The 880,908-nt window shown below is 44.9% G+C and overlaps 3 protein-coding genes and 1 non-coding gene across 9 annotated transcripts; 2 read left to right on the top strand and 2 right to left on the bottom strand.

Moving 5' to 3' along the window:
- Positions 1–10,034: 10,034 nt before the first annotated feature.
- Positions 10,035–100,908, top strand: st3gal4 (ST3 beta-galactoside alpha-2,3-sialyltransferase 4). 6 transcript variants are annotated; one of them, XM_052039900.1, is made up of 11 exons: positions 10,035–10,052; positions 57,097–57,185; positions 70,275–70,365; positions 81,450–81,518; positions 81,629–81,729; positions 84,585–84,645; positions 85,055–85,150; positions 86,363–86,552; positions 89,805–89,948; positions 92,863–93,012; positions 94,447–100,908. In XM_052039900.1, the coding sequence occupies exons 2-11, from the start codon at positions 57,170–57,172 to the stop codon at positions 94,534–94,536; spliced, it is 1,008 nt and encodes a 335-aa protein (XP_051895860.1). In that variant the 5' UTR covers positions 10,035–10,052; positions 57,097–57,169; the 3' UTR covers positions 94,537–100,908. The 6 variants fall into 6 exon arrangements, with proteins under 6 accessions (XP_051895860.1, XP_051895857.1, XP_051895858.1 ...); XM_052039897.1 differs by lacking the exon at positions 10,035–10,052 and adding an exon at positions 10,073–10,261; XM_052039898.1 differs by lacking the exon at positions 10,035–10,052 and adding an exon at positions 10,088–10,212.
- A 6,313-nt stretch (positions 100,909–107,221) lies between these two features.
- Positions 107,222–107,412, bottom strand: LOC127583803 (U2 spliceosomal RNA). Its single transcript, XR_007958305.1, has one exon. It is a non-coding gene; the product is annotated as a U2 spliceosomal RNA (small nuclear RNA).
- A 114,591-nt stretch (positions 107,413–222,003) lies between these two features.
- Positions 222,004–256,758, top strand: LOC127583565 (CMP-N-acetylneuraminate-beta-galactosamide-alpha-2,3-sialyltransferase 4-like). Its single transcript, XM_052039687.1, has 6 exons — positions 222,004–222,095; positions 223,105–223,200; positions 225,309–225,498; positions 227,057–227,176; positions 237,391–237,540; positions 256,696–256,758. The coding sequence occupies exons 1-6, from the start codon at positions 222,004–222,006 to the stop codon at positions 256,756–256,758; spliced, it is 711 nt and encodes a 236-aa protein (XP_051895647.1).
- Positions 256,759–267,312: 10,554 nt separating this feature from the next.
- On the bottom strand, positions 267,313–794,589 carry kirrel3a (kirre like nephrin family adhesion molecule 3a). Its single transcript, XM_052039890.1, has 15 exons — positions 794,423–794,589; positions 487,228–487,377; positions 481,177–481,326; positions 400,799–400,956; positions 392,716–392,866; positions 359,325–359,430; positions 325,797–325,945; positions 315,641–315,768; positions 311,486–311,612; positions 310,043–310,143; positions 306,626–306,824; positions 296,875–296,982; positions 275,244–275,344; positions 270,562–270,648; positions 267,313–267,753 (listed from the first exon to the last, which is right to left on the bottom strand). Exons 1-15 carry the CDS (start codon positions 794,466–794,468, stop codon positions 267,313–267,315), a joined length of 2,202 nt encoding a protein of 733 aa, XP_051895850.1. The 5' UTR covers positions 794,469–794,589.
- Positions 794,590–880,908: the final 86,319 nt, after the last annotated feature.

The raw sequence follows: 880,908 nt of genomic DNA, 5'->3' as shown, positions 1-880,908 counted from the left end.
CGATACCATTGGTCTTCCTGGAGTTAAATTAATAGACAATATCAGCACAACAAAAAAGTTCCAAACACCCCAATTTCATTATTCATTTATGTCCTATAGGCACTGCCAGTAAAATAAGCATCTATTACCCAACCTAGCTCCCATTGACAAGTGGTGAACTGCCACCTTGAATCACTAACACCAATGTGCTGAACATTTTGGATACAAGTTAATGGCTTCCCAGGCTTTTTCAGAGGAAGATTCGTGGGTGTGGAGTCACAAATGGATGAAGTAAAGGACTTCAAAAGGACATTACCTGAAATGATTGGACATAAGGAAATAGCCAGAAGAGTTAACTTGTATTTTATATTATAAAGCATAGTGTGAGACAGAAGTGTATTTATACCCAAAAAATAAATTGGAATTGGTTTCTGCAATAAGATAAGAGATACCAGGCGGCCCCCATGAAGAATGTTGCAATAGGAGATAATGGGTCTGCTGTTGCTACAATCACTGTGGTAACAAAGGCCTTAACTAAACAAAGGGATTCTTTAGCCATGAGACAACTAGAGGCAGATGTTTGTAAAACACATTAAGGTTGTGCAGGGGAGGTGATCTCAGAAATGACTGATTACCAGTTTTTCTTGGGTTGGTCAAGAGATGATGGCTGAACATTTGTGCGTTGGTGGAGGTGTTTACCTTAGTTCTAAATATGTACAGAAATGCCATGCTTTGTATAATTGCACAGAGAATGTGTGGGCCACACTGGTAAGGTGAATGGGTCTCTCTCTCCTTCTCTGTTTGACCTGAGAATGGATGCATGAAGGATTCTCTCACTCCACAACATTACCAAACCAGATGGTTCTTTTATGATAACCTGGTAGTCTCAGTCACTGTTATACTATTCTTATTCCAGATTTACTTCGTTAACTGGATCTAAATTCCCCACCTCCCATGGAAGAGTTTGAAGTTAAGACTCTGGCATTCGCTAGGGGGGGATTGCCAGCAAGGGCATGGGTCACTCCCAATGATATTTAAGGACATTAATGGTGTAGACTATGCATCCATTTAAAGTGGACATCTGAAAGCAGTTAAATTTAATTTCCTGAACCTGTTTCTGGCTGGAGTTTAGAAAATGATGGATGAATAAAGCCACGGAAGCCACACAACCTCAAAGTAACAGTTAACTCCATTTACAAAAAACTGGTTGGTGACAACCTGAAATAAAAAAGTAGAAAATACAGGAAACAGTCAGCAGGTCAGGCGGCGTCTGTGGGGAGAGAGCTGAAACGTTAACTGTGTTCTTTTCTCCACAGATGCCGCCTGATTTGCCTGATGTTTCCAGTATTTTCTGTTGTGTGTTAACTCCATTTAAATAAAGACAAGCTGGTTAAAAACAAGTCAACACATCTTCAGTTCCTTAGGTAGACCAGTAAGAAATATGAAGAGCCACCATTACAAAAAAATAAGGACGCTCTCAGATGGAATATATAGTGAATGTCACTGACATGCTAACTGTTACCAGCAGTTTCTGTTTTTATTTCAGACTTTCACCAACTGCTGTTTTTTTTTGCAAAGGAGTTAACTATTACATTGAGGTGATGTGCTCCTCTGTCTGCAGATTCCACATTAAGCAACACCTCAATGTTAAAATCTCCATCCTTGTTTTCAAATGCTTTATCTATCCTTGACGGGGATGACAAAGCAACAGGGTTAACAGCGACTGGGAATCAACAAGTAGGACAAAGAACAAGATTCTGCTGAAGAAGTACAGGGCACTAGGGTCCAAGTTACAATGCGTGAGCACTAAGTTAATTATCTCTGGATCAATACCCGAGCCATGGACAGATTGTAAATAAAGTCAAAGAGTTCAACATTTGGCCCAAGGATCGTGGTGGGAGAGATGGGCTCCAGCCCATGCAATACTGAGACCAGTCCTGGGGAAAGAGGGAGCTGTTCCAGTAGGACAGGCATCACTTTAATTGGGCTGAGAACAGCATATAACCAGGGCTGTAGATAAGGTTTTAAACTAAAACAGAAATTGTTGGAAACACTCAGTGGAGTGTTGAGTGCATCCAGCATTTTCTGTTTTTATTTGCGAAGTAGGATTAGCTTGTTGGAGCTACGAAAGGGCAAGGGGCAGGAGATATTGCTAGCAATTGGCTACCGGCCCCCAGACGATGTAGGGCATATAACGCAGGAAGCTAGAGATACATACAGTAAGGATAATACTGGACATCAACTATGGAGTTCTTTATATTTGGCAAACCAAGTTCTCAGTAATGGTGAGTAATCAGTAAAAATATAATCATGAATTCATGGAGTGCATAAGAGATTATTTTCTCGATCTAAACATTGAGGATTCAACAAGGGAGAAGGCTATTTTGGATCAAGTATTGTGTATGGGAATGGGTTAATTGATGACCAGGCAAGCAGGGGCTGTTGAAATGCATGATCACAATATAATATAATTTAATATAAAGATTGCAGTTCGCTTCATTCAGATTTAAGGCTCTGTTTCAGATAGAACTAAATCACTTTCAAAAGCAAGAGACATGAGTTGGCTATGGTAGTTGGCTATGGCTATGAGCTGGCTATGTACTATGGAACAGTACATTAAATGGTATGACAGTAGACAAGGAATGGTCAATACTTGTACTTTACAAGTGCTATGAAAAACTCAGCAGGAAAGCTGGGCAAGACATGGCTATTGAGAACTACTCTATTCTTTAATATTAGATCAAAGGATAAGCTGTATAACATTGCCAAAAAAAGCAGGAAGCTTGAACATTGGGAATATTCCATGCTGCAGCTAAGGAAGACCAGGAACTTAATAATGAAAGGGAAAGCAGAATATGAGAATACCTTCACAGGAAACAACAGACTATAAAAGGTTCCAAAAAGAAATAGATTAGCCATTCTCCCTTCCAGGCTGAGACAGGGGAAATTCTATTGGGAAATAAGGGAATGATAGGGCAAGTAAGTAAATATCTTGCCACATCAGGGGCACCAAATGCAGTATTTGAGGTTGGAGGAGGTGAACCTTTGCTTCACCTGGAAGGGCTGTTTAGGTTCCTGGATAGTGGTGAAGGAGGAGGCGTAGGGTCAAGTGTAACACCTACTGTGACTGCAGGGGGAAGTGCCAGTGGTCAGGAAGGGACGGGTGGGGAGGGATGAGCAGACCAGAGAGTCACGGAGGGAGTGGTCCCTGTGGTAAGCAGAAAGGGGTAGGGAGGAGAGGATGTGGCTGGCGGTGGGATCTCATTGCAGCAGGCGGAAATGACGAAGGATATTATTGCTGGATGCGGAGGCTCAGAGGGTGAAAGGTGAGGAGGGAGGCAGGGTGAGAGCAGGAGTACAAGAAACAGAAGAGATGTGAGATCCGGCTCCATCAACCGCAGCAGAAGGGAGGCCAAGCTTCCTGATAAAGGAGGACACTTCAGATGTCCTGGAACAGAGAGCTTCATCTTGAGAGCAGATGCGGCGAAGACGGAGAAACTGGGAGAAAGGAACGGCGCCCTTACCAGAGACATGGCGGGAAGAGGTGTAGTCTAAGTATCGGTGGGAGTCGGTGGGTTTAAAGTAAGTATCAGTGGATAGTTTGTCTCCTGAGATGGAAACAGATCTAGACAAGGGAGAGAAGTGTCAGAAATGGTCCAGGTGAATTTGAGAGCAGGGTGGAAGTTGGTAGTGAAGGTGATAAAACTGATGAGTTCCACACATGTGCAGGAAGCAGCACCAATGTAGTCATCAATATAACAGAGAAAGAGTTGGGAGTGGTACCGGAGAAGGTTTGGAAAAAGGACTGTTCCATGTGGCCAACAAAAAGACAGGTGTAGCTGGGCCCACATGGGTGCCCATGGCTACATCTTTGATTTGTAGAAAGTGAGGGGAGTCAAAAGAGAAGTTGTTCAGGGTAAAAACAAGTTCATCCAGGCAGATGGGAGTGTTGGTGGAGGGGAACTGGTAGGATCTTCATTGTAGAAAGAAGTGGAGGGCTTTAAGACCTTCCTGATGGGGGATGGAGGTGTATAAAGACTGTGCATCCATAGTGAAGATGAGGTGGTGGGGGCTGGGAATCAGAAGTTGTCCAAATGATGGAGGGCATGCAAGATGTCTTGGATGTAGGTGGGAAGGGACTGGACAAGGGAGACAGGATAGAGTCGAGGTGTGAGGAGATAAGTTCAGTGGGGCAAGAGTAGGCAGAAACAATGGGCCTACCAGGACAGTCCTGTTTGTGGTACTTGAGTAAGAGATAGAAATGGGAAGTGCAGGGTTGAGGCACTATTAGGTTGGAGACAGTGGAGGGGAGATTTCCTGATGTGATGAGATCTGTGACAGTGCATGAAATGGGGCCTGGTGTTCGTTGGTGGGGGTCATGGTCCAGGGGTTGTATGAGGAAGATACAGGTAAGGAAAGAAAAAAAGCTGACCGATGGAGCCAGGAGGAGGAGGGGAGAGTGGAGGTGGAGACAGAGGCTGGAAGGTGATGTGGAAACACAAGAGGCTGCAGATGCTGGAAACTGATAAGGAAGGAAGCTGATAAGTGGAACCAGATAAGGGAGGGATGACAGGCTGATGGAACTAGTTGGGGGAGGGGAAGAAAACTGGGTGACGAGGGACCGGGGGAACCAGAAGGTAAGGAAAAGGAGCACAGGGAATGCGTGTTGACTGTAGTTGGAAAATCAGTGTTCATCCCATTGGATTGTAGACTCCACAGGTGGAATATAAGGTGTTGTTCTTCTAGTTTGCACTTGACCTCACTCTGGCAGTGGAGAAGGCCGAGTACTGACGGGTCAGTTGGGAATATGTCCTCATGTTTAATTTTTCCTGATTCTCTTGAATTTTTCTAAGAACCCTGCTTACAAATCTTTGGTCATGGCTTCTAACATTTTCATAGATGTTCAGCTAACTGGCTTCACTTTCTTGTTTTTTAACTTCCTCTCTTTTTGAACAAAGGAGCAACATTTGCTATCTTTGAATCCAACCGAAGGAGTTTTGGAAAATTAAAACCAATGCATCAACTCTCTCATTAGCCACTTCTTTTCAGATCCTAGGATGAAATGCATCTGGACCCAAAAACTTGTCAGCCTGCAGCTCCCACAATCCCCCTGGTACCACTGCCCCGGTGATGTAATTTTCCCCAGGTTCCTTGCCCCTTTCCAATTCATGACCTACAGACTTTTCTGAATGTTACTTGTATGCCTTCACTTTTTATAGGACTAACACTTTGATAACTTTTTAAAACAACTATATAAAGTCTTACTATCAATGTTTACATTTCTGCCTTACTTTATCTTGGAGTCTTTTTTCTTCTTTATTAATCTTCTAGTCATTCTTTGCTATTTTTCATATTTTGTCTAATCTTCTGCTATGCTACCTCATTTTGAACAAATACGCTCTTTCCTTTTAAGTTTGGTATGATATTTCTCAGTTAACCATAGACTGTAGTCTGTTGGAACTTCTTTTTCTCATTGATGTGTGCTTATTTGTGTATTCTGCAACATTCCCCTAAATGTCTGCCACCGCATCATGACAGACTGATCCCTTTATCTAATTTGTCAGTTCACTTTAGCTTTCATGCCCTCATTGCTGCCCTTATTTAAGTTTAAAATATTATTTTTTGGACTCATTCTTCTTTTGCTCAGACTGACTTCAAATTCAATCATATTATGATTGCTGTTACTAAGGACACCTTTACCTGAAGTCATTAATTCCATCTTTTTGCACAAAGCTAGCTTTAGTAAAGCCAGTCCTGATGCAGGGTCTTGACCTGAAACGTTGACCATCCCTTTGCCTCCACAGATGCTGTTTGGCGCACTGAGCTCCTGCAGTAGTTTGTTTCTGCTAGTAAAACAGACACGGTAGTGTAGTGGTTAGCGTAACGCTATTACAGCGCCAGCGACCCGGGTTCAATTCTGCCTGCTGTCTGTAAGGAGTTTGTACGTTCTCCCCATGTCTGCGTGGGTTTCCTCCGGGTACTCCGGCTTCCTCCCACATTCCAAAGACATACAGGTTAGGAAGTTGTGGGCATGCTATGTTGGTGCCAGAAGCGTGGCAACACTTGCGGGCTGCCCCCAGAACACTATGCAAAAGATGCATTTTACTGTGCGTTTCGATGACTAATAAAGATATCTCATCTTACCTTCCTGGTTTGCATCAGTTTATGCTGTTCCTAGAAACTATTCCATAAACATTCCTTATCTTGGGCTTCATTTGATTATATTATTTTTCAAGTCTATCACATACTAAAATTCCCCATGATTATGATTGTACCTTTCTGACAAGCTCCTATTACTTCTTAGAACATAGAACAGCACAGCACAGGAACAGACCCTTCAGCCCACAATGACTGCCCCGAACACGATGCCAAATTAAACTAAATCTCTTCTGCCTGTGAATGATCCACACCCCTCCATTCCCTGTATTTTCATGCATCTATCTAACAGCGTCTTAAACACCGCTATCGTATCTGCTTCCACCACTCCCCCCCAGCAGCCCATTCCAGGCACCCACCGCTCTCTGTATAAAATACTTGCCCTGCACATTTCCTTTAAACTTCTTCCTTTGTATTCTGTCCTGCTGTTAAGTGGCTTGTGCCCACTCCCACAAGAGGCCTTGCATTTATTCTTTCTAATCTCCTTCTAGAACTATGCTATCCCTCTGTATTGCTCGAAGACCATTTTTAATTAACAGAAGCACCCCTCCATGGCTTCCTGCCCTTCTTTTAAGTATTGATATACCCCAATCCATGTCACACTGCAGCCATACCTCTGTAATGGTTATCAGATCATATTTGTTATTTCTATTTATAATTCATTGTACAGTTTCTATATTTCTGTATATATTTCATTGGTTTGGTTTTGAATTCCATGTGCATTCGTATGCAGAGCATTTAGTTTTGTCCTTTCATTATTTTTTTGTAACCTCAAGTTCAAGTTAAAGTTTTACTTTATTGTCATTCATCCATGCTATAAAACCACATGGAGGAACAAAATGTCATTTCTCCCAGACTCACACAACAGAGGACATACATAGAACAGAGGGCACACAATAAACGCAGACCAAAAAATTGTGCAAGTTCAAATAGTGAAAAAACCTCAAGCCATCTACTGATTTACTTTTACATTTGTACTCCCTATCCCTTCCTTTTACATCCAAGCTTAAGGTTCAGCTGACTGAAAATAAAGCCAACAGTTTAATTTAAAGGTATAACAATATAGTGTTGCAGCCAAAGTAAGAATGTCATTCCTGAATCAGAGGCATTAGACAAGGAATGAGCTCATTGGCCCACTGAATCCTGGCAGTTTGGAATGGTGGTCAAGTTACTCAACTAATGATTTAGGAACCGAAAAAAAACCCAGATATGAACCAAAAACAGAGAATGCTGGAAGTGGTCAGAAGGTCAGGTAGCATCTGTGGAGAGAGGGCAGTTAATTCTATTAATTTAGCAGAGTTGACCAGCATTTCCTGTTTTTAGTTCACTGTCAGCCACTGAAGCCACTTCCTGAATTATTTGGCTACATAGTACTCTTCTAGGAAGGAAGGCCTTGCTGAGTAATGAAATATTTTAAAAATGTTACTATCTTATGTAGTTACTTTATAAGTAAAAGTAGGCAATAGCCATGTAGTCCATTGTGTCTGCTCTGCCATTCAATAAGATCACAACTGATCTTTCTCAGTACTATTTTTCTGCTTTAACCCTATATCCTTTGATTCTTTTAGTATCCATAATTTTTCATTTTGTGACTTGAATATACCCAGAGGCTGAAATTCCACATCCCTTGTGCATGATGAATTCCAAAGATTCGTTATCCCAAAGTGAAGAAATTTCTCCTCTTTATCTTGAACAGACAACTCGTTACTTTGAGGCTGTGACAATTTCATATAACCAGCTACTCCAGTTTTTAGACACCCCAGCCAGGGGAAACAAGGGAAATATGATGATTCCTACTTCTACCCTGACAAATCCTTTGAGAAATTTCTCTGTTTTAGTGAGATCATCTAAACCCCAGTGAGTATAGGCCCAGTCTGTTTATTCTTTCCTGACTGGAGGATCACAAAAATGAATCTATTCATTCTAATGTTTATAGAATTTCTTAAAATACGTCATCAGAGAGCTCCCAGTTGCCCATGTGTATGCATCTACTCCCCCTGCCAACAACATTTGGAAGAGTATGATCACAATCTCATGTGCGATGCCTGTGTACCTCAAAATGATGCTTGGGAAGAGAAACCCCATTTTGCAATTTAGGCATTCATTCTCTAACCCTTTCACAAACACTTAATTAGGAGTATTAGCCATCACACTCATAAGTTTCACCACCCAGTTACTGTCCAAACAATTGGAACAAGGAGAAACCATAAATCTATGAGGCAGTCTCCTAATGTTCTTTACTCTTTACTGCTCCATCAGATAATATTCTGAGATTTGATTAGATCTGTCAAGGAGGATGGTTGTAAGCCAGGTCTTGGAAAATTTGTAAATAACATCAGATGAAGCCCAGAAACATTTCTCCATGGTAGAGTGGAGGCCGAAAGAGGCTGATTGACGCATGTGGTGGTGGAGCCGGGTGGGTCACCACATCCACCCAGTTGCAAAGGTAACCCTGAACTTGCAGTGCTTGTCACTGAAATCCTCCACCCCACACCCAGTCAAAGCTCTCCATCTTCAGCCTCTCACATTTTCCAATAAGATCCAATGTAAGATCTCTTCTGACTAGACACCTTGTAGCCCTCATGACTCAACACTGAATTCAACAATTTCGGATAACCAGCTTGTCCAGCTTGTATCAGAAATGGACAGTATTGATGAAAGGTCACTATGTTTTCTTTCTCCTCAGATGCTGCCTGAGTTGCTGAGTATTTTCAACATGAGTTTTTATTCAAATTTCCTGCAGCGGCAATGTTTTGGATTTATTTTCTCTCCTCTTTTCTCATCCATCTTGTTCTATTTCAGTCAGATCAGCTGTGATTAGCAAACCATCACCACTAATAGATGTTGTGAGTTGGTTAGTAGATGGGAAACAAAGAGTAGGAATGATCAGATGCTTCCTGTGTTGGCAGGCTCTGACCAGTGGGGCACTGCAGGGATCGTTGCTTGGGGCCCAACTATGCACAATCTAACTCAACAATTTTGGCCAAGGGGATCAAATGTAGTATTTCCAAGTTTGCCCAGGACAAGAAACTAATTGGGAACATGTGCAGTGACGAAGGCTTCAAGGGGATATAGACATGCTGAATGATGGGTCAACAAACTCTGCAGTTGGAGTACATTGTGGAAAATGTGAGATTGAACACTTTGTACTTTGTTAGAAATGCTGAGTATGTTCTAAGGGATGAGAGAATGGGAAAATGTTGATGTTCAGAGTGATCTGGGCATCCCAGAACCATGACATACAGGTGCAACAGGCAATGAGGAAGGCAGTGTGATGACCTCGACTGCAAGATGACTTGAGCACCTGAGGAATATGAGACAACACTGGAGCATTGTGCATAATCTTGGTCTTCCTTCCTACTTGCTCTAGACAGAGGCCAGTAAAAATTCACCAGGTAATTTCTTGGGAGAGTGGGTCTGTTCCATGAGATTGCCGAGATTAAGCCTCTGCTGTCTAGAGATAGGTCTCAAGAGGCGACTTTACCGGGGGTTAGGATAGATGCGGGTAGGATGAGGAATCTGGATCTTGGAAGCACAACACTCGAAATCTGTGGGTTTTGTTTTACTTTTGTACAATACCTATCTGATTAAAGTGCCTCCTTCAAATTTAAATGCCCGTACATGTCCCTAGGGATGGGATATTTATTTTGGGATTGCAAAGTGACGTAGTTATCATGTGTTTTGTTCAGGTAATATACGAAAAGAGTTTGATGTGTGATGGATGTTTAGTAGCTGTTATTAGATGCATGTTTAGGAGTTGGTGTGATATATATATATATACTTGTAGAGACATAGTTTGATTAATTTCCTTGATATTTTATATGATGGTTAATCTATCTCCCTGCCGGCAGTGTGTCTACGTGTATGTAGGAGGTGAGGGGGTGATAACTGAGCGGATACCGCACGGAGTCTGCAGGGTGAGCTGTTTTAATGATTTAACGAATGAAGCGGCGTTGCGGTGGGGACTGCTCCCTCGTGGAGATCCCAGAGTGTGCAGGCGACGGGAGCTCCCTCCGACCGGTGGCTGCCCCCGGGAGGGTAACGGGCGGCGTGGGCAGCACTAGTCGCCGGCGGGAGGTGAGTGCAGCGGCCGGGGACAGGGAGTGAGGAGGAAGAGGAGGAGGTGGTGAGTTCCTTTGTTGTTGCTGCTGCGAAAATGAAGGTTCGGTCTGGAGAGCGTCCCTTCCGCTGGTGGGGAGAGGGGAGGTTGGCCAGGGGACCGCGCTTGCAGCCTGCACCGAGTGAGCCCGCCACCCCCTCACCCACCGTCCCCGGTACCTCGCCAAGCAGTCGCTGCCCCCTCGCCCAGCGGCCCCTCACACTCCCCCACCCCCTCCCACTCCCCCCTGCTCTCACATTCCCCCCTCATACAACACATCCTCAACCCCCTGAACCCTCTCCCTCCTCCCCCTCTCTACCTACCCCCCTCCTCCCCACCCCCTCTCCCTCCTCCCTCTCTCTACCTACCCCCCTCCCCACCCCCCTCTCCCTCCTCCCCCTCTCTACCTACCCCCCCCTCCCCACCCCCCTCTCCTACCCCCTCCTCCCCACCCCCCTCCTCTCCTCCCCCCTCCTCCCCCACCCCCTCCCCCCCTCCTCCCCCCTATCCCCTCCCCCCTCACCCCCCACATCCCCCCCCTCCCCCCCCACATCCCCCCCTCCCAACCTCCCCCCCCACATCCCCCCCTCCCAACCTCCCCCCCACCCATCCCACCCTCCCCCTCCCCTCCCCCCACCCATCCCACCCTCCCCCCTCCCCTCCTCCCCTCCCCCCCTCCTCCCCCTCTCCCTCCCTCCCCTCCTCCCCCCTCTCCCTCCCTCCCCCCCTCCCCCTCCCCCCTCCCCCCCCCCTCCCCTCCCTCCCCCCCTCCCCTCCCTCCCCCTCCCCTCCCTCCCCCTCCCCTCCCTCCCCCTCCCCCTCCCCCCCTCCCCCTCCCCCCCCTCCCTCCCTCCCTCCCCCCTCCCCCCCCTCCCTCCCTCCCCCTCCCCCCCTCCCCTCTCCCCCCTCCTCCCCTCTCCCCCCTCCCCCCCTCTCCCCCCTCCCCCCCTCTCCCCCCCTCTCCCCCCTCCCCCTCCCCCCCTCTCCCTCCCCCTCCTCCCATCTCCCACACCTCCCCCCATCTCCCACCCCTCCCCCATCCCCCCCTCCCCTCCCCCTCCCTTCTTCCCCTCCCCCTCTCCCCTCCCCCCCTCCCCCTCTCCCCTCCCCCCCTCCCCCCCCCTCCCCCCCTCCCCCCTCCCTCCCCCCCCTCCCTCCCTCCCTCCCCCCCTCTTCCCCCTCCCTCCCCCCCTCTTCCCCCTCCCTCCCCCCCTCTTCCCCCTCCCTCCCCCCCTCTTCCCCCTCCCTCCCCCCCTCTTCCCCCTCCCCCCCTCTTCCCCCTCCCCCCCTCTTCCCCCTCCCCCCCCTCTTCCCCCTCCTCCTACCACCCTCTCAGCCCCAACTACCCCTCCCCCACTAACCCTTCACGCTCCCCCACCCACTCATCGCCCCTACTACCCCTCACCACCCCCACCCCCGTGTGGGATCCGGGACAGCTTGATGTCGAAGCGCAGATGCGGGAGTCGCTCTGTCCCTGTCACGGTGTGTGCCGGGACGGTGAGGTGAGTGGGTGTGTGTGGGACTCCATGGCTTGTTGTCGGACCGGTGTGAGCCTCCAGCCGGGCTGTACCCCCGCTGTCCCAGATCAGGCTCCAGCCGGGCGCCGCGGGTCCGGTTGGGAGCGGCCCGCTGACTGACGCCCGGATACCGGGCTGCTGATGGAAGTGGTTACTTCCGAGCGGGGCAGACAGCTGAGCCTGGCTTCGGAGTACCGGGGCTTCCAGCCAGGTTATTGGTGGCCCTGGGGTCACCTTCCTCGCCCACCCCTCAGCTTTCGAGACGGCCCGAAGCAGGCCGTGAGCAGCTGCAGGGGCTTGTTTCAAAAAAATGGCTCTGGAAGCTTGACCGTGTGTGTGGGGAAGTGTATGAGAGATAGTCTGTATACACGTGTGTGTGTGTGAGAGAAGGACTGTGTATAACCGTGTGTGTGTGTGTGTGTGTGTGTGAGAGAGAGAGAGAGAGGGCTCTGTGTGTGTGTGTGTGAGAAGGGGTTCTGTATACCTGTGTGTGTGTGTATGGGGGTGGGGGCTCTGTACGTGTGTGTGTAAGAGAGAGGGGGGGTTCTGTATACCTGTGTGTGAGAGAGTGAGGGGGGGGGTGTTCTGTATACCTGTGTGTGAGAGAGTCGGGGGGGGGGGTGGTCTCTGTACGAGTGTGTGTGAGAGAGGGGCTGTGTATACTGTGTGTGTGTGTGTGAGAGAGAGAGGGGCTGTGTATACCGTGTGTGTGAGAGAGAGAGGGGCTGTGTATACCGTGTGTGTGTGTGAGAGAGAGAGGGGCTGTGTATACCGTGTGTGTGTGTGAGAGAGAGGGGCTGTGTATACCGTGTGTGTGTGTGTGAGAGAGAGGGGCTGTGTATACCGTGTGTGTGTGTGTGAGAGAGAGGGGCTGTGTATACCGTGTGTGTGTGTGTGAGAGAGAGGGGCTGTGTATACCGTGTGTGTGTGTGTGAGAGAGAGGGGCTGTGTATACCGTGTGTGTGTGAGAGAGGGGCTGTGTATACCGTGTGTGTGTGAGAGAGCGGCTGTGTATACCGTGTGTGAGAGAGGGGCTGTGTATACCGTGTGTGTGAGAGAGAGAGAGGGGCTGTGTATACCGTGTGTGTGAGTGAGTGAGAGAGAGACAGAGAGAGAGAAGGGGGTTCTGTATACTTGTGTGTGAGAGAAAGAGAGGGAGGGGTTCAAGATATGAAACAAAAACAGGATGTTGGAAGTGCTCAGAAGGTCAAGTAGCATCTGTGGAAAGAGGGCGGTTATTCCTTTAATTTAACAGAGTTGACCAGCATTTCCTGTTTTTAGTTCACTCTTAGTCACTGCAGCCACTTGCTGAATTATTTGGCTGCATTGTGTACTTCTAGAAAGGAAGGCCTTGCCGATTAATGAACTCGTTAAAAAATGTTACTATCTTACGTAGTTACTTTATCAATAAAAGTAGGCAATAGCCATTTAGCCCATTGTGTCTGCTCTGCCATTCAATGAGATCACAACTGATCTTTCTCAGTACTACTTTTCTGCTTTAACCCTATATCCTTTGATTCCTTTAGTATCCATAATTTTTCATTTTGTGACTTGAATATACTCAGAGGCTGAAATTCCACATCCCTTGTGCATGATGAATTCCAAGGATTCGTTATCCCACAGTGAAAAAGTTTCTCTTCCTTATCTTGAACAGACAACTCATTACTTTGAGGCTGTGACAATTTCATAAAACCAGCTACTCCAGTTTGTAGACACCCCAACCAGGGGAAACAAGGGGGATATGATGATTCCTACTTCTACCCTGACAAATCCTTTGAGAAATTTCTCTGTTTTAATGAGATCGTCTAAACCCCAGTGAGTATAGGCCCAGTCTGTTTATTCTTTCCTGACTGGAAGATCTCAAAAATCCCATTCATTCTAATGTTTATAGAATTTCTTGAAATATGTCATCAGAGAGCTCCCAGTTGCCCATGTGTATGCATCTTACTTCCCCTGCCAACAACATTTGGAAGAGTATGACCACAATCTCATGTGCGATGCCTGTGTACCTCAAAATAATGCTTGGGAAGAGAAACCCCATTTTGGAATCTCTGTATACCCGTGTGTGTGTGACAGAGAGAGAGGGCTCTGTATACGTGTATGTGTGTGAGAGAGAAGGGCTCTGTATACCTCTGTGTGTGTGAGAGAGAGGGAAATGGGGGGGGCTCTGTATACCTGTGTGTGTGTATGAGAGAGAGAGGGGCTCTGTGTGCTCATGTGCGTGAGAGAGGGAGGGGTTCTGTGTGCCTTCATGGTGGGGGTGGGGCTCATTATACCCGTGTGTGTGTGTGAGAGACAGAGAAAGGGCTCTGTGTGTGTGAGAGAGAGGGGCTCTGTATACGTGTGTGCGTGAGAGAGAGAGAGAGATGGGGGTCTCTGTACACCCATGTGTGTGTGAGAGAGAAGGGGTCTGTATGTGTACTTGTGCGTGAGAGAGAGAGGCTCTGCTCATGTGCGTGAGAGAGGGAGGGGTTCTGTGTGCCCGCGTGTGTGTGTGTGAGAGAGGGGAAGGGGCTCTGTGTGCTCCTGGTCATGAGAGAGAGAGGGGCTCTCTGTGCTCGTGTGTGAGAGAGGGAGGGGTTCTGTGTGCCCATGCATGTGAGAGAGCGAGAGGGTATGTGTTGGTGCATGAGGGGGAGAAAGAGAGAGAGGTGTGTATATGCATGAGAAAGAGGGAGAGAGAAGAGCCTGTATGCTCGTGATTGAGTGCAAGTGAGAGGGAGGGAGTAAGTGTCAGTCTGTATGAACTGGGTCAGTGTAGCAGTGTGTGTGTGTGCACAAGAGGAGTGTCTATATGTCTGTGTGCATGAGAGAGTTTGTATCCCTGTGTGTATTGGGGAGATTATGTGTGTGTGGGGGGGGGGGTGGTGGTGAGTGACAAATTAGAATGTCTTTCCTTCCCACTCCCCTGCATGACAACTTTTGGCATTGTTAATAAAAATAAATGATCATTTATCTTGGGGTTGTTGGTACAATTGATCAATAGCCCTCTGTTTATAGCCAATCTGCTACATCATGTTTAATCTTTTCATCATGTGAAATCTATTGCAAAGACTAATTTAAGAAACTGCTAATTCCGAAATTGTTTATAGTCTTGGTTGCATTCATACCACACCCCCTTGCCCTCTGTTTTTTATGTATTCACAAACTGTTAGTTATGCTGTTGGCCATGGCATTCATTGCACCTTTGTTTTGTTTGTTTTTAGATCTTTATCACATTCTGCATATACTCTTGTTGCTTTTAATGTTTTTTTAAATTATTGGAATTTTCACTTTTTACATTCTTGCCGTCATTTCCTTTTAGCCTTGGATCAGTCTCTACTTTTATGTGTTGACTGACCATTACTGTTTAATTGCACAAAGAATTGTTGGCACTCCAAATGATGGTGGATTGAATCTTTAGATATCGTGGCTGAGTTGTGGACAAGATTAACAAATACTACAACACCCCAAATTAGTCTGGAGTAATTTCTACAAGTCAGAGGGAGACAGGAGATGGTGGGATCAGGATTGCTGGTTACTTAGAAAAATGTGAGGTAGCTGGATCAACGCCGGCATTGAATTTGGACACGGCAAAGACTATCCCAGTCTGGTCAGCCTTGTAAATTCCTCCTCTCAAACATTTGGAGACTGGAGTCAAAACTGGAAGAGCTGTCCTATAGGCTATAAAAACATAGAAATATAGATCAGTACAGCACAGGAACAGGCTCCTTGACCTACCATGTCTTTGCTGACTATGATGATGGAACCTGGAGCAACAGACACTGGTTAGACCACACTTAGAATAATGTGTTCTATTCTGGTCATCTCACCATAGGAAGGATGTGGAAGCTTTAGAAAGGGTGCAGAGGAGATTTACCAGGATGCTACCTGCATTGGAGAGCACGTCTTATGAGGATAGGTTGAGCGAGCTGGGGCTTTCCTCTTTGGAGTGAAGGAGGATGAGAAGTGACCTGATAGAGGTGTACAAGATGATGAGACATAGATCGAGTGGACAGCCAAAGACTTTTTTCCAGGGTGGAAATGGCTAACACGAGAGGGTATAATTTTAGGGTGATTGGAGGAAGGTACAGGGGGAATGTCAGAGCTAAGTTTTTTTTACACAGAGAGTGGTGGGTGCCTGGAACATGCTGCCAGGGGTGCTGGTAGAGGGAAATGCATTGGGGACATTTAAGATCCTCTTAGACAGGAACATAGATGATAGAAAAATGGAGGGGTATGTGGGAGGGAGTGATTAGATTGATCTTAGAGTAGGTTAAAAGGTTGTCACAACATTGTGGGCCGAAGGGCCTGCACTGTGCTGTAATGTTCGATGTAACACAATCTGCTGGAGAAATTCAGCAGGGTCGAGCAGCATCTGTGGTGGGGAAAGGAACTGTCGATGTTTTGGGTCTAAACCTTGCATCAGGACTGAGAGCGGGGAGGGAAGACGGCCAGTATAAAGACGAGAGTGGGATGGGTGAGACGGGGGCCAGTGGATGACGAATGGACTGAGGGGGGGTGAAGGATGATGGGCAGAAGGCGCTGGGAGACAGAGGCGTCCACCTCTCACTGATGTAAGGCTGCCGGCCTCTAATATCCTGGTTTGTTCTTGTTGCTTTTCTTAAACAAAGGAACAACATTGGTTATTCTCCTGTCTCCTGGCACCTTGCCCATAGTTCAGGTCAAGTTTATTGTCATATGCACAAGTATAGTGAGGTACAGGTACAATGAAAAACTTGCTTGCTGCAGAGTCACAGGCGGAGGATACAAAGAGGAAATGAAGATCTTTATCGTGGCCCTAGCAGTTTTCTCCCTTGCTTCCCTGTGTCCTGGGATAGATCCTGTCAGACCCTGGGGATGTCCAGTTTAATGTTTTTCAATATGTCTCCCTAATCTCACCATCATCCTTGTGCTTCTCCTTGGTGAATATTGAGGAGTTTCCTTAAGGACCTTGCCCACTTCCTTTGGCTCTATGCATAGCTTTGAAATTGAGTGGAACGACCCTTTCCCTAGCTGCTCTCTTGCTTGTAGTATACATATAAAAATGCCTTGGGATCACTAAGGACATTTCAAGGCCCCTTTTGGCCCTCCAATTTCTTGATTAAGTTCCTTCCTGCTTCCTTTATATTTCTCAAGGGCCTTGTCTGATTTCACTTTACACATGCTTTTATTTTCTTTTTGACAAAAATTACAATATCTCTTGTATAGTCCACTTATGGCTCCAGATTTCAGTGTTCCCTCGCCATTCTTGCCTTTCACCTGCACAGGAACATTCTGGTCCTGACCTCTCATTGACTGCCCTTTAAAAGACTTCACACCTCCGATGTGGATTTATCCTCCGACAACTATCCTCAATCTCTTTCTCCCCTTCCCGTCTAATACTGTTCTATTCAGCCTTCCCCCAATTTTGCACTTTTACCTGAGGATCAGTCTTATTCTTACCCATAACTATCTGAAAACTTGCTGAATTATGGTCATTGTTGCAAAATGCTCCCCCACTGAAACTCCAAATCACCTGGCCAGGCTCACTCCCCATTTCTAAGGTCTAGTACGGCCCCTTCCCCTAGTTGGACTATCCACATGTTGTTTCAAGAAACCCTCCTAGGTGCACCTAACACATTCTGCCAGAAGCCCCTGGCACTATGAGGAAGTCCCAGTCAATACTGGAGAAGTTAAACTCACCCACTACATTGTTGTTTTTATCTTTCCATGATATGCCCGTGTATCTGTTCCTCTAGTTCCAGCTGGCTATTGGGAAGCTTGTAGTGTAACCCCATCATAGTGATTGCATCTTTCTTATTCTTGAACTCTGCCCAAATGGCTTCGCTGGATGAGCCCTCCAAGATTTCTTCTTAGTGCAGCCGTGACATTCTCCCTAATCAGTAATGCATCCCTCCATCTCTTTTACATCCTCTCAGTCACGTCTAAAATATCTAAACCCTGGAACGTTGAGCTGCCAGTCCTGTCCTTCTCTCAACCAAGTTTCTGTAATTGCCACAATATCGTAGTTCCATGTACTAATTCAGGCTCTAAGCTCACTTGCCCTACCTATTATACTTCATGCATTGAAATAAAAAAAAACTTCAGGCAGTGTTCATTGTTCGGGCCTTTCTTGTTTTGCTATGAGACTTACTTGACTTCAAACTTCTCAATCACTGTTCCTGCTGATTACTGCTCTGGTTCACAGCCCCTCTTACACTAGTTTAAACCTTCTCGAGCAGCATTAGCAAATATCGCTGCAAAGATATTGGTGCCCCCAGTTTAGGTGCAACCCGTCTTTATACAGGCAGCAGTCAACATTAGTCTGACAGTTGTGCTCACAGTATCATACTTAACAGACAACCTGTCAGACTCCACCATCACAAACCCTGGGTATGTCCTGTCATACTGCAAAACAGACCCACTGGAGGTGACAGCACAGTAGTTTGCAGGTGGGAAGAAGTAGTCCTGAATGTTGACTGCAGACCTCATAGCATCACTACTAACCCCAGCAGTTCATTCCAGACCCTAATCATTATGTAAGTATAAGACAAAAAGAAATTCCTTCATGTCACTTTGTTGTTTGGCCATTCACCACCTTTTTGATGTCCCTGAGTTCTTGACCCATCTGCTTCCGGGAACAGTTTCCCTCTACCTATGGTCTCAATGTGGAATCATAACATTGACCTCAGACAATGTGGGATATTGTCCAAGTATGTCCTGTTCACATCCAGTCTGACGAGTCAGTGTGCACTCAATCATAAACAAAGAGATGGAGAGTGTTGTTGACGGTGTTAATGAACTGCACTCACCAGTGACCTCTCACCAATGTGTAATTTGAGCTTTGCCAGCACCACATGATTCTAGACCACTTCATATTCTTGGTCTAGACATGGACCAAAGAGCTGAATTACAGAGATGAGAATGACCATCCATGTCATCAAGACAGCACTTGACTGAGTATGGTATTAAGCCACCTTGCTAAAACTGAAGTTAGTGGGCTGCAAGAAGAAAGCACTCCAATGACAATATATATATCGCCTCTATGTAACAACAAGCACTCACACTGCATCTAGATTGCTCTGTGATATTTTGAGGTCAGAGAGTCATATAGCATGGAAACAGGCCCTTCAGCCCAACTGGTCCATGCTGACCAAAATGCCCATCCAAGCTGGTCCCATTTGCCCAATTTTGGCACATATTCCTCTCAACCTTCCATATCCATGTACCTGGCCAAGTGACTTTTAAAAGTTGTTGATGTTCCTCATCCACTTCCTCTGGCAGCTCATTCCATATACTGACCATCCTCTGGGTGAAAACATTGCCTCTCAAGTTCCTTTAAAATTTTCCCCTCTCACCTTAAACCAATGCCCTCTAGGGGAGATAGGCTGTGTGCATTCATGTCCTCAAGATTTTGTACACCTCTGTAAGATCACCCCTCAGTCTCCTACACTCCAAGGAATAAAGTCCCAACCTGCTCAACCTTTGTCTGTAACTCAGTCCCTCAAGTCCCGGTAACATCCTCGTAAATCTTTCAGCCTAATGGCATCTATCTTATAGCAGAGTGACCAAAAGTGAACACAATATTCCAAATGTGGCCTTGCCACCGTCTTGTAGAACTGCAACATTACATCCCACCTTCTATAGTCGATACCCTGACTGATGAAAGCAATGGTTGGATTCGTACCTTGCACAAAGGAAGATAGTTGTGGTCATTGGGGTCAATCATTCCAATCCCGGCACATCACTGCAGAAGTTCCTCAGGGCAGTGTTCGAAGCCCGAAGATGTTCATCTCCTGTGTTACTGATCTTCCCTCCATCGTAAAGCCAGAACTGGGGATATTCGCTAATGATTGAACAATCTTTAATTCCATTTGCAAACGTCAGCAAATTAAGCAGCCCATGCCTGCATGCAGCAAGACCCAGACAACATTCAGGCATGGGCTAAGTGGCAGGTAACGTTCAAGCCATAAAGTTCCAGTCAATGACCATCTACCTGTGACATAGCATGGGGTTACCATAGTGTAAGCCTAACCTGAACCCGAACCCAAACCCTAATCCTAAAGTGTGACCCCCAGATATGACTCTTGGGAGTCATAGTTGACTTGAAACAGAACTGGGTCAGTCACACACATACTGTGGCTGCAAGAACAGGGCAGAGGCTGCGTGTCCTGCAGTGGGTGACTCGCCTCCTGACACCCAAAAATCTTTGCATCATCTACACATCAGGTGTGTGATGGAACATTCCCCACTTGCCTGGATGTGTGCAGCTGCAACAACACTTAAGAAAGTCAGCATCATCCAGGACAAAGCAGCTACCACTTGTTTCCTCTACAGTGGCTGTAGTGTGTATTAAGGGAACTTTACCACCAGTGGAATCCCCTCCAAGTTTCACACCAACGTGGTTTAGAAATGTATCATCATTCCTTCCTTTCCTGGGCCTGGGGTTCTCCAATGGCACTGAGGAAGCACCTTCGCTAGAAAGGCACCATTGGGTCCTGAAGGGGGCTTCACACTCCCTTACCAATTGGGAAGGACAATAACCAATGTTCTGTGTCAGACCTTGAACCATAAATAATAAAAAAATAATTTGATAGATAAACTTTAGAAGAAATAAAGTGATGTCATTCTTAAATGAATAAAACCAAGGGAGAAGAAACCCTTTGGTCAGATGAATTGTCTCTGTACTTTTGTAAGCAAGAAAAAATTGGCATGGGAGAGCAGAGACTGTGTAACATGCATCTTAAAATGTATTGGAAAAATGAACTGGATTGACAGACGATTACATGTGGATCCCAAAAAAAAACATAAAACACTTCTGGGAAACAGCAGACAATAAAGTCAGAAGTGGGAAGTTCATGGAGTCCCTGTTAAAGTTTATTGTTGTCTTAGGCAGAAATACACGGGGCATAAATGCCAAGAAAATGAGAACTGTCTAAAATTAACTTTTGGAACCAGAAAATAAGTTTCATTAGGGATGGGCATGAGATAGGAAGTACTTGAATACTATCTAATTCTTGGAAAGTATTGGTATTGGTTTATTATTGTCACTTGTACCGAGGTACAGTGGAAAAACTTGTCTTGCATACTGATCATACAGGTCATTCATTACACAGTGCAGTTACATTGGGTTAGTACTGATTGCATTGATATAGCACAGGTAAAAACAATAACAGTACAAAGTGTCACAGCTACAGAGAAAGTGCAGTGCAATAAGGTGCAAGGTCACGACAAGGTAGATCGTGAGATCATAGTCCATCTCATCGTATAAGGGAGCCGTTCAATAGTCTTATCACAGTGGGGTAGAAGCTGTCCTTAAGTCTGGTGGTACGTGCCCTCAGGCTCCTGTATCTTCTACCCGATGGAAGAGGAGAGAAGAGAGAATGACCCCGGTGGGTGGGGTTTTTGATTATGCTGGCTGCTTCACCAAGACAGCAAGAGGTAAAGACAGAGTCCAAGGAGGGGAGGCTGGTATTCGTGATGCGCTGGGCTGTGCCCACAACTCTGCAGTTTCTTGCGGTCCTGGGCAGAGCAGTTGCCATACTAAGCTGTGATACATCCAGATAGGATGCTTTCTATGGCGCATCGATAAAAGTTGGTGAGAGTCAAAGGGGACAAACCGAATTTCTTTAGCCTCCTGAGGAAGTAGAGGCTCTTGCAGATACAGATTTCACTGAGAGGGATTCATTCCGAGAATGATAGAATTGATAAGCAGAGAAGTTAAGTCTAGTTTGTATCAGACCTTGGTTACACTGCACTTGGAGTACAATGATCCATTATGATAAGAAGAGAGAAGAGGCAATCATTTTTATTCACATAGAGCCTTTACTGTTGCAAAATATCCCAAGGCGCTTCACATGTGTGCTATCAAATAAAGATTGCGGCTGAGGCTCATGAGATGTCAGAGCACATGACCAAAAGCCTGGTAAAAGGCACATTTACTCCATGCTCCAACTGATGAAGGCAAGTATTCCTTGCACCTTCCTTACCACCCTCTCTACTTGCGTGGCCGCTTTCAGGGAGCTATGGTCTTGGGCCCCAAGATCCCTCTGTACATCGATGCTGTTCAGGGTCCTGCCATTGACTGCATATTTTCCCCTTACATTTGACATTCAAAGTGCAACACCTCACACTTGCCCAATTGAGCAAGCAATGAGGCAACAGTCAATCTTAGATCTAGGATTGGCCTTTAAGGAAATTTGATGCTGGTGGAATTTTCTTTACAGATTGAAAGGGCTACAGTTCACTCTGAAACCAAATACAGCACGAGCAAAGTTACGAGGGCTGAGATGGCTTTGGTAGATTAGGAAGTTGTGTTGAAATGTTTGAGCATCATCAAGCAAGGTACAGTCTGCAACAAATGTATATCACTTTTGAGCTCAACCCAACAGTAAATGTGGTGCATTGTAGCTAATAAGTTAAGTTTAAAAATACTATCAGATCAAAAGAAAAGGCTTATAAAGTTGTCAACAAGAGCGGTAAACCTGAGGATTGGGGAAATCTGAATTTGGCAAAGAAATGCCAGGAAATTACTAAGGAAAGAAAAGTAGAATGCAGAAGTAGTTTAGTAAGAAACATAAAGCCATACTGTACATGTTGTATTTTAATGTAAAATAGATTAGCAAGAGTTAATGTGGGTTCCTTATGGACTGACATAGGAAAAATTGTATTGAGGAATAAGGAAGTGGCAGAGAAAAGTCTAAAATATCTCATGGAGATTGAGAACTAGAGGAACTCAAAGCAATTAACATCAGTAAAAATATGGATAAATTAAAAGGGCTGATCACCTGCATCCCAAGGTTTAGAAAGAGGTGGCAACCATGGACCAGTTGGACCATAGTAGGGCAAAACACTGGAACCTCAGAAAGTGGTAATAGGGCACTTAAAAAATATTATTATTAGGTTGGGTAGAATCAACATGGATTTCTGAGAGGTAAAGCATGTCTGATGAAAATAGAACATTGTGAACCAGTGGATGTGCATTTGGACATTCTGAAGGCCTTTGATAACAAGCTGTACAAAATTACAATGTGGGACTATGGGTAATGGCAATAATTGAGGATTGGTTAAAGTGCACCAAAAATGGAGAGAAGGAATAGAAGGAGAGAATAGGTCATATTTGGCTTGGGGGGTGGGGTGGGGTGTTACAATAAGGATCAGGCTACGGCCCTAGCTGTTTACAATTTTATATCAGTGATCTGGATGGCAAACCATGTATAGAAGTTTGGTGATATTTAGGTGGGTTGCAGAGTGGGCTGTGAGGAGATTGCAGAGAGGCTTCATAGCGATGTAGATGGACAAAGTGAACGGGCAGAGACATGGTAGATAGTGTCAGAGAGTCATAGATGGAATATAATATGGAAATGTCTGTAACAGACAAGATAGAAAAGCAGTGCATGTTTGAAAAGGTGAGAGAATGGAAGGTATTGGTGTTTAACAGGACATGAGAGCCTTTGTATGTAAATCACTGAAAGTTAACATAGCAAGCAGTTGGGAAGGCAAATGGTAACTGGCCTTTATTGCAAGGTGATTTGAGTACAAGGGTAAAGATGACTTATTCCAATTACATTGGGACCTGTTGAGACTGCACCTGGACTATTGTGTACAGATCTGGTCTCCTTACCAAAAGAAACATCTACTTGCACTAAAGGGAGTACATCAAAGCTTCACTGGATTGATTCCTGGGGTGGGGAGTTTGTCCCATGAGCAAAGATTAAGCAGACTGGGCTTTTAGTCCTTGAATTTAAAGGAATGGGAAGTGATCTTATTTAATCATACAAAATTCTGAGGAGCTTAATGCGGCAGATGCAGGTGTTGTCTGGAACCAGGGGTCACAGTCTCAAAGTAAGGAGTCAGCTATTGAGGCCTGAGATAAAAAAAAAATTCTTCACTCAGGAAGTCACAAATCTTTGGAATTCTTTATCCAAGAATGCCGTGGATGCTCTGTGGCTGAGTATATTCAGGACAGAAATTGACAGATTTTTGGATATTAAGAGAATCAAGAGAAATGGGGTTAGTGCCGGAAAGTGGTGTTGGGATAGAAGATCAGCTGTGACCTCGTTAAATGGCAGAGTGGGCCCAAGGAGGCGAATGACAACTCCTGTGTCTTTTTCTCATGTTACACCTTTCATGGTTTATGTGGATGTTTTTCCCCACTCTGGTTTTCTCCCTCACCTCTCTTTGAGTACATTAATGACTTTATTAGCTTCCTGTTCTTGCCCTAAACTGGAACGTTTTATGAACGCTGTCGGTTGCCATCATTTGTGCACAGTTCATCACCAAATTTTTCCTCAATCACCAACTTCTCTGGCTGGTGACTAATATTCGGAGTAAACCACTGGATCCCACAATTGCCTTGACTCTACTTCCCTCCATCTTGTCTCCTTTTCATTCTCCCTGAATGTCCTACCTTTGTCTTCTGATGATGCTGGCCTTCTGTGCTAGGTCTTCTGACGGGTCTTTTACCTCATGCTAGAAGACAATATGCAGACCCTCCATTTAGTTGCACTTTGACCTCTCTGTAGTCAGCCTTCAACCTAAATCTAATGAAAATTGTAAGTCTGATGAGCTATATCTCACCTCTTGATTAGATACATTGCATTCTTTTGAATTCAACAGTGTTTAATAGTTTCAGATAACTATTCTGCTATTACCATTTTCTCCTCTTTGGACCCCTTTGCTTCTTTATTTGCCTCATTATTACTTCTCTTTTCCTTTCAGTTTTTAACCTCTTGCCTTTCAGCCTATCACTTCTGTCCTCTTGCCTGTCTTTCACTGTATCTTAAAACTTGCCCATCTTTTAATGAGGTCCTGACGAAGAATTGTCAGCCTGAATTGTTGTCTGTTTCTGCATTAATGCAGCCAATCTGCTGAGCGCTTATCAGCAGTTTTGTTTTTATTTGTTTCCAGAATTCCTAGTATTTTATCATTTAAGCATTGATGCATATTGAATTCAAAATCATTTTTTTAGGCATGAAATCTGTTCCTATCGGTTGTTTCGGTTATTGGGAACAGGAAGTGAAATCTTTGGGCCCAGGTCATTCTTGGCTTTTGCTGCAAGGTTTTGCAAAGAAGAGAAAAACTTTCTACTTTGCAAGTGAGTTCCTAGTTCATGAGCTGGTGGTGCCAGGGGCTGTGAACAGAAGTTATGAAAACTCTGTGACCAATGCATGTTCGGGTGATGGGGAATAGAAGTTGCGTTATATTTTAGCTTGGTTTTCAGGATCTAGGTGGCAAGGCCAGCATCTATTCCCTGTCCCTGATTGTTCTCAAGAAGGTGGTGGTGAGTGCCTTTTTGAAACCTGTGGTACACCTCCACTCCTCATTAAACTAGGGTTGATCCTCTGGCACGATAGTAGTGGTGGAGAGAGGGATGTGCTGAGCCATGACGTTACAAATTGTGGTGGTGTGCATTTCTGTGGCTGCTGTTGGTCCACAGCATCTCATTGATCTCCAGGTTTGAGCTTCCAGATCTGAGTCTATGCCAGTTAGCATGTTGTGGTCTCACATGACAGATGAAGGTCCCCTTGGTGTTAAGACAGGATCTCCACAAGATCTTTTGACAATGTCACCATGGACAGATTCATCTGCTACAGGTAGATCAGTGAGGACAAAGTCAAGTCTAATTATCCTTCATATTAGTTCATCCACTACCTGCCATAGACCCAGTCTGCTTACTGTGCCTTTTAGAACTTGGTCCTTGGTCTATGGAGGTGCTGCCAAACTACTCATGATGATGGCCACTGAAGCATCCCACTCAGACTACATGCTGTGCCCTTGCTACTTTCAGTACTTCTTCCAAGTATTGTTCGATGTGAATTCATCAGCTGAGGGAGTCGGTAATGGTTATCAGGAGGTGTTTTCCTTGTCCATGTTTCACCTGATGTCATGAGACCTCATGGTGTCTGGAGTCAATGATGAGCACTCCAAGTGTTACTCCCTCCTGCCAGTTTACCCGTGTGTTGCGTGCAGATGGGACAAGAGCTACCCACGGAGTCAGAGGGTGTGAGGGAGGAGCCTGGCACATAGTCGTACTCACAGAATCATCTTGCAGACAATGTTGGTTCTCCCAGCTTAGACCCAGTGTTGAGATGTGAGAAGGACTTTGCAAGATGGACTGGCAGTCACCTTGCTGTGTTCAGATTTGCTAGTTTGGTAGTTCAGTTCTATTCCTTGTTAGATGTTGCAGTGATGGTACAACGGTCTTGCTAGACCACTTCTGAAAACATTTGAGCATTAATTACTGTAAAACAACGTGACATAGATGAGATAGTGTAGTTACCAGATGAGTCATCCAGAGACGGAGTTGTCCATCTGAGAATTAGTATTCCAGTTTTAAGAACCATCTGAAAGTAAAATGGATTGTTGGATTATTCTGATACCTGAGTTGTAACGTGTTCAGTAAAGTCTTCCAATGAAAGAAACCTGCTCTCCTCTCCAGCTCTGGCCTGTACATAACTTCATTCTGCACCAGTGTGTTTGACTCTTTTGCTTTTTAACTACTCAAGGAGGTATGTCAACACGGTGACAACTGGAGGTTGGCAATTAATCTTCCCTGGGAATAAATACGAAAACAAATACAGCAAATTACAGCGATGATCTCTGGCTTGTGTTGGATTGGGATATTTCTGATTCTAATGTTCAGAAGTGACAGTGAGAGGATGATAAACGTTTTTGTTTGAAAGTCCAATCCCAGAAAGAGGTTCTGAGGAGCAAAGTTAAGACTGGAAGTACAGTCCTCTGTGTTGCTGTTCATCAGTCATTACTAGTGTACGTACTCTGCTTTAATGTTTGATTTATTGTTCTACAAATCACCACATGATTCAGTTAGTCACGTTGTTGCTTCACAGCATCTGAGATTGTGGGTTTCAGATTGGGATGATAGAAACCTCGGTATGGTACGAAGAGAGTACAACATTGTTGGACTTGTTTGAAGGTGGTGTGACAGTTAGGGCTCACTCTGTCCGCTCCAGATAGACTTGTTATTTATGGGTTTGTGCTGTGTGTAAAATAACTGATCTGCAGTTGTCTGTTAACATTAACTGCACTTCACCACATGACTGAAATACCTTTTGTTTTCTCTGAATTGCATTATACGGAGCTACACCATTGCAAACCCTTTTTTTTATTGTGCTTAATTCTCTATTATTTCTGTTGATTTTTAATCACATTTGCCTTGAGATTTGGAAAGTGGTTACTCTTAGTTGGGAGTTTAATGCAAAAGATTTCGCACAAGATTTTTTTAAAAAAGGAAATGAACACAAAGTGGTTAAAATTCTTATGAGCCCAAGCATCGGCAATGAGTTAATGGTAAACAATTCACTAATTTTCTGTTATCAATAAGTGGCTTGGCTTGCTGTGTGGAGAGATCCAGGTCACTCTGGGGACACGGTGTGGCTTTTCCTCCTTGTAAACACAGGGAGCGATGAAAGAGACAGGCACGGGTGGTTGGTTGCAGGCAGGGCAAGCTGTAGCATACTTGGGCGCTTAATCTGCATGAGACAAGTGAGTAATGATCTCTTGCATCAAATGAGATGACCCTGTGATTTGGGTCAGCATAGCGTGTTCATTAATTTTGAGGTATTCGACAAAGACGAGTTGTACTGATTTGAAGTAAGTAATTCTGATCAAAATTATTACCCTTTCATGGTGTGAAATGAAGATTAAAGGTACCTGATTAAGAGCAGGTGCAAAAGGTATGGTATGCAGTGCTGCTTGCCAAGAGGAGTTATGTATTTGTGCGAGTTATTACTGGATGCATAGAGTCTTGGGTAGAGAGGTTTGGCAGCTTCTTTCGGGAGTGTTTGCTGCCAGTGAACTGGAACATGCCCCAGCACCAAACTCCCGTTTATAATGCTTCAATTTTCTTTTGAAATCTGGAGCTTTGTACTTTGTAAACTGGCAGCGGTAGCTGCTTGATATGATCTTGCTATCATTGGCAAGGCCAGTATTTATTTTCCATCCTTAATAGCCAAGGTGGTGGTGAGCTGTTTTGAGCTGCCATTGAAGGTGCTCCCACAGTGCTATTGAAGGACTGGCAACATATTTCCAAGTCGGGATGGTGTTGACTTGGAGGGGAGCCTGCAGGTGCTGGTGTTTCCTTGTGCCCGCTGATCTTGTCCTCCTTGATGGCAGACATTACAGGTTTAGAAGGCACGTTCAGTGTAGTCTGGGTGAGTAATGCAATTGTATTTTATAGATGGTACACATTGCAGTTACAGTGTTTCATTGGTGGAGGGAATGAATGTTGGTGGTAGATAGGGTGCACATTGAGTGGGCTTCTTAGTCCTGGATGCTGTCAAGCTTCTTGAGAGTTGTTGGAGCTACATTCATCCAGGCAAGTGGAGAGTAGTTCATCACGCTCCTGACTTGTGCCTTGTGGCTGGTGGAAAACTCTTGAGGTGTCAGGAGGTGAGTCGCTCACTGCAGGATACTCAGCCTCTGATCTTTTCTTATGGACACGGTATTTATATTTTGGTCTGGTTGAGTTCCTTCGCATTAACTTGGTGACCCTAGGACGTTAATGGCAGGGATCTTGGTGATGGTTATCCCTTTGAATGTCAAGAATAGGTGGTTGGACTCTCTCTATTTAGAGATGGTCTTTGCCCAGCACTTTTGTGGTGCAAATGTTACTTGGTACTTGGGCCTTTGCCTGAACATTGTCTGTGTCTTGCTTTGTTTACCAATCATTTACAAATGGAATTGAACATTTGTGCAAACATTAGTGAACATACCCACTTCTGACCCAATGGAAGATCGTTGGTGAAGTAGCTGAAGATGGCTGGGCCTAGGACACACCTGAGGAACTCTTGTGGTGATGTCTTGGGGCTGGGATGATTAACTTCCAACAACCAACAAACTTCTGTGAGGTATGACTCCAATCTTTTGATGTACATTGACTTCAGTTTTACAAGAGCATCTTGTCAATTACTGCCTTTAATGCGAAGGACAATCATCTCACCTGAGTTCTGTATTCAGCTCTTTGGTCCATGTTTGGAACAAGGTGAGGTCTGGATATGAAAAAACCAGATGGGTCATTGATGAGTAAATTATTGATAGCATTGTTAATAACTGAGAGTAAACTGTTTGGGTGGTAATTAACTGGATTGGATTTGTCCTGCTTTATGTGAATTGGACATACCTGGGCAATTTTCCGCATTGTCGGGTAGATGCCAGTGTTGTAACTGTACTGGAACATCTTGGCTGGAATAGGTCTAGTTCTGGAGTGCAGATCTTCGGTACTACAGCTGGGATGTTTTCTAGTGCACCCTAACTGGCATTGCAGTTCATGGGAGTGCATTCCTGACTGCGGCAGCAGGGGACAAAGACTACACAGGAGACTACCATGAAGAGTTGGGGATTTGATAGTCAGCAGGACAGATGGGTATTTCTGTAACTGTCTGTGAGAGCCTGACATGGTCTGTTGTCTCCCTGATACCAAGGTGAAGGCAGTCAGAGGGTGCAAAGCATTCTGCTGGAAAAGGCAAAGTCATGGTACGTTTCAATGCCAATGACAGAGGAAGGGCAGGGTTGCTGCCCTAGTGTCTGACCTTCGGGAGCACACCTTCCTCTGGCAGTACCTTGGGATTGAGGATGACTTGCTTCCACTCCAGTTCTGTGGGTCCCAAGGTGGCTGATGAAGGCCAGAGAGTGGGACCCACAGCCTCTGTCACTGTTGGGGCAGGAGGTGCTTGGTGGGATGGGTTGGTGGTTTGGGAGGTGATGTGCTCCTTCTGCCTTTTGTGCTGGGATTGTGCGCTCCTGACAAGACTTGCAAGGTTATTTTCCAATTTGATGGGTTATGGGAGATGGATTTGCTCAGAGTGTCTTTGTTTGGAAGTCTGGTGTTGGGCATCTGAATGATCTGTTCTGCCCAATAGAACTGGCAGGGTATAACTAGGGCCCCGATATTGGCCTGGGGTAGAAAGTTAATGTTATAGAGTCATAGGGAGATACAGCACTGAAACAGGCCCTTTGGCCCACCAAATTCATGCCAACCATCAACCACCCACTCAGAGTAATCCAGCGTTAATCCCATTTTTATTCTCCCCACATTCTCATCAACTCCCCCTGGATTCTACGCTTGCACACCAGGGCAATTTACGGTGGTCAATTAACCTACCAACCTGCACATCTTTGGGAACTGGAGCACTCTGCAGTCATATGGAGAAGGTGCAAACTTCACATAGACGCCCGATGAGTTGTTGGTTCACTTATCCTGAATTGGAGCTTTCTGAAGCGACTTTGGTGGTATCTTTCAAGTGCTTTGAGGTGCCTGCTGTTTGTAGTACATGTCTCAGTAGCATTTAGGAAGGCAGGGACCATTACTGCCCAGTAGACTATCAGCTTTGTGTCGAGCTTGAGGTCTTAATCTTCAAACACTTTTCTTCAGAAGGCCAAAGGCTGAGCTGGTCGACACAAAGTTTAAGAAGTAGGACCTCGAAGGTAGTAATGTCTGAATTACTCCCAGTTCCACATGCAAGAATGAAAGTACTAAGCTGTGGCAGGCTAATGTGTCATGATGCATGGTGTAGGAGTGAGAGCTTTAGGTGGGACTAGTTCTGGGGCAGGAGGATAGGTAGGTTGCACTTTAACAGGACTGAGGTCAGTGCCCCTGTAGAGAGGCACACTAACGTAGTTGGAGAGCATTGAAGTTGAATTGATGGGGTGGGTACCAGCCTTTGTAGTGGAGAGGATTAATTGAACAGAGGAGTTGGCACTTGAACAGAAAATTGTACAGCATTAGGTGGAACAGATTGACAGGCTACAAGAAAGACAAAACATGTTAAGAATGCATGAATGCAAACATGTAAAACATGGTAAGGTTGCTGACTTCAGGCACAATTGGGACTGCTGTAATACTCCTAGATATCTCAAAATTCAATGGCATAGTTTTTCAGTGCTAGAAATTGAAGTTTTTTTTCCTGAGTGAAGATGCTATGGACCATTTCACCAGGCACTTCCAGGTAACTTCCCATTCCTCCAAATGGATCTGGAAAGTCAGGACCCTCCTGCATCAATATAACGATGGCTTGAATTTCATTCAGTTATTGCAGACTGAGATTGATAACGTCATCCTGCATTAGGGTACTTCTCTCTGAGAAGGTGGGCAACATTGATAAGGAGGTGGGTAGGCCTGACAGGAAAGGGAGGAGTAACAGCCAAGAGAGCATCTTGGTTTGAAGATCAAAAGTAGAATCAATTTGGGTGGAGTTAAAAAGCCAGCAAGGTGCATCAAACATGTCTAAAGTTTCCTGAGGGTAGTGGTAATGTGGGGCATTGTAATGTAGGGAAATGAGAGGTGTATGTAGTCAGGCCAGTACAATAACCTGGAGAGCTTTAACCTGCACAGAATCTGGAGCAACAGACAGCCTGCTGGAGGAACTCGGCAGGTCAAGCGGCGTTTGTGGAGGCAAAAGGATGGATGATATTTTGGGTTGAGGCCCTGAGTTCCTGACGAGGACTGGAAAACGTGAATTAGCAGCAAGGGTGTGGTGCCTTACGGTTATAGAGTGCATAAGAGATGGCTTTCTAGGTCAGCGTGTTGAGAAACCATAAAAGGGAACAAGCTCTTTTAATTCCAGTGTTGTGCGGTGAGAAAGGGTTGGGGAACAGTGATCATGTGCTGGAAAGGGTTTAAACTAGAATGGCAGGGGGTGGGACCGTAAGCAGGGTAACTATGAGTGAGAAACAAGGATAGAAATAAAAGACTGGTAGAATGCAAAATCAGAAGGCAGAGAAATAGATGGCAAATAGTACAGAAGAGGGTAAGGTGGTTACAAATATCAAAGAGGCAAGCTCAAAGGCTTTCTGTATTAATTGTGGGACATTATGTTACCATTGTACAAGATGTTGGTGAGACTGCACTTGGAATATTGTGAATGGTTTTGTTCGCCTTGTTACAGGAAAGGCATCATTAAAGTGGTAAAAGTGCAGAGCAGATTTACGAGGGTGCTGTCAGGACTCGAGGGCCTGAGTTATAGGGAGAGGTTGGGCAGGCTCGGACTTCATTCCTTGGAGTGTAGGAGACTGAAGGGTGACCTTATAGAGGTGTATAAAAATCATAAGGGGTGTAGATAGGGTGAATGCACTCAGTTTTCTTCCCAGGGAAGGGGAATTAAAAACTAGAGGGCATAGGTTTGTGAAAGGTGAAAGATTTAAATCGGACCTGAGAGGCAACTTCACGCAGAGGGTGGTGTGTATATGAAATGAGCTGCCAGAGGAAGTGGTTGAGGCTGGTACAATAAGAACACTTAAAAGACATTTGGATAAATACATGGACAAGAAAGGTTTAGAGGGATACAGCTAAATGCAGGCAAATGGGACTATCTTGGTGGGCACCATGGTTGGCACGGATGAGTTGGGCTGAAGGGCCTGTTTCCATGCTGTGTGACTCAGTGACCTGAGTAAGACACAGTGGGCAGAAGTGACCAGTTCAATGGACAAGGTGATGGGGGAACCTTCCATTGGAAGGGAAAACTGGAAGAGGAATACCATCTTCGTGGAGGGAGCGTTGCCATTAAGAATGAGTTAGGCTGTTGTCTCAGCAATGCTTCCTCTGGGATAATTGAACACCTCATGGGTCACTGTGTTGTGGGACCAGCAGTAATCCTGGAGGTTATGGGCATGGCTGAGGAGGACATCTGTGCTAATCTTGGAAAAACTCCCTTCTGCATCCCAGAGGGAGACCAATTAATTCTCCCTCACCGCCAGTGATGGAAAAGGTACATTCCTCTGCTAAGGTCTAATTGGCAAGGGGCCGGGGGTGTGTTGGTGGGTGGGAAGCTAACTCCTGTTTTGCCAGAGAGGCAAGCTCAAGACTCCATGACATTCAGGCACTGTTACTGTCGGATGATGTCTTTGTCTAAATGAGAGACCACAATGATGTCTCTTCCCCTGCGTTATGACAGGTATGGATGACTATTGGACTGGCAACTATCTAATCCTCTCTGATATCCATCAGCTTTGGGGCAATAAAGTTTGCAGCAGGAAAATCAATGCTGAAGGTCTTGAGGACCATGCAAAAGACTGTTTTACTCATTGACAGGCAACCTGACTGCCCCCAGCCAACAGGATTGCTCTGAAGTCCAGCATAATTAGCACCTGTGAAGAGACTCTTGGCTTCTCTAGCAGGATGGGTTTGGTGGGAATGAGCAGGAAGATACAGGAGCTGATTAATTGCAATTACAAGGTGTTGTTGGATTGGAAGTTCCACCATGCCTCAATGGAAAAAAAAATGACTCTTCAGGCACCTGAAGGCAGAAGTGCAATAGAAAACCTTTGACCTAAAGAACAGATAGTGGGTTAAAAATATAGGAGGACCAGCAGCTCACTGAGTACCATGACATGTGCAGGTTCTTCAGGCCATGAAATCCTTGACAGCTGAGAGTCCACTCCACTGAGAACTGAGAGCAGAGGTGAAACTGATCAAATACAAAGAGCAATGTCAGGTTCCTGAAACTTCTCAATGGCAAGAGATGACCTACTAGAGAGAAGAAAAGATTCAAGGATGTTCTCAACAATTCCCAGCAATGCGTGGGAATCACTGGCCCATGACTGCTCAAAATGGAGAAAGAACCTCCAAGACTATGAGCTGGGTCACATAGAAGCCCAAAGTGAATGGCGGAAGGAGTGTACCACTCACTGACCCCATCAGTCATCACCTGTGCCATAGTCTGCAGATCCTGCATTATCCTTATCAGCCACTTTGGACGCCACAGAACTGTATTGGTAGCAAAACAGGCTTGATCTGGAGGGATTGTCTAAGAAGGAGCTGGTTATTGACCAAAAATGCATAGGACAAGAGTAAATAGGCCACTTTTTGTGTATGTAATAAGTGCTTTTTATCAGTCTTTATCTTCTACTGAAATTTTGGCAGCATCCTCTTCCTTAAGAATTGAGATACAGGCCATCCCCGGGTGATGAACAGGTTCTGTTTTTACAAATGTTCTTAAATCGATCGATTAAGTGGAAGGAAAGTGCGGGTGGAAATTACAGAAGGACTTGCCATAATCTTCCATTCCTCTCGGGTATAAAAGGTGCTGGTGAATTGTGCTAAAACTGTTGTTTTCAAGACTGAAGGACAGTGGGCAGTGGTGTTCTTCAGGCATCAGTCTCAAGACTGTGACTTTTTCTTACATATGGAAAGACTTGGATGTGCAGAGTGAAGTTTCAAAATTTGCGGATAATTTAAAATTTTGAAGTTTGGACATAGTGGTTATAAACTTGTTGGGCAGATACAATTTAATACTGAGAACTGCATTTTGTCAGAAAGAGGAAAAAGAGATACAATATAAACTGAGTGGCACAGTTTAGAAAGATGTGCAAGAACAGAGAGACCTGGGTCAAGGACACAGAACACTACAGCACAGTACAGGACCTTCGGCCCACAACGTTGTGCCAATATTTTATCCTGCTCTAAGATCTATCTAACCCTTCCCTCCCACATAGCCCCCCATTTTTCTATCATTCATATGTCCATTTCAGAGTCTCTTAAATGTCCCTCATGTATCTGCTCCCGCAACCTCTGCAGGCAGTGCGTTCCACGCACCCAACAGTTTCTTCTTCTTCCCCCATTCCCCATTTATCATTTCTATTTCCCTTTCCTTGGAGCAGACTCGATGGGCCGAATGGCCTGCTTCTGCTCCCTTGTCTTGTGATCTCTGACATCCCCCCCTTATACCTTCCTTCCAATCACCTTAAAATTATGTCCCCTCATGTTAGCCATTGTCGCCCTGGGAAAAAGTCTCTGACTGTCCACTCGATCCAAGCCTCTTATCATCTTGTACACCTCTATCAAGTCACCTTTCATCCTCCCTCTCTCTAAAGAGAAAAGCCCTAGCTCACTCAACCTATCCCATGTTGTGAGACTACTTAATAAAGCACGTGAACACTTGGGCTTCAGAGTACAAAAGCGGGGAGGGCATGGTGAACCTTTATAAATGAATAGGGAGGTTGTGATTGGTGTATAGTGACCAACTCTGTCACCTTGCTTTTGGAAGGAAGTGAAAGACCTAGAAGGGGTATAGAAAGGATTCCAGGGATGAAGGATTCAGGCTGTAAGGTTAGTGTGGAGAAGTTGGGGTTCTCCTTGCAACAAAGAAGTCTGAGAGGAGATTTGATACAAATAGACAAGATTATGAAGGGTTTAAACTGGGTAAATAGAGGGAAGAATTCCCCCTGATAGATCATCAAGCACCCAGCAGACTCAGACTTATACTGTTGGCAAAAGATTTATAGGAAATATGTGCGGAAAGGGGCTGCTGACTTGCAGTTTGGTAGCGGTGAGGCTGGTGGAAACAGCTAATCATGGCCTTTGCAAAATAACTTTAAAGGCACTTGAGGGGAAAGTAATTTGAAGGACTTAGTGAAAGGCAACTGAAAAGAGGGTTCTGTGGGAAGCCAGTGCGGATGTGATGGGTACAGTGATTGACCACCCCCCACCCGCTCCCCACTTCCAGACTATAACGGCACCGTGTCCTTGGCTGCTGGATTTCAAGCATTTCAACAGTGTTTGTGCTTTGTAAGTACTTCATTGTCTTTGAAGCTTTTGACGTACCAAGTTTGTTAAAGGCATTCTATTTGTGCCAGTATCTATCACGTTTTAGGCTATCGGGCACAGAGATTCTAGAAATTGGGCAAAGGTTAGTTGCACCTGGACAATGTTTCTAGATTATCCAAAAACAAGATTTGCTCAACTCCCTTGCAAGATGAGCAGTACCTCTGTTACAGCCTGTGATCAGTGAAGGTTACCTTCCATTGCTGTGAATAAGGCTATGTAAATAGTTAGGGAAGATTTCAAAAGCTATGATAGAACTGGAACTGTTGGCATTTATCCAATGTTTCTGCTTGCAACTTGTTGCTCTAGCTTGGATCGGTGCTCCACTGAGCTCGGCCTTCCAGTACCGATTCCCCTTTCTTGCATGGTTCGACATCTTAGTTCCTGTCAGTCCTGGAGAGCTGGGTGAGTGAAGTTGGGGGTTGTCGTGTGAGCTGAGGTACTGACACTGAGCAACTTTCTACTGGTTTGTCTGTGGACTTTTGGAAAATTCCTTGCACGATATTATTTCAGAAGGCACCTTGTAGGCAACCGTCCGCCTACTTGGTCTCTGGCTCGGAGAGCATAGTTGTGGTTTTACACAAAATGATTTGGACAGTCATTGACAGTAAGACGTCAGTGACTGAGATGCTGTTGTTGAGTGGAACTCTTCACCGAAGGCTCAGATGTTTTAACAGAATGACAAATGACATCACCTTGTAGCCTTAACCTCAGTCACCTCAAACGACAGTATTTGTATTATAATATAACCAGCCTCGAAACTTGTCTTCATTAACAGACTGATAGGTGTGAAACAACCTCACTGGTGTGCAGTATTGGAAAAACCATACCAACTTGTGTATCTTCTCGTGCTTCAACATTTTGGTTGCTCTAAGGACGTCTTGAACGTTTGCAATTCCAAATCTGAGTTAAGTCATCCTTAACTCTTTATCTACTGTTCATTTAGAATACCCTCAGAAGTTTGTGGGTTCTAGAGACATGAGAACTGATCTCCCTCAATGCAAAATCCTTGTACTTGAAGAATTGAAGAGTTTTTGATGGTGTTCTGGACAATATTTGTCCCTTGCCAACACCTAACATAGTTAAATCATTTTCTTTATTGTATGTAGGAGATTAATTTGCACATATTCATGCTGTTTTCTGAGGTTACACTAGGAATACTTTAAAAGTACTTTATTGGCTGTAAGATGCAGTGAAATGTTGTGAAATTCAGGTCGTTGTAAGTCTTGGGAGTATTCTGACTCTGTACGGTCTTGCTTTGGAACCTGTCATGAAAGGACTGTCCTTGACTGTTAATATTCACTAACTAAAACTCCAGGGAGTGACTGAGCAGTTCAATCAAACATTATTTGGAATGAAACTAAAATTGTTTTATCCTAGATATATGTACGAGGCTATTTTTCCCCTATGTAATTGTGGTTTATTTCTTGGCTTCCTCCCAAACAACATTTGTATCACATATTATGGAATAATACATTTGTTTGACTATGACCTAATTTTCCAATCAGATAGGAAATAGACCTATATTCTTAATAGCGAGGGACCAGGGATGATGCAAGAACAAAGATTTTTGGATCGAGTCATACAGCAAGGAAACAGGCCCTTTGGCCCAACTGGTCTATGCTGATCTAAGCTAAGTGTTGGAGCACATTTTGCCAAAATCCAGTGAACAGGTGCCTTCTGCAGTCAGTGTTAGCATATATGTTAAGGGGCTGGTCAGACTCCATTGGGAGTACTGCATTCAGCATACCCAGAGTATGTTAAACTGACCCAGGAATAGGTGCAGAGCAGAATAACCAGAATGGCACTGGTGTTCAGAGAGTTAAATTGAGGAAAAATTCCTCAATCCCAGCATATTCCTATTAATTTGGAGAGATGACATAATCAAAATGGTCAAGAGATAAATGGTTAGCAGCATAGATGAAGAATAACTATTTAAAAGCTATTTAAACCAATGAAAATAAAACCCAGACAGGCATCTCAGGGATAGGAAATGACTGTGTTTGTTTTCATGAGCATCACCTGATTATAATTGAGCCAGTGCATTGTTCCATTTCACAAGGTGTACAGCACAGGAGAGACATTTTCTGAGACTGTTTCTCTGCACAATAAACCCGCTCCATCTGACTGGTTTCTGTACCAGGTGCTCCACTGCCCACTCAGCCACATATCACCAGCACCGGAGGTAAGTGGAATAACATGATAGTCAGAGTGGCGATGTCTCTGGACGTGTTGGTAGGATGGACGCTTTGGTCAACCACATTGGAAGCCTGCTCATTTTTACCTTGGTGTGGATTTCGAGTTGACCTCAGCCAGACCACAGTTACTTAGCACATCTACGGTCGAGACAAGCCTGAAATATCATGATCTAGAGTGGCGTCCAGTGTGGCAATGTTTAGTATGAACTCCATCTATCTAGAGGCACAGGATCATTATTGTGTGACAAGTTCAAGAAAATTGCAGCACCAGCCACTATACGTGACCTTTCTCAGATCTCTCACCATCCATCAGGAGGGATGGTGAAACACCCTTCTCCAATTCAGCTGCCTACAGTAATTCATCTCTATCTTGTGCTTGTTCCCTGATAGAATGCAAGCTGTGATATTAACAAGTGAGAACCAACCTCACTGAAGACTGGTGTCACGCAGGGCTGTGTTGTTGCCCCAACACTTTTCTCAATCTTCCTTTGCCATATTATTGTATCTCAACTGCAACAAACATCCTGTGGGAGTGGAGTTAATCATCAGAACTAACATGAAGCTATCCAACTACGCTCCAGTACCAAAGTTATTCAAACCTCATTGGTCGTGCTGCAGGATGTACTTGTTCATGCTTGGAGGCCAAGCTTCAAGCCATCATCAATACTTGCACTGAAGCATACGTGAAGATAGGCCTCGCAGGCAAGACCAAAGTGCTTGACCAGTCTGTCCTACAGTACCACACTGCCATTGGACAATAAAGGTTAATGGTGAGACCTTGGAAAAAGTGGACCACATCCCATGATCTCAGGAGCCACCACTTGAAGGCAATCATTGATGGTGAAATTCTCCACTGCTTTAAAGCACTAGCAGACCCTTTGGTTAATTGAGGAAAAGAGTATTTGGAAGTCAAGGCCTCAGTACAGGCACAAAACTCATGGTCTACCAGATAGCAGTGATCCCTGCTCTCCTGTTTGGTGTTGAGACCTGGACTACCTACAGCAGGCATCTCAGAACACCGGAGAGATACCACCAACACTATCTCTGGCCCTTGATCAAAGTGGAGAAGGAGCATTCAGGATGGCATTGAGAGCTCGCAGAGATCCTACATAAGCATCTGTGGGAGCGCTCCGCCTCAAACACCCCACCCCTTCGCCTCCACCTTTCTCATCTGTGGAAGTGTCCGCAGTTCCCACATTGGCTTCATCAGCCACTTCAGAATCCACAAAACCCACAGTGGAAGTAAGGCATCCTCAATCCTGAGAGTATCAGAAATGATGGAAATTAGTGTTTGCTCAGGATGGAGTTGTGCAGTGGCAGGTCATGGAGGGCACTACTTGGAGGGGAAGCAAAAGCAGACTGAGGAATAAACCTGAAAGAGGAACCAGATGCATACTTAAAGGGCAAACCTGCAGCGACACTGGCAAAGAGCAGAGCAGATTTAGCTTCTGGTAGTAGTTATTACTTCTTCATTGAGCACGATGAAAGAAAAAGTAATTCGCAATAATCATCATTGCATGGATGACCTTTGGGTTAGTTAACTGCACAGAATCTTCTGAAATTTGTCTGTGTGAGGGGATTTGCTAACCAGACAACAATGTTGCAATGTAGTGAGTTTGACACTTTGGCATCCCTGGCGACAGGTCGAGAAATTTTAAACATTTTTCAATGTTGGCAACTGTATTTGTTTGAAAATTTCTTTTGAATGGGAGAAATTATCCAAATTCAGGATTCTTTGCACTTTGCAACATAAGGATCTTTCATGATTTAAAAGGTGACGTCATATTTATATTTGTGAAATGTGACGAGGTAAAGAAGGATGTTTGTGAGAGTGGGAGTGGTACCTACAAGTCATGGCTTGGTAGCCTTGGAAGAATCTGGTTATATCCACTTGTAGCTTTCTGTTCATTAACCAATTCTTAGTATATCACGTCTACAAAAGCATCTTCTATGAATTCCTTGAATTAATCGCTCTTTTAATTTGGAGTAAATTTTGACTCCATGTGCTCTAATCTTGTTGACTAACCTTCTGTGGGAATTAATTGAAAACCTAAATGATACAAATACACTGCATCCACTGGTTATCTCTCATCTGTTCTCTTAGACCGGTTCTCAAAGAATTCCAATAGATTACTCAAACATGATTTATTTCATAAATTCATGTTGACTTTGCGCATTCCTATTATTCTTTTCAAGGTGATATGTTATTACCTCTTTCATTATAGATTTTAAAATTTTCCCTCCCAATGACATTAGGCTAACAGGTCTATAGTTCCCTGTTTTCTCTCTCCCTCTCTTAAATGCTGGGGTCACACTTAATACCATCCGATCCACAGGAATAATTCCAGACTCTAAAGATCCCTGGAAGATGACAACAAGAGCAGCCATTGAATCTAAAACCACCTCCTACAAAACCCTGGAAATAAGGTCATCAGGTCTTTGACATTTATAGCTTTCAAGCTTACCAATGTGTCTAGCACTGTTTTGTGATGAATAGTTATTTCCTTCAACCCATTTTCGCTAGACCCTTAGTTCCCTAATATAACCAGACAGCTAAGTATGTCATCGTCTGAGAACACAGTCCCAAAATAACTATTTAGTTCCTCAGCCATTCCCTTATTCCAAAATGTAAATTCTCTGTAAATAACCTTCATTTACCCTCACCAATCTTTTTTATATACTTGTAAAAAGCTTTTATAGTGTGTTTTTTTTTATGTTTCTTGCCAGTCTACTCTCACATTCTGTCTTGCCTTTCTTTATCAATGTCTTGGCACTCCCTTTGCTGAGTTCTAAAATGCACTCACTCCACAGCCTATTGCTATTTCTGGCAACTTTATAAACTTCCTTTGATTTAATACTTGGTGTAGCTGTGACTGAGCCTCACAGATACTGGAGCTGTAGATGGAAAAGGTCTTTATCCAGCAGGACAAGCTGGGATTCTGGAGGGTATGTGTCTCTAACACACTTTGCATTACAGTGAGGTTTTGTACTTATTAAGCACAAAGATAACAAGCAATTAAATACGGTTTCAATGATTATTATTACTTACTTTAACATTTTAAGTGTAGATGGGTAACTTTGTAGATTTACATAAACAGGAGATGGCCATGTAATACATTTACTGATCTCATTTTGAGAGTTTCAATGAGAGTTTCAATTGCCAATGAACATAAACATTCATTTATTGTCTTCCTCTGTGTAGTTACATAGTGCAGAATCAGAATGTCCCACACCCAATGGCCAGTTTCAATGTTCTTAAAGTATCGATGAATGTCACATTAGTTAATAAAGTATCATTATTCAAAAGTCAATAGAAGAGATTGCTTTGTCAGTTTCTAAAGTAAAATTTCTCTTAATTGGCCTGCTGACCTTTGTAGACAATGCTGCTTGCTTGATTATTGCTGGGAAGTTGCAGAGTGGCTTCCACCCTACCGTGGTTGAAGGAGCTCTCATCCACATCTCCTCTATTTCCTGGACTTCTGTTCTCACCCCACCTCCCCACAGTTAAGTGGGTAGAGTTCCCTTGGTCTTCGCCTCACCTCGCTTTGCCATTTCTACCCGCTGCCACAGGATCATCCAAATGCAAACTAGAAGAACAACATCTCTTATTCCACTTGGGTAGCCTACAGTCCACTTCTACGAACACCTACCAGCCCCTATCTCTGTGTACTGGCTACTTTCCCTCTACACTGTCAGTCCTGATGCAGGGTCTCAACCTGAAACGCTGACCATTGCTCTGCCTCCACAGACACCGCTTGACCTGCTGTGTTTTATTTTTGGCTCCTGTTTGTATTAACTGGCTGTTACCCCTATCCTGTAACTCCTGAATGATGTCCCATGTCTAACTATCCCTAACAATATTGCCCTTTCTCTTTTCAATCTCTTTCTTTTGGGGTTTTGTGCCTTAAAGGGATATATTTTTTGTGCAATGTATGCATTATTTCTTTAAATGCCAACCGTTGCTTGCGTACTATCATACCTCATCGTCCCAATCAGCCTTGGCCAGAATTCCTCTCATATTTCTATAGTTTCCTTTGTTTAGATTTATGACCCTAGTTTTGTATTGAACCACAGAGGAGGTGTGGTGTTGGACGCAATCACTACATTCAAGAGGTGTTTAGACAGTCACTTGAACAGACAAAGCATAAAATGATGTGGACCTAATATGGTGAAATGGGACTAGTGTAGATGGACAAAAAGGCCATCATGGACATGATGGGCCGAAGGGTCTGTATCTGCACTGGACAACTGTGACTCTGTGACTTACAAACATAATATAAAACTCTATCATATTATGGTCACTCTTCCCCCTCAGGCCCCTTAACAACGATATCATCAATCAACCCTTTCTCTTTGCACAATATGGGATCCAAACTGCCTTTTTCCCCCAGTTAGTCCATCAGCATACTGATCTAGCAAAAGTGTCTAGTATGCACTTCATCAATTCATCTTCCTCATTATAGCAAATTTAATTTACCCTGTCTCAATGTAGGTTAAAGTCTCGCACGATTACTCTAATACCCCTGTTACAAGTACCTTTGACTTTCTGCTTCATGCCATATCCAGTACTACAACTGCTATTTGGTTGCCTTTAAATGACTGCCACCAATGTTTGCTGCCTCTTCTATTTCTAAACCCAACTTGTATTGCTTCCAATTCTACATCATGATCTGTCAAGCCAAAGTCATTTCTCACCAGTGCACTGATCTGCCTCATTCTCTGCTTCCTTGTCTCCTGTCCTTCTAAAATGTTGAATATCCTGGAATGTTTGGTTCTCAGCTTTGGTTATCCTGAAACCGTGTTTTGGTAATGGAATTAGAGCACATCAATTCATTTCTATTTGTGTCATTGATTCATTTACCTTGTTGGGAATGCTATGAGTATTCAGTTACAGTGCCTTTAATTTTTAACATTTTCCTGTGCTATAACCTCCTTCACTGTTAGACTTTGTTTTTGCTGTCTATTAACTTCATTCACTGCTTTTCAAACTTCCCTTCCCAGTTTGTTTTGATCTTTCCTGAATTCTCTTAGAGGTTCCCATCCCCCTTCTAGACGTTGAGGCATGATCCAGTTGTAAAAGGCAGTATTTTCTTTTGTTGAAGAGTAAGGAGTTGTCTTGGTATTCTGGCCAAAATGTTTCCCTCAATGAGCACTGCCAAAAACTATTCAGATGGTTCTGCTCATTACTGTTTAAGGAACTTTCAGTGCCTGAATTGGTTTCAGGTTTCTTTGCAAACCTTGAACACTTAGAAAGTAAGCCATCAATTCCAGAGCACTTCACGTAGACTGGAAGACAAGTGTCTTCAGATGCTTTTCTGTTAAAGGCAAGATGAATGCAGGTTATTGATCTTCTTAATCAAACTCTTCATCACTTTAAAAAAAATAATAAATTTTCCCTCCGTGTCCTCTGACTACAGTAGAAATATTCCCAGTGTCACGCAGTTTCCCCATCTTCACTCAGTTGGGGGAATTGATACCATTTTCTTTCTATAGTTTTAATAGGCTTTCTGCAAAGGGGTTCCCAACTTGAATTAACTGTGGTCTAATCAGTTTTGTATAAGATGATTATAATTATTTCCCTCTACGTTCTACGGACCTTAAAGTCATACAGCATGGAAACAGGCCCTTTTGCCCACTTTTGTTATTTCTTCAGTGAATCAAATACCTGTCTATACTAATCCCATTTACCAGCACTCGGTGAGACCAGTGCTCATCCAGATGCTTCTTAAATGTTGTGAGAATTCCTCCCTTCAGCAGCTTGTCAGGTTGTGCATTTCAGATCCCCTCTAAACGTCTTGCTCTCACCATAGACCTATGCCCTCTGGTCTTAGACACCTCTGCCATGGAGTCAGATACAGCATGGAAACAGGCCATTTGGCTCACCAAGTTCATGCCAACCATCAACCGTTACACTAATGCTACATTAATCCCATTTTCATTCTCCCCATATTCTCATCCATTACCCCCCCCCCCCCCACCGATTCCACCGTGCACCTACACACGAGGGATAATTTCCAGGGGCCAATTAACTTACCAACCTGCATGTCATTGGGACGTGGTGGGAAACTGGAGCATCCGGAGGAAATCCATGCAGAGAATGTGCAAACTTCATACTGAAAGCATTGGAGGTCAGGATTGAACCTGGGTCATTGCTGCTGTGAGGCCGTGTCCCTACCAGCTGTGCAACTGCGCTGCTCCAAATGCCATGGGGAAAAGTTCCCTACTATCCACCATACCTATTGCGATTCTGTTATCAATGCCCAAGTTCATATTGTTTATGAATGTTATGGGTTTGTGAAAGAAGTCAGAGAGGAGAGAGCAGAGGCTGCGATTGCCATAGTGATCCAAGCCTTAAGGCATGAACAAGCCATGACCAACCCTTTTTTTTCTAATCTGAGGACCATCCTGCTGCATTTTCTTTTCCAACAAGCTTCTTGAGATATAGAATTGGAGGACAGCATTGTATAGAAGCAATAATTCTGTCCATCAAGGTCATTCTGGCGAAGAGCAATCTTACTGAATGTTTTCTGTAAATTTATAGAATGCACATCTACCACAAGCCTTTCATCTGTCTAATGTGTTGCCAATTGAAAATAGATTTGATTTTCTACTCTTTCTTTCTTTCAGCCTGTTTTCCCACACTTACTCTTAAGGGTATATACTCTTTTTTTCTGCCATAGAAGGGGCCCATCTTGCCTATGCTTGGAGAAATCCCATCAACCCACTTATTTCCCAATAACCTGTTCATTTATTAGTTGACAAGCCCATTAACTCCCTCTGATTCTCCCACATCTGCACTGGGGTAATTTACAGTGGCCAATTAACCCACCAATCAGCATGCCTGTGGGATGTAGGTGGAAAATGCATGGTCACGGGGAGAATGTGCCGTCTCCACACAGACAATGACAGGGGTGATGATCCGGCCTGGGCCGCTGGAGCACTGAGGTGGTATCACTACCTGTTACATTAGTGTGTCTTACCCTTTACTAACTTCATGGCTTTAATGCTGCTGCCTTTTACCTTTTCGTCTTCCATATGTCACCAGGTTCCATTTTAAAGATTATTGTCCAAACTCTAATCCTCCTCTAACTTATGTGCAGCAAATATATAGACAACTTACTCCTGTATATTTTAAAAATGGGATAATTAAAAAGTATAGTCTTTAGGGCTTGGTCCTGATTTGGGAAGTTACTAGCTTTGATAAAGGGTGCCTGATTGATAACTTGACCTCTGTTGACACAACATTGGTGTCAAGTTTGGGCTATTGTTGCTTGAGAGAAAGATGTGGCTGCACTGGAGAGGGTGCAGAGGAGGTTCACCAGAATGTTGCCTGGATTGGAGGATTTTGGTTATGGGGAGAGATTGGATAGGTTGGGCTTGTTTTTCTGGAGCGAAGGAGGCTGACGAGTGACCTGATAGAGGTGTATAAAATTATAACAGTGATCAATGTGAGGGGGACAGAGAACAGGATTCTCTGGGTGCAGCTGTGATGAGAGCAGGCAGTGAATGTGGCAGATTTCTCACTTCCTTGCAAGACTTTCAGCTCGAGACAGTACTTGGCATAGTGATAACTCAAATATTGAGAAAACTCCTAAGGGATAAGATTCATGTACATTTGGAAATGCAGAGGCTGGTCAAACCTGCCTCACTTGAGTTTTTTTTTTGAGGAGGTAACTAAGAAGATTGATGAAGCCAGGGTGGTAGATTTTGTCTGTATGCACTTTCGTAAGTCATTTGACAGGATCTTGCATGGTCCAGACGGTTAAGGCACATGGGAGCCACCGAGGAAGGTTGTTTTTGGCTGTGGTAGGATATAGCTCAAGTGGAAAGTCAGTAGGTGGAACTAAATTCCAGCAAGTATGAGGTGTTGCATTTTGGGAAGTCAAATAGAGGTAAGACATATGGAGTAAATGGTAGGGCACCAAGGGATGTTGAAGAGCAGAGGGACCTTGGGGTTCAAGTCCACAGTTCCCTGAAAGTGACAACACAGGTGGACAGGGTAGTGAAGAAGGCATATGGCATGCTTGCCTTCATTGGTTGGGGCATAGAACATAAGAGTTGGGACATGATGCAAATTTACAAAACACTGGTTAGACCACACTTGGGATATTGTGCACAGTTCTGGTCGGCACACTATGGGAAAGATCACAAGACAAAGACAAAGGAGCAGAAGTAGGCCATTCAGCCCATCGAGTCTGCTCTGCCACTTCACCATGAGCTAAACTATTCTCCCATCTAGCCCCAATTCCTGGCCTTTTCCCCATATCCCTTGATACCCTGACTAATTAGATACCTATCAATCTCCGCCTTAAACACCCCCAATGATCGGGCCTCCATTGCTGTACGTGGCAACAAATTCCATAAGTCCACGACCCTCTGGCTAAAGAAATTTCCCTGCAGCTCTGTTCTAAATGGGTACCCTCTAATTCTAAGACTGTGCCCTCTTGTCCTGGACTCACCCACCATAGGAAACAACTTAGCCACATCTACTCTGTCCAGTCCTTTCAACATTCGAAATATTTCTATGAGGTCCCCTCTCATTCTTCTGTATTCCAATGAATACAGTCCAAGAGCCGACAAACACTCCTCATATGTAAGCCCTTTCTTTCCGGGAATCATCTTCGTAAATCTTCTCTGAACCCTCTCCAACATCAGTACATCCTTTCTAAGATAAGGGGCCCAAAACTGCACACAGTATTTCAAAGGAGGTCTCACCATGAGTGCCCCATAGAGCCTCATCAACACATCCTTACTTTGGCTGCACTGGAGAGAGTGCAGAGGACATTCACCAGAATGTTGCCTGCATTGGAGGACTTTGGTTATGGGGAGAGACTGGATAGGCCGGGCTTGTTTTCTCTGGAGTGAAGGAGGCTGAGGGATGACCTGATAGAGGTGTATAAAATTATAACAGGCAGAGATAGGGAAGGTGGTCAGGAACATTTTCCAGTAGTAGGGGTATTAAACAAGAGGGTACGGGTTTAAGGTGAGAAGAAGGGGTTTTTAAAGCGATTTGAGAAGAAAGTTTTTTTTACACAGTATGGTTGATGTCTGGAACTTGCTGCCAGAGGAGATGGTGCAGTCAGATATAATCACTACTTTTCAAAGACATTGAGACAGGCACTCGAATAGGTAAGGCACAGAAGGATGTGGAACTAGTGTAGGCAAATGGCATTGGTGTAGATGAGAAAAGGGTTGGCATGGATGTAAAGGGCTGAAGGGCCTGTTTCTGTGCCGTACAATTCTGCCTCTGTTACACTGAGGCTTAACTGGGGAAAAGGAGATTGGGGGGGGGGGGGTGATGGGGGGTGGGAACTGTAGATGCTGGAAATCTAAAATCTAACAAAAAGTTGGAAACACTCAGCAGATCATCTGTAAAAGAGAAACAGAGTTAATCTTCCGGGTCCAAAATCCTTTGCTGAGATGAAGAGTCCTTGACTTGAAACATTAACTCTGTTATTCTCTCCGCAGCGGCCTAGTGTTTCCAGCATTTTCTGTTCACTTGAAGAAGGTTGTTGTTTTCAATAAGAAGTTAAGTCAATCTATCTGTTGTAGGTCCCTTGCAGCATATGTGAACATTTTATAGTTTTTTTAAAAAAGAAACTCTCTTTTATTTTCATAACTTTAAGTTCACGGGGACTTTACTGTTTTAAAAGTTGACAGATAACAATTTTGCCAAGTCATTGGATGAGTCAAAAGCAGAGATCTGACATGCTCAACTTATTGAAGTATCCGATTGTGGTGCTTTGCAGATATCAGAAAATGCAATCCCTTCAATTTATTGCAGTGTTTTTGTGCGTCAGTGTTAGCTTGGCTTAAATACTTATTGGAGTGTTGATTCTGTTCCTTTTCAGTTTTAGTACATTTATTACTGTGCTTGTGATAAACTATTTAAATGGAAAACACCCAATTTACAGTTTGTATTTCCAGCTGGATCATGCTCTTTTTGTAGTTTTGTATTTCTGCACGAACTCCAGCTTTCAATTTGCCGTGTATTTCATTTTTTTTGCACATATGTATAAAGCTTGTTTTTTTTGACCCATGTAGGGGGTGTAATTTATTTGTCTCCTCGGAATAGGCCTCGGTGGGAGCACACCTGGTGTACTGTGTACTGGTTTGGTCTCCTTCTCTGAGGAAGGATGCACTCGCCTTGGAGCGATGTTTCCCCTGGCCACAGTCTGAGAACAAGGAGTCTGTTGTTTAAGACTGAGCTGAGGAGAAGTTTCTTCACTCAGAGGATGGTGAACCTTTGAAGTCTCTTCCCTGGAGGGCTGCAGAGACTTGGTCACTGAGTTCATTCAAAGCACAGATTGATAGATTTCTGGATATTAAGGGCGTCAAGTGATTATGGGATAGTGCAGGAACATGGCGCTGGAGAGTATTTCATCTTACTCCAGCAATGTGGGGGCAGCACAGTAGTGTAATAGTTAGTGTAAACCTATTACAGCGCCAGCCACCCGGGTTCAATTCCAGCTGCTGTCTGTAAGGAGTTTGTACGTTCTGCCCCTGTCAGCGTGGGTTTCCTCCGGGTGCTCCGGTTTCCTCCCACATTCCAAAGACCTACGGGTTATGAAGCTGTGGGCATGCTATGTTGGCGCAGGAAGTGTGGCGACACTTGCGGGCTGCCCCCAGAGCACTCTACGCAAAAAGATGCATTTCACTGTGTGTTTTGATGTACGTGACTAATAAAGAAATCTTATTTTACCAATGGTTCAACAATGCTGACTCCCAAAAATGCATTCAAGATATAGTTACAGTTATACACCATAGTTGGTACATTACTGGATACCATAAACTCAGTGACAGAGGTCTCTAATTTGGTTGCGTCCACTCTCACACCATCTGGCATCAGACATCAACTCCAGCCACATGACCTTTCCTTTTACTTGCTCTCCCTTCTGTTGTCACAAAGTCATCCATGGGCCCCTGTTCCTGGATGGTCTGCAGGACTTTCAACTCTGCCATGACTGTTTTCAATCCTTCTGGTCACACTCCGGCTACACTGTATTGGGGTGACGTTGGTAAGATTTGCTGTGACATCCTGCATAGGATCTTCATAGTTTTAAAACAGTCGCTGCATTGTAATGCTCAAGGCATCCAACTCAATTTGCTGTTGATTCAATCTGTGCAGTAATTCTGTAAACCACAAGTCTTGTAGATACTGTCTCCCTGTAACCTGCCCACTCCTCTTCTCCATGCCAGACACAATTGGTATCATCTTTTTACCGTACCTCATGCTGAGCCTTTTGGTTTCCACCTTATTTGTGATCTCTTGCAATGGCACAGCTGTTATCCTGCAACTCCATACAGCCTGAGCTTTGCCTTCTGGTCAGAAGGACTGTTGACACATTCCACCTGTGGTGGAGTCAGTGCATCACTGCCTGTAGCTTGGGTACTACAACCACTCACGTGAGGAGAGCCACCTGTACTCACTGTGCTCTCACCCTGGGCTGGAACTTCTCTCATCATCCTAGTTGTTGGACAGGAGCCATTGATCTACAGTTTTCTACAGCTCTCCCACTCGGGCTGCAGACTGTATCCCTGGTCTCCAGTGTCCACCAGCTGCAGAATCCTTGGTGCTTCCAAAGTCCACCTGACCAGCAGTCTCTTCGGACAGAGCGAGTGGCCCCTGGAATGGTTCCTGTCTCCTCAGTGCCACTGGCAGTGATTCTTTAAAATACCCAGTCCCTCATTCTGAGTGACTCTATCCCGTCCATGCCCAAGCCCACTGGTGCGTCTGGGTGTCTAACCTCTTTGCTAGTGTCTTTGATGTGACTGTGTGTTCACCACCTGTTTTGTCTGGACCCTGGCTGCACTTACCAAACTTGTAGCTCTCAAATCTTTGATGGCGTCTGATTAAAATGCCTCTTCAGGCTTGTCCCTGCATCCTCCTATGGCACCTCCTCTGAGGTTTGTTGTACTGATGGACTTGCCAATGTCTCATCTGTTTTCTAGCCCAATCACTTGCAACAAAATGTGTCTTCCTTTTCTTCTGTTTGACATCTTTCTCTGCTCTGGAATCTTGACAATATCATGCGCTGTCAAGAGCATCTTCACTCCATTTACAGAGGGGAGGATTGAGTCCGCATAGATCTCCTGATGGCACAGTGGTGCAGCAGATAGTGCTGCTACTTCAGCTCCAGCGACCTGGGTTCAATCCTGACCTTGGGTGTTATCTACGTGGAGTTTGCATGTTCTCTCTCTGTTGCGTGGGTTTCCTCCGGGTGCTCCTGTTTGCTCCCACATGCCAAAGACTTGTTGGTAGGTTAATTGGCCACTGTAAGTTGTTCCTAGTGTGTAGGTAGCAGGTACTGGGGTCAGAGAGGAATCAGTCAGGTTTATTATCACTGACTTCTATGATGTGAAATTTGTTGTTTTGCGGCAGCAGTGCAGTGCAAGGACGTAAAAATCACTATAAATTACAATAATAAATAAATAGTGCAAAAAAAAGGAATAATGAGGTAGGTAGGTCATGGGCGGTTCAGAAATCTGATAGCAGAGGGGAAGAAGCTGTCCCTAAATCGTCAAGTGTGGGTCTTCAGGCTCCTGTACCTCCTCCCCAATGGTAGCAAAGGGAAGAGGGCATGTCCCAGATGGTGAGGGTCCTGAGCGATGGGGTTGATGGCTGTTTGAGGGAGAACGGGTTACAGGAAAATAGGGAGAACAGGATAGAAAGGATTGCTGTGAGAGCCAGCACAGACTCAATGGGCTGAACAGTCTCCATTCCTGCTATAAGGAAATATGAGGTCTGCTCCATCCACTGTGTTGTGACTGACTAAATTGAGCCACACGGAACTGCAACTGGGAGATGTAGAAATCTTTATTCACACAGCAGATCTTCTGGAGAGAGTCTAAGAGCATCTCACTCTCCTGACACAATGTTTTATACTGTTGAAACACAAAGATAAATAAACGATTAACTACAGTTTCAATGGCTATAATCACCTACTTTAAAATGTTGAATATAGTCAGGTAACTTTACAGAGTTACATATTTACAATGGCGGCGCTTCCCAACTAGCAGAACCTCTTTGAATATTCAATACTAGTATCTGTTCTGAAAGCTTCAAACATCCAAAATAATACCCTTTTTTGTTAGTGTTGAGGGATGGCTTCCGGAATATGCAACTAGTCAGAAAAGGGCGGCACGGTAGTGTAGTGGTTAGCGCGACATTATTACAGCGCCAGCGATCGGGTTTCGATTCCCGTCGCTGTCTGTAAGGAGTTTGTGTGTTCTCCCATGTCTGCGTGGGTTTCCTCTGGGTGCTCCGGTTTCCTCCCACATTCTAAAAGACATACGGGTAGGTTAATTTGGGGGCTTAAAATGGGCAGCGCGGACTCATTGGGCCGGAAGGGCCTGTTACCACGCTGTAAATAAAAAAAAATTTAAATTAAAAAAAATTAAGTGACAAAACAGACCTGTCCTGAACGGTGCATTAAGTGGCAAGGATATGCCTTTATGTGTTAATATATGAGATGACCACTTAGTGCCTTCCCTGATCTCATCCTGAAGTTTTCAATGAGCGCCAATTAACATGAACATTCATATATTGTCTTCCCCTTTGTAGTTTAAATGGTATAGAATCAGAATGTCCCACACCCAGTGATTGGTTTCAATAGCCTTAATGTATCAGTTGAAGTTAAATTGTGAACAGGTTTTATTTCCTGAAGACTGGTTCTCATTTTAATTAATCCATAATTATGCCATCCATAATTTCATACCTCCAGAATAATCCCTAACATACTGCCTGCCCTCAGCACAGCTCGAGCCAGAGAATCCCATTCTCTGTTTCCCTCACACTGGATCACTGTCCTGCTACCCTCTCGAGCAACAATGTCCCAGACTTGACACCACTGTAGTGTCAACAGGGCCTTACTACTGCTTGCTGAGGCAGAAAACAGAAGTCAGGTTATTGGTTGGGCATCCTTTATTGAAGGCAGTAAGCTCTATGTGGCAAATATTCAGGGGATATTTGTGTGGAGAGTTCTGCAGAGGCATGTTCCAATGAGACAGGGAAGTTACGATAGGATACAGGAACCGTGGTGTACAAAGGCTATAATAAATCTAGTCAAAAGGAAAAAGAAAAGCTTACAAAAGGTTCAGAGAGCTAGGTAATGTTAGAGATCTGGAAGAGTGTAAGGTTAACAGGAAGGAGCTTAAGAAGGAAATTAGGAGAGCCAGAGGGGGACATGAGAAGGCCTTGGCGGGCAGGATTAAGGAAAACCCCAAGGCGTTCTACAAGTATGTGAAGAGCAAGAGGATAAATCGTGAAAGAATAGGGCCTATCAAGTGCAACAGTGGGAAAGTGTGTATGGATCTGGAAGAAATAGCAGAGGTACTTAATGAATACTTTACATCGGTATTCACTATGGAAAACGACCTGGGTGATTGTAGTGAGGACTTGCAGCAGGCTGAAAAGCTTGAGCATGTAGATATTAAGAAAGAGGAGGTGCTGGAACTTTTGGAAAGCATCAAGTTGGATAAGTCGCCGGGACCAGATGAGATGTACCCCAGGCTGCTGTGGGAGGCGAGGGAGGAGATTGCAGAGCCTCTGACAATGATCTTTGCATCATCAATGGAGACGGAAGAGGTTTTGGAGGATTGAAGGGTTGCGGATGTTGTTCCCTTATTCACGAAAGGGAGTAGAGATAGCCCAGGGAATTATAGACCTGTGGTTGGTAAGCTGATGGAGAAGATCCTGAGGGGCAGGATTTATGAACATTTGGAGAGGTATAAAATGATTAGGAATAGTCAGCATAGCTTTCTCAAGGGCAGGTCCTGCCTTACGAGCTTGATTGAATTTTTTGAGGATGTGACTAAGCGCATCGATGAAGGGAGAGCAGTAGATGTAGTGTATATGGATTTCAGCAAGGCATTTGATAAGGTACCCCATGCAAGGAGGCATGGGATCCAAGGGGACATTGCTTTGTGGATCCAGAACTAGCTGCCCACAGAGGCAAAGAGTGGTTGTTGAAGGGTCATATTCTGCATGGACGTCAGTGACCAGTGGTGTACCTCAGGGATCTGTTCTGGGACCGTTACTCCTTGTGATTTTTATAAACGACCTGGATGAGGAAGTGGAGGGATGGGTTAGCAAGTTTGCAGATGACACAAAGGTTGGAGGTGTTGTGGATAATATGGAGGTCTTTCAGAGGTTACAGCGGGACATAGATAGAATGCAAAACTGGGCTGAGAAGTGGAAGATGGAGTTCAACCCAGATAAGTGTGAAGTGGTTCATTTTAGTAGGTCAAGTATGATGGCAGAATATAGTATTAATGGTAAGACTCTTGGCAGTGTGGAGGATCAGAAGGATCTTGGGTTCCGAGTCCATAGGACGCTCAAAGCAGCTGCACAGGTTGACTCTGTGGTTAAGAAGGCATATGGTGTATTGTCCTTCATCAATTGTGGAATTGAATTAGGAGCCGAGAGGTAATGTTGCAGCTGTATCGGACCCACTTTGAGTACTGTGCTCAGTTCTGGTCGCCTCACTACAGGAAGAATGTGGAAGCCATAGAAAGGGTGCAGAGGAGACTTACAAGGATGCTGCCTGGACTGGGGAGCATGCCTTATGAAAGCAGGTTGAGGGAACTTGACCTTTTCTCCTTGGAGCGACGGAGGATGAGGGGGGACCTGATAGAGGTGTATAAGATGATGAGAGGCATTGATCGTGTGGATAGTCAGAGGCTTTTCCCCAGGGCTGAAATGGTTACCACAAGAGGACACAGGTTTAAGGTGCTGGGGAGTAGGTATGGAGGAGATGTCAGGGGTAAGTTTTTTACTCAGAGAGTGGTGAGTGTGTGGAATGGGCTGCCGGCAACGGTGGTGGAGGCGGATACGATAGGGTCTTTTAAGAGACTTTTGGATAGGTACATGGAGCTGAGAAAAATAGTGGGCTATGGGTAAGCCTAGTAATTTGTAAGGTAGGGACATGTTCAGCACAGCTTCGTGGGCCAAAAGGCCTGAATTGTGCTGTAGGTTTTCTATGTTTCTAACGCATGGTGGTGTTTGGTAAAATGATGTATCAAATATCATACCACATACTACAGTTGGTCCATAAGGGTACACTTGGCATTGGAATTGGTTTATTATTGTCACTTGTACTGAGGTACAGTGAAGTGCATACCGTTTGTACAGATCAATTCATTACACAGTGCACTGAGGTAGTACAGGGTAAAAACAATAACAGAATACAGAGTAAAGTGTCGCAGCTACAGAGGAAGTGCATTGCAGGTAGACAATAAGGTCATTTATATACAATACAGTTCTTTGGGTGATACTTAGCAATAAATTACCTCCACTGGAAGTTCTACACTTCCCCTTCCCTTTCTACCACAGAGTCCCAAACTGATTCGGTCCTGGGGTCTGACTTGGTCAGAGGCATCCCACCATTTAGCAGTCCAAAGTCTGAATTGCTGGCAGTGGAAGGAACCGCTGACATGAAAATCCCAGCTGCTAAGGAATCGGCTTCACTGCCAAGCAGTCCGTGGGAAGACTGGACACTTCAGCTGATCTGGATCAGTGGGAATCAGGAAAGCACTTGGCTGAATTGAACATATTAGGCCATCCCAGCCTATTTACTGACTGACTGATTCAGTGCATTTGTTCCAGTCAACTGCAACATTGGCACCTTCCATCTGATCATGTTTCATCAACTTGATAACATCACTGAGAGACTTAACTTGCCAGGAAATATTTGGAAAGGGAACTGTATTAAAACAGATTATAACATGAAACCACAAGTCATGATCCATTTCATATTGTGGGTCAGATAACTCACTTTTAACTTTTCTTTGATGTATTGAAAATTGAGTTTCCTCACCCTTGAGCATTCTTCCTTCTGTCTGGGACTCCAGTTTATTTAGGAAGATCCCTGATCTGTTAAGTACTCAAATGAGGTACTGGTGGAACATAGTAAGGATTCCTGATGCTTGTCCCATCAAGGACCAGTTTTGACTTTGACCATAGCCTTCAATATCTCAGTGTCACTACAGATAATGCCTTTACTCAGTTTCTTTGATGTTAATGTATGGTGTGGATTTGTTCTGGAGCTGAAAGTAGTCTGGGTGACAGAGCTCAACTCACGTCAAATGGGAAGCTGGGGAGTCGGCAAACAATGAACTTCAAGGGTGCATGTGGATTACTTGGTTACTGGTTCTGCTCGCTGACCATTCCTCCCTGAAGTGAGTAATAGGCTCTTAGAGAGCGAAGCTTCCAATAAGGGTTTAAACATTGGGAGGCTGAAGGAAAGCTGTTCAATATGGCAAACCCACCTGACAGTTTTCTGTTTGAAGTAATGTTCTGCTTCCCTGTAGATAAATTATAAACAAGCGGTTGTGTGGTAGAAGGTGAGAAGTACTGATGGGATGCAGGTCACTGTTAATCTCCCAGTTCCCTAAAGTTTCAGAGTTAGCTGGAAACACTCAGCAGGTCAGGCACCATCCGTGGAAAGAGAAACAGGGTTTCAGGTCAATGGCTTTTCCTAAAAGAAAGAGAAAAGTAAGTTAGTTCTGTGTTGCAGAGAAGATGGAGGATGGTTATGTAGGCCAAAGGGAAGATCTGTGATAGGGTGAGGCCAGGGTTGTCATGGGGATAAGTAGTGGTTGATGCGTTAATGGAGGCAATAGAGAGTGATAATACAAAGGAACCTTGGGGGGGAGGTAGGGGCGGGGATGTGGACAGATTAAGTGAGTAAGTGAGGACATAGGGAGAACGTACTGTGGGAAAATGTGAAGTAGAAATAAAAGTGCTGCATTTTTAAAATAGTGAAAGGTTAATAAGGGTTTTTGTTCCAAGGGACCTAGATGTTCTACACGGATCACTGAAAGTTAATGTGCAGGTACAGCAAGCAGTTAGGGAGGCACTTGATGTTACAAGTGCCTTTATTGGAAAAGCATCTGAGTACAAGAGTAGACTTTGCCACAATTACATAGGGCCATGGTAAGATCACACGGGTCTGGTTTTCCTATCAGAGGAAGGATATACTTGTGATGGAAGGAGTGTAGCAAAGGTTCCATAGATTGATGGAGGAACTTGTTATAGGAGGAGAGATTAAACAGATGGAGCCTGTAATCTCCTGAGTTTAGAAGGAGAGGTGATCTCATTCAAATTTACTTTCCTGTGCACATTTTCCAACAGATGCCTCTCTCTCACTCTGCTGCAGAACTAGGCCCTCTCTCTCCTGTTCCTTTATGTTCCTCAGTCTGTCTGTCCACTTTCCTGGATCAGTAATAAGTCGGTGCTATTATGAGAAAATTCTTGTGATTTCAGGACAATTTTGACTGAAGTTGATGAAATCAAAGAGTATTTATCAAAATTATAAAGGGTTTTGAGAAAGCTCAATAAGGGAAGGTTAATGGTACCTGTGAACAAATCAACAAATCAGTGATGAGAAAGTTCAATTTTCAATTATTGTAGAAAGCATCAGATTTTGGCAAGAAAAATTGTCTAATTCACTTTATAAAGCAACAGAGGAGGTTGATGAGAGAACCGCTGTTGTGGTGTAGATGGACTTCCAAAAGGCATTTTGTAAGGTGCCATATAATAGACTTGTTATCAGAATTGAAGGCCACAGAACAGAAACTTAGCTGAGTCATATTAAAAGCAGTGGGTTAGTTATTAAACTGGAGGGAAGTGTACAGTGAAGTTCCCCAGAGGTTGGTACTGGGGTCACTGTATTACATCTCTTAATAAATATGTTGAACAGGTGCACAAATTTGCAGATGACATAAAATGTGGAGGTGCATTGGACAGTGAGGAGGGTGGTAGCTGCTTTCATAATGATGTAGCCAGGCCAGTGGTCGGGCAGATAGGCGGCAGATGAAATGTAAGGCTGAGAAATGTGAGGTGTCACATTTTGGGAGGCAGAATGTGAAGAGCCAATGTAAGCTAGAGGATGTGATTCTAAGTGGAGTAAAAGAGCAGAGAGATCGAGGGATATGTGTGCGTAGTTTGTTGAAAGGGAGCAGTGCAGGTTGAAAAGGTGATCAAAAAACAGACAAGTTCCTGGGTTCTTTAACTAAAGGCATATACAAGAGCTAGGAAGCCAATGATGAACATTTATTAAACACTGGCTTAGTCACAGCTGAAGTAATGTGACCCATTCTGGGCCCCACTCTTTCTGAAAGATGTGAAGGCTTTGGAGACATGCAGAAGAGATTTATCAAAGTGATTCCAAGGTTCAGGGGCTGTAGTTCCATGGACAGACTGAAGAAGCTGGGAGTGTGGTTCTCCCTGGAAGGGAGAAGGTTGTGAGGGGATCCGATATTTAAGATCATGAAGACTATAGACAGGGTAGATTGGGAGAAACTGTTCCCATTGGCCGCAGGGACAAGAATCAGGGATCAGAGGCAGGAGGTGATTGGCAGGACTAAAAGCGACATGCAAAAAGATATTTTTACATAGCGAATGGTTCTGGTCTGGAGAGCACTACAAGGATAAATAATGAAAGCAAATTCCATTGGCGCATACACAAGGGAACTGCAGGGTTGTGGGGAAGGGGTGGGAGAGGGCCTGTCATTGGCTGGACAGCTCTTGCATGGACCTAATACAAACTCGACCTGCCAAATGGTTTCCTTCTGTGCTGTAACCATCTGCAATTCTGTTTCTAAAACAAAATCCTCTAACTTTCCTAGGGTCAAGCTGCCATGACACGGAAGTGAAGACATGACAATGTGATTCCTGTGAACAGTTTGCTGAGTGATAACCATGAATTGGAAACCAGGTAGGCAGAAGTGTGCCAAAGCCCACCAGCTTGTTGAAGTGCTGACTCAGTGCCTTTCTTACTAGACAGGGGTTCTGGGTTCCCATGGTGGTGACCATCCCCCTCTCCCTCTCTTACTCTCTCCCTCCTTGTCTATCTGTTGTCTCCCGACCCCACGATCTTCACTGTCCCCTTCTCTCTTCCTCTCTCCCGTTGTCAGCCCTTCTTCTGTCTATTGCCATCTCTTTCCCACTTTGTCTCTCGTGTCTCTCTCTTTTATCGTATCTCCCTCTCCCACTGTCCCTCTCATTCCCCCACTCTCTCCCTCTCCCCCACTCTCTCTCCCTCTCCCCCACTCTCTCTCCCTCTCCCCCACTCTCTCTCCCTCTCCCCCACTCTCTCTCTCTCCCCCACTCTCTCTCTCTCTCCCCCACTCTCCCTCTCATTCCCCCACTCCCTCTCTCTCCCTCTCCCCCACTCTCTCCCTCTCCCACTCTCTCTCCCCCCACTCTCTCCCACTCTCTCTCCCCTCTCTCTCTCTCTCTCTGTCTCTCTGTCTCCCTCTCTGTCTCTCTCTCTTTCCCCCACTCCCTTACTCTCTCAGCAATCGTGGGGGACTTCAGTTTGCCAATTTGCAGTTAAACTGGGCAAATCAATTTAGAGTAAATAATACTTAGAGGATGAATTCCAGGAATGTATATGTAAAGTCATAGTGAGATATAGCGGTTAGTGTGACGCTATTACAGTGCCAGCGATTGGGGTTCAATTCCCGTTGCTGTCTGCGTGCGGAGGACAGTTTAACAGTCGGAGGGGGAGGGAGTGGGAGGGCGGCAGAGGAGGTGAGGATGTGGGTGTAAAGTCCACCGGTCACCTCACAACCCGGTGGGATCAACACTGGGATCTCGGTGATCTCGGCGTCTCCTCCCCATTCACCGCCTGTCTGGGACCGTCTCCCTTTCCCCCCCAGCTCCCCATTCCTCTCCCTCCTTCCCCCTCCCCCCCCCCTTCTGCCCCAACCCCCAGGTGTAAAACCGATGAGGGCAGCAGGTGAGACTGCGCTCAGTCTGTCCCCAAGGTTGGGGAGTCAGGAACCAGAGGGCACAGGTTTAAGGAGGCTGTCAGATTGAGAGTGATGGACCCTCTGTGTCAGATGCAAAGACAACATCTGGTAAAAAGCCACAGCGGAAAATTGTGCAACTGATGGAAGCAAGGCCGAGAGTTGTTGGCCAGGATCCTTCTTCCTCTTCAGACAAGAACACATTGAAATAGGAGCAGGGCTTGTCCAGACAGCCCCTCAAGATTACCCTGTCAACCTTGGCACAGTGCTGGTGTGGGGAGATTTCTCTTGTGGGCGGTCCCTCTTTCACCCTCTCTGTCCTGGCCAGGCACGGTAGTGTAGCGGTTAGCATAACGCTTTACAGCACCAGCGACCCGGGTTCAATTCCGGCAGCTGTCTGTAAGGACTTTGTACGTTCTCCCCCGTGTCTGCGTGGGTTTCCTCCGGGTGCTCCAGTTTCCTCCCACGTCCCAAAGACGTACGGGTTAGGAAGTTGTGGGCGTGCTATGTTGGCATTAGAAGTGTGGCGACACTTGCGGGCTGCCCCCAGAGCACTCTATTGCAAAAGATGCATTCCACTGTGTGTTGCAATGTACATGTGACTAATAAAGATATCTTATCTTAACCCCGTGTCTGTGTGGGTTTCCTCCGGGTGCTCTCGTTTCCTCCAACATTCCAAGGACGTACAGGTAGGTTAACGTGGGTTTAAATGGGCGACGCAGACTCTTTGGGCTGGAAGGGCCTGTTACCATGCTGTATAAATAAAGTTTTAAAAAGCCTCAGCCATCCATTTTTACATTAATTCTAACCTAACCCATTATATTCTCCCCACATTCCCATCATCTCTCCTCCAGACTCTACCACTCACTGACATACTAGGGGCAATTTACAGAGGCCAATTAACCTACCAACCTGAACATTTTTTAGGATGTAGGAGGGAACTGGAGCACCCGGGGGAAACGCACATGGCCAGAGGGAAAATGTGCAAACTCCACACAGACAGCACCAGAGGTCAGGATTGAACCCGGGCCGCTGGAGCTGTGAGGCGGCAGCTGTAATAGCTGTGCCACTGTGCTATCCTGAAGTGGGTACAAGATGGATTTCTAAATCAGTTGAGGAACTGACCGGGGAGCAAGCTCTTTCAGATTGTTAAACCTTTCAGAGGGTTGTTTACCTGCACTGCACTTTCTCTGTAACTACAACACTAAATTCTGCATTCCGTTTATCTTTTTACTACCTCGATGTACTTATGTATGGCATGATCTGACTGGATGGCATGCAAACAAAAGTTTTCCACTGTATCTTGGTACATGTGACAATAGTAAACTAATACCAATACCTGAAGACCCACACTCAACATTTCAGGAACAGCTTCTTCCCCTCCGCCATCAGATTTCTGAATGGTCCATGAATACTATCTCGTTATTCCTCTTTTGCACTATTTATTTATTTTTGTAACTTGTAGTAATTTTTATGTCTTGCACTGTACTGCTGCTGCAAAACAACAAATTTCATGACATATCTCTGATAATAAACTGGATTCTGATTTAGCAATGCACAATGAGAAAGGGTTAATGCACAATTTAATTATAAAGGTGCCCCAAGGAAAGAATAACCATAATATGACAAACGTTTACATTAAGTTTTAAAGTGCTGTAGTCAAACTGAAGCCGTGGTTTTCAATCTAAACAAAGGGGCAGGTTGGCTATGCAAGCCTGGGCAGGTACATTAAAGGGTGTGACGGCAGGCAGATCATGGGCAGCCTTTAACGATGTTATTGCAACAAATATACATTCCTTTAAAGCAAAAAATTGGTTCAACCTTGGACTTCAGAAGAAACTAAATTAAAGATAGTATAAAATGCAACATGAAGGTTTGTAAAGTTACCGGAAAAAGCAGTTAGCCTGAGGATTAGGAGCATTTTAGAACTCAGCAAAGGATGACCAGGAAATTGATTAAAATAAGAGAAAATAGAATGAGAGTTAAACGAGTGGAAACAGAAGAAAAAAAGACCGTAAAGGCTTATATAGGTGTGTAAAAAGGAAACAACTAGAAAAGACAAATGTGTGACCCTTTATAGACAGACAGAGAGAGTAAAGGCACAAAAAATCCCCCAGAAATGCAAGAGCACTGGAAAATAAAATAAATATTAGTATAAAAGTACTACTGGAGAAACTATTGAAAACTAGAAAAACCTGGTAATTCATGTCTCAGGATTTTGAAAGGGTGGTTACAGGGATAATGGATAATCACCATCCAAATTCTATGGAGTCTGGAATGTTTATGCAGATTGAAGAATAGAAAATGTGACCCCAATATTTAAGAAAGGAAGGAGAGAGAAAACAGGGAGCTAGCAGCCTGTTAGGCTGATATCAGAAGGAAGAAAAATGCTAGACTCTATGATAAAGATTGTGATATTAAAACACTTTGACAGATCAGAGTCGGCATGAATTTATGAAAGGAAAATCATGTGAGGGTAGTCCGTTGGAGTTCTTTGAGGATGTATTTAGTAGAGTAGATGAAGGGGGATCGGTGGTTGAGGTGACTTTGTATTTTCAGAAGGCTTTTGTTATGATCTCCAAGAGTTGGTACACCTGGCATGGATTGAGAGATGGTTGGAAACAAAAAGAATAAGCAGGTCCTCCTTGGGTTGGCAGGCTCTAACTGTTGGGGTACCACAGTGATCGGTCCTTGGGCCCTAATTATTCACAATCTATGTCAATGTTGAGGGGATGAAATATATTATTTTCAAGTTTGCTGATGACAGGAAACTGTGGAATCTGAGGATATGAAGTGGCTTCAAAGGGATCTGGTCAAGGTTGTAGGAGATTGTGGAAAAAGGTAAAGTCAACAGCTGTGGTAGAAAAATCAGAATGCTGAGTATGTTTTAAATGGAGAGAGATAGGGAAATGCTGACATTCCATGGGACCTGGGTGTCCTTGTACACAGCTTACTGAATGCTAATGTACAGGTGCAGCAGGTAATTTTTGTGCTCAAATCCTTTTACAATAATGATGTCCTACTACAATTATATTGACCTCGGTGGCTCTACACATGGACTGTTTTGTCTTCATTTGTCTCCATATCTAAAACAATACATTAGCAATAGGAAGTGTGTCAAAAATCACCAGACTGATTACTTGGCAGTTCTGTCATACAAGGAGAGATTAAGTAGGCTTGGCCTCTATTCCTTAGTGTTTCGGCGATTGAGGGATGACCTCACTGAAACATACAATAATCTTACAGGGCCTGAAAGAACAGCGATGGACATGATGTTTGATTTCTTCCTGCTGAGAGGTCTAGAATGAGAAATCGTGGTCTCCAAGTAAAGGATAGGCCATTTAAGACTGAAATGATGATTGTGAATGTTTGCAAGTCTCCCCCTGGAGGGCTGTGCAGGCTCAGTTATTGAAAACAGGTCAATACATTTCTGACTGTTAAGGGAGATGGGGATAGGGCAAGAAAATATCAGCCATGAATGGAAGAGCAAGTTCAAGAGTTTGGATGACCTATTCCTGCTCCAATTCTCCCTCTCCCTCTCCCTCTCTCCCTCTCCCTCTCTCCCTCTCCCTCTCTCCCCCTCCCTCCCTCCCTCTCTCCCTCCCTCCCTCTCTCCCTCTCTCCCTCTCCCTCTCTCCCCCTCCCTCTCCCTCTCCCTCTCCCTCTCTCCCCCTCCCTCCCTCCCTCCCTCCCCCTCCTTCCCTGCCTCCCTCCCCTCCCCTCCCTCCCTCCCCTCCCCCCCCACTCTCTGCCCCCCTCTCTCTCTCCCCCCCCTCTCTCTCTCCCCCCCCTCTCTCTCCCCCCACTCTCTCTGCCCCTCTCTCTCTCTCCCCCACTCTTTCTGACCCTCTCTCCCCGCACTCTCTCTTCCCCCCTCTCTCTCTCCCCCCCCCTCTCTCTCCCCCCCCTCTCTCTCCCCCCCCTCTCTCTCCCCCCTCTCTCTCTCCCCCCTCTCTCTCCCCTCTCTCTCTCTCCCCTCTCTCTCGCCCTCTCTCTCTCTCCCTCTCTCTTTCTCCCTCTCTCTCTCTCCCCCTCTCTCTCTCTCTCCCTCTCCCCCCCCTCTCTCTCTCTCCCTTTCTGTCACCACATGCTTTTGAGACCATCCCATTGTCCGTCCCAGATTCAGCCAGTCCATTTTCTGCTGGCCACCCTCTGCTCATGCATTCTTCATAAGCTGAACTCTTCTAAAATTCTGCTTGCCATATCTTCACTCCCATGGTGTTCGGTTTACCCTTCAATGTGGTGGTGACCCCTGACCTGCACTGGCTCCCCATTCAGAAGTTCATTCAGTTTAATTCCTGCGTTCACATTTCTCTCTGGCTCCACTCTGTATTTTTGCATCACATCCAGCCCTGTGCGATCTCTGCACTTTTCCATTTCTGGTTTCTGGAACATGCCTAATTTCATTGAATCTGTTCTCTGATATTCTTGCAATTGTCTGTGCCATGAAGTTTTGGATCTCCCTCCCTCAGCTTCTCTGACTTTCTACCTCTCTTTTCCTCCTCTTAGGATCCTCCATAAAACGATCTTAGACCAAACCTTTTGTCACCTGATCTGTGGCTGTTTGGCAGTTTGTCTGATTTCATTCCCCAAGTGACTTCCCATGTTTGTCTGCATTGGAGATGCTATACAAATGCAAGGCTCTATATGTGCTGCTGCTTTATGAACCTTCTATTCTTCCTTGATGTGTTGAGGTTCCCCCAGGTTAAACCCTATCTAGGGGATCTAAGGCATAGGTGGTGCAACTTCTTTCTCTGAGTCAAAGGTTTGTAAATTGGCTCATTTCCAGGAGGATATGTTAGGATAAATACAGAGAGCCTGCTTACTTTCCTAAGGATATACAGAACAAGCTGAGATAATCTCTGAGCTAAACATTCAATAAGTCACAAAGCTTCCTTGTTATAATAAGCTGTGTCACTACCTCAGTAGAGAAAGGCTTATTCTACTCACTGTGTGCAAAGGAAGCAAATGGTGAAATGCTACCCCAGGTCACAGGTACAGAAGAGAGATATTTCTGCATTGGCCTGCTTGTTGCTGGGGGCTTTAGCTGGGAGCTTAAAAGCAGTAAAATATCCTGGAAATTCGATGGTTCTACCAAGGTTTTGTCTCTTTGAAGGCACAAATACTGAAAATGTAGCCTTTTGTGTTTTACACTCCGAAAGGAAATCGGGATGCTACTTTGAGAATTACATTCAAGTTTAGTGAGTCACAGTAGTTAAGTAGAAGGTTACCTGAAAAATAAGACTTGGGACTTGAGAGTTGGGAGATTCCAACTGTTGCAAGGTTTGAACCTTGTGGAATTATTTAGATAAAGCTAAGTTTTGCAGATATTATATCTAAGCATTTAGTGTGTTGCCACTAGTGCAATTTTTTTCAGATCAAGTCAAGTTTATTGTCATGTGCACCAGTACGGTAAGGTACAGGTACAATGGAAAACTTGCTTGCAATGGCATCACAGACACATACGTACAGACAACACACAGAACATATACAGAAACAATACAAAAGAGTGAAGGGAGAGAGGAAAAAAAACACTGTGCAAAAACATGACCTTAGTGCAATAAAAAAGACATCGAGACAAGTCCATGATAGTGCAAGAGGTTGTCTGTACTGTTCTGTTGCTGAGGTAGGATTAGGTTTATGAGGTAGGATTAGGGATGTTAGTTGTAAGTAAGTTCTTTGCTAGTGACAGTTGCACTGTAAATTAGGTGGCTTTTGGTTTATCATCCGATACCCGTCAGTAGGAGCTGACTTAGTATAAAAACAGCAGGGTTTCAGTAGCTTAAGCAGCACAAAGTCCAGTCCCATGACTAGTGCATCTGCTGAGTATGGATTTTGATTGAGGGATTTTGGTGTGGGGAGGGAAAGAGGTGATATCCTAGTGTTTTGTTTACACCATGGGAGTCCATATGAGTTTGAGTAACGGCTGTTATCAAGTCACTATGGTAAGTGTTTTGTAGGTGTCATGTTTGCGGAGGTGGTCACCCCACAGCTGAGCCAGAGAGGGACTGGGGAAAAGTCAAACACAAAAAAAGAGCAGACAGGTTGTTCAGAAGGCATCTGACAGCATCGTACTTCAGAACCAGTGTCCAGTTCTGATTATGGGAAAGGATTTGCTTTGGGCAGAGAAGTCAGAGCAAAGGCAGTTGTACCACAGATGGCTCTGCTGCATAGAGAAAGAGAAGGAAGAACAAGAGGGACGGCTCTCTCCGCGACTCCCTTGTCCACTCATCCCTCCCCACTGATAACCCCCCTGGCACTTATCCCTGCAACCACACCAAGTGCTACACCTGTCCCTACACCTCCTCCCTCACCACCATTCAGGGTCCCAGACAGTCCTTCCAGGTGAGGCAGCACTTCACCTGTGAGTCTGAGAGTGTCATTTATTGCATCTGGTGCTCCCGGTGCGGCCTCCTGTACACTGGTGAGACCTGACGCAGATCGGGTGACCGCTTCGTCGAGCACCTTCGCTCCGTCCGCCGCAACAGCCGGGACCTCCCGGTGGCCACCCACTTCAATTCCACATCCCACTCCCATACTGACATGTCTATCCATGGTCTCCTCTACTGCCACGTTGAGGCCAGACACAGGTTGGAGGAACAACACCTCATTTTCCGCCTTGGGAGTCTCCAACGTGACGGCCTCAACATCGATTTCTCTAACTTGTGGTAAAGCCCCCCCCCCCCCCCCCCCCCCACCGACTCCTTTGTCTTCCCTTATTCCTGTGGCTCCCTTTCCCCACCTTGATGACCTGCCCATCTCCTCTCCTCCCCTCCTCCATCCTTTATCCTTTATTCCATGGCCCACTGCCCTCTCCTACTGGATCCCTTCTTCTTCAGCCCTTTGCCTCTTCTATCTATCACCTCTCAGTTTATTACATCTCCCCCCGCCCCGTCCACCCCCCCCCCCCCCCCCCACTCAGCTACCTTCCCCCCTCACCTGGACTCACCTATCCCCTGCCTGCCTGTGCTCCTCCCCCTCCCCCCACCTTTTTATTCTGGCTTCTGCCCTCTTCCTTTCCAGTCCTGATGAAGGGTCTTGACCCAAAACGTTGACTGTTTATTTCCCTCCATAGATGCTGCCTGACCTGCTGAGTTCCTCCAGCACTTTTTGTGTATTGCTCCAGATTCCAGCATCTGCAGAATTTCTTGTGTCTCAGTTGTAATACGTATACTGGTTTCCATAGTTCAGGATGGAGACAGGCAGTTCTGCAGTTGCAGAAGAATGTTGCCTCCCTGATGCCAGGGACAAGGCTATCAATGGACCAACAAACAATCTGCTGGAGGAATTCAGTGGGTCAAGCAGCATCTGTGGGAGGAACGGAATTGTTGACATTATGGGTCGAAGCACTGCACCTTGTGTCTCAAGGATACCACTGAGTAGCTGGAGAGAGCGGGTGAAAAAACAGAGGTTGTGCTCCATGTTGGTACCAATGACATGGGTAGAGAAAGGGATGAGATCGTGTAGATTTTAAGGAGTGAGACTCGTCAACGAATACAGAAATGGGAAGACAGAGCAGATGAATGTGAGGTTGGAACAATGGTGTAGAAGGGAGGGCTTTAGATGATTGGTCCAAGGGGACCAGTTCTGGGGAAGGTGGGACCTGCAGGCAAGTTTGATAATGCTGTTGAGGAGGGTTTTAGATGGACTGGCAGCAAGATGAGAGGCTGAGTGAAGATTTAGAGAAGAGAAGAACAGAACAGTAAATGAAGGCAGAAAGCTAATGAGGAGCTGTGAAAGACCGAGAAAACAGATGTTAGAAAAGGACAAAAAGGAGTCTGGCTGATCGAAATGGAACTTGAACGATTATAATAAACCTAATAAATAGACCTGCTGAAAGCAGCTTGCAGAGAGTCATCAAGCTCCGGCGCCATGATAAATTTACCTAAGAGAGGGGATAAAAAAAGATGGAATGGTGAGGAGGGATGGTATGTTTACAAAAAGGGGCCATACCACTGGGAGTCAACTATAGACCCCCAAACAGTCCAAGGGTGATAGAGGGGCAAAGCCACCAGCAAACTTCTGACAAGGGGCAAAGTCATCAGCAAACTTTTCTCTTTGGAGAGAAGGAGGATGAGAGGCGACGATAGAGGTGTAAAAGATGATAAGAGGATAGATCGAGTGGACAGTCAGAGACTTTTTCCCAGGGCGACAATGGCTAACACGAGGGGACATAATTTTAAGGTGATTGGAGGAAGGTATAAGGGGGATGTCAGGGTAAGTTTTTTGTACACAGAGAGTGGTGGGTGTGTGGAATGAACTGCTTGCAGAGGTTGTGGGGGCAGATACATTACAGACATTTAAAAGACTCTTAGACACATGAATGATAGAAAAATAGGGGGCTATGTGGGAGGGAAGGGTTAGATAGATCTTAGAGCAGGATAAAATGTCGGCACAACATTATGGGCCGAAGGGCCTGTACTGTGCCATAGCGTTCTATGTTCTAAGTGCAATAACACCAGGCCAGTGAAAGTGGGCTATTTCACTTATCCAAATTTTTAACAATTGTGTGTATGGGAGGGGGTTGGAGTTCTGGATTTAGGTTTAGGAACTGAAGCTAGGCAGGTGGAGGGTCTAAATTTCATGACTCTGAAGCAGAAGTGGACTGGAAACAGCTGCTTGATAACGGTAGGCATTCATGGAGGAGATTCAAGCCGCCTAGAATAAACATGTTTTCACATTGAGAGTCCCCTGGATGATAAAAGGCATCGAGGGAAGCACAAGGCAAAAAGAAGGGAGGCATGTTTCAGAAAATGAGAGCATAAAACGAAATGTAGGAGGATTGCAGAATGTGTAGGAGTGAAATTAGGAAAGCAAAAAGAGTATATGAAAAAGTACCAGCTGGTCAAATCAAACAAAACCAGAAGTTTTATAAGTAATTGAAAAGAAAGAGGGATAGCTATTCTGTACGGTCTGTTCGGTACAAAGAAGGCACGTCTGTGTGAAGGCAGAGGATGTGATTAAAATGTTTCATGAATACTGTGCAACTGTTTCTGCAAAAGGCTGATTCTACAGAGAAAGTATACAATGTTGGATGGGATAAATATATTTTAAAAAGATATTAAGGGGTTTAAGTTAAGATTTCTTTATTAGTCACATGTACATCGAAATACATAGTGAAATGCATCTTTTCCGTAGTGTTCCGGGGGCAGCCCGCAAGTGTCGCCACGCTTCCGGCGCCAACATAGCATGCCCACAACTTCCTAACCCGTACGTCTTTGGAATGTGGGAGGAAACCCGAGCACCCGGAGGAAACAAACAGAGGGAGAATGTACAAACTCCTTACAGACAGTGGCTGGAATTGAACCCGGGTCGCTGGCGCTGTAATAAGTGTTGCGCTAATCGCTACACTACTGTGCCTCTTTGAATGTGGATAGATCACCTGGACTGGATGAAATGTATCCCAGGCTGTTAAAATAAGCAAGGGAGGACATTGTGGGGCTTAACTGTAACTTTTCTTGTGGTTATGACATGGTGCCAGAGAAGTGGAGGATTGCTCATATTGCAGCACTGTTTAAAAAGGGAGGGATAAACTAAGTTACCATAGGCCAGTTGTCTAACATTGGGGATGGGCAGTTTACTGCATTCAATTCCAAGAAAACGTATAAACTTTGTTCTAGGAAGCCACGCTTTACTCAGGAACAGTCAATGTAAGTTGTTAGGTGAGAGTCATATCTGATGAATGTGATTACATTTTTGAGGAAGTAATGTAGAGATTGATAAGGGCAGTGAATTTGATGCAGTCTACATGGATTTTGCCAAGGTTTTGATGTGGTTCCACGTCGCAGGCTAGCCAAAAAAAATTCAAAGGAAAGTTGCAAATTGGATGCAATTTGCACCTTATTATCTATCTGCACTGCACTTTCTCTGTAACTGTAACCCTTTATTCTGCATTCTGTTATTGTTTTCCCTTGTACTGCCTCAATGCACTGAGGTAATGAAATGATCTGAATGCATGGCATGCAAAACATAGTTTTTTTTAACTGTACCTCGGTACATCTGACAATAATAAACCAATTTATTAAAATTGGTTTGTAACTGTGTCACAGCTACAGAGAAAGTGGCAGAAAGCAAGGCTGATGGATGTTGTGGCTTGAAGGCTGTGCCAGTGAGATTCCACAGAGCTCAGTATTTGGTCCGCTGCTTGCAGTGATATGTTAATGATTTAGAATTGGTATTGGTTTATTATTGTCACTTGTACTGAGGTACAGTGAAAAGCTTGTCTTACAAACCGATCATACAGGTCAATTCATTACACAGAGCAGTTACATTGAGTTAGTACAGAGTGCATTGATGTAGTACGGGTAAAAACAATAACAGTACTGAGTAAAGTGTCACAGCTACAGAGAAAGTGCAGTGCAATAAGGTGCAAGGTCACAACAAGGTGGAGGTAAGGTGGGGCATGATAAAGAAACCTGTTGATGCAAAAATTGGCGGTGTGGTTGACAGAAGGAAATCTTTAGACTGCAGGTAGGTAGATAGTTTGTTCAGTTGGGCTGAAAAGTGGCAAGTGTAGTTTTATCCAATGAAGTCTGAAGTTGTGTATTCAGGGAGGTAAACAAGGCAATACTAAGTAAGTAAGAGGATATTGAATGGTGTGAAGGAACCATGGGATCATGCAGTATATATCAGCAGATTCTGAAAGGTGGCAGAACAGATTAGCAAGGTGGTTAAAAAGTCTTTTCTTATTAGCCAAGGTACACAAAATAAGAACAGGGAGATTATGCTGTAATGGTAGACAATGGTAGTTGAGCCACAGTTTGAGTATTGTCTGCAGTTCTGGTCACCACGTTATAAGAAAGGTGTGATTGCACTGGAAAAGTAGCAGAGGAGATTTTTTTACAAGATGTTGCCAGGACTGGAAGTGGTGGATATGAAGAAAGACAAGATAAAGTGAGATTGTTTTTGGAACAGAGGCTGGGGAAAGATTTAATTGAAGTGTGTAAAATCATGAAGAGCCTAGAGCCCCGTTTCATTTGGCAGTGAAGTAAAAATCAAGGGGGCACAGATTTAAAACAATTCAGTAGAATGGAGATGGGGAAACTCATTTTCACCCAGAACGTCTCAGGAATCGGAACTCCCTGCACGAGAGGTGGTCGAGGCAGAAAGTGCTCGGATCTGTTCTTGAATTCCTGTGACCTGGAGGCTTGGGGAGTCGGTGCTGGAAGGTGGCATCAGGCAGGGCAGCTGTTTATCAGCTGGGGCAGACACAGTGGTCTGAGCAGCTTGTGTTGTAAATTTTCTATGAACCTTGCGTGACTCGAGAGCTTCTCGCAACCTGAGGATGTTACAAAACATTTTATAACAACGGTCTTGTGAAGTATATTCACTGTCGGAATTGTGGAGTTGTACAGCACAGAGACTGGTCCACTAAATCCCCACCAACATCAGCCACCCATTTACACTAATCCTACATAATCCCATTTTATTCTCCCTGCGTTCCCATCATCTCCTGCGGCCTCGCCACTCACCTGCACACGCAGGGCAGTTTACAGTGATCAGTTCATCTACCAAACCACACATCTTTGGGATGTGGGAGGAAGTTGGAGCACATGGGGAAACCCACATGGTTATGGAGAACGTGCAAACTCCACGCAGACGGCAGTGAGGTTGGAAGCAAACCGGGAGTTGAGGCAGCAGCCTCTACAAGCTGCACTAGATAAGATATCTTTATCTTTATTAGTCACGTGTACATCAAAACACACAGTGAAATATATCTTTTTGCATAGAGTGTTCTGGGGGCAGCCTGCAAGTGTCGCCACGCTTCCGGCGCCAACATAGCATGCCCACAGCTCCCAACCTGTACATCTTTGGAATGTGGGAGGAAATCGGAGCACCCAGAGGAAACCCACACAGACACAAGGGGAGAACGTACAAACTCCTTCCAGACAGCGGCTGGATTTGAACTCGGGTCTGCTGAACACTGCCAGAATGTAAACTAAGTTCAGCACTGGGTTGCTTGTATGGTTTCACTGAATGTTATAGGAATTTCATTAGAAGTGGATAAATGGGGCAGAAGAAATTAATTTTCCCTTTTCTCTTTTATCTTTTAGATAGTTCTAAGATCGCGCAGTATCTGTTGGTTTTTGCAAGTCTGATTACAATGGTGATCCTCTTCAACATGACACTGAAGTCAAACCTTCCGTAAGTCTACTCCCAGAGCTTCCTTGTATTACTTCCGTCCTTGGCCGGGCTGGGAACTAAAGCATGCTACATGTCAGCACTATCAACCCAGGCTGGGTGGAAAGACTGAAGAAGCTGAGATTGTTCTGAGAGCAGAAGCGGCTAAGGGGAGATTAAGTCAAGGTGTTTGTACTTGGCAGGGGTTTTGGTAATGGGTGGGAAGTTCAAGGGAGATATCAGAGGGAGGTTTTTTACCCAGAGAGTGGTTGGGGCATAGAGTGCGCTGCCTGGGGCGGTGGTGGAGGCAGGTACATTGGTCAAATTCAAGAGATTGCTAGATAAGCATATGGAGGAATTTAAAATAGAGGGCTATGTGGGACGAAGGGGTTAGATAGTCTTAGGCGAGGTTTAAAGGTTGGCACGACATTGTGGGCCGAAGGGCCTGTGTTGTGCTGTACTGTTCTATGTTCTATTGGTATTGGTTTATTATTGTCACTTGTACTGAGGTACAGTGAAAAGCTTGTCTTACAAACCAGTCGTACGGGTCAATTCATTACACAGTGCAGTTACATTGAGTTAGTACAAAGTGCATTGATGTAGTACAGGTAAAAACAATAACAGCACAGAGTAAAGTGTCACAGCTACAGAGAAAGTGCAGTGCAATAAGGTGCAAGGTCACAACAAGGTAGATCGTGAGGTCATAGTCCATCTCATTGTATAAGGGAACCGTTCAATAGTCTTATCATAGTAGGGTAGAAGCTGTCCTTAAGTCTGGTGGTACGTGCTCTCATTCTCCTGTATCTTCTACCCAATGGAAGAGGAGAGAAGAGAGAATGTCCCGGGTGGGTGGGGTCTTTGATTATGCTGGCTGCTTCACCAAGAGAACGAGAGGTAAAGACAGAGCCCAAGGAGGGGAGGCTGGTGTCTGTGATGTGCTGGCCTGTGTCCACAACTTTCTGCGGTTTCTTGCGGTCCTGGGCAGAGCAGTTGCCGTACCAAGGAGTGATATATCCAGATATGCTTTCTATGGTACATTGGTAAAAGTTCTAAACTGAATCTATGTTCTAAAACTGAATCTGATGATAATGGAACCAGAGGGGAGTGTTTGTTATTCAGAGATTTATGATTGAGTGTTGAAAGCATATTCTATAATAACTTTGGAATGGTATGAGGGTAAATGCTTGGAAAGAAATATTTGAGGTGCCATAGACAAAGTGTGGGCTGAATAACTCACTCTTTCAAAAAGCTGGAATAAGCACAGTGGTCTGAATGGGATAATTCTGCAGTGTGTGAGTCTATGAAAATAACCCACCTGAGTCTGTCCACGAGCTGCTCTGCCATGACCAGCAAGCAGCATGGAAGCCTCTCTCAGATTGTAACAAAATCCCTGTGTTTTGTCATTTCAGAATTTATAACGAGAAAGGAAGCAATTCAGTCTGCCACACCTGTCACTCTTTCGGGTTTTGCTTCTGATTGGGCATCTTGTTAACAATCCCTTTTTTTAAAAATCCCAACACCAGACAGTAAAAGAAATAAAATGAGTGGCTGTTAGATCCCGTGAGCTTGCTCAGTCACCCAGTTAGATCATGGCTGATTTGATCTTGACCTCGTTCTTGCCCAGTCCCCATAATCCTTAACTCCCGTGTAGGTCAAAAATCTGCTCGTCTTGCCCTTGAATATAAGCAACGACTACACTTCCAAATCTCCTTGGGATAGAGTCTTCTAATGATTTACAACCCTTGGAGAGAAAACAAAATCCTCTGCCTTTTAAATGGGTGACTCCTCAAACTATTCCACTCTCAGCATTTATCCTGCCAAGTTGGCTCGAATATGTTTCAATTCGATCATCTTCCAAACTTTTAAGGAGATTGTGCCCGTTGTTCCAATAATGCAAGCCCTTTGTTCCAAGAATTAACCTGGTAAAACTTCCATGAACTGCCTCCCACACCATAAATAAGATCAGAGCCACACCCAGCAACCCGAGTGCAGCCGGCTCTCCTTATTTTACACCCCATCCCTTTGCAATTAAAGCCAACATTCCATTTGCCTCCCTAATTGCCTCCCTAATTGTCTTCCTGTGTTTCATCTCCATGGATACCCACACCCTTCAATACAGCGACATTCTGCAGCCTTCCAAATTCAAATTTTCTAATCCTCTTACCAAATATAATGCCCCCCCCCGACGTTATTTGCTCAATAACCTACCTACATCCTTTTGCAGGTTCTTCGTTCTTGTTCTCACATCTTGCTTTCCTACCTATCATTGTATCATTCGCAAACAGTGATAATTCAGTTGATCCCATTGTCCATGTTATTAGCGTAGATTGTAAATAGTTGAGGCCCCAGCCTGATCCCTGTGGTAACGCATAGTTACAGCTCATCGCCTGAAAGTAACCCTGACTCTATTTGTCTTAGTTCGCCCAACCTCCATTCATTTTAATATGTTACCTCCAGTGCCACAAGTCTTGTATAATAACTTTAATGTGGTACCTTTACGAATAACTTGGACATCCAAATTAGTTGTGAAGTGATTGTTTTTAAAACCATTAATAATGGATTCACTCATTCGCCCAATGACAAATTTCAGTGTAGCTGGCCCATAGTTTACTACTTTCTGCCTCCCTCCTTTCTTGAATAGTGTCACGAACCAGCAACAAAAGAAACACACTGAGCATGATTTAGTGTTAAAAACTATTTTATTAATCACTACTTATGATAATACGCAAAATAAAAGTAAAAATGTTAGTATGTTAGAATTCAAAAATGTTAAACCTCGAACGTTAACCCCAAAACTAAACTCGTCGTGTGTGTGTGTGACAAAGTCCAAAACTCCCAGTTCAGGAATGGTTCTTAAAGTTCAGTTCTGCAAGCCATAAGGTGAAACATGAGCAAGGGCTTCTTCAACAACCACCGTTGTCAGAAGATAAGATGTAGATGTAGAGAACATAGAGAAAGTAAATACGAAATCCAAATGTTCCACGATGGAACCCAAACGACACTCCAGTGTTTACTCGGTAGTGACTTCCTCACCCCGAAAAGCATCCGAATCGTGGTCGTCCACACACAAATACCTGTTTCCTTCTACAGGTCAGCAACAAAGTGAACTCCACCGGATTACTTCCAACTTCCATACATGGATTTCAGTGGCAAACACAGTTATTGTTTCTCATCCATCGATAGAGAAAACAAGCAGGCTGGTGTCTCTCTCCCTTCTCTCTCTCTCTCTCTCTCTCTCCTTCTTCTTCTTACTTCTTCAACAACATCATTACGTCCTTTATCTTCTATTGACGTAAGCACGCCCCACACACACACACACTCTCTATCTTAAAGGGACTTTCACTGAGTCCGTAACAATAGAAATGTTACATTTGTGGCCTTCGTGTTCACTTTCTGGAGTCTAAGTCCAATGCATCCACCATCTCTGCGGCTACTTTTATTAGGACCCTTTGATACAGAACATTTTGTTCTGGGAACTTGTCATTCTTGCATCCCATTGGTTTGCCGGCACCATTTCCCTAGCTTCTCCCTCTCTTTTGCCCCCAGTTTTCTACTATTATTGAGATGCTTTTATACTGAGTCAAAATGTTGGTTCAAAGTCTTTGCTATTTCTGTATTTCCCAGTATTAACTGCCAGTCTCCATTTCTAACCACCAACATTTAACTTAACTTTTCTCTTCCTTTTTATATACTTACAGTATGCCTACTTTATATTCTTTGCTAGTTTAATCTGAACTGATCTGATATAATGAGAGTAATCAGATTAGTTTGTTGTCATATACACCAGGATGTAAAGAAATTCCTTGCTCACATGAAGCTCATAGGTAAACAGTACACATGGTAACAATAAATACAGTGAGTGCAAAACTACAGAGTAGTGCAAACTGAAGAAGTGCAAAAAGAAATGCTAAGGTGATGATAACAGAAGACGTAGAATTTAGGGTTTGAATATGTAGCAGCATCACTGTGAAGAGGGTGTGAAAGAGGTGATTGGTTCAGAAGTCTTGACAGCAGTGGGGAAGAAGCTGTTCTTGAGTCTGGTCATCTGGACTTTCAAGCTGCTGTATCTTCTCCTTGAAGGTAGAAGAGAGAAAAGGGAGTGGCCAGGGTGGCAGGCACCCTTGACGATATTATTAGCCTTCCTGATGCAACGCACCATGAAGATGGACTAGATGGAAGGAAGTGATGAGCCTGTGATGGACTGGGCATTCTCTACAGGTTCCATTGGTCTAGAACAGAGCGTTTGCCATACTAGACGGATGCAATCAGGATGCTTCCTGTAGTGCACCTATAGAAGGTTGAGAGAAACCTCGTTGACAGCCAAATCCTCTCAGATGCCTAAGAAAATACATACGCTGATGTGCTTTCTTGATCACTGCATCATCATGGAGGGACCAGGAGAGGTTGCTGGTGATCTGAATGCCTAGGAAGTTGAAACTGTCGACCATCTCTGCAACAGCTCCGTTGACGAGGACAGGGTTGTTTTCACCCCCTGCCCCACCTCCTTAGGTCAACACCCGGTTCTAACAAGTTCCTAAACTTCTGGCCTACAATGTATCTTTGCAAAATTGTGCTGCTCTTTTTCAATTTGAAACCAACTTTGTTTAGCCATGTTAGCCATGAATACATCACAGTTTTTGTTGAAGATACTCTATTTCCGTTGCTGTTAACTGTGGCGTTGCAGCTCTGTGACTGTGGATCTTTCATGTTAACTAACAGTGCAATTGTCCTGGATGTTTTCTCTCAAGAACACTTGTTAGTGAAACCTTACTGTGGCCAGCACTTTTTACACAATGTTCTCATTTCTCATTATCCATTGACCTATCATCCCGGATCTGCAAATTCGACTCCAAACAGATCTTAAGTTTTTTTTCTTCGAGGCACTGAAAGATCAGGAACACCAACATGTACTTGTGAAGTCAGTCAACAACGTGTGACAGAAACTGGAGTGTGCAGCAGGAGCAGTGGTCCGAAGTGTGGACTGGGGTGCAGTCTGTGCTAGGCCTCAGAGACTCGGCATGTTTTGACAAGCTAAAAATTATTTACAGAGTGATGTATCCCTGGAGGGGTCATCGCCAGCAGCCTTAGTGGTACCTGCATTTTGTGTTACCTGCAGCAAGTGTGTATCCTTATCCCTTGTGAGAATTAAAGAGGTCTTATTGTATTCCCTTTATTCTGAGAAACAGTATCACTTACAGGTTCAATACATTTTAGAGAATTCCAATATTTAAGATTTAGAGTTCAAGAAAAGATTCTGCACCTAATGTTAACTATGTTACCTGCCCTGTTTTGATCTCTAGTATGAGCTTGGAGGAACCTTAGAGTCACCTTAGAGTCTTGCTTTGTTTCTGTGATGCTGCTTATTGTTATCTGTTTCTGAGATATGAATGCTTCATACTCAGTACTGTTGGTTTATACTCAATAACCCTTTTTAAATTTCAAAATATACTTCATTCATAAAAATACTAAAACATTTAAATATATAACATTTTCCTAACAAGTAACGTTATTCCATTACTTACTGTTAACACATCAGCAGTTATCCATTTACAAACTCAAGGTCAAAGTTAAGTTTATTGTCATCTGCACAAGTCCATGTGTGCACAGGTGCAATGAAAAAGTTGCTTACAGCAGCATCACAGGCACAGAGTGTCAGATAAATAGCATTCACGAGAAAAAAACAAACATAAATTACACACAATTTTTTTACAAGGAAGAACATAATTAGAACAAAAAAACCTAAATCCATTGTAGTTCAAAGTGGTTGTAGTATTGCAAAACTGTGGTGGTTTAGGTTTTGCTGGATGAGTAAGTAAATAGTTCATCGGGTTTTAAATGCATTGGTTACACTTAAAACCTTATAAAGGTGCCTCGTGGCATAGAACATCACAGCACAGAACAGCCTCTTTGGCCCACAATGTTGTGCCGACATTTTATCCTGCTCTAATATCTATCTAACCATTCCCTCCCACGTAACCTCCATTTCTCTATCATTCATATATCTGTCTAAGATTCTCTTAAATGTCCCTAATGAATCTGCCCCCACAACCTCTACCAGCAGTGTGTTCCATGCACCCACCACTCTCTGTGCAAAAAAAAACTTACCACTGACATCCCCATTTATATCTTCCTCCAATCACCTTAAAATTATGTCCCCTCGTGTTAGCCATTGTCGCCCTGGGAAAAAGGTCTGACTCTCCAGTCGATCTATGCCTCTTATCATTTTGTACACCTCTATCAAGTCACCTCTCATCCTCCTCTCCAAAGAGAAAAACCCAAGCTCACTCAACCTATCCTCATAAGACATGGTCTCCAATCCAGGCAACATCCTGGTGAATCTCCTCTGCATCTTCTCTAAAGCTTCCACATCCTTCCTATAATGAGGCGACCAGAACTGAACACAATACTCCAAGTGTGGTCTAACCAGAGTTCTACAGAGCTGCAACATTACCTCGTGACTCTTGAGCTCAGTACCCCGACTAATGAAAGCCAACACACCATACGCCTTCTTAACAGCCCTATCGACCTGCATGGCAACCTTGAGGGATCTATGGATGTGGACCCCAAAATCCCTCTGTTCCTCCACACTGCTAAGAGTCTTGCCATTCTGCCTTCAAATTCGATCTCCCGAAGTGTATCACTTCACACTTATCCGGGTTGAACTCCATCTGCCACTTCTCAGCCCAGCTCTGCAGCCTATCAATGTCCTGTTGTAATTTACAGCAACCTTCTACACTATCCCATCACCACCAACCTTTGTATCATAAGCAAACTTACTAACCCACCCTTCCACATCCTCATCCAAGTCACTTATAAAAATCACAAAGAGCAGGGGTCCCAGAACAGATCCCTGCGGAACACCACTGGTCACCAACCTCCAGGCAGGATATGCTCCATCCAACACCACCCTCTGTCTTCTATGAGCGAGCCAATTCTGAATCCACACAGCCAAGTTTCCCTGAATCCCATGCTTCCTGACTTGCTCAATGAGCATTCCATGAGGAACCTTATCAAACGCCTTATTAAAATCCATGTACACCACATCCACTGCTCAACCTTCATCAATGTGCTTTGTCACATCCTCAAAGAATTCAATCAGGCTCGTGAGGCACGACCTGTTCCTCATAAAGCCATGCTGACTGTCCCTAATCAGCCTGTGCTTCTCCAAATGTCCATAAATCCTGTCTAAGAATCTCCTCCAGTAATTTGGATGCCCTGCTTTTCAGCTTCCTACCTAACTCCATATATTCCCTTTTCAGGACCTCATCCCTTTTCTTACCTATGTCATTGGTACCAATATGTACCACGACCTTTGGCTGTTCACCCTCCTCCTTCAGAATGCTGTGGACCCGATCCGAGACGTCCCTGACCCTGGCACCGGGCAGGCAACATACCATCCGGGAGTCTCTTTTACATGCACAGAATCTCTTGTCTGCCCCCCCCTTACTATGGAATCCCCTATCACTACCGCTCTCCTCTTCTCCCCCCTTCCCTTCTGCGCCACAACCCGGCTCAGTGCCAGAGACCTAGTCACTGCAGCTTTCCCCCGGTAGGTCCCCCCCTCCCCCAGCCCCCCCCCCAACAGTATCCAAAGCAGTATACCTGTTATTGAGGGGAACAGCCACAGGAGTACTCTGCACTACCTGCCTATTCTCTGTCCTTCTCCTGACAGTCACCCAGTTACCTGCCTACTGCAGCTTCAGGGTGACTGCCTCCCTGTAGCCCTTGTCTATGTACTCCTCGGTAGGAGCCGAAGGTCATCCAGCTGCAGCTCCAGTTCCCTAACACGGTCTGTAAGGAGCTGCAGTTGGATGCACCTCGTGCAGATGTAGCTATCAGGGAGACTGGAGGTCTCCCAGAACTCCCACATCTCAGAAGCTGAACACACCACTGACCCTGCAGCCATTTGCACTACTCTGGCCTGGCAGTGAAGGAAACACCAAAGCAAAGAAAGAAAGGGACTTACCAGAGACTTACTGTACCTTCACCTCTTCTCACCGAAGCCTCTTGAACCAAAGCCTCAATACCCCCACTCTAACACTAGCCCATTGACACAATGGCCAATCTGCTTATACCTGCCTTTCCTCTTATTTGCTGCTGTTAATAAACCTATCAACTGGTAACAATTTTCAAATGTGCCTCATTTATACTCTTGCAAGGTGAACCTCATAAGCACAGGCACAGAAACTCCCCCCTTTTCAAAGGTCCTGCTCCAAATCTGGCTCTAACTCCCGACTCTGCAAGGTGAAACTCATGTCCTGTCAGATAACTCCAGGAGAGAGACTAGTGTAGAAATTGCAGGGGCCTGGGCAGATATATTTAAAATGTCCTTAGCCATGGGTTTGGTGCTGGAGGACTGGAGAGTAGCTTGTGTTGTTCTGTTGTTTAAAAAAGGCTCTATAAGTAAACCAGGTAATTACAGGCAGGTGAGCCTGACATCAGTGGTAGGTAAATTATTGGAAGGTGTTCTGAGAGATCGGATATACAAGTATTTGGACAGCCAGGGGCTGATTAGGGATAGTCAGCTTGGCTTTGTGCGTGGTAGATTGTGTTTAATGAATCTTGTAGAGCTTTTTGAGGAGGTTACTAAGAAAGTAGATGAAGGAAAGGCTGTGGATGTTGTCTACGTGGACTTTAGTAAGGTGTTTGACAAGGTCCCACATGGGAGGTTATTTCAGAAGGTTCAGTCACTAGGTCTCCATAGAGAGGTTGTAAACTGGATTCGAAATTGGCTGTGTGGGAGAAGTCAGAGTGGTGGTGGATGATTGTTTCTCAGACTGGAGGCCTGTGATTAGTGGTGTGCCTCAGGGATCTGTGCTGGGACCATTGTTGTTTATTGTCTATATTAATGATCTATGATAATGTGGTAAATTGGATCAGCAGGTTTGCTGATGACACTAAGATTGGAGGCGTTGTGGACGGCGAGGAAGGCTTTCAAAGCTTGCAGAGGGATCTGAACCAACTGGAAAAGTGGGCCAGAAAATGGCAGATGGAATTGGTGAGGCCAGATTTGGAGTATTGTGTGTAGTTCTGGTCACCTAACTATAGGAAGGATATCAGTAAGATTGAAAGAGTGCAGAGATTTACTAGAATGTTGCCGGGTCTTCAGGAGTTGACTTACAGGGAAAGATTGAACAGGTTAGGACTGTATTCCTTGGGGAGTAGAAGAATGAGGGGAGATTTGATAGAGGTTTACAATATTATGAGGGGCATAGACAGATTAAATGCGAGTAGGCTCTTTCCACCTCGAGTACGAGAGGACACGGCTTTAGGGTGAAAGGGGAAAGGTTTAGGGTGAACATTAGGGGGAACTTCTTCACTCAGAGAGTGGTGGGAGTGTGGAATGAGCTGCCATCTGACGTGGTAAATGCTGGCTCACTCTTAAGTTTTAAGAATAAATTGGATAGATATATGGAGGGGAGAGGTCTGGAGGGGTATGGACTGAGTGCAGGCCAATGGGACTAGCGGAATAAAGTTTTGTTACAGACTGGAAGGGCCGAATGGCCTGTTTTCTGTGCTGTAGTGTTCTATGGTTCTATGACAGGAATGGCCTGGGACTGATACGGGATAAAACTTCCTCTTTGCATCAGATCAAACATTCCAAGAATGGGTACAACAGGAATTCAATAAATAGTCGGGTTCCCTCCAAACTCCCCCATCCAACCTGCCCAGGTACGGTACAGCATGGATTTCGGGGTTTCCTCTAGTCCATCAGTGCAATCCTTTGGCAAACAAGGTAGCCTTTCCATTTTCCATATCTGGTGCCCAGTAATTGCTCGGGATATGGTTGCCATTTCAGAGCTAAACTATTGGCCAGTTTCAAGTATTAACTCTGGCATTTATTATCCAAGTCTAATTGACTTTACAAAGGTTGCATTCTAGCACCACAGCTGCCTGTGTGGTAAAGGTAGTAAGGAGACAATTTAGACGCAGTGACTATGAAGGGATGGCAATGTAGTTCCAACCTGAGGTGGTGTGCGACTTGGATGAAAACCTTGCTGCTGGCTTCCTGTGTATGTGCCCCTCTTGCCGTTCTGGGAGGTAGAGGTTGGTTTTGGGATCTGCTGCAGATGAAGCCTTGGAGAATCACTGCAGTTCATCCCACAGCTAGTACATGTCCGACAGCCACAGTGTATTGGTGGTGAGGTGAAGGTGGAAGGTCAACTGAATTAGATTGAAATTAAACAGAAAATGCTATAAATTCTCAACAGTTCCAGCAGCATCTACGGAAAGAGAAACAGAACTAATGTTTTTAGATCAAAGACTCTTCGTCAGATCTGGGAAATAGAGAACAAGTTATTTTTAAGTGGCATATAGGGTGTGAGAGCAGTGGATAGGGCTGAGGCCAGGGTTGCTGTGTGAGAGAAGGTGTGGGAAATGGTGAGAGATTGAAAATGCTCAGATGATCAGAGAAAAACTGGGTTAATATTACAGATGGATGACCAGAGCAGAATTGATCAATTCTGAGAGAGAAAATGGGGAATTCACTGTTGAACCCAGGGGGCTGAAAGGGACCTTGCTGGAAAATGAGATTCTGTTCCTTGACCTAATGTTAGGCTTCATTGAAACTGTGTAGGAGGACAAAGCAAGAGAGGTCAGTGGGAGTAAGATGAAGAATTAAATTGACAAGCAAATGGAAGCTCATTGTAACCCCAGCAGACTGGACACAGGTGCTCCGCAAAGCACTGACTCAATCTGAGTTTGGTTTCTTCATTGTAGGGGAGGCCATGTCATGAGCACCAAATGCACTACACTGGAAGAAGTGCAAGTGAAGAGATGCTTCACCTGGAAGGAGTGTTTGTGTTCCTGGATGGTGGGAAGGGAAGAGGTAGAAGGTCATGTGTTGCTTCTCCTGTGGTTGTAAGGGAAAGTGATGTGAGATTGGGAGCAATTGGCAGAGATGGAAGAGAATTAGACCGAGACCGTTCAAAGCCACCTACATAAGGACCTTGTGGGCAGCAGCAGAAGGGAGTGAGGAAGTCCTTTCTGCTGCCAGAATGAGTGGGTTGAAAGCACAGCCGAAAAACTAGGTTCCTAAATTTCATGCCAAACAAGTTCTCTTGTTAATGAAGGGGCAGCAGATGCCATTAAAGTTTGTCTTTGTTTAGTTACAGTGTGGAAGAAAGGAACTGCAAAATTGGGTATTCAAACATGTACAGTCAGCGGGTTATATCAAAGTAAGTCACCTCTTGTTATATTGCCTAAAGTCCTCTTCGAAGCATTACTCCACATTTTCTGTGGTCATATGATTATGAGCTTTAATCTCCTGCTTTCATTTTTGTTTCAGTTTCACAAAAAACACAAAATTATTCTTAAATTTAAATGATGTTTGGTGGAAAGAGAAAAGCTACCACGTCCACGAATTACCGTATGGAATTAAAGGCACTGGTGAGAAGTCTTTCAGTACTCTATTGATTCCCTTTCATCATGTTCAGAATAAATTGACCCAGGGTGGGTTGACGGTGAGTGTTGGGGTGGGATTAGGAGGGAGAAGTGATGGACAAATGAACCTCTTAGCTTGAGTCGTTTTACTCCTGGTCTGCTGGCAGACATTACTCGAATAATTTCCCTTGACTGTTTTCAGTTTGTTTTTGTGAGAAACATACAGCACATTTCATTCTTTGATGTTCGGAATACCGAGCTGACTATTTCCACATGAGAGCCATTCTTTCTGGCCAGCCCCTTCCCTGCCCCACATGAAGAAATGGTCGGCAGAAATGGGATTATTAGCTCAACAGCTGGCTAATGGATGTCTAAGGGTGTACTTTAATCATTGGATGTCCTCTATTAAATCATAAGAGCCATACAGCCCAGAAACAGGCCCTTAGATCTTTTCAAATCATCTAGTACCTATCTAATACCACTTACCAGCACTTGGACCACAGCCTTCTATGCCTTGGTGATTCAAGTGCTCATCCAGATGTTTAAATGCTGTGAGAGTGTTTGCCTCCACCACCCTCTCAGGCAGTGTGTTTCAGGTTCCAACCACCCTCGGTGGAAAAATTCTTCCTCAAATCCCCTCTAAATGTTTTATTCCTTGCCATAAACCCATTCCCTCCGGTTTTAAATACCTTTCTATACCCCTCTTAATTTTGACGGACTTTATCAGATCCCCCCTCAGCCTCCCCCACTCTGAGGGAAAACAAACCCAACCTATCCAACCTCTCCTCGTCGCTGAGACTTTCCATCCCAGGTAACGTCTGGGTGAATCTCCTCTACATCCTCTCCAATGCAATTGCAACCTTCCTGTAGTGTAGCAAGCACAGCTGTACACAGTACTCCAATCTGTGGCCTAACTAATGTTTTAAATAGTTGTACCACAACCTCCCTGCTCTTACATTCCGTGCCCTGCTAATGAAGGTATGTATCCCATACACCTTCGTCACAACCTTATCTACCTGTCCTGCCATCTTCAGGAATCCTTGAACTTGTACACCAAGCTCCCCTTTTTTCCTCCATACTGCCCAGGGCCCTACCGTTCAATGTGTATGTCCTGCCCTTATTTTTCCCTCCCATTATGGAACACCTCAAACCTAGCAGGAGTAAATTCCATCCCCATTGCTCTGCTTATCTAACCGTCTCATCCCTCATCCGGCTCATCAGTATTGAACTATAGCCTCCTCACTATCAACAACAACACCAATTTTCACGTCAATCCCACCTACAAATGCCACCCCTGCCAGCACTCGTGTGGATCTGGGTCTGACATTAACAGTGGACCACTAGGCAGGATGTGGATCTGCAAATGGGTTCACCAGGAGACTCTTTCGTACAGCTGAGATTCTGGGCAGGAGCTGATCTGTGAAACCAGCATGTATGGAGCACTGACCGGAGCATATTTTGTTTTGTGCATTATTTTTCCTGTTAGTTTATGGCATGGTATTCACATTATCTGTTTTTTCAGCACAATCTTTACTGAATTAGCAGCGTTCTGGAATAGCACCACGTCAGATCTAAGACAAGATGATATCTCTTTTGTGTGGCTTTAAGGGATGAGGTGGTATTGTATTGAAATGGGCTATGATTGAAGGGTGCTTCATCATAATAGTCCCATCTGTATTGTGCTGGAGCAGACCATGTGTATATGTATATACATATGTACATATAAACACAAAATCTTTCAACATGAATTATTTCCTTTTGTCTGACTAAGCCACAATCGGACAGGTATTAAATACAGTCGCAATAAAAGGGCGAAAGTCTTGTGTATCAGTAGTACGGTTTCTAGTGGGTGCTCCTGCAGAATAAGATGTTCCTAAGTACGCTGTTACTAGTGAAATCTTAGTTGCAGAGTTGGTCTGAGACAAGATGTGACACTGGTGGAGCAGATGAGCTGTTTGTTCTGAGCCTAGAATGGAAGCAGTTTGTTTCTCGAGTGGAGGGAGCTTTACTTTGACTGGACCTGTTGTATCCTGAGGCAGACAAACAGTTGTCTAAAATGGGAAAATAATTTGAATCCCAATATTTATTCTACACTGAATTTTCAATTGTACAGTTTTGAGAACCATCTGGTAATATGGAATGGGCTGCACACCACAAGCAAAACCCTGCTTTATTTCTAATTCATTTTCTAGGGATCAAGGCCAGCATTTATTACCCACCCCTGGCTGCCAGTGAGGTGACGGTGTTTGGCTGCCTTTCTGAACTGCCCTAGCTCTTCCAGTGTGACACCCCAGCAGTGCTGTTGGAGGAGGAGTTCCAGAACTTAGACTGAGCAATGATGAATGTACTGCAATGCATTTGCAGGATGGTTTGGAGGGGAGCCTGCAGATATTGTTCTCTCTGTTTGCATGCTACCCTTCCAGGTCATGGGTTTGAAAGGCTCTGACGAAGAAGCTTTGGCGATTAACTGGAGTGCTTTCTGTAGATGGTACACACTGTAGCCACGGTGTGGCTGTGGTGAGAGAGAAGATTTACAGTGCTGCAAGGAGTGCCATTCAAGTGGACTGCTTTGTCCTGGATGATGGTGAGCTTCTTGAGTGTTGGTAGAGCTGCACTCATTCAGGCAAGTGGTGAGTATCACACTCCTGACTGTAGATGGTGGAAAGGCTCTGGGGTATCAGGAGGTGAGTCAGTCACTGAAGGAAACCCAGCCTCTGATCTGCTCTTTAGCCACTATTTATGTGGTCTGGTCCAGATGACTTTTTAGTCAGTGGTGATCCCCAGAATATTGATGGTGAGCTTTGCAGGTCAGGAGGTGAGTCAATCACTGAGTCATTATAAACCTTTCACTTTCCTTCCAGAACAATCAATTAACAGGATATTGGCCAAAATACATTATGACATGCCTGAGAATATTAAGAGGTAAGTTGTTTATCAGTGAGGCGTCACTTGTAGTCAATAGCTGCTGCCTTTAAGTGCCTTGGTATCCAGTTTTATTGGTGTCTAGCTGGCTGTGATGAATAATAAACTGAAAACCCCATTTCAAGAAGCCGTCAAAAGATAATGAATGCCAAAAATGTCACATAGATTTCAATGGAGCTAGAATTTGATCCTTGCTCAACATAAGCTTTAACAAAGCAAATTAATAATCTACAACCATTGCATTAAGGGGAAGAATGTATAAACTTTTGTAGTAGGGGAAAGATCAAAGTGGTGGGATACTATTTACACTGCATTAGCACAGACATCATGTGCTGTAGTCTCTGTTGGTGTTTAGTTACTGTACTGAGGGGACCTCATTTTTATTGTAGGTCTTGTGTCTTTTGTTCAGGTTGGCTTGTAAAAGATGCGTTATCATTGGTAATGGATACACTCTGAGGAACAGCTCCCTCGGAGAAACAATCAACAAATACGATGTTGTCATTCGGTGAGGTGCATCTCTTGTGGTTCTTATCGAGATATATTTCCTTCTGGCTCTGTGCGTGATTGAGCTGGCAGATTACCTGCTCACTTGGCTGCTAACTGCTGTACGAGTGTCCTCGGTTCCTGTCCCAGCTTTTCGTTTGCCTTTGCTCTTAAGGAAGCCTTGATACCCAAACAACACCAGCAGTTTCTGTCAACACAGGGCCTTAATAAAAATGTCCCAAAGCACCTGACAGGACATAATTTGTGTAATTGGGCACAAACTTGACACCGAACCAGATAAGCAGAGATCAGGAGAGGGGACTGAAGGTTTGGTCAGAACTGTAAAGATTTTAGAAGCATCTTAAAGGGTGAAAGATGTTGGTAGGGGGGATATTTGAGGAGGGATTTTCACAGCTTACAACTGTGGTGACTGAATGCGCCGCTGCTAATGATGGAATGATGAAAACTGGGTATCAGAATCAGATTTATTATCATTTATTATATATGATGTGAAATTTGTTGTTTTGCAGTAACAGTACAGGGCAAAGACATAAAGTTACCATAAATTACAAAACTAAATAAACAGTGCAAAGAAAAAAGAATAACAGGATAGTGTTCATGGGTTCATGGACCATTCAGAAGTCTGATGGCAGTGATGAAGAAGCCGTTTCTGAATCGTTGAGTGTGGGTCTTCAGGTTCCTGTATCTCCTCCCAGGAGCCCAGAACTGAATGAATGCAGAGTTCTGATAAGGACTGGGGGAATGGGCAGAGATATGTTAAGGGATTTGAACATCCCGAGGCAAAGAAGTTAGAGATTCTACAGAGAGCCAGTGAAGATGAGAGGGTGCAAGGGTGCTGTCTGAAAGCACCTTGCCACCAAAGAATTAGTGTGTTTGACCTATTTAGCTGTTAATCCATTTTATGGCACATTGAGCCCAGTCAGCGCCTCAGCTTCCATATCCAGTGCAGGGTAGGCAGCGGATTGTGAGGGTTAATAGTATGAGTGGTATGGGGGATTGTGGAGGTGAGTGCACTGGTTATTCTCACCAACTTCTGCTCAAGTGTCACTGATCGGACGATGGTTGTTCCCTGGCCACATGAGCTCAGGGACGAGGGACAGTATAGAAACACAGGCAAGAAACCTGAGGAGACCACACATGGTAACAGGAGGCACTGTGTTGTCTGGGAGAGGGGATATGGGTGGATAAATTGCCCTCTGTTTCATTTCTGCAGAATAAACGATGCTCCTGTCCGAGGCTACGAGAAGGATGTTGGCAACAAAACCACTCTGCGTTTCTTTTACCCTGAATCAGCGGGTTTGAAGCCCAAGTTTGAAAACAATCCCGACACGCTACTCGTGTTTTTACCCTTCAAGCAAGTGGATGCTCGTTGGCTCAGTGCGATCCTGTATAATGAGAAAAGAGTTGAGTGAGGACTATTGTTGTAGAGAAGATCCGGTCACTGGTGGGCTTAGTTAACTGAAAACATCAAATTTCTTTCTTCTGCCACTGTACGAATATGCCTCACAAACCAGGGGAAACTCATACAGGAAACATGGCGCAGTGATTTTTATCCTCAGTTTTGTGCCTTTGGTTTTTGCGCCACAATGTGAAATGGCTTCTTGGAGTCAACGCATCCTACAGCACAGAAACAGGCCCTTTGCCCCACCAACTACCCAGCTCCTCCACTCCCATCTACCAGCATGGTCTGTAGCCTCCTATGCCATAGCAATTTAAGTGCTCATCCAGATACTTTTCAAATGTGGGAGTACCTTCTTGAAATGTTTCCAACCATTGTCTGAAATGTTCCCATTTAATTTCCCTTGCTGATAGCACTGACAATGGCCTTCCTTGCACAATGTCCCCATCATGTGGTTATCTTGTACTGCTTGTCCTGGCTTTGTAATGCAATGACTGGGAGATATGATTCTCAAAAGGCAAGGAATGAAGTGATCAAGTCAAGTCGAGTTTACTGTTGTGTGCACGAGTACAGTGAGGCACAGGTACAATGAAAGACTTTCAGCAGCATCACAGGCATGTAGATTCAGACAACACACAAAACATAAGTTATACATAAAATATACATAAATTATACAAGACAGTGAAGAGAAAAAAATACTGTAATACTTTGGTCTCACGTCACTAGTTGGGATCAATGATGCCTCCTCTAGGAGTGCATTTCGCCAATGCCTTTACTCTCTGCTGTTTTACTTTGAACCCAGTTTGTGGCTGCCTGTTGTTACTATGGAGACATAGAGTGTAGTGCAGTAGGCCACCTGTAATAGTTTAATTTCTACTTGGAGTTGGTCAGTTACATTTGGTCTCAATACCAGACCGTGCTCAAGGGGTCAGCGAAATCCACTTCTTACAAAGGGGTTAGCCTACTTTAGTTAAGGTGCCCTAGGAGGCCATTCGGCCTTTTGGGTCTGTCCTAGATCTTTTGAAGAAAAATCCAGTCAGTATGTCTTCAGTCTTTCCCCCATATGCTTGCAATTTTCCCCCTTCAAATGCTTATCTAACTCCGTCTTAAAATGTTGTTGAACCTGCATCTACTGCTCTGCTGTTTAGTCCAAACCCTAACCAACTGGTGCATAAACCAAGTTACCTGAACCAGCAACACCAGTTCATCTATCTTAAATCTGTGGCCTCTGGTGAACAGTGATCCAATCGTTGTGTTGATTACTGCACTAAAAATGCATTGATTGGCCAATACAGATCACAGGTCACCCAGCCCTGACCTCCAGTTTTCCTGCAGTTAGCTGCATCTTGGCCATGCTGCAGTGGGACATGGTGAATTGGCAGCTCCTCCAAGCAGCAGGAGTGGAGAACACAGGCAAGTCTGGTTGTTCCCTCAAACTCTTGGTTGAGCTCAGACTTAACTTGAGATAAATTATGGGACTGTGGAGATCTGGGCTCAACTCTACACCATCTGTCAGTTGCAAGTATTTACTCCTTTCCTTCATCAAGCACATCACCTCCACGAACACAGAAGCAGAAAGAGTGAGAAGGCAGCCAATCTGCCTCTGGGTAACGCAGATATTGATGATAGTGGAAAGGCTGATTGGGGACAGTTGCTGACTAAAGTCAGGCTTGGCTAGCTGTCACTAATGTCCATCAGGTGAGGACCCACCACTGTGGTTGCTCTTTGAAGTGGCCCAGAAGCCACACAGTTCAAGGAAGTTAGGGATGGTAATAAATATTGATCTTGCCTGTACACCCAGATAGAAAGAAATGAATGAAAGGAAGAAAATGGGCCCAGTCCATCCTTTTGTGCACGTCTCACAGGAACCTGATGTCGTGCTTACCTTCAGTGAATCATTCACCTGGCATTGTCTGTGGTATTCCTGCTGTCGCTGATCCATGGGATCCAGTGAGTGGTAAAGCTGACCCTGCCTGTGGACCCACCTACAACCTTCTGACAGCTCTGATCATCAGAGACATTTATAAACATTTAGAGCATTAAAAAACATAAATATGAACATATAACATTTAAAATTAACATTAATCCATTGAAAACATAAATTAACTTAAATATAATTAATTGGAAGAATGAACACTAATCTTATTGAAATGTACAAGATTGTAAGCGGGCATGATGGGTAGATATTGAGATGTTTTCACTTGTGGGTCAGTCTTAAAAGGGGGATGTAGTTTCAAGATAAAAGGCTGGTCATTTGAAATCAAAGTATGTAGAAATTTCTTCTCACTGACGGTGGTGGGTCTCTGGAATTCTGTACCCTGGAGGTTGTGGAGAACAGATCACTGGAGGTATTTAAGGTGGAGGTAGATAAATTTTTGAAAGATCGGAGAATTGAGGGCTGTGGGGAACTGACACAGAGGAGGAGGTGAGGCCTGGGATGGGTCAGCCATTAAATGGCAGGGCAGGCTTGAGGGGTTGGGTAGCCTAGTCCTGCTCCATCCTTCTTGTGTTCTTTAATTGAAATAAAGTAAAATTAAACAGATCACTTCCCTTCCCTTCCCTTAACTCTTCAGTGAAGGTTCAGATTGAATGGGGCAGCACTAGCTAGTGTAGAGCCGAAGGGCCAGATGTGGTACACCTGCCTCTTGCTTTCGTGTGTTATGGAACCACTGTTGGTCTCAGTGATGCATTCAGTAGAGGAACAGACCAGTTGCATTGCCAGATGTGGCTGGGTTAAGCCACAGGCTAGGCAATTTGCTGCTATGTTGTGTAAAGTCTACCATCATTCAGAACCATTCCCATTGGTCCTTTACACTCTGCTAATACACCAGCTGCAACTGACACCACTGGATGACCCCCAGCATAATCCAGTCCATTGTAAAGAGCCTCTTCAATGGAAACCATACACATGGAAACTTGTTTCCCCCTCAATCAATAAATGAGACTTTCCACAATTTTGTTAACTAAGGATATTCAGGGATATGGCACCAAGATGGTAAATGGAAGTCAGATGCAGATCCTCCGTAATCTCTTATGGTGGGATAGTCTGGATGTGCTAAATGGTTTCATTCTTTTCCTGCGTTCCAGTCCACAGTTGGTGTTTAGTGGGGTGATGGATGATTTCTCCTTGTACCTCCACACTTGCATGGAAGGCCCTGAAAGTTCTGGCTTCGTTAATTCATTAGCTAATTATTGGCCCCCTGTGGATCACTGTCCCTTCAAGTCTTTAAATGAGCACAATTTATTTCTGTTCCAGACAAGCAAAGGGTTCTGGAAGCCTCCACCCTTGGTGTGGGAAGCAAATCCTTCTAACGTCCGAATCCTCAACCCATATTACATACACCAAGCTGCTACCAAATTATTGAAAATCCCATTGAAGGTACCTCCCAAGTCCAACCAGGTAAGGACATAATTTTGCAATTTTTGAATTAAATTTTGCAAAAAAAAAATGCTTAGCTCGTTGTCCCTTAGTTTCTGTGGAATTGCATCAAGATCTCATCATGAAACAGTTCAGTGTTCCTTCTACCTTGGGACAATTGGCTTTTCACCTCCCAAGTGGAATGCTGGTGCAGCCAGTAGAGCCACTGTCTCGCAGTACCAGAGACCCAGGTTCAAACCTGACCTCGGGTGCTGTCTCTGTGTCATGGTCTCCCTGTGACTGCGTGGGTTTTCTCCAGGTGCTCCGGTTTCCTCCCACATCCCAAAGACATGCAGGTTGGTAGATTGATTTGTTACTGTGAATGCCTCTAGTATGTAAGTGAATGGATAACCTGGGGGGTATATGATAAGAATAAAAGAAAAGGATTAATAAAAAATAAGTGTAAATGGGTGGTTAATGATCAGCATGGACACAATGGGCTGAAGAACATATTTCCGTGCTGTATCTCTCTATGACTCTATGACACAGTCTTTCAGTCACCTGTCCCAATATCATCTTATGTCGCTTGGTAACAAATGTCTTGGAGGTTGGTGAAGCTCCTTGGGTCAGTTTACTATGTGAAAGGCACTAAATAGTTGAAAGTTGGTGGTGTTGATTGCAACAGTTCAGACCACCCCACAGCCTTCACCATGAAGAAGGACAAGGGTGGTGGGTGTATGGGAACACCACCACCAGGGTGTTCCCCTCCAAGGTACACACCAGCCTGAACTGGAAATCCACTGCCAGTCTTTCACTGCTGCTGGGTTTAAATCCTGTAAATCTCTCCACAGTAGCACTGTGGGAGCACCTCCACCTGAAGGATTGCAATGGTTCAAGAAAGTGGTTCACCCCCACCACCACCTCAAGGCAACTAGGGGTGGGGCAGTAAATATTAACACCAACGATCCAGAAAGAAGTAGGGTTCATATTGCAATCTCAGCTCCCCATCATTTGGTTTGTTACCTTCAGGGGGGAAACTATAAGAATGATTGGTATGGGAAACAGGAATGTCAAAGTGGTGATAGACGGCTGCTCTTTAGGGAAGATGTAGTGGAGGAAGGATTCTATCTGCCTTGTGCTTTACTCTTTGTTGTGCTTGGGTGAGCAGAAGAGTTTAACTTTCCTATTTGATAACTGTTAACCAATTTTTTGAGAGAGAGTCATACAGCACATAACAGGCCCTCCGGTCCACTGAGTCCGTGCTGACCATTAACAACCCATTTACAGTAATCCCACTTTAATCCCTTTTTTTAATTCTCCCCACATTCTCATCAACTCCCCCAGATTCTTTATCTCCTCTACCAAGCCGCATGTCTTTGGAATGTGGGAGGAAACCAGAGCACCCGTGGGAGAAATGCAGCAGTCATCAGACTTACACAGGTCCTCAGTGCACAAGAGGGATCACTCATTTTCTGGAGAACCTGTGAAGTCTGAGACAGATGTGCTGTTCCTTGACCAATTAATGAGTGGCCAATCAATGTTGCCACATCAAGCTCTACGACACAAACGCAGTGCTATACAGTGCAGGTAGCCAAAGTCCTGCTCTTTGCCATTGCAAGCGATAGAGATTCTCATGGGCGGCATGGTAGCGTAGCGGTTAGCAGGACGCTATTACAGCGCCAGCGATTGGGGTTCGATTCCCGTCGCTGTCTGTAAGGAGTTTGTACGTTCTCCCGTGTCTGCGTGGGTTTCCTCCGGGTGCTCCGGTTTCCTCCCACATTGCAAAGACGTACGGGTAGGTTAATTTGGGTTTAAAATGGGCGGCGCGGACTCGTTGGGCCGGAAGGGCCTGTTACCACACTGTAAATAACATTTAATTTATATAATGAGGACTGCACCCACTGGGGAGACTTGGCCACTTTTGCATATGACCACAAATGTAGAGTGGGGTGTAGAACTTGGTAGCTCTCCCTGAAGAAGGTTGCAAATTCCATTGAACATTTCACCTCTCAGTACTTGATTTCACCTACTTGTTTATCCAATGGGAAAAGAGACTCTGCATACTGCCAGTAACCACACAGTACTTAATTGCTTTCAGTCTCCGTACTAGTCATAACTAAGTAACAAAGCCTTCATAATACCTTCATTTCTGGGACTCCATTCCACTGTTGTCTGCATCTTACTGACTGAATAGTGAAAATCCAAGGGAAGATCCTGCAACAGGTGCTTCACTGAATGGAACTGCTCCTGTGAAAACAAAGGACAGAAATTCCTTTGGTTCATATAAATAGTGATGGTAACTCTCACTAAAGCGGATCACTTTGCACATATCTGTAAGAAAATTCAGCACTCCTTACCCTGTTGAAGAGAAATGCCGAGACTCTTCCTGAATTTGTACATGTAGAACCAAACAGTGGTCTCCACAAGGTGTCTGCTTTCAAACACAGGAATGAACGATGAATGTTACACAGACAAAAAGCATTGCACCATGGGGTATCTTTCCAAACCTTCCCTCATTACTCCCTCTACACATGAAGTGGGTAAAATAGAATGATTTGAGTAAAGGATTTTAATGAATGAACATCCCAGAGCATTTTGTTAACTATACAAAAATATGAACCACATAGCCTAGTGCTTACCCTCAGGGATAACCTTCCAACTTGGTTTGCTCACCTGACTACTTCACATGTTCCCCAGCCCTCATAATAAGGGTGCTTCTTGTGAGTGTACAGATCTACTGTTCACTTAGGTAAGGATTACTGTGGAACCAGAGGCTTCTGATTTGGTTAGGAATCCGTTTTTCTTTACTGCCTATTGTGAGTTTATCATTTGCAGGGTTATTGTGGCTGTGATAATTGGAGCTGAGTGGGGTGATAAAGAACTCATCTGAAGCAGCCCCAGCTTAGCTGCTGCTAATCAATTGCAAGATCTCAACTTTTCACTTTAATATCTGCAGAAACCAGTGCATCCCACCAGTGGCTTTCTAGCTATTACTGTGGCCTTGAACTATTGTGATGAAGTCCATGTTGCTGGCTTTGGATATCCAATAGCTCAACAAGATACTCCCATCCACTATTATGACAAAACCACAATGAAAGCAATGACTGTAAGTATCTGAGGGTTTAAGTTCTACCTTGACATATACATTTTATATTTCATTTTTAAAATGGATGAAGAATGAATGGTTGCTAATTCCAAGCATTGAGCTTTTAGTTACACAATCCTTTCAAAGGCACGGAGTTGTTGACAGGGTAACTGTTTGTTGCTCATTCTTAACTGCCCTCGGAGCACGTCATTTAGGATAAAGGTGGCAGAGATCCTGTCCTAAAATACATAGGGGAATTTCAGGTCCCCATTACAAGTGACTACTCTGGGTTTATTTAAATAATTAAATTTCAGTACCTTGGATGGTATTGTGGGACTTGAAATTATATTTCTGAATTTTTCTCTACAAGTCTCTGGATGACTGCCACAAAAAACACCATGTTACTATAACTTTATTTTTGAAACCGTAATCAGGGACAGTAGGGTTTGGAACCTTTACTGGCAGACTTTGTTTTTCTTTCGTTCTGTAGGGAAGTCTATGCACTGCTGTTTCTTTAGAGGCCTGGTGTGTTGACTTTATTTTTATAGTTTTAATTATTAGACATTTACAGAATGCTTTTTTATGAAGAAGGGTCCTGACCCGAAACGTTGACCGCCTGGTTTTCTCCACGGATGCTGCCTGGCCTGCTGAGTTCCTCCAGCATCGCCGTGTTTTTCATGCTTTTTTTATGCCTTTGCACTCCCAGCAACTCCAGCTTATCCATCCATCCATTTTAAATGCACACTTTGGTCCGTCGCTTTCATCTTGTGTCTTTCTGCCTCTGCATTATGATGTTAATCAGTAAAGCTGACACATAATGTTAGTGGAGAAGACTTTTGTTAGTATTGTGTTCTCTTCAGGGCACTGAATGATAACTGAAGGATTTTTAGCAATTTGACATTCGGATCTATCCTTGACTAGGTTAAGAGAAAGGTAGATGGAGTGTGGTGAACTGGATAGCAGTTGCCAGGAGACAGCACAGATATGTGGGTAGCATGGCCTTGGTGCGCATGTGATTCTGTGACTGTCTCTTTTCACGGCATTTATACCCTGGGTATGTATGACCATGACAGTGAACATGAACTCTTTCTGCTCGTCTGCCCTCTGTCCCGTTGCCACTGCCATCACTGGCCCACTGCTGCTTCCTGCAGAGTGGATGATCCTTCACTCTGTGCTGGTGGTTGAAATTCTGGCTCTGTATCTGTGAACATGTCACGGGCCATTCAGTTTGGTGGGTCAGAAATGAGATCCGCTTATTCCTGCCAACAGTAATGCTCTGGGAGGATTGTCTGTTAACTGAACACTACAGGGACTCTTGGTTACCACGTCGTGAACCAAATTTAAATGTGACAACGAAAAATGCGTTATGAGCATGACTAGGACAAGAAAGATCTAATTGGTCAGGGAAGTAAGTGTGTGGTTTGTTCTGCTTTATAACTCTTTTTACTTTTACAGAACTCTGAACACAATATCACACATGAGCAGCTGTTTCTGAAGAAACTGGTGGATGCTGGAGCAATAAAATACCTCACTGTTTTGCTGTAGATTACTGTTTTGGGGAGAGTAACAAATTTTGTTTTTATTAATTTTAAAATGATTGCGGAGTCTCCTCGGCCGCTGATGTGGCATGTTACTGGGGTCAGCGTGATTTCCCTTCTGATGAACGCTGGGCTGTATACGAAGTAAATGCTACCCTCTGCACTACCAAGATCACTGCAATTAGAGCAGGAGGTTCTGCCTTGTCCAATGTGGCTCTCAATGTGGACTGGAGGAACTGGGCAGCATTGAAGTCTTGATTTGGAAGAAGGATATTCCATTTTCGTGGTCATGCAGGAAAGGATTTCACTACAAGATGATTGATTTACATTGGTTGTAATTGGGAAAGTGATGCACAAATGTAACTGAAGCAATCCAGATCTCCACTGTGATTCATTTTGTCATGTGTATTCAGCTGTGGGTATCCTATTTTAATAATTTTGTTGCCACGAGAGAGCTGGAGGAGTGATTCAAATGACCCCCAACTGGTTTGTGTTCATTCCATTGGAGTAAGATTGCTCTGACCAATTTTCCGGGTGGTTCTGCTCTCCGGGTGGTGAGGGGATTGAATTCCCCTCGCATCTTTCGCATTGCGGAATGCAGGACTGAGCTGTCCTGTGACCAACTCCACGTTGGGGAATTGTCTTTCTGACCTCCTGGTGCTGTACTGAGGATCTGGCTCTGACAGCCAAATCTTGGAGTGACATGGTATTGACTGATTAAGTTCCATCTTCTTGCTGTGTTGGTTTGTCAGCGTAACCCTTGACACCAGGCAGGTGAGGCATTTCAAGATTTTTGGCAGAGATGTTCAGTTAAGAGCTGGATGTAATACTCTGGTGTCACGTGGCAGCAGAATTCTACCCAGTTCTGTAAAATGGCAGCTTGTTTCCATGTGAACAAACTGAGCAGGCAGGATTTGTGTGTGAAAAATCAAAAACTGCAGATGCTGAAAACCTGAGGCAAAAAACAGACAATGCCAGAAACACTCAGCAGGTCAGTCAGCATCTGTGGAGAGAGAAGGTGAATTCAGGTGGAAGAGTAAATGAAGAGTCTCAGTCAGAAGCATTGACTCTGTCCTCCTTTCCACAGATGCTGCCTGACCTGCTGAGTGTTTCCAGTATCGTATGTTTTTGTTTTTGAACCTTGTTTTGCGGTGTACACTCTGCAGCATTGCTGTTGATTTAAGGTTTTGAGAGTGGAAATTTCTCTCCTATCTGTGAATGTATTTCAAAAATCTCCATTTAAAAAAAATAAAAACAAAAGACTGACTTTTATAGTATGGAAGTTTTCCAAAGTAGAAATCAGATTTTAAAAAATGACTTAGATTTTCTTCAATCAGCCTCCTTTTGGGTACGTTGTAGAAAATTGTAATTTTCCCTGAACTTTTCAGGATTAATTCTGCTGTCCTGGCAAAGAGGCAGTACTCATTGTAGATGTAAGATAGAAAATTGGAACCATGAAGTTGCTTCCTGTGGTTCCTTGCCCAGGTTTTGGTATCGTACTGCAAGTACTTTTAGTTGGTAAGGGGATGGAAACTCCAGAATGTGCCTTGAAGAGGTAATCAGAGTTTTCGATATTACCTTCTCTTGTCCAACCAATAGTGATCACTCAGTTCACAAGTGTTCTTTGCAATTTTTAAGACACTTAAAAGATAGCCCTCCTGCCCATGAACAGTTCACAGTTCTCCGAGCTTTCTACTTGGGTGTCCCCCTGATGGTTCAGACCTCGGTGCTGGATTTAGGGAGGCAAGATTTCTTCTGACTGCTGAGAACCAATACCTTGTAAGCTTCTGTCTGTTCTTCTGTCATTTCCACATATCTGTTCAATTTGCCAGTGCACTCCAGGGAAACCTTGTAGGTAAATTTCAGATTCTGCCACTGATTCGGAACTGCCCAAGTTTCCTCGGCACACACCAGAGAGTCCCATAGGACACATATATCTGCAAACTAAATTCCATTGACCTCTGATTGTTGACACTGGTGCTGTGATTTAGGATATATGACTCAAAGGCTGGGTAAGTTGAAGTTAGTACTAGCCTTCAGGAATTGGTTGTTTGGTAAAAGATATTGATCATATGGACCAGAAAAAAACCTCTGGAACATTAATAAATGGAGACAGGAGCGGGCTATTGGTATTGGTTTATTATTGTCATATGTACTGAGGTACAGTGAAAACTTGTCTTGCATACCATTCGTACAGATCAATTCATTACACAGTGCATTGAGGTAGTACAGGGTAAAAACAATAACAGAATACAGAGTAAAGTGTCACAGCTACAGAGGAAGTGCATTGCAGGTAGACAATAAGGTGCAAGGTCAAAGAAGGTAGATTGTGAGGTCAAGAGTCCATCTCATCGTATAAGGGAACTGTTCAATAGTCTTATCACAGTGGGATAGAAGCTGTCCTTGAGCCTGGTGGTACGTGCCCTCAGGCTCCTGTATCTTCTGCCTGGTGGGAGAGAAGAGAGAATGACCTGGGTGGGTGGGGTCTTTGATTTTGCTCTTTGCCATTCAATGAGATCAAGGCTGATCTGTGATCTAACTCCATCTCCCTTAATATTTTAATTTAACAGAAGTCTATTAATATCAGATTAACTTCTATCATTCCATGCTCATAGATGTGCTTTCCTGTTCTGTACTGAAAGACTTGGCTCTGAATGTTAAGTCTATGACCAAAAACCCTAATACTCCAAGCAGAGATAGCTTCCTTCCATCTTCACTATACTGCCTCCTTAATATCTGGAAAACATAAATTATCCCAAAACTTCTAAATTCCAAGAGCTACAGCCCTAATTGTGTAATCTTCCCTTGTGATATAACCCTTGTATTCCAGGTAATATCCTGATACATTGCAAGGCCAGCTTTTACTGCCCTACCTCACTGAGCAGATGTTGGTGAGCTGCATTCTTGAAACATTACAGGGCTATTGGTAGAAGGTTCCAGGATTTTGACCCGGTGACAATGAACAAAATCACTATTTTCTTTTGAGTCACGATAGTGAGAGGGTGATGATCCCATGTACCTGCTGTCCTGTGTGATAGTTGTGTATTTGGGAAATGCTAATCAAGCTTGCTGTTGTGTAACGTTAAACTTCTTGACTGTTGTTGGAGCTGCATTTATCCAGGCTTCACACTCCCGGCTTTGTTAACAGAAAAGGTTTGAGGGCTTGGGACATGAGTGACTCTCTGCTGAATACCCTCTTACAGCCACTCTGTTTATGTGGCTGGTCCAGTTAAGTTTCTAACAAATGAGGCCCTCTGAGGTTTTGGTGGGGTCTCCAGTTCTGGTATTTCCATTAAATGTCGGGGGGATGTGGTTAGATTCTCTGTTGTTGGAAATTGGCACTGCCTGCTCTCTCTTTGGGACAAATCTGAGAAACACAAAATATAGATAGAAATGGTGAAACCTTGAGGCCTGCTCCAGCATTTAATATGATCATAGCTGATCATCCACTTCAGTACCTTATTGTTGCTTCCTCACTTGATCCCTTTAGCATTAAGAAATAAAACTACTTCCTTTTTAGCAAGGTAAATATTAACTAATTAGTCTGAAAGTTGTTCAAGTCTTGATGCATGTGTGCATGGACATTGTCTTGGAAGCTGTGAATGGATTGACCCTTCTGCAACTTTCAACCTTGTGATGTCCACTTCTGACCTCATATTGGAAGCAGCTGAAAATGACTGAGCTTTGAGAAACTGTGATACCCTGGAGCTGGGATGGTTCATGTCCAGCGACTGTAACCTTCTACCTTTTTGCAAGATGGGATTCCAGCCAGTGGGATGACTTCTCTCCAATTCCCACTATGTTTTGTTGCATCGTTTTTAATTTTTCTCTTCACAAACTTGGTTTTGGGCTATTTTCCCTTGCATAATCCAGCTATGATCTTCACTGGATCTTCCATATCAAACCACCCCATCTCTGTGTTCCCCCAGTCCCTGTAGGTTGTTCATCATATCCATCCATATAAGACCCCATCTCCCAATGCAAATTGGAACATTACTCAGTTGCGTGATTCTTGGCTGTAAGCGGTCCATGTTTGTCCTTTTAGACCATAAGATATAGGAGCAGAATTCAGCCATTTGGCCCATTGAGTCTGCTCTGCTATTTAATCATGGCTGATTTTTTTCAAAGCCGTTCTGCTGCTTTCTCCCTGTGACCCTTCCCCAATCCTTTTGCAGTATTCTGAAGAATAGCCTTTAAGCTCAGTAAGGCCAGGGTTAGCTCTGTCTACATGGTGTTGACCAGTTGAAGCATTCTGGTTATTGACATGTTACAACAGGTTAGGTTTTGCAATTAGACTTCATTTTGGTAAATACCCGTTGCAGGCTACAGGTGTGTGAGGTGGATCCCATGATGTTCATTCCAGAAGAAAATATGGTCTGAGTCAAGTTGGGAATGATGCCCATCATTATGTTACTGTCTATACCATCAATAATCTCAATTATGGGAGTTTTTTTGCACGAACAATGTCTCAGTTAGTGGACACCAGCACCAAAATTGGTTCCCCTTTACACTGTAGTTGCACAAACGTAATCCTGTTAAAGGTGACCATATATGTCCATTTTGAGGTTCACCTGTGGAATACTGCTCAACCCAAAAGCTGTCCATCCTCTGAACTGAAGGATGCATGCCTGGCATGATTGGAGAAGTGCTTTTGACTCTTTGTAAAAGAAAAACAAATCTTCAGCAGCTGGAGGAGTAAATTAGTATCTGAAAATTGAGGCATTGTACAGATTAGGAATCGGTTTGGAGCGAGCAAGTTCTTAGGATGGTCTGAAAATAATTCCATATTAACTGTGTCATTGTTAGCTACTTTTTGTGATGTAGTGGTAGAAGCAATATTTAGATGTTAACCAAAGCTGCTCATTTGTAAATGAACTGGATCAGCAGCTTTGCTATTACCCATCCTTCTCAATTCGATGTCAGTATTGGCAGGACCGAAAATCAGCCATGCATCCAATGATAAAAATTCTATGTGTGACCATTTCTAGTGAGCCACACATTTCACCCATGGCTCAAGGACCTTATTCAATCAGCTGAGCTGCAGAGATCTGGGTGACCCCAGGCTTAGATCCCATTCTCTACATTTTCTGATTTCAGCTGATGTGCCTACAATAGGACCATACTCCTGGGTTAGAGTGGGGCAGTGTTTGAGCTAGAGACTGAATTCATTCCCGCTACCACTGGCACTGCATGGCTGCTCTGTGTATCATCTGAAAATTGCATTGCAGTTACTTGCCTAAGCTGTTTTGACAGCATCTCCCAAACCCATGACCTCTACCATGTCTAAGGCTTCAGGCACATAGGAACACCACCCCATCTTCAGGTTCCCTTCCAAGATGCACACTATCCTATATTGCTGGTCGCTCATTGTCACTGGGTCTAAATACTGGAACTCCCTCCTCAACTGCACTGTGGGTGTACCTTCACTACAAGGACTACAGTGGTTCGAGAAGGTGGCTCCTTCTCAAGGACAGCTAGGGATGGGCAATAAGTGCTGGCCTCGTCGGCTTTGACCAGTTGATGAAAAATAACTAAGTTTATAAAAAACACATAGGCTATGGTGAGAAATGGAGCTTTGCTGAGCTGTTACAGTTGAATTGTGTGTTGATATTTAATCTAAAATTAGCAATGAAAGACAGGCATTTGGGTAAGACTGCAAGAGAGAATGGTTGCCATGGAACTACTGGAAAAATAGGAGTGCTTTATAGGGAAAACTGGAAGAATTAGGGGGTGGGGTGAAGAGATGTGGAGATTGAGGGACAGGTGGGTGAAGGACGTTAGGATACCAACAATGAGGAATGGTGGAGAGGATAGGATCAATCAACTATTGCTGTTTAAGACAATGTGTTCCCAGTATTTTGTAACCGAAAGGGATATAAGTAGCTGTTGGCTGTGGTGATATGTGGACAATGAATGCATGACCTTTGAAAGAGCCAAACAGATGTCTCCCAAGGTCTCAAAAGCTTGCAATGCAGGGCGGAATACCAGTGTTGGAACAATTCCCATGAGTGTACAGTTACTCTGTCCTCTGACTGAGGATCAGCTGGGTTCAATTAATGCAGGAAGAAATGTCCTTCAGGTGTTTTAAGCACTGACACAGCTCCAGTGAGCCTTAAAGGTACAGGGATTGAATAGGGTTGAATTGAAATGTTTATTTGATATCCTTTAGAAAGTTTCTATGTCGTCTATATAGTACTGGTGATTAAATGTTTAAAGAGTGCTTCCAACTATTTGGGTGGGCGGAAGTTGATTTCGGCATCAGCTGAACTGAACTACCTGTTTCTCTTTTTTTTATAATTAAATACTGATGATGATTTGCACTTATAATTGAAAGATGTTAGAAATTTACTAATTGTCTGTATTTAATAAATGCCAATCAGTAAAGAATATGAATCACACTGGTTCTCTGTGCTTGACTTATCTAGTTCCCCTGTTTTCAAGGGCTGGGACAGAGTGAACCTGAGATTATGTCTCTGGGCAATGAAGAAATGATAGGGAAACTAAATACTTTGTGGCAGACTTCACAGAAGAAGTAACATAGGAACATCCTGCAATAGTAGGGAACTATGGTAAAGGGTCAAAGTAGAACTCAAAATAATTTGCATCAGCAAAAAATTGGAGAAATAATTGGAACTGTAAAGGTGATAAATCGCCAGGACCCAATGATCTAAATGTTAGCGTTTTTATTTTTGAAGGAAGTGTCTGTAGAGATGATGGATGCACATGTTGCCATTTTCCAAAGTACCACGGACTGTAGAATAGTTCCCACATATTGGAAGGCAACAAATTGTCACCCTCCCATTTGACAATAACGCAGAAGGGAACAATAAGCATGACATCAGTTGTAGGAAAAATGCAGGAATCCATTGTTGGTGAGGATGGTAGTCTTTAGCCGCAGGAATCTATGGACGTTGGAGAGAGGGACAGAGCAATGGCAGATGGAACTCAATCCTGAAAAATGAGGTGATCCATTTTGGGAGGATTAATAACTAGGATCCACAATGGATTGGACTCTCGGGAGTATGGCAGAACAGAGGGACCTTGGTGTACAAGTCCAAGGATGCATGAAGGTGGCAAGATAAGGTGCTGAATTCATGACCTTCCTATAGTGTGGCAGCCAAAATTAAAATTAAAATTAAAATTTTATTTTAATTTTGGCTGCCACACTATAGGAAGGTCATGAATGCACTGGAGAGAGGGCAGAGGAAGTTCACCAGGATGTTGCCAAATTATAAATATGTACCTTATGAGGGGCATAGATAAGGGAGATCGTGTGAAGCATTTCCCTCAGCAGAGTGTTGCCAATTAAAGTTCAGCACTCAATTAACCACCCCAAATAATGACCTTTCCTAATAACTATTAATCACGATTAGTATAAGCAATTCAAAGCTTCATAGTTTCAAACAATACTCATTAACTCCTTAGTTACACCACTTTTACGTAGTTACAACTTCCAAGACCCTGCCTTCTTGTGGTTAGCTATTATTTACCCTAGATAAACCTGGCTGGGCTTCAATCTGACAAGTCCTTTCCTCAGTATTGATTTCATCATCTACAATGTTTATTCTTCGGAGGTGTCACTTCCCACCATCCTCTGAGTCACCTGTTACACATTTCTTCACTTACCTCCTAGATATTGCTTTGACTTTACAGCCAATTATACCCACTCCTTTATTTAATTTCTTCAAATTTCTCCTGGCTTTCATAATCACTTAACCCTTTAACCACCTGATGTGATTATCAGGGTGTCTGTCTGCACTTCTGCATAGGGTGCCTGCTCCCAGACATCCTTTTCTGTTTGTTCCCTTCTCCAGGACAGTGGGGCAGTTCGCAGGGGTTGTAAAACGGTCCCAGCTGCATTCTCACACCGATACCAGCCAGGTGTCCAGATGTCAACCCGAGAGCTGTCTCAGCTCGGTCTTCATGTTGAAACTGACCCAGTGTCAGGGTGACCCATTCACAGTGCCCCTCTTCACACTTCATTGGGCTTCTTTGTTTTCTCTCCCTCTCTGCCTCCCTGGATGATGAGTTACAGAGAGAGTAGTTGAGTTATCCTGCACCAATCAGCATGCTGCAACTGGTGGATGCAGGCTGACTTAAGATGCCAAAGGACCGTGCCTATGGGCTGGTGAGCTCGTTGAACAGGTTGCATGGTGATCTCACCAGGTAAAGTAGATAGACGCAACCCTCCCTGCCATCGAGGACATCTTCAAGAGGCGGTGCCTCAAGGAAGCGGCATCCATCATCAAGGACCCTCACCACCTGGGACATGCCCTCTTCACGTTACTACCGTCAGGGAGGAGGTACAGGAGCCTGAAGATCCACACTCAATGATTCAGGGACAGCTTCTTCCCCTCCACCAGCAGGTTTCTGAACGGTGCATAAACCCATGAAGACGACCTCATTAGTTTTTTTGCACTATGTATTTATTTTTGTAACTTAACTATGATACCAGTCTGAACGAATCCCATCTGCCAGCACATGGTGTGTACCACCTCACACTTCTCCATTCAGACTGGTATCATGGTTGGCACATTGTGGGCTGAAGGGTCTGCTCTCGTGCTATGTTAAAGCCAGAATAGACTTGATGGGCGAAATAGTCCCTTTCCATGCCAGAAGAAAATGTGAAATATGAGGATGGCCTCAATACCCGATGGTCAGGCGGCTGAGCCACACACCAGGCCTGCTCCAAGAACTCAAAGGCTGACTTGGGGATCTTCATTTATTACCAAGGCTGACGGCTCTTGATCAGGAAAAGCTGTCCACTGATGCACGGGGACTCGAAGCAGAGAGAACATCCTGACCATCATGAAACTGGTGGGCAGCTCCCTCACCATGACAACAGCTCCTCCCAGTGGGAGCCTGATAACTCTTCAAACTTTTCACTGAAAGTTGTATTCCAGGCACAGCATAAGGCTCTTTCCTGTATATCATGTCTTTTACACGCCCCTTTCTTTATTTTCTCTTTATTTGTTCTCATTTATCTGTTTACCAGATAATTTCATATATATTAGAATTATTTCCACAACCCTGGTCTCTCCCTATCAGAGTAGGTGCCTAAGGGCACATACCACCAGACTTGAGGACAGCTTCTACCCCACTGTGATAAGACTATTGAATGGTTTCCTTATACAATGAGATGGACTCTGACCTCACGATCTACCTTGTTGTGACCTTGCACCTTATTGCACTGCACTTGCTCTGTAGCTGTGACACTTTACCTCTGTACTGTTATTGTTTTTACCTGTACTACATCAATGCACTCTGTACTAACCCAATGTAACTGCACTGTGTAATGAATTGACCTGTACGATCGGTTTGTAAGACAAGCTTTTCACTATACCTTGGTACAAGTGACGATAATAAACCAATACCAATACCCTTTGTCCTGTCCATCCCTCCCCCTACAACTCTGCAACTTAAAACTAACTTTGCTCAGTTCTGAAGAAAGGACTTCAACATGAAACTTTAACTGGTTCTCTTTCCACACAGATGTGGCTTGAGTTGCTGAGTGTTTCCAGCATTTTATGCTTTCATTTGTTAATAATTTATTCATTGGACTGTTGAAAAATTGAGGGGTGATCTTACAGAATGCCCACAGTTTTTTTCTCAGGGTTGGGGAATCAAGAACTAGAGGACATTTGGTTTAAGGTGCAAGGGGAAAGATTTAATAGAACCTGAGGGGCAACTTTTTCACACAGGGGGTGATGTGTAAATGGAATCAGCTGCCAGAGGAAGTGGTTGAGGCAGGTACATTGACAATATTTAAAAGACACTTGGACAGGTACATCTGGACACCTGGCTGGTATCGGTGTGAGAATGCAGCTGGGACCGTTTTACAACCCCTGTGAACTGCCCCACTGTCCTGGAGAAGGGAACAAACAGAAAAGGATGTCTGGGAGCAGGCACCCTATGCAGAAGTGCAGACAGACACCCTGATAATCACATCAGGTGGTTAAAGGGTTTAAGTGATTATGAAAGCCAGGAGAAATTTGAAGAAATTAAAGAATGGAATAGGTGTAAGTGATGGACAGAGCCATAACTCAGAGGATGGTGGGGAGTGACATCTCCGGAGAATAAACATTGCAGAAGATGACGAAATCAGTACTGGGAAAAAGGACCTGTCAGATTGAACCCCAGGTACAATAAACATGTTTAAAGTGTAGTTGGACAGGTACATGGATAGCAAAGGTTTAGAGGGATATGGGGCCAAATGTGGGCAAATGGGTCTAGCTTAGATGGGCATCTTGGTCATCATGGATGAGATGGGCCAAAGAACCTGTTTCCCGTGCTGTATAACTCTATGACTCGATGACTCTATCACTAGACCGACCGGGAGGACCAAGCAGGGAGGTAGTGAATGGCCAGCATACGCACCATGTGTACTGACAACACCAACACTGGCAAAGTGGTGCATGATGAGGACTATAGTTACAGGGGGAGGCTGCCTAGGCTGGCAACCTGCCTAAGCTGGGTTACCTCAGTGGCGCTGAGGTCAAGAGGGTTCAGAGCTTCAAGTTCCTAGGAGTGAACATCACTGATAGCCTGTCCTGGTCCAACCATGTAGACGCCACGGCCAAGAAAGCTCACCAGTGCCTCTACTTCCTCAGGAGGCTAAAGAAATTTGGTATTTCCCCTTTGACACTTGCCAACTGTTATCAATGCACCATAGAAAGCATCCGATCTAGATGCATCACGGCTTGGTACGACAACTGCTTTGCCCGGGACGACAAGAAACTGCAGAGAGTTGTGGACACAGCTCAGCACATCCCAGAAACCAGCCTCCCCCTCCATGGATTCTGTCTACACTTCTCGCTGCCTTGGTAAAGCAGCCAGCATAATCAAAGACCCCACCCACTCTGGACATTTCTCTCTTCTCCCCCCACTATCGGGCAGAAAGGTACAAAAGCCTGAAAACACGTATCACCAGGCTCAAGGACAGCTTCTACCCCAATGTTATAAGACTATTGAACAGTCCCCTAGTACGATAAGATGGACTCTGACCTCACAATCTACCTCGTTATGACCTTGCACCTCACTTGTTTTTTATTGAATTTCAAATTAATATACATAACATTAGTACATGGTGCGAAGAGACCGGGATAACAATAATAACCGTTAATATATACACCTCCAATCTCTTATATCATATGGAAATACTGAATAAGTGGCACCTTATTGTCCACCTGCACTGAACTTTCTCTATAGCTGTGACACTTTATTCTGCATTCTGCTATTGTTTTCCCTTGTACTGTGCAATGATGAATTGACCTGTACGATCGGTATGTAAGACAAGTTTTTCACTGTACCTCTCGGTACAAGTGACAATAATAAACCAATTCCACTTTTGCTTGGAATGAGGAGAGAGAGAGAGAGAGAGAGAGAGAGAGAGAGAGAGAGAGATTTAATTGTGCTGGATAACATTCTGAGGGGCCTGGGCATGTTGAACAGGAAGCAACTGTTCCCTTTGGCAGAGATGTTGATAATTAAAAGACATACATTTAAGTTAACAACAACACAAAGTGCTGGACGAATTCAATGGGACCAGATGAAGGATCTCAACCCAAAACGTCGACTGTCCACTTCCCTCCACGGCTGCCGCCTGACCCGCTGAGTTCCTCCAGCATCTTGTTTGTTGCTCCTGCAGTCTCTTATGTCTATATTTAAGTTAGGTGAGGCACAAATAATGGTGGGCTCTGTAATCTCACGGCCATGAAAAATGGGAGATTAAGACATTCGCTACATTGAAAAAGTAGCGGGATGAACAATTTATTAACTTAACCTGTGGACAGACAGAGAGCTGGAAGTGGGTCTTGGACCAGTCAGTGCAGTGGGAGAACTGTAGACACTTGAATGGCCTGGGGCTGACTGGTGCCATCCTGTGGTGTACACCAGATCCTGCAGCAGTCATGTTGTCAAGGAGGGAGAGCTGGAACCCTGGTTGATGAGGGATGTTGAGGCTCTGGGCAGGAGAAAGATGGCGGCTAGGCAGCTGGGATCTAGTGAGTCCCTTGAGGTGTAAGGGATGTATGTGTGCACAAAAGAGGGAAATCAGGGGGCAAACAGAGGACATGAGATACTTTGGCAGATAAGGTAGAGTCAAATCCCAAAAGATTTTTCATTCTGAGCAAAGTCAAAGTCGAGTTTATTGCCATCTGCACAAGTCCGTGTGTGCAGAGGTGCAATGAAGAACTTACTTTGCCGTATAATGCTGCTCATCTGATGCTGTATGCCTGTGATGCTGCTGCAAAGGGGGTAGCGAGGGAGAGAATAAGTCCCAACAAGGATCAGTGTGGTCGTCTACGTGTGTGGGCAGATACTTCTCGTCTGTATTTACCGTGGAGAAGCTGATGGGGGTGAGTAATGAAGAGGTCACAATCACTTAATTCACAATATATGACTTTTTTACCACCCCCATAGACCTGTTCAGGGAAACTGTAGGTTTGATCCCTAAGTCATCTACATCGTACTTACCGCTTGCCTGTCAGATCCCCTTAACATCCTTGAAACGGAGAGAGAGAAGAGAGTTGTTGAAATAGTATAGTTTGATTTTTTCTCCGGATGGGTGATTCTACATCAAGTTAGACACAGTTAAAACATGAAACTGTTGCACCGTTATTAACAGGCAATGTTAATGCAACATGAACCAGGAGGTAAAGAGTCTATTTTTTGAACGTCGTATGTTCCCCGAAGGGAGGTGCACCGTTCCCGGAGGCACTGCAATACCGGGTCGATGCGCGGAGTGGACGGAGCAAGCCCCTATTCCATCTCCCTGTTCCAAAAATCAATTTAATATATGGTCCCTAGATAAGGGACGTATCAGATATTAAACTGATAAGAACAGATACTACACTTGATCTTAGCCAAAAGGCCGAGAAGCGATACCTACAAATTCCCCGACACTTTCGGATCCTCGTAACCTTCTCTCTATTAACTCAGGCTGACTGCCTGAAAAACTCCGACCTATCCTGATCCCTCTTCAACTTTGCCTCAGATCTGCTGGGATTTCTCATTCTAGTGGACAGACTTTTGTCTTTCTCCACTTTTAACTGAAACTTCTGGATGCATATGTAAAGTTTTTAGCATTGCACCAACCAGATGGCAGGGGCTGAGCCCGCCCGCCCGAGCCTCACCCTGATAGGCTGATGGCGAACCGCCTCCAGCCGTCTGCGGGGCAGTCGGAGATTTCCGCTCGAATTCTCCCGCCGGCTCCGACGTCTTACGTCTCTGCGGGCGCGATGACGTTGGCTGTTGGCGTCGGGAGGACGCAAGGCGCCAAACTCGATCGCTGACGGACGTGAAGCCAAGTGTCGGCGGCGGGGACGCTCGGTGGGGGCGGGCGGAGCAGGTGACGGGGGCCCCGGTCCGGCTGGCGGAGCAGGTGACGGGGGGCCCCGGTCCGGCGGCGGGTCGGGGCGGGATCCGGGGGGGGGGCAACTGTTGGATGAGCAGTGATGGGATATCGGGCACAGGGCGGGTTCGGGCGGCCGAGGGTTGAGGGTGGGTTGTGGGACGTAGGGAGGGGGGTGTGGGGTGGTGTGGGGTGGGGGAGGCTGGGAGGGGGGTGTGGGGTGGGGTGGGCGGCGAGGGAGGCTTGGGGGGGACGTGGGGTGGGGGAGGCCGGGAGGGGGGTGTGGGGTGGGGGGGACGTGGGGTGGGGGAGGCCGGGAGGGGGGTGTGGGGTGGGGTGGGCGGCGAGGGAGGCTGGGGGGGACGTGGGGTGGGGGAGGCCGGGAGGGGGGTGTGGGGTGGGGTGGGCGGCGAGGGAGGCTGGGAGGGGGGTGTGGGGTGGGGGAGGCTGGGAGGGGGGTGTGGGGTGGGGGAGGCTGGGAGGGGGGTGTGGGGTGGGGGTGGTCTTCACCCAATTTGTTTCGGTGCATTCGCTATTGCAGTATAGCGATAGGACCGTGTACAGCCAGAGCTCTGTGACTGGTCTCTATTGTATTTACAGTTCAGCGGATTATATCCCCCCCCACCCCCCTGGATTATTTTCTAGGACATTTGCAACTGGTACCTGCGAAACTGTGTGTGAAACTGCCCGATTGTGCCCTGTTCACCAATAGCAGGACAAATGCCACCCAGACAGGCAATCATTAGCAAAGCAAAGGAAGGTGCCAGTGACGTTACAGTCAAGTGGCAGCTACTCACCCAGGCTCAGTTTGGGTTTTGCTAGGGCCACTCTGAATTCCAGAAAGGAGTTTTTCAGTCACTGACCTTGGTGACTGCAGGATTGTCAGTGGTTCTTCATCCCAGTCTCAGACAGCTGTACAAGTGTTCTTCCAGGAACGCCTCAGCTGCTTCATCAGTGACCTTTCTTCTATCCTATAGTCAGGAATGGGGCTATTTGTCGACGGTTGTGTAGTGTTCAATTCCATTTGCAGCTTAGTAGTTCGTGCCTGCATCCAACAAGATTTAAACAGTAGTTAGTATGGACTGGCATGTGGCAAATAACAGTCATTCCACAATTGATAATATCCACAGGAAAGAATCTAACCACCTTGTCTGACCTCATTGACAACCATCATGACTGTCAAAATCTGTTGACAAGAAATTCATTTGGACCAGTCACATTAAAAAAAATCTGGCGATGAACAGGGGAAAATGTGGGTACCTGCAGCAAGTGACTTGCTTCCGGGTATTCTGAAGCCTTTCTGCCATCTACAAGTCAAATGTTGGAAATCCGATAAATATTCTGCATTTGTCCAAATTTGTGCAGCTCCAACATTTGTGACGTTTAACCGCCCTTCTCCAACCTATGACCTCCATCACTCACTCCACCTCCAAGGACAGGGCAACAGATGTCTAGGAAGTCTGCCTGCTCTCAAGTTGCACACAAGTCAGACTTGGAAATGTATTGAAAATAAAAAAAACGCAACTGCTGGAAATTTGGAAAAAAAACAAAATACTGAAAATACTCAGCAGTAATGCAGCATTCTGTAGAGGGAGAAGCAATTGAAGAAGGGTCATTGATCTGGAATGATAGCTCTGTTTCAGTCTCCACAGAACGCTGCCTAAAGTGCCAGCTATTTCCAGCACTTTGTGTTTTAATTGAACATATTGTCAGTCCTTCAATGTGGCTAGGTCTAAGTCCTGGAACGCCCTCCCCATCAGCAGTGTAGAGAACCTTCACCAGCAGGACTGCAGTCGTTCAAAGTAGCATTCACTGTCACCTTCTTGGGGGCAGTTATAGATGTGCAGTAAGATCTGGTCTTGCCAGCGAGGCATGAATTCTGAAAGGTCAATAAATAAAAAACAGCCGCCTTGTGTACCTGCTGATTACTTCAGCTTGTGTTGATGGGTTACCTTTTTCAGCACCAGTCGTGATTGTGCAGGATGATAGCGGTTCCATTTGTGGGAGATTGGGATCTGGTGCAGACTCTAGGTGAAGGAGCATATGGCGAGTAAGTCGTAAACTTGGCCGAAGTGAACTGAGAAAATAGTTCTTAAAAAAAATACTTTGGTAGGTCAGCAATGGCAGTTATTTAAAGAGGTATTTCATAAATTGCAGCAAAGATATATTCCGGAGAAAGAAAAGCCCCACGGGAAGGTGCACCATCTGTGGCTGACCCACAAGGAAGTCGGGATGGTATGAATTTGAAAGAAATAGCATACGTAATTATGAGGGTTAATGGTAGGCCAGAGGATTTGGAAATTTTTAAAACTACAAAGGATGTTCCAAAAGTTGTGAAGAAAAATGTGGAACATGTGAGAAAATTATCAAATAGAAAAAATAGACAGGGTTTTTATGGGGGATATAAAATACAAGAAAGTAGCCCATGTAAATGTTGGTCCCTGAGGATGTGGAAAATTAATAATGAGAAAACAGATTCTAAATAATGATTTTTGAATTGGTCTTCATTATAGATTAAAGGAAAATTTTAATACTAATAGATAACAAGCCTCTGCACGGAGAGAGGAAGTTAAAGCACTTTTATTAGAGAGAGTACAAGATGAACTAATGGAGATAAAGGTTGATAATTCCCTGGACGTGATAGTCTGCAGCATCTTACAAAGAAGTGGCGGCAGAGGTAGTGGATGCATTAGTTGTAATCTACGAGGAGGTTGGGTATTGGTTTACTATTGTCACTTGTACTGAGGTACAGTGAAAAGCTTGTCTTACAAACCTATCGTGCAGGTCAATTCATTACATTGTGCAGTTACATTGAGTTAGTACAAAGTGCATTGATGTAGTACAGGTGAAAACAGTAACAGTACAGAGCAAAGTGTCACAGCTACAGAGAAAGTGCAGTGCAATAAGGTGCAAGGTCACAACAAGATAGATCGTGAGGTCATAGTCCATCTCATTGTATAAGGGAACTGTTCAATAGGCTTATCACAGTGGGGTAGAAGCTGTCCTCAAGTCTGGTGGTACTTGCCCTCAGGCTCCTGTATCTTCTACCTGATGGAAGAGAGAATGTCCCGGGTGGGTGAGGTCTTTGATTATGCTGGCTGCTACACGAAGACAACGAGAGGTAAAGACAGAATCCAAGGAGGGGAGGCTGGTGTCTGTGATGCGCTGGGCTGTGTCCACAACTCTCTGCAGCTTCTTGCGGTCCTGGGCAGAGCAGTTGCCGTACCAAGCCGTGATACATCCAGATTGGATGCTTTCTATGGTGCATCGGTAAAAGTTGGTGAGCGTCAAAGGGGACAAACCAAATTTCTTCAGCATCCTGAGGAAGTAGAGGCGCTGGTGAGCTTTCTTGGCCGTGGCATCTACATGATTTAACCAGGACAGGCTGTTGGTGATGTTCACTCCCAGAAACTTGAAGCTCTCAACCCTCTCGACCTCAGCACCATTGATGTAGACAGGTGCATGTACACTGCCCCCTTTCCTGAAGTCAATGACCAGCTCTTTTGTTGACATTGAGGGAAAGGTTGTTGTCATGACACCATTGCACTAAGCTCTCTATCTCCTTCCTGTACTCCGACTCATCGCTGTTTGAGACACGGCCTACAATGGTGGTATCATCTGCAAACTTGTAGATGGAGTTCGAGCAGAATCTGGCCACACAGTCATGAGTGTATAGGGAGTAGAATAGAGGGCTGAGGATGCAGCCTTGTGGGGCACCAGTGTTGAGAATAATCATGGAGGTATTGCTGCCTATTCTCACTGATTGTGGTCTGTTTGTTAGAAAGTCAAGGATTCAGTTACAGAGGGAGGTGTTGAGTCCTAGGTCTCGGATTTTGGTGACAAGCTTGCTTGGAATTATTGTATTGAAGGCAGAGCTGTAGTCAATAAACAATAGTCTAACGTATGTGTCTTTACTGCCCAGATGCTCCAGAGCTGAGTGTAGGGCCAGGGAGATGGCATCTGCTGTAGACCTGTTTTGCTGATAGACCCATTGCAATGGGTCTGTGTTGTCTGGTAGGCTGCAGTTGATGCGTGCCATGACCAACCTCTCAAAGCACTTCATGATGGTGGATGTCAGAGCCACTGGTCGGTAGTCATTGAGGCACGTTACCTTGCTTTTCTTTGGTACCGGCATGATAGTGGTCTTCTTAAAACAGGAGGGAACCTGAGATTGAAGCAGGGAGAGGTTGAATGTGTCCGCAAATATTTCTGCCAGTTGATCAGCGCAAGATCTGAGCACATGGCCCGGGACACCATCTGGGCCAGGTGCTTTCCTCGTGTTCACTCTCCGGAAGACTAATCTTATGTCCTCCACTGATCACAGGTTCAGCTGTGTTGGTGGTTGTCAGGGTGGATGGTGACAATCCACTTTTGTTCAAAACATGCATAGAATGTATTAAGTGCATCTGACTGACAGGTCAGATGCACTTCAGGGTGCGTGTGTGAGAAATATGCTGAATGGATGCGATAAAGTAGAGAAGGAGGAGGTCAGATGAAACTTGGAATTGAGCATTTCGGCCAAATGAGTTGATTTTATGCTGTAAATTCTGGGTGACTTTGTTCGCTACATCTATTTAACACGTGCATAGAATGCGTTAAGTTCATCAGGAAGGGATGCGCTGTTGTTAGCTATGCAGCCCGACTTTGTCTTGTAGCCTGTTATGGCTTGTAAGCCCCACCATAACTGGCAGCTGGTCAGGGACTCTATTTTGAGTTGGTATTGCCTCTTGGCATCCCTGATAGCTTTTTGAAGGTCATACATCGATTTCTTGTACAGATCAGGATCACCAGATTTGTGTGCAGCAGTCCTCTCCTTCAGTAGGGAGTGGATCTCCCAGTTCATCCATGGTTTCCTGTTTGGGAACACCCATATTGTCTTCTTTGGTACACAGTCCTCCACACACTTGCTGATAAAGTCCATGATGGTGGTGACATACTCATCAAGGCTGGCAGCTGAGTCTTTGAACGTGGACCAGTCGACTGTCTCAAAGCCGTCGCGTAGGAGCTCATCTGTTTCCTTAGACCAGCACTGCATGACTCTCCGTACCGGATCCTCCCGTTTCAGTTTTTGTTTGTATGCAGGGAGAAGGAGCACAGCCTGGTGGTCTGATTTCCCAAAGTGAGGACGAGGGATGGCTCGGAAGGCATCTTTGATGGTTGTACAGCAGTGGTCAAGGGTGTTGGCGCCCCTGGTGGAGCAGGAGATGTGCTGATAGTATTTTGGTAACACACTCTTGAGCTTGGCCTGATTGAAGTCACCTGCGATAATGAAGAGAGCCTCAGGGTATCCTGTCTCAAGGTTGTTGACCACAGAGTATAGCTCATTGAGTGCAGGCTTCATGTCCGTCTGTGGTGGGATATAGACTGCCATCAGGATAGCTGAAGCAAACTCCTTTGGCAGATAGAATGGTCGACACTTCACCATTAGATATTCCAGGCTGGGTAAGCAGGAGCTCGCCAGGACCGTCATGCCCGAGCACCACAAGTTATTGATTAAGAAGCAGACCCCTCCTCCTTTAACTTTGCCTGAGGACTCTGTACGGTCCATTCAATGAATTGAGAAGGCGTCAGGTTGAATAGCACAGTCAGGTGAGGCAGGTGTAAGCCACATTTCAGTGAGACATAGTACACAACAGTCCCTCTGTTCTCTTTGGTAGGTCAGTCTTGCCCTTAGTTCATCAACTTTGTTCTGAATGGAATGGACGTTAGCTAGTAGTATGCTGGGGAGGGGGGTCTTGTATCCACGCCGTTTCAGCCTCGCCTGCAGCCCAGCCCTCTTGCCACATTTTCGAGATATGCGGTGGCAACTCTTCATTCTTGAAGTGGAGCCACCAGGTAAGTTATTGTTTAGGGTCAGACCTGTATGACCTGGAGTGGATTCCCCTGGACTGGTAGGTAAGTGATTTCCAGTGTATATTGTCAAATAGGTTGATAATATAAAGATAGAGTCATAGAGCTATACAGCATGAATACAGGCCCTTCGGCCCAACGAGTCCATGCTGACAATGGTGCCCACCCATCTAGTCCCAATTTCCTGTGATTAGCCTATATCCTTCTAAGCCCTGCTGCTCCATGAACCTATCCAAGTGCTCCTTAAATGATACTATTGTACCTGCCTCAACCAGTTCCTCTAGCAGCACGTTCCATATACTCACCACACACTGCGTGAAAAAGTTGCCACTCGAGCCCCTTTTAAATCTTTCCCCTCTCACGCTAATCTATGCCCCCTAGTTTTGGACTCCCCTACCCCAGAGAATAGATTGCTACCATCCACCTTATCCATGCCCCTAAGGTGGCTTAGCAAGTGGTGAAGAGCATAAAAAAAGCATGCAAAGTGTTGGGCATAGGTTAAGTGAGTGAGCAAGAAGGTGGTAGATGAAGTATAATGTAGAAAAAATGTGAAGTTGCCTCCTCTGGAAGAAAGAATGACAAAGCAGATTATTATTTAAACAGTGCGATTATAGAAAGTTGTAGTGCAAACTGATCTGGGAGCCCTACTACAGCTAACAGAAATGATTGGCATGTAGGTAGGAAGGCTAATGAAATGTTGGCCTTTATTGTAAGGGTTACGGAGTAGAAAAGTAAGGATGCTTTGTTGCGACTTTATAGGGAGCTTGTGAGATAACACCTGGAGTTAAGCATACACTTTAGATCTTTGTCTTTAAGGAAGGATATATTGGAGGGAGTGTAGAGAAGGTTCACTAAATTGGATGAAGAATTAACAGAAGAGAGGGTGAGCAGGTCGGGCTGGTGCTCATTGAAGTAGGGAAGAATGAGAGATCTTTGTTGAAACAAGATTCTGAGGGTATTGACAGGGTGGATGCTGAGAGGATGTTTCCCCAAGTGAGGGTATTAAGGACACAGTTTCAGAATAATTGGTTTTCCATTTATTAGGGAGATGATGCGATATTTCTTCTGAGGGTTGTGACGCTTTGGAATTCTCTACTTCAGAGTTGTTGAGGCAGAGCCGTGGAATACATATTGGCAGGCATATGAACTACATGGAGTCAACGTGTGCAGGGAGAGAGTTGGAAAGTGGTGTTGAGGCCAAAATTGGATCAACCATGATCTTATTGCATGGGGAAGCAGGAATGAAGAGCCAGTTGGTTTATGCTCTGTTGCTGATGGATTTAACTCAATGAAGCAAGGTTCATTCAAGGTTTGAATCGTATATAACTGCTTTTGTATTTGAACATAGGGTGCAATTGGCAATTAATCGGCGAACAGAGGAAGCCGTGGCAGTGAAGAAAGTGGACACCACTCGTGCTCGTGACTGCCCTGATAATATCAAGAAGGAAATCTGCATCAATAAGATGTTGAACCACGCAAACATTGTCCGCTTTTATGGGCATCGGCGGGAGGTGCATATCCAGTACTTGTTTTTGGAGTATTGCAGTGGAGGAGAGCTCTTTGATAGGATAGGTAGGTTCAGTGAATAAACCTGATATTATAGGTGGAGAAGTTTGGGGTGGGGGGGGAGAAGGGGTTAAAGATGACAGTATTACATTCTGTACATGGATTGGCTGATTTTATAATTTCTTTGTTATATCATTGCTGCCACAATTGAGATCGTTCCTGTGTGGGTTCGTTTGTTGAATCCTATAATTGCACCATTGCGTACTGATCTATTAAAGGCTGGAATCCGCTCCCTGACATTCTGCCTCTATCTCTCTACCTTTAGCATACCCCAAAAATCTATAAATTATGGGAGAAAGGGAAAATCTGAAGGAGTCAGAGTTGTGTGCAATGTACTTCCAGATGTTACAGTAACACAATAGGATGGGCTTTACCTCTTACCATAACTCACATCCCTTCCAGGGTCTGTTTTCCCAATACTTTTCTATGCTGATCCGTCCTACTAGCCAACCAAAACCCAGAAAGAGTCTTCATTGCAAAATACAATTACCGATCCACGATAGTCCTTTCTTCACAGTTCGTTGACGTACTCTCTCCATCAACTCCATATTCCTATTCGCTTGCATCCATAGGTCTGCTTCCAACAAGAATCATCAGATAAGAAGCATGGGGAAGACATTCCGTATTTAAGGTTTCCTGTAACAAATTGTTAGTGGACAGACTTGGTCCCTTGGTTTGCCTGTATGGGTGAGAAGAAGGTGAAGCATGGTGTTTAACTTGAGCGTGTAGTGCTTCCACTGGCTGGGTCTGCCACACAGAGGACAGGTGTCATTGGTCAGTAGCACCACTTGTAGTCCCGTTCCACCTTGGAGTGAACCACTGCCTTTTCCAGCACCCCTCCGCCCCCCTTCCCATAACTCAATTGCCCAGCTGCGGGAATATTACCTTCTCTCTTTCGCTCTCTGGTTCATGATGGTCAGCCAAGGTTTGCTGCGGTTTGACCTCGTCTCTGATCTCAGCTGAATCCTCATTGCCGCTTTACCCATCGTGTGCTGGACTTCAAAACACATCACACATTTGCATTCTAGGAGACAGGGATGACCTGAATCCTGGCTGCTCTCTTTGCATTTTTACAAGAAAATCACTGTAATTACATTAAAAAAAACAAGTTTCCTAAGCAAAACTCAAACTCAAAATCGGTGTGTTGACAATAGATAATATCTTTTAACCTTTTTCAATAACATTCTTGTTAAGAAAGCAACATTTGATGACTCTCGTCTTGTTCCAATCTATCTCCGAAAATACCAATATCAAATTTCCAACTTAAGTAGACACTAATCACCAATTTCCCAAAATGCCAATTTTTTTTCTCATGTGGAATCTCTATCCAGAAAAGAGGCACTTACATTTCTAACACGTTAATGTGGATTCCACATGGCCAGTGTGGATTCCAGCCCCTTCTTTCTCTCCATGTCAATCCCAAAGGAAAGAAAGAAAGAAAAGAACACAAATTTACAATTAAGTAGAATAAAATTAAGATCCATGCACTCTTCTTCCTTCACTTACCCTTTGCTGAAAAACTTGGAATAAAGATTTACTTCCACAGTGAACACATATTCCAAAGAATAAAATAAAAAAAAACTACTTTGATCACTTTGCACTAAAATTGACCTTTTGTGTTCTAATTGTGTTCTTGTAATTGTGTTCTTTCTTGTAAAAAAAAGTGTGTAATCTATGTTTTATTTGTGTTTCTCTTGTAAATGCTGCTTATACGATGCTATGTGTCTCTGGTGCTGTTGCAAGTAGGTTTTTCATTGCATCTGTGCATACGTGGACTTGTGCATATGACAATAAACTTGACAATAAACTGACAAGAAAAGTGGGCAATCCTTACTGTCATATAGCTTCTTAAAGAGATGCTGCCTCTTAAAACACAAAAGGTCCTGCAAATTCATTTAAAGTAACAGAATCTCTCACTTGGTCACATTGTATTCCTCTGGAGCAGAGGATTCATTCAAACATCCTCCTAATACAGATATAACAGACATGTAACTGCCTTTGCACCCATTCCCTTTCTCTCTCCTTGTACAAAACAAAATGAACTCACAAGTTGCCACACCTCATGTAATGTTTTAAAACTCACAGACCATGCATTAAACCAAATCAGAAAATGACTTGCTCCTCAAGGAATAAGCAGTTAACAAAGCAGCTTAAGATCAATCAGACCCACCGAAAGAAACCTTTAGACTTGGTTTAATGACATTAACTAATGACGTTAACACAAAAGAACGCTGAAAGTTACTGATCATGGGGCAGCAAACGTTATAACGTCCCCATATCAACCAAAATTCCAACAACTTCTGAGCTTTCTCACATTCCAAACTCTGACCAATAAGATGATTGGCACCATATGACCTGTTTGTTTTATGGTCTCGGGCAATGTGCTCCAATTGACAACAATTAGTCATCTTCCAGGACCAACACACACAAAGTGCTGGAGGAACTCTTGCTCCAGATTCCAGCATCTGCTGAATCTTGCGTCCTTCCAGGGCCATTCTTTATTTCAGACCCTTGCTCCCACTGTCTATGGGTTATGTGTGGTTCTTCTTCTGTTCTAATCAGGTCAATTTTGACCTGCTCACAGTCTTCTCTGTGTTTGGTCCATACCCTGGGAACTCCTGACACAATCCATACACACTGAATCTGTTGATCAGGTCTGCTGAGTCTGCGTGAGCCGTGTTCTCTGTTCTGTTGTTCATGTGTGTCCTCTGGCCCTGACATGTCCACTTAACCTCTCCTTTTCCTGAGTGTATGATAGTGCCTGCCTTACTAAGTATATCTATCCCGAGAAGGATACTATCTGAAATCCACTGGAAGGTGCACTCTCTCTATCTCCTACCCGTGGTTCACTTCTCTCTGCCCTACTTGTTTCCTCCCTATAACATAAATGGCCTCTGCAGTCATTTGGAAGGGTAGGTCAGTTATTGAGAAACAAACAAGATGCTGGGGGAACACGACAGGTCAGACCGCATCTGTGGAGGGAAATGGACAGTTGATGTTTTGGGTTGAGACCCTTCATCTGGACTGAAGGATACCAGGGAGATAGCCAGCATAAAGAGGCAGAGGGAAGGGGTGGAGTAAGAGCTGCCAAGTGATTGGTGGATCCAGGTGAGGAGGGGGTGATAGGCAGATGCAGGAGGGGAGGGTGGAAATACTGACAGAAAGCTGGAAGGTGATAGGTGGAGACAACAAAGGGCTGAAGATGTTGGAATCTGATACGAGAGGAAGGTGGACCGTGGAATCAAGTAAAGGGGGTGTACCCAGTTCTTCATACACTCACCCCAGGCTCCATTACCATTTCTTTCCACTCCTCTGCCCTCTCCATCTGCCCATCAGCCACACACTCCTTCCCATTGGTTCCCCTCCCCGAAATAGGGGAACGCCATCTCCCTGGCCCTACACTCATCTCTGAAGCATCTGGATAACAAAGACACCTACATCAGACTCCTACTTATTGACTACAGCTCCACCCTCAATACCATAATTCCAAACAAACTCAATCTCCAAACTCCTAGACCTAGAACTCAGCACTTCCCTTTGCAACACGATCCTTGACTTCCTGACCAACAGATTGCAATCAGTGAGGTTAGGCAGCAACACAACAACTACAATTATCCTCAATACTGGTGCCCTGCAAGGCTGCATCCTCGGCCCCCTACTCCTTATACGTTCACAACTGTGTGGCCAGATTCTGCTCCAACTCCATCTACAAGTTTGCAGATGACACCACCATAGTGGGCCGTATCTCAAATAATGACGAGTCGGAGTACAGGAAGGAAATAGCCTAGTGGCATGGTACCATGACAACAATCTTTCCCTCAATGTTAGGAAAAGAGCTGGTCATTGACTTCAGGAAGTGGGATGGAGCACACACCCCTGTATGTATCAATGCTGCTGAGGTGGAAATGGTTGAGGGCTTCAAGTTCCTAGGTGTAAATATCACCAATAGCCTGTCCTGGTCCAACAACGTAGACAGTATGACCAAGAAAGCTCACCAGCACCTCTACTTCTTCAGAAGGCTAAGGAAATTCAGCATGTCTCCGTTGACCTTCACCAATTTTTATAGATGCATCATAGAAAACATCCTATCCAGTTGCATCAGAACTTGGTATGGCAACTGGTCTGCTTAAGACCACAAGAAAGGTGACAATAATGAACCAATCACCATGTGACAATAATAAACCAATGACCAATTACAGCTGTTCTCAGTGGTCTTAAGCTTATCTGACATTTACTTTTGTTCAACCCCATGCTCTTTGTGGGAGAGCCAGTGTGGTGTTGATGTGAAATGCATCAGTGGTTTGGCACACCAAAGTCAGGGCAAATCCAACTTCTTGGCAAAGTTGCTTTGTGGGTCATCATCATCACATTCTTCTGACCAGTTTTGTTTTGCCTGAAGTCCTTGTGTAGAAACTCAGAGAGAAGTGGCAAAGGGTGAGATTTTGCAGACATTGGGCAGGGGAGTTAAGCTCAGGGTATTTACATCTCTATACCTTGTAAATCAGAAGAGGGTGTTTGAGGAGGAGATGGTACGCAGGAAAGAGCATGAAAGATGCCTTCAACCTTCGATACTTTCAGTCCTCTGCCTGCCTCGACCTCCTCAATTTATGGTTCGATAATGACCAGTGCATTTTCTTCTCTAGGGGCTAGGATATGTGGGTCAGGTTTTGCTGCCTTGAATTGTGCTAGAGAAAGTGTGTCAGTGCGTGTTGGACAATCAGTCTGTCCGTTATGGTTGAAGAGTGGGTGGTGTGTGCAGGCTGTGACCCCTATCTCAGTTCTGAGATTCTTAGGTATGAGGTTTGGGTGATTGCCATGCACAATTAACTCTCCTTCACTGAGTTGGATCCAGGCAACATGGTAACTGCAGACTCTTGGTGATGCTTGACCACCACAAACCAATGTTAAAGGATTCAATACCTCTCCCTATACTGTGAGTGGCTACTCCCATTAAAAACAGCCAGCACTGGTAAATGCTCTCCGGCACCATTTAAACAAGACGTGCATTGTGTAGGAATGGCTGACAATGGAATATGACCTGGGAAACATGGTAGAAGAGCACAACCGTGGAGAGAGAAGTCACATGAGTGATGGAGGCATGGTGAAGGTGTAGTGCACTGCGTGTGATGGGTCCTGGGCAGCTGGTAAATTGTGGTAGTTGAAGCCATAAAGTCCTCAGGCCCTGACCCACCTATCTGGCCCCACTGCAACATGAGCTTATATCTGGAAGCCTGACTGTTTGTAGACAGAGCACCTCCCCAACCTGGTTCTCCCTCTACCCAACCTTTCACAGCAGTGTCCGAACACCATGTTCCTAGGTCAGATTCTGTTATCTGCCAGCTGCTGTTCCTGCCCAGCGCACCTCTTGTTTAAGCAGTGCTGGGGAACTTTTACCAATGGAAATCAAAAGAACTGCAGATGCTGGAGATCTGAAACAAAAACAGAAAGTGCTAGAAACCCTTTGTCAGGACTGGGAAAGAGAGAGATGCAAGTTAGTTTCAGTAGGAGAGAAAGTGGAGGGGAGATGTATAGAACAAAGGGAATATCTGTGATAGGATGAGTCATAGCAGCTTTTACTAGCACATTAAGCCAGTGTAATGACTTGTTAGGTAAGGTTGCGGGACCTGCCCAAAGGGTTGGATTTCTACAAGTAGGATGGGAAAAACTGAGCCAACATGATATACAGTAAATGGAAAATACTGGAAAAACTCAGCAGCTCAGGCAGCATCAAAGGTAAGAGAAATCGTTAATGTTGCTGATGAGGCACCCTTCATCAGACCTAAGAAAGAGAGAAATAAGTTATTCCGGACAGCAGCAAAGTGTGGGTGTAACCAGGGCTGGCTGTTTTTAAAGGGAACTAGTCACTCACAGTATTAGTCATGGAGTCATAGAGAGTTATACAGCCCTTTGGCCCAACTCATTCATACCGACCAAGTGTCTACCTGAGGTAGTCCCATTTCTCTGCATTTGGCTCATATCCCTCTACACCTTTCCTGTCCATGTAGGTGTCTAAATATATCTTAAACATTGTAATTGTACCCACCTCTGCAGCTTCCTCTGGCAGCTCATTCCATATACCCACCACCCTCTGTGTGAAAAAAAATCCTCTCAGGTCCCTTCTAAATCTTTTGCCTCTCACCTAACACCTCTACCCTCTAGTTTAAGACTCACTTACCTGGGAAAAAAGGCTATGACCATTCACCTTATCAGTGCCTCTCATACTTTTACAAACCTCTATAAGGTCACCCTTAATCCTCCTACTCTCCAGGGAAAACACTCCCAGCCTATCCAGCCTCTCCATATAGCTCAAGTCCTCCAGTTCTGGCAACATCCTTGTGAATCTTTTCCGCACCCTTTCCAGTTTACTGGGTTCCCTGGTGAGGCATTGAACTAACGCTGGTTTGTGCCAGTCAGTGCCGCAGACAGTCTGCAGTTACCACATTCCCTGGATCCCGCTCAGTGAAAAAGAGTTAATTGTGCATAGCAGTCTCTGATTCTCCACTGAAGGCTGCGTAGAGCAGGTGAGCTCCATCCACAGGCAGCTAGGCTTATGGACACAGGCTCGAAATACAGGGGCAGATCATCCAGGCAGTCATTGCCAGGATTGAATTTAGCCCCTAGGGTACACAGGGAAAATACAGCACCTGATGTATTACTAAACAATTGTCATGTGCACAGGTCCTGTACCTCACTGGACCTGTGCACATGACAATAAATCCGACTTGGCTTGATTTGTATTCAATCCACATTTAATTCTCTTTGAGATATTCAGGTAGTAACAAGACACTGCTTGTATGGATTCCAAATCTTCTGTTTCATAGTCTTGGGTCCTGTTGGAGGAATTTGTGTTAGACCTGTACCCTGAATCTGGCTTTCACGTGGAGTCCAGTCGCCTCAATTATGGCTCAGATTGGGACAGCATACAAAGAAAATCTCTCACACAGTTGTGATGAGTTTCTCAAACAAGTCGGTTTATCCAGGCCCTTTTACAGTGCACACTGGGAAGCACTTCAAGTGAGAGCCAAAGAAACTCCACTGAGCAAGAAAACTTCCAGCAATTTATGGTATTTACATTACAGTGGTTTTATTGCAGATTTCACAATTTTATCAGTAACCCACTATTCTTTGTAGTATTTGATCTTAGTTTTACTTCTGTAGGGGTTGCCTCTAACTGCCCGACAGATGGGAATTCCTTTGCAAGACAGCCATTCCCTCATTCTCCCTGCAATTGGGTGCCCTAGTTTATGGGCTAATCTTCTGTCATGACTCTGCTTATCTTAAGATCAGTTCTCCTGCACCCTCCTTGTGCTAAACTCCATTTGTTTAACTCTGCTCCAGCTACCTATGCCGTGTAATCTAATCACTTCCCTGATCTAAGTACTACCTGTTTCTTCTAACTGACCTTTAAGTCACCTCCACTATTGGCCCATTTTCCCATCATCCTTTTCTAATTTGTATGACACTTAAGTTGACCTTATTACAAACTTTCCCAATTTTCTTATAATTCCTGGAGATTCCTTCTTCATTTCCCCCCTGATGGCCCTTGGGCACACCCAAGGAAGCCATATGAAATAACACGATTCACTACCCCTTGGGTCTTCATCAATCATTATAGCATGGTCTGGAGCACTGTGAACCATTATTCATGCTCCCTGTTTGTTATGTCTAACATTGTGGAATTGGTGTAGGGCAAAGATCTTATTCTGCAGCTGGTGTGGGATGTGGGGAACAACTTCTACACTGTATGTTCCTTGCAGTCCTTTAGTTAGTTTCTCATTTTCCTCTAATACAGCCTGATGCCCTTCAATTACTATGAACATTGCCCCTGCATGATATCATTTACCTTTTAACTTTTTATCATGAGCTTGCTGGAGAACGTGTACTGGGATTCCCAGAGAGGTATTACAGTCTAAGTCCCATAGCAGTTTACCGAGGCACTTCCGCACTTTGGTTTGGGTGACCATTTCCCACAGTAACCCACTCTGTTCCCGTTTCCCATCCAGGGGCTCTCCCACATTTGCCGCCACTCTCGTGCTCTTCAGTTCGTTAACTCAGCCGTTGTATTTTACTAGCTGAGTCCTACCGCATTCACCAATTACTGTAACAGATTCCCAAACAAAATGTCTTTAAATAATCAAGAGCTCAAAGTCATGTCAAACTAATTGACTTATTGTTACAACCCTCAGTCACTTTGAGGTTACAGATATTACTCGATCTTGGATGGCGATCTCGCAGGTTTCCCATGGAGTGCATGCAGTGATGTTGGTTGAAACTCTAGTTCTTTGACTTGGAGAGTTTTTGGCCTCTTATACAGTCATACAGGCTGGTGCAAGCAAGTGGGAGGCCCGAGTTTTCTTTTTCTCTCTCTCTCTCTCCCTCTCCCTCCCTCTCTCTTGCTCTCTCCCTCCCTTTCTCTCTCTCCCTTACTCCCTCCCTCTCTTTCTCTCCCTCCCTCCTGATCTCTCCAGCAAGCTCAAGTTTCACACATTCCATTACACTTTGCATTCCACAAGTGCACTCAATGCATGTTTGTTTCTTCCTTCCACTGAGCAATGTTGGTATCTGTCTGGCCACCAGTTGACCTGTTAGAGTGAAGGGCAAGGCTGGCAGGAGTAGGGAACCCTTGATGACAAAGTCCAATCATACTATCCATCTACCTATCACCATCTTGTGCCCACCCTGCCTCCCTTCTTTTGTCCACCTATCACTGCTCTGCTTTTCCCTCCTATATATGGGGCTTCCCCTTTTCCTATCTTCAGTCCTGAAGAAGGGTCCTGACCCCAAACGTTGACCGCCTGCTTTTCTCCACGGATACTGTCTGGCTTGCTGAGTGCCTCCAGCGTCCTGTTGTTTTTTTCATCTTCCCCAACCAGAAGCCCTGGATGAACCAGGAGGTTTGTAATCTGCTGATGGCTAGATCTATGGCATTTCAGGGCTGGTGATCCAGAGTCATATGAGAAGTCTGGGTACGACCTCAAGAAGGCCATTGCGAGCACAAAGGGACAATTTCGCACTAAACTGAAATCACAGATGGATGCTCAACAGGGCTTGCACAAGGTAAGTTCCTACAAGGTGAGATCAGGTAGCATTCGTGGCAATGAACCATCACTCCTGGATGAGCTCAGTGCCTTTTGTGCACGCTTTGACAGGGAGAACTATGACACAGCCACACCAGTCCCCACATGTCCCGATGAGCCTGTAATCGCAGTCTCTGAGGCCGATGTCCGGGCATCCTTCAAGTGGGTGAATACACGAAAAGCATCGGGTCCGGACGATGTACCTGGCCGAGTACTGAAGATCAGAATCAGGTTTATTACCACTGACATGTGTCATGAAATTTGCTGTTTTGTGGCTGCAGTACAGTGTAAGACATAAAAATGACTAAGTTACAAAAATAAATAAATACTGCAAAGAGGAAATAACGAGGTAGTGTTCATGGACCATTCAGAAATCTGATGGTGGAGGGGAAGAAGCTGTCCTTAAAATGTTGAGTGTGGGTCTTCAGGCTCCTGTACCTCCTCCCTGATGGTAGTAATGAAAAGAGGGCATGTTCGGGATGGTGAGGGTCTTTAATGATGGATGCCGCCTTCTTGAAGTACCGCCTCTTGAAGATGCCCTCAATGGCTGTGTGATCTGTGTGGACCAACCGGCTGGAGTATTTACGGATGTATTCAACCTCTCTCTGTCTGAGGTTCCCACCTGCTTCAAAAAGGCATCTGTTGTCTGGGTGCCCAAGAAGAGCATGTGACCTGCTTCAATGACTGCCATTCAGTAGTTCTTACAACAACCATCATGCAGTGCTTCGAGAAGTTGGTTGTGGAGTGAATCAACTTCTTCTCAGAGATGACCCAGATCCACTCCAATTTGCCTACCTCCACAACAGGTCAACAGCAGATGTGATTTCTCTGGCTCTTCACTCTGCTCTGAACCATCTGGACAACAGGAACTCATATCAGTGTGCTGTACATCGACTACAGCTCGGTGTTCAATATAACCATCTCATTCAAACTCATCATCAAGCTTCAAGACCTGGCCCTCTGTACCTCGCTCTGCAACTGGATACTCAACTGTCTCATCGGCAGACCTCAGTGAGGATCGGTAACATCTCCTCCTCGCTGACCATCTACACAGGTGAATTTCAAGGTTGCGTGCTTCGCCCCCGCTCTACTCTCTATACACACATGACTGTGTGGTTAAGCACAGCTCGAATGCCCTCTGCAAATTCACGGACGACACCATTGCTGTTGAACGAAATACAAGTGATGATGAGTCAGCTTACTGGAGTGAGATAGGCCACCTGGTTAAGCGGTGCCGCAACAACAACCTCTCGCTCAGCAAAACTAATGAGCTGATTGTTAACTTCAGGAAGGGGAAGGCGGATGAACATGCACCAGTCTACACTGGGGGATCGGCGGTGGAGAGAATCAGCAGCTTTAAATTCCTGGGCATTAATATATTGGCTGATCGGTCCTGAGTCCAGCACATAGATGCAATCATAAACAAAGCATGCCGGGGTCTTTACTTTCTTGGGAGGTTAAGGAGGTTTGGCTTGTTACTGAACACTTTAACAAACTTCTGCAGATGTACTGTTGAAAGTGTCCTGACTGGTTTTCGTGGTCTGCTACAGCATTTCGAATGCGCAGGAACATTAGAAGCTACAGAGAGTAGTGGACTCTACTCAATACATCACAGGCACATCCCCCCCCCCCGCTATTGGCAGTACTTACAGGAGGTGCTGCCTCAAGAAGGCAACATCCATCATCAAAGATCCCCACCATCCAGGCCATGCCATCTTTTCGCAGCTTCAGGAGTAAGAGGAGCCTGAAGTCCCACACCACCAGGTTCAGGAACAGCTACTTCCCTTCAACCCTTTGGTTCTTGAACCAACCGGCAAAACCTTAATCGCTACAGTTCAGCAACACTATGACCACCTTATTCACTTTGCACTAAAATGGACATTGTTTTTTTGTTTTAATTGTGTTCTTTCCTGCAAAAATCGTGTATAATTTGTTTAATTTCTGTTTTTCTTGTGAATGCTGCTTATCTGTTGCTATGTGCCTGTGATGCTGCTGCTGCAAGTTTTTCATTGCACCTGTGCACACATGTATTTGTGCAAATATTGTTATTGTATCTCAATTGTTCCAATCTATCCCCCGAAATGCCAATTTCAAATTCCCAAGTATACGCTAATCATCGATTTTCCTCAAAATGCCAATTTTCTCTCTAGAATGTGGGAATTTCATATCCGGAATAGAGACACTTGTATTTTTAACAGCTTAACCTGGATTCCACGTGGCTAGTGTGGGATCCGGGTGACTATCCCTCTCGAATAAATTCTAACGGAAAATAAAAAAAACTTAAAACACAGAAACGACGAAACAAAATTCCCTACTTGCTGCTCTTCCTTCAGAACCTTCTCAAATAACTGAAACACTTAGAATAAACAGTTAAGTTCCATAATGAAAACTTCTAACACATAATCCAAAGAATAAAGGAAAAGATATGATGCATGGGTAAGGCCCTCACACACTTGCACATCAAACACAAGTTCTTAAAAAGACACTGTCTCTTAAGGCACAAGAAATCCTGCAAATCTACTTCACATAGGTTAGTAACATCGTTCAGTTAGTCACATCCTATTCCCCTGGAGCATAGGATTAATATTTATATATTTTCCAATACAGATTTAATAAACAAGTAGCAACAAGTGAATTCACAATTTGCCATACATGATGCAACATTTATAACTCACAGACCATTCACACACTTCAAACAAAATACAATTTCCAGTCTAAAATCCAAACAAAGAGTGAAACAAAATCACACACGCCTCAAGGAAATCCTTCAAACCCTTAAGGCTCTGATACAACAGAATACTGGAAGACACTGATTGTGAAAAGACAGGCATTTAAACATCCCCACATCAACCAAAGCTCTACCAGCCTCTAATTCCCATTAGCATTTAAAAGTTGAGGAAGTTGCTCACTCTGATGACTCCCTCCCTCTGGTGCTTCTGACATTTCAGGATGTACTGAGACCATCCTGAGAGACTGACCAGGTCTCATTGTGGTCCCTTTCATCTCAGCCCCCACCCTTCGTCGGGCAATCTCTTATAAAGTGTTCCATCTTCCGATAATTGCTGCACCATGGCTGTTCTGGGGTTCTATCCTTCCTTCCCTTACATTCCTTAGCAAAGTGCCCTGTCTTTCCACACTTATCTAACATTCTAAGTTTCTTTATCTTCTATTGGGCTGAATTTAACCTTGGTGCCCTGCTTAGCCTCAGTTTTCATGGCCTAGGTCACATTCTCATTAAAACTTGCCCCATTGGGAGTCCCATGTCTAATAGTCTCTTTAAGCGAGTGCCCATTCCGTCCTGAAATAAATTCAGTAACATATGATCATTTCTATGGGGGTTTGCCTGTCCTGAATGTTCGCTGGAAGCCACAAACTTTTGTTCCACGTAATCTTTCACTCTCTCCCTTGGTTCTTGTTTTACCAGGGTTATCCTGATCGAATTTGGTGTGCTTCTCCCAAGTTCATTTTTTATAGCTCTTTTGAAATTATGAAACTTCTGGTCATCACTGGGTCCCGTTTGCACGACCCATGTTCTACCTTGGTAATTGGGTGGCAGGGATGTCCATTCTGTGGGTGGCACTTTCACCTTCACTATCAAGTGAATATCATCCTTAAGCCCATGAGCCTCTTAACTCTGCTAACATCCCAAAATGCCTGATTGCTTTATTCCTCTTTAAGGCAAGCAGTTCATTGATAATCATCTATTTCTGTGAAGCTGTCAAAGTTTCCTCATATCCTGTATGTATAACCTGTCCCCCAATCGCCTTTGTTACTGTCCAAATCTGGGCTGCTGGCACTGCAGCTGGTTCCTTTACGTCCTTGTCAAAGGATGGGGTGACTTGTAATCCTCATTATATCCATACATAGAGGTTTCTTCCTCTAAAGTTCCCCAGACAATTTCCTTCCTGTTCGCTGGTAGGATGGTAGATGACAGTCTCCACCACTCTCTCGCATGGTTCCTTATATTCCTTATGTCCAGTGCACGCGTTTTGCTGCTATTTTTTACCCTTTCCTCATTGGTACTTTGCCATGGCGCCAGTGACCCAGGTTCAATTCCAGCCACTGTCTGTAAGGAGTTTGTACATTCTCCCTGTGTCTGCGTGGGTTTCCTCTGGATGCTCCGGTTTCCTCCCACATTTCAAAGATGTACAGGTTGGGAAGTTGTGGGCATGCTATGTTGGCACCAGAAGTGTGGCAACACTTGCAGGCTGCCTCTAGAACACTCTAAGCAAAAGATGTATTTCACTGTGTGTTTCGATGTACATGTGACTAATAAAGATATCTATAATTACTCCTTTTTCATACTTATCTTTATCAGTGACCTGATGTCTAATTTCCCCCCTCACACCAACCTTGCTGAGTAAAATCACCACACTTTCTTTTCCCTCCAATTTGTTCTTTTGGTACCACCTGATAACAATATGGGATCGACTCCTCTAACCACAGGTGTTAAGGTTAAACATACTCACCTGATTAGAAGCCACATTGTTGACGGTCGACCAGTGCAGTACCCTGCTCGCGGCACTAATTGTTGCAGAAATTTGTGTGTTAAACCTGCGCCCTGAACCTGGCTTTTGTGTGGGGCTAATGCACAGAAGGGCATTAGCCCCACGCTAATGGCTAATTCTTAGTAATGGCTCAGATCGGGACAGCACACAAAGAAAATCTCTCGTACAGCAGTGGTGAGTTTCTCAAACAAGTGGGTTTACTCAGGCCAATGGGGAAGCACAGGCCAATGGGGAGCAATGCGAGTGAGAGCTCAAAGATACCCACTGACCCCAAAAACTTCCAGCAATTTATAGTATTTGTGTTACACTAGTTACATGCAGATTTCACAATTTCATCAGTAACCCACTTTTCTGTGTTGTTTGTGATCTTAGTTTAATCTCTGTCGGGGTTGCCTCTAGCTGCCTGACAGATGCGACTTTGCCTTCCTTTGTCAGACAGCCATTTCCCCCATTCTCCCTGCAATCGGGTGCTCTGGTTTATGTCAAATGCCTCTGTCATGACTCTGCTTATCTTAAAATCAGTTCTCCTGCACCCTCCATATGCCAACCTCGATTTGTTTAATATCTGCTCCAGTTACCTATGCCTTGCAGGCTAAACACTTCCCTGATCTAATTACTACCCTGCTTCTTCTAAGCGACCTTTAAGTCACCTCCACTATTGTCCTATTTTCCCATCATCCTTTTCTAATTTGTATGACACTTAAGTTGACCTTATTACAAACTTTCCCAATTTTCTCATTTCTCTTCAGGTCCTTACACTCCTTCCCCGTGACACAGGCCCCTGCAATTTTGCTGCATGTCACAATTCCCTGAAATGGTCATGACTGTATTTCAGCGTGTGGTTTGGATACCTGCATTGTCAGTGTATGGCATAAGTTCCAGCACCATCTTTAATTGCATATCCTCAAGCACTACTGCTACTTGGCATAGGCTCCTGCACTGTGACTATGTGGCTTGAGGTCATCCACTAAGTATGTGGCCTGGGTTCCTGCACTGTCAATGCACGGGTTGGGTTTAGAACAATATAGAACAGAACAGTACAGCACGGAACTGGCCCCTCGGCCCACAATGTTGTGCCAATCTCATTAAATTAGTAATCAAATCCCCAACTAAACGAATCCCTTCACCTAAATATCCATATCCTTACATTTCCCACACATTCATGTGCCTATCTAAGAGCATCTTGAACGCCCCTATCGTATCTGCCTCCACCACCGCCGCAGGCAGCACATTCCAGGCATCCACCACTCTGTGTAAAACAACTTGCTCCACACATCTCCTTTGAACTTACCCCTCTCACCTTAAATGCATGTCGTCTGTTATTGGACATTTCAACCCTGGGAAAAAGACACCAGCTATCTATGCCTCTCAATCTTATAAACCCCTATCAGGTCTCCCCTCAGCCTCTGCCACTCCAGAGAAAACACCCCAAGTTTGTCCAACTTCTCCTTACGGCATGTGCCCTCTAATCCAGGCAGCATCCTGGTAAACCTCTTCTGCACCCTCTCCAAAGCCTCCGCACCCTTCCTATAATGGGGCAACCAGAACTGAACACAATACTCCAAATGCAGCCTAACCAGAGTTTTAAAAAGCTACAGCATAACTTCCTGACTCTTGAACTCAATGTGTCGACTAATGAAGGCAAGTGTACCATACGCCTTCTTTACCACCCTATCAACCTATGTAGCTACCTTCAGGGGGCTATGAACTTGGACCCCAAGATCCCTCTGATCAACAACACTGTTAAGGGTCTTGCCTTTAACAGCGTACTGTCTCTTTACATTTGATCTCCCAAAGTGCAACACTTCACATTTGGCCGTGTTAAACTCCATCTGCCATTTCTCTACCCACATCTGCAGCTGATCTATATCCCGCTGTATCCTTTGCCAGTCTTCTACACTAGCCACAAGTCACCAGTCTTCGTATCATCTGCAAACTTACTAACCCACCCATCTACATTTTCATCCAGGTCATTTTTATACATCACAGTATGGATTCCTGAGGAACACCACTAGTCACAGACCTGCAGCTAGAATAAATCCCATCGACCACTACCCTTTGTCTTTAATGGGCAAGCCAAGATAAGATAGGATATCTTTATTAGTCACATGTACATCAAAACACAGTGAAATGCATCTTTTGCGTAGTGTTCTGGGGGGCAGCCTGCAAGTGTCGCCGCACTTCCGGCGCCAATGTAGCATGCCCACAACTTCCTAACCTGTATGTCTTTGGAATGTGGGAGGAAACTGGAGCACCCAGAGGAAACCCACGCAGATACAGGGAGAAAGCTTGCCCAAGCAGGCAAGCTTCTGAATCCCAATGGCCAACTCACCATGGATCACATGCATCTTAATCTTCTGGATGAGCATCCCATGAGGGACTGTTGTGAAACAGATTTGAGGTCTCAGAGGCAAGGACTCTGGACACAGTCTTGGAGATAAATAATTTATTTACAAAGGACAAATGCAGGGAAAGGGTAACGGGAACAATACACACACGCAGTTTATAGTGAGTGTGGGAAAATCGCAACGGGTAGAACACACACACACACAACGAACTGGGTACAGATAATCAAGGAAAAACAATACAATACCCGCCACCCTTCGACTCAGTGCAGGCATGACTCTACACTACCGTGGATACTAACTAGACTGCTCCCGACCCTATTAACAGTGCACACCTTACCAACGATCTCTCCAGTGCCGTTCCACGGTTCCGTGGCTTGGGATGGAGCAGGGTGAACCCCTCGGAGCAGTCAAAAAAGAGACGAAGCCGAGCACATGCGGCACTTTTTTTATACTGCTGGAGGGCTGGGGGGGTCCAGCCCAGGTACTCTACAAAGGCCAATGGGCAGGTGTGCACTGATGGGTGGGGAAAGGCCAAACCTTGATTGGCAGTGGTGTCTTCCGACCAGGTAGGGGCAGTGCTGTCACATGACACAGTGCTGTCAACTGACCAGGTAGGGGGCAGTGCTGCCATGTGACAGCCACGACCCTCGACAATACAATCCACCCCGCTGAAGTCACACCACTCGCCAAACATTACATGGAATACAGTGAAAAGAAAACCCATATATCGTAATAGAAGTCTTACCCTTAACAGACTGATAAATCATGGTAACAGCTATTTCTAAACTTAAAGCTTTAGGTTAATATACAGCACTAATGAAAGGCAGACGTGCTCTTGATAATCTGGCAATCACAACATAATATACAGACAGGAATAACAACGAGAATGAGAGCAGTCGCCCAGTCGATGACAATTGCCCACCATCCCCCTCCCCAGAGACCCAAACGGCCCCCAGTTTCCCCATGAGGTGTCATGCTGGAGGAGCTGGTCCCTCGCTTTTTGAATTTTAGCCACTGAGTCCCGAATGTGAGCAGCCAAATGGGTGATGTTCCTTGACTCATCAGGGATAAAGGTGCAGCACTCCTTACCAATCACTGCACATGTACCACCATCAGCAGCGAGTAGGTAATTCAAGGCCATTTGATTCTGCAGGGTGACCATCCTGATGGCCGTCAGCTCTGCTGCTGTCTGTGTCAGGACGTCTTCGGTGTGTTGCAGTGCCACTGTCGTTTCGTTGGCCAGCATCTCGAACACGCTGGCCATCTGGATGACCTCACAGGACAGTCGGGCTGTGCCATACGTGGGATCATCCAAAGGCTATCATCCAAAAGCTCTCCGCCTCCATAATGGCCCTCTTGTCCCGGTGGCCGCTGTATGCCAGGTGCTCCCCAAGGTCGTCTAGGGCATGGATATAGGGCACCACCAATGCTGGAAAGCAGCAACCGTACCAGCTCGCGGGGAGCCATGGGTAGGCATGGTGGCCGCAAATCCAGTGGGTCCCAGGGAGTCCCCAGCTTAGTGGCACCATCGGTAGTGGTCACTGGGGTGCCCGGATACCAGTCTCGCTTGCAGTCGCTGTGACCTACTGAAAGGGTGGAACCGTGCTCATTCGGGGGCCTGCACCAGCATTCCTTAGGTCTGCTCACCAGCTGTGGAATGACCCTGAGAGTCGGGACTTGGGTGGAGGTCAAATTGTAGGGAGGGAAATACCAGTTCCTGAAACACCCACCCCATCAGGGATCGCTGGAAGAGAGGTTATATAGTGGTGAGGGGAGTGGTGGGGGACTGCCATTCAGCTCCCCCCCCCCCACCCCCCCAACAGATATGCCAAAACCCACAAGAGCGAAAAGTCAATGTAAACAGTTCATTTGAAAGTCATCCAGCGGGATCAGTGTAAGTGGCAGAGCTTCATTGGTGTGTGCTGGGATTCACATTGCAAATCCAGCAGCCGGATCTATTAGTGATGCTGGCAAATTCGTAAGTGACTCTGTGCCCTTGGATCTTCTGCCAGAGGCTCCATTCGGCAACTGTCTCACCAGCCGAGACCTGTAATTCAAAAGGGACACCTGCCTGGCGTGGAGCAAGTGGCAGTGCTTGTTCCACAGCTTGCTTTGCTGTTTTGAAAGCAGCCTGTTGTTCGGATCCCCAGAAGAATGCGGCTTTCTTATGATATTAAGCTGTGGCAGATAGTGGGGCTATGAATATCTAAATCCACCACTGCATGCCAAGGCTTGTCCGGGCGCCCTGCAATGTCCTCCACTAGGATGACTATGTCGGGCACAGCGGCAGCAAGGGGGGGGGAGTGCGCAGGCTTGTTGAGGTGTCTGTAGTCCACCGTCATGCGCCACATCCCATTCTTTTTGCAAACAGGCCAGACAGGATGGTTGAAAGGAGAGGCTGCAGGTCTAATGACGCCCTCCCACAGTAGGGCTTGGACGGCCTCAGTGATGTCTCGGTGTCCCCCTGGCACTCTGTACTGTCGGCTACAGACAACCTTGGAGGGAGGGGGAACAACAACTGGTTCCCGTTTGGCTGCCCCAACTACAACTGTAGCCCGTGCGACCCCAAACGTAAACTTGCCCTGGTTAGTATGAAGGGACTGTCCCTTTAAGACATTGATCCCTTGGATGCACTCAGGCGAAGCCGCTATCAACACTGTTACGGGTCGAGGAGGTTGGTTCCCGATGGCCACACAGATCGTGACTTCCCTCTCAGGCAAAAGGGAAACCCATAACCCCTCTATCTGCATCTGTGTCTCTTTCCACCCGGCAGGGTTGCCCGGGATGGTGGTGTATTGGGCACCCGTGTCGACGAGTGCCATCCACCTCCCTGTTCCCCTTTCCCCAATGTACCGCTACGGGTATATGTGGCCTCAGGTGCCCTGGGCAGGAGAGGGCAATGGAACAGATGTGCCCAAGGCCCTGACCTCCATCCTGTGGGAGGGGGGTGGAGGTCTGCCACCCCATGGGTGAAGGTCCCTGCTGGCGGAGATGGGACATTTCCTGTCTCAGCAGGTCCCGGAGCTCCGTCTTGAGGGCAGGAGAGACTGTTTCGAGTGGAGAAGGGGCAGAGGCAGTGTCGGCGGGGGAAGCCCGCGTGGTCCAGAGGTTGGGGGCGCCCCCTGTGCCGGGCTTGATCCCAGGGTGGTTGTGGGTTTTTCCCCTGGCCAGATATCCCCCCCGCAAAGCTCTTTCCAGAGCACGTAAATGGCGGAGGTCGGGATCCCATCTATGCTGGCGCGGTCCACCCCTGCACGCAGCAGGTCCAGGAATAGTCGTATGCGCGCAAAACGAGGGGTTGTGTCTCCAGCCCTCGTCTTCGCCCTACGGACCTGGATGGGTGCCCCCCGCTGCAAGTACTCTCACCCTTCCAGGAGGGTGATGGCGTCCCACACGGCCTTCACATTAGCCGGTCCCATGAGGGGCAGGACCACTGGCCTCAAATCGGGGTGACCGTGTATCCTGCTAGCACGCTGGTCAACCTGGTATTTTCTAAAATGTTGCGATCAAGGGCTCCCTCGTAAATGCTGGTCACCAGTGCCCACTCCCTAATGACCCCGGTGCCCTCACTGACCGTGCTCCATTGCAGTCGCCCGTATAAATCCTACTCGAGAAGGGTAGGGTACCAGACACTCACGGCGGTCACTACCCGATCCCACAGGGTAGTGCTGTCCCCGATCTCTTCCTGTGTCGCCCGTAGGGCATTATTGACACTCTGCTGGTCAGACAGGCTCCCCAGGGTGCTTGCTTCCTGGTGAGAGAGGCTCACGTTGGGGGCCCCTCATCCCACAGTCGGAGCAGCCATGCGACCAGGTGCTTGCCTGGCCGCTGGCAGTACCGATCCGCCAGCTGGGTCCGCTCCTTGGCTAAGAAATCCTGGGTCTCCGTAGTCTCGGAGGGACCACGGGCACTTTCCCCTGCGGGGGCGTCATCCTCACTCCCCTCCCCTCCCCTCCCCTCTGTGGCGGACCTGGGACTGCGTGGTGACAGGTCGAACATGCAGGGGTTTGGGTGGGTAGGGGGGAAGGCGGGTGTGATGGGACTCAGGCTCCTTGGGTACCCCCTCCTTGTCATTATCCATCCATATATCCTCATCCCCCAGCTATGCGTCCAGCTTGTCGCCGCACCGAACCAGGCCTTGAATTTTGAGCGGATCCAGCTGCCAGCCAGACCGGCGGCCTGCCTTCACCTGCTGCATTTGGATCAGCCTGCAGGCGACCTCGATACCTCTGGCCTCAAGGTCGTTGGCTCAGGTCTGGGTAGCCTGGACTGCCTCCTGCAGTGCACAGGAGCGCTGCTGGAGCACCTCTTTCTCCTTGTCTTTTTGGAGACATATCCTATATCTGGCCAGTAATCCTGACCTGGTGTCTCAGGAGGGACGCAAACAGCCAGAAGGCACCCCTTTGACTCCCCTTCGCCTTGGGGAACCCTGACTTCTGGAGGAGGGAGACCAGGTGGTGACCCATTTTCTCACCACAGGGGTCTAACTGCTCAGCACAGTCTACTGGTTTACCGTGGTCTGCCAGCATGCTGGCCAAGCTCCCAAATCCATCCCTCTCGTCGGTCCACCCGGGAATCCTATCCTCGGTGCCTGCACCGGCTTTGTTGCCCCTGTTCCAGAATATCCCTCCCCATGTCTGTGTTCAGCCTAGACCCTTGAGACCCTGCTTGTAGCGCCAATTGTTGTGAGACAGGTTCGAGGTCTCAGAGGCAAGGACTCTGAACACAAGTTTTGGAGATAAATGATTTATTTACAAAAGACAAATGCAGGGAAAGGGTAATGGGAACAATACACACACACACAGTTTATAGTAAGGGTAGAATACATGCACAGACACACACACACAATGAACTGGGTACAGACAATCAAGGAAAAACAATACAATACCCACTACCCCTTGACTCAGTGCGGGCATGACTCTACGCTACCGTGGATACTAACTAGAATGTTCCCGACCCTATTAACAGTGCACACCTTACCAACGATCTCTCCAGCACCATTCCACAGTTCCTCAGCCTGGGATGGAGCAGGGTGAATCCCTCGGAGCAGTCAAAAAGGAGACCGAGCCGAGCACATGTGGCACTCTTTATACTGCTGGAGGGCTGGGGGGTCCAGCCCAGGTGATTTACAAAGGCCAATGGCCAGGTGTGCGCTGATGGATGGGGCGGGGCCAAACCTTGATTGGCAGTGGTGTGTCTTCCGACCAGGTAGGGGGCAGTGCTGTCATCTGACCAGGTAGGGGGCAGTGCTGCCACGTGACAGCCACGACCCTCCACAATACAGGGACCTTGTCAAACACCTTACTTAAATCCATGTAGACAACATCCACAGCTCTACCTTCATCAATCACCCTCGTCACCTCCACAAAAAACTCGATCAAGTTAGTGAGACACGACTTGCCCTGCACAAAACCATGCTGACTGTCCCTAACTAGGCCTTCATTTTCCAAATGGTCATAAATCCTATCCCTAAGAATCCTCTCCAGTAACTTCCCTACCTTTTTTTTTACAGAAGCAACCTGGGAGCCGTTGGAGCAGCAGTTCCCTTTCAGGTCCGGTGAGTGTATTTAAAAAGCTTAACAAGTAGAGGGCAATTGAAGGGTTAAACAGAATGTTGAGTGGTTGATTAGAGGGAGTGAGTACTTGAGGTAATTGGCGAGGACAAATATAAGGCAGGGTAACGAGGAAAAGTCAGTGTGTGAGTGGCTCAGGGTAGGAGTGGAGCTTTGAGGCTTTGGCTCAAGAGGCTAAGGAAGAGCTTGCTCCTAGTGAGGTAAGGCTGGTAAGTTCCTTTAATTTAATTAACTTGGGAGTAGGTAATGAAGGCAGCAGTTAGCGCAGTTGAGTTCTCTGTATGCAGTATGTGGGAAGTCAGAGACAGCACACTTGTCCCTGATGACTACACCTGTAAAAGGTGCATCCAGCTGTAGCTCCTGACAAACTGAATTGGGGAACTGGAGCAGGAGCTGGATGAACTCTGGATCATTTATGAGGCAGAAATAGACAGGAGTTTCAGGGAGATAGTCCTCCCTAAAAGTCAGTAGGTAGGTAGCTGGGTGACTGTCAGGGAAGGGGTATAGACAGAAAGAGTAGAGCACCCCTGTGGCTGTTCCTGTCAACAATAAACATACAGTTTTGGATACTGCTAGAGGGATGACCTACCAGGGATAAGTTGCAGTGGTTGTCTCTCCCACTGAGCTGGGACCCTTGGCTCAGGAAGGAGGGAAAAGAGGAGAGCAGCAGTGATAGGGGATTTGATAGTTAGGGGGACAGATAGGAGGTTCTGTGGGAGAGATTGAGAATCCTGGATGGTCTGTTGCCTCCCTGGTACCAGGGTCTGTGATATCTTGGATCGAGTTCTCAATATTCTCAGGAGGGAGGGTGAGCAGCCAGATGTTGTGGTCCATGTAGGGACCAATGATGTGGATAGGAAAGAGGAGGTCCTGCAAAGATTTTGGAGAATTAGGTGCAAAGTTGAAGGACAGGACCTCCAACGTTGCAATCTCAGGATTGCTACCTGTGCCATGAGCTAGTGAGGCTAGAAATAGGAGGATCAAGCAGCTAAATGTGGCTAAGGAGATGGTGCAGGAGGGAGGACTTCATGATTCTGGACAATTGGGCTTCCTTCCAGGGAAGGTGGGACCTGTTCTCACAGGATGGTTTGCACCTAAACTGGAGGGGGACTAACGTACTTCCGTGTAGATTTGCTAGTGTGGCTCTGGGGGGGTTTAAACTAGATTTTCAGGGGGAGGGGAACCAGAGTGTTAGAGCAGATAGTGAGGTGGAGGAGGAAAAAAGTCATGCGAGAACTGCAGGTATAGACAGAAATCAAAGGGTTGTATGTGATAGAAATGTTCTCAGGTGCATCTATTTCAATGCAAGACTCCTTGTAGGTAAGGCAGATGAACTTGGGGTGTGGATTGGCACATGGGATTATGACATTATTGCTATTAGTGAGACTTGGTTGCAGGAGGGGCAGGACTGGCAGCTTAATGTTCCGGGGTTCTGTTGTTTCAAACATGATGGGGGGGGAGTGGTGTTACTAGTTGGGGAAAATGTCACAGCTGTGTGCAGACAGGACAGCTTGGAGGGCTCATCTAAAGAGGCCATATGGGTGGAGCTGAAGAACAGGAAAGTTGTGGCCACACTAGTAGGGTTGTATTATAGTCCACCCAATAGTCAGAGAGTTGGAGGAACAAATCTGTAGTGAGATAGCAGACCGATGTAAGAAACAGAAAGCTGTAATAGTAGGGGATTTTAACTTTCCACATATTGACTGGCCCTCCCACACTGTGAAAGGGCTGGATGGCTTGGAATTTGTCAAATATGTTCAGGAAAGTTTTTCTAAAACAATATAGAGGTACCAATGAGAGAGAATGCAATACTGGATCTCCCATTAGGGAACCAGACAGGTCAGGTGACAGAAGTCTGCAGTGACCAAAATGTCCTTATGGATAAGGACGGGTCTAGTCCTCTAGTTGAGGTTCTAAATTGGAGAAAGGCCAATTTTGTGGAAATGAGAGAATCTAGGAAGAGTGGATTGGGATAAGTTTTCTGGCAAGGATGTGATCAGTAAGTGGAAGGCCTTCAAAGGTGAAAGTTTGAGATTGCAGAGTTTGCATGTTCTTGCCAGGATTAAAGGCAAAGTTAACAGGCATAGGGAACCTAGGTTTTCAAGGGATATTGGCAATCTGGTTAAGAAAGAGGTGTATAGCAAGTATAGGCAACTAGGAACAAATGAGGTACTTGAAGAGTATAGAAAAAGTAAGAAAATTCTTAAAAAAAAGAAATCGGGAAGGGAAAAAGGAAGACATGAGGTTGCTTTGGCAGATAATGTAAAGGTAAACCAAAGGGGTTCTACAAATATTAGGAGTACAAGGATAATAAGGGACAAAATTGGACCCCTAGAAGATCAGAGTGGTCATCTGTGTGGAGCCTCAGGAGATGGGGGAGATCTTAAACAGTATTTTGCATCATAATTTACTCAGGAAACTGGCATAGTGTTTATGGAAGGAAGGGAAACAAGCAGTAGTGTTATGGAACATAGAGATTAAAGAGGAGGTGCTTGCTGCCTTACAGTGAATAAAGGTAGCTAAATCCCCCAGGCCTGACAAGGTATTTTCTCAGACCTTGAGAGAGACTAGTGTAGAAATTGCAAGGGCCCTGGCAGATATATTTAAAGTGTCCTTAGCCATAAGTGCAGTGCCAGAGGACTGGCAGGTAGCTCATGTTCTGTTTTTTAAAAAAGGATCTAAAAGTAAACCAGGTAATTACAGGTTAGTGAGCCTGACATCAGCAGTAGGTAAATTATTGGAAGGTGTTCTGAGATTGGATATACAAGTGTTTGGACAACCAAGGGCTGATTAAGGATAGTCAGCATGACTTTGTGTGGTAGATCATGTTTAATGAATCTTGTGGAGTTCAAGGAGGTTACCAAGAAAATGATGAAGGAATGGCTGTGGATGTTGTCTACATGGACTTTAAGGCCTTTGACAAGGTCCCACATAGGAGGTTAGTTCAGAAGGTTCAGTCACTAGGTATCCATGGAAAGGTTGTAAACTGGATTTGAAATTGGCTGTGTGGGAGAAGTCAGAGTGGTAGTGGATGATTGTTTCTCAGATTGGAGGCCTGTGACTAGTGGTGTGCCTCAGGGATCTGTGCTGGGGCCATTGTTATTTGTTGTCTATATCGATGATCTAAATGTGGTAAATTGGATTGGCAAGTTTGCTGATAACACTAAGATTGGAGGCATAGTGGACAGCAAGGAAGGCTTTCAAAGCTTGCAGAGGGATCTGAACCAACTGGGGAAAAATATGGCAGATGGCATTTAATGCAGACAAGTGTGAGGTGTTGCATTTTGGAAGGACAAATCAAGGTAGGACATACCCAGTAAATGGTAGGGCACTGAGGATTGTGGAGGAACAAAGGGATCTGGGAGTTCAGATACATAATTCCCTGAAAGGGGTGTCGCAGGTAGACAGGGTTGTACAAAAAGGCTTTTGGCATCCTGGCATTCATAAATCAAAGTATTGAATATAGGAGTTGGGATGTTATGGTGAGGCTGTATAACACATTAGTGAGGCCAAATTTGGAGTATTGTGTGCAGTTCTGGTCACCTAACTATAGGAAGGATATCAGTAAGATTGAGAGTGCAGAGGAGATTTACTTGAATGTTGCCAGGTCTTCAGGAGTTGAGTTACAGGGAAAGATTGAACAGGTTAGGACTTTCCTCCTTGGAGCACAGAAGAATGAGGGGAGATTTGATAGAGGTTTACAAAATTGAGGAGTATAGACAGTTAATGCAATTAGGAGAGATGAGTATAACAGGACATGGCTTTAGGGTGAAAGGGGAAAGGTTTAGGGGGAACCACTCAGTGGTGGGAGTGTGGAAGGGGCTACCATCTGTAGTAAAGGTGGGCTCACTTAAGTTTTAAGAATAAATTGGATAGATACATGGATGGGAGAGGTCTGGAGGGCTATGGACTAGGTGCAAGAAAATGGGACTAATGGAATAATGTTTTGGCACAGACTAGAAGGGCCAAATGGCCTGTTTTCTGTGCTGTAGTGTTTTATGGTTCTACCACTGATGTGAGACTTACTGGTTTGTAGTTTCCAGAATACCCTATTTCCCTTCTTGAATAGTGGAACAACATTAGCTACTCACCAGTCTTCCAGGACATGGCCTGTGGCTAGAGAGGACATGAAGATCTTGGTCAAGGTCCCAGCAATCTCATCTCTTGCTTATCTCAATAACCTGGGGTATATTCCATCAGGTCTGGTGGATTTATCCACCTTAATGTTCTTTAAGACACCCAACACTACCTCCTTTATCTTAAAGTGCCCTAGCACATAAGTACACTCCACACTGACCTCCCTGTCCTCCACATCCTTCTCCTTGGTAAATACTGATGCAAAGAACTCTAAGGACCTCACCCCCATCTTCTGCTTCCAAGCACCTGTTCCCTCTTATCCTTGAGTGGTCCTACCTTCTCCCTCGTTATCCTCTTGCTTTTGATGTATGTATAGAATGCCTTGGGATTCTCTTTAATACTACTTGCCAAGGAGTTTTCATGGCCCCTCCTGGCTCTCCTAATTCTTTTCATGATTTCTTTTCTGGCTCCTTTATAATCCTGACGGGCTCTGTTTGATCTTAGCTTCCTAAGCTTTACATACATTTCCTTTTTCTTGATTAAATTCACCACCTCTTGACATCCAAGGAACCCTTACCCTGCCAACCTTGTCCTTCTTACTGGAACATACCTGTCCTGTCCTCTGTGCAGTCGGTCTTTCCACACCCTCCACATATCAGATGTGGACTGGCCCAAAAACAGCTGTTTCCAATTAACTCTCCCTAGTTCTTGCCTAATGCTCCTGTAATTTGACCTGCTCCAATGTAATACACTCCTACAAGGTCCATGCTCATCCTTATCCAAAGCTATTTTAAAATTTAGGAGCTATGATTGCTGTTCCCTAACTGTTCTCCCACTGAAAGGTCAGCCACCTGGCCAGCTTCATTACCCAACACCAGGTCCAGTACAGCTCCTCCTCTCATTGGACAGTGATTTAAGAAACCCTCCTGGATACACCTAACAAATTCTGCCTCATCTAAACGTCTTGTACTAAGGAGGTCCCGGTTTATATTAGGGAAGTTGAAGACCCCATGACAACAACCCTATTGGTTTTACACCTTTCCCTAATCTGCCTGCATACCTGTTCCTCAATGTCCCATTAGCTATAGGTGGCTCTGTAGTATAATCCCATCAGTGATTGCACCTTTCTTATTTTTGACTTCTACCCATATAGGCTCAGTGGACGAGCCCTCCATTATGTCCCCTCTGAGTGCAGCTGTGATATTGTCCCTGATTAGTAGTGCAACCCCCTCCCCTTTACCTCTTTCCCTACCTTTTCTAAAACATCAAAACCCTGGAAAATTAAGCACCCATTCCTGTCCCCCTCTCAATCAACTTTCTGTAATGGCCACAACAGCACTGTTCCAAGTACTGACCCATGCTGTTCATTACCCTTACCCATAATACTCCTAGCATTCAAATACACACTTCAACCTGTCTGTCCCACCTTGCCTATTACTTTCTCCTGCCTGTTCATACTGGTCCTGACATCTACCTTCCTCTGAGTCCCTCCACTTTCTGACCTGGTGCTTTGGTTCCCATTCCCCCTGCCAAACTAGTTTAAATCCTCCTGAGCAGCACTGGTGAACCTCCTGGCCAAGATATTGGCTCCCCTTCAGTTGAGGTGCAACATGTCCCTCTTGTACAGGTCACCCCTGCCCCAGAAGAAGTTCTAATGATCCAGGAACCTGAAACCATGCCCCCTGCACCAGTTCCTAAGCCACTCTTTCAACTGTTCTATCATCCTATTCCTGCCCTGACTAGCATGTGGCCCCAGGTGTAATCCAGAGATTATACCTTGGAGGTCCTGCTCTCCAGCCTCTTTCCTAACTCCCTATACTCATTGTGCAGGACCTCTTCCCCCTTTCTATCTGTCATTGGTGCCAATGTGCACCATGACCTCTGGCTGCTGCTGCTGTGCCCTGATAGGTCATTCCCCCCCCCCACCCCCAGCAGTATCAAAAGGGGTATACCCATTGCTGAGGGGAATGGCCACAGGGGAGCCCTGCACTGACTACCTACTCCCCTTATTTTCTCCTGGTGGTCACCCATCTATCTGAAGCCTGTACCCTGGGTGTCTCCACTTCAGTTTTAAAAAAAAAATCTCATCTGTTTTCAGCCTCCAGGATGGTCCTGAGTTCATCCAGCTCCAGCTCCATTTCCTTGATCTGGTCAGTCAAAGCTGCAGCTTGGTGCATTTCCTGCTGGTCAGGGAGACTGTTGTAAGTGTATGGTGTGGATTTCTCTGCTGTCAGTCTGAACAAGTGGTTCCTGCCCTGTTGCTGAGAGGTATGGACTCATCCAATGTTAGTACATGGTGTTAGTTTCTCCACTGAAACTACATGGCATGAGTTTCTATTCTGATTGACAGTAAAGCTGCCAAAATGCAAGGTGAACATAAATAACTGAATCACCACTGAAAACTTTCTATCAAAATGGTGATGTGAAATCAAATCAAAATTCACTAAATTTGTTAAACATTAACAAGTCTATAAATAAAATCTGGCAATTATCAGCTTCTGTAGATGTACCAGCCCTAACCAGCAAAATATTTCAGGTTCATCAGAGTGTAATCAGATTTGAATTAACGCCAAGCAACATAAGGTATGTAAAGGCAGGAGACTAAGTGTCTGGTCAAAGAAGCAGGGTAAGGATCAACTTAAATGAGGGTTGTGGGAAGGAAGGAGAGAAATGGACCAGAAGGGAATTCCATCGCTTGAAGGTCCATTGGCAACAATGGTTACGTGATGAAAAGTGGGAATGAACAAGTGGCCGAGATTGGAATAAAATTGTAGTAACAAAAATTTTGGGTGAGTGTTTCAGCAGCAGGTATATTTGGTGGGAGGTGGCTGAAAGCACGTACCAGTAGGCTCAAGGACACTGTTGTAAGACTGTTGAATGGTCCCCTGGTACTATCAGATGGATTCTTGACCTCGCAATCTCATTTGTTATGACCTTGCACCTTATTGTCTGCCTGCACTGCACTTTCTCTGTAACTGTAACACTTTATTCTGCATTTTGTTATTGTTTTACCTTGTACTACAATGTGCTGTGTAACAAATTGATCTGTATGATCGGTATTCAAGGCAAGTTTTTCACTGTACCTCGGTACATGTGACAATAATAAACCAATTCAATTCAGTTCAATTATGGGGATGGAATTTAATGGTGGAGAGTGTGCATGGTTGGAGGGTCTGCTCAAACTGAAGTAACAGGGTACTGTTCCAAACAATGGATCCCATTTTGTGGATCAAGGTTCCACCTCTAAGGGAAGTCCCCAAAAATGAGGGAAAGTTGGATCAGGCCATTTTTCAGCAAGGCCTGTCTGAATACTTAAACAGGGACTAGTCTGCCTACAGGCCCTCCTCAGGTTAGGAGTGCCCATCTTACACACTCCCATAAATATTATTAAATTGAAATGAGAACCAGTCTTTGGGGGGGGGGGGGGGGGGGGAAACCTATTTCCATGTAACTTCCCCACAGTAATCAGACACCATTGTCTTGTGAGAACACAGGCTGCCAGTTCCTCTGTTGGAGGCCAGCTTAGAGAGTTGCTTTGGAAATTAGCAAGCAATTGCTTCCATTGATACACGTGCAATGATGCTCTATTAACCACAGTAACGTCCACTGATACTTCAAGCCCATCGAAACCAGCCTTTGACCATGGGTCATCCTGATCCTGTGCCATTGTAACCAGGTAGGGGAAGACGATAAATAAATGTTCATGTTAATTGTCCCTTATTAACACCATTCATTACAATACTGTGGAGGTGTGGTTACCTTAGTAAGTGATTTTGTGTATCTTCAAACTTGCAGACAAAATCGACTTTCCACATCTGTAGAAATGGAACCTGTTTGTAACCTGAGGACGGCCTGTACATGTGTCACTGAGACATCTAATGCTCAGCAGTTATTGACACCTGATGAGATTTTATGATTCCCCTATTGATTGGTTCCATTAACCTCCAATATCTCAGTCACAAATATACTGCAACAGAGGAATGTACAGGAAATACATGGCAGGAAAACTGGAGGTTAGAGAAATAATAAGAAGAATGTTTGCTGGCAACAAAAGATTCTGAAACATAATCAAAGACCAGAGCTGATCTTTATCTTTTTTAAGCCTCCATATAACAAATGTAAGATAAGGCAGAGTATTAGCTGCTTCAAAGATGATGCCATTAACTAAATCTATGTCAGGGAAATAACAAAATTATATGATAAATACATTGGATTTCACCTTGCATAAGAACATAAATAGAAGCAAAACTGGCCATTTTGTTCCTCAGCCTGCCCTATCGTGTATTAAGAATGTAACTGATCTTTTACTTTCTGCACCAACCCTGTGTACCTTCATTCCCTGAATATCTCGTGATCTATTATTACCTGCCCTCAGCAACTGCAAAGGACATTCCCCTCTTTTGGCAAGATTGATGGGAGAAATGTACGAGGCAGAAAATAGAACCAAGAATATGGGGAAAAAAAATCCAAGTTCCTGATGAGTTGTTTATAAACAAGCTGATTGGAATGGTGCAATTGAAATACGAGACTGGATCGTAAATCAAAGCACACCCGTTCCTAAAATCAGATTTGTATGGACAAAAATAAGTCAACTGACTGAAGCTGGATTAAAACACATGGACTGTAGTTCACATTGTCAGTTTGAAATCTGTTTCTCAATATTCCTATATTTCTCATCAAAGACTCAATTTAAATTTTCATGAAAGCTAAAAAGATGCAACCATATTAAGTATTTAAGGGAAGCAGTTTGAACAACTTGTAGCAGCTGCTACTGCGATGGAAAAACAAGACGCTAGTTGAAGGGTTTCAGAACAAGAACTGGTTTATTTTCCCCCCTTGCGTGGGCCTTTTAAGAGAGCCTGTTCTGCTCACTCCAAATGGCAATGACGTATATGCTATGTCATCAAATCTTTCCCGCACGTGGGTTCTCCCTGTTGCTTGGGGAAGATGAAGGCCTACTGCTGTCTTGGGCCTCGTCGCTCCCACGATGCGCGACCTGACCGCTGAGCCGGTTTGCTTGCTCAGATGGTGAGTCGCTACACAACCCCGCCGCCCCCCAGAACCGGTGATACAGTCCCCAAGGTCCACGGGCTGTGTTAGCCGTCGCGGTGCTGGAACCTCGACCGGTTGTTGTAGATCTAAATGGGCTGGTTTGAGGTGGTCTGTCATGAAGACCTGTTCTTTGCCCCCCCAGTGTCCAAAATAAAGGTGGATCCATTATTCCTGATGACCCGGAACGGCCCCTCATATGGTCGTTGCAACGGTGCCCGAGGCGTGCCTCTGCGAACGAAAACAAACTTAGTCTCATAGTTCTTTGGGCTTACAGGATGGGGCTTGACCGTGCCGTGAGGTGGGAATCGGGGCCAAGTTGCCGAGCCTCTCGCACAGTCTTTTCAGGACTGCCGTGGGTTGTTCCTCTTGGTCCCGAAGGGCGGGTATGAAATCCTCTGGGACGACCGGGACGCCCCGTACACAAGTTCAGCTGACGAAGCGTGTACGTCTTCCTTGGGGGCAGTGCGTATGCCAAGCAGGTCCCAAGGCAGTTCGTTGACCCAGTTAGGACCCTTCAGGCGGGCCATCAAGGCTGATTTCAGATGGCGGTGGAAACGTTCCACTAACCTGTTTGAGGGTGGTAGGCCGTGGTGGTGTGCAGCTGCGTCCCCAGCATGTTCACTAATGCAGACCAGAGACTGGAGGTGAATTGGGTGCCTCTGTCTGAAGTGATGTGGGCTGGAGCACCAAAACATGAGGTCCAAGTTGTGAGCAGCGCCCGGGCGCAGGAATCAATCGTGATGTCAGATAGAGGGGTTGCCTCTGGCCACCTTGTGAACTGGTCCACGATGGTAAGGAGGTAGCTGGCCCCTCTTGAAACTGGCAGAGGGCCCACGAGGTCGATGTGTATGTGGTCGGACCTCCTACGGGTAGGCTCGAACTGTTGTGGTGGGGCTTTGGTGTGTCGTTGGATTTTCGATGTCTGGCAGTGCCGACAAGTCCTGGCCCACTCGCGGACCTATCTGCGCAGGCCATGCCAGACAAACTTGCTGGCGACTAGTCGGACAGTTGATCTGATGGATGGGTGCGCCAACCCATGCATCGAGTCGAAAACGTGTCTCTGCCAGGCTGCAGGGACCATAGGGCGGGGCTGACCTGTCGCGATGTCGCAAAGGAGGGTCTGCCGACCTGGACCAACCAAGAAATCTTGGAGCTGCAGGCCCGAGACTGCGGTTCTGTAGCTGGGCAGCTTGTTGTCGGCTTCCTGTGCATCAGCCAGGGCCATGTAGTTGACACCCGGGGACAGGTTGTGGATGGTTGGTCTGGAAAGTGCGTCAGCAATGACATTGTCCTTTCCGGAGACCTGTTGGATATCCATTGTGAATTCGGAAATGTAGGACAAATGTCTCTGACGAGCTGACCAGGGATCGGAGACTTTGGAGAAGGTGAAGGACAAAGGCTTATGGTCAGTGAAAGCGGTGAAAGGCCTGCCTTCTAGAAAGTACCGGAAATGCTGGACCGCTAGGTACAGTGCTAGATGTTCCCGATCAAAAGCGCTGTATTTCAGTTCGGGTGGTCTAAGGTGCCTGCTGAAAAATGCCAAGGGTTGCCAACGGCCTTTGACTAGTTGTTCCAGTACCGTACCAACTGTGGTGTTGGATGCATCCACTGTGAGGGCGGTTGGGACGTCTGTCCTAGGGTGTACAAGCATCATGGCATCTGCCAGGGCGTCCTTGGCCTTAATGAAGGCAGCCGCAGCCTCATCTTTCCAGGCGATGTCCTTGCCCTTACTGGCCATCAGTGAAAACAAAGGGCGCATGATACAGGCTGCTGCAGGGATGAACCGATGGTAAAAGTTGACCATCCCAAGGAATTCCTGTAGGCCTTTGACCATGTTGGGGAGGGCAAAATGGCAGATAGCATCTACCTTGGTGGGTAGGGGTGTTGCCCCGTCACTGGTGATTTTGTGGCTGAGAAAATCGATAGAGTCAAGTCCGAATTGGCACTTGGCCAGGTTGATCGTGAGGCTGAAATCACGGAGACGGGAATACAGCTGGCGGAGGTGGGAAAGGTGTTCTTGGCGGTCACAGCTGGCGATTAGTATGTCATCTAAGTAAATGAACACGAAGTCCAGGTTTCGGCCTACCACGTCCATCAGCTGCTGGAAGGTCTGCGCAGCGTTCTTAAGGTTGAACGGCATTCGAAAAGGCAGAATGGGGTGATAATCGCAGTTTTGGACGTCATCCAGATGGACCAGAATTTGGTGGTATCCCCGAACGTGGTCCACTTTGGAGAAGATGCGGGCCCCAAGTAGGTTCGCTCCGAAGTCCTGGATGTGAGGGATGGGGTAGCGGTCCAGGGTGGTGGCGTCATTCAGCCTGCGGTAGTCGCCGCAGGGCCTCCACCCGCCGGTGGCTTTGGGGACCATGTGCAGGGGGGAGGCCCAGGGGCTGTCTGACCTGCGAACAATCCCCAGCTCCTCCGTGCGACGGAACTCTTCCTTTGCCAGGCGGAGCTTGTCTGGAGGTAGTCGTCGTGCTCAGGCATGAAGGGGTGGCCCTGTGGTAATGACGTGGTGTGGCACCCCATGTTTGGGCCTAGAATTTGTAAACTGAGGTGCCAGAACTGATGGGAATTCGGCTAGGAGCTTGGTGAACTCATTGCCAGACAGGGAAATGGAGTCCAGGCGCGGGGCTGGTAGGCTGGTTTCTCCCAGGGTGTAGGTCTGGACAGTTCTGGAGTAAACTAACTGCTTCCCTCGCACATCGACTTACAGGTTGTGGGCCCGAAGGAAATCTGCTCCTAGGAGTGGTTGGGCAACGGTGGCAAGGGTAAAGGTCTAGGTAAAATGGCTGCCGTCAAATTGTAATTGAAGTGTACGGGTACCGAAAGTCCGTATCGTTGTGCCATTTGCGGCATTGAGTACAGGACCTTGTTGCCTGTTCCAGGTGTCGCGGTCGGTCGGGGTCAAAATACTGACCTCTGCTCCAGTATCGATGAGGAAACGCCGCCCAGACTGCCTGTCCTGAACGAATAGGAGGCTTTGTCGGCGGCCAGCCACCGTAGCCATCAGCGGCGGCTGGCCCTGGCGTTTCCCTGAAACTTGCAGGGTGGGCAGCATCAACGGGCCTCCACGCCCCACCTTTGATGGTAGAAACACAGCTGGTCGCCAGTGTCGTCGTCTGTGTTTCTGGGGTATGGTCGCTTGGTTGCTGGGACTGGTTGAGGTGGGCGTTGGGCTCGCAGCCTGGTGATTTGGCCAACGGACGAACCGCTCTCGCGTTTGGCCTTCCACAGGACATCTGCCTGGGCAGCTACCTCACGTTGGTTGCTGAAGTCAGTGTCGGCTAACAGCAGGTGAATGTCATCGGGTAGTTGTTCGAGGAAGGCCTGTTCGAACATTAGGCAGGGCTTATGTCCCTTGGCCAATGCCAGCATCTCATTCATTAGGGCGGATGGGGATCTGTCCCCCAGGCCGTCGAGATGAAGCAGGCGGGCGGCGCGCTCACGACAGGAGAGGCCGAAGGTCCGAATCAGAAGGCCTTTGAAAGCTGGGTACTTATATTCCTCCGGAGGAGACTGGATGAAGTCTCCGACCTGGGCGGCTGTCTCCTGGTCCAGAGAGCTGACCACATGGTAGTACTTTGTGGAGTCGGAGGTGATCTGCCGAAGGTGGAATTGTGCTTCGGCCTGGTCGAACCAGCCGCTGGGACGAAGTGTCCAAAAGGTGGGCAGCTTGAGTGCCACTGCGTTGGCTGCTGTGTTGTCGTCCATTAGTGCAGGTCCAAGATCCATTTGGACCGGGGTCACCAATGTAGTGGCTGCTACCGCGATGGAAAAACAAGACGCTAGCCGAAGGGTTTCAGAACAAGAACTAGTTTATTTTCCCGCCTTGCGCGAGCCTTTTAAGAGAGCCTGTTCCCGCCCACTCCAAATGGCAATGATGTATATGCTACGTCATCAAACCTTTCCCGCGTGCGGGTTCTCCCTGTCGCTCGGGGAAGATGAAGGCCCACCACCATCTTGGGCCTCGCTGCTCCGATGTGCGACCCGACCGCCGAGCCGGTTGGCTTGCTCGGACGGTGAGTCACTACAAATTTATAAGTTGAATGTAGATAGAAGAGAAGGGCCTCTGTACCTCTCTCTGCAACTGGATGCTCGACTTCCTCATCGGCAGACGTCAGTTAGTGAGGATTGGTAACGACATCTCCTCACTGACCATCTACACAGGTGTACTTCAAGGCTGTGCGCTCAACCCCCTGCTCTACTCTCTATACACACATGACTGTGTGGCTAAACACAGCTCCAATGCCATCTTCATATTCACCTGCCACATTACTGTTGTAGGATGCATCACAGGTGGTGATGAGTCAGCTTTCTGGAGTGAGATAGAACACGTGGTTGAGTAGTGCCGTAAAAACAACCTCTCGCTCAGCGTCAGCAAAACTAAAGAGCTGATTGTTAACATCAGAAAGGAGAAGGAGGGTGAATATGCTCAAGTCTACATTGGGGGATCGGCGGTGGAGAGAGTCAGCAACTTTAAATTCCTGACCATTAACATATAGGATGTCCTGTCCTGGGCCCAGCACATAGATGCGATCACAAGGAAAGCACGCCAGGGTCTTTACTTTCTTAGGAGGTTAAGGAGGTTCAGCTTGTCATTGAACACTCTAACAAAATTCTACTGATGTAACCGTTGAAAATATCCTGGCTGGTTACATCATGGTCTGGTACAGAAATTTAAATGCACAGGAGCGTAAGAAGCTGCAGAGGGTAGTGGACTCTGCCCTATACATCACGGGCACATCCCTCCCCACCATCGGTAGTATCCACAGGAGGTCCTGCCTCAAGAAGGCAACATCCATCATCAAAGATCTCCACCATCCGGGTCATGACATCTTTTTGCAGCTACCATCGGGCAGGAGGTACAGAAGCCTGAAGTCCCACACCACCAGGTTCAGGAACAGCTACTTCCCTTCAAACATTTGGTTCCTACACTAACCTGCAAATCCCTAATCACTAGTTTAGCAACACTATGACCACTTTGTCCATTTTAATGCAAAATGATCAGTTTTTTTTGTTCTAATTCTGTTTTCTGATAAAAATCATGTATAATTTGTTTAAGTTTTTCTTGTGAATGTTGCTTATGTGAGTCCATGTGTCTGTGCTGCTGCTGCAAGTTTTTCATTGCACCTGTGCACACATGGACTTGTACATATGACAATAAACTTGACTTTGACTTTGTTGTTTTAATTATCCCAAAAGTATCAACAGAAGAAATTGCCTTGTCAGTTTCCAAAGTAAATCTCTTATATGGTCCCGATCTGTGAACCAGGAGCTGTGACTGCTACCGTCAGGCAGGAGGTACAGAAACCTGAAGTCCCACACCACCCGTTTGAGCAACAGCTTTTTTCCTACAACCATCAGGTTCTTGAACCTACCTGCACAACCCTAACCCCTACCTCAGAAACAGAACACTACAGACCACCTCTGGTACTAGCATGGACTTGTCTCTGTATCTTTTTTTTTTGCACTGATGTCTTATTTTTGCACAGTCCATTTTTCTCTCTCTTTTCACTGTCTTGTATAATTTATATATAATTTATATTCTGTGTGTTGTCTGTACCTACGTGCACGTGATGCTGTTCCATCAAAATCTGATCTTTCAACCCCATATCAATATTTCCTCCCTTCAAAAGCATCTCTCTTCTGCTCTTTCTTCAACCTCTCTCCTCCTGAAACCATCATCACACTGTTGTCAGCTCCAGACTCAACCTTCTATTCTACTCTACCTGTAAACTTTGTGTAACCACTGCCCTGGACCATCCTGTTTACATATCACCTATGTCTTTATTGGACTTATATTGTGACTTAGTCAGTTCTTCTTATGTCTGCAAACCTTGTTAACATCTACTATTGTTATCTGATTGACTGCATTTAACTGGTTACGTGACAAAATAACCAGATGATCTCCTTAGATTGGCAACTGATGAATGTGGGCCAGTGGATACAGAAGCCTGAAGTCCAACACCACCAGGTTCAGCAACAGTTACTTTCCTACAACCATCAGGTTCTCGAACTGACCTGTACAACCCTAACCCTACCTCAGAAACGGAACACTGCAGACCACTTCTTGCACTACCATGGACTTGTCTTCCATTGTGTCTTTGTTTTTTTTCACACCAAGGTCTTGTGTTTGTACAGTCTATTTTTCACTGTAAGGTAGAATTTTATGTATAATTTATGTATCTCTCCATGCTACAGAACTTTGCATCTGTCGGTCCTCTGTCCTTTGAGGAACCATTGAGGAGATTGAATTTATATTCTCTGGAATTTAGGAGAATACGGGATGGCCACTTTGAAATGCAAAAGATTCTGAGGGGACTTAGAGAGGTAAATGCTGTGGGGATCCTTTTCCCTGGTGGGGTGTACAGAACTTGGGGACATAAACTCAGTTTAAGAACTCTTCAGAATAAGATGAAGAGGATTGTTTCCTCACAGAGGGCTGTGAACGTTTGGCGTTCTAGAGAGCACTTGATATTGAGTCATTATGTACACTCAAACCTGAGGAAGGGTTTTGGACCACAGGGGAATCACAAAGTGGAGCAGATCTAACAATCAAATCATCCCTGATCTCATTCAAAAGCAAAGCAGACTCCAAGGGATGTATGCCTATCTCCAGCTCTAATTTTCTACGTTCTGATGAACGTAAAAAGCAGCCATTGATTTGACAACTCATTTGCAGAGCTGTGTTTCAGAGTTATGCTGAAGAATTAACCCAGCACTTAGTCATTTTGAGGTAAGGGAGATGTCAACACTATCAGGCAGAATACATTTGTGGAAAAAGTAGACAGAAGCAGGTTTAAACATTTATAAACCACTCTGTACTGCACTCTGGCAACTGCTCAGTCCAATGCTGTTCACGCTGTTGACCCATGACTGTTCTGCCAACTCAAGCTCCAACCATATCATCAAGTTTGCTGATGATACAACAGTGATGGGCTTCATCAGCAGGAATGATGAAACAGCTTACAGAGAGGAGGTGGCGAGGCTGGCGGACTGGTGCTCAGTCAACAATCTCTCCTTGAACGTGGACAAAACAAGGGAGATGATGGTGGATTTTAGAAAGCCCCAGGCTGGCCACTCACCCCTGTGCATCAATGGCACAGAGAGTCAGCTGTTATAAGTTCTTGGGAATACATATAGCAGATGACCTGTCCTGGTCAACCAACATCTCCTCTCTCGCCAAGGCGGCACATCAGCGTCTCTACATTTACGGCGGCTGATGTGAGCAAACCTGCCCTCCCCCACCCTCACCACATTCTACACTATTGAGAGTGTCCTGACCAGCTGCATCTCTGCCTGGTATGGTAACTGTAACACCTCTGACCCTAAGTCTTTGCAGAGAATTGCGAGTACAGCTGAAAAGATCATTGGAATACCCCTTCCCTCCATCCTGGATATCTACAACACACGATGCACACGCAAGGTCTGCAGAATCATTGATGACCCTTCTCATCCCTCCCACAACCTATTTGTCCCACTGCCATCTGGCAAATGGTACTGGAGCATCCGGGCCAGAACTACTGGACTGTACAACAGTTTTCTCCCCTAGGCTGTCAGGCTCCTGAATACCTTGGAGAACATTTCAGACAAATGCCGCGTCAAAAGCCCTGGTTTGCACAACGGTGTATAAGAACTTTGGCTGCTACTGAACATGTTTATACAATACGTGCAGCACACTGAGTTCTGTATTTTCTTCATCCAACTCGGTTTTGCACTAACTCGGCACTAAATTTGTATTATGTATATACTGTTTTTTGCACTATTTGTACTTACACGACCTTTTTGTCTGCATTTATTGTATGTCTTCTGTTTTATGTATGTCCTCTGTTGTGTGAGTTTGGAGGAAATGAGATTTTGTTCCTCCATGTGTTTTTATAGCATATGGGTGAATGACAATAAAGTAACCTGAACTTGAACTTGAACTTGGATCTAATCATGGGACTGGACTTAACCATGGGACTAGATCTAACCATGGAAATGGACTTAACCATGAGACTGGATCCAACCATGGGACCGAATCTAACTATGGGAATGGATCTGACCATAGGACTGGATCTAACTATGGGACTGGATCTAACCATGGGACTGGATTTGACCATGGGACTGGATCTGACCATGGGACTGGATTTAACCATGGGACTAGATCTAACCATGGAAATGGATTTAACCATGAAACTGGATCTAACCATGGGACTGGATCTGACCATGGGACTGGATTTGACCATGGGACTAGATCTAACCATGGAAATGGACTTAACCATGGGACTGGATCGAACCATGGTATTGGATCGAACCATGGGGCTGTTCTAACCATGGGGCTGGAGTTTACTCCAGTACTGGCCCAGAAGATGGCACCAGAGAGAGGTGCCACTTTGCTGGCAGTGAGCAGCAACATGGTTTCATGCTTGAGATCTGACCTTTTAAACCTCAAAACTGCAGTGGAAACTACTGCAATAAACAACATGTTTTTAAGCCATTTAAATGAATTAGCGATACTATGAGCCCTAGACAGAACCAGCAAACTTGGAACAGACCACCCGGAAGGGGAGCACAGCAGCTGGAAACACCAGGGAGGCCTCCATTGTCTCAGAAAACGTAGAGAAACAAAGGACTGCAGATGCTGGAATCTAGATGAAAAACACGATGATGCCGGAGGAACTCAGCAGGCCAGGCAGCATCCGTGGAGAAAAGCAGGCAGTCAACGTTTCGGGTCAGGACCCTTCTTCAGGACTGAAGGTAGGAAAAGGGGAAGCCCAATATATAGGAGGGAAAAGCAGAGGTGGACAAAAGAGGGGAGGCGGGGTGGGCACAGGGTGGTGATAGGTAGACAAGAGACTTCTTTCTTGACCAGAGACAGAACCAGTCCCCTTCCACTAACAATCTCCTTTGCCTGGCTGAACTTGCCCTCAACCTTAACAACTTCACTTTCAATTCGTCTCACTTTCTGCAGACTAAGGGCGTAGCTGTGGGTACACGCATGGGCCCCAGCTATGCCTGCCTCTTTGACGGCTACATTGAACAGTCTCTGTTCCAAGCCTACTCTGGCCCCATTCCTCAACTCTTTCTCCGCTATATCGATGACTGCATTGTTGACACCTCTTGTACCCGTGCAGAACTCGACAGTTTCATGAATTTCGCCACTAATTTTCACCCACCTTTCCAATTCACTTAGACTATCTCTTAGACCTCTCTCTCCTTCCTCGATCTTTCCATCTCCATCTCAGGAGATTCTTTATCCACCGACATCTTCTACAAATGCACTGATGCCCACAGCTACCTCGATTACAGCTCCTCCCACCCTGTCTCTTGCAAGGACGTGATCCCTTTTTCTCAATTTCTCTGCCTCTGCCGCATCTGCTCCCATGATGAGGCTTCCCACTCCAGGACATCCGAGATGTCCAACTTCTTTTCTAACCGAGGCTTCCCCCGACTGTGGTCGAGAGAGCTCGCACCAGTATCTCTGCCATTTCCCGCACCACAGCTCTCTCCCCCACCCCTCCCAGACCCAACAGGGATAGGGTCCCCTTGTCCTCACATTTCATCCCACCAGCCTATGTATCCAACACATCATTCTCCACCACTCCTGCCATCCCCAACGGGACCCCACCACCAAGCATATCTTCCCCTCCCCACCCCTTTCTGCCTTTCTCAGGGACCGCTCTCTCCACGACTCCCTCGTTCACTCCTCCCCCCCCAACCCATCCTGCTCCCACCCTGGGAACTTTCCACTGCCCCCACCATAGGTGCAACACCTGCCCCTACACCACCCCCATCGCCTCCATCCAGGGACCCAAACGGTCCTTTCAGCTGAGGCAGAGATTCACCTGCATCTCCCTTCATACCATCTACTGCATTCGGTGCCCCAGGTGTGACCTCCTCTACAGTGATGGGACCAAATGCAGACCAGGTGACCATTTTGCAGAACACCTGCACTCCGTCTGTAACCGTGACCTGCATCTCCCCGGTGCCAGTCACTTCAACTCCCCCTCCCACACTACCACTGATCTGTCAGTCCTCGGCCTCCTCCACTGCCAGGAGAATTCCAAGCGCAAACTGGAGGAACAGCACCTCATTTTCCGTCTTGGAACCTTGCAGCCTAAAGGCATGAACATTGAATTCTCCCACTTTAGGTAACCCCCACCCCCCCCCCCCCCCCCCCACCAACCAGGCTTCTTCTCTTCTTCCCTTTCCTAGCGCCTTTTTCTCCTCTCTCTCCTTACCTTTGACCCATCCCCCGGTGGATCTGCTCTCCCCTCCTCCCCCACACCTGCCTATCACTGGCCCTTACCTGCATCTACCTATCACCACCCTGTGCCCACCCCGCCTCCCCTCTTTTGTCCACCTATCACTGCTCTGCTTTTCCCTCCTATATATTGGGCTTCCCCTTTTTCTGTCTTCAGTCCTGAAGAAGGTTCCTGAGCCGAAACGTGGACCGCCTGCTTTTCTCCGTGGATGCTGCCTGGCCTGCTGAGTTCCTCCAGCATCGTCATATTTTTTGTCTCAGATTACATGGGGAGGACTTCAGGTAAGACTGAAGCGCAGGGTCCTAAGGCCCCCCTCCCTGGCAACCTCCTGGCTACTGTGCAGTCATTAGAAAAAACGATTGAGGACCTCAGAGCAAGATTGCTTTATCAGAGGGAGATGAGGGACTGCTGACTACTTCGTTTCACAGAGACATAGCTCACCCACACCTCTCCTGACACGGCGCTCCAGCCCGAGGGTTTGACAATCCACCACATGGACCAGACGGCAGCGTCGGGTAAGGGAAAAGGCGGCAGCGTCTGCTTTGTGATAAACTCGTCGTGGTGCACGGACGTGGCGGTCTTGTCCCATTCCTGCTCCCCCAACCTGGAACATCTGGCAGTGAAGTGCCTGCTGCTCTACACTCTGTGGGAGTTCTCCACCGTCACCCTGACTGCAGTCTACATCTCACCTCAGGCAGACATCAAGCTGGCACTTGAGGAACTGAGTGCTGTAATCAACAAGAATGAAGTAGTGTACCCCGACCCCTGTCACATTGTGGTGGGACACTTTGATCAGGCACACTTGAAGAAGTCTGCCTAACTATTATCAACACATCACCTGCAGCACCAGAGAACCCAACACACTCGACCGCTGCTGTACCACCGTCGGGAACGCTGACCGCTCCACCCCTCACCCACATTTTGGTAAATCTGACCACCTGGCTGTGCTTCTTCTGCCTGTGTACAGACAGAGACTGAAGAGCGCGGCACCGGTGAAGAGGACGATGAAGAGCTGGACGGCAGAGGTGGAGGAGCGAATTCGGGATTGTTTCAAGTCAGTGGACTGGACCACGTTCAAGGAGTCATCAGTGGACCTAAATAAATATGCCATAGTCATCAATGACTTCAAGAGCACTCGTGTGGACACGTGTGGACACGTGTGTACCCACGTGTGTACCCACAAAAACGTTCCAAGTCTTCCTCACCCACAAGCCCTGGACGAACCAGGAGATTTGTAAGCTGCTGAGGGCTAGATCTTGGGCGTTCAGGGCTGGCAATCCAGCGTCATTTAAGAAGTCCAGGCACAACCTCAGGACGGCCATTGTGAGCACAAAGAGGCAATTTTGAACAAAACTGGAATCATAGATGGATGTTCGACAGGCTTGCACGATATAACTTCCTACAAGGCGAGATTGGGTAGCATTTGTGGCAACGACCCATCACTCCCGGATGAACTCAGTGCCTTTTATGCATGTTTTGACAGGGAGAACCATGCCACACCCACATGAGGCCCCACATCTCCAGATGACCCTGTAATCTGTCTCTGAGGTTGACGTCTTGTCCATCTTCAAGAGGGTGAATCTGGTCCAGATGCGTACTTGGCTAGGTACTGAAGTTCTATGCGGACCAACTGGCTGGAGTACTTATGGACATATTCAACCTCTCATTTCTGTGGTCTGAGGTTCCCACCTGCTTCAAAAAGGCATCAGTGCCCAAGAAGGGCGTGTGTGACCTGCCTCAATGATGACCAATCAGGAGCACTTACATCAACCATAATGAAGTGCTTTGAGAGGCTAGTTATGACGCAAATCAACTCCTACCTCAGAGATGACCTAGATCTGCTCCAATTTGCCTCCTGCCACAACAGCTCAACTGCAGACGTGATTTCTCTGGCACTTCACTCTGCCCTGGACCACCCGAACAACAGGAACACATGTCAGGCTGCTGTTCATCGACTACAGCTCGGCGTTCAACACAATCATCCCGTCCAAACTCATCATCAAGCTTCAAGACCTGGACCTCTGTACCTTGCTCTCAACTGGATACTCAATTTCCTTATCAGCAGACTTCAGTCAGTGAGGATTGGTAACAACATCTCCTCCTTGCTGATGATCAACACAGGTGTACCTCAAGGCTGTGTGATTAGCCCATGCTCTACTCCCTATACGCACATGACTGTGTGGCTAAGCACAGCTCAAGTGCCATCTTCAAATTCGCCGATGACAGCACTGCTGTTGGATGAATTACAGGTGGTGATGAGTCAGCTTACCGGAGCGAGATAGGACACCTGGTTAAATGGTGCTGCAAAAAAAAAACCTCTCGCTCAACGTCAGCAAAACTAAAGAGCTGATTGATGACCTCAGGAAGGGGAAGGCGGGTGAAAATGCACCAGTCTACACTGGGGGATCAGCAGTGGAGAGAGTCAGCAGCTTTAAATTCCTGGGCGTTAATATATCGGATGACCTCTTCTGGGCCCAGTACATAGATGCAATCATAAGGAAAGTGCACCAGTGTCTTTACTTTCGTAGAAGGTTAAGGAGGTTCAGCTTGTCACTGAACACTCTAACAAACTTCTGCAGATGTACTATTGAAAGTATCCTGACTGTTTGCATCATGGTCTGGTATGGCAATTCAAATGCACAGAAACATAAACAGCTGCAGAGAGTAGTGGACTCTGCCCAATACATCACGGGCACATCCCTCTCCACCATGGGTAGTATTTACAGGAGGTGCTGCCTCAAGAAGGCAACATCCGTCATCAAAGATCCCCACCATCGGGGCCACGCTATCTTTTCATAGCTACCATTGGGCAGGAGGTACAGAAGCCTGAAGACCCACACCACCAGGTTCAAGAACAGCTACTTCCCTTCAACCATTTGGTTCCCCTTTGACACTCACCAACTTTTATCAATGCACCATAGAAAGCATCCTATCTGCTTGGTATGGCAACTGCTCTGCCCAAGACCGCAAGAAACTGCAGAGGGTTGTGGACACAGCCCAGCACGTCACAGAAACCAGCCTCCCCTCCTTGGACTCTGTCTTTACCTCTCACTGCCTTGGTGAAGCAGCCAGCATAATCAAAGACCCCACCCACCCAGGTCATTCTCTCTTCTGTCCTCTCCCATCAGGCAGAAGATACAGGAGCCTGAGGGCACATACCACCAGGGTCAAGGGAAGCTTCTATCCCACTGTGATAAGGCTATTGAACAGTTCCCTTATACAATGAGATGGACTCTGACCTCATGATCTACTTTGTTGTGACCTTGCACCTTATTGTCTACTTGCACTGCGCTTCCTCTGTAGCTGTGACACTTTACTCTGCACTGTTATTGTTTTTACCTGTACTACCTCAATGCACTCTGTACTAACTCAATGTAACTGCACTGTGCAATGAATTGATCTGTACGATTGGAATGCAAGACAAGTTTTTCACTGTACCTCAGTACAAGTGACAATAATAAACCAATACCAGACCATGATGCAAACAGTCAGGATGCTTTCCACAGTACAACCCAAATCACTACAGTTTAGCAACACTATGACCACTTTGGTTACTTTGCACTAAAATGGTCTTTTTTTTTGTTCTAATTGTGTTCTTTTTTGTAAAAATTGTGTGTAATTTGTTTTTCTTGTGAATGCTGCTTATCTGATGCTATGTGCCTGTGATGCTGCTGCAAGTAAGTTTTTCGCTGTACCTGTGCATGCATGTGTTTGTGGATATGACAATAAACTTGACCTTGACTCACGATTCTTGATCATTTTTTCTAGTACTGGACCTTCACTGTAGTGAGGGACTTCACTACATCTCTGAACCCTACTAAATTATTGAACCATATTACTTTTCTAAGCTTTATTACAATACTGGACAACCAGAGAACAGGACTGTAGTCCTGCACTGGAAATGCATTACCACAGTATTTTCTCTTCCTTGAATTCTGCATTTTTTCCTTTTTCACCCTGCAATGCCTTTCAGCATGTTTTTGGACCAATCACAGGTTTACACAAACCATCTTTGAATTTACATGATAAGATAAGATATCTTTAGCAGTCACATGTACATTGAAACACACAGTGAAATGCATCTTTTGCGTAGAGTGTTCTGCGGGCAGCCTGCAAGTGTCGCCACGCTTCCGGCACCAACATAGCACGCCCACAACTTCCTTTCTTTTTTTTCTTTCTTTTTCAATCTTTTTATTAATTTCAAATTAGTATACATAACAATAGTGATTATATACATGATATAAAGAGATCAGGATGACAGTAATAACAGTTAACATATATAAATATCAAGAGTAAAATATGTAATCTGTACCTCCCAATTCTTAGTAATTGAACTTGAAAAAGATTTAAAAGAAATTTGATTATATGAGAGAAAAAAAGCCCCAAACTAAAAAAAAAGTAACAAAACAAAATGAATGGCAATAATAAACAAAAACTAACCAAGAACTAAACAAAAGCTGGCCTGTCGTATTTCATAGATTAAAAAAAATTATGTCATTAACTCCGCTCCTCTATATTCGAATAGAAGATTATTGAGAAGGATTTGGAAAGGTCAGCTTACATTATATGAAAATGCTGGATAAATGGGCTCCAAGTTTCTTCAAAATTAACCAAAGGATCAATAGTATCACTCCTAATTTTTTCTAAGTTTAAACATGTTATAGTTTGGGAAAACCATTGGAATGTAGTTGGAGGTTTAGGATCTTTCCATTTAAATAGAATGGATCCTCTGGCTACTAATGTAACAAATGTAAGCATACGACAAACTGAGGCAGATAAATGGCCAGAATCCATCATTGGTTACCCAAAAATGGCGGTAATAGGATGTAGTTGCCCATAACTTCCTAACCCTTACGTCTTTGAAATGTGGGAGGAAACTGGAGCACCCAGAAAAAACCCACGCAGACACAGGGAGAACGTACAAACTCCTTACAGACAGCGGCCGGAATTGAACCCGGGTCTCTAGTGCTGTAGTAGCATTACGCTAACTGCTGCACTACCGTACATGACCTATTGCATCTGTAAGTTTGCCTCTTCCTTCTTGATCATTCACCCCTACTTCCTGAACAAATCAATGACTTGATGCTGTTGTCTTTCTCAGTTTTTGTCAGGTAAAAGATGACTATATGGAGCTGATACCGATGGTTGCAGGCTTCTTGCTGTTCTGATTATTTAATAAATGAGTTCTTGTTTAATCAGAGATCTTGGCATTAACACACCAAAGTGCCAATAGACTGCCCAAGGTGGAGTGAGCTATTTTTCTCAGCTGGTGCAAATCCTACCCATAACTTGATCACAGGGGTCTCAGAAACCCAGTTTCAGTGAAACTAAATCAGATCTCTTTTATAAGATAAGATATCTTTATTAGTCACATGTACATTGAAACACACAGTGAAATGCATCTTTTCCATAGAGTGCTCTGGGGGCAGCCCGCAAGTGTCGCCAAGCTTCAAGTGTCAACATAGCATGCCCGCAACTTCCTAACCCGTACATCTTTGGAATGTGGGAGGAAACCGGAGCACCCAGAGGAAACCCACGCAGACACAGGGAGAACATACAAACTCCTTACAGACAGCGGCTGGAATTGAACCTGGGTCGCTGGCGCCGTAATAGTGTTACACTAACCACTACACTACCGTGCCTGCCCTGTGATTGCTTGGTGTGATTGCATTTGGAGGTTCAATATCTATTCTCAGAGGTATTTAACTGACCAATGTCACACTTGTGGCAAAAGCAAATATATCTTCGAAATGTTACATCAAAAGTTATCATGTATTTGAAACGCAAGTGCAGATTCAGGTTCTACAACAGAAAGCTGCAGCTTTACACGCAATCCCAATTGTTAATATTAATTATTCCAATGTTTCGCTTTAACTGTAACCACAAGCACACCTCGAGGTTGTGTACTCAACCCCCTGCTCTACTCTCTCTATACCTTCAACTGTGTGACGGATGCATAGCTCCAACACCATCTACAAACTCACCAATGACACCACTGTTGTCAGCAGATTCGCAGATGGTGACAAGGGGGTGTACAGGAGTGAGATAGATCGGCTGGTTGAGTGGTGTCATAACAACCTTGCACTCAGTGTCAGCAAAGCCAAGGAACTGATTGTGGACTTTAGTAAGGGGAAGTCAGATGAACTAGCAGCAGTTCTCGTTGGAGGGTCAGCGGTGGAAAGGGTGAGAAGCTTCAAGTTCCTGGGTGTCAACATCTCAGAGGATCTGTCCTGGGCTTAGAACATAGATGCAACCATGAAGAAGGCACACCATCATCTCTACTTCCTTAGAGTTTTAGGGAGATTCAGCTTGTCATTGAAGGTTCTGACAAACTTCTACAGATGTACAGTGGAAAGCATTCTGACTGCTTGCATCGTGGCCTGGTATGGAAACTCCAATGCACAGGAATGCAAGAGGCTACAGAGAGTGGTGGACTCAGCCAGTTCCATCATGGGTACTGCTCTCCCTACCATCGAGGACATATTCAACAGTTAACATCCACCATTAAGCACCCTCACCATCTGGGCTGTGCCCTCATCTCAATGCTGCCATTGGGCAGGAGGTACAGGATCCCGAAGACCCACACCTCAAGGTTCAACAACAGCTTCTTCCCCACTGCCGTCAGGTTCTTTAACTGCCCTGAAAAACCCAAATTCTACCTTGGACTATATTTCCCTCAACTTGCACTAAAGTCATTCTGTTATTTTTGTTCATTGCGCTGTGTAAGTTATCTATACTTTATGTTAATTTAAGTTTATATTAACTTATGTTTGTCATGTTTGTAATGTACTGTGCTGTCAAAAGCTAATTTCATATCATTTATACTGTGGGTATGTATGCCCATGACAATAAACTTGAACATGAACTTAGATATCCCGAGATTTCAAAAGCTGACTTTAAACTTCAAATTCCATGTCTCTTTCCATTTCCTTGTCTCCGAAATCACTTCAACTGCAACAATTGGAACAACTGGAAAAGTGGGTGAGGTTCTCAATGAATACTTCTCTTCAGTATTCACCAAGGAGAGGGGTCTTTATGACTCTGAGGACAGTGTTGGTAAGGGTAATGTTCTAGAGTATGTAGATATCAAGAGAGAGGATGTGTTGGAGTTGTTAGAAAATATTAGGACAGATAAGTCCCCGGGGCCTGACGGAATATTCCCCAGGATGCTTCATGAGGCAAGGAAGGAGAGTGCTGAACCATTGGCTAGGATCTTTGAGTCCTTTGTTGTCCACGGGGATGGTACCGGAGGACTGGAGGGTGGCGAATGTTGTCCCCTTATTCAAAAAAGATAGTAGGGATTATCCAGGGAATTACAGACCAGTGATCCTTACATCTGTGGTGGGTAAGCTGTTAGAAAGGATTCCAAGGGATAGGATCTATGAACATTTAGAGAATCATGGACTGATTAGGGACAGCCAGCATGGCTTTGTGAAGGGAAGATCTTGCCTCACAAGCCTGATAGGTGACCAGGAAGATTGATGAGGGTAGTGCAGTAGATGTGGTCTACATGGATTTTAGTAAGGCGTTTGACAAGGTTCTGCATGGTAGGCTTCTTCAGAAGGTCAGAGGGTATGGGATCCAGGGAGGCTTGGCCATGTGGATTCAGAATTGGCTTGCCTGTAGAAAGCAGAGGGTTGTGGTGGAGGGAGTGCATTTGGATTGGAGGGCTGTGACTAGTGGTGTCCCACAGGGATCGGTTCTGGGACCTCTACTTTTCGTGATATTTATTAATGACTTAGATGAGGGGGTGGAAGGCTGGGTTAGCAAGTTTGCAGATGACACAAAGATCGGTGGTGTTGCGGATAGTGTGGAGGGCTGTCGAAGCTTACAGAGGGATATTGATAGGATGCAGGGCTGGGCTGACAAGTGGCAGATGGAGTTCAATCCGGAGAAATGTGAGGTGGTACACTTTGGAAGGACAAACTCCAAGGCAGAGTACAAGGTTAATGGCAGGATTCTGGGCAGTGTGGAGGAGCAGAGGGATCTGGGGGTTTATATCCACAGATCACTGAAAGTTGCCTCACAGGTGGATACGGTAGTTAAGAAAGCTTATGCGATGTTAGCTTTCATAAGTCGTGGGATCAAGTTTAAGAGCCATGAACTAATGATGCAGCTTTACAAAACTCTGGTTAGACCACAGTTAGAGTACTGTGTCCACTTATGGTTGCTTCATTATAGGAAGGATGTGGAAGCTTTGGAAAGGGTGCAGAGGAGATTTACCAGGATGCTGCCTGGTTTGGAGAGTATGGATTATGAGGAGAGACTAAAAGAGCTAGGGCTGTTCTCATTGGAGAGAAGGAGGATGAGAGGAGACACGATAGAGGTGTACAAAATATTAAGAGGAATAGATAGAGTGGACAGCCAGCGCCTCTTTCCCAGGGCACCAATGCTCAATACAAGACGGCATGGCTTTAAGGTAATGGGTGGGAAGTTCAAGGGAGATGTCAGAGGGAGGTTTTTCACCCAGAGAGTGGTTGGTGCATGGAATGCGCTGCCTGAGATGGTGGTGGAGGCTGATATGTTTGTCAAGTTCAAGAGATTGTTAGATAAGCATATGGAGGAATTTAAGATAGAGGGATATGTGGGAGGAAGGGGTTAGATAGTCTTAGGTGAGGTTTGAAGGTCGGCGCAACATGGTGGGCTGAAGGGCCTGTATTGTGCTGTATTGTTCTATGGTTCTATGGGTCTATGGTTCTAATTGTGGAAACAACCAGGTTAGTTCCTCTTTGGGGTGTGTCAGAGCTATGTAATTTAAAACACTGACCACATTAATCCTTTTTTACTGTGCTTCCTCAAGTAACTGCACCTCGTCTGAGACCAATTCTTCAATTACACTATGTGCTTGTTACTTTGCATGTAATCAAATATATTTGCATACACACTCAAATCAGTCTACATGTGTCACCCAATACAAACTGCTGTGACTTCTAGATGATCTAAGCTAAAGATCAGAGGGAGCTTGTAGCCATTGGCTTATCTTTATATGGTTGCTCCTAATGTGTCAGGAATGGGCAGTTACCTAATGCAGTTCTTGTAAAGTAAAAGAAAACTTCATGGGCAAGGACTTGGCATACCCAAGCAAAAGTTACTGATTATGTATTCCCTATCAATAATTTTCTAAACCTTTCCAATCCATGTAGCTGTCCAAGTGTCTTTTCAAAGTTGTTTTTATATGTGCTTCAACCACTTCCTCTGGCAGCTGATTCCACATACATACCACCCTTTGTGTAAAAAGGTCATCCATCAAGTTCCTATTAAATCTTTCCCCTCTCACCTGAAACCTATGCCCTCTAGTTCTTGATTCCCCAACCCTGGGAAAAAGTCTGAGTGCATTCACCTTATCTATCCCAGCCTGTCCAACCTCTGCATATAATTCAGCCCCTCAAGTCCTGACAACATCCTTGTAAATCTTTTCTGCACTCTTTCCAGCTTAACGTCATCTTTCCTATAGCAGGGTGACCTTAACTGAACACAGTACTCCAAGTGCAGCCTCACCACCGTCCTGGACAACCAGTACTACTAAACATTTGGTTAGTCCCTCAGCATTTATCTGATTAATTGTTAAAGGTGCTTGTTCTCTCCATTTTGAGATACTTCCTACATAAGTGATTGTTGATGCATAATATTCCATGCTGGTTGTTCTAACAACATATTTTGTCAGGGAGGCCTTTGAGGGATAACATGATGGCAAAGGTTTCAAGGTTAGAGTTTGGGGAGGAAATCCGCAATTGAATGCAACTAGTCTACACAGATATCAGTAACATAGTCCCAATTAGTGACTGGCAAGAGGAAAGCTTTCTGGTCAAATCAGGAGTCAAGCCAAGACTGCCCCTCTCCTCTGCCTTGTTTGTGTGGTGTATTAGGCCCATTGGACAATCTTTCAGGAAGGTGGGAGAGAAAGAAGGTCAGTGCTCCCAGGCAGCTGAGTCATTCAGCTCAAAGCCTGTCGGTACATGGATGACATCGGCACACAGCGGTGCAGCTAGTAGAGCCGCTGCCTCACAACTCCGGAGACCTGGGCTTAATCCTGATGTCTGTGTGGAGTTTGTACATTCTCCCTGTGTACCTGTGACTTTCCTCCGGGTGCTCCGGTTTCCTCCTACATCCCAAAGACATGCAGGTTAGTAGGTCAACTGGCCGCTGTAAATTGCCCCTAGTGTGTGGGTGAGAGGTAGACTTTGGGGGCTGGCGTGGTGGGAGTTGATGAGAACGCGGGAGAATAAAAAATGGGTTTAATACTCATGGGTGGTTGATGGTCGGCATGGACCCGGTGGGCCGAAGGGCCTCCTTCAGTGCTGTATCTCTCTTTGATTGCTCTCTTCTGCATGGATTTGCTGTCAGAGTATTTATGAACTGGCTTGTGGTGCCTGGATTAATCACAGCAAAAGTGAGCCCATATGCTGTGGCAATTGGTCTGACCAGTCCTTTGTTTCTTTCCCTGTCTGGTTCGGTTAACTGATGGGAAGGTGGTTCAGAGGAGTCAAGGCAGCATGAACCTGACGGAGCAGAAACCGGGACTGTGCGACCAGCACTCACTCTCACACCTGCAGGAAAGAACACTGCCGTCAGTTGCGAGGTACAGACAGAGATGATGGTCAGTTGGGTCAGTATGGTCCACATCCCACAGCTGCCAAACCACTTCCCAATCACTTTTGGAAGCTCTCCATTTGTAGTGTGAAAGGTCATGGCTGTCATGTGACACCATTGAGCACATGGCCAAAAGTGACACCACGGTCAATCAAGGTCTGGCTCCACCCCCCCATTGGTACACACACTTGACCATTGGCTTCTGTACACACCTTTGTACCTGGCCATTACCCACTGGATCTTTTGAATTACCTGGGCTGGCTCCACCCAACTCTCCAGCACTATAAAGAATGCTGCATGTGCATGGTTCACTCTCTTTTGATTGCTCCAGGAATTGAAACCATGCGGAAGGGACCATTGGTAAAAGTGTGCACTTACACAGGGTTTAGGAGCGTCCTGAGTAGATTCCCGGTAACATAGAGCCAATGCTTGTCCTGAGTCAGGGGGTCAGGCATTGTTTCTTTCCCTGATCATTTGTAACCAGATTGTTGTGTGTGTATGTGTGTGTGCACATCTCACCCTCGTTGTGATTTCCCCCACGTTCACGATCACCTGTGTGTGTGTGTGTGTGTGTGTGCGCGCGCGCAAGTGTGCATTTGTTCCCGCTCATTCTGTCCCCGCGTTTGTCTTTGTGAATAAATCATTTTTAAACTCCAAAGACTGTGTCCAGAGTCCTTGCCCTTTGAGACCTCAAAGAACCTTTCTTACAACACAATTTTAATCCCCTTAATCATTTTACTTAAGAATGGATATATTTGCCCTAAAGTGAGGTACGTTGAATGTTCACAGGAGACACAAGAAACTGCAAATGCTGGAATATGGAGCAAAAAATGGCTGGGGGTGCTCAGTGGGTCAAGCAGCATCTGCGGAGGCAAAGGGATGGTCAATGTATTGGGTCAAGACTCTTCGTCAGGACTGACAGGGCTGGCTGTCTGTCTTGATGCAGGGCCTCGACCCGAAATGTCGACATCCCTTTGCCTCCACAGATGCTGCCTGACCCAGTGAGCTCGTCCAACCAGTGTTTTTTTTATTGATATTGAATGTTCTGGGAAGACAGGAATGCACCGTAGGAAGAAATTTAGTAAAAATTTAGTAAGAAAATTACGAAAAACTCCAAAAGTTCTTGAGGGATAAAGGCTGCACGGGTGTTGCCAAGGTTGGAGAGGCCAGATAAGAAGGACTAGATAAGTAGGACTGAGATAAGAAAAATATCTTTTAAGGAGTCGTGAATGGTCAGAATTCTGACCCCAGAGGCCTGGAGATGCTTATGCAAGCCTGAGATCTATCAATTTTTTGGATTTTAAAGGAATTAGTGGTGGAAGTTCAGTTGGGTGACAACAACCATGATCACATTAAATGGTGACCCACCTCAAAGGTTCTAACAGGCCACTCCTGCACGAGATCATGTTCTTACTTCCTCGAGTTCTGATGAAGTTATAAGAAACTAATTACAGGGTTATTTGTGAAGATGTCAGCTGTGTGAAGGAACATCTTTTGGTAACTCCTACTATTCAAAGTATGCTTCCATAAAACAACCCCTTAAATTACAAAAGCCTCGTGTAGTTAAGCAACCGTGGCCAACAAGTAAGAAGCATGGCATGTGATCAAACTCTGAGAAGATACATTCTCAAATGCAGGAAAAGTCAAAAACCCCTGCAAAAGCTATTATAAGTATATTGAAAAACCTAAGGCAATATTATTAAATTCCCTCTGAAAAAGCCTAGATGGCCATTCATACAAGGGGCAATGAGAGATGGTCCAGTTGAAGGTTGGCAAATGAAGAGATTATTGGCTCAGTAACTCAGGGGAAGGGTGGTTCCTTTAAAATCAGATGCAGTTAATGTTGGAATGAAAAATAGCATCTTGTTAAATGTTCTCTGAAGTCACGAAAGAGAGTAAAGTGCAAATGGTACAATGGAGACTGAATTAACTGAACAACTTATTGTAAGTATTAGTCAGATAATTACAGTTGTGTTTGTTTGGAGCAGGATGAGTGTTAAGTTTCACTTCTACAAATACTACTCACTGTGTTGTCTCTAGGAACACGGACACCATGAGAGAAAACTTAAATAAAGATCAGAGGAACCCATTAATATTGCAAGATCCACTGATCAGAGAATGGAGGTGAGTCGCAGAAAGCTTCAAAAAGATAGGGAGGATGAATTTCTTCAGTTCTGATAGTGAAAATGGTAGAGACTTCATTTGCACAAACACATTGTGCTTCCTCTAATCTTACCATAATGGAGCAGAAAGGAATCTATGGCAGTTCTTGAATGGAAGACTGAATTTGTTATATACCAAACTATTTCTGGAAATTCTTGGATAGTTAAGCAGCAGCAATGTTAGTTTTTGAGATTTTATTTAAATATTGAGGAAGATCAGCAGTAATGCAGAGCCCATTCTAAAATGACAGCTGTTAAATGACGAAATGGTTTATGTCAATGAAATGACACCTGGTAACTGGATGGTTCAGTGTGACGGAAATGGTGGATTGAGCATGGACTGGAACACTCAGTCCTGGAGGCAGTGAGGATGCTGTTGGCCCAAAGCCAGGACAAGCACCAGGACCATTGCCACAGGCTCTGAGTCACGAGGACCTGGCCACAGTCCCAAAGGTAAATAACTGTGGATTTGTAAAATTAACTTCTATTTTGCTTGTACCTTTAACATGGCAAAAGTCCCAACAGCAACAGCAGGAGCCTTGGACAAAACATGACAGCAAACCACATAAAGGCATGTTACAGAAAATGGCTAAAGAGTCAGGTTTAGTGAGCACCTTAAAATGAAAATAATCAGGTTTGGGGGGTTAGTTTCATAATTTCTGGCATGGAGAGCCAAGGTATGGCTGTGAATAATGGATTTCCTGATTCCAAGGTGATTAAGAGACCAGAGTAGAGAAATGTGGAAATTGACAGGGTGTGGGATGGAAGGAGATTATAGGAAATGGAGCAGGATGGGCATGGACATTGGGAAACAGGCAGGGTAATGGACAGAGTGGGGTTAGGCTAGGGGCAGCAGAGGTCTGGATGTCTAACACCTGCTGAGTAGGCTGGTAGATCGTCTGAAGAAAATCAACGTGGAGAAATGTGAGGCATTTTGGGAGAAGGATAAGGGAGTGGGCATGCACAGTAAACTAAGAAAGAAAGGAAGTTACGGGTTCAGCTACATTAATCTGTAGACTGGGGCATGGTTAAAGCTGATTGTAATAAGGGCCTTTATTGAAAAAATAGGAGAAAAGCAAATCATGGACTCAATGAACGATCTGCTGGAGGAACTCAGTGGGTCGAGCAGCATCTGTGGGAGGGAAAGGAATTGTCCACACTGACTTGCAATGCCTCAGCTGCAGTGGAGTTTTGCATTCCGTGGTGGGTACCTTGCTTTAGGAAAGATGTCGCAGGTACGGAGAGGGTGTGGAAGCTGTCCACTGAGATGGCACCCTGGAGGAGAAGATTTTGTGTTCTCAGAGGAGCTGAGACTCTGTTCTCAACATTGTTAAGAGCAAGTCTAATAGGTGTTCAAAATTAGTAGATTTCAAAATCTATTTCCATGAACAGTGAGTCATTAATCAAAAACTAACGTCCAAACTCCCTTACGGTTTGTTATTGTAAGACCACGCCAGAAAGAGAGTCACAGACTGTATTTCGAGTTATACTGATAAATACTTCATGTTGTAGTGAGGGGTATAAGTAGTCAGCTGGCCAAGTGTGAGAGCTCCAGGGCTTTATGCCGAGCACTTCGCTACCAGAGCAGGTGGATTTTGCCTCTGTCAGACCTTTAGGTAACGTTTCGTATCCACCGGTCTATCTCCCTCCTCCTTACTTCATGGAATACCATCCGGTTTGCCACTTGCCAGTTAACATTTGAACTATTACCACGTGCTAATTCTGGATCTTTGCCTGTGAACTTATTAACCTTTTGATGCCCTTGTGATTTCTGACTCAGAAGAATTGCATTGAGTTCAGAGACTGTCATTGTCCAGGGCAATGAGTTGATCACAGGTCATTTAAGACCGGATACTGAATGTGAAAGAACACCGAGGAAGTTGGTAAAGTTGTTTCATTTCAGTTTAAAAATCCAAAAAGTGTGGAAGGTTGTATTATTTTTACTGTAAAGGTGGTAAACTATTTATTCCTGCATTTGTGTAAACAATTTCCTTTGTGAAAAGCGCGACAGATTTGTGTGTCATCCCTGCACGGGGCACGGGGCGGTTTGTGAATCTGCCGCCGTGAATGGTCCTGAGGGCATCGCTGGCGAGTCGCAGACTGCGGCTAATGTCAGAACAAAATAGTTTGCTGTTAAAAGACCTTTCTCAGCCGTAAATAAAGGGACTTTACAGCCCCTAATTTTACTGGAGATTCTCACATTTTCCCACACTGGCGTTTGCTTCTGGCTGTTTAACGGCTGGAGAGCAGGCAAATGCCCGATGGAGACGCAATGTGCGCTTCAGTTGGATTCGACCCGCTGAGTTCCTCCAGCGTTGTTTTGTTTTAGACTCCGACATCTGCGGTCTCTTTGGACACCGTTCGGCACCACAAGCCGCTCAACCTAGAGAGGGTCCACCCTAGTTCCACCCCGACCCCCAGCTGCGGCAGAGTCGCGGCCACAGACCACCCCGGGTATGAACGCCCGACTTACGGACACTCGTACATTGGGACGAGCTCCCGTAATATTATTAAATCCTTGAGGCCGACGTACAGGTTCATTCTTAGAAAAGGCGGAATCAGTTCTCTCTCTCTCTCCACTTTTACTGATTGTTCTTTCTTGTCAGCCTTACGTGTTTTTGATGTCATTTTGACCTGGTCAGGTCCTTCAAAGTGCCTCCACTACCCATTTCCATTTAATGCTCTGCTGTACATTTTTGTGGCTTCTGTTTCCCTCCTTGGTGTCAATTCTGACTGGCATCTTCAACCTGAAAGTTTAACTCTTTCTCTTTCCCTAGACCGGCATTAAATGATTCTGGCTTTTAACATTAAAAACAAAATGCTGGCAGTAATCAGCAGTCAGGGGGCATCTGTGTCAGCTGTTTTGATATAATTTTTAATATTGCAAAGACAAAGTTTTGAATTATAATCCAGATTCCAATTCATTACAAAGGGGTATACTTCAATACAATTTCAGGTGAGAAGGCAGTTCAATGGAATCACATATTCACAAAAGGATGAATTTTATCTGCAGAAACTTTCACAATCTTCCACCCTCTCACTGTTTGTTATTGAACCAAGATGCCCCAAACTGACATGAAACGCAATGTGTAAGCAAAATACACCTGCATGTTCGTATGTCTAAAAATGCCCAAGGTACAATGAGCCTTATTCCAGCAGTGTTGTGAGCTCTGTGGATATTCACAAACCAAAGGGGTTTGGATGGTCAGATACACCTCTCTCTCTCTCTCTCGCTCTCTCTCTCTCTCTCTCACACACACACACACACACACATGCGTGCGCACACACACTCCCATTGTCACTCTTCCCCACAGTTTCACTATTTTTACTTGCAATTTTTACACAAGTCTGGAATGGTGGAGCATAAATTGTCTCTGACTGTATGTTGCCTGTGAATCTCCCAGCCAAGCTATTGCACAACGAGTTAGTCTTTCTGTTGGTGTGGCATTTTGGTTGCAGCTGCTAGTGGTGTCTGGTGGTGTGGTAGTGTAGCGTGTAAGTGGTGTGGTAATGTTGTAGGGTGTAAGTGGTGTCGGGTGCTGTAGGTAGTGTAGGGTGTAAGTGGTGACTGGTGGTGTGGTAATGTTGTAGGGTGTAAGTGGTGTCGGGTGGTGTAGGTAGTATAGGGCGTAAGTGGTGTTGGGTGCTGTAGGTAGTGTTGTAGGGTGTAAGTAGTGTCGGGTGGTGTAGGTAATGTTGTAGTGTGTAAGTGGTGTTGGGTGGTGTAGGTAGTGTAGGGTGTAAGTGGTGTCGGGTGGTGTAGGTAGTGTTGTAGAGTGTAAGTGGTGTCGGGTGGTGTAGGTAGTATAGGGTGTAAGTCGTGTTGGGTGGTGTAGGTAGTGTAGGGTGTAAGTGTTGTCGGGTGGTGTAGGTTGGGTTGTAGGGTGTAAGTGGTGTCGGGTGGTGTAGGTAGTGTAGGGTGTAAGTGGTGTCGGGTGGTGCAGGTAGTGTTCTAGCGTGTAAGTGGTGTCGGGTGCTGTAGGTCGTGTTGTAGGGAGTAAGTGGTGTCGGGTGGAGTAGGTAGTGTTGTAGGGTGTAGGTGGTGTCGGATGGTGTAGGTAGTATAGGGTGTAAGTGGTGTTGGGTGCTGTAGGTAGTGTTGTAGGGTGTAAGTATGTGTCGGGTGGTGCAGGTAGTGTCGTAGGGTGTAAGTGGTGTCGGGTGGTGTAGGTACTGTTGTAGTGTGTAAGTGGTGTCGGATGGTGTAGGTAGTGTTGTAGGGTGTAAGTGGTTTTGGGTGCTGTAGGTAGTGTTGTAGGGTGTAAGTAGTGTCGGGTGGTGTAGGTAGTATAGGGTGTAAGTGGTGTTGGGTGCTGTAGGTAGTGTTGTAGGGTGTAAGTGGTGTCGGGTGGTGTAGGTAGTGTCGTAGGGTGTAAGTGGTGTTGGGTGGTGTAGGTAGTGTCGTAGGGTGTAAGTGGTGTTGGGTGGTGTAGGTAGTGTTGAAGGGTGTAAGTGGTGTCGGGTGGTGTAGGTAGTGTTGTAGGGTGTAAGTGGTGTTGGGTGGTGTAGGTAGTGTTGTAGGGTGTACGTGGTGTTGGGTGGTGTAGGTAGTGTTGTAGGGTGTAAGTGGTGTCGTGTGGTGTAGGTAGTGATGTAGGATGTAAGTGGTGTCGGGTGGTGTAGGTAGTATAGGGTGTAAGTGGTGTTGGGTGCTGTAGGTAGTGTTGTAGGGTGTAAGTGGTGTCGGGTGGTGTAGGTAGTGTTGTAGGGTGTAAGTGGTGTTGGGTGGTGTAGGTAGTGTTGTAGAGTGTAAGTGGTGTTGGGTGGTGTAGGTAGTGTTGTAGGTTGTAAGTGATTTTGGGTTCTGTAGGTAGTGTTGTAGGGTGTAAGTAGTGTCGGGTGGTGTAGGTAGTATAGGGTGTAAGTGGTGTTGGGTGCTGTAGGTAGTGTTGTAGGGTGTAAGTGGTGTCGGATGGTGTAGGTAGTGTTGTAGGGTGTAAGTGGTGTTGGGTGGTGTAGGTAGTGTTGCAGTGTGTAAGTGGTGTTGGGTGGTGTAGGTAGTGTATGGTGTAAGTGGTGTTGGGGGGTGGAGGGAGTGTTGCAGGGTTTAAGTGGTGTCTGGTGGTGTAGGTAGTGTTGGGTGTAAGTGGTGTTGGTTGGTGTAGGTAGGGATGTAGGGTTTCAGTGGTGTCGGGTGGTGTAGGTAGTGTATGGTGTAAGTGGTAAAGGGTGGTGTAGGTAGTGTTGTAGGGTGTAAGTGGTGTTGGGTGCTGTAGGTAGTGTTGTAGTGTGTAAGTGGTGTTGGGTGGTGTAGGTCATGTAGGGTGTAAGTGGTGTCGGGTGGTGTAGGTCGTGTTGTAGGGTGTGAGTGGTGTTGGGTGGTGTAGGTAGTGTTGTAGGGTGTAAGTGGTGTCGGGTGGTGTAGGTAGTGTTGTAGGGTGTAAGTGGTGTCGGGTGGTGTAGGTAGTGTTGTAGGGTGTAAGTTGTGTCGGGTGGTGTAGGTAGTGTAGTAGGGTGTAAGTGGTGTCGGGTGGTGTAGGTAGTGTTGTAGGGTGTAAGTGGTGTCGGGTGGTGTAGGTAGTGTTGTAGGGTGTAGGTGGTGTTGGGTGGTGTAGGTAGTGTTGTAGGGTGTAAGTGGTGTCGGGTGGTGTAGGTAGTGTTGTAGGGTGTAAGTTGTGTCGGGTGGTGTAGGTAGTGTTGTAGGGTGTAAGTGGTGTCGTGTGGTGTAGGTAGTGATGTAGGATGTAAGTGGTGTCGGGTGGTGTAGGTAGTATAGGGTGTAAGTGGTGTTGGGTGGTGTAGGTAGTGTTGTAGGGTGTAAGTGGTGTCGGGTGGTGTAGGTAGTGTTGTAGAGTGTAAGCGGTGTTGGGTGGTGTAGGTAGTGTAGGGTGTAAGTGGTGTCTGGTGGTGTAGGTAGTGTTGTCGGGTTTAAGTGGTGTCGGGTGGTGTAGGTAGTGTTGTAGGGTGTAAGTGGTTTTGGGTGCTGTAGGTAGTGTTGTAGGGTGTAAGTAGTGTCGGGTGGTGTAGGTAGTGTAGGGTGTAAGTGGTGTCGGATGGTGTAGGTAGTGTTGTAGGGTGTAAGTGGTGTTGGGTGGTGTAGGTAGTGTTGCAGTGTGTAAGTGGTGTTGGGTGGTGTAGGTAGTGTATGGTGTAAGTGGTGTTGGGTGGTGGAGGGAGTGTTGCAGGGTTTAAGTGGTGTCTGGTGGTGTAGGTAGTGTTGGGTGTAAGTGGTGTTGATTGGTGTAGGTAGTGATGTAGGGTGTCAGTGGTGTCGGGTGGTGTAGGTAGTGTTGCAGTGTGTAAGTGGTGTTGGGTGGTGTAGGTAGTGTAGGGTGTAAGTGGTGTCAGGTGGTGTAGGTAGTGTTGTAGGGTGTAAGTGGTGTCGGGTGGTGTAGGTAGTGTTGTAGGGTGTAAGTTGTGTTGGGTGGTGTAGGTAGTGTTGTAGGGTGTAAGTGGTGTTGGGTGGTGTAGGTAGTGTTGTAGGGTGTAAGTTGTGTCGGGTGGTGTAGGTAGTGTTGTAGGGTGTAAGTGGTGTCGGGTGGTGTAGGTAGTGTTGTAGGGTGTAAGTGGTGTCGTGTGGTGTAGGTAGTGATGTAGGATGTAAGTGGTGTCGGGTGGTGTAGGTAGTATAGGGTGTAAGTGGTGTTGGGTGCTGTAGGTAGTGTTGTAGGGTGTAAGTGGTGTTGGGTGGTGTAGGTAGTGTTGTAGAGTGTAAGTGGTGTTGGGTGGTGTAGGTAGTGATGTAGAGTGTAAGTAGTGTCGGGTGGTGTAGGTAGTATAGGGTGTAAGTGGTGTTGGGTGCTGTAGGTAGTGTTGTAGGGTGTAAGTGGTGTCGGGTGGTGTAGGTAGTGTTGCAGTGTGTAAGTGGTGTTGGGTGGTGTAGGTAGTGTATGGTGTAAGTGGTGTTGGGTGGTGGAGGGAGTGTTGCAGGGTTTAAGTGGTGTCTGGTGGTGTAGGTAGTGTTGGGTGTAAGTGGTGTTGGTTGGTGTAGGTAGTGATGTAGGGTGTCAGTGGTGTCTGGTGGTGTAGGTAGTGTATGGTGTAAGTGGTGTTGGGTGATGTAGGTAGTGTTGCAGTGTGTAAGTGGTGTTGGGTGGTGTAGGTAGTGTAGGGTGTAAGTGGTGTCAGGTGGTGTAGGTAGTGTTGTAGGGTGTAAGTGGTGTTGGGTGCTGTAGGTAGTGTTGTAGTGTGTAAGTGGTGTTGGGTGGTGTAGGTCGTGTAGGGTGTAAGTGGTGTTGGGTGGTGTAGGTAGTGTTGTAGGGTGTAAGTGGTGTCAGGTGGTGTAGGTCGTGTTGTAGGGTGTAAGTGGTGTTGGGTGGTGTAGGTAGTGTTGAAGGGTGTATGTGGTGTCAGGTGGTGTAGGTAGTGTTGTAGGGTGTAAGTGGTGTCGGGTGGTGTAGGTAGTGAGGTAGGGTGTAAGTTGTGTCGGGTGGTGTAGGTAGTGTTGTAGGGTGTAAGTGGTGTCGTGTGGTGTAGGTAGTGATGTAGGATGTAAGTGGTGTCGGGTGGTGTAGGTAGTGTTGTAGGGTGTAAGTGGTGTCGTGTGGTGTAGGTAGTGATGTAGGATGTAAGTGGTGTCGGGTGGTGTAGGTAGTGTTGTAGGGTGTAAGTGGTGTCGTGTGGTGTAGGTAGTGATGTAGGATGTAAGTGGTGTCGGGTGGTGTAGGTAGTGTTGTAGGGTGTAAGTGGTGTCGTGTGGTGTAGGTAGTGATGTAGGATGTAAGTGGTGTCGGGTGGTGTAGGTAGTGTCGTAGGGTGTAAGTGGTGTTGGGTGCTGTAGGTAGTGTTGTAGGGTGAAAGTGGTGTTGGGTGGTGTAGGTAGTGTTGTAGAGTGTAAGTGGTGTTGGGTGGTGTAGGTAGTGTAGGGTGTAAGTGGTGTCGGGTGGTGTAGGTAGTGTTGTAGGGTGTAAGTGGTGTCGGGTGGTGTAGATAGTATTGTAGGGTGTAAGTGGTGTCGGGTGGTGTAGGTAGTGTAGGGTTTAAATGGTGTTGGTTGGTGTAGGTAGTGTTGTAGGGTGTTAGTGATGTCGGGTGGTGTAGGTAGTGTATGGTGTAAGTGGTGTTCGGTGGTGGAGGGAGTGTTGCAGGGTTTAAGTGGTGTCTGGTGGTGTAGGTAGTGTTGGGTGTAAGTGGTGTTGATTGGTTTAGGTAGTGATGTAGGGTGTCAGTGGTGTCGGGTGGTGTAGGTAGTATAGGGTGTAAGTGGTGTTGGGTGCTGTAGGTAGTGTTGTAGGGTGTAAGTGGTGTCGGGTGGTGTAGGTAGTGTTGTAGGGTGTAAGTGGTGTTGGGTGGTGTAGGTAGTGTAGGGTGTAAGTGGTGTCGGGTGGTGTAGGTAGTGTTGTAGGGTGTAAGTGGTGTTGGGTGGTGTAGGTAGTGTTGTAGGGTGTTAGTGATGTCGTGTGGTGTAGGTAGTGTATGGTGTAAGTGGTGTTGGGTGGTGGAGGGAGTGTTGCAGGGTTTAAGTGGTGTCTGGTGGTGTAGGTAGTGTTGGGTGTAAGTGGTGTGGGGTGGTGTAGGTAGTGTTGTAGGGTGTCAGTGGTGTCGGGTGGTGTAGGTAGTGTATGGTGTAAGTGGTGTTGGATGATGTAGGTAGTGTTGCAGTGTGTAAGTGGTGTTGGGTGCTGTAGGTAGTGTTGTAGGGTGTAAGTTGTGTCGGGTGGTGTAGGTAGTGTTGTAGGGTGTAAGTGGTGTTGGGTGGTGTAGGTAGTGTAGGGTGTAAGTGGTGTCGGGTGGTGTAGGTAGTGTTGTAGGGTGTAAGTGGTGTCGGGTGGTGTAGGTAGTGTTGTAGGGTGTAAGTGGTGTTGGGTGGTGTAGGTAGTGTTGTAGGGTGTTAGTGATGTCGTGTGGTGTAGGTAGTGTATGGTGTAAGTGGTGTTGGGTGGTGGAGGGAGTGTTGCAGGGTTTAAGTGGTGTCTGGTGGTGTAGGTAGTGTTGGGTGTAAGTGGTGTGGGGTGGTGTAGGTAGTGTTGTAGGGTGTCAGTGGTGCCTGCAGTATTGAGGCATGTTGATAATTTCGTATAATATCAGGGGTGTTGGATGAATTCGGAGGTTTGCATGGTGTTGGATGGGGTTGGTATTCTTGACTGGTGTGGTAGGTAGTGTTGTAAATGTTGAATGGTATTGGTGGTCCTGGATGATGTTGGGAGGTCTTGGATTTTGTATTGTTGTGGTGTTGGGTGTGGGATGGTGATGGAGGGGTTAGATGTTGTTATTGATTATTGCATCTGCTTCCACTACTGTTCTGGCATCCCATTCCAGGCACCTACCTCTGTGTAAAAAACCTGCCCTGCACATCTGTAAACATTCCCCCCTCACCTTAAATGCATGTCTTCTAGTACTTGATGTTTCTACCCTTGGGAAAAGATTCTGACTGCCTACCCTATCTACACCTCTCATAATTTTATAAACTTCTGTCAGGTGTGCCCTCAGTCTCCGACTCTCTGGAGAAAACAACTCAAGTTTGTCCAACCTTGCCTTATAGTTCATACCATCTAATCCAGGCAGCATCCTGGCAAACCTCTTTTGCACCCTTTCCAAAACCTCCACATCCTTCCTGTAATGGGGTGACCAGAACTGCACACAATTCTCTAAGTGCAACCTAACCAAAGCTCTATACAGCTGCAACATGTCTTCCTTATTCTTACGCTCAATGTCCTGACCAATGAAGGCTAGCATGCCATATGCCTGCTTTACCACCCTATCTACTTGTGTGTACTTTCAGTGAACTATGGACTTGGACCCCAAGATCCCTCTGCACATCAATGCTGTTAAGGGTCCTGCCAAGTCCTGTACACTTTCCCCTTACATTTGACCTCCCAAAGTGCAACATCTAACACTTGCTCGGATTAAACTCCATCCGCTATTTCTCTGCCCATATCTGTAACTGATCTATATTTGGCACTACACTGACCACAACTTCACCAATGTGTCACCTGAAAACTTACTAACCCACCCATCTACATCCTTATCCAAGTCATTGATATATATCACAAACAACAGAAGACACAGCACCAGTCCCTGCGGAACACCACTAGTCACGGACCTCCAACCAGAATAACACGCTTCCACCATTGCCTTCTGTCTTCTCTGGGCAAACCAATTCTGAATCCAAACTATCAATACACTGTGGATCCCATGCATCTTGATCTTCCTGATTTGTCTACCGTGAGGGACCTTGTCAAGCACCTTACTAAAGTCCATAGAGACAACATCCACTTCCCTACCCTCATCAATCACCTTTGTCACCTCCTCAAAAAACTCATTCAAGTTTGTAAAACATGACCTGCCCTGCACAAAGCCATGCTGACTGTTCCTAATCAGGCCACACTTTTCCAAATCCGTGTAAATCCTATCGCTAAGAATCCTTTTCAATTGTTTTCCTACCACTCATTTGAGGCTCACCAGCCTATAATTACCTGGATTATCCCTATTTCCTTTCTTGAACAAAGGAATAACTTTGGGTACTCTCCAGTCCTCTGGGACCTCACCTGTTACTAGTGAGGATACAAAGATCTTCGTCAAGGCCCCAGCGATCTCCTCTCTTGCCTCTTTCAATAACCTGAGATAGATCCCATCAAGCCCACAGGAATTAAAAAGAACCAGCTCCACCTCCTTTTTGATCTCAAAATGGCCTAGCACATTAGCATGCCCCACACGAATCTCACTGTTCTCCATGTCCTTCTCCTTGGTGAATACCAATGCAATTTACAAATTTAGTACCTTGCCCTCATCCTCTGACTCCAAGCAGATGTTCCCTCCTTTATCCTTGTGTGGTTATACAAGTGATAAGAAATATGACTTTACATGAAATTACCAGGTATGTTGTAAAAGGTTGTAAACTATAATTGTCTAAATAGGTCCTCAGAATGCTGCACCTTACCCACCTTAACCCTTAATTATATCTGCTGTTTTTAAGGCATCTCCTTCAAAGTACCTTCTTTTAAAGTTTTTTTAAGGCCTCCTTTAAAACTCTTTTAAAATCCGAATTGTGAGACACATCCCTCCTTCCTTACCATATTCTTCTTATCATGATTAGTAATTTGTATTTCAACACTTGTTTTAACAAAGCATGGGTTTCTATTGATAGTGACATTCCTGTCAATCTCTTCTACATTGACTTTGGTCTTAAAGTAATTCCTGATGATTCAATAACTTGTACTTTGATACTATGTGTTCAACTATCCTCCACGCCTCATTTGTATGTCTGTACCCCATCATCTCTCTGTATCAGTCTGACCACTACATCTTTTATTGGCGTACTTGAATGGAAATTATAAGTTTAAGACAACATTCATTCATTGCCTTTTACTAACAAAATTTGCATACAGTTCATAATAAGGTAAAATCTCAATTTCTAAACTGAAGGACCCCTCACCGAACAATCTGTAGAGAAAAACAGAGTTAATTTTTCAGGTTGACGACCTTTCATTGAATCTAGGAACATTTGGGATCTGAACCTTTTACGTTGCAAAGGGGCTGGGTGAAGGGAACAAAGGGAATGTTTGGAGACACAAGAGACTGCAGATGCTGTAATCTGGAGCAAAAAGTAAACTGTAGGAGGAACTCAGCAGGTCAGGCAGCATCTGAGGAGGCAAAGGGATGGTCGACGTTTCAGGTTGAGTCCCTGCATCAGGACAACTCGCAGCTGATAGCTGATAGTTGGATACAGCTGATCTACGGAGACAGCAGGAGAGCAGTCCAAATTAGGTGGGAAACAGAAAGCTTGCCTGTCACCTGGAGAAAGGGAATGTTTGGCTTAGGATGGAGACCAAGAGAAACTGAATGACACAGAGATGGTTGGTGCTGGCTGAGAGAGGGTAGCGAAGGCTTGTTGATAGATGTGGTGGAGTTGTAATTAGAGGGAGATGAGAAAAGATAATGGTGAGAGGAACACTGGAATACTAATCCCATGCTGGAGCTCCTGGGCCTGTGTAGTTCAACTCCATGACTCTATGATGCTGCCTTTGAGGTGTCTTCTGTGTGGATGAGTCTATCATCCACTCCTTGTGGACTGTGTGCTTACGAGGAAGATGTGAAAATGGATGCAGTGGTCTTTGTCAAGGTTCATCTAAAGCAGCTCCATAACACAGGATTAAGTACTGTGGGCTATTCGCAGGGATACACACTCCTGGAAGGTCAATAACTTGGTGAAAGATGTACTCTGGTCTGCCAGAAACTTATTGGTCTTCCTGTGAAATAAGCTGTCCACAGGTGAATGATATTGATTGCCACATTCCAAGGTACAGCAGTACATGCTGAGGAAGGCACTGAAGATCAGTGGAGCCACTACAAAGGCTCTGTGGGGAATGGCTACAGTCAAAGGTCCTGACACCACTGGACACAGAGGCTGTGTCCTGTGTTATAATTTCTCAAACTTACCTCTGAAGGAATATTTGGGACTGAAAAATTGATGATGTGTTGGCATGTCATATTTTTCTGCATTAGAGAAGAAAGGCATTTGGTCAATAAAAGTTGTGTAAGTTATACCGTGAGTGAAGATAAGACCATCTCCCATTTGTATAATTATATATTTTTTGAATAAAGTATATCTTTGTAAAAAGGCTGCAACAGATCGGTTACAAGGTTCTGACAATGGCCATTGAGAGTCGAGTCAAGTCGGTTCTGAGGCAGGTGATCCACCAGACTAGTCCCATGCTGTGACCAGCAGGAAGCTCCCTGATGGCCTTGCATCGCTCAGGGATATAATTGTCTACATGCAGGATTGGAAGAACTTGCCTAGTCAGCTTGGGCCAGAAGGCGGCCTTTGACAGAATATCACACACATATGTGACAGGTGTATTTGGGGAGGGAATCCATTATTGGTTACAGCTGGTCTACAGAAATATCGGCAATGCAGTCCAAAATAATGGGTGGGAAACAGAAAGCTTGCTCATCAAATCTGTAGTCAAGGAAGGCTACCTATGTGCATTGTATTGAACCTTTTGTCGAATCCATCGGGAAGGTGATTGCTGTTAATATTGAAGAGGTTGCTACTACTTCTACGACTATTACATTGTTATTTTTAAACTCCTCTGTGATTTGTCTCTATATCTCCTCCTGATGACTGTTTTGAGGCCAGTAATATACCCCCAGCAAAGTGATCACCCCCTTTTTGTTTCTAAGTTCTATCCATATGGCGTCATTCGAAGTGGATTTTAGGAAATCCTCCCTCCATACAGCCATACTGCAGTGCTGGACCTCTGGATTAATACTGCCATGCTCCATCCTCTTTTATATTTATCCCCCACCCCCCCACATCACTCTCACTTCCATCTATACATTTATTCTCTGGAATGTTGATTTACCAGTTCTGCCCTTCATTTAAATGTGTATCCGTGATAGCAAGCATATCATATTCCCATGTGTTGACTAAGGTCCTCAGCTGTTTTATTTGTTTGGCTTCTTGCATTAAAATTGATGCAATCCAGCTGTGTGTTCCTCCCCTGTGCCTTAGTGGTGAGCATCTGCAACTAATTTGAATTGGCCTCAAGGGGCCAGAGTCGATCGCAGCAAAAGGGAGGCCACGTTCTTTGTCAACTGGTCCAACTGATTCTTTTTTCCCTTCGCTATCCATTTACCTGAAGGTGCTGGGAATCTAACTCAGAATAACCTGTGCATACAGCAAGAACTGTCGCGTGCAAACAGCCAAGGTAAAACAGAAACTGGGGATGTGGGAGCAACGGTCCCTCTTAATCACGGGAAAGAACCTGGTTGTCCTGTGGAAAGTGCTCTCAGTGTTGTATGTGGCTCAGGTGTGATGCATACCCAGCTCCTGAGCTGTGACAGTCACCCAAGCCATCTTCCATTTCATCTGGAGAACCAAAATAGATTGTGTTTGCAGGGATAAGATGTACAAGTTTCCAGAGAAAGTTATTGAACGTGCCTTATCTTGATGTCCACATTTGTGTCACCAACTAAAGTTGAATCTGTCTGTGCAAACCTGCCACTCCAATCCGAACAATTCCATGTATACCTGTCCCAATTATTTACACTGCTACTCTTCTTTTATCCTCTCAGCATCAATTTTGTTGGTGGGCCTAATATGTGGAGCTTTAGCAAATGCCTTTTGAAAGTCCACATGTACAGCAGGGATGGCACTGAGTTTCCACATTAGAAAGCTCAGCCAGCTTATTTTGATGCAGTTTGACTTTCATTAATGTAGGCTGGCTTTCCCTTAAATAGTCCCAATGTCATTTATTTTCTCATGGATAATTGATCCTAAAATGTTTCTCCATTGCTCACATCAAAAGGAATGGCCTGGCATGACCAAATGTATACCTCTCTTTTTAAATAATGGAGTAGCAGTTGTGAGATCTGGGCACTACCCCCTTCAAGAACCAAGAATGCACCAATCCTCACTGAGTGGTTTATCCACTTAAGATATTGTCAGCCTATTGAGTAGCTCGTCTCCATTTTTATCTCTTCCGGACTCCCTACAACCTCCACAGTTGCTGTGGCTTTGACAAAGGTCTCTCCCTTGGTAAATGAATATAGAAACTACTCACTCAGTAGCTCAGCCATGCCTTCACTGTCCATCAAGAGATGTCCAATATATCTATAATGAGTCCCACTGGACTCCCGACAACTGCTGATAGGGCACTCTCTTTTATGAAGATCTTCTACAACTCATATTTAAATGTTTTCTAAATATGTACAATTTCATTAGAAATAGGGAACACAGAAAAGCATTTAATAACTTTAACATGGTCACTAATAAGTTGGCATTCTTAATGGATCTCCCAAAAACATCAGCAATCACGATTTGAGGAAAGCCAAATACCCCGGAGTACAAAGCTAGTATACTGTGGAAATATAGCTACAACATGGAGCTAGGATGTTGATAACTCAAACTGGTTGTGTACAGTGGGGAGGACTGCATTTTGTACTAAGGAAGGTGTTAAACTGTGACACAGTTTGTATGCCGTGGCAAGGTTTGGTGACAAGATGGACGTCATTTGTTGATACACTCTGGAATGGGTTACCAGGGGTGGTAGTTGAAGCAGGCAGTTTGGTGCAGTTTAAGAGGCTTTTAGATAGACACATGAATATGAAGGGAATGGAGGGATATGGATGATACACAGGAGGAGGATATTTAGTATAAACTGGCATCAAGGTTGGCACACCATCATGGGCCGAATGGCCTCTCCTGTGCTGTACTGTTCTATGTTCTATGTTTTTTTGTGGAGTATAGTTCCAAGCATCTGCACTTGTCACCAGAGGATTTAAGTATTTACTGGTCCATGACATCTTGAAGGCTACTGATAACAGGGTTTAATATTAATGCCACTGAATGTTTAGATGAGGTATTGAATAGTTCTTTGTTGGCAATGGCAATTGTCTGGCACTTTCATCACGAGCTTGAATTTGTCCAGGTCTTATGCACGTGGTTATGAACAGGGTCTTTATTTTAGTAGCTCCAAATGAAGTACAATCAAAAGCAAACATCTTCATTTTTGACATGATGGAGAAACGGTCATTGATGAAGCAACTGAAGGTGGTTGGGATTTGGACAATGTCCTGAGCAACTCCTGTTGTTCTGATATCAAGTTGGTTGGTCTCAAACAACCACAGCATTCCTCCTGTGTGACTCCAGTCACTAGAGAGATCAGGTTTTGATTCCTAATGATTTCTATTTTATACCGCACTCAGTCAAATATTGTGTCGATGTCAAGGCCACCCTTGACTCATCATTGCTGGCTGCCTTTTCAAGCTGGTGTGTGGGTACACTGTGCTGTTGCTCTGCTGGTGTAGTGTTTCCATAGAATTCAAAACAGGCAAGCAAGTGTGTGATTTTAAACAATCTCTTAAATATTTTACAGAGCATTAAATAAAGATGGAACAAGCACCTTTGTAAAGAAAGAAACTAAAATATGACATAGAACACAGAACAATACAGCACAGCACAGGCCCTTCGGTCCACTACATTGTTCAGACCTATATAAACCTACCCCACGATCAATCTAACCCCTCCCTCCTGCACAGCCCAGAACCCTCCATTTTTCTTACATCCATGTGCCTATCTAAGGTCTTTTAAATGTCCCTATTGTATCAGCCTCTACCACCACCTCTGTCAGTGTGTTCCAGGAACCTACCACTCTCTGTGTAAAGAACCTATCTCTGACATCTCCCCTAAACTTTCCTCCTCTGACCTTAATCTGATGTCCTCTGGTATTGGCCATTGCCGCCCTGAGGAAAAGATTCTGGCTGTCCACTCTATCTATTGCCTCTCATAATTTTATACATTTCTATCAAGTTGCCTCTCATCCTGTGTTGCTCCAAAGAGAAAAGCCCGAGCATGCTCAACCTTTCCTCATAAGACATGTTCTCTAATCCAGGCAGCATCCTGGTAAATCTCCTCTGCACCCTCACTGAAGCTTTCACATCCTTCCTATAATGAGGTGACCAGAACTGAACACAATGCTCCAAGTGTGGTCTAACCAGAGTTTTATAGAGCTGCAACATTACCTCGCAGCTCTTGAACTCAATCCCCCCACTAATGAAGGCCAGCACACCATATGCCTTCTTAACCACCCTATCAACTTGTGTGGCAATTTTGAGGGATCTATGGACTTGGACCCCAAGATCCCTCTGTTCCTCCACACTGCTACGAATCCTGCCATAACTTTGTACTCCACTTTCAAGTTCGATCTTCCAAAGTGTATCACTTCACACTTGCCTGGATTGAACTTCATCTGCCAGTTCTCTGCCCAACTCTGCATCCTGTCTATATCCCATTGTAACCTACGACAACCTTCTACACTTTCCACAACACCTCCAACCTTCATGTCATCTGCAAACTTACCAACCCATCCCTCTATGTCCTCATCCAAGTCATTTATATAAATCACAAAGAGCAGGGGTCCCAGGAAAGATCCCTGCGGAACAGCACTAGTCACTGACCCCCAGGCAGATTACTCTCCATCTACTACTGCCCTCTGCCTTCTGTGGGCAAGCCAATTCTGAATCCATGCAACCAAGTTTCCATGCATCCCATTCCTCATGACTTTCTGCATGAGCCTACCATGGGGAACCTTGTCAAACACCTTAGTAAAGTCCATATACACCACATACACTGCTCTACCGTCATCAATTTGTTTTGCCGCCTCCTTGAAAAAATCAATTAGTCTCGTGAGGCATGACCTGCCCCTCACAAAGCCATGCTGACTATCCCTAATAAGACTATGCTTCTCCAAATGCTCATAAACCCTGTCCCTAAGAATCCTCTCCAACAGCTTGTCCACCACTGATGTCAGACTCGCTGACCTATAATTCCCAGGATTATCCCTATTACCTTTCTTGAACAAAGGAACAACATTTGCCATCCTCCAAACCTCTGGTACCACTCCTGTGGCCAGGGAGGATACAAGTATCATTGTCAATGCCCTAGCAATCTCTTCCCTCACTTCCCGTAGTAACTTAGGGTATTTCCCGTCCGGCCCCAGCGACTCATCTATCCTAATGTTTTTCAGAAGCTCCAACACTGCCTCAACATGCTGCAGCACATTAACCTGTTCTACACTGAACTCCTATTTGTCAAAGTCTCTCTCCCTGGTGAACACTGAAGCAAAGTATTCGTTAAGGACTTCCCCTACCTCCTCTGCCTCCAGGCACATGTTTCCCCCTTTATCTCTGAGCGGTCCTACCCTCACCCAAGTCATCCTCCCGTTCTTCATGTAAGGGATGCCTTGGGGTTTTCCTTAATTCTACTTGCCAAGGCCTTCTCATGTCCCCTTGTCCCCTTCCAGCTCTCCTAAGTCCCTTATTAAGCTCCTTCCTGGCTACCTTATTATTTTTAAGAGACTTGCCTAACTTTTGCTTCCTTAACCTTAAGTATGCTTCCTTCTTCCTCTTGACAGATAATCTTTTTTATCTTACACACACACACACAGACACACACAGACACAGACACACACAGACACACACAGACTCACACACACAGATTCACACACACACACACACACACACACACACACACACACACACACACACACACACACACACACACACACACACACCTTCACAGGTCAGAGCACATGTTGTGTGCGTATTCTGAAATACATGTGTAATGTGTAAGGGGTTTATTGAACACATTTTTATGGAAGATATTTACTAAGCAATAATTTTGACTTATTATACCATTGAAACATCACTTCGAACTCTTGCAATACTTTCAGGGTATTTAAAGGTGAGATTAGTTTGTCAGTCGCCCAAGTTCCTGCCCATTCAAGTGAACTCCTTGATTTCAGCGGTGAAAACTCCAAATATCGCAGCCTATGGACCTGGCATTAAATCACTGGTCACAACTTTGGGGGTTCTGCGTTAAACTGCACAATGTGCAGCATTCTCAAATTTGCTGTCACTCAGCTATATGCAATTCAAAGCAAGCTGGCTAATTGGATCCAAAATTGACTTGGTGATAGGTGGTAGAGGGTAGTGGTCGAAGGATACTTTCCTGATTGGAAGCCTGTGACCAGTGGTGTACCACAGAGATCAGTACTGGGACCCTCGGTTTAAAATAATTACTTGTTAATAATTAATAATTTTAATTATTATGTGATACTAATGACTTGAATGTGAATGTAGAAGGAATGATTAGTAAGACTGTGGATGATACAAAAATTGGTGTTATGCATATCAAAGAAGGTTGTCTAAGTCTATCGCAGGATATAGATCGGATGGAGAGCTGGGCAGACTGTCGGCAGATGGAATTTAATCCTGACAAGTATAAGGGGTTGGATTTTGGGAGGTCAAATAAAGGTAGGACAGTTAATGTCATGGCACCAAGAAATATTGATGAATAGAGGGACTTTGGAGTCCTTAGTTCCCTGAAAGTGGTAACACAGGTCGACAGGGTGGTGACGAAGGCATATGGTCTGCTTGCCTTCATAGGTCAGAGCTTATGTTGTAAAAGTTGGGAGGTTATGTTGCAACTTTACAAAACACTTGTCAGACTGCACTTGGAGTATTGTGTGCAGTTCTGGTCACCACACTATAGGAAGGATGCGGTTGCTTAGGACAGAGTGCAGAGGAGGGTCACCAGGATGTTGCCTGGTTTGGAGGACTTTAGTTATGGGGAGAGATTGGAAAGGCTGGGCTTGTTTTCCCTGGAGTGAAGGAGGCTGAGGGCTGACCAGACAGGTATAAAAAATAATTAGAGTTATAGATAGGGTAGATACTCAGAATTTATTTCCCATGGTAGGGGTATCAAAAGCAAGAGGGCATAGGTTTAAGTTGAGAAGAAGGAGTTTGAAAGGGGATTTGAGGGGAAAGCATTTTGTACAGAGAGTGGCTGATATCTGGAACTCGTTGCCAGAGGAGGTGGTGGAGTCAGATACAATCAGTATGTTTAAGAGATATTTAGACAGGCACTTGAATAGGGGAGGCATTGGGGGATTCAGACCGAATGTAGGCAAAAGAGATTAGTGTAAATGGGCAAAAAGGTTGACAAGGATGTGGTGGGACAAGGGTCCACCTCTGTGCTGTCTGACTCTATGCATTAATGACCCTGTGGTTTTTGAGGAATAATCAATGTACTTAAAACATAGAACATAGAACAGTACAGCACAGAACAGTCCCTTCGGCCCACAGTGTTGTGACGACACAGCTAATCCCTCTCTCCTACAGAATGCCACATCCCTCCATTTTCCTCTCATTCATGTGCCCATCCAAGCCCATCTTAAAAGCCCTCTAATCCAGGCAGCATCCTGGTAAAACTCCTCTGCACCCTCTCGAAAGCCTCAACATCCTTCCTATAGTGAGGTGACCAGGATTGCACGCAGTACCAGATGCGGCCTAACCAGAGTTCTAGAGAGATGCATCAGAACTTCTTGACTCCTATCCTCAATACCTCGATTAATGAGAGCAACCATCCCATAAGCCTTCTTAACCACCCTGTCTACCTGTGTAGCCACTTTCAATGAGCCATGGACTTGCACCCCAAGGTCTCTCTGCTCTTTAACACTGTTAAGGATTTTGCCCTTAAGAGCGTACGGCCTCTTGACATTAGTCCTACCAGGGTGCAACACCTCACATTTATCTGGGTTAAACTCCATCTGCCATTTCTCTGCCCACATCTGCAACTGATCTATGCTGTATCCATTGCCAGTCTTCTACACTATTCACAACTCCACCAATCTTGGTATCGTCTGCAAACGTACTAACCCATCCATCAACAAACTCATCCAGATCATTTATGTGCATCACTAACAGCAGAGGTCCTAGTACAGGTCCTTGCAGAACACCACTACTCGCAGGCCTCCAGCCCGAATAATGGTCAACTGATCAAGGCCCCTGAAATTTCCTCTCTCGCCTCCCTCAGTAATCTGGGGTACATCCCATCGGGCCCTGGGGACTTATCCACCTTAAAACTGTTTAGGAGACCAAACACTACCTCCTCCTTGAACTCTAAATGCCCTTAACATGTTTACGCCCTCAGTTCCAATTTCTGTGTCCTGCATGTTCCTTTCCTGGGTAAATACTGAAGAGAAATACTCATTCAGGACCTTACCCACATCCTCTGCATCCAAACATAGATTCCCTTCTTTATCCTTAAGTGGTCCTACCCTTTCCCTCGTTATCCTCTTATTCCTTTCGTAGGTATAGAATGCCTTTGGATTCTCCTTAATCCTACTTGCTAAGGACTTTTCATGGCCCCTCCTGGCTTTCCTAATTCCTTTCTTGAGTTAATTTCCAGCTTCTTTACAGTCCTCACGTGCTCTGTCTGATCCTAACTTCCAAAGCCCTACATACTTGTCCTTTTTCTTCTTGACTAAGTTCATCACTTCTCTGGACATCCAGGGTTACCTGATTTTGCCATTCACGTCTTTCCTTCTAACCAGGACATACCTATCTTGTACCCTATGTATTTGGTCCTTAAACACTTTCCACATGTTCGACGTGGACTTGCCAGCAAAAAGGTGTTCTCAATTTAACTAGTTCCTGCCTTACGTCTTCATAATTAACCCTGCTCCAATTTAAAACCCTCCCGCTAGTCCCATACCTATCGTTATCTATAGCTATCCTGAAAGTTAACGAGCTGTGGTCACTGTTCCCCAATTGCTCACCCACTGACAGGTGAGTCACCTGGCCAGGCTCATTACCCAACACCAGGTCCAGAATAGCCTCTCTCCTTGTTGGACTGTCAACATATTGATTTAGGAACCCCTCCTGGATACACCTAACAAATTCTGCCCCATCTAACCCCCTTGCACTAAAAAGGTCCCAATTTATATTTGGGAAGTTGAAGTCTCCCATGACCACAACCCTGTAATTTTTACGCATTTCCCTATCTGTTTGCATATCCGTTCCTTAATGTCCCAGTGGCTGTTGGGAGGTCTATAGTACACCCCCAAGAGAGTGATTGCACCCTTCCTGTTCCTGAGTTCTATCCAAATAGACTCTGTGTCCGAGCCTCCATTATGTCTCCCTGGAGCGTTGCTGATATATTATCTCTAATTAGTATGGCAACTCCTCCCTCCACTTTTACCCCCCTCTATTCTTCCTAAAACTTCGAAACCCTGGTACATCGATCACCCATTTCTGTCCCTCCCCCAACAGTCTCTGTAGTGACCACAACATCATAGTTCCATGTACTGATTCATGCTCTAAGGTCATCACTCTGCCCATAATACTTCGAGCATTGAAATACAAACACTTCAAAACATTCGACCCATCACATCTGTTATTAGGAATCTGCCAAATACTACATTCCCTGACATCAGTCCTCCTGCCCATCCCCTCACTTACTGACCTATTGTTCTGGTTCTCATCCCCCTGCGAAGCTAGTTTAAACCTTCCCCAGTAGCATTAGCAAACCTCCCTGCCAGGATATTGGTTCCCCTCCATTTCAGGTGCAACCTGTCCCTCTTGTACAGGTCACCCCTTCCCCAGAAAAGGCTCCAATGATCCAAGAACTTGAAACCCTGCTCCCTGCACCATCTCCCCAGCCACTCGTGTGTCTGTGCTATCATCCTGTTCTTTACTTCACTAGCTCGTGGCACCAGGAGTAATCCAGAGATTGTTACTTTGGAGGTCCTGCTCTTCAGCCTCCTTCCTAACACCCTATACTCATTGCGCAGGACCTCTACCCCTCTGCTGCCTATATAATTGGTACCAATACGCACCAGAACCTTTGGCTGCTCACACCCTCCCCCCAAGAATATTCTGCACCCGCTCCAAGACATCGAGAACCCTCGTGCCCGGGAGGCAACACACCATTTTGGCGTCTCTTTTGTAGTCGCAGAATCTCCTGTCTGTTCCCCTAACTTTCGAGTCCCCTATTACTATCGCACTGACTGACTTCTCCCTTCCCTTCTGAGCCTCGGAGCCGACCACAGTGCTACTGGCCTGGCTGCTGCTGCCTTGCCCAGATAGGTCATCCCCCTCAGCATTATCCAAAGGGATATACTTGTTGCTGAGAGGAATGGCCACAGGGGGACCCTGCACTGACTTCTTTTTCCCCCTACCTCTCTCTGTGCTCACCCATCCACTACCTGAATCCTGCACTCTGAGTGAGACCACCTGGTCAAAAGTCCTATCTATGATTCGCTCAGCCTCCCGGATGATCCTTAGTTCATCCAACTCCAGCTCCTTAATCCAGTCTTTCAGGAGCTGAACTTGGCTGCACTTCCGGCAGGTGTCGTCATCAGGGAGACCATCAAGTTCCATGAATTCCCACATCCCATTGCCGTATCTGCCATCCTGCCTACACTGTACTAATGGAATCTAAGACCAAAGTAGCAACAATACAAGGACAAACTTACCCTTCTTACCTGTTCTTTTGCCTTGGCCTCTTCTCCTCGAAGCCTCTTGAGTCAAAGCCTCTAATTTCCCACTCTGACTCTAGTCCACTCCAACGATGGCCGCTCCGCTGGACCCTCCTTCGCTTTTATGGTTAAAGACCCCAAGCAAGGAGAGAGAGGAAGATAAACTCACCAGGTCAGGTGACTCTCCGCTCTCTTCCCGCTGCTGTGGCTTCCTGCGTCCGTGCACTGGAAGCACCTGCTTGTCAATCGTTTTGGTGGCATTTCAGAACTGCAGTGTTTACAGGGCGTTTGTTCAGACTGTGTGAGAATGTGAAGCTGTGTTGGTTTACTGTGAATTTTATTCTTGACCATGCTTAATACCAAAGGATTGTTTAGTTGAATTAAATGCTTGATTTTACTATCTTCAATATCAAAATCAACCCTATTAATTAGTTCTATTACTATATATTAACAGAAGGAGCTTTAAGTTTTTGGTTTGTTTTGAATTCATAAAACTGAATGGCAGTTGTAAAGATGGCCTTCTTCTGTTACAGGTAAATCTACTGGAAGCACAGATTCCAACATGCGAGAATTCTTTTGATGCTCATCTGTGCAGCAAGGATGAAGTGCAGAGCAAGTAGGCGTGTTTTCTTGTGTTCTGCAAACCTCTGATTGGTGTGTTCCTTCAGTTACTTTTGTGATTGTATTAATGCAGAAATTCATGGGAAACTAAATGTTGGCTGTTATGGAGTCTGTTGTGAATTTACAAATTTAAGGGATATCAAAGTAAATAATGGGATTATATAAAGAACAAATTTACATTTAAAATCTTTCTTACTTTTACAATAAATGGAGTACAATGCAGTCACATATATATTGTGGTAAATATTGTACAGATAATTTACACAAAGCAAATTCATGGAAAATAACAATGTGATAATAATCAGATTGTCTCCTTTATTCATTCTGGTCCAGCCATAATTATCGGTCAGGACACTGAGAAGAACTGCTAGCAATATCTCATGTGTTATCCATTATAACCAGCAAGAAGTTTAGGTGGGGTCTTGACTTAACATCTCATCCGCAAGGTTGATCTTCTGTCAGTGGAACACTTCTTCAGTATTGAACTACCAATCGGATTCTGTATGCCTCACTTCTGACATAGCGTCCTACCTGAAAGCTATATTGGGAGTGTCCTATAGTAATCTATTGGGGGGAAGTTCTCTGAATTGATGTGTGTGGCTTTCTCAGAAAAATCAATGGATGATGAGGGTGTGGCCACTAATCCCTTCTCTTAAATACCAATTGGGCAGTGGTCAGAGGAGTTGAGGAAATGGAAAAAAATCACTTGTAGAAATGTGCAGCACAATTGTGTGTGAACGCCAATTATTTTATAATTTATTCTGTTTCCTATGAAGCATGAACACTAAACAAGTGGGATCTTAAATGGTTGTAAAAAATATTCAGCTGCAAAATAAAGAAAAAATTTCAATGGGTTCCACGGACAGAAACATATTAAAACTTGATCATTTCGGCAAAGAAGAATCTGAAGGAGAATAGTCCATAAGGTTTTAAGAAGTCAGTCAATGAAGAGGTTAAATCCTTTGAAAATACAGACATGATTGAAGGAGGGTGAGCTGACAACATTCTGAAAGATTACACCTTTTAAATGTTCACAGAGAGCATATGAGGAACACAGCTCCCACAGTACTATGACTTCTGGCTCTGATTTTGTGAATGCCTAACGTTTCATAACATGACCTTCCTCCCTTAACCTACACCGACCCACACTCCTGTCATTGGTTCTTCCCTCAAGCACACTCTCTTCCTACACTAAATAGGAAGGAATTAGACTTATTGTTACCAAATGGGTTTACCTTCACTGTTGGTGAACACACTTTCCTCTCTCCCCAATATTTTCATGATCACGAAATGAAAGTGCACAAAGAAAACAGACAGAAGTATGGTTTTGTTTAATGCCTCTATGGTTCTCCTTTGGAATCGCTGGCAGCAGTGTCCTGGAGATTAATCCTAAATTTCTGGATGCTCAAGAATAATCCTGGAGGACTGACAACCCTACTAAATTGTGCCAACCAAAGTAGAATGGGTGACCATCATGAACAACAGATACAGTGAAGGGGTTCAAAACCAATAATGGATTATTATCAGAGATCAAAGAGAGACAATAGAGAATTGTGTTGTATTGATGAAGGAACAATGAAGTACTGGGGAGGAAACACAAAATGAAAGCAAATAGTGGTACTTATTCACCAGAGATCAATGACAACGTATTTCCCAATAACATAAGAATCATTCATCTTCAGTCTCTTATGAAATAATGGATTTTAGTATTGGAGTAAACTTGACCCTCTAAATTTCTCAGTGAAGTGTGCCAACATTATTCACCAAACATCCGTTGGGTATTTGACAAAGTTCTGCATGATGCTATTTTCAAGTCAATGCTCTGAACCTTCAGCGCAGTATTGCGTGGGATTAAGAAGCTGGATGCAGTGTACAAAAAGGGATAGAAGAGTAACACCAGGTTTGGGCAGGTACTGACCCAGGTGTCCCAGAGACTGCTGTCAGGACTGCTCCAATTTCTACTTTACAGCAACAACATAGATTCACACACTTGGGCTATTTGATCACATTTGCTGAGAATACCAAACTGGGATGAGTGGAGAAAATACAAAATGCACCAGATTGACAGATACATACCATTAGTGACATAACGTTCACCAGATAAACATAAATTAAACATAAATTATACAAGAAAGAACACAATTAGAACAAAAAAACCAAAGTCTATTGTAGTGCAAAGTGGTCATGGTGTTGTTATACTGAGGTAGTGATTAGGGTTGTGAGGTTGGTTCAAGGACCAAATGGTTGAAGGGAAGTAGCTGTTCTTGAATCTGATGGTGTGGGACTTCAGGCTTCTGTACCTCCTGCCCAATGGTAGCTGCAAGAAGGTGGCATGGCCCGGATGGTGGGGATCTTTGATGATAGATGTTGCCTTCTCATGTAGACACTTTCAATGCTGGGGAGGGATGTACCTGCGATGTATTGGATGTACCTACAGTCAGGAAGGATTTGACCCTGAGTGATCAGCACATGGACCAAACATCCAGATAGAGTAATGTTTGAAATGAGACTCACTGCATTGACAAATCTCTCAACTCATTCTTTCCCAGGGCCTCAAAACAGAGGAGCTCCTCTGTTGAGAAATTCATCCCTAAAACATGAGGTGTGCTTCTGAAGTTGGATATAGTCATTTGTTCAGGCAGAATCCTCAGGACTTTTCCAATCCAAAGACTAGCTTCACATAATTTCTACATCATGATTCTGAATTATTTGCTGATGCTTTTATTTCCATTTTGGATGAAATCCTTTTTTATGGATCAGAGCTCCTCAGCAGTTTCTTAACAATTGAAGAAACTGCAAGCAGCTTGCATAGGAATTACCCATCACCCACCATGATCCACACTGACTACACTTAAAGATCAGTAATTTTATCTTAGGTGATGTGGGCTGTTGCATCTGGAAGGTTTTCAATTTGATTCTTAGGCTGAGAAAGTCAAAGGTGCAATATTGTTTTATTTTGCAGTGTGACACATTTGCAAACTGTCTCAGCCAGTCCATTTGACCAAAACACTCACCTCCGGCTCTACAATTGATGCCTTGATCTACCACCCATTGTCTACAAGGCACCAACCTCCAGTCGGCCAAATCCCAACTCCCAACCAGGCCCCAAATGCTGGTCTTTGCCTCCCAACCAACCCTTGCTCACAAGCAAAAGGAAGTGTGCATTAGTCATTCACTACTGCCTGACACCCAACGACCAGTGCAGTTATTGTCAAATGAGGCTACAAAATTGTTCTACCCCCATGAAGATGCACAAGCCTTATTTACGCACATTAGAAAGTGGTCTTCACCTCTCATTTCACTTTCCATCTCCTCTACATTTTTATCAAAGGGACCTTGAGAACACTACCCAAGGGGATGTGCTTTCCTGCTTTAAGGTAATGTAATAAATGAAGTATATTTTTGTTCATAGTCTGCCTCTGACTGTAAGGTGTGTGAGATGCTGGTGGGTAGTTGTGCTATGTAATTTATTTTTTCATTGATGTTTTTAGGTTGTGGTAAACGTCGATGTATTTGTCTCTTCATATTTGCAACACTGATTGTCTACCTCTTGGCCATTTTTTGGAACTTGCTCCTTGGGTAAGTCCTTACTGTCTTGGTTCCCAAGCTGGTCCTGGGGTGGAACTATCAATTCCATGAGTTGAATGGTATTATGGTAAGCAGCATTCGCTTTCTGTAAGTCTTTTTTTTAACTTAATTACAAATTGATTTATTTTTGTCTTTCAGGAATTTGGTTTGGAAACAATTCAATATAATTGAATAATAATGACTGTAATCTCATTTTTATTGTTCTTCAGAATGATCCTGGTTTAACTGATGTGCCAAGAAATTCAACTGCATCAAACGTTTTGTAGCAGTATGCAATTGAATTTTGTTTTTCTGGAGAGACACTTGAGAACAATCATTTCCAAGTCATTCAGCAGGACTCTGGAAATCTGCCTGAGCACTTCATGGTACCAATGACTCGGTGACCCTGAAGTGATCCAATGTTGGATGCAAGGGATGAGGTCATTGCTCTCGCACTATTCCTTTTGGAATATTGTTAGGGAGCTTGGACCATGCTATTCACGGGGGGCACCTGTTGTTGAACATTCCTGGAACAATATGATCTTGGCAAATGAGTAAGTAAATCATTTAACTTTATCCACGAGTGCCATAAACAAAGCTTGAAATAGGTCATTTAGTGATCTTGGTGACTTCTTTCCTCATCATAAATTTCTTGAACTGACCCCTTGATTCCCATAATCTTTGAAAGAAACTATCCCTTGTGTGCACTGAGAGACTGAGCTGCCACAGCACTGTTCAGTGGAGAATTCCAAAGATTCATTACTTTCTGCGTGAGGAAATCTCTTAGTTGCCGCTGGTTTCTTACACACTGTAGCTCCTGTCCTTCCTGTAGTAACTCTGACTGTAGCCCCCGGCCTTCCTGGAGTAACTCTGTCTGACTGTAGCTCCTGTCCTTCGTCTGTGCCTGAGATGTCCCACTTCTTAAGTAAAATCCCATAGCCACAGCCAATAGAAACTAAGAATTCCCTTCAATCTAACACTATTTTCTCACTCTCTTCCCTGCTTTTCCGAACACACAATACTTCTCACCCCCCTTCCCTGCCTCATACTTGTGACAGTTGCTTTGTGTGACTTTAATAATTACAGTGGAACACATTCTAAAGGAGGAAGTAACTGCTTTTCCCAGCACTTGCTTTCTGCCCTGAGCCAAGTCAAACACACAGTGTGATAATGAACAACTACTGTGTGTCAGTCCTTCTGAAAGCTTAGGATAACACTCGGCCTCTACTGTATGAGGGTGTGGTGAAGGAAGCTCTCTGGATAAATGGGCTGCTACGTGGTGTGATGTCAACTTTTTATCATCACAGAGTTATTTGGTTTCTCACTGCCCATAGCCTATTCAGCACCTTCTAAAGGTTTGGTACTCTCAAAGCATGGTAGAAAGGGAAACTATCATGTTTCAGCCAATTCCTGGAATACAGTAAACTCCATCAGTCTGGCACACTTGGGACCTTGCTGGTGCTAGACTGCCAGATTTTCTGGACTATCGGATTTTATTCCAATAAATACCACAATAACCTTTTAATTCACCTTTTGTTTAATATTACACAGTAGAATGATAAATGTTCCAGTGAACCTGGGAAATTTAAAGGGAGTGTGGGAACCAGGGCTCCAGTGAGTGGGAAGGGAGTGTGGCAAACATCACCTGGTGCATCAGAACCATCGGGTTTTCTGAATAGTCAGAGAGCGGATTGTCGGAGTTGAACTATAATGGCACAAACGCCACAGTGCTAGCCCCAGTAGTGTGGGTACAGTCAGCCACTCTTCTCACAGGCTTTGCTATATTTTCACAGAAGAATACTTAACAAACTAAAAAAAAAGTGGAGAATAACATGTCCATAGTAAATGAGAAATTTGCATTAGGGAAAATATGCATCACATAGTTTAACAGGATTGAAAGCCACTAAATCCCAGAACATTGTGACCTCCATCCTAGAGTTTTGAAGGAGGTGACAATGGAGCAAGTAGCTGCACTGGTTGTCAGCGTTCACAGTTCCATAGATTCCAAACCATTTCCCAGAGACTGGAATGCAATGTAACACCACTATTTTAAAGGAAGAGAGGAAAAGGGGAATTACAAATCACTGACCCTAACATCGAAAGTAGAAAAAATGTCAGAACTGATTATTAAGGGTGACAGAGCACGTGGAATGGAGTTGGGCAAAATTACCATGGAATTGCAAAAGAGAAATCAAGTTTGACCAATCTGTTAAAGCAAGTTTTTTGAGAATCTAGCTTGCAGACAGATAAAGGGAAAACCAATGGACATGGCTTTGATAAAGGGGCATATTAAACCAAACTAAAACACTCAGTATTAGAGGTAACTTACTGACATGGATTGAGGGTTGGTTAATGAACTGTAAACCAAGAGCAGGAATAAAGTTTCTGGTGTGAATAGTAGAAGGCTAAAGGAGTAGATGCTGGGTGCCAGCTGTTCACAATCCATATCAATGATTTGGTTGAGGAGTCAAGTGTAATATATCTAAGTTTATGGGAGTCTGTCTGAGATGTCAGGAGAATGCAAGGAGGCAGAGGGATATAGGCAGGCTAAGTGAATGGCAAGAACATTGCAAATTAATATAGTGTGGAAATCCTCTTTGGTAGAAAAAGGTAGACAAACTTTTTTTTAAATGGTAAGGGATTGAAGTATATTGGTGTTCCGATGGACCTGTGTGTCCTTTTACACAAATTATGGAAAGTTTACATGCAGGTATAACAAACAATTAGGAGGGTAAATAAAATGTAGTGTTTATTGCAAGAAGATATGACTACAACAGTAAAGCAGTTTTACTGAAGGTAGATTGTGCTCTGATGAGTGTGTCTGGAATATTGTTTTCAGGTCTGGTCTGGTCTGTCCTTCTGAAGGCCCCAAAGGGAGAGCAGTGAACACGCATGAGATTTATTTCTGGGTTAGGAGTTTAATTGTATGAGGAGAGATTAAACAGATTGGCCTTATGCTTGCTAGAGTTCAGAAGAATGGGAGGTGATCTCATTAAACCAGACAAAATTCTGGACAGAGTAGATGCAGGGAACATGCTTCCCCTGACTGAGCTGTCTTGAATCAGGAATCACAGGCTCTGTGTAAGAGGTTGATCATTCAGGACAGAGATGAGAAGAAATTTCTTCACCCAGAGGCTTGTAAATATTTGGAGTTCATTACCCAAAAGGGCCATGCAGTCACTAAGTATCAATGGAGATTGATAGATTTTTACATATTAGAGGAATTAAGGGATATAGAGCACAGAAAAGTGCTGCTGAGGTTAAGGATCTGCTATGATCATGACAAGTAGTAGTGCAGACATGAGAGGTTGAAGTATTCCCACTTCTGTTTCTTACTTTTTTATACTCAGGCTTTAGTGACCCCAGTTAATCACCGCTTCATGTGGGTCTCAAACACATTTTGTCTGGTACAAAAAAACAAGCTGCTGGAGGGACTCAGTGGGTTGAGCAACATCTGTGGAGGCAGAGGGATTGCTGACATTTTGGGTCAAGACACTGCATCAGGACTGAGAGTGTAGAGGGAAGATTTCCAGTGTGTAGAAGTGAGAGGGAGGGGTAAGACAGAAGCTGGTAGATAGGTGAAACCAGATGGAGGCAGGTGGGGCAGGGGGAGGTGGGCGTGTTGAGACAAAAGCCAAATTCTAAAATTTGCAGTCTCTGTGTCTCCTATTTTGTCTGGCATTCAGTTCTGTGACTGTTATATTAGGAAAATTATTTCTCTAGACACAGTTTACATAAAGTTTAATGTAAATATCTAATGACCCAAACTGATAGCAACAATAAATACAAATGTTCCTGTATTTGTTGCCCTGTCAAATGCCACGACTTCTGCAGTAAAGGTCTGCTTCGATAACTCTATTTTGCTTTTGCCTTTGTTTTCATGCAGACTTGCACCCTCCTCTTCCACTTCCCAATCCGTGCCTCTCCCATTCTCCTCTTTGCCTTTTATAGCCTCTGCTTTGGATGCATCCACCATTGTCTCATGGGCTCTGCCTCCACCAGGACATCCAACCCCATCCCTGCTGTGCCAGACTACAGCACTCCGATAGGAACAGCATCCACTGGATATCTACTGTGTGATCATAGATCGTGAATGAAGTTGGCCTGCCTTAATTTTGTTTGTCACTTCTTTCACAGACTTTGTTGTTCTTGATCTGAAGTTCCTTGAGCGACATTGATGTCTGACGAGTAAAATCTGTGCTCTTGAAACCTTCTTTGTTGTCTGACCACCTGCCTGCTGTTTGGACCCGGCTTTGTCATCAATGTCCTTCGCACCCTGTGTGTGCTTCTGCCCAGTTCTGAGTTCATCATAGCGTTTCCACCATTGTCTCCGTTCCTGGAGTCCATGTTGGCTTTCGACTGATCTCGCCCCCGACTTCTGGTCCCCACCAGCTTCTCTGCTTTTTCTTCCAACTGGGGCTGTTCACTTCATGTGGACGATTCTTAGCAAAGTACATTCTGTAGCCTCTTAGTGGGTTATTCTCTCTGCTCTGATTTCATCAGCTCGCTCTGGTCAGCAGTACAGCTTGAAACTTCTTGATTTTTCTCTCCTTCGCTATCTCTCCCAGCCATGGGGATATCATTTCAAATTCCCACTCTGAAGCACAGCCTCTCTCTGTAGGGCCACACACTTTTGGAATCACTTGTTTTATCAAGGTGGACCACATAGTACAGTCACTACTTAAATCTACACTGACTGGCTCTGTTGTAGCACAGGGTAGGGCAATGTCTGGATGAGCAATAGTGATAGGGGACTCTATTCAGGGGCACAGACAGATGTTTCTGTGGCCATGGGTGAGACTCCAGGATGGTGTGTTGCCTCCCTGGATGGATGCAGAACATTCTGAAGAGGGGAGGATGGGCAGCCAGAGGTCATGGTCCATATTTGTACGAATGACATCGACAGGAAGAGAGATGTGGTTCTGTGAAGTGAATTTAGGGAGTGAGGCAGAGAGTTGAAAAGCAGGACCTCCAGGGTTGTAATCTCAGGATTACTCCCTGTGCCACATGCCAGCAAGGCAAGAAATAGGAAGATAGTTCAGTTGAATGAATGCTGAAGGAGCTGGTGCAGTAAGGAGGGCTTCAGGCTCATGGATGTCTTCCAGGGCAGGTGGGACCTGCACAGGAAGGATGGGTTGCACCTAAACTGGAGAGGCACCAATAGGGGAAGGTAGAGTTTAGGTCAAATAAGGATGAAAGAAAGGACAGGCAGGGTCATGTTAATGAACACGGTGGGGCTGATAGGCTGAGTGTATTTATGCCAGTGCAAGAAGCATTACGGGTGAGGCAGGTGAGCTGAGGGCCTGGATTAGTACATGAAACTACGACGTTGTAGCCAGTACAGAAACTTGGTTGAGAGAAGAACAGGAATGGCAGTTCAACCTTCCGGGATTCAGATGTTTCAGATGCGATAGAGCAGGATGTAAAAAAGGTGGGGGAGTTGTACTATTGATCGGGGAGAACGTCACTGAGGCACTTAGAGAGGGCGTCCTGGAGGGCTCATTTAGTGAGGCTATATGGGCTGAGCTCAGGAATAAGAAAGGGGCAGTTACTCTGCTGGGGCAATGCTATAGGCCTCCCAATGGTCAGCGGGAGATAGAGGAACAGATCTGTAGGCAGATTATGAAAAGATGTAAAAACAACAGGGTAGTTGTAGTGGGTGACTTTATTTTCCCCAGTAATGACTGAGACTCCCTTAGTTCCAGAGGCTTAGATGGGGCAGAATTCGTTAGGTGCATCCAGGAGGATTTCTTGACACAGTATGTAGATAATCCAACCAGGGAAGGGGCTATACTGGACTTTGTTTTGGGAAAGGAGGCTGGCCAGGTGATTGGAGTTTCAGTGGGAGAGCATATTGGGAACAGTGATCATAACTCCGTAAGCTTTCAGATAGTTATCGATAAGGATTGGGCAGGAGCTGTGGAGAGTAGATTGGGAGCATCTCTTATCGGGTAAGTCCACATCTGATGTGTGGGAATTGTTTAAAAGGCGGCTGGTCAGAATTCAGGAAGAACATGTTCCTGTGACAAGGATGGCAAGGTTCGGGAACCTTGGACAATGAGAGGTGTTGCAAATTTAGTCAAAAAGAGAAAGGAAGCATATGTCAGGTTTAGGAAACTGAATTCCGAGACGACCCTTGAGGAATATAAAGATAGCAGAAAGGAGCTCAAGGATTCTGTATTTAATGCCCCTCCTCTGAATCATACCAACCTTTAAGCTACCATGACAGGACACGTGACCTGAGCTTTTGAAAGAATCTGAGATTTCCAGCACCGCAGTTTATTTGATTTCCTTCCCAATCCGGATTCTTTTAAAAGCTCAGATTCTGTGTCCCGTCATGGGTGCTTAGAGGTTGGCAGGACTCAGAGAAGGGGCATTAAATACAGAATGTATCCACGTTTTTTTGACACATTACTCTCCAGAGCAACAGCAAAATAAACTCTTGCAGCATGTGTTTAACTGATGTTTATTACGTTTCAGGCATTTCTTTCGGATGGAGAAGTTCTTGCCACTGTGAGTAAAGGAATTATTTTGTCATCTTCTCTTGGTGGCTTTTTCTTTTTACTTGATTGCTAAAAGACTTTGAATAGTTAATGTACAGTTAACAATGGTCCAAACAGCACCAGCATCACAGAATTTATTTTTATAACTTATCGTAATTTTTTATGTCTTTATGTCTTGCACTGTACTGCTGCCACAAAACAACAAATGTCACAACATATGTCAGTGATAATGAACCTGATTCTGATTCTGATCATGAGATCCTAGAAATTTATGCACAGAAAGAGGCCAGGAGTGAGTCCACATGTAGGATCTTCCTGTCTCCGTGTATGGGTGGGTACCCAGGTGTACCTTAAGATCATCAGTCTGAAGGTCCTTCTTCACAACAGGACAGGGTGGACTCTGATTGGTTGCTCACTCTGGTGCATGGGTGGTTAGAATTAAAAATTCAAATGTGAGGTGCTTAGATAGATGGAGATACAACCATTGGTACTGGTATTAGTTTATTATTGTCACTTGTACCAAGGTCTTGCATACTGTTCGTACAGACCAATTCATTACACAGTGCATTGAGGTAGTACAGGGTAAAAACAATAACAGAATACAGAGTAAAGTCTCACAGCTACAGAGGAATGCAGTGCAGGTAGACAATAAGGTGCAAGGTCAAACAAGGTAGATTGTGAGGTCAAGAGTCCATTCAACGTATAAGGGAACCGTTTAATAGTCTTATCCCAGTGAGATAGAAGCTGTCCTTGAGCCTGGTGGTATGTGCCCTCAGGCTCCTGTATCTTCAGTCTGATGGGTGAGGGGAGAAGAGACAATAACCCAGTTGGGTGGGGTCTTTGATTATGCTGGCTGCTTCACAAGGCAGCGAGAAGTATAGACAGAGTCCATGGTGTGGAGGCTGGTTTCTGTGATATGCTGGACTATGTCCACAATTCTCTGCAGTTTCTTGCAGTCCCGGGCAGAGCAGTTGCCGTACCAAGCTGTGATGCATCCAGATAGGATGCTTTCTATGGTGCATTGATAAAAGTTGGTGAGTGTCAAAGGAGACACGCCAAATTTCTTTAGCTCCTGAGGAAGCAGAGGCGCTGGTGAGCTTTCTTGGCCATGGTGTCTATGTGGCTGGACCAGGACAGGCTATTGCTGATGTTCACTCCTGGGAACTTGAAGCTCTCAACATTCTCGACCTGAGCATCATTGGTTCCATTCCATTCAGTTCCGTAAATAGTAGCTGGCGAGAGTCAGCAAAACGGGAGTGACATGGATCTGGTTCAGAGGGGCCGAGGTGTGGAGCAGAAATTGGCTGGAGCAGATAGGGAAGGTTAAAGGTAAACTGGGATTGTGGGAGCAGGGCTCCTTCGAGATGACTGGCAAGAACTTGGTCATCAGCTGCCAGCTGCTCTCAGTGCTGCTGTACTTGGTGCCAGTGTGGCCCATTCCCCACCCCCTACCCTAGCAGTCACCTGAGACACTTTCCACTTCATCTGGGGATCCAAGATGGAACGTGTCAGAAGGATCACAATGTGAAAGACCACAGCCTACAAGGGGAGACCCATACTCAACATCGCCCTCATCCTGATGGCCACCTTTGTGTTTGGCTGCATCAAACTGTGCTTAGAACCGAAATACATGGGAACCAAGTGTCGCTACGTGCTGTGGTTCTATCTGTCCCTGATGTTGCAAAGGATGGGCCTGGCCTCAATGCCACGCGGTGAGCCAGTCAGTTGGACATTGCTACGCTACCTGTCCTCCATGGAATATTTCTTTCAGAAAATTACCTTGGACTATCAGCAAGCACGGAACATCCTGCTGGCCCTGTGGGAGAAGCAAACAATGGATCCCGTGGGATTGTTCCCCAAGCAGACTGTCAAAATCATTGGCAGAATGCCTCATCGCCAGAACTCACCAACAAGCACCAAGACCTCACTTGGCTGGTGGTGAGAGGGGCCCTCCCAGTCTGATCCTTCCTGCATGGTCAGAATCTCACTCCCAATGTATGCTGCCCTTTGGATGGCTGTGATGAGGATGAGACGGTTACCCACCTCTATGTGGACTGCACATTTGCAAAGAAGCTCTGGAAAAGGATGCAAGGGTCCTCGTTGAGTTTCATTCCAAGCATCTACATAACAGAGGACTCTCTGATCTATGGGCTGTTCGCAGGGACACACACTGAGATAAACATCAAGTGCTGCTGGAACATCATCAGCTTGGTAAAAGGCACACTTTGGTCTGCCCGAAACTCGTCTTCCAACACAAAGGGATGTGAGTAAGGGAATCCTGCTGACTGGCACATTCCAGGCTGCAGGGGTACATGCTGAGGGAGGCACTGAAGCTTGGTGCAGCCAACATAAAGACTTTGTGGGGAAGGACCACAGTCTAGGGTCCTTTTGCCACCAGGTATTGAGGGACGTTGTGTAGAAGGCCCTCATAAACATGAGGTTTGTACCATCCCTGGAGGTCACAGAATGTGTCAACAGTACAAACGTATAGACCCGATAACACTATGAAAGTAAAGACGGAACGGCACTAGGAATGTAAAGAAAGCCATGCACTGTACATTTTTTATGAATAAAGTTTATTTTTGAAATATAAAAAAGATGAACCTGTAAAAAAAAACCCAGCTGGTCAAGAAATGAACTGATTTTCCTCTTGATGTTGAAACCATGAGCAACGGCTCACACAGGAGAGGCAAGTGGCTGCCACCTAACCATGCTTTGAAAGAGTAAAACTCATTGTGCACATCCCTTCCTAATTTTCTCCCTCAGGGTGCCTCTCGACATTGCCTTATCCTTGATCCCCTGTGCCCATCTGGGTAAATGGAAGATCAGCTTTTAATGGAAGTGCACTTTGCATTTGCCATGTTGGAGGTTTTGGAGTAAACCACAGTAAATATCCAGTGGGCTGGGTGTAAACAGTATGTATACTGTGTTTTGTTCCCACATAGAAGTGGAATATGGGAGAATAAAATGGGATGTGGAGGATTAGCGTAAATGGGGGTTCGGTGGTTGGCGCAGACTTGGTGGTCTGAAGGGTCTGTTTCTGCGCTCAGTGACTCTGTGACTGTGAGAGGGAGGCCATCTGATCCAAGGAGTCTATGCTGGCTCTTCGAGCAATGCCGCCAATGCCACCCATCCCACCAATCCCACCAATCCCAGCAACCCCACTCATCCCAACAATCCCACCAATCCCAACAATCCCACCAATCCCACCAATCCCACTCATCCCACCAATCCCACCAATCCCAACAACCCCACCCATCCCAACAACCCCACCAATCCCAACAATCCCACCAATCCCAACAACCCCACTCATCCCAACAATCCCACCAATCCCACCAATCCCACTCATCCCACCAATCCCAACAATCCCACCAATCCCAACAATCCCACTAATCCCACTCATCCCACTCATCCCACCAATCCCACCAATCCCAACAACCCCACCCATCCCACCAATCCCACTCATCTCAACAATCCCACTCATCCCAACAATCCCACCAATCCCACTAATCCCACCAATCCCAGCAATCCCATCAATCCCATCAATCCCAACAATCCCACCAATCCCAACAATCCCAACAATCCCAGCAATCCCAGCAATCTCATCAATCCCATCAATCCCACCAATCCCACCAATCCCAACAATCCCACTCATCCCACTCATCCCACTCATCCCACTAATCCCACTAATCCCACCAATCCCACCAATCCCACCAATCCCACCAATCCCATCAATCTCATCAATCCCATCAATCCCAATAATCCCCACAAACCCAACAATTCCATCAATCCCAACAATCTCATTCCCCTATTTATTTCCCCATTACCTATTCCCTGTCACATCCCCATTAACAACCCCTGATTCTCCCACCACCCAACTACACGAAGGAGTAATTTATAGTCAATTAACTGAGCAGCAGGTCCTTGGGATGTGGGAGGAAACTGGATCATCTGGGGGAAACCCACTTGCTCACAGGAATAGTGTGTAAACTCCACACAGTGAACACCAGAGGTCAGGATCGAAGCCAGATCACAGGAACTATGAGACAGTGGCTCTAATAGCTGCAGTCAGAGGAGATCCTGTGCATCATGACCCAGTGAAGGGAGGGATAGAGTGGTTATAGAACCAAGAGTATACAGCCAGTCTAGTGGGCCAACATTGTTGTTTAGTGTAACACAAGTCTTCAGTTAGTGATTGCAATTTGTAGGAGTTTGCCTCTCAAATATTATATTTATATTGTCTGTTTCAGGTACAAGAATAACAGGACTTCTGATTCTGCTGATTTGTGAGTATTGTCTTTGGTACCTACATCCGCATGCTCAACCTGTCCTACCCTCAGCTGCACATTGTTATATAAGTATGTAAAATCTCCAGGATGGAGAAGTATCTCATCAAGGTTCCTCCCAGCTCCCACACCACTTACCATCTCAAAGTACCAGAGGAGAAAGAACAGTACCTCCATATTGCCCCACAGCTCCCACAGCCTCCTGCATTGAACATTTCACTGTTGCAGGGCAACCTTCTTGGAAGTTCCTCCATAACCTAATGAGCAGAGGACATGGCATGAGTCACACATTTCTTTGTGTGTCTCCAGGCTTCTTCATTTCACAGTTGGTCCAGAGTTGTTCATCTCTGCTCCCTGGAAAATGTGGACCATTTCCCATATTTCATGAGTCACATCTCCGTGAAGGCAGGTGTCAAAGGTGGAATTCACCACTGCCTTCAGTGGGGCCACACGGCCTTTAGTTGGGTGAGGAAAAGAGTATTTGAAGATCAAGACTCAATAATCATGGTTCAATACACCGCTGTACTCCCTACTTTCCTCTGTACCCTGCCACATGAGCTGCCTACAGCAGTTACTACAAGGCACTGAAGAGGTGCCACCTACACTCTCCACAGAATCTTCTGGATCCACTGGTGGGCAAGCAAACCAATATCAATGACTTCTCCCAAGCCACCATCCCCAACATGGATGCCCTTGTTTTACTCAGTTGGCTCTGTCGTGCAAATCATATCATTCACAAGCCCAGCACCTGACTCCCCAAACACACACTGTATAGTGAGCTCTGTCATGTAAGGAGCTAAACAGGTGAACAGAGGAAAGGATTCAAGGAAGTTTTCAAAACCTCCTCCATTGACTCTGTCTACACTTCCCACCGCCTCAGGAAAGTAGCTAATATAATCTAGGGCCCCTCCCGCCCTGTCATTCCCTCTTCTTCCCTCTCCTGTCAGCCAGGAGATACAAAAGCTTGAGAGCACGTACCATCGGCTTCTACCCTGCTGTTATCGGACTCCTGAACAGACCTCTCATACACTGAAAGATGAACTCTTAAATCTCCCAATCTATCTTGTCGTGACCCCTGCACTTTATCTGTCTACCTGCACTGCACTTTCCTTGTAACTGCAATACTATATTCTGCATTCTGTTTTCTTTTTACTACCTTGATGTAATTATAAATGGCGTGATCTGTCTGGATGGCATGCAAAACAAAAGCCAACTGGGGACTGATTGATTCTGCCACAGAGGGCTTTGGGTAGGAGGGTGAATCTGCTATACCAGATATGAGACAAAAGTTCCCTAATCATTATTTTATCTTCACCTGATTACAGTGAAAACAACACACCTTGCTCAGCCTGGTACACCAATCCGATCATCCTAAAGTAAGTCATTTATTGATTCCGGCCAGATCTGACGATTCTAAAGTTAGTGTGTTTGCTCCACTTTGATTCTTCTCCACCTGATTTTGTGTTTTTTTAACAGTTTTACTCGGAATTCCAACTTGTTTTTAACACCTGAAGGTGACTGGTGGCACAAACCAAATGCTGTGTCTTATGAATTACCATATGGGATAAAAGGCAATGGTGAGGAACCTTCAATTGACTTTCATTTTGTCTTTTCCACTGAAACTATGATTGGTAGAGCTCTCTCTTTGCTGATTGAATGGCAAACGTGAACCATTAGTTTGTGAGGTTTGAACCATAAGGTCTTTGAATTGGTTTCTGGTTTGAATTAACTGATATTAGAGAGGTGATGGAGCCTGGTTTCACATGAGCACTGCAGTTAGCCCTTACATTTCTTGGGTAGGCAGCTATAGATTCTGAGACTCCTTCATGAGTTTTGCAGGTAAGTACATAACTAGGTGGGTTGAGGTTCATTTGTGATGGCACCAGAAAGGAAAGTGCTGCCTAAATGTACCAGAACACATTATTTCGAACATCACTGGCACTCATAAAACAGGACCCCAGTGATCCTGAGTTGCTCCAGTGTTTTTACAAAACACTGGAGCAACTCAGCGGGGCAGGCAGCATCTATGGAGGGAAATGAGCAGTCGACATTTTGGGTCTCAACCCGAAACATTGACTGTTCATTTACCTCCATAGCTGCTGCCTGACAAGCTGAGTTCCTCCAGCATTTTGTGTGTTGCTCCAGATTTCCAGCATCTGCGGTCTCTCTTGTGTCCCCAGTGATATCACATGGGCCTGTATTCACATATAGGTCAGACTGGCTGGCAGATTTTCTTCCTTGAAGGACATTCATGAACTGGAGGGCTTTTTATAACAATCCGGTAGTTTCATGTTATAGTTACTGAGACTGGCTTATTTGTTTTACACTCTATATTTTTTTAAGCAGCTGAGCAGAAAAGTCCAAATGGAATTTCAACCAGAGAACTGTGAGGTAATGCATGTAGGGAGGTGCAGCATGGCAAATAAATGGCCAAGGTTCCGCATGGTAGGTTTCTTCAGAAGGTCAGAGGGCAAGGGATCCAGGGATGTTTGGCCGCGTGGATTCAGAATTGGCTTGCTTGTAGAAAGCAGAGGGTTGTGGTGGAGGGAGTGCATTCGGATTGGAGGGCTGTGACTAGTGGTGTCCCACAGGGATTGGTTCTGGGACCTCTACTTTTCGTGATATTTATTAATGACTTAGATGAGGGGGTGGAAGGGCGGGTTAGCAAGTTTGCAGACGACACAAAGATCGGTGGTGTTGTGGATAGTGTGGAGGGCTGTCGAAGCTTACAGAGGGATATTGATAGGATGCAGAGCTGGGCTGACAAGTGGCAGATGGAGTTCAATCCAGAGAAGTGTGAGGTGGTACACTTTGGCAGAGTACAAGGTTAATGGCAGGATTCTGGGTAGTGTGGAGGAGCAGAGGGGGATCTGGGGGCTTCATATCCACAGATCACTGAAGGTTGCCTCACAGGTGGATAGGGTAGTTAAGAAAGCTTATGGGATGTTAGCATTCATAAGTTGTGGGATCGAGTTTAAGAGCCGCAAAGTAATGATGCAGCTTTACAAAGCTCTGGTTAGACCACACTTAGAGTACTGTGGCCAGTTCTGGTCTCCTCATTATAGGAAGGATGTGGAGGTGTTGGAAAGGGTGCAGAGGAGATTTACCACGATGCTGCCTGGATTAGAGAGTATGGATTATGAGGAGAGACTAAGGGAGCTAGGGCTTTACTCATTGGAGAGAAGGAGGATGATAGAGCTATACAAGATATTAAGAGGAATAGATAGAGTGGACAGCCATCGCCTCTTTCCCAGGGCACCAATGCTCAATACAAGAGGGCATGGCTTTAAAGTAATGGGTGGGAAGTTCAAGGGAGATGTCAGAGGGAGGTTTTTCACCCAGAGAGTGGTTGGGACATGGAATGCGCTGCCTGGGGTGGTGGTGGAGGCTGATACGTTGGTCAAGTTCAAGAGATTGTTAGATAAGCATATGGAGGAATTTAAAATAGAGGGATATGTGGGAGGAAGAGATTAGATAGTCTTAGGTGTGGTTTAAAGGTCGGCACAACATGGTGGGCCGAAGGGCCTGAATTGTGCTGCATTGTTCTATGGTTCTATGGTTCTATGGATGTCGGATAGTGTGGAGGTTGCAAGATTGCTTAATAAAGCAGATGAAATGGGATGTTGTTCCAAATCATCCAAGATGTAGAATTTAAGAGTAGGGAGGTAATACTGGAACTGTATACAACATTAGTTAGACCACAGTTTGTGTAGCCTGTACATTTCTGGTCACCAAGTTACAGGAAAGATGTGATTGCACTGAAGAGGGTGCAGAGGGTTTCACAAGGCTGTTGCCAGTACTGGTAACTTGTAGCTATGAGGAAAGATCCGATGAGCTGGGCTTGTCTTCTTTAGAACAGAGAAGTTTTGAAGACAAAATTATGAGGGACTTAGATTGGATCAAGTTCCCTTGATAGAATTGTTAATACCCTGGGTATAGAGTCAAAGTAATTGGTGACAGGAGGGGAGATGTAGAAATACTTTTCACCCATTGGTTGGTGGGGATCTGGGGAACTCTGTCCCAAAGTGGTAGTTGAGGCAAAAACCCTCCTCTCATTTAAAAACTACTTGGATGTGCTGTGGAATATCTGTAACCTGAAGGGATATGGATATAGTGCTGGAAGTTGGGGTTAGGTTAGGTCGATCTTTTATGACCAATATGGACACGACAGGTTAAATGGCCTCTGCCTGACATTAATTTCCTATGATTCTCAGAAGAGGTGGGAGACAAGCAAATTCATACCACTAAAACAATGGAGTCCTCAGTGTGAACGGTGGAAATGCAGTTGACAAAGTGAACAGGGCAAACACAATTCAGTTGATTGAATGCAAAGCACCAGGACATAAGAGTTCAGATAATGAACAACATAAATATATTTAAACAAAGTAAAACACTGGAATTCAATTAATGATCAGCTCTGCTGCATTAGGATTCAGTGAATGCAAACACGAACACAGTTGATTTCAGGAATGCACAACAATAGGAAGTGAAATTGAGAGAACAAGCTGCAACAACACGAAGGAAATCAGGAAGGAGAATCTCAGACCGTACACGCGTGGTTTTCACTCTTTGCTGGTATGCACTATGTTCTGGCCTCGATGTGGCTTTTCTGCTTTGGCCATTTTGCTCCGTCCTTTTCTGTGTACATTTCAATTTCCAAGCAATTATATTGTCTGACTAGAGCTTTTGTATAAATTGTCCAGCAGGTGATGTAAGTGCGATGCCACCCTCCAGTCAGTTGACGCAAAAGTTTGTTAGCTTCATGCGATAGCTATTGTGTGGGCAAAGATTTGCAATTTGAGTTATAATGATTCTGCCAGCTACAAATTAGTTTATGAATAAACAGGGAGATCAGTGTTGACTTACAGTTTTGCATTCACTCTCACTGAAAATATCTGGACACAAAGCATGCAAATGAAGCCAGGGTTGTTCGTGACTGGTCTGAGTGTTCCTGGTGATTCATTGTTCATTGTTGCTTCTGCAGCTTTTGTCATCTACACTTCCAGTCCTCGCATTATGACCACCCTGCTTCTCATTATTCTAAACCATCGGTATAAAGCAATGGAGTCAAAGAGTTCCGAGGAATCCTGTTGATGTTTTTATGTGCCGAACAAATTCCATTTATCACCAAGTCCGTCAGTTGTTTCCAGACTGAGTTTCCTTCCATCTGCTTGTAAGCAGTTCTAGCCCATGGGCCTCACACTTAATTAATTTCTTCACGATTTGTGTATTTGACAGCAACTCCCCAGATCACAGTCTCTGCTGCTGAAGGGGACAAAGGCAGCAGCTGGAGAAACTATTGCTTCCTGGTGCATTCTAATTCACACGACCTCTGGACTTGAACATGTATTACTGTTCAATCGTGATCACCGTGCCAAGATCCTGGTGTCCTCTTCTCCCCCCACCGCACCATGGGAGCACCTCAGTACTGCAGACGGGCTGTTAGGGACCGAAGGTGTCATAGTGTGCTGACACCAGAGTCTTTGACCTTTGGCACCGATTGATTGGAAGTATTTGGTAGAATAGGATGGCAGGTTTGCTGTAGAAGAGATTGAGTAGACGAGGCCTGCATTCTATAGGATTGAATCTGACTAAATTCTTCCAGGGCTCAACAGGCTGGATTCAGGGAGGACCTTTCCTTTGGCTGAGAACTTTAGAAGCAGGGGTCAAAGTCTCAACATAAGGGATAGCCTGTTTCGGACTGAGATGAGGAGAAATTTCTTCACTCAGAGGGTGGTGAGACTGTGCATTCTCTCCCCCAAAGGCCCATGGAGGCTCAGTCATTTAGTTCAATAACGGATTTCTGGAAATCAAACGAATGTGGGAAGAAAGCTGGAAAAATGGAGAGGATCAGCCATGATTATGATGAATGGCGGAGCAGACTTGAAGGGCAATGGCCTACTCCAGTTCATAAATGAATATTTAAAGAGCAAATGGAGGAAAAGCCTTACGGACTTCTAGAAATCTATAAACACTGATATGAACGGGCACAGGGGAGAATCTGGTGGAGACAGGTTGCTGGTATGACCAAGCGACCATTATTCTTTCTAAAGCTTTCATTCTCAAGAGTGTGGACACCACCGAGTGATGTGGAAGGAACTTGCCAGTGCTGGCTTTCTCGTGTGCCTTCTGTCCTTGTTTGGCCTTTATTTTCTTTTTCTGCCATTCAGACCTTAGCTGGAGGCTCTAACAAGCGACTGTTCATGCTGGCTAGTCAGTCTGTCTTTGTGAACTGTGTTATGGGATCCAGCTCTCAACTATTCTCTGCTGCTTGTTGTGGTTCTGGTTGGCTGGAGCTCACTCTGACCCTTGCTCATTCTCTCTCCTCATCTTTGGGTGTTGAGTGGGTGGGAAGAAGGGGACTGCGTAATTTTGACTGATGTAAAATGGGTGTTACATGTGCCTGGTAACTCTCTTTCCCTATTTTCAGTAAGGCAGCCAATTAAATGGCACCTATTTCAGTTCTACCTGATAAAACTACCCACATAAAGAATTTGAAGCTTTTCCCAAACAACATTGCCTTTCACTTTCCATCATTGTCTAAACTTGATTCCTGAGGTTGGGCGAATGCCTTGGGAGGACAGATTCAGCTGACTGGGCTTGTACTCACTAGAGTTTAGCAAAATCAAGGGCTTGACAGGGTTAATGCAAGAGTGAGGTCTCATGTCTCCATACCAGTCTTCCCTTAGGCAGTCCCCCAAAGATTGAGGATGACTTGTTTCCACTCTGGGTTCTGACGGGGTTCATGAGCCAACGTGGGAACGGCAGACTCTTCCACAGACGGGGGGCAAGTGGTGCCTGTTAGGACGGGGAGGTGGTTACTTTGTGAGGTGCTGCATTGCTACCACTGTTTACACAGGGACTACGTGTGCTCCCAATACATGGCCATGAAGTTCTCAAACCACCCTGAATGCTCCTTCTCCACTCTGAATGGTTATGAGCCAATGACTCCTGATGCTCACAGTGAATGTTTCATTTCTTTAAGGAGGTTTTGAGACATTCCTGAATCTTTTCCTCTGTCAATCTGGTAATGATCTCCCCTGACAGAGCAGGGAATAGCATGTCTGTTTTGGGCATGCGAATGATGCAGCCTGCCCAAGCGAGCTGACTGAGGGCACCTGTAGCCACACACCATTCAACATTCTGACTCAGAGGTAGAAATCATTACGGTGTTTTTACCAAGGCAGAGGCACAGCAAAACATCCCAGATAGTAGGTTTATGAATTTTCAATTAACCATTACATCTTTCCCTTCTTGCCTGGTTTGTCTGTTCCCACATGTTAGAGGGTATACAATCCTGTTACAAAAAACAGAACGCTGGAAGAACTCAGCAGGTCCAGCAGCAGTGGAGGCAAAATGTGCAAGTTGGCATTTCAGGTGACCCACACTCCCAGTGTGTTCCTCCCGCACATACTCACCTGTCCTTCTCTCTTTGTCCATCTCTCGCTTCGCCACCGCCCCCCCCACCCACCTGGTTGCATCTGCCCATCATCCCCTCCCCATCTGGTTCCACTTATCACCTTCCAGCCTCTATCTCACTCCACTATGTACTGCTATATACTGGCAATCTTTCCTCTTCCCTCTCAGTCCTGATGCAGGATCTCGATCCGAAACTTCGATGCACCTTTTGCCTCTGTGGATGCTGCCTGACCCGTTGAGTTCTTCCAGTGTTCTGTTTCTTTTTGTTCCAGACTACAGCATCTGCGGTCTATTTTGTCTTCAAATCATCCTGTCACATTGACAGTACACTTTGGGCTATTTATCTGCTTAAACTAAGAGAACATGAAAACCAACCATCCCTTCTGTGCATTTAGTTTTAGCCTTGGTTGTGAGTGAGACTGGTGCAGTACAGCAGGAGCTGCTGAACCCATCTCTAAACCTGAAATTACCTCTAAACTCTGAAATTACCACAACCAAGTTTCAGGTGTGGACACAGAGGGAAGTGTATTTTATTATTACAGGTCATCCTTGGGTTATGAACACAATGATGTGTAGCCCACACATATGAGCAAGTGATTGAGAAACCGGCAGGATGGATTTGCTAGCTGCTGCAGGGCTGCAGACATATTCTGCCACTTGGGAACTCGGTTCCGACTTGCGAACTGTCCACCTTACAACCAGTTCACCAGAACAGAACCTGGCTGAAACCTGAGGAGGACCTGTAAATATTTAGTGCTTGCAGCCAAGAACAAATCCCTCCCAATATTTTTCAGCTCAAAGATTCCCCTTGACTATCTCCTATTTCCTATTTTTCAGGCAACTGTACACTGTTGCCAAGGAGGTTATGTCAAAGGTCAGGTGCAGACTCAGAACTAAACAACCTGCAGTAAAAACAGAAAGTACTGGAAACACTCAGCAGATCAGGTGGCTTCAAGGCTTCAGGTCTGGGATCTTTCAACAGAACCAGCAAAGAGAAAAACCAAGTTAGGTTTAGGTAGCAGAGTAGGTGAGGGGCAGATGGGTTGAACATTCAGGAAATATTTCTGATAGGGTGAGACTAGGTGACTTATTCAAGTAGCAGTTAAGATCGGACGAAGCTTTTTTGTCTGTGTAATGTGTTGTTAATGGTAAAGCTATGGGATACACCCATCAGACCAGATTATACAAAACAGGGAAAGGAAAATGATGCCAGGCAGAAATGGTCAGTTCTGATACAGACAGAAGAAGAGAGTGAGCTACTTAAAGTTGTAGAATTCACTATTGAGTCCAGAAGGCTGCAGCATGCCCTGATGGACCATGAGGGGGTGTTCCTCAAGCCGGCACTGGGCCTCACGTAACAGTGCAGGAGGTCACAGACTGATAGGTCAGAGTGGGAGTGGGATGGAGAATTAAAGTGCCAGGCAACTGGAGTCTCAGGGTCACTCCAGCCTGCGTGCAGGTGTGCTGCAAAGCCATCACCCAATCTGTGTTTGGTTTCGTCATTGTAGAGGAGACCACACTGTGAACACTGAATGCAGCACACCGGATTGGCAGAAGTGCAAGTGAATCACTGCTTCACCTGGAGAGACTGTTTGGGTCCCTGGATGGTGGGAAGGGAAGAGGTTAAAGGATAGGTGTTGCATCTCCTCGTTGTGTTGGGAATTGTCATAAGATGGGGAGTGGTTGGTGGGGACAGGAGAGTGGACCAGGGAATCACAAAGGGAGCAATTCTCACAAAATGCTGCAAGTGTCTGGTAGAGGAATCTTGCTGGAGCTGGTGGAAATCATGAAGAATGGTCCATTGAATGTGGAGGCTGGTGGGGTGGAAAGCAAGAGATGTTTATCGTAGATGCTGCCTGGCCCGCTGAGCGTTTCTGGCATTTTCTGTTTTTATTTCATATTTCCAGCGTCTGCAGTGTTTTGATTATCATTACACACTGCAGGTTGTCCATTTCCAAAGTCAGAGTTCAACCGTCATTAATGGAGTTAGTAGATAACACAGCTCTATGTCAGAAAATAAATAACAAACCCGTCAGTCTTTTATTGACTCTTTGAAATGTGGTGCTCCGAACGTTACCTCAAAATTTCCATCCAGCTCACTGTCCCACATCGATGTGGTAGTTCATGCTTGGACTATTGGACACTGAGAACAGTGTTGGAAATAAATTTTCTTTAAATACTAATGTGAAAATTGCAGTAGCAATCAATGGGAGAATTTGTATACACTCTAAAGCAAACACTGTATCATAATAATATTTTTCTACTCCTTCCAGAAGCACATATCAGAGAGATACTGGTCCAAACAAAGTCCAACATGGTAGAAAAGATCGACAGGTAAATGCTTCACCTTGGGGGTTTAATCATTTAGGGGATTTCCCCTTTTTGGGTTAGTATTACCTGGGGCAGACTCTTGGGATCGAGGATGACTTGGCTCCACTGCAGTTCTGCGAGCTCTGGGGTAGCTGATGAGGCCAATGTGGGGTCCGCAGACTCTGCCACAGGTGGGGCTTGGCGGGGTGGTTGGGTGGGGGGCTTGGTTAGTTGGCACTCCGTCCACTGTTTGCACTCGCTCTCTGTGTGCTGTCAGTGAAGAAGCTCAAAACAACTGGTGCCTTCTCAAACACCTCTCCACCAGTTTGAGGGATTTGGGCCAGGGTTCCTCATGAGTCAATGAGGATCTCACCCGTCCCCAAGAAAGCTATGAGGATGTTCTTGGTCTTTCTTCCATCCTCCTGGAAGTTTCTTGCTGTGATGGAGTTTTTTCCAGGACTTTGTGGTCAGGTATATGAATGATGTAGCTCTTCCACTGGAGCAGGCTGAGTGTGAGCAGAGCCTCAATGCTGAGAATGTTTGCATTCTCATAGTCCAGTGTTGATGTTGGTTAATCCCATTGGAGCTTTCCAAGTGCTTTGTTAACTGCATCTTTTATAATAGATGCTCGTGCTTTCCCTACTACTGACATTAGGCCCACTGGTTTGAAATTCCCTGTTGTTACCCTTTTTTTAAATAGATATTAGATATTTATTTATTAGTCACATGTACATTGAAACACACAGTGAAATGTGTCTTTTTGCATTACTGAGAATGTGCTGGGGGCAGCCCGCAAGTGTCATCATGCTTCTGGCGCCAACATAGCATGCCCACAACTTCCTAACCTGTACGTCTTTGGAATGTGGGAGGAAACTGGAGCACCTGGAGGAAACCCACGCAGACATGGGGAAAATGTACAAACTTCTTACAGACAACGGCCGGAATTGAACCCAGGTCGCTGTGGGCTACATTTGCCACGGTCCAATTTGTAGGAAATGCTCCAGTGTCCAGATGTTTGGTAGATGATGACCAACGCCTCCACTATTTCTGGGGTTATTTCCTTTAGTTACTCTGGGATATAGATTATTTGGCCCTGGGGACTTGTCAGCCTTTATCACATTAATTTCCTGAGCACTATTTCTTTACTGACACAGATTTCCTTCAGTTTTTCCTCTTTCTTGACCATTGGTTCCCCAATGATTCTGGGAGGTAATTTCTACCCTCCTCTTTGAAGACAGAACCAAAGTGAGTGTTCTGCCATTTCTGGCGCCATTAAATCAGCATTCCCAGCAGCTCCTCACTCTGCTGCCAAATCCCTGGGCTGAGATTCCCGAAACACTCGGACAAATTCTCCAACTCCAGGAATGGAGCTTGTTTGGTTTATGTTTTCTCTCTGCACTGCTCTGTCTTTGCAAAGTGCAGTCCTACCTTCTTGAATAGTTTGTAGTCTTTAAGACAGTTCATCCCCTCCTCTAATACCTCTCCATCTTCTTCCAGTGGGTGGGGCCAGGCTGACACTTTGTCCATTCTTAACTACCTAGTCACAGATGGACAATCCTCGAAGTAGCTTCTCTCTCTAGATCTGCTCTGTTAGCTCTGGAGTTTGAGCTTGACCCATCCTATGTCCTATCTAAATTATGGCTTTGAGCAACATCATGCAGAACAACATTAGCTTCTGTATGTACACTGATGACACCAAGCTCTATCTCACCACCACTCCCCCCCACTGACAGAATAATTGTCAAACTACTCACAGCATGCAATACTGGATGAGCAGAAATATCTACCAACTAAAAGCCATTAGCTTGCACATCCCCACCTCCCCCAAAATTGTTCCTATTGACTGACTCCATTCCTCTCTTTGACACCAGTCTGAAATCAAACCACAACATTCACAACATTGGTTTCATAATTTACTGAGCTAAGCATCATGAACCAACATCACCTATTTCCACTTTAGATGAATCACTCCACTATTGGTGTTCATGCTTTTTCAGTTACTTAAATCCTAGACTCTGTAATTCTCTCCCTCAGGACCAATTCATCAACACTGTTTCAATCTCTCATCACAGACCTTTCATCAGTGCAGCACATCCATAGTACTGACCCTCTGACAGTCCTACCCTCCCTCAGTACTGACTCCCCACATCAGCTACCACTGAACAAGGTCTTGATCCAGAAGGTTAAGACACAAGGGATCCAAAGTGCGTTGGTTTACTGGATCCAAAATTGGTGATAGGAGGGAGAGGGTAGTGGTGGATGGGTGGAAGTGACACACTTCGGGGATTGGCGCTGGGTATTGTTGTTTGTAAAATATATGTAAATGACTTGGACGAAAATATAGGTGGTATGATGAGTAAGTTTGCAGATGACCTAGGAATTGGTGGAGTTGTAGACAGCGCAGAAGGGTGTGGGACATAGTGGGACACAAATCAACTGGAAATTTGGGTGAAGCAGTGGCAGATGGAATTTAATCCAGGCGAGTGTGAGGTAACACACTTTGGAACATCTAATTCTGGTAGGACAGGTAGACTAAATAGCAGGGACCTTAGGAGCGTTGATGTACAGGGAGACCTTGAGGTGCAAGTCCATAGCTCACTGAAAGTAGCAACACGGGTGAATAAAGCATGTGGTGTGCTTGGCTTAAGAAGCCAATGCATTGTGCACAAATGTTGGGACATTCTGCTGCAGCTGTACAAAACATTGATTAGACTGCCCTTAGTATTGTGCACATTTCTGGTCACCACACTACAGGTGTGGCAGCAATAGAGAGAGTGCAGAAGAGATTCACTGGGATGTTGCCTGGAATGGAGGGCTGTAGTTATAAGGAGAGATTGGATAGGCTGGGATTATTGTTGCTGGAAAGTAGGAGGCTGTGGAGTGACCTTATTAAGGTTTATAAAATTATGAGGGGCAAAGACTAGATAAGGGTCTTTTTCCCAGGGGAGAGAAGTCTAAAACTAAGGACCACAAATTTAAGGCGAGAGGGGAGAAATTTAAAAATCTGAGGGGTAGGTTTTTCACACAGAGGGTGGTGAACAGCTGGAATGAACTGCCAGAGGAGATGCAGAGGCAAATACAATTACATCATTTAAGAGGCATTTTGACAGGTGCTTGGACAGGAAAAGTGCAGCGGGATATGGGCCTAATGCAGAAAAATGGGATTAGTGTAGATAGGCAACATGGTCGCCATGAATGAGGTGGGTTTAAAGGGCTAAATGCTGTACGATTCTATGATGCTATGAAGGACGTGGTAAGGATAACTCGGCTCAGACTCTTCTTGGGCAATTCCTTGCTGCCACTTCCAGTGGATTTGGAGTATTTTAAAGCTGAGGTGGTATCTTTCCATCGCATTGAGGTTCCTGCTGTAGGCAGCCCATGTTCCAGGGACACATAGGAGGACAATGATCACTGTCGCACAATGAACCAAGTGTTCTATGCTACACTGGAGGTTCTGATCTTTGTAAACCCTTTTCCTGTGTTGGAACAATGATACAGCCTTTGTCTGATAATGCTCTGTACTGAGACTGGGTCTGTGGTGGACCCATTGGACAGGATCATGGTTTTCATGTCATCATAAAATTAATGTAAGAAGTGAAATTGAGGAGGGTGATCCACAGATCCTGCTGGTTAATGAAGCTTTTGTGTGGTTGAGAAAGGCCACTTGAGAAAGGCGGGTGCTGCTCCCTAGGTTTGGAGTTGTTGCATGGTGCAGATCACGTCCAATGTGCCTTTAGATGGATGGAATCCACACTGTGATTCAGGGAGCCGCTCTGTGGCCCTTGAGAGGAAGTGGTTGAGGAGTGGTGGTTGGGGGTTGGTCACTGTGGTGGACAGCAGGAAGTTCTCTCCATAGTTATAACGCCACTAAGGTCCTCTGGAACATCCTTCTCTTCCCAAATGTGAACAGTAGGTTGTGACCATTCTATCTGCTTCTGAGGTTGTGTTGTCCTTTAGTTGGAATATGACCTTTGTGACCTTGTCGGTCAGGTATGGCAGCAAAGCTGGAATGAAATCGAGATTTATAAAATTACGGGAAGCTGATAAGCATATTCCCAGTGAGTCATCGAGGTAGGTGCTAATAGATGACACGCTGGTAGGGGTCACAGGATCAGTGCTGGAGGGGAGAGAGGGACCAGAAGAAATGCAGCAAGATTACCTCCTGTGGACGCAGTGGAAGGGAAGTTCGGTGAGGGGGTGGGATTGGGCAGTTGGAGATGGTGAGAGGTGGGATGGGAGAGTGGGGGATAGGGAGAAGATGGGATAGGACAGTTTAGGATAGTGAGAGGATACAATAGGGCAGTTTCACCATGTTGAACAATGCTTGGAAGAAGCACTGGAAGTTAAACATGCACAGGCTATTCTCTGTGTAGCAGACTTCATTGGGAATGGAAGCCACACCCTGACTAAACTGGCCAAGTCCTGAAAGACGTGGCTGTCAGAGAGAACTGGTGTAAGATATAAACATACATGACCTTGTCCTCACCATTCTACCTGTGGCAGGTACATCTGTCCATTCTACTGGGAGCTGATGGAAAGGTGGAGAGAATAAAAATGGGATTAATGTAGGGTTAATGTAAATGAGTGGTTGATGGCTGGCAAGATTCCAGTGGGCTGAAGGGTCTGTTCCCATGCTATTGAGAGAAGTGACCAAAGTAACGGCCTTTTGCCAGACAACATCCTTGCATCATGTCGAGAATGCCATCCATTGTGTTACGTGCCCAACTGGCTCGTCTCAGAACAACCTGACATCTCAGAAGTGAGCAGTTGTGGACCATCAGCACCAGCAGAGTTGCACAGGACCACAATCTGTAACCTCATGGACCCTGATTTCCGTAACTGTACCATTGCAATCAATCTGGAAGGTCAGTCCTGGCTCAATGAGGACTGCAGAAGGACATGTCAGAGTAACACTAGGCATACATTAAAAAAAAGAGGTGCCAACCCACAGAAACTGTGACATACCACTGCATGCATCCAAGTAACAAAAGCAGCGTGCAGTTGACAAATCTCACAACCAGTGGGTCAGATCAAAGCTCTGCAATCTAGCAGTATCTAGTTTGTGAATGATGGTGGACAATTAAACAGCTAATGAGTGGAGGAGCATCCAGGAACATTCCCACCTTCAACAATGAATGGGCCCAGCATATGAGTACCAAAGGCAAGGCTGTAGCACTCACAACAATGACGGGCCAGAGGTTTTGAGTGGACAATCCATCTGGTAAATTGGTTTCTTATGAATAAACTTTGTTTTGCATGCCAGATCACTTCATCACATCAGCACATCGAGGTAGTACAAGGGAAAACAATAACAGAATGCAGAATGTAATGTTACCGTGACACAGAAAGTGCAGTGCAGGTAGACAAAGGCCACAATGAGGTAGATTGTGAGGTCTAAGATCTCCACCATTACAGAAACTAGTCTTCAGTCAATTTGATTCACTCCACGTGATATCACGAAAATGGCTGACAGCACTGTGTACAGAAAAGACCATGGGACCAGAAAGTTGCCTAGCTCTGTTCTGTTATCAAATGGCAGCATAAATTCAATCCAGCTAATTACTGCCCAGTCAATTCACCTCTAATTATCAGCGATGTGATGGAAGCTGTTATCAACAGTGCTGTGACGCAGCATCACTCATTAATAACCTGCTCACCAATATGCAGTGTGAGCTTTGCCAGGACCATTTCGCTCTAGGTTTCATCACAGTCTTGGTCCAAATATGGACCAAAGAGCTGATGTCCAGAGACAGGTGAGTGTAACTTCCCTTGATATCAATGTGGCATTTAACTGAGTGTGGCACCAATGAAGCCCCGTCAATCTGGTCAGTGGGCACCAAGGGGAAGACGTTCAAATGGTTGGAATTATATCTTGTATGAAGGAAGATGATTGTGCTGGTTGGAGATCAACCATCAGAGGCCCAGGACACTCGTCCTTCCCTGCATGCAATGAGAGCTCAACAACATTCGGACATGGGCAGAGTAAGCAAAATGACCAGACAATCACTATCCCCAACCAGAGCACATCTGACCACCAACCCTTCGTGTTCACATTACCAATGACTGTGGACCCACAGAATGATGAGAGGGGGAGCAGTTGGGAACTGGGAAAGGGGAGGATGGTTCAGTTTATAATGGGAAGAGGGTGGGGGTGTGAATGGAGCAGGTGGGATTGAGCAGAGAGTGGGATGGAACAGTTGGGAACGAGGAGAGGGTGGGATGGAGCATATGGGGGTGGGGACAGGGTGGGATGGGGTAGGTTGAAGTGAGTAGACAGTGGGATACAGCAGATGGGATGGAAGGGGTTGGGAGAGAGTAGGTGGGGATGGGCAAATGATGGAATGGAGGAGGTGGGATGTTGCTGAGTGAAGAGCGGCTCAATGTACATTTCCTAGGCTCTGTCTCAAACTCATCCTAAAGAGTACCAAGCCAGGATATTGCCGAGAGAGTAGGAATGTCAGGGAATATTGAAGGATTGTGATTTGGAAACCTGAGAGAACCGGAACGAAAGGGACAATGGTGGTGGGTGGGGAGACTGAGGTTAGGGAAAGAGACGTGAAATGATAAGCTGGTAAATATCTGGAAATAAAAGCGAAGGACTTGGGCACGGTCATGTTAAGCAAGCACGTACATGTGACTGGTACACGGAAATCCTCCAATCTAGTAAATTAAGAAGTCCAGTTTTACCACCCATGCTAACTTGCAATGTTCAGTCATTGTGATCAGTCTCTGGTTCTACTTAAGCTGTTGGTCTCTTGCTAGATTGGTTTGTAAACAGTGTGTTGTTGTCGGAAATGGAAACGCCCTAAGGAACAGCTTACTTGGAGAAGTTATCAACAAATACGATATTGTTATTCGGTGAGTGATGTGCAGCAATCTTATTTACTTCATTTTGCTTGTGATGTGACCTACTCTACACTGGCGCACACCAGGTTATTGTTTTGCAGACCACCTGTGCTCTACCCACAATGGCCACCTTGAACCTTGGGTTGCACATCATTTCAACTCCCCTTCCCGTTCCCACACCAACCTGTCTGTCCTTGACCTCGTCCACTGCCAGGATGAGGCCAAGTACAAACTAGAAGAACAGCACCTTATATTCCACTTGAATAGTCTACTACTCAGTGGCATGAATATTGAATTTTCCAATTTCAGGACACCCACTCCCCCTGTGTTCCTTTCCCACTACCACGAGTCCACCCAAGGTCTCTCTCCCTTTGTTCACCTTTTCCATGCACCCCTTCCCCCTCACCAGTCACCTACCTGTCTCTGTCTCCACTATCCCCCCTCCTCCTCCCCACCTGGCTCTATCTGCCCAGCATCCCCTACCTCATCTGGTTCCACCTGTCACCTACCGGCCTCTGTCTCACCCCTACCTCTCAATTCTATATACTGCTTCTATGTTTTCAGTCCTGCTGCAGGGTCTCAATCCAAAATGTGGACCATCCCTCTGCCTCTGCAGATGCCACTTGACCTACTGAGTTTCTCCAGTGGGTTTCAGCTCCAAATTCCAGCATCTGCAGCCTCTTGTGTCTTTATTTCATTTTAGTGTCAGATTTAGTCATGGGTAACATTGTTTTCTTTGACTGCAGTGACGTGGGTTTACCCTTTTCCACAGACTCTCATCGTTTTTACAGTACTTTCCAGTTGGTCTGGTTTTTTACAGAACTGGATCTATCCCTTCCCGCATCCCCTATTTCCGTAAACTTATGGCTGAATCAGGAGACCTTGAGTGCAACGGTGATTTGAGTAATGTTGGGAGTGGATGAACAAACCATACACCTGAAATTCCTCTGCAGTCTTTGGCCGACAGTCAAATTACATCAACGGTTCCTTTCCCCCACAGATGTTGTTTGACCAGCTGGGATTCTCCTGCAGATTGTTTGTTGATCAAATTCTTTCACTGGATTAATCAAAGTTGTCATGGTATTTTTGATTTGCTGAATCACTCTGATAATCAGAAACGTTTGAAAGTCATTGAATGTGAAATAATTTTAAATATTCCATTTAAAAATGGATAAAATTAATTATAGCACATACTTTCAAATCAGTTAAAAGTCAACAAGACACAAATAACTGAAAGCTCCTTATATATTATCCATTGAATGAGCTTGTGGAACTTTCACCAGCAGAATCCAGAGCACAAATACTGGGGAGTATTAGCAAGCTCTCACTCCACTGCTAGCCCCCAGCAGAAAGTGGGCAATTGTATTGTCATTCTCTCATTGCCTGTAATGCATGTTGGCTGTTGCCTTTCCTTACCTTACGTTGAACCATTGACAGTGACAACTTTGATACAGTGCACGTGGAGGGAAAGGACAAGGATATCAGAGTCATAGAGCACAGTAACAGGCCCTTCAGCCCACGAGTCTGTGCTGACCATCGAACACCAATTTACACTGATCTGACACTAATCCCACTTTATTCTCCCTTCATTCCCATCAACATCTTCCAGTTTGTCACCTACGCACGAGACTCAACTTGCAGTGGCCAATTAACCTACTACCCCACACATTTTTGGGTTGTGGGAGAATATGCCAGTAGTGTGTGATGAAGAGGGGGTACGGTGGATTTCAACACACCTAGATTATTGAGTGTGTCTCCATTGACGTGTATGGTGCCAGGGTGGATATATTACTTTTGTAAGAAAAATAGTCAGAGAATGTCAATTGAACACATGAAAATCAATGTACCAGAGGCATCTTAAAGAGTATCATTCTCTGGTAATAGGTCCGTTAGGAGGCAAAGGTATAAAAAACCCAATAAAAAATAGTTGTCTTCAATGAACTTCTGTTTAGTTAGCCCAGTGGTGATGCTCCTCATTGAAAGACAGGCCCAAATACCATTTCATCCATCCTGTAACTAACAAAGCCGAGTGATGGTGGATGGGGTTTAGATTAGTCAAAATCTGTCGCCTTACTGGACATCGCAATTTTTAACCTGTACCTGTTTCCCCCTATTTTCAGATTAAACAATGCTCCAGTGAGAGGCTATGAACAGCATGTTGGCAGCAAAACTACTCTGAGGTTCTTTTACCCTGAATCAGCAACTGAAGACCTCTCTGGTGAAAACGATCCCGACATGCTCTTTGTGTTGGTACCCTTCAAAACAGCTGATCTCCTCTGGCTGAAGGCACTCGTATATAATGAAACAAGTGTAGGTATCACGGATGAGAACAATACTGCTTCCCACTTATACTTCCCAGAACCAGAGCCATTCAAGGTTTTTTTCTTTGATTTATTTGTACACTTTTCAGAGTTGGGTCATGGCTAGCAAGGCCAGCAGCTATTGCCCCTCCCTTATTGCCATTTTGCATCATTGTAGTCCTGGTGAAGATGCTTCCGTAAGGCCTTTGGGGAGGGCATTCCAGGATGTTGATTGTGAAGGAATGTGGAGATAATTCCAAGTGCAGATAAAGCATGATTCATAGGAGAACCAGTAGATATTCCCATTGTTTGGCAATTTTATGAGCTCTTCTCTTTGATCTGATATAGTCACTATATTCCCTTGTTAGGCAAAAGTTATTCAGCACTGCTTTTTGCCTTACAGGGACATTTATTTAATGTAAACTGCATAATAATTCTTTAATTGTTAGCCATTGCTTATTTACTGAGATATTTTTAATGCAGTATAGTCAACGTCTTTTATCTTTATAGTTTGCTTTGTTTAGTTTAAGGCTCTGCTTTCACATTGAACTAAATAACTTTCTACCTTTCTACAAAATTTCATCATATTATGATCACTGCTCCCTAAAGTCCCCTTCACAACCAAACTATACCCTTTTTCATTACATAATACTGGATCTAGAATTACTCCATTTGCTTGTTGCTTCCTCACCATGCTGATCGAGAAGATCATCCTTTACGCACTCAATGGATTTGTCCTTCACATTATAACCAACAATTTGATTTACCTTGTTTATATGTAGATTAAAGCCCCTTTGATTATAGAATTAGCCTTGTGACATGTGCCTCTAAGTTCCTGAGTTACATTATTCCCTACATCACCAATACTGATTGGGGTTCCATATACAGTTCCCACCAATGTTTCCTGCCCCTTGCTGTTCCTCAATTGCATCCAAACTGATTCTACTTCTGGATTTTCTGAATCCTCCCCATTGTCTTTATCCCATTCCTATCAGCGTCTTCTTTTCTATTTTGCCTAGATTTCTGCCAGTGATAAAAGCAGAAAATACTTGAAATTCTCAGCAAATTGGGAAGTAGCCAAGTTAGCATTTTAGTTATCATCGTTCATCGGAATGGGCAAAGGTTAGAAATAAGAAAGTTACAGTGAAGGGGGAAGGTGGAGTGAAGAAAGGGAACGTCTGTGATGGGTGAAAGACCAAGAGACACTGAATGACAGATGGTCAAAGACCAAGTCGAGTTTATTGTCAAATGCACAAGTCCATGTGTGCACAGGTGCAATGAAAAACTTACTTGCAGCAGCATCACCGGCACATGGCATCAGAGACACAACATCCATAAAAAAAACATAAATTATACAAAATTACACAAGAAAGAACACAATTGGAACAAAATAAAAGCAAAGTTGTGGTGCAATTGTAGTGCAAAGTGGCCAAAGTGGTCATAGCTTTGCTCTGCTGAGGTAGTGATTAGGGCTGTGCAGGTTGGTTCAAGAACCAAATGGTTGAAGGGAATTATGCTGTCATGTGGATCATATATCCCCTTCAAATTGTATTGATTTTTCCCACCAGGTAATGAAAGGATTCTGGAAAAATCCACCCTTGATAAAGAAGTTCGATATTTCTAAGGTGCGAATACTCAGCCCCTTTTACCTACGTCAACTGGTGATGAAGTTACTGCAGCAACCAGACGTTATCAACAAGGTGAGACGTGATTCAGTTTTTACTATAAATAGTTGTTGTTAAAATGATTGGGAATACAACCACTGAACTCTCAATCAGCCAGAAACAGCTTAGTGACAGTACCAGGAAAGTTTACCTAGGTTTTCAGCTGTCGGGAGACCACGTACCAGTTCTCATAGGTGGGTCAGAGGTGGAGAGAGTAAGCAAATTACTGGGCGTTAACATCTCGGATGACCTGTCTAGGGCCCAGCACGTGGATGCAATCAGGAAGAAGGAAACTGGTCCTCTGACACAGCTCTGTCAATCTTGCGGAATCTGAACAGGTCTGGGATCAAACCACCTGCAGTGCATTCCAGTGGTGATGTAATCATTCTTGTGAACTGTTGCAGTTCTTGTGGTGACGATATTCCCAGAATGCTGCCTCTTAAGGTTCCAGAATTCATACCCAGTGATGATGAAGGACCAGCAATAAGTCGGGATGCCATGTCACTGGGATGTGGTGGTGTTCCACTGCACCTGCTTTCCTTGTGGTTTTAGGAGGTGGGGGTCATGCATTGGGAGGTGCTGTAGAAGAGCCTCTGGCTCTTTTGGACGGAAGGCTTTGCAACAAGGAGGATGGAAGAGGGAGCGCTGAGGCTGGGGAGTTGTGTTCACCAAGTAAGCTGCTTTATACTGGATAATATGCGAACAGCAGTTGCTCTTTGAGGGCTGTCGGAGCTACACTTGCTCAGGCTGGTGGACAGGACTCCATCACACTCCTGATGTGTGCCCTGCAGGCGGCAGAAAGGCTTTAGGGGAGTCAGAAAATAAGTTCAAGAACCTCCTGTCCATTTAGGGAAGAGTTCAAATTCCGACATTGACTGCATCAGCCGCCTCAGAGCCCGTAAAACTGGAGTGGAAGCAGATCATCAATCCTGAGGGACTGCCCAAGAAGGAAGGAGAATGGTTTTTGGGGAGTCAGGAAATGAGGATTACCAGTCTCTGACCTGTTCTTGTGGCCACAGTATTTATGTAATTGGCTAGTTAAGTTTCTGGTCAGTGGTGACCCTCAGGATATTGATGGTCTGGGACTAGACAATGATAATGCCATTGAATGTCAAGGAGAGCTGGTCAGACTTATTTTATTGGAGACAATTATTGCCTGCATCTTGTGCGGGGCCATCATAACTTGCTACCTGTTATGCCTAATTATATTAGAAACACTACTGACAACTGGTGAAAGATAAATACTTATTTGCAAAGACAAAGTACAAGCAGTCACAACTTGTGCAGTGTACTACCCATCAAGGTTCAAGGTGACCAGACTTGGACTTCTGGTGCCTTGTTCTCTGAGCCCTGGACTCAATGCTCCCCCCTTCCGAATGTTGGTCCTCGGCTCTCTCACACACACCAAATTCTGGGATTTGGTGAGGAGTTAAATCCTGCTTCCAAGACCCATCACTTCACTGCATTAAATTTTACCTGTCATATGTCTTCCGGAAATCTGTTACTATCCTCCTTGATGCTTACTGTACAAACCACCCCCCCCACCGCCCCCCCCCCCAAGTCTTATAACCCTACAATGTTGAAATTATATGCAGTATTCCCAAGTCCAGGTCATTGTTCTATATAAGAAAGAGCAGTGGTCTTTCCACAAAGCCCCTGGGAATGTGAAAGCCAATGGGTCAGATCTGTGGGGAAATGTTACTAGTTTCAGGTGGACCTGCCCTCATTTCTTTGCACTAAGTTTGGGATTCCTGTGTGATGCTGGTTATTTCTGGAGACAATATCCTGACCTTGTTCCAAACTGGACTGCTCTTGGAGTCCAGCGGTGGAGTCTGAACTTCCAACATTTCCCCCGAACTGACGTTTATTTTCATGGAGAGGAATGGCTGTCAGGGAGTATGTGAGTAATGTTAATTTACATTTGTTTGTATCAATTTAATTTCATTTAATTTAATGTTTCTGAAAGATTAGAAGGGTTTTTAAGTGCTTGTAACATAAAAAATGAATAGCTTTTACCATTTTTTGATTATTATCATAAGTTCTAAATGCCAGGGTATTCAGAAACATACAAAGGTTTTGATTGGTTTGACAGCCAGCTAAATCACAGGAATGGTTTTGCTGGTTGTCAAGGTTTCTAAGCTGTTTTGTTGGGTGGAAGTTCTTTTGGCCCTGCTCCCATGTGATGGCATAAAATCAGGATATTCCCACTGGCATAGAGGGCTCGAATGGATCTGCTTGTGAGTGCAAATTGACAACAGGAGATCTGCTAAAGGAAGACCTGCACATGCCAACTAGATCAGTGGTGACCATGGACCAGAAGTGCAACTGACATCAAGTTCAAGGCTGGAGATTCATCATACCTCTCTGGGTCTGCTCCTTTGCTCATCTTCCTTCCAGGCTGCCGCTTCTCCCTTAATGGGTTTATAGGCTACATCTTTGCTGCCACCCTGCAGGGTGTTTCTGTTTCAGTAGCTGTGACCTTGCCAGATACAAGGGTGAGGAGATATGTTCCAGTAGTTGAGGAACTGAAAGCTGAGCTTGGAAGATTGATGGAGGCGGAGATCATCGCATCAGCTAACACTCTGACTCTCTGGGGATTGTGCCTGGTGTGTGTGCGAGAACCAAAGAAAGCTGAGGATTTGCTTGGATCCACCTGATCCGAATAAGGCGCTGCCAAGGAACCAGTACTCACAGAGATGATTGAACATTTCACGCCAGATCTGAGCAGAGCAAAATTCTTCAGTGTACTGAATGCTGAGGAAGGATTTCAGCAAAGGAAGCTGGACAGTGGGAGTTCATTTCTCACAACCTTCAGCCCACTGTCAGGAAGGTATTGCTGGCTGAGGATGGCTTCGGAAATCAACCACACCCAAAGCTGGATGAAGCTCTTGAAGGACTCACTGGTGTAAAGACCACGTCTGATGATACGCCGGTCTTTGGGCAAGGACAGACTGTTGCAGAGGCAGAGACGACCATGGCAGAAAGCTGAGAGCTTTAATCAACAGAGGCAGAGAGAAGCAGCTGGGGTGTGACATGCAGGAACTGACATTCAGATCCAGAGAGCTGAAGGCAAGGATGGATACACTCGGCTGGACAGGTCTTGCCGGGATTGAATGTTTCCTGGAATTTTTCAGCTGATTAACAATTCTTCCCCCATCTGAGTAAGATGTGAACTACTTAAAGGATTGAAGAGGAAAGGCATTGAATGTTGTTGAATGGACACCCATGAGCTCGCAGTCCAGTGCGTCAAAAGATGGATGTAGCAGAGCCAATGCTATGTTACACACTGGAGGCTGCCCCCGGGTTAAGACTGCCCGACTTATGGACACCCCCTACATCCGAACGAGTTCCCATGCTATTACTAAATTCAAAAGTCAGACACACATATATATGTTCATTCCTACTAATGGTAGAGTTTACTCTCGCTCTCACGTCCTAATTGTTCTTTCTTATCAGTATTATGTGCTTTTGATGCCAATCATTCTAACACTGTGGGGGTAGAGTTAATATTGAGTGATTTTACTGTGGTTTCCGACTTATGGATAAAATCGACTTCTGGACGTCGGTAAGAACAGAATCTGCTTGTTACCCGGGACAGCCTGTCCTCTCAAGCCGAAGAGGAGCTATTGGCGGCGAGGTCTGGCGTGAGAGAGGGGAGGCGACTGATCACAAAGCCCTGAAGTGAGCATGAAGAAGAACTGCCACCAAGCTCCAGAGCGACTGATTCTTCTCCAAGACACAGGTGATACTCGGATTGCCTGTTACCCAGGGTGTTGCAGACACACGGAATCAGGCAGCTCTTCCTGAGTCAGAGAGAAATTGTGGAGGTGTAGACTGCAGAGACTGAACATGCCGAAGGGTCTTCCTGTGGCCTGCGGGTGTCCCGGACGTGTGGGCAGGGGCGCAGAAACCTCGCTCTGCACTACCTCATCCGATGGGGACTCAGCACCGCCGAGGGATCGTTTTCCCGAGGTGAGAGAGTGGTGGTGCCAAACCCCGAGGGGAGAAAAGCGAGAGAGCTTCACTCCTCGCACCGGCGATGTTTGACGGGAGCTCGGGAATCTCGGCACTGTTCAGGAAAGAGTTCCTGGAAGACTGTGGTGTGTGCACAGGCACCAGAGGGAGCCTCCGCTGGAACGTCAACCACTGGACGGGCCTAAGGCTCAGGTATCAATGAATCTCCTCACGGCCGAGGCCAAAAGCTACCCGGGAAATGGACTTCCTCGACATGACCATATCCACAGATGTCAATCACAAGCTACAGCTCAGGTCGCCAGGTCTGGTGTCCCAGGTGAGGTTGTAGCAGACAACAGCCCACAGTTTGCTGCCGATAAGTTTGCGTGGTCTGTGTCTATTCGCTTGTACAGCAAGATCTACAGCACGATCCACAGTCCTAGACAGAGAGGGGAGAACGCCGCCAAGTCACCTCTGAGAAAGGCAGAGGAAGCTCAGATGGATCATCCCTGGGTCTCTGGGCAGGTGGAGATCTGCCACTGCCCGGGTCCACATCCAGCCCAGTCCAAGAGACAGATCAACCATCGAACCAAGACAACACTGCCAACTGATGCATGAGGGCTGAATTTCAACTGGAGCAGGAACACAAAGGGAGGGAGAGAAGGAAAAGCAAGCTTCCTACATCAGGACAGCTGTGGAGATATCACACCTTAAATCAGGTGATGTGGTAAGAATTCGACCATGCCACCGCCTGGGAAGATGAGAGAAACTGGAATCATCAGACACCCATAGCCACCTCCACCCTGGATCTTCTGAGCTGAAATGGGAACGGAGTCACATACCACGGGAACTGGCACCATCTGAGGGAGACTGAAGAAAGTAAAGTAGAGCACAGGTGATGACCAGCCAACAGTGGATGTACCACAGCCCCTGCTGCAGAAAAAAGACATTGCAGCTCAACGAGGCCAGTGACCAACAGATCTGGCAGAATTGAAACACCTCAGTGGCATGCTGCTACAATAGATATGTTCTTGGATTGAAAACATATTGAAGTTTTATTTTGACAGCATAACAGTTTATGTTAAGAAGCAAGTTAAATTGGACTATAATCCATGTAAATTTATTTGAGTTTATTGTAATACAAGCAGAATGGATTCTACATATGATGAAATGTTGAAATCAGAACATCGTAAGCGAGTAAAAAAAGGATGCAGGGGATGTAACTCCACCCAGAGACATTTTACAGTGATGCAGGCTTGTCAGGAACTTATAAATAATCTTGTAACATGACCGTTGAGAACACACGGAATGCAGAATGGATGTGGGACACAGCATAACACAACAGCAACCATGCAGAAATATTGCCCGCTTGTGTGCTCTGAGTGAGAGCAACATCCTACAGGACTAAAGATTGCTACTAAGCTCTTCATGCAGACATAGAGTGATACAGCACAGAAACTGGCTTTCAACCCACTGTGTCCACGTCAATTTACAGTAATACGACATTAATTCCATCTCCCCATATTCTCATCAACTCCACCCAGTTTCTACGACTCACCTATAAACTAGGAGCAATTTACTATAGCCAATTAACCTACCAACCTGCATGTCTTTGGGATCTGGGAGGACCAGGCAAAACCCACAGGGTCACAGGGAGAATGGGCAAACTCCACACAGACAGCGCCAGAGGTCAGTGTTGAACCTGGGTCATTGGAGGTCTACAGACTGTGTCACTCTGCCCCTGCACAGGAGGTTGCTGTGAGCTGCCCTCTTGAACCACTGCACTCTCTGCCGTAGTGCTACTCCCACAGTGCTGTGGGGAGTGTTGAGGCAGTGACAATGAAGGAATGACGATAAATGTCCAGCTGGTCTCCCATATGATTTGGAGCTGGGTCTGGTGAGACTCCCATGTGCCGGTGGCCCTTGTCCTCTGGGGCTTGCTTTACAACCTAGAGGCAACCTAAAGCTTGAGAGTAAAATGGAGGAGTAGGGTTATATAGGGAAGGGACCAAGCCAGCTGAACACTCTGTTAACGGCAGCAGTCAGAGGTTAGGGGAAAGGGCATTAAACAGAAGAGAGAGGATGCAGGAGGTGATTAAGAGTGCACCGATTGTTTGGATATGAAACCAATCTTTGAGCAAAGCACCAGCTAGTTCACTACCTCCCCTGATGTGTTCCCCCCTTTAGTTCATCCATTCCATTCTGTGTCTCAAGTTCCCACTCTTACAGTGGTGGTTGTTAATTTCCTCAGATCCAGGACTCATCCATAATCTTCATGAGAATCCATTCAATGCCTTGTCCCTTCATTGAAGAACAGCTTACTAATTGGATCTGATGCAAAAAATCAAACTGCTGGAGGAACTCAGTGGGTCAGGCAACATCTGTGGAGGGAACTGGTCAGTTGACGTTTTGCCAATGACTTAGAGCAAAGAAAATCGAGAGGAAATGTGATGGAGGTGTACAAAGTCACAAAGGGTTGGACAGGGTAAATAGAGGGAATATGTTCCCATTAGCAGCTGGTTTAAAGACTACAAGGCATAAGTTTTAAATTTTGGGTAAAAGGGGAATGTTTGGAAACTATTTTTCTCAGAGAGTAGTTGGAGTATGAACTCACTGCCTGTTAGGATGAAGGGAGCAGATTCATTCTGTTTGAATAGATATGAGGGAATAACTTACAGGGCTATGAGGAAAGAGTGGGGGAGTTACAAGTCAACCACATTAGGAGAATGGGGGAGTTTTTTTGAATGAGAGCTGGCACAGTCTCTGGAGGCTGAATGGCCTCCAGCATTAGTTCTATGATTTTGTATCTAATTCCTCAAATGCTTTGAAATTCTTATGCAATTTGCTTTACAGGATTCTAGATTTCTCTGTGGTGGTGAATCTCTGGAATTCTCTATCACGGAAGGTTGTGGAGTCTGGATCATCAGGGGGATTTAAAGAGGAAGTTGGTATATTTTTAAAAGATCAGGGAACTGAGGGCTATGGAGAACTGGCACAGAGGAAGAGAAGAGGCCCGGGGTGGATCAGCCATGATCATATTGAATGAAAGAACAGGCTTGAGGGGCCAAGTGGTCGACTCCTGCTCCTATTTCTTTCGTCTTTTATGTACTTTTCCACAATATTTTTGATTTGTGAACGGTCCATGAACACTACCTCATTATTCCTCTTTTGCACTATTTATTTATTTTTGTAACTTATAGTAATTTTTATGCTTTTATGTCTTGCACTGTACCTGCTGCCACAAAACAACACATTTGTCAGTGATAATAAACCTGATTCTGAATCTTTCCCCAAAACAATCATTCTGACTTGCTTCCTGTCCTAAACATCAGGGCGATGCTTCCCCATCCTCTCTTCATTACTTGCCCTTTAACCCCTGGGTCTTTTCCCTGGTGTATCAAATGTGTGAATGTCTCTATCATGTTTTTGTAAATAGAACTGACCCCACTAGTCAAAGTGAAATCATATCAGGGTGCCAGCAATCGCTTCAAGACTTGTTCGGGTGACACAACATTCTGATGATCTTGTTGAGTCATGGTCATAGAGTCAGAGTACCACAGCACAGAAATGGACCCTGAGCCAAAGTGTCCTTGCAGACCTTTTTGCCCATTTACACTAATCCCATTTGCCCGCATTAGCACCGTGTCCTTTATGCTTTGCCTCTTTAGGAGTCTGTCTAAATGCCTCCTAAATATAGCAATTGTATCTGATTGCACCACCTCCTCTGGCAGCGAGTTCCAGATATCAGCCACTCTCAGTGTAAAAAAAGTAACTCTCAGATCCTCTTTTAAACTCCTTCCTCTCACTTTAATCTTATGCCCTCTTATTTTGGATACCCATACCATGGGACTAAGACTTTGACCTACAACTCCATCTATGCCTCTCCTAATCTTATATACTTCCATCTGGACACCCCTTAACCTCCTTCACTCCAGGGAAGCCCAGTCCTTCCAATCTCCAGTTCTTCCAATCATCCAATTCCAATTGGAGGCTCCAATGTGCAGGATCGAAAAAGGCTGTAGAGGGTTGCAGATACAGCCAGCTCCATCACGGGCACAACGCTCCCCACCATCGAGGACATCTTCAAGAGGCAGTGCCTGAAGAAGGCGGCATCCATCGCTAAGGACCCTCACCATCCAGGACATGCCCTCTTCTCATCCGGGAGGAGGTACAGGAGCCTGAAGACCCACACTCAACGTTTCAGGAACAGCTTCTTCCCCTCCGCCATCAGATTTCTGAATGGTCCATGAACCCATGGACACTGCCTGATTATTCCTGTTTTGCACTATTTATTTGTTTACCTTTTCTGTAACTTTTATGTCTTGCACTGTACTGCTGTTGCAAAACAACACATTTCACAACATACGTCAGTGATAGTAAACCTGATTCTAATTCTGATTCTCTGATTCTCTTCCAATAACTAAAGTCTTTCAATCTAAGCAACATCCTGGTGAATTTCCTCCGGCTCCTCTGCAGTGCTGCCACATCCTTCTTACAGTGGCAACCAGAACTGCACACAATACTCCAAGTGTAGTCCAGGCATCGTTTCATAAAATTGTAACATATCATCCCAACTCTTAGCTATGCCCCGATCTATGAAGGCAAGCATTCCAGTCTACACTCTTCCCTCCTCCATCTGCCAGTCATCCCTCCTCACCTGGATCCACCTATTGCTTGCCAGCTCTTGCCCCACCCCTTCTCCTTACCCCTTTATTATTGGCTATCTCCCCCCAACTCATTCAGTTCAGATGAAGGGTCTCGACCCAAAATGTCGACTGTACCTACCCCTCCACAGATGCTGCCTGACCTGCTGAGTTTGTTTTATGCCATACTCCTTCTTCACCATCCTATCGACCTGAGATGCCACTTTCAGGGAACTATGGACTTGAACCCCAGGACTCTCTGTTCATCCTGAGTGCCCTGCCATTTACTCTATATGTCCTACCCCTTTGACTCTGCACTGGTTGGCCCTGCTGAACTTTAAATCCACGGTGATACCTAAGCCTCTTTCAATTTCATCCTTGGCTGTTTCATCACCATTTACTAGGTTGCTCATTTCCCCTTCCATTAAGCAGCACTGAGCAGCTGACAATATTAAATTTCATTGCATCTCAAAGAATGTCTTATCATTACTAAACTGCCTTCAGAAAGCCTGATTGCTCTTTCATGTCACACATTTATTGCTCGTTAATGATTTTTGGCTGGTTACAAATACGAAAAGGGAATCCTAGCAGTGATGGAACTGGACGTAATTGATATGTAATTAACAAGTGAGTTACGTTCATGCATTCAAATCATCCACAGTAAATTGTGAAACTGAATTAGATAAATATTGTAATTTGTGGTATATGTGAAGAAAGCCAATGGTATGCTTGACGTCGTAGGTTGAAGCATAACATTTTTTCCCCACAGAGAATGACTGATATCTGGAACTCGCTGCCAGAGGAGATGGTGGAATCAGATACAATTACTATGTTTAAGAGACATTTAGACAGGCTCTCAAGTAGGCAAGGCATAGAAGGATAATGTCCTAATGTGGGCAAATGGGATTAGTGTAGGTGGGGTTAAAGGTCAGCATGGACATGGGTTGAAGGGCTCATTTCTTTGCTTTATGGCTCCATGGCTCTAAAACCGATGGATTGTAAATTGTCACAGAAACGCAATTGCTTCACTTATTCCTTCACAGAGATACCTGCTATCCCTACTTTGGGTAGCCTACATATGACTCCTATCTCATTCTATGTGATTGATATTTAATGTGCTTAATGTAATGCCAAATGTACAATATATGCCGCCTCCCAGCATTTCCCATGTCCTAAGGTAAGTAAAACAGAATTGCCCAAGATTTCAGTGCTATTCTGCTGTGTTAGAATGCAGCTTCCCTCCACTGCAATGTTTCTTGCCAGTTTGTTATGGTGGGAATTGTTCTCCTGAACTTCACGCTCAAACTCCAGATATGTTTGTGTACCTTTTAATCTCCTCGCTGTCCATTCTGATGAAGTCCAAACTCTTCTTCCGCATGCGTTTGGTGGTTTTCCCATTCAATCCAAGAACTTGGAAGCCAAGGCATTCTTCATTGCTAAATGGTTAATTGTTTTGTAATCTCTTCCTCCCTCTACATCTTTGTTCTGTATGAGGGTTTTTTTATTTTAAAAATCTCCGTGCCTCAACACTTTCTCTGATTTATCTCTTTTCCTCACGTGCTTTCCCGTGTTATATTCTCAGGCTGGTTTGCCTCAAGCTTTGTTACACTTTTCAGTGAACATTTTCTTTCTCTATCACAGAAAGAATCTCATCCAACCACTGGACTTTTAGCCGTCACAGTGGCCCTGAACTATTGCGATGTGGTGCACCTTGCTGGATTTGGTTATCCACATAATCAAAAAAATGGACTGATTCATTATTTTGATAATCAGCAAATGACTTCAATGGCTGTAAGTATCAAATGGGAACAATCCCAGATTTTAGATTCTCTCCATCATGAATTCTCATCTGCTGTAGTCACCATCTCCTGTTTAGTGGAATCAGTCACTTCCATAATTGTATGAGTGTATTATCTTTATTAAATTTCACTCACAATTACCTGGGCCTTTTTGTTTGGGAGTAAGAGCTCAGGCAATTACAGTCGCTCTCCAGATGGGTCAACATCTGATGAGTTAATACTCACTAAAAATTGTAAGTTCCTTTATTCAGCTGTTTCACACTGGTGGGTCATCCAAGTCATTACAGATTTCCATTTTGCTTAGAGCACAGAAGGAAGCTGTTCAGCCATGTGTATATGGGCTCTATATAAGAGCAAATCAAGTCAGACCATTCCCATGCTTTCTAACCATAGCCTTTCATCTAGTCCCTTCTGCCTGCACAGGATCCATATCCCTCCATTCCCTGCATATTCACCTGCCTATCTAAAAGCCTTTTGAATGCCACTTTTGTATCTGCTTCCACCCCCACCCCTGGCAGTGCGTTCCAGGCACCCACCGTTCTCTGTGTAAAAAAACTTGCCCTGTACATCCCCTTTAAACTTTCCACCTCTCACTTAAAGCTATGGCCTCCAGTATTAGACATTCCTACCATTCCTTTCTTCCTTTCCCTTGTACCCAGGAATACTTTGAATTCATCCCTGCCTTTATTTCCGGTCTGGTCTCTGTAATTGCCATGACAATGTAACACCATGTGGTCAATTGCCCCAGCAAGTCATTAACCTTGCATTTGCTTCTTGCATTGATACACACACACTGTAAACCCATCTCAATGCATCTTGTATTCTATCTTAGCCTGGTTCAGCCTAAAACCTTCCTGTTTCTTGCTGTTGGTATTTATCTCTCCCAATTCTTATTTGCAACCTTTTATCCCCTTCCTCTTCCTTTTCAATGCCACTCCCTAAAGGCAGGGTTGTTAAAGGCAGGTTGGAGTCTGGGTTCACCTAACATCGGCAAATTGATGAAAAACAGGTGTAGCTCTTGACATGAGTGTTCGTTGCCCAGCTTGATTTTATTGTGCATTGCTTCCTGAGGAGACCATTCCGCTCTGGCTGCCCAGTGCTGCCCAGCTCAAAGACGTCTCCTGTGAGCTCCACTCACCTGTTCCTACCTACAGCTCCCGGACATGCATTCCTACGATTCTATATCTAATTCACTTTCAAAATAGTAACATTTTCTGAATTTCCATCAATGTTTCAGGGAGTGCATACCAGAGCCAATGCGGACAGATTACTGTAACGTGTTAATTATGTTCACTCTGTGTGCTCTCACCCCCAGCAGAGACCTCACTGATTAGAAAGCTGATTGAATCAGCTATCTCGTCAGTTCTCCCGATGTTAGCAGAGCCTCCCCTTAAACAATGAGAAAGACAACACCCTTGCAAAATGTGTGTTGCAACAGCACCATTAGTGAGATCATCAGGTGCACATCTGATGCTTTCTGGAATCAATAGAATTGTACAGCACGGAGACAGGACCTTTCGACCATGCTGATTGTGGTGCCTGTCTATGCTCATCCCATTTGCCTGCATTAGGCCCATATCCCTTTCTGTCTTTCCTATCCGAGTACCTGTCCAAATGCCTTTTAATGTTGTACTTGTATCCGCCTCCACCACCTCCTCTGGCAGCTTGTTCCAGATACCCACCACCCTCTGTGTGGAAAAACTTACCCTTCAGATCTCCTTTAAATTTTCCTCTCACTTTAAACCTGTGCCCTCTAGTTCTAGGGAAACCAGCCATGTCCTGGGAAAAAAGGTCCTGTCTATCTAACTATGACCCTCAATTTTATAAACCTCGATAAGGTCACTCCTCAGCTTCCTAATTACAGCCTTCCGATCTAGGCAAAATCCTGGTGAATCAATTTATTGCTACCACATCCTTCTAGCAGTGCAGTGAAGCAGAACTGTACACAACACACCAAATATGATCTAATCAGTGGTTTGTACAGCTGCAGCATGATGGCTCAACACTTACAGGCAGCACGGTAGCATAGCAGTTAGTGCGACGCTGTTACAGTGCCAGTGATCGGGTTTCGATTCCCGTCGCTGTCTGTAAGGAGTTTGTACGTTCTCTCGTGTCTGCCTGGGTTTCCGCCAGGTGCTCCGGTTTCCTCTCACATGCTAAAGATGTACAGGTAGGTTAATTTGGGGTTTAAAATGGGCGGCGCGGACTCGTTGGGCTGGAAGGGCCTGGTACCACGATGTAAATAAAATTTTAAATATTAAAAAATTTAAAATTTTTAATTTTAATACACAATACCTTGGCTTATTAGGGCAAACACACCAAGTGCTTTATTCACCTGTGTTACTACTTTCAGTGAGCTATGGACTTGCACCCCAAGGTCTCCCTGGACATCAACACTCCTTAAGTCCCTGCCATTTACCCTGCATGTCCTACCAGCACTTGGCTTTACAAAGTGCATTACCCCACATTTTTGTCTGGATTAATTTCCATCTGCCACTTCTCTATTGAACTTTCCAGCTGATCTGTGTCCCACTGTGTCCTTGGACAACTTCTTCACTATCGATGACTTTTCGTGTCATCTGCAAACTTACTAGTTGTACTGTCTATGTTTTCATCCAATCCCATACCGCCAGCACTCTCATCTCATGGAAATTGATATTTGCATGATTTGCATGCGATAACCATGGACCATCTGATTCAATTTCTAGACATACAGGCTTCATAGAATCATGGAATCATAGAACAGTACAGCACAATACAGGCCCTTTGTCCTACAATGTTGTGCCGACCTTTAAACCTCACCTAAGACTATCTAACCCCTTCCTCCCACATGTCCCCCTATTTTAAATTCCTCCGTATGCTAATCTAGTAATCTCTTGAATTTGACCAATGTATCTGCCTCCACCACCGCCCCAGGCAGCGCATTCCATGCACCAACCACTCTCTGGGTAAAAAACCTTCCTCTGATATCTCCCTTGAACTTCCCACCCATTACTTTAAAGCCATACCCTCTTGTATTGAGCATTGGTGCTCTGGGAAGGAGGCAGCTGTCCACTTGATCTATTCCTCTTAATATTTTGTACACCTCTATCATGTCTCCCCTCATCCTCCTTCTCTCCAAAGAGTAAAGCCCTAGCTCCCTTAGTCTCTCCTTATAATGCATACTCCCTAAACCAGGCAGCATCCTGGTAAATCTCCTCTGCACCATTTCCCATGCCTCTACATCCTTCCTATAATGAGGTGACCAGAACTGGACACAGTACTCTAAGTGTGGTCTAACCAGAGTCTTGTTGAGCTGCACCATTACCTTGCGGCTCCTAAATTCGATCCCACGACTTATGAATGCTAACATCCCATAACTACCTATCCACCTGTGAGGCAACTTTCAGGGATCTGTGGATATGAACCCCCAGATCCCTCTGCTCCTCCACACTACCCAGAATCTTGCCATTAACTTTGTACTCCGCCTTGGAGTTTGTCCTTTCAAAGTGTACCACTTCTCCAGACTGAACTCCATCTGCCACTTCTCAGCCCAGCTCTGCATCCTATCAATATCCCTCTGCAATCTTCGACAATCCTCCGCACTATCCACAACACCACCGACCTTTGTGTCATCTCCAAACTTGCCAACCCACCCTTCCACCCCCTCATCCAAGTCATTAATAAAAATCATGAAAAGCAGAGGTCCCAGAACCGATCCCTGTGGCACACCACTAGTTACAGCCCTCCAATCTGAATGCACTCCCTCTACCACAACCCTCTGCTTTCTACAGGCAAGCCATTTTCTGAATCCACATGTCCAAACTTCCCGGATCCATGTCCTCTGACCTTCTGAAGAGGCCTACCACGTGGAACCTTGTCAAACCTTGCTCAACCTTCTCGGCTCCAAGGGTGAAAAGTCCAAGCTTCTCCACAAGAACACAAGAAAACAGGAGAAGTGGGCCATTCGGCCCCTCCAACCTGGCCACCATCCAATACGATTGTGGCTGATCTACACCAGGCCCCTACTCCTCCTCTGTGCCAGATCCCTGTAGCCCTCAATCTCCTGATCTTTCAAAAATTTACCTACCTTTACTTTAAATACTTCGAATGATCCAGCTTCCACAACTCTCTGGGGCAGAGAATTCCGGAGATTCACCACTCTCCGTGAGAAGTTTTAAATGATCAGTGCTCTATCTTGGAACTCTGTCCCTCATTTGAGACTCTTACCAGTGAAAACATCTGGATCTACCCTTAGGATTTGATATTTTTGAATGAGGTCACCCTCATTCTTCTAAATTCCAAGAAAGACAGACGCAAACTGTATTGGACAATCTCTTGATTGGACAATTCTCTCATCCCAGGAATTGGCCTGGTAAATCATTGGGCTGCCTCTCCTCTTGTAGTTAAGGGGACCAGAACTCTGTGCAGGTGTAGCCTCACCAATACCTTATACCTTTGGTTCAAAACTTCTCTAGTTCTAAACTCCAACCCCTTTGCAATAAGGCTGATCTGCCATTTGCTCTTTAACTGCTTACCGCTGCAGTCTCCAGTCTCTGAAGTCCTTCAACACTGGAAATCGCTGCCCTGCACCCTGCCGTCACCTTCTTGTCTATTCCAAACATTGGGGCCGGCATTGCCTCCCCCCCCCCACCCCCCTACCCCACCCCCCCAGTAATGCATCCTGCCTAATGGATGGTTTGTAATGGTGTAGCATATCCCTGTGCTTTTTATATCGTCCCTTTTTGTCTTTGGGGGGTGGGGTGGCAGCGGGGGGTTGTATTTGCTTCTCTTCAGTCTCTGTACATTGTTTGCTGTTTGAAGTTGCAATCTACACTTAATTATTCTGAGTACTTTGCTGTTTTCAGGACTCTATCCACAATATTACCCATGAAGAACTGTATCTGAAGAATCTGCAGAAAGCTGGGATTATAAAATATCTCACTTAACCTTAAGAATGATTTGTACATTTCTGACATGATTTGCTTTCAATGAACCTACCAGCAATTTGGACTTTACTTGAATCTAATGCTACCTCTCCAAACTCTCGGAATCACCCAGATATGCATCTCTCTTTCTCTCACATCTTATTCAGCCAATCTTTGCTCCTGTCTGGCACAGGGGTGGTCAGTACTCAGTGCCACCTCTCCTGCTCTCCAATGGGACAATGTGAAGGAACGTCAGTGAAAGTTGGGTCTGTATCAAAGTTCGTGGTGTCACTGAGGGCTCTTGTTATGGTGGTTGCCCTATCATGTTGTGGAGCAAACACAATGGCCCCGTAGACTTGGAGACGCTAAATTCTGGAATAAAAAACAAACACACTCAGTCCTGATGCAGAGTCTCGACCCAAAACATCAACCATCCAATTTCCTCCACATCTCTGCTCGACCCACTGAGTTCCTCCAGCAATGTTTGTTTTGCCCCTAAACTTGCTGCTTTTAATAGGATTCATTGCACTTGCATGGTGTTGGATGTGATGCTGAACACCAGTGTTAACCATTGAAAATTGCTGGGGCTGCAGAGTTAAGGTGATGTGTTATGGGAGGCAGATGTATTGAACTAAGAGAGGTGAATGGACTGAGGAATTGACAGTGGGTAGTAATAATTGTAGAGATGGATGAACAAGAGTTGGGGATAGGACATAGTAAGGGAAGGGAGAAGGTTTTCCCTTCATTGTCATCGGTTTATCTCCCCTTGATTTGTCTTCTAGAAGCTTGGCAGACCTTTTGTTTTGCTCTTTGTAAGTTCCAGTTGAATGGGCATTTTATCAGATGTATTCTGAGCAAAAAAGTGAGATTTAGTGGAATAGCGTTAAACAAGAAAAGCAGGTATCATTCTCTAAATAATGGCTTGGATAACAATGAGATTTCTCAGAAATGAAAACCTGAAAATAAAAAGAGGAAAATATGTGGAATGAAAAATAATTTTGCAAGGAGGAGAGGTGATTTAAAGTGTACAGTATTTCATTGTTGTTGATGAAACAACAGTTACTTTATAGCAAGTGTGGGAAAATCACAAGGGGGGTAAAATACACACACAACAAACTAGGTACAGACAATCAAGGAAAAACAATGCAATACCCACCACCCCTTGACTCAGTGCAGGCACAGCCTTATGCTACTAAGGCCACTAATTAAGATGCTCCCAACCCCTTGACTCAGTGCAGGCACAGCCTTATGCTACTAAGGCCACTAATTAAGATGCTCCCAACCCTTTAACAGTGCACACCTCACCAATGATTTCTCCAGCGTCGTTTCACGGTGCTCGGCCTGGAGTGAAGCAGGGTCATCCCTCGAAGCAGACAAAGAGGAAGAGCCCAGCACATGTGGCACTCTTTATAGTGCTGGAGGGCTGGTGGGGGGGGGGGGGGTCGAGCCCAGGTAATTTACAAAGGCCAATGGCCCGGTGCCAGCAAGGACTAATCAATTACAAAGGCCAATGGTCAAGTGTGAGCTGATGGATGGGGTGGGGCCAAACCTTGATTGACGTGGTGTGTCTTCCGACCAGGTAGGGGACAATGCTGTCATCTGACCAGGTAGGGGGCAGTGCTGTCACGTGACAGCCATGACCCTCCACAATACAGGAGTGCACCTTTAAAGGACCAAAACCCATGTGTGTCTGATGCACTCTAAAGTGTCAGCGGTTGTGCTAAATTGGTGAGGTCCTGCCAGCAATTGTGAGGTCTGGTTTTAGTTCATGACTCTGGGTGTTAGCTACCATCACACACTTTGTTATTGGGAAATTCGATGATTCTTTGCAGGACACCTAATTGATGTGAAATGTAGGGCAGAAGAAAGTCAGGGCATTGAATATAGGAGTTGGGACGTTACGTTGCATATGTACATGACGTTATGGAGGCTGCTCTTGATGTATCGCGTACAGCTTTGGTTACCTCGTTATAGGAGAGACGTCATTAAGCTGGAAAGAGTGCTAAGAAGATGTACGAGAATGCTGAGAAAGGAGCACAGGGAGGTGAGGGTTACCAGAGGTTGGAAAAATCGACGTAGACTAACCCGGCGGAATATCAGAGGTTATTTTTCTAGTTTGCCTTTAGCCTCACCCTGTGAGTGGAGAAGGCCAAGGATGGACAGGTGGGAGTGGGGAGGGGAGTTGAAGAGGCAGGAAGCCCAGAGGTCAGGATGGCCGCCGCAGACGGAGTGTTGCTGCTATAAAAAGTGGTTGCCTAGTCTACGCTTGGTCTCGCTAAGGTAGAGGAGGCCACATCAGGGCCACTCAGTCCTGATGCAGGGTCTCAACCCAAAATGTCAACTATCCCTTCACCTCCACATATCCTGCCTGACTGCTGAGTTCCTCCAGCTGTTTATTTTTTGCTCCAGATTCCAAAACATCTGCAGTCTCTTGTGTCTCCAAGGTGTAAGATGACATCTCAGGATCCTTTATAGATAAACTTCACCAGCTTCCACACCACTTTTTGCTGCTAGTTACTAGCAAAACCTCTTGTTTTCACTCATCTTCTCCTCTCAAAGTCAAAGTCAAGTTTATTGTCAGATGCACAAGTCCATGTGTGCACGGGTGTCATGAAAAACTTACTTGCAGCAGCATCACAGGCACATAGCATCAGATAAGCAGCATTCACAAGAAAAACTTAAAGTAAACATAAGTTAGTAACAACTTTTACAAGAAAGAAAACAAGCAGAACAAAAAAAAATGAAGTCCATTTTAGTGCAAAGTGATCAAAGTGGTCATAGTTTTGCTAAAGTCTAGTGATTAGGGTTGTGCCGGTTGGTTCAATAACCGAATGATTGAAGGGAAGTAGCTTTTCCTGAACCTGGTGGTGTGGGACTTCAGGCTTCTGTACCTCCTGCCTGATGGTGGCTGTGAGAAGATGGCATGGCTAGGTGGTGGGGATTTTTGATGATGGATGTCACCTTCTTGAGGCAGCGCCTCCTGTAGATACTACCCATGGTGGTGCCTGTGATGTATTGGGCAGAATCCATTATTCTCTGTGGCTTCTTATTTTCCTGCGCATTTGAATTGCTGCACCAGATCACGATGAAACCAGTCAGGATACTTTCAACAGTACATCTGCAGGTCTTTCTGAGACAGCGAATGTTGAACTTTGTTCTCTGGAGCCACCAAGCAAATGGCTGGATTTAGTGAAAATGAAGTTCCTCTGCATAAGAAGCCAATCAGCCAACCAGTGCTCTGGAGCATGGCTTGATCAACAGCAATACATGCACATTGCTGATTGCACTACCTCGTTGAACTTGAGTAGTCAATTGGAGATTCTGAAGAATATATTAAATACAAATATATTAATGTTTACTTTAAAATGTGTTCATTTCTAAAAGAGCTGGATGGAGCAGTGGGTCACTGCTTGCACTCCTGGCACTATTGTGGTACAAGTCTTCACAGCCTGTTGAGTGCTGGGATTTTGTATGAAAGGACTTTGGCCTAGTCTCAGCCCATTTCCCTGTGAGCCGACTGCACAAAATTGTCCCCTGATGGATACCGATTGGCAGTTTCACTTGGTCAGGCCCAAGGGAAGGTGGTCTGGGAAATGAGGGAAATGTCACAGTGGTGTGCTGGAGGGCATGCGTCTCGCATTGGGTCAAGGGAGGTGACGTAATTCAAAAGGGGCTCTGATTACTCCCTTGTTTGAGTGACCTTCCTCAACTCTTCAACCCTGCAGAGTTCTTCCACTTCTGGCCTCCTCCTTCCCCACTGAACCTCTCCCGGAGCTGTTTATGTCCTAATTCTGTCCTGGTATCTCTGCCTCTTTTCTATCAAGACCCTCATAAAATATACAGCTTTGAATAGCTTTACTATTGTCTGTTATTTTTTAATTGAAAACACAGGCATGAAGAATCTTGGGAAATTTGGGCATGTTAAGAGCTCTATTAAATATAAATAGACGTGGGTGTAATTATGTGTGCAGGGCACATTCTTGTTACATTGATTGAAGCTGGATTTTTTACTCTGACTTGAATATATGATTTGCAATACTTGTGATTAAAGCTTGACCAGATTCTTCACGCAATCACTGGCAGTCCCAGCGTCATTGTGTATCTCCAGGAGCTCCTGAAAACCACTGCAGGGGTGGTGGTTGCTCAGATGGAGACAGGGGAGTTATAGAGAGGGGAATAGTGGGAGCGGGAGAGTTATCGAGCAGGGAAAGGAGAGGAGGTAGAGGAGGCGGAGACAGATTTCTGGGGTGAGGCGGAGAGGGAGGGATGGGGGATATGGAGGGTGAGAAGGAGATATGGAAGGGGAGAGGGAGGGGTGGGGAGATATGGAGGGGGATGGGTGGGTCGGGGAGTTATGGTGGCGGGGAGAGGGAGGGTGGGAGAGTTATGGGGAGAGGGAGGGGTGGGGAAGGGGAGATATGGGGAGAAGGAGGGGTGGGGAGATGTGGAGCGGGGAGAGGTGTGGGTGGGGGAAAGGGAGGGATGAGGGAGACATGGTGGAGTGGGAGAGGGAGATGGGAACGGGGAGCTGAGGGAGAGGGGGGAAGGAGGAGTTATGGCCGAGGAGAGGGGCAGGTGGAGGGGATCTGCAGGGAACCGCGGTCACCTGGCCCGGGGGAGACCTGGGGCGGGGTAACGGAGGGAGGGAGAGGGGCGGTGGGACGAGTCTTCCACCAGCGATTTGTGAATGAAGTTCCCGCGCGGTCGGACACGCCCCGCCCTCCCCGATGACGTCACCGCAGCCTGCGGGGCGGGGATTCCCCGGGATTCCGGCAGCCCCCGGGGTCCCGGGATGTGTCCGAGCTCCGGAGCTGGAGACCGGCTGAGATGCGAGGACGGAGGCGGTGGGGAAGTGGTCCGGTGCCTGAGTCCCCGCGTGTGTGTGTCTGAGTCTGAGTGTGTGGGTGTGTGTGTAAGTGTGTCTGAGTCTGAGTGTGTGGGTGTGTGTGTAAGTGTGTCTGAGTCTGAGTGTGTGGGTGTGTGTGTAAGTGTGTCTGAGTCTGAGTGTGTGGGTGTGTGTGTAAGTGTGTCTGAGTCTGAGTGTGTGGGCGCTTGTTTGAGTGAGTGTGTGATTGTGCATGCGGGCACATGCCTGGTGACGCCCACACATGACCCCACCGGCGTGTGATCATTATTTATACCCGTGCAGCAGAGCCCGTTGTCGAGCTGTCTCGGTCTCCCTTGCCCCTGGACCTTGCCCTGTGAGGTCCATGTGGTAGCTGGTGCGTAGCAGCTGCCCAACGTTAACCACACACAGGCAACTTCCACTCCATGGTATTGTCCAGGCCCTGGAATGTCCGGACCCCGGGCACAATCCCAGCAGGGACACGCCTGATCCATGCTCCACCAGCCCGAGAGCTCAGACACTTTGCCATCGACACTGCTGCCATCATGGACAGGAGAGGGTCAACGTAAAGAACAAGTCGGTGGGTACACCTTCTGGGGGCGTGTGCAAACCGGAGGAGGAAGGTTGTCTTTGCGGAGTGAGCCTTGCAGCAGGAATCAGCTAGTCTGGTGTCTCAGTGACTCCGGTGGTCTCAGTGAACACCCTATGACTCCAGCTTAAAGTGGAGAAGGAGGGATTGGGCACCTCGAATCCATTCATCAGGAGCACACAGAGGACCAGTACAGGTGGCAGAAAGAGCAGCCCACCTCACAAACCTCCCACCCACCCACTCACCCCTCAGCCATCTCCTCTCCGTCTGTGGAAGAGTATGTAGCTCCCACAGTGGCCCCATTAACCACGTCAGAACCAGAGTGGAAGTCAGTCAACCTGGATCCTGAGGGACTGCCTGAGAAGAATGATATTTTTATTTAGTTTTACTTTAGTGAACTTTCCAACCAATTCACGGCCACATCATTAAAACCTGAAGACACAAAGCACTGCAGATGCTGGAATCTGGAGCAACACTCAAAAAGCTGGAGGAACTCAGCGGGTCGGGCAGCATCTGTGGAGGGAAATGAATGGTCGATGTTTCAGGTCAGGACCCTTCATCAGGACTGCTGGAGTCGAGAGTGATTTACTGCCACTCTGGTTCTGAGGTGGTTAATGGGGCCAGTGTGGGAACGACATACTCTTCCAGAGCCGGAGAGGAGAGGGTTGAGTGGGTGGGAAGTTTGTGAGGTGGTTTGCTCTTTCTGCCACTTGTACTGGTCCTCTGTGTACTCCCAATGGATGGACTCTCCGGTCCAGATGAAAGGTCTCGACCCAAAAAGCTGACTCTCCGTTTCCCTCCATAGATGCTGGCAGAGCTGGTAGACCCTTGCAATATTTGCTGTTACCCATGGATTGGGCACTCCAGATGAGAGACAGCACTGGCACACCTCCCTGATATTGAGCACCCCACGAAACAGAACAGCACAGCACTTCTCATAATCGTGCAGGTTCCTTGACCCAGCTCGTCCATGCCGACTGTGATTCCCATCTTCAGTAATCCCAGCTGCCTGCATCAGGCCCCAATCCTTCCACTCCTTTTCTATCCAAGTACCTGTCCAAATGCCTTTTAAATGTTGTAGTTGTACCTGTCTCCACCTCCTTGGGCAGCTCGTTCCAGATCCCCATCACCTCCCACGTGAAAAACGTACACCTCCCATCTCTTTAAAATTTTTCCCCTCTCACTTTAAACCTGTGCCTTCTAGTTCTGGATTCCCCTGTCCTGGGAAAAAGTCTCTGACTATTTATCCTATCATTGCCTCTCATAACTTTATAAATGTCTCTAAGGTCACCCCTCAGCCTCCTATGTTCCAGTGAGAACAAGCTCAGCCTATCCAATCTCTCCTTCTAACTGCAGCCCTCTGTTCCAGGCAACGGTCTGGTGAATCTCTTCTGCGCTTCGGGGAGTCAAGTTCTGGTAGGACATATAGAGGGTTCTCTCCTGTGTTGATGTACAGGGAGAACTTGGGGTACAAGTCCATAGCTCCCTGAAACTGGAGACACAGGTGGACCGGGCAGCGAAGAAGGCATTTGGTCAGCTTGTCTTCATAGGCTGAGGCATTGAGTGTAAGAGTTGGGACATTATGCTTCAGTTGTACAAAACATTGGTCAGACTGCACTTGGAGTATTGTGTACAGTTCTGATCACCACACTACAGGATGGATGTGGTAGCAACTGAGAGAACGCAGAAGAGATTCACCAGGACGTTGCCTGGAATGGAGGGTTGTAGTTACAAGGAGAGATTGGAGCGGTTGCGTTTGTTCTCACTGGAATGTAGGGGGCTGAGGGGTGACCTTATAGAGGTTTACAAAATTATGAGGGGCATAGGTAGGGTAGACAGAGTCTTTTTCCCAGGGCAGGGGAGTGTAGAACTAGAGGGCACAGGTTTAAGGTGAGAAGGGAGGAATTGAAAGGAGATCTGAGGGGTAAGTGTTTCACACGGAGGGTGGTGGGTGTATGGAACGAGCTGCCAGAGGTGGTGGTGGAGGCAGGTACAAATACAACGTTTGAAAGGCATTTGGGCAGGTACTTGGGTACAAAAGGAGAAGCGGGCTATGGACATAGTGCAGGCGTGGGATTAGTGTGGATGGGCACCGTGGTCGGCATGGAGCAATAGGACCATTTCTGTGATGTATGGTTCAGTAATTCGATGAAGTGATTGCATCAAAATGAGCCAATAGGAGACTGAATGTTGGGCGGCTGAATTCTGGGTCACTCTCTGACATTTCACCTTTTTAATGCATTTTTCTGGTGAGACCATCGTCGTCAAGGCCAGCGTTTACTGTCCATCCCTGATTGTCCCTGAACAGAGTGACTTGCAGGGCCATTTTGGAGGCACCCATGTTGTTAATGCATGAACAGTGCCTCATCGTGTGGCTGTTTGGACCCTGGATGAAGACTAACTTCAGTGCAGAGCCAGCTGTCTCTCTGAGTACAGGTTGTCAGTAAGCTGTTCACATCCATCTGTGTGGCTCAGGCTCTGCGAGAGCTGATGTTGACGGCGGCTTTTTGCAGTGAGGTGTTCTGTTATCCAGCACACACACTGCCCAAGCCAGAGAGCACAAATTCAAACACTGGAATAGAGTCACCAACTCAGGAATTTCATGTTCCTTAGGAACTTCCCAGCCACAGTTAAAGCTGTCAGGGAGAAGCACAGAAACATTTCTGTCCCCAGCACTGGGCAAGGCATGAACAGGGTGCAGCAGAGCTGGTTTGAGACTGGTGGTCTGGTTCCTTCCCACTGGGAATTCACAGTGAATTGAATGGGAAAATGGGAAAAGGGGGATTACGAAAAGATAAATTCACCAGAGGTGGACCAGAAACACAAGCAGCACGGGGTTCTGCCTCAGGAAGGAAGCGATATCCTGGGTGTAGCCTTTGGATGCTCGGGGTGGTGAAGGCCCTGACTGATGGGTGAGAGGTGTTCATCATCCTTGTGTTGCTTCCCGCATGGAGCTGATTCAGTCCTGCTGCTTGGAAGCTCCCCATTGTCCTGCTCCCTGAACATCCTTCTCCTCTCCCGCCCACCATCTCTCTCTCTCCGTCCCTCTTTTACCCCCTTCCCTTCCTCTTTATTTTTCCTTTGCACTTTTATTTTCCTTGTCTCTTCTTGTCTTCGAGAAGGTGTGGGTGGGGAACCAGGAAGATTCCAAGGAGGGAGTTCAGAGTTTAGACAATGGCAAGGTGTTTCCAAGTCGGGGTGGTGTGTGACTTGGAGGGGAGCTGCCGGAGGTGGTGGGTCCCGTGTGCCTGCTGTCCTCTAGCTCACGGAAGTCGTGGGTTTGGAGCTGTTGACGAAGTGCACCGGGCACAGAGCGGCCTCGTGAGGCTGCGGGTGGAGGGAGGGACTGTTTGAGGGGATGCAAGTCATTTGTTTGAAACGCAACACTTCCCTCACACTTTGTCTGCTCCTTCACTCTCGCATGTCGCTGACCACATCCCTCAGTTGGTGCGAGGAGTGCGAGGAAGTCAGGCCGATCCTGAGGACCTGAGCGCCCAGCTTTCCCTGATTATCGCCAGTCAGAACTTTCTACAGGTCTGCCTCTGTGCCCATGTTGTCCCCCCCAACCCCTGTCCTCCCTCTCTGTCCATGTGTTTTCCCCCCTCTGTCCCCTCTCCCGTCCCCTCTCCCTCTGTCTCCCCTCCCCCTCTGTCTCCCCCTCCCTCTCAGTCCCCCGCCCCCCTTTCTCTCTCCCCTCCCCTCTCTGTCCCCCTCCCCACGTTCCCCTCTCCCTCTGTGCCCACATTCCCCCCCCCTCTCAATCTCCCCAATTCTGTCCCGTCTCCCTCCCCCGTGTCTGTACCTCCTGTGCACCATCTCTCTCCCCGTCTCCCCCTCCTTCCTCTCCCTTGCTGTCCCCACCCCCTTGTTTGCCTGACTTCCTGTCTTTGACTAAAGCCAAACTCATCTGCCAATGTGGACGTGGTCTGTGGTGCCACAGAAGAGGAGGTGCTCAGGTTACGAGGTTGTGGTATTGGACAAAATGTGTCGGTTTGCTTATCGCACAGAAAACAGAATAAATTGGTCTTTTCGGGGCTGGAAGTAGGTAATTAGTGAGGTACCCCGGGGACCAGTTCTTGGCCTTCAGTTGTTGAATATTTGTGTCACTGACCCGGAGGAGGGGCAGATGTAAGCTCTCGATGACCTGACAGTAGGTGGAAGGGCTTGTTGTGATGAGGATATCGTGACTCTGCAGGGCGATATAGACAGAGTGAGTGAGTGGGCAAACACGTGGCAAATGGAGTTTAATGGGGGGGGGGAGAAAGTGAGGAATCAAAAGACAGACGATTATCTAAATGGAAAGACACTGAAAGTGATGGAAGTACAGAGGGATCGAGGTGTTCCTGTGCATGATTCACAAAAAGTTAGCAGGCAGGTGCAGCCGGTAATTAAGAAAGACTTTACACAACACTGTTGGAGTTTAGAAATCGGGAGGTTTTGTTGCAATTGAGGACACACCAGAGCAACAGGAGAGCCGCTGCCTCAGTGCCAGTGACCCAGGTTCATTCCTGACCTCCGGCGCTGTCTGTCTGTCTGTCTGGAGTTTGCACGTTCTCCCCGTGACCGTGTGGGGTCCCCCAGGTGCTCCGGTTTCCTTCCACACGGGGTCAGGCGGTTAATTGGCTGCTGTGAATTGCCCCTCGTGTGTAGGTGAGGGGTAGAATCTGGGGAGTTGATAGAATGCAATTCCCCTTTTCCTATCTTCAGACCTGAAGAAGGGTCCTGACCTGAAACGTTGACCGCCTGCTTTTCTCCACGGATGCTGCCTGGCCTGCTGAGTTCCTCCAGCATCGTCGTGTTTCTCATCTCAGTTCCAGCATCTGCAGTCCTTTGTTTCTTCAACAAAGTGGAGTCCAGTTTCTTGCTTCATAGCACCCACACTGCAGCCACCAGCCACCCCTGAACTCCCACCATTCAATCACCCGTTACATCTCACGTGCCTGCTGTTTGCCTCATGGTTTTGGAGACTGCTGGGTGCGGAGAAGGCGGGCAGGACAATGAGGAATGACAAATATGCCAAGTTTGATTGGTATGTTTAACCAGTAAATACGATTTTGGTTTCTCAGTGATCTTTATAACTGTGCTAGAGTTGATCCTGGTAGCGTAGCAGTTAGCGCGACGCTATTACAGCGGCCAGCGATCGGGGTTCGATTCCCGTCGCTGTCTGTAAGGAGTTGTACGTTCTCCCGTGTCTGTGTGGGTTTCCTCCGGGTGCTCCGGTTTCCTCCCACATTCCAAAGACGTACGGGTAGGTTAATTTGGGTTTAAAATTGGCGGCGCGGACCTGTTGGGCCAGAAGGGCCTGTTACCACGCTGTAAGTAAAACTTAAAAAAACTTGAATACCTTCTGGTGTAGAATAACATCTCACAGCAGCTTTACCCAGTTGGACAAGCACCCTCTGTTCCTTATTTTCCTGCTCCAGACATCCCATTTTATGTCTCTGCAATCTCACCTGTGTAGAAAGGGTTAATTCTTTCTATTTACCTTTTATCCTCTCGGTTGCATCGGCTTCAATGCTCCATGGGAGCAGATAGTTACCAGAGAAATTAGTTTGCAGACCACTGTTTTCTCCAGCGCTGCCATGCAGTTGATCCCTTTAATGTCCAGGTGTGGAGTCACCAGGATCAACTCTAGCACAGTTATAAAGGTCACTGAGAAATCAAAATCATCTTTACTGGTTAAATCAGTATGTTTGTGAATGCAGTTGAATTAGTTTCACTCCTTTACAGGCCACAAAATACAGAATTTGAAAACGTCTGAAATCACTTTGGAGATCTTGTGTGCATCTTTGTGTGGTGTCACGTGTATCACTGTGTGTATCATTGAGTGTATCATTGTGTGTCATCAAGTGTATCATCGGACGTATGTATCATTGTTCATGTTATTCCACGTGTCATTGTATCAGTTTTACATCTTCAAGAGCTGTCAGTGTGTCCCGTGTGTCACTCTGCAGACGCTGCTTGTCACTGCACTCAGAAGCCACAAGAGTCCAATCGCAACAACTATTATCAGTCATTGACTGAGCAATGACTTGCTGAAAGAATGGAAGTTGGATAATTACCCAAGGAAAATAATCACAGGGTTTGCGGAAGGACCTGGGCATTAAACGATTGGCTCCTTCAAAGAGCCAGCCCAGCATGATGGGCCAAACACTCTCCGACTCAGCTGTCTCATTCTGTGAATTTTATAATGAATATATTAGTTTTCAAAGGAAAATAAAAGTACCAAAAATCCGCGGCAAGGACGCTTGCATCCTTCTCCACAGCCTTTAGCAAAGCCACAGACTGCAGAGGTGGGTGACCATCTCCTTCTCAACACAGTGGTCCCTGGGGCAGCCTGCGAGGGGAGTGATATTTCGACCTTACAGCAGACATGGTCGAGACGCTGTGTCAGGACTGTGAAGGGGAGGTAGCCGGTATACAGAGGTGAGAGGGAGAGAAGGAGGGGTGAGGCGGGGGCTGGTAGGTGATAGGTGGAACGTGGTGAGGGGGGGATCAAGTGTATTGTCAAGTTCATATTCCATCACCAAGTGAACAGTCAATTAACCTCTCTCTCTCTCTCCCTCCCTCTCTCTCTCTCTCTCTCTCTCTTTCGCTTCTCCACCTCCTCCACGGCCTTTAGTTTATTGATTCATGGTGCAATGAAAAATTTGCTGCAGAATCACAGGCACATAGCATCATATCAGCAGCATTCACAAGAAAAACATAAATTAAACATTTTTTTACAAGAAAGAACACAATTAGAACAAACAAAAACAAAGCCCATTTTAGTGCAAAATGATCAAAGTGGTCACAGTGTTGCTGAACTGTGGTGATTGGGGTTGTGCAGGTTGGTTCAAGAACCGAATGGTTGAAGGGAAGTAGCTGTTCCTGAACCTGGTGGTGTGGGACTTCAGGCTTCTGTATCTCCTGCCTGACGGTAGCTGTGAGAAGACGGCACGGCCCGGATGATGGGGACCTTTGATGACGGATGTTGCCTTCTTGAGGCAGCGCCTCCTGTAGATACTCCCATTGGATGATGATGGATCCCGGTGGGGGAGGGGTGGGGTGGGGTTGGGAGACAGTGGCTGGTGGGTGATGAGTAGAGTCAGATAAGGAGAGAGGAAAACAAGTCGGTAGATGGAGCCAGGAGGGGGAAGGGGAGGCTGGAGGTCCAGGCAGAGCCCGGAAGGTGATGTGGACCCAGATAAGGGAGGGGCGAGGGTCTGATGGAACCAGGTGGGGGAGGGCAATGAAACTGGGAAATGGAGGGATGGGAAGGGTTGCTTGTAAAAAGAGGGAACAACACCTCGTGTTCCGCCTGGATAGTCTACAACCCAATGGTATGAATTTTCCAATTTCATGTAACGCACACACCCTGTGTTACTTTCTCTTCCCTTCTGATCCACCCTGGTTTTTTCAACCTCTCTTTTTTCCAAAGCCCACCCAGCCCCCAGTTTTGTTCCCCTCTCCTACCTGGTCCACCTACCTATCATCTCCCCCCTCTCCTGGAACCACCTATCACCTACCAGCCCCTGTCTCACCCCTCCCTCTCACCTCTGTGTACCGGCTACCTCCCCTCTACACTCTCAGTCGTGATGCAGGGTCTCGACTCAAATTGTCAGCCATCCCTCTGGCTCCGCAGATGCTGCCTGACCTGCTGAGTTGCTCCTACAGATTATTTTGTGCTCCACATTCCTGGGTCTGCAGTTCTTCGTGTCTCCAAAATACAAGTAACGTTTTCTTGCAATAATCCTGTGATTTTACTCCAAGGTCACATGTTGATGAGTCCAGAATTTTCATTTTTAGTCTCTCGGTGTCCTGGTGAGTTGGCATCTTGAAGCAGGTCACAACACAGTCCGAGATCCTTGTCTCCTCTCATCTTTCTACATCCTTCTACCGTGGGCAGGCATGGTAGTGTAGTGAGCGTAACGCTTTACAGCGCCAGTGACCTGGGTTCAATTCTGGCCGCTATCTGTAAGGAATTTATATGTTCTTCCCGTGTCTGTGTGGGTTTCCTCCGGGTGCTCCGGTTTCCTCCCACATTCCAAAGACGTACAGGTTAGGAAGTTGTGGGCATGCTATGTTGGCGCCGGAAGCGTGGCGACACTTGTGGGCTGCCCCCAGAACACTCTACGCAGAAGATACATTTCACTGTCTGTTTCGATGTACATGTAACTAATAAAGATATCTTCACTGACAGCCTATGGGGCAGCAAGCCAGTCCTCACACTGTGACCTGCCCCAGATCACTGCTTGCCCTTTGTTGTTTAGTTCTACACTCCCTGACAATTGACTGATATCACTCACTGGCCCCATCAGGCACCTGGGTACAGAGACCTGGTGAAGAAGTGAGTCACAGTACAGCCTGTGGAGAAGGTGCCCGAAACCTGAGCAACCAGCTCCACACGGTGACGAGAGGTGGTGTTGCAATTCCATCCCTTAACAGGCTCATGGCAGGTGGAGAAAATGGGAATAAAAAGCAGGAAAGCTGGAAAATGGGCTGGATCCGTCAGTGATCCGCTGTGGGAGAGGAAGTAGGGCTGGTGCCTGCAGGCAGTGGAGGGTCACAAGTATTTCTCACACTTGGTTATCAAGTCTTATCCAGCTGGCACTGTCCATCTGATAGAAGTCTGAGACAGATGGATTGTTGGACCACAGGCTGTGTGAACAGAAGCTGTAGCCACGACGTTATTGAATGGCAGACTAGGCTCGTTGGGCCGAGTGGCCAACTCCGATGGGCCAGAGGGGGAGTGGAGAGCAGCCACAGGCCTGGAACAAGGTGCCCCTCTGATGACCACTGACGTCTCACCCCTTCTTCCTTCAGGTTCTCAGCAACGATAACACCATGACCCTGAAGGCCATCACCCAGAAGGATACTGGGAAATAGAGCTGTTGTACCGTGAGTTGATGCCGGGGAGAGTGAGGTCAGCCTGATGTAAGATAAGATAAGATATCTTTATTAGTCACATGTGCATTGAAACACACAGTGAAATGCATCTTTTTGTATTGAGTGTTCTGGGGACAGGCTTCAAGTGTCGCCACACTTCCAGCGCCAACATAGCATGTCCACAACTGCCTAACCCGTACACCTTCGGAATGTGGGAGGGAACCGGAGCACCTGGAGGAAACCCACGCAGACACGGGGAGAATGTACAAACTGCTTACAGACAGCGGCCGGAATTGAACCCGGGTCGCTGGCGCTGTAATAGCGTTATGCCAACCGCTACACTACCGTGCCTGCCCATATGTAAATATGAATTAGGAGCAGGTGTGGGCCACTTGATCTCTTGAACCTTTGCCACCAGGACTGATCTGATTGTCCCCCCTTCTATGCTTTCCGATCTAATCCTGGTAACCTTTCAGCTCTGTGAGCTTGACATGAGCAAGGAATTCCATTGCACCTTGGTGTATCTGACCAAAAATGAATCTGTTTATCTGTTATACTTAGCAGCTATGCAGCTATCTATCAACCTCGATCTTAAAAATATTCAAAGACTCTGCTTCCAGGCTCTTTAAGGAAGAAAGTTCTGAAGATTCACAACCTTCTGAAAGAAAAATATTCACTGCTTCTCTGTTTTCAATGGGTGGCCCCTTATTTGGAAGCAGCAGCCTTTAGTTCTAGATTCTTCCACGAGAAGAAACGTCCTCTCCTCATCCAAGTGGTCAAGACCTAACGAGATCTTCTACGTTTCAATCAAGTCACTGCTCACTCTCCTGAACTCAAGCAAATACATGCTTAGCTTGTCCGACCTGGGACTCCAGATGTCTGGTGTGTCTTTGATAACCAAGTGTGCAAGAAGTGTTTTCAGCTCCTGTCTTTAACCTCAGGGTTTCTGAGCTTGAGGTGCAGTTGGAGTCACTCTGGAACACACTGGACGCTGAGAATTTCGTGGACCACATGTTTCTAAAGATGGTCAGCTGAGAGAGTTCTAGAGGAGCAGGGATGGAGGAGACAGACAGTGAAGCCAATGGGCACGTTCAGATGGTTTCCAGTGCTGTTGGAGGTCTTGTCCACAGCACCGCAGGGAAAGTGGGGGGCATTGAGTCCAGCAGTGAGGGGAACTGCAATAGTTCAAAAGGCAAAAGAGAATGGGGATGAATCTGCGGAGCTGCCTCTCTCACTGCAGGATGCACATCATGGACTAAGTTGCAAGGAACTGGGAAAGCAAGAGTTGATGGTCCACATTGGATTAATGATGTAACCCTCCAGAGGGAGAGGGAGAGATTTAGCACTTGTGGGAGAAACCAGAACTACCACTAAAACAGGTAAGGTAAGCACTGATAAATACAATGGGAAATCGAGGAGAGTGTGGGAATGTCTGTGGTTAGATGCATAATAAACAATGCTGTTCCATTGAACACCCCCAGGCCAGGGATTACCATACACAGGCGTGGGTGTGCACGTGAGTGCATTGATGTACTGTATGTGTCTTTGTGTAGTTGTGTGTATTGGAATGTGCAGGTGTGTGCATCCTGGTGAATAGACAACTTCTTTTACAGAGAGTGGCTGACATCTGGAATGTGCTGCCTGAGGAGGTAGTGGAATCAGATACAATCACGTGTTTAAGAGACATTTATTCAGGTATTTAACGGCATAAAAGGATCCGTTCCAAATGCGGGCAAAGGGGATTAGTGTGGACAGGTAAAAAGGAGGGCATGTACTTGGTGGGCTGAAGAGCCTGTTTCTGTGCCGTTTCTATGACTCTTTGACCCTGTGAATGAGCAGCTAACCCTGCGTCTGTTGGAACGTTTAGCTGATTTGTTAATTTACAGCCGTGTCCCTTTGAGTGCCTCCACAGGTATGTTTGAGTGTCTGTCCATACAGATGTAGAACTTGCGTCTCTGTGCGTGTGTGTCTGCCAGAGTGTATCGGTGTGCTTTTGTTCATGTGGATGTCTGAGTGTGCCTGTGGTCTACAGGTGCGTGTTCATCCTCGGAGATGTACAGGTATCCATGACCAGGTGGACATGCAGACAAAATAGACTGGAATCTGGAACAAAAAGAAACAGAACGCGGGAAGAACTCAGCAGGTTAGGCATCGTCTGTTGAGGCAAAAGGTGTAAATCCACGTTTTGGGTGGAGACCCTGCGTTTGGGCTGAGAGGGAAGAGCAAAGGTTGCCAGTACACCGCAGTATGGGCGCAGGGTGGGGCAGAGGCTGGTGGGTGATGGGTGGAGCCAGATGGGGAGGGGATGGTGGGCAGATGAAAACAGGTGTGTGTATCTGTGTGTGCGCTAGTCTGCAGTCTACGTCAATGCACAGGTATTAATACCTCTTCACACGTGTAGAAAACTATCATTCTCTCTGTTGCTTATCAGTAACCAGCAAAGTGCATGTACATAGAATGCTTACTGAACCCGTACATTATCTTGAAATGCTCGGTCAAACCAGGACCTTGAAAGAATAAAATCAGCACATTAGAAGAGCATGTGGTGTGGACCTGGTTCCAAGATTTACAACGGTTTCTGAGGTAGTTGGAGATGGCACAATACACATTGCAGTGTGGAATTTAGGGAAAGGGGTATTTGTGAAAACATATGCAGGCACATATGCACACTCACATACACTCAGAGGCATGCGTACACACATGCAAAAACATACTTATGCACAAACACAGACACATTCCTTCGTTCATGTGTGCACACACAATCTCACATGCACTTGCAATTACACACTAATGCACACATACATAGAAACAAACATTTTCAAACATATGTAAGCACACAGGCACACATACACGTGCACACACACACATGCACACACACGCACACACAAACACACACAAACACATGCACACACACATGCACGCAATGCACATGCATGCATACACACACACACACACACACACACACACACACACACACACACACACACACACACACACACACACACAGAGCTTCATATTCTTCTTAGGCAGTCCCTCAGGATCGAGGGTGACTTGCTTCTGACTGCTGAGGCCAATGTGGGAAGCACAGAACCCTCCATAGATGGGGCAGGAAGTGTCTGATGAGGTGGGCGGTAGTTTGTGTGGCGATGCAGGGCTTCTGTCGCTCCCAGTGCACGGACTCAAGGTTCTTATCCTGACTGCTCCTTCTCCAGTTGACTGGTGATGGGTCAGAGATCCCCTGGAGTCAGTGGGGACATCACATCTTTTTAAGGAGGCTTCAAGCAAATCTTTGAATCTCTTCCTCTGATGACCTGATGGTCTTTTCCTTCGACAGAGCTCAGAGCCCAAGGAGCTGCTCAGTGTGAGTAGGACCTCAGTGCTGGAGATGTTGGCCTGGGAAAGGGGACTGACAGAGGTTTGCTCACCCTTCCAGTGAACTTGGAGAATTTTGTAGACACAACGTCAGTGGTATGTTTCACAGCGCCCTGAGGTGGCCGGTGCAGGTAATCCAAGCATATTATAGAGGGCAAGGATCACTGCTACCCAGTAGACCATGAGTTTTGTGTCAAGTCCGAGGTCTTTCTCAATCAACCGAAGACTGTGCTGCCACAGTGAAGACAGCAGCTCCCAAAATATGGGAAGTGGTCCACATTTTCCCGAGTTTTGCCATGAATCTTTAGAGGGCAGTGTTGCACTGTGGGGACAGGTCGGTCGAGGACCTTTCTCTTTGCAGGCAGCAAAAAAACAAACTCAACAGGTCAGGCAGCGTCTGCGGAGGCAGAGGGATGGTCGACATTTCAGGTCGAGACCCTGCTTCAGGACTGAGAGTGTAGAGGGGAGATAGGCAGTATAAAGAGGTGAGAGGTGGTGGTGGTGGGGGGGGGGGTGGTGAGATAGTGGCTGGTAGGCGATAGGTGGAACCAGGTGAGGTGGGGGGGATGATGGGGAGGTGGAGCCGGGCGGGGGGAGTGAAGAGGGAAGGTCGAGACAGAGGCTGGAAGGTGATGAGGGAACCAAATATGGGAGGGGTGATGAAGTCGGGTGGGGGAGGGTAATGAGTCTGGGTAACGGCGGGTGGGGGGGGGAGGTGGGCACGGAGGGGTAGATGGACAAGGTGAACAAAGTGAGAGAGACCCTGGGTAGACTGGTGGGAGTGGGAAAGGGGCACAGCAAACAGATGGGGCCCTGGACATCTTGCCTGCAATGTTACGTATAGGTCTGGTTTTCCCACCGCAGGAAGATATACTCATGACTGGAGGAGACCAGCAGCAGGTTCATCACATTAGTTCCTGGGATGGGCAACTTGTTAAGCAGATGGGGCCTGCGCTCTTGAGCTTAAAAAAATGAGGGGTGATCCCTTTGGGATATACAAAATTCAGATAGGACTTGAGAAACAAAGGACTACGGATCACTGCCCTGCTTTTCCCTCCTATATATCGGGCTTCCCCTTTTCCTATCTTCAGTCCTGAAGAAGGGTCCTGGCCCAAAACATTGACCGCCTGCTTTTCTCCACGGATGCTGCCTGGCCTGCTGAGTTCCTCCAGCATCACCGTGTTTTTCATTCAGATAGGACAATGTGATAGGTGCGGAGATCATGTCTCCCCTGGCTAGATCCCCTGGCAGGGGTCACAGACTCCAACTGAGGGATGGGCCATACAGGACAGAGATGAAGACACAGAGGGTGGTGGGTATGGGGAACGAGCTGCCAGAGGAAGTGTATAGGGTATAGGTATAGGTATAGGTACAATATTTTAACAACGTTTGGACAAGTACGTGGATAGGAGAGGTTTAGAGGGATACAGGCCAAATGCAGGCGAACGGGACCAGCTCAGGTAAGCACCTTGGTCGGCATGGATGAGTTGGGCCTGTTGCTGTGCTGTATAATTCTATGAAAAGAAAATTCTTCACCCAGAGGATGGTAGAACTTTGGAATTCTTTACCCGAAAGGCCCAGTCACTGACTAGGTTCAAGAAAGGGATTAATACAGTTTTAGTTTTAAAGAAATGTAGGGATTTAGTTGGTACAAGAACGTGGTGCCAAGGTAAAAGAGCAGTCATGATTTTATTGAATAGAGGATCAGGCACAAAGTGCCAAATGGCCTGTACATGCTTCTGTCTCTGATGTTTCTTACGTCCATGTTCATACATGTATACACACACACACACACACACACACACACACACACACACACACACACACACACACACACACACACACACACACACACACACACACACACACAAACCATGCACAAGCTCACAACCACTTTTCCCTCACCGGCAGACACCTCTCCAGCTGATCTCACTGCCTCCCACTTCTGATCACCTCACACAGCTTGACCATCATCACACAGTAAGTCTGAACCACACTATTAAGCCTTTCCAGAGCACTATTAGTCCAGTAACTGATGGAAGGTGTGTTGTTAATCGTCAAGTGTCAGACGTTGAGGGTCTTTTTATTTACTCATTCAGAGGATGTGAACATCCTCTGAATGTGGCAATGTTGGCATTTATTGTCTGTCTCTAATTTCCTCTGTGACCTGAGCAGGGTCTGGAGTCACATATTGTCCAGACAGGGGAAGATTTCTGTCCTCAAATGATATCCATGAACTGTAGAATCATGCATCTCCATAGCAACCCACCAGGCTCCCTGGGTATTCAGAGGCCCAGCTAAGCTGGATTTGAACGACCAGGGTTAAACTGTAAGCAGAGAGATGCAATTGATGGCCTGTCATCTGCTCCTTGTTGAACACAGTTTGTGAGCAGAGAGCCAGGCACTCAGGACTTTTTTAGACAACAGAAATGTTTCACACGTTAAATCATTTCCATAATTTATTCACATTTTATCTTTACTGATTGAGTGCACACAAAGCAAACGCAGGTAAACTCACTGGGACCACGAGCACAGAACTTAACCCTTCAGGAGCAGAAGGCAAGTGTGGGGATGAACCTTTTATTCCAAACATTCCTCTTTTGAAGACGTAATAGTTTCTGAAGAGCTTTTGTGAGACGATGAGTTTTATTACTGATACTGTTGTGTCTAATTCCCATTTGCCGGTTCATGGGGCTGGTACTCCATGTAGATCCTCTGGTGGGAGAACGCAAATCTCAGCGATTATGCCACCAGCATTCTCTGGAGTTACTTTTGTTACTCCTTTGATGGGAAGACTGCAGAGGCTCTTGGAAATATCGTGCCACCAAGTTGATGATCCCTTTGGACCCAAGAAAGTTGCTCCAGAATATGGGAAACCATTCACAGGAGGCCAGTTCCAGCCAGTTACTTTTGTAATCTTCAAATCTCCCAAAACATCCTGCAGACAATGAGGTGCTATTGAAATGCAGCAGTTGTTCTAATGAGGAAACTAGTGGCTGCTGGTGCGCAGCAAGTTCCCACAAATGGAAATTAAACCAGGGGGAAATGTTCTGATTAGGGATGTTGGCTTAAGGATAAATATTGCTCTAGGACACCAGAGTTAAATCCCTTTCTCATTCAGAATAGTGTTGTGGGATCATTTACCTTCCCCCAGGAAGTCAATGGAATTTTTATATTTCATATCAAAATATTCATAGAATTTATAATTATAATATTTATCTGATTGTATAATTTATATAACTCTGATCATTCCATATGGAAACTTGGACTTTAGGCAGTGCGTCAGTTCCTCATTATTGCCCGGGAATGTCCACCTTGGTTTTGGTGTCAGGACCGAGGCAGGCAGAAGCCACGGACACAGAGGTAGGAGCCCGAGGGATGGGATTTCTGCACGGGCCGTACCTTTATGGACAACTCTGGTGGTCTGCCTCAGTTGAACACGATTGGTCAGATTCGTGCCTGTTTGGGCGGTGAGTGGCAGCTGATTGGTTGGTGTGGAGAGTGGTGATGGGCTGGCCCTGAGGTGGTCCTATGGCAGTGTGAGGAGACCGACACAGTGTCGTCAGCTGCTGGGAAGGAGGTCAGGCTGGTGGGAGGTGCGAGGGTGGAACAGCGGAGGAAAGGACTTTTTCTCCAGGAGGATCCTTCCCTCGTCTTGGTGAAGGAAATTTTCCAGTTGACCTTGAATGTATGGAGGGAGCTGGGAGTGTGCAAGGGTGTGGGTCAGGGTCTGGGTGTGGAGGGAGGGGTGTGGGGTCAGGGTCAGGGTGTGGGTGTGGAGGGAGGGGTGTGGGGTCAGGGTCAGGGTGTGGAGGGAGGGGTGTGGGGTCAGGGTCAGGGTGTGGAGGGAGGGGTGTGGGGTCAGGGTCAGGATGTGGAGGGAGGGGTGTGGGTTCAGCGTCTGGGTGTGGAGGGAGGGGTGTAGGGTCAGGGTGTGGAGGGAGGGGTGTGGGGTCAGGGTCTAGAGGGAGTGGTGTGGGGTCAGGATGTGGATGGAGGGGTGTGGGGTCAGCGTCAGGGTGTGGAGGGAGGGGTGTGGGATCAGGGTGTGGAGGGAGGGGTGTGGGGTCAGGGTCAGGATGTGGAGGGAGGGGTGTGGGGTCAGGGTCAGGGTGTGGAGGGAGGGGTGTGGGGTCAGGGTCTGGGTGTGGAGGGAGGGGTGTGGGGTCAGGGTGTGGGATCAGGGTGTGGAGGGAGGGGTGTGGGGTCAGTGTCTGGGTGTGGAGGGAGGGGTGTGGGGTCAGGGTCAGGGTGTGGAGGGAGGGGTGTGGGGTCAGGGTCAGGGTGTGGAGGGAGGGGTGTGGTGTCAGGGTGTGGAAGGAGGGGTGTGGGATCAGGGTGTGGAGGGAGGGGTGTGGGGTCAGTGTCTGGGGGTGGAGGGAGGGGTGTGGGGTCAGGGTCAGGATGTGGAAGGAGGGGTGTGGGGTCAGGGTCTAGAGGGAGCGGTGTGGGGTCAGGATGTGGAGGGAGGAGTGTGGGGTCAGGGTCAGGGTGTGGAGGGAGGGTTGTGGGGTCAGGGTCAGGGTCAGGGTGTGGAGGGAGGGGTCTGTCTGTTTCCCGTCTGTCTGGCTGGAGCTGCATTCACTTTGCAAACCTTGAGGCCTGAAGTAGAGGAATGTGCAGGAAGGTTTGGGCAACTGAGCCCCTGCCATTTAACTGCTTCAGCCCCATTGAATCTGCCCCTCAGGCTAAGGATACAGATGTTCTTAACCAGACCAATCTGGGAAGCACAAGTGTGGGGGCATCACCAAAAACCCGAGCCAAGGGAGGGCTGCCCCGCCTGTGATAGTGCTCACAACTCTATGGAGGTAATTAGTTCTGCAGGCCGAAGTGCGGTGTTCGTTGGGTACCAAGCTCCCTTGCTCTGTTCCTTGAAGGTGAGTCATGTGTGTAGATCATAACCTTCCACTGAGTGTCCCTGATGCACTTCCCCTGATTGTCAAGTTACAGCAGTTGCTATGGAGCTGTATTAGAATGTCCCAAACTCTGGGCAGTTTGGAGTCAGAGCCCAGCTATTCTTCCAGAGTGTGCACTGGCACTATCCAGAGGGTTCACTGGAAATATCCCCTCTGTCAAAAATGTACAATTGTTTTTAAAATTACTTCAAAAATTGTTATAAAAACGTATTATCAGCAAACAATACTCCACATTTTTTGTTCACATGTTGGCATTGCGGTACCTAATCTACGGACACGCACGGCAACTGAGTTGCCCACGGATTTGCCTGAATATCACGGAGTGTGGAGAAAGACCCTCACTGCTGCACCAAATTGGAACATTTACTGTGACCGACTGTGGGTGATTAGGTAGCACGAATGCCCAACAAACAACTTGCATCTGGGGTGGCAAAGAACAACACTTCAACTCTGTGAAACACTGTATATGAGATTAAAATGATATTTACATCGTTTGTACACTTTTCAAACCTCTGTCACCAAGTTCTCGTGTGTTATTTAAACAATTCACATCGTGACAGAGATGAAGCATTTGACGTTCCAACAATATTTAGACTTTAATTTTGAAGGGATATAGTGTGAAAGAGACTGGAGTAACAACAGCTGATCTCCTGTTCTCGGAGCCCTGCGGGTGTGGAGAGAACTGACCTCTCAGTCAGAGCACACCACCAAAGAGTTCAGGGGACTGAGACAGCAGGGCTGGGTAACCCACTCCACAGGTCACCGGGGTCAGTATCTGAGGGTGCAGAGGATGGGAGTCACAGGGGGCAGTGTCTGTGCACAAATTCTCCTGGGTGGTAGGGACCAGAGTCCAACTGTGGTCGGGGGTCAGAAGGGCTGGTATTTGAGAATAGAAGGTGTTGGGGCTCACAGGGGTCAGTATCTGAGTGTGGAGGGGTCAGGGGTCAGTATCTGTGTGTGGAGGGGTCAGGGATCAAAAGGATCAGAAACTGAGGGTAGAAGAGCCAGAGGTTGCAGGGGTTCATATATGAGTGTAATTTGCAATGAGTTATCCTGGGCTCACAGGGGTCAATATTTGAATGTAGAAGGGTCATGGGTGATGGGGGTCAGTATCTGAGTGTGGAGGGGGCAGGGGTCAATATCTGAGTGTGGAGGGGTCAGGGGTCAATATCTGAGTGTGAGGGAACCACAGGGGTCAGCATCTGAGTGTGGAGGGGTCATAGGGGTCAGTATCTGAGTGTGAAAAGGTCACGGGTCAGTATCTGAGTGTGGAGGGGGCAGGGGTCAGTATCTGAGGGTGATGGGACCCCTGAGTTACTGGGGCAGATATCGGAATGTCCGGAGCCCAAGCCCTCCTTCTGTGATCCAGTATTTGTTCCACATTTAACACCCGTTTTGAGGCAGTGCAGATGTGTGTTTCTGTGTGGACAGCTGCCCGGATGAAGTGAGTGAGGCAGGAGGAGACAGAATGGGGACTGAGAGAAGGACAGAAAAGGGCTTTAGCTGGACATTCAGTGGAGAACTTTCTACCGAAGGGGTAGGAAGACCTTGAAATCATCTGAGCCCCTCCAGCCTTCGTTGGGAAAGCCTGCAGCTCCCGCACATCAAACTGTGTAACCGTCTCCCTGCTCACCCTTCCCACCACACAGGCTGCTGCAGGGCTGGACAAACTCAACCTCACGGCAGCCTCAGGCTTAATACGTGTCTGGCCCAGCCTTTCAGTGGATGACCTCCGCTGACCTTCACAAGCCCTTGGAAATGGAAGCAAAGCTCAAAGAGTGGAGATTGGTCTTTCGCACAGAAATGACAAAACTGTCTCCTGCCCTGAAGATAGGGCACTGATCACCCCTTGAGGGTAGAAGGGCTGAAAGCCCCAGTATGGAAGCCACCCCTGCATTGCTCGGCTGTTCCTTGATCCGCCACATATTCTGCTTTCCCTCGGAGAATGCTGGAGATCTTATTGGAGATCTGGAGCAGTTCGATTTCCTGTCCTAAAACCACTGAGGTGCCACCAAACGATCTGCATCAGTCGGTGAAACCTCTGTCCCATCAGCGATGGATTGAGACCAGAACCCAGAGTCACAGATGGACCAAGGCTTGAGTCTGTCAAAGTCCCAGTGCCCGGGGTCCTCAGTCTTGCAACGGGGTGGTTGCCAGTTGATAAGGGTGACCCTGGGAGGGGGCAGGGTTGGCCTATGAAGATTCCACCTTGAGATTCAGGAGCAGGAGAGCCGTCCAGGAGGAGGGGCCCAGGATGGGAGGGGGTTTAGACATGGGTCTGCATCCGCCTCTGCAGTGGCCGCGTTAAGTCTGAGTTCTGGGAGGACGAGTGGGAGTAGTGGGACGAGGCGGACGCCTTGCTGGCCTCGTCGAATTGGACGGAGCTGTCCTGCTTGCTGTTGCTGCTGATGCTGCTGTCGCACTGGTTGTCGAGGAAGGAGTTGCTGTCGCTGATGGAGCCCCGCTGGTACTCCCGCTCGCACAGCTCTATGGAGCTGCTGCCATTGCCCAGCACGAAGCGCTGCCCATACTCGTACATGCGGTTGGCGGCGCTCAGCTGCGTGTAGAGGGTGGAGAAGGACATGCCCGTGGGCACCCGCTGCTTCACCGACGGTCTCTGGTCAGGTGCGCAGCCCACGGTGCCGGTTCCCGCAGCTGGCCTGAGCTCTGGGAAGGTGTGGACGCTGTAGTAACCATTGGTGGGATCCTGTGGGGCAAAGGTTTGGACAGCTGGTTGGTTCGGTGTACACCTTGTACATCTCTTCAGCACATAAAATCTATTTTATAAAGATGTGCAGGAACGGACAACCATACAAGGCCAGTGGTACTGATGGGCATTGGCAAAACAGCCAGCTCTCAGCACTAGAGCCAGTTCAGCTGATGTGTGGTTGGTGCGGAGAAGCAGTGCACATTCATAGAACATGGAACACTACAGCACAGTACAGGACCTTTGGCCCACAATATTGTGCCGACATTTTATCCTGCTCTAAGATCTATCGAACCCTTCCCTCCCACATAACCCCCTATTTTTCTGTCATTCATGTGTCTATCTAAGAGTCTCTTAAATGTCCCTAATGTATCTGTCCCCACAAACCGTGCAGGCAGTGTGTTCCACACACCCACCACTCTTTGTGTGAAAAGCTTACCCCTGACATCCTCCTTATACCTTCCTCCAATCACCTTAAAATTATGCCCCCTTGTGTTAGCCATTGTTGCACTGGAAAAAAGTCTCTGACTGTCCACTCGATCTATGCCTCTTATCATCTTGTACACCTCTATCAAGTCACCTCTCATCCTCCTTCTATCCAAAGAGAAAAGCCCTAGCTCAATCAACCTACCCTCATAAGACATGCTCTCCAATCCCGGCAGCATCCTGGTAAATCTCCTCTCTAAAGCTTCCACATCCTTCCTATAATGAGGCGACCAGAACTGGACACAATACTCCAAGTGTAGTCTGACTAGAGTTCTATAGAGCTGCAACATCACCTCACGGCTCTTGAACTCAATACCCCAACTAATGAAGGCCAACACTCCACACGCCTTCCTTATTTATCTTGCATTTACATTGCTCCTTTGGACAGCGTAGGTTGTCCCAAATTGCGCCACAGCCAGCAAAGCACTTCTCCGGTGCAGTTGGTGTTGTAATTTGGCAATGCGCAGCGGCCATTCTGTGCACTGGCAGATGCCACAACCTCCAGTGGGAGAATGACCAGGTAATCGCCTTTTTCCCCCTCGATCCTCTGCTCTCATTCATTTCCTTCTGTTTACACCTCCTCCAGACAACTCAGCCTGACTGACAAGTCTTCCCCCACACTCTCTCCGCCAGCACCAACCCCCTTTGTGCTCTTCAGTCTCTCTCGCTCCCCACCCTATCACAGACATTCCCTCTCAGTGTCCACCCCTCCCCCTTCTCTTAAAACACGTTTGATTTCTAACTTTCCTTAGCTGTGACGCGAGGTCATCGGCCTGAAACGTTAACTCTGTGCCTCTTCCCCCAGACGCTGACTGACCCGATGAGTATTTCTCGCATTTTCTGTTTTTATTTCAGGTTTCTAGCATCGACAGCTTCTTGTTTTTCAATGATCAGATACTCTTCTGATTGTATTTTGTGAAGATACTGGGGGTGCTTTCAAAACCATGCAGTGGCCTGGGTTTTAAAGGGGGAGTTGAGAAGCTCCTATGTAGCCTTTGTTGACCCCTTTCGCTCCTCCTGTGCTGCTTGACCCTGACTCAACCTGTGATCTCACACAAACTGACATTTCTCTGTCTTCTGCTCATGTCATTAGAACAGATTGTCTTGTCATCATCTCATCACTGCTTGTGGGATCTTGCTGCGCATCAGTTTCCTGCATTACAATGGTGACTGCACTTTAAAAATTTAATTGGGTAGATTGCAGAGCTGTTGGCACAATGGAAGGTGCTTTATAAGTACACTCTCTCCTCCCCCAATCTTTTTAAAATCTCTTTTTAAGATCATTGGACCTTAATTTGTAGGTGTATCAAGGAGAAAGGAGATGAGGTAGATAAATGATCTGTGGAACAGATCAGCCTTTAATAGCAGCATTTAAAAGATACTTGGACAGGTGCATGGATGGGAAAGGTTTAGAATGTTGTGGGCCAAATGTGGGCAAATGGGACCAGCTTGGATGGGCATCTTGGTCAGCATGGTCCAGTTGGGCTGAAGGGCTTGTTTCCCTGTAGTATGACCCTATGACTGGTAGAACAGGCTAAAAGGGCTGAATGGTCTTCTGTTTCCGCGCTTGTTTTCACTCTTTCACTCACCACAATAGAGGACCTTTCTGATGACACTTGAGGGGCTCAGGACCAACCAGCAACGCTCAAGGAGCAACATTGTGAGCTGACGGTGTAAAGGGTCCAGGGTCTATTCATGTGTGGGTCAGGGTGAGGACTGTCCCAGAGACAGCCGGAGGTTCCCATGAGCAGAATGTTCAAAACCAGGGAAATTGGGGCAAAAAAATACAAGGGGATAAGAGGAAACACTATGTTGTGCAGAAAGAAGGAAAGAGCTTGAAGCATCATCAGAAGGGCTGGTGGAAACAGCACCGGTGCTTTCTGAAGTGCATGAAAGTAAATCATGTGCATGGTGGGGGTGAAAAGCAGAGGAATGGGACTAAAGGATAGTTCCACTACAGCTAGCACAGTGGGCTGAATGGTCTCCTTTACTGTAGAAGATTCAATGATCCTATCCCTGAAATCTCACATCAAGTCCCTGAACCATTTCAGCTTCCCTACATCTGAGGCAGTTGTCCAATGGCCCAGCCGGAGGTCACAACGGTGGATCAACAAACAATCTGCCGGAGGAGCTCAATGGGGTCGAGCAGCGTCTGTGGGAGATATGGAACTGTCGACGACAACAATTCCTTTTCCCCCACAGACGCTGCTCGACCCATTGAGTTCCTCCAGCAGATTGTTTGTTGCTCTAGATTCCAAGATCTGCAGTCTCTTGTGTCTCCAAGATAGAGTGGAGAACCAAAAATACTTAAGATCTTTGAACCTTGATGTGCTGATATTCCTTCTCTTCTTCCTTGAGGACTTCCAGCTGTTTCAGCACGGGGTCCTGCTCAAACTCTCCCCGGTTAATCTGTAAACAACAAACAATCGTCACCTTCATCCCCTTTTACATTCCCCCCACAACACATTCATGTTCCAACACTTTCGACTGAAGGATATGTTCCCAATTGTGGTCAAACAGTGAGAGAATCGATAGCCAGTGTAGTAGCCTGCCTGGTACTATCTCCTGCAGATGAAGCCGCACAGTAGAGCAGCAGGTAGTGCTGCTGAGGCACAGCTCCTGCACATTGGTTTTGACCATAACCTCAGCTGCTGTCCTTCCTGTGACCACCTGGGTTTCTCCCGGGTGATCTGATTTCCTCCCACAGCTCAAAGACGTGCTGGTGGTTAAGTTAATTGGCTGCTGTAAATTACTCCTAGTGTAGGTGGGCGGCAGGAGAATTAGGGTGGAGCTGGGGGTCCAGAAGATAGAGCATTGGAGGAACTTCAGCCTTGCACCTGTCCAAACAAGTACCAGGCTCCTGCAGTCTATGTGGACAAGAGCAGAGAGAGTGAACAAACTGACCACAGCATCCATGGCACGGGGCCCATTCGTGTTAGGGAAGTGACAAAGGAATGTGGTGGTGATATGGGAGACTATAGTTAGGGGAACAGATCTCTTCAACTGAGTGTGAGTACCAAAGGCTATGTTGACTGCCCAGTGGCAGTGTTAGGGGCATCTTGCCAAGGTTGGAGAGGAATTTGGAGTGAAGGGAGAGGACCAGTTGTCACGGTCCACATGGGAACGAATGACATAGCTAGGGGACCCCCCAAGACAGGTTCTGCTGAAGGAGTATGAGCAGCTGAGTTCAAATTAAAATGGCACAACCACAAAGGTGATAATATCTGGATTACTACATGAGCAACATGCAAATTGGCAGAGGGTAAATGTGATCAGTGAACTGAATGCATTGTTCAAAGACTGGTGTGTGAGAAATGGGTTTCATTTCAGGGGCACTGACACAAGTACTGAGGGAAGAAGGAGAGGCTTCACTAAAGTCGAGCTGGGACCAGTGTCCTAGTGAATCAAATAACTGGGGCTGTAGATAAGGCTCTAAACTTAGTAGTGGAGGGGAGAGTTTCGGTCAGGGGAAGAATTGGAGAGTTAAAGAGAGGGGACATGGTGACAGTGCAAAGTATGAAATGGGTAATGACAGCCAGAGGGTGTCAGGGAGGGGCCATACAACACAAGAGGAGCCTTCCACTCCCAACCAGAGCAGGGAAAATGGTAAACAATCAAAAGTGAAGGTTTCTTATCTGAATGCACGCAGGTGGGTGAATTAATGACGTCAATGGAAGAAAATGGGTACAATTCAAAAGCCGTGACTGTGACATGATTTCAGTGTGAATGAGATTGGGAATGAAATATTCCCAATTTAATCTGTAGAAGGGATACAGAAAGGAGGTGGGATAGTCTTGCATGTATTTGTTAAAGGAAAATCATGTCTATTCAACCTGATAGAGTTTTTCGTTGAAGTAGCAGAAAGGGATGATGAGAAAACATGGTTAATGTGGTGCATGTGGACACGAGTTTGATCAGGGGTTACATGGTAGATTTGTCATCAAGGTTGAGACCCATTGATTTAAACGGGCAGGAGCAGTATGGATAGAAAACTGGCTGGATAATGGGAAACTGTAATGTGTGGATTGGAGGGATGTGTACCGTGGACTTCCCCAGGAGTTGCTACTGGGACCACTGTTTTGTGTAACTTTGGTCGGGTCCACAGGGTAGAATTTCCAGATTTGCAGATGGTTTAAAGCTTGGACATGTTAGACTTTGAAGGGGAGAGTAATGCAAACATATGTATGAACAAATGAATACAGGAACAACTGATCACTCAGTACCTTAAGGCTACTCCTCCATTTAATAAGATGGTGGCTGATCCGATCGTAACTTGAACTCAACATTCCCATCTAACCCAGTTTATCAAAAATCTACCTGTCTTAAAAATATTCAAAGACTCTGTCTCTTAATCAGATCGACACAGATATGTTGACAGAACAGATAGGTAGACAGATCATGGAAAGATGTAAAACCAACAGGGTTGTCATAGTGGGTGACTTTAACTTCCCCAGTATTGACTGGGACTTCCTCAGTGCAAGATGCTTATATGGCGCAACATTAGTTGGGTGCATCCGAGAGGTTTTCTTGAAACAGTATGTGGATAGTCCAACTAGAGGAGGGTCCATACCGGATCTTGTTTTGGGAAATAAGCCTGGCCATTCAGTGGGAGAGCATTTTGGGAACAGTGATTACAACTCCTTAAGTTTTAAGATAGTTATGAATAAGGATATGTCTGGACCTTGGGAGAAAGTACTAAACTGGGGAGGGAAAATTAGAACATTATTATGCAGGAGTGAGGGAGAGTAAATTGGGAGCAGCTGTTATTGGGCAAGTCCACATCTGACATATGGGAATTGCTTAAAGACCAGCTGAATAGAGTTCAGGACCGGCATGTTCCAGTAAAGAGGAAAGGCAAGATTGGCAAGGTAGTGAAACTTTGAATGATGAGGGAGGTTGTAAATTTAGTCAAAAAGATAAAGGAAGCACATGTAAGGTTTAGGAAGCTGAAATCGGACAGTGCCTTTGAGGAATATAAAGAAATCAGGAAAGAACTCAATCAGGGAATGAAGAGGGCCAATTGGGCAAGTCCTTGGCAAGAAGGATTAAAGAGAATTCAAGGCATTTTATACATGTATTAAAAACAAGAGGATAACTAGGGAGAGGGTAGGACCACTCAAGGATAAAGGAGAGAATTTATGCTCAGAGTCAGAAGATGTGGGTGAGATACTAGACGAGTACCTTACATCGTTATTCACCAAGGAAGGACATGGGGGATAGTGAGATCAGTGTCGGGTATACTAATATGCCAGGGTATTTTGACATCAAGGAAGAGGTGGTGCTGGGTCTCTTGACGAGCATTAAGGTGGATGAGTCCACGGATCGTGATGGGATCTATCTCAGACTATTGAGAGTGGCAAGAGAGGAGATCGCTGGGGCCTTGACGAAGATCTTTGTATCCTCACTGGCAACAGGTGAGGTCCCAGAGGACTGGAGAGTAGCCAATAGATTCTTGGAAAGCATTACCCACATTAAGGTGAATTATGCACTGAGGTGACTGGGCTAATTTCCTGAAGGGCAAGACGTCATCTGGATATTATTACTAGCATGTTCTATCCCAAGTTAGATCGCTGTTATGCACAATTTGTACCTGAAAAATAGATGCTCGCAGATCCAATTTCTAGGCTGCACAGAGTATACTGTGGACTCTGCGCTCACACAGAGTGTACTGTGAGATTGTACACAGACTGAAGGTACTGTGGATTCTTATTGTATTGCGGGACTGTGAGTGTGTACTGTGGAACTGTATGTAATGTAGGACGATGCTCGCTTTGTGTGTACTTGCTCTGAACATTGTGTGCTTACACTGTGCACTGTGGGACTTGGTGGACAAACATCTACAGCTGCTGGAAGTTTATCAACTCAGTGAAAGACGCACTTTTGTCTGCCTGAAACTCGTTGGTCTTGCATTGTAAGGAGGTGTTTGCAGCAAATGCTGTTGAGTGGCACATTCCAGGATGCAGGAATGCTGAGGGACACACTGAAGCTCAGTGCAGCCACTGCAAAGGCCCTGTGGGGAAGGACCACAGTCTGGGGCCCTGCTGCCACTGGACACAGAGGCGTTGGGAGCTGCAGAACAGCTGCTTACACACTTAAGACCATAAGACACAGGAGCAGAGTTCGGCCCATCGAATCTGCTTCGTTATTCGCTCACGGCTGATTTATTTTTCCCTCTCAACCCCGTTCTTCTGCCTTCTCCCCGTAACCTTTGACGCCCTCACTAATCAAGAACATATCAACCTCTGCTTTAAATATTCTCAATGACTTGGCCTCCACAGCCAATGACAGTTTTGGTCCCATTGGAAAGGATATTCTAAGATCAGAGGCAGGTCAGAAGAACTTCACTCGAACAATTCCTAGGATGAGACGGCTGTCCCGTCACGAATGGCTAAAATAATCTGGACATTTTCTCTGGAGTTTTGAAGACTGAGCGGTGATCTTATTGAAACATAACATCCTGAGATGTTTCCATGAGTGGGAGAATCTCAAATGAGAGGGCATAGTTACAAGACAGGGGGGCCATCATTTAAAACTGAGGTGCATAGGAATTTCTTCTTGCAGAAGATGGTGAATCTCTGGAATTCTGTAACCCAGCAGCGAGATCACTGGGGGTACTTAAAGGGGAGACAGGTACATTTTTGAAAGATCCGTGTTTTGGAGGTCTATCTGGAAGTGACATAGTTGAGGCCTGGGGCAGATCAGCCAGGCTCATATTGAATGGTGAAGCAGTCCTGAGGAGCCAGGGGCCTTCTCCTGCTCCTATTGTCTTGTGTGCAGGCAGTGTATCACACTAAAGCAGCAGTAGGAATCAAGGATGAGTGGTCTGCTCCACTCTGTATCATGAGGACCGCTATCCTGACAGAGAACAGTGAGCTCAACACATAAGGGGGTGATACCTGGAACAGGTGCCCATGGAGATCAAGTTACCTGATGCATACGGCACCATTGACCCATCCAGGCACAGGGTTGTGAGGAGATTGGAAACAGGGAGATGCCGAACTCACCATTACATTTTGAATCGCAGCCTGGTCTCCTGGCTGCTGGGCTCCATTGTGGACAATCTCTACACGGATCTCATTCTTGGCAGAAACATCACCTTTAACATCTGGAAAACAGCCACAGCATACAAGTCAAACACCCCTCACTTGAACCTTTACACCTTCAATACACACGACACTACAGAGGGTATAAAGGGTGAGCTGTTGTCTGGGCAAATCAGCCTCTGGCTTTTCCACCAGGACAGAGCTTCCTGCCCTCCCATATCACACGGCCTGCACACTGATGAGGATTCCCATCCATCATTTTACCTCCATGGTCACTCTTTATACTGACCATAGTGTGGAGACGGGCTTCCCAATACTGATCTTGGGGCCTCTCTTTTAGCAGATACCTGTGCTGCTGCATTCTGTAGTTTCTTTTTCCTGAGTATCAGCTGTCCTGTACACCTCAGTGAGTTGGTCCAACATCGTGGGCATGTGCTGCATTGTCAGACTTCAGTTGAAATATTAAGCTTAGGCTCAGTTTGTCTGACCTGGACGATTGACGCTTCTGCTGGGGCACAGGTTCTCCAAGTGTGCTCACCAAACTTCCTCCCTCGACCAGAAAAAATACAGATCAACTAACCACCTGGGTACCTACTGCCATGGGCTCGTGCTGCGAGAGGGACTTGCAAAGGCACTGAACAAGTTTATTTTTCCATGTGACCCATCCTCGACTCTTCTACTAAAACAGCAGAGCACAAATTTCTCCAATCTTTTTGTGGAACTCTTGTCTTCCACATTTGGGGATCAGGTTGTAGAGTTTCTCTGAGGAACATCTAGGTTCAGCATGTCACTTTTCTGTCTTGTTGATCAGAACTGGCTGGAGTCCCCCTGTTGTTGACTGACAGAAGCAGATCTTGATTTGTTTGAGGGACAATCTTACCTGATGTCTCCCTCAGAAAGCTACCTGTTTGCTTTAACTGCCCAGGGCAATATTTGTATGAATGACCAATGTCTAGTCCTTTTGAAGACAACATCCTGGCCTCAAACTCTGGACAACCATCACCTTTGTGCTAAACTTTGTGTTCAGAACAAATTGCATATGTCAGACTGGGCATTCAGGAGCTGCTGAGAGCCAGTAGCAGCATCAGAGTTGCATTCCAATCAGTCACCTCCTGGTCCAGTACACCTCTTACTTTGCTGTTAGCATCAGACACACCATCAGCAGAGGTCCAACCCTGATTGAAAGGAAGAGCAGGCCAACAGCAGGAGTAGTCATCTCTAAACATGAAATGCCACAATACATGCACAGTAAACAGCAGGAGCAGTGGCTGAGAGAACTACCAATGGATCAGATCAAAGTTCTACAGTCCTGTACATAGGGTGTTAATTGGAACTGGAAAACTACACAACTAATGGCAGAGGAAGTTCCATAAACATCCCCATTGTCGACAAGGGTAAATCTAAAAACTATTTCCAATCATCTTTGGCCAAGAGTTCCAGGTGGATGATTGGTCTCAGCTCCATCCTGAAACCCCCAGATTTCTGCCAATGGTTTCACTCCCCATGATGTCAAGAAATGGCCGTGAGCCTGGGTACGGCTAAGGCTATGGGACCATACAGCAGCACTGAAGACCAGTGCTCCTGATCAGCTGCACCTCCAGCCAAGCTGTTCATTACAGTAACAATGTTGGCATCTATCTGACAATGTGGAAAATGGTCCAAGTATTTCCTGTCCAATAAAAATAGGATAAATCCACACATTCCATCTGTTTGCTCTTAATTGTTGCAAAGTGATGAACGAAGCTGTTGCTGGTTCTAGCAAGTGGCCCTTACTCACCAATTACCTGCTCATTGCTGCCTAGTTTGGGTTCCAGCAAGATCACTCAACCCCAGATCTTATCACAGCCTTGGTCTAAACAGGGACACTGTGAAAATGATTGAGCATCACTGACACTCAGGGAGCACACATCAGGTCCCCACGTTGGCGAGGTTCTAGTCACAGAGAGAAGGCTTTGTTCTTGCATTGCCGTGCAGTGTTTACCTTTGGGGAAAAGCAGTCCAGGGCACGCTGGAGGGGTGTGAGGGAGCAGCAAACAAAAAAAAATCAAGTAGTGTGAGGTTGGCAGAAGAGGGGGAGAACATGATGGGAGGGTTCAGAGATTTAGGGAGGGAGTTCCAGTGTCTCAGAAACTGAAAAGTGAACAAAAAACAAGAAAAAACTGCAGAAGGTCAGAGGCCAAGGGATCCAAGGAAGCTTGGCTGTGTGGATTAGGAATTGGCTTGCCTGTAGAAAGCAGACGGTTGTGGTGGAGGGAGTGCCCTCGGAGTGGAGGGCAATGACTAGCGGTGTCCCCCAGGGATCGGTTCTGGGACCTCTACTTTTTGTGATATTTATAGATGACTTAGATGAGGGGGTGGAAGGCTGGGTTAGTAAGTTTGCAGACAACACTAAGATCGGCGGTGTTGTGGATAGTGTGGAGGGCCGTGGGAGCTTACAGGGGGATATTGATAGGATGCAGAGCTGGGCTGACAAGTGGCAGATGGAGTTCAATCTGGAGAAGTGTGAGGTGGTACACTTTGGAAGGACAAACTTCAGGGCAGAGTACAGGGTAAATGGCAAGGTACTTGGCAGTGTAGAGGAGCAGAGGGATCTGGGGGTTCATATTCACAGTTCACTGAAAGTTGCCTCACAGGTGGATAGAGCAGTTAAGAAGGCCTATGGGATGTTAGCTTTCATAAATTGTGGGATTGAGTTTAAGAGCCGCGAAGTGATGATGCAGCTTTACAAAACTAGTTAGACCACACCTAGAGTACTGTGTTCAGTTCTGGTTGCTGCATTATAGGAAGGATGTGGAGGCATTGGAGAGGGTGCAGAGGAGATTTACCAGGATGCTGCCTGGATTAGAGTGTATGGATTATGAGGAAAGGCTTAAGGTGCTAGGGCTTTATTCACTGGAAAGGAGGAGAATGAGAGGAGACATGATAGAGGTATATAAAATATTGAGAGGAATAGATAGAGTACCATACCATAGAACCATAGAACCATACAGCACAAAACAGGCCCTTCGGCCCACCATGTTGTGCCGTCCATCCAACCACTCTATCTATTCCTCTCAGTATTTTATATACCTCTATATACCTCTGTAGACAGCCAGCGCCTCCTTCCCAGGGCACCAATGCTCAAGACGAGAGGTCATGGCTTTAAGGTTATGGGTGGGAGGTTCAGGGGAGATGTCAGGGGGAGGTTTTTCACCCAGAGAGTGGTTGGTGCATGGAATGCGCTGCCTGGGGTGGTGGTGGAGGCAGATACATTGGACAGGTTCAAGAGTTTGTTGGATAGGCATATGGAGGAATGTGAGATAGAGGGATATGCGGGAGGAAAGGGTTAGATAGTGTGAGGGTGGTTTGATGGACGGCACAACATGGTGGGCCAAAGGGCCTGTTTTGTGCTGTATGGTTCTATGGTTCTATGGGAGATAATACACAGTGTGCAGACAAAGGGGCATAACTGCCCTTCAATAGCTACATTAATCCACAGAAGCTCCCTCTGTTCCACCCTTTGCCCTCTCCCACCTCCACCGCTACCTAAATTAACTTGTTTTCCCTCTCTCATTTCTGACCAAGGGTCTCATTCCTGAAACGTTGACTGATTCTCTCTCCACAGATGCTGCCCGACTTGCTGAGGTTTCCCAGCATTCTTTGTCTTTGAACACTGCCAATGGTGAGGCAAAAGTAAAGAATTCTATAAGAATCTACAGGCAGAGATCTCAATCTCAAACAGACGGCCTCAGACAAATGCATCTGTCCTACAGTTAGAAGATTCATTAACAACACTCCATTCATTGCAGTGCAATAGTCATCCATGCTGTACAGTGACTGACTCTCACATAGGTTGCTTATTCCACCCACTGTATGTTTTATGGATGTTGTCACTGTGCTTCACTGCAGTTGATCTACGGGCTGTTCCCTGGGACACACACCGTGACAGACATCAAGTGCTGCTGGAAGATCATCAACTCGATGAACAGTAATACAGTATGAACAGTATGAACCCTATGAACAGTAATACAGTGACATGGATGGAATCTGGTGATGCTGTCCGAGGGTTAGGCATTAGCTAGGATGCTGGGAAGAATTCCATAGCTTCTCTGAACACTGCTGGGGGATCTTTTACATTTAACTGTGAGGAATGTATGGGGAAATGGTGCTCTGAGAGCCAGCATAGACTTGTTGGGCCAAACAGCCTCTTTCTTGGTTGTGAGGAAATGTGAAATATAAATATGAGGTAAAGCCTGACAAATAGAACTTCAGACGGTTCAGCTCTCCCTCAGCACTGCAATCGAGTATCTTTCTGAATTTCGTCTCAATCCCTGGGCTGCGCCTTGAACCTGTCACCTACTGACTCTGGGAGGAGAGCGCTTCCACGTGATCCACGTATCACGCTTGTCAATTTCACTTGCTCCTCCTCATAGAATCATAGGAAAGTACAGCATGGAACAACTCCTCCACACCGACCAGTGGACACTCTTCTGTATTAGTCCCATCACCTAGTACTTGGTCCACAGCCCTCTATGCATTGAGTATACAAGTTAGGAAGTCATATTGTAGCTGTATAAAACCTTGGCTAGGCCACATTTGGAGTAATGTGTACAAATCTGGTCGCCGCTTTATAGGAAGGATATAGAAGCTTTGAAGAGGCTGCAGAAGAGGTTCAGCAGGATGTTGCCTGGATTAGAGAGTATTAGGTATAAGGAGAGGTTGGACAAACTTGGATTGTTTTCTCTGCAGCATCAGAAGCTGAGGGACGAGCAGATAGAAGTTTATAAAATTACGAGAGGGATGGATAGAGCAGACAGAGTGTAAATGTCAAATACTAGAGGGCATGGCTTTAAGGTGAGAGGGGAAGGTTTAAAGGAGATGCATTGGGGTAACCTTTTTCAACAGAGAGCGGTAGGTGCCTGGAACGGGCTGCCAGGAGAGCTGGTGGAAGCGGATACGGTAGTGATGTTTAAGAGGCATTTAGACAGGCACCTGAACATGCTGGGAATGGAGGGATACGGATCACATGCAGGCAGATGAGATTAGTTTAATTTGGTGTCATGGTCGGCACAGACATCGTGGACTGAAGGGCCTGTTCCTGTGCTGTACTGTTCTATGTTCTATGTTCCATGGTCCATGCCTGCATTCCTGGTACTTACCACTCTCTGGGTACAGGGCCCTCCTCATATCCTCTCTGCATCTCATCCCCATTAATCATATGTCTTCTAGCTTTATCTGCTTCTAAACGGGGAAAAGTTTCCTGCAGTCTCCCCTATCTCTACCCCTCATACACCTCAGTCATGTCCCCGTTAGCCTCCTCTGCTCCAGGGAGAAAAGACCTAGCTCCTCTGGTCTCCTCAGGAATCCCCAAACGTGCAGCTAATCCTGTGCTGCCTAGCCATGTGTGTGTGTGTGTGTGTGTGTGCGTGTGCGTGCGTGCGTGCGCGCGTGCGTGCGTGCGTGCGCGCGCACGCATACAGTGTGAGGGTTTCCTCACCACACTGTGCAGGTAACACCACTGAAATTCAAAAGACAAAAGGCAGTGTGGCGGAAATCGACCCATCTGCTCCGCAGCGATCTCTCTGTTGTTGACTCTGGTGGGCAGCAGAAGCCTCCTGTGTGGTCTTGGGAAGCATAGGCAAAGGGCAGATGGAGGTTGGCCCAGTGGCCAGCTCTAGCCCCCCACCCCAGGCAGGTCCTAGTGAGGGAGGTGAATGGGTTAGGAGACCAAGCAAGGGTTGGCAGAAACAGGAGGAGCACATCCTCACTGCTTGGCTCCAAACTATGAAGAACCTTTCAAAAAACATAGCTCTCTGGAGGCACCCTCCAGCGTGTGCTGATGACTGGTTAGGTTGTACGGAAATCATGTGATCAGTGCCATCAGATACCTGGTGGTGAGGATGGATGGTAAGTCATTGTCATGGAGTGGTACGGCATGGAAACAGGCCCTTCAGCCCACTGTGTCCATGCTGACCATCATGCACCTACCGTCTTTTTTACACTAATCGTTTTATTCTCCCCACAGTCCCATTAGATTCCACCCCCTTTCTCCCCCCCCCCCAAACATCCTCCCAAGGTGTTATCACTCACTATACAAAAGGAGCAATTTACAGTGGCCAATTAACCTGCCATCCTGAAGATTTTTGGGGTGTGGGAGGAAACTGGAGCAGCCGGAGGAAACCCATGCGTTCACAGGGAGAACGTGCAAACTCCACACAGACAGGGCAGGAGGTCAGGATTGAACCGGGGTTGCTGGAGCTGTGAGACAGCAGTTCCACTGTGCCTCATATCATCCCATTTACTCTCTTTTCTTGCAGCGTTTCCTTAATCTGATACGCTGCAGTGTACAGCACAACGTCTGGGTGAGAGCTGGACTAGACCGCCACGCACTATTTCAGGGGCCACATGTTGCTGTTACACACTCCGTTTGTTTTGGAACATGCTAATTCACAGGGCAGTAAATTAATAAACATGCAGATTTAACAAGCACTCTTCATATTCACTGACATAGCTTTTATCAATGCTCAGTGGAATCTTTAATGCTGTTCACACAGTCATCTGTGGCCCAAAGTGTCTCCACACATATTCTCATCCACCGCACTCCAGCCAATTAGTGTACATTTCAAAGGGTTTAAATACTGATTGACTGGGACTGCCTGAATTTACTTTGATTGCGATTCTTAGCTGGAATGCTCTGGGCAATCCAGTTTTTATGCAGGCTGTCTAGAAATGAGTAAAATATCTGCTGAATTTATGCTCCAATGTTAATGGAGTGTTTTGTAAAAATTGTCTTAAAATGCTCCTGAAGGAAATCAACTTTAATGACCGCATGTTCATGGTGGATATACTTGTTAATGGTTCTCAGTAAATTCCCAAGGCTTGGAGTGTTAATGGACAAGATACATTTGGCTCCTGAGCTAGTGTTGGAGCAATGGAACAGCATGGTGCACAGAGGCAGCCAAAGCAGAACAGACCAGGGAAGCAGAGACAAAAGTGGAAAGGACTGAGCAGAAAACAATACACTGATCTTATCTGACACTTCTCCACCAACAGCAACAGACACATACAAATGTGCCGCCTCCTACTGAGAACAAGGACCAATATACCTTTAAGTTCCCTTCCAAGTCACAAATTATCCTGTAGGTTTAAACCTGGTGACCCAAAGGGGCAGTGATACATTTCCATACTGTCAGTCCTTCACCATTGCTGAGTCTAAATTTTGGTACTCCACAATTTAAGGTACAAAAAAACATACCAAACCTCATTTTAAGAGTCTCTTCACCAGAAAGATCACAGTGGTTCAAGAAGCAGATCATTGCCAAATTCTCAGGGGAAGCTAGGAATGTGTAGTCAATGTTGGCCTTGCCAGTGACACTTATGAAAAATTAATTAATGAAAATGTTTTCTGAGTTAATGGGAGAAATTTTCAGCTGCGCTCTAAATTCAGTTGTAAGTTGCCTGGAAATGATGCAAATCCCGCATGGAGTTCAGCCTCAAAGCACTCAGTTCTCTAGTTTGGGCTCATTTAAGTAATGTGCCTGGCCACGCAATACAAGCCAACTGGAGATTAGGGGCCTCATTCACAGAAAGTAATCCTGAAGTCCCGTCTCTGTACACCCCACAAACCATCGCACATCTGACTGCATCATGAGGCTACACTACTCCATCTTATTGGGGGGTTGATTTGATTGTTTTCATCACACTTCGTGTGAAGAAGAGCTTCCCGTTACCACCTATCACTTGTTTAAAAGCCGTGACCCTGACTTCACACTTCACACTCCACATTGTTCTCCATCTTGTACGTCTCCACAGAAAAACCTTTATCTCCTTTCGAAGCTGAGAGACCCAGGGTTGCCCTGTCTTTCCTCATCACCAAGATGCCTACAAATGGGGATTAGTCTTGTGAACAGCTCCCAAAACTGAAATGCCTGGAAGCAGACAACCTGATGAAGGAGTGGTGCACTTTGATCATGGTTTTACCATTATTGTACCTGTGGATTTGGTTCAGTCAGTAACATTGCATTGACCTTGTTCATTGTTGGTCAGTTTGAGCTCCAAGTTTACTAAATCTTCTCTCTACTTGAGTCCAGGTTATTTTAACGTCATTATGAGGTGCGTACATGGCCTGCTCTTCCTTTCCACCTGTACTTGTCTACTAACTGTCTGGGATAAATTTAATTTGTCATTAAACTTGCCACTTGCATATTTAGTGCAAAAGTCCCTGATTTTCGACTGAGCCTGCACCAATTCCCCCAGCTCCCCTAGTCTGATAGCATCCACGTATCAGACCAACTTGCATTGTGTTGTTAGATCCAAAATGCCATTCAAGTGATTCAGTTACAGATTCCCAGTACACCCTGTTCAATTTCTCCTCACCCTCACCATGACCTGACTATAACTCTGCCAATATGCTGCCATTGTTTTAGCTCATTGCATCAATTTTTCATCTGCTTCCCCGAAGCCTGGATTCTAACTGACCTCTTTTGTGTGGGATATTCTGAGACCTTCTGAAGGCCTGGGTGTAACACATTGTCCAACTTACCAGGGTCCATAGGAGAGATGCACATTAATGAAAAATAAACAGATGAAGGGTCAACGAGTGAGTAACAACAGCATGATTTACCTCCTCATCTTAGAGATACAGTCCACTGTCAAAGTCTCTGCTACTGGAGACCAGTTGGCTTATTAAAATGCCCTGAAACTGGAAGCGCAGATTTGTGCTGGTGTACTAACAATAATCACTTCTCATTTTCAATATTCTTCCATCCTCACCAAGGCAAGGATCAGAATTCAAGCCATGCTCTGTTGCACCTACTTTCCCATCTGACTGGACCTGTCTGATTTTAAAAATGGTAAATATTTTCATGATGTCCCTTTGAGGGGCTCCCTCTGGTGTAGGACACTCATCCATGTGGATAATGGGAGCATTTGTAATGGGTTTTGATGGATTGAAAACAATGTCAAGGGATCAAACACTTTTTTACAAACATTCAATTTGATTTAAAGGGAAAGAATATTCTATTGGATCTTAAACATTACACAAGGATGAATGAGTTCACTCTACCGTTTCTCTGGTATTCTTGGTACTGCACTGTATTTAAGGATTTAAAGTTGTTTCTAGGTTTCCTTGTTTTCGAAAACCTCTTTTGGACTGAGCCTCCCTATCACTCCACTCTGTAGCCCTGTGAGACCTGTGCTCTCAAATTCTGCCCATTCAGCCCAGCCCAAAGCTTTGGAAACTCTCCAGCTCTCTACCTCTTTTTCTCCATTAAGACACTCTTTGAAGACATAACTTTTTGGCCAAGTGTTGATCACCTGCCCTAATACCTCCTCATACAGCTTGGTAGGGCAGGCACAGTAGTGTGGCGGTTAGCGTAATGTTTTACAGTGCCAGCGATCTGGGTTCAAATCTGGCCACTGTCTGTAAGGAGTTTGTACGTTCTCCCCATGTCTGCGTGGGTTTTCTCTGGCTGCTCCGGATTCCTCCCACCTTCCGAAGACGTACAGGTTAGGAAGTTGTGGGCATGCTATGTTGGTGCCGGAAGCGTGGCGACACTTGTGGGCTGCCCCCCAAAACACTCTACGCAAAAGATGCATTTCACTGTGTGTTTTGATGTACATGTGACTAATAAAGAAATCTTATCTTGTCTTATCTTTTGTTTGATAAAACTCCTGCAATGTTTGTCAGTTGCGGGGAGGGGCGGGCAGGGGGTGAGGGGGAAGGGGTCTTTTTCTTTGTTAAGGGCACCACATAAACAGGAGTTATTGTTGTTAGAATTGCTAATTACGGACAGATTGGAAGCAGTGCGTCGATCTCCCACTTCTTGCATTGTGAAGATGCTCTTTTCCTCATAATTCATTTCAAGGTTAGGGGCATTTCTTCCTTTGTGGAATAGGCCACCTTAACCAACGCAGACCCATGTTTGAAAGAGATGTGCCTAGCGGGTATATTGGTCAGGATTTGTAAATCCAAAGACCTGGTACAATGGACAATTTCACTTCTGTTTCTCCCTCTGAGCACGCCGTAGGCCTTACTAAAACAGCACATTTGCTCATGAGCTTCCTGGGGCTGCTTTCAAGTGTCAGAGAGTATTGTCATGTAGCAGTGTTTCACTGCTAGTACCCTCGACATATTGGAGTGAATATGAGGAGGTTTGAACATCCCACTGAACTACCTGCCTGGAGTTTATGCTTAAATTGTTCATTCATTTTAGGAGTTTCTTGGGGTCAAGAATAACTTGCTTCCAGTCTTGGACCTGAAACATGAACTCTGTTTCTCTTCCCACAGATGCTGCCTGACCTACCGAGTACTTCCAGCATTTTCTGCTTTTGGTCCAGTTCTGTGGTGGCTGGTGAGACAAATGTGGAGCAGGGGTTACTTGGTTGGGTGGTCTGCTGGTATGTATGGGAGGTGGTGCACTCCTCCTGTCATTTCCACTGGGCTTCTGCGTGGCCCCCCGTGAACACACCAGAAGTTCTTGATGACATTCGGAAGGCTCCTTCTCCTATCTGAGTGAGCTGAGTTAGTAACTCTCACGAGTCCCTCCCATGAGTCAGTAACGATGTTACATTTTTCAAGGCGGCTTTGAGAATATCTTGCAGTGTTTCCTATCTACCGTAATTTTTTTTGCTGTACTGCAGCTCCAAATAGCGTGTCTGTTTTGGGAGCCTGATGTTCGGCATGCAAAGGACTTGGGGTGTGTAGCAGACTGACTCTGTGCAATTAGGATCTCAGTGTTGGCCCGGGAGAGGTCACTGAAGGTGCCAATGGATTTGGAGGAATTTATGGTGATATGCTGGTCATATCTCTCCAGTGTTTTTAGGTGCTGCTGATGTTAGTTTGTATCTTTCAAGCGTATAGGAGAGTATGGATCACTGCTGCTGGAAAACCAGGAACTTTGTGCTGAGTTTAAGATCTTGATCTTCAAAATATTCTTCCTCAGACATCCAAGGATGTCCAATGGTCTGATCATTGATTGCTTTCACTGAGAGGTGGCTCCTAAGATTTGGAAAGCTTGTGTCATGCAGAGTGGAGGTTGATAGAGGAGCTTTATGCAGTGGACATTTAGTGTGTTGGTGTTAAATATATTTCTCAGATGCAGGTTAGTGGGAAGGTACATTTTAGAAACATGCTAATAGTAAGCACCAGCCTCTAATATTCTGTGTTATCTAGATTGTATAGGATGATCTGAGCGTGTAAGATCACTCTTACGCACTCAGTGTATGAGTTGCAGTCATGTAAAGATAATTCTATAAGCTATAGTTTTCAAAGTATCTCTGCACTTTAAAAATGCTGAGCTCTGAAACTCATCACATGCATCAATGTTTCCAAGTTGTATCAAGAGGTGTATTTTTCATTAATAGATCGATTTCTTTAAGTCTGTGCACTGAATCTTAGAATGAATTTTGAACTGAAGATTAAAGATTAAAGTTTCATTTGCAGACATTGGCACATTTTCTTTTAACTGACAGAGTTTTTGGTTCCTGTGGGGAATTAAAGATAAGATATAGCCTTGAAGTTGAAATTTAGATTTGGTGTCTGGTTCTAAGTCAATGGAGCTTTTAAAAATGGTGATTTAATTCGGCTACAGTAAGAAATTGCTTTCGTTTTGTGCAGTCAAAATTGTAATGAGTGGTATTGTTTACTATTAATTGGAACATTCGTTTGGACACAGTTTGGTTCAGTTGCTGTGGGGCAGAGAGCTGGTTTCTCAATTGGCTCGTCCCACACAGAGGTTTTATCGTGTAAGAAGGAATCATCAATTTGAGTGAGAAAATTATTAAGGTTATTAATTATATTTTCAAATGTTCTGTCCAATTTTGGACCTTTAAGATTGACTATGTGAGTTTATAAAAAACAAATGCAGTGTTTAGGATTAACACTGTAATGTCAGACTCAAACTCCAGTCTATCAGATGTTGCCAGTGTGGATAAGTCTATGGGGAAGTTAACCCTTTCCACCAATAGTGCTTTCCGTCAAGGTGTTTGATTTTAAATGGATGCCATTCTGAAAGTGAACCACAGGAGATTGTGGATGATGGATTTTGGACCATGGGAAGTGTGACAGGAGAGGCAGCGGCCGAGAGAGTCTCAGAGCCCATCTGTGCATGTCTGGTGCTGCGTAAACATAACTGAGGGACCCTCAAACGTGGCACTTTTGGGGTCACCTGATGTTCTCAAAGAGGGGATTACCTGGGGTTTGGGGGGTCAGATTTCAGCGGTGAAGAGAGGAAAGAGAAGTGCATGTGGGGGCGTTGTTGCATACCAGAGAATGGAGCTTTCGTCGGGGAAATGGATGACATTTGTTGAACCTGCTGCTCCAACAATACTGTTAGTTTATAGTTTAGAAATGGAAAAAGAACAAGGACACTGTGTCAGGATATATTGGGACATTTCTGGGACTAAGTTACCTGGGCATAATTCGCCAGCGGATATCAGTTTGATTTTGGGCTGTGGGCCAAGAAAGGTGTGGTTAAGAATAGGTAATTAATTATTTTCCCTTGAAGTAGATGGCGTCCTTCCCTATGAAAGTCAAAGAAAGGCTTGCTTTAGATGGTGCCTGTGGCAAGGACAGGGACAGCTGAGGATTGAGAAGAGGTCATGATTTGCAGTGGTCAACTGTGGGATGGAGATGTTTGGGGGCAGCTTTGAGGATTTTCTAAAAATTAAAAAAAAATTTATTTACAGCATGGTAACAGGACCTTCTGGCCCAATGAGTCCACGCCGCCCATTTTAAACCCCAAATTAACCTACCCATACATTTTTAGAATGTGGGCGGAAACCACGCAGACACGGGAGAACGTACAAATTCCTTACAGACAGCAACGGGAATTAAACCCCGATGTTCATTTTTGCTTTGAGGCTTGTAATTTACTCTGCATATGATACTTTTAGTATTACTTGGATAATTAAGGAAGTGAAGACACTGTAGGGCCCTGGGGGGTGCTGTAGAACAGAGGGACCTAGGAGTCCAAGTACGTGGTTCCCTGAAAGTGGTGTCACAGGTAGACAGAGTGGTGAAGAAGGCTTTTGACACACTGGCCTTCAGTCAGGGAATTAAGTACAGAGGTTGGGATGTTATGTTGCAGTTGTAAGGGGTGTTGGTGAGGCTGCATTTGGAATATTGTGTTCAGTTTAGGTCACCCTACTATAGGAAAGATGCCATTAAGCTGGAAAGAATGCGGAGGAGATTTACAAGGATATTGCTGTGACTCGAGGGACTGAGAAATGGAGAGAGGTTGAGCAGGTTGGGACTGTTTTCATTGGAGTGTAGGAGAACGAAGGGTGATCTTATAGAGGTGTATAAAATGATGAGGGGCTTAGAGAAGGTGAATGCGCACAGTCTTTTCCCCAGGGTTGAGGAATTGAGAACTAGAGGGCACAGGTTTAGGGTGAGAGGGGAGAGATTTAACAGGAACCTGAGAAGCAAATTTTTCACCAGAGGGTGGTCTGTATATGGAATGAGCTGCCAGAGGAACTGGGGAGGCAGACGCATTAACAACATTTAAAAGGCACTTGAACAGGTACATGGATAGGAAAGGTTTAGAGGGATGTGGGCCAAATGTGGGCAAATGGGACTATCTTAGATGGGAATCTTGGTCAGCATGGACCAGCTGGGCTGAAGGGCATTGTTCCATGTTGTATGACTCTATGATGTGACATAGAAATGGTTAAAAATTCATTCCTTCTATCTTGTAAATGGTCATATTATAATATTGTCATGATCCCTTTTCCAGTGTGTCACTGCTTTAGGTTATGAGCTTGGGTGCCATGAGTTAGTTATGATAGGACATTTTATTCTCCATGCCTCCCACATGATCATGGCACTGCTAGTGATTGGGAAGCTGGACGTTGTCTCTGACAGCTGGAGGGCAGCCTTGGAAGAAACCCTGATTCCCAAAGACAAAATTGTGACCACAGCAGGAGATCTTGGCATTAACTTCACAAGAGCCTCACTGAAGGGAAGAGTGGCTCATGATGTCAGGCAGAAAAAGAATGGAAGCTGACAGGCGTGTGAAAGGGATTGCCTTGTGGTGGAGGGGGCGGAGGTGAGTGGGATGGATGAGGTTTTCAGTGATGGGTCCCGGTGGTATATAGACGGCAACAAACAACGGGAACTCAGCCGGTCGAGCAGCATCTGTGGGAGGAAAGAAACTGTCGACATTTCGGGTCGAAACCCTGCATCAGGACCGGTATATAGACGGGAAACCATGGGCAGTCATGACAACCTTGGGGAAGAGAATGAGCAGTGGGAGCTTTCCACCAGGGGATGTTCTGCCCAGGTGGCTGAATGTGTAGCTCCAATTGAGACATTACAGTATGGGATAGATCGACGGTTAAACGTACACACTGATGTAAGGTACGATCACAGACTGAGGATTCATAACCTGCGCAGATGCTGGGATTTGGCATGGGAACATCGATCAGAAATTGTTTGCAGCAGTGTATTTGCAGGGAGGATGGCAGTGATGGTGTGAAGGTTCAGCAGCAGAGCAGGGGCCAGGAGGTGCTGATGTGGCTCCCATAAGGGGTTATCACTAGAAGTGCAACTTGGAACTACTTGGGACAGAACCTTGTGTGATCAATTTAAATACTTAAGACACACACAATAAAGCAGCAACAATTTACGGAGATATAAAAAAATGGAGCAAAAATAAACGGCTGGAGGAACTCAGTGGGTCGAGCTGCATCTGTGGGGGGAAGCTTTAATGAGGCTGATAAAGGCCATGTGTGGTGGTTGACGCCACTCCCAGTTTCTCTCTTGTTGCACACTGAAGATCTTGTCCACTGTGCCTCTAAATGGACAGAATACAGACAGTCTTCAGCCACAAGGAGGAAGCAGTTGTGGAGGACCCTTGCAATGACTTTCCCTGTGGCAGAGGGCAGGGAGACTCCTCTGTGGTTACCAGAGTTGGAGCTGTCTTCTTTCTTGAACATGGCCATGGTTACAGCACCTGAGATTCCCTGGCATGTCCTCCTCTTCCCAAATGTGGGAGAAGAGGCTGTGCATCTGTGCTGATGTTCTTTCCTGCCAAAGTTTCATCAGGGATACCCCAGAGCCTCATTGCTTTCCAACTGACACATGTCTGTCTGTTTGGGGTGGTGGTGAGATTGGACTGGACAGTTTGCTCTGGGATGGAGTCAGGGACTCATTGCTGTGATTTGGTAAACTGACCTTGCAGAGGCCAAACACCAGCTCACAGACTCCTCCTCTTACCTTCCCCTAGAGCATGATCCCGCCACTGAACATCAGACCATTGCCTCTTTTACTGATCTCATATCTTCAGGAGACTTGCCTTCACAGCCTCCAGCCTCATAGTTCCCCGGCACCATGTAGCCCACTGCTACCTCGTCCCCAATATCCACAGGCAGGACTATCCGGGCAGACCCATTGTCTCAGCATTCTCTTGCTCCACAGAACGTATATCTTCCTATCTCTCCTTGTCCAGTCCCTCCCCATTTACCTCTGTGACACCTCAGAAGCTCTCCATACTTTGATAGTTTCCAGATTCTGTGATGCTGCTGCAAATAAGTTTTTCATTGCACCTGTGCCTGTGACAATAAACTCGACTTTGACCTTGACTTTGATTCCTGGTCCTAAGACAGTTCATCTTCACCATGGGCTCCCTCTACTCCTTCATACCACACAGCGCAGCCTGAGGGCTATCCAGTTTTTCCTTGAACAGAGGCCCAACGAGACCTCTCCCACCACCACTCTCCTTCACCTTCCTGTACTTGTCCCGACATTGAACAACTTTCACCTTCAACTTTACTCATTATCCCCAGTTAAAGGTGTGGCTTCGGGAACTTGCATGCAAACCCAGCCCTACTTATCTTGTGTGGGTTACATTGGAATGGTCCCTGTTTCAGTCCATCTCAGGACCTCTCTCTCAACTGTTTCCAGTACATCGATGACGATATTGGTGCTGCTTCCTGCACTTCTACAGGACTCAGAAAATGTTGTTGCCTCTGCTGCCAACTTTCACCCTCATTTTCACGTGGTCCAGATCTGACTCCCCCTTTCCCTGTTACTGCCCTACCTTAATTTTGGGATGAGTTAGCGACCAGTATCCGTACGTGCCCACAGACTCCCAGTGCTGTCTTGATTACACTGCCTCCCACTGTGTCCTGTAAGGACATCATTCCTTTCTCCCTGTTTCTCCATCATACCTGTTCCAACAACGAAACCTTCCACACCACTGCTTCTGAGATATTTCTATATTTCTTTCTGTAACAGAAAGAGATCATTCAGCCCATTGAGGCTGGGCTTTTGGATCAATCCCATCAATTCCATGTCCCCATTTATCTCTGTAATCTATTTTCTCTCTCGCATGCCCATCAACACCCCCCTGATTCTCCAATCACCCGTCTACACTAGGGACAATTCAGAGGGACCAAATGACCCACAGCATATCAGGGAGGAAACCAGATCACCCAGAAGAAAACCACCGAGTCACAGAATGCAAATTTCAAACAGAAAGCAGCGGAGACCAGGATTGAACCTGAGTCACTGGAACTGTGAGGTAGCAGGACTAACTGATCTGCTCATAAGAGATCTCTTGCTTTTCTCTTTTTCCTGTGGTTTACACCTACCATAATTGAGAGAGCTCTCAACTGCATCTTCTCTATTTGCTGCCTTTCTGCTCTCACCTCCCCCCCTCCTGCCAGCTAGAGAAAGGATCGAGTGCCCCTTGTTCTCACCTTCCACTCCATCAGTCTCCACTTTCAGCAGAGGGCTGTAGACTCAGCCAGGTCCATCATGGCCACAACCTCCCCACCATCGAGGACGTCTTCAAGAGGTGATGCCGGAAGAAGGTAGCCACCATCACTAAGCACCCTCACTATCCGGGACATGCCCTCTTCTCGTTACTATCATCAGGGAGGAGGTACAGGAGCCTGAAGACCCACAATCAATGATTCAAAAACAGCTTCTTCCCCTCTGCCATCTGATTTCTGAATGGTCCATGAACCCATGGACACCACCTCGTTATTCCTTTTTATTTGCACTAGTTATTTATTTTTGTACTTTATAGTAATTTTGTCTTTTCACTGTACTGTTGCAACAAAACATCAAATTTCATGTCATCCAAGTCAGTGACAATAACTCTGATCCTGATTCATAACTTCCTCCACCTTCATAACTGTTCCACTACCAGACACGTCTTCCCCTCTGCTCCCTGTCCAACATTCCACAGGGACTGTTCTCTCCATGATTCCCTGGGTCACCCTTCCACCTCCACCAAGTCCTCCATTTCTCATGGCATTCTCCCATGCAACCGCAGAAGATGATTCACCTGTCCTGTCAACTCTTCCTTTCCCACTGTTTAGGGATCCAAGCAGACCTTTCAGGTGAAGCCATGATTTACTTTCACTTCTTCCATTCTAGTGTATTTGGTACTCACACCGTGGTCTCCTCTACATTGGAGAAACCAAACACTCCATAAGGGTGATTCTGACCTTCAATCCCCTGCCATTTAAATTCTACATCCCACTCCCACTTCTCTTTGACCTCCTCCTACATGTTCTGATAAAGTCCAAAGTCATCTCACAGGACAGCAGCTCATTTTCCATCTGGACATGTTGCAGCCCTTGGGACTCAATATTGAATTCAATAATTTCAGATAACCAGCCTTTGCTGTTTGTTACACAACTGATGTAAGGTCGTCCACTTGTAACATTAATACAACCTTTCTCTCTCCAAACAGGCTTTCTGATCTGCTGGGTGTTTCCAGCATTCTCTTTTGTTTCCTACTGAAGCAACAGCTGTGTTCTGCGTCACAGTTCCTGTGTAGTCTTTTGTTTATTCATTCGTCTATTAACTCGATAACACAGAAAGCACTGTGTCATTGGGATAATCTTGGTCTCCATCCTGTCAAAGATGTACCTTTCATCCTCTCCACCCCTCCCTCCCTCTGCAACATGAAACACACTTATTTTTATTCACACTTTTCCAATTCTGATGAAAGGTCATTGATCTGAAACATGAACCTGTTTCTCTCACTACTGATTCTGCCTGACCTGCTGAGTATTTTCAACACTTCCCATTCTTATCACAGTTGAGCAGCTCTTCAAAGTGTTCCTTCCAAGCGGGCACTGACTGCCTCACTGTACTTAACAAGTTGACCTCCTTTCTCGGCTTGCATGGGGGAGGGCCTTTGGTGTTTGGGCCATAGATGGTCTTGAAGGTGCTGAAGAATCCAAGCATGTCATAGTTATTTACAAGTGGATGGATCTCCTGCCCCCTCTGCCCACAACCTGTTCTTTTGGTCACAGGTTTCCTGTTGGGCCTTGACCTTCACATATCTGTGGACCGTTCCCTTACTTTTAAGGAGTGGTGTTTTCCAATTCAAGGACTTGTGCTTGTGGATAATTCACTTCTGGATCTCCTGGATATTCTCATCGTGCCTTTCCTGACGATTTCTGGTAGAGGTGCTAATTATAGTGGGCTTCAGGGCAGTCCAGATGCTGTGGGCATTCTGCACCTGCTCTTGGCTGAAGACCATCACGTTGTCTGTGAGGCACTGACTACCATTGAAGGATCCTTTGACATTGGTTTTCCTGTGGCAACGTTTCTGTGATCGGCCCAAATCATGGCACAGGCGATGTGGTCTCTTGCTCAGACGATGAGATCAGGGGTGTTGTCATGAAGACCTGTTCTCACTCTGGCAGAACAGGTTGTTATTCCGACAAGACTGTGCTCCAAGCATCCTGTCGGGAGGAGGACTCCATCGGAGTTAGTTTTCCCTCCTTCCTTCTTGCCCATCAGGCCTTGCCAGAGGATTGTGTCTTTTCTGCGCCTGCACTGAAATTGCCCAGGAGGATCAGTTTATCTCTCTCTGGGATAAAGGCCAGGGTTGGAATAGAAGTATAGACGTCCTCCTCGGCCACATGCACACCTGCCGGGGTTGGGGCATATGCACTGATGACTGCAGAGCGCTGTTTCCGTGTTACTGTGAGCTGGGGCCTGTATAAGACACTGGACCAGTTCATTCTCCACGGTGACTAATGAAGGCAACAGGTCCTCTTTCAATTTGTCCTTCTAGAGGAAGGTGTGTCCATTGCCTTGTGCTTTGAGCAGGCCAGTAATGTCAGAGGATCTGACTCCCCTGGCTGTGACCATAGAGTGGCATTTGGGTCTATCTCTGTTTGAACTGTCCATGCGGCCCCTAACATTCCAGGTCCTGGACTTTGTATTGAGTGAGAGTTGCTTGGGCATGGTTTTCTTTAGTGTGGGATGGCTGTTGTACTACACAGACTTGATAAAGCATGGTCTTGGTCCAGTGACAAGGGCACCCATGGCAACTGGAAACCAGGCTCTGTAACGCAGTGGGGGCAGCGTTAGTGCTGCTGTCCTGCAGCTCTAGGGATCTGGTGCGATCCTGACCTCGGGTAAAGTGTATGCTGAGTTCTTATGTTCTCTCCGTGTGACCACATGGGTTTCCCCTGGGGTGTTCTGGTTCCTGGAACATCCCAAAGACGTGCAAGGACATTAATTGACCATTGTAGATTATCTCTTAGTGTCGGTTAATGGCAAGAAGAAAAGAATCTAAAGGGGAGTTCATGGATATTAAGAGAAAACAGGTTGCAGGAGTACAGGCAAGTTGAAGAGGGAAAAGGACTAATGGGATTGCTACCCTGGGAGGTGGCGTGGAATTCTGTATGGCTGTAAGATACTAACATATCTGTGAACATTTGATCACAAGACTGAGAGATAAAACCACAACCTATTGAGTAGGAGGCAGAGCACATTAAAAATGCACAGGAACAATTATCTTTGGAAGGAAACTGAGGGCAGAGCTTCACTTGTCCAAATGATTAGAAAACAATGGAGCTCGCTCCCTCCAGCAGTGGTAGTTCAGTGATGCCAGAGCCCGGTATTCATAGCAGGAACCCACAGAGGTGATGGAGGTCTGAGGGGAGAAAGGATTCGCACCGAGTTAAGCTCCTGAAAAAGAATGAGTTATGAGGATTGTGACTGAGAGTGAAGAGGAACATGCAGGATGGTCTATCCACACCAGAGGGGGAATTAGAGGGAAGCTCAGAGGAAGGCTGATTACAGTGAAGCTGGGTTATGATATGACCCTGAACATTACCAATTCATGACCAACTCATGCTTGGCAACACTTCTACTGTAGGTTGTTGATGGGCTCTGGGAAATGGGGTGGGATGGACAGAGGAATGTCCACCTTGGACAAAGTCATGGGGGGGGTGGGGTGGAGAGTCTGGGGAGGGAGTGTCACATCTCATTAGCATGTGATGAGAAGCAAGCTAATCTACAGTTGCAAGGTACTTGGGAGGACTGGGTTCCTGTAGCCATTACCTGAGCTTTGTTTTCTGTTGGTGAAAGGAAAATGATGCCGTCTCAATGGCTTAATCTCTCTCAGACAGTTAGTCTTTGTGAAGAAAGGAAGCAGCCTCTTCACCTGACAATTGTCAATGCAGATACCGGATGGGATTTTCGTTATCCACCAGGATTGTTTTTTGTGAGCTGGAATAAAGCATCCTAGAATATTAAAGTGAGTGCAAGTCCAGTTAATCACCTAAAGTCTAACCTTTCCAATTGTTCTGTTCACCTCCTGTAAGTGATACATTTTACCAGGGTTAAACGGGTGTCAGAAATCTGCACAGTGATATGGATGGTTCAGTGTGAGCAAGTAATTCAAGTGCCAATGGCATCATCTGATCACAAACCCAGTCCCTTTAGTTTTCTTTAGTTAAGTGCAGAGAGTTGTGGACACAGCTCAGTCCCTCACAAAAAGCAGCCTTCCCTCCATGGACTCTGTCTTCACTTCTCGCTGCCTCAGAAAAGCAGCCAACATGATCAAATACCCCACCCACCCCAGACATTCTCCCTTTTCCCCCCTCCCATCAGGCAGAAGATACAAAAGCTTGAAAACATGCACCACCAGGCTCAAGGACAGCTTCTATCCCACTGTTATAAGACTATTGAACTGACCTCTTGAACGATTAAAGATGAACTCTTGACCTCACAATCTATCTTGTCATGGCCCTTGCACCTTATTGTCTGCCTGCACTGCACTTTCTCTGTAACTGTAACACCATATTCTGCATTCTGTTATTGCTTTTCCCTTGTACACCCTCAATGTACTTATGTTTTGAAATAATCTGTATGGGTGGCATGCAAGACAAGATTTTTCACTGTATCTCTGTACAGTTACCAGTTACCAATACCAATTCTCCATACTCCACACCAATTACCAGTTACCAATTTCTATAAACAGAAACTTCCCAGCAAATACATTCCAGAGAACAGACCCATTTACTCCCTGTCCCTTTTGACTGGTCCCACACCAGCTGTGGTGGAGATTGAATGGTGAATGTGGTCCGGAGGGGGGATATTGCTCAGATGCTGCGTGTAGATGGGATAAAGCTTGGGGGTGTTGGTGGGGGATGGCGTTGGTGGAGGAGAAATGAGACGGTGAACAGCTGGAAGTTCTCATGCTGAAGTTAAGGTTCTCATTGTTAAGAAGATGCCCTCCCACTTCCGCACACTCCATTCCACTGCCATGGCTTTGCCCACACCCAGGATCCGCCAGCTGAGTGTGCTTTATCTCTTTAATGCCATGAGCTCCAGTTTAACTCAGACACTTACTTCTCTGGGAGCGTGAGCAGCAGATGACCATGATGGTTGCAAAGACAACAACGAATGCCACTCCAGCACCAACTGCCACGCCGATGACGACAGGCAATGAGAGCGCCTCTGTGGGAAGCAAACAGAGTGGGTGTGACCAACTGCTGTTAAAACTTTGGGCCTTGTTGGCCCTGATAGTCTACTCCATACAGGCTTTGGAAATCATAGCTAAGCACATTGAAGGGTTGAACAAGTGATTGTCATGGAGTCACTGAGTCATACAGCACAGACAGAGGCTCTTCAGCCCACCATGTCCATGCCAACCATCAAGTACATATTTGCACTAATCCCAGTAACCAGCACTTGGTCCATAGCCTTCTACGCATTGATGATTAAAGTGTGAGAGTCTCTGCCTCCACTTCCTTATTATAGGAAGGATGGGGAAGATTTAGAGAGGGTGCAGAGGAGATTTACCAGGATGTTGCCTGGATTGGAGAGCATGTCTTTTGAGGATAGGGTGAGCGAGCTCGGGCTTTTCTCTTTGGAGAGAAGGAGGATGAGAGGTGACTTGATAGAGGTGTACAAGATGATAAGAGGCATAGATCGAGTGGACAGTCAGAGACTTTTTCCCAGGGTGACAATGGCTAACACAGGGGGACATAATTTTAAGGTGATTGGAGGAAGGTATAAGGGGGGGGGGATGTCAGGGGTAAGTTTTTTACACAGAGAGTGGTGGGTGTGTGGAATGCACTGCCTGCAGAGATTGTGGGGGCAGGAACATTAGGGAATTTTAAGGGACTCTTAGATAGACACATGAATGATAGAAAAATAGGGGGCTCTGTGGGAGGGAAGGGTCAGATAGATCTTAGAGAAGGATAAAATGTTAGCACAACATTGTGGGTTGAAGGGCCTGTGCTGTGCTGTAGTGTTCACTCCTTCAGGCAGTGTGTTGTAGATTCCAGGCTTTTGGGTGAAAAGTTCTTCCTCTGGTCAACTCTAAGCATCCTTTCCCTTATCCTAAACCTATGCCGTCTAGTTATCGATACCTCTGTTATGGGGAGGTGTCTTTCCATCTAACCTATCTGTGTCCTTCATAGTTTATCATACTTCCACCAGTTCGAGGCTAAGAAACCAAGTGATATGCTTATTTTGCAGGACTATGGAATTCACAAAGGCACCAAAACGTCAGACAGAAGCAGATCTGCACCTGACCATACGTCTGAATCACCACCTTATGTTCGGACAGACCAGAGGCATAGTTCACCCATGCCTAAGTGCAGGTCTTAGGTGTTGTTTACACTTCCTCTGGCCCTTGCTGGTGGCTTGTTGCTTCTTGCTGGTTCTGTGATTGTGAATTCTGAATCCCAAGTGTCTCTGGAGCCTCAACATCACCATTCCGGTTTCTATAGTTACCCATATCATATCACTCCATATACACTTGCTGTAATTCTTTCTCTTCACCAAATATTCACCCGAATACGACGCATAATTAAACTGATGGAAAACATACTGCATCCAATCATTAGCTCTTATCCCTCTAAACCTTTCCTATCCACGTACCTGTCCAGGTGTCTTTTATATGTTGAAATGTTGTTATTGTACCTGCCTCAGCACTTTTTCTGGCAGCTCGTTCCATATTTGCACCACCCTCCGTGTGATGAAGTTGTCTCTCAGTTCCCTTTTTAAATCCTTCCCCTCTCACGTTAAACCTATGTCCTCCAGTTTTTGATTTCCCTTTCCCTGGAATAAAAAAACTGTGTGTTTTCAACCTATCTATGACTCTCATGATTTTATCCACCTCTATAAGGTCATTCCTCAGTCTCCTTCACTCCAAGGAATAAAGTTCTGGCCTGCCCAACCTGTCCCCATACCTCAGTCCCCTGAGTCCTGGCAACAACCTTGTAGTCTGGGTTTGCATTCAGAATTTGACCTTAACTTGTAGCTCCTGTTATGGTGTTAGACCATAGTACACAAAAGGCCTGCCAGACAGCAGCTGAAGAAGTGACAGCAGTGGCTGAGCAAGTACTTGGAAACTTGAGTGGACTTAATAATAGAAACTGAATAACCGCTCAGAGAGGTCACACAGAGCGGATCTCAGACAGGGTATCTGGAAGCTGGTGAGCAAGGGAGTTGATGCAGAAGGGGAAGGCTTTGCTTTGTATCACCAGTGTTTGTGGTTTGTGTTAATTTCAGGAAGGAAGTATGTAAAATAAAAGCAGAAAATGCTGGAATTACTCGGCAGGTCAGGCAGTATCCGTGGGGAGGATGAAAGAGTGAACTATTCAGAACTAGGAGATATTGGAAATGGGAGAAAAGTTTATGGCAGAAAAAGGGGGAGCAGTAAGGAGGACAGAAGGAAAGGGCTGTGGTAGGGAGGAGACCAGGAGAGGTTGTCACCTTCCCCAGAGACACCTCCACCACCTGCTATCACCAGGCACCATCACCTGCATCATTCAGTCTCACTTGGTCTCCAGTCTATTACTGACACTCCTCTTCGTTCCCTCCACACCTCTCCCTTCTCTGCAACTTCAAATATGTTTGATTTCTAACATTTCCTAGTTCTGATGAAATGTCATCAAAATGAAATATCAGTTCTACTTCTCTCTGCATGACTGTTGAGTACTTCCAGTATTACCAATTTTTATTTCAGATTTCCAGATTCTGCAGTATTTTGCTTTGGCATGCATTTAAGCTTTCTTTAGTGCTCAGTCTAAGCAGGAATATTTATTTAAACTGAGATAAATGTAATATCGATGCATTAAATATTAATAGATATTATTAATATAGGGCAGGCATGGTAATGTAGCAGTTAACGCAACACTATTACAGCACCAGCGACCCAGGTTCAATTCTGACCACTGTCTGTAAGGAGTTTGTACATTCTCCCCGTGTCTGCGTGGGTTTCCTCCGGGTGCTCCGGTTTCCTCTCACATTCCAAAGACGTACGGGTTAGGAAGTTGTGGGCATGCTATGTTGGCGCCGGAAGCGTGGCGACACTTGTGGGCTGCCCCCAGAACACTCTATGTATGCATTTCACTGTGTGTTTCGATGAACATGTGACTAATAAAGATATCTTATATAATCATTAAAAATAAATTAGATGTCAAGTAAGTAGAAAGTTATGCTAATTGAATATAAGACAAGATGCAGTGGGTGTAGGGAATGTGGACGAGTTAGTTACACGAAAAATTACTGGAGGAATAGGATTATTCTGTGAGCCGACATAGATTCAATGGCTCAAATGGCCTCCTTCTATGTGGCACACAACAAATAGTAGGTAACTAAGGGAATAAAGAGAGCGAAGAATTTAGGATAATGAATGTCGCTAAAGAAAAAGTACTCAGCGATTTAAAGGAACTAATGGCTGATAAATCTCCTGAATCTGATGGCACTCTGAAAAAGGCAGCACAGAGGGTGACAGATCATTGTCAACCTCCAAAACTCCCTAGTTTCTGGAAATTCTCCAGCGGATGAGAAAACATTCATGAAAGGAGGGAGTGAGAAAACAGGGGACTGTGGCATATTTAGCACTTACGTAATTTGTTGGGAAAATTCTGGAGTCCATTTTAAGGAAACGATTATTGAACACACAGGAATGCAAAAATGATCCTTCATCTTTGGTGTGAAACATGAACCTTTTCTCTTTCCACAGAAGCTGCTGGACCTGCTGAGTGTTTCCAGCATCTGGTTTTGTTCCATCATATGCAGTTTTTTTGATTTTCGTTTGGAAACAAGTATGTTTTGGCAGAGTTAACCTGGTGTTATAATTGAGAAATCATGTTTAACGTATTTATTTGGGGTTGTTTGAGGATAAAACAAATAAAATTAATAAAGGTACATGTGATGCATCCGGATTTCCAAACAGCATTTGATAAGGCAATGCAAAATTGTTTAACAGTCAAAAAAAAAAGATGGATAGGCTTAAAGAGGTAATTTTCAAGCTGTAATTAGTGGAGTTTCAGAGGGATTTGTGCTGGTTTCCCAGCATTTAACAAGTTATATTAGTGACTTGGATGAAGGGATCAACAAGATTGCTTGTAAAACAAAGACAGATGGGAGAGTAAAACAACTTAAGTGAGTGAGGAAAGAGATGACAAATCGGGTATAATGAAGAAAAATGTGAGATTGTCAACTTGATTAGGAAGACTATTACGTTGTTAGTGTGAGATTATTAAATGTTGGTGTTCAGAGAGATCTGAACGTTCTCAGAAGAAACGCAGAAAGTTAGCATGCAGGTAAAGCAAGTAATTAGGAAAGCAAATGATATATGGGTTTACATTGCATGGATAATGGAGTAATGGAAGTCTTTTACAACTGTAGAGGGCTTTGGTGAGACCCAACTCGGAGTAATGGATACAATTTTGATGCCTTGGAGGCAATTCAGAGCAGTTCCTCTCAGGTGATTCCTGGAATGAAGGGATTGTCTGTGAAGGGACCAATGAGGAGAATGAGGCTAATCTCTCTGGAGTTTCCAAGAAGATGAAGTAATCTCACTCACACAACAGATGCAATGAAGATGTTTCTCCTGGCAGGGGAATTTCAAAGCAAGCAGAATAATATCAGGTTGACCACTTGAGGAGGAAGTTCTTCCCTTCGAGGGTTGTGAATCTTTGGAATTCCTCACTCTGCAGAGCTATGAACATTAAGTCATTAAGTGCATTCAAGGTTGCAAACGATAGACTTTTAGACCAGAGTGGAATCAAGGGCAGTGGGGATCAAACCAGAAAAGGAGCTGAGGATAGCAATCACATTAAGCGTGATCTCAGTGAATGGATCAAGGAGATGGACGTTAAGCTGAGCTTTGGAGCTCGGGGTCAGGTCAAATGGCCCATTCTCTACTGGACCAAGAAGGGGGCTCATGTTTGGAGGCAGACTGTAGACCCCTTCAGATATTCAGTCAGATCATGGTTGATCGGATTTGTCACTCTCTGGGGTAGAGATCTCCAAATGTCCACAACCCTATAAACAAAGAAATTGCTCCTCAAGATAGTCAATATTTTATTCTGTGATTATTCTTTCAATCCCAGATTGTCTGATCATGGGAAGCATCCTCATGGCATCTATTCTGTTGGGAAAGCAGGACACACTCCCATTTCATGTGCGCCAGTCGGGACTGAGCACAGAGTCGAGCACAGAGGAGCACCACTGTTGTGTTAACATTCCCAAACAATCCATCTTTGTCTGCGACTGGCAGCTACTGACTCCCACTCAAAGTGATCTTCCCCCTTTATGTTTAAAATGGATTTGAACCTGGGAAAAGGTTGGGATTGAACCTTCTCTCTGAGTTACTAATGGAAGCCAGGCAAATAGAGGCTGACGTCTGTGGAGCTCAGATATAAACTCAAAAAGGATGAATGAAACACAACTGAGAGGCAGACAAACTATAAATATTACTTGCTTATTACCTCATCTGAAATGAACTGGTAGATGGGATTAAGGGATGGAGGCCTTGGGGATTTTCAAGTTCTTTAATAAATAAAACTTACTGCTTGTTCATTCACCATGAATGGAATTGACAGCAAGGAAACATGCATTTAATAAGTAGACTCAACAAAAAGATAGTTCAGTGTACCTTCCATGGTTGAGGGGTGGGGGTGATGTTGGGAGTGTAGGGGTAGGGGGATTGGAAGAAGAGGCTACAGAAAGGAAGCAGCACAGAAGAGGAGCTGAGACACCATCATAGAGATGTGATCTTAAGAGGGAAATGAACAGTCGACGTCTCGGGCAGAGACCCTTCATCAGGATTGGAAAGGAAGAGGGCAGAATCCAGAATGAAAGGGTGGGGGAGGAGCGCAAGCTGACAGGTAATAGAAGAATCCAGGTGAGGGGGGAAGGTAGGTGGGTGGGGGAGGGTGAATGAAAAGGAATAAGATAAGATGAGATATCTTTATTAGTCACATGTACATCGAAACACACAGTGAAAACCATCTTTTTGCGTAGGGTGTTCTGGGGCGCAGCCCGCAAGTGTCGCCACGCTTCTGGCGCCAACACAGCACGCCCACAACTTCCTAACCTGTACGCCTTTGGAATGTGGGAGGAAACCAGAGCACCCGGAGGAAACCCACGCAGACACGGGGAGAACGTACAAACTCCTTACAGACAACGGCCGGAATTGAACCCGGGTCACTGGCGCTGTAAAGTGCTACACTAACCGCTACACTACCGTGCCTGATGTAAGAAGCTGAGAGGAGATGGGTGGAAGAGGCAAAGGCTGAAGAAGGAATCTAGTAGGACTGGACAGTAGACCAAGGGAAGGAGGTGGGGAACCAGAGGGAGAAGGTGTGGGTGAGGGGCAGGTCATGAGGGTGGGGGAGGGAAGAGAGAAGGGGTAAGGGAATATAAAGGGGGGAGGGTACAGAGTGGAGTGGTTACCCCAGCAGCTTCTGTATGTTGCTCCAGATTTAGCAGCATCTGCGGTCTTTCTTGTGTCTCTGGAATCTTAAGAGTTTGAAGGGAGACAGTGATGTGCTGTGTTTTAACAGAGAGTAGATTAGCCTCTTGGATTAGCCTCCAATGGAGGGGAGTAATCCAAAGTGAAGGTGTGGATGGAGGGTGGAACGATCACTGGGAGAATCACTCAAACACAATGCAGAGGCTTCAGAATCTGGGTTTGAAATGTCATCTGGGTCACAGGGTGCCAACCGGTGTTGGTTGAGGACAAGGTGAAGGGTGTGGGCACAGATGTCTGAAGGCTTTGCCGGGCGGAAGTAAGGAGATTATTTAGGAAAGCATTTGAGAAACCATTCATCGAGGTGATGGAGGCACAGGCAAGGGTTTTAGTTGAAATGAAGTGAGGCCAAAGTCCAGAAGCTCTGGAGCGTCGGAGTGACCTGACTGAAGTACATAGGATTATGAGAGGAATGGATATGATAAATAGATTTTTTTTCCCCAGGGTAGAAATGTCAAATACTAGAGGACATCGCTTTAAGGTGAGGGGGGAAAGTTGAAAGGAGAGGTGCGGGGCAAGTTTATTACACAGAGTGGCAGTTGCCTGGAAGGAGCTGCCAGGGGAGGTGATGGAAGCAGATACGATAGTGGCATTTAAGGGGCATTTGGACAGGCACGTGAACAGGCAGGGAGTGGAGGGATATGGACCATATGCAGGCAGATGAGGATAGTTTAATTTGGCATCGTGGTCAGCACAGACATTGTGGGCCGAAGTGCCATTTCCTGTGCTGTACATTTCTATGTTCTATGTTCTAAGTTACCTCATCTTTATCCTCGGTAGGCTTTTCCTTTGCCCTTTGGTTTGTGTGATTTTTGTGGAGCTACCTTTTGGTAGCACAAGCTGAAACCAGCATAATGGGGCACCTTTTGGATCTCCTGAATATTGGTTCCAGTAGCCTACTCTTTAAATTAACTTTGACAAATGGGAAACAAAGTGGGTGGAAATAGGGTGAATTAGAGCCAAATTAGAAGCAGCAAAATAAAGGGAAGAGAAAAAATACAAAAAAGAGAAGAAAACAAGAAAATGATTAGTTACTTAGTTACTCCGGGTGCGCCAGTCTCCGGGATGGTAGGTTACTTGGCTACTGTAAATTGCCCCTAGTGTATAGGTGGGGGTAGCATTTGGGGAAAATTGATGGGAACATGGGGAGGAATAAATAATGGGATTACATAGCATTGGTGTAAATGGGTTGGTGATGGTTGATGCGGACCCGGTTCACTGAAGTGCCTACTTCTGTGCTGTATCTTTCTGTGACTCCAGCCTGATCCCAGTTATGTGAACTTGGTGGATGAGTGGCACAAATTGTGCACTGATCTGTGGTGATTCACAACTCATGGCAGTTCTCTTCCTCACCACAAACTGTGGTAATCACAGTAATCTTGGAGAAATATGGCCACAGAAATAGGTCCTTTCAGCCCACCTCGTCCATGCCGTCTGTGATGCCCATCTCTGCATCTCTGTAATTGAATTTCCCTTTACCACCTCCTGTGGCAGTTTGTTCCAGATACTCACCACCCTCTGTGTGAAAAACTTACCCTCAGATCCCCTTTAGACTTCTCCACTCTCACATTAAGCCTGTGCCCTCTAGTTCTTGAATCCCCTGCCTGGGAAAAAGATTCTGACTATCTATGCTTTCTATGTCGCTCATACTTTTAGAAATAAGGTCACCCCTCAGCTTCTAGTGAGAATAAACCCAGCCCATCCAATCTGTCCTAATAACTGCAACCCTCCATTCGGGCAAAATCCCAGTGAGTCTTTCCTGCATGCTCTCTAATGCTGCCACACCCTTCCTGTAGCGTGGCGACCAGAACTGTACACAGTACTCTAAGTGCAGTGTCATCTATGTTTTGAACAAATGCAACATGATATCCCAATTCTGATACTCAATGCCTCCGCTGATGAAGTCAAGCATACAAAATGTCTTATTCATTATCCTATCCACTTTGAGGGAGCTATGGACTTGAACCCCAAGGTCTCTCTGTACATCAACACTCCTAAGGTCCCTGCCATTTACTCTGTATGTCGGACCAGAACTTGATCTTCCAAAGTATATTAACTCAAACTTGTCTGGATTAAGTCCCATTGCATCACCCCACTTTCCAGCTGATCTATGTCCTGCTGTATCCTTAGACAATCTTCACTGCTATCTACAACTCTACCAATTTGTTGCCTGCGAAGTTACTAATCAGACTTCTTAGATTCTCATCCAATTCATTTATATATATATATACTGTGTTTCCTCCGGGTGCTCGGGTTTCCTCCCACATTCCAAAGGCATACGGGTTAGGAAGTTGTGGGCATGCTATGTTGGCACCGGAACCAGGGAGACACTTGCGGGCTGCCCCCAGAACACTCAACGCAAAAGATGCATTTCGCTGTGTGTTTCGACGTACATGTGACTAATAAAGATATCTTATTATGAACAAAAAAGGTCCCAGTACCGATCCCTGCAATACATCACCTGTTACAGATTTCCAGTCAGAGAAACACCCACTCACCACTACTCTCAACCTCCTTTCACCAGGCCAATTTTGGACCAAGTAGTCAGTGAGTGTATGTGAAATAGATTCGGATACACACAGGTGATGTGCAGAGCAAATGAGATTAGCTTCAGTTTTGAAACCAATGAACTGTGGAGTGTTACGACTGATCTAGGATGTGATGTTGAGTTCTGGAGCTGAATAGTGCAGTGAAAGCCCTTGTGAAATGGCGAGAAGGGATCTGGTTGTCATTGGAATATGATCACTGGGTTATAAATGAGGGAACGTTTGTAAACAACGAAGAGGAAAATGAAAAGGATGGGACCCTGGGTGTTTCTGAGGTGGTTTCTGGAGTAGAAACAGACTGAGTAGATATAATGATTCCAATCTAACAGACAGAAATGGAGCCACAATGGACCATTACCATAGAAACGAATGACAGAGCGGAGATAGTGAGGAAGAACAGCATGATTGAGAGTGTTGAAGAAGGTGAACATTCAGATTTACAGGAATTTCTCTGTGATTTTGCTAAGGATGAAATATCCTTGCCAAGGATGATATAGGCTAGACAAATGCTATAAAAGATTTTTTTCAGGGATGGAGAGTGAATAATTGGGTAGAAAGCCAGTATCCAAGCATTTGCAGAGAAAGGCCGGACTAGGACAGATTGTTAGAGGCCCTTAACTGGAATAACACCTTTGAGTATCCAATCCTACGTGGTCCTGAATATGGAGGGGACATTAAATGTGCAGGAGGAGTAGAGGGCAGATGGTCTGGGCGAGACTGGCCAGGTGAGACTGAAGACAGTGGATGCAGAAGCTAATGGTTTCCTTGTGTAGCCCACCTTGTTCTTTCAGGCGAATGATTTCTGTGTCAGAGCCAAAGCTGTTCCAGGCCGTGCAGTTGTAAATTGTCTGGAAGTCGGCACGAACAATGTTACTGATGGTCAGTGTCGAGATCACTCCTTCCTCCATGCTTACTGTTTCCACTGTGTAACGTCCTGAGGTCCCTGATTCCAGAACGTTCTCCTTCCATGACCAGGCCTGGGTGTATCCAATAGAGCAAAAGGACAGATTAAATTATCAACTGCTTTCCAAGAACATCAAGCATGCCATCATTTACCAAGTTCCACGGGTGTGAGGGACCCATAACTATTTTGTCGGTTGTGATTATAATGGATGTCCTGATAACGTGAAACGCAGTAGATGAATGCAAGCTTTTTCTGAGTGCACATATCCAACTCTGGGTTTCGAAATTGGCTTGAGATACTTCCTGGGAAAGAATGGGAGGACGTAATGGGAGCTTAGATCCCATCATCCAGGGAGAGATTCTTTCTGTGGTAATGAGCCAAACTGGTCAGATACTTACCCAGCCTAAGAAACACATTGTGAATGGCCACCTCTTCCCCATTGGTAAACTGACCAGCTGCTGTCAGAGTCCCCGGCAGATTCCTCAAAGAACAATTGGCTCCTGTGTCTCCAGGGTTCAAGGGGAAAGGCATGAATCATTCCCACCCATTCCAGGTCCATTGTTATTCACAGATCCTTGGTGGTCCAGCTACTATGCAGACCTCATCCATCTCCCACCAACCTACCCCATTTCTGGTCCTAGCTATGGCCATGGAACTGACAGACATTCCATGAAAGCATCATCATGGATTTCCATTGCTCCAACATTGGAGGTTGTGCCTCCAGCTCCAGAAAACCTCGTGACTCTGTACATCTCCATAAAAACATATCTCCTCCTACCATGTTACTTGAATAGCTCCGTGTGATTTGATAACTTTCCTGTGAAGCTTCTTTGAATGCTTTGGGATGTGAAAGGGGCTATATAAATGCAAGGTTGTATTGCAATGAGAGGTTGTGAGGTGAAGACTCTCTTTCACAATGTAAGCTGACCACAAAGAATGCTGTGAGGAATTATGGGTCTGGGTCATCCACCGACTGGGGGAGATATACCCACCCAAAGGAGAGAGAGAGGGTACTTGGATGGGCAAGAGGTGAAATAATAATTAGAAGGTTGCTTTTATCTGGACGATCCACAGATGGTCATCCGCAGCCCATGCAGGCTGTGAATTCAATGGAGCAGGATATAGGGCACTCTTGTAAGAGACCCTGAGACTGAGCGGTTCTGCCTATTCTCCAGGCACAGTGCAAGTCCCTGCACACAAGCTGGTTCTGCAGGAATACACGTAGAAACCAACCAAGAAGGTAGGTGCAGCATCCAAGAGCAAAGAAACATGGAAGAGCTTAATGACATGACCGAGGATCACGAGAGCATGAACAATGAGCATCGACCTTCGAGTGAACTGGAGCATCCAGAAAGACGCCAAAGCACTGAGCTCAGTGTGTGATGCCAGAGCAGTGAATTACACCAGAGCACCATCCAGAGTAATCCAGAGCACCAAGAGATGCCAGAACACCAAGAGATGTTGAAGCATTAAGTCCAGAGAGAACCAGAACACTGGGTCAAATGTGAGCAAGGTTAAACAGCCCACGATTTTGAGGAATTTTTCACCACTCATTTCCAGATCCTAAATGAACTAAGGGGCAGAAAATAAATCCTAGTACTGAACATCAGATCATTAGAGAGAATCCTCCTGTAATCACTGGATGAAAATATTGCAGTATACCTCATAATTCCGATTTACACAGGATTTCCCTCTGCTGTAGTTTCCCGAGTTGACTGAATTGAACTGTTAATAGTCACACACAGCAATGACGCCAGGCAGTTGGGAGCAGGGATCCTTCCCACTCTCACCCCTAAACTAATCGTCTGTAGCCAGTGCAGTAAAATTGAAAATTGCAGCTATTTGAGAGACTACATCATTCACTTTTATTTCAGAAATGATTCATTTTTATTTCTGCTGATCCATTGAGGCTTCTCATTGCAATAAAAAAAAACGTTAGCTGGGGAACAAGTTATAAACTGAGCATCTGTACAGCTGTCAAATGCTGGTGGGTGTTCTACAAGTCTAATTACACATTGTACGGGCTGCACCAGATGTTCTTCTCTGGAGGTTCTGCACTGTGCTGTACGTGCAGATATTACATTTCTTTTTATTTCTTTAGATTTTATTTTTTTTTTGCAAAGTTAACTTAATTTTCTCTGCACAGATGCAGTGCTGCTGGAGGCCTGTTGTATTTTGGGGGTGATGAGCTTCTGACTGGCCCCGGGATCGGAGGTGCTCAACAACAACAACAACTTTCTTCTATAAAGCATCCCTGATGTGGTGAAACCGCCCAAGCTGCCTCGTGGGGGCTTTTTCAAAGAAAATTTGAGTCTGAGCCATGAGGAGGCAGCCAGGTAAATGACAAGAAGCTTGGTCAGTCGTGGCACAGAGGCACAGCTAGTGGAAGTGGTCTCTCACAGCTCCGGTGACCCAGGCTCAATCCTGACCTCTGGAGGTGTCTGTGTGGAGTTTCCTCCCAGTGCTCCAGTTTCCACCCATGTCCCAAAGATTGGCAGTTTATTTGGTCACTGTAAGTTGCTGTAAATAAACCTGGGGTCGATTGGTAGAATCAAGAGCAGTTGATGGGCTTGTGAGAGAGAGACTGGGTGGGACAGACATTAGTAAGGAATAGGATTGACTTGGATCACCCTGAGAGCTGCCATAGACTCAATGGGCCAAATGGCCTCCAATGTCACAAAGAATAGGAGAAATTTGTAAAGAAGAGCGAGAGGGATTTCAAAGGAAATTCCAGACATCATGTTCTGGCAGCTGATGGCACGCTGGAGAAAGTTGTGGTATTGGCTGCCGAGAATCCCGTAATATAACAGTGACCACATGTCAACACTAAATTTATCGGCTGTGACGTGTCTGGGAACGTTCTGAGATACAATGCAAGTCCTTTATTCCCCTGGTCAGTAGAGCTCAGCTCCTCACTTGACAGACCTACTGAGGAATTGAGAGGTTTCCTCATATGTCACTTTACTGTTTTTTTGTACTCATCGTTGGGATCCGCCTGACATTGGCAAGTCCAGCATTTATTGCCCATCCCTAGCTGCCCTTGGGAAGGTGACAGTGAGCTGATTCTTGATCAGCTTCAGTCCTTCTGGTGAAGGTGTTTCCCACAGTGCTGTAGGGGAGGGAGCTCTGGAACTTAGACCCACTGATGACGAAGGATGGGAAATAGTTGGGATGGTGCGCAAGCTGTGGGTGGTGGCGTTCTCATGCACCCACTGCCCTGATATAATCTGCAATATGGAGGGAGTGTCGACCGGCCATTTCTTTCACTGTCTGAGTTGCTGAGTCACTCACTATTCGGTCAGGTGGAGGCGTACTGCGGATGAAGCACTTGATTTGGCCCTTCTTCCCCTGTAGAGCGTGTTGCATCTGCGTGCTGGAGATGATGGGGGGTCCTGAAATCCAAAGCATAAACAAATCACACATTCAACCCGTCGAAGAACTTTATTAAATTAGCCCACTCATCCGTCCTAGCCCGACTTGTAATACACCCTTTCCAAATGAGCAAGCAACATCAGGGCAAGCTCCACACATAATTATGTTGAATATAATTGCTGTTTATTAGTGGTCTAATTGAAATAAATTTGCATTTTAATGAATATTTTAAAGGGTAATTGCACACACAATGTGCAATGGACAAACTGGCAGCTACTCTTTCAGCAGAGAAGATGGGCGGGAAGGAGCGCGGGCGTTTCAGTTGAAGGGGATGAAATGCTGACAAGATTACAGCTCAGTACAAAGTCCCCGGCTGGCATTAACAAGCCCCACTCAGTCTTCATGGTGATTTGCTATTTTGTTCCATGAAAACCTAATTGCCTTTCCAGACTTCATTTAAAATCAATTTGAATTGTGAAACTTTGCTTTTATACTCCTTCAAGGAGAACATTTGCGCTTGATCACAAATTGCCCAGCTCTTACAGAAATGGTTCGACATCGCATCACTGCTCCTGCAGATTAACGCTGGACCAGAACCACTTTTGGGTAGCGTGTCACTGAGGGACGACAGGTGGAAGTAACAATATACATCACATCACTGAGCCACAGACTGTCGTCCAGTTTTAACACGTCTTTGTGCTCAGTTGATCTAAGGTCCTGACCCAAACTATTTCAGTTCATGCAAGTATGGGTATGTTCCCATGCATCATTAGATTTGTACTGGTGTCTGTATTATTGTCCCCAGCTGCCAATTATGTGATTGATGTCTCCACTTATATTTGTTCCCTTGTCTGTGTAAATGTACCTGCATAACTAAATCCATCGACTGCATGTGTGTGTGTGTGTGTGTGTGTGTGTGTGCGCGCGCGCACGTGCGTGTGTGTGTGTGCATGTGTGTGTGTGCATTTACTTGTGGGTGTGCATATGCATGTGTGTACATTTGCATATGTGTGTGTGTTCATGTGTGTTTTGTGTAAGCAAGAGCATGTGGCTGCATGTATTTATGTATGATTGCACATGTATTTGTGTTTATGTATGTGTATGTGCGTTTGTGTCTATTTGTGCATGTGTGTGCATGCATGCATGTGTTTCTGCGTGTGTGTGTGTGTGTGTGTATTTGTAAGTACAGTGAGACTCAGTACATTCCAGCAGAACAAGCTGTGAGCAGTGGAGTGTGTGTGTGGTGCATGTGTGAGAATGTGCGTGTGTGTGTGTGTGTGTGTGCGTGCTTGTGTGTGTGTGAAGCACAGTGAGACTCAGTACACTACAGCAGAACAAGCTGTGAACAGTGGAGTGTTTTACCGTTGACCGTCAGGCTGACCTCCCTCTCCCCGGCACCAACTCGCGGTACAACAGCCCTGCAGACGTACTTCCCAGCATCCTCCTGGGTGACGGCCTTCAGAGTCATGGTGTTATCGTTGCTGAGAACCTGGAGAAAGAAGGGGTGAGAGGTCAGTGATCATTAGAGGGGCATCACAGATTATTTACCTCGTTTCAGGCCTGTGGCTGCTCTCCACTCCCCCCCGGCTCATCGCTTCATCGATGGCTGAGGGCCAGAGCAGTGGGTGAAATTGGAACATCAGAACAGGAGGGGTAAGAACAGCCACTCGGCCCATCGAATGTGGGCCATCACTCAGTAAGGTCATGGCCACAGCTCCTGTTCCCACAACCTGTGGTCCAACAATCCATCTGTCTCGGCCTTCTATTCTATCAGACGGACAGTGCCAGCTGGATAAGACAGGCTTATCTCTGTGGAAAATGTGGCAGAGAGTGACATTGCTGCCCGCAGACACCAGCCCCACTCCCTCTCTCAAAGGCCAATATTTCAGCTTTCCTTCTTCTTCAGAATTCCTCAACTCCCATGAACCAATCTCCCAAAGGCCCACCTGCCCTTACCACCTTTTCTAAGCAAAAGCCACGTCCCGGCACTGGAGGCTGCTGCAGTGTGGGGAGCTCCACACAGCTGAGGGAGCCAGTGGGGTGTCCCAGGGCAACCATGACTCAGTGCAACTGGTCTGCCGAGTGGAGGGAGGCCCAGGGTGCTTCACGTGCACTCTGTGTGATCCTTCCAGCTCCAGTTGGCATACAGAGAGCAGAGCTGCAGCCTCACCAGGCCATGTGGGACCGGTCCACAGATCTTGCCCTCTCCTCCATGTGGGACCAGTCCACAGCTCCTGCCCTCATCTCCGTGTGGGACCGTTCCACAGCTCTGTGTGGGACCAGTCCACAGTTCTGTGTGGGACCGTTCCACAGTTCTGTGTGGGACCATTCCACAGCCCCATGTGGGACCATTCCACAGCCCCATGTGGGACAGTTCCACAGCTCAGTGTGGGACCAGTCCACAGCTCCTGCCCTCATCTCCGTGTGGGACCGTTCCACAGCTCTGTGTGGGACCAGTCCACAGTTCTGTGTGGGACCGTTCCACAGCCCCATGTGGGACAGTTCCACAGCTCAGTGTGGGACCAGTGGGTGGGGTATCCGTGTGGCTGTGAATCATGGGTCTGGACCAGAAGGAGAGGTGACTGAGTGCTCAGAGCAGCAAAACTACATTCACAGGATGGGGGGTGAGGGAGGGCGAGAGGGGGGTGAGGGAGTGCTGGTGTGTGAGGGAAGATGAGGGAGGGTGGGTCAGGGTGATGGAGGGTGAGGGAGAGGGGGCACACTGAAGGGAGGATGAGGGAGGGAGGGTGAGGGAGGGTTGGGGAAGCTGAAGGGTGAGCAAGGGCGAGGGAGTGTGGGGAGGGTGATGGTGAGGGAGGGTGGGGCACACTGAAGGGAGGGTGGGGGAGAGTGTGGGAGTGTGGGCAAGGATGAGTGAGGGTGAGGGAGTGTAAGGGAGTGTGGAGGACGACAGTCCCCAGGGTGCTGCAATCATCTGGGAGCCTTTCAGCGACCTGTGCCTGTGGCTGGGAGCTCTGCACTGCTGCCGACTCTCGCTGTGAATCTGCAGCAGAGGAGGGATGAGCTCCAAGCCCCGGGGGCACCAGCCTCCCCTCTGTGTCAGCAGCTGCCCCCTGAGCCACCCCAGGAGGTGCGAGCTGGTCGTCCTGCAGAGTGCTGGGGGAGTGCTGCACTGTCACCTTTCCCGCACTTTAATCCCAGGCCCTGTCTTCTTCAGGGCGACTGCGTCACCGATTGCTTCTGGGTGACATTTTCTCCTCAGCCAACACAAGCAGGTGGAGACTATCCGGCTGTTCATTTTGTCGCTGTTTGTGGGATCTTGCTGTGCACTGCCTGCCTGCTGTGTTTTGCATGTTATAACCATGACTACACTGCATCACTTGTGTGAGGCTGGGATGTCCTGATCATGTGCATGGAGGTTTATGAAGACAACTTTATTATTCAAACTCTGTAACAGGACATTACGTTACATAATTATCCCGTTACCATCAGTACACATGGGGAGCTGTGAGCTTCACTTCAGTTGCAAGGGACAAGTCAGCTAATTGAGCAAAGCTGTTGCAAGGTCTCAATGTTGTATCGTCACCGGGCTTTCCCCAGGGTTTGTAAAGGAAACAAATGAAAGGTGTGTAGTTATACAGTGCCTCTCCTGATTATAAGATGTCACAAAGGGCTTCAATTCTTTGACAGTGTGGTCACTGTTGCAATATGGAAAGCTAACCAGCTAGTCTGTGCACGTTGACCTCTCGCCAGCAGCTCTCTGCTGATGTCCTGATAATTCTCCTTACCTGTTGTGATTTAGTGCCCCAGGAGTATTATTCCATTCTCCAAAATATTATGTCTACCTTGGTCTCAACTGAAGGATGGCACTTCACTGATGGAGCCCACTTCCCAATGGTTAAGGACAGACGCAGCATCCCTCAGGGGGAGACGCAGATTGGTTCACACTCAGTCCCACAGAGTGTGCTCAAATCTCTGTCGTGGGTCTTCTGACTCAGAGGGGAGAATGTTATCACCCTATCAGAGAAATTCCCTTTGTCCCTCCAACACTGTCTCTGCTACCTCGACTAACTTGTTTAACTCTTTCTCATTTCTGATGAAGTTGCCCCAGACCTGAAATGTTCACTGGTTTCTTTCTCCACAGACGCTGCCTGACCTGCTGAGTGTTACCAGCATTTTCAGTTTTTATTTCAGATTTCCAGTGTCTTTCTTGGATTTTCGATGCTCAGATCACTCAGACTATTCAACTGCAGTTCCATCACAGATGCACCCCAATCACAAACTCACCCAATTCTTACACACCTTGGTGCCATTCCATTAATCAGTGAACCCCCAACTCATTGTGACCCCACGTAATGTAGGAGCTCTCCTGAACACAGAGACTGCTCCCACCTTCCATCAATGAGTCAGTACAGCTGCTCCCTTCAAACATCCCAACAAAGTGTGAAATAAATGGAATGCCTAATTTAGGGTCTGCAGGGTCTTCAATATCACTGTTTGTTAGGGCAAGTAATGAGGACAGAACTTCTTACCAAACATCCTTCACTCAAGGTGAACCACACTCAAATAATGGCAGTGGCTGATATAACAATGTATCAGAAGTCATATCACATGATGGACACAATTCCTAAAAGTGGACCTACACACAATGCACTGCAAGACAATGAGCAGTGTGTGAAGGATTATACTGGGGCGAAGCAAAACCAGAAGATGTTGGAAACACTCAGTAGGTCAGGCAACTTTTGTGGAAAGAGAAACAGCTGAGGTTTCAGGTAAAACCCTTCACCACAACTGAGAAAGAGAATGCAAGTTAGTCTGTATAGGTCTATAATAAGGCAAAATGATGTATCCAGTTATTAAGCACAGACAGCTAAGCTCCTTTGTGTGCGTAATGTGTTGCTAATGTTGTGAGCACTGGGTATGGTGTATCGTCTGGCTGACCAGGAAGTGCCCAGCAGGCCAGAGTGTACAAATAAAGGAAAATAAAAGGACGAGAGCAATGGCAAGGACAAGTGGCCAGTCCTGATACCAACAGATCTCCATAGCTGCTGCCTGACCTGCTGAGTGTTTCCAACATTTTCTGGTTTTATCTCAGATTTCCAGCATCTGCAGTTTTCGTTTGATGTTCTGATACGGGCACTGCAGCCATTTGCTCGAAAAGCTCCAGAAAAAGCACACATTGCACACACAGACATCAGACTGACTTGGGCATATATCACAGCCCAGTAATTGTCACTGTATCAACATCCGGGCAATACTGTGGGAGTGATTTTAACACATCACATACAGCAGTATAAGCTGGCAGCTCACTAATACCCTCTCAAGGGCAATTTGGGAAAACTGATATACCAGTTATGCTGCATCCCTGGAATTAATACCATTGTAAAAGCATTAAAATGAAAGTATAGCAGAGGGATGTATTTCGAGGGTTGCAGAACTTGTGGCCTGCTTGGTCTCTCCACATTACATGTACAGTCTTCACCCAGAGGGGTGGAGGGGTCGGTGAGGAGGGGAGAGCTGCCTGCCCCTGAATGAAGCCAGACCCCCCATACTCACCACCCCAGAGCCTCGCTTCATCCACACGATGGTGAGAGATGGGTTTCCGGTCCAGGCACAGTTGAAGACGGCACTCGAGCCCAGGTCCACGGCCAGGGACTGGGGTTCAGAGGTCAGCCGGGGTCCGACTGCACAAGGAAAGAGATGCAAGGTGTGAGAGGAGGCAAAGAATGGGCCCATTATGGCAGCCCAGCCACAATTGCATATGAGACCTTCAGTAGATCCAGGCAGTTCACAGAAGTGATTATCAGGGAGGATTCAGCACTGAGGAGATGTTACCCAGTACCTGGGAAACTTGGGAGGAGCACAGAGTTTTACTCCTGGCTCCCAGTTACACTGTGGAAGTCTGACAGAGACTGGTTAAATACAGAGCTGCCTCCTCACCCTGACAGACATGGATCCAGTGCCGCAGAAATGGCGGCTGTCACACCCGTGGTGAGATATGCCATTGTTTAGAACCAACACTTTCCCTACAGCCTAAACCTTTCTGGCCAGAGCTAGGGGCTGGCTGAGTAATGAGGCCACAATGAACTTGGTTAGAGTGGAAGGCAGGGAATGTGACGAGGTGCCAACAGACTGCCCAGGGACGCAGCAAGGTCCACTGACTCAAGGTGGCTGCATCTGAGAAGCAGTGTGAGGGGTGAGGTACTTTTCTAAAGGCCTAAGGTACAGAGAGAGACCAAAGGGCTTCAAAGGAAATTGGATACATCAGAGAATACAACAACATTCCAGCACCAGGACAGAGCATGGGACCAGATGGTCAGTTCTTTCAAAAACTCAATAGAGGCGGAATGGGACGTGGAATGGGACTGTGATTGATGGTGGAGAGGCTAGGAAATGACTGGAAGTTGGGAGTTTGGGAGTTGGGAGATCTGGGTTAACAGGACTGGGATACCAGAAGTGATAAAGAGTTGGCAGATTGATTGTGACTGTGGTTTGAAGATTGGTGATTGGAAACTGTGGGACTGGAAATAACTGGGGTTTGTGGCATGGAGACGGACTGCGGTTTGGGAGACTGGACGTGACTGGGACTTAGGAAGCTGCAAGTGATTGGAACTTGGAGACTGGAAATGAATGGGATTGGGAGATTGGGAATGGTTGGAAGTCGGGAGGCAGTGTTTGGCTGAAGTTTGAGAGACTGTGATGGAATTTGGAGATTGAGAGTGAATCAGAGTCAGGAGTTTGGGAGTGTCTGAGAGTTGGGAGAGGGAAGGGATAGGAGCAGGAAGACCGAGACTGTTGTTATTGATGACATAGGTAGGAGAAGGGATGAGGTCCTGCAACATGAGTTCAGGGAGGTAGGTAATCATTTGATGAGCAGGACCTCAAAGGTTGTAATCTCCAGATTGCTTCTGGTCCCATGAGAGGGTGAGTATTGGAATTGAAGGATAGGTCAGATGAAGGGATGGTGCAGGAGGATGGGCTTTAGGTTCCTGGATCACTGGGACCATTTGTGGGGAAGGTGGGACCTATGCAAGAGGGACAGGTTGCACCTAAAGTGGAACTTATGGGGAGATTCACCAGTACCTTTCAGGAAGGTATAAATTGAGTTGGAAGGGAGAGGAGGCTCAGAGTAAATGTTCAGTTGGGAGGATGCAATCACCTGGAGGAGGAAACGTTTGTAAATCCAGCAGGCCGAGTAGGCAGGTAAATGCACATGAGAGGAATGCAAAGCTAAGCTGCATCTATTCTAATGCAAGGAATCTAATGAGTAAGGCCGAGAACTCAAAGCTTTAATTAGCACTTGGGACTTGTTGCTATCACGAAGACATGGTTGAAAGGCGGGCAGAACTGACAACTCGGTATCCTGGAGTACAGAATTTTCAGGCCAGACAGAGGGGGATGTAAAAGAGTTGGTGGCATTGCACTGTTAGTTAAGGAATGTATTACTTCTGTTTTGAGGGAAGATATCCTAGAAGGGTCCTCAAATGAGGCCATAAAGGCAGAGATTAGGAACAAAAAGAGTGCTGTCACTTGTATAAACTGGTGTTGTATTACAGACCTTACATTCAACAACAGATAGAGGAACAGATATGCAGGCAAATAGCAGAGATGTAATAAAAATAGGGATGTAATATGAGGGGAATATTAACTGGGATTGCCTGAGGTTCAGAGCGGGTGGAATTTTTGAGGTGTCTCAGGAGAGCTTTTTGATGCAGTATGTAGGTGAACCAATGAGGGAAAGAACATTGCTGGACCTTGTCTTGGGGAATGTAGCTGGTCAAATGGAGGGAACGTCGATAGGGGAGCATTTTGGTGATTGTCACGGAGTCATAGATATAATTGAAAAATAGCCCTTTGGCCCACCATGCCGACCAGGATGCCCATCTAAGCTAGTTCCAATTTTCCCACATTTGACCCATATTCCTCTAATCCCTCCTGATCCATGTAACTGTCCAAGTGTCTTTTAAATGTTGTTATTGTACCTGCCTTAACCAGATAGTGACCATAATTCTGTACATTTCAAAGTAGTTATGGAAAAAGATTGGGAGTGACCAGGAATAAAGAATTTTAAATTGGGGGAAGACCAGTTTCATTAAATTTAAGACAGGACATGGCAAAAGTAGAGTAGGAGCATCTACTTGCTGGTAAGTCTAAGTCTGCACAGTGGGAGGCATACAAAGGAGAATTAGTGAGAATTCGGGGCCAACATGTTCTTCTAAGAGTGAAAGCCAAGGGTAACAAGTACATGGAACTCTGGATGTTGAGGGATATTGAGGGCTGGATAAAGAGAAAAAAGGATGCATATGGCAGGTGTAGGGAACTAAAGATGGGGGTGAGGGGGAGGCCTATCAAGAGTATAAAATGTGTTGGGAGACACTTAAAAAGGAAATTAGAAAATCAAAGAGGGCTCACAAGAAAGCACAGGAAGACAGGATTAAGGTAAATCCAAAGGTATTCCATGAGTGTATTAAGAGCAAAAGAATAACCAGAGAAAGAGTGGCATCCATTATGGACAAAGGGGCAATCTGTGTGCGGACCAAGAGACATCACAAGGGAACTGGACTTTGTAGTTGGAGGATTCAGCGAAGGGGACGGTGAAATTCTAGTGCAAGTCCTGATAAATAAAGAGTAGGTAGTCGACGCCTTAAGCAGGCTTAAGGGTGATAAATCCCCAGCCAGATGACATTTATGCAAGGTTGCTATGGAAGGCAAGAGAAGAGATTGCTGGGGCTCAGGGTGAGATTTTTATATCTTCGCTTGCCGCATGTAAGGAGCCAGATGACTGAAGGACAAAAAAATGTGGCCGCCCCTTTTTCAAGATAGGTCACAGGGAAAAGTAAACACGGAGCTATGAGCCTAACGTCAGCAGTAGAGAAGTTATTGGAAAAACATTCTGAGGGACAGATTATTATCACTTGGAAAACAAGGACTGATCAGAGGCAGGCAGATCCTGTCAAACCAATCTGAATGAATTCTTTTGAGGAGGTAACCATAGAACCATAGAACCATACAGCACAAAACAGGCCCTTCGGCCCACCATGTTGTGCTGTCTATCAAATCACCCTCACACTGCCTAACCCCTTCCTCCCGTATATCCCCCCATCCCACACTCCTCCATATGCCTATCCAACAAGCTCTTGAACCTGTCCAATGTATCTGCCTCCACCACCACCCCAGGCAGTGCATTCCATGCACCAACCACTCTCTGGTTGAAAAACCTCCCCCTGACATCTCCCCTGAACTTCCCACCCATAACCTTAAAGCCATGACCTCTCGTCTTGAGCATTGGCGCCCTGGGAAGGAGGCGCTGACTATCTATTCCTCTCAATATTTTATATACCTCTATCATGTCTCCTCTCATCCTCCTCCTTTCCAGTGAATAAAGCCCTGGCACCTTAAACCTCTCCTCATATTCAATACTCTCTAAACCAGGCAGCATCCCGGTAAATCTCCTCTGCACCCTCTCCAACGCCTCCACATCCTTCCTATAATGAGGCAACCAGAACTGAACACAGTACTCTAGGTGTGGTCTAACTAGAGTTTTGTAAAGCTGAATCATCACCTCGCGGCTCTTAAACTTGATCCCGCGACTTATGAAAACCAACATCCCATTGGCCTTCTTAACTGCTCTTTCCACCTGTGAGGCAACTTTCAATGAACTGTGAATATGAACCCCCAGATCCCTCTGCTCCTCCACACTGCCAAGTACCTTGCCATTTACCTCGTCCTCTGCCCTGGAGTTTGTCCTTCCAAAGTGTACCACCTCACACTTCTCCGGATTGAACTCCATCTGCCACTTGTCAGCCCAGCTCTGCATCCTATCAATATCCCTCTGTAAGCTCCGACAGCCCTCCACACTATCCACAACACCACCGATCTTAGTGTTGTCCGCAAACTTACTAACCCAGCCCTCTACCCCCTCATCTAAGTCATCTATAAATATCACAAAAAGTAGAGGTCCCAGAACCGATCCCTGCGGGACACCATTAGTCACTGCCCTCCAGTCCGAGGCACTTCTTCCACCACAACCCTCTGCTTTCTACATGCAAGCCAATTCCTAATCCACACAGCCAAGCTTCCTTGGATCCCTTGGCCTCTGACCTTCTGAAGAAGCCTACCATGAGGAACCTTATCAAACGCCTTACTAAAATCCATGTAAACCACATCCACCGCACTGCCCTCATCAATCTTCCTGGTCACCTCCTCAAAGAACTCTATCAGGCTTGTGAGGCAAGATCTTCCCTTCACAAAGCCATGCTGGCTGTCCCTAATCAGTCCATGATTCTCAAGGTGTTCATAAATCCTATCCCTTAGAATCCTTTCTAACAGCTTACCCACCACAGACGTAAGACTCACTGGTCTATAATTCCCTGGCCTATCCCTATTACCTTTTTTGAACAAGGGGACAACTTTCGCAACCCTCCAATCCTCCGGCACCATCCCCGTGGACAACGAGGACTCAAAGATCCTTACCAGCGGTTCAACAATCTCCTCCCTAGCCTCTCGAAGTAGCCTGGGGAAAATTCCGTCAGGCCCTGGAGATTTATCTGTCTTAATATTATTTAACAACTTCAACACATCCTCTCTCTTGATATCTACAACCTCGAGAACATTACCCCTACCAGCACTCCCTTCCGCGTCATCAAGACCCCTCTCCCTGGTGAATACTGAAGAGAAGTACTCATTGAGAACTTCTCCCACTTCCGCCGCCTCCAGGCAAATTCTCCCACCTTTGTCCTTAATCGGACCTACCTTTACCCTAGCCATCCTCCTACCCTTCACGTACTTGAAAAAGGCCTTGGAATTTTCCTTTACCCTACTAGCCAACGTCTTTTCATGTACCCTTCTAGCTCTCCTCAGCCCTTTCTTAATTTCCTTCCTCGCTACCCTATATTCCTCACGGGCCCTGTCTGAACCTTGCTGCTTATACCTCATGTACACTACCTTCTTCTCCCTAACAAGTTGTTCCACCTCTCTCGTCACCCACGGTTCCTTCACCCTGCCATTCCTTCTCCGCCTCACCGGGACATATTTATCCCTAACATCCTGCATAAGATCCCTGAACATCGACCACATCTCCATGGTACATTTTCCTTCAAAAAGGACATCCCAGTTTACACTCCCAAGTTCTCTCCTTATAGCCTGGTAGTTAGCCCTTCCCCAATTGAAAAACCTCTTGTCCTCTCTGCACCTGTCCCTGTCCATGACAATTTTAAAGGTTATGGAGCAATGGTCACTGTCCCCCAAATGCTCACCCACCAATAGATCCTTCACCTGTCCCGGTTCATTTCCTAAAACCAGATCTAACATGGCATTCCCTCTAGTCGGCCTGTCAACATACTGCGTCAGGAATCCCTCCTGGACACATTTAACAAATTCCGTCCCACCTAAACCTTTGGCACTAAGCAGGTTCCAGTCTATATTTGGGAAGTTGAAGTCTCCCATTATAACAACCCTGTTATTTTTGCTTCTCTCCAAACACTGCCTGCCAATCTGCTCCTCTATATCTCTACTGCTACCGGGGGGCCTATAGAATAGTAGAGTAACTGCTCCTTTCTTGTTCCTTAATTCCACCCATAGGGACTCTAGAGATGATCCTTCTACAACATCCATCTTTTCAACAGCCGTAACAGTGTCCCTGACCAGTATCGCCACCCCTCCTCCTCTTCTCCCCCCTTCCCTATCCCTCTTAAAACACCGAAAACCAGGAATATTCAATATCCACTCCACTCCTGACGTCAGCCACATCTCAGTAATAGCCACGATATCATAGTCCCCCATACTTATCCAAGCCCTCAGTTCATCCCCCTTATTCCTGACACTTCTTGCATTTAAGTAAACACACTTCAGTCCATCCACCTTACTACTTTTATAGCCTGTACTCTGCTTCTCCTTCCCCAAAGCCTCTCTACCTGTTTGATCTAACTTTTCCCCATCCCCTTCTTCCTCTGACCTACTCCTCCGGTTCCCTTCCCCCTCACAAACTAGTTTAAACCCTCCCGAACCATCCTAGCAAATCTCGCCGCAAGGATGTTGGTCCCCTTCTGGTTCGGGTGTAACCCGTCCTCTCTGTACAGGTCCCACCTTCCCGAGAAGAGATCCCAATGATCCAGAAATCTAAAACCCTCCCTCCTGCACCAACTCCTCAGCCACGCATTTATCTGCCACCTCCTCCTATTCCTGCCTTCACTATCGCGTGGCACTGGCAGCAATCCCGAGATCGCTACCCTTGCGGTCCTGTTCCTCAATTTTCTACCTAGCTCCCTGAACTCACTCTTCAGGACCTCATCCCCCTTCCTACCTATGTCGTTGGTGCCAACATGGACCACAACTTCTGGCTGCTCTCCCTCCCGCTCAAGAATCCTGTGGACCTGATCAGTGACATCCCGGACCCTGGTACCTGGGAGGCAACATACCATCCGGGATTCATGCTCACTGCCACAGAACCTCCTATCTGTTTCCCTGACTATCGAGTCCCCTATCACTACCGCATGTCTCTTTCCCACCCTTCCCTTCTGAGCAGCAGTACCAGTCCCAGTGCCCAGAGACCTGGTAACTGCAGCTAGGCCCCTGCAGGTCATCCCCCTCAACAGCTTCCAAGGCAGAAAACTTGTTACTGAGGGGAACAGCCTCTGGGGTTCCCTGCTCTGTCTGCCTGCCTGACTTTTCCTTCCTCTTCCCTCCCCTGACAGTCACCATTCTATCTACCTCCTGAACCTCAGATGTATCTGCTCTAAGGGGGGTGACTGTCACCTGATGGACAGTGTCTACATAACTCTCTCCCTCCCTTATGCTGCGCAGTGTTTGTAGCTGCGACTCCAGCTCATCAACTCTGAGCCGAAGTTCGTCCAGCCTCAAGCACTTACCGCAGATGTGGCCATCTTGGACCGCAGCAAGGTCCACGAGTTCCCACATCAAACAGCTGCAGCACACCACCATGTCCTCCATCTGACTACCTTACTTTTTTCCCTAGTTAGTCCCACCTACAAATCTATAATAAACAACGGGTAAACCTTGCCTTTACCTACTTACCAGCTACTTACCCTCCTTGCCCCTTCACGCTGAAGCCCCTTGAGCCAAAGCCCAGAACACTCTGCTGCCACTCACTCCACTGCCCCTCTCCAACGCTGCCTGCTCTATAGGCTGTTTCCTTTTTAAGCTGCCCGCGCCGCGCCTGCGCAGTCCAGCCCCCACTCGACTAGTTAGAAAAAACTTATAAAAATCTAACCCTTACACTAAAAACCCTAACAAAAACTAACCCTTACACTTCAAAACCCTAATAAAAGTGATAAACAGAGAAAACACTTAGCTGCTCCGAAGTCCTCCGAACCGAAGCCCGAGTCCTCCGAAGTTTTGTCTCTCTTCTTTTTTAAGCTTTTTTAACAAAATGTATTGTTGTGGACAGGGAAGTAGATATGATTTACATGGACTTCAGTATGGCCTTTCACAAGGTCTCACATGGTTCAAAAGTTTAGAGTCCTTGGGATTCAGGGCAAGTTGGTAAATTGGATCCAAAATTCACTTGACAACAGGGGACAGAGGTTGATAGCAGAGGATTGTTTTTTGTGATTGGATGTCTGTGACTAGTGGTGTTCCACAGGGATTGAAGCTGGGGCCCTTGTTGTTTTTAATATATGTGAATGATTTGGATGTGGATGTTAGGAGGCAGGATCAGTAAGTTGGCAGATGACATGCAGGTTGGTGGAGTTGTTGATAATGTGGAAGTAAGTCTTAGGTTATCAATGCGTTGGTGAAATGGCAGATGGAGATTAATCCTGATAAATACCAGATACTGCATTTTAAGAGAACTAATGAGTTTAGGAAATGAATGGTCAGGTCCTGGGGAGTATTGAGAAACAGAGGGACTTTGGTGTACAAGTCCAAAGATCCTTGAAGGTGGCAGCACAGGTAGATAATGTGGTTAAGAAGGCTTATGGGATACTGACCTTCATTAGTCAGGGCATTGAATTCAAGAGCAAGGACGTTATGGCCCAACTTTATAAAACATTGGTCAGATTTCTGCTGTAGTTCTGGTCAACACACTATCGGAAAATACAGAGGAGATTCACCAGGATGTTGCCTGGGATGGAGCATTTTAGTTATGAGGAGAGACTGGTGAGGTTGGGTCTGTTGTCCCTGGAGCAGAGAAGGTTAACAGGGACATGATTGAGGTATATAAACATGAGAGGCACAGATAGGGCAGACTGTAGGAAACTTTTCCTCATATTAAAGGTAGATAAAACTGGAGGACATGGATTTCGGGTAAAGGGGAAGAGATTTGGGGGGGTTTTGAGATGGGCCTTTTTCACCCAGAGAGTGGTGAGTACCTGGAATATACTGCCTGGGAGAGTGGTGGAAATAGAGTCATTGAGAGAACTTAAGAAGTGTCTAGATGAGCACTTGAATCACTCGGGCACTGATGGCTATGAGTCAAGTGCTGGAGTATGTGATTATTACCAATGTGTGCCCATTGGTTGGGATAGATGTGGTGGGCTGAATGGCCTGCTTTCCATCTGCAGCTCTATGAAAGTGACTGAGGTTTGTGAGATCAGGAGAGACTGCGGTTTGGTTCTGGGGTGACTGGGAAATGGGGGATTGCCATTGAGTGGAATTTGGAGATTGGGAGTGACCTTGAGTTGGTGATTGAGAGTGACTGAGAGTTGGGAGATCAGGAGTGAATTGTAACTGGGAGAATGGAAATGATTGAGAGTTGGGTTATTGAATGTGACTGGAAATTGGGAGTTTGGAAAATGGGGAGAGTAGCTTTGGCGTTACTAGGAGTTGGCTTAAGAGTGAATAGAGAATTGAAGAGTGATTCAGGAGATTGTCAGTGACTGAGAATTGAGAGAGAGGGAGTGTCTGGGAAATTTGGAATAACTGTTTAGAAGATTGGGATGACTGGCAGTTGGGAGATTAGATTATCTTGGAGCTGGGAAATTGGGAATGACTGGAGGTGGGAGATTTAGTGTGATTGGAAGTTGGTAGAATGGGGAAGTCAGGAATTTGGGAACTTCAAAAATAGCTGAGAGTTGGGTGATTGGCAATGTTGGAATTGGGAGATTCCAACTCCCAAATTGGGAGATTCCAATTGTGTGGAAACTGGGAGATTGATGATGACCGAGAGTTGGATGACTTGGAATGATTGAGAGTTGGGAACTTGTAAATTACTAGAGGCCGAGAGTTTGGGGATGATTGGGAGATGGAAACTGGGAATGGAAACTGAGACCTGAGTGACTGTGAGTGATGGGGTGTTGGGTGATTTATTGAGAGTGACTGACAGTTAGGAGATTGGTCATGATTCATTATTGGGGCATTTGAAGTGACTCCAATTTGGAAGCCTAGTAGTGATTGAGAGCTGGAAGTTTGAGAGAGATTGGCAGGTGGGAAATTAGATGCGACTGGGAGTGTGATTATTGAAAATAAACAGGGGTGACTTGGAATTTTTTTGTTTGAGAGAGGCTGAAAGGGAGATGAAGGGGAACCTCTGGGACCCAGGAGATGATGGGACTGAGGAAAGTTGGGGGATACTATGATTCCTGCTGAGACTATTGGGAGAATGGGGAATTATGAGCACCTGGAGCTTATACCAAGGACTGGAGGTTTTAATGACTGAGAATTGGGAGATTGGGGAAATCCCCAGCACTAGAAGGCCAGAGAGTTGGGATGTTGTGAGGTTCTAAGGCTGAGGAATGACGAATTAAGAGTTCCTTACAGTAAACGTCGGCGGTTCGGCTGATGTTTGTACTTCCCAATGGGTTGGACACAGCGCAAGACACGGGCTCCGTGAAGAAGGTGTAGTCCACAACTGTCTCATACGTGTCACCCTGAACTCCCCGCAGTGGCTGGCCGCCCTTCGCCCACCTGAAGCAACACAGAAAAGGTTAAGTGCCACACCCATTATTGTAACACTCTGATATCCCTCAATTTAAATCTCTGAAACACCCCAAATTCTTGCTGAAACTCTCTAATGTACATCACTAGCAATCTCTGATATACTCCATACCTTCACGGTCTTACGGCACTTTTAATAGAGTACACTTTTAGCAGGTGCATTCGCAAACAAAATTTGACATTGGGCGACAGAAGGGGATATGGGAGCAGCTAAACCAAAGGCTTAGTCAAAGAGAAGCAAAAACAGAAATGCGGGAAAAACTCAGCCAGTCAGCCAGCATCTGTGGAAGGAGAAACCAGTCAGGGACCCTTTCTCAGAACTGGGAAGAAGTGGAGGGTTTACAGTTTACAAAGCAGAGTTGGGGGAGGAATGAGGTGGAAAACAAAAGATCACATGGAGATAGGTTAAGACCTATCTTTATGTACTGACCGTTAGCAAGACATTTTGAAGAAAGGGGTGAGAAGGGGACATAAGCAGGATAATGGGAGATAACGAGGGAGCAGTTTACCTGAAGTTGGAAAATTCAATGTTCATTCCAAAAGGTTACAAAATGCCTCGATGGAATATGTTCTTCTAGTTTATGTTGCACCTCACATTGACAGTGCAGGAGGCCACAGACAGACAGGGGCAGAATAGGAGTGGGTGGAGAACTAAGGTGGCTGGCAGCAGGAAACTCAGGATCACCCCTGCGGTCTGAACACATGTTCTCCACAAAGCCATCATCTAATCTGCGCTTGGTTTCTCCAGTGCAGAGGACACCACATTGTGAGCACTGAATGCAGCACACCAGACTGGAAGAAGTGCAAGGGAATCGCTGCTTCACCTGGAAGGATTACTTGGGTCTCTGGATGGTGGGAAGGGAAGAGGTAAGAGGACAGGAGTTGTATCTCCTCTGGTTGCATGGGAAGGTGTCACGTCATAGGGAGTGGTGGAGTTTGAGACTGAAGAGCAGACCAGGGAGTCACAAAGTGAGTGGTCTCTGTGAAATGCAGAAAGAGTAGGAGAGGGGAAGTGTAGCAGTTAGTGTAATGCTTTACAGCGCCAGCGACCCGGGTTCAAATCCGGCCACTGTCTGTAAGGAGTTTGTACGTTCTCCCCCGTGTCTGTGTGGGTTTCCTCTGGGTGCTCCGGTTTCCTCCCACATTCCAAAGGTGTACGGGTTAGGAAGTTGTGGGCGTGCTATGTTGGCACCGGAAGCGTGGCGACACTTGCGGGCTGCCCCCAGAACACTCTACACAAAAGATGCATTTCACTGTGTGTTTTGATGTACATGTGACTAATAAAGATATCTTATCTTAGATGGTGTGAACACGTTGAAGCTGGCGATTGGAGCCAAATAAGCTTGGTCCCAAATAAGCTTGGAAGAAGGATTGTTCCATGTATCCAAACTGAACTGTGTTGCTTTTAAACTTAATCTACAGTTCTATCATATTTGGTCACTCTTTCTGAGGTGCCCCTTCACACAAGGTTATTAATGAACCCTTTCTCATTGCACAGGACCAGATCTGAAATAGTCTGTACCCTAGATAGTTTCTCAACGTAGTGATCTAGAAACCATCTCATACACATTTCAGCAATTCATTCTCTGCATTGTAAGAACAAATTTGATTGCCAGTTAATGTATTGATTGTAGGTCCCCATTACTACTGTATTATGATAACTGTATTAGCCCTATAACACACACCTCCAATTTCCTTTGGTACAGTGTCTTTTATCCCTGTTACTATTCAGAGGCTTATAACCAACACCCAGCCATATTTTCTGCTCTCTGCTGCTTCTTAGCTCCATCCAAACTGATTCTGATTCTAAACCACGATCTGCTGAGCCAAGATCCTTTCTTACAAAGCATGGATTAACAGCACTGCTGCACCTGTTTTTCCTTGTTGTCAGTCCTTCCTAAGTGTTGACTATCTGGAAGATTTAGTTCACAGCTTTGGTCACCCTGCAGCCACGTTTTCTGCAATGGTAACTCGATCACGCCTGTTTATGATCATTTGTGCTGTCAATTCATCCACCTTGTATCCATAGCATGGTGCCTTTAGACCTGGCTTTTAACATGTCTTCCGTATTCTGACCCAATCTGCTCCTTGCCTTTGTTTCTACTGCCTATTCATTTTGCTGACATTCATAACTTCAACTTCCAGCTTTGTTTCTCTCCCTCCTGACTCCTTGCAGGATTCCGAGTTGGTAAAAACCTGCCCAAAAGCAACAGGAAACCCCTTTGTGAGGATATTTGTCTTGATTCTGTCAAGAGGTAACCCTGTCTGATTTGTACAGGTCCCAATACCGCAGGGATCTAATGCCATCCCTCCTGCAACATCTCTAGCCACGCATTCACTTGCTTTACCTTCATATTTCTGTACTGACCAATATCTGGCAGTGGGAATAATTCTGGGATTACAACCTTTGAAGGTTTTGCTTTTTAACATCTTTCCTAGCCCCCTAAACTCTGCTTGCCAGAACTCACAACTCCTTCTACCTATGTTGTTTCTGCCAATGTGAACACAACTCCTAGATCTTCTCCCTCTGCCTTCATTTGCTCTGTATCCATTCAGGGACATGTTGACTCTGGCCCCAGGGAGGCGGCATCCCATCCTGGAATCCCATCTTCAGCCACGGAAATGCCCATCTTTCCCTCTAACCGTTGAATGCCCTGTTGTACTGCTCTTTTCCTCTTCCGTCCATCCTGTGCAGCCTACCCACTTGCGGTGCCACGCTCCCAGTTCCGACTGCTCTTTCCTGAGGAACCACTTCCCCTCACCAGATCCAAAAGCAAAAATCTGCTAGTGAGCAATATGGACTCAGGGGTCTCCTGGTACCTGCGTGCCCCACCTCTCGGTCTGGTGGTCACCCATTGCCTCTCCATCCACACATTCTTAAGCTTTGGTCACCCTGCAGCCGTGTTTCCTGCAATGCAAGTGCGATCACCTCTCTGAACATGCCAGCCAGCAGGTCTTCAACTTGCTGAAGCACCAAAGTGACTCCACCTGCCACTCTGTCTCTGAAACCTGGTAACCCTTCCACACCTGTGGATATTTAGCATGAAAGTGTCCACAATATCCCATAGGATGCACGTTCCACTCAACTGAGCTGCCCTGCTGTGCCTCAGATTGCTCCAAAATGGGGAAAACAGGAACCTCGGTATTGAGTGTAACAGAGTGTTTCTGTGTGGGACGTAATAGAGTGTGTCAGTGTGGGGTGTAACAGGGTGTTTCAGAAAGAGTGCAATAGACTGTTCAGTGTAGCTTGTAACAGAATATTTGAATATGGGGTAGATCAGAGTGTTGCAGTCCAGAGTGTAATGGACACTTCAGTGTGAGGTGTAATAGAATGTTTCAGTATGGGGTTTAACAGAGTGTTTCAATGTGAGGTGTAATAGAGTGTTTCAGAATGGGATGTAATGGAATCTTTCAATGTGGGGTCTAATAAAGGGTTTCAGTCTGATTTCCCACAAAGAAAATACATTAAATATACACATTAACAATATAATCTTCTTAAATTTTTATTTGTGAATAGCTGTAAAATTGTAACCACAAGGCATGACATGAACGTTGGCTATAAGTAAAATGTTGAAGATGAAAGAAGTGTTTCATTAATCGAACCTGCATGTAGCTTTGTTTCTGTCAGTCATAATGTAAATCTTTACCTTGGAATCACTTGGGAATATACTATAGAACTGAGATGGTGGTTTTTTTGTATTGCTGATATTTTCTTATGACATGGAGGCCATTTGGCCAATCAAGTCTATGCTGGTGCATCACACACAAAATGCTGGAGGAACTCGGCAGGTCAGGCAGCATTTACGGAGGGAAATAAACAGTCGACGTTTTGGGTCGAGACCCTTCATCAGGACTAGAAAGGAACAGGGTAGAAGCCAGAATAAGAAGGTCAAGGGAGGGGGAGGAACACAGGCTGGCAGGTGATAGGTGAGTGCAGGTGAGAGGGGGAAGGTAGGTGGGTGGGGGAGGGGGGATGAAAGGGAGTGATGTGAGAAGCTGGGTGGTGATAGGTAGGGCTGAAGATGAAGGAATCCGGTAGGAGTGGACAATAGACCACGGAATAATGGGAAGATGGTGGGGAACCAGAGGGAGGTGATGGGCAAGTCGTGAGGGCAGGGGAGGGGAAGGAGAAGGAATGAGGATAAAGGGGGAGCAGAGGAGAAAAAGGGGGGGGGCGAGAAAACAGAGATGAAGAGTTACCAGAAGTTAGAGGAATCGATGTTGATGACATCAGGTTGGAGGCTACCAAGACGGAATATGAGGTGTTGTTTCTCCAACCTGCATCTGGCCTCAACATGGCAGTAGAGCAGGCCGTGGATAGACATGTCGGTGTGGAAGTGGGATGTGGAATTGAAGTGCCTGGCCACCTGGAGGTCCTTGCTCTTACGGCAGATGGAGCGTAGGTGCTTGACAGAATGGTCACCCAATCAGCGTCGGGTCTCACCGATGTAAAGGAGGCCGCACCGGGAGCACCGGATGCAATAAATGACACCCTTAGATTCACAGGTGAAGCGCTGCCTCACCTGGAAGGACTGTCTGGGACGCTGAGTGAGGGAGGAGGCGTAGGGACAGGTGTAGCACTTTGCGCGGTTGCAGGGATAAGTGCCGGGAGGGTCATCTGAGGGGAGGGATGAGCAGACAGGGGAGTTGCAGAGAGATCAATCCCTGCGGAAAGCGGAGGTGGGGGAAGGGGAAGATGTGCCTGGTGGTAGGATCCCATTGGATGTGGGGGAAGTTGCAGAGAATGATGGTTTGGATGGGGAGGCTCATGAGGTAGTAGGTGAGGACAAGTGGAACCCTGCCCCTATTTCCCCCCTTTTCCCCCTTCCCCCCTTTGCTTTCCCTCATTCTTGTGGTCCCCTCACCCCCTGCCCTCATGACCTGCCTACCAACTCCCTCCTATTCCCCACCTCCCCCTTTACTCCATGGTCTACTATCCTCTCCTACCAGATTCCTTTTTCAGCTCTTTGCCTCTTCCACCTCTCAGCTTCTCACATCACTCCCGTTCATACCGCCTCCCCCACCCACCTACCTTCCCCCTCACCTGGACTCACCTATCACATGCCTGCGTGTGCTCCTCCCCCTCCCCCCACCTTCTTATTCCGGCTTCTGGCCTCTTCCCTTCCAGTCCTGATGAGGGGTCTCGACCCGAAACATCAACTGTTTATTTCTCTCCATAGATGCTGCCTGACCTGCCGAGTTCCTTCAGCATTTTGTGTGTGTTGCTCCAGATTCCAGCACCTGCAGAATCTTTTGTGTCTCCAAGTCTACGCTGGCTCTCAGAGCAATCACATTGGCCCACTTCCCCCACCTATTGGGAATAATTCTCCCCACATGCCCATCAACTCCTCCCTGATCCACCCATCTACACTTAAAGCGGCCAACTAACTACCAGCACTTCTTTGGGACATGGGTGGAAACCAGAGCACTTGGAGGAAGCCCATGCAGTCACTGGGAGATTGTGCAAACTCCACATGAGCAGCACTGTAGATCAGGATTGAATCCAGGTCTCTGGAGCTGAACGGCAGCAGCACTACCTGCTGCATCGCTGTGCTGCACTATGTTGTAACCTTTTGACATGAAAAACACGACGATGCTGGAGGAACTCAACAGGCCAGGGAGCATCCGTGGAGAAAAGCAGATGGTCAACGTTTCGGGTCAGGGCCCTTCTTCAGGACTGAAGATAGGAAAAGGGGAAGCCCAATTTATAGGAGGGAAAAGCAGAGCAGTGATAGGTGGACAAAAGAGGAGAGGTCGGATGGGCACAGGGTGGTGATAGGTAGATGCAGGTAAGCGATAGTGATAGGCAGGTGCGGGGGAGGAGGGGAGAGCAGATCCACCGGGGGATGGGTCAAAGGTAAGGAGAGAGAGGTAAAAAAAGGTAGAAAATAAGAGGCTAGGAAAGGGAAGAAGAGAAGGGTCATGGTGGGGTGGGGGGGGGGGGGGTTGTGAGGAAGTGGGGTGGGGATTACCTAAAGAGGGAGAATTCAATATTCATGCCTTTAGGCTGCAAGGTACCAAGATGGAAAATGAGGTGCTGTTCCTCCACTTTGCGCTTGGAATTCTCCTGGCAGTGGAGGAGGCCGAGGACCGACATATCAGTGATAGCGTGGGAGGGGGAGTTGAAGTGACAGACAACGGGGAGATGCAGGTCGCGGTTACGGACGGGGCGCAGGTGTTCTGTGAAACGGTCACCTAGTCTGCGTTTGGTCTCACCAGTGTAGAGGAGGCCACATCTGGGGCATCGAATGCAGTCGATGATATTAAGGGAGATGAAGGTGAATCTCTGTCTCAGCTGAAAGGACCGTTTGGGTCCCTGGATGGAGGTGATGGAGGTGGTGTAGGGGCAAGTGTTGCACCTATAGCGGGGGCAGTAGAAAGTTCCCGGGGTGGGAGTGGGATGGGTGGGTGGGAGGAGTGAACAAGGGAGTCGTGGAGGGAGTGGTCCCTGAGAAATAGAGAAAGGGATGGGGTACAGAAGATATGCCTGGCGCTGGGGTCCTGTTGGAGATGGCGGAAGTGGTGGAGAATGACATAATTAAGAAGCTATTTATTACTAAAAAGGATTATGAATTATATCGGATGAAAGTGAAACAAATGGGGACAACAGATGTTAAGATTGGCTGTGACATGGTTATGAGGTTAACTGGGATCGAGATATGGGGCATTTGGGTAGGGAAGTAAGGAAATTAGAGAAGGAATGGATGGTGCAGGGGGTAAATGCAGTGCTGATAAACATGTTAATTGGTGAATATCAGGTAAAGTTAACAAAGCATGCAGTAAGTAGGTGTAAATTGTAATTTGAATTCCAAATAAGGACTTTATTCAGTAAGTGAGGGAAGCAAATACTCAGCACGATCAGGATATCAGTAATACACATGACACTCGAGATATGAGCAGCGAGAGCTAGAAGATAGGAGCAAACTGCCGCAGAGAACGTGTGGTGCCCCAGAGGAGTTTGGAAGCATGGATATAGTTGATAAGCTTTGCTGATAACCTAGTAACTGGTTAAGTACTTTTCTTCAGGAGAAACTCAATAACCCTCAACCTAATATGGAGCTTTCGTTTTCACTTACGTCAACAAAAACCTGTGGGAGTTATAAGTAACCTGCTCATCAATCCTCAGTTTGGTTTTGTCTGGAGTCAGTTGGCTCCAACTTTCACTGCAGCCTTGGTCAAAACATGGGCCAATGAGCTGAATTCCAGAGATGAGGATGGAGTGTTCACTCTTGACATGAAATAACCATGCCCCCAAACAAGATGGAATGGGTCCGATGAATCGCAATGCACTTCTCTGGACAACAGGGTCAAAAATGTACCCAATGTCTCCCCCATCCTGATGACCACCTTTATGTGTGGCTGAATCAGGCCATGTTTGGAACCATAGTATGGAGGCACCAAATGTCACTCCGTGCTGAGGTTCTACCTGTCCCCGGTGTTGCAGAGGATAGGTCTGGCCCCGTTGTCATGCTATAAGTGTAGTGGTTAGCATAACGTTTTACAGCGCCAGCGACCCGGGTTCAAATCTAGCCACTGTCTGTAAGGAGTTTGCACGTTCTCCCCGTGTCTGCGTGGGTTTGCTCCGGGTGCTGCGGTTTCCTCCCACGTTCCAAAGACGTACGGGTTAGGAAGTTGTGGGCGTGCTATGTTGGCGCCAGAAGCGCAGTGACACTTGTGGGCTGCTCCCAAAATACTACACAAAAGATGCATTTCACTGTTTGTTTCGACGTACATGTGACTAATAAAGATATCTTATCTTATCTTATACCCCAGTCAGCTGGATGTTGCTGCAATACCTGTCCTTTGTTGAAAAGTTCTTTCATAAAATCACCTTTGACCACAAGTCCATCAGGCAGTGGTCAGCACGAAACATCCTGCAGATACTGTGGGACAGGGACTCTGTGGTGGGGTGGTTCCCTGAGCAGACTGCCCAAATCACCTGGCAGAATGCCTCATTGTTAGAACTCACCAACAAGCACAAAGACCTCACTTGGTCATTGGAGAAAGGAGCCCTCTCGGACAGATCCTTCCTGCACGCCTCGGGGTCGAACTCCTAACACATGGCTGCGACGGGGAAAAGATGGTCACCCACCTCTTTGCAGATTGTGGATTTGCAAAGAAGGTCTGGAGAAGGATGCAAATGTCCTTGTCACAGTTCACCCCGAGCAACTGCGTAACAGAGGACTCTCTGATCTACAGCCTGTTCCCAGTGACACACACTGAAACATCGATCAAGTGCTGCTGGAAGATCATCACCTCGGTGAAAGATGCTCTTTGGTTTGCCCGAAACTTATTGGTCTTCCAGTGCAATGGGATGTCTGTAAGGAAATCCTGCCGAATGGCACATTCCAGGCTGCAGGAGTATATGCGGAGGGACGCACTGAAGCTCGGTGCAGCCAACATCAAGGCTTTGTGAGGAAGGACAAGGGTCCTGCATCACTAGACATTAAGGGACTAAACCTCGTGCAGAAGCTCCTTAAACACTTGGAGTTTGTATCATCCCAGGAGGCCACATAAGTGGCTATGGTGCTCTGTACATAGAAGGTGCTCACAATACCACTGCATAATACTTGCAACACTGCGAATGTATAGACTGAACACTATGAATGTAAAGAGAGCCATGCACTGTACCTTTTGTACTTCTATACATATTTTATGAATGAAACGTTCCTGAAATTAAAAAAAATACAGTCTGTGTCTCAGCTGATAAAGACAAGCATACCACCATAACCGCCTGCCCTGTAACCTTCAGGAGGCTGTGTATCTGCACTCTGAGGTCCTTCTGTTAGAAGTGTGGTGGAATACATTCGACCTGCTTGGATAAGTGAGTTCCAATAACACTCAAGAAGCTCAACATCATCCAGGGCAAAGCAGTCCACTCGAGAGTCATTTCAACCTCTATCTTCAACCTACAAGTTTGCAGATGATACTACTGTAGTAGGCTGTATCTCAAATAACGATGAGTTGGAGTACAGGAAGGAGATAGAGAGCTTAGTGAGATGGTGCCACGACAACAACCTGTCCCTCAATGTCAGCAAAACAAAAGAGCTGGTCATTGACTTCAGGAAAGGGGGTAGTGTACATGCACCTGTTTACATCAATGGTGCTGAGGTCGAGAGGGTTGAGAGCTTCAAGTTCCTAGGAGTGAACATCACCAATAGCCTGTCCTGGTCCAACCACATAGACGCCACAGCCAAGAAAGCTCACCAGTGCCTCTACTTCCTCAGGAGGCTAAAGAAATTTGGCATACCCCCTTTGGCACTCACCAACTTTTACCGATGTATCATAGAAAGCATCCTATCTGGATGCATCACGGCTTGGTCTGGCAACTGCTCTGGCCAGGACCGCAAGAAACTGAAGAGAGTTGTGGACACAACCCAGCTCATCACGGAAACCAGTCTCCCATCCATGAGCTCTATCTATACCTCCTGCTGCCTTGGTGAAGCAGCCAGCATTATCAAAGACCCCACCCACCTGGGTCATTCTCTCTTCTCCCCTCTCCCATCAGGCAGAAGATACAGGAGCCTGAGGGCACGTACCACCAGGCTTAAGGACAGCTTCGATCCCACGGTGATAAGACTATTGAATGGTTCCCTTATACGATGAGATGGACTGTTGGTCTCACAATCTACCTTGTTATGACCTTGCACCTTATTGTCTACCTGCAATGCACTTCCCTGTAGCTGTGACACTTTACTCTGTATTCTGTTATTGTTTTTACCCTGTACTACTTTGATGCACTTGGTACTACCTTAATGCACTGTGTAGTGAATTGACCTGTACGAATGGTATGCAAGGCAAGTTTTTCACCGTACCTCGGTACAAGTGACAATAATAAACTAATACCAGTACCAATTTCACAGCAATTCCTGTTACACTTCCACAGCAAACACATAAACATCTCACTTTTCAATAGTACCTTTATCATAGCAAAATCACCTGAAGCACTTAACAAGTGACTTAACAAAATAAAACATTCTTGATTTGAAGTCATAGAAGAAGATACGGAGAGATGACCAAAAGCTGAAGCAAAGAGATGGGTTTTAAGGAGATGGGAGAGCTAGGGAGGGAATTCCAGGGCTGACGACCATGGAACTGAAGACATGGACACCGAGAATGGGCTGCTCAAAGAACAGAGAGATCTCGAAGGCTGGAGGAGGTTCCAAGATGGTGCTGGAGGAGGGAGGGGTGGTGCTTGATGGGGATAAAGGATGACAGTGGGGTTGAGAATTATATTACTCAAATATACTTGACCAGGACCCAGGTGAGTCATCAAGCACAAGAATGTTGGGAGAATGAGATAAGGTTATGGGTGGCAGGGTATGAGATAAGGACAAGTTTACGTCTAGTGGAAGCTCACCTCAGGGTCAAACACATCACCAAACATGTAAATGATCTAAAATAAAAACAGAAAATGCTGGAAACACTCAAAAGGTATGGCTGCATCTGTGGGAAGAGGAAAAGAGTTAATTTTTCTCTCCTCACAGTTGCAGCTATAGTTACTGCTCCCATTCACTCATTGACCAGTAACCTTGGGTTCACAATAGACTGAGGGTAACCTTGTTTATCTTCATGGCCATTCCAGTTTTATTCTATCAGACACAATTCCACTCCCACCCTGCAGTTTAACAAGCTTCTTTTGTTTCCTTCCCAGTTCTGACAAAGGGCCTTCAATCTGAAGCATTAACTCTGTCTCTCTTCCCACAGATGTGGCCTGTCTGCTGAGTATTTCCAGCATTTCCATAGAAGCATAGAACCATAGAACAATACAGCACAATACAGGCCCTTCGGTCCACCATGTTGTGCTGCCCTTCAAACCACACCTAAGACCATCTAACCCCTTCCTCCCACATATCCCTCTATCTTAAATTCTTCCATATGCTTATCTAACAATCCCTTGAACTTGTCCAATGTATCAGCCTCCACCACCACCCCAGGCAATGCATTCCATGCACCAACCACTCTCTGGGTGAAAAACCTCCCTCTGACATCTCCCTTGAATTTCCCATCCATTACCTTAAAGCCATGTCCTCTTGTTTTGAGCATTGGTGCCCTGGGAAAGAGGTGCTGGCTGTCCACTCTATCTATTCCTCTCAACATCTTGTACACCTCTATCATGTCTCCCCTCATCCTCCTTCTCTCCAATGAGAACAGCCCTAGCTCCTTTAGTCTTTCCTCATAATCCATACTCTCTAATCCAGGGAGCATCCTGGTAAATCTCCTCTGCACCCTTTCCAATGTCTCCTCATCCTTCCTATAATGAGGCGACCAGATCTGGACACAGTACTCTAAGTGTGGCCTAACCAGAGTTTTGTAAAGCTGCATCATCACTTTGCGGCTCTTAAACTTGATCCCCCGACTTATGAAAGCTAACATCCCATAAGCTTTCTTAACTACCCTATCCACCTGCAAGGCAACTTTCAGTGATCTGTGGATATGAACCCCCAGATCCCTCTGCTCCTTTACACTGCCCAGAATCCTGCCATTTATCTTGTACTCTGCCTTGGAGTTTGTCCTTCCAAAGTGTACCACCTCACACTTCTCTGGATTGAACTCCATCTGCCACTTGTCAGCCCAGCTCTGCATCCTATCAATATCCCTCTGCAAGCTTCGACAGCCCCCCACACTATCCACAACACCACCAATCTTTGTGTCATCTGCAAACTTGCTAACCCAGCCTTCCACCCCGTCATCTAAGTCGTTAATAAATATCACAAAAAGCAGAGGTCCCAGAACCGATCCCTGTGGGACACCACTAGTCACAGCCCTCCAATCTGAATGCACTCCCTCCACCACAACCCTCTGCTTTCTACAGTCAAGCCAATTCTGAATCCACACGGCTAAGCTTCTCTGGACCCCTTGGCCTCTGACCTTCTGAAGAAGCCTACCATGTGGAACCTTGTCAAACGCCTTACTAAAATCCATGTAGACCACATCTACTGCACTACCCGCATCAATCTTCCTGGTCACCTCCTCAAAGAACCCCATCAGGCTTGTGAGGCAAGATCTTCCCTTCACAAAGCTACGCTGGCTGTCCCTAATCAGTCCATGTTTCTCCAAATGCTCATAGATCCTATCTCTTAGGATCCTTTCCAACAGCTTACCCACCACAGATGTAAGACTCACTGGTCTGTAATTCCCTGGACTATCCCTACTACCTTTTTTGAATAAGGGGACAACATTCACCACCCTCCAATCCTCCTGTACCATCCCCGTGGACAACGAGGACTCAAAGATCCTAACCAATGGTTCAGCAATCTCCTCCCTCACTTCTTGAAGCAGCCTGGGGAATATTCAATCAGACCCCGGGGACTTATCTGTCCTAATATTTTCTAACAACTCCAACACATCCTCTCTCTTAATATCTACATACTCTAGAACATTACCCTCACCTACACTGTTCTCAGCATCATCAAGACCCCTCTCCTTGGTGAATACTGAAGAGAAGTATTTGTTGAGAACCTCACCCACTTCCACAGCTTCCAGGCACATCCTCCCACCTTTGTCTTTAATCGGACCTACCTTTACCCTAGCCATCCTTCTGCTCTTTACGTACGAGAAAAAAGCCTTGGGATTCTCCTTAACCCTACTCGCCAAAGCCTTTTCATGTCCCCTTCTCGCTCTCCTCAGCCCCTCCTTAAGTTCCTTCCTTGCTATTCTATATTCCTCATGAGCCCTGTCCGATCCTTGCTGCTTACACCTTATGTATGCTGCCCTCTTCTTCTTAACTAGTTGTTCCACCTCTCTCGTCACCCACGGTTCCTTCACCGGGACAAATTTATCCCTAACATCCTGCAAAAGATCCCTGAACATCGACCAAGTCTCCATGGTACATTTCCCTTCAAAAATGTCATCCAAATTTACACTCCCAAGTTCTCACCTGAGAACCTCATAATTCGCCTTTCCCCAATTAAATATCTTCCTCTCCTCTTTGCTCCTATCCCTGTCCATGACAATTCTAAAGGTTATGGAGCAATGGCCACTGTCCCCCAAATGCTCACCCACCGATAGATCTGTCACCTGACCCGGTTCATTACCTAAAACTAGATCTAATATGGCATTCCCTCTAGTCGGCCTGTCAACATACTGTGTCAGGAATCCGTCCGGGACACACTTAACAACTGCGCCCCGTCTAAACCTTTGGCACTAAGTAGGTGCCAATCAATATTTGGATAGTTGAAGTCTCCCATTATAGTAACTCTGTTATTTTCGCATCTCTCCAAAAACTGCCTCCCAATCTGCTCCTCGGTATCCCTACTGCTACCAGGGGGCCTATAGAATACTCCCAGGAGGGTAACTGCCCCTTTCCTATTCCTAACTTCCACCCATATTGACACTAGAGAGGATCCTTCTACATTATCTACCCTTTCTGCAGCTGTAACAGTGTCCCTGACCAGTATCGCCACCCCTTCTCCTCTTCTCCCCCCCTCCCTATCCCTTTTAAAACACTGAAAACCAGGAATATTCAATATCCATTCCTGCCCCGATGTCAGCCATGTCTCTGTAATAGTCACAATATCATAGTCCCATGTACTTATCCAAGCTCTCAGTTCACCTCCCTTATTCCTGATGCTTCTCGTATTCAAGTAAATGCACTTTAGTCATCCACCTTACTACTTTTGTAGCCTGTACTCTGCTTCTCCTTCCTCAAAGCCTCTCTACCTGTCAGATCTGACTTTTCCCCATCCCCTTCTTCCTCTGACCTACTCCTCTGGTTCCCTTCCCCCTCGCAATCTAGTTTAAACTCTCCTGAACCACCCTAGCAAACCTGGCCGCAAGGATATTGGCACCCCTAAGGTTCAGGTGTAACCCGTCCTCTCTGTACAGGTCCCACATTCCCCAGAAGAGATCCCAATGATCCAAAAATCTAAAACCCTCCCTCCTGCACCAACTTCTCAGCCACGCATTTATCTGCCATCTCCTCCTATTCCTGCCTTCACTATCACGTGGCACTGGCAGCAATCCCGAGATCGCTACCCTCGAGGTCCTGTCCTTCAGCCTTCTGCCGAGCTCGCTAAACTCACTTTTCAGGACCTCATCCCTCTTCCCACCTATGTCGTTGGTACCAACATGAACCATGTCTTCTGGCTGTTCTCCCTCCCGCTCTAGAATCCTGTGGACCCGATCAGTGACATCCCAGACCTTGGCACCTGGGAGGCAACATACCAGGTTATATCTTATATTTTAGATTTCCAGCGTCTGCACCCTTATTGATTTTCACTTTCAGTTAATTCCAGACAACTACCAAGGAGGGAGATTGAGGGCAAGAAAAGCAGCTTGTAATGGGGACCAAAGTCAATGGTCTTGGACTTCTTCAAATGTAGCTGGAGGAAATTTCCACTCATCCACAGCTGGATGCTGGATAAACAATGTGACCAATCAGTGAAGGGGCCAAGAGAGGTGCTGTTGAGGTGGATTGCAAGCTTACACATGGAATTCAATCCCAGGTTTTTGGGTGGTTGCTAAGAGTAGCATAGAGATGGGAGACAGAAGGGGGTCAAGGATAAGTCCTTGTGGGTCTCCAAAGGTGATGGAACTGATGCCTCTGCAGATAATTCCCTCCCTATGACTATATCGAAGAGACAAACAAAATCAAGGACCGTTCGCTCAGCTGGTAAACAGAGGTAGGAAGAAGGAGGATGCAAATACTGCAGAAGAAGCAGGAAGGACAGGTTACTTTACTCACCGTTACATTGGAAGTGACTTTGAGAAAGTGTGGAGGGGCAATTGATTCAAGACATTCACACATGGAATTATGGGAAAGGTTGTCATGGAGATATAGCACAACTTATTTAGGAATTTCGAGAGGAAAGGGAGAACCTTGTTACAGCACAGGAGAAGGCCATTTGGTCCATCAGTTCCATACCAGCAAAGCAATCCCATCAGTCCCATTCCCCCTTTCCTTATTTCCCTGTAGCCCTACCATTTACCCTCTCACATGCACATCCACTCCCCTTTGATTCTTTTGCCGCTTGCTTGCACTAGGGGTACTATACTCAGTTAACCAACCAGCATGTCTTTGGGATATGGGAAGAAACCAGAGCACTCGGTCACAGGGAGAACGTGCAAACTCCACACAGACAGCACCCAAGCTCAGGACTGAACCTGGGTCCCTGCAGCTGTGAATAACAATAATCACTGTGTCACTTTGCCACCCACTCCCAAGGGAGATTGGGGCTGGAGTACCAGCTTCTGAGGAGAGAGGAGACAGACATGGGTGGTAATATGGACAGCAGGCCTGAATGGGCAATGGGAGCGTCCCTGTACAGAAGGAGCCATTAATGCAGCAGTGCACAACTTCTCTCTGCAGGGGATGAGACTGACAATCCAAATCATGCCTTAGGTCCACTCATACGAAACACGCTTTATACTAACCTCACTTAAGCAGACACTGATATTTTTAGACAAGCTTACGAAAACACAAACACTAGTATTGACTCACAGCCGTGGTTCTGCTTGGATTGCTACCAAGCACCGATGAGCCAATAATGGTTTCTTATTTCAAATGCAGGTCATTGTGACTTGTTGTTTTTGGCTTGAAATCATTTTTAGTCTTCATCATTGACGAGTCTGGATCCACATCCACACACCTTCTCACACTGATGCTCATTGATTCACCTCTCAACCTTCCCTCCATGTTTATTTGTTTTGCCTTTTTGGCCATTTGATTGCCAGACCAGTATTACTTATCGTAGTTTCCAAAATGAGCTACCGAGAAGACTGAATGTTCAAAAATCTGCTTCCCTGACATGTTATGCTTATCAGTCTCCACCAACTCACACTGGCCAGTTATATTTCCAGCACTTGGTCCAGTGAGTTTACAAACAAGTTGACAGAAAAGTCAGGGGTCGCTAATGGTACAGAAGGTTTTTCAACCCATCAAGCCTGTGCTAGGTTCTGGTCAAGCGATCTCACTAGTCCCACTCCCCCTTCTGTATTCCCACAGCTGAGGAAACTACCTTCCTTCAACTACCTATCCAGTTCTTTTATGAAAAGCCTGATGAGTGTTTCCAGCACCCCTACAGCGACTGGGTTCCAGATCATTGCAATGTTACGGACTGAAAACCTGTTCATCCTCATGTCTCCCTTTGAATCTTTTGATCAAAACTATAAATCTGTCACTTCTGGTTCTTGAACCAGCAAACAGGTTCCCTCTATTTACCTATCCAAACTTGATACTATTTTATCCACCTCTAGCACAGTTCCTTTCAATCTTCCTTGCTCCAAGGTGGACAGCCCCAGCTTCTCCAGTTCCATTCCTGAAAACATTCCATATTCCTTCCTGGGACTTCCACATCCTTTTTGAGGTATGGGGATCAGAAATGGATGTGATATTCCATTTGAAGCCTGACCAGTGCTTTATACTGGTTCAATGGATTTATGCAGATGTAACTAAGTAATATCAAACATCTTACCCCAGCAGACCAGGCAGGTGCAGAGGGTAAGGTAGAAGATTTAATTCTTGGAGCACCAGAGACGAGGTTCGATTCTGACCTTGGGCCCTGACTGTGTGGAGTTTTTCATGTTCTCCCTGTGACCGTGTGGGTTTCCTCCAGGTGCTCCAGCTTCCTCCCACATTCCTAAGACCTGCCGGTCGGTAGGCGAATTGGCCACTGTAAGTTGGCACTTGTGTGCAGGTGAGTGGTGGAATTTGGGTGGGAGCTGATGAGAAGGTGGGATGAATAAAAGTAGTGGGATTATTGTAGGATTTGTGTAAATGGGTGGTCGGCACGGATTCAGTGGGCTGAAGGGCCTGTGTCTCTCTATGACTCTATCAATTTAAATTAGCAGCATAAAATAATCAGGTCACGTATGTGTATAATAATGGTCCTGTTGAGTTGGGAATGATTTAGGGGAGAGATTTCTAAATTAAAAATGGGTGGTTGTAAAGCTAATAAGGTAGATCAAAGCATTTTGAAGTCTTTTGCAGAATGTTCCAGGCAGCAAACAGTTGCAATTTTGTTGACCTTCGTGGAGTTTTGCTTTGTGGTAGAAGAATTACTTTACTTGTGGTCATGGATCAATAGACTTTGGGAAGCAGACCAAGCATTATCGGGCTGATATGTCAGAACAATCCTGGCCTTGGTTTTCCATGTGATTAATTCTTCTGATCCTACTGTCTGCATTTCTCATATGGGGCCAGCAGGCAACCTCATCTCCCACAGAACACCATCGTGCCACTGATTGTTTCAGCACCTCCTTTGGCTGGGTTGCAACGGGCATCAGCTTTGCAGGACTGAGTTAAATTCCAGGTCAGTCCCTTGAACAAAATCAAGTGGAAATGGTCAAAGAATTCCGTTTTCTTTTCTCCATTTTCCTCGAACATTTCTGTTGGAGATGAGTAAAGGTGGCTGATTGTCAAGTCAACTCTCATCTAAATGGGTGAACCTCTGTTCTCTTTCCAGTCAGCTCAGGGGAGAGGAGACCCACAAAGACAGACATGTAAGGAGTCAATGATGGGCAGGTTGAAGGTTGTGTGATGGAAACTCCAGGAACATGTCCAATCAAAGTTGGCAACCCTACTGTTTGCTGTCCTGAGCCCGTCACTTGGAGCCAATGAAGTTCACCATACTGCAGAGCAGGTGTGCACTTGGGTCCAGTCACCAACCCTAACTAAGGATTAAATATGGGTCTGGAAGTTCAGAGGAGGGAGGGCAAGGCCATAGTCTGAGAAATGTTGTGTTGATGCTGAAAATTCATTGTAAACTTTAGCAGTCTATCTATGGATGGTTCCTGCAGACTGGAGGATTGTAAATGTGGCTACTCAAGAAAAGGAGAGAGAAAATGGAGGACTGCTGACCTGTTAGCCTGATATTGATAGTTGGGAAAATGCTGTAATGATATCAAAATCTAGGAAGTTATAATCTGGTTGAGCAGAGTCAGCATGGACTTCTGAAAGGGAAATCATGTTTGACTAATCTATTACAGTTCTTCGTGGATGACATGAGGGGAATTGGTGGATGTGGTGACTTTGTATTTTTGGAGGGCTTTCAATAAGGTTCCAAAGGGAGATTGATGAATAAGTCAGAACGTGTGGAATTGGGGGTAAAATACTGGGATTGAGAGTGGGTTAACAGAGAGAAAACAAAGAGTATGGGTCCTTCTTGGCAGTGACTAGAGGTGTACCACACAGATTAGTACTTGGCCCCAACTCCTCACAATCAACAACAGTGATTTGCCTGATGGGACCAAATGTAACCTTCCCAAGTTTACTGTTGACATGAAACTAATTGGGAGTGTGAGCAATGATAAGGTGCAAAGAGGATTCAAGGGAATACAGACAAGCTGAGTGACTGGGCAACAACATGGAGGACATTGCGGAAACATGTGAGGTCAGCCACTTCACGAGAAAAATCAGAAATGCTGAATGTTTCTCCAGTGGTGAGAAATGATGTTCAAAGGGCCAACTTCACATGTTCCAACCCATCAATATCTCTCTGTAAACAGCTTGTATCCTTTGTGCAACTTGCCTTTCAGCTGTTCTTGTGTTGTCTACAGTTTGGCTTCCAAATATTCATTTCCTTCCTCCATCTATACTGTTAACAGCTTCGGTACCAGAACTGAGGGGGAGTCACAGGTTTTCAACCTGAAAATGACCCCCTTATAACACCATCCTACTTTCTGCCTGTTAGTTAATCCTGAATCTATGCCAATATGGTACTCTTGTACTCTTGCTCTCTTATCTCCCGACTTAGCCATTTGTGATGCACCTTGTGGAGTGCCTTCTGAAAGTCGCAATACATCTACTGATGCTTCTCTATCTACTTTGGCTAAGGTTTCCTCAAAAATCACTAATAAATTTGTCAGACACAATTTCACGCTCATGAAGCCATGCTGATTCTGGTTAATTAGATTATGATTTTCCATTTGTGTTATTCTTAGATCCTTATCATTGATTCTAACATTTTTTTCAATTCTAATTGGCCCATAGTTACCCACTTTTAGCCTCCTTCCCATTTTGACAAAGGGGTCACATTGGCAGTTTTCCAAACCTCTGGCACTTCTCCAGAGTTTAAGGATTTTTGGAAAATTACAACCAATGCATCAACTATCTCAGTAGCTATCTCAAGAGGTAAGCCACCCAGGCCAGGGGTCTTATCAGCCTTTAGTCGCAATAGTTTCTCTGGTGACGGTGAAGGTGTTTAATTCCTCTCTGCATCGGTCAGTGTTGATGGGATGTTGATTTTGTCCGTTAGTCGGAAAACGAACAAGAATCACACGATATGGTAACCAGACCTCCACAGTGTTGTAATGAAAAGCATCAAAAACACACAAGACTGATAAGAAATAACAATTACTAAAAGTGGAGAGAGGGGGGAATCTAGTGCTGCCATTTGTAGGAATGAACATATACTTACACGTCAGACTTTTCAACTTAATAATATTATGTGATTTAGTTCGTATGTAGGGTGTCCATGATTCAAGCATCTGTAACCCAGGAACAGCCTGCATACTTAAAATCTTTTATTGTCTCTTTTAATATTCCTCTGTAGTTTGTCCTCATACTTTATATTCTCTCTCTTTGTTTTGACCTCCTTAGCTGGGCTTCGAGGATGTTTCCCCTGGCTGAGGAATCTAGAACTACCGATCACACTCTCAACATGAAGGGCAGGCCATTTCACACTGAGATAAGGAGAACTTTCTTCATTCAGAAGGCGGTGACTCTTTGGAATTCTCTGCCCTGGAAGGCTTTGAAGGCCCAGTCATTGAGTTCATTCAAATTCAAGATAGACTGAGAGCTGGAATATTTGAGGCATCAGGGATATAGGGATAGGACTGGAAAATGGCTTTGGATAGAAGATCAGCCAATGTTTTATTGAATGGTAGAGTAGGCTTGAAGGGCTGAATGGCCTCCTCTTGATCCTATTTCTGATATTCTTAGACTATCATCTCTTCACCATTAGGTGAAGGAGTGGGAATGAATAAAGGATGTTTAGTTTAAAGGTTAGACTTTGACAAAGCAATTTTAATTAGACCCAAAAAATGAGGGTAACTAGTCTCCTCTCAGACGGTGAGTTGTGTGGTTTCAAGGAGCCTGCGTACTTCCATTTTAACATGTTTTATGCTCAACGTCTTTCACATGGAATTCCCTGGCCTCAGATTATTCAGCAGGTAAAAGGAGGCAGGAAGATTTGATCTACAGGTAATTGTGTTTATATTGTTGGGATTCAGAAGGAGCAGGAAAGTTTCTCTCTGTTCCACACACTGACCAGTTTCTAATGCCATCATGGCTAACCCTGCCAATCTCCATCAACCCCTACACTCCTTCATCAGCCCTCATGACGATCATTCCTTCATTGCCATGGTTTCCCTTCCCCTTCCACTACTGCCCCCTGCCCTTCTTGATCCAGGTTCATGTGGGGTCTGGAGAGCACACAATGCCAATCCTGCTTCCAACTTGCATTCTTCCAGCGTGCAGAATGAAGTACTTCGTCGGAGCGTTATCAACAAAATAACTGATGCTGAGCTGCATTTGGAAGCATCACATCAGGCTTGTTCTGAGAGGTGGGTTTGAAGGAGCATCTTAGAGAAAGAGGGAGAGATGCAAAAGTTTAGGGAATTCTGGAGTTTAATGATGCAGCAGCTGAAGGCATGAACACCAACAATAAACAGTTAAGAATGGGGATTGCCAAGAGACTGGACATGAAGTAGTTCAGAAATCTTGGAGAACATTACAAGGTCGGAGAGGGGTGAGGCAACAGAAGGTTTCGAAAACAAGATATCAGTCATAGCATAGCTGTAGTTGATAGTTTTTCTCCTCCAAGCCAGTAGAGGTTGTTTTTCTTCTGGGGGCTTATCTGTGTCACTGTTTTGATCCTTGGTAGACACCATTTTGGTTACTCTCCGTTAGGACTCTTTGCAGTCATGTGCACTCAACAGGCCAGAATAAAATAAATAAACTTTCTAAAGCTTGAAACTCAGCCTCCAGCTTTTTGTGTGTTAAGATATAATAACAGCTCCAGGAGATTTCTTCTCATTCCAGGATCATACTCGGGAGTGGTTTCTAACACAGGGGTACATTTTCTGAGTGTCCACCAGCAACCGTGGAGCCTTCTGAAGAACTTGGGCTCTGGCTGCTGGGGCTGCAAGTTGGTCTGCTCCAAACACAAGCATCACATGGTAACAGGAAACGTTCTTCCCTGTGTGCTGACTGCATCAGGGCCTTGTTCACCCACCAGCTCTTCTGTTTCTGGCCCACATTAACTCCCCATCGGGCAACAAGTTGATTTTAAAATTATTACCCTTGTTTTCAAACAATAACTAGTCATTCAAGGATCACAAACAATGCTGATTCCACAAAAGGTCCCTTCACATCATTTGCTCCTCAGCTATGCACATGTACAAAAGTATCTGAACCTACACTTCCTCTCCAACTGAACTGGATTACTGTCAGTCTGGTAAAAGTAACCTGCTGCTTGATATTCAACAATACTGTAGTTAGCCCTGGTTTAGCAGCTCATGTCATATTTATTGATACGTGCTGCTATACCCACTGATCGGTTTGCAATAACCAGCTGCAATTCTTCCTCAGGAGACCACTCCAGTCTGCACTGGACTCAGTTTTCATCAACTGTTACCTGACATGTACAGAGGACAGGAGCTGAGAAGCGAGGTTACTGGTTTAAGGCTGTGCTTCAAGAACAGTGTACGAGAACTCTAGATTTGAGCAGTGACCGGGGTGGATTGGCATTGGAGAATTCCTGAGCGCAGCAGTGGATGGTGCCATTGTGCTGTATTATCAACACCAATTTATTTTGAGAAATGCTCATTCTTTTGGAGAGGTCAGTTTACTGTATCTGTAATCATGCAGCTTATGTCCTTGAAGGAAGGCGATCTCTCTCCCTTACCTGGTCTGGCCTATATGTCACTCCAGACTCACAGCACTGCTGTTGATTCGTAATTCCCCTCTGAAATGCCTGAACGAGGTACACAGTTGTATCTAAATCACCAACGTAATACACATGAAACTGAACATCAACCCCATCAATGGATTCGGATACAGCAAAGCTTCTCCCAGCTTAGTTGATCTTGCAACATCCTCCTCATAAACATCTGGCACTGGTGCCTAAAGTGAGAGCGCTTTCCCCAGGTGAGTCAAGCAAAGGGCTGACACAGTCGTACTCGTAGAATCATACAATACAGACAACGTTGGACTCCTCCATCACAGTCCTGGGGTGGGTCCTGTCTCTCCGACATGACAGATTCACCAGAGGCAGCAACACAATGGTAAGCAGGCAGGATGGAATCCTCAGTACTGGCTCCAGACTCCATGAAGTCTCATGGCATCTGGTCATATATGGGCAAAGATACCTTCTGCTGATTACCCGGTCATCCTCCCCCAGTGGATGAACTATTGTCCCTCTGTGTTGACTAACAGTCGGAAGAAGAAGTGAAAGTAGAAAGGGCTCAAACTGTCCTCTGAGGAGGGGACTTCAATATCCATCACCAAGCATGGGTTGGTAGAAGCATCTCTGATAAAGTTGGCTGGATCCCGAAGGGCACATCTGCCAGGTTGGAATTGGCACTGAATGAACCAAATATTGGATAAATCTACCTGATCTTGTAATGACAACTCTACCTGTGGCTGATGCATCTGCCCATGGTAGGAGTGACCATCTGTTTCTTCTCGTTGTTAGTCAGTCCCTCGACGTTGAGGATGACAGTCTGTGAAGACCATTCTTTGTGGGCTCTCTACTTGCTGGATGAGGGCAGCTCCAAGAGCTCTCAAGAAGCTCAGTACCATCCAGGACTAAACAGTCCACTTGATTAGCATCCCATCTACTCCCCTAACCATTCCTTCCCTCTACCATAGGGTTGTACAGCATGGAAGCAGGCACTTCGGCCCACTGTGTCTATGCTAACCATCATGCGTACCTATACTAATCCTATTTGTCTGCATTAATTCCATATCCTTCCATGCCTTGTACATTCAAGTACCTGTCCAGATGCCTCTTAAATGTTGTTACTGTTCCTGCCTCCACCTCCTCCTCTGGCAGCTCATTCCAGATACCAACTACTCTTTGTGTGAAAAATTTACCCCTCATCCCCTTTAAACCTCCTCTCTCTCATCTTAAACCTGCACCCTCTAGATTTAGACAGCTCTGCCATGAGAAACAGACTCTGACTATCTACTCTATAGCTGCGTCTCATAATTTTATATACCTCAATTGTGTCACCGCCCAGCCTCCTTTGCTCCAGGGAAAACAGACTCAGCCTCTCCAATCTCTCCTGATAGCTCAAGTCCTCCAATCCAGGCAACATGCTTGCGAATCTTTTTTGCATTCTCTCTAGCTTAATCACACCTCTTCTGTAGTGTGGTGACCAGAATTGAAGACGGCTGCATTGGGTTTGGTTCCATTTACAGCGCCTCGGACAATGAAACAGTCACTGCCAAGTTCCAGGAAAACCTGGAAAACAACTTGTCCCAGGCTGATAAGTGGTAAGTAACGTTCCATGTCAGTGAACGAGCATCTCAAACATGAGAGAGTTTAACCAGGTGCCCTTAATTTCTTCATCAGAAATATCCTTGGGATCAGTGTTGACCATAAACATAACTGGACCAGCCACATAAACACTGTGTGTACAAGAGCAGTTCAGAGGCTGGGTTCCTGCAGTGAGTGACTTACCTTCTGACTACCCAACACCTTTCTCCATCTACAAAAGCACAAACCGGGTGTTTAGTGGAATAATCTCCACTTGCCTGAATGAATGCAAGTCTGAGAGAGTACTGGCGACCCGCAGTGTCACCATTTGATGAGATGCTAAACTGTGATTTTATTTAAAACATCAGGTGGTTACAAAAGGTGGATAGGGTGGGGAATTCCCTATGTCTAGGTCCAATATTTATCCCCCAACTATCTCCATCTGTTCATTATCACATTGCTATTAATGGGTTTGCCGTGCAAATCGACTACCACAATCCCTTCACTTTGTAACGTACCTTACTGTCTGTAAACCACAATGGGATGTTCTGGGATCATACACAGTACTCTGAATTAAAAGCTTATTCTTTTCTTTATACTGATCCCACAGAAGCTTACTCACCAGTCTTACTAAGTTAGCTGATCTTCACTAGGGTGATGCCGGTGTAGTATATTTGCTGAGCTGAGTGGCGGTAAACGTACCAGGATTCCCATTCTCAATCACCCTGCTGAATAGTGGGCAGATTGCAACTGAAGCATCTCCATTGACGAACCTTTCTCTAATCAGTGCATTGGCTCCCGCACATAGAAAGGCCACAGATATTAGCCAATATATAAAGCCATTTCCCAGTAATAGAGTGGGGGATACCAGTACAGATAACGGGGGCTGGATGGGTTACACTGTCAACAACAGACTGGTGGGTCACTCTGGTGCATCACATCCATCGGTGGCATTTTATATCATCCACTTCATTTTTTTGCTAAACATGCCAGACACATCTCTGCATCTGTGCACCATTCGGGCTTTCTCACTTCATAGAATCATAGAGATGTTACAGCACAGAAGGAGACCATTCAGCCATCGGGTCTATGCTAGCTCCTATAGAGGCAACCCCTTTAAGCCACAATTCTCAAGGAGTTTGAGTTCTTACCACAAGGGCCACATGTCAATACAACCTCAGTGATTGTAAAACACTTTGAGTGGTACTGGGGTTCTGAAATGTATTGGCCGAGAACAAGTTTTCTCTTTCTGACTCAGGTCCGGGGGTACTGGGGCCAGCTGCCTATAACTGAGATACATAGAATATAGAACAGTATGGCACAGGAATAGGCCCTTCGGCTCACAATGTTGTGCTAAACTAATTAAGCTAATGATGCCTAATTGCACTAATCTCTTCTGCCTGCACAAGGTTCACATCCCCCCATTCTCTGCATATTCCTGTGTCTCGGGCGGCATGGTAGCGTAGCGGTTAACACGATGTTATTACAGCGCCAGCGATAGGGGTTCGATTCCCGTCGCTGTCTGTAAGGAGTTTGTATGTTCTCCCGTGTCTGCGTGGGTTTCCTCCAGGTGCTCCGGTTTCCTCCCACATTCTAAAAGACGTACGGGTAGGTTAATTTGGGGTTTAAAATGGGCGGCGCGGACTCATTGGGCCGAAAGGGCCTGTTACCACCCTGTAAATAAAATTTTTTAAAAAATTTAAAAATTTAATTTATTTAAGAGCCCCTTAAACACCTCTAATGTATCTGCTTCCTCCACAACCCCTGGCAGTGCGTTCCCAGCACCCACCACTCTCTGTGTAAAAATCTTACCCTGCGCATCTCCTTTCAACTTTCCCCCTCTCACCTTAAATGCATGCCCTATGGTATGAGATATTTCAACCCTTGGGAAGAGATACTGATCGTCTGCTCTATGTAGATGATACCAACAAACTCAGCATTGATCACAAATTGAAGTGAGGGCTTCTTCAGTTGGGTTGGCTCAATGGTAAAGCAGAAAGGGAAAATTCCACTAAACCGTCAGAGAAGGGAATCACCAGTGCCCTACCAGACACCAGTGATGTCTCTACTTCTTGGGAAAGGAGGCTGTACCACAATCAGCAAAGCTTCTTTCACGTTGTCAACAGTATGATGAATCATGGGGACAATAATTTACTTTAATATTTGTTTGAATAAAAGGGCTGAATTATGGATGAAAATGCAAACCTAATAATTTTTCAGGCGGATATTATTTGCATGAATTTCAATAACTGCCTTCATTAAAATAATCAGAGAATGGCAATGAAATGTAGCCCACTGAATCTGAGGAATATATCGGGACATCTTCTGGCAGGTGGGAATAAATTCGAATTATGCTGAAATATGCAAGCTTCTGTTTACAATATATTTTATGTCTGCCTGAAAATAGATGAATGCAATTCATTTTCAGGGAGCCAGAACCTGTTCAAAAGACAATATTTGAGGTTGCTGTTCAACGGAGTGGCAGGTAGCGACTGCAAGGTCTGGGTGTAAGGGCGGTCACCTAGATTCCTCTCCCCCCATGAGGCCTGATCAGCAGGTAGGCCAAGAGCACCACACTTGAAAATTCTGTTCTTTGATAGTGAATTGATTCATGAGTGCAGAGTTGGAAAATCATAACAAGGAAGATGTCAGCCACAGCTCAGTTTGTAGCACCCTGGGAATGCTTTCTTGTTGGAGACATTGAGCTTTGGATCAGACATTAAACTGAAGCTCTGTCTCCTCTCTCAGGTGGACAGAGAACATCCTACAGCACCAGTTCAAAGCAGAGTAGGGAATTCAACCCCAGCTAAAGTCATCATGCAGTCAAACAACGAGCACTGGGTCATTATCTCAGAATATTGACTGTGTCAATGTGTTTAGCAGTAGTATAATAGTGGCTTCACTTCAACAGTATTTCAAGAGTTGGAAAGCACTTTGGGACATTTTGATATTGTAAGCATTAGATTACCAAGGGGAGCTCAACAAACCTTTAAAATGAGCTGAGATAGACAGGCAAAAGCTATCTGACAGACAGAACAAAGATAGAAGGCTTGCCCCGCCTGGTTAATTCCTGCACAGGACAGACTGCTCAGAGAGGGCAACTCCACGGACACAACAACTTCTGCTGATGTGAAAGACTCCACAATAACCACAGGTATTACAGAGAGAGGAATAAAGTTTTAAAGGTACAGTGGAAATTTAAACAGCATCTGCAAATTTAAATAGCATCTACAAATTTAAACAGCATCTACAAATTTACTTCAGACTTGATACGATCATCTTTTTATAAAAGAAGCATATTTATTTTAACCTGATCTACTCCATCGAAAAGCCAACTGCCTTCTGAAAGTTTGGAGAGATCTGGAGGGGCAACTTTACCATCTGCAAATTAATTCAAAATAGTCAGTGTGGGACTGGGGAAAGCTGAAGGTCAGATCAGGCAGGAACAATGGAATCTTTCAGGACAGGGAAAAAGACTGAGGGGTTATTACACCAGCACAAGCAGGTTCCGTGGAATTTCCCAGGCCTGTCAACAGAGTGGCAGATCTAGTGACTAGATTGCTTTGAACTGATAGAGGGGCAGCTTTCTACTGGCCTGATCATCAGGATCAGAATCTCACTGGTTAAGGCCAATATGGTGCCTTGGGATGGCAATGACTTATTCCTACCATGCCCTGAGTGTGGGGTGGAGGGAACACATCACTGTGTGATGGACAGACCCTGGGACAATGCTAACACAACACAGTTTGATGGACAGACTAACCTGGGGACAATTTGACGGATTGATCTCTTCTCCGTCCCTCCCATAAAACGTCATCCTTTATTTTCCTCCTCTGCTCATCCTTTATCTGAATGCTGACAATGGAGTGTGAGTCAATGTTTGGGAACATCGTTGGAGTGAGAATCACTGAGTAAGAGACAATGAATGGGCGGGAAAATTAATTGAGAAGATGGCCAACTAAATGACTCAGTGGATCGAGAAGAGGCAGAGTGAGTGTCAATGGACCATCAGTCGGGAAGTTGCTCTTACCTATTCAATGCATTACTGATGGAAGTTACCTATTCACCGTTACATATAAGTATTCCAGAGGTTCTGAAATCACTGGGCCTCGAGCAGAGGTGAACAATGCATTCACTTCCTCTCATAGATCACTTTTGTTCAAATCCCATATGGGCTTTTTAAATAAATGAAGAAAAATGCAGTTTGACTGTGGATTTGAATCCACAGTTTGAATGGGATTGGGAGATGAATTTCGGCTGGATGATATATATTTTCTTCAAACCTTGAGCTTGCGAGGAATTCAGTGACGTATTATACAGATTAATTCTTTATTTAAACCAATTTGCATAACTTGCATAGCAGCTATTCTTCCCGATTCTGGCCACGGGAGATGAAGGGCTTGTGGAGGGACACAAGCTGGCAGCAAACCACAATGAATTACAAGGCCAGTGGTCTCCTGCCTCTGATAATTCACTCTGGCTCCCAAATTGCATTTGGCTAAGCAAAATTAATTACTTGAAGAACAAGTGCCGAATTTGGTAGTCACCTCTTTAGTGTAAGATTTGTTCACGATTTAAACTGTTCCCACCCTTTAATCTCTTTTGTCTAGTTATTATGAAACTCTTAATAGCCTCAGGACTACGCATTGTACAGTTCTGGAATGGGTGGCCAGAAATGGAGCTCGGTGAGAGCATCCCATAAAGGCAAGAAGAGGCATCCAGGGCCTGGTCAGGGTAATTAAGGGACTGTACCTACTTGACAACCCCTTCATGAAACCATCCACACTGGACCAGCTGCACTCAGGAAAACCAGGCCAGCATGAGATTGAATGTGCATAGCTGGAGGCTGCCATCAGGTCCTCCCAGAGGTGTTGGTGTCAGCGCTGCAGCTGCTGGATATTAATCAGAGAAATCCCTCCAACTGGATGGCAATTGTTAAAGTGGTAAAGCAGGGGTCATGGCTTTACTGAGTGTGTTCAGTGAACAAAAGTCCTGTAATATGCAGCAGTGACATGGATATTAGAATCATCTGAAATGCAGGTGCAGTGTAAATGAAAGGTTCAGCAGATGATCTCAGAAGCCACAAGCCTCAGACCTGGCTAACAGTGAGCTCTGGGAGGCCACTAGCTGAGCTTAGATCACTATGGTACGCTGATCTCCCAATGATTCTTTATTTCACCACCACATTAGCTATCAGTGGCAGGAATCTCTCCCTACCAGACTACAGCTGAGAAAAAATGTTGCTTGGATTCCCCTTAGCAGATGACAGCACTGCTTGATATTTAAAATATAATTGTTGGCCCTGTAATTGTAGACTTTGTCTACACTTCTCGCTGCCTTGGTAAAGCAACCAACATAATCAAAGACTCCTCCCACCCTGGACATTCTCTCTTCTCTCCCCTCCTATCGGGCAGAAAATACAAAAGTCTGAAAGCATGTACCGCCAGGCTCAAGGACAGCTTCTATCCCACTGTTATATGACTATTGAATGGTCCCCTAGTACAATAAGATGGACTCTTGACTTCACAATCTACCTCGTTATGGCCTTGTATCTTATTGTCTGTGTGCACTGCACTTTCTCTGTAACTGTAATACTTGATTCCGCATTCTGTTGTTTGATCTTGTACTGCCTCAATGCACTGATGTAATGAAATGATCTGTATGGACTGGCAAAGCCAGGATTTATTGGCCATTCTTGAAAAGGTGGTGGTGATCCACTTTCTCAAGCTGCTGTAGTCCATGTGGTGAGAGCAGAAAGGTTTCAAGATGTTAACCCAGCAACAGGGAAGGAGTGGTGATTTAGTTCCAAGTTTGGATGCCCTGTGACCTGAGGGGAATGTGTAGGAGGTGGCGTTTCCCTGTGTCTGCAGTCTTGTCCTTGCAGGCGGCAGAGGGAGCAGAATTGTGGGGGTCATTGTGGGAGCCTTGGTGGCTTGCTGCAGGTGGTGCACACAGCGGCTGTGGTGGTGGAGGGGCCAATGCTTGTGGTTGTGGGTGGGTTACTGATCAGGTAGATTGCTGAGGTGCACTGTTGGACAGGCCATTCACGTGCTGAATTTAATGACAAAGATCAACTCAACTTGTAGTTCTTCTGACTTTCTTGTTCCACTCCGTCAGGTTCTGATCTTGCTGTCTGGGACCAGCAAAAGTTTCCATCTCCCAACAGTACTGTGTCTCGTGATCCATTGTCCTCAATCCTTCACACATCCAAACTTCCAGTGGGGGAGCCACTGGCCATTGCTGGACTCCTGACAGATGGAGCGCTGCCTAGACGGAGGTCGACTGTAGCCTCCATCTCTTCCCCAGGCTGAGATCAGCTAAGTAAGTGCTTGGCCAGGAATGAAATCAAGGTCTCTGTAGCATGCCGGGCAACTGAGAGGCCCAGTATAATTACAGTAACAGCAAAATCCTAAAGTATTTTATTTATTCTTCACTAACCATAACACTTGATTACTTCACTGGGGACCCACATGCTGTTAGACCTTCTCAAGCTGATTGCTAGTTAGAAAAGGTGATCAATCATTTAAGAGGCAGCATCTGCTGGGCCAGGTTCAGTCTGCTGCAGTGGTGTAATTAATTACCTCACTTCTTGTTACAAAATGAAAGAACTCCCTTGTACTGACATGCCAGTTGTGATGACTCCTTCCACTAATGATCTGCTACATTGCCATCCTTGCTTCACGCATCCTCACACAGTGAATATTCAGGTGCCAAAGTCTGTGATGGTGAAGACTCCCAGGTCAGGTAGACTGAATCTGCCTGCATAGTGTGACTGCCATCTCAGAGGGTGAAACGCAGTGAACCAAAGTGTACATCTACTGTCAGGGTGTGTACATTCAGGATCGGACACTCAGCTCAACAGCAAGGGTGGATCAGTCAGCCTTTTGAGCTGATTTCACTCAGATGATGGCAAGCTGAATAACCTCCATTCTCCTGATTTAGCACCATCTCCAGATATTCCTTCCCAGCTATCGAGTCTCAAAAATTCCAATTAATATTTTTTAAATTTAATTTTATTAATGATGAATAGTGACGTTTTAACTCTAAAAGCAACAAAGCTTCAAAGCTATGCTATTCGTTGTCCCACCTCAAATCCCTTCCCAGGAAGTGGGCTACCAGGTCATGTTCTCCATTCAAACACATGTGAGGACTGCCTAGAAACAGAAGTGTGGAAGTTTCTCACCCAGTTTCTCACAGGAGTCATTCCAACGTTTGGCTTTACTCCGGGTCTCTGACACAGCTGTAAACAGAAAGAAGCACCACTGTCTCGGACCAATGGCAGATGGGCAGGATATGTGGCCTTACTGGCAAAGATCATATTCCCAGAATAAACCCTAATCACTGAATTGTGCAGCAGTGAAGCAGGCCCTTCGGCCCACCTCGTCTATGCTGGCCATCATTCCTATCTATACGAATCCCATTTACCTGCATTCATTCCATCTCCCCCTGTGCCCTGCTCATTCAAGTACCTGTCCAGATGCCTCTTAAATGTTGTTACGGTTCCTGCCTCTATCGCCTCCCCTGCCAGCTCATTCCAGATGCCAATTACTCTTTATGTGAAAAAAACATACCTCTGGGATCCCCTTTAAACCCCCTCACTCTCACCTTAAATCTACACCCTCTAGTTTGAGACACCCCATACTATGTGAAACAGACACTGACTATCTATTGCTATATTTGTCTCTCATAATTTTATATACTTCAGTTGTGTCACCTCGCAACCTCATTTGTTCCAGGGAAAACAGACCCAGCCTCTCCAATGTCCCCTGATAACGCAAGCCCTCGAATCCAGGCAACATCCTTGTGCTTCTTTTCTGCACCCTCTCTAACTTACTCACATCCTTCCAGTAGTGTGGTGACCCGAACTGCGTACAATACTCCAAGTGCAGTCCAACCAACATTTCGTAAAATTGTAACGTGATGTCCCAACACTTGTACTCAATACCTCAGCCAATTAAGGCAAGCATGTGTTACGCCTTCCTCACCACCTTGTCTACCTGTGTCGCCACTTTCAGGGAACTATGTACTTGTAGCCCAAGGTCTCTCTGTGCAAGAACACTCCCCAGGGCCCTGCCATTCACAGTGCAAGTCCTGTCCTGGTTTAACTTCCCAAAATGTATCACTTCTCACTTGTCTGAGTTAAATTCCATCTACCGCTCCTTTGCCCACTTTCCTATTTGATCAGTATCTTGTTGTAACCTTAGACAACCTTCTTCACTGTCCACTTTCCCACCAATTTTGGTGTCATCTGCAAACTTACTAACCATGCCACCTACCTTCTCTTCCAGATCATTAATATAGATGACACACAACAGAGGATCCAACACAGATCCCTGCGGCACACTATTGGTCAATGGCCTCCAATTTGACAAACAACCCTTTACTATCACCCTGTGCCTCCTACCACCAAGACAATTTTGTATCCAATTGGCTGGATCCAATGTTATCTAACCTTCTGGACCAGCCTACCACACCGGACCTTGTCAAAGGCCTTGCTAAAGTCCATGTAGACACCACCTACCACCCTTCACTTATTGATCCTCGTGGTCACCTCCTCAAAAAACTTGCTTGAAACACTAGTTCACTGGACTTGAAAATGTAATTGGGTGTGCAGGACCCTGTCCTCTCAATCTACAATCATCCAATTGGGGGACATGCACGGCAGTTTATGGAGTCTTCCTCTCCATACCAGATGTTTAAACATGCTTACACTCATTGTTTTTTCCTGTTTTCCTTCCCTCTCTCCTGAAAGTGGTGACCGACAAGATCAAAACTTTGGCGATGGTCGATATGTCAGCCTGGAGAGGGAGTACTGGCAGACTAATGTGGGTGATGGGGCAATGAAACCAAATCTTGTCCTTGGGTTATGGATACATAGAACATAGAACATTACAGCACAGTACAGGCCCTTCAGCCCACAATGTTGTGCCAACATTTTATCCTGCTCTAAGATCTATCTAACCCTTCCCTCCCACAAAGCCCCCCATTTCTCAATCATTCATGCGTCTATCTAAGAGTCTCTTAAGTGTCCCCAATGTATTTGTCCCCACCACCTCTGCTGGCAGTGCATTCCACACACCCACCACTCTCTGTGTAAAAAACTTATCCCTAACATCCCCCTTATACCATCCTCCAATCACCTTAAAATTATGTCCCCTCGTGTTAACCATTGTCGCCCTGGGAAAAAGTCTCTGACTGTCCACTTGATCTATGCCTCTTATCATCTTGTACACCTCTATCAAGTCACTTCTCATCCTCCTTCGCTCCAAAGAGAAAAACCCTAGCTCACTCAACCTAAGACATGGTCTCCAATCTAGGCAACATGCTGGTAAATCTCCTCTGCACCCTCTCTAAAGCTTCCACATCCTTCCTATAATAAGGCGACCAGAACCGAACACAAGTGTGGTCTAACCAGAGTTCTACAGAGCTGCAGCATCACCTGGCGGCTCTTGAACTTAATACCCCGACTAATGAAAGCCAACACACCATATGCCTTCTTAACAACCCCATCAACCTGTATGGCAACCTTGAGGGATCAATGGACCTGGACCCCAAGATCCCTCTGTTCCTCCACACTGCTAAGAGTCCTGCCATTAACCTTGTATTCTGCCTTCAAATTCAATCTCCCAAAGTGTATTACTTCACACTTATCCAGGTTGAACTCCACCTGCCACTTCTCCGCCCAGATCTGCATTCTATCAATATCCTGTTGTAATCTACAGCAGCCTTCTACACTATCCACGACGCCACCAATCTTCGTATCATCACCACTGGAGGTGTTGGACAGCAGTGTGCAAGAACTCTGGCCAGCGCTGGATTATTAGGCTCAGCCTGGTCCAGGGTCTGTGTCCACCCAGCAGTACTCTGGTTGGGTAACACGTCCAATGTGAATGGTTATCCCCACCCAACAAGAGACAAGGAGGTACCTGTACAAACTAACGGCAGGATTTGCTTTTGCAGAGCATCGAAACTTCACTGTGCTCCCTTCCAGAACGGGTTGTGGCTCCATTGTCAGGTTCACCAGAGGTGGGTCTGCAGGCAGAAAAGAGATTGTAAGTCCATTGCCAGCCTTTGCTGCAACTCTCACTCTCAAAAGTGACTGCCACCCTGCAGAGTGAATGTAAGATCAATTGAAAATGCCTCCTGGATGATGCCATTAAGCTAGAAAGAGTGCAAAGGAGATTTACAAGGATGTTGCCAGGACTCAAAGGACTGAGTTATGGAGGGAGGTTGAGCAGATTGGGGCTTTTTCATTGGAGCGTAGGAGAATGAGGGGTGAACATATAGAGGTCTATAAAATTATGAGTGGCATAGACAAGGTGAATGTTCAGAGTCTTTTTCCCTGGGATGGGGAATCAAGAATTAGACAACATAGGTTTTTAAGGTGAGAGGGGAAACATTTTCACCCAGAGAGTGGTCAGTATGTGGAATGATCTGCCTAAGGAAGTGGTTGAGGAAGGTACATTAACAACATTTAAAAGGTACTTGGACAGAGACACGGATTGGAAAGGTTTAGAGGGATATGGGCCAAATGCAGGCAAGTGGGACTAGCTTAGATGGGAATCTTGGTCAGTGTGGACCATTTAGGCTGAAGGGCCTGTTTCCATGTTGTATGATGATTCTATGACTGTGTAGGTTCTATGACGGTGTAGGCAATGTCTATTTGGGTAAAGTTAACTGATTGACAATAAGGACAATGTAGGCTCACTGGAGAACTGAACAACTCTACATTTCTATGGTGGTCTTAATGTTGGAAAATGTCTCAAGACTTTTCATCGGACATGAACTGGCAAGGATGGGAATGGTGACAGGAAGCAATTTGAGAGAGTTAGGAACTAATACTAGTAAAGTTCTTAAAGGAGGAAAATATGGAGAGCATCAGAGGGGGAATGGAAGAGACAGCAGAGGATACGACTATCAGTAATGAGATGAAGAAGATGAGGGTGGTTAGTGAGGGAAGAGCTGGAGGGCTGTAGGGCTGGAAGAGATTACAGAGAAAAGAAGGGGTGAGTCAGGCAACGGATTTCAAAATGACGGTAAGAATTTTGAAGGTGCAGACTGAAGATGTCAAGTCAGGACACGCGGATACAGAGTGAGTTAAGATGCAGGAAGTTGTGCAGTGGATGCGTTGAACTGGACGGAGGAAGGATGTTGGGGGACCAGCTGTCATTATCTATGACGGTGAAACGAATGCAGACAGCAGATGTTGATGGGAGAATAAAATGGAAAACCTGGAAATAGTTTTTCTTCCTTCCAGATACGGGGCAGTGGAGTAATTCAAAGCAGCACAGAACCTACTATCCCATTGCAAATGAGGTCTGCATCACCACCATTGTGACTGGTTTCTGAAAGGGTCCGTTGCCCATGGAGACCAATGCATCAGCAGGATTGTGATGCAACGTTAAAATTTTATGTGATGAATGTGTAGCGGAGAGCAGACCCACTGTTCCTTCAAGGATCCAGTGCAAGACTCACTCAAAGTTCAAAGGGAGCAGGCTCAGAAATGACTTTTGGAGGGCGAGGAAATCCTCTTTGGCTCTTCTTTGAAATTTCTGTCCTTTGAGTTAATCACCCCGACCGAGCTAGAAATGTTGATATAGTCGTTGGCTTCCTGGCCGGACCTGTAGCTTAATCACATGGAGAATCAAACAACTTCTTCCCCACTGCCATCACGTTCTTGAACTGACCTGATAAACCCTAATTCTTCCCTGGACTATACTTCCCTCAACTTGCACTCATGTCATTATGTCCATTTTTGTTTATTTTGTCATGTGTGTTATGTATAATTTTTGTTAATTTAACTTCATGCAATTTATGTTCATCATGTCTGTAATGTCGTGTGCTGCTTCTGCAAAAAGCTAATTTTCATGGCATTTATACCCTGGGTATGTATGCCCTTGACAATGAACTTGAACTTGAACCTGGCTGAAGAATCATTGGGGGTAGATTGTAAACTATGATAAGAAGCACGGTCGGTGTCAATCACTGAGTAATGCAAGAATAGGGAAAAGATAGATATGGATTATTGAGTGGAGTTAGAAGCTTGGGACCTGCTTGATGCCAATTGTTGAAAATAGGAGCTCTGATTTAAATGGAAGGCTGCTGTAGGATGGGAATGAAATTGCTTGGGTGAAACAGGGAAGTAAAACCAATCGGGTGGAATCTGCAATAGCCAAAGACTTGTAGCAGTGAATTTTGATTTTGTGAACCATGCCTCCAAGCTGCTCAGTGGTCACAAGGTAAGCCTGCATGCCACCGTATCTGGAATATCTAACAAGGGAATGGAAATGGCAGGAGGCAGGAGTACTAAGGACTGGTTCAGTCAATGGTGGGAAAGATTCACTGGTACAAACCCCCAGCGATGGAATGAAATAACCTTCAGCTCTCACTGAGAAACTAAGGTTGAAAGCGGCTGATGGCTGAGAGTCACACCATTGATTAAGGGGAATAAGGGGAATTAGGCCACACTTGGAGTATTGTGTGCAGTTCTGGTTGCCCTGTTACAGGAAGGATTGGAAGCTTTGGAGAGGGTGCAGAAGAGGTTCATCAGGATGTTGCCTGGATTAGATTTAAATTTAAGGAGTGGTTGGACAAACCTGGATTGTTTTCTCAGAAGTTCTGGACTCGATCAAAGTTTATAAATTTATGAGAGGCATAGATAAGGTAGACAGCCAGAATCATTTTCCCAGGGTAGAAATGTTGAATATTAGAGGGCAGACCTCTAAGGTGAGAAGGGGAAAATTTAAAGGAGATGTGTGGGGTAAGATTTTTACACAGAGTGGTGGGTGACTGGAACAGGCTGCCATAAGTGGTGGTGGAGGCAGATTCAACAGTGGTGTTCAAGAGGCTGTTAGATAGACACATGGATATGCAGGGGATGGACGGATACAGATCGTGTGCAGGCAGAAGGGATTAGTTTAATTTGGCGTCATGCTCGGCACAGACATCGTGGGCTGAAGGGCCTGTTCCTGTGCTGTACTGTTCTATGTTCTACTCTCTATGTTCTAAATTGCTGCCTGCACAGAATGGAATTAGAGATGTTCGCTGGTGAACATTCCATTCACAAATCCTCAGCAGATGAATCAGCCCATGCCTGTAGGCAGCAACACCTCAACAACATTTGGGCATGGGCTGATGTGGCATGTAACATTTGCACCACAAAAGGGCCAGGTGATAACCAGAGAGAGTCTAACCATTAAACTTTGACATTCAATGGCATTGCCATCACTGAACTGTCCACCATCAACATCCTGGAGGTCACTACTATCCAGAAACTCAATTGAACCAGCCTTATAAATGCTATGGTTGCAATCTAGTGATGAGGGTCTTATCTACTGACACCCCAGAAACCTTCCCACTATCTACAAGGGACTACAGTCCACCCAGTCTCCTTAGAGGTGGCCTGCTGTGCAGGGTCAGGACAGTGACCTTCTCCCCCTCAAGAGGACACCATGCTACTCCTGAGCACCACCCCACAGCCAGCTATCTTTGACTGCATTTTCAGTTGGCTTGGGCAGTGGTTGGACACTGGCCCACCTGGAGTAAAACCTTCTCATGGGTCACCAAGGGCTAATGAGCAAACTCAAAATGAAAAGAAGAAACCTTCCAGTATCCAGCTGACAGTCACACAGAGATGTGGTGCTGGAAAGGATGAGATTATTCGATCTGTGAGGTGTATACTATGCTCAGAGATCAAAATGCTGTATCAATTTGAGTAGAGTTAAGAAATAGAAAGGGAAAGGCACTGCTGTGAATCGTCTATAGGCCCTCTGAGGGCAGCTACACCATAGGACAGTATATAAATCAAGAAAAAAGGAGAGAGGGGCTTGCAGGAAAGGTATTGCAAAAATTGTGGGTGGACTTTAATCTATGGATAGATTGAACAAATCATATTGGCAAAGACAGCCTTGAAAATCTTCACAGAATGTATTCACCAAAGTTTCTGAGAACCAGTATGGGAACAGGTTATTTTAGATCTGGTCATCTGTAATGAGAAAGGATTAATTAATCTTTCTCTTAATCTAATTAATCTATTTTAATAAGGATTAGTTAATTAATCTTAATTAATTAGGGGATTTTCTGAGGAAAAGTGATCATAACATGATAGAATTTCACAGTCAGTTTGAGAATGAGGAACTTAGATCTGAAACTAGTGTCTTAGACAGAAGTAAAGGCAATTTCAGAGATCTGAAGGCAGGTTTGTCGAAAGCGAACAAGGAAAGGCGATTAAAAAAAGAGATTATCATCATCGAGACGTCAACATCAACATCCTGGGTTAATCACTGAACAGAAACTCAAATGGACCAACCACACAAGAGCGTGTCAGAGGCTGGGTATCCTGTGGCAAGCGTCACACCTCCTGACACACTAAAATATCTCCACCATTACTAGGGCTTGTCAGGGCAATGATGGAATTCTCTGCACTCACCTGGATGAGTGCAGTTCAACAACATTTAAGAAAATGAACACCATCCAGGGCAAAGCAGACTGCTTGACTGGTCGTACCCCATCCACCACCCTAGATGTTCACAGAGAACAAAACAGCAGGTACTGGAATCCAAACAGAAACAGAAATGCTGGAAGAGCTCAGCCAATCAAGCAGCATCTGTGGAAAGAGAGGTTCAGTTCATGTTTCAGGTCAACGACCCTTCCTCAGAAACTCAGTTCATTCTCAAGGACCTCTTCCATGAAGAAGGACAAGACAAGCAGGGAGCATCACCTTTTGCAGTTCCCCTCCAATCACACACCAACGTAACTTGGAAACATATCACACTTCCTTCATCGTTTCTGGGTCTACATCCTGGAACTCTCTTCCCAACTGCGCTGCGGGAGCATCTTTACCGATTAGAGATGGACAATGAATGCTGGCCTTATCAGTTAGACATAGATCCCAAAAAGACGAATAAAGGAGAAATTCATGCTCCTATGAAAGGGAAATCATGTTTGGGAAACTTAGGAGAGTTATTTGATGATGCACAAACCGGTATTCCAGAAAGTAATCAATTGCAAGGGAAAAATTCATTGTGCTCATTTGCTCTGTCATTTGCATGGACAGAGGATTGGCTATCTCACAGAAAACAGAGAGTCAGGATAAATGGATTGATTTCAGGCTGACAAGGTGTAATTAGTAAGGTGCCAGAGGGATCAGTGCTGGGGTCTCAACTATTTACCATCCATGTTAATGACTTGGATCAAGGGACCGGGTGCAATGTTGTCAAATTTTCTGACAAGACAGGTGGGAAAGCCAGTTGTGAGGAGAACACAGAGAGTCTATAAAGGGATATAGAGGTTGATTAAATGAATGGGCAGAGATATGGAAGACTGAGTATGGGAGGGGGGGGTGGGGATGTGAGGTTATCTATTTGGTAGGGGAAAAAGAAGCAGAGTTTTGTTTAAATGGAGACACTGGTGTACAGGAAGACTTAGTGCATGGAACACAGATAGCTGGTGACTGAAAATCAAGGAACTGCAGATGCTGGCAATCTGAAATAACAGAGATTGGTGGAAACAGGCCAGGCGGCATCTATGGAATGAGAAGCCAGCTAATGTTTCAGGTCAATGACCCTTCCTCAGAGACTCAATCCTAAATATTCATTCTGTCCGGCACTGGTGCACTCGTATTGTTAAAGTTTTAGGTCAAAATCTCAGATCTTGCTTGATCCTGCTGAGTGCTTCCAATATTTTCTGTTTTTATTACAGTAAGTTAGTATGTAGGAACAACGAGTAATCAGAAAGACAAATAAAATGTTGGCCCCTTTTGTAAAATGATGAAGCAAAAAGAGATTTCTTTATTAGTCACATGTACATCGAAACACACAGTGAAATGCATCTTTTGCGTAGAGTGTTCTGGGGGCAGCCCGCAAGTGTCGCCACGCTTCTGGTGCCAACATAGCACGCCCACAACTTCCTAACCTATATGTCTTTTGGAATGTGGGAGGAAACTGGAGCACCCGGAGGAAACCCACGCAGACATGGGGAGAACGTACAAATTCCTTACAGACAGTGGCCGGAATTGAAACCGGGTCGCTCATGCTGTAATAGCGTTATGCTAACCGCTACACTACCGTGCCTGCCCAGTAGGAAAGTGTTGCTACAAATTGTGCAGGGTGTGGGTGAGACAATTGAAGAAGCCGGTTCATGGAAGGGTTGTTTGGTTCATTTCTGGGATGTGTAGTCAACCTATGAGAACAGGTTGAGCAAAACTGGGGATTGACATTCTGAGGGGGCTTGGAAAGACAGATGCTGAGTGAATATTTTGTTGGGGAATCTAGAATTAGGTGCTATTGTTTCAGAATAAGGTATCATCCATTTAATTTGAGATTATCTCCTTCAGAGGGCAATGAGTCTTTGGAATTCTCAATCCCAGAGAGCTCCCGTGTCTGAATCATTGAATCTAGTCTTTTGGGAAGTCAAGGGCCATGGGGAACAGGCAATGGAGTCAAGGGCAAGCTCAGAACAGCTGTGATCATTGAACGATAGAGCAGGCTTGTAGGGCCATGTGGCTGATTTCTCCTTCTGCCTCTATGACCAAGGTTCAAGCATCTAGATGGTTGGACATCAATAGAAACAGGAGCAGGAGTCAAGGGTTGAGGAGGTGATGTTGAAGAAGCATGAAGCACTTGGAGCAGTGTATGCAGTTCTGGTTGCCCCATCATTGGAAGGATGTCGAGACTGTGGAAAGAGTGGAAGAGGTTTACCAGGATGCTGCCTGGATTAGGGGTTATCAGCGGTAAGGAAGGGTTGGACAAACTTGTATTGTTCTCCCCAGAGCACTGGGGTCTGACGGGAGACCTGATGGAGGTTTTTTTTAAAGTATGGAAAGCATAGATAGGGTATACAGTCAAAAACTTTTCCCCAGGTTTGAAATGTCAAACACCAGAGTACATGCTTTTAAGGTTAGAGGGGGGAAGCTTAAAGGCGATGTGAGGGGCAAGTTTTTTACGCAGACAGTGGTAGGTGCCCGGAATAGGTTATCGGAGGTAGTAGTGGAAGCAGGCAGTTTGGTGGAGTTTAAGAGGCTTGTAGATAGACACATGAGTATGAAGGGAATGGAGGGATCTGGATGATACACAGGAGGAGGACACTTAGTATAAATTGGCATCAAGATCGGAACAACATTGTGGGCTGAATGGCCCGTCCAGTGCTGTACTGTTCTATGTTCTAAGCTTTGGCAAGTTGCTGCATTCCATCCTGTGGATGGTACACATGGTAGCCACAATGTGTTGGCGGTGGAGGAGACAGCAACCAAGCTGATTGCTTTGCCCTCAATGCTGTCAGGCTTCTTCAGAGTTGTTGGAGCGGACTTCATCCAAGCAAGTGCAGAGTATTCTATCACATCCCTGACGTGCCTGACAGATAGTGGAAAGACTCTGGAATGTCTGGAGGAGAGTCACTTTCTGCAGAACGCCCAGTCTCTAATCTTCTCTTGTAGTCCCAGTAGTTATACGGCTGGTCCAGTTGAGTTTCTGGTCAACGCTGACCCCTCCCTCCAAAGGATGTTGATGTTGTGGGGACCAGGTGATGGTAAAGTTGTTGAGCATTGATCAGGTGTTTAGAGATGGTCCTGCTGTGAAAATATTGCTTGCCACTTGTTAGCCCAAGCCTGAAGTTTATTCAGGTCTTGCTGTGCGCAGGCATTGCGGAGGAGTTGGGAATGGAATTGAACATTTTGCAGTCGTCAGTGAATATCCCACTCTGGTCTCATGACAGAAGGAAGGTCAATGATGAAGAAGCTGAAGATGGTTGTCCTGAGAAACTCCAACAGCAATACCCTGGGGTTGGGATTATTGACCTCCAACAATTACAGCTTCCTTCATGTGAGGTATAACTCCAGCCACTGGGGTGTTTTCCCTTGATTCCTGTGGACCTCAGTTTTACAAGAGTGCATTGATACAACACTCTGCCAAATACTACCTTGATGTCAAGGGTAGTCATTCCCACCTCACCTCTGGAATACAACTCTTTGCCCCATGTTCAGACTAAAGCTGTGATGAGTTCTCGATTATGTAATCGTGATGGGACCTCAACTATGTGACAATAAGCAGCTTTATTGTTGAGAAAATGTCACTTGAAAGCACCATGAAGGGCTTCACTTAGCTGATCATTGAGGATTGACTGATGAGGTGTGAATGGCTTAATTTAAACATTCCTGCTTTTTGTGGACAGGGCATACCTGAGCAATTTTTCAGATGCATTGTTACATCTATAGAGTCATAGAATCACAGAGTTATAGAGTTGATCAGCACAGAGTGGTATCATCGCAAGAGGTTGCAGAGGGTTGTAGGCTCAGTCATCTCCATCACTGGCACAACCCTTCCCACCATCGAGGACGTCTTCAAGAGGTGGTGCCGCAAGAAGGTGGCATCCATCACTAAGGGCCCTCACCACCCAGGACATGCCCCCTTCTTGTTACTGCCATCGGACAGGAGGTACAGGAGCCTGAAGACCCAAACTCAACAATCAGAAACAGCTTCTGCCTCTCCGCCATCAGATTTCTGAACGGTCCATGAACCCATGAACACTACCTCATTCTTACTTTTTTTTGCTCTATGTATTTATTTTTGTAATTTATATAATTTTTACGTCTTTGCACTGTACTGCTGCCAAAAAGCAACAAATTTCATGACATCTAAGTCAGTGGTAATAAATCTGATTCTGATTCTGGAAGGTCCATGCTGTGGGTGAGACTGATGAATATGGGCCTTGGCTAAGACTTTATGAGGTGCAGCTACGAGACTGAAGTGCCCAGTATGGCTTAGTCCTCTAACCTTGTGATCCTGTGCCACAGCAGCTTGTCTCTGGATCCCATGGGGTGAGATGCCTGAGAGAGGTGGTGAAAATTAACTGGTGCTGACAAAGGGCATCTGGTTGCAGTGTCCATGATGCTGTTGAGGCCACAGTCGAGCAGACTGGTGTGTGTGTTCTGGTCCTGTGCTCCAGAAGGTTACATCAGAGGCACAGGCAAGTGACAAAGCTGAGGTGCAAAGAGTTTGGCAACTTGCACTCCAGGGATGGTGCCAGCAAGGTGATTGATTGGAGCTCCTGAGCTTTACCCTGGACCCCTTCCAAATGCTGATGGAGTGGTAAGGTCCAGTTCAATTGAAGTCCAGGCAGACGACATTGTGACAACGTTCAAATGTCCAGTTAAACTTTTACTTCAGTTGAAGTGTTCATCTCGAAGCTGCCACCAGGGATGTTCACGTCTGCAACCAGCATGGACCCAGCAGCTTCCCAAAGCTTCTTTGACTTGGTGAGAACCAGGCCATGGACATAGTCACACTTCTTGAACTGGGCGTCAGGCAGATTGGAAATGTGTATGCTGTAAAGCAATGGGAAGCATACAGGGCTCATCATGTGGTAACCTTGTCATGGTCTACTCTCTCTGTACCTCCCTGAAGGGAGATAGTGTCACACTTCAGTTTGGAGTGCTTCCAGTAGAGCAGTATGCAAGGTTGGTAGCAAGGTGACCAATCTTAGCTCGGCACCCTCATTTGGGTGAGTGTCCACAGCCTCTGAGCACATTCCATTAGTAGATAACAGACCTCCTTCCACCATCCTCCAACTTAAAATCAAAGGAGACAAGTTCTGCTGGGCAGATTTGCTTATTTGGATTGCTTATCTGTGCAGCAAGTGTGGATTTAGTTCAAGCAATAAATAGAGCTCTGTTTCTGAGCGTCACTGGTTCAGATAATACTCTGGGCAGGGAAAGGTTCTTTCCTGAATGTAATTGATATGTTACAGGAATCTGCTGGAGAGCCTTTTCCTTTTGTTAATGTAGCCTTATGAATTACTTACACACCTTATAAAACAATTGAACTATGATCTGTTGTTATTGTTTGCAGAGCTGTCTAACTTCATCCATCATTAACGCTGCATGAGGGATTAAACATTGCCTCAGAGGCAAAATTCAATGAGTATTCAGGCAGCGTATGGTGTGCGGGTGTTTCTGTTGTAAAGGCATTCTCAGTGTGAGAATTGTTCAGATCCTCCAATTCCTCTGATTGTCTGCCACGGAAGTCCGCTGCAGAGAGCTGCCCTCTTTATTCATGAGCCTGAAGCTGGAAATTTTATCATTCCTGGTTACAGCATTTAGCTTGCACTGGAAAGTAACCATTTGATTAAGTAAAGTGAATGCCCAAAACAACAACGTTTGTTAATTCACATTGAATTGCTGATGTCCAGCAGGAAGGGCACAGAAAAACTGGTGCAGGAAATGCACAGTTAGAGAGAGAGCCTGGGCAATTTTCTGAACATCTAGCTGAGGAATACAGAATAAACAGAGCTTCCCTCTGACCCCCTGCTGCACCTGGGGCTGGAGCTTTACAGGGGCTGGGAAGGGCACTCCAACAAGGTTTTAACGACAGGACCGTGTTTAACTAAACACTTGCAAAACTCTCTCAGGTTTCATTTAGGATTATGAACAGTTGGAGCCCAAGCACCAGTCTCTGTGGTACCCCACTGGTTCCAGCCTGACAAGCTGACAAGGATCCATTTATTCCTGCTCTTTATTTTTGATCCATTAACTAATTCTCACTCCTGAAAATCTAAATACACCACATCCCCTGGTTCCCCACATCTAGATACATGCTCTAATTGATGCGTTAAACTTGATTTCCCTTTCATGAGTCCATGTTGACTCTGCTCACGGCAGGCACGGTAGTGTAGCAGTTAGCGTAACGCTTTACAGCGCCAGTGACCCAGGTTCAATTCCCGCCGCTGTCTGTAAGGAGTTTGTATGTTCTCCCCGTGTCTGCGTGGGTTTCCTCCAGGTGCTCCGGTTTCCTCCCACGTTCCAAAGACGTACGGGTTAGGAAGTTGTGGGCACGCTATGTTGGCGCCGAAAGCATGGCGACACTTGCAGGCTGCCCCCAGAACATTCTATGCAAAAGATGCATTTCACTGTGTGTTTCGATGTGCAGTACATGCGACTAATAACGAAATCTTGTCTTATCTTATCAGTCATATTACATTTTAATTTCCTCGATACTGCATTCCAAAATTTTCCCCAACCACTAAGGTCAGACGAACAGGTTGGTAGTTCCCTCCTTTCTTAAATAATGGGATCATAGTTTCCACCTTCCAATCTGCAGGGCCATTATTTTCTTGGAGACACAAGAGACTGCAGATGCTGGAATCTGGAGCAACAAACAATCAGCTGGAGGAATTCAATGGGCAGGGTCTGGTCCTGATACAAGGTTTCAACCTGAGACATCGATAACTACTTTGCATCCCACCCCCTGACGATGCTGCTTGACCCGTTGAGCTCCCCCAGCAGATTATTTGTTGCTCCATTACTTCCTTGTTGGACTCTTTATTCTCCAATATTTCTGGGAGTTTTTTTGTGCCTTCTTTCATGAAGACAGACAAAATATTTGTTAATCCCTCTACCCTTATTCCCTGTTCTAAGTACAGCCATGTGTACCCTCGTCAATCATTTCCATATTTACACACCCATATTCCCAGCATTGAGACTCTAAGTACACTCATTCTACTCCTTTGTTTGCATGCCTGACATTAAGTTCCAGAAGCAGACATCGTTCCAAGTACTGTCATGGGAAGAGAATACCAGGGTAGAGGAAAAAAATTCAAGAATGTTCTCAAAGTCCCTTGAACAAATGCCACACCCCTACTGACTCCTGGAAGTCCCTGTCGCATCACAGCTCATAGTGGAGAAGGCACATTCATGATACTATTGAGAACCTCTAGTCCATGTATTTGGAGCACACAGAAGCCCAGTGTAAATGGCGGAAGAAGCATACCAAATCACAAACTACTCTTATGCCAACCCTGTCAGGCACATCCTGCCCCCTCTGTGGAAGAGCCTGCAATTCCCACATTGGCCTCATCAGTCACCTCAGAACCCACAGAACCAGAAGGGAAGAAAGTCATCCTCTACATTGAGGGACTGCCTCAGAAGAAGAAGATACCTTTCGAACAAAGAGTGGAGGGAATGTATTTTCTGGCAGTGAAACCAGACAAAATCTGGCCAAAACTTTTGGAAGTTCTTGCAGTCTGCTTTTATGTTTCTCTCCACTTTAATCTTGGATTCTATTTTAAAATTCTTGCATGTCCTTTGCTGAATTATAAAAGGCTCCAAATCTTCAGACAATGTTTTCTCTGGCAATTTTATAAGCTTTTTCCATAGCATGGTAGAATTTCAAATTTGGTTTGAGGGCAAGAAACTTGGGTCTGAAACTAATGTCCTAACCTTAAATGAATATGATGGTATGAGAACAGAGTAGGCTAAAATAGACTGGGAAAATAGATTTAAAAGTAAAGTAGGTTACATTGGCAGACATTTAAAGAGATATTTCATAAACCTCAGCAAAGTCCAGTGAAGTCCCACACCACTGGGTTCGAGAACAGCTACCTCCCTTCAATCATTCAGTTCTTGGACCAACTGGCAAAACCCAAGTCACCACTACAGTTAGCAACACTATGACCACTCTGATCACTTTGCACTAAAATGGACTTTGTTTTCTTTTGTTCTAATTGTGTTTTATTTTTCTTGTGAAAATTGTGTATAATTTATGTCTAATTTATGTTTTTCCTGTGAATGCCATTTCTATGATGCTCTGTGCCTGTGATGCTGCTGCAAGTAAGTTTTTCATTGCACCTGTGCACATGTGTACTTGTGCATGTGACAATAAACTCGACTTTAGACTTTAAGTACATTCTAGTGAGGTTTAACAAGTATACATGGCTAACTGAAGAAGTTAAGGATATATCAGACTTATAGAATGCTATAGAGATTAGTGGTAGACCAGAGGAGTGGGAATTTTTTGGAAACTAGCAAAGGATAACTAAAAAAATAGACAGTGAGAGAAGGTAAAGCATGACAGTAAACTGGCAAATGATATAAATGCAGTAAGAGCTTCTGCTGATACGTATATAAAACGGTAGCTGAAATAAATGTTGGTCCTTGGAGACTGGGCACTTAATGATGGGAAGCTGAGTTATGGAAGAGATTATAGACAATTATTTTGGATCAATCTTCAAGGTAGAAGACACCAAAAGTATCCCAGTAGGGGCTATGGTGAGGGAGGAACTCAAACCAATCTCTAGCACTTCAGAAAAAATACCAGACAATCTAATGGGCTAAAGGTGTCAAATGCCCTGGACCTGATGACCTGCCCCTTGGGGGTTTAAAGGAAGTAGCTGCAGAGATAATGAGAGCACTGACTGTAACTTAACAAAATTCCCTGCTTCCTGGGCAGGTCCCAGCAGATTGGAAAACTGCAAATGTAATGTTGCTGTTCCTGAAAGAAGCAAAAACAGAAAGCAGGAAACTTTCAGCCAGTTAGCCTGACATCTGTCTTTCGGTAAATCATGGAATCCATTATTACAGAGGTAATAGCTAGACATTTCACAAATCATAGGGTACTCAACATTGTCAACATGATTTTATGAAAGGGAAATTGCATTTGACAAATTTACTGCAGTTTTTTGAAGCTGTAACAAATAGATTGGGTTTAGGGGAATCAGTAACTATATTTGGATTTCCTGAAGCATTTGATTACTGTACAATGTGGTTGGGAAATATATGACATAGAGAGGGGTCCATCTAGCTAACAGAAGGCAGAGAGACGGGTTAAATGGGTCACTTGTGGATGGGCAATCAGTAACTGTGGGGACCACAGAGATCAGTGTTGGGGTTCAACTATTTATAGCCCATATCCATAACTTGGATGAAGCGGCTGAGTCTACTGTAGTCAAATCTGCTAGTGATACAAAATGAGTGGGTTAGTAAGCTGTAAGAGCACAATGCTTGTGAGTGATTACAGATAGGTTACATGGGTGGACAAGGGGTTGGTAGATGGAATATGCTGTGGGGAAATATGAGATTATCCACTTTGGAAAGAAAAATGAAAAAGCAAATTATTTTTTAAACAGAATGACACTTTCAAAATGTTGTAGTGCAATGGGACCTGGAGATTTCAGAGAATACAAAGAACCGACATGTAAGTACAGCAGGTAACTAAAGTGGCCTTTATTGAAATGGGTGTGGAGTGTAAACATAGGGAAGTTTTGATGCAACTTTACACGGTGCTGTGTCACTAAGTTGATTCCTGGGATGAAGCTATTGATTGTATGAAGAAATGTCCAGCAGATTGAACCTATGATTACTGGAGTATAGAAGAATGAGAGGTGATCTTCTTGAAACATAGACTTCAAGAGGGATTGTCAGGATTGATGCTGATGGAATGTTTCCCCCAGTAGGGGGCATCTAAAATTAGGGGGAATAGTTTCAGGATAAGGCTTTGCCCATTTGAGATGGAAATGAAGGAACTTCATCCCTTAGGAATCTTTGGGATTCTCTATCCCAGAGAGCTGTGGAGAAAGAGTCATTGAATATGTTCAAGGTGGATGTTGACAGACATTTAAACTACAATGAAGTCAAGAGGCATGAGGAGAGTGGGGAGGTGGGATTGAGACCAGGACTAGATCTACCTTGATGTTATTGAATGGTGCAGCAAGTTCAAGTAGACACTTGACCTTCCCCTGCTCCTGCTTCAGATGTTCTCTTATTTTAGATCAAATTTCTCCTATGGTTTTCCTGTTGTGTTTTTGTGCCTTAAAAAAGTTTATTTGTTGTTGATCATGTATTATCTCTTTCAGTGCCAACAGTTGCCTCTTCACTGACAACTGCATTTCTTTCAATGTAGTTCCAAACCTATCCCAGCCAACCAGCTCCTCTTCCTATCATAGTTCCCTTTGCTTACATTGGAAGCATGCTTTCTGATCTTTCTTTCCTTCAGACCCCTTTGCAACAAGATTATTAATGATCCCCTTCTTGTTGTCCAGTGTGAGACCTAAAATAGCGTGTTCCCTAGCAGCTAAAGATGTTGCAACTGTATTCTTTGGAATTTAGAAGAATGAGGAGTGATCTTATTGAAACATAAGGGATGCTGTGGGGGTATGACAAGGTAGACGTTAAGATGTTTCCATTAGTGGGAGTCTCAAACGAGGGAACATAGTTACAAGGCAAGGAGGCAGTCAATTAAAACTAAGATGCATAGGAATTTTGTCTCATAGAGTGTGACGAATCTCTGGAATTCTCTGTCCCAAAGAGCTGTGAAGGCTGGAGCATTGGGGGTTATTTAGAGTAGAGGTAGACAAATTTTTGGAACTTCAGGGAATTAAGGGATATGGGGAGCTCAGGAGTTGAGGCCTTGAATGACGGGGCAGGTCTGAGGGTTTGGTGGCCTACTCCTAAGATAAGATAAGATAAGATCTTTGTTAGTTACATGTACGTCGAAACACACAGTGAAATGCATTTTTTGTGTAGTGTGCTGGGGGGCAGCCTGCAAGTGTCGCCACGCTTCCGGCGCCAACATAGCACGCCCACAACTTCCTAACCTGTACGTCTTTGGAATGTGAGAGGAAACCGGAGCACCCGGAGGAAACCCACGCAGAACGGGGAGAACGTACAAACTCCTTACAGACAGCGGCGGGAATTGAACCCTGGTCGCCGGCGCTGTAAAACGTTACGCTAACCGCTACACTACTGTGCCCTATTATTATACAATCCTGTGTTCTTAGACATACTAAATTAGAAATCCATCTTGTATGTATTTGAGGAATTCTTCAACTATGTTATTAGAACTAACTTGATTTACTCAGTCTATACATAAATGCACCCCATAAGTTCTTTCTTTTACTATGCCCCTTATCCCGACAACTATTCGAGCAACACAGGAGATTAGGATTGAACACAAGTAACTGGAACTGTGAGGAGGCAGCCAAGGAGAATAGGCTACAGGGAAAATTAATCGGGTAGTGGGCTTGAATGTACATCACTCAACATCTTCACTCCCAAACTGAAAGCCATTTTGTTCTTCTGGATTAATACTGGTACAAATATTATACAGGTACAGCCTGTTACTCCCTGCACTGTCCCAGCCTCTCACTCCCTACAGTGCCCCAACCTGTCATTCCCTATGCCCTAGCCTGTCACCCCCACCCCCCCCCAGGGTAAAAGATGTTCTAAATTCTCCTGATGCCAATCTGGACCTGCCCAATGTGGACACCACCAGGTACATCCCTGGGGTGTGTTGCATGGCCTGTGGCAATCCTAGCCCACCCTCCTGAGGCTGTGTGACAGACTAGATGCCCGTGGTACATCTCCGAACAGCATCCCAGCGAGCTTTGTGGAAAAGGAGAGAAAATTGGAGATGAAAATTAGAAAATAAGCATTTACAGGAATGATTTGCTTTGACGAGGCAATTATACAAAGCAATCAGGCCTGATATTCCTCACAGGTTTGGTCTATTAAACGCCAATTGGAGAAGCTCTATTACTTTATGAGGATCCACTCTTACAACATTCCTAAAGGTGCCTAAATTAAAATCTCTGATTCTCTGGAAGAAATTGGCTTTCACACAGTATTTAAAATTTTCTAACAGCCAGATGGTTCTCCATCTCTCATCCCCAGTGGTCCTATTTGACATCTGTTTGCCATTAATATTAAGCAGTTACTCAGAAGATAGATTCCTCTGATCACATAGCAATGCACTTCACCACAAGTTAATAATGTGCCAGGGGCCCAGTGGGCTATGCCGGCTCTGTGTAGTTCGACTCTGCATAATTAGTGTACAAGAACTTTGTTGCAAAGTAGAGGAAAGGAAGCAGCATTTTGCTGCTCCATGTAGAGCACCGAATCATATTTGGGGATGGCATAGAGGTGCAGCTAGTAGAGGAAAGCTGGTTCAATCCTGACCTTTGGTGCTGTCTGTGTGGAGTTTGCACGTTCTCTCTGTGCCTGCGTGGGATTCCCCTGGGTGCTTCAGTTTCTTCCAACATTCCAAAGACGTGCGGGTCGGCGGGTTAATTGGCCGCTGTGAATTGTCCCAACTGTAGGTGGGTGGTAGAGTTGACAAGAATGCAGGGAGAACAGGTTGCAGGGAAAATGAGTGAGGGAACGGGTTTGTTCTGTGACTCAGTGCAGAGAGAATGGATAGGACAAAGGGAATAACTGCAATGAGATGAGGGCAGAGTTGCTGTGTGTATGAGGTTATCTGGGTGATCAGTTAATGGGAGCAGATATAAAAACATAGAACCATAGAACAATACAGCACAATACAGGCCCTTCGGCCCACAATGTTGTGCCGACCTTTAAACCTCGCCAAAGACTATCTAACCTCTTCCTCCCACATATCCCTCTATTTTAAATTCCTCCATATGCTTATCCAGCAATCTCTTGAATTTGACCAATGTACCTGCCTCCACCACCGCCCCAGGCAGCGCATTCCATGCCCCAACCACTCTCTGGGTAAAAAACCTTCCTCTGATATCTCCTTTGAACTTCCCACCCATTACCTTAAAGCCAAGATATAGAGAGAGAATATGAACATAGGAACATAAAAGGCATAGAATGAATGCTTTACAGAGTGAGAATGCAAACAAAAGTTGTGAATGCAAGGCCAGTGGGTCAGACTGTGCTGATGGACTGAACTAAACTGAACCTGTATCGCAGAGGGATGATTTACAGCAGAAATGACAGTTCTGATACAGAAAGAGAAAGTGAGTTACTTAAGACTGTACAATTTGATATTAAGTCTGGAAGGCTACAATATGCCCAGACAGGAGATGAGTTGTTCCTCAGGCTTATCTTGACCCTCACTGTAACAGTGCAGGAGGTCACAGGCAGGGAGGTCAGTGTGGGAGTGGGCTGGAGAATTAAAGTAGCAGGCTCAGGGTCACTCCTGTGGACTGAACTCAGGGACCCTGCAGAGTGATCATACAGTCTATGTTTGATTTCCCCATTACAGAGGAGACCACATTGTGAACACTGAATGCAGTAGAGTAGATTGGAAGAAGTGCAAGTGAATTGCTGCTTCACTTAGAAAGACTGGGTCCTGAATGGTGGGAAGGGAGGAGGGGAAACAACAGGGGTTGCACTTTATGTGGTTGCACGGGGAAGTGCTATAAGGAAGGAAGGGATAGGTGGGGATGGAAGAGCAGACCAGGCAGCTGCAATGGGAATGGTGCCTTTGAAATGCTGAGAGAGGGGATTAGTCTCTGGCGGTGGGATCTTGCTGAAGGAGGTGGAAATTGCAAAGGGCGATCCATTGAATGTGGAGGCTGGTGAGGTGGAAGGTGGGGACCAACGGAATTCCATCCTTAGAAATATTTCTGATGAAAAATAAATTATCCCAAGTATCACAGAGGTGTCGTCAAAAAACGTCTGAGACAAATCATAATTCTCCAGGACAGGCAGAGTGGTGCAAACTCACAATACACACCCACAACACACACTCACAACACACACTCACAACACACACAAACAACACGCACCCACAACACACACCAACAACATGCACCCACAACACACACTCACAACACACACAAACAACACGCACCCACAACACACACCAACAACACGCACCCACAACACACACCCACAACACACACCAACAACATGCACCCACAACACACACTCACAACACACACTCACAACACACACAAACAACACACACCCACAACACACACCAACAACACACACCCACAACACACACCCACAACACACACCAACAACATGCACCCACAACACACACCCATAACACACACTCACAACACACACAAACGACACGCACCCACAACACACACCAACAACACACACCCACAACACACACCCACAACACACACCAACAACATGCACCCACAACACACACCCACAACACACACTCACAACACACACTCACAACGCACACCAACATGCACCCACAATACACACCCACAACACACACTCACAACACACACCGGCAGCACACACCCATAACATACACCCACAACTCAAACTCACAACACACACTCACAGCACACACTCAGATCACACACCCACAACACCCACCCACAACATACACTCACAACACACACCAACAACTCAAACTCACAACACACACCCACCGCACACACCCATAACACACACCCACAACTCAAAATCACAACACATACCCTCAACACACACAACACACTCACATCACACACCTACAACACACACCCACAACACACACTCACAACTCAAACTCACAACACACATCCACAACACAAACTCAGATCACACACTCACAACACACGACCGCAGCACATACCCAAAACAGACACTCACAAGACAAACCCGCAACACACACTCACAACACACACCCACAACACAAAATCACAACACACACCATAATACAAACTCACAACACACACTCACAACACAAACCCACAAAATAAGCTGACTACACACACACAACACACACCCACAACAAACACTCACTACACACCAATAACACACACTCACAACACACCCACAACACACACATCCACAACCCACACTCACAACACACACCCACAACTGACACCCTCAACACACACCCACAACACACGCCCACATCACACACTCACAACACACACCCACAACACACGCCCACATCACACACTCACAACACACACCCGCAACACACAGACCCACACAAACACACCCACAACACACGCTCACAACACACACCCACAAAACACACCCACAGCACACACACAATGTGCGCTCAAAACACACACCCATGACACACACTCACAATACACACCCCAGCACACATTCTCAGCACACACAACACAAACTCTCAGACACACCAACAGCACATATTCACTACAGCATACACCCAGCAGAAACTCACACAACACACAAGCCTTACACCCAGACCCTGCACACACTCCCAGCACATACAGCACACACTCACAACACGTCTCCCAACAAACACTCAGTCCACGCACTTCAGTGCAAAACCCACAGCACACATTTGCTGATACAGACACTCTACTTGCACACACTTTCCGGCACAGATGGCCAACACATACACACAGCACAGACTCTGCAGGACACACTATCCAGCACACGATCCCCTGCATACTGCTAGCACACACTGACCTGCACACATTCAAACCACACACTTCACATGGCACATGCTCACCCAAGCAATCTTTCCAGTAGCTGCTCCCCAGAATGCACTACCCAGCACCTACTGCCAAGAACATGCCACCCAGTAAATGCTCCCCAGCACACCCACCTGGCATGCATTCCCATACACACAGTCCCAGCACACCCACCTGGCACGCATTCCCATACACACAGTCCCGGCACACACACCTGGCACGCATTCCCATACACACAGCCTCAGCACACACACCTGGCGCACAACTCCCGGCACACAACACCCAGCATTCATTCCCAGCACACTAAACTCCCAGCACATTCCAACACACTGCCCAGCACACAATCTCAGCAGACAGTCCACTGCACACTTTCCCAGCACATACTTTCCAACACAGACTTGCCAGTTCGTACATACCTCAGCACGGACTCCCTGCACACACTATCTAGCAACTACTCTCAAGAACACAGGCCCTGTTCACTCTCCTCTGCACACATCTCACAGCACACACTCACTGCACACTAAACCTCCCCTGGTCACACTCACCTTCACATACTGTAAAGAGATTCTCTCCTGCACACACTATCCCAGGTACTCACTCCTATCATGTTAATCCCAGCACACTATTCCCAGCAAATGCTCCACTACTCATGGTCCCAGCATATACAGTTCTGCACACACTTCCAATGCACTCACCACAGCACAAACTCCAAGCACATTCCCCACTGCATACACCCCCAGCACATTCTCCACTGCACACACCCCCAGCACACACTCCCAGTAGGGACTCCTAGCAGGCACTACCCAGCAAATACCCACTAAGATCACCCTCCTTCCCCAATCAACACACATCTTTGGAAACTACTCCAGCACACAATCCCAGTACACTCCAGTTTGAATACAATTTCAAACCCAGCCCTAGCACAACCCCCTGCTCACACTGGCCAGCACAGCTCCAGAGACCCGGGTTCAATCCCGACCTCCAGTGCTGTCTGTGTGGAATTTGCGCACTGTCCCTGTGACAGCGTAGGTTTCGTCCGGGTGCTCCAGTTTCCTCCTACATCCCAAAGACGGGCAGGCCGGTTGGTTAAATGGCCAGTGTTAATTGTCTCTGGTGCATCTGTGAGTGGGAGTTGATGGGGATGTGAGGAGAGAGAAGTGTGATGAAAGTGGATTGGTGTAAATGGGTGGGTGATAGTCAGTGAGGACTTGATGGGCCAAAGGGCCTGTTTCTGTGCTGTATCTCTCTGTGACAATCTCGGCAGGCACTTGCCAAAACACACTTCCCAACACAGTCTCGTAGCACTAACACCTCTGCTCACTGTACCCAGTACATACTCCCCAGAACACACTCCCTGCACACACACCCTGCACACACACCCTGCACACACTCCCTGCACACACTCCCTGCACACACTCCCTTAACACACCCACTGCACACACACATCCTGAACACACTGCACAATTCCCTGTAAAAACACTTACTGAATATGCATGTCGTGAACACACACTACTTACATACATATTACCTGCACACGCACTACCTGTACACACACTCTTCACACATTATGTGGACACACCATTTGAACAAACACCCTACATACACTACCCCCACAGACTCCGTGCACAACCCCCACACACTTGTTGCACACACTTACTGCATAAACACTCAATGAACATGCACACCCTGCACTCACACTTGTTACACGCACACTCCTTGCACACACCCACTGCACACACACCCTGCACACACTACCTGGACATACTTGCTGCAGACACTACCTGCAAACGCTTGCTGAACATACTCACTGCACACTCCCTACACACACACTACCCGCACACACACCCTGCACACACTATGCATATTACTTGCACACACTCACGCGCATTGCCTGCATATACCTACTGCGCGCACGCGCACACTCACACACACACACACGCGCACACACACACGCGCACACACGCACGCACGCACGCACGCACGCACGCACGCACACACACACCCCGTACATATACTCCTTGGTATACTAGTCTGCCATCACATTTTACACAGAAGTGGGCAGGATTTTAACAGCAACTGAATAAAGTTCGGAGAGCAGATTTATTAGGAGCAAAAGTACTTACTAAAAATATGGAAAGGCAAAGAAATATTATTTATGTCGTTATGATATAAAGCAAAGAGACTGTGAGGGTGAGGGTTAGATGAGAGATCATTCAATAACCCACACTTCAGGAATTATAGATGACGTTGCAGCCCTCTTGGTAGAGAGGGATAATAAAAGCAATCACTGTTTCACAAGGAAGTGCACTGAAAAAGGCAGACAGTGGAAAAACGGAATAATAAGACGGCATTGTGTGCCTGCGTTAGGAGACCAAGCTCAACGATGGAACAGATTTTGAGCATTACAAGATACCTGAGCAGGAGATCTGATTTTGCATGGACGGCACAGTAGCATGGTGGTTAGCACAATGCTTTGCAACACCAGCGACCCGGGTTCAAATCTGGCCAATGTCTGTAAGGAGTTTGTACATTCTCCCCGTGTCTGTGTGGGTTTCCTCCGGGTGCTCCGGTTTCCTCCCACATTTCAAAGACGTACGGGTTAGGAAGTTGTGGTCATGCTATGTTGGTGTTGGAAACATGGCGACGCTTGCGGGCTGCCCCCCAAAATCACTACGCAAAAGATGCATTTCACTGTGTGTTTCGATGTACATGTGACTAATAAAGATCTTATCTTATCTTGTGTTTTTGACTGAGAATAATGGAGCATCAAACTGCAATGAGATGCAGAGAGGCTGCATGAAGTCAAAAAAGCTGAAGTCTAAAAAAGTGCTTGTGTTGTTATGGGTGTTGGCAGAAATGCCCAGGGTTTTCTAACATACTCCAGTGGATAGTTTCAGCAGCTTACTGAGGACAGAGGTAGTCCAAGAGCTTAGGAGGGAATCACCTTTCTATAGTCAAATTTGGGATCTGTAGCACAGTGGGGAAGGCATCTCGATTGCATCGTCGTCCAGGGTGGGAGAGGCAGATTCAGTTCTGGCCTTCCAAAGGGATTGGGATCAGGACTTAAAAGGAAAAAATATAGCAAAGGAGAAAGGGGGGATAAATGAACTCACTGAATCACTCATGCACAGAACCAGCATGGAATGAAGGGCCAGATGGCTCCTTTAGTGCTGTTAACTTTCTATGGCTTTGTGTTTCCAATCCAGGTGGCAGCAAGCCCTACTAGTTAGATGCTCTTAAGAGCATGGCTCATGCAGGGTTGGTGGTCTCAGTGGACAGCCTAACACCTGGCACATGAGAAGAAATCAGACTGCAAGCTGAGAATTTGCCCAGACTCAAGAGACCTTAATGGAACTCTGAAGAACAGTGTCTACTCTTTGAAGGTGAGGGAAGACGTTTCTTCAAGTACAAGTAGAGCAAAATAATTTAGTACTCTGGATGCAGAGAATGGTTGTAGCACATGAAGCCCGATGTGGAGCTCATATTTTAACCTGCTCCCGCTCGCTACCTTGCAGATCCCATTGGGGAAGAGTACCACTTGGAAGCAAGACACCACCTGGGGAACTTCAGCAGAAACACAAGGGCATGGGTTTAAAGTAAGAGGAAAGAATTTTCAAGGGGAAGTTTTTTACACAGAGAGGATTTGATATCTGGAACGCACTTGCCAGAAATGGATTCGGATACAATTACTACATTTAAGAGGGATTCAGGCAGATTAAGTAGGCAAAGCATGGAACGATACGGTCCTATTGTGGAGAAATGGGATTAGTGTAGATGAGCACAAAGGCTGGCATGGACACGATGGGCCGAAGGGCCTGTTTCTGTGCTGTCTAACTCTATGATTCTAAATATTGAATGCTGCACTTGAAGGGGTAAAGACCATAGCAGATAACATAACGGAGTTTATGGGAGGAGAAAGAGCTTGAGCATGAGTGGAAGCTAAAAGCCCTGGTGAACAGATGTAAGACAGAGCAATAATTCAAATTCACTTGACCACCAGCGATGATCTGGAGCCTGATCAAGCAAATGCCAATGCAGTGAAGGAAAGGCCATACCTCACAGATCATGTACGAGCACAAGTCTTTCTGGGCCCCTCCCCCATCCTTTATTCCACGGCCCTCTCCTACCGGATTCCTTCTTCTTCAGCCCTTTGGCTCTTCTACCTCTCACCCCTCAGCTTATTATATCTTCCCCCCCGTCCCCCACCCACCTATCTTCCCCCTCACCGGGACTCGCCTATCCCCTGCCTGCGTGTGCTCCTCCCCCTCCCCCCATCTTCTTATTCTGGCTTCTGCCCTCTTCCTTTCCAGTCCTGATGGGAGGGTCTCGGCCTGAAACGTCGACTATCTATTTCCCTCTATAGATGCTGCCTGGCTTGCTGAGTTCCACCAGCACTTTGTGTGTATTGCCCCAGATGCCAGCATCTGCAGCACCTCTTGCGTCTTCCTTCTAGGGTTTGTCAGCCATCTAACAGGGTGCCTGCACCATCTGAGTGAGATGTGTGGGCCACACAGGAAGGCAGTGGCATGGTGTTGGTTGGTCACTCATGAGAAAATAGTCAACTAATTCAGTGAAGTTTTTCTTGTGATACTGTGATGATAAGAAGTGGCTGACGTTGCAGGAAGATGTCTCAAAGAAAGTCTTGCAGCATTGACATAGCAGGGAGGGCCAGCCAGTAGCCAGCGACTCGGGTTCAATTCCGGCCGCTGTCTGTAAGGAGCTTGTATGTTCTCCCCATGGCTTTCCTCCGGGTGCTCCGGTTTCCTCTCACATTCCAAAGGTGTACGGGTTCGGAAGTTGTGGGCATGCTACGTTGGCGCCGGAAGTGTGGCGACACTTGCGGGCTGCCCCCAGAACACTCTACGCAAAAGATGCATTTCACTGTGTGTTTCGATGTACATGTGACTAATAAAGATATCTTATTTTATCTTTGGATGCAGAGAATGGTTGTAGCACATGAAGCCCAATGTGGAGCTCATATTTTAACCTGCTCCCACTTGCTACCTTGCAGATCCCATTGGGGAAGAGTACCACTTGGAAGCAAGACAGCACCTGGGGAACTTCAGCAGAAACGCTAGGAGAGCTCCAATGGACCCAAACACGTGTTATGAATAAATCAAGAAAAATATACACTAAGATCTTTGGACTGGAGAAGTTTCACCAATGAAGATGTGGAAGAACTGTACATACGTTTTGTGATTATAACCCACTTCCACTGAGAACCAAAGAGATTGCAGAGAATACTTGGGAGCATACAGGCATACAAGGTAAAGATTTGATGCTGTTGTGTGGGACATGCACATGGGTGACACACATTGCGAAGCCTAATGCAACAATGGGATGTCACAGATGCTGAGTTAGGACAAGAAGTGTGGTGAGTCATAGAGGCATGGAGTTGTAGGGTCACTCATCATGGAAACAGGCCCTTCAGCCTACCGAGTCCAGGCTGACCATCATGTGAGACATATCCCAATCTGTGAGCCATTGGCGCAGGTGATTGAGGACAATCCCAGACAAAATGTAACGATGAACCACCTGAAGTGAAATGGGCTGGGCACTCATGATTGGACTTTTAAGCTGCAAAGATATGACGCAACTGAGCAGGTTCCCTCCTCACAGCCAAGAGTGAACAGCTGCTTCCTCAGAAGGAGAGCAAGAACCTACCAGCAATGAATGAAGGAGGAGATGCATAAATGTGAGACATGCGTATCTCTAGAGAGGAACGCACTAAAGGAAGTGCTTCACTCTCATCATGTCGCTGACAGACTTGGGGCCAGAATCGGTCAGGATCTGTCTCACCCCATGGGGACCACGTGTCTGGTGACTTGGGATTACCTTCAAAATCTTTGTGAGATGGGTGTACCAGAGAAAACCCACTCATTGATGGTTATTCGTGAGCTTCAAGGACTGATCTTCAGATGGGGCTCCGTGAGGTGCTGACCCCAGATAACCAGCAGTAGTTTACAGTGGACGAACTTATGAGGTTCTCTGAGGATTGCAGTCTGATCACTGGACACCTCACTTCCCACAGTGTAAAAGAACGACACTGTGAAGGAGGTCAGGAAACTGCTGCCCTCTCAACTCCCACCACACCCGAGCTCAAGGGATGACGGGCAGTCCGGAGCAGAGACATGAGTGGACGCACCAAGACATTACTCCCAGTAATGGGAAGGCTGCTGGAATCAGCAGTTAAAAAAAAAGTGCCGAGAGATAAAAGGGGCAGCCAAAAGTGAACGGGCACACTGCATAGCAGAGGTGCCGAAGACTTGTCACCAGTTGGAGACACAGTGAGGATGAGGCTCACATCAGACCAACAGCAAACATGGCGGAAGGCGGGTGACTCCTGAGGTGTTATTCCGGCTGGAGGTCCGTGACCAGTGGTGTTCTGCAGGGATCAGTGCTGGGGCCTCTGTTGTTTGTGGTCTATACCAATGACTTGGATGGAAATGTAGATGGGTGGGTTAGTAAGTTTGCAGATGACACAAAGACTGGTGGAGCTGTGGACAGTGCAGTGGGCTGTCGAAGGATACAGCAGAATATCGATCGGCTGTAGATATGGCCAGAGAAATAGCAGTTGGAGTTTAATTCAGGCTTTGCACTTTGGGAGGTCAAATGTAAGGGGAAAGTATAGAGTTAATGGCAGGACCCTTAACAGCATTGATGTACAGAGGGATCTTGGGGTCCAAATCCATAGCTCGCTGAAAGTGACCATGCAAGTGGACGGGGTGGTGAAGAAGGCGTATGGCGTGCGTGCCTCCATTGGTCGTCAGGGTACTGAGTACATGAGTAAGGAAATCATGTTGCAGCTGCATAGAACTTTGGTTAGGCTGCACTTAGAATATTGTGTGCAATTCTGGTCATCCCCGTTATAGGGAGGATGTGGAGGCTTTGGAAAGAGTGCAGAAAAGGTTTATCAGTGGGTGGATTAGAGAGTATGAGCTCTAAGGAGAGGTTGGATAAACTGGGCTTGTTTTCTCTGGAGCACTGGAGGCTGAGGGGAGACCTGATGGAAGTTTATAAAATTATGAGAGGCTTCAATAGGGTAGACAGTCAGAAGCTTTCTCCCAGAGTAGAAATGTCAAGGACTAGGTGACGTGTATTTAAGACGAGTGGGGGAAAGCTTAGAGGAGATGTGTGAGGCAAACTATTTACCCAGGGAGTGGTGGAGGAAGATACGATAGTGGCATTTAAGAGGGTTTCAGAGAGGCACATGAACATGCAGGGAATGGATGGATATGGATCATGTGCAGGCAGAAGAGATTTAGTTTAATTTGACATTGGGTTCAGCGCAGACGTTGTGCGCTGAAGGGTTTGTTCCTGGCTTGTCCTTGAAGCTCTTCTTAAATAAAGGCACACCCTTATCCATCCTCCAGTCTTCCAGAACATCACTCCTGGATATGTAAGATAGAAAATTCTCTGCCAGGACCCACGAGATTTCGTCCGTTGCTTTCCACAATGTCTGAGGATACATTTAGCCAGGCGCTCAGGATTTATTCACCTCTATGTGACGCATGACAGTCTACACCTCCTCAACACAGCCCACACCCCAGGTCACACGAGGTCATGATGGAGGAGGGTCTTCGATCAGAGGAACTCAGTCACCTCAGGGAGACTGCCAAGGAGGCTGACGTGGGGGAAGCAGGTGTGGAGAGAACAGAGGATTCATCCCTGACCCTGCGGTTTGACAGCAGACCCGAGGAAAAGAGGAGCCAGTTGGAATCAGATTGGGAAAGGCTGTCTATTGATCCAAGTACCTGGAGGATTTTGTGACGTAATGGATTGTGAATTTTTGTTTATTCATTTTGCCTTTCATTTTTAACGGATGTAACATCTGTGTGTTATGTAATAGTACCTGTTAACAGTCAATGCTGTTTTAAGGTTGTACCACTTTAAGGCTTGCATAATTTCACTGATTGCTCAATGCCCTCAAGTGTGTGGAAAGTTCCAGAATTTGTCCATTCCTTTGGTGGAAGCCACAAGAAGAAGTGCTTTGTTGTTAGCTTGAATGGGCAGCTAATTATAGTGTCTTTGACAGGTACCCGATCATAATCTTACAAGGACCACAACATTAGAGGTAATGCCTTGTTGAGACATCATTTAAACGGCCGAAGTTGTGGAGTAATCAGAAAACTGGTAAGAGAATTTGAAAATCAAGGAGTTGCCACAAGATACCCAAGGTAGGCCAGCGATCACTCAGCAGAGGCACTGGGTGATGCTGCAACATTGATTTCCCTGCTTTTACACTAAGTGCCCTGACCAATGCAGGCAAGCATCCCACAGGTCAACAATGACCAGCTGCAAGTCCCAGTGATGTTTTGAATTCGGCCAGAATCTCCCATTCCCATTTATTACAAGCGGACAATCCTGTATTGGCATTTCAGGATATAATTGGGATGACTGGGGGCAACCTCAAATGTCTTCCTAATCAAGAGTGTTTCTCTTCCCCAAGAGATCAGGCATGATGCTGCTCAAGACTTTTGCAATTCTGATTTTCCAAATTTTCAGAGTTGTGTGTGTGTGAGTTTCAAAATAAAGTTGGAGTGAAAACAACAACATTTCCATGCTGTTTGACTCTGACAACTGCTTGCATGCTCTCCATGTTGGCAAAATAAAATATAATTATGTTTGAAATAAAAGATGATAGCATGCTGTGAACTGAATCAATTTTATTCTAATTGAAAGCTACAAATGTGACCAGCGACTGGCTTACGATCAATCAAGCTCTTCTGAAAAGAACTTGTTTTGATCCAGTTATAGTTAAGAACTGCTTTTGTTTTATAGAATGCAAATCAAAATAAATTGTTCTGCATAGCACCAGATGCATCAGTTACTAAAACTAGTTTGGTTACCGAATTTCGTTAAGTGAGAGTAATGAGTGTGGTAGAACTAGTTTGTGAGCAGATGTTAGTGACAAAATAAGGTAAGGGTGCACACCGGGAGTTGTGAAAGAAGTCCAGGTTGCTGGGGTAACAGGGTTTCAGGTTAGCTGCCTGCTCCAGCCCACTTGAACCTTCCCCAAAAGGGCAGCATACAATCTGTGGTCAGAGGGATACAGGTATCGGAGAAAAGGATGGCTTGAGCTGGGCTACCCTAAGTCAGCATCACGGAACGGAAAGCTTAAAGTGACAACAGAACCACATTCACGCACGGTAGTATAGTGGTGAGCATAACGCTTTACAGCGCCAGTGACCCGGGTTCAATTCCGGACGCTGTCTGTAAGGAGTTTGTACGTCCTCCCTGTGACTGCATGGGTTTCCTCCGGGTGCTCCGGTTTCCTCCCACATTCCAAAGATGTACGGGTTAGGAAGTTGTGGGCATGCTATGTTGGTGCTGGAAGCATGGCGACACTTGTGGGCTGCCCCCAGAACACTCTACGCAAAACATTTCACTGTGTGTTTCGATGTACATGTGACTAATAAAGATATCTTATCTTCCCAGTAATTTGTAGATTTTGTATTTGTATTAGATATTGTATTATTGATATTTGTAGATATCCTCAAGGAGCAATGGGGGATTCTCACTGTGCTGGTGAAACACCAGCTGCAGTGTTGTAAGTAAAAAGTCACATGTAGGAACTTTGATATGGTGGGGGAAACAAATGCCCTTTACACTCAGTAGGATCAATGTAACCGGTCCACATCCAATGTCTAACAATACTGTGATTAAGGTTTTGTAACTTTAGCTATATTGTGGTTGAGGTTTTGAATTCAGGACTGGGAGGAAAGTTTGTACTAAATGCAGTGCAGAACTGATGCTGCATCATGTAGGCAAAAGAGGTGAAGGAAAGCTGCTTTTACAATGGACCAGGATGTTAATACCAGAGGGAGAATTAAAGAAGGGATGGTGTGCAGCCCTGCTGTTGGTTATCAGAGCCCTGAAAAGGAACCACTGATGCTCCACCGAATTATCGAGCAAGGGTGAATGGGATAATGTGACCAGTCTGATAGGATGTAATCAGTCAAGATCCATGAATCCCTGTCGTCATAACAAAATGAGGGGTATTACTCCAACCTGTGGGTTCGATTGGGATACAGATCCCTGGAATTGGATTATGTCCGGAACTGCAGGCAAGCACTTTCCCATGGTGTCAGTCCATCAAAGGACAGATTGGTGTTGTACCGGGAGTACCAGCAGAGCAACACATGGACCTGTCCTGTTGTGGCAGGAGCTTTTGTTTTGCCGCTGTCCAACTTGTAAGGTTTGAGATGTGGGTTTCATTAAACATGCATTTGCATGCATGGGTAAATGTAATGGAAGGGGAGGCATTTAAAAAAACCAATTATATCATTATGTAGCAAGGCTTGGATGTGATATTCCAACCCACCAACAAATCAAGGAAAGCTGGAGAAATGAACAGACCAGTCACAAAACATTAATACACCCTAACACAAGATAATAAACACAGACATAGGGGAATGTGCAGAGGGGAGGTGACTCATCGTGAGGGGGCATTGGCATGAATATCAGAACCCATGCTCAGGTTACAATCCCGCCACTTATTCTGGTTGTGGCACAACTGCTCCTAACCTGTGGATTGTTCATTGAGTTCCATCTCCGATGTTGAGAACAGAGACAGAATACCTTGGCTGGGTACATCCACAAAGGTGCAAGGGACAGACTGCTCTGGGACATGGAACGAAGGTCAGTCCCAGGGATTTTGGCTCAGAAAGAGTAGGGTTAAAAGCGAGGACATTGGAAGTTGCAGTGCAAATACTGTGCAAATTAATATTGGGACAGAGGGGTAGGGAGGGCATTGGGTGGGGTGGGAGGGGTTTAAACTTAGGTGCCAAGAAATTTGACCCTGCAATCCTTGTTTTCAGGTGATGAATGGCATGTTGATCTCAGATTCTGGTGGGAGGAAGTTTCTGGTATTTATGAGGCCTTGGCAGAAAACAAATTGCTGGAGGTACTCAGAGGGTCAGTCAGCATCTGTGGAGGGAAATGACCCCCTCTACATCAGTGAGACCAAGCATAGACTGGGCGACCAATTTGCGGAGCACCCGCGCTCCGTCCAACACGGCTGGCTGGAGCTCCCGGTTACTCGTCGTTTTAATTCCCCTTCAAATTCCCACACCCACATGTCTGTCCTCAGCCTCCCCCACTGCCAGGGTGAGGCTAAAGGCAAACTAGAGGAGCAGCACCTCGTATTCCTCCTGGATAGTCGACAACCCGATGGCACAAACATTGAATTCTCCAGTTTCAGGTAACCTGCTCCCTCTCCGTCCCTTTTCGTTCTCCTCCTGATCCACCCAGTTCCTCCTACACTCACCCAGAGAAACCCCCAGCCCCCATCACCCAGTTTCTTACCCCTCCCTCCACCCAGTCCACCTGCCCATCACCCATGCACCCCTTCCACTGGGTCCCCTCCCTTCCACTGTTCCCATCTGCCCTCCCATCCTTCCTTATTTGCTTCCACGCTCCACCATCTTTCCCATCAGAGTCCGCCATCTGCAGCCCTGTGTTGCCTCCACCGATCATCTCCCAAGCCTCTGTCGCCTTTTCCATTCTTTCTTCTTCCGTCTGCCAATAATCCCCCCTCAGGTGGACGCCCCTACTCTTGTTTCACCCCAGCTCCTCACCTCTTCATACTGGCTGTGTTCTCTCTACTCTTTCAGACTCAAAACATCGACCGTCCGACTCCCTCCACTGATGCTGCCTGACTGGCTGAGTTCCCCCAGCGGTTCGTTTTATGCTTCAGGTTCCAGCATCTGCATTCTCTTGTGTCTCCATTTTACTGCTCAGCATATTGATGGAAGCCTGGAGAAAAGTGCCCAGGCCTTGGAACAGGCATAATGCACAATGCCAATCAGAGGTTAATGCCCTGAGAGACAGTATCAGCTGCACTCAAGATAACCAAGTTTACCTGCAGCTGATTGGGGTCCTTAAAGGTCACAACCAGCAAGGTAAAAGTGAAAAGCAGTTCTTAAATAAAAAAAAACAGGAAATGCTGGGAATACTCTGCAGATCAGGCAGCATCTGTGGAGAGAGAAGCACAGCTAATGTCTCCTTTAGCAACACACAAAGGGCTGGAGGAACGTCTCCACCCTATTACGCTTTGGTGTCCACCTCTCTGCCTTCAATTCAAAACATGTTGATTTCTAACGTTATGCAGTTCTGTTCCACCTCCATCACCTCCAACCAGGGACCCAAACAGTCCCTTCAGGTGAGACAGAGATTCACCTGCACCTCCCTTAATGCCACCTACCGCATTCGGTGCTCCAAGTGTGGCCTCCTCCACACTGGTGAGACCAGACGCAGACTAGGTGACCGTTTTGCAGAACACCTGCGCTCTGTCCGTAACCACAATCTGCATCTCCCCGGTGCCAGTCACTTCAACTCCCCCTCCCACACTACCACTGATCTGTCAGTCCTCGGCCTCCTCCACTGCCAGGAGAATTCCAAGCGCAAACTGGAGGAACAGCACCTCATTTTCCGTCTTGGAACCCTGCAGCCTAAAGGCATGAACATTGAATTCTCCCACTTTCGGTAATCCCCACCCCCCTTCCCCACACCCCCGCCCCCCCACCAGGCTTCTTCTCTTCTTCCCTTTCCTAGCATCTTTTTATTTTCCTCTCTCTTCTTACCTTTGACCCATCCCCCGGTGGATCTGCTCTCCCCTCTTCCCCGCATCTGCCTATCACTGTCTCTTACCTGCATCTACCAATCACCACCCTGTGCCCACCCCGCCTCCCCTGTTTCGTCCACCTATCACTGCTTTGCTTTTCCCTCCTATATATTGGGCTTCCCCTTTTTCCTATCTTCAGTCCTGAAGAAGGGTCCTGACCCGAAACGTTGACCGCCTGCTTTTCTCCACGGATGCTGCCTGGCCTGCTGATTTCCTCCAGCATCATCGTGTTTTTCATCTGATGAAAGGTCATTGACCTGAACCATTAATTTTCTCTCGGCATCTGCTCCCTGACCTCTGGGTACTTTTAGAGTCCTTTCTTTTTTTATTTCAGATTTCTTGCATTTGCATCTTTACGTCTTTCAATTATATACACCCAGCTGATGGAGGTGGGGGGGGGAGGATCAGCAGATGATATCTGATTCAGAGCCTCCATCTCGACAGCACCATAACCTCTCAGTCTGGTTCCGAACCTCCCTTTCCCACATTCCTGATTTCTCTCTTCTTCATTGCCTGGAGGATCCATTGCACAGTTTGCAGTTTCAGTGACAATAAGGTGCTGCAGTTTTGGCACTGCATTTCACTAACCATGGGAGAAACCTCATTCTTTATGGCTACTGATGTTAACCAATAACCCTGGCAAGTTTTTACACTCCTGTGCTGGGCTGAAGTCCGTTGCATCTGGTGCAGTGTCCATGGCCAGAAGCAGTAATGTACACTGAGATAATAGAAAAGGAAGGTTGAATGAGAGCCTTTGAGTGGAAGAGGCAACTCACGTTGGATATCGATGGTAACCTCGGCCTCCCTCCCCTCCGGGATCGCCGCATTCTTCGCTCTACAAATGATACGCTGGCCATTCTCGATTTCAGACGGTGGGATGTGCAGGCTGCTGACAATACTCTCTCGTTTCCCATCCTTCAGGAGCCTCTGTGGGAGCAAACAATTTCGGGGTTAGCTGTGGCTGAGGAGGCAACACTCTTGCTTCTGAGCTGGAAGGGCGTGGGTTCAAAATCCACGCCATGGGTGCGTGGTCTGAACATCAGTGGTTGATGGGTTTGAGAGAAGAAGGAAACCTCCTGAGGTGGCTCAGGAGATGGGAGTTCATAGTTATCAAAGAAACCTTGTATAAGAGCAAAACTAAAATTCAATCTAATTTGAAAGAAAGAATTACAGTTTTTTGACTTTCCAGTCTTTAAATATGCGTCATGCACAATGATGATACTAAACATACTGGCGTTATGCCCTGCTTGCAAAAAAAAATTAACAGTATAGCTGTAAACAGAAGGTGTTTTATTGAAGGCAATAACTCCCAACTAAATTGCAGCTTTTGGCCACTAAAAAGTGTCATACTGTATGATGCAAACACGATCTTAAAAATATCCTGCAAATCTATATATAATATACACAACTCAACACACAACCCAACATTTACATCAACCCCAGCTCCAGCAGCTTGAGCCAATTATCTGACTTGCTATTCCAGTGAGGTACTGAGGCAGTGCTAAACTATTTAAGACACTGTCTTTTAGATGAGATTTTAAATCAAAACTCCATCCTCTTCCCTCTCAGCTTAACGTAAAACATCCCACATATAAACAGAAAATGCTGTGAAAAGTAACTCTGTTTCTCCTTCTACAGATACTGCCTGATCTGCTAAATATTTCCAACATTTTTCTGTTTTTATCTCAGATTTCCAGCAACTGCAGCTCTCTGATTTCCACTGCAGTTGTAATGTGTGTAATGTGTGTAATGTGTGTAATGTGGGTAATGTGTGTAACGTTGGTTGTGAACAATAATTCTTACTTTAAAGTTGCCACTACCTTAAAGATTTTGTCATGTGTCTAACTACTCTTTGGGCAGCAACAATGTTTATATAAAGTCCTACCGGTGATCTGTAAGGACCCAAGAATAAACTTCACATAGTTTATTTGAGTTATTTTTGTCTCCTGTGTACCAGTCTGTGCACTCCGCAGTGGACTTTGTAAGAGGTTGCAGACCCACTGAGTACACATACTTTGCAGCTTTAGTCTGCAGAAGAGCAGGGGAATATCCTGGGCAATATTAATCCCTCGACCAACATCATTGGAACGGATTATCGCTTTTTATGGGAGCTTGCTGTGTGCTGTTTGGCTGATGTGCTTCCTTTATTACAGGAGGCCACACTTCAGGCAATTACTTTGTTGACAGTAATGCACTTTGGGATATCCTGAAGTTATGAAAGTCACTGCACAATGCTCGTCTTTTATTTGACATGATGTGTGCACTGTGATACTTATGTCATACACACAATGGAACGGTGGACAGAAGGGCAAAGCAATGATGATTAGGCTGGCGGTTCGGAGACAACATGAGCAAGGAGTGCTGAAAAATGTGGAGCTGGAATCCTGGGAGACACCCTGTCTGGATCCCGATTGTTACAAGCTGCAGGATAAAATTCACCTATTCATGACCCTCAGTCCCTCTGCCATTAACTTGCTCATCCCACAACACAAGTCAAACAGAAAAAAACCCAAAAAGAAACAATATCCAACAGGATTGCTTTTTGTTCAAGATCTTTCGTTGTGAATCGATTTATTATCTGTCAGAGTTACAGCTTCTTGCAGCACTCACCCCTCCAGACATCCCCTTGACTGTATTTAGTGGCTGACACTTTGCCTCGAACCCAACCTTTTTCTATTCTATCCCATTTAATATTGTTGGCATCTGCTACTCTTCATTTAACCCATCCTACTCTTTGTCGATTTGTTAACTTTCATTAAGTGACACCTCTGTACTCCCCTCTCAATACAGTGGCTTGGTTGTTATATCTTCATATGCTCAATCTCTCCCATGTCCCTTGCTAAACTAACCAACAATGACCATCTCTAAGCTCTACTTATATTGACATTCTTGACTTCCAATACCCTTTGGTCTCAAATGGAATTAATATACTCTTCCCATTGTTAAAGCTGCCTCCAGGAAACTTTACATTGGGAATTTCCTTCTGCTCATGCTTTGCTAATATAACTTGGCTGGAGATGTGGATGGAAGCCTTATATTTAATAAAATTAGAAAAAAGTAGGTTCAAGTCTTGCTCCAGCCTGTAACCAAGGCCAACACTCCAGTGCAAGATTGAGATAGCCCTGCTCTGATGGAGCTGCCGCCTTTTGGATGGGACAATAAATTTAGTCCCTCCCTGCCTATTTCATGGACATTAAAGATTATTCAAAGAAGAACAAGGAAACCTCCTGATGTTTTGGCCATGCTTCATCTGTCAACCATCACTATTTCAGGTAATTTCCCCTGCATTGTTCATGGAATGTCGCTGTGAGAAAATAGGTACAATTCTGGCCAAGGGACTATTGTTCCAAAGTATTCAATCAGATGTTAAGCATTTTGCAACACTCGATTTCATGATGAATTCGTAAAACAGCAATAGAAGATATTAAAAAATTGTAGATGCTGAAAATTTGAAGCAAGAACAGAAAATGCTGGAAATATTCAGGAAATCAGGCAAGCTGTGTGTAGAGAAGAACTGTGTGACCTACAGTGCATTTCCATCATTTTTTTGTTTTTATTTCAGATTTCCAGCATCAGCAGCTTTTTGCTTTTCAATTACTATTTAGTTCACCGAGACGCCTTTTTCAGGACTGTCCACCTTTGCTGTTCTTTCCAAGAGGATTTCCATTTATCTTTTACTTTACCCACCCTCAATGGTTTCTGTTTCCCTTCTTAGAGTCATAGAGTACAACAACAGGCCCTTTGGCCCCGCATGTCCATGCCAACCATCATGTACTCACCTGTGATAATCTTATTTGCAGCCTTCCGTGCCTTGCTGAATCAAGTGCTTGTGGTTAAATGCTGATAGAGCACCAGTCTCCAACACCCACTCATTTTTGATGAGATGTTGATTCACATTTGCTTCCACGGCTACATCCCTTTTATTAGCAAATGTATCTGAACGTGAATGATTCTAAATGAAATTTCACCCTTCACTTTTGGATCTACTCACAACATGGGTATGTTCAAGACATTCAGTGTTTTTCAAATCACATTCCAAGATCCTCACATCATGCTGTGCGTCAGCATATGTGTCCTCTTGACCTCTCTCTGCAACAGCACTGACTCACTTTACCTCAATACTTAAACAAATAATGTTTTTCTTTCCTTTCAGGCATCAAGGTTTGCACACTTCCATTCTACCCTTTCAGTTTCCTCTGACCCCACCTCTCCTCTCCTAGTCCCACTCCTTGCCAGGTTTTCTCTATCCCTCCTGACCTTCTCCTCCGTGGAAGTCATGTTTCATCCCTCAAGTGTATGACGTTCTGCTCTTTCTCTGCTGCCTTCATATCTGTGTCTGTGTCTGGGGCCAGATTGTCGACCTTTCTCCTATCTCCATGGTTGTTTATCCTCCTGGACCCTTCCCTTCGACCTTTTGATCTCTTCACACAAAATGTCAGTGACATTAACCTCAATTTTCCACAGCCCTTTCTCTGACCTATCCCTCTGAACCTGCCACACTTCACTCACTGAGGACCAACCCCAACTTTGTCATCAAACCTGCTGACAAGAGTGACACTATTGTGATTTGGTGACCTAACCTCTGCTTTGAAGATGCTGAATGCCAGCTCTCTGACATCTCCTCTGGACCATGGTCCCACCACCAAACATCTCAACCACATCTGTTCGACTCCAGGACTTCTGTTCTCACCCTCTCTCATTCCGGCTAGAACATGGAGTGGGTTGTCCTGGCCCTCACCTTACACCCCACCAGCTTCCACATTCAATGGATCTCCTCCATAACTTCTTCCACCTTCACCACCAGGCACATCTTCATTTCCCCTTCCCCTTTGGCACTCCATTCTGACTCCCTGGTTCACTGCACCCGCTCTCCTGCTCTTGGCACCTTCCCAACCATCTGCAGGAGTTACAACACTTCCTCTTTTACTTGCTCCCTTCCTACCACCCAGGGTCTCCAACAGTCCTTTCAGCTGAAGCAGTGATTCACTTGCACTTCTCCCAATCTAGTGGACTGCATTCAGTGCTTCCAAAGTGGTATCCTCTACACCGGAAAGACTAAATGCAGATCGGGCAACTGCTTTGCAGAACACTTCTGTTCGGTCCACATCGGTGTTTAGTTTTCATTTTAATTCTCCATCACCTTCCACTCTCACCCCTCCATCTTTGGCCTCCTGCACTGCTCTAATAAACCCAAGGTAAGCTCGAGGAACAGCATCTCATCTTCCATTTGAGCACGTAAGACCCTTGAGGTCTCAACATTGAAATTGTTAACTTCAGATACCAAACTGTCCGGTTTGTGCCAGAACTGGCCAGTCCTGATGAAAGGTTATCAACCTATAACACTTTAGCTCAGTTTTGCTTTCCTCTCCATATATACTGCCTGATCTGCTGGGTATTAGAACATTTTCTGCTTTTACTTTGTATAACTGTGTTTGTTTCCCCTTCGGATAACCTCTTCATTTTCCCTTTTCTGAGTTAGCCATTTAATCTTTCTCAGTTTGCGTTTTGACTTTGCCTCAGCCAATAGTTGTGTTGCTCCTGCTCCCTGGTTCCTATAACCTCTGAAACTGATGGAGATGATGACTGTCTTGAAGAATAACACCACCTGCTGAGTTAGGAGGAGTGCAATGCACAAGTTCACACAGGTGTCACTCCACAAACCCTTAGCAATGCTGCTTGTGTAGTGCGCCTTTCCCTTTAATGGTTGGTTCCCGAGGTAGCAGCTACATTGCTAAGTGCCGGTAGCTGCCAAAGTTGCTAAAGGGAATTTCAGGGGCATGCACTGAACCAGGGAAACTGTGTGGTTCCACAGACAAAGGCAACATTTATAACAAGAATCAAGTTAGAAAACCATGTTAGGAAACACCATAAATAACTACACTAAGCTGCATTAACTCCAAAATCAGAACAGAAGAACGTTAAACACTTGTTTAAAACTCAGTCCTTACCCCTCAGCCTTTTAAGCTCAAGATCAAGGGCACTGGCTGGAATTCATAATGTCATAAAACTTAAGTACAGGGAAATGTTAAGGGATTAATGTCGATTTAGTGTACATGGGTGGTTGATGGTTGGTGGGGAAGGACCTATTTCTGTCCCGTATCTCTCTGAAGGGTGGCACAGTGGCACAGCTTGTTGAGCCACTTTCTCGCAGCGCCAGAGACCCGGGTTCAATCCTGACCTCGAGTGTTGTCTCTGTTCTTCCTGTGATCTTGTGGGTTTCCTCCTGGTGATCCGGTTTTCTCCCACATCCCAAAGACATGTTGATTGGTAGGTCAATTAGCCACTGTAAATTGCCCCTTGTGTGTGTATGTGAATGGTAGAATTTGGGGGCAATTGATGAGAATGTGCGGAGAAGATAAAATGGGATTTTTTTTGTAAATGGGTGCTCAGAGTGGACTTGGTGGGCTGAAGGTCCCGTTCTCTGCTGTACCTCTTGACGGGTCCTTCAACAGACTGCAGCTTTGTGTGCCCATCAAACAACAACAAAGAAAGTACTTATATAGCTCCTTTAATGTAGCAGAGCTTCCCAGGGCAACTTACAGGAGCATTATCAAAAAAAGAGATGGCACTGTGCTGCACAGGGAAATACTGGGACAGATGACTGAAATTTTGGTTACAGAGGTAGTTTGGAAGGAAAGAGTTTGGTGGTTAAGGAGGTGAGAAATTTAGAATGGGAATTCCAGAGCTTGAGGCAGAGGCACCTGCCTGCGTGGAGCTCAGAGATCTGAAACAAAAACAAAATTCTGGAAACACTCAGCAAGTCAGGCAGCATCTGCAGAGAGAGAAACAGAGTTAATGGTTCAGGTTGCAGATCCTTGTCAGAACTGGAAAAAAGAGAAAGACAGGTTAGCTCTAAGTCGATGGTGGAGGGAAGAAATGGACAGGGCAAAGGGAACAATTGTAGCAGTGTGTGGCCAGGGTCACCATGGAGATAAATGGTGGTTGATGGGTTCATGGCAGGAGTTAGAGCGTGAAAATAGATTCAAAGGAGTGTAAAATATGCGGAGCTGTGGGACCTGGCTGGCAGGCCAGGTTATGATAATGGAGAGAGAAACCGCGCCACTGTCTCAGAGGGGTGACTTACAGTGAGACGGCCAGTTCTGTTACAAACAGAGGAAGCCACTTCCCTGAAATTGTAGAATTCAATATCAAGTCTGGAAGGCTGCAACGTGCCCAGGGATGCTGTTCCTCAAACTTACATCGGGCCTCATTACAACAGTGCAGGATGCCACAGACAAATAGTTCGGAGTGGGAGCGGGATGGAGAGTTTAAGTGGCAGCAACCAGAAGCTCAGAGTTTCCCCTGCGGACTGAACGCAGGTGCTCCGCAGTGGTCACCCAATCTGCAGTTGGATTCTCTGGTGCAGAGGTGACCACATTGTGCATACTGAATGCAGTCCACTCATATGGAAGAAGTGTGAGTGAATCACCCAGTTTGGATCCCTGGATGGTGGGGAGGGAAGAGGTGAAAGGACACCTCTCAAATGAGGTCACTGTATATAAGCCACTCACTCTCATTCTTATGTTTCTCATTTGGAGCCAAGATTTCCTACAGCTGAACCAATGGAATCAGAGCCGTCTCCAGCTGCTGACGTTAAGAATCTAATGTCAAATAAGATTGGGGACAAAACACGGTCCCTCGCAGAAAAAAGTCGACAGCAGGAAGCTGTCCCTTGTGTGACAATCCGAAACAGCTGGAAGTGTGACTGGTGTAGACATGGAAAATAATCACCTTGGCGTTTTAGGTTTGGGACATGACACACCCCTAGAGACAGCTTTACTTGGCAGGTGGGAGCTGACTGAGGTGGGAGGCACAGCAGACTGCAGAAGCTGGAATCTGGAGCAACAAACAATCTGCTGGAGGAACTCAGTGGGTCAAGCAGCGTCTGTGGGAGGAAAGGAATTGTCGACGTTTTGGGTTGAAACCCTGCATCAGTCCAATTGTTTGTTGACTGAAATGGGAAGTGGTTTCTTCCCCAGCTCCAACACCCGCACCTTGATGAATGCTAAATCCATGAAGAGTTTGGGTGTCGTAGTAGCACAGTGAACTGCTGCCTCACAGTGCCAGAAACCTGGGTTCAATCCTGACCTTGAGTGCTGTCTGTGTGGAGTTTGGATGTTCTCCCTGTGACCGTGCGAGTTTCCTCCTTGTGCTCCAGTTTCCTCCTACATCCCAAAGGCATATGGGTTTGTTGGTCATTGTAAAAGCTTCAAGTGTGTAGGTGAGTGGTAGAATCTGGGGGGACTTGATGGGAATGTGAGAAGAATAAAAATCAGGATTAATACAGAATTAGGTGGTTAGGTGGTTGATGGTCCACCTGGACTCGATGGGCTGAAGGGCCTGTTTCCATGCTGTATCGCTCTATGACTCTGAGCAAACTCTAAGAAGAGTTAAAGTTAAATTAATTTTAAACCGAGTTGGCGTATGTGCTTGCATCAGCAATCTTCCTGTGCAGCAGACTTGATAAACTCATGAATGATATTAAAAGAAAGTGTATTGTGGTATTGCTCTACACAGTTGGACTGTGAACACTCTGAGGAGCTCTGTATTCTGATTGTTGAAGGGTCTGACAATGCGTGGTTGTCAGAGCAAGAAGGTTGGAAATCTTTGGTTTTCAAAGCTCCCCATGTGAATTATAATGTTAGAATTAACTGACTCTTGACCTCTCCAATCCTATTCCACCCAGTTCGCCCCAAACCAACCTTCTCTGAATTACACATTCCCACTGCTCCACAATCTCACGCCACTCCAGCCCCAAACAAAACCCACCCATCCCATCTCTTCCTTGGCACTCCACTCCCTGCAGAGGTCTGCAGTATGTAACCATTGTTTACGTTTGGCTCAGGCTGCTCTCCTCACCTTTATGTAGGTGGCTCCGCTCAGGGGCTCTCCGTCTCGTATCCAGGTGATGACAGCCGCTGGCTTGGCATTGTCTGCGCGGCACGTCAGGTTCAGGGAGTCTCCGACCTTCAGGCTCACCACCGGCCCGTTGCTGATCACTGGATTGTCCGGAGGTACTGCAATAATGGAATACAAGTTCAGGCATGAAACCAATGGCCATGGATCGAGGCTTTCCAGTGAGCACAAGGCTGGCAGTTTCCATTCCTACAACTGGAATTCTCAATCTAAATACAGACCTCAACTCAGACACATGCATAAAACTGAGAACTGAGATCAGTTCCATCCGTCCTTTCCACTCACTGTCACTCCGCGTGAATCCCTCCCTTACACTCACTGTTATCCTATGCAAACCCTCAATTACACTCACTGCCAATCTATGTGAATAACGCACTCTTCTCTCGGTGTGTATCCCTTCATTCCATACTTAGTCACTCGGTGCTCATCACTCCATTGCACTCTCAGCCCCTCAGTGCTCATTCCGTCATTACCCTCTGTCACTCTTTGCCAACCCCTCCATTATGTTTGATATCATTCAGTGACTGTCTCTCCATTACAACAAAGCTCAGTGCAAATACTTCCAGTACATTGCATCAACATGTGCCAATCACTCTGTTACAGTCTCACTCAATGCCAATCCATTGATTGCACTGTGTCATTCATTGCCAATCCCTTCCTGACGTTCTCTGTCATTCAGCACCAATCATTCCATTACAGCCTGTCATTCAATGCAAATCCCTCAACTGCATTGCATCAATCAATTAGTACCACTTGCTCCATTATCCTCTGCTTAACTCAGTACATATCCATTAATTATACGCTACATCAAGGTGCCAGTCCCTCCATTATGCTATCCCCACATGCATTACATTGATGGCACTCAGTTCCAGGTTATCCACTGCCATCAGATTCGCTACTAATTCCTCCTTTACAGTGTGCATTCAACCTTACTCCCTCTAATACATGCTTTTCTTCAATGTGCAGTCTCTCCCTTGCATTGCGTGGTCAGTGCTCACCCCTGTATTGCACTTCCCGTCACTGAGTGCCGATTGCTGCAATGCATTATATAAGTCAGCTCCAATCCCTGCATTGTGTTCTGTGCCATGGTACCAATTACTCTATTATCCTCATGTCACGGTGTCATTCAGTGCCAGTCCTCCCCTATATTGTGCCATGGTGCTATTCTCTCAGTTACACTTTGTGGTTGAGGAGCCAAACCCTTCATTTCACTTTGTGTCTCTAAGTGCAAATCTATCTATTACACCACCTGTCACTCAGTGTCTGTCCATCCGTTTCACTCTCTCTCATTGAGTCCCTTCATTACACACTAAATCATTCAGTCCCAGACTTTATTTCACACATTTCCAATACCTCCATCTCATTGCATTACTTGGTACCAATATCTCCATTATACTCCTGTGTCACAATGCTAATCCTCTGTTACATTTTAGCTTTGTGCCAGTCCCTCCATTACACTCCCTGTCACTGAGTGTCTATATCTCATTACAAACTGGATCACAGCGCCAATTCCTTTATGCACCCCCAGGTCATTCAGTTTCAATTCAATTGTGCCACTCAGTGTCAGTCCCTGTGCATCATTCAGTGATGGTCCTCCTGTACACTCTGTGTTACTCACTGCGAATATCTCTGTTACAATGTTTTTCTTAGTGTCAATTCACACACTCTGTCCTTCCATTACACTCGGTGCCAATGCTTTCATTACCTCCCATTTCACATTGACAACCCTGTTGTTACCCTTGTTGAATTGGTGCCAATCAGTAGCAGTACTAATCCTTCCATTACTCTTGACATCATCATCTGATCTCTTCACTACCCCCTGCCATGGTTCCCATCTTTCTAAGTGCCAAGCCTTCCTTTACCTTCTGAATGGAGGTGTCAGTTCTTCGATTACCCTTGATTTGACTGTACCACTGTCAATCCAATTAGTTGTCAATTAACTGCTGAACCTTTCAAGGTGAGTTCAAAACAGTGAAAAGTAAATTTATCTTTATAAACTTGCATCAGGAAATTCCAGCAAAGAGCAAACACTGTGTGGAAGAAACATCCAGATTAGAGTTTGTTTGCTCTAAACAATGCATAGATTATTTGTCGATTGAATGCTATAATGAGAATACACAGTTATCTCCCCAAGATGGTCGAACTAGACTCCTGTGGGAATCTATACACCATCCAACCTGCCTTTTGTAGCCCTGGTTATCACATGAATTGGCAGCAATGTCGTTGGCTAATTATTACGATCAATCTCCATCAGTTCAGCTCCAACAGTCCCAGCGTAACCTGAGGAAAACACCAAGGCAGCCAAACTTTGAACACCAACATCCTTCATCAGTTGTTCTTCCTGCACGCCATCACAATGTGTTTCTTAGTGTCAATCCACACACTCTGTCCTTCCATTACACTCAGTGCCAATGCTTTCATTACCTCCTATTTGCATTGGTGCAGCAAGGGTAACAACATTTACAAGGGACCTTTACACACACCATATTCTAGTCCAAAATAGTCCATCCCAGCCACTACTCTGATGTTATGAACCATCAGCTGGGACCCAGAGCACTGGACGGGGAGGATTCAAGGGGATGACTGAACAGAGACAAGAGGTACATGGAGGGAATGTAAAATAAATACGGATTCAAGAAATAATTTAAAAAACATTTTGCTCACAAATCAAAGCACCCATGCATAGATATTACAATTTGCTCCCTCAGTCGATACTGAAAAAACAAAATCCTAGCGAAATGGAGATTCATTGGAGGGAGAATGTTCTGCTGGGGATGAGATTAGTGTGCTATTTTAAGAAGCCACCTAAAGCTGCAATGTGTTCCGGTGCTGGTTATATTATTGCATTAGCCTGACTTTGCATTCATATAACGTGGCCATCCCATTTATACACTCAGATCTGAAACTGAGCTCACCAGGGTGAATGCAGGAAGCAGACACCAAGTATTCCAAAGCATTAGCTTCTGCTCACTGCCTTATTAACTTCATGGTAGATCAGTTTAACATCAGCCAAAGTCAATGCACGTGATAGCCACATACAGTACCTGCAGTCTGCCCAGATTCCACACCCATTCATGGCAGCTTCCTGCACCTCTTGTATTGGTTGTTGGGATAATTCAGCAACGTTAACAAATTCATTTTCTTCCACTTACCCTGCCTTGACCCCCCCACCTCTCTTTTTCTCTTTCTCTCCTCTTTTTGAGGCTCCTCATTTTTCCAAAGTGATGATGCTAAACTATCCCAACAGCCATGCTAATGATAGAAGCTCCCTACCCAATCCTTTTGTACCATCCTTAATTCCATTCTTTCATTGCTGCTATACATCCTTGGAAGCCCTTGTTCCCTTGTGTCCTCTGATCCCTGTGCGTGATAAAGTGGAAAGAATGCTGGACATTACAGTGTAATAGACATGGGCAAAATCTCACTCTTCAGGTGAGGGATTGTGATGGTCAAGTGTGAGATCTGGTCCTTAGATGAAAGTCCTCGTCCTTCCTGAGAGAATGGAAGAACAAACAGAAATATTCTGACCAGAGGCAGGACATCTTAATCAACTGGTAGTTAGTCCTGGCCCAGAGAGAGAGGGCACTCAGATTCATAGCTAGGAGGGAAAACAGAGTTATGTTTTCAGGTAGAAGACTTTTCATCAGAACTAGTTCCAATGATAGGTCATTAATTTGAAACATTAACTCTGTTTCTTCCTTCACAGATGGTACAAGCCTTGCTGAGTATTTCCAGCAATTTCTGCTTTATTTCAGATTTCAGCTGCAATTGTTTGGTCTTTGATCAGAGGCGGGAGGTCCTGTTTCTCAGCTGATTGATCCTGCTCTTCCAATGAGAGGAGAGTAAGTCTCAGTGTGACATCCTGTAAAACATGGGACCACCAATAGCTCTGCTTAATAGCCCAGGGTTAGCCAATACTCACCTTATCTTTTGTTCTTTGGACGGTAACAGCATCTAACAAAGTGTTAATACAAAATGGTCTGAGCTGGGTGCCATGATATATTATTAACAAATGCCTATAAACAACTTTGAATGTCAAAAATGAATCACTTTTTGCTCTGGTGCATAATGGAATTGGCATTTTTCCATCCATTCCGGCACAAATGAGATTAAAAAGCAGATTCACTGACAGAAAGTGGGCAGGTTCAATTTGAAAAGAAACAACCTCAGAATATAGATATCTGGTCTAATCAGACATTGGAGTAATGCAATAGGCAATTCTGTAGAAAATTGGAACTTGTGGGATTTGTTGATATAAATGTGCAACGTTTGCTCAATTTTGAGGCTCAGGGGCACGCTTAAATCTTCACCATCCTGAGCTGTTATTTTTGTCAGTGTTTCCAAGTGACACCTTGGGTAAATTGGGACTGTCGTTCTAAAGATAGAGCTCGTTGCAGTTTACCAGTGAAGATGCAAGTGACTTTCTTGTAAACTTCCAATAAGATTTAGTTACAACTGTAATTGTTATAAATCTACAATGCAGCTTTCCTGCAATTCATGTATCCACTTATTCAGTAATAATTCCTCTTGGAGGTTTTAGCAGGAGCCTGCTGCCCCCCAGGAGAAAAAAGAGCAATTTCCAAGCCAGGACAGTGTAACAGAAGCTCTCTGCTCAATGCCCGTGTTGGTTACAAAGGATCCAGTTAATGTGCAGGAGAAAGCTTACTCTGCTCTTGGGGGGCTGGTGGCGTTACCAACAACTGAAATATAATCTTCAGGAGGCTGCTGGAAGCAATACTGGAAAAAATTATAATGGAACTAATAAAAGAGACGTTTTAAAAATCCCTTTGAACATTTCTGTTTGTTGGTTCTAAAAACAAAAGTCAAAGGGGCTTAAATGGACAGTCAAGAACCAAATAATTAGGTAATGAGGACTCTATTCCCCTTCCAATTGACATGGTGTGACAGGGTGAACCTGTGGGTGACTGATGGCAGCTGTGTGTCACTGCGAGGGTTAAGGCAGTCAGTCATGCGATGAGACCTCCAAAAGCACATCCAATGAGGCTTGGCAATCCTCAGAGGTTCACCAGTGGATGTGCTCTGTGACCCTGAGATCACGGAAAAATATTTCAGGTAAAATGAAGTTTGAGATTAGCACAGAAAATGGCAATTATAGCAAGCTTTTCACAAATGTCAACAGAAGTGTTAAATTAATAGCCCTGTAGAAAATAATGAAACTCTCTGGATGTGAAATATTTGCCATGTTTTGTTATAATCTTTGAGCACTGCAATTACATGGCTGGCTGGCTGCTGTTATTACCGGCACTCACTCCTCTCTGATCCCACAAGTCCCTCAAAGGCCCACGGACAACTGCTTGTGATTTCCTTCAATATATCCCAGTGACAGCTGCAACCTCTCCTTCAGCCTTTAGAACTTGTTACTGCCCTCAAACCCTGTCTCCTTCTCCTGGTCCTTATTGGGATCTTGGCTTATCCTTTCCAGTTGGAAATTTTCCTGGGAATTTACTGACACAACCTTCCTCCACTAACTGCTTCATGACCATCCTCCCCATCTGATGAGTTCCTCACAGCACAGCTCCTTCTCCCTCCATTTAGAAAGCTTAATTACCCAACTGGATGATGCAACATGCAATTATATTGAAAGGCAATAAGTGAATCACTAACTGTACTTCTCTTGCCACAGATGTAGCCTGACTTCCTGCATGTTTCCAGCATTCCCTGCTTTTATTTCAGATTTCCTCTTGAGGGAGAACCTAGAACTAGGGGGTCACTCTAAAAAAGAGCGGTCACCCATTTAAAACAGAGAGGTCATTTTTTTTTCTCTCTCGGAAGGTCACAAATCTTTGGAACGCTCTTCCTCAACGTGGAGTTTTTGACTGTTTGAGGCAGAGGTAGACAGATAATTAACAAGCAGAGGAGGGAGAGGTTACTGCAGGTAGACAAAACTACAGAGCTGAGGTTACAATGACATCAGGCATGATCTAATAACATGGTGGAGAAGGACTGAGGGGGCAGGCAGCCTGATCCTGCTCCTAATTTGCATGTTCATACATTTGGATTTTCAGCACCCGCCGTTGTTGTTTTATGAGTCAGCTGTAACCTGCCACCAATATTATTCTCACGAATAAATGTTGAAAGAAAACAAAGAAACATCCCATTAATTTTTTACGATCCCTGTGCTGTCTTTTTCCACTATTGTTCTCGGCATGCTGCCATGGAGTCCTGCTGCCTTCAGGGAGAAAACTCCAGCCCACTTCCTCCCTCGTTGCCCTGTGTGGATCATTGCTGAGGCACTCGGACAGAGTGGGGAGAGAAGAGAGGAACTATCCTTCCAGTTACTCACTCTACCTGCTTCAAGGCTGGCTGAGATGCCATTAGACCAACAATCCAACAAGAGGAATGCCTGCTCAGGGATACACACTCCCACACCAGGACTTTGTGCTGTGGGACACATTATACAATGAGAAGGACTATGACCTCACAATCTACCTTGTTGTGACCTTGCACATTATTGCACTGCACTTTCTCTGTAGCTGTGACAATTTATTCGGTACTGTTATTGTTTTTACCTGTACTACATCAATGCACTCTGAACTAACCCAATGTAACTGCACTGTGTAATGAATTGACCTGTACGATCGGTATGCAAGACAAGTTTTTCACTGTAGCTTGGTACAAGTGACAATAATAAACCAATACCGATACCAATACAGTTGAGATACACCCTGTCTGATGGACCTTTGGGGAAGACTGTAGTGTCATGTCAGTCACACCAATGTGTGAGAGGACAGAGATTTTATACTTGTACAGAAATGTGACTATGTGTGGCTTCACTCCCTTTAACGTGTGAATGTAGCAACTACAAATAATAAAACACATCATACGTTCTTGTATGAAATGTTTAGAAATAATTTCATGGGATATTGTTCAATTAAATAAAAAATTTAAGTTTAACATAAAAGAAAATATATCCTCCCTTTAAATATTTCTGCAGCAGTAACTGCCTGTAATGGGCAAATTATGTTGACAGCAACATGTCTGTTGTAAGTTGGGAAGAGTGCATTGTAAGGCCAAGGAACCAGAGCTGGGGTGAGCTCCTAATACCCAGGCTGCACCTCAAGCAGTGATTCTGCCTCCTGGCTGTGTGATCACCCTGGCACAAAACCGTTGCTGTGGTTGTCTCTGTAACATTTCAGATTAAAGGCTGCGAGTGGGTATATTTCCTGAGAGATGTGATATGATGTTATTTTAAATGGAAGAATGATGTTCCTGTGAATTATCCTTCAATGTGACGACTGCTCTGCGTAACTCCGAGATCCTGAAATGTTGCACCTCACACCTTAAAGGTTGATGAGAACGTTCTGAAGCTCGCCCACCACATGAAGTCTAAAGCCAACATCCCGGGTCAAGGAAGGCAATGATTATCCGGGGCCCCTGTTGCTAATACCTGATAAGGATCCCTGTTGGAAGGTGGCAACATGTTATCATGAACTTCAGTAACAGTGGGACCAGATGTGATCCCCTGCAGTTGAATTGACTCCTGCCATTCACAGGTGAAAAAAAAATTCTCTTGACAAAACTATTAACAATAATTAAACAATGGCATGGACTGTGTTACAGATCTGTGTCCTGATGTAAGAGAATAAAACTGGGAAGCAGAATTATGTAGTGACCACCCCCTGTTCTCAGTGTAAATGTTCCATTTTTACAGCTACATTCATTACAAATTTGGATAATCACCATAGTAACATTCAGTGTTATTCTGCGCACGTATGTGTGCACATGTGTATGTGCATATTGGTCTATGTGTGTATCTTTGTGTTTGTGTGTGTGTGTGTGTGTGTGTGTGTGTGTGGGTGTGCATATGTGTGTGTGTGTGTGTGTGGATGTGTGTGTGTTTGTGTGTGGGTGTGGATGTGTGTGCGGATCTGTGTGTATGTGGATGTGTGTGTGGGTGTGTGTGTGTTTGTGTGTGTGTGTGGATGTGAGTGTGTGTGGGTGTGAGTGTGCGTATGTGCGGACGTGTGTGTGGATCTGTGTGTGTGTGTGCGTGGGTGTGGGCGTGAGTGTGGATGTGTGTGTGTGTGCGTGGGTATGTGAGTGTGGGTCTGTGTGTAAATCTCTCTAAGTAATTGCTGCATGTAACTGTGTGTTTGATTCTTTGACTCAATGAGTGGTAGAGTCATGGAGACAGATGGCACAGGAAAAGGCCATTCAGCCCACTGTGTCAATGCTGACCATCAAGTACCCATCAATACTAATGCCATTTACCAGTACATGGCCTCCCATGTCCTGGTGATTCAAGCGCTCATCCAGAAACTTTTGAAGTATTGTTAGAGGACCTGCCTCCTCCTCCTCAGGCAGTACATTCCAAACTTCAACCATCCTCTGGGGGAAAGAATTCTTCCTCAGACCCCCTCTTTACTCCTCACCTTAAACTATGCCCTTTGATCTTAGACATCTCTGCCATGGGAAAAGTTTCCCCTATCCACCCATTCTACGCCTTTCATAATTTTGTATATATCTATCAGGATCGCCCTCAGCGTCCTCTGCTCCAAGGAAAACTGAGCCAGCCTAGCCGGTGTCTCCTCATAACTGAAACACTCCATCCTAGGCAACATCTTAGTGAATCTCTGCTGCACCCTCTCCAATGCAATCATGTCCTTCGTATCGTGCAGTGACAAGAATTACACACAATATTTCAAATGTTTTCTCACCAATGTTTTTAAAAACTTGTACCAAAACCTCCCTGTTCTTATATTCTATACCCTGTCCAATGAAGGCAAGCATTCTGTATGCGCTCTACACCACTCTTTCTACCTGTGCTGTCACCTCCAGAGATCTTTGGACCTGTACACCAAGGTCCCTTTATGCCTCAATACTCCTTAGGGCTCTATTATTCTTGATATATGTCCTACCCTTATTGGACCCCCCACAAAACGTATCACCTCACAATGATCAAGATTAAATTCCACTTGCTGATGAATAGCCTTCTGTAGCCTAAAACTGCCCCCCTCCCTATCAATAATCAATAATCAACAACAGCTATGGGCCACTAACTTTCTGTATCTTTGTGTGTGGGGTGTGTGTGTGTGTGTGTGTGTGTGTGTGTGTGTGTGTGTGTGTGTGTGTGTGTGTGTGTGTTTATATGTGTGTGTAAATACACCACTCTATCCCTATCCCTGTGACTGGGACCTCCAGTGTTGGAGTCCTGCAGTCTGCTGAAGTGAACGTTTGAGCAATAGTTTGCCTGTAACTTTGATAAGAGTTGAAGCAGATTTACAGCTTACAAACTTCACTGCTAAAAATAAAGAGTGTGTCTGACTCCTGCCAGTGATTATGGCGCAGCCAAGCCTCACATCAGACTGAGTCACTTCTGTGTGCGTACAATGGATCACAGAGAGGCCTCCCATCACCAATCTGTGGTCTGCCGCTAGTTCAGTCTGCCCATCACTGACACAAAGCTTTTATTTACTCAGCTGAATTAATCCATTTCGAAATAGAACTCTGCTCTCTTCACAAGCTCCAGCAGATGCTTTGTGCGATAGGTACTGCAAGGAAATCAAAGTCCCACTGATTCATTTGTTCTCTTCTTTATGGCAATTGCTGCTCTACAAAAGCAAGCCAGTCTGCAGCACTGAGCGCTTGAATGGATGTGGGAGGTCTGATATAAGTGTGAGGTTCACTCGCTGGATATATCCTTTGCTATGGACTGCAGTTAAGCACAGCTGATGTTCTAAGGGAGGGTCCAAGAACAGTTGGGTGTCCCGGATTAGAAAACCAACCATCCAATGCAAAGAGAACATACTACCTTGAGGAGAAGTATTGAGACTCCTTGACCCCAGAGCAACATTAGGTTCAAAATAAGACCTGTGAACAAGCACAGTGGCCCATGGGCAGGACACCAACAACCTGATACAGGGTTTCAACCTAAAGCATCGACAATTCCTTTCCTCCCACAGATGCTGCTCGACCTACTGAGTTCCTCCAGAAGGCTGTTTGCTGCTCCAGGTTCCAGCACCTGCAGTCTCATGTGTCTCCACCAACAACCATCTCCCTGGGCGGGGGAAATGCAGAAGCAGCTGACCCCTGTATTCAAGCTGTATTCAAGCAACATGTGGGAAAACAGAACTGGAGGACGGTACCTTGAGTGATTGGATGTGGAGAATGAGAACCACTGGAAGAGCCATTGGTCATAGGGTGGACCCGGGGTTGGTGAAACTTCTCCAGAGGTGAAAGACAGCATGGGAAATGTTGAGGTATAAGTTTACCGAGCAAATAAGATATATTCCAACAGAATGATGGAACAGTCCTGAGGCACGGTAGTGTAGAGGTTAGCATAACGCTATTACAGCGCCAGCAACACGGGATCAATTCCGGCCGCTGTCTGTAGGGAGTTTGTACCTTCTCCCTGTGTCTGCGTGGGTTTCCTCCAGGTGCTGTGGGTTCCTCCCACATTCCAAAGACGGACGGGTTAGGAAGTTGTGGGCGTGCTATGTTGGCGCCGGAAGCGTGGCGACACTTGCAGGCTGCTCCCAGAATACACTACGCAAAAGATGCATTTCACTGTGTGTTTTGATGTACATGTGACTAATAAAGAAATCTCATCTTATCTTAAATGAATGAGTTAATCCTACACCATGTTTTATAAAATTCATTGGTGGGAGGTGGATTTGTTGACAAGGCCAGCAATTATCGTCTGTCCCTCAGTGTCTATAGGAGGTGATGTGAGCCATTTCCGCTACAGTCTGTGTGGTCTGTGCACTCCCATCTATTGCTTGGTGGGTGCCAGGTTCAAACAATGAAGGAATGGCAACATAATTCCAAGTCAGGATGGTATGTGATTCGGAGGGGAACCTGTTCCTTGGTTCCTGCTACCCTTGCTGCTCTGGTGGCACATGTCCTGGGTATGGGGGCAGTAGTGTTGATGGGGCAATAAGTAGCTGGATTGGATTTGTTCACCTCTTCCTGGGCAGAGCCTGGGCAACTTTCCAAATTGTCAGGAAGATTCCAGCAGTGTGGTTGAAATGGAAACCCATGTTGTAGGGATTGGAGAAAGGGAGAGGATCCTGATGGAATACTACAGAAGGGTGAGAATTTTAGAAATAACACATTTTGTAGTAGGAGCCAATGAGCAAGCAGAAGGGTGACAAGTGCCTGGGACAATGTGAGAACAGTTGTGAGCTGTGGACCTGAGGTTGATGAGAATGGGTTGGAATCAGAATCGGAATCAGGTTTATTATCACTGACATATGTCGTGAAATTTGTTGTTTTGTGGCAGCAGTACAGTGCAAGACATAACGACATAAAAATTACTATAAGTTACAAAAATAAATAAATAGTGCAAAAGAAGAATAACGAGGTAGTGTTTCATGAGTTCATGGACCGTTCATAAGTCTGCTGGTGGTGGGGAAGAAGCTGTTCCTTAAACGTTGAGTGTGGGTCTTCAGGCTCCTGTACCTCCTCCCTGATGGTAGTAACATGAAGAGGGCATGTCCCGGGTGGTGACGGTCCTTAATGGCGGATGCCACCTTCTTGAGGCACCCCCCTTAAAGATGTCTTTGTTGGTGGGGAGGGTTGTGCCCGTGATGGAGTTGGCTATAACCCTCTGCAGTCTCTTGCGATCCTGCACATTGGAGCCACCATACCTGGCGGTGATGCAACCAGTCGGAACAGGGGACCTGTTGAGTGACATCCCTCCTCCTCCTTCTGAAACTACCTGCTGCTTCTGGCACGGCTGTCTGCGCCATCTTCCAAAGTCTCTCTCCTGCATACTTGTTGATCTGATCTTGGCCACAGAATCACTGCAATGACTTTCTTGTTCCCACCACCATCAATGCAGCACAGGACCATAAAATACACAGGCCACCAGGGAAATCCAAAGGTACCATACTGGAAAAGCTATCGGAACTTAATGAATTGGTATTTCATGTGCACTGCCACCCATCCGTGCATCATCAGTAATCTGGATATATTGCACCACGTCCTCATCCAAATCATTGACATAGATTGTAAACAGCTGGGATCCCAGCACTGATCCCTGCGGCACTCTGCTAGTCACACCCAACCCAAAACTGACTTGTTTATTCCTACCCTGTTTTATGTGTGTAAACCAGTCCTCAATCCATGCCAGTGTACTCTCCATAACATCATGTGCTTTAATTTTCTTTGATGATCTTTCGGGTGTCACTTTATTGAAGGCCTTCTGAAAGTCCAAATACATCACATTAACTGGTTGGCTAGTTACAACTTTACAAAATTCTGAGATAATTCATAGAACTGTAAGAGTCACAGAGCACAGAAATGGGCCCTTCTGTCCACCAAGCCCATGATATCTAACAAACACCCATTTGCACTAATCCTACACTAATCTCATTTTATTCCCTTCATATCCTCTTTAACTCCCCACAGATTTTACCACTCACCTACACACTAGGAGTAATTTACAGTGCCCAATTAACCTACCAAGCTGCATGCCTTTGGGATATGTGAGGAAACTCATGCAGGCAGAATGTGTAAATTCCACATAGATAGCACTGGAGGTCAGGATTGAACCTGGGTCTCTGGTGCAGTGAGGCAGTGGCTTTACCAGCTGTGGCACTGCACCATGGTTTTCCTGTCATAAATTCGCATTGACTATTATTATATTCTAAGAGCCCTTTTACCATTTCCTTAATAATAGATTACAGCAATCTCCTTGCTAATGACGTCAGCCTAACCAGCAAGGAACCCACGCAAGCTTTCCCTAATTTTTTCTCTTTTACATATCTATGGAAACTCTTACAAACTATTCATCCATTTCTCACTTGTCTGCTCTCTTATTCTGCTTTTCCTTTATGATTATTTCACCAACACTGTTATGAATGCTGCATGCACACAGTTAAAGAGATTTCGGTTTTGTCCTTATACCATTTTCCCTAATGCTTGTATGCCCTGCACCTTCTGGACAGATTCCGTTATCGTTGCCCATTTTGTTAACCTGTACTATTGCATGGTCCTTTCTACCAATTTGCTAGCTCCATGCAAATGAAACACCTCCCCATTGACCTCAGCAAATCCACTGGGACTCATTTCTCAACATCCATAAAATTAGAGGTTAGATATTTGAGTCCAGTTTTATCATATTTGAGTCCAATTCTGCCCTGATCCAATGTTCACACAGATCTGACAAGGGTTATCTTCATCTTTTCCTTCCTGGGCATTGGTTTATTATTGTCACATGTACTAAGATACAGTGTAAAACTTTGGTTTGCATGCCATCCAGACAGATCAGGTAGAAAAAAGAAAACAATGCAGAATATGGTGTTGCAGTTACAGAGAAAGTGCAGTGGAGGTAGACAAATAAATTCAAGGTAGATTGGGAAATCAAGAGTTCAAGAGTTCAGCTTTTAGTGTTTGAGAGGTCTATTTGAGAGTCTGTTAACAGTGGGATAGAAGCTGTCCTTGAGCCTGGTGGTACGCGCTCTCAAGCTTTTGTATCTTCTGCCCGATGGGAGAGGGGAAAAAAGAGAATGATTGGGGTGGGAGGGGTCCTTGAATATGTCAGCTGCTTTCCCAGGGCAGTGGGAAGTGTAGACAGAATCCATGGAGGGGAGGCTGGTTTGCGTGATGGACTGGGCTGTGTCCGCAGCTCTCTGCAATTTTTTGCTGTTTTGAGCAGAGCAGTTGCCATACCAAGCTGTGGTGTATCCAGATAGGATGCTTTCCATGGTGCATCTGTAAAAATTGATAAGGGTCATTGGGGACATGCCGAATGATTGTTCCTGGTAATCGGCCTATTTTCAGCTCTCTCATGATGTGGAAATTAAATGTAAAGAATAAGATGCTGGAGGAACTCAGCAGGTGAGGCAGCATCTGTGGAGGGATGCTGTCTGACCCACTGATTTCCTCCAGCAGCTTGTTCTTAGCTCCAGATTCCAGTATCTGTGGTCTCTTGTGTCTCCATCTGGAACTAAAATGTTCATAATACAGAACATAGAACAGTACAGCACAGGAACAGGCCCTTTGGCCCATGATGTCTGTGCTGACCATAATGCCAAGTTAAACTAATCCCACCCGCCTGCACATGATCCGTATCCCTCCATTCCCAGCATGTTCAGGTGCCTGTCTAAATGCCTCTTAAATGCCTCTATTGTATTTCCTTCCATCACCTCTACTGGCAGCGTGTTCCAGGCACCTACAGCTCTCTGTGATAAACTTGCTCTGCACATCTCCTTTAACCATTCCCCCTCTCGCAAAGCTATCGGTGCGGTTAGCATAATGCTTTACTGCGCCAGCGACCGGGGTTCAAATCCGGCCGTTGTCTGTAAGGAGTCTGTACGTTCTCCCCATGTCTGTGTGGGTTTCCTCCGGGTGCTCCGGTTTCCTCCCACACTCCAAAGACGTACGGGTTAGGAAGTTGTGGACGTGCTATGTTGGCGCTGGAAGCGTGGCGACACTTGTGGGCTGCCCCCAGAACACTCTACGCAAAAAGATGCATTTCACTGTGTGTTTCGATGTACATGTGACGAATAAATATATCTTACCAAGCATTTGACATTTCCACCCTGGGAAAGAAACTGGGACTCTCCACCCTATCTACGCCTGTTATAATTTTATAAACTTCCATCAGGTCCCCCCTCAGTCATCGACGCTCTCTAGAAAACAATCCAAATTTATCCAACCTCTCCTTACAGCTAATACTCTCTAATCCAGACAGCATCCTAGCAAACCTCTTCTGCGCCTTTTCCGACGCCTCCACATCCTTCCGGTAATGGGGGAAACTGGAACTGCACACATTTCATTTCACATTTCAATTAACCCTTCATTTCTAACACTGGGAAGGCCGCTGGCCCACTGAGACATCCGGGAGTCTGCTGAGGAGAAGAATGGAGTATGAGATTTGACCACAAAGTTAAATTAGTGATGGATAAATCTAAACACAAGGAAGAACTCAAACAACTGGTATTGCTTCAAATGATCTCCACATTCAGTTGGATTCTTGGCTGGCGGAGAGGGGGACAAGAGAGGTGGGCTTAAACTGCAGAGTGTGGAGTTTAAGAAGAAGCTGCAGAGAATAGTGGACTCAGCCCAACACACCACGAGGACATCCATCCCCACTATCAGTAGTATCTACAGGAGGCACTAACCTCAAGAAGGCAACATCTTTCACCAAAGATCCCCCCCATCTGGGCCATGCCATCTTCTCGCAGCTACCATCAGGCTGGAGGTACAGAAGCCTGAAGTGCCGCACCACCAGGTTCAAGAACAGTTACTTCCCTTCAACCTTTCAGCTCTTGAACCAACCTGCCCAACATAATTGCTACCTCAGTATAGCAACACTATGACCACTTTGCACTACAATGGACTTTGTTTTATTTTGTTCTAATTGTGTTCTTTCTTGTAAAAATTGTGTATAATTTGTGTTTAATTTATGTTTTTCTTGTGAATGTTGTGCATCTGATGCTATGTGCCTGTGATGCTGCTGCAAATAAGTTTTTCACTGTGCATGTGACAATAAATTCGACTTTGATTTTAACTTGGTATAGTTGGGAGAGGGAGAGTGAGGACACTGGAGGAGTGAACCCCCAAGGGAAGGTAAAGCTGGGTTCTAGATGGGTGTTGATAGATGACTTAGGAGTTAGAGAGATGGAGTTTTAAAAGAGAGTTAGCTCTAGAGATATGGAGATACGTTTCACTGGAAGAAAAGGTTCTGATTCAAGCGTTAACTGGAATGAGTTTCATGGAGGGAGGGAGGGAAATGGGCTTCACTGAACTGGGTCCTTTTGTTGTCAAGCTTATCCATTTTTAAAAAAAGATTTCTCATGTTAGATACAGCAAACACTGCATACTGGGAAACTATCCAACTCTTCTAATGCTGGAACATCTCTGTACTGAATCCTCAAATGATTAAGCGAGGGTAAAAGTCTGCTTTCTATGATTGGCCCTTTCCCATACAAACCACCTGATGTATGGGAGTCACTGCTGCAGCAATGCACACCTCATTTTCAGACTGGAATTACATTGTACCAGATAAGTGAGAAAAGATTTAATACAATTTTATTAAAATTGCAGAGATGTGAAGTATCATACTTTCACTGCTCAGGAGGATGTCTATTGCTGATTAAGTGAATGACCCCTGATTGAAATTCACTTCTGATTAGCGTCTCGCTCCTGCACATCACCCTGATTTCATTTCAATTCCCTGCTCTGCATATCACGGCTGATAAGTTTTGTTGGAACTAATCACAGGGCTTGTCATGACAGTTGGAATTCTAATAAAGCAGTGAGAGGTCCTGTGTTGTGTGTGCATTGCTAAAACCCATGGCCAGTGCATTAAACCGAAAGTGAGCTCACAGTTCTCCCACTTCTCTGGGGTTTTGGGACAGGACTCGACGAAGTGGAAAACAGGCTGCACGCTGAGCTGACAGCCCACTACACATCGCTCGTCATTTTTATTTCCACTGAGGTTGATTGAAATACAATCCATTGAAGTGCAATTTAATAAAGATTTTCAGAAATTATGAAGGGCTTTGTCAGAATGAAGGAACATACTGTTGGTGCTGGCAGGAAGGTTGGGAAGTGAACAACACAAAGTGAAAAGAACTGATAGAAGAATGGTGTGCCTCTGTTTATTTGAACGCTGTGCCAATGAAAATGCTTCCAGAGTGAATGTAGATAATGTCATGTCCAGGTGGCTCAGACACTCAGCCGGGCACTGCCTGTTGTGTATTATGCTTGCACATGTAATGTACAGCATGTCTTATGAGGATAGGTTGAGCAAGCTAGGGCTTTTCTCTTTGGAGAGAAGGAGGATGAGAGGGGACTTGATAGAGGTGTACAAGATGATAAGAGGCATAGATCGAGTGGACAGTCAGAGACGTTTTCCCAGGGCGACAATGGCTAACACGAGGGGACATAATTTTAAGGTGATTGGAGGAAGGTATAAGGGGGATGTCAGGGGTAAGTTTTTTACACAGAGAGTGGTGGGTGTGTGGAACGCACTGCCGGCAGAGGTTGTGGAGGCAGATACATTGGGGACATTTAAGAGACTCTTAGATAGACACATGAATGATAGAGAAATGGGGGGCTATGTGGGAGGGAAGGGTTAGATAGATCTTAGAGCAGGATAAAATGTCGGCACAACATTATGGGCTGAAGGGCCTGTACTGTGCTGTAGTGTTCTCTGTTCTATGTTCATATTCTGTCCTTTCCCCATGTGGCACTGGTCTTGAAGCATCACGGGGGAAGTTAGATTAGGTTAGGAATGTAAGACTAAAGAATGTATGACATAAGAACATATGAAATAGGAGCAGGAGGAGGCCATCAGGCCCGTCGAGCCTGCTCCGCCATTCATCAAGATCGTGGCTGATCTTCCAACTCAGTACCATTTTCCATATCCCATCTCCCTTGATTCCTTCAATATCTTGAAATCTATTGATCCCTGTTTTGAATGAACTCAATGGCTGAGCCTCTTTGGCCCTTTGGTCGAGAATTCGGAAGGTTCTCCATCCTCCGAGTGAAGAAATTCCTCTTCTCCAAAATGGCTTGCCCTCATTCTGAGACTGGACTCCTCAGCCAGGGAAAACATTCCCCCACCCTGCATCCAGCCTCTAGAACCCTGTAAGAAATTTGCAAGTGTTAAATGAGATGTCCTATTCTTCCAAGCTCCAGAGAACAAAGGCATGGGCTATTCAATCTCTCCTCAGACGGTACACCTGCCATCCCTGGAACCAGTCCAGTGAATCTTTGCGCCACTCTTGTTGTGGCAAGTATATGTGTTTTTAGGTAATAAAACCACCACACACACATTACTCTAGGCTTGGTCTCACCAAGACTCTAAATAATTGGAGTAAGATATTTTTATCCCATACTCAAATCTTCTTTTAATAGAGGCCAATGTACCATTCATCTTCCTAACTGCCTGGATTGGCTTTCACTGATTTGTGTATGAAGATACCCAGGTCCTTTGAACACCAATTTTCCCAATTTCCCAACATTTGAAGAGTAATCTGCTGTTCTATGGTGTGTTCCAAAGTGGACGACCTCTCATTTTTCCACAGTATATTCCATTTAGCATCTCCTCACCCATTCACATGGCCTGTCTTTATCCCCTGAAGGCTCATTGCATCCTTATAATCCGTCCTAGATCTGCGTTTTCAACAAATTTGGGAATATAACATTTTGTTCTCTTAGTCAACTCACTGATGTAGATTGTGAACATCTGGAGCCACAGCACTGATCCCTGTACCCCAACAGTGACAGCTTGGCAACCTGAAGAAGATCCATTTATTCCCTCTCTGCTTTCTGTCCGTGAACAAATTCTCAGTCTGCATCAGTATAATACTGCCAGCCTGATGTGCTCTTGTACTGACCTCTTGTACCTCTTGTACTGACCTCGTCAAAAGTTTTCTGAAAATCACATCTATTGGTTCATCCTTATCTATTCTCCATGTCACATTCCCTATGACCACTGGTAGATTTTCCTTTCATAAATCCACACTTAATTCCGTCTTGCTTTTCTAGGTGTTGTGATAATGTCCTTTATTATTGATTCCAACATTTTCCACTCTAATGTGACACTAACAGATTGGTAGTTTCCTGTTTTCTGTCTTCTTTATTAAATTTTGGGGGCGCATTTGCTACCCTCAAATCTGCAAGAACAACTCCGGAATTTATAGAATTTTGGGATGTGATAACCAGAACATCCACCATCTCTGTGTACACTTCTAAATTCTCTTTACTGTCTGGAAATCTACCTAGCGCAGAGAAGGATGGGTGTGGTTATGCTCCACTTGAAGAAACCTGGCTGCCTGTTTTCATGCTCGTGCTTCTCTCAAAGCGAAACTGTTGTGGGAAGCACCCAGCACATGCACGCAATAAGTTGGCAATAAATTAACAGCAGCAAATAAATTGTATGCACTGAACTGTGCCTTCGTAAAGGTGTGAAAATCACGTTTATTAATACTATGAATGGATGACTTGCTACTGTAGATAATCACATCTCAGAGTAGGGAGGAATGAAGATTGGACAGGGCTTTTATCATGCAGATGATAATATAATTGGAAATAAGGGAATAGTATACCTGCTAAATAATTACTTTGCATCTGTCTTCACAGCAGTGAAAGTGGATGAAGTACTAGAGATAGCAGGAAAATTAAAATAAATCAAAGGAGGAACCAAATAGGATTAACAGCAATTTCAAAGTTGTGATTGAGAAAATACTGAGACCGACGAAAATCACCAGGATGTGATGGTTTCAACAGTTACCACAACTTGCTTATATTTAGCACTTTTAGCAAATGGCAGTGTAAACAGGAATGAATAGAGTTGACAAAAGCCTTGCTCTAAGGTCACCACTTTGAGGAGCACCTGCGTTCAGTCTTCAGGAGTGGCTCAGAGCTTCCAGTTGCCTGTCACTTTTGTTCTCCAGTCCACTCTCACTCTGACCTCTCTGTCTGTGACCTCCTTCACTGTTAACGAGGCCCAATGAAAGCTTGAGGAACACCTCATCTTCCATCTGGGCTCAAAATCAAGTTCTACGGCCTCAGGCAACTTACAACAGAAATGGTCCCTTCTGATACAGACGGGTAACTTGTTTTCTCTGTCTGTATCAGAAGTGGCCATTTCCGTTGTAAGTCATCCGTCTGTGATATCGACCTAGTTTTTCTCTCTCCATCAGCATAGCCTGACCTGTTGGGTATGTCCAACAGCCCTACACTTTACATCATTTTACACTTCTCTTTGTGTATTATCACCCTCTAATCGCCCCATCAACCCACTGACCTAAGGACTTTACAACTTGGAAACGCTGACACAACCTCATTACAGAGATTCTTTTCGTCCTGATCGTCAGTCTCCCACCTTCTCTATAACCTTAAAGTGACTTGTTTCCTCTCTTTCCCAATTCCAACAAAGGGTCTCTGAACTGAAACATCAACCTGTTTCTCTTTCTACAGATACTGCCTGACCTGCTGAATGTTTCCAGCACTTTCTGTTTTAAGTCCTTGTTCAAATAGGTAGGTTGTAAAGAAAAGCGAGAATTCTGAACTTATGGGTGGGCAGCCGAAGCCACAGTTGCCACTTTGGTGCAGTTAAAATTGGGAGATGCACGAGGGGCGAGAAATGGAAGATCGTAGAAGTCTGTCAGGGCTGAGGAGGATGTATCGATGGGGAGGGGGAAGGACACAGACACCTCTGAAAGCATGAATGAGAATGTAAAGATCAAGAGCTGCTGAATCAGGGGCAACGGATGAATGTGACTCGGTATAACTTATCACACAGGCAGCAGAATATTTGGGAAGACCAGTTTATGTCAGGTAAGGACCAGGTTGGATATCATTGGAATTGGGGTTTCAACAAGATGAGTTGAGACAGACCTGGGTGTTGTTATAGCAGGAGGCCGTTACTGATGGAGCAGGCATGGGGTTTGAAGCTGACTTCAGTGTCGGACTTGTTACTAAGATCATGACCAGTCTGATTCAGCCTCTGACTCTCACTTCTTCCTGTTCCGCCAGGTGACCTCGCTTTCCCTCATGCGTTGGCCGGGATTATGTTCTCAACAACAACATGACAGGCAGAATTTCATCTACGTTTACTCTCCATCCAGAGGCAGTGACGCAGGCACCCACCATTTTAAGGACCCTTCCCCTGAAGTTGCAGAGGATTAACATGGAGGTGGGCATGTTACTTCTGAGATAATTTTCCAGTGAATGAGACCTGCTACAGCAACGTGTGCCAATCTCCTTGATGCCCTGTGTTTTGTGTTACTTCGGTTCCCCACCAACCCTTCACCCTTCCACCTTTCTTATCCCACAACCTCCTCACCGATGATGCATCAACTGCCTTTCCTGCCAACAAAAAGGAACCAGAGAAACAGCGCAGACATCAGCAGGATGAAGGGTTCCATTAAACTCTCTGGATTAACGTAGAGGAACAATCCTCACCAAACGTCCCAACAGCCTCTCGGTCGAATGAAGGTTCTGTGCAGGGAGTGGCCTTGGAGAGGGTATCAGTCAACATCTCAAGAGATATGTTGGATGGGAGATGGTTGAAACATCAGGGATAAGTTGGATGTGGCCCTCAGGCAGTGACTTTCTGACAGACTATTTTAAGTTTATTTGCATCGCAAGGTTGTATAAACAGCACAGTGTTCACAGTCCTCCTGTAGTGCCTGACATCAACACAACCCTCTCTTTCCCTACACAGTTCTGCACAGGTAAACGTTTCCTTGGAACATCAATCTGCCGGACAAACAGACAGCTTGTTTCTTGCATCTGAATTCATGGTAATTCAGCTATGCGCCAAAAACAATTTATAGTTGCAACGGCTGTAGCTAGTGATACCAGTTTACTAGCCCTGCATTTAGCATTATGTGGAGAGGTTACTGCATACAGATGACATTTTGTTTCTTGAATCATGAATGCTCACTCACTTCTGTGCAACAGGGTCTCTGTTAAACACTTTCATAGTAGTGTAGCAGTTAGCATAAAGCTTTACAGTACCAGCGACCCGGGTTCAATTCCGGCCACTGTCTGTAAGGAGTTTGTACGTTCTCCCCGTGACTGCGTGGGTTTCCTCCGGGTGCTCCGGTTTCCTCCCACATTCCAAAGACGTACGGGTTAGGAAGTTGTGGGCCTGCTATGCTGGCGCCGGAAGCATGGCGACACTTGCGGGCTGCCCCCAGAACACTCTAGGCAAAAGATGCATTTCACTGTGTGTTTCAATGTACATGTGACTAACAAAGATACCCTAACTGCCACTGACAGAAAACTGGAATCTGACACAGGGATAGAAGCAAGGACCTTCAATCCTCTACAAGGGCAAGAATGATACGTGCGTATACACCACTATTCCTACCTCAGAACCTCCCGAGCCTTCCCTCACCTTCAGCCAATTAATTATCGGTTGCGGGGGACCACAGACCATGAAATCTCCCATCAGCATGGCAGTCTGATTCATCCATATGAAGTGACTGGCAGTGGAGGAGCCATTCCTTAGGCAAGCAAATACAAATTTGCATGTTTTAGCTTCTTTCCTTACTCCATTATCCCATATGCCTTTACAGCAATGAATTATAGTGGTGAATTGCAGTTGTTGTTGTAGCTTTGGGAAACACTGCTGCCAATTAGTACATAACAAGATTCCACAAACTGCAGTGCACTAAAGACCAGATGATGGTGCTATGCATCAGCGTGATAAATATTGGTCACAGGGAGAACTCTCTTGGTCCTCTTTGAACGGGGTCCATTGTATCACTGATGAGGCATTTATTGCCCGCCCTCAGTTGCCTGAGAAGATGGTGTGGGTATGCTCCTCAGATAACTGGACTCTTCCTGGTGAAAGGTTCCAGCTGAGCAATCATGTGACGATGTTTGAGTTGACTGCTTTGAGACAGAACTCAAATATAGTGCGGAGCCAGTTCCAAAACTCTGAAGAACCTCTGAGAGATGAGACATCAGCTCATTGATGTCAGCCCAGTACAGCGTAGCCAGAGGTCAGCAAGGCAGGCTGAAACCAGTCATGGGCAAATGAAAGCCTTGGAGATGATTTCGAAAGGGAAGGTCAGAAGAAACAATTTTGTGACTTCAAATGAAACAACAGGAAGGAAGAAAGAGCTGGTGCCTACAATGAGTCACCGACGGAGTCTAGAAACAGAAATGGTATAAAAGCAGAGACAGAAAGATGGAGAGTTTTAATAAACAACCAGGGGTTGTTGCATCTGAATTCATGGTCATCCAACTATGCATCAAAAACAATTTATAGTTGCAATGGCTGTAGTTAGTGATACCAGTTTACTAGCCATGCATTTAGCATTATGTGGAGAGGTTAGTGCATACAGATGATATCAATAAGATGGTGAGCCAGGACCCAAAGGACAATGTATTCACTGTCATGAAGGCAATTATGCTCTGATGAAAATTGCAGAACAGGATGAGACCAGATGTGAATGAGGGATGTGACCACTGGGATTAGAGACCTGGAGTGGACACTTCAGAGATGATAAACACAGCTTGTGGTGAAGAGTTCAGTGGACCAAGGGACCAAGTGATCAAGTGAATTTATAAACCTTTGAATTTACAATTAGGTATTAATGAAAATAGTTAACTGGCTGTATAATTTCATATTTGTGAACAGTTCATTTGATTGCATGTGTCGAGTTTTAAAATAGAGCATTATACAGAATCTTTTTAAGAAACGGCTGGCCCCTGTGTGAATGGTCCTTATGCCAGACAAATGCAAAGAAAAAGTACAGAAGTGGTATCCAGATGTGCAGCAGAGCAGCTCAGCACACACTTGGTGATATCTATTCATCAGTCATCAGATGCACTGAGGACCTGGTACCACAATTCTGGACTCTGCAACTTGTGAAGTCCCCAGGTTTCAAACTATGGCTAATTGCTTTGTTTTGAAATTGAATCAAATGATGCACAAAATGGAATGCAACGTTGTGTTAGGAACCTTCTCCATCTCCAACATAAGATGCGGCATCATGACACCGACCAGGAATTCCTTCAACAATATTGTTTCGTTTGTCCAGACCCAAGATTCCTGTAATGTCCTCTCCCTGGTCACAGGTTGAACCCAAGAATCACGTCACAAACCAGGGCCTGGCCTAGTCTATGGAATGGCTAGCTGAGAGATGTCTCAGGCCTTCTGGAGAGTTAGAGGTCATGACAGCCAAAAGACCCCAACTGAACTGTAAGTGCCCTGCCAGTGGTGAGGGAAGAGGGGGCTGTTGAAGGGAGGAGGCCTTAGGGCAGTGTCTGTGGATGTGGGTCCATGTACAGGCACAGTGTCCCAGGGTCTCCCACCAACGGATCAGCTGATGACCACAGAATGGAGCCATGAATGCTCATGGTCACCACATCTACATCAAAGGGTCACATCTGTGCTGCCTGCTCGTGGACGTCACAAATTAGCCTCCCAGCAAAACCCAGGGTAAAATTAAGGCGCCTGTTCTTTTGTACCCGGGATCAGACCATTCTTCAGGTTGGACACGGTTGCTATCTTTGTGGTCTGTTTATTCAAAATGTCTGACATTTTTGGGACAAAACAGTCCAACTGGCACCCTGACCACCTCCCCTAAACATTCACTCCCACCACCAAACACTGTGGGTGCAATCAGCCTTGGTTGGAAAATGCACTGTAGTCCTTCTCCAAGGTTTCTTTAATGGCACCTGTCAAATCTGAGATTCCTGTCACCTGTAGCAAGGCTCTTCCAGCTGAAGCACACTTTCTCCAATAGTCTAACAGGTACATGTCCCTCTCCAAGCCACACACCACATAACTCAGCTGTGGGAGCACCAGCACATAGACTGTGGAATAAAAGGACTGCAGATGCTGGAATCTAGACGAGAAACACTATGATGCTGGAGGAACTCAGCAGGCCAGGCAGCATCCGTGGAGAAAAGCAGGCGGTCAACGTTTCGGGTCAGGACCCTTCTTCAGGACTGAAGGTAGGAAAAGGGGAAGCCCAATATATAGGAGGGAAAAGCAGAGCAGTGATGGGTGGACAAAAGAGGGGAGGTGGGGTGGACACAAGGTGGTGATAGGTAGATGCAGGTAAGAGAAAGTGATAGGCAGGTGTGGGGGAGGAGGGGAGAGCAGATCCACCGGGGGATGGGTCAAAGGTAGGGAGAGAGAGGAAAATAAAAAGATGCTAGGAAAGGGAAGAAGAGAAGAAGAATGGCAGGGTGTTGTGGGGAAGGTGGGGGGTGGGGGTGGGGATTAATTAAAGTGGGGGAATTCAATATTCATGCCTTTAGGCTGCAATGTTCCAAGATGGAAAATGAGGTGCTGTTCCTTCAGTTTGCACTTGGAATTCTCCTGGCAGTGGAGGAGGCCGAGGACTGTCATATCAGTGACAGTGTGGGAGGGGGAGTTGAAGTGACTGGCAACAGGGAGATGCAGATCGCAGTTACGGACGGAGGGCAGGTGTTCTGCGAAACGGTCACCAAGTCTGCGTTTGGTCTCACCAATGTAGAGGAAGCCACACTTGGAGCACCGAATGCAGTAGATAATATTAAGGGAGGTGCAGGTGAATCTCTGTAGAGTTCCAGGTTCAACACCACCTTCTCAAAGGTAATTAGGCAGGGGCAATAAATACTGGCCTTCAGAGCGACATCCACATTATCTGAAAGAATCAGGAGACAGATCCAATTCTAACGTTTAACTGTGAAGTAAATGTATAGTTCAAAAGGGGGTGAACAGTCAAACAGGAATGTAGAGCAACACAAAAAGTGCTGGAGGAACTCAACGGGTCAGGCAGCATTTATGGATGGAAGTGGACAGTCGATGTTTCATGTCAAGATCCTTCAACCGGACTGGAAAGAAGGGGGGAGAGAGTCAGTATAAAAAGGTGGACGGAAAGGGTGGAGCAAGAGCTGGCAGGTGATAGGTGGATCCAGGTGAGGGGGGTGAAGGGCAGGTGAGAGCAGGAATAACGACAGAAGCTAGGAGGTGATGGGTGGAAGTGAGAAAGTGCTGAAGAAGATGGAACCTGATAGGAGAGGATGGTCGATCATGGAATAGAGGAAGGGAGGTGGGGAGGGGAACTGGTGGGAGAAGTGTGTGGGTGATGGACAGATGGAGAGGGAGAGATGGAGGAATGTGGAGTTCAAGTTAGATGACAGGACAGGCTTGAGGGGCCCAGTGGCCAACTCCTGCTCCTAATTCATGCGATTGTATCAACTTACATTACACTTCAAGATTACCCAAAGCACTTAACAGAAATGAAGTATCCTTGCCATGTAATGTAAGGAAATGTCACAGAGAATTTGCACACAGAAGGCTCCCACTAATACCAATGAGATAAATGACAAGATATTTTGAATCAGTGGTGCTGTTTGAGAGGTAGTTGTTAGCCAGGACGTGGGAACCTGCCTTTCCCTCCTTCAAATAGACCTGTGGGATCTTTAAGGGATCATTGAGAGGGGTTTCGGTGTATTGTCTCACCTGATGCATTGACCAAGATTTTACGTTCAGGTGGGGTTTGGGTCGATGATCGCTTGTGTTAGATGCTTGACAAGCAGTACAGGGCTAACAGTATGGGAGATCTTTCAGTGGTGGAGGCACAAGGCTCTTCCAGCTGAAGCACACTTTCTCCAATAGTCAGCATGTAGAAAAGAACTGAATTGAAACGCAAAGTTATGCATGGACTACCTGGTGAACGACACAGTCCACGTACCACTGGGGAAAGGTGGGGCAGTCTGTCTGCACTTCCCACACCTCTGAAGTAATGGGAGTGAGTGCAGTGAGAAACCTGAGAGGCTGAAAGGTGATCTGTATTTGTTATAAAAGAAATGAAGTTGTGGAGAGATACAAACTGTACCACAGGGTACAGTGACAACAGACAGTGAAAATCTGATAATCCATCACCCTCAGGATTTTGGCCATGCCAGATGGGTAGATTTTCCAGATTACTGGATGTAACTCCCATTGCCCCAACACTTTTTCATTTCACGTTTTTTATGTTACACAGTCAAATAATAACATTTCCAGTGAATTTGGTGAGAAAGCAGAACCTGATGAGTTTCAGCTCGTCAAGCAAGTGCTCCAGACTCCAGCTCCAGTCACAAATCCACCCACGTTCCTGACACCTGATGTTCCCAGCACTGACGCTGACCCAGGTTCCAGCTGCACACCTGGCCGACTCACTCAGTGATACTCACAAGTACGCGGACCTATGGATGGTAGGTCAGCGGGTAACAAGGACTTTGTACAATGAGTGAGTCAGATGCCGAACCTTTAGGATTTCTGAATGATTGGATACCGGAGTATTGGAGTCTCACGGTATTTATTTTCCACTGTCAGTCTAAAACTGCCTTCCTTGAATCACCAACTCTTTGATCCTTTGTAGATGGTGTGTATCAGCTCACCTGAATGCACGTGAGCTGTGGATGCAATGATCTGACCAGTAGGACCAGGAGAGACACAGTCTATTGATCCACAATGTAGGCAGCTTCTGTTTACAGTTTTGTCAATGAAGAATCAGAGTAAAGTCTCTCTGCTGGGAATTAGTTTATGTGACAGTAATGCCTTGGACTTATATCACTTTTCCTTCTTTTTTACTGGATCAAATTCCTGAAGCTTTGTACACGACAGCACCATGTGTTGACCATGTGTACTTCAGTTCAACTCCAGCTACCTGGATTCAATCCTGATCGCTGGTCAGGATGCATGGCGTTTGCATGTTCTCTCTGTAACTGTGTGGGTTTCCCCTGGGTGCTCCCACAAAAGACATGTTGTTTGGTCAGTTAATTGGTTACTGTAAATTGAGTGTGGGTGTACTGTAATCCTGAGTGTAGGTGAGTGGTAGGAGAATCAGGGGGTGTTGATGGGCCATGTGTGTCTGAGAATAGATTACAGCGAATAGGTGGGGAATCAAGCAGGGTGGAACACACACCCCTGTCTGTATCAATGGTGCTGAGTGGAGATGGTTCAGAGCTTTAAGTTCCTAGGTGTAAATATCATCAACAATCTGTCTTGCTCCAGCTACATGGACGCTGTGGCCAAGAAAGCACACCAATGCCTCTACTTCCTCAGAAGCATCTATGCTTCCTTCCATGCTTCCATAGAAAGCATCCAATCCAGATTCATCACAGCCAGGTATGGCAACTGCTCTGCCCAAGACTGCAAGAAATTGCAGGGAGTTCTGAACGCAGCCCAGTCCATCACGCAAACCAGCCTCCCCTCCATTGACTCTGTCTACACTTCCCACTGCCTCGAGAAAGCAGCCAACATAATCAAGGACCATTCCCATCCTAGTCATTCTCTCTTCTCCCCTCTTCCATTGGGCAGAAGATTCAAAAGCTTGAGAGTACGTACCACCAGGCTCAAGGACAGCTTCTATACTGCTGTTATCAGACTCTTGAATAGACCTCTCATATGCTAAAGATGACCTTCCAATCTACCTTGCCGTAGCCCTTGCACTTTATTTGTCAAACTGCACTGCACTTTCTCTGTAACTGCAACAGTATATTCTGTATTCTGTTTTCTTTTTACTACCTGGACGTACTTGTGTATGGAATGATCTGTCCAGATGGCATATAAAACAAAAGATTTTCACTGTATCTTGGTACATGTGACAATAATAAACCAATACCGATTGCCTTGAGAGTCAGTGTAGACTCAATGGGACAAATAACCCCCTTCTAGGTTGTAAGAGAATATGAGAACATTTGTAATATGAGAACAAGAGGGAGGCACCTCACCTCCTCCTCAGCTGGTCTTGTCAGTGAGAACCACTTCCACTATGAATCTTTAATAAACATATTGATATTGATAATTATCAAAGATGGTTGATGTGTTAGTCATAACAATAGTATCCTCTCTCCCAATCACAACTAAATACTGTAAATATATATATATTAACCCATTCCAGACCAAAATAGATCACTGGGGCAATGTTCAATGACAAGCAAAGAAAAGGTCAGCTGATTACCCCCTGCTATCCCCACGTCTCACCCAATTTCCTTCACCTGAGATTTAAGCCCATTTTGCATTATCTCCTTCAGAAGACAAAAGCAGGATCCCCTATCTAAAAGCAATCACGTGACCATTTTAAGTTGCTGCTGAACATGTTTGTAGATCTCTGTACATCCATTGGCTCAGGAGGAATGCTCCCTCCGAGATGCAACCATGACTGTCCTCCCAATGATGGAGGATATGATGAAGAAGCAGGCACAATCACAGGGTGGGACTTTAAGGAAACAGAAGCAGGAGTAGGCCATTCAGCCCCTCACTTCTGTTCTACCGTTTAATAAGAACATGGCTTATCTTTTACCCCTGACCCCTTCAGAGTTCAACATTGAGACTGATGACCTGAAATGGCTATTGTCTTTGTGTCTCTCTCCACAGAGGTGCTGCTTGATTTGCTGATTATTTCTAGCATATTACATTTTTATTTCAGATTTCCAACATCTGTGGTACCTTACTTTTACATTCTTGGAATTCAAGTGAGAATGTGGAATCTGGTTCCAAACGCCCACCTGGAAACACTCCCTCCTTTGAGGAACACGGGACTAGGTGACCTGAGCACTGATCATTGATTTCACAGAAGATCAGCCACCCTGAGTCTCTGACCAGTTCTCCTTCAATCTACAGCAGGAGCTGCCTTTGGGGGCTGCTCTGACCTTTCCTGCTCTCATATCTAAACAAATTTGATTTTATGCTTCAATGGTTTCTAATTACAGCTTTTTAGAAGAATTCATTATCCATTTCAGGCTGTGTATGACTATATTTACTGCCTGTCTGTAGTTGGCATTGAGTGGCTCGACATTTCAGAGGGCAGTTAAGTGGCAACCTTGATAGCTTGATACTGGAGCCATGTGTAAGCTGGACCAGATAACCAGAGAAGATTTCCTTCTCTGAAGGACGTTGTCATTTCATAACACTCTGTTACCTCATCTTTTGTATCTGTATTTCAGATACAATCCAAATTCCCAAACTGTGGAATTCAGACTTGCTCTACTGATTATTGCCCCATCAACATAAAAACTTGTGGACTTCCTCGTTTAAATGGGCAGCTACCCAGGAATGAAATAATCAATTTTAATAATATCATCTTTACAATGGAAGCCTGCCATAGTCACAAGAGTTCTGTCTTGTCGTCAGCACTTTCAATGGCCCCCTCTCAGAGAAGGACCAGTTAGATGCAAAGACAGTTCCACTCAGTCTAGCTTTGGGTTGGTTTGGATTTGCAAGTCAGTCAGGCAGGAACTGCTTCACCTCCCTCCACTGAGCTCCTGCACCGGTCTCTGTGTTAGCTCCTCTGCTCAAAGTGTGATGCATAACCCCTTAGACAGAAGAAAGAAGATATTATCGAACATCAGACATCGGGTCCTATATTGACATGCCAGACAATGGACAGCTTATTACAGAGTCATAGTCATACAGCATGGAGGTGGATATTTGATGCTTGTCATGCAATCAGTAAGCTGAAGGGCCTGTTTGCACACTGATTGATTCTACGACTGAGAGAAATTTGAGAGAAACAGGTCCTTTGACCTCCCCCCCACCCCATGTTCATGCTGACCATCAAGTAGCTGTCTATTCTACACCTCTCCCATTTATCAGCACGTTGTTGGGCCTTCTACCCTTTGGTGATTTAAATGCTTGTCTAAATGCTTCTTAAATGTTGTGAGAGTCTCCACCTCCACCACCACTGGGTGTCCCTGATTCCAACCACACTTTGGTGAAAAATTTCTTTCCCAGGTCCCCTCTAAACTCCTGCCCCTTATCTTGAACGTACGCCCTCTAGTTTTATACACCTCTGCTACTGAGAATGGTTTCTCACTATCTACCCTATCTATGCACCTCATTATTTTGTACAGCTCTATCAGGTCCCCCTCTCGGTTTCCTCTGCTCCAAGGAAAACAAAGGCAGTCCACATCAAATGAGAGATTGGGGTAAATTTGCAAATTCAGATGAGGAGACTAGAATCATGAAGGTAATGATCAGGATATGGAATAGAGAGAAGTTGAAGTCTTTGCTCTTCACAGCAGACCACAAGACTCAAGAGATTTCACACTAAACAGCATAATGAACGGCAAGTGCAATGGATTCTGCACAGGTAAGCGTTCAGGTCTGAACTGATGTCCTCCCCGGTTCCAGGTCAGGTTAAGAACATGGATTCAGTGAGAGAATTCTTGCAATAATTTTCCGTTTTATTACACTAGTAGAAGTGCAGAAACCTCTTCTCATAACGAGGTTGACATTAATCATAATAGGCGTTAATGGGGCAGGACTGGCCTCAAGATGGATTTGGCAAATATGCTGCAACCATCATTCATACAGAGGTCAATCATTTGCTGCTTGTTTACTACAGTCAGAGCCTTTACATGTGCAAATCAGGATCTCATGAAATACATGGCCCTAATCACCACTTATGACAGGACTGGTTATAGTGAGCGGGATACACCCTCTAACCAGATCTATGGTGAACAGCATCAGAGAGATTACAAGACAAACATTTTGTTTGTGGAGTTAGGAGAAACCCAACTATATTGTAAGCCTAACTACTTTTGCCACATCTGTCATATCCTACTATCATCAGAACCATAAGATATAGGAACAGAATTAGGCCATTTGGCCCATCGAGTCTGCTCCACTATTCAATCATGGCTGATTATTTCTTTCTCAGTCCCATTCTCCCACCTTGTCCCGTAACCCTTAACCCCCTTACCAATCAAGAACCTATCTCTGCCTTAACTGACTTGGCCTCCACAGCCCTCCGTGGCAATGAATTCCACAGATTCACCACCTTCTGGCTGAAGAAATCCCTCCTTATCTCAATTCTAAAGGGACGTCCCTTTATTCTGAGGCTGTGTCCTCCTTTATTCTGAGGGAACCCTCCCCCAGTGAGACAACAACCATTCACCGAACTGATTCTGATATGATCTCTCTGGTCGCGTCTGCTTGCCCCAATGTAATCATGATCCTTCCCCATGAGATTGCAAAAATTACCCCATTGGGGTGATTGAGACGACTATTATCAAATTTATGAGATGTTAACATTGCTCACAAGTCCAGCATTTATTGCTCATACCTAACGTACCTAAGGTGGTGATGAACTGGGTTGTGTTATATTGTCTCCAGCAGCTGTTATGTCTTTAAATAAAATAGTTATTGGCATGGGCTATCTTATAAGAATATCTTTGAGAAACTCACAAATCGATATTGTGGTCATCTTCCATTTTGGCAACAAATTCTGATCCAAAGGGCTGAATACTTACAACCTGCAGTCTTACCATGAGATGGCACCATAACTCTTACACACTGCCATTCATCTGGGGAAGGAGCCCCAACTGAGTTGTTAGATGGGAAGATCCATCATCCAGACCCAACGATGATGAAAGAGCAAAAAATGAGCCGCTGGAGGAACTCAGCAGGTCAGGCACCACCTAATGTAGGAGTCTATGATGAAGGAGTCTATTCTGGCTCACAAAGCAGTCTCATTCCTTCACTGATTTTCCCTCTAACCTATTCTCCTCACAGATTCCATCACTCACCTACACAGACGACAATGGTCAATTAACTCATCAACCCACAAGATGTGGGGGGAAACTAGAGTACCCAAGGAAACCTTAAAGGTCACAGGGAGTATGTGCAAAGTCCACATAGAGAGCACCAGAGGTCAGGACTGAACCTGGGTTGCAGGAGTTAAGAAACAACAGTTCTATTAGCTGCTTCACTGTGCTGCCTCAATGGTGATATATTTCCAAATCAGAATGGTGTGCGACTTGAAGGGGAATCTGCAGGTGGTGGCGTTCCCCTGCTCTCACTGCCCCTGTTCTTCTTTGAGCTAGAGGTCCTGTGTTTAGGAGATGCTGTAGCGGTAGCTTGGTATGTAGCTGCAGTGTATTCTGTCGATGTTACACATTGCAGCCACTGTATGGCAGTTGTGGAGAGAATGGATGTTCAACATGCTTGATAGGGCTGCTGTGTAATAGGCATGCCAGGCTTGTGGGAAATGCTCCATTACACTCCTGACTTGTGCCTTTTAGATAGTGGAAAGGCTTTGTGATGTCAGGAATTGAATCACTTGCCTCAGGATGTAGCCGATCCCATTGAGTTACTGGTTAACAATGAACTTTAGGATGTTGAAGGCAGGAGACTTGGTAATGATAATGCCACTGAATGTCAACGGGAGGTGGTCATCATTGGGCACTTGTTTGGCATGTACGTTATAGTGGAGGAACTCAGCAGGTCAGACACCACCTAATGTAGGAGTCTATGATGAAGGAGTCTATTCTGGTTCACAAAGCAGTCTCATTCCTTCACTGATTTTCCCTCTAACCTATTCTCCTCACAGATTCCATCACTCACCTACACAGACGACAATGGCCAATTAACTCATCAACCCACAAGATGTGGGGGGAAACTAGAGTACCCAAGGAAACCTTAAAGGTCACAGGGAGTATGTGCAAAGTCCACATAGAAAGCACCAGAGGTCAGGACTGAACCTGGGTTGCAGGAGTTAAGAAACAGCAGTTCTACTAGCTGCTTCACTGTGCTGCCTCAATGGTGATATATTTCCAAATCAGAATGGTGTGCGACTTGAAGGGGAATCTGCAGGTGGTGGCGTTCCCCTGCTCGTTATACTTGCCAGTTATCAGCTTGAATGTTGTCTAGGTTTTGTTGTACGGGGGGGCATGCCCTGGTTCATTTTCTGGGGAGTTTGAAACGGAATTGAATATTATGCAATCCTGGACCAAAATCTCTTCTTTTTACCAAATGATCGAAGGAACGCCACTGATGAAGCAGCTGAAGATGCTAACAATGTAAAAAACAGAAGTAGGTCATATGGCACCTTGAAACTGCTTCGCTATTCAATATCACAGATGATCTGGCCTTTGGTCTCAGCTACTTATTCCTGCCTTCTCTCCTTACAATTTTCTATCTGTCTATCTCACCACTGAATATATCCTGAGACTCAGCTTCCATGGCTCACTGGGGTGGGGGATTCTAAAGGTTCACAACACTTTGAGAAATTAAAGTTCTCGTCCTCTGGCTTAAATAGGCAACCTTTTACCCTGACACTAAGTGCCTTAGATGTAAATCTCCCACCAGTGAAATATCCTCACAATATCTATCCTGACAAGGTCCTTCTGAATCCTATATGTTTCAATAAGGTCACTTTTTATTCTCCTAAACTCCCTGGATTTCAAGCACAATCTGCTCAATTTTCCTCATCTCAGGGATCAGTTCAGTCCTTATTCACATGGCTTCCAAAGTAAACATTGCCTTTGGCCCAAGGACGCTGTCCAAGAAACTCTTGCAGCAATGTCCTGATTGACCTAGAACCACCACAACCATCTTCTTGTGGGTAAATCTGCCTCGATCTCTCGGCCAGTCACTCTCAGCTCCCCTCTGGAGTTTGCTCATTGATTATCAGAGCATAAGAAGCAGGAGTGGATCACATGGCTCCTTGATCCTGGCCTGCCATGTTATAAGAACCAAACTTGGCCTGAGCACCATGGTCCTGTGGTCTCCCCATACCCCTTGACTTCCTTGTAGTTCAAAGTCCAGCAGCTTCAGGGATCCAGGTCGCTTCTGACCTGGGGTACCAGCTGTGCAGAATCAAAGGGAAGTTGATAGGTATATGTGAGGGAGAATAATAGGCAGGGATGCAGGGAAATAAAGAGAGGGAAGTGAGACTAATAGAATTGATCCCCAGGAAATAGGCATACACCTGATGGGCTAAATGGCCTCTTTCCATGCTGTTATAAAAGTTTCCACCTTGAATATATTCAATGACACTACCACTTCAGCTCTCTGAGTTGTGGATCTTTGTGATTCTTTATAGAAAAGAAATTCCCTCCTGGCTTGCCTTCAAGAGGCGATCCCCTTATACTGAAACGTACCCCCTTGATCTAGATATCCACAGAAGGAGGAAATATCCTCTCAACATCCACCTGTAAATCTCCTTCAGAATTTTATAATCTTCACTAAGGTCACCTCTCATTCTTCTAAAGTCCAGTGAGTACAGGCCCAACCTGCTCAACGTCTCTTCATACATGAATGTCCTTCACCTCAGGAAGCAAACCAATGAATTCCGATGCCTTCCATGCAAGCACATCCTTCCTTATATATCAAGATCAAATTTGTATGCAGTATTCCAGGTGCCATCTCATCAGCAAAGTTGCATCAAAATTTCCCGACTTTTATAGTGCATACCCTTTGTATAAAGGCAACATTCCACTGGACTTCCTAACCTGCATTTTGTTTCACATGATAGAACCCAAAGACCCTTTTTTCCCACAACATTTTGAAGAATTATTTCCATTTATATGGTCATTTTCTTTGCCACTCTTCCATTCAAAGTGGATAACACGACATTTTTCCACATTTCCTCCATCTGCCAAGTTATTGTCCACTCACTTCATCCCTAGATCCCTTTGTAGAATCTTCGTGTTTTCCTCACATCTTAGTAAGCAGTTAGCTTTGTATCATCAGCAAATTTAGCTTTAGTATATTCAGTCCCTTCAAGGAGGTCATTAATATAGACTGCACATAGTTGATGCCCCAGCATTGATCCCTGTGGCACCTCACTTGTTATTGATAGCCAGTCTGAAAATGCCTCATTTATACCAATTCCCAAAATTCAGTTAGTTAGTCAGTCCTCCATCCATGCCAATTATCTACAGCCTTGAATGTTGTAACCTTTCACATGGTATCTTATTGAATGCTTTCTGGAAATCCAAATATACTATATCTACAGGTTCCCCTTTATTTGCCCTCTTTGTGACATCCTCAAAGAATTCAAGCACATTTGTCAAACATGAGTTCCCTTTCATAAACTGATATTGACCCTGCTTGAATGTCTTATGAATTTCTAAACCTCCTGCTGTTTTCTTCTTTGTAATGAATTCCAGCATTTTCCCAATAACAAATGTTAGGTTCATGAACCTATAGTTACCTGTTTTCTTACTCCCACATTTCATGAATAATGCTGCATTTTTCCAGTCCTCTCGGACCTCTCCAGATCTTAGGGAATTTTGGTAGATTACAACCAATGCATCTTCTATCTCAGGAGTTAGAGTCATAGAGTCATACTACTATATCGCACAGAAACAGGCCCTTTGGCCCAACTCACCCATGCCTAACTGAGCTCATCCCAATTGCCAGCACTTGGCCCATATCCCTCCAAACCTTTCCTATCCATGTACCTGTCCAAATGCCTTTCAAATGTTGTTAATATACCTGCCTCAACCACTTCCTCTGGCAGCTCATTCCATATACTCACCACCCTCTGTGTGAAAAAGTTACCCCACAGGCCCCTTTCAAATCTTTCTCCCCTCACATTAAACCTATGCTCTCTAGTTCTGGACTCCGCTACCCTGGGAAAAAGACTGTGGCTATTCACCTTACCCATACCCCTTATAGTTTTATAAACATCTATAATGTCACCCCTCAGCCTTCTACACTACAGGGAAAACAGTCCTAGCTTATCCAATCTCTCTTTAAACCCTCCAATCCTGGTAAGATCCCCATAAATCTATTTTTGCACCCTTTCCAGTTTCATGATATCCTTCCTATAGCAGGGTGACCAGAACTGCACTCCAAGTGTGGTCTCAGCAACATCTTGAACAGATGTAACATGATGTCCCAACTCCTGTACTCAGTATTCAGACTGATGAAGGCAAGCATCCCAAACAGCTTCATTACCACTCTGTGTCGCCACTTTCAGGGAAATATGTACCTGCACCCCTAGGTTTTTCTGCTCTATACACTTCCCAGGGCCCTACCATTAAATGTTGTTTCCTTTTACACCCCAGAACACCATCAGGTCCAAGGGATTTGAAGGGCAGAGATAGGGTGAATGCACACTGTCTTTTTCCTTGAGATTTAATAGGAACCTGACGGGCCACTTTTTCACCCAGAGGGTGGTCCATACATGGAATGAGCTGCTAGAGAAGGAGGTTGAGGCAGGTACATTAACAACATTTAAAAGGGACCTCGGGTAGGTACGCGGATAGGAAAGGTTTAGAAGGATACGGGCCAAACATGGGCAAATGGGACTGGCTTCGATGGGAAACTTGGTCGGCATGGACGATTTGGGCTAAAGGCCTGTTTCCATGCTGTATGACTCCGTGACTCTATGACTCTGTGACTCTATGACATGTCAGCCTTTAGCCCGCTTCAGTTTGTCTTATGATGGAGATTATTTTAAGTTTTGCCCTCTCCATAGCTCTTTATCCGTCTATTTTAGTGTCTTTTACTGTGAAGACTGATTGAAGACAATTATTTAGAATCCCTGCTATTTTGCTCTTTCTCATTAATCCCTTAAAACACCGACATTTATTGTAGCTACTCTCTTCCTTTTCAAATACCTGTGGAAGCTCTTAATCTTCCTTTAGTATTATTTGCTAGTTTACTCTATCTTCTTCCTCTTTATAATTTCTTTAATGATCCTCCGCAGGTTTCTAAAAATTTCTCAATCCACCAACCTTCTACTTATCTTTGCAACATTGCATGCCTGTTCTTCCAATTTGACTTGTGATCGGACAAGAACTACAATAAGATCTGTGGCCCTGGCAGAACCCAGTCACCAATTGTGATGATGACCCTTCTGTCATGTGACTGTGATTTTTCCTCGTCAATCACAACCATCAACTTCACTTGGATTGCACCAGTACCTCTCAGATCATGACTGTTGCCCCTGGGAACCCAACAATCCCTCACCACCCTCTCTGTGAGTCCCATGCTGCCCACTCTACTCCTGCTACAGGCATCAAATGCTATTTGACATCCACAGATCTCTGCCTCAGTTTGGATAGACTTTGGACTTAACGTCCATTGGCCTTCTTGCTCGATGATTAAAATGTCAGATGGCATGCCTCACTCGCTTATTAACAGTTTTAGAGGGTGTCAAGCTAGCTGTAAAGAGTTAAATGCTCTGCAGTTGGAACCATTAAACAAAGCTCTTAAAAAATCCTCTCTTGTCTTTGAATGGTGACCATCGATTCACAGATTAAAATCAAATGGCACTGAACGAGGCCTCTTGGTTTATCAGCACAGCAGGTAGTGCTGCTCTCTCACAGCTCCATCAGCCCAGGTTCAGTCCCGATCTCTGGTGCTCGAGAAACAAAGGACTGCAGATGCTGGAATCTAGACGAGAAACACTATGATGCTGGAGGAACTCAGCAGGCCAGGCAGCATCCGTGGAGAAAAGCAGGCGATCTTTGGTACTACCTGTGTGGAGTTTGTACATTCTCTCTGTGACCACATGTGTTTCCCCCGGGTGCTCTGGTTTCCTCCCACATACCAAGGATGTGCAATTTGATTGGTTATTTGGCCACAGTAAATTGCCCCTGGTGTAGGTGGGTGGTAGAACTGATTAGAATGTGGGCAGAATAGATTAAATAGAGGCAAAATTATTGGGGGAATGGGATTGCCCTTGAGCCAACATAGACTTGGTGGGCCAAGTGGCCTCCTCCTGCTGTGTTGTAAGGAGATATGGGGAAAAAATTGTCCTGGTCTTAGCTCCCTTAAAGAATATCCAATTACTCCCAGTTTCTTGCTGTTTCCCTTCAACCCTATTTATTTTTCCTTTTCACCTATTTATCTGATTAACATTTGAAAGTTATTGTTGAATTTGGCAATCCATTCAAAACTGCATGCCCATAGATCTAGTCAGCAAACTGTCAGGAGTAATGGAATGCCTACTAAAGGAGAAAATAGAAAAACAACTAGAAATCAAAAGTCATTTATTGAATTGCACGGGTTTCAAAGCTTATCTAAGACCTGATAGCTCTCTGGCTTCAAGACAAGAATCAGAGAGTTGGTTAAACAGTTACTATGGTAAAAGGTGAAATGTGGTGCTCACATGTAATAAATGTTATGTACACATTATATTCAGGATTATAAACAGAGTTTTAAATTTGTGGGTAACACCAAAACACCAAAGAACAGCTTTTGTCCTGCTGTTATAAGACTGGTAAACGGTCCCCAAATACAATAAGATGGACTCTTGACCTCACAATCTACCTCGTCATGGCCTTGCACCTTATTGTCTGTGTGCACTGCACTCTCCCTGTAGCTGTCACACTTTATTCTGCATTCTGTACAAGCTCAATGCATTGTTGTAATGAAATGATCTGTATGGATGGCATGTGAAACAAAGTTTTGCACTGTACTTTGGTACAATGTGGGAATAATAAACCAATTTACCAATTTACCAATTTAATTGGGGTGGGGATTATCATGGATACTGAGATGAATCTCAACAAAATACTTTGAAGTCATTAATAAACCCGCGGAAAGGGGATAGAATCAGTTCATGAATTTTACCACAAGTCAGTTTTTCCATTTCATTGAAATTATATAAAAAATGAGAATCTGCATGAGCTGCAGAAACGAGGGACCTCAGAGTACAAGTGCACAAATGACTGGAAAGCAGAAGCACAGATTAATGAGGCCATAAAAAGTATCATCAATGCAAAACAGGAACAGAGAGAGAGATTCCTATTGTGGGAAAACCAAAACTGGTGGCCATCTACATGGGATAGTCACCAAGAAATAAACAGGGAATTCAGAGGTGGTGACAAGGCTGCACCCTCAGCCCTCTACTCTACTCCCTATATACTCATGACTGCGTGGCCAGATTCTGCTCTAACTCCATCTACAAGTTTGCAGATGATACCACCGTAGTAGGCCGTATCTCAAATAATGATGAGTTGGAGTACAGGAAGGAGATAGAGAGCTTAGTGACAAGATGTCATGACAACAACCTTTCCCTCAATGTCAGCAAAATAAAAGAGCTGGTCATTGACTTCAGGAAAGGGGGCAGTGTACATGCACCCTGTCTACACCAACAGTGCTGAGGTCAAGAAGGTTGAGAGCTTCAAGTTCCTAGGAGTGAACATCACCAATAGCCTGTCCTGGTCCAACCACTTAGAAGTCACAGCCAAGAAAGCTCACGAGCACCTCTACTTCCTCAGGAGGCTAAAGAAATTTGGCATGTCCCCTATGACACTCACCAACTTTTATCGATGCACCACAGAAAGCATCCTATCTGGATGCATCACGGCTTGGTATGGCAACTGCTCTGCCCAGGACCACAAGAAACTGCAGAGAGTTGTGGACACAGCCCAGCGCATCACGGACACCAGCCTCCCCTCCATGGACTCTGTCTATACCTCTCGCTGCCTTAGTGAAGCAGCCAGCATAATCAAAGACCCCACTCACCCGGGTCATTCTCTCTTCTCTCCCATCAGGCAGAAGATACAGGAGTCTGAGGGCACATACCACTAGGCTCAAGGACAGCTTCTATCCCACAGTGATAAGACTATTGAATAGTTTCTTTATACGATGAGATGGACTCTTGACCTCACAATCTGCCTTGTTATGACCTTGCACCTTATTGTCTACCTGCAATGCACTTCCCTGTAGCTTTGACACTTTGCTCTGTATTCTGTTATTGTTTTTACCTGTACTACCTCAATGCACTCTGTACTAACTCAATGTATCTGCTCTGTGTAATGAATTGATCTGTACGAACAGTATACAAGACAAGTCTTTCACTGTACCTCGGTACAAGTGACAATAATAAACCAATACCAATACCAAAATGTGGAACTCAGGGGTGAGGCAAATGATCTCAGAGGGAGAAGAAAATAGAGTTAGGGTTAGATAAACAAGGATAGCAAGAAATTCAAGGAATATTGAGCCAGCTGCTCTGCCAGATATCAGGTAATCGGCAATCCCTTTAATAGATGTTGGGTGTGGTTTATTGGTAGCACTCTGTTGCAAACATAACAACCTGTGGGGTTAAGGATGTTCCCACAGGTTTTAAATCATTGCTCTTTGGTTATTGAATTTCTTGCCTGTGGGTTTACCTAAGTTACCCAAGAAATCCCAGCAACTTCCCCTTGACTTTCTGCTCTGAGAGAAAACTTAGTTTCTTCAGTCTCATTGCATCAGTGACATGTCTAATTGGAATTGGAATTGGTTTATTATTGTCACTTGTACCGAGATACAGTGAAAAACTTGTCTTGCATACCGTTCATACAGATCAATTCATTACACAGTGCATTGAGGTAGTACAATGTAAAACAATACAGAATTCAGAATAAAGTGTTACAGCTACAGAGGAAGTGCTGTGCAGGTAGGCAATAAAGTGCAAGGTCATAATGAGGTAGATTGTGAGGTCAGAGTCCATTTTATCATACTAGGGAACTGTTCAATAGTCTTATAACAGTGGGATAGAAGCTATCCTTGAGCCTGGTGGTACGTGCTTTCAGGCTTTTGTACCTTCTGCCCGATGGGAGAGGGGAGAAGAGAGAATGTCTGGGGTGGGTGGGTCTTTGATTATGCTGGCTGCTTTGCCGAGGCAGCGAGGTGAGGCGATTCCAGTAAACCTCCCTTCACCTTCTCCAAGATCTTGCCATCCCTTCTCAAGTATGTTGCCCAGAATACTCCAGTGCAGCCATGACCTCACTTAATAGTGAACCTGCACCATTACTCTTGCTTCCAAAGAGGCTTCTGATACACGCCAGAAACTGTCTAGAATAAGCAAGACCACACGTGCTACTTTAACACACCATTACCACACACTGCTTCCAGTCTCATCAGATCCAAAGGTTTTATTGTCACTTTTAACAGCTTTATTCTTACACTGAGCAGTCTGCTTGCACTGGTCTGTCTCATTATCTGAAAGTTACAAATGGAACAGAACACTTTGAGAAGATCCCCACTTCTGATATTGTAATGGAGAGAAAGACCTTGACGAAACAGCTGAGTGTATTGCAAATAAATGCACCTTTAAGAATCTGTAGATGGTAGATAGGCATTGGGTGGAAAGGTGGTATGCATATGATATGTTGTTGCACCAAGCACTGCTGTTTAGTTGAGGGCTTACTGCCTTTGATTAAGAGTGTTCTGTTGCCAACTCCACCTCTGTTGCAAGTACTGACACAAAGAAAACTATAGATACTACATTGCTCTTGAGTTTGACCTGATGCTGCCTGAGGGAGTTTCAGCTTTGTGATCCATGGGAGGAAGGCGAGACTGGGAATTCCTGGTGGAGCTGCGACTGCAACGGGCAGTGGATGTGGCAGATGCACAGGAGAGGTACACGTTGACTCAATTGTTCCCACTGTCATCTATGGAAGGGATGGAAAAGTTCCTGAGGGCAAATAATACCGTGTCACAAACTGCAGGTGAAGTCCTACTCAGCACCATTGAAGATTTTTGAGAGCTACAAGTTTAGGAAGTGCATCCAGGATCCGGAAGAAACAACTGGTGAACACATGGTCAAATCGAAGACACTGGAAAAGAGGTTCAATGTCCATATCTGGTGTTGCCGGATCAGTCTGTGAGGGAGAATTCAGGTGAAACTACTTGATATGTTGGGCCTAACACTGGAGGGAGGGCGTAGGAAGGAAGCCAGTGTAGAGATGGCAGCTTCACTCAGCATGATTCCGAGATGGATGCAGGGAATGAACTCTCAGGATGGCACGGTCTTCTACATGGACAGTCCACATGGTCACTACAGGTGGATTCAGTGGGAAACCAGTGGGTCACAGGGTGCAGAAATTGGGGACCCTTCCTGTGGATGTTATGGGAACCACCAGGCCTCAGAATAGCCATTCTCGGTGGCCCAGTGCTACAACTGTGGGCACATTGTGCAAGGGGTGCAAGTCCCTTGGAAAGATGACAGGCAGTACTGATATTAGTCTACACGTGGCTCAGATGTAAGTCCACAGAACATTACCACTGGGTTAGCACACACATGGGGGAATCAGATAACAAGGTAGAAATGGGAATGGTAAACAGTATCTACTGTCTCCTTGAGGACTGCAATTAAGATAGTATATTGAGGATTGAGGAAGCTATGATAAACGTGTCTCAATACTGTGGCACATCATTCCATCACAGGCCATGAGGTGTATCTGAAATACCTCAACCACTTTCCATTAAAGTGGAGCAAAATGGTGCCAAGCCAATATATGTGGGGGACCCTCTGAGTTAAGGGGCAGGTGGACTGTTGGGTCTCTGGGAGAGACAGATGGCTCCAGCTACCTATTGTAGATTATGGGCACATCCCAGTGATCCTGGGCAGAGATGGGATGGAGCCACTTGGAACCAGGAACTGTGTGTTTGAAAGGTGCACAGCCTGGTGCAGTGAGGAAATTCAGGGGCCACTGCAGGGGGTGGAGTGGGGGATATTGGCCCTGCCCTAGCAGACTGCAGGTCAGGTGGGCTTGGGAGGTGTCAGGAGTGTCTGGTGGAGACTGGAGACCTGTGTTCCAGTCTACAACCCAAGTGAGAAGGCTGTAGGAAACCATAGATCAATGACTCCTGTCCAATTACGTGGGACGGTGAGAGAAGCTCCAGTCCGGATGAGAGCACAGATGGTACAGGCAACTGTCTCCACAAGGTGGGTATACAGGCAGCAAGGCACAGGCAGCAACACACCAGCACCAATACGGGTGGAATCTGTCAACAGTCCATCCGCCAGGGAATGTGAAGCTTCAGCAGAGAGGAGAGCCAGGCTGCTGATCAGGAGACATTCCCAGGAGGAAGTTGCAAGGCATTTTTTTCAGGAAGTTTTGTAATAAGGAGACTGAAGGAAAGTCACATGGGAGTCTCCCAGAGCTCTGCTGAAGCAGTGATTGGGAGTGAGACAGCTGCAGAACGGGATTCACATCGAGAGTGGGGATTATTAACGAAAGGAATACCTTTGTTGACAAATGGGGAAAGTGAGGGCATTCTTTGAGATTCAAGGACTCACAGCGCTGAGTGTTGGGAGGCAGAGAGCAGGAGATCAGTTACATACAGCACTGTGGATCAATAAGTGAATGGGCATTGCTTCATAATGGCAGCAAGGGTAGAAGGTGTCAATAACAGGGATGTCTGGGAAGGCTTACTGTGGGTTTGAGAAACAGACTGCAAGTCAAAGTAACAAACTGGTCAGGGAACTGGACCAGGGGGAGGTATCCAAGAGGGGATGATATTTCAAAGCCAGGCCAATGAAAAATAATTCATTAGGAAAGGCTGAATTAAAAGCAACATTTCGGTATTGCTTTGGCAGTTTCAGAACAATGGGCCTATTTACAAATCTCAAAGCCTGGTGGTTTAGAGGAAGAGTCTGTCATCTAAACAACAGGAGAGAGCTAGTTCACAGAGGTTCTAGGACAATAGCTGTGTCATTACAAGAGTCCATGAACAACCTGAGAAGCAATAGGCTCGGCAAGAGGTGTTACAGGATGCCATCGATTGCATCTGGCAAAGATGAAACAGACAGGAGTTAAGACTGTACGAGCTCTAGGGAGGAGCTAAATGTCTGCAAGGCATTGTTTACAGATTTTCTGGATGGCCTTGGTTGTTAGCATTGCATTGCAGTGCCAGTTCAAAACTCTGATGACTGCTGTGGAAGGCATCAACCTACCATTGTCAACCTGAATATCGTATCTAAAATGTGCAGCAAGATAGACTGAAGATAGTCCTGGTAGAGTTGAAAGCCTTGGAGATGATTTAGAGGTCAGAGCAGATGACCTCAAAAGGCACAGCAATACAGAGGAAAGGTCCAGTACCTGCAACATGTCACAGAGGGAGTGAGAATGCAAGGTCATATGAGAGCAATGGCACAAAGATAGAATGCATTGAGAAGCAACCAGAGGTGCTGCAACTGAGTTCATGATCTCCTGTAATGTGTCAAGCACACTGTATAGCTGTAGCAACTGTTTCTTGATATGAGTTGGGGAGTGTTTAAACTAATATGGCAGGGGGATGTGAATCCATGCAGAAAGACAGAGGGAAGCAAAGCAGACACCAGAGCAAAAGTTAGAAAAGAGAAAAGTAAGAGTGGACTACAGAAAAATCGAACACAAAGGACGCAAAGGATTCTAAAAAGACAACGAGTGGAAGGGCACTATATCTGAATCCCCAAAGACTTCAAAACAAGGTGAGTGAACTTGTGGCACAACTCAGTACAAAGAGATATGATTTAGTGGCCATTACAGAAACGTGGTTGCCGGGTGGAGATGAGTGGGAATTAGATATCCAAGGGTATCAGGTAATACGGAAAGATAGGCAGGAAGGTAAGGGAGGTGGGCTAGCGCTCTTAATTAAGGATGAGATCAGGGCGATAGTAAGAAACGATATAAGATCAAAGGAGAAGAATGTTGAGTCCATCTGGGTAGAGATTAGGAATAGTAAATGGAAAAAGTCACTGGTGGGAGTTGTCGAAAGGCCACTGAATAATAACATTACAGTGGCACAGGCAATAAACCAAGAAATACTTGGTGCATGTAAGAAAGGGACAGACGGTTATATTGAAGGGATTAGTTGGATTAGTAAGAGTGGAAGCTGTTGGGAAGTGCAAACACCCATATGGACACCGTGGGCCAATGGCCTGTCTCCGGACTGCCAATACTTTCCAATAACACCAACGAAATGCAGTACAGGAGGATTCATGATGGCCCATACACTTCTCTCAACAGACATCACCAGGAATCTTTGCACTGCCTCACTTAAAAATGACATCCTAGCATCAAACTCCTGTGAGAATCAAATTCCATTTGCTCATTCACACAAGTACTGGTTATAGAAAGAAAATTGCTCTCCAATTGCATCTCAAGGTTTAACTCACGCTGAGGTTAAATTCACTGCTCTCTTGCCTTTTATTTCAAATTACCGGCCTCCAGCATGGGAGTGCTTTCAGTTCTTTACGACATCCTACAGTTCATTTCTGATACATGGGGAAGATCTTTTATTGCTCAGAAGGCAGTACTTCACCAGTTACAGAAATGTAACACTTCTGAATCTCCACGCCATCAGATATCTGTAATTGGATGAAATGGATCCTTTCCCCCCCCCGGGTTTCTTGTGAGACTAAAATCATGGGTTCACTCTGGCCACCCATAGTGCCCACAGTGGGAGGAGAACTGAACTGCTGGCATTACAATGTAAGAGTCAAAACAACAATAGCAAGTTGCATTTTTATTGTGCCTTTATGATAGAGAAAGCACTTTGGAATGGTGGAAAAGATATCGAAGCCAAAAATGTACATATTGAAAAGGTGACTCAAGGATTTAGATGGGAATTTCAGAAAGGAGTTGGAAAAGCAGTGGGGTCAAAGGAAGGAATTCCAGAGGCAGGGATGTATAGGCTAATACCATAGACGTTTGTGGAGGAAAGGGAATGTCCACTTGTTGAAACATTTATTTGGTCTTTACATGTGGATGTCACTGGAAATGCCAGAACTTATTGTCCACCCCTAGCTGAAGATACAGTTAAATAACAATTAGATATGGATGGGTCTGGAGTCACATATAGTCCAGACAGGGTAAAGATAGAAGAGTTCCTCCCTGAAAGACATTTGTGAGCCCAATGGGTTTTTAAGCTGGTGGAAAGCACCTGAGCAAAAAAATCTCCGCCAAAGGGGCAGGCACGGTAGTGTAGTGGTTAGCGTAACGCTTTACAGCGCCAGCGACCCAGATTCAATTCCGGCCACTGTCTGTAAGGAGTTTGTACGTTCTGCCCATGACTGTGTGAGTTTCCTCTGGGTGCCCCGGTTTCCACCCACATTCCAAAGACATACGGGTTAGGAAGTTGTGGGCATACTATGTAGGTATCGGAAGCGTGGCGACTCTTGCAGGCTGCGCCCAGAACACTCTACACAAAAGATGCATTTCACCGTGTGATTAATAAAGAAATCTTATCTTATGTAATGAATGCAGGGAGAACTGAAAGCCAGCTTGACTTTAAATACCAGATTCTCTACCAGTCACGGGTGGGATTCTAACTCTATGATCAACATAGTGGAAATCCGGCTGGTAGATCAGTAACTTAACCTCTATGCTGCTAGAGCCAGAGTTATGGCAACAGCAATATTGGGGAAGGGTGGGGGGAGGAACTATTGCAGATTGGGAGACAAGGTACCTGAAGATCAGGGGTGGAGGGTGAAGAGGACTATCTGTGTCTGAAGACTTACAGATGGCAAGGGTCTTGAGTGACAGGACAGAGGATATATAAGTATAGGCATCATCGAAATACCAATGAACACAAAATTATTAAGACACAATTTCTGAAATTAAGTCCTGCAGAATTGGTAAGTTGGAAAGGACAGGAGGGTGTGACTCTGAGTGAGACTGTAATGGGGGTGGAATGTTGAATGACCCTCAGCCTTTGAACTTGAACAACGGGTACGAGATTCTTGCATCTCGTGTGGGAGAGAGCAGATGCTGCAGGGTGGATGGGCAAACTGGTCACAGCACCGTGGTACAGGGTGTCATTCAAGCTGGGGGAGTGAAATGAAATGTAGTAGCAATAGGGCAACAGTATAGCTGTGGGGAGTTCATACTGTTCCCTATAGTCATGAGTACAAGTCCCAGTGGCAATGCTGGCTGCCTAGTGCCACGGTTAAGGACACATCAAAGCTGGACAGGAACTTGGGTGGGAGGGGAAAGATCCAGTTGTTATAGTCCATGGGAGAACCAACAACATAGACAAGTCTAAGAAGGAGATTCTGCTGAAGGAGAATGAACAGCTGAGGTCCAAATTAAAAAGCAGAGCCACAAAGATAATAATCTCTGGATACTGGCAGAGCCATGTACAAAATGGCATAGGGTAAATAATATCAGTGTGTGGCTCAAAGATTGGTGTGGGAGGAATAGGTTTCAATTCATGGGGCACTGGAACCAGTATTGGGGAAAGAATGATCTCTTGGTACAAGCTTCACTTGAATTGAGCTACGACCCAGTGTCTTACCAAATCAAATAACTAATACTGCAGATAAGGCTTTAAACTGAATAGTTCTGGGGAGGATTCAGGTGAGAGAAAATTAGGAAAGTTAAAGAGAAAGAACAACAGTACAGTGTAGCAAAATGGGCAATGGTAACCTGTCTCTGTCAGGAAGGGGTGGTGGGTACAAACATAAGGGGACATCTTCAATTAGATTCAGAGCAGTGAAACATGTTCAAAAAGCAAAATTATGTGAATGTATGTGACATACATTCGACTTCTTCATCGGGAGACCATAGTCAGTAAGGATTGGTGATAACATCTCCTCCTCACAGACAATCAACACAGGTACACCTCAAGGATGTGTGCTTAGCCCACTGCTCTACTCTCTCTGCACTCATGACTGTGTGGCTAGGCACAGCTCAAACACCATTTATAAATTTGCAGATGACACCACTGTTGTTGGTAAAATTTCAGATGGTGACGAGGAGGCGTACAGGAGTGAGATAGATCAGCTGGTTGAGTGGTGTCGCAACAACAACCTTGCACTCAATGTCAGCAAGACCAGGGAATTGATTGTGGACTTCCGGAAGGGGAAGTCGGGAGAACATGCATCAGTCCTCACTGAGGGTTCAGCAGTGGAAAGGATGAGCAGCTTCAAGTTCCTGGCTGTCAACATCTCTGAGGATCTACCTGTAGTGTGAAAGGTCATGGCTGTCATGTGACTGTGACGACACTGACCCCTCTGGCTGGGATGACACCATTGAGCACATGGCCGAAAGCGACACCACTGTCAATCAAGGTCTGGCTCCACTCTACCCATTAGGTAAACACCTTTGTCCTTGCTGGACCACCTGGATGGGTCCTTGCGAGCACCTTTGTTCCTGGGCACACCTAACCATTGGCCCGTTTAAACACTTTTGTCCTTGCTGGACCACCCAGCCCTCCAGCAGTATAAAAGTGCTGCATGTTTGGTTCTCTCTCTCTCTGTCTCTCCGAGGATATTGAGGTAAGCTGTGCACTACTTCAGGGCAGTTAGTTAAGGACTCCCGAGACCAAAGAGCCAATGTTTGTCCAGAATCAGGATGTCCAAACACTGTATTGTTTATTCCTTGATCATTTGTAACCAGTTATTGTGTGTGTGAGTGTGTGTGTGTGTGTGTGTGTGTGTGTGTGCGCGCGCGCACGCGCACGCACCTCACCGCTGTTGCAATTCCCTTCACATTCGCAATCTCCTGCTTGACAGTGTGCAAGTGTGCATCTGTTCCCATCCATTCTGTCCCCGCGTTTGTCTTTGTAAATAAAATCCTCCTTTTTGAAGTACAAAGACTTGTGTCTGAAGCCCTCTGCCTTTAAGACCTGAAAGAACCTTTTCTCACAACACTACCTTGGGTCAACACATTGATGCAATCACGAAGAAGGCATGCCAGTGGTTCTACTTTGTTAGGAGTTTGAGATTTGGTATGTCACCAAAGACTTTTAAATTTCTACAGATGTACGGTGGAGACCATTCTGACAGGTTGCACCACCCATGGTACGGAGGCTCCAATGCACAGGATCGAAAGATGCCGCAGAGGGTTGTAGATTCAGCCAGCTCCATCACGGGCGCAATGCTCTCCGCCATCGAGGACATCTTCAAGAGGCGGTGCCTCAAGAAGGCGGCATCCATCACTAAGGGCCCTCACCATCCGGGACATGCCCTCTTCTTACTACCATCAGGAGGTACAGGAGCCTGACGACCCACACTCAAACGATTCAGGAACAGCTTGTTCCGCTCCACCATCAGATTTCTGAACAGTCCATGAACCCATGAACACTGCCTCATTGTTCCTTTTTTCACTACTTACTTATTTTGTAATTTATTGTGTTTTATGTCTTTGCACTTGGACTGCTGCCACAAAACAACAAATTTCATGTCATATTAGATAGTGATAATAAACCTGATTCTGATTCACTACCAGATAGATGAATTAATGGCATAAGTAGACATGAATGGATACAATCCAATATCCATTAAAAAAAAATTTAGTTGCAAGATGACCAAATATTCCAGGACTACATTTCCTGTACATTTCCTACCAAAGAGAAGCAAAATGGGTAAGGAGAACAGACGATATTAAAGAATGGGTTAAATATAGAAAAGAGGAGGGATTTTAGCCCAGAAAATCCAAAAATAGAATGAGTATGGGTGAAGGAAAGGGAAGAAAACAGTGGTGAGAGTTGTATCTTGGCTCCCAAACAGTGAAGCTGATGTAGAACATGATGTAATCAGAAAATAAGATGCGCATGTAACAAGGATAATATAATAACCATGGGGGACTTTATATATTGACTGGGCAAATTAAATTAACAGTAATATTGTGAGGATGAATTCATGGAATGTTCAAGAGATGGTTTTCTAGATCAGTATGTTGAAGAACAGGCTATTTTAGATCCAGTATTGTGTAACAGGAAAGAGTTAATTTATAACCTGGTGGTTAATGGGCCTTCAGGGAACAGTGATCATAACACGATACGATCTTATGTAGCAACTGAAAGTGGTTTAGTTCAATCTGAAACCAGGATCTGAAATTTAAACACAATTAAAAAAGGATGAGACATGAGATGGCCATGATAGATTGGGAAACTATAATTAATACATTGTTTACAACAAATAAATATAATTTTAATGCACAAAAAAAAACCCCCACAGGAAATGTAGTCCAGCTGTGGCTTATGACAGACGCTAAAGATAGCACTAGATCAAAGGGAAAGGCTTATACTGTTGCCATACAGAGCAGTAAGCCTGAGGACAGGGAAATGTTCAGAATTCAGCAAAGGAGGATCTAGCCTTTGGTAAAGGAAGGGAAAGTAGAACATAAGCATAGTCTAGTGAAATACATAAAAAGTCTATAAAAAGCTTCTTTCGATATGTAAAAAGATTAGTCATTGTTAATGTTTGTCCCTTCGAGACTGATACAGGAGAAATGACATTACTGAATAAGAAAAGGGCAGTGAAATTAAACAAATATTCTATGCCTGTCTCTGCAAACATTGCATTCTGTAGTATAATAACGTAATCGTGTCTCAACCTGGAACCTCTCAGAAATATTAGAGGACAATTGGTTGAGAGTAAATGAAGAGCACAAAGAGATAAGTACAATAGTTTTGGATAAGTTAATGGGACTGGAAACCAATAAATCCCCAGGACCTCATGAGCTACAATACAAGGCTTTGGAGGAGGAAGGAATGGAGGTGATGGCTGCACTTGTCACCTTACAAAATTTGATTGCTTCCAGAATGGTTTGTGTAGATTGAATAGTTGCAAATGTAACCCCACTTTTTACAAAAGGAGAGAGATAACAGGGGACCATAAACCAGTTAGCCTGACATCAGAAGAGGGAAAATGTCCAAATCTATTTTAATGTAGTAGTAACAGGGCACTTGGAAAATAATCCACAGGGATTTATGAAAAGGAAATCAAATCTGTAACAAGTAGAATAGATGAGAGGGAACCAGTGGATGTGATGCATTTAGACTTTTGAAAGGACCTTCACAAAGGTCTCATACAAGAAGTTTTATACAAAGGTAGAATGCTTGGGATAGAGAGTAATATACTGGTGTGGACTGAGGATTGGTTAACAGGCATAAAAGAAAGAGCAGGAATAAATGCTAACTTTTTAGGTTGGGAAGTTGTGACTAATGGAGTATGGGATGGACTGGTGCTAGGTAGATGCTCACAGTCTATATCACTGACATGGATGAGATGACCAAGAATAATATGCACAAGTTTGTTGTTGGTACAAAGCTGGAATGCAGTACATGCTGTGAGGAGGTTGTCTTCAAGATGATATAGCCAGACAAAGGGAATGGATGAGCACATGGCAGATGGAATTTAATCTGGAAAACAGGAAAAATTTTTTTTGGATAGTTTGGTAGAAAAAAGAAAGGCAGAGGATTTCTTAAATGGAAAGAAATTGAAAGGAATTGAAGTCCGGAGGCTCCTTGTTATCTTCTTACAATGAATCATTTAATGTTAATGTACAAGCAGGAAGGCAAATGGTACATTGGCATTTATTGCAGTACGTGTAGCAATGTCTTACTGTAGTTATGTAGAGCCGTGACAAATAATCTGGAATATTGAGTATGGGTTTGGTCTCCCTACGCTATTCAAGGAAGGACATACTTGTGATAGAGGGACTGCGGCAGAAGTTCACCACATTGATTCCTGAGATTAGAGAATGAGATGAGCACATGTCCTATGGAAAGTTAAGCAGACTGGGCCGAGACTCTCTGAGTAGTGAGTTCATTGAAATGTTCAAAATTGACAGAGTAGATGCACCAATTGTGTTTCCCTAGCTGGGGCGTCCGGAACCAGGAGTCAGTCTCAAATGAAGAGATTGTCCATTCAGCACCGAGATGAGAAATTCTTCACCCAGAGGGTGACAAATCCTTGGAATTCTCTACCCAGGGAGCTGAGGAGGCTCCAAGACAAATCAATAGATTTTTAGCTATGAAACAAATCAAGGGATATGGGTTCGTGCAGGAAAGCGGTATGAGGTTGAATAGCACTGCGGACACAAGGGCAGGGTCTATTCCTGCTTCTCTCACTAAAGTTGTTAAAGTAGGCTCCACAAACTGGAAGGTCTGAGAATTAGATGTGCGACATTTTCTGGGAGGACATTCCATTCCAGGTACCAGCTTCTCCACTGGACCACATCTGGTGACTGGGTGTTGAGCTCCATGTAACCTAGTGCTCGAATTCTCCTCAACCAGTAGAGCCATCGGCTGCACACGGGAGTGCCTGGTCCATTGACTTCCAATGCAGCCATCTGAGCCTCCCCTCCAGTTACTGGGAGGCTGTGGAGAGCCGCTCAACGCTCACCTACCGCGGAGCCTGCAGTGAAGGTGCGAGACTCACTAATTAATAATTTGCTAGCTTCTGTTCTGAAATATACCTGGAACCTTATAACAAACAGAGGGAATCACTGAACAAACACAGTGCTCGTGGTTTAAAGCAGATTATTCCAAGGAGTAATACACCACCTTTCAAGTGTTTGGTTTTAATTTAAAATACTGAGAGAAGCACATTGTAAAATGACTATAAAACATTTAATTTTATTGTTCCCACAAGCAATGCTTCAAAGGCTTCTTCAATTAATATAAAACTGGAGAATTTAGAGGGATTTTTTTTTACCTTGTTGCATATTTAATCAACTTCAGGTACATTTCATTCTTACTGAAAGTGAGGGGCCGGAGGTAAACACTGACTGGGTTTTTCTGAAGAAATAATATTGGTGGTCTCATGACAGATTCAGAGGGGTTTGCACTGTACTTGTTCACCTACACAGGACTTTCTCTGTAGCTGCTATGCTATATTCTGTATCCTGCATTCTGTTTTCTTTTCACTGCCTCCATGAGCTCACATGTGGCCTGATCTGCCTGTCTGGCACGCAAACATAAGCATTTCACTGTACATGTGACAATGATAAATGAATGTTACCAGCGTTCGAGTGGTCAGTGCATTGACTTGTTCTGTAACATACTTCCAAGTAACGCAAAACAAACGCATTGAGAAGTAATCTTTGACACAAGACAGCAGCTCGTGACCTCAGCAAGTCTTTCAAATCAGAGGAATAGTTTTCCTTTCCTCTGCGTGGGCTTGTATTATAGCAAGAGACTCTCCTTTGAAAAGTTATCCTCTCCTGCTCATAACAACCCAGTAGTTTTTTTTCCCTGCATTAAGCACACAGACTACTGCTCCATTATCCTCAAACATATTGGATTAGCGAGGCTTCAAATTAAATGACATGAAAATGGGATTCCAGCAAGAATAGAGTGTGATTATGTGAGTCACCAATACTAGTGCTTATCGCCCTCTCAGTCCACTTATTCACGCGGAGATGAATTATTGATTGACTGGTGTCTCATTAAGTTTGATTCAAGAAATCCTGAACAGCAGTGCCGCCGCCTCTTCAACCTGCGGGGATGGGAAATGAGAAGCTGCAAAAGGAACGGGTCCCCTCTTCATGAACTATTAATCAGGAAGCTTTCAAACTGCACGGCCGGAAAGTTTTCTCCGACACGCCCACGGTTGGTGTTGGCAGGGAGGGGCCTGTGCAATGGTTCAAACCCCAGCCTCAGTCCGAGGGGCGCCTGCTCCAATGACTCCGGGTTACGCAGCACAGGAGTCGTTCCTCTGGAGCACTGGAGGCTGAGGGGGGGGCAACCTGATGGAAGTATATAAAATTATGAGTGGGATAGACAGGCCCTTCAGCCCACAATGTTATGTTGAACTAATTAAACTAATGACACCTACTCCCTTCTGCCTGCACATGGTCCATATCCCTCAATCCTCTGCATATTTATGTGCTCATCTAAGAGCCTCCATCGTATCTGCCTCCATCACCACCCCTGTAAGCACATTCCAAGCACCCACCACCCTCTGTGTAAAAAAACTTGGCCCGTATGAGGAAGTAAAGGGTTAAGAAATTGTGACCGTACATATAATACATGTAACTAATGAAAAAATATTACGCACGCAAGCCCCTGACTCAAGACCAGGTGGCTTGTCTTAAAACAATAAGTGTGAGGTTTGTCTTAAAACAATGAGTGTGAGGTTTGTATTAAACAATGAGTGTGATGGTCATCTTTGAACCTTAGGCTTCCCAAGTGAAATTGGTGTAGCTGCATTGTTTAACTGTGTGACCAAGGACTGTATAAATTGATGTCTGCCCCTCTGTATTGTGGAGACCTCCGATAGAAACTCTACATGAGAGTTTCAGGAGAATTCTCCTGCAGTATACTGCTAATAAACGTGTTTTAACAGAATTAAACTGTGGCACTGTGTGACTTTGCAGCAGGCAGGAGCGGGAACTTAAAATCGGGACAACATGTACATCTCCTGTGAACTTACTCCCTCTCACCTCTCGTATCAGACATCTTGAACCTGGGAAAAAGATGCCAGCTGTCTATCTCTGCCTCTCATAATTTTATAAACCTCTATCAGGTCTCTCATCAGCCTCTGCTGCTCCAGAGGAAACCAACCTCTCCTTATAGCACATGCCCTCTAATCCAGGCAGCATCCTGGTAAACCTCTTCTTCACTCTCTCCAAAGCCTCCACATCCTTCCCATAATGGGATGACCAGAACTGAATACATTACTCCAGATGCAGCCTAACTGGAATTTTATACAGTTACAACATAACTTCCTGACTCTGGAACTCAGTGTCTCGACTAATAAAGGCAAGCGTGCCATACGCCTTCTTTACCGCCCTGTCAACCTGTGCAGCCACTTTCAGGGAGCTATGGACCCCTGGACTCCAAGTTTGGGGGCTTTTAAGAGGGGCTTGGGTGGGCACATGAATGAGAGGAAAATGGAAGGATATGAGCATTCTGTAGGTTGGAGGGATTAGCTCTGTCGGCACAACATTATGGGCCAAAGGGCCTGTTCTGTGCTGTACTGTTTTGTGTTCTATGTTCTATCCCTCTGTACATCAACACTTTAAGGGTCCTGCCATGAACTGTGTACTTTCCCTTTACATTTGATCTCCCAAAGTGCAACACCTCCCACTTGGCCGGATTAAACTCCATCATTTGGTGGAAGCAAATATAATAGAAATGTTTAAGAGGCACTTGGACATAAACAGGCAGGGAATTGAGGAGTATGGACAACGTCCAGTCAGTGGGATTAGTTTAAATTGGCATCCTGGTCAGCACAGACTTTGTGGGCCAAAGGGCCCATTCTTGTGCTGCACTGTTCTCTGTTCTGAGTCTCAGTGTTCCTGCTCACAGTGACCCCCAGTGAGAGAGGAATCTTGCCAGAGCTCCCACTCCTTCTCACAGTGAGCGCTGCAGTCTCACAGCTCCAGCGGTCCGGGATCAATCCTGACCTTCCGTGCTGTGTGTCTGGAGTTTGCCTGTTCTCCCTGTGACAACCTGGGTTCACCCCCACATCCCAAAGATGTGCTGGTATGTTGATTGGCTGTTGTAAATTACCCGGAGTTTAGGTTAGTGGCAAAATGAACCAAAGGGTAGTTGATGATTTGGTGAGTGGGGAAAATGGGACTGTTCTCTGAGAGCCAGTATGATCCTAATGGGCTGAATGGCTTCCTTCTGCATCGTTCTAAATAAATGAATTGATGATGGTTGGGATCAGTCTTTCTTTGGCCCCACAACAGAGACACCGTGTGTACCACACCCCTGTCGGGCTTTGGAATCTGATGTGTTGAGTAAAGGAGAGAGGGGGATTGGGAGGAGGGAAAAGTCCGTGACCGACTGTTCAAGTTCCAACAAGGAATTGCCACTGTGGCTTGGTTAGCAGCGCTCTCCCATGTGTATCATCCCAAATCAGACTCTGGAAGGTAATCCAGGTGAACTGTTCTGCAGCACAGGGCAGCACTGGGGGAGAGAGGGTGGAAGACTGGAGAGTTTTGGAGGCTCAGTCACTAATTGCGTGCTAAATGGAGATCGATAGATGTCTGGATGTTGGAGGAATGGAGGGAAATGGGAATGGGGATGGGACAGGAAAGTGTTGTTGAGGTGGAAGGTCAGTCGTGATAGAGCAGGATCCAGAGCCAAATGTCCCACATCTGCTCTCCTTTCTCACGTGCTTTATTTGGAGTTGTCTGAGGTGAGAGCCTGTCTCACACTTCTCAGCTTCCATTCTCTGACAACACCCGGAAAGAACCAATGCTCTGGCAGATCCATTGTGTCAGCCTCCTTCTGTCCCTCTGAACTTGTATCTCTATTCTATCCACCCGGGTCCAGTTCCTTCCCACTTACATCTGTGACTCTTTGGATGCCTTCCACCACTTTGACAGTTCACAATTCCCCTGACCCCAACCGGTTCATCTTGACCACGATGTACAATCCCCCTACACATCCAACCCACATCAGGAAGGTCTGAGGGCCCTCTGCTTCCTCCTTGAACAGAAGCCAGATCAGTTCTCTTGAACCCACACAATAATTTACCTGGCTGAACCTGTCTTCATGTTGAACAACTGTTTCTTCTTCCATTCCAATGATGAGACACTCAACACAGGTGCCCGTGAAATATCTTTCTTCTTTCTGAACCATGACTTCTCCCCTACCATAATGGACAAAGCTCACAACCACATTTCATCTATCTCCCACACCTCTGCTTGCACCCCCTGCCCTCCTAAATAGAGCAAGAACAGAGTTTCCCTGGTCCTAATTTTCCACCCTGCCAACTTCCACATCCGGCAAATTACCCTTTGCTATTTCCACTAGCTCCAGAAATATTCCACCACAGTCAAAATTCATCTCCCCTTTCAGCATTTCAAGGATTGCTCCCTTCACAACTCCCTGGTCCACACTTCCATGTCACAACCACCCCCCCCATCTTGTGGTATTTTCCCACACAACTGCAGGAGATGCAACGCCTAGAGCATTGTGGACATTTTTGGTCACCCTGTTACAGGAAAGGTGTTATTAAGCTGGAAAGAGTGCAGAGAAGATTTATGAGAATGTTGTCAGGACCTGAGTTATAGGGAGAGGTCAGGCAGGTGAAGACCTTATTCCTTGGACCTTATAGAGGTGTATGACATCGTGAGGGGCATAGATAGGGTGAAAGCCCACAGTCTTTATCCCAGGGAAAGGGAATAAAAAACCAGAGGGCTTAGGTTTAAGGTGAGAGGGGAAAGATTTAAAACGGACCTGAGGGGCAACATCTTCATGCAGAGGATAGTGCAGATATGGAACGAGCTGCCAGAGGAAATGGTTGAGGCAGGTACAATGACAACATTTAAGAGACACTTGGACAGGTACGTGGTTAGGATTGGTTCAGAGGGATATGGGCCAAATGAAGGCAACTGGGATGATTTAGATGGACATCTCAGTCAGCATGGATGAATTGGGCTGAAGGGCCTGTTTCTATGCTGTATTACTCTATGACTCTATGACTCCTTTTCTTCAAGGTTTTTCTTTAATCCAGCTCTGGATCTTTTCTTGGGATCCAAAAGGTGTGAGAAAGGTATAAAATCCCAATCATGTAGGCCCACAATCAGTGACTGCCCTCTTCATCCATGCCCCTACACTGTGTAATACCAGTGCCAACTCTTCTAGATTTGGACACACAAATGATTCTGCGAGGTTCCTTTGGGACCTGCTATACCACACTTCACTCAGAATTATTCATTCTGAAAAAATGGCAACACTCTCATAGAACACTCCTTCTGACAGTCCAACAGGCTGTTCATACTGGTGGCTGGAGATCTTTAAAGTGCAGGATGACTACCCCATTACATTGTCCCAAAGGCTGCTGGAACTGAAGATTCATTTCTCACTATAGTTGTGAATTAGTTTAACTCAGCATCATGTTTGATGCAGATATTGTGTCTGTTCCTCTACTGTACTATGTTCTAACTATGTTCTAAGATGATGGTAAGCTACTACTGTCTTCAGGGTAAAGGTGTTCCCACAGTGTTGCTGGGGAGGGAGTTCTGGTCACATGTGTGATGTAGGGTAATGTACTTGCAAGAAGCATGATGTAAGATTTCAAGGAACCTGCTGGGCTGGTGGTGTTCCCAAAGCCCTTGTCCTTCTTGGAGGTAAATATACTGTTGGCTCGCCCAGCTGAGTAATTGCTGCCGTCCATTTTGTGGATGGTCCACACTGCAACCACCCTGCACCATCGGTGGAAGTAATGAGGGTTTAAGTCAGAGATGATATGTCAGACAGGTGGGTTGCTTTGCCCTGGAGAGTGCCAAGCTTCTTCAGTGTTATTGGAACTGCATTTGCCCAGGCAACTGGAGAGAATTCCATCATGGTTATGACTTGTGTCTTGTAGATGGCAAGGCTTTGGGTTATCAGCAAGACAGTCACTCACTGCAGGATAACCAATCTCTGACCTGTTCTTGTAGCAAAAGCATGAATGTGACTGGTTCAGTTTGGATTCTGGGCAATAGTGACCCCCCGAATGAGGATATTAATGTGATCTGCTGATGGCAGTGCTTAATGTCAGGGAGAGATGATTAGATACTCTCTTGTTGGAGATAGTCACTGTCTAGCACTAAGGCCTGAATACTGTCAATGGTTTGATGATTCACATTCTGGGTTATTGTGGAAAGAACTAAACACTTGCAAAATCCTCACTCTGGACCTTATGATGAATTAATGGAAGATGGTTACTTCGAGGACACCAGAACACCTGCAGTACTGTCCAGAGATGACGAAACGTTAACAACCACAGCCATTCTATCCAGTGTGGCTCTTGACTGTTTTCTCCTCAACTTTGATTTTACTGTGACCCCTTCAAATGCTGCCTCTATGTCAAGGGCAGCTACTATAAACGTTTGGACAATGTTTGAACCAAGGTTACAAAAAGGTCAGGACTCTGTGATCCAAACTAAACATCAGTGAGCAGTTATTGGTAGTTGTCTACTAGCACTGTTTGTGGCAGCTTCCATCACTGCTGACTGCAAGGAGACTAACGGGGCTGTAATTATACATCCTGGATCTGTGGACTGGGCATAACTAGAAAATTTCAAACACTGTCACTTAGATTCCAGAGATATAACTGTACTGGGACTGTCAGAGTCATTGAGTCATACAGCATTGAAACAAGTCTTTCAGCCCACTAAATCTGCACCAACTATCAAGCACCCATTTACGGTACTAATCCTTACACGAATCCCATTTTATTCTCCCCACATTCCCATCAGCTCCCTGCAGATTCCACCACACACCTATACACTAAAGGCAATTTAAGTGACCAATTAACCTGCCAACTGGCAAATCTTTGGGATGTGGGAGGAAACTGGAGCACCTGGGGGATGCCCACTTGGGCTCAGGGAGAACGTGCAAACTCCACACAGACAGCACCAGAGGTCAGCATTAAACCCAGGTTGCTGGAGCTGTGAGGAAGCAGCTTTGCAGTTGTGCCATTGTGCCTGCGTGGACATAGGGGTAGCTCCATCTGAAGCACGTTCCCAGCACGTTAGCTGAGATGTGGTGGAGACTGTCGGCCTTGGTGTATCAGTGCTCTCAGCCATTTGTTGACATCACCTGGAGTGAACTGAATTGGCTGGAGCCTGGCTTTTGTGGTGGTGGGCTTCTCAGGAGAAGATTTGAAATAATCAACTTCTGGGTGAAGATGGCTGTGACTGCTTCTCTTTCAGTCTCGACTCTCCACTGCCATTCATGACATGAAGTGACAGGATCACAGAGCATTGACCTGATGTACTGGCTTTGCCCTACTCAGCGGCCTGTAGCATACTTCTCTCAGTGTTTAGTAGCTGGATGCTGTTAGCTCAGGTTGGTTCCTCATTTTCAGATGCACTTTTTTATACTGCAAAATGACATCCTGATGAAAGCAGGTTTGGCATCCTCTTCCATCCATACTTCCTGTAACTTTAAGAGGCAAAAAGTTTTGCATGAAAATCCTGCAACATTTTGTTTTGATTGAATGATCTGCACCGGTGAAATTACATTTTGTTGCTTGTCAACATAAGTGTGTGAAAAATAGCATCAACTGATTCATTCTTCTGTTTACCATCCAATTGAAGTAGGATTGATTCATCTGCCGTATTTCACCAGGAGTGAAACGATCGCACTCCTCAGCATTGCCGTGGCTTGCCTTGTTTCCAGTATCAGAGTGAAAATCTCCAGCAAAGGTGCTTTAATCCCTTTTCAATTGCTCACAACCTACATTTCAGTCATCCTCATTGCCAAATCACTAAGCATATTTTGATAAATTCAGATTAGTTACTTGTTGAGAATTGTGTTGCTTGGTGCCTGAGTGATTCCATGCTGTAGTGAGGAGCAGAAACAGTGGCAGATCTTATGCTTCACATAGGGGCACTCAGACTAATTACAGCAGCCCTTTACCAGCACAGAAGCAGAAGGTAGGAAATGGCCTGCCTGTTGCAGGGCCTCAACGGGAAATGGCAACCATTCCTTTGCTTCCACAGATGCTGCCTCACCCACTGAGTTCCTCCAGCAGTTTGTTTGTTTCTACACATTCCAGTGTCTGCAGTCACTTGTGTCTCCATAGGAAATAGCCTCAAGCATAGTCCACAACTTTGTTCCCAGTTATTCATTTTTCAGGACCTGGGCATTTCTGGTAAGGCCAGTATTTATTACTTAGTGCCATCTGTCCTTGGAAAGATGGAGCTGAACCATCACCTTGATTTGCTGGTATTGGTATTGGTTTAAGATAAAATATCTTTTATTAGTCACATGTACATCGAAACACACAGTGTAATACACCTTTTGTGTAGAGTGTTCTGGGGGCAGCCCACAGGTTTATTATTGTCACTTGTACCGAGGTACAGTGAAAAACCTGTCTTGCATACCGATCGTACAGGTCAATTCATTACACAGTGTAGTTACATTGAGTTAGTACAGAGTTAAAACAATAACAGTACAAAGTGTCACAGCTACAGAGGAAGTGCAGTGCAGGTAGACAATGAGGTGCAAGGTCACAAGGTAGATTGTGAGGTCAGAGTCCATCTCATCGTATAAAGGAACCATTCAATAGTCTTATCACAGTGGGATAGAAGTTGTCCTTGACCCTGGTGGTATGTGCCCTCAGGCTCCTGTATCTCTATCTGCTGCAGTCTTTCTGGTGAAGATGGTGATATACCTTCAAGTTAGATAGTGTGTGACTTGGATGGGAAGCAGAAGGCGGTGGTAATTCTCATGTGCCTGAAGCCCTTGTCGTGTTGAATGGTGGATATCAAGGGTTTGGGAGGTGTTGTCAGAGCAACCCAGGCAAGTAATTGCATTGTATTTTGTACATGGTACACACTGCAGTCACCGTGCACTGGTGGTGGAGGACACGAATGTTTAAGGTGGTTGAAGCGGTGCCAATCAAGTGGTAGCTTTGTCTTGGATGCCGTCAAGCAACTTGAGAGTTGTTGGAGCTGTACTCATCTGGACGAGTGGAGAGCATTTCATCACGGACCTGAATTGTGCCTTGTAGATATTGGAAAGTCAGTAAGTCAGTCCTTGCAGAATTCTAGCCTGTTCTTGTAGCCACACAGTTTATGGGGCCTGAGGTATTTGAGTTTCTGATTGATGGTGATTCCTACGATGCTGACGGTGGGGGAACTCAGCGGTGGTAATGACAAGGAATGTGAGGGGCTGGTGCGTTTTGATGCTCTCCTGTTGGAAATGGTCATTGCTTTTGTGGTGTGGGCGGAAATCGCCACCTAAAGAGCCCATGCCTGATTGATGTCTAGGTCTCGCCATAGGGGCTGCTTCATTTGCTGAGGAGTTACAAACAGAATTAAACATTGTACAATCATCAGTGAACACCTCCACTTCTGTGCTAAAGATGAAAGAAAGTTTATTGATGAAGCAACCTAGCTTGGTTGGACCCAGGATACTGCCCCGAGGAACTCCAGCAGCAATGCCCTGAGGCTGAGAAGATTTACTTCGAACAACTACAACAACCTTTTGTTCAGTCTATGACTCCAACCATTGGAATATCTCCTGTTTGATGCCCACTGACTTCAGTTTTACCAGGGCTCCTCGATAACATACAGACCATCCCTCGATAATAAACGGGTTCCATTTTTACTGACATTCATGTTGATTTTGTCCATAGGTCAGAAAATACGCAAAAATCACTCGATATGGTAACCGTACCTTCACAGCATTGTAATGAATGGCATCAAAAGAACATAAGATGGAGAAGAAAGAACGATTACTTAAAGAGGAGAGAGAGAGAGAGAGAGAGAGAGGAAACTAATTCTGCTGTTCATAGGAACAATTGTATATACATACATCGTATTTCTGAATTTAATAATCTTATGTGGAACAGACAGGAGTGGATGAAAGGCCTCAACCTATTCCTGTGATTTGATGTTGCTTTAGTTTTTGGGCTACCAGCTGATGTGTTCTAATGCTGGTCATGTGTGGAGTGGTCTCCATTCATGCTGAAGGGGGCACAGCTTGCATAGTTGGCGATGGCCAGCAGTCATCACTCCTGCCCTGCTGGTTTGTGACTCCAGCCATAGAGACATAATCACACAGCACAGAAACAGGCTCTTGGCCTCACCAACCACACACTTACTCTAACCTTATTTTATTCTCCCCACATTCCCATCCACTTCCCTCAGATTCTGCCAAATTACAGTGGCAAACTAATCTACCAACCTGGAATGTGAGAAGAAACCGGAGCACCCAGAGGAAACCCACATGGTTACAGGGAAAACATGCAAATTTCACACAGAGAGCAGCGGAGGACAGGATCGAACCCAGGTCGCTGGAGCTGTGAGGCAGAGGCTCTACTAACTGTGCCACTTTGCAACCTGGATTTCAGCTTGTGCAGAACCATTGTTGAGGATGCTTGAGCTCTCACTGATTGATCTCTCAAGTCACTGATCAAACTCCTGTAGGGTAAGATAAATATTTATCTTTGAGAAGTGGTTAAACCCTTCTAATTAGCTGCAAACAATATATAATGTATTCTGTAGAGATACAAGCTTCCATGGTATTGGAAACCAAGGCTGATTGGGATTGCTCAGATTTATAAAACAAAATCTGGCTCAAGCCATAGGGTAAAGTCAGCAAAAACAGATGCCTTTCACTGAAGTTGGTGTCAAGGACATATCAAACATTGTTTTAGGTATTATTTTCAGTGGAAGGTAGTATGTTAGTGTAGTGGTTAGCACAACGCTATTACAGCGCCAGTGACCCAGGTTCAATGCCGGCCGCTGTCTGTAAGGAGTTTGTACGTTCTCCCCGTGTCTGTGTGGGTTTCCTCCGGGTGCTCCGGTTTCCTCCCATATTCCAAAGACGTATGGGTTAGGAAGTTGTGGGCATGCTGTGTTGGTGCCGGAAGCGTGGTGACACTTGCGGGCTGCCCCCAGAACGCTCTACGCAAAAGATGCATTTCACTGTGTGTTTCGATGTACATGTGGCTAGTAAAGGAATAAGCAAACAAGCAAATAAACAAATGACTGAACGAATGAATGAATGAACGAAAAAATAAATAAATAAGTGGGTAGATAGATAGTGAGATAGATAGATAGAGAGAGAGAGATGAATAAACAAATAGAATGAATAAGTAAACAGCCACTACAGGGAGCAGGGAAGGTGATTCAATGATTATATGGCCCCAGAGATCTCTGGTGCATGGACCCAGAATATGGAAAACTTTCTGAAGAGCCAAACTTTAGCAATGTTCACTTGCTAACAGCTGGAAACATGGGACAGTGCAGCTACTCACCTCTGAAGCAGGATGATCAGCCCAGTGTTTCACACTCAGATCATAGGTGAAAAGAGCTGTGTGGCATATGAAATTAAAATTCGACCTGATCGGACTCAGTCGGAACCCTGATTTGCAGAAAAGCGGGAGGAAGCTGTGTAGCAAACACGTTCTTATTGATTAAAAACAGAAGACAAGGCAGGATGAAAATATTGAGCCAGTACAGGATGATGCAAAACAGAACCTGAATGTTTTATTGGACTATAATCCTGGCCGAAACTAAATCTGGCACAGGTAGTTAGGTTCCTCTGGCAACCAGACCCTAATCTTTTATGGCTTAGTGATTCAAGATGAAATCTCTTCAATGATGAATGAAGATATAACAAGAGGTAAGCAGGCAATTGAGACTGTGGATGGAGTTAAGAAACAGAGTATGCTTTAAGATTGTGGTAGGAGTTGTTTACTATTCTATCTGGTAGAAGCAATGACATGTTAGAATGTGTAAATGTAGAGATTAGACAAGCGTTCAGCAAAGGCAGGGTAGTTTTAAAGGAAGTTTCTAACTTTCATATAGATTGGAAGGGCAGAGAAGCTCAGATCAGAAAGTGGTGAATTCCTTGAGTGTGTTTAGCATATTCTTCTGCAACATTATGTCCCAGATTTATCAAGGGTCAAAGCCATAAAAGATTTAGCAAAGAGTAATGAGCTAGATTTAACAGTGTAATGGTGCATGAACATTTATCTAATCATGATCATAAAATAATTGAGCAGTGTAATATATGAATGGGAAAACTGCAAGACAGCTGTTAAGGTTCTAGATTTATGTAATTTCATGAAGACAAGGCGAAGGGCTAGAAATTATAGGTATTGAGAAAGTTGGGTATGTGTAGAGAGAGAGAGAAGTGTGAGAGTAGAGAGGATCAGACTAGAATCACTTAGGAGTGAAGAGGGAGAAGGGTCATTGGAAAGTGAATCAAAGGTTGGATGTGAATGGAGCAAGTGGGCGTGAGGTGGGAACTGAGCTCAGCTGGTGGTTTGAGAGGAGGGAATTGGAGGTGGGTTTTGGGGGGGATAAAAAGAATTGGAGATCAAGACTGGGTAAGGATATGACTGGAGATTGAGCAGAGATGATTGGAGCTCGGGGTTAGGAAGACGTGATGACATCAGCAGTGAGGTTGGGTTGGTGCTGGGGAAGGGAGTAAGCACAAACATTAAGTAAAGCACAAAGAAGGAACTTTCCTGGAAAATGATGGATACCTTGAACTGTCAATCAGTAGATCAGGAAAGATTGGTATTCTCACTAATGTCCAATCAGGCCTAACCTCTTTAGCAATGCATTGCTCATATACCAGGTCTGAATTTAGTGTAAGTAATGACAAGACATGCATTACTCATCTTTTAATGTTACTGCACATGCCTGACGGGACACATGAATACATACTATGCACATAGACGAAGAAGTTTGCTACCATGTTAAGTGCTGATTGCATGATTGCTGAGAAACCTGGTCATGAAGTGAATGAACATATCACACTATGCAACAGAATTCCTTGGACAAACAACCCATGTTAACTCAGCTCATCTTAAATTGATAAAAACTCGGAAGTTCATCAGTGAAATAAAACATTTGCTGTGATGCAGAACTAGTTTAGACACCAAAGGAGAAAAAACTTGCTGCCAGAAAAGCCATGGATCACTGAAGAAACAAAGGAAAAGCATGCAAAACCTCAAACACCAATACAAATCCCAAATATTCTCTCCCCAGATGACTCTTTACTCACCCTGCAGTGGAACCAAATCCTCCTTGATCCTTGCTCTCTTCACAGATACCCTACTCTTCCCAACCTACTGTTTCTAACCCTCTACCTCATCTTGTTGAATTCATAAATCCAGAATCATGGGAACCATTGTACAGATTTCCCATTCAGGCAGCTAACTGAAAAAGGTGACATTAAAGGTAGAGAGTTCCACAAAGGAACGTGAATGGATAGTTTCTGAGGATATTAAAGTCTATGCTTTTTTTTTGCATTTACTTTGGAAAAAGTAATTCAGGAGCAACGTTTTCCATGACTACATTTGCTAGGTGGGAACTCCCTACATATCCCAAGGGAACTAATAGTGAATCAGAGACAGAGACTCACAAATACTGAGCTGAGCAAAACAAGTGTAATGATAAAAAGATAATGGCACTAAGGAATGATAAATCCCCAGAACCAGATTGCTTCAGTCCCAAGGTTTTAAAGAAGCACTTTGCCAAAATCCTGTCATTCAAAGTTTTCTGGATTCAGGAAACTGTTCCTTTATATTGAAGAATGTCGATGTCACACCATTATTTCAGAAAGGCAAGAGGGAGAAGTTACTGTGAACTACTAGGATCCATAAATATAGAATGAGTGAACACCTTGAACACTTGCAGCTGTTACAAGGGAGCCTGCATTGATTGGTGAAGGGATTGTCAGGCTTGATTTAATTCTTTGAACGGGTGATTCTTGGGGACTGAAGGGTGACTGAATGCTTCATGTATATTGACTTGAGAAGGTTCTGATAAAATCCTTTACAGGGTACTGTTAGCAAGTCAAAGCATATGGAATCGAAACAAATTATTGACCTGGTTAGGAGAGGCAGGAGATTGAGAACAGGAATGACATTTAGGCCATCATATTGGGAGGATGCCCTGCAAGGAACTGTGCTGAGACCATAATTAATTATGTCATTATAAGTGGCCTAGGTGCTGGGATAGAAAGCTACCTATCCAAGATTTTTGAAGCACCAAAGACAGGCAGCATTGTGAATCATGTCATTAAATGATGTCTTAGTGAAGTCATTAAATTACAAAGCAATATTAATAGATTAAAAGAATGGTCCAAACTGTGGGAAGTGCATATTAAAGTAGGTAATACAATTGGGACAACTTAGACACATAAAAGAATAAAATGGAGAACTATACAATGAAGATCTAGAAGCACTTAGCCCAACTGTTATGGAAACTGAGAGGTGGGTCATCATCAAGTTTTGTTTGAAAATGCTGTTGATGCACTTTGGGATTTCCATTGTGTTACATGTAAGCTATACAAATGCAGTTTCTTGTTGATGATGTAACACTGCAGCAGCCTCTTGGAGTTGAACAGAAACTTCAAACGTTAATCACTACAGCTCAGCACAGAGTTTGAACCTCTTTAACTGGAGATTACGATGTGGTTCAACTTAAAAGACGACACTCAGCCATGAGCACAGCTGCAGACTGATGTGCTCTAGCAGTTGATTCAGCTGGCATTGTCTGGATTGTCACATATCCCTCAGTCACCATCTCCGAAATGGCTGCTCACTGGGCCTGTGTGCAGATTGACTCTTGCAACGTAAATAGTGACATGAGTTCAAAGACAATACGTCAGGGGAACATGCCTCCCCACCACGAGGTCCTGCCTCTAGAAGGCAACATCTATCATCAAAGATCCCCACCATCCAGGCCATGCCACCTTCTCAATGCTACCATCGGGCAGGAGATACAGAAGCCTGCAGTCCCACACCACCAGGTTCAAGAACAGTTACTTCCTTTCAACCATTTGGTTCTTGAACCAACCTGCACAAACCTAATCACTACCTCAGTATAGCAATGCTATGAACACTTTAACCACTTTGCACTACAATGGACTTTGCTTTTGTTCTAATTGTGTTCTTTCTTGCATAATTTTGTATGATTTATGTTTATGTTTTTCTTGTGGATGTTGTATCTCTAATGTTATGTGCCTGTGATGCTGCTGCAAGGAAGTTTCTCATTGCACCTGTGCACACATGTACTTGTGCATATGACAATAAGCTCAACTTTGACATTTTTGATGTACTTCAGTGGCTGTAGAGCATGTTTCAGGATATTGAGGTTGTGAAAAATATCAGGTGAAGACTCTTCCTGATCTCTCCATCATTCCTGGATTCACCGATTCCATCCCCAGTGACAAATTGTCAATCAGATTATCTGAAGGAATTGGACTGCACAGTGGCGCAGTGGGTAGAGCCACTACCTCACAGCACCAGAGACCTGGTTTCAACCCTGACCTCGGGTGCTGTCTGTGTGGAGTTTACATGCTCTCCCTGTCACAGGGTGGGTCTCCTTCAGATGCTCTGGCTTCCTCCCACATCCCAAAGGCGTACGGGGTGGTAGGTTAATTGGATGCTGTAAATTGCCCCTCATGTATAGGTGAGGGGTAGGATCTGGGGGGAGTTTATGAGAACGTGGCGAGAACAAAAAATGAGATGAGTGTATGATTAGTGTAAATGGGTAGTTGATGGTTGGCACAGACTCAATGGGCTGAAGGGCCTGTTTCTGCGCTGCATCTCTCTGACTCTATTGCTCATGGGTCATTGGATGATCTGTACCCTTCCAATTACTGGTAAGAAAAGACTCACTTTATCTTCCCTCTTCTATATTTTTTGCAGTTGTAAACATGTTTAGCTCTCAGTAAACACGGCTGCAGACTTATTAAGTCAACTCTGAATGAGTGACCTTGATAAAACTGATGCCCCCAGTTTATGAACAACTGTTTGATCATTCATACCTTCAGAGAAGTGATCCATTAACAGCAAAGAGGTAAATGAGCAATCCCTGACCCTCAGCCAGTGCTCTTCAGGGACACCAGACTGCTCTCTGAATTACTGGGCAATTGTAGCTGCCTTTAAGGTGTATCCTTTCACGTATGTCATATAATTACGCGTGGCTTCAGGAAGGACATTAAAATTCAAGATATACCACCTCATTTAAGAGCAGCCTAAGCAGTTAATTAGGCTTGTGATTATTCAACACCAACTGCACAGGCTGTAAAAGTGCAGGTCCCACCATGCTGAATAGTAAAAAGATTCAGCATGGCCATATATTATAACCCAAGAAACACACCATCCTGACAGCGTGCTATCTGTCACAAGAATTGACCAACATGGTGTAATGTATCATGACCCTGACTGAAGCATTGTAATCGGGAGGGATCGGAGTATCACTGGGAGAGTTACTGGAATGTCGGAATGCTGGTCCAAATGGTGCAAGGTAACAAGGCGGCTGCTTTATATCCTCTGCCGGTGTTTGGATAGGGCTGCTCTAGTTGCCAAGGCCTCTGTGCACATTTGAACAGGAGCCACAGTGTATACAACGGTCCAGTTTCACCAATGATCACTTTAAACTATCTCACTAAAGGGAAATCCTCACCCATGAGGATGAAGGAAGATCTTGCATTTATATCCTGCCTCTCTGAGCTTCAGGATGCCCCAAAGCACCCAGGGAAGACTTCTGAAGTGTAGTTACTGTTGACATCCAAGAGGCATTGTGAGGTACTTTGCGCACAGTAAGCTCCCATTACAGCAATGAACTAAATGACTGGGAGTCCCCAGAGCAATCCTTGGTCACTCTGTTTCTGCTTGCCAAATGTATCTCCGTGCAAAGCAAGCATCCAGCTCACAGAATAAGCAAAGGAAAGAGTCAACAACACTTCAGTCAGATACCCAAACATGCAGTGAATGTTGGCATTCAGCATGACAGGTTCCATGGCAGTGATTTGCGACGATGGTGCAAGGTCTGAAGGTGGTTGTACCACTCAGTGGTGTGGTGATGCACATCACAGAATCAGACGAAGTGCCATGAAATGTTGTTGCCCCAGTCGTCCAGTCTCCGTCCCTTCAGAAATAAGCTGGAGGCTCAGAAGAACAGATTTCCATTAGCAAAGCACCTTAGGGCGGTAGAGAGTCCCAAAGCACTTCACAACCAATATTTAATCACTCCTGTAAGAAAAGAAGCATGACAGCCAACATGGGCACAGCAAGATCCCTCAAACAACAGACTCAGAATCAGAATCAGGTTTATTATCACTGACATATGTTGTGAAATTTGTGGTTTTGTGGCGGCAGTACAGTGCAAGACATAAAGACATAAAAATTACTATAAGTTACAAAAATAAATAAATAGTGCAAAAGAGGAATAACGAGGTGGTGTTCATGAGTTCACGGACCATACAGAAATCTGATGGCGGAGGGGAAGAAGCTCTTTCTGAAACATTGAATGTGGGTCTTCAGGCTCTTGTACCTCCTCCCCGATGGGAGTAACGTGATGAGGGCATGTCCCGGGTGGTGAGGGTCAATGATGGATGCTGTCTTCTTGAGTTACCGCCCCTTGAAGATTCTTTGATGACAGGGAGGGTTGTGCCTGTGATGGAGCTGGCTGAGAGTTCAACTTTCTGCAGCCTCTTTCGATCCTGCACATTGGAGCCTCCATACCAGGTGGTGATGCAACCAGTCAGAATACTCTCCGTACATCTGTAGAAATCTGTAAGAGTCTGTGGTGACATACCAAATCTCCTCAAACTCCTAATGAAGTAGAGCCGCTGGTGTGCCTTCTTCATGATTGCATCAATGTGTTGGGCCAAGGATAGATCCTCTGAGATGTTGACGGCCAGGAACTTGAAGCTGCTCACCCTTTCCACTGCTGACCCCTCAATGAGGACTGGTGTGTGTTCTCCCGACTTCCCCTTCCTGAAGTCCACAATCAATTCATTGGTCTCGCTGACGTTGAGTGTGAGGTTGTTGTTGCGACACCATTCAACCAGCCGATCTATCTCACTCCTGTATGCCTCCTCATTGCCATCTGAGATTCTGCCAACGACAATGGTGTCATCAGCGAATTTATAGATGGTGTTTGAGCTGTGCCTAACCATGCAGTCATGAGTGTAGAGAGAGTAGAGCAGTGGGCTAAGCACACATCCTTGAGGTGTTAACAATCAAATGATCTGTCTTATTAATTATGATAATTGCAAAAATAGCCAGGAGGGAGAGCAGTGGAGTTGTATTTCTGCAGCAGGTTGTTGTAATCCATAATATATCACCTGGAAGGAAGATGCAATAGATTGAACAAGAACTTTCAAACTGGATTGTTCAGTGCTGGCAAAGGTACAGAAGGCACTCTGGGCTCCTGAAGCATGAGAAAATAACTATCCTTTAATTAGCTTTTGCAGGATGCCATGAGAATTCCATAGGGAAGTCATGGACCGCAGGGATGGCAGACATCAGTTGTTCCCGCAGAGGTGACCCCTTGGATTGGGATGCCTTCCATGTTGGAAGCAGGTCAGAGGCTGGGTCTTTGGAGAAAGTTCAAAGAACGTGGGAAGAAAGGGGAATCTGACTGAAGCTTAGGACAGACAACTCAAAGCAGGACTTTCTCTGCATTTTGTGGATGCCCACCCCATGCACAGGTGTTGGAATGGGCTGATGAAAGGCTATAAGTCCACTCCAGGTAAGGATGGAGAGATGGGTCCAATATTGGCAGGGGAAGGAGTGTGCCATTTATCATTCAGTAACCGCGGTGAGTGTGGATCTGTCATTTCGTAGACAGTACCACTGGATCAACATCTGGAATACATTCATAACTTCAATATTCAGTTGTGTAATTCTTGTCAGAACTAGAGCAACATTTTATTAATATATCTCCCATTTTCTGAAGGTATCTTTGTATTGCATATCTGAACATACCATTTCTGATTGACAGCGCTCTTCAGTGATGTTAACCCAAACTCTATTACGTTGCTTCAGTTGTTTCTCTCCATCTCTCAGCTATCTCTGTCCATGTTCCCCTTGCATCAGTTACTCAGCAGCACCATACCCGGTTATGGAATGAGGAATCAGTCCATAGCTTAGCAAGAGGTTTGCTAATCAACATTTCTTTGATAGTCTGACGATCCCAGTATTATGGAGACACAAGAGACTGCAGATGCTGTAATCTGGAGCAACAAACAAGATCCTGGAGGAACTCAGCAGGTCAGGCAGCATCTGTGGAGGGAACTAAACAGTCGACGTTTCGTGCTGTAACCCTTCATCTGGTCCGGAGATGTTTACTGTCCATTTCCCTCCACAGATGCTGCCTTGACCTGCTGAGTGCCTCCTGCACCTTTTTTGTGGTTCATCCCTGTACTACCTGTTTCTTCAGCAATCTTGACAGTTCTCACTGATCTCTCCACTGTACCATTTGATGCTAGATGATACAATGGAATAATTGTGTGATTAATACATTTCATAAAGCACTCAAATTAAATGAACGAGACTAAGGATTGGAATTCTTCAGCTGTAGCTCTTTCACAGTACTCGATCCAACATGTTTCACCTCGATTCATTGAGTCATTGTGAGTACTAAAAATTTATCAATCCTCTTTTCACAGTAATCAATGTGTGCTCTTTTGAGAAGTGTCCTTGGTTATTTCCTGCTCAGTGAACGTGCTTTGGCTCTTCAATCATGACAGCAAATCCTGATCAATGGACAAAATCTTTGAGAATTTCACACAAACGTTCCATTACACTTGATGCTCTTATTTAGGTAGTCTCAGGTCTTCATCTGGATATTTGTCTGATTCACTTCAACCTTTTAAAGTTTCTTCATGTTCAAACTTTACAACAGCATGCTCTGCATCTTCTCGACCATCTCCATTGTCATTACTGAAGAATTGTCTTACAAATTCAGTATGAAGGCAATTGCTTTCAGAGAGTCAGAGAGTCATACAGAATGGAAACAGGCCTTTTGGCCCAACCGGTCCATGCTGACCAAGGTACCCATCTAATCTAGTCCCATTCCTCGTGTTGAATCTTTATAAGGTCACCTTGACAATGCATTAATATATAATTTTCTGTTTCAAAGTTCCATACAGTAAAACTCCATTAATCCGGCATGATGGACTCTGACCTCACAATCTACCTTGTTGTGACCTTGCACCTTATTGCACTGCATTTTCTCTGTAGCTGTGACACTTTACTCTGTACTGTTATTGTTTTTACCTGTACTACATCAATGCACTCTGTACTAATTCAATGTAACTGCACTGTGTAATGAATTGACCTGTACAATCGGTATGCAAGACAAGTTTTTCACTGTACCTCAGTACAAGTGACAATAATAAAGCAATACCAATACCATTGCTCAGGACTTTGGCTGTGTTGGATTAGCAGATTTCTGGACAAATGGATGTTAGTCTATGAATGAGAAACAAAGGACTGCAGATGCTGGAATCTAGATGGAAAACACGATGATGTTGGAGGAACACAGCAGGCCAGGCAGCATCCGTGGAGAAAAGCAAGCGGTCAACGTTTCGGATCAGGACCCTGCTTCAGATCCTGACCCGAAATGCTGACCGTCTGCTTTTGTTCTATGAATATTCTAACACAGTTTTAGTTCACTTTTTTAGAAAGTAGAATACTACATATGGAATAATACATTTTCCAGTGAACCAGGTAAGTTTCAAGGGAGCATGGAGAAACAAGGTGAGTTTCAATGAAGTGCTGGAGCAAGGGCCCCAGTGAGAACGAGGCAGACATTACCTGGTGACCCCGATGCTGAACCACCAGGATTTCTGAATGGTCAGATACTGGATTATTAGAGCAAAACAATGAGCTGTTGGAGGAACTCAGCAGGACAGGTAGATTCTGTGAGGGAAATGGACAGTCGGTGTTTTGGGTCGAGACCCTTCACTTGGACTGCTTTCAGCACATTTGGGAGATCGAGGCCCAGAGCTATGGGAGAGAAAGAGAGAAAGTACCAGAAGGTACTGATGCATGGCAGAGAGGGTAGACCGTAGGACTCGGAGGGAAAACCGTTCGGACAAGTGGTGAATGGAGTAAGATACCAGACATCCTGGCTGGGGCTGAACTGGGAGACCCGGAGATGGAGCTGGAAGTCACACGGGACAAGATGGCAGTGAAGACAAGTACCGAGGAAGGACATGTGGCTGTGGTAGTGAGTCTGGGTGAGAACATGGTCAAAGAGCAGGAGAGCAGCGGAATTCACAGAGGGGGAGCAGTGGAAGAGGGTCTCACAGAACTCCTGTCGAAGTGGACATATCTTGAAGAGACTTTGCAATGGAGCAGTAAAATGGAGAAACAAGAGACTGTAGATACTGGAACCTGGAGCAACTTGGATTATTGGAGTTTTACTGCATTCAACTGTGTAGTGACATTGAAATAAGAAAGTGGCTACTTTTGCTTTCTCAACACAGCCATAGTTGATATCACCAATTTAGGACCAAAAATTGCTAACAAGGGCTAATGATCTGTGACCAAGGGTCTTCTCAACGGGAACTGAAGAAATATTTGCACTTCAAAAATCATCCCTTGTGCTTCCTCCTCACTTTGATGAAGAATGAGAGAAATTATGCTCAATGTTCCTGATGAAAACATAGTTGTTCTCCAGTACATGACTGAACTATGGACCAGCGGCTATAATCAGAACATCACATTTTAATATGTGTGGCATTATAATGAACTGACAAAGACTCCCTTTCACAGACTCTTCTTAGACATTAGTTGTCTTTTGCTGTTGTTTGCTCCATAACCACATTACCTTTCTTCAATAACTGATACAGTAGCTGTTACAAGATCTAGTGGAGTTTTATACCATGTATAAGAATGTCTGTAGTTCTGTTAAGGTTGTCGGGTTTTGTGAAATGTTTCCACCTTCCCTTTGGTTGAAATTCATTTGCTACTAATTTTCACCCATGATAAACCACAGCTCTCTGTGCAAACACACACTTGCTTCTTTTATGCTTTGTGCCTAATGATTTAATATTTGCAGATGTTCTTGTTCACTACTTGTGGCAATTAGTGCATGATCCTCACTGCATAAAGAGTGATCAATACCTTGTAATATCTCGTCCAGAACAATCTTTGGTGATGAATTCACACCTTACAGGGTGAAGTAAAGACCCATGTGTATTGGTTGTCAATTAGCACTGCTTCTCCACATTCTGCTGAGTTTGTGCATGTGACGGATCTAGGTTGGTGAAGACCTTGGCTCCTCCCAGCCCCTCAGTAAATCCTGTGTCTGCAGAGTCAAGAGCATCTGTCTGTGTGGTGATTACAGGTTGCGTTGAAGTACTCATCAACTGCTTGGTTCAGTGCAACCTGTAATCATCACACAGGTGGATACTCTTGTCTATGTAAACACCTACACAGGGAATTGTCTTTATTGGCGCTCTTGTTCTGTTTGAACTATCCAACATTTCCTCCACCTGGCTCTACAGTGCCTCCAGGACAGGGAGACACTTCCAGCAGACTGGTTTTGTACCTGGCGTGACCCAGGTACGTGACCTATGGTCCTTGTGTGGACATCCTGGAATATCTGTGCACCATTTCCCGACGATGTGTCCATGTGACTTTGAAGCCTCCGCACTGAGCACCTCTTTCCAGCCCACCGTCAGAACTCTGAGCCGATTGTTGCCTGAGACTGTTGGTCAATTAGTGTAATCAGTTACAACCATTGGTGGCTTTGTCCTCTGAGTGCTGTGATAAACTAAACATTTCATACTTTGAATATATTTGATGTAACCTTTGTCAGTGATACTTGGCTGAACTATATACATATTTTCACCCTTTGCAGAGCAATCTGCTGCTGTGTTGATGTCCTGACTACATAATTTGTTGAAGTTGTTTTGCTTTTTGCTAGTGGCACTGCTGGCTTCTTGCTGTGCAAAATGTCCCCTCTTTGAAGGAAGTGTACAACTGGAACAGCTTTGGTTTACTAAGGGAAAACCTGTCAGGCAGTGCACGATCGAAGTAGGTGCTGACGTTGCGGTGCTGACGTTGCAGTGCTGAGTCAGGTCCTTCAACAGGCCAGTGTACTTGTTGACTGCCTCACTCTACCTCCGCTCCCTCATTCGGGAGTTTTACCGCCACTTCTGGGGGTTCAGGATTGAAAAGATTCTGCAACCGTTGTGCTGCTTTACTGAATGGTTTTAATTTTCCATGGTATTGGTATTGGTTTATTATTGTCACTTGTACCGAGGTACAGTGAAAAGCTTGACTTACAAACCGATCGTACAGGTCAATTCATTACACAGTGCAGTTACATTGAGTGAGTACAGAGTGCATTGAGGTAGTACAGAGTAAAGTGTCACAGCTGCAGAGAAAGTGCAGTGCAATAAGGTGCAAGGTCACAACAAGGTAGTCCATCTCATTGTATAAGGGAACCGTTCAATAGTCTTAACACAGTGGGGTAGAAGCTGTCCTTAAGTCTGGTGGTACGTGCCTTCAGGCTCCTGTATTTTCTACCCGATGGAAGAGGAGAGAAGAGAGAATGTCCCGGGTGGGTGGGGTCTTTGATTATGCTGGCTGCTTCACCAAGACAACGAGAGGTAAAGACAGAGTCCAAGGAGGGGAGGCTGGTGTCCGTGATGCACTGAGATGTGTCCACAACTCTCTGCAGTTTCTTGTGGTCCTGGGCAGAGCAGTTGCTGTACCAAGCTGTGATGCCTCCAGATAGGATGCTTTCTATAGTGCATTGATAAAAGTTGGTGAGAGTCAAAGGGGAAAATACCAAATTTCTTTAGCCTCCTGAAGAAGTAGAGGCGCTGGTGAGCTTACTTGGCTGTGGCATCTGCGTGATTTGACCAGGACAGGTGTCAAAGCTTTGCTAACACTCTGCACATCTCAGAGTCAATCTCAGATAGAAGAATGGCTTTCTAATACTTCTGTATGCCATGGTTTTGGGCAGGCTCCACCAATGTCTATTGCGTAAATTACTGTAAAACATTTCTGTGTGTTTGCTTTATGAACCAATACACTCACACACCTGTTTATATCCCCAAGGTCTTCAATGTAATCAGCTTGAGTCTTTGCAGCCATTGGGTCCTGTTCACCCTCACAGAGTGGTACAGATTCTGACAGAACAACGACACATTACGCTGCTCTTTCTGCGCTTTGTATTCCATCACCATTGTTTGTCACAACAGTGGACTTCAAATAATCAAAGTTGAAACGAGTGGTCATGTGCTTCCAGACTCACCCCATGAGTGTTGATCTTCCATCTTCCTTGCCTGTTGGTAATGCCTGTGTGTGCACATGTGGCCCTTACTTCAAGGTCACGCAGGAAGAGACACAGAGCTCCGGGAACACCTGTTACTGGTTTATGCAGTGCTAACTACACTGAACATGGCCTCGTGCACAGTGTGGGTGTGGGTGTGGGTGTGGGTGTGGGTGTGGGTGTGCGTGCATACACTACTGCTGTCGTCTGTTAACCTCTGAGGCAATGAGGGAGGTCACACTGGGCTCATGGAAGGTTTGGGTTGAAAGAAACACCATGTGCTGAACACCGAGTGGTTTCAAAACAGGACAAGGCAGGTTCTGACCATCTAATGCCCCAAGAGAATTTAGGGGATAGGAGTGAAAGGTGGACTGGAATTGTCCAGTGTGATGCTTCATTTTAAACAATTATAAGCAACCTCATTGGCTGTGAAGTGTTAAAAGTCAAAAGATAATTTTAGCAGACGTGAATGACAGCTTGCCTGCCAACACTGCCAGATTGCCTGGGCTGGTTGGTCGCCAAGCAATGAACCCCAGTGGCACTGTTGCTGAAGCTTTGCCCTTTCAAGGACTACCCTCTAACCTGTAAACAGTCACATCACCAACTGCTGCCACAGAGAAAGCTTCACTTCGATGACATCATTCTGCCCCTGGAGAGCTGCCCCTGAATAAGCATGACTGGAATTAGGCTTGGCTGCAGGAGAAGCTTTCCAGAGTGTGGGGGAAGAGGCAAGGACGTCTGACTGTTAGCACCTGCTGTTGGGTTACTGTTATGGTGAAATCAAGTGGCTCCACCTCTGGGTAACTCTCTGTACCTGCTCCCTGCTTCTTCTGCCTCTCAAACGACCGGCAAGCAAAGTGTCTCAACTGCAAGGGAGCAAGCTCTTATGAGGTAAATGCAATAATATTTTTAGGTGTTGTGTGATGAAACGTCATGTGATCCAACCTCTAGAATGGCGTCGAACATGCTTACCTCCAATTCAACAGGTTTGAGTTGTCGGTCACACCAGTAATAGAATCAGGCAATTTCGGACCGGAAGTTCAAACTGACCAAAGTGACAAAGGCCCCAAAGTCAGGCAGGGAGTGGTTGCTGGAACTGCCTGAGAAACACCGGAATTCAGGGAGGGGTTGGGGGGGAGGGGAGTACAAAAAAATAGGGGGCAACCTGTTTTGTTGCCCAGGTTTCTCAAAAACACATTTCATCTCTGGGCTTTGATTGTAGCCGGGGTGGCAATGGGACAGAGATGGGGTAGGATGGGCAAGGTGGGTTGGGGTGGCAGTGAGATGGCTGGACAGTCATTGTAATAGAGTCATTATTATGGACTCCTACAGCACAGAAGCAGGCCCTTCAGCCCACTGTGACTGTATCCAACCATTGTACCCGACAATTTGTTTTTGTGTAGACTGATGTTATCAGGAGAAAAATGTGCCCAAACTCCCTACTTCCCATAACTTCCTGTCAACCAACTTGTGCAAAGTAACGCAATGGAAATTGGGTCTAAACAGACTCATACTCAACTATGAGGACTCCCACAGTTAAACAGTCTGATGACTTAGGCTGACATGGGCGAGGTATCTGAGGGCTGCCATCAGGGTCATCGGGAAGCGAGGAAGGAATCACAGGTACCACAGGGGCCATCGATCGCCGTCCTCAACATCCTCATCCAAAGAGCAGGTGAGTGAGTTCCTGTAGAGTGGGTACTGAGGTCAAGTGTGTGGAATCCCGACAGCTACCCAGGTCAGCCAACACAATGCAGCCCAATGCCAAACCTGGCACTGTCCTTTTCGACGGTTAACTACAGAACTCCAGGGTGATTAAAGATTTTATTGTGTGATGAAACTAACCAAAGCATCTGGCCAAACAAAATAGACAGTCCCTGGGTTACATAGTGGCTCTGTTCCTGAATAGTTTCTCCATAAATCAGAAACATCCATTTTCTATAGTAATCCATATTGTATCGCTCTACATACACTTGCTGTAATCCTTTCTTCTCATTGGATAACCACCCTAACACTACTCATAATTAAACAAATGGAATATATAGTGTATCCAGTTATAATGAATACCATGAAACATTCTATTTTTCTCATTAATAGTAACTTGAAATGTGTTTTAAATATGTATGGGAGAATTTATGTGAAGTCGGATTTGCATTCGTCAGATCAATGGTAACTCAGGGACCCCTTGTGCAGAGAGGTGAGCACCACTGGAGAGAGAGCTGACCTCACACTCCGCTGTCCACATCTCCATTTCTGGACAGGACATTGAAGCCGCACCAAACCACATGCATCGTATGTGGTGACAGAGTCGTGGCAGGCTGAACTGTCCCCTGACGCATTCCTTCCAAGCATCACAGCACAGTTACTCTCCAGCTCGGTGACAGTTCTTTGAAATCTAAGACTCACTTTTACATATCAGTCCAGGCAGCATGAAAGGTTTGTTCTGTGTTTTTCTACCTCTTTGAACAAAAGAACATTAAAGCTCACAGATTTGCCACATAATACTTGCATTAGAAATGCAGATACTGTATGCTAACCCCCACTGATGTTCCCTTTAGTAAACAGCACCGACTTTAACAGTAGCATTGATACTCTCTAGACACAAAGGCAAACTGTCCTCTAACATTGTCCCACCCCATTGACGTTTCACTGGCCCCCTCCACTGCCATTCCACCCTGTCCTGACATCTGAGGCTTCCTGCTCTCACTGGGTGCTCATTTTACTAACCAGTGCGAACTGCAATGTTCCCTTTGTTAATTAGCACTGTGATCCTTTACAAACCTTTACCATCCAGCATTGACAATGTTGGTCCCTCTAACTATAATTAACTGCAATGTATCCTTTACCAACTTGTACTAATTGTGATGGACACCTCACTAAGCAACACTTGCTGTGTGGTCTCTTTACTAACCAGTGCTAAATGCAGTGCTCCCGTTACCAACCAATAATCAGCGTGATGAATCCTTATTAACCAGTGGTAACTAAGATGCTTGCATTGATGCTCTTTTTACTAACCAGCTGTCACTAAGATTCTTCATCTTAACTAGCATTAACTCCAATACTCCCTTTACTAACCATCACCAACAGCAATGATCCCTTTACTAATCTATGCTCAATCAGATGCTCTCTTGACTAACCTAAAAGTAAGGTTTTATTTACTAACCAGGACTCACTGTCGTCCCTTTAGTAGCCAACATTAACTGAGGTACTCCCTTTACCGACTAACAGTTTCTGAGATGTTCCCTTTGCAAAGTAGTGCTGACTGTGACACTCAGTTTACTAACCAATCTTATATGAGATGCTCAATTTACTGACTAGGTTTCACTGCAATGTTTGCTTTACTATCCAGCACTGTGATGCTCTCTTTACCAGGTACTGCACAGTGATTATCTCTCTACCAACTGCAGTGTTCCTTGAACAAACCAATGCTAATTGACATACTCCCTATGTTAACTAGCACCAATTGCAATATGTTCTTTTCTCTGATTGTGACACTTCTTTCCTTAACCAGTGCTCATGGGGATGCTGTCTTGATTAACCAGCGGCAATCATGATGTCCCTAGAAATATCTCCCTTCCAGACCCCATTCACTCACTGGCATTCACTGCGAGGCTCTCCTGGACCAACCAACAGAGCCAACGTCACTGCACAGCATGTCCAGTGAGCTGCAGCTGGAAGGTTTGCACCTGGTTTAGTGCAGCGCTCTGTCAGGTGCCTGAGAGCAGCTCAGATAATCAGTGGAAGGTGTCAGTGGGAAGGGATGAGCATGAGTGAGGTGCCTGTTAGCTTTAGTTTTATTGAATTAGGAAGTCATAATCAGTGCAAACACATTTACAAAGTGCCTTATCAAAGGTTTCAAACTCGTCTCAACACAACAGAGCAATAAATTACACCGAATCGCAAGGAGTACGTGGCTCAATTTGCAATCTGTTAACTGCTGCTGAAGTTATTTTAACTGAGGTGTGGGCACATTGTTGGGCTCCCATATACACAGCAGTTCACTGGTCCCAGGTACATAAAACCCACACATCTGCAGTCCCTCGCGGAAGGAAGTCTGCCATCCTTATCTGTCGGACCTAAAAGGGAAGCCCTGAGCTACCAGCTGGAGTGACTGCTCAGTCAGGGGGTAATTAGGGATGACCAGTAAATGGTGGCACTGACAGAGTCACCCATGTCCTGTGGGCACATTTAAAAGTGCATTTGAAAACACCTTCACTTACTGAGCACGGTCAGCCGTGCTGGCTGTGATCTCAGGGCAGCGTGCGTGGCCTGACACTCGTACACCGCGTCGTCGATGAGCTGGGCCTTCTCGATGCGGAGGCTGTATTCACCGGCTGCGTGGTCCCCCACAATGGAGTAACGTGGGAAGCCTGCAAGAGGAAAGTAGTCAGCTCAGTAAAGCTCTGCGGATGGTTCTCCCTGTCCTGGCGGTGGAGGAATCTGATTTTCTTTAGTTCAAAAACAGCAGAAAACCTGAGTACAAAATCCACCTGGGCTCGTGCAGTGTGAAGCTCATTGTGGAAGTGTTCCATGGGCAGGATTGATCCTGCACTCATTACATGAGACACTAAGTGCAGAGAGTCTTAAACCCTAATTAGGATAGTTTGATCAAAGTGGTCTACATGTCATCAATTACATCGACATTTAGTACTTTTTGCCTATTATGTTTACATTGCTGGAGTACTTTGGCTTGAATTCCTGTAGTACTGTCCATGTACAACTGGAGGGTTGACCTGTTCCAAATCCAAGAGTTTAACTTGTGAACTCCTGCCGATATGACCCTTGCATTGGCTGAAGGAAATATGTCCCCTCTAACAACACAGTCTCCACTCCCACTCACCCCTTGCATTCCCTGCCCAATATTTTACTCAACTCCCTGCTCTCTAGGTGTGTCCCAGAGTCACCGAGAAATAAAGACTTCACTGTCTACAATCCAGCAAGGAGATCTATTTTCCATTCTTTTGGTTGTTTTTTATAAACATATTGGAGATGGAGAAAAAGCTAAATGGCTCCGCCAAACATCATCTTATGGAGTAGTGACGAGTATATTAGTTTTCCGGTTTGTGGAGAAAATGGCCTTATCAAGGTAACCAATGGCAAAACATGGGTGAAGGGGTTGTCAGAGGTGTGAGATCAGGTGATGAAAGATCCAGGAATCCATCCAACTGGAATTGGAAATTTTACCTTCTCCACATTGTTTCCCTGAGCTTCAGTTAATGTCCCTCTGGGAACTCAAACATGTACAAAGCATTTGCAAGATCCCAAAGATTAATCAGATCCCAAAGATTAAGCCTGTACTCCCTGGAGTCTGGAAGAGCAAGAAGCAATCTCATTGAAATGTACAAAATTCTTACTGGGTAGATGCTTTCCCCTTTGACCTTGCAGAGCCAGGAGTTTGAACCAGATTTGAAGCAGGAGCTTTGAAAAGGGGTGAGTCTCTGTGTGTGTGCTTGTGAGTTTTATCTTGCAAGAGTCCAAAAGAGGCACATTTGCACATTGTTAATTGTTGATTGGCTAATTAACAGCAGCGAATAAAAGGAAGGTAGGAATAAACAGAGTGGCTTTTGTGGGAGTGGGCCAGGGTTGGAGTGGTGTGCATGAAGCTTTGGTGAGAGGAGGCTGAGGTAAGTCTCCGGTAAATTTCTTTCTTTGTTTTTTTTCCTTTAGTGCTAGGCTAGAGGAGTTAGAATGGCTCTGGGGTCAGTGGTGTATTCATCTTGTGAGATGTGGGAGTTCTGGGAGACCTCCAGTCTCCCAGATAGCTACATCTGTGTGAGGTGCATCCAGCTGCAGCTCCTTACAGACTGTGTTAGGGAACTGGAGATGCAACTGGATGACCTTTTCCTCCTATGGGAGAATGATGAGTTCATAAATAAGAGCTACAGGGAGGTAGTCACTCTGAAGCTGCAGGAGGTAGGTAGTTGGGTGACTGTCAGGAGAAGGATGGAGAATAAGTAGGTAGTGCAGAGTACGTCTCTGGTCATTCCCCTCAATAACAGGTATACTGCTTTGGATACTATGGGTGGGTGATGACCTACCAGGGGAAAGCTGCAGTGACCACATCTCTGGCACTGAGCCTGGTTCTGTGGTGCAGAAGGGAAGGGGGGAGAAAAGGAGAGTCGAGTGATAGGGGGACAGACAGGAGATTCTGTGGATGTGAAAGAGACTTTCAGATGGTGTGTTGCCTCCCTGGTGTCAGGGTCAGGGACATTGTAGATCAGGCCCATAGCCCTCTGAAGGGGAAGGGTGAACAGCCAGATATCGTGGTACATTTGGTTCCAATGATATAAGCAGGAAAAGAGATGAGATCCTGAAGTGGGAATATAGGGAGCTAGGTAGGAAGCTGAAAAGCAGGACTTCAAGGGTAGTAATCTCTGGATTGCTGCCTGTTTCATGTACCAGTTAGGGTAAGAATAGGTTGATTTGGCAGATGAATGTGTGGCTGAGGTGTTGGTGCAGAGGACAGGGTTTCAGATTTGGATCTCCTCTGGGGAAGGTACAACCTGTACAAAAGGGATGGGTTTCACCTGAACTGGAAGGGGACCAATATTCCTGTGGGCAGGTTCACTAGAGCTGTTGGGGAGGGTTTAAACTGGTTTGGCAGGGGGATGGCAACCTGACTGATAGGTCAGAGGTTGGTGCATTTAATGTACAAGTATATTCAGCATGTAGAAAGACTGTGAGGAATGATAGGCAGTTGAAAGGGGAAATTTCCAGTCAGTTGGATGGGCTGAAGTGTCTACTTTAAAGCAAGAAGTATCAGGAACATGGGTCATGAATTTAGAGCATAGGTAAGTATGTGGAACTATGACATGGTGGCTATTACAGAGACTTGGCTGTTGCAAGGGCAGGAATGGCTGACGGATATTTCAGGGTTTAGATGTTTCAAAAGGGACAGGGATGGAGGAAAGAGGTGGGGGAGTGGGTTTGCTGATCGGGGACAGTGTCACAGCTGTAGAAAGGGAGGAGGGCTTGGAGGGATCGTCCACTGAGTCAGTGTGGGTGGAAGTCAGAAATGGGAAGGGAGCAACCACACTATTGGGAGCATTCTACAGACCTCCCAATAGCAGCAGAGACACTGAGGAGCAGATTGGGAGGCAGATTTTGGAAAGTTGCAAAAATAACAGGGTTGTTGTCACGGGTGATTTCAACTTCCCTAATGTTGATTGGCACCTCCTTAGTGTAAAGGGGATAGATGGGGCAGAGTTTGTTTGGTGTGTCCAGGAAGGATTCCTGACGCAGTATGTGGACAGGTGACTAGAGGAGAGGCCATACTGGACCTGATACTAAGCAATGAGCCTGATCAGGTTTCAGATCTCTTGGTGGAACAGTGACCATAACTCCTTGACCTTCTCCATAACTTTGGAGGGGGATAGGAGCAGACAATATGGGAAAGTATTTAATTGGGGGAGGGGGAAATTATGATGCTATTAGGCAGGAACTTGGGAGCGTAAACTGGGAACAGATGTTCTTGGGGAAGTGCACAATGGAAATATGGAGGTTGTTTAAGGAACACTTGCATGGGGTTCTGGATAGGTTTGTCCCATTGAGGCACAGTAAGGATGGTAGAGTGAAGGAACCATGGTGACAGGAGACATTGAATATCTTGTCAAGAGGAAGAAAGAAGCTTACCTGAGGTTTAGAAAGCAAGGATCAGACAGGGCTCTGGAGAGTTACAAGGTAGTGTAAGAATGGACTTGGGAGAGCTAGAAAGGGGCATGAGAAGTCCTTGGTGAGTAGGATTAAGGAAAACCCCAAGGCGTCTGAAGAACAGGATGACTGGCGTGAGGGTAGGACCAATCAGGGATTTAAAAAAAGAACATGTGCCTGGAGTCAGAATAGGTAGGGTAGGTCTTAATGAATATTTTGCTTCAGTATTCACCAGTGAGAGAGACCTTGACATTTGTGAGGATGGCATACAACTGGCTGATATGCTAGGGCACCTTGACATGAGGAAAGAAGATGTGCTGGAACTTTTGAAAAACATTAGGATAGATAAGTCACCAGGGCTGGACAAGATATATCCAAGGTTATTACGGGAAGTGAGGGAAGAGATTGCTGTACATTTGGCGATGATCTTTGGATCCTCACTGGCCACAGGAGTAGTGCCAGATGATTGGAGGGTGGCAAATGTTCCTTCTTTCAAAAAGGGAGTAGGGATAACCCTGGGAATTAGACCGGTGAGTCTTCAGCAGTGGGAAAATTATTGGGGAAGATTCTTGGAGACAGGGTTTATGGGCATTTGGAGAAGCATAGGCTGATTAGGGACAGTCAGCATAGCTTCATGAGGGGCAGGTTGAGGATGTGACAAAGCACATTGATGAAGGTAGAGCAGTGGATGTGGTGTACATGGATTTTAGTAAGGCATTTTATCAGGTTCCTCATGGAAGACTCATTCAGAAAGTCAGGAGGCATGGGATCCAGGGAAACTTGACTGGGTGGATTCAGAATTGGCTCACCCATAGAAGACGGTGGTTGTAGATAGAATACACTCTATCTGGAGGTTGGTGACCAGTGGTGCTCTGTAGGGATGTTCTGGGACCCCTGCTCTTTGTGATTTTTATAAGTGACTTGGATGAGGATGTGGAAGGGTAGGTTAAGTTTGCTGATGACATGAAGGTTGGTGGTGTTGTCGATAGTGTAGAAGGTTGCTGTAGATTACAACAGGATATTGATAGGCTGCAGAGCTGGGCTGTGAAGCGGCAGATGGAGTTCAACCTGCAAAAGTGTGAAGTGATACACTTTAGATTGAATTTGAAGGCAGAATACAAGATTAATGGCAGGACTCTTGGCAGCATGAAGGAACAAAGGGATCTTGGAGTCCATGGCCATAGATCCCTCAAGGTTGCCATGCAGGTCGACAGGGTTGTTAAGAAGGCATATGGTGTGTTGGCCTTCATTACTTGGAGTATTGAGTTCAAGAGCTGCGAAGTAATGTTGCAGCTCTATAGAACTCTGGTTAGACCACACTTGGAGTGTTGTGTTCATTTCTGATCGCCTTATAGGAAGGATGTGGAAGCTTTAGAGGGTGCAGAGGAGATTTACCAGGATGTTGTCTGGATTGGAGAGCATGCCTTATGAGGATAGGTTGAGTGAGCTTGGGCTTTTCTCTCTGGAGAGAAGGAGGATGAGAGGTGACTTGATAGAGGTGTACAAGAGGATTAGAGGCATTGATCGAGTGGGCGGTCAGACTTTTTTCCCAGGGTGACAATAGCTAACACAAGGGGGCATAATTTTAAGGTGATTGAAGGAAGGTATAGGGAGATGTCAGAGGTAGTTTAAGTGGTGGGTGTGTGGAAGGCACTGCTGGTGAAGACAGATACATTAGGGACATTTAAGAGATTCTTAGCCCCCTATTTTTCTATCATTCATATGCCTATGTGGGAGGGAAATGTTGGCACAACACTGACAAGAGCCTGTACCCTGCTGGAATTTTCTGTTCTATGGCTGGGGTGTCTGGAATCAAGAGATATATATTCAAAATAAGGGGTCCTGTCAGGACAGATGGGAGGAAATTTTGTTCACGCAGAGATTGGGGAAGATTTGGAATGCTCCACCAAAGAGTGCTGTGGAGGATCTGTCAATGCTAATGTTCAACAGAGCAGTCAATAGGTTTTCAGATATTAAGGGAATCAAGTGATGTGTTTAGTGCAGGAGAGTGAGGCAAAAGATTGGCCATGAGCTTACTGAACAACAACAGAATAAGGCACTAAATGGCTTCCTGCTTCTGTTTCTTATATTTAAATGCACAGTATTTCTATTTACTATTTCAGGATCTTGTAACATTCCACTACTCAACAACTTAGGAGAACTGTCTGTTTCTCTAATTGGGTGTGATGTACTGGGGCCCTGAATTGCCTGCTGAGGAATTGGTCTGCCATTAGCCTGGTACTGTGCATGAAGGACATAGCTTGTGTGGCCAAGGCTTACATGTGTGCACGGGTGTCCTTGGAGAGGGAGCATGTGGTCTCGGTGGGCACCTTGGTTGAGTTCCACACTCGGGCGCCTCGGGATCATGTGTCATGGACAGTGACAATACGATTCTTATCTGAAGTGATGTGTGTTGCGTTAGCAGGTATTGTGTTGCATGCGTGTTCTGCGGGTGTTCAGTTAACATTCTTTTACTGTAGTTGTGTAGCTGCTTAGTTTCTCTTCTGTATTAGTTGTAGTGTATTGACACTGGTTGTCCTTTTTTGTAGTGCTTTTGGTTAAGAAACACTTTTATTTAAAAAAAAGAGAGAATGTCATTAGCTCTGCTGTCAGCTCCTTACCTGGCAGCTGCTTCTCAACCCCCAACCCAAGTCCGTCCTTTGTCCACAGAACGATCCCGCGATAGCCTGCGACTGCGCAGGACAGGGTGACTGGGTGACCAGCCACCACGACTCTGTCCTCAGGCTGCAGGGTGAATGAGGAGGCATGGCCTGATGGGAAAACAATAAAAAAAAAGCTTTGCTTAAACTGAGCGTTCGCCTCTCAATAACTGCAGACATTAGAGATGCTGTAAATCTAAAATAAAACTGAAAATGCTGCAATAATAACAAGTCAAGTACCATGTGTGGAAAGGAAAGAGTTAACTTTTCAAGACGATGACCCTTCATTGAAACACATCATTATCCTCTCCTCTCTCCCTGTGTGACCACCCAGAGCTGTGTTGCACTGGATGACTTTGGGTCATGTGATGGAATCTCTGGGATCCTGGAGGCTTCATCACATGACGACCCACCTATCTTCCCCACCACTGGCCTTCTGACAGATCAATCCTTCTGATGTCCTGCCTTTCCACACAGTGTAGTCATAGACATACAGCATGGAAACAAGCCCTTTGGCCGAATTCGCCCAGTTGGAAGAGAATCTTTGTAACCCAATTGGGTAATTCTTGACTGACAATTTAATAGATTTTCCCTGTTTGTGATATCATCAAAGATAATAAATACAAGACTTCAAAGAAAATAAATAAAAACCAAAATGTTTAGTTTCCAGCAGTGGTCACAACTATAGTGCAAAATGAATCTTCAGTTCCAGCAGCCTTTGGGACAATGTAGTGGGGTAGTCATCCTGCACTTTAAAGATCTCCAGCCACCGGTACGAACAGCCTGTTGGACTGTCAGAAGGAGTTTTCTGAGATTGTTGCCATTTTTTCAGAATGAATAATGCTGAGTGAAGTGTGGTATAGCAGGTCCCAAAGGAACCTTGCAGAATCACTTGTGTGTCCAAATCTAGAAGAGTTGGCACTGGTATTACAGTGTAGGGGCATGGATGAAGAGGGCAGTCACTGATTGTGGGTCTAAGAGATTGGGATGTTGTACCTTTCTCACACCTTTTGGATCCCAAGAAAAGATCCAGAGCTGGATTAAAGAAAAACCTTGAAGAGAAAGTCATAGAATAATACAGCACAGAAACAGGCCCTTCAGTCCAATTCATCAATGCTGACCAAAATGTCCATCTAAATAGTCCCAATTGCCTTCATTTGGCCCATATCCCTCTGAACCAATCCTATCCATGTACCTGTCCAAGTGTCTCTTAAATGTTGTCATTGTACCTGCCTCAACCATTTCCTCTGGCAGCTCATTCCATATATGCACCACCCCCTGCATGAAGATGTTGCCCCACGGGTCTGTTTCAAATCTTTCCCCTCTCACCTTAAACCTAAGCCCTCTAGTTTCTGATTTCCCCTTCCCTGTGAAAAAGACTGTGTGCTTTCTCTCTATGCTCCTCATGATTTAATACACCTCCATAAGGTTATCCCTCAGTCTCCTACGCTCCAAGCCTGCCCAACCTCTCCTTATAACTCAGGCCTTTCGGGGGCAAGTTAAACCTGGGGGGGGGGGGGAAGCCATATCGGGTGAAATATAGGGAGTCAATAATGGTTCACAGGCCTGTCTCCAGCACCACCCTCAGCGTAATACCATGTTTGAAAGTGGGGAATGAGGAAAACCTGCAAGATTTTCAATCTAAATACAGCTGACATCATTGTGAGGAGATGGAGTCTGTGCACTCTAAACACGGCAGACATTTTAATGCATAAAGTTATGGAGGAAATATTTGGAGACACATATAGCTGGGCAATAGAAAACCCAAAGAATCAGAAAGAGATGCAAACGAATAGGGGCCACTGTTTTATTCAACTGTTCAACTACCCTGTTCCTGTGTGTGTTGTACATACACACCCTACATTTAAATTGCTTTCCTCTTTATGAAGAAACAGTGCTTCATATATTCACGTTCTCCAAGAGTGAGATATGTGAGGTGTTCCCATTGTTTCTCTCCACAACTTGAGTCAAAATTTCATTTGTCTCCACTGTCCCCTGTTCCACTCTCCTCAGGATCTGTCTGAACTAAACTCACTCAGGTTGAGTCTTCTGTGCATTGGTAAGTCGGCGGGAATATAAATGGATGTGCAATCTGCTGTAATTCTGCAGCCTTGCAAGGAACTTGATCTCTTCCATTAGCACCCATTAGCACTCATCTCTTGCCTGTTCCTAAGGTACTTTTTGACAATTCTTACTGTACCATTTGGCTCTGGATATGGTGCTTGAAACCATTTTGTTTCATAAAGAACACAAATAGAAATAAACAAAATTGAAGACAACTATCTGAGATTTTGCTCGTGATAAGGCATGACATGAGAAAATGAATCTCAATTCTCCCATATATTTCACCTGATCCATTTTGAGTACAATGACTAAAAGTTATCAAACCGTTGCTCACAGTAATCAGCGTGTGCTGTTTGGAAAGAGCACATTGTTTATTTCCAGCTTTGTAAAGACTCATATCCAGACTCTTCCTACACAAGTTAAATGTCTTTTGCTCTTCTTTGCTCCATTTCTATTGTACCGGTAACTGATGCAATAGTGTCCATGCTGTTGAAGACCAGGCATGATTCTGTACCATGCATAAGAATGACCGTGGTTCTATTAACATTGTTAGGTTTTGTGGATTCACAATTACTTCCATTATTTCTTTGACTGGTTGCGATCCATTTGTCTCTAAGATTAACAAACCACAGCTTTCCATCCAACTGTACACTTGCTCCTTTTATACTTTGTACCTGTGTAGCTGCTTGGACACAATTAATATCTGAGAATTTTTTCAGTACTTGTGGCAACTAGTACATGAACCTCAGTGCATTGACAGTGATCTATGCCTTTTGTATCTTGTCCAACATAGCTTGAACAATCTTTGCATGCACACCATATGGGGTGAAGTAAAGACCCATCTGTAGTAATTGTCAATTAGCACTGACTCTGCTACTTCCAATCTAGATTGGTGCAAACCTTGGCTCCTCCCAGCTCCTCAGTAATTCCTGTGAAATAGGCCTCAGGACCCACTCATAGTCAATTGCTTGGTTCAAAGTCACCTGTAATCACCATACAGGTGAGTACCCTCACCTGTGAGGTGATCCTGTCCACACTGACACTGACGTGGAGTAGGCCAGTTACTCGGATTTGTCTTTGCTGGAGCTCTCTTCTCTGGATTATCCAACATTTCCTCCACCAGGTTCCATAGTGCATCCAGGACAGGGAGGCACTTCCAGCACACTGGCTTTGTACCTGGCTTGACCTAGGTATGTGACCTATGGTCCCTGTGTGGGTATACTGGAACATCTCTGCATCCTTTCCCAATAACCTTGAAGCCTCCACACTGAGTGCCTTTTTCCAGTCCAGCTTCGAAACTCTGACCTGATTTTTGCCCGAGGTTGTTGGTTAATTAGTAAAATCAGTCACAACCACCAGTGGCTTCGTCCCCTGAGTGTTGTGACAAATTAAAAATTTCCTCTGGCTTAAAGCCTCCAATATTTGGTCTGAATATATCTTTAAGTTCATTGTTTACCCTTTGCCAGTGGTATTTGGATGAATTTAGATAAATATCCTTGTCACAATGGAGCAATCTACACACATGTCAGTGCACTGTCCGGTCAACCGTGTGCCTGTGCACTTGGTGGCATAATTGTTCGAAGCCCAATTCTCATTCACATTGTCTTCACTCCTGTGCAGATTGCCTTTGCTGCTTCTTACTGTGAAGAATCAGGAGTCATGCAGCACGTAAGCAGGCCTTCCAGCCTGACAAATCTGTGCCAACCAAAGAGCACCCATTTACACTAATTCTGCACTGATCCCCTTTTGAAAGTTTCAGAAACAATTTCAGTTACCTTTCAGGTTCATTTCCTCCTCCAGCTCTGTATTTGATTACCAGTGACACTGTGGCAAGCAGCATAATTCCCAGTGTAGGTGGACAAATCCTCTGGGATTCCCATCCCTGATCACTGGGGCTAGGAGTCCGGGGATTTCAATACCAGTTGAGGGCAGGAATGGATGGTTTTGCGATGCCACACGTGGCTAAACAGCTTGCTGCAATCACTGGGCAGAGATGAGAGAAAAGGCAGCAGGACTCGACACCAGGGTGGCATGGTAGTGTAGCGGTTAGTGCGACACTATTACAGCGTCAGCGATCGGGGTTCGATTCCCATCGCTGTCTGTAAGGAGTTTGTACGTTCTCCTGTGTCTGCGTGGGTTTCCTCTGGGTGCTCTGGTTTCCTCCTACATTCTAAAGACGTACAGGTAGGTTAATATGGGTTTAAAATGGGCGGCGCGGACTCTTTGGGCCTGAAGGGCTGTTACCACGCTGTAAGTAAACAAAAATGCACACAGGAGGGAAGTGGAGAGAGAACCAGGGAGAAGAAAATAAACTGGGTCCCAAACCGTGAAGTCAAGAAAATCAATTTCTTATTTTATTTACATTTTTATTGGACTCACTTGTCACCTGTATTTATTTCACTTTCTCAGAGCTGTTGGAAACAATTGCTCAGTGTGCTTCAGAACCACACAGGCAGGCTGCAGAGTAACAGGGCCGGCACTGAGCTGGGTTCCCGGCTATGTCTGCCCATGACAGCAGTGTGTGTCATCACCAGGTGACTTCAGCTGCCTGGGTATTGGAGATGCAGAGCAGGCACCAGTCTGCTTTACACTAAAAATGCAACTTAAAACCTCTTCCTTTCACCAAACTTTCTGTCATCTGTCAATTTTTTTGTGGTTTGTCATCAACGTTTTATTTGAAAACATGAAACTCCCTGAGGGTTCACTATGTTCAAGGTGTGAGGTAAATGGAAGTTGTTATTGTCATAATGTTTTCTCCAGTGGCTGGTGTGTGAATGTTTGTGCTTGTAGCTTATATGTGAGAGAATATGTGTGAAAGTACACACATGGGCATTTAGATCAGTCTATAGGTATTTTAGTGTACATAAGAATCTGTGTGTGCGCGTACATATGTGCATGCAAATGCATGTGAGAATGTGGGTGTGCATGTGCACACGTGTTCATTTGAATGCATGTTCATGTGTATAAGTTTGTGTGTGTGTCTATATATATATATATATATATATATATATATATATATATATATATATATATATATATATATATCACACCAGTGGACATCATTGTGCAGTATACATAACTGGTCTCAAATGGAAACCTCATTCTGAATCAGAACATAGCTCTAAATACGCTGACTGATGAACTGAAAATTTTCATAAAAGTGCAAACCCTCTAGTCAACAGCCTGGCCTGTGAGTACTGTGTTACGTACAGCTCTGGCCCTCTTCTGACCACAATGTCCCTCTTCCCCCACTCTGTAATGTTTTTGTCCTTGTTAGATCTTTAGTGCAATGTTAATCCCTTCAACAAAAGCCAATGCTCTACATCTTCCTGCAGAAAATTAAGCTATAATTAAAGATGCTTATCCTCTTTTCTGAAGCATTATAGAGGGAATCAGAGAACAATTCATTATATTAATAATTGTAGTTGAAGTCACAGCCTGCAATTACCACAATTATTCATTCCGATTCCCTCTTTGTCCCCATGTCTTTATCAGCCATGCCCAGCTCCCTCTCTGGAGTCACTGTTGACTGCTGACTGGGACAACTCTGCAGGCGCTCTGATACCTTGCCCAGGTGGCCTTGCTTTGATGTCTGCCTTGATCAGTAAACTGCTGTATCCAGGCATTTCCCAGGGAGAATCTCAGAACAGACATCAGGAGCAGGAATACTGGCCTACTCTACCACACACCACCACTGATCCCACCACAAACACCCACAACACTCTCTCCACCAACCCAGATGGGATGAGCTCACTGAACACAGACCAGCAGGGGATAGGGCATCTCTTTTGTCTGCTGATTGCTGCTTAAGCCTAGTTCACACCAAAATGCAGCTTGACTTCGTGTTGGCAGGCTGCAGAGTCGACCTGCCCCAGAGCTTAGTCTGTAGTCTAAACTAGCCCATCATTGGAGGACATTGGGGTAGGTATTAAACCCAGGCCCAACCTACCCTCCCTGGTGAACACAGATGATTTCAATCCCCTAAGGTGGCCAGATAGCAAGAGTGAAATTCAGAACCATTTTATTGGTGTGCTTGGGGGAGGGCTGGATGTGGTTGCCCACATATAAGAAAACACCTGGTTATTGTTCCTGTCAATGTTAGGAAATGGTACATGTGGGTTAGTAGGTTAAAGATATTGAAAGATAAGATATTTGTTTATTAGTTACATGTGCATCAAAACACAGTGAAAGGCATCTTTTTGCGTTATTGTGTTCTGGGCACAGCCTGCAAGTGTCGCCACGCTTCTGGTGCCAACATAGCACGCCCACAACTTCCTAACCCATACGTCTTTGCAATGTGGGAGGAAACCGGAGCACCCGGAGGAAACCCACACAGTCACAGGGAGAAGGTACAAACTCCTTAGACAGCAGCAGAATTGAACCCAGGTCACTGGCGCTGTAATAGCGTTAGGTTAACCTCTACACTACTGTGTGACCACACCAGTTAACGGACCACTAAGTGAGAGTTATAGAGTCATAGAGTTGTACAGCACAGAGACTGATCCCATTTTCCTGCATTAGGTCTGTATCTTTTTGTGCCTTGCTTATGTAAGTGCCTGTCTAAATATCTCTTAAACATAGTGAGTGTATCTGACTCCACCTCCTCTGGCAGTACGTTCCAGATATCAGCTACTATCTGTGCAAAAATCTTTCCCCTCAAATCCTCTTGAAGATTCCTTCCGCTCACCTCAAACCTATGCCCTTTTGTTTTTGATACCCTAACCATGGGAAAAAGATTCTGACAATCTACCCTATCTATGCCTCTGATAATTTCTCTTTCTATCAAGTCACCCCTCAGCGTCCTCCATCCCAGGGAAAACCAGCCCAGCCTGTCCACTCTCTTCCCATAACTAAAGTCCTCTAATCCAGGAGACATCCTGTTGAATCTCCTCTGCACTCTCTCCTGTATAACCACATCCTTCTTGTCATGTGGTGACTAGAACTGCACACAATGCTCCAAGTACAGTCTAAGCAGTGCTTTGCAAAGTTGCAACATAACATCCCAACTTTTATATGCTATGCCCTGACCCATGAAGGCAATCATGCTGCCTTTATCACCTCTCTACCTTTGTTTCCACTTTCAGGAAATTATGAACTTGAACCCCACAGACCTTCTGTTCATCAACATTCCTTTAGGACCCTATCAGTTAGTGTATATATACTACCCCAATATGAATCCCCAAAATGCATCACCTCACACTTATCAGGATCTAATTCCATCTGCCAATGCTCTGCCCACTTTTCTATCTGACCTATAATCTGCTGTAGCTTTTGACAGCCTTCCTTGCTGTCCACAACACCACTTACCTCTGCAAACTTACTAATCATATCTCCTACATTCACATCCAAGTCGTTAATATATATCACAAACAAGGGTTCACAAACAAGAATCCCAGCACCAATCCCTGCAGTACACTGCCGGTCACAGACTTCTCATCCGAAAAGCATCCTCCCACCACTAACATCTGCCTTCTATCACCAACCTTTATCATCAAAGGTTCCCTAATCTTGCCATCTTTGCCTTGCACCTTTACTGGAACGTGCTGGCCCTGAACTCTTGCTAACTCTCTTCTAAAAGACTCTGCTCCCAATATACTTTAGCCAAGTCATCTCTTACAATATTGAAATCAGATGACCCGCAACTGAAGACCTCAACTTGAGAACTTACCTTATCCCTTTCCATAACTACATTGCCCTCGTGTGGAGGTGAATGGTAAATCTACAGAGTTGATGAGAATGTGGGGAGAATAAAACATCGAATTGATGTAGGATTAGTGTAACTGGTGGTTGATGGTCAGCACGGACTCAGTGGGCCGAATGGCCTATTTCCATGCTGTATCTCCCTACGACTCAAAATGAGTTTTGAAGATTGAGATAGGAACCTGTTGAGTGGATCCCAGAAGGTGCTAGCGTATGACAACATGATGAAGGGTATGCAGTGAATGTTCTCCATATGGATTTTAAGAAAGTGTTTAACAAATTTCGGCATAAAATGCTAGTTAACAAAACTGAGGCTCATGGAATAGGAGGTTCAGTGACAGCTTGCGAAAAATCATTGCCTCAGGACAAAAAAACAGGTTGCGGTAAGTAGATTCTCAGACTGAGGAGTGGTAACTGTGGTGTTTTCTAGAGTCTAGGTGACTGTTTTTGATATATGTAAATCATTTGTATTTTAAGAGGGATAAGTCCAGATCTGCCAAATATATCAAACTTAGAGGTGTGACAAATACTGAGAATGAAACCAGTTGACTGCAGAAGGATATAATTCAGCCAGTGGAATGGGCAGACAGGTGGCAAGTGGAGAAACAAAGGACTACAGATGCTGGAATCCAGATGAAAAACACGACGACGCTGGAGGAACTCAGCAGGCCAGGCAGCATCCGTGGAGAAAAGCAGGCGGTCAACGTTTCGGGTCAGGACTCTTCTTCAGGACTGAAGATAGGAAAAGGGGAAGCCCAATATATAGGAGGGAAAAGCAGAGCAGTGATAGGTGGACAAAAGAGGGGAGGCGGGGCGGGCACAGGGTGGTGATAGGTAGATGCAGATGATAGGCAGGTGTGGGGGAGGAGGGGAGAGCAGATCCACTGGAGGATGGGTCAAAGGTAAGGAGAGAGAGGGGGGAGAAAGATAAAAAAAAGGCTAGGAAAGGGAAGATGAGAAGCGTGGGAGGTGTGTGGTTGTGGGGAAGTTTCAGGTGGAGTTTGATATAGAGAAGTGTGAGGTGATGGACCTTAGTGAGGGAGAGCGAATGTCAACAATGGTACAGTTCTAAAGAACGTGCAGGGGCTCATGAGGTAGATTTCTGAGGGTGACAGGGCAAAGCTTATCGACCAGATCTTTGGCTTTATCAACAGAGACATTGAATGCCGAAGCAGGGAGTTCTGCTGAACCTTTATAAAGCCCTGGTTACACCAAATTGGAGTATTGTGTCCCGTTTTGTTCACCAGCTTGAGAGGATGTGGAGGAGAATTGGCAGGGATTTTAGTGAGAAGTTTAGACTGGAGAAACTGGGGTTGTTTTTCTCAGGTCCAAGGAGGTCAAGGGGATGTTGGACTGAGGTGTACAAAATTATGGCTGGTTTAGACAGTGTTTCTGTTAGCTGGTATTGCAGGGACTTGAGGACATGGAGTCTTGGGCAAGAGATAGAGAAGGATGTGAGGAACGTCCATTTGATACAGTGAGTGATAATGTCCTATGACGGATGGAAGTGGAGATGCTCAAAAGGGAAGTTGGATCAGTACTGGAGGGGAAAAAACTTGCAGGACTGCAGAGACAGAGCAGGGAGATTGACTGGGATTGCTCTCAATGAGCCACTGATGACTTCCCCATGCTGTGATGACTTTATAATTCTGAGACATCTCAAACTCTGCGGTGTACAGACACTGCTGGAGGGTCCCTGCTTTCGACAGCACACCTGCAACTAATTTCCCAATTAGAGTTAACAGGATAACTGCAATATTTGATGAAAATCTTGTTTAGAGATTTTTCTTCCTGCCTTCCATTGGTGCTTCAGTTACCGGCAATGTGCAATTATTATAATTTGGTTTAGTGTTTTGCTGCTCCTTGCAATTCCCTGATTTTGCAAGTGTTGCTTTTGGTTGTTTTTGCTCGAGACAGAAGGCATCACAAGCATTGCAGCATGTCTTGAAAATCCCTGCTTGTCCTTAAGATGTTGGTGGAACTGTTCCCTGACTGGCAGTGAAGGTGCACTCAGGACTGTTAGATAAGGAGTTCCAGGATTTTGATCCAACGATGTTGTAATATTCAACAGTAAAAACTTTGCAAAAACGTTTTCTTTGCCCAGGTTGCTGTGGGAGGTGAAGGTGTCATGTAGCAGAACTGACTGTGACCTCTCTTGGGAGGACCAGGTAAAAGCCTGGGCTGAGTGAAATTAACAGGTGTGAGTTGTTGAATGCAGGACTGGGTCCTGTTATGTCAGTGCTGCTTGTAGTGAAATGTCACTGATTTAACTTGATAAAGCATTGCTTAGCTTTTATGATGGAGGGTTGACTCTCCAAGGGATTGCAGCTCTCTCGGTTACAAACTTGGCAGCACCCCAGGACAGCAAGAGGTCAGAAAGGCCATCTGACAGCAGAGAGACGACAAGGCCAGTGGCGCAGACAAAATCCCCAATGAAATACTGAAACAAGGAGGAGAATTGCTTCCGGTGCAAACTTGTGACCTTATCTCTCTCACCTGGGAAGAGGAGAGTGTGGCAGGGATTACAGAGAAGGAGTAATCATCACCATCTTCAAGATGGGATGTCTGCAATTTCGGGAGTTCCTGGGTGAGGGATGTTGGCAGCAAAGGTTTGAAACAGAGCTGAGGGAGATGGAAACTGCAAGGAGGACGTTGGTCACTGGGCAGAGAGTTGACATGGCTGGACAGAGACTAACACTGGGAAAAGAATACAGGGCACTGGGAGAATTGGACATTGGGTTGAGGAAGCTGGTCTCCGGGTACAGGAGTTCAATGTCAGGTTGGAGGGAGATGGTCAAAGATGTTGAACGCTGAGTGGAGATCATTTTTAAACTGAAGCAAACTAAGAGATTACAAGAAGCTCTGAGGTGGGATTACAGTGCATGTACATAAATTCATAATGCATCTTGAACAATGTTGATAACCTGTAGAGGCATTTGGAATTAAGATGCCCTGGCAGTAACAAATATCTGGCTAAAAGAAGAACAAGATTGGATTCTAAATATTCCTGAATACAAGGAGTCTAGGAAGGTGGGAAGGGAAAAAAGTGGTGGGAGAGGCAGTACTGATGAAGGAGAGCATTGCAGTGCTGAAGAGAAAGGAGAGAATGTGTTTCACAGTGAGAAACAATAGAGGTGGGATTATACCACGAGGACTGTTCTGATGGTCACCAACTAGTGGGATGGATTTTTAAATCAATTAAGGAGAAAATTCACTGGGAAATTCAGGGCAGAACTATGGTACAGCTGGCAGAACTTCTGCCTCACAGTTCCAGCAACCCGGGTTTGATCCCAACCTTGGCTGCTGTCTGTGCAAAGTTTGCACGTTTTCCTGGTGACCACATGGGTTTCTTGTGGGTGCTCCGGTTTCCTCCCACATCTCAAAGACGTGCTCATAGGTTAATTGGCTGCTATAAATTGCCCTGGGTGTGCAGGTGAGTGGTAGAATCTGGGGTGGGGGGGGGAAGCTGATGGGAATGTGGGGAGAATAGGGAATAGGATTGCTGTCCTCCTATTGGACAGTGACAAAATATGGAACGTAGACCAGAATAACAATAACAAAGGGGCAAAGAATGGGAGGTTTTTGTGTTCAGCACAACTTTCATGATCAGGTGGTTTCTGCGGTAGGCAATATTTCTAGACTTGGTTCTGGGAAATGAGCTGGGCCAATTGGAGGAAGCAGTGGGGGAACATGTAGGAAACAACGATTATAAGATTTGCTAAAGCTATGGAAAAGGATATGGACCACGCTATCATATAAGTAGCGAATTGGAGGAGGCCCAGTGTCAATGGGATGACAAGTAAAGACAGGGTGTATTTTTAGACAGAAGCAGACGAAGAGATTACATGTAGGTAGTGTAGCAGTTAGTGTAACACTTTACAGCGCCAGCGACCCGGGTTCAATTCTGGCCACTGTCTGTAAGGAGTTTGTACGTTCTCCCCATGTCTGCGTGGGTTTCCTCCCACGTTCCAAAGGCGTACGGGTTAGGAAGTTGTGGGCATGCTATGTTGGTGCCGGAAGCGTGGCGACACTTGCGGGCTGCCCCCAGAACACTATGCCAAAGATGCATTTCACTGTGTTTCGATGTACACGTGACTAATAAAGATTTCTTATCTAGGTCTGATATAGGTTAACAGTGCATGTAAGATTTGATATAGGGATGAGGGAGAGGCCCACTGGATGGAGGGAAATTGGTGGAGAGAACTTGACATGAAATGGAGGGTGTAGGACACTGGGCAGAGGGAGTTGGAAAGTGGCAATGCAGGTTGACAATGTGGTTTTAAAGCATACTGAACTTTATGAATGGAGGCATAGCTGAACCTCAAAACACTAGTTCAGCCACACCTGGAGAACTGGGTCTAGTTTAAGATGTAAAGGCTTTAGAGATGGTGGATAAGAAGTTTATCAAAATGTTACCAGGGATGAGGGACTGTGGTTACATGAATAGACAGGAAGAACTGAGGTTGTTCTCCTTGTAACAGAAGGTGGCCATGGGATCTGACAGACATCTGAAGTCACGTTGGGCATCAACTGAACAGATAGAGAGAAACTGTTCCCATTGGTGAAGGGATCAAAGACTAGGGGATGTAGAATGAAGCTGATTGGAAAAAGAGGCCAGTTATACTGCCATTGGGTGATTGGTCTGGAATATATGGCAGGGAGTTGTGGAGGTAGATCCAATCGTACTGTTCAAAAGGGAGCCAGACAAATGTCTGAAAGGAAAGAATTTGTGGGGCTATGGGGCAACAGTGGGACTGGCTGGATTGTTCTTGCATAAAGTTAGTACTGATTGAATGGGCTAAATAGTCTCCTTCCAAAGAGAGGGCATTAGACATCAAGGACAGCAAGATGGACTGGGGAGAGGAACACTGAGAAGGAAATGATGCACACTTAAGATTGGAATAAATGAGTCTTTTTCTGGGTGCTGTTCAGTGACATGAGGTGCTGTAGGGAGTGACGCTGGGGCCCAAGCTGTTCGTGGCGCAGGCTTGTTAGGCCGGAAGGGCCTGTTACCATGCTGTAATAAATAAAGCTTTTTTTTAAAAAAAGATATCTATCAATAATTTGGATCGGGGAACTAAATGTAACATCTTTAAGTTTGCAGACCACAAACCCTGCACACAGTATTCTGCCGGAGGTTTCTTGTGGGGATTCCAATGGCCAGTCTGGGCAACAGCCAATGCTCCTGGGTTGATGTTCAGATCAGAGTGAATGGGTGACCACAGGAACTGGCCAGGAGCCCTGCTCTGCGTGTCAGCTCTCCTAATGTATCTCCCCAACCACATAATGGGAGTGTGTCTGATGCTAGTTAATTAAACGTACACTTGAAGCTGTTAGTCATTGCATTAAATTGATCTCTGAATACTGAATGCTATCTGTTTCTATTGAATATCACTGTGGCACTGATCAGCAGTCTCGCTTTACTGGCACACACTTAATTGTCCTGCTGTACTGAAGCCAGAGACAGGACGAAGATGAGTTGGTGAGTACTTATCATCTGATTTCAATAATTGGTATGATTTGACAGCAGAGGAACAGTCCAGATTGAGCTTCATCTCTGCAGTGTACTTATTTGTTTACCTACTGAGGCAATAACATTTTGATTCATTAATCTTTTTGTCTACATGCAGAGACTTAAAGTGGAGGATTAATCAGCACTCCCAAAGAATAGCCATTAAGCACCAGTCCAGAAAGCTCCATGTTTGAATGATTGGACGGTCTGGTACAGTACTGTGGAAGAGCTGCACTGTTACAGTGGGTCCTCTCTCCTTAGGTTAAACTGAGGCCAGATACACCCTTTCAGGTGACAGTAAAACAGCTCTGGTTCCTGGCCGAAAACATCCTTCCAGCAATATCACATTGCTGTTGTTGGGATCCTTCTGTGTGCAAATTTTGCTGACACATTTCCTATATTGCAAAAGTGACTGCAATTTAAAAATAACTTACTGGTCACAAAACACTTCAGAGTTCTGAAAGACACTATATAAATATTCCTTCCACTATTTTTCTTTCACTTTTAATGACCTGAATCTCTCATACTACCCATTGCACCTCAGCTCCCTGCCCTCTCTTCACTATAGGTAGCTTTGAGGGGACAGACTGCCACAGTTTTCTATTGCTAGGTAGAAAATGGTTTGGAGAACATTAAACTGGTTGGTATTAAAACCACTTGGAGTTTCTCTGAATGGAAACCTTTTAGATGCTGATGAAGAGTTTCCAGACTGAAACATTCACTCTGTTTCTCATTTCACTGTGTTTCCAGTGTCTTTGTTCAGCATCTGCAATTTGTTGGTTGACATCTGGGCTCTTCAGTTAGGCTCTTCCCATGTTCAGCAACTGCCAGCACCTCTTCTCCATTCTAGGCCAAAACCCTTGGTTAATGCCAAGATAGCAAGACTTTGCAATTACATACACAGTCGTTATTCTTCGGGCAACATTCATTGCCTGTTACTTACTGCTGACCACAATCCAATAAACTGTCGATGATAAGATTCCAATGGCAGTTCAGCAAATGTACAGAGAGCAACAACTGTCAACACCTGCCCAAATATCAAAACCAGCAAAATAACTGATTCAGACATAAATCAATGTGTCCACTGAACATAAAAATAAAACTTGCAATCTTACAGTCCTTTATCACTTAGAAAGGTACAGTTTCACAGTGTTGGGATTAGGAGAGTAAGCTAGCAAGAAATATAAAAATAGACTAAGTGCTTCCATAATACACAAAAGGACAGCCGCAAAGGTAAATGTTGAATCCTTAGAGGATAAGACCAGGAAATTAATAATGGGAAATAAGGAAATGGCAGAGATTTTGAGCAAATATTTCATAATTGTCATCCCACTGGAAAATACTAAAAGCATCCCAATAATTGTCAAAACTCAGGGGCAAAAGTGAAGGAGGAATTTCTCCAACCCCAATCACCAGAGCAAAGTTACCAGGCAAACTACTGGGATAAAAAGATGGACAACTCCCTGGATTGGATACATACCCTTTGGGTTTTAATAGGATAGATTATAAAATTATTGGGATGCTTTTAGTATCTTCTAGTGGGAATTTCTGCTGAGATCAAGGATGGATTGGCTGTGATCTTCCAACATTCCCCATTTCTGGATAAAGGAGAACCATTAGATGTGTGTTTGGACTTAGAGGGATTTGATAAAAGATGATAGCAAAAGTAAGTCCTCATGGGGTTGTGGAGCAATATATCTGCACAGATAGGGGATTGGCTAACAGAAGACGGGGGGCCGGGATAAATGGTCATTTTCAGGTTGGCAAGCTGTAATTAGTGCGGCGTTGTAGGGATCTGTATTGGGCCTCAGATGTTTACGATCATATCAATGATGAAGGGACCGCAGCCAAACATTCTGACGACACAGATTGGCAGGAAAGCAATGGAGACAAGACTGCAGATGCTGGAATCTGGAGCAGCAAACAATCTGCTGGAGGAACTCTGCGTCTGTGGGAGGAAAGGAATTGTCAACTTTTTGGGTTGAAACCCTGCATCAATCTTGCTGCAGGGTTTTGACCTGAAACATTAACATTTCCTCCTCCACCCCTCACATCCCCCCCCAACAGATGCTGCTCGACCTGCTGAGTTCAGCAGATTGTTAGTGGGTGGGGAAAGCAAGTTGTGAGGAGGATGCAGAGAATCTGAAAATGGACATAAATGGGTTAAAGTGGGCAGCAATATGATAGAATAGAAGAACATAACATACAAAAGTAGAGAGAGAATAGAGAGGGACCTGGGAATTCTTGTACATGAATCGCTGACATTTAGCATCAGGGACGGCAAGTAATCAGGAAGGTAAATAGAATATTAGCCTTTGCAAAAGGGGTGGATTAAAAAAATGAGAGAAGCCTTGCTCCAGCTGTACAGGGTGCTGGTGAGACCAGATCTTGGGCACTGCATAGAGCTTTCATTTCCTTATTTAAAGATGTGCTTGCATTGGAGAGGGTTCATTAGGTTGATTCCTGGGATGAAGGGGATGAATTATGAGAGATTGAGCAGACTAGGCTTTGGATAAATGAGGGGTGACCTTGCCCAAACATGTAAGATCTGAGGGGCATGACAAGATTGATGGTGAGAGGAGAGTCCCCTTTTGGGGAGTCTCGAATTAGGGTGTATGGTTTCAGAATTTGGGGTTGGCCATTTAAGACTGAGATGGGGAGGATTTTATCTCTGAGGATCGTGGTTCTTTGGAATTCTCTGCCTTAAGTAGTTGTGCAATCTGTCTTGAAAGATATTCAAGGTGAAGATGACATTTGTTGGGGAGCAGGAACAGGCAGGAAATGAGCGGAGGCCAAGATCAGATCTGCCGTGATCCTACTGGATGTAGTTTGGAGTGGCCGAGTGGCCTACTGCTCCCAATTCACACGTAATGAAGTCATTCACCCTTCAACCTGCATCCTAGGGACTTTCAATCTTTTCCAATTCTGACTGTGCCAATAATTTTTGGATTTCCATTTTTTTTTACAGAAAAGGTTTGCGGTTGATGTGAATCCTTTTGATTTCTCAATCTACTTTACAGCTCAGGAGGTTCTTCTTGAAATTCAGTCACTATTGCAATGTAAGCAGGCAATGGGCAGAGCAAGCTCCACAGACAACAATCTGAAAATGACCATTTACTGTTTTGAAGATGTTATTTGGTCAGGTTAATAAAGAGAAGTAACAATGAATAGAGCCATGGAATTTCTTTCTGTCCATTTGAGAGCATAAAGTATCTTGGTTTAAATTCCTGTCTGAATGACAGCATCTTCAACAGTGCAACATGTCTTTAATGCTCCATTGGAGCATAAACCTAGATAATGTATTGAAATCTCTGGAGTAGAACTTGAACCAACAGTCTTGTGACTGAGGTAAGCAGACGTGACTTCTGCTTCCCCCAGTCTCCCTGGTTAGGTATTCCATGTCCTGAAGGCACTCCTTGCACAAAGAGCTAGCCTCACTTCTCTGGCTATTGGATCAATGACCAAGTTCTCACAAAGAAGTCCATAATAACTTGGTCCTCAGCCAACAAATCATGATCCCAGAATCAACAATAGCAGCTCTCAAGAAACTGCAGATGTCTGAAACTGGAGCAACACACAAAGCACTGGAGGAAGTCAGCAGGTCAGGCAGCATCTATAGAGGGAAACGGACAGTTGCTATTTTGGGTCGAGATCCTTCATCTGGACTGGAAAAAGGGAGAGATAGTCAGTATATAAAAAAAAAAAGTGGAGGGAAGAGGTGGAGCAGGAGCTAGCAGGTGGACCTGGGCGAGGGTGGGAATGACATCCGAGGCTGAGAGGTGATAGGTAGAAGTGGCAAAGGGCTGAAGACTTCAGGAACATTAACTTCAGGAAAGGAGGTGGTGTACATGCTCCTGTCTACATCAATGGTGCTGAGGTCAAGAGGGTTGAAAGCTTCAAGTTCCTTGGAGTGAACATCACCAACAGCCTGTCCTGGTCCAACCACATAGATGCCACGGCCAAGAAAGCTCACCAGTGCCTCTACTTCCTCAGGAAGCTAAAGAAATTTGGCATGTCCCCTTTGACACTCACCAACTTTTATCAATGCACCATAGAAAGCATCCTATCTGGATGCATCACGGCTTGGTACGGCAACTGCTCTACCCAGGACCGCAAGAAACTGCAGAGATTTGTGGACACAGCCCAGCACATCATAAAAATCAGCCTCCCTTCTGTGGACTCTGTCTATACCTCTTGCTGCCCTGGTGAAGCAGCCAGCATAATCAAAGACCCCACCCGCCCGAGTCATTCTCTCTCCTCTCCTCTCCTCTCCCATCAGGCAGAAGATAGAGGAGCCTGAGGGCACATGCAATGAGTCTCAAGGACAGCTTCTATCCCACTATGATAAGACTATTGAACGGTTCCCTTATACAATGAGATGGGCTCTTGACTTCACAATCTACCTTGTGACCTTACACATTATTGTCTACCTGCAATGCACTTCCCTGTAGCTGTGACACTACTCTGCACTCTGTTATTGTTTTTACCCTGTACTGCCTCAATGCACTGTGTAATGAATTGATGTGTATGCAAGACAAGTTTTTCACTGTACCTCAGTACAAGTGACAATAATAAACCAATACCAAAAATGATAGAATCTGATAGGAGAGATCCTTGCTGGGGTCAAACTGGGAAGGATCTCTCCTATCATATTCCATCATCACCTGCCAGCTCTTGTTCCATCCCTTGCCTCCATCTTTTTATACTTGTTATCTCCTCCTTTGTTTCTTCCACTGTCATTCAGGGGTAGAATGCCTGTGATATTCTCTTTAGCCATCAGAATGTAGGAAAATAATATGCACACCTCAATAGTTGTGATTATGCTGGGCTGAACCTTGCTGGCTGAGACACATGCTTCTGAAGAGAACTACTGGTGCTCGGTGCCATTCAGGAAGTCCTGAACCATGTGCATGAGTTGTGGGTCTGGGACTTACTGAGGGACAGGCAGTGTTACATCTGTCATCACATTTCAGCACTGGACTCCATGTGGAGGCCTGTGGCAGGGTGCAGTCTCACTGGGATTCCCCAGTATTATGCCAAATTACACTTGTGGTTTTAGCACCAACTATGCAGGTGAATCATCATGTCAGTTCAGACCCCATGTCAGCCTGAGGGTAGCACAGTGGCACAGCTGATAAAGCTGCTGCCCAACAATTCCAGGGACCCAGGTTCAATCCTGACCTCCACTGCCATCTGTGTGGAGTCTGCACGCTCTCCCTGTGACATTGTGGGCTTCCCCTGCATTTCCTCTCATCCCAAAATTGAGCTGGTGGGTTAACTGATGAATGTAAATCACCCTTAATGTATTTTTATTGGTAAAAGAACCAAAGGGGAGTTGATAGCCACATGAGAGATCAGGGTTAGTTGGTTAATTGGGTGCAGTAAATTGTCCCTAATGTAGATGAGAGCGAGAATATGACAGGTGTTGAGGGGAATATAGGATTGGTTAAATGGGTGTTGGATTGTCAGTGCTGATGGGCCCGTTTCTGTTCTGAACGACTCTAGGACCAAGTTCATTCATTTCTTTGCATTGAAGACTTATGGAGTAGTGTTTGTGCGGGTGGGTATTTGTATGTGTGGATGTTTGTGCGTGTGTGTGTGTGTATGAGGGCCAGAGGATTGGGAAGCGAATGGGATTTACCTGCATCGCATTTCTTCACTAGAAAGCAACAGAGCATGTGTGAGACATGAGGCCAGACACAGTGCTCTGCATGTTAGACCCGTGTCCACATACAAGGCCAAATTCAGATATTGGAACTTTGGAAGTGGAAAGGATAGAAAATGAAGAGCAGGGCAGCACCTCATCCAATGGGAGGAACCAGAGAAGAAAATAGGTGAGGTCATATTTCGAGGGGCATGTCCCAGTAAGTGCTGGAGGGGAATTGGGCTCCTGCCCCCAAACCGTAACAGACAATCAGCAATCTGGGGGCAGTGAAGAGGAGTGCAAATCCCCTAACAAATTTAAAAAGTGGACATCAAAGAATATATTATTTACTAAGAAACTATCAAGTGAACATAAAAGAAATTAAACACTTCAGTGTAGTTTTGTTTAGGTGATTATGCTTTATCGGAGTTTTCAATGATAAATTAGGTTATTCATGGGTAAAGGTCTGGAGATTAATAAAAATGTTGATTTTTGCTGATAAGTACATTTTTAGCTGTAATGTGAAAACAAAAAGAACCAATTAAAATCTCAGATGCCTGACTGCTTTAGGTCACAAAAGAATGGAAGGTTGGTGACCCAAAGCTTTGGCTGTTTTGCTCACTCCATGCAGGGGCTGTCTGACCTGCTAAGTTTCCAGCTTTTGTTATCATCTGAGTGACATTTGCTGCATTCAGATTTCACAGAAAGCTTTTGCAATTTCTTCTGGTGACAGAAGGATTTCACGCTGGCCATTTTCCCTGGCGATTGGTTGGAAGTGGCTGCTGTTTGCTGTATGGATGTGATAAATGGCATTATTGCTGTGTGAAGTCACTCAGCCAGACACACGGGCTTCATTCAGTTCTCCAGCTGTTGTAATCACTGCTGACAGGTCAGAAGGCTTTCCTCTGCTTTCTGAAACTGTTGCATTCAGCATGATAAGAGGCTGTATAGAAGCAAAGTCTTCTCTTAAGTTCAAGGAGCTCTTTTGTTCCCTCTGTGCCTCCTATCTCAAAAGCAATATATTAACAATAAAGCTTCATGGCCAATGAGTAGAGGAGTTCCACTTTAAGACAGGCATCAGCAAGATGATTTGCTCTGATGTGACTGATGTGCCGGTGCTGACGTGCTGATAAGTGGCATAAAATAAGGCATTTCCACCCCGATTAACACAGAGGTCCATCAACTGTCTTCAGTAAGCAATTTCATCAATGTTTGCCTTCAAGGTTCTTCACCAATGATTAACTCAGTGCGACATTTCTGGGAAAGGACCAACACTCCTGGAGAATGGCCTTTACTGACATTTGTCAAATGCTAGCAATTAGATTTTCAGTCAATGCTGAGACTGACAGAAAGCCCTGATCATAAGGCCCAGTTAGAAGTACTCTCCTCCTCTTTCTCTGTCTCTAACCTTCTCCCGCAATCTCTCTCTTTCCCTATTTTTCTCTCTCCTGCACACTCTTCCTCTCTTTTTCCCTGTTCTCTCACCCTCTCAATCTCTCTGTCTGTCTCAGTACAGACTAGCCACTTCACTTAAAATTAGGATTTTCGATTTGACTGCTCGGAAAGACATTTAAAGTTAGCACAACTATATTTTGCACCATTCTGCTGTTTTTGTGCTCCCAGCTGTATTTATTATTATTCATTGCACCCTTGTGTGTATGACAATAAACTAATCTGAACTGATCTTTGCAATGCACCTACACAGAGGTCAGGGAGAAACTGGTCCACATCGTTTTGGGCTCTTCCTGCTATCAGTACAGTGCTTGGGTGAATGGCTGATTGTAGGGACTTCAACAGTGTGCTCGGTAAGATGCACACATTCTCTTTGGTTTCTGACTTCAGCTGCTGCTGGTCTCTGCATCTTACAGTTCCAGAATATTCTTTTATTTTCTCTCTCAGACTGCTTCATTAGTCGACCAGCTAAACAGCACCAAAAGCAGTCTTGGTCCCCATCTTATCACAGACCCCCTCTGTTCTCTCCACCCCTCCACCTCTCTGAAACTTTAAGCACACACATTTGCATTTGTTTCCTATTCTGATAAAGGGTCATTGACCTGAAATTTTAACTCTCCGTCTCTCTCAATAAAAGCTGCCTGACAGCTTCCAGCACTTTCTGTTTATATTTCAGATTTTCAGCATCTATGGGGTTTTATTTTTGTTTTTCAAGATTCAGGCTTATTGGCTGCAACATATTTGGCACTCTGTAGAGGAAGGGGAGGGTATAGATGTGGTTAAAAAAAAACTGGCAATGTTCAGAGGTTGTGAAAGACACTATATTTCTTTTTTACATGAGATTCCAGGCAGTTTGGCTGGGTAAGTCCAACTGAGGCAAAGGTCCCAGTCCTGATGCAGTGTCTTGACCTGAAACTCTCCATCCTTTTACCTCCACAGATGCTGCCTGACCTGCTGAGTTCCTTCAGCAGCTTGTTTTTGGCTCCAAGTCACAGCATCTGCAGCCTTTTGTGTCTGTCTAATGTTTAGGATGGTAATTGGTCATTGGTTTATTGTTGTCACATGTACCGAGATACAGTGAAAAGCTTTTGCTTGCGTGCCATCCAGACAGATCACTCTGTACATGAGTATATCAAGGCCATACAAAAGGGGGAGAAAACTGAATGTAGAATATAGTGTTGCAGTTTTGGAGAAAGTGCAGTGCAGGTAGACAATAAGGTGCAAGGGCCACAACGAGATGGATTGAGAGATCAGTCAAGAGTTCGTCTTTATTGTATAAGTCTGTTCAAGAGTCTTATACCACTGGGATAGAAACTGTCCTTGAGCCTGGTGGTGCGTGTTCTCAAGCTTTTGTATCTTCTGCCCAATGGGAGGGGGGAGAAGAGGGAATGTCCGGGGTGGGAGGGGTCCCTGATTATGTCGGCTGCTTTCCTGAGGCAGCGGGAAGTGTAGACGGAGTCGATGAAGGTTTGAAACTTTGGAGAGAGTTGGAAAATCAGTAGAAAGGGAGGTACAGGGTTAATAGTTCAGAACAGCCATTGTGTAGGTGAAGAGTCACCACCCAGACATGTTAAATCTTTAGAAAAATTTTTAAAAATTTTATTTACAGCGTGGTAACAGGCCCTTCTGGCCCAGTGAGTCCGCGCCGCCCATTTTAAACCCAAATTAACCTACCTGTATGTCTTTGGAATGTGGGAGGAAACCGGAGCACCCGGAGGAAACCCACACAGACACGGGAGAATGTACAAACTCCTTACAGACAGCGGGAATCGAACCCCGATCGCTGGCGCCGTAATAGCATTGCGCTAACGACTATGCTACCATTGCCTTTCATTTTCCTGCACAGATGCTGTTAACCATCCCTGAACCAATAAATTCCTGTGTGCAGCACAGTGGTGCAGCAGTTAATGCTGCTACATCGTAGTTCCAGGACCCAGTCCTCAAGTGCTGTCTGTGTGGAGTTTGCATGCTCTCCCTGCAACTATGTGGGTTTCCTCTGGGTGCTCTGGTTTCCTCCCATGTCCCAAAGACAAGCTGGGAGGTTAATTGCCTGCTGTAAATTACCTCCTAGTGTAGGTAAGAATGAAAGGGAAGACAATGGGCAGTGTAAGAGAGAGTAAGTTGCAGGGAAATGGGACAGATGGGTTTGCTCTGCTGGGAGCTGACATGGACCTGATGGGCCAAATGATCTCCTTCTGTCTTGTAATGCATAAGCCATGTGCTAATTTTGTGTATTATTCTGGTCTCCAGAATTTGGTTTCATTGGCTCAGTGGGTCCAGAAGAAGAGTGCTGTGTACAAGTACTGCCCCCACATGTACTCAGTGCAAGCGACCGAGGATTCATTCCCGTCCCCAGCAATTCCCCTTGTTTCAAATTTTCCAGCGTCTGTGGCATTTCTGCCACTGCTGTAGGATAGCATGGATGGGTTGAATGGTCATCCTGCCATGAGCAAAGGGCAGTGGGCTGAGGAGAGTCGATGAACTGACAGATGTAGCTGGGCTGTGCTGAAGGGAAGACTCAGTACGTCTCAGCTGTGCTGCCTTGCCTCACGTTTACACTCCGATGACGCTGCCAAGCCTGTCAATATGCACAGCTTCTACCCTGTGCATGCCCTTTTGGTCTCAGAGCAGCCAGAAATAATGAAAGTGTTTAGCTGAACACAGCAAGAACACGAGCTGGCCACCTGATAGCCGGGAGAGGAGAGAATTTGTACACATGCAGGAAACATGCTCAGCGCTGGCAGACCCAGGGAGCAGACAAAACTCATTTTATTTTTACTCCCTGTCCCAGAAATGGTTTCCGTCTGCACCCTATAATTGTACAGTTGTCGCCTATGCATACCAATGACTTTTACTTCAATGTGCAGTGCCTAGACTTAAACTGCGGCCAAATAGAAAACTGCAGTACATCCAAGGGAAGAAAGTGCTGAAAGCTGGCTAATGCTTAGGGCTGGCTTTCATCAATGGTCACTGAATTGTGAGGCAAATTGTCTCCAGTGTAAGTAGGTGCGAGGAGAACCAGAGGCCACGTGAGAGAGGGTAGGTTACAGGAAAATAAGTGAGGGAATACGATTGATTGCTCTGAGAGCCAGCATGGATGCAATGGGATGAATGGCCTCCCTCACTGTGGGAAGGATATATGAGAAAGAAAATTGAGATTAATTTTGAGCTTGGGTTCCCTGAGATATCTGTTCCAGTTGGTCTTCATGTTCTATGACGTCCCACTGACTTTTCCTGAATCATAACCCGGAGTGGAAGGAATTTCCTCAAGTTTATTTCCGGAAGGCCCTCCCATTTCCCTACGTCTCCCAAGAGTTTGTGAAATTGGAGGTGTCGAGTTGGATTACACTTCACAAGGCTTGAAGCAGGCTTTGACAGGGATCTGATGGCCCAGTCGCAATTTTCCTCGTATGATTATGGTGACGTGATGGTAGTGCAGTGGTAAAGTTACCAGACTAGTAATCCAAAATTCTGACTTAAGGGTAGCTGAGGAATTTAAATTAATAATCTAGAATTAAAAAGAACCAAACTGGTCATCAGCAAAGATGACCACAAAATTACTGGATTGCCATAAAAAATATTTAGTTCACCTTCTCCAGGGAGGGAAATTTAACGTCCTTACCCAGTTTGGTTTACACCAGACCCATCAATGCAGTTGCCACTGAAATGGTTGAGCAAGTCACTCTGTTGTACGTAAAGTGCTACATTGAAACAGAGACAGAATAAAAGGAGATGGGCACTTCGGTGACAACCCAGACCAAATTCAGACAAGGTCAACCATCAGCATTTGGTGACAAACTGGTAGGGCTTTGCATAGTCTAGCCAAACAAGAGGTGCATTGAAATATCATATCTTACACACACTGTGCCAGACTCCTCCATCACAATCCCTGGCTATGTCCTGTCCTTGGCAGAGGGGTCGGCATAGTGGAAGGAGGGTGAAGCCCTTGGAATCCTTAACATTGACTCCAGAACCCATGAAGTCTCGTGGCATCAGGTCAAATCTGGACCAGGAAGCTTCCTCCTGATTATCACCTGCTGTCCCCCATCAGCTGATAAATCAGTGTTCCTATGTCAAGCAACACTTGGAGATAGCAATGGCTCAGAATGTACTCTGGCTGGTTATCATCACTTTGGCTCTGTAATACCACCGCAGACTGAGCTCAGGGAGTCCTGAAGGACATTCTTGACTTCCTCCTCACTGATTTAAGGGTGGTAGATGCATCTATTCCTGATAGTATTCATAGAAGTGTCCAGCACAGAGATCTTCAGCAGATAAAGCAGGGAGGATACCCATGTTTTGTAGCCCCACATTCACCTGAAATCAGATGGACTTCAGGACAGATCTGGCGGCTCAAAACCAGGCATCCATGAGGTCCTGAGGCCCAAAAACAGCAGAATTGTGTGCTTTCACTGCAGCATACGAGAGGATGGGTCTTACACTCGACATCCACAAGGCAAAGGTTCTCCACGAACCTGTTTCTGTTGCACCATGCTGCCCTCTGACAATGAGAGTTTAAAATGTGGATCCCTTCCCACTTCTTGGGAGCCACCTCACATAAACACTGTAGTTATAAAAGCAGATCAGACATTGTGTTCAGTGAAGTAAATGACTCATCTAATGATACCCCAACATCAGAGAGTCACAACTTAGGTTATGTCCAGCTCCAAAAACACTCAAGAAGCTTGACACCATCTGGGAAAAAGCAGCCTGCTTGATTGATACACGAGCAACCATGCTAAATATTAATTCCCCTCACCACCAGCACTCTGTGGCAACAGTGTGCTCTGTCTACAAAAATGCACTACAGTTGCTCACTCAGGCTATTCTGACAGCACCTCCTAAACATGCAACCTCTCCCACCAGGAAGGGTAAGGGCAGCAGACTCATAGGAACACCACTTCCTGTAGGTCTCTCTCCATGTCATAAACCATTCTGACCTGAAAATATATCACCTGTTCTTCATGAGAAATGATGATCATTTAATTACTGGGGAGCTACACAGCTCAACCAACAGCTTTGTAAATCTGAACAAAGGGCAAAGCTCTCCCTCTCTCCCCTTCTTTCTCTCTCTCCTTCCCCACCTCTCTCTCTCTCTCTCCTCTCTTTCTCCCTCTGTAGTTATGTAGTGCCTAAGATAATTAGATACATAGATTTATAGAGTTATACAGCATGGAAACAGTCTAACTCATACATGCCAACATCATCGTCATTGGGTCTAAATCCTGGGACTCCCTCTCCAATGTAGTTATGTAGTGCCTAAGATAATTAGATACATAGATTTATAGAGTTATACAGCATGGAAACAGTCTAACTCATACATGCCAACATCATCGTCATTGGGTCTAAATCCTGGGATTCCCTCTCCAATGTAGTTATGTAGTGCCTAAGATAATTAGATACATAGATTTATAGAGTTATACAGCATGGAAACAGTCTAACTCATACATGCCAACATCATCGTCATTGGGTCTAAATCCTGGGACTCCCTCTCCAACAGCACTGTGGGAGCACCTTCACCAGAAGGACTGCAATCGTTCAGGAAGGGAGCTCACCATCCCCTTCCCACGAGCAATTAGGAATAGGCTATGAATGCTACCTTGCCAATGATGTCCATGGAAGAGGCACTGCTGGAACTGACCAGGTAGTACTGCTCATGAACAATGTCCATCTAACAGGAGCAGTGCAAGGACCCATTGGCTGAGGACTGGAAAAGGAACGGTTTTTTTTATTAGTTTTGTCACACGTACTGGGTTGGTGAAAAGCTGTTGTTTGTGTGTCATTCAGGCAGATCACACCACGCAGGCAGTGTAAAGAAAACAGAATGCAAAATACAGAATAGAGTGTCGCAGCTACGGAGAAAGTGCAGTGCAGGTAACAGAGATTAGGAAGCAACTCTCTGCTCAGGAAGGATTGGCAGCTGGTTGGTCCAAAGGTTGGGTTGAGGAAACAGATGGAATTTGAAATATGGAGACAACAAGGGGAGGGCAGAAGGAGACCAAAGTGTTATTGTCGAGTGGAAAAACCTCATGGTCGTGTGAGCTCTTGGTTGTTACTACCTTAGCCAAGGTATTACTTGCCAAGAAGATACATGTGAAGAGAGGTGGCCAGAGGTTGTTAGAGCCAATAAAATGTCTAATAAAGCAACTAAAGTGTGGTAGGCGGGAATCAAGAAAACTGCTTACAACACGTTATATGTCATCCATGTTCACTGAATTCCTGTTTGAGGTTTGGAAATGGCTGCTGTCTCACAGCTCAATAACTCTTTGTCTGGAACATTTAACGAGCTTATACTGAGTGTGTAACTATGAAGCTGCGTCCTCTCCTTCAGGTCAAAGAGACGGTGTTACTCCCCTGTGAAGCAACGTTTGTATAAAAGAATTTTCTCAACCCAACGCACTTCAACAGCTACCAAGAGGGAATTTGATACACTCAAGCAAGGCACTTGATGGGGCTCAAGGATAGAACAAAAAAACAGTGAAGAATTGACTGGACAAAATACTTTGGATGCAAGAGTACAGAACAGTGCCCATGTTTTGACACAGCAGCCGTGGGAAACGCAAGTGCAGATGCCCAACTACAATTGGAGGTGAGACTGGATGATGGATGCTCTGAGTATTCCGTGTTGTTGAGTGAGAGGACAGTCACTGCCTAAAAGCTTGGTAGGATGGAAGGAACTGAGGTTGTCCATACATATCACAGTCTAGTCACAGTCTCTTACCCAGGGTAGAGGAGTCTAAAACTAAAGGGAATAAGTTTAAGGTGTGAAAGGAAAGATTTAAATTGGCCTGAAGTTTGTCACACAGAGGCTGGTGGGTATATGGAACGAGCTGCCAGTAGAAGTGGTAGAGGCAGGTACAATTAGAATTTTTAAAAGACATTTGGACAGGTTCATGGATGGGAATGGTTTAGAAGGATATGGGACAAACACAAGCAAATAGGATTAATGTAGATAGATATCTTAGTCGGTGACATGGACAAGTTGGGCCGAAGGGCTTGATTCCATGCTGTATAACTCTATGAATCTATGAATTGAATTATCTTAGGAACTACACAATGCCAGAGTGAGAGAGAGAGAGTGTGTGTGTGTGTGTGTGTGTGTGAGAGAGAGAGAGAGAGAGAGGTGGGGGTGGGGGAAGAGAGAGAGAGAGAGACAGACAGACAGAGAGAGAGAGACCTTTGCCCTTCATTCTGATTTACAGAGTTGTTGTTTGAGCAATGTAACTGCCCAGTAATTAATGGGTCATCATTTCTCATTAGCATAGCATACTCAGGGTTTATCAGAAAAGTATAATACAAAAATCTATTTCATGCTTTCTTTCTCAATTTCATCTTGTCTTGTAGATGGTGACACTCACAACTCTATTTAATTTTAATTTCTTGGCTTTCAGGATGCTTTGTTATTAAGCACTTTCCTTCAGACAATTTCTGCTTGAACACATGAGATCATCATAACAGGCCATACCGTGAGAGGAATAAACAATGCCTTGAATATTAAGGTGAAAATAACCAACCCAGACTGTCAAGTGAAGCTCATTATTGATGGATAGGTAGCAACAAAGGAGAATGGAAGCCCTTTGATTTAGGTAGTGCTTTACACAAACTCAGGGAATCCAAAGTAGTTTACAGCCAATAAAGAACTTTTGAAGTATAGTTACTGTAGAATTATAAATAAAGAAGCCGTCATTTTGCACAAGCAAGAATTCACAAACAGAAATGAAATAACAAGGAACTTTTAGATAAAATTTTGTGAGGAATTAAATATTATGCAGGGGAAAATTTCCCTGTGGCTTTTTGAAAAGCTTTTGCATCCTCTTCAGTGCTGATTGAACTCAGTTGTAGCATTGGATAGATGGTTCAGTGCACCCTTGGCACTGGATGTGCTGCCCTGGATAATGTACTTATAATTCAGGAGTAAAACTAATGCAGTAATGAGAGTGCTCAGTTCAAAATTTTAATTTCCTTCCAGTGTAGCAACATCATTGAAAGGCACAAAAGCTTCTATTCAATTTCCTAAAGCGCTTAAGACAATTAACATTCAGATAAAGCAACACTTCCACTGAGTTCCCTATGAAAACCTAGCAAAGCCAATGTGGAGAAAAGGCACCAAGTCTGTCACTGGAAATATACAGTAACTGTAGGTGACAGCGCTGAATTTCAAGTTGCTTTCTTTCTATGTCCACCTTTTTTGCAGCCTTTCCACATCCTTGTTCTTTGCAACAAATACTTCCTAACATCTGAATGGGTGAGCCAGAAGGAGCCCAAATAGATTTGAGTGACTCATGTGATATGGAAGGGAAAGTCCCAAATTTTAGTACTAGTCTTTGATGAACTGAAAAAACAACTCAGCTTGCTGCAACACAGATGTTCAGCTGACATACTGCTCAGCCTGTCTCTGGCTGGTACAGGTTCTTGCTCAGCCTGTCTCTAATGAGTACAGGCTTCTGATCAGCCTGTCTCTAGTGATACAGGTTCCTGCTCGGCCTGTGTCTCTCCGGTGAGTACAAGATCCTACCTGGCATGCCAGTCTTGGCTAATAAAAGGTGATTCACACCCTACTGGTCTCCCAGTCAATGAGGTAACCGGGTACAGCTGGTTAACTGAAGTTGCTATCAGTTTATCCAGACGTTGTTATTCCTGGGAATATAAACATGTATTGGTATTGGTTTACTATTGTCACTTGTACCGAGTACAGTGAAAAACTTGTCTTGCATACTGTTTGTACAGATCAATTCATTACACAGTGCATTGAGGTAGTACAGGGTAAAAGCAACAACAGAATACAGAGTAAAGTGTCACAGCTACAGGGAAGTGCATTGTAGGCGGACAATAAGGTGCAAGGTCATAACAAGGTAGATAGTGAGCTTGGTGGTATGTGACCTCAGGCTTCTGTGTCTTCTGCCTGATGGGAGAGGAGAGAGGGAATGACTCCGGTGAGTGGGGTCTTCGATTATGTTGGTTGCTTCACCAAGGCAGTGAGAAGTATAGACAGAGTCCATGGATGGGAAGACAGAGTCCGTGGATGGGAAGACAAGAGTCCGTGGAGGGGAGGACAGAGTCCGTGGAGGGGAGGACAGAGTCCGTGGAGGGGAAGACAGAGTCCGTGGAGGGGAGGACAGAGTCCATGGAGGGGAAGACAGAGTAGTTCTCCTGAAGTACAGAATATGTGGGGAAGGTCAATGGTTTCTAGCTTAGGCCTGGTCTATTATCCTGGCAGGCAGGTTTGCGGTACTGTTCAGGAGGGGTTAAGCTAGCTTGGTAGGGTTGGGAAGTTGAGCAAGGATTCCGAAGAGAGAAAAGCAGACCTGGAAGTGCAAGGCAGAGATTTAGTGGGATGCTCTGGAAGGCTGTGCAAGCAAAGTTGAGAAGAGGGACAAGAAAGAAGCCCTGTTGAGTCCAATGGTAAAAGTAATGAGTGAGGCAGATGAGCTGAAGAGCTGATACACCTGGGAAAGGATGATACTTCAGCTGTTAGTGACACATGGTTCAACAAGTTTCAGGATTAGAAGCTTAACTTTCTTGGTTGCATGTTTTTCAGATGACTTAAAGAGAGGGATAAAGAAAGGATTGGGTGGAAGATGAGGGTGAGGGGAGATGGAAGCGGTACTATTGATTCATGAAGTAATCACAGCTGGAATGACTTGCTAGAAGCATCGTTAATTGGAGCTGTATTGGTTGAACTGAAGAACAAAAAAGGGGGTAATGACACCGGGAGTCGACTACAGACCTCCAAACAGTCCAGGGGAGATAGAGGAGCAAATTGGTAAACAAGTATCTGATATACAAAGTCACCTGGACTGTGATGGTGGTCGATTCCAATTACCCCAATGTTAGTCAGTGCAAAAAGGAGAGTGGGGCAGAATTCATAAACTACATTCAGGGAAATATTTTTAGTCAGCTCTCAGCATGCCGAACGAAAGACTGCGAGTGGGCAGGGAGGCAGTGGGAAGGGAATTCTGTGTTTAGTTTTAGGGATTGAAGATCATCAGATGGAAGGAGGACACTTTAATAGTGGTGATATTATTTAGTTGGATTTTAGTGTAGTCATGGAAAAAGGTGAAGGTAAAATAGGAGTGAAAGTTCTAAATTTGGATAAGGACCATTTTAGCAGATTGAGAAGTGAGTTAACCAGTGTGGATCGAATCTGAGATCAGGGAGATATTTCAGGAAGATATTCCTGAGTTCAGGAGGACATGTTCCCACAATAAAAGAGTGGTACTGTCAAACCTAGAGCTCCCTGGATGACAAGGGATAAAGAGAGTGGGAAAAAGCAAAAGAGGAAACTTGCGTGAGACTCTATAGAGGGTGTGACAGTGAAATTAAAAGGGAAAAAGCAAATTAACATCAAAGAAAATCTAAAGGTGTCTTATAAATACATGACAAGCAAAAGGATAAAGTGTGGGGACCCATTAGACTATAAAATGTAAGCAGAGAAGGTGGGTAAGATTTTTAATGAATATATAGTGACTGACTTCACAAAATGCTGGTATTGCAATTAAGGAGGACACGTGTGAAATATTGGATGGGATAAATGCAGTAAAAGAGAAAGCATTAAGGGGTTTATCATCTTTGAAAATGGATAAATTAGCAGGCCAGGATGAAATATATCCCAAGCTGTGAAAAGAAGCAAGGGAGGAAATTGCGGAGGCTCTGACTATAATTTTTCACTCCATTCTGCCCACAGTAGTGGAGCCAGATGACTGGGGGATGGCCAATGTTGTATTGTTGTTTAAAAAGGGAGGAAAGGATAAGCTCAGTAATTAAAGACCAGCTACTTTAAATTCAGTAGTGGGAAAATTATTGGACTCCATTCTGAGGGAGAGGATAAAACCTTCATTTAGAAAGCCAGAAGCTACTCAGGGACTTTCAGCACAGTTTGTTAATGGAAGACATTTGCTCAACTTGATTGAAATCTTTAAGCACGTAGCAAGGAGTGTTGATGAGGGCAGTACATCTGATGTAGTCTTCATGGACTTCAGCAAAGCTTTTGAAGGTTGGTCAAAAAATGAAAAGCCCATGGCATGTGAGGGAGAGTGGTAATTTGGATCCAAACTGGCTCTGTGGCAGGAAGCAAAGAGTAATGGCTGACTAGTCTGTTGTGACTTGAAAGGATCTAACAAGTGGGTCCTTGGCTCACTTCTCAGTTCCTTGCTTTTTGTAGTATAGAACAGAGCACAGTTGTAGAACATAGAACAGTACAGCACAGGAACAGGCCCTTCGGCCCATGATGTCTGTGCCGACTATAATGCCAATCCAAACTAATCCCATCTGCAGGCACATAGTCTATATCCCTCAATTCTCTGCCTGTTCATGTGCATGTTTCAATGTTGCTCTCATATATGCTTCCACCACCTCTCCTGGCAGGGACTTCCAGGCACCCACCACTCTCTGTGTAGAAAATCTTGCCTTGCAAATCCCCTTTAAACATGCCCTTTCTCACCTTAAAGCTATGCCCTCTAGTATTTGACATTTATGCCCTGGGAAAAAAAAACTCTGTGACTCTCTACTCTATCTATACCTTGCTTAATTTTATAAATCTCTATCAGGTTTGACTCAGCCTCTGACACTCAGCAGAAAACAATTCAACTTTGTGCAACCTCTCTTTACAGCCAATACTCTAATCCAGGCAACGTCCTGGTGAACCTCTTCTGCATCCTGCCCAAAGCCTCCACATCCATCCTGTGATGTGGTGACAAGAATCATACACATAGTACTCCAAATTAGGCTGAACCAAAGTTTTATACAGCTGCAACATGACTTCCCAACTTTTATACACAATATCTCAACAGATAAAGGCAACGATGCCATACACCTTCTTTACCACCCTATCTACTTGGTTGCCAATTTCAGGAATTGACGGACTGGCACCCTAAAATTCCTCTGTCCATCAGTGGAATGGCCCTGCCATTTACTGTATGCTGTCCTCTTGTATTTGACCTCCTGAAGTGCAACACCTCACACTTGTCCAGATTAAACCCCATCTGCCACTTCTCGGCCCCTGTTTCCAACTGCTGTACGTCCTCTATCCTGCTGTATCATTTGGCACCATTCCCCACAATCACTTCCACCAATATTTGTGTCATCTGCAAGCTTACTAATCAGCCCAACCACATTTTCATCCAGATCACTTTTATGTATCACAAACACAGAGGTCCTGGCACTGATCCCTTTGGAACACCACTGTCTTCTGTCTTCTACGGCCAAGACAATTTTGAATCCAATCTACCAAATCTCTAAGGATCCCACATATTCTAATCTTCTGGATCAGCCTACTATGAGGGGTCTTGCTGAATGCTTTTCTAAAATCCATGTAGATTGCATCAATCATCTTCATCACCTCCTGAGAAAACTCAAACATATATGTTAATGATTTCGATGTTAATGTAGGGAGCACCATAAAGTCTTAAATGATCAAAAAAATCTTGTCCATACATGACAGGGAGAAGAAAATATTTCGACTGCAGTAAGATAGAAATGATCTGGTCACTTGGGTAGAAAAATAGCAAACGGAATTTACAGAATCACCAAAGCAGAATGGTCACGGTACAGAAAGAAACCACTCAGTGTGTTGGTTGTGAACAGTTAAATTAACTGTCGGGAGTATTGTCCAAATTATGTGGCTAGAACAGAGGCCATTCTGCCTGTTGTTCCTTCTGATAGACTTCCATTTCAAGTATTTAACCAATACGGCTTTAAAAATTGACATTAAATTTGTTCATCACCCTTTCAGACATTGCATTCCTAGACATGATATACTGCTGTCAAAAAAATGTTCTCCACATCATTCTCCAGCTCTTTCCTTGATTATCTTAAATCTACGTCAGTGGAACCAGGCTCTACATGTCTACTTCAGCAAATCCCTTCCAAATTTTGAACATCTCCATCAAATCCACACTTAACATTCCCTGCTCTGATGAGAATACACCCAGCTTCTTTAGCTTCTCCATAAGAACAATGTTTTTCATTGCCAGAGCAGAGTTATTGAATCTGCCCTGTGCTCTTATGGTTTGCTTGGAAATACATCCCACCAGAATGCATTCCCTTTGGATACGTGTATGGAGAATGGTTATCCCTTTGAGCACAATGCACAAAAGTCAACATCAAAATGATTATTAATAATCTATTCTAATACCTCCGGCACAATTATTCTCAACACTGGTGCCCCACAAGGCTGTGTCCTCAGCCCTCTACTCTACTCCCTATACACTCATGACTGTGTGGCCAGATTCTGCTCTAACTCCATCTACAAGTTTGCAGATGATACCACCATTGTAGGCCGTATCTCAAACAGCAATGAGTCGGAGTACAGGCAGGAGATAGAGAGCTTAGTGGAATGGTGTCATGACAACAACCTTTCCCTCAATGTCAACAAAACAAAAGAGCTGGTCATTGACTTCAGGAAAGGGGGCGGTGTACATGCACCTGTCTGCATCAATGGTGCTGAGGTCGAGAGGGTTGAGAGCTTCAAGTTCCTGGGAGTGAACATCACCAACAGCCTGTTCTGATCAAATCACGTAGATGCCATGGCCAAGAAAGCTCACCAGTGCCTCTAATTCCTCAGGAGGCTAAAGAAATTCAGTTTGTCCCCTTTGACTCTCACCAACTTTTATTGATGCACCATAGAAGGCATCATATCTGGATGTATCACGGCTTGGTACGGCAACTGCACTGCCCAGGACCGCAAGAAACTGCAGAGAGTTGTGGACACAGCCCAGCGCATCACGGACACCAGCCTCCCCTCCTTGGACTCTTTACCTCTCACTGTCTTGGTGAAGCAGCCAGCATAATCAAAGACCCCACCCACCTGGGTCATTCTCTCTTCCCTCCTCTTCCATCAAGTAGAAGATACATACCTGAGGGCACATACCACCAGACTTAAGGACAGCTTCTACCCCACTGTGATAAGACTATTGAACGGTTCCATTATATGATGAGATGGACTATGACCTCATGATCCACCTTGTTATGACCTTGCACCTTATTGCACTGCACTCTCTCTGTAGCTGTGACACTTTACTCTGTACTGTTATTGTTTTTACCTGTACTACCTCAATGCACTCTGTACTAACTCAATGTAACTGCACTGTGTAATGAATTGACCTGTATGATCGGTATGCAAGACAAGTTTTTCACTGTACCTCAGTACAAGTGACAATAATAAACCAATACCAATACCAATACCAAATGGCATTAAAATGGGGGAACATCTCCCTATTGCCTTCCTTTTGTGTTTGCAGTTTAATGGCATCAGATTTAATTTTCGGTCCATTTATACTGAAGGTAAAGCTAAGTTGCTTCACCTCTAAAGTCAATTGTTTGGCTCTGTTAATACTGGGGTCTCTATTGATCACACCAAAGCAATAAGCATGAATATACATGTATGCCACACACAATCAGACACTCTCCCTCTCTCTCTCTCTCACACACACACACACACACACACACACACACACACACACACACACACACACACAGACACACACACACACACACACGCACAGACACACACCTCACACACACACACACACACACACACACACACACACACACACACACACACACACACACACACACACAGAGCCAAATCTGGCTGGATTGTGGCCATTCCCTAGAATTGCTGCCCATGCCCATGGTCCCCCAACATCCAGACTCACCAGGGCCAGCTGCAGACCACTGATCCCTGGAGCTGTGAGGCAGCTGCACTAACTTCTGTGCCAATAACTGCTCTTCCAACATTGTGGCAGATTGTAGTGGTTGTGGTGATATCTCTTGTCCTGCTGATGATCCACAGTCCCTCACGGATGCCCAGTTTCTTTCAGCCAGATCTGTCTGAGACCATCCCATTTAGTGCGATTCAAGATAACAGGGCGGAGGACAAACTTGGTGTAAAGGTGGGACTTTGCCTCCACAAGGATTGTGCCATGGTCCTATCTGTGAATGCTAATGGCATACACAACTACCAAAGGTAGATAGTTAACAACAAAGTGAATTAGGTTGTCCCCTGTGTTGGTTCACTTACTACCTTCCGCTGACCTAAGCTGACACCTGGGTGCCCTTTAAGTCCGTCACCAAGCCACTCTTGGTGATGGACATTAAGGATCTCACACAGTGTACATTCTGTGGCTGTGATACTTTCAGTACTTCTTCCAAGTGTCATCCAGCCTGAAGCAGCACAGACCATCAGCTGAGGGAGGCCAGTAGGTAGTGATCAGTCCAAGGTTTCCTTGTCCGTACTTGGCCTGTTGCCATGAGACTTAAAGGGGGTGGAGTCAACATATACACACTGCTGTCATTTCTGGTGGGTCAGTCCAACTGGTGGTACAGGGTATACCCAGTGATTACGATGGAACTGCCTGGCACTTTGGAAGACATGATTCGGTGAGTATCACAATGACAGGCTGTTGTTTAACTAATCTGTAGGACAGATCTCCCAATTTAGACACAAGTCCCCAGATGTTTGTGACGGGGACTTTGCAAAGCTGACTGAGCTGTAGGCACAAGAGACTGTGGATGCTGGGATCTGAAGCAAAAAAAAACTGCTGGAGGAACTCAGTGAGCCGGCAGCATCTGTGGAGCAGAGGGATAGTCAACGTATCAGGTCGAGACCTTCATCGGGATTGGGAGTTTAAAGGGGAGAGAGACAGAATAAAGAGTTGAAGGGGAGGGGTGTGGCAGGAGCTGGCAGGTGATAGGTGGATTCAGATGAGGAGGGATTGATGGGCAGATGCAGTCAGGTGGAGGAGGGAGGGGTGGAGATAGTGACAGAGGCTGAAAGGGGATGTGAAGACAACAGAGGGCTGCAGATTATGGAATCTGATAAGTAAGGAAGGTGCTGAGTGGAACCAGAGAAGGGAGGGATGGTGGGCAGAGCGAACAGTGGGAAGTGGGGAGGGGATAGGGCATTGAGTGGGGAGAGAGTGTGGGTGACAGGTAGACGGTACCAGGTGGGGGAGGAGAAAGAAAACTAGGTAACAGGGCTGGGGGTCGGGAGTGTTGTGGTTGGAAGGAAGGTTGTGTGATAGAGGACCTGGGTGGATCAGAAGGATAGAGAAAGGAACAGACAAGGTGTGGGTTCCCTGAAATTGGAGAGTTCAGTGTTCATGCCACTGGGTTGCAGATGAGCCAAGCTGAACATGAGGTGCTGCTCCTCTAGTTTGTGTCTGGAAGTGCAGGAGGCTGAGGACAGACAGGTCGGTGTGGCAGGTCTACCCGAATCGGGGACCCAGGAGGCCACTGGCTGGGGTCCCAGCTTTATCCTTTCTCTGTTTCAACCCAGCAGTTATGATACAACTTGCCTGGTCATTTCAGAGTCAACCACATTGGTGGATCTCTAGTCAAATCTCAGTCAGAATGGGTAAGAATGGAAAATCTCCTCACCTGAAGGGCAGCAGTGAGCCAGATGGGTTTTTATAACAAGCTGTTAGTTTGATGGTTGTCATTGCTAATGACGAGTGTGTTTCTTTCAGATAATTCACTGGCTTTAATTTCCACTGTTCCCATGGTGGGAGTTGAACTCTGGTCTCTGGAATGTCTGTTAAGGCCTCTGAGGTACAAGTCCAGTAACTCACCCGGAATCGCTTCAGTCCTGGGCGCAGGATGCATGGCTGTGACTAGGGGACTTCCTCTGTTGGAATGTTGGGACACTGCAGTTCACTTCAGATCAATTGGCCACATCCAGAACGATTCAAACCATAACCATATATGTACTGTATGCACGTGTACATAGGCATCTCACACCAAAATCTCCCAAGCAATATCTTTACAAGGCCTACAATACCAGATGGAGATCATTCAGTGCCTTGGTGACTGACTTGCCTCTCAACCCTGATAGCTGACCTATCTCCACATCTTTTCATTCCCACCTTTACAGTCCCAATCTTGAAAATGTCAACTTTCCCTCATAACCTTCATCTGGTTTTGAATTCTACTGCTATACACCTCTCCCTTAATGGTTCCCACTGTCACCTCCTTTACTTTGAGTCCAGCGCTGGCAGTCGTTTGTGTTCCTGCTTATCTCCCTCCAGCAGCCGTCTCCAACCTTCACCCTCCCCTCCCCCCACCTCACTTCAGCTGCCCCTATATTTTCTCTCTCTCTCTCTCTCTCTCTCTCCCTCCCTCCCTCTCTCCCTCTCCTTCCCTCTCCCTCCCTCCCTCCCTCTCCCTCCCTCTCTCTCTCTCTCCCTCCCTACGTCTGCCTCCATCTATCATTCACCTGCCATTTCATCCCGACTCAACCCCTCCTCCCCTCCCCTACCTTCCACCCCTCCTCAGTTCATCAATCTCCTCAGGCTCCCCTTCCCCCCCTTTATACTGGCTACGTTGCCTCAGTCCTAATGCAGGCTTTTGCCCCAAAACATCAACATTTCCTTTCTTCCCACAGATGCTGCTGGACCCGCTGAGTTCTTTCAGTAAATTGCTTGTTGCTCCAGATTCCAGCATCTACAGTCTCCTGTGCCTTCCCTTATAACTATTGGCTATTGGGATATAATTCTGGGTGAGTGTTTCACCCACTGAATGCTGCCAGCAGTTTTGAATTCACTCCTGAATGGACTGACTCCAAATTTAAGATTACCTTCATTTGTTGATGATTCCCTCCATTAGGGGAAATAGTTTCTCTGTGCATATTGTTGCCTTAAAGGCCTCAGTCAGATCAGTCTTTTGAACTCAATAAATTCTGGCTGTGACGAATAAGTAAATCAATGTGTGCACCCTGTCACCTGAGGCAATTGTTCTGTCTTCTTTGCAAAGCAAGAGGAAGTGACGTTAACAGCCAATCATGTCAGCTGAAGGACTTGGCCCATGGATCTTTGGAAGAGAAAAATTCTGAAAAATGGCTTCATTTGTTCAGAGTCTTACCACAGTTGTGGAATCGATGAGCAAGAGTGCAGCTAATGAGGCATCAGCTTGGTTTTGACATCACCCATCTGCTGCCCATTTCCCTGCCATTATCCATCAATGAGCACTGGCCAAGCCCTACACACTGCAGATACAAGTGCTTAGCTCTGTCACTCTGCTCTCAGGCAACCCAGGAAAGAGATTGGGAGTCTGTAACAGTTTCAGGCGCACCGTCACAGCTGGGATCCTGACAGCACAGGTCATTATGCATCCACTCCATCTGAAATAATCACTGCAGCGTTTTAGAATTTGGGACATTTAAACACTCATTACCAGCACAGATCCATTAAGGCAATCCTTTGAGGTTCATGGAAGCAATTTGGATCCAAATCAAACATTAGGAATGGGAACATTTATTACAGAAATTCTAAATGAGAAATGTTCATAAGAGTTGTGAATTATCACTATGTTACTTTAAAATATTTAGCTACTTTAGGCCAACTGTATTACGTGTAGAAGGAAAATCACCCAGGCTCACTCACAAGGTCACAGACACAGCTTGGAAGAATAATAGTGTAGTGGTTAGTGGAATGTCATTACAGCACCAATGACCCGGGTTCAATTCCGGCCGCTGTCTGTAAGGAGTTTGTACGTTCTCCCCGTGTCTGCATGGGTTTCCTCTGGGTGCTCCGGTTTTCTCCCACAGTCCAAAGACGTACGGATTAGGAAGTTGTGGGTGTGCTATGTCGGTGCTGGAAGCGTGGCGACACTTGCGGGCTGCCCCCAGAACACTTGACGCAAAAGATGCATTTCACTGTGTGTTTCGATGTACATATGACTAATAAAGATATCTTATCTTATCTTAACTTATCTTAAAACAATCTGACTGCACATGGGGAAGGACCTGGTTTTAAAAAACACACATCAATTGCAAAAGATCATGGATTCAAGATACAAAGGAAAGTTCTCTGAAGACGTGGTGGGTAACTGAATGCCATGAGGTTGTTAAGGAACACTTCTGATTTGAAGTGGGGTCTCCAGAAATGAGTAAAATTACAAGGTTTTGCAGATTTCCAGGTGAACTCTGGGTCACTGCAAGCAGATGTGACCTGCTGGATTCCTCTCAATGTGCACACATATCATCAGCACGATCAACTATCATCAGTGTGAACAATTATCATCAGTGGCTATCGATCAGAGCCACAACCATCAATCAGCATGAACACCCTTCATTTAGTATGCACAACCATCAACGGATGTGTACAACCATCAATCAATGTGCAAATCCTTCATCCAGCATGCAGACCCACCACCTAGCTTGAATGCCTTTACTGATCATCTAGCACGTGGGACACTCCACACCATGTCTCTGTAGGTATCACCCCATGACAATGAGCCTTTACAGTGTTATTGTGTTGTTTATGAACAGTGCCTGAATGTGGTTTAATGGTCTGATGCCACATCTCTGGTAATTATTTGCACTTCATTTGTATTCCCATCGTGCACATACAGCTGCAAAAATCAAGCCTGCTTACATTTTTCATCATGTTACAACTGAACACCCTACACTTTCCATCTGGGCCACCTCACTGTGCTCCCACCCCCTCTGTCCTGGATGCACTTCAGCAATTATGGGCACCCCTCTCGAGCAGCTTCAGCCTAGAGAGTGAAAATTTCTGTACGTGTGCTGCATATTAATGCTAATGTGTAATCAGATTCTACAGAAAAAAATCATGAAACTGATCAAAAATTCATCCAAACCGCGGCGAGGATGACCTACGCCCAGAATCATGAGCTGAACCAGAATCTGTGCATTTCCTGATGGGAGCTGCATAGACAGATTCCAGCTGCCACATTGTAACCTCGCCAATCAATCCTTAAAGGAACCCTCCCTATGGCAGCATGATGATTGACAGGAAGGTAAGGGGAGGGGTCACTGTGATCCACTGTGTATGTAGGCAACCCCTCCCCTTGATCGAGTCTTGCGTAGCAAGTTCTCTCATGCTGTTGAGGTGTAGGATGATCAATAAAACAGAGGTCGCAGCCTGATGCGCATTGTGTAATGAGGTTGCAGCCAATGATGGAACAACCAACCATGGGGTTTCAAATACCCTGAGCACTGTAGACTGGGGATGGTAATGGTAAAAGCATGGTATGGTTGGACACGTGGATGGTGTCACGGTAGTGTAGCGGTTAGCATAATGCTATTACAGTGCCAGCGATCTGGGTTCAACTCCAGCCACTGTCTGTAAGGAGTTTGTATGTTCTTCCCATGTCTGCGTGGGTTTCCTCCCACATTCCAAAGATGTACAGGTTAGGAGCCGTGGGCATGCTATGTTGGCGCTGGAAGAGAAGCGACACTTGCGGGCTGCCTCCAGCACATTCTCAGTAATGGAAAAAGATGCATTTCACTGTGTGTTTCGATGTACATGTGACTAATAAATAAATATCTTATCTGGATGTCAGGAGGGAAAGTCTTAATCATCTCACTTTCAATCTCAGTGCAATGTGCTCCTAACCCTTAGTCGGTGTTCAGTGGGTTGTACCCTGAGCCTCCATGCTGGCAGGGAGGAAATGATTGGTGTGACTTGTGACTCCATTAGGACCGTGACTGTGCCTGGGCGAACTGAGGTGTATCATGCACAGGAGTGACTGGGTCAACTTCCCAATGGGGTGATTTCACCTGGAAGTGATCACTACCATGATCTACTCTGGGTTAAATAACTTTGAGTTTGAGTAGTAAATAACAACCTGGTGTGAATAAATGAAACCTCTGGGCCTTCAAACTTCTGACTGGGTGGTGATCCAGCCACTTGTTTAGTCGCTGAGATCATCGGAACCAGGAGCTGATCCCTTCCTTGATGCTTCCAAGAACAGTGGAATGGATGAAATAACCTTACGTTTCAAGTCTAATGAAGGGTCCCTCATCTGAAATGTTAACTGTTTCTCTGTCCTCTGATATGGTCTGACCTTCTTAGCTTTTCCCGGCATTTTCTGTTCTCTTTTACATGCTGGCTCAGTTTTTCTTCTCCTCTTCATGAAGTCTAGCCTGCCAGGCAGGTCCCACTGTCTCACGGATGCTCAGTCTTGACCCGAAACACTGACAATTCCTTTCCCCTCACAGATGCTGCTCGACCTGCTGAGTTCCTCCAGCAGATAGTTTGTTGCTCCAGATTCCAGCAGCTGCAGTCTCCTGTGTCCCCACCACCTTACTATTAATTACATAGACCTAGAAGCTTAATATGCTAGTAATTACCGCCATTCAGTCATTTTGACCCATCCTATCACAAACATTCCCTTTGTTCTACACATCCCTCCTCCACCTTCTCTCCTACCGTGCTAAGTGTAACGGAAACTTTATTGGATGTGATCAGTTCATTTCTCACTGCAGGTTCTCTCTACCCCTGGGACAATCACCTGCAAATTAGTGTTGGCATTAATTGCAGTTGTTCAGTTAACTCACTGGCATCACATTTAACCTTTAACCAAACATAACAAGAAGGAAAACAGATACCTATGGTTCTCATTAGACTCCTGCCACGAGGGAAGGTTAATTCAAAAGGAAACAAACAGCAGTAGATAAAGTTCAACTCATCATTCGTTATCCTGTTTCCAATTCTAACAAGGTGCTCTCCTGACTTTCCTCAGCTCTTCCTGTCTCCAAATGTCCACAAACTGCAAATACCCAAATTAGACATCAGCCAATCACAAGATATCTACTGCATTTTCTCTCCACTTTCTCCATTGTTACTGATGCCTTGCACTGAGCTTTGCCTTATATCTTGCTTTGTCAACAGTGAATAATTTCAAACTTATTTCTATTTTATTTTGGCAATTTTTGCTGCAATTCTACCCCATCAATAGCAAACCCTCCTTCATGCAGTCAGCATGGATTAGATTCAGACTAAAAACACCCTCTGCAATCCAAGCATGATTAGGTCCCTCTGCAGTCTCCTATTAAAACCCCCAAGGTAGATACGGGTCAGGTTAGGTACAGAGTTAAGCTCCCTTTGTAGTTTCAAACAAAACATTTCTAAGGCAGGTTCAACACAGTTTACATACAGACTAATACAAGCAGAGCATTGGGAACTTCCTTCCATGCAGGGAGAGGACCTGGGCTGATATAGCACAGATCAAACCTGGAATAATGTTGGCCACCTGCTGTGTCTCAGCCCCAGCTTCAGAGTACACACACTGCCATAACTGAGCAGTCAGCCAGATGTCCCAGTGATGTTGACTGTAAGTGGAACAGAGTGAACTAGGACAGTTTGAAGCAACCCACAAAGTGCTGGAGGAACTCAGCAGGTCAGGCAGCAACTACGGAGGGAAATGGACAGTCGACGTTTTGGGTCGAGACTCTTCATCCGGACTGGATGGATAGATGACCCGTTGAGTTCCTCCAGCACTTGGTGTGTTGCTCCAGATTCCAGCATCTGCAGTCTCTTGTGTATCCACGAGACAGTTAGTAATTGTGAATTGGGCTGGGACTGATAAAACGCATAATGAACCATTATGGCCATTACTCAGAAAAGGCTTAAACACCATCTGTTCAGACAAGAGCATGGAGGTGACGAGACAGCACAGTGCCAGGGATAGAGTCCACTGCTCAAAGGTACAGAAACACTGTTTGAGCTGCTCAGGAACGCAAGACATCAGCCTTGGGTCTGGACTAAGGAAGTCCTCATCAAAAACAAATGTTAAATAACCTTAAAAATGACATATTTAAAAGTTGGAACAAAAAGAAGAATGCTGGAAGAACTCAGCATGTCAGGCAGCATCTGTGGAGGCAAAAGGTATAAGTCAACTTTTCAGGCTGAGACTGAGAAGGAAGAGTAAAGATTGCTGGTGTAAGAAGTAGAAGGGGTTGTGGTGCAATAGATGCTGGTAGGTGAAAAGTGGAACCAGATGGGGAGGGGATGATGGGAGAGATGAACACTAGCTGGATGGATGAGTGTGTGTGGGAGGCCACTAGGGGTGTGCGTTACCTGACATTGGAAAATTCAGTTTTCATACCACTGAGTTGTAAGTTACCCAAGCGGAATATGAGATGTTGTTCTTCTAGTTTGTGTTTGACCTCTCAGTAGCAATGGAGAAGGCCGAGGACAGACAGGTCAGTGTGGGAATGGGAAGGAGGGTTACAATGACAGATAATCAGAAGTTTGAGATGGCCTTTGCAGAGACCAAAGGTCCTCAGCAAAACAGTCACCTAGTCCACGCTTGGTCTCACCGATGTTGAGGAGGCACATTGTGAGCACACTTAAAAACTCCTTTCTTAATTGAAGATTGTCACAAAGTGCTCTCCAGCTACTGAGTACCTTTGGAATATGGTTGCTGTTGTAAAGTAGGAGATGCTAATTTGAGTGCAGCCATATCCCACCAACAGAACCCACAGCCAGGTCCCTTGGCAGCTCCCAGAAACCACTCACACAGCCGGATCCCATGTCCAGATCCCAGAAGCTCATAACACAGCCAGTTTGCACAGAGATCTCACAGATACCATTGCCAGCTCCTCGATCCTGCAGCCAGATCCAATGGCCAGAACTCACAGATCTCATTAACAGTAATGAGGTGATGTCCACATCTTCTGCCTACTGCTCTTGGTTCAGGAGTAAACATTGGATGGACACTAGAAACAAACCTCCTGTCAACTTCAAGCAAACGCCCGGGACCTGTTACAGTCACATAACAGCATCTTATACGAAAAGCAAGTTCTTTCTTCTCTCTCTCTCTTCTCTCTCTCGCTCTCTCTTCTCTCCTTTTCCATCAGGTAGAAGATACAGGAGCCCGAGGGCACGTACCACCAGACTTAAGGACAGCTTCTACCCCACAGTGATAAGATTATTGAATGGTTCCCTTATACGATGAGATGGACTATGACCTCATGATTTACCTTGTTGTGACCTTGCACCTTATTGCACTGCACTTTCTCTGTAGCTGTGACATTTTACTCTGTACTGTTATTGTTTTTACCTGTACTACATTAATGCACTCGGTACTAACTCAATGTAACCGCACTGTGTAATGAATTGTGTTACGAACCAGCAACAAAAGAAACACACTGAGTCATGATTCAGTGTTACAAACTACTTTATTAATAGCTACTTATGATAATAAGAAAAATAAAAGTAAAAATGTTAGAACGTTAGAAGTAATGATGTTAGAATCTTAAACATTAACCCCAAAACTAAACTCGTAGTGTGTGTGTGGCAAATTCCCAAACTCCAAGTCCAGGAATGGTTCTTAAAGTTCAGTTCAGCAAGCTGTAAGGTGATACGTGAGCAAAGGCTTCTTCAACAACCACCGTTGACTGAAGCCAAAACGTAGATGTAGAGAGAAAATAGAGAGTAATTACGAAATCCAAGTGGTCCACTTTGGAACCCAGACGACACCTCAGTGTTTACTCAGCAGTGACCACTCCACCGCATCTGCCTCGCCCCGAAAGGCTCTTGAATCGTGGCCGTCCACACAAATACCTGTTTCCTTCTACAGGTCAACAACAAAGTGAACTCCACTGCTTTGTTCCGAAGTATCTGCCACCCCGAAAGGCATCCGAGATGTGGCCGTCCACACAAATACCTGTTCCCCATTACAGGTTAATGACAAAGTGGAATCCACTGGATTACTCCAAAAATCCATACGTGGATTGTAGAGACAGGCACAGTTATTGTTTCTCATTCATTGATAGAGAAACTAGCAGGCTGGTGTCTCTCTCTCTTTCTCTCTCCTCTGACTGACTGCACCAAAAACGTCATTACATCCTTTATCTTCTGTTGACGTAAGCACGCCACACACACACACACACACACACACAACACTATGCTCTATCTTAAAGGGACATTCACTAATAGTAACCTAGTCCATAACAATTGACCTGTACGATCGGTATGCAAGAGAAGTTTTTCACTGTACCTCAGTACAAGTAACAATAATAAACCAATACCAATACCTCTGGCAAAGCTGCACTCCCCCCACCCCCCCACCTCCCCCATTGACATGGCACTGTCTGTCAGCCTGGAATTTTGTGTCACAGAGTTCTACACTTATGGAAACAGGCCCTTCGGCCCACCACAATCGCACTGACCATCAAATGCCCTTCTATACTAATCCTATCATTCCTCTTGCATCTGCATCAACCTCCTGCCCCATTTCCCCTGCTATCCACCTACACCAGAGGTCATTTAAAGTAGCCAATTAACCCCATGTGGGAGGAAACTGGAGCATGCGGAGAAAAGCTTAGCAAAGTGTTGAGACTTCAGATTAAAGAACAAATTTTTTCTCTCAAACTCTTCCTTTGCATGCCGTTGAGGGAGGGGGTTAAGCTGAGATCAGTACCTACAGATGATTTTTCACAAGAGTAAGTTAATCAGGGCACAAGGTGCTTTGGGCAATTGCTTGCACCCAGCAGAACAGACTGTGATTTAGCTCAAACACAAATCCTAGCATGCTGCCAAGTAGTTGCTGGAGTTACCTTAGACTTCACTATTGATTCTGAAATCATTTATAAATCTGTCTTATGATCTGAAACATTATGGGAGAATATTAAAGACACAGGAAGAATCAGTGCTCAGAGTTATCGAGTGAACAGGTGGGCAGGAGGTCTCGAGATGAAAGAGCTGCACTTCCCCATGACTGCTCTTGACCTCGGGACATCCTAAAGCACTTTAGAGCATGTGTGTTAATGTGCAGTCATTGCTTTAACATCAAAGGGAAAATTGCAAGATTCCTGAAACACCTGAGTGATGCAGGCCAGAATCACAGCAGAGATAGAGATTATTCAGCCCATTGAGTCCATACTAACTCTTTGCAAGAGCAACCCAGCTCACCTCACTCCCATGCCCTCTCCCTCATAACTCTGCTACATTTTTTTCTTTCAGATTCTTATCCAGTTTTGACTGCAGAGACTTATTGTACACATTATTTTTAAAGCTGTTTGCTGAGTTGGCTTGGAGCTTCTGCTGAACTGAATTTGAGCTTTCCTGTATTAACAATCTTTCCTTTCAAATATTTAACCTGCTCCCCTTTGAATATTACAAACAAATGTGCTTCCATTACCACTTCTGGCAATGCATTCCAGACCCTAACTACTCATTGTGTAAAAAAAGGTTTTCCTGATGTTACTTATGGTTCTTTTGTCATAATTATTGCACATTCTCTAGTTTCAGCCACCCCCATTTACTTCGCCAATGTGAACAGTTTCTACCCAGTCAACCTCAATCCTTCATGCTTTAAAGACCTCTATCGGATCTCCTCACAACCTCTTCTGTTCCAAGGAGAACAACCCCAGATTCTGCAGTCTATCCATGTACAGTAGTGTACGTACACACGGCGGGCACGGTAGTGTAGCGGTCAGCATGACACTGTTACAGCGGCAGCGACCCTGGTTCAATTCCGGCCGCTGTCTGTAAGGAGCTTGTACGTTCTCCCCGTGTCTGTGTGGGTTTCCTCCCACATTCCAAAGACGTACAGGTTAGGAAGTTGTGGGCATATTATGTTGGCGCCGGAAGCGTGGCGACACTTGCAGGCTGCCCCCAGAACACTCTACGCAAAAGGTGCATTTCACTGTGCGTTTCGATGTACACGTGACTAATAAAGATACCTGAAGTTCCTTATGTCTGGATTCATGTTGGTAAATCTATTTCACGTCCTCTCCAAATCTTCACACCTTTCTTAAAATGTGGTGCCCAAAGCTGGAGATAATGATCCAGTTGTGGCTGAATCTGTGTTTTTATAAAAATCATCATGACTCCCTCGTTTTTGCGATCTTTGCCTCTATTTATAAAGCCTTGGATGCTGTATCCTTTTCAAACTACTTCCTCAGCTTGCCCTGCCACTTTCATTTAATGATACCCATGTACCCACAGATCACTTTCTGTTCTTGTATCCCTTTTAGAATTGTGACCTTCAATTTATGCGGTCTCTTCTCACACTTACCAACATATAACATTTCACATATCTTGTGCTATCTAGCTGCCCTTTTCACCTGCTTGTCCATACCTCCTTGAAGTCTATTACTATCACAGTTCATGACCTCTCCAAGTTTTGTATCATCTGCAGATTTTGAAATTCCAAATGCAGCCCCAGTCCCCTCAGCTTAGTTTGATACAGAACACTCCTGGACTCAATGAATTCAGGAACCGTCTGGGACGTCAGATGTGCCCATGTCTGACTTCAGTGATTTCCGCTCCAACGTCCAGGCACAGAGGTGTCGTATGCACTAACAAGTGCATAGCATCCAGCCCATGGTTCTCTGGAGACCCACCCTCCAGGTGTCACTGATATATATTAAGAAAGGTATTTGTCCCGGAACTTGGGGTACTCCACTGTTCATTTCCCTACAATCTGCAAAACAACCCCTCACTACCCCATTCTGCTTTCTGTTACTGAGCCAATTTTCCTTCTGTGCTACCACAGCTCCTTCTAGTCTACGCACTTCAGTCTTGATGGCAAGAATGTTATGCAGCACTTTCTCAAGTGCCTTTTGAAAGTGCATACACTACATTTCCTTCATCAATCCTCTCCTTTACTTCAACAAGTTAATTTGACACAATTTATCCTTAAAAAATCCATTTTGACTTTCTCCAATCAAACCGTACTCGTCTATGTGACTGCTAACTCCCCAACCATCATTTCTACAATTTTCCTCACCATTTGAGATTAAACACTCTGGCCTGGAGTGCTGTGTTTAACCCAACACCCAATTTTGATCAATTGTATAACGTTTCCCATTCTCCAATCCTTATACACTACCCCCAAATCTAGAGATGTTTGGAAAATTGTGACAACCTCCATAAGTTCTACATTTATTTCCCTCAGTAACCTCAGATGCATTCCATCTGAACCAGGTGACTTATCCACTTCAATTACTACTCAACTTTGATCAATCTTTAACACATGCAATATCTCAAACACATTCTCCTTTACTGAGACCAAATAACTTTAGTCCTTTGCAAACACCGATGTAAAATTATTTGTTTATTCTCTCATAATTTTCCTCTGCGACCTTTTGGAACTTTTGATCCCTGATCAGCCCACTGCTCCTCGAGAACACAAAAATTAAATGTTCCTTCCCTGCAGATCGTTACCAGCTAATATCTGTTCCATGCCCTTTCATTCTGCTTTATTTTAATTTCTATCTTCTTGGTCAACCAGGGAGCTCAGCTTTAATTTCCCTTCCTTTCTCCCTTGCAGAAAGGTACCAGGTTTGCAAATTAAATATCTCCAACTTAAATAACATGCATCGTTTTGTTATAATTTTGCTGCCAATCTTTGCTTCCAATTTAGAAAGGTGCCACTGAAATTAGCTCTTCTCCAATTGACTGTTTTTACCTTTGAGTGGTCCTTTCCCTTGCTATTTTGAATGTTAGACTGTGATCGCTGTTTCTTGGTTGTTCACCCACTGATGCTCACTCCACTTGGTCCGGCTCACATCTCAGAATCAAGTCCAGCAGTTCTGCCTTCCTCATGGGCCAGAAACAACTCAATCAACAAAGTTCTATCTGATCATACATTGGAAACATCGCCTCCTCTCTGTCCCTTACATTATTTCTATCCTGGTTTATTTTTGGATAGTTGAAGTCTTCCATTACCACTATGCTGTAGATTTTATACATGTTAGTAATTTTGCAGCATTGGTAGTGTCGTAGAACAGAGGGACCAAGTGGTGCAGGTATATAATTCCTTGAAAGTAGCGACACGGATAGACAGGGTGATGAAGGATATGTTCGGCAGCCTTGCTTTTATCAGTCAGGATACTGAATACAGGAGTTAGGATGTCCTGTTACAGCTGTACAAGATGTTGATAAGGCCACATTCGGAGTACTGTGCACAGTTCTGGTCGCCCTGCTATAGGAAGGATGTCATTAAACTGGATAGGGTGGTAAAAAGATTCACAAGGATGTTACTGGGACTGGAGGGTTTGAATGATAAGGAGAGGCAGGTAGGCTAGAACTTTTATGTCTGGAGCATAGGAGGGTGAGGGGTGACCTTATAGAGATTTATAAAATCACGAGGGGAATAGCCACCATCTTTAACTCAGGAGAGGGGAGTCCAAAACTAGAGGACCTAGGTTTAAAGTGAGAGGGAAAGGTTTAAAAAAGGACCTGAGGGGCAACTCTTTCACACAGAGGGTGGTGCATATCTGGAACAAGCTACCAAAGGAAGCGGTAGAGGCAGGTACAATTATGACATTTAAAAGGCATTTGGATAGGTACATGGATAGGAAAGGTTTAGAGGGATATGAGCCAAGCACAGGCAAATGGGACGAGCTCAGTTAGACAGCTTGGTTGGCATGGGTGAGTTGGGCCAAATGTGCTGTATAGCTCTATGACTTTAAGTGAACACTGTACCATCCTTGTGGAGACAAAGACCCATCTTCACACTGAGGACACCCTACATTGTGTTGTGTGGTACCAGAGCCATGCCAAATAGACAGATCTGGCAGCTCAGAACTGCAATCCATGTGGCACTTTGGACCACCACCAACAGCAGAAATGTGCACCACTACAGTCTGTAACTCACGGCCAGGAATATCCCTCACCCTACCATTAATATCAAGTTCAATGAGCGGAGCAAGAGGACATTCCGGGAGCTGTACCTAACAATGAAGTGCCAGCCTGGAGCAGTTGTAACACAGGTCTACATGGGTGCTAAATAGCAAATGCAGCATGCAGCACACGGAGCTAAGCTGTCTCACAACTTACAGATCTGTCTCCCCATTTATTCATGAAAGCTGCCGGACAATTAAGCAGCCACTGGAAAGACGAGGCCCCATGAATGTTCCCATACTCATTGATGGAAGTGTTGAAGACCAGGCTGAAGCATTCACATTCATGTTCAGCAAATGGTGTCAAGTGAATGATCCACCTCGACAACCCCCTTAGATCCCCACTGTCACAGAAGTCAGTCTTCAGTCAATTCAATTCACCTCGTGTGACGGCAGTGGCTGACAGTAATGAAGGTAGGTGAAGACAACGCCCACTGCAGTACTAACAACCTGCACTCCAGGACTGGCTGTGCCTCTAGCCAAGGTGTTCTGGTACAGTTACAACACCGGCATCTACCTGATAATGTGGAAAACTGCCCAGGTATGGAGACACACAGAACTGCACGAGCTGGAATCTGGAGCAACAAACAATCTGCTGGAGGAACTCAGCAGGTCGAGCAACATCTGTGGGAAGAAAGGAATTGTCAACGTTTCAGATCGAAACCGAGCAGTAACGATGCAAGGCTTCGATCCGAAACATCGACAATTCCTTTTGTCCCACAGAGTGGAAATTGCCCAGGTATGTTCTGTTTACAATAAAATAGGACAAATCCAATCTGGCTAATTATCATCCAATCAATCTGTTCTCACTCAGTGGTAAAGTAATGGCTTCTACCCTGAACAGTGGTGTCAAGTTGCAAACACTCACTAATAACCTACAATTTTCAACTCGGCTCTGGACCTCATCACAGCCTTGGTCCAAATATAGACCAAAGAGCTGACTCCATAAGGTGAGATAAGAGTGACCGCCCTTGCTCTTGTAGGATTTGACCAAGTGTATTATCAAAGAATGCTGGTGAAACTGAAGTCAATGAACATCAAGTAGAAAACACCCCAATGTCTAGATTCATGCCTCACACAGCAGAAGTAAGATAAGATAAGATAAGATAAGATAAGATAAGATAAGATAAGATAAGATAAGATCTTTATTAGTCACATGTACATTGAAACACACAGTGAAATACATCTTTTGCGTAGTGATTTTTTTTTGGGGGGGCAGCCCGCAAGTGTCGCCACGCTTCAGGCACCAACATAGCATGCCCATAACTTCCTAACCTGTACGTCTTTGGAATGTGGGAGGAAACCGGAGCACCCGGAGGAAACCCACACAGACATGGGGAGAACATACAAACTCCTTACAGGCAGTGGCCAGATTTGAACCCTGGTTGCTGCTGTTGTGTTTGCTGGAGGTCAGCCATCCCACCAAATGGACATCACCACAGGAGTTCCTCAGGACAATGTCCTAGGCCCAACCATCTTCAGCTGATTCCTCAATGACCTTCCTTCCATCATAAAGTTGAAGGTAGGGATGTCTGCCTACGATTGTACAATGTTCAATTCCATTTGCAACTCCTCAGCAAATGAAGTAGTGCATACCTGCATGCCACAGTATTCACACATGGGCTGATAAGTGGAAGGTAAAATTTGTGTCACGATGACCATCTCCAAAAAGAACAAGTTCTTGATATTCAATGGCATTACTGTCATCGCCATCCCCCATCGACATCCCCGGTCACCATTGACCAGAAACTCAACTTGACCACCTTAACTATTGTGGATACAAGAGCAGGCCAGAGTTTGGATAGCCTGACTCATATCCTTACACCCCCAACCCTTTTCAGCACCTACAAGGCATAAATCAAGAACGTGATGGGATACTCACCATTTGCCTGGGTGATTGCAAATCCAACAACTCTCAAGAAATTCAACACCGCCCAGGTTAATGCAGTGTACTTGATTTGTATCACATCCACTGCACTAAGCATTCATTCCCTGCAATACCGGAACACAATAGCTGTGATATGTACAACCTAGGCACCGCAATTACTTGCCCAGGCTACTCTGACAATTCCATACAAATCCACAAACTCCATCTCCAAGATGGACAAGGGCAACAAGCACATTGTAACACCACCATCTGCAGGTTCCTCTCCAAGCCACACATTGTAACACTACCATCTGCAGGTTCCTCTCCAAGCCACACATTGTAACACCACCATCTGCAGGTTCCTCTCCAAGCCACACATTGTAACACCACCATCTGCAGGTTCCTCTCCAAGCCACACATTGTAACACCACCATCTGCAGGTTCCTCTCCAAGCCACACCCCGTGACCTGGAAACATATTGTTATTCGTTCATCATCGCTGGGTCTAAGTCCTGGAACCTCCGCTCACAGCACTGTGGGAGCACCTTCACCAGAAGGACGGCACCACATCTTCTCAGGGGCAATTAGGGACAGGCAGTGATTGTTGGCCCTGCCAATGACACCCATGCCCTGAAAAATGAATTTAAAACATTAGATGAGCGGACATGGGGCAGGATTGGCTGAAACTGGTTCGATCTGTCACACGGTGAAGTGGATTCTGTCGGAGGCAACACTTTTACGAGAAGATGGAAGAACATCAGAAAGAAAATTAAAAGCAACCTTCATAATCACAATGGTTAAAAATGAATGTTTCTTCTGTCATTCACTGGATGAGATTTTTGAGGGCAATACTAATGCTGAGGACCAATTCCTTGTTGTCGTTTTATTGAATGTTCTTTTAGGTCATTTCAAAGAGTAGTTAAGTGTCAATCGCATCAGTGTTTGTCCACTACCTCATCCAACAGCAGATGCCTTTTCCTGAGGGACATTAGCGAATCAGATAGGACTTTATTTCGTGGTCACCATTACTGATCCTGTTATTTTAAATTGAATTAACGAAGGTTGAATTCTCCAGCAACCTTCCTGTATTTGATTTTTTTGTTTTCATATCATCAGATTATTTGTCCATTTGAATAACCATGTGTCCAAACCATCATTTTGCGATGTTTGTGTAAAATAAATAAATCCAGTGAGAGAGAGAGAGGGATAGAGAGAGAGAGAAAGAGAGGGGGGCTGTAGAGAGAGATAGGAAGATAAAAATACAGGGGAGAGAGATATAGAGAGAGGGGTAGATAGATAGAAAGAGATAGGGAGATAGAGAGACATAGATGGGGAGATAGAGAGAGAGAGAGAGAGAGAGAGGGAGAGAGAGCTGTTGAAAAATGGCTCCAAGCTAAACAAATTGTGATTGGTTTCTCCTAGTTTTGAAAAGAACAAATTTAAATGTATTTATTCATGTAAGTCAAGCAGGCAGCTGAATCCTGCAAGCTAGTGTTTGTTATGGTGGGTGGCTGAACATGTTCTCTCTGTCAAGATCTTCCTGGTAGTTACTGTTGTCTCAGGTAATACTGATGCTGGAGAGCAAGCAGCCTGTGGGAGTAAGTCCCCTGAGTGCCCCTTCAGTTTAGTGGCGAACATCTATTCCAGAGAGTCTTCAACAAGTAGACTTTGGAATGAGGTCAATGCTTCATTTCCATCGAGTTCAACCCATTCAATGCAGGGCTTTATGCACATCAGTAACAAAAGAAATATTTAGGGACCAATTCACCTGATTCCGGGCATTTCCAAAGCACTCTGGCGTTCAGTTGACTATGTCGTCACAAATTGCAGTGCTTCAGACTTGAGAAGGAGGTGAGAACCAATGGCATTAATCCTTCAATACCAACATCTTCTGAATAATTTATCTTTTTTCTATATTTGTTAAATTTTGTTTGTGGGTTATTGGCTCACAGCCTGAGAGCAAATGGCTGGGACTTTGAGGATGCTTTAATTGATCCCTGTTATATGGTTAGAATCTGCTGCAGAGTCACAGTTACACACAGTGAGTCACTGAACCTTGGCCACGCTGCGGGGTGTATTAGCCAGAGTGCCACACATGCACACCCCTCACTCACTGGAAACCACTTTCCAGTCTGTGCACCTTGGCAATGGTAGGTATACATTGGCTCAGCGGCACTGACAGTTCTCATAGTGAAAGAATGAACTTGCATTCTTATCAGGCTCTGACAACAGAAGGATATCCCAACATATTATGCAAACAATAATCTTGAAGTGATTGTACTGCTGTAATGTAGGACATAAGGCAACCAATTTACACATGGCAAGGTCACATAAACAGCAATAAAATGACTATATGTCTGATTTCAGTTTTCATTGAGGCACAGATTCTATGATTTAATGAAGGGTAACTTTAGGCCAGAACTTTGAGGAAAACACACCTCCTCAAACTGTGATGCATCTTTAACTTCCACCTTAGAGCGAAGATGAGGCCTAGTTTCAAAGGTGGCATTTTTGATAATACACCACCCTTATACTCCTGTACTGGCCTGACAACCAGACTTCATCCCACTCTGTCAGCCAGCACTTATTGTACATATGTTATTCAGTCTCTCCACTCTCACAAATATTCCACTGGTTCCTCCACTTCTCTCCAACTAAAAACACGTTTAATTTCTAACTTTTCTCAGCTCTGATGAAATTTGCTATGTCAACACGGTTTCTCCTTCCAAGATGCTGCCTGACCTGCAGAACATCTTGAGTGTCTTCTGTTTTTACATCAGCCTGAACTACTGCCCAAATGGAATTTGAATTCAGCATCTTCGGAACATTTGCAGAGGTACAAATATTATCAAGAGGCCCATCGCTGGCACATGGGCAATTACTAGAACGTCACACAAACTCAGCAGGTCAGGCCGTGCCGTTTCATTACTAGAACCATGCATTACCGGAACACTGGAACTTCAACAGTTTTCCTGAACCCCGTCCCTTTCCACTCAACTGGCCAGCCTAACTAATTGCTGAGTGACCTGTCCCAAGCTTCCCTGTGATTCCTTGAATTGTGAGGCATTCTGAGGCTATTCACTACCTTCTAAACCCTTTCCACTTACTCCACATTAATGCAGCAGTTTTCACCTCGCTTGTTCCACTTCTCCTGGTACCTGGCTCCTAGGACAGTAGGGGGCACTGCAGACCTGTTGATGTTGAGGAGGGGACCCTTTCTCTGACGCAGTTCTGAAGGCTGGTGGTGGTGGTGGTGTTTGGGGAGGGTGAGGGGAAGGGCTGGTGGGTGGGAGGCAGGGAGGTTTGTGGAGAGCAGGTTGGGAAATCGAAGGCATTTGAGAGCTGGAGGCGTTCTTCTTTCTGATCACAGACGGACAGATTGCATTCTGGATATGACCGTCTCCTGTTCTTTGTCCGAACATCTAAGGTATGGTATTAAAACAAGGACTAGGCTGGTCACGAGCAATGCCAGGAACCTTGGCTTCATACAGATCACAATGGAATTTTGGAACTCTTATTACAAAAGAATAGTGACAAGAGATTTTGAGACTATGATTGACTTTGAGATTATTTAAATTTAAATTTTTAAATTTAAATTTAAAAAAAAATTTTATTTACAGTGTGGTAACAGGCCCTTCCGGCCCAACGAGTCCGCACCGCCCATTTTAAACCCAAATTAACCTACCCGTACGTCTTTGCAATGTGGGAGGAAACCGGAGCACCCGGAGGAAACCCACGCAGACACGGGAGAACGTACAAACTCCTTACAGACAGCGACGGGAATCGAAACCCGATCGCTGGAGCTGTAATAGTGTCGCGCTAACCTCTACGTTACCGTGCCGCCTTAATAATGATCGTCTTATCAGGTTAGACTGTGAAGAGATGGGACGTCGGAATGGGAAATGATGCTAAAACGCAGATTATTCAGGTTTGGATTTGAGGCCCTGAATAGTTTTCCTCTTTGCCCATCATCCCAGGTGGGATTCTCTTACCTGAAACTCAACTGTTGCAAGCTTAAGGATACTAAATTGGGGCTGCTTCCTGCACCAGTGCTGAGCTCATCAATTTCATCAACTTCGCCTCCAACTTCCACCCTGCCCTCAGATTCACTTGGTCCATCTCCGACACCTCTCTCCCCTTTCTGGATCTCTCTGTCTCCATCTCCGGAGACAGATTAACCACAGACATCTTCTACAAACCCACTGACTCCCACAGTTACCTTGACTACACCTCTTCCCACCCTGTCACTTGTAAGGCCGTCATCACCTCCTCCCAGTTCCTCTGCCTCCGCCGCATCTGTTCCCATGATGAGGCTTTCCGTTCTAGGACATCAGAGATGTCCTCCTCCTTCAGTACAGGTTGGAGGAACAACACCTCATATTCCGCCTTGGGAGTCTCTAACCTGATGGCCTCAACATCCATTTCTCTAACTTGAGGTAAACCCACCCCTTCTTTTTCTCCCCCCCCCCAACACCTTTGTCTTCCCTTATTCCTGTGGCTCCCTTCCCCCGCCTTGATGACCTGCCCATCTCCTCTCCTCCCCTCCCCCATCCTTTATTCCGTGGTCCACTGCCCTCTCCTATCGGATTCCTTCTTCTTCAGCCCTTTGTCTCTTCTACCCATCACCTCTCAGCTTATTACATCTTCCCCCCCCCCCCGCACCCACCTACATTCCCCCTCTCACCTGAACTCACCTGTCCCCTGCCTGTGTGTTCTCCTCCCCCTCCCCCCATCTTATTCTGGCTTCTGCCCTCTTCCTTTCCAGTCCTCATGAAGGATCTCAGCACGAAACGTCGACTGTTTATTTCCCTCCATGGATGCTGCCTGACCTGCTGAGTTCCTCCAGCACTGTTTGTGTATTGCTCCAGATTCCAGCATCTGCAGAGTTTTATGTCTGCCAAATACTATTAATGTTTTTTACTGTTCAGAGACCTATTGTCCTTTGCTGCTGTCGCTTCACACAACAAGTTGCCAGGACCTGTCCCACAGCAGGCTTCCAGCCATGTCTACACATTGTACAGAATGGAGAATCATGATGGTTGGAGCATGGCCTCCATTTCTCCCAGGGAGTGGAGGGCTCAGCTGACCAGGAAGCACAGTATTGAGTGAATGATCAAGTTCCCTCAAGCTCAGGTTGTCTCTCATTGAACCCTGGTGGGCAGCAGACATCTTCTTATCAAACTCTGAAAATAAATCTGGAAATTTTCCAATAACTATCACAGAACACACCAGACTATTCATTGGAAAGCCGTCATAATGGGTTGACGGGGTGTCCAAATTAATTAAAGGAGAAATGACTTTGGATGGGTGCCCTTGGGTGATGACTTGTGATTCCTGACCTGAATCAGGAAAGTTCCTGATAGCAGGGGAGAAATATGAGTGTAGGACTTTGCTGGGAAGAATTGGCTGCAATGTTTCCTAAACTAAATAGTGACTACACTTCAAAGGAGCTTCAAAATGTTTTTGACATTCCGTGGTTATGAAAGGAACAACATAAATGTATCTTCGTTTGTCAACGCTGGGCGTTTGATGGTTCGGTATCTGTTTGCTTGGCCTGTGAGCTGAGACACAATAAACAGCCCAGGTCTGACAGAGGGGCTTTGACCTGAAATGTTAACTCTGTTTCTCTTCCCACGGATTCTGTCTGAGTGTTTCCAGCATTTTCCGTTTTTATTTCAGGCTTCCAACATCTTCAATTCTTTAGATCTCTCTTTAGCTTGCAGAGTTGGCTTACTAAAAAAATACAATGAATTAGAAATTCCGCCTGGACCACAGCATGAAACGGCCCATAATGTGCTGTGTTCACATTTCACCCGAGAGCCAGAGGAACAGCTGATGTGACATTGTCCATTTCACACTATTGTTCCAGATGTGCCCATTGAAGAACTGTCTATCATTTGCTTCATAGCTGATGTCAGTATGACATCGTGAACCCATGAACAATACCTCGTTGTTCCTTTTTTGCAGTTTTTTTTTGTAATTTATAGCAATTTTATGTCTTTGCACTGCACTGCTGCCGCAAAACAACAGATCCCACCTCATCTAAGTCAGTGATAATAAATCTGATTCTGAATCTAATTCAGTACGTTTGTTCTTCATTCACATGGAGTTGGTTCAGTGACTGCTCTTTATAGAAGTTGGAGCCCGAGGCTCCACAGTTGGAGGGCTTTGGCTGCCTTTGCTACATCTCCTGCAGTAGAACTTCCTGTCCTGTAACACTGCCTGAGAGAGTGGTTGAAGCTGGGTCACTGTCAGCATTTAAAAAGTCCCTAGATGAGCGCTCGAATCGCTTAGGATTAGAAGGGCGGCCAAGTGCTGGGAGACGGGATTAGTGCGGACGGGTGCCCATTAGTCAAGAGTGGACTTGGTGGGATGACTGTCCTCTTTCCATGCTGTACGCCTCTATGACTCAATGATTTCCGGCCCAAGTCTCTGTTCTACCATTGCCAGCAACATTTCCTCTCCGTTGCAACTTTCCTGATCAAAGTGGGCTCATTTGTTGTCAGATATTGTGCCTCAAATGGTAATTCACTACAGGCTGATCTTTTTGGCAAAATATTTCTTCTGTTATAATACTTCTAAAATATGGCACAGGAATGATATTGCCCCTCAATCAACTGGAGAAAGTGTTCCCTTGGTGTTAATTGCCCTGTACATAAAAGGGGTGTAGGATCCCTAACCGTTGTAAGCAGCAGGATGTTAGGAAGGCACAAGCTCATTAGGCCTCATGTACAGGGATTATAAAGGGCAGTTCTTATTAATTTAGTAATGTTTTAAGGAGATCACAGATTATATAGAAACAAAAATTGAATGGATTTTGTATAGAGGGATTTTCAGATAGCATTTGGCAAAAGCTGGCAGGAGAATATCACAAAAATATGAAGACTGGCATTAAAGGGGAGATGGTCATGCGGACAATAGGGAAGGCAAAGCAATGTGCTAGAGTAGACGTCTTCTGTTTGCTTTGGTGGAATGAGTATGACGTTAATTTGATAGCTAACTCAGAGTTTGCTTGTTGTGGGGTTCATGTATTTCTGCAGAGACCAGAGTACACATCCACACTGAGGGAGCGCTGTACTGTCAGACATGATGAGTGGTTAAACAGACACTTAGATGGAAACAAACAGTTCCATGGCACAGTGGAGTTCTCTCTGTCCTAGCCAATAAGCCTCAACCAACATCACTAAAATACAGACTATCTGGTCAGTGTCGTATTGCTGTTTGTGGGACTTTGCTGGTTCCGCATCAAACAGCGACTACAGTTCAAAAGAGCTCCATGCTGTAAAGCACTCTGTTACATTCCATGGTTATGAAAGACACAATATCAATACATCTTCTTTTGTGAGCACGAGCATCCCTTACCAGTTACAGTCAATGTTTTGGTTACAAGGCCAAGAGGAACATACACAATGAACAATAGGGCTTCAAGAAGTATCAAGAAAAAGTGGGACATTGGTGTACAAGTCCAAGGATCCCTGAAGATGGCAGCACAGGTAGGTCAGGTGGTGAAGAAGGCATAAGGGGTATTGCCTTCAATGGCTGGGACAAAGAATATAACAGCAAGGAGGAGATGGTACCACTTTATAAAGCATTGGTTAGGCCACAGCTGGAGGCTGGTCACCACACTATAGGAAGGCTGAGGTTGCAGAGGAGATTCATCAGGATGTTGCCTGGGATGGTGCATTTCAATTATGAGGAGTGACTGGAAAGGCTGGGTTTGTTTTCCCTGGGGCAGGGGAGACTGAGAGGGGACCTAATAGAGATATATAAAATTATTAAGGGCATACGAAGGATAGACAGAAACTTTTACTCAAAGCACAGGTGCAAAAAACAGGAGCGCATAGGTTTAAGGTTAGGGGTAAAAGCTAAACAGGGGATTGGAGGTAGAATTTTTTCATCCAGAGGGTAGCTGGAATATGCAATGCACTGCCTGAGGCAGCAGTGGAGCCAGGTACTCTCACAAGATTTAAGAAGTATCGAGCCGAGCACTTGAATTACCAAGGCATGGAAGAGCGTTAGATCAAGTGGCGGTAAATGGGATAAGTATAAATGGGTGCTAGATGGTTGGCCTGGGTAGGGTGTTGCTGTACTGCATTATTCTACGACTCTCTAGGAATGTGGTTTGATGGAAGCACTGAATCGGCTGACAGAACAGGCTGTGAGGAAGTGACAAGTGAATGTGGTGAGTGGGTTAGGAACACCCACTCCTTGGCATCAAACTGCAGCTGGTACCCATCTGATGGAATCCATTTGACTGCAGCCTCTGAGGCAGCGACAACAACTTCAGGTAAAAGGGAAGGGGATCAAAATAAAGCAGAGTGGGGAAAGGGAATTGAAATGGGATTATTGCAGTCGTGGAGCTCCATCTGCCCAGGAACATTGGTGCATTCTGCGGCCTCCCCTGCTCTTTAATTCTATTATAAGGAAGAAAGGAGTCTCTGTGATGCTCAACACATACATTCTCTTCCTTAGTATTGACATTTGGCGTTAATAGAAATCATACAGTGTGAATTTTCTTTGTCCTCCCTCTGTAATAAGATGCTATAGTACATGACTTAGGCACAGAAAGAATATCAAAACAATAATTAGGTGAGATTTTTCTGTGTCAAGACTAAAGAACAATATGTTAATACACCTATCAAAGGCAAACAAAGATAAAGAACAGCGTGAACTTGTCATTTTGAATTCTAAGGCATCCACAGAAATCCATTTAAAAGTCTTTTCTGCAGTAGCCTTACTGCAATAGCCTTGAGGTACTGACTCTACTGATCAAAAGCTCCAGCATTAAGCATCAAAACTCATCTGTCAACACATAAATCAGCAATTAAAACACAAACTGGCAAATGTCAATGTTACCCACAGCCCAAAAGGGCTGAAAAATAAGTCCAAACAAATCAATTATAATTGACATGCTGATGTATATATGAGATTAATTTTTTAACAGTCCTTGGTTTTATACCATTGACACTATAAGATTATATATCAGCAAATAAAGCTTTTAACATAAATCATATGTGAGGGTTAGCTCCAAATTATACCTGCACTTTTCTACATTCTGCTACCTAACAATACAGACGAATACATGAGCTGGGACTATAAGTAAATACTGATATTCCTACACATGGATCAGCAAGAAGTACAAGGAGCACTGGAGTATCAACTGGAGGGGTCACAATCACCATTTTATCAGGGCCACATTGATTGAGTCATTGGCTGTTTCTCCAGCCTTTGGATAGGTCGCCGCTGGAAGCACTGTGTGTCAGCAGAAGGCGCCACTTCCAAGCAGCTGCATGCTTGTTAAATATTAACCACATCAGGAGGAAGTGCAACCTGCCGACAGACTTCACTCAGCTGGACTTTGGCTAATGGGAGAAGACCAAGGCACCAAATGGCTAATATCACAGTCGCTGCCTGTTACATGCTCCACCCATTGTGTACATTTACATTAGAAATACGAAGGAGGAAGGTTTGACCTCAGAACTATATGAGACAGGGTAGCATAGCGTAAGGGGGGTTTTGCCTTCATCCTTTGTGTTGAATGGGGTCACAATTAGCTCTAACACTCAATTATGGGACTCCAAAAATCATGGAATTCAGAAAATCTGCCATAAAAAACTTGCTTGGGAGGTTTCCAGCCTGATTGCTTTAGAATGGGACAGGTTCAGTGACTGGAGAGAGCCTCGTCTTTACTGCAAGGGAAGCATGGGATGCAGTTCAGTGTCTCAGGGAGCAGTGTCCATGGCAACCAGGGTAGCTGTGGAAAAGGCTGTCATGGAGATGAGGAAAATGGGGGGGGGGGGGTGTGGTACACGTGCCTTCAATGCGTGTGGTCACATCTCAAGCTCCCCGCCTCATGATTCACCTCACTGATGGGAGTCCTGCTGACCCCACATACTTTGAGTGGCCCCACCCATTGTGGAAGCTCCACCGTTCCCCCTCCCCCAACCTTTCTTAGGTTTATTAATTGGGTAGAGGTAGCAGAGCACCAGGACAGTGAGTGGTACTTTGGGTCCATGGTAAGCACCGTGTCAACCTGCCAATGATATAAGAAATATGCTTAGTACTGGAGAGTCAGAGAGTGACACATCAAAGTCCTGGTCAGAACTCTGTCATTCCCATTTCCTGGCTGACTTGTGGGATTTACTTCTTTTTTACTGGGAATTAAAAATGAAGGCCACAGATTGTCCATTATCTCTCCAATTCTGTCAGCAAGGCTGACGGTTGAACACTTTGAAGATGCAGCCACATGTGTAACTAATGCCAGTGAAGTATTGGCTGTATGAGAATGAATCGTGCCTGGAAGTACCCCGTCCAATTCCCTGGTGCTGCCATCGCATTAAAATATGCATAAGATGGTCTTAAATGTATGATTTCTACAAAAAGCAATGGGTTTATGCAAACTCATTTATGGACTTGCATATTTCAATGGAAAATTAGTTGCCTGCACAAGTTTAGTGCTGAATGCTTACTTTCCTGCATAATTTTCCTTGATGCAAGCATCTGACTGACAAGGTCAGCACTGATTGACAGGGCCAGCATTATCAAGAAAAATTGCACAGACTGGAATTGTTTTTGTTGGAACAGCATCTCAGGAGGCTGAGGGAGACTTACTGAAATGTATAAAATAATAAGTGGTCTAGATAAATAGGAACCATCTATTTTCCTCAGTGGAGGAGCCAAACAACACAATGTGTAATCAGTCTCCATGGCTTCATCGGGGTTTAATACTCTCTGGGCTACTTCATGATCAGTTCTTTATGGGTTAATGTGTGATTGGCTGTCAATGGGTTAATGAATAATCAGTTCTCTATGAACTCATGTGTAATTAGTTTTCCATGGGTTAACATGCAATTAATTCTCCATATGTTATTGTGTGACCAATTCTCTGTGAGTTAGTGTGACGTTTGATGGGTTTGCTTGTGATCAGTTCTCACTCGTAGGGATTGTGATAAAGAATTTTGCAAATGATTCAGAAAATTGGAAGTGTGGTTGGCAGTGAAGTGGAGAGTTTTAGACTGCGGGAAGATGGTCAGGTCAGTTAGACAGAAAAGTCCAAATGGAATTTAATCCCAGAAAGTGTGACGTAAAGCATTTGGGGAGGAGCAACAAGGCAAGGGAATATACAGTAAATGGGAGGGTATTATGTGGTGTGGAGGAACAGAAAAATCCTGGACAGAATGTCTCTCAGATCTGATAAGTTAGCAGGACAGGTCAAACACGTGGTTAAAAAGAAGCATGCAGGATTCTTTCTGCGGGACAGAATACCTGAGAAGGGGGTTACACCAGAAATGTCTACGACACAATTAATTAGGGCACAACTTGAGTTCTGTTAACCACATAACAGGGAAGATGTGATTACACTGGGCAGAGGAGATTTATGAGCATGTTGCCAGGACTGGAAAATGATAGCTGTGAAGGAAGATTGCATAGACTGGAGTTGTTTTCATTGGAACAGAGGAGGCTGAGGGAGACTGAAGTATATGAAAGAATGAGTGGTCTAGATGAACAGGAAGCATCTCTTTCCCTTAACGGATGAGCCAAAATTCAAGGGACATAGAATTAAAGTAACTGGTAAACAGATTAGAGGGGAGACGAGGGAAACCTGTTTTACTCAGAGAGTGGTGGGGGGTCTGGAACTCTCTGCAGGAAGGTTAGTGGAGGCAGAGACCCTCATCACATTCAGGCAGTACTTGGATGTGTCCTTGAAAAGCCGTGACTGGCAGAGCTACAGGCCTATTGTGGGAAGATGGGATCACGCTGGGGAACTCATTTTTGACCAGCATGGACATAATGGGCTGAATAGCCCCCCCCCCCGTGTTGTAAATTTTCTCTGGTTCACTGTGGATTAATGCGCAAACAGTCCTCTCTGGTTGAATGAGTGTTCATTTCTCCAGGACTTAATGTCTGACCATTTCTTTATGGGTTAGTATTTAATCAGTTCTCAATAGTTGATAGGTGACTCGTGCTCTAGGAGTTAATTGGGTGATCAGCTTTCTGCAGGTCAATGAGTGACCATCGGTATGGTTTCCAAAGGAGTCCCCTGACACATGGGTCACTCTTTATTCTTCCTTAGATCTCCAGCAATTCATCAAATGAAACAATCAAACAGTGCAGTGGTCACCGTTGACTGTGAAACAGGCTTAACACAGCCAGCACAGAAAATCCAATGTGAGGCTCTTTGGCTCTATTTCCATACCTATCCATTGATAGGTTACTCCTGTATTGTCTGTGATATCAGCCCGTCAACAAGTATCACACTCTTGGCACACAGCCTGCATCTGAAACAAATAGCAATTGTCTTGAAAAGTATTTAATTATCTACCCAACTAATAACCTGGATAGCTTTTCTAACTCTTCAGTGCTTCTGAAGAATGATTAAAGGATTCCATCTGTCTGGGAATCAGAACATATTTCTTTTCATAAGCATCTTACAGGCAACAGTGATTCCCTTGTAATCCCTGACTTGCTCACGAGCTTGTGACAGCCCAGGCCCTTCCTATGGAGAAGATCGGCTTTTAATTCGTACTCCTGGAGAAAAAAGAGCCAGTGCGGTATTTACAGCAATAAATGTAAACAGTGGAGTTTAGCTAAGATTAGAGGGCTCCTGTGACCCACTTCAAATCTTGAGAGCAACAGAGATTGTACATTCCAGGTAGAATTTTAGCTTTACATCCAATACAGGTATATATGCCTTTTGGAGGCAATCTGGGTGTACTGTTTACCCATTTCTACAATCTGCATCTAAACCCACACTTCACAGACAGCCAGAAAGCTCCTCAAGGAGCACAGAGGGGTGAAAAATTGAGTGGAGATGCACATCATTAGCTGTTCAAGAGCTGGTTTTGAATGCAGCCCAGGCAGAGAATGAAAGCTCCCTCTCTCTTTCAAAGGTGCTGTGAGTTCAGGCCCTGACCACCTGCCAATTAAAAGATCTGCACACCACAAATCCCCCTGGATTTAATTGTCTTTGGCAATAGAAAAAGAAGGGAAAGGATTTCCTATATTAAATAACTGAGATCGTAAGAGGAAATGCTGGGAGTATCAATTGTGCCTCGGGGATACCTCTCATCATTAAATCAAAAGGTTGTGGGTTCGAACCTATCTCAGACACTCAGGCACGTTTTCATTGCTGAAGCTTATGTGTAGTACAGGGGAGTATGAAATGGGAGGAGATGTCAAATGAGATGGCAAACTGTGATCCTACCTGTCCTCTGAAGAGGGCAATAAAAATATCACAGGACTTTAGTAGATTGGGAAAGTTTTTTGAGTGACCTGACCATCTTGATCCTGTCAACCAATACCAAGCTGGTCTTATCCTAGGGAGCTTACCTTGACACACCATGACTGTGTTCTTTCTCCCCTCCTCTGGTCTCTTTCCTCCTACATCCATGACGCTTCTGATGCCCTCCACCTCTTTAACAGCTTCTGAGCCTCCACTGTCTAATTTTTACCATGGACATCCAAACCCACTACTCCTCCTACTCCTCCAAACCACACCAAGAACCACACCTGAGGGCTCTTTGCTCCTTCACTGATCAAAGGCCCATCAAGTCCCCCTCCACCATTACACTGAAGTCAGTCCCACATCGAACAGCTTCTCCCTCATCTCTACTGACTTCCTTCAGGTGAGAGGTATAGCAGAGGAAACTCTCGAGAGCCCAAGCTACTGCCTGTCTCTTTGTGGGATATGGGGAGCAGTCCTGCTCTCAGTCTTCCTCAGGTCACCTCCCTCGCCTCTTTTTCCAGTACATTGCTGACATTACTGATGCTGCTTCCCGTCTTGCACAGAACTCGAAAGTTTCCCGCCTCTGGGGCAGGCTTCCACCCTGTTCTCGCTCTCACAAGGCCCATCTCGGATTCTTCCCTTTGGTTTCTTGGCTTCTCTATCTCCAGCTCTGAGGGGGGGGGGGGGAGGTCGGTGACCCATATTCATTACAAGCCCACAGACTCCTACAGCTGCCTAGATTACACCCAACCCAACAGCTTCCACTAGGCTTTCTATACTCCTACTTTCTCCATCTCCATCACATTTGTTCTGATGGAACCACCTTCCTTTTTCCTCTAACATGATTTCCCCTCCACCATAGTCGACTGGGCTTTCATCCTCATCCACTCCATTTCTTGCACCTTTGCCCAAACCCTGTCTCGTCTTATCTTCCCCCTGTCCTCACTTCCGTCTCATTCATCCACTCTACATTCATCATTCCTGAAACCTCCAACAGGATGCCACCACCAGATATGTCTTCCCTCCCTCTCTCTTTAGCAGTCTTGAGGGGACCATTCCCCCGCTGATATATTGGTTCACTCTTCCATCTCCACTAACATTTACTCCCCAGCTCGTGGTATTTTGCTATTAAACAGCAGCATATGTAACATCTGTCCTTTCACCCCCTCCCTTCCCACCATCCAGGCACCCAAACAATCCTACCAGCTGAAGCAATGTTCACTTGCACTTCTTCCAATCTGGTGTACTGCATTCAGTGCTCATTGTGTGGTCTCCTCCACATCGGAGAAACCAAACACCGATTGGGAAACTACTTTCAAAACACGTCCATCCAGTCCACGGGCGTGACCACGGGCTTCCTGTTACCTGTCACATTAAGCTTCCACCTTAGTTGCACTCTGTCCTTTCTGTCTTTGACCTTCTGACTGTTCCAGAAAACCTCAATGTAAGGTCAAGGAACAGCAGCTGACCTTATATCTTGACACACTACGGTGCAGGATTCAGTACTGAATTCAACCATTTTAAATAATCAACCGTTCCAAACTTGTTTTTCTCCTTCCCCGTAATTTTTTCTTCTTCTGTTCATTTCAGGTTTCATTCACCTTGTCCTTTTCACATTTCCTTCAGACTCGCCTTTGTTTAGTCATTTGCCTTCACCACCTTCTCCCCACTGGCACCATTACCACCAGTGTCCCTCCAGCCTCCCAGCCCATCACACACCTTTCCTTTCATTCTCTCCATCCCTCCACCTTCTCTGCAACCTGATTTATCTGTAACTTCCCTCAGTTCTGCTGAGAGGCCATCAAACTGTGATGCTAACTGCTTTTCTCTCCACAGGTACCACCTGACCAGTTAAGTAACTGTTTTTACACCAAAGTGGATTCATGGTCATTTATCTAATTGCTGTTTCAGGGGCCCTGCTGTTTGTAACTTGGCTGCTGTTTTGTGCTCACGGGAAAGACTGTGCACGTTTCAGAGACAACTCATTGGCTGAAAAGGCTTCATGAAGTACTGATTTGTGGAGTGGTACTAAATAACTAAAATTTCCTTCTTTATATACAGATAGTCATTCAGCTACTCTCCGTCAGGGCTGCATCATTGATGTATACATTTGAGATGCTAATAGACCTGCCACCTATTTCCAATGTTCTCTGTTGTGATTTCCCCACTGAAATTAGTTTCAGTCTCACACAGAGAGGATATTTTCTGCCTAGTTTTATTTGGTAATATCTTGCTTCTTGTGCTTGGCCAGTGATTTGGAACAAGGAAGCAACAACTATCAGCTGGGTTCTGAATATGAAGGGGTCTTGTGGTTCAGCAGGTTGTGTGACTGTCTCATGGCTCCACTGACCTGGGCTCGGTCCTGACCTAGGTGCTGCCTGTGGGGAGCCTGCGCTTTCTTCCCGTGACAGTCATGTTCCCTGCCTCGTCCCAAAGACATCCTAGTTATGAGGCTAATTGGCCACTGTAAATTACCACGAGTGTAGGTGGGTGGTTGGAAAATCAGGGCTGAGTTGATGGGCATGTGAGAGAGAATAGATTACAGAGAAATACGTGGGGGAATCAGAGATATCAGAGGAAGGTCTTTTTACCCAGAGAGTGGTTGGGGCATGGAATATGCTGCCTGGGGTAGTGGTGGAGGCAGGTACATTGGTCAAATTCAAGAGGTTGTTAGATAAACATGTGGAGGAATTTAAATAGAGGGATATGTGGGAGGAAGGGGTTAGATAGTCTGAGGTGAGGTTTAAAGGTCAGCACAACATTGTGGGCCTGTTCCATGGTTCTATGGAATGTGATTGTTCTGAGAGCTGGCACAGACTTGCTGGGCTGAATGGCTTCCTTCCAGGTCAAGGAAATACATGAGTCACATGCAGGGTTCAAGTGCAGCTGGGAGAGTGAATATGAATCAGAAGATCTCTCTTTAATTTTAACCGTCTCTGAATTGTCCATGAACATATGAACACTGCTGCGTTATTCCTTCCCCCCCACACTATTTATTTTGTAATTTATAGTAACCTCATGTCTTGCACTATACTGCTACCACAAAACAACAAATTTCACAACATATGTCAGTGATAATAAACCTGATCTTGATTCTCCTGCATTCACCAATGAAGTTACCGGAGGATTTAAATGATGAGGAGGGATTGGTGCAGCCAAGACTGTTCTATAGTCATGGAGTCATAGAGTCCTCCAGCACAGAAACAGGCCCTTCCATCCACCCCCATCCACACCAATCATCAAATACTCATCTATACTAATCTTATTTTCCGGCACTTGGATCATAGCCTCCTATTCCTTGGCAATTCAAGTTCTCATCCAGATAGTTCTTAAATGTAGTGAGAGTCTCTGCCTCCAATACCTTCTCAGGCAGTACATTCCCAAATCCAACTACCCTCTGGGTGAAAAAAATTCTTCCTTATTTCCCCTTTTAACATCTTACTCTTTAACTTAAACCTTCACCCTTTGGTATTGGTACTGGTTTATTATTGTCACTTGTACCGAGGTACAGTGAAAAATTTGTCGTGCATACTGATTGTACAGGTCAATTCATTACACAGTGCAGTTACATTGAGTTAGTACAGAGTGCATTGACGTAGTACAGGTAAAAACAATAACAGTATGGAATAATGTGTCACAGCTACAGAGAGTGCAGTGCAATAAGGTGCAAGGTCACAACGAGGTAGATCATGAGGTCATAGTCCATCTCATTGTATAATGGAACCGTTCAATAGTCTTATCACTGTGGGGTAGAAGCTGTCCTTAAGTCTGGTGGTATGTGCCCTCAGGTTCCTGTATCTTCTACCCGACGGAAGAGGAGAGAAGAGAGAATGTCCCAGGTGGGTGGGGTCTTTGATTATGTTGGCTGCTTCGCCAAGACAAGAAGAGGTAAAGACAGAGTCCAAGGAGGGGAAGCTGGTGTCCGTGATGCGCTGGGCTGTGTCCATGACTCTCTGCAATTTCTTGATGTCCTGGGCAGAGCAGCTGCCCAGGTTATAGACTGGTTATAGACATTAGGTTATTGTCTGGTTATAGACATCTCTGCAATGGGGAAAAGCTTACTAGTATCCACTCAGCCTCCTCTGCTCCAAGGAAAACAAACGCAATCTATCCAGTCTCATAACTGTACCATGTGTGGCAACATCTCGTTGAATTTCCTCTGCATTCTCTCCAGAGTAATCATGTACCTTCTACACTGTGACAACCAAAACTGCACACAATATTCCAGATGTGGCTTCACCAATGTTTTATAAAGCTGCACCATCACCTCCCTGCTCATACATTCTATGCCTCAGCTATTGACGGCTAGCATCCTGTATGCCTTCTTTACCACCCTATCTACCTGCGCTTCCACCTTCAGGGAACTTCGGATTGGTGCACCAATGTTCCTCTGTTTTCTATGGAGTAGCAAGGCAAGAGAGAGGAATAAAAATTGTTGTAATAATGAAGGAATTAGAAAGAGTGGAGAGGAAGAGATTGTTTCCTGGGGAGGTGTGCCAATACCTGAAATAAATAGCTGGAAACAATTTTAAAATAATGGCTGAGATCTTGAGGGAATGATGAGCTGATGCAGGGTCTCAACCCAAAACCTTGACTATCCCTTTGCCTCCATTGATGCTGCCTGACCCACTGAGTTCCTCCAGCAGCTTGTTTTTATTAACAATCACATGGAAAGGAGCTGGACAATACTCCCCCCGTCCAAACTGTTCCAAATCTGGCCAACGCATCTCAACCAATACACCGTGGGTTCAGAGACAGTCCAGTGTTGTGCAAGTATTTCTTTGTCTCTTTAAAGTGCTTCTCCATTGGGAGATCTGATCCTGTTTTAAACCCAAACTTGGAAAATCATTGAGTCAATTAATTTTCTCTTGGTAACTGTTGCTCCAATGGCGAGATGCTTGAACTCATTGTTGACAAGGGGTGGCATTTACTTGAGGTATTTTGGGAGGCATACCAGCCTACCTTTTGGAACAGTGATTGGATAAAATATGCTGTAAGTAGGTGCAAATTTCTGAGAGTGCAGCTGTTAAAGAGGCTGTTCTACTGAATACTGCAAGAGCAGAACAGGTGAGGAAGGAACAGTGCCTGGCTCCTTTACATAAGTCTCAGAGAACACACCTCATGTGTCTTTAGTATTCTCCAGATACTGTCCAAGGACATCTATTGCAGACCCATTGGGAAAGTAACCGAAGCAAAAAACTTAAGAAAAAAAACTACTGAAACTGAAAAAGAAAAAACACTCGGCAAGTCAGGCAGCGTCTGTGGAGGGAGAAACAAGAGTTAATGCTTCAGGTCAATGGTCCTTCATCAGAACAGGAAGAATGAGAAAACAAGCATGTTTGAAGTTGTAAAACCCTTGGAGATCCCAAGGGAATGTCTGTGACTGGGTGCCCAAGTAACTGTTGTTTCTGAAGTCATTTAATTAACTGAGGAAATAGGGAAATTAGAAAGAATAAAAAATCAAAAGAACATGCTAGAAGAATGAGAAGCAGAACACAGTTGTAGCCAAAAATCTGAAGCAGAAGAGATTGTTAGAAATACCCAGTAGATCAGGCCTCATCTATGCAGAGAGAAAAATGCTACAGCTGGGTGACCTTACATCAGAACTGGTCAGTTCTGACACAGACAGGACAGACTGGTTATCTGAAATTGTTGAGTTTAATACTGAGTCCCCAGGCAGCAGTGTACACTGTGGAAGATGAGGTGCTGTTCCTCGAGCTTGTTGTGCGATTCATTGAAACCAATGTCAGAAGCCACAGACAGAGAGGTCAGAGTGCGGGTGGGAGGGAGAATTAAAGTGACAGGTGACTGGAAGCTCAGGGTCATTAGAACAAATACTCTGCCCCCTTGTGGCACACAGGCACAGAGAAATAACACATCATTTCTCTTTTTCAGGCTTCTTGCTCTCTCTCTGAGGATATAGAGTTAGTGAGGCACATCCATGCCAGAATGGCTTCCATGCCATCTGACTGGAAGCTTTGAGTGGCAGCATTTTCATCCTGGAACTACCAATCACTGTCTAAGGTATACAATCCCTTCACCAGGCCAGACAAACTGCTATGGTGGACACTCTTTCAATGCCCACCCATATCACTTCACCTTCTTAAGGCAACATTCATTTGCACAACTAATGCTTCATGGTACAGTTCTGGCTTGGGATCCAGCCACGTGGCTTCAGAGAACCACACTTGCCCTTTTTTGTTACCCTTGGTCCAACCATGGTGCTGTGCTCCCCATGCACCACCCTCAGCTGCCGACGGCCCACTGTCTCAGTGGACCTAATTGTGAACAGAGATACCCTCCTTTAAACACCATGTTGTTTTATGGCCAAAAGTCATGAAGCATGTGGGTGGTGTGTGTGTATGTGTGGGGGGGGGGGGAGGAGTTGGGGGCGTGACTGGGGGAGAATCTGCTCTCTGGCAGCTAATTGACAGTGCCAGGTTGGTGACTAAACACTTACACTGCCAACCTGACATCCCTGTGATGGAATTCTGACACATATTTCCACCCACTTTTCCCTACCCTTGTTCCTGAGGGTGCAGTGACCATTCACTCTTGGATTCTATCCTTTCCTGTACACCAAGTGCAGTAATGGGGGTGGGAAGATTAGGGAAAGAGCTGGGAGCTGCCTTCATGTTAATAACGATACATCATCAATTGGACTTCACTATAATCAGACACCATTTATGATCAAACTACTAAGGACCAGTATCTTCTGCCCAAAAGTGGGTCAACTCCACCACATTGGATTCTTCTTGTCAAATAGGGTTGGATTTTATAAATGGGTAGAGAGCCTTGGGAGATGTTTTGAGTGGAGACTTGGCATAGGGTGTGGGGGACTATTGTATGAGGAAATGGAATGGGAGAAACTTTGCTGAGGTGTGGGGATGCACAGAGTGGCTGAAGTCAGGTGACCTGGGAATCCTCTCAGGTCCAGAGCACAGCTGGAAGTTTGGGGAATGTAGTGTCCGGGAGTGCAGAAGTGTGGGAACTGAGCAGACTGAGAGAGTTAAGTTGAGCTATGGTGTACAATATTTCAAGTAGCTGTTCTTTCTACTGGGGTCACCATCTCTTCACTTTATTCCCATTACCCCTGCCTCCACCATGACAGCTGTACCGAGGAAGCACAGTAGGACCAGAAAACCATGTCACGACTTTGATTTTTCCTCAAATGCCATCTAAAGGAGGACCCATGTTGAAAAGGAACCACACCAAAAGTTACCTTCAGACATTCTCGGTCCCTTACATTCCCTGTGCCAAAGTAAATTGTACAACCCAAAGGAAACCTGCTGGCCCACTGTGTTTATGTTAGCTCTTTAAATGATGATCTATCAGCATCCATCTCCCAGCTCCTTTCCAAATTCCCGTAAAGGCTTCTTTTTCAATTATCCATTCAATTCCACGCTGAAAGTTGCATCGAATCTACTTCCACATCCTTTCAGACAGGTACATTTCTGGTCATAATAACTGACTGTGTAAATAATTTTCTTCTCATTTTCCCTATGGGTTTCTTTGAAAATGATCTTAAGTCTGGTTTCCAAACCTTCCACCAATGGTAATAATTTCCCTTTATCTACTTTCTGAAAGCCCTTCATGATTTTGAATGTTTCTATTACATCTCCCATTACCCTTCTCTGTGTTATGAATTGTTTTTAAATGTTGATGGGACAGACAATGTCTCATTTACTGTCCATCCCACATAATGTGGGACTGAAATCATGGGCATCCATTCTCTCGAGCATATTAGTGAATCAGTTGGATTTTTATGACAAAACAGCAGTTCTCATCTTGATTTGTTTTGTTCCCAGCACACAAATTGTTAGATTTATTACATTCAATAAGAAGTCATTGTCAGTTTATGAATCCTTGATATTAGGTTGCTAAGCAACTGTTATAAGCACTGGTCCGGCATTGGACACTTAAAGCTATCTTTCCATTCTAAAAGTTGTGCTTGTATTGCCTGAAGCAAAGAATATTTCCATAAATTTCTTTCTTTTCATTAGACTGCATCAATGCATGTTTGGTAATTTAATCCTATTCCCTTTAGAGCAAAGGTAGAGCCAAGTGACCCATTGAGCGTGCTCCACCATTCAATAAGATCATGCCTGAACATTTACATCAACACCACTAATCCTCATTTACCTTGATTCTCTTTGTATCTACAAATCCATCAATCTCAATCATTAATATATTCATAGACTGAACATCCACTGCCCAGCAGAGTGGAAAACTCTGCACAATCATGCAACTAAAAAGGTTTCTCTCCATTTGAGTGTTAATGGGTTGACCCTCACCATGAGACTATAACCTCTAATTCTAAACTCTCTAGTCAGGTGATTGGATCTTTCAGCATACCCCATCAGGCCTTTCACTGATTTTATAACTTTCAATGAGATCAGCTAACCTTCTAAGTATAAACAAAAAGTCCTGTTCATTCCTCTGTTTCATGGAATAGTCTTTTTCATTCCAGGAAGGTTCATTCCTGGAAGGCAATTATATCCTTCCTTAGCTAAGCAGACCAATGCAATATTTCAAGTGTCACCTCACCAAAGCCCTGCATAATTACAGCGGGAGCTGCCTACTCTTAAATTCCAAGGCCTCTTGTCACATTTTTTTGCTATCCTAATTGCTTGGTGTAGGCACATGATAAATGTGCATCGTATACAAGGACATTAACATCATCAATCCCTGTTTAAGCAAACTAGGGGTGGAACCCTTAAACTCACTGAGGCTGACTTCAACTGGAGAGGGTCCTTTTTGTTGGAACTGGATTACTGAGGCCAGAAAGCTCACTGGAGCAGAGGACATCATGTGTGTAGGTCCACAGGTTCCTCATGTCCCTGTCGCAGGGTCTTCCCTTGTATCTGCCTGGTCAGTGTGGCAGTTTAGTGGTCTGACATGTTCTTCATCTGCTTGGGCAGTCCCTTGGAATGATGACATTGCTTCCACTCCAGTTTACTGGGTTGTGATGTGGCTCATGAGGCCAGTGTAGGAACCACAGGCTCTTCCATGGATGGGGCAAAATCTGAATGATGGGTTGGGCAGATTATGAGCCGGAGCACTCCTTCTCCATGCTCCTGGTGCGTGGCATCAAGGTTCTCAATACCCTCCTGAATGCTCCTTCTCCATTTGGAACAGTTCTGTGCCAAAGTTTCCCAGTTGTCAGCAGAAGCTGTTGGCACATCCTTGTGTCTTCTCCTCTGTGCTCATGGTGACACGCAGTCAGTAACAGCAGGCGTACTAGGGACAATGCCATCAAGAAGCCATTGTTGATGGGAGAGTACTCACTGGCAAAGTGCTGGGCACACATTCTCAGGGTGGTGAACGTGTTCCAGTAAAAGTTCCAAGACTTCATTTTGGTCATGTAAATGAAATCAGTGCCTGAGTCCTGCCATAAAGCTTCTAAAGCAGAATAGCATTACCAAGTTCAGTAGCAAACATTCCAAAGGAGTGCTTCATGACCACTGATGCCCCTCCACATGCATTACTTGTGCTGGGAGCTGCTGGTGAAGCAGTCTGTTCCACCCCTGGCAGTGCCAGGTTGAATTTTGCAAAGTGCACAATCTGCACAGAATGTCCACAGTTCTGCAAACTTTGTATAAAAAAAAACATTAACATTCAAATGCACAATCCTCAAAACACATAGCACTACATGCTTGAACTTCCAGGCCAACCCTTAAGGCTTTCTATATTTTTTGGCAACCTTGTAAACTTTAAATCTAACACTATCCTTGTGGCATATTGGGAGGCATCCCTGGTATATTCTGTCAATAATGATCTCCAGGAGACAGCAGGGACTTTAGAACTTGTGTTAACTTTTGCTGCAAACTAACAACTTGCAATTCATGTTTGATGATGTTATTAAGTCATATGCACATCGACTCATTTACATACAGATATATCACACACATCGCACGGTCTGCATTCTCACATTCTTGTGCTGCTTGAACCATTTCTTTTTGTCTCTTTGCGATGAGTTGTTGGGATATGAATCAAGACATTTTTCTTTCATCTACTGTCCTGCCACTCCCTTTCCAAGCTGGGCTCTGCTCAAGTCTGTTCAAAGTCTGGCATGCATCATCAGCTCTCCTGGGATGAAGCCTATGCTGGCAAAGTCCAAAGTCAAAGTCGAATTTAATGTCATATGCACAAGTACATGTGTGCACAGGTGCAATGAAAAACTTACTTGCAGCAGCATCACAGGCACATAGCACAACACTCACAAGAAAAGCATAAACTATACACAATTTTTACAAGAAAGAACACAATTAGAACAAAATAAAACAAAGTCCATTGTAGTGCAAAGTGGCCATAATGATGCTATACTGAGGTAGTGATTAGGGTTGTGCAGGTTGGTTCAAGAGCTGAATAGTTGAAAGGAAGTAGCTGTACTTGAACCTAGTGGTGTGGGACTTCAGGCCTCTGTGCCTCCTGCCCAATGGTAGCTGCGAGAAGATGACATGGCCCGGATGGTGAGAATCTTTGACGATAGATGTTGCCTTCTTGAGGCAGCGTCTGATGTAGCTACTAACAATGGTGGGGAGGGATGTGCCAGTGATGTATTGGGCTGAGCCCACTACTCTCTGCAGCTTCTTACGTTCCTGCACGTTCGAATTGCTGTACCAGACTGTGATGTAACCGGTCATCATGTAGTCTGGTGTGATAATCAGTTAAGAAGTTAATTCAAGGTTAGACTCAAGTAATCTTGGAAACTTTGTCTTTTAGAATGTGTACAGACCCTTTGACTGCAAGATCAGGGGGTGGACGGTATGGGGAAGTAACATCCTGCCCCCAACCAAATCCAAAACACACCTGGATCAAAACGTCCAGGTAACACTCCTTCTCTAGGATGCATCAGAGTATCAACACCTCAGACTCCAGCTCAGCAACTCAGAGCTGCTGACATTGTCTACAGAAGCAGTTGCCCCGAGGGTACAGTTGCCTTTAAAAGCTTTGACATACCACAGACTAAGCATGTCTGCACAACTCTCTCCATTGAACCCTGTTTTTCTATATTTATATACTTAAGTCACTTGCTTTATTTTAAGTGAATTGATGCAATATAACGAACACCTCCCTCCTCTCTGCACAATTCTTGTCCTCCTGCTCTGCTTGTGCACAACCAGTTCAGGGTGCAGTCTGTGATTATTGTCCAATCTCTCTGATGTTATTCTGACATGTATTCATCCTGCCGATGGCTGGGCTCAGCTCCCAGACCAGTCACCAGCAGCCTGTTCAAACTAGCACAGCATTTGGTGGGACCCAAGTCCCCACTGCTGTTGCACAGCATGATTTCATCAGAGGCTGACAGTACCCAAAGATTCAAACTCTGCAACCTCAGCGTAAAACTGCAGTCTACAAGGGTCCCCTTTCACTTTATTCATAAGAACCAATTCTAAGTTGGACTGCACCTGTTTAGCTCTGAATCTGGTGACCTCTTTCACAGCTTTTTACACTTGATTTATACCTGCTCTCAGTTCTCACTTACAGGGACCTTTGGAGTTTTATGCTGTTGGAAATATCAACTCAGACTGCACTTAAAATAAAATCTCTTCAACAATCCAGAGCCCTTGAGAACAAATTGACACCAGTCTCTGGTCCTCAGGAAGTTACAGAGATCCTTTGACTTGACTTGCCACAGAACCACTTTAGTCCATGTCTCCTCCTCTCACTCTCCTACTGATTTTCACGTGTACCCACACGGTAGCAAGGCATGCACTGAAATTGCAACCTACAGTTTTGAGACTTGGCAGCTTCACATATCAATCAACTTTAACAAGCTGTCAACTGAAAGGTTTGTCGGGCTTCAGCAGTGGATAGGTATGAGTCAAGCTTCATAATGCATCAGCTTGATGATGGATCTGTGAAAAAGCCTTTAACTAATACTGTAGACCATGCCAGAAGGATTCATATGACGACTTTGACAAAAGGCATGCCCTGAACTGCTTCAGAAACGTGGACAAGGGAGGCAATCGGTAGGGTGAGATGGGTGATGAGCAGCTTGGTCAATGAAGTAGTGAACGTAGGTCGGAGTTGTAAAGAGTCAACATGAGGGAATAGGTGTGTGGCTATTGGAGAGAAGGTGCCGGAATTAGGAGAACAGAAGATTTGGGAGGGTAGAGATAGCAGAGAACAGGCAGAACATGTTTATACACTGGAGGACTGGCCGGAGATAGGCCACAGGGGTAACATCCAAAGTCAGTGGTTTGTTGCAGGTTGCAGTGATCTGTTAATTGACAATCCCTTGTCAACCCAGATGACTGTGTATTGACTTCAGTCACTGGCAGAGAAGTGCACATGGTGTTGGCCTGACCGTATGTACTGAAGCACTTCATCTGTGGAAACTTCAGTTTGAGATCTCTTGAAACAAAGTGACAAATAACACAGCTTCCCTCCCAAAATTTCTCAGGAAGGAATATTAAAAAAGATGGAGAGATCTGCAATACTTGCAATTGTGTATTGAAAGGTTGGGGAAATGAATAATTAAAGTCAGACACAAAAAGCTGGAAGAACTCAGCAGGTCAAGCAACATCTATGGAGGGAAGTAGACATTTGATGTTTCGGGTCAAGACCCTGCATCTGTTCATTCACCACCCTCTGGCCGAAGAAATTCCTCCTCATCTCAGTTTCAAAGGGATGTCCCTTCAGTCTGAGTCTGTGCCCTTGGATCCTAGACCCTCCTACTAATGGAAACATCCCCACTACATCCACATTTATCTCTGAGTCTGGGGCAGTGGGTTATAGCTTCATGTGCAATACAGAAGGAGTGCCACACTGGCAGAGATTAAACCAAGCTCCCGTCTTCCATCTTAGACTAGCTGCTATACCTGGTGGGCTTGGGCTATTCCCCCGGCACCATGATGTTTGCATTTATTTCCATGCGACTGAGTTTTATTACACTCTTGTAAATGAAATAAAATCTAATATATATGTATAAATATATATATAAAAAAAAATATATATATATATACACACATACACACACACACACACACACACACACACACTTATTCTTTGAATATATACACTTATATACACTTATTCTTTGAATAATATAATTATGGGTTTAAAATCATGTAGTTTAACTTAAGTTACCAATAAAAAATACATACTGAAAATAAGACTGTATACAAAAGTTACATTTAATATTGCTCTGAGTTCAAGGGAGATGTCAGAGGGAGGCTTTTCACCCAGAGAGTGGTTGGGACATGAAATGCGCTGCCTGGGGTGGTGGTGGAGGCAGATACGTTGGTCATGTTCAAGAGGTTGTTAGATAAGCATATGGAGGAATTTAAAATAGGGGGATATGTGGGAGGAAGGGGTTAGATAGTCTTAGGCGTCGTTTAAAGGTTGGCACAACATGGTGGGCTGAAGGGCCTGTATTGTGCTGTGCTGTATTGTTCTATGGTTCTTTATGTACCTATGCACTTACTTGATCTCAATGTTGAAGTGCTTCAGAATACACTATATTTCTTGCCTTTGAATCCAGTGTAAAAATGTATGGATTATTTTTATCTCCAGCTCTGGAGCACCAACATATAGCTGACTATGGAAAGAGCATTGAGCTTCAAGATTAAGGCCAACAACTTTCAGTAATTGTCCTTGAACCTTGTATAACCAAAATGAAATTGAACAGGGAACAGAAGTTGCTTAAACTGCAACGGTAGATCAGATCTAATAATTGGTATCTAAGGGATGAAGGCACTTTCCTGGATGGCATTACCAGCCATTATTGTAGACTCATTTACATGTGGCAGTAATTTTTGAACTGATAATCTTGTGCTATTGCAGAGCAATGATGGATCCAAATTTCATCAATTTTCAATGGGGAAACTTAAAATTAGACACCCTTTGGTCTATGGAGGGTCTCCTCTAGGAGTTTTAGAAAATCTAAGAGGGTAGTGCACATCCTTCTATTAAGACTAACGCATGCAAAATTTCAGATATCTCGGCTCTTTTGTTACTAAGCTATGCACAGGACACATGGACGTTCTATTTTAATATATAACTTTAACTTACCAGATTGCTGTCTGTGGGAGCACACCATGCAGAAATTGGCTGCCAATCATCTTACAATAGTGATTATTCATCAAAGGTACTTTATTGATGGTAAAATGCTTTGGAACATTCTTAAATGGATATGAAAGAAGATATAGAAATGCTAGGCTTTCTAGTTCTTTCATTTATTGTGTGGACCATCGTATGAGATGGTTGCCAATCAATCAGAGGGCAGTGGGTATATGGAACGAGCTGCCAGAGGAAGTGGTAGAGGTAGGTACTATTACAACATTTAAGAGACACTTAGACAGGAACATGGATAGGAAAGGTTTAGAGGGACATGATTATCTAGAATTTATTTCAACTATTTTTGATGTGATAAAATATGACTACGTTTTGTGCAAAAGCCAAATTGGGTGCCTTGCAAACCATCACTAAGTTGACCAAAACCCAATGTGAAGCAGTGTTAGGAATTTTGCCACAGGAAATAGTGAAAGCACATCGTCTTTTTCCCAGGGAGGGGGTGCTAAAAACAAGAGGGCGTAGGTTTAAGATTAGAGGCGAGAGAATTAAAAGGGACATCAGGGGCAGCTTCCTCAAGCAAAGGGTGGTGTGTATTTGGAATGACTTACCAGAATTAGTGGTTGAGGCAGGCATATTAGCAACATTTTAAAAGCCATCTGGATAAGTCCATGGATAGAAGAGGTTTAGAGGGCTATGGGCCAAATGCAGGCAAACGGGACTAGCTTGCTGGGCAACACAGTTGTCATGGACGAGTTGGGCTGAAGGGCCTGTTTCCATCTGTATGACTCTATGACACTAAATAAGTGCCGAGACAGGACCTGCACAATTGCTGAAGGGATCACGCTCAATTTTGTGCACCTTCCAACACTTGGTTCTGCAGGATTTGGAGGTGGTGTTGGCTCTTAAGGGCACACTTCCCACTGAAGTTACACAGCAGAAATGCACACTCTGGTTTCCATGGAGGAAAGAAAGGCTGCAGCGGAGAAGGGTGTGGGCTCCCAGCTTTGCTTAATAGCACATGGCATGGAAGTCCTGGTCAACGAGATACATGCCAAGAGGAAGGAGCTATGTAGCAGGAAAGCAAGGAGATCTGGCAGGCCAACCATAAGAAGAATGTGGCAGAAGGTAGCTTCAACAGTCTCCTCCAGGAGGGAGAACCCTACATAATGCAGCAATGCAAAATGACATTCCATAATCCCACAAACCATGTCAAAAATTTCCTTCAATGAGCTGTCACACATCAGGAAACAGAGATTTTGCAGAAAACCATTAATAAAATGGAACAAGGATCCATTCATTAAGGTGAGGTTGGTACTGAAGGATCAAACAACACAAATCTAATTTCTAGACCCAGGAGTGTGTGGAGGATGCTTCTACACTGACGCTTTCTTTCCTCTTCTACAGAAGTTTCAGCTACTCTGTGATGGAGACCATGAGAGAGCAGTTGTTTGAACAAGAGCTTAGTAATAACGAGGCCAGTTATCCCAGGGCTGAGTCTAACAAAGCCTGTGTTCTCAAGTCAACAGAACATCCCACAAGACACAAGAATAAAAGTCACAGCTAGGCCCTGTGTTTGCCATGGAGCATGTCAATTGGATCGAAATGTCATTCAAAAACCCAGATCTACACAATACAGACTCCTGAGTAAAGAGGTTGTCTGTACACTAGTGCATGAATCTTAAATCAGTTAAGCTGCTCAGGTGACTGAGACACTTGGGATCAATGGTTCTTTCACAGAAGGCCAGACGATATCAATGCACTTGCAGGGCAGAGTTTTGTCTTTACCAACTGAGAGGTAGAACATTGAATGGTACAGCACTGGAACAGGCCCTTTGGCCCACAATGTCTGTGCTAGCCATGATGCCAAATGAAACTAATCCCATCTGCCTGCAGAGGGTCCATATCCCTCCATCTCCTTCATATTCATGTGTCTGTCTAAATGCCTCTTAAACACCACTATTGTATCTGCTTGATAGTACTCATGAGTATTACCTGTTCAGAGAATAATGAGGGAGGTTCAATCTGGAGCACTGAAAGCTATTGATGGTACATTCTCATTCCCTCTACTTCAAGTTCCAGCCTATCGTCCCGATGCCATCAGATTCTCCTCTGTGTCTGAGCACTAACACTCCATAGCCTACATAGACCAACAACTTAAGCAAATCATACAGTCAGATAACTTGGTGAAAGGTCATTGACTCTGTTCCCCTCTCCACAGATGTGTCTGATCTGCTGAGTATTTCCAGAATTCTCTGTTTTAATTTCAAATTTTGTCCATTCACAATACCACATGCAATTGAGGGTGGCTTGTACAGTATACAGATACAATTGATAAGTAGATAGACAGATAGATAGATAGATGGATAGATAGGTACTTGTAATTGAGTTACAGGCTGGAAGAGACTCCAAGTGTTTGGGTGGTTTATTTATGGCATGTCATATCTGTAATTCAGTTATTGGCTGGAAATTACTTGAAGCTTTTAAATGATAAGTATCTTAAACAACAGGCATCCTGGAATGAGTTACAGGCAGGCTTGTAATTATTAGTTATATAGATTAATAGATAGCTGGGACTGAGTTATGAGTTGGAATTTAAGAGAGGTTTGAAATGTTTATGTAGAACATACAGACATCCGAGAGTGAGTTATAGGCTGGAGTCTAATTGAGGGTGTCACATCAGTTATTGGCAGAATACTGGATCCCTGTAGCAACCTGAATTAAGGAGAGTTGCTTTTTCTTCTCTGTCATTTTTCCTGTATTTGAGTTTCTGCAATGTTGAGGAAGTGATAATGAATTGAGACCGAGTACATTTAATGGGGTGTCTGAAATGATTGTGCCAGGAATTACTGCTATACAACGACAATATGGCAGGAATGCTACCATATCCCATTGGTGTACTGCTGTTGGCTGCTGAGATTAACGTTCTGTGGCACTCTATGCAAACACATACATCACAGCCTGCCAGAGAGGCTGCTGCCTTCACCCCCTTTCAGTCCAAGCCCTGCAACAGAAAGCTATCGTGATGGATGTACTTACAACTCCGCTTGGTTCTTTGATGAGAAGCATCAGTGTAACCTCAGACTCTGCAGAGTCTTGGCCAAGATGGCCCTAGTGATGATGCCGGAAAGCCAGGGAAAGAAGGTACTTCACTGGTTACTCCTTCCTCATGGAAGGCATTATCTCTTCCCTGGTACAGATGCCATAGATGCCCGTCACCTACTTGGTGCCTCACCCTGAAGATTAATGGGTGGTTCACTAAAGGGTGGGACCATAGCTGCCCCCACTGAATGTCCACATGTGCAGATCCCCCGCAAGCGTCTGAGAAATATTAGGGACAGGAACTGCCAAAGTTCTCCCATCCCGTGTCAGGTGCACGAAACCTAATTGTAAGCCCCTCAAACGTTAGCCCTCGATTAACCAATTCAGTTAAGGAGCTCGGCACCTCAGGGGTCTACAGACAATAACACTGTAACTTTGGACCATGTGAGGAGATCAGTGCTGACAGTGTCTGGTCATTCACTGTTGCTTGTGGAATCTTGCTGTGCATTCATGGTTGCCTCACTTCCCAGTTACAGCAATGACCTCACTTCATTGGGTGGGGAAGCCCTTCTGAAATGTGCGCCAGAAATACATCTCTTCCTTCATGCATTCTGCATTAGCCTGGAGACTGATGGGACTGTCACATCTTTGATTATCTCACTGTCCCGGTGCGATGTAATATCTCTCCGCTCACTGTTTGGAAGTGTTACTCACCATGGAAACTGTTGCTGCTTCTGACTGTCACTCACAACCTCTTTGACCCTAATCACAGCTGCATGTCAATCATCAGCCTTGATTTCCTCATTATCCACATGACGCCATCTGACCAAACGGTGTTGTCTCATTGATTAGTACTGGGTTTCAGGTCTATTACTCTGCAGTGATCTTTCTGTAATCCCTGCATCATGAATATCATGAATAATTACTTCATCATGACTATGGATTACTGGCATTGTCGATGGATTAGTGATAGGTTCATGTGAGGGGCACGCACTTGTGATAGTTGAGATGGATTTGCGAGGCGTGGAAGAAGAAGTGAGCACTCTCTCATTATAAAGGACAGGATCATTTGTACTAATGTTCCTGGCCCACAGATAGGAGGCTCTGGTGCTGCCTCACACACAGATCGATGGATTGATTGGGAGCTCATTGTGGTGCTTACTCCCGAGCTGAGATTAGAATGCGTTGTGTCTGGGTTTCCCATGTGCACACTAAGCAGCTTGCTGATGTGCCCTTGAAGACTGTTCTGAATTGAATGAAAAAAAATCAAATACACATTCCTTTATCAAATTGTCACCAACCTTCTTGCCACCCTAATGATCCATGGATCCACTTTGTGCGTTGAATTAAAATGTGAAAGAGCATTCAGGTGGCATTAAGAACCTTGAATCTGTGCAAAGGGAGGCCGACATAAACAGCTGAAGGAGCACACACATTACCCACACTCCTGTGGCAGAATCTGTGGGTCCCACATTGCCCTTGTCAGCTACTTCCGAATCACAGAACTGGAGTGGAAGCAAGGCACTAATAAAATGCAGCGGTTTTCATTTCCCAGCTCCTGACAGGCTAATACCACATAGTTAGTCCAGTCAATGTCTCCCGTGTCTCACGGATCCCGAGGGAATGCTGAAGGGAGAAGGGGAACCAACACCGCTTTCAGGGGTGAGGTTGTGACCAGAGCCTTTATACTCAGGGATTCTGATGTGATTCACCTTCTGCTGTGGGATGGAAGATGAAACTGTGGTTTCTTTAAACATACTCTGAGCAGCTTTTCCAGCGTGTGAATAGACACAAATATACCGCTGTGATTATTCTTTTGACTCTTTCTGGACCCATCCTAGTTCTCCTCAGCAGGGTTACAGTGCGGTTAGAATTGTTGCCCCTGCAAGTTTCAAAAGTTAACTCCCAGTGTTAACTCTCAGTGACACAGTCTGCAGATTCCTGGCTTAAGCATGGTGTTGACAAGGTGTGCACTCAGTGCTCTTGGGCAGACACAGGTTCGGTCCAATGTAAACCATCCTCTGCATCACTCAATCACAAACTTCCAGAGGTGGCTCCAATGCTATTTAAACGGAATGTGCACTCCCTCTGCACTGCCCTGTCAGAGACAGATGCACAGTTCAGGTATAACACGAGTTAGACAGAGAGTAAAGCTCCCTCTACACTGTCCCTACAGCATGCTTTCATCCAACATGCTTCTCACCAGGCGTGGCATTTTTCATTTCTCATACCACCTATGCTTTTGACCTCAATCAGCATGACTGACAAGTTAGAATGTGCTCATGGATAGCTTGTATGGTGGATTGATATCCCTGAGCACTGTGGCTGGTATTCACCTGATAAGGCATTCTACCTGAACCAGATCCCGCCCAACAGAATCGCACACAGCTGTCAGTTAGCCTCTGAGCCTGACAGCCCTGTTCTGTCAGTGCAGTGAGACACGGGAGACATTGACAGGACTAACTATGTGGTATTAGCCTGTCAGGAGCTGGGAAATGAAGACAGTTGCATTTTATTAGTGCCTTCACTGCCTGCATCCCCTCACCCATTACTTCACACTCACTGCACTGTAGAGATCAATACATCGTCATTAAACTTCTCCTGAGATTGTTAACTCTTTCACAGTTTGTGGCTTACCAAAATTTCAGCCCATGCATTGATGGGGATCTGACTTCCAATTTTCTCCTTTCCTCTCCTTGGAAGGAATGAATCTGGAGGGTAAACCTTCCCCACATGCAATTCAGACACGAGACAGGGATCAGTGGCTGTGGCAGAAACTCTTTGCTTTCCGTTTCATTTGAGGAGCAGTAGTTAGCTGGATTCCAGGATGATTTCACACCACCTGATTTCAGTGGAACCTAGGTCAGTTCTAATGAGCCAGCTGCAGTCTGCATGAATGTCAGCGTACCCTTAAATACTGAGTGCATTATGTAGTTTAACCTTGATACTTTGTTGTACCAGATACTGCTGTTTAGTTTGTGAATGGGTGGGTGCCTTCAATAAAGAGTAACAATAACAGCCAGAATCGTTATCCCGGGGTGGAAATGTCAAATACTAGAGGACATAGCTTTAAAGTTTAAAGGGGATGTGTGGGGCAAGTTTTTCACACAGAGAGTGGAGGGTGCCCGGAACAGGCTGCCGGGGTGGAAGCAGATACGACTGTGGTAAGAGGCTTTTAGGCAGGCACATGGATATGCAGGGAATGGAGGGATACGGATTATGTGCAGGCAGAAGGCATTGGTGTGGCATCATGTGGGCTGAAGGGCCTGTTCCTGTGCTGCACTGCTCCATGTCCTATGTTCTATAAAGATTAAATAAACTGTTAATACATAATTAAATAAACTATTGCTGGCTCTGCCTAGTCTGAATGCTGGCACTTGCAGCAACACCAGAGAAACCCACAGACATGATGTTGGTGATGGGTTCGGGACGTTACTGCCTGTGAGAGTGACAGGACACAGAGAACCAGCATGGTGAAACCAGAGAACCAGCTTCCCAGAGCAGCCCACATGCTGAGGAAGGCGGGGGATGGAGATGAGATGGCTTGGGGAGATGGAGGAGTGCAAGCAGACTCCAGCCATTCCCCGAACGTGAACTGCAAGAAGTTAGTCTTTGGGCGAGGAGTGACATCACTGAGGGGCTGGTGAGGATATGCAACGGAGGAGGGTGCCTCGGCTTGAGAAGAACGATGATAATGGTGTTAGTGAGTCCACTAGTACAATAAACCACGTACAAGGACTCCTACATAAATGCTGACTCTGAAGGGACTTTCAGGTCTGGCGCTGTTGGCAATTGTTGAGAAGATTCGGGCAAAGCGGGTTCACACGTGGACTCAACGCTCGACGGAGCAGTAGGACTGACACCAGCAGGGAGGTGGCACATGAGAAGGTGAGGCGCAGTCCTGAGGTGCAGACAAGGAACAGGCTTCAGAGCCGTTGATGGCAGTTTGGCCTCCTTGATCAAGGGCTGCACGATACTGCAGCATGTGGTGCTATTGTCTCATTGCTCTGGGGACCTGGGTTCAATCCTGACCTCGGGTCTGTGTGGAGTTTGCATGTACTTTCGATGACTCCGTGTGTTTCTTCCTATATCCCAATGACATATTGGTAGGCTAATTGTCTCTGGTAAGTTATGCCTAGTGAAGGTGGGTGATAAAATAATTATAGGGAAATTAATGGGCATGGGTGAGAGGGTTACAGGAAAAGGACAGGGAGAATGGTACTGATGAGATTGCTCTGCTGGGACCCAGCACTGAACAGAAGGGCTGAGTGGCCTCCTTCTGTGTTGTATAATAAGTATCGAGGATGAGTCAGGTGGGTACTGCCAGTGGGTTGGCTGGGAAACCAGCAGGTCACATGGATGCAGAAGGCCAGTGGCCACAAGGATGGGAAAGGTGGGAAGTCTTAAATGGATACCACATGACCCAGCCTCGGAAGACCCATTCAGAATGGCCAGGTACCATGGTGGGACAGGGCACGTCACACAAAAGTCCTTGCAGAATCTACAGAGAAGTTGTCTCAGGTGGTTCAGAAGCAGGGAGGCGAGGCAATGGAATGGACTCACTGCCACGTCCCAGATACAGAGGAGGCAGAGGATAAAGAGGTAAAATGACCTGAAATGTTCTGTTTCACACGCTCTCTGCAGAACCTCAGATGCTGCTGAGTAGTTATGGGATTTTATGTTTTTATTTCAGAATTCCAGCATTTATAGTACTTTGCACTTCCATGACAGTGAGTATGAGAAGTCCCTGCCTGACAAACATGATTAAACGTTTTCAGGAGGTAACTAGGGAGGTTGATGAGGGCTCTGTTTTTCATGCACCCTGCACAGATCTTGGCAAGGTTTTTGACAATTTCCTAAATGATAGGCTGGTTAAAAAAATCCCTCATGTGATCCAAAGGAGATTGGAGCACTGGATCCAAAATTAGCTAATGTTAGATAAATTAGCTCAAGGGTAATAGTTGATAGGTGTTGTTGTGACTGGAAAGCTGTTACCGGCATGATTTCACAGTGCTCAATACTGGGTCCCTTGCTTTGTGTAGTATGTATTAATGAGTTAGATTTAAATGTAGGGGCAAAAACAAATTACTGGGGGAACTCAGCGGGTCAAGCAGCATCTATGGAGGCAAAGGGAAGTTGATGTCTTGGGACACCTAAACAGAGGAGCGTTGATAAACACATACAATAAATGACCATGTGGTTTCCATGGAGAGGGAAGCTTCATACTACAGGAAGGTGTAGATGTTGGGTCAGTTGGGCAGAAAAGTGGGTGTTAAGTAGTACATTTGGGATGCAACAGGGAAGGGAATACACAAGAAATGGGAGGATATTGATCAGTATGGAGGAACAAGGGCTCTTGGCATGTACATCCACAGGTCCTTAAATGTAGCAGGCTTATTGATAACGTTATTTAAGAGGCATAGGGGATGTTTTCTGTTATTAGGCAAGGCACTGAATACAAGACCAGGGATTAGATACAACACTGGTTGGACCACAGCTTGAGTAATAGGTGCAGAAGCCAGCACTACATCACAGGAAAGATATGCTTGCTCAGAAGAGGGTGCACAAGAGTTCTGTGAGGACGTTGCCATGAAAATTGTGGCAATGAGGTTGAGTTTGTTTTATCTGGAACAGAGTCAGTTGAGGGGAAACCTGATTCAAATGAATAAAATATGGGGAGCTGGATCAAGTAAACAGGAAGGACACATTTCACTTAGCAGTGAGGTCAATAAACAGGGGGAGAGATTGAAAGTCATTAGTAGAAGGACTAGAGAGGAGGTGAGGCCAGATTTCTTCACCCAGAGGGTGACGGGGGTCTGGAACTCACTGCCTGAAAAGGTGGTGGAGGCGAAACCCCTCATCACACCTAAAGTGCACTTGGATGTGCTGTTTAAGAGTCATGGCCTGCAGAGACACGGACCCACAGCTGGGGATTAAGCTGGGTGGCTCTTTTCACTAACAAGGTCACGACAGACTGAATTGCATTCCTCTGTATAGTAAATGTTCAGCGAATTTTGTGAAAATGTGTTTCACTGAAAACACTAATGAGGGAAATCTTTAGAGAGGTGAAAGTTAACTGATAATTGTAGAGTTTAAAAGTCGAAAAGGCAGAAGGGATTTAATTTGTTTTAAATCACATCCCAGGATATGGATGTGTCTGCCTATTCCTAATTGCCCTTGAGAAGGTGGTGGTGAACTGCTGCCTTGAACCACTGCAGTCCTTTTTGGTGAAGGTGCTCCCATTCTGCTGCAGGGGAGGGAGTTCCAGGATTTAGAACCAGATTCAGTTCACATTAGATTAGGTCGGTGGAAGAATTTTCCTGGGATCAGTGCCAATGAAAATGAAGTACCCACTGAATTGAGTTTACTGTGCATGTATATGAATGTGCAGAGTGTGATAACTAAGGTTGGTGAACTGCAGGCACAGACAGCTGCCTGGAGTACAACACAATAGAGATAAAAGAAACAGTTTAGGAACGGCATTAAATATTCCTGAAAACAAAGTGTTCAGGAAGGAGAGGGATGGAAAGAGAAGGGGAGGGGTAGCAATGTTAATTAAAGAGAATATTATGGTACTGAAGAGAGAGGATGACACAGAGACAGAATCTGTTCGTTAGCACCAAGAAATAGTAGATGGAAGGAACATTACACTGCTGACTCTGTTCTATAGGTCAGCAACAACTAAGGGAGATGCAGGGGAGCAAAATGCAGAGAAGTGGCAGTGAAGTGCAAAAACTATAAGGTGTTGTAATGGGGGAATTTAATTATCCTGCTGTTAACTGGGGTAGTAATAGTGTTAAGGGCAGAGAGCATAAAGCATTTCTAAAATGTGCCCAGGATAAATTTCCAGAGCAGTATGTTACTGACCCTATGAGGTAGGAAGCATTGCTGGATCTAGGGGGTGTGGTGGGTCAAGTACATCAAGTTTCAATAGGGGAGCATTCAGGAGATAGCGATCATAACATCATAAGATTTAGGTTGGCTATAGAACAGAAGGAGTGATTCAAAACAAAATTAATTAATTGGTAGAAGGCCAGTTTCAATGCATTGAGAGTGTATCTGGCTCAGATAACTTGGAACAAAAGGTTGATAGACAAAACTGTTTATCTCAGTACATGTGGCAAAAATGAACAAATACCAACAGAGCAATGGGCTGTCTCTAAGGAAGAGATTGTTCAGGCACAGTGGAGGCACGTTCCCATGATGGGTAAAGAAAAAACAAACAAATCCAAAGCTCTCTGGATGGCAAAAGAGATACAGAGGAAGATAAAGCAAAAAAGGTCGCACCGTGCCAAGTGGCAGGTTGTAAATGCCGGGGAGAACCAGGCTGATTCCAAAAGAATTGGAGGGGAAGTGAAAATTAAAGTAAGAGAGGCAAAGATGATGTAAGAGAAAAGATTAGTTCACAACATAAATGGGAATTAGTGTTCTATGGGCTAATAAATAGTAAAAGAGCAGTACACTTCTGTCTATAACGGGGCCCATTATAGACAGAAATGGAACTTTGCACATGGATACTGAAGGCCATGTCAAGGGGTTAACTGAGTACTCTACATCTGTCTTCAAAATGGAAGAGGATCCTTCCAAAGTAATAGTGCAGCAGGAGATAGTTGACGGACCTGATGTCTTGAAAATTGATAGCATGGAGGTTATTGGGAATTCTGGATGAACTTAAAAGTAGGTAAGTCATCAAACCAGGTGAGATGCATCCTAGGATTTTGCAGCAAGTGCCAGAGGAAGCGGTAGACACATTGACTATAAACGTCCAGTGTTCTTTGGAATCTGAGGTGGTGCCAGAGAACTGGAGAGTGGCAAATGTTACTCAATGATTCAACAAAGGGAGTCAGAATAAGCCCAGTGGCTACACATCACTCAGTGGTGGGAAATCTTTTACAAACATTGATCCAGGACAGGATTAATAGTCACTTGAAGAATGGATTAATTAAGGCAAGCCTGAATAGATTTTTAGGAACAAATCATGTTTAACCAATTTGGTAGAAATGTTTTGATGAGGTAACAGAGAGTGTTGGCAAGGGTAATGTGGTTGATGTGGTGTATATGGTCATCCAGAAGGGTTTTAATGAGGTGTCATGGAGCAGATTATTATCTAAATTGAAGCTCATAGCATAAAAGGGACGCTGACAATACAGGTACAAAGTTGGCCAAATAACAGACACCACAGGGTCATGGTGACTAAGTGTTTTTCAGACTGGATGAGGGTGAATAGTGGTCTCCCAGGGACTGGTGTTGGGACCACTTTTTTTTCCTCTATATTAATGACCTTCCCCATTTCTGGAGATAATTAATGCAAGCACTTTGTGGCACAAATATTACTTATCACTTGCAACATCAATGAATTTATTTCTGGTTAAATCCATAACTATGTACCTCTCCAAAAATAACCAGTTAAATGCACTTACTATACAATATACAGTTAAACATATATATGGATATATAGATATACTTATATTTCACAAATTGAATAATTTTATGAATATAGATGGTTGATGGTTGCATAGAATTGTTCCTTTAAAAAAAACAGAAGCAGCGTGTTGTATTTCAGAGTGACTATATCTTTGAGAGGTGAATGCGCTACATGATGTGACCTTGATACACGGTTTGGTTCGAGAATGGCTGCCTTCAGTGCAGGGTGTGCTGCTATCTTTGCCCTGCCTGAGTGATGGCACCTATAGCAACACCAGCAAAGTGCACAGACACAGCACCACTTGGCTTATTGGATCACTGGAGGCTGTGGGGATACCAGATACTGGTGCTGAGACCTGCCTGGTATAGGTGATGGTGTCCCATTGGGTAGTGTCAAATATCACTCCTCTGTGCATCCACCCACTGTTGATCCAGAGGTCCTGAGTAATGAATGGAACCTGTGGTAGGGCTGGCTTCTCATACCCAGTGCAGGGGAGGGCTGGTTGGTCTGACCAAATTTTACTCAAGGGGCCACTTCATTGTTTACTCCACTGGCAGCTGCAAGGGGTTGACCAGTCTCAAACTTGGCCCAGAGGTGTACTGCAACCCCTGCTCTGTACTCCCACCCCAACCCTTCGCTGGTTCCACGTGGGCAGGCTGATCTGCTGTACCTTACACCCTGGGCCCTGTACCTTACACCCTGTACCTGCCTTTGTTCCATATTCCTTAATCTGCACACCTAACAACATTCAAATCAAACTTTTATCAAACCAAACATTTGCTCCGTCTGTTGGCACAGCCAGGATCTCCCGGTGGCCAGCCACTTTAATTCCACTTCCCATTCCCACACTGACATGTCTGTCCATGGCCTCCTCTACTGCCACGTTGAGGCTAAATGCAGATTAGAGGAACAGCACCTCATATTGCACGGTAGTTGTAGCGGTTAGCGTAACGCTATTACAGCACCAGTGACCCGGGTTCAACTCCGGCCGTTGTCTGTAAGGAGTTTGTATGTTCTCCCCGTGTCTGGGTGGGTTTCCTCCGGGTGCTCCGGTTTCCTCCCACATTCCAAAGACGTACAGGTTAGGAAGTTGTGGGCATGCTATGTTGGCGCCAGAAGCGTGGCGACACTTGCAGGCTGCCCCCAGGACATTCTACGCAAAAAAAAGATGCATTTCATTGTGTGTTTTGATGTACATGTGACTAATAAAGAAATCTTATTGTGTCCTGGTAGCCTCCAACCTGACGGCATCAACATTGATTTCTCTAATTTCCAGTAACCACTCACCCCGTTCCTGCCGCCCCTCGCCCCCTGCACTTCAGTCTTCCCTTACCCCTCTGGCCCAATTACCCCACCCCTTCCCCCTCAAGCCCTCACAGCCTGCCCCTCACCCACACCTTCCTCTCTCTGTTTCCCCACCTGCTTCCCTTTATTCCATGGTCCACTGTCCTCTCCTATCAGATTCTATCCACTTCAGCCCTTTGTCTCTTCTACCTATCACCTCCCAACTACCCACATCATTCCCACTTACCCCCACCCCACCCACCTACCTTCCTCCCCCCCTCACCTGGATTCACCTATCGTGCTCCTCCCCCTCCCTCCACCCCTTTCATTCTGGCTTCAGCCCTCTTTCTTTCCGGTCCTGATGAAGGGTCTCGGCCTGAAACGTCGACTGTTCATTTCCCTCTATGGATGCTGCCTGACCTGCTGAGTTCCTCCAGCATTTTGTGTGTGTTGCTCCAGATTTCCAGCATCTGATGTCTCTTTTGTGTTTTGAGTCAAACTCAGTTGTGTCATTTTCAAATAACTCACACCTCAATGGCTCTCTCGTAGATTTATAGAGCCATCAGCATGGACACAGGTTCTTCAGCCCATCAGATCTCTGCTGGCCATCAAACACCCATCAGCACTGGTCCCAATCTATTCCCACCACATTCTCCTCACCTCCTCCCAGATCCTACCCCTCACCTAGACACCAGGGGTAATTTACAGCGGCCAACTAACCTCCCAACCTGCACATTTTTGGGATGTTGGAGGAATCGGAGCACCCCGGGAAAGCCACATGGTCACAGGGAGAACATGAAAAGTCCGCACGGACAGCACAAGGGGTCAGGATTGAAGCCGGTTCTCTGGAGCTGTGATTCAGCGGCTCCACGCACTGTGCAGCAGGGAAAAGGCTCCTGATTTCTGCTACCCCTGTGTGTGAAGAACTGCTTCCTCACAGTTCTGCTGAACAACCTGGCTCTGATTTTAAAGTCACTCCTCTTCTTCAAGACTCTCCCAGCAGAGGAAAGGATGTGAGCTTCCACTATCCAAGTTACTGGCCTTGAGCCAACTTAACTAACATGGACTGAGGCTGTTGTTGAGGGACAGGCTGGGGAGAACGGTTGAAAAAAATCATTCGAGATCCCCACAGCCACCACTGTAAAAGGCACCACAGCAAAACACCGCTATGCTGGAAGTCAGAAATAAAAACAGAGAATGCATGAAAGGTTTAGCAGCTGCTGAGTGTTTCCAGCAGCTTCTGTTTTTAAATACTTCTGTAGGTGCTCAACTTGGCTCACACTTGGCTGATGCAGAAGGTTAGTGCACATCTGAAACATCCATTCCCTGCACAACTGTTGTACTGTGGTTGCAGCGTGTGCTAAAAACAGGATGCAATGCAATGTTGCCATAGATTATTTCAGAATTAACTCCCAAAGCACCAGCCCTCACCATCACGAAAAACTGGGAGCTGGACCATCCACACATATTACCAGTCATTACGGATGAAGCAGCAGAAGCTCTATCACACAGAAAAAAAAATCAGAAAAATGCAGAATATGACTAGAGGTCTGGCAGCAACTAATGTAATTCCGGTGAATGAAAATGAAGATTCAACATGTGCTGGAGACAATAGACCAGCGCACTGAACATCGGTGGTCAGAGAGATAATGGAATCCTTAATCAAAGACAGAACTGAAAAATATCCAGAAACAAAAAGAAAGAAATTGGTCAGCAAGGATTTCAAAATAGGTCACGCCTGAGTAATCCTATTGAATTCTTTGTACAGAGATAAGAGTAATGCAGTAAGCATAATACATCTGAATTTCCAAAATTGTTTGATAAGGTACAACATGGTATGCTAATGATCAGAACATCTGCAATCAGGGGACAAAGAGGACACAGGATAGTAAGCTGTCTACAAAACAGAAAACACAGAGTGATGGTTAAAGGTAGTTACTTAGATTGGTAAATACTGGGTTATAGTGCTCTACGAACTTTAGTGCATGAGTCATTCCAGCTCCCCGTCAAGACTGGAGTCACTCTGGCTCCCCTCCAATACCGGAGTCACTCTGGCTCCCCTCCAATACCGGACTCACTCTGGCTCCCCTCCAATACCGGAGTCACTCTGGCTCCCCTCCAATACCGGAGTCACTCTGGCTCCCCTCCAATACCGGAGTCACTCCGGTTCCCCTTCAATACTGAAGAATTTACCCAGAGAGGTTATGATGTGGAACTTGTAACCATGGAGAGTAGGTACATGGTAACTCCAAGATTCTCTCCAAGTCTCAATTCCTCCTTGTCTTCAAAATGTTTGCTGTTCTTTCATTGTTGGCAAGTCCAAATCCTGGAACTCACCAACAGAGCTTCATCCTAGAGAATGCAGTGGTCGAGAAGAACGGCCACCAGTACCTTCTCAGGGGCAACAAGCAATGGGCAATAAAGGCAGGCCTTGCCAGCAATGTACACTACACAAGAGTCAATAAGCCCGTCTCGAGAACATGAGGACACTTTCTGAAGAGCCTTTCCAGCCCAGTCATGTCAGAATGCTACATATTTTGAGCAAAAATTCCATTCGATTCCATTCCATTTTAGGAAACCTGAGTGTTCATGTTACCTCAGTGAGCTAGCTTGCTCTACCAGCACCACCAGAAACAATTTAACTCAACACTCATCTGTTCTTTATGGGACCCCGTTTCTAAACTGCTGTTTGTTTTTAATTCTTCTTCAGCATTCCCTCGGGATCGAGGATGACTTGCTCCTCTCCAGTTTTGCTGGTTCTGGGGTGGCTGATGAGCTCCATGTGGGAACCACAGACTCTTCCACAGAACACAGGGCTTGTGGGTAGGTAGTTTGTGAGGTGATGCATTCCTTCTGCAACTTACACGGGGCTTCTGTTTGGTCCCAATGTATGGACTCAAGGCTCTCAGTACCACCTCACGTACTCCTCCACTTTGAGAAGTAATGGGCCAGGAATGCCCAGGAGTCATGGAGATGCTGCATTTCTTCAAGGAAGCTTGGGCACATCTTTTGAGTCCATCTGGTAAATCTCTTCCCGTGACAAAGCCTGTGTTTTTAAGAAAATTGCTCATTTCAAAGGTAATCATTAAGGTATATGTGTCGCACCTTGATAATCAATGTATACTGTAAATGCAATTGAATTCTTTAATTGTGTCAGTGACGACATAAAAGTGCTGTGCATTGGGGCCTGCTCTGATTTTTCATGGGATATGGGAGTCATTTGGAACGGCGCAAATTATCACCCATCCTGAGCTGCTCCTGATTTGCTTGGCTTTCCAAGGGTCTGGAGTCACATGGAAGCAAAACACCTCCCCTGAAGGACATTAGTGAACTGGGCAGTTCGAACGATCTGGTACTTCTGTGCTCCTCTATTGCTGATATTGATTTTGCATTCCAAATTTATTTTTGGGGCAGGCACAGTAGTGTAGCGGTTAGCGTGATGCCATCACAGCGCCAGCGACCTGAGTTTGATTCCGGCCGCTGTCTGTAAGGAGTTTGTATGTTCTCCCTGTGTCTGCATGGGTTTCCTCCAGGTGCTCCGGTTTCCTCCCACATTCCAAAGTCGTGCGGGTTAGGAAGTTGTGGGCATGCTATGTTGGCGCCGGAAGCGTGGCGACACTTGCAGGCTGCCCCCAGAACACTCTATGTAAAGATGCATTTCACTGTGTGTTTTGACTACATGTGACTAATAAAGATACCTTAGCTAATTTATTTCGTTCTCCTTCTCTCATGCCTGTTCACCAGTGACGAAGACATTAGTGTTGATAAGATCTTAGCAGTGGGTACTGCAAAGTCTTTCTCTGCCGCAGTCATGGGTGCCTGGTCTTGGGCGGATAATCATGTTGGCTCTTAACATGCCACATCAAGTATCCTCAGAGCAAGTGTCCCCATAGTCAGCACCCTCACAGTAAGTGTCCCTATAGTAAGTGTCTCCACAATTAGTGTCCCCACGGTTAATGTCCTCAGAGCAAGTGTCTCCATTGCTAGTGTCCTGACAACAAACATCCCTATGTTATGGCCTTGGGAGTCCTTCTAAATGCAGATCCTGATCATACCAGCCACTAATTCAATCACTTATTTAATCAGCTGCATTTAAATTCCTTAATTAATATAGTGGGATTTGAAAATGTCCCCAAATCATTAGTCCTGCACACTGGATTACTGGTCTAGTAACAAAACTCTGCTCCCACAACTAATCAATCAAAGCTGAATACTACTCCTGGGAGCTGTGGCTCTCCCCCTTTAACCTTTATAAATCCACAAAATTCCTCCCCCCAACTTTCCTGAAATAATAACCAAACAGTGGTGTAATAAATCTCTCTGTTATTTGTTCCTTTGTGGGTTTGGCTGTGACATTCTGGATTAAGACATGATGAATAGTCACATGGTTGTGGTATTAGAGGAAACCCTGTCTTTGAAAGCTTCTTGTAAATCATTATGAAAGGGAGTGGGAGAATTCAAATTCAGAAATCCAGAGACCAGCTTCATTTTAAGTGGGGCTGGGGAAGGAGGCAGGCAGAGAGGAGAGTGCTCCTTGCCTTGGGCTTGCTCTCATTGTGATATTTAATTTCTGGCAAAACTGTGATCTCCAGAACACTGCCCCGTTCCATTGGGCTTACAAGATTGTACATTTGATCCAAATGACAACACTTACAGAGTTGGAACACAAAACAGTACAGCACAGGAACAGGTCCTTCAGCCCATGGTGTCTGTGCTGACCATGATACCAAATTAAACTAAACCTATCTGCACATGATCCACATCCCTCCATTCCCTGCATATTTATGTGGCATTTTAAATGCCTCTTATAGACTATTATCATCAGCATAGCCACCAATCTTCTTGGCACTTCATCAATCCGGCAAGATCACTTTCTTGGAATACTGCTCTGACCATCTGCAGACTCCCCCATCAAGGTTCAATCAGTACACCTACCTCAGCTCCAGTGCCAGACACTACTCAGTGCGTGGCCCTGCCCAGGAAATCAGTGCAGGTACTGCACGCACCTCCGGGAAACCTGGGGACCGAGCAACACACTAGAATTGTTTCAAAAGTTCATTCCCTTGCATTTTTTATAAGACAAGATATCTTTATTAGTCACATGTACATCGAAGCACACAGTGAAATACATCTTTTTGTGTAGAGTGTTCTGGGGGCAGGCCGCAAGTGTTGCCATGCTTCCGGTGCCAACCTAGCATGCCCACAACTTCCTAACCCGTACGTCTTTGGAATGTGGGATGAAACCGGAGCACCCGGAGGAAACCCACGCAGACACGGGGAGAACGAACAAACTCCTTACAGACAGTGGCAGGAATTGAACCCGGGTCGCTGGCACTGTAATGGCATCACGTTAACCGCTACACTACCATCAGCCTTAGTGCAGCAAGAAGCACACTGTGTTGGGCGGTAGGTTAACTGGCTACCCTAAATTGTCCCTGGTGGGGAGCAGGAGAATTTGGGTGGGGAGCAGAGATGATGAGGAATGTGAGAGGAACAATGGGATTGGTACAGATGGGTGCTCAATCACCATCACAGAGACAGTGGGCTGAAGGGCCTCTTTCTGTGCTGTTTGACTCCATGACAGCCACATCTGGAGTCCAAAGGTTTGAGCCCTACTCCGTAAGAGTCAGACAGATGTGTCAGTGCAGTATGAATCGGTGCTGCACTGAAGGTGGCTCCATCTTGCCGTATAAGACTTCCAACTGAGGGTCTACCTAACCTACCAGGTGTACTGAAATGATCCTATTGCCCTATTTTGAAGAGGAACAGGGAGATTAGCACTGTACCCTGGTCAGTATGTATCCTACCTCAAAACTATCTTGGGGTCCAAGTCCATCGCTCCCTGAAAGTGGCTACATAAGTTGATAGGGTAGTAAAGAAGGTGTACGACATGCTTGCCTTTATTAATTGAGGCATTGCATTCAAGAGTCAGGAAGTTATGTTGCAGCTTTATAAAACTCTGGTTAGGCTGCATCTGGAGTATTGCGTTCAGTTCTGGTCACCCCATAACAGGATGTGGATGGAGGCTTTGGCGAGGGTGCAGAAGAGGTTTACCAGGAAGCTGCCTGGATTAGAGGGCATGTGCTCTCAGGAGATGTTGGACAAACTTGTGTTATTTTCTCTGCAGCTGCGGAGGCTGAGGGGAGACATGATAGAAGTTTATAAGATTATGAGAGGCATTGATAGAGTGGACAGCCGGTATCTTTCTCCCAGGGTCAAAATGTCTAAAACATTCATTTAAGGTGCGAGGGGGTAAGTTCAAAGGAGAAGTGTGGGACAAGTTGTTTTACACAGAGGGTGGTGGGTGTCTAGAATGTGCTGCCAGGGGTGGTGGTGGAGGCAGATACGATAGAGGTGGTTAAGACACTCTTACATAGGCACATGAATATACAGAGAATGGAGGGCTATGGACATTGTGTAGGTAGAAGGAATTATTAGTCACATGTACATCGAAACACACAGTGAAATGCATCTTTGGGTAGAATGTTCTGGGGGCAGCTCACAAGTGTCGTCACACTTCCGGCGCCAACATAGCATGCCCACGACTTTCTAACCCGTATGTCTTTGGAATGTGGGAGGAAACCGGAGCACCTGGAGGAAACCCACGCAGACACGGGGAGGATGTACAAACTCCTTACAGACAGTGGTTGGAATTGAACCCAGGTCGCTGGCGCTGCAATAGCGTTACACTAACTGCTACACTACCAAATTACTAGTTCGGCACAGCATTGTGGGCCGAAGGGCCTGTTCCTGAGCTGTACTGTTCTATGTTCTAAAAAGCAGACTATAGTCTGTCATTCCCTCCCTGCTTGTGGTAGTTGCAATGTACAGGTGATTTGCTGCATTTCCCAAGGATACAACAGTGAAAACACTTCAAAAGACATCATTATTTTTAAAGAGCTCTGGGGCTTTCTGAGGCTGAGGCACTTTAGAAATCTAAGTTCTTTTAACTTACTCTGTGTCAGACCAAGGCAGACTGACTGAGATGAGCTAACCATGTGAGTCACCTGCATGACCTTGGACCCAGCTGCCCTGTCGTTTCCAATTAAAACTAAGCAGCCAGTAACACACATGTAAGTGCAAATTTGTCCCGATCTAATACAAAGTCCTTAACAGGCGAGTAACTATACATCAAAACACAAGGATTACAGGTAGCGTGAGCTGACGAGGTCACTATTTTTGGCAGCAGTAGATTGCCAGTAGTTGCAGTGGAGAGACAATGAATATACTTTTCCAAACTGCCACCCATTGCCACTGCCACTGGTGAGGTTGCCTGGGTGTTGGCCGGTGTGCTGAAGGTACGGCATAAATCCAAAACTTGAAACAATTCCAATTACTGCAAATAAAGCCGTCCCTGTAACTGCAGGGTCCAGCTTGTTTTCTACTTAGATTAGAAACCTGCCTGGCATTCACTATCTTCCAGGTTCTGTCCCTGCCGGGCTGCACAGAAAGTAATATGATTGCTTTACCGATCGCGGTCAGCTACCCATCAAACATCTACTGACAGGAACAAGCCCCGGCGCTGACTAGTTGCTCGAAGGGGCCGTGAGTTTGAAGCGTGACAGGTCTCCTCCAAGCGCCCAGGCTCCCAATTCTTCATCCCGCTTCAGTAAGACAACTCACCTCCCCTCGCAAAGGCCCGGCCAACAAATTAAATAAAGCTGTCGGAATCTGCTGACTCAGCGCAGGGCTGAACCTCAGTGCAAGTAAATCAAGGCAGATGATTGAAAATTAAACTGTCGGTTCATTCCTACAGAACAATTCGGGATAGCGAAGGGTCAATGAACTGAAACATTTGGCTGGTGGCAGGGGCAAGACAAAGGAAAGCGGAAAAGAAATCTGAAGAGATATGTGGGCTGCTGAGCGTGGGATTGCGACTCGAAGGATCGCCAGAAGAAGTTAAGTTTGCAGTTTCTTTGAAGATGTTCTGCCAGTTCTGATGAGAATACAGAACGCAAGAGCTTCATCTGGGCTGTTTACCTTCCTTCCGACAGCTGTAGAATCGATGAGTGGGAACACAGCTAATGAGGCATCCGCTTGGTTTGACATCACCCATCTGCTGCCCGTCTCCCTGCCATCACCCATCAGCCTATGTCGGCTGCGACCAAGCAAAAGCAGAGAGGAGGGTTGCCTCTCCCCTCCTCCAGCGTCCGCAGTAACACAGGCGAGAGGCGGCATCGGGGCAGCTTGGCCACAAGTCAGCGCCGCAGCTGGCCCTCGGAACTGCTCAGGCACCAGAGTGCTGATCCCGCCTACACCCAGACAACACATTGCACAGAGTCACAGGATGGTTGCAGCGCGGAAGGAGGCCATTTGGCCCATCAGGTCCGTGCAAGAGCAATCCAGCTCGTCCGACTTCCACGTTCTCCGCATACTCCCGGGAATTCTTTCCTTTGGAGTCATTGCTCAGCTCCTGTTTGACCAGCACAATTCAATCCGTGTCCACAAATTCCCTGTGGTGCATTCTGTACGATAGTAAAATAAGTCCTGTGTTTACATGTGCCTTCTTTATTTATCTCGTCTCCTCTTGTAAGTTTTTATTGAATCTTCACTTAATACACTTTCATTAAGTGCTTCCTGGGTCTCACAAGATCTCACAAATCATTATGCATTCTTTTCTTATTGTTGCCTCTAGTTCTTTTGTTAGCTCACATAACTACCATAACTATCTGGTTACCTTCTACTAGTGGAAATAGTTTTTCCATATTTACAATGTTAAAACCTGTCATTGTGTGCTTGCATGTGCCCTGCTGTTAGAACAGAATAAACTGCACCTTCCTGCTTTGAAGCCTGTGTGCACCGTGATACTTCTGTGGTGAGAGCCTGTCAGCACTCACATGTACATAACAAATGCCGACAAGAATAGTCTTCAACTCCAAAGCGAATCAGCACTGGTGGGAAAACATTTGTTCCATCACCAAAGACCTGCTCCCCTGTCGCATTTATCAGGAACTGCACTGAAACTTCATGGGTGCCAGGTAAAAGCAGCAGAAAGGTCAGAAAATGGTCCTGAGCGTGGAAGCTCCCAGACGGCAGGCTCAGTGGGCTGGGGTAGGAACAGTGGGTCAGCTCAGAGCAAGAGGGAATAGAGAAGGAGAGGAACAAGAGAGGAAGAGAAGGCAGGGAGAGAGGAAAAAGATGGGGGGGGCGAGACAGAGAGGGGTCTGTGGAAGGTGGAGAGAAAATGTGGGCAGGTGTAGGGGGACAGCTCAAAGAAAGAAAGGGCCAGACAGCACAGCAGTGAATTTTAAAGCTACGCCAACCAATTTTAAAGTACAACTCAAAGCATGACAGTCAGCAACACAGAGGGCCAGGAGAGGAGTAAAGTGCAAATGCAGGAAAGGTTTGACCACCACAGCATTATTTTTGTGGGAGATGAAAGTAAATAGTTGTCAGAACACAGACAGCTTGGGGGAGCATCGCAAAGCCTGAGAATCATTCACCACCCTCTTGGGGAGGATGGAGATGTTCTCCATGGTCAGGGGATGGAGATTTCTCCACGATCAGGAGATGGAGATATTCCCCGTGGTCATGGGATGGAGATGTTCTCCATGGTCAGGGGATGGAGATATTCCCCGTGGTCATGGGATGGAGATGTTCTCCATGGTCAGGGGATGGAGATTTCTCCACGATCAGGAGATGGAGATATTCCCCATGGTCACGGGATGGAGATGTTCTCCATGGTCAGGAGATGGAGATATTCCCCATGGTCATGGGATGGAGATGTTCTCCATAGTCAGGGGATGGAGATTTCTCCACGATCAGGAGATGGAGATATTCCCCATGGTCACGGGATGGAGATGTTCTCCATGGTCAGGAGATGGAGATATTCCCCATGGTCACAGGATGGAGATGTTCTCCATGGTCAGGGGATGGAGATTTCTCCACGATCAGGAGATGGAGATATTCCCCATGGTCATGGGATGGAGATGTTCTCCATGGTCAGGAGATGGGGATATTCCCCATGGTCATGGTCAGGAGATGGAGATATTCTTCACAGTCAGTGGTACTCTGCAAGGGAAGAAGGTGTTGAGGATGCACAGTCATGGAATAGTACTGTCAAGGAAGGGAAGGAAGTGATTATCTTCATAGCAACAGCTCAAAAGCATATCACACACACCCTGCCTCAGCAGAGAGTGACATATATCCCATCAGAGGAGGTAGTATGGCTATTGGAACAGTATTTCATTCCAGCTCTAGCTGAGATAGTGAAGAGCTATTTATTCGGCACACAGAGTCAAAAAAATGTGAAAAAGAATGACTATATCATTGCACTGAATGACTAACATAGTCAAATTTTGACGAGCTTTTAAGTTGTGGACTGAGAGACAGGTTCTTATATGATCTATGGGACAAAAAGAAACCATCCTAGCATTTGGGAACTAAAATCTTCATTTCTAATTTAGCTTGTAGTAGAGTGGATTCCTTGGAGATGGCATCCACGAATCCGAGAAAGTTCCATCCTCTGCTGGCTACAAATGCACCAGTGGCCAACAGACAGGGAACAACTCGCCAAGCTATGGTTCAGAAACAGGGAGCGCATTACATGACCGCAAGTGAAGCAGTCAGTGTTGTCAGTGTACTGGCGATCATTCCACATAGCCAAGTGCTATTCATTCTAGAAGAGAGGACACACAGCAGCAGTTTGTGAATCAAAACACAAGGCAGCAGATTAGAGCACAGTTTCCAATGCAACGTCAACACAAGATAGAACAGTCTTCTTACAAAGAATCAGCAAGAACAGACCCCCAGAATATTTTAACTATTGCAGGTGTCACAGAATTTACTTTGCATAGCATCTGTTATATGAGGTGGTAGGACTTTAAGGTCACAGTCCTGATTGATGGCAAGTCATTAGTGATGGAGGTCAACACAGATGAAGATGATTCCATTATGGGGAAAGGTATCTATGACAAGCATTTCAGTTACCCGACCTCAGTAAGGATAGATTCAACAGAAGTTTTGAAGGGTTCAGAATACAATACATGTATTCAATAGTTGTGGTGGATTATACCAAACATCCAAGGAATGGTTTGTAAAATTGAAACTCAGCTGGGGCAATATATATTGAAAATTCACAGTGATGCACCAAAGTCACACTTGGAGACAGCGTTGTCCAAGTGTCATGACATCTTCAAGTATATCTCCACTGGAGTCACTGGACACATGGCTCACCCATGGATTAAACTTGGTGTCAACCAGCCTAGAGCAAACCAAGATTCGAGATGAGGCAAGTGGAACAAGAAATTGGAACAAAACGGAGTTATGGTCAAAGTAACACAATATCTTCAAATCTTGAAGTAATTGAACCCGAGGTACATAAAGGAGTAAGACAGTGCAGCGACTAACCGTAAATCAGACAATCCACAGTGGACAATGTACTTCAGTAACTTCCCATGACCTATCTACACATTTAGTGGAATCCAAGGTTATTTCAAAACCTGATTAGTGGCTTGCTTATCTGCAGCTAAATGAGGACATTCAGAAGCAGCTCCCACTCCATGTGATAAAGGGTTGTACTCACATCTTAAGTTGTCACATTGTCATGGTTCCAAGTGCTGGTTCTCAGTTCTGCCCCTTATCCCATTGATGGGGCCTTGTTGTGCAGCACATGGTTTCCATGCATTACTATTTGCCTAATGACACACACCTGAGTTCCATCAGGAGACTAGTATAAGAACCCTGGTTTTAAGCACCCTGGTTTTACAAACACTGGTTGCCAGATTATTGGTTGGTCTATGGGTGCTTTGGCTCCTGGCTGCTTAGAGCTGTTAACTCCAGAGCAGTCAACTCCAGAGCAGTCGTGGTTTCTCCTAGAACACCCTGTTTCTGTGTCGGGACTCTGCCTCAGAGTCCTGAGGCAAGACTCCTTCTGCTCGTTGTTTGGTACTGAGGAAGCATCCCGACTCCAGTCTTGTTCTGGTGTTCTGCATTTGGGTTCTCTGTAACCTCGCTCTTCATGTGACATTGTGACATACGTGGAGTCAAGCACTTACCAAAGGCCTTCCAGTCCACCATGGACAAGATATTACAAAGCACTGACAACTTTATTGCTACAGCGAGTGCAGAGGATAATCTTGGTGTCTGGGGGGATTATTGCATTTCAAAATGATACTTAAACAGCCCAAATGTGCATTCTCAAAGCTGGAGGTATGTACCTTGGTCTGAAGGTAGATATTAATAAACTGAAACCCATTAAAGACAAGACTGAGCACCCACAAAGCCAGATAATGCTGCAAGAGATAAGGTCTTTTATGTGAATGACTCTCAATATAATGCCATTTCTTTCTTGATTCTCCAACAGTGCCATTGCACAACATAAGAACAGAAGTGTAATTGGACTGATGTGTAACTCAAGGTGTTTAATCAACCCATAATAAAGTGGATTTCCAGCGTAAAATCCAATGTATAGCCTCTGTGAACGTTTGGGAGCTTTAATTTTAGGAAAACACTTTTTCTTGCATTTAAATGCACTTTTCCCAAGGTTGGGATTGAACCTGGGTTGCTGTGAGGCAGCCACTTATGCTGCTCTGTGGTGGGACTGCTGTGTGGGACCCAGTCATTTATAGGCTCTGTCAAATGTTTGGCTGATGGGACCAAGTGTAATATCTCCAAGTTTGCTGTTGATACGAAACGCTCTTGATACTTAGAGCAGGACAAAATGTCGGCACAACATTGTGGGCCAAAGGGCCTGTAGTGTTCTATGTTCTAACATAAGCACAGGTTCAGTGATGAAATCTGACTCGTAGATTCATAGAATTATACAGCATGGAAGCAAGCCCTTCAGGCCAGCTCGTTGATGCCAATTTGTCCGACTGTGATATGACAGGCACCCAGAGCTAGTGAGGGCACTTTAACCTCAGGTGTAGCAGCATTTATTGATAATTGGGAAGAATGACCTGCAGCATTTGTTTCTCACACTCTTTGTAAATGTGCAAATTGAGAATGAAGCACTAACAATTATCTTCAGCCTGAAGACATACCATCAGTTCCTGCTGGATGAGATTTTTTTCTTGTTACAGACCACAAACTGTTGCCAGCAAACATGGTTCTGGAGCAGTAATTCCAACAGTGGCAGCTTCCACAGTGCAGGCGTGTGCAACAAAGTGTAATAGCTGTTGCTCTATGCAGATTACTGCATGGATCAGCTGACATCGGCAGTGAAAGCTCGAGTTTCTCACAGCGGCTTAGAGATGAGGATTTCCCAGTCGTGGACACAGGTTAATCAGGCTACTCAGCACCATGTGCTCCTGAAGCATGTTGATGAACACACTTGAGAAGGTGGACCAGCCTGGACAAGGGTTCACATGAAGACTTCAAGCTTAGTTTGGAGGGGAAAGCAAAAAAGAGCAACTCCAACTAAGTGCAAGGGTCAGAGTCAACAGTCCAGTGAGCAGTCCCAGATTCGGCAATGGGACCTTCGTGAAATCATCCGAGTCTGTAGCCCGAAGAGTACTTCTGCAAATTCAGAGATGTCCATGAGGTTGGATTATCATTAGAACCACATGCCTGAAGTTAATGAAGTGATGAGTGATGGTGAATCTATTTGTCAACATAGGATCAACAACTTTATTTTTTTTAAACTTTATTATACAGCAGAGTAACAGGCCCTTCTGGCCCAATGAGTCTGCGCCATCCAATTACACCCATGTTAACCTACTAACTCGTATGTCTTTGGAAGGTGAGAGGAAACCAGAGCACCCAGAGGAAACCCACACAGTCACAAGGAGAACATACAAACTCCTTACAAACAGCGGCTGGAATTGAACTTCTGATCGGATACACATTCTCTTGTTCAACACCTGGTCAGAGACCAGCACCAACAGAGGAGATCAAACTGACGGGGATGCAATTCAACAGACGGAATCTGTAAAGACTGTGAATGTATGTACATTGTATTTATATATAAAATATAAATAAATTATATGACATTGTCATTTATGCTGTTAATCCTTTATAAAGTCCACATCATTATTTTAAAGCTATTAAGTTACTAGCCAGGTTGCTATTTGGTGAATGTCCCTTTAAGGCACCTGGACAGTAGTATGTGTGTGGTGTTATCTGACGACTGCAAGACTATACTGGAGTGTACTGGCTGTTGGATAGAGAGACAGAGACGGAGAGAGAGAGACACTGACTGCCGGTCTCTGTATCTATGGATGAAGAACAATAGCTGTCACTATATAATCCATGTATGGATTTTTGGAGCAATCTGTGGAGTCCACTTTGTCATTAACCTGTACTGGAAAGCAGGTAGATCTGTGTGTGGCCACGAATCGAGTGCCCTCGGTGTTGCAGATACTTTGGAACAAAGCAATGGAGATCGTCGGTGACTGAGATGTCATATGGGTTCCATCGTGGAACACGTGGATTTGTAAATTCTCTCTACATTCTCTCTACAATCTACTGTGGTTTTCAAAAGCCTTTGCTCACTGTTCTACCTTATAACTTACTGAACCGAACTTTGAGAATTATTCCTAGACTTGGGGTTTGGGAATTTGCCACACACACACTTTGAGTTTATTTTTGGGGTCAATGTTTAAAATCTAACGTTTTTATTTCTCTTATTATTACAAGTAGACATTAATAAATAGATTCTAACACTTATACATGGCTCTTTGTGTTTCTATTGTTGCTGGTACGTAACACTATAACTAATGTGATGAGGGGTTACCAGTGCTCCCAACCAACATTCCCTCCCATGACATATCACACTCCCACTGTGCAGTGGGTAACATTCATTAGCATGTATTCCAAATCCTTTGGCATTTATCTGTATGCTGAGACAAATGGTTATCCTGCTGCATCCTCCACACAGGCTGAGAGATTGCTTCCTTCTCAGTTTGAGTAATATCATGCAATACCCAGCTATCATACCAGGTGAATTCTGGTTGACGGATCTCAGCCTGTCAATGGACCCAAATTCAGATTTGCAAACATTGTTGCCGTAACCTCAGTGATTAAAATCTCAACTAAGAGAATACAAGATTAAGGAGGAAATTGATAGAGAATCTTTAATTTAGGAAAGAAGTTTGGAAGAGGGAGATAAGATGTTGTCATTTGCTAATGAAGGCAGAACTACAGATTGTAGATGTAAGATAACCACCAATAAATCCAGCTGGGAATTCAGGAGGAAACTCTTTACTGAGACAGTAACTTCAGCAAATAGAAACAACACATTCAAGGAGAGGTAGGTAAGCACATAAGAGGGGAAGGAATATGTTTCCTTGATAGGGTTAGATGCTGGAGGAGGTTGCAGACTGACACACATTCCAGGGGGAAAACTATCTTGTTCTGTGCTGTAACTACTTTGCCACATTTTGTAATTTTGCAAGTATGGGTCAGCATTCCTCTCCCTACTCACTATCAGTGGCTTCTCCTGGAGAGAGATTGAGGGCTATCAAACGATGATGGGATTTTGTTTATCGGTGTAAACCTATGCAGACAAATTGTTCGTGGTCACTCACTGTCACCTCTGCACATGAAGAGTGAGAGCTTGGATGTGGGTACTAGAGGGTATGCAGCATGCGATATAGGTATCCCATCATGGCTCAGTGGGTAGCACTCTGTTCAAGGCTCAATTCTTCCTTCAGAGACTTGACAATCAAGGTTGGCACACCTTGTAGTACTGAGCGAGAGAAGGGATATTGCAAACAAGTCTGCTCCCTCAGCTGGCTGCAAAATATTCCATAGGACTACCAAGAGATAAGGTACTTATTATTAGTCACATGTACGTTTTTTTGTGTTACTGAAAATGTGCTGGGGGCAGCCCACAAGTGTCGCCACGCTTCCGGCGCCAACATAACATGCCCACAACTTCCTAACCCGTACGTCTTTGGAATGTGGGAGGAAACCAGAGCACTCGGAGGAAACCCACGCAGACACAGGAGAACGTACAAACTCCTCACAGACAGCGGCGGGAATTGAACCTGGGTTGCCTGAAAGTTCTGGATGATACTTATTTCTTAATCACCTGTTTAATATCACATTGTTGTTTAAGGGATCCTGTTATGTGTAAAATGATTGCTGGGATTACTTACAGGAGTAAGTACACTTCAAGAATGGAAGTGTTAGGGATGATCAGCAGGTCAGTCTGCATCACTGGACTACTTGCACCATTAGATATCTCTGAGCTGCTGAACACTCTGCAGTTTCTCACTGTCCTTTCAGGTTTCCAGCATGTATGGCAATTTTGCTTTTGTACATTTCACGGAGAGTACATTGTTGTTCAGGGCTTTGGAACATCCTGAAATTGTTAAGAGCGTCATAGAAAGGCATGGCCTCCTTTTTTCCTGCTGGAACCTGATCTAGTTAAAGGCGATAGGTTCTGAAGCATAAAAATTGCAGCATCTTGCACAAAACAATATTCCAACTGCAAGGGAGCTGTGCTGAGCAGGTGGCTGGGAATCACTGGCTATTGAGCTGAGTGAAGGTTTCTGACTATTGAAAAACCAACTGGGTTAGTTACTTACAGCTTGTCAGATCAGTAACCTTCCCAGAGAAAAAATTATTACAGTATGTAAATTTTTCAGTTTTCTGCAATTATAAGCAGGGGTGAGTCATCTCTTTAGAAGCTGGGTACAAATAATCACATTGCTTCTTAATCCTATTATTCCTTCATGGTTGCCAGGAATTAACTATTGCCCATGCCAGTATAAATCAAACAATGCTGTTTCTCTTATGGCAACACAAGGCACGGTAGTGTAGCGGTTAGCGTAACGTTATTACAGCACCGGCGGACCCGGGTTCAATTCTGGCTGCTGTCTGTAAGGAGTTTGTATGTTCTCCCCGCATCTGCGTGGGTTTTCCTCCGGGTGCTCCGGTTTCCTCCCACATTCCAAAAAACGTCCAGATTAGGAGTTGTGGGCATGCTACATTGGTGCCGGAAGCGTGGCGACACTTGCGGGCTGCTCCCAGAACACTCTACACAAAGGTGCATTTCACTGTGTGTTTCAATGTATGTATGACTAATAAAGAAATCTTATCTCTGCTGGTTACTGCCATGTCCAAATAGGTAGAGCTTTCACCTCAATGTCAAATGCCTATGAATACAAATTGCACTACTAGAGAACAGATCACAAAATCAGCAGTGTTGCTCTGATCTAATAACAGAGGACTACTATGACATCGAAGATGATGCCTTTCGGACAAGGTGTAAAGCAAGGCCCCATCTTATGCATGTAGAAGATGCTACAGTACTATTGGGAGATGCACTGAAACATCCTTCTGTGAGTCCTTGTCAAATGTTATCAGTAAAGTACATCACTTGGTCATTAACTTGCTGTTTGCTTATGTTACAACAGTAACTGCACTTAAGTCAAGCAGCAAAAACAAAATACTTTAGATTCCTAAAATTTGAGACAAAGGAGAAAATGCTGAAACACCTGATGGCCAGGCAGCATCTCTGGAGAGAGAAACAGTGTTAATGTTCGGGCTGATGACCTTTCAAGGAAGAGTCGATGGTATGAAATCTGGTCTGCAGCATCTGAGTCAATCAAACATTTGGGCTGGGATCTGACCATAAGTTCCAGGGTTGGGCAGCATTGTGTACTCCCTTCATCTGGGACATGAGGTGTGACTATATGTGGAGCAATGGGACATCATGTGCTCACCACATTGCACCGATGTACAGTCAATGAGCCTTAATGCAATTTCCTACCTGAACTAGAGGGTCTGAAGCTCACCAGCGCATCTACTTCCTCAGGAGGCTAAAGAAATTCGGTTTGTCCCCTTTGACTCTCACCAACTTTTACCGATGCACCATAGAAAGCATCCTATCTGGATGTAATCATGGCTTGGGACGGCAACTGCTCTGCCCAGGACCGCAAGAAGCTGCAGAGCATTGTGGACACAGCCCAGCGCATCACGGACACTAGCCTCCCCTCCTTGGACTCTCTCTATACCTCTCACTGTCTTGGTGAAGCAGCCAGCATAATCAAAGACCCCACCCCCCCGGGTCATTCTCTCTTCTCTCCTCTTCCATCGGGTGAAGATACAGGAGACTGAGGGCACGTACCACCAGACTTAAGGACAGCTTCTACCCCACCATGATAAGACTATTGAACGGTTTCCCTTATACAATGAGGTGGACTCTGACCTCACAATCTACCTTGTTGTGACCTTGAACCTTATTGCACTGCACTTTCTCTGTAGCTGTGACACTTTACTCTGTACTGTTATTGTTTTTACCTGTACTACATCAATGCACTCTGTACTAATTCAATGTAACTGCACTGTGTAATGAATGACCTGTACGATCTGTTTGTAAGACAAGCTTTTCACTGTATCTCGGTACAAGTGACAATAATATACCAATACCAATACCAATCCACTGCATGGATACGGATAATGTCAACTGGCTCACAAAACTCAGCATACTATGTGAACTAACCCCTTTCTGTTACTGTTTGTCCCAGACGTAATTAGAAGACTAGTTGTTGTAAAGTCCATTGGGATTTCTGAAATTGTGAAAGTTACTGTATAAATGCAAGCCTTTCTTTCATTTGTTCATTTTGCTAAGCCCAGACAATGATGAAGGAGACCAAAGCATCATTGACATCAAGGACGATGATGAAGTTGCAAAGAGCAGCAGAGAAACTGAGCTGTGATCATGATTGTGAGAGGAGAGGGGGTGGGGAAGGTTGAAGATAGAACCATGGAGCCCCCTCTATATTGTCCAAGAAAAATTGCCAGATAATTGTGGGGTGTGACTACAGCAAAGCTCACACTTCAGTCACATACACTAATTTTTTAAAAAATTTTATTTACAGCGTGGTAACAGGCCCTTCCGGCCCAACGAGTCCGCACCACCCATTTTAAACCCCAAATTAACCTACCCGTACGTCTTTACAATGTGGGAGGAAACAGAGCACCCTGAGGAAACCCACGCAGACATGGGAGAACATACAAACTCCTTACAGACAGCGACGGGAATCGAACCCCGATCGCTGGCGCTGTAATAGTGTCGTGCTAACCGCTACGCTACCGTGCCGCCCAGTAGAAAACATTTAGTAGAAAACATTTGCACATACTTACACAATACAGGCAACTCTGTATAACTATCCACAACTCTATGTAACTATCCACCACTATTCAGCAACCAAGGAAGTAATGTAGTTATAGCACTGACTTAGACATTTTTCCTTTGGCTAATCAGCAAAGATTAAAGTTCACCTGCTTGTGGCATGGAGAAATGCATAATGAGATCACATGTCTAATGACAGTGTAGATACTCATTAATTATTACTGACCAGACATTCAATTAGCTTTGTCTGGATTTTTAATCAGCCACTTGTGGCTAGTGAATAATTTACTGACAACCGTGACTTCTCGGAAGCTGACTGATCCTGAACCTGGGCTGCAATGTGAGAGAGGAGATCAGTTTGCAGGTTTCAAACTTTCAATTTGTTTTGACTGGTTAGAGATTTAAAAGAATTTGATGGAAAAAAGCAAAGTTATCAAGATATAGGGGCTGCTGCAGTGTACATTTTATTTTCAAAAATATACTCCATTCATCATATACAGGCAGTCCCTGAGTTACGTAAGGTTTCCGTACCTGAGAGCTGTCCATAAGCCAATTTCTCTGTCAGTCAGAAATGGCTGTTTTCTATAGCTACCCATATTGTATTGGTCTGTATATACGAGCTATAATTCTTAAATTTCATTGAATATTCTCCATAACACCACCCACAATGGAATATATACTGTATCTAGTCATTAATGGGTATCATGAAACATTTTATTCTTTGTATTATTACTAGCTTTAAAAATACTTTAAAAATGTATGGAAGAATTTGTGTAAGGTTGGATTTTCTTAAGTCAGGTCATGCATAGACCAGAGAGCCTCTGTATATGGTAAATGTAATGGATACATGCCTTTCTTTATATTCATTTCACCATGAACATGATACATTCCCTTATAAAGCAATCCATGCCACTCATGTTTCCTCCTTAAGCAATGCACCCACGAAGCATTTGAAAGGCTGTTACACAGGACCCAGCCCTTCAGTGTCCACTGGTGGCAGGACACTAGACTGTGGTTCATCTCCACACAGCCTCTGCAGTAGCTACACCAAGCTTCAGTGCACCCCTCAGCATGTATTCCTGCACCCTGGAATGTGCCAGTCAGCAGCATTCACTTGTGGACATCTCCTTACACTGGAAGACCGCAGGTTTCAGCCAGACCAGAGTGCATCTTTCCCTAGTCTGCTACTTCTTCCAACGTCAGTTGATGTTTGTCTCTGTGCATGTCCCTGGGACGTGTGTAGAGCACAGAGTCCTGTTACACAGCTGCTTGGGTCGAACCTCAACAAGACTCCTGCATCCCTTTCTGGACCTATCCGGTCAATGTGCAGTCCATGAGGAGTTGGATGACCATCTCATCTACACTGCAGCCACCTCGAGTGAAGGTCTGGCTGTGTAGGAAGTGAATGCTGTTCACTGGCATATTCGGGATGCAGGAATGCTGAGGGACCACTGAAACTCAGTGCAGCCACTTCAAAGGCTCTGCAGGCAAGGACCACAGCCTAGGGTCCTGCCACCACTGGACACTGAGGGGATGGGTCCTGTGTAAGAGCTGCTCAAACACTTCATGGATGCATTGTTTAAGGAGAAAACATGAGTGACATTGACACATTGTAAGGGAGTGTATTTAATGGATGGCACAATGAACGTAGAGAAAGACGTAGCAAATGTATTTACTCATGAATTAAGTATATTTTAAATAAAAAGATCACTGAAAGCAGCAGTTACAAGCTGAAAGCGTTATTGTAGTAAAAAGCACATCTCCCGGCTGCATCACAGTTGTGCAAAAATCACATTAAACTGAATGTGTATCCATCATCTGTGTTACATGGAGGAGGACTGTCATGTGCCTTGATCAATATTTATCCCTCAACCAACATGGCTGATGCAAATTATTGGGTCCTTTAACTCTCTATTTTTTGTAGGAGCTTTCTATTTGCATATTAACTGCTGTGCTTTTCTCCAATACAACAGTGACAACCCTTCAAAGGTGCTTCATGATGTATAAAGTGTTCTGGCTCCCCTTGGAGTCATGAAATTCATTATGAAAATACAAGTCCTTTCTGTGAGAAAGTTCCAATCTGAGTTCCATTGCTGCTGGTCCCTGACTGTATATGCATCGCAGAAGCAGATGCTTGACATTGTTCTGTGACTGTCTGGTACAAGCTTATCTTCCAATTGAAAGTGTGTGTCACCTACTTGAGAAATTACAGATGAAGGTTCCCCTCTTCACTGGTGTCTGCATTCTAAACCAGAACACAAGGATTTAATCATTTCCCTACTCAGGCAAAGATACAAAGGCTGCCAGGATCTCAGATTATTGATGATAATAAGCTGACATGTGTATAGTTACAGAAGGCTAGAGAGCACTGTGTGACTGTACAACACCAAAGCTGTCCTGTGAAGCACTTATTGAACCTAAGGCTCCTATCAGAGATGGCATTACTTTGCACATTAATATCTGTCATTTCCTCACTTCTCACGTGAATTATTATTACCAATGAAAGTGAAAACTATTTTCTTTGGTAATAATCATTCATGTATGGAGAAAGGAAACAGGTGAACTGTCCCTCTCACAACAGGTGAAGGGCAAACTGATCCCAGATATGACCATTATACTTCAAAAAGTGGCTATATAAATTGGACTGGCTCTGTACCACAAATACTTCTCCCTTGTAATTCTCATGCTTGTCACTGCACTTTATTCATTGACTCAAAAAGCAGAAGTAAATCAGAAGTAAGCAACGCACAAATGAAACGAGATATTTAGCTGGAAAACCACTAATGAGAATCCACCAAGGATTTAGGAAATTAAGCAATCTTGCATGGATTGGAGATTCAGCTGAAACACTGAAATGGGTATAAGGCAGACTCTTGTTAGAACAGTTACCCTATGTCAATATTCAGCACCAGGAGGGAGAGAAGTGGCCCTTCTCAGTAATGGCCTCTCAAGTGACTTAAAGAGCGGGCTTATTCTCAGAATACAATGGTACAGGCAGAAAGACTTTCACTGACAAACGCCTCTTTCATAAACTCTGGATGTTCTCAGCAGTTTAACAGGCAATGAGGTAGTCCTGAAGTGTAGCCACTGCTATAATGGAGGAAATGCAGCCATCTGCTTTGCACAAAGCAAGATTCAACAAACGGCAATGTAATGATGATCAGGTAATCTCTTTCATTGATGTTGGCCAGGACACTGAGGAGAGTTCCTTGTTTCGATGACTTTTAGTTGATATCACATCTGAACACGGTAACCTGCTGCTGCTGTGATAATGGCAAGGATGGGGATGGGTCACTTGCCCTGAGCATCTGAGCTCCGGTATGAACTCCAGTGAAATTGAGGATTTTTGTTCAGGATTATCCAGGATTACAAACGATTACTTTCAGAGGAGTGCGGAAACTGTACTGTCTTAGGAAAAGTATTGGAAATATTATTCGCCCAATAGATCAGATCAAGAAAGTGATCTTGAACCACAGGAATCGGTTGATTGTACCAGGTGATGTTCTCAACTCAGGATTAGCATCAGTCACTGAATCTCCTGGAGACTGAGGCAAATATTTCACCATCAGAGTTAACTGTGCAATTGGTGGAGTCTGGCCCCTGCCTTGAAGTTGGGGGTGACAGTGAAATTGATGGGATGGGGTCGTGGGAGGAGGGGGGGATGGTTGGCGGAGAAAGATTTACACTTCGATTCATTGAGGTATTATAACACAATAAGATCCTGCCCAATAACCTCTCCATGTGTAGTAGCTTCTGGTCTATCTGTTATTTAGACGTGTCAGATATGAATCCCCGGAATCTCTCCGAACATATATTACACTGGATAGGTTTAAAGTGAGAGGGGAAAGATTTAAGAGGGACCTGAGGGGCAACTTTTTCACACAGATGGTGGTGAGTACATGGGACGAGTTGCCAGAGGAACTGGTAGAGGTGGGCACAATTACATTTAAAAGGCATTTGGACAGTTACATGGATAGGAAAGTTTCAGCAGGGTACGGAATAAATGCAGGCAAATGAGACGAGCTCAGTTACACAACTTGGTTGGCATGGACAAGTTGGACCAAAGGGCCTGTTTCCATGCTGTATAACTTTATAACTATGACTATAAATCAATTTAACTTCAGTTGAACATGAGCTGTTAAGTCATCCATGTAGTTCTGTGACAACACTGCTCATCATTCTACAACAGCGTTCCAGCTGGACACAGGAAAGTATACCTGAGTGAGTTAATTTGTCAGCAGGAAGACTTCACATCACTCACTCAGTTTCAGACTACTTTCTGTGGTATGCTTCAGGTATATCAGAAATTATATTTAGTGTATTTGCACCATTCTTAAGAACACGTTGCACTCACAATCTCCATTACTGTTCATTTCAGTTACTGCTTAGAATAAAAAATGCCACCAACGTTTTAGAAACATGTCAAGCAACTCATTGATGATGTTTTGCAATACTTCAATACTACGGCTTATTCCACTTGGTCCTGGGTTCTGAGCATTATACACAAGTAACAAGATCACTGACAAGCTCAATGCAGAAAAGCAAATGGAGCAAAAGCTTTCAAGTTGTTCAACATCATTGCTCAGGAGGGAGGGTCACATGAGGCCAGTGTAGCGCAGGTTTTCCTGGTGGGGGGGGGGGGTGTTCAGTGAGCCTCACAAGGGTTTGCTGAAGGGCACAAGTCAAGGCTGTAGTTGCAAGGACAGAAGTCGGTGATTGGCAGGTTGGAAGATCCAGCTCAGTGTAAAATCCCCCTCCTCGCTCCCTCAATCAAACACTGTGGGAGGAGGCACAATACAGGTGAGGTACAGTGTTAGAAGCTAACTCTGCACTGCTTCCTCAAACTCTTGGACAGGTGCAGTACATGTCTGTTGCAAGGGAAAGATCACCTCTGCACCCTCCCTTCAAAGGTTTCATGGACAGGTATTGAAAGGGATCAATGTCAAGTAAAGTTCCCTCACACCATATTACCTGTCACCCCCTGGAGCAGGTACAATCCAGGACCAATATAGAATAAAGCTTTTTGCATTGAACACTCCAAGAGCAGGTACAGCGCAGGATAAATCCAGAGTATAGCTTCTTCTACACCATCCCATCATACACTCAAAGGTACGGCTACTGCATGGGATAGATACAAAATATTCATTGTCTGTTAAAGTATTACAACACAACAAAGTCACGTTGACCCACCCCTGTCCTCCTGCAACACTCCAGTGTATTTATTGTTTTGCCAAACACTCCCAAGGCAGGTGTAATCCAGTTATGTATGGTCCTATCAGCCTCAGATTATGCATTTGATGGGATAGAAAAGGAGTAAAACCCTCTCTTCATTGACCCATTAAATACTCCCAGGGTAGGTACAGTATGAGTTAGATACAAAAGATCTTTCCCCTACTGTCTGGATAATCTGACTGTCAAAGTACTGGAACTCATTATACTTATTACTTATTGATTGCTTTGCTTTGTACAGGCTACCCTATTGTACACAGGGCTAGTACATTTCCCCACTGCTGTGATGGATTACTTGGTTCTCTTATGCATACAGTTGGGACTGCTAAAACACTTCTTTGGCACAGCCAGAGCTGAATACACCGAGTAGTGATTTATTTTTTGTGATAAATGTAAAGTAATGGAGACAGAGACAAGGATCATCCATATGTGTTTGCTAATGAGTGTGATTATTGAGCGTTCACTAATGTGGTGCTGTTTACCAAGGAAAGTAAACGTACACTGCCAAGGTCTTCATTTCTTCTCAATAGTCATTGCTATTCTAATACATCTCTAACTGTATCTCAAGCATCTCCGCTGGGCCACGAGGATATTTACTGCACCAGTATGTGCCTGAAATTGGGTGAATGAATAAATCTGAAGCCACGGGAACTGGGAGAGAATTCTTCACTTGTTTTCTTAAGTGTCACCAGGGGTTGAATATGACTTGTTTCCAGTCCAGCTGTGAAGAGTGGGAGATGCCTGAGTGTGAAGTCTTTTAAACGTTGGATGGCTGTTGCTGACAAGCTATCACACAGAGTGAGGTCTTGATCCAGTGGTAAAGGTTTAAGACACCAGGATCTGCTGTATAGATTGACTGCACACATACACATAAGCACACACACATACATGTGCTCTGACGACCCACATGGACACCGACTCATGATCTTTCCTCAGTCCCCTCCCCTCACTTCCTTCCCCCTCGACACTGATCTCCCCCCTTCAGTCCTCCCTCTGTCTGCCTCCATTCCACTCCAGCCTCGACCTGTCCTCAGTTCCTTGGCTCTACATCTCTCAGCTCCCTCTTCATTCCTCTGTTGTCCGTCCCCCACCCCGTCCTCACTCCAAAAGTGAGGCTGCCTCTCCAACCAACTGCCCCCACTACCTTCAGAGTCGCTTCAACCCTTCCCACCCCACCCAGTCACTGATTATCGTGCCCCTGTACTGAACCTATCCCACACCTTCCCAGACCCCTCCCAGGGGAATCTCAGCCACCCACCCAGTGCTGCTTAATCTCAGCAGGTCGTGTTCTCCCGGTGCTCTGCGGGTGGGCTGGTGTCTCCTGCTTCCTGGCCAGTGGAGGTGGATTCATTCTGTGGGAATGGGAACATTTCACTTGGCCCCCACCAGCCCTACAGCATACACAATGAGCCAAAACTCATGGGGCCTCTGCCTCCATGCTCTTTGAAGAAATCAAATCTAGCACAAAAGGAAATGGTTGTGGCAACAGAATGCCTCAGGACATCATTGCAAGCGTTTCTCAGTGCTCAACCACCACTGATCTTCAGATCCATTCATAGTTCCTCAGGCAGTGAAGCAGCCTGCTGCTGAATGAAAGCCCTACATCGCACTCAGATCTGAGCTGGCAAATCGCAAATAACATACACCTGGACTGGCTACGTAAATACTGTGATAACAGGTCATGGAGCCATGCAGTCATAGAGAGGTAGAGCAGAGGATAGACAGACAGTCAGATAGATAGATAGATGGATATTTATTAGTCACATGTACATCGAAACACAGTGAAATCCGCCTTTTTGCGTTACTGAGAATGTGCTGGGGGCAGCCCACAAGTGTCGCCACGCTTTCAGCGCTAACACAGCAGGCCCACAGCTCCTAAGCCATATATCTTTGGAATGTGGGAGGAAACTGGAGCACCTGGAGGAAACCCACGCAGACAGGGGGAGAATGTACAAACTCCTTACTTTCCACCAAGTCTGCACTGACCATCAACCATCCAATTACACTAATCCTGTCCTATTTTATTCTTCCCAAATTCTCATCAATTAACCCTCCCCCCCCCCCCCTCGCCTACATACTAGGGGCAATTTACAGTGGCCAATTAACCTACCAACCTGCTTGTCTTTGGGATGTGGGAGGAAACCAGAGCACTTGGAGGAAACCAAGCTGTCACACGGGGAACGTGCAAACTCCACACAGACAGCACCGGAGATCAGGATTGAACCCGGGTTACCTGAGCTGTGAGGCAGCAGCACTACCATCTGTGCCACACTGCTGCCTCTCAGGTCAGATGTTGACTACTCTAATCCGTGGTGAGTGTCTCACCTCTTGCCTTTGGCACAACTGCAAGACGTGATGCAGTACCTTCCACCTGCCTGGATGAATGCAGCTTGAACAAATCTCAAGAGGTTCAACACCATCCTGGACAAAGTGGCCTGTGTGATTGGCACACCACCCACCGCCTTAAAGAATCATTGCTACATTACTGGCACATTGTGCCTGCACCATGTGCTATTGATAAGATCTAATAGAAATTTCCAAAGGTTTATTCAGCATCATTTCCCAAACTTCTGACTCCTACCTGGAAGGGAACCAGCACCTCCTTATTTCCTTTATGATGTTAAGTATATAATCCCCCAAGCCCCAAGCCAGCATTCACTTACTTAATTTCTACAATGGGGGGTAACAGGCTATTTGGTCCATCATGTCCATGTTGGCTCCCATCTCCCTGCAATTTGTTTCCTTTCACATGGCCATGACCTCCCTCTGATTCTTTTGCCACTTAGCTACACTCTCCACATCAAGAGGTAATATACAGTGGCCAATTAGCAAAAGTGTGTCTTTGGGATGTGGGTGGAAACTGGAGCTCCCAGGGGAATCCCATATAGCTATGGGGAAAATGTGCAGACTTTGCACAGGTAGAACCTAAGGTCAGGATTGAACCCAGGATGCTGGAGCTGTGAGCCAGCAACACTAACTCAATGAGATCATTGTTGTTCCCCTGCACCAGCCCCCTCCCCCTCACCTTTCCTGTTAGCTCCCACATCTTTCTGATCCAAATATCTGAAGATTCTCGAAAAATCTATCAGTCTCAGCAATGACCAAATTCGATGCCTGGAGGTACCTTGTGGTTTCTTCATTGTCATTAATTCAAAATCGTAGAACGCTCCCATCTGACAGCACTGTAAGAGGGCCTTCAATCACACAGACTTTAAGAAGTTGGCTCACCGTCACCTTCTCAAGGACAATAAGAAGTAGGCAATAAATGCTAACCCTGCCGGTGATGCCCACATACTGTGAATTAATACGTTGTTAAATGAGGCCTCTTCGACTTGCTCTGAGTTTTGATGAGGTTATGACAGATCTCCACTCAAATTCCATTCACCTGCCTTGGTGAATCCCTTTATATCTTTGGTTGCCAAAAATCTATTGATCTTTATTTTAAAATTGATAACTGAACTTGCATCTCCTGTTTTTTTTTGGAAAGAGTTCCACACTTACACCACCTTTTCCAAGAAGGTATATTTTGTAAGTCCTTTGCTGCTTGGCTGGTTCTGCTGTTCTGCTTATGTCTCTTTTACCAAGATAGGCCACCAGCAGTAAATGTTCCTCTCTTTTTGCCGTTTCGATTCTTTTCAAAATAATAATATCCTTAGTCAAATCAATCATTGACCTTGTTCATTGCAGGAACCCAAGCATAGTTTGTGCATTCACCTCACATAAACTAACCCTTGAGGAAAATGCAGAATCACAGAATCACTGGATGGTTTTATACATGTGAATGCACGTATGAAGATACACATTTTAGGAATGGAAGGGCATTCTCTCATTTGATAACATCATGGCTGATCTGATTGGTAACCCCAACTCCACATTTCCACCAACCACAGTAAACTTTCACCCCTTTGATTTCCAACTATCCATCTCCCTCTACTTCCACCACACATTGAGGAAGAGATTTCCAAAGACTCATAGCACCCTGAGAGAAAAAAATATTTCTGTCTTGAATTGGTGACCCTTATTTTTAAACAGAGATGCCCAAGTTCCAGATTCTCCCATATGAGGAAACATCCTTTCCAATATCCATTCTCTCAAAACCTCTCAGAATTTTGTCTCCATCATCCCCTCTCACTCTGCTCAACTCCATTGGATATAAGTCTGGTTTGTCCAACCTTTCCTCACAAGACAAACTGCTGATTATAGGCTTGATTCAGTAACCCTTTTCTGAACTGCTTCCAACATATTAACATTCAGCATGGAAGGAGGTCCATGTACCCTACCAAGCCTGTGCTGGCTCTGTTCAAGAGCAATCCAGTTAGTCCTACTCCCTCACTCAGAAACCCTGCAAATTCTTTCCTTTAAGGTACTTATCTACCTCCATTTTAAACCAACACTTAATCTGCCTCACTGCTCCTTCTGTCATTGCTCTCTAGACTCTAACACTCTGTACATAAAGATGTTTCTCCTCAGGTCCACTTTTGGTTCTTTACCAATCATCTTCATTCCATGTCCCTTGGTCCCTGACCCCTCTGCCACTGGAAAAGGTTTTCTCTATCAACTCTTTCTATGACCTTCATGCTTTCAAATACCTCTATCAGACTCTGTAGCAATCATTTCTGTTCCAAGGAGAACAATATCAATATATGATGATGATAATTTAGTAAACTAAGTGTGTACACCCCCAAACTATCCTTTGATTTCCATTATTACTAGATTTTCACCATTTAAATGATATTTCGACCAATATGTTTGGTCCAAATCTGATGACATTATACTTTACCTCATTGAAATATTTTGGCAAGAATTTACACATTCACTTATCAATGCCCCTATATATTATGTGCCAGTCTACTTTGCTTCTTTTACCATTTATATTTGTGCCATTGGCAGATTTGGATAGATACCTCTATATTGCTCTATCACTGGAAAATATAATAAATAATTAAAGCTCTATCACAGATGACTGCGTACAGCAGTAGGCTTTTCCATTATGATTATATATCTATCCTACCTCGTAGCTAGTTACAAACTATAAAGACATAAACTAAAGATTAAGGGCAGTTCTTCAGACTGACATAATGGTTCTGTAAGGACTCTTGGGATAACTCACTAGGTTTAAAGTGGAACAGAGGTGGACGTAGTTGAAAGGATCATGGTTTATCATCTAAGGAAAGAAGGTTGGGGATGATTTCTTTGAATTACAGAAGGTAAGAGCTTTCAATCAAAGTATCTTCCACAACTTCAGGACATCCCAATAGCTGTTGCAAGGTGACCATGTTAGGAATTATATATTCCATTTTTAGAAGAAGTAAGGAAAATGAAACATGTGGAAGAGTAGCCTTGATAATAAATAAATGCTGTGAAGGGAAAAGATGTTAGCTCAGGGAATTTAGAGGGAGAACCAGTTTGAGCGCAGCTAAGAAACAGCAAAGACAGAAACGTGGGTGGAAGTTGTGCTTAGGGCCCCCAAACGGCTTTGGCGATGCAGGATATCGAAGGAAATTAGAGGTGTATGTAATGAGGGTAAAGTAGTAATTATGGAGGGTGTTGATCTGCATGTAGATCATGCAAATTAAAGCAAATTTAATGTAAAGCGTGGAGGATAAATTCAGGGACTGTGGAATAGATGGTTTCTCTGGGTCCAAAAGGAACCAGGTTACTTTAGGCCTTCAGTGAGACAGGCTAAATTGATGATCATGCAGTTAAGGGGCCTTGGGGGAGGAATGATCATAATATGATAGAATTTTACATTATGATTACAAATATTTCAGTTCAACCCGAACCTTGGGAATTAAAACTAAACAAAGCAAACTACAAAGGCATGAGGCATGAACTGGTATAATGGGAAACTGCATTAAAATGTATAACAGTAGAAAAGCAATGGCTAATATTTACAACATTTAGTGCATTGTTTATAACAATATATATCTCTTAAGATATTAAAAACCCAACGGGGAGAGCTGATCTGACCAGGTCTAACGATGGAGAACTTAAGAACTGTATTAGATCAAAGGAAAAAAAAACTCATAATGTTGTCAGAAAGTACAGCAACCATGAGGATTGGGAGACATTTCTGAATTAGCTAAGAAGAACCAAAGCATTGATAAGGAAAGGGAAAGCAGAGCTTGAGAGTAATCGGTCAAAAAAATGTAAAAACAGTCTGTTAAAGCGTAAATATATTCAGAAAAAAGGAAAAGGTCGTTGAAAGTTAATGTTTGTTCCTTACAGAGTGAGTCAGGAAAAATTACCTTGGGAAAGAAGGAAATGGCAGTAAAATTAATAAATATATTTTCTCTGTCTTATGGAAGACAACACAAAATATATTCCTCGAAACAGTGAAGAGTAACAGGTCTGGAGAAAATGAGGAACTGAAAGAAAATAGCTTTAGTTAAAAATAATGGAGAAATTAATAGGAAGGAAAGGCAATAAGTTCCCAGGACCTGACGACCTGCATTCTAGGGTTTTGCGGGAAATGCTGTAGAGATAATGGATGCACTGGTGTCTTGGGTTTTAGAACAGTTCCTACAGATTGGAAAGAAGCAAGCATAAATGCACTATTTATGAAAGGGGGAGAGAGGAAACTGAGAACCGCAGACCAGTTAACCAGGGCATCAGCAGGAGTGAAAATACCAGAATCTGTTTGTTAACAAGTAGTAACAGGGCACTTAGAAAAATAATCAAAGTGAGTGAGTCAAAATGGAATTATTAAAGGGAAATCTCATTTGACAAGTCTGTTATTTCTTGAGGTTGTAACTGGCAGAATAGATAAAGAGAATAAACAGATGTAGTGTATTTGGACTTCAGAAGGCCTTCGTAATGTGCCAATTAGCGGGCACGGTAAGTTGGGGTAACATAACCGTGATGGATTTGGGGATTCACTGACAGACAGAAAGCAGAGAAGAGGAATAAACAGGTCATGTTTGGATTGGGAGGATTGGGAGGATGTGCTCACTGGCTGCTGCAGGAACTGGTGCTGTTCACGATATCAATTATTTGGATGAGGAGAACAATATATAACAATGTTTGGTGATGACACAAAGCTGGGAGGCAATGTAAATGCAAGGAGCATTCAGAGAAGACTCAAGGGATATAAAAGGATCAGTCTTTGGATGAGGACATAGAAGATGGGATATAATACAAATTCATCCACTTGTTTGTACCAAAAAATAGAAAAGAAATGTATTTTTAAATGGTAAGAGATTAAAAAGGTGTCGGCATCCAAAGGAACCTGGGTGTCCTTGTACACAAATCACGAGAAGTTTCACTTTCAGGTCGAGCAAGTATTGAGAAGGTAATTAGTAGATTGTTTTATTTTGCAAGAGACTTCGAATACAAGAGTAAAGACGTCTTACTGCAAATATGTAAGCTCATGGTCAGGCTACATCTGGAGTGTTTTTTGTTCTGTCTACCTGAGGAAGAACATACTTGCTATCTCTGAAGGGATTCCTACAAGGAAATGATGCTGAGGTAATAGATTAGCCGTGATCTTATTGATTGGGAGAGAAAGAGGGAACAACCAAGTGACTTTGTCTGGCTTCTGTTTAAGATAAGGTATCATTATGGGTCACATGTGCATCGAAACACACAGTGAAATGCATCTTTTGCGTCGAGTGTTCTGGGGGCAGCCCGCAAGTGTCGCCACGCTTCCGGCGCCAACATAGCATGCCCGCAACTTCCTAACCCATTTGTCTTTGGAATGTGGGAGGAAACCAGAGCACCTGGGGGAAACCCAGACAGACATGGGGACAATGTACAAACTCCTTACAGACAGCAGCCAGAATTGAACCCAGTTTGCTGGCACTGTAATAACATTACACTAACTGCTACACTACCATGCCTGTTTGACCAGATAAACAGATGCTACTTGAGAGATAGATATTGGCCAGGACACTGGAAGTTCATTTCCCTCCCCCTGAAGATGGTACCAGAGGACCTTATCCATCTTTGGTTTAATGTCCCCTTTGAAGGATATCACCTCTGACATGGCAGCTATCCCTTCATTGTCCATGGCAGCTTCAGCCTGCAAACCATGAAAGTTTCTACGACGGAACTTGAACCCATAACCTCCTGACATGGAGATGTGACAGTCACTCACTGAGCCAATGTACAGAAGTTCAAATACCATGGAGAAAGGTTAATCATGTTAATACTGCAAAGCAAATCAACAAGAGGAGGCTGAGGAAGCAGGTAGGAATTTCTGAAAAATAAATTTAAAGCAGATATCAGGGAGAATGACAATTCAAAAGGAAAATTGTGGTTGGAGTTATTTGTGAAGCAGAGACAGAGAAAACAAAATAATCAGTTGATGTTGTAGTAGAAAGCAATAGCTCTAGTAGCCTGAATGACCCATTTTCATCCTTGAATCTTCCCACTGAGAATAGAATCTGTTCACCGAAGCTGAAGAGATGTGCGTTCAGTCCCTGCTACAACATTGCGTCAAATTCTAGGCACCACATTATGGATGTTGTGAAGGCATTATGTAAAACTACAGAAGTGATTACTGTAATTATTGGAAGGCAGAGCATTACAGGCAGAAGGAAAGACCTGAAGAACTGGGTTATTCTTATTTGAACAGAGAGGACTCAGGAAATTTGATGTAGATGTTGAAAATGATAATGGATTACGTAGAGCAAATAAAGACAAATTTTTTCAAACAGTCAAAGGGTCGAAAACCAGAGATAAAGATTTTCATGACTGATAAAATATTCGGAGGTGATATGAGGAAAGGGTTGTTTATGAATTATTAGGATAGGGTGGTGATAATGGTACGGAAAAGGGTTCAATAGACACCTTCAGATATATGCTGAGAGAAGGAAAGTATTGCATGGATATGAGTGGGCATAGGGAGAGGGAAAGTTGGATTACACTTCAAAAAAGCAGGCACAGCTCAATGGGCTGAATGTCATCTTTGCAGTGGGTTAATTCCGTGATTCTCTGATTGGAGAAGATGGGCTTCAGGGGGATGTCTCCCCTTTAGGAAGCTGCATTGTGATTTGTATTAGGCGAGATTGTGGTATACCAAACCAAAGAGTGGGGGCTTAACCAGAGCACTGATTTAAACTTCAGCGAAGATCTTTTACCTGATTGCTGTTATTTCCAGTCTGTTGTGTTGCTTATTTTCCCTTTTAAGACCTGATTCCTGGTTTTATGTGATTTGGCCATTAATCAGACCCCCCACTGGTGTAAATGAGCTATTGGTAACTAAAGTAGGTTGAATTAAAATATATAACTATGATTCAACATGCAGAAGTCTCCTGCTTCAAAGTAAAAGAGCAGTTGATTCCCACTGGACCTAGTGCTCTGGAGGAGGCAAGGTAAATTAATGCTGAGGAAATGATCAAATGTTAGCTGCTCCTCATCTCATACAAAGGCTTCACATCTGCAGGCACGCTCTGTAACTAACAGCTGGTTCTGGACAGCTTCTTTCAGCTAGAATAGCAACAGTGCTGTCTACTTGAGTGTTACAGCATTGATATCTGTTCCAGTACAGAACGTTTGCTTTCAGTCTCCATTCTCCAGTCCTTTTTTTCCAGCCCCGGTGATGCAATATTGCTTTCAGTCCCAGAGTTGCAATACTGCACTCGCAGAACACAGAACACAGAACACAGAACACAGAACAGTACAGCACAGGAACAGGCCCTTCGGCCCACCATGTCTGCACCAAGCATGATGCCTAATTAAACAAAATCCCTTCTGCCTGCACATGATCCATAGTTCTCCGTTCCCTGCATATTCATGTGTCTCTCTAACAGCCTCTTCAGCACCACTATCGTATCTGCTTTCACCACTCCCCCCGGCAGCCCGTTCCAGACACCCACCACTCTCAGTGTGAAAAACTTGCCCTACATATCTCCTTTAAACTTTCCCCCTCTCACCTTAAAAGCTATGTCCTCTAGTATTTGACATTTCTACCCTGGGTAAAAGATTCTGACCGTCTACCCTTCTATGCCCCTCATAATCTTATAAACTTCTATCAGTTCTCCGCTCAGTCTCTGACGTTCCAGAGAAAACAACCCAAGTTTGTCCAACCTGTCCTTACAACTCATACCCTTTAATCCAGGCAGCATCCTGGTAAACCTCTTCTGTACCTTTTGCAAAGCCTCCATGTTCTTCCTGTAATGGGACGACCACAACTGCACGCAATGCTCCAAGTGTGGCCTAACCTGAAAAATATCTGTTGGCATCAGTTGGAATTTTATGAGATGATAACCAGCAGAATAACTAAGGGGAAATCAGCAGATGTAATGAATTTGAACCTTCAGGATGTCTTCACAGTAGTGTAGCAGTTAGCATAACGCTATTACAGTGCCAGCGACCCAGGTTCAATTCTGGCTGCTGTCTGTAAGGAGTTTGTATGTTCTCCCCATGTCTGCGTGGGTTTCCTCCACGTACTCCGGTTTCCTCCCACATATGGGTTAGGAAGTTGTGGGCATGCTATGTTGGCGCCGGAAGCGTGACGACACTTGCGGGCTTCCCCCAGAACATTTAATGCGAAAGATGTATTTCACTGTGTGTTTGAGTGTACGTGTGACTAGTAAAGATATCTTATCTTATAATGTGCCACACGAGATTATCCGGCTTAAATTGGAGGATATGTCATTCGGCGCAATGCAGTACATGGATTAAGGATTCTCTGACAGACAGGAAACATAGTGGAAGAATAAATGGGTCATTCTTGCTCAGAAGAATGTGCCCTGTGGGTGCTGCTTTTGGCCCCAGCTTTTCACAATCTGCATTATTGACTTGGATGAGGGGATCAAGACTTATATATCCAAACTTGTTGATGAGACAAAGCTGGCTGGCACTGTGGGCTGAGAGGAGGAAGCAGAAAAGGTTCAAGTGAAGACAGTAAGGCTCCATGAGGGTAAGGTCATGGCTGATGGAACATGATGCAGAAAGATATGAGGTCATTCACTTTAGTAGACAAAAATAGAAAAGCAGGGTATTATTTAAATGGCAAGAGATTGAAAAGCAATTAGGAACGTAATTGATATGTTGTCCTTTATCACCAGAGGTTTTAAGTATATGAGTAAATACATTTTACTAAGACTACACCTGGAACATTGGTTACTCTCCCTACCCCAAGAAAGAACGTACTTGTGAAAGAGGCAGGGATTGTAAAGAAAGTAAGACTGGGGGAAAAGATTAGCTATCACCTTATTGAACGGTAGAGCAGGTTTGAGAGTTGAATTTCATAGCCTTGTTTCTGTTTGGCCAGATAGTCTGGTTTTTGTAATGCTACTTGGGGGATATATTGGCCAGGACACTGGAAGAGCATTTCTCCCTCTCACTGGACTGCGTCATAGGACCTTATCCACCCAAAAGTACAGTTTAACTTCCTCTTAGAAAAATGGTACCCGTGACATTGCAGCAGTTCCTCAGTGGACATGGGAGCTTCAGCCAGCAACTTGTTTGGAACTTGACCTCCTGACTGGCTATAATATTGCAACTGTTCAACTCCAGGACTTACAAAAACCATATAGCTCTGGGGCTGAAAGTAACACTGCCATTGCAAGATTGACGCCAGTATGCCATTCTGGTGCTGACTGCAACTTGTATGTGGTCAGTCCCAGGCTGCAATGTTGCTATCAGCCCCAGAGTTGCAGCATTGCTATCAATCCAACTACTGCAAGTTTCCAAGAAAGTTATAGCTGTCCGTGGCAGCTGAAAAAGTGCAACTGGGACTACTTCTGTGTTCCAGCTCTAGGTCCATAGCCTGTTGTTCATCCAGCTGCTTCTTAACTGCAATGATTTCTCCTCCCAGAGTCCCTTAGCTCCCCTTTAATCATGCCTATTATTTCAAAACTGCACATCAATTATTGACCTCCCTGCTAAGAGAAATAGGTCCTTTCCACTAACCCAGTCTGCTATAATTTTACAAATCTCAGGTTAAATCTCTGCTTTGTTCGAAAATGAGCACACACAGTCCATCTTTCTTTATAACTGGCAACATCCTTGATCTAATGCTATCGCATCCTTCCTGCAGTGTGGTGTCCAGAACAGGATGCAGGCTTCTGGGTGTGGGCTAACTAATGTTTTATGTAGTAATCCTGATATTCTTCCTTCAGTGTGGTGGCATTCTGGGACATGGGACAAAATGAAGGCCCCCAGAGTGCAGAAGGGATTACTAGAATCTGTCACCAAGGATGAAAGATTTTGATAATGTGTAGAGATTATAGAAAACAGATTACAGATAATGGGAGTAGTGCAGATTATGGAGTTTTGAGAGAATTCAGGATTATCCTTGTTCTGATAGACTCAGCAAGGTGAACCTGTTTCCAGTAGCAGTAGAGTTTAAAGTAATTGGCCTAAGAAGCAGCAACAGCAGAAAGGCAAAACCCAACAAGTTGCTGCTTGGAAGAGTTATGGAAGCAGATTCAAATGGTCAACACAAGGAGGGGTGAGGCTGTAGTTATGGAGAGAGAACAGGAGTTGGACTTGTTGGACAGCCTCTTTAAAGAGCAGGCAAAGGCACAATGTGCTGATTTAATATTGATCATTTCATGATTACTGGAGATCGTTTGAAGAGAGAGGAGCTTAATTTGTGTGCTGTTCGAGTGAGGTTTTCCTGGCAATAGTTCAGAATTAGTATCAGATACTATGTAAAAAAAAGAGGCGTAGAAATTCATTCAAATATGAAAGTGCTGCGGGGTGCTATACGATAGACCCACATACTATTACTCTTGAGTGTGTGATTGTCATGCACGGACCATGGCCCGGTAGTTACATAATTGGGAGGCCTGGGTTGCAGTGATTGACCTGTTTGCATGTGATAAGCACGAGAAGCTCCAGGAGGATCTCACAGCTGCAAGTTGCAAGCATCGGTAAAATTCAGGGTTCTGACCTGAAACATCAACAATTCCTTCCCACCTCCCCTCCAACACAGATGTTGCCTGACCTGCTGAGTTCCTCCAGCAGATTGTTTGTTGTCTCAGATTCTAGCACCTGCAATCTCTTGTGACTGCAAGACCTAACCTGCCCCAAAACACTGACCATCCCTTTGCCTCCACAGATGCTGGCCAACCTGTTGAGTTCCTCCAGCATTGCATTCTCTTGTGCTTCATTGGCCCGTCATGTTTGTACCTCTGATAGGTGGGGTGGGCACTCAGTCCGAACCACATTCAGGAAACATGGCATAGATTTGAGAGCACTGACAACAACAAAGGCATCACAGCCGTGGGAGCAGGGACCCAGGGACCCTGTTCCACTGACCCCCACCACCACCCCGGGGAAGTGGTGGCCACAAGGAAAGCTGTCTTGAATGTTTTGTGTCCCAGGGAATCATCAAATGCCACAAACAAATGCCAGAGAAAAGAAGTGCCCAGGGAAATCAATGTCACAGGTGATGTTCCATGACCTTGTATCCAGTGACATAAGCAGTTCAATGGTCTCACATATCCAGTCAGGCTCAGGAGAGGTAACAACAAATCCCATGAGCTAACACACTTGTGCACACACACACACACACACACACACACACACACACACACACACACACACACACACACACACACACACACACAAATACACACACACTCACACATGCACACACACATGCACACACACGCACACACACACACATGCACACACACATGCACACATGCACACACACATGCACACACATACACAAACACACACTCACACACACATGCACACATGCACACACACATGCACACACACATACACACACATGCACACACATACACAAACACACACACTCACACATACACACACACACACACAAACACACGCACATACACACACACATGCGCACACACACATACACACATGCGCACACACACACACATACACACATACGCACACACATATACACATGTACATACATACACATATACACATGTGTACACACACATATACACACACACATACTGTACACACACAAATACACACGTATATACATACACATACACATACACACATAAGTATCCTACCTTTGTAACTCTCACATCCATGGCAGGCACATCAAACATGCACACTGCAACAGACTCACTGACACACTTCTATCCCTTGCGGGAGAAAGTTTCTCACAGTTGAAGTGTATTATGGTAGACCACAGGGTGTGAGAGAGCTGGGCCACCATATCAGCAGTCATTTAGATGGTGACTATGGTTTAGATGTTACAGCCCCAGTGGCCATTGGTTAGAACCTCTCAGATTCAGCTTCAAGTTATCTACTGTCACATACCCCAGGGTGCAATGGAATTCATTTCTCGTGTGAAGCTCAGAGAGTAAACAGTGTACGTGGTAATAATAAGTACAACGACAAGCATAACACAACAGAATGGTGCAAAGTAGAGCAGTGCAAACTGAAGTAGGGCAAAAAGAATTGCTATACAGTATAACCAAGAGAGGCAGAACAGAGAGTCCAAGAGACCAAGAGTCCACTGGTAAAGAGATGTGACAGAAGTGACAAGTTCAGAAGTCTGACAGCAGTGGGGAAGAAGCTGTTCTTGAGTCTGGTCGTCCGGGCTTTCAAGCTCTTGTATCTTCTCCGAGAAGACAGAAGAGAGAAAAGGGAATGAGCAGGGTGGCAGGCATCCTTGACAATACTGTCAGCCTTCCTGGAGCAACGCACGGTGAAGATGGACTGGATGGAAAGAAGTGAGGAGGCTGTGACAGACTGGGCAGTGTTTACCACTCTCTGCAGGTTCTGTCGGTCCAGAGCAGAGCAGTTACCATACCAGGCCGAGATGCAACCCAACAGGATACTTTCTATAGCACAACTGTAGAAGTCCAAGTGAATCCCTGTGGACAAGCCTAATCTTCTCAGATGCCTGAGAAAGTAGATACATTCATGTTGAAGCCTTCTGTCATTGTGTGAATCAAAAGGCGGTGAGGTTCACTCTGAAGCACATCCACAGAGAGCACTGTCTGCCACTGTCATTGTCCCCTTCTTTTTTTCTTATCTCCTTCCTCTTGTTACTGTGCAGCAGGCAAGGGCTATGGTCTCTAGGTGGCCGAACTGTGGCCGATGATGTTGAAGCCTTAGATGTGTTCGGCAACAACACCTCATCTTGATGAACCCAGAAGCACTGTCCGCTCAGCTCCAAGGCTTCTGCTGGCTTTGGTTATAATTGTGATTTCCAGTCTGATCAAGAGCCCAGACCAGAATAAATCAAGAGGAGAAGGGGAAGGGGTTGGGTGGTATAACCTTTGCCTCCAAAAAGCCATCTGTCTGTCTGGGACAGGTAAAGTATGGTGGGAGCAGTGAACTGTCGAGGATGAATGCATCAGGTGAGCTTCCCAGACCAAGTGTTGGCCATGAAGGTCTTTTGTCGGTGGTTGCACACCCTCTGTACTTTGATGTGGTGACGTTTTGTGTGCTTCATGGAGAGATCTGTTTTTTGTGGTGAAGGCTGCTACACAGGTGCAGTCTCTCAATTGTTGAACCTCTGAGAACCTGCGTGTCAGAACATCAGGTGCTGTCTACTGAAGGTGGTGAATTCCCCTCTTTGTCATATCAGGGATGGTGTGTTGAAGATACAAAATCTGTGGACCATTCATCAACCTACGTGCCTGTGGTGATCTGAGGGCTCAGGATGACAGTGGCCTTCATCTTGTCAGACAGAGTGGACAAGTACGGGTTGTACCTGCATCTCTGCCTGGTGAATCCCTTGTCACCCCTGCTAGTAGTAAAGCCCCAGGATGCAGGACTCCTTAGGTACCTGGAGGTAGTACCATGCCTCCCACAAGACCAGTTCCCTTCTCCCCTTCCTACCCTAGGTCTCTAGGTGGTGGTGGGACAGAGAGAGAGAGAAACAAAACATGGAACATAGAACAATACAGCACAGTATAGGTCCTTCGGCCCACGATGTTGTGCTGACCTATATAAACCTACCCCATGATCAATCAAACCCTTCCCTCCTACACAGCCCATACCTCTCCATTTTTCTTACATCAATGTGCCTATCTAAGAGTCTTTTAAATGTTCCTATTGTATCAGCCTCTACCACCCCCGGCAGTGCGTTCCAGTCACCCACCACTCTCTGTGTAAAAAAATCTACCTCCGACATCTCCCCTAAACTTTCCTCCACTCACCTTAAACTGATGTCTTCTGGTATTGGCCATTACCACCCTGGGGAAAAGATGCTGGCTGTCCACTCTATGTATGCCCCTCATAATCTTATACACCTCTATCAAGTTGCCTCTCATCCTCTGTTGCTTCCAAAGAGAAAAGCCCAAGCATGCTCAACCTTTCCTCATAAGACATGTTCTCTAATCCAGGCAGTATCCTGGTAAATCTCCTCTGCACCCTCTCTAAAGCTTCCACATCCTTGCTATAATGAGGTGACCAGAACTGAACACAATGCTCCAAGTGTGGTCTAACCAGAGTTCTACAGAGCTGCAACATCACCTCGCGGCTCTTGAACCCAATCCCCCGACTAACGAAGGCCAGCACATCATACGCCTTCTTAACCACCCGATCACCTTGCACAGCAAAAAAGAGAGAGACAGAGAGAGAGAGACCTTCTCCTCCTGCCAGTCATGCTAAAAACCCAATGGGACCACATCTAAATAAATTATTTTTTTGATTTTTACCTCTGCAACAGCCTCAAGTTTCAGCATCTTGACTCCAATAAACTCCAGAACAAACATCCAAGTAGTTGACGATCCCATTAAATATCCCAGGCGCAGACCTGGACCTGCTGTTCAAATGTCCTGCCCTGTGCGTGGCTCCCACTGAGAACCAGGAATCACTTCATGGCAGAGGGCTCAAGTGCACTGTGTGAGGACTGGCGCTGAAGGTTCTGAGCGTTTTGTGTTGTGCAGCACTCACGTGGAGGCCTGTGTTTGAAATTTGCATTCTGCGCTCTGCACACGATCAGATCGAGATTGAGTTTTGCGATAGACATTGTAGTACAATTCGATCATGCAGCACATCGTAACATGTACTGCTGAGCCAGCAAACAGTTCCATTCCCCTCAACAGCATCTCAACTGCCAAGCATAAGCCATCTGAAGTTTTTGATATATTGTCTTGAGTCTTTTAAGGAGCAAGTGCTGTACCGTCTTCAATTTATTTTTGCCCCATGTCAGCTGCAGGTAGCTAATGTTTGGGCCTTGATTTGAACCTGTGTCCTTGAGGTGACAGTATGCTAATCAGTGAATACATGATCCCTGTCCATTTCTCTGTGCCAACAAAGTATTTTATTTTACTCTTAAATTGGCTCTCTTCCACAGAGGTGACATCACTAATTCAAGTTTTCTTCTGTCAGGGAAATAAAACTGATGGGGCAGCACAGTGACACAGCAGTTAGTGCGACTGCCATACAGCTCCAGTGAACTAGGTTCGATCCTGAATTCGGGTGCTGTCTGTGTGGTGTTTGCTTGATCTTCATGTGACCACTTGGGTTTCCCCCGGGTGCTCTGGTTCCCTCCCACAGCCTAAAGGCATGCTGGTGGGTTAATTGGCTGCTGTAAATTATTCCTAGTGTAGGTGGCTGGTAGGGACATCGGAGGGTTGGCAGGAGGGGGAGGGGGAGGTGTGAGAGAATAGGTTGCAATAGATAAACAGATAACTGGGGCAATGAAGACTAGTGGAAAGATCTGAGAGCCAGCATACATTTGATCAGCTGAAGGGCCTGATTCTGTATGATAAGAAAGCTGAAAAGGAAAAATGTTATAAGTGAGGCCCTTTCTGACATTTGAACAAATTTTATTGTGTTTCAGTGACTGTAAAGTAACAGGGTACTGAGCTCACAAGTAACACCTGGGTTAGTTGGCCCACAAGTGCTCGTATTGGGGCTAAGACACGGGTGTTGTGTGGAAGTCACAGTGCTCGAGGCAGTGAGCACTGACTGTGAATCCTGTGTCTCAGCTTTGACTGTCCATGAGATCTGGAAGTTTTTGAAAGGCTACCTTAATAGCTTACTCACAATCTACCATGGAATATTTCACAGCAGTTGATGCTGATGTCCCTGTGGGTTTAATTAGACTCTTCCTTGACCTCAATAGACCAATGTCTCTGAATTTGACTTTTGCCTGACCAGTTCAGCTGAAATGGCAACAAAACCTTAAGCCCACATGGGAGTCTGGTTAGGCTGGAATTTTCTGCTTCATTAGATTCCTCTTAGGTTTTCCTTCATTTTCTCTCTGCTTGGTTTTCTCTAAGCTTCAGATCTCCTTGTTCCATAGCCTTTCCATGTGCAGTGCTGGGAAGATGTCAGGGTGGACTGATCCTACCCCCCCATCTGCTGGTTTAGGATTTCTGGCCGTCACCTTACCTTGCCACGATGTGCGCAACACCTTGACCTGACCCCCACTGTGAACTGACCCCAGCTTAACCTACTTCACTGTAGTCCAAACCCAGCTGGACCAGATATTGCCATTATTCTCACTGAAGCTATGAAAAGGTAGTAAGCTTACCACCTAATTTAGTTCCCTGCCCTTTCTTCCATTCTCCCGCTCAATGTTAACCCTTGGTATCACTAAGTCTGATCCTATTTTAAAATAGCCAGATAACCAGACACCAGACTGAGCTGATTGGCTGAGAATGGAGAATACAAGTTGCTGTCATGGGGCTAGAAATTCTTGTATGTTATTCTTTTGGCATTAAAACAGCATTGCGTATCTTGCTCAGTGCAAGTTCAAAAAGCTCTAACTAGTTTGAGGTTTTGCATGTACACAGTATTGGTATTGGTATTGGTTTATTATTGTCACTTGTACCGAGGTACAGTGAAAAACTTATCAGGCTCTCTTATGCCACATTATGTTGCCTTCTAACCAGTGGTCATTACAGAATTTCCCAGAGTTGTGGGACTTGGACATGCGGCTAAGAGCTCATCAGCCTATCCTTAAAGGTGCCCTGCACAACACCACCAGCACTCTTCCAGCTGTCAGAGACAGTGTTTACTGCTGCAAGGTTACACCAGTGATTCCTCATGGCAGAGACCATGCTTCCAGCTTCAGTGGAAGGAGCAATCTTTGTTTAAGGTGGCCACAGGCTGCCTGCAGATGACACTAGCCTTGGAGGTTCTTCACTGGGGGCATCATTGTCCACACTGGTGATCAGTGATGTTCTCACAACATTGGTCAAGGTGAGTCTTCAAAACTTAACTTCTTTATTCCAACAGCAGCTCTTCTGCTGTGCACTGTACTGCGGCCGCAAAACAACAAACTTCCCGACATATAAGTCAGTGATAATAAACCTGATTCTGATTCTGATTCAATGCTTTAGGAGAAGACATAAGCATGACAGAAACAAGACAGATAGATTGGAGAGAAGCAGACACTGAAGGACTGAAAACAGAACTTTGGAAGATAAAGTGGAAAGCAGTATGGGAAACAAGGATGTAGAGCAACAAAAAGAAGCTTTTAAAACCGTGTCAGGAAGAATATGTTGTGTTATCTGGAAAGAACTGTGTAAACAGTCTGGGACTCCATGATTGAATAACAACACAAAGCAACAACTGAGGTTAGGGAAAGAGGCAGACCTTATCTATATAGAACATGAACATAGAACTATAGCACAGGAACAGGCCTTTGACCTGTAATGTTGTGTCAGACTAATTCAACTAGTAATTAAATGCCTAACTAAACTAATCCCTTCTGCCCACAAAAGTCCGTATCTCTCCGTTCTCTGTATATTCATGTGTCTATCTAAGAGTCTCTTCAATGCCTCTATCATAAATTTGTAAATTGGTTTATTATTATCACATGTACAATGGAAAACTTTGTTTTGCATGCCATCCATACAAATCATTTCATTGTAACGGTGCATTGAGGTAGTACAAGGGAAAACAATAACAGAATGCAGAATAAAGTTTTACAGTTACAGAGAAAGTGCAGTGCAGGCAGACAATAAGGTGCAAGGCCATAATGAGGTAGATTGTGAGGCCAAGAGTCCATCTTATCATACTAGGGGACCATTCAATAGTCTTATAACAGCAGGATAGAAGCTGTTCTTGAACCTGGTGGTACGTGCTTTCAGGCTATTGTATCTTCTGCCTGATGGGAGATGGTATTTGCTTCCACTGCCACCCCTGGCAGCACATCCTAGGCACCCACTACTCTCTGTGTAAAGAACTTACCCCTCTCACCTTAAATGTATGCCCTCCAGCATTAGACATTTTGACCCTGGGATCAAGATACCGGCTGTCCACTCTATTAATGCCTCTCATAATCTTCTAAACTTCTATCAGGTCTCCCCTCAGCCTCTGCTGCTCCAGGGAGAACAACCCAAGTTTGTCCAACTTCTCCTCATAGCACATGCCCTCTGATCCAGGTAGCATCCTGTTGAAACTCTTCTGCACTTTCTCTAAAGCCTCCACATCCTTCCTGTAAAGGACACATACATGTGGACAAAATGCTGCTTCCTGAATCTCAGGGTGCATGGATCCCATCCATTTAGAGAAACAGTGGATGTGATTTTCACTGTGCAGGTGAAATCCAGGGAGAAGTACCATCACGATATCTGGCCTTTTTTGACAAGATAAAAGCTTTTGACTTCATCACTCAAGTGGGAGTGTGCAGCATCCTTCTATATATTGAATGAATCAGAAACTTGTGTCCATTCTGCATCTGATACATGATGATGTGAAGCTGTGATCTTAACCAATGTGTCCAAAGCAAACCCACTCCAAGTGCAGACTGGTGTCAGGCAAGATTGTATCATTGGCCCATCATCTGGCTTAGATCTCCTTGGGGCAGTAGTGTCGCTCCCCCGCAACAAACCTCTTGCTGGAGTGGAGCTAATCTGTAGGAAAAGCAAGAAACTGTTCAACCTCAACTCAAGTTCTCTTCAGCTTCAGTCCAAATTCAGAGGCTAAACCCTAAGTCAATAACTGAATCATGTGAGGGATTGAGCCTAGCTCTACACATCTATGAATCAAAGGTTCTCTACAAACCTGCTCCTGCTGTACTACACTGTCCAATGAAGGTCCACGACACTGGAAAATGTGGATCACTTTGCATATCTCAACAACCACCTCTCAACAAAGGAAGACACAATGAAATCACTGTCACCTTCCGTATTCCAGCACAGCCTTTGGATGACTGAGGACAAGAGGGAAGCATTGATCCCCACCTTCCCGTACATTTCTGAGACATGGACTACCTACAGCAGGCATTGCAAGACACTGGAGAGATACCACCAGCATTATGTCCACAAGATTCTTCAAATCCACTGACAATGTCATCATCCTCTCCCAGGACAGCATCCCAGCACTGAGGCGCCATGTACACTTGTCCGGTCTGACAGGAGGACCATGTTATTTACATGATTGACACCAGATTCTCCAAAAAGATCCACTTGAACTCTGCTAGGCCAAGAGATTATGAGGTGAACAGAGAAAGCAATCAAGGATATTCTCAAAGCCTTCTTGAATATGTGCAACATCTCCACTGTTTCTTAGGAATCCCTGGTCTGTCACCACTCAAGGTAGAGAAGGGGAAAGCAGGATAGCACGAAGGTTGAGTCTGTGCATAAGGAGCACACAGCAGCCCAGGGTATATGTCAGAAGGACCACACCATTCACCAAACTACCCACCAGCCTAGTGCATCAGGTAACTCCTGCCCGCAGGTGGCAGAGTTTACTCATCCCAAATCAGTCTCATTCACCACCTCAGGAGCCACAGAACTGGCAAAAGGAAGTCGTCCTTGACCCTAAGGGACCGCCTGAGAAGAAGACGTGACATGAAGAGGGAGTTGCACTTCAGGGAAGGCTGGACAATGAGGAAGAAGGGAATGGAGGGTTAGACCAATAGACTTAAATGAGGAAAGACAGTAGGAGGCACGAGTGCAGCAGAAACATGGCCATAGCTTGGCTGGGCTGGAAGACCAGCTTTCCTGCCATGTACCCTGTGTAATCCACACAGTCACTTACTGTCATTTCCAACCACAGCCCACAACACTTTCCTCACAGCACACAGTCTCACTCACAGTCTCGCCGACACTAGAGACTGCCGTTTCCTTTCTTCCTTCTCTCTCCCTTTGCCCTCTTTGCTGCTCTGAATCTGCCTCACCCTGCTCCCCCTCTCCCTGCCCACCTCTACCCCTCTTTCTACTGTTCTCCCTCCTCACTCTGTCCTACCTCTCCCTGCCCCACCTCTCCCTCCCTCTCTCTGCCCCACTTCTCCCTCTCTCTCTTTCTCTCTCTCACTTCTCTCTCTCTCACCCACTGCTGACGTTTCTTTCTCTGCATCGGACTTTCTATTCACTGTCAAGTCCTGGGATACAACATTCTAACCAGGTGGTGGTAGAGGCCAGAACACAAGACAGAGATGCATAGAGTCCTACAACACAGAAACAGACCCTTGGCCCAGCACTCCTGTGCCAACCATCAGGTACCCATCAACACTACACTAATCCCACTGAACATTGAAAGGGTTCTCCTGACAGCTGTGGCCATACTTCCTGATGGGACATAATGTGGCTCCACAGTGCTGAGGAATGTATTCCTTTCCTTATTCGGTTTCCCTGGAGAGGGAGGGAAGGAAGCTCTGAGCTGTGCCCCACCGCCCTCGAGGAACCACCAGACTCACCCAGAGAGCAGGAGGAGATGACAGTCAAGGAGCACTACATTGTGCCTGTCTCTGCAGACTACCAGTGCAGATACTGACACCCTGCACCCCCAGGGAAAAGAGGGATGTGTTTCACAAAGGGAGATATCTGGCACCAGTGGGGAGGGAGAGCATTGAATCAGAATCAGGTTTATTATCACTGACGTATGTCGTGAAATTTGCTGTTTTGTGGCAGCAGTGCAGCGCAAGACATAAAAATGACTGTAATTTACAAAAATAAATAAATAGTGTAAAAGAGGAATAACGAGATGGTGTTCATGGGTTCCTGGACTGTTCAGAAATCTGATGGTAGAGAAGAAGCTGTTCCTGAATTGTTGAGTGTGGGTCTTCAGGCTCCTGTACCTCCTCCCTGATGGTGGTAACATGAATAGGACATGTCCTGGATAGTGAGGTTCCTTAATGATGGATGCCACCACCTTGAGGCACCAACTCTTGAAGATGTCCTCGATGGCGGGGAGGGTTGTGCACATGATGGAGCTGACTGAGTCTACAACCCTCTGCAGCCTTTTACAATCCTGCACATTGGCGCCTCCATACCAGCTGGTGATACAACCAATCAGAATGCTCTCCACCATACATCTGTAGAAACTTGCAAGAGTCTGTGGTGACACACCAAATCTCAAACTCCTAATGAAGTAGAGCTGCTGGCATGCCTTATTCATGATTTCATCAATGTGTTGGGCTCAAGATAAATCCTCCGAGATGTTGTTGCCCAGGAACTTGAAGCTGCTCACCCTTTCCACTGCTGACCCCTCAATGAGGACTGGTGTGTGTTGTCCTGACTTCCCCTTCCTGAAGTCCACAATCAATTCCTTGGTCTTGCTGACGTTGAGTGTGAGGTCGTTGTTGCGACACCACTCAACCAGATGATCTAGCTCACTCCTGTACGCCTCCTCGTCGCCATCTGAGATCCTACCAACAACAGTGGTGTCACTGGCGAATTTATACATGGTGCTTGAGCTGTGCCGAGCCACACAGTCATGAGTGTAGAGAGAGTAGAGCAGTGGGCTAAGCACGCATCCCTGAGCTGCGCCTGTGTTGATAGTCAGCGAGGAGGAGATGTTAATTACCGATCCACACTGACTGTGGTCTCCCGATAAGGAAGTCGAGGATCCAGTTGTAGACGGAGGTACAGAGGCCCAGGTTTTGAAGCTTGTTGATTAGTACTGAGGGGATGATGGTGTTAAACGCTGAGCTGTAATCAATAAACAGCAGCCTGATGTATGTTTTGCTGTTATCTAAGTGCTCCAAAGCCAAGTGGGGAGCCAGTGAGATTGTGTTTGCTGTAGACCTATTGTGGCAGTAGGCAGATTGCAGTGGGTCCAGGTCCTTGCTCAGGCAGGAGTTAATTCTAGCCATGACCAACCTCTCAAAGCACTTCTTTAAGCTTCTCTTCTTGGGCACCAGTATGATTGCTGTCCTTTTGAAGCAGGTGGGAACCTCTGATGGCAGCAGTGAGAGATTGAAGATGTCCTTGAACACTTCAGCCAGTTGGTCAGCACAGATTTTCAGTACCCTGCCAGGTACACCATCGGGGCCTGACGCCTTGCAAGGGTTCACCCTCATGAAGGATGTTCTGACATTGGCCTCCGAGACAGAGATTGCAGGGTCGCTGGATGCTGGATGCATTGAACCTAGTGATTAGTGCCAACTTGGAGGGGTTGGACAATAGAGAGTTGTTTAGGAGAAGGGTCTTGAATGGGCCCTCTCAATGCTTGGAGCAGTGTATGGCCTGTCAAACAAGGTCTATGGAGAAGGCTGTGTCCACATTCACTAGTAGACAGTTAAGTAAATGGGTGAGGAAGAGGCAGGTAGAAAATAATGAAGGAAAGTATGAAGTCATCCACTTGGATAGAAAAATAAAAAGGCAGATCATTTTGTAATTGGTGAGAGATTGAAACCTGTTGGGTATTCAGAGGGTTGTGGGTGTCTTTGCACATGAATCATTGACTGTCAGCATGCAGTTACACCAGGCAATTAAAGATGGCAAACATGTTGGCCTTCGTGCAAGAAGGTTTAAGTACAAGAGTAGAGTTGCCTACTGCAACTAAGTAAGGCCCTGGTGAGACAGTGCCCAGAATGTTGAGTTCAGATCTGGTCTCCATTCCTAAAGGAGAGAATGCTTATAAAACATAGAACATAGAACACTACAGCACAGTACAGGCCCTTCGGCCCACAATGTTGTGCCAACATTTTATCCCGCTCTAAGATCTAGCTAACCCTTCCCTCCCACATCGCCCTCCATTTCCCTGTCATTCATGTGGCTATTTAAAAGTCTCTTAAATGTCGCTAAAGTATCTGCCCCCACAACCCCTGCCGGCAGTGCGTTCCATGCACCCACCACTCTCTGTGTAAAAAACTTACCCCCGACATCCCCCTTATATCTTCCTCCAATCACCTTAAAATGATGTCCCCTCGTGTTAGCCATTGTTGCCCTGGGAAAAAGTCTCTGACTGTCCACTCGACCTATGCCTCTTATCATCTTGTACACCTCGATCAAGTCACCTCTCATCCTCCTTCTCTCCAAAGAGAAAAGGGCGAGTTCAACAAAGGTTCATCAAATTGATTCTGGGGTCGGCAGTCTTGCCATATGAGGAGGGATTAAGCAGAATGGGTCTATAGTCTCCAGAGTTCAGAACTTTTTCAGGTGATCTCAGTGAAATGTACAAAATTCTTAAAAGTTTTGAAAGGCTAGATGCAGGGATCGTGTTTCCATTGGCAATGCATTGCCTGGTCACTGTCTCAAAATAAAGGTTGGCTGGGGGTGCAGAGTCTTTAGAATTGACCATCAAAGATGTCTCAGGAGACTTAGTTGTTAAGCATTTATTCAATACAAATATTAATAGATTTTTAGATATTAAGGGAATTAAGGAATATGGATTTAGTTCAGGAAAATGCTGCTGAGGTGAAATATCAGCTATGACCTTATTGAATGGCAGAGCAGTCTTGTGGGGCTGAATGGCCTGCTCCTAATTAATTCACCTCCCCCCATCCTGACCCTCTGCATTTACTCTTCTCCAACTCTTTCAGGCCATGCCCTCTCATCCACAAGGATATATCTCTGGTGGAGGAGTAAACCCAAGCCTCCCACTGGATGACCTGCCTGCCTGTTCCAGTGGAGGTAAAACTCAGCCCAAGGGAGTGGTAATAATATCTCCAGCATGTGGAAACGGAGGGAGAGATGGACATTCATTTCATGCACCTCTCTTACATATGGATGTTCTGGGACTTGGCCAATGCCTTCTGTAGGAAGGCATTATTTAGTCCATAATTTAGTCCATTATTTAGTCCATATTTGGTCCATTATTTAGTGTATTTAGATCCCTTTAACTTGGCTTGCCACCTCTCAGGTATTGCAGCAATGTTGCCACTGCTCACAGAGGTCATTCGTGGCTCTTGCTGGCAGTGATGGTATTGGGAACGCCATGAAAATGTAACAACCTGAATCAAAGCAGATTGGCCCAGGCCAGATCTGTGGCAGGATCAGGCCATAAGAAGATGACCAGCCTCCTTGCTGCATGGGTAGGGAAAAGGAAAGCCTAATGCACAGGGTGCCTATGCAGAGGGAGAAGCATGGTTCTCTTATGCAATAAATGCATGGAAGTTGTGCTAGGTAGCTTTACTTCGAAGCAGTATGATCAACCTTATCCACACTGAATAGAGCAAGAGGTGGCAAAAATAAATCATAAAATGTTTTAAATACATGCACCCATTTAAAGTGTTCCCGTGTGTTTTAGTGCTTTAATATTGTTGCTGTAATGAGATAGTATTGTAAAGATCATAAACTTTAGATAAAGACTGTAAAGCAAATACAAGTCAGTATTACGATAAAGGTCAAGAAACAATGCACATTGTTTAGTGAGTCAAAAATAATGTTAACTGCAAAGGACGTACTGAAGCAGAATTATGTTTAAAACTTGTAGAGTGTGAATGTTCAGGACAGTAGTTTAGACAGTTTTGTGAGTCTGGTGTTATATGTGAAGCACAGACATAGTCTGAGACAGAATAAGTACATTGAATCTACCAGGAACACGCTGATGAAGTATGGTACTGCAGGCAAGTAAATTGAGGCCAGAAAACTAATTAGGAGAGATACCAAACGAGGGTTTGAAATATCTGATAGGCTATATGTCACTGAAAGAAGCGACATGCAGAATTCCAGACGATTAATATGAGCGCATTCTCCAAGGAGAAGCTCGGTCTGCGGGAGAGTAAACAAGGATGATAAGGAATGGCTCAACCTGCAAAAGAAGAGACAGAGTCAGTAATTAATGAAGTAATGAAGTATAAAATGTATTTTTGAAAGGAAGGGGCTGGATAGCTCTGGAAATCGATAGTTGGAAAGATCAAAGAGAAAAGCATATGGTGTATGGAGGTAGAGAGAGAGAGAGAGCGAGAGAGAGAGAGGGAGAGAGAGAGGGAGAGAGAGAGAGGGAGAGAGAGAGAGAGGGAGAGAGAGAGGGAGAGAGAGGGAGAGAGAGAGAGGGAGAGAGAGAGAGGGAGAGAGGGAGAGAGAGAGAGAGAGAGAGAGAGAGAGAGAGAGAGAGAGGGAGAGAGAGAGAGTAGTACAAATGGAACCAGAGGAGAATGTGTGGATGACAGAACACTGCAGTCTTTCTTCTTTGTACAGGATGCAACTTATTTAATATATCCAATGTTCTTATAACTAACATACCTGTACACATAGTGGCTTGTTTTAGTCACAAACAATTCTCTTCAGTTAGTTTAAATTAACTATTGAAAGTATAACAGCCACAAACTGGAGAATCTTATTTTGGAGGAAACAGAGGTGGTCTCAACATTCACTGGCACTGTGTACCCTCTTCCCAATCCTCTTATTTGCAGTGTGAAGGGGAAATTCTTTTTAAAATCTCTTCCTGGGCACTTTATTGGTTGATCTGTCGCTGTTTAGACATCTACCCAGTCGTTAATGATAAATGACCATCCGAACTTTAAGGCTCCTACCAAAGTTACCTGCATGGTTATCCAGTTTCCTCTCAAATCACGCTAATCCAATGTTCCCAGGGCTCTGTTTCCTCTTCCACTCTGGGACAGACCCTGTCCATTAGTCCTCCAACATCAGCCAATTTCTGGTGAACGTTTACCTCTTATATTTATCAAGCTCCTCCAGAACACAGCTTCAGAACTTGTTACCTTCAGTCCTTTTATGGCGCACTACCAGAATCATTAATCTTGATCTCCCATTTGCAGTTCAACAAAAGGAAACCAAAACAACAGTATTTTTTAATGATTATGGAACTTGTAATGAAGACAAACACCCTCAGGTACTTCACAGAGGAGTGAACGAAGGAAAGAGGAACTGAACAAGAACAGATTTCAAGCTGTGTACGACAGAAATAAATTGTTTTCTCTGTGCAGGGAGTTCAGCTCATGGAGGCATGAAACTAACAATTAGAGCTCAAGAACTTCATGATGATGGTAGGCAGTATTTTTTACACAGGTTTGGTAGAAATCTGACAACCCCTTTCCCTCTCTTTCTGTGTAAAAAAAACAATGTAGCTTTAGTGGGGCATTTTAACTGGGGAAAGCAGAACAGATCTTTTTTTATATTTCATGATGGGTACAGGACAGTCTGTCTGAGATTCAACAAGGAGGCAGACTTTATTGCATTCAGGGGCACCTAATGAGCCAGTTGTTGTTAACAGCCTAACAGTGTGTGAACATTTACCTAATTACAATCATAATGTGAATGAATTCGATGCTGTGCTGGAAAGGGAGAAATATTAGACAGCTATGAATATTTTAAAACAAAAAAAAACCTTCAGATGCTGGAATCTAAAATAAAACCAAAAAGTACTGGAAATACTCAGTGGGCCAGACAGCAACTATGGAGAGAGAAAAATAAGTTAACGTTTCAGGTCAGTGACCTTTTTTTAGAGCTGATTTGTTCTGATGAAAGATCATCAAGCTGAAGCAGTAGCTCTCTTCCTTTCTCCACAGATACTCCATGAACTGCAGAGTACCGTGTTTCTATGAAGGTATTAGATTTAGATAAGGCTGTTGTCTATGTGATGAGACAGAGCTCTGTGAATGGGTAAAAGAAAAGAATTTAATGAGTTACTGATCCAGTTTATACCACTGAGGAAGAAGAGCACTAAATGCACTAAGTGCCAAGAAAAATTTGTAAACCACTGAAGAGGTGAAGACAACATCAAATGGCGAGATAAAGAACAAGAAGGGGCTGGTGAGGATCCTGGCAATTGGGAGAGAGTCAAAGGAGAACAAAAAGAGATGAAGCTGATAAAGAGGGAGCATAAAACAAAACTGAAAAATGATTTCAAAATCCATACCATTTTCATGTTGCAGGGTAGTCAAAGCAATGTGGTGCCTTCAAAACTGAGGGTGGTGATTTTATAAATGAAAGGGACGAAATAAAAGACCACTTCCATTACTTGCAAAAAAGGAATACAGATATCTTACTTAAACTAATATTGATTAAGGATGCAGAATCAACAAAATTGTAAGCAAAAAAACAGTAAGAATGAAAATAACAGAAGTAACAAATTCCCAGCTCTGGATAGTTTCCTTTCTAATAAATAATGGGGGTAGAAAAAATACATATGTCTGAACAATAATCTTTCAAAGCTCTTGATTTGGGGAATGTTGCTCCAGGTGGAAAAAACTTTACATCATTCCATAATTTATGAAATGTGAGAATGGGGATCCAAGAAATTATAGATCCATGATCTCAAAATCCATCATCAGAAAATTAGTGGAGTGTCTAAGTAAGGACAGAATAATGGAATATATTGAATGTTATTAACTGATCAGAGAATGCCAGAGGGGATTTGCAAACTATGGAAAACTGTGAACAGTTCTGGCACCACACCAGGATACATTGGTCAGCATAGATGTACCAGTATGAATCAGGACTTCCACAGTTACATTACAAAGGATGAGTACATAATGCAGGACCGTGTTTTCTGGAAATTAACAGTTAGAACAATAGTTTGACTGCAGTTTTCAAGATATGAAATAGAACTGATTGAATAGATCGAGGAAAACTATTGCTGCTGGTTAAGAAATCCAGGACCATGGGCACAATCAAAAAATTGGAGCCAGGTTTATCAGAAGAAAAGTTTGGAAACATCTCTGTGTTGTATGAGTTTGGAGCTCTCCACTACAAATGATATCAAGTATACAGAGCAAAGAGTATCCAGAGACTACTCCTCCATAAGGCATAACAGTCTTAGGTCAGTTCTGATGTTACTGTGCTCACAGACCTATGAGGTAAGTGGGCCAATTGGTGTTTAGTTGGGCAGGAGCTGTGAAAACAGAGAGGAGGAAGATACGGATTGACCATAATCTGACTGTCAGAATGGAATCATGATAGTAATCAACCATAATCTAATTTAACAGCAGAACAGGCAAGGCTGAATGGCCTATTCCAATCCCATCTTTCTATAATAGACAGATTAGGATGTGTGACTGAAAGATGAGGAGAGGCAGAGGTTTTGGAAGGAAGTTCCAATGAACAGGGCCATCATGTCACCAATTAATATATAATGATTTTTAGGACACAATTTCTTCCCTGCAACCATTTCCACCTTTGATGCGATCATCCTTGGGTCTTCATTCATTGATTTCTGAGCCACCTTTACCTCACCGTGAGAGCTCTCACTCTCCCATCAGCTGGTGAATTTGCTTGACTTTCCTGCTATATTCTTCTCACCTCAATATTTCCTCTCCTCATAAAACCCAAGGGCGTTCAAGACAAGACAAAATCAACAGCTGGGAAGTACTTTCAGCACCCCCCTCCTACTCCAGGAAATGCTAGATATCAGTTATAATTTAACCCTTAATGATTTCATCAGCCTACTTTCCTCAGCTTGTCTTATGTTCTTTGTCCCTTTAAACAGCTCTCTTGCTTTCTCTGAGCTTTAAACACTATATTTCACACATTACTTTTTTTCCGTTACACACACTACATTTGTAGCCAACCCATTGCTTCCAGAAGCACATTGGATAGCCTTCTGCACAGCCTTTTCAACTTAATTTTAATCTCTCTTTGGAAATTGCCTTTTGACTTCCTTCATCTTCTCCCCGAGTTAATGATATGCATTGTGGATCTAGCCTCATGTATCTCAATTAAAACTGAAGCAGGCGCCTTTAAATTGTATATATTTTCCCTGCCTTCTTTAAATATGACCCATGTGGCTGTGAGCTGCTGTGCAAGGAATGACTCTGAAAATATCAAATATATCACTGTTTGCACTGGAACCTTGGAAGTACCTTTAAACTTGCATCTATAGGAAACCTTCAGGGAATAACCTCCATCAAAGCAAAATTCAATTTGAACACAGCTCAGTGTGAACAATAATTTACATATGTACAGTATGTAATGGATAGTCCATAAACCCTAGTCTCATGGCCCAAAGGCAGTGAGCTGGAGAGAAACATACTTCAAAGATCTTTGAATGGAATGCAGCACTGAAGAAATTAAGACACAACGATTAATAACAGTCTGAGCACTCAAGTGTTAGCAATTTGACTAACAGGTGATAGATTCCAAAGTGATTGCCACAAACAACATACTGTTAAATTAAAAGGTTTTCTGTTGTCCTGTCTGAATCAATGGCCTCTTGAGGTTTCAGTAACCTGTGCCTTTACACATTGATTTCTCTCATTTATCTGAAGAATTAACTGAGCTCAAAATAGCCGGCATGACAAAGTGTTCTTAAATGAAATATGCAGTGCATCAGCAGAACCAGAAGACCTGTCATATTGTTTTGATGGACAGATTAGGGATAAAGTTAGCGAGAGCAAACAGAAGCTTTACAAATATCGGTTACTGAAATGTGTTTGCTTTCTTAGAAATTAGAATAATCGATACTGCATTCATTTAATTCCAGTAACAACCTCTAATATTTGTTGCAGTTTCACAGTAAGTATGTAACTGTGTTGGTTTTATTCATGCAACCCAGCTTTCTGTTCTTTTCCTCTGCTGTATTTTGACGCCCATTGGGATATATATCCTATATACCCCGAGGTTTTTGCTCTCTCTCTCTCTCTCTCTCTCCCCCCCCATGCCCCCACCCCCCCAACCTCTGTGTCTCTGTCTCTGTCTCTCTCATAAGAACCAAAGCCAGATCACCTATCATTTCAGTTCACCTTCACCTACATTTCCTCCTCATTTGATTTTGATTTTAAAGCCTTGATTTAAAAAACCCAGCATATTTTTGTCCCTCTGTATCTTTGTAACTTCCTTCAGCCGTACAATTGTTGTCCATTTCTGGTCTCTTATGCATGCCTGATTTCCTTCATCCATTAGAACCCATGCTTTCTCCTGTCCCTGCTCTTCGTCCCACCATAAGCCCAGCAGCCTGACCAGCACTCTCCTCCTCTTAAGATACTTTTTAAAACTACCACTTAGCCCAAGCATTTGTTCTGCTGTGCTAATAACTCCTTATGTGGCTAAGTGTCAGATTTCATCAGATAAAGATCCTGTAAAGCACTTTAGGGCAGTTTACAACAATGTAACCTCTACATGAATGCACATAGCTGTTGTAGGAAGGTCAGTTGTTGCTTACAACAGCCGCAGTGGTGCATCTGAGATTGAGTGAGGGAGTGGGAAATCAGATCAGAGCCTCCATAGCCTCCCGATGGACAACAAAGGTCCTCGTGATTTATTAAAGTAATCGAAATAATTGTAACGTCACTGTCCATCTCTGTGACTGACCAGATGCTAACATGAGTGGGGAGCCTGCCAGACCTCAGCCAATGGGCATTCCTCTCTGCTGTTACTTTTTGCCCTCACTAAACAGACAGTCCACTCAGAGCTCTGCCATGGGGAGAGATTACCAGGGGACCAGAGGAAATGCGCTCAAAACCTCCTTGAAGAAATGAAGCATCCCACTGACTCATAGGAATCTCTGGCCCTTGATCGCTCGAGATGGAGAAGGAGCCTTCCGGATGAGATTGGGAACCTTGAGGCCATACATCAGGAGTTGACAAAGGCCTGGTGTAGGTTGTGGAAGGAGTGCGCCACCTCACTAACTACCCGCCTGCCCCATCTGAGGAACACTCTGCACTTCCCACATTGAGCTCATCAATTACTTCAATACCCACTGATCCAGAGTGGAAGTAAACCAGTAATCCTGAGGGATTGCCTGAAAAGAAAGTTCATGAGGTCTAGTTGATGTCCTTCACTTGAATAGAAGAGCCAAGGGCAGCTCTAAACCCTGAAGACCTGATAAATATTCCACTCTAGGCAAATATTTATCCCTCGGTCAATATAGCTAAAAGGATTATCAGGTCATTTATTCTGTTACAGTTGTAGATCCTGCTTTGTGTTTCCTATCTTACAACCGTGACAACACTTCCAAAGGACTTCACTGCTTGTAAGACTCCTCTACCAGCCTGGTCATCAAAGACGTCACAGAATTGCACAGTCCCTTTTCACTTTCCTAAGGCACATGTGGCACGGTAGTGTAGCGGTTAGTGTAACGTTATTACTGCGCCAGCGACTCGGATTCAATTCCGGCCGCTGTCTGTAAGGAGTTTGTATGTTCTCCCCGTGTCTGTGTGGGTTTCCTCCAGGTGCTCCGGATTCCTCCCACATTCCAAAGACGTATGGGTTAGGAAGTTGTGGGCATGCTATGTTGGCGCCAGACGTGTGGCGACACTTGCGGGCTGCCCCCAGAACACTACGCAAAGGATGCATTTCACTGTGTGTTTCGATGTACATGTGACTAATAAAGATATCTTATTTTGTCTTATCTTATCCTAACTTGTCAGAAGGCAGCAGAGGGAGTATTGTGCAGTAACCACTGTCTTTGTACTGAAGGTATTTTGGAATGTGACTTTCAACAATTCTCAGGAAATTTACTAAACCAATAATACAACAGGCAGCAGAGGTACCATGGATCTGGGCAGTTTTATCCACCATAACGTTTTCTGGAATGCAAAAGAAACCTATTTTCTCACTGACATAATCTAAGATTCTTATCATCTTACTACCACACAGAAGGAAGTCATTTGGTCACTGGGTCCATGCTAGCTCCCAGGGTAGCAAGCCCATTACTCCCATTCCCCCTCTCCTGTAGTTCCATGTAATTTATTCTCTCTCATGTATGCCCATTAATTCTCTTTGATCCTTCTTGCCATTAACCTACATGAGGGGATAATTTATGGAAGCTAATTAATCCAGCAGCATCAAGGAGAAAACCTCAGAGCCCGCATTTTTGGTGAAATCGTAGCAGCAGAATGGAGGCAGATCAGAGATCATCCTCAATCAAGTCTTTACTCCAATACAAACTTTTCCACGATAGCAAAACCTCACAGCCTGCTCCAAAATGAACATAAGGGCAAACAATTAGGAGGTTGCACTAACTATTGATTTTTCAGATGAAATACGGTAGCATTAGAAAACTAAACACAGAATATTCAGGCAGGAGCTCGACCTCAATCACTGAGTGAGACTGCCAATTTAGTGTCAGTTTGAGACACACTATGTGATTGTGCCAACAAAGAACGGGATTAATGCTGCTTCTGTCTCATTTCACCCAGGTTCCTTATGGGAGAGGATGCAACTTTCAGCCCCTGCGGTCAGAAGTCCATAACCCAAAGGTGAAAGGTCATGCCCAGAGTTCTCAGCCCCTTCTATTGCTCGGTGATGAGATTCAGGTTGGTGGAGAATTCAGTACACCAGAGCTTGTGCTCAGCCAAAACAGCAGCTATAAACCCACGAACAAGTGTTGAGCTGCCAATCAAGGAGAAAAGAGCCCTTTTACTCTTCATAATCTACCTTTGGTGCACAATACAGAACAGAGCATAAATGCTACCCCTTAACACTCACAACATGGCCAATACAGTATTGAATTTACAGTTGGCTTCTAACATAAAACAAGAAGATTTTTAGAATTCCTTACAGAGGGCTTTCTTTCATTGAGTATGTTCTAGATAGAGATAAATTCTTGACCAACAAAGGAATCAAGGTGATAAATCAAGGTGAGTTCAGCCTTAATTATGATACATGGTGGAACTGACATGAAGGATATGTAAGCCACACCTACTCCTACTTCTTACCTAAGGATAAAATATGCATTGGTGTTTGACCATAAAATGAATTTCTAATCACCTATCTTGTCCATCACCAAGTCTGGCTTGTTCCATCTCTCTATCATTGACTGTTTCTGGATCCTTTGCATGTTACTGGAACTCTCAACCAAGCTTCATGTAGCTTTAGGCTTGACTATGACAATCCTGTCCTGGTCAGTGTTCCATCTACAACTCTATTTCAACTTTGCTTTATACTAACACTTGTCATTCATTACTTAAGAACATAAAAAAGAAAACTATCAGCCCCCTCACCTAGATCCACCTATCACCCACCAGCTCTTGCTCCACCCCTTCCTCCAACTTTTTATGCTGGTTATCTCCCCTCTATATTTCGGTCCAGATGAAGGGCCTCGAACCAAAAAATCGACTGTCTATTTCTCTCCATAGGTGCTGCCTGACCCGCTGGGTTCCTCCAGCACTTTGTGCGTAGGTCCATTCACCCCTTGGCTCCCGATCCACTGTTCAATAAGACCATGGTTGATCTTTTGTCTCAGTATTACTTTCATGCACTAATTCCAAATCCTTGATTCCCTAAGTATTTCAAAATCTATTAACTTCTGCCATGAATGTGTTCAAGGACTTGTGGGTAGAGAATTCTAGAAATGCACTACATTAGCTCTGTTTCTCTTTCCATATATGCTGCCTGACCTGCTGATCATTTCACCATTTTCTGTTTTTATTTAGTGCAAAAGATTTCAGTAGTGGGGTCAACACATCCGACTGAAACTATACAGGACTGGAGTCCCTGAATATTGTGTATAAGTCTGGTCTCCCTTTCTAAGAAACTTCTCATTTCTTTCTTGAATAGCTGACCATTTATTTTGAAACTGTGACCCCTGCTTCTAGACACTTCAGCCAGGGGAAATATCACCCCTGCAATTAATGCTGTCAGGCCCTGTGACTTTTTTTGTATGTTTCAAGAACAGAACCTCTCATTCTTCTACAAGCTACAGAGTAAAGGCACAGTCGACTGTATCCCTTTTCATAAGACAAAGTATCAATTCCAAAGTTAATCTGGTGAACCTTTATTACACTTGGCCTGCTGGAGGTATATATTTTCTTAAGTAGGGAGGCCGGATCTGCACACAATATTGCAGGGGCCATCACATCAGGACCCTGCACTATCCATCACTATCCTTGTACTGAAATCTTCCTGGACTAAATAAAAACAGAAGCTCATGAGGGATATGGGTCATGTGCAGGCAGATGGGATGAGTTTAGATCGGCATCGTGGTCAGCACAGACATTGTGGGCTGAAGGGCCTGTCCTGCATTGAACTGTCCTATGCTCAATGTTGAGAAAACGCTAGGATCACTCAGCAGGTCAAACAACATCTGTGGGAAGAGAAACACAGTTAATATTTCAGCTTGAAAACGCTTCGCCAGAACTGATGAGCATTTCTCTTTCTGTTCAACTCTGTGAACGTTTCAGATTTCCAGCATCTACAGTTTTCTTTGTTATTCCTCTTATAATAAAGGCCAAGATATTGTTTGTTTTCCTAATTCTTCATTTTACCTGTACACTCGCTTTTAGTGCTTTGTATACAGGAACACCCAGTTCCTCTCAACATTAACACTTCTCAATCTCTCAGCATTCAGAAATATTCTGCTTTTCAAGTGGATGACCTAATGTTTTCCACAATATACTCCATCTGTTTGTCCTTGCCCTTTTACGTAGCCCAACAATATCCCCTTGAAGTCTCTGTGCATCTCCTTACAACTCACACAACCACCCAGCTTTGTATTATCGTCAAACTAGGATACATTATAATAGGTCCTTTCATCAAAATCATTGTTATAAATTGTGAACAGCTGTGGGCTCAGCACTGGTTCCTGTGGCCGGAGACTAGTCACAGCCCCTCACAACCTGAAAATGACTTGTTTAGTTGAACTGTTTTTTTGTCTGTTAATCAGTCCTCAATACACACCAGTATATTACCCTCAATCTCATGTGCTCTAACTTTGTTCCCGAACTTCTAGTGCAACATGTTCTCAAAAGTCTTCTGAATGTTCAAATTTACCACATCCATCAGTTCTTTCTTATTGTGCTAATTATGATCTCAAAGATGTTTACAGTCTTCAAACATGATTTCCCTTTCATAAATCCATGTTACTCTGATTGCTCCTATTGTTATTTTAATGAGTGTCTTGTTATTACTTTATCAACAATAAATTCTAGCATTCTTCCTATGACTGATACCAGGTTGACTGGTGTATCATTGCTTTTTCTCTCTGTTTTCTTAAATACATTTGTGTTCTTCCAGTCTGTGGGACCTGTTCTTGGATCTATGGAATTTTGGAAGGTGTGATTGATAACCTATACTGCTTTTGAAAAGCTGTTATTTTAAAATTCTAATCCTTCTGAAATTACTCAGTGGTCTTGCTCCTTCCCCTCACCCCAACAACCATGCCTCGTACATCTTTGTAGCCTCTTGCAGCTCCAGAAGCCTGAGAGATCTTTGTACTTGTCCAATTCTACCCCTGGGGTTTCCTGGATTTTAATCATTTTATTAGTTCCAACTGCACTGACCTATGTAGTTTCCTCTTCTGATCCTTTACCTCTCTAGCTCTCTCTCTGCTGTGAACTTACTATGTGACCAAACTTTTTGTTATCTGTTCCAACATATCTTATAACTTGCAGTTAAGGATATGATCTTTTGTTAATAATGCTCTTGTTCAACACCCTTGGGATTTTAAGGGTGTCGTACTGCATGCTGTAGCTTTGACTGTGGTTGGTTCAAAAGTGTCCCTCTTGAACAGTATGGACAGAAGAGCATATTACCTGCTTCCTTCCGATAACATTTCCACCTCTGGAACCACCTATCTCTGCAGGTGGGTCTGCTATGCAGCTTTTCATCACTCTGTTCCCTCTCAGTCATTACAGGCAGCTTCCCTGGACTAATCTCAGTTATGGCTGTGCCGTGTTGGTTTAGTGTACTGAGTACACCTGGTAATAGAACGTACAACATAGAACATTACAGCACAGTACAGGCCCTTCAGCCCATGACGTTGTGCCGACATTTTATCCTGCTCTGAGATCTATCTATCCCTTCCCTCCCACATAGCCCTCCATTTCTCTTTCATTCATGTGGCTATCTAAGAGTATCTTAAATGTCCCTAATGTATCTGCCCCCACAACCTCTGCCAGCAGTGCGTTCCACGCACCCACCACTCTCTGTGTAAAAAAAACTTACCTCTGACATCCCTCCAATCACCTTAAAATTATGTCCCCTTGTGTTAGCCATTGTTGCACTGGGAAAAAGTCTCTGACTGCCCACTCGATCTGTGTCTCTTATCATCTTGTACACCTCTATCAAGTCCCCTCTCATCCTCCTTCTCTCCAAAGAGAAAAGCCCTAGCTCACTCAACCTATCCTCATAAGACATGCTCTCCAATCCAGGCAGCATCCTGGTAAATCTCCTCTGCACCCTCTCTAAAGCTTCCACATCTTTCTGACAATCTGTCCCTTTTTATAAGTGTATTAAACTCAGATTTTCCCACTTTGTGATGATTGTCCCCAACACCAGCATCCTAGTATATTCATATTGCTGCTTACATACTTATACTACATAGGTGACCACTCATACCATCGGATCCCTGCTAGCTCTCAGAAGAGTAATCCCTTTAGTCTCATTCCCACCTTATTTCCGCTGTAACCCTACAACTTATTCTCTTTCACATGCCCATAACACCCATTTGATTATTTAGCCAATTACCCACATTAATGAGTGATTTACAATACTCAATGAGGGAGAAAACTGGAGCACCCCGAGGAAGCCCATGTGGTCACAGAGGGAACATGCAAAGTCCACACACACTGCACTAGATGACAGGATAAATCTTGGGTGCCTGGGACTGTGAGACAACAGCACGAACTGCTATGTCACTGCGTCACCCTGTTTGTCCCTGAACTTTCAGCTTTCTTGTTTGTTGGTGTTCTGCTGCTTCCACCTGTCCCTTTTATACTCATGAAGTTGGACCTCTTTAAATCAAGTGAAACCTTTGCCTGTCAAGTGATGTGCTGGACAACCATCTCCAGAGATGTGAAACTCTTGAGGAAAAGCTTTCAAAATGAACCAGAACCAATGAAAACAACCTCTATTTATATCATACCTTTACAATACTGAAATGTCTTAAGGCTTAATTTCTCAAACAAGTTCTGACTGGGACACGTATTAGGGTCTTGCCCAAAGAGACAGAAGTTAAAGGATGTCAGAGGAGAAAAATCTGACAGGGTGGTAAGGGATCAAAGGGAATTTCACCTCATTAACGTCACCAATACCACTCAACTGACTCCACTCTGCCTAACTCCTCCACATTCAAAGGCACAAAACCTCTTTGGGGCAGTGTTCAGACTCCCCCTGTTGCTTGGGAGAGGAATCATACCCTGACATCTTCCAAATGGTTCAGCAACAATTTTCATTTCAAGAACTAGATTAATTACAATCTTCCTCAATATTTTTCCACAGATGAAAGGGTTCTTCATTTTCCACCCTGTCAAATCCTTCCTCAAATACCTTATGTAGAACATACTTCTCAATACTCAAAGAACTGCTAACCTGTAGTAGGCGATCTATCATAGTTTGAATGCTTTATCGCCAGCACCATTCTGGTGAAATATCTGAAGTTAAACACCAGTATGGCAATGGGACTAACTGCTAACTGTCCAGTCACGGGCAGGAGTAAACATGCGAAGGAGTTCAGAAAAACATCATTGCAAAAAACATACTTCATTTGAAGATATTCTGGAAAACCCTCTGACAGGCATGATGTGACATTCCTTCTAATGACCAAAATTGAAGCTGCCAGTCATAGCAACTGATGACTTCATCTTGATTATGGAAAGATTGGATTACAGAATTAACCGGGATTGGAAGAACGTGTTCAGTCTAAGTTGTTCAGCCACATCTAGGTAAGCTTCAAGTATAATACCTAAAGTTATTCAAAGAATCATAGCAGATATTAAAGGGCAGAAGACCCACATCCATATTAAATGAGAGGCCAAGCCAGTTTACTGCAGACCCAGACTGCTACCACATGCATTGAAGTGCAGGCAGTCACTGGGCTACAACAGGGTGCCACTCCTGAGAACTGTTTGAAGTCTGAATTTTTTCTAAATCATAAATAAGCAACAACAGTGCATGGGAGAGGAACACAGAAAGAGCTCTGAGGGGAGAGCGAGTGGGCGCAGGAAGATCGGTGAGACGGCCGGCCTCACTGACTCAGTGAGTGAGCGAGTGTGTCTGCTCAGTGCTCCCAGCTCAGCTCAGCTCAACACAGCCCAGGAAGGGTGGAGGTGGAGATGGCGAGAGAAGGCACACACAAATGCCCCTGTTCCCACCCGGCAGAAGATGTCTGCAGCCCCAGAACTGCCAGCAAATCCATTCCGCCAGACTCCCAAATGTTTGTACGGGTGTCTAGAAGTCAGGCATTTGCAACCCTGGAAGGGCCTGTAGAGCAAGAGGTGGACAAACCCAAGACACGGAGCGTTGGTAATTTTTACACTAAGTGGTTGGGCAACGGTTCTTGCCGTTCCATCAAATGTAGAAAGAACTGTCCTGTCTTGGGGGTGGGGAGGGGGGTGGGGTGTGGAGACACAAATTAACTTCAGCTAAGTTGTAGATAAGGAACAACCTTGACGTCCACATTACAGGACCTGCAGGCTGAGTTGGTTTGAACCTTGACCAGGTTAAACCTATTTCATGCTTACATGTAATCAAATAGGATTGAAGAATGCTGATCCTATCAAATAATCAGCACCCATAGAGGGCTTTCTACACACATCAAACTGTCTTAGAGCATGAAGTCATTACACAAAATATTTAAGACCACCATGGGATCAATGATGATGACACTGAGGAGGAAGTTCCCCAAACACTTGAAGATGCTTTCTGGAGTTAAGATCTAAGAGGTAAGAGTTATTAAGAGTTACCTCATTAAGTGTAATGACGTCTTTGTGAAGAAAGCAATAAAAACAGAAAATCCTGGAAATAGTAGATCTGTGGAGAGAGAAACTTGGTATACATCAATTTTGATGAAAAGTCATAGACCTGAACCATCAACTTTATTTCTTTCTCCGCACATACTGCCTCTCCTGCTGAACATTTCCAGTATTCTCTGTTTTTTTTTGCGTCAGATTTCCAGCATCTGCAACATTTTGCCTTTGGATTTGCCAAGAAAGTCAGAGTTGAGGGTGGATGGACGTGGTCAACAACTGGCCAGGGAGAAGACTGGGAGCACTGTCAAAGTCGACAAACTGAAAACGTCACTGAACTTTGATTCTTCCTGGGCCTGGTCCAATAATGTCCCAGTTTTCTGCCTGACTTTGCCCCACTGTAGACACCACTGGATCAACTGTTGAAGAAGGAGTGGGTGACAACCACAGAAGGTAAACAGCCTCCGCAAGAGACGTTTCACTGTTGGTGATATCGGTGGACAGCTTCGTCACCATGAACTGAAGAGCATGTGTGAAGTCTTCAGTTGTGGAGTTGGGACAGTGAGAAACCACATGATGGACAACAGCAGGAAAACCCCAGAGCTCGAGCTCCTCCACCTCATGACACTTCCCTGCGGTTGTGGCTGTGCCGGATGTGGGAAGCTCTCCAGAGTTGCCATAAAGTACAAGATGTACATTCCACAAGTCTGTGGTGCCCTGCCATACCTCTATTTCTTATATTAACAGCAAAATCAAATGGTGTGTACAAGTAGAATATTACCAGTCCTCGCTGTGTGCTAACTTCATCAAGCCAGGGACCTCCTCCCCTTCCTATAATGTCAGGCTGATTTTCCAAAATACTCCTTTTTTCTTATCTTTTTTAAACCAATATCCTTTATCCTTGCTTTCATCATGCTAGGGCCACGCCGCCTTTTAAAAAATCAGAGCAGGACCCACTACCCTACTGCATCAAGTTGCCCCCCTCACCAATTTAGTATGCTCCAGATGTAATACTGCATGCTGCTTGCCCTATTTGCTAGTAAAAATCCTTCTGTACTTATGCAAGCAAAAAGTCCATAAGTCTGAGCCAGCTCCTGCTGACTATAATTGCCTGTTAACCAGTTCTACTAACCTCATAATTAATTGCACATCTGCCACTAAAAGGCAGCCTTCTTACCATACACTGTGGACTGTGCTACAAGTCAAGATTAAGTTAAATGTTAACTGCAGAACTTATTTAAACATAAAAAAATTCAACCTCTCTAACCCTTAAAATTCCCTCATTCGCCAAAATAATTTTTTGTACTCTGTAGACCTGGACCATGCAAGTTAACCTGGTTTTCCACAGTCTTATGGTCTGCCTGCTTGACTTGGTACACTGGTTCAGGTGACAAGGTTGGAACTGAGCTCTAAGTCATGGTAGACTTGTTCACTGAGGCAGAACAGAGAACGGGCTTTACGCTCAATATTCCCCAAACCAAATTCTTCAACCAACCTGTTTCTGTGTCACACACAAGCCCTGGAAAATGTGGACCACTTCTCATATCTCAGGAGCCACATCTCAGTGAAGACAGTAATGAAGTTTACCATCACCTTCAGCATACCAGTGCAATTCCTGGGAGGCTGAGGAAATGGGTGTTTGATAACAAGGACCTCAAACCCAGCACAAAATTCATGAACTTATCAGGAAGAGATGATCTCTGTCCTACGATATGATTCAGAGAGTTGAAACACCTACAGCAGGCATCTCAAGGAAATAGAGAGATACCAGCAACATTTTCTACATAAAATCCTTCAATTCCACTGGCAGGATCAATGTACCATAGCAGTGGCCTCTCCCAGTACAACATCCCCAGTATTGAGATCTTGATTACACTCGGGCACCTCCAATGAGCAAGCCAAGTTAATCACGTAGCTGAAACAGACACTCTACTCCAAACTGCTTCACAGCAAGAGATTGTCAGTTTGAACAGGAGAGGATTCAAAGATGTTCTCAAAGCTTCCTTGAAAATGTGTAACATTCCCACCGACTTAGAGAAGTCCCTGGCCCATGACCACTCAGAGTGGATAAGGAGATAAGGAGGTTAGCACTGAGAACCTCAGGTCCATGTGCTGAGAGTATACAGAAGGCCAGTGTAAGTGGTGGAAGGAATGCACTGCCTCCCAAACCTCATAACAACCCATCCTATCACATTGCCATCCCTCTGTAGAAGTGTCTGTGGGTCCCACAATGGCCTCATCAACGACCTCAGAACTAGAGAATTGGACTGGAAGCAATTTATCCTTGCCCATGAGGGACAACCTAACAAGAGCACGTTCACATATTCTGTAAAACTTGTGCTAAGATAAATGCTTTTTGAAGTCCATAAGCCTGGTTTACACAATCATTCATGCTAGCCCAAGCAGTGGGAAACATATGAACATATAATCTAGGAACAGGAGCAGACCACTGGGCTCCTCAAGCCTGCTCCCTATTAGGGAGATCACAGCTGATCTGATTGTAACCATAAATCTTCATCCCCACCTACCCCTGGTATCCTTTCACCTCCTTGATTCTTAAGAATCTATTGACCTCTGCCTTAAAATTATTAAGACTTTGCTTCCGCTACTCTTAGGAGAAGAAATCAAAAGAGTCACAATCCTCTGAGGGGAAAAGCGCTTCATCCATGTCTTAAGTGAGTGACCCATTATTTTCAAATCATGATCCCCGGTTGGAGAAAAAATTCTCTCGACACACACCCTGTCTGGAACACTCAGAATCATATATGTTCCAATCAAGTCGCCTCTCACTCCCCTGTCCAGCAGCTGGGCTGCATTGTGGTTTGTGAGTCTCCATTCAAGTTAATACTTAACCCCAGTTAAGAGCCGTACAAATAACAAAAATCAGTGAGATGGAGAGCCAATGCAATAATAAGTGTATTATTAAAGCATCTTTTGTACGTCAACAGTCAAACAAAATAAAACTAAACAAAAATCAATGGCTGAACAATTCAATTCTAACATCATCCATTCAGTGGAAGCTATGAGAGGTAGCAAAATAGGAAGTTTATGACTATAATTCACTCAAAACTTCATTCCACTTGAGTTAGTGATTCTGCCTCAATCGATGAATGATCATATTTCACTCCTCCTCACAGCCAGGCTACAATTTATTAAAATATAATTTTTGGAAAACCAGCCATGCAGGAAGATTATATATTTAAAACAAATACCAAAAAGTAATTTGTTGTTTGATTGTTTAAAATCTATTACTCACAGTACAGTGTCAGAATAAATTAAGGGCCTTTACAGTTACACGTATTACATTATTCCTTATTATGAATGATTTTAGATTTGGTCTTCTCTCTCACCATTGCTGCAGTTTAAGTATCCAATCAGCAAGCTGGCATTTCCTCTACATGTTAACTTGTATTGTGAGATATGACGATCTTAAATAGGCTAACCTCTCTGTTAAAATTGGAAAAGGAAAAAGGAACTTAAAGCAAAAGCATTGAGTGTTGACATACTGATATCACGGAAAAAAATTAATACATTTAAAAAAAATTACATTCATGAGTTTTTAACATAAGGATATGTTCTCTTTCCTCTTTGTTCTGCATGGGCTATTTCTAGATTGCCTAGGCTGACGTCCTGGTTAGGATCAACAAGCTTGGTACATGACGATCTTCAACACACTGAATGAATCACAAAGGCCATGAATGTAGAATCCGTCACCAGTGTTGAGTCGGTGACACAAAGCGACCGCAGATACTGGAATCTGGAGCAACAAACAGTTTGTTGGAGGAACTCAGCTGGCTGAGCAGTATCTGTGGGGGAAAAGGAATTGTCGATATTTTGGGTTGAATCCCTGAATCAGGTCTGCATCAGTGTTGAGTTTGTTGATCTCTCCCAGAGGGTGAAAACTGCAGGATAATATTTGAAGCCCACAACTTTGACGGTTAATCGATGTTGTTCCCACTCCCAGCTGGTGTGGAGGTTCACCCAGCATGGAGAGTCAACCCATGGCAGCTGGTGAACATTGTCCCATGGTGGCCTATGCACAGTCACGACCACTGGCAGCCAGTGAAGTCTCACCCAGCACATCTCGTGTGGTACACTGGTAGCCAGTGGAGCTTCACCAAATGGCAGCTAAGGTGGAGTCCCAGCCACTCTCAACTAGTGTGGAGCTTCACATAATGGCAGACAGCTTGGGGCCTCACCTACTAACAGTCAATATTAGAGCCTCACCCATTTGTTGTGCAGCCAGTGCAATACCTCAGTCATTGGCAGGCAGTGACGAGTCTCCTCCACATGGCCATTATGGAGCCTTTTTTTCCACTGGCGGTCAGTGTGGACTTCATCAGTGTTGAGCCTTTTACACACTGACAGCCAGTGTACTGGTTTGGTCACTGGTAATCAGTGTGTCGCCTCTCCCACTGGATGTCAGCCAGGAGCTTTGCAAACTGGCAGCCAGTGTGCAGCCTTACTGACTGGCTGCCAGTGCAGAGTCTTATCTACTGGCAACTAGTATATGGCCTCACTCACTGGTTGTCAGTGGCGTGTTTTGCCCTTGCAACATGTAAAACATCCCTTGGTAGCACCTGGTGTGGAGTCTCACCCACTGGCAGCCAGTGTGAAGCATCACCTGGTAGCAGCCAGTGGAGCATCATCCACTGGTGGTCCACGTGGAGCCTCATCTAGTAGCATCCATTGTGGCATCTTACTCAATGGCAGTCAACTAAAAGCCTCTTCCACCGGCAGTTGGTGTGGAGCCTCTTTCACTGGCATTCAGTGTAGAACCTCTACCACTGGCATGCAGTAGAGCTTCCCCCACTGCATTCAGTTTGAAGCCTCTCCATGTGGCAATCTGTGTGGAGCCTGTCCCACTGGTAGTCAGTGTGGAACCTCTTCCACTGGCAGGCAGTGGAGCCTCTTCTGCTGGCAGGCAGTGGAGCCTCTTCCACTGGCAGCCAGTGGAACTTCTTCCACTGGCAGCCAGAGCAGAGTCTCATAATTTCCATTCCTCTAATTTGTATTCTGGAAACTGCCTCTGCTCTCAGCACCAGTGGAATTGGGTCAAACTGCAAGAATAATCAGTGCTTTTACGATGAGGAGGAGTGGGAGAAAAATCAATAGGGAAGTGAAAGCCAAGCTGTATGCTGTGATAACATGTTGTTTATGGAATGGATCGCACTAATAGAAAAATGTTCTGCAATCCTCTGCTGCTCCTTTCCATGACATTCATCCAAGGAAAAGCATCGTTTCACAACATAAAAGGAAGACTTCAAGGATTTTCAGTGACTGCTGCAGTGAGGCTTGTCCTTCAGCCAAGATTCACCTGTCAGCAGGTCACCCATCAACGGATGATTTCACTTAAAGAAACAGCACAAAGTGTGCTGTTAGCAATTGCGTTACATTTGTTAGCAGACATCTTGCACTTAAGTAGCACTTTTACTGAAATAGATCATAAAGAAATAGAATCAGGAAAAATCTACAACACTGAAGGAGGCCTCTTGGGCCATCATGTCTATGCTGGCCAAAACAAAGCTACTGACCAATCGCACTCTCCAGCATTGGGTCTGTGGCCATGCAGTGACAGCTCTTCAAATCCACATCCAAGTAAATTGGTTTATTGGTCATCACTTGTACCGGGTTATAAAGTGAAAACTTGCCTTGCATACCGCTTATACAGATCGATTCAATACACAGTGTATTGAGGCAGCATAAGGTTAAACAACAGAATGCAGAATAAAGTGTAACAGCTACAGAGAAAGTGCAGTGCAGGCAGACAATAAGGTAGATTGTGAGGTCAAGAGTCCATCTTATCGTACTAGGGGACTGTTCAATAGTCTTATAACAGTGGGATAGGTTATTTAAATAGTACTACTAAAATAGTACTATTTAAATGTAATGTTTTCCCCTGCATCACTGTTTTAGGCAGCAGGTTCTAAATCCAATTCTTCCTCAACTCCTTTCTAATCCTTCTGTCATTTACTTTAATTCCATGCTCCCTGGTTTTTTGCCCTTTGGCGAGGGAAATAGGTCCTTCCTATCTACTCTATCTGAAGCACTGATTAGAATATATACATTATTCAGTCTGTGACCTAACTAGTGTGTATAGAGTTCCAGCATCACTTCTCTGCTCTTATATATAATGCTTCAGCTACTGAAGAAAACAACTGACATGCCTTTTTAACCACTTCATTGACCTGTTCTGCTACCTTCACATATCTGTGGACATATACTACAAGAATAATACACGCAGATCCATTCTGCTGCCTACTCTCCATGGCTCAGGCAATGGCTTTTGAATGCCACGACAACATTGGTATTGGTACTGGTTTATTATTGTCACTTGCACCGAGGTACAGTGAAAAACTTGTCTTGCATACCGATTGTACAGATCAATTCATTACACAGTGTGCAGTTACATTGAGTTAGTACTGAGTACATTGAGGTAGTACAGGTAAAAACAATAACAGAACAGAATAAAGTGTCACAGCTACAGAGGAAGTGCAGTGCAGGTAGACAATAAGGTGCAAGGTCACAACAAGGTTGCAGACAGGTGGATAGGATGAGGAGGGATACATCACAATTGTCACAGGCACACAGAATGTCATTCTGTGAAGTCACACAGAAGGGCAGGCACGGTAGTGTAGCCGTTGGTGTAACGCCATTGCAGCACCAGTGACCTGGGTTCAATTCCGGCCGTTGTCTATAAGGAGTCTGCATGTTCTCCCTGTGTCTGCTTGGGTTTCCTTCGGGTGCTCCAGTTTCCTCCTACGTTCCAAAGATGTATGGCTTAGCAAGCTGTGGGCATGCTATGTTGGAGCCGGAAGCGTGGCAGCACTTGTGGGCTGCCCCCAGAACACTCTACGCAAAAGATACATTTCACTGTGTGTTTCGATGCACATGTGACTAATAAAGATATCGTATTTTATCATTGGTGACTTTTATCAGAATCATTTTGATGCTATAACAGAGGCAGAACCCTGACTGAGGGATTCAGGCAAGGTAGGTTGGATAAAACTTGTTGAAGGACTTAGAAGCAGAGAGGAAGGCCAAAGATGGGATACCAGTCTGAAGGTTCAGTGGTTGGATTGGAGGAATGGAGGAGAATTCCTGAGGAGAGAGAACAGTGGATATATTGCAAAGATCTATGTCAATGGAAGTGCTTTCCTTTTTCTTGGGACCAAGGTCAGTTTCAGTTGCAAAAGGGAGAAGAGGAAAACGAGAAGAAAATGTTGCCCGTAGGTGAGGAGAAAGCATGTTGCCTGTGCATTGCACTTGCTCATAATGTTTGATGTTCTGGACAGTTAAGTTTAAATAGAGTTTTAATGAAAGCGACAACATTTCATGTTACAAAACTAGACTTTATTTGTGTTTCACAATAACATAAAAAAATGGGGATAGAAGATGGAGTCAGCCACAGTCTCTGGAGCTTGCCTCACTAGTTAATAACAATTGACCTCAACTCCATGTCCCTGTCTGTGCCCCATTACCCTTGATTCACCTGCCAATCCTGTCTATCTCTGCCTTGAAGATAACCAATGACTCAGCATCCTCAGCTCCCTGCAATAGAGAATTCCAAGAAGTCATAATCCTTTGAGAGAAGAAAGTCCTCCTTCTTTTGTGAGCTTGGGTCTGACTAAATTCAATTAGTTGTTTGTGGGATGATGCCAACATAGCACGCCCACAACTTCCTAACCTGTCCACCTTTTGGAATGTGGGAGGAAACCGGAGCACCCGGAGGAAGCCCATGCAGACACAAGGAGAACGTACAAACTCCTTACAGACAGCGGCCGGAGTTGAACCCGGGTCGCTGGTGCCATAAAGCGTTATGCTAACTGCTACACTACCGTGCCTGCAAATGATTCCATTCAGAACATTGTAAATGTGAGATCCATCAAAATATTATATCGGAGAAGCAAAGGACTGCAGATGCTGGGATCTGGATGAAAAAAACAATAAGATGCTGGAGGAACTCAGCAGGCCAGGCAGCATCCATGGAGCAAAGCAGGCGGTCAACGTTTCAGGTCAGGACCCCTTCTTCAGGACTGAAGATAGGAAAGGGGAAGCCCAATATATAGGAGGGAAAAGCAGAGCAGTGATAGGTGGATAAAAGAGGGGAAGCGGGGTGGGCACAAGGTGTTGATAGGTAGATGCAGGTAAGAGATAATGATAGACAGGTGTGGGGGAGGAGGGGAGAGCAGATCCACCGGGGGACAGGTCAAAGGTATGGAGGCAGGCACCCCATGGGGGGAGGGGAGGAGAGGGAAAAAATAGGAAAGGAGAAAAAAGAGAGATAGGCCAGGAAAAGGAGGAAAAGAAAACAAGAGGCATGGTGGAGAGGTGGGGATCTACTTAAAGTGGGAGAATTCGATGTTCATGCTGTTAGCCTGTAAAGTCCCAAGACGGAAGATGAGGTGTTGTTCCTCCAGCTTGCATTTGGACTTCTCCTGGCAGTGGAGGAGGCTGAGGACTGACATATCAGTGATGGAGTGGGAAGGGGAATTGAAGTGACAGACAACGGGGAGATGTAGATCGCTGTTACGGATGGAGCGCAGGTGTTCTGTGAAACAGTCAACTAGCCTGCGTTTGGTCTCACCAACGTAGAGGAGACCACACTTGGAGCACCGAATGCAGTAGATGATATTAAGGGAGGGGCAGGTAAATCTCTGTCTCACCTGGAAGGACTGTTTGGGTCCCTGGATGGAGGTGATGGAGGTGGTGTAGGGGCAGGTGTTACACCTGTGGCAGGGGTAGTGGAAAGTCCCCGGGATGGAAGTGGGATGGGTGGGGAGGGAGGAGTGAACTAGGGAGTCACGGAGACAGCGGTCCCTGTAAAAGGCAGAAAGGGGTGGGAAGCAGAAGATATGCTTGGTGGTGGGGTCCCATTGGAGATGGTGGAAGTGGCGGAGAATGATGCGTTGGATATATAGGCTGGTGGGATGAAATGTGAGGACAAGAAGGACCCTATCCCTGTAGGGTCTGGGAGGGGTGGGGGTGAGATCAGAGGTGCGGGAAATGGCAGAGATGTGGGTGCGAGCTCTCTTGACCACAGTAGGGGGGATGCCATAGTTCATAAAGAAGTTGGACATCTTGGAGTGGGAAGCCTCATCATGGGAGCAGATGCGGCAGAGGCAGAGAAATTGAGAAAAAGGGATAGCGTCCTTGCAAGAGCCAGGGTGGGAGGAGCTGTAATCGAGGTAGCTGTGGGCATCAATGGGTTTGTGGAAGATGTCGGTGGATAAAGAATCTCCTGAGATGGAGATGGAGAGATCAAGAAAGGAGAGAGAGAGGGGTATCAGAGATCATCCAAGTGGATTAGAGAGCTGTGAAAATTTCTATATCAATTTTTTTGGCTTTGTGCCAGTGTTGGTCAATTTGCCCTGAGAGGAATTCCCAAATGCATTACTAAAATACTGGAGCTAAAGTAGTTATTTCTGATGATGTGAATTTACCACCTCATTAATTTACTTTGGAAATATCTTCATCACTCTGTGGTTATAATCATCAGAAAGTCCCTTGAATCTGTGCTATTTTCACTTGCCATAACAGCATTCGGCCTTTGATCGTGATTGATTGGCAGCTCCATTTTAAGAGCGAATAAGGATATGAAATACCAAGGCTGCCAGGTTTTTATTGCTTGATTTCCATCAAAAGTAGACCTATTTCCCCTTAGGATGTGGCACAGTAGTAATTCTCTTGTTGCACTTCTGCCACAAGCCATGAGGTCACACTGTGCAGCACGGACAGAGGTGAGGAGGTTTCAATGTGTGGAAGGGCACCTGACGCCTTCGAAGGACAAATGTCCGTTGCCAGTTCATGAGTGTGTCACAATCACGGGGTAAACTCTTGGGGCAGATTAGGTCAGCCACACAGTGCCCCTTTACCCTGCTCCATTTTCTATTCTATTCCCTCCAGTGGAGGCAAAAATCAGGGCAGATGATGGAGAACTGCCACAAATAAAGATTAAAATATCTGTTTTATTGTTTTGCAGCAGCAATACAGTGCAAAAAATTACAGAGATAAAATTACTATGAATTAGAAAAATATATAGTCCAAAAAGAAGGAATAACAAGGCAGTGTTCATGGGTTTGTGAACCATCTTCTGTTGCTGGGAATGCCTGGCAGAACACGGCTGGTCCCATTCTAGTACGTGTTGACCTCACCCCAGTTCCTGACAAAGGAATGTGCCCTTCCATTTAATTATTTCTCTCTATTACAAACCTTCCTTTCTCTCCACCATTGCTTTCTCTCTTTCGCCATTCTGATGAAGAGTCCTTGACCTGAAACATTAACTGTTCTCTTTCCACAGATGCTGCCTGACCTGCTGAGATCTTCCAGCATTTTCTGCTTCTCTTACAATTCCTGAGGCCACATCATTTCGCTGAGATAAGCAAGTCCCTTGCCTCTGATTAGGACCAGACCACGTGCAGTAGTGGGAGTCGGGAGCCAGCAGGGGCAGATTAGAATGGGGAGGACTCAGACAGTTCAAATGGCTGCAGAAAACAAGCGAGATCTTTCCTGTACAGCGCCTTCACTACCCCATCTTCAGCCCAGATGGACAGATTCAGGGAATCAGGGCTGGTTATTTTCTTCAGGTCAGGCAATAGATGCAGGGAGAAATTGCAGAGAGAACCTCCCATAGGAGAAGGCATGAACAACTCCTGCTACAGCCCGGCTGCCTCTCCCCCTCTCTCACCAACCTGCCACACTCCATTTGTCCGCAGCTTCCATTTTTCTCAAAGGCTTCAAGCTGCAGACACAGCCGTGGTTTTTGTGAGCTGGACCGGACACTAGGAGCTGGATAGGGCTTGCAGTCTGGGGTCAGGCGCGCATTGAGAGAATGGGATCTTTGTGAGGTCATTTCCGAGGGCCATTTAGGGTCAGCACCATTTCATTGGAGCTGAAGTCACATATAGGCCAGCTCAAGTGAAGAAGCAGAGCTCTTTCCCCAAAGGACTTTGGGATGTTCATGGCCACTTTCACCAAGAGCGGCTCTTTACTCCAAATATTTACTTAAATTCCCCCGCTCCAGATCAATAATTCATGCTTCCTGATTAGAATCCAGTGGCACTGATCAAGTGAGCTTGTAAGGGGCATCCATAACACACCGGTCCTTGGCTCATTTGTAGTCTGCCTGTCATGAGACCACCTGCTGATCTTGGATACATGACTGGAACGGTTAACTTTCACAAGCAACTCAACAATTTGCTAAGTATGCAATTGATTGGCTGACATTAGTGAGAGGTCCCAGCCCCATCCTAGCAGTGTAGATAGACCCTGATGCATTATCGGGCAGTTGTGACACTTCACCCAGTACGAATCAGCTGCAAGAACCCTCCTGTGTGAGCCAAGTTTGTCTCATCATTTGTATGGAATTGCACAATACAGTAAAACTCTGGTTATCCAGCACACTCGGGACTTTGGCGTTGCCAAAGATTTTCTGGATTATTGGATGTCAAGTTTATTAATATCCTAACACATTTTGAATTTACTACTTTTAGATGTTGCACAGTCATATCAAATTTTCCTGTGAACGGAGTAAGTTTAAAGGGAGAATGGGAACTGCTGCTGGAATTGGTGAGTTTACAGGAAGGGTGGGAACTGGGGCCTCAGTGAGTTTACAGGGAGCACAGCAAACATTGCCCTGTGAACTAGATGCCAACCATTGAGACTGCTAAATCATCAAATAGTAAATTATCAGAGCTTTATTGTTATGGCTCTATTCATCCCTGACAGAAATGAGCAGAAAACATGGTGGATCTTAAAGTGGGAAGAGTTCAGGCATAACCAGACCTCAACCAGAGTCCTACATCCCCTACCAGGCACACTGTGAAACCCACTCCTCCGTCAATATACACAGAGGCCTTCAAATTATTGCTTTACGTTGGTTCACCTCATGTCTTTGGTCAAAGGGCAACAGGCTTTGTAATTTGTTAATGAAACCTTGTTTCATTAACAAATTAAATGCTGCCAAACTCAATAAGCGTTTTGTGACTGAAATTGAATTTGAAGTGCTTCTGCAAGCAATCCTGATCCACCAGTCTTGCCAGGAGATAACTCAAGTCGCTGTGCTGTCTGGAGTAGTTGGGCTGGATTACTGATGGGGTAATTATTTATCGAACTCTGTCCACCCAAGCCCCTTCTTGCTATCCCACACAGTTGTCTAAGAAGGAAGATTTACTCAGGGTTTCAGAACAATGCATTCCTGACTTCGAGATTTTTCTGGTTAGAGAACATAACTATTTTCTCTCCAATTGCCACTCATTGCTGAATGTAAACACAACAAAGCATGTACCTCAGACTGTGCTCTAGAGATGCAGACCTACAAACTGCTGCATGAACCAGGGCTTGCCTTAAAACCGTACCCTTGCACATGTCTGGGGAGAGATTTTCCACTGTATTTGACATGCAATATGTTGCATGGGTTGGAATTGTAACCCTGTGTGCAGAAACTGCACACTAGCTGCACGGTTACATGTGAAACAGGAACTTTGCAGAGCGGTAACCTGTAGTGGCAGGAAGCAGCCGAGCTACAGTGGAGCAAATTGGTCCTCGTGGGAGATGGGTGATGGACTGCACACCACAAAACTGCAAGCTGATGGGATGTTGTGCGATCAGAGGTGGGCCCTTGGGGCAGGGATTGCTGTGGTCAGATCCCTCACAGAATAAGATGAGGATTCCAGGCCTGGCTTTACTCCCCAAGAGCAGTTTGGATAGGTTCAGGTCCTTTACTTTCAACTGAAGCAGACCTTCACCCTTCAGTCAAGGTCTGTCTCTGCAACCAAGGTCTGTGCCACTTCCTAATCACATGTTGGCCAATGTCTCCTCAGTACAGCCAATGGCTGCAGTACATGGTTCATCTATGAGGAGAAGCCGGTTACATCTTCCCAAATCACTCGAGCAATATCATGCTTCCCCTGATTCTCTGACCAAATCTTTACAGAGGTTTAGGGAGTGGTGTTTGGAGTGTGTGGTGGTCCTGAGAGAACCTCTGGTTCAGTTACTCAATGCCAAAACAAAATGTGCTTTGGCCTTTTGGTCCCTAAAAATTGCAATCAGGTTCTAAGCTACATGTTACATAGTAAGGATGCCTGTATACTCAGGGAAGGCCTCTATAATGGTGGCTATGATGGATCTTGGCAGTAGCGTGACCATTAGTGTGACATTGATCCTGATTTTCTTAAATCCCAGATCCACAAGAAACAAAGTGTTCCAGAAGTAGTGAGGTGATCCAATTTGTATTTTCCTTTACATCTTGCAGTTTTTTTCCCTTCAGTTACTCTTCCAGGCCTGAGCCTGTTTTCACTCAAAGCAATTTCATGATCCAGGTGATTCATATTGGTACATCCTGAAATACATGGAAGGCACTGAAGGGAATCATTTGTAAATGGTAACTTACATCAGAGGCTACGTCGTCATCTCACTGAGGAGAATCCACACAGCAACCAAATGGAATTTACCAGCGGTCAGAATATAACTTTCTGTCAAATGATTGATAGTGTTGTAGCTGCCCATGGACTTTTCCCTGCCACAGCTGTTGCTACTTTTCCTTACAGTTTCATTTAATACTATGTCATTGAGTAGTGGATCTAACTGCTCTGTACCACAGAGCACATTCTGAGTGCTGCCAACCCTCTTGAACTGGCTGAAACCTTTGGGAATTGAGAACGAATCTGTGAGCAACTGGGAGAAAGATCAAAAGGTTGGAGAATTTTTCCGCTTTGTTTGAACATTTCCATTTAATAGTTGTGAAAGAAGTTGGGGAATAAAAGGCTGTGGATTGACAACCAAGCACCATCCAATGGGGATTTTCAAACTGAAGCTGTGTGGATTTAGAGGTGTTGGGGGAAATGTGGCAAATTATGTGACAGAGGCAGAGATGACATTCTTGCTGTAATGGGAGAGTGGCCCTGTAATATTCCTGCCTGTTATGGATGTGTGGCCCTGTAATAAAGATGACATCCCTACTTGTAATGGGTGGGTGCCCCCCATAAATGAAACTCTGGACTTTCACACATACCCACATACTGGGCTAGGCAGTCACACTGAACTGCATTCACCATGTGTCTCTCATACAGCATGGAAACAGTTCCTTTGGCCCAACTCGTCCATGCTGACTGTGTTGTCCAGTGTGCTACTCCCCTCTGCCCATGTTTGGCTCATAACCTCCTAACTCCCTCCTATCCATGTACGTATCTAGATAGCTCTCAGCTGGGCTAATCTTGTCAGGAAGGACATAAAGACCTCTGGACACCACCAAAGGTATAAGCATATATATGACCACTCTTAGTGCTTTAATAATACAGTAATACATAAAATTACTAACTTATCTGAGGCTTGTTTACTCTCCCTGGATCATGTTCTTTTATCTAATGGAACAATCCTCAGCTCACACCTCATTGTCACATTCATTCAAATTTTCAGTCACAACTTCACCCGCCCAAGTTTTGAGTTTGCACGTCCCCATTAGCTTTTACAGTCTCTGCAGTCCAAGCTCTCTAACGTACTCAGCCCTCTGTGCCTAACATTAGCCACTCCCTGTAGCCAAAGAAATCAACTTCATGGTTTGGAGATACCCATGGAGAGGCAAAGGGTTGGTTTATGAAACTAGGCTGATAACTGGCAGATGACACCTAATATCGATAACGTGAAGTGATGGGTGTGAGGAAGAAAAGCAAAGGATGGCAGAGTTATTAGTCCACAGCAGGCAGCCCAGAAGAAGGATTTTGTAGATACTCTACTGGGATAATCATTAAAGAACTCAGCACAGTGTGAGCTGGTAGTTACAGCAACAATCCACTTCAGGACTGAGTATCAGAGGATAGATTACCAGTCCAAGAATATTGTTCAAGACACAACATTTTTGAAGTAAAATAACATAAAATTCCAGAAATACTCGGCAGGTCAGGCAGGATGTGTGGGAGAGTAACAGAACTGCATTTGTCCAACGATCTTTTTGAAGTCTGAACAAAGGGGTGCTGATCTGAAACACAGTCTGTTTCTCATTGCACAGAGGTTTCCAGATTACAACAACACAGCAGAGGGCTATTCAGTCCACCACAGCTGCACCAGCTCTCTGACTGAGCAATTCAATCAGCTCTTCACCTTGGTCTTTCTCCATAGATCTCCAGCTTTTTCTTTTCTATCCAACTACCTTTTTTAAAGTCATCACTGATGCTGCTCCCCCTGTCCATTCAGACTGGGCATTCTGGATCACAACTCACTGTAAGATCACATCCTCTTTGTTTCCTCTCTGGTAATGTTACCAATTACCATTAGTCTTTGTTTCCTGAACTTCCTTCCAGTGTTAGCAGTGCTTCCTCCATTGTCCAAATCCAAACACTTGGAATGTTGAACTCCCCTGTTAGTTCACCTCCTAACTTCTGTGCTTTTAGGAAGAACAATCCCAATTTCTTCAGGAATGCCCTCATCCCCAGAATAACTCTTCCCAAGTCCTTCAAATCCTCCCTGTAACCACATCTGTGTTCGTTTCAGATTTCCAGCACCCACTTTATCTCTTTCCTTTCATGGCCATTCATGGTCTGGTTTCCTTACTGTGTACGTTCCAATCGGTACTCTGCAGCTTAGACGCACAACAGCATCAGCCTTTCCTACAATGTAAAGCAAACTAAGCTTTCAGGAGTAGCTGTGGAAACAGAGAACTTTTATCCTTGGACAAGGAAGACTCAGGAGCATTGCAGCATCAGGGGGCATGTAGGAACATGGTTAATTGAGCTCCAGGAACTTGTCTGACATTCAATTAGATCACAGCTGATTTCTATCTTAATTCTATCTACCCCCCTTGGTTCCATATCCCTAGTTTAACAAGGAGTTGCAGCTTTGACATTTTTAATTAACCTCAGCATCGCCAGCTTTAAGGAGTAAACTCTAGATTACCACAGTCCTTTGGTTGATAAGGTACATCTCAGCAGCAAGTCAGAACAGCCGAGCTTGAATTTCCAGTTTCTTCCACCTCCATCCCCATAATTACCCTTCACCGTCGGATGAAAGAAATGTTAATACAAGTTTATCAAATCCTTTAATCACCTTAAACACCTTAATTAGGTCACCGCTTTAAGGGACTCTCTCAGGAAGATTTAGAATTACAAGGGATAAAGGTCAGAGATACCACAGTGATCTGTTGTACGCAATTTCCAGCTCTACAGCTGGAGCAATAGACTCATGCGCATCAACAGCCAGGTCTTCTGCCAGCTTTCATATAATTGCTTTATGCAGAGAGTGGAGGCATGTAAAAAAACAGGTGGCAGCACTGCAGGTGACAGTACCAACATTGCAATAGAATCCAAGTGTTTGGAGCAAAGAAAGGGGGAAAAGTGTAAAACAAAATATGTCTGAACGTTTACACCACACCTGGTAGACACGGATGTATGTTTCCAAGTTCCCCACATCCTTCCCTCACCCAACTGCTCGCCCGTCCCTAAATGGACAGGACACCTGTCCACTACCCCAGGCACCTCCACGTCACTGTCACAGACACTCCCCTGGAACACACGTGTTCGTCTTTCAGAGGGGAATTTTCCAGAGGAATAGCAGCACCAACTGATCCAATGGAACTAGGTTCAGGGCATGCCGACCTGTAGTTAATTACATTGGTTTCTGAGTGAGGGAGGGTGCCAACACACTATGTTGAGAACAGGGGGGTGGGGACCCAGTCTTGCCTGTATCCCAGTTGGGAAAGTGTGTCTCTGACCTGGCTTTTATTTCTATGGGATTTCTCGGCTACAGATTCAGAAGCAAAGGATAGAAGTAATTTTTAGCCTTTGGAAGTATTTTTGAAGAAAAAGTAATACTTTTTATCTTTTTTTTCATTATTGAACATGGCATTTAAAAACACTTCCAATCAATTACAAGCTTTCACTGAAGGCAAAGCTCTGTCCCCAGATCTGCCCTCTGCAAATGTCAGTCAGCACTATTGCGGGAGCAAGACATCCTCACTACACAGCTGATGCCTAGATGACACTCAGCCCTCATTGCCGAACTACAGGGTGGAATGGCTTGCAAGATGTGCCCTCCACATCTGGAATTGCATGTAGACATTAGATTTGAACTGAGCATTTTCTAATTTAAAAATATAGCCTCTATCATTAAAACTGGCCACCTAATGGTTTCATGGTTGATGAGCAGGATTTAAACTTCCTTCGAGCCCCACCTCACTGCCCAAGCCATTTAATCCATATAGCCTGAAAACAGTTGTGTGATCTAAATAGGGTTTTACAATATGTGCAGGTTACATCCTTATGCTGATACCAAACCAGGCATCATAGGCATATGAAAAACACACCAATTAACACAGCTGCAGTACCTGACAAGATAGAATAGGGCTGATTCTGGCAGATCCCAAGATTGATGGACAGACTGAAGTCAGTATTTGAGAACATGTAACACAATTTAACAAAAAAGACTTCAAACAAAATCTTCCAGTCTTTTTCCATCTTGTTATCGTTCCTGGTTTCTTTTATTTCTGGTGGAATCCATCAGTAATTGGCATTACCTCAGGCAACCAGAGGGGAGGTGGAAAAGAAAGGATTTGCATGAATGTAATGTCTTCCATTGTTTTAAAAAAAGTTTATTTACAGCACTGCTAACAGGCCCTTCCGGCCCGTACGTCTTTGGCAAACATTGCAATACAAAGAAAGACTTGCAAACCATCCCTTCATTTGGGTAGAAGTACTGACTTTTACTCAGGCAAAAGGTTTTACACAAATCAGCATCCCCACAAACAGCAATGAGATGACTATATACGATAGTGTGATTTTTGGTCATGTTGATTGGAGGACCAATATTGACCCAAGCTGAGAGAACCCCTTCCTGCTCCTGCCAAGATTGCAAACATTCTTGCCCACTATCCAGATGCCCACAGGGTAAACCGTGGACAATGTTCTAAGACGGGCCCTTCCATGTCATTAGAATGTGACATCTTTTGCATAGAAAATGTTTTTGGAGCTAGAAAAATGGGCAACACAGCAGCTCCTACTAAGCTTTTATGTACCCTTAAATGGGAATGCAGGCATGGTAGTGTAGCGGTTAGCATAATGCTTTACAGCACCAGTGACCTGGGTTCAATTCTGGCCACTGCCTGTAAGGAGTTTGTATGTTCTCTCTGTGTCTGCGTGGGTTTTCTCTGGGTGCTCCGGTTTCCTCCCACATTCCAAAGACGTACGGGTTAGGAAGTTGTGGGCGTGCTACGTTGGCGCCGGAAACACGGTGACTCTTGCGGGCTGCCCCCAGAACATTCTACGCAAAAGGTGCATTTCACTGTGGGTTTCGATGTACATGTGACTAATAAAGAAATCTTATCTATGTTCTATGAAAGGGAAGAATGAAAGGATGGAGCTTGGGTCTCCATAGAAGGCAGAGCCAAATGCGCTTGCTTTCTCATATTTTTCATTTTTTCTGTGTCATAGCAGGAATTCATTTGACCCATTCACCCAAGCTTCCTTGTAACCCCTTCTCTCACATGCCCATCAACTGCCCCCCAGATTCTCCTGCTACCCACCTACACTAATAGCCTATCACCTACCAGTGTGACTTTGGGATGCAGGAGGAAACAAAAGTACCTGAGGGCTCCACCTTAGTGTAAATCTTCCCCTGAGACTTTGTTATAGGAAGTGCAGTAATGCAGGGCACTCCTCTTTGATGCTGAAGGGTACACATCTGTAAAATAGGGGGACAAGCTGCATGCAAGAGGATAGTGGACAGGTTAGCCTGCAGTATGCCTCAATGGTATGTTCAATGCATTGAAGATCTACTCAGCCCACTTACATATGGGGACGAATGCAGCGGCAAGAAGAACATAGGAAATAGGAGCAAGAGTCAGCCACACGCCCCCTTGAGCCCGCATGCCACTCAACAAGATCTAAGCTTATCTTATCTTGGTCTCAGCTTCATTTTCATGTCTGGTCCTCAAATCATTTAACTGCCCTGACATCTAACAATTTGTCTTGGATGCCTGGTATGGGTGAGAAAATTGCAAAGATTCACAACCATCTGGTGGAAGAAATTCCTCCTCATCTCCAGCTTAAATGGGTGACCCAACTTTCTGAAGAATTTGCCACGTTCTTTGGCAACTGTGATGTTTCAGCACACCTATGGGGCAGTTTAATTCAAATGCTCAGTCACACAGATAGAGGGGCAGCTCATGATCATCCACAGAGAACCTGACTGCACAGGAACTTCACAGATACCCAGCTTTTCCACTGAGACTCAGCTCAGCAAAGAGACTGGTCACTACTGCCTGAGTTTACTTGCATATTTGTTTCAATACATGCTGATAGATTCAAGAAAAATCATTGTGGTGTTTTTGAAACTGGAGGAGATTTGCTACATTTCCGTCTGAACTGCCTGAGCAGTAGTCTGAGAGAACTGATTGAGCGTGGAATAAAAATTGGACAGGTTGACGCCATCAAATTACTGGGTAGGAACTGACAGTTGAATCAGTAGCATCAGAGCTGATTAGTTGCTCTGTTGTCTCTAATTCAGGAGGCCTATGCTTTAGATGTGGGGTTGCCATAATTCTGCTGTACTGAGGGAGGACTGGGAGGTACTGAGTTCCATCTGGTCAACAAAATATCCCACAGGTCGGGCAGCTTCTGTGGGGACAGAGAAAAACAGTCAACATTACAGTTTGGTGACCATTCACGTCTGTTCTGATGAAAGGTCATTGACTTGTAAGTTAACATTTTTCTCTCTCCACAGATGCTGCTTGACCCATTGGTTATTTCTAGTATTGCCTTTTACTTAAGATAAGATAAGAGATGAGATATCTTTATTAGTCACATGTACATCAAAACACACAGTGAAATGCATCTTTTGCGTAGAGTGTTCTGGGGGCAGCCCGCAAATGTCGCCACGCTTCCAGTGCCAACATAGCATGCCCAGAACTTCCTAACCTGTACGTCTTTGGAATGTGGGAGGGAACCGGAGCACCCGGAGAAAACCCATGCAGACACAGGGAGAACGTACAAACTCCTTACAGACAGTGGCCGGAATTGAACTGGCACTGTAAAGCGTTACGCTAACTGCTGCACTACCGTGCCGTTATCCCATGGTTCCTCATAATTTCCATTTTCTCTTTCATCAGCTCCTTCCGTTTACATCCTTGCCAGACAGCTCAGGTATGATTGACAAGCCTTCAGCACCCTCCCTCAGCCAACAACACCCCCACTTGTAATGTTCAGTGTCTCTTGGTCTCCACCTGATCACAGATGTCCCCTTTGTTCTCTCCACCTCCCTCCTCTGTAACTTAAAACCTGCTTGATTTCTTCATTTTCCAGTTCTGATGAAGGATCATTGACCTGAAATGTTAACTCCGTTCCTCTCTCCACAGATGCTGCCTGACCTGCTGAGTATTTCCAGCAGTTTCCATTTTCCAGGCTTTACAGTATTTCGCTTTTTGACGGATCCCATGGTATCATTAAAAGAGCTGAGAAGCTGTCACCACCCTGAAACAGCAATACTGAACATTCTGGGGCCAGTACCACATCGCAGATCCTGGGTTCCTGCTTTGGGCTCACTAGCTATTGGTCCCCCTGCATTAAAACACTTCAAGACCTCTTCATTGACTGGGATGGTCTAAAGTCATGTAAAGCATTGGTCCTATCGACTGGCAACATCAGAGCACAGGGCAAAATCACGTGATCACTCTCTGATTTACTTCTGTCTCCATTGATACTCTGCCACTGGCCAAGCCTCAGCTAATCTGGAATTTTATGCTGCTATGAACCAGTGAATAGTATCTCACCCAGCCTACATCGGCCGTGACAATGCAGTACTTCCTCAGTGCTAGAAACGGCAAGTACTGGAAACACTCAGCAGATCAAGCTCGTCTATGGAAAGGGAAATGCTGTCAGTGCTTCAGGTTGAAGCCGATGGGTGTTCCTACCATCTTCTATTTCTATTTTGGATTTCCAGCCTTGGCAGTATTTTTGATTTTCATGTTCTTGGTGCTCGACTGCTACCCCAGACTACACTGCAAAGAGGCTTGAATACAGAACCTCCCACTTCTGAGGCAACAACCAACCTCAAAAGTAAATTAAGTGCTCTGCTACCCAAAACTGACAGTCTTTTCCACAACCTGTGATGGCTGGTATGAGTTGCAAAACAAGCATTCATTGAGTAAGGGTACAGTCAGATTCAGATCTGAGCTCACACCCTGTCCAGTGCTATCTTAACAGTCTCTACAGTTAAAGCCTGGACCAGAAAGGAGAGTAACCAGCTTCTGCTCCTTAGAGCATCATTTTAACCAGCCTGTGGATCAGACAGGCTGCTCTTCTACAACTCAATCCTGCTTATTTCCTCCTGACTCTGATATGGATTGGTAATATTTCTCAGTTCAGTTGAGATTTTCTTCAAAGTTAAATAGCCAGCCTGTGGGAGACACAAAGTGAAGAGTTCTGTGCCTTCCTTTGGTACAAGTCTGGATGAACCCAGTTCTGTGCAGCTGAAAATTATTTCAACTTGGAAGAGGGATATATTGGCCCCTGCTGGGAAATTTGACTCCTGACTTTTTGGTGGGATTTATGTTTGCTCTAGCAATGTTTTCTGGTGTAAACTTTCCCCAGGTGACATCAACAGAACTGCAGTGCCAAAGTTCATGTAGTTCAGGATTTACAACTCCACTGCTCTGAAAACTGGTGGTTCTATTTGTTCATGGAACAACGAAAGGTTACTCACCTGACTTCCCCTGAAACACCACTGTTCAATGGGCCAACACTCAAACTGCAGTCTGTATCCTCACTGTGAACTGCAACCTCCTGTTGACATCAAACCTGCACCTGGACTGCTTTGACATGGGGTCAGAGTCACAGTCACTCTCTCAGCTTCCTAGCCTCAGGACCATCCCTGGCTGCTGCTGATCTCTGCCACACATCACAGTTTGCAGCTCACTGCTGCATTAGGGAGATCACTCAGACTCTGCACTGGAGGACGGGTTTTCATACACTTTCCCTTCAGTCCACAGCAGCAGGTAGAGTGGCAACAGATGTCTGCCTCCACTGCAGGCTCTGTCAAACTGCAGCCATTCATAGACAACACTCATGTCTTTACAGAGATCTCCCTGGCACTTCCTGCTTGGATGCTATGGCTGTAGGGTCTGTATGGCCTCCTGTACAAAGACCATTCCTCCCCCAGCACTGTTCCTCACCAGCCTGTTGGGTCTCTTTGTTTCCCTATTATTGTAACATCTGTTTCCCCAAGTAGCAACACACCCTTTGGCTGGAAGAGTGCTTCTGGTACAGTGGTATGGCACTTTAAGAACTGGCTGCAGAGAATACACTGCATGGCAAAATGATGGCAGCTGCAAGAACTTGTAGATGAGTAGAGTTCCCTGTACCGAAACCAACACAGCATTCCAAGGGAAATCCAAAGACACCGTCTGAACCTCACAACTGAAATGTTTTGATGTCTGTCGGGCTTTCACAAACAGAATCAGAATGACACCTTTAATTTCTAGGTCCCTTCTCTCTTCTTTAACGATTTGTACCAGGTGCAATGACTGTCTGAGAGGCGTGCCTTGGCCAAAGGCTCCTGTTGATGACCCTCTCTGAGAGCTGATCCACCCTCAAGCAGAGCTCCTCCCCACTCCCATCTCTCCGCAGAGGCCAGACTCAGCTTTGTCTGGCTTTTGACTAGCAATGGTTAGTCACCTGAACCATCTGAGTACTAATCTGACAACACTGACTGGGTAGTCACTGTAGACCACAGAAGCTGAAGATCAGGCATAGAGTCATACAGCAGCGAAACAGATGCTTCGGTCCACCAAAGTTTGCACTGACCATCAACCACCCATTTACATGAATCCCATTTCATTCTCTCCACATTCCCAACAACTCCTCCCAGATTCTGCCACTCACATACACACTAGGGGTAATTTACAATGGCCAATTAACCTACCAACCAGCATGACATTGGGATTTGGGAGGAAGCTGGAACACCTGGGGGAAACCCACACAGTCATAGGGAGAACATGCAAACTCCATGCAGATAGCACCAGACATCAGGATTGAACCTGGGTCACTGGAGCTGTGAGGCAGTAGCTCTGCTAGCTGGTCCACTGTTCCATCTCCCCTTTCCCCATCCCTAGGTTCACAGCATAGGGCGGTCTGCTCTGTCAGAGTATCATCCAGCGGTCGCTGTAAATAAGTGGCAGCAATGTTCTTTCATGGCTCTCCTGCCCATGAATTAGAATCAATGCACAAAAAGTGCTGGAGGAACTCAGCAGGTCAGGCAGCATCCACGGAGGGAAATAAGCAGTTGACGTTTTGGGTTGCAATCCTTCATCAGGACTGGAAAGGAAGAGGGCAGAAACCGGAATAAGAAGGTGGGGGAAGGGGAAGGAGAACACGCAGGCAGGTAAGTTCAGGTAAATAGGTGAGTTCAGGTGATAAGTGAGCCCAGGTGAGAGAGGGATGGTAGGTGGGTGGGGGGTGGGAGGGGTGAAGATGAAATAAGCTGAGAGGTGATAGATAGAAGAGGCAAAGGATTGAAGACGAAGGAATACGGTAGGAGAGGGCAGTGGATCATGGAATAAAGGATGGGGGAGAAGAGGAGATGGGCAGGTCATCAAGGCGGGTGAAGGGAGCTACAGGCATAAGGGAAGACAAAGGAGTGGGGGGGGATGTTACCGGAGGTTACAGAAATCAATTTTGAGGCCATCGGGTTGGAGACTCTCAAGGCAGAATATAAGGTGTTGTTCCTCCAACCTGTGTCCAAAGCAGAATATGCCACCTGTCTACCTTCCCCCTCTCACCTGGACTCACCTATCCCCTACCTGCGTGTGCTCCTACCCTTCCCCCCACCTTCTTCTTCTAGCTTCTGCCCTCTTCCTTTCCAGTCCTGATGTAGGGTCTCGGACCGAAACGTCGACAGTTTATTTCCCTCCGTGGATGCTGCCTGACCTGCTGAGTTCCTCCAGCACCTTTTGTGTATTGTTCCAGGTTCCAACATCTGTAAAATTTTTTGTGTCTCCACGAATTAGAATATTGTGAGTTCAAATCCCACACCAGAAACTTTGTCTGATAAGGTTGAATTTTTCATGTTCATTTGTCAGATGTGACATGTTTCCAAAGATACACTGAATCCAGTCATGTCTTCTCTCTGCAACGGACTTAAAACACTCCACAAGGTTATGACTGGGCCCCATAGACTGACAGCTACTCGTTTCTAGATGTCCTCTTTGGGACTGGGTCAGTAGTTCCCGTTCCACATGCTCACATTAACGTGTCTCCCTCTGAACACAGAGCACCTTGTTCTCTCTGCTCTAACCCAACATCGGCATAACTTCTGAAATGTCCTCCTTCTTCAGAAAATGTGGCTTCCCCCCCACCACAACTGATGGAGCCATCACACTCATTTCCTCCATTTCCCACTCATCTGCTCTTACCCTCTTGTCTCCTCAGCCAGAACAGAATTAAGAGTTCACCTGGTCCTCACCTGTCACCTCACTAGCCTCCTCACCCAGCACATCATCCTTTGCCAGTTCCGTCAACTGCAATGTGATCTCACCACCAGCCGCATCTTTCCTCCCCTCCCCCCGCCCCCTTTCCGTTATCCTAGGGGAACACTGTCTCTGTGACTTCCTGGTCTGCTCGTCCCTCCCCACCCATCTGTTCCTGTCTCCTGCTACTTTCCCCTGCAACCATAGGAGGTGCAATATCTGTCCCTACACCTCCACCCTCACCACCATCCAGGGGCATAAACAGCCTCCAGGTGAGGCAGAGATTCACATGCACCTCCTCCAACCTGATCTATTGCATTTGGTACTCGCGATATGGCCTCCTCCATATTGGCGAGACCAAGCGTATACTGGGTGACTGTTTTGCGGAACACCTGGGCTCTGTCTGCAGTGGTCATCCTGAGCTCCTTGTTGCTTGTCATTTCAACCTCCCTTCCCATTCCCACACCAGCCTATCCGTCCTCAGCTTACTCCACTGCCAGGGTGAGGCCAAGTGCAAACTAGAAGGTCAACACCTCATATTTCACTTGGGTAGCCTACAGCCCAATGGTATGAACAGTGAATTTTCCAAACCCCGGCCATTCTCTCTTCTCCCCACTCCCATCAGGCAGAAGACACAAAAGCCTGAAAGCACGTACCACCAGGCTCAAGGACAGCTTCTAACCCGCTGTTATAAAATTATTGAACGATTCCCTAGTGCGATAAGATGAACTCTCAGCCTCATAATCTACCTTGTTATGACCTTGCACCTTATTGTCTACCTGTATTGCACTTTCTTTGTAACTGTTACACTTTATTCTGCATTCTGTTATTGTTTTACCTTATACTACCTCAATGCACTGTGTAATGAATTGACCTGCATGAACGGTATGCAAGACAAGTTTTTCACTGTACCTCGCTACAAGTGACAATAATAAACTAATTTCCCAATTTACCAATTTACCAAATTCCGATAACTCAGTTCCGCTGCATTCCTTTCCAACTCCCATCAGTCCACCAGGTTCTCTCTCCCTTTTCCATCCCTCCCCCTCTCGTTACCTTGACTCATTACCTTACCCCACCTGGTTCCATCTGCCTATCACCCACACACCTATCTACCTGGGTTTCTTCTCCCTTGGTTCACTTATCCTATCCCCTTCCCTCTCTTATCTGGTTCCAACTATCACCTCCCAGCCTCTGGAACTGCAAACGTCGGAACATGGAGCAAAAAACAAACTGCTGGAGGAACTCAGCGGGTCGAGCAGCATCTATGAAGGCAAAGGGGTGGTCGACATTTCAGGATGAGCCTCTGCATCAGGACTGAGAGTGTAGAGGGAGGAGATCCAGTGTTAAGAGGTGAGAGGGAGGCTGGAAGCAGGAGATAATGGGAAGATGGAGAGGAAGGAGACGTGGCAGTAGGACTGAAGCCTTGATGAGAATGTTAAAGAGAAAAAGAGCAGTAGGAGTAATAGTGTTGGCCACTTCCCTCATTTCTGCTCTTTCCACAAATCAGAGCAGAGTTGCCCGACTCCATACCTTCCCCTCAGCCAGCCTCCACTTTCAGCATTTCGCTGTGCCTGCTTAACATCACCACTGCCACTCATCCCTGCCCTTTCAACGTTCCAGAGGGATCAGTCTCTCTGTAACCCCATGATTCATATTTCAATCACTCCAACCAGCATCACCCACCCTCCTTCCCATCGCACTTGCTTGTGAAGTAACATCCACCATTTTCCACTCGTTCCACCCTCCAGGGTTTCAAACACCTTTTCAAGGTGAAATAATCACTTATTAGTTCTTCTTTCAATTTCTCCACAGTATTCGCCGGTCAAGATGTACTCTACACAGGGGAGACCAAATGTACACCCATTCATTGCTTTGCCAAACACCCCCATTCAGTCCACAAGTGTAATTCTGAGTTCCCTTAACCTGTCGCTTTAACTCTCTGCCCCACAACACTGCTTGATTACAGTTCAATATAAAGAGTAGACTTGCTTATATCTCCATAGATGCTGTTTTATCTGCTGTGTATTTCCATCATGTCATGGAACAGGGCCTTCGGCCCACCATGTTGTGCCAAACTAATTAAATTAGCGATTACATGCCCAACTAAACTAATCCCTTCTACCTACATAGAGTCGATGTCCATCCATTCTCTGCACATTCATGTGCCTATCTAAGATCCTCAAATGCCAGGGGTGGAGGTGGTATTTATCTCCACCACCATTCCTGGCAGTGCATTGCAAGCACCCAACACTCTCTGTGTAAAAAGCTTGCCCTGTACATTTCCTTTGAACTTACCCCCTCTCACTTCAAATGCATGCCCTCTAATACTAGATATTTTGACCATGAGAAAAAAATACAAGCTGTCTATTCTATCTATGCCTCTCATAATCTTGTAAACTTCTGTCAGATTTCCCCTCAACCTTCACTCCTCCAGTGAAAGCAACTCGAGTTTGTCCAACCTCTCCTTATAGTGCATGCCCTCTAATCCATGCAGCATTCTGGTAAACCACTTCTACACCCTCTCCAAAGCATCCGCATCCTTGTTATAATGGGGCAACCAGAATTGAATGCAGTACTCCAGATGTGGCCTAAACAGAGTTTTATAAAGCTGCAATATAACTTCCTGACTCTTGAAATCAGTACCTTGACTAATAAAGGCAAGCATGTCATATGCCTTCTTTACCACTCTATCAATCCGTACAGCCAGTTTCAGGGAGCTATGGACTTGGTCCCAAGATCCCTCTGTACATCAATGCTGTTAAGGGTCCTGCCATTAACTGTGTACTGTCCCTTTATACTTGAACTCCCAAAGTAAATCATCTCTCACTTGGCTGAAGGAACTGCCATCTGCCTTCTGCCATTTCTCTGCCCATATCGGCAACTGATATATATCCCACTGTATCTTCTGGCAATCTTCTACACTGTCCACAACACCACTAATCTTTGTATCATCTGTGAACTTACTAACCCACCTATCCAACTTTTCATTCAGGTCATTTAAATATATATATATCACAAACAGCAGAGGTCCCTGTACAGATGACTTGTTTTAAGTTGGCCTCTACCTACGGTCCTGCCAATATTTATCATTCGATCAGCAACAACTGAACGTTTAACCTGACTTTTATCTCAGGCCTGTTTGTGAAGATTGTTGTAGCACATGAACATACAAATTAGGAGCTGGGCTGGGCCACTCACCTCCCACCACCCCCCCCCCCCCCCCCACCGGCCTGTTCCCCCATTCATGACTGATCCGACTGTAACCTCAGCTCCACATTCCTATCGACCCCAGTAACCTTTCACCCTTTGCTTATCAACATCTGTTTATATCTGCCTTAATAATATCCAAAAGCTTTGCTACCGCTGTCCTTTGAGGAAGGGGAGTCCAAAGCCGCCTCCAAAAGACAAAAATAATAACCTCATCTCTGGATGATTCATTATACAAGTCATGACCCCTGGTTCTAGGTTCTTCCAAAAGAGGTAACATCCTCTCCACATCCACCCTGTCAAGATCCCTCAGGATCTTATGTGGTTCAATCAGGTCCCTTTTTGCTTCTCCCTAACCCCTAACCCTAACCCTAAAGCACAGCCTGTCCTACTTTTAGCTGCAGCTGTTTATTCTGGCTGTTATACAACAGAGTTGCCCATAATATCCAGGAAATATTCTTGAAGAAGTTTTAATGGAAAGGAAAAGACATTTGGAACTTCCTGTGATTGTCACTGGAAAACAAAACACCACCGAAGAGTCCTGATGAAGGGTCTCGACCCAAAACGTCCACTGTTTATTTCCCTCCATAGATGCTGCCTGACCTGCTGAGTTCCTCCAGCATTTTGTGTGTATTGCTCCAGATTCCAGCATCTGCAGAATTTCTTGTGTCTCCGAAGAGAAGCATCTATTTGCTGCCAGTACGCAGGAGAACACTTGTATACTCATGTTTTGACCTTTTAAAGCTGAAAACTGCAGCCAGAACTACGACAGTAAGAAATGGGCTTTTAAGCCATTTAAACGCTTGACTGGTTGCATCACAGCCTGGTATGGCAATTCCAACACACAGGAACACAAGAGGCTGCAGAGAATAGTGGACACAACCCAGTCCATCATGGGCACATCCTTCCCCACCATCGGAAGCATCTACATAAGGCGTTACCTCAAGAAGGTAGCGTCTATCGTCAAAGATCCCCATCATCCAGGTCATGCCCTCTTCATCCTGCTACTGTCAGGCAGGAGGTACAGAAGCCTGAAGTCCCACACCACCAGGTTCAGGAACAACAACTTTCCTACAATCATCAAGTTCTTGAACTGACCTGCACAAACCTCACCCAACCTCAGCAATGAAACATTATGGACTGCCTTTCACACTACCATGGACTTGTTTCTAATTGTGTTTTTCCACTAGTGTCTCATTTTGCACTGTGTTTTCTTCACTGTCTGGTATAATTTATGTACAATTTATATATAATTTATGTTTTGAATGTTGTCTGAACCTATATGCCTATGATGCTGCTGCAAGCAAGTTTTTCATTGTACCTGTACCTCACTGTACTTGTACACATGACAATAAACTCAACTTGGACTTGGATTAAAGACTTGAAACTCTCTAGTTAAACAGTACTGCACACAGACTGCAAAAGGTCATTCAGAAGGCTTGGTATGAAGCAAAGAAAGACAGGCAGAGAAAGAGATAGAGAGTAACTAATAACAGGGGGTGTAGTTAATACAAACCACTAATGATATACAAGAGTAAGCAACCACTAATAATACGCACGCATCAGCCTTCAACCTATTCTATTGTATTCACATTGATATGTTCTGCTATATTACCAGCAATAATTGACAGTTCAATTCACCAGGACACACCTGTGTCAACAGAGACTGCTCTTCATTACAATGACAACTGCACGATATTTACAGACTGCAACCACTTGTCATAATCGATTAAAACTGGAGCCAGAAAAATCCTGATCTTCATTATGTTCTCAGATAGATATTTATTCAGTATTGGGACAGACAAAAAAAATGACATGACTATGAGGTATTTTAGGATATGGTCACATGTCCATGGACAATAGCAGTCCATTTTAATACAACTGAGATAAGAGGCTGAGCTTACTGGAATCCACATTAACGGTTTGAGAGATGCATCAAATCTGAACCAGGAAACACTGATAAGATAGGATATCTTTATTAGTCACATGTACATCAAAACACACCGTGAAATGCATCTTTTGCCTAGAGTGTTCTGGGGGCAGCCCGCAAGTGTCGCCACGCTTCCGGCGCCAACATAGCATGCCCACAACTTCCCAACCCGTACGTCTTTGGAATGTGGGAGGAAACCGGAGCACCCGGAGGAAACCCACACAGACATGGGAAGAACGTACAAACTCCTTTCAGACAGTGGCCGGAATTGAACCCGGGTCGCTGGCACTGTAAAACATTACACTAACTGCTACACTACTGTGCCCTATAACTACGTGTGAAATTTACTTGATGGCTAAGAACAGCAATCTTAGAAGCAGTCAAGGTATGAATGGATCACGCACTGAGAGCATAATATGTTTGAGAAATGGAGCCACGGAGAATCAAACCATCATAGGCACAAAAACAAATCCTACATGTTCCACTTAGTAGAACCACAGCAAAGTAATTGCCTCCTTTTTGAGCCTAACATTTGAAAAGCCTTCTGGGGTAGCCTCCTTCATTGTTGCAGTACTGGACTGCTTGATTAATAATTGCAATTCTAGCCCCTCTTTAATATGCCCCCTCTTTGTGATTCGATGCCCTTGTATGTTGCATTGCCAGACCTGCTCTTTCTTCAATTATGTCTCTTTGACAGCAGCAATATCATATTCCCATGTGTTAATCAACACTCTCTGTTCATTTGCTTTTCAAATCAGACTCCTTGCATTAACAAGAGGAACCCTCTGTTTCAAGTGTATGCATTGGATCACGGGAGTGTTCGGGATTATTCAGGAGTTATGAAATTATGGATAGCAGATACTAATTAAAATGAAAACCAGTCTTCAGAAAATAAAACCTGTTCACAATTTAACTCTAACTGAAGCTTTTGGGTCATTGAAGCCAATCACTGGGTGTGGGACATTCTGATTCTGTCCACTTGAAACTATACAGAAGAGGACAATGGATGAAGGACAATCAGTGGTCATTGAAATGTTCAGGATGAGATCAAGGAAGGCAGTAAGTGGTCATCTCCTGTATTAGCACATTGTTAAAGGCATGTCCCTGCCACTTAATGCACAGTTCAGGACAGGTCTGTTTGTCACTTAACATTCTGGCTAGTTGTATGTTCAGGGAGTCATTCATCAACACTGACAAAAGAGGTATATCTTGCGTGACTGGAGTTTGTGCTCAGAGGCTTTTGGAACAGACTCCAGTATTGAATATTCAAAGAGGTTCTGCTAGTTGGGACGTGCCACCATTGTAAATATGTAATTCTGTAAAGTTACCTGATTATATTCAAAATGTTAAAGTTAAGTAGGTGATTATAGCCATTGAAACTGTAGTTAATCGTTTATTGTTATCTTTGTGTTTCAACAGTATAAAACATCGTGTCAGGAGAGTGAGATTCTCCTAGACTTTCTCCAGAAGATCTGCTGTGTGAATAAAGACTTTTATATCTCCCAATTACAGGTTCCATGTGGCTCAGTTCAGTCATTCACAACAGGAGGTTCCAGATAAGCTACCTGAACACCTAAAAATGTTAATGGTCAGATCTATTAGTTACCTGGACACCTCAGCATTTTATCCAAAAGTATAAAACACAATATACTTTGCAATTCTGGGAAAACTCTCCCACCCAATTCTCCCTTGTATGTGTGCTTGCATTGAGACTGAATAAAGGCTTGTTGCATGCATTGCCACAGTTTCTGAATGGTTCCTCACCCACAGTACCGCCAGCTTTTCAGAGCAGCTGGGACATGCAGCGAATACCAGCCACACAGCCTACACCCTCAGCCCAAGACTGCATCAAAAGCCATTTACAGAAGTCCACCTTGTTCCCTTAAAAGCAACTTCTTCAAAGTAGTACAGTGTTTCTAACTGTTGCTGCATTACATCAGGGAAACCAAAACTTGACAAACTGTTATGAGGACAATGTCACCACACAAGGGTTTTCCTTGCATCCATGAATTTATTATTATGTCTTGTAATGTCTTCAGAAATGCTTAAAGACGCATAGTTTAACTATTTACATGTTGAGACTCTCAGTTCCCACTGCTACTGATTGTCTGTGACATTGTTACTTTGCTAAGAAAAGTCCAATCAGGATCACCAGATAAACTCACATAGATATGGACCTAACTGTGTTCCTGCATAAAGATATACAAGAGGACCTCAAGTGATAGATTCTGAGAAAAGGATATTGTCATTTCTGGTTTTAAATGTGAATGAAATAACAGGAGAAATGATGGAACGGAGAATACAAACAGGCTGCGGGTCCATCTTATGGCATGGGATTCCATCTGCCAGACCCACCCGAATCTGAACTTGCAAACATGAGGCTGATGCACTTCCTCGGAAGGCTAAGGAAATTCGGCGTGTCCCCGATGACCCTCACCAATTTTTTTTCAGGTGCATCAAAGGAAGCACCCTATCCGGATGCACCACAGCTTGGTATGTTAACTGCTCTGCCCAAGACCGCAAGCGTTTGCAGAGATTTGTGAACACAGCCCAGTCTATCATGAAAACCAGCCTCCCCTCCACTGACACTGTCTACACTTCCTGTTGCCTCAGGAAAGCAGCCATTATAATCAATGGCCCTTGCCACCTTGATCATTCTCTCTTCTCCTCACTTCCATCAAGCAGAAGATACACGTACCATCAGGCTCAAGGACAGCTTCTATCCCACTGCTAGAAGACTCTAGAATGGACCTCTTATACGATGAAAATGAACTCTTGATCTCACAATCTACCTCGTCATGTTCCTTTCACCTTATTTTCTGCCTTCACTGCACTTTCTCTGTAACTGTAGCACTATATTCTGCATTCTGTTAATGGTTTCCTTTTGTACTACCTCAACGTACTTATGTGTAGAATGACCTGTCTGGATGGTATGCAAGCTTTTCACTGTATCTCAGTACATGTGACAATAATAAAACCAATGACCACTCTGAGAGAACCTTCGCCACCTGTCCTGCAGCTGTTCAGGAAGGCAGTTCACCACTGCCAGCTGGGACACCCAGGACTGGCAGCCAATGAAGGCTTTGATCCAGTTGCCCACATTTTGGGAGCAGTTTTTTTTGGAAATTTGGCAATCCCCTGTGCAGATTTGTGGGCGACAAGGAAAGGTCGGAATTTACAGGAGGGCCAGAGGTTTCTTAAGACAAAATTGTAGGACTGTTGCTGGGGGCCGCAGAGACTGGTCCTAACTAGGAGATGCAATTGCACAGAATGTGATCGGAGAAGGTTTGATGTTCACATCACCAGTATGCTGGCCACGGTGGGTAACCACTGCCGTACCTCTGTATTTACATGGCACTTGATTCAAACAGGTCTGCACAAGAAACTTCCTGACCAACAGACCACAATTAGTAAGGCAACAACAGTTCTGCCATGATTATCCTCAACACTGGTGCCCCACAAGGCTGCGTCCTCAGCCCCGTACTTTACACCTTATACACTCATGACTGTGTGGCCAGATTCTGCTCTAACTCCACTGCTGCAGTCGGCACAAGAAACTTCCCAGTGGAAGTACTGTACAGCCAACAAATGGACCAGTCACTCTGTAAGCCGCAGAGGTAAAGGACTGTGAACAGCAGAGGCTTTGTGGCCGTGGACTTGGCCGCAGCATTGAGGGCAGCAAGTGAAGGCATTATAAGTTCTTACAGACAGACAACAGCAATGTCAATAGGAGGTTATTCAGCTCCTTTGACTGACTGCATCATTCAGTTGGATGATGGTTGACGTACTCCTCAAACCCACTGACTTGTGTCGTCCCTAAGCCTTGCTGCCTCTACGCAACAAAATATCTGGAGAGCTTAGTCATGAAAGCTTGGTTTTCCTCCCAGCATCCGTATCCTTTGAAGACAGCAGTAATAATAACTTATGTTAGGCTGAGCTTTCATTATCACTTCACACTCAAGCAATAAATAAGGGCATTTCATCAACTGCCAAACCTTCCATACCTGCAGGTCAACACGGCTAGAATTTGAACTTTTTATTTAATGAAGCATTTGTCTGACTTTCAGCTGAGCTGAAACTTTATCAGGATCACATTTCTTGACTCTAACACCAATGTTTCTGAAGAGATTCTGACAGGATAATAAGCACCCTCACATGAATCTTGATTAGTACTGCTTGTTGTAGAGGTTACATCATTCCACTGTATAATGTGGAATACCCAACACAGCTACCACATCCTCTTATCGGCACCTAAAATGTGTTGTTTTCTTCATTCAGGGAGCAGAGAAAATATCCTATTTATAAATTTATTTGCATAAATTTGATAAATATGTTGATTGATGCAAATGTATGTGCATAATGATATTTTGTGTTAACTATAATTTGACAATAGTTGGTCTCATTTGATTTCCTTTCCCTCTTGTTTTACCTTCTGCCTTATGAAGTAAGATTCATCTTTCCCCTTACCTACTTGATGCAGTAACACACCGGGGACAAGAAATTATTTAAAAGGGCAACATAGATAGGTAAGTTTATAGTAAGATAAGTTAGCGATAATGTCCTGAAGTTTACCGATGGAAATTATGGACACTGCTTGTGGGCCCATCCGTAGCTGTCAGCAACAGTGCAGTTGGTGACATGTAACAAAAGGGCAAGATTATAATACAGTCACAAAGAGGATTTGGGGGAGTGTTGGAAAGATAATTCTGCATAAAGAAATCTGGAACCAGCACAGTGTTGGTTTCTAGACGTACATCGATAATACCTCTGTCACATCACTAGCTCTCTTGACTGTCTCACATCTCCAAACTGTCAGACCTTATCACACACAGCACTGGAGGAGCAGAACTTTCCTCCAGATATGAACTTTCCTCAGTGTTTCAAAAGGGATGGGGGGGCGGGAAGAAGAGGAGGAGGGGTGGCGATACTGGTCAGGGATACTATTACAGATACAGAAAGGGTGGATAATGTAGAAGGATCCTCTCTAAAGTCAGTATGGGTAGAAGTTAGGAACAAGAAAGGAGCAGTTACTGTACTGGGAGTATTCTATAGGCACCCCAGTAGCAACAGGGATACTGAGGAGCAGATTGGGAGGCAGATTTTGGAAAGATGCAAAAATAACAGGGTTATTATCATGGGAGACTTCAACTTCCCAAATATTGATTGGCACCTGCTTAGTGCCAAAGGTTTAGATGGGGCAGAATTTGTTAAGTGTGTCCAGGACGGATTCCTGTCACAGTATGTTGACAGACTGACTAGAGGGAATGCCATATTAGATCTAGTATTAGGTAATGAACCAGGTCAGGTGACAGATCACTCGGTGGGTGAGCATTTGGGGGGCAGCGACCACTGCTCCATAACCTTTAGCATTGTCATGGACAGGGATAGGAGCAAAGAGGATGGGAAGATATTTAATTGGGAAAAGGCAAATTATGAGGCTATAAGGCGAGAACTTGAGAGTTTAAATTGGGATGACATTTTTGAAGGGAAATGTACTATGGAGATGTGGTGGATATTCAGGGACCTCTTGCAGGATGCTAGGGATAAATTTGTCCCAGTGAGGCAGAGAAGGAATGGCAGGGTGAAGGAACCGTGGGTGACGAGAGAGGTGGAACAACTAGTTAGGAAGAAGAAGGCAGCATACGTAAGGTGTAAGCAGCAAGGATCAGATAGGGCTTGTGAGGAATATAGAGTAGCAAGGAAGGAACTTAAGAAGGGGCTGAGGAGAGCAAGAAGGGGACATGAAAAGGCTTTGGCGAGTAGGGTTAAGGAGAATCCCAAGGCCTTTTTCTTGTATGTGAAGAGCAGAAGGATGACGAGAGTAAAGGTAGGTCCGATTAGAGGCAAAGGTGGGAGGATGTGCCTGGAAGCTGTGGAAGTGGGTGAGGTTCTCAATGAATACTTCTCTTCAGTGTTCACCAAGGAGAGGGGTCTTGATGATGCTGAGGACAGTGCTGGTAAGGTTAATGTTCTAGAGTATGTAGATATCAAGAGAGAGGATGTGTTGGAGCTGTTAGAAAATATTAGGACAGATAAGTCCCTGGGGCCTGACGGAATATTCCCTAGGCTGCTTCGCGACGTGAGGGAGGAGATTGCTGAACCATTGGCTAGGACATTTGAGTCCTCATTGTCCACGGGAATGGCACCAGAGGATTGGAGGGTGGCAAATGTTGTTCCCTTACTCAAAAAAGGTAGTAGGAATAGTCCAGGGAATTACAGACCGGTGAGCCTTACGTCTGTGGTGGGTAAGCTGCTAGAAAGGATTCTAAGAAATAGGATCTATGAGCATTTAGATAATCATGGACTAATTAGGCACAGCCAGCATCGCTTTGTGAAGGGAAGATCTTGCCTCACAAGCCTGATAGGGTTCTTTGAGGAGGTGACCAGGAAGATTGATGAGGGTAGTGCAGTAGATGTGGTCTACATGGATTTTAGTAAGGCGTTTGACAAGGTTCCATATGGTAAGCTTCTTCAGAAGGTCAGAGGGCAAGGGATGCAGGGAGGCTTGGCCATGTGGATTCAGAATTGGCTTGCCTGTAGAAAGCAGAGGGTTGTGGTAGAGGGAGTGCCTTCAGATTGGAGGGCTGTAACTAGTGGTGTCCCACAGGGATCGGTTCTGGGACCTCTGCTTTTTGTGATATTTATTAATGCCTTGGGTGAGGGGGTGGAAGGCTGGGTTAGCAAGTTTGCAGACAGTGTTGTGGTCAGTGGTGTTGTGGATAGTGTAGAGGCCTGTTGAAGCTTACAGAGGGATATTGATAGCATGCAGAGCTGGGCTGAGAGGTGGCAGATGGAGTTCAATCCAGAGAAGTATGAGGTGGTACACTTTGGAGGGACAAACTCCAAGGCGGAGTACAAAGTTAATGGCAGGATTCTGGGCAGTGTGGACGAGCAGAGGGATCTGGGGGTTCATATCCACAGATCACTAAAAGTTGCCTCACAGGTGGACAGGGTAGTTAAGAAAGCTTATGGGATGTTAGCTTTCATAAATCGTGGGATTGAGTTTAAGAACTGAGAGGTAATGATGCAGCTCTACAAAGCTCTGGTTAGACCACACTTTGAGTACTGTGTCCAATTCTGGTCACCTCATTATAGGAAGGATGCGGAGGCGTTGGAAAGGGTGCAGAGGAGATTTACCATGATGCTGCCTGGATTAGAGAGTATGGATTATGAGGAGAGACTAAAGGAGCTAAGGCTTTACTCATTGGAGAGAAGGAGGCTGAGGGGAGACATGATAGAGGTATACAGAATATTAAGAGCAATAGATAGAGTGGACAGCCAGCGCCTCTTTCCCAGGGCACCAATGCTCCAAACAAGAGGACATGGCTTTAAGGTAATGGAGGGGAAGTTCAAGGGAGATGTCAGAGGGAGGTTTTTCACCCAGAGTAGTTGGGGCATGGAATGCGCTGCCTGGGGTGGTGGTGGAGGCTGATACGTTGGTCAAGTTCAAGAGGTTGTTAGATTAGCATATGGAGGAATCTAAAATAGAGGGATATGTGGGAGGAAGGGGTTAGGTAGCCTTAGGCGTGGTTTAAAGGTTGGCATAACATGGTGGGCCAAAGGGCCTGTATTGTGCTGTATTGTTCTATGGTTTTAATATATAATGGGAAGACTTTCAGCCTTTAAATCCTACCTTTCCCTGTCAAAAGTTGGAAGACACAGCCTGTTAACTTGTTGTCACATTTGAGCTTAGGATGAGATTTGGACCACTGTTCTATCAGTCAGCACATCTTTTTATGCCTCTGTGAAATTATCTGACTCTGCTGCACCTCAGCTCACCTGTTGCCGAAGCCCGCAAATGTGCTTCTGTTGGCCTTGACGATCCCAATGCATGCTGGCTATCTCTCTTGTTCCACCCTACTTAAGCCCTACCGCACACCCAGTCCTGGTCATCATTTACTCACATACCCAATGAGATATATTGACTCCTCGTTAAACAGTGACTTTTAAATCCTCATTCTTATTTCCGTGGCCTCACTGATCTTTATTCCAACCATGTCCGACTCTACAACTCCCAGAGATATCAACACTTTGATCACCCCTAAACTTAATTACATTAAGGATGCAGCCTTTACCAACCAAGGCCCAAAGCTCTGGATTTCCCTCCCCAAACATTTTTGTGCCTCATTTCTCCTTCCTCCTTCAAAGTGCTCTATATAACCTTGTCCAAGCTTTCACTTGTCTACGCTGATATCTCCTTCCATGGCTGAGGGACCTCTGCAGAACACTCTGCTGCATTAAGGCCACTAAGTAATTTATTACCACTGTAGAAATCATTAAAAGGAGGTAGCTTCTTGAACTGTTAAGAAAGTGGGATGAGATAGATCGCTCACAAAGAGAATTACTGGGCCAAGTTATTTACCTCAGTGCCAGAACCAGAACCAGAATCAGGTTTATTATTACTGACTTATATGTCGTGAAATTTGTTGTTTTGCAGCAGCAGTGCAGTGCAAAGACATAAAATTACTATAAATTACAAAATAAATAAATAGTGCAAAAGAAAGGAATAATGAGGTAGTGTTAATGGGTTTATTAACTGTTCAGAAATCCGATAGCGGAGGAGAAGAAGCTGTTCTTAAATCATTGAGTGTGGGTCTTCAGGCTCCTGTACCTCCTCCCTGATGGTAGGAACGAGAAGAGGGCATGTCCCAGATGGTAAGGGTCCTTAGCGATGGATGCCGTCTTCTTGAAAGATGTCCTCAATGGCGGAGAGGGTTGTGCCCGTGATGGAGCTGGCTGAGTCTACAACCCTCTGCAGCCTCTTTCGATTTTGCACATTGGAGCCTCAGTACCAGGTGGTGATGCAACCAGTCAGAATGCTTTCCACCGTAGAAATTTGCAAGAGTCTTTGGTGACCTACCAAATCTCCTCAAACTCCTAATGAAGTAGAGCCGCTGGCGTGCCTTCTTCGTGATTGCGTCAATGTGTTAAACCCAGGATAGATCCTCCGAGATGTCGATGCCCAGGAACTTGAAGCTGTTCACCCTTTCCACCACTGACCCCTCTATGAGAACGGGTGTGTGTTCTCCTGACTTCCCCTTCCTGAAGTCCACAATCAATTCCTTGGTCTTATTGACATTGAGTGCGAGGTTGTTGTTGTGACACCACTCACCAGCAGAACTTGTGAATCAATCTAAAACCATCAGATCATGTACAAGGTAACTGAACCTGGATGCTGGTGAGGCTTTACTTACTTATTACAGCGCAGGAAGAAGCCATTTGGTCCATCAGATTCATACTGGCTCCCAGCTGAGCAATCCCACCAGTCCAGTTCCCCTTTCCTTTGTCCCTATAGTCCCACACATTAGTCTCTCTTACACATGCTCATTAACTCCACGAAAGTTCCATTTGCTGTTAACCTACACTCGGGGGTAATTTACTTAAGTCAATAAACCTACCGACACGACTTTGGGATTTGGGAGAAAATCTGAGCACCCAGGGGAAACACACACAGTCATCAAACTCTATACAGATAGTACCCAAGGTTCTGATTGAACCGGTGTCCCTGGAACTGCAAGACAGCAGCAATAACTACTGCACCAGCCTGCCATCCCAGTTGGAAGCTTCTCTGCAGCTCGAGTGATTCTGTGTTCGATTTTGTGGAAACCGATGGGATTGGGATAGATTCCGTGTGCCACATCCCAGTTCAAGGGCAATGGACAGTAAAGGCAGATGGGCAACTGATTTGGTCCTGCTAACGTCCTGCCACCAGATCAGGTTTAAATTGCCCCCACTGTCTAAAAAATGAATGGTTGCCTTGAGAGATTTCGAGGAGAGGTGAAATGGTTCCAGACATGAATCAGTCACACAGACCCGAGCTTGTTTTCTTTGGAGGTGAGCAGATTAAAAGAGAACATGATCCAGATTATCAAAGTGGATGCAAGCAGAGTGCTTATCCTGTTCAGGAAGTACCTCACTAGGGGACCCTGAAATGATTCGAATGGAGAGAGGCAGACAGGGAAAAAGCCACAATTTGTGTAACAGGTAAATACACAATGTGCTTTAGAAGAGGTTTGTAATTCTTTTGGAAGCCTATTGCATTATTCTGAAAAACGTCAGAGTCTCAGATATTACAAAGGACCTTTACAGAGGAGAAACAATGCTCTTAGAAGCAAGGAGAGAGAGGGGAGGGACAAAGGGAGAAAAACAGGGAGGGTAGGGCGGGGGAAAGATGGAAAGAGATCTAATTAATCTAAAACTTCAACCTTGAGCGCTGGTTAAACTCTGAGCAAAGATAATTCCTACTACAAAATAACTTAAGCACACTCAAACACACACACACACCCATACACACATGCATCACACACAAATGTGCACCTCCACACATGTATACACCCACACACTTATACTCATGCACATACATGTACATTGCACACACACCTACACATATATACACTTACACACATATGCACATGCATGCACACATACATGCATCATTGGTATTAGTATTGGTTTATTATTGTCACTTGTACCGAGGTACAGTGAAAAACTTGTCTTACAAACCAATCTTACAGGTCAATTCATCACACAGTGCAGTTACATTGAGTTAGTACAGAGTGCATTGATGTAGTACAGGTAAAAACAATAACAGTACAGAGTAAAGTGTCACAGCTACAGAGAAAGTGCAGTGCAATAAGGTGCAAGGTCACAACAAGGTAGATCGTGAGGTCATGAGGTCATAGGTCATAGTCCATCTCATTGTATAAGGGAACTGTTCAATAGTCTTATCACAGTGGGGTAGAAGCTGTCCTTAAGTCTGGTGGTACATGCCCTCAGGCTCCTGTATCTTCTACCCGATGGAAGAGGAGAGAAGAGAGAATATCCCGGGTGGGTGGGGTCTTTGATTATGCTGGCTGCTTCACCAAGACAATGAGAGGTAAAGACAGAGTCCAAGGAGGGGAGGCTGGTGTCCGTGATGCGCTGGGCTGTGTCCACAACTCTCTGCAGCTCCTTGCGGTCTTGGGCAGAGCAGTTGCCATACCAAGCCATGATACATCCTGATAGGATGCTTTCTATGGTGCATCGGTAAAAGTTGGTGAGAGTTAAAGGGGACAAACCAAATTTCTTTAGCCTCCTGAGGAAGTAGAGGGGCTGGTGAGCTTTCTTGGCCATGGCATCCACGTGGTTTGTCCAGGATAGGCTGTTGGTGATGTTCACTCCCAGGAAGTTGAAGCAGTCAACCATGTCGACCTCAGCACCATTGATGTAGACAGGTGTATGTACACCGCCTCCTTTCCTAAAGTCAATGACACCATTCCACTAAGCTCTCTATCTCCTTCCTGTAGTCCGATTCGTCACTGTTTGAGACACGGCCTACAACGGTAGTATCATCTGCAAACTTGTAGATGGAGTTAGAGCAGAATCTGGCCACACAGTCGTGAGTGTATAGGGAGTAGAGTAGAGGGCTGAGGACACAGCCTTGAGGTGCACCAGTGTTGAGAATAATCGTGCCGGAGGTATTGCTGCCTATCGTCACTGATTGCGGTCTGTTTGTTATAAGGTCAAGGATCCAGTTACAGAGGGATGCACAGACGCACACGTACACGCACTCACACATGCATATACATGGTCACGCTTTCTCTCTCTCTTTTCTATATCTCCCTCCCTCTCCACCACTGATGATGTAATACATATCTTCCTCCAAACATCCTCTCAAAGCTCCAGTGTTCAATAGCCAGGACCCAAGCCTATGGTAGAGCAGCGATAAGGTTGTTGAAGTCCATGATGGAGAGGAGGAAGTTGGAGCACTGCCTGAAATCACCTGCTACTGATCGCTCTTGTGTGCTACCAGCAGCCAGTAAGCACATGGGATTGTATGTGAAACCCAGGATGAAACTACAAACCCTGGAAATCTGAAATAAAAGCAAAACTGTTGGATATCCTCTGAAGGAGCATCTTCTAACTGAAATGTTAACTCTGTTTCCCTCTCTACAGATGCTGCCTAACCTGCTGAGTATCTCCAGCATTTTCTGTTTTTATTTCAGATTTTATGGTGATGCCTAAGCAGTCGACCAGCCAGTGGAGCCTGGGTAAATTGGGAGCACAAAGCTTCTTGTACCAACATATTTGTAACTCAGCCTGTGTGAGTGCAGGGAGGAGAGAAGGGAGACAGAAAACAGAATCACAATAAAGGAGATCAAATCCACAGCAGCGTACTGGCAAAGTGGCTTGTATCCAGAGGACAGGAAAACAAAGTTACAAATAAGCCATCCAACCAGCAGGTGAAACATACCACTGGAATGACACGAGGTCTAAAAATGTATTATTTATACAGATACAGATATATTCACATTATCATTAGGAAAACAGCAGGTAATGATTTGTGAAAACTTTAAATACAGTATTTATGAGTCTACAAAAAGAGAAGTGTCTTTTAAAAAGCCTCCTTTTCAAAAATCTGAAGGCTTGTCACAAAGCTCCAATGCATCTCGTATATATTTATCCAAACGCTCCAGTAAAACATAATAGCAGGTTGTGGGTAAGTGCTGGAGAGCAAGCTCACTGGGCTGTCAGTGGAGGGCTGAAAATAGTGCTGCAAATGAGCAGGGAGCTGGAATTGGTGCTTTGGAGCTCCAGTTCTGAGCTGTCATTGTGTCGCAATTGAGCTCAGAGCTGCACTTCACAAAGGAGAATTTGCAGAATAGATGCTAGCTGTTTCTTTCAACGGGTTTTCATTTCCTGGAGGCTTGTGATCGATTTTATTTAATGTGACTCCCTTTCCCTTCAAGGTTTCTTTTATTTCTTTCCTCCAATTTCCACCCTTATTCACTTGGGTCTAATTCCATTAACGCCACTCATCCTCACAAGCATGAGCGGGCTTTGTCAGTGAACACTCGCAGGCTATTCAACTGCGTAGTGCGCCACTACCATCGGAATAGACCTCAGCCAGAGAGATGGTTGTTTGAATGAGATGGGTGAGGAAAGACTGGGGGTGTTAATAAGTTCTGGAGTTCAAACCAGGCTACGACTTATATAGTGAATGGTAGGGCCCTGGGAAGTGTTATGGAACAGAGGGGCTTCGGAGTGCCAGTGCATAGTTCGCTGAAAGCGGCATCACAGGCAGATAGGGCGGTGAAGAAAGTATTTGGCACACTGGCCTTCATAGGTCAGGGCACTGAGTATAGGAGTTGGGAAGTTATATTGCAGTTACATAAGACATTGCTGAGGCCGAACTTGGAGTATTGGGTACAGTTTTGGTCACCCTGTTATAGGAAAGATGTTATTAAACTGGAAAGAGTGCAGAACGGATGTTGTCTGGACTTGGGGGCCTGAGTTACAAGGAGAAGTTGCGTAGACTAGGACTTTATTCCCTGGAACGTAGGAGATTGAGGGGTGACCTGCTAGAGGTATATAAGATCATGAGGGACATAGACAGGGTGAAAGCACGTAGCCTTTTTCCCAGGGAAGGAGTGCTAAAAGCAAGCGGGGTTAGGATTAAGATCGGAGACAAGAAATGTAAAAGGGACACCAGGGGCAGCTTCTTCACTCAAAGGATGGTGCGTATTTGGAATGAGGTGCCAGAAATAGTGGTTGAGGCGGGCACATATGAAGACATCTGGATAAGTACATGGATAGGAGAGGGTTAGAGGGCTATGGGCCAAACGCGGGCAGATGGGACTAGCTCAGTGGGCAACACAAGTCAGCGTAGATGAGTTGGGCTGAAGGGCCTGTTTCCATGTTGTATATCTCTATGACTCTATGACTCTAGACATGAGCAGCCAATGAGCAGAACAATGGGCCAAGGTCCTGAATTGGTCGTTAATGCTGCTTTATTCCCATGACAGGTGGGCACACTTTTATAGTCCCAGGAATGTGGCAATGTCAAAGTTGCCATCTTTTGGATGAAATGTTAAACTGATCTCGTTTGACAAATGTAAAATGTCCCTCGGCACAAGCAGAGAGTGCTCCTGGTGCCTGGAGACTGTGTGGATCAATGAGAAACTGTTAGTTTGTTTAATAACTGCTTGACTGATTTTGTATTTGCAGTTGCTCCTACCACACAAGTGTGTGGTGTTAACCTAACGTCAACCATCGACCTCAACGGGAGGTGAAGTTTCCTCTCCTAGAGAAACAAAGGACTGCAGATGCTGGAATCTAGATGAAAAACACTCTGATGCTGGAGGAACTCAGCAGGCCAGGCAGCGTCCGTGGAGAAAAGCAGGCGGTCAACGCTTCAGGTCAGGACCTTTCTTCGGAACTGAAGATAGGAAAAGGGGAAGCCCAATATACAGGAGGGAAAAGCAGAGCAGTGATAGGTGGACAAAAGAGGGGAGGCGGGGTGGGCACAAGGTGGTGATAGGTAGATGCAGGTAAGAGATAGTGATAGGCAGGTGTGGGGGAGGAGGGGAGAGCAGATCCACCGGGGGAGGGGGCAAAGGTAAGGAGGAAAAAAGGGGGTAGAAGAAAGAGAGTTAGGCTAAGAAAGGAAAGAAAATCATGCCTCTTCTTTTCTTCCCTCTTTTGTCCACCTATAACTGGTCTGTTTCCCCCCTCCCCTATATATTGGGCTTCCCCTTTTCCTATCTTCAGTCCTAAAGAAGGGTCCTGACCCGAAATGTCGACCGCCTGCTTTATTCCACGGATGCTGCCTGGCCTGCTGAGTCCCTCCAGCATCGTTGTGTTTTGCATCAAGTTTCCTCTCCTGTTCTTCCTGCAATAAACATCTGTCCACAGTAAATTTCTAGTCCAAGTCATAGGAAAATGGGGGTAAGCGAGGAGAGTGGTAATTTGCATTTTATACAAGAGAGCCAATTAAGTGGTGGTGATCCCTCATTGTTTTCACATAGAAAATTGGCACAGCAGTTGGTGCTGATGCCTCACAGCTCCAGTGATCCAGGTTCGATCCTGACCTCCAGCATTGTCTGCATGGAGTGTGCACGTTCTTCCTGTGACTGCATGGGTTTTACCCGGGAACTTTGGTTTCCTCTCACATCTCAAAGACGTGCAGTCCCTGGTGTAGGAAAGTGGCGAAAGGAATCAAAGAATTGATGAGTGTGAGGGAGAATAAGTTACAGAGTTACAGGGAAATAAAGAGAGAAAGGAACTGTGGGGTGATCTGTTGGAAGTGTATAAGATTATGAGGGGCAGAGGTAGGGTGGACAAGCAATATCTTTTTCCCATTATTGGGCGATCCAATACCAGAGGACATGCATTTAAGGTGAGAGGGGGTAGGCTCAGAAGAGAAGTGAGGGGTAAGTTTTTTACTCAGAGAATGGTGGATGCCTGGAATGCATTGTCTGATAGGGTGGTGGAGGCAAACTCATTGGGGACTTTTAAGAGGGGCTTGGATGGGCACATGAATGAGAGGAAAGTGGAGGGATATGGGCAATCTGTAAGTAGGAGGGATTAGCTATGTCAGCACAACATTGTGGGCCGAAGGGCTTGTTCTGTGCTGGACTGTTCTGTGTAAACTATTAGTATTGTTCTCCTGAAAGCTGGCATGGATCTGATGAGCTGAACAGCCTCCATAAGTCCAGAAGTGAATTGAAATAAAAATAGAGAAAGGATTCAAATTGAGCTTCAGCACCTTAACATCACACAAGTCCGAGTTATTCCCACCACATCGGACACTCCCTGTACCTCCCACACTCAGTCCTTCCCCACAGTTTCACCCTCTACCTCGCATGTCTCCAGTAGCTCGGAGAGTGGAGAACACAGGCCCGTAGTCTCCTCACTTCCTTTCTCACCTTTTTTTAATTCAAAAATAAACTTTATTCATAATAAAAGATATATATAAAAGAATAAGCAGTGCAAAAAACTTTTTACATTCTTAATGTCATATGGTCAATACATTCAGTAGTGTTAACCTTTCTTTTAATTGCCCCTCATGGCCCACTGGAGTGATGCACCATTTCAAGGGCATCCCCACCCGACTCAGCCGCTCCGAGTCTCACCTCCTGGCTCTCCTACAACAAGGATCTTTCCAGAAACAAAAGGACCCCTGAAGCTCTGTGTTTCCCTATTTACCCTGAGTGTGTTGGAAAGTTTGTGTCAGGTTTCATCGCCAGGGGAGGAGTCTTTCAATAGGTCAGCCTTCTCACAGCCTCAGCTGCCCCTGACTCTGACAATGTCTGATACATTTTTAGAATTCATTTTCCCCTCCTTCCCTGAGACACGTGGACCTGCTCTTCTGCAGTTACATCGTCATAATTTGTCGAAATAATAAATCAACTGAATGTCGGAACAGTCAATTTAATACTTAAATTTCCCAGCAAAATACTGCAGCCTCCCAGTGAGCATCAATAGGATTAGATGATGGAGAGTGTCCGGGGGCAGGGAAGCAGTGCATCACACTCCTTTTAACACCATATAAAAACCTTGGATCATTTCAGATCTTAATCACTCAAGGCAAGACTTTTATGAACATGCTTTGGAGCCTACATTTAAAGAAAGTTCATGAAAGGATGCGGATATAGACAGTGCCAGCCTCCCCTTCATTGACTCTGTCTACACTTCCCACTGCCTCAAGAAAGCAGCCAATATAATCAAAGACCCCTCCCACCCTGGTCATTCTCTCTTCTCTCCCCTCCCATTGGGTAGAAGATACAACACGTAACACCAAGGACAGTTTCCTTGCTGTTGTTATAAGACTCTTGAAGGGACCTCTTGTAGGATAAAAAAGATGAACTTGTGATCTCTCAATCTATCTCGTTGTGGCCCTTGCACTTTATTTGTCTACCTGCACTGTACTTTCTCTGAAACTGTAACACTATATTCTGCATTTTGTTTTGCTTTCCTTTTGAACTACCTCGATGTACTTATGTCTGGAATGATCTGTCTGGATGGCATGCAAACAAAGCTTCTCACCGTACCTCAGTACATGTGACAATAATAAACCAATTACCAGTATCTTTCACTATTCCAGGTTTTCAGCCAATGATGAAGTTCTGAATCTTGTCACTGTTCTAAGTACGAAAGATACCAGTCAAAATGAGCAGGTGGTGTTGTCATAGAGTCTCAGGAAAGCTCCCCTGTTCCTCTTGAAACGTGTATGACAAGACCCCAAGCAGTCAGATGTGGCTTCAGTTTCACACCAACATCGGGCAGACTGTTGGTTTGATAATGTTGCACTCATTCAGTGCTGTATGAAACGGGCAGGCAAGATTTCCTGCAAAATTGGACTTGAGCACATCGTCCTCGAAATTCTACCCCGTAGCAGAATGTTTGTGTCTGCTGTGCAAGTGAAGTTCCAAGAAAAGATTTTGATGAAGGTTTAACATGTGGATTAAATTTTTCTTCCAGCACCTCTGTACATATGGCATGTTAACTCTTGGAGGTTTTCAGATGTGTTCAGAGTGTGCAACAGTGTGCTACATACATGTGGATGCCACGTCTGATTTTCCATCAGACATGTGTGGGCTGAGGAAAAGCTTCTCATCGTCCATCCTGGCAAGCCCTCTATTCTGTGACACAAAAACCAAACAGAAGCTGGAAACCTGAAGCACCAAAAGGAAATGCTGGACATCCTCTGTCAGAGTCAGAGAGAGGGAACCTGAGGAAGGGTTGTTGACCTGAAACATTGACTCTGCTTCTCTCACCCCAGATCCCACTTGACTTGCTGACCATTTCCAGTCCAGGTGAAGGGTCTCGACCCGAAATGTTGACTGCCCATTTCCCTCCACAGATGCTGTCTGACCTGCTGAGTTCCCTCAGCAACTTATTTGTATTTACAGTATTCTCTGTCTTTATTAACTTCTATTCAATATCATCCTTCATTTATTGATACTTGAGACAATAAAAGGCCTGATCTATTCATTCATTCCTCATAGGACAATCTTCTCATTTCAGGAATGAATCAAGATAGCCTTTGTTTACCCCTCAGGGAAGTATATCCTTCCTTAAATAAGGAGACTAAAGGAACACCATGTATTCCAGGTCTGGTCTCCTCAACATCCTGTATGTCTGCATCAGGACTTCCTTATACTTAGAAAGCACCTTCCCGAGATCACTTATCTTGCGACCTCCTGCACATTAACTTGCCGTGGTTCATGTACAAGGACATTTGAATCTCCCTGAACATTTCCAGGTCTCTCACCTTTTATACTTTTCTGCCTTTCAATTCTTCCTATCGATAAAGACAATTTTACTCTTCTCCGCATTATTCTCATTCTGCCAACTTCTGACCCAATGTCTTAACTTTTCCTCCGAAAGTCCTCTTCACGATATTCTTTCCCATCAGGCTTACATCAACAGCATGTTTCAAGATTACACTCAGTTCCCTCGTCTAAGACATTGCTATGAGTTGAAAATACTTGAGGCCAACTGCTGATCTTTGCCAATCAGAAGATGACCTCTTGATTCCTCCTGGCTGGGTCCTGTCTGTAAACCAATCCACATTCCATTCAAATGCATTGCCCCCACAAGCATCGATAAAACCTTCACAGCAAAACCCACAGTTATTGGGAATAACAAACAATCTGCTGGAAGGACTCAGCGGGTCAGGCAGCATCTAGGGGCAAAAGGAATTGTTGATGTTTTGGGTCGAAACCCTTTCTCAGGATCCTGTTGCAGGGTTTCAGCCCAAAACATCGACAATTCCTTTCCTCCCCCGGATGCTGCTTGACCCACTGAGTTCCTCCAGCGGATGGTTTGTTGCTCCGGATCCCAACATCTGTGGAGTCTCTTGTCTTTCCTGACACGTTTGTCAGGATTGGGCATTGTGCTGCATCAATGCAGCCTTCGGTCTGGCTCCTGCACTTACAAATGCAATGCATGATCGTGCCTTAAACTACAGCAATATTACACATGGGACTGAGTTCTGCATAGAAAGAACTCAAGATATTGAACTGAGTCTGACACAAGCCTCTATTGTACACACAGGACTGGATTATACACACTGCTCCATTGTGTCCTTCATGAGATGTTTGTCTGGATTCTACTCAGCACCAATACTGCATATTTCTAGCACTCCTCATTTTAACTATATATGAATTGGCACCTAGCAGCAGCAATGCAGCAGGTGATTGGGTACCGCACAACACGAAACTCTACATTTCTACATTTCACAAAACTCTACATTTTCTACAAATCCACACTCTCCTTTTCAGAGGGTGTTCCCGGAGCAGCTGGACTGGGCTCCATTTGTCTGGGACACAGGTAGGCCCAGTATAAGCAGCAGAAGGTGCACCCCTACTCACAAACCACCCACCCGTCCTCCCATCAGGCACCTTCTACCCCATCAGTGGAAGAGTCTGTGGTTCCCACATTGGTCTCATCAGCCACCTCCAAACCCACAGAAGCAGAGGGTTAACAAACCATCCTCAATCGTGAAGGATTGCTGAAGGAAAAGAGTACAATGGTATGGTCTGCTTCTGGCACTGCAACCACACAACAAAGACAACTTGCTCCCGCACTGCACTAATCCAGGACACGTGACCAGGCTCTACACTCGAGCACTAACACACACTAAGATAAGTACAACAGATGCCTCTTGTTCACTGCACCAACAGTACATTTGACAACTCATATCAATGTCTTCGATGAGGGAACCGTGTGTAATCTTGGAAATTGCTGTTGATGTGACCTTACATTACACCAGTGTAACATATTTTATTCATGCACAGGATGTGGGCACCTCTGACAAGACAAGAGTTATCATCCATTCCTGATGGTCTTTAAATTTAATGGTTACATCTCCCACTGCAAAGGCAAGTTCAGAAGCAAGCACATTGTTTCTGAGTCACATATTGACCACATGGATCAGGATGGCAAACAACCAGCACAATTCTGGAGATCAAATTCTGCACTGCACTCCCCACCAGACTGGGTGTTATACTCCAGTGATGTAGCATGATAACTAAGTCTGTGCTGCATCAAATACAGCATGCAGATCTGGACGCTGTACTGTACTAATGTGACAGGTGGGACTGGGTTCAACACTGGACGAATACATTAGATGAGGCTGTTTCACAATGCGTCACACAAGGGCATGGGTCTAATATTGTACCAATAGAACATCAGTACTGGATACAGACCTACATCAATACACACTTCACACTTTTCCAGCTTTTTGGAATTTGAGGGCATATGGGATTAAGGTGCAATCAGAGGATATGGAGTTAGTACAGGAAAGTGACATTGAATGAGAAGATCAGGATGGTCTGAATGGTGAAGCAGCACGAGGGGCAGAGTAACCCATCCTGGTTCCACTTCTTACACTCTCAGATTCACACAATGTTCTGTTGTGCATTAAGGGAACACAGGGGACAAGTAATACACCATACCAATCAACAGTTGGGGCTGTAGTACACTGCACCAATCAACAGTTGGGGCTGTAGTACACCGCACCAATCAACAGTCGGGGCTGTAGTACACCGCACCAGTCAACAGTCGGGGCTGTAGTACACTGCACCAATCAACAGTTGGGGCTGTAGTACACTGCACCAATCAACAGTCGGGGCTGTAGTACACTGCACCAATCAACAGTTGGGGTTGTAGTACACTGCACCAGTCAACAGTTGGGGCTGTAGTACACTGCACCAGTCAACAGTTGGGGCTGTAGTACACTGCACCAATCAACAGTTGGGGTTGTAGTACACTGCACCAGTCAACAGTTGGGGCTGTAGTACACTGCACCAGTCAACAGTTGGGGCTGTAGTACACTGCACCAGTCAACAGTTGGGGCTGTAGTACACTGCACCAGTCAACAGTTGGGGCTGTAGTACACTGCACCAGTCAACAGTTGGGGCTGTAGTACACTGCACCAATCAACAGTTGGGGCTGTAGTACACTGCACCAGTCAACAGTTGGGGCTGTAGTACACTGCACCAATCAACAGTTGGGGTTGTAGTACACTGCACCAATCAACAGTTGGGGTTGTAGTACACTGTACCATTCAACAGTTGGGGCTGTAGTACACTGTACCAATCAACAGTTGGATTCATACTACACTGTACCAATCAATAGTTTGCTCTGTAGTACGCTGTACCAAACAACAATTGAATTGGTGGTACACTGTACTGTACCAATTAATAGTTGGGGCTATATTACACTGCATCAGTGAATAGTAAAAAAAAGTTGTTTTTGATAAATCTGCACTGACAGGAAACTTGAATTAATCCTACGTTCTGTCTAAATCATTGATATACCAGGGATTAGAAAACAACTTATTTGATTTAACATGTTAAAGAACGAGAACATAAGCCTTGATTGGTTCTCCCCGTTTTAAGCAATGACCTCTTTAGTGTTTTTTTCTCATTCCTTCTGTTTATCAGCTATTGTATTTCATTTGGAACATAGAAAATGCAGGAAAAGGCCCTTCAGCCCATGATGTCTGTGCTGAACATGATGCCACATTGAACTCATCCCATCTGCCTGCAATGATCCATATCCCTCCATCCCTGCATATTCATGTGCCTAATTCCTTTTATTTGTTGCTATCATATCTGCTTCCACCACTCCCCTGGCAGCGTGTTCCAGCCACCTACTACCCTCTGTGTAAACAACTTACCCCGCACATCTCCTCTGAACCTCCCCCTCTCACCTTAAGCCTATGTCCTTCAGTATATGAAACTTACACCCTGGGAAAAAGACTCCAACTATCTACCCTAACTATGCCTCTCATAACTTTACATACGTCTATCAGGTCTCCCCTCAGCCTCCAAAACTCTGAAGAAAACAATCCAAGTTTGTCCAACCCCTCCTTCTGTACCATCTCCAGAGTTTCCACATCCTTCCTGTAATGTGGCAACCAGAACGGCACACAACACTCCAAATGTGGCCCAACCACAATTTTATACAGCTGCAACGTGACTTCCCTACTTTTAGACTCAACGCCCTGATCAATGAAGGTAAAGGACACCTTCTTTACCAACCTATCTATTTGTGTTGCCACTTTCAGGGAGCTATGGACTTGCACTCTAAGATCCCTCCGTACAGCACTGCTCCAAAGGGACCTGCCATTTACTGTGTACTTTCCTTTGGCATTTAACCTCACAAAATGCAACACCTCACATTTTTCCAGATTAAACTCCATTTGTTGTTTTCCACCCAAATTTCCAACTGATCTGTATCCTGCTGTATTCTTTGGCAATTTATCCACCAATTTTCCTGTCATCTGCAAACTTACTAATCAGACCAACTACATTTTTATTAAAATCATTAATAACATTTTTGATCTTGGAAGGAATGATTTCCTGAATTACATAAAGTTCATGCATAATTCCAATTAATGTTGTGAATTATGTGAGAATGACTAATTCTGGATATGAAATTTTCACACACTAAAAGCTGGTAATTCTAAATTGGTATTTTAGGAAGCATTTGAGACATTTGGGAGTCACCTCAAATGTTGATTTCCTTATTGTGGATACTATTTTTCGAATAGCTAATCCAAATGTCTTTTTTAAAGACTGTTGCAGTTCCAACTGATATTCTGGTTCTTAATGTTAAAGTTTGTGTGAACTTCAAAAAGTTCCTCGTAAAATCTGTAAAAGATGCACAGGATGAAAGCAAAGGCATTTTCATATTTCTATGACTCTGATATTAGCTTGAATATAATAGGGTAAGAATAGGATGATTTGGCAGATGAATGTGTGGCTGAGAAATTGGTGCAGTGGACAGGGTTTCAGATTTGTTGATCATTGGGATATCTTCTGGGCAAGGTATGACCTGTACAAAAGGGACGGGTTACACCTGAACTGGAGGGGGACAGATAATCTTGCGGGCAGGTTTGCTAGAACTGTTTAAACTAGTTTGGCAGGGGGATGGGAAGCAGAGTGATAGGTCAGAGGTTGGTGCATTTCGTGTACAAGTAGATGCCGAGTGTAGAAAGATTGTGAGGAAGGATAGGCAGTTGGAAGGGCAAAATCGCAGTCAGTTGGATAGGTTGAAGTGTGTCTACTTTAATGCAAGAAATATCAGGAACAAGGCTGATGAACTTAGAGCATGGGTAAGTACGTGGAACTATGACGTGGTGGCCAATACAGAGACTTGGCTGTTGCAAGGGCAGGAATGGCTGCTGGATATTCCGGGGTTTCGATGTTTCAAAAGGGACAGGGACGGAAGTACAAGAGGTGGGGGAGTGGCTTTGCTGAGCAGGGACAGTGTCACAGCTGTACAAAGGGAAGATGTCCTGGAGGGGTTGACCACTGAGTCAGTGTGGGTGGAAGTCAGAAACAGGAAGGGAGCGATCACTCTATTGGGAGTATTCTACAGACCCCCCCAAATAGCAGCAGAAATGCTGAGGGGCAGATTGGGAGGCAGATTTTGGAAAGGTGCAAAAATAACACGGTTGTTGTTATGGGTGATTTCAACTTCCCTAATATTGATTGGCACCTCCTTAGTGTAAAGAGGATAGATGGGGCAGAGTTTGTTAGTTGAGTACAGGAAGGATTCCTGACACAGTATGTGGACAGGCCGACTAGAGGAGAGACCGTACTGGACCTGGTACTAGACAATGAGCCTGATCAGGTTTCAGATCTCTTGGTGGGAGAGCATTTTGGAGATAGCGACCATAACTCTTTGACCTTTACCATAGCCTTGGAGAGGAATAGGAGCAGATGATATGGGAAAGTATTTAACTGTGGGAGGGGGAATTATGATGCTAATAGGCAGGAACTTGGGAGCGTAAATTGGGAACAGATGTTCTTGGGGAAGTGCACAATGGAAATGTGGAGGTTGTTTAAGGAAGACTTGCATGGGGTTCTGGATAGGTTTGTCCCATTGAGGCAGGGTAAGGATGGTAGAGTGAAGGAACTGTGGTTGACAAGAGATGTGGAATATCTTGTCAAGAGGAAGAAAGGTTGTTAAGAAGGTGTATGGTGTGTTGGCCTTCATTAGTCAGGGTATTGAGTTCAAGAGTCATGAGGTAATGTTACAGCTCTATAGAACTCTGGTTAGACCACACCTGGAGTATTATATTCAGTTCTGGTCACCTCATTATAGAAAGGATGTAGAAGCTTTAGAGAGGGTGCAGAGGAGATTTACCAGGATGCTGCCTGGATTGGAGAGCATGTCTCATGAGGATAGGTTGAGCAAGCTAGGGCTTTTCTCTTTGGAGAGAAGGAGGATGAGAGGTGACTTGATAGGGGTGTACAAGATGATAAGGGGCATAGATCGAGTGGACAGTCAGAGACTTTTTCCCAGAGCGACAATGGCTAACACAAGGGGACATAATTTTAAGGTGATTGGAAGAAGATATAAGGGGGATGTCAAGGGTAGGTTTTTCACACAGAGAGTGGTGGGTGCGTGGAACGCACTGCTGGCAGAGGTGGTGGGGGCAGATACATTAGGGACACTTAAGAGGCTCTTAGACACATGAATGATGGAGAAATGGGGGGCAATGTGGGAGGCAAGTGTTAGGTAGATCTTAGAGCTGGATAAAATGTCAGCACAACATTGTGGGCCGAAGGGCCTGTACTGTGCTGCAATGTTCTATGTTCTATGTTCTGTACCCTGTGTTGGAAAAAAAATCACATTTGAAATGAAAGACAAGGGCATGTTTTATTTTGACTAGAGTATTTTTTTGTTAACTACGTAAAAAATGTGTTTATATTCCAAATATCAGTTTTAAACCTTAGAGAATTGAAAGACATACATGCAATCAATTGAGTTTTCTTTAATAAATGTTTTGTTTTGATTCAGTTGCTGTTAAGAACTGTTTTTGTCTCATATAATGTAAATTAAAATGAATGGTTCTGCTTAGTACCAATTGAAACATCCATTAAAACACAGTTTAATTTGGTCAATGAGCTTTTGCCCAGTAAGAGTAATCAGCTTTGTTGACTGGTTTGAGAGCAAAAATTAGTTTGCAATGGAATAAAATACAGGTGAATGCAGAGAGTGGTGAAAGCTTGTTGGAGATGCTGGGGGTGGCAGGGTTTAAGGTTAACTGCTCCGGCTCTATTTCGTTTTAAACCTTGACCCTCATCCAAAAGGGTCAGTTTACAATCTGTGATCAGGGGGGCATACTGTATGCATCTCAGAAAGGGACAGTTTGAGTTGTGCAATCCTAAACTCTGCATCACAAAAAAGAAAACTGAAAGTGGTAATAGAACCACAGTCTTCCTCGTTTGTAGATAAAGTGACCTCAAGGACGTGTGGGGATTTTTTTTTTAATTTTAATTTTTTTTTTATTTACAGCGTGGTAACAGGCCCTTCTGGCCCAACGAGTCCACACTGCCCATTTTAAACCCCAAATTAACCTACCTGTATGTCTTTAGAATGTGGGACGAAACTGGAGCACCCGGCGGAAACCCATGCAGACACGGGAGAACGTACAAACTCCTGACAGACAGCGACGGGAATCGAACCCCGATCGCTGGCGCTGTAATAGATTCTTGACCAACACACATAATATGCTGGAGGAACTCAGCAGATCAGGCAGCATCTATGTTGTGGGGATTCTCACTCTGCTGGTGAAACAACCTACGTAGAACATTGTAAATCAAACACTCACAAATGTAGGAAATGTTCTATGGTGGACTAAACAAGCACCATATACAGTATATTGAGTGGGAATAACATAACTGGTGAAGATTTTTGAGACGAGGACTGGAAAAATAATGTGTATTACGTGTAGTGCAGAAGCTAATGTTGCAAGATATTCAGGAAAGTTTCTTATTTGACAAACCTAGTAGGGGTGTTAACACTGGATGGGAGACACAAGAGATTCTGCAGATGCTGGATGTATCTGGAGCGATACACAAAAAGTTCTGGAGGAACTCGGCAGGTCAGGCAGCATCTGTGGAGGGAAATAAACAGTCGACGTTTCGGGCTGAGACCCTTCATCAGGACTGGAAAAGCCAGAATAAGAAGGTGGGGGGAGGGGGAGGAGCACAGGCAGGCAGGGGATAGGTGAGTCCAGGTGAGGGGGGAAGGTAGGTGGGTGGGGGAGGGGGGGAAGATGCAATAATCTGAGAGGCGATAGGTAGAAGAGGCTGAGGGCTGAAGAAGGAGGAATCCGGTAGGAGAGGACAGTGGACCATGGGGGAGGGGAGGAGATGAGATGAGATGGGCAAGTCATCAAGGCAGGGGAAGGGAACCACAGGAATAAGGGAAAACACAGGAGTGGGGGGGGGGGGGGGGCGGGGAAAGAAAATGAAGGGTATTTGCTCAGTCTGACATGTGGACTGTGTCTTTAGGGTCATGTGATCTGAAGGGGGAGGAGGGAGAAATAGAATCCCTCAATCCCAGCTGCGATACATGGGAAATCTGCATCAATACACAGCAGAAGGGGAGTGGGAAACAGAAGGAGGATTTAAAAAGGACCTTACATGCAGGGGAGGGACATATTTGTAGAGGGAAGAGAGGGAAGGAAGAAAGGAGATGTGAAGTGGAATATGGGTTCAAGTAATTAAATAGCCAACCTACTGGAAGTAGTGTAGCGGTTAGTGTAACACTATTACAGCGCCAGTGACCCGGGTTCAATTCCTGCCACTGTCTGCAAGGAGTTTGCACGTTCTCCCCGTGTCTGCGTGGGTTTCCTCCGGGTGCTCCGGTTTCCTCCCACATTCCAAAGACGTACGGGTTAGGAAGTTGTGGGCGTGCTATGTTGGCGCCGGAAGCGTGGCGACACTTGTGGGCTGCCCCCAGAGCACTCTATGCAAAAGGTGCATTTCACTGTGTGTTTCGATGTACATGTGACCAATAAAGATCTTATCTATTATTTCTATTTCATGGTATTGTCAGAGACAGCAGCAAGCAGGTGTGAATCAGAATCAGGTTTATTATCACTGACATATGTCGTGAAATGTGTTGTTTTGCGGCAGCAGTACAGTGCAAGACATAAAGACATAAAAATTACTATAAGTTACAAAAATAAATAAATAGTGCAAAGAGGAACCATCTTAGAATTAGAGGGTACCGGTTTAAAACAGAGATGAGGAGAAATTTCTTTAGCCAGAGGGCAGTGAAATTATGGAATTCTTTGCCACGTACAGCTGTGGAGGCCTGACATTGGAGGCATTTAAGGAGGAGATAGATAGGTATCTAATTAGTCATGGTATCAAGGGATATGGGGATAAGGCCGGGAACTGGGGAGAGAAAGGAATAGATGTTTTTCCATTTCTCATTTCTTCTTTTCTTTTTCCATTTCTTTTCTCTTTTTCTTTTTTCTTTTCCTTAGTTCACAGAGCAGACTAGATGGGCCGAATGGCCTTCCTTCTGCTCCCTTGTCTTGTGCGACCTCTTGTGAGGTAGTTTTCATGGGTTCATGGACTGTTCAGAAATCTGACGCCGAGGGGAAGAAGCTGTTCCTGAATCGTTGAGTGTGGGTCTTCAGGCTCCTGTACCTCCTCCCTGATGGCAGTAACATGAAGAGGGTATGTCCCGAGTGGTGAGGGTCCTTAATAATGGATGCCACCTTCCTGAGGCACCATGTCTTGAAGTGGCTGCTATTGCAGATGTGCTAACTGTACAGCTGTGTTCCTACTGCCTTAAACTGTCCATTCAGATTATGTGTTTGCTTGTAATTCAGATCCAGAGTTTAAAGGGCAATGCTTGAGATCAATAGACAGGAACCAGTCTTAAATGTTCATGTACTGAGGGCAATCTGATAGGGCATCCTATCTGGATTAGTATGGCAACTGCTCTGCCCATGACTGCAAGAAACTGCAGAGCATTGTGGACACACAGAAACCAGCCTCCCTTCCATGGACTCTGTCTACACTTCTCGCTGCCTCGGCAAAGCAGCCAGCATAATCAAAGACCCCACCCATCCCGGACATTCTCTCTTTTCCCCTCTCCCAGCAGGCAGAAGATACAAAAGCCTGAAAGCACGTACCACCAGGCTCAATGATAACTTCTATCCCACTGTTATGAGACTATTGTACAGTTCCATTGTAGGGCAGGCACAGTAACGTAGCAGTAAGTGTAACGTTATTACAGCGCCAGCGACCCAGGTTCAATTCCCGCTGCTGTCTGTAAGGAGTTTGTATGTCCTCTCCGTTTCTTTGTGAGTTTCCTCTGGGTGCTCCAGTTTCCTCCCACATTCCAAAGACGTATGGGTTAGGAAGTCGTAGGCATGCTATGTTGCCACCAGAAGCATGGTGACACTTGCAGGCTGCCCCCAGAACACTCTACGCAAAAGATGCATTTCACTGTGTGTTTCGATGCACATGTGACGAATAAAGAAATCTTATCTTACATAAGAGGAACCCTTGACCTCACAATCTACCTCATTGTGACCTTGCACCTTACTGCCTACCCGCACTGCACTTTCTCTGTAACTGTAACTCTTTATTCTGCATTCTGTTATTGTTTTCACCTTGTACTACCTCAATGCACTGTTGTAATGAGCTGATCTGTATGGACAGTATGCAAGACAAGTTTTTCACTGTACCTCAGTACATGTGACAATAATAAACTAATTTACCAGTTTAGGGTGTCAGAGGAAATTTGCCCCTACAGACTGCATGGCCATGCAGGATCAACATGTGAGTTGTATGAGAGAAGGGCAAATAATACCATGTGGTCTACATCAGGACAGATATGGAGCTGTTAACTTTTCTATAAGGAGAATGGAATGTGTCGTATAACCACAACTGTAAAATCTTTAATTTATCGTAGCAACTTGGCATGTCCAATTATACAATCAATCAACAAGAACAGGAGAAGTTGGTTTGAAAATGATTGATTCCCTGGTGTGTATCCCTCAGGGGGCGAACTCCTGTAGCCAGACTTGCAGCAAGACCACGCTCAACTCAAAGAAAACCAACATTAAAGTGATCAGGCGGCTGCACTATGAAGGCAGCTTCGTGGTCTTTAGGCATAAAAATTGACCAAGCTTCACATACGCAGTATGTCACTAGGAACCAATGGGAATTTTAAATGAGCTTTTAAAACAGGCTGTGAGATGAATGAAAAGCAGGAGGAACTATTCATTTAGAGTAACCTAAGGAATTACATAGAGTAATCAGACCACACAATATTTGCTTAAATTTAATAGTTTACTTTCTTCTCTGGACCCCTGTGTTCCCTCTCCCAAAATACAAATAACTAGAAACTGCCTTGGTTGTACAGAATTTGGATCTGTCTACAAAGACCTTTGGAAATGTTCATGCCCAAGCTGTTGCTGGAATAAATCCCATTCACCAGATATTCAAAGTGCTGCCAAAACCAGAAATTTCCCGTCTAAACACTTTTGTGTGATAGTGGTCAGAACAACAAACAGGTGATTCGAAGCCATCCGTGGGGAAGGCAGTGGACTAATTCACTGGCCGGGGCTGAGAAAGGGCCATTTCACGGACTAACAGCAAAGACACAGGATTAAGGCATTACAATCAGAGGGTGTGATTATGTCCACCAGTTATCACAAGCATAAATTAAAATGCATTCCATGGCAAATTTTAGCAAATTACAAATTACAAATTTGTCTGCTGTACATATGGAAATAAGTGAATGGTATTTGAAATCGAAGAAGGCTAAAGACAACTGTGCATGTGAGAAGTGTTTGAAGTTAAAAAGAATGTTGTGCAAAAGGGGACAACAGATTAGTGCTCCTGAATACAAACAACTGTTTGGGGTTCATTTAGTTGTACTGCCGGTGAGCCTTGACTCAATTTACAGATTGAATGCGTTCAGGTCGAATTCAGGAATGAAGGTACCAAGGGAGGGTGAAGGGGCACTAGTTACAATCCAAGGTATGGGGGATTCTGATAATCCTAGGAATAAGCAGAAATGTTCTCAGCTAGCTCCTCTTCACTGAGTGATCACCTGGACTGAGTTCTGAATATGAGAGAACTTGTGAATTCAACCAAGAAGAAGCCGGATGGTGAGTTAGGTTCCGGCAGGCATCTGTGGTGGAATTCACTAGACGGCTTTGCTTATCTCTATTGGTCTTTGTGATTTTTGTGCCACGTATGTCAAAGCTGTTGAATCTACTGCAAGCAATAAACAATCTGCCGGAGGAACTCAGCAGGTTGAGCAGCATCTGTGGGAGGAAAAGAATTGTCAACGTTTTGGGTCAAAAACTGTCCCGATGCAGGGTTTCGACCCAAAACCTTGACAATTCCTTTCCTCCCACGGACGCTGCTCGACCCACTGAGTTCCTCCAGCAGATTGTTTGTTGCTCCAGATTCCAGCTTCTGCAGTCTCTTGTGTCTCTCTGTTGAAGCTACTGTTGTCCAGCCAACTTCTCTTTTCCTAAAGGAGCCAAATCACACCTGCTCATCTGCTTCTGGATGGTATGAACAATCTTAACCACAGAATCAGAATCTCCTCCTGCAATGTCTACACATACGTGCTTTCCAGCTGAGGCTGGTCCATATGAAAAGGTACAACATTGGATGTCTTCCCAATTATGCAGTGTTACAGAGCCATTCATGAGGTCACACTTTGATTACCCCTTTGTATTTGGGCAGTCTCTCTCTGGCTCCAGTTGGGACTACTGCTAGTTGCTGGAATAAGAGTAATAGATAAGAGCAATAGGGTAGCATGTTAGTGTAGCAGTTAGCGTAATGCTATTGCAGCGCCAGCGACCCAGGTTCAATTCCAGCCACTGTCTGTAAGCAGTTCATATGCTCTCCCCGTGTCTGCATGGGTTTCCTCTGGGTGCTCCGGTTTCTTCCCATATTCCAAAGGCGTACAGGTTAGGAAGTTGTGGGCATGCTATGTTGGCGCCGGATGCGTGGTGAAATGCGTGGAGACACTTGCGGGCTGTCCCCAGAACACTCGATGCAAAAGACGCATTTCACTGTGTGTTTCGATGTACATGTGACTAATAAAAATATCTTATCTTATCTTAGATAGAAGATTTCTTTATTAGTCACATGTGTTCTGGGGGCAGCCCACAAGTGTCGCCACGCTTCTGGCGCCAACGTAGCATGCCCACAACTTCCTAACCCGTACGTCTTTGGAATGTGGGAGGAAACTGGAGCACCCGGAGGAAACCCACACAGACATGGGGAGAACGTACAAATTTCTTACAGACAGCGGCCGGAATTGAACCTGGGTCGCTGGCGCTGTAATAGCGTTACTCTAACCGCTACACTACTGTGCCTGCCCTACACAACTAGAAAATGCGCTGAAGGGAACTTTGGCAAACATCCCTCGCAGAAACAACAGAGTTAAAAACTAATAACTTGTTCTTCAATGACGAGGTGTTCCCTTTGGTGTCCAGACAGCAGTTACTTCTCATCCTATATCTTCCAGCCAACAACAGGCAATAATAATTTATATCAAGTTTAATGTGGAAAACAATCCAAGGTGCTTCACAGGCAGGTGATGACGTCATGCTAGAGGAGGCATTATATGGGGTAGTGAATAATTGCTAATGAGGTTTTAAGGGAAGTCAAAGAGGAGAGTGAGAACGTGCTCAGATGATAAATAGGATGGTTTTGCTTCCACTACAGTTTTGTTCACCTGAGAAGTAATTTGTAGCTGATGGCAATCAAGGTCCAACAGTGTTCACACTCAGCATTTATCAGATTCTGTTAAATCACACTGTATCTGGAGCATGGGCTGAAGTCACTAACGGAACTGTAGAGAGTTTAACAGTTTGTTAATCAAACAGCTTTAAGCCAAAGGAATCACTCTGGAAAGACTCATTGAAATTGGTGATTTTAGCTCCCACTAAGCAAACAAAAGGGAGTCCGTCACTCTGTTGCTGTGAATTGCCTGTTTTGTTTCTTGTAGTTGTTGCTGGTGTGATCTAGAGGCTTGGAAGTCAACATATTACAACAGGGCCTGGAGCTTTCTTCTCCTTTCCCAAGGACAAGTGCTTTCCTGAGTCAGCCTGAGTCAGTGCCTCATCCAGGTGGTCAGGTACGAGCCATCTCCTTCCTTGGCGGAGGCACTTTGACCAACTCTAACCTGCTCAGCCCGAATCTTTACAGATGGAATTTGTTCGGTTTCCTGTAGGTCAGGTGGTAGTTACTCTGTCTGTCATCAGCTTCAAAGCTGAAATCATACCGTTCATCACACTCCACACTGTCTCTGAACTGTTCACATGGAATCAAGCTTTCTGCATCTTTGATATTTGCATATTTGATATAAATTTTGACTATCAGATCTCTCCTATTGATAACATCAGTATCTCTGTGACAGCTGACTCACCATCTGACACCCCAAAGCCTTCCCACCATCTTCAAAGCAGAAGTCTGACATGTGATGGAATTCTTGCCATTTGCATCTCCAATAACTCTCAAGAGGATCAACACTATCCAGTTCACAACAGCCCATGTGATTTGCACCCCACCCACCATCCGAGATATTCATTCCATCCACCACTGGCAGACAGTGGCTGCTGTGTGCACCGTCTACAAAATACACAGCAGTCACTCGCCCAGGAACTCTGACTAAAGCGTGTCCTCTACCACCAAGAAGGACACAGGCAGTAGATGTAGGGGAACACCACCACCTGCAGATTCCCCTCCAAGATGCACACCATTTTGGCTTGGTAATAAGTCACTGGCCCTTCATTGTCACTGGGTCTAAATCCTGGAACTCCCTCTGCATGAGCACTGTGGGAGCATTTTCACCAAAGTGGTTCAATAGGCAGTATACCTTTACCTTCTAAAGGGGCAGCTGGGGATGGGCATTAAATGCAATGACCATATCAGCAACAATGAAAAGATTTTGAAAAATTCTTCAATGAATATATACTGCAACACTGCAGAGAGATGTGGCCACAGCTGGGCCCATCACGGAAACTGGCCTCTCCTCCTTAGACTCTGTCTATACCTCTCGCTGCCTTGGCAAGACAGACAGCAGAATCAAAGACCCCACCCACCCGGGACATTCTCTCTTCTCTCTTCTCCCATCAGGTAGAAGATACAGGAGCCTGAGGGTACGTACCACCAGGCTCAAGGACAGCTTCTATCCCACGGTGATAAGACTATTGAATGGTTCCCTTATACGATGAGATGGACTCTGACCTCACGATCTACCTTGTTGTGACCTTGCACCTTATTGCACTGCACTTTCTCTGTAGCTGTGACACTTTACTCTGTACTGTTATTGTTTTTACCTGTACTACCTCAATGCACTCTGTACTAACTCAATGTAACTGCACTGTGTAATGAATTGACCTGTACGATCTGTATGCAAGACAAGTTTTTCACTGTACCTCGGTACAAGTGACAATAATAACCCAATACCAATACCAATATACTCTAATTGTTATCACATTGCTGTTTGTGAGATTTTGCTGTGTGTGAACTGTTGCTTTTCCCACAGAGATATTTCATTGGGTGTAAAGGTTGCTGAGGTTATGAGGAATGTTATGTATGTTGGTTTGCCCTGTTTCTTCCCCCCTTCCTTTCTGAATACTACAAGGTAGCAAAGTGGCTTCTTAAACGCAATTGCCTAACTGTCTGTGGCCTTACTTCCAGTCAAGTCACTGCCTCAGTGTTTGAGCCCTTCGCCCTGTTGCTAGATGCCAGTGCAGCTGTGGGAAGGGTGCAAATGTCCTTGGAATTGTAGACTCAGGGAAGAGGCTGGGCTCACTTCGAAGTTACAACTGACCTCTTTCTGCTGTGCAGCACACATAAGAGTAGGGACAGAACAAAGAGGGTGGGTCAAAAATCAGAGAATCGGTATCAGCACCATGCTTCCCCTGAAGACACTTCACCAGGCCTGACACGATCCAAGTTAGCTGTGATGACCTCACCTCTATATCACCGTTGCCACTCAGATGCCAGGCTGACACATGGCGGTTGAGTGAGCTGGTGCAGAGACTGGTGTGGCCTCTTCCTGTGCATGCAAGATTCCTTGCACAGCGAAGGCTGCATTACCTGGTATTGCTGAAGATCTCAAACTGTTCTTCCTACTCTGTTGGCAATTGAACCTCAGAGTATGGGAGGGAAAAATGTGTTTCCAATAAATTTCCTGGATATTAGGAATCTAGAATCCTTTGGAAGAATTCCTTGCTCCTGAGATTCCAAAATGTTAGGGAAGGGAGGGGCAACAGAAGATATGTTTAAGGACACTGGCTGGAGGTCTAATCACACCATGCTTCAATCATTTCACTGCAGAGCTCTGTACAGATTCTTTCAACTGTTGTTAGCAATAAATAAATCAGTCTGCCCTCCAGTGGGGCTGGCAGGCAAAGCATCAATCTGAATTCATCCTCAGCACTGCCTGTGCAAAACAGATTAGTTGAATTTTATAGAGATTGGGAGGAAGTTGGCACAAGGTTACTGTGGGGGAGGTGTCACCTCAACAATGGGCTTCTTCTTTATTTTATGCAATAGTGTGAAATGAAATATCACGTCATAAAGCCTGTCTTCATCTCATCCTCATTTCAACTAAAGTCAATTCAAATACATATCAGGAGAGATGCAAAGTGGATTGCCAAATCTCTATCAACCTATTTACAAGCCAAAACAAAGCCATGATTTACCCCAATCAGTGCCTGGACAATAACGCATCGAGCAACCTCAGAATAGTTCATCAGTTCAAGGGGGTGGGGAGTTATCTGTGAACGTGAAGTAAAGCTGTAATAACAGTCAACATCTTGTCACAGTGTTTAATGGAGAAATAGATTTTTGCACCCTTGCCTCTCCACTCGTTTCTTTCTTCATCCAACCTTTGCCGATGTCTCTACTTGATCAATGCAACTTACCTCTGAACTTCCCTGTGATACTTTACTTGGGAAGTAATCGTGTTGAAAGAGTGGTTGGCTGGAATCAGGAGGATGAAAAGCTCTATATACATGTTCCATAGCTGAATGAATGATTCCTATTCTTATAATCTGCTGTTTTTCCTTCTTCCTGAGACGTAGATTTATTCCTGCAACCTTCAACAGGGTATCATTAAGACTATATAATTCTAATCCACACCCAAGATGCCACTTTACCTATGCTGTCAAACCTTCTTCAAGCTTCCAGAATGCTTATTATGTATTTTAGATTTCCACTATTTGGAATATGCCCACATTCCGACTGAAGTCAGGCACTTTAAAAATTTTTAAGCGTATTGAGCAAATTGCCTGTCCTGTACCTAAAGGAATACAAGCCAGGTTTATGCAACTTCATGCAAAATACCTGTTTTTGTGCTTTCCAAGAAGAATATAGGATTCACTGTTACTCTGGGATAACATTGGTTCAGAAAAGTCCTGAGTATCCAGGTCATGCCCTCTTCTCGCTACTACCATCAGGCAAAGGGTACAGAAGCCTGAAGTCCCACACATCCAGGTTCACCAGCAGCTACTTTCCTACAACAATCAGATTCTTGAACTGATCTGCACACCCTCACCCAACCTCAACAATGGAACATGATAGACCACCTCTTGCACTACCATGGACTTTTTTCAGACTTTTTTTGCACTGATGTCTTGTTTTGCACGGTCTTTTCCTTCACTGTCTTGTATAATTTATGCATAATTTATGTTCTGTGTGTTGTCTGAATCCATGTGCCTGTGATGCTGCTGCAAGCAAGTTTTTCATTACACCTGTACCTCACCACACTTGTGCATATGACAATAAACTTGACTTGACTTGAATGGATGATTGAAGAAAGGACAAAGCTTCTTCACCAACATTATCCCAGAATTACAGTCAAACCTACTTTCCTTTTAGAAAGCACAAAAACAGGAATTTTGCAAATACTTTAAAACCACTTTACTGCCACCAAATCCCAAATGAATAAACACTCTCTGCTCATCTCAACCATGCTGATTTGTAAATGCCATAATGAGTTCCTACATTATAGCAGTGGCTACACTTCAGAAACACTTAATTTGCTCTGAAGCACTTTGGGACATCCTGAGGTTATGAAGAACTCTGTAATAATGCAAATCTTTCATTCCTCACAACAGTTGACTATGGCACTGTCTAAGAGGAAACAGAAAATACCAGAAACTCTCAGCAGGTCAGGCAGCACCTGCAGAAAGAGAAGAAGTTAACGTTTCATGTCAGAGACCCTTCGTCAGAAGTGGGGAAGGACCTTTGACTTGAAACTTTAACTTTACTTCTCTTTCCACAGATACTGCCTGACTTGCTGAGTGTTTCCAGCATTTTCTGTTCTGAGATTTCCAACAGTTTATAGATTTTCATTGCCTGGAAGCACTATTTGTAACCATTCTGAGGTATCTCACATGGGCAAGGACCCACCATGGTGACTGCTCCTTCCCAGTCACACTGAGGAAGAAGTATCTTTGCCAATTAAATGAACATCAATCAGGTTAGCAACAAAGGAGTGAAGAACTAAGCCTAATATATGTTGGCCAACAGCATGAGTTCCAGATCCTCTTGGCTTCCCACTTTTATTGGAAGGTGGATAACTAAACCAGGAAAGATAAAGTGGGTATAAGGAACAGGAGGAACAGAAACAAAGAAGGACAGGTTCTTTGCCTAAACTCATGAAGATTACTCACTTGATCACATTGTCATTGCTAACAATTGTCAAACATTGGATCTCACATTATGAACGGATGCTATTTTTGGCCATGTTTTCCCATGTTACTTCATCACAAGAGCTGACCAATTACTTCTGACGAAAAAGTGATGGTTTCTCTCCACAGATGCTAACTTACCTGCTGAGCATTTCTAGCATTTTCTGTTATTACTTCAGATTTCCAGCATCTGCAATACTTTGCTTTTGTGCCCATTTTAGTCTGACTTCAATTATTCTTTCCTGGTAGCAATGAAAACGTATTGTTTTAAAAGACTTATCCCATTGCCTTCTCAAAGTTGTTACTAAACATACCACCGGTCTCCAGGCAGAGCAATCCAGGCCACATCAACTCACCATGTATAAAAAAAATCTCCTTTTTCACTGTGTCCAGTTCTTGGTAACTACCTTAACTCTGCATCCTTTGATTGCAGGGGGTGTAGCAGTTAGTGTAACGCTATTACAGCACCAGCAACCCGTGTTCAATTCCAGCCACTGTCTGTAAGGAGTTTGTACGTTCTCCCTGTGCCTGAATGGGTTTCCTCCCGATGCTCCGGTTTCCTCCTACATTCCAAAGACGTACGGGCTAGGAAGTTGTGGGCATGCTATGTTGGCGCTGGAAGTGTGGCGACACTTGTGGGCAGCCCCCAGAACACTCGACACAAAAGATGCATTTCACTGTGTGTTTTGATGTACATGTGACTAATAAAGATATCTTATCTTATCTGTCTATCTATCTATCTTGATCAGCTGTGTAAGTGAGCCAAGGAAGGGCAAATGAAATGGCAAATGAAGTTTAATTCGGACAAGTGCAAGGTGTTGTATTTTGTAAAGTCAAATCCAGGTAGGACTTTCACAGTGAATGGCAGGGCCCTGGGGAGTGTTTAGAACAGAGGGACCTTGGAGTACAGGTATATGGTTCCCTGAAAGTGGAGTCACAGGCAGACAGGGTGGTGAAAAAGGCTTTTTGGCTGCCAGACTTCAGGGTTTGAGAATAAAAGTTGGGAGGTCATGGTGCAGATGTACAGGCCACTGGTGAGGACGCACGGAGTATTGTGTGCTCAGTTTTGGTAGCCCTGCTGTAGGAAAGATGTTATTAAACTGGAAAGAGTGTAGAAAAGATTTACAAGGATGTTGGCAGGACTTGAGGGACTGAGTTATAGGGAGAGGTTGGACAGGCTAGGACTTTATTCCTTGGAGCGTAGGAGACTGAGAAGTGATCTTACAGAGGTGTATAAAATCATGAGGGGCATAGACAGGGTAAATGCACTCAGTCTTTTTCCCAGGGTTTGGGAATCAAGAACTAGAGGGCACAGGTTTAAGGTGGGAGGGGAAAGATTTAAGAGGAACTTAAGGGGCAACTTTTTTTACACAAAGGGTGGTATGTATATGGAATGAGCTGCCAGATTAAGTGGTTGAGGCAGGTACAATAACAACTTTTAAAAGTTGGACAGGTACATGGATTGGAAAGGTTTAGAAGGTTATGGGCCAAACGCTGGCAAATGGGACGAGCTTGGAAGGGGTATCTTCGTCAGCATAGACCAGTTGGGCAGAAGGGCCTGTTTCTGTGCTGTGTAACTATGACTCTATGACTCTTTGACTCTATGATTACTGATACACTTGCCAGAGGAAATACCTTCTCCCCGACAGAGGGGGAGAGTGGAGACTTTCAATTGCCCAGCTTCAGTTGTTTTTGCTGGCAGTCAAAGACTCTTTTCTCACATATCTAATATTGTTTGGGATTCTTCTGGGATTACTCACACCAGTGTCCAGTGTGACTAATTTGAAGAAATTCCAGGATGTAAACCCCGCAAAAAAGTAAAAGAGCAAATGCCCATCCAGTTCATATTCTTCCTTCCCAGCAGGTGTAGGATATAATAACAGCAGAATTTTTACTTAATTAGAGCAATTAATTTTTCCAACTTATTCTACAGCAGCACTGATAAAAGGGGAGGAAGCAGAAGAACTGATACCACATGAAGAATAGATTACAGGGGAAGGTTACACTATTTTCCCTGTGGGAAATATAATGCAATAAACCATGAATGTAGCTTCCAGCTGTTACAGGGTGTGGGGTAACAGGCCCAGACTACGAGGGACAAGTTGCAGGTTTAAGTCAGCAGGTACGTTTTTACACATAGGGCCAATTGACTGTGAATTTCATCGTGAAGGAGGGCAGTTGGGTTCAAGGCAATCGGCAGAGATAGTTGCTGCAGGAAAGAAGGGCAATGTAGATGAATGGGATCATGGAATTATATGGATAGACATTTCCTTTAAATTCCAATTAGCCTTGTGATGAGTGAGAAGTTATATTCAAATGGTAGGGGGGGTGGTGGGGAGGGAGGGGGTGGGGGAGGATTGGAATGCTCTGTGAGACAGCATGAAATCAGTGGACCAAATGGTCTCCTTCACTGTCATAAGGAAATTTGAAAACTGCTCAAGAAGAAAGAAGAAAGAAACTGGATGTATCTGCCCAAAACCAGCGAGTTGTACAGCACAGAAATGGGCCCTTCAACCCAACATGCCCATGTCAGCATTTTCTCCAACCTACACTAATCCCATTTGTCTGCATTAGGACTATATGCCTCTCTGCTTTGCCTATTTAAGTGTCTGTTTAAATGCCTTTTAAACGTGGTAATTGTATCTGATTCTACCACTTCCTCTGGCAGTTCCAGCATAGCAACCTCTTGCTGAATCTCAAGTTATTTGACCAGATTTATTTTCGGTGTGCAATATTCAGCTGACCAACACCACTTGATGTGCAAATCTGAACACAACAGTTTACTCATGGTGTGTACATCACATCCCATTTAAAACTCTCCCCTGTCTGATAATCTCCCATTAAAAGCATTACATTTGGATGAAAATAAATCCTACTGTAACTTTTTTCCTCCTCATTCATACACAGGAAAAAAGCCCCCAAGGATTCAGCACTGAGCAACGTAAATTCAGCTGATTAATTTAATACAGTGATTCTCTTCAGGGGTCTGGGGTCTGAGGGAAGATGGCAAGGGAACCATTAGCACTGGGTGGTAGCATCTGTCAACGTGTTCTGAGTGAACACCAGGCTGCCATAAACAGTGAGGTCATGGATGAGTCATTGAAAGAGGCTGGTGAGAAGGAACTGTTACCTGGAAAGAAGGATTACCTTTAGAAAGAGAGAGGGAAGGGTTACAGATGTTATCAAATGCTACTCAGCCACCATAGATCCACTACTAACACAGAAATGGACTCAAATTTTATCCAGAAGGACATGCAGGAGGACATGCAGACCAGGTTCACCAGAAGATCAGAATGACACCAGGACAGTGTTTAAATTAGGAGGGAAGGTTGCATAAGATGTCTAAAATTTCCTTGAAACAGATTAAACTGTAATCTGATTGAGATCCTTACAATGACCAAAAATATTGAATTTGGTCAATAAGGAAAGTTTTTTTCCACAGGGAAGGAACTTAGAAACAAGGGGGCAACGCTGCTAGGCCACTTTGGAATACAAATCAGGAAGCACTAACACAAGGGTAGGTGAAATCTGGAGCTCTCTCCCAGTAGCTGACACTCCTGGGTCAATTGATACACAACTCAGCCCAAGATTCTACCACCCATCTACACACCAGGGGTAATTTACAGCATCTCATTAGCCCAACAACTTTCACGTCTTTGGGTTTTTGGAGGAAATCAGTGCGCCCGGGAGAAGGTCATGTGGTCACTGGGCGAACTTGCAAACTCCATGCAGACAGTGGCAGAAGGCAGGATTGAACCTGGATCTCTGGAGCTGTGAGGCAGCAGCTCGATCAGCTGTGTCACTCTGCAGCTTTTCGTGTTAGTGCAGTTTTGAAAGGTCAGTTGTTTGATTTTGTTAACGGTTAGTTAATTATGGAGAAATACTGATGCTGTTTGGTTCCCCAGTAGAAGATAAACCACACCTTTTAATTAAAATGAAGCTGCTTGTTCTTTACTCACTCGAGATTTTTCGATCAGCACTGCACAATGCTGCAGAGTATGGAGAAGTCTTGTCTGGAGAAGCAAGCGTGTGGAGTTAATCATCCTTTCCACACTCTCACTCTCACTCCTCGTGTAGGCTTCCTGTGAGGAATGTTTGCATTCAGATTCTGACTTCTTCATTAATCAAAGCAATTAAGGGCATAGTGAAGGTGGGCAGCGTACAAAATAAAAGGCATAATTGTAGATTTGGAAACTTTACAGTAATAAATGGATTGCGACAGATGAGTATGCTGCCAAAGTGATATTTCAGTGCAAATCTCTGCTCACTGACTCTTCTTAATAGCTAAGGAAAGATGAAAAAAAAAGATAAGCCGCACACTTGACGGGAACTGACTGTGTTGGCAGATAGAATCAGCCAGAAATTAGTCCTAATTTCACAGCCCCTTGCATTAGTACACCACAGCAGTCACCTCAGTTTACAGTCCCACCTTATTCATGTTGACACAGTATTCCCCTGTCTAATCTCACTCTCAGTATTTAGCTCTGGAGGGCACCACAGCCCTTACATCATGTCAAGTAGCATTCAGAGTCAATGGGCCAGCCTGTCTGGGGTTCATTTCATCTTCCATTCATCTACTCACTCATCACAGACTGACAACTTCGGCCAGTGGGAAATTTGCAGTGTCCGTGACACAATGTTGCACTCTAACTCTGGGTCCTCATTAGCACCAACACAGAGCTACTGCTGTATTAAAAGTCGCAGCATGACATAATAAAGCCTCCTCCTTAAGATGAATAGTCCTTAATGATTGTGATTCAGAACCATGCCAAAATAAAATTTGCTTTGGAGAATTATAACTTCCTTTGTGTACACACTTCTAATGTAATTGAGATGTTTTCTTGCAAATTAATGTCACCTACTGCCTTGAACTTTAATCTCTCTCATTAAATCAGGTTAGATCACTTGATAAAACTGCATCAGTGTTTAATTACCATAAACAATTTATACTCTGGCCTGCACCACTTAACCCATCAGTACTAGTCACTCGGCACTACCAAGACAGTCATGTAATTGGGATCAAACCAAATCAGTTCTGTGCTCACTTCAGGACACTGTCCCTCTCGCAGGATATAATGGCCTTGGAATGGGTGAAGTACAGATCCATCAGAATCACACCAGAGAGTTAGGGTATGAGGAGAGGTTGCAGAAGCTTGCCTTAGACAGTGGAAGCTTCAGAAATGATCTGTTCATTGTATTAAAAGCCCTTAAAGGATGCGTTAAAGTAGTTAAAGTAAAATTATTTCCTCTGCAGGGTAAATTATGAACAGGGGGACATAATCTCTGAAGTAGGGAAAATGAATGAGGGAGCATCCTCTGCACACAAGGTGGAGCGGGAATATATGATACCTTCCTCCTCTAGGCTGAGGTATTGGGGAGTGTCACAGTTTTCAAAGATTAGAAGGCTTTTGTTAGTTTTGGGCACAGTAAGAAATGGAAGCTGGAGTTGTTCACATTCCCTTGACATTATTCTGTCAAAGTCAATGACAACTTGTATTCCCATAGCACCTCCAACATAGTAAAAGGCCACAAGGTGCATCACAGAAGCATTATCAAACAAAGCGTGACTCAACATTACGGACGAGATATTAGAGTAGATCATCAAAAAATGAGGTTTAAGAGGCATCTTAAAAGAGAGAAGCAAAAGGGAATCTTTGATATTTGAAGGCTGAATTTCAGGATGGGAGTTCTCAGAGCGTACTGAAGCTGGAAGGGATTTTGGCCATGGAGTGGGATGTAGTCTTGGAGTGATTTGAAAAAAGAGTTAAGAACTTTACAACTGGAATATTGCTGAAATGGGGACCAATATATGCCGAAATACTTCATTCTGCCCCATCACCATACCACTGGACCACTACACCAAGTTGTCAGATGCTCACTCGATGTCCAGTGCAGGATGAGTTTAGATGTGGGCAGCCTACTTTTGGATAACCTCATGTGTATAGACCCTCGAACAAGGAGGTCAGCTTACATTTGATTGGAGACACAGGGAATTCTGTAGATGTTGGAATCTGGAGCAATACAGAAAAAGTGCTGGAGGAACTCAGCAGGTCAGGCAGCATCTATGGAGGGAAATAAACAGTGGACGTTTCGGGCTGAGACCCTTCATCAGGACTGGAAAGGAAGAGGGCAGAAGCCGGAATAAGAAGGTGGGGGGAGGGGAAGGAGCACACGCAGGCAGGTGATAGGCGAGTCCAGGTGATAGGGGAGTCCAGCTGATAGGGGAGTCCAGGTTAGAGGGGGATGTTAGGTGGGTGGAGGAGGGGGGAAGATATAATAAGCTGAGAGGTGATAGGTAGAAGAGGCAAAGGGCTGAAGACGAAGGAATCCAGTGGAGAGGGCAGTGGACTGTGGAATAAAGGATGGGGAGGGGAGGAGAGGAGATGGGCAGGTCATCAAGCCAGGGGAAGGGAGCCACAGGAATAAGGGAAGACATTGAAGTGGGAGGGGCGGGAGAAAAAGAGGGGGTTGGGTTACCGGAAGTTAGAGAAATCGATATTGAGGCCATCAGATTTGAGACTCCCAAGGTGGAATACGAGGTGTTGTTCCTCCAACCTGTGTCTGGCCTCAACGTGGCAGTAGAGGAGGCCATGGGCAGACATGTCAGTATGGGAGTGGGATGTGGAATTGAAGTGGGTGGCCACCAGGAGGTCCTGGCTGTTGAGGCAGATGGAGCAACGGTACTTGACGAAGTGGTCACCCAATCTGCGTCGGGTCTCACCGATGTACAGGAGGCCGCACCAGGAGCACCGATGCAATAAATGACACCCTCGTACAAAATCTCCTAGTTAAGGCTAGATGTAAAAGAGGTACAGATGAAGGTTTCAGCCACAGTGGAGGTGTGGATGGGGTAGAGTCAGATGATGTTATAGAGATGGAAACAGAGGGCTTTAGTTAAGATATTGGTTTATGGTTGGAAACTTGACTCATGGTCAATTCTGGAAACCAGGTTTTATGTAGTCGAGTTCAGTGTTGGTTGGATACTCAGGTAAGGGATGGACCTTAAGGTTTGGTTTAGGACTTTGTGCAAAGGACTGAAAGCAGTGGGTTTAGTCTCCCCATTATTTTGCCAGAGGAAATTTCTGCTCCTCGACAATTGGATGTTGGAGGTCGAATAGTATAGTGGAGTGACAGAGCTGAGTATATTCAGAATACACATGGGATCTGTCACAGAGTCTTTAGATCATGTTGTTGAGGGGCAGTATGTAGATGAGAGGTGGGAGGATAATCCGTGGTGAAAGTACAGGAAGGGAAGCTGAAATGGAAAGCAGGAATAACGGTGCAAAAACAGTAAGATAGTACCAGAGAGAGAGATAGAGCGAATACAAGAACGATTGCTAAGAACGAACAGACTAAGAATGATTACAAGAATACAAAGGCAGCTTTATAATGCATGTATATAAATGAACAAACGTGGTGAATAAGGTTGGTAAGTGACATAACAAGGTGTGTGGGAATATGATGTAGAGGTAATAATGGAAACCCGGCTTAAAAAAGCTAGAAGTGAAAAAAGGCCCAGATGAAGGTTTCAGTGGACACTTTTGGTCTCTTTACCTTCGGAGGATATACTAACCTTGGAAAGAGTGGAACAAGGGTTCATTGGATTGATTCCTGGTATAAGAGGACAATCAGGAGAGGAGAGATTGAGTGAAATGTATTTATGTTCCCTGGAATTTAGAAGGATGAGAGGACATTCCTTTGAAACACATGGAAGTTGTTAGAGGGTGTGTCAGGATAGATACAGAGAAGTGTTACTTCCAACAGGAGATGTGAACTGTGGCTCATTGTTCCAAGATGTTTGATCCTTTAGGACTGAAACAATATCATTTTTCATCCAAAGGGTTATGGATCTTTTTGGGAATGTCTTCCTGAGTGGGTCGATAGCTCCTTGGAATTCAGGGGATATGGGAATAAGGTGAGAAAGGAGAACTGATTTCATAGTCATAATTTCATTAAATCGTTGGCCACCTCCCTCCCTCAGTTTTTGCCAATGCAATGATTGCTCCTGTCTCCGCAGGTACTGTCCGTTCCTTCAAATTTGCTTCTCCTTGAGAAAGTAACCCTTGACCCCTCTGTCACTGCAAACTTCCACTCATCCCTTAAACACAATCCCCACCCAATCTGTGCTCATCTTTTCTGGAGCTTCAATTTTGAATTTCACCAATCAGCTCACAGCCTTCTGTTTTCCATGGTGAATTGTTCAGTGTATACAAGTGTAAGTGTACCTTTAAGAACTGAGTCGATCATCTGCTGTCTCTTTTGATACTCTATAATTCCAGACACTGTTATTTAGTTAAGCGTTTATTGTCATCAATAAAGCATGTTCCATTGATTGCTCTTCCTTTGTACTCCAGACTCCACAGCTGCTACACTGGTAACGAAGATGAGATATTGTTGCTTGAGGGTGTGGCAGGACAGTGACTCAGTGTGAAGGACGCAGTGAATGGGGTTCTCTGGGTAAAGCGGTGACATAGAACATAGAACTGTACAGCCCAGCGAAAGGTCCTTTGGCCTGCAATACTCTGCCAAATTAATTAAACTAATGACACCAAATTAAACTAATTCCTTCCGCCTGCACATGGTCCATATCCTTAGATGCTCTGCATATTTCTGTGCTGATCTGAGAGCCTCTTAAATGCCTCAATTGTATCTGCCTCCACCACCACCCCGGGCAGCACATTCCAGGCACCCACCACTCTGTGTAAAAAAACCTGTCCTGCACAGCTCCTTTGAACTTAACGCCCTCACCTTAAATGCATGCTCTTTAGTATTAGACATTTCAACCCTGGAATGGGCAGATGGGTGTGTCAGGGAGCGTGTACTGTGAGCAAACTCATCCATTCTTGTATTGGGATTGTGTGAGAATGTCTTAGAGACCATGAAGGTCATACAGTCATACAGCATGGAAGCAGGTCCTTGGGGTCCCTGCCAACCATCAAACACCTATCTACTTTAAACTTACATCATCTCATTTTATTCTCCCTGCATTCCCATCAATTCCCTGTAGGTTACACTGCCTAGCTATACACTTGAGGCAATTTAGAGTGGCCACTTAACCTATCAACCAGCACACCTTAGGGACGTGGGAGGAAACTGGAGCACCTGGAGGAAACCCATACGGTCACTGGGAGAATGCACGAACTCCACACAGACAGAACCCGAGGTCAGGATTGAACTCAGATCGCTGGAGCTGTGAGGTGTCTAGCTAGGTTGCCCTTGAGGGAACACGCTTATCACTAAAGTAGTGGGGAGGACACAGAGTAGAGCAGCACAGAGGCGCATAGGAAGAGGAAGGTGGACTTCTGTTGGTGGTCAGGCTGGAGACACATGAGACGTTGGAGAGTCTACCAGTGGCATCAGCTACAGATGAGGTCTTGTACAAGGTTCTAGGGACAATCTGAAGGAAACCTTCAATCAGTCACCATTGGAGATTTTGGAGAGCTACAACTCAAGTATGTGCAACAAGAAGTCAGAGGAAGGAACTAACGAGTGGTTAGTTCTGAAGACACTGGTAAAGCCATAGGTGGACATTACTAGCAATGCCAGCATTTACTGTCTATCCCTAATTTCTCCTGTATAGGTGATGGCAGCTGCCTTCTTGAACCACTGAAATTCTCCTGGTGAAGGTACTCCTACAGTGCTGTGGGAAGGAGTTCCAGAATTTAGATGCAGCGATGATGAAAGACCAGTGATATATTTCCAAGTCAGGATGATGTGGACTTTGAGAGGAACCTGCAGTTGGTGGTGTACCCATGTGCCTGAAACCCTTGTCCTTCTTGGCAGTAGAGGCCTTGGGTTTGGGACGTCCATTTGGTACAGCCCAGGTAGGTAACTGCTGTGCATTATGTCGATGTTACACACTGCAGGTTCTATGTGCTGGTGGTGAAATGAATTAACATTTGGGTGGTTGACAGGGAGTCGACGGTGGGCTGCTTTGTCCTGGATGGTGCTGAGCTTCTGAAGTGTTGTTGGAGAGTATTACATCATACTCCTGATGTGTCTTGAGATGGTGGGAGGCGTTGGGGTGTCAGGAAGTGAACTACTTACCACAGAATACCCAGCCTCTAACCTACTTTCATAACCCACCGCAGTATTTGTGTGGCTGGTATGGTTGAGGTTCTCTCCATGTTGTTGATGGGAAGGGGAAAGGTGATGGCATGCAGAGCAGGTGGATTGCTGTGGCCTGTAACCCTGGTCTCCAGTGTCTGCTGGTTGCAGGTACCTCAGTGCCTCCTAAGCCCACCGAACCAGTGGTCTGTTTGCCACCCCCAACCCCCCCATATGTGAACGGCTCCTTAATCTGGTCGCTGTCAGAGACTACTATCCCTTTAAACATATGGTTTGGCTGAAGGGTCACTGTGCCGTATAAGAGGGAATCTAGAGAAACGGACCAGGGCAGGTGTCCTTGAGTTGTGAGTTCTCGGTGACTGGAACACCATCCGTTATGAAAATCCCGAATCAAAGGCATCACCTTGACAATAAATTGGCAACATCAGAACAATGAGATAATTCACAAACCTCGATGGCAGATATTCCAGAATAAGAGTCTGTAATCAGAGAGAGCCAGTTTGGAGGAAATCATTGCAAGAGCCAACAATCAAGGTGAAAAGCCAAAGGCTCAGTCTAAGGCACACCAGGGAGGTGTCTGGTACAGACGATATTGATGGACAAGTGCATGAGTTCTGGGAAAAGGGTTAGCATCTATAAGATGCTTTTGTGTGCAGAATTATTGCATGGACTGAATCAACAAGAGTTGGATGCTTTAAGAAAGGCTGCAAAAATACTTTAAAAAAGACTGTGGCAATAGTTCTAAAGCTATGAGGAACCAATACAGGATGACATAGTAAGTACAGACTTGCTAACATCAGTCCAATAGAGTGTAGCCAGACAGTGACAGACTGGAAACAGTCATGACATGGTAGAAAGCCTTTTAGACAACTCAGAAAGGCCATCAGGGGAGATAAATTTGTCATTTAAAAATGGAGAACAGGAAGGAGGCTGCAGAAAGATGGAGGGAGAGACAGATTGCAAAACAGCCACAAAGAAGAAAACCCAAGTAGACACCGTTGTGACTGAGTTCACAGCATCCAGTGATATACCAGATATGATAGATAACTGTAACTACAAACATTATTGGTACTATTCCCATGTTAAATTTTATATAGACAGTATAGTGAATGCAGTCAACGTCAGGAAGACAGTGGACAAGAATGTGTAAGACAACATACTCACTGTTAGGGAAACAATTATGTTGACAACTGGAGGAGTGGTGAAGGCAGAGATTCTCACATACTTAAAAAGTATCTGGGCAAGCACTTGAATTGCCAAGGCCCAGAAAACATTCCAAGTGCCGGAAAATGGGATTAATACAAGTGGGTACTTGATGGTCAGAATGGGCATCTTGGGCTGAAGGGCCCACTCCTGTGCTGTATGACTCTGCGACTCATTGAGGATGTGGGACCAGCTGTGAATGAGGTCCACCTGGGGAAGTGATCACTAGATTCACTGTTCCTGGAGGGAACACCTCACAGATGGTTACGTGCAACTTGTCATGAAGAGTTCACTTAACAGAGATACCAAATAATTGAGTGAATTTATATTAGTGGAATTCCCAACTGTGTATTGCTCCAAAGAGTTGATGGATTATATAATATTTTATAGTTGATGGTCCAAATAGGTTTTTTTATTTAGTTAAAGGGAAGGCATTGCAATGTATATGTGTAAATGTACCTCAGTGTACCATTTGGTAAGACCCTTGACCCATTGTTGAACCAGTCACTGGTATTAGTTGAGAGGAACAATAAAAGATCAGTTGATCATTCTACCCCTGTTATCTGCCTTTGCAAACAGCAGCACCAAGGATCCTATGGGTTACAGAGGGTGACAAACAGACATTTGAAACAATACCACTTCTATGATATAGTGATCGCAAAAAAACAAATGAAAACTTGACCAACTACCCTGTTGCAGTGATGTTGGTTGAGGGTAATTTTGGGGAGGGGGAGCTCTCCTGTTCTTCCACAGCAACCTGAGGGGCAGACAGGGTCTCAGTTTTACATACCCCCAAAGAAATGGCTCTGTCAGTGCAACAGTCCCTCAGCACTGGACTGTGTGATTGGCTCTGGGATGGGTTATGGACCCATGATTTTAGGAGACATAGATTGATGATATTAGCACTGAGCCGAGCCTGACACATTTTCCAGGACAGTGTGCTTCAGCCGCTAACTGTGGGGGGAAGTTTGACTGTGATTCGAATCTTCCCCCAACAGTAACTGCTGTTGCATTGCTGCCACAGCTCTCACAAGTAAAGATTTTATAACCTCAGGCATGTGCTCACCAAAGGACAGCCTCAGGCTCTTAGCATGACCTTGCTGAACTAGCCAACAGATCAGCAAATAAAACAAGGAAAAAAGTTTGTATTTGCTTCAGTTTACTGATAGGATCAGGGAATTGTTCATGCCCAGGGTGTTTGATAGTCTGACTGACTAAATATTTGGGAACGTTGTGAGATAGATCATAGCCCGCAAAAGAGTCCACCCAAGCAGCTCTGTGGGGAAACCTGGGTATTCAAAGAATCATCCAATCAAGTGTCCCTAGCCCAAACCCAGAAACATTTCCCTTCATGTTTAACACAGCGAAGTTGATGACCAACCCTTACACCAGAATATGTTCAGTAAAAATAGCATGCAGAGGAATCTGACCAGGATTGTATCTATGAAAACACAGCAGTATGGTTGGTTGTTCACCTTTTCTCAAAGAACATGACCCTCTGTCTACAATGTCAGGTGGATTGGTGGGTTCCAATTCTCCTGACATCTTCAACCCCTTCACCGGGAAGGGGACACTGAGAGGGACAGAGATGCCATTATTTGGAAGGTGGGTGGCTTTTTGAATAATAGCTGGTCAATGTGATCACTGGGGCTGGTTTCAATTGCTTGAGAGGAATTTTACCATAGTATTTCCTCCAGTTAATGGCCAGAGACTTCACTGTGTTCTTTTTCGCTTTTCACAGTTGGTTAGTAGCTGATTTGGAAAGTGATGGGGAATGATAGGTGTGATGGGAAGTATCTGGACACCATGCTCCAGGCACATCCATCATGGGGGCGCTGTTCCTTTCCAGCCTGTTAGTTTTGTCTATCCTGAAAACTACAAAAAAGCAACACTACAAAGTAGATGGAGATTTCCATTCTGAGCATTGTTTTCTTTTAAAAAGGTTAATTTTGACCGACAGAAGCCGCAATGTTTTACACAGCAGCGGATGACTGTTTTGGGTGGAGGTGAGTGATGTTGCTAAGTTACCACAGCACAACTCTAAAGTTTTTCAAAATAACCACGATCACCAAATGTTTTACTTCCAAGGTACAGAGGTATTTGAATCATGATTAAATTTTCTCAACCCGATCACTAAGCAAAACAGCTCAGTTTTGTCAGGTTTTTGATCTGTGACAGACTGAATCAGATTACAGAAGACAATGTAAAGTATATTTGCAATAATGAGTCCCTCTATTTTCAATTGGTGTAATGCCAGAATCACTGAAATGCTGAACATCTCTGATGTTTCTTCTCAGTGCAGTGCAGTTCTCAAAGGGCAGAGACATGAGGAAGGAGATCTTCCTCTTGGCAGCACTCTGTGCTCTGCTGGCTTCTGATCCTTAGTACCAACCTGCAATGTGACAGCTGTCATGTGGGCCTCATCAGAATAATCACACACTCAGACAGTAGTAAACGCAGGCTTTCACACAAGGCATTACTTCAACAGCCAGAATATACAACACACGCAGAGTCTGGTCAGGAAGTAAACCTCATAGACTCTAATAACAATAATAAACAAGTCATCTACGTTTCCCAAAAACACCAGCCAGGATCGCTGTAGGAATGATATGTTGGAACACTGCCCACCATCCAGGCTCTGTAATTCTGTCCAGTGTTTAACGTAGGAGTGGGGTTGGAGGAGAGTTGGACCTGTCAAGTTTCTCACAAGCATCAACCAAAGCAGAAAGGTGTTAGAGGAATGGAAGCAGGTCAAAGCCGCTCCCCTGCTAAACCAGAAAAACGTCCAGATAACACCAATAACGATCGACTTGTTGTCACCTTGTTATTATCCATTGGAAGAGAATCCTTCTGGCCTGATTCTCATGAAAGCATGAACTAGCCTTCTCAGAAACTCATGGGATCAAACTGAGGTGTCAGCCAAAGACTCTGTAAACAACCAATTTTGACCTTGTGCACTCAATGGCAGAGGCTGCGTTCCTAATGGGTGGATAGTTAACACATGGAGATAGTGGATGTGCAAATAAACATGATCACGTCTACCTTACTGAAGCACTGAAGTCAACTGGTTCTCAACACGGGTGAACATTACCTCCCAGAAACAGTGAACATTGACTTCTGACACCAGTGAACATTGGTTCCTGACTGGCAGACACTGGTTCCTGATACTGGTGAATGCAAGCTCCCAACATTGATGAACATCTGTTCCTGACACCCATAGAACCATAGAACCATAGAACCATACAGCACAAAACAGGCCCTTCGGCCCACCATGTTGTGCCATCCATCAAACCACCCTCACACTACATAACCCCTTCCTCCCGTATATCCCCCCATCCCACACTCCTCCATATGCCTATCCAACAAGCTCTTGAACGTGTTCAATGTATCTGCCTCCACCACCACCCCAGGCAGTGCATTCCATGCACCAACCACTCTCTGGGTGAAAAACCTGCCCCTGACGTCTCCCCTGAACCTCCCACCCATAACCTTAAAGCCATGACGTCTCGTCTTGAGCATTGGTGCCCTGGGAAGGAGGCGCTGACTGTCTACTCTATCTATTCCTCTCAGTATTTTATATACCCCTATCATGTCTCCTCTCATCCTCCTCCTTTCCAGTGAATAAAGCCCTACCACCTTAAGCATCTCCTCATATTCAATACTCTCCAATCCAGGCAGCATCCTGGTAAATCTCCTCTGCACCCTCTCCGACGCCTCCACATCCTTCCTATAATGAGGTGATCAGAACTGAACACAGTACTCTAAGTGTGGCCTAACTAGAGTTTTGTAAAGCTGCATCATCACCTGGCGGCTCTTAAACTCAATCCCACGATTTATGAAAACCAACATCCATTGGCCTTCTTAACTGCTCTTTCCACCTGTGAGGCAACTTTCAATGAACTGTGAATATGAACTCCCAGATCCCTCTGCTCCTCCACACTGCCAAGTACCTTGCCATTCACCCAGTACTCTGCCCTGGAGTTTGTCCTTCCAAAGTGTACCACCACACACTTCTCCGGATTGAACTCCATCTGCCACTTGTCAGCCCAGCTCTGCATCCTATCAATATCCCTCTGTAAGCTCCGACAGCCCTCCACACTATCCACAACACTGCCTATCTTAGTGTCGTCCGCAAACTTACTAACCCAGCCCTCCACCCCCTCATCTAAGTCATCTATAAATATCACAAAAAGTAGAGGTCCCAGAACCGATCCCTGCGGGATACCACTAGCCACTGCCCTCCAGTCCGAGGCACTTCTTCCACCACAACCCTCTGCTTTCTACATGCAAGCCAATTCCTAATCCACACAGCCAAGCTTCCTTGGATCCCTTGGCCTCTGACCATCTGAAGAAGCCTACCATGAGGAACCTTATCAAATGCCTTACTAAAATCCATGTAAACCACATCCACCGCACTGCCCTCATCAATCTTCCTGGTCACCTCCTCAAAGAACTCTATCAGGCTTGTGAGGCAAGATCTTCCCTTCACAAAGCCATGCTGGCTGTCCCTAATCAGTCCATGATTCTCAAGGTGTTCATAAATCCTATCTCTTAGAATCCTTTCTAACAGCTTACCCACCACAGACATGAGACTCACCGGTCTATAATTCCCTGGCCTATCCCTATTACCTTTTTTGAACAAGGGGACAATATTCGCAACCCTCCAGTCCTCCGGCACCACCCCCGTAGACAACGAGGACTCAAAGATCCTTACCAGCGGTTCAACAATCTCCTCCCTCGCTTCTCGAAGCAACCTGGGGAAAATCCCGTCAGACCCCGGAGATTTATCTGTCTTAATATTATTTAACAACTTCAACACATCCTCTCTCTTGATATCTACAACCTCGAGAACATTACCCCTACCAGCACTCCCTTCCGCGTCATCAAGACCCCTCTCCCTGGTGAATACTGAAGAGAAGTACTCATTGAGAACTTCTCCCACTTCCGCCACCTCCAGGCAAATTCTCCCACCTTTGTCCTTAATCGGACCTACCTTTACCCTAGCCATCCTCCTACCCTTCACGTACTTGAAAAATGCTTTGGGATTTTCCTTAACCCTACTAGCCAAAGCCTTTTCATGTTCCCTTCTAGCTCTCCTCAGCCCTTTCTTAAGTTCCTTCCTCGCTACACTATATTCCTCACGGGCCCTGTCTGAACCTTGCTGCTTATACCTCACGTATGCTACCTTCTTCTCCCTAACAAGTCGTTCCACCTCTCTCGTCACCCACAGTTCCTTCACCCTGCCATTCCTTCTCTGCCTCACTGGGACATATTTATCCCTAACATCCTGCATAAGATCCCTGAACATCGACCACATCTCCATGGTACATTTTCCTTCAAAAAGGACATCCCAATTTACACTCCCAAGTTCTCTCCTTATAACCTCGTAGTTAGCCCTTCCCCAATTGAAAAACCTCTTGTCCTCTCTGCGCCTGTCCCTGTCCATGACAATTTTAAAGGTTATGGAGCAATGGTCACTGTCCCCCAAATGGTCACCCACCAATAGATCCTTCACCTGTCCCGTTTCATTTCCTAAAACTAGATCTAACATGGCATTCCCTCTAGTCGGCCTGTCAACATACTGCGTCAGGAATCCCTCCTGGACACATTTAACAAATTCCGTCCCATCTAAACCTTTGGCACTAAGCAGGTTCCAGTCTATATTTGGGAAGTAGAAGTCTCCCATTATAACAACCCTGTTATTTCTGCTTCTCTCCAAACACTGCCTGCCAATCTGCTCCTCTATATCTCTACTGCTACCGGGGGGCCTATAGAATACTCCTAGTAGAGTAACTTTCTTGTTCCTTAATTCCACCCATACGGACTCTAGAGATGATCCATGGACATAGCTTTCCAACACCAGTGAACGGTTTGTTCCACCAATGGTGAAACATTGGCTCCTGACACCAATGAGGTGAAGCAAGGCCTCAGGAGCTCAGCCCTGAACTCTCTGGTGCCATTGGCTATGAAGCAAGGCTGCGAATGGCCTCTTGTCCACTTCCAAAGTTGTTAGGAATCTATAAAAGCTTGTAAACATCTCTGATATACAGGGACATCTAAAAACTGCTTTAAAAATTAGAAAGGTTTTACATTTTTTAACAAAAATTGGAAAATAGAATGTATTAAAACACCTTTCCAACACTAATGAATAAGTAAAAACATTAAAATGAAATAACATCAGAAATAAAAATAAATAAGTCACCATCTGTTTCTCTACCTCACCTTCAGGTCAGGAATACACATTCAAGTGCTCAGGAATTCTGAAGCTACCCAAGATCCAGGTGCTGCAGAATTGCTGTGATGGACGCCCCAGGGAGAGCTGGGGAATTTTCACACGATTTTGCTCTGCTGTTGGGCTCCATGCAGAGACCAGTGACAGGGTGGAGTGACGGGTGCCGCTGTCACTCAGCTTGGTCACACTTGCAGCCGGGCTATGAAGGTCTGGCATCAGATCACTCCTCAGCCTCCTTCGCTCCAGGGAAAACAAGTCCGACCTATCCAATCTCTGCCCATAACTGAAGTCCTCCAATCCAGGTGACATCCTGGTGAACCTCCTCTGCACTCTCTCCAGTGCAATCGTGTCCTTCCTATAGTGTGGCAACCAGAAACATACACGATGTTCCAAGTACAGCCTAACCAGTGTTTTGTAAAGTTGCAACATAATGTCCCAACTCTTACACTCTATGCCTGAATTTATGAAGGCAAGTATGCCAAACGCCTTCTATACCACACTGTCTTTTGTACAGCCACTTTCAGGGAACAAGGAACTTGGAGCCCAAGGTCCCTCTGTTCATCAACACACCCTGGTGCCCTGCCATTTACTGTATTTGTCCTACCCCTATGTGACTTCCCAAGATGCATCACCTCACACTCGTCAAGATTAAATTCTATCTGTCAATGCTCTGTTTAATTTTCCATCTGATCTATGTCTCAGACAACCTTCCTCGTGATCTACAACACCTCAGTTTTTGTGTCATCTGCAAAGTTACTGATCATACCTTTCACATTCCCATCCAAGTCATTAATATATTTGACAAACAGCAAGGGTCCCAGCACTGATCTGTGCTATACACCACTGGTCACACTTCCAGTCAGAAAAATATCCAACCACCATTACCCTCTGTTTCCTATCACCAAGCCAGTTTTGGATCCAATCAGCCAGCTCGCAATGGATCTCCTGTGCCTTAACCTTCTGGCCCAGCTCACCATGTGGGACTTAGTCAAGTGCTTTATTAAAGTTCATATCGACAATATCTACTGCCCTGCTTTCATCAATCTCCTTTGTTACCTTCTCATAAAACTAGTTATTGAGGCAGGACTTCCCCTGCACAACACCAAACTGATTATCCCTAACTTTCTGCCTTTCCAAATATACATAAATCCTGTTCCTTAGAATTTTTTCCAATAATTTCCCTACCACTGACTTAAAGCTCACTGGCCTGTAGTTGCCAGGCTTATAACCACTGCCCTTCTCAAATAAAGGTACAATGTTAGCTATCCTCCAGTTTTCTGCAACTTTACCTATAGCTAACGAAGATACAAAAATCTCCGTCAGGGCCCCAGCTACCTCTGTCCTTGTTACCCATAGCATTCTGGGATAGATCTCATCCAGCCCTGAAGATTTATCCACCCTTTTGTGAACCAAGATATCAATACCTCCACCTTCTTACGACTGACATGCTCCAGACTGTCAACAAGTCCCTCCCTGAACTCACTATCTGCCATGTCCTTCTCCTTGGTTAATATAGTTGAGAAGTATTCAGCTAGAACCTCGCTTGACTCCACACATAGATTACCCCTTTGGTTCCTGAGGGGACCCACCCTTCCTCCAGTGACCCTCTTGCTCCGAATATATTTAGAACCATAGAACCATACAGCACGATACAGGCCCTTCGGTCCTCCATGTTGTGCCGACCTTCAAACCACATCTAAGACTATCTAACCCCTTCCTCCTACATATCCCTCTATTTTAAATTCCTCCATATGCTTATCTAATAATCTCTTGAACTTGACCAACGCATCAGCCTCCACCACCACCCCAGGCAGCGCATTCCATGAACCTACCACTCTCTGGGTGAAAAACCTCCCTGACGTCTTCCTTGAACTTCCCACCCATTATCTTAAAGCCATGCCCTCTTGTATTGAGCATTGGTGCCCTGGGAAAGAGGCACTAGCTGTCCACTCTATCTATTCCTCTTAATATTCTGTATACCTCTATCATGTCTCCCCTCATCCTCCTTCTCTCCAATGAGTAAAGCCTTAGCTCCTTTAGTCTCTCCTCATAATCCATACTCTCTAATCCAGGCAGCGTCCTGGTAAATCTCCTCTGCACCCTTTCCAACGCCTCCATATCCTTCCTATAATGAGGCGACCAGAACTGGACGCAGTACTCTAAGTGTGGCCTAACTAGAGTTTTGTAAAACTGCATCATTACTTCGCGGCTCTTAAACTCGATCCCACAACTTATGAAAGCTAACATCCCATAAGCTTTCTTAACTACACTATCCACCTGTGAGGCAACTTTCAGTGATCTGTGGATATGAACCCCCAGATTCCTCTGTTCCTCTACACTGTCCAGAATCCTGCCATTTACCTTGTATTCTGCCTTGGAGTTAGTCCTTCCAAAGTGTACCACCTCACACTTCTCTGGATTGAACTCCATCTGCCACTTGTCAGCCCAGCTCTGCATCCTATCAATATCCCTCTGTAAGCTTCGACAGCCCTCCACACTATTCACAACACTACCGATCTTTGTGTCATCTGCAAAGTTGCTAACCCAGCCTTCCACCCCCTCATCTAAGTCGTTAATAAATATCATAAAAAGTAGAGGTCCCAGAACCGATCCCTGTGGGACACCACTAGTCACAACCCTCCAATCCGAATGCACTCCCTCCACCACAACCCTTTGCTTTCTACAGGCAAGCCAATTCTGAATCCAATTTTATATTAAGATTCTCCTTAATCTTATCTGCCAAGGATATTTCATGGCCTTTTTGTGCCCTCCAATTTTTTTTGTTAAGTTCTCTTCTACACACTCTCTATTCCTCAAGGTATTTGCTTGATTCCAGTTACCTACACTTGTCAAATGCTTCATTTTTTTTCTTGATCAAAGAACTCAGGAAGGAAACTAGGAGAACCAGGAGGAGCCATGTAAAAGTCATTTTTAAGTACAATTAAAGAGAGTCCAAAGGCATTCTATGCATGCATCAAGAGCAAGAGAATAACGAGGGAGAGGGTAGGACTACTCAAGGATAAAGGAGGGAACATGTGCTTGGAGGTGGAGGATGTGGGCGAGGTCCTGAGTACTCTGCATTGGTATTTACCAGGGAGAAGGCATGGAGGATAGGGAGATCAGTGTAGAACATACTAATATGCTAGGGCATTTTGAGATGGAGAAAGAGGTAGTATTGGATCTTGAAGACCATTAAGCTGGATAATTCCCCAGGACCTGATGGAATATAACACAAGTGGAGAGAGGTAAGAGATGAGATTGCAGAGGCCTTGACCAAGATCTTTGTGTCCTCTCTAGCCTCAGGTGAGATCTCAGATGTCTGGTGAGTAGCTCATGTTGTTCCATTATTCAAGAAGGGCAATGGGAATAATCCTGGAAACTATAGACCAGTGAGTCTCATGTCAGTGGTCAGGAAGCTGTTGGAGAGGAGTCTTAGGGATAGGATTTCTGACCATTTGGAAAAACTTGGCCTAATTAGGGACAGTCAGCATGGCTTTGTGTGGGGCAAGTCATGTCTTACTAATTTGATTTAGTTTTTTGAGGAGGTTCATTAATCTTGCCACCTTTGTCTTTCAGATATAGGAGACACAAGAGACTGCAGATGCTGAAAATCTGGAACAATACATAAAGGAGCTGGAGGAACTCAGCTGGGCAGGCAGCATCCGTGGAGGGAAATGGACAGTTGACGTTTTGGGTCAAGACCCTTCATCAGGAGGGGAGATACCCAGTATATAAAGGCGGGGGAAGGCGTGGAGCAGGAGCTGATGGGTAATAGGTGCATCCAGGTGAGGGGGGGGTGATAGGCAGGTGTGGGATGGGGAGATCAAGAATGATGTAAGAAGCTGGGAGGTGATAGGTGGAAATGACAAAGAGCTGAAGAAGATGGAATCTAATAGGAGAGGACAGTGACCCCTTTGTCTTTAGTCCTTATTGGAGCATGCTGGTCTCTTGAACTCTTGTTTACTCTCCTCTAAAGGATTCCCACATGTCAGATGTTGTTTTACCCGCAAGTATCTGCTCTCAATCTGCTTTTACCACGTCCTCTCTTGCGCTATCGAAATCAGCCTTCCCCGGTTTAGGACCTTACCTTGAGGACCATCCTTATCCCTTTTCATAACTTCCTTGAAACTTACAGAATTTCTCAACCAATACTTCTGCCACCTGCCCAGTTTCATTTCTTCATGTCAGGTTCTACAAAGTAACCATTTGGAGTGATTAGCATTGTCTAGTGTAAGAAACAGTAGGCCAACATATGGTATTGTTCTTTATCTTTGGACATGGGATGTCAAAGCACCAATGCCCATTAGCATATAGTACTGAGTGTGCTCATTGAAAGATCTTTTCAGTTCATCCCCCTTCCCTGCTCCTAGGTATTCCCTATTCCTGCAGGCCCTTTCCCCATTTGAGTGTGTCCATTGTTCCTTTGTGAGAATTTTGCTGGATGTACTTCCACTACTCTTTCACACAGAACAGTCTCGATCAGCACAACCAGCTACATTCATATTTCCAATTCTTTTGTCTCTGTTCTTTTGACAAATGTCTTAAATCTGGTTTTCAGCCTTTCAAGAAATTGACTCTTCTTATCTGCTGAAATCCTTCAAGGCATCTATTAAATCTTTCCTTAACCTTTTCTGCTCTAAATAATAAGCCTACTCTCTGTATTCTCTCCACATAAGTTCTTTCATCTCTCATAACATGCCAGTCCACAATAATTGGGCTCTCGCTTTCTCCTTCTCTTGAAATCTTTGCTGAAGTCTGGTTCCTAAAACTGAACAAAACTTTCCAGCTGAGATCCACCAAATGATTATAAAAGTTCAGCACAACTGTTGTGCCTTTGTACCCAGTGCCTCTATTTCTAAAAACCTTCCAAATTTACACTGCAACCTTCAGTGATTTGTACACACACCCTTGGGTCCTCTGTTCTTGACATCATATGAAATTACATAATTTACTTTATATTGGCTCACTTCATTGTTCCTATCAAAGTGAATCTCTTCATACTTTTCTCCATTAAATGTTATCTGCCATATATGTGTCAAATTTACCAGCAATTTACCAGTCTGTCTGTCTTCCTTCATCTAATCAACTAATCTAATCTTGAAGTATGACATAGTTTTAGCCTCAGCCATTAACTCTGGAAGTGTTTTCTACAACCTGCTGCTCTCTGGGTGCAGAAGTTTCTGCTGCCCATTGCTCAAAAGTTAAGTTTGCATTTGGATGTCATGGTCTTGACCTTGCAACAAGGCTGCTTCTATCTCCCTGTTCCATCTTTTCATAATTTTACAGAGTGGGTGAACATTGATTTAAAACCCCTGACAATGTCAGGCAGTGTTGAGGGAGAACATGACGTAGAGGTGCAGAGAGCTGTGCACACACATACTGTAAGTATACAGACATGATGGAGAGCTATGTTATTGTGTAACTGTGTATCATTGCACTTAGAGCACTTGGCCAATTGAATTCAATAATATAAAAGTTACAGGGCTGGATTTCCAACAGGAGCAATGGAGAGATAACATTCTGGACACTTCACAAGAGTCATAGAACATAGAACATAGAACAATTACAGCACAATTCAGGCCCTTCGGCCCACAAAGCTGTGCCGAACATGCCCCTACCCTTGAAATTACTAGGCTTACCCATAGCCCTCTATTTTACTCAGCTCCATGTACCGATCTAACAGTCTCTTGAAAGACCCTGTCATATCAGCCTCCACCACCATTTCCGGCAGCCCATTCCATGCACTCACCACTCTCTGAGTAAAAAACTTAACCCTGACATCTCCTCTATATCTACTCCCCAGCTCCTAAAACCTATGTCCTCTTGTGGCCACCAATTCAGCCCTGGGGAAAAGCCTCCAACTATCTACCCTTTCAATACCTCTCATCATCTTATACACTTCTATCAGGTCCCCCCTCATCCTCCATCTCTCCAAGGAGAAAAGGCCGAGTTCCCTCAACCTGCTTTCATAAGGCATGCTCCGCATCCCAGGCAGCATCCTTGTAAATCTCCTCTACACCCTCTCTATGGCTTCCACATCTTTCCTTTGCAAACAAGACTTCACCAAACCATATGAAGCGATATTAGGAAAAGAGCAGTAATGCTTGACCAGGAGTCAGGTTTTTGGGAATGTTTTAAAGGAACAGAGAGCGATTGAGCAAAATGCTGGCGGGGTGGGGGGTGGGGAGGGAATTCCAGGGCTGGAGCAGCTGAAACTGTGGCTACAATGGTGAAGCAATTAAAAATTGGGGTTGCTCAGAAGGTCAGAATTGGAGGAGGCCAAGTATCCAGAAGGCTGACAGTTGGAGAATTTCATACATTAAATGTAGGATTAGCAGGTTGTACAGTGGTGAAAACAAGACACAGAGATTAGGAGGTCCTTGGGGAACTCAAAAGAGAAATGGGAAAGTTTAAAGCTTCCAGAATCACTATCAGCACCTGATACATCTTGTACCTAGGAAAGTGTAAAGATATCCTCTTTGGATCTAGGAAAGATAGCTTGGAGTAATTTCCAGAAGGCAAGAAGCTCGTATCTGAGAGGATCAAAGAAACACCTGGGTCAAAAGTCAGAAGCCAATAAGATTATAAAATCTGGTGGGCAGGTACTGGATGAGAAATGGAGAAGATTCCACACAGTGAGTGACATCAAGTAAGGGGTTCCCGTGTGTTTCTTTGATTTTTGTCTTGCCTTCTAATCTATTTTTTTCAGTTCCTCAGAGACCTTCTTTATCTCTGCGCCTTGTGTTGTCAACAGTGAACATCCCACTCCTGACCTTGCAATGAGGAAAGTTTGTTTATGGTGCATATGGCTGGGCACAGGACACTGCTCTGAGCAACTCCTGCAGTATTGCCCTGAGACTGAGACAATTTGCTTCCAACAACCCTGAAGAGGTTGTGCCAGAGGAGGTGATGGAAACCGATGCAATTGGTATGTTTCAGAGGAATTTAGACACTTTAAGGTTCTAATACAGGCTACTAGGATTAGTGTAGATGGACAAAAAGGTCGGCATGGAAGTGGTGGGCCGAAGGGCCTGTTTCCACGCTGTACAACTCTGACTATTGCATCTTGTGCAAGATATGACTACAGCCATTGGATGTTTTGTCTTTGATGCACATTGGCTTCAAGTTAACCAGTGCTCCTTGACGCCACTCTTGGTTAAATGCTGTCTCGATGTCAAGGACCTCAGTTCTGGAAGTCCGCTCCTTTGCCCTTGCTTGATCGAGACATTGAAGTCTGGAGCGGATGGTCTTGTTGAAACCCTGACGTAGTACGCTATTGTTGATTGTGCTGCTTAAAAACCTGCTAATAATTGAGAAGACAGGTGGAGCAGTTCTCATCCCTCCTTATGACTCAGCTCCATCCCAAACAGCTTTGTTGGGCTAAAGCCAGTACTGCTGTTACACTGGAAGAGCTTGGTTGTAGGCACAGCCAGTCTTGAAACATGGCTCTTTAGTGCTGCAGCCAGTGTGTTGTCATAGTGCTCTATTCAATGTACTCGGACATCTCTTATCACCTGATGAAGGAAGAAAGTTGGCTGGAGATTGACTTCCGTTATGGTCAGGACCTCAAGAGGAAACTGAGATGCATCATTCATTGGATGTTTCTGGCTGAAAGTATCTGCAAACTCTCCAGCCTTGTCTTTTGCATTCATAGGCTGGGCCCCATCACTGTTGATAAAGGAGTCTCGTTCTGCTGTTCATTGTTGAGTTGTCCATCAGCATTTGCAAATAGCTGTGGGAGGGCAGTGGTCTGAGGTGATCCATTGGTTTCTGGAATCTTGAGAGTTCCATCTATTCCTGCTTCCACTGTTTAGCAAAGACTTACTCCTGATTGTAGGACATCTAAGTTATTGTCTCATCCTCAGTGCACTTACTGCTTCCCCTGGCATTGTCTCCTTTGGTCTTTATGGAACCAGGTTTGGCTTGTTTGGGATTGCTATGTGCTGAGCTATGAGATTGCAGATCATTATAGAACACAATTCTCACAGAGGCTTATGAGCGTTTTGGAACTGTCTCTCTTAAGGGGCAATAGAAGCAGAGTGCTTGAAAATTTCTAAGGCAGAAGTGTATAGATCCTGGGCAAACAAGGAGGTGAAAGGTTACGAGGAATTAGAAGGAATGATGAACTGAGGTTACAATCAGATCAGCCATGATCTTATTGAAGGGTAGAGCATGTTCAAGGAGCTGAGTAGCCTGTTCCTTTTCCTAAGTCTTAGGTTTGTACATCGTTATTGTTGAATATACTGCTTAAAGTTTAGAGTCCTAGGTATGTTTTCACTCTATATCAACAACCAAATTCAGAATTTGCATTAATACAGTATATTCAATGTAGAATGACATCTCAGAATTTCACAGAGGGATTGGAAATTTAAATGCAGCATGAATGGAAAGACTGGGGCGAGACGCTCAATGTTTGGCCAAAAAGATGGATTTTATGAAGGATCAGAGGAAGACGGTGAAGGAACTATGAACTGTTGAGCCTTGGTGCTTGAATACGTGACTAACCATAGTGGGGCCAGGAGAGGAGGGTTGCTCATGGTTACAGCATGTAAAGGGTTCCGGGACCGAATGTTAGATTGGACAGGATCCAGGGATATGGAGAGGGTCCAGACACAGGGGTGAACATTTTACATTTCAGGCATCATTGCATTGTGAGCCCTCAGGATTGAGCAAGGGAAGTGGTAATTGGAGATGAGATGCAGAAAAACTTCGGAAGCTGCAGATCAAAGTAAATTTGCTGCTGCCCCTGGCCTCAGAATTCCTTCAGGCTTGGTTGCCGTGGGATTTTCTTCACTGGTGACAACAAATCAAAAAATGCACATACACAGGAATTGCTGACTGTGAATCCCAAACAATGGCACATCCTTTTCTTTATATAAGCGCTTATAATAAAATAAATTCGCTTTCACAGCTCATAGTCAAATATTCCACATCAACAACAAAGCAAAAGGGTAAATGTAAACCCACTCCATGATCTACACTCCTTGTGGGTGCAACTCCTCACCAACAGATCACATTCACTGTTTTTATACAGCTTACAGGCAATGTGCATGTTAATATGCATGTTTTCTTTTAAAATGTAGTAATGCAGATTTAGGATCAGAACCCACAGTGAAGACATCTATCTGGAAATTGTAGAAGGAAAGAGAAGACACATCAAGAGGCAATGATTACTAAGGTGGGCCAGATTATCTTGAGAAAGAAAAATCAAAATGGGAGAAGTATTCATTCAGGTATTGGGAAAGGTGAGGTAAAATAGTTTTGCTACATTTTGATTTAATGTGGCTGTAATAAAGATTTGAGCTTAACTGTCATGTGCTGCAAAATGTTACCCAGAGCACCTTTTAGATTATGTGTTCCTTGTCAAATTCTGTTGGTTGTTGGTGAGTTATGTTTTTAAAAATTATTTCTGAGCTACTGACATCTTGTGTAGTGTGTGGGATGTGGCAGTCTCCTGACCTGGAAATGCTTGATTTTTACAACTGTTGCAGCTTAGCATCAATTTCTCTAACTTCTAGTAACTCCACCCCTTCTGTTTCTCCACCCCCCCCCCCCCCCCCACCGCCCTGTGATAAGACTATTGAACAGTTCCCTTATACAATGAGATGGACTATGACCTCACAATCTATCTTGTTGTGTCCTTGCACCTTATTGCACTGCACTTTCTCTGGAGCTGTGACACTTTACTCTGTACTGTTATTGTTTTTACCTGTACTTAACCTCAATGCAACCCTGTACTAACTCAATGTAACTGCACTGTGTGATGAATTGACCTGTACGATCGGTATGCACGACGAGCTTTTCACTGTACCTCGGTACAAGTGACAATAATAAACCAATACCAATACCCTTGTCTTCCCTTATTCCTGTGGCTCCCTTCCCCTGCCTTGATGACCTGCCCATCTTCTCTCCTCTCCTCCCCCATCCTTTATTCCATGGTCCACTGCCCTCTCCTACTGGATTCCTTCTTCTTCAGCCCTCTGCCTCTTCTACCCATCACCTCTCAGCTCATTACATCTTACCCCCCCTCCCCCACCACTACCTTCCCCCTCTCACGTGAACCTCGCCTGGTGTGTGCTCCTACCCCCTCCCTCCGCCTTTATTATTCTTGGAGTCTGTCCTCCTCCTTTCCAGTCCTGATGAGGGGTCGCAGCCTAAAACTCAACTGTTTATTTCCTCCATAGATGCTGCCTGACCTGCTGAGTTCCTCCAGCACTTTTTGTTCATGCTCCAGATTCAGCATCTGCAGAATTTCTTGGTCTGCAGATTCCTCAAAGTCTCTTCAGCATATTCACTTGCTCCTCTTCCATGTTCACAATCCTTCTACTCTGTAGGAGGGTCTGTGTGATTAATTGTGTGAGGAATGTTCTTCTCACTGCCTGGATGGCAGACAATCTGAGTATCACTTGTCTGTATGCGTAGACTCAGTCACTGTTGTCTCTCTGGAACTGATGGTAATTCTTCATCATGCTCCTACAAGGGCTTGTGATCAGTCTGCACATATGCACGCCCTCTCCCCTTCTATCCCACCACCCCTCCCTGTTACCGGCCAGCACCCCCCCCTCTAGTGGGAAGCCCAAATCTCACAGCCAATAGCTCCTTTTCAGCCTGAGTCAGTGTGTCTCAATGTTTGTCGCCGGTTGGCCATTTTGCGTGTTAGCTGCTCCCTGACCCTTTGCGCGTAATGTCAGCATCTTTTCTGTCATTGAAGTAGTGTAGCACTGCTATGTTGTGGCATGCCTTGATATGCTGGGCTGTGAACTTGTGGATGTCTACCAACGAATGCAACACCTTTCCTTGTTAGTAGCCATTTCTTTATGCCGCACTTCAGCTGCCTGTCTCTGCATTCGGACTTCATTCCTGCGTCCAGCACAATGAAGAACTTTGCTCTGCTCAGATATGACACAAACCCTTCAATCATCTCCATTTGATAATGGTTCACCATTAGAGCCTTACCCACACCATGTACATCCAAATAAAGTGTCAGCCTGCTTGTTTCACCCCCATCCCCTCCTCTCCCCCACACATACCAACTTGACACCCTGGGTCGAGTGCTTAACTGATGCAATAATTGTTGCTTCCAGCAGTCTTCCAAGCTCAGCTTTCAGTTTCTCTTGACAGCTACCGAGCCCCTCTCTCAGGGGTGTTCCACAGATTGTTTACCTCCCATCCAGCTCCAGACGATATTTTCCCTATGCCTTTCCAATTCCTGAAACATATCTGCAAATTCATCCACCAGCTGCTTCTTATTGCATCTGCAGGAGGTCTGCACTCAGCAAGTTCCTTGTGCTGTTAGCAGTTCCATTTATTGGACTGCATAGTTACCAAGGATCAGCACTAGTTTTCAAATGCAATAAACTCTGCCTTATTCTTCTTTCCATTCTTTGCAGTTTCATTTCAGCTTGCGTTTGCACCAGTGTTTCTACCGTTGTACATTACTAATAGCTCTTTTGTCTGTTTTAAGTTTCATTGCCAACTTAGGAATGTATGACCGGTTGCACCCATGTGTATCTGGCACTGCTCCCTCTTCCTTTGCTTCCGTACTACCAAAGGTGTGCGCTGAGTATTGGGCCTCCTCCACTCTGTTCACTGGTTCTACCTCCACCCTGCCTTGGTTCATATCATGACCTTGACCTTGTCTTTCTTTCTCTCAAACTGCATGTTACCTCTGGACTCTTCATTGTGACTTGGTCTTCTCCCTCTCCTAGTCCTTTTCAGTTTGCATGGGAATAAAAAGTCAATTGCCTTAATGTTCCTGTGGCATTCTTTCCTATAAACTGGGCATTTCTCCTTCTGGCAACTATGCTGTACACCACAGTGCTTCAGTATTTTACACTATTACTGTTCTTTTGCATTTCTGTTTTACCCAGATTTTTGTCGTTCACTATGACATGCATCATCTCCAGCTGTGGACACCTCCAAGGCCCAACAGAATTTGACACACTTTGCTCAGCTTCTCATAGCATTTGCTCAACCATTATTTTCCTAACTGTTATTCCAGGCATATTGGGCACCTATGGGCCCAGCAGCTTCCTATCATTGGTGCCGAAAACATGCTGTGGAACTAGTCACCATTATTGCAGACGTCGTTCCATCTACCACCACATCCATGGCCATGGCACCAGAGGTTACAGTCGGCTACTCCAGGTCCCATTATCCCAAGTGTTGGCCCATCTGTCATCACTACCATGAAACGGAGGAAATTAATGGGACAGACAAGAAGTGTCAATAATGTTGATATATTGTAGAATGATACATTTTTATTCTGATATTCCTGGTAAGTTGTTCACTGTGATAAAGGGTTCAGTAAGAGGGTATAATTAAACATCAAAGTTGAGTTTATGCACAAGTACATGTAGGCAGAGAAGCAATGAAAAAATTACTTGCAGCAGCATCACAGGCACACAGCATCTGATGCACAACATTCACAAGAAAAACATAAATTAAACATAAATTATACAAAATGTTAAATCAGTGATATCTTGAAAGACATACAAGAAAGAGCACAAGTGGAACAAAAACAAATCAGGAGGCATCAGGCCGCAGAAGAAACATCGGGAATTTTTTTTTCGCAACCCGGGAGTTTGTGGAATGACTCATGAGGAACTTCTGCAGGTGGATCTAAATGTGCTGGGAGGTTGGATCAAACTGACAGATGGCCCTTCGCTTGGATAAATGCAGTGCAATGTACCTGGGAAGGATCAATACCAAAGGGACTTAGATACAAGATATTACTGATTTAAAATCAGTTGAGAGGGAACAGGATCTTGTGATATTGTTTATAACTCTTTAGAAAGATATTGTTGACAACTGTCAGCTGTGGCCCAGTGTCTCAGTCTCATCTCTGTGCTCAGGAGATTGTACAAATTCTACTCTGCACAAGCACAAAATCTCACCTGATGTGTTTACTCAGCACTAGGGCAGTGTCACAACATCTTCCAGTTAAAGTGTTAAATTGAGGTCCCTCCTGGACATTCAGGTTGTTGTGAATGATCCCGTGAGGCTGTGCTTAAGATGAACGGGAGAAGTTTCCCCAGAATACCCTGCACAATGTCCAGACCATTGCCTATGGGTGAACCTGCTGTACTTGCCTTCTTCCTTCCTTGATCATGTCCATGAGTACTCGTTAAAATGTATTTAATTCACTGCAGTACAGCTTGTAGTGTCTCAGGCTTCTGAAAGGTCTGAAATACATGCCTGTTCTTACTTATCGATATTTGTGACCGATGCTGAGAGTCTATCCCCAGAGCAGCTGTGTGTATTACAGGACCCTCCACAAATGAACAGAGGTCAACACCTGGTCCTTAAACTCTCAGTTAGGCCATGTTTAAATGCTTGCTCCAGTTTTGGCCCCTTCAAATGTTGGCCAATGAAGATAAAGCCAGTGGAAGATCAGGAATATGATCTCTGGTTTAAAAGACGATCGTTATTTAGAAAGGCTTCATACCCTTTCAATGTCATGACTTTTTCTTGTAATGTCCAGAATTGGGGTCACAGAGCTGCTCTGAATTGTATTTATATTGCAGTAGCAATCTGTAGTATCTGAGCGAAATCCCCACTAGCATGGGTTCAGTTCTCACTGCACAAGAATGAGCTGAGAGTTGTGTATCCAAGCTCACAGATGATACAGTAAATAAATGGGAACAGAAAGTTATTAAGGGATGTTGGGTGGGAAAAATTATCATAAATGGACTTCAGTGTGGGGAAATATGAGATCATCCATTCTCATTATACTGGATTCAAGGACAGTTCATTTTTTTAAAGGTGAGAGGTTGGAAAGTGTGGAGGAACAAACAATTTGGATATCGATGCAAGTCATGGAAAGCTGCAGCATGTAAAAAAAATCAAAAGGCAATTGGAACATCAGTCTTTTTCCCCACAGGTTGGAAAAAAAAAGTGAAGTTATCCTTCACCTGGACAAGCTTTGATCAGACCACATGGGAATGTCATTCACACTGCTGGTGCTGTAGGAAGCAAGGTACAGGTACAAACACAGGTTCACCGTGTGTGTGTGTGTGTGTGTGTGTGTGTGTGTGTGTGTGTGTGTGTGTGTGTGTGTGTGTGTGTGTGTGTGTGTGTGTGTGTGAGAGTAAGGGTTTGTTTGTGTGTGTGTGGGGAGTGTGTGTGTGGGGGGAGTGTGTATTTGCATTTTTGTGTTGTGTTTGTGTGTGTGTGTGTGTGATTGTGTAAGGAGTGTGTGTGTGTGGGGGGGGGGAAGTGTGCATGGGTGTTTTTGTGTGTGTTTGTGTGCAAACTGTGTGGAGAGGCCCTGGATGAACACTGCTGCCCAGAATCATTGTGGGGCTGAGAGGTTCAGGGTGACAATGATCTCTACCGCTGGTGTAGTCCGGGCAGTTGGAGCTCTGTGTGTCAAAGATTACAGGCTACTTTGACAGCCGCAGCCTCTAATTATATTGTTCCTCAAGGAACTGGAGGTAGAAATGTGGCAACTTGCAAACAGCTGCGGTGGAGCTTCTGCACAAGCTCTTCTTTTCCTCTTCATTGGGGGTCCTCTGGCAACTTAATAAAGGAGGGAGAGAGAAAACAGGGGACTCCTGAATTGTCCAGATGAAGGGTCTCGATGAAATGTCAACTGTCCATTTCCCTCCACAGATGCTGCCTGACCCGCTGAGTTCCTCCAACAGTTTGTTTCTTTGCTTCAGATGCCAGTATCTAAAGTCTCTTGTGTCTCCTGAACTGTTAGCCTAGTGTCAATACCAGGGAAAATTCCAGAATCTATAATCAGGAGGCAATTAAAGAGCATTTTGAAAAGAGTAATAGAATCAAGCAAAATCAGTTTGGAATTATGAAAGAAAAATCATGTTTGATTAATCAGCTGGAGTTCTTTGCAGATATGACTAGTTGAATAGATAAGGAAGGAGATGAGTATTTAGATTTTCAGAAGTCTTACACAAGAAGAATAGAGTCTTACACAGGAAGTTGGTGAATGATTAGAGCACATGGAATTTGGGGCAATATACTGGATAGAAGCTTGGTTATAAAACAGAAAGCAAAGTCTCTGATGGCTTGTGGGTTACCTCAGGGATTAATGCTTGGGGCCCATCTACTTACTATCTGTATAAATGATTTGGCCGAGGGGATCATACATCATTTTTCTTTGTTTACTGGATACTGGGATTATGAGTTTGGTGGGGACATGGAGGCTTCAGGGGGATGTGAACAAGTTGGATGTGTGGGCAAGAACATGGCAGAAGGAATACAATGTGGAAAAATGGGAGGTAATCCTCTCTGGTGAACATTACAGAACAGCAGAGTATTTGCAAAATGGTGAGTGATTGAGTGGAATTGATGTTCACATAGACCCAGGTGTGCTTGTGCACGAGTCACTGAAAGCCCACAGGCAGGTATGTTAGTCTTTAAAACTAGAGGGTCTGAATAAAGGATAATCAAGTCTTGCTGAAGTTGTACAGGGCCTTGGTGAGACGGCACCTAAAATACTGTGTACACTTTTGGTCTCATCACTAAGAAAGGATGTACGTGTCATAGAAGGAAGAGAGGAGAAAGGAAAGAGGGTGTGAGGAGAGATTAAATAGATTTTAGAAGAATGAGAGAGGATCTCCTTGGGAAGTCATACTGCAAAGGATGTTCCCTGAGTCTAAAGCCAGGGGCACAGTTGCGGAACAAGGGGCGGGATGTTTGCGATGGAGATGAGGAGAAATTTTTTCAAGAGAGTGGTGAACCTTTGGAATTCTCTATCTTGGAGGTTTCTGGAGGCTTATTCATTGTGATCAGTCAGAACAGGGATAGATAGATTTCTAGATATTGAGGGAATCAAGGGATATGTTGATAGTGCAGGAAAATGGCACTGAGGTGGAAGATCAGCCATGATGTTGATGAATGTTGGAGCAGGCTTGAAGGCCTGGATGGCTGACCCTGCTCCTGTTTTGAATGCTCTGTGTCCTGCAACTCCTGCACTTGCTATTAGCAGCTATATCCCTGCCAGTGGCTCATGCAGTTCCCTAATCAATCAAACATGATGTTATTTCAGCATAGGAGGCTTGCACAAATGTTGTGTTAATTGTGGGCAATCTATGTTGCTTGCATAAGCACTTTGAGTGTGGAAGTACCAGACAGTATTTTACGTGCTGCACAGATATGTAGTTTCATGACATCGACATAATGTCCTATCAGGAGCATTCAAATGGAATTGCATTGTGGTTCAACTTGTCACTAAATACTGTCATAAACTTCTACAGGTGTACTGTTGAAAGCACCCTGACTGGTTGCATCAAGGTCTGGTATGGCAATTCAAATGCACAGGATCATGAGAAGCTGCAGAGAGCAGTGAACTCTGCCCAATACATCGCGGGCACATTCCTCCCCACCATCAGTAGTATCTACATGAGGCACTGCCTCAAGAAGGCAACATCCATCATCAAAGATCACCATCTGGGCCATGCCATCTTCTCGCAGCTATTACTGGGCAGGAGATAAAGAAGCCTGAAGTCCCACACCACCAGGTTCAAGAACAGCTACTTCCCTTCAACCATTCAGTTCTTGAACCAACCAGCACAACCCTAATCACTACCTCAGTATAGCAACACTCTGATCACTGCGCTAAGATGAACCTTGTTTTTTTTGTTTTAATTGTGTTCTTTCTTGTAAAAATTGTGTATTTTACATGCAATTTTTGTTTTTTTTTGTGTGAATGCTGCTTATGTGATGCCATGTGCCAGTGATGCTGCTGTAAGTAAGTTTTTCATTGCACCTGTGCACACATGTACTTGTGCAGATGACAATAAACTCAGCTTTGATTTTGACATAAACAAACCAGAAGATGGAGATTTCTGCCCTTAGTTTATTCTGGCATGGACATCTAAAACAAAGAGATTTGAATTTAAAATCTGAGCTGGGCTGCACTTGAAGTGAAATTGGGAAAATTTTTCCTTCTCAAAAGGTTGTAGAAGTCTAGTCTCGTCTCCCACCAGACACTGGACATGTGTAGACAACTGTAATTTTCAAAACGGAATCAATAGGTTTTTGTTAGTGAGTGTTTCAATGGGTATGGGTAAATAGAGCTAATGGACAGATCAGGCATTGTCCAACAGAATGGTGGGGCAGGCTGGACAGACATAATGGTCTCCATCTGTTCCAGTGTATTCTGTGAATGGCTGGACATGTAACCCAGTTGATGATTTTCACGTATTATGAGAGCCTTGCTGTTGGACAGAGACTGGAAACAATAAAATGAGAGAATTTCAGCTGTCACAGTACCTGTCACTGTACTCCAGACAAAATACTCTTTGAACTGTTGTTACTCTTGTCATCAAGACAATTTACCAGATTCAAAAAGAACACATGAACATCCTATATTGAACATACTCAGCACAGAAGGAGTTAAATAATCGTACTACCTTATTCCCAATTATTTTTTCAGGTCCCAAACCAACTTCTTTCAGGATTTAGGATTGACTTAAAACATTCAGGGGCAGTGAGGGGAGGTTCTGATTGATTATGTGGCTGCCACCTCTGCATTCTGATTCAAAGCAACATGCACAGTTTAAGAAACACACTTGTTTGGACGAGTGCAGTTTGAACAACAGTGAAGAAGTACAACACCATCTGGGACCACCACCATTCACCCTGCTCGTTCCGTCCTCCCCAGCACACAGTGACTGCAGTGGGACCCATCTACAAAATACACAGCAGTTACTCACCCAGGTTACTTCAACAGCACATCCCAAACCCCAGACCTCTATCACCATGAAGAACAAGAGCAGTAGGTCCAATGGGAAACCATCCCCTGCAGGTTCCCCTCCAATGCATGCACCATCCTGACTTGGAAACATACTGCTGTACCTTCACCATCACCGGCTCTATATCCTGAAGCTCTCTCCCCAGTCCCCAGTTGTGTAAGAACCTTCACCAGAAGGACTTTCACCACCACCTTCTCCAGGGCAAGATGATGGGCAATATATTCCACCCTTATGTGAACAAAGATATGCAGATTCAGCTGTATTACGAGCAATGTCATCCACCAACAAGTCTGCCAGCTGTTGAAGTAGTCGACTGGAATGTTAGTCTGCATCTATCACGTCTGTATCAACATAAAATGTTGTCCATCTGTGGTCACAACAGGAGCTCGATACAGGTCAAAGGAAGAGACTTATAAAGCTGTAGTAAGCCTGAGGACATTTTAGAATTCAGCAAAGGAGGACCAAGGAATTGAAAAAAGGAAGGGGAAGTAGAATACCTGAGTTTTCTAGCAAGAAATGTAAACCAGAATATAAAACCTTCCATAGAAGTGTGAACACCAAAAGATTAATGGAAGTTAATATGGGTTCCTGGCAGATAAGAGAAACTATATCTGAGAATAAGGAATTGTTAGAGAAGCTGAACAAATAATTGATGCCCATCTCCACAGAAGTTACAGGAAACCTCTCAGAAATGGTGGCTGAGAATATTCAAGATGAAGAACAATATTAAGGGAATCAAGAAATGCAGAGACAAGAAAGTAGTACTGAGGTAAAAGATCAGCCATGAAATGATTGAATGGCCGAGCAGGGCAAGAGGCTGAGTGACTAGCCTGCTCTTAGTTTTTTTCTACTTAGGATGCTAACTCCATTCATCTCCTGGAGTGGTTTAGATCACCTTAGGGGAGTTTTCACAGTGGTCCCGTCCTCTGTCCGGCTCGAATCTGTCCCCAGTTTTAGGTATCCCAATGGAATCACGTGGCTGGGCTGTAGGAGAGGTGGTGGGGCGAATGGGTGCTTTGGTGGGGAGAAGGGACAACGTTTTGAGTCATCCATCTGCCATCATGGTGTTGGGCACAGCAGGTCCTCTCCTGCCCATCAGCGCCAAATGTTCACAAACCGTCAGCTTTGAATTCAGTCCGAAGCTCCTGTTATTTGTGAAGGCTGCATCATATTGGGTTCCGATGAAAAGTCATCAACATCAAATGTTAACTCCAATTCTCCCTTCACTGACGCAGCCACCCTGCCAATTATTCCCAGTACTTTCCAATTTATTAATGAATGTTAGATGCCGGAGTGAACTATCAGTGTCAGAGCAATTACAACATCTTCTGCCTAATGCCCTGAGCTGTAATCACCACCAATAAAGCTTCTCAGCTGGAGCAGGGCCTTGCTGAAGTACTCCTGAAAACCTCAAATGAAGCACGCCCGTAGAGAGAATGCTGAATATTTTTTCCATGATTTCAATATTGCAGCTTTTTTCCCCTCTTTTTCTGAAATCAATGACTCTCAGCGGCACACAGATGAAAATGAGAAGATGCAATTTATTTGCCAATAATGCCTGCACATGATGTAAAGGGAAGGACTGAATGGAAAGCTGATCGATGTCTTAAAGTAAAGAAGGGGTTCGATTGACCAGGCATGGAGGAGCAGCTCCTACTTGTAGCTGCATCTAGAACCAGGAGCTGTCAATATAATGTTGCCATGAACAGGTCAAAGAAAGAATTTGGGAGAAATGTCTTCACTTCAGGCAATGAGAATGAGGAACTCACTGCTACAAGCAATGGTTGAAGCTGAGAGTGTCAATGTGTTTAATAGGAAGCTTGATGTGTAGATAACAGAAAGGAAGACAGTGTAATGTGCAGGAAGGGGCACATGGAAACACTAGCAGTCGGTGACCAGTGGTGTTCTGCAGGGATCTGTTCTGGGACCCCCTACTCTTTGTGATTTTTATGAATGACTTGGATGAGGATGTGGAAGTGTGGGTTAGTAAGTTTGCAGATGACACAAAGGTTGGTTGTGTTGTGGATAGTGTAGAAAGTTGCTGTAGGTTACAACAGGACATCGATCGGATGCAGAGCTGGGCTGAGAGGTGGCAGATGGAGTTCAACCCGGAAAAGTGTGAAGTAATATACTTTGAATTTGAAGGCAGAATACAAGGTTAATGGCAGGACTCTTAGCAGTGTGGAGGAACAGAGGGGCCTTGGGGTCTGCGTCCATAGATCCCTCAAGGCTGCTGCGCAGGTTGACAGGGTTGTTAAGAAGGCGTATCGTGTGTTGGCCTTCATGAGTTGGGGTATTGAGTTCAAGAGTCATGAGGTAATGTTGCAGCTTTATAGAACTCTGGTTAGACCACACTTGTAGTATTGTGTTCAGTTTTGGTCACCTCATTATAGGAAGGATGTGGAAGCTGCTTTAGAGAGGGTGCAGAGGAGATTTACCAGGATGCTGCCTGAATTGGAGAACATGTCTTATTAGGATAGGTAAGATATCTTTATTAGTCACATGTACATCACTAGGGCTTTTCTCTTTGGAGAGAAGGAGGATGAGAGGGGACTTGATAGAGGTGCACAAGATGATAAGAGGCATAGGTCGAGTGGACAGTCAGAGGCTTTTTCCCAGGGTGAAAATGATTATCACAAGGGGGCATAATTTTAAGGTGATTGGAGGAAGGTATAGGGGGATGTCAGAGGTAAGTTTTTTACACAGATAGTGGTGGGTGTGTGGAAGGCACTGCCGACAGAGGTGGTAGTGGCAGATACAATAGGGACATTTAAGAGACTCTTAGATAGACACATGAATGATAGAAAAATGGAGAGGTATGTGGGGGGGAAGGGTTAGATAGATCTCAGAGCAGGGTAATATGTCGGCACAACATTGTGGGCCGAAGGGACTGTACAGTGTTGTAATATTCCATGTTCTATGTTCTATGTTCACTCGCACAATGCATTTAGGATAAGCAACATATTTTCATGTTGTAGATTCCGTGTAGTTGACAGACTCCTTCCATCCTCCAGTATCTCATACAAGACCAAGTTTTCTTGTGAAAAAAATGTTGGAAAGGCACCGGCCAGTCCCATTCTGTGTTCACCCAAAGCTCCCTCAAAATCTGGAGATGAAGAACAGTGAAGATTGTGGGGAGTTACAAGGATTGTTCTCCCAGCTCTTCTGCTTCCCAACCCAGACTGTTGAGAAATGCACAACAGAGCCCAAGTCTCAGGGCTAGTGTTTATGGGAGAGAATATAAGGTAACCCAAGGGTCCAATTGATCTGCTCCTGTTACTATGCTCGTGTTTGTTATGGTTACTCCCAAAGTAAATGGCAGTTTGTAGATTAATTATAGACACTCACAGGATGTGATATTATTTATCTGACTGCACCCATGTGTGGCAACTGTAGATTGCATATTCTGCTGATTATTCTTGGAGATAAACCATTTGCGTGACACACCATCCTTGTTCTTGAATGATTATTAATTAATTTTGTTTTTAACAGTACTGATTTTACCGACACTGTAGTTAACTTTCCGTTGTAACTCTTGCAAGTGATGGATGTTCAATAAATCCAACAATTATCCTATGCAATTGGACTGTTTCATCTGGGCACACACAGCCTCTCAGATTAGACTTTGCCAATTAAGTCACTGTGCACTGAGCAATTACTCCCATCACACTGAGGACAATCTGTTGCCCGCTGTGGGGTAATATTTCCCAACTGGCCCCCAGAATGTTGGTTAAGGAGGAATGCTCATAAAGAAAGGTGGTGGAAACTCAGTCCATCATTCTGGTGTTGGAAATGAATGTTAAGACATTTCAGGAACTCCTCGCCATTTTATCTTTATACTTTTTTTCACCAGTCTTTATTGGATAATTAAGCTCCCCTTAATTTTTACTGTGAACTTCCTTGCCTGTAGATTCGATCCTCCACTTTCTTCCCACTACTTGATGTCATGTGGGATGCACCCAGCAGCATCTCTCTCCTTAATTTGAATCGGTTGGATACTGGGGAGTAATTGTTTGCTCACCAGCAGGCATTCGTCGCTGGTGTGCTCACCACAGCAATGTTTGGCTGCAGTGAAGCTGAGTGCACAGAGGTGAGTGCAAAGCAGCAGCCACCATTCTCAGACATCATAATTAGCAACCAAAGGCTGATTTCTCTCCTTTAGTCTTTGAAGCTTCAAGTACATCATCCCTTCCAAGAGCTGTAACAGGACCTTAGATCAATATTGCCACACCACTCATCATTTCCCACCTTTTCTGAATACGTTGCAGCCAGAAATATTAAGGGCGCTTGCTTGCTCCAGTGTTATAATCCCACATGGCTACTTGTGGCAGAAACTCATTAATCATGTTTGCCTTGTCTCTTGTGTCCTTTCATCATCTGGGTGGGATTCGCAATCTCTACCCTTATTCCTTGTTGACAAAATGAGGCAGGAGTCAGAGAGAGGGAAAGACAGAGAGACAGAGAGACAGAGAGGCAGGAGTCAGAGAGAGGGAAAGACAGAGAGACAGAGAGAGAGACTGAGGGAGAGGGAGAGATAGACAGATAGATAGAGAGGCAGAGAGAGAGACAGACAGACAGACAGAGAGAAACAGCCACAGAAACAGACTGACAGAAAAAGCCAGATAGGGAGGACTTATGTATGTCATTTTAGCCAAATTTAGCTGTTTATAATTGCTTTGAGGACTTGAATGAACAAAGCAGAATGCAGCTACTCAGAGGTTGAGTGTCTGAGATAACAGGAGCTTCACTCAGCAGCACAGGCAAATTAAACAAAGGCTTGCTTTGTTTGATATCTTACACTATTATAAATACTGCATAAAAATTTCACATCAAAAGGTATAAAAAGGGCAATGAAACACATGGAGACTATGACAATGCATTAATCTCATTAAGAGCACATGGTAGTTTAGTTGAACAGTCATAAATATTCATAAATGTACACAAAGTAACTTGAAGTGTTCCTGAAATTTCAGTTAGGACTTGACAGGAACAGTGTGTAGGATGGTGTTTATGCAGTTTAAGGAGAGTAAGTGAGGGAATTTCAGATCAGCTATTACTGCAGTACAATATATTCTCCGAGAGTATTAGATGGAGAGGAAGAGAGACAAAGTAACTGGCAGTGTCTTAACCAAGAAGCCAGAGATCAGTAGAAATTGGCTCACGTCCTGTCAGTGGACTCCAGGTGACCAGAAGGAGCTGCTCACCCCTTGATAGGCAGCTGGCACCACACTCACCTTGCCAGCTGTGATCTGGCGGAGGGGCTTGTTCGGACTCTGGAGGCATTGGGCGGATGGTACAGGGTAATGGGCGGATGGTACAATGCTGTGGACTGGAAGGACTTCTCCTACAGTTCCCGCCTCCACTGTTAGCTCTCTGATTTGAAATAAAGACCTTTACTGTTTACTGTTGGGGTGGCTGAAGAATTGGAGGGTAGGCACCCTGCAGAGTATGTTCCTAGAGAGTGTTCATTCAGACTCTTACTGACGCGTTGAAGGGAGCCAAATGCCAGGAGGCATAGGAAGGACGATTCCCACAAATTCAGCAGCGGGCTCTGTGTCTGGGCAGAGGGCCAACCACCCCTCCTCCCCCTGCCACAGCTAAGTCAGACCAATGTGCCACCTCAGATGGCCACAATGCAACCCTCCCTTGTCCCAGACAAAAGACACAGGAGGGAAGTGTCACATGCTTACAAGTGACGTACAGGTTAATGTAGCACGTTCTACCCTACCACAGTTTGTGGATAACACTATTTTCACTCATGGTAGCTTGTTTACCACATCCTTGCCAACAATATTCTCAGAGAGTGCAACACATATCAACATGGAGCCAGGCCCTTCGGTTCTCTCTGATCATACAGAGGTCACAGGAAGAACATTCAAACTCCACACAGGCAGCACCGGAGGTCGGAATTGAACCCAGGTCTCTGGAGCTGTGAGGCAGTTGCTCTACATGACGTACCATTATGTCTCCCAACATTTTCACTGCTTTTTCGAACCTGCATATTCGATAGTTGGATATTTTCTGGAGTAAACTGTCCAGGTGACCATTTCTGAGTCGGATCTCACCACTCTGGGTCTGGGATTTCTGGCCATGGTTCTGACACAGTCCCTGACAAAGACATGCGTCAGATGATACCATTCCAGGAGCAAGGTTGGTCAGAAAATTAATTTCAGGGGCACCTGGACTCCAACCCCAGCCTTTCCAATCCCTTTGTTTCCTAATCACTGACCCCACAAATCACTAATTTCTAATCACCCTTGACCCCAACCTCCAGTTCCCCAATATCCACTCCTGGCAAGGAGCCAAGTTCCTGTCAGCTATCCTCCTCACCCCAAACAGTCCCCTGACACGTGAACCCCTCTCCTTCCTAATCCCCAGAGCCCACCCTGACCCTGTTCGCTTTGTCTGCTCTGCATTCTGTCATATCCAAGATGAGTTTACAGCAACAGACCTGTGAATATTGGGTTTTACATTGAAAAATATCAAGAAGTGACTCTAGTGCAGTGTTTTAAAAGCAAATTTTGCTCCTCTGCACCTCCCCACCTCTGTTTACCTTCAGCCCCCCATTTCCGAAGAGCCTCAGGAAGCTTTATTATGTAAAAGTCATTTTAAATGCATGATTTATTTGAGAAAATGACAGAAGAAAATGTGTGAAAAATGCAACTGACAACAACTGGGTGCCAATAATGAATGTGACATGGTGGTCTGGATATGGGGGAATCCCATGAAACAAATCTATGGATGTCCGGGGGGTCAATCATCTGGAGTATTGGCGATCTGGGACATTAGTGATCTGGAATATTAGGGGTCCAGAGTATTGGAGATCTAGGGTATGAAGGGTCAGGAGGCTGGGGTCTGGGGTTTCAAGGGTCTGGAGATGGAGGTCCAGGGTATCAGAGAACTGGAGTCTTGGGCATCCTGTGTATCAGGTGTCAGAGTACTGGGTGTCCAGATCATCGGCAACATCCCAAGTGTGAGATGGCCAGCCCAGTTTTAGACCCAGGTGTTGGGGAAACGGTCAGCCAATAGGGGCAAGTCCAGTGGGGTGGGGGTTTCATGGAGGGGTGATGGTTCAGAGTGTGCTGGGGATGGCAGTGGGAAGGTAAAAGGTAAAGGCTGGGATTGGTATCTTGCTCACCACAGTGGTGCTCAGGGTACATTGAACTGGGCCTCAGCTCCTCTATTGAAGATAAGATAAGATTTCTTTATTGGTCACATGTACATTGAAATCCACAGTGAAAGGCACCTTTTGCGTAGAGTGCTCTGGGGGCAGCCCGCAAGTGTCGCCACACTTCTCGCACCAACATAGCATGTCCACAACTTCCTAACCTGTACGTCTGTGGAATGTGGGAGGAAACTGGAGCACCTGGAGGAAACCCACACAGACACGGGGAGAACATACAAACTCCTTACAGACAGTGATGGGAATTGAACCCGGGTCCCTGGTGTTGTAATAGCGTTGTGCTAACTGCTACACTGCCGTGGTGGCATTGGTTGAATGTCTATTGGATGCACTTTGAAACCTTGGCAGCTTCCATATGTCCATGAGTCACAGACAGAGGGAAGCCAGAGGTACCTGAAGACCACAGCATTCCAGTCCTTGTGAGCTCTGGTGGGATTAGAGGCTCCTCTCATGAAGGCAGACACCCCAACTGATGCTGTTCATTCAAATGTTTATCAAAGTAAATTCCATCTGTACTATTTTAGGCCACACGTTAACACAAATTAATAAGTACAAGCCAGCTCCAGGTGCAATTTGTGCACTGGTAAAATGCAAGTATCACAGTTATTTTGCAGGCAGCTTTTTTTGCAGGTTGCTGAATACTGGGATAATACATTTTTAAGAGGCCTCAGTGATCTCAGGGTCAGTTGAAGCCCATTAAGTTCCCAAGAAAAGCCAGTACAGCTCAGGGATTGATATATGGAGCTCCTAATTTAAGAGTGGAAATACCAAAATAAGATCCTTTCATCAATAGGAGTGTTTATTATACCGAATGGGTGTCAGGTGAAAGTTCCAGAGTAGTTGTTATGAGGAGAAAAGGAGCTTGCTGTTCGAGAGCTTTTCATCAAGTCCTCAGGACATCCTAGATCAGTTCCCAGTGGTTCAGTTGCTCTTGGAATGGGATCAATGCTATTTTTGGGCAAATGCAGCAGTTGCTGGAGGTTGTTGCATTTAATCCAGTTGTCATCTTACTTCATTTGGGAGCTTGTAGAGAAATACAATACAAAAATAACCCCTTCAGTCCTCTGACTCAACAATGCCCATCATGCATCTATTTCCACTAATCCTACACAAATGCATTTTATCAAAGACCCCACCCACCTGGGTCATTCTCTCTTCTCTCTTCTCCCATCAGGCAAAAGATACAAGAGCCTGAGGGTGTGTACCACCAGGCTTAAGGACAGCTTCTACCCCACTGTGATAAGACTATTGAACGGTTCCCTTATACGATGAGATGGACTCTGACCTCACGATCTACCTTGTGACCTTACACCTTATTGTCTACCTGCACACACTTTCTCTGTAGCTGTGACACTTTACTCTGTACTGTTACTGTTTTTACCTGTACTACCTCAATGCACTCTGTACTATTTTGGGCAACACGTTAACAGAAATTAATAAGTACAAGGCAGCTCCAGGTGCAATTTGTGCCCTAGTAAAATGCAAATATCACAGTTATTTTGCAGGCACTGTGCTGTGCACTGTGTAATGAATTGATCTGTACGATCTGTATGTAAGGCAAGTTTTTCACTGTACCTTGATACAAGTGACAATAATAAACCAATATCAATACCAATACCTATATTCTCCCCACATTCCCACCAACTCCCCCCAAGGAAGGGGCAAAACCCCACCGGAGGGGAAGGTTACTTAAAATTGGAAAACTCAAGTGTTTGTACCATTGGGCTGTGGACTCACCCTGGCAGCGGAGAAGGCCGAGGATGGACAGGTTAATGTGGGGGTGGAAGGGGAGTTGAAATGACATGCAACCCGGAGCTCGGGATGGCCATTGCAGACAGAGTGTAGGTGCTCTGCAAAAGAGTCGCCCAGTCTGAGCTTGGCCTCGCTGATGTAGAGAAAGCAACAATGGGAGCCAACACCTTGTATTCCATCTGGGTAATCTACAACCCATTCAGTTTTGCAATTTTAGGTAACCCTCCCCTCCAATGCTTTCTAATTTACCTCGTCCCCTCTCCCTTCCCCCCTTCTCTCTCTCTCCTCTCTCTCTCTCTCTCTCTCTCTCCTTCTGCTCCTCCTCCGCTCCTCCCATTTTTGTCCCTTTCCCAACCCCAACACCCCCCCCCCCCCCAATCACCCATCTTCATCCCTCTCCTGGTTCCATCCACCCCCTACACACACACACACACACACACACACACACACACACACACACACACACACACACACACAGAGTTCACCCACAGGCTTTTCCCCTCTTCCTCCACTATCTGGGTCTGGTTCCATCTGTCGTTCCCCTCTCACCTAATGATTCTCATTCTCTCCTCCTTTACTGCTCAGAGTCCAGCACTGGCAGTCCTTTTGTGTTCCTGCTTATCTCCCTCCACCAGCTGCCTCCAATCTTCACCTTTACTCTCCCCTCCCCTCACCTCACTCCATCCGCCTCTCATCATTTTTTTCCTCTTCGTCTGTTTCCATCTATTGTCCACTCGCCACTGTCTGCCAACTCCACCCACACCCCCCCCCCCCCCCCAGTCCCCTACCCAGCACAACCTGCCCATTGTCTTTCAGTCCTCCAACACTTCAGAGAAAACAACCCAAGTTTGTGCAACCTCTCCATATAGCCAATACTCTCTAATCCAGGCAACACTCTAGTGAACCTCTTCTGCACCCTCTCCAAAGCCTCCACATCTTTCCTATAATGCGGCGACCAGAACTGCTACTCCAAATGTGGCCTAACCAACACAGCTGCAGCATGACTTCCTGACTTTTATGCTCAACGCCCCAACTGATGGAGGCAAGCATGTCGCATCCCTTCTTTACCACCTGAACCATTTGTGCAGCCATGGATTTGCACCCCAGGATCCCTCCGTACATCAATGCTCCTAAGAATCCTGTCATTTATTGTAGACTTTTCTCTTGCACCTTACCTCCCAAACGCGAATGTAGGTCCACTACAGTCAGAAATGAAGGAAACTATAATTGAGAGCAAAGAAATGATGGAACAATTAAACACATATTTTGATTCTGTCTTTCTCAAAGGAGGTCATAGATAATCTTCCAGACATGCTGGGGAACTGAGGATGTAGAGGAAGGGAGGGAATGAAAGAAATCAATACTAATAAAGAAGCAATGTTCAGGAAATTAATGGATTTAAAGGTCAACAAATCTCCAGACTCTGTTAATCTACATTGCAAAGATTCCAGGGTATGCGAGAAATGGCCTCGGAAGTAGTGGATGCATTGGTGGTCATCTACCAAAATTCTTTAGACTTTGAATCAGTTCCCACAGATTGGAGGGTGTAATGAACAGAACATAACCCCATGATTTGAACAAATAGATGAAAAAAATAGAGGGAATTACAGACCAATAAGCCAAACGTCAGTCGTGGGGAAAATGTGAGAAATTATTATGAAAGTTGTAATAACAAAACACTAGGAGAACATTAATAGGACTGGACAAAACCAGAAAGGGTTTATGTAAGGGGAATCTTGCTTAACAAAACAGCTGGAAGTTTTGAGGGTGTAAGTGGAAGGATAGATAAATGTGGACCAGTGTATGTGGTGCATTTGGACTTCCTGAAGGCTTTTAATGAGGCCCCACAAAAGAAAAGCACATGGGAATGGGTAAAATATACTGTCATATATTGAAAATTGGTTGATAGACCAAAATCAGTAATTAGGAATAACCACGTCCTTTTCCAGATGGCAGGTAGTGATGAGTGAGGTGCTGCAGGGATCAGTGCTTGGCCCCCAGCTATTCACAATATATACCCAATAATTTGAGGGGACTAACTATAACATCCCCAAGTTTACATATAACACAAGGATAGGGGTCGGGGGGCATGGGGAGCTGTGAACCACATGCAAAGAGGCTTCAATGTAGTTTATGGAAATGGGATGATTGGGAAAATGCATGGGAGTTGCAGTTTAACATGGACAAATATGAGGTCATCCATTCAAACAGAACGACAGATTGTATCTGAATTGTGATGGATTGGGAAAAGGGGAGGTGCAATGTGACCTAGGTACCTTTGTGTATCAGTTGCTGAAAGCATGCGTGCAGGAGAAGCAAACAGCTCGTAAGGGAAATTGCACGTTGGCCTTCATTACATGAAAGGGCTTCGTGCACAATTTTGGTGTCATTATCGGCGGACGTGCTTTCTTCCTATGGAAGCAGTGCAAGAAAGGTTTACTGGGCTGATTCCTGGGATGGTAGGACTGACGTATGAGGAGAGGCTACGTCCATTAGGCTGAAATTCACTGGGGTATAAAAGAATTAGAGGGGGTCTCATGGAAACCTACCCCTGTGCCTATTTTCTGATCTGCTGTGTTTCACCACATGAAGCACAGCAACTCAAAGAGGGAGCTCACCACACCTTCCCAGGACAATTAGGGTTGGACAGAAAATTCTAGTGAATAAATGTAAGAAAAATATAATAAAGCATTTTTTGCAAGGACATAAGGATGTGATAAATGGTTCACCATCTTTATTTTTGTTGTGTGTTTAACCTTTGCTTTCTTTCCTGTCAACTCAGAGCACAATGATGATAGACTTGTCTCCACGAAGTTCCAGGCTATCCTTTGAATGCTGAATAGGCTTAATTTAATAACAAAACAGCCCCTGAATTCGCCTGAGCTTGAATGAAGGCTAATTTTGCAACAATATCTGAACAATTCAAAATGCTGCTTATGAATTGTTTGGTTTTGCTCCTAGGATGATACACTAAAAAAATTAGACAGTACCAAACTTGGCTGAGAGCACGATAATGGATGTGGTTGGTTTTAAACTCATGCAACTTGATAGCAGCTGTTCAAGTCTCAAATGGTAAGTAAAGCAAAAGATTCAAATATCTCCAAAGAAATGGTGATGTGAACTTGGTAGCGTCAGCTTTTCCCCAGGTGTTCACCTGGGGTCTTGCAATGGGAGACCCCAGAAACGCTCATGGACATTCAGCACCCTCAGATATTGGCTTGAACCTCAGAATCACAGCAACATCTCTGCCTGAACAACCGCAGATGTAATGTCATTTATCCAGCTGCTGTTTCTAGGGTCTTGATGTTCACAAAATGAAGGCAGCATTTAACTACCAGTGTTTCCACTCCAAATAATAATTCATTATTTTAATTCTATAGCTAATTAGTGGTGCTGAGATTTTAGAACACTGGTATACTCTCAAAATTCCACCTACGATAAGAGACACAGGATCAGGAGCAGACTGTTAAGCTTATGAAGCTTGTTCTGACAGAATGTCACTCTGTAATCAGCTCAGAGATACATAACAGCTGGATAGGGAGATGCTATCTTTGTTGAAGATCTTCATTCTTGTGGTAGGATTGATTATTTGGGGAGTCATGGGTGCAGTTGTGAAATAGGTGTGGCTAACATCAGTCAACCCCTCTCCATGCCCACACCATCTGTTGAGTTGCAAAATGAAACTGAAGTCAAAGCCTCCAAATTATTAGATTTAATATTAGGTGAAATACTTCCTCAGCATACTCATCGCTTGGTAATAGCTTCTGCTTAGGCAGTGCCTTAGGATCAAGGATGCCTTGCTTTAACTCGGTTTTTGTGTGTTCTGAGGTGGCTGACGAGGCCAGCATTGGAATGCGGACCCTAGCACGGATGGGCCAAGACGTGCCTTACAGGCAGGTGGGTGGGTATTTTATGAGGCAGCGTGCTTCTTCCACTGTCTTCCCCCTGACCCCTGTGTGCTGCTAACCCATGGGCTTCTGTTTCTCAATGACATGCAGAGCAGAAAGGATCAGGCATTCTCAGGGGATGTTGGTTCATTTTCCTCCATAGGTGCTGCCTGACCTACTGAGTTCCTCCAGCATTTTGTGTGTGTTGCTCCAGATTTCCAGCACCTGCAGTCTCTCTTGTGTCTCTATTCTCAGGGGACGTTGCACTTCTTCAAAAAGACTTTCAGCGCATTCTTGAATCTTTTTCTCTGTCACCCTAGTAATTTTCCTGGCACAACAGAGCTTGGAACTCTGTTTTGGGATCTGGCATCCAAACGATGTGGCCTGCCCAACATCTTTTAGCATACTAGAGGTCCATTTCAGAGTTTGATAACAGTGGGATGGAAGCTGTCCTTGTGTCTGGTGGTTCATGCTCTCAGGCTTTTTTACCTTCTGCCCAATGGGAGAGGGACGAAGAGAGAATGACCAGTGTGGGAGGGGGTCCTTGATTATTTTGGCTGCTTTCATGAGGCAGTGGGAGGTGTAGACAGTCAATGAAAGGCAGGTTAGTTTTTGCGATCAATGTTTGCCTTTGCCGAGAGGTGTTTTCAGGGAAATAGGAAGTGATCCACTTTGTGAGCCTTTACATTGCCGTAATCGTGCAAAACAATGTACAGATCTGGAGAAGTAAAGGAGATCCTTCACAGATTTAATAAAAGTTTGTGGATGATACAAAGATAGGTGGAGGGCAGGTGGTGTTGAGGATGCAGAGAGTCTGCAGAAGGACTTGGACAGGTTGGAAGAATGGGTAAAGACGTGGTAGATGGAATACAGTGTAGGGAAGTGTACAGTCATGCACTTTGGTAGAAGGAATAAAGGCACAGACTATTTTCTAAATAGGGAGCAAATTCAGAAATCAGAGCTGCAAAGGGACTTGGGAGTCCAAGTGTAGGATTCCCTAAAGGTTAACTTCCAGGTTGAGTCAGCAGTAAGGAAGGCAAATGCAATGTTAACATTCATTTTGCAAGGACTAGAATATAAAAGCAAGGATGTAATTGTGACGCTTTATAAGGCACTGGTCAGACCACATTTGGAGTATTGTGAGCAGTTTTGGGCCTCATATCTCAGGAAGGATGTGCTGGCATTGGAGGGGGCCCAGAGGAGGTTTACGAGAATGATCCCTGGAGTGAAAGGGTTAGCATATGAGGAGCATTCGATGGCTCTGGGTCTGTACTCACTGGAGTTTAGAAGGATGAGGGGGGATCTCATTGAAACCTACTGAATATTGAAAGGCCTGGATAGAGTGGATGTGGAGACGATGCATGTCCAGCTGTGAGAGAGTCTCGGACCAGAGGGCACAGCCTCAGAATAGAAGGACATCCCTTTAGAACTGAAATGAGGAGGAATCTCTTGAGCCAGAGGGTAGTGAATATGTGGAATTTATTGCCACAGATGGCTGTGGAGGCCAAGTCATTGGGTATATTTAAAGTGGAGGTTGATAGATTCTTGATTAGTAAGGGTGCCAAAGGTTGCAGGGAGATGGCAGGAGAATGGGTTTGAGAAGGAAAAATAAATCAGCTGTGATCGAATGGAGGAGTAGACTCAATGGGCCGAATGGTCTAATCCTGCTCCTGTGTTTTATGTGGTCTTCTGTTCTTATCCCAGACCCCAGGTGCTTGGGCTCTGGCCTTTAGTTCTGTGTCCAGGCTGGGCTGAGTTTGTTGATCTCAGCCTGTCGTGGGAGCAAAGTGTTTGGAATCAAAAACCCACCAGGATCCTGGTTCCTGATCACTGTTTGCTGATGCCTTCTCGGCAATGCACGTGCTGAGGTAGAGAATAGGTAGGTTTGAAAGTATGGTAAATTAAAAATATTATTGAAACACTTAAAGAATTAAAGGATGTGTTAAAATTAAAATCTATACAATTTACTTAAAGCTTGAAACCTTTTTAGGATTCGGAATAGATCTTAATAAATAAAATCACAGAAACCAGAGTGCAGCAGTATTTCCAATTTAGTAGAAATCCTTGAATTACTGCCAGAGCAACTTGGACAGATAGTACTGCAGTATTAAAGCCTTCCTCTGTCGAATAGTTACTAACTGGCTTGGTTTGTGAAGAATTGTTCCCCGGATGATGAATCAGATGGTTGATGGCCTTTTGCGATTTGACCGAACATGTGTTGGCCTCGCAAGAGGAGACAGTAAAATGGGAGAGATAAATCAAGTGTTCACCCTTTTCCCTCTCCCATAATGATGCAATAATGGGTTGCTTTTAATGTCAGTCAGTCTCTGTCAGGCATTTCAAAATGCAACAGTCAGATGTTGGTTTGGAGAACTAAGAAAGCTAACTTTAACTTTCTGGTTCATTGTCAGACACATTCACAGACTCCAGACACATCTACACACACACCCCCCCCCCCAACACACACTCACACAAACACACATATGCATAAACACACACTCCTCTCCGATCAGATTCCATTATCTTCAGGACATTCGTCACCTCTACCTATCACCTCCCAGCTTCTGGCATTATTTCCACCCTCCACCCCCCATCAGCCTATCAGCCCCTTCTCACTTGGATCCATCTGTCAACTGCCAGCTCTTGGCCCACCCCTTCCTCCCACCTTTTTATATCAGCAGTCTCCCCTCCCATCGAAATGAAGGGTCTCGACCCAAAACATTGACTGTCCATTTGTCTTCCTGGATTCTGAACTGCCGAGTTCCTCCAGCATTGTGTGTGTTGACCCAGACATACAAGCTGGAGTGTGGTTATTTGCATGAAGACAGATTCTGAGTTACACGATAATGCAAGAGCTTGCACTGTCTTGTCAAATAGAAGGTAAATTTAGAGCATTTAAGGAAATGTAATTCCTTGAAATTGACAGTCTGATTTGTTGAGGCATGGACGTTCAGCACCATCATTCCGACCAAACATATCTTGACTTTTAAACAGAGGAATTTACTGGCACAACCATTCCTCCTTCCTTCAGTGCCAACTGCAGTTCCTCCCACTCATTCTGCAGCCCTGACCCATTAAGAGCCTTCTCAGCTTTGCAGCAGCATCAACACCCGGTATTGAGGTAGGGCTGCATTGTCATTTGGGGCTACTTTAAACCAGGGCACCACCTGCCCTCCCAGTTTCATTAAACTACTTAGAGAGCAAGGGAGTTTTCCAGAGTGCTTGGACTAATATTCACTGCTCAACCAATGCTTAAAAAACTGATTAACTGGGTCATTTGTCATTTGTAGAGCTTTGCTAAATGTGAATTACATTGCAACAGTGACTATGCTTCCAAGATACTTCATTATAGTGTGCTTTGGGATGTCCTTCCTTTTGTTGGCATTTATAATTCAAATCTTCTTCACATCAGTAGGAAGGTATCCAACCCCAACTGTTCTTTGCAATTAAATAAGCAGCCACAACCTCCTCCTGCCAAAAATCTGTATATTTTTGGGGGGAAGGATAAATAAAATGGTAACAAAACTGTAGGCAAGTGGCCACCAAATAATTGATTATGGATACCCTGACATGATTTCACAAGAAGCCAATAAAAATAGCAGATCCATACATCCAAATAAGCCGTCAATCGATGTCAAGCTAAAATAATGGCTTAATTGGCACAGACAACTTCTTGGCTCTCAGTGCTTTAATGCTTTACCCTTTGTCCAAACAGAGTCAATGCCAGAAGACTTGCATTTATCTGGAATTGAAGATTGTCTTTCAGGAACGTCCGCAGTCATCACAGAGAGTGATTTGCTTTGAGCAGTGATGGTTGTTTTGCCATCTTAATGGCACAAGGCGCTGTCAGCAGCAGGATTCATCTCAGTTAGAGCAAGATTTGAAGAAGAAATGAGGAAAGAGAAGGATTCCAGCAGCAAACGGAGACTATTTCTCATTTTCCTTCCTGGGATGTTCAAGTCACTGGAATTCATTGCTCAGTCCTTCTCATAGTGATTGCTGCCTTTTTGAACACCTACGGGTGTGTAATGAAAGTGTTTCTGTGGTGCATTTACATGGGGGAATTCCAGGATTCTGACTCAGTGATGGTGAGCGAAAGATAATTTTTCACCCAAGCCACAATGGAGAGAAACTTATCATTCAGCTTTGCACACTGCTTGCTTTCAATCATAGTATTTTTCCCCGAGATCTAGTAGAAAGAGAGATAGCTTTATCGAGGTAAAATACAGCACTGTTGAGTATCACAGACTTCTGTGTTCATGATATCTACTGTCATTAAATTTCAAAGTAAAACAGTTCGGAGATATTGGACTTCAAAATCTCACTGACATCTTCCTCAACCTTTTAGGAATTAAGGCTAGCTCCATCTTCTAAAGTACAGATCTCACTCACTCAGAACTTCATAAAGACCGAACATGACAAAGTACTTTCTCCATCTGGAATTATATCAGCTCCTGAAAGTATTTCATGGAAACATCACAGTGCAGACAGGAAGGGACTGAGATTGAAACAAATTCCTGGTGATATCAAAAATGTGTGCATCAATATCATTTTAATTTAAAATGAATAATTACATCTAATTACCACTTACCTAATATCTGGTAAAAACACACTTGTTGAGGAGGTGTGGTATGTGATCAAACCATTTGACTTTAACTTGCAAGTCCACAGCCACTGCAGTCTGTGAAATCACAAGATGTACTGCAGCCATTCACTGAGTCTCCGGCAAGAGCTCCTCTGTTCATTGTGTCAGACCTAACTCAGAAAATAACACCAGTCTCTGACCTCAGGAGCCTATGGATTCAATGGCCCAGAAATTCAGTCATGCATTGGAATGGTTATGTGCACTATCTGGTTCAAATTCATGGGCAAAGCTATCTATAAGAGAAATCAGAAACTTGCAGGATGAATCACAGTCAGTGATTTAACACTTGGTGGTCCTCAGACATAGCAAGTGGCCTCGCCGGTATTGCATGCTTGGATGCCAGTTCTGTGTCCTTTGTCCACACATCCTTGGGCAGGGAATGGCACAAATCACAAACTGATGCATTCAGGATAATTCTGCTTCTGTGTGACTTACTGGAAGCCCCCACCCGAGAAAATCCAGCACCGGCATCCTGTTTTGGAGTCCATCGTTACGTTAAGTACTTGCTTCACCCAGATCCCCAATGCACCATGGAGTCTGGTCCCAGATGTGAGTTTGGATCCCCCTCCCCTGACTGAGGAGGCATAATTCCCAGCACTCAACATCTTCTCACATCCACCCCCACCCACTTCACCCTGACCTGACAGCTCTCTCATATGAAGGGACAATTTTGTTGTTGTTCATCAGATAAGGATATAACCTCTTGTCTATCAGGCAAAGGTTGCCCAATAGAGGCAGCAGACAAGAGGGAGGTGTCTTGTGCTCAGAGCTTGACCAGGTTAAAGGAGAGCCCCTGCCATTCAAACCCAACTTCCTCCCCACCCACCCCCATCATCAGAGGAATCCAAGACCCAAGCCAAAGGAAGTGACTAAACCAAGAGGTAAGCAGGTATTTCATGCATCCTCTTCATCCATCCCTCCAGGGAGACACAGGAGACTGCAGATACTGGAATCTGGTGCAACAAACAATCTGGTGGAGGAACTCAGTGGATTGAGCAGCATCTGTGGGGGGGAAGTGAATTGTCAGGTTGAAACCCTGCATTGATGTACAGGGATACCTTGGGGTGCAAGTCCATAGCTCCCTGAAAGTGGAGAAACAGGTGGATAGTGCAGTGAAAAAGGTATTCAGTGTACCTGTCTTCACAGGTCGAGGCATTGAGTATAAGAACAGGGAAGTCATGCAGCAGCTGTACAAAACATTGGTTAGACAACACTTCAAGTATTGTGTACAGTTCTGGTCACCAGACTATAGGAGGAATGTGGCAGCAATGGAGAGAATGCAGAAGAGATTCACCAGATGTTGCCCAGCTGGAGTGGAGGGCTGCAGTTATAGGAAGAGATTGAAAAGGCTGCGTTTGTTCTCACTTGAAAGTTGGGATGACCTTATGGAGGTTTATAGAATTATGAGAGCCATACATCAGATTGATTGTCAGAGTCTTTTTCCCAGGGCAGGGGAGTCTAGAACCAGGTTTAATAAGAGGGGAGAAATTTAAAGAAGATCTGATCGGTAAGTTTTTTACACAGAGGGTGGTGGTTATCTGGAATGAGCTGCCAGAGAAAGTAGTGGAGGCAGATGCAATTATAACGTATAGGATGGGCATACAGGCCTCATGTGAGCAAACAGGATCAGCATAGGTAGGCATCGGGGTCAGCATGGATGAGATAGACTGAAAAGGCAGTGTCTGTATTATATGGAGACACAAGAGGAACTGCAAATGCCGGAATCTGGAGCAACACACACAAAATGCTGGAGGAACTCAGCAGGTCAGGCAGCATCTATGGAGGGAAATGAACAGTCAACATTTCGGGCTGAGACCCTCCTACCTTCCCCCCCTCACCCAGATCACATCATTCCCACCTCCCCCCCTCCCCCACCTACCTATCTTCCCTCCTCACCCGCCAGTTCGTTCTCCTCTCCCTTCCCACACCCTTTTATTCCGGCTTCTGCCCTCTTCCTTCCCCGTCCTGATGAAGGGTCCCAGCCCAAAACGTCGACTGTTTATTTCTCTTCATAGATGCTGCCTGACCTGCTGAGTTCCCCAGCATTCTGTGTGTGTTGTTCTGTGTTATATTTTGTGCTGTATGATTCTATGATTCCATGTTGTTCCAGTTTATGTTGGGCCTCATGATGGCAGTGGAGAAGGTCAGAAAGGGATTGGGATTGAGAATAATTTATTTGTTTTCCTCTTCTGTTGGCTGTTGCCTTGTAATGGCTTTTTCTCCCCCAACACTTCATCCAGCCTTTATCACAGGAGAATTCCGAGCCTGCATTTGGAGTGATGCATGAATTCCACATTGCCCTTTGACGAAGATGCCTCATTTGAACTTGTTGCCTTTGGGAAGACGAGGTAATGTTTTTTGTTCCCTCGCGTTATGTGAAGTTAAGTAGCTCATTATCAGGAAATTAGCTGTAGCCATTCTGAAAGGCAACTTTTCAATTGAGGGAAGTTTTTCTTCTACCTTTAATTATATTGCTTTTAAATGAGGTTGATCACACACAGTGAATCAATGTATATATTAGTCAATTATATGGCTGACCATGTGAGTATAAAGATTATAGTTAACTTTGATTTCAAGAAAGAGTTCAGAGGAACACCTTATGCTTCCAGCTCATTACCAGCCTGGCATATTGATTGATCCTGCAGATGTTGAGGCTACTGCCTCAAAGGCTCATTAACTTGCACATTTTATTGCATTCTTAAAGGAGACTTATCAAAAGACCATTGATTAGAGCAATTGTTGCTGTGTTGTGGATAACTGGCCAGAAACACAGGAGCAACAGACCGAGGGTGACAGGCAAGATTGGACGGGAGATCTTGACCCATGGCTCAGTGGTGATGTTAACCAAGCTGAACGAGCATTGATGTTTCTGTGGCTCCTCCTTGAGTGAGTGGGCAGTATTTGAACGTGAGCAGAACACTGACCAAGTACACTTGTGGACACACCTGGAAGGCTTCTCTTGTGGCCAAAATGCTGTATTTCCCTGGCTTTGCTTGAATTAAAGCGAGAAGGGTGAAAATTTTAAATTTAAAATTTTTAAAATTTTTAAATTAAATTTTTTAAAAGATTTTATTTACAGCGTGGTAACAGGCCCTTCCGGCCCAACGAGTGCACACCGCCCATTTTAAACCCAAATTAACCTACCCGTACATCTTTGCAACGTGGGAGGAAACCGGAGCACCCGGAGGAAACCCACGCAGACACGGGAGAACGTACAAACTCCTTACAGACAGCGACGGGAATCGAAACCCAATCGCTGGCGCTGTAATAGCGTCATGCTAACCGCTACGCTACCGTGCCGTACAGTAGAAACAACACTTTATGGGTATGAGATTGTTCGAGGTGGGCTGGAACCTAAGCCTTTCAAGTCAAGTGGGAAAATAATGATTCCTAACAAGTAGCAGGATACATTTGCCAATACTCGATCACAATAAGCATCGCTGGTCTATGTGCTCTCCACCCCACACTGGAAGGGGTGGCATGGTCAAATATCTAATTCAGTTTTGATTCCAATATTCAATATCAGTGTGCATCAAAAACGTCTTACATAGTGTGTGAAAAAAATGCTAACCTCTGCAAACATAAGGTCAAATATTACAGTGTGAGTGAGCCATCTTGGCACCCTGAGATCCCACCCATCACAGATTGCAGTCCTCACTGATTAATTTAGTCCATATGAAATCAAGGAATTGCTGGGTACAGACACTGGAACACTCAGCAGGTCAGGTAAAGCAAAGGTCACAGTCATGTGATATCCTGGATGTAACCTTAGAGACCCACATTCAGAACTATCAATTCTGCCCCAGGCAAAGTGTTTAATAATAGTATCAACCTGATGACTGGGATATTGCCCTGGTATGCCTTGTCCCCTAAAAGCAGGCAGATTGCTTTCGGTCATTGAAAAATAAAGTACTCTCTAAATATTGAAATGTAGGAAATTGTGGAGGAGTGGAGAAGGGTAGGGATCCACGTATAAACAGTTCTGAGCGGTGGTGTGCAGCGACAAAAATCAAAATCAAAACTAATGGGATGTTAATAAAAATAGCAAATGCTGAACCACACAGCAGGTCAGGCAGCATCACTGGAAGGAGAAAATGACTTAATGTTTGATGTTGAAGACTGCCAGATCTGGGAAAGAGAGAACACAAGGGGGGTGGAGGGGGATGGTTAGGACAAAGGAATTGGGTGATTGGGTGAGGTCAGGGTTGTCGTGGTGATAAGTTGTAGAAGTTTTCAGGTTGATAGGTTAATGGGGACATAGAAAGAGAGAAAGAGGCAGGAGTGAGAGAGATAGAGGGATCTATGCAATGAGTGCAGTTGGAGAACGAGAATGGAAACAACAGAGCTTAAAACGTGAATTCGGGATTGCAGGACGTGTCCAGGCTGTGATGACGGGGAAAGAAAAACTGAGTCAATGCCACAGATGGCCGACTTACAACAGTTCTGATACAGGCAGAGAAAGGGAATTACCTGACATTGTAGAAACTGCAACATGCCCAGGCAGACATGAGGTGCTGTTCCTTAGGCTTACGTTGGACCTTGTTGTAACAGTGCATGAGACCACAGACAGAAAGGTCAGACTGGCAGTGGGATGGAGAGGTGACTCAGAGCTCTGCTGGCCTGCCACTTTAATTCCCCACCCTACTCCCATTGTGACCTACCTCTGTGGCCTACTGTGCTGCTGGAATGAGGCCCAATGTAAGCTTGAGGAGCAGCACTTTGCAAGCATTTGAACTCAAAATCAAATCGCACAACTTCAGGTAACTCCCTTTCTCTCTCTGTATCAGTATTGGCCATTTCTGCTGTAAGTCACCTCTCTATGATATTGGCTCCATTTTGTCTCTTTCCATTAGCACAACCTGGGTATGTCTCAAGCCCTGCTTTTTCCAACTTTTTATGTTCCTTTGTTTGGATTCGCATTCTCTAACTCCCTTTTGATCAAATTTCCTTTCTCCAGCTACCCCTCTTAATGCATCAACCTGACCTCTGCAATTTATCCCCAGGAGAATCCTGTCCTCACTCTCTCACAGATATTCCTTTTTTTCCTATCAATCCATCTCCCACTTAAAACTAACTTGTTTTCCCTCTTCACCGGATCTGATGAAGGGTCTTCAACCTGAAACATACACTGAGTTTCTCCTTCCACAGATGGTGCCTGGTCCACTGAGTGTTGCCAGTATTTTTTATTTGTTATTTCAGATTTCTGGTATCTGCATTTTTTTGTTTTTTATTTAATGGAATGTTAACCTCTATTTCAAGAGGTAACATGGTAACATGAAGGGTAAAAGTTTAGTTCCAGATGTACAAAAGCTATATCTTCGACATCTGGATGGAGTCAGGAAGGACATACTGGCCTTGGATGGGGTGCAGATATACCAGAATGGTAATGAACTGAAAAAGTGAAGTTGTGAGGAGAGGTTGTAAATATCTCTGAATTTCCTTAAATCCAGATGTGATCTAATTAACCTGATTAAGACAATTGAGAAGGGGGGCAGTAGAGAAATCATTAGTTTCAGTTAGAAATCCATAACAAAGGGGGGTAAAATCCTGAAATGAGAACTCAAAGCATTCAGGGATACTGTAAGAAAACTAAGCACAGGTGGGTCATACAACACTTTGGGCAAGCTCAGCCATTCATTAAGATCATAGCTCATGCTTTCACATTTTGGCCACTTACTTGTGTGGTCCCCAGAGCCTTGATTTCTCTCAAGTGCTCCAAAACCTATCAACGATGGCTTTGAATATCATCCCATGCTCTGGGATATAAAACTCTAAAGATTCACAATCTTCCAGGCAAAGGAATGCTTCCTCAACTCACTCCAAGATGGCTGACCCCATGTCCTTGAATTTAGACTGTAATTAGCTCCAACATTAATTTTTGTGGCAGTCCTGTTAACCTGAAAAAAGATCTGTTTATTTCTCACATCTGTTCTCTGATAACCAACCCTCAAACTGTGCTAATATATTTCAAGACTTGCAATCCCTTATCACATAGAAAAACAATGTGTGAAAACATTCGGAAAATCCATCATCAATGTCACTTCCTCTGCTTCTCCTCATCCACCCTGCCACTTACATCAAGTGGAATAAAACATTATTTGATTTGTATAAAGGATTTCACTAACATAAAACCCATTATACTAGGGATTCCTGTGACAAACCCCTTAATAATGGATTACACCAGGTTCTCTAAAGATGGTATCTGGTTAAATGGTCTACAGTTGGCTATTTTCTCTTGCCTTCTTTCTTGCAAAGTGTTGTTACATTTGCTGCCTTCCAATCTGCTGGGACTGTTGCAGAGTCTGGGGGATCCAGGGGATTTTGGAAGCTCATCGCCAATTCATCTACTATCTCTGCAACCACCTCTGTTGGAGCTCTGGAGTGCAGGACATCAGGTCTGTGGCTTTAAACCTTACTTATTTCTAGTTACTAACATTTACCTTATTTAGCCTTGTCTTTCTCATATCCTTTATTACTGTAGCCAAACATAAAATATCTGTTAATGCCTTAACCATCTCCTTGTTCCTGATTGTAATTTCTCCTGCCCCTGCCTCCAGGCAACCCATTTTTACTTTTGGTAATCTCTTCCTTTTTAACATGCTCGTAGAAACTGTTACATTTGTTAATCAACTCTCATAAACTATCTTTTGCATCATCATTAATTGATTTCGTCATGTTTTGCTGATTTCTGTAACTCCGTATCCATACTACTTTTCTTTCAACAGTAATCCCTTTTTTTTAATCTCACACCAAATGTAAATGTACATTGATTGATGCTCATTAAATATTTCCTCAAACATTTGCTGTTCATCTACCAACGAGCCATTTAGTTTCCAATCTACCTTGTAAAACGGACCACTCGTACCGAGCTAATTGGTTTTATTTAAGTTCATGCCTCTAGTTTCCAATTTAAGTACATCACTCTCAAAGTCAACATAAAGTGCTATCACATTATGATCACATCTTCTTATAGACAGGCTGCTAATTACCCCTGCCTTAGTGGCTGATTCAAGATGAGAAAAAGCATGTTCCCTGGTTGTTTCCCTCACATCTTGCTCCAGGAAACTGCACCAAGTGCATTTAATGAACTTGTCCTCCAAACAGCTCTTGTTAATTTACTTTTCTAGTCTAAGTGAAACAAAACTCCCTTACAATTTGATTTTACCTTTGGAACAAGCTCTTGGTATTTTTATTTATATTTCAACTGTACAGGAATCCTACAATCTACTTTTAACAACACTTCTTGTTATAGTTTATCTCCACCTATATTGATTTTATTTCCTGATCTTTCAACCAAGAACATTCCTCACTGCGGCCCTTTATCACCAGGGTTGGCCACATATCTCTTCTTCTATTTTTTTTAATACTTTCTAAAGATCAAAGACACGGGAATCTTTATTTTTCGGTCTTAGTCACCAGGCAATCATGTTTCCGTAATGGTCATTCCATCAAATCCATTTATCTCTATTTGATAAATGGGTTTGATCTAATCCATTTAGATAAAAAAAAATTCCTTTATATACTCAGATAATGTAGCTTTAATTTTAACTTTTTTTACCATTTTTCCTTGATCTGACCTTCTTCAGTGATGGACCAGAGTTGTTACATTTAGTGTCCCTTCCTGTCACACTCTGGTTATCTGTACCAAGATTGAAAACTTTACTGTGTAAGTGTGACTTTCCTTCACAAATGTATAACTCTCTCCTCAGATGAACCTTCCCAAAAAGCACGTTTTAGTTTCAAGGCCTACCTAGGGATTGGCTGACTGGCAGAAGGCAAAGAGTGGGAATAAAGGGGGCCTTTTCTGGTTGGCTGCTAGTGACTAGTGGTGTTCCACAGAGATTGGTGTTGGGTCCGCTACTTTTCACGTTATATGTTAATGATCTGGAATTGATGGTTTTGTGGCCAAGTTTGCGGAAGATACGAAGATAGGTGGAGGGGCAGATAGTGTTGAGGAAGCAGGGAGTCTGCAGAAGGATTTGGACAGGTTGGGACAATGGGCAAAGAAGTGGTAGATGGAATACACTGTAGGGAAGTATACCATCGTGCACTTTGGTAGAAGGAATAAAGGCGTAGACTATTTTCCAAATGGTGAGCAAATTCAGAAATTGCAGGTGCAAAGGGACTTGGGAGCCCCAGTGCAGGATTCCCTAAAGGTTAACTTGCAGGTTGAGTTGGTAATAAGGGAGGCAAATACGATGTTAGTATTCATTTCGAGAGGACTAGAATATAAAAGCAAGGATGTAATGCTATGGCTTTATAAGGCATTTATTCAGACCATATTTGTAGTACTGTGAGCAGTTTTGGGCCCCTTATCTAAGGTAGGATGTACTGGAATTGGAGAAGGTCCAGAGGAGGTTTACGAGAATGATCCCAGGAACGAAAGGGTTAACGCATGAGGTGTGTTTGATGGCTCTGGGCCTGTACTCACTGGAGCTTAGAAGGATGAGGGGGGAATGACATTGAAAAAAAGTATTGAAAGGCCTGGATAGAGTGGATGTGGAGAGGATGTATGTTCAGTTGTGAGAGAGTCTAAGACCAGAGGGCACAGCCTCAGAATAGAAGGATGTCTCTTTAGAACTGAAATGAGGAGGAATCTCTTGAGCCAGACGGTGGTGAATCTGTGGAATGCATTGCCACAGATGGCTGTGGAGGCCAAGTCATTGGATATATTTAAAGTGGAGGTTGATAGGTTCTAGATTCGTAAGGGTGTCAAAGGTTACGGGGAGATGGCAGGAGAATGGGGTTAAGAGGGCGAAATAAATCGGCGGAGCAGACTCGAAGGGCCGAATGGCCTAAGTACGCTCCTATGTCTTATGGTTACCCCATTCATTGGGATACAGGTTCCATTCCAGTTTAAATAGAACCCATCCCAATCCAACAGCCCTCAGTTTCCCTGAACTGTAATCAGAAGTTCATGAATCAAAGGAATGCTAATTCACAGAAATGACAGAAAAATGTAGAATAATTTCATTCAAAAAACTGCTGAGATTCTGTCAAAGCTGAACAATTGATCTTGGTCAGGTAACGGTAACTAGAGATATGGAACCAAGTGTACAAATGGATTTAAGGTACAAATCAACAGTGACCTGATTGAATAGTGACGTAGATCTCTCCTGTTCTCAAGTCTGAATGCTGTTAAACCAATTCCACTCTCAATGGACAGTGAAGAGATGGAAGGAGAACTAACAGTGTTATGAATAGGTATTTGCACATTCGTTGATGCTCAGCATGGCTTCCACACAACTTCAGAACTTATTATAACATTAGTCCAAGTGTGGACACAGGGACTGGATTCCAGAGTTGAGGTGAGAGTGACCGCATTTGACATCATGGTAGCACTTAACATTAACTGCTCAATGAACCTCAGTACAAGAGAAGTCGATATGGATGAGGGGGTCATATTCTTCATTGAGTGGAGTAATGGTTTTGGTCATAGGATGCCAATCACTTAAACCAGGAGGTTGCTGCAGGAGTTGTGTCCATGGACAGATCAGCCATGATCTTATTGAATGGCGGAGCAGGCTCGATGAGCCAGATGGCCGACTCCGGCTCCTATTTCTTACGTTCCTCAAGCTTGTGACTGTGGCTGAACTACCTTCAATTGCTTCACCAATGTATATCTAAGCCACAAGACATTGCTGCAGGAGTTCTGTGAGGTGGTATCTGAGGCCCATGGGGCCTTCATCAACAAGTGTACACCTTCAAAAGGCTGACGTTGAACTATTTGCTGATGAGCTTTTAAAGTGTATTAGTTAAGGCCAACACTTATTGCCCGTCTCCACCTGCCTGAAGCCGGTGGCTTTCCAGGTTGTTTCAAAGGTCAGGGAGGACACTTAAGAGTCAACCGCTTTGTTAATGGTCTTGGCTCATGTTTGGGCAAGACTAGATAAGGACAACAAGTCCCTCTGAAGACGAGAAGCAATCAGATGTGACCCTGCATGGTTAGCTGCATTCACACTTACTAAGATAATTGCCTCACCCAGCGACATGCGGACCAGATCCAAACTGGGGCTAATAAGTGGTAAGTAAAGTCCATGCCGGTGTCAGCCACTATCTCCAACAACCTCACCATTGACCGAACTTAACTGTCATGTGAGAAGTATTACAACTGCAGCAGATGTCAATCACCCATGAGGAATAAGTCAAGAGCATGCTGGATTTTTCCCCGACTTGTCTAGATGAATGATTGCTGCAATAATTTGAGCAGTGCTCCCAATCAGAACCAACCAATGTTTTAAATATCTACTCTCTCCACCAGCAGTGCAGAGTGTACAATCCACAGCGTGCGCTGCAGCAAGCTGCTAATGCTTGGTGAACCTCATTCACAATCCCGCAACCACTTACGATGGCCAAGCGGTGAGGTATGGGCAAAGGGCGATGGTGCTCTGATAGATCGTGGCAACAAAGGAACGTGATTTCATTTGTCGGAAAGTAAGCGAACAGTAAAATGCTGCAATCTTGTTTCACTCTGCTGAAGTGGTCCTTTGCCTAAAGCCCAGGGACTCAGCTGCAGAAACGTTCTCTCTTTCAGATTTGCTCAAAACAATAGACCAGTGTTCTAATCCGTCCTTTTACAGGAAGTGGATTTCAGCCTCATCAAAATTCTTTCACAGTTCTTGGAAAATGGAATGAGACAGTTCAATGTCATGGGGGTTATCTCTGTCACTGCTGGCTCTTATCTCTGACTATTAAAACAAATTTTTTAATAATTGTTAAATTTCCTCTTGATTCATTGCAATCTGTAATTCACTCATTGGATATCATTTGCCTGTGAAATAGATGGAGCCTTGTTCTTGTTATCTGAAGAATTGCAGTTTTTCTTTCACACTTAGTGTGATTTTTTTCCCCCTGCTAATAAAAGCAGTAGACATGAACGTTTATTAATGAGACACCTGTCAATAATAGAGCTGCAGGCAATCATATTGATGTGCTTCAAATGTCATGGCTGAGAGAATGCTCTGTGCCTCAAATGTATAAGGTGCCAGAGCATGTTTTGTGTGCAAGCCTCCTTCAGCAATAATCTCTAGTGCAGGTTTCTGCACAATCTACTGCTGTGCACAATGCATTTGATGCCGTACACAAAAACATGCAAATATCTCCCTGTCAGTCACCTGAATTCCCCAGCTAGTGGAGTAGCAGAGGTGGGGTTCATGGGTGTTGGCTATAGGGGCAAGGTCCTGCTGAGTGGGGCCCTGGGGATAGCAGAGTAGATCTGGCCTGGTTGGGAGATGTAGAGACCTTGAGTTTTCAGGCAGAAGGAGCCATCAATCCAAGGGACAGACAGGGGCTTTGGGTTTGCATACACAATCAGAAGGGAAGAGGGATTGGGGATGTGGATTTTTAGGACAGGGTGGGTGGGGGAGGGCTGAAAAACTCTGCATTAAGACGGAGATGGTGGGAGCAAGAGATAAGTATACATCTTAAGGGGGAACCTGGCCTATTTTCGGGCAAGTTTTTTACACAGAGAGTAAGATGATAAGTTCCTGGAATGCACTGTCAGGGATAGTGGCGGAAGCAGATACGATAGTGGCACTTAAGAGGCTGTTAGACAGACACACAAATATGCAGGGAATGGAAGTATGTGGGTCATGCACAGGCAGAAGAGATTTCATTTAATTCAGCATCATGTTCAGCGCAGACGTTGTGGACTGAAGGGCCTGTTCCTATGCGGTACTGTTCTATGTTCTGTGTTGTTCCAATAAAAAGGAATGTTTTTAAACGTCATTTACCCATATATGTAGTGAGGAAGAGTTGTCCCTCTCCAGCCCTCTTTTTCACCTTACACCTCACTCAGGCCCCAAGCCAACAAAACTGGTGTCTAAGATTCCATCTTCCTTGTTGATGAGCTGCCTGTAAAGGTCAGTAAGTGCTTGCAGCTCATTGATTACATGTAAATGGGGCTAAGGCCCATCATCAGTGGATCAATTTCCTGATCATTCACGTGTGAAATAGATAAAGGCTAGTTCTTGCATTCAGATTCTGATTTCAGGGGCTCTGTGAGTTTGATGTTTAAGGAATAACACCTGCGATAACATCTTTCATATTCCTGTAAAATAAAGCAGGGGAATGTGGAAGGTATAGCGCCCAATCCAAACACACAGTGGCATCCTGCAAGCAGCAGGAGTCAAACTGTCTGTTCTTAGAAAGGTTAACTGAGGATCCATACTGGCCAAGACATCAGGGACAGCTCTACTTTTATAGGACCATGAGATTCTTCACACTCTGCAGAGAAAGAGCAAAGAGGGCCTCAATTTGAGAGAACATCTGAAAGATGGCAGCTTTGTAAGTGTCACAGTGCTTTAGCACATCAAGCCTAGAATTTTGTGCTCCGGTCTTTGGAGGGGGACTTAAATCTATAACCCTTTCAGTCAGAAGTATGCCTGCTGCTAAATGAGCTATGTCTGACATTGCTAAGTGATAGACTGACGGAGTTAAGTGAATGGATTCTACAAGAGAGGGGGAGAACATCAGTCAGGTTGGAGGTTTGGGGCTAGATATTCAACCACTGGTGAAAGCACATGCTAAAATGGTGCTGTGCAAGGGGCTTGTGGCAGTTTTCCCCAACTCCACTCACACACAAGTTCTTTCTGCTCACTCCTCATGCAAAGATTTGTGCAGGTGAGCTGAGCAAACAATAGCCTCTCTTGCATTAGCACAGGCAGCTGCAAGTAACTTCAGGAGTCCCGTGCACCAGTGAAACAGACCTGTGCTGAAATATGTGATACCTCTGTCTCCTAAATGGGAGGAAATTGCTGGCTGTAACCATAGAAACAATGGAATTGTTACAGCACAGTGGAGGCCATTCAGCCATGTCCATCCCTCAAACCATCTTTTCCGTGGCCTCACTAGCTTCCCTACGTCCTTCTCAACATGGGATATCCAGAATTGGACACACAATGAAGTTGTGACTTAACCATTCTTTTAAAAAGGGTCAACATAATCGCGCTGCTTTTAAATTCCATGCCCAGAAGCCCAATCATATCTCAAAATGCCCTGCGAATTCTAAAGATTTATATACACATACACCCATGTCCCTCTGTAACTGCACACCCTTCCGATCTGTGACATTTAGCCAATCATCTCCCCTCACTCTTTCACCAAAATGTATCATGCCACACTTTTCTCTCACTTCTCTCCCCATTCTGTCAGGTTGAGGCCTGTTGAATACTCGACTACAAAACATGCACTTTTCTAAAAAACATGTCCTTGATCATTTGTTAATAGATAACAAAAATTCAGAAGCTCTGGCAAGGACCCTGAAGAACAGCACTGTTTGCCATTCTAGTGTGCAAACAACTCTTTCTCTCTTTAAGCCACATTTTTGTCCATGTTGCCACTGATCCTTTTATTGTAGGAACTGGGATTTTTCTAACAGCCTACTAATGTAAGACATTGTCAAACAGCTTCTGAAAATCCAAAAAGATAACATCTACTACACTCCCTTCATCAAGTATCTTTCACTCATCTTTTAAAATCTGTATCCCCTGCTCCTTGAATCACCTGTGAAAGGGAACAGCCTTTCTCTGATCACCCAATCCAAACCCATCGTGGTCATGCACACCTTCCACGAATTTTGTTTTTAAAAGCTTCTGAGCTTAAACTTCCCAGCTTGCAATAAAAACAGAAATATCATCAACCTGAAAAATTAAGCAGATTTTAAACAAATAAGTACTCTCTCTATGGACCCTGCCCGAGCTGCTGATTATTTCCAGTCATTTCTATTTTTATTTCAGATTTTCAGCATCTGTGGTATTTTGCTTTTGGTGGCCAGCCCATTGTTTCTGAGCAAGCTCTGCACAAAGGTGTTGCACTGGTAATGTTCCAGTCCTTCGGTACTCCAGGAAGTTATGATAAATCTTTTTGCAATTTCCACACCCTATTCCCTCAGCAGTCTAAGAAGCATTCCATCTGGACCTGGCAGGCTGCTAACTTTATCATCGTCAAGCTTTCTAACACATTCTCCTCCTCAGTTCTAACCTCTTCCATAATCTCCACTCCCTCCCTTTCAACTGAAATTTTGGTAGCATGCTGTTGCTTGTTCCAGACTGATGCAATGTTCATTAAGTAAGTCAGCCATGCCCTTCATCTCCATGATATCTGCAGTCCCACTCTTTCTTTTGCTCCTGTTTATTGGTTATGTGCCTACAGAAGAATTGTCAATCTCCTGTTGTCTTCTCGACTTCTCATGTTTTCTCTTTGCCCACTTCTCCCCTCTCAGCTTACAACATACAACTCAACTTATCCCCCAGACAAGTGTCTTACATGCCTTTTATGTTTCATCATTTCTCTGTGCCATGCAGGGAGTCCTGGTTTTGGTCCCCCTACCTTTCCCTCTTGCAGGAATGTTCCAAGCCTGTAACTGGAATAGTTCCTATCCAAAGACTATTCAGATGTTGTTACAACTTTTCCCTGCCAATCTTTGATTCCGTCTTATCCTTCACACATCTTTGAAGTTTGTCCTCTCTTCTCCTCTTTAGAAGATAAGAAGCAATTTAATCTACACCTCACGATATAATGACCACTGTTCCCTGGCTTCTCCCACTGACACCTGGTCCACGGTCCAGCTCATTCCCCAGCACTAGAACCAGCAATATCTCCTTCCCAGTTGTACCAGATTATACTGATCAAGAAAATTCTCTGGAACATAGCTCAGAGATTCTTTTCCTTTGGCCTTCACTCTGGTATAATTCCAACATTACTGAGGTGAAAGACATCCCCCATTTCACCACACCACAGCCCTTACACATTTCTGTAATTCCTTTGCAGATTTGCTCCTCTAATTCTGTTCGCTATCTCAGTGGCCCACGGAATATCCCTTTTCCTTCTTATCTCTATATAAATGGATTTTGTCCTTGAGCCCTCAATGACATTTCTTTCCAGCACTATACTATCATCCTTAATCAGTGTTTTCAACCTGCGTCCTTTCTTCCTGACCTATCTTTTCTCAGCATCTTTTATCCAGGAATAGTAAGTGCCTGATCCTGCCCTTACTTGAGCTGTGTTTCAGTTATCACCATAGTATCACATTCTCACACACCTACTCCTGCCTGCAGCTCACTACTCTCATTCACCACACGTTGTGAACGTACTAACATTCATTCTTAACCTGCCTTTGATGCGAAGTTCTTCTACGTTTAGTTCCTGTACTATCTAACAGTTGTATTTTGTGCACCTTTTCCACTTTTCTGCTGCTGAATCTTGGTTGCCATCTCCCTGCCAGTTTAGTTTAAGTGACCCCCACCCACCCTTCTGGACCTCCCCATGAGTACTTTGCTCCCACTACTTCTGAGGGGAAACCCAGCCTGAAATTATTCTTCAGTTTGTGCAGAATGGTGCGTGGACCAAGGAACAACACACTGGTTGCACCCACACTGGCCTTGTGATCTTGATAGGAATGGTGGGCACCTAGATGTCTAGCACTTCAGGGCTACTGAGAGGAGCTAGCCAGAGGTATCAACACACAAAGTCCTGTCCTAGGATATGGTCCTGGTGCAGAAAGAACTTTAATGACCTCGTACTTGTGGTGAGGGTCAGTGTAAGCAGCAACAGAGGTCACAACTACAAAACTGCACTCACACACTGATCCATGCATCCATGCAACATGCACCAATCATTCACCTAAGAATAAACACTCCTATCTAATATTCCAATGCACCAGCACATACAGCCCCCTATTTCACATCCACGTACATTTTACACATCATGTGCACCTCCAACTATTCTACCATGCCATGCATATCACACACTCTCACTGCAACAGAGCCACTAATGCACTTCATAAGGTAGAGACATTGCTGCAGATCATTGCACCAGACCACCAGCAGGCTTTACCTGGCACACAAACTCTGTTGTACTGAAAAGTGGGTATTGGCCTTGTGTTTGGTGACCAGGAGATGACTGAAGATGATGGTATGTTCATAGCTAATCCCTCTTCTCACAACCCAGTTCTCCCTCATCACACATTCTCTCTTAATTGACAAGATTCAGGTGTCTGACCCAGTTCCTTCCCCTCCCCATGGCCTTGACTTTGTGCAAAGTTGACTTCATATTTCCATGAGCTACCACCAGTAGGGGCCGCAGCTGAGGAACCATTGCTGACAGAAGGTCCAGTGACACCCGATCCAGAAGCTCAGAACCTGGCATGTCAGAGATTCTTTGTGTATGTGGCAAGTCACCAGATAAGGGTGGCTGTAACTAAGACAAGAGGAGAAGGCAGGAGAAAGGAGCAGTGACCTGGAGAGCAAAGTCGCACACAAGACACAGATGTGAACTACAGCTGGGTGGCCTATGGATAATGAGCTTGCACTTGGGAGATGCCTGGGACATTGTCTGGCCCGTTGGCACCCCCACATAAGATGAGGCAGTCCAAATCTAACCTTACACATGGTTTGACTTAGAGTTTAGAGACCGTCCTTTCCTATAGATTTCATCTCTCACAGATCCGTCATAGTCCAGCACCTGATGTGAAGGTGACAGCTTCATGGAGTACGCAGGCAGATGTTTCTCAATATGTGTGTTGCAGTGCAATTTCTGGCCCCTGTCATCGGCAATCAGCTTGCTGCAGTGCAGGTTCATCTGTGGCCATTGTGGCTCTGTATTCCATGTTTGAAGGGGCTCTATGGATATTTCAGCACTCCTGGAATCTCCCTCCAGCAGATTGGATTGGACAGCTGATATCCTACCCTGAGAAAGTGGCAGTGACTCTATGAGCTCAAGTCTCCATTCCTCCCTCAGGTTAACAGCTCCTCATTCAGGTTAACCATTCCCACCACTTCTAATCCAACGAAGCCTTTGCTGTGACACATCAGTCAGCTAGCTGGCACCTGTGGCCAGATGGTACAAAGTGAAACCGAGCCCTGGGCTGCTCTTGGTTGCCTTTCTGGTCATCTGCACCCTCGTCCACTGCAAGTGAGCAACCATCCACCATCTCCACAGAAGCCAATAGGACTTGTTATTGTGTAGGGACTGTGTAGAAGTGGGAGGCTAAGCAAGAGCATATGGAAGGCAGTCACCAAGGGAGAGGACAAAGGGCGATTGGTCTGCAGTTGTATGGTTTTTGATTGGATGCATAAATAATTTTGCACATTGATCTGCTTGGCTTTCACGATTTGTTGTGAAGAGATGACTGAGACGATCAGGGATGGAGGTAGAGCAGAAAGAAAATTGTGCCCCCTTGTGGATTCAGATTTTCTTTTATTCATTACATTTGTGTGGTGGGCACTGCTGGGGAGATCAGCAAGTGACAATAGCATGTGGCTCAGGGTTCACCTTCCAGATATCAGCTTACCCCAGTAACAGTTACCCCTGAATGTCCAGGTGCCGCGGTCTGAGGCTTTACACTGTGGTTGGGAGGAACTGTTACCATACAGTTTGCACAGACCACACACTGTAGAGATTACAAAAATATTGAGCAGCGGAGAAAGAGCAGGGTGATAAATGGGGGTGATTTAATGGAAGTGGGCTGATTCATGTCGAATTAAGTTGAATCTTTTCCATTGTTTCTGTACCTGCAGAGATACATAGCTTGCAGCTTGTATGTAGAGGTATGTTTCTGTGTGGTCTGGAGTTGAGTCCTGTGCTGTGGCCCATGAAGCTTCTGATGGGCTCTTCCTGTCTTAATAATTAAGCATTTGGTCCAGGTCTGTTTCTGGTCAATGATGGTTCCCCAGGATGCTGCAAAGTGGCAATATTTTTCATGTCACCAGGAACTGAACTGGAGTAGCCACAAGTGGCTACAATGTGGCTACAAGAGCAGGTCAGAGGCTAGGAACTCACTTTCTAACTCCCCAAACCCTGTCCACCATCTACAGGGATCAAGTCAGGAGTGCGATGGAACACTCTTCACTTACCTGGGTGAGTGCGGCTTCAACAACACCCAAGAACCTCAACACCATACGGGACATAGCAGCCCAGTTGATAGGCACCCCATCCACAACCATTCACTCAGTCCACCACCGACACAGGAGCAGCAGTTTGTACCATCTACAGGATGCACTGCAGCAACTCACCAAGACTCCTTGGACAGCGCCTTCCAAACCCACCACCTCTACCAACCAGAAGGACAAGGGCAGCAAAAGTACGGGGAGCACCACCCCTGGAAGTTGCCCTCCAAGTCACGCACCATCCTTACTTGGAAATAGATCGCTGTTCCTTCACCGTCGCTGGGTCAAAATCCTGGAACTCCCTACCTAACGGCACTGTGGGTGTACCCACACCTCGGATGCCAGTGATTCAAGAAGGCAGCTCACCACCAACTTCTCAAGGGCAACTCGGGATGGGCAATTAAATGCTGGGTCAGCCTGTGAAGCCCACATCCCTTGATCGAATTAAAAAGAGGTGACGCGACCTCCCATTGTCAGAAAGTGTCAGGCATTGGCATGGGTATGCAAGGGACGGCATGTGTTATTTATGCTTGTAAAGTCAATGAAAGGGAGGAGAACGTGCTCTGTTGGAAGTGGTGCTGTAGCTTTTCAATAAAGGGAAAGCTGAAGATTGTAATTAAATTCAGAGCAAGATGTGAGCAGAAGGACAACCTAGAGTGTGTAAACCAAAATAAAGTTTCTTTATGAAAACAGAGAGTGTTAGAAAGAAATTGAATGAATGGTAAAAGCAAATTCAGCTCGGAAGGTATGTCATGGCAGTCAGTACTACAACGTGGCTGCAGAATGGTCTGTACTGATGAAACTGGAGCCATGGAGATTCAGGATGAAATCAGGTGATCCCTGGGAGCAGAAAAAAAAACAAGATGAAAGCAGGGAAGAGAAACTTTATGTGCAGAATTAAGAAAGGAGATATATGCATGAATATATACCTGCAGTCTCATGTATCTCCATGTGCATGAATCTACTGGGGTTGTGCGTAAGCCCCTCCTGTCCCCTGGTAACAGGTGCAGAGTGAAAGAATGTGTAAATGCAGAATTTAGATAAGCACATTGTAAGGATTGTGTGGTTTTAATGGGTAATTTAAATTTTCATATCAAGTGGGATAAGCAGACCAGTGATATTTCTGGCGAATGCACTGTGTAGCTTTCTGCAAAATTATGTCCGAGAACGAACAAAGGAGCAGCCCATATTAGTCTGAGTGTTGAGTAATGAGCAGATTTCACTAACAACCAAATGATGCATGAACATTTATCTGATAGCAATCCTAATTGAGTTCAATGTTGCGTTTGAAAGGAACAACGTTGAACAGTTTCTAAGATTCTAGATTGGGTTAGGACTGGTTCCCACGAAATGGGAGAATGTCCCCAGTAAAGTGGGCAAATATAGCAACAGGTAAAATGACGGTAAAATACTGGGAGGGATTCGGTAAAGAATTTACTGTGCTACAGAGTCAGTTTATACCCTGAAGGTGCAAAAATAAAAAGCCAAAGGTAATTAAGGAGATAAGGAACAACACAAAACAAAAAGAGAACAAAAAGGCAAACACTGGTGCAGTCCTGGTGAGTGCGAGAGATACAAATCATAGAGAAAGAGTCAGGACAAAGACCAACACCTACAGATGGAGGCCAGTCAGCCCACAGCACCAGCCCCATTCCCCCCTCCTTATTTCTCTGAACCCCTGCAACTCCATCTCTCCCACATCCCTTTCAGCTCCCCTTCAGTTCTTTTGCCACCTACCTACGCCGAGGTAATTCACAGCAGTTAATTAGCCTACCGACACGTCTTTGGGATGCAGGGGGAAACTGAGGCACCTGATGGAATCCCACGCTGTCACAGAGAGAACGTGCAAACTCCACACAACCAGTGCCTGAGGTCAGGATTGAACCCGAGCTCCTGGAGCTGGGAGGCAACAGCACTACCTGCTGGAATGTTGTGGAACCCAACAGAGAGGTTCAATGAGTGCCGAAATCAAGCCAAAAGATTAAAATCATGTAAAGAATAAAAGGGTCACCCCAAGCATTGGAAACCCATAAAAAAATGAATGAAAGTGTAAATGAACATCAGAAAATGGCAGACCTACTGAATAACTGATTCACATTTCAATTTGTTAGAGAGAACTGATGTTAAGTCAGAGACCTGAGCTCACCAATTCGACATACGCAAATTGATAGATTTTTAAAACATGGCAAAAGAGTGACAAATGGCGAGAATCAGATGGTTTCCATCGTTGAATTACTGGAAGCAAGTGAGAGCAGTGCAGACAGCCCAAATATAGTTTTCCAAAGTCTCCTAATTTAGAAACTATTCCTCTTAACTGGAAAATTGCGCATGTTGTTCCTTCATACAAGAATGGAGAGAGAGGAAAGGCAGTGAACAATAGACCTGTCACAGGCCAGTTTGGAAAATCATGGTCTGTAACCAGGGGTCAAGTGATATAACACCTTGACATTTTTCAGTTGGTCAGAGGCCCAGCAGGGTTTTATAAAACAAACATGATTGTATATTTTGTTTCGAGGAGTTGAGGGAGCAGTATATTGTCTCCAGATGTTACCTACATCAACTTCTGAAAGGCATCTGATTAACTCTTTTATGATAGACTGTTGGAAAATGTTAAATTTTATGGAATTGAAGGCAATGTATTGATCCTGCTAGGAAATGGGCTGAATGGAATGACAGTCATGGAACAGTAATAGGCCGTGGCTGACCCTGAACTCATGCTGTATGTACACACTGTATTCCCCCATTCCCCAGCCCCCTCACCAACTAGTATGTGGCTTCAAGTTAAGGCGAGCTCTCTAGCTAGAAGCACTCCAGTTTTTACCAAGCTAAGAGCCGTCGGTGTGAAATCTCGCCCGCTGCAACGGTCTCCAATAAAAATCCAACCATTAAGATTCTCGGTTTCCATCTGAATATATCTTTTGGATTGCACCAAATCGCATTTGTATGGGACAAGGTAGGATGTACCTATTGTTCAAAAGGGGCATCATAGATTTGCCAACCTGTATTTGTGATGAAATTCAATCAATGAGAAACATTGCAAACTCCTCCATGAATATGGATATAATGGAGGAACTAAAACACACTTAGCCAATGCACAAGTCACCAGGTGATTATCAAACCTCGACATTCAACTGGAATTAATACAGCTATTCTGCCATTACTTGCTGAAGTAATATGAAGGAGGAACATGATTGGGTAGGTCCTCAAATTGGCAGGACGTAGCTAGATGATCTTGCAAGAATCTTTATTGGGGCTGCAACTCTTTATAAATGACTTTGATAATGGTTAGGAAGACATATACAACTTACTAAAAATACAAGTGAAAGTTGATTAAGAAATGTAGATGCAAGAGTGGGTGATTGGGTAAAATTGTGACAAATGGACTTCAATGTAAACAGATGCGGACAGCCAGTTTGGAACTAAAAAGGATGAAAAGGGAACTTTCCAAATGGTGAGAGCTGGAAACACTGGAATTCCCAAAAAATTTTAGTGTCAATGTACATTTATCATTAAAGTAGTGTGGACAGGCACAGGAAATAAGTAATAAGGTTAACACTGCAATGCTGGCCTTTATATCTTGAGAACTAGAATAAAAGGGGTTGTATGTTATGCTACAGCTGTACAAAACCCAAGTTAAGAAGAGCTGGAGTAGCTCTGGCCACCACACCTGAAGAAGAGATGTGGAGAGAATGCAGCATACATTTATCAGAAAAATACCTGAATTCTTGGAGGTTAAATTATTAGGAAAGAATAAGCAAACTCGATTTGTATTACAGCACCTGGAATTTAGAAGTTCAAGAGGGGAACTGAATGTTGTTTTTTACATTACTTGATGAGTTTAGGGTGAAGAATGCAAAAAGTAGAGCCAGATTTTTTAGAAGTGAGGTCAAGAAACACTTCTTTACACAAAAAGAGCCAGAAATTTGGTGTACTTCCACCTGCAAATTGCAATCAATGAAAGGTTCGGTTGTTAATTTTAAAGCTGGGATTACTGGACCTCCGATAACCAAAGGTATGGAAAAGAGGTGAGTGTATGAAGTTGGGTAACAGATCAGCCTCTGCGTCATTGATGCTAGAACAGGCTCATGGGCTAAATGGCCAACTGCTGTATCTATGTTCCATTGTGTCAAGGAGCAGCTGAGGATAAAGTGCCCTTCAGGTGACAAAGAGAGCTGATGACCCAAAAGATACAGGAGTCTATATCCATGTGTCTATGATTGTGACTCAGGCAAACTGACAGAACGACCAACATCACTACCTTCTCTCTGATCAATTTTTCTTTAAGGAGAGGATTGTGTGTGATAGAAACAAAAAGCACTGGAAACACTCAGCAGGTCAGGCAGCATCTGTGGATAGTGAAAGAGTTGACAATACAGGGTTGAGACCCTTTGTCAGAACTGGGAAAGAGAGAATGCATTAGCTTTCAATAGCAGAGAGGGTGGGGAGAGATGGGGAGAATAAAGAGGATATCTCTGACAGGATGAGACCAAATGAGGTTAGAAGACCAAATGAGGTTAGAATTACATTCTGTTTCTTTGTATGTATTGCTAATAGCAGGGCTGTGGCTCATGTCTAGCAGGTCAGGCTATACTAATAGAGAGAGAAATACAGGGCCAAAACACAAAAGGATGGCAAGCAGCAATGGCCAGTTCTGATACAGAGAGAAAGAAAAAGTGAGTTACCTAAAGTTGGAGGATTTGATATTGAGTCCTGCAGGGTGCAACGTATCCAGAAGGAAAATGAGGTCCTGTTCCTTCAGTCTGCGTTGGGCATTGTTCTAACAGTGCATGAAACCACAGACAGATACATCAGAGTGGAAGTGCTCTGGAGAATTAAAGAGGATGTGTGTGCCTTAATGTGGCTTGTCCCACTGGAATATCAGCTGTCTTGTTCTCCAGAAGGTATTGGCAGCGTTTGTGTTCCTGTTTTATTGCTCAGAGATATCTCCGCCCCATTCCCAATGGTATCCTCTTGAGGTGTCTCTTCTTGAATCGTATAAAATATGTCCAATATCTGAAAGGGACACTGGACACCAACAAGTCAATTCACAAGTAGAGAGATAGAGATACAATGCTTAATAGCAGCACTTCAGTACCGGCTCAATGGGTCTATTCTTTAGGTGAGCTTGGAGATTGAATGTATTATTTCCACAAGGGGAAGTGTTACAGTCAAGCCTTAATCCTCACCTGACTTCAAATCCATACATGTGCATTTGGTGGCGGGATTCGTGATGGATCCGTAGTCGGGATCCTGGCTAAATTCACTCCTTTATACCTACAATTGAGGACAATTGTGTTGCCACACCTGCTGCTTAGTTGTGATTAAATTAACTTCAGAACTTTTTATTTTCTTTTTCTCCTCTGCTCTCATTCACCTCCCTCTATTTACACCTCCTCCGGACAGATTAGCTGCAATTAACCAGCCTTCACCACCACCGTGTTATTCACTTTCTCCTGGATTCCCCTGTATCACAGACACCTCCTCTCCACCTCTCACCCTTCTCGCCAACTTAAAATATGTTTCTAACATCCACCTGGGTTGAAATGTTAACTTCATATTTTTCTCTCCATCGATGTTCCCTGATCCGCTGAGCATTTCCAGCAATCACTATGTTTGTTATCTTCTAGTCTCTGTGACTCAGTTTTAAGTTATTCATCCACTTACAGGTATCCTTGCACCTATTTTACAAGCCTTAAATAAGTCCTGTCTCAGACTTGAGAGGGAGTGTGGCATTGTTAGATCTGTCATCTGTTTTACTGCTCAGGCGAGCATGCGAGCGGGGTGTACTATGAAGCGGAGTTTCTGCAGTGTCCCGAACAAAAATATCTCAGCCAGAATATCTGATCATTTATCTCACTTGCTGTTTGTGGGACTTGCACCGTGCAAAATGGCTGTAATTTTTTGTCTGCGTAAAGTCAGTGAATATGCTTCAAAAAATTTAATGAATCCATTGCATGTTTCAGATTTGCTGAGCATGTAATGTGGCATTTTTTAAATACATTTTTCTTCTCCAGCACATTGGGTAATGCTGTCGTAGCTTTTTGATATAAATCAGTTTAGAAACATGCACTCAAGTGAACTGTTAAGTCAAACGCAATTAAGTTTTATCATTGTACAATCTTCAAAACTCAAATCAATTTTGATGAGTACATTTTAATGAGTCCTGAAATTAATTCACAAAAGATGAAATTAAAACACTATATAATGTTAGATTTACATCAAAAGTTTAAAAAATGTTACTTAAAATGCAGGGATTTGTGTATGATCCGAATAACATTTGTCCGTGTCTGATAAGCACATAAACAAGAAAGTATAAACAAGTGATTCACTACTATAGTGTGTGCTGATTATGAGTAGGGTACGCAGCCAGGGAAATAATGAACCTTCAGATGCAGTGATACCCCACTGAAGTGAGAACTAATGCTAACTTTATTGATCCGTACATCTGCAAATATCTCCTTAAAGTGTTAATGACATTCTGCGATATTGTCTGAAGAAAGTCATCAACCCTTTTGGAACCATGGAGCTGGAAAACGTGGTTATTGACACGCAGGACAGGAACAGCAAAAAGCTCTTCAGAACGGTTGAGTTTATTAGATTGTGGCTATTCTCTGTTCCCTGTGTACTTGCCTACTGTGCTCCATATCCCTCAGAACCCTTACCTAACAATAACTCCTTCAATCTCAGTCTGGAAGTTTCAATTGACTCCCATCCTTCACAACCTTTTGGTTTGGGAATTCCAGATTTCCATTACTCATTGGGGAAAGAAGTCTTAGTTTTGTTTAATTTCTAGCACTGAATGAAAATTAGGTCCTCTTGTCCTAGATTCCCCCATTAGAGGAACAATCTGTCTGTATCTATCCCATGGAATCCATTTATCACTTATAACACCTGGATTAGGTCATTCATTCCAACCTTCCTAAACTCAAGGGAGTGCCAAGTGTGTATACCAAACTCATTCTCATCATCCAGCCCTTTAAGATCTGCTGGCAATGAAACTGCAAAAGTGGCATTCTGCCAGTCAGAAGCCCCTGGAAAATTAGATTGGAGTGGAGAGAACAGGAGGAAATAAAAAAGCAATGTTAAAAAAACAATCTCCAAAAACTTGCTCAAGAATTCAATTCAGCTCACGTTATACCACGGCACCTAATGTTCTCTAACTCCCTACATTTTGTTTTATTGAAAGATGATTAGAAGAATGAGGTAACAGAGAGCAGGTTTTATTCATTGCTCTATCCAAAATCACTACACTCAAGGGGTTATTAAAAAACAAGACAGCTCAGACAAAACAGGCAGAGAGAATTCTTTGTACTTCTGAATCATTGAAAATAAACATGTCCCATGCATTATAGATTTGATTAAAATTCAGAATTGTCCTTAATATTTCTGCTTTTTTATAATGCCATAGTTTTACTTTTTTATTCTCAGGATGACATACCTCAAATCGGTTTTATAGAACATTGCAGAAGATTTGATTAAAATTTGTATGGATTTTGATGAGACAGTTATAAATATTTCATTACGAGGTCTTGGACTAATTCAAACTGACATGTAAAATAGTGTGGAATCCTCTGGAGGAGCAAGTTTTAGCCCAAGGCAAGGCAAGACTGCTGTGGGATGAGACACTGAGAATCTGAGAGAAGCAGATTGCAGGGATTAGTGGATTAGAGGCAGGGATTAGTGGATTAGAGGCAGTATTATTGCTGGAGGAAGAGAGCAGCTGTTGGAGATCTTGCAACCCTGATCCGGTCACTCAGCCACTGATCTGCCTCATCCCTTTTCATCACCACTAACGCAGCCAAGATCGCACAGAAAGCCCACTGTAAACCCTCTGCAATCATCACCATTAACTGAGCTGAATCTGAGAGCTCCACCTTGCCTCTCCCCATTCTCCCACCATTTGCTACAATAAATATATGATGCAGACCACCTTCCTTTTTGTTAATGAAAGAAAAATATTTAAAATCTGAAGAAATAGTCTCAGTAACTATCAAACTGCTGCATTGTCACTGATTTCCTGCACCTCTGATCTCACCCCCTCACTTCCTGGACAAAGCAAGGAGGGAGTTCCCCTGGTCTTCACCCTCCACCTCAGCAGCCTTCACATTCATTGGATCATCCTTTACAACCACTGCCAGCTCCTGCAAGATTCTGCCACCAGAAACATATACCCCTCTCCTCCCTTTCGGCATTTCGAAGGAATCACTCCCTTTGTGACTCCCTGGTCCGCTCCTCCCTCCCTGTCTACCACCTCCCGGTTTAGGGCATTTTCTCATGCATCCAAGACCTATCCTTTCACCTCTTCCCTTCCCACCATCCAGGGACCCAAATTCTTTTCAGGTGAAGCAGTGATTCGCTTGCACTTCTTCCAATCTAGTGTAATGCATTCGGTGTTCACAGGTGGCCTCCTCTACACTGGAGAAGCCAAACTTAGATTGGGTCAGAATCATAGAATTATACAGTATGGAGACTGGCCCTTCGGCCCAACTTGTCCATACCAACCAAGGTGCTGACCTATGCTAGCCCCATTTGTCTGTGTTTGGCCCATATCCCTCTAAACCTTTCCTATCCATGTACCTGTCCAAATGTCTTTTAAACATTGTAATCATCCCTCCCTCTGCCACTTCTTCTGGCAGCTCGCTCAATACATCTCACACCCTTAGATCCCCTTTAAGGAATACTTACCCCTCAGATCCCCTTTAAATCTTTCCCCTCTCACCTAAAACCTATAACCTCTAGTTTTAGATTCTCGTACTCTGGGAAAAAGACAATGACTATCGACATGATCTATCCCCCTCATGATTTTATACACCTCTATAAGGTCACCGCTCGGTCTCTTCTGCTCCAAGGAAAGCAGGCGCAGTCTATCCAGCATCTCCTTATAACTCAAGCTCTTCAGTCCCGGCAACATCCCTGTGAATCTTTTCTGCACCTTCTCCAGCTCAATCACACCCTTCCTGTAGCACGGCGACCAGAACTGCACCCAGTACTCCAAGTGCAGTCTCACCGACACCTTGTACAGCTGTAACATGACATCCCAGCTCCTGTACTCAATGCCCTAACTGATGAATCCAAGCATACAATATGCCTTCTTCACCACCCTCTCTACCTGTGTGCCCCTTGGTCCCTTTGTCCAACACACACTCCCCAGGGCCCTGCCATTCACTGTGTAAATCCTGCCCTGGCTTAACTTCCCAAAATGCATCACTTTTACACTTGTATGAGTTAAATTCTACCTGTCTTTCCTCTGCCCACTTTCCCAGGTGATCCAGATCCTGTTGTAACCTTAGACAACCTTCTTCACTGTCCACTACACCACCAATTTTGGTGTTACCCACAAACTTACTAATCATGCCACGTGCATTCTCATCCAAATCATTCGCACTTCTGACAAACAGCAGGACACCCAGCACCGATCCCTGTGGCACACCACTGGGTCATTGCTTTGCGGAGCACCTGTGCTCAGCTGACAGGAGTGAGTTAAACTTCTGGTTGCCTGCCGCATTAATTCTCCACCGTACTCTCACTCTCGTCTTCTGCATCTGGCCTTCTGTACTGTTATAACAACACAAGCTTGAACATCGTCTTCTATTTGGCAATATTGCAGCCTTCAGAACACAGTCTTGAATCCTACTCCATTAGGTAACTCTCTCTCTGTCTGGATCAGAACAGGCCATTCCTGCCTATCACCACTTTAGCTCAGTTTTTATTATTCTATTTGTAGAATCTGGCCTTTCCCTTGGCCGTGTCATTTACAACATATTACACAGACAAAAGAAACTTAATGTGCTGCTAATTTTGTCCTTTAACTTTTTGGTCTCACCACATCAGAGATATTCTCTTTGTTCCACCCTTCCCTCCCCAACCTTCTCAGCTACTGAAAACAAACTTGTTCTTTTCCTTGCAACACACAAAGGAGCTGGAGGAACTCAGCAGGTCGGGCAGCATCTGTGGAGGGAAATGGACAGTCGACATTTGGAGCCAAGATTGGACTGAAAGGAAAGGGGGGGGGTAGCCGTTACAAAAAGGTGTGGGGGGGGGGGAAGAGCTGGCAGGTGATAGGTGAGGGAAGGAGAGTGGGAGCAATGTCAGAAACTGGGAGGTGGAAGTGACAAAGGGCTGAAGAAGATGGAATCTGATAGGAGACGACAGTGGACCATGGAATAAAGGGAGGGAGGTGGGGAGGGGAACCAGTGGGAGGAGTGTGTGGGTGATGGGCAGATCAAGAGGGCGGGGGAGGGGATAGAGATAGAGTGACGGGGGCCAGTGGGATCAGGAAATAAAAAGGGAGGTTCCAGTTCTGACCAAAAGCCCTGGACCTGAAATGTTAGATGTTTCTCCATAGATACTGACTGACCCTCTGAGTGTTGCCAGAATTCTGTTTTTATATTGTTAAAAACCCATTCAGTTCACCAGTGTGCTTGAGTAAGCAAACCTTACTCGGTCTGACCTCTATGTAATTCTAGACCCGCTGGCTTTTATCTGCAGCTGCAAATGGACAATAAATGCCAGCATTGCCAGAGACGGCCACATTCTGTGAATGAATCAATAAAAACCTTGCTTTCCCTCTTGCTCCTGTCTTCATGAAACCTCTGCGGGTAACGATATCATGGGCTGTTCAGTCACTGACTGCAGCAAGGGTGTCCATTGCCTGTCACTGGTTGCCCTCAGTGGGGGTTTCTTCCACAGAGTGGCTCACTGGTCCAGAACAAAGGGTGGAGGGGAATCAAGCAGGTTAGTGTGGGCCCCTAGAGTCACACACAGGTTAGACCTGACTTACTTTTTGCCTGGTCTGGTTCCCCATTATCTCTCCTAACAACAGCTTTATTTGCAACTTTGGTGAAAACCTCAGACCATCCTGGTGACTTCTGACCTCATGACCTGCGCATCATTTGTTGAGGGCTGGTCTAGTAACCAAGGCAACCCTCGCTACCCCTGGATGATGTCAGTCATGGCAGTCTGGAGACAGCAACTCACACCCAAAGAGCAGGAAAGTCAGCGACATCCAACAACAGCTGCTGGGGAGTGTATCAACAGCCATGTCTGCTGAGTGACCCTCTCCTGGTTCCACCCACTCTACCACCCACACATTTTACCCACTGGATCTCCCCCACCCCCCCCCAACTGGTTCCATCTGCCGTGCACCTCTCCCTGAATGGTTCCTATTGTCACCTTTGCTACTGGTCAGATCCAGGCACTCGGTGACCCTTGTGTTCCCAGGCATCACCATCCAACGGCTGTCTCCACCTTCAACCTCCCCTCCCCACCTCACTCCTGTTTGTCTGCCTCCACCCCTCCTGCCTCTGTGACCCAACTCCCCCCCTCCCCCACCTGGCTGTCATTTTCCACCTCTCCTCCGTCCACCCATCGCCTCTGGCCCCTGCCTTACCCCTCCCCCTCTCCTCTTCACACCGGATATCTCCCCCTCTCCACACTCAGATTCTGCTCGGCCCGCTGAGTTCCTCCGGCAGACCGCTCGTCCGCCCAAAATATGGTCGGCCGCGATTCCTCCCACAGTCAAATAGCCTCCTGACATTGCACCCGAGTTCCCTCAGGGTTAACAACTACTGACTAAAGCACCGAAGAAAACGCGGTGCTGCTGTGCCGGTGTCCCAGAACTTGTCATCACTTCCAGGAAGAGAGGAGGTAAGGTTCGAAGAGCCCCCGGCTCTGTCTGCAGCAGCTGCCGCCTGCCAGAGCCCAGTGCCTGGGTACAATGAGCAGCCCTTGCCCGCACTCTGGCCTCGGTGTCACCACCTCCGGATCCCGCACACTGCCGGGGTCCCAGGGAACCACGTCCCCCAGCGGGTCTGAGTTGGTGCGCAGTGAGACGGGGCGAATTCTCGCTCCCGGGGTGGCCACAGTGAACAGAGGGACACTGTCAGCCCCGCCTCACAGCCTCACACCCCCCGCTATTCCCGGGACAGATATCGGTGCCGGGATTCCTCGCACATTTCACTGACTGCGGACACACAGCTGGCACAGTCTGTGTACCAGTCTGTGTACACTGGGTATGGTCTGTGTATATGTCTGCGTACACTCCGCACGATCTGTGTACCAGTCTGCGTACACTGGACATGGTCTGTGTATCAGTCTGCGTACATTGGACATGGTCTGTGTATCAGTCTGCATACACTGCATATGGTCTGTATACCAGTTTGTGTACACTGGGCAAGATCTATGTACCAGTCTGTGTACACTGTGCATGGTCAGTGTATGTGTGCACTGCATACGGTCTGTGTATAGGTCTGTGTACACTAGGCGTGGTCTGTGTACCAATCTGTGTACACTGGGTACGGTCTGTGTACTCGACTGTGTACACCGTGCATGGTCAGTGTATCAGTCTGTGTACACTGCGTACGGTCTGTATACCGGTCTGCATACACTGCGATTGTTCCGAGTGCTTTCCCCTGTTCAGGTGGTCAGGTTCCCTGCCGCCTCGCCTGGTTTGTGGAAGCGCCGGGGGAGAGACACCGGCACGCACCTGGGTTCCAGCCTCCAGCAGCCGGCGCTCGCTGCTCCCTTCACAGGGACCTGGATCCGCGGCTGCAGCCCCGAGACACTGAGGTGTGTGTGTGTGGGTGTGCACCGCTTCGGCCACGTACAGCCCCCAAGTACAGACACACACAGTGCGACCAGAGGCAACCTCGGCCTGCAACAGTGCGAGCTTTGCACCGGGAGCCCAGCGCAGTTTACCGGCTCCCACCAGACACGGCGGCCGGCCCGGGGAGCGGGGACGTCCCGGGTCACTCGGTCGGCCCGCCGCCTTCAAGAATTCCCTCCCTCTCACCCTCGCTTTCTCCACTTTTAAACGTCGTTCCGTGCAGGGATCAGTGGAGCTGGCCATGTGGACGAGGGATTTATTCCAACCCTCCCCGCTCCTGAGCCGGGAACTCTCCGGGACCGCAGCCCTGCGGCCGGCAGCGAGGCGGACGGCGCTCCGTCCCGGCGCCCGGTGTTCCGCGCAAACTTCTCTCGCTGCGCACGGAGGGGACCACTTGCACTCTGTAAGCCAACACGCTCACTTTGTTCCCTCTTTCCTTCTGCCTCCTCTCCCGCTCCAGTGACAGGGAAGACACAGTGACCAACACCAAACTCAAGTGGGGTGCGCGTCAGTCGGTAAATAGATCAGAGCTGCCCAGTGTACACCGATCGATACCCAGGCTCTCACCAACGTGCACGGTCGGTGTTTATTGACCCGAACGCAACGTTCATCTATCCTGACCCAGAACATACCCAGTGTACACAGAATGGCATCCCTCACAGTGTCGGTAGCCACTCCCAGACCAGTGACCACGGACTCGTACTCAGCTCCAACCCCAGCGTGAACACAGACTGACACACACACCATCCCCAGCATAAACTAGCTGATCCACAGACCACCCCAAGCGTACACAGACTGATGATATACAGACCATATCCAATGTACACAAACTGACACACAGACCAAACCCAGTGTGCACAAAATCCAGTGTACACAGATTGATACACAGACCACGTCAAGTGTAGACAGACCATACCCAACGGACATAGGATGGACACGACCATCCCCAGCGTACGCAGACCCTACACAGACCATCCCCAGCGTACACAGACTGACACACAGACCAACTTCACCGGACCCAAGACTGGTACACAGACCATACTCATTCTATACAAACTGACACTCACGCCATCCCCAGCGTACACAGTCACTATATAGACCATACCCAGTCTACACAAACTAAAACACAGACCATCCCCAGCGTACACGGACACTATACAGACCATACTCGTTGTACACAAACTGACACACAGACCAGACTCAGTGTGCACAGCCTAATATACAAACTATACCCAGTGTATACAGGTTGGTACACAGACCATGTCCAGTGTACACAGACTGGCAGTCACTCTTCACTGACTACAGCCGGACTGAGACTCAGCTTTTTCTCGTAGACCCTGTCTCCTAGTGGGGAACCCCAAAAGTGAGAGATACAAGTTGTGAGCACGTTGAGCAGCTGAAACCGTGCTAATGAGTGTTGAGCCTTGTCTACTGAGACACCTGAGTGGGTCAGACCCAGGAGAGATGGCTTGCCAGCACAAAACTAACACGTTCTTCCCAAAAACACACACACATTACATTGACAGCCTGCTCCTGACTCCAAGGCAGACGAAGAAGTCAGCGAGACGGTGCAAAGCGAGAGCCCCATGTCCTCACAAGCCTTGGCAAATCATCCCTTGAAATCACAGGAGGAAAGGCAGTGCAGGCAACAACAGGGAGAACGAGCAAAGATAAAGAACATGTAAAATCCAACCAGAGGCTGTTACCTTCCCCGAGGAGCAGGGCGATCAGCAGTGGGAGCAAGGGGCTCATAGCCAGCAGTAGGGAGTAACCGCTCCACCGCTGTTTGCAGGGCGACCGGACCGATCTTCCTCTCTCTCGGGTCGGATCTGATCCCTCGGCGCTCCCTGCTCCCTGGTTACCGCTCTTCTCTCCTCGCTGCCCCGCTCCTTCCTCCGCTCAGCACCAGCTCTTCTCTGAGAGTCATTCGGATCCAGCGCTTCCACAGGCAGCAACTCCGCCCACAGCTGCAGCCCGGCGCCCAACAACAGTCAGCACAGCGTCCACGGCTGCCCACTGTCCGCGCCACAGCCGCACTCACCCCGCCAGTACCTGGCGCAGGGCAGGGGAGCAAGACCCCAGTACGGGGCAATGGGCCAATACCCCACCACAGGGAATTGACAGATACCTCGTCACAGGGCATTGGACCAATGCCCCAACTCAAAGCTATGAACCCAATACCCCACCATAGGGCGGTGGATTAATACTCCAACACAGGACAATTGACTCAATACCCTAACTCAGGGCAATAGATCCAATACCTTGCTACAGGGCAATGGACCCAATACTCCACCACAGAACATTGGAGCAATATCCTCCACAGGGCAATGGAGCAATACCCCATCTCAAGGCAATAGACCCAAAAACCCACCACAGGGTAGTGGACCAATACCCCAGCTCGGGGCAACAAACACAACATCCTTGTAAAAGGGTAACAGAGCCAATACCCCAGAAGAGGACAACAGACCCAGTCAATACACAATGGACAATAATTCAGATACACCCAGCTCAAGGCAGTATCCTCAGAGGGCAATGAACTGAGCACAGAGCCACACACTCAACACAGGGCAAGACTCGCCTAGTGCAGAGGGCAACCTGTACTCCACAAACCTCAGTGGGGTAGAATACACTGGAGGTGTCTCAGCAGAATGCCACGCACCTGAATAACGCAGTGCAGGGCAACACTATCATGACAACACTGCGATGGTGGTGCCATGGCTAAATCACTGGACTCATGACTCAGAGGCCCAGACTAACAATCCAGGAACCTAGAGTTCAAATCCCATCACAGCACCTGTGAAACTTAAATTCAGCTGGGGCAATTAGGAATGGGCAATAAATGCTGGTCTCACCAACAATGCCCAGATTTCTTTGTCATCCCTGTTCCCCCAACTCTCCCAAATAATCTGCATATCCAATCCACATCCAAATACAAGGAGCAAGGAATGGCTATGCATACAAACACTGTAGAAGGTAACAAAACCAGCAACTCATCTATAACTGGCACTGGGCAGCTTTTCCACCCCCAAACCCAGCAGAGATCAATTATTTACAACCACCCATACCCCAACATGAGGCAACACATCTCAACCTAAAAACTTAGCAGAGGGCAAATCCCAGTCAATATTTAACACAAGATAAACTCTACACCCAGCTGCAATAAGGGAACACAATTCATTGGATCTGCTACTGGTTTAATACCATATCCAAACCCAGGCCAGGACAGTCCTACACGCACAGCCAACCATTCTTCAAAGTCAGCACAATCCCAACAAATTCAGCAAAGAACAACAGAGCCAGCAAACTTAGTACTGGGTATCCTAATCTGCCTAGGGTAATCCAATCCCTCACAACCCATTGTGGACTCTGACAAAATGCACCCAACTTAATACAGGGTAACACAAACTGACTGAGCCCAACTTTGTGCAATACAACAGAAACACCTTAACATATTCAGCACAGAAAATACAAGCACAGCCACCCCAGAGAGTGACACAACACAGCTTGATCCCACCTGTAGAAGGTAACTGTTTACACATTTGTCAAACCAATCCATCACAAAATGCTTGAAACTCATTCAACACAGGGAAATTCAGTAACATACAGGTGCAAGGCAAATCAATTGAAAATGTACTTGCAAAAAGAAGGAAAAACATGAGCTTCAATGAAAATGTACAAAAATGAATGAAAATGGGTTCCTTAAAAGCTGTGGTAGGAGAAATTATAATGGGGAATAAGGAAATATTGTGCACTGTGGTAAAAGACAGCAAATCATAGCAGAAGTAATAAGGAACCAAGGGGCCATTAGGTGTGATGATATTGAAGTCATTTTTTTGTAAAGGATAAAAGTCGCACTGTAGACTGGATCTGTTGCATAAATTCACAGATTCCAAAAATGACACCTGCAGAAAGAGTGGATGCATTGTTTTGTGATTTTCTAAAATTTCCTAGATTCTGGAAGGTAGCAAATGCAACATCTCTAATTAAGAAGGAACAGAGATAATCAGGAACCCAAAGCCTGATGTTGGTTGTTGGGAAATCGCTGAAATCCATTAATAAGAAAATAATGACAAAACAGCTGGAAAACTATAACATGATTAGGCAGAATCAACATGATTTTATAAAAGGGAAATCATGTTTGACAAATCTAATTGGGCTTTTTTGTAGGTCTAGCAAGGTGCATAAATTAAAACCAGTGAATGTGTAGTGTGTTTGGCTTTTGCAAAGGCGTTTGATTAGGTGCCAAATGAAACATTGTTACATAAGGCCTCATAGGGTTCAGGTAATAGATTAACATGGATAGTAGAAGGGTTAAAGGAATAAATATGACATTTTCAGATTGGAGATGCTTTCTAGAGACATGCCAGAGTGATCAACCCAGGTATTGCAGCTGCATTGAATCAAAATTAATGACTTAGATGAAAAGGTTGGATGTAATGTATCCAAGTTTGCTGATGGTAAGAAGCGAGGTGAAAGAGTGAAGTGTGAAGAGGGTACAGGATCTGTAAAAGGATAAAGGATAAATACGGGGGCAGAGAAGTGACAGATGGAATATCATGTGAAGAGGTGTGGTGTTATTCACCCTGGCTGGAAGAATAGAAGATAACAGATTTTTAAAAAATGATAATAAACTTGTTAATGTTGATGTTCTGCTAGATTTGGTCTGATGATTGATAAAAAGCAGCAAGAACAGCATGTAATTGACAAGTAAATCATGTTTAGCCTTTATTGCATCCAGTATTATATTCATGCAACAATTTCACAGAGTCAGCAAGGCGACATTCAAACCAGCACACAGCACATCCAGTCCAGTGAGGCATTTCGACTCAATCTAAACCCTGCAGGGAACTGATCAACTCACCCAAATTCACAGAGCCAAGAAACCCAACCCAGAGGCACCCAGATCCTACAGAACATCAACAAACATCAAATGACAGAAGCAGTCTGGACGACAAGCAGAGCGAGAAAGATGATAGATTGAATTGTGTTAAATCCAAACATTAACCTTATATACTGACAGCCTCAAGATTCACGGGTTTTGAAACTCTTGAGCAGTGCAAACAAATCCCTAAGTCATGAACACTTTGTTCTTATATGCACTACAGCCTCTTATACATACTATGAATACAGTGTGAATAGACAGCCTAACCCACTTGCATGATTTCATGCCTTGGGTCACTCACATGTTTTAATAATGTGCAAGAATATTGGCATGGGCCAAGCATTTCAGAAAGTTATTTATCAAACACCTGGGCCAGCTGAGGCTGGGGCAAACCTCAGTGGTCAAGCTGTGGACCTCTCCCCTCTGCAGCCATCTGCTCTATAATCTATACTGCCAGCTGCCACAGTCAATATCAGCTGCACAGGATTTCCATGAAAGACCAGAAACATATGAGTCATAGAGCAATACAGCATGGATACAGGCTCTGCAGCCCAACCAGTCCATACTGACCACAAACGGAGTGGAATAATAACTAATGCTATGTTGAGATTAGAACCTGAATACCTGACTCAATCAATGATGCAGTTATATCTCCACTAGATGTCATTACTGTCACCTGTCCAGTGAGTTCCTTCTAATCTTTCGTCCTGCCCCTCTGTTCTTCATGTTTATATCAATACTGCTGAACTTATAGGGTGGATCTAACTCATTTACAATTAGCTAACATTCAAGCTGTTTCCCTTGATATTTCTTCAGAGTTACTAACTTAAGCTATGTAGCCTGTCCATGTTTGTTTGTTTGTCTCACTGTTCCAGTAGGGAGGAGATTATAGTATGAACTCTGGGGAAAACCGTTTCCTAATGTCCACCCTTAGAACTGTCCTTCCCATAACTTTCACACCAAGCACTCACAAACTCTTTTGTACTTATAATCCAAAATATTTCTTACTAAAGTTGCAATCAGTTACTAAAAGCAAAGATGAGCTTAATGGAATAAGAACTTTGTATTCCTAGAGGAACATGTCTTAAGAGGATAGGTTGAGTGAGCTAGGGCTTTTCTCTTTGGAGAGAAGGAGGATGAGAGGTCACTTGATAGAAGTGTACAGGATGATAAGAGGCATAGATCGAGTGGACAGTCAGAGATTTTTTCCCAGGGCGACAATGGCTAACACGAGGGGACATAATTTTAAGGTGATTGGAGGAAGGTATAAGGGGGATGTCAGGGGTAAGTTTTTTACGCAGAGAATGGTCGGTGCGGAGAACGCACTGCCGGCAGAACTGGGGGCAGATACACTAGGGACATTTAAGATACTCTTAGATAGACACATGAACGACAGAGAAATGGGGGGCTATGGGGGAGGGAAGGGTTGTATAGATATTAGAGCAGGATAAAATGTCAGCACAACATTGTGGGCCGAAGGGCCTGTACTGTGCTGTAGTATTCTATGTTCTATGTAACAGACTGAAGATGACTGAAGAGAAATTCAAGCGTTTGGTGGTTGACCTCCTGAGTATAATGTTCTCTTTATAAACTTTGATACTGTTCTGAGTCAACTAGTACATGGTCCGGAGAAGGATCACCATTGTGTTGGGGAAAGACTCGACTGATACAACAACAGCACAGAGATGAACCCTGATGGCACTTTTGTAAGTACAATGGCCATGAAAATAAGCTTTGGAATAAAGGAATATAAATCGTATCACATATCATAAATTCTCATCTGCTTCTTAGATCCTAAAGTTCTGCTAAACTAGTTATCAAAACAATTTCTGACAAATAGCAGCAGACATGACCTCAAGTTTAGCAACTTCCTTGGGAAACAAGAATGTTAAAGATACACACAGTGTTTGGTAGCTTTTAGTGTATACAGAATGAGAGAGTGGGATAGCATGGAATAAGGCCATTCAGCACATTGTGGCTGTATCCGTTCAGTCCAATTCCCCTCTAGTTTCACCACAGGTCCGCAGATGTTTTCCCTCCAACTCCTCTTTGAAATGTAGTATTGCATTTCCTTCCACTGGCTTTGTAACACTTTGGATCAACCAGAAACCAGCTGAGGTCTCCTCCTTGAACATCCCGGTCCTTTGAAGGATTGGGGAATTATGGGCTATGGAGAAATGGGACAGAAAGGGGCTGAGGCCTGGGGCAGATCAGCCACAATCATATTGAATGGCGGGGCTTCCTCTCGTGCCTACTTCCTTGTGTTCTTGCCTGTTCCCAAATTTCAAGTTTCTTGTATCATTTCCTCGATTATGTCCTCGTGTTGGAAATTAGGTTTTGCATGTTGATTAGCATATTACCTTGACTAATTCAAATATTACTTTGACTCAATTATTAATGCTGGGCTGATGATTTAATGTAATGGGAAAGGCAGGATTCCGAGCTAAGGATTCTATCATCTTGTACTATTGTGTAATGAGAAAGGGTTAACTGAGGATTTGGGAGTTTTAGGGCCTTTGAGAACGTTGATGACAATGTGGTAGAATTTTATGTGTTTCAGTTCAATGTGAAACCACTGTTTTAGATCCACTAACTACAAATGCAGGAGGTATGAGCTAGGTGTGGTAGGTTGGGAACAACACCAAAAGATACGATAACCAGCAATAGCCAACTTGTAGAGAATTAATTCACAGTTTACAAACGATTATATATCCCTTGAGCACAAGCAAAAAAGAAAGGACGAAAAATAACCCAGTGGTGGTTATCGAAGGAAGTAAAAGATAGTATCAGATGAAAGGAAATTGCTCATTACATTGTCAGGGAAAAAAACGTAGACTGTGGATTGGAGAAATTTCAGAATTTTGCAAAAGCCGACTAAGATATTAATAAGGGAAAGTGGAATACAACTGTAGTGCAGCAAGAAACATGTGAATAGAGTGGAAGAACTTCAATGGATTTGTTAAAAGTAGAAGATTAGCAAGAGTTAACATGGGTCCCTGCAGAGAGAAACTGGGGAAAGCAAAATGAGACATAAGGAGATGGCAGAGGAAGTCAACCAAATTTTTTGTGCTTATCCTCGTGAAGAAGACACAGAAAACATTCTCAGAAAGGACTACGTGTCTAGAATAAATGAAGAGCTCAAAGAAATTATCATCAACAAAAAACCTGGACAGGCACGGTAGTGTAGCAGTTAGCGTAACACTATTACAACGCCGCTGTCTGTAAGGAGTTTGTACGTTCTTCCCGTGTCTGCGTGGGTTTCCTCCGGGTGCTCCGGTTTCCTCCCACATTCCAAAGATGTACCGGTTAGGAAGTTGTGGGCGTGCTATGTTGGTGCCGGAAGCGTGGTGATACCTGCGGGCTGCCCCCCAGAACACTCTACGCAAAAGATGCATTTCACTGTGTGTTTCGATGTACATGTGACTAATAAAGATATCTTATCTTCAATTTGCATTGAAGAAATTAATGGGAGCAAAAAGCAATAAATCCATCGGATGTTATAGTCTGCATCCTAGGAATGTGGAAGAGGTGGTGAGCATTGGTTGTCATCTCCAAAATTCAATAGATTCTAGAATGGTTCCCATAGATTGGAAAGTGACACACACAATCCTATTACTTAACAAGGAAGGGTGAGAGAAAAGTTAGAACTACTGTCCTATTCACCTGACATCAGAAGTAAGATCAAATGCTAGAATTTATTATCAAGGAAGTGGTAACAGGGCACTTCGACTGACCAGAATTAACATGGATGCATGTGAGGGAATTCATTTGACAAATCTACTAGAATCTTTTGAGGTTATAACTAATGGAATAGATATGGGGGAATCATTTGATGCAGTGTATTTGAAGTTTCAGAAGGCCCTGATAAAGTGTTGCACGAGCGATTATGAAACAGAATTGGAATGTGTGGTATTGAGGGTAAAACATTGGCATGGACTAATTAACTGGTAGAAAAGAGAGAATTGGAATAAACAGAACAAGAATACATGCTGGGTATTTTCAGTAGGAAAAAAAACACACAAATGTTGAGTATTTTAAAGGATGAGATTAGAAAATATTGTTCAAAGGGATGTGGATGTCCTTATAAAGAAATCACTGATATCTAACATGCAGAAGGGAACTTTTTGGTACTGGTTTATTATTGTCACTTGTACCGATGACAGTGAAAAACTTGTCTTGCATACCGATCGTACAGGTCAATTCATTACACAGTGCAGTTGCATTGACTTAGTACAGAGTGCATTGAGGTAGTACAGGTAAAAACAATAACAGTACAGAGTAAAGTGTCACAACTACAGAGAAAGTGCAGTGCAATAAGGTGCAAGGTCACAACAAGGTAGATCGTGAGGTCAGAGTCCATCTCATCATATAAGGGAACCGTTCAATAGTCTTATCACAGTGGGGTAGAAGCTGTCCTTAAGTCTGGTGGTACGTGCCCTCTGGCTCCTGGATCTTCTACCTGATAGAAGAGGAGAGAAGAGAGAATGACCCAAGGGGGTGGGGTCTTTGATTATGCTGGCTGCTTTACCAAGACAGTGAGAGGTAAAGACAGAGTCCAAGGAGGGAAGGCTGGTGTCCGTGATGTGCTGGGCTGTGTCCACAACTCTCTGCAGTTTCTTGCGGTCTTGGGCAGAGCAGTTGCCATACCCAGCCATGATACATCTAGATAGGATGCTTTCTATGGTGCATCAGTAAAAGCTGGTGAGAGTCAAAGGAGACAAACTGAATTTGTTTAGCCTCCTGAGGAAGTAGAGGCGATGGTGAGCTTTCTTGGCCGTGGCCTTTATTGCAAGAGGATTTGAGTACAAGAGTACAGATGACATTACAGCTGTAAGGACCTTGGTGACATCATATCTGGACTACTGTGTACGATTTTGGTCTCTTTACTTAAAACAGATATACCTGATATAGAGAGAGCGCAGTGAAGATTCACTGCACTGGTTCCTAGGGGCTGGGGGGGGGGGGGTGGTGGGTGGGATCAATAAAATGAGGAGAGACTTAATCTAGGCTTTGACTCTCTAGCATTTAGAAGAAAAATAACCTCATCCAAACATTGAAAAATTCTGAGAGGGCTTGACAGGGTAGGTATGAGGAGAATGCTTCCCTTGCAGAGCTAGGGGAATCACAGTCAAAATAAGGCACAGGACACTTATTATTGAAATGAGGAGAAACTTCTTTGCTCAGAGGATGATGAATCTTTAGAGGTCTCTACTCTGGAGAGCTGAGAGGCTGAGCCATTGACTATATTCAAAGAGAGGTTGATAGGTTTCTGGATATTAGAGGAATCAAGGGATATGCGGATGGTGATGAAGCTGATTGGCCATGACCTTGTTAAATGGTGTTAAGAGATGGAGCAGGGTCAAGGTTTGAATGGCTATGCCTGCTATTTTTTAGGTTGTTAGGTGAGTGGGTCATTTTTTGGTTGGGAGGTTGTCACAATCTATGAAAATAATTTGGTTGAGCAGATCAGATACAACGATTCCAATCTACAAATAATACAAAGCTAGATGGCATGTGAGCTGTGCAGATGCACAAAGGTTTCGGGGGATATGGACAGGTTAAATGAGGCAGAGGGAATATAATGTGGAAACAAAAACGTCAGGTAGAAAAAATAGAAAGGATGAGTATTTTTTAAATGGGGTAAGTTTGTAAGGTGCTGGTACTCAGAGGGACCCGGGTGAACCTTGCAAAAATCACAAGGTTAACTTGCAGGAAAAGCAAGCAATGCTTTACTGTAAGAGTATAAGAGATGCCTTGCCCAAAAATATGGGCCCCTGGTAGGACAGAATCTGGAATATTCTGTAGAGATTATGGCCTCCTTGCCGAAGGAAGATTGTACTTATTATGGAGGGAGGGCAGCAAAGCTACGTCAGATTGATTCCTGGGATCATGGGCTAGTCATATAAAGAGTGATTCATCAGATTCTGCCAGTACTATCTTGAATCTAGAAGAATGAGAGGTGACCTCATTGGGAAGGTAGATACAGAGATAATATTTCCTCTGGATGAGGGATTAAGAACCAGAACTCACAAACTAAGGGCTCGCACATTCAGACCAGAAATGGGAAGAAATTTATTTGCAGAAAGGGTGATAAATTTTTGGAATTCTCTACCCAAGGGGGCTGTAGAGGTTTAGTCACTGACTATATTTGAGACAGGAATCAATATATTTTTAATTATTCAAGCAATCAAGGAGAATGGATTCCATATAGGGAAGTGGTAATGAGGTAGATGATCAGCCATGCTCATAAGGAAAGGCAGAACAGGCACAAATAGTTGAATGTCTGACCTTTACTTCTGTTCATAAAAGATGATAAACCTGTTAATATTTCCTCTTTTACTCTGTTTATTCCATCAAGTATTTCACACTCATCCTTCTTAACTACAGCCTGAGGATAGTGGCTCTCTTTTGTGAAGATCGTTGAAAACATTCAACTAAAAGCTTGCCCACATCCTCTGTCTCCACATTCAGGTTTCCACTTTGATTCTTAATAGAACCAAGTCTTTCTTCAGTTAGTCAATTGCTCTTTAGTTACTTCTGAGACATCCTTGGATTTTCTTTGCTTTTAAATGTTGGTGTTCTTTCATACTTCCTTGTTGCTTTCTTAATTTCTCTTATTCCTTCTGCTGTAATAACTTCTCTGTGTTTCATACTTGCCTTATCTTATCCCGGAGCCTTTTCATCCAAGGGCCTCAAGATTTGTGGAGACATATTTATCCTGAATCCTTTGAACCTTTTTTTTTGCACATTTCTCTTTGCTCTGATTTATCTCCAAGTAGCTGTTTCCCGTCCACTTTTGCTAAGTCACTGAACAGTCTTGTAAAACTGGCTGCAGCCCGGCTTGGAATCTTTATTACTAGTCTATCATTCAAAACTATATGAAACCAAATTGAATCCTGATTTCTACCACAAAGCTGTTTCTTCATTGATACTCCTTCCAGATGTCCAGCTTCAATCCCCAAAACATAATCCTCCCACATCTCTTCCACGTCATTGGGCATGCTACAAACTGGCTAAAACTGTTCTGCTTGCAGTTTAGGAATTCTGTGCCCTGTATGCCTTTTTCACTATTTCCCAGTTAATGTTAGGGTAATTGGAATCTTGCACTATTGCTGTTACTGTTATGGTGCTACTGTGGCAGTTGAGTTGTATGACTAATACATATTGTATAACCAAGCAACACTGACTTCTGCCCGACAATGTGGACATCTGCCCAGCTATTTCTTGTTCATAAACAGCAGAACACATCCAATCCAGCTAATTACCACCAAACCAGTCCACTTTCAGCAAAGAGTCATCGACAGTGCTGTCAAACAGCACTTGCTCACCAATAACCTGCTCACCGAAGCTCACTTTGGATTTCACCAGGATCACTTACCTCCAGACCTCAGCACAGCCGTGACCCACAAATTAACCAAAGAGCTGAGTTGAAGAGGTGAGGTGAGAGTGATTGCCCTCAACATCAAGGCAACATTTCACCAAATGTAACATCAAGGAGCCCAAGTAAAATAGATGTCAATGGGCATGAAAGGGATACAATTCCAACGATCGGAGTTGAACAAAAGTAATAGTTCTTTGTGGGCATCACAGCAGGACTTCTTCAGGCTAGTGTCTGAGACCCAGCCATCTTCATCAGTGACCTTCCTTCCATCATAAGTTCAGAACTGGGGTTGTTAATTACAATTGCACATGAGGACACCACGCTTGTGTGTTCCCCTCCAATGGACATAATCCTGACTTGGAAGTATATCACCATTCCTTCATTCCAACTGTGTCTATATCCAGGAAGTTCTTCCTTAACAGCATTTTGAAAGTACCTTCACCAGAAGGACTGCAGTGATTCAAGAAGATGGCTTGGTACCAGCATCTCAGGGACAATTATGGGTGGTCTTGCTGGTAATTCCCAAATCCCCAAAAATAAATGAATAAAAACAGAATCAGAAGTTTGCTGATATATTTGCTTTTCTTTTCTCTTTGGACTGCTTGTCTGTTGTACACCCCCAGCAGTGTGACTGGTCCTTTTTGTTCTTCAGTTATGAAATAACAAACATACAAGTTAGAAGCAGGAGCTGGCCATTCAACCCCTCATCCTGCACTCCTACTTAGTAAGATCATGCTGATCTGATAATATTTCCAGTGCCTTTTACCCTTTTCTTACTATCAATTACCCCTGCCTTAAAAGTATTCAAGGACTCTGCCTCCAATGCCCTTCGAGGAAGAGAATTCTAAAGACTCATGACTGTCTGAGAGAAAAACTTTCACCTCATCTTTCTCTTAAATGGTCAACCCCTTAATTATAAATATGAAAAAAGTGCAGATGCAGAAACTCTGAAATAAAAGCTAGTGATGCTGGAAACACTCAGCAGGTCTGGCAGCATGTGTGGAGAGAGAAACAGAGCTCATGCTTTACGTTGGTGACCCTTCATCAGAACTAGAAATGTAAGAAAACAAGACGTAACTTTAATTCTCTATCTCCCTCAACAACTTTGACCTAGCTGTCTGTGGCCTCCTACACTGTTCCACAAGGTTCAACAGAGATTTAAGGAATAGCACTTCATCTTCTGTCCGGGCATGTTGCTTCTTTCCAACCTCAACGTTGAGTTCTACAGTTTCAGGTAACTTCTTTTCTCTGGCCAGTTCTGTTGTAAGGTTACCAATCTGTAATATTAATTTAGTTTTTCTCTCTCCACTGACACTGCTCAATCTGCTGGGCAGTTCTGACTTGCAGTTCAGAGCTTTACATCTCTCTTTGTTTTCTCTCTGTATAATTTCCCTCATTAATCTATCTTCCTGCTTTGTAAATAATGTATCACGACATTAATCCTGGCCTCAATCAGTAAGAGATGTTCCCTTTGTCCTAACCATCTGCTCCCACTCTATCTGCAGCTTAAAACTAACTAAGGTTCTCATTTTATCAGTCGGATATCCAATCTGAAACATTAACTCTGTTTCTCTTTCCAGAGACGCTGAGTAACCCATTATTTTTAAATACAATCCCTAGATCAAGATTCTCCCACAAGAGGTTTCTTTTCACATTCATCCTGTCAAGACCCCTCAGGATTTTATGTTTTAAGTGTTCACTAACTCTTCTAAATTCCAGCAGATACAAACCTTTCCTGTGCAATCTTTCCTAATAATACAGCCCACCCATGGCCAGTATATGCCTTGTAAATCTTCTTTGAACTGCTTCTTACATATTAATATCCTTCTTTAAATAAAGAAACAGATACTGTAGTCTCACAAATACCCGATAAATTAAATCATAACCTTTCAACTTTTGCATTCATTGCCCTCTGCGACAAAGTATAACATCATAAAAACTGTTCTAATTAACCACTAAACCTGCATAATAGTCGTTTGCAAATTATGTACGAGAGATCTCAGGGCTCTGCAATCTCTCACTATTGAGATACGCTTTTTAATTTTTCCTGCAAAAAATGATAATATTCCATATTTTGCTCCATTTGCCCGATCTTTGCTCATTTCTATTTTCCTTAGCAGCCTTTCTATATCCACATCACACCTTGCTTTCCTGTTATTTTTGGATCATCAGCAAATTTAACAACAGTACATTGGTGCCTTCATGTTTATATATATTGTAAAAGGTTAAGGCCTCAGCACTGATACCAATGACACAGCACATGTTACAGTCTACCAACCAGTAAAAGACCCATTTATGCCTACTCTTTGTTTCTTGTTGGCCAGCCCAGTCTTCTATCCAATGTTACTTCCCACACCATGAGCTTATATTTTCCACAATGGTAACTTATCAAATGATTTCTGGGAATCTAAGTTCAGTACATCCAGTGATTCCCCTTAACTCACAACACATGTTCAACCCAGATATTCCCTTCCTATGATTTTTCTTAGATACCATCCCTTCCTTAGAGCTGTGACTGTTCCTTTAACCAATGCTGACACTCTGTCTCTTGATTCCCTTCCCTGTGTTGTTTGGAAATCCTGTAACCCAGAACATTCAGTTCCAGACCCGAGCCTTTTCATACCGTGTTTCAGTAACAGCTGAAATATCATCCTTTCCCAGGTCTATCTGCATCTTCAGCTCATTTGCCTCATTTCACTGTAATCCATGCATTTCGACTTATAACATTAAGCACGGCCAATCTCGTCTCTTGTCTGCCTTCCAATCTTTGCTCTGCCTTCCAAGTTAATTTACTGCCTCCCATTTTCAGTCCTGATTTTTTTTTTCTTTTCTCAGCTTCTCTTCAGCTGCCAAGCCAGTTTAAACCTTCCCTGACAAGAGGAGCAAATGTACCTGCCAAGATGTTCAGCCTGCTCTTGAGTTGCAACCAATATGACCTGTATGGGGCCTCACAGACCCTTCACCTCTGTCCAGCCACATGTTCATCTGCTCGATTCTCCTATTTTGAGAAATCACTGGGGTATGACACTGGGAATAATCTGGAGATTTCAACCTTTGATATCCCGTTACTTAACCTCTTTCCCAACTTCTTAAAATCTGACCACAGGATTTCTTCCCTTTTTCTAACAATGTCATTGGAGCTGTTTGGGATCATAACTTCTGGTTGTTCACTCTGCCTCTCCAGAAGGTTGCTCAGTGATACCCTTGATCCTGGCACTAAGGAGGCAACATCCTATCCTGGAATCATGTCTGCAACCGCACAAACCTCTGTCTGCTCGCCTCACTGTACAAACCAAGGTTACCATTGTTCTCTTGACTGGTACCCTCTCTGCCTGAGATACCCCTGGTGCTATGGTCGTGGCTCTGACTGCTCTCCTCAGGGGAAACCTCTCCCCCCTCAGACCTCAGAACTGAATGTTGGTTAATGAGCAAGACATCCTCAGGGATCTCGTGAACTACCTTCCTGCTCTTTGTTGTTTCTCTGGCAGCTGCCCATCCTCTCTCTGCCTGCACTCTTGTGAGCTGTAGGGTGACCACCAATTGAAATATGCTCTCTCTGAAGCACTCAGCCTCATGTATGGACTGCAGTGAAATCAGAGTTGTTTAAGCTCCAAAGCCCAGTGCTCAAGCTCCTCCAACAGATGCTATTTCTTGCACCTATGATTGGCCAGGACATAGGGACTACCTTTGAGTTCCCACAAGGCAAAGGATGTACATTCCATAGATCTGAGGTTTCCTGCCATACCTCTATTTGTTAGATTCACTCACTCAGAAGAAGTACCAGACCTGCACTTCTTCTCCTCACTACATTAAGTTCTGCCACTCACCAAAACCCTAGGTTTCCTTCTTTGTCGAAGCAGGACAGGTTGGAACCCGACTCTGCCACATAGAAATTGGGAAGTTTCTATGTGTGTTTAAACCTGTTGGTCGAGTTCTTCCTTTTATTTTTATTTTAATATTTTTAAGAACCTTAATGAGCAGAAGAAACAATAAGAAGGCAAGGTGGAAGGAACTGCCTTTGGGATGCTTCTCCAGCAGACCACACGCAATCTGCAGTCTCACTAATTCTATTACCCTGGATTTAATCACCTCAGGGAAGAATGCGCATGATTATGTCCGCAAGATGAGTGTAATGCGGCATGTCTCTGACTGATTTATGTCATGTTTTGCATCCTTGACCAGTTGTCTTCATGATCTGACATTTCAGTGGTCCACTGATACTCATGATGTCCATTATCTATCTTTAGGGTGCCAGTCATGCCCATAACTTGGTGCTCTTTCAAGTTTTCAACCTCATCAGTGTGCTATGTTTTTTAACAACGTGTTTTACATTTAGAAAAGTAAGGGCTTTGTTAAAATTTCTGTGTAAAAGTTTGACCCAGGTTAGTCACTACACCAGAAATCTTGCACAAAGAAACTTCAACCAATGACACTTCACAAAAGCAGTTCTTCAAACTATAAATTGTTCTGTGTGACAATCCTGCAGACCTACCATAAAGCTCATTCTATTCTTTTGTATTTCTGGAGGCATTTTAAGCTTCTAGATTTCCTCAAGCTCTGTCCAGATTTGAACTGCATTATCAATTCTGACAAAGGCATTTGTCTCCTTGGGCACCTGGTTTGTCAGCGGGGTAGTTATCCTTTAAACCATCAGTGAGCTCACTTATCAAATGGTCAGGGTACTTGATACATGTAGTGTTCAGTGAAATAATGCTCTATTTAACTTGGCTGGAGCTTGGGCTTGGAGATCTGAGCTTGGAAGGTCAATGGTACAACAGGGCTATTTCCTGGATTACGTAATTGGTGTTATGTAATCCTGCTGTTGTCCTGAGGGAAACAAAACAAGCTGTTTCATTTCACTTGGAAGGTTTGACCAGGCACTTCCTGTTGTCAGTCTCTGTTGCAACCCTGTTGTTTCTGGGATAACATCATTTTCCTTATAACATTCCTTTTGGAGCACCGTGGAATACTTGGTCCTGGGATTGTCCAAACTGGGATCTCCTCAGGCAACATGGTCTTCACACTGCAGGGCTGAACCAAAAGGCCTGTGGTATGCATCATATTTACCTGGATCCTTGAGCCATTCCCACTGGAAACTATCCTACCTCCCTCAACCCCCACCACTTAACAACTTCAGATCTCCAGGCCTCCTTCACAACTTCCTCTCCCAACACACTGCCGGCCTTCCCGTTCCTACAATCCTCAAACATCTGCTGGGTGTCCACTTTCCTGATCCCCACCCCGAATCTGCTAAACTCTCCAGTCCCCAATCCCCAAATGTCCCCGGGCTCCCTGCTTTCTAATACCAAAAAATATGCCAAGCCAACTCTCCCCCCTCAACTCCCGCCATTACTCTACCAATTATCCAGCAAAGTGTTGGTCTGCTCACTCTCCTGATCTTGTGGTCTCCCTGGTTTCCTAGTTTGCTGGTCGTCCCCACTACCAAGTCAGCCATCTCTCCCACAAAATGCTGTGCTCCTGTCTCTCATCCCATCCCTCAAGCTCTCAAGCTAGGACGTGAGACATAGTTTCAGCTACAGGCATGTGTAATGCCCATTACACATTTAAACATGAAATGCCTAAGAATATAAAAAATAAATATAAAACCATTGAAAAAAGTCAGAAAGGATAGCTGTAAGAGCAGAAGTTTTAAACCTTTAACTTAACTTGTATAAAACTTAAGAATGATAATGATTGCATAATAATGGAACACAATTAGTGCAACAAGATGTACTATAATTGGATGTGAAGCAATATAGAAATTAACAATATGCAATAAGCCTTATAAAATAATATTAAGCAATGCAATAATTAGTGAAATGGCAATAAAAAATTAATAATCAGTATTTCATGAATATTATAGTGCTTATAATACAGAAGTTCTAATGAGTGAGCAGTAATTAACCTACACATTAATTTCGTTCCTCAGAGATGCTGCCTGAACCGCTGAGTATTTGTTTATTAATGTTAATAATACTTTGTGACCTACTTAGCATCTTTGACCTTCACCTGGCAGACCTACTTGAATTATTTAGTAACTTGAATACATGGAAAGAAAGAACTTAGCATTAAAGTATTCTGAATGGTCTTTCTGTCTGAATGGAATGGCTCCACTAAAAATGTTTACAGGAGTAACTACTGCTTCTGATACTATCAAATATGAACTCAATGTTTGAAGAAAGATAACTTTGTCAGAAAATACAGACTTCCATGAAATACCAAGTTTTGGGGATTTAGAAATATATTAATTTTATCAAAATTGGTAAATGATTCCTTTCTCTTACTTGAATCAGCTATTGGGAATGAAAAGAATAAAGCATCGATTATCACTTCAAGTAAATAGACATCACTGAATCTTGGCTGGTTGCCTTATCAAGGGTCATTTCTGGCAGGAGTCCTGCTGGTGACTGGTCTAGCTCATGAACACAGTGTGCGTGAGCTGCAGGTGAAAACAGCACCAGGGAAAACAAAACAACTTGCAGTGAGCGTCTCTGAACCAGGAGGAGCCATTGGTTCATTAGTGGAGTAAGATGCTATGATGAAACTGCCATAATGGAAACATATGCTGTTAATCAGACAGCAGCTGTTTCCCATTGAAATAATGGAGTTCTATTTACACTACATCAGGACACAATCACAACCCAGACTGCACCCATTTAGCTCTGAAATGAGTTTCATTAATAACACTTCATAAAAGGACTGTTCAATGCAGGAAATTAGCTTTGAATTCCTCCCTTGTCTATAGTTATTGTAAATCACTGATACATTTTTATCAGTAATGCTAATCTTCAGGAATAACACAGGTAAAATGTGGCAACAGGTGGTTGATGTGCGAGACAGAGGCCACAGATCATGAAAGTTGCGTGTCTCTTTCTGATTTAGTTCATCCCAGCTCAGACAGGACTTGAGTTTCACAAGTGATGTGCATGTGTGTCATCTGCTGTCGGCCATGCTGGGAAGGACACTTGCACAGGTGTGCATCGTAGACAGGTCATGCTGTCAGATTAAACCTCAGCAAAGCAGATGACACTGTGTGTTCCAATAGCATGGACAACTCAGAGGTATCCCACTCACCCCCCAACCACCTGATCAATTTAAAGGGATCACTGATCACCTGTAGCCCTGTTGGTGATTGATTGGATGGAGCCGATTGGTATTTGGAGAAATGATTTGGGGAAATCTTCAAGCAATGATACGCCAATGTCAGGATTTTATTTTGTAAAGTGTGACCAAGCCTATTCCAGATCTTGAGTATAGCAGGAACAGTGAGAAGGGTGAGGAGAGGTGTCTTCAGTAGGAGACCCAAAGACCTTTAGGAAGCAGTTCTTCTTCAACCATCCCAATGGGGAGCAGCATATGGGGAGACTTCACTTCTGCAAAGAGGTGCTCACAAGCGTAAGCCTTGGCATTGCCAGCGACAACAAGGGTGACAATGATCATACTTTTTATGCCCGGGTGTCTTCTTTAGTTGACACGAGGACTGTATCCTGCAATCTGTAGCACATTTCAGGGGCTGAATTCATCAGCTCTTCTGAGAGTGCACGCATGGAATCACTAGCTTACTGTGCTTCCTGATAGTGCTGGGAACAACCGTTTGCACTCACATTGTCTTGACAGCAGTAAATCCAAACCCTGAAGTGTCCAGGAACAGGAAGGTATATCTGGCCCAGTTAATGTGAGACCATCCCCAAAGAATAATGATGGTGGATGCCCAATAGCTAGGCTGTAGTCATAAATCATTCATCTGCGTATCAAATGTGTGCTGATAATTGCTAAGTAACATTCATGCCAGAAAAATACCAGGTAATGACCACTTCCAACATGAGAGTCTAATCGTTTACCCTTGACATCACTGAGTACCCCACTATCACACCATTCACTAGAACTACAACTGGACCAGCTGCATAAGTATTATGGCTACCTGGTGAGTGGTTCACCCTCTGACACCACAAAGCTCTTCCTACATCTACACGATACAAGCCAAGAGTATGCTGGAATACTCTCTTCTTATCTGGAAGAGTCCAGCCTGAATAATTCTCAAGAGCATCCACTTCATTGGCACCCCAGCAACTATCCTAAAAGTTCATTCCCTGCACTAAGTATCATCCACAAAATGCACTGCAGCTATTTACCTAGGATAGCATGTTTATGGCAACACCACTACCTGCAGTTTCCCTTCGAAGTCATACATCAATCAGACCTAGAAATATAGTGCTGGTCTTTCATTGTCACTGGGTCTAAATCCTGGAACTTCAGAATCAGAACAGATTTACTATCATTGACTTAGATGGCGTAAAATTTGTTGTTTTGCAGTAGCAGTACTGTGCAATAATATAAAATTCCTATAAATTACAAAAATAAATAAATAGTGCAAAAAAAAGGAATAACAAGGTGGTGTTCATGGATTCATGGACCATTCAGAAATCTGATGGCAGAGGGGAAGAAGCTGTTTCTGAATCATTGAGTGTGGGTCTTCAGGTTCCTGTACCTCCTCCCCGATGGTAGGAACGAGAAGAGGGCATGTCCCAGATGGTGAGGGTCCTTAGTGATAGATGCTGCCTTCTTCAAGCACCATCTCTTGAAGATGTCCTCGATGGTGGGGAGGGTTATGCCCGTGATGGAGCTGGCTGAGTCTACAGACCTCTGGAGCCCCTCGCGATCCTGCGTATTGGAGCCTCCATACCAGGCTGTGATGTAACCAGTCGGAATGCTCTCCACCGTACATCTATAGAAATTTGTAACAGTCTTTGGTGACGTACCAAATCTCCTCAAACTCCTAATGAAGTAGAGCCGCTGGCATGCCTTCTTCATGATAGCATCAATGTGTTGTTCTTCCCCAAAAGTGGAACTACTGTCACAAGAAGGACTGTAACAAATCAAGAAAGCAGCTCCCCACCGCTATCTCAGGGGTAGTTAGCAATGGACAATGAACACTGGCCTTTCCAGCAATACTTACATCCCTAACCTAAATAGAATAAAACATATTTCCCTCTTGTGTCTTCCAATGCCCGATGATAATCTGGGCTCAGCTCTTGCTAATATCTGTGAGCAGGAAGTGGGAGGGGAAGGTTGGGATTAAGTTCAGAAGTTCTCTTTTAGTCAAGGAATCAGTGACAAACATAATGATCTTTGATATCAGTAGACAGATTCCCACTTCTTCATTTCACCAGTACCCAGCTCACTTGCAGTCCGTTGCTGAATATCTCAGACTTACTTAACCACAGATCCAAAAACAATCACACATTCTTAACATTGTAAAACATACTTAAAACTTCCAACTATGATCAATATCATTCATCAACAAATCACCCTGAAGCAATTCCTTGGCTGCCGACGTGCAATCGTCCCATGTCGTTTGTGGCATGGCGGTGGAAGGCTGCTGACCCTCACTGAGCTTGGAGAATGACCTTGAGCAGCTGTGGACCAAGATGTTCTCACCTAGGACTGCACCCCCTCACCATGAATGCCAGCAGTCTGAGGTCTCTGGCTGGCAGGCAACAGCAACAATGGCAGTGGGAGGATCATGGAAAGGAGAATAGGTTCACATCCCAGGAAGCCACTGGCACTTCCTCAGACAGAGGTGGAGGTCAGGGCGGGGCAGGAGGTCACCATCAATGCTGGTGATCTGCTGGAGGGGAATTAGTTGAGAGATTTGACACTCTGCAAACACATTTAAATACTGGAACCTAAAATACATGATGGCAGCAGCCTCAATTTTTTATATTCCTTCTATTTTCTTTCCCAGGAGGCCTTTCAGCCCATCAAGTCCATGTTGGCTCTCAGTGCAATTCCCCACTTACTTCCCTGTAACCCATTCTCCATCAATTCCACCCCAATTCTCCCATCAGCCACCAACATGAGGGGTAATTTACAGCAGTCAATTAAACCATGAAGTGCATGTCTTTGGGGTGTGGGAGAAAACCAGCGACCTGTGGGAAGTCCGTGTGTTCAAAGGGAGGACATGCAAACTCCACACAAACAATAAGCTGGGGGGGGGGGGGGTGGTGTCAGGATCGAACCAGGTCACTGGAGCTGAGGCAGCAGCACCACCTGCTGTGCTGGCCTTTGTTCATGGCTGCATTTACCTTGCAGGAAAGCAGTCTAAGGTTGAATAGATTCAGTCTGAGCTTCTAATGATGCTTATGTTGTGCTGTGTTGTCTTGGAAGCAGAGATATTGACTGTCAGACACTGCATGATGGTTCAGGAGCACCTGTGGAAATATAGCTGGCCAGCACTTCCATTGCAGGAAATGATGGGCTCCAGGCTCTGTACAAATGTCATATTTCTGACAGACCTGTTAATGCACTAAGGATTTTATTGTGTGTATATATCGGTTTTCTTCTGCAGGCTACCCCATCAATTCCTCACCTGAGCCCCCTGGGTAAAAAATGTGACCTTACCCTCTGCTAACCAAGTGCCCTGACCTGCCTGTGGGACACTTGTACCCTGGTAATCACCTTGTGAACTCCCTACCCTTTCAGTAATTGAGCTGGTGATGTGACCCTCAAATGGAGTAACTGGGCACTTTCAATCTGACTTGCTTGCTGCTCAAGCTCTGCCGCCTGGCCATATGGGAGTTATGGGCTATGGGTGGCACAATGGCACAGCTAGGACAGATACTGCTTCGCAGCACTGGGGACTTTGGTTTGATCCTGACCTCCACTGCTGTCTGTGTGGAGTTTGCATGGTCTCCCTGTGACTGCACGGGCTTTCCCCAGATGTTCCAATTTCCTCCCACAGCCCAAAGACATGCAAGTTGGTAGGTTATTTGGCTGCTGTAAATTGCTCCTAGTGTGTAAATAAGTGGGGGGAACTGATGAAAATGTGGGGGGAATAAAAAAATGTAGGATTAGCATAAATGTGTGGTTGATGGTCATCATAGACTTAGTAGGCCAAAGTTAGATGTTTCATGACCTATAAAAATAGGAGTTGCTGAAAATACAGCAGAGATAAACATTTCACATCAATGATCTTTCATCAGAGGTAGAGTCTGTCTGAAAGTGAAGAAAAACAATAATGGGCTCATGGTTGGGGGAGAAGAGTGAATAATAGGTACCTGCTTATAACAGTTACAGCTTAGAAACCAGAAAGGAAATGGCCTCAGGGGTAAGTGGTATGTAAACATACCATCATCTTTGCAAGTGCCGGGGTTGAACTGCTCCAGTACTGACCATTACTCTGTCCTCCAGGGACTGAGGTATTAGAGTTTCCTGTCTACCTTGGGTTGGCTGCAGCTGTTGCTGTTTCCCTGCTGCCTCCTGCTATTAGGGATGGAGTTATGTTAGTGTGTTGTAGCGTGTGTGGGTAACGTGGCTCCATGGTTGAGTTTCTGACAGTGTAGCACATGAGTGTGAAACTTGGAGTAATGAGTAATAATGGTAGATTTGATTGCTCTGATTGATAATAATTGTGACAGGTAAGTGATGTGGGAGTTTAGCGCAGAGTAATGACTAGATATCTCATTGATGGAGGATGGGATTTGGTGATATATGCACTGACCTTTACCATGACGAAGACAGACACTTTAAATTAAGTACCACAGAATCGGTCAGTTCAGAGACAGGGAGGCAGGTATGGAGATCCAGAAAGATCTTCAGCCCTTGCCCTTTCCAACAGGCACAAGGGACTTGGCAACCTGTGTGGACAATGACAGAGACTGCATGAGAACGGGCAAACTGACCACAGCACTGTGGCATGGGACATCATTCAAGTTGAGAGAGTAAAAAGGAATATTGTGATAGTAGTAGTCAGTATAGTTAAGGGGGTAGATATTGTTCTCTGTGAGTGATTCCTGAGGGCTGTGTTGACTGCTTGTTACCAGGATTAAGGATATCTCCTTGGGTCTGGGTAGGAATTGGATGCAAGGGGAAAGATTCAGCTGCCATGAATTAATGATGTAGGTGGGACAAAGATGAAGGTTCTGCTGAAGGAAGGTGAACCTAATAAAGCAGAAACACCAAGGCGATAATCTCTGAATTACAAAATGAGCCACGAGCAAATTGCAATAAGGTCAATGAGATCAGAGGAATGAATGCGGGTTCAAAGACTGGTCTCTAATTCATGGGAGAAATGGTCTCTAATTCATGGGAGAAATGGTCTCTAATTCATGGGGAAGTAGAGAGTGTTCCATAAGGATGGGCATTGGAAGGATTGAGCTGGGTCCAGAGTGGTAGCAAATCAGCTAGCCAGGGCTGTAAACCTTGTGTTTAAACTAAATACGAGTTGAAACTCTCTAATTCGGTATTCTGTGGTCCAGCAACTCCTGTGATCCAGCATGTTTTGAATCTGTAGTACAGGGCTATACTAATTAATTAAGATCTCACTAAGATCTAAATTTAACTGAGATCTGTACTAATCTGTAGGTAATTAATCTACTAGTGTAACTTCCGCAATCTCAGCTGATAGCGATCTTAGCCGATGGTGTTTCTGACTTACAGAAGCTTTGGTTTACAGACAGTTAATTGTGTGACCCATGGAATGTCTGTACTTAAAGAAAACAGTTCTCCTGCTCAGAGGAAGGTGATCGGGGCAATTTCTGTGATCCAGATTTTCTGTTGTCCGGTACCAGTCAGATCCTAAGGGTGCCGGACTGGAGAGTTTCAACTTGTAGTAGGTATGGGTACTGGTGAGGAGACACTCCAAAAACTGAAGGGAGAGGACAAAATGATGGTGTAGGATGGTTCAATGGGTGATGGTAACTGAAGTCTATCAGGAAGAAACAAAGCATACAAACATTGGCAATTAGATTCAGAGCAGGGAAAAATAATACAAAGACAAAATTATTCTTCACCTGAATGCACACAGAATTTGTAACAAGGTAGGTGAACTAATGGCACAAATAGAAATAAATAGATACAACCTAACAGTCATTACAGAGACATGTTTGCAAAGTGATCAAGGCTGGGAATTAAATATCCCAGGATATTTAACTTCCAGGAGAGATAGCCAAAGTGAAAAAGGAGGCAGGATAGGCTTAGTATTAAAGAATGGGATAAAGTTAGTTGAGAAGAAGGACCTTAGCTCGGTAATCAAGAAGTAGAATCAGTATGGATGGAGCCAAGAAACAGCAGGGGGCACAAAACACTGATGGAAGTTGGCTCGAGGCCCACAGACAGTAATGGTAATTCAGGGCTCAGTACCCAGGAAATTAGAGGTGCATGCAGCAAGGATGAGGTTTCGGGGGATTTGGAAGCTCATGATAAAATAGGCCTAAGTCAGCATAAGGGGAGATATTCCCTGACAAATCTGCTGGAATTCTTTGCGGAATTAATAGGCAGGATAGACAAGCAAAAGTCAGTGGATGTTGTTTACTTGGATTTTCAGAAGGCCTTTGACAAGGTGCTTTACATGAAGCTGCTAAACAAGATAGGAGCCCATGGTATTACAGGAAAGGTATTAGCATGGATAAAAGATTGGCTGACTGGCAGAAGGCAAAGGGTGGGAATAACGGGGGCCTTTTCTGGTTGGCTGCTGATGACTGGTGGTGTTCCCCAGGGGTCGGTGTTGGGTCTGCTACTTTTCACCAATTAGGTTAATAATCTGGATGACAGAATTGATGACTTTGTGGCCAAGCTTGGGGATGATCCAAAGATAGGTGGAGGGGCAGATAGTGTTGAGGAAGCAGGGAGTCTGCAGAAGGACTTGGACAGGTTGGGAGAATGGGCAAAGCAGTGGCAGATGGAATATAATGTAGGGAAGTGTACGGTCATGCACTTTGGTAGAAGGAATAAAGGCACAGACTATTTTCTAAACAGGGAGCAAATTCAGAAATCGGAGGTGCAAGGGGACTTGGGAGTCCTGGTGCAGGATTCCCTGAAAGTTAACTTGCAGGTTGAGTTGGTAGTAAGGAAGGCAAATCCAATGTTAACATTCATTTCGAGAGGACGAGAATATAAAAGCAAGGATGTAATCCTGAGGCTCTATAAGGCATTGGTTAGACCACATTTGGAGTTTTGTGGGCAGTTTTGGACCCCATAGCTAAGGAAGGATGTGGTGATGTTGGAGAGGATCCAGAGGAGGTTTACAAGAATGATCCTGGGAATGAAAGGGTTAACATATGAGGATCGTTTGATGGCTCGAAGCCTGTACTCACTGGAGTTTAGAAGGATGAGGGGGGATCTCGTTGAAACCTACCGAATATTGAAAGACCTGGATAGAGTGGACGTGGAGAGGATGTATGTCCAGTTGTGAGAGAGTCTGGGACCAGAGGGCACAGCCTCAGAATAGAAAGAAGTCCCCTTAGAACTGAAATGAGGAGGAATTTCTTCAGCCAGAGGGTGGTGAATCTGTGGAATTCATTGTCACAGAATGTCTGTGGAGGCCAAGTCATTGGGTGTATTTAAAGCAGAGGTTGATAGGTTCTTGGTTAGTGAGGGCATCAAAGGTTACGGGGAGAAGGCAGGAGAATGGGGTTGAGAGGGAAAAATAAATCAGCCATGATCGAATGGTGGAGCAGACTCGATGGGCTGAATGGTTGAATTCTGCTCCTGTCTGTTATGAAGTCTCATAATGCAATCACTTTGGTGAATTTGAAACTGGATATGGACTGGACAAACTAGGTTAGCAGTTGCAGAGTGTGAGTTTATGGAGTGCGTTAGTGACGATTTTCCTGATCAATGTGTTGATTTTCAACAAGGAAACAGATTTGATCAGGTACTGCATTAAGAAAGAAATAATTTGTGGTCTGGAAGTTATGGGGCCTTAAGGGGATAATGATCATAGTATGATAGAATTTTACATAATGATTGAAAGTGGTTTAATTCAATCTGAAATCAAGGTCTGATATCTGAATAAAGCATGGGGATGTGTTGTCTATGATAGACTGGGAAACTACATTGAACAGCATGACAGTAAACCAGTAATGACTGACTTTTAAAGAATTAATGTAGAGTTTACAAGTGATATATATCCCTGAAGACAAAGAAAAATGCCACAGGAAAAATGGTTCAGCCTTGGCTACCAGTTGAAGTTAAAGATTGTATTAGATTAAATAATAATAGTAAGATTTTTGAAGATAACTTTTTTAGTCACATGTACACTGAAAGACATTTTTTTGTGTAGAATGTTCTGGGGGCAGCCTGCAAGTGTCGCCATGCTCCTGGTGCCAACATAGCATGCCCGCAACTTCGTAACCCGTACATCTTTGGAACGTGGGAGGAAACCGGAGCACCCGGAGGAAACCCACGCAGACACGGGGAGAATGTACAAACTCCTTACAGACAGCGGCCGGAATTGAACCCGGGCCGCTGGCGTTGTAAATAGTTATGCTAACCGCTAATGCCAGGAAAAGCAATAAGCTTGAGTATTGGAAAATTCCGACCAGACTGTTAAGAAAATGGAAAGTAGAAAGGGAGAGAAAACAAACAAGAAACATAAAAGCAAATATGAGAATCTTATGGTTGTGGAAAAAGGAAAAGATTAACAAAAGATTAATTTGGCTCCCTTACAGACAGAGACAGGAGAAATTATACTGGGAAATAAAGAAATGGCAGATGAAATAAACAGAATAAAAGCCACAAAACCTCCCAGAATTAGTCGGGGTCTATAGTTTCAGAGTAAAAGGGGAGCTCAAACAAATCATAATAAATAAGAAACTAGAATTGGAGAAATTCATGGTCTTAAGTGTAATAAACCCCCAGATCCTAATAATCTCCATTTTTGGGTTGTCACCTTTCACAATTCCATGTAGCCTGGTGTGACGTCCACAGACTGGAAGATCACAAATATAGCTCCAATAGTTAAGAAAGGAAGGAGAGAGAAAATAAGGAACCAGAGACCAGTTTGCCTAACATCAATAGTGGGGAAAATACTGGAATGTATTATTATGGAAGAGGCATCAGGTCACTTAGTGATAATAAGATTGGGCAAAGTCAACATAGATTTATGAATGGAAAGCCATTGTTGTCAAATCAGATTGAGTTTTTTTTTTAAGTTGTAACAATCAAAATGGATAACCACAAATATTTGATGCGGTGTAGTCAAATTTTGACGAGGCTTTTAATATGGTGTCACAAAAGATAATTAGAATGCACAGCATTAAGGATGATATAATGGTGTGGAGATTGGTTGATAGACAGGAAACAAAGAATATGAAGAAGCAGGTCATATTCAGATGCAGAGTGGCATGCCACAGAGATTGGCGGTGGGGCCCCAGCTATTCACCATGATCTGGATGAGTGGGTCAAGTATAATATATCCAAGTTTGCCAATGTTACAAAGCGAAGTGGCAGCATGGACTGTTAGTTGGATGCAGAGAGAATTCAGAGGGATAGAGACAGGCTAAGGAAAGGACTAAGGACATGTCAGGTGGAATTGAATGTGGAAAAATATGAGGTCTTCTCCTTCGGTAGAAAAAGAATAGGAAGGTGATTTATTTTTAAACGGCAAGGGACTGAAAGCTGTTGATCCTCAGAAGGACCAAGATGTCCTTGTACACAAACCACTGAAAGTGAATATGCATGTTCAGCACGCTATTAGGAAGGCAAACCCTATGTTTGCATTTATTGGAAGAGGATTCAAATGCAAGAGTAGAATTGTTTTACCACAACTACACTGGAATGCACTGCCTGGGAGAACAGTTGAAGCTGGGTCACTGACAGCACTTAAGAAGTGTCCAGAGGAACAATTGAATCGCTTAGGCGTGGAAGACTATGGACCTATGAGATGGACAATCTGGATGATTTGGGCTGAATGGCCTGTTTCCATGCTGATGATTCTATGATTCTTTGAACTTATTTCGGGCCCTGTTGAGACAGACCTGGAATAATGTGTTCAGGATTGGTCTTGGTATCTAAGGAAGGATATTCTTGAGACAGAGTGAAGGATCACCAGATTAATTCCTGTGATGGTGGATTCGTTATATGAGGAGAGGTTAAGCAGAACTGGCCGATACTCTCTGGAGTTTAGGACAATAAGATAAATAATTAGGACAATAATCTCATTGAAATCTGCGCAATTCAAAAGGGGTTTGGTAAAGTGGATGCTTCCCCTGGCTGGAGTATCTCAAATGAAGTGTCCCAGTCTCAAAATAAGGCACTGGACATTCAGGATAGGGATAGGAGGAAACTAGTTCACTAAAGGGGTGCTGAATCTTTGTAATTCACTCCCCAAGGATCTGTGGAGGTTCTATCACTGAGTACGTTCCCAGCATAGATTGGTAGATGTTTAGATATTAAAGGAATCGAGTGAAATGGAGCTAGTGCAGGAAAGTGGCACTGAGGTAAAAGATCAGCAACAATCTGATTGAACAGTGGAGCAGGCAGGAGGTGTTGTATAGAATACTCCTGCTTCTATCTCTTCTTTCTTATGTTCTTATAGATAAGAGGTGTGGACAGATTTTAATCAGCACCAGCTTGTTACCATGGTTATGTGCTGTCAATAAACAGTGCCATTTAGTTTGGGCTGTTCACTGAAATCATTTTGGTGTGGTCATAGCACAGATTTTATATACTTCCAGTCCTAGAATAATTGAGCAATATATTCCCACAACCTGTTTTTTTTAGATCTATCCATTTTTGATCTCTATTTGATGTTGTCTTTTAAAAAGAGGCTTCCATTCAGTGTAAAATAGGTTGAAACAAATATAAAAGCATGCTATTAGAAGCAAGAACTTACATTTATGTAGCATTGTTCACATCCTTTTCAGAAATATCCCCAAGTGGTTTACAGCCAATGAAACAGTTTCGAAGTGTAACCTGTTGTAATATAGAACACAAAGGTGCTAAGCTGTGCGCAGCAAACTCCCAGGAACAACAATGTGACCAGATCAACTCTGTTAAGCATGTTGGTCAGGGGATAAATATCAGGCAGTGGAAGCTATTTGTACTTCTGGTCTTATTCACTCTTTTCTGTTTCCTTTGTGCCTTCCCTCCCTTCTCAGTTAAAATTGATGCTGATCAATGCCAATGTTGAGTTAGCAACATCTTCCTGTTTACTTCAGTAGTCTTGATTCAAAAGCTGGATCTGTGCAGCAGCACCATCTCCTGATATTTTGGCACATGTGGGGCAAAGTTAATTTGCTACACCAACAATTAATTCAGAGATGAGTTCAGCAGGATCAGAATGAAACACACACTGCTTTAGTCTGCCAATCTGTAGCTCCTATGACACAGGTGTCACAAGGAGTACTTCCATCAATAGAGAGAGAAATGTGCATGTGTATGTCAGGATCTGCTTGTGATACCTCTCACAACAGGAGACATGTGTATGAAATCCAGTCAACTGGCACCTAAAACAATACCACTAAAGTCAGAATCTTGCCATGGACTGGGACTTGGAAATGATGTGACCCAATCCATTTGAATTGATCCAACTGATTTGAACATCTGAAACTTTCGATAACAAGATACAGTAAAATCTCTTTGGCTTCACACTTACTGCCATAATTGGAACAACTCTCTGAGTGCTATCAACCAGCAATGGTCTCCTATGCCAAGGTTTTCATGATTCACAGCATAGGTTTGTTTTCCCTGGATTAGCATATGGTCTTCAGTAACATTAAACATGATGGTCTTGAAATTCGTCTGCATGGATGAATTTTACATTCATGCAGTGTTAACAAACTTTAATAGGACTTAACACCAGTTGTTCACAAGGATTTCTTTTGTTGTGGGATTTCATGTACTCAAGCATGACCTTGCTGATGTTCTGGGTGAGCAAATAATGTTAATATTAGTACAATATTCAACACTTGTTTCTATGAAATTGATGTCAATGTGACTGGCACTGTTTATCTGCAGATAGAAAAAATAATGCTGGATGTCCAGAGTGAAGTACAATCTCAGATAATCCTAGTTTGCATTGCTTCCACAAAGTCAGGGCCATCCTCACTCACAGAATCCTAGCCTTAGGGTTCTTGCAGGCTGCCTCTGCTCAGAAACACAGCACAGGGCACTGCAGCATTGTGGTGGTCCAAAACAGCAGAAACAGCAAAATGAGGAACCTTCCATTTACAGTCAATGTGAATTTTTGACTGGACGGGCCATTTGTCTGCAGTGCAGGGCTCCCAAAAGTGCAAACTAAGAGAGGGTATGTACTGTATAATCGTACTAATACTTCCTTGACAGCTTCGGGCTACGGGTGTCCTTTGCACAGTAGGCGACCTCCTGTGCACACTGTTCTTCAGAGGTCTGTGCAGATCTGGAGGACTCTGACAAACCCTCACAGTGTTGGGTATACACTTTTCCTTGATGTGACCATTTACAGCCTGTGTCCTGAGTTCAGAATTGAGGAAATGTCCTTCTAATACCAGAAATTTAGTCAGTGATGACTGCTGTTTCAGTCCAGTAGGGACTGAAAGCCTAGCATTACTGTTTTGGAATGGGGCCAATACATTTTGTAAGTCTTTTAGAGTTCTTCAAAATGGTGTTAAGGAATTTTATAATGTCGTTTTAATGATGAAAAATTGGCACAGATGCATTTCTAGGCCAAGGTTTCCTCCATAAGCTTACACAGTTATAGCAGCATGCCAACATGTTTGTGGATTGTATCCTTCAAATATCCTTCATGCTCCAGATCGTTGTTGATCTGGAACATTGTTTTCAGAAACAAAGGTGATATCTCACTTGCTGTCCTTCTACAAGTTGCCAGGGCAGATGCCCCCTCACACTTGCCTTGGTGCTCTTGGGATGTAGAAGATGGCCCATCTTCAGCAATGAAAAGATGGGTCACACCAATAGTCACTACAGGCACTTTCCTCACTATGAGTTCCCTTATTTTGGCTCACTCAGAACGAGACAATATTCAGACAGGAGATGATAAATTGCAAGTAACATTCGCGTTACAAGTGCCAGGCAGTGGCCATCTTCAACATCTACCCATCCAATGCTGTTCAATAGCATTAAACCATTGAGACCCCACCAACAACATTAACAACCTGGGGGTCATGATTGAGTAGAAACTCAACAGGGCCAGTCACATAAGTACTATAGCTACAGAGCAGGTCAGAAGCTTGATATGCCATAGACAATGACTCACCAAGACCATTCCACTATCTTCATGGCACAAGTCAGGATTGTGACACTTGCCAGATGAGTGCAGCTCCCACAGCTCTCAAAGAATCCTGACACCATCTAGAGCAAGGCAGCCAGCCCGCTTGACTGACATCCCATCCATTACCATAAACATGCACCTGATCCACTACCAGCACAGTTGTTGCAGTGCATGCCATCTGCAAAATACACTGCAGTTATCTGTCCAAGCTGTGCCAGCAGCACCTCCTATACCCATGACCTATACAACTGTTAAGGACAAAGGCAGCAGATGCATGGGAATGCCACTACCTACAGGTTTCCCATCCTGACATGTATCAGCAGTCCTTCAGTGTCACTGGATCTAAATCTTGGAACTCCTTCCAGAACAGCACCTGGGGAAATCCTTCACCAGAATGACCACAGCTGTGTGTGGCTGGGCTGATTTCCACTTTGGGCTGATTTAGAGAGGAAAGTAATTAGTATTTGGTCATCAGCATTCCAGGGATCCTTGAGCACTGGCCACACTCCCCAACATTTGGTTTCATTGATTTCAGTGCACATTCTGAAGCTTTGTGAGCACCAGTTAACCAGGGCAAATTTCTCCTCAGGACCTGCTGCAAGGATTTTTGTTTTCAGGTTTCATTATTGTAATGGAAAACTAATAAAACTGTCGATGCTGGAATCTTTAACAAAACCAGAAAATGTTGGAAGAACTTAGCCAGTCAAGCAGCATCTGTGGAAAGAGAAACTAGTTAATGTTTTAGTTTAGGTCAGTCCTTTGTCTCACACTCCACTGAAAACTGGGAACCTTCCACTCTCCTCCCCGTTCTGAGGAACGGTCATTGCCATAGGTGCTGCCTGACTGGCTGAGTTCTTTCAGCATTTTCTGTTTTTTTTAATTTCATTATAGTATAGTTATGTTACAATTCTTAAAGCTGTTTTTTCCCATTTATAACTACTTGGACATGGAGATAAATGTTGAAGTGTACAGGTGACAGTTAGCTTATAGGTTCTGCAGATTCACAGAGTCATAGAATTATACAACACAGAAACAGGCCCTTCAGTCCAACTCGTCCATGCCGAGCAAGGTGCCTATCTGAGCTACTTCCATTTGCGTGTATTTGGCCCATATCCCTCTAAACCTTTCCTATCCATATATCTATCCAAATGGTTTTTAAACGTTGTAATTGTCCCTGCCTCCACCTCTCGTTCCATATACCTCTGTGTGAAAAACTTGCCCTTCAGGCCCCCTTTAACTCTTTCCCCTCTCATCTTAAGCCTATGTCCTCGAGGTTTAGTCCCCCTTATCCTGGGTAAAGGACTATGACTGTCTATGCTCCTCATACTTTTATAGACCTCTATAAGGTCACTCCCTCAGCCTCCTTAGTTCCATGGAATATAGTCCCACCCTATCCAATCTTTGTTTGTAACTCAAGCCTCCCAGTCCAGGAAACATCTTTGTGAATCCTTTCTGCACCATATCTCGCTTAACCACATCCTTCCCATAGCGTGGTGACCAGAACTGCACACAATACTCATGGGACTCCATAGATGGGAGAAGAAAATTACAAAGGTACAGAAGGGATGCTTTGAGTGAGAATAAACTGCAGCAGAGGGAGAACTAGATGCTTTAAAATCCAGTGTATAGATAGAAAAGCAATCAAAGGTAAATGGAGTTTCAGGCTTTATTTTAAGAGGTTGCCAATGCCAAGGGGAGGGAATGATTCTGCATTTGTACAGAGGCTTGATCAAACCCCAGCTGGCAACCTGTGTTCAGTTTGGGGACCACATTTCAGAAAGATTTTACTTTGAGAGTGTCCAGTGCAGATCCTCCAGAATGTCATTGGGAAATAAGGGTTAAATTAAAAGGTTGATGCACGGATTTGTCTTATGGTTACTTGAGAAAAGTATTGATTTAATTGCTGTACTTCAGATATTGAAGAAGTTTATAAGCTTGATACAGGGAAGCTATTCCCATTGGTGGCGGAATTGAGAACAAAGAGCCATAGCCATTATAAGAAAAGCAGACCAGGTGATGTGAAGTCAGGAGGCACAACTTCACATGAAGAGTGACACAGATGCTAGGACACATGGGGCAAACCATGTAGACATGGAGATGCAATCGTCAAAAACCTAATTCAATGATGGAGCAGGCTTAAGGCTCAAGAGGTTGAATGGCCTCCTCCCCTTTCCTACGGCATTCAATGAACCAAAAGCCTTGGGGAGGAAGTGACAGTAAAGTGACACTGATTGCACTCTTGAAATTACTTCAAAAAATTAGACATATTTAACTGCAAGTTATGGCAAAGTAACTGAAGCCAGCTGAGCAACCAATAATAGGTTATAATTGGCCAATGTTCAACATCACCTTTAAACTGAGAAGGTTTTTTTAATGGAGAGCAGGAATCTCTGGAAGAAATGGCGCAGATCCAATTAGCTACCTTAACACCCAGTTCTGCCAGTTTCACAATGAGTATTCTGGATGGAAATTGCCTCATGATATCACTAAAAAGAACATTTCATTGGGGCTGATTATTTCCCATTGTTCAGAAATCAACATTTTTACAGCTATGGAATTTTATCCTAAATTAATTTGATAGTGCATCACACCACTTTTGGTTTGTACAGATCTTCCTAGAATTTTACACACCATGGTATGTCTGAATGCTTCTGTTTGTTTACAGAGCTCCCAGTTCCTGAAGCAAAGGACAAATGGAAGGACAAGGCCTGGTACCTTCCAATGACTGATTTCAGTGCAAAGCCATCTGAGATCTGGGGACATACCATCCATTGTCTTTTCCTGCTAAGATGGCACAAGACTTGAAGAACTGAAGCAAAGAATATGGAAGGAAAATAGCAGAACATCATTATTATTTATCTGCGTCCATGGTCTTGTAACCGTGTTGTCCCTACCCCCATCAACAACTTGGCTGTATGTCTGTCTGGTTCACACTGATGAAACATCTGTTATGCTCTTTTATACCATGTGAATGAAGATTCTGCTTTTGTTGCATCTGTTGCTTGGAATGGTAACATCAGGAAAGGCTTTTCCACTCCTCATTTCCACCACTAAGTAAGATCATGGCCCACACTTTATCTCAATGCCACTTTCCTGCACTACTACATATCCCTTAATTCCTCGATTACCCAGAAACATTCCAATCTCCATTTTGAACGACTGATCCTCCACAGCCCTCTTGGGAATTGCGAAGATCCACTACCCTCTGCGTGAAGAAATTCCTCCTCACCTCTCTCTGAATGGATAACTCCTTATTTTAAAACTGTGACCCTTAATTGGAGACTCCTCAGCTGAGGGAAACAACACCCCTGCATCTATCCATCAAACTGACATGGATTTTGTATGCTTCAACGCGATCTTCTCTCAATCTTCAAAACTCAAAATTGTACAGGCACTGTCAAAAATGACAAACTCAACATTGCAGGAACGGACTTGTTAATTCTCCGCAATCTCTCAATTGCAAGTATATTTTACCGTAGATAGTGCAACCACAATATTCGAGATGCGGGCTCAGTAGGGACCTGTATAAATGAAGCAAAATGTCTCCACTCTTGCAATAAAGCTCAACATATCTTTTGCCTTCTTAAGTGATTACAGTACCTCCATGTTAATTTTCAGTGATTCATGTACAAGGACACCCAGGTCTACCTGTACACCAACACTTTTCAGTCCTTCACTGTTTAAAAAATTCATCTGTGTTTCTATTTTTTCAGTCAAAGTGAATGACCTCATATTTTTCGACATTATATTCCATCTGCCATGCCCTTGCCCATTCATTTAACCAGTCTGTATCTCCCTGAAGCCTTATTTCACAGTGAAAGGAGACATCAAAGTGGTTTGCTTTGATTTTTTATGAGCAGAGAATTATCTAACAGGGCTGCAGCACACTTCTAGGGGAAGGCAGTAAGCAATCATTGAAGATTTCTTATGTAAAGGGGAATATCCGAAGAGAAATTGCCCAGAGCTCCCTTTTGTACCTCTTCATTGTAATAAAGTGATTAAGATGATCTATCTCAATCACCAGATCAAATTTTGATGCTTTCCTCTCATTTTGATTTTTCCTGAACTGAACCAATGTGTGTTGAGTTGTAGGCACAGGCATTTGCCCCATCATTCAGAGTGACATGTTTATCAGCACCAGGCTTAGCTTCATACCACATCATAAACATCAGATTTAATGGTCTACAATGCATATTCTTTTACAGGATGCATAGGAGGGTCAGTGCCACTCACAACAATCTGTATTTATATAACACTTCTAAAATAGCAAAGTCACTCCAAAGCTCATGGAAGCTTCGTCAGACCAAATGCTTAGGTGCATAAAAAGACAGAGGCCCAAAATCTCATTCAGACGGGTAGATTTTAAGGAAAATTGTAAAGAGAGGCAGAGAGGCAGAAAGGTTTGCAGTTTGCACTGTCTCGACTGCTGAAGGCACGGCAGCCAATGGTGGAGTAAGTACAGGAATAAATGAGAGACTAGAGCTGGAAACGTGCAAATAGTGCTGGAGGAGATTAAAGTGGAAAGGGAGGAGTGTGGATAAGGAGGCAATTAGAAACCAATTTTAAATCCAACACATTACTTCCTACGTTACTGGGAGGCACAGTGGCACAACCGGTAGAGCTGCTACCTCACAGCTCCATGGACCCGAGTTCGATCCCGACCTTGGGAGCTGTGGAGTTCGTGTTTTTTTTCCCTGTGATCATGTGGATTTCTCCCAGGTGCTCTGGTTACCTCCCACATCCCCAAAATGTGCGAGTTGGTGGGTAAATTGGCCACTGTAAATTGCCCTCAGTGTGTACGTGGGTGGTAGAATCCAGAGGGAATTGAGGGGAATCTGGGAAGGATGAAATGGATTTGCTTAGCATTCAAATAAAAATGGGTGGTCGTTGGTCGGCGCAGACTCGCTGGGTCGAAGGTCCTGATTCGGTGCTGTGTTTCTCCTGAATGACTCTATAACAAGAAGTCGATCAGAGAGGTAAATTGCAGAAGATTGGACGTGACCAGAAATTTGAATGACAACTTTGCAAGGGGGTAGGAGTTGGGAGGCAGGCTCAGACTGGGAGTGTCCCAGAGGTAACAGGAGAAAGAACAAAGGTTTCAGCAACCCCATGGAATAAATGGCCTAAGGGTGTGACTAAGTGGTCTAAATCACAATTTCAGGTAAATATGATGAACAGGGTGATTTTGGTTGGGTTTCAGTCAACTTACAGGAACGACAGATGGAACCAATGGCTAGGAACAGAAGTTGAGTTGAAGACTTTTGAATGCATGATAAAAATATCAACCATGTGATTCTGACTGGGTTAATAATGTTGTTTATTATGAATAAATCTGTTCATCTTAACTCTACTTCTCTCCTAGCTTGATACCTCCCTTCCTATACTTAGGCACCACACTTCCACACTTCATATCATTGTCTCCCATGTCAATGAGGAGTGCAGAGGCCAAGAAGTGATCTCTCAGTAAGAGCTATCATCTGGCTGTGGGGCAATTTGATGGGTGAGAGACCACTGGGCTCAAAATTAAGTGACTTGCTCCTAACCCCACATACTCTGGCGGTGTGGAAGTTGGGTGGTCTCTGTGAGTGCACAGAATGTGCTGGCAGTCCCGAGCTGCCCGTGCTCGCTGCTGTCTGATCTGATTCATCTGAGTTTAACTTTGCACAAAGCCATTTGTCGGTGCATACATCCAAGACATCTCATTCCTCAGTCTGATGACCAATGCAACACACAGCCTTGTGTGACATAAAGCATTTGCAAAGAACGGTAACAGCATAGGAACAGGCTCCAGCCCACAATGCCTGTGTTGACTATTGAGGCCAAATGAAACTAATTCCATCCTCCATCACATGGTCCGTATACCTCCATTGCCTTCATGTTCATGTGTCTGTTTAAATGCCTCTTCACTATCGTGTCTACATCCACCGCTCCCCCTGGCAGCCTGTTCCAAGTACCTACCACACTCTGTGTACTTATCCTGCACATCTCCCCTAAACTATCCTGCTGCCAATTTAAAGCTATGCCTTCTAGTATTTGACATTTCAACCCAGGGAAAGAGACGTTGACCATCTACCATGGCTACACCTCTCATAGTTTTATAAACTTCTATCAGATTTCCCCTCAGTCTCCAATATTCCAGGGAAATCAACCCACATCTGTCTAACCTGTCCGTATAGTTAAAACTCTCTGATCTAGGCAACATCCTAGTGAATCTCCCTTGAGCCTATGCAAAGACTTCACATCCTTCCAGTAATAGGGTGACCAGAACTGAACATAATACTCCAAATGTGGCTGAACCAAAGTTTTATGCAGCTGCAACATGATTTCCTGACTCTTATACTCAGTGCTCTGGTCGATGAAGGCAAGCATCCCATTCAGGTTGAGGGAGGGGTGGTGGGTGGGGGTGGGGGGTGGAGCATGGGAGAGCATACAATGAAACTGCTTAAAAATTGACAAGCTATCAAACAGGTTTGACAAAGGAGAGTCGGTGGATGTTATTTACTTGGATCTTCGGAAGGCCTTTGACAAGGTGTCGCACACGAGGCTGCAAAGCAAGATAAGAGCCCATGATGTTAGAGGCAAGGTACTAGCATGGTTCGAAGACTGGCAGACTGGCAGAAGTCAGAGACTGGGGTCCTTCAGAATGGCTGCTGGTGACTAGTGGAATTCCTCAGGGGTCAGTGTTGGGACGGCATCTTTTCACTTCATACATTAATGATCTGTATGAAGGACCCGATGTCATCATTGGCCAAGTTTGCAGATGATACCAAGATAGGTGGAGGAACAGGTAGTGTCGCAGTGGCAGGGAATCTGCAAAAGGACTTGGACAGGTAGGGAGAGTGGTCAAAGAAGTGGTAGATTGAATACAGCTTAGGGAAGTGTGGGCAGGAAGAATAGAAGTGTGGACTATTTCCTAAGTGATGAGGGAATTCAGAAATCAGAGGTGCAAAGGGACTTGAGAGTCCTAGTTCAGGATTCCCTCAAGGTTAACTTGCAGGTTGAGTCATTTGTAAAGAAGGCAAATGCAATGTCAGCATTCATTTCAAGAGAACTAGAATATAAAGCAAAGATATACTGCTGAGGCTTTATAAGCCATTGGTCAGACCATATTTGAAATATTGTGAGCAATTTTGGGCTCTGTATCTAAGGAAGAGTGTGCTGGCCCTCGAGAGGGTCCAGAGAAGGTTCACAAGAATTATCCCAGGAATGAAAGACTTAACATATGAGGAGTGTTTGATGTCTCTGGGCCTGTACTCGATGAAGTTCAGAAGAATGGGGGGGGGGGGGGGGGATCTCATTGAAGCCTACTGGATACTGAAAGGCCTGGACAGAGTGGACGTGGAGAGGATGCTTCCATCAGGAGGACAGTCTTGGATCCTCAGAATAAAGGGACGTCAATAAATGAGGAATTTCTTCAGCCAGAGTGTGGTGAATCTGTGGAATTTGTTGCCACAGAGTTCCAGTTCTCTCTGCACAGTTACGACCTGACTTGCTGAGTATTTCCAGCATCTTCTGTTATTATTATTGTGCTGTAATGTTTTTATTAACAGATTAATAAACCAGAGAACATAAATTCAAATCTCATTATGGTTTTTTGAGGTTTTGAATTCAGTTTAATTGGTGTAGCTTAACAATCCACTCATTTGTATCAGATAGTCAAGGTAGATAACATATACTGAGAGGGTTAAATCTCACAAATAAACTTAAAAAAATGACACAAACAGAAAAAACAGATTGTTTACTTCTTGTGGTACTGTTTGAGTAAAAGAAAATCCATACTGAGCTTGAAACGGTGCCACAATCCAGTAAGGACCATGAGCTTGGTCTCTCCTTCAGTAGCAGTGCAGCAGCCTTGCACCTTTCTCCAAAAGATGCAGTGAAACATCAGCCTAGATTGCCGCAACCAACAACTAGCCAAGGTTTCTACTTCAGTGAAAAGAAATAAAATGGAAAATACTGGCATTATGTCGCAAAGAAAGGGTTAAACTACCTTTCATGAAGACTAACAATTCTGTCGATTTCTCTTTGTGTATTAGTAATAGTAATCTCTGCCTGTTAAGCTGTGTCGTGAAAGTCAATTTAGAAGAAATGGCCACTGAGCCATTGAACTAAGATTGATTTTAAAGCAATGGTCAGTTTAATTACGTCATTTAGACTATTGATTTCATTGTGATTCATATAGTTCAGAGAACATGATCTAGTTGATAATCTGCAGGAAAGGCAACACCTTACCTATTCACCTTGCAGTAAATGACTGACAGGAAAACACTGAACCTTTGATAAATATATATTTAAGAAGTAAAAACAGGAATTATTGGAAACACACAGCATATCAGACACTTTCTGTGGAAAGAGAAACAGAGTTTCAGGTTGAAGAACTGCAAAAAGGAGAAGCACATTGGGGGTGGTTAGGACAATGCTCAGGGGAGGGTTAATGTGGTAATTTAATGCTTCTTTGATGAGTTGCTCATAGGAAGGCTATGGGACACACCCAACAAATCAAACGGAAAGAGAACTGAGCCAACTCACAGATGGATGTTTGGAAGAAATGGCTGGTTCTGATACAGACTGAAAGAGAGAGTGAGTTACCCAAAGATGATTCACTCTCACAAGGCTGCAACGTGCCCAGATGGAAGATGAGGTTATGTTCTTCAAGTCTGATCAGTCACTGTTGTATCAGTACAGACGGAAAGGTGGGAGCGGGATGAGGAATGAAAGTAGCTGGCGACTGGAAGCTCAGGGTCACTTCTATGGACTGAATGCAGATTGGTATCTGTGTTTGGTATCTCCAACATAAAGGAGTCCTCAGTGAAAACATTGAATATTGTAAACATAAAGAACATGAACACTTTGTTACTTTTGCTGCAAAGTTCCACCCTGGTCTCACCTTCACATGGTCTATCTTGGACCCTTCCCTTCCCTTTTTGATCTCTCTGTCTCCATCTTAAGGGACAGATCAGTCACAAACACCCCAAGCCCACAGACCGCCACAACTATCTCGACTATACTTGCCCCACTCTCTCTCCTGTAAGGGTTTCATTCCATTCTCGTAGTTTCTCCGTCTCTATCGCATAATATCTGATGACGAGACTTTCCACACAGGTGCTCTGAGATGTCTTCTTCCTGATCCATGGCTTCCCCTCTGCCATTATGCACTGAACCCTTGACCACATCTCATCTATTTCCCACACCTTCGCTTTCACTCCTTCTCCTCCAGGACTGAGCAAGGACAGAGATCCCCTGGTCTTTACCTTGCACCCTACCAACCTCTACATTCAATGGATCATCATTTGCAATTTCTGCCTGCTCCAATAAGATTCCACCACCAGACACATATCCGGCTCACCTCTGCTATCAGCATTTCAAAGTGATTTTCCATCTGAGACTCCCTGGTTTGCTCTTCTGTTCCCACCGCCTCTCTCCTTCTCACACCACTTTCCCATAACCCACCTCTAACTCCCACAGTAACCCACCTGGTCTCACCATATCAGAGATATTTCCTTTGTCCTTTACATCCCTCCCCAACTTACTCTGCAACCTAAAACTAATTTGTCTTGTGTGATGAACGATCATTGACCTGAAACATGATTTCTGTTTCTCTTTCTATAGCTGCTGCCTGACCTGTTGAGTGCTTCCAGCATTTTCTTTTTCCAGTACAAATTTCCAGCATCTGCAACGTTTTTGATTTTCTATCTATTTAAGAATTTTATCGAGTAAAATGATGATAGATAATAAGATTCAAAGAATTGACTCTCTGATAAAGTCAAGGATGACAGAGCAAGTTCCTTAACACAACAGATAAAAACAGGGTAGCGAAGGAAACAAAACTATTGGTAAGAGACATGTTCGTTAAAATTCATCTTGGATGTTTTGACATAAAACTTGTCATCAATCATATAATGCAAAAAATATGGATTGGCACAATGAGAGCATGAGAGAAAGGAATATGAAAAATGCGAGTTGGTGCATATATCTAGGATTTGGTAACATTTGATTAACCTGTAGTTTGATCCTGGAACATTGAAACATCTGAGTATCTCAGCTAGAATGTCAGTTTGGTTTTCTGCTCAGATTTTAAGCACCATCGTATGCATTGCACACTTAATAAATCTATGACACCTGGTTTTCAATGCTCAAGAACTTTATTGATTTGAAGAGTAAATTATAAATAAGAACCAATGCTCTAACATCTGTCAGCTTCTTAAAGAAGAAAGCTGGAAAGCGATTTATGTGTGATCCTTTGTCAGGGCTGGCTGTTTGCTCCATTTTTCTCTTGGAAGCTAATTGCCCTGCTGTGTATTTGTACTGCTTCTGATTTCTATTTCACAATTTCAGCATTGCCCATTTATTTTCTTTTATCTCTGGGAATGTTCTTTTGATCCCAAGTGACAACATCACAAGCACCTAGCATAAAACTACCGCCCACACTTAAGGAGATGCTGAATTTTCAAAAAAATCCTAATTTGCTTATCTCATCAACAAGGTTTGAAGAAATAGATAAAAGGCCATCTAACTTCCCTGGTCTTTATCGAGGCTGGTTTGATCGTGATGTCTCCCTTCTCATTCAGAACTTCTGCTTTTTTTCCTTCATACAATCATTGTCCACAGGGTAATTTGGTAGTGAATTAATTGTAGGTTTCTCACTGTTTGTGAATTCTTCCCTGGAGCTAGGGGGAAAGAAAACAAATTACATTTTTGCTCATTAATTACCTTTCATAGAACCCATTTGATGGTTTGGGGATGCTCTGGTGTGGTTTAAGACAGTAAAATACCTTTGTAATATAGACAGCAGTATAACATGGCAGTAAATTTCCACAAAGTTAGCTCCTCCAAATAATAATGTTAAAATCTATTTCAGTAATGTTGGTGTAAGGATTAATAGTGACCAGGACTAATGTTCAGTGCCCATGCTCTTCTGTGTGCATCAACATAGAAAGGGAGATGGTTTAATGCTTCACCTGAAGAACAGCAGACCTCCCACAGTGTAGCAGTGGAGACACCAGCCTGGATTCTGTGCTCAGGCCTCTTGGAGTTGGACACAAGTTTTTCTACTCAAGTGATGGACAATTACCATAACCCCTGGCTGAGGCCCATCAGGAGATCATAGTGAATGACAATTAACATACCAGAAAGAACCAAGCCATTTAGGACAACCAGCCATTGCTGAACTCAGGCTCTTCTGGTCATCAATCTAAACCATCATTACCGTCTTTCTTCATGTGCGTTCCTCGGTTCCTGTTAAATGCACCAATACTGGTCCATATTTTCATCATTTCCAGCTTAAAAGAATTTCTTCTGAATTCCGTCTTTTATTTCTTGATGTTGGCCTTATAATGACAGCCTTGTTATGCCCAGAAGTGAAAACTCTGCGTCGACTCATCAAAACCTCAGGTTTTTTTTCTCAGAAAAATACACAATGTCATCTTGCTTTCCTGATGTATAACAAGCTGTTCCAATTTCATCCTTGGGACTCTTTATGGATGTTTTTAGCAATATCATGACCAGAACTATATATAGCACTCTGTGTGGTATAGCAATGGTTCAATACATGATTAACACATCTTTTCTTTTAATTCTATCCTCCCACAAATAAACTAGTGTTGGTTTTCATCACAATTATTAGTTTTTGACACAATTGTTTTCTTATTTTCCACACAGTATGTAATCTCCTGAGTTCTGATGGAGAGTCTTGACCCTGAAACATTAACTCTGTTACTCCTGACTGGTTGCATCACGGTCTGGTACGGCAATTCAAATGTGCAGGAACATAAGAGGCTGCAGAGAGTAGTAGACTCTGCCCAATATATCATGGGAACATCCCGCCCCACCATCAGTAGTATCTACAGGAGGCGCTGCCTTGAGAAGGCAACATCCATCATCAAAGATCCCCACTATCCGGGCCATGCCATCTTCTCACAGCCACCATCGGGCAGGGGGTACAGAAGCCTGAAGTCCCACACCACCAGGTTCAAGAACAGCTACTTCCCTTCAACCGTTCGGTTCTTGAGCCAACCGGCACAATCCTAAACACTACAGTTCAGCAACACTATGACCACTTTGATCACTTTGCTTTAAAACGGACTTTGTGGGTTTTTTTGTTCTAATTGTGTCATTTCTTGTAAAAATTGTGTTTAATTTATGTTTAGTTTATGCTTTGTCGTGAATGCTGTTTTTATGATGCTCTGTGCCTGTGATGCTGCTGCAAGTAAGTTTTTCATTGCACCTGTGCACACATGTACTTGTGTATATGACAATAAACTTGACTTTGATTTTGACTTCCACAGATGCTGCCTGACCTATTGAGTGTTTCTAACAATTTCTGTTTTTGGCTGAGATTTCCATCACCAGCAGTTTATCAATTTTCATTTCATCTTGTTATTTTCTTATCATACTTCTCTATATTGAAATTAATTTACCGATTAAATGCCTTTTTTGCAAATTTATTTCTGCTGCTATATTAAAGTCTTCCCTGATATTGACTTTCATAAATTCCTTCTGTTATCTTGCTGTTGCTGCCTCTGATTTTATCCTGTTCATCCTTCAGGGGCCCTATTCCCACACTGAATTTCCATGTTTATTTTTGACCACAAAGAATATTTCATTATTTCATGATTTTGTTTTATGTTCCTTGATCTTTAAATTCCATCTCCTCTAATTTCTGCGCATTCTCCCTTGTCATGCTCTCTGCTATTCTGACAATTGGTGAGTCTTTTATCCATATTCTCATTTTTCCTCCAGTGTCGTTATTCCCTAACGTCAATGATGTCTGATTAGTCTTTTGTTTGTCACGCTGTTTCAATAGAATATATATCTTGGGCTCTGTTAAACCATTTAAAAAGTTCCTCCTTGTTCTTTTCAATCATTGTTCTCCATCCTAATTTCCTTAGTTCTACTCTTAGCCCTCAGAATCATCACTCCTCTGATATTTTACCATAGAATCACAGTCAGAAAATAAGTGCTTCATGACATTTTTAACATCGGCACTTTTGAAGTGTGATGGATACATTCGCTTGATAACGAAAGTTTCAAACTATTTAGACACTCAAACAGTGGGGTTTTATGAAAGGGAAATTATGTTTAGCAAATTTATTAGAGTTCTTCGAGGATGTGACGAGTGTGCTTGGATAAAGGGGAGCAGCAGACGTGGTGTACTTGGATTTCCAGAGGCATTTAATAAAGTGCCACACAGAAATTTATTGCAAAAGCTAGAGCTCATGGGGTTGAGGGTAACATCTTAGCAGGGATTGAGTTTGGCTACCTAACAGAAAATAGTTAAGATGAACGGACCTTTTTCAGGTTGGCAAATCGTAACTATATGGAATAGTGCTGGGGTTTCAGCCATTTACTGTCAGTATAAATGACCAAATATACTGTAGCCACATTCACGGATGATGCAAAGACTGGTGTGAAAGCACATTGTGAGGAAAGAATTAGATAGGTTAAGTGAGTGGGTAAAAATGTTGCCAATGTATTATAAGATGGTGGCACTAAAGATATGGGCTTTTAATCAGGAGAGCTTGCCTAAATGTGAGGTCATGCACTTCAGTAAGAAGAATAAAAAGTGGATTGCTATCTACATGAAGAGAGATGAGTGGAGTATAGAGGAGTCTAGATGTTCCAGGATGTGAATCACAAAAAGGTGACAGGCAGGTGCAATGAGCAGTTAAGAGGGCAAATGGCATATTGGCCTTTATGGCAAAGTGGTTGGAGTTCAGAGATAGAGAGGTTTTGTTATTGTGGAGTGTGACTTCAAGGCCACTCCTGGAGTACTGCACACAGTTTTGGTCCCCTTACCTAAAAAAGGATGTAGAAGCATTGGAAACAGTCCAAAGGACTGGGAAGAGAGGCTACCTCAATCAAAAGAGGCTGAACAGGTTGGGTCTGTATTCTCTGAAGTTTAGAAGAACGAAAGGTGATCTTATTGAGACATAAAATCCTGAGGGTACGCAAGAAGGTACATGTTGAGATTTTTTTCACTAGTTAGAGAGTCTCAAATGAGAGGGTGTAGTTTCAAGATTAGGGAGGTAGTCAGTTAAAACTGAGAAACCTTCAGATTTCTTTTTGCAGAGGGTAATGAATCTCTGGAATTCTCTACCTCCTAGGATTGTTCAGGCTGGATCATTAGATTTAGATAAGGTGGACATAGATAAATATTTGAAAGATCGAGGAATCGGGGCTCTGGGGAAGAGGGAGAGAAAAGGAGTTGAGGCTGATGTAGATCAGCCATGATACCAGTGAATGGTAGGACAGGTTTGAGGGGCCAGGCAGCCTACTCCTGTTCCTTGTGTTCTTGAGTTTGGCCCACCAGGTATGCACAATCATCAAGTTCCCGTTTCCTCACTACATTTTATTCTCACCACATTCCCATCAACTCCCTCCACATTCCACCACACACCAATGTACTTGGGGCACCAATGCAACAGCCAATTAACCTCTCAACCTGTACATTTTGGAAGTGTGAGAGGAAACCAGAGCACCCATGGGAAACACATGCTGTCACAGGGAGAACGTGCAAACTCCACATCAGCATCACTTGAGGTCAGGATTGAACCTGGGTCTCTGGAGCAGTGAGGAAGCAACTCTTCTGGCTGAGCCACTATGTCACCCTTAATATCTGTAGTTTAACATAGATCAGTTAGTCTTCATCATGTTGACAACAAGACTGCTGAATTGTCATAATCAAGATGGTTGACTAATGTCCTTCAGGACCTGGTGTTGTCTTTATTTGACCCCGACCCAGCAATGTATCTCTGAAGTTGCTGAGTAAGTCACTCAGATTATGAATGGGCAATAATTGCAGGCCTGGCCAGAGACACCCAAATCCTGAACACAAAATTGGGGGAAATGTGCTCTTTTTTCACAGCAAGTATCGAAATGCAGAATGTTGTTTAAATGGAGAAAGATTACAAAACTGTGATGTACAGAGGAATCTGGGTGTCAATGAGCATGAATCACAGCAAGTACAATAAGTTATTAGGAAGGCAAATGGAGAGTATAAAAACAGAAGTCTGACTACATGTTTGATGAGACCTGGATCGCCACATGTAGTGTTGGTCTCATTGTATAAGTAGGGATATGTATTTGCATTGTAAGCAATTTATGGAAGGTTCACTGGGTTGATTCATGGGATAAACAGGAAGAGAGGAGGCATTTCTGTTCTCAAAGGCTGATGAATCTTTAGAATTCTCTATCCTGAGGAGTCATGGAGGATAAAACATTGAATATATTCAAAACCAAGAGGACTGGGGAGTCAAGGTTTCTGGGGAACAGGCAGAATGGTGGGGCTGAGGTCAAAATCAGATCAGTCCTGATTTTATTGAATGATGGTATAAGTCCCAGCAGGTTTTTAGCATGCTGCTCCACTTTTATGTTCTTGTGTGCTCAGACATCGGCACTCACAAAATGCACCTTGGATCCCTTCTTTCCATTGCATTAATATCGTTCAGAAATTGAGTTCATGTATAATTATCTGAATCTGTAAGCTAAATAATTAACATATCAAAGGTTTGTGTCTATTTATGTTTTAAATTATTTTCTCCATTGTGCTTTATTCAGCATTTTAATTGCGAAAGCCAATCCTTGGTGGATACATTCACCGCTCTGTGAGCTACAGGATAATTCCCCACACCCCACAGAGCAGTGAGGAAGCAGAGAAAAGGAAAGGACGCTGTCATTAGAGAGGGTAACTTCAATTATACCGTCATAGAGTTATAGAGTCATGCAGGTCCCCTTTAAATTTCTTCCCTTTCCTCTTAATTCTATGCCCTTTAGTTTCAGACTCCCCACCCTGGGAAAAAGGCTGTGACCATTCAGTTTATCTGTGCCCCACATGATTTATATACCTCTGTAAGGTCACCCCTCAGCCTCCTAAGCTCCAGGGAAAACAGTCCCAGCCTATCCAATTTCTCCTTATAACTCAAGCCCTCCAGTCCCGGTAACATCCTTATGATTTTTTTTGCACCCTTTCAAGCTTACTGATATCCTTCCTATCGCTGGGCAACCAGAACTGCACACAATACTCCAAGTGTGTTCTCACTAAAGTCTTGTACAGACGTAGCATGGTGTCCCAACTCTTGTACTCAATGTCCTGATCAATGAAGGCAAATGTGTAAAATGCCTTCTTCACCACCCTGTCTAACTGTGTCTCCACTTTCAGGGAACTATGTACGAGTACTCTTTGGTCTCTCTGTTCTACAACACTCTCCGGGACCCTGTCATTTATTGTGTAAGTCCGGCCCTGGTTTAACTTATCAAAATGCAACACTTGGTACTTGATCGAGTTAAGTTCCGTCTGCTATTCATTGGCCCACTTTTCCCAGTTGATCTAGATCCTGCTGTAATCTTAGATAACCTTCTTCACTAAGCTTGAGGAACAGCAATTCATCTTCTGTCTGGGAACTTTGCAACCTTCCAGACTAAATATCAAATTCTCCAACTTCTGTTAACTTGCTTTCTCTGTGTGTATCAGAGCCGGCCATTTCTGCTTTAAGTCATCTGCCTGTGATATTAGTTCATTTTGTTTTTATTTTCTTGTCATTTTTTTCCCTTCTGTTCAAACATCCTGATTTGCTATTTGTAACACCTCACACATTTTTATCACCATCTAACTGCCCCTATTAGCAACTTATCCCCACAGCAATCCTGGCTTCACCTTATCACAGCCTATTCCTTTTGTTCCACCTACAGCCCCCCCCCCCACCTTTTCTGCAACTTAAAGCTATTTTTTATTCCCTCTCTCAGTTCTGACAACGTGTTTTCAACTCTATTTCTCTTTCCCCATATGCTATCTGACCTGCTGAATGTTTCCAGCATTTTCTGTTTCAGATTTCCAGACTCTGCAAGTTTTTAATTTTCAATTATCAGCTTGTGCCTGAATGTAGGCGAAGTAATGCTGCATGGAGACATTTCATTTGCCAAGAAGTTCAGAATGGAATTGAACGTTATCATCAGTGAACATCTCCACTTCTGAGCTTATGATGTCATTGATGAAGCAGCTGAATATAGTTGGGCCCAGGAAGGACACTAACCTGAGGAATTCCTGCAGTGAGGTCCTCAGGCTGGGATGGAAGAACTTCGACCACAACAATCTCTCGTTAAGTAAGGTATGACTTCAGTGAGTTTCCCCTTGAATGTCATTGAGTTTTGTTTTACAAAGTCTCCTTGATGTTACATTCAGTCAAGGACAATCATTCTCACTTCACCTTCAGAAATCAGTCATTTTTTGCCATGTTTTCACTATTGTTGTAATGGTGTTTGGAGATAAGTGGTCCTGCTGTGTTTTAAATTTAACATTGGTGAATAGATTCTTGCTAAGTGCTGTTTTATAATGATGTTTATAAAACCTTCAGATTATTAATTAGTCATGTGCAGTTTGACCTTGTTGAATGTACCTGGGCTAGTTTCGACATAATCAGGTAAAAGCCATTGTACTGGAATGGTCTGGCTAGAGATGTGACTGGTTCTGGAGCATAGGTCTTCATTGTTACAACCGGGTTGCTGTTTGGCCCCCAAATGTTTGCTGTATCCAATGATCTCAGCACCACAAAGGTTCCATAAATGTGGGTGTGAAGGTTGACCCATTTCCAGACAAGAAAGAAGTGCAGGGCAGAAGAAATCAGACTCTGAAATGAGAAAAAAACAATGCAAGATGGCCCAGTTGAAACCTATGGCAATTGCATTGACCCCTAATTAGCCTTGCCCCTGGTCTGACCCACATTTCAGTGCACAGTGAAAACTAGTCTGAACCTTACCTGAGATTTTGGGAGTCAGGAGCAAACACTGATGATCCTGGGCCTTCCCAAATTATGGAGGTTTATTTAGGTTTCTGTCTTTCCATTGGTGGGGAGGGGGATGGCTTGCAGTGTAACAGGACCCAACTGATATTGGATGTAATGGCTGTGCTGATGATCCAGTTGTGAAGAATTTCCACTGTGGCCTCTGATGTGATCTTCAGCAGGAACCAAAGCCTGGATTAAGTGAGAAAATGTTTCCTGCTGAATATTGAGTTCTGCCGTGTCTCCTGGCTGATGCTTCAGGCACAGAAAACCACTTCAGAAGAAAGCTGGTTTGGGAAACATATCACTGAGTAATTCAGTCACTGATGGGTGTTGGTACAGGGAGCATGGGTCCAAGGGTTGGGAGATACTGCTAAATCAATACCAAGCTCATTTGCGAAAGAAAAGGTTCCTTCAGGTAATTAATTGTACGATCTAAGGATCCATTTGTAGGACTATAAGTTTACATTTCACTCAGATTCTCAGTGATTCCCTCCCAATGTTCATCATAATGAGATCAAAATATTATTTATCAAGCTGCTTTTGACAAGACATTCTGTTTTCGCTTCTACCCTGTTGCTATTGTTTACTGAATGGAATGCAGTCCAGAATGAAACTGTTGGGACCCACATGCCTGTCCCAATTAGTCTGAAGATCTGCTCCTGGCCCACTCTGCATATTTTCCCTGAAACCTCGGGGCTCTCTGTTCGTTTCTCTAACTTGTGAAAGTGTTTGTCAGTGGGCTGTGCTGCACCTGAGCATCAGTCAAGAAGCTCGCCTGGACTGACATAAACTGCTCTGGTGGTAAACGTTAGTATTTCCTCCCTGCAAAACTATCACAGGGTACATGCTGCTGAGCACAGGAACTCTGGGTATAGGAAATCTGGGTACAGGAACCTTGCGTACAGGAACCCTGTTACAGGAGTCTTGGCTACAGGAACTCTGGGTACAGGAGCCTTGGCTACAGGAAATCTGGGCAGAGGAGCTTCTGGTACAGGAACCACGGGTATAGAAATTCTGGGTGCAGGAACTCTGGATAGAGGAACCTCAGGTACAGGAACCCTAGACAGAGGAAACCCTGTACAGGAACCTCAGGTACAGGGACCCCAGACAGAGGAAACTCTGTACAGGAACCTCAGGTACATGGACCACTGACAGAGGAAATCTTGTACAGGAACTGCAGGTACAGGAGCCCTGGGTACAAGAACCCTGGTACAGAAGACTCCAGGTACAGGGATTCAGGAACTCCAGGTACAGGAGACCAGATTCAGGAGGCTCTGGTATAGGAGTCTGGAGAACAAGAGCCTTGGGTACAGGATTTAAGAGCTTGTGGAGCAGAGATAATGTTCTGGGAAGTGGGTTCAGTGGTCAGGTACAGGAGCCTTGCTATTGGGGACCCAGAAACAAGAAGGTGGAATCAGTAACCTGGGTACAGGAGCCCAGGTAAAGGAGGCTGTGACGAGTTGACATAGAACTCTGGTGCTGTGCACAGGAGCCTTGGATGAACAATGTAAGAGTCTAGGGTAGAGTAGTTCCAAGTAAAGGAATTCCAAGTACAGGAGTTCTGGGGACAGCAGACCAGGGTGTAGGAAACCTGTGTGCAGGAATTCCATGTACAGCAGCTCTCTGTAATCATGTTAACCAACAACTCCAGCCTCTCCAATCTTCCCTCATCGCTACATTTTTACATTTTAGGCAATGTAGTGACTTATCCATTGTCAAAGATATTGAACCTTTCAGTGCTTCCTCTGTTATGATGTCTCTGCCACCCAATCTTTCACACTCCTCCTTCACAAACATCAGCACCGTCCCACTCTTTTTGAAGACTGTCACAAAAAAAAAATCATTAAAAACATTACTTCTGCTTCACCCACGTTACCTTGTTGGTTCCCAACAGGCTCTATTCAATCCTTGGTTATCCGGTTTTGCTGACCAACCAATATATTTTCCTAATTTACCTGTTAAGTTCACTCTTCACTAAGCTCCTGTGCCCAAACATTCCAGCACCTGGGGTCTCTCCACCCAGACTCCAGTGTCTGGGTGTCCTGGATCCAGGGCTCTTCTACCAGTGGCCCTGCATCCAGAGCTCTTGAGGCTGAGGTGCTTTAATGTGCTCCTGAACCCTTCCTGTACCCTGGGCTCCAAGGTTTATTCCATGACCTTAACACCATGGGCTTCAGCTGGGCTACTGTAATTAGTCCTGGGTACAGGATCCTTGGGTGAAGGAGAATAGGTGTCTTGGTTGTCTTGGTTGTCTCGTTGTCTTGGTGAAGCAGCCAGCATAATCAAAGACCCCACCCCCCCGGGACATTCTCTCTTCTCTCCTCTTCCATTGGGTAGGAGATACAAGAGCCTGAGGTCATGTACCACCAGACTTAAGGACAGCTTCTACCCCACTGTGATAAGACTATTGAACGGTTCCCTTATACAATGAGATGGACTATGACCTCACGACCTACCTTGTTGTGACCTTGCACATTATTGAACTGCATTTTCTCTGTAGCTGTCACACTTTACTCTGTACTGTTATTGTTTTTACCTGTACTACATCAATGCACTCTGTACTAACTCAATGTAACTGCACTGCGTAATGAATTGACCTTTACGATTGGTTTGTAAGACAAGCTTTTCACTGTACCTCAGTACAAGTGACAATAATAAACCAATACCAATACCTTGGTGTAGGATGACTGTTTCTTCAGCACCTACCTACATTTAAAAGATGATTGAACTACCAGTCATTGTATAAGAGTCCAATCCAGGGATTTAATAAGTGACAATTGACCAGAATTCCTGATTCTGTGGTGATCTACCTTTATTTGGGTGAAGAGATTGCAGTAGCTTAATGTAACAGCTGACACTGTACGACCCTCTCTCCCCCACCTAAGCCCCATGAACTCTCTGCCAGCTTCAGAGTCCCTCAGGTGAAGTTCCAATGACATACAACTTCCTGTAACTGACCAGGTCACCCCTCCTTGACTGCAGTGACTGTAGCTCACATATAGCTGTACTTTACATGCAAACTCTGCTGGCTGTTATCACTCTCCCTCCAAATTCCCCTTTGATCTTCCACTGAGGCTCATACTGCTTCCCTCCTGTTGTGCAGAGCAGAGCGTTCAGGAGTTCAGCGCGGACTGCCTGTCTGGCACCTTAAGTCACCATAAACTTACAATTTCACTGGATTACACATCTAAAACTAAATCCATCAGGTGACTCTGCATGTCTTTGCACACGATCGTCTTTCTCCTGTCCACTGTGATTCTCTGCATTATCCAGTCCACAGATAGAAGGAAAGGTCATTGTTTGATGCTTGACTGTTATCACAACAAAGGTGTTTTGATGAGGAAAGTTTCTGAAAGATCGGTGAATGGGTTTTATGTTTCTGATATTTAACAGCTTGAAAGGCCGATGGGGCCAAATTCACTTAGACCTGTCAATCTTGTTGGCAGCCACACCACAGGGGTTCAGAGAACGAAATAACTGTCTCTTTCATCTCACACCTTGTACATTTACAGAGCTTCTGGTTCTCTTGTGGCATCTCGGGTTGTTACATTTTGGTCAATTTCCAGGTTTAAGGGCCACAAGCTGCCTTCACTGAAGAGACGCTCTGCTCTGTTAATGCAGAGGAGAGAGAATGACGCAAAATAACGGTCCCGGGCATATCTTGGAGAGCGAGGTCTGGAGCTGTGGAAGAGAAAGAGAGAGGTCTGCTAATGCAACTGCATTCTTTCTGCACTCTTGGAAGCAAGAAACTCTTGTACAGTGGACAGGGTTCAGGAGGCAGGACTCAGAATCAGAATCAGAATCAGGTTTATCATCACCTGACATATGTCATGAAATTTGTTGTTTTGCGGCAGCAGTACAGTGCAAGACGTAAAGCAGGACTCACTGGAATTCCTCCTCATCCCTGTTCTAAAGGGATGTCCTTCTATACTGAGGCTGTGCCCTCTGGTCCTAGACTCTCCCACTACTGGAAACATCCTCTCCACGTCCACTCTATCCAGGCCTTTCAATATTAAATAGGTTTCAATGAGATCCCTCGTCATCCTTCTAAACTCCAGCGAGTAGACCCAGAGCCATCACACGCTCCTCACGTGTTAACCCTTTCATTCCAGGGATCATTCTTGTAAACCTCCTCTGGACCCCCTCCAATGCCAGCACATCCTTCCTTAGATATGGGGCCCAAAACTGCTCACAATACTCCAAATGTGGTCTGACCAATGCCTTATAAAGCCTCAGGATTACATCCTTGTTTTTATAGTCTAGTCCTCTCGAAATGAATGCTAACATTGCATTTGCCTTCCTTACTACCGACTCAACCTGCAAGTTAACCTTTAGGGAATCATTGGAACTCCCAAATCCCTTTGCAGCTCCGATTTCTGAATTCACGGCCTATTTAAAAAATAGCCTACGCCTTTATTCCTTTTACCAAAGTGCATGACCGTACACTTCTCTACGCTGTGTTCCATCTGCCACTTCTTTGCCCATTCTCCTAACCTGTCCAAGTCCTTCTGCAGACTCCCTGCTTCCTTAACACTACTTGCCCCTCCACCTACCTTTATATCATCCACAAACTTGGCCACAAAGCCATCAATTCCATCATCCAGATTATTAACATATGACGTGAAAAATAGCGGACCCAACACCAACACCGACCCCTGCGGAACACCACTAGTCACCAGCAGCCAACCAGAAAAGGCCCCCTTTATTCTCACTCTTTGCCTTCTGCCAGTCAGCCAAAATGGAGATCAATAGATTCCTGGAAATTAGGGGAGTCAAGGAATATAGGGATAGGGCATGAAAATGGTTCTGAGGTAGAACATCCTCGACCTTGATATATGGTACAGAAGACTTGAAGGGTCAATGTCCTACCCCTGCTTCTGATTCTTGTGTTCTAATGTTCCCAGGTGTATAGGAGATCACTCCTGTCCGCAGTTCTATGCAAGCTGCTACTTGATTTTAAATATCACTCACGCTTACAGCTCTATTTGACTCTATATGAGTTCCAACGTAACTCACCTTGACAATCACTTAAAGGGGCCTGTCATCATGCATACAGGGATCAATACTGCCCACAGCTCACTTGCAAGATGCTGAGACTTGACACCTCCCAATTTTGGAATTCAAACTGCTTGAAAATTGGATGAATGTACCCTGGTCTCTGATTGCACCATCCATATCTTAACCTTGTCTGTTGACTATGAGCTTGTGAAATGGCTCCTTCTCACTCCTGCACCAGTGAATTTGTTAATTGTGCTTTCAAGGCAAGGTCATCCTGCTAAATGTTTGACCAATATGGGTCACAAGGTGGGTTGGTGGGGAACATTCTGGGTTTATCAGCACCTGAAGGGGTTACGATGGGTTTTATTCTAGCAATGATCGGCGCATTCTCATCTCCAAAGTCTCTGGGATGAATTCAGACAACTTGGAACAAACGTTACTTCTCTGTGGCAGTGAACAGTCAGAATACAGGGACTTGGGGATGAAAACAACTCATCTTCTTCAGTTTACTGCCTGTTTTAAAGGTTCATCTAAGACCGACCTCTTCACGGCACAAGGGCTTCAGAATCCTGAACCTAAGGTCCTCTCATGTTACTGCAGAACCCCAGCTCCTGAACTCCCACTCATTGAGCAGGGCTCCTGCACAAGCCATCCTCAATAAAGAATCTCCTGACAGTTCTCCAGATCCCTGGATCCTGAAACCAGGCTCCTGATCACATGTTCTGGTACCTGGTATCCTAATCTGGCTCTCTGGCTGGACTTCTCAATACAAGCTTTGGAATCTGACCTCTTGATTATGTTTCCTGAACCTGGGCTCCAGCAAACAGGTTCCTGAAACCAGTCTGCTCTACGGATTCTGCTGGAGCCAGGTTCCTAAACAGGGCATCTATGCTTGTTGGGTTCCTGAATCCAGACTTTGCTTCCAGGCTCCTGAATCCAGGCACCCAACTGGGGCTCCTGATCCCAGACTTTGAGCCTAAATCTATGCTGCTGAATCCATGATGCTGTAGTTGGCTTCGCAAACTCAGGCTTGTGAATACAGTCCCAAATACTGAACTCCTAAAACCATAATCCTGAACTGTTCTCTTGTACCAGGCTTGAGAAATTGGCCACCCAAGTCCAAGCTCCTGAACTCAGGTTCCTGAACCCAAAGCTAGAAATGTAACAGCTGCAAAACTCAGAGCAGGATGTGGAATTAGCTAACAGGAAGCCTCTTCTGTGCCACCTGTAGAACTGCTCATTGTTAAAGCAAGTTCAGCTTCCTTATGGTGGCCTTGTTGTGTAGTTAGGGTAGAGAGAAGACTAATAGAATGGTGAAAAAGGCACAGAAAATGCTCAGACCTAATTGGCCAGGCTGCATTTACCACATCCACTCAGTTAACTTACTTCTTACAACAAAGAAGGAGGCCATTCAGCCCATCGGGTCCATGACAGCTCCCAGCAGGGCAGTCTCATCAGAGACATTCCTCCTTTTTTCCTGTGGACCTGCAATCTATTCCCTCTCACATGCTTATCAAAGCCCCATTGATGCTCTTGCCGTCCACCTGCACTTGGGGTATTTACCGTGGCCATGAATTGGCCACACAGATCTGAGTTCCTGAACCCAACCTCCCAAGCACAGGCTCCTAAACACAGGCTCCAGAACCCAGATTTGTGTCCTATGCTATTGTCCTAAGTTAAACAAAGGCTGTGATCAGTATTACCTGGAGATGCAATTGACCGGTTTTCAGCAATGGAGTGGAATGGATCTTGCTTTCAAGTGGTGGGGTCACATTAGTGGATATTGCTGTCATTGTTTAAGCATTATATCTGCTTGGCATTAAGCACTGTGCATGGTGAGAGAGCGGATCTTTTATCCCACACACACAGGCTGGGTTCACTCCAAGGTAAATATCACATTTTCTCAGCATTGACATTTCCTGTAATATCAGCGTGTGTGTATGTGTGCGTGTGTGTGTGTGTGTGTGTGTGCGCGCGCGCGCGTGTGTGTATGTGTGCCTGTGTGTGTGTGTGTTTGTGTGTGTGTGTGTGTGTATGTGTGCCTCTGTGTGTGTGTGTGTGTGTGTGTGTATATGTGTGTGCGTGTGTGTGCGTGTGCCTGTGTGTGTATGTGTGCCTGTGTGTGTGTGTATGTGTGCCTCTGTGTGTGTGTGTGTGTGTGTGTGTGTGTGTGTATCTGTGTGTGTGCCTGTGTTTTTGTCATTTTCAGCCCCTCTACATAAGTACAAAGCATATGAGACTTGATTCATGATGCTGCCACATCCTGATAAAGCGGTTTGAGAACTTGTTCCGTCAGATGCAAGGTGTCATTGACTGAAGTGATGTGATTTAAAAATATATATCAGGGATCTGACTGCAAAGCGGTTGTCTATTACCTGCTCTGTGGGAGACTGGCTTTTGACAGTCATTTTCTTGAATTCTAGTGAAGGAGGTGGATTGAATAGGGTAAGTACATCCACATGAAGGGTTCTGAGACCATAACTTGTTCCTATTGTAAGCCTTGATTATATTTTACATTATTTTGAGAGAGATTAACAGACCTTTGGTGACCAAAGATAGCTTACAAAATGCCAAGGAAACTGTGACATTCTCAAAGTAGGACGGATGGGAGGAGGCCATAGCCCCTCAAGTCTGATCCACTGTTTAATTAGACTGTGAGACACAAGAGACTTCAGACTGCAGATGCTGGAATTTGCAGCCAAAAAACAAGTTGCTGGAGGAACTCAGCAGGTCAGGCAGCATCTGTGGAGGCAAAAGGATAGTTGATGCTTCAGGTCGAGTTCCTTCAGCTGGACTGAGAGTGTAGAGGGGAGATAGCAGGTACAAAGAGGGAGTTGGACGGGTGAGGTAGGAGTGGGTGAAAGGTGGATCCAGGTGAGGAGGGGATGATGGGCAGATGAGTCAGGTGGAGGAGGGAAGGGTGGAGATAGTGACAAAGGCTGGATGGTGTTAAGCCGAGACAACAAAGAGCTGAGGATTATGGAATCCACGTATTGCTCGCCAGCTCCTGCCTGAACCTTCCCTTTCACCTCTTTATATCGACTGTCTCTCCTCTACACTCTCAGTCTTGATACAGGGTGTCAACCTGAAACATCAACTATCCCTCTTCCTTCACAGGTGCTGCCTAACCTGTTGAGTTCCTCCAGCAATTTGTTGTTAGATTGTGATATATTTCTTAATTCGATCGAACCACTGGTTTTATATCCCTTAATCTCCTTAACCATTGAATTTATATTTCAGGACGTTCATTAATACCAGCAGTTTGTTGTGGAACTGCTGGTGTCTACCAGGAAAATTCCGCCCAGTTTCTCTCCTGCTAGACCCCTTCCTTAAACACCCCAATCATTTATTCGTCCCCTGCACTCACAAGCCAAGGCTACCATCATTGTCCTGATCATTTAATCCATTTCACCACCACATCATGCTGATAAGTGACCTCGAAGAATCCTGTTTCTCATTCTTTCCACTTGAAGACTCCGGTCTGTTGACAGAAAGTGACAATTTAGTTCTCCATTTGCCTTGCAATTGAAGTTACTGAGATTAACACATTGGTATTTACGTTGGATGAAATCAGCTGGGTTGACTGTTGATTTATAGGATTCAGGAACAACAGTGATACTGATAACGTGCTTGGTGTGATTTATCTTCCTTCAATGACCACACTTTTCCCTAATTCTGGACTATCCGAAGAGGCAGTAGCCCATCTGGGAATCAGCAATGCTTGACCCCATTCCCATATGTCAACCACTTTTACAAACTTCCCAACAAAATTACAGGAGAATGATTTGTAATAGGAATTCCACCATAATTTCCAGAGCAGCCATAAGGACTGCCTTGCAAGATCAATGGAATTGGAATTGGTTTATTATTGTCACTTGAACCAAGGTACAGTGAAAAACTTGTCTTGCATCACATTCATACAGATCAATTCAGTACCCAGAGCATTGAGGCAGTACAAGGTAAAACAATGCAGAAGGCAGAATAAAGTGTCACAGCTACGGAGAAAGTGCAGTGCAAGCAGACAATAAGGTGCAAGGTCATAACGAGGTAGATTGAGTCGTCAAAACTCCATCTTATCTACTAGGGAACCATTCAATAATCTTATATCAGCGGGATAGAAGCTGTCCTTGAGCCTGGTGGTAAGTGCTTTCAGGCTTTTGTATCTTCTGCCTGATGGGAAGGAGGAGAAGGGAGAATGTCCGGGGTGGGTGGGGGCTTTGATTATGTTGGCTGCTTCACCGAGGCAGGGAGAAGTGTAGACACAGTCCGTGGAGGGGAGGCCAGTTTCTGTGATGTGCTGAGTTATGTCCACAACTCTCTGCAGTTTCTTGTGGTTACTGGCAGAACAGTTGCTGTACCAAGCTGTGATGCATCCAGGTAGGATGCTTTCTGTTGTGCATGTATAAAAATTAGTGAGGGTCAAAGAGGACATGCCAGACTCCTTTAGTCTCCTGATGAAGTAGAGGCACTGGTGAGCTTTCTTTGCCATGGCAGCTGCGTGGTTGGACCAGGACAGGCTATTGATGATGTTCCTTCTCAAGAACTTGAAGCTCTCAACCCACTCGACCTCAGCACCATTGAGGTAGACAGGAGCATGTACACTGCCCCCCTTCCTGAGGTCAATAACCAGCTCTTTTGTTTTGCTGACATTGAGGGAAAGGTTGTTGTCGTGACACAATTCCACTAAGCTCTCTATCTCCTTCCCGTGCTCCGACATCGTTATTTGAGATACGGCCTACTACAGTGGTATCATCCTCAAACTTGCAGATGGAGTTAGAGCAGAATCTGGCAATGGAGTCCTGAGTATATAGGGAGTAGAGTTAAGACAGTGGCAATTGTCTCAGGTCATTGCAGCCAAGGTGAAATCATCCAAGTCGTCAGAGACCTGTGGAGCAACCCATGGTATCTCTTGGTTCTAATCCTCCTGAGTTCCTTAACAATGTCACATCATTCTGAAACACATGAATGGCAACATTGTTACAAAGAAGAAAAGGCACAGAATATTGTTTTTGCAACATGATTAAATGATTGGGACAGAGAATTATTCTTTCTCGCCTGCTACTTTCAGAATCGCTGCTTAAAAGGAGAGCTTCTGGGTAACTGCTCTGAGCCCATCCGTGTTTTTACTGGACTAGAGAGACTCACTCAAAAATAATTCAAAATGCACTGAAGCTACACCAAAACAATTACATTTTACTGTGTGTCAATAATGCTTTACTGAGACTGGAGTCTTTGGGCACGAACAGCATACGGAGACAGGAAATAAAACACTCCTCTCTCCTACCTCGGTGGCTGCAGACAAGGTTTGTGCACTCTTGCCAGTCACCACCAGATGAGATCTGGACATGGCACATTGAAGCAGTGCGTAGAGATGGAAATGTAACAGCTGCAAGGCTCAGAGCAGCACGAGGAGTTAGAATATAGGAGCCTTCCTTTGCAGCACAGTAACCTGCAGAACTGCTCATTGTTACAGAGAGTGCAGCTTCCTTATAGTGGTCTCATTGTGTGTGGTGAGGGTGAAGAGGTGACTAATAGGTTAGTAGAAAAGGCAGGGCCAGGCTGCATTTACCACATCCTCTCTGTTATCTTACTTCTTACAACGCAGAAGGAGGCCATTCAACCTACTGGGTCTGCACCAGCACATAGCACAGCAATCCCATCAGAGACATCCCACCCAGGCAGGCACGGTAATGTAGCGGTTAGTGTAACGCTATTACAGCGGCAGCGACCCGGGTTCAATTCCCGCCGCTGTCTGTAAGGAGTTTGTACGTTCTTCCTGTGTCTGCGTGGGTTTCCTCCGGGTGCTCCAGTTTCTTCCCACATTCCAGAGACGTACGGGTTAGGAAGTTGTGGGCATGCTATGTTGGCACTGGAAGCGTGGCAACACTTGCGGGCTGCCCCCAGAACACTCTAGGCAAAAGATGCATTTCACTGTGTGTTTCGATGCACATGTGACTAATAAAGATATCTGATCTGATCTGATCTGATCTGATCTTTTTCCCTGTACCCCTGCAATCTATCCTCTCACACGCCTATCAAATCCCATGGATTGTTCTGATATCTGCCTACACTCGGGATAACTTATTGATGCCAATTAGCTGACCAGCACATCTTTGGGATGTGGAATTAAACCTGAGGAGCAGCAGAGAACCACAGGGTCAAACTCCAAACAAACAGCATCCCAGGTCAAGATCAAACCCAGGTCCTGTGCCACAGTGCTGCCCTTCCCTTGAGATCTTTGACATCAGCTGGGACATTGGAATTAATCACACTCCTGATCTTGGGAGGGAAAATAATCAGCAGGCTTTCCCATCCTTCATCAATATCTGATTCAATGACGAAGCTGTGAGTGAGATGACAAGAGAGTGGCAGCAGTGACTGCCTCCAGTGAATAACTGGGCGGCATTTGCTCTGTAGTATAAGGCAGGCAGAATGGGCACCCACCACTGAACTGGACACACCACAGGAGAACAGCAGGGGAACAGGTGGCTGTGTGCAAGCTAAAACACATAGGTATATCAATATACTCAAGCATACTGAAACACAGGGGTATATCAGAGCGAAAACCCACTGAGACTCATTACTGGCTGCTTTATATACAAATGCATTAGCATGAACTACAAGGGTACACTGAAACACATGAGTAATTTTGTTGCGTGCAATTCTGGTCACGTCACTATAGGAAGGATGTCGAGGCTTTAGAGAGGGTGCAGAGGAGGTTTACTAAGATGCTGCCTGGATTAGAGCGCGTGTGCTATCGGGAGAGGCTGGACAAACTTGGGGTCTTTTCTCTGGAGTGGTGGAGGCTGAGGGGTGATCTGTTGGCAGTGTATAAAATTATGAGGGGCATAGATAGGGTGGACAAGCAATATCTTTTTCCCATTATTGAGTGATCCAATACCAGAGAGCATGTACTTAAGGTGAGAGGGGTAGGTTCAGAACAGGAGTGAGGGGTATGTTTTTTACTCAGAGTGTGGTGGATGCCTGGAATGCGTTACCTGATAGGGTGGTGGAAGCAAATTCATTAGGGGCTTTTAAGAGGGGCTTGGACGGGCACATGAATGAGAGGAAAATGGAGGGATATGCGCATTATGTAAGTAGGAGGGAATAGCTATGTCGGCACAACATTGTGGGCCGAAGGGCCTATTTTGTGCTGTACTGTTCTATAAATCTATAAAAAATCTAAAATATGTTCCGTGAAGCACAAACTGAACCATGAGGAAAATAGAGCTGGAAATTCTATTGAGTGGTATCCAATCAAACCCAGTCAGAAATATTATTAGTCCACCACACCTATGCTGTGCACAGATACCCACAAGTGTGGTGGCATCAATCACTCTGACATCATTTGAACTAAGTTCTTAAGTGCGCATGAGACTTGTCCACATACACACTGATGTAGGCCTTAATTGGAGAGTGGAGACGTATTGGCAGTAGCTAAGAAGAGCTCTACCTTACTTGTTCCACTGATGAGGAAGTTCAAGATGTCCGTATTCATCCTGTGGATCTTCCTTACAGTGGCTTCTCAAAGTTCTCTCCAACTACCATCCCTGTCTCACCACTGCCACCTTATTGCTGATGTCCCCACAAGCCACAATTGCTCCTCTGACTAGCTCTGACTCTCCTGCCACAGCGTGATTGTTAGCCCATTAGCCAGGCCACCCCTCCACCCCAGATTGTTGGTCCAGCTGTCTGCCTGATCCCCCAGCCCCTAACTGCTTGCATCCACCAAATTCCTATGTTTCTTCCCACTGATCATGGGCCTATAGCCCTCGTCGTCTCCTCCCCCAGCTTCTGCCCATGATTCACAGCTTATCCTATTTCCAATTCTATCCACCACCTCCCCCCACCACCCCCCGACCCACTGTAGAACTAGTGAAAGAAGGGTCTCAATGTAAAAAGTGTGCAAAACAGCTCGGGGTCATGCAAAATAAAATCTCCCTGAAGCAAGATTGGTATTGGTATTGGTTTATTACTGTCACTTGTACCGAGGTACAGTGAAAAACTTTTCTTGCATACCTATCGTACAGGTCAATTCATTACACCGTGCAGTTACAATGGCCTGGTACAGAGTGCATTGATTTAGTACAGATAAAAACAATAACAGTACAGAGTAAAGCATCACAGCTATAGAGAAAGTACAGTGCAATACGGTGCAAGGTCACAACAAGGTAGATCATGAGGTCATCGTTTAAGGGAACCATTCAATAGTCTTATCACAGTGGTATAGAAGCTATCCTTAAGCTTGGTGGTATGTGCCCTCAGGCTCCTGTATCTTCTACCTGATGGAAGACGAGAGAAGAGAGAATGACCTGGGTGGGTGGGGTCTTTGATTATGCTGGCTGCTTCACCAAGGCAGCGAGGCACAAATCTTTCCACAAATACTTCCACAAATCTGGCACAGCTGAAGGATCTTTTTAAACATCCTTCAATTTTCAGCCTGAAGACACGGGTTTGAAACCAGCCTCTTCCAATCTGAAGATTTAAACAGTGGGAAGTCAGTGTAAACTGCCATCCCCCAAGGAAGATGAGAAGTACAGAAACCACTGCCAATAGACAGCAAGTTGGCAGGGAGTCAGCACTGTTTTGACAGGGTTAACCTCAAGTTATCGACTAAATCACCTCTGCTATCAATTTGATTGCATCATAAAAGAAAGAGAAGACTTGAGAGGTAACATATAATATTTCCAGTCATAGAAACCATATGATTCTAATGACATAATTTTCACAAACTTCTTGACACCAGTCCATGGTGCTGTTTATCACAGATGAGCTCAAAGCTTCTGTGAAGAAATGCACCACCCCTCCTGACTCCTGGGAATCTCTGGCCCAGAATGCTCATTGTGGAAAAGGAGTACTTGGGAAGGTGTAGAGAACCTTGCAGCCATGAACCGAGAGGTGATGTTACTGAACTCATGCATTGGTCTTTATGCAACCAACATGGATGAAATCAGCTGGGTTGATGTGCTTGGTGAGATTTATCTTCCTCCAGTGGTCTCTCTGCATAACCCAATATGGAAGAAGGGCAGCAGTTCACAAACTACTCATCTGCCCCACCCAACTGACACCTTCTGGCCCACCTGTGGAAGGGTCTGCGGTTACCAAAACGGCCTCATCAGTCACCTCAGACCTTCAAAACTGGAGTGGATGCAAGTCATCCTCAGACCCAAGGGATTCTTGAAGAAAAAGCAGATTTAAAGAAATAATTGCCCAGAAATTGGACCCATTTGCGCATGCGAAACATTTGGGCTCATGTTAGCTCCCAACCAGAACCATAAAACTTCCGTTGTTATGTTGAATCAGTGCAGTAAATCCCAGTTTGCTTTTAACATGCTTTTGCCTGATTTTGCATTTACTTTGTCATATGAGTGTTCATGTTTCAGTGAAATAACCTCTCCTTGTTCTCAGCTCTAAACGATAAAGGCAGGGTCTGCTTCACCTCCCCTCATACAACAAGCCCTCCATCCCAAGAACCTTTGTTGCACTCCCTGTATTACAAGCTTAATACTTCTTTAGGTAGACTTACAGAGTCATGGAGTTGTACATTATGGAAACAGGCCCTTCAGCCCATTGCATCTGTGCTGACCATCAAACAACCCTCTGTATTCATCCCTTCACTGATCCTGCTGCCAGCTACCTACAATAGGCACACTAACAGTGACCAATTAACCTATTGACCCACATGTCTTTTGCATGTAGAAGGAAAGCAGAGCACTGGAGAAACCCATGTGGTCACAGGGAGAACGTACAGACTCCATACAGACAGCACCGGAGGTCAGGATTGAACCCGGGTCTCTGAGGCAGTGCTAATTACTGTTATATTGTGCCACCCCTAAACAATCTTCCAGCTATGGTCTCACCAGGGCCCTATATAATTGTAGTAAGATGCCTTTGCCTTTGTACTCAAATCCTTTTACAATCTGTCTTCCTTATCGCTTGCTCACCTGCATGTTAATGTTCAATGATCTGTGTATAAGGACACTAGATCCCTCTGAACACCAAACCATTCAATCACCACTTAAAAAATGTCCTGTTTTTCTATTTTTCCATCAAAGTGAACGACTCCACATTTTCCCACATTATGTCCCATCTGCTATATCCTCTGGAAGTAAAAATAGAAAATGCTGGAAACACTGAGCATCTGTGGAAAGAGATTTAATATTTTAGGCTGAAGATCGTTTCCCTGAATTGGAGAAGAGAAGAGCAAGTTAGTTTCAGGGAGGATGGAGCAAGAATGGAAATGACAAAAGGGATATCTGTGATAGGGTGAGGCCAGGATTGCAATGGGGATAAGCTGCAGTTGGATTCGTCCAGTTGATAGGTTGATGTGGCCATTGGAGAGAAGTGGTGGAGGGATGAGTGAGAGAGGGAGAGAGGGAGAGAGAGAAAGATAGACAGAGAGAGAGAAAGAGAGAGAGAGAGGCTGGAAGGAGAGAGAGAGTGAGAGGAAGGGATATAAAAGCTGATAACTGAAGAGCTTTGCTAATGCAGCTAATATTACAAGTGGATGATCCAGAGCAGAACTGCTATGTTCTGATACAGAGAAAGCAAGTTGCCTGTAGAATTCAATACAGAGTCCAGAAGGTGCCATTCTTCAGGGTTACATAGGGCTTTGTTGTAACGGTGCAGAAGGCCACAGACAGATCGTTCAGAGAAAGGGTAGGATGGAGAATTAAAGTCGCAGGCTACAAGACGTTCACCGTTGCCCCTGCAATCTGAATACAGGTGCTTCACATGGCAATCATCCAAACTGCATTTTCTTTCTCCAATGTAGAGGAGACCACATTGTGAACACCAAATGCATTTCACCAGATTGGAATCAGTACAAGTGATTACTCTTCACCTGGAAGGACTGTTTGGGACCCTGGATCGTGAGAAAGGGAAGAATTGAAAAGACAGGTATTGCATCTAGTTTCTCTTTTTACTGCCTGACCTTTTCCTTTCAGATTTCCACTAACTGCAGATTTTTTTTTATTTTTTATATTCCTCAAAGTTTTTCTGTATCCTTGTCATAACCCACATTGCCGTCTGCTTTGTACCATGAGCAAACTTGGATATATTGCACTTCGTTCCCCTCATCCAAGGAGTCAACCAAAGACAAAGCCAAAGAAGAGGAAAGCAATCAAAGGAGAGCATGAAACAGCACAGAAACTGGAGAATACTTTGCATTCAGCGGAGAGGTCGGTAAGAGGTGTATGTGTTGGGGTGCTGGGTATGCAGTAAGTAAGGAAGGAGCAGAGGAGAGGTTAAGGATGCTGTGTGAGAATATAGCAAGGTCATTAGTACACATCGACTTTGGTGTAACCTTGAAGGTGTGGAGGGACAGGAAGTCAGTGGAGTCTGTGGCCAGAGAAAAAGAAGCAGAGTTTAAGCCTTGGTTTTCACTGAACCAACCCAATGGCAGCAGAAAAACTTTGGGTTAATGGACTCCACATTTTACACCTCACAACATGAAAAATCAAACGTGTGACCCAGAGCTGTCTTGTTTCCAACAGGTAGGTTGGCTGAGACTCTGGCATTGATTGTTGGTGGTGGAATTTTGAACGTATCGCAATTGGTGAAGATTTGCATTCATAATTCAAATGCTTTCTGAACTCACAGATCAGACAGATCACAGCCAGCCATAGCACTACAGAGTAGCACAGGGATAAAGCAATCACTCCTGAGATTACAAGGGGGAGGTTAAATAAATAGCAACATTTATTAAATAATGATGGATAGAAAACAAACTTCTCTCCCACCTGAGGAAATGAGAGAAAAAATGATAGAAGTATGCAGGAAATGGCTGCAAACTGAGTAAGACACCAGGAACTACACAATGACTGAGAGGATCGACTGTGAAGTACCTAAAGGAAACAGTTATTGGCAGGGATTCAATGTGAGTTTGCCCCCTCTAAGGGCAAGCAGACTCTGAGGAACATTTTGGTTGCTGGTGATTAAAGCAGAAAGAAATTACTTCACCAGAACTGAACTCCAAGGTAGGGACGTGCTTAGAATTTCGTACAAATGGAACAACTTGCAATTATGAGCAAATTATCTTAGGATTGTTTTTCTACTCCACACATTTCAACAGATAGCTTGCAGGTGAAGTGTCCCTTTCAACAGAGAGGCAGTATATTGGTTTCAGTATTATTTGTATAGTGGAGTGTTTGCATTGTAACATTGATGGCACATGCAGAGAGCCAGTTATTGCCAAGATTCACAAGGAAGCAGATGTGAGTGTGGGATGCAAGGAGGAGATGCCAAGCTGACATTTTCCATCATTGTGCACGTGAGCATCCCTAAAGCTCTCAGCCATAAAAGCAAAGAAAGCCGTGCAATTAGATAGCATTCCCAGTATCCAATAGTGCTTTAAAGTTAATTAAGGTTAATTTAAAGTGGTGCTTCAAAATTCAATGCATTCTATGAACATTTAAAACAGAAGGGCTATGAAAAGATACCACCCACCCCAACAGCTTCTAACGCACTTGTACCCACAGTCACCATTGCAGGTGTCAGATCAGCCTTCCGGAGAGTGAACCCACGGAGAGCATCTGGCCTGGATAGAGTCCCCGGCTGTGTCCTTCGATCCTGCGCAGATCAGCTGGCAGGGGTACTTGCAGACATTTCTAACTTCTCCCTACTTCACTCTGAGGTTCCCGCTTGCTTTAAGAAGACCACGATCATCCCAGTGCCAAAGAAAAAGAAAATAATGTGCCTTAATGACCATCACTCAGTGTCTCTGACATCTACCCCACTTATTTATGGATCATCCAGATAACAAAGACACCTACGTCAGACTCCCACTTATTGACTGCAGCTCCACCATAATTCCAAACAAACTCATCTCCAAACCCCTAGACCTGGGACTCAACATCTCCCTTTGCAACTTGATCCTTGACTTCCTGATCAACAGACCACAATCAATGAGGATAGGCAGCAACACCTCCAGCACGATTATCCTCAACGTTGGTGCCCTGTGTGGCTAGATCCTACTCTAATCCCATGTACAAGTTCGCAAATGACACCACCGTAGTGGGTCAGATTTCATATAACAATGAGTTGGAGTATAGGAAGGAGATAGAGAGCCTTGTGGCATGGTGTCATGACAACAACCTTTCCCTCAATGTCAGCAAACCAGTCGCCCCTCCATGGACTCGCTCTACACTTCTTGCTGCCTTGGAAAAGCTGCCAGCATTATCAAAGACCCCTCCCACCCCGGACATTCTCTCTTCTCCCTCCTCCCATTGAGCAGAAAGTACAAAAGCTTGAAAATACATACCACCAGGCTCAAGGACAGCTTCTACCCCACTGTTATAAGGCTTTTGAACAGGCATCTTGTATATTAAGGATGAACTCTTGACCTCACAATCTACCTTGTCATAGTCCTTGCACCTTATTGTCTGCCTGCACTGCACTTTCTCTGTAACTGTAACTGCAACACTATATTCTACATTCTGTTATTGCTTTTCCTTGTACTAACTCAATGTGTTTATTATTTAGAACCATAGAACCATAGAACAATACAGCACAATACAGGCCCTTCGGCCCACCATGTTGTGCCGCCCTTCAAACTACACCTAAGACCATCTAACCCCTTCCTCCCATATATCCCTCTATCTTAAATTCCTCCATATACTTATCTAACAATCTCTTGAACTTGTCCAATGTATCAGCCTCCACCACCACCCCGGCAGCGCATTCCATGTACCAACCACTCTCTGGGTAAAAAACCTCTCTCTGACATCTCCCTTGAACTTCCCACCCATTACCTTAAAGCCATGTCCTCTTGTTTTGAGCATTGGTGCCCTGGGAAAGAGGCGCTGGCTGTCCCCTCTATCTATTCCTCTCAATATCTTGTACACCTCTATCATGTCTCCCCTCATCCTCCTTCTCTCCAATGAGAACAGCCCTAGCTCCTTTAGTCTCTCCCCATAATCCATACTCTCTAATCCAGGCAGCATCCTGGTAAATCTCCTCTGCACCCTTTCCAACGCCTCCACATCCTTCTTATAATGAGGCGATCAGAACTGGACACAATACTCTAAGTGTGGCTTAACCAGGGTTTTGTAAAACTGCATCATCACTTTGCAACTCTTAAACTCGATCCCCTGATTTATGAAAGCTAACATCCATGAAAGCGGCATGGTACCGTAGCGGTTAGCGTGACGCTATTACAACGCCAGCGATCGGGGTTCGATTCCCGTCGCTGTCTGTAAGGAGTTTGTACGTTCTCCCGTGTCTGCGTGGGTTTCCTCCAGGTGCTCCGGTTTCCTCCCATGTTGCAAAAATGTACGGGTAGGTTAATTTGGGTTTAAAATGGGCGGTGCAGACTCGTTGGGCCGGAAGGGCCTGTTACCATGCTGTAAATAAAATTTTTAAAAAAATTTAAAAATAAGCTTTCTTAACTACCCTATCTACCTGTGAGGCGACTTTCAGTGATCTGTGGATATGAACCCCCAGATCCCTCTGCTCCTCCACACTGCCAAGAATCCTGCCATTTACCTTGTATTCCGCCTTGGAGTTTCTCCTTCCAAAGTGTACCACCTCACACTTCTCTGGATTGAACTCCATCTGCCACTTGTCAGCCCAGCTCTACATCCTATCAATATCCCTCTGCAAGCTTCGACAGCCTTCCACACTATCCACAACACTACCGATCTTTGTGTCATCTGCAAAGTTGCTAACCCAGCCTTCCACCCCCTCATCTAAGTCGTTAATAAATATCACAAAAAGTAGATGTCCCAGAACCGATCCCTGTGGGACACCACTAGTCACAACCCTCCAATCCGAATGCACTCCCTCCACCACAACACTCTGCTTTCTACAGGCAAGCCAATTCTGAATCCACACGGCCAAGCCTCCCTGGATCCCTTGGCCTCTGACCTTCTGAAGATGCCTACCATGTGGAACCTTGTCAAATGCCTTACTAAAATCCATGTTGACCCCATCCACTGCACTACCCTCATCAATCTTCCTGGTCACTTCCTCAAAGAACCTTATCAGGCTTGTGAGGCAAGATCTTCCCTTCACAAAGCCAAGTTGGCTGTCCCTAATCAGTCCATGGTTCTCTAAATGCTCATAGATCCTATCAGAATGCTTTCTCACAGCTTACCCACCACAGACGTAAGGCTCACCGTCTTGTAATTCCCTGGACTATCCCTACTCCCTAATCCCTACAACATTCGTCATCCTCCAGTCCTCCGGTACCATTCCTGTGGACAATGAGGACTCAAAGATCCTAACCCAACAGTTCAGCAATCTTCTCCCTTGCCTCCCAAAGCAGCCTGGGGAACATTCCGTCAGGCCCCTGACCTGAAATGTTGACCACCTGCTTTTCTCCATGGATGCTGTCTGGCCTGCTGAGTTCCTCCAGCATTATTGTGAGAGAGAATAGGTTGCAGGGGGTCAGGGTGTAAATGGGACGAATGGGATTACAGCCATGAACTTTATGGACCAAATGGTCTCCTTCTGTGTTATTATAAGTATAAGGTAGGACAGTAATGGGAGGACTGGATCATAGCAGGCAATAGACACTGAGTGTACTCAGTTACTGCATTCGGTGCTCCAAGTGTGGCCTCATCTATATTGGTGAGACCAAACGCAGACTATGTGACCGTTTCACAGAACACCTGCGCTCCGTTCGTAACCGGGATCTGCACCTCCCCATTAACAGTCACTTCAACTCCCCCTCCCACTGATATGACAGTCCTCGATCTCCTCTGCTGCCAAGAGAATTCCAAGCGCAAACTGGAGGAACAGCACCTCATTTTCCATCTTGGAACCTTGCAGCCTAACGGCATGAACACTGAATTCTCCCACTTTAGGTAATCCCCCCCCCCTTCCCCACAGCATTCACCTCCCCCTCCCACCACGCTTCTTCTCTTCTTCCCTTTCCTAGTCCTTTTTATCCTCTCTCTTCTTCCTTTGACCCATCCCCCGGTGGATCTGCTCTCCCCTCCTCCCCCGCACCTGCCGATCACTATCTCCAACCTGCACCTACCTATCACCACCCTGTGTCCACCACGCCTCCCCTCTTTTGTCCACCTATCACTGCTCTGCTTTTGCCTCCTGTATATTGGGCTTCCCCCTTGCCTATCTTTAGTCCTGAAAAAGGATCCTGACACGAAACATTGACCACCTGCTTTTCTCCACGGATGCTGCCTGGCCTGCTGAGTTCCTCCAGCATGAGTGTTTTTACATCGGGATTCCAGCATCTGCAGTCCCTTGTTTCTCTGAGTGTACTCAGGCTCTGTACTGAGCCAGGCATAGGATCACCAAGGCTGATTGTGACTGAATTGTGCTGTCAAATTCGAATGGTTGCTGGGACAGTCAACAACTGCAGCAGCCTCAAGGTTTTGTCAGAAGCATAGATCAGTTCTCTACGGGACCTCTTGGCTTCTGAGGAGCTCATAGCCTTACCCACAATGAGAGCCATTTGAAACGAGGGCCAGCAAAAATCAGATTTTTTAAAATCAAAATAAACTTTATTCATAAAAGAAACTATATACAATAATAAACAGTTCAAACCTTTTACATTCGTGTACAGTTCAATTCTTAGTGTTACCTTTTTATATATAAAAACACAGCACCGATGCCACATGTGTGGCTCCCTGGGGTGAAACCCCAATCCCATATTTACAACACTTGAGGGGCTTCCTTGCCTAACCCCGCCCCTCCTTCTCCTGTGGCAGAAGAACCCTAAACTGTCGTCCTTCCCCACCGAGCCCTCGCACTGGCTGCACCCAGCTTCAGTGCGTCCCTCAGCACGTACTCCTGCAGCCTGGAATGTGCCTGCCGGCAGCATTCCCCTACGGACATCTCGCAGTGCTGGGAGACCAACAATTTTCGGGCAGACCAAAGGGCGTCCTTCACCAAGTTGATGACCTTCCAGCAGCAGTTGATGTCCGTCTGTGTGTGTGTCCCCAGGAACAGCCCATAGATCAGAGAATCCTCTGTTGCGCTGCTGCTGGGGATGAATCGTGACAAGGACCCCTGCATCTTTCGCCACACCCTCCTGGCAAACCCACAGCCCGCAAAGAGGTGGGCGACCGTCTCGTCCCCGGCGCAGTCCTCCCGGGGGCAGCGCACGCTGGGGGTGATGCCCCAACCGTGCAGGACGGATCTGACTGGGAGGGCCCCTCTCACCGCCAGCCAAGCGAGGTCTTGGTGCTTGTTGGTGAGTTCTGGCGATGACGCATTCTGCCGGATGGTCTGGACAGTCTGCTCAGATGTTCCATTAACCCTGCTGCAGTCTGAGGTTGGAGTAATTTGACCAGATACCCTCCCCTCCTGCTCACCGCTCTACCTCCTCTGCACAGTCACAGAGACACAAGGTGAAAATAAGGCTCAACACAGGAAATAAAATACTTATAATTGGCCTTGTCGTCTGGTGACTTAGTCGCTGAATTAGTATCCAGACGTCTGGTCTGAGGACATGAGTTAGAATCTCACCCCACCATGGTGAGTGTGAAATCATTGCATTGTTGTAAGAGTGCTCCTGGTTCACTGACATTCCTCAAGGGAAGAATCTGCCCAGGTCTGGGCTACCTGTGACCCCAGACCCATCGATGTGGCTGTTTCTTCACTTCCTCCACGATTCAAGGCTGATCAGGGTTGGACGATAAGTGCAGATGTTGCCAAAGACGTCCATATCCCACAAATGATGGAAGCGAATGTCCTGGCAATTGAAGATATATCAAGGAGATCATGTGAATTCCTCATTGGTACAATGCCCATGTCAGTCTGTAATTAGTGCTGAACTCTTCTGAGGTCTTCACACCAAGCTGGCAGTTCATTCAGGGGACACCACACCCTGAAGGAGAAAACAGAACACCCAACTTCCAAGTTATTCCTCCTCTTAGACAGCCTGATAGGCCAGGGTCCTGCTTGACCCATTGAGCTGGATCAACCAGCCCCATACTTGCAGTCTAGCCCTCTGTTAGTTCTCCTCCAAGGCCATTGTGGTTGCAAAGTAAGTGAACCTTCAGCCTATCTGAGATCTTTCATCTAGGAACCATTCTAGTAGCTCTCCTTTGGACCTCTTCGACACATTCCATCACCCCACCACAGAGGAAAACCATGGCTGGGCCAGTGACCTGTGCAGTGACAGAATGGAGTCTTTTTCTTTGTATTGAATGGTGCCATAAATACAGCCCAATGTGGCTAGCCTCACGTAGTTTCTTTAGAATGGTCGCTAATGGGTGATCTATGTGCAATGACCACTAAATCTTTTTCTCTTGCAGCCTTCCTCTGTCTCATTCCCTACTGCAATGTGTTGGCCTACCAGCAAGTGTGAGAGTACATTTATCTCAGTTAAATGTCGCTTGCCAATGTGAGGCTCATAACCTTAGTTCATATAAATATTTTTCTGTCATCTAAAACTGCCCTGACATACTGCCAGTAAGATCAGTGATCAGTAATCAGTGGGACTTAGAGTGAAACTGGGTATCACCAGGCACCACCATGCCCATTCAAAGTTTGAAAGTAGAGGGGATTAAAGGAAGGAATGTAATTCTGCAATGTGGCCTTCCCACCACAGTGCCTTGTTTCCCACTCTCCTGCCTGTGATCAGGCTTGGCTGGCAGCCTGTGTGACGTCACCTAGTGCCCTATCCCTGTACAAGATGAGGTGGAAATGCAGATGTCACATTCACTGCCACAGAAAGAGCTCACCATGAGAACAAGCCCTCTTGTGATCCAGCTCCCTTCAGTAATAGAACCATAGAACCACAGAACAATACAGCACAATACAGGCCCGTCAGCCCATCATGTTGTGCCGTCCTTCAAGCCACACCTAAGTGCCTGTCAAACACCTCCTGGTCATCTTTGCTCAGCGCTGATAAAAAGCTGCCTTTCATAAATCATTCAATGCAAGGTTCCTCTTGTGACTCTTCAGTTCACCTGCCTTGACCAGACTTGGGCTGGCTACCCAAGGTGAAACCTGAGCAGAGCACTGTAATATTGAAGCTTGACACCCTCCAGTTTCTACTCTACTGATTTAACAATGTAGTTCAGCAATCTATTTGTTTTATAGCTGCTCCAGAGTGATTTGACATGTTAAATATCAAGTGTACTATCAGCCCAGATCTGTTTCCACTTCAATTGAGATTTCTATATCATCCATTGCGCAAGTATTTGACCATTTTTCATTCTAATGGGCAATCCTTTCACTTGCCTCTATTAAATTTTATCTCCAGCTGTAGTTCATTTCTAGCTTTTATCTAACTCCTTTTGCAAATCCCTGACTGCTTCAGTCTGTCACAAGACCGTTCCAAACTTTCAGCTGCAGATTTACATTGTCCCAAATCCTGAAAGGAAGGTCAATTTCCACTGTGTGTTTCACGGTACTTTGTGAACTGCAGTCACTATATAATGTAAGGAAACACCAGCAAAGTGGCTACAACAAAATATCACACTTCTTACAACTCAACACAAAAAACAACATGACTTCATTTCTGATACAACAACATGCAATGAAGTTCTTTTCTTCTTTGATAGTCCTTTGGATTAAGTTAAGATAAGATATTTATTTACTAGTCACATGTACCTCGAAACACACAGTGAAATGCGTCTTTTCGCGTTCCTGAGAATGTGCTGGGGGCAGCCCACAAGTGTCGCCACTCTTCTGGCGGCCAACATAACATGCCCACAGCTCCCAACCGGGAGAAAACCAGAGCACCCAGAGGAAACCCACACAGACACAGGAGAACGTACCAACTCCTTACAGACAGTGGCCGGAATTGAACCCAGGTTGCTGGCACTGAACTATCATTACGCTAACTGCTACACTACATGCTGCCAATGTAAAGGTAGCAACCTGAATAGGGACTTGAACCCTGGACCCTCAGATTAAAAGTCTGATGCTCTGCTGACTGAGCTACCAGGCTGTGGGGAAGCTAAGAATGACTTGTTTTCATTCTAAATTTGTGGGTTCTGAGACCGAAGAGGCCAATGTGGGACCTGCAGACTCTTCATAAGTGGAGCGGGACGTGCTTGACGGGGCAGGTGGAGGAATGTGGGTAGCTTGTGAGGTGGTGTGCTTCTTTCTTCTGATTCCAAAGGCTTCTGTGTTACTTCTAATGCAAGGCTCTCAATACCATCCCAAAATGCTCCTTCTGTCCAGGAGTCACAGGGATACTGCATTTTTCCAAGGAGGTTTGAGTTTTTCCTTCTTCTACCTGGACATCTCTTTCTGTGACAGAGCTCAACATGTGGCCTCTCTTCTACACTGTGAGACCAAACGCAGACTAGGTGACCGTTTCACAGAACCCGCCGCTCTGTCCTTAACGGCGATCTGCATCTCCCCGTTGCCCAGTCACTTCAACTCCCCCTCCCACACTGTCACTGATATGTTCAGTCCTCAGCCTCCTCCACTTGCCAGAGAATTCCAAGCGCAAACTGGAGGAACAGCACCTCATTTTCCATCTTGGACCTTGCAGTTGAATGGCATGAACTTTGAATTCTCCCACTTTAAGTAATCCCCCCACCCCCGCTCCCCCACCCCCCCCCGCCACACACATGTTTCTTCTCTTCTTCCCCTTCCCTAGCCTTTTTTTTCTATATTTTTTCCCTTTCTCTCCTTAACCTCTGACCCTTCCCCGGTGGATCGCTCTCCCTCCTCCCCCACACCTGCCTATCACTATCTCTTACCTGCATCTACCTATCACCACCTTGTGTCCACCCCGCCTCCCCTCTTTTGTCCCCCTATCGCTGCTTCTGCTTTTCCCTCCTATACATTGGGCTTCCCCTTTTTCCCATCTTCAGTCCTGAAGAAGGGTCCCTGACCCGAAACGTTGACCGCCTGCTTTCTCCACGGATGCTGCCTGGCCTGCTGAGTTCCTCCAAGCATCGTCGTGTTTTTCATCTAGATTCCAGCATCTGCCATCCATGATTCTCTATGTGTTCAGGAGTCTGTTACCAGCCTGTGAATGACATGGCCCACCCAACAGAGCCAACAAGCTGGGACCCTGACAATGTTGGCCCAGGCTAACACAATAATATTGGTTTTGCTCATCCTTCCATTGAATTTAGAGGATTTTGTGGTATCTTTCCAGTGCTGTGAGATGCCTGCTCCAGGACACAGGAGGACAAGGGATCACAGCTGTCCACGTCAACCACGTGTTTTGGCCAGGGGTGAGATCTTGATTTCACATGCCCCTTTCTCAGTCGATCAAAGGGCTGTGCTGGTATAATGGAGGCGGTAGTGAATTACTTCATCGATTTCTGCTGAAGGTGAGTGGTGGGTCCTGTGAAAGGTGTATTTCCACGTTTTCTTGGGTGTCACCATGAATGCCTTCATTGTTGGATGGTGGTGTTGTACAATGGTGCCGACTGGTAGAGAACCTTTGTCTTGCAGATGTTGGGTGCAACACCCACCCTTTTGTTTGCTCAGTGAACAAGTCCACAATGGGCTCTGAGCGCACACAAGTGCATGTGTTGTCTGCATACTGCAGCTCAACTAATGAGGCTGGGGTGACCTTTGTCCTGGAGTGTAGTCACTGCAGGTTGAACAGTTCCTTAAAAGTTCTGGAGATTGACTACTTCCATGGGAAGTGTGATGGAGGTGAGATACAACAATGTGGCAAAATAGATTGGAAAAAAAAGTTGAGGTAACAATGCTGCTTTGTTAACACAAGCCTTCAATGAGACTCACTCTGCTGTAAACCCTTTGGTTAGGACCATGGATTACATACCTCATGAAGCAAATGGAAGATGGAGTTGAGCTTCTGTGGACAGCTGAATTTGATGATAATGCTTTATGGAGTCAAAGGCTTCAGTGAGGTGAAAAATAAGCATGTCTAGAGGTTGGTGCTGCTCCCTTCATTGGCTCTGGAGTAGCCATGAGGTGAAGATCACATCCCACCGCATCTCTAGATTGATGGACCCACACTGTATTTTGGGGAACAGATCCTTGACCATGCGAGGAGGCAGTTGATGACTTTCCCTGTGGCAGGCAACAGGGAGACCAGTCTCCTTCATTTCAGATGATCATGATTAACATCTCAGCGATACCTGGTATAACCTTCTCTTCCTAGATGTGGGTATGGGATTGTAGATTCATGACTGAATCCATAATTGCAATGCAATTCAAGTGTGAACCTCAAGAGGAGCCACACTGTTATTTTTAACAATTGCCTGTGGTTTGTTGTGATCACAACAAGGTTATAATATAGGACGAGGAAGAGTTTTCTGCTGAAATGGAACTTGGTTCACCAAAATAATACAATGATCATGGGTGGTGGGTGCAGCTAATATTTCCCGTCAAATCAAATTTGCAAAGCAATTTGAAAGTTGAATTCATAATACACATTCAGTAGCAGTTTCCTGGAGTATGTAGCCTGGAGCACAACAGACTAATTTAGATCCTGCCTTGTGTGGTAAAACTGGGTTAACCATTCATCTCATTTTAAGGGATTCCTTATGGAAGAACAAATATAATAAAAGACAACTTACAGTGAGATAGAGAGCGATTCACTTAACCTCAATGTTAAGAGTAGTAAACTTACTTTGAATTCAATTACATGGATATGGGAATGGGTTGTTGTGAGTTGTTATAAGTAATTTGAGAAATTAGATTAAAATTATCATAGTTTTAAATAATTATTTTGTAATTGTTAACAAGTATACATTTGATTGAAGAATAAAAGCTTCATGGTTAAAATGACCCATCCCTGGTTGACTAAAGAGTTATAGAAATGTAGACTAATAAACTTGAGGATTAGGAGAGTTTTAGAAGCCAGTGATCAAAAAAATCATAAAATAAAATGAGTATAAAGCAGCAAAAATATAAAAAATACATGCTTCAAGAACTTTCACAAATATTCCAAAAGGAAGAGAGAAGCCGAAGTTAACAGGGACACTTGGAGGCGGAGATAAAATAAATTATAATGGAGAGTAGGGAGATGTTTGCAATGTAAAATAGATGTTTGATTTTGCCTTCACTACAACTATAACAGGAATGACAGGGATTAAGGGTCTATGAGAATGAGAAATGTTAAGGAATTAATAACAGACAAAATACCAGGAAAATTAATGGAACATAGCTGACAAATTTGGTGACCATGGAGAAAGTGAATACATACTAGTGATCTTCAAGAATTCCTCAAATTCTGGAGCAGATCCAATGGATTGGGAGATAGCAGATGAAACATGGTACTTCATGAAATGAAGGAAGAAGACGATAGGAAATGGTAGACCTATTAACTTGACATCAGTTATTGTAAAACTGCTACAATCCATTCTTGTAGAAGTGTTAACAGGGCATTGGGAAAGCTATATATGATTAGGCAGAGTCAACGTGGTTTTACAAAAAGGAAATTGTGCGTGACAAATGTAATAGAGTCTTTTGTAGGGCATAACAGAATGTAATATAACTGGATCTGCATTTGATAAGGCAACGCACAAGAAGTCTTTTAAGGGCTCACAGGGATGATGTAATATGGATTGGAGATTGTTTAATGAGTACAACAGAAAGCAGGGATTAAATGAGTCACTTCCAGGTGCTGAAAGTGGCTCAATTATTTTCAGCCAACATCAGTGACAGGTGAAGGGGGTGAGTTCAGCATATCCAAATTTGCACTTGGGACATAGATGGGTAAGTTAGCTGTGAGGACATCACAATGTTCTGTAGTTGGATACAGATAGAGTTGCTGAGCAGAAAAGAGCTAGCAGGTGGACTATAATGCAGAGGTATGTAAAGTTATTCAGTTCGATTGGAAGAGCCAGAAAATTATTGACAGAATAAAATAGAATACTTTATAACTGATGAAAGACCAGTAAATCCCAGTGTTCAGAGGAATGTAGATGTCCTTGTAGACAAAACACAGAAAATTAAAAGTAATCCAAAAGCAACATATTACAGATGCTGGAAATCTGAAATAGAAAAAAAATGCTGAAAATACTGCAAAGGTCAGGCAGAATTTGTGGAGAAAGAAGCAAGGTTAAAATTTCTGACAACAGTTCGTCAGCTTGAAACATTAGCCGTTTCTATCTTCACAGATACTGCCTGACCTTGCTGAGAATCTTCAGCATTCTCTAACTTCATTTCACAAGGTGAAAGAGCAAATAGGAAGGTAAAGGATATGACAGCTTTTATTGCACAGGTGTTTGGAGACCTCAAAAAATAGCATTTTTGAAGAGACCGCACTTGGAGTACTACGTGCTGTTTCCGGTCTCCATATTCAAGAAAGGATAGATGTTTTGGAGGTGATGTAGTGTGGATTCACCAGATTGCTTCAATCAACTAACCAGGATGCCATATTTTGCAAAAAAGAAGAGGAAAAAACAGTATTCAGTGTATTTAGAAGCGTAGTTACAAAGCCAGTTGTCCAAGCTCACTGCTGATCTTTGAGGGAAGTGTCAACTTACCTTTCATGGTTGTGCTAGCTGAAAGCCATTTCAGTACTAAATGGTAAGGCGGTGCTTGGTGGGAGCCACTGTGTAATGTAATGCTGTCATGTGGACAAGGTAGGATGGACATTGCCTCCGAACAGCCAAATAGAACTTCGACAACTGTCAAAGTCAAGCCACCAGGTTTTTCCAACTGTCCAATCTATGAAGGACTTTGGATTCTTCTGAATATTCCTAACATTCAGAAACATTCAAGACAACTAAGAATCAATACATCAATTACAAATATTAAACTTATTAAAAGTTAAATAAAAATACATACATAAACACTTAAAATACTTGAATAATTAACTTTTAACTAAATTCAATAAGTTAAAATATAATGCAAATTAATGAACCCTTCTTCCTCATAGCTGTTCCTCTCCATTCAAGTGAATGGAATTGTTTGTGCATCATATCTAATGCGGCACAGATTGGGGGGGCGGGGGGTGGTTAATGGGGATCATTAATGGGGAGCTACATCAAGCTAAAGATCTGCCATTGGACTTGATGAGGAGTGTAAGGTCAGAGTGCAGTCACCCTGGATTAGACCACTCAACCGTCAAGGTCTTTGTCTTCCATTGGCAGGGGCTGGAGGGGTTCCCAATTCCCTGACACTTGTGGGGAGGTAAAGGCCAACTGTTATCCATGGAATCCCTGGTTATTTTGCAGCAGTTTTGGCCATTTTGTATTCTGAGAGTGGTTCGGAGGGTGGACGCTCTGAGTTCTCATAATGTCGTCGAGTCATACAGGCTCTTTGGCCCACCAAGTCTACAAGAATCATCATGCACCCATCTATACTAATCTCACTTTAATTCCCCCCCCCTTCCTATTCTGGTGGAGAAAATGGAACTGGAAGGCATAAGAGGTTAGCTGCATAAAACTGAGATATGGAACAATTCTTTCAGTGAGTGAGTTGTAAATCTTTGGAATTCTCTGCCTCAGAGGGCTGCAAATGCTCAATTACTGTGTAAATTTGAAGCTGAGTTGATATATTTATGGATTCGGTTGTGGATCAGGAGATACTGGGAGGAAGCAGAAAAGTGGACAAGTTAACGGATCAGCCACAATATCAAATGGTGGAGTTACATGTCCCTCTCCTGTTCCCATTTCATATACTCTTGTACTTCTGTTTCTGTGAAAATAACCCCTTGAATTATGTGGAATGATCTCTCTGGGTAAGAAATTGATGGATGGATGATATATAGTATAGTCATGTTAAGAACTTAAGATCAAACCAGCAGATGTAAAATAACTATCATCAAAGGTCAAAGATGGCAACAGGGTGACATCAAGCACACCTTCACAACCACCGAGGGTTAACCCATTCAAGGAACTTTCTCAGCTTCGGGGGGCTGAGGGGTGCAGAGTAGAGCAAACTTTCCCCTCTGCTCGGGAAAAAAACAACCCTGTCCGTGATCTCATTCTGGAATGGATATTGATAACACTTAATGATGAGTGTTGCTGTTCAGGCACCTGATAAAAATAATTTTAATTTAAAGAAACAAGGTATTTTCTAGATGTTTTCTGTGCAATGCTATTGATCCAGGGAATAAAACCAACATTGGCACATCGCTTCACTCAACCAGTTCCAGCTGAGGTCTAACACATCATCCTGTCAGACAAGTGTGAGACTGTTGTGCTAAATGTAATTAATATTCTTCAACTAGTGTCTGGAATTGGTACAATCTTGAAAGGGCACAAACAGTGAAATACTTTGAGAAATAAGGTCCAAGAAAAAGCTTAAGCAAAACTAAATGAAAATATATTATGATGTTCGACGATATCGGGAACTTCAGATCAGTTTTAGAGGGTAATGATTTTTCAGTTTATTGGATGGTAAATTTTCTACTGGGTTTATGAATATGATAAAATAGCAATATACCAGGATATGTAAAATTGGATTAGAGGAAGTGATGGAAGATATAAAATATTAAGAGGAAAATGACACTGCCAGAGGGGTTCAAGCTTGTTGCCTGATATGGTTGAATTTCAGGAATGTTAGTAAAAGTGGTCAGAGGGATAGGAGGAATGCAATAAATAAAGCACAGCGATAAAAGGCAGTGTTTAGTCAACAATAACCAGCTCACCAATGTGTAGTTGTGTTTTGCCAGAATTACTGGCTCCAGAAATTATCACAGACAAAATTGGATCAAGGATCTGAATCTCAGATGTGAGGGGGGGAGTGACTGCCCCTGGTAACAAGGCAGCATTTGGTATCAAGGGACATCGAAGAGCCATGGTAAAACTGCAGTCAGTGGAAAGCAATGGAATAACAGGCAATGGTTACGATCATACCACACATAAAGGAAGATGATTGTAGTTGCTTGAAGGTCAATCATCTCAGCCTCAGGACATCATTGCTAGAAGTCAAAAGTAGGGATGTTCATTAATCATTACACAACATTTAATTTTATTTGAAACTCCTCATTAAATGAAGCAGCCCATGCCTGCATGCAGCAAAACTTAGACAACATTCAGGTATAGACTGAAAAGTGGCAAGTAACACTTCTGCCACAGAAGTGCAGAAGGCAATGGCTATTTCTAACAAGAGAGAATCTAATTACTTATAGAACCATAGAACCATAGAACAATACAGCACAATACAGGCCCTTCAGCCCACCATGTTGTGCCACCCTTTAAACCACACCTAGGACTATCTAACCCCTTCCTCCCATATATCCCTCTATCTTAAATTCCTCCATATGCTTATCTAACAATCTCTTGAACTTGTCCAATGTATCAGCCTCCACCACCACCCCGGCAGCGCATTCCATGCACCAACCACTCTCTGGGTGAAAAACCTCCCTTGAACTTCCCAACCATTACCTTAAAGCCATGTCCCCTTGTTTTGAGCATTGGTGCCCTGGGAAAGAGGCACTGACTGTCCACTCTATCTATTCCTCTCAATATCTTGTATACCTCTATCATGTCTCCCCTCATCCTCCTTCTCTCCAATGACAACAGCCCTAGCTCCTTTAGTCGCTCCTCGTAATCCATACTCCCTAATCCAGGCAGCATCCTGGTAAATCTCTTCTGCACCCTTTCCAACGCCTCCAGATCCTTCCAGAACTGACCAGTTGAGGTGACCAGAACTGGACACAGTACTCTAAGTGTGGCCTAACTAGAGTTTTGTAAAGCTGCATCATCACTTCGCGACTCTTAAACTCGATCCCCCAACTTATGAAAGCTAACATCCCATAAGCTTTCTTAACTACCCGATCTACCTGTGAGGTGATTTTCGGTGATCTGTGGATATGAACCCCCAGATCCCTCTGCTCCTCCACACTGCCCAGAATCCTGCCATTTACCTTGTACTCTGCCTTGGAGTTTTTCCTTCCAAAGTGTACTACCTCACACTTCTCTGGATTGAACTCCATCTGCCACTTGTCAGCCCAGCTCTGCATCCTATCAATATCCCTCTGCAAGCTTCAACAGCCCTCCACACTATCCACAACACCACCGATCTTTGTGTCATCTGCAAACTTGCTAACCCAGCCTTCCACCCCCTCATCTAAGTCATTAATAAATATCACAAAAAGTAGAGGTCCCAGAACTGATCCCTGTGGGACACCACTAGTCACAGCCCTCCAATCTGAATGCACTCCCTCCACCACAAACCTCTGCTTTCTACAGGCAAGCCAATTCTGTATCCACACGGCCAAGCCTCCCTGGATCTCTTGGCCTCTGACCTTCTGAAGAAGCCTACCATGCGGAACCTTGTCAAGCACCTTACTAAGATCCACGTAGACCAAATCCACTGCACTACCCTCATCAATCTTCCTGGTCACTTCCTCAATGAACCCTATCAGGCTTGTGAGGCAAGATCTTCCCTTCACAAAGCCATGCTGGCTGTCCCTAATCAGTCCATGATTCTCTAAATGCTCATAGATCCTATCTCTTAGAATCCTTTCTAACAGCTTACCCACCACAGACATAAGGCTCACCGGTCTGTAATTCCCTGGACTATCCCGACTACCTTTTTTGAATAAGGGGACAACATTCGCCACCCTCCAATCCTCCGGTACCATCCCGTGGACAACGAGGACTCAAAGATCCTAAACAACGATTCAGCAATCTCTCCTTTGCCTCCCGAAGCAGCCTGGGGAACATTCCGTCAAGCCCCAGGGACTTATCTGTTCTAATATTTTCTAACAGCTCCAACACATCCTCTCTCTTAATATCTACATACTCTAGAACATTACCCTCACCAACACTGTCCTCAGCATCATCAAGACCCCTCTCCTTGATGAATACTGAAGAGAAGATCAAGCCTAATCTCTTCTCAAGGATATTTAGGGATGGGCAAGGAATGCTGTCCTTGACAATGATGCTCATCTCCCATCAAGTAAATTTGTAAGATAAGTGTGCAGTGTATATACTGACCATATATGGTGTGTGTACCATGATTATGCATTGCATATTATGTCCGTGTGCTGCGTGTATACTGTCAGAGTTTTATGTACACATCATCTGGGTTCGGTATATTTATACTGCATGTTTGTAGCATATATGGATGCAGTGCACATACCACCTGTGTACAGTATATATAGTCAGTGTATACACTGTCAGTGAATAGTTTATGTACAGTCTGTGTGCAGTGTACATAACATTAATGTGTCAAAACAGAATGCTTGCTCGTAAAATTGCTTTGGCAAAGGATGGAAAAATTGCAATATTTTACATGTTCCAGCTGCATTATCCTCGAGCAGGACATTTTTAAACCTCTGATTTGAAATATTTACTGGACTTCAATGAGGTGCTTGGCAAGTCTGCAAGTGAGTCCCTTTCTCAGTATGTGCATTCAACGTTGTTATTACACTTACACAGACTGAATTGGATTACTTCCAGCACGAGTGAGGATATTTCTCAAACGAACAGTTATTGCGTGGACATATCTGTCTCTTATTGCAAACAGACTCACTGCCAAGAAAAAGAGAAAAGTTGAAATAGTTGGTGAGACTCAGGTGAAGGAGAATAGGATAAAGGGAAGTAATTATTCCTTTTAGTTGGCAACTCTATTTTTCAACGAGCAGCATAAAATCCTTCTCCAGAGCAGTTACTTACTTTCTTGGAAGTCCGTTGAAGGACAAGGAGAACAGATTGAGAGCCTTAATGAAAAAGGAGTGAGAGCAAACTGTGATGGGATTATAGACAGTTATAATATTAAGGACAGTCTTACCTCTTAATTTAACCATCATCACAAGAAAGACAGAGCAGCAACATTAGCTTCAATAAACTTTCGGAGGCTCAGTGATACATTGTCAATGTGGTGCCCATTAATATCACTGGAAGCATAGTTTAGTTGATTTCTACAGAAAATCAAGCAACTGTATATGATGGAAATATGAAGTAAAATCGTAATTGCTGAAAATACTGCTATTTTGGTTAAAGTAGAATTCAGACCTGAGGTGGAAGTGAAACCCATTGGAAAACTGTGGAGAAAGAAACAGAGGTGAAGTGTTACAGATTAATGAGGATTGTAAGGTCAGTGTCCGAAAGAATCATTGAGGATCATACTGTATGGAAACAGGCCCCTTGGCCCAACAAGACCACGTTGATTATCAACCACCCATTTACACTAATCCCGTTATATTCCCCCAATTTCCCATCAACTGCCCCCAGATTCTACCACTTATCTACACTCTGGGGACAATTTACAGTCGCTAATTAATCAACCAATCTGTTCATCTTTGGGGCGTGGGAGGAAACTGGAAATCCATACAGTTGTGGGAAGAATGTGCAAACGCCACAGAGACAGCACCAGAGGTCAGGACTGAACCTGAATGGCTGGAATTGTGTGGTAGCAGTTCCACGAACTGCACAGGTGTGTCTTCTCTCTCCACAGATACTGCCTGATGTAGTGGGTATTTCCAGCTCTTGCTATTTTTACTTTGAGATTAATTGACTAATCTCCATTTGCTGTTTTGTGCCTGAATAATAAGCTAAAAATTTAACCCCAATACATTTGAGACAGGATCTGGTATTTGTGAGTAAATGAGATACATTTACAGGGATGAGAGGATTCATTTGCATCTGAGAAGTCGATCAATATAGGGAATGTAATTAAGAGGTTGTCTAACACTTTGGAATGCGACATGTGGGTAATTTAAGACATAACTAGTGGTAAGTATATCAAGTCAAGTTGAGTTTATTGTCATGTGCTCGAGTACAGTGAGCTACAGGTACAATGAAAACTTGCCAACAGCATCACAGGCACATAGATTCAGACAACACACAGAACATAAATTAATCTTAAATTATACAAGACAGTGAAGAGAAAGACTGTGCAAAAAACACAATCAGAAACAAGCCCATGGTAGTGCAAGAGGTGGTCTGTGGTGTTCTGTTGCTGAGTTAGGATTAAGGTTGTGCAGATTATTTGAAGAACCTTTTGATTTACTTTGAATAATTGGGAGGGACAGATGATTTTGGATGTGGTCCACAAAATTCTCCACCACTGAGATTTTCCTCCCCTTGGGTCTGGATCCATTTCGTCTAATTGATGGAGATTGATTGCTAGAATTACTCAACAGCTAACACTAAAGGTAGTTGAAGGCAAACAAGCTGGGCTATGATATCTTCTTGTCGGTCAATTCCCCAATTAACTGGTTTTACAGATAAATTAGTTAATGAAAAAGTGAACTGTGCATACAGAGCAGTCCATATCTACTCATTACAGTGGCACTAGGAATTTGGTTAAAGTGGAATTCAGATCGGAGGAGGAAGTGGAGCCCATTGGGCAACAGTAAATTTAAAGAAAATCTGAATTATTGATTTAATCAAATGGGACTTATTAAGCAAACTAATGAGACTGCTGAGGCACGTTGTCTGTAAGTTTTGTGAACTCTAGAGTAACCATGGATGCAGAAATGCTTGTCTTGCTTGAAAAACATCTTAAATCATTGCAGGCCAGAAAAGCAGATCAGTAATAAGGAAACTCTTTTGATGCATAAAATAAGGACTTTTAAAAGTCTCTGTAAATGCTAAATGTATTAGGTGTAAGATGCGGATTTATTAGTTGCTATTCTAAATATTTAGTATCTTAAATCATTGCAGGCCAGAATTTAGTATCTGGGAAACGTGGTTCAATATTAACCCTGAATTGACAGGGTCTGTGTGTTGCAACATCCACAGCTCGGTTTATTGGGGAGAACATTGCAGATTGAAAATGGCTTCAAAGGAAGTGGAGATGAGGAAAAAATTAGAATTATTGGAAGGGATACTAGTAAAAATTTTTTTGATTCATAAAATATGATGTGTAACAGGGAGATGGATATCATAAGAAACTATGAGTGTCCTTGAAGAAGTGATGATAACTAACAGGTATGGTTGAGGAAAAGTGAAAACTTATTTGAAATAACAAAACACATGGAGTAAAGAGTTGTGAGCAGGTGGCAGTGGAAACGGGAAGCTTATTTCATTAATGCCAGGTGCTGGAAGGTAATTAAGAGCAAGTCAGGATAGACTGAAGACTCTGATATAACTGTGTTAACTGAATATTTTACAACAGTGCAATATTGGAAACAATGCCAAAGGTGCAAGTGCTCATTGATAGATGTGTCATGAAACCAATTCCACTGGAGTAAATGCTTCCATATGAATTGATTATAACCGGGATTTAGCCATTTGAAGTTAATTGGGCAGATGATACTTATCGGAAAGTGCAGAAAGAAATGGAAGATGCCTTATGGAAGCTAATGACTTATAAATGAACTCAAGACCACACGAGAGTTAGAGGTGACAAGAGACATTCAGTCCCTTTTAATTCATCCCTGCAGAGACATTCTAATATCCCGTCCTCCATCCCTCCCCCCCCCCCCCCCCCATGTAGTATTCATCTGCTCCTTAATGAGAGCAGGTTCTTGTCTGTCTAGAGATGCGGACAACTCTTTCAAGTTGGTCTCACATGTTTGAAACCACTACCCTTTGTCCTGCTCCTATCCATCACAAACATAGTCTCAAGTAATAAGGTTCAGCATCTTTGGAGTTAAGAGATCGCAATCATGATTCACAAGGCAACCTGACAATGGTATATGAGATTCTTAATGGAGAATAAAAAAAATGCATTATTACTTTTAATGAAAGTCCAAGAGTAAAATGAAGGGTCATGAAAAACCTTCACGTTTCAGTGAATAGAACTGGACACTATTCTCAAACTGCAATCTAACCATATATTATATTCTGCTCTTTTGACTACTCTGGTTCAACATATTTAGCAATGAGTTTGCTCAGACTCCTACAGTCTCTTTGTTTCATTTCTTTGTATTTCCACACAGGGTGCTTGTTCCAATGTGTAACACTTTATAATTACATATATTACATTTCATCGGCAGTGCTGTTGCAGATTTGCAAATCATGTTCAACTCATGTTATAATTTCTAGAATGCCTCCTTTAATTGTAGTTCCTCTCCTTGCCTGGTATCATCTGCAAAGCTGACTGTTTTGCGTTGAATTTCTGAATCAATTCTATGTGAATGAGAAGCAGATTTCCTCCCAGCACCTGTCACTGGTTCTAACTCTATCCTTCAGATGGTTTTCTCCAGATCCCCGGTCTTGAATTTAATTAATCGACATCTGGGACAGAGCATCACAAAAGGTATGCCTGACCTGGTTTGGCTTGTCATTTCCCAGGTAAAATTGAGAAGATTGCTTAGACAGAATTGCCCATTCTGGAGTCATGCTGACTGCTGTTGTCTAGGTTGCACAGAGGATCCTCAAGCCCATTTCCGGTAATAAATACATAGGTTCAGAATTTGTGCTCAGTAGCAAGTCAACCACATTGCTGTTGACCTC

The sequence above is a fragment of the Pristis pectinata genome, chromosome 27 (assembly GCF_009764475.1).
Source record: "Pristis pectinata isolate sPriPec2 chromosome 27, sPriPec2.1.pri, whole genome shotgun sequence".
In the NCBI taxonomy this organism is placed as follows: Eukaryota; Metazoa; Chordata; class Chondrichthyes; order Rhinopristiformes; family Pristidae; genus Pristis; species Pristis pectinata.
Note: the sequence above shows the minus strand (reverse complement) of the source record. Positions and strands in the feature narration are given on the sequence as shown.

What these genes read in the sequence shown, in the direction of transcription:
- st3gal4 (XM_052039900.1), top strand. An exon ending in AAATACGATGTTGTCATTCG is followed by an intron (nt 85,151 to 86,362) that starts GTGAGGTGCATC and finishes TCATTTCTGCAG; the next exon opens with AATAAACGATGCTCCTGTCC. An exon ending in CCACAATGAAAGCAATGACT is followed by an intron (nt 93,013 to 94,446) that starts GTAAGTATCTGA and finishes TTACTTTTACAG; the next exon opens with AACTCTGAACACAATATCAC.
- LOC127583565 (XM_052039687.1), top strand. Translation starts at nt 222,004, where the DNA reads ATGCAGTGTGAGCTTTGCCAGGACCATTTCGCTCTAGGTTTCATCACA. An exon ending in GAGCTGATGTCCAGAGACAG is followed by an intron (nt 222,096 to 223,104) that starts GTGAGTGTAACT and finishes GTCTCTTGCTAG; the next exon opens with ATTGGTTTGTAAACAGTGTG. An exon ending in AAATACGATATTGTTATTCG is followed by an intron (nt 223,201 to 225,308) that starts GTGAGTGATGTG and finishes CCCTATTTTCAG; the next exon opens with ATTAAACAATGCTCCAGTGA.
- kirrel3a (XM_052039890.1), bottom strand. Translation starts at nt 794,468, where the DNA reads ATGAGCCCCTTGCTCCCACTGCTGATCGCCCTGCTCCTCGGGGAAG. An exon ending in CCGAACCGCCGACGTTTACT is followed by an intron (nt 315,769 to 325,796) that starts GTAAGGAACTCT and finishes TTCCTTGTGCAG; the next exon opens with TCGGACCCCGGCTGACCTCT. An exon ending in CATTCGCCTGAAAGAACAAG is followed by an intron (nt 296,983 to 306,625) that starts GTGGGCTACACA and finishes TGCTTCCCACAG; the next exon opens with AGGCGCTCTCATTGCCTGTC.